This window comes from Pungitius pungitius, chromosome 3 (genome assembly GCF_949316345.1).
Source record: "Pungitius pungitius chromosome 3, fPunPun2.1, whole genome shotgun sequence".
Lineage (NCBI taxonomy): Eukaryota > Metazoa > Chordata > Actinopteri > Perciformes > Gasterosteidae > Pungitius > Pungitius pungitius.
The window spans coordinates 12,965,542-13,990,888 of record NC_084902.1 but is presented as its reverse complement, the minus strand read 5'-3'; the positions used below and the strand labels follow the sequence as shown (position 1 = coordinate 13,990,888).

The window sequence follows — 1,025,347 nt, the reverse complement described above, 5'->3', positions numbered from 1 at the left end:
CCGGTCGACGGGTGGAGAGGGGGGGGGGTGCTGCCGGTCGACGTTGGTGTTGACGTGTTGGTGAACTTTGCAGCTGAGCGTTAGAAGAGCTTATACCACTTTTTCTTTGGTTTCTTGGTGGTCTTTTGTTGAAGCTCCTCCAGCTGAGACAAAAGGCAGGTCTTGTCATTCAGAAGCTGCTTCTCACTTTCCATCAGTTGTTCTGCTGTTTCACTGAGGCAAGAATTAATGTGGTGCCATTTGTGACTCTCATCTTCAAACCTCTTCTGCAGAGCAGCTAGGAGGTTGTTGTGGTCCTCCTCCTGCGCCTTCATCTTGGTGACGCAGGATGTTTCAAGCTGTAATGTCAGTTGCTGAAAGCTGAGGCTTTGTTTTTCTAACCGATCTTCAGTTTCTTTCAGAGCTCTTGTGATCTTGTTAGTCTCTGCTCTCTGTTCCTCCAGCTGGTCTTGGAAGGCCTGGTTTCTTTCTAATGTCTCCACAGCCTCCTTTTCCATTGTGTGAAGAGCAGTGATGTTCCTCTGTTGGACTTGTTCAAGGTCCTGGCATGTTTTTTCTAGCCTGGCTTTGAAGGAAGTCCTCTCCTGCTCCCACTCAATGGTACGAGCAGCCAAGAGGTCGTCGTTCTTTCTTTTTTCAACCTCTAAGGAGTTGCTTTTTTCCAACATGGATGCTTTCTCCTGCTTCCATTTCAAATGTTCACTCTGCAGCTGCTCTTCAAATTTTTTCTCCAGAGAAGTTATGAGTTTTTGGTTGATCTTGTCTTGTGTATGCAGTGTTGTTTTCAGGGTCACAGCCATACTGTTTGTTTGTTTTTTCCAATTGGTCATCTGGATGTTATGAAAGACCTGGAATGTGTTTGCTTCCTCTCTCTGGTTTTTGAGAGCTTCTGTCATCTTTGTCAATTCAATATGTTGCTTCTTGGTTTGAGCCCTTTCAATTTCCAGTTCACTTTCCAACTCCACGTTAGTTTTAGCTTTCGCGATACAATTCGTTTCAGCAAGGGTCTTCAACCGTATAGCTTCCACGTCATTTTGGAGGGGCTCTTTGTCTACCTTCATCCGCTCAGCTTGGAGTTGGTCTTGTGTTGTTTTCAGGGTCGCAGCCATACTGTTTGTTTCTTTTTTCCAATTGGTCATTTGAATGTCATGAAAGACCAGGAATTTGTTGCCTGCCTCTATCTGGTTTTTGAAAGCTACTTTCAACTTTGTCAAGTCATTATGTTGCTTCTTGGTTTGAGCCCTTTCAATTTCCAGATGACTTTCCAATTCCAACTCCACGTTAGTTTTAGCTTTGGCGATCCAGTTCAATTCAGCAAGGGTCTTCAACCGTATAGCTTCCGCTTCTTTTTGAAAGGCCTCGTTGTCTACCTTCATCCGCTCAGCTTGGAGTTGGTCTTGTGTTGTTTTCAGGGTCGCAGCCATACTGTTTGTTTCTTTTTTCCACTTGGTCATTTGAATTTTATGAAAGGCTATGAATTTGTTGCCTGCCTCTGCCTGGTTTTTGAAAGCTACTTCCAACTTTGCCAAGTCAATATGTTGCTTCTTGGTTTGAGCCCTTTCAATTTCGAGTTCACTTTCCAACTCCACGTTAGTTTTAGCTTTCGCGATACAATTCGTTTCAGCAAGGGTCTTCAACCGTATAGCTTCCACGTCATTTTGGAGGGGCTCTTTGTCTTCCTTCATCCGCTCAGCTTGGAGTTGGTCTGGTGCTGTTTTCAGGGTCGCAGCCATTGTTTCTTTTTTACAATTGTTCATCTGGATGTTATGGAATTCCTGGAATATGTTGGCTGCCTCTTTCTGTTTGTTCAGAGCTTCTGTCAACTTTGTCAATTCCATGTGCAGCTTCCTTGTTTGAGCCCTTTCAATTGCCAGTTCTCTTTCCAATTGAATGGACCCTTCTTCTCCCTTAATCTGCAACTGTAAAGGCTTGGCTCCATTCTTGTGTTCCTGGACAAGATTTACGAAGTGTTGCAATCTGTCCTCATCGATCTGTAGGAGAACTCTCCCCACAGATTCGGTTTCGGTGAGCATTGCCTTGCTGTCCTCCATCTGAGCTCTTACTTGTTCCTCCAGTGAACTTAGGTAAAAGTTCATTGAAGGATCACTCACCTTGGAATTAAATTCCATTTTCTCTGACATTATCTCCTTTTTCTGGACATTGGTCATTGTGTTCTTTTGTTCAGTGCACAGTGCGCCGTCCATGGGAATTGTCTTCTCTAAAACAAACTAATGTCTGATCTAAAGTCTTCTCTAAAACAAACTAATGTCTGATCTAAAGTCTTCTCTAAAACAAACTGATGTCTGATCTGAAATTCTCTCTAATACAAACTGATGTCTGATCTGAAGTCTTCTCAAAAGCAAACTGATGTTCGAGTGAGAGTGGAATGAGTTGATTACGTACTCTGTGATGTCATCTATGCCTTTGAAGTTTGTTGCCATGGAGTCTGTTGTTGCTATGCAGATTAAATCCAGCGTTCTGATTGGTTGAGAGCGAGTCACGGGGGGTGCAATAGTCAGCGGTAATATACGGCTGCTGTTCACATTGACCCGAGCGTTCCATATCAATGCGCACTCAAAGTTACAAGTTTGCAGGACCGTTAGTTGACATTTTAGCTTTTTAGCTCGGTGGCGATTGCCGGAAACCCCAGTAAATCCCCCGTAAATCCCACAAATGATCGTTTTGAGACAATGCGAGCTTTCGCAATCGGCCAATTAAGGTGGACGTGACGAGCGATGTGAATGAATGAGATGCACGTACGGGGACTATTTTTCCTCTAGACTGATGAAATGTGATACACAACGTTTGGTGGCTGCAACCATTTGTGCTGAAATGCAGCTATTTACTTTCCATTTATATTTTCAGTTTTTCAGTTCTTTATCTTCAATAATGTAACTGTTCAAGACTGTCACGCCGGTTGGATACCAGATTTGATGTAATGATTTCTGATAGTCCCCCAAATATGAAAGAGTAAAATTAAAAATTGTTTATTTAAATTCTTTTTAAAAACTTTTAAAAATGTATTTCTAATATTATGACCCAATGATACAAAGCTTTGGCATTATGCATTTATAGATCTCTCTCTCTCTCTAGATAAATAGATAGATAGATCTATCGATATCTATCTCTATCTATATATCTATCGATATCTATATCTCTGTCTCTATATCTATATGAAATCACCTAATAATATCATGTTACATAATTTCCAGTTAAATACTCCCCCGTTAGTGGAAGTCTGCTACGGCTGCGCTGACCACTCCCCCTTCGTTAGGAAATCTAAATGCAAAACAAGGAGCTTTTTGACACCCCAATTAGTGAACATACACCACGTGCTACTTTGATAAAGAAGTATAGGACACACTAGCGGTTTAATCTAAAATAGCAGAATCTATAATGAGCACTGGCACTAAAAACAGCAACTAGCAGTCAAGTTTCACTTAAAAACTGCAGAATCAACAACAAATTTAGCAGTCTCTTGGATGTCTGAAAGCTTCGTTATTATTGGACATGGCTACAATCCGGTCATCATGCTGCCGACAAGCCGAAGTTGTATTGGGTGCTCGCTCCTTTTGTGTGACGCATGCACCTGATCTTAACATTCAGTGCTAGAAATTCAATCACTTTTTTCTTTCAAAACCCGATGACACAGATTTACTTCCATAGATTTTGCTATTAGTTCTAATGTTTGGAGGGTCGCAGACACGGCCCTTTGGGTTGAACGATGGTACATGTGTGCTTCAAGCGAGTGATTTCGTCCCCCAAGACGCGCTACCGCCTGCTCTGACATTTTAGCGCTAACACCGCTGGAGGCCTTAACTGTTATGCCCGATCCTGAAACTCCCAAACACACCTGTCTTCCGCTCTCTACGTGGCTGTTTACGGAAGTTTTAAAAGCCAATAAAAAAAACGAAAACTAATCTGCCTTACATTTTCTTTTACTCAAGTGTAAAAAATACAAAACGAATAGGAAAAAAGCTATAAATGTAGCTTAAGCGCAAGTTCAGTCAGGAAGACAACCAGTCTGACTCTGTTCGCTTCCTTCTAATTACTCCATCAGCTAGTACGTCATGATGGAGTCCAATCGCCAAAGACCTTGCACAATTCATATTTTATGCTTGTGTAACAAATTATTGTTTTACTATTAAATGAGTCTCTCCTGATTGAAATGTGCATGCTTCACTATGAAGGGTCCAAAGGCAGATAAAAAACAAAAAAATGAAGTCCCCAAATGCCAACCAGTCCCTCCTTGAAATTCTATTTAGTGGCATAGATCATTTACAATTTCATTTATAAATTCTTTGTCATAAAAAATATTCATACTTACTTTTCTCAAAAAAGGGACAACATGGTTTGAAAACCCGAAGCCTATCAATTAATAACTTCTTAGTTTTCTTAGCTTAGGGCGACTGTGGGTGAGTGGGGAGCACGGCCGTCCTCCAATCAGAGGGTTGTTGGTCTGATCCCAGGACCGGCCAACCTGCAGGTCGATGTGTCCTTGGGCAAGACACTTAACCCCAGCATTGCTCCTCTAGCTGTGATTACTGTGTGTGGATGTTAGTGACTGATGGGCAGGTGGCCCTGTATATGGTAGGTCCTGTCATCAGTGGATGAATGGGTGAATGATGTCATGTAGTGTTAAAGCGCTTTGAGTGGTAAGAAGACTAGTAAAGCGCTGTACAAGTCCATTTTACCAAGTTTGAATGACAAACCTTCTGTCTCCCAAACCCCTCCCTCACCCAATTCCATTATTTCAAAATAAAAGCCTCAATGATTAGCTGTATCTCAACCATAAAGCACAAAATTAAGCTGTTTTTTTTTAATACGAACCGCTCTTTCAAATACTAGTACAACTAGTACTTACTTCTTCTACTGCTACTACCACAATTACAACTAAACCTTAAATTACTACAAACATTATTTTTTTAATTCTAAGCTTTTATTATTTCTGTATTTTTTTCAAATTCATATCAGCTTCTCTGATTTCTGTATTTTTTGCAATTCTTTAAAATTAATTTCAGTTTATTCTATTTCTATTCTTTCAGCAATGTTTAGAGGTAATTTAAGCTATTATTATTTCTGTATTTTTTCCAATTCATATAAGCTTCTCCCATTTCCTTTAAAAAAAAAATCATTTCAGCTTTATGCATTCCAATGCATTTTCAGCAGTAAATGCATTTTCTAGATCAGTATACACAGAGACAGCTAAAAAGACGAAGAAAAGTAAATTTAACCAGACAACCAATTTGCAAGGCAACATCATAGCCAGACAAAACAAAAAAAGCGTTTCATGTTCTTACTACAACAAAAACTTCATCCGTGAAGTTTTATCATAACAGATTATTAATTAAGCTCATACATTTAGTTTTAAACATGTCTTGTTACAGTGTCATTTCTTGACAACATCATTTTTGAGGCAACATATTTTGCTGATTCCATGCAAACATAGTTGTGGTCCCGTTTGAAAGACTATTTTAAGTGTGTGGTTTACAACCATAATGCTGCCTCTTCTCAGACCAACCGGATCACAAAGCTTATCTCAAACTTTTTAAGCACCAAATGCTGTTCAATGAAGCATTTTAAAAGGTTTTCTGAAGTACAAAGTGTTTTTGTAATGTTTTGGTGACCTTGATATTGCATACTTAGTTTGTATTAGTATGTAATCATTTATTTAATATATTTTTATGCAGACGTGGCACAGTGGTGAGGTGGTTAAAACTGTCATCTCACAACAAGAAGGTCTTTGGTTTAAAACCACCAAGCCAGCTTTCTGTTTGGAGTTTGCAGTTTCTCTCTCTCCTCTGCTTATCTGCCACTGTCCAGATTAATTGGTGATACATTCTGAATGTGAGAGTATCCTATATTGATCTCCTGGGGGAATTTATTCTCTGCATTTCACCCATTCCAGTGGGAGCAGTGTGTTGCCAGTAAAGGCAGCAGGGAAGCAGTTAGAGGTTAGGTTGGGTTACTTAGTCTCTCCCGGAGGCCTCCGCGGGTTTCACCGTGTTGTTTGGGTCAATAAGTCCAGCGTTTTTTTTTGTGAACTGAAGTGGAACTCACGATAAAACAGAAATGTGGATCCCATCTAAGAATCTTTTGATGCAAAATGAACGGAGGAAATTTAACTTAAAACACTTTTAGTCTGCTGACGCGTGGGCCAACCCTGCAGTACGCGGCGCACCCTCTCTACTCCATCCGCCACTATCGCCCCAAAAATGATTTTCTGGCCTGGGATTATCTGGTGACCAGTCCATGGTCTATTCTGTCTCACACAATTTTAGCCTGGATTGACTACAGCTCCCCTGTGCTCTTTCACTTGCCATTCTTATGTACGGCCACCAGGGGGCAACCCTTGCTTTGATTGTGAAGTGGTAGATGGAAATTCAAACGCTGTGTAGATTATTCAAGAGAAATAGGCAAACACTCCAGTCAGATAGACTCTTAATCACCTGGATGCAAGTCCAACATGATGGATGTTGTAAGGTAAGTTGCTTTGAGGAGCATCCAAATTCACCGTGTCCAGATATATATATATATATATTTTTTTCTTGGCAAATATGGCTGTGGCTTTGATGCAATACACTTTAAGGTATCTGTTATATGACACAGCTCCTGTGAATATGCATCCAAACAAACTGGAACTAAATAATGAACAAACTCACTTAACAAATGTTGAACTTTTGTTAATAGCAAAAAGCAGAAGTAAATACACCCCCACCTGGCTTCTCTAAAGCGTTATGTACTTCTGAGGTGCACAGAGAGAAAATGACCATATATCTATTTAATGAATGCTAACACTTTTTAGTGGATGAATGCCTGCGAGGGATGTCATAACTGATTTAAATATGTCTTTGATCATGGTCCAGGTCAAACCGGGCTACATAATATAAAGGTGACGTAAATGAATAAAATAAATGTTCAAAATACACCAGGATTGAGGAATTGCAATGACGCAATGATTGATATAGTAACATTTTAAAGTTTGGTTTGTGTCTTGAACCCGAGGATTTTGAACACCAAGAACAAGATACGAACAAATAAGCGTCCCATAAATGGTGCTGTGTTGAGATAGACTTCTGGACTTTTTATTTCAATTTGCTCACTTTGGAAACTTTGTATCGGTTATTATTTGATTTGACCAAAATGATTGACATATTATTAATTGATGCACTATTCATAGGTGGATGGAGTTCATTTCCTGCCTTTCTATCGGGCCGCCGTTCCTGATAGCATGTCCAACCTAGTGAGACCCTGGTCCCTCTAGTCTGTTAAAGCTCTCGGACACATGCTCTAAACTGGTGTGCATCTAAACCTCATGGCAACCTAATCCATCCAGGATGCAGGAGTGGCATAGCTAAACCAAGCCTTTTGGCTTTTTTATTTTTAAGTTCTGGTCTGGTGTGCACCACTTCTCTTTTAGAGAATATGGTGGGTGGATGAAGCATGTCACTGCCCTGACAGGTCTTTATGGCTCTGGGACGTAGGAGCAGGATGTTCATTAGTTCAAAGAGGTTTTGAGCCACGTGGAGCTCAGGCTGAGTGATCATGTCAGTGGAAGGGCAAACCTCTTCCCTTGAGGTTAAGAAAAAAGGGTTATTTATGACACTGGTGTCCTCCATGACCCAATGTGCTACACTACTCAGAACCAATATATGATGTCAAAAGCATTTCAGTGTAGAAATTGAGCATTTAAAAAAATGTATGTAATTGATGTTTTTATGCATTATCTTTTTCAAGTTTTTACTGCAGAGATTTCCAACAAAACACACTTTAAGATTACACACTTCTCTCTTTGACGAGCGCCCCTAAATCACAAGGTTATATGTACTATACTTAAGCATTTACTTATAATATAATACCAGTAGCGCGACACGGTCCAGATAGAAATACTGGGTGGTTTCCAAAGAGTTCCTTTTTTCCACAGCTGAAGCCACTTTGCCATGGCTGTTTCCCCCACAGTGCACCACGGGGCCCTCTGTGAGGTTGCAGCGCTTCCGTTGTGTGCTTCTCAGCCCCTCCTCACAATAACACTACGGCGAAGGATCAAAGATCACCCCACGCCTAACAAACAGCTGACACTTGGCCTATCAGAAACATCCGGGAGTGGTTGGCTGCAGCTGTTGGTGCATGCCCACACCCTTGCAACAATCAGACTCAGGCCAGATGTGGAGATCATCTCACGTAAGGTGCAGATGTTTCTGTTTTTCAGCCCAAGGAGAAGTAGGATGCTTTCTGATTATTATATTTAGAGCGTTTGTACTGCACCCAGAGTGGGTTCAGTGCTTTGGCATAAGCCACCGGCATGTGGGTTGTCACTGTTTAGCAAGCTAATTTAAAGCAGTGCTGCTTTTGCAAAAAAACTTTTTTGGAAAACTGTAAAATTCTTCCAAATGGGTCCATGAGTTTGAACCACTAAATATCACCTAGTCTGACCCTACTGATGAGATAGAGGCAAGAATGTTGCAGAACCTTTTCATTCTACATAATAAGCACTTATATTGCAGTTCTGGAAATATGCTGCTGAAGATCGGTGCTTGTTGAAGTAATATTTACCACAGGACACTTCATTACATCCTATATCCCCTCAATGTTGAACCCCAATAGCTGTTGGATATTATAGCTGCAACCTCCCACAGAGTAGAATGATTTTTTGAACATTTCCTTACACTCAAGTGCAAGTAAATGACCCAAAAAGATATATGGTCAATGTAATGTAATAGAAAATACTAAGGATGGGTACTCCTGTTAAATTGTTATTGCATTAATGTCGAGCCAGCTGTAGTCGATTTTCACTAATGTATAGTGTTGGGTTGCCAGGGGAATGTGTGAGTGGATATGTTTATGTTTACATTTTGTAACTACAAAGTGACTAAGTACAGCTTTTTGATGCAGCGGAGGAAAAAGAACAAGTATTCCTTCGGAAATATAAATTGCACATAATGTTTACAATGAAGAAGAAGAAGAATGAAGAGGTTGGAAAGTGATGAGTTGATTTGATGAGTTTAGCTATTAGGTCTATATTTTCTTTAAAGAAACTGGTCCAAAGAAACATTTCACAGACAGTATGATATCCAATGAGAAATGAAGGTAGAACATAACATAGTCAACGCAACTTTACTCCTTAAGTATGTTGACCCCGGAAAACCAAACCGATGCGTGCGGCGGTCAGTTGGAGAGACGACTGAGAGCTTTTTGCATTAGAAGTAGAAACAGAGGCACGACATACAGCAGAGAACTGTGCAGAGGAGTTCCTCCACGTGTCAAACAGAAGGGGGATGAGTGGCAACAGACCACTTTACACGCAGATAGTGCCGGAACATGAAAAAATTAATTTGAATTGCGCTTAATGCATTTTCAAAATGTCAGAATGGAGTAGTGTGATGCGCTGGGCGCTGCAAGGTTGGTGGTTTGAATCCCGGCTGCCCCATGTGCCATGTTGAAGTGTCCCTGAGCAAGACACACAACCCCCAATTGCTCCCCAGGAAAAATGTAAGTCATGGGTTATAATGCAATGTTAGTTGCTTTGGATAAAAGCGTCATCTAATTGACACGTAATGTAATTCCCCTGCTGTCTCTGCCTGTTCCCCCCCTCTGCACACCATTCAAATAACATGTTTGGCCCAAGCTCCTTGACCATGACATAGGAAGTAAAGTTTAGTGATGTACCCTCGGTATAACTTTTGAATTTTTCCTTTTGAGACTTGTGTGCTGTGATGACACCAGAGCCCTTGATATGCATTTGTTTTTGGTCTTGGATTTAGATGATTCCCCCATAACACAGGATCCATGTCCGCAACACTGCGTTTGGCTGTCTTCAAAGTGCAACTTTGCCTGTACCCGAGGGCCTTTAAATCTCAGGGTGTCGTTATTAGTAAAAAAATAATAATAAACATGTTGGATCAATCCCACCCTCACTACTATTCAGGACCTCTCCCCAGATATAACAAATTAGACAAGCACAGGACACTGCAGCAGAGTTGTCTTGAACATCAGTCACTCATATAGAAACTCTTACTTATAGTTGTTCTTCTTTTAGAGGCTTTCTATGGGAAAACCACGATTCATGGTTTATTAATAACTAATCTCTTCATTTAGCAGAGGTCACATGAAGAATTGTCATTTGAATTCTTTTTAATAATAACTTAGTATCTTCTTTTTGTGTTCATTCAAATTTCACATGGAAGATAAAGTGTCACAAAAGATTTTCATTTACGACCCAAAATGCTCAAATTATTATTTTTCATTACTTTGCAGTTTGGCAGTAGACCCTGTTGCTACCTCATGTGTGTTTCACACTGTTCGTGTAAACGTATAACTATACAGTAGAACACACAGTCAGGTTGGATTCAACAGCAGACTGTGGCAATAAATCCCAATATGCCTGCGGTGTGGTAACTAGGTTGAGCACCTGGCATTGAGGTCTGCTGAGTGGTTCCGTTTTTTTGGTAGAAACAACTAGGGAGGGGCCAAAAAGGAGACCCAGGAAAATCAGGGTTCACATCTTTTAGCTATGGATCTATGGAGGAAATGAGAGGGGGAACGGTGTCACATTGTCTGTGCACAGGAATAAGAAGTTGCAATGTGAATAGTTAAAGGCCAAATTATGTTAGCTAAGTTTTGCATTTTACATGTTGAGCTGGAATGAAAGGGCGGAACAAGAATTATAACTTTTAGCAGGAGTCTGTGGAAGGAGGCGGAACAGTCTCTTCTAATATGGTTTAGTTTTCTTATGTTTTCCAATGATCATTGAGAGTTTTTTTGTCTTTGACTTGGATGCTGTTTAATTAGGTGTTTCATTAACTTACAGCTAAATAAAACGTTTGTTGAGGGTCTAGTTTTGCTTCTTCTCTTTTCAGTTTCAGCCTTTCCATGACGGTCTCCTATCCTGGACCTCAGACCTCTTCCACCCTTTGTTGACCCTTCATAAAACTTCTACATCCTTTACGACAGCATCACCATTTGTTTATTATTTGGCCTCAGGCAGTTACTCCAGGTTCCTGAACGAATGGGTCAGATAATTCAATTACTCTCTGTGCTTTAGGAAGAGGATCTGGGTGGAAAAACATCAGCAAATCATCAAAGGGTAAAGACGGGATGTGGTTATTTACTATATTTGACGTTTACATAATTATTTATTTTTACAATTAAAATGATTATACAGATATTTTTATTTGTACGGTCTGATGTGAAACCATGTATGTGTATTTTTGGTTGTGTACTCGGCAGCTGGTTTATAGAGTACTTCTGATTATAGTGTTCGTTCAATTCAAAGGCCAAATGTCTTTGATGGTATCATAGCACCTCTTCTCTCAAACATCTGACATGCTGATGTAGGATCTGCATAGTTGGGCCATTTTTAAATGAGATTTCCTTTTCTCAAGTTTGCTATGGATATACGTATATGTCTTTACATTTAGCTTTTTACCTAAACTCCCTGCAAGCCTTTATTATATTTCCCAAGATGGGTTAATTGTACAAAACAGGACACATGGCATTTTATAGCAGTTTTCACTTTGGTGATTTAAAGTCATAGATCAAAACTGACCAGCTGTTCAGACTTGAGTATATATATATATATATTTGGTCACAGCTCTGTGTTATCACACTTTGATGTGGCTATATTCCTGTGATTCTCACATGATTATATAATTATGAGGTAAGATTACAAAATGTACCAGCTGACCCGGGGCAATACAAAACACAAGTCTTTTGAATGTGGAGGCCCCAAGGACAAATACAGCAGAAACAGGCTATGTCTCTATTGGCTATGGTAGGCTAGATTAAAAAAATTAACTAATTCATTGCACATTTTGAAATTTATGAATCTCGATTAATGCTGATTAATTAATGTTGTTGTTATCCAATGTTACAATGTAGCAGCTCCTCCAGCTAGCTTGGCCTAGCGGTGTGTAAAGTAGTCCGTTTGCTACTCATCCCCCTTCTGTTTGACATGAGGAATAATTCCTCTGCACAGTTCCCCGCTGTATTTCACACCTCTGTTTGTTTTACTTCCAATGCAAAAAGTTCTCTCAAACTTGAGCCACCGTATTGCTTTCTCCGAATATATCTTTGACTTTTTGTTTCCGCAGTCAAGCTTCCAGTTTACTTTCGGTTTACTCTCTGAAGTAAACAAAGGTACGTTAACTAGGTCAAAATATTTTGTTGCATTAATCTTGTATAGATTAACAAGTTTATGCTGACAACACTAGTTTTAACCTACAACTACTCTTTTGTAGGTAGGACAAAAATGTCCCTTTCCACATATAAAGTTATAGAAATATACAGTATATGAAAAACAACCCGACCAGAGAGACTCCACCAAACCCTGACATATAAATATTTGTCTTTAGTTCTTGGCTGACAGGTTTTAAACAAATTCTGTTGCTTTCTATCGTCACTTTGGGGGCTGGCGAGGAAAAGGCCTTCAATTAATTGTCCAAAGAGGTGTGTCTTTCCACTGCGTTCCAACAGAGCTTGCATACACACACAATACTTCAATCTGCTCAGGTAGTAGTTTTCTTTTTAATGCTTTGAATCCTTTGTAATGCACATCCTAAAGACATCCTCAAAAAAAAGCACAGTGAACACGTCTGAATGTAACCCTGCAAAACAATACCACTATACACTCTTTTCTAACAATGTTGCCAAGATGTTATTTTCTTATTTTGAGTTACCCCCAAAAATGTTTTCAACTGGTTTATTCACGTGGTTCAGAAAGCTGTTTTTCATTTGCATCCCCACAAGGAACTGCTCACCATTTCTAACTCTTCAGTCCTGTTTCTTGTTATATAAATGTTTTCTTGTAAGCATGACCACATGACCATGTGACGAATTGTTGGTGAAGTTGGCCGCCTCGAGGGCTGATGCCTCTCCCTTAAAAACTTAACTTGCAGAACAATTGTCTTTACACGTTTTTTTTTTTAAAGCACAACCACAGTGTAGAATAAGATTTGAAAAGGAAATCCCGGTGCTGTCTTGAATAAGAATACCTGTGCTTTGACCGTCGATGTAATAGCAATGCTCAGAAGAACCGCGGCAACTTCGGAGCTCCTGTCCCAATGAAATCTTTGGGCCTGATGAGGTTAACTATTGGTGGACTTGAATTATTTTGCTTTTTTCCCCCTTTTAGAATTACCCAAGCAGGGTCAATGAGAGCTTGCTGCAGGTCTTCTTTTGATTTAAGTATTGATTTTCTTTTAACTATGTGTTGACAGACAGGTTCAGAGGAAATGGAGAAATAAGTAAATACCGGAATGTGATGTTTTGGTGATAGGCGGGTGTGGGTCAAATGGGTTTCCTGTGGAACCAAAAGCTTCATATATATAAGAAAATGATGATCACAGCAAGGTTTCCACAGTAATAAACGTATATCATTTCAGTCGATTTCGGTCACTCCATCTGCGGGATGATTTGAATATGCCGCCTTATTTTAGTCACTGCGGTTGTGTTCTGTGTGGTCGGGACATGCAGTTGTAAGAGTTCAGTGAGGCTGAAGAAGAGATGGAATTCACCCAGGTTGCTCTGTGCTGACCCTGATAGTGATTGTTCACTTCAATGCCAGGCTTATTGCTATTGCTGTTTCAAAATAACAGACCAAGTAGAGTCAACAGTTGTCTAAATTTTCTCAAGAGAGGGCATTGTGAAGTGTGGAGCAATGGGATTAGAGTTTTTTTTTTTCTTTCCTCAAAGAAATGTTTGCTTGAACAATTCAATTGTTTTAGAAATTCCAGGGAATCCCTCTCAATGCGGTGCATTCCTCTCCTAAACAACAGAATGCATTCCTGAAGAATAAAAGTGATCTCCATCAGAATTACTTAGACTCCCTACAATGTCTGAGGAATTTCGTCGTGCAAGAGAGCGACACGCTGGCCTGTTTGATTGATAGTATATTAATTAGAAAGCAGTCACACTGGACAGCCTAAAAGATTAGTTTTTTTCTGAGGTGGGTGTCATTGTTATAAGCGGTTAATGGGCCAAGAGCCAGAAGAGACCTTCTCACGTGCACTATTTAGAAGCAATGGAATTTAAGGGATGAAGAGCATTACAATTTAATGGATTTGGATGTTAAATGTGAATACAAGATGCTCAAGTTTGAAGGAATGGAATCAACTAACATCAATTTTAGATACCAAGGTTTATTTTTCAAACAAGAGAAATCCTTGACATGCTCAATTTATTATCAAGCTCGGTAGATTGTTTAGCAGAGTTCCTTCCTTGGACTGGACAAGAACAACTCTTTGCTGCTTGGCTTCAAGAAAATGTTTTCTTGATTTTACAATTCATTCTATGATTTTACTTTAAAGAGACTGGTGTCAAAAACTTCCTATGGGAGTTTGTGATTATTCATTGATTTGCAATCTAGTTTGATCATTTAATGAGGCCATATTTTTTTAGGTGACAGGATTAAAATACTGTTATTTACGGTTGGTCATTTAGCTGATTGTGTCCCAGAAACCTTTCCACTTCGAATAAAGTGTAACCCATGTGACAACATTGAAGACAGATTCAATCCTGTAATGTCAGACTAAGTAAGTTGATGGAAAAATGTACTATGTCCACTGTTTTTGAAGTGTACCCACTAGCCTCTAAAAATCCCTGCTGTGAAGTTCTTGTGGTTTGACCGGTTAAATGCATGAATTATTAAAAGGCACACAGACAAAACCTAATGGGGCCCAGGAATACCAGATGACCAGCCCACAGCTGCAGCAGCATTACTGCTGATTTGTCCCATATTGCGCTGTAGATGGATAGATTATACTTGTCTACATAAAATATGTAGAATATAGGAAACGTACTCGCTTTTCATTCCGAGAAGACCCAAGAAACAGATCATTATTGGGATTAGTGGCCATTTTTGCGGAGCAGACTGTTTTTTGTCGACAGAGCCCTGATTTATATGTTACACTCATTCACACTTGGGAACATGCTGATCATTAACACAAAACAACTCGGCACCAAGTGTTGAGAGAGCGCCCTTTCCATAATTAGGTTTTGCTCTGGGGAGAAATTTTACAAATATGATGGGCAACATTTGTCATTTTTTTTAAACCTCTGATCTGTTTTGAAAATAAATTACTATGAAAATAAATATAGTGAAATGGATCATTAATTTTGACTATATAACAAATACAGCCATGGTAGACTGAGATCTGTTTTTTATCAGACATCAATTTAAAATTAGGAATATATATTTTATATTATTTGAAATATAGTATGTAGGTCTTGATTTCAGGGGTTCAGGCTGGGAAATCTCAAATAATTTAGACCTGTTTTCTTGACATAAAAGATCTACCGTTGCAATTTTTTGAGTCAGGAAGCACTGGTAACACTCAACAGAAACTTTTACATCACAATTAACCAGAAGATGACAAAGAGCTCGTACTCCTAGAATTCTTTCTAACCAAATGAAAACCACCTGTGCACTTAATATTTAGCTTTGCAAAGGATCACACAGTGTAAAGTATGTGGACACGTACAACACATACACAGAAACATTTTGAATGCTATTGTGCCTTAATTTATTTCAAATGAAAATACTCTTTCACTCGATGGAGCCCTCATCTCAAGTCTTCTCATCAGTCAGGCGTATGAAGCACATTCTTTCAAAAGTTACATTCAATAAACCAGTTTCAATTTGCTCGAATGCAAAGGGCCTCTGATGAGTGTTTTGCCTCAATAAACGTCCATGTTCGACTCCACTCTGGTTTCTCCATCAAATATTCCTCACAGTCCACCTTGGACTAAAGCCTACAACTCTCACCGAGACCATCCATTGTGTTTAGATCTGGCTGCTGCAGAGAAGAAAGTCACGATTCAGAATGAAATACTGAAGCATGGCTTACAGAATACTTTACTTGTAAGAAACACAAATTTGACAAAATAAACAACAACAGTACATTGAGAAATGAAATGCATGCTGCTTGTGTTTGTGAAGCAAGTAATGCATGTCTGATTTAATTTGAGAAATATTTCAGAACCAGAGAAAAAGCAGGTTTGTTCAAACACTTTCATTGTTGTGAATCAGCACGATGAGGTAAGATCATAATTTGTTTGTTTAACCTTGTTTTCCAAGGCTTGATGAAATTGCAATTTAAATTCATGCACGCTCTAAAAGGCATCAAACATTTAGAGTTAATTTCATTGTTAGTGGACACTTGCAAGGGCAAACAATAAAAACCTTGTGAGTTTATACACAAAATACAGACTTGAACTGCTTGTAGCGTGATGCAGATTTTATTCCAAGAATATTATCTCTAGAAAATCGTAACCACCATTTTGCCATGCCTACTATAATCAGTATAATGCTAAATGGAAATATAGGAAAAGATTAATCCTCTCCAGCTTCCCACTGTATTTTGCATTAGTAAATTAATTAGGTTCGATGCCCTTTTCTGTCTGGCTGCGATGAATTCTTCCAGTGGAGCGGCCTGTCACACATTTTACTTTAATCCTGATTAAACCGGATCTGTTTATTATTTCTTCCCTTGGGTTTAAGCACGACTAAGGAAGCCAAGCTCCGTGGTTTTTCATTGGTCCAAACCCACCAAAATAGCCATCACAGAAACAATTACTGAGACCACTGCCTTGTGATGTGGACAGCATCTAACCACAAAGTAAAATTACAGATTTATTCACTATTATAGCCCTTTGGCTATTTTTTCAGGGTCTCCAGCCAAGATTCTCTCTTGGATGGAGGATGAGCGCAGGACTTAGTGCACTTGTGCGTTGAAAGAAAATACATGAAAAATGTATTTAAAGTGCGGACGCACCTTGAGAGCAGATCAAGTTTTAAAATGCAGAGAGCTAAATCTGAGCTTGAAACTCAAGTTGCACTTCTTATGCTGATCTGAAGTGCTGGTGCAAAATGAGCAACAGACGCTCCTCTTATGCTTTGATGCAATTTATTGATCCACAGTAACAAAACTGATCAGCTAACATAATAAAATGCATGAAGTTGATATTTTTACATTCAGTTTCAATAGATCAGTTTATCTTTCATTGTTCATCAATTCTGTGGAGAGAATATGTTGTATGATTAATATGCCATCGACACGATATTTGACGCCCTATTGACTTGTCCACAGGCAGTTTTTTCATATGCACAGTTTATGAAGATTAAAGAAAACGGAGGATATTGCTAATAAAACGCTTCACGAGAAGACAAGAAATGTATTCTTTGCGTAACACACACACACTGAGAGACAGATTACATCGAGAGTGAGTCTAGGTCAAAACTCGAAACAGCTTTAGAAGTTATCTAAGAAGAGAATTGAATCAAAATAATTTGTTATGTTTACAACTTCACATCGTAGGCCGGACACCTATAAAAAGTCAATTTCCTGCAACCTTTAAACATTATTCATTGCCATTTTTTTCACATGAGTGACATTGAAACACGGAGCCGATAATGCAGAGGATTCCCATGGTTACCCCTGAAGAAGGAAAGCGGAGTGCTTTTGTGACTTAGAAAATAAATAAATGTCAGCTGACTTTCAAGATTGTGTGAGTCCACGTGACTTTGTGTGGCTCGACGCCATCGTGTGTGCATGTCTGTGTGGGGTTGCTTCCTCTGCTCTGCTGTCACAGTAATAACGAGTAGCTGCCCGAGCTGGAACTCGTTCCACTAGGTGATACAGGTCAAATATGTTTCTTTAATAAAAACAAAGATCAGTAGACCTAGAAATAAACAATGGATGCAAGCAAGAAGATGAGTTGCACACAGACTTAAGTTATGTCAACTGTTTATTGACAGATAATATCATTGTTGACACACAGGGCCCCTCTGTCGCCCCATTGTTAATAACCTCTCCATACATTGACGAGGTTTTAAAAACTCGTAAAGCTTTTAATCTGAGGCAGAGTTATGGTTCCAGCAGGAGAGAAGAGCTGAGCTCGTCTCGGGTGTTGATAGACTCAGACAATGCTTTTTTGAAACATATTCAAAGAGAAAAAGTGTTGGGCATTGTCTCCTTTCTATTCCTGACAAAGATGAAAAATACTCCCAGCAAGCGTAACTTCAATATTGTCGTCGAAATTAGTCCTTTGTCCGTCTTCTTTGGCAGTTATTTCAAAATAATTTTAATTTCTGAAAAATCTTTTCAGTGCTTTATCAGATAGCAAGAGATGTTTGGCATTTCAGAGCTCCACTCCACCCGGTTTTAAACCACAGTCATGTTATCTACTTCTACAGCTCACGTATCCAAACTCTTGGACCATTTGTATTCAACTGTGCACCACTGCGCCGTTATGTTACTGATTTACAATTCCCTTTAGCAAAGGATGGTGGCACCAAAGTTCAGCAATAAGCCGCCCTGACTCCTCGGGGCTCCTTGTGGCAGCCGGAGCAGCAGCAGCAGCAGCAGCACCGAGGAGGAGGAGGAGGAGGAGGAAGAGGAGGAGAGGAGCAGGAGTTTGCGATCCGTCCGTCACGTGATCAATAAATGGGATTTGCAGAGGGACGTCTACCGCTGTGCCCCACACTGTTCGCTTTCAGTCAGCGTGCCGCAGCAGCCGACACACACACGCACGCACGCACGCACGCACGTACAGACACACACGCGCGCGCGCACACCTACACACACACACACACACAGTGGACGGTGCGTTCATAACGTCCAAGAGGACTTGCGGGGAAGTTTTACCAGACACAAGTTTGCTAGAAACCGGAGAGAATCGAACAGGAGTTTAGCAAAGGGGGACAACGAGGAGGAATCTGTTCGCTCACTGGCAAAGGAAAGTAGTCCTGAAATGGATGTAACTCTCACTTTGGACTCAGCCGGGGTCTACTGAGAAGAATCTGGAAGTCGCGGGACTTGGCTTGTTTTCACTTGAGCAACAGATGAACGTGAGTATCCAGCACAGCACGTCACAGATCTCCTGACATGCGACGGAGTTGTCCATCAGTGCGGGTCATTACCAAACTTGATTAATGTTTAGCACACGTTGGACTTACTCCTAGGCCCCCTGGGTGTACTAATAGCGTGTCTTTTTAATAGAGGGGCACATCAACTTTTTTTTCCTTCTCTCCAGGTCTTTCATGTCAGACTTCTCTGAAGCGGTAATGGACATTCCTTTTTACGCATTCATTTAAACGTAACGTTAAAAAGTCGATTTAAGAAACAGACTCGATTAATGACCTTCTCTGTTTTAGCAATACATGGCGTGTTACTTTCCAGCTTTCTTCCACAAACCTCTACATGCAAAAACCGCTGATAAAAGTCTGATGCGAGTTGGAGCGTGTTCCTTCATCGGGGGCATCAGCGGTTTAACATGATCGTGGTTGTAAGAAGCACAGAACAAAACAAACCCGGATTCTGCGCGTACAGCAGTATTTTAGCTGCTGGTCAGGTCACACTTTATTAAAATATTCCTCTCAAACAGCTCGACCGTCGGAGTTCTTCTATTGTCCTCCCTTTGTGCCTCCCTCTTCCTCCAGGGGAACACAACGGTAGCCCACAAGTCCGCGCGGTTATTGTGTCGATGGCAATAGGTGTTACTTTCCCTCAATTCATAGATGCGTTTCCTCTGGGTTCCATCACCGCACTTTAGTGGGCACTGTGATGGTTGCCATGGTGCCGCGTCGTAATTATGCAGGCCTTTTTTTGTGTGACTTCATACACTAAAAGGAGCGCAGGCTCCTCCTTTCGCTTTTACTCCCCATCGGTCCTCAGTTTGAGCTGCGCGGCGGAGTTTGGCTTTTTGTTTAATTCGATTTCCACTTTTACGATTGTTAAGATGTTCAGATACAGTGTTGCTGTCAGCTGAATACAACAGAATAAGGCTTACCAGACCACAGTGGATATAAAGTGTATGGGCAACGTTTTTTTTTATTTGTCCACCCTGTTAAGCTCGTTCCTCGACATTCTAGACACATTTCTTAGTTTATGTGATGTAGAGCAGTATTTGAATCTGTGACAATGTAAGACTGCATGGGTGGAGATTACAACGCAAAGATGAAACCAACTCAAATCAGCAGAGATGACAGACAAAACCACCAAAATGTGGACCTCCACAGTATGTTTAACAATCCAAGAACTACGTCATACACCCGTGGTGGAGTGCATGAAGTAATTATTTCACTATTCTTGTCTCTTGCATATGCTGTTGACAAAGCCAGGGGTCCAGATTCCTAAAAAGGAATAAAAAACAATATATGCTGCTCACAGGACAGTTTCTCACTATTTCTGAAGATTGCTTGGCTGCGGCCTTTGCAGTTTTACTAATCTGCTTTGCAGTGTCGTCATCAGTAAAATAAGTCAAGGGAATATCAACCAGACATCTGAGTGTGTCATGCCAGAGGGAGTGAGATCATTAATGACACGACTCTTGTCACCTCAAATTAATAATCTACATCAAAGCAAAATGCAGGAAATGCTGAAATTTAACACATTTAATTAACATATGAGTGAACTTTGACCTTAGTTTTAAGTTATGGTAATGTTCTCCAAACTCTCCTTGCACCTTTGCTACTGTAACTTGATGCACATGTGTTTTTAATGATCCACCCACTGGTACCCCAAATGCAATATAAGATGGTTTCATCTTCAAAGACATAAGGTGTGTGTGTGTGTGTGTTTTTTTTATCTGGAACATCTTACACAAACAGCTGAAGCAACCCATGGTGCTCTTGCTGTGAGAAAAAGATGATCCTTCTTGTCACAGACCCTCAGAAACCTCCAGCCAAGCTTTGCCAAAAGGGATCCAGTGTGTTTTTCCCAATAAGGTATTTTCCTGGCTTTTTTTTCACATGCTGAGGGACTGACATTTCAAAGGCTAATGCAGGACACAGAAACGCTGCACTTGTATGAGGCAAAAGCCTGGCAAACATTCCGGGATTTTTAGTTTGCTCCGTGCTAAGCCTGGTATCCTTGTGTCCAGTCAATCTGCAGTTGTGTCTGTGGTTTCCATTATGGTCGCGTTGAGCCTCGGGCAGCACGGCATGTTCTCGAAACTCAGAAAGTCTCTTTGAGTTAACTGCTATCATGACATGTAATTAGGAGCTAATTTTGAATAGTCTGTCACTATAGTCGTCCCTCTTGGCCTGTTGGTGGTGAAAATGGTTTAGTTGTGTTTATTGATGTTGTGCAGCTGATACAAAGTTTTGCTTTTGGGATATATTTTAAGCAATATTTTCTTTATATCTCTTGAAAACAGATATATTCTAGTTGGATTTGGAAAAGCACAACATTTCACAATTATCACATGAAATTATAGTTTTAGATATTTCCATGGATAAGAATGTCATAATTCAACATTTACAATTTATGTCTCTCAAATGAAATGATATGACGTGTTAAGTTTGATCTATGGTTTTCATTTTCTCAACATCATATTTACATTTAAACGAGAGGTTTGGCATTCTCATCCATAATGTGGGTGTGGGTATTGGCTCAATGAGGCATGTTTTGTTAGATTAATTGTCTGATGTAAGTTTTGCCAAACCAATGGCCTAGTTGTCTTGATATTGAAATCAAAGGAAAGGTAAATAGCACTGCATGTTAAAACTGAAAAGCAAAAAATAATTTAGCAAAGGAATTTTCAGCTATCATAAAATATAAATATCTGACCAATTTGGCCAAACATGATCTAGCCCACGGTGGAGATGTGGAAAAGCAGGCCTGATGTGCCAAAGCATCACTGCTGCCAAGGATTTTGATGCTGATTGTAGTTATGTTAGCAAAGTGCCCAGAAGGATATCGACTGTGTTCAAACAGAGGTTTTTTTCTGCATGTGAATCCTTGAAACCGTGAATTGGGTGGGTTGAGTTGGTTCAGAAGATTCAAACCAAAGTGGGTCAAGGCTATATTTATTAATGTACATTTTGTATTATGCAAACACGTACTGTTTTTAGAAAACAGAAATGATACAATCTTTTAGAGACTTTGCTTCAGGTGCATTGGAATTAATGCCCCACCAGTTGCATGTTCTTAACAAAACTCTGCGGTTTAACTGTGGTTTAACTACGAGCTGAGGGATGCAACCGCTTCCAACCTCAGCAGCTATTTTGATGGCTTTCTTTCCCTGAAGCCCTACTCATGAATAGGTTGTTACCTTTTATATCCTGTCTACTAACTGGCCACTGACTTTCTGAAACTCACAGCAGTGGAGGCCTGGGTGGTTGTGGGGCATTATAATTCATATTTTCAGTGACTGTTATTTCTCTTTAACTTTAAACTGAATCTTTTAAAACGATATCCTCCTTAGCCTGATGTTCTGCAATTAGCCCCTCCGACTGTGTCTGCTATATCCATCAGGCTGCTCTGCGGAAGTCTTACACTGTCGCTCCACCAGTTATTGCATTTGGACCCAGAATTTAGGCCTTGAAAAGTGTTACTTTGTGTTTTAAAGAAAGTTTTGCAAAAGGGCATCCCCAGTGTTGCAGCACAGTAAATCAATTCTGAGACTTTAAACCTCAAGTGTTGTCAAGAATTTCTGGCCGTCATGATGTGCCAAGACCAGCACTCACAAAGCAACCCAAGATATGATACGTAGTGGTGAATATCTATTCTTTTTACAATTATTATAAGCATGGTGAAAGTAATATGTATCAGTAATTGATGGTGCAAATTGAGTGAGTTTTTTTGTATTACTAAAATGTTCTATAATATTGAAATATAAAAATATGTTAACAGCCCTGATTTTCATAAATCTTTCAAGATATTTTTAAAAACTACTAATGCTTGAATGAAAACCAAATTAATAATGTTAAAGACAGCGTCTTCAGTGTTTTGGGCCCCGATTCAAGGAAAACTGAAATTAGCCCTGGGAGCTTGTGTGCTTATGGACAATTTCCAGCAGCCCTCAATTACAATGTTTCAGAGCCAGAAAAAGGGAGCGAGGTAGACTGCATGGAGCCCCTCAACTCCACTGTGCTGCTTTGTCGCTCAAACACACTGTCACCACCGTGGCTGAGATGGATCGACACACACACTGCGTTCATGGACATGTGGGAGGCATGTGTAGTGCACACCAAAAATACACACATGCAGATACTATGTTTTTTGAATGTGCCCTTGGAAATATCATTTAAACCACTGGGGGGAGCCTTGAAGCGCTTTCACTAGACACACAATTTCTCAAAATTAAATCGGTATAACAGGATTCTCTATATATTTCCGTCAAATTAGAGCTAGATTTACTTACTCAAACACATCAAAGTAGTTATGAATTACTTAAGTTTAGATATAACCGCAGACAATTGGAAGCTGCTCTCTTTATTTAATATAAAATAAACGATACTGTGTGCCAGACAAGTGGTGGTTTTGGATTATTCTGCAGATGGTGACAGTCTTGTTCAATATTTTCCACATTGCTCCAAAGTGTCTGTCAGTTTCAGTTACAGATTCACAGCAGGGGTGTGGGTCCATTGCCAGAGTGGGCCTATTGTGTATTCAAGTCATTTTAACAACTAATTACCTTTACATATAAATATCTAAATATTTCCCACCTTTATTTTAACACTTGATTCTTCAATTTAATTCTCAGACATGAAAAATAGATGTTTCGTTTGAAAACTGCTCACTCTATTAGAATATTAAATCCAGGAGAGTGGTATGCTGTGGCTTGTGGCTTTGATGTTTCCTCAGCAAAGGAAACCTTCTTGGTAGGAGGAACAAAGTGTTGACTTTTTGGGTGAATAAATTGGTGTAGAAAATTGTTATGTGCCTTGTGTTTTGCATGTGCTTCCTTACAGTAGGAATATTGCTCAGCTTTTCATCTTTGTGTGTCCCCAGGTTTAAAAAGAAGGAAGCAAAATGAAGACAGCTTCCAAGGGTTTTGCAAAGTCTACAATGGACCCTTCGCACCGCTGCGGTTGGTGGGACAGAAGGATTGTGCTAATGGTGTATGTGGCCTTGGAGCTTGTAACAATTCATCTGCCTGTTGTCCAAGGGACTCTTGAACTGCAGCTAGATGAGGAACAGCCCGCAGGCACAATTGTAGGTGACATTAGTGCGGGACTTCCTCCTGGCACAACAGCATCCTCTTACTTCATCTCAGACCACGAGGGAACCGGTGTGGGGAGTGATTTGGACATAGATGAGAGCACAGGCATTATTAAAACCGCCAAAGTTCTGGACAGGGAACTAAGGGACAGATACAACTTCATTGCAGTCACCATGACAGGTATGACCGTGGAGGTGACCATCAAGGTGAATGACATAAATGACCACGTCCCAACGTTCCCAAGAAAAAGGGCGATTTTTAAAATCCCTGAGCAGACAGCCATCGGCACCAGGTTTCCTCTTGAGCCAGCTGTTGATGCTGATAAGGGCCAGCTTACAACACAGGGTTACGTTATCAAGGATGGAAATGTTGGCCAGGCATTCACCTTGGAGACCCGGAGGGGAAGCAATGAGGTTCTTTACGTGGACTTGGCGGTCAATGCCATTCTGGACCGAGAGAAAAGATCCACGTATACTTTATCTCTGGAGGCCTTTGATGGTGGTTCCCCGAAAAGAACTGATCAAATGACGTTAGATATTACCGTACAAGACATTAATGACAACGCTCCAATTTTCAACCAGAGCCGCTACCACGCCATAATATCAGAGAACCTTCAGCCAGGAAGCAACATCCTGCAGGTGTTTGCTACAGACGTTGATGAAGGGAGCAATGGGATGGTGCTGTATGAAATCAACCGGAGACAAAGTGACCCCGACCGCTACTTTGTCATTGACTCTCGCACAGGCATCATTGCCCTCAACAAGCCGCTGGACTTTGAGATGAGGAGAGTGCACGAGCTGGTGGTGCAGGCGCAGGACAACGCTACCCAGCCGGAGGTGACCAATGCCTTCGTCACCATCCACGTCAGAGACTATAACGACAACCAGCCCACCATGACCATCATCTTTCTCAGTGAAGATGGCTCCCCGAGAGTCTCCGAGGGTGCCCAGCCAGGCCAGTATGTAGCCAGGATCTCAGTCACTGACCCAGACTATGGCGAGTACGCCAATGTCAATGTGTCGCTAGAGGGAGGAGATGGAAAGTTTGCCTTGACCACTAAGGATAGCATCATCTATCTGATGTGTGTTGATCAGATTCTGGACCGGGAGGAGAGAGACAGCTACGGGCTGAGGGTGACGGCAACAGATTCAGGCACTCCTCCTCTCAGGGCAGAGTCCTCCTTTATCATCCAGGTCGTTGATATCAATGACAACCCTCCTAAATTCGACCAGCCAGTGTACAGGCAGGTGATCCCTGAAGTGGTCTTCCCAGGGAGCTTTGTTCTACAAGTGACCGCTAGAGACAAAGACCAGGGGCCTAATGGGGACATTCAATACAGCATCCTAGATGACCGTGGTTCTGACTCCAACTGGTTCAGCATAGACTCCATAACGGGGATTATCACCACTCTCTCCCAACTGGATTATGAAAACAACCCCAATCCCAGTATCACTGTGGTGGCTACAGATGGAGGAAAACCACCCTTGTCCTCCACTGCTGTGGTAAACGTTGTGCTTCAGGATATGAATGACAATGAGCCTGTTTTTGAGAGGAACTTCTACAATGTGACCATCAAGGAGAACACAGCTCCATGGACCTGCATTCTTGAGGTAGGATATTTTCTTGCACATTAATTTGATTAAAAGGTTGTGATTTTATTCATTACCTAAACACTCTCCCACACTTTAATGAGGTAGTGCAATAGTCCGAACTGAGTTCAATTGTGAAGAGCAAAACAAATGGAAAGATAAATGGAGGAAGAATTTGCTGATTCCTTTCATTCCCCCTTAAAGTGTAATTTTAATGGTGAAACTGTTTAAATTGGACTACTTTAGTGAGGATTTACCTGTGGTCGTGTTCCAAAATGATCTTCTCTTTGGCTGTCCTCCCCTTCACCTCTCAAAAGGTTTCCAGGGTAACAGAGGCAGTGTAAAGTCCTCCGTCCGTGCAGGCACAAAGGGGGTTTTCACATACTCACAGGCAGAGACAAATTCAGGGCTTTATCCAAAGAAATAGATGTCACTTCACTCTCAAAAGGCACCTTAATTAGGCTAGTTGAGCGTGAGAAAAAATGGCTATAGACGACAAGATGAATTAAGGTTCAAACAAATTGCAGTGCCCCAAGTGACTGGAGTCCCATGTCATTGAAACACATTGTTTTCTCAAGTTTCTTTTGGCGATCTCATAAAAAAGGCTGCTTTTCAGTTCTCTAAATCATTCAAGCGATTCCTCAAGTCATAAAGTATAGACTTTCATGCAATTCTCAGTGTCTGCAGTAGTATTGCCTGGATCAAGGAGTTGGACACATGGTGCAAGCCTGACAGAGGGCCTAGCAGACAGGATCTTGGCCCAGGATTTGGCGTTGGGGGAGGGAGGGGTGAAGGGAGACGCTGGCCTTACCGCTGCTACTGGCTTGAATGCAGAAATGGAGGCTTTGAGGGCTCCTTGTGGGAGGTCCCTTAATTCTGAATCACAGGAACCACAACAATAAGTCAACCTACTAAAATTGATTATGGAATGGTCGTAAGAACTTTTCAGCTCTCCAAATTATACATTTTTTAACAATTATTCTTTTGTTTTCTATCCAATGTGGGTTGAAGTTCATCTTTGGAAACATGGGAAAACTTTTTTTAACTCGAAATGGACAGAATTCATTCTTTCCTTTGCTCTTCCCACCAAAGGGCACTGTAACCTGCTCTCAAACAACTCCCCTCGCAGTGTCCAACTATGAAGAAGTTCTTTGAAGCCATTGCTTTCGGGTCTCTCCCGGGCTTGCCTGGGTGCTGACGTGTTTGGCGGCCCATGTGAGAACAGACTGCTCTTACTCAGGGGGCCAGCCATACATCCAAACATCTCAGCATGACATCTGATGACTACCTTTTTCACTCTGCAGATGAAAATACCCATTTTCCATGCCCATTCTGTCCAAAAAAACATTACAATATATGTTGTGATCATCGTATCCAAAGTGTAAGGTTTCACGATCCCCCTCCACAGGTTATGAGCACAGCAGTTTGTGATTATTTCTTCATGTCATCTTGCTCCACAGTGCTTTGCCGGTGATATTTTGTCACTTTTTGCACTGGATCACTTTTTTGATGGCTTTAAAATTAGATGTGTGACTTAGGCCTTTTGACGGCAATCAGTCTTGTAATTCAATTATGCAAGATTATACTTGTAATTATGCACAACTTACTCCAAAGCAAATAGGTCATCTTTGAGTGAGGAAATCCAATAAAAAAGAACACTTTGCTCTTTGCTCTCATCTTTTTTATTTATTTACATGGCAAAGTATTTTCTCTAACACCAATTTATATCTTATCTTAGTTTTACACCCTGGATTGCATTCATTTAAGTAGTACTGAACTGTTTTTAAATGTATGAGGTCTTCATAGAATAATAGGAAAGGAAAAATAATGCAAGGTCATTAATGAGATAATTAGGCATACGTACATGCAACTGATTCCTAACAAGGTGGAAGAATAATGATACAAGCCGTCATTTAGGGTAATGAAGCACATCAGCCAGGCTTAATATCTACAAATTCATTAAGTCCAGGTTATTTGGGCTTGGATGGCATTTGCCATTCACTTATGGGGCGCCGTTTGTAAAATGTCGCACGTTCTGAAATCCTGCGCAGTTTTGGTACATTTAGCATTATCATATGGAAACATGATGAATGTACCAAAACTGCGCAGGATTTTAGAACGTGCAACATTTTACAATTGGCGCCCCATATTCACTCACCTAAGTGTTTTTTCAAAAGTAATGAAGCTTTCAATTTGGCAAAAATGTTGCATGGGGAATCATTTTCCTCTCACATCATTGCGGTTTTTGGTTGGTTTGGTGTGTGTTTCTGGTAAGAATTGTCCCTGTCTGTTTTGGGGGGCCGCTTTGGCTCCAGCAGAAAGAGGAGAGGGGGTCTCCAAGCAGCTGAGGGGGAAATGAGCCCTGACAAGCTCTGGCATGAGCTTGCGGAGGTGACACTGGCAGGGGGGGGGCTTCCTCGTATGTCTGTTGGTCGGTCCCTTTCCCAATTCTTATCTGATCTCACTTCATTTCTCATTAGCCGGGTGTGAAGATAGGCTAGACCTAATTTTTAGACCAGCCTCCCCCATGTTCATGACAGAATGGGCCACTTGTCATTGCGGCAACCCCCTTGGCAATATGAGACCAACAGTGATTGCTGCGATTGAAGGAGCAAACATTTTTTTCCATTTTCTTTCTTGAAGCTGTAAAAACAAACTTTTGCATCTATCAGTTCCTTTTCTGCCCAAATTGCTTCCCGTCTCAGTGATGTTTTGGCAACCCGTTGACTAAACACATCACTTCCCTTGTAAAAACATTGGTGATATTGTTAAGGATTGTTATGCTTTGGCTAGGATTTCTTGTGTGCAACAATGCTAAGCCTGCTTGTTTTTAGTTTAGATAACTGCAGACGCAGGGTACCACTCAAACATGTTCATTATTCCCCTGAATTCTTGAAAGGCAGTCTAGTTGAAAGAGATACCTCAGTGAAGTGGCACTGTGAATCGCTTTTGCTTCCCTGCCAACATAAAAGGAAACTCAGTCTATGTCAAAAGGGAACACTCATAATTGCCTTAGAGAGAAACTATGAATGAAATAATCTCTTTCTTTCACACTATATTCACATTTCTTTGTACCGTAGAGACCACCTACTAGTGACCATCACACAGGTGCTAGTAACACTGACACCTTGAGCCATGGTGTCCTTGAGCTCTGATTGAACTGATGAAAAAAGGAAGTGTGGAGTGTAATAGTTTCCCAACCACAAAATGTTCATAATACTTGCTGCAGTACAGACGGCATGAAGCTGGGGTTTGCCGCTTAATTGCACGAGTTGCTTTTGCTTCCTCTTTTGAAAGCCTGATGCGGTACATCTTGCTTATTACAATCTAGGCCTTTATTTTTTTGTATTCACGAATGACATTCCCTCTGGAATAGACCTAGCTGCCATTCCTTTGTGTAAGGAAAATGAAAGATAATTTAAAAAGTAAAATTGTTTTCTAGGGCACTACTCTTTCACAAAAAGTTCTCCTCTCAGTGTCTCAGCAGCACGTCTCAAAACCACATTTTTTAACAGTTCACAACTTCCACCCATGTCAAAGTTCTGAAAACCTTCATGTAAAATCCAACATTTTGGTGACTGAAAGCAACACTTGACTGATCTACTGTCGCTCCACCTTTCTCTGTCTCTAATGGATTTTGCTAGCACGTCAGTGAAATCTTTCTCAGACCAAATGACTAACGATGGTGAAATTGCCAGTTACAGGCCGGTACTTTTTGTAAAAACTATGTCATCAATTCTCACCAGACTCTTTTTTTCTGGGAATGGTTTGTGTTGAACGAAATGTCACTTGATACCAGACTGGCCTGTCTCTCTGTGAGATTTAGCTTTAGGAGGGCTGATTCTACTTTTGGTCTCCCCTATCATTTTATCCTGCTGCTAACTACCATACTGTCGCTGAGGCTCTGCGGTGTAACAGCATTTTCGTGGAACGGTAAAATTGCAGTAGCCAGCTACTTAATGCGTTCGAAAATGCAATACTTCCTTGAACACTGACTCCTGGGCCTTACTTGGGCACTGAAGCGAACATAACCACTGATGTACATCTGGATAGAGCGTGGGTGTCCAGGTCAAAGTTGCTGTGCTTGAGACAGCTGAGCGCATTTAATTGTGCTCAGACGTCCATCACCAAAATCTCTGGTTCTCACAAGCACAGGAGGAGTGCGGTAAAACTTCGAACACAGTAACTGGAAGGAGATACTGAAAACCTAAGCTGTGGATGTTTGAACCCCAAACTGTGAAAGAGAATAGAAGCACCACCGTGGTTCAATTACGGTGTTTGTTTATAGCTTCAGTAATTGTAAATGAAATGTCAGACAGTTACTGGACTTAATATCCATCATTATTTTCTCCCAATGCTGTGAGGTCAAACCAAAAGTTCCAAACCCACAGCCATTAAGTAGAAATGAGAAAAACTGAAAAACCTCACATTTCAGACGTCAGAACCAAAGAACACATTCTGCTTGATAAATATCGTAAAGGGTATATCATTTATCAAAATGTCGTCACTGTAAATGGTCAGAACTGACTGTGAAGAATCTGGCGAGGAAGGAAGATGGGCTCATGTGCTGATCTCCAGGGACAAGACAAGTCATTAGTACCCCAAGCAATTTGTCTGCTGCTCGCGAGGCAGACCTCTCAGCACCACTGCTAAGTTTCTATGAAAGCATGTGAGTGTAGTGAAAGCATCGTGCAAGAGGGAGAAAGAAAACAGTCGAGGGTCTCCAGAGGGACAGTCAGCCTCTGGCAGCTGTGACAAAGCTCAGATTCACAGCTGGATCCAGCTGTTGATCTCTCCTCTGACTCTGAGGGGTTGGATCTCCTTCACTCTTCCTGTCTCTTGGTCTCTGTTTGTCTGCCTTTAGTCTTTCAACTTGTCTGTCCAGACCTCTTATCTTTTTACACTTCCTCTTCCCACACTATTGTGTCCCCTCCGTCATCCAATTACACTTTTTCACTTCCCCCTGATCCCCTCGAGAGTGGTGAGATGTGAATCGGAGCAGGTGAGAGCAGCACATCTGCCTGCCTGGAGACACTCAGGCCTCCCTGGAATGATGCAAACACACTGCCTTGTGGGTCCCAGTCAGACCAGGCCCAGGCTTATCCAATTTAATGAGGCAAGAAAGAAATGGGTGTAAATTACCAACAGAGTCAAGTCACACTGCAGAGGTGTGTGTGTGTGTGTTACTCCACAGTCACGTTGTCACAGTGTTGCGTTCAGGCTCAAGAGGAGCACTTCTGCTCGACCTTTCTAAATAGCGAAAATTATTCACTTTGCCTCCCTCCTCCTTTGAGACAACTGAATGGGAGGAAGGGAGCAGGCTCGCTGAGATGAGGGTTGCCAGGCCTTCTGTTCTCACAGCCCGTGGTCCCTGTGCACATGTGCGAGGCAGTTGGCACTGCGAAACAAGCTGGGCATCAGGAAGCATCTTCTGCTCGCGATATTCATTCTGGTCCAAAGTAAATCTGTGCTAAATCATCCATCCAGTCCCCTGCTGTCCATCAGAAACCACCAGACTGGAAAGCAGACGCTGAATGACGGCTTGCCAGGTTACGAATTTCAGTAACCAGGAAACTGGGTCTCAAACAAACGGAAACAATATCTTTTTTTTAGTGTGATAATGAAGTGCAGGTATTGCGATGGTAGCTAGTCTGCAGCATGTTGGGTTTTACATTCACAAGAGAATTTCCTCTTCTTAGGAAAGCATGCACATGCCCTAAAATATCTTAACCACTCAGCAATTGGTTTGTGTATTCAAAACTTGACTGTAACAGGGAATGCATTCCTTTAGTCTACCAGAAACCTCAGCCCCCTCCCGTGGTCAGATCATCCAAGGTCTTCTCTCGATTAGGTCAATTTTCGTTTATGAAAAGGTCTGCACGGGGCTGTGAAGGAGGCCGAGAAAAATGATTGGTCAAAACCTCAGCTCCCCTTGTAAGAAATAGTTGATGGGGTGTAAGACGTTAAAACAAGCAAAATACCAACAAGGCCAGAGGAAAAGAATCCAAACCATCTTTCTCTGTGGTCAGGAAAATGTGCAACTGACACTGTTAGAAGAGGATGTTTTGCAGATGTTTGTTAATGGTAATAAAGTTATTAAAGTGCTCAGCTCCTGTGTGGACCACATTATTAGTTGGGGCTGAGTGTTGAATATGACCTTGACCTATGACCTATCACCTAAAAAAATAATTGATTTTTATTCCACTTTATTTAGTACACAAGCAGATGTTTTATCAGCATTTCATTTGTGTACCGCTGGACCTTTAACACAAAAACATACTTGTAGTCCTTAAAGTAAAATATTAATACTTTATTATTGGCATTCAGTTTTATAATCAAACCATGGTTGTAATTTATCAAACAAAAAGGCCTTTAAGATAGCGAGAGGGAGTGCGAGACAAACCAAATGGAGAAGGAGGTTTGTGGGGAGAGAGGCTCCACTTTTACAATGCGGTAACCCAGCTTTGTCTGTCTTGGCTTTAGACAAAGAGGCACCCAGGCCCGCTCCAAACCAGGCTACCAGTCTGTGCACACTGGTACTCCATGGTGGTCCACCCTCACACTGCTGGTTGCATATCTTCAAGCCTTTGCCACATCTCGCAGAAACGCTTATTATGAGCGAGAACATCTGTTATGCCTCATCTATTCTAAGCTAAAGCATTCACCCTGCAGATTAGTTGCAATAAGGAGACAACTGCTTAGCTCAACGCTGCCTTCCTCTGAGGGTTAGAGGGTGATTTAAAGACTTAGTGGGGGGGACTAATTACCACAGAGTTGCATAACAAATCAATAAGGCTAATTTGGTCTGGTGCTGCAAAGTTTATGTTGAGAGTGGTGTGCTGCTTCTTTTGACCAGCGTGTTGAAAGGCCAAATCTTTGTTTGGATTGTTGTGTGTAGCCTGGTGCTGTGAGGAGCCCGGGGGGCAACGTGGGGAGCAGTGGGACTGTGCTGTAATTAGGCAGAGCTGGTATGCAGCAGCGAAGGACTCAAGATGTGTGATGTGGTATCAGAAAAGGCAAACAGAAAGCCAGGGACTGGGGTGTGTGTACATGCGGGTCTTGGTGTAGACAGGGTTTTAGTGTGGAAGAAATTCTCTAATCAATGCCGTGAGGAAGCTTCCTCCCAGATGAATTTACAAATGCGTCTTGTGAGGTTGAAAGCATCAAGACAGAGAGTTTTAGTTTCTTTTGATTGAGGAGGTTTATGAAGAACATGCGATGTTGGATGCCAATGTTCAAATCAATGCCCTGCACCGTCTTCCTATTTGAGTATAGTGTTAAGGCTAGACATACAGCCAATATGATCCAGTAGAGGCAGAACCGTATTGAGTTGCAGCGACTTGGGATGAAAAAAGTCTTACAGTTTATATTTTCATGTTTTCGCAGAGACTGGCATGTGAAGACTGTAGAGAGGCTCTCAGGCGAGCCAATCACTCTCATAGGATGCTTGAAAAATGTTGTGGTTAAGTATCCAGAAAAAGCAGGCTTTGTGTACAGCGGCTTTGGCAAAGTCAACTCACCACTCAAATGGATGCCGACAAGTAGCTGGTCAGTAGCTGGGATAATGGAGAAACAAGTTGTGGATGCTTTCAACAAGCTAATTCATCATGGCAACGGCTGAAGGCATCCCCTCATCCGGTTTCAAAAGCCGTCTCCTTTCCAACCTGCCTGTGTCTTTATAGAGGATCCCTGGAAGTGAGGCATAGGGTCTATCAGATTCCCAACCCAAACCCTAAAGCGTCACTTCCGAGTTCCATTTCTATCATGTGCTGTAGAAAACATGTCTCTGCACTCATCAGCCACTTTCACAACCAAGTGACCGTTTTAATCAGCTGTTATCTCAGTGCTGCTCCACTCATAGAAAACTTTGAGAGGATTATTTTTGCCACCATAGCTTTGGATGGGCTTACGACCTTCCACTCAGACGGTGATACTCGCATAATCTCACAGGAGAGGTCTCCGGAGGTGTGCAGACGGAAATAATCTGAAGAGAATCGAGGACTAACCTGCTCCCAATTTTTACTATCAACAATGTATTGCTTACACGACCTGATTATCCCAGACAGCAGATATGGTGATTTATGCTGCAATTTATCTTTGGTATGTGAAGTCACTGCATGTTGGAATAACACTAGCTCATTCAATGAGGCGCCTCGGATTTGGTAGTTTCTCTTTTTAACTCTTGATTCATTCAGGAGAAGTCCACCAATGGCTGTTCGGTTGTATTGTTTCCTCCCTGCTTCCCATTCATAGCGTTCAACTAATCCCACAGACTCATACTGCTGGTCACTGAGCAGCTTTTGGTCAAGGGCACTTAGGTTTTGAAGGAAGGGAAAGTCACACATTTTTACACACATTTTCGCTGTCTCTTGGCACTGCGAATTGTCCCACATCGGCCTGTTGGTCTCCTGACAGATGAGACAATACCGTGAATATAGGATGCAGGCAGTTTCATCAATCATCACAAGTACAAAAGCTTTGATCAAATCTAAATTATGTTTCTGGCTTGAATCTCAGCAAGTTTCAGAAAGTGCCTTTACACCGTCACTATTTCTTTCATCCCTGCCATTTTTTATTTTTTTTAAATCTCAAGCACACTGATTCTATGCTATAATAATAATAAAGTGGTGTCTAGGCCTCATTTCTTCTGGTATTACCGTGGAATCATCGTTGAATCACTATATCACTCAATATGAAAGAAACTGCACACAATATTTCTGCAAATGCAACCTTTCCTAACTTGGGGCGAAGCTTTCTGTGGCCTTGTTTCACTTGCCGTGTGTATTTGTGAATGGAGGGCTTTCTTTGGTAGACTCTTATGAGCTTCTCTCCCTCCTGCAGATCTGTAAATGACTTGTAAACAGGCAGTTTAAGTGTGAAGTCACCCTTTGCCCTGTTACTTCCTCTCTTTATTCATCCCACTAGGAAGCATGCACATAGAAGTATTGTGAATGTTTTTGCTGAAGAGCCGGGGGAAGGGCACCACTGCTGTTATGGCACTGGGCCAAGCTCTGACCCATTGAAGAAAGTTGTATGCGCAGGAAAAATACAAGAAAAACATTTTTCAGGAGAAAAAAAATGTATTCGGACTTGTCTAGTTGGCAATTGACTTTGATAATGTAATTATTATTATTATTAACTTGCAACATTTTGTACTTCCCCTGTGTTTAAGGGACTAAATCAAGAAACTATAAAAGAATTCAAACAAATGCAGACTGTGGAAAACAAAACAGAAAGCAGATGCTGAGGCGCAAAAACAAGATTTACCTCATGCAGTGTGTGTGCAAAAGTGGTGTGCAGACCAAGCTCAAGAAGTGGTTTGTTACTATGGCAATATTGGGAAAGGTATAAACCAGAAACCCCTCTATTCACAGATTCATCTTCATCCTAAGTGGCTGTTGTTTGAGTCTTTGCACGCTAGGACAGTCCCTTAATTTATTGTGAAGAGGTGAACTAACTAAATGAAACTACTACCCAGGTGTGACAAACACAGTGGTGTTTTAAGCTACCACACTGTTAAGAGTAAAGCTGTACTTTTTCCAGAGTTCATTGTTTCCTTTTGGATCGTCCCGCTGTCTCGGCTATCGCACAACATTATCAACACATTCTAGAGGTCTGGGGAACATGTAGCAGGGTCCTAGGATGTTTGCTTGGAGATAAAAACGTCATGATCTCTTGGCTAGAGAAAGTACGTTTATCCTGGTGTGTAAATAAAAAATATAAACGGAGTTATCAGATCAATCTACATCGTATATCAGCTGAGGTTTTCATTTGGAGGGGGATTGAGGGGGCTAGCAAATGGCTGGATGTGTTTATTCAATATGATCGCCCTTCTCAGCCCCCCAAACTTTTGCATGTTGTCAGTGGTTGGGCCCCTGCATCTGTCATGAAGGACAGATATGGGGGAGAGTTTGCAAGGTATTCTCCCTTTTAAACTCCAGCCCTGCTAAAACATCTTTGTGCATGCTTTCTGTCTTGGTGGAGGGACATCCCTTCACCCTGTACCACTCAGCCCCCCTGGGCTTTGATTACAGATCGAGGGTATCCAAATAAAGTGCCAGCATGATAAGATTTATTTTAGCTTTCTTTTTCCACTTTGGAAGGGAAAGAGCTATCAGGCTTAAAAACGCTCTCCCACACAGACTGGAGCTGCCAGACAGTCGGAAACAAACACAAATATGCTATCTCAAATGAGAGTGGGTACAGTGGGCATCAATGCCCACTGTAAAGAAGAGCTTTTGATAGACTGCTGGGAGTCTGTCTGAGTAAAGACGGTGCCTTTTCCAACGATCTTTAAATGATTTGTTTACATTATGATCTATGATTAGGATTGAAAACTTGAGTTTTTAAAAAATACCTCATTTTCACACTAGTTGTCAAAATGTCATTTTGAAAAAATTGTGTTAGGTCTGGTTACTGAAAAAATCCATAACAAGAAAGTGCTATATTTAAAGGGACGCTGCCATCTCCATTAATGCGGCAACCAGATAATCACCTCAAGGAGGTAGATTAGGTCTAATCTTTTTCACAGCCATGAATTTCAGTTATAAAATAAGGATATTTGGAGGGGGCTGAGTTTCCTAGCGGAGCCAGATTGATCCTCTCATGAAGCCTAAGCAATCGCAAAATTAAGTCATATCTTTATGATGCATTAAAAAAGTCAGTAAAATACAAAAGAAAATAGTCAAATAAAAATAAGAGAGAACAATTGTGCAACAGTTTGCGTGCCAGTATGTTTTTAGGGGAGTCTGGAAAGGATAAACAAAGCTGCAGGATTGGGCTTGTGTTTGTGCAGAAGATAAAGGTACATCAGGATGAGGCCAAGGCACACAAGCCGAACAGATTCTTGGCCTGGACGTACAAGAGAAAAATCTTCAATCGCGGCAGATCCGTACCCAGAGACGCGTGGGATTTTAAATAGATCCATGATTTAATTTAACTAAGTCTTCAGTGAGAATGCTTATGATTGAGTTGAAATCATAAAATGTCTGCTGATGGCAATTTCTGACATGGCAAATGCTTACAAACGGAAATCAGGTAACTTTGATGCAAAGCACCCTGCACACAAAACTCAGCAGTCTAAATTGAGTAACGTCTGTGGATGATTACTTGGTGGCCAATTGAGGCTATGGAGGCTCGAGGCTAACTAAGTACGAGTGAGAGTGAACGTTGCATGCCCTTAGCTGTTTTAACTAGGCCTGTCAACTAATTAATTACCCATTTTCAAACTCACTAATTGTGATCAATCTTGATTGTTTTTCTAGTAGTTTAAAGACTACATCTTACACGTAATGAGTAATGACTTTAGAAAGCGTGTATTTTAGACACTATTGTTTAATTTATTCTCAACTCTCCATCATTTGACGACTGGGTTTGAAGTATCAACAATCACCCAACATTCAGCCAGGACGTTTTCCAAACCACTGTCTTTTGGGGACATAGTGGTGGTCCTCTTCAGACCGTGTGCCGCGCAGGGTAGATTTGGGGATTGAAGTAGCCTAGCAGCTAGCTTAACCTGGCAAAAAGCTCGCCCCTTGCTCCCTCCGATCTAACTGACTGCAGCTAGCGGCGGTTCTGTTTCTAGTTAACTGTAAATGCGTTACAATAATTTGTTGCATTAATCTCTGCCACATTAATCACATGGATTAACACATTCATTTTGATAGCCCTCGTTTTAACCAATAATATAATTTGTTATTTTCGAGATCAATAGGGCTGTCTTGAATTAGCAATGATTTATTAAAGAGGCATACATACAAAATAGTACAAATTGCTTGCTTTAGGATCAACCCTAAGTCGGGATGTTGAGATTAAGGGCTATCCCCCTATGGGAGTCCAGTCACTGGTGGTGGCAGAGAATAAGTTGCTCCAATCATTTGTTACGCATGGCTAGTTCTAAACCAACCCGCTGTGCAAAGTCTAAAACTTCTGTGTTATTTGAAAAATGACATACTTTCCAGCTGCAGGGTTGGATTTTCCGGCACAACTTCACCCACTTCCAAGGTGCATGGACTCTGGAGCGGTAAAACTCCAACAACACTAATGAACGTTAGTATCGGTAGTAGAAAGAATACCATTGGATGAACCTGAAGAAGGCCACGAGCCAAATGTGTTTGCAGGAGCATGTATGGCATGTCCCTGTGTAGCAATACAATGTCTGGACATGAAAATGACCTTTTTGAGATTTAGTAAGGTAAGAATTGTTTTTGAATGAGATTTCCTAACAGCCAAACAACTGGTAGCTTTGATGTTACCTCTGCTTTGCTGGCGCAGCTCTACCTTCTGTGAAGTTCATTACTGGTTTACGGTATCTAATAAGCCTCATTATTTTGATCCCAGTGGTACTCACTCCTCTGCTCTCGCTCCAAAGGGGTGAGTGCAGGATTTGGTGTGGTCTCTTCGAGGCTTGGGTGGTATGGTCAAAGGGATTAACGATGTGACGTCAGAGTGCTCTGACTGGAAAGAGTTGCATGATATGGTGGCATAGCGGTGTTCATGCTGGACACTGTAGTTTCCAATCCCTGCTTAAGCCTGGGAATCTTCAGATGTGGGCACAGGGGGGAAACTGGTGGAAATGAACACCGGGGCAATGGTGTACTCTGTGGATGAGGGAGAGGAAATTGCTTGCTCATACAGCACCAAACTAATTCGGGGTTTTCAAATCCTTTTCAGACTCACCAAAGACCTTTTTTATATAACCCACAAACTTTGTTTTCTATTTCTTTGGTCACTAGATGAACAAAAACAAAAAACACAGGGCATTTTCTGAAGCAGAGTGTCAGATTAGATTGATGGATTAACCATTTCCACATATTCATGCTATTCTTAAAAGTAAATTATTCAAATGAATTCAACTGAACCAGGAAAGCTCATAGAATACTTTCTGTGAAACCCCTTTTTTGAGATGCAGAGCTCATTTAGCTATGGTTGTTAGCAGAGTGATGGGTGATGCTGAGGGGAAAGCAGATTGGTTCTATATAAATCAAATAATTCCTTTATCGCTTGCCAAAGACCTTGTGGACCTTCGTCTTCTATTTTGCATCAAGATATATTATACGTTTTCAAACCAAGTCATGTTTGGAAACTTCCTAATATTCGTATCACCCCCATTTCCCCCTCATATTAGTTACAAAACCCGCTGTAGTGAAAGTTTGTTCTAATCTAGAGTTCTGGAAACCTGTCCTTATAGAGCTTTTTTTTTCCGACAAGTTCATCAGTATCCTTCTTGCTGTGTTCTTTTAACCTTGGAGTGCTAATGTGAGGCGAGGGTCTTTTTAGAAGACCAGTCTAGACCCTTTTCAATCTGTGGGCTGAGCTGTTGCCAGGCTGTTAGAAAATGCCGGAGGAGTTGCCACAATGTGCTTGTATAGAATGGCTTATGGCACAAACACGGCACTGTCTGTGTCTGTAGGGACTGTTGATGCGGGACAGCTGCTTTCTGATGGTAAAGCCCTTTCTCAAAGCTGAGGACCCCCTGCTAACTCGCCAGCATAACCACAATGTACGTGAATTGACTCAACATGTCGGATTAGCTAGTTAAACACATTGATTCTTTCCCTCAAATGTACAATCCGGACATTTAGGGCATTATGATACTCACAAAGGCTGTTCACGCTTTCTTTTCTTGTTTATACTTTGCCCAGTGTGAGGAGGAAGAAGCAACATGCATGTTAATTATGCCTCTCAACGCTACTTCATGGAAGGAGTTACAAGTTGAGATTAAATAAAAAAAACATGAGAGTTTTTGGTTTGAAATGGCTGTTGTCTACTTTGAATATGAACAAAGGATGGATGCTGACAAACCAACGACAGCGAGCTATTGACATTTTGGCAATCGTCTGGGTAAAAAAAATAGAGCAAGAATGAAAGTGGGGAAAAAAGATCGTTAATATTGGGATCCAAACCAGAAACCTAGCCGTGTGGGTTTTTATCATTTTTCCTCTGTCATGCATAAAAGCTGAAATCCCAGCACCAAAGAAGAAGAGGACAGACGGAGGGAAGGCAAAAGTGGAGAGTTGACAATAAAGAGCAAAGAGAGGTCTGAATTGGGGAGAAGAAAAAAGGGAAGCGAGAAAATAGGCTCATGATGGAACTGGTGTCTCGATGAGGCAGCCCACTAACCTCAGAGGCGCCACACTCCCTGGCTTATCCCGGCCCAGTGAAAAGGAGGGGCCACACCACAGATCTTTCTGACTACCACGGCTCCAGCGCCAGGCCGACTCTCTCTCTCTCTCTCTCTCTCTCTGTCTGGTTGGGGACAGGCCAAGCATCGGAGCTTTTGAAAGGCAACAAAGGCAGCCCCTCACGCTTCAGAGCAATCAGCTCCCAGCCAGGTGTCACATCACCTGGAGGGTTATTTTTCTATGTCTACGACTGTTGGGCTGGTTGTGTTGGTTTAGCAAAGTTACCGACTCAGTGTGTGAACTGGTTGCTACTGACTCAGAAGCCTGACATTTGAACTGCCCTGGCAACAAGATTGCATGCTGCAGGGTGGGTCACATCAATCACAGCGAGTCGGTGGCCGACGGAGCAGACACGAACCTGGAAAGAGGTCACCGACCTGAGAGGGAAATTCCACAGGTTTACCATCTCCTCCTTTCATCCAGAGCTTTCTACTGGATGTGGCTGCTGAAAAAAGAGAGTGGAGTAGTGCTTTTTAATATTTAGCCCATGCAAGCAACAGATTGCTCACTTCAAAACCGCAGTCATGTAGTAAAAAGAAATGGTTCTGTTCCTGGCCCTTTGTACATGTACTTTGAAGCACAATTTAGTCGGATCTATCAGGAAGACTTCTATCATCTGGGAAGTATTGAAAGACAAAGACGGGTAGGAGACACATCCACATGTTCTTTGGAAAAATATTTTCATAATTGTTTGAAATGTTATATAATAAGAGGTAAAGGGGTCTGTGGACATAAATATTAACCCCCGCCAATCTGGATTATATAAATTGTGTCTCTTAAAGGGTATTGTGCATTTTTTGATTTGTCATTTAACAGTCAAAGAAGTGTACAGGAAATACAAACATTTTCCTTTTTGCATCTTCCCCTTGTCGGGCAAGCAAATACAGTATAATTATATGGCCAAAATTTGAAACCTATACTTTTTTTAAACCGCACAAGTTTGACATTTTCTGAATGGTTACGTCGCTATATCAGGAATGTCTAAATTGAGTGTGTTTTTTTTAACAAAGCAAGATTACAGCCTGATTTAGTTGCATTTGAATTTACCATGCACTTCCTTTCACAACAGAACAAAGATGTTGGTGTTGGGGCACTAAAAGAAAATACACCAGTTTCTGTTTGCATATGATTTTGAAGGGGCAGGCTTAAAATTATTTTCTTAGACAAGCATGTGTAAGGTTGTGTGTGACCTTACTTTGTATGTTTTATACAATAGAATCTGTTTGAACCACGTTCATACAGAAGTGCTATTCCGCTACAAACTCAAACAACAAATGATTTTGCAAATGCTCATTGCCTAAAAATGGCTAACCTCAAAATACGGTCACATACCACACATGTTCATCACATGTTGCTTTAGCCAATCAAGGAAAATACTTACCCTCAAACAACCTATATACATTTAATAATTTATTCAAAATTTTCATTATAGGACCATTTGGAGCCAATTAAGTATTATTGTGTCACATCGGTGTTCTTAACTTAATGTGGTCTGTGATAATTGTCCAGGAAAAGTGTACATTTATAGCTTCATTCAAAACTGCGCTTTTGCACTCTGAGACCTTTTCATCTGGTAGCAATCTCCTTGTGAGCCGTTTCAGCCACCCAAAGCCCAATCCATCAGCCACTGTCATGTGCCGCAAAGAAACGTGAAAGACAGTGTAAACGCACAGAGGCATAAAGTTCTTTTAAAATGGAAAAAATACCAGTTTAAACCTAATTTGTGCATAAGTGCTTCGTGGAAGAAACGGAAAATAAGGAAATCAATTCAAAATTCCCCTTATTTATTTCAAAATTAACACGAGCATTAAACAAAACATGCTGCCTCTTTTAAACTTACCCGCTCATTAGTCTTAAAATAACAGTGGGATCACTGTTAAATGTGCTGATTTCATACATGCAAAACACGTTGGTCTTAATTTGCTTCTTCTTTCATGTTTTATGAGACTGTCACCACAATGTGTTTGGGTTTGATGTAGAAAATGAGCTGCAGACTGCCTAAACCCCAATGCAAACAGGGAAAATAGGTGCAGTATGCATGCAATATAAGGGATTGTTGCCAGATTATATGCTCCATATGTATTCCTTTAAGGGAGTAGACCGTACTTTATTTTTTATGAATTCCTCCTAAAGTCATCACATAGTGCAGCCATATTTACCTGCGCCGACTAATTGGTTCCATGCTTTTAAATTCAAATTGCCTTGAGCCAGAGGACAGATGATAGCCAACCAGGTCATAGAAGGACAGGACAGCCTTCAGCTATCTCCCACACACAAAACAAATCATTTCCGCTAAACTTTATGGAGTAAGACCTGGGATAAATGGTAATATTGAATGTCTGTTTAAGATGAAAAGCAGCCAGAACATGCAGCCTCCTCTCTCAATGCTGCAGTGCGTCCCCCTCGTGAAAGTCAATGAAGCGCTGCATCCCGGGATTTGGGGATGGAACATACCTGCCCCTACTAGACAGAGAAAAGGAAATGAGCGGTGTCTAAGTAAAGCCAGTTAAAATGAGTCAGACAAAAAGGAAAAAATGCTACATTCACTCGTGGCTTGACATGAAGGTACACACTGAGAGGGATAGTTTCAGGGATACAAAGAGAACGAGGGAGAGACAATAATGAGGAACGACAGAATCAACAGAGAGGGAGATTTAATCTCGCAAATCTCGGCTAGAAACATAAACTGACAGTTTATTCAACATTATTGAATGTCTCCTGAATGTCTGACAGTGCCACACAAGGGTACTACGCAGAAGAAGTTTTTTTGCAACCAATTACCGTTTTGTAATATAAAATCATTGGTAAGTCACTGATAAGATGTCAGCACACAAAAGGCAAGATTATTGCTAAAGCTGTCTGTTGATGTGCAGCTGCAGAAAATGATCAGGAATATCAGGTTTAGGTAATTGATGGGCGGATTTTATCGTCAAGACTTACCACAGCTTGAAACCCTCAATGTACTATAATTATGTTAATGCTCAGGGAGGACCAAAGACCTTCTTAAATGCTATCTGTGCTAAGATTTATTTGTACTAATGCAGCTAAAAAGGTACTGAGATTTTGCCTGAACTTTAGTTTTCATATAATTGTCTGTTCACTTTGGAAAGCAAACCAGACACAAAATAATAACAACTTAATCTCTTTTTCCTTCCCGTCGAGGCTAACAATAATCCCCGGGAGCGTACATTCAGATGCGGCATTAAGTTGATTTACGCTTCCACAGACATGTCATTGTAATATAAACATAAGGATTTCTCAAAAATAACACCAGTTTTATGTCATCAGCATAAGTAATGTATTTTGTTGAGGAACTTTCTGTTCCAGCGGTAATGACAACGTTCACAGAGAAAACATGAAACAAGTCTAAGAACAGACCAACACTTTAAGCTGATGATATGAATTAACTTTTGTTGTCCTCTTAGTTTTCATGTTTACATAACTGTGAGTGGTTTTACCAGGGTGAAAATGAGGCCCAGACATCAGTAAGCAGCTGCTTCTCATCTCACTGTACAAGCTTGTGTGTTATGGCTGCGCTCTGATTGGGTGTCACATACAGGGCTACAGGCACTGGTTGTTTCATAGTTGGTATCTGCATTTAAAGATTAGCTCATGGCACAATCGGTTTTAAATGCAAAAAGTGGAGTTTTTAAGTTAACTATACAAGTTTCTAAATAAATACTAAATTTTTATGGATTTTACTGTTGCATATTGCAATCATATTGCCACAAAGGTTTTGTCAGAAACAAAAATAAAATCTTCATTCAATAGTTCAACTAAAGCCCAAAGAAGGAAACACAACTTCTGTGACCTCTGTTGTGTAAGTTCACAATTTTTGGACAGCAACTGCCATGCAATATGACATCTCCATCCTCAGTGATCCTATCTTGCTAAGAGCTTTCCTCCCTTCTCGTCTTGTCAGGGGTCACTTGCTCGGATATAAACCTGGTGAGTTGCCAGGCTCAGGTTTATGTGTGTTTCTCTTGTTTTGTAAGGCGGCCCTCTACATGGCTCCTCCACTTCCCTCATCCTGCGCGACAGTCCTTAGGTTGTTTGTGAAATGGAAGTAGCACGGGACTCCTCTGGGACGTAACTGAGAAGAGAAGGTCTGCAGCCCCCTCACCTCTGTGTTCCTGCAGAGTCCCATGTGGCTCAGTGAACAGTGGGCTTGCTCTCCTTGTCTTTAGACTGCGTGTGCGTGTATTTGTCTGAAAAAGAGAGTCTCTGCATTTGTGTGCCGAAGGTGGGCCTTTTCTGCTTTTTCGCATAACAAGTAGATGTCACATTGAGTTAGTCCAGAAGTGTGCTGAGATCCGGCTAGACTGGAGAACAATATTTTTCCAAGATTGCCCTGGGGTGCCGGTAGCAAAATGGAAGGATGCTGCCATCAAAACTTCTGCACATACCTCCTGTTGCTCTGAATGGTACTTTCTTCCTCCACCCTTTTTACTGTATCATTGCAACACAATCAATTATGCACACTTTCGAGTTCATTATTATGCGTTATGTGTGCCAGCCCATCAGCCTCGATTTACTTCTCTAACACAGGGAGCCGCAGTGAAGTTTGCATACTTTCATCCTTATCTACAGGATGCACCAGGCAGACTGCAGGAATACTGTCTGTCTGAGGGGTGGGGAATTTATTCGGGGTAAGATGTAATATATCTCCGACACACTATTGCTCTGGCATTATGTATACTTTGTTCCAGTTTCTCATATTACACCCCACTGGAACTTTTTCCTAAAGCTCAATTACCTTTGAGGCTTGTTTGGAGCTGAAGTTGAAGCAGATTCTTCATTCTTGGAAAAAATTGACAATCCATTTTTCACAATAAACTTAACATTTTCTTGGATGAGAAAACCAAAGCTTCACCAAGCAATGCTTCACTAGAGTCAAATTAGGCTGCGTAATTGGTTCTCAACAAAAGATCAGCGACGTACCTCATTTCTTTCCAAAGCATTGAATCTATTCCATTTGAAACAAGAGAATGTGATTTTAGTGGCTGGCATGAATGAGGGCTTGTTTGTTTCTGGATTGAAGGTCCACCCAATCCCACACCACCACTGCTATGAAATCCAATACTTCCCATGGTTGATTTATTTTTCACTCCTCCCTTAAGCAGCCAATGAAAAAGTTTTCGCGGGCAATCATGTACACCTCCAGTGGCCGACTGATTTGGATTGGCTGGGGTTTTCTTCTGGGCAGCTGTCTCGGCCCAGGATTGCACAATGTCCAGGTGGGAGTATCCGTGACCGGGCTGAAGAGAGAGCGGCACACTTGAGTTGCCAGCCTTAGCACGGATTCCATCAACACTCGCATGTCATCTGTCAGCTGCACTAATCTGAAGCCGACAGTTGTAAAAATAGGCCTGTTAGATATTACATCTCCCTTCATTGATTCAGTCTGCAGAAGTCCCCTGGCCTAATCCTGCAGTTGTTCCCCTGATTGAAAACAAATTAATCCTTCAATGCTGCTGTCATCAAAACCACTATTTCAAATGTATTGATCTACAGATATCACTACTGCAAATGTAAAACATATTGGTCATAGTTGTAAATGGGAAACTTGTTAAAATGAAGTTTAAAATACAGCCAGTTCAACATCATGTTACTACAAGCTTTTTTTATTGATTGTTTAAAACACTGAGGGCCTAAGATTTGTAGGATATAAGAAAAGGAAAAAGAAGAAAACACATTTTTAACTCCTGGCAGAGTCAAAATACACATAAAGCATGATTCAAATTGTATTAAATGGGATAAAATAGTAGAATATTGTAAAGATGCACTTATTCTGTTCCAGTCCTGCCACGAAGTTGGTGAAGGTCAGGGGTCAGAGAACGGCAAACATTTGAATCAGCAACTCAGCAGGGTCTGAAACACTAGTAAATCAAACGCATACTCACTACTCAAAGCTATGTTCCAGGATCCTCAATCAAATCCATTCAATGCTCCAAAAGCTCCAAACAAGAAGAAATACAACTCTGAGAGGGTCTCTCCCCAATTTTTCCATCTCTGCTGCTCTCTCCAGTTGAACTGTTGTATTTTCAACCAGGTCTGGTGTGATCTGTTACATCCATTAGTCCGAGGAGGCATTTGGCTCTTTTTCCCGTCTGAAGGGATATGTCAAACTGTTAGCAGTGCACGGCCTATTGGCACATAACATCAAGCAGAGAATTGAAGCATGTGCTTCAAATGAAAACATTTGTTAAAAGGCTGACAGACAACGCAAATTGTCCACAAGCCAATAACCATTGAGACTGTTTGTCTTAGCTCTGACATACAAAACAGCTTGTGCTAAGAACTAATACTGAAGAAAACACTGACGCTTTTGCCCTTATTTCTCAAATATTTTTATTCAGTCACTGTAGTTTTTTGCTTAATTTCAGGAAAAGGTCATAAACTATTTAATTCCAGTGTTTCCCCAGCCCTTAAATAGGCGGGAGTGGGGGGGGGGCATCCCACGGAATACCCAGAGGGAAACTATGCAGGAATTCACCATGTGGAACATGGGTTGGAAATTGCATTGATGTCCAAACGCTTCTTACAGAAAAGGAGAGTGGCCAAGGTGCAATTTCAGCGACTTTTAAGGTTTATTGGCGTGGGTTGTTTGTTTTTTCCGTTGCCTTCGTCAATCTGTCCGCGTCCACATCTGCTGCTCTCTTTGGCAGCGCTCATTGTTATGTCGCTTGTGGTGTCAAGCAGCGGGTCGACCAAAGTCATCCAGGAGCCAGGCCTGCAAGCGTGAGAAAAGACTGCTGTGTGATTGGATTACCTTTTGAGCGCCACGTTGCTTAATTAATGAAAATGACCCTGGGACAGAGAGTGAAGCCATTGTCTGCACAGTGACCAAGCCCCTGACCATCAACAGTATCCTTAACAGGATTTCACAAAGTACGCCAGGCGTTCTTAATGTGTTGCCTTCGACCACTACAGAAGGTTCCTGGCAGCTGAGATCTTGTCTTCCCTTCAATTTTTCGGGGTGACTTTTCAAACTAGTAATTCACTTGAGGACCATATGAAAGAAGCAGTCTTAAATCACATTAATAAGAAAAAGTAGGCGGTTTTGCCTTAGCATAAGCGCTAGCAGAGCTTTTTGCCTCATCTTCCACAAATCATGCTTTTAACTCTGCAGCAACAATGCTGTCCAGTTATTTAATCTTCATTTCCATTTTTCCAATCAACAACTAATACCTGCAGATTACGGCACGGTTCAATTCATTATTTGCCAATGAGAAACAGTAGCTATGGTTCACTTGGTGATTTGTGAAACCCGCCCTCTCCCCATGCTCCTTTCATTCCTCCACCTTTAACTTTCAGTTCGCAGAGAGATATAAAGGTGGGCTGGCATTATCAGGGTGACGACCCTGCGTGGTCTTCTGAGAGGTTCAGCAGAACCAATCTGAACAGATTAGTTTACATTCCTCAGTGGTGAATGTCTCTCTCTGGAAACTATTACCTGAATTACCTCATATCAAAGACCTCTTCTTATTATCTCAGCAGGATCAGTCAAAGCGGACCCAGTCTACAAGTGCCAACTAAGATGTTAGAATCACAATGCATACCTGTTCCCTAGACAACCAAATTATTTTTTTGTTTAATTATTGTTTGTGTAATTACTCAACCATAAAAACCTTCCTGGAAGCAGCAATTATCTTTCAAATAAAAAATATTTTTAAGTTAGAGTAAAGTCATTAATGAAAGTTATAAAATTAAGCTTATATTTTATATAGTGATTTAGTGAGTTTCAAACATTTTTTCTGAGCTAACTTTTATCCACACACACACACATGCAGACAGCTGTCATCTGAGAGTCTTTCTCTACAGCCTTTTATGTCCATCACTGCAAACACTTACTGACAGTGGCAAAATATTCCCAAAAGTGTCCCCACTCATCATGCAGATGAAGACACATCAGAGACAATGATGTGCTTTGAGTCTGCAGTCGGTAGAAGACAGACTGACTCTTGTCCACCAAATAGACGTCTTAACAGGCTTCCGCAGTTTCTAATATGAGCAGTGTCATTTTTGAATTACTCTCTTGTGCTGAGGCTGATATCCTGATTATTGATAGAACAATTTTAGAATCAACCTCAATGATTTCTTGTTTTTGTATTGTGTATTTTTGGACTTTTGTACTATACTACATACACTAAACTCTGATCCCTTACTCTAAAGCTAAGACATTTCCAGACACGGGTTCAGAAACATCAAGCGTAGATAGGTGTCAGCCTAAAGAGAATGCCCATGCAAGCTTGTGGCTGAGACTGTAACAGCCCCCTTATATATATGCATCTTATGTTTTAGGTTCCCTTTTGATGTTTCAATATCTCATCTGAAATTTGGTAAAGAATTGAAAACTGCCTCTTTCTTCGCATAGTTTTTCTATGAAGTGCTTTTGTTGTTCTTCTCCCCCCACAAGAGTTTGTGGTTTCCAATTTCTTGAGGTCTCTGAGCTTTTGACTTCATCGGGTTCACTGACTTTACACGCTCTGAGGGAAAGTTTTGATTTGGACAATTCAGGTGACATCTCTTCACAGCTTGGTTTGCATTTCCATAACTATATATTGAATGTGTTATTGCAACATTTGCTGTTTAATAAGAAAAGGAGAAATAAAGTATCAGCATGAGATGGAGAAAAGCATCTCTGCTTTGTAGCCACTGAGCTGTGCAATTTAAATATTGGAAAAAGTAATATATTCATGAGATCCCACCCTAAACTAATATCAGATATTTATTTTGTTTTGCTTTTGCTTTCTTTTGTTAAGCTATTTCTAATGTGGCCTCTTTAAAAAAAATAAAAAAAATAATTAAAAGACAACTACGACAGCTTAACTACACAGATTACTACAACCAGGCTTCCTGCAGGTCCCCATACAAGTGAACTTCCAGGTGTATGAGCAGTGTAGTTTGTAGGATTTTGGTGTGGAGTGTTGAGCATGTATGCAGTGCCAGTGAACAAACACACAGAACAAGCTTTTACCTTGAGAGAGTGAAACATTAAATACAATATGGAGCAAAAACAACATCTTGCTTCTATTGTTTGGTCCTTTTCGCCTGACTGAGGAATCGTCGATCATTTCCCCATTGATTAGATTGGCGCGCAACTCTTTGGTCTCCCTCCAGTAGGCTTGTGTGATAGGAAAGATCTTAATCCTCTAGAGTGAAGGGGGGCTGCTGTGGGGGGAAACTCTTATGAGAACATATGGTCACAGAGTGTGTGGCTCCAGGGTCATGCCTGTTGGGTTTTAATAAGATCACCAGAGCACAGCAGTCTGTTCATTTATTAGTCATCATTTGCATGAAATGTTGGAAATGATGGAAATGATCATGTGATTGTACATGTGTATCGTTCTGAAGGGTTATGCTTTTATTTGGGGTTTCACAAGTCCTTGAGTGTCAGAATGTGTGGGGGCTTTTTGTTAAGCATACTCTGAACTGCTTTGTTCAACTTTTCACTGGTGTTTAGGAGATCAAACAATGACCGAGCCTTGCCCAGCCGTAGCCCTTTTTTATAGATTTTGTTTTCTGGACAAGGTGTGAAAATACTTTTTTACTACAGGAACTGTACATTCTGTGTCCAACACAGTCAAGATGGGAGTAGTGAATTTACTTTATTCCCCCGGTGGTCATTTTTAACTCACACCACACTTGGAGTGGGAGCTGCACGTACAGCTCTGACCTGCTGTTTAAAATTTAGATCATAAAAGTGTCAGAAAAGCACTTATCATCTCATAGGTTCCCACCGGAAAAAATGGGTCCCAACAAATGTTTCCTGAATCTAAAAAGATAAAGCATCAAAGCTTTGGTTATGTACTTGAGATCTGTAGCTACCATCTCAACCTGTTGCTAACTTTAGCTACCTAGTGCTAGTCTTAACAGCTGTGGTAGGTAATGGATCACCCAGAAGTGTTTGCTTTAAGAACAGCTGTAACCCATGTGCGAAATTAATGAGTGTGTAAACTCTGTGTCTTGGAAAAAATGCTTTAATGATCTGAACACATACATACATACATGTCAATTAAAATCCAGGAAAAAGCATCAAGAGTGCAGAAATTTAGCGAGTTGTTGGTGGACAGGAAGAGACAACAACCCTCTGATCTGTTGAAGGGATATATTTTATACGTAAATCAGGGATAGTGCTTTCCCATCTTGAGTTTGAAGAGATACATCTCCGTCGGAAAAAGCGTATCAATTTTAGATTAAGACATTTAAATGTAAGTAGGTTAAATAACAAAGACAACACCAAGTCCATGTTTAGAAGAGAAACTGAATATTTGGACATGATCAACTCACGGATAAGTTCTGCAATGTTAATGTTAACCTCCTGCTTCAATGAATATAATCACATCTGATCAAAGAGACGTGAAACAGAGCTTAAAGACTAGATGCTATGAATTTATTGAATCAAAGTGGATGTGAAACCGTTTCTTTTTATTGAAGGGTCAAAGTCACTAAGATATAAACAATTGTCACAGTTAATGCTCCTTACTCACTGAATTCTAAATAAAGGAAAGCTAAATATTGCTTTTGAACGTAAACTTTATCCACCTGTGACTACTAACATGTTTCTCTTGAAGTTGTCAGATCTAAAATACCCTTAAATATACACATTTACCTACTGTGTGTCTGATATGAATCCAAAATAAACCATAATGTACTGTTTATAAGTCATGAAGAACCAAAGACCTTTATATATTGACTCTAAAGACAGCTTTTCCACCTATTTACATTACATTACATGTCATTTAGCTGACGCTTTTATCCAAAGCGACTTACAATAAGTGCATTTCCACATAGAGATAATTATTTGAATTATAATATTTAAACATCAAACCTTATTGCAAAGCTGCATAATCAATCAAATGCATTTCATTAGATATAATCCCATTGTGTTTTACATTACATTACAAAAAAAAGCCAGAAGCATAAAAAATACAATTAAATGAAGTGTTTGCAACACAGTGATATATAACAACAAAGTTGTTATATATCACTGTGCTGTTATAAAATGAACATTGTATTACATCTCTGTTTTTTAATGAGAATGAAATGTTAGAGTATCTTTTTTGAGATACGTCCGGTACCACCCATCAATATTTTTACATCCATTGAGGCGGGGTTGATAACAGGCCACACACTCCTCCACGCTCCTCCAGCATTTTCCCTCACTGCTGCGTGTTCATTGCTAATGTCCTCATTTAGACCAATGGGACGGCTGCCTAACATGTTTTCACAGCCGGTGTGTGACATCATCACATTTCATAATCACCCCATAAACGCATACTGCTGGACTGAGGACGGGTCTGGGAAGGCTTATTAGCGCCCCTCCATCTACCGGGTCACTGTCTATGGAGTGACTGATCCGAGACACCGTGAAGTTTGAAAAAAAATAAAGATTATAAAATATTGTTTAGAAACAATGCAATGTCTGTTCTTTGTTCATTTCAGCATTCATTAGTAATGCAGTGCACTAATGGAAATATTAGATTGATCTGGCAATTGGATATTTTTTGGAATGTCTAGAAATAATCTTGCCTTTGTTTATAAAAAAAATAAGAAAAAGAAACTCCGCCCACCTCCACTCAAACCCTGGAGAAATATCAAACAGAGAAAAGCTTACAAAAAAGTAAGTCACTGGTCAGCCAAAAGGTCTTAAGTAAATTCCTAATAATAAGGCAGAATACTTCAAACACGCCAAAGGGTGTTTCCCCAACAGTGTTGTTCTTTAAACCTCTGCACACAAAGACCACACAGGTCTTTGTGTGCAGGGCACAAAGTAAAATATCTCTAAAACTGACACTTGGAGGTCCAAAGCAAGTGTTTGGCAAAGACATAAATGTTTCCCCACACAACTGCTTCAGAAAAGACAGTTATTATCATGCTCAAGCACTGAGGAAGCTTGTTGGCATGGTGACTTATCATTTTTACATGGTTCAAACTGATGCTGATATCATTCCTCATTAACTATTAATCACTGATTGAAGCTTTTGCTCAGGCTTAAACATTTTTGCTCTTCATTCGTAGTTTAATTACTTTAAAACTTCAGCAGTAGAAATGAAAAGCTACAAGAATGAAGGTTTTTACCCAAGATTGGGGAGGGATTTACTATTACTGTTAATGAGGAAAATCTACATTTTTATTCAGTCCCTTTGTGTTAATGGCTGCTGCTCTTGTATATTATGCCACTGATGTGTCTCACAGGAGAGTAGCAGAAGGTATTTTTATAACAATTTTAGCCATGCACCTAGTATTCTCAGTTTTACTAGTTCCCCTCTTCGAGCCTTTGCCCCCTGAAATTAGTTGTAATCACTTTAAGGAGCAGTTGATCAGCTTATCGTTTCACTACACACAAAGCCAGTTTCTGCCCTAAAGAATCTATCATGTGACATCTCAATCTTTAACCCATCAAATGGGCTTAAGCTATTCTGGTGAAACAAAGTTTGATCCCATGACTTGCCAATAATCCACAGTCCCTGTTTCCCATTGGCTTTTTGGATGACAATATGTTTCTTCTTTTCTGCTATTAACACTAAAACATCCCATGTAGCCTCGGGTTTCTTTATGAAAGCCACATCTAATCCCTCATTACCCCACATTCTGTCGTTTATTGAAATGTTAGCCTTGTATGTGGTTGTGATGGATTAGCGGAATCAGCGGTTCACAGTTGAGAATTTCCAATACATCTTTAATACATGCATATAAATAATGCCTCTTTTAGTAGCTCTTTGCAATGACCCGTCTGTTCGCCCCTCTGCCTCTGCCACCATGCTGATCTCTGAAAACCAGGGCCCCTCACAGCAGCCACGGTTAAAGACGCTTTTGTTAGATCCTGCAACTGTTAGAAGGGAATAGACTCGAGTGTGCTGACGTAACCTATTAAAAGGAAGGAAAACATTGTATAGTCGCTGCTGAATGGGCCCTGGAAGGCCCCAGCCTCAGAGGAAACTGGGAACAGGGGGTCGGAGGATTAGAGTTTCTTTTTTTTAGACTTTAGCTTTACTTTCCCCCACTTTTTCCTCAGTGTTTCCCTCCCGTTTCCTTTCTTTATGAAGGGGTACTACATTTGCTCCTTGCCTCATTATACAATGCTCCCTTTTTACACTCAAAGACAAGTATGACTGGCGGATGTAAGTTACTGTTGTAGCTTTTCTAACATAAAATGGAAGTTCTTTACAAAGAAAGATCTCAGATCAGATTACAAAGCAATACAAGAGAGGATTCCAACACATACATTCACTTCAATTTTCACATGGGAACCTCTCATTTTTTTAAAGTGGCTTTCTTCTCCCATCCCACTTCTTCCAATTAAGAGTAGACATCAGCAGTTCTCAAACTATAATAGAGTTCAAACCATAAGTTTGTCTTGAAGTACACACACCAGAATATACCTAAACAACAACAAAGCATCAATATCTCACGTATGATATATTTCAGAGATCATCTCGGCTAATCAGTACCACGGCTGCCGTGAGCTACGTCTGTTTTTGCTGCATTTCTCTCATGCTACACCGGGCAACGTTTATCTGCTACTGAAAAGCACGTCTGCTCTTCGAGAGCAGTTGACCCCACTTAGTTTGAATTTGAAAATCATCACTCAGTGCTGCAAACAGAGACATACCAAATGAACAAACAAAACAATTTAATGACCCTCTTTTGTGTCGCAAAGGAAAAAAAACATCCCTTATTTTCTTTTCATCCCAAGACGAATCTTTGTCGGCTGTTTATTTTCATTGGGTTGTTTATTTAGTTAATCTTTCAGCGCCCCTTCCTTTGTCTGGCACGCTCAGAGCGGCTCTGCCACTTGCGCCGGCGAGTCCACTATCCACGAAACCAGTGACCCCAGGGACAGCCACACTGTCTTTGTCTCACATTTCAGAAAGACACCAGAAAGAGATGGGTGCACGTGTTGTTCGGACGACTTTTTTCTCCCTACAGGACTTTTTGCCATTTGGTCCCCGTCATTGGTCATTAAACAGACTGCTCTTGTTGATCTGGTCAGTGTGTGCGTCCTCCCTGCTCTACACGTGACCTCTGCTGTACGCCTGTGCTGAAACATGACCGCAACTGCTGTTATCTACAAATGAGGATACGTGCAGCACCTATACCAAACATCAGGCTTAAATATACGGACCTTTTTTTTATCAGGAATATGCTCTTTAGAAGTACAAAGCAGCCTTTTACATACTCCAGCCATTTCTCATGTAACAGGTGCAGAGAGAATCTGTTAAAATGCCTGCCTCTAATATGAAGACCATATGAGGATTAGAAGCAAGAGCACATACCTGTAAGGAGAAACACATTTGATCATAGTTAGTCCCCTTGGTGTTCTACAGTAGACACGAGGAACGAAAAGGGCAAGAACGACTGCAACGGAAAATCTTTTCAAGCTGTGAAAATACAACTTATCAAAAAGGCTGCTGGAGACGGGTCACATCCCCTCACAATCCCACATATGCACTGAACAAGTCTGGTTTGCCAGTGGACAGTCTGCTACATATGAGGAGTGACATTTAAAATGTGAGCAAAATATGAAACTGCCTCATTAAATAGCAGGAAGCTTGTGCTCCATCCAAAGGGAGACTATTTTGCATCTTGATTTGGTACCCTTTCACACAGAGTATTCACCGTGCAGCTCGGTCGGTGAAAGAGAGAAACATCTCTGAATTATTTCTGCTTATTAAAGTAAACATTTACATCTTGCTGTTTGCAGTTGCTGTGTTGCTCTTGTATTTCACTAATGATCTCATGTCCTACTTTTTTGTGCTTCGCAGGGATGGACAGCAAAGACAAAGCGTTGTAGTGTCTATTAGGTCGGTCTGTCTTTCCCTTGCGGGGGTTGGAGCTTCGGCACCAACCCGCAGGACATGATGCATTTACCCATTCAGTTTCTGCGTAATGTCCCCTGACAATGCTGTAATGGGCTAATTTGTTACTATCATTGAACGAATGACATGCTTAACTATGAATAATTAGTTCAACTGGACAATGGTGTTTGCCAGACACAAGAACTAATCTAGAGTAACGATTTCTCAGTCACACACTGCCAGTTGGTTATAACACTCTTCGTCTCAATTTTAATTTGGGGTACTCTACACAGATGGCAAGGCACATCTCAATGAAGCGAGAACCTTTGGAGTTTGTGAACAATGTTTTTATACAAAATGAATTCAAAAGAAGGACATGATGCAGAATGTTGTCCCGCTTTCCTGCTTTTCATCTGGCACGTGCAGATTTTGCATGTCGTTGAATGACGATGACCATCAAAACCCTCCATACTATGCTGTACTATGATAATAATAACAATAATAATATAGTAATATAGTGCAGCATCACAGATTCCAGTGAAATGTCATTTTCTGAACCTGCTGGGAGTAAGGATTTGTTTTGATCCAAAACTAATAAAAGATTTATCTGAGACAATTTTGATACTCCAAGTGATACTGCTCATTCAAAGCATAGTTGAGCTTTCAAGTACGATTGCTTTGCCTTGACAAGTGTGCAGTAAGTCTGTGCAACTCATTTGCATGCACGATGTTGAGGATTCAGTCATACAGCAGCAGCAGTGGTTACATCTTTATTTAAAGAGGCAGGCAGAAGATTTTGAGTTGTATCAGCGTTATTGGAGTTGGAGAAGTTCCTGCGGATCAAATGAGAGGAGGGAGAGAGATACTGACTTCAGCAGACAAAAATCTTCCAGGGGGTGCGTCAGAGGATTGTTATCTGTGGCACTCACACAAAAGTGATGACGGTGAAGCTGTGCTGGCGACTAATAATCTCAACTCACAAAAGGTGTGAGATTTACCTGGAACACCACCTTACTGTAAATGAAAGAACTAGTTGACATTGGACCTGTTGAATGTGTGTGAGGAAAAGGAGATGATAGATGATGGCCCTTCCCCCTCTTCTATGTGTCTATCTATCACACGGAGGATGTCTTGCTGCTGTGGTCCTGAGGTCAGTTAAGCTCAGCTGAGTTTGTTGGAATCGTTTTTTTAGTAATTTGAGCCCCAAATTTAGACAAAATACAACATAAAGGACAGCTGGACATATCCACTGACATATCCACTGATCTAAACATCTAAATGACCGATTGTGAATGCCGCATAGTTGTAGCCCAGTGTATTAAAGCATTAGATGAAATGTTGATGTTAAGTATTCACTTGCATGTTTATTAAGTGGCTTCCATTTTGCGGATTATTTGAAGATCATTTGCTGGTATCAATAATAACTCTATAATATCATATTTTAGAATATCAGAGCAGTTTTAAATTGCAAAGCCAGAGCAACATTTACTCAGATCAAGGAACAACATAAAAGACTTGAGGGAGAAGTTAGGTGCCAATTCATCTGTGATTTACATTACCCTTCTTTTGTTTCCTTATCCATAATTCACTTGTCTGCCTCTTCATCATGATTGATGAAGTTAGAAAAACCTCATCTCCCTCCATGAAATAAGTGGCGGCTGGCTGGCCGCTAGATGAAAGACAGAATAGATGGTTTTCAGGCCAAAGGTCACAGAGGGCAGCTGGGCATTTGGCTGACCTCTGACCTAGGAGCTCACGTTAGCCAGAACTTTTTACTTTATGGGATTAGATTAGGAATGCCTCGTACCTCTTTCTGTGTAAATCACACGGACACAGATGCACTAACTCTCAAAAAGATGATCTAGTATTGTGTGTAAGGGTGGAAATGGGTCAGTTCCAGTCTCTCGAGTTCAATCTTTTCACCAGGTATCAAACATTTTGCTGGTGTGTACATGACAGCCCATAAAAAACACACCATGAAGCTAATAGCTTGCCAACTAGTTAAACAAATTTCGGAAAACATGTGGCCCTAGCTGTACTCCATTACGTATCAAGACAACAATGAAATGGGACAACCAGACAAAAGTTTATGAGAAATTAGAACGAGTCAGGTTTTTACAACAATTTAACTGTAGGTGTTTTGTATAGGGTGATTTTATCATTATCACTGATATCTCATTACAGAAAAGATTACATGTCATTTATCTGACAATCCAAAGCGACTTACAATAAGTGCATTTCCACCATAGAGATAGAAACTCAGAAGAACAAGTAACAAGAAAGTACAATTTTCTCATCATTCTGCATCAATGTCACAAAGCCTGTAGCATATCCTAGAAAGCATTGGGTAGAGGTGTAGTTTTTGTCATCATAGCATACACTTTCAGTATTTGTGTGTGGTGGACATCCCATTTAGGAAGAACACCTTTTTTTATTTTCAGTGAAAACCGGATAAAGCCTTTATGAGAGTATATATTAGCATAGTAATGCAAAACAAGTTCTAATGTTATAACCTCTCAATTCAGGTGCTCCTATCATAACTTGTGTTCCTCTAAGGCTTTATGGAAAATATTCAAATAGATCTGGGAAATCTATATGGGACGTAGTGAGTTTTTTCCTTTAACAAATATTGTTGACACCTATAATGATTAATGCCAATTTACGTTTAAACGTCTGTTTTGCTGTCGCTGATCGAGTGGAAAGGTTGTGGAATTTCATCACTGAGCCTCTCCCCACCAGATGCACACAGAAGTCATTCTCTTGGACAGCTGCACAAGCAATTAATACTGAAGCAAATGTCCAGACACTTGATGTTAACAAGCTAGTCTAATGTTAGTCTCACTGCTCAGCAAAAAGCAGGAAATTGAATCGCTGAACGGTCTCAGGTTTGTGGATAAGTGCCTTTTTGTAGTGTGTGAGGTAAATTTGAGGTGCGTATGAGTATAACATAGGGATTACAGGGGCGGCGGGGTCCTGTCCAATGCTACGTTTCTGTGAAAGCCAAACAGGTTTCTTTCTTTCAAATAGTGAAAATATGTTTGATTTAGACTCGCGTGTGTTCCTTTTTGGGAGCTTGCGTGAGTGTAATCTATCAGAGGACATGTTTACTGTGGAAGTCCCTTTTGCTCTGAGAAACAACCAAAGTGCTCACCGACTACCTTATGTATACTCAAAGGGGATTGTTTGAAATGAATCACATGAAGGAGGGAACTGGACATGTATACAAGATAAATATAATTATTCTATCACCTAAATATTTTCCTGGAAACTAAATAAATATTCTAGCGGAGGAAATTAAACATACGTATTGCTTTGCTTTCAAAAGAATTTGTGTGAAAAAAAAAATCAGATGAATCCGATTGAACGTCGGAGATGGTAAACACACAAATATCACCAGCCGTACTATCATTACAGAATGTGCTCCAGTTTAGGGTGTGACATTGTTTTACATGTGGAAATATGGAAAATCTCATGATCACATTTAGCTTGAAAACAAGATAAAAGGTGTAGCGTTGACTCAGCGCCAGTAACTCTATTCAGCTCCATGTGACGGAGCCGGACGTTTAAGTAAAGTGCAGCTGTTTGTGTTTGGCAGGGGACTGTTATACTACAGTACATATTGTGTGTGTGTGTGTGTGTTGTCATTTATATATCCATACTCAATTTTCCACATTCATTTGTGTTGATTTGCAATTACGTGTCTCTGTGAAACCAAAGGAATCAATCCAAACAGCGGCCGCCTCCATCGCCAGAACGTGTGTCCAACTCACGTCTGAACCGGGGTGGGTGGGGTGGGGGGTGGGTGGGTGACTTCCTACAGGACTCGGCTTACAATTAAACAGACTTTATTGGAGAAACCGTGTGCACGCCAGAACACTTCCTGGGCAGTCTTCATTTGTTTGCAGTGTTTATCAGTTAGTGACAGGGAGTGTTTATGTGTACGGTTCTAGTAGGCCGTCATGACCCCAATGCCCTGACTCACCCCCCCCTCTTCCCTCCCTGAGAACAACACCAGAAAGTGGGTCGGTTACATTTTCTCCTCTGGATGGATGTCATCAATGTACGGGTTAGAGCGCAGTTAAGCTGTGGCGGATGCAGTGGGGTTTTAAACATCCTGTTTTTATCAGGAGGCTTTTAGCAATGTGCTTGAACATTTACATCGGTGAAGAAATTAGTGTCTGTCACCATGTGACTTAGGGACGGTCAACTGAAAATAAGAGTAAGCAACAGAACAATTACTGCTTTAAACATCCTTACCTTTGTGTAAAAGTCTTTATTTTATAAGATCAACCATTCAACAGTAGGTTAACATTCAGTCTTGAATGGCTGAATCATTTCTTCACCAAGTAAAAGTTAAATGAAACGCTGGTGCCACATGGCAGCTTAATAATGGTCCAGTTAAATTGCCTCCAAGCCACATCACGGCAGGGTAGTATGTCAACTTCATCATTATGGGTAGCGGCCACTGTCAAGGGTGAGAACTGAGTAATGATGTAAAATGTCACGTCGCGGTGGCCCTATGCCTATAGAAAACATGTAAGCACTCCGCTGATGATGTATTGATTTATTTACGTTTGCACACTGACGTAAGAGGCTCTGTCATGATTTTTCAAGTGCCAATCTTTTCTATGTAACACTATCACTGAAACCATTTCAGGCATTCAGTGTTAAAATAAATGTCCCTTTATGCAGGAGTAAAAATGTATTATAAACACAAAGAAAAGGCAAATTGAAAAGTCTTTATTGTGGTTTGGCAAACTATCTTCATGCTTGACTTGCAAATATAGAACATCTTCCCGTTGAAAGTTTATTTGTGTGGTCTTCCCAGGAAACTAAACAGGTCTAGACACTCCAAAATAAGCAAGAACACAGTGACACAATACTTTCCAAACCATCTTTTTAATTACTGTTTTCCAGCAAGCTGGAATTAAATTACAATGGCAATACAAATGTCAATAAACATCGCCTTCATACTGTGACTTCTACTATAAAATGAAATCCCCTAAAACTGCCAGTGTTTTTTGGGAAGCTGCCCATTGTGCGATATCTTTTTTCCAGGTCCTGTCAGGACGGTCCTAACGGTCCTGTCCAGCATAGTAAGAGCTGCAGTCCATTCTTTTCCACGCAAACATATCTGGCTCCATCTGCTGCGCTGGGAAACTTCCCCAATCCATCACAATCTTCCTCCAACTGCTGATCTCAGCTCTGCCTCAGAGGCAATACTGTACAGAAGATGTACACCAAGGCAGTTCTAGTTGTGTATTTGTGTCTACATGTCGGCATCGATGTCCATATGTGTGGCATGGTGAGCATCTGTATGTGATTCTGTGTTTGCAGTACAGTTCTTCATCCAAATGAGTTCTTCATGCAAATTGAAATCCTCATTGAAATGATATCAAAGCAGAAAAGAAAGATCTGTTTCATGGTCTGCCAAACTATCAACTTAATTCTGATTTCTTCCGTGTGTTGTTCAATATTAGCGGTTATATGCGCCACTACAGTTGACCACCACAAGATAAAATTAGCAAGTGGTTGCATGGTACTGGCTTTGAAATGTCTCTATTGGAGTAAATGGTTCCATGTAAAAATGAAAAATTGACTGTTTCCCCGAGGGTTCAGGCAGATGTGTCTCCACTAGTTTTTTATTGACGAATGCAATGTTCTTCGTAGCCAGCTGTGATCACAAATGTAGTGAAAGACAGCTTGATCACAGGAATGTAGCAGCCTTTACTCTAGACCTGGCCCACAGAGAAGAGAGGACAAACTCAATCTCTGAGTCCCTCCATTCGCCCTCATCAAACAGGCTTCCAGATCTCTGGGAATCAGGGTCCAATCTGGCTCTGATACTGCATCTGCGCCGTATTTGTGCATGCCACGCTCAGTGGGCATCCTCCCACCCACTGCAGGCAGCTGAAGCACTGGCCTAGCCCACATCAGTGCTCCTGCAGCCCCACACTCTAGGCATGGTTCATATTAGCTCCCCACCCACCCAGCCAGACCCTGGGATCCACCGTCTGGCTTAACTCAGCAGACCAGAGCTGAGCGCAGCTATTGGATGACTGTGAGAGGGACGGCGTGGTGAGACAGAGCCGAGCTAGAGCCCGACGGGCCCGACGCCATGGGTGCCTCATGCGAGGTCCCCTCCCCCGGGTAGATGTCTCGTGTGAGAGAACACTCAGCGTGCGTCTACCATCGGTTTTAACTCGCTCAGCGGATGTTGCGCAGGTCTCTGAGGCGTTTAACTGACTGTACTGGAGGCATCGTGTTATTCTTTGTTGAGGTGTGCTGTCAGCGTCAGCATCGTGCGCTGATGTGTGAGAATCAATTATCCTGTCTCTTCTTGTCAGATATGAAGTTGCATTGTTTATTCTTCAGATTAATGCATTTGCATACATAAATGAGGATAAATGAGCATTTTATGACTCAAGAGTCATTTTTCTTCCAAATCACCTATAATAATATAATGTGTTGTTTTAAATCCTCTCACCTCCACATGTTGTGCAGAGATTGTCATTCAAAATCGTTATTCATTCTCAAAATAGCCATTTTGTCCTTTTTTTCCTTCCATTAGTTAATTAGTTGTCAGCATGCAAAATAAAATAACGACAGCTTTGTTCCTCAAACAATAAACAGGCTAATGTTTTAAGCAGGAGCCTCTCAGATGGTTTGCTGGGCTTTGTCATTCCAAGTGGCCAAAGGTTAACACCTCACACATTTGGCTTTTTGTCATATTTATTTTTGCAACCAAAACTAAACCTTCATTGAGAATTATCCCCGATATTGAGAATAAAGAATTAGTCAGAGGTGGTAAATGCTGCACATTATGGCAAAGTCCTCCCCAGCTCTGAGCCTACACCGAGGTCAGCAACTTTTCTGGCATGCAGGCCTTTCCCAGGACCCCCTGTTAACCTTTTCCATCCATGTCCTTTTCTAAATTAAATTACATACACTGTATGTTTTGTAGTTTGCTTCGGGAGACATTCAACAGGAGCTACAAATCAAAAGCATTAAGTTTACCTGTTGGGATCATTGCTCATATCAAATATTAACTGGGCTAGTATTCATGTGAGGGTTTTTAAAAACACCTTTTAGGTTGTTTTCAAGGTGAAGTTACGTTCAGACAGAATCCCTTTATAGAGCAGATGTATACATTTTTCTGCACTACTGCTGTATTGCCCTCAGTGGGGCCTTTTATTGTTATTTAAATCATTTCTAATCAATTAACTCACGCAAATAGTTTGATAGCTTGAGAAGCATCTTTGCCTTTGTGGTGTTAAAAGCAGTTTCCAGTCTGTTCAGCTCGAACAGCGCTACCTTTCTACCAGCTCAATAACCCTACTCTATACTCATTTGACTTTTTCTGGAAACCTTTTTTCCTTAAGTAGTTTGATGCTTAACCACCCCCAGATGCAACGTCTAGATCAAAGACAGATGCCTCATTTTTAAAAGAAAGTCTAATGAAAGTTTAAAAAAAAATGGCAGGGAACCTAACTTCCAACAATTGAAGTTTGTCACAACTCTTAAATAGCCAACTACAAAGTGCCTGCAGATCATTCTGAGCATTGTGAGACTTCAAAAACATGTGGTGAAGCCAGGCAGGTTCAGAAACAATTTGGGGCAAGTCGGAATTCTACTTAATTACAAAGATCTTTTTTATTAATTCTGAAGATGTGTTATGTTGTCAGATTACAATAAAGGTATTGTATGACTAAAAATAGCCATTTGTATTTGTTTTAGAACGGGCCTTTTGGCATGATGCTCTTGGATTGTATGTTCTATCAAACTGTATTAACCAGCACACTGACCTACTACCCGATTCACACGCAGAAACTCTCACATTGTTTTGACTGACTTTTCCCTGCAGTGCAGTAGTTATGGTGAGTGATGTGAGAGCGGAAAGGAAAGAGACAGAAACTTTATCCTGTCCTGTGTCTGCACTCCATCACTGCAATTAAATCCCTTTCTGCTATACTACCTCCCATCTGTTGCTCTGCCAGATATGCGAACCATACAGCACACTGACCTGTTGGTTGGTGTTATGGGTAACCTGCCCTTAACCCAGTGGTTCAGATCACGATCCACTTTTTACATCCCAAAATATGTAAAATATGTTAATGGTGCATTTTTATTGAAATAACTGTGTCTCTGATCTATGTTTTTTCAAATAATGGACTTAAGAAATCAGAAACAAATCAAATGTACAATCATCTGTTTAGATCAATGCAAATACAGTTTAGTCTGTGCAAAAAAGTGGCAGAAAATAGTTTGTTGTGGCTGTAATTAACTTAATTATGTTTGCACCAAACATATTTTCAAGTTAATAACAGTAAAGAGCAACATGTGAAAAACAAAAGCAAAAACGTTAAAAAATTTGGCAGAAAAATATTTTTACACTGCATATCTTTTCAAAACAACAATAATGTGAATCCTGTGCAAAGAATGTTTGCAGATATGTATAAACCATCTCATACTTTACATTAATGGCTGCAATGAGCCTGCGTTCCACTAAAGATCTTTTCAAAAAAGTGTACTAGACTTGATGCTGCCACTCAATTCATGCTCAATGTTCAGCTTGGATTTCTAGAGTCCACAGCATTCCGTGTACTAAATAAAATAACTCTGAATTTCCCCATGCAACCCACCTGAAAAACCACTGCGACTCATCAGTTTGAGAACCCTTAACCCTCCACATTTATGTCAGTGAACTACACAGAGAAAGATGCCGAGCTGCAGTTCCTGAGACCTTTGTTGATATAGAAATCAATACCTTTCTTGTCTCCTCGTGTCAGAATGTGGCTCTTTTAGGTCCTGAATTGAGACAATCCCATTCAAAGAAAATAGGACGGTAAAACCTGCTGGGATTATAGGCTTGGCATAATGCTGCTTTCTTTCTTCAGACCGGTCAAAAAAAAGCTTCTTAGTTTTTCCAAAGGCAGCCAAAAGTTACTTATCTGAGTTATGTCAAGACCATATAATTCTGGAAAATATCCTGTAAAATATTTTCTCTTTAAATTTTAATCTTCAGCGTAATGAATGTGTTCTTCTAAAGTTCTAGTCTGGTCCACTCATTTGTCTCGTAATGCTTGGAACTCACCGCCATAGTGAAAGGTTGGTTCTGGCGATACTATTTAGCAACTGGCACATCACTGTATGTTTTGGGAGAAATTAGTTGATGGTTACTGACCTTGACAGTTAAATGATGTTTCACAGGGATACCCCGATACAGCAGATGTATTTTAATGGACATCTGGATGGAGAAAGCACTTGACAAATCTGTTCATATTAAGTCATGCATGCATTTTGAAGGAGTTTTTGTGCATTTGAATTGCTAATAATACAGCTCCACATAGCTGCTTGGTCTGTAATTAAAACATACATTTGCTGTTCCAATATCAGTGTAATATTGTCAAGGCTTTTACCACACAAATGACCAAAATGATAACTGTGAGCTGGTGTGAAATTTGTATGTATTGCTGTATTTGAGCCTTTCCTTTGAACAGCATTTGTTTGTCAGGCCACACACGATGCCTTGCACCCAGGCAAACAGAGGTTCATCCACAATAAAGGGGCGTTGAAGCACATTGGCGTTGCCGTCTATTTAACTCTTCAACACCTGGCACCAGTCGCCTTTTGTCTTACGCTTCCTTCAGATCAACAATCAGCTTTGGCACCAGATGCTGTGTCTCGGGAACGGTTGGCGTATTAGGAGTTGTTGAGGGTACTAATGTCCACAACAATTTAGCCAATTTCAAACATATCAGAAATGTTCTCTCTGTGGATGTTACCAAGATATGTTTGCATGCCATGATCCTTTTCCATATGTCATATTGCAATACATGCATGGGGGAAGGCTGGTGAAACAACCATACAGCCAATAGAATCCATGGACAAAATTTACTGAGCTTTGGGAACAATAGACTTTTTTCAAACTTCTGCATGGTCTATAACATTATAAATGGTTTGGCTCAGCCTCCACTACGTGGCTTTGTGTGTAAAAAAAAAAAAAATTCCTTGCAGGCAAAGATGTTTTGGGCTTACAACTTCAATGTACTAATATTACCAGAATTCTATGGATTAACAAGGAAAGCAGTGCTCCTTCAAGAAAAAAAAGTCTCAAGATCTTTTCTATGTCATGTTCACCTCACAGGCAAAGTTCTTTTGACACCACTAAAGAGTGTTGCTTAGCAGTCCTTCAGTCAAGTAGAGCTTGAGGAAGAGCACAGTATCTATTAGGTATACAAAGCAGCCAGCCATTACAGGCCACAATTTGCTAGTATTTCATGTCACCATTTAATAGGAAATACATTTGTCTAAATCTATGGCGTGAACATTTCAGCTTTTTGTCTCCTTAGCATCATAATCTCTCACATGTGGATGGTTGGAATGCAGACCAATAAAAAGGAGGGAAATATTTAGATTACTGGATAGATCCGTCAACAGTGAGTGGGCATCTTCCTTCCACCGGACCCCAGTGGTCTCTGTCTGCGCCTTTAATGTGGTGGTGGACACAGAGTCTCTATCCCGTCTGTTTGCTGCTTTTGTAGTGAAGTAGTGAATGCGGCCTGTAGGAAGTCTCCGCCTTGCTCTCCTCATCTCTCCTGTCCTCAGAAGTGATGCCAGGTCACCGAAGGGAAAGGAGCGTGCACGGCTTCACACCAGCTGTGAAAGCTCAAAGCAACTCTCAGTCCAGGTTTCTGCAGCTCGCCCACTCTTTTCATTTCTTTGAGCCCACACTTTCCTCTTTGCCTTTGCTCTCTTTAATGATCTTCATGTCACCCCATCAATCTACCAGGCCGTGTATGGCATTTCTTTTGTGGAAATCCTGCTAGTACAGGATTAATTGATCGTGCCTGGGAAACTTTCACTACAGATGGTATGGTTCTATTGAATTGATATGTGGAGTAAAGGCTAATGATTGGGCTTGATCTTGTGAGTCTGAAATCACATTGACATAAATTGTGGCATTAGTGAAGTTTAGGATACCTTTATCTAAAACATGTCAACTAAAATCTCTCAATTAGTAGTCAGCTTTCGTCATATACAGTAAGTCTCGGCATCCCTCAGTGAATACAGAGACAAGTTTTGGTCTGTAATCAGAGTGCAGAATGAGTGTTTGTAGGTTGGTGTTTTTGCTTATGCTGCTAGGACGCACTCAAAGGAGGAGTGCATGCAAAGCTTGATTGATGTGTGGGATAATTTCCTAGTTGGCAAACATTGACATGCTCACTGCGTCATGTCTGGCCTATTTGGATTGGCAGAGATGTAGTCCTGATTGGCTGGTCTCACTAAGGGCTACGTAAGACAGATTTGTTTGACTGGGCACTATAAAATACGAGGAGCTTGATTAAAAACCGCATTACCTCCATTTCACCCCTTGTTGGCCTCAGTGGTTTTGACGCTACATAATTCATTTGCACACAGGTTTTTGAACCAGATCTTTCCTTTTCTGTTTTGCATGCCCTTCACAATGGAGATGAATAGAGACATGGTAGCTTGGGCGTGCTAACATACGTGCTTTCGCCTTTTCCACAAAAATATAAGAACAAGAACTAGAAAGCCACATTGGTCAATCGTGTATGAAATTCTAATTGGCTATTTAGGAAATCCAGATCTAAAAATAGAGAGCACCTAAATCCTGGGCTTGTTCTTTTCCAGGCCTGGCTCTGTCTCTTTGACCAGAGTGAAGACATGGGCCAGAACACTTTGGAGCATCCAAAAGAATCAGGATCATTATTCCATCTGAACATATTCAACATAAACATATAAAGGCATGTTCTCTCCTGTGAATTCGGTTCTCTTGATTGGACAGTCAGTCAGAAAGTCTTCTGGCTCCTGGAATGTGATGGAAGAACCACAAGTGCCCAAGTTAGCGTTGAATTCCCCCAGCTTGTTTAACAAAGGACCCGGCCAAACGTTGCCTTTCCCCTGCTGATAAGACAGCTCCCATCATGCCTCACTCACACATACATAGTGCAAAGAGAATACTGCTGGCTGCTGCTGGTGATCTAAGATTACTCCTGCTTTTGAAATCTGAATGCAATAGAACTTGAGACTTTGCAAATACCTGTACATTGCAGTAGGAAGCGTAAAAAACGTCAGTGGTAAATACAAAAAGAGAGACCCGATGGTGTCAAGATGCATACAACAAAATGCTGGGAGAATTCCTACTGATGTCTGGCCCATCTTAAACTACGCTCTTGGCTATAGCAATTGTTTTCCTCAAAATGCAAAGTATGCAGATGTAAAGGAGGCAATAATCATAATGTACTCATCTTATACGGCTTTGTTTCTCAAAAAACTTAACGTAAGCAAAGATAATTTGGAAAAGCAAATGGGGAAGAAATAAGTGTGTTGTCAAAGTATTGAAATGAATGATGGATGACTTCTGCTGAACTGCCGCATAATGCAATATCCCAAGCAACTTCCTTCCTTTATTGCAGATTATGTGAGAATCTTATTTCATCTGTTGAGATTTATACTGCCTTTGTTGCGGATTTATCTCAATGTTCTATGCCAGCGGACACATTTTGTTAGGTTATCCTCATCTCTTAGGTTTCATGCTTTGGGTTTTGCCTAATTGTCCCACTCATTTCTTCAGTTGCATAGGGCTTTATATTTCATTTAATATGTGTGGCTGACAAATTATAATCTCCTTGACGAAGAGGTTTACATTCCAGCAAGATGACACTGATAGGCTGCTATTAAGAAATGAGAGTGGAATTGAAATCACAGTCTCTGCAACTTCTAAAATAGACTGATCACTTCAGGCATTCTATTTACAGTGGTTAGGATTTATGCAAATGTAGGGATTTATTACCTTACAGTACACTACACACACATACGCTTACACATACACTTAACTCATGGAGCATATCCTCCAAATACCCTCAGTACTGGAGCAACTGGGAGAAGTGTCATCATTAAAGCAGTGGATATTCCTCATATATATTCATTTCGTGGCGTACCCATCACTCCATCCCCCGTCTCTTTGCTCATTTTCTCCGGTGCACACGCTGGACCACTGTAATTTGCTCAATTTTAAACTTTTTAACCCTCTACCTTGTAATTGCGTGTTACGTTTGAACACGGGAGTAAGTTTTACTGTGGGTCCTTATGGATTCATAGAGTTCAAAAGAAGTCCGACTCCAACCACACCAAAACTTTTCTTCGGGTTTCTTTTTTTTAAATCTTTTTTTTCATTCCTTTTTGTATCATGAATATAAAATGGGCTTGTTACACTGGATTTTCTTTAAATGCATGTGGGTACACTTAGCACTTTTTTGGGTGGTTCTGGCTTATATATATAAATGTACCCCTACAGATCTGATTTGAAATGTTTGCAGCTTATATATATATACATGTAAGAACTAGGTATTGTAGGAACACTCTTTCCCTTCAGCTGACACTCATCACACAACTGTGAAAGAAAACAAGCACATGACGCTGTGGGTTTGTTATAAATGTCACCCAGCAAAATGATAAAATATCACAGTAAGCTGCAACCTCCGCACGTTAGAAGTTTGAGTGGCTTTTTTGTATTGCTCTTGGTTTCCCCTTTCCTCGTGCGGTTTATTATTCTTCTCTTTGGCTTGCATCTCTGCCAGCTTTACAACTCCTTCACTCCTACACACTACTCACCCTCTGTTAGGAGTTACAGTGAAGAGTGTGGAGCATGCTCTCTGCTGAGTCCCCCCGTCTGCCATCTGCTCAGGAAAGAGACGTAGCAGCCAAGCCCTCATTGCCTTGAATTAATGATTTCCATCTATTCGTACTCGTACCAATGTCATCTTTAAAAAAAAAAGATTGCTTTTGCTTTTGATGATAAGCAAGGCTTGCCTTATATTTCTTGGCCTCGTTCCTCATAACTACTCTGTCTTATGGAGAGAAGGCTCCCTGCTGCTATGTTTCGGAGCACCAGAGCATGAACCGAGTTTTTCTTTCTTTCTTTCTTACAATTAATGTTTTCCTTAAAAGATCCATTTGTAAAAGATAGAAGGAAGGAGAGTTCTAATCAACCTGTGATGTTCAGCCCGACTGTAATCTCTGTCAAACTGCAATCCAACGCCAACACTTGCAAACAATTATACTGCCGGTACCTAGGGGCCCTATCTGATTGGTGTTTTTGCTCTTGCGCTGTCTTGGGAGATCGTGTGGTACTTTAGTCAGCTCCCTGGCTGATGGCTTGTGAGCTGCTTTTACAGCCGCAGCCCTCTGTAGATCTGCGGCATTATTAAAACCAGACCGCAAGTGGGATATTACATGGGGGTCTAGTGCGCTGCACCGAAGCATACTGTGTGGTATCCCATTGTTCAGCAGCCGTCTCTTCTGTCACTGTCCTTTGCAGACAGACGCCAGGCCTGAAGCAGGCAATTTTCCTGGCTGGCAGCCCGCCATGAGCCTGTTGAAGCCATGCTCCTCCCCGCCACCCTATTTTATTCTCGGAGCCCCTTTTTGACAAAGGGCCTTTGGCTCGTGCTCAGGTTCTGATAAACAACAAAGTCAAAAGTCAAAAGATGCTTTGAAAAAGGCACCTGGTATGGCGCTCATATTGTCTTATTATTTGTTGATTACATTACATACACACTTATATCCCTCTAATAATATTCAGATTTTAGAGGAATCAGTGTGGAAACGGCTGAGTTTATTCAGTAGGATATTTCCCTTTCAACTTAATAAATTCAAATTTGAATGCATGATGTTGGAATGTTTAACTAACAGCATGTTTTTCTTCTCTGTAGGTGAGGGCGACGGATGCGGACGGCGGCTCCTTTGGCTCCATTACCTACTCTCTTGGCTCTGGCGTTAGCAGCGTGGCTCCATCTCAGTTCACCATTGGCAAGGAGTCTGGCCAGATCTGCACCAGTGGTTCACTTGACAGAGATCAAGGGCCAGTCAGCTTCGACTTTACTGTAACTGCAGTGGATGGGGTGAGCCACCGCATTTTGAAATTATGCTAAATATAAATCTGTTAAGCCACAGAGTAATCCTATAAACACAGCAGCCTTGCTTTTCATACAGTAGGGCGAGCAAAGTAAAAAACTGAATCTTGATTGGCTCTCCCTGGCAGGCTTAATCAAAAGAGTGTTTCCTGTTCACTTGCCAAATAGTACTTAACAAATAAAAGGTTTAAAATGAAAGAAAATTATTGCAGCCATGTTAAAGCAATCAGAAGGAGAAATGCCCCAACTGTCAAGGCAATAATATTTTAACAAGTTGGACTGCCGCCTCCCTCGTTTTTGCCACCTGGTTCAAATGAAAAGCCTGCACTGTATTTTCTACAAATCGAAAGCCTATGAAACAGATTGTTCTGTTGCAGCGGGCCTTCTCACCCTCCATAGGTCATGACATATTGCTCTTTCCCGAGGGAAACTATCAATCTGTATCCCTGCACAACCCTGCAGGGACTATATTTCAGAGGCCGCTGCTATACATTGAAATTTCAACAGGTTTCGCTGCTGGTTTTTACTTTTACTGACTTTCGCTGTTAATGTGGCCTAAATCCTGCTTTCAGGGGTGTTATTCCTGTTCATGATTTAATGTACGTGACGAAATAACAAAAGAGCTTTTTGTTTCCTCCACAGGGTGGACTGAGCTCAGTAGCCTATGTCAAGGTAGATCTGGCCGACATTAACGATAACAGACCCGCCTTCTACCCAGTCAGCTACGCTGTCAGTTTGAGCACGCAGAGCGCTCCTGGGACATCTGTCGTCAGAGTGACCGCCTATGACCCAGACTCAGGCGAGAATGGCAGAATTACATACAAAACAGTAGCTGGAGGGGGCTCCCCTTACTTTACTCTCAACAAAGAAACAGGTAAGCCCAAGTAATTTCTCTGTTGCTTCCAGCTAACTTATTTTTTTTATTTTACCTATTTAAGAGGTTGAATGAGTTTTCATCCCATTCGTGTTATTGTTGTGGTTTGTAAGGTTGTGAAGCGTTTGTCTCAACCTTTGTCTATGGCCTCACTTTCGTAGGAGTGATCTCCCTGTCTCGGTCTGTCTACGGGAGAGCCAACTCTGTCATTCCCATGGAAATCTCTGCTCAGGATGGTGGCGGCCTGGTTGCCCTTGTTAGTGCCAGAGTCAACATTAGCGTGGTGGCAGGGCTGGTGGCCCCACCAGTGTTTCAACAGACTCAGTACCACTTTTCTGTGTCAGAGGACGTCTTGCGGGGGACAGTCGTCGGCTTCGTCCAGGCTAGCACTAAGATAGGTGGGTACAAGGAACACATGCCCTTTATTCTTCTCTGTCACTCACAGACACCCGTTTTTGACTTCCACAGCCCGTATTGAATAGTTCAGAATACATTTATCAGTAACACTGTATTAAGCTTCTTTCTTTACTGCTTCGCGTACCACTAGAAACAGGCGCGGGGCCACTATACACACTCTGAAATAGCATAAATCAAAAATACCATGTTTTTACATTCATTTAGAGGTCTATTACGGTCATGAAAACTGAAAAATAACATCTTTAGAATATACAGTTACTTCGGTGCTTTTAGTGCAGCCTCCAGGTTCATGGTGACTTGTCTCTGGTTTTCATCATCTTTTTCCCTTTCCAGGCACCTCTCGAGATCTCTCCTACACCATCAGTTCTGGCGACCCAGGAGGCTACTTCACAGTGGACCCGGACACTGGGGCCATAAGGACCAGTGTGCCCCTGGATCATGAAGACCAGTCAGCTCTGAACTTGGAGGTGCAGGCCCGCAGTGGCAACCCGCCTGCGTTTGGCCATACACGTGTCCACATCACCATCGCAGACATCAACGATAACCCGCCTGTTTTCCTCCCCTCGTCCTCCGAGTCCCTGCTGCTGCCGGAACATACAGAAATGGGCACAGTGGTGTATCGTGTCCAAGCTGAGGACCGAGACTCTGGGGTTAATGGGAAACTCACCTTTGACCTTTCTTCTCCAAGTGGAATCCAGAGGACTTTTAGCATAGAGCGCAGCAATGGAGACATCCGATTGGTGGGGAGCCTCAACTATGAGATTGCTCCCCGTTATGACCTCCAGGTGATCGGCAAGGATGGTGGAGTACCGCAACTTAGCGCCACCTTTGTGCTAGTGGTTCATGTCCAGGCCGAAAATGACCAGGGACCCGTATTCGATACCCTCACATACCGCGTAGAGCTAAAAGAAGGGACTCCGATAAACACACGTTTCCTGCAGGTCAGGGCTCTGAACAGAGAAACCTCAGGCTCAGGTTACCTCAGTCCCCTCGCGTACCGCCTCCGTCCAGATGGAGATGCTGCAGGGTTCGGCATTGCTGCAGACAGTGGCTGGCTGTTTGTGAAGAATTCCCTAGACAGAGAAGTCAAAGACATGTATCTTATAACAGTGCTGGCCAGCCAAGGTGTTGGGCAGTTGAAGAAGACGGGTAGTGCCACGGTGCGGATATCGGTGACTGATGAGAATGACAACTCTCCTCGGCTCACTCAGGAGAGGGTCTTTATGGCTGCGAGAGAAAACCTGCCCGCAGGAACAGGTTTTGGTCATGTGACGGCGTCAGACCGTGACAGCGGCCCGAACGGACGCCTCAGCTACCAATTCCTGCGCCCTGATCGCCACTTCCAGATTAACTCCCACACAGGTTAATTGAAAATGTGATGTAGTAATTGTTAAATTAAGGGTTATAAATGTTGGTCAAAGACAGAGATGCTTGAAAAACAGAGCAGGCATCAATGGAGACATTTTTACTTAACGGTGATTACCTTCTAGATTCAATTTTAGACGGTGTACCCCAAAATTGTTGAATGCTCATTTTATCTTAAAAAACAATAAAAATTTGCAGATTAAGCCAAAAATAACTGAGGAAGTCGCTGGGCACAAATGTCCTCCATCAACATGCTGTCGTGATTCTCCAAGAATTTCTTTGAGTCATTGAAAATATAGCTTATTGCATCTTTATTGATTTCTAAAAGATGAGAGACTATAGTTGCCTTATCTCCACTGTCGTAAATTGGTCAGATGATGGTGACAGTACCACTGAGCATCTCAATGGGCTCCAATTGGACTGCTGAGCCTGTTAGTGTGTGGGCGGAGACTCTGCGTCTGATTAGTAATTTGTTTCTGGCGGAGTTCTAACTCACGACAGCGTCTGCCAGTCTCCCAAAATTCCTAGTTCGTTCTGGGCACATGGACGCACAGCTGCACATTGTGCATTGATCAGAGCCTGCTGGCTCTTAAGTCTCATCATTATTCCAGTGGTCTGGCCCAGTGACTCGGCATGAAATCCCTCTCATCCACCTCCTTCGTCCCCCAGGTGAGATCAGTACAAGGACTACTCTGGACAGAGAGCAGCAGTCGAGCTACCAGCTGGTGATGGTGGTTCAAGACGGAGGTTCGCCCCCTCGCAGCACCACGGGCACGGCATTCATCACCGTCCTGGACGAAAACGACAATGACCCTGCTTTCATCCACAGCCAGGCGGGCAAACATCTCATCATACAGGTGATGCCGCGGCTCTTCAAACGCAGACAGGAAGAACACTCATTTTTGTCTTTGTTGACATTTGTTTGTGCTTTAAGGTGACAGAAGGCCAGTCGCCGGGGGTTTTACTGGGCACGCTACAAGCCAAAGATCCCGATGAAGGGGAGAATGGAACTGTATTCTACACTTTGTCAGGTAGTAAAGAGAGTTATATATGGATGCAAATGCTGTATATGTTTATGTTTTAAGAAAGTGCTCGTACTCAGTGAGGTATCCTGATAATAAAGGAAGAGAATAATGCATATCAGGACACCGTTGAGGTCAATCTGTATTGTAGGATTATTGAATGGATACAATGTATCAATGCATCACTGGTGTCGATGTGTGTAAATTCTGTAAACATGTTATAATTCACTTCACTTCGCTCCAACATGGTACATGGTCCCCAGTTTAAGTTGGGACTGTCTCTCTCCCAGGTCCCAGAGCCGAGCGTTTTTCTTTGAACCCCAACACTGGTGAGTTGCGCTCATCGTCTCCTCTGAGCCACTCGGAGCGGGCCGAGTACACCCTGACGGTGACAGCTACTGACAGAGGACTTTCCCCTCGCAGCACCTCCTGCCCCTTCACCATTCAGGTCAGTCTTTATTTGGAGTGAGGCCAGCACAAACACTCTCACCTATTTAATATCAAAGAATAGACCCTGGGCTGAGAGGATTTATGTCTTTGGGCCCCTCAGAGTAGCGGCAGACATGTCACCCTCACTTCTGACAACCATCCCTCCCATCCCTTCCTTTTTCTTCCCCTGTGACTTTTCAAAAAAAGGGAAATTTCTATCTGAAATGGAAAAGTGGGTCTGAATCAAATGCTCCCAGCTGGCTTGTGATGAGGGCCAGCTGTAGACGGCTCTGATGAAGGTCTTACTCAATGACTTTTTAAATACAGTAGCCATTTTTGCAATGAGCGGCACAGATTTAAGCTCACGTAAAACACGGCATTGAAAGTAATTCAGTTCATATTTAATAGAGAAAAGAAAAGGCACACAATGCAAGAAGCCTTGGAGGTACATTGATTCATACGTTCCAGGAAGTTGACCTATAAACAGCTCCATTAAGGTACTTCAGTTGTTCCTCCCTTCCACAAAATAAATTATTAGTTAATTAGATTAAACAGGGCAGTGTTTTTCTTTCTTGCTGACGCATTTCTGTAATTTCCTTTAATCGTCTCTTCAGAGAGATGTTTTCAAATTACGTCAATGATCGGATGGAGCAATTTCCATTTCCACCTAATATGGAAACAATTTACTGCTTGTCGTGTAAAATTTCACAACAAACACAGCATATTTTTTTGCTTGCCAACTCACTGTGGGAAGTGTTGTGTAGGATGCAGTGCAGAGTATCCCGATTACGCCTTCTGCTTGGAATGTGTCATGCGTGTTACTAATGGTGTTCTTTTCATACAACGCGGAGAAGTAATAATGTTTTAGTCTTTGAAGAGACTTGAACTCCTCATCAAAGGGAGTGTAAAGCCACAGATAGTGTGAGTGCTAGATTCAAACCCTCTCACCATTTCCTGCTCTTGATTGCGTTGCTTTTACCACCTATTATTTTTCCTAGCGGCGACATGAGTATAAGATTAAGTGTGATTAAGGTTAGTAGACATGTTATGGAAGTCTTTAAAAGCCATTGTAACGGGTTTAATTTGTTTCCAGTGAATACAAGTGAGACGAGAGAACACAATCTTTATTTGCTTTTCCCCAAAACCATTAAATCTTACTTTGAATTGACTTTAATAAACTTGAGTCACCACAAAGCATCCAAATGGCACATAAGATTTACTGTTAGTTAGCTCTGTCCCTCGAATAATCTGCTATTGTTCTTCTTCAATGCAGGTTCTCAGCATTAACAGACCCACTTCTCAGACCAATTCATTTTCCATGTCCTTCAACTCTGTCGAGGAGGCCAAACCTGGATCTGTTATTGGCTCAGTCCACATTCATGAGAGAGAAACCGCTGAAGAAGGGGAGGTGACCTACACTGTGGTTGGGGGTACGGACCGAGATGGGACTTTTGTTGTGGACCGTCTGACCGGAGACGTGTACCTAGCTCGTCCTCTTGACTATGAGCGAGACGCGCGCTACTCCCTGGAGATTGAGGTGGATAACCTCTCCGAGGCCCATCCTAGCAGTACCCTGGTGCACCTGGACATTAACGTGGAGGACAGCAATGACCACACCCCTCAGTTCCCCGAGGACCCCATCACAATCGTTATCTCTGAAAACATGGTGCCCGGCTCTTCTGTCCATACCTTCCAGGCCACAGATAAAGACGGCAGCGGTCCGAACAGCGAGCTGACGTACTCCATTTTTCACCAGTGGCCAAACACCCCTGGCCTGCTGACCCTCGACCCTTCCACTGGGGTTCTCTCGTTGGGCCAGGAGCTGGACCACGAAGTCGCGTCCAACCTGATTCTGGTTGTAAAGGCGACAGACTCTGCCCACGACGCCAGCCAGAGGCGCTGGGGTTCTGTCACGGCGAGGGTGTATGTAACCGATGAGAACGACAATCCGCCGGTGTTCAGCTCGCCAACAGCTGTCAGCGTGATGGAAGACCAGCCGGTGGGCTTTGTGGCGCTCTATGTCATGGCTAGGGACGCAGACCAGGGGGAGAATGGCAGAGTGACCTACAGCATCCAGTCAGGCAACACCGGGGGGACATTTGGCCTCAACACTAACACTGGTAAGTCCAGCCTTGTGCCAATGCAGTACAAATGGTGATAGTAGTTCACGTTAGTGAATAGGATTTGGTGAATTTTCGTGTTCTGTCTGGTGGTAATGTTGCGTATAGGATTATGATTGTGATTAGTTTCCTATACATTTTGTTTTGCATGTAGTTTGAAGGATATTACCCTTATTCAAATCTTGGACATTTAGCAGTTTTACTTTACTTGTTAAAAACTTTTCCTTGACATTTTTATTTCTAGCAACTGTTGGGAATCTCGGTGCTGAAGAGTGACTATGTCTTACAAATCCCCTGCTCATTTTCAAATATTTTCAATTTAAACAGACAAGCAAATCTGCATCTGTCAACTTATGCTTGAGTCTTTTCATGGGCTTTTTAATCATTTGTGCCACCTCGGAATTCCACACATGCAGGGTATGTGTACTCACATTTCCATGTGCTTCCACACAGCCCACAACCAAATGACCAAACCTCCTGCTACACAAACACACACAAATGATTGTAATACTCTTCTTAAATCTTACTGCTGCACAACTCTTGCTTCACCTTTCATGATTTATTTCTCTCAGTTGGAGGCCAGACAGACAGAGGAGCCTGCCAAATATTAAACACGCACACACACACACACACAACCTATCATCTGTTATTGTGGATCTATTCCCATGAAAGACCAAAGAACCTCCTGCTCAGGCTTCTGGGAACCATTAGAGAAGGGATCAGTTACGCGTGTTTGTGTGTACCCACGTGTTTCTGTGTGTGTGTGTGTGTGTGTGTGTGTAGGTACGTACATCATGTGTCTGTGTGCTTGTATGAGACTCTGTCACTTAGTCAACGTTGAGCTTGGGCTATTTGGTCCTGTGGGCTTTGTTGTGGTGTTTTGAGACACGTGTCAACGTTGGCTCCGCCTTCCCCTTCAAGTCGTCGACCGGGATGCCCTCTAGAGCAGCTCGGGGATGGAAGCATTCAACGTCTGTCATGCATGCCACTTCTGCTTCAGCCCTGAATCTGCTCCCATCTTGAAGTGTTTTCATGCACACTGATTATTCGTTAGAGTACTGACGGCGGTAATCCTCTGAGCACCTGGTTTGCTCCCGTTTTGCGGTCAGTGCCTGGAGATCAGGTACCATCTCTGCACTCTGTTTTCATTACTTCTACCCACAGTTGACCACAATAGAGATCCTTATCAAACTTTTCTTAGGAGTTTATTTTCTCATCACTCATTGTCAGAGGGGCGATTATTCATTGAGGTGAAAAAGACAGTACCACTCTGGCATAAACTCTGGAATTAACGATTTCTATACATATAAAAAAGAAAACCTTTTTTTGTCTGAGAAACCTCAGCCAACCCTCACACAGCAGTCCAAAGGGTTGGCACCACAAACCTCAGATAGGGTTAAAATGTTAGGAATATTTTCAAACATCTTTTTTTACTGTTCATGTGTTATCAGCGACATTGGCCAGAATTTGGCCAGATCAATGAAGGAATCAAAATTGCTGAAGAAATATTAAGTCTTTGGGTTAAGTTATGTGAGACCTACCAACACACAAAGTAAAAACCCGACATCTTGCAGCTCATTTTAAAGTATGAAATTGAAATTGAATCAACGCAAGCGTAACCCTCTAAGGGCAGCATAATGAAAAGGCACGGCTTCCCTAATTTCCACACAGCACGGCATGCCTGGCCGTTGCGTGTCTAGAGCGTGTGTTTACTGCTTCTCTTTCAATGGCTGCGGCGTTCTCCAATGGAAACTCTCATAAACTGTGGCCAGACTGTTGGGCTGTTAGAGCAGTGGTGGTGGTAGCGCTCAGGTGGGCAAAGCTGTGTGTTTGGAGGAGATTAACTCTGATTCTGCCCTCACACGAAAACTTTTCACACGCTTTTTAAATCACTGAGCTACACACAAACAGGAACAGTGGCATGTTTTATCGTCTATGATGGCATTATTTCGTACCGTGGTTGTCGTGTGTGACCTCCTTCGTGAAACGGGCTATAATAAAGCACACTCGACACAGAAACACAAAACACACATACAGGAAACCTCTCCTCACATTTCAACCCTGATTCATCCGTCTACAGGCTCTCTGTCTATTTTCAAACCTTTGGACCGTGAGGAACAGGACGTCTTTAACCTCACAATAACCGCAGAGGACCATGGGACACCCCAACACTCGTCCAGCCAGCTGCTGTGTGTCCATGTGATTGATGTTAACGATGAGGTGCCCCGGTTTGAGGAGAGCCAGTACGAAGCCCAGGTCTCTGAAAACCAGCCACCGGGAACTAGTGTGTTGACTGTGTCCGCCTCTGATCTGGACCAAGGTGAGACTTTCAGTGTGGTTCATTCATTCACTTATTTATTCCTACTTTTAAATCTAAAAGGTTCTAACTTTAACCGTAACACTAAAACTGACTGGTTGTATGTGAATGTTTTAGACATCAAACTTACATGACCTTTGTTTCCATGGGATTAAGATAACTAGATTTTGAATTTGAACAGGTTCCTTGTAACATGATGCATTATCATCATAGCTAATTACCTAAATCCGACTGTGTGTGTGTTCTGTGTGTGTATTTCAAATTGTGCTGCATCATCAATCAGCATGGGAAAAAGGCCTCTAATTCCTTTCAGCCTTCACATGTTGATTGTGGTCAATTTACACACATTAACTGTTGTTTTTAACTGAAGGCTCAGTGGGGGGGCGGTGGAGGGATGGGAAGAGAAAGGGCGCATTAGCTCAGACTGAGTCAGAAGCGCATAAAACAGAAGGACTATAATCTCTCCAAAAGCAATTGTGAAGTAAACAGGTGAGGTTGCCAGCGGGCACTTTTTTAGCACGCAATCCGGCATCCAGACACCTGAGGCTTAGCCGTCGGTGCAAAACGCTTTGACTGCAAAACTAAGGCCAAACAAACTAATAGGTGTACAAACCGTTAAATAAAAATCCAAAATAAAAGGATTTCTGTTCCCAAATATAAATATTTATTCACAGGAATTAACTTAGGGGCTTTGGTTACATTTGCTTGCTTTGTTTTTCACAATGTTTGTTTCACTGTAGGAACCAATGGACAGGTGACATACGGGGGGATCTCAGAGGAGGGTTTCAGCATCAATCCAGGCACAGGTGTAATAACTACCTCGAAGTGGCTCGACAGGGAGCTTCAGGAGTACTACACCTTCACAGGTACTGCCTTCCAATGGACGTCCACCATCACGGCTAAAACACGCCCTAAGATGACTACTTTGAGATGCTAAATATTTGAGAATACCTTTTCAAATGCCAAATTTCTTCATCCCTTTAAAGTCACCATTAAATCTATTACTTTTAATACTGAATGTGCTTTGTTTTTTTTATGTTGGACAGTTTATGCAAAAGACGAAGGCCTTCCTCCCAATTATGCCAAAGCCACAGTGAGGATCAGAGTGCTTGATAAGAATGACAACGCCCCTTTCTTTGGACGGCTCTACTACAGAATAGAAGTGCCCGAAAACCTAGAAACATTACCTCTTTTTACTCTGAAAGCTACGGACAAGGATGCAGGAAATAGCGGGGTGATCCACTACAAAATTACAGGTGAATTGTCATTCTGTTTATTGTACCATTGAGTATCTAAATGACTTCTCAACACCTCCCATGATTAAACATTTATTAAAGCTTTGACACGTTTTTTTAAATAACATGTGCCATTGGTCTACTTGCAGATGGAGATCCCTTGGGGGACTTCCTCATGGATGGACAGCTTGGTGTGTTGTCCACCTCAAGGTCTTTGGATCGAGAGAGAAGGGCCGGATACACGCTAACGGTCACAGCTCAGGATCTGGGCCACCCTCCACTCAGCAGCTCTGCTACGGTGGAGGTGACTGTTTTGGACATCAACGATCACAGCCCCCAGTTTCAGAGTAGCGGCTACACTGCCGACGTTTCGGAAGATGTTCCCATCGGCTCGCTCGTCCTAGAGGTGAAAGCTATTGATATGGATCAGGGCCCCAACAGCCAGGTGCTGTACTTTCTGAGCAGCGGCTCCAATAGCATGTTCATTGTAGACCAGAACACAGGACGCATCATCACGGCAGCACCCTTAGACAGAGAAAGAACTGCTTCGTACACCTTTGGTGTGTGCGCTACCGATTCTTCCCCTGGGAACCCACGTAACTCCACTGTTCAGGTGACCGTCCACATTCAGGACGTGAACGACAATGCACCCTACTTCATTCAGGACCCGCTTATTGTTAACATCTCCGCCAGCACCGTGTCCAGCCGCCGCGTGCTGGCCACCATGAGGGCAGAAGACAAGGACTTTGGTGCAAATGGCTCTGTGTTCTATCGTTTCGCCAACCCTGTGAGGGGTTTCACCATCAACTCACTGACGGGAGACATCCAGGCCACGGAGAGGCTACAGGCTCTGACCCAAAGCCAGAGAACTTTGATAATTCAGGCCATGGATCAGGGAAACCCTGCGCAGTCCTCCCTGGGAGTGGTGATCGTTTATATCAAGGAACAGAGCTACAGAGGGATTCGCTTCTCCCGCACGGCTCGAGACGTCAGTCTGCAAGAGAACGCGGCAAAAGGTTTATATGGGATACAAATATTTTTACTTGTGAATTTGGAAACGTGCAATAGGGTAATGACAAGGAGAAGTCAACTTTTTAAACAAGTTTGTTTTTCACTTTACAGGCACAGTAGTAACACAGACTGAGGCCCAGTACCCTGACGGCTCTCAAACTGGTATCAGCTACAGTTTTTTCAGTGGAAACAGAATGCAATCTTTTGGAATAAACTCCATCACTGGTAAGTGCAGGCAAGGCAGCATACCATATACAACCTTGCTTTCCAAACCTCCAGTGACTCATTGTTATTTTTGTGAATTAGGTGAAATATGGGTCCAGAGATCTGAAGAACTAGACTTTGAGGAGACTCCTAAACTCCGCCTTGTGGTGAAAGCGGAGACAGCATCCTCCAGCACCTACATGGCTGTCAACTTGATCCTGCAGGACATCAATGACAACTGGCCACGCTTCGAACTCCAGAACTATGTTGCCTATATTAGAGAGGCACAGGGCTATGATTTTCCCATCATTCAGGTGCAGTAGCTCCCCCCCACACGTCTATTATGGTTGGCTGTCTTTAAAGTGTAACGCTTTTGGGAAAAAGTAACCCATGTTTCAGGCATTTTTTCAGCAGAAATGACAACGTTCAATTGCATATGTTGTCATTTATATTCACTCTTGACTCTTGACTACTATATTGCTCACTTGTTTATGTTACACTAAAACAGCTGCTGCTGCAAATAACTATTTAGTCATTTTTATTTCCCATAATGGGTTGGTCATTTTCTCAGGTTTCTGCAGATGACCTGGACCAGGGACAAAATGGTCAGGTAACCTACTCCATCAGGTCATCATCCATGAGCGGCTTGTTTAAGATAGACCCATTGACCGGCAGCATCACAACTGCAGCCATAATGGACAGAGAGATCTGGACGGAAACAAAGTCAGTTTTTTTCTTTGACTGTTAATTATGTATTATGATGTAAATTATTATTGAAAATGATTCACATCCATAAACTCTTCTAAGGCCTGTTTTGTTTATCTTGATGGGGGGGTGGGTGAATCATTACATAACACACATTCATAAACACATTCATAAAAGTCTAATTTCAAACGCTGACATTCACTATTTGCTACCAGGCTGGTTGTTACGGCAACAGACCGGGGTACCCCGCGACTGGCTGGCTCGGCCACTCTCACTGTGATTGTCATCGACCTCAACGACAACAGTCCCATGATTCCTCTTCACCGGGAGATCCGAGTGCCCGAGGGTAAGTCAGCTTCACAGTTGCAGTTAGCCGGGTGATCTTATCATAAAGCATCACATTACACTCCCTAGCAGCTCACTCAGAGAGGCTCAGAGAGAAAAGTCTGACCCTTGACTATTGCCAAGTCTCTCTGTTCATTTCCTGTCTATTCGATCAAGGCTTTCATGAACAGGAACTATGACATTTTTTTTCTTTTACTCTTTTTTTTTTGCTTTATTTCAGCCGCAACCTAAATATTTTCTTCTCATGCTTCTGCAATGTTTTATCACACAGATACTCTGATGGGCACAGTTATCACCCAGGTAACGGGAAATGACGTTGACTCAGGGCCAGCTCTCTCTTACACACTACACCTCGATACAAAAATCCAAGGCATGTTTGGAATTCATCGTTATGGAGGAGGGGTGTCTCTGACTGGCCTTCTGGACTACGAGGACAGGACGTGGTACACTCTGACCGTCCGCTCGTCTGACTCTGTACATCAAAGCGAGGCTAACATCACTGTACTAGTGGACGACGTGAACGATAACGCGCCGACCTTTACTCAAGACTCGTATCAGGTACGGCTGCCCGACCTGTCCTCACAAATGCACATAAACCACCAGCTTTTTCAGAATCAACATCTTTGGTGAATTGTTGAAGTATCTTTCATGAGTATGTACCTTTAATCTGGATTGTGTGTTTCTCATTAGGTCACTGTATCAGAGCACCTCCCAGCAGGCAGTCCAGTCATCACAGTAACAGCCACCGACCGTGACTCTGGAGAGAACGGGAAGATAACCTACAGAGTGATGTCTTCAACCAGGAGCGTCTTCTACATCGACCCAAGCAACGGTACCATTGCCATGTGCATATTTATAGTTGTTCAGAACTGTTCTCTAACCAGAGCGCCCCTTAATTACCCTGCATGGAAATGTTATCCCTAAGGCTCTTGGGTGCACATTTGGGGTTTGGACATATTTGCAACAGGCTTCGCCAACATATTTAATCAGTTTGTTCATTAAAAGTTATTCAAAGTCGAATTTTTTTTTTTTTTGCCTCAGATGTTTTGCTGGAGATAGTATCTAAAAATAAGAGGATCTATAAGGGATATTTTGCCCCAGTTTTTCTTTCATTCTGAAATGCTATTCTTTTGATTCAGATGCGGTTGCATTCAGTTATTAAAAATGAATTACAATTCAATCATGACAATGAGTAACAGATCCAACTCGGATAATGAAATGATGGACAGAAGATTAAAATACAGTTTCTCTTATTATAACCATGTTCTTTTAATGTTATAGGAACTCTGTTTGTCAACCAAAAAACAGAGTTTGATTTCAAGAATCCCTACATCTTGGTGGTAATTGAGGTGCGGGACCAGGGCACTCCGTCCCTTTCATCTACTGCCACTGTCCAAGTACAAGTTTCCGACGTCAATGACAATGCCCCGATCTTCCACCAGTCAGAGTACAAAGCCACTGTGTGTGAAGATGGGCTTCCTGGATCAACTGTTCTGACCTTGGAGGCTGTGGACGGAGACCTGTCGCGGGACAACTGTGGTTTTGATTTTGCCATCGCCAGTGGCAACTCAGGCAATACCTTCCAGATTGAGAGCAGCGTGCGCTTCTTGGAAGGCTTGGGCTTCCAGACAGTCGGCAGCCTGATCCTGGTGGAGGAGCTTGACTTTGAAGCGGTGGCGAGTTATAACCTGACAGTGGTGGTATCAGATCGAGGAATCCCTCAGCGCAGCTCCAGCGTGCCCGTTCTCATCAGTGTCACGGATGCCAACGACAACCCTCCAGCCTTCGCCCGAGCAGAGTACAGCGCCATGCTGAGCGAGGGGGCGGCGGTAGACACAGAGCTCCTGCATCTGTCTGCCACAGATCCAGACTCTGCTCCCAATGCGGAGGTGCAGTACTCCATAAGCTCAGGGGACGAGACAGACATGTTCCAGGTGGACCGGTGGACTGGAGCACTGAGGCTGCAGAGGCCTCTGGACAGTGAGAGGCAGTGGGCCCATACGATTGTTGTCACGGCTACAGACGGTCGTGGTCACTACGCTTTGGCCACCGTCAGTATTGAGGTGAAGGACATCAATGACAATCGGCCTTTCTTTCCCCTCAAACTGATAACTGCAAGCATCAGGGAAAACCAACCCCAGAAGGCCTTGGTCACCATGCTGCATGCAATCGACCATGACAGAGGTGTTTTTGGACAGTTGCAGTACTACATGTTAGACAACCCTAAAGAGGCGAGAGACGCGTTCCTCATCAACCAAACTTCCGGAGAATTACGCACTCGCTCTACTTTTGACTTCGAGAGGGCAAACTCCTTCCGTTTTGTGGCTGTGGCTATGGATGCTGGCAACTATTCGGCCACTGTAACAGTGCAGATCTATGTTACAGGAGAGGATGAATATGATCCTGTTTTCACTTCCTCGGAGTTGTCATTTGAAGTGCCCGAGGGAGCAAAGAAAGGTGAGACCATTGGAAAGTTGCAAGCCACAGATGAAGACGGAGGCGTGGATGGCATTGTCCTCTACTCTCTAGCAGACAGTTCACCTTATTTTGAAGTCAATAAATCCACAGGGGCCCTTTCCTTGAAGATGGACAGCTACAGTAGGCATGTGAGTCGCTCTAAAAGAGAGCTGCGTCTAATGACACTGGAGGTGATGGCTCACAGCCCTCTGGAGACGTCCCGGCGAGCAGTGGCCAAAGTGTCCATAGATGTGACCCATACAAGTTTTGGTCTCACCACAGATATGAACATACTGCTTGTCAGCATCATTGCGGTTTCCCTCGGGACCATAGTCATATTAATAGTAATTGCTGTCGCGCTCTTTTTTGTTAAATTAAGGCGTCGGAGAAAGGAGAGAAAGTCACACAGAAAACCTCAGGTGTCAGGCACAATGCTGCACAAGTTTGAGGAAACAAAGATTGCGGCGAGTGAAATGATTTACCATCAGGCCCTCCCGGGATACGCGGCCGATCAGAGTGGCAGCACTGGGGCTCCGTACACGCGCGGAGGGTCCTCGGATCCCTCCCACTCTAGCGGCCGCGGCTCTGCGGAGGCCGAGGCCGCAGAGGATGATGAGATCAGAATGATAAATGAATACCCTCGGGTGTCAAGTATCTCCTCCTCCATGCAGGAGCGCATCTCTGCCCGAGGTCCGGACTCGGGAATCCAGCAGGATGCGGATCAGCTGTCAGACGTGTCCTGTGAGCCTTCCATAGATTGGTTCAAAGGAAAGAAACTGGGCAGTGTGAATGGTACTTTATTATCTGGCCAGTTGCCGGTTTACAGGGACGAGGGGGGCGGGTTTGGGGGTGTGGGACGGGGACTCAGCATCTCCCACCCAAAAGATTATACTTTCCCAGAGGATGGAAAGCCTGCTGTGGACGGGTCCCTGACAGCCGTCGTGGCCAGTGATGAGGAGCTGAGGGGCAGCTACAACTGGGACTACCTGCTCAACTGGTGTCCGCAGTTTCAACCTCTAGCCAACGTTTTTACCGAAATAGCGCGTTTGAAAGACGAGACGACTCCTCCTCACCCTCGCAAGTCATTTTATCACAAGGCCAAGGCGGAGTCAAGAATCGACCCCCCGCCTCTCATAACCTCCGTGGCCCACCCCGGGGCCAAGACTGTACCTACAAAGCCTGCCGTGGGCAGGACGTTCCCCCACTTGGCGTCGTTTCGAAGGTCTCCCCTCAGCGCAGAGGGATCCATCTCCTCAGTCGCCATGTCTCCAAGTTTCTCTCCCTCTCTCTCGCCGCTGGCTGCACGCTCTCCCGCAATCACCCCCTTCAGTGTCTCCCAGGGCCCCTCTGCATCACTGATCAGCACGACCGAACATCATTTAGAACACAGCGAGGAGGCAGAGCTGAGGATTTGAATTTGGTGATTTAAAACAAATCATTTATCGCTGTTCCCAGACTTGTTCTACTGTACGACCACAGGGGCTGCGACCTTAAATGAGTCAAAGATATTGTCAGTATCAAGAGTACAGAAGGTCACACTAAGACGTCCAGATAGCTGTCATTGTGTTACTCTGAAGGAAAACACGACAACGTCACCAACAGGCCAAATTGGACGATGCCTTCTTTTGTGTTTGTGTTTTGGGAAAAATCCTCATTCTTCTGTTGATCAGTGTTATTTTGCACATTTGAAAGGAGATTCATACATGATGTCAATATTTTCTACAAAAGCATTGTCTATATTTTTATATTTACATGTGGTTTCTGACAAGAAATGGAAATGGCATTTACGTGTCATAAGGTTGTTAAACCTTGGAATATATTTCTGCATTTGTATATTTGTAGGTTGTACTGTAAACTTGTTTGTGCTGTTAATTAGTTTAATCTGTTGTCATTCTTAACCTCAAGGTTTTAAATTAAGTTCTTCATCAATACTTTATTGATTGGATTCTGAAGAACATTTTTTGTAAATATTTATAGAGGAAGAGACATCCTTGCTTAAAGAAATGACATGGGATCTCACATCAATGACTTTGTTACTTACTTCACTTTCAGCAAAAGGACAATTTTAACTTGACATCCGAGGATCTTGTCCATCAGGTGCCCTGGCTTCAGTTCTCACTCGGAGCCTTTGTGCTCTCATTGTGCATTTTGAAAATGAGGAAGGGAAAACATTGAGCAGCTACATGGAATGTACACAGGTCTTGTTCAATTATCTACTCATCAAATGTCCTTCACTCAAATAATGAAGCGATGCTACTTATGCTGTAAATCGGTGCCATCCTGACACTGAAATTTGTAAGCGGTCTCTTGTAAGCACTCTTTTCAATAGCAGTATAAATAATAGGATGTGAATTTAGAGTAATACTAACAAATAGATGAATAACTTACATACAATTATGAATGAGGACAAATTTTTTCAATGAATGGTCATTGGCCATTCATTAAAAATGCTGGCGTCATGGACACCACCAGAGAATGAATTGAGAAGGAATTCGTGCCATAAATCAGATAATGCCTGTTCCATAAATACATGTGTAAACATAATTCTTTTTGGCTGCCTTTAAAAAATATAATAATGTATATTTTAACTACATTTAGAACCAAACTGTGGCCTAAATGTGGATTCTTCTTGCTTTCAAATTATTGTAAACATGTTCTGTTTGTTTAATCCCCAGGTTTAGACCCTTTTCTAACATTATTTAAGCAAGGATAACATTCTATTCTACACTCTAAGTATTATTTATTATATAGGTAGTCTTCAAAAAATGAGAGGTATGGAAAAATATTTACAGGGATGCTATTTTTGGCCGTGGCCAAATATGAACACCTATTTTATAAAAGGTACCTTGTTGTTCGTTTGTTGTTGTTGTGGTTGTTTTTGCGTTGAACAGTATTACCTGCAACCTTTCATATTCGTCCAAACTGTGAGTATATTAGTGCCATTGAAGAGAAATTTCTTCGACCGTTCACACAAATGTTCTAGACTCCACAGAAATGTTTTTGAGCAAAAAGTGCCTGATTAAAGTACTTATGTGAACACATTGTTGTCTCTGTCACATCTCTATAGCAGCTGTTACATGAAGTTGATTCATAGATCCATTTCCGAGCCATTTTCAGAGCTTCATGATTTTGGATAACTAGTGAAAGGTTGCACAAATAATCATTATCTCAATATGGGATAAAAGCTGCAAGTTATGTGACATTTTCCAAAGCACAAGTTCTGACTAGTAAAGTTAGTCTCCTCTGATCACCGCTGCTTTTTTATTTAGGCACCTTCAAGAGGGCTCAAAAGTATTTTCTGGCGTCCTACACCTCCAAACTTTAAATACAGCTACAGTCACTTCACTGCCCTGTAACTCCGGGCGTATGCCTTCTAAAAAACCCAAACGCTTTTGCTACCAGGGGCGAGGACAGAGTTGCGGGCCTCAACAGCAGTTTGGCCGCAGTGTTTTCCCAACCTTAAGAAAAATTCAAATGAACAATATTTGGCTTAATGATAGTTATTAAGTGTTATTTGGCCCTCAATGTAACTGCTTCTGCTGAAGCTTTTCCAGCACAAATGAAGACAAAACACAAGTCTTTTAAATTCCTCATGTAACACTAAAAAAGCAGAATCGCAGGTCAAATCTCACATTTATATCTGAAGGCATATGCAACTGGTGTTCCCTTAAACCACTATTACTTCTCAGTTATTGTCCCTGTACTTATCTTTGTTTTGTTAGTTTACAAATATCTGTGTCGTTGTTTCTGCTAATTGCCCTGAATTAATATTCCCCTGATAAGAACATGATGATGTAAACTATAGTTGAGAAATGGGTCTACAGTCATGATTTAGTACATCTAGGATCTTTTTGTATTTAACATAAAATGTTTGAAACTTAATATGGGCCCTGAAATGATGTAGTGGTACAACACAATCTTCAAAGAAACGGACAAATTCGATTTTTTCTCTCCCAAAACTCTTCATTAAACAGCAGAAATTCAACAGTGTAATCTCTCTCTAGAAATGCATCTGTCAGTGCTCTTTTGAACTTTTTCACATGTTGGAATTAATGAATGCCAACGATATTAGTAATTGGTGTTATTTTTTAGTATCCAACCCCACTTGTCATGGGAGCTCATTGGATCGCTCGCATATTGCCCGAGGCAGGACAGTCCTGCTGCCTGACGAAACGGAGCTGAAACAGCGCTGTTTGGCTGCTTCAAGGCCTGCTGCCTCTGACTGGTTGTGGGGCTGAAACCTAATCCCTGTGGTATATTGAGCAATAACACACACACGCGCACACACACACACACACACGCACACGTATTCACACACATACTCAGAGGTGAAATCATGTGTGTTGTTTTTTTTCTCCCAGCACTGGAAATATAGGAGAAGCTGACTGAATTGGAGAGCCAGTTGATGATACACTCAGCTTGAGTGTCATAGCAGACTGTAGGTTATGAGACAAATGCTTTGACCCAAATCGAGCACCTTGGATCGGAGGCCAGTATATACACAACAGAACTCAGATGATATGAGTAAGAGGGCAAAAGCCAAGTCGTTCGTACTCAAAACTTAAATTAAAGGCTGTGAGTAAACCAAATGAAATCTATAATTTTCCCGTCAACGCAAAGTGGATACACAGGAGGCTACTCTGTTAACGTGTAATCTTCACTGCCAGTGGGCCTTTTTCCCTTTAACCTATTTGCGTCTTATGAAGTTGACATTTGTTGGAAACTAAAAAAATATTTTCTTGCATTTGCTGATTAAACGTGAAACAGAGACTCAACTTCCAGGAGGATACTTTCTGTGTTCTCTTCTAGTTGGAAGGAAAGAGATAAGTCTGAAATAACGTCTGCTAAATTCAAGTTTAGATGTAGCTGTAAGAGGCTAGCTCCCCTCGGACAATTAACGTTGCCGCTGCTGTTCACATTTTCCAAATGGCTACACTGGAGTTATTCCTGCAATTGTATGGAGGACAAAAAATGACTTAAGTATAAATAAATAAATAAATGTATAAATTAATGCGTAAATACACGTATAAATAAACAAATGCTGAAATAAAAGAATAAATACATTTATGTATTAATATTACTTTACACCTGAACAGAACATACATAAATTCACTTGATTCTAGCCGAGGTTTCGAAACGGTTTGGTCCATACATTGAACGGAGAAGGACGAGGTGATCTGTTGCTGAAAATATTTCCAGTGTTATTTGAGACAAATGTTTATAAATAATGTTGAAAAGTTCAGTAAAGCTGGTTTATTAATATATATATATACACACACATTTTTATGTGTGAAACAGAAAGGAAATAAGAATGCAATTCAACACTGATTTCAGATCTATTTTTAATAAAATCATTTATTTAACTTCCCCCTGCATCATGCAGCTGGTGACACAGGAATTTACTGGAGCATGTCTGATATTAAGCATTCAGTTTGTACAAAGACATCCAACACATTGGACAGGGGGCCTTCAGTGTTGCAGCTGAACTTCAGGGACCAGAACACCAGGCTGACGATGACCACACGGTCCAGTCCAGTCAACTCCAACCTCCATGTGGACCTGCAGTTAAAAGGGTTCAGGTTAAAGGGTCAATTCAGCCAAAAGTGATGTTTAAGTTCTTATGGTCAACATTTCTACAAAACTGAGTTATTTTCAGTTAGTATTAAATAATTTTTCAGAGCAGAGTTGTAAATATCACTTGTTTTTTAACTTCCTTGGATTCTGGATGAACATGAACAGCTATGGCATCAGAAAGAGATGGATTACAATACCAGGGGGCGAGGATGTATAATGATCCATCTAGAACACTGCTCCTCATTTGATCACAACATTTTAGCCCATGATATACAGACTAAAAACATGTACAGGGTCTCTGTTAATTACATTATGCTTCTGATACGTGCACTTTGAAATGAACCTTCCCAAACCTTAAGAACTTAGTGTAATGTTAGGTGAGGTGAGGTTCATGTTGACATGTGTCCCATGTAGGAAAGTAAGGTCATAGTAAAAATAAAATAATTTACACCTGTATGGGGTCCTGCTGTGCCGTGTTCATGGACACTCCACAGTTGCGGGGTGGTTGCGGGGAGTTGCTAACGATCGCAATCGATTTAAAATGGTTTGAAAATACTACGTAGCCAAACGCCAAAAGCTTCTGCCGAGGTGCGAACTTCAAGACAGAAATAGTAGACCAGGACCAATCCTGCTTCAGACAGAGGTTAGGACATCAGCATTTATTTATTTATTCATACATTCATTTATTTATCTTCACATTTATTTATACATTTGTACATTTATTTATTTATACTTAAGTGCTTTTTTGTCCTCCATACAATTGACATGAATACAAGAATAACATTCAGGCTGCAGAGGAAGCATTATTTCCCATGTAGATTTGGACAGCTCGTTTGTATTCTGTTCCAGTGCTGGCGTTGAGCTACCTGTGCTATTCATTCTTAAAACTGCAGTTTCACAGGGGGAGCATCCGGCCTTTGAAATCCTTAAACTTGCTGGGAAACATAGGTCTTGGTATTCATATTAATCAGTTCCACACTTTGATCAAAGAATATGCCAATCAACTCATTTTATGCACTGTGGAATGATTTTTCTTTGTTAGTGGTATAGCATTCTTCTGAAAATTCTCTTTCTCTTGCAAGAGAATGAGTTATTACGCTCCAATATTAACATGCTGTTCACTGACTGCGTTATCTGCAAAGCAGCTTTTGTGTTTCACTGAATTATGTGCGAGCTGAATGCTCTCTGCTGCCGCACCGGAAAACATCTGATAAGCGTCATACTGTCAATAATTTGTTTTCTTTTTAGAAAACGTATTTGATTGTTGAGTTTTAGCTTTGATTTCGGTTCTAGTTTGAGGGATTGATATCAGTAGAGGCTGTCCGTTGGTTCAAATGCCCACGTTGTTTCTGATTAGTAATTTGGACACAGTGTTAGTCTCAGCCACTTATTTTGTAGCGCCTCTTTGCTGTTAGAAATAATAATAATTAATTAATTAAATATGATGATGGCTCGATAGTTGAGTATGAAACTATGGAGAGAAATTCAAACCATGTTGGGTGGAAATCTCAATTCCAAAAGTCTTTAAATAATACCAGTACACTGAAAATTCAAATATTACAATTCTTTTGAGGTTTGGAGGTGTGTAACTACACTGAAACCATTACCATGCTGACTGCACCTCAATTGACTGACATCATTTAAAACAGTGAATTCATCTTCTTGTGTGCAATGTTGAGACAAGTTCTGGAGAAATCTTTCTGTGTAGGGGCCAATTTAATAAGACTCTGGTGCCACAGGATGAGGTCTAAAGTATCATGTGTTGAGAGAGGACCAAGAGTTTTGTGAAAGGGTGCCTACCGAACATTAAAGGCAAAACGTTAACCCTCGCTCACATGTTCCAGAGATCGTCCACGCTCTTCACCAGTGGAGGACCCGAAAGCGCAATGACTTTAACGACAGTAGGATATAATGGTTTTAACATGGCTTCTGCAGAAGAGCTTGGGGCATGGGTCCTTCACACTGTCTTATGTTCAAAAGCACTTTCTATAATAAAGCTACCAAAGTAGGCAGACTTACAAAGGTAGTTAACCGGGGAAAGATAATGTCTTTCTTTTTCATAATCTAGCCCGTGATCTCATCTTGATGACATATGTGACGGATAAAAAGATGAATACCAGCTGGGAGAGCCAGTAGGGAAGGGAATCTGAGTGAGGGATGTGGGCTTATGGACATAAGGAATGGGAATCGTTGCATTCTGGTGTGAGCTGCTTTGTCTGCAGGCCCTTTGGTACAGATCAGACTCTCTTCTGGAGAAGCCCAGGCTACCGTCCAGCTAAAATGAGGCCAGACCGGAGAGCGAGCCTCTCTGCTCGTGCTTGGATTACCCATAAACCCCCTCATACCTGAAGCTTGCACGGAAGTCTTGGCCGCTTGTTCTTTCAGTAGAGAGCCAGGCTCCAGGGATGCTCCATCCTCAGCTCACCGCAATCCTTTCTCCAAACACTTTTTTTTCCCCCTCTGATCTTCTTGTCTCCTACGAGTTATGTTTTTTTTCCCCGGCGCTCTCTTCAAGGTCTTGCCAGGCTACTTGCGTGACTAGAGGGAGTGGAAAAAAAAAAGGTTTCTAAACCCATTGGCACGCGAGCCCCAAATCTATTTTTGGAGAGCCTTCTTTTTTCTTTGAAAACAAAAAAGCCACAGGGAGAAATAGGCAATACTGGGGTGAAGGGGGTCTGTTTCTCATTTAGCCAGGCCTGCCTCCTGTCCTCTCCCGCCAGCGTCACAACCACAGCACTATAAGGAAAGAGGGTTGCTCAGACAAGGGTGGAGAAGTGTTTTTCCTGCAAAAACCACGGCCAAAACTAGACCCTCATCTTAGTCCTTCTCACTTAGAAGTTGGCCCAACCTGCTTCCCATTACAAGGCCATCTGCTTATGTTTCAGGCTTTACTCTGTTTTCATTTTTTAATTTGCCATGGTTAAATTACTGCATTTAAATTTGTCCATTGTTAATCAATTTTTATCAGGCATTGTGTGGTAGGCCTGCTTCAGACTCATTTACTGAATTTACTGCATTGCAGCCCATAGCTTAACTTCAGTATGCCATTGTGATTTGTCCGAGTTATTATGTACAGGGGTTTGTGGAGGACACGGACAAGGGGCTTAAAATTCAATTAATTATGTATGAGGCGTTCATTGTTTTGAAAATTATAAATGTATTCTTTGCTGTTTTTGCTTGATTATAGAGCATAATATTTACAATTGATGGTCACAACAACACTGAATGTTCTGCAAGTGTTTTAATGTCAAATTGAAATATCTGAACCCTTACTGTGAAGCAATTTGTGTGACTGCAAAACAGCTATGTTGTTGGATAGCGACAAAATCATCACCATGAATGCGCCTCTCAATTTATTTTACAGCAACGCAATAAACACTATGTCAGCATTATTTTTCAACTGGCATTTGCTATCCTCTTTGATTCTTGATGAGGATGTTTGTTTATGCCAAGTTTGGATTTTCTCCGTTCCGTTGAGAGGAAGCTTCAAAAGTGGACGGGATTGTGTCTGAAAATACTGTAACGAATTTAAATGATGTAATTGTTTCATTGTTTCTAGGAATTGTATAAAGGGCCATTACGACCGAACAACTAATCTTCCTTTAAAAGGGCAACGGTTGTAACCACGCCAAGTTGGGCAAAAGACGCAGCAGTCTGTCAGTCTGACGAGCCATGAATGAAAATGGAGAGCTCTGTGGTTGCACAGTACAATGGCTCACAGCAGTGTGATGCTGCGCTGATGACGGTGTGTTTCCCATCACTGTTCCCTTGTTGGGACATTTCTCATACAGACTCATGAAACCACTGGGCCCTCAATTGATTCTGTCAGAGCAAAATCCTATTTTCCTATTTCAATGTACTGCATAGGAGCAGAGCACATGGCTACATAGCTTGATTTATCAGATTAGAATATCAAAGCCTAGTGCCATGTCTTGAAAAGTCTCAAATGCTAAAGTGTAGTTATTACTGCATGAACACATCCAAGAGAAATGTGTAATGCAGGCACACACTCCTAAACCAAGGAAACCTTCTCATTTGGAGACCAATATCCGGCCAACATAATCAACATAATGAAAGGCAGAATTACCTGTCGAGGAGTGTTTTAGTAAGATTTCTAAATGACAAAATAGGCTTTAAATACAGTTTGGAAACATATCTACTATAAGCACAAACAGAAATAATTCAGACCAAACTATAAACCACAAAATAATGTATTTATTTCATACAAGGTACAACGTCACCTAAAATGAAAATTGGGTTTTTGTCCCATTTATAGCTCGAGAACATTACGTGTTGATCTAACCTTGTTACTGAGATTTGGGATTATTTTCTTTAGTTTGTTATGGGAATCTGGCTGTGTGTTGGGCAAAGCCACAGAGTCAGATTGATTGACTGAATGCAAAAAGAGTCCAGCTCCCTTGTTCTTAGTGAATCATAGAAACATGGAGAGAACAACTGGTTCGCGTACACCACCGCTATAAAAACAGCCACTGCCAATCTCAGACAGAAATATTGAATGTATTGAAATCTTCAAAGTATCCAAATATAATCATCAGCCAACCTGCATCTCCTGCAGAGTGTACAGGTGCAGAAAGGGCTTTGACAGAGATCTCTACCTTCCAGCACCAGCTATCTACATCTAAAGGACATGAAGCTGGGACTATGAAAACATAAGCTGACAAGCATAAAAAGACCAGAAAAATGGCATTTTCATCTTTCTTCTCATTAAACTGTTGCTTTGTAAAGTTTCAGAATTACTGTCCATATACCGTTCATCAACTAGTATATCAAATGATTTATTTAAATGTGACACATTGGCCTTTAAATGAAACCTTCCTTACCACCAATTTGTCTCGTTTGTTTCCTTAAATTATTTGTAGACAAACCTCAGCCGGACTTCCATTTATCACCAGCTAAAACCGTACCGTGTTGACATTTTCCTGGTTAACCATTGCAAATGTAAGATATGTTTGATATAATTTCATTCCGGAGAGACTTGTTAAAATTTGAACAATGTTTTATAATAACAGGCATAAATATTGATATTGCAATGTTGCTTGGGGCTTGGACTCCATCCTGCCGTAGGATAGACCAGGGGCCTTTCCCCCCCTCCCCCTTTGGGAGTCCAGACACTGGTGGTGGTGGTGGTGGTGGTTGTAGAGAATCCGTTGCTCCAATTTCCTGATGTGCCAGGTTCTGCTGTAGATTGGAGGTGTCAGGGGTGGTGGAGGGTCACCATTGGTGCGTGCTGAAATGACAACAAAAGAGAGAACAGTCCTTTAACGTTCGCCGGCACTGATGCAATTGGTTTACTGTAACGTCACCCACGTCTGATTGGCTGGTACTACCCGACCACGCCCCTAATCAGCTGGCCGTGAGCCTAGAGGGAGAGAGGAGGCCTCCAGGGAATGGCACAGCGTGTCCAGTCTTCCTGACTGAATTTTTGCCTAAGCTTCATTTAGATTTCCAGTGCAAACTTTCCACAGACTTGGAAATCATTTATTGCTTCAGCTCAGCCTTTTGGCTCTTGTAGTATTGTGCATTAGAAACTTAATAAATGCTGAATCTTTCTTGTTGACAGATTGACATATTTGTGACTGGTGATGACCCTAAACCGAATAGGAAAACAAACAATAACCAAAATAAAATGATGCCAGACAATAGGCTTTGTAACTTTCAAATGGTCCCCATGCTTTGCTTTGCATAGCAAATAAAGTTATTGGAGGCTGAACATTTTCTACTCTACCACCTATACAATCCCTGATGCAAATTAACCTCTTGACATCAAAATACACAAAGTCCTGTAAGGGACTTCAAGGCAATTTGGATTAAACCAGACTGATAAACAGATTTCTGGATCTCTTTAAACCCTTTGAGGGTCTGACTTTTAATAATTGCATGTCTGCTCTATGTTGATGGCATAGAGCATGGTGAAGCACGGCCGTTTGTTTCCTTTAAGCCACGAGGGCTCCAGCAAGGTTGCACCACATGTGAGTATAGCTGCAATCCTTGAGGTCTGAAAGTGTACTGACATACTCAACCTCATCAGTCACAACACACTTCCCCTCATTTGCATGTGATACTTGGCTCTGGGAAAAAAAAGGTGGAGCACAATAATAAAGTTGCAGCCAAATGGGCAACAATAATTTATGATGATCCCCGATGATGTTTATATCAAATACACACACACTCTGCCGCTTTGAGGATTTATTATGGTGCTAACGATGAATGAAGAACATATGGCAGTACTTAGCTGCCAAGAGTTTTTTTTCTTTTTCTTTTTACAGCTTACTATCCTTTTAGCTCAATGAGGAGTGGTTAGATTGCTAACATTGTATATGGCTCCTAGCACAAAGGTGCTCATTCACACAGGAGTTGGTGAGTTGTGTGCCTTCCACAACAAAAGCGCTTACATTTCACTTGTTGTCATTATTATTTTCATTCAGTAAAGACAAATAAGTGGCTGACTATTTTAGCGGGAAAAAAATCCATTTAATTTTCCCTGCATTCCTTAGATCCAGGGTGCTGGTGTTGTGCATTTTCACTGCCCTCATTAAGTCACTTGGTGAAACTCTCATCAGTCAGTCTTTTTCTATGCCAACCTTTTTGTAGGATTCCAGGGGAAGGGGGGGGCTGGAGTGATTCCCAGCCAACATCAGACGAGAGACGGAGTGCAGCCTGGAAAGGTCGCCAGTCAATTGCAGTCAAACAACCATTCACACTCACATCCACACACCTACAGACAAATTAGAATCCCCAATTAGCCTAATCCCCAGAGCAAGTCTTTGGATTGTGAGAGGAACCCGGAGAGAACCCACACAGGGGGAACATGCACACTCCACACAGAAAGGCCGCTGGGTGGAATCGAACCCAACCCCTTGCTGTGAGGCGACGGTGCTAACCACAGCACCGCCGTGTTAACTAAATTAGTTTCACCTGTGCTTTGCCTAACATGAAAAGTTAGACATTTCTGCAAAGGAAAACGTCTGGAGCATCAGAAAACGTAGCAGATTTGCTTATCATTCTAACTGCTTCTTCTTTGCGGGGCAGCAGATAACAGGACTTTTTACAATGGATATTCACGCACGAGGTGTCCTTTTAATGTAAACCCTTCTGGGTCATTATTAGAGACTTGGAGAAAAAGCTGCAGGAGTGTAATGAATATTTAAACATTCAAAATAACATATACAAATAATAAATGGTGTATTTTAAGTAATGGAGAGTCTTCAATAGCAAGTCTGAAAAATTCTACGATATCTGCTATTTTGCCTCATCTTATTCAACACGGACTGCAGTTCCCTCTGCTCACCCCCTTTCTGGATGGGTCAGGGGCTATGATCTTTCTTCTGATAGCTGTTTACATGTGTGTGTCGCAGCCTCTCCAGGTTCCATCATACAACCCCTTTGCACATGCTTCGTGCACCTCATTTGTCTGTGAGGGGTTTGGACACTATGCTTGAGTGTTGCCCATAGAAACATGGCAAACGCAGACTATGCTTTCATATGAATAATCATTTGAAAAGAGCCAATTTTGAATCACAGCTAATGTGAGTGTACGTTAAAGGAGGAATGTCGAGAAAATAAATAAAAGCCACAGCTCAAGCAGCTGTAGTCTGGAGATAGCACTTACTTTCTGATAATGGTGAAGTGCTGTATAAAAGACTTCCAGCACCTGCAGATGCAAAACCAAATAGGATCCCCGAGAGCAAGGATGCCTTCAAGTTTGATGAACTTCTGAGAGCGTTTACACAGCATTGCCTGTAAGACTTTTTTGTTTAGCTTTCCTATTGTTATTATTTTAAATGTGGCCAATATCAGATACCATTTTGAACTGGTCACCCTCCTTATTTACAAAGGAACAGAAGACACGTGGAAAGCTGCCATAAAGAAACAAGGATGAAGGCCACAGAGGCCTTCATGGTTGGATTTTGGGGTTGATGTGCAGTGTAATCCAGCTGTGAGCAGATGATAACGAGGATCAGGAGAGTGTCAGCTTGTGGCTTTTTTTTTGGAGCAATGTCTGCTACTCCTGGACAGAGGTGTGTGGATGTGGAGACGGCGACGTTACATTTGTATTAATTCTTACGGTTCAGACTGAGGTTGTGTTGAAAAATGTTTTACCTGTATGTGATTTGTTGAATGTTTCGTTTTTCACTGCCACGATATGTCGTTGCAGTATGTTTTTGATGCCCTTGATTTGAGATAACAGTGTTTGGACTCTGTAGTCCTTTTAAACCTCAAGTTTGACAGACTTTAAAAAACATATAAATTATATATCTTTTTACAAGACCAAACTCATATTATTGTGGGAAAAAAAAAAGATTAAGATGCTCAAAATTATTCAAACGCGCCGAAGAGACTAAATGGCCACATGTACTGTGAGGTGATAAATTGAACTGGAACCTGTTGCGTAGAGCTTTCTGGCTGTATGATTAGTCCTAATCTAAGTAGACAAATTACAATAGATTAACGTTTTGACGTTTTTCAATAAATAATACAACAGTTGGGCATTGAGGAGGACAGCTATGTGTTCTCCTCCCACCTTTCAGAGACAACCCCAGAACCATTTGGCTGAAAGTCACCATTCACAGTCCAAAACACTTAAGAGTTGAACAAACCATTAATAACGGTCCACACACTCTTGGTACACCAGACAGGAAGTTTTATATTCAAAACTTGCGCATAGCTAAAACTTGAGTTGTAATTATAAAGAATAATTGAAAAAAATCTGTTAGTGTCATTGACGGTATTTTTCAAAGAAGTTACTTTGTCTCAGGATAGTATAGGAAGCACAGGTATGAATACTAAACATAAGTTATGGCTGAACTCCATTGAGCTGCGTTGATTTCACACGCTCCTGGTATCGTGCGGTCTGATTTACTGTCACCTGAACGCTTGAAAGCACTCGTTAGTGTTATTAGTAACACCTGGGATTTTCACAGCAAATGTGTGCTGTGAAAAAAAGACTTATTCTGCTTGAATTTAAATAGGTATTCGCATAAAGTCCGAAGGAAAGCATCTACACATACCGCAACAACATGTCCAATGTATCATTTTAAACTCTGGGCCTTCGTTCTTGGTGAGTACTTCACCTTCCTGTAGGCAGCTGCACGCTATACAAGCGCAGCATGCGACAATAGTGGCATAACAAAAAAAAAGATTCTCTGTTTCGCCTGGATTCTCGGGTGCCATTTCTCATCTCTGACCTGGGTTTGTCCAGTAGATGGACTTCTGTCGTAAATCAACGCTCTACCCAGCGACATCGTGGTGAGAGTGGAGGGAGCAGCCAAGGAGTTTGAACTTCACTTCTCCAGCCAGGCGTCTGGAAGTAGCCCAGCTACTGAGAGAGCTCTGAACAAGAGCGACGTGCTTCAAGTGGAAAGTATTTTGGCCTACAGTCCCATCTGCTTTCACTTTGATTCCTCCACCTAAATAGATAGTGTCTGCGGCATGTGGACGATTATGTGTTTTACACTGCAATTCACTTCAAAAATATTGATATTGTGGAGTTTCTCTCATCATCGTGTGCTGCTCCCTGCGCAGGGACTGCTTGGATCTTGACGCTACACACATCTCATAAAATGTATGGCTCATAATTGCAAAAGCTTTTACTGCACTTAGGAAACTATTAAGTTTGAAACTTTAATTCAGACAAGCTTGTCATTGATATCCTCAAAAATTGTTCCCTACATAAAAAAAAGAGACTTCGGTGTTGCCAGCAAAAAAAAGCCACACGAGGAGTGAAGTTTAATCCCACACATAACTACATACATTTACAATACATTAATTGGACCCAATGTCACATATTTGTGTGTGAGTGGGTTTCTGTTATGGTGTGCTCTGCGTCAGGTATTATTATCGCTCAGAGCATCCATTTATTCACTAATTACTAGCATAATTTTCTTTAACCATGATTAACCTTCAACTTTTCACCACTCAAAACTCCTTCCTACGCATTGTCAGCTTTTTATTAACATTTGAATATATGAAATATAACTAAGGAAATATTGCCAAACTCTACTGTGTAGTTTAGGGAAAGTGGAAATTCACTATGTTCTGCACCCGATCCCTTTGTAATTTTAGAAGGCTCTGTCCTAAACCAAATTAGTTTGCCTTATTCTGAGGACATTTTCAAACCACATAGCCACCTAATTTTTACGGATGATTGGCAGGGTTTCATTACTTTGAGATGCTGCTATGTCCTGTACATGTTCGAGGGAAGGTCATGTTTGATAATGGTGTTTATTTGGTGAGACACCAAAGAAGTACAGTGTATTGATCTTGTTCCGCCAACAAACCGACACTGATTAAAGGCCTATGTGGGGAAAATAATGTATAAGAACCATAAATAATGCAACGTATTGGAAATTGATGATGGCAGACTTGAAAAGGTCTTTATTAAAGATTATTACATTAAAGATCGTTTTTCGAGTTACTTATTATAGTTTGAATGAGGAACCTTTTTCTGCAGAATATTTGTCTGCATGGTCAGCTATTTCTGCCCACCATTTGTCAACATGTTGTGTAGGTTGAATTAGTCCTTTTAAATGATGTTCTTTGTGTGCTGGTTGGGTTGTTGGGACCACGCGGCCGTGCACAAAGTATCTATTTTGTGCCTCTACTGCCATCACTTGCCCGTCATTTTATACTTTTCTCAACACTTATACAGTCAATGCATGCTTAGGAAGAGGAAATCAAAAAAACATTTTTAACTAGTAAGTGATTCCTCTTTGAAAAAAGGCCAGATTATAATAACAAAAAAATAACAATGTGAAATCCTGAATAAATCTTAGTGTATTATACGCTGATCAGGGATTTGGGGAGAGCAGAGTTAGAGTTCAACTTCCTAAAGTTGTTAAGAGCCTCATTGATCCTCCCTTGGATTGGATTGATAAGAAAGTGGAGCTCTGACTTGAGAATCTGGTTCAAAACTTCAAAGAGTATGCTCTGTTTTTTCAAGGAGGAAGTGAATCATGATTCTTCCTTTAAAGCTCATGAAAAAAATGTAATAACCTCTTCCCTTACCGAGGCCTTGACCGTGTCCAAGAGTTAGCTCTTTTTTATACCAACTCCATCTACTACCTTTTCCGCCATTTTAATTAAAACTGAATCAACTACTTTGCTTGTTATAAACACACCGTGGTTACATTTTCTGTGAAACTGAACGCAGTTTCAAACCCCTTCAGTCAGTAAATCGTTTGGAACAACGTTTCCAAGAAATGTGGACATAATGCTGCGAGGCGCTTCACTCAGGTACCAGCTGATAATTCTCTCTCACATTTAACTCAATCGAGAAGAAGAAAAAATACAATCTATTAGCAAGTCTCTTGAGAAATGTTGCTGCAGCGAAGCTGCATGAACCCAGTGCCTCTTCGTCATACCAATGGAGACCGCAGCAGTTTGGTGTGCTGTGCACCGCTCAATGACGTGCAGAGTAACCAGGGATCAAAACCAGCAATCCCAACACTAATGGATGTTGTATCAAAGCTGTCGCAGAAAATAATCTCATTTTGATTATGGGATTGTGTTGGAAGTCAGAATCAAACAAAAATAAATGGAATCACTTTGTTTTGTTTGTCACATGTTTTTTTTTGTGCTCGCCAAACGTTTTTGTGTGTGTAGAAACAAACACAAAACAGATTTACATATCACTAAACACCAGTGAGTATGTACTGTTCCTCATAAAAAGTGTAGATGCCTGGCGAAAGTTGGATTTAGCCTTTCGTGCAGTGCAGATAAAGTCTGCGTTTGTGCCATTGACCAACGCAGGCACATCTGTGAAGCAGCTTGTGCCTTGATAAGTGACAGAGCTGGCCCTGCTTTAGAAAGGGAACCGGGTTGAGGGGACACAGAGGTCTGAGTGACTGAGGGTGAAAACAGATCTTAATTGACACATGTCGCTCAGCTCCACATTTGTTTTCGTCACATCTCGCCTGTGATTTAGTGCAGGACTTCCACAGGTGCTGTTCCACTTATTGCATGCCAGAGGAAGCCTGTCCCACGTGTCCCATAGAACACCAGAGCTCAGATATACAACTGTGTGCTACTTTGCTCTTTGTATGAGGCTTGTTGTTTTCTTTTTTTCTGAAAAAATTAAATAAAACATGTAGCTGGTGGCTTAAAGTCTGCAACATATGAGCATGACAGTCAAAAATACTAGACAAAGATACATTAAACATATTTTACTGTGAACTTATATATATTATACAATTTGAACAATGGTGTTTAAAAGGTTTTTAAATTCCTATGATATTTTATGATATGTCAGGTGACTAGACGACCGTCTTTTTCATGCTCTATATTACATGCGAGAGCCAGGCTTTCTGCTCAGGAAGCAGAGAAGAAAGATTCAGGAGGGTTTTGACACATACCCTTGGCAGATGTCTGTGGTGTAGTTAAAATTCTTACAACAGATGAGAGCTGGCCCGAAAAACGATTTCTCTGGATATTGTTGGATTGAGTAAATCTCAGTCAGTATGACATTTCTTTTTAGAAAACACTTGTATTAGCAAACATGAATGGAGGTACCCATACTGTCATAAATAAAAGTGGATAGGTGGATATGATTAATCTTTTACCAGGTGTCATTACCCGCTAAGCCTCGACCAATGTCCTGGAAGTGAGACCACAGTCAACATTTTCAAACCAATTCCAAAGAACTACCAATTGGATTCCTTTATTTGTTGGTGGCAGAATGTCAATCTTCTCGGCTAATTGAAGCATCACGACAGTCTGTTAAGGAATTTCTTTGTTTGCAGACAATACTTTTGTTTTGATATTTTTAAGGATGAGCCCTAAATGCCCCAAGAAACTCCAAGCAGCCCTGTCTGTTCTCTATTTTTCCTTCTTTTATATTATTATTTCAAGATTTGACTTAAACCCCACTATTATAGTATCAGTTTTTCAATTTCCTTTTTTTTGCCTATACTGGCATTTTCATTGCATTTGTGGCTAATATGCCTATTCAAATGACTACTCTGAATAAGCATCGACGTTAGGTACCAGGCTTGCCTGATTCAAAGTGGACCTGCTGGAGATGTTAGAAATGTTGGAGAGAATATGTCTTCCAGCTGACCCAGAGAGCACTTTTGGCATCCCCCAGGGGGAAAAGGAGGAAGTTCTTGGAGAATAAGGCATCATTTAGACCGTCTCTACTGTTGCCAATGGAACCATGACTTGGATCTAGGCAATTGGAGAAAATAACATTGGCTCCAGTGGTGCATTTCTCGTGTTTTACTGTTTTGCTCATAATGTTCATATCATTTATGTTTAATGTAGGGCTGTCAAATGATTAAACATTTTAATCAAATTAATTAGAATTTTCAGTGGATTAATCATGATTAATCACACCTGAATCCTAACCATTTTTTCTTTCTGAAATGCATACTAAAGATAAATAACAGGACACAGATACATAATTATCATTATTATCATTATTATTTTTTACATAAATACATGTTATTGATATTTGATTTTTTAATTCATTTCAGAAAATAATCAAAGCAATGTTATTTGATAAGTTACAGACTGCATGGCTCTAGAAGGGTCTCGAGCCTCTGCAGTTTATCCCACTCTGCTGTGAGTTTGTGCTCCTGATGGTCCAGGGCTGCCATGACCAGACATGACCAGACATGTCAACCCTCCCGATGTTTCAAAGCCCCTACCGAAAATCTCCCGGACCGACCTTTTTCCCGATTTCCACCCGAACAACAATATTGCTGCACCACCCGCCGACTGGCGCTGCAAAGAAATCCGCTAGCACCCCCCATTTCAGTGTGAAATATTCCCATACCTGGGAGGATTTAGATCGCATTGGCTTCTCTTCCTCCGCATGTTTCAGAACAGTATTACGGTCTCTCCGATGGTCTTTCCTTTACCTCAGCGCTGCTCTTTTTTTTTTTCTTAGCAAAGCTCTGCTGGGCGGAGCTTTTGTTTTTCTCTGTTCTGCTGCGCGAGAACGAGGGGGGGGGGGGGGGGGGGTGCGGGTCTCTGGCGCAAACGACTTGCTGAACCTGACGGCGTGACATATGCCTGCAGGTGGCAGTAATGTGTTGTATAGGATGAAGTGCATTCCCTAGAGGAAGAGGCACTTTACTGACCTGAATAATTTGTCACATTGCGCATGCGTGAAATGCGTCAAAAAAATTGACGTAATTAACAACAAACAGCTAATTAACGCCGTTAACGCGCTATTTTTGACAGCCCTAGTTTAATGTAATCTAGGTTTCAGATGTATTTTCCAAAAAACACCACACTCACTTGATGGTATTTCAATTAAGAAAAGTTCTCCACACAAGCCTACTTATAAGTCAAAACAATCCCCCTGCTTTGCACGGATTTCCATCCATTTATATTTAAATCTCTTTTGTGCAGAAGTTTAATATCTTTCAGACTCCCAAACTTTGCTTGCATTGCTGTGGATACTACAATAATACTTAAAAAAGAGGAGCTAAATGTTTGCACCAGACTGAACAAATCTTGGTCATCAAGGAAATAATCAGAAAGACAACATTGTTAAAGAGGATTAAACCAGGAGGACTCTATTTGAAATGAACGTTGATTGTGGACAATGCTTTGCATTTGTTTCCCAATAGATTGTATCCCTCCATCATTCCCATAGATTGATTTATGTGATCTTTTAAAAATGGTTGTGTTTGAGTCGTATTTATATGGTAGTAGTGTATATTGTTATATTTAACGTGGAGTTAAAATCTCTTCACGTGGCAGTCCCACGGTAATTCATGGTTTGAGAACATCTCTGAAACTACAATGAATCAGATTGCCAAATTGGAGACCTGCAAAACGGAGACTGCATGACAAAGTAAGTAAACAGTATAAAGAAACTAAACAACTGCCCTTTCGTGCATATCCTGACCGCAGCCTCTGTGTGCCAACCAAAGTTACCCTTCATGAAAACAAAATTAACAACTCATTTAACACTCCAGTGAAAATGCCAACCAGCTCTGTGGGGTTTACCATTCTCAAGTTGGCATTTTATTTTATTTGTGGCTTCTGACTGGTTGGCCTTGATTATACAGGTGAATTTAATTGGAAACATTGGAGTAATAGCAAATACTGTACATTTTGTGGTGGACTCTCACGACATATACTCAAGGTTGATGTGAAGTTGTGTGTATAAATCTGTATATGAAACTATATACAAAAATAATATGTTCTATGTACATCTCATGTACTAAACTGACTAAATAATATCATGACGTTTGTCACTGTTTATCTTTAAGTGTTAAGTTGGTTTCTCATGTGTTTTCCAAAAAACACCATCATTTTTTCAGTGTTTAGGACTTGATTTAAATAATATAAATACTTTTGACAGTTCTTTGTTTCTACATGAAAGCATTTCCTAATCAAGAGAACAGCAGAGAAAATGAGTCAAGGAGTCTGCACTGAATCTTTTCAAAACACATCTGCCAGTCAAAGTTATGTTTACTATCATTAGAAAATGTAATTTACCCCTCATGCATCATTTCCCACAGATCCATATCTCATCTTTTCATACTGTTAGGCATTACAGGAAAAGCACATAAACACGTATTGTCCTGATTATGTGTTGTCTTTTGAGACATTGTACAATTGACAATCACGGCATTCAAGGCTCCATTACGGTGATGAATGTCTTTTTCTCTGAGAGAGCATTGATAGAAACACCAACTGGAAAAAAGGTTGACAGGCTGTTTGAAATAGCACATTAGAGTCACTATAAAAAATGACTTCCATATGCTGTTTAATGTAAAACTGGAGCGTCATTTGTAATTCCCATGGAGTAAGGATGCAGGCAGCACTGCTTTGCCATGTTTGTCTGGATTCCTCTCTCACTCACTGCAGTGCTCTTGTTTGCTGTGTGGGGATGAATTTAGCTCCCAACATCTGGAAGTGTGCTTAATGATCATTAAAAACCAGATCAACTACACTCTAAAAAGACAGAGGGAGGGGTACTCCGGTTCAGGTCTCACGCTCCGCTCACGTGCAAGCGGTGACTTGGCAGTGAAGCCTCAGAGGAGACTCTGCCGGAGACCTTTGGAATTTACTTTGGTCTTGCTCTAAAAAGTACATGCACCACAACATTTGCATTCTCCTGTGTGAGAATTCTGTGTCTTAAAATGTCTATCCAAGGGCAAGGGTATACAAACCACTGCTCTTGTTATAACTTACAACTGCCATGAAGCAGAAACATGAGAGAATGTCTGATTAAAGTCTACTTTAATAAGCCTTGAGTAATTGCAGCCTGTAGTCTTGTGAAATGCTGGTTACTGCCGCACATCATTTCCTCTACCGGCACTGCAAAAAAACTGTTTTTAAGATTCAAGGTTCAGCAACATGGGGCTTTTTGTGGGCCATGAATAATGTGGAGGTCAAAGGTACTGGAGTTGATGTTGAGTCAGTCACTCTTGTGGTCAAATGGTGTGTCAAAACATACCCATACAATCATTCACTCACCAAGCAGGACTGAAGTAGCAGATCATCAAATAACAAAATCAATTGATGCTATGATACACATGAGGACAACAAACGGACACATCAACATATCAGGGATCTAAGCGTTGACCTCAACAACTTACAACATTTGAACCTAGATAATCTGAATTGGATGTCTAAATATGTTCTTGTTTTAACATATACTTAGTTATTGCTGTACACTATTTTACATCAAGATCAAAAGCAGAACACATATGCTGGTCCAAAAACCGTTTGACTTGTTGATTAAGAAGAAATCATGAATAACCAAGTTTCATCATTTGCCTCAAAATGTCTTTGATCTTGGGTATGGTCGATCTAGTCTCATGCAGAAGCCTAAAAAAGTACGAGGGGGATGAAGATAAGGACGGAAGAAACGAGGTAGGAAAGGTTTTCTCAACATTTTCAACAGGTTTTTCTCCATGTTCGACCAGGAGTAAATACCCAAACTCCATTTGGAGACTATTTGAACTTCCCTTGCATCCCTGATTGAAACAAATCAAGCAAATCATTGGAAGTGTCAGTTTGCCATGGTGAGGTCTATCTCGAGGCATTTCGCGATTCACAACACACGACTGTATTTATACAGTTTGATTTCAAGAGAAATTGCAATCAAGGTAACAGGACGCTGCCTTCCTTCTATTTATTAATAATAATAACACAATTGTTGGGCCAGCGCTTTACGGAGTTACTGTAACTGTATGTCAGTGGGCTGATAGGGACATCTTCAGGAGCAGAATGGTACTACTGCAATTTAAGGATAAAGCTACGTCAGCACTGCACGACGTGGAAGATGGAGCGGGGAGGATTGACGATGATACTACGCTAAAGGTATTCCTTTTCAAAATAAGAGCACCAATTCACGGTATGCGCTGGAAGTCTCTCATTCGTAAAGTAACAGCCGCTAAATGGTACAGAATATTCAGAATGTACGTTTTACTCAAACATTTTTGCTATTGAAACCAAGTTTATGTGACTTGCAGTTGTTTAAAAACCACACACTTTTATTTCGAAGAACTAGTACCAAAGCTGTTAGCAATCTGGATGCAGGACAGCAGATAACGCTACGTTGCGGGTAAAGATAATGGAATTAGCATTAAATGATTATTAAAGACAACGGTGGTTTCCGGTTTTAACAAGTTTGCTTTTCAAGTCTGCTGTCTGTGCAAAAGAAACCGGGCTGTTTCTCCCTCGGTGGCCGCGGCGGTGGGGACGAGTTAGCTGTAGCATTCATTCAGCTGCAGCCACATCAGCACCGCGGGGATTTAGCAGCCACGTAAGCGTCCATCGGAGCAAGGCGCTACTTTTGTGTCGAGGTGCACGCTGTATGGTTACTCATCTTCCTTTTTTTTCTAACAGCAAACATGATGCCATCTTTGTGTGTCAGTGTTCGGTGCTGTCTTGCAGAGATTGAATCATGGCAGACAGTATCATGAGCAAAGCTGCTACCATGGAGATCCCCATTAACAGCAATGGCGACACTGGGACTCTGCCAGAGGATGACAGCCTGGAGCAGGTCCGTTAGACGCCGCTCTTAAACCTCACCGACAATCACCTTTTCGATTAAATCTGTTTCGTTTGTTGTTGTGCGCAGTTTGTGTTTCTCTATCGTTTTCCACGCGTGACACTGTGTGTAGGACTAAAGGGTGTTAAGGCTTGGCTGATACCTAGCATGCAAAGGGCCTGCTCTAAGGTTATACCAGTGTCACCAGCAACACCAGCTACTGGGAATAATGGGGAGGGAATGAGTTTGACATTACTGTTAAATCTTATGAGATACTGTCAGTGTTTAATACAAACAGTACAATTCATAACTAGTGCAAATATTTTAAACAGGATTAAGAAAGCTACAGTATCGGGAGAGCAAAATGAACATTAGGTCTGTGTGTGCGTGTGCGTAAAGTAATGTGGAGTACCATCAAATTAAATAATAAAAGGGCACATAACCGTGATCTGTGAGCAGGATGACTCGGATACTTGACATTTGAACAAAAATTAAAATAATAATGATGAAAACAATTTGGGGGAGAAATATGCTTAAAACGGATATTTTTGGCTTTCTGCGTCCATGAATGCAATTTTAATGCCTTTTTTAGCTCATGTATTACTTTTTTATTTTGCTTTAAATCCATCAGGATTTGCAGCAGGTGATGGTGTCTGGACCCAACCTGAATGAAACCAGCATTGTGTCAGGAGGCTATGGAGGACCTGCAGGGGGCATCATTCCAACCAGCAGCATCAAAGGTACTGTTAGAAAAACAGAATCGTTTATGTTTCACAGTACAGAATTTGTGCTGCCAAAATATCATATATGGAGCGTTGCAAAATAGTTTCCTTACCATAGCGTTAAGTCATCCTGAGTTCAGTTCAGTTTAGCAGAGTTGTTGGTCAATATAAATCACCCAATTACTTTCCCAGGTGCATCCTTTTCTGTCTTAACACAGCTCAATGTTCATTCCACTCTGTGTCTTCGATCCCACTCCCCTCCACAGGCTGTGCAGACTGCCATGCGAGAGATCTGTCCAATGTTGTTGCACTCCTTAAGTTAATGAGAGTGGATGACACTTTTCTCCACCTCAAAGAAACCATGCCGAGCACTTTTCTTCCTTGTTTTCGATGATGTGTCACTAGAGAGTTGCTGACCCTTAGGGCTCCTGGTTCACGTTACAAACATCCATATCCCATAGGGCCTGCAGTTCGCTTCAACCCTGAGTATCTGGACAGAAGACGAGTCCCTGCACCAGGACCAGGTGGCTGTGTAGTCTGACGATGCGTTTTGGTTTTCCTTCATGTGTTGTTCTGTTTGACCTTTTATAAGAAATATTGAGCGATTGCCTGACCTGAAGGAGTTTAATGCAACCTTGCTTGTACCTCTTCAGCAGCACAAGGTCTTTTTTGGCAGCTTACCGACTTAGGGGCGCACTAACCTGATGTTAAATTATTGATGTCTAATAAGAATGTCCTATTTTCTACCGTAAAATGCACTTTGGGTGACCGTTTTGACAATGCTTGCTAGTGACCTCTCATCCCATGAAGTCCCTGTTCATCATTTTATAAATCCTTTTATTCTGCATGAGAAACCTGCATGGTGGATTATTTCCAAAACCTCTTTAAAGCTTTTAATGTTTTCTTCTTCCAGTGCCTAACATTTTTTTCTTTCAGTATGCTATTCAGCTGCCTTATCTAAACCGCATACTTTATCGATACATATTTCACACCTTCCTCTCATCTTCACATCATCACATGCTCATTTCAGACATTCGCATGAAATCCAGGGGTGCTGGCTTGCCTAAAAGCGCATCTGCAGCCAGTCAACCTGCCCAGCACACAATCCAGCATCCAGGTATCATCGGGATCATCACCATGTCCACTCTGTACTCTTTACTAATTGTCATGGCCAATGCAATCACTGTTCTTTGATTGGTTGACATGCATCAATGGACATTGTTCTTTTATTCTCTGATAGAGTCCTCAAACAATAACATGGGTATTCCCACTGAAGAAGTTTCTCGGGGTGTGGCAGTGGAGAAATTGGACAGTGTAAAGAAATGGGGCATAAACACATACAAGGTATTGTGCACTATGTCTATTACTATTACTTTTTCAATTCCAGCTCAACATAATGTCATGAGATTATCTTTATGTTGGGTTCAATGTATGTCCACTATGCAGTGCACAAGGCAGATGTTCTCCGAGAGGTTTGGCAGAGGTTCAAGAACGGTAGACCTGGAGCTGGAGGCTCAGATTGACGTGTTAAGGGAGACCAAGAACAAGTATGAAATAATCCTAAGACTGGCAACTGCACTCACCAGTCATTTTCAAAGCATGGTACAGACCCAACAGGCTCTAGGAGACACCTTCACCGAACTCAGCCAGAAGTCCCCAGAGCTGCAGGTACCGTCCAGAGAAAAAGATCCCCTTGCTATTTGATGTGGAACTGAAGTTGGCAGGGGAAATTCATTATTTTTTTTCTCTACAGGACGAGTTTGGGTACAACGCAGAGACACAGAAGCTGTTGTGTAAGAATGGCGAGGCTCTGCTCAGCGCCATCAACTTCTTTGTGTCCAGCGTCGACACCCTGGTCAACAAAACAATGGAGGACACGCTGATGACCGTTAAGCTGTATGAAAACACAAGGTAAGAGACCCTGACGTCCCGTTCAGGATTTGACGAATATGATCTTAATTCCTTTTAGGTTGAAGACCTGGTAAGTGAGAAGGTTTGACCTTTTTTTTTTTTCTTGCAGGCTTGAGTTTGACGCCTATCGCTCTGATCTGGAGGAGCTGAGTTTGGGCCACAGGGATGCAGCGGCCATGGTCCGCATTGAGATGGCTCAGCATGATTACCAGATCCACAGAGACAAGTATGAACGGCTGCGCAGTGACGTTATGATCAAGCTCAAATTCCTGGAGGAAAACAAGGTTTGTGGTTTAAACTGTTTTCTTTCCAATGTCCACTTATGTCAATTTATACAGGACCTCAATACCTCCTGAAATCTTTATTTCAATATTATCCAATGGGTTAACTTTCCACTTTGCTGCAGTGATGTATGGGTGTGCTCCAGGACTGTGTGGTCACAGGTGCAATAGTGCTCATGCTTGACCACACCCAACCACAGGCATCAGTGTTGCTGGGTGTGGTCAGGGGTGAATAGGCATGCAGATGTCAAGCGTTTGTACGACTTATCATGTCTAAAATAGGCTTAAACGCAGACTTGGGAATATCTTAGGAATGCAATTCGGAGCAGCGAGGAAATGCCATTCTGATGATGTCAATGGTCTGTACTGTCCAGAGATGCTCACGAGTCCCAAAGCTCGAGGTCGAGTCTGAAGTCTTTCGAGGACGAGTCTGAAGTCGAGTCTGAAGTCACCGTGTGTGCGACTCGAGTCGCACTCGAGTCCGAGTCTTCAACTCGAGTCCCCATCTCTTATCAACGTCCCTTTTACCGTAAAAAAACATACCAACAACTTTTTACTGCTCCTTTACTCTTTGCTTAATGTTTTTTTTGTGGTTTTTCCCATAAAATGAAAATACGAAGCATAGCCGCTAAACCGGAAGTACGTAGATTTTCACAGTAAGAATCGACGCAACCGTCTGTAATGACAGCGGTTACCAGGGTAACGAGGAGAAAAGTTCATGAACGGATATAAATAAATAATCCTGGTCTGACGGGATGTGTTAGCAGCAGTAGTTGACTACACACGCTGCTCTTGGCTCTGATATTTTTTGTCCACGTATTGTTTTGCTTCAGTGAGCAGAACAGAGACAGTTAAAGGAGATCGCAGAGTAAACGGTCCGCCGCTGGAGCGCATACGTCCCGACGTCAGCGAACCGTCGGTCGGACCGCCAGCGGCACCAGCGGCACCGCCGCCTTCCCGTCAGCGCCACCCAGCAGCGGCATTCAACATCTTTCTCGTGTGTGGCCGCGCGTGCGCAGCCAGCAATATGTGTCAATGTACGCGTTACGTAGGCAGGTAACGGAGGGAGCGATATAGCGAGCTCATCAGATTTTTCCTAAAATTAAACATTGTTCACGAGTCCCAAAGCTCGAGTCCGAGTCGAGTCTGAAGTCTTTCGAGGACGAGTCTGAAGTCGAGTCGGAAGTCACCGTGTGTGCGACTCGAGTCGCACTCGAGTCCGAGTCTCCAACTCGAGTCCCCATCTCTGGTACTGTCTTTGATGAAATTGCACTTTCTTGTTTCTTGTTCTTCAGAGTTTGTATCCCTATTGTTGAAATGCACTTATCGTAAGTCGCTTTGTATAAAAAGTGTACTGTAGTGGCGACATTTCCCTCTTCTTTGCTTTCTAGGTGAAGGTGATGCACAAGCAGCTGCTTCTGTTTCATAATGCAATCTCAGCCTACTTTGCTGGCAACCAGGAGCAGTTGGAACAAACTCTAATACAGTTCAATGTAAAGTTAAAGCCCCCAGGATCCGACAAGCCGTCCTGGCTGGAGGAGCAGTAAAGAGCGCTCAGGGTTCAGCAGTTTGACGTGTACGCGAAAATCCTGACATTGTACTTAGATGGACAAGAATGAAATTCATAAAGGAGTACATAAAGGGATCAATTACGGTCAGTGGTAACGGAAAACAAGACTTCTGGTGTTTTTCAAAATCCAGTATTGACAGTACAACAATTGTAGTACTAAGATGTTTTTTTTGTTTTATAAAAGGACCTTTGTTACTTATTATTTAGGTTGCACAATCATTTAAATGACTATGCCTTCTAATTTATGTACAGTAGAGTATTGGTGGGAGATCCAATAGCAATTTTGCACCTTAATTTTATTTTTTATGTTGTCTAAAATGTTACCTTCTATTCCAGAGCATATCACCTTCCACAAATCCGCTTAGTAAATTAAAGGGAAAATGTCAACAATTGTATGAAATATCCTCTGAAATTGTATTTATTTTTCTCAAGCGTGCATGACTTAATCACATTTTTCAAAATTAGTTTTACAGATTTAGATCCAACACATCAGGATATAGCCCAGTTTTTTTAAGTTACCCCACTTGCTTCTAATATTGCTTTGTGATATACCCTCTTGAAGGGTCAGTTTGTAGTTCACACACATATCAGGGAAAACTTAAATAGTTAATTTCTGTAACCAAATTTAAAAAAATAGTTTGATCAATATATATTGTAAAGCTTGATACTGTCCCAATGAATGCAGCAAATTTAAAAATGTCTCATGTTTACTCCAATTTACACATGAAACAAGCCTCAAAAGCAGATGTTACACTCACAGCATCAAGCAATGCAAACATTTGCCTATCATAAAGAAATCTACATGCAACACACAGCATGGTTGTTTTATTTGGAGCCTGTGTATATCTAAACAACTTCATTTTTGAAGTCTTATATTCAAAAACAGGAATGGAACTACTTGATCCATGTGATACCACATACATGATACTATTCAAATTGCAGTGTCTTTGAGGACAGAATGTAGACACATATTTTTCTTATTCTTTTATTTATTCACCATTGTGTTAGTGACTTAGCATTAATTGTTACGTACATTTATTTTCCATTCAGTTCAGTAAATTATCTTCGTCTTCTTTTGCATTTCCAATAAAGTCTGCTGGATGTTTTGTTTCACCTAACTTTGGCTTTAACACGGATCTGTCAGTTTCATATGGGAACCTTTCAGAGATTAGGTACAAGACACTCGCAGTATGTGTTAAATAATATGCACCATTGTTTATGTACATGACAATACAATGTGATGTATCAATATGCTTTCTGTGACTTATTTAGAGTTAGAGGAACTTTTTCTGTTTAGACTGCACAACGCTGGGAAGTTTGCTCCGCAAACTTGCCACCACTTCTGTCCACTGTGGGCTGCTAAATGGACCAAAGATGGCCAATAATAGACACAAAATTCACTCAAAAATAAAAATGGCCGACTTCTGGTACGGTTTAGAGAGGATTACACCATGTAGTTAATAGCCCTATTGACACTAAACTGATTATTTTACTGCACCAGTATTGACACATTTCTAATGATAAAACATTTAAACAGTATCAGTTAACATTGAAAAGGTCATTTCTGTTGCCCATTCAGTCAGTTAAAAAAGGTGCACTTGAGATATGTTTGACAAATACACATCACATACTAACATTAACTGATTCATTCCGTTTTGGTGTGTCATTTTCACCCTTAATGTGGCTCCTCCCAATTGTCACTACTTTAAAACATACACTTCCTTCAACAGATCCCTATTTCTTCTTTTGATATACTGCAGACGAGGAGTCTATTTAAAACACTTTTCTAAATCTCAAATTTGATTGTAGACTATTGATTTGTATACAAAAGCAATCGAAACTGTATCATTTCTGGGTCAGAGTGCTGCAGGACACGACACAGACAAGCCCAAATTGAAAAAAAAAACCCGAATGGCTTAATTAATAACTAAAGCATTTGGTTTCGTTTGTACGGATTTATTCATTTACTATTTAATGTTGCTGACAAAAATGCAGTCTAGGACGCCAACTTTAAAATTGACGAAGTGTTTTTCTTAAAAATAATTTCCGCGTTTACTCGGGCGGCTTTAAGCAGCTTCAAACAAATCAATGGCGCTATCAGCCAGAGCTTTCTTCTCGCCAGAAGGGTCTATAAGAGTGAACCGCTCACTAAAGTTCACGACAGTTGGACAGGAAACAACGTGGCCACAAACAAAAGCCAACAAGCCCAGATAAATAATGGGTTAATCCCGCCGTTCCTCCCGCTGGGAAGGAGTGGGCTGCCATGACACCTGGGCGTGCTGCTGCTGCTGCTGCTGCACTCTCCCGCAGTTTCGACAACCTTCGCTCGCGCTGCGCAGGTCGTTGACGGCAAAAGTTTGAGCAGGTAACAAGACGACGGGAGAAGGAGAGAAAGGAAGATTCGGCTCACGGGCCAGCGGGTGGATCGAAAACAAAGGTGTGTTTTAGTTTACCTTTTAGTTCCTTATGTTTGACGTTAGTGTTAACAAACATTGAGGCGAATGGTGGTTCTGTTAATGTATCTACTAAGTTGCATTGAGCTGAATACTGAATAATACACAAGGCAATTACAAGTCACAAGTAACGTTTTTATTATTTAGAATTTGTATATATTGTTTGTTTTTGCAAAATACTTTTGTATATATCCCCTTGAACTGAATTGGTCACACTTGAGGTTTCCCTGAAGAAGAGTGACTAACTCAGTCTAAGAGATTACATTATATATGGTCAATAGCTATTCACGTATAATTGTTATAATATAAAGCAACTAATATCCCATAACAATTTGTAAGCATTTTAATTGTTTGTGAGTAAGTTCTGCATCGCTACTCCAGGCGTGTTATATTGTTGTGTTTTTCATAGATTTTGACAACCCATGTAGCATTAATGTAATTAATTTGGACTACAATGGAGACGGTGAATGTTTTATTCATCACTAATCACTGTTAGATTTTTTGTATTAATCTGTCCCCACCCTGATTTTCTTTCAGTCTGGATGTATCATCCTAACGAGCAACGTCCCACAACAACTAAGGCACAATCCCACGAAGACGGTCATTCAGGGTTGTTTATAGTTGACTGCAGATTTTTATCGCTCTTTGTGACTGTGATGACTGCCTCCCAAACCTGCTGAGAGCTCCTTGAAAAACAATGCAACAAGGAGGTCCTCCCGCTCCTCCACCTCCACCTCCACCACCACCACCACCACCACCTCCTCCTCCTCCTCCTCCTCCTCCTCCTCCACCTCCAGCCCCTGGCCTTCCTCCACCCCTACATGGTGGTGGCCTCGTTGCCAGGGGAGCGCTGCGGCGCTCCAAGATGCGCAATTTCAACTGGGAAACCCTTCCTAAACACACTGTGGTAGGCAAGCACAACATCTGGACCGCGGATAAGACTGATGGGGAATATGAGCTGGACACTGATCACATGGAGGAGCTCTTCAGCCACAAGCAGAACCAGCAACAACTCAAGGCCCAGAACCGCCAGAGTCTGAGGGGCCAGCCGACTGCGGCCTCAGGGGGCGTTACGGTGAGTTGTCCCGGCCACGTGATCCAGGTTTCACGCTAATATGTGCCAGAGTAGGAATAACTCTTTAACCATGTTAATGTTTGCAGTGGTTTATTGAAACGTTTGGTACTTTTGTTGTGTAACGCTGAGATATGAAAACAACGTCTTTAGACCTGGATTGATCTGACCACCGAGGCAACAAACTAAACAATTTCTGTTGAGCTTATTCCACTTAAGACAATCACATGTGATTTGTAAGGAATGGAACTTTAGTTGTCTTTTTTCTTTTCCCTTGTGACATTAGAACAATTCTCTATTAATTTGTATATTGGATCACCAGAATAGAAAGCAGCCATGTACTGCTTGTCTCAATACAAGGGTGGAGTCTCACTATTCTTCAATCTGTTTACTAAAGGAAGGCATAACTGTGTCCTCATAGAGCGTAATTCTGTATTGTATTCTACTGGTGCTCTTCTTTTAAGTTACCGTTTAAACTTCTTTGCCATTCAATTATAATGTTGAGTCTTGAGTCTTAATCAAAAGCATATGACCTTCTCAATTTTTCTTTTTTGGAACCGTTGGGACCAAACTTTTACTTTGACCCATGTCCCATTTTTTAAAGAGAGACACTGAGGAAATGGTATCTTTGACCTGATTGCTCAATAGAATCAACTCAAAGAATCCTTAACCTTTGGAATCAACTGTCTTTTTGGAAAGCTGAGGGACATGATACTAAATGTACTGCTCAAGCCACTAATGAAACCATATTAGCGACTGACGAGCTGATTGTACCCATGTCTGTTTCCAGGTTTCCATCCTGAGCTCCAAGAGTAGCATGAACATTGGAATTTTCCTTAAGCAATTCAAACGGTGAGTCAGTGTTCGTACTCATTGGGTGTGTGCAATGATCGGGTCATGTTCTACAGTAAAACACAGGATGGGGCAGGCAGACTAGTAAGCAACGGAACTGCATCATATCCACAAGGTTTTGAAGGCCAACATGTCCCGACAGGTCCGACAGGTCTGACGTACACTGAATGACTATTCCAACAGGTTACCTTCCTAGTAACACCATCATCAGTTCTAGAGCGGTAATTGTAAATGTACTGCCCGAGGCTATTTGGCATGCTAGACAGAAATGGAAAACATACTAAGTAAGCATTTGCAACAGCAAAACAACATATAGTCCAACACCATCGTTTTAACGAAGCGCCTGCTTCTTCTGTTATTTTCCGAACAAGTCTCATATTTGTTTAATTATTTTTGGAAAACTATTGGAGCAGGTAGAGGCTTGTTGATATCAGCAGCCTATTTTTTTTTTTTTTTCAATCTACGTAAATGAGTGGAAAACTCGCACCAATAATTTGCAGTCCCAACCCTCAACAAAAATATCAAGATAATTGCAACCCCATTTGTCTCCACCACGCTGCGCAGGCCTGTAAAAGAGATGATTGAAGAAATCAAATCCGGAAGTAGTCTCAGCTTTGGTTCTGGAAAACTGAGGGAGCTGTGCAAGCTGCTGCCAGAGGAAGGGGAGGTACTTGTGACAGTGGTCTATATTTTCCCCCTACATTTTGAATGTGTTCGGTCAATCTGGCAATTTTGTTGCTTCTAATTTAATCCAAATGACACTGATTTTAGGATCCATGCTATCTTTTCTTTGTTTTGCCAGGAGAAGCAGCTGGTGAGCTTTAAGGGTGACCACTCCAGTCTACCTGAAGCCGATTTGTTCATGCTAATGCTAGTCAAGATTCCCAGGTGAGCTGCCTGAATGTAATGCCATGTATTTCAAGTGTTAAATGTCAGTAGTAGTCCACTAATGATTGATATTGTTTGTCTGTTAGCTACAAAGAGCGTCTTAGCAGCTTGGTGCTCAAGGAGGAATTATTCCCCCTTATGAATGACATGAAAGAATGCATTGGCACTTTATCAGCAGCTGGAAAGGGTAATGTTTTATTTCTTGTGACAGATTTTGAAAAAAATCCTAGTGGTAAATTAATTTCAACTTTGAATTCACCATGTGCGTCTTATTTCAGAGCTTTTGGAGTCTGATAATCTCCATTCTGTCATTCGACTGGTACTGAAGACGGGCAATTACATGAATGCGGTGAGTGTATAATATGAAAAAGGACTCTTCTATGCGTTTGTTCATCTCTGAGTCTCATTATTTAATTTCATCATAGGGGGGCTATGCAGGCAGTGCAGTTGGCTTCCGAATGGCTTCTCTATTAAAGCTAGTGGATACCAAAGCAAACAAACCCGGCATGAATCTCATGCATTATGTTGTGATGGCAAGTAACTTTTATTACTTTTAATCTGGTTGCAGTGCTAAGTTTTCCCGAATCTTACGATATGTTTGGGAAATGTGAAAATATATATATTTTTTAATACAAACTTTCATGTTCACCACAGCAAGCGTTGAAGGTGGATGTGGAACTTCTTAAATTTACAGACCAACTCAAACACATTGAAGCTGCAGCAAGGTAAACAATCCGGCCCCAGCATATACATTATGACTCTTTTTTTCTGCTGTACGGATTACAATTAATCTTTTTTTTTCTTTCTTTTCTTAGAATGAATAAAAGTGAAATTGAAGCAGAGTTTGATAAACAAGTAAGAAGAGTTCAAGCTGCCAAAGCTGACACCTTGAAGCAAGAAGACCTGAAGGCACAGATGGAGGATTTTCTGAAAGTGAGGATGCCTTTTTGTTGGAACATCAAGGTCTACTTTGTGTCAATTGCAATGTTCTTATGTTTTTTGTCTGGGCTCCATTCAGGAGGCTGAAGTCTGCTTGGCAGAAATAGAGACTGATCTTGAGGAATTGCAGTCAGTGAGTGACTCTGTGGCGGAGTACTTCTGTGAAAATCCAAGCATGTTTAAATTGGAGGAGTGCTTCTCCATTTTCAACTCCTTTTGTGAGAGATTTACGCGGGCCATGCAGGTAATCCTGCATTCTGTTACTTTTTCTTTTCTTTTTTTTAGAAAGAAAAGATATATCGTTCGATCCATTAACTTTGGGATTTTCTGCAGGAAAACAAGGCTCGCGAGGTGGCAGAGGTGAAGCGCAGACACCGAGACAGACTGCAGATCGCCGCCAAACGTAGGTCCACTGCCACCTGCTCCAGTAGAGACAAGGAAATGGATGGAATTGCATTGCAGTCAATACTACAGAACTTCCTCACGAAGGGTGTCCCCCAAAGAAGAACCGCGAGGCCCTCCTCCACTTATGGAAGCCCCTCGAGTGGCAGCCCCGACAACGGGAGCCTGTCAGAAATGACATGTAAGGTTCACCTGCCAGCTGGAAAACAATTAAGAGGTTTCAAGAGTAACGACATGTTCAGAAAAGAGTGGAATTCAGCAGCTGAACTCACACAGAACCTTTCACCGAAAGAGCAGTCTGATGGCGAGGAATGCTGGGAAGAAAGTGGTAATCCAAATGAAGAAGAGGGGAACATCGCCACAAAGGAGGACTCTGCAGATTTCACACAGCCGACCGGTAGGACCACCGGCGTTTCGCCCGCAGGCAGATCTTCCTCAGCTGCCACGGATGATTGTGAGGAAGATCTACAGGATAATAATGAGGAGGAGGCTCAAACGTTGCGTGAAGCATCCAAAAAGGTTTTGCGCTTTCAGAACAGCCACAGTAGTGTCTCATCTGATGACAATTATCTGGAAAATCAGAAGTCTCCTGGTCCAAGTACCCACCTGCCTCGACAACGCACCTTTGATCAAGAAACCGAGAGATATCCTGAAGACCCCACCAATAAGGATTTAGTACAATTTTTGCTAAATCCTCAATCTTCTGCCAAACGTAACCTTGGCCGCCGCCATACTCTTCCTACCAAAGTCCCTAAAACGGAGGGAGATGAACACGATCTGTTCGCTGCGCCTCCAGTCAGAACTCCTCCTCATTCGGTCGCAAGAGAAAAAGGGACAGTACCAGCAGAAGATGCTGAACAAAGTCCCTCGAAACAAGTGTTTGACTTTACTGAAACCTCTCACAACTTTCCAAAATGTAGTGCTCAAGACCAGAATTCTGTTCCAGTAGAGAAGCCAAGCAAGCCAAATGTTTCAATCACCCAGATTCCAGATGGAGATGCTCACGGGCCACAAAACGAATCTGGAGAGCTCACGGACAGCCCCATGCAAAGTAATGGTGAAGACATTCCCCCAATAAGTACACAGATTAAGACTGAAAACTCTGGACTATTTTTTAACTTTTTTAAACTCATTGGAGACCTGAGCAAAGTGCAGAACAGCAAGGAAACTGTCCATAAGGGCAATGATTCTGCTGTGTGAGCATTAAGATGTATCCCATTTAAGGTCAGCACATGTAACTTTAGTATTATCTTTTAACATATCCTGGTAATAATGTATTGTTATATTTAATGTCAATTTCTTTTAATTGATAAAGCGCACATGACGAAATGAATAGACTTCTTGTATAGAGGTTGGAGAGGTCTTTTTTTTTTTTTTTTTCTTAGAGGACCATTTGTTTCATGTTGTACCACTAGGTGGCAGAATACAACAGTGAACTGGTGCTCAGAAAATTCAGGTGTTGTTGATTTCCATGCAAGGTGTACACTGCCACGTAAACAAAAGAACAATCAGCTGAAGCTTTGTTAAACTTGTGTTATTTGCTGGATATTAATATCAGTATAATATCAGTTGGATAAATACTGAAATACTGAGTCATTTCTTTGTCATAACTGAAAATTGGAATGTTGCAGCTTGTATTGAGAACATAAATTAATATTTAACATCAGGGGTCCGTTTCAAGGTTTAAAAAACTGAGTTGATTTACCCTGAGATGGGAAACTGAGTTTTCGGTTTCAGAACTGCTTTCAAAGTTGGTTCATTCAACTCTCAGTGGGTTGGCTCAGAGCACAAGAAATCAGTCTGCATATTCACCCCTATTGAGCTGGAAATATTAATGCAACCGTACGACAAATATAAACCCGTAATAAGAGAAAAAAACAACACTGATCTTGAAAAAGAAACTATTCTTTAATGGCTCTCACTGGTTTGTGTCCAGGGAACAAAAGGGTTTAAAAGACTGCTCTGCATGTAGTAGCTTTACTAAGAATCTCCAATGTTTAAAGGAAACTGCCGTTTGCATGTTTTCACGAACATTCCTCCATTCATTTACTACTGCACTACTAATGCCACCATTCGGGTTACAAAATGTCTTTTGGAAGGGGCTTGTTTATGTTGTACCACTAGGTGGCAGAATATAACAGTAAACCTCTGCTCAGAAAGTGTGGGTGTTGTGGATTTCCATGGTATACACTGCCAAGTAAGCAAAAGAATAGTGCGCACACGCACTCCAAAACCTTTTAATACCTTGAAATGACGGCATTGATTCTCATCAGTTGGAAAAATGGCGAAATACTGAGTCATTTCTTTGTCAGGGTTGAAATTTGCAACTTTGCAGAATTATTGAAGTAAATTAATGTGTAAGACGGGAGCATAAAATTATCGGGCTTTAGGGAAAAGCAGAAGGTTGAGGTTTTTATGATCTAAAGGAACCAGTCGCCATTCATTTACTTCTGCACACTGGTGCACATGCCAGACAACTCCCTCACTGGCTTGGAGCAGATACAGAGCTAGTGAGGCCACAGCTTGTACCAATATGGAGTAACAAAATGCTTTCTATTTTTTAGTATTAATTATGTATTAGACTCAAGCTATCATAAATAGAGAAAATAATAACTCACTCAAATCATGAGTTGACTATCTAATCAGTGGGATTTTTAAATACGTATGCATACACATTTTTGAGTAAGAGAATAGCTTTAGCTCAAACGTCAAGATAACTGCTCTCCACATATTAAAGGAAGCCGAGTATTAAAATCATTATGTTAAACAAATATATTCCAAAATAGGAAGAAAACAAGCTTTACGAAGTTTGTAATATAATCTTGGATGGTGGACATTTTCTAGTATTGTTAGATTGTTAGAAATGTGATTCTTCGTTATTTAGGTATTTATTGCTGGACTATGCAGTTTGCAGTTGCTATGAGCAATCTCATTTTTTACCCCCCACAAAGGTTAGCCCCAATAAATCAATAAAAAATATAATTTAGCTTAAGCAAATTGGATGTATTTTCATCCTGATTGAAATGTGTTAGAATTTTTTTTTGAAATACTTCGACATTTGGAATCTCCACCGTGATACACACCATGCAATAAGCTATTTCGGTTCCTCTAGTCTTGCCAGTGAGAGATACTGCTGTGTGACCTGCTCACCACCGCAGCCACACTAAAACAGCCATCTTGACTAAACTATGATGGAAGCAGTCTCCATGGTAACGCCACCTTCCAGGATAAAAACCCAGAGAGGACTGTGTTTGCCCCTCACCCCAAGCCCCACCCCCAACCAACTCCCTACGGGCTGCGCCTCCCCAGTAGGCCCACACAGTGCATCCACATTACATCGCATTGCCATCACACCTTTTTTCGTTCATCGCTTTCTGTCATCCCCCTTACAAGAATACACTTGGGGCATTATCCATCCCCCCCCCACTGATGAACCTTCAGAATGAAATAGATGGGAGACTGAAGCTACTTGCTTTGTTCTTCTCATACCCCTTTCACGTAGGCCTACTTTTGAGTCAAAACCTCCTTTTCTCCCGTCTGCGCACAGTCTAAAAAAGATTCTACTCAAGTGCCTTGATCTCAACAGCCATCCCTCCACCACCTGACTCCACCCAAATAACTGTATCACCCACACGAGATCACACAGGGCTCCCCCTGCCTTTTTGACGCTCTCCTCCCACTGAATTGCTTTTAGACTGTTGATATGCAGGGAAAACAACATGGATCTGCCTGATGACTTCCCTCCGCGGTACATTGGTTGTGTCTCGATGCTCCGAAACACAACTCTGCGCGTCCTCTAACACTGAAGCTGAGGGGTAATAAAACTGCATCCTTTGTCGTTTTAAGAGCACAGGGCGGAATCTAAGGAAGCCAAACCCCTTTGCACCAGAAAGACTCCATCCCGCGGTCGGTTCCTGAGATTTCAGCTCTTTTGCATAACTCCCCTCCCCTCCTCCATCCATCCCTCCATATGCTGCTGGGATCCGTAGCTCCTCCCATCGGCCTCCCGACCAATGCTGCGTGTAAGCCCCGCCCCTAATCTCCTCCTTTCCCTTCGCCTGCTGCTCACTGTCCCCTTCTTCTCCCAGACAGACCCTGCCCTTTTCCTTTCCGTCGCCCCGTTCTGAGGATTTTCGTGGTGGAGGATAGAGACTCTTGACAATGGGAAGCTCTCTCGGCGGCCTGCAAGGCTGACACCCCGCTCCCCTCCTCGCGGCTCGGTATCCACGTGAGTAACAGTCCGCTTGTTCTCTACCGCATCTTGTTTTGTGCCATCACGTGGAGCCCTGAGTAAAACAGCCCAGTGGACCGGAATGAGTGAAGATTAAAATCATTGATCCCTCCATCCTAGCATGTGGTTCAATTCCAGGCCTGTTCGGTATTTATTCATCAAAAAAAATCATGGAGTAGAAGCGTTGCGTTTTGAGCCTCCCGTGAGAGCAACTGTTGCACTTAAAAAGCCCGCTCTCTTGATTCCTCCTCGCTTCCTCAAGCAGCCCACACGCTTCTCCATTTTAGCTCCCGGGCTGCAGGCGGCTCTGTGGCAGGTGGGCATCCGCGCTGCAGCCTGCCGTCCTGACGTGCTCTTTTGTCTCGAGGATTAGCGATGCACCCTTGCTCCTCTGTTTGTGAATATGCATGAAGTTGCGTTGAGGAACCTGTGAATCAGCGTCTTGTCCGCTCGTGTCATCCCGTGAGTGCTTAGTGTTGCATTGTGCTGCAGCCACAGCCTAATGCATCACTGTCGAGCTTTGGACTGTGAGCATATGGCTCACTGGTTGCCTTTCTTATTAGTCTTTTGTCCTGGAGTCAGGGTGATTTTTTTTTAGTGTAAAACCCTGATGCCTGGTGGTGAGTGCGGCTGACGAGGCACTTCGTCTGTCTGCGCTGGGTCACAGGGAGGCTGCAGACCGTCCTGGGTGCTGTGCCTGAGGGCAGATGCTCAGCAGGGGTTACATGTCCGTCTCGGGACATCTCGGTCCGTATGAGTGGAGTCATGGGAGTCAGATTATGTGCAATGTTTTTTTTGTTTTTTTTTTACCTGGACGTGGCCAGTTGCGTTTGTACAATTTTGCTGCAAGGATGTTGACTCTACCACTACACCCTGAATTGTTTCACTGAGTCTTTGTAAATATTGAAATATGAACCAATTGCAGGCTACCAGGAACCGAGCAGTTAGAGCATTTAGTAGTGACTATAAAGAACCTCTGAATGCATAAATATGAAATGAAAATGCAGTTGGGCCTATTGTCAAAATAATCTGTACACCAAGGCGAGACATACATATAACCAAATGATTGATCATGATAATATGCCTTGATTATTCCAGTCATTGGTTTAGTAACTCGATTTCCAGGTTTTATTATGCTCATATAAATCAGAATAATAAACACCGGGGGCAGTCCCTGTTTTAAAGGCTATACTTTCTAAAGCCAAGCGCTGAAATCGAATGGTACAAACCCCTTTATTTGACTTTATTTTATAAGGCTTGTAGTTCCCTCGCAGTACAATAGAGACTGCCCTGCAGTGCACTTATTAACTGTACTGCAGGGTGTTTCATGTATGTAATGTAATAATATGGCATTGGCCTGTGTGAGGAAAGAAAAATAGGTTTAAAAAAAAAAAAAGAGAATTATAAATCCCTTCCCCCAATGCATACTCATGACTCACTTCTAGACTGAGAACTGCATTTCATACAGCCAACTCTTATGAAATGGATTTTCCTTGTTTACATTCAGCCATTTTCATGAAAGTCAGCACCACAAGTACACAGTAACTTAACAAAGATCAAATCCGTGACTCAAATGCTCCCACTGTGTTGCTCATCCATCTGCGGCGCCCAAATCCCATCAGTTCAAGACGTGGTGTCACCGCGTGGCTCTGACTGCAGGTGGATGAGGGTCGCAGCAGTGCTCAGCCCTCTATAAAAAATGTGCACTGCATGTTGTGCCTGCAGACACATTGCCTGCCGGCTGCATTGTCTTCTGCCGTGGCTTTGCGATGGTGGGCTCACTGGGAGGGACACAAAGCTTTTTGTGTCGGTGTTGATTAAAAACTCTGCTGACTGCTGTACTCGACGTGATGCGATCCCTTTCTGTCATGTGGGTCGGGGTCAGATCTCATCAATCTAATGTCCTCCAACTAAAGCACATTAAAGACATCAGCTACAAGGTCAGTCTACCGAACACTTTTATTTCTCATTTTATTGATTGTCTCATTTTATATATGGTCATACAATATCATATTCAAACCTATTTCTTCACATCTATAGATTCTAGTTTTTTTTATTTTTATTTTTATTTACATTTTTGTCCTTATCTCCAGTTTATTGTTTTTATTTTTAGTGGAAGCACATTGAGGGGGTGAAAAAAGGGAGTAAAATTTCTGTGTGTTTGCACAAGGTGTGTACACATACTTGCTAATACATTTAAATTCTGCAGCACTGACGCAGTGAAGTGTACGGGGTCGCTTGTTAGTTTGAGGAGAAGAAGTTTCTGTGTTGTGTGAATAATGATTGATGATTCATCATAGAGCCAGGCCCCCTCGCTGGCCCCACGACGCTTTCAAACCACAAACATGTACTTTCAGAAATTGGATTTTCTAGATTTCTCAGGTTTATATCAGGCGTGTTGTTGTAAACCGTACAAAGGTTATTTGGATTGTCACTGCTTGTACAAATGGGACACTGAAATCAATCCAGACGGGGATAAGGAGCACACATTTCTGTTTTGATTTTGGATTTTATTACCTTTATTATCGTGTATTGACGATGTGTTTTAGAAATGTTGTTTCCCGATGATAATGCATCCCTGCTGCTCATTTAAAATCATTGGCACAATTGTGTTTCATTTGACCTTCTTCTTTCTCTTTCGGTGAGACACAGGTACTTCTTTGTTACAATCATGCTTCCTTGATTGTTAAACAAATTCTATTCAATCAAATGCATTAGATCATTGGATGTATAGTTCTGCTCAGACTGAGTGTAGGCAGGAGAAATTACTGCATGATGACACATGCACAAGCACACAACAGATTTGGATGGAAACATAAACTACAGTCTAAATTTAAACACAATCTGGACAGCACACCATTGAGGACCAACGAGGGCCAACACTTCCTATTTCAGGTTACTGAGACTTTTGTCTGGGTTTATCGGTCCAGCACACAGCTGAATGCTAATGCTAACAGCTGAATGTTTGAAAGCGATGTAATCTGAAGTCTTTTAGCCCAAAGTCCTCTCTGCTGGCTCACATATAGAAGATATCACAGAGAAACAATTAAAACAAATGGTGAGTATAATCCATTACAGGTTCAGCAATTACAGTAACACAAAATACTGGACGCGGTTTGAGGAAAAGCTGGTCGTGTCTTACTCAAACAGCGGAAGAGGAAGCGCAGGGTTACTACTCTGTACGGCCCTCGCAGTGCAAACATCCTGCAGGCCTGAGCAGTCCGAGTTAAGTTTGGTAACTTTCAGGGCAATCGTGTCACAATGATGGGATTGTAGTAAACATGTAATAAAAATACAAGATTGTACAACACAGTGCATGGAACACAGTTCATTTCATCAGTTTAATTATTTTGCGGGTGAGGTTGCATGTGCCAATATTTGGCCTAGTCGACCATTTTAGTCGAGACCACATCTTCAAGATCTTTGACCCGGAGACTTCGGTCAGTCTAAATTTGTAGTCATGAAAGCCTTTTAAAAAGGTCTCAATTGCAACATTTTTTTATTTTTTAGAACCATATCCCGGTTAGCCAAGAGGATCTAAATGATGATGATAGTTGGCAGAAAGCATTGCGCCTCTCTAGTCCAAGTTTACATCTAAAGAAACAAGCACTTGACGGGAGAGGTGAAACGCAGGGCACGCCTGCCCTTGTGCACGAGAGGAAATCTGAGCTGCTTTAGCCGAGAGCAATGTTTTCTCTGAATGTGAGCTCATGTTGCTGAAATGTAGTTGACCCATTCATATCAGAGTTGTTTTTGCACACAAACAGCTCACCTGAAGGAAAAAATACCCCCTTATAGTCTGGTCTACGGACGAGAAATGGCTACTGCTCTGACTGCTGCATCACTGATGGCAATAAAATATGAGTCATGCGTCAGGCCAAGTTTGTGTGTGCAGTGAAATGAGGTGTTTGCTATTTCGGCTTAGGATTTGAGTTGACTGGACGTGTTGGTGTCATCAGAGTCTGGGAGACACTAATCCAGATGGCAGACAGGGCTTGACCCTGCAGGAGGACGATAAGCCACTTAACTGTAATGCAGGGTGAGAGTGGACAGAGACGCTTTGCCATTTAAAAAAAAAAAAAAGCAACCTTCACGTTCGGTGGGTTTTCTGCCTAACTAAAAAGTGACCTCATCTGTGGGAAGAGCTGATCATGCAGTTCCTGTGACAAAGCTTTGAAGAGGATCGAGTCACGTGCTTCAAACATTACAGAAGCTGATTTAGGGAATGTTTCTGTACTCCTGTCATCATTACTGCATGTCTCATAGCTACTTTGAATCCCTCAATTGATGGATTATGCGCTATTTATAGAATGATGCCTTGTATACCATACTATTTTTGAGAGCATTGATATATGAGCACACCGTTGTAAGAATGTATTGTTACATATGTTTAGGCTGCGATTGTGTATTTAGACCATCATCTGTTTTGTAATTCAATGTATTTTATTGATATTATTGAGAACTAAAGGAAGCTGCTGTGGTGGAGCGACTGTGAGTGGGAGGAACTGAGCCAAGAAGTGCTGCTGAGAGAACGACTGACGCGCAGGGAGGGAGGAAGGGAGGGAAGGGAAGGGAAGGTGGGGGTGTGGGGGGGGGGGGGGATGTAGGGTTGCAACTCTGAAGGGAGAAGCTAGGCAGCCGAAAGGGGAGGAGCCTGAGGGCTTTGGCTTCACAAGCTCCCTCCTGATGTCACTGTTCAGCTGCTGCATTTCAGAGTCCATTTAAAGGGCGGGGAGGCCTTCTGAGAAGAGACGGGAACAGGAGGCAGAGCGGGCCGGGGCTGTCTGGACGGGGGAAGGACTCGCAGGGCTCCTTTCCCCCCGTAGGCCCAGCCGTCACTTAGGAAGGCGCAGCAACGGGGCCCCAATCTGAAGGATTTCGGGCACCTGCTGATGCTATGAGCGCATCTATGGGGTTTTTGAGAGAGAGCGAGAGAGAGAGAGGGGAGAAAAGGAGGACAATAGAAAGAAGGGAAAAAACATGAGGGGAGGGGGGTAGTGAGCTCTGAGCAGATCTGGAATGCCATTGTTAGAGCTGCACTGTGTTGCAGAGCAGGACAGCTGCCTCTGAGGCCTGCTTGCTCATGGGACACAGGCCACCCAATTCACTGTGAACCCCCCCCACCCCCCCTCGTCTCTATATAGACAGACTGTCAGACAGACAGGTGGCACCTGAACTCGGCCAATCAGGCGTCAGGGAAAGGAATTTAGGGAGTGACGTTTTGACGCTTCCCCCGCCCTCTCGCTGCTCAAAGAATAAGGGCCTGTGGCTGTAATTGTGAGTGGGGAGCTTTGTGTAGGGTGATGTGCAGGCCCGATTAGCCTCATCCCGACTGAGAGAGCAGGAGATGAAGCTGATGTTGTTGTTGTTGGAACAGTGGGTGAGAGATGAGGCGAGGCTGAAGGAGTGTACAGTCACAGCGCTGTGACGCATGCAGAGTTAATGGCTGTTCCTTTTAATAAGGAAGGGTTTGTGTGTCTCTTTTTAGAATGAATTCGATCTAGATCATGGCTCTTAACTTGTATGAATGGAGTGTATTGATTATTATGTAAAGTGTAAACTCCTACATTTGTTCTGTTGTTTTGGTGTGTTGAATTGCACTGAATCCATACTGTGATCCACTTGATCTAGTTTCTGTTGAACTGGATCTTTTCTCAAAACTTAAAACAAATAAAAATCAGTGACTGATATTGAATGATATTTCAGTTACTTATGATGCGTCGCATTCCGATCTAAATCTGTGTTTGTTTATTTGCAGTTGAATCAAGTCAAACAGGGTGGTTCCCACTTCAATTTGTTTCATTGAGCCACTCCAGCTAACAATTGTTTTATTACAACTACAACCTCGGGCGGGACATTGTGCGCTGTTTATATGAATGTAGACCAATCAGAGTTTTCCACTTCATATAAACATCTCCTAGTGTGTACATGCTTTGCTTGTGAAGAGTTGTTTCAGATATCCCTGTCCGTCTAAGTGTGTTGGCACAGTGTGCAGCAGAGGGCAGCTTGCGGCATTGAATCGGCCAACTAGAAGTTCTCCTATTTTCTTTGTGTTTATGAAGTACTGTATTTCTAGCGATAAATCCGCCTCGCCCACATGTAAGATGACATCCTTTTTGTTTCTACAGAGCAATATGTTTGACTGTAATTCAACATGTCAGAGCTCTTCCAGCCAACGGTGGTACACACCCGTAGTCTGACACCATTCCTTGACTTTTTATGTAAGCCCTCTACTTTAATATTCCTTCTATCTGTGAAGAAATCTCGATGGAGTGGAGATCTTTCACGATGGAGGCACAGTGGGGTGTGCGGCACGATGCGCGGCTGGCGTTTTCAGCGACATCTAAAGCAGAAATGAAGTGAAAACTACTAAGAGCCGCTGGCTGACGACGGGCCCTCTACAATGTTGTGTCTCATTCTGGAAAAAAGGGTCTTGAAGACAGATGATCTCTGAGGGGAAAAAAATGAAACAAAGATGCCATGATAGTTTCTCATTCTGTACCACTGAATAGGGAAAAGAAGCTAACCACCTAACTAGAAAAAAGGTTGGGCTGATCTTAACCTGAAATACAGGTGCAGTTTTACGGGCAGCAGCTATTGACTAAACCAAAGCAGTTTGTTGTATCTGTTCATGTAATCCTTCACGCGCTTACGTAAAAAATGACAGATGTGCAGCGTGTCACCGGCCCACTCGGATAATCTGTACCTGACCCAGTGATACAATTTCATGTAACAGAAACCACCATCTGAGCAGAACGCCCACAGGCATCCACTATTCATTTGAAATTCAACAATAGAAAACCCCTTTGATAACGGCATATTTTAGACATGCATGTAGTGCTCTATGAAACATCGCTGTAAAAACGCAAACACGTTGCCTCCTGAACCGCATAAATGTCTCTGAGAGTTTTGTCCCCCGGTGTTGATTATCACATCGTCTTTTCCTTTTTAAAGTCAAACAACCGCTGACTGAGACGTTGTCTGTGAAAAAAGGCTCTCATCTTACTAAAGCCAGTTTAATAAGGGGGGGGGGAGTGCATGAAATACCATCATGCTTTGGATGAGGTCTGTTAACAGCATTGTGACTCACTTCTTCCTTTGCTCATAAGTGAGGGTAAGCAAAAATGTTCCCTCACGGCTTTTGTGACCTCTCTGTCTGGTCTCCCCTCTCTGTGTGTGCAGGTCAAGCGGCCTGTGTGTCCCCTCTGAATGTCCCTCACGATGGCTAAGCGTGAGACCGGCAGCACCAGCCCTGTGGTCAGGCAGATAGACAAGCAGTTCCTGGTCTGCAGCATTTGTTTGGATCACTATCACAACCCCAAGGTCCTGCCCTGCCTACACACCTTCTGCGAGAAGTAAGCCCTGTCAAACTTACTCCTTTGTACACCCCCTTTCATTCAACGAAGTTAAATCGTGCGGTGAGATTATTATGGCAGTAGAAAGATAAACAGTAGAACTATGGGAGAGAATGAAGGAGAAATACAGTATGTAATGAAAATGTACAGCTATAACATATTTTAAAGGGAAATTACAAGATGAGACACATAGTTTATTGCATTATGTTTGTTCAAATTGTCTTTCCTCGATTGCTATTTAAGTAGGATTAAAGTAGGATGCATTAAAGGGATCGCCACCACTTTTATGCCCAATATTTTCTCATCTTTATTGCTTCTGCGTGATGTGGGGCATCAATCACTCAACGTGGCCACAATAAAATAGACTGCATTCTTTAAAGAGCAGCTTTGTTGGCAGCAAGCCATAATTTCCACAGCTCTTTCGCTCACACTCGTGACCGGTAGTGCAGTTATTTTAAGAATATATTGTTCTCCGTCGTGCACAGCCAAAACTGTTCGGTCCAGAATCGTCGTTTTGTCTCCTGAGCAAGTCTTGAAACCCTTTTTGCTTCTTGTCTCTCCGTAGATGCCTTCAGAACTACATCCCCCCGCAGTCATTGACGCTCTCCTGTCCAGTCTGCAGACAGACCTCCATCTTGCCAGAGAAGGGTGTGGCAGCCCTGCAGAACAATTTCTTCATCACAAACCTAATGGAGGTGTTACAGCGAGACCCGGAGTGTAGCCGACCTGAGGCCTGTAATGTTCTGGAGTCAGCCAGTGCAGCTACGGCCTGTCAGCCGCTCTCTTGCCCCAACCATGAGGGCAAGGTAAGCAAAACGGATGGTCCGAGGGTGTTACACAGCCTCGTTGAATTTGTAAGCGTATGTACTCCGAGCAATGAAGGATGCTCAATTGACTTGTGCTCCACTGCACCATCTGCAGGTGATGGAGTTTTACTGCGAGTCATGTGAAACCGCCATGTGTCTGGAGTGTACAGAAGGAGAACACAGGGAACATGTGACCGTTCCTCTGAGGGACGTGCTGGAACAGCACAAGTCGGCGCTAAAAAATCAGCTGGATGCTGTGCGCAACAGGTTGGATTTTCAGCGCTTCAATTCATATTGAAGTGTGTGTGTGTGTGTGTGTGTGTGTGTGTGTTTAGAAGATCTTAGCAGTGTAAAAATGCTAAGTTGAAAGATCCATTGCATGTTTGTCTCCTTTGCCTTCGTCCGGCAGACTACCTCAGCTGACTGCTGCAATTGAGCTGGTGAACGAGATCTCCAAGCAGCTTACAGAGCGGAAAAACGAGGCAGTGACTGAAATCAGTAGCACTTTCGACGAGCTGGAGAAGGCTTTGCACCAACGCAAGACCGCGCTTATCACTGAGGTTGAGAACATCTGCAGCACTAAGCAGAAGGTCTGAGATCTTTGTGATTTTTTAAAATTTTTATTTATAGTAATGGCATGTTCTGGGTACAAATTCCACTGACTGACCTTTTGTGTCTTTTTGACATCCGTAGGTGCTCCAAGCCCAGCTGACCTCTTTGCTTCAGGGCAAAGAGAACATTCAAAGCAGCTGTAATTTCACAGAGCAGGCCCTGAGCCACGGCAGCGCCACTGAGGTCCTGCTGGTCCAGAAGCAGATGGGTGAGCGGGTCAGTGCGCTGGCACGGCACACCTTTCCCGAGCATCCCCATGAAAACGGACATCTGGAGTGCCAGGTGGAGACCGACGGACTTAGGCGCTCCATTCAGAACCTGGGAGTCCTGATCACAACGGGGACCGTAGGCCACACCAGTGTCGCCACCGGCGAAGGTCTGCGGCACACGCTGGTCGGCCAGCACACCTCTGTCACAGTCACCACGAAAGACAAGGACGGAGAACTGGTGAAGACCGGCAACGCGGCGCTGAGGGCGGAGATTGTCTCTGCCGACGGAGTGTGCACTGAAGCTGAGGTGGTGGACAACAAGAACGGCACGTACGAAGTCGGTTACACCATGCGCTCCGAGGGAGAGTTCACCTTCTCTCTGCTGCTGTACGAGCAGCCGGTGAGGGGGAGTCCGTTCCGACTGCGCGCCGTCAAGCCGTCAGACGTCCTGCAGTCGCCGGACGACGTGAAGAGGAGAGTGAAATCTCCGAGTGGAGGAGGAGGTCATGTTCGACAGAAGGCTGTGCGCAGACCCTCCAGCATGTACAGCACCACCAAGAAAAAAGAAAACCCGATCGAGGACGAGCTGATCTACAGAGTGGGTGGGTGAAAATCCGCTGTTAATTCTGCTAACTGCTGCTCTGTGCCGTTTTTTCCCGCTGGAGTCCCATCTCTAGATTATTAGTACCTGATGATGCTTAATTTATAAAATGTCAAACAGAAGCTAAACATATTAAGAGATCGGAGAACCGATGTGTGCATTTTCTTTACATGCATAGCGCTGAAACGGCCTGATCTTGTCTTGTTGATGTAATAGGAACGAGAGGGCGAGATAAGGGAGAGTTCACTAACCTACAAGGCATCTCCACCTCCAGTAACGGACGGATTGTGGTGGCAGACAGCAACAACCAGTGTATACAGGTCAGTGTCTCTTGTGGTGAGCTATACATTTAGGCAATTGTTTTTGCTTTTTATGAATTTATGTAAACTAATTTTGTTCTTTTGTAGGTATTCTCAAACGATGGCCTATTTAAGATGCGGTTTGGGGTCAGAGGTCGTTCGCCAGGGCAGTTGCAGAGGCCCACGGGGGTCACGGTGGACGTGAATGGCGACATAATTGTTGCTGATTACGATAACCGGTGGATCAGCATCTTCTCCTCGGATGGCAAGTTCAAGGTAAGTAACCACAACCAAGAAACATGTTTTTACCGCACAAATTCCCAAAGTTTCTTTGAATTACTAAGGTGTCCCTCTGGTTGTCACAGAGCAAAATCGGAGCAGGGAGACTGATGGGACCGAAAGGTGTGGCCGTGGATAAGAATGGACATATCATCACGGTAGATAATAAGGCCTGCTGCGTCTTCATCTTCCAATCAAACGGGAAGTTGGTGACAAAGTTCGGAGCCAGAGGAACATCAGACAGACACTTTGCAGGTACCGTGTTATGCTTGGTACAAGTACCTTTGATCATTTAATCAATAATATCTCTTGCACAAAGACTGGGAACTTATACTTACAGTATTGTATGTCTCGGGGCATGAGGTTGGGACAGATTTTCAGATATTCATCTTTAATGCTTCTACATTTGTACATATCTGATTTGTTAAGGCATCTCCATATTTGTATGTCTCTGGAATTCCATGTTTTTATATAGCTTCAGTTGTTTCAGATATTTTGGTATTTCAGTTGAAACTCACCCTTTTTTCAATTTAATATTTGACATGGACCCGTTCTTTTCTTCTTAGAAAAAGGTGGTGCAAACATCGCACTGGAACAAAAGCTCAGTAAATCTGGCCCTGTTTTCAGTAAGTAACTTATTCAATGTGAATATGAACTACTAAATAAATCTGTTCTTTTTAGATGTTGATGCATCAGCTTTGTCTCCCGTATTGTCCCCTTGTTAACTCTCAGTACCTGTGTGTCCCGGTCCCAAAATAGTGTGGCACTTCATCCCAAATGTTGTAAATCAGAGAATGATTCATCTTTCCTCCCTTTTCTTATCTCCTCTGCTGCTTCCAGGTCCTCACTTTGTGGCCGTAAATAACAAAAATGAAATTGTGGTAACAGACTTTCATAACCATTCAGTAAAGGTATGGCGTGCAGCAAATATGAGTGTACATTCTTTATTGTTGTGAACCTGCATTGGAAGTATTGTGGATAAACTTCTTGTAGGAAAAATATCTAACAGCCTTTCATCCCAGTTCTTTTTTAATGCAGTGATCTAAATAAGATGCTAGGTAACTTATAAATAACCTGCCATTTTTTGCATATGAAACATTTGAAAAAGACAAGCATGCTATAAAGAAAATAACATAGAAATAACGTTTTAGCAATATGCCCTTCATCTTGTTTAACACATTTGTATAATGTGGCACATCAGAATGCAGTTTTTCCATTCTCTTCCCTGTTAAATCTCTCGTGCAGGTGTACAATGCAGATGGGGAGTTCCTCTTTAAATTCGGCTCCCATGGAGAAGGGAACGGCCAGTTCAACGCTCCAACAGGCGTTGCTGTGGATGCCAACGGAAATATCATTGTTGCTGACTGGGGCAACAGTCGTATCCAGGTTAGCTTGACAAAACGACGTCTTGTTGAATGCAGCAGGCCAACTTGTGAGTATATCACCTCACCATTCCTCTGTACTGTGTGGCAAACCAGGTGTTCGACAGCTCAGGGTCCTTCCTGTCCTATATCAACACATCAGCGGACCCCCTCTACGGCCCTCAGGGGCTGGCCCTCACATCCGATGGTCATGTGGTGGTGGCGGACTCTGGGAACCACTGCTTCAAAGTCTACCGCTACCTGCAGTAGACCGCCGTCTCGGCCACTGCAAGCACACTGACAACGACACGACCAATGTTCTCCACGGGGTGCAGTCTAGTTAAGCCTTTTGATGTGCACATCAGATGATCTACCTGATAAAATGAAGTGTCCGATTCTGAGTGTATTGAAGGTTGTTTGTTCGGTTGGATGATGTAGCATCCTTCAGACAAGTAATGGAATTAAAGCTATGGACAGCTTTTAGAAGTCCAAAGGCATTTTTTGTGCATTGTACGCTGTTGATGGTATTATTCAGCCACATTTTCTGTGAGACCGGGCAGGGTAGGATATAGATTGAATTATTTAATGAGCCATAACTTGTCCAAATGCATGAAGTTTTGTTTTATCTTAATGCCTAGGCAACGACACAGTGTACCTATGGGTTGCTTTTCTCACAAACTAGTTAATGCTTGCAGTGAAATGAACAACGCTACGCTTCTCCAGCAATGAAATGTAAAATTTCTCATTTATTGACATCTCCCATAAACAAAAGTCATCACCATCTGTGCATTGATTTGCTGTATGTACTGTATATACATAAATGTATATTGTGTATATTAAATCACCCCCTATGTATGTGCTATGATTTTAAAACACAGCCTGTTGGCAGGTGACGTTTGCAGGATGTTAAGTCGCTGTTTAAAAGTGTTTTTTGAAGAGTGTCATATTTATTGCTAATGTAAGCAGCACAATAATCTTTTTTGTTAATATATCTGTTGTTTTAAAAGTAAAAAATAAAGACAAAAACATAATTTAATTTTTTTTTATACACTAGCACAGCATTTACAAATTATTTTTCTAAATTGATGTGCTTTTTTTCTTTATCTTAAAGAGAAATTTCACCTTAAAACAGAATTCAGTGCCGTCCTCGCAGCATTTTATCTAAAGCCATAAACCCATCTTTGTTTGGGATGTTTTTCTATTCAGTGTTTATGGCTAAGGAAATGTGCTCATAAAGTGTTTTGCCTTTGGTAATTAAATAGGTCTTAATTCTAGTTTACACCTGTCAAATAAAGCAATCTCAGGAAATGCATCTAAATTAGATTGGGACGTCATTGCAACAATTTGATATGTTCTTGAACGTTGTTTTTTCATGTATCAGCTTTCAACGGTAAAAATCTGTCTATCGAAGACCACAAAATTGACCCGGAAGGCATATGAATTCTGTTTTACAGTGTTTTTTCTTTTTGGCCTTTACATACAGTAAGAAACAATTAGGAAATATTTGATAGTTCATTAGATGACATTTGTCAGCAAACTCGTTTCTGCTTGAGAATTCACTCAAATATGGTAAAAAAAAACGTTATTTCTGAGATCTGCCTGCACGACATCAAGCCATGTTAGCAGAGCTGAGGCCGCTCTCGCTTCCCCCTCATGTTCGTTCTTCGTAATGTCCTGAGGAAACCTAGTGCCACAGCAAAAGCGAGACCAAGAGTGGGGAAAAAAGGCAACTTCCTGGTTTGACATCATATCCCACAGCACTGTGCTCAACACCCAAACTCCTACATTCACCTCCCCAAGGCAGGGACGAGATGATCCGATTTCACCTGTACAGTCAGCAGGAAAGCTTTAGTTTTTCAGGCACCTGATGTGTGGTTTGACTTGTTGCCAAACAGAATGCCAGACAACTATAAAGGGTCAAAGGCACACCTTTTTCAAATGTCTCTGAAGCATTTTACATTGCGCTGTGTCTCACCAATACACATTTGGATTTCTCTATGAATATGCACTGGTAATAAAAGCACATGGTTTACTGAACTGTTGTTCTAGTCATTATGCTGGTACTATGCATGGGGGGGAATTGGATCTGTGTTTAAATTTGCATGTTGAACTTAATCACTGAGTGGCAGTAATAAGGAATGAAATGTTATGGAGACACACTGGCTCTACTATTGCAAATGTTGTTGAAAGAACTGGTATATTAAAAGCTAAAAAAGAAAAGAAATAACAGACATTATCTTGAAAAATTATTTATTTGCAGACCACGCTGTGCTTCTGGTCTATGTTACAAATAATTACAGCACATACAGTATGCAGTTTTTAACAATAACCATTCCTAAAACATCCAAATGGTGTGTATATATATATATATGTTACACATATGTATATAGCATGAAAAAAGCTCAGAATGCACGTTACTGATTGACATTACCGTTTCAAACGTAGATAAGCAAGCACATTTTGCATTCAAAAAAATCATACTTGGGGCAACATTTCATTAAGGTATAATACAGGCTGCATAGAAAATGTTTTAATTAAAAAAATAAAATAAAGCAATGGCTTTGAAGTGTCACAGTTTGCGAGGTAATCAGATTTTATGGCAATCCTGTGATTGGATCTAGAAAAGAAGAAATGTCAAAACTGTGTATCTATTATATGCTGAAATCCAAATAACTAATAGTTTTTTTGAAAAATATATGTTGGAAGATAAAATAAAAAGCGAGTTAATGATGTATAGTTTGTGTCAGGACGCAATGACAAGCATTTAGAAATAAATAAATACATTTAAAACTAGGGAGTCAGGGAGAAGACATCAGTTTGGACAGTAATCATGTTGATTGAGGTTTAATATTTAATTCCCTTTATGTGAAATCTGCTAAACTTATTGGACAACATTTCTAGGCTTAAAAAAAACACAAAAGAAGCACAAAACACCTCGTCCTGCTGAAAGAATGCTGTGGAGTACAAGCAACCTCTCCTTACCTGCTGTACTCCAAGCGTCAAAATGTAGCAGAGCTGTAGTGCCAAGACGGAAAATGGTTGGAAGCTGGAATATTGTCTGTGAAACCTCAGCTACAGTACACTAAACATCGCAGACCAGCTGTCTCAAAAGTAAATTTAATAGGACAGACTCTAACAGTTTCACTTGTTGCTAGTGCCACGTCAATACAGTGTGTCAACAACTAAATATTAGAGGAATTTGATTGGCATTGATAAGTACCGGTATTCGTGGGATACACTCACTGTAAAACACAAACTGGTGGAAATACAGTAGATCTTTAGATTTCTTTTTTTTTTTTACAATTTCAAACAGTCTTAAAATACAAAAATAAATGCATGCAAAAACATGAGCACAATACTCAGTGGATGTCTTACTGATCACACAGGACAAAATATACGGTAACATACATCATAAAACCTCAGAATTCGGTGATTCTTTTAGGCACGCACTGAATCTAAGGACAAACCGTCCTCCATAAGAACACACGGCTTCACCCACAGGGAGCAGACTATGGGCAGTGTCTCGATGCAGCAAATTAAAGATACAAAGCCTGTTGGCAACAACAACTACAGTATGCAAAATATCCTCCTCATCTGGACCTACGACACCAAATCTTCTGTAGCACCTTTGGAAACTTAATAACACCTTTTTTTTTGGATCAAGTGGCAACAAAAGCAAATCAGTAAGCTCGACTAGTGCCTTGAAAGAGCTGCTTACAAAGTCCTTCGCCGAGAGAGTGTCCGGATCGCTCTCCGGCTGTGGAAGAGACGCTGTATTTCAAGTAGATTTGTGAACAAAAACAAAAACAAAGCTCTTGTAGTTTGTGTTGCTTCACGCACAACATTTCTGTCAAAATGTGAGGCACTTCCAAAAAAAAAAAAAAAAAAAAAAAAAAGATTCGTCTGTCCGTTAGACCTCTGAGCTGTCGCTGAGGGCTTGCGTCATCATAGGTTCTGCGCTGCTGGAGCTCGTGGGTTTGTCTTTCTTCTCGCGCTTGGACCGGACCAGTAGCACCACAACGATGATGAGGAGCACCGTGAGGAGCAGCCCAACAAAGACACCAATGATCAACACTAGTCTGTCATCGCCGTCGTCGCTCTGGTTGAGCTCGCGGGGGACGTTCCCTTTGGTGAAGATCTCCCTCTCTGGGCTCGTCCTCTGCTGGCTGCCGCGGTCCAGCGCGATGTGGAGGATGTTGGTGCCGCGATTGTTGCTCCGACCGATCTCCTCTGTTACATCTGGCGCCCCGTTGGTTGACCTTCTGGTGCGGTGTTGAACCTTTGGACGTGGATTTGCGTGCTGGCTCATCACATGGTACTCCAGGCTCCTCTTCCCGATGCCACGGTTGGCGTTGGCGCGAGAGCGAACGGTGTAGATGGTGTGAATGAACCACTCTCGCCCTGCAGATACCTGAAGAAAGCAGCAGTAAATATACAGGTGAAAAGCTTATTACTTTCAGTAATTCAACTTAAAAGGTGAAATATATTATATAGACTCAATACATGCAAACTGAAATACTTCAAGCCTTTATCTGATATAATTTTGATGATTATGGCTATATAATATAAATATACAGTATATACTAATATATTAGTTTCACCTTTTAAGTGGAATAACTAAGTAGTAAGTGATGAGCTTTTGAACGATATTCTAATTTAGTTAGTTTCACCTGTATATACTTGAAGATGTTGGGAACTCATAAATGGGTACTTCTTTTAAATTAGTCCATATCTGACCAAACATCAAACATACTGTGAAACCACTGCAGTTACGGTTCCACAGAGTAGAGAAACAGGATGGTTTTCAGCCATTAGCTGTGGACACACTGACTTTCTCTCTCTAACAAGCCAAGAAGAACGGATACACTGTCCAGACGAAGCAGTCTGGATCCTTGGTAAAAGAGGGGCTGAGTCACATACGAACATGTGATCAGAGGCGATGTTAAAAAGGTCAACACACACGGTGACGGGATTCCTCACTCGCAACATTGTTTTCATTTGCCCCTTCCACTTGGTCTCAGGAGGGGGGCCACAAGTTCACACCAGCTCTCCAAGAGCTGAAATAACTGGGATGTGGACTATTCAAGTGCCGAATGTGTTTCTTCACACTGACCTGGAAGAGAGCTGAGGAATCAATTCTGAAACCATCTGATGCAGGTTGCCTCACTAGAGCTAAAGCACCGGGGTCATCCACTGCCAGGAAGGCCTCGAAAGCCACGTTGCCAAATGAGCGGGCCTGGGTCTCTGGCTGGGCCTTGTCCTGGAGTGAGCAAGATACAGGGAGAAATATTTAGGCTTGAATGGACACCAAGCGCATGAGGAGGTCTACTTTTTGTTACTTACAATTATCTTGAATCTGTAGAGTAGTGATGGAGCATCAGCCAGACAGCCAAACTCAAAGTTGCTGGGGTTGTATTTAGGGACATAGCCATCAGCGCCGGTGCACAGGAACACTTTCTCTATGTTGCAAATGAAGGAGTCGCCCAAATTCTGCACTGGATCCACCATTACTCTTCCGTAAATCGTATCTCCTGAGAGAAGTACAGTTTTCATCAATGGAAAACACACAACATGCAAGGTTTAATGGGAAGTGTTTATTAAGTACACTGATTCAGATTTGTCAAGCTATTTTATTTTGCTCGGACAACAAAAGTATGAAAAGAAATTAAAACAACAGCCGGTCATAAAACATTCAAGATCTTGTTTAGAAAAATCAAACTCAGGCTCTCGTAGTAAGATTTTTCTGGGAGAAAACATTAAACTGGTCAAAATGATACATTTCTGTTACTTAAATTTGATCCGTAGAATAATCTGTGTTAATGATCAGTGGTCGAAAGAGCTAGGTAATTCATCCATGCAATTTCACTAACTATGAAGCCCTGTTTGTTTATGTGTTTTTTTTTCTAAATCCACAAACCTTCATGAACCGTGTGTATTTCATGACTACATGTTACGGCCTTACCTTGTGAGAAGGCGGTGTCGGTCTCCTGTCCGAAGCCCATGGAGCCGTCCGAGAGCCAAAGCGTCCGCTTAGAGAGTAAGATCATCTGTGTGTTCAGACTGAACTCAGCAGCCACGGGGTCGCTCACCTACAAACATATAGAAGACAAGCACATTGAGAGGGTCATGGGTTTGTTCTTGTCAGTATGAGTGGAAAGAGTTGACGTTTTATGAAAGTGTTATCTCAAAAGATGGGATAACAAAGTGAGGTCAGAAAATAAAGCCAATATGTTTGGCTCACAGGAAGTAATAATCTTTTACTAAGATTATTAGGTTAAGATTATATATCTTCCTGATATATTTGGGTGTCTAGAAGGGTGGACATTTAGTTCCTTTGACATTTAACTTGTATTGTATAGACTTGTTAGCAGGGACTTTTAATTGGGACAAACCTTATGATTCTTGTGATTACATATTTGTTAAAAGTATCCTTTTAACCAGGACTTACATAACTAGAAAACTAGAACTAATTGAGCTGAAGACTATGAAGAAGCATTTAAATGCAAGCCTGTATTTTTGCGGATCACATCTTGTTCAGGTCACCTGCTGAAAGCGGATGTCCATGTCGAAGGTAAGTGGCTCCCTGGGATTGCAGACTGGAGGAATGGTGTACTCCAGGCTGGGGGGGGATGTGCAGGGGACCAGCTTCACTGTGTACGTGCCAGAGTAGTCACGCACCTGAGAAGGGAAGTCATGTTTACAGTTAGAATGAATCGTGAAAACAATTCACTTGGACAACTAATTGTTTACTTACAGCAAAATCAGACACAAATGTCCACTGCTGGATTGGCTGGTTGTAGGTTGGCTCGTTCCTCACAAGACTAAGGTTAAAGGTCAAACCGGGGTGGTCGGGACACATGACCATGGAGGTCATTGGTGAAGCTGAAATACATACATTTAAATCAGCATGTTCAGTCAGGATGCTTTGAAAATACAAATACTGTTACCCAAACCAAAGTAAAACAGGGGATAAAACAGACTAAAAGGATCAGATGGAACACATTTCTGATTTGAAATGGTATATACAATCACCGGCCACTTTATTAGGTACACCAGTCCAACTGCTCGTTAACACTTAATTTCTAAGCAGCCAATCACATGGCGCAACTCAGTGCATTTAGGCATGTAGACATTGTCAAGACAATCTCCTGCAGTTCAAACCGAGCATCAGTATGGGGAAGAAAGGTGATTTGAGTGACTTTGAACGTGGCATGATTGTTGGTGCCAGAAGGGCTGGTCTGAGTATTTCAGAAACTGCTAATCTACTGGGATTTTCACGCACAACCATCTCTAGGGTTTACAGAGAATGGTCCGAAAAAGAAAAAACATCCAGTGAGCGGCAGTTCTGTGGGCGGAAATGCCTTGTTGATGCCAGAGGTCAGAGGAGAATGGCCAGACTGGTTCGAGCTGATAGAAGGGCAACAGTGACTCAAATAACCACCCGTTACAACCAAGGTGGGCATAAGAGCATCTCTGAACGCACAGTACGTCGAACTTTGAGGCAGATGGGCTACAGCAGCAGAAGACCACACCGGGTGCCACTCCTTTCAGCTAAGAACAGGAAACTGAGGCTACAATTTGCACAAGCTCATCGAAATTGGACAATAGAAGATTGGAAAAACGTTGCCTGGTCTGATGAGTCTCGATTTCTGCTGCGACATTCGGATGGTAGGGTCAGAATTTGGCGTCTACAACATGAAAGCATGGATCCATCCTGCCTTGTATCAACGGTTCAGGCTGGTGGTGGTGGTGTCATGGTGTGGGGAATATTTTCTTGGCACTCTTTGGGCCCCTTGGTACCAATTGAGCATCGTTGCAACGCCACAGCCTACCTGAGTATTGTTGCTGACCATGTCCATCCCTTTATGACCACAATGTACCCAACTTCTGATGGCTACTTTCAGCAGGATAATGCGCCATGTCATAAAGCTGGAATCATCTCAGACTGGTTTCTTGAACATGACAATGAGTTCGCTGTACTCAAATGGCCTCCACAATCACCAGATCTCAATCCAATAGAGCATCTTTGGGATGTGGTGGAACGGGAGATTCGCATCATGGATGTGCAGCCGACAAATCTGCGGCAACTGTGTGATGCCATCATGTCAATATGGACCAAACTCCCTGAGGAATGCTTCCAGCACCTTGTTGAATCTATGCCACGAAGAATTGAGGCAGTTCTGAAGGCAAAAGGGGGTCCAACCCGTTACTAGCATGGGGTACCTAATAAAGTGGCCGGTGAGTGTATATATGTCACAATGGGCATTTACATTGTATTCCGAATTTAAATACTAATCAACATCAACCTTTTTTTATTTTTGCTTGGGGACAATGTTTATCACATTATAAAAGCATCAGAATCGTTATGTGTTGAAACCTGTCTTTAACAACAAAAACAAGCTTTTGAAATGAACTAGTTTTGCTAAATGTTGATAGGCCAATCAGCAACATTGGTGATGTCATTGGGTACACAAATTAACTCCCTGTCACTTGGGGACCGAAATAATTCCAATCAAGGATAAAACAGAAAATGGGAACCTTCCAGGTTATTTAAATAATTTGACAACTGTGTCACCATACGTTCTTAATTAAACTATATAGGAGCATCATATGTCACATCCAATTTTTTACTGATAAAAACGACTGTATTATTTTCTATGAACTACTGTACCTGGATGTGCAAACACAAACAGGCCTCGGAATCGAGCTTCCGTGCGGAAGTTGACGACTAGTCGCCCCTGTCCGTTTATACGCATGCTGGTTGGGTACAGGGCTCCTGCAAAGACAATCACAGATCACAATTTCAAATAGGCCACTTATTTGCCCTCCCGCATTAAGGCAACAAGTAGTTCTCACATTTTATACTGCGTAGTACTGTTCAAGTCTTACCTTGTAGTTCATTTTCTGGTGGGCTGCCTATGCCGTCCCTCCACAAGATGGCAGTGTCGTAAACGAAAGTGAGCCTCAGCTCTGACTGTAAATCAAAGTGCTGCCATCCTCCCGCTCCCACAGGGGAATGGAAAACATAGGACACATGGAGCGGCACTCGCAGAGTCACATACGACTGGACCAAATTCAACACCTGCAGTGAAACCCGGCATGGTGTGTAAGAGCACATTATTTAGATCGTACCTTGCATGTTAATATATCCTTGTCTTACAAGTACAGGGAGGAAAGCATAAAAACCCCTTGAAAATAAAAGCGATGATCAACAATATGTTATCAACATGGCTGATTTGAACTGAATAGTTCTTTAGACAAACCACAGATTGATTAGACAGGTGAACTCACTGCATACTTTCCTGGGAAAATCATGGCTGTAATATTAACTTTTAGGAGGCATCAGTCACTTCACTTAAATGTTTTATATTTTTAAGATTGAATGTATCTGATCATGGTGAGTGGTCACGGACTCTTACAATTTCCGATGATTTCAATTTGTATTAAAAATATTTAAATTGCTTTCACCAATATCTATTGATATTTATAATCAACACAAACCACAGAATGCACTGCATTTACATTATTTAGGGGCATTTATTGACAACAAACTCTCTCCCTCCAAATTATTTTTATAACTAAAGAGCTGTGCTAAAATGATCAAATGATTCCAAGTGGTGAAAGTCCTCAGAAAGGAGTGCTCTCCGGTATCCTCACTTTCCTCTGTCCTGTGAGAGGTACTTGCCTGCACTGGCTCCGTGTTCATGTGGAAACGTGCCTTTGCCTCTGGGCTCTAAGAGCTCAAGCAGATGATTGGCAGAATGGCCTTGTGACACATCCTGCCGGGCCTAAATAGATTCCTATGGTCTTTTTAAGCCAAGCACTAAGCCCACGCTGTGACATGACACTGCCCCCGGCCTATGCTCAGACTGCCAACCCACTTAGAGGAGCTTTCGGGTTACAGGGCACCCACTAACAAAGGCAGGTTTCTCTTTCCATTGATCCTGCCTTGTATATCTTGAAACTGTACTGTTGGCGCCTCAGCCAATGCATCTACATACAACGGATTGCTCTGTTCAGTATCCATAGCAACAATATCTACATACAATGCTGTACACAAACTGCATGTATACCATTTTACCAAAACAGGGACAAGCACTGGGGTTTTATTGCAATGCATGTTTTCTTTAGCATTTTGATAAGATGTGCTTTCTCTACCTTTTTTATAGAACTAAGTTCTCACCATTCATTGCAAAGTGTGTGCTGTATGGACCTCATCTTATGGTAAGGTTTGTATTACTGACTGCAGTCTACATACTTGTTAAAACATGTGTACTGACGCGTTTTTTTTTTTTTTTCTCACATCATGTGGCTACTGGCAAGTTCCACTTGTAAAGAGAGGCTGTTATCACCTCGGTGATGTCTTTGTTTATTAAATAAACCCGAAGCAATGTCACATGAGAAACCCATTTTGGAGAACTATATCTGCCGTAATAATCCTGTGATGATGATAATAATAATAATAATACACTGTTACAGCCTCTCTTTATCAACACTCTACCTTAATTAAGTCAACTAACTGTATGTTTCGGAGGTGAATCCAAATGTTGCGGGCCGCGAGGCATGTATGCCAGGAGAACACAAGGGGCTTTAATATTTCCTATTTCCCGCTTTGCATAAAATCTGTTGCTACAAAGGGCACATTGCACACATAACGATGCAGATAAACTCACATTTCTACAAGGCTGGCTGGCTGTTGACTTTGAAAGATAAATAACCGGTCTTACCATGAGTTGAAGGGAGCAGAGTGCCGGGTTAGTCATTACAATAAAGGTTAACGCGGGTCTCCAGACAATAATGGAGGATTTCTACAGGCTAGTATTTGCTTTCGGCTCTTTAAGGGAAAACTAAGCGGGCAAGTAGAGTTTTAATATGCCAGTAAATGATTACTTTGAACGGAAAATCCAGAAGGATTTTTTAAAATGACAAAGGACAGAACAGACCAGTAATTGCTATGACCACATTCCTATCCTCAAGGGGGTCTGCTGCTTTACTGAAGCAACTCCTCGCTCCTCCTGTCTAGGGATGACAAAAGGGGTCAGAGGTGAGCCAAAGCTCAAAGGTGGGGCTACTTTACCTGTCCGTCAGTCCCAATGGTGCCTCCGCAGTCACTGAGCAGCTCAGACATGTCATAGTAGCTGTTGAATTCCCACAAACAAGCTTCCAAGTTGAGGTTTCTGTAGAATCGTAATGTACTGGATCCCCTCAGGGAAGTGCTGTACTGGTAAGAGGAAGTCTCGCCGATCACTTCGGGATTTTTGGTGGCGTCCGTGAGGAAGCCGTAGCGTGTCTTGACCTCGGCGTGGTCCAACAGATTCGAGCAGCGGTGGTTGCCAACACGAGTTCCGTCTGGGCTCAGCGTGAGCTCAAAGTTCGACAGGGCTCGGGTGGACACTACGGGTAACATGCCTGTGAGAGGAGACACACATAGCTGTTGGAGAGCGGAGGACTCACATTGTATGAAAAACTAGAGTAGCTTGTAATTTAAAGACTGGTCGATTAGTAGGAACATACAAAAAACCGACAACCTGCATTGGATTGCTGAATGATTTTCTACACGACAATGTGCTGTTCCTACCATCTATGTGGGGCATGGTGACCGTTAGTTTGATAAGGTTGGGGTGGTCCACGTCTTCTGTCCCGGTGTACCGCAGCTTGGCGGAGAAGGGCTCGGCCCCAACCGTGCCTGCAACACGGGGCTGGCACATTCCTTAGATCAAGCCACACAAAATCAAAACATCAAACATGGATTTCCAATCAATCCTCCGCAGCAAATTATTTAATGTTTCGGTTTTCTGCCTGAGCTAAAAACGGCAAGCTCTGCAGTGGAGGAGCACAATGCGACAAGCGGCTGATAATCGGGGTTGTAAAATTTTCATGACAGAGGCCCGGCGTCTCGTGCTGGAGAATGAGCTGCACTCACCCTCGTCCATGCTGATGGACACAATGGGGCTACTGAGCTCCAGGCCCTCGTCCCCGTTAGAGTTCACGCCCCGTGCGGCACACTGAACCCTGGAACCAGCCTGAAAGTAGACTGAGTCCAAAGTAATGAGCTTGGAGGAGGTGAAGAAGGTGTCAAAGTCAACTTCTCGCATAGAGCTTGTGACGCCATCGGGGCTTGTGGGGGCGCTAACGAGCCAGCGATAATGAGTCAGGGTGTTGTTGATGTTCTCGCTCACGCAGATGGAGCCTGTCTTGTCATAGTCTGGGTACTTGGGGTTACAGGCCTGAAAGAGGGGAAAGAAGAGTTACTTGAATAAAAGGCATTCAAAAATCACTGCAGCTGCCAAAGTAGTTCTGTAAATTCCTGATGTGCCTTAAAGGCTGCTGATAAAGGCTTTTTTTTGTTGCTAACTAAATACTACCTCATTAAGAGTATTCACATGTTAATGTGCTGATAGTTTTGCTAAATGGCTCATTAACAGAATAAGTGACTGAAAAGTATTCATTGCAGTTGGGACATACAGTGACACAAATGACAGGATATCCAGCCACGGGGGGAATGTCCCTCGTTCGCTCGATGTCATCGTAATGCAACAGAGAAACCACTCTGGGCACTGAGGGGAAGGTCACATCTGCCATGCTGTTGGTCTCCTCGATGTAGATTATGGCTTTGCTCATCTGTTGATTTGACAAGCAAGGGTAATTAAGAGGATGTTAATTGGGAAGGTGGCAAAACACAGTAAATCCATGTTAATTTAGCTTGATTGTCACCGTTGTCTCTGCCACCATGTTCTCATCGGGCTTCAGGTGCACAGTGAACGCCTCCCTCATTTCTCTGATACGGTCATGTAAAACTTCCACCTCCACGTAGTGCTGTGTGTCACCTTGTTTGAACACAATTTCTGTGTACAAAGTAGAGAAAATATTTTAATAGCAAAATTCTAATAAATTCTCTCTCGGTGACAGACTGCTGCGGCGTTAATTACCCTCCGATATGGGATGGTAGTCCTCCCCGGAAGTCGCAGATCCGTCCTTGGTGTGAACCCGGACAACAGAGACCTTGGAGGTGTCTCCAACACGCAGCACTAGGATCTTCACCACAGACACCTGGCCACTTTCCTTCGGCTCACTCACACTAAATTTGGTCTCTCCAAATCGAATAATTGCCTCTGAGAAAGCATAGAATATAGTTTCAATTACGATAGTAAACTGTGACTGACATTACAGCATACCACATATTAAAGCACTTGTGTGCAATTTTATGAATTGATTTCCCCGGCTGTAACATCACAAAAGACACTTTGATCGATCCGGGCGAACAGCAACAAAAAGACCAAACAAATTGTTGCCTTTTTCTGAACTTAATTCATGCAATTTTGATGATTTAAACATAGCAAAATATTCTGCACATGGCGGCATGTATACAGAAATAATTCCAGGTAGCAACGTACAACAACAAAAATAAAGTGTCTTACTGTCTGCCTCGTCTTTTATCTTGATGAGTGTCTCATTCTGCTCTCCAATAGATGCTCCGAATGGAGATTCACTCTTTGGGCTTCCCAATACAAGTCGGAGCTCTTCTTCTTCCTCGTGTTCGGTGTCATCAACTAGTACCAGTACACAAGGCTTTTCAGTGTCTCCTGTAAAACAGGAAACGGTATTGAGTCACACTTTTTAACGTGAACTAACCCAAAGGAGGGATAGAGAGATGTCTTAGGGTTCACTACGCCACCTGGTAAGAAGGTGATGATGGAACCATCTGTGTTGGGCCTCTCATTGAAGTCCATCATGACCTGGGCCGTGCCCTGTCTGCTGTAACAGCGAACTGTGGACCTGTAGCTGATATCTCCACTGCGGTAAACCATAGCTGCGACCTGCCCTGAGTTCTCATTGACCACGTACGAGGCATCGCGAAACTGCACCTTTGGCACTAGAAAAAAAAAAACGTTTCCAAGTCGGTAAAGCATTATCAGAAATACAGTAAAAACATCATACATGTACATTGCTTCGTGCAACCATTTTAACTAGGTTTAATCACAACAAAGATTGTCACTCACAGTCGGAAATTGAGTCATTGATGAGGATGGTAGCTTTACTCGGCTCCCCGAGGATCCCATTCATAGGCATCCGGAGAATCAGTTCAAACTTCTCTGGACCCTCCAGCAATGGCTGGCCCAGGTCATCCAGGATGGTCACACGAAACGTCTGCATGGTGACCCCCGGTGCGAAGTCCAGATTCCGGCTGATCCCAACATAATCCAAACCAGCTGCTCAACAACACAATATAGTTTAGGAATCTTTCAAAGAATACAGCGCCTATAGTGAAGAGAACACAAATGAACTACAGCACTAGATCTTGCTATACCAGCAGTGATCCTGTTACTTCGTGATTCATTTGTGGATGTGAGGCAGCAAGCTAGATGAAAGGATAGGATCAGAGGAAAGACCCTCTGTGCTGACAAGATGACGCTTTCTATCTCAGAGTCGATAGGCATGAACAGTTGGAATTTGTTGCATGATTAAAGGAGAGCTGCACGAAACTGGATACGTCCCCGAGTGCAAACAGGTCCTTCATTTGCCATTCTTTGAAGAGTCTACGTTTTGAGAGCTCACCTTTTGCTATCTATCCGTATTTCTACGTTTACATATCAGATGCCCTGAAAGAGCCCAACAGAAAAAACTTCTCTTCCCCCCTCACCTAAAACAATGTTTACATTCCACAGGTAGTACACCCAACATATCCCGTTTTAACAACCCCATTGACTCTTAGGCTCAGGAAAACAAAGAGTGACAGGGCGATGACTTGAGCCCATTGTTTTCTGGGGTTTATATTTCTCTAAGCACTAACTAGCTAAATCTGTCAGAGAAAGGTGCCTCACAGAGACACATACCCTCAGCTGAGACAGGATCTGTCTTCCTGGAGCGCACTGTGACGGTGCCTCCTTTGGAGAGATCGGTCCCCGTCCTCCATACCTGCACCTCCACAAAGCCGTCGCTCTCATCCACGTGGTAGTTTGTGTTGCCAAAGTAGAAGATGGGAGCTGGGAAGAGCAACAGATGAAGGAGATAAGGAAAAGCATACATGACAGGATACCTGAAGGCCTGCTGTAATTGTTGAGTGGAACCTGTAATAGCTAGCGTAAAGTGCCTCTAATTACAGGAGAAATTGTGATAAACTTTTCATTGAAACAGCAGCAGGGAGTCAGCACTGTAATTGTTGCCCTTGGACAACACTTTCTAACTTCCTGGAATTATGTCTCTGGGGGATTTCACTCGAGTCCTGAAAAAGACAAAAAGCAACCTGAAGGCAGAATGTCCTGGTTCTGTTGTGGATTTGACTTTTATAGTGATGGGTCTGAGAGGCAGACAGGAGGCCTGACAGGAGGTCTGAGGGATGTAGAGCTCAATGTGCCAGCCCAGGCCTGCCTGACTGCAATTAGTGTTTCTATGAGCTGAGATTCCTCTGTAGCCAAACTCACCCACTATTATCCTATTGAACCCATTCGCAATCACTTTTCTCTCATGACGCGCTATTGGCAAAAATCCTTACCAAATGGCCTGGTTCATGTGGCTACTACAAAGATTTAAAGAGATGTATTTATAAACTTGAACAACATCGAAATAAAAAGCAAAAAATGCATCACTGTAAAAACATTGCGCTTTTAAAAGTGACGGTGACCAAATAATGAATAAATGAAGTGAACGACGAGAAACACGAGCAGAGTTGTGGTTTCCATGACAATGAGAGTCTGCACCTACAAAGTGATACTTAGTACTCATCACACAGTGTGAGAAAAAGGAGGGTGGGGATGTGGAACTGGGCGATAAGTTCTTTGATTAAAAACAAATCCATACCATTGTTGCATGATGATAATGAAGCCAAAATACAAGGGCAAAAATATTCCAACGGTGCTGCAAGACAATTACATATCGAATATTCATATTTTGCACTGTATAATTATTCTTCAAAGTGATCTGAGTCTCAGATGATATTGCATATTCTGCTTTGCCTGTAACAGATCTATTGTAACAAGATAAGGCACGTTCTAAAAGGGAAATAGTCTTTTTAGGGATTTGTGGTTCTCATGGGAGCTATCTCTGTGGTTGGAATAATATTTAATCTAAGGGCATCAGAAGAAAACTTGTGTGTGCATTAATCCATCCTAAAAGCACAGTAAGGACAATGAGTGCCGCATCAAGAGGCTCGCAGCTGCCAGAATTTCTCCCCACCGAGAAACTAAACAAAGATGGTTTTGGCTGCCTGCACCGGCTCCCCATCGGGGACGGGTAATCGGATCTACCAGGTTGGCAGCCAGCAACTTGGGCCCTGTTGTACTAGTCCAGTAATCAGATAAAGTTTGTGCAGCAGACAAACAGTGCGCTTCAAAGAGCCACGGCCCGTTAACAGAAAGGTAAACCACATGCTCCATCAGCCCAGACAGCAGCGCCGTTCTGTGGCACACAGCACATGAAAGGTCACCTGGATGGAAGTGGATGATCCAGAGCTAGACCAGCCTATTATGTGGAATGATATGAAGTTTATTAAATTTAGCGGTTTTAATACAGTTTTTACATTCATTTACCTAGTATTAAATGGCAACAAAACATGCTTACAGTTGCATACATGTGATCACAAAATAAAACCAGATGAGAGACACAGGCATCACTTACTGCTTGATTCCACTTGGCATGACATCCCCACAGCGCTAAGTGGCTTCTCTAATCAATCGAGTGCTCGTAAATGTTGCTCTGTCCACTGTGTTTGACAAATCTCTCTCCAACCGCATGAATGTACAAAAGAAGCTCACTATTAAAAGTGTTGATGACTAAGAAACATTCAAATATTTGAGTTTGATGGTCCACTGGCTGATGATTGGTGTCTCTCTGCGTAAGCACTTTGGACATCTGTTCATATCGAAATGAACAGAAATCCAGGTGAGAAATAATGACAGGGTGAGTTGATTTGTCCCCATCCAGGATATACTGCACACGCAAGGGACCTGCCCATCTTTAAAACAGCTCATAATCATACCTTTTAGAACCAGGGGGAAATTTACACGCAACTGACACGAGACTATAAATATACAAGTGAAGTCGTGCTGAACAAGCATTCTCATGTCTTACAGCCCCAACCACCGAAACATCTTCCCGGATGCCGAGTCAATATCAAACAGCAATTATCTCTGCAAGAAAAGACAGGTTTCACCAAACCCAAGTGTAGGTGCCAAGTGGAAACAGAAAGGTGCAGACGCTTGTGTGCAGATGGTCTGCCCCAAGAAAATAGCAGGTATTGTGAAGATAGCAGCTGTGGATACTGTAAAACGCCTGCACAGCTTATAAACTTTACTGTCTTACGTGCCAAGATGCCAGAAAGTGTACCTTTTAATTAAGAATCTAGTTAAGATAATTCATGTCCCTGTTGTAAAAGGCAATTAGCCCGACAAAAACACAATTTTTTAATATGTCTATTTGTACATAAGTAGCTTCTGTGTATGTCTGTGTAATGCTGGGAACAACACACAAAGGCATGGGAAGGGATATTAGGTGGTGTCTTTATATATCTCATAATAATGTGAAACAACAACACGCTTTTACACATAATCCCACTAATTATTAGTCGCTGTTATGTTTTGATGATTGATTGTGTCAATTTGTACCTCGCTCTTTAAATGCTTCTTTTGAAATTGCGTTCTGCTGTCATTGAGATACTGTTTACCAGCGTTGTCAGGCTGTTACTTGGAGTTTGGGGCTTATTTTTAAATTCATTCTTCCTCTCCATTGTTTTAATAGTCGATTTTTAAAGTGTTTTACATATTTGTCTGCTCCACTTTGGTAGTATCTAGCATTTTCTTGGCACCTTTTGGAAATCCATTCCTCCCACTCATTGTTCATGTTTAAAAATGAATTGTTGATTAATTTAATGACAACAAACCAGATGACGTATAGCAGCGGAAGTTTTCCAAGGTAATCTAACCTGTGAGAGACAATCTAAACAATTAGCCGAGGTCGATAGTGCGGCATGCAGACAATGATCCCTCACGACCTTTCCATCCTCGTAGGCTGACAGTGGTGTTTGTTGTAGGCCTGGACAGACTAGAAGCACAAAGTTCATGGATGTCTGTCAAAACTGGGAGGAAATATTGTGTCTTCACAATACCCGATACCCACAGGCCGGTAACAAATGAAGCTCCAGCGTAGGTTCAGACAGGAAGACAATACTTTTGTGTGCCAATTCCCATAGCTTATTTCTCAAACATCTACCAATCAATGCTCACACATGCTCGTACAATACTTCCTCGCGGTCATTGTTCGGGGCCGTCAATCAGGACGGCCGTTAATCCAATATGCAAAACAGGACAATTATATTGATTGCCTATCATCTTGCTGCAACTCGCTAGCCTGCCTTCTCTCTCCTCCTTCCGTAAATTCATGCTGCGATTGTGCCTCCCGTAGTCTCTGCCTAATCTTCATCAGATTCATCAGCTTCATCAACTCATCATTCTGGCAGCCTCATTAGCCAGCATGCCAATCAATTACAAATTCGCCCGTATTGTCTGCCCAAAAACTTGTGTCATCACATGTGATATGTTTATAATGAACTATTGTCTGTACTTGTCTCTCGTATTTGAACTAGTGTTTGGCTTTTTTTCTCAGTGTAGCAATTTTATTGTGTAATGTGACATTGCAACGTGCGACGATAGTAGATATTTTGCATCAATATGGAAAAGTAACTATTTTTTTAAATATATAATACATTTAAATATACTGATTACTTTAGTTGTAAAAGCAACAAGCAGTGATTGACAATCACCCATCTCTAATATTATAACTCCATTTCTAAAGATTCTAAAGACTTAAATCATATAGACATAAACATGGATTTAAAGTCAAAATGATTGTGAAAGAACTCTGGTTCTCGAATGTTATTTGATGCATACAGGAACATTTTGTAATGTACACAATTTGTTTTTGAATTCGATATTCGAAAGACCACCCAGCTAGGCTTTCTTGACTTACTGGTTACACTTTTTGTCTGATATAAATTGCCCACAAAGTTCCTTAAATTGCATAAATAACAATCCCTGAGCCATATAAGTCTGAGGGTTTTTATTTCAAACAAAGCTGCTTTAAAATACTCACCCACTGCAGGGGAAGGTCTGCTGATAAGTGAAATTAACGTTTTTGTTTGAAAGAAGAGATGCATTCTCCTCCGTGGCAAAGTTTCTACACAACTGGTTATTATTGCAGTGAACGTCAACCTATTGTAAAAGCTGCAAACATTCACTTTTTAGATTCCCATAAATTGTCAGATTAACTTTTAGCAGACAATAGGCACTCTACCTCCCACAGCACCTGTGTGGCCTCTTACATAAGTGGCTAACACTGTGTGTTTGCACGAAGCAGGGATCACACACATTGGCGCTTCTAATTTCATCATATTGTTACTCTGGTTTGCTGACTTGAAAAGAAGACATATTGCTGACATACATTTTGGCAGATATCAGTAGAGTGTGTTTCTAAGAACTATGAGCACATGGATCAGTGTAGGGGCTGAGAGCACACCCATGGAGCACCCGCATCAAGCAGACAGGGGGAGGGGGTTCTTTCCATGCAGGTACACCCAGTGCCCCGCTAATGCTGCAACAAGAATGACAAAGAAGGATGTGATGCCCCCATTTACCTCCTATCCAAATGTACGGCATGACATGACATGAGTTAACTTCCGTCCAGTACATTTGTAATTAAATATAATACCACGACAGGATATCTGAACTTAAGAGAGGGAATGAATGCACTGCTGCCATTCTAACCTCCAGACAAGAGATTAGTCTGGTTGTGCTCGATTCACAGATATTTACCATTAACTTCTGCATCAGTACCCAAGCCATTTCATTATCACCTCCTTCAGGCTTAACACCAGCGTATTTCTCCCTGCTCTTCACGTTGCATTTATTCAGTGGATGCAGGCAACCTAAACACCTCAAGCATCAACTCCAAATCATACTTTGGATGTGTTTGCACACATTCTGTCTGTGTGTGTCTGTGTGTGCGCACATGTGGGTTCAGGCAGTTCATCTGATGTCTTGTGTTGTATATTAAGGAGCCAAGCTGTCGGACAAGAGCTTCAGGCATTGCTTCTTTCAAAGCCACATTGAAAGTCTTGACAACAGGAAAAAAATTGACAATGACAACAAACCTACACAAAGCATGTTTCCACAAGGAGGCTTTATCTTGGCCTTGCCAATCATGGCAACCTTGTGTGTGTGTGTGTGTGTGTGTTGCGCTTTCTCATATGAATAAGTAGATTTTGATTGTCACTTAGACACCCTGACAAACACCAAGCCAAGGAAAACCTGATTACAGATGAACCAGAAATCACATGGGTGCAGACAGTTGGTTGTCAGTCTGAGTCAAGTTAATCCTAAAATGCACTGAGCGTTCTTTTTTCCTGTTTTTGAGTGATAATACACTGAGCCAGAGGAGCCCTAATGCAGGCGCATGCATGCCAACAAATCACAAACAGGCAGAGCGAGAACATTTCTTATACTTAATTGACTTTACAAAAATGAATTGTTTAAACACACTGGCTGATTCTCAATATGCAATCATGAATGTACTAATACTCACACTATGAAAAGCAGTAAAGCATGAATATAAACAGTATTTACTAGTAAAGGAAAACTGTGTCCCACTAAAGAAGTACTTTCTGATAGAGTTAACCGCATGCCTTTGTTCTGAGAACATCCCTTCTGCTCTTCTCCATCCAAAGCATTCGTAAAGTCTAATTTACTACTTTACAATAAGGACACGCTTCACTTGTCAGTCCCCTTGTTTCTCAAACATACTTGACCCTCATCCTAAACATAAATGCAAACAACAATATGTGACTGAGTCAGACATTCACAGTAAGACATTAATCAATAACGTCTCCAAACAGTGAGCTCTATGGCAGTTGTAAAGACATGTATGACTTGTCGGAATCAGAGTTATCCACATCAAGAGGGACGTTGTGGAAATGCAATGGTTGGAGAGATAAATCAAGGTCAAAGGGCCCTGTACCCACTCTCAGGTTGCACCGGATGGTGCTACTGTAAGAAAACATTCCAACCACGAAAGCTCTTCTTTCCTCAAGCAAGTCAAATCCACTTGAAGTGTGTCTGTGTGTCTGTGTGTCTGTGTGTGTCTGTGCGTGTGCGTTGAGTCCTGTGAGACAACAGGAGAAGAGGAGCCTCTTGCACCGTCTGAATACTGCTGCAACAGTAAAGCCGAAGACAAGGCCCACACGCTCATGGATGATTCACATCTTTAGCTCTGATAAAGCACTTTTGAGTTTGATTTTCATTAATTGATGCAAATATTTCAGCAGTTGTCCGCAGGAGCGCCGCCACGTCCGAGAGTCTTTCAACAGCACGTATAGTACTGTGGGGGCTTTTATAAGAGGACTCATTTGAGCAGTTGGAGCCGATTAAAAAAATGTCTCAGTGAAGCTAACTCAAATGACATGCAAAAAAACGTTGTTTTTTTCAGAATGCTGAATATTGCATCATCACCCCAATTATGTAGCGACGAATGGGTTTTCATTCCAGGAAAAACAGAAGGTGCTGGGACTTGGGACTGAGCTCTAGTGTTTTCAATCAGTCTTGACTTCAGAGCAGTGCTTTCGGAGATCGTCAGAGCGATAGGAACCTGAGGAATGGCCGTGAGGTGTTGGGGAACAAAGAGGCGTCAGCAAGATATGGGAGACTACTATCAGCCCCCCCAGTCTCAGCCCGCAGATATGAGATAAAGGGTTCCCTCCAGGAAGAAGGCTCGCACACTTGAGCTTTTTCTACCGAGTTGTTGTCACGCAAGCACTAACACAAAGTTCACAATTTTCACAGTCTGTCTGCCAACCAGCCCAACTATTTGAATTTCCTTTTAGGATCAATATAGCAAAAAATAATGCAATTACAAAAAGCTTATCCATATACAGTATATTTCATAAGAGATTGCACAAATACGTAAACATCTGTGTCTAAATCAGATGGAAGCCCTTCCTGCCAAGGAACAAATTCAGTCTTCATTTTCTTGAGGCTTTATCACAATTAAAAAAGAGAAAAGAACAAAGAACTTGTCCCTAAATGCCACAGAGGGATTTAACTAGCAATGCCATTTCATGTGTTGCACCTGGACAGAGAATTTGAAACCATATTGCATTTCATGTAACGTCATCTTACCGTCTTCCATATCGGGGATGATTGTGATTCGAGCCACGGGGAACTCCGAGCCCAGACGACCCCCCATAGGCATGCTGAGGGTGACATTGAAGCTTTCCTCATTTTCGTACAGGGAGTCATCAATGATAACCACCCGGCAGGATTTCTCAACCTCTCCCTTGTCAAAGCGGAGGATGCTGTGATGGTTCTCAGGCCTGGAGATGTAATCAGAGTAGGATAGCACTGTGGTGGGGATGGTGCCTGTGGCCGAAACTGAGTTTCGAGAATGACAGAAAGCAAAGTTAACAATTCTGACTTTGCCACAATATAAAACATTACTCCAAGCCCTAACCCAATTTTCAATAAAAACATTTACATGCGTCACTGAATTACTATTTCAGGAATTTGAATAGAAATTAATCTTTTCATCCCTTGAATTTCCCCAAAAATGTCTTGGTTACCTTGCTCAGTGTAGCAGATGACCATCAACTCCAGACTGACATCTCCACTCCTGCGCACTGGAACAAGCAGCTCACCAATGTCCTCCTCTATGCTGTATGCCTCTGAGGGTATGAACACTGTTGACTCTGTACAAGAGAAACATCCATGCACTTTGGTAAGGTGGCATCACTTCTGTAGTGACCGTTGATGAGGTGGGTGTACTGCTACTAGGTACCATTTATTTCCCTTTATACCCTCCCACTACACTATGTATGATCGTTTTTCAGGCAAATTGAACAAGCTCATTTGAATGTCATGTAAATGAAGAAAAGATAAAGAAAAGGAACCTTCCAAACAGTAAAACACGTGTGACATTGTTTGCATCAGTATCATTTGACACATAGGTTTGCAGCTCTCATTACAGCCTTGCCTCCATCATGTTAAATCAAATGTTAACATCTACTGCTCATCAGCAGCAAATACTACAAACCAGAGTTGGCTTGATGTGCAACAAAGAAAAATGTCAGAGATAACGCAGATTCTGAAAAGAATTGGGAATTGGAATTTAACTTAACTTTAACTTAAAAAATCCCCACAAAAATACGCTTAAATAAAAAATGAGAGTGTTAATTCTGTCTACAAGCAGAGACAAGTCAAACTATTTCTTTTTCTACTCAATAGTTTTACTGGCAGATTTCCATCTCTTTGTCTCCTTGCTCCTCAGAGCTGCATGTGACAACCAGGAATGTAATAAACTTTCAACATTTTAGCCATAAAACAAAAAAGCTAGGACAAAGGCTTCACAGTGAGCCTTGCGTTCACCCACATTAAAGAGGCAAGTCAACCGATTTTCACCTGACTGCCTCTGTGAGGACAGAGCAAGCGATCGCATAGGATGGTGAGGCCACTCTTCCCTTCTTGTTTCAAACAATAAGCTGTTTTCAGCCTGAGCTGCTGTGAGATCATTTATTTTTCAGTTTCATGGTGGCAGCCCCTAGGCTGTTCCATCATTGTGCTCTCAGTCAAAAGCAACGAAAAATCCATTTTTATGAGCCTGCAGAGCTTATTTGACCTTGAGAGGCCATTATACCAAAAAAATCTTTAGAAACCATAAACAGTATAACAATATGATAATATACAGATGGCTGTTGCAAGACACTCTCTGCTGAAGGAAGAAAGAAACCAAAATTCAGAGATGGCAGCTCGTTTGGTTGATTGCCCTCTGGAGTTCTGTGAAACAAAGTTCCAAGTAAACATGCTGATTAGGATACACTGTTGACTACAAATTCATTCTTTTCCCCCAGTGAAGTCCCATGGGATGACAAGGAGCAATATCCATATTCATACTGTGCAGTTGTTTTCTCAACTCTATCCCAGTCAAGCTGTTTTCAGTATCAGCGCTCATCTGTTCCATTCATCTGTTCATTTCAGATGGAAGGCAGGTTATATATTCATATTCCCTTTTGACATTGTTTATCTACACTTTGGAAAGACAGTACTCCCCATAAATAGGCTTTTTACTCGTTAAGTAGCTATTTCCTCAATCAAGATGGATTCAGGATGCTGTTTGTTCCCCTCCGTATTCAGTTTTCATGTGAATTCATTCAGTATTTAAAATGTTTTGTGCTCCTTGGGCAGATGGAGAGAAAAATTCCTTAAAAACACAAATACAGCTGAGGTGACTCTTGGACCTAGATCTGTAAAATACAATACATGAGATGTAGCCTAATTCGATGACTTGTCTATTATTTTGGTTTGCCTGCTTAAAAAAACATCGCCATCTACTCTTTCTTTGTTTTTTTATACTAGTGTATAATGGTGTGCCGGCCATTGAGGCTGCACCCCCTATTCAAAATATGACTGAAATATGAAGTCTACAAAGGATTCATTTCTGTATGACTGTTGAACATATATGCAAAATGATGTCACAGAATTTACTATTAGACACGTGGCATCAAACAATCAACTATATTTAAAAAGGTTCAGCTGTCGATGTAAACTTTCATCATTACTGACCATCTTCAGGGTCCAGGATCTCCACTGTTGCAATCTCAGGGAATTCAAGGGCTGCCATCACCGGCTCAGACAGAACGATTTGGAAGGTCTCTGACACTTCGTACTTGTTATCCGACAGGATCCGCACCTTCCAGGTGGCTGTGGTCTGCCCGGGGTTGAACTGCACTTGTTTTTGAGATCTCCCCCGAAAATCTTTGTCCTTTTGTGCAGTGCCATCCGTTGTGCCTATGCCTAAGAAAGTACGTGGGGAAAAAAATAATGATCATGATAATCAGGCAGCATCTGCTAGCATTAGGCATGTCATGGTATGTAGCACTTTGTTCAGGTTTTACTACCAACAACAATTTCTAAAAATGTTTCATTGCTACCTTTTAATAATGATGTGATGTATGTGCATTCAGATACCTGTGTGACTATGAAACGTCACAGTTCCACAGGGTGTCTCTTTATACAATTAAACAAATATTATTCCAGGAAAATGTCAGGTCCGTCCGAGTTGGTCTACCCCATGCCTCGGTGCAGTTTCTCACCCCCAGCGCTTCTGAAGGCTGCCTGGGAATAAAGCCAATTACTCCTCGTCAGCCTAGTCTCTGCAGCAGCGATTGGAGGCTGACTTGCAATGTCTGACCTTCAGCATGTGAGCTGTTTGATGGGGCCTACGGTCACTATGGCTGGGACACTGGCAGGATTCTTGTTGAGCGGGAGCACTGAAGCTGGTGAAATGTCACACAGTCACTCCTCTGTCTCTGTTAAACGGCCACAAAAGAAGCAGCAGGGGCCTGGCACTAAATAGCAAGAACATAATTGCACACCCCAAGGCAATGCCATAGCCTTGAAATGCTTGAAATTAGCATGAAATAAAAAATAATGTTGTTTATTTGCAACTGAGGAAGGAAGAGAAAAAATGAAATATTGCATAAGGACTAAAGATCTTCAGAAGCGTTTGAGCTTTTAAGAAAATTACCATTCTCTTCTTTGATGAGAAAAATGTGGCCTTTGATATGCAAGTACAGACAGCCTGCACATATGTGGTCAGATAAAATAATCAAGTTCAATGGAGCTTGAAAAATCAGCTGTCTTCAAAGAGCAGCTCAGAGACGACGGAGTAAGATTTGATGATCTGATCTCCAGCAAAACGCCACAGTCCAGATCACAGCAGCCGCTCCAAGGGTTTGCGGCAGGTGGGTTCATTGCACCCTCCAAACTAGTTACACCTGCTCTGTGCGCATTAACCAGTGAAGCAGCAACCCACCAGTGTGCTTCTCTGATCAGTGTTCACTCAGGCAGGGCTGGGCCAGAGGAGATATCCCCAGCCTCCATGGGAAGGTGCTGGCCGGGGATCAGTTCTCATTGTAACACAGAGGCAGATGGATGGCTTCAATTGTCAGGCTGCTTATGGCCCGTAAACATGGTTTGCAGCCTTTGCTCTCCTCAGTTGTGGCAACAGAGGGAAAGGCAGACTCCAAATGATTGCTCAGAGAAAGTAATGAATGCTCTTGTATTTTTGTTTATTTTTATGCTACTGGTGCAGGATATTGCACTGTTTTTATTGGTGCCTCTGTAGGAGGGATGCTGCAGAGATGTTTTTGAAGCTTGTATGAAAAAGCTTGTCTTTTTTCCTCAGGTAACACGTTTCTTACTAAAGGTTATGCGCATTATTTTAGTGTTATGTTGCTTCATTTTGGATTGAAATCAGCTCACACACCAAGGCTGAAACTGCTCTGTTTGTGTTTAGTTGTGTGCTTTCCATCACCAGCACGGAGAGGTGCATCATCATCCTCTCATCCATTATCGTTTCCCTTCATGCTGCCTCAATCGTAAGAAGACTGCACCATGAAAAGCTATGGTTTGGACTTGAAAGCACACGTCATTTTGAATATTTTGAAAATTCAAGGCATGATTTGTCTGAGCCGTGAACACAGAGTGCATTCAAAGTTCAAAACGGCGCTTGTTTAACTTATAATGCAATCATTAATAAAACAGTAGTGATGCTCCAGAAAAACATACACAGGGCGATTATGAGATTGTTTGACCAGGCTCCTCAGGCAAGATACATTTGGTTGATTAATAATAGTTTTTTTGGTCTCAAAACAAAAGATACCTTCAGACATATATTATATTATTATTATCAATCATATTCTCCTGTATATCTCCATGTTATGAGATTATCCGCTTTAAAATGGTTTATTTTTATTATTTTACAGATGTGCAGATATAGTGTGAGGTGTTTAAGGTCAGCAAAATGTCCTTATCACCTTAGAGATGCTTGTCACTCTGACGCCCTGTGGCATACAAAGACACAGATACGCGCATATATATATAACGTTACAGCACCTTGTTATTTTTACTGTGTTAAGAGTCACTGTGTGTTTAGTTCTGGGCAGTACACTTCCTCTACTAACGTTTGGAATGGCGCCTTGTTGTGGACATCAACTTTGGGTGACCTTAATCATGTGCTCATGTGGTCCCTGAGGTATTGTCATGTGTTTTTGTGCGTGATTGGAACGTAAATACTGTGGGAGAGGTCAGGTTAAAGGTCATGACCTTTATTATCTTGAAGGATGTCTAGCTCAGCCTTAGATTTCCTTAAATATATGAGTCTGCATGTAGTTGTGTATGTGGGCTGTTTTGGAAATTGTATTTTTTTCTTTTGTTTGTTTGAACTTAAGCTTTCAGAATACCTGATCAGTAGTTTCAATGGGATTTTGAGGTAAATACTTTCTTAGGCAAGGCAAACACTGAGACGTTTTTAGAGTGGATGCAGGAATAACTTATAACGTGTATACTACAAAATGTGCCCATTTTGTTGGGAGCCACCTACCTTACTGAAAATCATCTAGCACACGTATTGCATTTCTCGGTTCTACCGTTAATTTCTTTCATATTTTTTTCATTTACTACATTTTACATGTACATATGAAATAATACTTTCTTATTCATTCATTTATTATTTTTAAGATCAACATTTTCTAATCAAAATCAAAGGCAGCTTCTACTTACTAACGAATGAAGTCTCTCCCAGGTAGCCCCGACGTTTCAGCACCACTTCCAGGAACTTGACCTCTTCGTCCACCACGTAGTGTTCCTTCTCTAGAGAGATCCAGGCCCAGTTTAAACGGAACTGCTGGTTCTTCAATTTGTTGCCACCTGCAGACAAATACAGTGAATCAAGTAAAATAAGTGGCTTCATATAAGTTGCTGCACAAAAAGAGAAAACAAAAGGTCACCTAATAATAATCTATTATATAAGTGTTTGGGAAAATTAACATTGCGTTTTGTTTCTGAGCTGGCAGAGGAATTTTCATCCCCCCCTATTAGAATAATTTCTTGATCACCCTTAAGACTTGACTTTGATACTCCTTACCAGCAGTTGCTGTAATGTAGGAGGGGTTTCACACCCTCATGCAAAAGATATGGAGTTTGTGTTGTTTAACTACTTCTAATTAAGGTAAAACCAGTCCTGAATCTGAACTTGGTTATGTCATCCTTTCCTCCAGAGGTTAAGAAGGTCATTGGTGCTACCATATGGCCATAAAGACTCAAATCAGATTAACTGACAGTCATCAAAAGTAAAGCAAACACACAGGTTCATGCTTAAACCAACAGAAGCTCTGACATACAGATGACTGAGGCACTAAACATCTGGCATCACTGCAAGTAGTTGAATAAAAGGGCAACTACTGCTAGGAGGCAGCCAGGACATTGTTCAGAGGTTTCAGGGTGTTCCTGTTGTTTATGTAGTGCTCAACTGAGAGTCCCCCCCCCCCCCCCCTGTCGTTATGGTCCGTAAATCGGTTACGTCCAACTGACCGCTCCACTGTGTCCATTTTCTTCCTCCATGGGCACACTGGGACCTATACACATTCACCATGGGTGTTTTATTATGTGTGAGGGCGCATGCATTTACTGCTTTGTGTGTCTGAGTGTGAGTGCATGTGTGAAATGTTCTCTCCACCTGCTCGGTGCGAACGGATCGGCCGATGGGGGGATGCGGGGGAGGGGGAGGGGGGGGGGGGGGTAGTCTTTCAGCCGGTGCAAGCACCACGCGTATGCACGGACATATGCGTGCAAGGAAAAACTAATTTTAATTCCAGACTTCCAGGCGCCGCCCTGATATAATGGGAGGGGAGACACTGCATTTCATGAAATTCTCAAGTTTCCTTATCTCTTGGAAAACAATCACCTGTGAAGCATTGTTTATGAATCACTGACTTGAGAAGAAATTGTTTTAGCACTTCCTTCCTTTACCGTTGCATTCCACTAAATTAGATTTTATTTTGTATGTGACATTTCAGGTTTCAATAGATGGTGTTGTTTGTTGATCTACTCAGCCTTCAACACACTGTGCCCGTGCACAACCCTTTCATCTATTAATCAAATAAATTGTTATTTAGTGCCATGCCAGAATTTGCATCACAAACAGCATGGAAACTAACACGAGATGTAATACAACAGAACCACAAACAAGCAATAACAAAAACACAAAAAGCCACACTACAAAATCTCATTCCAATCTTAAAAGAAACAACTATTGCATATGCAGAGGTTAACTTACTTTATTACCTCAACTACAATTAGAGACGCGCCAAACATGTTTTCCCTTTTCTCATTTATGAAAATGTGTCAACCGATACATGTCACACCTCATATTCATAAGGTATACCCCAGTGTAGGATTAACCCATCCTCTGTGTCCCACATCATATCGTTCTCGCGTAAGACAGGACCCTCTCTATTTGGATTAAAGACAGTTTCATGGTGGCACCCATGCCGTTGAGAAAGAGACCCTCCAAATACGGGGTAATGGAGGTAATGGTAAACAGAGATGGTATTCGCCAATACTCAGGAGCTCAAGATCAAATACATGTAGAGCTGTTAACCGTTAGGATTCATCCCAAGTACCGAATACATTTCAATAATATTTACATGCCACTGAAGAAAAAACCTACACGTCAAGCCAGGCATCAAACAGGCAGCTCGCCTTTTAAACATGAATCACGTTAAGCACCTGTTTCTGTATTCACCAACGGGATGACAGTTGCTATATTAATTATTCATTTCGGATATCCAGCAAGATCTAAGGTGGATACATCCAGCTGCGCGTTCAAATCTCAGAAAAACTAATTTATGCTCACAGATTATATAACATGCAATCACACCATGACATTTGCAGATATCGAGTTTAGGAGGCCTTTAAGTGCGTGCAGAGCTGCAGTGTGACCTTCAGGGAGCAGCTGGGTGGAGGTACTCGTTTCCAGAGGTCCACTTGACTCCTCCAGATTTCTTTCCAATTAAGATAAGCAGGGGTTGGAGTAAGTCTACTTCAAAAGAGGCATCAAGGAAAACGCCAGAGTTAATCTTTAACCAGCACTTAGAGCAGTGAGACAGAATTTAGTGACCACTACCAGTATCTCTAATATTGGGGTCTTTGCACTGCCGTGCAGTTTCATCCAGAAGAGTTCATCGTGAACAGCGGATGCATTGCATAAACTGAAATAGGACATTGATTGGACTGTATTTTACACATTGTTCACGTTCTCATTAAAGCATGAGGTTATAGCAGGAGTCATAAAACTTCCAGTGTGAGTCATCTTAATTCATTCCCTGAGATAATTGACTGCATGCCTGCACTCTGTCTCGCTGGTTTCTAGTGAGCGTTATTGCCCTCGTGGCGAGGAAAAGGGAGCGTAATCTCTGTTGATGTATTATACCCTTTCTTATGGTGACTATGAGTTGTCAATGAAACAAAATGTCTGTACCGTGTACCATGTAGCGTTCATGTAGCTGCACTAGTTCTGTTCACCCACAAACTGGCTGTGTGTTGAGGGAAGGCCTTTCGAGAGTGGCCAAAGAATGTGAGAGACTGGACTGTGCCAACTTAGTACCCCTGTCTCCCCCCAGAATACTTGTTGCAGACAGCCCTTATTTGGTCACCGTGAGGCATTGTGGGGCCAGATGCCCCATGGACCCGCTCGCCTGTTCATTCAACCAGGCAGACAGACAGGCGGCCGTTGGCCCACAAGTTCAGCACCACGGATTAGGCAGGATCAATTGGGACAAGCCTGTGAATCCTGTTCAACAGACACAATACATCTAAAAATACTTAATGATCAAATTCTGCCAATGGACTTTTGCGGGCTAATAGTTTTCATGGTCTGCTATCACTGCGTTTCATTGTAACATTAAATACGTCAAATAAAACTATATGATGAATGTGTACAGGACCAGCCAGGTGCTCACAGTCCAGTGAGGTTTTTCGTTTAGGTTTTTTGCTGGGATTGGAGAAAGAGGCCTTTCAAATAGTATTAAAATGGACCACACAAGAAGAACCTTTTTTTTACCACGTTCGAGAAATCAATACACTTTTAATTTGACTGTTTTCTTATAGAGGGGGAAATTGTAATGATAGTTAAATGCCAAAATCAGTTCTCAGACCCTTATTCAGGCCAATCCACTCATAATAATTACAATTTATCGAAAGCCTAAACCAGTACAGTTTAGAAACAGAGACGAATATAGCATACAGGCGTACTTTTGACTTCTCCAATTAGAAGAGACTGGATATGATAATCCCGTTGAACGAAAGAAAGCACATGGCAGAGCAGAGGGAAAGAGTGCTGTGGTCTAATCACCTTAAGCCCTGTACCAGCAGTAACGAGTTGGCCGTGGCATGAAAGAATTCGTTATGATTTCACAGACCCTAAACCCTTTTCTACAAGCACTGCCTTTCATGGAACTGTTCCACCCCCCCCCCCCCCTCCCCCCCTCCCTTTGGCCACTATGCAGGGTCCATACCGGCAGCTGTCCCCTCCACGTCCGCTCTGGTCCCTGTGAGGCGACATTTGAGGGGCGCGATAGAAAGGCCAAAGGCACTTCTGAACAAAAGTACTGGGTCAGAGAGCCACGCATGGTTTAAGGCGAGTAAAGGCTTTGTTCTCAGCAGGGAAAGTGCTTTCAGATTAACATGTGAACCACAAGGTGATTTAACTCACAGTGCTCAATCCAAATTTGGAATACAATGGATGGAATTACTTTATGTTCATAAACTTTAAATGACCCTATCATAAATTAACATTTCCTTAAAGATTTATAATTAAATATAATAATAAAGAATCATTTTAGAATCGATTAACTGCAGAAATAAGACCTTGACTTATTTTAAATTGGACTGTATTTGTGTTGTTATAATGCCTTGAATGGAATTACAATAGCCTCTGGGAGGCCTTTTGGATCATTCACACTTTAGAGCTGTGGAAAAAAACCTAATCATTCTATTATTTTGACACAACTGCTGAGTAGCCTACATAATGGTGATGGTTGGATGAGCACAGGAGAACAAGAGCGGGTTTTAAAATGTTACAGCGTGAAACAACATTCCTCAGAAGTCATTCAAGGTTAAACATCATATTAGTTTAAGCTTTTATGTTCTTTCCCTGAAGCAACAAAGCTGCTTCAATGTTCCCATAAATGTAAATGTAAAGCATGAGTGACAGGACAACACCCAAAACAATGAGCTTCATGCAGCCCTCACACCTGCCTGTGATTCCAAATTGCATGAGGTTTCTCTGGGAACTGTTCAATAACTTTTCGCTGGGTAACAATGTTTAAGTGTGGAAAAGCATTGACGATTCTCAGAGCACTTGTTTCGGATGGGGCTCTTTTATCTGTGGCCCAGGAGAGAATTGTGTTTGAGGAAAAGCTACCCAATGTGATTGTGGGAAAAGGTTACTCCTGTTCGAGGACTCTACTTTATGCTCTAGCTTCTTCACACGCTGCCACGTATTTCATTTGTCATCTGCCACATAAAACACTCGAGACAACACGCTTATTTGCTGGAATGTTGGAATCTGTAAGGTTGTTGGGGTACATTCAAAATGTTGATAAATGGTGTACATTTGAATATAACAAATCAGAAAAACAACTCAATACATTGCCTTTGGATATTTATCAAGGTCACTATTTATCCTTGTTTAAAAATGACTGGCATCCCATAAAAGCAAACATCCTAGGTTTTTAAGTGTAATCCTATTAGACTCCCGTGGAATTATTGCTGAAAAGGAATCTTTCCAGAAACACTTTAAGGATTAGGAAGCGGTTAACTCTGGATGCACCTCTCTGCAGAACATCTGTTCTGTTTCCAACCAGAGGCACAGGGTGTCCTACCAAGCAGCCAAGGTCAGGACTAATTCCTGATCATGACCACTCAAAAACCGTGTTAGTATTTGGGTTAGGGTATTTGGTTAAGCTATAAAATCATTGCCTCATGATTAACATCAACTCCGTTTGGAATATTTTTTAGGGAAAATCTTTATCTCTTCTTGAAATACATGTGGTGGATCTGGGAAATATGATGATGTAATCGTACTGACTTGCAGAGTGTGAGACCCTTTTTTGTCTGGCCTTGTTCAGCAGAATTCTAATCATTGCACCTAAAACTCTCTCTACAAGGGAGTACATAAATTAATCAACTGACCTTGAGTTTTGCAAAGGAAGTGTTAAAGTCGTTTAAAGGCTTTGCGTATTTTGATTGTGTGGGTGAGGTCAGACAACGAATTCCTTGATTGTCCTTGAACAACATGCCTGTCCGTCAATGCTGATGCAGCCTTGAGTGTCTTAATTAACCACATCTCTAAGCCACACGGTTTGGAGAGCAAAAGCATGAACTCTGAATAGCAGGGAAAACAACCACAAACGGCAGATTTTGCAGCTGCAGAGCTTTCTTCTGGATTTAAAATCAGGAGTTTCTTGCTCATTACCAGTTAATTATGTACAGTGTGAACACCCTGACAGCGATGAGGTCAACGTTGCTGAAGTAACTTCAACTTCGAACTGTCCTGTTATTGAATTCTCGACACATTAGACTTTTTATTTGTATGTCATGTCGTCTGTACTAATGAAAGGTAAATGCATCTGCATAGAAAGATGCGCTCTGTGATGTATATATAATACCTAATGGAACGCTTGTGGTTATCCATTTTCCTAACAAAGTAGTTCTGCAGCGGGCATTTCCATTGATTTGTGGCCTAATATTACTTTGAACGTTAAGTGACACACAAAAAGCTTTAGGGCAATGTTTCACAAACCCTGTGTTGTATAAAAAGTGGTGCACTAACTTCACGAATAATGCCTAAAATAAATTCTTATGACACGCTGAATATCGGGAAACGTAATGTTTATAGACCTGCTCAGGAATTCAGCTGGTAGCTTGAAAACGACGTAAATTGTGATTTAACAAGGGGATACAAAGAGAAGTGTGGAAATGTGAGAGAAAACAAAGCAACGTAAGGTTGTAGGATGAAGGGACTCAACAAAGAGAGGGGGACATGCTTTTTTCTTGACCCTTGAATGCATCGTGTTTGCTCTGCTGTCAGATCGAATAATGGTGGACTGTTTGCTGAAAGCAGCAGTGTGAGGCCATAGAATATAAAAGCCAGTCCCAGTCTCAGGGATTCATGAGCTCCATGCTAATAGAGCTGGGTGTTTGTTGAGGCTGTTCTCGGTTCCTCCTTTGGTTTCACACGTTTCAGCGGCACTTCACAGTTGTTACTTGCAAATCCTTGAACCTAGAAAGGATTTTCCTTAAGGGGGAAAAGTCTTCTAAAAGGTGATACGGTGATCCATTAATGGTGCTATATGACTCTTGGTTCATGACTTCAAGTAGAACTATGCATATCTGCACGTTAAAGATAAGCAGGCAAGTCTGCATTCATTAAAAAAAAATGTCTAAAGATATACTGAACAGAAGATTAGTCTGTGCAGCAAAACAAACCCAGAGTTGTAAAATATGTACGAGAGGATTACTCCCCACTATGCTTGCAAATTTTTGTTAAGCAATTTGTATTGTACAGTATTTCCCTCTACTTGCATGGTCCTTGTACGTGTATGAAAATTCTACATTATGGAAATATAATATTATTGTTGATGCAAACAAAAAACATATTATATGTATATTGGTTGCATCTTACTCATGGTCATCTTTTAATCTAGCAAAAAGTGTTGCGATAACTGTTGCAGCTTCTGCAAAATGACTTGGGGATTTAAGGAGCAACATGCTGTAACGCATGACCGGTGGTATAGACCTGCACCACTGTGGTGGCTGTTTTTTCTTAACATTTACCTGCTAATATGTAACTCCTCACTCCGAGCCCATGTCCTGGGAAACCAAGATAAGCCCAGGCATGGTCTAGTGAGTTTCAGGCAGAAGGACATTCCTATTCTTCGTGGGGGAAGGGTTGATCTCTGGACATTTAGCTGGTTGTTAAACATTTTTAAAGTAGTTTAGATGTTTAAGCAAAAACAAAATATATCTAATTAAATTCAACATTAGCCTATGTTTGCCATAGACTGACGAGAGCCACGGTTGATCTAAAAATAATTTTGGCTGAGGCAGCACAAGGCGCATCTACTGCATTTGAGCACTCAAAAAACACAACACAGGTGGTGTTGAGGGAGTGAAGAGCACATCAGCACATTTGTGTCGTCTCTACAGGCGACAGGAAGCAGCTTGAAGTGTTGCCCCACCAATACTGGGACCAACTATCTTTCATCACTTCTGACTGCTCTTCCCTCCCTTTTCTCAACACGATGGCTTCTCATAGCCTGCCAATCAGGCTCCACTTATGGGGAAAGGCAGGTGGAGGAGGAGGACGAGGAGGAGGTGGCGGTGAGACAGAGCTTGATCCAAACACGGAACGCCCAAAGGATTTCATCAGCTGTATTTTATGAGAGCCGTCTTACTCTCAAGAAACACTCAAACCATGTTCATGGGGAGAATGAAAAATGCAAACCTTCTCAAGAGAGTTTTCTTCAAGCCGTGTAATATTTTGATTTTCCCTCTGCTGTAGACATTTTGTTGGCATACTGAAATGCTGATGATACCAAAATAAGGAGCTTTTTTTTCCTGGCCTCCATCATAGCAGAATAAATCAAAAGAAACAACAGCTTGAAATCAAAGACAAAGCAGTTATCAATTAAACTGTAGTTGATGCCCAGCATTTTAATGTAACATTTTAGTAGGGCCAGCCTCATCTCTGATTAAAGGATCAGGCAGCTGGCCCAGAGATGGATAAATGGTGGTTGATTAGTGTGTGTATGTGTGTGTGTGTGTGAGAAAGTGCATTGAAGGTTTCTGCAAGGGGATGTACCCTGCATTGGGCTTCAATGCTGAGACTTGGACTGAGCTGGAGAGGGTTGTGTTTCTCCAGCTTTAACCCAGCTGCTAGAGGCTTATTGTGCTGCAGGGCTGAGATGGGAGCAGGTCAGGCCCACTGCTGGGATTCTGGGGCCAAAAACACATTATCCAGAGTGATTTCCCAAAACAAAAACTCTGCTACTGTGAAAAGAGAGATGTCACAGTACAACTGTGTCACCGTAGACTCACAATGCTCCTGCGTTTTGTTATCAGTTGGGCAATATCAGACTTAAATTATTACAGGAAAAAATCTACAGGGAGTAAAATGAAACACCATGAAAAAAATTTGTGATTTTAAGTCTGCTTTCAATGTAAATGTGCAGAGATTTGAAATCGGTTTGATTTTGCTAAACATTCCAGTTATTCGTTTCATTTAAGATATTTTGTCCATCTTTTTATGTTGCCAGTGCTAGAAAGCTATAGGATTTGATATACGTATGCCTCAGCTTTTTGGTGTCGATGGGACTTTCCTTGAAACACAAACTTGAATGTGCAAGCTAATGCCACCAAAAGAGGGGTTTTCCACAAACGTATTGCTTGAACAACCCCAGTTCTGCTACACTGATATCCTAAGGCAAGAATGACGACACAAATCATCATTGAGGGAGCAAGCCTGGGCCTGGGCTTTCTATTCTTTTGGGAATTTGCCATTGCTTTGTTAACCTCTGCTTCACACACTGACTTTAGCAGCATATCAAACAAGGTTTCCCTTGCCTGTCTGTTTCCAAAGACAATGAGGGCACATCAGTAGGAAAGGATCTTGTAATTCTTTCTCATGTTTCATCCAATGTTTTTCTCACAATGAATGTTTCATCCACCTCATCAATAAGCCCAGGTTCTTCACCTGTAGTCCCTGCAGCACCCTTCACATATGCTTTTACTTTATGACACATATAAACATTAGAACATATTGCAAAATATGCAAGGCAAACCTGGGAGAAAAGTATTACTCAAAGTCGATGAGAACATAAGGGAACAGTGAGATGCGAAAATCCCTCTCCATCTAAAATGATTAGCCTAAATCCTCTCTGTAATTCAGTTTTTCATCCTCAAATTGAAGCAGCTTTTAGCTAGGAATAGCTAATCTAATCAACTTCCAGATGTTTTATCACAACAATAAAAATACTATACTTAAAATCATATTAGCTGTGGCACAGATGGATTGTGAAGAAAATCACCCTCCCCCCACCCCAAACTCCCTTTAAAACACTGTACTAGATATATCATGTTCTGAATCTTACACCATGCTTCATGCATAAGATTGCACCTTCAGGTCCCAATGACAGAGGAATGTTATAACCCACAAGAAAAGTGTAGGGGAGACCTTTTCATTAATAACAGAACAGAAACTGCAGAACCATCATCTGCACTTCAATGGGAATATTGTGGCACTCACAAAGTCTATATTAACCTCACGACTGCAAGTGAGTGCACATTCCCCTTACTATTGTTGTGCATGCTATGGGGAGAATAATAATCTCTCCTAAACTGGGATTAGATAGGCAGAGAGCAAAGGGAGACAGATTCAAGTATGAACTCAGTGTCACAAGAGATTACACAGCAATAATATTACAGATGGTTGAGTTTTGCACAGATGTTACTGCAGGCCAAAAAGGATTTCTTCGGTCAAGGTACTCACAGACACTCAGCTTTTCTTTTTCATGGGCAGAAATAACAAGACAGCCATGACTTTGACCTTTTCTCTTGTAATTCTGAATGTCTGATTATCATGCTCATCGCACATAGTACTTACTAAACAGATGTCAAAAGGAAACGCAATGAAACTTTGAACGCAGCGGTGGGTTTTGACCTTCAGAAGAAACCGATCTGAGAACCTAACAATCAATAGTATTTTGATGCTTCTTTGTGGCTTAGTGGGAAAAAAAAACGAGATGGCATCGAGTGCCTGGAATGAAAAACAAAAGCCACATCAATGTGTCTGTCAGTAGGCCCACCCCTGATGCTGACTGACTGGCCGGAGGCAGTAAGGGATTCTCCTTCCCCAACAAATGCCTGGGAATGCCACTGCATGTGTGTGCTCATGTTAAGCTCACCTGAATGCACCAGAATTGTCAGGAGACAATTGGAGGACTGGAGCCCACCAAAACACAGCAATTAACTGACTTAAAGCCGGGCGCAGGCCCCTTCCCCAGAACAAATGTGCACAAACATACAGATACCGTTCCAAACAGGACACTTTCTTTAAGTAATTAAAGAGGTTTTTGGCCAACACCTTTGTTCGTGACTCTGCTCTACAGGTGTGATGTTTTTCCAAAACAGGAAATGGACACCCACGAATGAATATGTGTAATTTCCGTCCTCTGTGATTACTCATTCAAAGCTTTGACAAGCTTGACGAATAGTGAGACACACAAGCAGCTCTGTTATAAGCCGTGTTTTCTCCCTTATCAACACCTCAAATACCTGCAAGGGCACAGAGATGTCTGAAATGAAAAAGAAACTGGAGAAGGAAAGAAAAACAACACACCACAAATTACCCATGATTATAACTTTTGCAAAGAATGTGAATAATTGTGTTTTGTGTTTTTGGTAGTAGTTCCAAAGTGTCCAAAGCTATTAAATTTCTTTCTGAATTTTTTGGTGGCCGTGGGAGTTTTCTTACTCCTCTGGTTTCATCTTGGCTTTACTACTCAGGCGAGCTAATTATTGAATGTTAAAATGGTTGAACCGGCCAGTAATCATAGAACCATCCTATTCACAGCACTGGAAAGGACACAAAGTGCATTGAAAGTCCTCTAGGAAACTTCTACTACAACAAACAACTACAACAAAGGTGCAGCAGCAGATCCAAAAGGCCACAAACTGTCAGTCCACTTTACATTTTCAAACAACAAATGCTTCTGTGCCTCAATACTTCAGCCGAAACACCGCCTTTCTTCTGCAATTGCGCTGTAAGGATGGAACAGCTGCCTGATTTGATACTTTAAGTAATAATATCTGTTTCTCCTTTTGATACTTTCATGTTACAGAGTATAGCCAATGCTGTTGCATGGTAATAGAATGTACTAATAAGACTAGCAATAAAAGACAACATGCAAATTACCTACACTAGATGGCAAGCTATAACTAAATGCAATACAACTAAACTAAATGAAAGAACACATCACATCAACCCACCAAGCAACAACAAAAAGCAAGTGAATGGTCTAAATGAGGAGGTGGAAGGATGAGGATTCACTTTATGATGTATAAGAACAGAGCTTAAAAGTAGTAGTGTTTTAGTCACACAGTGAGAATCCTTCTTTTATTGGGAAGCCCATGTTAACCAAAATCATTATTGCATTTTGGGCTCTGGCCTAATTTTCATGTTGTTATATGTGGCAAAAAAACAATCTAGTGTCTTTACGTAATCAAGGTAAGTGGATGAAACAATTAGAAGATAAATAAAACAATTAATTTCCATCATCATTTTATAGAATACACTAATAATATTTCACCACATAAAGTAAAGTATTTTATTGCACTATATAATCACATAGAGCTGTCCCAAACAATGTGTAAGAGTAGGTCAGGTCCGACACAAATTTAAATTTGGGCTTTGAACAGTTCAACCTTGAAATGACACATCAGACAGCAGAAGCATCACTGACAAGAAGAATTCAGCTCCTGGCAGCTCTATCTACAGCAAGAGAGCTGTGAGAGGGGCCTGCACCAAGACTATAACAGACACTATGATCTCAGCTTCAACAGCTAAAACAAACTTTTGGTGAAACTGGAATGATTTTTTTTTTTGATCAAGCCAATTAAATTGTTTTTCATGCATTCTCCAGTGAATTAGCGCCCTGCCCTGTAATTAGTGCAGGTTGTAAGACACATTCATTTTGGATTGACAATGGAGCCAGCACAGATCCTATAACAGTCATTTGGGGATGTGTTTTTTCAAGCAATTTGAAGACCTCCCTGTGTGGACGTGAGGAAATGTCATGGGAATTTTTTTTATAATTGTTTTAAATGGAAAAATGGGATAATCATAGTTGCAGTCCTAGTTTAAATTCTGTCTATCAATATAGTTTATACTGTAAGTACTGTAAACATGGCCTATTCTCTAAAATACATAAATAAATTCAGTTGCCAACAGGAATTTGTAGTCATACAAACACATTCCAGGTTCCTTACACCTGTTCCCAAAAACACCCAGAATCCCACCGAGCAGCTGCAATATGTAAAATAGTATTTCACTTTGAGCAAATAGACAGTTACACTTGGTATATTTCCCAATGAACTTGAAGTAAAAAGGAGAATGTTTTCCACTGCTGAACATAACATAGTGCAGCTGTGTTCCAGTACAACCATTTAATTTCTCCCCAAAGCGACTCTACACAAAGCTGGAGGATCCATCTGGGAATTTAGGGCAGCCACCAGCGCAGCTTAAATCTTATTATCGAATAATCTCATTAAATAAAAATGTTCAGTGACTTCCTCACAAGCTGCCAGGCAGTATATGTTGAATCCTTATGGATGGGTTGTCAAAAAATGCTTTATCAATTTGTTAAGAAACAGGTGCAATTATACTGACAATTCCCGTGTTGTAGAGTGACATTTGAAAGAAATATGATGTCTTGTATGTTTTCATAGTTCAAATTATTTTTGAGGACTGAAGAAATCATAGAAGGGGTCATCGGATGTTTTGATTTGATCTTCATCACATCTAAGGATCTTATATAAGATTGTATGGAATCTAACTGCCATTTCTGGAGGACAAACTTGAAGTGGGGACTCCAGCATGTTCACCTTTTCATTCGGTATCACCCACTGAGTTTTCCCCCTGTCTATTATTTCACTGAAGCCACAGGTTAGATAAGAATCGAGAGATTACAAAATGTATCTGGGGGCCCACTGAGGTGGTTGTGGGAGAATAGGGCCCCTATTAGGAAGGTCCTTTGTGCTCACTCATCACAGCTGAAAGGGCCGCTAGAGGAGACGCTGTCAGGCACGCCGCTTCTGCTAATCGGCAATTTGACGAGCTTGATAACTTATCTACAGTGAGAGGAAGGTCTTCGCTTATTATTCTACTAATTACGAAGTTGCTAAAATCGATCATTCATTTCTGAATAAGGAGACACTAACATGGTTGAAATAATTGGCTATCGTGGGAGGGGTGATGATACTGCACAGATGAATGTTCAGAGAAAAAGTTAATAAGTGCGGAAGCTCTGACATTCAGACTTTTAACGGAACTATCGGTTGAATGGAAATCAACAGAGCATCACATGAACAAAAGTTATCTTCAAATAGATAATATTTTCTTTCCTTCTTGCTCACTGCGTTCTTATTCTATCATTTGCTTATGCTGAAATAGGAACCCATGTGAAGTTATAGCTCTGGAAATTGAACCCATCAGTGCCCACAGCTCTTTTGTTCATCTGCTTCATAAGGCAATATCATGAGACACTTTGTCTTTTCCTTTTGAAAGGAAAAGTCACCCAAAGTTAAACTTGGCATCCTGTATCAAACTAAAAATGTTGAAACTTAAAAGTCAGCATCTTAATGGTGTGCTTCCCAACAGTATTTTTTCAAGGGCGCATATTTAAGCAAAATAACTTACCACTGTCCTCAATCAAGAAATAGAAGATGTCCCTTGTGGCTTTGCCCCTTCTACTCAAAACGTAGCATATGTTCATGTCGTCAATTTCAGCTGTAAAAGAGATACATTTGCATAAACGTCCAATCATAAAAGGTTCATCAGTCATTCCCCTGAACAGGCTGAATATGTCCTTTTTTGTTACCAAAGGTACTACTTGTTAACAACCCCCTCTGAGCTATAAGAACTATAAGAAGCAAGCTAAGGGCGTGAGAAGAAATGTGCCCACTAAATATCATGTCGGGGGGGATCTGGAAGGGTCGACTCCCTGGTTACAGGCCCAGTAAATATAATAGAGCCCTGAATGAAACACAACGTAAGGAATAGTTTGATTGTCGGGACTCCATCAGAGCTGTTTGTCATCCTGATGGTGCCGTGGTAGGCAGGGTTCCTTATAATTGTCTTTATCTGAGTGATTTTATTCTGTTTACTCTCGTGAGAAGTCTTGAAATATTGAACAGGCCTCTGGGGCGATCATCTGGCTGTGTCTCATTAAATAAAAGCCGGGAATGCCCACCTGATATTTAGCATTTACCATGTTTCACCACAACACCCCGCTGATCTGCTTGAAATGTAACTTATGTTTGCAGCCACTGGTCTGCCTTGAGCCTTGAGCTACTACGGCCCTGCCACCGATCATCATGTCGGTAATCCCTTTTCTTTCTGGTAGAAATATGACTCTGGCAATGCACAAATCACCATCAGTTCTCTCCCGAGTGGAAATACATTAGGCACTGTTTGAAGAATTTAATCCTCCAGGGAGATCGGGTCAGCCGCTGGCACACTTCATCTCTGTAAATAGGCAGTCTCTTGAGTGAAAACTCAAAGCTTTTTGTTTTTCAGTAGGGAAGTACATGTAGCAGAGTGAGTGAACGTAAAATGATTTTGAGAGCGGGCTCAAGGCTATAATTATTACTACAGTCTTCGGTGTGAGTTGTGTGAGAAACGCAGCTTCCTTACCTTGTGTGAAGCTGGTGATGGTGGCGTTTCCTTTCCCCAGGTTGATCAGGTAGCCGTGTTCTGGTGCAACGGTAATCCTAAAGGTCACCGAATTCTGAATGCTGTCTCTATCGTTTGCTTTAAGAGTCTTACTGGTGATCACAAAGCCCAGGTGACCATTCTCCAGCAGGCGCAATGTTGGGGCCCCCTTGTTCACCAGAATCTGCGGCACCCCATTGTCCACAGGTAGAACGGTAATTGTCATCATTTGGGGCTTTCGTGTTTCAAATATGGTGTTGGGAAAGATGTAGAAGTCAGTGTGAGTGCCATCGGTGACCGTGAAGGAGAAGCTGTCCTCTGCACTCTCTGTGCCGTCATGCTTGTAGCTGATCATGTTCTCATTCAGGTCCTGCTTCGTGAAGGATGTAACAGGCCGGGTGTTGTTGAAGAGCAGGCGACCATGAACCGGGATTTGAGTGACTGTGAACTTCAGGAGGCGGTCAATGGTGTCTCTGTCTTCCACTGTTAGCTCAAAAGGCGTGATGAGTTTGTTCTCCCCCTCGATTACCACGAGGCCATGTACCGTCACTACGGGCTTTTTGTTGTCCACGTCAGTGATGGAGATGCGGAAAGTGCGGAACACAGGGTTGTAGCCGTCAGTCACTTCAAATTCAAAACTATCCATTTTCACTTCATCATCCGAGGTGTGGATGTAGTAGACCTTGCTGCCAGCCAGCTGGAGCTGTGTGAAGGATGAGATGGGCATCCCAGGTGTGTCTGTACACTCCAGGTGTCCTCTCATGGGAGCTCTGGTGATTGTGAAAACCAAGTGTTCATCTGGGCTGTTGAGGTCGCTGGTGCTGAGCAGGTCTGTTGTCAGAGTGACCCTGCCACCCTCTTTAAGTGATACACCTTTATTGATCACATCGGGAAAAACCATGTCAATGCCACCCACTGTGACATAGAAGTATCTGTCTATCAGTGGATTGATGCCGTCCGTCACATCGAATTTAATGAGGTCTCGAATCCCCTCTTGCCCGTTATGGATGTACATAATTAAACCCTGATCCACTTTGTTCTGCGTGAAGTTCATTCCAACTGTGATATTTTGCAAAGTCCCTGTGGTTGTTGACTTCTGTAGATAGCCCTGGCTGGGCCCATAGCGGATAATATAAGTCAGCAAGTCATCCTCAGAATCCAGATCGGTTGCTTTTAAAACATTGCCGTTTATGACTTTCACGTCACCAATCTCGATTTCAAGGCCGTCGTTGATTGCCATCCTCGGAGTCTCATCGTCCACAGGGATAATCATAACAATCACGGTTTTCTCTACACTGAACTTTCCATCTGTGAGAACAATATCAAAGCTGTCCTCTGTGGTCTCTGAGTCATCATGCTCATACACGATGCTGGAGGCCTCCCTGATCTGGTCCAAGGTGAAGTTAGAGACAGGGATGGTGCCGGTGGTGAGCTGATTGAGAATAAATCCGTGCTTGGGGGGTTTGGAAATAATGAATGTTAGCTGATCCGAGGGGAGATCTACATCAGCGCCGTTCAGAATGGGAGTGTCGATGACTATGTTCATGCCCTCCATAACTACAAACTCTCTCATGTAAATCTCAGGTTTTTCATCATTAGACGGGATTATGGATATAGGGAAAAAGTGCCTTTCAGAGAAATTGATGCCATCAGAGCATCTGAAAGTAAACCTGTCCTCCACTGGCTCGACTCCTTTGTGAATGCTTTGAACATAGTAAATGTGATTCTGTCGGATGTCTTTGATGGTGAAGGCACTAATAGCCGTCCCGGACCTGGATTTCTCTGAGCCCGGGGCAGGAGAGATATTTTCCACATACCCTGACGTTGGCTGTACAATGATTGTACAAAGAAGGTGATCATTGGAGGTGTCTGCATCATCAGCGCTGATATGAAGAATTTGAATGACATTTTTCGCTCCCTCCGCAACAGAGAACAATGGCCCCACGAAGACCTCCGGAGCCTGGCTGTCCAGGGGAAGAATAGTTACATGTACTCTCACGCCTGTGATTCTATTTCCACCTACAGTCCACTCATCGGACATGTCCGTCAAAGTGAGATTGAAAAAGTCCTCCTTTGTGGTCAAGCCTATTTCTCCACTGGTATGAGCGTAGACCACATTGCCGTTAATGATATCAGCTTGTGTGAATGTACCAGATGCTACACCTTTCACCTGAATTTCCCCAAATGATGGTGGGTCCTCAACAATGAAGGTCAAGCGAAGGTCGTCCGTGTCCTCATCTCTTCCCTGAAGGACATTACTTGTGATGGGTGTCGCTTCGTTTTCCAGTACATCTATGTAGGAGCCAATTGTGCCAGCTGGAAGGGCGATAATTGGAGTCTCATCATCGATCGGCTTCACACTGATTTTTATAGTGATCGGGACAATGTGGATGCCATCGCTCACGTCTATTTGTATCAAATCAACTGTTGATTCATCTCCGTTGTGGATGTATGAAATTCTACCACTTCCAATATCCTCTAGGCTGAAAGTGTCTCCTCTTGTGATGTCAGTGAATCTAAACTGGATCCGGCCGTGCAGCGGAGGCTGAGTAATAGTGAAAGATATCTGCTTGCTGTCTGTGTCGGTGTCCGAGGTGTCCAGCTCATTACTCGTAATGACGTGTGTGCCGCGTTCTAACACAGTGAATCCAGAGTTGGTTATTTGAGGTGGTGTGTTGTCCACAGGCTTTAAATAGATCGTGAAATCTCCTTCGATAATATTTCCAGAAATATCCTCCACAGTGTACCGAAACTGCAAAACATGACTGGTAATTCCAAGCTCGAGATCAGGCGGTCTATACGCTATTTTGTGGTGGTTAATTTGCGCCTGAGTGAAAACGGTGACCTCCGTGTTTGGCTTTTCAGTTAAGACCAGAGCCCCCAGTACGACCGGGCTATACTCATCCGTGTCCGTCGGGGGCTGGATGATTGTGTATTTGAGATCCCGATCCTCTGAGTCAAGGTCAGTGTAACGGAGGAATTCCTTTCCAAAGACAGTGAGCTGATACTCGTGCACAGTCATGTGAAGAGTCGTGCCGGGGTAACGTTCGGGTGGGACGTCGTCGACGGGGAGAACTTTGATCGTGAATGAGCTGACACCGGATTGGTTCGGTGGGTCGTTGTCATCTTGAACTCCGAAAAAAAACTGATCCATGACTGTGTCGACGCTGTGAGGCCCGTTGTGCTTGTAAAAAAGTTTTCCATCCGTTATGTCTTGCTGCAGCCATTCGGTCACTACTTTCTCGTACAATTCATCATCTGTATTAAACTTCCATGTCGATGGGTCCTCTGGGGAGTCCGACTGACGTAGCAACACCTGCCCGTTCGTGGAAAACGGGGGCTTTATTGTGAATTTGATGGAAGAATCCTCTGAGTCAATGTCTGCTGCACTGAGCATGAGTGGGGAGATTGGCATCATTTGGTTTTTGAATAAAACAAGGCCGGTGTTGGCATTGATTATGGGAGGCTCGTCGTCCGTTGGCACAACAGTGATGGGAAAAAGAAACTCCACGTCATTTTTACCATCTGTCATTCTGAAAATAATATTATCACTGTACGTGTCACTGCCATCGTGTTGATAAATTACCACTCCAGCATCAAGATCAGCTGGGGTGAAAAATTTCCTCCTCGAGCCCAGAATTGTCAATTCCCCATGCCTCAGCCCATCAATAACAGTGATTTTGACATTATTTAAATTGTCCTCATCACTGATTTCCAGACTCTTTGAACTGGACAGAGGCCTGGACTGACCCTCGTACAGTAACTGGCCAGTATTCCTAGTCACTACAGGGGCCAATGTGTTCATAGGCTTAACGACAATCATGAAGGCAAAAGGTTCTGACACAGCTCCCTCTGTGTCCACAACCTCAAACCCAAGCTGGAAAATCCGCTCAGTGTCTGAATCTACAGCGGGGGGTTTGTAGGCAATTTTCAAATCCTTCAGGTCTCCCTGGTAAAATGAGGTTATTGGCAAATTCCTATCATCTGTGCTCACAATGTAGCCCTCCTCAAAGGACAAGGTAGACGTGATGTTGAACATTAATTCATCGGGATTAGACTCAACATCCTCCGCAGCCAGCATATCCATGGTTATTGCCGTCATCACAAACTGGTCTACTTCCATCATCATCATCGCAACAAAGCTGGGTTTTGGAGCCGTGTTCTCTTCTCCATCTTTAATCCTTACCAAAATTTGGAAGGATTCCTGCTTGAGCAAATTGCTCTCCTTATCATGCAACTCCACAAGCATTGGAATATAATCTCTGTTGGGTGACTTGGATGCAAAAGTGTGCTGATAACGGATGTTCATCTTAATAAATTCATCACAGTCTACCATTGCTCCGAGGCTGTCCTCATCCACAAGTTTGCCATACCTGGGCAGAACACTGTTACTTGAAAGAGAGGTTATCTTGCACTGGTGTGCACTTTTATCATAGGTGAATTCTAAAATTCTTCCATCGATGGGGCTACTTGTTCCGAGCATTTTCTCCACTGGGAGGGGTATATTTTTGGTTACAACTTCCAGCTGTGTGAAAATGACTTCCACCTCCATCATAAAAGGAATTATAATGGTGTCCGTTTGGGTGTCATACCTGAGTTGTAATTTCACTCTGTCCCTCGGAGGGCTCCTGGAGCCAAAGTGCGAATACTTAACATTGGGGCCAAATTCACACGGAAACTTTTTCGGAAACAGGTGTCCAGGCCTTTGAGACAGGGGATCATTATCCAGGACCGTTATACTGCATGCATCGCCGGGCCAAACTTGGATGACCAAATCGTTCAAGGGATCAATGAAGACTGATCTCCCAAAAGGCACGCGGATCCCGTTATTGGCAACCAATATCGTGTCCTCCGACGGCTCGGACCTCAAGGAGTATGATAATCCATCGCTGCCAAACACCTGCGCAACTGCATTACCTGTGAGAATGACTGCGAGCAGAACAAAAGCGGCGGCGGTCCTGTGCAAATGCGGGGGAATAATCCAAGCCATTTGTAGTGTGGAACCGCGACGGAGACACGTTGAACTTTGCGCATGCACCGTTATGAACTAAAGTACGGCGGTTAAAGTTGCAAGAATATACATTCGGAATTGGATAAAATCACGCATCCATGCGCACTGAGGTGCACCATTCTCTCGCACCGGCCGTACACTGATAACATAAAGTTCACAGCTTTGCTGGAGTATGGAGAGTCACGCCCTCCTCTCTGCCGATTGGTTAATGTCTCCGCTGGAATGCGTTTGTCACATTTTAAATGGACGTGGTTTGTGTCATTCGGGCCGGACAAAACCACGACGCGTAACGCTGGATATTAGACCAACAGAATAAAAGAATAACGGGATGTTTTGGTTGTTCATGGCTCGATTTGAACCCGATGAGCATGGCCGGCCATTTAACTACGATCGAAATAGTTCGTTTGCACAGTTGTAAGTTGTTTGAATATTCTGTTCTCCGATCAAAAAGGTATTCACTCAGAAATAGTCCCGACGAGAGGGTTTATCGATCAGAACGACAGCCGTAAAAGGGAGTCTTCGCTGATGAACTAAATGGAGAAAGACTCTGTCTCCCTCTCGTGGTTTGCTGCGCTGAGGAGGTTGGGTGCAGAAATCACACACTAGCCTCGATGTTATGCACATTTACCACCTTCTCTCTGATAAAACCAGTCGATCAAACGGGTTCTACGTTACATACACAGGGCCCTACATTATATAATATATTGCTGTATTGTAAGGAATAAATAACGGGGTACCATTCCAATAGGAGCTTCACAATGTGTACGGATATCAGTGCAGGAGCTTTACTGTGCCCTGTAATACATTTCAGCCAATCCGTGTGTGGCCAAAACACACTCTGCAAAATAACCCCAAATGCACTTCTTAAACTATGAGTCCAAAGTTTGCCTTACTGTTTCCTGTTCTCCCATCACACAGGACCACCAGGCTTCCCCCAGCAGAGCATTCCCCTCCGACTCTCGACAAGCCCTGTCATGAATCCGGCCCAGTCGGGAGGACTCCCACGCAGACACTTTACACCACAGGCTAACCACAAAATGTGATCAAAAACCTGATTTAATTTTCCTCACGGTGAGCCCCAACCGCACTGCAAGATAAGAACCGTAGATATTTTAGAATAAGTTATGGAGGAGTCTGAACATGTTGAAGGGAGGTTGAATCATTACTCTAATTATTCCTACGCAGCTATTGCTTTTTTACTCTTTTCTTAGCACAGAGAAAACGCTTCTGAATTAAAAAAAAAAAGTTAAAAAAATCAGATTCAACTCAACTGTAGTCTGTCATTATTTCAACATACACACATACCCATGCTCCCCTGTCATTGTGAAGCATTGCTTGAGCTTTTTATCACCTGGAAACCTGACTTCAGCTGTGCTCAGGCCCTTCTGATCCCTTATAGATGCTTTTCATTCCATCCACAAAGTATGGGTGCAACCATTGTATCTGCACCTACCTATTGTTGCACTTTAATGACATACAAATTGTCTCCAGGCTGCCATGTGTTGAAATCACTACACAGTAGCTGCCATAACAAATCGTGCAGTTGAGGTGCAGTGGACACTGTTGACAGGGTCCAATTATAAATATAGCCAAGCAAACTGCAAGGCAACGCCCCCGGGCCATGACAGCTCCTAGTTACAAGAGAAAATGAAAAAGAAGATGAATAGAACTTTTTGAAAGCAGCGATGCCAGAGAGGGAATTGGATCACACCCAAACCTTCAGGCTTATTTTTGAGGCAAGAGGAAGTTTCCTGATATTCTGTCACATCACATTTATATCAGATCCATTGAAAATGACCAATCTTTCTTGGAAGATAGAACTGTTCTATAAAGGAAGTGAGAATGCCAGTCACAATGATGTGCAGGTTATTTATTGTTGGGTAAAGATACAGATGGGGCTGTTGGGTTTTAGGCTGAAATATTACTGCTGAGCTCACTTTTGAATATCATGAATATAAATGATGATCAGAATAAAAAATAAATAATTTCAGATGTTTTCACTGCACAACACTTAAAAACACTTGAAGTTTTGTTCAAATTCATCTGGTTTGTCTTTAGTAGTTTGTTTTGCTTCGCAATGACTCAGCAGTCCAGAAAAACAAACTGCCCAAAAGAGATCAATAAAACATATGGACGTTAGATCAACGCATAATCCCCAAAATCCAGTTTAGCCTGTTTACAGAAATACTAGTTTACTGAATGCCCTGCCTTGTCATCTATGCAAACACTGACTGGTTAACAGAGATGTGACGGTCAAGTCAACCTGATACATGGACCTGATGCTGGATGGACCATCTGTGTCTTCAGTGCTGAAATCGGCAGCAATGTGCACTCCTTTGGTTTGTATATTGGGTTTAATGACTTTATCATCATTAACAACATGTTGTATTGCTCTGGATGCTTCAGCCCTACACCCCTCTCATGGACTATCTATGTGTAAAATATAATACAAGAAAATACAATGTCATTATCAGACATAAATCCGTGTTAAAATGAGAACTCTGAAGGTATCTCTGATTAACTACAGATAAATTGTTTTCCTGGCTAAAAATACTATTGATAAATGTCTCCTTTGGCGTCACCCGATTGTTTGTGCTTGTGTTGCTCAAGTGACCCCATCCTAACAATTCTTTGGACTTATCAGGACTATTTCTGTTGGTAGCTATCACCGAGAGGCATTACCACTCAATCCCCACTGATCTTATTGAGGCTATTTTAGTCAATTGCGCAATTCTTTTGATGCTTGAAGCTGGAAGCGTGGCAACAGCTATGCTAAAGTCCTGCACCATAAAGGCAAATTGTGTAACCCTTAGAAACACAACACAGAGCCAAATCCATCATCCACACCTTATATTACTCTTGGGATGTACAGATCTAAAAAGGCAGCGGAGCCATTCTGGTTTAATAATATACTGCATTTGTGCACCCAAATTCCCCAGGTGTGTGTGGATAATGTACGACCCGGAGAATCATCCTGCCAACAAAACATATAAAGGCTCATTTTGGTTTATTTGCAGCCCGCGTTTAACACATGGGTTTATCGCAATGCCCAGTGGAAAACAAAATACGCAAAATATTCCAAGGACATGGGTTCTCAAATGGTGAAACAAATCTGTGTATCTAAAACATGAGCGCGTGTATATGTATGTACTGTAGATAAAAAGTTGCATTAGGAGAGAACCTTTTGACAACATAGTATGACCGCAGAGTTGCGGTTCATTGCTTTAAATGCTGGAGTAAATCCAAATTATGAAATGAAGAGTGGTGCGACAGAATTGGAATGTACAATTTAGAACTGCAAAGTTTCATAACAGTTATTTAAAACATTAAGATTTCCTTAACATATAAATAATGTTTATATTGGATATTGTAAGGTAACATATTAATGAATATTCAATTTTTCATTGATTATAGTACAAGGATTATTTTCTTCTTTAGGGAAAAAACAATACTGGGATTCTCTATTGTTGTTTAATTATATAATTACCTTTTGAAAGCTGCAATCCAAATTCAAACTGAACAAGGGTTATTGTATTCTTTTTTATTATACTACTATTACGTTACTTATATGAGGCACATTTGATCATCTTTGGTAAAAATGTAGTAAAAAATGTAGTAAAAAAAAAACTACATACATGCATAACTACATGCAAGGTAAAAGGTATTGTCTAACCCTGGTGTAAAATGTGACATTTACCATTGGTTTATATTTATACCATTTACTAAGTCCATAGTGAATTATCCTAGTTTGGAGGACACCAAAGATTTATTTATGTTGTCAAGAACTGCTTCGAATGATTTGAAATCCATTCTAGTAAATGTGATGTTTTATATTCACCCTGTGTCAAGGACAAATACAAAGCTGTGTAACACACGACCAAACTGCTGTTACCAAATGGAGGTTTCTGTCTAAATGTGAGACATTAATTGCTTGATGTTGTTGCACTCTTGTAAAGACACAGAGTAACGGAGAGATTTTAATGAAGTCCGATGTGTAATACTGGGCCCCAAAGCCTCTAACAGTGCAATAATAATTGCAGGGGCACCAGGGCACTGTCAAAACCGCCTTCATTATATTCTAACTAACCTGACTAATTTGGTGGTAGCTAAGGACAAAAATAAAGGCCAACCAGCAGACATTTAACCATTCATCCGTAGCTGAATATCCCGTCTTTGACTTCAGACTTTTAAGTTATTAAAAACCCCAAATCTTGGGCTTCCTGTGGAGGTGTGGTCGCCTACAGGGCAAAGGTTTCATAATTTAATCGGATTGCTGCCAGATATCCCGCAGACCTTCCTTCTCCTGATGAGTTTTAAAGCTGAGAGGCACTTAACATGCTTCCTGAACTTATTTATCCTGCGCAAAACGAAAGAGAAATGAAAATTCACCCGATGGGAGTCTCTTTGTTCCTTCTGTGAATTCTCACATCATCAGAAGAATACTCTTATTATTAGATTTTGGATTTGAATATTATAAAACAAATGTGCATTTTGTGTAGCCTGTGACCCACTGCAATGAGAGGAAATTAACTTGCGCAACAAACAGAAATAGCGCAATGAAAAATATTACATTCATAAAATATTAGATTGATCACACCCGCAAATATTACCGTTCAATGCAATTAAATTGAATTTAAGAATGTCATCTTTTCATGTGCATTGGAATTGTAGCTGCTCTATTTGACGCTTTTCAACCCAGTTTCAGCTGAGCTCAATGTATTATTTTTCTACTGTTGGTTCTGACTAAGTCAGCAACATTTTGATGAAACAGAGTGTGTTCATTAGACACAACAGTTTTCTCTAGTACTGCGTTTCAGTGTTGTCATTGTTGTTATATTGTGTTATATTTACTTTATAAATAGGCATAATGAAATGTACTCCCTCAGAGTGACATAGTCAACACTATGTGTTTGCCTATTGTTCCAATAGTCTAGGGAATGTCTCAAAGTCCCCCTGCCAAGCTGTAATTGACTTAATCTTTTCCATTAGACCAGAGTTGCCAAAGTCAGCTGTCATCTGTTAGAGTTAACTGTTGTAACAAGGTCCTTTTCATGCTCTCTGGTGGATGTGAGTTTTAGCTAAGAGACTTAAGGGTGATTTTTAACCCCTTAGCCTACAGCGGGACTGTACACAAACATATACACATCTCCCCTGACACTGACAAACTCTTGCCTCTTTTTGTCAGGTCTTAGGGTCTAGCTGACCTTATTACACTTGGTAAATACCCCTGCAGACAGACATAAAGAGAAGTATAACTTCCAAGCATCTTCAACCCTCCACAGAAAGCAAAACAAACAACACAAACACTATTTGGAGACCAACTTCACACCGCTTTAATTTAAATCATGAGAATAATGTTTGTTTGTTTTTTATTTTCAAAAAGCGAGCTACGGCATTAAATCATGTACATTTTACATGTGTAAATTAAACTGTAGATATTATTTAGATAGTACAAACTTTACTTTTACTGCCAGAAGATGGCAACATTACATTATACAGTGTGTAGCAAAGAATCATTATATAATGGCAGCCATAATGAGTTGACTAAGAATAAACAATAATGCATCATCTAAAACATAATTTCCCAGTTAACTTTGTGTCTAAAGTGTTATTTTTGTCTATTAGCGTTGAAGCTTTGAAGGTATGACGCTTTTGTAAAGCATTGATGGGTTTAAAATTATCATGAAGAATTTTGACTTGAAAACCGACATGATAATGGAAATTATTTTGTATTATAAATTCACTTTGAATTAAGGTGTATCACATTATTAATGATGTGCTTTGCGCTGGGTAAGGGGCAGAATGAAATATATGTAGTGTAAACAATTGTTGTTCTGCTTGCATGCAGATCCAAAGGAGAATAGAAACACCATTAGGCAATAATGCCATACCTGTGGTTATTTTTACTGTAGCATCTCACTACTGAAAAGACTGACTGCCTAAAGACTAGCAGGCCTAATTAAGAGCTTACAGACCTTCTGTAATGACTTTGAATTTTTGTTGCCAGATTGGCTATTGCATCAGTGTTCATTTTCAGAACATGGGTAATATATTCTGCATCTAATTGACAGAGAGCTGGACTGCAATGTCAAATAAGTTCTTCGCTCAGTTGCACAGCACAGACGGACGACCTCCTGTGAAGTCAAACCAGCCAAGTAAAACGCACATGCTGTAAGTGCATTCATTTGGTCAAGTGTATTTCCAAAATATAAAATCTGATTCAGAGTTTAACACAGGAATCCAGACACGGAAAAGCAGCAATCAGCATAGTAGGAACTAGGTCAGAAGATGTTTTGGCAAAAGCAGACAACATAAACAAATAGGTGGCCTAGATTTTAAGACCCTCACTGAACATACACCTTTGTAGAAAGTGTTTTTGATTCTCAAACAGCCTCCCTCCACATTCACTCAAGGGTAATCTTCTGAGGGAATGTTTTTCCATAACAGCGGAAGGAGTCTATGACTCCAGGTATGCAGCTGCCACAACAGAGCAGATAACAAAGTGCCACCGGCGGCTTCAGACAGCTCTGCTCCAGATTGGGCTCCTCTGTATTTTTGGCAAGGAAGGAAACCTTTTTCTGCCCTCTACTGGCAAGTGAGTGTAGTCCTTTTTTGAACAATTCAACTATTATTAAAAGCTCCATACGATTGTTGTTCATAAAGTTAAAGAAAATTATTTACATTAATTTTTCTGGGTTTCTCAGAACTGAAATTAGTTTCATATCCATAGCTGTTCTACTGCAGTGTTGCATTAAATTATTACTCATGTAGACCCTAGAAACATCAGCAGCTAATGTCTAGTTGTGGTTTAGAGTTAGTAAATGCATCAACAAAGCATTGTTCATGGTTTTGATTGTGGATTTACCAACAGAGCTTGCTTTCAAGTCATGTACTTATGTCCCAGCTCTTTCTATCAACAACTCTCCTCTACAACAATGTTCTGCTGGATAAACATAACAGATGCTCTGTCTCAGTATTTCTTGATTGTACTTGCCCCCCAAAAAATGGTGTGTAAAGTTGCATGGGGTAGTTATGCAAATCTAAATATTGTGGAGGCGTGTGCTTGGTCAATGAAGACAAGAATGAAATCATAAATGATTACAGCACATTACAGTGTAATTTAAGTGCAATTTATTGGCAAGAACCTGACAATAAATTGGAATTAAAGGAGCTACCATGTATAAACCTTCATTAATGCTTTCATTACCTCAATAAAGTTGACCAATTTAAAAGAGACCACAGACGCTAGAGCAATGAAGGAGTATTAAAAATTGTATTATTGAAGATCATGTTTTGAGATTGACTCACTCATCTTAAGTCATAATAACCAATGGAAAGCGTATTACACTGAAGTAAACTGTTATCTGCATGGAATCTCATAACATTATTACTCAATTTTGCACAGCAGTACTTCAGACTTTTGGAAATATTTCCCTGTATGTCACCTGTGATCCAGAGTAATTAGTGTTAATCTTATAAATAGTAAAGTTTTAAAGTGATATTGTACAAAATAATGCTAATTACACTAATTAGAGCCATATTATCCAGTAGAACCCTGATTACCAATGATGAGCTTTTATGTGTATTGAGGTTTTACATTGTAGTTACAAATAATGCTTCTATTCAATCTGCTGGCATTGGTAATAGCACAGTCAAGATTGCCTTTAAGATGTCTTGTAATAATAGCTGCACTGATGATAATAAAAACCACAAGTCCTCTGAGGAAGGGAAATACATCTTAGCATAAAAGGCATCCTCACAGACACAGACAGAATATCACATTTTTCCAAGACCTAATACATGCTAATTGCAATTACCGAGAAGAAAGCAGGAAATAATGAGTGTGAACCCACTCGCAATCTGCATGAACATCCGCTCCATCACCACGAATTAAGGCTCAGCAGAGGATGTTCTTCCTGAGGCGGCTGAAGAAATGAAACCTGCCAAAGACGATGATGGTGCACTTCCACATCGCCATCGTACAAGGTGTCCTTGGCTGCAGCGTGTCATCTGCTCTGCAGAGAGGGTGATCGGCTGAAATCTGACGTCTCTCCAGGACCTGAAGCGAGCTCGAAAGATTGCTTCTACACAACAATTTTACCCCATTATTTTAGCTTTAGAAAAATGCTTTTTCAATTAGATCAGATCATATCAGAGGTAAATGGAAAAATAAAAAACACCATTGTTTGGTTAAGGTTCACTATTAAAGATGAGCTGTATGTCACAAGCTTGATAGGAATGTTGACATTTGCCATCTTTTGTTGTTTTTCTTTCTGGATGGGCAAGAAAAAGATGCATTGTTAAAAAGTGTCGTAGATATGCTCATACTAGCTAAAGAAGATGATTTGTTAAATATATTAAAGCACATTTTATGTAGCTGCTTTACCTACACTGGTGATTCAACTTTGTAAGCTCATAATTAAAATATGTGGTTGCGATAAAATCTCCCAAGATCTGTAACAGGTGTTTTTATCAGGGCCAGTTTGGGAACTCCTGGTGTATTATTTATAAAGCACAAACAGTCCTTGCACTTCAACAATATTGTTGGACACTGTCACATGAATTTACCTAGTTTATTTGCATATTTAGATTTTTGTTTGAGCACATAATATATATGTATACATGACAAATATCACAAATCAGTTCGCATAGACTATTGTAAAGGACTGTCTCAAAATGTTTTTTTTGCGTTTGAAATGTCCCTTCAGTGTTGCCGTAGACGCACAAGTGGTTCCCATTTGAACAGAAAATATACACCCGGCATTGTTCCTACTACTGGATTTTAAAATGCATATTCCGACAATATTAATACACAAATAATTGAATCACCTTTACTTGAAAATGAACAGAGTGTATCTGGTTGCCTCGATGGGAGACTCCCCCCAACGGCCATACTCTTAAAACTTGGGCTACAACCGCACAAATCGGAGTGGAAAGGGGGAGGTGATGGCTGGAGACGCGCGCTGGGTTGGTGCGTGTATTTTCTTGCAGAAAGGTGCACGAAGAGCCAGGGCACTAATGCTCCAACAGACGGAGGGGGTGGAGGTGCGTGTGATAAGTTAGTGCGCAGACTTTAACTGACAAGAGGATAATGTGAGCGCGCGGGGTTTCTTTTTGACAGTCGCGTCCCCTCCAAGCGGGTCTGGACCAAATCACCTCTGCAAAGCAACAAGAGGACGGTAACGTCTCCGGGGTTTTATTTTTGCATGATTCAAGGCATGTTTCTAACGAAAATGCATCTGCTTTACTAACCTGTTTTGTTGTCTTATTAGTAAACTGTGAAGTAAAAAATATATACTTATAAATATAATACTTTTAAGCAAGTTTCAGGTTATGTTTGTTTTAAATCGTGGAGAGTGTTTTCCGTTTAACCAAACACAAAATAGTTTGAATAAAAAACACCCCTAGGTCCACATTTTTTAGGCCAAATACTTCAAATACTGCAAATAAAATTGACTTAAAGGAGCTACCATGTATAAACCTTCATTTATGCTTTCCTTACCTTAATGAATTAGACCAATTAAAAACAGACCACATACACAAGAGCTATGAAGGAGTATTAAAAATTGTAATATTAATGTTTACAAATTCTCATTTTTGGTAAAACTACTACTAGTACTACAGAGCTTTCACTGAGCTTTTCTTTATATTGTTTAATGTCAAATAAACTTTTGTTTCAGGTTATGTTTGTCTTAAACCGTGGAAGAGTGTTTTCAGTTTAACCAAACACAAAGTAGTTTGAATAAAAAAACACCCCTAGGTCCACATTTTTAGACCAAATACTTCCTTAAAATAGCACAAGGCTAGTAAACTAATACTGAGCTATACACTTTATTTCTCATTTGCTGTTCAGATGGTTCTAGAAAGACTGTTTTTGGGGGCTTTTACACTGATTCTGTTCCCACTGTGTCTGAAACATGAAAACTGCAACTTGAATTCATATTCTCCCTTGTCCTATTATTTCTCAATCCTTCATTGCGGCTGCAGCAGCAATGTCACAGCTGTATTACAGGAAAGCTGACCATTCGTCATACAGAGACTGCATCCCTCTGCGCATCGTGCGGGCAGAGTCTGAGCTCTCTGCCCTCGAAAGGGCCTACCTGGGTGCTGTTGAGAAGGGGGACTATGCCAGTGTGAAACAAGCCCTGGAGGAGGCTGAGATCTACTTCAGGATCAACATCAACTGCATCGACCCCCTGGGGCGCACAGCTCTGCTAATTGCCATTGAAAATGAGAACCTGGAGATCATTGATCTGCTGCTCAGCTATAATGTGCATGTGGGTGATGCCCTGCTACACGCCATCCGCAAAGAGGTGGTGGGTGCCGTGGAGCTGCTGCTCAACCACAAGAAGCCACGTGGAGAAAAACAGGTAGTGAACTTACAATATGTAACATTTCCATCCCACAGGGGTTTCTTGTGCTGTTGCAATTGTTGTTCATAACTAACCATAACAATAATTTTGGTCTTCGATGTAATGTTTGCAAAAATATGTAACATAATTTGTTTGTAGTTTTGCATTATGTGATTACTAATGTGTAATCATATTTACATTGGTCACCTGTTTTTCCTCTTTTTTTTTTGATACACTGGAACCTTGTTTAGTCTCCACCCCGCTACAACACTCCACAACTATCAGGAAAACTTTCAGTTTAGAAAATTTCCTTGAGTTTGGTACGTCAAAACTAGCAAAAGCTGAGCCGCTTCTTTAAAGCTACTAGGAGAACCCATTATAACCATTTAGGTCAATGTCACAACAGCCATCAGTGGGGTTTTCATTTTGTATTGATAGATAAAGAAAAGAAAGTGACAATGTGCTTTCCTCTTTATTTTAGGAAAAAACATTTTTTGGGGCTTCTGTCTTTTGGGGTTTTGGCCACAGCTCATTCAGTCATTCTCCATTTACCTCTTTTGTTAATATGTTTTTGTCGCTGCTGGTGTGCCTGTAATGGACTTAGTGTATTGTGTGAAGACAAAGGGAAAAAATGGATGCATTTGCTTTTAAGCAAGAAGGTATTATGAGGCCAGCTGAACCACAAAGCCATTAGCTCTGTGGTTTCTCTTTGACAAGACTGTCAGAGACCCAAGAGAAATGAAATTTGACCCATTCGAACCAGTTGTTTCAGTTTATATGAAAGGTTTAAAAAGCAATGATCTTTTGTGAACTTCAAAAAAATACTCTTACCATATACAGTAAATTGATTCTGTTTCATTTTCTTTTTGTGTTTCTTTGCCTTTGTGTGGTTGCTGCAAAGGTCCCACCAATTCTACTGGACAAACAGTTTTCAGACTTTACCCCAGACATCACTCCAATCATCCTGGCAGCCCACACCAACAATTACCAGATCATCAAACTGCTTCTGCAGCGAGGCGTTTCTGTACCTCAGCCACATGCTGTGCGCTGCAACTGTGTGGAGTGCGTTTCCGGTTCAGACGTGGACGGCCTGCGCCACTCACGCTCCCGTCTTAACATCTACAAGGCCCTCGCCAGCTCATCCCTAATCGCCCTCTCCAGTGAAGATCCGTTCCTCACTGCGTTTCAACTCAGCTGGGAGCTGAAGGAGCTCAGCACAGTAGAGAATGAGTTCAAGTCTGAGTACGAGGAACTCTCCCGAATGTGTAAACAATTTGCGAAGGACCTCTTGGACCAGACCCGGAGCTCTAAAGAGTTGGAAATAATCCTCAACTACCGCGACGATATCAACCCTCTCCTGGATGAGGTCACCAACGATCTGGCCCGACTGAAGCTGGCTATCAAATATTGCCAGAAGGAGGTAAGCTGCTGATTGTGATCCCCTCTTTGTCGCACTATTGCAGGGTCCTGCAGCACTACAAAAGGATTCCCTTATCTTAATGACAATTTCTCTTGGTCACACTGGCACACACAGGCAAATTGAAACTTGTACAGGAGACTCACACTGATGGTGGACAACAAGGAATACATGTTGCATTATTTGATCAACATGTGCAGGATAACAAGAAGGGTTCCAAGATGAGTTGTAAATGGCCACAGATTGGTGGATTTGTCCTTTGGGAGTTTAGAGCAACACATAATTGCCTACTGGCTCTTAGCAAATGCATTACAGCAGCACTTTGAGACAGTCCCGTGACAATTGGATAATTGGGGATAATGATGGAATAAGTGAAGACCATTTCCCGGAAATACATACTAATACTTTAATCAGGGAGGGAACCTTTTACCGTATTTTTCCATCTTTGGTGTATTTTTCCTTTGGATGCAATAGTAACTAGTATAATGTCTAGGATAATAATAACAGAATGAGATACGTCAAAAGTGTTTAGTATCAAGCAAAAAAATCTAATACCCACTAATGAAGTTCATAACAGAATATATATTTAGATCTAAATGATTTAAATGGACTTTTGCTTAACACAGCAACAGGTGATAACAATGGAAGTTTGTAAAGACTTCTTGGTGTTAAGGAAAATATTTTTTTGATGATCTTACATTGATCATCACTGCAGTAATAATATGACTATTACTACCATAGTATACTGTTAAATTACCAGTGTAAATTTAGATATATTGAATAACTTTAGTCACTTGTGATTTCCTCTAGTTGTTCACAAGAAAATAAAAACAGAAAGCCACGCCTTTTTATTTAGTTCTATGAGTGTGCTGGTGATGTATTCAGCTTAAATTGCTTCTTTCAGTTCCTACCATTCACCCATTTTACTCTCAGCACTCAATCTGCTCTGACCTGGGTTGTATTTTCATGGACCTTTAATGGTAAAATGAGGATGAAATTATGTTTGGTAAAATTGTTACAGATTAAAAAGTAAACTATTTGCTTTTGTTTATTGAACAGATCGTAATAATCAGGTTGGTAAACTTCATTAAAATATCTATCTATCTATATATATATATCAAAATCTGTTCTCAACAGATGCCATCTTTTGCCTCCGGTCATAAACGGCAAGTAAACATCTCACAATGACAAATAGGAGACATTTAAGATGTCAGATTCAGCATTGATGGATTACGCCATCATCCCCCGTGTAATGCTATCTAAACCCATAATGGGGATCCATTTGGCCGTAACTTGTTTAAACTGAAATCAACTTCAATCTCCATCTGCAGATGTCCAGCAGATGTTTATATCAAATCTCACAGTCAATTATTCTTAGAAAGATTCCAAAATGTTTTCCCTCTTGAAACTTTTCTCTGGCATGGTTAAAAGATAAAAGTCCATCATGTGCCGTGAGTTGACTGAAATCTTGCTCTTAAGAATCTGAATCTGAACATGATCTGAGGTGTTTATACCTGGCAATTCAGTCTTCAGAAAAAAACATGGGGCTTAAGGTGTGATTCCATCCAGCGTTACTATTAAAAAACCCCATTAGAGACTAGACACCGCCGCATAATATACATATTTATCCTTTGGAGAAGCAATTATGTCACCAAAAAGAACAGAAGTTGCACATTTATTTTTCTAAAATTGTTATTTGCCTACACTAAAAAAATGCTAGTTAGCTTTTAAATCAATCATTTCATTTCATAGACAAAACGATACTATTTTCGACAAGAACATTGTAATCTTACATATTTAAATTGTAATATTCAAATTGTCATTGGGCATTATGGTGATAGTATGTATGGCAGTGAGCACCATGACGAAAACATTTTGAATACAGCATTGACTCTTCACTTGTTAGTTTCATCTATAGATTATTTTTTCTTCACTTTAAAGGTCTTTAATGAAGATAGTTCATGCTTAATGGATTTTTTTTTGTCCATTATTGTCAGAATAGAATTCACAGATAAGGAGGAAGGTGGTGACTTTCTTTATCTCTCCCTTACTTGTAGTTTGTTGCTCAGCCCAACTGTCAGCAGCTGCTGGCATCTCAGTGGTATGATGAGTTCCCAGGCTGGAGGAGGCGTCACTGGGCCGGAAAACTCATCACATGTATCTTCATTGGCCTTCTCTTTCCACTTTTTTCCATCTTCTACATTATCTCTCCAAAGAGCCGCTATGGCTTATTCATCCGTAAACCTTTCATCAAGTTCATCTGTCACACTGCCTCCTACCTGACCTTCCTCCTCCTGCTCCTGCTGGCTTCGCAGCATATAGACACTCCACAAAATGACATTCAAGGCCCAGCGCCCACCACTGTTGAATGGCTGATCCTGCCCTGGGTGCTTGGTAACAACACACACACACACACACACACACACACACACACACACACACACACACACACACACACACACACACACACACACACACACACACACACACACTAACATACCGCTGGTAATTCGGATGTACATTTGGAAAACAAATCCAATGAAAATCCTAACTGTGGCCACAAGCATACAATTCTATCTGCACACCAGTTCATTACAGTATATTCTTTCTTTTGGAACTTGAGTGATGACGTTGACACATTCATCTTTGTTCTTCTCTTCAAGGATTTATATGGACTGAGATCAAACAGATGTGGGATAGTGGTTTAGAAGACTACATGGATGACTGGTGGAACTTAATGGATTTCATAATGAACGCCTTGTATCTTGCAACCATTGCTCTGAAGATTGTTGCCTACGCAAAGGTATTGTACATCTTATATTTCAGGGTGTTTGACAGTATTGTACTTTGCGGGAGAACAGTTCATTTGTGTGCTGGGAAACTTGAAACGATACAGCACATATTTTTGATTCCAGTCTAATAATTCATTTTTATTGTTCTCTCTCTTTTTTTTTTTACAGTACAGGGGGCCCAAAAGCAGAAATGACTGGGAAATGTCGCATCCAACTTTGGTTGCAGAGGCATTGTTTGCCATTGCCAACATCTTCAGCTCCTTGCGCCTCATTTGCCTTTTCACTGCCAACTCCCATCTGGGCCCCTTACAGATCTCACTGGGCCGCATGCTCCTGGACATCCTCAAGTTCCTCTTTATATATTGTCTAGTGCTTTTAGCCTTTGCTAATGGCCTCAACCAACTCTACTCTTATTATTACACAAATGAGGGCAATAATTGCATCGGCATTCGTTGCAAGGACCAAAACAACGCCTTCTCAACGCAAGTTGGAGTTCTTAAATATATTGTCTGCATTTTTAATTATTACCGTTTTTCAGCAGCACATTGTTTGATGTATGGTTATTATGTTTTTCAGGCTATTTGAAACACTGCAGTCATTGTTTTGGTCTGTGTTTGGCCTGATTTCCCTCTATGTGACGAACGTGGAACCACGTCATGAATTCACTGAGTTTGTGGGCAGCACCATGTTCGGCACGTACAACGTCATCTCCCTGGTAGTGCTTTTGAACATGTTAATTGCAATGATGAACAACTCCTACCAGCACATTGCTGTAAGTGCCATAGCTCACTTATTTAATACTTGTATTTGCCATATGTTCCTTAGCACACTGTTTTTTTAATATTCTGGTTGTTTTTCTTTTCAGGATCATGCAGATATAGAGTGGAAGTTTGCAAGAACCAAATTATGGATGAGCTATTTTGAAGAAGGGGGCACTTTGCCATCTCCATTTAATATAATACCCAGTCCAAAGTCAATTTATTATTTATTCAGTTGGATAAATTCCTATTTGTTTAAGAGAACAAGTTTGAAAAGACTTGAAACCTTTGAAACATTGGGGGTAAGTATATTCTAGATAGTCATTGTTTTGTCACCTATGGATTAGGTTTCCAATGCATGTCTGGTATTGTAGAGTCAGGGAAGGGGGCTCCAAAGAAGGAGGAGTACATTAAATCACTTGTTATCTTCAGAATTTATTTAGTCACTCATTTAATCCATAAGATCTTGTATTGAGAAAGGGCAATTCAAGTAAGTAACCGTAAAGTAAATTCACCCTACCATTGCGAACCTTAATAACACGTCACTTGGTAAATTTAGTTTGTTTTTTTCAGAGACGTGCGGCCGATAATGTGAGAGTAAACCATGGGTATCAGGTAATGAACTGTTCAAATTTGACCAACTGTATTTAAAAACAACTGCATGTTTTTTAACTCAATACATTACGTATCTTTTTTTAGGAGGTTTTGAAGCACCTCATGAAGCGCTACGTTGCAGCAATGATCAGAGATGCCAAGACAGAAGAGGGACTAACAGAAGAGAATTTTAAGGTAGTAGTTCTCCCAAATTCCCTGTCAATCACTCAAGTCTGTTTTGTCATTTCTGCCTTTTCTCTGCCATTTAATCTCTGGTTGTCTATAATTAATAGGAGCTCAAGCAGGATATCTCCAGCTTCCGCTATGAAGTCCTCGGAATGATGAAGGGAAAACCTCAAGGTGGAGTCACACCTAACGTGGCAAGCTCCAACTTGGCTTACCCTGGAAACTCATTCAAGTATTCTCCCAAATTCCCTATTGATGAACCTCCACGGAAGCTGAGCATGTTTGACATGGTCTCCCCCACCTTCCAGAGTGGAGCTGGCACCACCACCACCACCACCACCACCACCTCTTTGGGCTCTAGAAAGCAAGAGCAAACACAGTGTTCAGTTGTTATTTCCTGCATAGGGCAGACTCGTAATGAGCTAAACAGAAATGTCTCAGATGCTGGGTTTCTTCGGGGACAGAGATTGCCCTCTCAGAAATATGATGAAATACACTCAGAGGAAGATACTGCAACATTTGGTGGACAAAAGCAAGAACACCTTCAGACTGATGGAGGGATTGTTGAAGTCTTGCAGAAAGTGGACAAGAGCATCCGAGAGATTGAACATTCTTGCAAAGAGCAAGAGCAAAGTGTCCATTCCAATTGAAATTTATTTGTGTCTTTTTTTTATGGACAAATGTGGATTTTGGGATTGGGAACTACAATGTGTAAAACAGTTTATCAAAAATAATAGTATAATCTCATAATTTGGACCATCATTTCAGATAAAACAATATTGTATTCTGTAATATATATAATGGAATAATGATAATAACATTGTATCTCACATTATATTAATCCCATTTTACCAAGAGCATTTGCTTCCAATCAATATTGACAACCTGCTGCATATTCTATCCTCTCCCCCCTTGGACTGTCTTCTGACTGTGCTATGCAAAATCATATTCATCATATACTAATTGTTTTATATCATATCAATAATATCATATACTAATTTCTCCTCTACTAGGTTAATGGAAATGTATTTCAATTTAATTCCGGAACAAATTCTATATTAAACTTTGACAAATTATACTGTATACTGTCAACTTGCCATGTAAACAATGTTTAGAGCTTAAGGTCAGCTACTCTTTTACTCCACTATTACCTTCCTAAAATATTTAGGGTGAGAGCAACCTGTTTTGTTCATATGTTGACGAAACCAAAGATGCATGCAATCCCTCAGCTTGTAATGACTCTCACTTGGGCATCCCGTGAGTAACACACCCACTGTGGAAGCTTATGAACAGCTGCACTCCAGGAACATATTTGATATCATATATAATTTTACTTATTAGCAAGGACTTAGTGACTTAGTGTCTCTTAGTCGCTTTGGATAAAAGCTAAATGAGCAGATGTAGCAGTTGGGATATGTTTGGATGTTGTTTGTAGGTTGCAGCTTATAATCTGTCAAATAAAATTACTTTAAATTACAAATGTATCATGTTAGTATTTGTGCTAAGAGCTTCAAATGAAACATTCTTTTTATACTTTGAAAGGGTGGTATGGTTCTTATTACTTATTACAAAAAAGGATCAAAGTGGTGGTAGTAAGGAAGACCTTTCCAGATTTACAACTGAAAAAAACTGAGACTTTACATTACAAGTTCAGGTGTCATGATTGGATGGCCTTTATCATTTACCTTTGTATGTATAACCTCTCCAATGTAAAAAAATAAATACTGTGAAAATATTATGCTTTAATAGTGATGCTCATTAATACTCACTGCCTGCACTCTTTTCCACCACTTGGTGGAGCAAACTACTTTCTGAAAGATTTATCCAGTCAATGTTCTGGCCTTTTTTTTTCAGAGCCGTGGGTTTTTGAATTTTCCTTTGTCTGCAGCTCGAATGAATGACACTTTAACAAAAGCAATGCAGCAAGAATTTCTATCCCATAATGATGTGCAGAACAATTTTGTAACAATGCAATGAGAAGTATATTTTCTTAAAGAAATTTCTAAAACCAAATATTGAGCATATGTCCTAATGTTCTTCTCTTTTCAATGCAATACATTTCTGTTAAAGCAAGTCTTAACTTTCTATGTTACTTCTTAAAGCTGTAATGAGACTATAAAATTATCAGAACAGATTAAGTAAACGTTTGTTTAGAATGTTTTGAGGTTTCTTTGAGAAATGCATCATAGAGGTACAAAAAATGTAGTGAATGTGGTGCCATCCCATTTATTCATAACTTATTTAAATACTAATGACAGTACTTCATCACACCAAAAAAACACAGTATGTCTGTATGTAGAATGTGTGCTTTGAGAGAAACTGGGTTGTCCAGCCATGCATGAAATCTTTCCATCATCCATGAGTGGAGGGTGAGACTTGCAGTATATAAACCCCCACTCTGTGTCTGCTCCCATCACTCTGGGTCTGGAAGGTCTGGCTTAGAAACCAAGAATGAAGCTCCTTTTTGTAGCTGCCTTTGCACTCTTTGTGCTCTCCACATTTGACAATGTCGAATCTTCAGCTTATGACAAAATTGTTGCCCACAGTCGCATCAGGGCAAGAAAAGAAGGGTAAGCCTATCAGTATGTTTCATTCTGAATATCTTTACATGCCATTTTGCATGCAAAAGCATTGAGCCTTGAGCATGGCAAGCGTTTTTCTAGTCATTTCATCATATTTGTCTCAGGTAAATCTGCTACATTGCAATGCAGTCCCAGTTTTAAATATATAAATTGTCCATTTATGACATTTTTTAGAATAACTTTATGTCTGTTATGTTTATATGCAAGGTAATACTAGTCAAAGTATAAGCCAAATCTAAGAAGCCAGCTATGTGTACAAAATTTTGCTTTTATCAATATTTTATTGTCTGGTTTCAGAAGCAGCAAGGCCAGTTTCCAAATATACAAATCTTCAGACTTGACAGTCCAATGCCTTAGCCAGCAGGGCTGTTTGTTACATAACTATTACTCTTACTCCTGTCTTTTGTCTGCTGATTAATGCTACATTTATTTTTCTTTCCCTATATTTTCATCAGACCCAATGTTTGCGCGCTGCAGCAAGTCATGGGGACCAAGAAGAAGTACTTCAGCACTTGTCGCAATTGGTACCAAGGAGCCATCTGTGGAAAGAAAGCGTAAGTGTTGTTTCATGTCTCCCATAGGACAAGTTATTGATCTTGAATAACGATGAACATTCCAAGCAAATCCAATGCCAAAAAGGTTTATCCTGATGATCAGTTCTATAAGTTTTGTTTATTGTACCATTTATGGTCAGTGTCTGCTTATTCTATTTATTCTTCTTTAAATGGTTTTAATGGAACCGTGAATGTTTCCATAGAGACAGACATCTGTTATTGTTCTTGGACTAAACTAATGCTTTAAATGAAAAAGACATTTGTGGACACAGTCCAAAGATCTTATTTGATCCTATATGCTTAGGAAGCCTGGTCGCCGATGAGCGGTGAACCACTGATTCCAGACTATGATGTGGCTGCAAAATGTTGACTCTATTCATGAATGGAAAAGTGTTCAGCTCAATCATTCTCTTGTCCTTTCATTATTGCAGCCCCTTCACCACTTTTGTGCTTAAACTAGTATTGAAGCCATGGTTATTTTACAGTTTCTCTCTCTTCTCTCTCTCTCTCTCTCTCTCTCTCTCTCTCTCTCTCTCTCTCTCTCTCTCTCTCTCTCTCACACAAACACAGGCATTCAGCCTTCTCCTTGATGCTTGCATTATGCCTAAGTCACGCCTAGTACTCAACATGCTCAACACTCTCATGATGAATTGGGTCATTTACATATATTATATCGATTTCAATTGGAGCCTGACATGGGAATGTGGAATCGATCAAATGATCACTAGCCCAAAGTTTAATTCATCGGTAAATTGGATTACAGATTTACGCCAGTTACACTTTCATTAGTGAGTATTGTAAAAATGATTTGAAAATAGATCATATTACATTCCCCCCAAAAAGTCAGTCAGCATGTGTTTTAGCGGAGTTGATTTAAAATAAAACAGTTTCTGGCTGTTGCAGAGTATCCCATAAACATCATTGTCACACTCTAATTTAGCCCACTCTGACAGGACCGCCTTTATTCTAGATGGAAATGGTAAAACTTCTGTCTATAAATAAAATAAAATAACAGATATATTGCACTGTAACAGAGAAGCAGCAGGAAAGCATAACAAGCATAACATATAAACTAATTTAGGCTAACTGGCCAAAAAATCAAATGTGCTTAGATTGCACTTTTTACAGTGGTGTCTGGCAATTGATGCTACGCAACCTTCTTTTCCCGACCAAAGTACTTGAACTTGTCCTACTGAGGTTAATTTAAGAACATACGATTATTTCAGCTCCCAGAGCAAACCAAACCAAACTGCCCATTAGTGATGGGTTTAATTGTAATAAAGCCACATACAACGTGTAATATGTTTCACATAATGATCAAGGTTCTTGGAACAGTTATTTTACAGAGATGCTGACAAGTGAAAACTTTCCTATGCCACGGCCAAATACAATCCGTCTGTGTGGGAGACGAGTGTAGGTTTTGCTGACTCTGCCCCAGCAGGACTTTTGTGATCTTATCCCAGTGCCCCCAAATCCATTTAACTGATTCAAATACAGCTGTTAAAGATTTGCAGTCAGCCCTGACCCAGAAGCCTTGGTCGTTACGCTGCTTGAGACTGCTGAAATATGCTTTTTCTTTTTTTTTTTGTGGAAAAAAAATTCACTTTCTTTTTTATGGATGGTTGGAATCTCACTGTTAGAGGTTAGATTTTTCAATCCAATAATCTATGTTTTGTCCATAACTACGACAAAGTCACTCTTGTCTATTTTCGACTACATATGGTGCACATATGGAGCGTTCCTGCAGTGCGAATCTTACAGGCCACCTGCAGTGAGAAACTGCTGAATCGTGGCAATATCCTCATCTCATACTTTTGTGCCTTGTAGGACCGATGCTGGTCATTTGCTTAAACTAACAAATAAATGGTACTTGTTACAAATAATTACAAGTGATCAGTTCATAAAAGACAAAGAATATATGTTTTAAACATTTGTTTAAATCATGTTGAGCTGACGGATGAGGATATTGGACTAAAGTCTACAGAAATACAATCCCCAGCCAACTCTGTTCTTGATGTCTGGTGTTTCTGTCATTGGTGTAAGCTATTTGAGGTTTCAAAATGTCAGTTCAAAGCTTGGAAACAATGATGTAGTTCCAACATGTTCAAACCTGCTTACCCAAGGGGCATATAGTCATGTTTAAAAGTAGCAGCTGCTTTTTGTATTTTACTACCCTCCTAGGGCTGCAATGTCCAGCATTATTTACGGCGGATGTTTGTCCACGAGCAAATAAACATTTACCTCCTGTGTCTTATTCAGGAATCTGAAACCATAACAGAGATCTCTCTTAAACATGCTAGTCAAAAATAAGTAAAAGTAAATCATGTTGTTTTTCAGATTATCTCAACTGTTTCCATAACTATCACAAGACCCTTTAAATGTTCCTTGTCAACCAAAATTTTCTAAAACTCAACTGAAAATAGGAGGCCATGTTTAGCGCCAAAACATTTCTGAGGTTAACCAAATAAACACAATGGTTCCAACTAATTATTTAGCTTCAAAAATGACTCGCTACTATAAATCTACTACTGTAATGCTCGAATAATCCTTGAGGCACTCTTTCCATTAGATTTTGGCCCAAGCTGAAGGATTCCATGGTCTGTTGTTATTGTAAAAGAGATAATGATTAACATCTGGAAACACCCAAATACACTAATGTGAGACAATTATTTATTTAAAAACATGGCAGCCAGAAATAAAGGACTTTCAATGCAATTTTGAGAGATGAGAGATGGGCATGCGCTACTTATTTAAGAGAAGACCCACATTTGTGTTTTGTGCATTTTGCCTGCAGGACGGTGCTTTATGAGTGCTGCCCTGGGTACATGAAGTTGGAGGGCATGCGTGGTTGCCCTGCAGGTACAGTGATTTAAGCTCTACGTTGTAGTCTCTGTATACGGGTTAGATTACGCAATACCCTCCAACCGTGGAGCAGCTGCATGCTAGTTTGGAGACAAAACACTAGGATGAATACTTTCCAAACATGTATGTATGTGAGTATGTATTTTGAAGGCTAACATATGATGATATTTATTGTAAATCTTTTTATCTAGTGGCACCGATTGACCATGTGTATGGCACCTTGGGTCTGGTGAAGGCCACCTCAACCCAAAAATACTCTGATGTTTCTAAACTGAGGCCTGAGATTGAGGGATCTGGGTCATTCACCATCTTTGCCCCCAGCAACGATGCCTGGGAGCTCCTGGATGAAGTGAGTGGAGCACAAAATGAAAATGTAGAGGTCTCCTGTGTGTCAGGTTTTAACCAATCATTTTCTCACCATCAGACAGTGAGAGGTGCACTGGTCAGCAATGTCAACATTGAACTGTACAACGCTTTGCATTACCACATGGCCAACAAACGCCTCTTCACTAAAGATCTGAGGAATGGGATGACAGTCACCTCCATGTACAATGACCTTGGTCTCCAAATTAACCATTACTCCAATGGGGTGAGTTTTTTTTTTCAAGAGAAGTCATTTTGACTTTCCAGTGGTATAACATTGTGTTTGTTATGTGCAGGTGGTGACGGTGAACTGCGCTAGGATTATCCATGGTAACCAGGTTGCCACTAATGGCGTTGTGCATGTCATTGACCGCGTCATCAGCAGTGTTGGAAACACAATCCAGGATGTTGTGGACATTGACGATGATCTGACAACTCTGAGTGTGAGTAGAAAAATACAGAATAATGTAAACGCCTCAGGGGAGGATGTGCAAACATTTTCAAAGTTATGGAAATAGAATGAAAGCACAAAGAGCAATATAGAGAAGACATTCGTGATATACTTAATTTTAAATATTTCTTTCATAGGATGTAATTGTTATGTCTGTCTCCTTGAAATGTTCTTACTGTTTTTACTCTATATTTAATTTAATTGAACGTAATCCTGCTGGTGAAATAATTTAGGATGTGGCCCAAAACGCTGGAATCATGGAGAAGCTGGGTCAGCCAGGACATTACACTCTCTTTGCCCCCACCAACGAAGCCTTCGAGAGTCTGGGAAGTGAAGTGCTGGAGAGACTTCAGGGGGACAAAGAGGTCCTCAAGGGTAAACTAGACGTACATTCTTAAAACTCAAGGATTTCAACAATTTTGTATTGGAGCATATTTACATTTACAGGAAAAGCAAATCGATGATCCTATTGTGGCCTTTTTCTTAGGCAAAGAAAACCCATTTAACTTCTTGCAACTCAAAACAGCTGACGTCACAATGACGTCACAACTTTAGCGATCTGTATATAGAGTTTGATCTAAAACTAATACAAATAAGTCATGCATGATTTTGTTAATGCAGAGTGAAACAATGCATCACATATTTTAAAGTTTTGTTTTGATAGTTGATCGTTTCTGTTGCAGACATTTTGGAAAAATTCTACTACTAGTATAATTGTCAATCCGAGCAACGTGGACCTTTCAAATGACCATAAGCTCTTGAAAAATACAGGAAAAACACTGTGAAGAATCTCAACATTTCCTAACTTGTTTTCTGTCAACATTGAGAAGAAGGAAACAGCTGCTTTATTGAGGAAGCTGGTCAAATTGGCAACAGCCCAAAACGTTTTTTTATTGGTCCACACAGCTTGCCTGACGGAAGATCAGACCACTTCACCCAGTTAGATAGAACTCTTGCAAAATTACTTCTTCCAACTGAAGGACCTAAGGGATCCAAAGGGGCCTCAGGTTGCCAAGGCATTTCATCCTTAGCTGCAGTGGAACATGCGAAAGAACACAAAAATAGCCAATGCGTCCAGCTTTCTCTCTTCAAATGAACACCTATCTGCACTTACATGTGAGTTCAAAACTGTTTTTCTTTTTCAGCTCTTCTGAATTACCATCTTCTGGACTCAGTCCAGTGCTCTGAGGCCATCATGACTGGCACCTCTTATGAGACCCTGGAGGGCAACAATATTGAGATTGGCTGTGATGGTGAAAGTCTGACAGTCAACGGCATTAAGATGGTGCTCAAGAAGGACATTGTCACCACCAATGGTGTCATCCACCTTATTGATAAAGTGCTCATGCCAGACTCAGGTTGGACTCCCATTCTCTCCTATTATTTAAGCATATTTGGTTTACTAAGGAATTAGTGTTTAAGAGTTTTTTGTAATATACATTTTATTGGTGGTGGGATTCTCTTTTTCGTTCAAGCTAAACAGGTGATGGAACTAATGGGAAGCTCCCAGTCAGTATTTGGGGACTTGGTGTCCGAACTGGGTTTTTCTGAAGCCATGAGATCAAATGCTGAGTACACTCTGCTGGCTCCTCTCAATGTTGCCTTCAATGGTGAGCAAATGTTCTTTACATAATGAGAGCTACTTTGAACCAGCACGTAGCTTAATATGACCCTCAGCCGTTCCACACTCTGGATTGATGGATGAAGCGCGAAATGTTTGTTTCATCCTGAGTCATAACTTGAATAGAAATGTACATTTATAAAGTTTTGGGGAAATCTTGTCTTCATGAGATTACTGCTGAAGCATTATGTCACGTAAGACCAAATATCCAATCCAACTCACCACATTTCTGGACCTGAGAAAACCTGATGTTTTGTTTCTGTAACAACACTGTGTAATTGATCAAGGCAGAATTCTTCTATTTTTTAATAGGGATATGGTTTTAAATGGGTCCACAGGCATGAACAAGCAATGGCTAAATCTAACAAAATATTAAAAAACTGTGTGTATGTGTATCCATTACAAAACTGCAGAGTAAATGAAGGCCTTAAGAGTGGATATGTCTTTTTGCACACTGACATTTTTCCCTACTGCTCTCCAAATTAAAACAATATTAATACAAATGCTGTTTCTGATGCAAAAGCCAATACATTAGATGTAAACAATGCTGCTAGTATGTTTTGTTTTAACGCAACATCTACAGATGAAGTGATGTCCATGGACCAGTCTTTGCTCAAAATCATCCTGGAAAACCACATCTTGAAAAGAAAGATTGTCTTGGGAGAGTTGTTCAATGGCCAGCGGCTGGAGACCATTGCTGGAAAATATCTGAGGGTGTTCATCTATCGCACAGTGCGTCCTCTTCTCTGAAATTGTTCCCCAAAGCCTGTCACTGTGTACCACTAAACACACACTGTACACATTACCCCTGTTATATGACCATCAATCGTTGTATCTTTGAGACGTAATGAATCCCCTTTCATTTAACTTGTGGATTATTTCTGCAGGCTGTGTGCATCGAGAATTCCTGTCTGGTAAGAGGCAGTAAAGAAGGAAGCAATGGGGCACTTCATCTCATGAAGATCCTGTTGAATCCGGCGGAAAAGTCTATGTTTGAGATTCTAACAGAAAAAGGAGGGTTCAAGTAAGTAAAGAGCAATACTGTGTTCTGAAAATTGACTTTGCAACTAAATCGCATCACAACCACATAGGTCTGTATCTTTTCATTAAACCGACATGGCACATAAGGGGATGTGATAGCGCTGTTCTTGCAATTGTCAGTGGGTCCTGTAACAGCCGAGTTTTATTCTCTGTGCTGCAGGATATTTCTGTCTCTGATGGAAGCTGCTGGCTTAACAGACCTGCTGAAACAGGAGGGAGACTTTACTCTGTTTGCTCCAAGCGATAAAGCTTTTGCTGGTTTGAGTCAAACGGATTTGTCGTTGTTGAAGAGTAGGTCTTCCATTCTACCTTTATAAATGTGTTTCAGGCCATGTTGCCTTTTGAAAATCACCCCCTAAAGAAAGTTTAAATATACTTTACCATTTTTTGTTTTAGGTGACATGAATGCCCTTAGAACCATCCTTTTGTATCACATCAACAATGGTATCATCATTGGTGGTGGTTTGGAGACTGGGGTGACAAACCTTCTCAAGTCCCTGCAAGGCAGCAATCTCAGAGTGATGTCTGTAAGTATTTACAACACCAAGACTTAACATATATCTTCGTTGAATACATGTTTCACCTTTATACAGTATGTTGCGTTATCTGTAAGTAAAACAGGGTACAATTTGATAAAATATTGATTAAGGTTATGATAGTCTATATTCATAGTCTATGAATTTATATTCAGTCTACAATTTAGGCCCCTTCTAGGGTTTTTCTTGTTTGTAATTTTTTATCTGTCTCCCTTAGGCAAACAATTCTATGCTGGTGAATTCTGTCCAAGTCCCTCAATCTGATATCATGGCCACAAATGGAGTCATCCACTTTGTCAACCAAGTCTTGTATCCCGGAGGTAATATTTTTACCCTGTCAACTTATTATCTTATTACTAATTTTTGTACAGGGGATGCACTCTCTGCCCTTTCTCATGCATGCTGTAAAGACTCAACCGAAGTTAACACCCTGGGTTTTCTTTTAGATATCCCCGTTGGAAGCCAGGATTTTCTCACGCTATTGAAGAGGCTCATCACTTACATGCAAATCAAGGTGTCAAACATTATATAGTTATTGAAGCTGTGAGACCTACAAAGAGCAGGGTGCAGTTTCTGTGTGAAGTTTATGTAATCAACGTGTGGTACAGAACAAGATTCTGCATGAAAACCATCTGTACGCAGCATCATTCTTGAGCTTGAGTTGTTTTCCTTATAATTTAGTTTAGTTTAGTTTTTGATTATTGGCTTTTTTATGAAACACACCCAAATAATGACCATATTGTACATGTTGTCAATGTGTAATCAGCTGTGACAGATTTTTAAACATTCTTTTACAGTACATTTCAGGGTTCAGGTACAAGGAAATTCCCCTTACATTTTTGAGTAAGTAGCAATATTAAATATATATATATATTTGTGTGTTTTTTGCTATACAGAACAGGCATTATTTAATCTCAATAATGACAATAATATCTCCTGTTGTTATTAGGGAGGATCATCACTCAGGTCCACGAAGGTACAGTAATGAAGATCGATTGGGATGTAGTTAATGAAACAGTTGCATGCATATTATTTAGGGAAAACGGTTGTGCTTTCTACTGAACTAAACCTTGCTGAGGAATCACTTGCACTTTCTCTTTAGCCTTGAATGTACAAATTCATTCTAAAATGAAAAGAGAGAAGACAGAAACATCTCTTATCACTTACTGTTTATTTCTTTTTTTAAACTAATAACATATTGGTCGTTATTGAAGGGGAACCCACTATCACCAAGGTCACCAGGGTCATTGAAGGTCAACCCTCCATCACCAAGGTTACCAGGGTCATTGAAGGTCAACCCTCCATCACCAAGGTTACCAGGGTCATTGAAGGTCAACCCTCCATCACCAAGGTCACCAGGGTCATTGAAGGTCAACCCTCCATCACCAAGGTTACCAGGGTCATTGAAGGTCAACCCTCCATCACCAAGGTTACCAGGGTCGTGGAAGGTAAATATGTGGTGCTTATATCAATATGTCAGTAGTTTTATATCATTAATCATCTCACAAACTCATGAAATGCTGTCATCTGCAGGCCCTCAGTTCTCAGTCAGCTCTGGCACCGCCAACATCGCCCTGGAAGGTCAGTTGAACTGAAAAATGACAAAAATAATGTTGTAAGGAAATAATCAGTAATGCTGGTATATATTAAACATTATATTTTCCTGCAGAAACTGATATTTCATCCATGGACGACGACAGTAAAAGACTTGTCCAAATTATCAAGGGTGAGTTGTATGAGTGAGTTGATCGGAGTGACTCGGAAAGAATAATTCATAGATAATTTGTCATTCATATGTTTGTTTGCCTATAATTATAGAAGGCAGTTCAAGAAGAACCGCTTCCCGGAGAGTTGTAGGTAATGAAAATCAGCCAGTCTCCAAAAAAACCCGCAGCTTAGCCTGTTAGCTACTTCAGGCAGCCCATGGGAGTCTGCTGCTATGTTCTCATATTCTTCTGTATGTACTTAAAGGATAAATTCAACATTTTGAGTATTGCAGTATTTGCTAGGAGTTCGATGAGAAGATTGATAACGCTGCCTCAAATGGTATCCATCTTCTCATCGAACTTTTGGCAAAAAAAGCACATAAGAACATTTCCCTAATTCCTGTTCCTTTAAGCTGACTGTGCGCTGCTCCATCTTTTGCTGCCATGCTTGTGGCCGCAACACTCACATGAACGCTGTGCTGACACATAGAGCTAATGCCGCTGCGGCTGCAGTTCTTGTGGTATTGCATTCTAAAAAGCCCCTGCCCTGCTGCAGCATCCACCTGTTGAGTCCATACGCCTCTGTATGGATGAAGTCATAATCATCACCTGCTGCAGAGCTGAGCTTGATCTTCCCTTGTTGCCATAAAAACCTGGATTCAAAAGGTTCATGCCAATCATATTCTACATTCTCTTAATAATTAGTTCCATTTGTTCCATTTGCTTTTTAACAGATAGCAACAGGAGGAGGGGAAGGGACTAAGCATGGATGGATGAGAAAACCGACCGTGTAAAGGCAGTGAGAGGCATCAAACAAGATTGAGATTGGTGTTTTTAAATACAGAATACACCTAAAATGACAGTGATTTCAAATGTTTTTTTAAATGTATAATTGACAAAGTAAAAATATTTTTTTCAATGGTGCTTTGAATGTATATCTAGCATGACTGTGTCTAAAAAAGTTCAGCATGTGTAAACAATGTTCAAGTTAACACTTTGGCATTATTTCAAATATGCCAAGCAAGTCAGGATAGTTATATTTTTTCTAAAATCTGCTGGCTACAGTATATAACATTTCAGTTTTACACTTTGAACTTTCACTTGAGGTGAAGTTTAAAACAAGGAGATTTTACAAGCATTATGGGAAGATTCATAAATCTCAGCATGAAAGAGGGTGGAATAATAAATGCTGGTGTGTTTTCAGACGTATTCAGACGTATCTGAACTTGTAAGTTGCTGAAGATTTCATGTAAATTGTTCCAATGTTTGTATTATTGTATGTTGTTTCCTTTCATTTTTTTAACATCTTCCAATAAAGTGCATTATCTTAAATAATACGCCCATTTTTGAGAGGACTTAAGAAATCTCTCTATGGAGTCATCCCTAACGTACTTCATATTCTTCTTAAAAGCTGACTATGGTTTAGAAGAGAGAGTTTAAAGCGAATGTCCAATATAACTATAATGTCTGCATTTTGTACAGACTGTAGGACTTCAGAGTTATCATTGTGTTCAATTGGCAGTTTATTGCCATTCATTTCACTTACAGAATTTGTATTTGCATTTGATTGCATGGATGCATTTCTGCAACTAGGAAAATATTCCTATTATGTTCTGACCCAAAATGGTATATAAAGAGGGACACTTTTATTATAATAAGAGCATTAAAATTAAGTTCAAGCTCTCCTCTCCACTCTAGAGGTGATGTCACTATAAGTTTGAACATTTCGCCGAACACACACCATGAAAACGACAAGAAAAATCTCAGAGCAACAGCACCCCACTAAAAGTCCTTCTGCACGTTTTAGGGATTGTTTTTGCAGGTGGTGTCGACTCTGTCCAAAGAGTGGTGTGACGAAAATCCATACAGCAGATGGACAATAAGAAGCCGTAACATTGCAGGATAAGTCAGCGTGCTGTGCACAAGGCTTACAGGCTTCTTGCGCCACTGCCAGACTGAACTATAAAAGACATTCCCTGCTGAAAATGCTTTGAGAAGTTGAGAGCTGAAATGAATCACAAAGCATCGATAAAATATGAAAAAATTACTGAAAGCAAAGGCAATAAAATAGAAGTCTTGGTTTTAAAAGTAACAAGAGTAGTGGTTTTATCAGCAACAGCGGTGGTGGTCTGTTTTTAATTGGCCCAAGTCAATCCTACCTTTAAGCATATCAGGAGAATTCTCTGGCTCAGTGAGTGTGCGCAACAATGTGAAATGCAGCTGTGTGAATGTAAGTCTTCATCTGAATGCATCATGGGCTCCAAATAACTGACATGTTCCTGGCACGCTGGTTGAGTCCTGGATGAGTTTTCGATACAGTGTAATCATAATGAACTTGGCCGCAATTTCCTAATACCTTTTGTTCAACCGTATCCACCCAAACCCAAACAGTAAAGCTATTTGAAATTTAGTATTTTACTATTAATTACTGCCCTCAGTAATTACTATGCCACAGAAACCCTCCTCAGCAGGGCTTGTATGTTGCTTTAACCTACTTTTGGGCCTGTAGGTCATGCTTTGTAGGACAATACCTGTGCTCTAATTTGTTAATAACTTATTCTAGTGAAAGTGTGATTCGAGAATTTTCAATTATAGTACAACATCATAACTGTAAAACATTTCATAGGATGTTGTATTAATCTTTCCGTTTTAATATTTTTAAATGTTATAACCTACTCCCCGTTTAGGACGGCACTTCCTGCCCAGCGTACGTGAATAGTTGCTTGATATTCATTTTCAGGCTTGCTAGTGTGGACGGAGAACATTTGGAAAACGATGCCCATGTGGACGGAGATGTTTTTGTTGACTAAGCCTAAAAAATACAAAACAACATGTTTGCAGGACTCTTATGAGGTTTGTTATCACATGCAATTACCATACTGGGTAATTTCATTTGACATTTTTGATGGTTGATAAACATTTGTACAGCACCGCGACTTTTGTTTTCCATCTCTGTGGTATGTGTCATACAAAGAAACAGATTCAAAAGTTACATGACCTGTTATGCTCAGAGAGACTACCAGGGATCTTTGCCAGAGCAAAAAGAAAGAAGCCCAATAAATAACCATCACTTTATTTAAATACAATCTTTTGCCAAGAACTTCATATAGTCTAATGCTACGTGGGACAAAGCCTTGCCCTTCAGTGTATATTTTAAAGAGGTTTACATTCATGTACTTCCAGACCATTTGAGTGTCTTCTCATAATAGCTGAAATACAGCTGTAAAAGAAAACAAAGTAATCAGTTATTCGTACGACTGTCCAAAACAGACTGATTCCAGCTATGAATAAAACAACATGTTACATAATATTTAGGATGTTAAAATAATGCAAGAAAAGAAGATCATAGGTTCATCCCCGGGATGACTGTATTATAAAAAACTGATCTCTTAAAGATGTTTAAAAACGGTATTTTTAACCTTCTCTTGTCTTGTCACGATTCCCTGATTTACTCTTTTCAAAGACATCCCTCTGCCTAAGTCAGTATAGATAAATCTGACACAATACATAGATAAATGATAACTTAACCAACCCCTGGTTGTTCATTGGGGATTAAGACCATAGATTCTGAAACAAATCACAGGATGATTGCAACAGGGAGGCAACAACTCAGAAGACCTTATTTCCAAAACAAACTGTTCCCCGGACTCTTTTCTGCTGCTGACTTAAAGTTATGTATTTATACCATAGGAATGGCCTCCATGACTTAACCTGATATTGAACTACTAAATGTTTAAACTGATGGACAAAAAGATTTTATGATGTGATTTCTTTCTGCACATTGTGTTTTGGATGATTTATGTATTTTCATTATACTTTATGATATTATATGTTTATGAGTTGTACCGAAAGCAAGAAAGAAAACCCTCTAGCCTCAGTTCATATCAATGCAAATGTAATTGGTTTGTGTATTTAGTCCTATTATATAGTATATAGTCCTGTTTTATTATAAATATTTTCATTGACATCAACGCATTTCATTCTAAACTCAGCTGTGCATCTGAACTGTTGACTTATTTTGAATTATAACTTGGCAGCTGACAGCAGAAAACTTCTGAGTGATGAAAGCACACCAGAGGATACGATGTTCAAAGGATTCTTCTTAAAAACTTTTCACCATGAGGTTCAACATCTTTCAATACCTAGGCCAACCCAAATACTTTAAAGTTGTCTTTGCCCATCCTGAGCCCTCGGGCTTGCAGGGCAGCTTGCATGACACAATGAGGATTTTAACCATTTCAGGACTCAGCAGACTCATTAGAATATGCTCTATGTCACCTAATCGTAAGTTCCATTAAATTAAATGGAAATATGGCACCTTTGTAGGTTCATTTCCATTGTCCATTCCATTGTCCTTTTTCCAAGTATCAGGTTCATCAGCTGATTAAGAACTTTTTAGTGCAATATTAGTGCTTCAAACAAGAATGTGCTAACTTCTACCTTTTAAGGCTAGCGTGACAATTAAAATGATGCTTTTCTCTGGAGCATCATGCTCACATATTGAATAAACACTTTATTTTCACTGAATATTTTCATTGAGCACTGGTGAAGTTACAGCATGGAGAACAAATCCTATTTTGGGGAAAGTGCAACACGGTTGTAGAAATACCATAGCAAATTTGCATGTGCAGATTTGACTCGTTGTGTTTTTTTTTCATAACTCACCCTCATAAAAAATATCCCAAATTTTCCATTATGCCACAGAAGAACACGCAGTCTAGTCTTCAAATGTAACCCACTACACTACTTAATGATGTAACTCCTACCCGCAATGTCATTTACCACACCTTTTTCCTTTTTAACTAATACCATTATTTAACCTTGGGAAGTAACTAAGGATATATATATATATATATATATATATATATATATATATATATATATATATTCGTTGTACAAAAAAATATTGTCATAGCAAATAAAACAAAACAGCATTGAAAAGAAAGTAAACACTCGGTTAAGATAATGGAGGTTATAGTCCAGATAACGGTAAAAGTTCACTGCAGGTTTATAATAGGATATGAAACTAAAATCTCCTGCATAAAAGTCTGAGGAGTCACACGCCAGAAGGGGGGGGGGGGGCCTCGGCAGTGAAACTCAAGATGCATGGAGGGAATTGTATTACAATGCATTCCTGGAGCTTAAACGGTAGAATATGTATATGATTTTTTTTACCTTTTTTTCTACAATCTGTTTTCCAACTTTATAAAAGCCAGAGCCTGTTTTGACATCAACTTTGACTGAAGTTACATTATTTTGTTTTTTATCTTTTAAGTTAAAATGCATTTAAATTAATGTTTGAGTAAACATGCTTAGAGTGAACTAAATGACTGTACCTCCGGGAATGATGTTGAAACTCTCCACTGCTTGGGATTTAATGACAGTTTAACCTCTGTTCAGGCTACATATAAGACTTCTTTTTTATTTGCTGTTGGTTGGACGAACAAGAACGCCATATTTCACTCTTTTCCTTCAAGATCAGTTAGCCGGTGGCCAACAACACTCACTTTCCCCTCCCCCAACAGCTTGTGGGAGTTAGGAGCCACGTAGACGGGATTCCCTTTTCCCTGTGGTTTAGATTTCCAATCTGCCGTTTCCTCCTTCTGCCCAGCCAGTGGTAGTGTGACGGTCTGAGACTCTGCTCAGTGTCTCCTTCTCACTGCAGGGGGACAAACTTCACTGACTCACACATAGATGTGAACAAAACAATTATCTTGCTAGGTAACTACATTATTTACTGTAATTCAACACACATGGAAGAACTTAATAGAGAGGTTTCTTGATTGGGTTTTGTTAAGACTATGCTTACACCAACCTCATTATCCTCGAGGACCGCAGCCATGCTCACAGATGTTTTAAAGCATGATTCAAACCCACAGATGTTTGGTTTAAGAAAGCGTCTTCAAAGAAATTGTTTACACTCAATGGCTGGAACATTTGTACAAAATGTGCACAATCTATTTTGAATTTTCCATGTGATGCAATGCTGAAGTCCATAAAGATGTCTAAGCTACTTCACTGGACACTTTATTCAGCTTGTATGCTTTTAGGGCACCTTGGGTTTGCACGGCACACTTCTGAAAGATGCATGTTGGACTTGGATAAGTTGGCAAACATAATCCTGCTGGTATGTACAGGCCATAAACTCAGATTTAATGTGAACATAAAGAAATTTCCCCCTTCGGCAGATCGAGTTAAAAACGGCCTTCTAGCTTTAAACTCGACTGACTGAACATATGTCTTTGGACACAGTAAAAATCAAAAGTGAGGACGTTTGATGCAACAATGCACAAAGGAAATGTCATGCTTTTGGGCAGGGTTTCAGAGAAATTTAAAGAGATAAGGAGATAGAAGTGCTAAAGGTCATATTGTGTTAAGTTGTTCTAACGCTGAAAAGGTTTGAGACAAGACAATGTAGCGGAGCCACACCTACACGCAGCTGATGAATTCCTCTCTTTGTGCTGGCATGTTGAACACATCTCCATTTTCCACTGTTGCAAGTGTAGCCAAGAGTGTTATAATTCATGACGTGTTGAGACAAGGGGGAACTTTACTACGCAGCAAGATTTGTGTTGGCCTCAAAACTTAATTTGGGGTTATGCTAGTTGAGTAAATACATGCATTATACTATTCTTTATATTAACAAGATAAACAGGAAACAGTCAAAACAATTTAAAAGCCTCAAAGTTTGTGTTGGTGGCTATAAATGCGGCACAATGTTCTTTTTTGGATGTTGTTTGAACTTAATGAAAATAAATCCCTGCACTGCATCATGCTGCATTCTGGCAATCATGTTGAATAACATTTTGCACATTACAAAACTTGTCAGTTGTGATGATGATGATGATGATGACGGTATCTTTTCTCTCTCTCAGGGACTGAGTGACATCTTTTATTTCAATCAATGTTTTTCACATTTTACTTTATTCTGAATCATAAAGAATTATATGATTTATTATAATTATATCTTTACATCTAAATGAAGTTTGTTTCATGATTAAAACAATGTAATACAAGCAACAATCTTAGTATATTCCTCTTAGACTATTGTTGGCTGTCTTGGTGATCGATCCAACATGCTTGGCCTTCCTCTTCCCTGCAAATGATATTTTGATATTATCTTGGGAGAATGCACCAACGATGTTTGCATGTGTTTGACGGTCGTCCATTCCTGGCTTTTCTATTATCATTTCTCATGTACTTTGTCAAGTGTGGCCAGTGACTTGTCCACATACATCCAACAGACAAACATGGCAAGCTAAATTTGACCTGATTCAGGTTCATGGACATTGGAAGCTCAGCCATGACTATCAAACACGGTCTGAGAAAGACAGAACCTCACTCAGATAAAGATAATTGGGAATTACCTAAGGTCAAGTTTTCAAATGGAGATGTGGTTCATCAAGCAAAGTTCAGTTCTAGCTCAAATAAGAAAGTATGCAATTAGGCACATTACTATAACCATTAGGGGGAGGAAGATAAATGATTCACTGGTAAGTGAAAGTGCACTTAAACATCTTATCAATATATAATTCTGGTACAATTATATGTAAACTTCTGCTTTAGCACCAGAGTATTTCACATCCCCACAGTTCAAACTGCCATTGCTTGAACATAAACTGTATCCAGGCACAACAACCTGTAAAAGTTAAAGTTAAAAGGAAACTTATCATTTTTAGGTCCCTTATCTATGAGTTAAAGTGCTCACGTGTGGTGCTGTCAGATTGCTGGAAGGACTTAGTAGAACCTCTGGTAAAACTAATAACTTTTATAGAAGAAACTTTATTTTTGAGCAAGCACTCAGAGGTTTATCTCAAAATTATGAGACCGTTTTCAATCGCTTGTACCCTGCTCTATATTTAGTACTTTATTCAGACACAGCAGTTGCTCAGAGAACAGGCTGTTTTTCCATCTAGCGAGCCTTGGTTAACCTCGGGAGTGATAGCTCAAGACTGCAGCTTCTTGGATTCAAAAAGGAACAGAATCCCTCTGCCCATTAATAACAGGACATACAAAGGTCTAACAGGGACAGTGACTCAATCCAAAATATTTTCATCCACCATTACAAAATAAGAAGTTTTTTTTAATATAATTTACCACGAGGACCTCAACTGAGAGCAATGAACACAAAAAATGATGAACTAAAATAGGATAGGATGAGCATATTTACATTAAATGAAACCTTTCCACCATTGATATGATATGTCATTGCCTGTGATTGATGTGTGTTTTCACATTTCTTATCAAACCTTTTAGGCTGAGAGTGAGTTAAAAATAAGACCACACATCAGAGCTGACCTCTGTCAGTCTGAGAATCACTTCAAGCCTCAATGACACAAAGAAGGAATCATTTCTTACGGTTTTCTTCACTTAAACGTACGAAAAGTTATCAAACAACTACTGGAATATTGTTTGAAACAGGATTCAGTTGAACAGTGGTTGTGAACTTGCTGACAGATGACACTTTCTTTAAAAACCAGAGCACATATTTGGAGCCTGGAGGCGAGTTTTTTAACCAGCAAACATTCTACAGACTGTGGGGACAATAACTTACAAAATGATGAACCTCAGCGGACAGTTGTGGGGAAACTGGGACTTGAAGTCCTGATGTCCATTGGGAACTGCATGCATGCATTCATTATTTTTTTTATTAGGTGTGCGCAAGTCAAGAGTCATGCAATTCCATCTCAAATTGAAAAAAAAATCTGAGGACGCAGCTGTTGATTTCATGAGACAAACCGAGTTTTGACACAAGCCACAGCTTGATTTGTATGTTTTTCCCCTCTGTCCTGGTTGCATACTTCCCATCTCATGCTGTCTTTAGTTGCGGTATAGTTATAGCTTATAAAGCTTTCTCTTTAATAAATCCCTTCACCCAGAGGACAGATCCAGAATGAAACAGTTACAGCAGCTATTTTATCATCATTTGTTGATACTTTTGTTTGGTGCCAGCATTTGTTGTTCTTTATTGATTTCATCTTGTGTAGATGTGATCATTTTGCTGTGGCTCAATAATTAACTTCACGTGGCAATACAGTGACACAGTTTCCTTGTTATGTTGATAGCTCATTTATAGAGTGACCGAAAAGCTGTGAAGAAGACGAAATAAACAAGACCGCCACACTTGGTGCAAAGAGTAGAGCGAAGCAGGTGTTTAATACAAAGTTTAATTTCACATTAATTGTTAATCCATGCTATAAATTACACACACACACAGATGTGTGATGCTCTATTTGCACTAGGAACTGTGTTATACGTCATGCCACGCTGTGTTTTTGCAGCTGTTTGGACCCATAACTCTTTCAGCTCTTCTTCTGATCTACACCGAGGAAATAAAAGTGGAGTATAGAACCACTAAGACAGCAATGAAGAATTTTCAGGATTGTATCCAGACCTGTAAAAATAAAATCTGGCACAGAGAAAATAAATGTGTCTAATACTTTAAAAATGTAACTGTTGCAGTATACACAGTGATTAAACTGAAGACCAGCAGACCAAGAAAATACAATATCAGACAAAGGGAGAAATTGTTGGATTTTGTTTTGATTTTCAACGATGTAAAAATGACCAAATAAAAGCGTGTTGTAGTATTGTAAAGGACACACAGCAGCCTTTGAACGGTAGCGCTTTCTTTAAAAGCTCATATCCAGTTTCATCTGCCTTCAGTGATAAACATTAATAGTGGTTTGATTTATTCTCTATGTACGTGCCATTCGGGTAACTACATAGAGGTGAAAAGCTTGGTGAATTTAAATTTTCTTATCTAGCTAAGTATTTGTTTAATCAATAATCATTTTAGAATTATATTTCTCTGAATATTCTTTTACCAACCAGTACGTGGGTGTCATTTGAATATAACAACTCCTTTCAGTGAGTTATGAAACAATCAACGCCGCTCGTTGGCACAAGAAATGCTGACAGGCTGTTTTCGGATTACATAAAATCTTAATGGCGGCTTTTCTGTATGAGGCCATTGTTGATGAAGAAAAATAACAATGAGAAGATCATCAATAGTACATAGTATCTACTGTGCAGCTATTATGATCTGTGGTTTCTTAAAAACGCTGTTAGAAATTAAACCACGTCGTTATAGTTTATTATTTGTCTATTTGAAACATTAGTGCTGGGACTGAACCCCAGCTTTGCTTCTATGTATCTAAAAGAAACCAGCTTTGCAACACCACGAAGGGCACATATGCTGCTCATTAACATGGATGCAAGACAGAATTCGAGACTATCTGCAGCCCTTTTCCTTTTACACACATTTGTTGTTGTTTTTTAGCTCACTAGGAAACATAGTGAATTCACAACTTCCTAAGAGACGTCCAGCCAGAGAAATTGGCAACAACATGAAAGTATGCAAGACTATCCTGGCCCAGCAAGCAATCTCTAATGCATAATTAACTATAAAACAGCCACATAACCGAGTACAGAAAACATGTAAGAACATAGGGAACATAGAATATACAGAACTGTCCCATACTGTTCAATGAGTTCAATCTCATCAACCACTTGCATTTACTTACTTTCACCTTAAAAGTTGACAGAATGCACAATTCAAAAAATTAATGAGCACCAACATTTTAGGAGCTTAGATACCGTAGATAATATCAAGCGTTGTCTGTGAAGGCAACCAAAGAAATTATTGGGTATGAAATAGTTGAATGACACATGCACATGAACTAGAGCACAGTTGTATTACCTCATCGTGGATCACGAACGTGTCCCGTCTGGTTTCTCTGCTGCAGCATCTGTACACGATGAATGCTTGCAATATGTCAATCTGGTGAGAAGACCGATGTTTATCACATGCCTTCAGGCTGACAGCGACTATGTGAACTCAACGCAGAGTGGTGGCAGCCAAGATAACAAGATGTGCTCGTGAAAAACTGTGAAAAGGGACTGCTTTGTAGATGTATGTTTGTTTGACTTGTAATGGCCCTAGCCCTCTCTGTTTAAGGCCCATATGCTGGTGATTAAGTGTAGTTAGTGGCGCATTATGCCAAGCTGTAGGCCTAATCATTCCCATGGTCTGACAAAATACTTGATGAGCATGAACCCAGAGTTGTTTAATATCCACACAGTTTTCCTTTATTTCCATCTAAGTTAAGATTTGGCTCCCTCTGCAGAATGTAATCAGTCAATCAAAAAGAAGTTGGTCTATTTGCACATGTGTGTATATCTAAGCATACGTGGGGCTCATTAAGAAATATCTTAACAATGCAGAGGCAACACATTTTTCTTTAGATATACTTAAGCTAATTTACATGTATTGACATCTGTAGTTTAGTTTTTCTTTAACTGATTAGGAATCTGTTAACTGATTACTTTATCAGCTATTGACCAACCATGGAAGTCAGTATATTTATTTTCATAGAAAAGTAAACAGTCAACTTGGCAAACATTATTTACTTGCGGAACTTTGGTTTTGTAATGTCACAAAAAAAAGGTAATTTTTTACTTTTGTTAATTTTTTGTTAGCAAACACAATGTTACATGTTGCGTTGGTGTGAAAGTGGAAACCTCCTGAAAAAAAGAGGTCTAAAAGATTTTAAAATTTTAGCAAAAAGGTTTATAACTGATATAACTGGTTTGTTTCCTTTCTCTGTGTTCATTTTGGTCAATATATTTTTTAAAGAAGAAACAGTTTAATTCATGTTTAAGTATGCTTGATTCCTTTCATATTATATGTAGTTTATCACTTTACCCAATGAAAGGGGGAAAATGCTCTTGTACGCACAGCACTATTCCTGCATCACTCCTTTATGCTTACTGCCCTCCAGCGGCCACGTGGACAAACTGCAACATGTTAGTCAAAGTAATCGTATTTGGCTTATTATTTATTTCTATTGCGCTTTATTATCATGTCTTATCCTCCATAGTTTATGTGATCATTCCGTCACCTACCTCCATGAGTTTACAACTAATAAAATATGATGTGTATTATTAATATTGAGTTCCTCCATTCTGTTAAAAGCAAATTGTATGGAAAAAAGTTTGATATTGCTGCCTTTTTTTAATCATTCTATCCATTTTTTTGCTTAATCTGTTTATTTTTAACATTCCCCTAGTAAGATTTTTTAAAAATGTTTGTAAGCTACAATATCTAGTTCTGAATCTTTCAGGGTGACTTGACTAATTCCAATAGCTGCAGTTCTTCCTTATGGCCGCTCGGTGGCAGTATAATCCAGTAATTCTAACCCAGCAGCGCAGCAATCATAACACTTCCGGCAAGTGCATTCAAAATAAAACAGAAAGATCAAGCTCGAGGCTTTTTTTTCAATTTGCCGTGTTGAGGCGAAACATCCTGTCACGATACTTTTACGGGTCAATACTGTGGAGAGCAGTGTGTCACTTCACTACTCTATATTGGTAAGTCGTCAACAACTTTTTTAAGGAACACCGCTGCTCAAGTTAACGCTGTTGTTTGATAGCCAGACGCGTCCTTTTTACCATCGTTTTTGACTCGTAACGTTAGCTACGACATAGCTAAAGCTAACCGGCTGAATAAGATTACTCTCTGGTTTTCCCGCTCACTGGGGTAAAGGTGGGTCTGGCGTGACGAGGGCAAAGTAACTAACGTTAATACTTTTAACGGATATAACTGACTTGGCCGTGTTATTTTGATGTTCGTACGTCACAGACGTTGGCTGTAACGTCAACGTCAGTTCGGTTGTATCATCATCATTAAAGTTCGCCTGTTCTAGCCGACTAGCTACTGTTAACAGGTGGACCGATGCACGTTACGAGGCTATTAAGTATTATTGCTAATCACCAGCCAGACACACAGTCACACGTGTGACACCCCACGAGTGGCCTGATATGTTGATCCTCATACTTGCAGTAACCCTTGAAATATAAGTCACGTGAGAGTAGCATTCAGCCTCATGGAACTATTATGAAGTGTGTTTAATGCTAACGTTCGTGTGACAATCCCCTCCCTCACCGTTGATGTGAGGTGTTTGGAGGGATATACACGTTGTAAATAAAGCTAATTGTGAGTCTTATTTCAAAGGGAATGGAGAAAGCCAAACAAGATGCATTCGACAGTGCCAGACTTGAAGTTATCAGAGACGCCTATGAGCGGGCCTTCGAGTGCATCAACACAGGACTCACCGTGGATGAAGCTGGAGACAAGCCACAGGCCCTGGAGCTGTACAAGCGAGGGCGACAGCACCTTCTCCGGGGCATTAGTGTGCCTTCTCGGGGAGAGGAGTGTGTTGGCAGCTCCTGGGAATCGGCCAGACAGATGCAGAGGAAGATGCAGGAGACGCTGAACAACATCACCACTCGGCTGGCCATAATCGAGACCAGCTCTGACCTTGAATCTGCCGCTGCACTCAGCTATAGCAGCGTGTCCGACCCCGGTGCCGAAAAACCTCTGTACCCAAAACTTCCCGGCCAAAGTAAGCCAGAGAGGCCGGCTCCGCCAAACGCGCTTTCGGCTAAAGGCCAGGAAGCAGGCGCTGTAGGAGGCAAGGCCGCGTGCAGCAGCGAGGGTCTGCCCCTCTCCCCGAGCAGACAGCCCGTTGTTTCAGCCGAGCAGCCCCCGGCTTATTCCCCTCAGGCGGCCGACGGCCACCTGTCCGTCTCCTATGGAACGGACGCAGGGGAAATGTCCCTGGTTGGTGATGAGTACTACAGCCGCACATCTAACTCCACCCCGTCCCTCCAGAGCCTGGGTGAAGACGGAGAGGAGCTGGTGTATATCCCTCATGGTGTGCAGATATTCTTTGTGACGCCCGAAGGGCAAGTGAGCGCCCCATCGTACCCGGGCTACCTGCGGCTGGTCAAGTTCACTGGGGACCATGACGACAGGATGCCCAACCGACCGCCAGCATTTTTGCAGGTGGGAGAAAAGATGTATTTTCCCTCTGATTGATTTAGCCAACACAAAAAAACGGTTGCTGGGATTAGGCCTGAAAGGACTAAATGTGCAACAATTGTGCCCATCTGATGCCAGCTGTGTCCCTTGTCTTCTTTGCCCTTTAACCTTTAATTTGTAAGATGTTGGACTGTGATCATCAGGAGGTAATAGGCCAGTTAATGATCTCCTTTCCCTGCCCGATAGACGTGATCATGTGAGTGTTGTTTACTGCACCCTAAGCCCAATAGGTTAATGATAGGATAGGATATGATGTCATCCACCTGGTAATTCCCAAATCAAGAGTATTACTGTTTTTAACACTGGACACAGATGGTTCCTAGCTCATGACCAACCAGAACTGTTATTAAAGACTAAATCAACATTTATCTATCCAACTCCTCTTGTTTTGAGGCATTTTCTGTATAATGTTTGTCTTGCTGTTTTTAAAATCAATCCACTGACCCCAGTGGATCACAAGACTGCACGTTGACTCTTGGTGGGTGGGGGGGGGGGGCGGATTTCCTAGGTGCTATTGCCAGTGAGGGACTTCAGTGATTCACATGAGTGCAAGTAATTATCTAAACCCCGCTTACACTGTTACTCCTTTATAATCCAGTTAGACATGCAGCAGTCAAAGGGGGACTGTGTCTTCGTTCAGACAGTTCACTGCGTTGCACATTAGAATCTCCTTTCCAATTGTAAGGCTTGTCATCACAAGGTTATATTGGGGAAACTTGTGTTTAAGCTTGATCTCTTTACAGAGCTCTCTGGCCCTAATGCATTTGATGTTATAAAACCACTCATGTCACTTTCATGGTTTACAAATAAATAGAAGATGGTGTGCTTGCACACCCCGTTGTGTTATTCATCGTCACATTGTAAAGCTGTTGTGCTCTTTTACTTTTTCTTACCTATTTCTTTTGCCTGCTTGCAGGTGTGTGACTGGCTGTACCCTCTCATGGCCATGGACTCGCCAGTGTTGCTGTGTAACACCGGTGTGTTCATGTTTCCGGACATGATGGCGCCAACTCCGGGCTATTACGTGGGGGTGGTGTTGTCCTCCGAGCTGCCTGCTGCAGACCGACAGCTGTTCCAGGAGCTTCTCTCCCAGAATACGGATCTCCGAGTTCAGGTCTGAGCAACCACAAGACATCGTTCTTTGGAATACATATTGGGGCAGTGTTTTTGAATAAACAACATCGCTGGTCATCTGCAGCCTAAGTTTATGCAAGTATTGAAAAGCAGAAATCTCACTCATGGGTCTAATTAGTTGTTAACGTATTACCAGGAGGCTTAACCTTAAGCTGTGTGGAAATCCAAATGAAAGTTTAGACGCAAGTGCACCACAATAGTGCTACTGTCAGTTAGCCATGTCATTTTCATTGCTGTTGACGGTCCTGTAACGACCTCCACTCCCCTCAAATCATAACGAACAAATTATGTAATCATTCCAAACACTGCAGATGTTGACTCTATTCCTCCCAAGGAAAGGTTGTAGTTTCTGCTTACGCGACACGTTGAGGCTCCAGACAGACAGACAATATCTAACGTTTTCATTATTTTTAGTCTCACAAAACTTTTGCTGCGTCTTCCTTCTGACCTGGCACACTTCTTCCAGTTGCCCCTGTCTCAGCATTGTGAGGATTTCAGACAGGTGACAGGAATTAATCAGTCATAATGCTCTTATCTGCAGCCGTTTCAACCGCCTCAGAGATTCTGCAGAAAGACCGTGCCCGTTCAGCCACCATGAAGGGGGCTTGGATCGGTGGTAAACAAGGTCATTTTTGATGCGTACAATCAGGCTACTTATCTTCTCTCATGGACCTAATTCCCTATCAGCAAGTACGCTTATTTGTGTTGATATTTTTGGATCGTGTTGAAGATTTGAGGTTTTTCAGCACAAAGGGATTCTGTTTTCAGGCAGAACAGAGACCCTTTTGACAAACTCTTTGCAGCAAACATTTAGCGCATTGTTACAAGAGGCACCAAGTAATGAGAGGACGTGTTGTGCAAATGGGGGGAAAGACACTTGGAAACATGCATATTAACGGAGATGTGTGCAGGCTGCACAATGTATCGGATACGTTTTTGACTGACATGCCATTCTTATTTTCAGCATTATCTGTCTTCATCATACAGCGGCTTATTGTGTGTCTTTATTTTACAGCAGCTAAACAATGTGTTTCTATGATCAGCCTCCAGATGAAGCTGCAGACACCATCAATCTCAGTCAGAAGGTGTCCATCGTTGTGCCGGAGGAGACTGCAGCGGCAGTGACTGAGGAGGAGGAGGAGGAGGAGGAGAAAGCGCTCCCTGAGTGGAGTGAAAAGGTGTCAAATGGGATTTTGACAGGTGAGGTGAAACTTTGTCCTCCACCGAAACCTCAGTACAGCTTTTATTCGTGAAGATTAACCTTGTGTGATCCTATTGTGTCCTCAGGTGCGTCATGGCTAAGCTGGGGCCTGGTGAAAGGAGCCGAGTTCACGGGCATAGCCATTCACAAAGGGGCCTCTAAACTCCGAGAACACATCACCCCGGAGGACCGACCCACCCACATCAACCCCACAGTCACCAAAGGCCTCCACGTGGCCAAGCAGGCGACGGGAGGAGCTGTAAAAGTCAGCCAGTTTCTAGGTGACTACGTCGTGCCCAGTCAGCATGTTTCCCCCCCCCCCCCCCCCACCACCCCCGCCTGAATGGTCGTTTTGGCAGCGGACCTCTAATTAAGTAATGCTGTGTCACCGCAGTGGACGGGGTGTGCATGGTCGCCGGCTGTGTGGGCCGAGAGTTGGCTCCGCACGTGAAAAAACACGGCGGCAAGCTGATCCCGGAGTCTATGAAGAAAGACAAGGACGGCCGCTCCAACATAGATGGAGCGATGGTGGTGGCCGCCAGTGGAGTGCAAGGTAGACTACTTAATGCTTTACTGGATATTCCGTCGGAGAAAGCTTCACTAGAAGAGTACTTGAATGAGCTGTGTGTTTTGTGTATTTGCTCAGGATTTGCGACCATGTGGACGGGTTTGGAAGTAGCCGCAAAGGACATTACTGCGAGTGTAGCGTCAGAGACCGTCACCACAGTAAAACATAAGTAGGTCTTCCCTTTCTGTTTGATTACTTGTTTCTCACTGTCATTTTATGCAACGCACTGCACATTATTTCCTCACCGCTTATTACTGGACTAGTTTTTGATTTATGTATTGCAAACGACCTCAGAGACATGCAGAACAAATCCAGCAGTCACTTGTTTTTCTTTTCAATTTACTTTTCAGATTTAGGGGACTACAAAACATCCGTGACACACCTAATACAAAATAAGTCATTTTTCCCCAATTTTACACTGCTATTAACCTTTTCACAATTATAACCATCATGTTTTTCGGAATGATTTCCATTTCCGTTGGAGCAATTCACACTATGGTGCGGTTTCCCACTAAATCCTCCCCTTTTTCTCTTGGAAATTTCCCAATTAGTAATTTTTCTGTCCCGCCCGATTGTAAAATTCTCTAAAATTATATGCGTTGGTTGTCCAATAATGAGCAAAGTATCAACACAGTATAGCTGATTATTGATTTTGAATAGGGTTGGCTGATAATCATGTTGAATGTTATGGGTTGGTATTTAACACTTTGTCATTCACTTTTTTCCCTTGAAAGCTGCTCAATGGAAAATGCAGAGCATTTTTATTGCCTCCACGCAGCACCAAACATGGACACAATGCTTGGAGAGCTAACATTGTTTACCTTTTATACTACCGGTTGTAAAGTTGATATAAGCTGCAATCTAAATATCCGCGAAAGAGCAGACCAGCAGCGCGCCACTAGAGCAAGTAGTCGTTTGACAATATATTAATGCTCTGATTATTGTTTAGTCTTTCAAGGGAACTACTTGATTTGACAGGTTTTTAACTGGATCTGCACACTAACAATTGACACACTGCATGGCATCTTTGCTATCCTTGCACGGCATATAATTTGTTCTCCCCAAATTCTTGTGTTTGTTGCCTCTTGCGCTGACCTCTCACCCAATCTGACTTCTGATGAAGGTACGGGGCGGCAGCAGGACAAGCCACAGACCATGCTGTCAATTCTGCCATTAATGTCGGCCTCACTGCCTTCAATGTTGACAACCTGGGAATCAAAGCTGTGGTGAAAAGGACTGGAAAGCAGACAGCCAAGACCATTTTGGAAGACTACAAGCTGCAGGTGAAACCAGAGAGTAGCAAGCAAGTGGAGAAATCGAGTAAATAGCTCATAGTGCCCTGCCTCTCAACTGCACCTTAAAATATCATTTGTATTCTATCAAATGAGTTTTGTTGACTGAATATTTACTATGTATAACAACATGTTCTATATTTAGAATGTAACTACTGTTTTATGCATATTTAACAGTTTGATATAGCTCTTTGGCACTTTAATCTTAATGTTAAATAAAGATGGACGACAGGAATAAAAACAGCAGGTTTCATAACTCAAACATAAAACATGGTTATTGATTTTATTGACAGTTATTATCACTTCACTTAGGAGGTGCCAGTTTAATTCTGCGCTTTGTACCAACGCAGCATTTAATTGTTGCTGACTATACACTGGAAACTTTCCCAACCTTCGTGAAGTATCTGTGTTCATTGTGAGTTTATCCCCGGTAAAGTAAGTGCAATTTACATGCTTTGAATGAATGGTGAAAATATTATATGTATATTGAAATGAAGTATAATCACCGCTGCCCACTGTGCCTGAAAACATCAAATAATATACAAAAATCCAATGTGTTCAAAAGTCCATTATGTATTTTTCTTAGTACATAATGGACTACGTCAATCTGTAGTCATAGATTTGTCCATCTATTATCGATGAGGGTTTGTGCTGTGTTTTAACTTTCAGTTCAGTTTGATTTAGGTTTTCAAAATAATTATAATAATAATAATAATCTTATTTTGATGGCCAACGTTTAGATAACTGTGAATTTTGAAGTGTAATAAGAAAAGTGTGACTATAGCTTGGAAACCCGTGGGTCCTTTTGTGTGGTCTGCTTTGTCATCTTTATAAACTGCTTTAAGACATCAGCAGGTTGATGCACATTTGAAATGTCTTTCTAGTATTCTAGTTGGGCATTGAGATTTCTTTCCCACCTGAAATATGAAGAATATTCTGAAATAATAAAAATGAAGAAGTACTATATTCTGTATTTTCATTTTTATTTGATCTTTGTGGTATTGAGTAATTTTCTTATTCAAATAAAATAAACACCTTAAATCCGTCGCCCTATACCTCCATCTAGCAGCTATGTTGTGCAACATAGATATAGTGTATTTTTACAGTATACAAGTGATGGTTTATTCTGTTACCAAAAATAGCATTACTGCATCCACAGATGAAATTATTTTTTATATTTCCTGTCCAGCCAGTTTTGGATTACTTTATGACTTTCAGTTATTTTTTTGTTTCACTAAATAGAAATTTGATTGAAAACTTTTGGTCTTGCTTGCACTTTTAATTAATTGTGTGAATTTCAAGATTAAGAATGTCTGTGTGTGTGTGTTTATTCATAACTAAAGTGACAAATATTTATTTAATATGGTTTATGTTTGGAATAAAAACATTAATAAAAATCTATGACGTATCTGTTTTATTTACTTATATATCTAAGAAATGCGGCACCATTTCCTACATTTTGTTAAACTAAAAGATTCACAAAAAATGATCAGGGATTCAATCAAACAAATCCAAAATATTTTTTTGGCCCCATATAATATGCTGCACACAGACCTTGTGGACTATATATGTCAATATATGCTTAATGGGTGTATCTTAAGTTAATCATCAATTAAAGTAGTTTAATTTAATTTTAAAGTGAATTATATGAATGATGGATTCATATAACATCAAACCTAGATTTCTTTGATATTTGGACCATTACGGCTAATGAAAATCCCAAATTTAGCATCTTGGAAAATATTGAATATTGTGAATTGGTTCAATACTGTAGACTCATGATGTTGGACTTTAATCAGGCAATAAACTCAAAACACCTGTAGGTTTCCTGAATTTATCTCTCAGTCTGGTTCAGCCGGCTACACAATCACGGGGAATATTGCTGACTGGCCAGTTGTTAAGAATACCGTCATTGACCTATTAGCAGTGGCGGCTGGCCAATAGAGGGCAATGAGGCATCTACCCACCTGAAGCGCTCCTCCTTGAGCCCCAAAAAATACTGAATTCCCTGTGAGAGTGACAAAAATAAGATTGTCAAAGTGTTATTTACCGCATATTTGTTATGTTATAAATATTCAATTTGTAAATTGATTCAATTGCCCTACCTAGAACATTTTCCACCACTACCTATTGCTATTGTCAAGAAGAAGATGAGAGATAACAGACCCGTCAATGCAGAGTAGCTGATGGCCGATGTCAAGCAACCCGGGCTTCCACAACACCTCAACAGTGCCACAGGCTGATCGACTCCATGCCACGCTCCATTGATGCAGTAATTCATAATATTATTGTATTGTATAGTATTGACTACACTGTAAAAAATAAAACCTAAAAAGAAGGTCAAATGACTATGTATATACTGTATATACTAGGGCCGGGACTCGATTAAAAATATTAATCTAATTAGAGGCTTTGTAATTAATTAATCAAAATTAATCACATTTTAATTGCATAAATATTTGACCTGAGAACAGTGAGAAGTAATTTTTTTCACATGGATTTTTATTTTTGTTCAACCAATTCCAGCAGACAAGTGTAGCAATAGCATATTTAGAAATATAGTACTTTCAGAAATTCAGGTAGCCTATAGGTAAGTAGACCTTCTGTAAACTATGTTTTTTTAAGTGGACCAATACTTTCAAGTACATTCAGAACATTGGTTATTTTTTCAGACGTGGACTTAGTTACCCTGGTCCTTAAACCAGTCATCTGGTGCAGTGTGGGTTGGGTGTGGGTCCTTGTACGTCCACGCTAGCTGCTAATTGTCTTGTTGCACAGCTTGCACACAACCATGCTCTTATCGACGCTTCCATCCGTGTGTTTATTATAATAAGATTTCCCATTCACGGGGCCACCCGACACGGTCTCGTCAGCTTCTTCGTTCATGTTCACTGTGGTTTGTTGTTGTCTGAAGTCATGAACGCTAGTTGGTGCTCCAGTATAATCGGGCCTCCGAAACTCATCCAGTGAGAAACATTCCGGGGTGCAAAAAATAAGTGTAAAAATGCGTAAAAAATGTTTAATGTGTTATTTTTTGTGTAATTAATTAATCTTAATCCACATTGTAATTAATTAATCGTAATTAACGCGCTAAAGTCCCGGCCCTAGTATATACACATATATATTTATATATGTAAATATACACAATACCCTCTATTAAAGATGTTTAATCGTTATACTACAGGAAAAATCTATAAAATAAATAAATGTTTCTCTGTAACGTTGTTAAGGAAACTGTAAATTTATGGTTGTTGCACTTTATTTGAATTAAGTTATTTTACCTTTATTTTACGGTTTTTGTTTAGCAGCCACTGCTGCCAGTCATTTGACCGTTATCTTACATGGTTTGAATTTAAGAAAACAGTAAAATACTCTAGAATAATTACAGTATTTCTTTCTTTAAAAAATTATTATAATTATTAGCATAATACTTTTACAGTTGGACTGTTGATTTACAGATAATATCTTCATTCCTACAGAGTTTTGCAGGGTAGGCTAGTTATTTTTCGTAAAAATAGGATATTTCTTTACAGTGTACATACTATGTACTGTACTTGGACATACTTCTCAGTAGGCATTTTGAATACATTTCTGTATTAAAAACCATTTTTTATTTGGTTTTATGTAATATTCATATTCATATACTTTGTTGGAACCTGTGTACCTGTGAAAGAACAAGTTTTACAACATTACCATCAAGGAAACTCAAGTTACCATCTTTATCTGATGGCAAATCCAGCCAAAAATGGGTTGGGCTCATTCTTGTACCACGTCAAAGGGCTGCCACCACCACCTCTCACAAAGTCCCTCTCCTGAATCCCACACAGCACCTGACACTGATTTCCAGCCTCAGGTCATTAGACTTTCAACCATAGATAATGGGACGAATGGTTGGGTCGTCAAATCTACAGCTAGAGTGTTGTCAGTTGGACAAACTACACTTGAATCACCCTGACCTTGCTCTCCTGGGGGAATGGTGGAGTTTGCTACTGTTGTATTTTCAGGGGGGCTTGGCCCAAATTCCCCAATGAAAGACAAACAGCATCCGGTGACACCAGCTGTTGTCAATTAAGGTTGGCCATTGCTGATGCGAAAGCACAGGAAGCTAAGCTCCAAAATGCAGAGGTCGGATTTATCCAGTTTTTTCTGCAGACTGAATTGAGGCAGAGTCAGATGTGTCCTGCCAGCATTTGTCCCAGAGGAACGGACGATTTATCCAACAATGTTAGCTGGGCATGCTCTGCTGTCAGGCCGTCAGCTGCAAAAAGCAACCTGATCCATCATCAGAGGATTTATTACTGTGGTTGATGTCCGATGTTGACAGTTCTACCGCTAACTCCATCTTCTTGACATATGAGCTGATATAAAATATTAATTTAATAAAATACCACTGGAGGAAGAATTCTCAAAGAATCTAATACATTTATTTCAAAGCTGCTTTCCCAGCTGTGTGAGGCTTAGTCAATACAAGCACATCAAAATACAATACAGTCAATAAATATTCATACCCTCAGTTGACTTCTTAGTAGCTGAGCTGAGCTGAGTAGCTCTGTGTGAAGTAATCCTCTCCAGCCTCACTGTTCCTCTGTGTTATTCAGCACTTTTGCCACAAAAATGATTTAAAGACTAAAAATGAACTTCCTAAGTGTTATAAAGTCAACTTTATAAGTTCCAAGTGAGTCGATTATTTTAATATCTTTTATTTGGCCCGATAAGAAAACAACCTTCCAAATTTTAAGGTTAAGTAAAATTGCCTACAGCAGGCCAACTGGACAAGAGCCCTGAAATAAAGTGATTGGTTAGATGACCAAAATGCTGATAATGATGAAAGTCACATTATGTCACTTTTCCTCGAAAAACTCCTTTTATATGTAATCAAGTTTTTATGCAAGATGATGGTCTGTGGAAGTGTGATAGAATGTGATGGCATGTGCAAAGTCTTGTGCTCATACTGAATTAATTATTAGTTCCCATGTGGAATGCGTCCTTCATACCGCTAGTCACTGTCTGATGTGTAAATATAATATGTTACTGGTTAAGAGAAAGAATCCCTTACAGGGTATCCATGCCTATAAAACATTGAGATACCAGGAAAACACACATTTAAGTCACAGCCCAATGTGTGGACACCATTCGTTTTACTTTGATGGAGTGAGACACACAAGATTGACATTAACTTTGACCCATGGGTGTATAAATAGCACTGCCGTGTGCACAATTTCTCCATGATATTTTCTAACAATATTAGGGCTAGTTGGAGTTGTTTTTGGAGTATTTTCAAATGGATAGGATAAGTTGCCGTTGTAGCCAAGACTAGAATGGTGTGTGGCATTATCATATTTGTTTGTGATGAGTAATAACTTAAGTTATCTCTTATGAGATGGTATGTAGCAGAATTATCTGGGTTCAACAGGGTTTGCCCCCCCCCAAAAGGGAGCTCTAGGGCTTAGAAGGTCACAAAAATCATATAACCTGTGTGGGTTGGACTTCAACCGGCTAGACATTTTGTCATATTAAATTGATTGTGCATGCGTTAGATCGACCTCTAACCCCAGCATGTTGCCCTGCTCAGACAACTTGCTTTAACTAACTTGATGCTTTGAGCTAACGTTGGATTAACGTTATCCTATTTGGCTATGAACTCAATACTAACTAGGAAACAATAAGGCACAATAGCGTAATTACACACAGGTTATGTAATGTAAAAGCATGAAAATTATTGTTTATTCATAAATATATGAGTTGTCTCTTTGGTTGCTAAGTTAACGTTAGCTGAGAGTAAGGGGAGCCCGGGGCAACATTGTTGTTACCATGGTGACAAACATGCTTCATGAAATACCTTCCAGCCAACCAGAAAAGAACAGACTGGTAGCTTCAAAGACATTAAAACAATTAGTGTCCTAATTATTGAATTTATTAAAAAGCAATTCCAAGCATTTCAATGTGAACGCCCACCATGTAAATTAAGGCTTCCGTGAGGACGTGTGTGCACTGGGGGTGCTGACCCCCCCAAAGGCGTCTGATGCAAATCCCTGCGATGGGAGGGTGGGGGAGAGTAGGGGAGGGTGGAGGAGAGTAGGGGAGGGTGGAGGACACCGGCTACAGCCCTGCCTCCTCTCTGCAGGCGAACACACGGCAGAGTAGACACACGGCAGGCGAGCAGAAATACAGCACCATCACAGGGCAACAAAGGGACGCATGGTTCATCTACGAGGCATCAAATTAATAAATGATTTGAAACAGGCACTGCTTGGAGGAAAAAACGCTTTGCTTGCATTTGTCCTGGCTTCAAAGGTAAGACAGATTGCACCACCAAAAATATATCCATATATTCTATACCATTTTCTTGCAATATTTTTTGTTTAGCTTTCTCTAAGCTTTCAGCCATCATTCTGTACCAGCCTTGCACTAATGATCTATTATCCACTGCGAATCCATGTGAATTTGGTTTCTGTAATGATTGAATGAGTACCACCGGGGAGCATGAAATGGGTGTGACATGTTTATTCATGTTGTGGAGCAGCAGTAGCCACAACAAAGCCTGCATCAGGAGTGTTAACGGCATAATAGCACTGATGCATCATACTAATTCACATGGAATTAGTAAGCATTCTCGTATTCTTTATAATCTAACAGCACTTAACAGAGATGGAGCTGGAGCACTTTGATGAGCGGGACAAGGCTCAAAGGTACACTCGGAGGGGCTCAAGAGGGAATATGCTCCACAGTCCCACACATAGCGCTCACTGCAGCCTGTACAGAACCAAGACGCTGCAAGCCCTGACCTCCGAAAAGAAGGCCAAGAAGATTCGTTTCTATCGCAATGGAGACCGCTACTTCAAAGGGATTGTGTATGCCATTTCTCAGGAGAGATTTAGGTCCATAGAAGCACTCCTGGCTGACCTCACGCGGTCCCTGTCAGACAATGTCAACTTGCCACAAGGCGTGCGGACCATATATACCATCGATGGGACGTCAAAGATCACCGGCATGGACCAGCTGGTGGAAGGTGAGCGGGTTCATGTAAATTCACTCCAGAGTAAGGTGAGATCAATCAAGCCACGAACCCTATAATTAACAGCTGGTTGGCTGAATCCATAACTTTCTCCATCTTGTAGAGCACAATAAGCCAGTGATATTCACTTTGCCTTTTTTAAATGTTCCATATCCCTCATATGTATCTGTGTGTTGATGTACTGCAGGGGAGAGCTATGTCTGTGCATCCATAGAGCCCTACAAGATGCTGGACTACACAAAAAATGTGAATCCCAACTGGGCAGTTGGTGCTTGGTCCGCCATGTCCATCCGTGACCCTTCTTCCCTCGGTAGCGCCAAGGCTGGATCCCCAGAAACCAGAGAGAGCAAGGACTTTATTAAGCCTAAGCTGGTAACCATTGTCCGGAGTGGAGTAAAGCCTCGCAAGGCCGTCCGGATCTTGCTCAACAAGAAGACGGCCCATTCCTTTGAGCAGGTCATGACTGACATCACAGACGCCGTCAAGCTGGACTCGGGGGTCGTCAAAAGGCTGTATACTGTTGACGGAAAGATGGTAGGTGTTATAATTTTAAGTGGTAGTTATGTGAGCCTTATTTTCCTCATATTGCCAAACAGGGTACTGTAGATTTTTATATTTTTATTATTATATTTTCCAAAAAATGAAGAAGAAAATAACAATGTTATATACACTTATTTGAAGAATATGATAACACGTTTTTGCGTGTTATCATATTTTCTTCTCAGGTACACCAGGCAACATTTAGTTCTATAGCTACAGCTTGTATGTGATATGGTGTCTACCAGTTAATTAAGGATTCATATGTACTAGTTTGTGAAAGTCACATAGGCGTCGCCCTTCCTCTCTCTGTGAAATCAAGGGCTCCCTTTACTCAGAGAGGAAGCAGTTGGTAAAGCTGGTTGCACATTAGTTTTAAAATTCTACTTTATTTTACTTTGCCATGTTTGTTTACAGCATTTTAAAGGGAAGTAGCCAGGACAGCTGTATGTTCAGTACCTGAGACACTATCTTTATCTTAAGCCCTTTTTCCACCACTGATAAATATATTACTCACATTGGTGAAGAAGAAATCATGCTTCAGTTGGACATGACCTTTTCTTTTCTATTCATAGCTTGTACTGTCTCACTATCTCACATAAGAATCTTACATCAGCATTCTGCGTTTCTAGAGCCGTAAGGGAATTTTGAGGTTTTAAAGAAGGTTTCATTCTTGTCTTTGAAAATAGTTTCCTCAAAGAGTGACAGCCTTGTAGTTTCAAAGTCAATTTTGCTAGCTGTATGACAAGAAATGGGTTTCTAGTACATGTAGAAGGATTACAGTATTCACACAGTGAGTTGGTAATACACACAGATACAGTAATCATTATTTACATTGTATACTTTGTTACACATCCTGGTGCAAGTCCTTTGCTTTACACTACATTTTACCCATATTTAATTATCATTCTTCCAGATATTATCACAGTTATGGGTCATATGGGCCATTGCGGTTTTATGTGGTTGGGTAACCCGTGGTAGCTTCATATAGTGACTGAGAAATTAGTTTCAAAACATCCCACCGAACAAACACGCATTTTAACATCCCTTTTCATAAACTTTATCACCAGCATTCTGCATTGGAATCCTTTAAATATTGCTATTTCTTCCAATGGTTTCTATGGTGATATGGTTTCCAGAGCCGGTTGCTAAGGAACAGCAACCTCTGCGGCAGAGCAGTGCGGTAGTGATGTCAGGACTGTAGGTGTAGTGTGAGGGCTCATGTTGGCCGTGCTTGATCTGTCAGCCTTTTGATAGACATGGCGCCAAGCCGGAGCACATGGCTCAGGTATAATGCCAGGCTGGGATTGTGTGTAAATGGTGCAGTTAGGCAATTTCACACCACACAAGAATTCTTTTAGGAATTCGGCTTGTGTAGCAAAGTATACATGGGCATGCCATTGCAATAGGTCATAGGTATATGTGTACCCTGAAAGTAAAATGGAATATTAGAAAATACACAAGGTATTTATTTACCAGGCGTCTTTGCGCAGTTCAGTGATTTCGCCGTTGTGTTATGTGCTTGGCGGTGCAGCTCTGTGCTCTAGTTTCCCTGCCTCATGTACTTTTTGTCATGTTGTGACTCCAGATGGCCTAATAAGTACCCTTTGGCATCAAAGGGCCTGTTTTCATGGTTTTAACCTTTGTGGTAAAATATCTGTTCTGAGAAGATGCCACTCTGTGGAAGCAATGATATTCTCGCAAGTTGCAAGTTGTTGTATAAAACAATCACAATTTCTTAACACAACCAACTTCTGCGTCTATATATCTACTTAAATGTATAACTGCTTCTTAAGTACTATGTATTGTATTGGTGTATTTCCAGCAGTTTTAAAATTTGTTTTTTTTTCATTCCATTAATTTCTGTCAAATTAGAACAGCCAAGTTGATGTTTTTATAAAATTCAGATAACTTATGACATTATCCACACTGAAAGTAGTTCAAACACACTGAAGAAAAGTGATAGAGAAACAAACAATCTGCAGACAAGGCCCTTTGAGACGAGAATATGGTGAAATGGTTTGGTGTTTATTGGTGTGGAGCAGAAATAAGAAAAGTTGCATGCCGAAGTACGTCTGAGGAGACTTTGGCCATGGCATCCCATGTGATATGGCTGTGCTATGTGATCATTTATATCAATACAGACTGTGTTTTAACACTTCTTGTTCTTATGCACAAAGCAGAGGCTTAATTCTACATGGTAAAATAAGATGTGAGAAATATTTTTACATTTGAGAAATGAGATTCAGAATGGTAGTGATTTTGAAATGTATGTTGCCCCATGTGGCAGGGAGTAAAACCTTCAACTTTTGTTGTATAATGAACTTTATATTGTTGACCTTGACCATGACATTTCTTTTTTTAGTTTTTGTGTGTCCACAATGAATCTCTATCAGTCTCTGCTCATACGGCTGACGTCATTCCTGCACAATGAAAAGAGGTCATTCAATTCATTATATTTCACCACATTATGATAGAAGGGGAACAGATGATGTAAGCGACGTAACTTGTTTGTGTCGCCGAGGGGCTGAGTAGAGGAGAAAATCCGCGGACGCGCAGCGATTGAATGACACCCGGATGCCGTAACTGTACAGTGTACTTCCTTTATTTTACTTTCATATGATCAGGTGTTTACAATGCTATCTTGCGATCAACAAAATATAGATCTCCTTCTCTCACCCCCTCTCTTTCCCTTTCCAAACCAAATAGTGAATACGCCCCTTTATCCCCGTTGAACACCAAACAACACCACGTGACTCAATCAATCAAGAAAAAAGGGCGTACCAAGTGACGCCAAATACCTGGCCCCTACAGATGACGTTTACCTAAAATTCAGTGATGTGAACATAAACATATGCATTACTTTTTTTGCATCGGGATTTAAGATATTCCTTAACTATGGGGTAGTAAAAAGGATGAAGGAGGTTAATTAATATAGATATGCATTCACTTAACGTTTCGACACGTTAAATTGTTGACACCTCATATATCTTCTATTTAAATGCACAGATTGTAAGAACTACTAATAGCAAAGGACTAGATATTAGTCTAAGATATTGTGATTCGATATGCCAACAATATGTCGGCTGGAGTTGTAGCTCATGGCTGCGCTTTAATTGCGGGTATTTCATTTTTGGATTTACTCTAAGTGCTGACTTGCATTTTTTAAGGCATCCATTACTGTAATATGTCTATGCAGCAACTGCAGTTACGCCTCAAAATTCTGCAGAATACACAATCTGAATATTGGATCATGTATGTCCCTGAATATAGAAATTTTCCTCCTCCCCTATTTTCATAACCTCTCTTAATCCTACAGGATATACATTTGAAAAGAGGTAAAGGCCTGCAATTGTAAATAAAGCCAGCCAACCCAAAACGAATGAGAACTATTTGAAAGAATTGTCATGTGACGATGAGTCCTGTTTCTCCCTGACTTGTCGGAGTGACACTGCTTTGTCTTCTGCCATGAAGGGCAGATTCTGCACCATGGAGAGCTGCACCTGTCTACTGTTAGAGCGATGTTTTGTGTCCTGTGTGCAGCTATGGCTCGCATTGATTAGCTTTTAAATCGAGCATACTTCCTATTATTAAGCAGATAAAACCTTAACAATCAATATTTGTACAGGATGCTTCAGAACTGCTAGGCGGATGTCTAAGGGTGTTTGGGGGATGGGAGGCATTATGGAGCTGCTGTCATTCAGCCAGCAGGCATCCATATAAAGCAACACAATCATGATTGCCTTGCTTATGCTGCTTGATCATAAGTTCAAGTTGTGTCCTTTTCCTGGTTTTCCAGATAAAGACCATTAATACATGTAATTAATGTATTAGTTATTTAAGAATTACATGTGACAAGATGATAATTGATATTGATATATTTGCTTAATCAAAGGTCTGAAGCTGTGTTTTCAACCCACATCTTCACAGTGACATGATGTCTTGCCTGTTTTTGCTCCCATAGTCTCAAACTCAGCTTTTTTTCGTTCTTGTCTCCCTGACAACGGTCTTGCATCTCTCCTCCCTGTGGGATCTCACACTCTTGGAGGAGGGGTGGGGGGCGGGGCTTTCAGGGTGAACCATCTGCAGAGAAAATGTCCATATTAAGCCTTCTGCTGTGCTCAATTTTAGAGAAACATTTCATGGCTGGTATTACTTGGTTGGTATTACCTCTGCCAGTTTTGTTTCTCAATTGTTGACCATTTCAAATGGGTACATTTCTTCTAAAATAATTTTGAGATTTGTACAATGAAAACTAGAGGTTTTGCTTCCATAACTAAGGAGGATGATAACATAACATTTAATATATGGTTAGAAGCCATCGGGATGAGAGACTGTGGTTTTGGCCTTTTTGTCTGTCCACTTCTTGTCAAAGCACTTAAGTCCTTTTATTAGACTTCTGCTCAGCTCTTGATATTTCTTAACTATGAGACCATTAATAATGTATGTACATATTAGATGTTTGCAATTGCCTACTTCTATAAACCTGTTTATCCTGCCCAACATGTCTTAGGTGAAAATAGTTCATGTTCATCAGAAAGTCCTCTCAGCAGCTCCTCTAGCTCTGGCCAGAGGCCGAGCTTTGACTAATAGTTTAAATGGAATCACATGTTTCCTTCTGTAGAGGTGCACTACTGTACTAATGCACATCAATAACCCGTTTGAGATGACACACTGATGGGGTCCTGTAATAATGAAAGCAGCAGATGCATCAATTCAATAGTATAGTTTATCTTTGTAATAATAAGGAGGTACATGTCTACATACTATTTAACTTTTTGACCATATACTTTTCAGTTTTCGAGATTATAGGTTCATTACAGGTAATACTGGGAAATTAAGTTATACTCTCACAAAGGATGGAAACGCCATTGTGACAGATTGTTCTGAATAAAATCCATCCGGTTACAGAGCTGTTTTATTCCTTCTTTCCTTTAATACACGTTCATATGCAAACCGGCTGATATACCAGGAGAAATAAATGTTAAAGCCATTATCCCATATCCCTAATTGAGCGTATTTCTTTCATGTACATGGAGATGACCTGAAAGAAAATGTGTACATACGTACTGACAAATCAGGGTACTTCCTCTTACTTCATCTGTTACTAGTAATGTTATTATACTGAGACACAGTGATGCATGACAACACATACAATCCGTAATACTCCATTTTGAACAAAAATTGAGAGAAACATTTCTGTCTTTGACAGGTTACCTGCCTTCAGGACTTTTTTGGGGACGATGATATCTTCTTTGCCTGTGGCCCTGAGAAGTTCCGCTATCAAGATGACTTCAACTTGGAAGGAATTGGTGAGAGCACCACGTGGTCTCCACTGAGCGACCAAAGTCTATATAAGTGAAGGAACAAATGTTGTTTGTGAATGTTTTTTTTACTGACACATCCTTCTTTGTGGCATTAAATTCAGGATAGGCCAACTATGTGGAACTTTTATTGTTTTGTTTCTGCAGGTTTGTTTGCATAAGTCCGTTTTGTGTTGCTGTTACTACTGTTGCTCATTTTTGATACCCTCTTGGTTTCATCCTGTTCCCTTTTACCTTTTTTCAACTCCAAATATGTTTAACTCTGTATGAAAACCGCATACTGAACATTTGATTTCCAAACTTTCCACTTAAGACCAAATATGAATGAAAGGGTTGAGAGAAGCCTTATTAGAGTACTGTCCCAGCTTTAGCACAGTACTTACACTTCACATACAGATTAAAGGACATTGTCATTCAGTTGACCAATTGCATCGCTGTGATATAATGTCCGTGTGTTTGTTAAATGTCCAGCATAGAATAACGGAACGAGTCAACCCTCAAACTTTGTGGCTACCTGGTTTATAGGTTGTGGTACTGAACATGAAATGTTATATTCATTAAATAAATAGTCTGTAACAGGTTCAAGGGTGAGAAAACGGTAGCATAAGGTAGCCTTGCATCATTTATAAAAAATTTGCTCTAGCAGTGTACGTCTTTGTTTTCTTTCTATATAGACTGCAGGGTGGCTAAATCTGCATCGTATGGCCGGCTACCCTCCGTGCAGGGTCTCTCTTCACCAAGAGGTGGTGGGATGTCCCGCCGCAGCAAGTCTCCATCATCCACCGGTTCAGGTTGGTGTGTGCGTGTTTGGAAATGACTTTAGGTATACATATACACTTGATCTATCCAGCAGTGTTTTTTCATTGTGCTGATAACATGTTTCCAATTCTAATGTACCGACAGCTAATGGCACTGCAAGCAGTCAACTGTCCACACCTCGATCTGGGAAGTCTCCGAGCCCGTCTCCGACCAGTCCAGCTAGCCTCCGAAGACGACGGGTAATGAAAACAGATGTTCCTATTATTACTTAAAGATTTGTTTTATATGTACATATGTTGTATTCTTCATACCTGTGGAACTTTGGGAAATATGAAATTGCATGTCTATAAAAGTAGCTGCTATTCCTAATCAGTCCATCAGGACCATCCGCATAAGGCTGGTTGTATTTGGTATTGTGGCTGTGGCAGAGGATATTATTTTATCTCAATCCCTTTTGGAACCTCCTGCCAGTCTTTATGCTGGTGGAAATGTTTCACCAAGCTTAATTTGTCTGAACCTAAACTGCATACTCAATGCTAATTACAGCGGCACAAATAGGCTTTGGAAAAGCTTGTTGTAATCACATTTTTTTTTTTAGCTTTGTTTGATCTGAAGGTTGTGTAAATCGATTGCATTAGTGTGATTTTCGTTCTGAAATCATGAATCTCTTGTTTCCAGGGATCTCAACACAGTGGCTCCTCACTCTCTTTAGCATCCACCAAGGTGTGCAGCTCAATGGATGAAGGTGATGGGCCTGGCAGTGAAGGTAAGAAGCCATTGTGATAGTATTTTTGTTTGCAAGCAATGTAAAGCTAACTGTTCTTATGTTAACATTACAGATCTTCTGTTTTCCTCCACAGCAGAGCCATCGGATGAGTACCGCACGGTGCCTGCATCCATTGCAGAGAGGTACAAAGTGGGGAGGACTTTAGGGGACGGGAACTTTGCTGTGGTCCGAGAGTGTGTGGAGAGATCCACTGGACGAGAATATGCTCTGAAAATCATCAGCAAAAATAAATGCAAGGGAAAGGTGAGCCCTCTACATCTGCTGAATTAAATTATCACATCATATTTTCTGTGTACAATATTGAGTTCTGTTTTTGATGGGTGTTCATTCATTCTGTATATTTCTTTATCAGCAAATCTCCATTGGAACTAAACTGTTTTTCTTGCCTTTTTCATGTATATTGATATTCTTTTTCTTACCCAGGAGCACATGATCCAGAGTGAAGTGTCAATCCTTCGGCATGTTAAACATCCCAACATTGTTCTTTTGATTGAGGAAATGGACACCTATAATGAGCTCTATCTTGTAATGGAGTTGGTTAAGGTAATGGATAGTTATTTGTTCTCAGCAATATCCCGTTCAAATACAGTAAAAACTAGATCATTTTGAAATGTTTAGTTTAAATTGTTATTCTTTTTTAAACTCAACTTTTTTTGATCAATATAATGGATTTTACATGATTCCTGTTGATCGATTAAGCTGCATCACCCCTCTTTAACATAGTTTCTCTTTCACATCCCACATACTCTTTCTCCAGGGGGGCGATCTCTTCGATGCAATCACCTCCTCAAACAAATACACAGAGCGAGACGCCAGCTGTATGCTGTTTAATTTGGCAAGTGCCATCAAGTACCTGCATAGCCTCAATATTGTCCACAGAGACATTAAACCAGAAAACCTGTTGGTAAGTATGTCCCTACAAAGCTTCCGTACTGGCAATGAGTGGACCTAAATTGTATAAGCTTCCCATTTTTAAACTTAAACTATTGGTCAACAATCCCCTATTAATCCCCTTTCACGTTCCCTTTGTCACTTTTCTCCAAGGTTTGCCCTTAGAACTACCGGTTGCACATGCATGAAGGCATGTGCCATACGTAGAACTAACACAGGATTTTTCTAAAACAGTCTGTATTTACTGTAATGCAATGGCAGCAAAGCCTCTTCCCGGGTTAATTGTCTGTACTCAGTTACCTACTTTTATAATCACATCAAGCTCATTTAGGGAATCTTTAACACAAAATGAACTAGAAACCTGCGCTTTTTCTCACTTAGTTGTGTATTTTCGCAGGTGTTTGAGCACCATGATGGCAGTAAGTCTCTGAAGCTTGGTGATTTTGGCTTGGCTACTGTTGTCAATGGGCCCCTCTTTACTGTGTGTGGCACACCTACCTATGTAGCACCAGAGATCGTCGCTGAGACCGGGTGAGTCAAAGTCATCATGAGAGACTTGATTGTCAGGCATTTGCTCTAAAAAAAACAAAATGGAAAAACCTTTAGCGTTTACCCAATCCAAAAACAAATGATTGTAAAAAACGTTGCTACTTGCAGATGTGCTCAGTCATATCGAAACCTGATGTTTTCTTCTTTAACTACAGGTATGGCCTCAAGGTTGACATTTGGGCAGCTGGTGTCATCACTTACATACTATTGTGTGGCTTCCCTCCTTTTAGTTGGTATGTACTTGTGTATCAGGACATTTATTTTGAAATATTATGTTTTAACAACGTTAAATTGTCTTAACATTATTCAAAATGTGTTTTCTGTGCCATCGCTTATATACAGTTATGTTCAACTCAGTTTGAGCTTCTAAAACCTCTGTGTTTCTACAGCTCTGGTGAAGATCACGAGGCTCTCTTTGAGCAGCTTTTGAAGGCCCAGCTTGATTTCCCCAAACCTCACTGGGACAGTGTTTCTGAGACGGCCAAGGTTGGTGTTTGGAAATGTGCTCCTCATCTGCCTTGTTATCCTGCATGTGAAACAGCACAATGTGTCAGTGATGTGGGGCTCACATTAGCCATGTGTATGCAGTATAATGATGTAGTGGTTCTTTTTAGGATCTGATCACTGGGATGCTGGAGATAGAGGTGGATCAGAGATACACGGCTGTGCAAGTGCTTGATCACTCCTGGGTCAATGTGAGTTCAGCACTGTAAAGTCAGTCCTTTCACCAGATTTAACTGTGTACATACAAACTGTTATGAAAAAGCGCACTATGAAACATCAATTAGAGTTTCTGAAGCTTTGCTCTTTGTTATTTCCAGGATGATGGTGGGTCAGAGAGCAAGCACCAGCTGCCTGTGGCTGGGAAGATCAAGAAGCACTTCAATACGGGGCCCAAGCTGAACAGCACCACTGCAGGAGTGTCAGTCATTACAGTAAGCACTGCACTTGGCTTTCTTTTTTGTGTACATTGTCTTTAGCAATGATGCTTTGCATATCATTTAAAATTGCAATAATAATTTTGAACCAGTGTCCCCTATATGCCAATGCAGCTTAACTACTTTTTATCTTTATCTTTTGGATGTCATTGAAATTCAGTTGTGGATCAGTTGAAACTAACATCATTGCTATTATATTACGTTAGCCGTTGAGTGACTTATCTGCTTTGTTCTGTGTAAATATCAGTCTTCTTGCTGCAGGGTTTACTGTGTGTGTAACATCTACCTGTTTTAGTGTCAGCACTGGTATTGGTAGAGCTTATGAATAACAAAGTTGCCCGACAATTAAACGACTTTGGTTGACATGATTTCAAAGATGAACTGGATTTTAACACATTGTAATTTACAGTTCATAGAATGTCTTTTGACAGTGACATTTTGCACCAGTTTTTCCAGCAGTTATAATAGAAGTTTAGTCAGTGAGTCCTCTAGAGTTGTGCTCGTATCTCTTTGCTCACCTGCACCAGGACTTTATCATTCAGGAGTCAGGATCTTCCATCCATTGTACTGGATAAGGAATGACGCAGCTGACCGATATTGGACTTCAAAAGATAATACTTATCGATTGAGGCAGGAAAAAGACAAGATCTAATTAACAGCCATTATCAAAACTTTCAAAAAAATCACACCAATCACAAATCTTTTTTATAAGAGACTGAGGGAAAATGAATGACGTGCTTTACTTCTGTCAGCAAACGCATATTATGATTAACACATTTCAATGTTGTGGATTCATTACTGAACCAAATGTTGTGGTACTTTTACAAACCATTAATCACACTTTAGCTAATCCAACGTGTCCCTGATGATTGATTGGATGCCACCTTTCATCTGAAAGGGGCAGCACGTAACAATAGCTGCTGTGTCACCCTCTCTCAGACCACGCCACTCGATAAGGAGAAGCAAGTTTTGCGAACAAGACGCCAACAGGATGTGACATTTTCACCCCAACTTCCACACACCGTCGGTGCTGGCGCCTCCCGCGTTAACAACCCTGTCCTCTGCGCCGCTGAGCCCGAGGACCAATCCCCAAGATCGGCTGACACTGTTTGTTCACCCACTTCTCCATTGTAACGGTCTCCCAGAGGCCGCAGCCCATATGTAGCCCTCTGGGAGTCCAAAAGGGAAGGACCCAACATTGGGTTCAGTCTGCTGACCTGGAAAACATACCTACCTGCACCTATTTTAAGTTTTTCCCAATCATAATATGTCAACTTTTATTATCAAATGCATTTATCAAAGTAAGGGACAAGATGGGGTCGAGATCAAAGAATACATTTTTTAAGCATTCTACACATTTGTTTCCTTGTTTCTTTTTTTTTTCTCTTCCAAGAAAGTCACAAAACTCTAAAAGCCTTAGTTCTTCACAAAAACACTGGTACATTGTAGTTCCCCAGAGCCCCCTACTGGTTTATAGGGTATACTGCAGGAAATAGCCCGCATAATAAAAAAACGTTTTTTCATGAAACGTGTAAATGAAAAAGCAAACATTTGCTTCGAAATATTGAATTACATGATTGTATGACATGATAATAAATGTAAATTATTGTGGTGAAAACCCAACAATAATAGTCACCTTCCGGCTGTACTTTGTGACTTTCTGGTTTCTCTGTGCCAAGGTATTTAGGGTTCTGGTGCATAAACCGTGGACACTGTTTATCTGGAAGGAAGAAGCCGAAATAACATGCTGCTATGATGTACCGTAAGCATTATTTGTACTTTTTTTGTGTAGGGCAAATATTGTCCTGCCACCCAGTACTATTTCTCTTTTGAGGGTTCTAATATTTGACTATTGATAGTCCAGCTCACCTGAGTGCTTGAGGATTATTGAAATAGTAGACCTGTTACATGTCTGTTAGAGTGCTTGTAATAGAGTGGTGGTACAGATGAATGTCAGTGCTGTGTAGTTGTTAGTAAGTGCATGTTTAAAGTTTAAAGACCGTGGCTTATGTTTAAAGGCCTTTGCTTATAAGAAGATAAGTACAATTGGGTGTACTGCTCAGTGAGTACAGTATCTGTCCTTCAAAATGCTTGAATGAGTGACAAGGGATCTATTGCTGGTATTAATGGCAGCCAACTTACCCAGTTCTCTATCCAATGGGAGCTATTTACTCTTTGCAACATGGAATTTTTTTTTCCCACATAAATGTTTACACAACAGTGCTTCCAGTAAAATTCCCTTTGTTCATCCAGCCACTACTGAATTGAATATTACAGTATTGTATTAATGTGATTGCTCACCAAACTGTGTTCTCTGACCGCTTCATACAGTTCACCAGTAACCAAGTGTCCTGTTCCATTCATCAGACTGTAAATTGCATGTGTGGTAATATGCATCCTAAATCTATTTGGCTATTCTACTGTTAGATATGCCTGTCATATTTGAAGTCATTTGTGTTATCTTTGTACATGCTGTTTTAGTGAATTCAAGTCAGTTAAGGCAGACTCTAGTCATACTACATCCACATTAAACCACTAGCTTTTATTTTAAGGGCTTTAAGCTTTCTGACTGGAAGGGATTGAACCAAAAAGCACAAGGACAGAAAGTTGTGATAGTGACTTTTTGGGAATGTTTATGCTTTAAAGACTGTTCATTTAAAATATATTTAATGTTTATATCCAGTAAGACAAACTGATACTCTAAGACAACTCGGAATGTCAGCAGTGTGAAGAAGAATGAGAATCTGAATGCTGTATTATATTCATCCATATTTCATCAATCTAAGGGTATTAAAAGCAATTACAATGAGTATAAAAAATCCTAAATCTTTTAATTAATGAGGGAGAAAAAGATTGTAGTTAAATAAACATTAAAACAATGTAGCTATCTGCAATGAAACCACATCTGGGAATAAAAGATTTCATTAATTTGTGAATCCGAGTTATTTTTTGTAAGACGAGTTTTGGTGAACCTCCTCAAATATGCAGCAACACATTTAGACAGCAGGTGGCAGTATAATACAACACAAGCTTGTGACATCTTCAATATAATTCCATTTGTAAGATGCAATTAATGAGTTGTACATGCTTTGGAGACAGGTACAAATATACACGAGTTAAAGCTCACTGGTGTATTAATTTAGTTTTATTATAAAAGCAGCTGAATTGTAGTTATCATTTTTTATATAATACATAACCTTCAAACATATCTTACCTTCAAAACATATGCAAAAACAATTGGTAATGTAACTAAAATATATAAATCATAATATATCTTTAAATATATGAAACATCCAAATGCACTGCCTAATTGTAACATGTAAACAATTGTTTTGTCCAACATATCTCACTTCACGATATTACATTATTTCACGGGACAGCCCGCTTTGGGTAGGATGGTGTCTTCTACCACCATCGGAAAATAACAAAGCTAAACTCAAAATATATTTGCATATTTTTGTTCCTTCAAAATTCTCATCCCACATCAACAGATCTTCAAGTAAATGCAGACTCAAGGTCTGTCGCCAGAAAGAGAGACAATGTTATTGTAACAGCTGAGACCTTTTAACGCAACCAAGTCAGAATATAGCCCATCAATGGTGTCCATGAATTCACATATACCAAAGAAACAAGCAAAACCTTTTGCAAAAATATGCAAACCGAAAAGCACAAGTAACAGTACTAATGTTTGCAGTTACAACATCTGTAGACTGCCTTTAGAAATGACACTTTTGTAGACAAAATTTCTTACAGTTTTACCACAAACACCATAACACTCATGAGATACTAAACAAATCTGGAATTAAATCCTCCAGATCTGTTATTGGAAGAAGCTGAAAAAACAAAAGGTTGATAACTTCTGCTTTAAATGTCCCACTTGAACTATTTTGATTCTGTTATTGATAAACTATATAGTCCTTAATTTAAAGTTAATATACAAATATCTGTATATTGTCCTTCTTTGTTATCATGATAAAAAACTTATCTCACAAAGGACTAAGCTCCCACTGAATTTGACTTTTCTCCCACGTAGACAATCAAATACAACAAACTATCAATGAACATTTTGTCTTTTTCACATACATTTGACCACTGTTAATAACAATGAGTAAACAATGGCCATATACATATATTATTAACTAACTGGAGTTCAATGAAGACAATTTTACGTAGCTAGTGTGATGGAAGTGTTGATAAAACGATGTCTAGTTTAACAGCATTTAGATCTTTTTCTCAACCTTTACGGAAAAGAAACCCTTCACACTGTCCAGATTTACAGTACGGGTTCTTCTTTTTTTTAGAAAAGTGTTATAGATATGTATCTGCCATACAAATGTTGTATAAATGTTCCTAGCAATGATTCATTTCGTTCTGCATTTTTACCTTTTCAATTAGTAGCTTTACCGCTTACATGTTTTAGTAATTGTGTTCTCAGACTCTCTCTGCCCAGAACAACAGACCTGTTTGCATTGGGGAAATGCATCAGCTGGTGCTCGGGTCAGACGTGAAGCCCAACAGACCCGTAGCAACAAGTATCCTTTGAAGGCAGATGAACACATGTAGACCCACCTCGTTCTTAAGTTAGTTAGCGTCACCATAGCGATGTTCACCAGCCCCCTGGTTCTCCTCCATCTCCTGGTGGGGGGGGATCTGTCTGAACTCTGCACGCTCCTTCCTGTCTGATCCGCCTGTCCTCAGTACCTGTTTTGATGCTCATGGTGCCATCGGTTGAAGTCGATGTTGAACGCCACGATGCTGCCGGACGCCATGCCTGTGATCAACGTCCTGAAACGCAACAAAACCATCCGATGAAATGAAATCCTCATGTCAACAAACCAATTGTAAACTCAATAACATTATTACATTACATTATTTGCACTATTTTATCACATTATCTTTTCATATTTTAAGGGTGTGTTTATTATACATTGGAGGAACTAATGTATTAAAATGTGTTCACTGATAAAAAATGATATCCATAGTGTTGAATGGAAGGAGCACAGAAGGTCACCCGGAGCGCTGACTTTAAATCACGGGGTTTATTCGACAACTTAAGTAGACCATTGAGTCCTCGTATCTTTCTGCAACCGCTTGGCTTTTGTGTACGAGGCCGGCTGGTATGTAGGAAAAGCAGCTGATTTCACAGGGTCGTCTTGTACTGCTACAGCCCGAGGGCTTAGATGCTCAAGCACAATGAACAGAGCTGCAGCAGGACGCGCCTCTGCACATCGAGTGCCGGTGTAATCATATCTCACTGAAGGTGTAAATGAATCAAAGCTTTCTTAAAATATATAGCAGATGATTTGTTTAGGGTTGTGGTAAGAAATCAGAGCTGAAATAAAAACAGCAAAGTGCATAATATCAGTATTTAGGAACCAGGCTTTTGTTTTGGGCCGTACCCTTAGGACGGAGGCGCAATTGACCGGCGTTGAAGGGAGGCTTGAATATTGTGACTCTGTAACTTCTCTTGACTGCCAGGGTCACATTATGACGTCAGGCTTCTAACCCCAGGGCGAAAACTACCCCCCCCAACCCGGCCCCCATTATGTGTCCATTTCCTTAACATGCTGCTGACCTGCCAGTAGACATTTGCAGTAACCATGAAGATACCTCGGCCATTTTTTGTTCCTATGGCAACAGTAGGTTCTATTTAAAAGAAAGATGTCATGGACGGTTGAGACGCGTTTTCATTGTAGCACACAGAGAATTTAAGAATGTAAGCGAGCCCACGCAATGATTGGGTAAAGCCAAAAACACAACATCCCATCTTATCATTCACTAAAATGGATTTAAACCGTTTGGATTGCAATAGGGTTTGTAATGTCTAATTATTTGGCACGTGATTATGTCTAAAGTAAAACATTTAACAGACTGGTTGGATGGCTAAACTGTTGTGTTCTTTTACTACTGTGACTTTATTATCATGAAATACTAGTATGTGATGGAAGATGCTAAAATCTTCCATCACATGCTAAACATGTAGGGACATTTTTATTAATGCACAATGTTTTATGATGACATTGTTTCGCTCACTATACATTCATGATCTTTTTATGGCTTACTTCTGTGACTTTATTATTACATTCTTAAGTTAATCTTAAGTTATTATTCTATGACTATCAAGTCTTTTACACAATAAACTATACCTTTTAAATGTTTTATTCATTGCATGTCATAAACAGAAGTCCCTAAGAAGTATAGAATATGATATACCATCACGTTTTGTGACACACCATGTTATCAGTTTTTAATTTCACTATTTCAAACCATCTATACTGTTTCATGACTGTCTGACAAAATATAAATATACAATCAGATATGTGACTTGAAGAATAACTTGGCTGGCTGATAATTAATGTGGTTTTCTTTATACAATGTTTCTGCTCTTTGTGGCCATACAGTTGGCTGTCTGACCTTTGATCATGAGATAGGTCCATAGCCCGGATACCAGCATCACAGCCAGGGTAGACGTACAGAGGCTTGAAGTCACAGGCCTGCCACACCTCCACCACACCGTTATCTCCACCTGTGGCAAGGTTGTGGCCATCACTGCTCAGGAGAATAGCCTGCAGAGACAGAGGTTCAACACTTCACTTCCAAATTAACTTTTATTGTACTTTATAGAGATAATTGTCTGATGTCTTATTAAGATGTAATTAAATGAGACATACACAAATTGAACACCAATATTGGAGAGAATAATATGCACACATACAGCAATGATATGCAGTTGCTTTGTACACCAAACAATCTACATCATTCTGATGGATAATGGTAATAATAATTATATGTACATATCAATCAGGGGCAAGTTAACTTTTATCTACCGAAAACAAACTATGTTATGATTCAGGGCTTGTGTTTGATCCCCAAGCATAAAGAATTAACTTCAAATTAACTTTTCAGGCAACCATCAAAAATTATCATGATGCAAGCCATCATCTTATTAAAAGTGAAAATGCAAAGCAATTTCACAAGCAACGATTTTTCAAACTGGCTCAGTTTTTTTAATCAAAGCATATAACCTCAAAGATTTGTTGCCGGCTACTATTTGACATGTTTAAGTATCTGAGACTGTATATGAACAGAGGTAGATTTAGACCAATAATGGATGATAATGGTGTAGAAAACGTCAGCCTACCCTGGTGGAATCATTGACTTCCATCTGTGCCAGTAGTTTCCCATTGATGCTGAAGTTGCAGAAGTGCCCCCTCTCATAGTAGATGATGCAGTGGCCCTCACTGGATACCGAGATGAGCCGAGGGCACTGGTAGTAGTCTGGTCCCTCCAAAGCCCGAAGCAGGTCCCCTGTGATGGTGTGGACCAGACATGGACCTTCTGTCGAATAGACATATACAAACAGAAATCTGAGCAAACTGCTGTCATGTGAAACATTTTAGGATGTCTTTATAATTCACACAATGAAATGCCTACAAATCTATAGTGTGCAGGGAGAAAGAGGTGAAACCCAGGAATCTGTGAGGCATTTGCATGTTGTTGTAACATGTCTTCACTGAAATGAATTCCTGTCTATCTATGCGGGTTGGTAATAGCCTGGTAACCTTAAGTGTTGTATTCTAATCTGCCAGCTCCAAGCACGAGTGTCCCTCACTTCCTCTCTGATGCGTTAAAGGGAAACCAAAAAAGCACACTGACCTTTGGCTCCGCTGATGACCAGGCCCAGCTCTGCACAAACAGACACACAAACAACTTCCTGGTCATGACCCGTCAAAACTGCTCTTGGTGCTGGATATTCACCTAGAGAATGACACACACACACATAATACATTTAAACAAATGTCTTGGCTTAATTGATCAAATCTATTGAATGACACTAAAGACATCTCCAAAAAAGTCAGAATACCCGAAAGGTGACACGCTTTTAATGTTCAATGGCTGAAAATTTTAAATTAGGAATTCCGTACTATGGCCTACAATTACCACCAGACCTTCACCAGTGAACAAAATAAAATCAATTCAAAAACACACGCACAGTGATTGTGACACACATCTGCGGGTAGGGAGGTCCCTTGGAATTGTCATGTAAATGCAAGGATGCCCACTGATGGCAGCCGAGCAACTTGATTTCATCCCACGTGTCACATGATTGATGATGTCCAGGGGAGAGGTTAGTGAGGGGAGTTTCGCAGCATTGGAGCCGACCTCTGTTCTCCTTCTGAAATTCACTGATCTCCAATACTGAATAAACCTTCATCATGTCCCTAAATACTCCTGCGTCTTTCGGGAGTTTAACATATTGAATCCATTACTAATATAATAGAATCAGGGGAATTATATGTATTTGACAACAAAAAAAAGAAATGGAGACGAAATGCAGCCAATAAAAAAAACTGTATAAAATGTATATGAAGTATTAAATTACAAAGTGTAGGAAGGGTTAGATAGAAATTTTGTGTCAACAGAAAAAAAATATTATATACATTTTATTTTAATAAATGTATGTTTTATTGTTATTCCTAAATAAGATAATCACACTATAATATGTGTGTTCCACTCGTGATGGCAAACTTGTGTCAAAGTAGCACCAATGAATACCCACTATTTGTTGGCGTCCATATGTGAATCAAAGTTCAGTGAAAGTTTCTCCATCCTCTGCGATAAGTCCGTATAGATGATGTGGACATGTGTCAAACCGCTCTCCTCCTTCTCCTCTTATCCCCCTCCTCGTCCCCCACCATCTCCTCGTCTAGCTCGGCATATATCACCTCTGCAGCTGTAGTCGGTACAGTCAGCGAGCTGGACTGTGATCGATGCGGCCCAGTCCCTTAGAGACCAGGACCTGAGCAGCGCTGTCAGTCCCAGCAACCGCTGCTGAGGGAAGCTGAATAGGACAAGTGTCAGAAGAAGCCTCCGGGGGGGAAAAGGGACCTTGTGCAGCTCACCTAACCGACAAAAGATTCAATCAGCTTGCATCGCACCCCCCCCCACCCTGTCCTAGCCCTTGGGACAGGCCGAAGTCACCCACCACAATTACACAGTGCAAATATCTCCTTGCACCAGTTTGATGGGCCGAGTCTGTGAGGCAGGTCCATGATTGAGCTGGAAGTTATTTTAATTATCATACATTTAAGACACATGCAGCCTTTCAGGGCGCTTGTGAAATCAATTCCTTTGACCCGCCACAGGGATGAGGAAGCAGTGATCTGGAGGGACATGTTCACACAACCTTCACACAGCAAGATAGGAATGAAATCATCAGAATAAGCCTTGTGTAAAAGGATTAAAATAAGTGTGAGAATAAAGAAGACTCATGACATTCATTTGAGGGATTCTGGTGTCAAGACATGAAAGGGGGCAGTGGTTTCTCCCAGAGGATCCTTGCAAATGCCTCTATAAATCTATTTTTTAACATGACTGATAATGACTGGGTGTAGATATGTTTATGATGCTGTGTCAAACATACAGTATGTATTTATTCAGATTCTGCACTGCCACTCTTCCTTTCCATAGTCCAGGCTCCCACACATTTGTTCTGCGTTATAGTACCAATCTAGACTATTATTTGCTCCTCCAAAGTATTTATGATATCACACAATATTCATCAGAAAATGATAAGACATTGAAAATAATTTCAATGAGTGAAAAGACACCTTGTATTTTGTTTCTTGAGATTTTCGATGTGTTTCTTTCTTCGTTGTCCATTTAAAGATGCGTTGTAAGCACCAGCAGTGTGAATATCAGGGGAATACGGCTTCCCGGTGCTTCGGCCCCATGCTAATTGGAGGCAACCAAGCTGAAATTCTTAATGAACTGTCGGAGCCTCTGTGAAGTTAATTAAAGAACACTTGCAGCCATACACGTAGAATCTATGACAATTCAAAATACAAAATCTCATAGCGCACACACACACTTTCTTCCCCATCTTCAGTTTTTCAATTCCACACAGCGTATACGGTGCTCCTCACTTGAAATGTACTGTATATCTGCTTACCCTACGCTGATGGATTGTTTTGAGTCCAGACAATCAATGAGAATAGCTAAATGAATAGAAGGGACACTGGGGATGAACACCTGGAGTCCTCTACTTGAAAACACCACCAATAGGCCACATCCACAGTGCTGATGAATTGTCCTCCCTCTGTCTCTTCACATTATTTAATTTCTAGCCTAGAATGTATTTTTCGCGCTATTGAACAGAATCTCTTGGTTTACAACCAAGGAGCATTGTTTGCTGAGGAAATACGAAACAACGCAAGAAGATTCCTGTAAGCTTTACCAAAGGGTCATTGCATACTGTTGTATACACTCAGTGTGTCTGGTCTTTTCCTTACTCACTGTTATTGGGATTGTCGCCGATAATGTGGTGCCGTCCACTCCAATACCACAGCAGAAGTGTAGCGTCCCTGGACCCAGAGACGATGTAGCAGTCTCCTCCGATGTAGGACTCGGATCTGGCCAGACACGTCGCCACGTCCCAGTGCCCAAAAACTATCTGCGTAAGCTTACCTAAACAAAATGTGTACAAATATGTTTTTTGGTGTTGGAAAACAATTGCTAGTCAGATGTTCCTGAAATAAAACATGATACAACCACTGCAGGCGGTTTTAAAAAAAAATCCCCACTGTAGTTAATAGAGTATTGCATTTGATAGTGGGAACTTGCTTGTCAAATGTGGTTACATCAGTAGTTCCAAGAATTTTGGTTTGTGACTTCTTAAAATGAAACAATGTCTGCTTGTTACCCCTCATCACAGATTATGGCGTTCGTGTGGACAGAGTTTAGCGGTCCAACCTACAATAGTGTTTTCCCTCTCTTACACATCTTAGATGTGGACAGGGTGTTAGCAACAATATGCATAATATCTTGTTACGTATATATATATATTTACATATACGTAAGAACAGATTATGTAACAACTGATCTCTTCTCATCAAGTCAATCCTCCTGTGAGATTCATCCCATCCCCTTGAAGCTGTTGTAACTTTTAGTTAAATGCTTTCTTGTTGAGCTGTAGTTATAAACATTAATATAACTAAAGGTAAGGTTAAGGTATATTGCTGATATTATAATTTTGCTCCGGGGGAATCAATGCCAATGGAAAGAAATTAGCAGAAACAACCGTATTTATCGATTTTACTACAAAGGTTGTCAGTAGAGCGCAATGACAAAACTGTATATTTCCCATAGTAGCTCTCAGAAATCCACACATCGGTGCACACCTCCACAGGAAATAGAGTTTACACTGTAACCTACCTGTCTCTGAGGAGTACACACGAAAGCTCTTGTCCCAAAAGCCACACACCAGTATGTAACGGTTGTCAGCTGTCACCACGAAACAGTGCGTTGTGATTTGGATGCTCTGGTCCACTAGGTCTGTGATCTGACGCTTGTTGCTCCCAGTGTTGTTGGCTGCGGAAGAAAGAGACAAAAAAACAGAACTCATGTCACTACCTGAGGTATTCATGGTATTATAGCTATATCTGTCTAAGGTTTTTTTTCCAATTAAAAGTAAGGAAGCTTACTCACCAACCAGAGAATCCATCTCTATAGGAAGGTGATAGGCCTGCTCAAGAGAGTAGCCTGGTGCTCCTCGGAGACCTGGATTCAGAAAGGATTACATGGGGAAATTATCATTCTTACACACACACACACACACCTCCACCATGTTGATCAGAAACATGTCCATCCTTACTAGGCTAACCAGTGTCGGACTGAATGGAGACATTTCATCCATACAAAATGTATCTGGAGCCAGTTTTGAAACATCAGCAACATGCCTGAAAGTATGGAAACCATATTATTATCATTATTTTGAAAAGTCAAACCACATTTTTCTCCTCTCCGACAGAATTGCAACGGTGCTGCAGCTGTGTTCATTAGTGTGGGAGCAGCCCGAGCAGCCACGCAGTGTGGACTCTTTGGTCCTGAGCTCAGTGTGTCTGTACAGTGACAGATGTGGACGTGTGAGGAGAATGTGGTGCAGTTGCGGCCTAATTTCCTAGTAACCATTGCTTTGGCCCTCTGACCCAGAGGTGAGGCTAATTCTCAGGGAGGGGCTCTGTGGGTAATGTCGTTCACACATGTCGGAGAAGGAAACATGTGGAAACACTCTCGGGCCGGCTTACCTAGTAGGTGCTAGTCTCTCACATGGCCAGCTGGCTACAGCTCTATTATGAGTGGTAGGCAGGTTTGTAGGAGACAGTGATGAAGTGATTTTACAGGGCCACTGCTGTGGTAGGTATCACATGTGGTATTGCACTTTTTTTTTTTTTTTTTTTTTACAAGGGCATACGTGTATGCTTGAACACAGCACCTGCCATGTGTGTTGAGTTCCACTCACCAACGTTATTGTGCCATCGGTTGACGGCAAATACGCGACTGCAGGTGACGGTGACCACTGCAGGTATGGTAAGATGGGGCAGGGTGTTAGCGGCAATATGTGTAACTGGCGAATTGGATGGAAACTTCAACACCATGATGACATCCTGCTGCATCTGGTCCTTGAACATGAGAGGACTCTGTGGAAGGAAACACTATTGAGTGGAAGAGAGAAAAGACGGGGTGTAAAGGATGGAGGGACGTGATGGTGGAGGAGTACAAGAAAAGAGGAGCAGGAAGATGAAGAGTAGAAAGACAGGGGATGGAGAGGATGAAAAGAGGAGGTATGACAAGATCGGACAAAAGAATGGAAGGAGCCAATTAGCGAGGGGGTTGCAGGAAGTTCGGACACAGAAGAGAGCTTCATGCACTGTCCCCTCCGGCAGTCAGGGACCGGTCAGACAAGGGCAAGACATGGGAAACTGAGGTGGTACATGCTGTAAACATGAGATGGTGCATGCATGATACACATGTACCAGAAAGATTATGACCTGTCCTGAAAGTAAAGCATTATCATAAACTCCTGGTGTTTTTGAAGATGCATGTATTTCCCCATTGTAAAATTCAGGTCAACCTTTAGGACCTTTAGGACCTATTTACCATGAGTAAAAGCGATGGAGCCAGTGGTGATCCTGAACGTACCCTGAGTTGTGAACCGTACTTCCCACAGTAGTGTGTTGAAATAATTAGGTCTCAAATTGATCTAAAATGTCTTAAAGGGATCTGCCTTACAAAGAGGGAACCATGTGCGGAAAATGTCAACAGAGGGGAACTACTAGGCCAGTAGGGAGCACTCTTCCCTTTACGCCACGCTGTTAGTGGAAAGTAACAACTATAAACAGGGCCGGCAGCTGGTACTGCAAATGCCTTGTTATATTCTGGTCTGTAATGTAAACGAGGGAAACCCTCCGAAATATTTAATAGAGTGGATTGAGGGAATAAATACATATATAAGGATAGTAAGAAATCATGGATATAACAGGCTCGCAATCCATAACCATCGAAGGCTTGCACAGGATGATACACACACACACACACACACACACACACACACCACCAGCAGCAGAGGTGCTGGGTATTCTTCCAGTATGCTAGTGGCTCTCACCAGGTGCATGGCAGAGCTGCGTGGAGGATGTGGCTCAATAAGCAACTGAGATGGCGTCTGTCCAATGCTCTGGATCTGTGCCTCTGTGGCCTGCGGGAGAGAAAGGGGGGAGAGAGAGAGAGAGAGAGAGAGAGAGCGAGAGCGGCTGTCACAATCAATATGCATCAAAGTGATGGGTCAATGCGTTACTTTACAATGCAAGCAAATTCTAACTCAGCCGTGCTTCTGAGGAAAGGGGGGAGGTAAAGGAAAGGGGGAGCACTCCCAATCCGCCTGGGTGCTCCCCCTCACCCCCAAGCCTGCAGAGTCATCCAAGTGTTAGTATGGAAGAGACAAGCCTTTTCCTATTAACATGCTTCAGTTAACCATTCCCATTTCCAGGCGCAGGGGCCCCCACTGCATAAACGTTAACCTGGAGTGACGTCCAGCTAGGACTGCAGCAGGCCGGCCTGTTTTTAGATGTTCTTGTGCTTTAAACAAAGGAGAAAAGCATGTCCATGCATACACATAAGTATGAAACAGAAGCACAAAATCGCACAAGCAGGCCGAAGCAATTTGGCGAGGGTACCTTGATGAAGAATGACTTATTGGTTTTATAACGCGTGTATGGATGCTTAAGATAAAGAAGAAAAAAAAAAAAAAACTGCACATGTCGCCCTGAGTAGTGCAAGAAAGAAGATCTTGAGGAATCGAGCATTTACTGCAATTAGAAGATAACTTCCTTTAATGCTGACAAGAGATCTCCCTTCTCTCCAGTGAGTGAGGAGAGAACAAGCAGTAAGGCGCTGCTGAGCTTCACTGAAAGTGGGGCACACTATGGTGGAAGTGATTGATGTGACTGGAGCCACTTCCACCATCAGAGGGGAGCTTGTAGACGTCCGTCAATGCCACTGTGCACAATGGAACATACATCGCTCAGCCTTTCGCCCGCCCCTCTGACTGTGTGGGTGAGTAGCCCTCATTTTTCTTCCGCCTGTACACACCACTCACAATCAAAAGGACCTATTGGGTAGCACATGCCACGGAGGGAGATGTGGGTTGGGAAGTTTGGAGGTGATAGTGATTCAGGACAGGCCACCTGCAAGACAAACAGTCTGGCCCAACACCCCCTGGTCACTTCCTATCTTCCACAGCACCAAAAAAGTGGGCTGTCCACACGGGTGAGCGCTGTCGCACTGCGGTGAAAGTTTCATGTGAGTTGGTGAGCACATTTGGGAACCATTAGGTGCTGGCCAGTGTTTCTTTACAACGTACGTACGTCAAGTAATAAGCAGCTGACATTATTGCTATTTAAGGTTAGGTTTAGGGTGAGGGTCATGATGTCGGCTCAAATAAAGAAATTTGATACAAACATCAGAAAGACCAAGGAGGCCATGTGGACAACATCTCCATTTTACTTTTGTTGATTCTTTTACCGGGCAGCTGTATATCCCATTCTGGTTGTCTTAGACCACCTTGACACCCAATAATTGTTTCCAGAGTGCAAGGGTACAGACTTGCCCTGGGTGTGTGTGTGTGTGTGTGTGTGTGTGTGTGTGTGTGTGTGTGTGTGTGTGTGTGTGTGTGTGTAGGGGGAAGGGGGAAGGGGTTCTGACTTGTTGAAGGTGAACTCAAGTAAATGTTCCTTCCACTGTATGATCAATACATGTCAATATTTTTCAGGTGCTTCAACACTAATCCTCCCTGAGGTATGTGAGAATCGTATCTCTATCCGAGTTTGAGAGGGGAGCACTTAACAGGCATCAGTTCATTAGTTAAAGTCACTTTAGGCTCTGCTTTTTTTGGCTGACAAGTGACACGTATTGTCAAAGCCATCTGGCAGGTCTCCCCTCCCAGATACAACTGTCTTGCTTGGTTGAGCACCAAACATCCATCATAACACCCCGTGTCTGAATGTCTGCCTTTATGACTTTGTCCGCATGTGATTTTGGCGAAAGGCTTCTGAGGGGAGTCGCTGCAACTCTTTTTCTCTATCTGCTGCTCGGTTCTCAAAGCGGTGACAGAGACACTCCGTGGAGGATGACCTCCCAACAGCATCCGCCAGTGCACTCATGCAATGCAGCGACACAACAGCTCTGTCAGACAGAATGCAAACATGGCCTCGCGGTGACCCGCTAAGCAGCGTGGGATCACGCTGAGTCACAGCACCCTGGATCAGCGATGGCTACTACAAATATGAAGCTGCTCAACCTTTAACCTTTCGACAGGCTCTGCAGATTGTGAAAGCAAATTGCATTCATTATTACATTCTGGCTTTTAAGTTGTTAAACTAAGTATAGTAAAACCGCACAGAAACCACACAGACCCATGCCATTAAACATAAAGAAACTATTAATGTAATTGTTTTGTAATGATCAGACTCACTCATGTGACAACACTGCTGCCTACACTTTTTTTTTGTTTTTTGTTGAAGAAAGGCTTACCTGGATTTATTTAAATCCTAAAGTACAAACAAAGAATTAGCCTGAGGGTGTTTCATGAGTGACAGCCTGGGAGTTGAGCACTTCTGTATGTGGGAGCAGCGATGTCTCTAACAACGTGTTTACCAGTGGGTCGTTTATCTCTAGTGCAATTATCATTAATGACAATGTCCACTGAATCCTGATGCCTGATATGAAAGATTTGTTTCATCAGTAAGGTCAAACATCTAAACACTCACATCACTGTAAGAATATGATGGTGAAATCTATTTAAATATACCACTGCTGCAGGGACTAGCCCCGGCACACTTTGTTGTCTCTGTCGTTTCGGAGTGGACGGCGAGCTCGTTGGCAGCTGAGGAGGAATGGATTCCCACTGATGAATACTTTGTCTTTTTACTTCTGAGTGACGCAGCAGTCTGAATCAAGGGGTGGCTGTCATGTTTTTCAATAAGAAAAGGCTGACAGGAGAAGGATCGCGTGGAAGGACCGCTGATCCGGCTGTGTGCCCAGTGGAGCTGTCATCGTGCCCTCAAACAGGGGCCTGGCTGCATGTCAGAGGGTGTCATCATTTCCATTTGACACATGGGCGGAAATGATCTCTTATGACCTCTAATTTATTGAAATGTTAAATGCTTTAATTGTTATGACTAACACGAGACATGCAGCTTCACCTGTCAAGCCTTGAATGAATCAATACCACAATGTCAATCATCACATTTCAACAGCTCTTAGCGAGACATACATTGGGCCATGTTCCATGCTGCACCTCACTGACTCAGCCATAGTAGGTGTGGCAAAAAACAGAACTGCTCAAAATCTACACAGAAATGTAAAAATGTTATGTCATAATGTTATTTTATACACTATATATTATACACTATTTATATATATATATATAGTATATATATTCAGTTTAATTTAAATATTTCATTTAGGATTGAAAAAATGATTAAACGTTAACTGAAATATCTAGACCATTCTATGTTTCTTTAGGATACTGCTGATTTGTAGTTTTTGGGGTTTAGATATACAAGGTTATACTTTATAAAATAGGGAGAGGAAGAATCTCATCTGGAATGAGAAACATGATTGAAGGTATGAAGGCTCGTCGTAATTAGTGCTCATCATACTAGCATTACATCAGTTGCAATTAGCTTAGGCAATTTCTCTCCCCAGCACAAATACATTCACATGTCACAATCAGGACAACATCAACCGGGCACCATTAGGGAGTCTGAGTAGCAGGCTTCCTAATGTGCAACTGACTAACAGGACTGTCATATCTCAGGTTAACAATAGGCAGGGTGCAACACAGCTAAAACCCCTCATGCAAAAATTCTAAATACAAAAGGCCTCACCTAAATCTTTCTCAAAATGATGAAAACCAAACCTCTCACAATATGGTTTGATAATTAGATCAGCCAAATCTTCTGCAGGTGATTTGCATCGTGGTCACTTGATAAATAAAGGCGCCCCTGGAAGTGACAGTATATAAATGACTTGTTTTGCAGACAGCAGATGGTGGATATCACAGGGAGAGACAAGCTCAAACTGGAAAGTACCACAATGCATGCCAGCTGCTGCATGCTCTGGTCCTCTTTCCCCTCTGTGCAATTAAGCTATTCACGAGCGCTACAGCCGAGCTAGTAGATATTCAATTAATTTGTTAAGAACAAGAGAATTCAGCCCCTCATCTACCGACAGATTGACCTCTGTTGATTGATCAAAGAGCTCGATGAGATTCATTGATCTGATTAAGGGAAGGAACATACAGTATATTAAGCACCAGGAAGAAAAGAGCAAAGCATTCTGATGTAAGCAGGATCTAGATATAATGCAGAGAGATATTATAGGTGTTTATCTGAGAAAGAGAGGGAGATTAAATTAATTTTAAAAAAGGGTGCTAATCTCAAAGCAAACTCAATGACTCAGCTCTGCCACATTCTCTCACGGGTTACATTTGCATGACACAATAATTGATTGACAGATGCGTGATATGAATGCTCCCGGAGCTCCAACACATGCCAGGACAAATAGAGACAGGAAGTTGTGCCTATGGTGGTGAATGAGAAAGGGGGGGAGGGGCGTTGTCTCCATGGCAATGGGTGTGTGTTCCTTACCTCTCTGAGCAAAGGGTCAGTGATACTGTCCAGCTTGACGGAGCCCTCGTAAGTCAGGTAGTGAAAGACGTTGAGGGCACGCACGGCCTCCGGGCCTCGCTGCTTGTAGCCGAAAATAAGGTCAATCCACTGATGCAGCTGACATGACACAAACTCGCTTTCTAGCGCCTGTGAGAGAAGTACAGGGCAATTAGAGGTGAGAGGCATACCAGTATCACACAGCATAGGGGCCAATAGACACAACACAAATTGTACTTCCACACAACACTGAACACAACAAAACACAGCCTACTTTACTTTTCACAAAGACAAGCTACCAGGACATTTTATTCCAGTTAAACAAATAAACATGTTTCACTAAAAATAAATGTTATACTAACAAATAAAATAAACTATATTTCCCCCTTGTAATGTAATCAGCAGCTCAGCTTGAGCCTCTCATCATCAAATTTCTCTGTCTCTTTTCCGCAGGAGGTACATTGATGAGTTACTGGGGAGTGTGAAAAGGAAGACCTGATTTATTATGGGAATATTAGTGAGATAATTGGCAAAATAATTCAATGATGGTAATCAACATATATATATATTTTTTAATGGAAGCCAGCAACGGGGGGTTAATGTATTGTTCCACAGCACGGTACAACATAATTCCTATGCATCCTGGTGTAAGGCTTTGCGAGAGGAATTTACACTCCTCCCCTCCTCCCAGAATAACAGCCATTACCAACAAAGCCGGCTCGAGCACACAGACGCAGAGTTTGCCACAGGGCATATCACTTCAATTGAAAGTGGCACATGCAAAGATGGGAAGCGGGAGGAAGAGATAGGGAGGGAGAGAGAGAGGGAGGGAGGGAGGGAGGGATGGAGGGAGAAAGAGAGGGAGGGAATGGAAAAAGATGAAGAGTGAGACAGAGGGGGAGAGAGATTCACTGACAGAAACAAAATAATAGAGGAAGTGAGAGTGTGGGCTAGCTGGGGATCAGAACAAAAGAAAGAAAAAAAATGGAGGACAATAAATGTAGAGGCTTTGAATACACATGGTCCACGAATGTAACACTGCACGGCAAAACGCATCCTTCAAAAGTGGGAAAATATCCACCGGAATCCTTTTTCAGTCATCCTCTCTCCTTGTTTTGGAGATGCAGACATGCCCTTAACATCTCCCCTCCTATGCAGCCCCACTCCCCTCCTCCACCCAAACAACCAGTATACGAGAGCGATAGAGCTGAACCTGGCAGCATGGGTAGAGCACGGATAAAGGTCACCTACATAAGACCAGGCCAGCTCTGTCACTCTGGCTAAAAAGGTCAAGTGTGTTCCCGGAGCCTGTTTCAACCTGTGGTCCAAAAAAACTGTGGCCTCCAACCTCAGGATACGTAACCTGCATTAAACTGTGTCTTCCACGCAATATTATAAGAGTTTCTGATATTTTAAGAAGGATTTATAGTCATCAGGCCTATATTACAATGCATATTCAGCCATTCATCCCGTTATTGAAAATGACATTGAGTTGAGCTGTTAAAGTGACTCCAGATCAAAAGGGGAACAAGGATTATCTGACGGCCAAAAATATGTTGGATTTCCTTCTGCGTGCTGCTCCTGAAATCCCCCGGGACTAGTGGTGGACCACATGTTGATAGGCTCTCTGTTTTAAGCGTGCACACACAGACGTTCACCCGCATACACACAGACAGGCTCCTGCAAACTGCCGAAGTGATGATTCCCGACATTACAGAAGGTAACACTGTAGGGCAAACTTGCCCGCAGTCCTGTCCTTTAGTGACATCACTAGGGTCAGGGGTACAACGTTAGTATCGAGCGGTGCACTTTATTAGATGCTGCATGAATAAGACAAGGAGACACAGATGCATGGGAAGGTTAGCAGAAGAGTGGGAGATGGATTCATTTGCTGATGTGAGACTGAGGCAGGAGAGCTAAATGCAGAAAAATTACATAACCTGTGAGCAGTTTAGTACTTAAATATGCTTGTTTATGTGTATTATGAATATAAAAATAAGTTGCACTACGTAACAGGATATTATGTAGTCGGCCATATACTGTATTAAATGAAGACGGTCTAGGGAGTGCAGTTTAAGAAGGGGCTAATCTTCTCTGTGCTTTAATGATTCCTCTTGGTGAAAATGACGACCCTAAGAAGCAGTTATTTTTTAATTTATTATCATCATTATTGTAACCTATATTGACAAAGAAAAGGATGGGGAGTCATGTTTTGACAAAGAAAAGACAAACAGATGTCAAATTTGTTTTGTCATTAATATTCAGGTTGCCTTATATTATATTGGGGTAATAAAATGAGTAGTATTATATTCAGGTATCATTTGGGCTAAAGTAACTTCAACCTGACACATGCCTCTACCTTACCATCCGGTTGATACGAACAAGATCTTCGGGTTTCTTGGCCCAGGCTGGCAAGTCCACGTCACAAACCATGGTCCCGCCCTCCCTCATTCCCAGGTGGTATCCGTTGCTGTTGACAAACATCTCCGGGAGGTAGTAGAATTCAGGAATCAGTTCCTGCATTTTGAAGAAAGAAAGAGATTTTCCACACCACAACTTTTAATACTATTATTTTCCCTATTAAAATCGGGCAACAATTCTACAAGGATGGCGCAAGAAACAACATCTGTGATGACAGGGCCATAAAAAAAACGAGAGGAAAGGTCTCTGTATCCCACTGAGATGAGGTGAGAATTCAAGGGGAAAGGTAACACAAACAAACTTAACAGCAGGCCATGAGAAGGCGGTGAGAGGTGCTAGTCCAGTTATTCCAGGCAGAGGTGTAATGTGTGTTAAATGAAACTGGAACTGAGTGGGGTTTTTCTGCTTGGTCTCTGGGCTCTTGTGATGGGGTCAGGACCTTGCAGCAGAGGGGAAGTCAGCTTGGTAAAGGCGCCCCTACATATAGCCTGGTGTGACTCCATACACTGAACAAGAAGCACATACTGTATTTAGCTGTGCTTTGAAGACTATTACATCATTTTTGTGAATTTCTCTTGTGTTGATTGACTACACTTTTTAAAAAGTGATTATATGTATTTAAAGTCATAAATACATATCATTTTTAACTCTTCGGTCAACCATATAAATCATGAACAGCTGTGATTGTTTCAAAACTATCACAACATTTATGTTTGCTCATTATTTTTTTTTCATCCAGGTATTTATCCCATAGCGACTCACAGCTCTGCTTGCTACTACCATGCAAGAAAAAAAACTTACATAGCAATCAGAAATAAAATGGTGGCTTCCTGTAGTTCAAGCAGTCAATCCAAAAACTATAGCATGCTTTGGATAGGCAATTGGGTAAACACCTAAAACTACCGATATGGTTAATTAAGAAACTGTAAAGATAAGGCCTTTGCAACATAAAAGACGGTATGTATACTCTCTGTGATTCTGCAGTCCCCACTCTGACCCTTTATCCTCCTAATCATACGGCTCAGAAAGGATGAGTTAGTAAAGCCTCTGCACAATGAGGCACATGCACACGAGGAATGTAGATCCTCCACTCTGTCCTCATTAGAAAACATACACACAAGACAAGTTAAATACATCTCTTAGCCTGAGATTAAAAAACGGGGCGCAAGGCAGTATTTTAACAGGCCTGTTTTATGAATGCTGTGTTTGTCGGATTCAGTGCTAAAAGTTTTATTTTGCCTATGGGATGAATGTGGTACAGAGCTTTTAGGCGCCCCTTAAATCACAGGGATTTGATAGAACTTAATGGCATGACATGGTTCCGCCCAATAATACCGCGGGTCTGCTGCTGGTAGCGTTTCACCTTCCGCACGCAAAAGGGAACGGAGTGAAGTAGCCATTTCTTTCGGTTTCCCTCCATCTCTCATCCACACACACAACAGGACTTTCCCTCCACTTTTTCATTCGTAAACTTCCTGCCGTAACTCACCGCCGAGCCGTTAAAACTGCCAGCCCTGTTTTCAAGCCAGCCTCCCATGGCAGCCATTAATTCTGCAACAGCATCGTAATGGGCTAACAAGTCAATCACACATGCCTCCATTGCTTTACACTGTGTCACCTTAATGACATGTTCGTCAAAATCTGTCACCGGTGGAGTGCTGCTGGATTCCTTCAGACAGCACGGTGGCAGTTTGTGTATGTGTATGAGATATGAATGTGTGTGTGCCCATTACTTCCAAGGAAAGTTGGTTTATCCCTGCCCATCGTGGCTGTGCCAGCTTAACGTAGCTGTGTGGCCACGAAGAAATGAATGAGAAGTTCAGATGCACCGTAATGAACGTGAGGTCGAGAAGGAGAGGGCTCAGTCGGCACGTGATCGTTTCCATTTGACTCGCTCTTTCAGGAGGTCATCCCCAATCATGGGTTCAGCCTCCTCAGGTCTTGTCATTATGGCTGGAGGAGGTCGGGGGCTAATGAATGGGGAGACCCCGGTAAGAACAAGCTACCTTTTAATCGGAGACCCGATGGCGGGCTCTGTGTCCCGGGCCGCCGCTGACCTTAACCCCCGGACTCTCCGCTCAGTGTCAGTTGCTGCATTGTGGCTATAAATGGCATTTGTCGGACTGTCTCTATTATTCTTTTGACCTAGATTGGAAAACTATCATTTATATTATTTTATTTTAATTGATGCTGAAAATGATTATATTAATCAATCCCCGTTTATTACATAGTATGTTCAAGATGATATCAAAATAACCTAAATACTACGTTGAAAGCAAAGACAAATAAGAGATGAGATGATTTTGAAATGACTATGATAAGGATCACATCAATATTCAACAGTGAATCATTTGTTACAGTGGCAATGCATCCTAGTGTAGCCTCATTGCACCATGAGTAAACCAAACAAGCTCTTGCATAATATTTCCCTGCTTCTAATACATTATGAAAAACTGTTAGTAATCCAGCATTGTCCACCACAGTGCAATGCCTCCCCTAATAGATCACTAACAATCCAATGTGTGTAAAAACAAATGCATGCAGACATACAAGTAGTAGTGAAAGTAGGCTATATTTGTTAACAGGGTGGCTTTGACTATTCAGCTGTTTGCAGGCTCGCAGCTTTTTGCCTCCGTCCCTCATAGTTGGCTGCTCCCCCCCCCGTCCTGTCGGGTAAAAGCCCTGTCCCTACATAAGAGACTACATTTTTAATAGCTTTTGTCATTAATGCTTTATTAATTGCCTGGGGCAACACTACCCGATGCAGGGTGTGCTAGAAATATATGACACTTTGAGGTCAGTGCATATTCCTGCTGCGTGTTATGCACTGGGCAAAATGGTGGCGTATCAGCAGGGTTCAGCGTTTTCGGTGACTGCTCTGTGGATTTGCGGTGGGAGGGCTTTGTCTTTCTCTCAGATACAGCCTTTGTTCAGACTCGTGAGTGCTTGCATGCGAAGGTACAAGACGAGTCTACCTTAGAGATGGTTTGCTTTCTGCATGGGATAAATAAAATGTGCATTTATAATTGCTTGGGGTATTCCTGTAGAATATGGGTCTTTGTGATTCACTGTTTGGATGAGGCATTTATAATTCATTGTATACATTTTTGCAGTAGTATTGAAGCACTTTGCCTGAGATGTGGAGCATAGCAAATGGGAGGCTTGCCATGGTTAAATGGCACATTGTACATACTATATATTCACAATTTTACTTGTAGATATGTTGTGCCACACATAGTGACTAACATTCTGCTTGGAATATGATACATGTCCAACACACAAGAGGATATATAGATAATAGATAATGATAAAATATCTGACTTGGCTGTCTTAGGGAAGGCGTATCCTTAATTCTTATAAACCAAATGTTCTAATTGGTTTTCCTGTGATTCTCACCTTTACGTCATGGGTGTCCCTCTGACAGTTTCTCCAGGAGCGGGCAATGGCTGAAAAAGTTTGGTCAGGATGGTCAAATTTGTTGTTGTTGGCACTAAGGAGGAACGTGGTAAAGGGCTCCTAAAGAGAAAGCAAATAAAGCAATACAAAGATCAAAGTTCTCCACCCTTATGCTCTGCATTTCAATCAAACCATCATAATCAACATAATGAAAATTACAGTATAGTTTGGAATTTACTGGACAATCGTGTGGCTCATAAAAACTACATCTGAATACTGACAACTGTACAGATCAGTCGTTCTTTGTATGCAAGCCTGGGGGAGAATTAATTAGTGTTCTTCCTGAATACAGTAAGCCATTATGATAATTGGCTCAAATTTGGTTTTTCTCCGCCTGAGACGGCGACCATCGTCGCTTGCAGCGGATGGATCACTCACCAGAGGAAGAAAGAGATTGTGGCGAGGAAAAACCACAGAGGCCAATCTAACTGCTGTCAAGGGAGCTCCTTCGGTTCATCAGCTCACTTCTACTAATGATGAGGGGGGATAAATACTGTACAAAGCCCTTCCGAATAATAAGCCAATTTTTTAAACCAAATGCACACCAACTCAAAGAAGCCGTGCAGGTTATAAGGGCCTGTTGTGTGGGGAACTGATTGGGTCAGAGGTATATGCCTCCTCCTTCTCTTCCAGAGTAAATGAGGACAGTGCTCAGTAACCTTGATGGACATGTCTCCGGCGCTCACTAGGTTGCCTGAAACACATAAACCTGTCACAGCAGCCTCTGTAAATCATTACCCAGCCACTCTTTATTTAGTTCACATATGCTGGTTTACTGGCCTGTGAAATGTGTTTTCTGAGCGCCATTGGTCTAACTCAGGCCCAATCAAATTGAGACGTTGAGCTGTTTCCTGTGCAGAAACCGACAGACCTTTAAACTAACAGCATTATCAAATCTGACAAGTGACAATCAACTAATACAGGCTCAAAAATGAAAAGCTGTCTGAGGATGTGGGATAGACTTCGTTCCTACTCAGATGCTTGACTAATTTGGAGATTTTAAACACACTAAACTAATGAGTGTGAAGATGGTTGAAGGAGTGAGTTACTCACTATTCTGACAAGCCAGTGCAAGGTGGAGGCAGCTGTGGAGTAGTGGGAGTTGTAATGACAAGGGGGCGTCTGGTCATCTTCCCAAGTCTCATAACGCTCAGCATAGAATGCTGCGCGCTTTGGATTCAGAGCACCAACAGGCTGTGAAGAATACACAAAGATATGAAGTTAAGTAACTGCAAACAAGGTTTATTCTTCTTATTTGCCTGTGTGAGTAAAACAACGTTTTATCCCCCTCATAGCAAACCTAAAGATATTGCAAAACATACACATTGGGTGCTGTACATTAGAACAGTTAAAAGATTCGAAGCTGAAAACCTCAGAAATACAGTTAAAATATATATATATATATATATATATATATATGTGGGTCAGTATATAACGATGCAAGATAATGCTTTAGCATAAAGTACGTTAACTAATTGGTGATAATGTACATTATAAAAATTGTTTAAAATGTATTTTCTATTTTACAATGTACCATCTGTACATAATATATATATATATAATATGCAAAAACAAAAAACTCAGACTTGACTGCAAGTAAAACCTTTATTGAACTATTGATTTAGCTCATTTAATAAATTTGACCCATTTATTGAAAAAGCATGCAAGTCACACACAAAGTCTAATGCAAGAGGGACCCTGCTTCTTTTTTCTGCATGATCTAGTTTGAGTTTGAAAATGGAAAACATTGAAACAAACCGCATGTGTCATGACCAGTCTTCCTTCTAAATCAAAGTTTAATGATTACGCGCATAATTGACAATCATGAAATAATTATTGGAAATGTGCACTCCATTTCCTTGTGAAATAGATTATTAAAGTGAAAACAACATCCATAGAAAATTAATGTTTTTGCAGTAGCCAGTACCATGTGAACAATGTTTTTTTGTCTTTCTTGTAAGCATTATCATAATTTCTATATATAGCGTCAGAGTTTCCGCTTGTTGACGCGGACCGTTTGCTGCCAGTCATTTTCTAGCGGTTAATGTTACAGTCCAAGCGAGTGGCTGTAGCTAAATGTATAAAAGACTTTAGCAAGGATTCAGCTCCCGTGTTTCCACCATGATTCACAGGTAGTAATGTTTTGTTATGTGCATAACATTAACAACCTTTCCTATTTTAGGACAGCATAAGGATATGGGATAGGGAAGTTAACATGAGTTTAATTAAGACAGATTTGCAAATTCAAAGTCGTTCCCCATTACGCTAGGTGTGGTGGGGCTGGCAGACGGGCCGGGGGAGAGTTCAGGGCAGTCAAGGAGCTTTACTCTGGGATTTGTCCGTCAGACCCCATTATTCTCCCAACCCTAAAAGTGTCCTGTTGTGCTGTCTTCTGTCTGAAATTTACAAGGGTATGGTGGCAGGGGTGAGCAGGATGGCGCGCTGAGGATGGAGGGAAAAGATATGCGCGCCCTCCTGCTAAATCTTGTGGATAATCCATGTGGATTAACCCCTCGCTAACCTGATTTACAGCCAACGCACCCACCGAGCCAAACACTTTACTCAGGTGGGAGAAACTGTGATACATACAACACAGTGCCATTTAATAATGTCAGCAGGAATAAATCATCACTGCAATTTTGAAAGATTAAAATATACAATGTAGGTATAGTTAAGAAAATTAGCTAAATTAGATTATTATTCTGCATTATATGAACTGCTTTATTTGAAACATCACTGAAATATTGATTCATCCATCCAATTATTTCCTAGTTAAGGCTAAACCTTGCATTGCATGGTTAATTATTTAACCGCAGCCACAGTAATAATTTCAAAATTGCACTCACACCATCATTAGGTCTTTTTCCCTTTGGCAGCTGTTTAATTTTCATGTGTTCTTAAGACAACACAATTACTCCCATTAAACATACATTTAGAGGTGAAGAAATTGCTTCCCCTGCCTTTTCAATCATTCTGTCCAATATAAGAGCCTTGGAGGCAAATTGGCAGTCAATATTAATATACCCAGTTCCACTGACTCAGTTAACTGAAGGGAAAGGGAGGCTGGTAGTGTAATCAATAGAAGCTTTTCCAACTGAAAGCTGCAGCTCAGAGGTCAGAGGGAATACAATAAAAAGCCCTCAATTAAAAATGATCTTATTCTAACAGTATTAAAATGCAATATTGTTCTTTTGGCTGGGTACAGTTTGCATGCAACCTCAGTGCAACGGACAGACTCTCTTGGTCATTTTGAAGATTAGTCATATCCATGTGTGGCACAGTGCACATGCCCAAAGCTCTGAGTCAAAATTAAGTGGGGCCAATTTTTTTGATTCTTCCTTAGAATTTAATGGCAGTCCACATCAGTGTTAGCACAATTGAATAGACTGAAAGAGAAGTTTATTGAGGTCTGTGTAGATTTATGGAGTGATAATGGCCTTGTACGTGACGTCTTGGCCCAGCTGGAGCGGGGTGCAAGCCACAAGACGTCTCGCACGCTGTAAAACCGGCGCTAGTGTAACTAATGCCGGTTGGAGCCGTGTGAGAGACCCACCTAGTACGCATGACAGAGGGAGAGCAATAATGAAAAAACAGATGCAGGTAACAGTAATAAGAGCGAAGAATAAGTAAACTATTCCAACAACAGGAATTATAACTTAAGCATTCAAAATGGCAAAATTTTTTGATTTGCAGTATATTTAAGTATGTGACATGTCTATTTAAATAACAGAATTAGCTGTAAAAAACAACCTAAGCTACATTAGCATAGTCAAGAATATGTGATATCAAAAATTCAATTCAATACTAGCTGACATCATTTGTTTCAATGTAAGGAAAAATTACATCTACACTCATGGTTGCCACCAACCTCTCAATCCCTTACTGAGACTTAAGTAACCACTTCTAAAATGAAGCAGCAAGATACAAGGAAGGAATGTGAAGACATGTTTGCTGACAAGTTACATCATTTTAATGATTCCATGTGACGATATATAAATAAAGAAAAGATGTTCTCCTTGTGTTGTTGTGTTTTTGGCTGTGGAAGCATATACACAGTAATGGTCAAATACAAAGTTTTCTATGTGACTTGAAGAAGTAATGCCTATATGTTGTTTTCTTGAAAAGCTGTGTTGTTGTTGCTGAGCCCGGATAATTATACTGCCTGCATGCAGAAACTTTCAGTTCACCTACATCCTTGAAGATGTATTCTTTTTCACAGGTTGTTGTCATCTTAAAGGGAATTTGAAATTGGTAAATTTGTTATATAACAAACAAAAAATTCAAATGTACAAGAAAAAAAAGAATGTAGGTAAAGTGAGGCTAACAAATGGCCAGCTGGCCGTTTGTCCTACAGTACCTACAACATTTGCATTAACGGAGATAGAAGTATATTTGATGTATATAAACAGACAATATAATCCGTTCTGACGGCTTGTGGTCTCGTTGGTATTTAAGAAATAGTTTGCAAAGGGCTGAGTGTTAGTGAACTCATTGTAACCAAACTGTAATTCCCTGTCTCATCAAAATTTTGAGCAATGGATAGTTGTATTGACTCCTTTTGCATTCAACACCTTTGTGGTGAAGTTCTTTTGGATGCGACTTTGTCACCCTGTAGCGGCACAATTGTTGTGATTGTACATTTAAATAGAATGATGATGATGATTATTACCACACAATCTCATATAACACTTAAACTGTAACTGTTTTTCAAAGTAAACACATATAATGTGTCAAAGTATGAAGCCAGTGGCACCAATATAAATGAGTCAGATTGTAATAAACGGACTGCAGTTGGCCTTAAAAGAGATACTACTTCGACAGCATGTTAGCCAAGACAATGAACTATCAGCTTTGCATTATTGCCTCCACTTTCCTGCTCGCTGCTAGTAGAGTTCAAGCATAAAAAAACTAAAAAGCATCATCAAGGTTAGTGCTTTACATCTCCACACAGACTACATACTAAATATATAATAACCTGTATACAAATCACAGATTAAGGTCAAAAACACTGTCCAAACATGAATATATTAATTTAATATATATTACTTTAGTATATTAATATAATACTTATAAAATATGGGGAAAAACTTTAATTTAGTAGCTGTTTAATTGGGATAAAATAATGGTTTAAGCACTTCAGCAGCCTTTCAGTACTTTTATTTCCATCATAGTCAGATATGCTAATACTCCCAAACCAGGGTTTGCTCTATTCAACAAAGAATAATCACTTCTCCCCTTATTCCTGCTTTGCATATTGTACTGTTCACCGGTATACGACAATGAAAACAACTGGTTCAGACAGTTCCACACTTTCTTCCATCCGAGTCCATTTCTCTTCTAACACCTGACCCAGCAACATCAACACAAACTAAACAAAGTATGATCAAACTTAGAGTTGGCGTCACATTCAATCAGCCTCATTTCTGTTGTGTTCCTTTCCAAATGTAGGAAATGAACAGGGCTGCTGGTGAAAGAGTGTGCACAGAGTACTTCCATTTGTTTGCTTACATCTAAGCTACCTCCCAAAGAGACGCATGGTGCATTTTATATTTCAAAAGTAATTACATTACAGTATGTTGCTATGGTGCCCTGTCAGGAGAAGTCACGGTCATTTTTGCTTGCCTTTTCAGAGGCAGGTCTGCATGCAGCTCTGGTCTAATGCAATCAAGTTTCTCAAACTCAAAATAAAGCAGATATACGTCCCAACAGCCTGACTGGAGTGGAAGTGAAGGTGAGGAAGGCGCCATTATGGGAAGGAAAGTGTGGAGGGGGCTTTTACAGCAACCAGTCTGTGTTTATTATTCAATGTGTGTCAATGTGAGAGATAATCCGCTTTCAGTAAGTTCCACAACGGAAGCGTTAAGAAGGAAACTAGAAATTAAAAAAGATTTCAATAGGTGTCACTATTTCAGTCTAATCTCCGGGGTAAATTAACCTTAGCAGTATCGTGCCGGCCCTTTTGATGACATGGATTGAGTGGTGCTTGTGACACCTCTGGCTCATGCGTATTTTCTGAAAATATATTTTACAAAAAAACACATCTAATACATTTTTGCCAATGGGTGAAGACGCAGTGAAAAACCATAGCTGCTTCTATTGCCTTATTATGCAATTGTATGAATTCCCATCACATCATTTAACAGCTATGAGGAAGATTGGCTACCCCTTATCTATCATCTACCTGTCACTTCATCAAGCAATAATCATTAGAATCAAATAAAACACTTGACTGCATGAACGTGTCTGACATCCAAATATGCACAACTCTGGCTTGAGGCAAGGCAATGCGGTTTTCAAAAGCAGTGTTCACAGCTGACTGAATGCCCAACCAGCAGGTAATTGCAGGTGTGTGCAAACGGTTTAGGACAATATTCCTTGGAAGATCTGCAATTTCAACAATGCCGTCCATCAAGTGGCAGTCACGTCAAATTAACAAGTAAGTTCCAGGTATGACTGTGGGAAAGTTTTTCCAAATTGTGCAATGCCACACGAGTATATGAGAATGAATTCTAGTATTACTCACTCAACTTGTTGTACTTAGCTGCAATAACTATTTAGCTTTTTCATTTGCATTGACCTAAGATTAATGTTACAATTTATTGTCAGAATGATGCAGCTAACAAAACTCTGGAGTGGCAGATGAGATTATTGAAATGCAGAAAATACACAAAAAACATATGTAGTTGCCAATATGAAAAACAATGTTTCTGTAGCAACACGTATCAAAAACTGTATCAAATCTAAATCCAACAACACATTAAATGCACTGTCTTCATTATTTCTTTTCTTTCAATCAGATCATTGTTTAAATAAAATGTTGTGCTTTTACTATTGAAGCAAATGTCTTGTGCAACTGTTTGTGTTTGGCACAATGAATATTTTGGCAATCTGGCTTTAGTGAAAAAACAATTGTCAACATAAAGACAGCCTGTGAGGTAAACAACCACACCCACTGGCCATCCACCTCAGAGAGACACACACACCGAACCTAATATACAATGAACAAGTCTCCAGAGGCTGTGCTGCTACCTCTGATCCATAATTGAACAAAAGGGCAGACCAAGCACAGAGGAGAAGTTTGGGGGCCTCTGTCCCTCCCTGCTACACTCGTTGTGAACTTTTGGAGCTATTGCAGCCCTGGGGTTCCAAGGACAACTGTCAGGAGACACGGGCTGTGAACTCATGCTAATAAAGGCAGCTCAGCCCTGTAAACAGCATGGGAGGATGTCACTGGAATACATTACAATACATAACTGTCTCCCCAGGGCAGGAGGTTTGCACAAGGCTCAGCCCTGATCATCCCCCTAACACACACACACACACACACACACACACACACACACACACACACACACACACACACACACACACACACACACACACACACACACACACACACACACACACACACACACACACACACACACACACACACAAAAACACACATTCTGGGGGTCTATCAGTCCACCTGGATGCCCCACAAGCTGGAGCCACCAAAAGCAGACAGGTGCTGAGATGAATGTGGCAAGACACACATCTGGGTTGTCCAGAAATGTCTTACTGAAATGTGAAGAACTGCTCCAGAGTGGTGGTGATGCTCATTTTTCAAATTTATGACACTCAAACTCATCCATGGTTCTTTCCGTGCTTCATGGCACACTTTTTTTTCCACTTCAAAGTCACCCTCCCCTCTCACTACAAAACACAGCACACGCATGCCTTAAAAAACTGGAAATTGATGCAAACTGTTGAGAGCTGAGATGGAAAAGTGATTCTCTGTCTTGGTGTTTTGAGCGAAACAAGAGGGAATGAGGGAGCGATAAAGTGAGAGAGAGAGAGAGCTCAGGCAGGAATGTGACTGTTTTCAGGTCAGTGAGCTGCAGTTTGCATGTGCAAGAGAGAGGGAAAAAAAAGACAAAAAAGAGAAGGGGGTGGTAAACAAGTTAACCAGGCCACAGTTTGTGGTAGCGTGATCCGCTGTCTTTTACTCTCCAATCAAAGGCAGAGCAGACATAGTGCTGGACTTTTTCTCTGTGGGTTAGGGGGTATTAATGTCATTGGGTCTGAGCTCCTGTGATTTGGCAGCGCTAGCACGATTCTCGCTACTGCGCAGCGTGCCGCTTTTTTTTGATGAGCCACATTTGGAGAGACTTTCACTGCAACACGGGGCTCCTTACCTGCTCTTATCAGCCCATCAACCTTCAAATGTCTGGTCCAGGCAGAAATTCATACCAGTAAGTTCACAGTTTTTAAACTTAGTGATGGGAAACCATTGAACATTAATCCTATTGTGTTGAAATGACCATCCGCTTCTAAGTTGTTTAGTAAATTATTCTAAGCAAGCTGCCATAGCGAAATGTGTACCGTGAGTTCAAAATTCTAAAGGCAATGGAAAATGTTTTTGTCAAGCCAATCCAGCAGATACTCAGCAATACTATCAGTTATTTGGAGTTGTGTGTCTATATAGTTTATTTTAGCTCTATTTTGCTCTTTATTAGCTCCTTTATGAAGAATGTATATGGAGCTAAATGTGTGGTGTCTTTCAATTATAAGTAGTTGTGTATGTGCTGACTTTAACGTGGTGATAATGGTTACAACCACATGGCCCAGACTTCCTGAGATCATGAAAATGATTATTGGGTATGCTACTATACAAGGCATAAATAATTATACAATGTGCAAGCCTCGCTCATGCACAAACCAGGAAGTCCCTTTAGGCTTACAGTCAAGTGCAAGTATGTGCTGGTACAATACAGCACTTAGCATGTGTGGGTAGATTCTTACATCACGTATTTGAGATCATTTAAGAATGTCAAAACCAGCATTTTCCACTTCTTCATCTTGTGAGTTTATATTCTGACCATGATTCATTAGCTTTTAAATATAATATTATTTCACAGTGAGGAAATCCCCTGCCTGTCGGCGTCAGCTGCAGCTACTCCCGGTCCCCGTCCCGCTGTCACACAGAGGTGCACGGCCAAGAGGCCTCGGTACCTTTGAGAGATCTCTGAAGTTCCCTGGCAAGGTCAAGTTCAGCTCCTCTGAGTCGTAGTTGGTGAGGACCCAGGGAAAGACCGGGTACTGGTTCAGGTCATTGTATGTCCTCCCTAGACACACACAGCAGACAGAAATCTGTGAGTGATGAAAGACTGGTAGGGAACCAGAGAGGTTGAAAGCGGGGCAGGGCACACTGGAGTCTTCAGTTACATTGGGGAATCAGCATGCAACATTCCAACAACAAGCCCCACAATCTCAGAGCCCTCAATCAGACGCACTTCCTGTCTCATATGGCGTCTGGCAGTGAATCACATAAACTAATGGCAAGCTTTCTTTGCTATGAGGGATTGTTTTCTGTGCTCCACAGGGCTTTTCCTGCCGAGTGTGCTTTTATCAATGGACTGTGGGAATAGCAGGAGGCTGTTTTAAGTGTATAGGGAACATAAGTAGCCGTAAGTTGTGAGGAGGGGATGTAATTTGTGGGATATAGATTCCTTTGGGGGCATGACTCCAAACGCCTGAAATGTCACTTTAATTCTTATGCTCTGACCGGCCAGATGTGAATTTCCTCTATGCTCTCGCAGAGAGAATATAGTTTTCAGATGGCAGAACGTGTCACAGGAAATCCATGGGAAAAGCCACAAGCATTCATTGATGCTCTATTTTTCTTTTGAAGATGACACAGACACAGCTGAGGTCATACAAATCTTAATTCTAAAGGGGAGCAGTGCGGATTTGGAGGTCTAATCACATCTTTCCTAACAGAATTAAATATTTACTACATTATTTCCACAAAAAAAGATTCATCATTTTTGCAGGAAGTTAGTGAATGAAACACTAATTCTTTTACATTATCACCACTGGTGAGCAACCAATAATATCAACAAGTGCATTGCCATAACGAACATTACACATAGCTGATAGAGCTTTGAGGATTTGCAAATGGTACCAACAAGAATGTTAGAAGAATACATTTTTAGATCAATATGAAAACTGCAATATATACAATATTATACAACAGAGCGAAATGGAAATAACTCTTTTAAAACACTTGCTGGAGCAATACTATTTTGGATTTTTACCTTCAAAAGGGTATCAACACCCCTCCAGCGGGGGTGTCTCTGCCCTCGCCTGCACTGCTACTGGTTGGCATCAGATAGTCAAAATCTAGCTAAGCGAGTCATAAAGCTATTCAATGGGAACAATTTAAAGAATATCCAGGGTCTGAGGAAAGCTACAGAGCATAATTACCCAGGTTAATGCTGCATAGTGTAAAGCAAGCATTTGGGCCTAGTGTGGAAGAAGGGTTCGGTGTGCTGCTGGGGTTCGACCTGCTGGTGCTGAGGCCTGAGTTTGGGTGTCAGGATGTTAATAACAGTGGAATAGTGTTTAATTAGAAGACCACTTCCCGTTCGCACCTCTTCCCAGCACTTCACCCCCCGCCTGTCTGCCGCCCCACACTATTCTGACATCCCTGTCAGCCCGGGTCATTACCAGGGATTTTTAATGAATTTTGGGCATGTTTTTCTCTCTGCCTTACATCTAATTAGCTGACAATAATGTATCGAACCCAGGCACGAGCCAAATATAAATATGCATGAATATGCAGCGAGGGGGAGGATGTCACTTCTCAGAGCACAGTAGCGTGCAGTTTCGCTCATCCTCCCTGTTAGTTGCAGTTCAGATCAGAGAGTCGACAACAAAAACTCTCAACTCCGCAGACACACATATGTACGCTCTCACAAACCCTGGCACTAATTATCTGGGAAAGTCTGCGGTGCCTGCTCTTTGCTTCAAACGGCACACTCGCATGAACAGTGAAGTCTGCCGCTATGAGCACCACTTAAGGTTACCATGGACTCTTAAGCAAATTCGACAAACCTGAGGACACTTACAGTATGTTTTCAGTGCCACTGACATGTACAGTTTATTGATTGCGATAGCAAAACTTACAGAGTACGTCTCAAATAAATAAAGGATAAATAAATCACTTTTCAGTGCTTGGGAATTTTTACCAGATAAGGAAGAAAACAAATCATAATCTATTTTATTGATGGCCATTGAAATGGCTAGAGAATATTGTCTGTCATTTCCATATCTTCAGGCCTTTCAAAACTAAGATGGTAGAGTTTCTCTTGGGAATCACAGTATTGTAAAACAATAGGAGACCTTACCTGATATAGTGTTGAGAAACATAAGGTACTCAAAGTTGGAGATCTCTCTCCTCTGCCAGCGCTGGGTCATGTTTGAGGATTTAAAGAGCTGCCGAGGGGTCGCCAGGGAGATGCGCCTGGAAAGTAAATATTTAAAAGACAAATTAGAATAAGAGAAGGGGGTTGGTGTTGGTTACAATATTATAAAACCTATATTCTTTGAAATGTAAAAGCAAAGCTTGTTAACTATATTTGAAGCAATGCTCAAATTCAGAGGATTGGCCACATTGCAGAAAACTGGTACAAGAATGATGACATTTAATAGCTAATAACCAGGTCTTTGTCTTGCACTCAGGATTAGAATATGAGTATATGGAAATGAAAAGAAGGCACAAAAGGTCAAGCTGCAAATTAGAATAATAACAGCAACCAACACAGTAGCATTCTTAAATGCAAAATTTAGATTTAATGAAAGGTAAGTTCATGTGTTCATAGTAAATATACATATCATAAGACTAAGGAAATGTGCTTGTTTTGTAACAGTGTATAATTGGGCCTGTTAGCATCACAGAAGTGGTCAGTGGCCCGGCTGGCGCTCTGCTGTATAGAGTCTTCTGTCAGAGAATTAGGTCAGTTCAGTCAGGGTCAATGCACATCCACTTCAATAAATGGACCAATGGGACTTCAAATGACTCTGCTGCAGGCTAAGCAGCAGAGATGCTCAAACACACAATAGAGACGAGGTAGCATCGGCTATGAAGGATTAAACAACACTGAATTCGTATTCTTTTGGCATATATGACCCACCTGGCTTGTGGAAGTCCATAGCTGGTACCCACTCCCACTCGAGGAAGACTGTAGACCACTTTCTTTACTGTGGCCTGGTCGGGAAAGTTGAACATAACTGATGCTGTAAAAGAGGCAGAGATAACCTTTAGTGATGAGCAGGAAGAGCAGGAAGAGAAGCTTGGACTTGAAAAGCTGTAATTGGCACTTCAACTCACTTCTATTGGCCATGAAGACCTCCATCGCTGTGTTCTGCAGGAGGTAGCGTCTAGAGAATACTGCCCGAATCTCACTGAACATCCACTTCCCATGTAAACCCTCAGTGTATGCTAGAACCTAGAAGAACAGAGAGAGAAGAGAAATGTTGCGTTTATAATACCTATTTAAAACCAGTCAGGTTAGACGTGTCCAGTTTGTACAATGTTCAAGTTGCATATGACAAAATAAGCATCACACAATATGTTACAGATATGATAATTAAAGTGTTCCAACACGCTATTTCATTATTCTGTAAAGTTTCTAATATAATATTAACTATTTGAACAAATCATCGGGGTAAACTAAGCCATTGCTTTGTTGAAACATGCAAACAAAAGCGATCGGTGAAACAACTGTGTTTTCCAAACTGTATTATTTGACATGACAGTAGATACACATAACCTGAGCAAATTTCTTCAATCAAATTGTAATATAAATATCCCATCAGTACCGGTTCACTCATTCTGTTTTTCTTTAAAAAGTATAACAACGCACAACGAGCCAAATTTCTACTTAATATAAAACACTCTACAGATTCATTTAGGATGTTTCACACTTTTTATGTGGTCAAAAAGGACCCCGTTGGTTCGTGACATAAATAATCAATAACAACCACCATGCCAAGGAGGAGAGAAAGTAGACAAAGGATCATTAGTGTATGCAGCACCACTGGGAATGCAGGTCCACATATAAAACAAAGACAGTTGTTCTGACAGGTGAGAATGGTCCCCTCACACACCTCCCTCCCCTTTTCCTTCTCACTTCCATCTGACTGAACAATTTTGTCCAACAGTGTGAGCCGAAAAGCAACCTTATCAACTCCCCAGGTTATAATCACACGTAGGTTCAGTTCAGAGAGTGTGTGTGTGTGAGACAGAATGAAGATATAACGCTATAGTAAGAAGATGAGGCAATACAGTACATCAGTGTGTGTGTGTGTGTAGGTGTCTTTATGTGTGAGTGCTTGTAGGGGTGATTGAGGTGGAGTGGGGAGGGAAGCCGGAGTGAGATGTTTGGCTGGGTTAGGTCTGATGCTAATGCTCATTTAAAATAGTGACAGGCTGGAAGAGGGCAGGACGAGCCGGGCCGCCTTAATTTCTCCCTGGAATAGCTCATGCTCGACCTCGGTGCCACATCCAAAATCTCTGGAGCTCAATTAAAATTGGATTAGGTGCTGGATGCTGGATGTGCAGCATAGCATCTCTGGTGCTCTCCTCCCTGTAATGCCCTGCCTGCCACCTCTGCAACCCCCCAACTCAAACAGTTGTCATAGAGACAGAACGGCCCAGAAGAGGGCTGAATGGAGAAAGAGAAGAGTGGAAGGGAGGTGAGACGTAGGCACGGCTGTGCAGCTGTGGGTGCACTTTTGAGGGCCAGAAGCAGCTCAATAGGAGGCATGGCAGCTTTTATCCCCCCTAACCCCCGCCCCTTAGCCAGATGTTGTGAAGGTAAGGCTTCAGTGCCATGCAAGTCATACAGAGATGAATAATAGGAAGGGTACATAGCTATCAAAGCAATAACTGGCAGTTGTTTGAAAACATTTAGTTTAGAGATCTAGACAATATAAGTCTAAATATGAAAAAGTATGTATGCAGTTAACACATATAACCTTTATAGGAAACTGATTATCAAATATAATATTCTTTCAGCATTGGCTGTTTCTGGTTACCCAGCTAAAGTGAAGATTTTGCTGCTGTGACAAAGTGCAGGCCAAAGGGCTAGCTGTCAACAAAAGAGAGGCTAAAGAGGAGAAAAAAGAGCGGATTTCAAACAGCCCAGATCAAAAAATTTGTCATAACAACAAAGCTTTGGTCTAAACCAACACGCGGGTGCCTCTGTAGACTTGGAGGTTTGACAAAGCCCAGCCCTCATTTTTTCGGAGGCCCAGCTGTAAAAAATGCCATTTAATGAACCTGTCTGCTGAAGCTGTCCCCTGCCTGTCAGAGGTGTCAGCTAGTGACAAGCGCTGGGGACGGCCGCCTCCAGTCACAGACAGGCCTGCCAGCTGGAGACTTCGGCCCCAATCTAATCACGCCACCAGGAAGGAACCGGCGCTCTGCTCTTGGTCTGTCACGCTCAGAGCTGGGGGAGCAGCGAGGGGGCGGGTGGAGGGGTCTAGTATGGCCGACAAGTGCAGCCTTTTGTTTCCACACAGCCCCCCCCCCCCCCCTCCCACGCTGGCTCATTAAGACCCACTGGCGCATGCGCTGCTCTGCCAGCTGCAGGGAATTATACCACTACGGCATAATAGCCATAATGCAATTTAACATCTCGGTCCTCTCTTTCCTTTATTCGGCTTCTCCTCCTTCCCTTGATTCGACAGAGGGCGGGTTGCATTCTGCCCGTAGAACATCCGAGGTGGAGAACGGGAAGAAATATTGTGACAGATGAGATGAGAAGAGGCAAAGGTGACACCGGTGTTTAGACTGTCATTCATGATAGTAGATGCTCAGCAGATACTGAAATTGAGCACATCATAGTTAAAACTGATGGAATGCCACTTCATGCATTGAAATGAATTCGATTCATATCTGACTGCTGAATAGCTTTAACCCAACATTTTCTGAGACACTATGACAGAAGTTATTAATAAATCTAACAAAGAGTTTTCTATAATACCTGATGCAATTTTCTCCCATACTGTGCAATACGATCCCACTTCAGTGAGTTTATACAAAAACAGGAAAATATAATTCAATGAGACCTCCAAGCCAGCATGACTGATATATTTATATGAGACTGAGGAGCACTCTGACAACCTGGTATCACGGCACCTCGGTCGCACTCATCTAAGATTTGTCTAATAGGCTTCCACTATAAAGCCTCACAACTGCATGGTCGCAGGCGGCCACAGAAAACAGTGAAGAGGAAAAAGGGGAGGATACGAGAGGCAGTTTCATTTTGGGTAGTATGACTACTCCCCCAGGAGCGAGAGGGATGGATTTCACACATGGCAATTTGGAGGATCAGCAGACACTGCTTATACAGTATCCAATGGCTGACCCTACGCAATGTGGGCCAAATCTGAAAAGAGCTCGAGCAGTCGGAGAAGGCAAAGAGAAATCATAATGCCTGGTATAAGCAAGAGGTGAGAGCAATTCTCAGCCCAGAGGGACACTAATGACAGGTATAAACAAAATGGGGGATTGTGTCACAAAAATATATAACTCCAAATTTAGAAATGTATATACCGGCAATTCCGCCAAATTCTATATTGTGCATTAATGCAGTTTTTTTGTCTTTTTATTATTTTGAAATTCAGTTGCTTACCGGCTCTGTAAAAAACACGTATAGAGTAACCCTGGGTCATATGAGGGATGTTGATGAGTATTGCTTTGCGAGGGACGTCATCACCCGTCTCAACCAATGAGAAGACTGGGGTGCGAACCTAAGACTGCTTCAGCGGCTCACAAAAACCAAAACTGCAAAAAAATGGCGAAGAAATAGAGAAAGGTAGCAAAGTCTTCAGGGAGTTAATTTAAGTTATTTGTAACCTGCATCACTGAAAGTGTGTTTTTCAGTGAAGGAAATCCAGTACAAACAGACTAAAAAGTCCCTGCACAGTAAATCCCAGCTGGGTACTTAATGCTGGACCACTTTGTACCTCACTCTAACACTTCTGAAAATACACTATTGATAGATGGTTAGAATGCTGCTCCTTGATCAAAGAAACATGTTCATGCTGGTACCTATTCAGAAAAAAAAGATTTATGAATGTTAACTGTCCCGTTATAATGCTAAGATCGTGGCGTGTAACTTGTTTTTCTATAACATACTAGATAAAATGTAGATCCCTAGCTGTGGCATATAGCTTTGGTTTTATATTTGATTGGATTGGATTAAGGTAATGTTCAGATTTACAAGAAAATATTTTAAGGGAATACTGCTATACTATTTTTAATTAATTGTGCAATTTTGCGCAAGAAGAAAACGCTTGTGCAGTTAAATGTGTTTAAGTGGCACTTCTTTTTAAAACGTAATAAAGTACCACTTTCAATGAGGAAAGAACATTTTTTGTAATTTGACTGAACTGACACTTTAAAGGTAAAACATAGGAACAAACATAATGTCCATGATCTACAAATGACCAAGGTGCTCCACGCACTGTGAAATTAAGCTTTAATCATATCAAACAGTGCAATTTTATAGCTGTCTGACCACGACATGCCCAAATTCACACTTCTTCAGCTTTAATCCTTTTTCCATCCTGCAGGATTTATGCCTGTGCATGAAAGCTAGTCTCTCATCTGATCCACCATAAGTTTGACAACTGCTATGAAATGTAGAAAACAAAAATCTAAAAAGATTTGCCCGACTATGAACTAAAAGAAATCAGCATTCCACTTGGCTCCTTACTGTGAGAGTCATATCTCAACTTCAATAAAGTAGCAAGCTCCTAATGCAGGTATTGGGGGAAAACAAGATACAGATTTGCATAATCAGTGTCACTATACATTTGGGTGGTAGCTGGAGTGTGGCAAGATGACACAGCTCGGGTGCTCTGGCAAGACCAGTGGGATAAAGGAGATGAATATGCATTAAATATGCTGGCAGTTCACTGCCCCAAATGTCCAGCCAAGTTTGTCAATAACATTTATGTCAGGGACGGTATTTCACGCATATTAGCAGGCCCTGCAGCGCCGTCTTCAACAGCGACATGGTGGGACAGGTGGGAGGGGCCGTTGTCCTAGTATGCGATTCCTTCTTAAAGTCAGGGTTCTTTAAACATTCTTTATCCTTCAACCTTAAAATATAAAGCCTCTGGAAATGCAATGAAAAAAAATTGTTTCTCAGAATTTCAGTTCCCTACAGAGATAATAAGTTTGCCATATGCAGCCTGATGCCTGCAGGATAGACAAAACACAAAATAAATAAATTTACAAATCAACTTCCTTACAGCTATACACAGTGCATTACATACAATTTCAGCAGGAATAAATCCTATTCAGTGATCTAAATTAAACTATCAAACCACATTTGAGTATTTTGCTATATTTAGTAGTTATAGTCAAATGTGCATTCACACACAATTAAAATCTTGCACATGTAGTTACGTGCAGGTGTTGATTGCAGGGGCATGTTCACACTTTACCCTTTGCAGTGTAGTGTAGAATATGGTTAGTTAAAATTGCGGTAAAAAGACATTTTGAGGTAATCACCACAGAAATCACAGCTTTGTGGATCATATTCCGGGAGCATTTCATGATGATTGATGATTTCAATATACAATGGTCCTATTTTCCAATGGAGTTTGTTGCTGTATGCATTTGATGTTATGTTTTCCACATTAATTCAATTATATTAAACTACCACCTACAGTTTGAAAGCTTATGTTTCAGCCTCTCTGTGGCTTTATTAGCTACTTTATGTTTTTCTTATTGAAAATTCAAGTATTTTTTCAAAATGTTACATTTTTTGTCTCATTCCATAGAAGTTGGAACTTAATTATGTGACATTTTATTTGCCTAGCACAAATGAACATGCTCAAGTGATGACCCGTGCACACAGCTACATCCACACACATACATGAACTTACTTAGTGAGCACATCATCCAGATAAACAGCTTGAGGATACCTTCGCTAAGGAGCTTGAGAGAACGGCTGCAGTCATTTGCTATGTGGTCTTCTCAGCAAGCTTTTCCTAATGGGACTTTTTCAGGCATTTGTCAGCCTTAAGATGACTGAAATCTTCCTGGCGCGGGTTCTCGCTTCCTCTCGCTGCCACTGAAAGTGCCAAGCTTAAATCCCACTTTGCTTTTTTTGTATTTTTTTTTTTTTTCTGTGCCAGTGCGTGGGAGGGATAGGGGCTCAGAGCAACGCAGAGAAGAAGATAAAGAACGAGACAAGGATGGAAAGGCAGAGAGAGCGAGGAAGAGAGGGACAGAAAGAGCAAGTGGCAAGACGAGAGGGCCTGATGAGCAATGAGCGCCTCACTCGTCCTCAATTAATCTTGTCTCACTACCTTTGCTTTGCGCTTCCCTCAGCACCAATGTAATAACGACAAGCTCATCCATTATGCTTTTATCCCCATTATTCAATGGGAATTGGTTAATAACATGTTACAGAATTGGCCTCCTTTGTATAATTCTTTCTGTCATTCACAGTATATCATCAGGAAAACACACAGCCCCCTTTCGGCTGGACGCTCTTTGAGGATTATTGTGGGTGACACCTCCGGTATGCAGCCAGAATCTGGAGCATCATTTTTTTCAGGCATAAAGTGGAATTACTGTGACTTATCTGTCATTGCCAAAAGCACAACAAGCCATTGAGGGCCAAAGCAAAGGTGGAACAGGTTCTTATCAGCTTCACTGAACGAGAGGGCTTGTAAATGTATGCTAATGAGGGCCTTTTGTCATCCCGGCTCACCCCTTGGGGCTGAAGGAGGCTTGCAGGGGGATGATAATCTGGCTGTTGAGTGCACTAGATCATTTGTAATTTATCCTCATGTAATTGTATAGTTTAAATCTTTTTACCAATGCTAATCCTGGGTTACGAGTAAGTGTCTAAACCACGTCTGTGGTTCTTAGCGGTGCTAGTTAGCATGCATCTGACTCCTTCTCAGAAAATCCTGTAGGAGGAGTGCAGCACTGATATAATTACTCTGACTTTCTGTAACCCGTGCAATGAATCCTCATATCGTTCGGATCCACCTTAGCGGGCAGGCAGAGGGCCAAGCTAGCAGCCTGCGGGTACGGGAGACAACTCACAAAAGGTGGAAACACAGCAGGAAAGAATGCGCTTTCTCCATTTCTGTCAAGAAAAAAAGATGGAGCAGACAAGAGAAATTGACAGAAAGGAGCAAAAAAAGTAAGTGCAGAAGGGCGGCTTTGCCGTCCAGTGGGATTCCAGGCCGTCTTGTGTGCCAAAGCCGACAGCCCCTGACAAGCTGCTTGGCGTGTTGTAATTTGACTAATTACATTGGATTAAACCATATTAATGCAAGCTGTTTTCTCCAGGGTCACTGACCCACCCAGTGTGCCCCTCGCTAGTTTCCCCCAATCTGGTGTAGCGAAACATATACAGAAAGAAGCCTCTTTGTTTCCTCGAGAGCATGATACTATGAACATGTATCTATATCCCTGACATTATTTTTATAATTGGAGAGAGTGTGTTTCAAAGCATCCTCGGTAGATGGCTGCGAGATTCAGACTCCAATTTCCTCAGGCACATCATCACACGATCCATGTGCCATGCTTTATCTCTCAAAGTTCACAAAATGTTGTCGGGTGCAGGAGGGGAGGCTGGGGAGGAGGGGGGGGGGTGGGGGGCTGAGGAGGGTCTCTGCATGCTCACAACAACAGATCAACATTTCATTTTGACTTTATTTTTATCTCAACAAAATATCGGGGGGAGAAATCTGAGTAATGAGGTACTGTTTTTTTATGTGTAGTTGGGTCACACAATTGTTTTGCAGGACGATTCGAGTGTTGAAATCCATAATAAGAATAATAAAGGACACATATCCGTTTTAAAAATGAGTAGATCAGTGTTTAGAAAACCACAAAGAATACTTTGTACAAAGAAGGAGGGAAACCAACCCTCATTTGCATTTGCAAAAGTCCAAAATGAAAGGGGGGAAATGAGCCATACAATATGTGTGTTTTAATACAAGTGCTCTCCCAATTGTACCAAATCAATCTGAGATTCACACAATGGAGAGGCAGCTTCACTGTTTGTGTGTGCTCCTCTCCCTTGAACATGGTGTAATAATAGTCTTAAACCAGGCGTTATAAAGAGAGAATACCAAAGAGGCTTACAGCCTTGGCTTCATGAAACATTTAGGCAAAAGTTCCAAGGGCTGAGAATGATGAAAGAAGGTAAGCTTGAAAATAGGCTTCTGGGATCCACAGCCCTTATTGTACAGAAGTCACATCGAATTAACACTGAGGGCCATTTGCAGCTTTTCTTCTCCTCAGCTTTTCAGAACGGATTAAGCTATGAAAACTCAGAAATTACTAACGCACCTATTAGGCACTATGCTCACCCAGTCTCCTCTTTCCCTTTGAAAGTCAGTGAATGTGCTTCACTTCACTTGCACTTCAAATCACAAAATGTTTACATACTTGAACGAAGGGCAATTTTTTTATGTAGTGTTCATTCCCATATGCACCAATCCCTGTTATTTGTTATGCTCACTTACTCGTATACATATTTAAAACATTTGCCATTCTAGAACCCAAATGTTCCTGAATTTGTGGATCCTACTAAAAACTTTGGCCTGCATTGTCAAACTAAGTTACAACAAAAGAATTTTGGTCAGTTTACCGAAAGCCTCTGAGAGAGCTTTCACACTAATGAAAGGCCAGTATTGCTAGCGCTCTCTCAGCCATCTCCGTTTCTCAATGCCCCTTCAAAGAAGTGCAGGGAGTGCATAAATTGTAATTATGGCTCCTAACAGGATTCAAGAGTGCCCAAATGATGGCACTTGAGAATCAGGTCGTGTGGAGTTAAACGGTTGTCAGAGACTCAAAGCTCCCCAGCATGTGAACAAACCCACAAAGGCTGAACGTGCCTACTTCTCGGGCCTTCCTACCCACTTTTCTTCTCATAGGCAGAGATTAAAGATCAATCAAGGCCCCTTTTAAGGCCTCTGCATTATAACTCGTATCGCAGGTATAAGAATGGTTACAGTTTTTCAGGTAAAATACTGAAACCAAAAACAAGGGATTACAAAAGTGTTAAAGGCTGCATTGTGTTGATATGAATAGGAATCGCTGAAAAGATGTTATGTATAAAGTACTAAACCCTTAGCAAAATTCAAGGCACCTGAAGGCCACATGTGGGGGAAGCAAAGGCTTGTGAGAGATCAGGTAATTGGTACCACCTGAGAAACCAACCACAGTGTCAGATTATCTCCCGACCTCGCCTTCAGAATAACGGAAAGGATCGTCTGTGCTCCCCAGACAGTTTCAATGACTCACCGGGGCACAAGACCCCGCAGTACACATTAAAGAGACTAGCCTTCAGTCGGGCCCAATCCAACGTCAGCCCCTTCCTGCTCCCCAAAGGCATCCAAAAGAAACCAACCTGCAGCGTGAAGTCCCTATGCATGACCCTTAATAAACTCCTAATTGGATTGAGAGCAGCTAAGAAAAAAAATTCAGCGTTGCTCATTCAGCGGAGATTTTCTTCAGCATTCCTTCCAGTAGTTTGCCTCTCCAACAATAACATTCAAAATCAAGTCACTGAAAACTTTTTTTTTTCCCCCTTTTCAAAACACAACCAGATTTTCCATAAATGGGAGTATAGTCAAAACCTTTTTCACCTTTTCTTTCAAGGCAAAGGACTATTTGATTTTCACAGGGGGAAAGTGACAGCCTGAAACAAAGCCCAGCCCAAGCCATTGTTTGGCCTTTCACTGTTGTAATGGTCTTAAAATGGCTACAAGCAGGGCCTTATTCAGTGGTGACCGGGCTGCTCGGCCCTCTTCTCCATACGTGAGACGATCTCTGCACCGAGCGGGAACTCTGAGGTCGGCTGATGAGTGAGTTCACTTATAACAGTGTTTCACTATCGACGCCTTAACACAGAAGTTGTCAACACATTCCCACTAATTGCAAAAAATAAATAGTGCCATAACAACAAGATCAATCAAGTTAATTAGAGAAAATAGCATAATGACAATAATTACAATAATATCTCATTAAGAAAGAGAATGAGAGACGGGGGAGAATTAATAGCAGACAGGTGTACAACACACCGCAATTATGGAACCTGAAATTAGTTCATTGCCTCAAGGCAAACAGGGGAGAAAGGGAAGGTTGTAAGTGTGTGTGGGGGGGGTTGGGAGGGGGGTGGGTGTCTGGTTTCAGAACTATACTGGGAGTAGGAGTGAGAGAGAGGCTCACTGAGAAAAAAAAAAGAATATCAAATAAGCAAACAAAAATGTCTTAAATGTGTAAATTAGGAGGAAAAAATAAGAGGGAAAAGCAGCTTTTCCCTCCAGACTAGTGCCTTAGATGAGAAGGGAGCAGCGAAACGTGATCAAGGGGAGCCATGGAGCGGTGCGGCAGGCGTCAAGATGAGCACTCAGCTAGCGAGTGGCAGCTTCTCCTTTTCCAGTCAATCATTCATTACAGAGCCAAGTGCTGTGGAGGAGTGCCTCCTCTTTTTGACCTATCATATTACTGCCTCTGTAAACTCCTAATCCTCCCTTCTTTAGATGGTGTCAACATCCGACATGCTCTCCCCCTGCTACTGCACCCAGACACCTCCCAGGCCCTGCCAAGACCGCAGATTTGACACTAATAAAATCATTTGAAAATCACCAGGGTAGAACGCCACAACTTTATTCATCTCTTAGGTGCCGCCGGCCTTTTTCGCTTGCTTTCGTCGTTAAAAAAAGGTTTTTAAAAATCCATTCACTAATTAGTTTACCCATCTTTTAATTGTTACCTCATTTCCACGAACACCGTCTGACTTTAACTTCATTTGCTGGTCGGAGTGGCTTGGCTGTTTTTCGCCTTGGGGGCTTGCTCCTGAGCAGGTGGAAGCCTCGAGGCAGAAACCTGCACATCAGCACTTATTCGTCCATCATCCCTCTTTCATGGAGAGCCCGTCTCCGGAGCTTCTTTACAGCCCCGTGAGATGACTACTATAATGAGTCCAACAGATGAAAGCCCAGCAGGACAAAACAACTTTCCAAAACATCTCTTCCCAAACACGCTCACACACACCGGGGGGTTGCAACTATCAGCCAGTTGCTGGGTAAATGTTGTTATTTAGTTAAATAAAAGAATCAGATGCAGGCTGGAGAAGAGGAAAACAGAGCACGCCTCTTTGTTTTAGCAGAGCACCAAAAAGGAGTGTTGGGGTGGGTGATTTTGAAAAGGTCATCCATAAACAACAGCAACACACGCACACACACACACATCCATACGATGTGTGGAAGGGTTACTGCTACAATACACGATACTCAAGGAAAGGGCAGCACTGATTTTGGATGGTTCAGGGTTCACTCGAATGTGACACTATCGCAACAAATCTGGTACATATGAGTGGAAGCCAGTAAAGTTTAGAAAATGACTTACGGCACAGCAAGAATAAGCACAACATACTTTTATAGTTTATTGTGTTATGAACACACATCACACACATATACATGTATATCTATCTAGAGAGATAGATATATACAAACATATATATATATATATAGAAATTGATGCGATAAACTTTGTCACGGTAGAGTCACGTAACACGGTTTGAGGGACGTTAATTACCATATAAAATAAGCAATTGGCCTCCTGGCCCATATGTCCCCCTTCTTCAGCGAGGAAGATGGAAATGAAGAGGGGTAGACTTGATTGTGACATGCTCTCCGTCTGTGCTTCACAATGTGTGGCTTTGCCAGTTACAGGCTAATATTCAGCACAGCTCAACCCCACCAGAACTAATGAAAGTAGACAAAATGTCTCTGCTGCCATCTTTGTCTAGCATCCGCTCAGGGTGAGCCTCCCTCTCTCCCTCCTTTCCTCTTCACCTCCCCTCTTTCCCCTCGCTCTTGAAGGGAGGGTGACAGCGGCATAAAATGGTGGCGTGCAAATGTGCCTTCCATGTGGCAGCAGTGTGGGGGTTACAGGCCAGGCCGAGGCCAGCGCTATCAGCGGTGTGTGGCTGTTGCTTTGAACAAGTTGGACGGTTGCCATGGTGGATCAGGGCCGAGCTGATGAGACACCAGCGGATACAAACAAAAGCCGCTCAATATCAGAAAATCCATAAGAAACGTTGTCATTTTTATTAACACATATGGATTCCTCTGATTAAAGTCAATATATAAATATCACTACCAGCACAAAACAGAGCAAATTCGCTTCATCCGGTCATTTGTGGCTCAGTCATTGTGGGAGTTGTCTGAGCTCGGGGGACGATGAAGCAAGGGAATAAATCACGGAGTGAAACAAGGCAGACTCCTCCGATTCATTAATGGAAATGATCTGTCAATATGCTGGAGTCAATTCACACGTGTCAGCTGGGCTCAACACACAATGGGACAGCCAACTTATGAACTCCCAGCACCACTCCGCTGAGTCCATAAAACAACTGGCATCGCCGTTGGGGAGCACCCCGAGACACCGCCCTCTTGCACAGACCACCAGATGACACAGATGGGGCGAAACCAAACAAAGACGAGACCCCCTTTGTACAAAGAGGGACCCCTTTCAAAAGCCATTCATGCAACAAATTGGGGAAATCTGGCCATGCAACACTCTGGGTTTGCTCTTTTATTAGCGTAGGCCTTACGTCACAGTAAGAGAAATTAGATTTATGGCTCTGTGCTACAAAGGAGGTTCAAACCAACTCCCCCAAAACATTTTTTTAAAGCCATGTTAACCAACAACAGTTTAGCTGCGTTAACCAGCAACAGCCTGTTATTTGGTACATCAGCCACAGAGTAACAGGCCATTTATTTTTCCACAGAATCTTGCCATCTTGCACAATAATGACCAAAGAAGAGCTAATGAGTAAAACTAAACATGAGGGCGATGCTGATCCTTGCTTGGACTAGAGCGGTTTAGCATCGGTTTGATCACCACATAGTAATAGTTATTCGTAATAGAGGTTATTGTCTATTGACGTGAGTCACAGGCACTATAGGGGACTCCATTTTATGCCAGCAGCATCAGGCTTTAGTAAAGGCAGCCCGTCAGTTGCTTCCATGTAGGTCATTAAATATATGCACAGAGGCTTTCTCTTATTAGGCCCTATGCCTTTTTTTCCTTGTTCTTTCTCAGCTGCACACCCGTGCTGCTGCAGCAATCTGCATAGAGGGACATTTGTCATCATTAGCCTTGCTCTGACAGTTGGCACCCGGCACTTCAGATCTCCAGAACCGGCAATTATGAGACCTTCATCCCTTATTTAGACAACATTGCCTAATTTTATCACAGGCCTCAGCAGGAGCATTGGATTACAGCCCCAAACCTAGAATATGCCACCGATTCTTTCACTACATGTGTTCCGTACTTCAATGTACTCCTACTCTGAGATCCCACGACACGTGGGAATGAACCAACCCAGTCTCCAAAAAAAGCGTGAAATGGCTACGTTGGTCCACCGTGATAAACGTAGTCATGTTACGTTTCCCCCCAAAATAACGTTACTATGTTACGTTTCTTTTGGCCCATTCATTTACATTGCTTTGCAAATAGGTCACGTGACTATCAAGTTTCCCGGTAGCGAAAAGAAAAACATGGCGGACGGTCAGCATAATCTCCGTGAAAAACACAATATTTTAAGAAAGCATCAGCATTTGTATGCATTTCGATGGCATTTCTAGCGAGAAGTATGCGTTATTCTTTCATAATCTTCTATCAGAGACTGTAGAAGACCTTCCGTTTATTCGTTTCTGCGAAGATTTGAGTGTCCCTTTGGCAAAGCGTGGCTACGCAACGCCTTTAACGGCGCATTATTAAAAAAACACTTCCAGTGGGGGCGTTACCGTAAAGAAGCGTTCAGCCTTAAAGCCACTAATCGCCAAACAAAACAAACTCAAAGCACTCGAATCACATTATGACTTTTTAAACATAAATTCCGTTATTTTTATGAGTTTTCAATGAAAGAATGCATCATTTCCGGGGGTAGGCATGCCCGGGACATCCCGAATTATGGGCAATTTTGATTTGTCCAGCTTTTTGACAGCTCCAGTCCCGACTTCCAATCACAGCCTCCTAAATCAATGACGCGCCTAAAACTCTCGGATCGAACATTACGTCTTGTTTACATGGGAAAGGGGGGCGGGGCTTCGCCCTCAGAGCGGAGCGTCATTTCTCGCTCCACACGTCTCCTCTTTTTACTGGCCAGGAAAACGGGCGATCTATCCCACGTGGGTCTGGCTCCATTCCATTGGCTCTGACGAATCCATAGAGAGGCGGGACTTATAATTTGCCCGGCAAACGGAGAGATTTGAGCTGCATTGCTTCCACTGTGCGTGAAGTGGCCGTGAGGCCTCCACTAAAGTCTCTCTCTATTTGTTCTGCTTTACTCAATAAAAGTAAAACCTTTACAGATATACTGTCCACACACTAGGCTAACATAATGGAGACTTCCAGGCTTCGTCCTTTATGTTTTATGGGGATAAAGCCCCTGTAAGTAGTTTTTTCCCAAGCAAATCTGAGTTTCTTCTTTTTTTGTGTGTCCCATACAAATATCAAAATATATATACTGATTTTCACATCCAAACACACTCACTTATGTTCCCTTTTATCATGACAACAAGAAATTTCAAGATATACCTTTTGCTTTCATAAATATGACAGTTTTAGTGTGTAAATGCCCAGCAGTGTACGGTCCGGGGGCCCCTATCGGGCCACTTGTTAGATGGTTCGATTAGTCTATCACTACTATACTTTGATCTGACGACTAATTTGCACATCATGCTCGTACCGGCATGGCTTCGCCCTTCCCAGGCATAGTTCATCATCTTCCGGGGTCCTATAGCCAGTGTTGGGAAAGTTTACTTTCTACATTAACTAGTTCAAAGTTTAGTTTACAAATTTTAAAAAGGAACTAGTTCAGTTCATAATTCAAAATATTTGAACTAAGTTCACGGTTCCAAAAAATGAACTAGTTCAGTTCTTTTTTTCCATACGTTGCTGCGAGCTATTTTTTTTTAAAATTATTGCCACAGCCCAGAACCACAGACAGCAATTATTTTATCAGTTTTAACACTGAAGCTATGCATCAGATTTAATCTTCTTATCCAATTTGAATCCTTATCCAACCAGGGTTTACATTAGCATTGAGGGGACAGCATTTCCCCTTTGTTGCTTTAATGTTGCTGTCATTCACTCCACACTAGCAGCAGTTGCAGAGTTTACCCCTACACTACATTCTCAAACACATGCTGCTTAAATGGTCTTTTTTAAATAAGGAATTATTAAAAGAAAAACAGGACAGTAATCATTAAGGTGCAAATGTTTGCAAAGAAAGGTCAGATTCCTCCCATCCTCACCGACCTTGTCAGTAACTTCATAAACTCTTTAAAATTATTATACGCCGCCTCTTTGCTACACTTATTAATGCGCGTTTATGGTGTGTTTTCTATAGAAATCTGGTACCCCATTGAACGATGTTAAGCTGAACGAACGCGCCGTTCATAGACACCAGAATGAACGAGAACAGTGACGTTCATCGGGCATTAATACAGTACGTTGAGTTCACGTTTGCCCAAAATATCAACAAGTTTATGAACGCGTTCAGGCACAACACTGTCCCAAAAGGGCCGGGATCGCACCTCACCCAGCATGCCTCGGCCTTCACTTTTTTCACTACAGAGTTTTGTTGCACCCTGTGACTCCGGCGTTAGACTCCTTCGACTGAGTTTTAAGATGGGTTGGATGGGTTACTGACTAAAATTTATGCCCCCACCCCCTAACTGCCTCAGGGAAACTTGTAAATATAATAAGTCAAATAAGTCAAACAAGCAAGTTGTATCTGGTTTAACCCTTTTATTCCTGTAGGCGTTTTTTAGGTCTCATGCTGGAAATTGCATTTACACACTAAAACTAGGATAACGCATGTCTGATGATAGTGACAGTGAGTCTGTCGATCAAGATGAGGATGGAGACATAGTAGAGGTTGAAAATCCTCCTTGTTGAACACCCCACAATACATTCTGTGCTCCCTCTGGCATAACATTTCTAATGATATCATGTCCCCCCCTTCAGTATTTTAAGACATTCTTCAGGTTATTGTAGGCCAGTTGAATGTGTATGCCATAAAATTTGACACAAACAAGCCCTTTAAGTTTACATGTTTTGTATGTGGATTTTGTACATACAGTGTTGGTCATTTCATTTCTTTGTTTAATATTTTTGAATTTATGTTTGAATCCATTTGTGGTTAATGTGCTCAAAATGCACTACTTTCTTAATGCTTACATTGCTTGTTTGACTTATTATATTTACAAGTTACCCTGAGGCAACAGACCTAAATCAAGTTAGGGGGTGGGGGCATATATTTTAGTCGGTAACCCATCAAACCCATCTAACAAGTGGCCCGATAGGGGCCCTCGGACCGTACACTGCTGGGCATTTACACACTAAAACTGTATGATTTATGAAAGCAAAAGGTTTATCTTGAAATTTCTTGTTGTCATGATAAAAGGGAACATAAGTGAGTGTGTTTGGATGTGAAAATCAGTATATATATTTTGATATTTGTATGGGACACACAAAAAAAGAAGAAACTCAGATTTGCTTGGGAAAAAACTACTTACAGGGGCTTTATCCCCATAAAACATAAAGGACGAAGCCTGGAAGTCTCCATTATGTTAGCCTAGTGTGTGGACAGTATATCTGTAAAGGTTTTACTTTTATTGAGTAAAGCAGAACAAATAGAGAGAGACTTTAGTGGAGGCCTCACGGCCACTTCACGCACAGTGGAAGCAATGCAGCTCAAATCTCTCCGTTTGCCGGGCAAATTATAAGTCCCGCCTCTCTATGGATTCGTCAGAGCCAATGGAATGGAGCCAGACCCACGTGGGATAGATCGCCCGTTTTCCTGGCCAGTAAAAAGAGGAGACGTGTGGAGCGAGAAATGACGCTCCGCTCTGAGGGCGAAGCCCCGCCCCCCTTTCCCATGTAAACAAGACGTAATGTTCGATCCGAGAGTTTTAGGCGCGTCATTGATTTAGGAGGCTGTGATTGGAAGTCGGGACTGGAGCTGTCAAAAAGCTGGACAAATCAAAATTGCCCATAATTCGGGATGTCCCGGGCATGCCTACCCCCGGAAATGATGCATTCTTTCATTGAAAACTCATAAAAATAACGGAATTTATGTTTAAAAAGTCATAATGTGATTCGAGTGCTTTGAGTTTGTTTTGTTTGGCGATTAGTGGCTTTAAGGCTGAACGCTTCTTTACGGTAACGCCCCCACTGGAAGTGTTTTTTTAATAATGCGCCGTTAAAGGCGTTGCGTAGCCACGCTTTGCCAAAGGGACACTCAAATCTTCGCAGAAACGAATAAACGGAAGGTCTTCTACAGTCTCTGATAGAAGATTATGAAAGAATAACGCATACTTCTCGCTAGAAATGCCATCGAAATGCATACAAATGCTGATGCTTTCTTAAAATATTGTGTTTTTCACGGAGATTATGCTGACCGTCCGCCATGTTTTTCTTTTCGCTACCGGGAAACTTGATAGTCACGTGACCTATTTGCAAAGCAATGTAAATGAATGGGCCAAAAGAAACGTAACATAGTAACGTTATTTTGGGGGGAAACGTAACATGACTACGTTTATCACGGTGGACCAACGTAGCCATTTCACGCTTTTTTTGGAGACTGGGTTGAATGAACTGTGTTCAGTTAATCTGAGATTTAAAATGACGTTTAAAACACGGGGGCTGCAAGGAGGACTGTAGATGAGCATCATGGGGTCAGTGGGCAGATGATTACAGCGCCCACCTTTAGATGACAGACATCTCACAGACATTAAGATTAATCACAATGCTGCTGGTGAATGGTGGCCTTTTATGACAGAAAAGATTGCAATCCTAAGGTTTTTCTTTGATAAACAAAAGGGAAAAGAAAAACATGTACATATTTACACAGAAACTAATACATCCTTTTACAATCCAAGCACTACCAATTTTCTAGAATATTGCAGAATAGGAAATACCAAAAAAAGTAATAATCACCCAGCCCCAGTCCAGCCCATAGTTTTAACACATTCCATGTTTGACATGTCTAAAATAATATAGTGCTGAACTGTGTGTTTAATAAAACAACTGGAGGGCATTGTACCAGCACTAAACTGCTTAGCTGAATAGGTAAGGATTGCATGCCCGTATTTTCCTTTTGTGAAGAATACCTGACATCTACTGGATTGTTACTTTGGAAAACAAAACAGACTTGGATTTGTCCTAAATTCATGCAAATACATGCATGTAATTCATCAGGAAGGCTGACAAGCGTACCATATTGCGGAGGGGATGGGGGAGGAGGGCCAAATAAAGCTGAGACAATCGATTAAGTTTCATAATTTACACTTTTTCTTCCCACCTCTCTGTCTGATAAGTTTAATGTTTTCCGGGTGTGTGTGTGCCATGGTTGAGATGGTTCATGGTGAACGGAGCCTGTTGAGGTTATCACTAAGGGTCTCTGAGTACCATTGGCCATGTGGGCCAGCTTCCTGACTTCTCCAAAGGAGGGTACTATTACACAGTGGATAATAAAAAAAATGAATGGACACAATACAAAGGGGGTCGTCAGTGAGGCTGCGGGCCCAAAAATTAACTGGCCTCCTACAGAGACACCATATTGCTTGGAATAATAATTCCCTATTATTAAAAAGCTCGATGACAATTTAATTTGTGAGGGATAAAATGATAGGAAATGTGTCAACATGAGAGCCTATCCCAAGAGATTAAAGTATATAATTTCTCACAATTTGAGAGCCAGTGTTTATGTCACTTCTCTGAAGTGTAACTGCTTTTAATCTGATTTATATAGAAATATGTCATCCTATTAAGTCCACTTAAGTGACTAATCTGCATATTAGCTTGGTAGCTGGTAAACTTGTTCTGAATGGAACAGGGCTTGAGAGTCTCTTTCTGAAAACTAGATGACCCCAAAAAATTAATGAAAAATCATCCTGTAGACCTTATTTGTTCTTGTGTAATAGGATTATCAGAATCATAAAGATTTGTTGCTCATGAAGGTCTTGATCCAGCTTGAATCAGTTAAATGCTATAATAACTCACTCAAACAGAATTCATAATTCTTACAGTAAAACCTTTTGTACATACAATACGGATGAAGCTGAAGATAGAGAGTTTGCACAAATAGCCAATATGCATTCAAAAGTATACGATATTATTTACTTTACCCTTCGGAGAGTCACTTTCTCAAAATATTTTTAGTTTAATTCTTGACTACTGTTTTGCACATAAAAGTAATTTTAACCATTTGTATATGAAAAACAGATGTGCTAGTTCAATGCTATTACTAATATATCTGTCTAAATACAGCATGAAGCCTGAATGATTAGATATAAAATGAAGAAATGTATAGTAAAAAATCATTTCAAGTCACTCAAGCCCTAAGTGGTGTCATCAAAAGGCATTTCTGCCATCAGACAAGCACCATTGACCTTATGGCCGGCCATGTTAACAGGACGATAATTCTTACTAAGAAAGGAAAAAGAAAAATGGAGGAGGAAAAAAAATGAAGTGTAGTGGCATGCTCTGGAAACAAAGAGGCCTTGAAAACAGGGTCACATGCCCGTGCGAAATTAGGGGAAGTAGAAGTCATTTTTCTGATTTACACCATCGTGCACACATTTTGCCGGGTCAGTACTAGGCCTGTGCTGGAATCACAGCCCCATATATTACAGCGGAGGGCCTCCAATAGCAGGATGGCGAATGGAGCAACAAAGCTTGTAATGTTGTAATGGCATGGATGGATATTGCTAAGAAGATTCGATTGTCTTATAGGCTAGACCTGACAACTGCTGGCGTCCTGGGACTGCAGAGCAGGTTTAGTTACTCCCTGCAGCCACATGCTTTGGATTAAGAGGTGATCATCACAATGAGAACCTCTCCTTCTATAGAAAATACATATGGCCAAACTCAAGAGGGGGAACTTGATTCGGAGATATCTCCTGGAAAGTGAGGCTAGTCTGTTTTCAATAAAAGGCAAGTACCTGCTGAGTGCCACAGACAGTGAAGTGAGAGGGAAGACCATCAAAGCCTCAAAGGGCAAGAGGCTTTGAGTTACTTCTCACCACATGAAAAGCCTCCATTATTTGGCCTCTAGAATATTACACGCACACACACACACAAATATATACATTTTATTTTTCCGTTCAGACTTGAATGTGATATGTGTGAACCATGTAGACCTCATTTCATATGGTCCTTTAAATTAATGAATTTTTGTGAGAAAAAAAAGAAAAAAGAAAAAGCTACTTCTTGTCTTTAATTTCTGCCTGGTAACGGTGTGAAATGAATACTGGCTACTGACAGTGGTTCCGTGACAGTAGGCTGTGATGATAATGGGAGTCACCTATCTATCAGGGTCCTTCCCACACACGCCACCTCCTGCTCAGCCGCATGCTGGTAGCGAGACGGAGCTGACGAGTGCCAGTTTGCCCTCATAATGTCTGGTCGTATGTAGTTCTGATATAGGGCAGAGATGAATGTAAATGTCTTTGTGTTCCTTATCTGATCCGTGCAGCGTTATCTTTTAGAAGTCCTCTTCAAAGCGTGAACTGTACCTTGTGAGATGGAGTGCCAGTGCAATGAGAGCCAGAGAGATGTAGTGTGGCAAGATCTCTTTATTTGGAAGCACTGATATCAGACCAACGTGTGCCTTTTTTTCTCCTATTTTAACATTCCAACTATGTTCTTCTTGTTGCTTGTATATAAATTTCTTGTTTAAGAAAACAATATAATTAACTACAACATTATATTCTTCATATTTTATTGTGAAAGCAAAAACAGTAACAAATTCAACATTTTAAGCATTTTCTAAATAATCTAACAATGTAAAAGCACATGCACTTTATACATTTTTTTTTAATTTTAGGCAGATTGACAGATATTGCTATATAATATTTATTAATATATTGGTTAGTGCGTTCAAATTTTTAAAACCATGTGATAATGAATTAAATAGTTAAAAATATATATAATGTTTATTCTAATGTACATTACAAAATACATGGATGAATTGAGTAGGTGTGTATGGAATTGTTATGCCACAGGCTTGTGCAATAAACGAGCAAAAACAATGTGCGTGGTGAAACCAGCCCGAAATGTAAACTCGAGACACGAACTGTTATCGCAGCCACGATGCTGAATCCGTCAAATATAATCACAATGCAAAATATAAATAGCAGATAAGGTGTTGCTCTCCCTGAAATAGGACCAGTACCACTAGCTCTGAAAGGTCTCATTAAAAAATATTTTCATAATTATTCCAATAACATTTAGCTTCAAAAACAAAACGCAACTAAATAAAAAATAAAGATTTCGTTGAAAAAAAGAGAAAATATTTGAATAATATGTCTAACTTAAATACCATTATCCAAACACGTGCTACCTACTGTTTCATACATGATTCAATATAGTGGACTTAAAAGCAGCAGATAGAGTCCAAGGAAAGCAACTCAGTGAAATTGCCGTTTTTTTCCTCCTCTCGAAATACGTAGGTGTACTTCCGCTCCTCGATATACTGCTACTACCTGTACTTTTTACTCGTATATAGCACCCGGGGAGGAATTTGTTTTCGATAAACTGGCAAGCGGTGACGCATCAGACGGCGATTGGACATCTTGGTTTCAACTCCTCCCTTATAATAAAGAGTGGGTGTGTGCGCGTGTGTGTGTGTGTGTGTGCGTCTCCGGTTGTAAAACACAGCAACACCGGGTGTCTGCGTCTGGAGGGAACACTCCACTCTGCGCAATTACGCGGACTCCTAACTGGCACGGGGATCAGAGAAAAACTCGAAAAGGTATTCTTCGGGCGACTGAACCTCGCAAGGGTAGAAATGGACTTTTGAACAGGCCGTCCTGACTGATTCGAGGACTTAGCATCGTGCACTTCAATGCGGTTTGCGGTACAGCAGCAGTGCACGTTATAATATGATTATAACGCATGTGCTCTGAGCGCTGCTTTAAATAGTTGTCTTATAAATAGACCCTTTTTTTCTTTTTAAATAGCGTTCTTTCTTCTCTAAAATTGGCTCCCATACAAACAGCCGCGTTGGATCCCTCGGCTTACTGCGAGACTCCGGTGTACAACCCGGATCTCTGCCCAAACATGATAGCCGCCCAGGCGAAGTTGGTGTACCACCTCAACAAATACTACAACGAGAAATGCCAGTCTCGAAAAGCCGCCATCTCCAAGTCCATCCGGGAGGTGTGCAAGGTGGTGTCGGATGTCCTGAAGGAGGTCGAGGTGCAGGAGCCGCGCTTCATCAGCTCCCTCAGCGAGATGGATAATCGTTTCGAGGGACTGGAGGTCATTTCACCCAACGAGTTTGAGGTTGTGCTCTATCTCAATCAGATGGGAGTGTTCAACTTCGTGGACGACGGCTCTCTGCCGGGCTGCGCCGTGCTCAAGCTCAGCGACGGCCGCAAGAGAAGCATGTCCCTCTGGGTCGAGTTCATAACAGCCTCCGGTTACCTCTCGGCGCGCAAGATCCGCTCGAGATTTCAGACGCTGGTGGCGCAGGCGGTGGACAAATGCAGCTTCAGAGACGTTGTCAAAATGGTCGCTGACACGAGCGAGGTGAAGTTGCGCATCAGAGACAGGTACGTGGTGCAAATCACGCCGGCGTTCAAGTGCACCGGGATCTGGCCGCGCAGCGCTGCGCACTGGCCTCTCCCCCACATCCCCTGGCCGGGACCTAACCGAGTGGCGGAAGTCAAGGCGGAAGGTTTCAATCTGTTATCCAAGGAGTGCTACTCCCTGAACGGCAAGCAGAGCTCGGCGGAGAGCGACGCCTGGGTCTTGCAGTTTGCCGAGGCCGAGAACCGGCTCATCCTGGGCGGGTGCAGGAAGAAGTGCTTGTCGGTCCTCAAGACGCTGCGCGACCGTCACCTGGAACTGCCCGGAACACCGCTGAACAACTACCACATGAAGACTTTGGTTTCCTACGAGTGCGAGAAGCACCCGAGGGAGTCGGACTGGGACGAGAACTGCCTCGGCGACCGCCTCAACGGGATACTATTGCAGCTCATTTCGTGTTTGCAGTGCAGAAGGTGCCCGCATTATTTCCTGCCGAATTTAGACCTGTTTCAAGGAAAGCCTCACTCTGCTCTAGAGAATGCAGCCAAGCAGACCTGGCGACTGGCAAGAGAGATACTGACCAACCCCAAAAGCTTGGAGAAACTCTGAGGTAAAAAAAAAAAAAAAAAAATGCGTTTAGTTCACCTCGTCTTAAAACATTGTGGTGAAGCGGCCTAACGAGCTCTTAAACGTACAGAAAATATAAGCAAGCCAATTTGTAAAGTCTTTATGGTGAAATGCGACTGTCCTCTGTTGGGATTTGGCCAAGCCTGTTTCAAGATGATTTTTTTGCGACCCTTGAGTTTTCCATTTACCCCGTGCTCCTTTTGGTGGTGTCAATATTTAGAAACAAATTTAAATTATTGGCGAACATTAATTCAGGAGGGCACCAGTGGTTTATTTTCTCTCTCTGCCACATGGTTTCCTAAATTCTACATTTCCTTAATTAAATGCTTTAAAATAAAGCAAACTGACAAGCCTTTGGGAAAAAAGTACAAATACGCATATGTACATTTTATACTGTAAATATATTCATAGATTGTGATTCAAGTGGTCTGAAAATTGTGAGTGTTGTTCTGTGACACGTAAATAGGATCCACCTGTTTAAATCTACTTCTGAACTTTTTCTTTATCTGTTAGACCCGTTATTAATTTATACTTGCATCAGTGGTAGTCTGACATTGTCTAATTTTTGAAAGTTTACATTTTGATAGGCGTACAACATTTGCCACATTGAAAACATTCCATCTATTTACTTGAAATATTATTTAAAGTACTCAGACATGTTTGGTTGTTGTTTATCTCTACCATGCTTAGGCCTACATGAAAAAAGATCATATATATATATATATAGTATATATATATATATATATTACAGTTTTAATTGAAAAAAATGCACTTGAAATACACTGGATTATAACATCTGTGATCTGATTTTTTTCTGTCTTTGATTTAATTTAAAGAGCTAATAAAACAAGCTGTTTTTATGTTCGTGTCCCATTATGGTTTTCTCAAATGTGTTTCGGACAGTAGGCCTAATGCCAAGCAATAATATTACAATGGGGTCTTTTATTTCGGGAACCCCTCCGACCAAGTTTGCTCGAATTATAATCAAGGCCATGTGTAAGAAATATGCGTGCATATACCTGCACGGGGACTAGACCTCAATAGACCTCCTGTGAAATTTCTGAAAATGCACACAAAATTCGCTACAATAAAATCCTTAGCACACGTAATTAAAAAAAATCAAACAAAAAAAACATGGCACATCGTGCAGGCTTATCGCGTGTTCACACCTGCGCGTTTTTTTTTTCATTGCGCTTTCAAAATATAATACATAGATCGGCGAGTTTCAGTGAAAAGAAAGAATAAAAAAAACCCACCAAAAGATCGGAACGCTTCGGAAGCCAAACTGCGGGCTTTAAACTCGGGCTTCACACTTGCTTACAGGTTACTTACCTTTGAGTCGACCTTTTTGAAGGCAGGGTCATCCTCGTCCACCTCGAAGTAGATTTCAGTGGTGGTGATGGACAGAGTCCCCCGGGCCACCAGGAGGGGTGCAACAAGCTGGGCCGGGCTGCTTAGGACCACTGGGCCTACAGGGGGGTTAGTAATAAAGGAAAGATGGTATTTATGTTGAACTATGAGAGGCGCGTAACAAATATCGGGATCAATGTGATACCATCGCTCTGTTTTCGTCCCACTATGCCGCCACATGGTGGACGTGTATGCACTAGGAAATACAATTGTATTCATTTAGATTATAACAAATATAACTCATAATGAAAGTCCCGTAACAGTCTACATTTGGAATCCAGAACAAAGGCATTTGAACATGTTTTTGTCATCATGCATGCATGCATGGAATGGGAGTTGTGCAGATGCACTAACGGGGCTTTGTGACAGGATCTGATCAAACAACCGTCGGTATCAATAGAAAAAAAGAAGAGGTTAAATAAAATGAAACCGTTGCAAATAGTCATTAGATCATAAAGCACTTGCACGGCGGTTCTGGAACAAGAATTTAGGTCACTGATATACAGGCTGCTCTAAAAGAAGCAGCCTATAAAGGGACTCGGAAATAATAAAAAAAAATGAAAACTGTTGTTACTTGCAGCCACATAACGATTAAGACATGAAGGAAAACAAACTAAAAGCTCGTTCACGAGTACAACTACTTTTCAAGAATAATTAAAAAGGTGGGTTTGTGACCCCGCCAGCTGATAGTAATCACGTCTTTATAAGCCCCCCCCCACCCCCCCCCCCCGCTTCATCCTCCATGTTCTCGGATCCGTGTCGCTGTGGAGCACCGTTACAGTGATTTGTCTCCTCTCAAACGAACGCTCTCGAAATCGGGATATTTATCGATCCCTTAAACTCCAAAGAGCCACTTTAATGTCTCATCAATCTTAATCTGCGTTCCTCAGCCCATTCCGGCCGATAGTGTTACAGGAATAGTGGATTTCGGTCCCAACTCCCGCAGCGCCCCTCCATCGCTCTCGCAGGCTGCGCGATGCAACCGCCTCTCCGGATGTTTTCTCTGCGTTGCTTGGGTCCATTAACGGTGATCCGATCTGCTGATGCTATCAGAACACGTTGCTTACACGCTTCTTACCAAAGATTGCAACTGTAAATACAGTTGCAATCCTTTTATTGGATTCCCCCCCCCCTCACTGCTATTAATGTTTAGTGCAGTCTATTCACAGAAGAAAAAGTAAATACGTTTCTAGTATTCAATTGCTAGCCATTTCGAAATAATGTACCAATTATTTTGGTCAATTGAGGAGATTGTCTTCATTTTAAATCAAAGCTTTAAATGACACGCCTATTTACCTTTTACTAAAAATAACACTTCCAGGGCTGATGTATGGCGCCCTAAAGGGCTACAAAGAGAGAAAGACACCGGCCTGAAGCATTAAACCACAGCATCCAATGCTCATGTGGAGGAAGAGGATTAGGCAGTAATCCCTCAGGGATTTCTTCCATAATTAGGCTATATGGTATTAAAATGTTTACACAAGCATAATGAAATTAAGGGCAAGTTACACAGGATCTAGGCTGTTGGCTCTTTTAACAGAACGGACCGTAAATATTTGTAAAATCACCGGACAATTATAATGAAGTAAGGTGTGGTGGGAGTTAGGGAGAACTGCTGAAGATATGATATCAACTGGATGACAGTGTTGGAGAAGGAGAGCTTGTATACATAATGAGAGGAGAAGGCAAAATCCGTTACTTGCCCACCTGAGCACCATCATTCACTTTCAAACGAGTGCATGTTGACTCACTGTACAGTACACACACACACACACACACACACACACACACACACACACACACACACACACACACACACACACACACACACACACACACACACACACACACACACACACACACACACACACACACACACACACACACACACACACACACACACACACACACAGCTGTAGCCATTATGTTGAGTATCTGGCTCATGGTTCATTTGGGAACTGAAGCCGTGGTCTCTCTTCTCGCCGTTTTCAAACCAAGCATTTCTCAACAACACATAGTACAAGCTTGAGAAAATCTGTTCCACACATATTTAATAAGGCTGAAGCATAATTTAAAAATGCGTGCATTGGATAAAAAATATTTTTATATTTAATAACAGTTAAAAAATGAGCATGGCTGTTTTGATACCATTTTCCATAAATATTCAGAAAAGTAGTTGTAGATCTTTAAATGAAAAAAAAACAAAAAAACAAAAGCAACACCTGTCTTGCTTCATCTTCTTTTCCTGAGATTACACATTCAGAAATGTTGGGTTTTCCCTATTTTGCCATTATGTCACCACTCACGGGATCAGTAATGTGAATAGGGACTAAAATGGATACATAATGCTTAAATCAAGCAGAATAAAATGGTTGTAGCTGCTAAACCACACTTTGGGCTATTCTAACCCAACAGTCAAATCTACAGACTTCTTCACACAACATCTTAAATTGCTATGTTACCTCATTTTGGAGACAGTATATGTGCATATACAGGCAAATTTAATGCAAGTTCAAGCACTGGCATCATTTTCAATGTCTACAGGGGAGCAAAACTAATCATAGGTTCAGTATCCACAACAGCCTGGGCCCTGGAGTGCAGGCAACGCCCCCCTTGGCACCAGCAGCAGTCACTGACCCAAAGGCTGGCAGGAGGAGCCTTGTTGTTGACAGGGATCTGGTCCCAGGTCTCTCATTAGGGCCGTTCATGCCTGAGATTAGACACAGGCTAAACACAGGCAGTGCATCCAACCGTCATCCAACCCAGTGTGAGGGAGCTCCCCTATTGGTAGGAACATGAACTCAACACAAATGTCTATATAGTGGATAAATAGATCTATATTGTAATCATAATTTGAAAGAAGCTCACACTGTATAAATGTAACACAAATATTAAGAATTTGTTTTGTACATTATGATACATTCTGCTTGTATTTTAGCGGTTGGTCATGCAGTGTTGGGCTGCCTGCTGGCACGGGGACAAAGAGGAGGGGTTAGCTTCCTCCTTCGGGATTCATCTGTCGGATCTTAGAGGGGATTTCACTGCTCAGCATGGCCCTGGTTTAGCCTGAGCCTCAGAAACCAAGTCATCATAACTAGGGAATGAATGCAGGTCTACAGGTCTGTGAGGCGATCACTAGTCAGGTGAATAATCTATTTTAGTCCATAAAAATTGATTCGGATTACAATTCCAATTTTAAAGGTAATTTCTGTTAATATGGAAACTAGCTGGTGTTCAAAAATTATCTGTGACCATTTTGAATACACAACACATCAGCCCTAGTGCTAAAAATGTGTTATAAATAGTGGTGGAGCAGTGAATGTTAATTTACATAGTGTGAAACAAACTCCAAAAAGTCCTCCTCTAGTGACAACAGCTGTCAACAACAATGGCCAATACTTCTCACCATTAGAAGAGAAACCTTCATTTATTTCCTTCTTTTTATCATTGTCACTGGAAAGAAGAAGCTATTATTGGAATTGTTGATGGCTGCCAGGAACGAGTATTACTTTTTACTACTATTCTACAAACAGCCTCATAAGCCTGTTTTGTTGTTCTGATATCTAAGGAGACGGTGAAGATTTGGCTTTATTGATGAGTGTGTGAGTCACTGGTCCTGATCTTCACTCAAAACTCAAGTAAAATCTCTAAACTACTACTAAAAAGTCATAGCAGTTACTTGATAGTGTAATGCCAGGATCTTTGTGCTAACGTGGCCTTGGGAGTAAGCTGCATAGATTGATGGATCGGAGTCAGCTTAAGTATTAGAGCTTGGTTACAATTAATTATTTATTTGTCATTCTCCAACTGTTAATGGCCAATCAACCCATAATGATTATCAACTGTATTAGAGGAGGATGCTTAGTTTGACCTCAAATCTCACATCAATGTGGAAACACACACAATTCCTTCCTTTCAATAATAAAACACTATTGACGTAGGATTCTCCATTGAAAGGATTGTACAAATGTGATCTTAAATACAATCCCAGAGTTTGATTAACTAAAATGATTTATTTTTAAGGACTTTTGATAATAATATCTTATTGTGTGAGTGAAAATATACACAAAGTCTTGAATCAGAGTAATGAAAGACAGCATCTGATTGATGAATATATTTTGAACCCAACCTCTGAAGACACAAACATATTAGATCAGATGACACGTTAAATATTATTAACTAATGATTATTATGTTAGGATTGTGACCCACATATTGAGACGAGGAGCAGGGATGGGGTTCACTTCCCTGCTTGAGGAGAGAGGGGGGTGTAATGTAAATGTAAAATGTAAGTTAAGCATTAGCATGCAGTGGTTCTTACGGATAGTTTGAATGTGACTCCTAAATGTGACATATCTGGATTGATCATATTTCCGGTATTAGTTTAACTTTAGAAGACTTTCCTCTGGAGAAAAACACTCGAGGAAGGAACCGCGTTGACAAGATCCAAAACAGAGAAGGACACATTGCTGTCGCTGTCAAAGCAAAGCAACGATGTCCAGATTAGAACACAGAGTCCAGAACTACATGCATAGTGAACTGCAGGAAACAACCAAAATAAAATATATAAGATAAAAATATTTTGAGAATTAAATAGAAGACAGATATCTCAATGTTTCCCTTTACAGTTGAACAGTAAAATGGCTCAAAGCCTGGGGTCTAGTGGAGGTGCCGGTGTGTCTTACCGCCCAGGTTGTCCATCTCCTTCTCCTGCAGCAGGCTGACGGCATCTTCGTCTCCCTCCAGCATCAGCTCTGTCTCAGGGTTCTGGCTTGTCACAGTCTGGCTCTGGAAGACATTCTTGAATTGGACCACCTCGCCCTCATCTGCGCCTGTCAAAACAATTGTGGGGAAGAGGCTAAGCACTAAATATTGCAGTCTGACCTTTGGAGCTCATGTCAGTATAAGTGCATAAACACTTAAACGGACAGGAGCACCTGGCTATAGTATTTCCGTTGGCAAAGTGCTATCACCCATTTCCTAATAATTGCAGGATTATTTGATGCCTTTCTGTCCAGCAATACTGTACTATCCTGTTAGAAGTCCTCTAACTGTTGCACTTACTGATTGAGCACTAGCCTGCTTCGAATCTAAGGCAAGGGAATACAATTTACAATATAAAGTACATTTCAGTAATCCATAAAAATACAAATAAAAACATAACTTATTTAGTAGAAGTAGGAGAAATGCAACAACAGAAAACCCTTTCAAAGCACTCATCCCCCACACTGAAAAACATACCAACATAAATTAATCAGAAGTGTTTTCAAAATACATTTAAAGAAATAGGAAAAAATGATAAGCAAAGGATGAGCTAAAAAGGTTTATTTTAAATAAAGCTTTTGCATATCACAAGTTCAAACAAGATTCTTCTTTTATGAGTTATTAAAACATAATACCTAACATATAGTCAAATAAATCACAAGATTTAAACCATGGAGAACCTCCGTATGAAACACATAATATGTGCAAGATTAAGCTGAAATGAGATGCTCACTTATGTACTTGCCACAGGATATGAAAGAATGTCACAGTACATGCTCGCTCACTGAATACATTACGCATGGCTGAACATTAGAGGTGTTTCAGCTTTTTTTTAAGACAAGGTCAACAATGAAACACTATCTGTATCTTGAAAGCCCAACAGCTGAGTCGGGGGATACATCTCGAGCTCGCAGTCGATTAGCGATGTCATTTGCAGCTTTTGGAGACTTGACAAGAGTGGAACTGAACAGACATTACAATTAGGAGTCTTCTTACACCAGGACGTCCTCATATGGCCATAGAGGAGCAAGCTCATTGATAAAGATGTGTTCACACATCGTGCAAAACAAACATGGTCTCACTACATATTTATCAGCTTCTACCTCTAGAAACATGAGCCTGCCACACGGCTGCTCACAACGTTAATGTGAATTTCTCTTTCTGAAGTCCAACGTAGTATATAACCAGAGGAAAAACTTGGGTGTATGAAAAGAACACATATCAAGACATGGGAGGCGGCTGACACCCGTCTGACATGTTTCATTTCAGCACAGTTCTTAATTTGCCTCTCCTTCCCCTGAGGAACATGTACCTTGTCTTAAAGAGGTCACATTTGACTGTTGTCAACACTGCTACTGAGAAAAAAAGTCTGCTTCCTGCTCTGTCTCATATCTGGAGTGCTTTCATCAGACGGAGGAAAGAAGCCTGTGCATTTCAAACACAAATTCTGTGTAACGTTAAAGCCAAAGGCCAGCCAGCGGTCAGAGATCAAAGCGAAACGACTGAAATTCAAAACTGTGATTCTGTAAACCATCATGACGCCGCGAGTAAATGAGGGAAAGTTCAGCAGACAGGCCGCAGTTCTGATTGGCGGGTCTGTGCGGTGTGGAGCAGAGCAAATAAACGATACTGATTTCCAAACGCAAATGACCAACATGGACTGTTGTGGGGGGGAGGAGGCCATCTTTACCCACACTGCCATTTTGTTCTTACAAAGTAATACGGCCATAAATATTGCAAAATGAAGAGCTACGACATGAAGGAGAAAAATGTGCTGACATGAAGTGATTTCATCATGACTGATAGCCCGTTGACTGGGAGACACTCGTATTAAAAGTGCGGCTGTGAGACGGTTCCCCATTCGTCACTATTAAAGGACTCGCTGGGCAGCGGCATTTCAAACAAGTTTACGTGTTCCCTGTTGACCACTAAAAGACAAAACAAAGAAAATTGCCGTTTCAGAAATCACTCATATGAATGGCCTCAAGTGAGAAAGAAGGGCAGGCTCGGGAAGATGTTATGTAGGTACATATAATCATCAAATACTGACCATTGTAAACGCTATTGGTAACAGTTGGTTTGCAAATTCTTCTACGTTTATATTCTAATAAGATTTCCTAGATGGTGTCCCTGTGCAATGACGCCAACTTCATCCATCCGATCAACTTTACAAAGTGAGCAGTCCATCAAAAGCCACCGACTCTGACTTCTGAAGGTATCAAATTCAGAAGAAGTTTCATTTAATCCTCTCAAGTCATTCAGGAACAGTGCCAGGATCAACAGTCTCGCGGGTCCTCTTGTTCAATCACTGAGTTAAAACTGCCGGAGAGTGCACTAATTACACCCAGTAAAGTGCATTTCAGAGCTTTCATGACCCCATTGGAGGCTGATGAAGACCTGCCAGCTGGGACCAATGGGGGACGCCCCTGAGCTCTCATCACTGGGGTTCATCAAGGACCCACGGTCAGGACTTCCCTCTATGTATACACATTGTTTGCTGTGGAACCGTTTTCACACACGCTTATTGTAGATACATCAATGTTGATACAATGTCATCTCCTCGACTAATCAAACAATGAGCCAATGGGTCTTTTAGAAGCACCAAATAAGACTTTCAGATTTTTGACTTTTAAGTCAGAGAAAACTAATTAGTGCTTGAATCAAGTTTCCGACATGAGTTCCTTTTACTGTAAATAACCTCCTTCATAATTATAAATTAAAAATCATTGTATTTAGAAAATCTATTTCAATAGACATTATAATCATGGTAGTCTCCGACCTTTGGAAATATGCCAGTGCTCAGTAGCTTTACCACTGAGTATGGAATAAATTAGAGTTTAAAGGCTTTTAATCAACCACAATACTTTTGCCAAGTATCCATGTTTCTCGTACTGCAACACTGGCATCGCCCTCCCATTTTTATAGCCTCAGTGGAGCCGGTGAGCATGCATTTTTCTAGTCTCCTGTGCATTACACCCAGCTTCAACAAGTTCGTTGCCACCCTTCAAAAATAAATCCTCAGTTTAATGTTTCAATTTAGGTTCAACACACAACCATAAATAAGACACGGTGTACCTAAAGTTTTGACTTCTTGTAGAAACCTATGAATGTTTGTTAATTGATATGACAAGACACATTTTTGACACAGCTATCTCAACCTATTTCTTAACAAATACTAAAAAACATAGCTTAAACTCTGGCAGGAACTATTCTCTGTTATGTCTCATTGTGACAGATCACTGTTAATAACATGCATTAGTGCAAGGCCCAGCACCACAGCTTATTTATTACACTACCTTATAGTCTAATCAGTGTTTTGTGCAGTCATTACTGCAACCATCTAATGTGAGCTCTAATGATTTAAACATGGCTCCTCTGTTTCCCGGACTCTATCTGTTTTAGATCCCGCCCTCCTACGCAGCACCCTCTCCACGAGTCCACATTCCAAATGGAAAGAGAAAAAGTGCTTTCCATGGGATTGCACTACCAGTAGCAAGCCACCCGTTTTGCTTAGAATGTGTTTTGAGACTGTAAAAAGTAAACTGTGTAACTTTGATGTAGGCAGAGTTCATACGGTGCAGACGCTTATCTCTATTCAATACTGTCTGAATAGTGTCTGCATTTTTAGGCAAGTAAATGTTTGTGTGTTATTGGGCACAATTGAATATATTTGATTATAAAGCAAGATACGTCTAATATCACATCATGACCCTGGTGCTTCTAAGGAGAAAAAAATCCCTGCCTAGGGCAACTCTCTCAGAGAGAGAGAGAGGCCACTCATCCAAAATGAGACAGCAAGGACACCGGGAGGTAAAACACCCCGTTAAACACTTGGATCAATATTAACGTGACTTCCATTTCATGCTTGCCCAATTCCAATCACCTAACAATATACTCTGATACTGGGCCGAGCCTGCCTGTTAACAGGGCAGGTTATTACAGGCACAGGGCGGAGACAGAATGTGCTGGCTAAGCTGTCAACATGGCTAATAGACAACGAGGCAGAGTTTAACCTCCCATCACACTCGCTCATGAAGGTACATGTGCCACGCGCAAGGACACAGAAAGTTGCTCTGGCCTTGCAAAAATACAATTAATTTTTCTTTAAGTTTCAGTTTAATATTGGACTCTCAAATAATTTAGGAAGAATGTTGATTACATTGTTTCTAAAAATGTAAAATGGGTCAATTTAACTGGCCAAGTAATCTCTCTTGGAAACTCACACAATAATAAATAGATGAACTTCTGTAGCAGCAAATAATTTATTTTCTAATGTTATTCCGACAAGAAAAAGAGACTCTTTTGTTTAGACTTTGCTGTCAAAAACAACACAGGCCACTCACTCACTGAATGTTCTTAGTGACAAAAAAAACATCTTCTTTCATTTCCCGCAACTGAGCTTGTAAGACTGATGCTTACTGTGAACACATCAGCTTCAGTCTGCCCTCTTACAACTCGAGATGGTGGCTCAGCGGATACTGTCATATGCTGCTGTCAAACCAGAAACTGTGTATTCAATTTGGACAACCTACTCGTTCTCCAATAGTCCCAGATTTCAAAGCTTTAATAATGACTCTCAGGGGCCAACTCAAACAACCTCTTTGTTTTTTCTACTTGAGGGCTTATGCAGCCAGCAGGCAGCGACCCACTGAAAAGTTCAATAGAATCCCTGCCATATCTAGGTAACTGCGTCAGGATGTTATGACTAATGGACATCCAACCTCGGAGATTCTGCACCAGGGTTATATGCTAAAGACAGGTCCCATCTTTAATTAAAAATGAATATTCTTAGTACATTAAAAAAAAAAACTGCCAACGAAACCTACTGAAGCTCTAAAAAAAGATCAAAAGATCCTTTCACTTAAACTCATAACCAAACCTCTGCCGCGCAACCACATCAAAGCCTGCTAGAAAAAGCCTGAAAGTGCAGCTCACCTCTCAACAAGAGCAGGAGGGCCATCCGACCGCAGGCGATCCCTTTCACTTGACATGTTTATGCATTATTCTGCTCATTAAAACTTCTGCATATCAGCAGGACTTCAACAAGTCAGTACACAAAAAAAAACGAGAGATTAATGTCAAACAACAGAGACTAAACTAATAGTTCAAAAGGAATAGTCTAATCTGATGGACTAATATGATACGTATTTGCAGTATTGTCTTGAGGACATCTGTCACATAAGTGACTAAAGGAAATTATTCACATGAATACTAATTTAAGCACTGATTAGATAAAAAAAGCCAATTGGCCATGAAGCCAGAAAACAAAGCAGATGGAACAATGGCTGAGTATCTTTTTATCTGCCTATAATATTCTCCCCCGCTTTTCGAGAAGCATTGAAGAAATTTGATCAAGAGTATCCTAGGAAATTGTTTTTTGTCATATAAACTATCCCATGTTGCACCACCTTAGAGTAATGTCTCATCAAATATTTTCAACATATTGCTGTATTGGAAATTCTTAATTACCAAAAAGTATTTGTCTGTTCTAGCTGTTACATCATTTGTCTTTACCTATTTCAATTATATCCAAATTTATCAAAAATGTGATTGTGCAAATTGGGTAAAAAGGAGGTATTTGGTCAGAAATATTGTGATAATTGATGTCTCCATATTGCAATTTGGGCATTCACCCGCTGCATTGAGCCGGGTGATATATGGCCCAAAAAACAAAGTTTACTAACCTGTTTCTATATATATATATATAAATCTAAGCAGGTTAGAAGTGTTTCAAGTTACAAGTCACAATTGAAACTTGCTGCAAAATCAACATGTCGCAAAAAATCCCATGAATTAGCGTATGGCTACAAAAATAATGGAACCATAGCAAAATCTAAAGCAGACGGTGCAATTACAGCATGCGTTTCTTAAATGTGGACCACCTGCAGCTAAAGCAGCATCTGGCACACGTTTATCCACAGTGCTGCCGCAATCTTCATACAGCAGTAATAGCAGAGCTAGCAGAGCAGCAGGACAATCCTGAACCCAACTCACGGCCAACTCCAGTAGCCAAACACTGAGTCAACCAGGGATCAGTGGACCTTGTGATACGTACGCATGTGTTGCTGTAACTCGACAGTCATTTTAAAAGGCTACCCTCTCATAATACATTGCACGTTTTCTATAAAGTAAATGCTCCTTTAATTTCAGAACCAATGTACTGTAAATATATTTGTTCTGCTATATACTTAGAAGAAAGTATCTGTAGTAGTGTACGTGTATTGATGGAAATACAAACGTGCAATAAAATGTATGTCATGTTCGATTTATAGGACTCATAAATATGTCCCCTATAAAAATGACTCCACTAAGCAATACGCTTATATGCTAAACTTTCTGGTTGAATGTACCTTAAAATGTTCTGCTTTAAGGCAATGCTGAAATTCTACATTTGCTCCAGTCTTCTGATGGCTTTAAAAAAAATCAATACTACTACTACTACTCACAGAAACTAAACTCACCATACTCCAGCAGTGACTTGCATGTGACATCCAAGTGGGTGGATCCAAATGGGTTTCTGACAAATCTCCGCCTCCGCCGCAGGTCATCTTCCCAGTAGTCGAGTCGCCAGAAGTCGTGCAGCTGACTACGAGAGAGACAAGAAGACAGGCAGGTTAGATAGAGCACACACCCGTCACTGATGGTCTGATTACAGCAGCCACTTCCTTATCAGGGGAGAACATCTTGAGGAGGACAATCAGGCCTTAGATAGCAGATTTATTAGGACTACTGGCATGCTCGGCACGGGTCCAGTAATGTTACCTCTGGTAAAGTCCATAGCATTAGAAAAGCAGGGAGCGGCTGCCACCACAGCATACATAAATCACTGGCACTCCCATTAACAAATACAGCATCAAATTACAAGTATAAATGGCACAGCTTGCCTTCTTCTTTACAATGTTTTTTAACAACTCTTGTAAATCAAAGGTAGGAACCTCGACGCAGACAGCGTGGGGTTTAATGATCGGGGTCTTGGGGCGTTTGAGGCATGAGCCTATAAAACAAGCCCCCTCCCTGCATATGTGGAGCCATGATTAAAATAATGTGCTGAAATATTCATTGAAATCATTCCCAGAGCCCTGGAGCAACCAGACTGAAAATTGCATTTTTATTCATTATTAATAACAGTGAATTAGGGTCGTAAAAGAAAGAGAAAAAGAAGAAAACAGTTCCAGCATGTGGTAACCATCTTTGTAAATTATTATTCCAACATTATGGAGGACCTGGGATAATTTTATTGCTTGCAGCTAATGCAAACCATTAAGTATGTGGACTAGCATTAGGTTACTAAGTGCTTCTTGTTCCAACTGTGCACAAGCAGGATCCTTTTTAAAGCCTTTTAGTTTCCTTTAGAGGAAAATTAAGCAAAAACCAGCTTTGCCTTAATCTACCCTCAACATTGAGGAGTAATAAGTAAAAAAACAGTGATTCAAATTTGTTGTGCAGCGTTGCATCAGGTTTAAATTAATTTTCTTTCTAGCAAAATTTGAAGGAATATGGTGTTGTTATTTTGTTGAACTTCGACAGCTACAGTATGTGTGGACGGAAGAATTCCAATTCGACAGATTCCAAAACCAGTAAAATACATCACAACTCATTTAGCCAAAATCTCCAGGTTTTGACTCTGTATTATTTAAACGCTAAAAGCTGCCACCCGACCTTGGATACGCTACTTTAAGGAGATTTTCCCGTGCGTGCAGGGCAAAGTAAGACCTTGGCAGGCAGCCGTCTATTGCATTGTATGGTTTCTGCACCCTTTCCTGCCACAGCGTTGAAGGAGTATAAACAGATTAAAGTTTTACAGGGTATCACATCACAAAATACAGCCTCCGTGCTCCATGAATATAATATCTACAAAATGTCAGAAATCAAGAGGCTCAGGAGACTTAGCTCAGCTCTGACAGCAACAAGAGCTCAGTCTCCGTTAAGTATCAATCAAAAATGAGTCATGTGCGCACGTTGTATGCACAAAGTATCATGAGTCGCTGTGTGCAAAGAGAGACTCGACGCCTTGAGCTTGTCCCCTGTCAATCTCCCTCAAAGATTAACCGAGGAAAAGAGAGATGTCAGTGGGTTGAAAGCAGAAACCCACGCTAATAATATTGTAAATGCAAGATTACACAGTGTGAAAAATGTAAATCCACTCTAGGCAACTGGGCGATTACTGCTGAAGATTATGTCCCCTAATTCTTCCAAATAGACAGCAGATGCCAGTGGGGGGAGATTCACCACTTTGAACATATCCTTATAACAGTATTAAACTGCATTTAATGCATTTTATTTGGTCTGCGCAATCAACTGCACAACATAGTGTTTCAGGAGTTGGATGCAAACATTTTTGATGGGTCTTCCCCTTGATGTGTTCTGTGCAGATGGTTTCAGTTTGAACGTGGTGTTCTGCAATTTGAATAGGACCTGTGATGTTCTAGTTGTGGTAAGTACTTCACCAGATCCAGATAGTGCCAAAGTGCTGTGCTGAAGGAACATCCTCTCTGAGGGTGGTCCAAAGGGGGCTCATGAAAATTGCATCCCTGATGGAGATCTACAGCTGGGAGTTACGGAGTTGTCACACAAGGGATTTCCGAGGTGGCACCAAGTCACCAAACAGGACATTATTTATTTTTTTAAAGCATGATGCTAGATAACTGTCTTGGATAATGTTACACTATAAACAACCAGTCTGCACGAGGAGAACAAAGGTTCTGTTCAGTTACATTATGATGCAACCAGGCTTTGTTCAGCGAATACCAGTGTTAGTCAAATTGTACCATCATCATGTCATTATGTATTCACATGTAATCTTGTAAAATGTGTTGGTGATGAACTTGAATGAACAGTTGTTCTTACAGCACAAACTGCCTTTTTATGACCTGTATAAACAAGCTCTAAGAGGTTTAAAATACACCATTAAAACTTTAGAACATAATATTTTGAATTTGTGTGGTTTGCACAGAGGGGTTGAAATGGTCTAAAGACGGTGGAAAAATATATTCTGGACCAGCTGCTATAATGCAACAACATCAGCAATTATCTGCAATTTGTATCGGTTACATTTAAACATCGTGAATCTGTAAAAGTCATATTCTCCCCTTTTTTTTGGTGTCGATCCCCTCTGTGACTTTGATCAGTGAATTGATCCAAACCGTGAGTTTTATGATCAGATGCACCACTAGTCTCAACCATATAATAAAATGGCAATTTGGCAAGTACAAATCCCCAGAATAGCCCAATGGTCATTATGGAGTAATTAATAAAAAGCTAGTTGTCTGTATTGTCTGTGAAACAACAACAAATTGTTCATACAATAGAATTAAGTGCGGTCGGCTCGGGACCTCCTTATTTTCCACATCAAATGTGTCTGGCTTCATGACAACCATAACGAATGACTGTGAACTGGCCTCCTAGAAACTGCCAAAATGTATTAGTCACGTCACCCATCAATCAGCTAAATGGATTTCAAACTGCATTTTAAAAGCTAATTTTCTAGCACTGATAACCTACAGGAAACAGGAGTGCCATTATTTATGGGTGCTTTCAGACTCGCTAAGTGCATTAGGATGAATGAGTATGAGGAATATTCTCTATTCTCTTTTTGTTCAAATAGGTATTTAAAGCACACCTTTCCTCGAGGAACCTGTGTTGAGATTGTCGAGTTGCCAGATCTAAAAGCCCAGTCTACAGGGAATGTGTTTTGTTTGTAGGAGGAAAAGGAAAAAGCTGACAGGCATAATTCAAAATACGATGGACAGGAAAATAAGGATTGATAACAGTTTTAAAAGGAAACTATGACATCATTCTAGAACAGAGAGATACTTTTGACAGCTGACAATAGCTCTTGACAGCTGACAATAGCTCATGTTAGATTAGATGGTGATATATTCTTTGTGCTTCAGTTAGAATAGGGCAGCAGAGATGTTTTGGTTTTTTTGAGTAAAAAGGTAAAGTTGAGCCAGTGTGAGGAAAAGCAGTGCTGTTACTAGGTAAAAAGAATTAGGCCCGTGGTCCATGCTAAAATGTATGCAATTACCTTGTAAAACAAAATCTCATTAGATAAAGTTAAATCATTGATATGAAAGCTATTACATAGATCCATTGCCAAAAGCAGTATCTGTATTCATGTTCTCCAAGTCACTTAAACTATAATGGCTCAATGCAACATGCACAGGGATGGACTGCAGAGATGAGGATCTCATGGTTGAAGATTTCCTTTTTATTCTATTTATGCTTGGTGGAGATTTGTTCGAGGCGGACATGAGGAGCGACAAGGACATGATGATTCAATAAAAAACCATTATACTCCTTTTAAAAGCTTCCATTGGTGACATGAGTAGGGGGTAATTATAATAAATACCCATAATCAGTGACAATTCTATTCAAAGACGGAGTCACTGGTTTCTATCACATGCACTGGGACGCTGAACACACGTGGGTTTCTAGTGCAACTCTGAGGACAAGTGGCCTTTGTGTTTTCAGTTCTACTAACGGGCTCCGACTACGACTAACCCTAACCCTAACCCTAACCCTAACCCTAAATTTCACAAGGAATTTGTTTGAGATGCAATGGTCAAAAAGTAGTGATGAAAAATTGTCTTTGAAAACACGTCACAACTAAAAAAGGCATTTTTCATTGCCTGGCCAACTCTCATTTGAATAAACCCCATTACTTGATCGCTTGATCGTCTTTTAATGCCATTAAAATGCCAACCAAATATGTGGGTCTGTACAGAAAACCAGGCAGCCAGCAGACACTAAAAACCAAACCAAGGAATTGCTAAAAACATTGTCAGTCAACAATTGCATTCTTTCATGCAACATCTTTTACAGCTCATTTCTCAACATACTGCTGCTGGATATATAACAATAATAAAACAATACAAACAGTGGATCATAAAGTGGTGACTGGAAACCATATGGTGATGAGCATTTCTCAGCCCAGTGCTTTCAAAGTAACCCTCAAAACAAAAAAAAACCCAGTTATTTCCTCTATGAAAACACATTAAGTTTGATATGTGTCTGTTGAATGCCAAGTCTGAAGTGACTGTATGGCCAGCACCATGATCACATTACCGCATATGGCTGCAAATGGTGCACACGTCTTTCATCTGTTTAATTCCGCCATTTCCTATCATCGCTGTACTCAACACTGTGGCCGACGTGTGGATATGGAGCTAAATTTCAAATACTTCCAGTTATTGGGTTTTCCTTTTGTAGATTGAGAGATGAGAGCGCATGGGCACGGGGAGGACTGGGTATTGGACAAAGACAAAAGGGAAACAACACAGCAGCAACAAGATTAACTCCAGGTCATCCGGTGTAATGAAGACAGACGTACGCGGTCAGACGACGGATGGGTAGCCCCTACTGGACTGTCGGCGAACTCCCATGGATCGCCAGCTTAGAGGATCCCATCTTTCATCGGATATGGGGCACAGTCAGCCGATGCCCAGTTCAATTTCAACGCCCGGTGAAATTGATGATTGTGTGAGTGGGCCTCATTCCAGAAATAATTAGCACAGTGTGCAAGGTTAAGAGTACCCCACGGGACAAGAGCCGGCTGTAGGTCAAGAACAAATGCAAGTAGAGAGAATATCCGCTTGCAAGAACAAAGAAGCATCATGTGAGAAGTAGGATCTAATTAAAAGATGAGTAAAAAACATTATCACTTGCAAGCTGCATTTTATTGAATCCTCTGACAAAAAAAGATGCTATGCAAAGACTGGGTCAGACCAAAAATAGCTTCGGGGGGAGCAAGCATAGTAGAAACCTCTAAAGTCAGCATGCAAAACATGCACACTTGATTTTATATTGGTTTCTAGGATCTCCTAATTCTACTAAGAGAATATTAAACATTGATGACAAGAATGTACATAATGTATTTAACAAAGTGAAGAAGAAGATGCACACTGTGCTACTCTGGATGTCAAAGGGACTAATATTTTTTGGATGTTTTGTTGTTTATACTATAAGGACAAACCCTTGGCCTTTCTTTTCTACCCCATAGGTGCCGTGAGCCCTCAAACCTTAAGAGGCTATAAAGTTGCTGCCCCCCTGTGCCAGAGGACTTCTATTAGAATTGATAACCCTTTCAGGCAAGAGCAAATACTCTCTGCCCATTGTGAGTAAAAAGGTTCGTTCCATCACAAAGTTATTATCCGCGGGAAGATTGTTACCATTCATCAAGTGGGAGGGATGAAACTCACTGTTAGTCAAGGGAAACGGCTGTTTCACTGCCCTGCCACAGATCAATACATTTCTCTCCTCTGCAACAAAAAAGTAATTATACAGAAGAAATGTTGACGATCAATAGACCAGTCAGGTAAGGTTAAGGTCTGCTGTGGGGGCCAGAGGAGGCTCCTCCGTCACCTGTCACCGATGCTGCTGATGTGAACACGGACGCCCGCATGGCAACAAAGGGAGGTTTGTCTCCATCAGCCTCTTTTACATTTCCTTTAGGGTGGTTGTGTCCAAACAATTAGTAACCAAGGAGTGCTGGAGAAGGAATGGTAGAGAGTGACAAAAAGACAATTGGACTATTTCAGGTTCAAGTTTCACTTGTACGCATGTGGGGCCTGGACATCTGTGTGAGGCTACATCATCTGCAAGTAAATGTAAACGTCTAAGTAATAAATAGTCTGTATATGTGCACACTAATCATTAAAAGGATGCTAAAAAATGTACTGGCATGATTACCTGTCTGTATAATTTTACAAGTGTGTTTAAATAGGTTAATAAAACATAGGACAGTATTACTTTATAATCAGCTCTCCAGAAGTGCGAGAGAATTGCAGAATGAGAGCGACTTCATAGCATCATCATAGCGGGGAAGTCGTGTGCTGTAAAAGTGGTTGACGTGAGTCTTCAATGAATTTGTCAGGGTCGCCTTGACATCTACTTTCACTTTAGACGAGCCTGAACTTTATAATCCGCTGGCAGGGTTCAGAGGTCAACAGCAGAGGGGACCAGAGGGCATGAAAAATCACTCTCTCCCTGAAAAAACTCTGACATCCAATTTTCAACTTGATTTATCAGTGTAAAGCTAAAATTGATAGTGTGTCATTACTGGGCAGGGAGCTGTCTTGGAGAGATGCATCAAAGCCTCCTCATTCTGATTTAGCACGGCGGATCAATACAACCCTATACTGTTTCAATTTGAGGAGTATTGATTTTCCTATGCAGACTCTATACAGGGGGACATTCATCATCAAGCAAGCATATAGTATGATCTAACAGGGCACCATAGGGTCTGATCTGCTTATTCTTCACTCAGATCGCATGACTACAGAGCAGCTGTTTTCAAGCCTTGCACAGAATATTTCCTTTTTGTCAGAGCTTGTCGTAGGTGCTGCCACACAGATTCTTACGCCGTTTGCCAGAAAGAGGCTGAAAATAAATTCACCTTCAGAGATTCAGATAATGTGCAGATGTCTGTAATTCAGACAAAAGCAGATTAATCTTATGCTAAATCCGACCGTTAAATAATACTAATAATAGTACTAATGAGCACCACACAAAATGCAGACTGGGGACTATGAACACGTACGTTGGGTTTCTGCCCCCTGTATGCCGGAGAATTATTTTGTATATAACGTATGCCAGACAAATAATAAATACCTCTTTGCATGTCCCCGGGCAGAACTTAACACTAAAAGGCAAAGCAATTCCTGTGCATGATGGCAGTAAACAAATATTCTCTCTCCCTCTCTCTTACACACAGACATAACAGGCAGCCACCTCAAAATGCTTGAGGGCTTTATATCTTACAAGAGCAGCATAAATGGGAAAGTTAATGTAGCATTGAATAAGACTAAGCTGCTGAACTGCAACACTGCCTTGAGCTTGTGAGCATATTGCATCATTTTTCTTCACCAGCAGGTTACCATTAAATTTGAATTTGTTGTAAGTTTTGCGGTATCATTTACAATGCGCCCACGCTCAATAACCTTTTTGTTTTCAATGCAAATGCGATGCCTCTGAGGGTCTCCTATAAATATTTGAACATAAGCCCAGAATCCAATGCAGTATTTTTTGTCATGGGTACTTCTGCTAAGGTTTAGTTAGTCTTATACTGTAGCCATTTAGGTCACGGCCAACACACACACAAATTAAATTGAACATTTCTATAATAAAAGGTCTTTAGAGTTTAATAACAACACTTAAATAGCTTAGATATGTAAAGACTAAGAGTGGTAAATACCAACATACAAACATTAGATATAGTGAAGTAGGTGGACATGCTGTGCCACAGTGACTAATGAATGAACTAGGTTATGACAGAATGTCTTTGAATTGTACTGCAAGGGAAAAGTATAGCTGTTAAAATAATTACGCTAGCTAGATTATTATAAAGCAATAAGATACAGCATGAAATGAACTCAATTTCCGCAACCAACATCTGCAGTGTATTTAAAATATGTAATAATAAAACCAAAGCTACCGTTTCAGTGAAGCGGCGTTTGGGGAAATCTGCAATGAGAGTGTGTGCCCTTCAAGGGCCCGGACTTGCGGAATGCAGATAATAGCATAATTATATATTCTCTGTTCATGTTATTTTCTTAAAGCAAATTTCCTATTCTTAATACTGTGATTTATATTTTTTCAACTGAGAAATCTGCAAGCAGCAAGTGAAGTCTCGTGACGCTTGCCGTTATATCTGTAACAGACAAATGCTAAAATTCCCAGCTCTCAGTACGTTGTAACGCGTCCGTTTGTCCGTGATAACTAGCTCTTGATCCTGCCACTCCGCTCTGCATGTGTTGGACCATGTGCATGCAGGTGAGAGGTGGGAGGCACGGCGGCATAGCCTGCGGTCCTTTTAACGGGGCCCATGGGGAAGTCTGCAACTACCACCAGGTGCCGGGCTGTGTTTCTGAGAGGGGTCAATGAATGCCTGGACAACACTGCAGAAACACCCCACCCCCCTTTTCCCCCTTCCACACCCCCCTCTGCTATCCCGGTCAGGAGCCTGGCCAATCAGCTGTCCCCGGGGGGGATTGAGCCACTCCACACTGTAATTGCGTTTGCTGACCCGATTGCTGACCCTTTCGGATCCTGGGAAAATGACATTAACTGGTGCTCCAATCCCATCACTGCAGAGTTCTGTCAACAGGTAACGTCTGTCCTCGAGGTTGGACCAAAGGTTGAGCAGCTATGGTTCACGTTTAGGACTCGGTGGGTTTCCGCGTTGGTCAGAAGGCAGACTTGAACATGGAGCGAGGGCTTACCTCTGGGCCACAGTCCCCCAGGCACTGTGCTTGTTGGTGAGGATGTTGACGATTTTCTGCTTTAACTGGTTGGCTGTCACATGGTCTCGGTGTTTAGCGGCACCGATAAGGTGGTCACACATCTTCTCTTCTTCTTTTCTGTCAGCAGCATATTGGGCACAGTTGGACTAATTTGAGACATAAAACAAATGGGGGGGGGGGGGGGGGGGGGGGATGAAAAACTTCATGCATATTTATGGCTTTCAGTACAGTATCCCTTCGCAAAAGTCATATCGGACATCATGCTAATTTAAGAATGTTTTACTTGAATAAAGCCAGAATAATATATACCGTTTAATGGAGCCTTTGTCACACTGAGGAATGTTATGGCTTCATTCAACACACTTGAGTGCATAAAGATATTAGTGGACAGCTGAGAGATCTATTTCTGCTCCCCTTGAGGAGTGTAGTAAATCATGGCGAGCACATGGAGGCAGTCCATTCCCTAACTGCAGACAGATGAGGCTCCCTGCTAGGTAGCAGTGGATGGTGCTATTAGAGGAGAAAAGAAAGTACTCTAATAGATCCACAAAGAATATTGTCTGTCAAGGTTAACGAATCTACACTGCCAATATATCTAGGGATATGTCATTGTCCCCTGGTATAGGAATGGTGTCATGTGCATGCAGTCATTTTCGTTGCCTCTTGTAAGTTGCAAACATGAAAAACAATAATATGAAAGATACCATTGTCAAAATAATGTTTGATATCCAAATAATAGAGTTAAATTAATCTATTTAAATATGAAAAATATTGTCGATATTGGTTTGAAATGAATTTCCAGAAGTCAGTGCAACTCTCTCGGTGTTCCAGGTGGCTAAAAGTAATCTAGAGGAGCACATCTGACCTTATCTTTCTGCTAAAACAAGATTGTCTCACTATGCCACCCTGGGGGAACTCTTGCTAATATTCAAAATCTAATTTGCTAACCGAAGCTGGAAGTTAATTGAATTTCCTGCTTCAAATTTGAATTCTGTCAGATATTATACTTCAACATATTCTTCATTCGGCAGATAACTCAATCTCCGCTTGTCAACTCGCATCGCCACGTGATGCAGTGACAAATATCAAACGTTATTTATCACTTTAAAGCATATGACGCTTTGCCCTGACACCAGCGTAATTGTAAAAATGTCCTATCTGTGTTCTGAATCTTCAATCTCGGAGAATGGGTAATAAAGTAACATCAGACCTAGATGAAAAGTGTAGGCTGTCTGGCGTTGGCAGAAAGAAGGGACGGGGCCAGGTACACTTCCCCCTTCTACTGACATCGCATATCTAGCCGTCTCTTCCAGTTTATCTAGCAGGTCAAGGATCCTCAAGAACTGTATATCAAGCAGCTGTTTGAGGATGGCTGCTTCTCTCAGATAAGAAACTCATCACTCCTCACATGTACCCAGTGCTAACAGAGCCGCGCGTGTGTGTGTGTGTGCGCTTCCATGTCTTCCACTTCTCTACAATAGCCAAAGAAACCATTTCAATACAGCGCCGCTTTTCTATATTTCACTATCAATCTTGTGGGATTCATTTGCGCTAATTTACTTTCTCACATTTCTATAAAGACAACCATTAGCGGAAAATTAAAGCTAAATACAGATTACTGCAAGAAAATTAATATTCCAACATTGATCTAATCTGGCTATCTTTTCCTCTCATGTATGAAATATAAGTGGTTTGAGACTCAGGAATTGAAAATCCTAATTCAACATTGATTTAATTTTGCTTTGCTACCAGAAATTTAATAATTTCATATGAATCGCAGGGGGTCGGGAGTTCATTATCAGGAGGACATTGTGGAACGAAATTACTCAAGATAAAAACTTGAAGATTATTTTACCATTTAACATTACTCTCATTTAGTCTTGAGTTCGATAGAGGTTATAAACTATTTTTACGTTTTTCACTAGAGATGGTAAAATAATAAATTGGAGAACCGGTTTTCTGCGATACCACCATATCCTTTTGATTATTCACTCTTTCATACAATATTTGTTTAGTAGTTTGACTCTTTGCCCAACAAAGAAGGGCACAATTTATACCTCGAACTCCGCGTGTTTGTGGACGTCCTCGGCTCGCTGTCGGTTCAGGATGAACTCGGCCTCGTTGGCAACTCGAACTATGTGGTCCTTCATGGCATGGCAGAGCAACCTTAATTGAAGGGAAAGATTAATGCAGCGTACATTGATACACAATGTATCATTATTAAGGAAATATCCTTCCATTGTAATTATACCTCTTGGGATAAGAACAGGGCTGTGGCAAATATTGCTACTCAGGATTGTGCAACATTCTGCTTGGTGAAAGAGTAGACTAGTAAACAGCATCATTTGTCTGTGTTATATTGCAAGGCTGCAGGTCAATGACAGTTCCCTCTGTAGCGTTAAGGAGGGAATGGAGTGCTATTAGAGCATTGAAGCCTGTCTGGCATACTCCTGATTGACTGAGCATCCCTTCCCACTGACCAGAACATCAACCCTGGGCCTCTATTGCTGACAAGTCAGGCCGTGAGCAACTTCTCACATGGCTGACTCTGGAGGCTTTGTGGTCTCCACCCACATTCACATTCAAATTCGACTAACTTTAATAATTGAGAACATTGTGGCTACTGTGTGCAGATTACATGCTATTTTACACACCATTAGGCTAGCTTTGTTTTAATTAAAGCCGCCCCTGTTCCTCTCCAGTGCTTGATACAGAATGCAATTTCCCTCCTGTCCCAAGGAGAGGCAGTAATCCCGAGGAGGCATTCATCAGCTGCTATTGTTTAATTTTATTATATAATATATTTAATTGTTGACGAGCAGTCATTTATAGACAGACATTCACGGTTCAAAAAAAAGAGGCTGACAATGCAACGCTTTGTTTTGAAACCAAGAATAGATGAGAAAGTGATACCCAAGAGACTGATCTATAGAAAGGTAATACAAATATATACAGGTGATAACACTTGGAATGGATGTTGCTTCTTTATTTTGTTTCAGAAGTTCAGAAGTCACCTAAATGAATTGACCATCCCAGTCAAAACTTCCTAAATGTTTGTTATTAGTGCTGTAAAGAAAAAAAAAGATTTCTCAACATTTCCGCATGTTTTGCTTTTGAGACTCTCCTAACAGAACTGTGTGCATAAGAAATGCTGCATTCAACACTGTAGCAACAAACCTAAGGCAGTTCACTCATATAGATTGTGGCTTACAGCTTTCATTCAAGAAAGGAGCAGAGGTAAAAAAACCTAGTGAAGCAATCCCTTTACCTTCAGACATTCAGCATTTCAAATAACCAATGTGTCTGTTGTCACACATACAGCAGAAACAACATCTTTGTTGGCCATGCCTTTTAAGGCCAAATAGACTCGCTCCGTCTACAGCTTTCTAGTTAGTTAGAGCAGGTGTGCAGAGACTTGAGTAACACACAGGAAATAATGTGTCTGTCAACAGCACCCTGGACAGCGCCGTGTGGCCCTACTGACTGAAAGCCTTTGTTCCGGGGCCAGCAGGGGACTCAGAGAAACATGGCTGTGCTGCAGCAAGAGCCCGGGCACAGAGAGGGTGTGGGCAGATGGGTCAGCAGATGGGCAAGGAGGCTGAGCCGCCCCTGATCTGCTCTGTGGAAAACCCTGAGTCTGGCCACACCCAGAGATGAAAGGAAGAGGGAGGGACACAGAAAGAGAACAGAGCACAGGCAGAGACAGGAGAAGGCAGACGATAGGAGAAGGTGACGGCTATTTAGTAAATGGTACCGTTACCCCCTAGCGAGAGGTTTAGAGATGACCTACGCCAAACCACCTTTTTACACATCATTTTTAAATGCTGTACTGCTAAGAGATAAAAGAATCATGGCTGACTTTATGTATTAAAGTGAATGGACACATTACCTTCCTTCGTTGATTAGCTCAATGAAAGCCAGGCCAGCGTTTTTCTGAATGGAATTCTGCCATTCCTGAAATTAAACAATTTGAGATCAGTTACTTACTGACAATATCCATTTCTCTGTTTTTGGGACATGGTTTATTAAAAGTTCTAAACAGAAAGACAACAGAAATACATTCTTACAATAATAACCAATATGTAAAATTATATAGTGGATAATATATAATATTACATATTGGTCAAGAAAATATATCAGATAGCAAAGTTCTCGGCATTAAAGCTAAAATAAAACTTTTGCAAACAGCTATAGTTGAAACTAAGTAAAAGTCAAAACAGACTTGATTCAGCAACGAGGTCTTTCAGAAGTGTATGCCAAATATCACTTTTCACCATCAAAAATGCATATTTTTAATCTAGATTACATGTCATATATTGTAATTCATGGGTAAATAAATCATTCCGTTCATCTACTCTTTGATCGAAAGTATTGGGGCTATAAAAAAGCTGAATTCCTGCCCAGCTAGTGCAACCAGCCTTCTTTCTACGTTAAAAGATCTGTAGACACTGGAAGGATGTAATTGTGGGATGAAACTGTATCCTTTTGCTTAAATACATCCATTTCCTCTGTCCCTTACAGTGACAAATTACCGAGCAGGCTCACTGAGCCCTGCAGTATGCGCCTGGAAGGGATCCGAGCCCCGGGCCAGAGTGCTAGCACTTGCTGTCTCACAACATGCTCTGGAAATGATTAAAAAACAGTTTGAGAGCAGGCCTTTCACTGTGGGAAATCCAGCTCTGCTGTACCCTCACTGAGGTGCAAATGGAAGAGAAAACAGAGAAGTCCACGGTTCAAAAGAGTAGGAAAAACAAAGGAATAGGAAGGAAAAGGGTTTTCAGTCCTGAAGGCTAATGCGAACTCTTGAATAGTTACATTTATGGGAACCCTTTGAACTAGACTATCCATTTTTAATTAGCAAAAATGAACGTTATCATCTCTCAAGGAAATAATATATAAGGGTATTTTCTCTGTGGTTGTAAATGCTAAACTGTGACTAACACTACTTTTTCTATGTCATTGTTGGGACAACGTAAGCATAACTAACATTATTATGTACGGGCATGTGTTTTTGTACAGAGTTGTTGTGCCTGACACATACCGGTTCACGCAGGAGTACACAGTCTGACCCTACAATGCGTTAAATCAGGGAGATGGTGCTGACAAACTGCTGAGCATCTGGTATCCAAATGTTCCCCCTGACCCCCTTCCTCTGCTACAGTATCTGTCTTGAATAAGCCGTTTTTGATTTGGACAGGGATCATGTACAGCCAGTCGTCTGAGGCTCCACTTGCACCAGGTTCACGTGACAAAAATAAATACAGGAATCAAGGCAGATGTGACACTGGGGCGTTGCCAGGAAAGTGGCAGTAGATCAGTCGAGGCGTAGCATGAACATTTAAATTTGGTATCTTGTCTGAGCTATGCTTGTTGACAGCTGAGATAGCACTTCAGAGGCTCTCTTTCTCTTGGCTTTTTTTTTGATTGGAGAACACTGTTCCCAGAGGAGGCTGCCTTTGATTGCAGCAATTCCGCTGCTGCCCATTTGAAGGGAATTAGACATGACATGCAGCTCCTTAAAAAAAAGAGATTTGGTCCTTGATGTAAATGCAGACCATGACCAGAATGCAACACCTTTGGCTAGTTGATGGAAGTTTTTTTTAGTAGCTAGGACTATTTAAAATCTCTTTTTAATGTACATTATTTTAGTTTTTGGCATTTTAAAGGTCAACAATAAACTTAAAAACTGTTACTCTATATATATACATATTCAACAGGCTTGGAAAACAGCATTTTCTTGGTTGTGTTTCAGAGGAGCTGACAGTTCAACAGTTACCAAAACTGTCACTAGGCCTTTACTCTTGAGAAACAATTTGCTAAAAAGCTAAAGGCAACACTTGGAAATGATGATGCTGTAGGTTCAATTGGAACAAAATTACAATTCTTCCATCTATCTTCAGTTAAACCACCCCCTTTTATGTTGGACCAGAACTCCCACACATCTCAACTCACAGAACAATTGTTTGGCCTTGAGAACACATTCTCTCCCGCCCATTTCCATCTACCTGAAACTCAACAGGGCACTAAGTATTTGTTCTATCCACCCTGTCAGTGCGCAGGAGCGTTTGCTTTTATCTTCTCTGCTTTGCTGTTATACTCTCCACATCTGGAGGCCTTCCATCACTAAATCTCTGAGGCTCCACTCTAGATCCCCCTGTACATTTAAAGCTGTTACAAGAAACAGAGCTGCTTGACCTTTTCATTCAGTTGCAGGCTGAGGAGAGACATACAGTGTCTGCAACCACAGCCAGCCACACCATGATTGCTGTGATTAGTATGCATAAATAAGAAAAGGCGGATCATTAGCACTAATTCATTCATAAAACTGACAGGACACAAAACAGAGAGGGACCAAAGGTCAGCTAAGTGCCCTCCTGGCTGTCTTAAAACGTTAAGGTTGAAATATGTGAGGGATACGTTGAAGTTGGCATTTTATAATGATGTCAGCAACAGCTTTTCCTGCATCCGAGACCACTTGCTACATATTTTGAAAGCACTTGAGATACAGATCTATATCAGAGATATTATTTAGAAGTATACGCGGGAGCCAACATATATGCTCGCTATGAAATATCTCTGCACGCATATCAGTCACCTAAAAGTGGTAACAAAGAGGGCACTGATAATCCATCATTACAGAGTGATTTTAAACTCAGCATAACTTCATTACTGATTGTGCCACATTACAATAAATTACTCATATTTACTTGAAATGTTGTAGAAGGACACCAAGCTATATGGTTCAGGTTCGAGTCCTCGCTGTCTGATCAATATCTCAGCCTGGATTTCATCCCTAGAGCATCTAATGGCAGGAACCTCTGGAGCCGCAGTAATGCTATCTGTGCAAAGAGAGGATGGACCCAGAGCCCTTAACAGCATGCTGACGCTCTCATCTGCAATAAATCCTACAGCTGGCAAAAGCAACTTCCCACAGATACTCCACAGACAGAAAAGCAGTGCAGAATGGAGCCTGTCAAAAACCTTCAAAAGAGCAACAATAACTCAATGCCGGCTGCCCTATTTATGTACGTTCTTTGGAGAAAAGCCCCTGAATAATGGCCTCCATATAACAGAGGCTGAGCTTCCTGGTGACGAGGGCTTTGGACTGCGGATACCAGGGAGAGCACATCGTGGCAATCCACCTCCTCAAGGCTCCGAGCCCTTCAGTCTGGATCCACAAAGAGGCACCAAGTAATGGCTTCCTCATGGGCTCCCGACGCAAGACTGATGAGCTGACAGAAGGTATGTTAAATATCTCCTGTTCTAACTGCTACAACGGGGCTTTGACCTTCTCTAAAACAAGGGCTTAACAAGAGATTCAGTGGGTCAGCTCGGAGGTGATCAGTCACTAGCAGCTTTGCACAAGGTGGGGCTCATCGTGAGAAAGTCCTGGTTTCCCAGATAGCTATTAGTATAGTCTCTGTGTGTCGTCATACGTTTGGACAATTTGCTTAAGATATTAAAATACAGTGCACTAGCATTTAACCAAGCATTAGCCATAAATGTATACATAACAGAGTAGTGGCACATTATAACAGGATAAAGACTAAACCTTTTTTTGTGTTCACTAAACATCTTCAAAAAAAAATAATTGAGGCGTGTGAACTAATATAACTATTGACCATGTCCAAATCGAAACTAGCCTCAAGCAGATCTCCACAAAGTGTTTACATAGATTTTACTAAGAGAAGCATAGCTTTGCAAATGGAAAAGAAAAGAGGACGTGACTTAGAGAAGAAAAAAATGAGAGGCTGGGAAAGAGGATTAGGAAGAGGGGAGGGAGAAAAAAAAACTCACCTGAGAACAAAGCAGCATGACGAGCTCCACCACCGAAGTGCTTGACTTCATACATACAAGACCTGGAGAGACAAATAAATATACGGTACATTAACTGTAAGGATAGTATTTCAAACAGAATATCTCTGAGTGTAATTAGTCCTTGATATATAATATCATCAGTATAATCGGTTGTGTCGCAGTACAAGATATCATTTAAGAACAAATATTACAATTTTAATTTCTGACATGAGGTTTAGAACTTGGATGAAGCAAAAAAAATGTGGGCATTAGGTACATCTCAGGCAGTGAGAAAGCATTCATAATACCCAAAATTGTATAATTAATGCATGTATATATGTATGCGTGAATAACCCTTCACACATCCACCTTCACACAAGCACACACGGTCCCGGAAGTGAACACAGACATTCACAGCTTCTTGTCTCGTCTTCATTCGGAAGACGGTTAGCTGCAGAAGCAGACAACTCTCTAATGAAACAACAGCAGGTGTGAAGAGCTCATTTGCAGAAACAGGGGCAGCAACTGGTCTTGTATTCTGCCGCACTGGGAGAGAACCATTAAAGAGCTGTAGTAATTAGTTAAAGGAAAAAATGCAGCGCTGTAGGCCTAATTAAAAGCTCTCAGGAGTTCAACTATGTGCCACACAGCTGCCATTGTTCCATGGGTGACAACGTGTCCATTGGAGAGATGAATGGAAGATTCAATATGCTTAATCTATGATTTCTGTTTGTACGTCACAACATACATAATAGTAGTTGCATCATAATGACTAAATTATAAAAATTCTTATAGGGGATATCTGACCACCTTTTAGAGGCGGGAACAGACCTAAAATCCTTTACAAATGAAACTATACCTGCACCCTTTTATAGCTGCACTGAAGCAAATTAGGTAGTTCTATATGGGGACTGATACTGGACAACAACAAAATATAAAGAATGTCAAATATTCACAACTCCAGACGGGAGGATCGCTTGGTTGCCGATGCCACGGCTGCCTCTATTCACAAACAAAGAGTGTCCGAAGGAGCTTATTGCAGATACTCTCGAGAGGATGTGACCCGTGCCTTGTCCACAGAGTTCCACTGCTGACCCCTTGTTATAGCAGTGACATGCTGAGCCATAAGTCAGTCCAGTCCGACACAGAAGTCAGGTGGCCAACTGACCCTGGCCTTGTGCTGGTAGACAAACTAAATGCATTCTATTTAAACACGGCCTGCCAGTCCTTTCCTGTAAACAGGGCAGGGTTAAGGCACGGGTGAATGTGGCATTGTGGGGCAATGCGCCGGCAGGCCGGGCCACTCAGGGGACAGCAAGAAGCAGGCGGCAGGCATCACAACAGCAGCAGTGTTCACACACGGGACATAGCTACCAACTCCAAGTGCAAAGCTCAGGGTGCACTCAACATAATTGCCGCAGTGACCACGTCTGCAAAGGGGGGGGTTGAAGGAATAGGGTTGAGGCGAAGGGGGCACACGGGGCACCGATGGGCTCGACCTCGGGCAATTTAAGGAGTGATGGATGACTGGTAATTACTGGTAAATGGAGCGCCTTTTGCACTACAGCACAGTATTTCAACTGTGAGCCTGGGAATGGCCAGGAAAAATAGAAGAACGAGAGGGAGGGATAGCTCCACCACTTGGAAAAACACACCGCCACTGGGACTGACCTGAGCGCCGCGACACGGTTTTAAGATTTACTGTACATGCGGTAAATCTGCCGGTTCTCTTTGTCAGATAAACCCGCTCTAAATTATGGCAGGAAAAGGGTGCACTTTTTACAAACCCAGACTGGGTTAAACACGTCTGGTGAGGAGCGCTGAGGCCACAGCTGTCTATCTGCGACCTTGTTTGCGGGGTTACACTCTCAGCTCAGCTCGGTTTGTCAGCTTGGTCAGTCTGCTGACAGACTTTGAGTGAAAGGGTAACAGACATATTCACACTTGCCAAGGCCATGCTACCTGATTTTGCATTCCTTTCCCCTGAGTTTGAGTGAGTAGCCTTAGTCACATGCATACACACGCGGCCATCTGCATGTAAATATATGAGTGGTATATGCATGATGTATGTTGTTGATGTGGCTGTTCTTCTTGGAAATGTACTTGCTGGAATGGAAATGACCTTTATGGATCATAATTACAATAAGATTGTTCACTTTACGATGCAATACTTTATACATGTATCAAATTATTAGGACACAGCTGATAAGTAAGCCTGACAAAAAGTATTACTTTAACAAATTCTGATAAAACAGAACATACAATAAACAATCCCAGTGGACATGTGTATGACAAGCTTTTTAGGAATCCGGCTTCAGGAAAGTCATGGAAATGCATTCTTTCTGTCTGCTGTCATTCTCTACATGGACTTCTGAAACTAACATCGATTTTGCTTACACTTAAAAGAAAAGACTTTGGCAGTGAGAAATTTCACTTCACTTTGTGCAAGTCAAGAGACTGAAGGTCACACATAAATTTCCGCAGAAACAATCACACGCACGTGTGTGTGTGTGTGTGTGTGTGTGCGCGTCTGATTTGGCAGTGTGTCCTTGTGTACGCAAGCCAAAACAAGCACTGGGAATGGAGTGGCAGAGCACACACATGCAGGCAGACAGTCCCTGAGGTTAGGCAGTAGTAGCGCTGTGAGAGACTGCCAACCCGGGGCCTGGGGAAGGCACTAGGAGCCTTCACGCAACCACCAGGAAATACAACCGGAGCACAGAGTGCAGTGCGGCAGGGGGATAACACACTTCTGCAAAGACTGTGCACGACCAAGACACTCAGACCAGCACTTCAAATATTTGATAGAGATTACCTGAAACATCCATGATTCCAGGTTTCACGTCATTTAAAAATCAAAAAAACTCTTTAACATTACTTAACAAGTTCTCTGTAAGAATTCATTTTTTGTCATGGATTTGGGTTGGGCAGTGCACAAAATCTGCTGGATTCTGGCACAAACATTCTCAGTAATTTCATTCCACTGCAAATACAGTCATTCCCTGTGTTCATTCCGAAAAAAAAAACATTGGACCAATAAAGAGTAAAAAAAATCCTCAGGCAGCACTGTGACCCAAGATGCTAAAAATATCACTGGCATGGGGCCACCAACTACTTTAACATGACATCTGTTGAGGCTGCAAAAATCAATAATCCTAAATATGCGGAGGAAATCATGACAAAGACAAAACATACAGGCTTCATTCGATGAACGAAAGGGAAAGCAGATTTAATCAGACGGTGACTCTCAGCTTGTGTGCAAAATACACTGCTGTCAACGCATACTTTTGTGTATGCATCCATTATTAGAACCTGTATTGTTGGAGTCCACACACTGCACACGAAATAAAATGCACAACACAACATCAGTACCTTCTATGAGCAGCTCTTGCCCATGGCTGCCCAACAAGGTGCGTGACAGAAAGGGTGCAAAGTCCACAAAGATCTCTCTCAGCAAGGGTGCCACTTTCTCCAGGGCTCTCTCCAGCTTTGTAGTAATGCTGTCAAATAGAAACACATCAAAATAGAAGTCAAAACAAAGATTAAATACCTGCCAAGAGTAGCAGAGTGAGGGAGATAGTATTGTGCACTTTCATCTAGGGTGAGAGCAGTGATGACCCAGGTTGCAGAGGGTCACCAACACACAGAGGATGCTAACCAAGCTGGAGATCAGTGAGCTCATGGTTGCATTACTGTGGATTTGTCAAACCTTCGGCGACATTAACACGGTTTCTTTTGCATATAAAAGGGGATTTATCAGCAGTTTGTTTGCTTACTTTGTTATGAAACGTTAAGAAGTCTCCTACACACTTACTACATGCTGCTGCCTGACATTATCTAAGCACCTCAGACAAACTGTGAGCTGGAGTCATGCAGAAATACAACTCAGACTGAATACAAGCAGAGATACGAGTCAAGCTGCAACATATCTCTGTGCTCCCACGTATGTGTGCAAACAGATGAACCAGGCGACAGGAGGGGAGTAGAGGCTTTTTTCCCAGCTAAGATGGACAGAAAGCAGCAAGATAGAGTGACACAAAGAGAGGGAAGAGGAAAGGTTTGGTTTAGGATTTGTATGGTGTGCGCAGCGTAATCTTCCTTCCAGCATCCTGGGAAAACAAAGCAAAAGGATGACAGGGTCTAGGTGGCTAACATAAATGTCCTTGCCTAAGACACTGGCCTGCATCCTTGGAGGCTGCTTGTAATCCTGTCAGGGAGCTAAAGGGTTTGAGCTCAGGAGGTGTCACTCCCTGGCGTAGTGGACACTGGTCCACTTCACAAAGGGCACTGAAATAGAGAGAAGAAGGAAAAAATGAAGCCGCAGTCAGTACTTGCTTCACGTTGTTTTGTGACAATGTTGGGCTCATGAAGGATTTATGATATAAACAAAATACATAGTTATACTAATATTCTTTTTTTTCAGTTTTGCTTGACGTTTTTTTCCTCATCTAAAATATATGGATTTGCAGCAAGACAGTAAGCCTACTATCATTGACTTCACAGTTACGCTAAGTGATGACGGTTACTGCTGCCATGGCAACTGAAAAAGAGAAAAGACTCTGGAGAAAAAGACCTGATCTCCCAGCAGTCAGTGGGAGAGCAGGACTAAGGATGTCTGTCACAAACTATTAGAGCATGTGAGAAAAATGAGTCAGGGTCACAAGATGAATACACAAAGAATTAGGCCAATTCATGTACCATATTGTTCACAAAAAACACCTCCAAAAAAAAAAAAAAAGATTTGTACCACACGTGAACCAATAGGCACTGTTCCATCAAATCAGGTCAAATACATTAATCAGTTCAGTAAAAGCAGCAGATTAGCTTCCTAAACAACTCTGCTTGAGTACATATCTTTAAATAAGTCACAACATTTAAATAAAATGAGTAAGCACAGGAAAGACGTATGGGCCCCGTCTTACCTCATGTTTTCTTCTGTGTCTTCAGGCATGGGGGCCACCGTCTGCATGGCCGGCAGATTCTTACTTGTCGCTCCGTTGACAAAACTGGAAGAAGAGGAGGTAGAGGGGGCAGCATCTGTTGCCCCTGCAACGAAGACCAATGGAAATATTAGCATATGTATATGGGTAATAATGTATATGGGTAATAATTTTGTTTTACAGAGAGGTGAAGCTTAAAACAATAAAATATATTCTGACTAAATGACACACAGTAAAAATAATAGGAGACAAGAAGAGAAAAAAAAGAGTGGGAAGAGTGGGGAAAACCGCTGCAATCTGCCCTGACAGTTGGCTTCAGCAGCCGGCGCAAATTTCAACCAGGTCAAACATATACAAACTTGGTAAGAGTGCACATTTCTAATCTAAATCCAAATGAATGGTGTCAGCAGCTACATATGAAACTTTGCTTTTCTTTCTTTTTGCTTTGTAAAGATGACCAACATAAACAATCAAATGATATATCAAAACATTGCATCACATTGTTAAATGTTATATCAGAGCTAAATCAGAACCAAAACTTTGAGTATAGTGAAAGCAGAAATTCCTTCACAAGAATGAAATCATTAGGTCATAACCAGAGCGGATGAGATCATGGGATCTGGATGGTGGCGTGTGGCTGTTGCTAAAACACACTTTGACTTGAATAAATGTCTCACATTCCTTGAGAGGGGTTTAGAGAGGAGAGGCAGTTTTTTTGTTTTTTAATAGGGCACATTGAAAAGGTGTTGGAGCTCCTAATGGTTCTTGGTGTTAAGGAGGTCCTTTCAGAGGCCCAGACTCCAGGAGCCCTGATGTGGTACTGGCTTAATGCAGCAGAGACTCTGGAGAAGCAACGTGACATCAGGGGGAGGGAGACAGGAACACACAGTGCACAGGAAAAGCTGTGCGTACAAACCAGTTAACACGCATTTGTTTAATATGTAATTCATGTACACTCAAGCGGAGTTGTTGGGTTTGGTTGTGGATGAGGAGGAATACTTGTGAATGAAGGAGAAGAGTATTTTTATGGCAGCAGTGCAGAGACTTGCTGCAGACACTGACAGGAAGGTACAGGGGGCCATCTAGTGGCAACACAGAGCTCGTGCAGATCATACAAATAATCTTTCCATTCTCAGACTGGCATCACACAAAGTTAGGTGTTGAAAACGACTAGTACTGAGTAACTTTTATATTCATTTATTTATTCATTCAAAATTGACTGCAATACTGGCGCTGAATGCATGCATTTCTGTACAAGGGTATTCCAGTGACCTTGTGCATGACATACCCGTGGTGTTGATCATGCTTCTGGGGTTCGCAGAGACAGAAGCAAAGACATGGGGGGTGCTGCCAGCGGTCAGACCAGAGGAGGTGCTGCTGCTGCTGCTGCTTCCCACTGTGTGAACTGTGAGGCTGCCAGGGGATGCTTTCTTCACAGGCACCACTACACTCCTACAGGAAACACACACATACACACACATCTCATTCTCAAGTGCCATAACAGCCAGAAAATCAGAAACAGATATTGACATATTTGGACTGCACTCAAAATGAGCAGTTTAGTGGCACATAAGAGGAAAAAGTTTGGGGTTTGTGCCCAACCATTGAAAGTTTCTTCTTCTTAACAAAGTGCTATTGAGCAAGACCAAATCCTAAACAGTTCCAGAGAGCTGCAGTGACCGGAGGTAGTAACAGCAGAAAATTGGTGAATGCAATCTTTTTATATATAAGAAGTAAGGTAGTTGAGCCCAATAGTTGGGAGTTTGGACTAGCCTGGGTCCATGGGTTAAAATCTAATGAGGCACCCATTCAAACGTGAGCTTTAAGACGAATGTCATACTAAAGTGGAATTTCTAGAATTCCAGCAACTGGAACAGTAGGAACAAATCCATAATTTCTTTGACTTTCAACTCAGCGTTTTACTTTCTTATACTATTTTATGAATAAAAAGAACTGTCATTCATATTCAGAAGTGAAACAGAATAGTTATAGTTCATCGTCCGTTGGTGCTTTCAGGCCCTGCCAGCATGAGCCTGCCCAGACTGACGTTAGTCAGGACATCGGGGAAAGGTAAACATCCTGACCTGTAACTCCATTTGTCAGCATAACGCGTGCAATGCAAGCACGGACGGACACATGCACGCAAGATAAATAAACCAGAGGGCAACAGGCCAGCCATCCAGCTACTACTTTTCGTCTTACATCTGCTCAACCTCTGCCTCCCTGTGCTGCGCCCAGAAGAGCTGCTTTACCCTACCCTAATTAGAAGCTCTCCAGGATCAACTTGGCACTTGTAATTGAAGCATATTTGCATAGCTATCGCCTGTGTTGGAAGTGACAGTACTTCAGCTCATCAAGGATAAGATTCTATATTGGCACTTGTTCCTCACAGACATACAGTGCAGCATCTGGTTTTCGACAGAAAGAACATATTTGTGGATTATGACATTTGGCAAGTGGAAAATAGCAGATTTAGTTTTCCCCCAAAAAACAGATACTTAGATAGAAGATGTGCAAGAATGGGCACAAACCAATTGAAAAGCCAGAATAAACCGTGATGAAGGAACAGTTAACACATGAAATCATGGAAAATTGATCAATATTGCCTTTTATCAATGACATCACATGGTTCCTATAAGAGAAAGGGGTCAAGCTCACGAATGAAACATAAGAAAAGCCTTTGGAGCCTTGGAGATGAAAGTAACACTTGTGACCTCATGAAACAGCGCAGGAAGCACAGACACAGCACTAACCCACCAGACCTCTGCTCACATGTGATCTGATTGGCCAAGGATTACAGATGTTGCAGTGATCTTGGCCCTGCAAAAGCTCACTGACAGGAAGGAGAAGGAGCGCTTGTCCTTATCAGGTCTGCAGTTGGCCTTGGGGTTTGTGAGGGTGCCAGATAATGTCTTGTCCAATCTCCGGCAGTTACTCCGGGTGACACAGGCCAGGCCTCTGCTCTGTCACGAGCAAAGCCTGCTGTCATCTGAAGAAAGTCCCCAGAAACCCTTTCTCAACAAAACAACAAAGACGTGCACCATTGCATGGTGCAATTACACTGTACATATCCACAGTCTGTCTCAAAGATCCAGCAAAACATGTTGGACTCCATAGTAAACACATTTCATGTAATTTTCATGTAATCTCACAATCTTTTCCAATGTTCAAGTGCTTTCTACGGATGATCAAAGCTACGGGGTTTCATCTAACAAATGAAATATATGTGTAAAAAGTTGATTGTATGACACATTAAGTGACCCGCTGTTGTATCACTGATGACAACCACCCAACAGGGTAGCACACCTATATAAACCTAAATAATATACACTCACACCTTTTTTTCATTTAGCCTTTCAAAAGTCACTGAGTTGATATACAGCTGCGCTTTGAAGAATACTGATGACAGGAATAATTTATTTAGTCGATCTATGAGCTGCTCTCCGCTGTGGAATCTCATCAACACATAAACACATCAGGAGCCGGTTATGATTGCCAGAAGTTGGCGTGAAATTATTCTTGCATTCCAAATGCCTCCCTCGTGCCTCCACAGGAGGCCTTTCTGTTCTTTGGCATAACCGGGACGTTACATTTGATCTACAAGACAGATAAAACATGGACCTATGCTAGTGAATATTTAATTAGTACTCATGAATCATGAATAGATTATCCAACGCATATACATTATTAATAGCATTGTCTTAATTGAGTTGCAGAGAATAAAGAAAGGATTAATCTCACAATTAATATTAATGAGATCTGCGGCTGTGGGTGATGGATGATGTGTAAAATATAACCGGAGAAATGTTGCCTCTATAAATCCAACAAATGGAATCTAATCTAATAGTGCTTTTATTCACAAATACAGACATACACGCGGACAAAATGCTCCCACTTCCTTCCACCACCAATTCAATTAAAACAATTATTGAATTGGAAAAAAACTAATATGTAAGGACAAATAGTGGAACTAATATGGAGCCTTCTGCTAAAGGAACGGGAAGAAGTTCAGTAAACCTAAATTATTATTCTGCACTGTATCTGTTATAATTGAACATTTGGATGTTAAGCAATTCAAACCTCTATGGGAGTCTCTACTGGAGGGGCCTCTGCAACAACTGCCCCTGTGCACTCCACTTTAAGCCATTTTTCCCCCTCCCTTTTCCTTTTTGATGTTGTCACTCCCAATCTATTGTCACCCTGACACACAAACGAAAGGCCTGTCCATGTCTGGCAGCTCATTTCGCTGGCAGGTGGCAAAGAATTAGACACAGCAAATAGAAGCAAGAGGGGGGGGGGGGGGGGGGGGGGGGGGGGGGGGGGGGGGGAGTGTCATGGAAAGCATGAGACAAAGTCGTATATGTGGTCAGGAGGGTTTGTGTGAAAGCGCTTCAAAAATAATACACTTTGCTGTGGCGACTCATTTCAGGCTGCCAGTTCCCATTACGGGTGTGAGTGGTGAGGACGACAGGGCCGGGCCACCGTGTGGCGTGAGGCCGCTTCTGTTTAATCTGTCATCAACACCCTGGAGACCCCCACCCTCTCAGCTGTCCTCTCGCCAACACACTGCTCCATCTTCTCCCCTATTCATCAGGCTCACCTCGGCCCAGCTCAGCAGCAGAAGCATGCATTCAAAATAAGGGAGGCCCCCATTGTTGCCTCTGACTCGCCGTGTCCTCTGCGGTCTCTCCCGAGCCCGGCAGTGATTACACGGACAGACACAAGAACCCGACCCAAAACAGTGGTGTCCGGAGGGCAGGGCGAGTTATTTGGTTGTGCTAAACAGACTCAAACTAGAAAATGCATTTCCTGCTGAAAATGCGTTGGAATGCAAGCTGAAAATAATTTCTAAAAGTTGCTTAAAGTACAGAAATGAAACCAGCTGAAATTATTCTAAACATTGCTGAAAGAATAGAAAAAGCTGAAATACACTTAAAAATGGCTGAAAATACAGAAATGAGAAAAGCTGAAATGAACTTGAAACAATTGCAAAAAAACTGAAATGGGAGAAGCTTCTATGAATTTGAAATCACAGAAATAATAAAAGCTGAAATTAATTTCAAAAAGTTGCTTAAAATGCAAAAAGCTGAAATTATTCAAAACATTGCTGAAAGAATAGAAAAAGGTGAAATACATTTAAAAATGGCTGAAAATACAGAAATGAGAAAAGCTGAAATGAACTTGAAACAATTGCAAAAAAACTGAAATGGGAGAAGCTTCTATGAATTTGAAATCACAGACATAAAAGCTGAAATTAATTTTAAAAAGTTGCTTAAACTGCAACAAGCTGAAATTATTCAAAACATTGCTGAAAGAATAGAAAAAGCTGAAGTACATTTGAAAAGCTGAAATGAACTTGAAAGAATTGGAAAAAACAGAAATGGCAAAATACAGAACGAAAAAAGCTTAAATTACTTATAAACATTGCTGAATCTTTTTCATTCAAACTAAATGAACTTGGTAAATGGACGTGTACAACGCTTTGCTAGTCTTCTGACTACTCAAAGCGCTTTAATACTAGATGACATCTCTCACCCATTAATACATTGATGTCACAACCTACCATACACAGTGGCACCTGCCCATTTGCACAGAATAAACAAGACAGGAGAAGATCCTGGCAACAAGTCAAAATAAAATATAAAAATCTTTTTGCAAATAGTGTAGAAATTACTGAAAGCTTCGTGGCGGTGCCATCAAAAACGCTCCTGGATACTTCCGGATAAGTTAACCGTCATGTCTTGATGATGTCATAAAGATGCGCGGTTTTGTGAAATAAACATGGACGCATACAGCGCCAATGACTAATACAAGTACTACGTGTTTCACTTGGACAATTAAATGTTAGTGGACACACACAAATACTACAGCCCCCATCTCGATTACAATTGTTCACTCCTCAGTGCGCAGTTTCGCCCACCAGCGGACCCCCTCCTCCCCCCTAACCCCGGCTGGTCCACCGTAACTTTTGACGTGCTTATTAACTGACGGACCTTCTTGCGGTCCGATGAAGGTTATTAATAGTATATTAAGTTGACGCTTTGTTGCGTAAAATAAAGACCAAACGATCTCCTGTCATTCGCGTAAGAAAACAAACTCACGTATCTGCAGTTCAATCACCGAAGGAACAACGTCACGCCACTCCCCGTAACTTTTGACGTGCTTATTAACCTACGGACCTTCTTGCGGTCCGCGAAAAGGTTATTAATAGTATCACTCGCGTAAAAAAATAAACTCACGTGCCTGCAGCTTAATGACAACACCGAAGGAACAACGTCACAACCACGGTTTAAGTCTCCAGCGGGGAGTAGCCTCGTTAGCAGTTTAGCTAGCTAGCAATCTAGTACTTATGGCTCTCACATGTCTCAAATATCTTACGGTCCAGCCTCCACATTACTTACGGTCTGCTCATCCCGGGTCTCCGTCCCAACTCACGACACGCACGTCCACACGTACCGTTATCTAACCACGGTTAAACCTGCACGTCCCTGAGCTACGTCTTTATGGCCATAGATCAACAGCTGATCGCTAATTAGCTCACGGCGAAGAGAGTGAAGAGATTTAGACAAAATCCACACCTCAAACAAATGCTTCCTGGAGCAAAACTATTTGGAGTAGCCAAAAAATAATGACATTTTGAGAGACACAAGACTCTACCGAACGTTTGAGTGTAGTTTGTATGTCTCTATGTGTTTTAAAACTGCTCAAACAGCCGTTTACAAAAAGTGTACCGGCTGTGTTTTTTTTTTTTTAAATGTTGGCAGATTTGTATGGAAGCGTATGGGGCTCGGGGCAGACTTTGTCTCACAATCAGGCTCCTCACGCAAAAAGTAAATAACTCTGACATTCCAAACTTATACGAGTCCAACCAGCACAAGCACGGCTAATGTTTTCTTTTTAAATGAAGGCTGAAAAGTGAATATTGTGGCCGTAAAGATAAAAGTGCCTCTTTTTTTTTTACTGAATCCTCACACGGCGCTCACTCTAAATCGCGGGACAATCCGGAAAACTCCACTCTAAATTCGAAAGAAACCCCAAAACTAATGAAACATAATTAGTGTTTATGAAAAAACTATAATAGATATCAACAAGCTGTTTTTTTTATAAAATTGTTAAGACTTGTGTCAACATTTTAAAGTTTAAATGGTGTCTCTAGCTGAAAGATTGGAAAAGCTGAAAAAGTTGAAAGTTGAAGAAGTTTTGAAAGGATTTGAAAATTTAATCCATTAGGAAACCATGTTAAAAAGGTTGAAGATATTAATTTATATTAATTCAATTATAAGAGCTAAAAAGCTGAAAAGTCATAGCACCCCTCCCCTGAATGAGCTGAACATTTTAATATTTGAATGGTCTTAATAGCTGAAAGTGTGAAGGAGTTGAAAGGTGCGGCGGAAGAAATAGTAGAATAAGGCGGAACTAGAAAATGCATTTCCTGCTGAAAATGCGTTGGAATGCAAAAAGCTGAAGTTAATTTCAAAAAGTTGCTTAAAGTACAGAAATGAAACAAGCTGAAATTATTCTAAATATTGCTGAAAGAATAGAAAAAGCTGAAATACATTTTAAAATGGCTGAAAATACAGAAATGAGTAAAGCTGAAATGAACTTGAAACAATTGCAAAAAAACTGAAATGGGAGAAGCTTCTATGAATTTGAAATCACAGAAATAATAAAAGCTGGAATTAATTTCAAAAAGTTGCTTAAAATGCAACAAGCTGAAATTATTTTAAACATTGCTGAAAGAATAGAAAAAGCTGAAATACATGAATGAGAAAAGCTGAAATGAACTTGAAAGAATATCAAAAAAACAGAAATGGGAGAAGCTTCTATGAATTTGATATCACAGAAATAATAAAAGCTGAAATTATTCTAAACATTGCTGAAATAAAAAAGGCTGAAATACATTTAAAAATTGCTAAAAATACAGAAATGAGAAAAGCTGAAACGAACTTGAAAGAATTGGAAAAAACAGAAATGGGGGAAGCTTCTATGAATTTGACAAAATACAGAACTAATAAAAGCTTAAATTACTTCTAAACATTGCTGAATCTTTTTCATTCAAACTTAATGAACTTGTACACCGCTTTGCTAGTCTTCTGACAACTCAAAGAGCTTTAATACTAGATGACATCTCTCACTCATTAATACACTGATGACACAACCTACCATACACAGTGGCACCTGCCCATGTGCACAGAATAAACAAGACAGGAGAAGATCCTGGCAACAAGTCAAAATAAAATATAAAAACATTTTGCATGGTTGGTGAGTGCCTCAAAAGTTTGCAAATAGTGTAGAAATTACTGAAAGCTTCGTGGCGGTCCCATCAGAAACGCCCCTGGATACTTCCGGATAAGTTAACCGGCATGTCTTGATGACGTCATAAAGATGCGCGGTTTTGTGAAATAAACATGGACGCATACAGCGCCAATGACTAATACAAGTACTACGTGTTTCACTTGGACAATTAAATGTTAGTGGACACACACAAATACTACAGCCCCCATCTCGATTACAATTGTTCACTCCTCAGTGCGCAGTTTCGCCCACCAGCGAACCCCCTCCTCCCCCCTAACCCCGGCTGGTCCACCGTAACTTTTGACGTGCTTATTAACTGACGGACCTTCTTGCGGTCCGATGAAGGTTATTAATAGTATATTAAGTTGACGCTCTGTTGTGTAAAATAAAGACCAAACGATCTCCTGTCATTCGCGTAAGAAAACAAACTCACGTATCTGCAGCTCAATCCCCGAAGGAACAACGTCACGCCACTCCCCGTAACTTTTGACGTGCTTATTAACCTACGGACCTTCTTGCGGTCCGCGAAAAGGTTATTAATAGTATCACTCGCGTAAGAAAATAAACTCACGTGCCTGCAGCTTAATGACAACACCGAATGAACAACGTCACACCCACGGTTTATGTCTCCAGCGGGGAGTAGCCTTGTTAGCAGTATAGCTAGCTAGCAATCTAGTACTTATGGCTCTCACATGTCTCAAATATCTTACGGTCCAGCCTCCACATTACTTACTGTCTGCTCATCCCGGGTCTCCGTCCCAACTCACGACACGCACGTCCATACGTACCGTTATCTAACCACGGTTAAACCTGCACGTCCATACGTACCGTTATCTAACCACGGTTAAACCTGCACGTCCCTGAGCTACGTCTTTATGGCCATAGATCAACAGCTGGTCGCTAATTAGCTCACGGCGAAGAGAGTGAAGAGATTTAGACAAAATCCACACCTCAAACAAATGCTTCCTGGAGCAAAACTATATGGGGTAGCCAAAAAATAATGACATTTTGAGAGACCCAAGACCCTATCAAACGCATGAGTGTAGTTTTTATGTCTCTGTGTGTTTTAAAACTGCTCAAACAGCCGTTTACAAAAAGTGTACCGGCTGTGTTTTTTTTTTTTAAATGTCGGCAGATTTGTATGGAAGCTTATGGGGCTCGGGGCAGACTTTGTCTCACAATCGGGCTCCTCACGCAAAAAGTAAATGACTCTGAGATTTCAAACTTATACGAGTCCAACCAGCACAAGCACGGCTAATGTTTTCTTTTTAAATGAAGGCTGAAAAGTGAATATTGTGGCCGTAAAGATAAAAGTGCCTCTTTTTTTTTTACTGAATCCTGACAAGGCGCTCACTCTAAATCGCGGGACCATCCGGAAAACTCCACTCTAAATTCGAAAGAAACCCCAAAACTACTGAAACATAATTAGTGATTATGAAAAAACTATAATAGATATCAACAAGCTGTTTTTTTAATGAAATTGTTAAGACTTGTGTCAACATTTTAAAGTTTAAATGGTGTCTCTAGCTGAAAGATTGGAAAAGCTGAAAAAGTTGAAAGTTGAAGAAGTTTTGAAAGGATTTGAAAATTTAATCCATTAGGAAACCATGTTAAAAAGGTTGAAGATATTAATTTATATTAATTCAATTATAAGAGCTAAAAAGCTGAAAAGTCATAGCACCCCTCCCCTGAATGAGCTGAACATTTTAATATTTGAATGGTCTTAATAGCTGAAAGTGTGAAGGAGTTGAAAGGTGCGGCGGAAGAAATAGTAGAATAAGGCGGAATAAAGATTAGAAGAACAATACTTGGAATGCTTGAAGCATTCCAACTAATAAAGATTAGAAGAACAATACTTGGAATGCTTGAAGCATTCCAACTAATTATGATTTCAGCAACTTTTATTAACCATACGATATATAGGGATTAGATGCTCAAAGCTTGACATCCCTGCAGGAGCAGGTTTGTAAATTTGCTAATCCATACAGATTACTGTGTGGTTTTATCTAATCCAGAAAGGTAAACAAACCGTGGCAGTGCCTCGGTGCTTCAGAGACATTTTCAAACACAGGAATTCCTTACCATGAGGCATGAGAATAGTACAAGTGGCCTGAAATGAATAATGTGCCCCATGCTACTTAGAAACCATTAGTGGTAAACTGGATTACTAAAACAAACTCAGAGGATTAGCATCAGCATGTGAGCGATAGCATTTACATAAACCTACTTATGCAAACATATTTTATGGCATGAAATGTTTGTTTAAACAAAGTTAAAGTTAAATCTCAGAGTATGGTACAGTCAAAGGTTTAAAAATAATGAATTGTTATCTTGTTTTAGGCCATTTAGTTAACTGTTTTGGTAAAGGTCATTGCTTTTAAAAAAGACATGATTTATAATGTGAACTTGATTACAACAGTTCAAAACTAATCAAGTTAACTTTGGAAGGAAGGAAGTGTGTTAGTTGATGTTAATACTGTAATAGGTTATAACAATTTAGATATGCAATCCTAGTCTGTCTGTATTTGGTAGATTTATTTGCTTCCTAATAAGGAGACTCATTTAAGACGGCAATGTCAGTATGTATGTGGAGCCTCAAAGAAATTGAGTGATTTAACCTAAAGGTGCAAGTGCATAGGATTAGTAGTATATGGGCCCTGCCGAACCTATTCTACACATAAAGTCACCACAATGGCACTAGCTCACCTGTCAAAGGAGTGAAACTGCATGGGAAGCATGGCCTGTGCCTGGCTGTTGGCAGCAGGGTCTGGGTTGGACACCACCTCCAGCCCAGCCTCCAAGCACTCCACTGGACCTGCCACCAGACTCTTCAGGATCTCCTTCACATTGATGCCCTTGTTTGGCTGGCTAATGCTGGCGATGGAGGAGGAAGGTGGTGGTGGTTTCAGCCCCTCCGCGCCAGGTGATTCGGACAGACCGTCCAGGGACTTCTTCACCTCTGAGGACAGCGTAGATATGAGCAGTCCTGCGGTGTGGTCCAGATCTGAGCCGTTGAGGACGCTGGTTAGCTGCTCCTCTCCAATACCAGAGTCTGTGTGGGGAAGGGCGCTTTCAATGTGGATGTCTGATGGCACAGGATTGTCCTTACTGCTGTCAAGTTCAAGGGGGGTTTCTATAGGACATAAACACAAGACAAACAGGGAGTGAGAGATAAGACAAGAATCATCCAAATGGGGATTAAAACATGAAACAAGAGACTCGACTTAAGATTTATAGCAGAGCTATATTTACATTTTTAGCCAACGAGTAAATGTTTTATGTATAAAAAGAGTCATGTGCCAGCATGTGTCAGATCTTTCTCCAGAAGCACTGATCCTCTGGTGAGATCATCTCTGTTATTCTCCTTCCATGGTAATAAACGTATATGAATCCTTTTCTTCAGCTGCCTCCTGCCTAGAGGCTCGGGAGGCGATCTACTAAGTGCTTTATATCAGAGAGGAACAGTGGCGTAAGTATGAGACACAATATACTAAATCTTTCTATAAACTTGCCCAGTGTAAACTTTTATATAAATCTGCAGTATTCTCCTGTTCATCTATTGAAAGCGCATTTTTTATAAATCAAACATGTGTTTGCTTTTTTTTTTATCTTCAGAGACCTGCAGAGGTGCCTTTCTGCTCTAATTTGGGTTTCACCTAAAACCAGTGTAGTTACCTACAGTGGATGCAAAGTCGTACATATTAATATTCATCGCATGCCCCCTCAACAAGGTCAGCAGGGCCTGATTTAACCAGCAAGTCATCCAGCTTCCTGGTCCATCAGACAATCGCCTGCCACATGCTGTCTGGAAAATTCCCCCATTTCTGGTGAAATTTATGAAGGCGGCAGTGTGCCTCTCTCTTCCCAGCAACCTCTATGATCCCATTCTCCTCTGGTGGATTGCTTGCCTAATGGGCACTGACAGATGGGGCTGAAAATAGCAAGCTTGGCTCCACTGCCCCAAAAAAACCCACAGTAGTTGGGCTGGATGCCGCTTCTTTCCCCATCTCCCAACTTCTCCCTGCTCATCTTCCCTTTCTTTACTTTCTTTGTCTCCCAAGCTCTTCAAATTCCACCATCATGCTTCCTTTGGCCGCTCTCCTCTTCCTCTTCTTGTTCCTTTTATTCACTTCGCCCCTTTGTCTGAATGGTCGATAAAGTATGCTCACTCATGCGTCTCATAATAGCGACTTGCCACTGCAGCAGACGCCACGTTAAACCTTTGTAGGCAACTACTGATTTCCTTTCATGTGACTTCATGTATGATTTATGACTTTGGGCAAATACAACCTTTCATTTCTGAATGAAGTCTAATCAAGTTCATAACTTTCATCACCAGTCTCCATTTTCTTTCGCATTTAATTCTGCGCGGTGCAATTAGCGAAGCTCATGAATAAATCATAGGTAGAGCCGCTAGAGTGCAGGCAAGGTATTTTACCGAATGAGCTTTCAGCTGACGCTGGCAGCAGTGCATCAGAAAAGGATCAAGGACACCAGTTATTAATTCACATCAGACACAGTCACCACAAGCTATGATTAGAGAGCAGGAACAATGGATGTAAGAAAGGCAGGGCACAGCTGTCAACACCTATGGTTGGTGAGTTGATCTCCCGACGCATGCTTCGGCCCGATTGGCCTATCCTGGCAGTTTCACGTTGTGGCTCCAAGATGTCGCGGTACTTGGAGACCATGAGGACAGAGATGAAGTACACCACAGCTAACGCCAGGAACTGGGCTTGCTTACTGTCGTCCTGTGGGGAGAAATCGTAATACCGTTATGTCGTTACTCGTCGTATTACTGTCGTGTACGTTACTCTCTATTCAGAATATCTCATTTCACACTTCCACTGCTGCCATTTAAAAAGGATTCACTCAGTCCAAAAATTTGAATATATATATATTGGACTTGTGTTCAACAGACAGCAGCTCTATTGACAAGGGCCTCTTCAGTGTTGAACCTGTTGATTGAAAGTTGTTACCTCGCATACTGGTTTGTAAAAAAGAAAATTGGTTATCACCGTCTCGACGTTCAGCAAAGTCTTTGTGACAGACACACATTTATACGCCCTGCCACTCACCACATCACGAAACACCACAGCGCGCAGTCGATTGATGTCCACATCCTGCAAAAGGCGATCAGGGTCCTTGACAGGAGACAGGTTACTAGAAACAGTCTTTAAGGCAGAGAGAACACAATGTGGCATGCTACTCTGTTCAAAGACCATCAAACTCATCTTTGCCATTACTTTTGTTTTTACAGGATTTGGGACACTATAAAATGGTCTAATATTGGGATTGGTTTAAGCATTTTTTGAAAGAATACACCATCATATGCATAGAATTGCAGTAGATGTAGATGTTAGATTACAACACTGCCATCTAGCAGTCGGGGCGTTAAACACAACATAAAAACAATCATCGTCTGTCATGAACCTTTGCATATATTTGTATATGGTAGGTCCTGCCATCAGTGTATGAATGGGTGAATGATGTAATTTAGTGTTTTACAAGCGCTTTACAAGTCCAGTCCTCTTTCCGTTGTGTGCGTGCAGAACCTCCCTGTTTATCTCAGTATATACAGGTTGGTGCTGGAAAAGAAAACCTTTGAGTAGGCTTGGTGCATGACCATGATGTGTGTCTACTCTGTCTCCTGTTTGCAAACATTAAATGTCCTGTTTTGATGATTTAGTAAGAACAAGTGACAAATGCATTGTATGAATAACGTGTTCTGAGGCCACACTTCCTACCTTATTGGAAGTCACAGTATTTTGTGGGAATTCCTGAGTCTTGTTGTTGGGAATGGAAGATTCATTCCCTCTCTCTTTATGTCTGTGCCTGCACTCAAGACAGTTCCTAACAGCCACACAACACACTGGGCGTGCACACACACACACACAGCATACAAATAGGCTCTTACTTCAGAGTTAAATGGAAATTAAATGTTGATAACAGGCCTGACCTCGTTAAATCGAATCACTTATCTCTGATGACTATTTGTTTCAGGCTGCTGGGGAGTGAACTCAGCAGCCAGACTGATTTCACACTGAACCTGGTGATGATAACTTGCATGTTTTTGTTTTTTTCAAGAAGGACACTTGAGTCTGACGGCTATTTCCTTTTCCCACAGAACACAACTTGGAATCAACAAGCCAGCAAACAGATACAGGCAAATAAACAGAAAGACTCTCAAGCGCCCCGAGACAATTATTCTGCTACATCAACTGTACTTTACGTTCAAAGTTGATTCAACACAACTCAATAAACTAATTCTGCACTCAGGTGTACTTTGTATTTAAATGTAATCAACATTTAATAACATTTATACAACCACGAGGGCAAAGGCCTTGTGAGTCACACCCATGACGGACACAAAAGGCTACTATTTGCAAAGATTACCCCAGTTGCACTGCAAATGAATCTCGCAGCATGTTATAAATTCCAATTTGCTACTCCCGTCATTTGTGACTAGTGGAAACTACAGCAAAACGCTGCACATTCCTCAGTTTAGCATAAATTCAGCAAATTACTTTGATAAGCTTTTAACAATCAATCAGAGGATTTTTGAAGATTAGAGGAGTTAGTAGTATGTGAAGAGAATACTATCACGGTACTTTCCAGCTCATTAATTTTTCCACTGTCACTGGTAAAAAAAAGCACTCGCCACAAATACATTTACATAGTTTTACTGTCTCACTGCAGTGACTCATGTTCACGTAAACAGAAAACCCACAATCGGGATCTTACCGAGCCTGAGGCACTGTCGCATCAGGCCACCGGAGGACATGTTCTTCTCTGCCTCAATCTCACTGAAGTTGAGGGAGCTTGAGAACACCAACACGTCCACCATAACCATGAGACGGGACAAGAAAGTGATGGCGGTCTCTGAGGACATGCCCTGCGTGGCCTCGATGTTCTCCACCTCCGTCTTGCACAAGCAACAAGGAAGAAGACAGCATTCACATAGTGCAAATGTACAATATCAGATTCTCACCTTTAGATGTAATTAAAGCTTTTTTCAAGAATTTCAGAAATGTGCGTTTGAATGTTGAATATCCTTGATATAAACACTGTGGTGGGTGCAGTTGAATTCAGGACAGAGACACTCAGTGGCAGGTCAGAAAGACGGCAGCAACAAGGGCCTTTAGTATTACATGAGGTTGTGCAGCGTCTTGTCTATAAGATGAGTTAATATTCATGTTACTCCACCCAGGGTTATATTTTTAGAGATTGAGTCAATGCAAACTCTTTTATTAGAGCTCATTACCTTGTGTGTTAAAAAATGTAAAGATTTTCAAAGTGAACTATTAGAGTGTGAAATCTGCAGCAGCCCACAGGGATAGTGCATTTTTAGATCTATTTAATGAGTGTTAAGCACAAAAGAGTTGTGAATACAGTAATAGAGGAGAAATCAAAATAGAATAAATAATAACCATGAAGCTTAAGGGATTGCATGGATAAAAAACAAACAAATAAGATGATGAAAATCCATTTTAGTTCAAGAGAGCTAATTTAATTTCATAATTACAGTGAATCAATGAAATAAAAACTCCCTGTGTGTCATTCTGGTTATTTCCAAACTGTTTCAAAGTAATGTCTCATTGATTGGAGCAGTGTGACGCTGAGCTAAAAGATGTACACAAATAAGTCTACTTTTGAGCCACACATACTGTCGTGTAGTACACCTCAGAAAGCCATAGAGCAAATGTTTAGAACAAACTACCACTAGATGGCGGTATCACCCCACTGCAAAGACAGTGAGGCGCACTTACGGTGGGAGAGGTGGCCGCTGAGAGAAGGGGCAAGATCCCTCCACAGGCGATGATGATGTTGTCTACCATTTGTGAGATCAGGTGGATCGTGTTGTGCACAAAAATGATGTTTTCATTACTATTAACAAAATCCATGACAGATTTGGTTTTGTGGCTGTAGGGGAGAGAGTGAAAAACAAAAGCTGTTATGGGTAAAAGCATTTCTCACATTCAATGAAGCATATGGATAATTTACTCTGGAAATCTAGAATATTATCAGCACAAGCACCATGCCCTCTGTCCACATAGGTACACAAAAAAACCTCACCTCCTCCAGACGAGGACGTCGCTCTCCAGTGCAAACAGCAGGTCAGTGAGCAGTCTCTGGTGCATGGCTGACCATTTGAACTCAGGGATGCGGAACATGGTGGTGCGTGGGCCGGGACTGAACTGCCGCCGCTGTTCCTCCGTCATTGGTGTCCCCCTGAAGCCCAAGTCCAGTTGTATGTCCCTCTCCATTTGAGTAGTTAGGTGGCCATGGAGACTCTGATGGGAGACCAATAAATCAGTCAAATGCAGTAAACAAATTCATTTGGCAATGCACATTCAATCAACATTTGCTAATTCTATTCATACGTCAAAGATCCTATTTATTGCTACTGCTGTGCTATTCACTTTAAATTATGCCAGATTAAAGTGCGTCTTCAGATAACATCTCCCTGCCTGTGGGTAAGGAAAGATAAAACAGGCCTGATGAGTCAGCGAGGTGCTTAAAAAAAAAGCACCGGTGAGGAAAGGGACATGAGCAATTACACAATACCAGAGTATGGTTTAATAATAAGGCATGACTCCCGGTGACCCTCTATCAGTGACCCAGTCCAAGCAAAAGGAGCCAGGAACAAATCCCAGTGGACAGTCGCAGAATAATGCTTTGTCTATTTCTTCCCATTGGTTGGCTCAGCAGACTATTCCAACAGCCCACAATCCGATATGGGATGTTGCCTGATCTCTCCCAGGCCATCCTGTCCCTAATTTGATCAGAGTTGGGAAGTAAAGGGCTCCTTTTGGGTCTGTTATCACCAAAAGGCCGACACAACCTGACAATGGAAAATGGTCTCCCCACTCAGTGTTCACTTTAGCGATGCTCTGTTTCAGTACTCATGATCCTCGCTGTTACATTTCCCTTTGACAACGCTTTCCTTGTTATCCCAAACCTGGTGAAGCCAGGGAACCGCTAGTATCATTCTTTCACGTGGAAGTCAATCTACGTAAACAACGTGAACAGTGGTTCAGCCTTGGACCAACCTGTGTGGTGGCGGTCGTCTGGATCTTGTTCACCTCCTTGTCTCTGCCATCTGCTGATCTCCCGGAATCGCTGGCCGTTGCATCTGATGTACCGCTGATCTTAAAGGATGCGGGATGCCCTTTGAGTGCGGCTGAGGCGGTGCCCTCTGTGACGCCTGGCCTCGTGGACGAGGACTCCGATTTGGCGACGGCCACAGAGCTGATGCCCGCCAAGGCTGCCTGTAGTTCATACTCATCCTGCTCCAAAATACTGTGCAAGGAGCCAAGTTCGGAGCTGGCTGTCATGTGTGCAAGAAGGCCCAGTTCATCACTGGCACTGGTGTGGACCGGAGGCTCTGGGCTGTGCAGTAGCAGAGGCTCAGCTGTACCACGATCAGACAGTGGCTTGTCTTCCATGCTGCCTGCCGCCTTGCCAAACAGGAAATGGTTGCTGTTAGGGATGCTGTCCTTGTAATCATCTAGTGTAATTAGAGGAGGTGCATTTTCCTCATCCATGCTGCACTTGGGCAAAAGCACACTGTTGACATTACTGTTGAGCTTTTCCACGGCAGCACAATAAACATTATTCAACAGAGAATCCACCTCCACCAGGGCTCCGTTCTTAGGTACTCCCAGATTTTCAGAGGACAAGTCTAAATCCTCTAGCTTAACCTCAGTAGCTTCCACCTTTTCAGCCTTGATGTCCACCAGAAGGTCTTGAACTTCGACCCTGACCGCCTCTACCGTATCCTCCGTTCCTCTGAGAGCTTCTTCGGGCCCCTTTCCTTCAGCCAGAAGGTTGCGCGAGTCTGCACTCTCAAAGTCCTTTTTACTCTCAGGTGCCTGCGAGTTATCGTCCATTTCTCTGAGTTCACTTTGCCCAATGATGCCAGAGGTCTGAGCGGATAGACCAGAGATAGTGCTGACCAAACCCTTCTTTCCTTTCTTAATATTCTCCTCTTCCTGGCGCTGGTACTCTTCATACATTTTGGCCAAGTACTCTTTATGTGCTTCATATGTCACCTATAAAAAGAGGACCATTTTATATATTTTGGATTAAATTAAATTTAGACCACTTAAATAAAAAGGTCAACAGCAGAGGTCAGTGTTTCCATGTTGTTATGCAGGACAGTACTCACCTTAGAGTGAGCTATGGAGAGTGTATCCACCCACACGCGCCATCCTCCCCACTCGTACTTGATGGCATGGTAGAGTAGAATGCGAAAGATGTTATACACCATCTCAGTGATCTTCTGCTCCTCAGAGTTTTTAGGGTTGATGTAGCCAAGAGAAAACATCCAGTCCTGCCACACTGAGCACTGAAGCAGACACCTGCAATATGTACATCATCACACAATCAACAGATCAGATATATGTAAACCAGATAATACAAGTTTCTATAATCCAAGAAAAATGTGATCCTCTTCTTTTTAACACGTCTAACATTTATGGTGGATGTATACTTCCATCACACAGCATTTAGGCCAATTACTCTCGGTTTTTGCTCAACATCTTCCTGGTGCTATTTGGCATTTTGATAGTAACTTAAGAGATTGTTTTGAAAGTTTGGCCTCACATGTTTTCATTTGTTTGTTTAAGTTGCAGCAACAGAACTTTAAGACTTATGGTAATAAAGAGGAGGGGAAGAAAGTGAAAACCAATTAAGTTTTTTTTTTTTTTTTCAATTTAACAGTTTTACCTGAAGAAGTTCTTTCTGCCTATTAATTTTTGGCTAATTATGCTGTTTATTTAGGTTCCCGAAGCCTTATAAATTATTTCAATATGTCTTCAAGCGTGTTTGAGTGTGTGTGTGTGTGTATGTGTGTGTGTCAGATTAGGTGCAGGTAATGAAAAAGTGAATGAGCAGCAACGAGCAGCTGTCAAAAACTGTCCCAGAAACATCTGCTGGAGAACGAATGTGTAAGGATGTGTCTAAGGATGATTTAGCACCAACGTCCCCGTAGCTACTCTAGCTTCCTAAACATGGCACAAATAGGGGGAACGGGGTGCCATTTTTCTCTTTTCTTTGATACAGTAATCAGCTGATGGAGTGGGTTAGTAACAAGCGCTTCTGCTCACCGTCGGTTCTCGCGGCTGTTCCCGAACAGTTTGATCATATCTGAAAGGAAGAGCCGCCGAACTTCCATCAGCTCGGTGCTGGGGGCCGAGTTCTTCAACAAGCTGGCTATCACCTTGAGAATCACTAGAATCACACACCAGCAAACATATATAATATAATATATCGAAAAAAGAATAAGAAAGAATACACCTCAGTGTCACATAACAGACTTACTTGGGTTTTGAATCTTGACAGAGGAGTCGGGCTCGGGATGAGGTTTGTGAACTACCTGTGTGCACACCTGCTCTGTCAGAATCTGGTGCAGGGAGTGGCGAGAAGACATCCAGTCACACATTCTGAACAGCGAACAATTGTGCAGTAACGTTGGGACATTTGAGAGTTAAAGGCTTGTGTTACCTCATACAGAGTGTTGTAAGTGGTAACAGTCACAGTGTTAGTGTGCACCATGAGCCTCTCTCCCAGGAGGGTAAAGAGGCTGTGTGTGTGCATGATCTCCACCTTTCTCCTAGGGATAAACAAACGCAAACAAACACACACATAATGGCAAAGTGACTGGTTTAGAGCTCCCTAAGCCACTGAAAGGATCAGCTAGTGCCGACAGCTTGCTTCCCTATTCTCACCCACGGGGAGCTGGGCTCCTGAGACAGAAAGTGTCAGAAATTGCCTGCTGTCTGAAATTGTGGAAATTCCATTGGAGGTTTGTAGGATAACGAAGTTGGCCTGTCACTAAGAAGGGTTCTATGCTACAACAGATGCATATCACAGGTTAATGGGTTAAACAGCAACAAACTACCCCGGCAAACAGCATAAGGGCTGCTGTCAAAGCTGCTGCCACTGCCTCAAGCCAAGTTGGGACTTTCCTGATACGTTGCCAATGGTTTCTATTTTTTTCTTTTTTTTTTATGGCAGAGGCTGGCAAATTGGCCTCTTAGGAGACATGTTCCATTTTCTCTCAACTGTATAAATATGGAAATTTTGGAGAAAAGGGCACGATGCAAAGCAAGTTGAGGTGGAACTTACAATTCTGCTCAATGAAACAGGTACAGTGGGAGGACGTTTCTGGTTGTAAAGCTCTGTGTGTCATTTAATATAAATGCACTGCTCTTACAAGGATGAGCTAATCCTTCAGCAGGAGGCACATTTGGTTCGACAACTACATACTTGACATGGATTATGTTTTTTTATTATTATGTCACATTTCTTTTGCTGTACTCATTCAGTTTATTGTTTGCAGCCCTGAAAAAAAGAATAAACTCTTATAAATCAAATCATACCAGGGCCCATACATTTACCACGTTTGACTCATCAAACCACACACAGATAACAATATCAAACATCACTGAACTAATGAAAGTAAAATGACAAATTCAACCTAAAAAACAAGAAGAGACAAATCCTTTGTTTATGGATATGACTACAGCTCATAGTGAGCGGGATGGCTTCAAAGTATAAAAGCTATTAAAGTGAGGGGTGAAGGCAGGCTTTCATGAAGTAATGTCCCTTGAGGAGGATATAGGCCTTACTGATGTGCGTGGGGGTTGTACGGGCCAATGTCTGCCCTCTTTCCATCAGCAGGCTTCAGGAACACCTGGTGCCCTACCATTGTGAGTACATGTCTTCTCCGCCCATCCCTGCATCCCACATTTCTTAAGCTCTCCACCCCTGGACACTGTCTCCCCTCCCCAACGTGCAGCAAAGCGAAGATATGCTTGCACATCCACAGACGTACTTTCATATTTCACTATTACCGACATTCTCTTATGTGAAGTAATGGTTCCAGGGCTTGATGGCAGGATTTGATGTGTTTCACAAAAAACTGGTAACCAAGTTATTATCCTAGCTTCATTTTTCACAGGAGAAGACAAGAGAAATAGATAACAGACTATTCTTAAAAACATGACAATTTGTTAATATTTGGACAATTTATTAAAAAAAATGTTAAGAGTGTGTGTAAATGGACTACACAACAAAAAGGTTACTTACTTGTGGCCCAAATGCTTGAGGAAGTACCCAAGGACTTTGAGGGATTGTACTCGAATGCTTTCACTCTTAGAGGCCATGAGCTTGTAGATTACACTGCAATAGACACAAGCAGCAGAAGCTGGCAACAGCACATTGTGTTGACGGAATCAAATATAGAGCAGTTGTGGAAAGGAGAAGCCCATCAACAATGAATCCCTCAGAACTCACAGAACAAGTGGTGCTACAGTGTGTTAATCTTTATTTGATAGGATCACATGCGGTTGGTTGGATCATCAGTGTCATATTGTGAAATCGATATGTTAATGTTGTTACTTTTCCATGCATAGGTTTCTTTTTTCCCTCACTGGACTTGTATTATTGTGTATTATTCATGCTTCATGTTGGCACCAAGTAACATTCCAAGTGTGTAGGTTCTTAGTTATATTTCATCACATCCCCCTCTGTGCCTTTCCCAGAGGGGCTCACCGTATTCCATTTCTCTGGTCAAAAGCAGGAATCATGGAGGCTGGATGTTCAGACATGAGGGCAACCACCAACTGCAGCACGTCATGCAGATTCTCGTCCTGCAGACAGAAGAGGAGAGAAAAATTGAAAAAGGAGCATGTGAAGAAAGAGAATCATGTTTTTGTTCGAGGTGTACGCTCTTACTGCAACTGCAGCAAAGACATAATGTGCAGTATATCTTTTACAACTGTATCACCTGTGATAGTAGAATACACCTAGGCATGATTTGTTCAGCTGGCTGGTAAGCTTAAATACTGTAAAAAATAAACCTAGCTTTCTGAAGATGGAATGTGACCTTGTAGCTTTGTGCAGTAAAGTGGCACACTAACTTGCTGAATTAATTCAGCTGCAGCAGGTATGGACTCAAGTACCTCATGCATTGTTAACAAATAGTTCAGGATGCTCTGCAGCTCGTCTTCCTTCACTCCTCGGTCCTGAGAATAGAAAACAGACGAAAGATTCAATGATGTACAAGTAAAACAGTTGGCCAAGGGTCATTGTATTGCAAAGGTATATTATGTCTGCCAATATACAAAGAGTATCACTATGTTTCTTATCTGATAGAATTAAACAGAGGGTTCTCGAAATGACCGAGTCGCAAAAGAACAAAAGGAATAAGCAACACATTTGGTATCTTTAATTGATTGAAGTTATTTTCCGCAAACAGCTGGTTTACTTCCAGATTCTTTTTTTCAAAATAAAAACTCATAAATAATATCCCTGAATTCCCTGAAGAGCAGAATGGTGGAATGTTTGACAATCTCCGTATTTCCTTCCTGCCTCTCAAATCAAGCCACGTGAGGAGCCGCGAGGCATGAAGACAGGTGCAATATACCTTCAGGATGAGTTGCTTGAGGAAGAGAAGCATGAATGCCCGCAGAGTAATAATTTCTTTCTGGGTCGGCCGTGGACCATCTGTAGTTTGATAGAGAGAGAAGCCACACAATTGAGAAAGCATTGGAACCAAATCAGATATCTTCCAGTTTTCCTATTTAGAAACAGGACAGTCTTGTCTATATATAATCTTTTCTTGTCATTTCTTTCCTTTGCTATGCTTTCTGATGGGTAACCTAGCCCTGAAATATCTCTCTCATTGATGTCTTGCGGAGGTTTAAATGAAAGGCAGACAAAACAGCGACTCCTTCAAAGACTTTTCTTCACTTTATCATTAGATTTGTCATGACATGACTGGTTTTTTCCCAGGTTTTACTAACAACCTGGACAGGGAGTGTGCCACAATGTTCCACTTTGTAAAAACAGAAAAATGTGCACATCCAAAATTAGTAAAATATATAGTATATAAATAGCACAAAGTGGAAGTTATTTGGAGTTTATTAATCATTTTCACTGCATCCAAAGTGTATTCCAGAAGCGTTGCCTTGGGCACATCATAATGCTCAGGCGGCCAGCCACAAGGTCACCACAGTCACACCTTCCCATCAGACCGGCCAGCATCTCGTTAAAACTACCCCAATTGCATCTGCCAGCTTGATGTTGGCCCGACATCACAATCCATCTCCGTCATGAATCTCATTCAACATCTGACGGGACAGACGTTGTCGGCAGGTGTATGTTTGTCGCGCAAATAGAATGACAGAAAGCATTGATTAAATGCCATATCACAGAGCTGCTGCTGCATTGGTTTGGTTGGCACAAGGATTCACTTTGACAGGGTCAGATCCTATTTATTATGCCGAGATCTTTTGTTCTTCACCAAAGAAAATGTGCACGTAGACCGAATAAGCACACCAACGGGCTGCATCAAGAGAAGGTTCAATACAAGATAGAGCTACTAGGTCATTCACACAGAAACACACATCAGAAAATACAGGATATTGCATAAATTAGCACTGTCAACAATACAAGCAGGAATCCCCTTGAGATTAGCAGAACGCACAAAGACTCACTATTGGCTGTAAAATCTGGCATATACTCATTCATTGCGTATTCATCCTGTGCAGCAAGCCAGGTAGAAACACATTGACAAAATCTTTTACATTTGCAGTGGTATTAAATTGCATCAACTTGGCAGGATACAACAGCAACAGCCTTTCAGGGAAAATTGGCCCGGTATCTTTCCCTCTCCTCTCAGCCCCGATAAACTCCAACCTCCAACTTGGCTGGACATATGTTCATTTCAAATAAGGACACTGCTATGATGACAGATACAACGACAGCCGACACAACACTATCCTCGATGTAATCAATGATGAGGCTCTCTGAGGTAGCGGGACGAGTGCAACTGCATGCCGACAGTGATTAATAGAAGGAGAGAGGAAAAGCAGGTGCAGGGACAGAGACCGGCATGGACAGGGTGATAAGAACATTACTTCCACAACCTTTGCATCCAAGTATTTCACAACCAATCATGCTCAGCAGCACAGCTCTTGTTTCTCAATCACATAAAGCTTTACTTGCTTCATCCTAAGGGCACAAGGAGAGAAAGTTTATTGAAATAACTATGCATGTCTGTGTGATTAAAGCAGGAATCTAATTGTTGCTTATAACGGATGATGATAGTAAAGTAATCCATTCACAAAAGAATGTGCCCTGCAAACCTTTCAATTTGTATTAATATGTATTGACAAATTAGGGCCCTTCAGCCTTGTGTGTGTGCAAACATCCCCACGCGTTTTTATAATGAAAAAAGGGTTAGGGTTAAAAATCATAACCTAAATTCTAAACACAGGTGAGAGAACAATTTAGATCAGACCGGATCCCCACAATGTTTGTTTTCCTCATTGCCTTTCGGGGCTTCTGTAGCCATCTCCTGTGGACTTCTCACATGTAAATGTATAAATCTGAAGCAAGTGAGCATTGAAAGAAGAGCATGTGCCAAACTGTTCTTCGTTTGTGTCATACATGAGATTAATTAATCAATCACAAAGAAGGCCTTCACAAAAGTCCTCGTCAAACTGTAGTAAGATTATTCATCTCAAACACCCATGTGTCTGTCACTGGTGATTTGTCTTGTAATTATAAAAAGAAAAAACTAGAAATGAGCATGGTTGCACATCTATTGATAATTCATTATTTAGTGTAATAGAGGCAGGTCATAGACTACAAAAAAAAGGGAGGGTGGTTGAGATTGAGACGAATCATGTGTTTGTGGGCGCATGTCACAGACTGAAATAAGTTGAGCAATGTGCATCTTTCTGGGAGTGCCAGCTGTAATTAATTTGATAGCACTCTTTATTATTATTTAACACCGAAGGTAAAAAAAATATATATAGCTGGGGAAGCTCCATTTTATGTATTCTCTGTCCCTATAACTGAACACTTCATCATGCTCGGCGTATTCCCTCTTTGTTTAGTCATTTCTCACATTGGACGGATTAGAATGGAAAAACTGATCTGCCAAATAACGCGAAGATAAATTGAAGCAGACCCCAATCTGAAAGTTAACCAAAACACGAAAGTCCAGGAACAAGATCTTTCATCAGTTATTACGTCTTGTTAAGATTGCTTGCACAGCATTGTGAGGGAAAAGGGAACGCAGCACGTGCAGGTGGGGCCAAATTAAAATCATGAAAAATGAGAATGAGGGCCCTGTAGATTAACCCAATTTATATATGCACGTGCCAATATTATCCCAGCTAAGTTTAGAAGTCACCACCACTGTATTAATCAATTAGGATTCCTGTCAATCTTATCCTTTTCCTGCCCAGCCCCCCTTTGATGCTTTAGGAATATCGAAGGCCTCCCTTTAGTGCTTTAAACCCAAGTGACGGATATGCCTAGTTATATTTTCATACTTTACTACTACCCCCCCCCCCCCCCCCTCCTCCTCCTCCTCCTCCTCCTCCTCCTCCTCCTCCTTGGGGCGTTCCCCTCCGGTTGGGAACCACTGCTTTCAGGGTGCGGACTTCATTAGGCCGTGGCATAAAGTAAGCTCTCAGTAGCATCGTAAAACATCCGTTACACTGCAACAGATGTCAGTTTCAGAAAAGAATGATGGAAAGCAAAAAGGGAAACTGTTCAAGGACACTTTCTCTTCCAACCTTCCAGCCTGCAAGGACGTATGTGAAGGACGGTTGTTTCGTAGAGAGAAGACGCCCACCGAAGTACCGGCCCAGGTTTCAGAGGCCTGAAACCCACACAGACCCTCCCCGTGTGATGACAGTATTGATGTGGCGTGGCCGCCTCACTGTCATCTCCAGTGATGGCCACGGTCCTAACAGCTGACAGCAAAGTGCTTCCATGTGGGGATGAGTCATTTGACATGTGGAGGAACTGCTGCTATTTCACGAGGACACTTTGATATCAGGATAGTGACTGCACACAATGATTGTGATTGGTTCATTCATAATAATTTCCTTTCCAAAGCACTTTACTTGGATGAGATGGATGGAATACAGTTTAAACGGGTACGTATAAAAATAAATCATATTAAAGTAAGAAAATAAACTGCTTAAAAAATGATAAATATGCTCACCGAGACCGTGTGGTTCGATGCCGCTGCTGTCTGCAGGGTTGGTGGCCCAGTGGTAGTACTTTAGCGTATGCATGAGTTGGAGCACTGTGCCCACGCGACGAATCGTGTTGTAGATGGTTGCAGTACCAATGAACTCTGCAGAAAGGTAGGTGTACAGAGAGAGCTGTACCTGGAGTGGGAACACACACATCAATGTATTCATTTTATTAAGAGCACAGTGTAATAAAATCCCAGAATATTTTAGACAAACTAAGAAATGTCACTATGGTGGATTGCATCATATTAAGCCTGTTATCCTTGCAGGTGTATGGTAGGCATGGCCACTGACCCTATAGTGCTACATTTCATAACTGCGCAGATCCACTCTGTTCAGTTATGATTGGCATGTCCTCTGTAAATAGCAACAGACCTGACAAGAATCCTTAATTCCACCATAGCCGTTCCAGCTATAAATACTATGGGGGTTTTCCCATATGTAATAAAAACCAGGCTGGTGGTTATCTCATTTCCATGAGAAAGAGAAAGTCAAATGCAACTGCAAAATATTATTTGTCTATTAGGTCAAGGTCAGTGGGCCCATGTAATTAATGTGTATAGTATACTGTCATCATTCACACAGCTGGATCCCTTTACCCCGTGTAGTTTGAGGAAAGGGAGAGATGTGGCATGTCCTGAGGGAAAGAGCCATTGTAGTTATCTGTGCCGTTGTAGCTAAAATTGTTCTAACCCACTTCATTACCTCAATGTTTCTCTCATTTTCTCTCCCTCTCTCTCCATGCGCTTTTCTGTAGGACTGTCGCCGGCAGGCCTCCAGACACTTTGTATTTATTTCCTCTTTTTATTTATTCATGGCTTGGCCCATAAGCAGCATTCCTGAGGCAAATGTATTTGTCACAAAAACTCAGCTCCTTTGATATACACCTCATCCGCTTTTTTCAAGGGTCATTATTTAAAAAAAAAAAAAAGACTGTAAGGGGGAGGATGTGGACAACAAGTCTGGAACTTGAAAAAAATACTTGGTACTGGAATCCAACCAAAATGTAAACTGTCATAACTCTTAATAATAATACTGCACAATATTCTCAGATCTTAATTGAGTCAACATTGAGTTCCTTATTGTGAGTTTAAATTTCATTGAATATCCACTTGCAATTATATTTGACCGTTAATTTGTTTTAATAATTGCTGACACTTGGCAAATGTAGAATCTGAAACTAGTGTTGAATCAGCATGTGTTTAATTTCTCGTTTTCACAGAAGCGATGCTGAGCCAAAGGATTACTACAGCCTTCTTTGGTGGAAGGGTCCGGATACACTGTATCTCACATGCAACTCACCGTCTCTTGCATGGGCATTACCTGCAGGAGCTCACCTTGAGAGGGGTGTGGATCCAGATGGCGGCATTGAACAGGATGTGGTCACAGAGTTGCTTCAGCAGTGCTGCCCCATGTGTCAGACCATCCAGATACTTTGCAAAAGAGAGGAATTGCTCTAATACAGCCCTGGAGATGTGTTCACGGGATGACTGTCGGGAGAAGCACAAAGGCATGTTAATTAATATGAATAACAACGACAAGCCTTTAATGCAAGAAGCATGTATTTATCCTTCCCGATACTGACTGCATTATGGCGAGCAACACACATCGATGACTAACTGTTTCTTTGCAGGAATCACACAAACAACACAAAAGTGTCACACAAAGAAAAAGGATGAGGTTGTAGCAGACGGTTAACATGTTTGCATATTAACCTGCTTAGTCACTTCCTCATGTTATACTATCAGACATTTGTGAGAAATCTTAATTGGCATTTCTGTTATGTGAGGTCACAGTGACCTTTAACCCTCTCAATTAAAATCAGTTCATCCTTTAGTCCAAGTTAACTTTTATGGTCAATTTGAGTCTTGCTCCTGAGATATTGGGTTCACAAGTCTAGAACCTGCCGACGGATGAACAAATATCCTGACGACATAAAAAAAATCTTCAGTCAAGTTGCTTGACTTTGCAGAGGGTTTTCCTTTGAGAAATATTCTTACCGCTCCTATCTGGCACCTGTTCTCTGCCCCGGTGGGGGCTTGGTGAGGGCAGGACAGTGGAAAAAAAATGAAGGCATTGGGAGAGGGGAAGGTGTGGCATAAACAGATCACAAACAGATGGTGCGATATGTGAAAGTGTGAAACCAGGCAGCGGGAATGCAGCTCTCAGGTGCCGACTGTGGCTGGCTGTTAGTTAACAGCAGCTGAAGCCAGCAGGCAGGCAAGTCACTGAGTGACAAAGTGGAGTCATTTCTCAGGGCTCTCAAAGAGCCAGCACTCTGGGGAGGCCGGCAAGCTGCTAGATCTGCATCACAAAAACGGGTAAATAAAGATTGATGTGGAAAGAGAGAAACCGAGGGAGTGAAAGGGCTAGAGAAGCCCCCTTGTGTTCTTCTGCCACCGGCTCCGTTTAGTTCAAAGACACATTCGGGACTCTGCTCAGATCAGACTGTGGACACGGCTTGGAGAGTGCAGACAAGATCCAGTCTACCTCAATGGTGGGACGGGTGAAAAAAAAGTCTCAAAAGGCGATCGGCTTTTTAGTGAGAAGCGTGTCAAAAAAAATTAAGTTTTCTAATTATAGTTCAAAATGAGAAAAAAAAAAATAGTGCTTGGGTGGGTAGCCTACGCTCAGACTACTGCTCTATAGGTATTGGGATTTCCAGTATCATGTCTTGAGAGCAAAAGTAAAAACAAGACGGTTACTGTTTGGGTGAGCATAAAATGGTCTATTTTAGAAAATGGCACGTTTCTAAAGGCTGATGTTTTCACGTTGGGAGACAATTGCAAATGTGTAAAGGAGGCTCTACCAAACCTTCTCAAGCAGGTATCCAATGACCAAAAAGCCCTTTCCACCCAGCATCTGCTCCTGCATTGCCAGAGAGCTCTTGAGCAGTTCGACCAGAAAAGCCAGAAGAGTGGCACTGCAAAACAAAAATAGATAACATTTCATAAAATACCTGTTCTCTCTCTCTCTCTCACACACACACACACACACGCACACATATCAGTGAGTGAAGGAGATTTCTATCTACTACAGCAGCATGAGCAGACAGTGAGGTCATTTTCAGAGGTCAGCAATCAGCTGTGGACTGTAGCTCGCCACTTTCTTCTCTCTTCAATTGAGAAGAAAGACCCGGCTGGCTGGTTTCTCGAGGTACAGAGTGGTCGGGCGGGGGGTCCATAGGAGAAAAGCACCGCACTGAGGACATTTTTCTTTGGTGGAGAGCTTCTCAGCTGAAGCCTTTGGCTGAACGACAGTCTTGCTCGCTGACACTTGTTAATCGGCTTTTCCTCACATCCTCTGGTGGCCTTCGCTCTAGCTCAACAATCGCAAGGACGCAATCACTCTGTGCAGGCTTGACCAAAGATGCTCCACTTTCACTTTCGTGCATCCAATGTGTGTTCAATTGTGTTGGTCGAACTGGTCAGTTTGAAGTGGCTCCTTGGTCCCACTACTCGGCCATAATTCAGCAGAGGAGACAATCGACAGTCAACTCTGTCGGCTTTTGGTGCAGCCTATGATCCTTCTCTGCAAGCACAGCTTCCTCCCAATTTGGCAGAGCATACAAATCTATGCTGTTTGGAATGAATTTATGAATAAATTAATGTTTTTATGTCAGTATTCCAGCGAGCTGCTGGGAAAAGCCACAGTAGATTCAAGAACGTAACAGAGTTAATTGTGGCAAAGCCTCAATCTTAAAGCCAAGACAAGCCAAAAATCATGTGTTGGGGAGATTTACACAGAGCGAGTAAAAAGACGCTCCACATGGTAGCGAGGGAGAAAGAGGAGACGGAGAGCGGAGATGAGAGGAAACTACAGAGGCAGTGAGCTTTGGGCATCAGGGGGTTTGTGGTGCTCTGTGGCAGCTGCCGAGTCTATCTGGTACTGCTGCCACTTGAACTAACACAGGATTAGAGCAGCAGAGCTCAGACTCCATGAAAAGCACAGCGGGAAAGTGCTGGACTGGCCAGCTCAGGATGACAGCATTGAGAGGAGTCTTGAATCAAAGAGTAGAGATGATAATGGAAACTGGAACTCAGCTGGTATTTCAAGCATGAATTGGTGTATCACGGATGCATTAGTATCAGTGTACATATCGACGAATGTACAAAAGGCTGAAATACAGACACAATGCAGAAATAAGTATGTGATATAATTCACATTTACCTGCTCTAAATTAGGCTTTGAGACTTTATCACCTATTTGTAATATTCCACACTCTAATTGTACTGCCTGCAACCACAACACCAACAGAATAGGGACACTTATTCACAAATCTCTTGCATCACAATTAGAAGATGCTGATGATATAGATACTTGCATAGTTATAACAAAAACCTGCAAAATGCAATGATTCCCCAGTAAAATTCTAATTCACATATTAGCTGATGGGTAGTGAAATTCATTTGTGGAGTAACAACATTTCTATTTTTTACCAGACAGAGGGTTCCACTTGGCTGTCGTTGAGCTGATGGTAGTCCAGCTGAGCGAAGAGTGGGAAGAGTACCTGGATGCCACCGATGGAATGGATGGCACTGTGGATGGAGTGAGTGACTGTGGCTTTCACATCCTGTGAGGATAATAAAAAGTAGAAAAAAAATAACTTTGTATTGACAATGAGTTAATTAACAGGCATGAAGAAATCAATGGGATATACCGGGCTTGGATCAAGCGACTAACCTGAAGCATAAGGGCGTGCGGTGAGTGCACAAAGATGGAGGCATTTTTTTGGGGCGATGACTCCAAGCAGAGCTGGGCGTCAGTGGCTTTGGCATTGTAGGTGAAGGCAATGGAGCTGGCCAACTTACCATCATACAAAACCTGCTTGTGATGCTCTGCTAAGTGGATATCACTTTCTGACTTGAACTTAAATGTGCTCTGGGGAAAAATATAAGAAACAGAGACAGAGTGAGTCTGCGCTTCATGCACATGGACCCCATAAATGTGTCTTGGGTGTTATCTTTTGATGTTTGTTTATATGTTAGCAACCACAAATTTGCTATTTATTAAAAATCAATGCTTTCCATCCCAATCATTCTTTAACACTGCAACTACCAACACGGATTGATGTTTTTGCTTGTTAAGGATGCAAACTGTTATCTTGATTAATAAATAAGCACAGGTGAAAGGTATAAGAAAAAAGGGAACTTATAGAAATCAAATAGAAAAATATTTTATTTTTATTTTGCAGCGTAGAACTTTGACTGATTTCATCTTTATGTCTCATTTGTAGAACATGATTTTGTATGTAATTTGGTGCCATGGGTAGCAATTTTCATTTCAATTTGATTTGAAGGTTTAAGGTTTTAAGCTGTAGCCTTGGATTTTGTTTGATGGCAATCTTCTAGCAGAGATCAATGATTAGGAGGAACAACTGCAGAGGATTGTTTACCTGCCTTACCGTAACACAATAATTTACTCTGCATAGAACTGCAGTTTTTCTGCAACCAATTCATCATTGAGCTTGTCTTATATTATTTTTTCTCTCTTTCTTTCAACCGTGGACTTAAAATACTCTATGACTTAAATACTCTGTGATGAAACGAAGACAGAAGTTGATTCGGGTGGGTTTGAGTTTCTTCTAAAGAAACAAGACCTCGGTGTGCGAGAGATTTGTTTACCCGATTTAGACCGAAATCTTGATGGTGAGTAACTTATGACTTTGTATTTACGTAAACTACTTGGACAATCCAACATGTTTTGAATATGCAAGACAATTGAATGTATGCGATTTATTTTCAACTTCCATTTAGATATTATTATAATTCTCTTTGTTTTGTGCTTGTTTGTTTCACCCTTTCTGTAACTCTAGTGTGCATAATACAATGTGAAATATTTGCATTTCTTTAGTAATAAGGGATGTCTGCAGTTATATTATTATAGTCAGTTACATGTTAGTATGATTTCTAGATTTTTAGAGTTCCTCTTCAGATATATTCATATATTCTATATCACACACACACACACACACCTTCAGAGTGGAAAACTACAGAAAGCCTGTGCTGTGAGGCAATTGCGCTTATGAAGCATTCAGCTGAGGAAGCAACTGTTAAGGAGAAGATGAAGCAGACCTTTACCTATTGGCAAAACATGGTTAATGACCCAGTGAAGTCTTCTGAAATATTCACAGCATTCCCAAGATGCCTGGACATGAAAGGACTGGTATGTGAACATTCTACTGCCTTGTCAGTGCCATGACAATTCTTTTTCTATTGTTCAATAGCCTGGATGATGCTATCAAATCTCCCATGATGCTACACCCTAATGGTATAATGTTCTGTTTAACCAATTCTATCAGATTGAACAGGATTTTGGTTTGATTTTTGGTAATGCTGCTACAACGTTCCTGGAGAGGTGGCCTACTGTCTACAAGCAGAAAGTCCTGGAACAAAGCAGTGGTCTCACATAGACAGACCTTCAGGAACTGCTTCAAAATGCTCAATGCATAACGGACCTTGAAAATCGTATGCTAAAAGTAAAGGATAAGATTTATAGAAGGGAGGATTTACTTTAAAAGGGAAAATGGATTGACTTTCAGCTTAATAGCTTTAATATTTCTCCATTAATTTTTACTCTTAGGATGGGACAGTGACAAGTCATCCATTTTGGTTCCAAATTGGCACCAAATGGCCGGAAGAGACCAGGAAAACTTTCAGCCAGACAAGCCAGAAAACCATCTCGTGAAATTCCTTAAGGTGAGGTTACAGTAAAAAAAAAATTTAAACTGTTTGCTAACTGACTAATTTTATAGCTGACTAATTCATTATTTTCATGCCCCAGACTGGGCCGAGCATCCAGGGGCAAGACCCTTTTGAATTATAATAAAGAAATAATGCTGATGAATTCATGATTACAGTGATGATGTATCAGGATCTACCAATGACAAAGGTTTTTAGTTTAGCATTTGATAGCTGTAAAACAAAAAAACTTCAACTGCAAATGGCTCAGCAACACATTCATTATGGAGGACACAATGAATAGCTGATCAATAACAGACCAGTCTTAATTTACTCAATCAATTAGCTGCTGACAAATGACCTGAATTAATCCGTCAATGCCGTGTGAATGAAATATGCTTAATACTGAAATCAAGACCTCTACTCAAAAGATTTATTTATTAATGAATTGGTTTGGTTTCCCTCTATGTCTCGCGAACAGCAAGCAGATGTTGATAAGATAAGGAGAGACACAGAGAGCTGGAGTGACAGTGAGGAAACAACTGCCTGGTACTAAAGGAAATGGAGATAAATACAGTATGCATCACAAGTGAACTGGGTTAGTGCACCTGCCTGAAAGGCCTCTTAATCTGGGTTGTTTGCTTTTAGCAGAGGAGTAAATGGATAAAAAGGTGAGCTGAATCATGTTGTCAATTTAACAAGGATTATGGGTACTCAGAATGAAGAGCTTTAGACTAGAGGAAACATGCAAAGTGTTATATATTCAAATATCACTTGCTAGAAATATTGCACATCAATACATAGATCTGCTTTGAAAGCCGTTTCCAATTTAACAAAGTTTGTTTTATGATGCTACAATATGGTCCTCTAGGTATTGGATTTAGAGTAAATTAATCAATCCCTCACAATATTGCTGCAAATGAATGTATAGCTACACTGTGTATGTGGCCTTAATGTGGCAGCATTAATGTAGTAGTAGTAGAGAAATTTCAGAGTTGAGACAAATCGAATGACATACATGTTCAGGCAGATGATAAAAAAAGGACATAAGAGCAATTCTGCTCATCCGCTATGATCAAGTCCACACGGCAGCCAGCATGCATTTCATCATGAAATCTCTAACATCCTTCAAAAGTTCCTACTCGTGAAACCCAAGTGACACCAGATAACAAGCTCCAGTTCCCTGGTGCAGTGTGAAAATAATGATCTAAATGGTTGTGGCAACACTAGCAAACCCTGGTGCATGGCAGTATCATTCCACGGGACATTCATAATGGAGAATCACAGTTGCCTCCGTTTTATCCAAGTGCCAAGGGCTTTCAGCGACATCAACATAACTCTCTACAAGAAACAGGCACATATTTCAAAAGCTGGGGACTAGCCCAAACTGCAGTCTTACCACAGCTACAAGCAGAACAGTACTCAGTAATGTAAACCTTGCCAATTACTTTTCACTTTTTCGATAATGGTTTCCCAGTATTGACGCATTGTTAAAGTGGGAAGTGGGCTCAATTGGGCTTGAACACCTAATCCGCTCATTTCAGAAACAAACTGAGGATAATTTCACCGATTAGAAGGGTTCATTTAGGCTTGTGAGAAAGCAGTCATTCGATGATCATATCCGGTGGCGTCCGGATAACATCTGGGCGCTTTGAAGCCGACTTTGGTGAGGTTTGTTTGAACTAGCCACAGGATTTTCTGATAGCAGATGAATTTTCTGCTGTTGGATAAGTATGTTCAGGAAGCAAATTTATTGATCTTTACTAAAGGCCAAGTTCATCAGTCTGGGTGTTTTCCCCGATTATTTGGTCAAAAGCTGTTAAAACTTGAGAGCGATCACGCTCACGTAACACGCCGCATGCCTTGTGTTTGCATCAGCCATCTGGGAGCATGCAAAGACCTGTTTCTACCATTACTCATTAAAATGTCAACAATGAGCTATTAATCAAAGAAAATAAACATACAAATCACAAACAAAAAGTGCTGCATAAGCTTCCATCAGTCACCAGAATTTGATTCCCCAACATGGGTCCTGTAGCACTTCATGTTCAACCTATTGGCGGTCTTATTTTGTCTAAAGAATTGTGAAAGCATACGTTGCAGATGTAATTGTTGTGGGATATTCAATGTACTAATTGTCTCATGACTGCACTGCCTCCCCACAAGTACTGTATGTGCCAATGCAAATTTTACAACAAACGTTTAACATTATCTAGTATTGGTGGCATTATTTCTTCTTTAATAAAAACAAGTTGGTGCTCCATTGGCACTGCTTCTTTAATGCAAAGAGCCTACATTCTTGTCCTGTATAGTTTCTAAAAATATTTTTTCATCTGTGAGTTTGTCATATAATATTCTACATCATTATTGTATTATTGCATGGCCTTTACCTGAAGATAACGTTAGTCTTCCCTGACAAGGGAGGCTCAGGACTGGTCTCGTCTACAGTATAAGCCATGGTGCATACTGCAGAGCAGAGCTGGAACAAATCCAATGGGCCAATCTGACGCACGGAGAGCACATATGGTGGGAGTGATAGAGGGCAAAGGCAGAAATAACTCCAAGTGCATCATATGAAAAGGCCTAATTGTTTTGACTAGTCGACTAAATCACTAATATTTTGTGCTCAGTGAAGCCATCTTTGGATACTATTGTGACAGACTTTATTTAGTTTTTCAGAATAACCATTTGGAAATAATGTGTTTGCCAGTTTCCAGTGCAAATCATTTCCCTTATCCCGAGGCACATCACACACAATTTGTGAGGCAATTTTCTTGTATGAATCTTCCAGATCACACTTTTTCAGACTTTCATCCAAGCTTATGAACTCGGCTAAAACAGTGGGGAAGACTGGCAGTCTGATGTGACAGCATGTCAGCCTCATTGTGCGTACGACCAACCCTGTCACTTGATGTTATCTCCTAATGGGAAGGTTCCAAGTCATAGAGAAGGCAATATACTGCAAAGGTTGTTAATACTTTGAATTAAATAACTGGAAGTCTGTCTCAGTTTAGAGTATAATAAATAAGTCATATATTGGATTAGATGGGGTTTTTTCCCTCTGGCTGTGGAGCGGAGCAGAGAAGTTGAAACAGATATTAAGTCCAATGTACAAACAGGAACCATGATCCGCTGCTCACAGACCCATCCAGGAAATGATCAATTAAAACCGAGAGGCATTTTGAAACCTGAACAGCACTACACTACAACAACCAATCAGTGGGCCTGACAACTCTCGGACCTTCGTCTGCAACTCACCTGGCTGCTTCTATCATTCTCACCATTACCAACACCATTCATTGCGGGTAATTGTCTCCCGGGACGCGCTCTTCATTATTGTGTGAAAGCCGGAGGATTGCTCCGTCGTGTGCTACCTCTCTAATGAAAGGTCTAGAACCACAATTAAGGAGGTAAATGGCAAGTCAACTGCCATTAGCGAAAAGAGCAAACAAAGACTCCTGGGAATCCCCGGACATTCATTGACCCGATTTTAATCATAAACATCCATCTTGCAATCCTCAAAGTGTTTACAATATCAATGACAAATTGTCCTTCCTGCCATAAAAAGGAATCGTTTTGCGAGAGAAAAGACAGATCCTGTGTAAAAAGATTGTAAACTGCGCGAGTCATATCCTGTGTCCAAAAGGATCTTCCATTTGTGACAGAGTACAGGGCTTACCAGGAAAAGTGAGACAGTAAGGGTGTGAGAGCAGTCTATGAGAATAACCTCGGATTAAACAAATTCACAGTTAAATCCCCCTCAGGGTGTGTTAGCATCTTTCTATTTTGAATGTATCACTTTCCTTCTTTGAGAAGTTTGAGAGTGCTACACCTGCTGCAGCGGACATAAGTCAGCTCAGGAGCTGCTTCCCTCAGTGTTTCGTGCCATTATTTTTATTAATTTACTCTGTAAATTATGCAGCTGATTATCTCGGTGGGAAAGCATTTGTCAGGGGCATAGAGCATTGATTTCACAAATTGATATGTGATACAGACTGATAACATTTAATCTAGTTATGTCACCAATAAGAACATATACCTTATAGCCAAGACCAAGCTGATGAATTGCAAATATCTGTGCAGGATTGAGGGCTTCACTGAACACGTAGACGGCACCTAGCTGCCCGCAGAATACTCTGTTTGCGTCTGCTGTCTCCGAGGACCCAAGGAAACACTTATCATAACTCTGCAAGACAAAGAAAACAAAGGCAGCACTTTGAGACTCAAGGGATAAACAAAACCCAATTCCCAAACAAAGAGCAGGGAAGTAGAGGGCAAAAAAGTTAAACATTTGATTGCCCATATGGTTTGTCTATTTCTCTAAGAAATGGTATTGTGTCAATATAACAATTCAAAACAGCATTGTGTTGATTCAGTGTGAACCTTGACAATTCCCTATCAGAAAGAGGAAAACAATGTCCCCGATTTACAAAGATATGAAACTGAAATGTTACCTCTGGGACAGGAAGAATATGTACTGTGATTGCAATCAGGATCAAATTGGAGGATAACTAGCAGCAGCTACTCAACAACAAACATACCCATCAGTATGAAGGTTAACACAATACAAGTGTTACTGGGGAAAAAAAATAACATCAGATTTGTTTACAGATGATACCGTACTCACACTTTCATATGATCACACTTTCATATGATAACTAGCCTTGGACTTTTAGGTCCTCTCACACTCGGTTGGAAAGAGCAGAGTGATGGCAGAAAGTGTTTTTAGGTGACCAACAACACTATGACAGGTAAGAAAATCTATAAACATCTAGGTCATAATATCAGAGCCTGAATGAATGAATAGAATATAACAAATAAAAAGGCTTTCAATTGATCTATACGATACCAGAGACTGACTGCATTTAGCATTCTGTTGCATAAAAGATGATCGCAGCAGTTGCTTTAATAATCCCCATCAAGGAAAGCTGTGAGGGTCTAGAAGGTTTCCATACTTGTTACTTCACGTTTCTGTCAGAGCCCACTTTGAGGTTAAAGGGACATTGTAAGACGCCCCAACTGCCCCCTCATTCCCCCATAGCCCCCAAACAAAATCAAAAACCAAATAGGGTCGTTCTTTGGTGTTTTAAATGATTTGCATTATAATATATAAACTCTATATTAAAAAAAATTGCTTTTATTTATAAAATAAGTGCATATCACTTTACTTTTCCACTTCACGGTTTTATTACATTTTGTAAACATATTTTCAACTAAATTTACTGAGTAAAAAGCCCAAAAATTACATTTCCACATTTAACATGGTTTTTCAAACAATTTTTGTTGCTGTCTTTCTGATGCTGTGCGTCTCGCTATCTCTCCCTTTCTCTCACTTGCTCTCCTTCTATCTCTTTCTCCCCCTCTCTCTCTTGGGTTGGTGATGAAGCCAACACAACACACAGATCATTGTGTTTAGAAAATCATTTTTGAAACCCTGTAACTTGGTCCAAATTATCAAATTTAAACTATTATTTTGCCGTGTCTGATGTTTGAGTTATAGTAAATTAGAGATGCACCTGCTCCTGAAGTGTCACAGGATAAAATCCACATCAGAAAAATGCTCCCTTTTATTCTTGGTGTGGGAAAATTTCTCGTCAAAAAACTATCCATCACACGTCAAAGTAGCTTTATTTAATGTGGTGGAATATTTCATGAACCACACGTCTCAAGCTGTCATTTGCGCGATCCTTCCTTGAATACACAGATAGTGTGAAGCACACCTTAGGAAATATTTCTCATCTCTACAAGTGAAAATTGCTTCTTAACTCCGTTTCCGTGAGCTGTGGTAACACCAGGTTTCCTTTTTTTGGCTCAAAGTGCAACTATCTTACAAAAAAAAAACAGATAAAAAAAGATAACTTCCATCAGACAGTTGCTGGAATCTATGTTCACATATTTACAGAACATGCTGCCATTTATTCATTGTTCTCTCGGTATTAATCGGATGGTCAAATGTTTCAGAGTCAATCCCCCCACTCTCTACTGCAGAAACACCAATAACTAAAATACCAGTTGCTGTATATCTGCGCAAAATCCATGTTGACGTGATAAAACCCCTTTTGCACATACCATCTCCAGCCATGAGATGTGACGATGTGGCAGCCTCAGTCATTCCTGAGAGAAAATCATCAAGACCAGGGAAGAAAGGGAGCCAATAGGAAGTAGGAGCAAAAAAAAAATGACTTACATCATTTGTGTTGACGTGCCATGCCATGTCTCCATAAGAAACAAGCTGTCCGTTAACATAGCATCGGATTTCACTGTTCCTCCAGCGGCTGTAGAGGTGAACTATACTAATCATGTACCACTGAAAGTGAGAAGAGTTTTTTTTAGTCAGCGATTTATAGAACAGGTCACTTATTACAAGTTGGTCATTATTAAAGAATATCTTTATGCTTAAATTATTTGACCCCACTTTACTAAAACGTCACTGGATCCGTTTCTGTGTCAACCGTATAATTCCGATTAACTTAAAAGTTACTAAGGAGCAATAGCAGCGAGGCTTGCTATTAAATGTTGTGGATGCAGCATTGAAACATTGTGAATAATAGATCAGAGGAAAGGCTGAGGAGGCAAGACAAGTCATTTTCCCTCTGCATAAAAGCCATGTTAGACGCTCCCTGTAGTTATTCAGTTATTATTAACATGCCAATCAAAAGGCAATTATTTCAACTAAAAATAATGTTATATGCAGTAAACCCTTTTTACTTGTTGTGCCACTAAACAAAGTCAGTTAAGTGGAACATACAGTATGTTAAGTAGTGTGAGTAGTACTTTGCTTTGCTCATATTTGCGGATGCAGAAGCTGTAGATTATTATAGTTTATTCACAACAACACATCTGACTTTTTTAGGTTTTCTGTTTCCATCCGAAGCTTTATTAGATACCATGTTGCTAATGCAGCAGGTGTCGCACTCATGACAGTTCTTTTGATTTAACATTGATTAAGGTTCCTTTTTTTCCCCTTTACTTGGAGTTCTGATCTACTTATCCAATTTATTCCAAACACCTGGTAAATGATTTCTCTGAAGTAGAATTTGATCCCTTCAAAAAAAAATTTGAAACCTTATAAAATAAGATTTCAGTCTGAAAATAGAAAATGTGGAACTGAAAAAGATAGGACCCCAAACATCAAAACATATGAAAGTGAAAAATATTAAAATATTAAATTCAAAACAACTCTAGAACTAAATCAAAATGATGTTCAACCTAAGAAATCCATTTTTTTTAACGATCTAAGCTATTTGTCTGCATTTGGCTCTACAAGAACACAAGATGTGACGTTCAAACCTCCGGCACTGCACATTACATGAAAGCAATATGGCAATAGGGCTCAGAAAACTCAAACAATTAGGATGCCAATACACAGCATCACCTGTGACCGTGTGTCCACCGTTTATTAGTCTGACCCATGAAGGGCAATGGGAGCAGCCTAATGAAATTATATGTGTCTGCACACAAAGGTAAAGACACTTAAAAGAGGATTCATGGCAGAGGAAAAGTGTGCAAGCTGCCCACACATCATTTAGAATGACACTTATCCGCAGATGGTCTGAGCCCAAAATCTATTAAAAACTTAATTCAACATCTTTTATCTTCTAAGAGCTTTTGCGAAACCACACCTGCACCGTTGCAGTAAGAATTGGATACATGATTGTTCCCAGGTGTTATGTGAAGGCTCTAATTGTTTGACACACGCTTTGAGCCGGCTTTCCTTCTAAAGGAGCAGCTCGTTACTAACATCGCATGCTAAATTAAGTTTGATTCTCCCATCTTCATTTACATCCAATTACACTAGTGAGACTCCTCTGGTATTTTTAATCACTTCAGGTATATGTGTCGACGTAATGCCTGGTCTAAATAACACAAGGTGAAAACACAGGAGTGAAAGCCAAATCTGCTCTTACCTTCCTGGGCTGAAAATCGTACTTCACACAATGCTGGAAACCCTTTCCTTTAGACTTCAGCGATGTTACAATCAAGCAGTTGCCAACAAAATGTGCAGAGTACCCAATGCCTTTGCTGGTCCGAAAGCTGTAAACAGAAAAATGCATAGTACGTGTCATAAGCTGCAAACTTAACAGGGTCCACCGAATTCATTTGTCATAAAGCTAGAAGCAACAACTACTAAACATTCTATTAGATGCCCTCTTTTACAATACTGTGCTATAATACAAAGCAATGAACACATTTACCTCGAGGATTAGATTGAGGCAAACATCATTTTTATAAATGCCTCGTATTACGCAGACACAAGTCAATTAGCAGAAGTAATTAGCCGGTAACTCTTACAATTCTTGTGAGAATTATGATATTTAGCATCACCAGCAAGAGCAGGGAAATTGTGAGACCAAAAGCTCCTGCAAATAGAGCAGGCAACAACTACAGACAACCAGGTTAACCCATTTAGTGATGGATAATCGCTTTGTTTCCACAAATAAAATATATGTCAGCTCGGTCAACAGTGTCACCTCTATACAATATGAGCAGACTCCGTACAGCCCACGAACGTGAAGCCACCATACAATACTACACTAGTCCTCCTCCTCTCCTCCTTCTCTTGTGTTGAACATCATTTGTACTACTAACATGTACTACTCTCCCACAGTCTTTAGGGCCACAGCAAGCTACTCTGTTCAAAGCCTCCAACCACCACTGCGCATTGGGACCATCGAAGACAACCGCTCTCTTTGACAAAGCAGATGAAGAGAGCATTGGCTTTAGTACTGTGGGCCGCGCGCGGGGCCAGAGAGATGTAGAGCCCCACGCCGAGCGCCAGCGGAAGCCGGCAGCGACGCTCCACTGGACAAGCCGGCTTGTGATTACACATCAGGTGGAAAGCAGCAACCCTGCTCCGCTTCAGAAGATACCGTTCTTTTATTTGTCTACAGGGCCTGAGCTACGAGGCCCTCGGAGCGATGCATAAAAACAGGATTAGCTCGCCGTATCTCAGCCATTTTTGTGACTCTGTCAGAGACTGAATTTCTCCCGTATGAATACCAACAATAATTCTTTTTTTCCTTCTTCTTTTTGATGTTACCCATCAGAGAGACGCCGAACAAGTCCTACCAAGGTGAGTCAATTCTTTCATTCAAACTGTGTGATCCAGGTAAGCAATGGCAGCCAGCAGACGATAGAGCTGACGATACCGTTATCTCTGACCAATTAGTGGGAACAGGCTTCCATGTCAGCCAAATCTACCTTTTCATCTTTGTCATTCATTTCTCTCCACAGTTCTTCACCGTTCATATGTTCCATTGAATTGAGAATTTTTCTCCCAAGCTCCTCTCATAAACTCAAAGAGTGGCGACTGAATATCACTGCACGTTCTAGATATTGATTTTAGCACTAATTACCCACAAGCCCTTAAAAGAGAAGGCATGTGGGCCTAATGTGGCAGATATTTAAATCTAATTTGATACTTCTACAATGCCTCCCACTGCAGTGATGACTGTAGCTCACGCCTCCATGGATTTTATTTCCAATAATCTCACCTAATTCTCTTCTCCCTCTTTTGTAATTCCTGAAAATTATCTGGAAAGAGATTTCACAAGCCTGCATTTCATAAATATTGCCAGCATGTGTGTCTATGAAACTAATTTACCCTTGAAATACTAGTTCCAGTCAAAATCTGTTTGGATGTGGAAATACAATAAAACAGTGTATTGTTTTGTCAATAAAGCTGCTGGATAAGACTCTCTAGAGAGGGAATGATTTCTAATACCTAAGCAATTAGAATGATGGAAAACAGGAGAGTGTAATTTTCTTCTCTCTGGTGTCGTAATGCTCCCCTGTGAGAGAGCTAGGCACGTATTTAAGACATTGGGAACACGGAGCGCACAAAAGTAAGTAATTGTTTACTCACCAGTAGAGATATGGTTTATCCTTGTCAACGTTGATGTTATTTAAGGGATCCATCCTGAACCAGGTGTTGAATGTAAACCCGTTCTGATAAGGCCATTTAGCAATAGGGGGTAAAGCAATGGCCTGGAACACAAAGAGATTGCATTTATACGGCATGAGAGACCATTTGGTTTTTTAAATGCTGCACTGCCTTTTCTAGACCACATTATAAGATGCACTATGAGTCAGAGCACAACACAACACTAAAGGTCTAAAAAGTGACCAAAAGGAAGCATAGTAGGAATGTGTTGTGCTTCTTTTATGCATTAAAATAATGCAAATATTGAGAATATTCACTCAAACGTTCTTTCTTATAAAACAACCCAACTGAAATTACAAATATGTGGGGACATCCTGAATGTCACTAGATGATTTATTGCAAAAAATATGCACAGTTTGTGCATAATTTTTGCCCTTTTGTATGACGGCAAGGGTCATTTGGGGAATGTTTTATTATTAGATCATTATCAATCTTTAGGATTTTTACCGATTGTTGAAAACAATTCTTAAACAATCAGTAAGAAATTGTATTTAAAGAAATTACTGTGCTGACTTATTTTCTTGCTCAAATGATCGTATTTGGTCAATCAACCCCAACACAGGGATGGTTAGGCTATACTATTCAACTATGCTATTCTATAAACCCTTTAATATATGTTTACCCCTTCTTAACACAATTTACATGTATATTCTTTACCAGTGGAGCAGTTTCCATCTAAATGAACACTTGAAATTGCTTTTCTTATTATTAGGTAATCAAACTACACTATCAGAGTGAAACGTTTTGATATACGTCCAATTCCTTATTTTCTGCCTGAACATTACTGTACAGAATGCGTACTATTTTTCTGTGCATTCATTGTCAATTGTTGTATACTCCATAAAAAAAGCACACATTTGTGTCAATTTAACATTGATTGCAGTGAGGAGACTTGTGAAAGCTTACTGCTGCACTGCGACCAGGGAAGTTGAAGAAGGCATCTGGACCGTGTCTCTGGGGCATCTGATTCAGCACCGACAACATTTTGACCGCATGTTTGGGCTGCACAGGTGGCAAAGATTAAAAAAAAGTGTAATAACAAGACATTTAAGGCTTTCTTTAATCGATAGGACAGCAGTCAATACACTGTCAATTACCTCAATCGCTCTTTCTGTAGTTTGTCGATTACAAAACAAGCCCTAAACAGATCAGTGTGATGGCTCTTTGGGGGAAACTCATGTTGTGTAAAACTAACACACACTTGTGTGTAACTCGCTCACTTACCCAGAGGCTTCCTTCCCCTCGTAGCATGCTGAACAGCAATTTCAGTTCCTTCACTGTGATGCTGTAGCTGGCCAGCACTCCCAACATGTCCACTAGCAAGTCTTTCAAACGTAAGATAGCGTGCATGCACGCATCACCAAATGCACACACACACACACACACACACAAACAAGGGAAGAAGCAGGAAAGAAAGGACGATTATCATATGCAGCTGCATGTGGCAGGTATTATAATTTATCCACACTACACAGGGGGTCCTCGGGGTGAAACATAGTCATATGCTTTGTCAACTGAGATAATAAATTAACTCTGGATGAAGCTTAATTAAAGCAAAACGGTTGTTTGAGAACTTCAATTATATTTAACACAGTACAATACAATTATATGGAAACTGCCTCAGTCTTCGGGATGATAAATTGTTGGACTTAAGAGTCACAGTAAAATTGCAGGAAGATACATTTAGATTTCCTCATCAGCTGAAACATTTTTTATAAACTCACACAAGGTTTAAACTGTTTAACAATTGAAGGGGCTCATTTAATAAATAAACAACATTTCTAAACTAGTAGTACACAGGGACGACTACCACCTGTGGATGATTCCTAATCTATAAATAAACAAATACTTATTTGAAGAAAATAGAGCATTAAGTTGTCTTTGCTACTATAGGCATTAAACTATCTGAATTATTATATCCAATTTGAAAAACTTTACCATTGACTTTTGCAATAGCTGATGTCTCAAAGAATTGATAGAATAAAACATTAGTCAACATTTTGGCAAACCCTAGTTGTTGTTTTTTTAATGGGTTATTGGTTAGATGCTTCAAATACGTGCATTTTGAAGCTTCCTTGTGTCTTTAAAAAAGCTTTTGCTAAAAAGTTGATAAATTATCATCCCTCATTCCCACAGAAAATATCCACCGTACTGATACGGTTCGTTTTTAGTCTGTCAATATATCTGCACCAATAAAATGAGCCTTTTTCATCCATAAACTTTATCACAAAATTGCCAGTGGATTGTAACTCGAAATAGAGATTCTAGAGAGATAGACATTTAGCTGCCTGACTGAAAGCTGACATTAAAGAACACATAACCCATGTATTCGCCCCTTGCTGGACAATAATCCCTCGGAAAATAAAAGCACAAGCTCTACCATTGACGCCATCATCATACCTGCTATCATGTCATCCACCGAGCTCATTATGAGCAGCACCTGCTGGATGAGGCCGACCTCAGTGCTTGTTTGCAGGTTTCGGACACTTTTCCGCAGGATGGCGGTGAACATGCTCCAGACTTCAGCCTGGCACGTGACGTCACAGTGCCCCAACAGCTCCACCATGCAGCCGATGCCTTCTGCATCCTGGATAATGAAGTTTGTCTCCAAGTCAAACTCCCCTCCCACCAACTGCAGAATAAGATTGGACAGGTTTTTATTTTTATGCGATTCACATACTGCTTAAATTATGTTCCGTATGATGATGTATGACAGTCGTTCACACTGCACATTGACATCTGGCTTTCAACTCTGCTCTAGATCCGTTTTTTGAAGCTGAAATTAACCATGAGGTCACATATTTTCCAAGTCACAGCTATGATGTTAACAGGATAGCCAGAGCCGGAGAGGTGTAGATCGGTCTCCTAATAAAAAGGTTTTTTACACATCCATAAAAACAAAAAACAGCTTGGCACTTAATGAAAAGAGGAGGGGAAAAGATTCCCTACAGCCCTGCTGCCCATTTTGAGTCATAAAAGATAACCACTATTAAGAAAGTAGAAAACAACAGTCAATAATGCAGTTCTTCAAGTTCTTCAAGTTCAACAAGCGTGAAATTAGCCCTCTAAAGAAGTGTATGGTGTATATGGAGAGTACTGACAACAACCTGCTGGTGGGCATCAAAGCAAGCCGGCGGGAAATGGGTCTGGATACCACGGCACACTGCTGTGACCGACGGGTAATAGCTAGGTGAAATCAAAAGCAGCCTAAAGTAGAGGAAGAAGACTAGTGTGGAGGTATAAATGGAGCCTTAAATCAGACATTATCAATTACATGGAGTGACGGTATTTAATGAGCCTTGTCGTCCAAATAAAAAACAAAGTAGTTCTGCAAAAGCTAAGTATTTGATGCAATTGTCAGGGTGGGTGCTGGTGCAGGCGGACGGAGGCAGGACCCAAAACGCAGGATTCGCAAAAAAACGATGCTCTTTATTCTCTGACAAAACTGAGACGTGGTCCAACAACGACTGACGTAGACAATGACGCAACAAGGGACAACAGGCACACAGGGCTTAAATACACTAGGGAGGTGCAGGTGATTGGACACAGGTGGAAACAATCAGGCAATCACAGGACAAGGCAGGAAGTGAAGCTAACCCAGGGACACAAGAGACATGAAACTGCAAAATAAAACAGGAAGGAGAACCAAACCGTGACAGCAATAAAAACTAGAGCTTTCTGATTAATCTCATTTAATCCATCGTGCCATGCAATGAGTCATTTCCAAATTGCAAAAGTTACAACTGGAAGGAAAACATTAATTTTTTATAACAACAAAATTTGCGTTTTCTTTGACCCCCTTTCTGCCTCTGGTTGGGCTCATCTACACAACGGTGGAAGGCCAACCAACCCGCTATAAGTGGATTTTACAGCTATTAAGACAAAGCTATGTCAATAAAGTTTTGTCTGGAAAAAGATCATCTGGAGTTAAAGGGATGTCTCTGTCCAAATGTCAGACGATGGACAAAATAGTCAGGCCCAAAAGGTACGACGCGACAAAGCCCAGTACGTGTTCTGGAGGCTTGAGGCAGAGGCCGGGTTGAAGGGCGTTCAACACAGCTGTTAGAATAAAGTAACTCATTTGGGGAATAGCTGAGTGTGTACAGTCTACGTAGTGTGTATGTGTGGCGAGGTTTAGTTGTCCGAAAGTGAGAAAGAGGAAAACACTGGATTTGCTGAGGGAAGACAACTGTTGACCATCGGAGGAAGGAGGAAGTTGTGAAGTGATGGCAAATGTACCATGTAGGTCTCAGTTTGTCTGTGAGTGGATGCTGCAGCTTCTTAAGACCAAAGTAGTATTGATAAAGGCCTCGACTATGCCTCTGGAGGATTCCTGGGCTGGTGTGATCGCACTAATCCAAGTTAAATCATTACGTTCACATTGGTAAACAAGTGGCACAGCTATAATTGGATGTTGATGATTATATTTACAAGGCTTGCATTACACGTCACTATATTCCACTACAATAGTTTTATAGAGCTATGTTATTAACATCAATAGTATAGTAGTATAATATTGCTAGCATCAATTCACCTCATTAGATCACAACAGGTGGGCTGGGCAACATGCGAGAGCAGCTTGATTGTTTGTCCACTGTATCCAATGTTGCATTGATCATACCTTAGAATGATGCATTGCTTGTGTGTGCGACATGCAGAAGATATGGAACTTTTTAAATAGTCGCATCAGTTGGAATATCACTCTAAAGAGAACAACACACACACACTTTACTTTCCCATACTTAAACAAATTTAGAGAATTAAATATTATCAAGCACACTTCAGCCACATTTAAGTCTCGGCATTCAAATGTTGGCGCAGATATCTTAACACGAAGTAACCTCTGGGTCTGGAAAAAATGGTAAAGCTATTGCTGCCAACATGTTGTTGAACCATCTTCAAAGCTTACATTTGAACCAGAAGTCTTCACCAATAAGCACAAGGGACCAGTAAGGCACTTACATTAAATCACAAGAATTCCACTGATTGAAAACTCATTGGTTTGGGGTTGTATGCCTTATTATAACGCAGGTAGATGAAATCCAGCGTTCTGATTGGTTGAGAGTGAGTCACGGGGGGTTCCTTATTGAGCGATAATGTACAGTTGCTGTTTACATTGACACGAGCGTTCAAAGTAACATGTTAGATTTTGCACGACCGTCAGTTGAGTTTTTAGCTTTCAGCTCGGTGGCTGGAAACCCCCCGGAAATCCCACAAATAATCGTTTTGAGGCAATGCGAGCTTTGGCAAGCGGACAATCAAGGTGGACGCAGTGTTCATTTTGGCAGTCTTAGTTTTTTAGACGAAAATGCATGTTTTAGTCACATTTAGTCATTTTAATCCTTCTTAGTTTTAGTCACATTTAATAGCCATATTAAACTCCTTTTCTTCCCTTCTCAGACCCAGGGACCCCCTGTGCTGTGTCTACAACTGCATAATAGTCTAGCTTACAGTACTTAAGTTGTCCATTAGATATCCCTCCTAGGAAAGGTCTATAGCAGGGGGGGCTAACTTTTTGACTCACGGGCCACAATGGGTTCTAGAACAAATGGATGAAGTGTTTGTGTGAGCCGATTTAAATGACATGTGAAAAATCATGAAGGATATTTAACACATTTGCAAGGGTGTAAAGCTCCACCAACTTCATGAGGAAAAGGAACCGAAACGCAACACTTTGTTGTCTTTGTCTGTTTACTCGCAATACTTTTGACATGGCCAAAGGAATCGTCATAGTCCTTTATTGTTTCCACTGTCAAATTGCTTGTCCCAACAAAAGAGACCCCTTAACGTCATACAATCGGTACAATACATTATTTTGGGGGCTGGATCATGAACCAGCCATTGTCAACTGGACCCCCACTTTTTATTGAACTGTCTTTTCTTTCTCTTTCTCTCATCTTTATTTTTTGGTTTCATGACCAGTCTTTTTCTCTTGTGTCTGTCCCGCAGGTTTTCCTCCACCTGCTCTGTGCCGCCACATCCTTCACCTGCACTGTGCAGTTCTTTTAAACGCCTCCACCTGTCACGTGTGCGCGCACGTTCTTTGTTGCTCAGTAACGAACGCACGGTGGCTCAAACTGTTACATTATTGATTTTTGACGATAAAGTACAGCCTCTTGTACCTAGTGGCCAAAATTTGCATTTAAAACCCATAAAGTTGACCAAGGTATACACATCTCCCTTCTAAAACATTCTTCTGCTTTCTAAACATTTATTAATTCCTGTCAAAAGTGCAAATGTCTCGCTACTTAAAGTGCTGCACTCTCAAGTGAGGAAGGGGAGAGTGCAGTTTAATTCCAGTGCAAAGAGATACAGATCAAGCTGCTGAAGACAAAAAACAGCCATGCCTTTAAGCATGCCTTCAAACATCAAACGTTTGACAGGCACTTATGCTCATTACTGTATGGCCTTTTGTGGCATAAAATAATACCAAGAAGAACATATTATGAAGGAGATACTTTGAATGGATCAGGAGGTTGTCAATTGTCGTTTGTCTTATTATCAACATTTTACCCTTCATTGAAGAGCATAAATCCACAAGGCTTAGACTGAACCTTGACATTCAATGCAATTTTCATTATTCTCACTATTCACAGACACGGCATAATTCTGATTAGAGTAATTGCACATTCAGATCCTCTGAATAATTTTTCACACATTATGCTACGAGAGGTTAATAAAGACATAAAATCACTGATTACACACTTAATATGTGGAGAGCACAGTTTTTTTCTGAGCAATGCAATAATTCTATGGAGGAAAGCTATGCAGTTTAAATGCCACTTAAGTTCACTGATGTAAACACCATAATCAGTGGAAGGAATTAATTCATGAGAATCTCCTCATAAAGAGGAAAACTACTTTTTATATATTACAACAATAAAAGCAAAAGGCTTCATCATGTATTATTTTATCCCAATAAAACCTGTAAACACACAAACTCATTCTTAAAACAGGCATTTGTGTGAATCATGTACGTTAAATTACACAATTGTGTAAAAAAACAGGGTTACATTTATTTATTTTTCATATTCAACTACCACTATTCGCTATAGCCTTGTTGGGATGAAATAGCCTCTCCAGTTGCAGCAGAGATGGAGAACCTGCCAGAAAGACAACAATCGCTGTACCAGTCCATTAAATGGGCCTTCATGGTAGAATTGAGCGATTCCACTCCTGCATTCAGAAGGCGTGAGGCAGCCTGCCGGGAGTCTACTTATGTAAACCTGACAATGAGACAAAAACTATTCTTTTGTTAAAAAAAGTGAATAGAAAGTTGGCTTGAACGTTATTTGGAAAACCAAGACGTAGCAGGCTCATCACCTGGCTAATACTGCTCAAAAAGAAAAAGATGATGCCTGCAGCATAACCAAAAGGACTGGGGAAACGATACGAAAGGCAGAATGCAAAAGACTCTGGAATGTGGTCAGGATTCAACATTCCGTACGACGGAGATCTCCCAGCACACAGCAACAGGCAGCGGCTTCATGACAAGACTCTCAAGTGTTTAGTGACCCGGGAACCGACTGAGAACTGGGTATGAAAGTCCATGGCGATACCTGTATGAACGCAGAGGTGAACTAGAATGTGAATTCCACATTTACTTAATATGCAACACTTTTAAAACACGGTCTTACTTTTCACTTACATATGCAAGTAAGACTAAATGTTGAAAAATATGTTTGCCATATATTTTTCTTTGCATTTGTAGTTTCTCAAGCAATGTTTAAACCAATTAAAAGTATTCCTCTTTAGAACAAGGATGAATGAATGACAGAACTGTGGGTGCAACGCAGTGAACGATCTTATCTGCGATAGCTAAAGCAGCAAAATTCTAACGTTTAACATGGAACAAAGAAGCAACAAGAGGACTAGACGGATCCGGATTTTTTTCGCTTCCTCTAAAACTCCATTAATATTTTACATTTTAATTTGCTTTCTGGCTTCCTGCTGGCTCTCCAGGACTTATCTAAAATACTACAACAGCAGGAAACACTGGCAGTGAAGAATTGTGCCTGTACACTCATTTATTTTGCCCCTATCTCTGACTGATGGTTTCCAATGATAGAACGCTGCTAGCTAAACCTCGGTGTGGGCGAGCTTGAGCTCTTCCGACTCCTATCAATAATCATATCACATTACATTGTGGCTTACAAAACAAATTGTCATGTATTCAAATGCAAATGAGTCACGATATTTACAGCAACCAAAGGTTGATTAAACGCCTGAGCTGCTGTACTGATTTATACTGTTTAGTGTTGGTATTATTTGTTTAACTATACTGTATTGAAATGGAAGTATCATTTTCCAAAAGGGAATTGCAATTTTGATTAAAGTTTCAATATAAAAGTATTTTGCTTGAATTTACCATTTTGGTAAATTATATTGGTAGCACAATGTAATAGTTATTTAATAATGAAACTATTAGCGCTTAGATTGGTTCCCTATAATCCCCACTTGCACTGTGCAATTCTGTCTGGCACCGAGTCAAATTCACCTGAGAAAAGAAAGACTTGATTCATGACAAAGCGGCAGAGCACAGCACCTGACTGGCTGCACAGATACTTATGAAGGTAATAAGAAAATAATAATGAGGCCCAGTGGTCTGAAGCAAAACTCTTTATTGCCTCCCATATGATCAACGGCGGCGCATTATAGCTACCCTTACTCTGTCTTTGCCTCCCACGATAAAAGCCCAAGACACAGTGCGACACTGCAGTTGCTCTGCAGTTCACTAAGAGGCATCCAAACCAAATCACTCGCAGTAGCTTTCCCCTGGTGGAGGACACGGCAGACGCTAGAACATCCAGAGGGATGTTAGCGTTAAAAGGAACCGTGTGTATGGTAGAGTATATTGCTAGATATGGATTAATAAGCATTATGTATTGTTTTGTGTATAATAACTTGTCAATAAGTTACCCTTTAATAATCTATTTGTATCTATATATGAAAAAAAAATGAAAAAAAACTAAACACTATTAGCATTTTCACAGCAAAAAAGGAATGATATTAAGAATTCTGGAGAAGTTTAATATTGATGGCCCCAAAAAATATATTTTCAACATCTCCAACATATCCATCGAATGTGAATCTGTGCTGTGTCTCTGCTGCCATTGCACCCGATGATTTCAAACTAAGCGTTGAAGCATGAGTAAACTTTAAAAGGCATGTTAGATTTATCACTACCATAAATCATTTTCCATCTTTCAGATTAAAGATAAATAATGAAAAAAGCTAACAAGTTGTGAGCATCTATCTGTATTTCCCTTTTTCGCAGGGGAGAAACGTTAATATGTGTGGTTGATGACACTACACTCAGGATTCATTTATTCATATTGAAACAATGACCCAAAATGGCAAGGCAACTAATCATTCTGCGCATGCTTCTTTCTGTGTCTATGTCTCACTAAAGGGTGGAAATTGAAAGATGGGCTGACTGAAGTCTTCTAGATCCTACCAGTGTTTGAAAGTCTGCGTTGAATTCCTAGTAAAAGACAACATGTCTGTCAGCGTGTCAAGTGTCAGCTAAAGCATTTATCGTTCACACCCACCCAACCAATTTATATTCACGTGGTTTCCACTCAAACATAAATGGCAATGGAATTTAATCTTGTGGCATTTCTTTGAATGCACAATAATTCAACATCAAAGGAGTGTAAACGTTCTACATTGTGTATATGCACCAGTCTGCAGTCACACAAACACACACACACACCGCACGGTGTAATGGAGGGAGGCAAATCCAGCATTCAGCAATCCATGCTGCAAGATGCAAATACCCATGTGCTGGTTCAAACAGGGCCAGAGCCAACCTATTTCCCTGTTTGAAGAAGAGGGGCCATCAGAAGGAGGAAACCCGTCTAATCATTCAATTTCAATTAACACTATCTTTTTAGGATTATTCAGAAGCTCAGAAGCTCATTGGAGCTTCATGTCGTTGATTTGCAAAGGGGAAGGTCATAGAAATAGCACTACTAAATGAGGCAGGAGAGTAAGACCACCTTAATTAGGCTCCAGCCGATATCTATGCATCTGAAGCTGGCAGACCTGTTGAGGTGGTTACACCAGAGTGGTGACAGCTAGCTCCCTTCACTGCATTAGCACAGGAGACTTAGAGAGAAGGATTTACCATTCACCAACTGGAGGTGAAACTAGATTAGCAATAATGCCTCGCAGTCAATCTTGCACATTAGCCTGAGGCTCATTGAACTGCTCACAAGCTCATGCTGCATTCACATGGAAAGACGGATATCATTTCAGAGGCAGGTGCAGGATGGTACAATTTGGTTGTGCCCATCAGAAAACACCAGCAACAGGAATAATAGCGCCATTGCTGTTTATATAGTTTATATATTGTATTTATTGGCATTCCCCTGGATGGAATTTACAAGGGGATGCATGTAGCTCCCTCTCACAAGGAGCAATTGAATGGCAAGAAAAGCCAGGATTGTATGGCTTAAGGCAATATTAAGATAAAACTCAAATATCTCCTACGTGAAAGCAATTAAGGTGTGTGCTTCAGTTTAATTGTTCATCCCTGTGGCTCCCCTCTTTTAGCCAGAGTTATGAGCTTCACAAGAGACATTATTTTTTTCCTTAGACAGAATTCATTTGTGCTTCATTGAGGCAGAGAATTAAGAGTTACATCAGAGCCCTCAAAAATGCCTCCCCCTTTCGAATGCTTCTGATTAGGCCTGGGCTGAAGGTTTGCCGTCGCCATGGTGACAGGCAGATTGGACTTGAGACAGTTTCCAAGGGGAGCCTACAGGAGCCTACAGCGACCCACTAAATTGGGTGAAAATAAATAGAATGGATGTCCTCTTTACAAAAGGCTGCTGGTGGAGTGCCTACACTGCAGTGAAGGAGTCCCTTGGGGGCAGATGTAGAGTTCAGAATGGCTTTCCTCCCTGATATTGCTAAATTAATAAAATGAGAAATGTTCCAGGTTCAGAAACAATCATCTAGTGCGCCAGATGTGAACAGACGCAGATCCTGAAAGAAGTGACGTTCAGTCCTGAAGGAATAATAAGAAACGTGTATCATCCCATCTCATTTTTCTTCTCTCAAAGGGTATAAGCTTTGCCTTGTTGGATTGTGTTGCACTTGATCCAAGGCAAGTGCATAGAGGACAAAAATGATTTGTGTGGTGCATTTCTATACTGGAATCAAGCTCAAATATATGATTGTTAGTCTTGCCAACAAACAACACTGCATTCAAACGCATAAGACCAAACCCGGGTAAAAAACAAACAGGGATGTCATCAAAAGGACAAAACAAAGTACATCATGTTTCCCAAAAACAACAACAAGAAAAAACACTGTCAATGCAATACAGAAGTTAAACTCTCCTCAAGGGACATATCAGTTAACTTAGCACAATAACAAGGATCAGCTCTTTGTCAGAACAGCCTGCAGCTAACAGAACACAGTCAAAGGGATAAAGAATGACGCAAAAGCGGTGTAAGTAAAGAGGGGAAAAGAAATAATTGACCATTCTGCAACCAAGTGCTAAGCAGCACCAGAGGGAGTAAAAACAATATCCATATGGAAAACTTTTTCCAACAACCCCTCTCACTTCACAACTACTGTAAAAGACTATTTTTCAGCCATGATGAAGAAATGCAAAGGAATGGGTTTGATCAAAAGCAAAAGACAAAAGTTACTGAATACTAATTCATTTTTAACTTCACAAAACACTAAAATCTAACTCAAATTATTTTGAATAGGTTATTGAATGGCTCTACTGTATTTTAAAGTGCAGTTTAAGAAGCTCAAAATAACTCAAAAGACAATATGATTAAACATAGTGGAAAAAGAATCACTTAAAAAGTATTTCATTTAAGTAATTTGGATGTCCAAACTGAATTGGCACATACATTATCTAATAGTATCAGTAGTTAAGCCGGTCATTATATCAGTCTGATAAGATTCCATATGGCCGTTCTTGCTTTACCCTAGACATGTCACCAAAATAAAAAGGTCATGTCCTTTAAGAAACAAAGCGGTGGAACATTGATGGGGGGGTGGAGGGGGGGTGTCAAATGTGACGCTTCTGCTTCAATTTAGTTTGATTAATGGTCTCGATATCAATGCTGAACCATGTTAATCACCACACTTTGAATGCCTACCCCCTCTGCTTAAATGATGAGCACATCAAAGAGCAGCACACTGAGTGAGAAAATAATTATCCTTTTGCCCTCTAAAAGGCAATAATAGTGTACAAAACCGAAAGAAACGGAGGGTTGGAAAAAGAGAAAGGAACAATGAGCCAAGTTGGAACATGAAAGTTGTCCTCGTGTATCCGCTTGTTAGTTCCTAAAGTCTTTAAAGTCCTTAAAGTAAAATCATGCATCGAAATTTAGACATCTAGACTGGAGTACAACCTAAATGAGAGGGCAACTCCTTCCCCTCCCATTTTATCTTCAACACACTCAAACCATCGACTTGCCGAATGGGCGTGTGAGGGTTTTGGAATATATATTTTTTATCAAAATGTCTTTATATACACTTATTTTCATCTTTATTTGGGCTCATATTTTCATTACCACCATGTGAAATGCGAAAACTGCATCTAAGGTGCAAAATGTAATGCTGACCACGCTGGTCACTGAAGGAAATCCTGAACACAAAAACCTCTCATCTCGCACGGACCGTAAAGCAGATGCATCATTTTTGACATTTGATTAAATAGCTATTAGATCAGGGGTGCCCCCCAATAGGTCGATTGCAATCGACCAGTTGACTGTGAAGGCAGTACCAGTCGATTGCGTGCCATCTATAAAAACAATAGCGCCACGCCTGCGCTCTCTCCCGCGGGAGATGACCGGTACTAATGTGAATGCTAGTTAGCGATCCTTGCTTACCGGACCCCAGACTGACTCCAAAAAGGTAATGTCCAACAATGTGCTGGTCACCGGTGCTCGAAGGGTAGGGGGTAGATCGCCATGACTCTGTCAGTTGAAAAGTAGCTTGCGAGCGTGAAAAGTGTGGGAACCCCTGCTCTTGATAGACAGGTGAGAGGACACAACCACTGAATAACACCTGCTTCCTTCTGTGTGACACCCGGGGAGTCTCCCCTCATTCTCCCCTCATCATCTCTATGTGGAAATGCACTTATTGTACGTCGCTTTGGATAAAAGCGTCAGCTAAATGACATGTAATGTAAATTCACTGACAATTAGCCTCAGACTAACAGCAGCTGTGAATTTCTTTGAACATCTCCTGCAATGTAAAGTCAATGTGTGGATCCACGCCAAGTCAATGTTTGATGTCCATATGGCCGATGGTGGGTAAAAAAAACAGGAAAATACAGCAATTGCTTCCTGATATTTATGATCAACTTTTAACAGGAAAGGGCTCAAAAAGAAAATAAGAAATAGCAAATCATTAAACCATTAAATCAAACATCAAACGTCACCACCGACCAGCGAGTAAAGCAACTGTGCCGTTATTTGCAGATACCCCACAGGAGCATTGAATGCATTTAAATAGAGGACAACCTAAATCTACCGGTAAGCACTGAAGGGCCTGGAGAGGATGTGACCTGAATTTTAGACCAACTCCCTTCATGTGACCAAACTGTGATTGAGATGTCAGGAGCGCTGGTGTATTGTCTGTGGAAACTAGGGCTGCAACAACGAATCGATGAAATCGATTAAAATCGATTATTAAAAGCGTTGGCAACGAATTTCATTATCGATTCGTTGTGTCGCGCGACTATTATCTTTGAGTATTAAAAGAAAGTTGCGCGCGCCGCGCAGAGCTGAGAAGAAAAAAGTTGAGCGCTCGCGCAGCAGAACATCGGAGAGACCCGTACTACTGTTGTGAAACATGCGGAGGAAGAGAAGCCAATGCGATCTAAATATTTCACACTGAAATGGGGGGTGCGGGTCCTAGCGGGCAACGGGGTGGGGGGGGGGGGTGCTGCGGTTTTCTTTGCAGCGCCAGTAGTTTTACGTTCTAATCGCCGCGCTCGACTTCAAGGTGTAACCTTTATTATTGTTCGGTCTGAAACAGCGCGCCCAGTGACGGGTGGTGCAGCAATATTGATGTCCGGGTGGAAATCAGGAGAAAGGTCGGTCCGGGATATTTTCGGGAGGGGCTTTGAAATTCGGGAGGGTTGACATGTCTGATTGTAAGATATGCAAAAGCGACATGGCCTGGCACGGGAGCACCACGGCAATGATTCATGATTTTGTGCCTAAAATATTTAATTTGGCGGCTGTAAAGTATACATCATGCGATGTGTGTATGTTTTTTGTGTTAGTCCATTTTATTTGCTTACTTAGGGATGTTCAAGGAGCAATCTGTTAGTGCAAAACATATTTAGAAAGTGCACAGTCAGTTCTATTTTTCAATAAAGGGTTGGAAATTAATGTTTTTACATTTTTTATTTTTTTTATCCGATTCATTGATTAATCGAACAAATAATCGACAGATGAATCGATTATTAAAATAATCGTTAGTTGCAGCTCTAGTGGAAACACTGCTCAAGATATAAAAGATTCCAGTGTTTATGCTCCATTAAACTGCATGCTTGCAGCATATAAATGTGTCTAATAAGCCACGAGAAAAAGTGCAGATGAAAGGTGTTTTGTAAAGATTCGGTCTCCCCGGGAGTCCATTGCTGAGGATTTTTAAAAAGCTTTACAGTTAATAGAGCCATGTTGCATTTCTTCCAGTTTCCAAATTGAATCAAGAATGTCATTGATATTTTCCCACCATTTCATTAGCAGCTGAGCTTGCTCTAGTCATCGTCGATCAATTAACTAAATAAAGACTCATTAGGGTCCAATTCATTCGATTTGTGGCGACTTGCAAAAAGAAATTAACAAAAAACAAATCAGATCAGATAAAAACACCTGTAATGCTACTTACTGCCTGCTGACTCTTTACTTGCTGATCTTATTAGGCCCCCTGGACGAAGTGTTTAGCAGCCAAACCACTAGTGCAACTAGCTGCTTAGTACACAACCGCCATTCCGTTTCTTTCACGAGAGCAGCTTGATGAGTTTAATTTAATCATTGCCAAAAATATATGAAATGTCTTTCTTATCAAACAACTTGGAGCGGATTGCCTGCTTTCATCGCCGCTGATTATTCACTTTCAATGTAGTGTAGAGGAGGGGATAGAAGGGGGATGAGGCAAATTGTGACAGTGTTTGCTGCTGACCCACCTGGTGGAGAGATTTACGTTCTGCTGGGTGTACCTTTTTGGTTTAAACTAATTCTTCTGAAATATGCAATAAACATTGTCTGATGTTCCTGTATGGGCTCTTTGAACCCAAATAAGCACTACATTAGTCCTTTAAAGTCATATAATCCGTATTTCGCAGCTTTAATTGCTGAAATTCTCGTCTCAACATCATCAGGTAATAGAATAATTATTGCAGTAAATTCAACCTTTTTAATAACTTCAATGTGCATCTCGGACACAGAGATGATGATTAGAGCCGTCAGTTAAACGCGCTATTAACGACGTTAACGCAAACCCATTTTAACGACGTCAATTTTTTTATGGCGAGATTAGCGTTTTTTTTGTTTTGTTTGTTATTTGTAGGCTTACCTTTTATTGTTAACCGAACTGTTACGGTTCATTGTTTCTGATATAAGAGGCCTGACTGCTATTTTGTACCACACAGTTTGGCAATGGTGTTTTTCAGTAAAATAAAACATTTGCATAAATGTTTGCCAATCCACTTTTGATGTGTTAATTACATCATTAAAATGAAGGGAAAATTAGAGTTAGAATATATAAAGATTTGTGATTAATTGTGATTAATTTCAAGTTAACTATGACATAAATGCGATTGTGATTAAATATTTTAATTGTTTGACAGCACTAATGATTATATTATAGAAATAATATGATTGTTTAGATTCAATAGTTAATTTATTTAGTTCGCATAAACAAAAAAAACTAAATCATGACATAATGGTTGTGCAATAATGACAAGATAATGAGAAAACGCTACATACATTAAGCGACAGAGCACTGGGGTGTGAATTCTGCCATTATGTTTTGGAGTTGAGTAAATTGAAAATATCCAAATGCTGAGCTTTATCTCAGTCAACAGTCTCACAAACACTTGAACGTACCAGCTTCAGAGGAAAGTCAAGGTCAGTGTGGATGATGGTTTTCCCTGGCTCTATTTCACTCCAAACAGGGTGATCCTGAGTTAAATGGAGCAGGGACACTTCAAGACAGAAATTGGTGCTGATTACTCAAGAGTGTGAAAGCATTGGATATCTGGACAGCCAAATTACTTTTTTCCAAATGCATCTTATTCTATTAGGAACAATCTCTGTGGATTTTAAAACCTGACAATGAGATCAGTCACATTATTCTTTTTCCTCTTTCTTTTTGGTGACACCAAATCAACTTCTGATATTTAACACAACATGTGGGAATGTCTATTTTAGTGTTCAGTGTAAGAATGAATTGGCTACCAAAAGGCAAAGACATTTAGTCCATTTGTAAATACAGTGGAAATTAGGCTGGCAGAGAGTAATATGAGCCAAACTACTTACTGAAAGGTTTGGGATTATCATTAAATGTGCGTTTGAGGGCATATGAGGCAGATCAATAGCAATTATATGCATAGAGCTGATAGCTGGAATTTGACAGCCCAGCAGGCTTAGCCTCCGGCAGCATTCAGACTTTAGAAGCACTGCGAAGACAAAGATTGCAAGGCAAAGGGCAAGAGGTGACAATGCTACAGTAGGTAGAAGAAAGATTGTATAAGGAGAGAGAGGAACAAAGAAAAAGAGATTTATAAAGGTATGTTGACATGGCAATACGTACTTTCGACCCAGAATGAAACATTTAATTCATTCAATTTATTCACGATCGAAAGGAATGCATTTGTCCTCACGCAAGATAAAGGACAAGATGAAACCTATGTAACACAAAAAAAGTTTGAATACTGTGTTTTGGAGAGAGGTCGAGTCTACCTATGACTTGTTTTAAGCCAACCAGGCAAATCACAAAGCATAATTAAGACTTTGTGGTGAATATGACCTCATGGTGTGGGAAGGCAGGGAACGATTGCTTGGGTGAAGCCCAGACACACCTGACGGAGGGTATGTTGCGCTCCCCTCTTATCGGATCTTCCCGACATCTTCTGCGCACCCACCAGATGTCACGGCCACCTCATAAATCTAATCTTTACTCAATTCCGGCAACTGTATGACATGCCCTGGTCTCTGCCTCGTGCCACAACATCAGCATGTGCCATTTCATTTCTAAGATGAAATAACAAGATTCTCCTGTAAAAGCCACTCTATCCGGGGAGTACAAAAGATCAAATTGATCGCCCATGCTTGTATCAACAGTGAAATCAACAAGATTTCAGCAGGAGCTTACACTTTTGATTGGAAGGAAATCCATGATATGTGGGTGGGGCCTGGGGAGTGGGTTAATAGGTAGCAAGCGACTGCTTCTTTGAGTTATATAGTTGAACGTGACAAACATCAGTGGCCCCCTCCTCCAGGAAGGGGAGAGCTGGATCCGCCACTGGTCACCTCCACATCAAAGAGAGCGATAGAAATTCACTCATGATTGAAGGAGATGGAAGAGAAACCTTTGTTTACCCCTAGGCAATATATATCTTCACAACATGACTTCTTCGGGAAAATACGTAGATCCTGGTTCACAAATCCTCCTTAAAGTCTGTTTATCTCAGGAACACCATGTATCAGTTCAGGGGGGCATAGACCTTCTGTCCACTCACACTCAACCGTATTTTAATTTTCCCAACAGTCGGCAAGCACACAGTTTGGGTTTATCGCTTCTCTGCCTTTTGGGATCAAGTGTACTATCTGTTCTCATCAGTTTAATATCTGACAAGTCCTCTATACAATTAATTCATATTCAGAATAACATAAACTAGTGGAGAGCAGAACAAACATACATTGTATTTTGAACTCAGACGCACTAAACCATTTGTTGTCACTTCACCTTTTACATATATGTACTCACTGTATACACTTATATACAACATTCAGTTTAAAATTTCCAACAGCAAAAGGATAATCTAAATGCAGTCTCCTATACTGTAGCTATGCAAGATGTTGCCCGTCATTGACCTTTCACAACTTAATGTATAGTGTCTCATTTTGTTTTTACTTGCATGATATTCTCTTGCATACATTTTTAATCAGTTAGAATGAGCCTGAGATTTTAATTGCCAACAACTGATTGTCTGTAATGTTGCATGAATTTGATAAGTAAATAACAATTTACGAATTTGAAGTATTCAAGACCTACAGGCTGTGAAATCTTTTCCCGAACTGACTGCTCATAGCTGCTACAATTATTTCAATCACAGAAAAAATTATATGAAATTAGCAATCCCCAAGAAGTAAAAATGATTTCAAATGGATCTAAGAGAAAGGTTGGTCTCACTAAAACACAGAAACACAGACATGTGACCTGAATATTAAAAAACCCTTTCATGGCCAAGTTTAAGAAGCCTTACCTTTGGAAAGGTTTGGCCTTTTTCTTTTTCAATATTCTCTGCCAATAAATTAAAGCAAAAGTTAAATGTAGTAAATCTCAAAAAGCACAGGAAGTGCAAAAGGTTAAGCTGCCTGGTCATAAGTAGGATGTTTGGTCATTTTCATTCCTAATTTAGAAGTACTAGCAATCTCCATTTGCAGGAAAATGGAATAAATGAAACCCTACCAAAATCATGTTTGCCGGTATAATAAAAGACACCTTTAAACAATGCTTAAACTCTCAGCTTATTATGAAGAGTTCAAACTAAAGAATATCGGAACAGATTTAAAACAAAATGGTTTGTGCGATCACATTTGTAAGAGTATTTATAAAAGGTTGCTATCCCAGGGGGTCATGGGATGTCGATATTATTCAGATCTCAATAGACAGAGTTTTGAAAAGACTGACGTTGAACATGGAAAACAATTTAACAAAGGGTTTCTCTTTTTAGAATATTATGTCAAATTCTAGCTACATTCTCCTGCCCTATTTTTTATCCCCTCCATGGACATAAAGCTCATCATCTCATCAGGAGTAGTTAAACTAAAAATAATCTTTGAGGGCAAAGTAGCAGTGTCCTAAAATATGTCCATGTGGAGGCCAAAAAGCTCTTGTCTATGAGGAGACTGATCACTGCGATGATACAGGGAGAATCCCTCAGCTCCCAACCCAGACACCAGCTGTCTGTCCCAATTTCAGAACAAAGGACAGCTCCCTTCTTGTTGGACCCAGTGGAGAGTCAGCGCAGCATTCCTGACGTGTCAATCAAAAGTGTCCCCTCTAAGTTTTAGAGGGGACACTTTCTATCTAAGTTCTCCCTTTCTATGGATCCGTGCTGTTATAAAATGCCTTTACACATGGTTTCCACCGTGCAGCTCGTCGGTACCATTCTGAACCCTTTTATACGGAGTAGCCAAGGGTCAAAGAGAAACCTTTCATCTGGGGCCACGTGTAGACTATAAAAGAGCCGCACTATAATAAACGAAGATGGGAAACGCCAGTCGGTTTGCTTTGGCACTTAAGGGAAGAGTATGAGGGCACTTTGCAGCTGTTTCACTCTTCTGAATAATCACACATTTTAGGTGACCACATTCGTTGTTCCATTTAGTGGGAGAGCGGTCTAGATCCAAGGGGAAAAGTCTCAAAGCCACACTGATTTTCCTATCTCATATTCACAGCTTACTGTGTGGCAACAGAGGCATGTTTACTATTCTGGTGGGTTGTATCATCTAGTCGTTCCTCTAATCCCTTGAAATGCTTGGAATTGTAAAACAAGAGGAGTGCTCACCTCTCCAGAGGAGCGAGGAAGAAAACTAAAAGGCAACCTTGCAAGAAATATATTTTGCAAAGAGGGTGTGCTGTGTGAACACATTTACGATGTGAAACTGTAAGCACACATCATACATGGGACACAATAAATAAACTATGTACAGTCTAATTTAAAAACAGTGTTCTTGTCCAGATAATTTGAAGGACGGCCCATTTTGTACACAATCTGAATAAGAACATCTTGTTAATCCAAAGACAGGTTGCAGAGACATGCGGTTCTATAATTGTGTAAATAGGCAGATATAACTAAATTAGAAATGTGTCCCAAGATAGACAGTCACCTTGACAGTATCCTGCACTGCAGTATTCCCCAACTATTGTTGAGTCAGTACAGCCATGTGATATAATCCCAAAATACAGGACAACCGAAACAAAAACGTCTGTCCATCTCGAACACTCAAGTATCAACCAAGCTACTCTCCCAAGTCCCATTTAATTAAGCACATAGGATATGGAGCAACAGTTGTGAGCTGGTATTGACCTTGAGATATAATTTGGATGAAATAAGCTCACGTTTCAGAAACACATTGCGTTGCATATACACTGGATGTAGCTAACAGCCGAGGGGTTTTGTTATCAGTGTGCACAGTTTCCTCCAGCAGAATACTGCTGTCAAAAAACATATACTCTCTGGATGTGTATGCATCCATCCAGAAATGTGTGCTGATGGTTTTCCATCTGGATTAGAGGAGAGGAGGAGTTTAAAAAGGTCCACTGCTGATACAAACATATCTTGCTCGATAGGGCTAAGAAACGTACACTGCAATGCAGAGAGGGTTGAGGTGGACATTAAGAAGTCATAAAATGCATAAGATGAGAAGTGGATCACACTCCATATTATCAAAAGTACCACCACGCTGAGACTCGGACAAGATGTCCTCAAGTAAAAAAAAATAAAAAAATCAATATGCAGTTCACAGAAATAGGCAGAGGAGAGGAAGAAAGTGGTAGAGACATTCCACAGTGTTTACTGCAGCAGTCCCCCCCAATTCCTTGGTCTGACCACAACACTAATGACACACACACACTATGTACCGACCACTTGGCATTGAGCCATACTGCCCTCTTTCAAAGAGCCATGATTATATTGGCAAACCTCAGATGACACAAAGAAATACACTCATGTTGTCTACATAACAACAGTGTTAAACAGACAGGAACTAAAACATGTAAAATATATAGTTCAACATCTGTTTTGTCTCAATTCTGCGGGTGGACTTAATGTAGCTCAATGTCCACACAGTGTTGACACTATGCTCTGGGTTTGGACTAATTCTTTTTTTTCTTTAAATAGAAAATCACAAGAATATACTTGGTGTTGTGTATTGAGTTTGAAGCTCTCTACCCGGTAGTAAATCACAAATTGAATCTAGCAACCACTGGGTATATGTAAAATCAATTAAATAGAGAAAATATTTACCTTGTTAAAATTCATAAAAAGGAAACATGTCCTGTACCTCGTCACATGGGGACCAATCCTCGCCTGTATTCCCCTCTCCTTTCTCCCATTTAATGTGACCAGCATGCAACCATCCACAATATCAGTCAATTTGCTGTAGAAACTAAACACGCCCAACCAACAGAGCTCAAATCTGAGCAGCCTGACAAACAGTGGAGAAAAGCATGGAGGGTGGCAGGATTGAATATGTCAGGACACCGGCCATCTATAAATCATTATGTACTGGAGTCAAGATACTAATAGCTAGTGGATATATGTACTCAAGCAATCATCATGAATGCCTCTGTAGCAGCTATTGACGGACAGCTTTGCATATTCAACATTGGGCTGAGGCAGAGTTCAAGTGGGAAAGTATGTTGTCTCTCCGTCCAGGTAGAACCGTTTCATTGGACCGTCAAAGGCATTCTGCTCCAAATAGCGGGAGTAAGGGGGAGGGCCCTGCTGTTCTAAATTCATTGCCCTCCATCATGTGACGTTAAACCACAGCAGCTGTAATAATTGGACAACAACAATATCCAGAGAATCTGTTGCGATGCACTGCAGAAAATATGGAAGGAAAAATATTATTTGAAAATATAAATATGTAGACTATAGAAAATTCTCTCTCTCTCTGTGTGTGTGTGTGTGTGTGTGTGTGTGTGTGTGTGTGTGTGTGTGTGTGTTGTTTGAAGCATCACAGTTTAATAAATAAACTGATATATATATTATATTCTTATAACTGTAATGGAGAACTTTGAGTTATATAAAGAGGCATGAGTACATGCTGCATGACATGAAATTAAATGTGTCAGTCTGGGTAACTATCCTCAAAACCCATGACTCACAACATGTTTTCGTCAAGCACCAGCTGCCCTCTTTCAACAATCAGTCACCTCCTCAAGGGCAGGTCGACTTTGGCCGATCTCCTCACCTCGGAGTCCTGCCGCCCCGCCCCCATGTCTCCCCTCCGGTCCTGCAAGGTAATTACTTGACTGCTTACTGCCTGTCCCACCCGTCAGGCTTGTCAGTACTGGGAAGTGCATGGTCATTATCCCAAGACAAAAAGGACAAATCTCGTCACACGCTGGCTCCATATGCTCGAGTTACTGCTCATAGGGAATATTGTTAAAGACCTGCCTTATAGCACATGCATGAACATTGAAAGTTTTTCTCAGCATATTTTAGCACACATGGATAATCAGGCAGAGAAGCTGTTCCTGTATTCTTGACTAGCACTTAAAGCAACAAGAAATAACTCTGCTCCTTTATGAGGATTCACCTATGGCTGCTGGCATCATGTCTTATTCTCCTCTCATGCCACGTGGAATATGTGCGCTGAATTTGATCTAAGCCGGCTAGGCACTCCCTTGAACTTCCTTCCAATTCTTTCAAATTTAAAAGGATACGTACCTCCAATGTGCTAACATAAATCCTATTGCTTATACATGCACATATACTGCTTATCCTTACACAGTTGGAAGTCCGATCCCGGCTAGCATGGAGCAAAGGACAGGGTACACCCGGAGGCTGGTCGACCGTCAATCACAGGGCTGACATAGAGACACACAATCATTCAATCCCACGTTCACACACCAACGGGCAATCGACCTATGCCGCATGTCTTTGGACTGTGGGTGGAAGCCAGAGTAACCGAGAGGCTTGGGTAGAACATGTAAACCACACAGAAAGACGCTAAGCAGGTTCCAACCCAGTATGGTCTCGTTGTGGGGACCTTGTCGGGCCTAACAACACCCTAGAACTGTAACATTATTTGACAATAAAGTAAAGGCTCTGGTACCGTATTGTTTAAATAAGTATATGGTTTTTCTGTATGTATCAATCATAGATGGAGGGGGACACGGTGCAGCAACCTGAGTCTAGACAGACAGAGGAGCCAGATGGCTGTGAGACAGCAGTCACCACCTTATGCCGCCAACAGTGGAGATCATCCACGGCGTGACGTCCTTTATATCATCTGTCACAAAACACAGTAGTTCCCTCCAGACATGGATGCAAAAGCAAATATTGAGTTTCCATAATTAACTAGTTTAACTGTAGTTTGGCCAACTCTGCAAGTGGTGTTAAAGTATTTTCTTTTCTAATAGACATAAACAACACAAAGTCTTACAGTGCTATGGAATAGAAGTGTTTGAAGATTAAATATTTGTATTATTTAATTTATTTAGTATTCTAATTTTCTTAAATGTAAAAGGTAACCCATGTACAGATGGACCTACTAAAAAGCACAACGTACACTCCCCCACAGTGAGTGGAAATAAACTGACTCATGTATTCTGTGGTGTGTCTCTATTACGACACACCGCGTCTATTATCTAATTCAATTGATGTTGTACTGTGATGGTTATTTTGGCCGAAACCGGAGAAAAATAATTGCTAAAACAGCTAAGCTGTACATGTCTATCAGTGACTGAGTGAATACTGCATTTGACTTTCTGTTAAAACATGCCAGAATTTCAAGTTCTTATCATATCATATATCATATTAAGCCAGAGAAATTAATGAATCTCAGTAACTAACGTGTCAACATGTTATCCAACAGGACAACAAAAACAATAGTCCTGATCAAGGGAAAATGTGCAATTTAAACTCTAATCACACATTTACAGATCAAAGTGGTGCTTCTAGAAGACACAATGTGGTTGGTTGTTATCATCAAAATGTGCATGAGACAAGAGCATTAGGAAAGAAGCAAACATTTACCATATAAGCTCTAATCATTGCTACCTTAGTGCTAATGCATAGAGAACAATAGCACAATCACACTCCGTTCATCATACCTGCTAGGCTCTTAAGACTGAGAGGAGAGGAAAGGGAGGATTGTACAGAATGGTGGTCACTCGGGCGACTTAGACTATGCGCTGATGCCCTGGGTGAGACTTGGCCATGCTCTCTGACACATGGCAATCACACGGCTCAACGCAGACACACAGGCACACCGTCCACAGCACCACCGAATCAGTGACGGGCCCGGGAAGCATCAGCTTCCTCTCGACTGAGAACAAATATGAAGACAGCGACCGACTGTCTTGGGCCTCCAGTGTCATTCTGGAGACTTGGTAGACAGGTGAACTGAGACTGTGTTTGCCCCAGTGTTGTCACCAATAAGCAAGCAATTAACATCATAATCACACATTTTCAAAATTATAACCAAATACGTTTCAATCATACCAATTATGACACTGAGAAACAATCCCAGAGTGACACCTACTACTAACGCTGCACTTCTGTCAATAAATGGAAACATGTAGTGTATATAGGTGTGATTTAAAATATGATTATCAATCGTATACAGGACCGGCAGGTGACAAATTGAAACACACTGGGGTCCAACCACGCACAGCAAAATGGCTACTCTGTCTAATAGAAAACATACAGATAAATATGATAGCCGAGCATACGTCAGTAGACAATATTTTGATTTACAAAAGTCCAGTAAACCTAAAAATTTAAATTTTGAAAAATACTGAAGAGGACATTATTAATGCTGACGAGGATGGGTGTGTCAAATTACACATTGCATAACAATCATTAGATAATTGATGTACATTAAAATAATTACTGCCAGACTGTTTCTGATTCTAAGTACTCAAATCCCACTGACTGAGTTGCATTGCATACTCGTGGGTGCAAGGAGTAGAACATATTTTCTCCTCCTCTGCTTTCTCAATTTTTCCCTCACTCACCAGATACTTTCTTCTGTTTCACCTGCCAAGTTGGAGATGACCCCACATAACAGGTCTCACTCAATCTCAGAAACCAGCAACAGAACACCGGTCCAAACTGGAAACACGCTTGACTGCTGGGGAAATCATTCCCACTCACTGACTGAAATGGCAGCTGTTGGAGGGAATGAGCAAATAAGACTTCACTGGCAAAGATGGAGCTGAAAACTCACAACTCTCATGGTAGATATTTTACAGCATATACAGTTTAAAAATCACTGCGCAATTTGACCATGCAGCACTTTTTTCATCATACTAAAGTAATCACATTTAAGTTCACCCTGAGACAGTGATGAACAAAAATAGCACAAAGCAGTTTAAACAACGTTCGAGTAGCAGCTTCTCGGTTTTAGCCGGCAGTGCTTTGGTCTTGTTAAAATGATTAACAGCGGAGGCGGGTCACATCAGCTGTCACTAAATGTTCATTCTCAGAGTAATTTGAAAGAGGGCCAAAATTCAAACTTGGCTGTTGTCCGGATGGGGTCCTCTCTGCAGTCGGTGTCTGCACTCAGCAAACGAGTGAGGCAACATCCTCGCAAATTGCCTCACTTTGTTGGTATCGTTGTGCAAAAACGAGTGAAGAGAGAACTATGCTTCGGTTTTCATTAATATATCAGACAAACAGGAAATGCGCCCAGGGAAGCTGCACCATTTAAATAGAAATCATATGGGATTGGACTTAGTATAGGCCGATGGCAAATATCAAAGGATCACATTAACCTTAAAGTGGCGACTGTGGCTTAGTGGTAGAGCAGGGTCGTCCTTCAATCAAAGGCTCGGCACTAGTCCATGTTGAAGTGTCCTTGGGGCAAAACACTTAACCCAGCGGGTGGTGCCTGCCGTGTACAAATAGGTATGGACAATTGGATAGTTGTGATGGGCAGGTGGTACCTTGTGTGGTGGCCCCTGTAATCAGTGTGTGTAAACGCGCTATGAGTAGTCGGAGGATGAGAAAAGCACTAAACAAGGTGGTTTTTATGCTTTCCTAATAAATGTGTTTTATTGTCATATTTGGGTTTTCATATCATTCGAGATAACAAAAGCATTCCAAATCAAAAACAATAAAAGTTAACTTAACGGTAAATTGAAAGACGACAGGTCAAATTAGATGTGTATAGCTGATAAGAATGAGAAGTTCAAGAGGGACAATCACAGGCCGTGTGACTTGAGTCGTTCAGTCCCCTAAAAAACGAAAAGACAACTGAACTGTTAAGTGTCAAAATGCAGTTAAGTCTGCATTCCATATAAAAAGTTGGGTTCAGGGCAGGTTTCAGACAACTTCAGGGACAAACAGTTCATGGAGCTGTGTGGAGTCGTCGAAGTTGCTGCTCACCATGCAGAGGTTGCCAAAAGGCCCGATTTTAGGATGTTTCGAAAATATTAACTCAGTGAACGGAATTAACATCTTGGAAGATCAGCCAAGTTGGCAAATTGGAAACTTAACCAGCCAAAATGTCCCTCACTGGAGAAAGATTTTACAGTTACATCACAGAAATCTGGAGTGGAGTAAGTGACCAGGAGAAAAATGCTTGCTGGCGAGCGGACACGTAGCATGTGTGTTGTGTGTTAGATACAGAGCCATGCTTTTAATTAACTTAATTGTCATTGAAACAATAATCTCTACAAATAACCAAACAAACACATTATATGCCCATATCCCATATGTAGGCCATCACGATTACACCACCGGGCATGTTAATGTGCGTCTTTCTGTGTCATTAGTCTCTGATGAAGGATAAAGAAATAGTCCAAGTAGTCACCAAATCAACTGTCGCTCTCTGACGCTGTTGAAGTGAATAATGTTTTCGGCCGTTTTTCTCACATGAAAAACTAAAACTATGTTTTATTATATGCAATATCAGAATGATGTTCGGGACTTTACCTTTAAAAGGGCCCAATTTATACAGGAAGGAGAGCATTAGAGTGCCCTCTTCCTAACAGAGGATAAATTAGGCCATCTACGTACAGCATCCTGTAGCTATGAGCAATAGACAGAGCTGCACGGCTGATTGGAAACATTACCAATGATCCCTGCATTGTAGCCGCAGGGGGATATCTTATGGTTAACGTGAAGATAAACGCGGCCCGATCTAATCAACGCCTACAGTGTGAACATATTGTTGTTGCAGCCGCCACATGGATTTAGCTCGGCTGTCCTCTCTTGAACTGCATCACCCACGAGGCTGTCCTGAACTTCTCTTCACCCCATTCCCCATCTACTCCCACTGCGTGTTGATGCAGCGATTTCTATCCAAGGGCAATAGAGACGTGCTTTTGGCAATGTGCCCCTTCTGTGAGGTATCGCTGCGAGCCATCCACAAACTTTAGAGGCAGCTGTCATAAACATGCCAGGCAGCATAATACGCTACTGAAGAAGCATCATTCTAGATAAAGAAAAGAGAGTTAGGGGGGATCAAAATGTGCTCAAAAAATACAAAATGTATCAAGGGATTCTGGAAAGAGAGACCTCTGCCTTATTTATTGATTGCCGACAATGCTTTATTTATCAGTCACACTGTGCGTGTGATTGGCAAACAGAACTGTTGGAGTTTGTTGTAATCATTCTTGATGTTTTGATTTAGACCTTGCACACCCATTGAAGGCAATTATGGCCCTGGTGTGATTCAAAACCAGTATGTTTAAGACGGCCTTTCCACGGTATCACAATACTTCTGTGATGAACTAAATAGAAAGGTAAACCTATTCTCGCCACGAAAACAAAAGGTGTGTAGGAAAGCTTGTCAGGACGATATTGACGACAGTATGCTCTCTTGGACAAAGTATGCCAGTTCAAAAAAATAAAAGTTCAACTTCGCTACGGAGGCACTCTCTTGAAGAAGCAGTTCTGCACAACTCTGCACAACTCTGACCCCATTGAAGCTTTGAGCACTCATAGAGAGACTTGCTTGGTGTATCAATTTTAATGGATATATAAGTGCAGTAGATTGGAATTCTAGACCTTATGGGAACTTAACTTCTTCGGTATAGCACCAGGCCACACTGATTAATATGTTTACAATGCACTTTCCTACGAGTCTGCTTTACTCAGTCTTAAATTTGTTTTTGGTGGCACTAATAATATAATAAATGCCAGTGATAAATCCAGTTCACATCCAGTTCACCTTTTTCATTGATCAGTACTTCTCATTTTTCACTGCTTTTGTTCACTTTGATTTTTTTGTGCATTTTTGTCCCTTTTGCTAAAGGGGAGGGATGGGACTGACAGGGCAGATGCTGGTACATAAAATCAAAATACAGCCGGCAGCACTGAAAAATCTTCACACTGTATGGCCATCCTGCTGAGGAATACCCAAACTATAAAAGCTGTGTCGAGAGTGGGAATGTTCTGCCCAAAGCCAGGGAATACTGGATAAAGTTCTCAATAATCAAAGCATTTACTATCATTTATAAGCACGATGCCGGGATTTAGCAATCATCACAGCCTTTAACCATCCTAACACTCTGTATTCATACTAACAAGAGAAAGACTGTCACACTGTCCCGAGCTGAATTCCATATGGGCCATCTAATTCCTGGCTGAATCATCTTAAACCAAATGCCACAGCAGTAATCCTTCTCTGCTTGAGACTGCTGAGCCACACAGAGGCTCTCCAGCCAGATGTTCCTTTCAAAGCAGGCCAACTCTCACAACTAAGAGCATTAGCCAGTGACACACATTTAGCATAGCCTATGCTTGAAATTTGGCCTCAACATGCCAATGTGTATAACACACACAGAGTGAATTGCATCCCCAAAACTACAAAAGAAATGTGCAAGGCAGTATGAAGCAGTTAGACGCATCCACTGTTGTTGTCTATCATGTTAAGGGGAGACACGCTAGGGAAACTTTACTTTGCTCGTATAACATGGTTTCTTAGTGGAAAGAATAAAACACAAAATACACACTGATTAATGCAGTAATGCCTTAGACTTGAATATGTAAAGTAATTAAACAGTCATTTGTAACCTAGTTTTATCCAATGTGATTGGATATTTAAGCATACATTTTATAATGTTTATGCCAAAAAAGCAAGTAATCAACTGGGGAAGTTTCATGGTGTCACATATTAGTTGTGTGTAAAATGTAGTTAATGTTTATCTTGTTGAATTTAAACCAGAAATATAATATATTTAACCCTGGCCATGTATCCCTGTATCTATACGCTACAGGAGCTCATAGATGACCTGACCTAATAGGAGAAGGAGGAGAACCTTCCGTTTCAAATTCTTTCAATTAGACTTGGGAAATAGAACATCATATAGGTGTCCATTAGTTTAATGAATATATGGTGACACTTTTATGGCAAGTGATGCTGAACTGATGTTACATTTGAGACGACATACCTACTACAAATGATCAAGAGCAAACTGGTGGGAGTCCATGACAATGTTTTTACAAAGTTACTGCTTCAACCAGATGGAAAAACAGACAAACAGTATAGAAAAAGTATGTCCATGTGACTAATTATGAAGACATCCAGTTTAATTTGGCAGGAAGGATAATGAGCCATAAAATAGGAGGGTGTCTCTGTTCATTACGCTGATCCGTTAGTATTAATTGTAATCCAAACCCCTAACTCTCACTAAGAGCCCCATCATTCATTCTTACTTCAGCTACATTAAATCAGGGTGTGATCTAGCTCTTACAGAGCCCTTCATGCTTCAATATCAGCAGGAAATGGAAACATCCCAGCTTTACTCAAGCAATAAATACAAACATCTAGGAGATTGATTATACTAACCGGTCTCAAAAGCAAAGCCTTAACATGACTGCAAAAATCAGTGAGGCGGGATGGATGCAGCGCCCTCAGCCATCACACGGCAGCACACTGCAGGCCACGGTGCTGCAGCACTTCAACACCAAAGGAGATGAAGTTTACAGGAGAACATTACACATTCAAAACAGAACTACCCCATTGACAATGACAGCCTTGTCGGGCATGATGTAGGAATTTGTATTCACAGCACACATCATTAACTGCCTACTGGCTCATGTGCAACAGAGAAGTATAAATCTGTCACTGTAATATGGACTTCAGATGCCTTCTGCCGCTACAAAAATAAAGTGGGTCCTTTCCTTTCTTGTGTGTGTTTTGTCACCAGAGATGAGATGGAAAGAGATATTGCTTGTACAAAGACAAAATCTGTATTTAGAAGACACTGTTGTGACAGACAGTGAATATGTATTGAAGTATATATATATATATATATATATATATATATATATATTTCTTATACCTATACTCCTCATGCTATACTTACTTTTAAAGGCAATGCAATTTGTAATCACATCCTTGGTTCAAAAGACTAAAAGGGATCTGAAAAATGTCATGAAATGATGTGCTTTTAATGAGAATTCACTGGTGCGAAAGGGAGGGAGAAAGCTGCTGTTATTAAAAACAAATAATCTGTATATTTACTTTTTGTACTTCTAAATCCATTTGTTGAATTTCATGATTTCTCAGCAAATAATTCCTCAACACAAACATCAAATCACTCACACATTGAGTCCCAATTCCACCGCTGACTGCTTTCAGATTAATTTGCTATGTGTCGATCAGAAGTTTGGTTTCAAGCTGGACTACAACCAATACAAGAAACACGTTCTAACATTACAGGACACGTTACCTGGCTTTCATTTATAAATTCCGATAGCAAAGAAATTATACACAGTTTTCCATCTCTGAGCTGTACTCCATCATGTAATAATGTCAGGATCCGGCCAATGGATCATATTTGCACCACCACTTGATCTACTTTTCAAGTCATCTAAGCTTTTTCTGAACCTGTACACTGTGAGGACACTTTGCTACAGTAAGTGGATGTCATTGCTGCAACCAGCAATATGACTTTGCATATTTGCCTGACGAGATATGCAGTTCATCCCAATTGAAATGAGCTTGTGTGCAAAGGGACCTTGTTCCTGTTGGAAGAGAAGCACATTAGCACTGAGTATTCATGTCGTGATCCAACCTACTTGTCCCAGGCTGTTAACAGGTCTGGGTAACAACAGCCCAGTAACCGACCACTATTATAAGTAATGCTGACATGTGTTGTGGGAAGCCTGCAACTTAAGTCAAGTTTTGTTTTTAAAATATATTTTGTAATAGTATAAAATATAACAGCCAAAGTACAATCAAACATCCTTTAAAAGGAACAGTGACATACTTCATAAAATACATTGAAGTAGCTGAGCCAGAAATAAAATAACCTTTGATATCTAAATAGGCCTTTATCTTGTCGAATACATGGTTAAATACATAAATTCGTAAAAACATACTTTCAAAAGAAGTTGCATTAAATTTCTATTAGTTCACTCTGAACTCAATGCCTATGTATTTTTGGGGGAACAAAACTGAGTAAGGTCACAAACAAACAACCCTCAGCTCAGTGCATGTGTGTGAGGGTGTAGCAATCTTTCTGCTATCTCACTGCCTCAACAGGATCTTGCACACATTATACCATAGTACAGCAAAACATTGGTTTCAATGAAATCCTAAAAGGCGGGGTCGGCCACAACAACCAGTTGTCAGTTGTCCCCCTCCTAAACATGACCTTCCTGTGCTGCAGGATGCATCCCAGAATTCACCTTGACGCAAACGCAAGCAGCAGCCAAGTAATATAGCGTCAGCATCTCTCCGGGGTAAGGCTGCATGAGTAAGTGAGAAGGCTCAGCGTAGCAGCCAAAGAGTAAGGCCGAGGGGAGAATGGAAGAGGGGATGCAGCCATGGCCTTTGTGCAGTCGTTTGACCCATCTACAGCTTTTCCCGAGGGCACTCGCTGTTGATTATCAATAAAAACCCCAAGGGCCCCCCATCTGTGTTGTCTAGAGAAGGCAGACTTCCAGAAATGCGTCAAATTCTATTTTGGCAACAATACAAACAATGAACAGTAAACAGAATAAGATAGAATACATATTTGTTTTCATTTGCAAAGGAGTCTCTGCATAATTAGCATGAGTGGTGAGTATGAGAGAAAACTTATACACAACAACAAAAAAATCAACGTTTCTCAATAAAACATAAATAAAGGCATATCAAATATATTTTTGAATCATGAATCATAACAAATAAGATGAACAAAGCGCATCAAGAGTATTTTTTAAGAACCTACAGAGGTGTAGTGGAAATTAGAAACAACAGCACTTAGAAAAAACATTTACAGATGCATTACACACAAAATATTGACAATGCAGTTTATTCTGTCCTTGGTCTAGGGCAAGAAAATGTGCATCAGCAGGGTTCTTGAACCAATCAACTGTTCAGATAAATTACTTTTAAAACAAACAAATCTGCATAAAATCAGAATTTCAATTTTCCGCCCCATTCCTGGGAAGATTATCGTGGTGTGGGATCAGAGGAAACTGTTCTTGGCAGAAATTGGATGCTTGGTAGAGAATAAATTTGACTATGGAAGCATACTGCTAGCGTTCTATAGGGTTCATGTGGTTCAAACTGGAGAATAGGAAAGGCCTGAACAAAGACTTTACAACAGTGATGCTTGCATGTATCATATTGGATCCAATCGAAAGTACATTTAAGTTAGCCTTAATTGATCTATGTACGTAAATAATGTTTCATTGACAAACTATGTCTCAGTAGCATAGATTAATACTTAAGGACATTGCAGAAGGACTTAAGAAGAGTTAAGGGATGGAATAACCATAAATCAAGGATCAAATCAATAACTAAGACTTCTTTTGGATGTCAATTCTTTTTTAGAATTAACTATGTTTATCATCAATTAATATGTCTGATTAAATCCAGAACCTTTGGAATGTTTCTCCAAGGAAAATACAGTGTGACTTGATTGTGTATGTTTGATGGTAATGTCACACACACACAGGCAATTTGTCTGCACTGCAGCAAAAAGGTACCATGAGGTAATGTTTCGACAGTGAGATAGAATTTTTTTTTTGACATTTGCTAAACTGTACTAGTAGTTAAAGAGTTATATTGATCCAAGATTGACTAAACTGTGCAACTGGCAGAACCGCAGCAGAGGGATGCTTATAGAGAAGGCCAACCATAACTGAAAGTATCTCAGCGGCACACACAAGAATCGGTAATGCATTTTCAGATGCACCGATTGACCCTCTGACAGCAAAGGTTGCGTTGTGTCGTTTAAATGATTTTCATTCAAAACTAGGACACAAAAGTTAATTAATTTAAAGCATCTTTGATTTTCAATTCGTTCTTTATTGAATAAAATCTTTACAAACCCAATAAACTCTGTTTTCAATGTATAAGATTTGCAGGACCGGTCGATCGCCAAGGCAGTGCATCATCGCCTGCCATTCAAAACACGTCGACCAGGGGAGCTAACGGAAAACTTGGTAGTGTCAATTAGCTAGCGTTGCGTATTAACGGACACCTTAAATTTCATTTAAAAGCAACTTGGGCAAACGCCAATCAGTGTAAGTCACCCAGTAAGGTAATGACGAAGAATGCATGAAATGACAGTTCCCTTGCTTCAGACAGACGAGAGGCTCTTTTGTTTTTATAATATCGATTCGTCTTGCGCTGACGGCCCGCAGCGCTGTTGCTCAGTTTGGTTACCGGTACTACTCGTTCACCACGACTACTACGCCCCCACGTAGATTTGACTTGGCAAATCTGAAAAAAAATTTAAAAGTAGTAAAACAGAAAAGACTAAAACAAATACTAAAGTGAATAAATTTCAATAAATTATTGTTCAGTAAATTCTAAATCAAAGAAGGACAGACTATTTTTCCATTGAGTGGTAACGATTTGCACTTTTTGTTGTTGAAGGTAGAACTTAGGCCAACAAGCAGGGTGATCCAAAATCGACCACATCTGATGGGTTGAAAATGTCTGATGGTCTTAACTACTGACTGAATGTTTTCGCAGTTATCTTGACCTTAACAAAGAAAAAGTTAAGAAAGTGATTGAATCTTTTCACTAATGTGATGGCGTGACCGCCTAAGGGTCAGGAAGGTGAATAACAACAGTGTTGAAATTTGCCTCTTATTTAAAGACTTCCTGATCCTGCCTTACTTTCCAGAAACAACTTGTCAACGTTGCAGAGCTTGTATTGAATACTGAACTGAAGCGCTTTCTAACCAAGCATAGTTCATCTATTATATAAATCAACCACTTTGTCATTACAAGATAAAGTGAATCAACGGCCTTGGAGAGCAGTGCTGGAAATTAGTGAACAACTTGGAAGAACATTTTGAGACGCTATAAGCAACTTCATCTGAAGGGAAGCAAACGACATGACATTCAATATGTGTTTACAAAGAGCAAAAGCAATAATTGTAGCAACAGCCACATGAGGGGACCAGGTTCCCCAAATGAGCAAAGTAGTAGTCTAAACACACGCTGCGCCTGCACTGTGTTCTAAACCCATGTCATTGGAGGAAGAGCTATTTTTCTGCAAAAAGCCACCGTGGTTATGTCTGTTTTCTAGACAGATGCAACAATCAGAGCAGAAAATGCACATATTTATGATGATTACATATACTCAAACGCCACCTGCATCAATATGTTAACATCTGGTTTTACCTTTGAACAGCACCACTAAAAAGCAAGGCAAGATTAGTTGTATAGACATTTTCGATACCAATTCAAATTCAAAGTGCTTCAAATAAAACCATTAAAAAAATTTACATTCTACAAAAGATATTAACATTTTAAAACAATTAATAGCAAATGAGCAAAAACATTAACAAGCTACAAAATTGAATGAAAGTTGCAGTGCAGTTATAGAATTGAAATAGTAGAATGCAAACGTGGGAAAAGACTAAATGGGCATGGGAAATATGTCAAGAGGGACGAGCGCACGTAATTAGGGTTGATTTTCAAAATATATTTTTTTTTCTTTCGGTGCTGTGGCCCGTTACCAATTGGTTCGGTAGTTGGGTACCTCTGGAATATGAAAACAATTCTCAACTCCAGCTTTAGGGTTCAGAATCAGCTGCAGCTGTCTGATTGACTGGTGACCACACTGTCAACGCACCGTTACAGTACAGTATTCTACTGGAGATGAATGCATGGACAAGTATTTCCAAAGTTCCAAGTTTTAGAGATGTCCTCCAATACTGGGAATCTGTACATTTTTCAATGGAAGTATTTCATATCGAGGCAAGCAAGTCACATCAAATAAGCAATAAGTGGGCTGTCTGTATAGGAATGACCGTACAACAGTCACTGACAAAGATGGGAAATAGGAAGAGTAATTTAAACTGTCAGTAAAATACTACCGTAACACGTTTTTAGTAAAAACATTTTTGGCAAATTGTAGACACGGAGCTTTGGGCCTGCAACGTGAAGCATGCCAATAAAGTAAAAATCCATTCGCAATCTTTCTATTCAATCACTTCCCCCGGGCATAAAAGACCTTGGTGGCAGCTTTTCTTTGTCCCAGTGGCTCTTGACTGTTTTTCATATGAAGCGACTGTGGTTGAGTGGGGAGCAGGGTCGTCCTCCAATCAGAGGGTTGGTGGTTTGATCCCAGGCCCGGCTAACCCGCATGTCGATGTGTCCTTGGGCAAGACACTTAACCCAGCGTTGCTCCTTTAGCTGCGACTACAGTGTGTGGATGTTAGTTACTGATAGGCAGGTGCCACTGCGTAGGATAGGTCCTGTCATTAGTGTATGAATGGGTGAATGATGTCATCTATTGCTAAAGCGCTTTGAGTGGTCGGAAGACTAGAAAAGCGCTATACAAGTACAGCCCATTTATCATATGCATGGAAATGTATCAATCCACTACTGTAGTACAATGTCTTTTCCCTTGTTGTTGTTTTTGCCTGTCCAGTACCCAGACTCATTTCAAGCTTCCTTTTTTTCTTTACACAGCCCCTTGAGACACACAGCAAATAGATGACATGATCCGCTAAGTGCAGCAGCATTTCCTTTGTCGAACTGTATTTTGACGGATTGGGTCAAATATGTGGAGCATGAGAAAAGAAATGGACAGTGGATAAGTTGATTATGTTGTCAGGGCTCTGTCTGATCTTTATGGGGGGTTTTTTCAACCATGTTTTTTTACAACATTTTAACCATGAGGACTCCACGCAACTGGTATCAATAAACGTGGAGTACAATAAACGTGGAGACTCACATAAAGGAAGCTGAAATAAGCTTTGTGATAACGGACCGGACATGACAGCTGGGATTCCTACAGTGTTTCCTTTGCATAAACATCAGCCAGATACTGACAGCAGAAGGCTGGTGCTCCCACATGTCAGGATAGAAGGCTGGTGCTCCCACATGTCAGGATAGAAGGCTGGTGCTCCCACATGTCAGGATCAAGATGCAGATGTGAAAGCCTTTTTTCCTTTCATAGGTCAAACTTTCTTCTATTCACAACTTTTTCCATTATCCTTCAGATCATTCTTGACTTTGATCATGAAGACGAGGGCGGTTGAGTAAAGTGATTTTCTCTTTTGTCAGAGACGTTCATTGAAAGATTCATACCAAAAGATAATTAGTGAGAAAAGAAATGCCCAATTCTATTTTCTCATTTTGAGACAGCAGCGGGTCAGCTGCCAGCTTGCAAAGGGGAGGGGGGACTCTAAATTGCACATCTGAACACGAGACAAATGTTGCATTATGTGGTCAGATATTGTGGCGGCTCTGGTCTTATACTGTGTGCAGCTGATGGTCCAACTGAAAAAACATAGAAACGCGGTGTTTCACACCTTAGAAAACATTTTGATGATCCAAACTCTTAATAGTACAACTCGGTTACGCTATCCAATATCACTTACAGAGTAAGTCAAAAACAAATTTGAAGTGATTTGGAAGAAATTGCGAGCCAAAGAGAGAATGTTATTTAGTGGATGATCTAAGAATAAAATCTATGCATGTTAACCCGAAGACAAACAGGCAAACAGGCAAACTTTCCACAGTATACGGACACCTGCTTCTAATGTTTTTGGAAAACCCTGAAGAGAAACACAAGAGAGACTGTGGTTTTATCTGGAGGGTGTCTGATTCAATTGAGATTCACCTTTCATAAATCTGAGGACACGCCTGATGTCCAATCTCTAAAATTTCGGGCAAGTTACGGCAAAAAATCTGAATCTAAGACAAATCTAAGAGACAACACTGATCTGTGTGTAGGAAACGTATGTAAGCATAGGAAACGGGAGAGGGGGGGGTGGGTGTATTCCTTGTGCACATTTCCCATGCCTGTAGCACAGCGCTGGGAGTGGGAGCGAGGTGTCAGTGACTCCAGCTATTGCACAGTACAGCTCTTGTCTTCCAACATGCCAAAGGCTACAATTTGTCTTGCTCCATGGAGTGGATTTCTGTTGTGCCAGAACAGGTTGTAATTAATCTCTGGTGTTCCAACAAGGGGAGGCCAGCTATTGCGCACAGGCTCTTTAGTGTGGTATCCCTGCAGATGGTCAAGGCAAAAGGTGTGCGCTGGCTCTACAATCTCTGCATTTTAGTCTGCTGCCGACGATACCATCCGCTCACACACTCTGCACGCTTGTTTTGAAAGGTGGTGGGAAAGCATATCTTTAGACGGCACACACATGTGGAGTCAATGTGACTCAGGGAAGAGTGTGATGACCATCATGTTCACACATACTCCTACTTTAGTTGGTAAAAGGTCCAGCAAGAATACTTGTTGTATATGACACGCATGCTGAGAGGTAGAAATGGACAAATTATCATCAAACACTGGCAGACGATCAAGCACTCTCATGATGGATGCTGCTATTCCCGGGTTCCCGGGACTACACCCAGAAAATCATGCCATGTTATGGGGATCCTAAAATCAAAGCCTTAAATCCCAGCAGGTGCACTTTCCCCCTCAACTGACGTCATCCACACCCGTGTGTCTCATCATATATGAGAGGCGTAAACTTTGTACAACTCAAAAAAACTTCCCCACTGCCTTTTTCCCTCCTCCCTCACACCACCTTTGTCAGTGTGCACGTGTGACTTTTAAATGTTTATTGCCAGAAAATGTTCACGTACATCAGTCGTGAGAACAATTGATAATAATTATGCACAGTCTGAAATAATTGTACAATATGTCAATTATGTCCAGTATTGTTGCTCTGGATTAGGGATACAGCAATTATCACCAAGTCACAGAATGGTAAAGGGGACACACGTTTACTTACCAAATTCAGCACCGTTTCAACGATGTCCCGGTTGTTAACCTCGCCAACCTCGATCAGTCCGATGACAACGGCAAATTTCATTTTAATATTCCGGATCGGGACCGATGGGTTGATAATCCCAGCCGGGAAAACCATTGAACCTGAGCCGGACGACATCATCGTCAGCGGCTCACCGGCGGCAGAGGAGCCCGCAGCCGCAAGTTGCCGCTGACCGGAAGCGGGTCGTCGCTCCGAGAGAGACGTCGAGCCCGGCATCGTCACCGGTCTCTCGCTTGTCCTTTCCGCCAGAACCGGGCGGCTTCGGACTCGGAATAATTACACGCTTTCACCTCTCAGTGTTCCCATTCACTGCTCTGGAGCGTCAAAAAAAGAAAAAAGAAAAAAAAAAGGCATGACAGGTGAGAGAATACTCGCGAAAACAAAAGCCCAAACACGAGAGTCCAATGTGTTGTCGGTGCCAGCTAAGTAGACCGACTAGCAGTGTGTACGGGACAGCTTTCTTTAATGCGTGTCTCGCGCGTCTGTGCCGCCGGCGTTGCCGCGTTGCCGCCCCCTGCCCGCGGCCCCGCTCACCACGCGTGCGCTGGCTGCAGCGATGGAGCCAGAGAGCTCAGTTCGATTGGCAGGTGAACCGAGCAGGTGTGAGGTAACACCGCCCCCCCCCGCCCCAAATGACAGCCGGAAGTTACCTGCATAGCACTTTACTTTATACCCCCATGTTGCTCATACCCGTAGGAATAAATTATGCTGTTTAATTGGGAAATACTAATAGAAAAATTGCTTAATAAAAAATTGTTTTTCCAAAATAATAAATCGTATAATTTGGCTGTGCTTGAAATGAGCATGTGAATCAAATAACACGAATCATGACCTTACTTAATTTTGGTTCCCCAGCAGGCACAAAAAAAGTAGATATTAATGTTATTTGTTGCTTAGGTGACGCTCTATGCTTGATTTGTCTTACATTATAAGATATGACGTTTTAATGGTATTGGCTATTGCTTTAATTCTAAAAGGTTTCTTATAAGGATACCTCTCTGAATACACTGAGACATTCAGAACGTTGTTATTATCATCGTATTTGTACCACAATGTCTCCCTCTCTTCACATCAATGTGTTCTAGTTTTAGTACAGTTTGAGTTCCACTTTGTCAATGAGGAACATGGGTTGCGTGAATAGTAGAGTGAGATTAATTCTCTAGGTCAATATTTCTCCCAATGATTCGGATGAGTTATCAGGTTCTGCTTGTTGACACATCACATTGAACCGTAATTACAAGCATAGTTTGGGGATTTACGAGACAAAACAATTTGTACTGGGATTTTACTGCCTTTTGTCTGTAATGTTTTTGAGATAACCATCATGAGTGGCTTCTCCAGTATCTCACTCGTGGCCAATTGAAATGTTCCTTAAGCCTTATGGGGAAAAAGTTACAGTATGCAATAACAAACAGGAATGACCAAAAAAGCCTTCAGGTTTCCATAATTATATAAAAGAGACTGACGCAGACACCTTGACAACAATCAGGTGAGCTTGCATCACTCAGTCTCACTATTAAGCACTTTTTAGCTTTGCTGCTATAAAAATACATCTATTATTATCTTGTGATGTTGCTTTTGTCACAGCCCGGCTCAGAGACGGCCACAAAACAGGGAGACAAACAAGAGAGCTGCTCGAAGGGACAAGTTTATTGTTGACAAAACAAACAATGTATGGTAGCGAGCCCAGAACAGCACAGCCGCAATGTCCTGCTAGAGACAGCAGGTCTTCCTCTCAGCCAACAAACCCCGGTTTCTGAATGGAGAAGATCTTGTGCTCATCCAGCGAAAGACACTCCAATCAGCACCTGCAACAACAATCAAAAACACAAACCCACCTGTGACGTGGGAGGGTCGTTATACTAACTCTCACTGCGGCCTTATCTTCTATTCTCTCTTTTATTCGGAGTCCTGTCTTTGGATCAGCAAGTGACTCTGAGGTCTTCAGGTCAATGGAGGGGTATGATTTTGTTTGTGCCATTCACACACTATGAGCATATTAGGGAACCGAATCAGAAGAGCACATCCAGACCTAATAACCTGGAACAATTTTCATGTTTCTCACTGTATTCTGATTTATCTATTTTTGTATATGTCTGACAACCTATCCAAAACATCTAGAAAAAATATAAAATGGGTCCAGAGGTGTATTCTGCTGATGAGAAGGGGCCATCTAGTGGACAGATTTGACAATCAACCAGGTTTATGTGTTAATCCCAATTCGTAAGGAAAGGCCCAACCAAACTCATCACAGTCAATATCTTTTTTTAACAACTATGTCTCCATTAAAAATGAGGTGCAACCTCAATGAGAGTCCATTATCCATTTGTACTGCAGTCCCGTATTCTTTCTTTAAATGTCCAGCAGAGGCGGAACAGTGTTCATGTGTTCGTGCAAGCTAGTAGTCCTAAATCAACATGATTGTGGAATTTAAGCATGTTCACAAAAGCATCACTGTTTAATAAATAACAGGTTAAACAGGGTTTAGACCACGTTACAGCTCAGCTCGGAGACTGTGACTAAACGGCAAAAAGAGCGAGCTGGCTTTTCCATAAAGCAAAGAATACAACATGCAAACAACCCAAAGGGTAGCTGGAAGTTGTCAGTCGTTAAGTGTGTGTGTAAGTGTGTTTGGCAGTCTATTGCAAGTAACAGAATGGCAGCAAAAAGAACATTGCCATGAAATGAAAGATATTCTTTCCTCAACATAACGATGCTGCCAAGTAAAGGACGTAAGGAAGGAAATAATCAAACCTGCTCAAGTGGGGCTTGTCCCTCCAAACAGCACCTGCAACAAACAACCACAGCAGTGTACGGGAGGATCCTCACCACCCCTTCACAGGTTTCTTAAAAATGTCCTGTTTTGTCTTTTTGATGTTGCAAAGAGATGAAGAATCAATGCGTACAAAAATTGGATCATTTTTATAATTTTATTAAAAAAGTATATCGCCTGTACGTAACATAGCATAATCCAGTACCCTTAAGCAGGTATGACGAAGTCAAACCTTAAGTCATTCTTTTCACAACCATGGGAGCTCAAAGTTGAATAAAATGACACCCATTCCAAGATGGAAATACTGGAGCAAAGTAAAACCAGCTTACAATTTTGTGCCACTTGTATCGCGGAAGGGTAGACACTGAAATAATCAACATATAGGATATTAACATATGTACTATTTATCCCTTCACATATATACAATATATACATCTTATTTGGATGTACAGTATATTCACGCACACACACACACACATATATATATATAAATAGTCTACATAATATTTTAGCTTTAAATCTGAAAATGAATAACATGAACATGCTTCCCAGAAGCGTTTAAAACCATGAATGTCCTTGACATTGTAGATTAAAGTAACAGTAATAGAATATCATTAAAGATAATAATTATAACGTACAGGTTTAGCAACATCATGGTAAATAGAATAATATGGCAAAAGAACATCGGCAGGATGATTCATTTTCCGGTGAGTAATTATGCTCAGCACCTAGAAGATGTCCTCTTTTGTCATTGTGCAAGTACAGAGGAGCTCAAAATAGTATTCAGAGCATTTCTACCCAGGAAAAAAAAAGAAAAACGTTTCAAACTGTGCTTTAGTTCCGGGGTCATGTCTATGCTTTGTGTCTGCCTGTTAGCAATGACTCAAAGGCTCAATCTTGATGTCAAGGCTGAGCAGACACAGTTTCAGATTTTGGTCTCTGGGCCGTCTGTGATTAGTGGCTGAAAGGAGTTGCGTATCCGGGCAGCTTCTGCAGCACAAAGGTGACCAAAGGCTTTGTTGTACCAGTCCGGAGTCCTTCCTCTGAAAGCAAAACGGTACATTTAGTAAACTATATTTTACAGGCATATTAATGATATTAAAAATGCAAAATATGTTCAAAGAGTTGATGAAAAACGTGTTCCATTCAAATGTTTGTGGGACTTACTTCATGTCCACTCTGCAGATGTGAGTCAGTCTGGACTTTCCTGAGCCGCAGGGCTCCAGCAAGTAGTTGGACTCCAAAACTATGGCTCGTACCCCTCCAACAGGAGGACAATCCTCATGCTCTATAGATACAGAAACCAGGGAGCAGGCACCTTTGGGCAAGTCGGTCCTCCATGATCTGGAATAAACAGAAAGAGACTTGAGTATGCGCCCTAATAGAAAAGACCATGTGGCTAAATGTCGGTTAGTATGGTCTTTTATCCCCACTCACCTCAGTACTACAAAGTCCCTGCTGGGATGAGGGGGCATGCGATTGAGGACATACTGAAACACCTCTGTCTGCTTGTCCAGGGTCTCACAAACTTTCCACTGCAGCAGGTCCACATCCCACAGGTGACGCTCTCGTAGCACACGGTTCAACACTACTGACGGCGGGGCTTCCACCTCCACGGACACTCGCCAGCGTCTCAAAGGATTTCCATCACCCACCTGAATTGGCCACACAAAAACCATAAAGTTAACCTACAGATCTGAAACCAAAATCTATTTTCGAGTGTTCAAGCTTTGGTCATCACAATGATGATCATTATGTTTTGGTATTTGATCTTAGGAGTTGATAAGGGACATTGTGTTTATTTTCAAACTATTTCCAAAATCTAAGGAGGAACACCAACCTTCTTGTAGTAGAGCTCTGTGTCATCAGAGCTGCTGCAGGCCACCCAGTATTTGGACCTATCCCGGGCCTCTTTGACTTGGCTCTGAAGTCTCTCCTCCATGTGAGTTTGGTAGGTTCCATCGCCATCCTCCAGATGCTTGCACAGCTCTTCAATTGTCGGTGCATGCAAGTCAGCCTCCACGTATGAATTACGCGACTGAGTAACCATCTCATGAGGGATCTAATGGGTGTAAAATAGAATGAAATAAGATTGACAGCAACTTCACACAGAGGGGAGGAAAGTGGATCCATGATTGAAATCCTTGCATCGTCTCAACAACAGGTTCTCTTACCTCAAAGAGACGGTTGCACTCTATAATCATATGAGCAAGACCCTGTGTTGCTGCCAAGTTTTCATTCAGATCCTTCTGGTCTGGTCTGCCAGTAGCATACTTCTTCTGCATGGCCCTAGGGATTGTTGGCGAGAGAAAATATATTATGCCAGTGGATTCCCTGGGTTAATGTCTCCACAAAACAAAGTCTATAAACCCTTCCTCCACTCTGCAGGAAACCCCTTTCATCCCTTTAGCAACAATTTCAACATGCTAAATTAGAGAGCTCAGCTTTGTTTGTACACAGCATGAACTCGTAAAACACTGAGCTTTATGCTAGGTCCTTTCAAAAGGTGGCCCAGAAAGAGAGTCGTCTATTTTACCCCCGAGGGCTGAGAAAACTCTGTAACCCATTTTATGTCCATCCTTATGACGGGGAGCTAATCATGCAGGAATAATTGGATGAGCATGCACGGCTTGCTCATTAACTAATATTGGGCAACGTTGTTTCCCCAAATTCACAGGAAAACTATCACAAGACAGGAAAACAAAGTACCTTGGCGAGAGATTGTCTTTCTTGAGTATGTTGAGGTGAAAGAGGGAGGGGGCCAGGCACACAGCGATGTTCATGGGTGTCATCTGGTTCTCTTCCACGGAGGAAGTGACATCGCTGAGGAAACAGAGCAACGTCTGCAGCACCTCTCGGTTTTCATCTGACATCAGCATGATGGCTGCCTGGACAGCCTGCAACCTTTGGTCCTTGGGCACATCTGCAGATATCAGAGTGATGATTTCTATTATTTACTCAGAAAAGCAATCATGCACTCTCAAAAGGTAGTTTACTTGGGTTTTATCATCAAGCTGCCGCATGCAGGTGGGAGGTTAAGTGCCATGCCAGTTCTTTAAAACAAAACCAAGGTGGACAATAGAATTAAAACCTGCCATGGGCCAAAAGACATGCAAAAACCCACGTCCTTACATTGGTAGATATGGAGGAAGGTCTCCCCCAGCTTGCTGGTGAGCAGAGGCTCAGGTAGGTCCCTGAAGAACTGCTTCACCATGTCAGCCACATCATAGGCGGACTGGTCCTCATAGTTGACATTGTCTGGAGAATTCTCATTCATCTGCCTGAGAGCTTGAATTCGAGACTTTACCCCTGATTTACGAAAGAGACCCACCTGAAAGTAAAACAGGAGTGTTCTATTATTAACAGGACAGCTTGCAGCAATGTGTACATCTACACTGTATGGCAATTCCCCCATATATATATATATATATATTACAACACTATTAATCAATGTTCTTTGAAACATGATGTCATAACATTGGACAAACCCACCCATTAATTTCTTCACATGTAAATATACAAGTCAAATGCAACCTGAGTGTGCATACTGTGGCTGACCTGGTCAAGACACTGGCTCCTCAGGTACCGCAGGGCCTGTTGCAGGCCGAGGGGCAGCGGCTGTCCAGAACGCTGCACATGCACGATCAGAGGCACGCCGAACACATTTTTGTCCTTATAGTCTGGTACCTTCATTCTCTTCATAAACTTTGGCACCGACCTAGGAGAGACATCGACACAACATCTGTGACAAGATGCTCTACATGCAGTAATATATTAAGGGCTATTCATAGCCTACAGCACAAACAGTAACTGTACTAATATAATAAGCAAATACTGTTTGATATACATACAATATCTGTATCAAATATACAAAACAAGCTTTCACCTTTGAAGAAAATATGTTAATAATCATGAACCACATCTTCAGTGGAAGGTAAAAATAGACTTACCAGATCCATCCATGCTTGTTGGACATCGAGTACTTCTCCATGGTTGCAGTAAGGCGCAGCAGAGAAAACCTCTGTAACAAGCTCAGCTGGCCCGCTGACTGGTTGGTGATCTGCAGTGATGCCACCGAGTGACTGAGGCGATTAGATATCTGAAAGCTCGGCCATCGTAACCTAATGCCACAAAAGACGAATGAGCAAACAATATACATGTCTCATTTTCTTTTTGTTCAGAGAACACTTTTAACTCGAGTTTCAGTGCTTTCAATAGCATTCCATGAGTCTTACCGATTAGGTCTTGTGAGTGAAGCACCTACTCCAGAGTCCCTCCTCTCCCTGAGGATTGTGGATTCGGTGTCCGCAAGTGATTCTCTGTCTCCGTACACATAACTGGGTTTGGTCTGGCCTTCTGAATGGCTTACAGAATTTCCCTCAAAGTCCAGTGTGATCTGACTTGCAGACTGAAGGCCTACTGTATGTTCCATCTCGCCGTCCACTTTCGCCAACCCTTCACTGACGGGCAACACATTCTTGGACCATCGGTCAACTATCTGCTGCAGACCATTGACATGCAGCAAGATATCATCCAAGTGTGGGAACAGGTCCTCCTTCTCCAGGTCTATCAGGTCCCCGGTGCTGGCATACAGATGCGACCCGGGCACGTTATCATACACACTGACGCGGCTGCCTCTGGAGCAGCACTGCGTGACGGGCCTGGATTCCTTCCTACAAGGAGTCAGCGGTGAGTTCAGGTGCATGCTGCCTGTGTGCCAGTCCATAGAGGCCCCGTTGGTTGGGGAGAGGCTCTCTATGGACAGGGCTTTGGGGAAGGTTCCTGGCTTGTGGTCTTTCGGAATGTGGACCACCAGGTCTTCGTAGGAGCAGAAATCATTCTGGCGGTTTTGTTCTGCGACTTCATTCACTGGGGCGCTCGAGAAGACGTCTATGTCCTCCAAATACATGCCGCTGCGCTTGTAGTCCGCCCTGTGGGGCTTGCGCTCTTTCAGGCTGGGGGTGCTGACGGCGCTGCCGCTGGAATGGCTGCTGCCCTCACTACCGGACTGGGACGGCAGAGCTTTGTTGGGCGCTATTCCTGGAGGTCCATTATCTTCATTCATGATCTCGACACACTGCAAGGTCTTCAGTGCCTTGGCCTCGTGCTGAAGCACTGGAGAGCTGATGACCAGCGGCTTGCGGCCCTTTCCCAGAGTTCCGCGGGAGCGCAGTGTCTCCATGCGCTTCAGGAAGTCTTTGGCACGGATGCGGCTTGTCTTGCCGTGCTTATCGGGCAAAGAGCTGTAGTGAGCAATTTCTTTGTGGATGTGAGGCATTGTGAGAGAAGTGGAGTCGGGCATTGCTGCAGAATCGGAGCCGGTGCGGTTGGAGCAGTCAGAGTCCTCCGCGCTGAGGCCCCTGTGGCCGCTGCCCCCGCTGCTCTCACTGTGCAGAGACGAGATCTCCGGCTCCGAGAGGTCCGTGAGGACACTCTCGCTACTGGTGGTGGTTCTCAGAGGCACGCCGTCCCTGGAGTGCTGACCCTCTCCGTGGTTTCCCAGCAGACAGTCAATGTCCTGTAGCCTGGACCAACGCCGGCTGCTCAACTCGAAAGTCCATTTGTCACTGATAGCAAACAGGTCTTCTTCATCAGAGTCTTCGCTCTGGGGGGGGAAACAAATCATGCTACATTAATGGCTTTGGACTAAAGGATTTTATTTGGGATTTGGAGTCTTCTTAGTGGTAATGAACGATGAATAATATTAATATTAAAGCTACCCAATAAAATCATAGTAAATACATTTAGATTAAAAAAAGATCATGGGTGCACACACAATAATTGACATTATGAAATGACTTTACAGCTGTATAATTTGTAGATTTTTGCAGAAAAAAATAATCCACAACAGCTGGTTTACAAGGTACAGCCTGTATAGCATCACACAAATAATCTTGTCTATGCACAGGAAATAGCCGTGGATAAGTCTGCTCAAAATCAATGACATACAATCGGCCAACAGTGATATAACAGCAGACAAATGATTCCTTTGAATAAAAGACTGTTCCATAAATAGACCAAGGAAGGAAAAAAACATTCCTATAAGCCAGCAGGCTACATTCCAAAGTGAGGACAGATAACAAGCAGTCCCACTCAATAGCATGAATACAACAATGGTACAATCTCAAATGTCACAGAATCTAGGTTAAAAGGGATCAAACCTAGACCTCAGCATAATAGTTGTGTTGGTGCAGGAAGTATGTGCACAATTTATGGCAATCTTTTAAGAAAATGTAATTTCATTCAAGGGCATTGACAGTTTGTGAGGGTTACAAAACCCAACAAACACGCATAGATACATACAGTGTGCTATATTTCAGAATAGTCAAAGCACCCATTGTGCCGGCGGAAATTTATTCCCTTTTGAATAATTCATTTTTTATGAATATATACATTTTCTTGGGAAGGGTCTTTTTAAAAAAACTGCATATAGCATATAGTGTTGCAATTGTTAGACAAAACTCCACTTTGAAATCAAAGACTACAACAGCATCCTTTTCACTTACTTTCTTTTTTGCAAGGTTCACGTCAAGTTTCATAGAGGCACACTTGTTCAAGGTATTGAGTCGCCTGAAAATATATAAATAATACAAATAAATAATACAACATTTGAAAACAAACTTACAGAGTGCTTAACAGATTAAAACAGGAACAAAACATTTTTTAGGACTGCAATACAATAAATCAGAAGAAGTAAACAAAAGTTAAAATGAAAAAACAAGAAAAGAAAAAAAAATAACATTAAAAGGATAAGACAAGTGAAAAATGCATTTAGTACCATCAGTAAAATGGCAATGGAGGATAAAACCTGTTCTGATAAAAACACCAGAATAGCTTCCAAGTGAACACTTCAGAACTAAATACCATTGTGTTTGCTATTTAAGTGTTAACGTGATCAGCGCCTGGTCTGGATGTACAACCAGATCCAGAGGAAAATTCAGTTTGTCCGTTCCACAGTATCCTAATCCTAATGAACACCGGTAATAGGCGGTGGCTGTGTAATCCTTCGCTCAGCATTGTACCACGTGGTTGTGGCTTGAAAAGTGGTTTGCAGTTGTTGGAAGACGGGCAAATTTAAGGTAAACCAATTGATTAGCTAAATTTATGTTGTAACACAGCATATATATTTCTGGAATTCTTTACGGATTACCAGTCATTGATAATATTCGACACTGGAAATGCTAATCATTTGACGATTTCATAATTTTCAGTCTAATATGTATGTAAATTGCATTAAGACGGCCATTGGCATGCAATTTGAATCCAGAGCTCAGTTGCCAGGGAAGCAATGTCATGTTTGTGATATTTGGAATCAAACCCACAGCCTACGCCTTGGCGGATGTGCTTCGTGGTTAGAGGTTTTCGTGGGTGTGCAAACTTGGATATAGAAAGGATCAGAACTAAAAACTGCACATGAACCAACAAAATGACGGGGGAAAAGATGACGGCAAAACTAAGTACACTCCAGCTCACTGTGACTTGGCTTCAGACGAAAATTAACTCGAGCTTTAGCAGCCCCAGATATTGCTGGGAAGACATTTTTACAGATTGTCACCATTGATCTGTGAGAGTAAATGCCTCTGGTGGAGCCGTTACCTATCCCCCAGTGCTGTTCTCATTGTTGTTACGATGGATAGTGGGACCCAACGGAAGGCAGGATTTCTAAATTTGGGACCCTTTATTCCACCGGTCTAAAGAGCTTTGAATGCGGTTGCTAAATTAGGAGGCTGCTTAGCCAGGGATCAGAGACCACGCTCACATACAGGAGATATCTTTCAGTTCCCGTTCAAAGACACCCATAGTATGTTGGCTGGTATTTATTTTTGTGGTCACTAGACTGTAGTGGCGTAACATACAACAAAGCCATCCTTGTGTTACCATAGAGATGCCGGCAAGTCACGGACAAAATCCCATTGGAGGGGGAACTGTTTCCAATTGTCTTTCATTTATCCCATTGCTAGTTTGGAATTTAGAGGAGTTGCTTTGGGGTTGTTTAGAGTCACAGTAAATTGAGCTGTGCGAGGCAACCTCATGCACCTCAGGCCTCCCTCACGGGGTGGTTGCTGAGGTTACTGTGGTATTTGAAGGGCCGTTTTTCGCCTCGGATTAAAGAAGTACACGAGCCATCTTCTAGCCTTACAAGGAGGCGACGTGAAACCACCAGTTGTTCAATTAGTGCAATTTATATACTTGATAATGTCTGGCTAAGTGTGAAAAAACACCTGTATTTAACCATTTTTCTCATGCAGTTTTGTCAAAAAGATTTCTGCCAATGCACCCGCTATTGCGTTTGTTGGGTGTTTATTAAATCCGAATGTCAGTGTTATATTTCAGCCATGACTGAGAAAAGTGTGAGGAAGGTCAAGTCATTCATCTCCTGATTTAGAGAAGATATTAAAATATGTTTTTTACATGATGAGATGTGTTTTTAATGATCAAATCCTGTAAGTGGACTTAGATCCACTTCATTGGGGCGAGAAAATGATTTTAGCATTGACCAGCAACTCTTTTTTTTCAACGTCAATCAAAATATCTGGTTACCTGCACAGAGGTTCCACGAGGTCTTTGTCCAGAAAGTCATGGTCTCTTTTCACCGGACTGATGTCAATAGGAAACTGGGAATCTGAAGAGAAAAGAAATAGACTTTAGAGAAAGTGTCATCCATGGATTGAATGAATGGAAATAAAGATCTAGAAACCACATTCTTTCCAGAAGTGCTTTGAAGGCTGGGAGACCATCAGACTTCTGTATGTGATGCTAATGAGCAGAGACAGAATTTTCCCAAATAACAGCGCTCCGGCTTGTGCAGGCATTACGTCTTTCTTTGGGAATGGGCCTCGTCTTACATAACTTAAGAGACCGAATCCAGACCCCCTGAATCAAACATTCCACCGCATTTATGTGAAGTTGTTAACTTTTTTTATGAAAAGCAGCAGTGAACACTCAACAAGGCTCGGCCTGTTCTTTAAGGCGAAATAAATTTAGATACACAGTAGGCTTTAAAACAGGATTACGTCCTAATAACTGATTTCATCATAATCTTTCACATCTTTCTAAAACATGATCCCGTGTTATCTGCTCTGCACTCCATCAGCCATTATCAGCCCACATTGCTGGAGCTCTCTTACAGCTATTGTCAAAGTGTCGACAAAAATATATATAAATATATATATATATTGCTCCAAAACACATGAAAAGTCTGGCCTTGACACAAAGATCTGAGGGAGTAGAGCTACTTTGAGCTCAGATAAAAGACATTTCTTCCCATGACCAGTCTTTAAGCAAATAGGACATGTTTATGTTGTAACCGTAGCTGGGCCAAGATTAGACTTTAAAAGCAGCTGATGTTTTGTGATGTCTGGGGGATCAGACTGGAGCCTTTGCTCCGAGGCATCCTGAGGACATTTGTGTAAATGAAGCGCACTGTGAAACCAATGAATACATGGTTTTGAGTAAAGGACTAGGGTGACTGACCAGATTGACTGTGACTATGACTATTGACTATGACTGTGCATATCATGATTCACTTGTTATCTTACATTCAGCCTCTAACAATGTTAGAGGCAACAAAAAAGGAAAAAAATAAATAATAAAACTGCCATCTTTGGTTTATTACAAAGCCATTTTAGTACACACTACTTCAACATCCTCTATACTATAACCCCCACCCCCTCTCCCTTGTGTGGGAGTAGACAGAGTGCTTTTATTACCTTCAAAGAGTTGAGCATACTGGGGAAATCCTGCTGCCCGCAGCCAGTCACAAGCCTCTTTCGCCTCAATTTCTGAAAACACACAAGTGGGCGGGTTAAAGGGTGATACGAAAATTAAAAAGTTAACCACAGGTCAATTGCATTTTGACAAAACCACTTGTGCACCAACAAATGTAGTAAAAGAAAACTGGACCTGGAACCCTTAAACTACTTCAAAGACTTTAGGCATGGTCAGACCTGGATGATGCCCAAACCCAAATCCCCCGTCCCTCGTTTTTCTGAGAAAGCATGAAACAACATGGGGCCTTATATGGCCATGTGTGATATAACCTGAAACTGAAGACTTTGACTGGAGGTATAATAGAACACTACATAGAAAAAACACTACATAGAGCCACACATACAATCATGCATAAAAAAAGATAATAGAAATGTATAGATAAGGTTAATAATGACCTTTTTCACAGCCCTCTGTGACTCTCACAGTCTATCACATTGTCTTCCATATAAACCAATGTTTGTCCTTGTGACCGACAGAGCCAGCCGCCTGCAGGATTCAGAGCGGCTGATGACAAGCAGAGGAAACTGGCCGTTGGCACCTTTCCATTAATGTTAATAAAAGGTAGCGGCCATTTATCGTCACAGTGGGAAATTCACTGGTGGTACAGTAAACAATCTGCTTCACGATAACAAAGGCAATATGTAGTTCTGTTAAAAAATACAGTAAAGAATGAACTGACAGATCATCATTAGGCAAACTTTTCATAAATAATTTGGTCATTTCTTCTTAGGAATTGCAATGATCTTTTTTTCTGATAGCAAATGTTTTGGTCCCGTGACATTTGAAATAATTATTCAAATTATTCAAATAACTGATAAATAAAATTATAATATTCAATATTCAAGTGTTGGTTGTCCCCTTTAAAAACCTATTTTAGAAATCTGGAAACAGAACACGTGAGCAGGGTATTCAAACTACACAAGCAGAGATTTCCATCTCTAACAATGCAGTTATTCACTCTACATAAATCACAATGTGGTAACTGTCAAAAAACGGTTTAAGACACATTTCTACGGTAAGACTTTAAATCTAACAAGAAAATATTCTTTCGAGTTCCCGTGTTTCTTTAAAAGCCAGACAATTTGTTTGCTCTTCCTCTTATTCTCTTATACATACCTGCGATTTAGCCAGCCTTTCACAAGCAAAAATTCCAAGAGCATTTGAACATCACATCCAAGAAAAGTCACACATAAGCTGCACTTACTGGTAACAGGTCGCTCTCCCATCACACATGTGAGGTCTCAGTTCCACTCCGTGTCTGTGCCTGTCACGCTACGGCTGAAACATGAACTGCGCCCATTCATCACACAATACTGTGTAATTACAACAACTGTGACCTTGCAATGAAGATACTGCTATCAACTTTTTTCTTTTTTTGGTCAAACATACCATTTTCTCACCTGTGCTGCTTCTCGTCTGCGTTGCAGAGAAATCAATGGAAAGTGACTTTGGTCTTCAGGCGACCAACAACTGAATAAACATTAACAGTTCCCTGTGTCCTTGGATGATAAAAAAAAAAAAAAGCTCTACTGTTTACCCCTGTAACCAGCAGTTGAGTCAACATGTGTTTCGCTGCCAGGAGCCTCTGCTGCTGACCTCCTCCCACCTGTATCACGTAAGAGCTAAAGGCTCTCCATGCAGCTAGGCTTCCCTCCCTGGGGGATAATATCAAGCCTGTATTATTCAACTGCAGCTACTACGGAGGGCGCTGCAAGGTCCTCCCGTGTCCCACAGCCGCAGGTTGGAACACTGGTAACATGAGCTGGGAATTCCTCTCTGTTTGGCATTCTGTAACACGATGCCGAGACATTCTGTCCTCCCATCCCCTCTCTAAGGAAATCTCCTGTTGATAAAAGGCCCGGGAGGGCATCGTGCCAAAGAATGAGAACTTGGGTTTGCTCCCCACAACCTGCAGCTTTAAAACTGTGTGTACAGTATACAGTTACAGTTGCACAAAGAGATGAAACCCTGCTTGGCTGTGACACAATGGTCCAGAATGTCAAAAGCTGTGTACAACTGAAGTATCTGTGGCAACAGGCAACTCTTTCCTTTACAGATTACTTAATGCAATGTTCACTATCAAGAACATTGGGTTATGCAATTTGCTACTGAGATATGGCATGTTCCAAGGTGGTGCAGGAAAATATATACGGCAAGCTTGAAGATTGCTCGGGCTGAGCAGACTCAAGCTCTGACATTATGACTTTTTTTTAATTTTTAGTTCACAACTCCACCCACACACAATATTTTCCACAAACTACATAAAAACTTGAGTTGCATCACTCTGACAGCAAAAGCTTTGTGATGAGGCATTATCCCTTTTCCTTTGGCGCACTTTTGTAAAAATAACAACAACAAACAGATTGACGTTGAATAACAACAAGCCGTTATGATAATCATTAAAGCACAAGCTTTAATGTCTACTCTCCAAAATCCTTCAATAAACCAACTCCCATGTTTTTTATCCCGGAAACAAATTGTTGTGTACTTACGGGATATTTTCATCATACAGCCAAAGTGGTTCAAATATCCGTCAAGACTTAAGATTGTCTCTCAGCATGTCAGAGCATCTTCATTCCCACGCTGAGCCACATTCCAGCTCTCTCTCTGAGCACAGCTTGCAGTTTGAACTCAGATCCACGGCTCCTTCTTTTGCCTTTTCTCTTTCCATCCACCCCCAACCACCGTGTGCCTGTCCCAACACTAAATCTCTCCTTCAACCCACCCCTTTCTGTGACAGGCTCCCTAACGTTAACCCCCCCTCCCCCTCCCCCCCCCTTCAGCTTCATGTGCCCGACCCTCCTACCCTGCTCTGCCCACGACAACCCTTTTATACCCCACTCAGCACATTTTTTGGCAAAGATCTGAGCTTTCATCTGGATTCTTGTATTTCAAGACCTTGTTTTCAAACGGGATGAATCATTTCCTGGTGTTTTTTATTTTTGTTTTGCTTCCGGTCATTTTGGCCAGATTGCATGATGTTGGCTTTTCCAATCTTCCAAAATCTCATCCAAGAAGTATCACAGCTAAGGTGGGAAATGTTTCAATTCCATCAAAAAAATAGTGCATGCGTCGTTTTTGAGAGACCAGATGTTTTACCAGCAGGTCAACGCAATGGAAAAACGCAGGCAGCTGAACTGGGGGAAAACCATGACATAAACCGTCGGCAATCAGAAGCGGTGAATCATGCCGAGGCACCCGGCTCACAGGCCTCCGCGCTCACATCATCAGAGTGATACATTCGTCTGCCTCACCTCAGCCGGCCCGTCTGAGGAGAATGAGGAATTGTGTCCGCTGAGGCGGCATCGCCATGTCAATTGACAAAAAGCGATGAATGATTTGTTCCAAGAATATCTGAAAAGATATTGATGAATAGAAATATAAAGAATCTGCCAAGGAATGAGTAATTTTGAAAATATGTAATTATAATCTAATGTAATTTCTTTCTTAGCTATACACATCTAATAGCCTCTAAAAAACAAACATGACTGATTATATCATAAAAACGAGATCCCAATAATAAAACATGTGAAAGGAAAACCTGAGTTTGTGGATAAAAGGAGCAGCACTGTAAATGACTGGGATTTGCCGTGGCGCTGTGACTACCTAAGGATCTATCTATAATGTCCTACACAGTAATTACTATTCCATATGTGGCCCGCTGCTACAGCAGCGCCAGGTTGCTTTGTGACGTTTCTGCCACTTCCTCTTGTAAAACACAAGTCTTCTGACCCACTTGGGCCATTGCTGGGCACTGAGCTGCGAGCACAGACAGAATGACGCACACAGTCCACTTTAGTCACCTTAACAAACCATTCAACAATAAATACACCTGGCACATATCCCAGCTTTAAAAGCACTCTAAAGCAAACTGCTTGAATTTATAAGCACCAACAGTGGAGAACCTTACAAAAGTGATCCAGCCCCCCCTCCCCCCAACGACACAGCAGCGCTGCAGAGACAACTGAATGAATAAGCCAGACGGATATGTCAGTCACAAAAAACTCACAGACAATAGTCCAACGCTGAGGCTGTTGAGACGGTCTGTATCAACAACACCTGGAGGGAGACGGAGCGAGCCAGCGCTACGGAGAAGGAAAGAAAAGAAGATTCCACCGGCGGCGTTTGGCTGGCGGAGAGGTGTCGTCACGCTGGGAGGCATGGAGTAGAGGCCTCTCTTTGCCTTTAGAATGCTAATTGCACACAGACACACCCACTCACAGTGAGCAGTCGGCCTTACTGTAAAAGTAAGACCAGACATACCGCCAAGGGGAAACACACTGCCCCCCCCCTCCCAGTCTGCCCAAAAACCACAACATCTGATGTCTCACGCCCCAAATAGCCCAACGTTTCCTTCTGTCTCACCCCTTCTAAGTGTCCGTAGGGGAGCCAACAGGAAGTCCCAATAACAACAGATGGAAGATGGAGACGCGGCATGGCTGTTGATGGAGGAGTCACAGCATATCTGTTCTGTATTTGTGAGGGTTCGGGTCGTCTAAGGGGAACGCTGCCAATGCACAGAGTGGATTAATGCAGCAATATTAGTTCACCAAATTTCGTAGGAATAAAGCCTCCCCCATTTTAATTAACAAAACGCTCTAAAACATCCTCAGCACAATATGCCGCAGTTATCAGCTTGACAGGAGGCACCACTCACTAATGTCTCATCGCATCGTCAGTTCTCCGCTTTTTCATTATCGGCGGCGAGGTGTTGAGACAAAGGACAATGGCCAAATCTAATAGATTATCCGTCTGCAAACGGTGACTAACAGCCCAGCGCCTTTGTGGATGTGACTTTATCCTTGATGCAGTGATTGGCACATGAGCTGGCTGGCTCCACAGGCCTGGAGTAATTACAGAGTGCCGGAGTTGAATCAGCCAGGGACTTGCGGCCCCCTCATTGCATCCCTCGGGGCACACAGGGGAACCTGTTATCCTGTAGTCGGGGTGCAGGTTTAAAATGATCAGCTCTGGGTTGCGTTGCCAAGACACCAAAAGCGAAATTCTCCTCAAATACAAACGAGCTAGCAAATCCCGGGCCGGCATTTTGCCCTTGTGGTCCACAGCGACCTGTGGAGAGATCCTTTCAGTGGACCACAGGTCTCCAGTAACAAGCGCATATACAAAGCCGACGTGAATGGCTCCTGGAGGACGGGGACTTGAGAACAAACACGGTGCCAGCCCAGAAAAAAGCCAGTGCCAAGGAGGCATTAGCATTCTGAAGCGGCGTAGGCCAGGGTTTCACAGACATCCACCATTCATTTAAGAGCCCCTTTATACATTACAAATCCGCCTTTTATAGCACATAACATCATTATTTGCTATTCGGCTCTTTGTCTTCTCCGTTAAAAGGCAGATCCTAGATACATACTCTTTTAAGTGTGTACACAGTCTGCTTTAACAATCGCAGTATTTTTTAATGACTCCACTGGTGAAAGACTGTCTGTTCACCTTTCTGTCCACACACACACACACACACACACACACACACACAAACACACTTATTGATTCTGAGAGTAAATAACACGATAATGTGAGCTATAGGGAGCTGCTGATGTTGACCATTGCCACAGGCCGCCAGGTCAAAAGTCACCTGAGCTGTGTTTTTTTCTCCTGAGGTCCTGTATTGAATTTAAACAAGGACAGCACAGCTGTGGTAACACTCTCCTTCAACTCTGAAGGACACCCAGAGAGAGGCTTCTTTCATCTTCAGGGGTAACAACCTATCAACCCTCTCTCTTTCTCTGTCTGTCTTTTCGTCTCCCTCTCAAGTCTGGAAGCTCCTGCAGCATTTACATGTCACACAGTCCTCTGAAACAACTTAACATGACGGATAACTGCGTTTGAACCATGTGGGGCCCAGCACCATGTTGTAAACATTTTTATACGTCAAAAGTCATCAAACTGAAAGGAGAGGATTATTGGAGAGGAACGGTCTCATACTACCACAAACAGCCTTTGAGCAAAAGATTATATTTAAATGACCGTGGACCCAAACTGCGAAACGATAGCCCACTGGATTGGGTCGGGGGTCCAAACCACAGGACAAATAATAGGTTGTGTTAAGCACTCAAACGGTTCAAACTGTTGATCCAACGCAACACACCGCCTCAAATCCCCTCAGTTGGGAGAAGATGTTCTGACAACCACATGTTGATTCCCAGGCGCCGTTGAGCAAACAGCTTGGAGCGAGGGGGAGTGTTCAGTGAACCACAGTCGGACAGACAGGTGTTCTTCCCCTTGGGTCTACGGGACATTTTGGCACACGACTTTCTGCAAAAGCTTCAAGAGAAGTGCCCCTCCACAAGAAAGGAGACCTCTGGCCCCAAATCTCAAGAAAAGAGGAGAGGCTGGCAAAATGTCCACAGCAGCCTGAAATTGAGCTGAGCAGAAATCAGGAGAGTGTTCTGTTAAATTCGTACTACAGTGGCTTCCAAGGCCCAATGCATTTTACTAAACGCTTCCAGGCACTGGACCGGGCTGATGATCCCAAGCATGCTTAAATGTTTTGACAACCATCTTGGAGAGCTTTAAGAAGGATATTCTTTCTTTGGTGATTGAAACAAACTTTGGGGATTTCCTTTTCATTTTATCCAGATGTACCTCCCTCAAAACCCAAAGGTTTTTTCAACCTGTTGTTGATCTTGCATTATCATTGTGCTGCAGTTGTTCAGTTGGGCTTATTCGGTCTATCCAAAGAGAACTACGTTATACACAGCAGAAGGACGGATGCAGGCTGGTCAGTAATAACACACATCATGGGGCTAGCTATCTCTGATGATATTCAACAGTTTACTTCTCGAGAAATGGAGACTTTAGCCAACCTGCCATTCTTATCCTGATAGCGTTTTAGATTTTCAATTACAAAAGATACAGTGGGCTCCTCAAAGTTGGACACTTCATATAAAACAGCAAGATAGCCTTATGTAACACACCAGGAGAAGTAACGTATCTGCCCACGTCATACTTCAGAATGGGAAAAGTCAACTGGGGTCTGCCGGACTTTCCCCCAGCTTCATTTTCTATTCACCAACATCCCCCTGGAGCTCTCCACTTCCCTCCATCTCCTCCCGCTCTCTGCCTTTCTCGGAAAGTCTGTGATGTTTTTTCACTCGTCTTTCCTCCTTGTCCGCTATGCCAGTCCATCTACAGTGGGCTCCTACAGTGTCCCATGTGGTCATGCACATTTATCACAAGTTCTTAGGACTGTGTGTGTTTGTGTGCGTCCTGATTCGATGTCCACACATCCTCTTTTCTTATGTAAAGCGCAGCAGGCTGCATGCCTTGCCATGTCAAGCTGTTTTCCCACTCGTAATACATGGTTGTGTGGCTGCAGTTCTTTCTTCCCTTTGATAGCCTATATAAATACTGTAATTTAGTTTTCCAAGACCGCCGTATAACACAACTAAAGGGAGATGACTATGAATTACTGACAAACACTCAGCCAGCTGAGTTGAAATCTCGACTCCAACAAGGAAAGAGACGGCCTGGAAAGTTATCACATGTTTTGTACATCCTGGAAACCACACAAATTGTGTGTGATGATGAGAGACCTTTTGGCAGTAGATACTGCAAACTAACAAATGAGGTTTCATGTGTGACCAAAGCTCTGTAAAGTACAAGATATCGGTCAACGAGAAGAAAAACCTCATAGAAGAAACTCCTCTGAAGTTGAATCCTGCGGAGCTCCATTAGGTCCACCTCCGTGCTTCTTTGGACTGGATCCCAGGGAGGACAACGTGGGTTTCCCTCCTTCTCTGGTATTGGCCTCAGAGAGTCAGAGGCTAGACAGGGGGGGGGCAGTGTTAGAACAAGGGTCCCTACCGTGAGAAAGCCCTCTCAGGACCTCCCCAATAAAAGCATAGAGCCCTCCATAGGGACGCCGCTCCTAATTAACAACATCAAAGTGAGCGGCCACAAGACTGCGTCAGGAGCCCTGCAGGCAGCAGACACAGCAGAGATGATGATACTGTCAGCGCGTGTGTCGCTTTGCACGATGAGGTGCGGCATATCAAGAATGATACCCATTGAAGGAGCTAAGTGATTGTTCTGCCTTATCAGAGCGTTCACGGCGTCTCTCCCTCACACACAGACCACTAATAGAAAATTTGTCATGCGTGGCCATCAATGACAGGCTGTGTTCAGACGGATTAAAAGGCCTATAAAGTGAAGAGGCAGCGGCTTAATGTCCGTGGACCTGGATGCACGCTGCTGTTGCGCCTCAGTCACTTTTTCCAGTGGATGACATGTTGTGTACATTTCTACCACAGGAGGGCAGCAGAGTGCTGAACTTTGGCACGGGTGCACATGCACATTTGGTGAAAATTTGCTCTCTCAAGAATGTAATGTGCTTTTAAGTGAAAACTTGAAACTTGAACTATGAAAAAGTAATCTAGTAAATACTAATTTGAGTATGAGTATTACCTTGCAGCTGTGTCTATGTCTTTTGGTATTCATTTAAACCATGCTTTCTTTAGATATGGATATGTGGCTGTTCGACAAACACTAGTCAAAAATTAATATAGCCTTAATTTAATATAGTTAAATTTGCCCATGAAAATGTTCTGCATCTTCCTTATGAGTTACACGGTGAAAAACATACTGTGTACTTTTCACAGGATAGATGTCAATGAGGCTTTTGTTTTACCTGAATTATTATTTTCGAATCCGTGAAATGTAAGAGACCTGAGAAAATGTTTCCATCACGGCTCTGTTAATATGTGACTTTCTGTTCCTGTTACGGCGCAGCCGAGGCATTTCTCAAATCTTTTCCTAGTGAATGATTAGCCGTGCGCATGTGGCAGCTGTCAGCTGAACTACACTGATTCATGCACAGGGCAAAGAATTACAGGGAGGACATGAGCTCAGCCTGCCATCGTGAGGAAAAAGGGGGAGTCTACACACCAGCTTTATGAATGTGACCTTTATGTACACCGCAGGTTGGTTGCATTGAGACACTTTGTTCCCGACCGTTCCCGAAATAATCTAATCATTTACTCATTCTTTATGGGCAGGACAGAGGAAACCAACAGGCATCAACCAACTGTCGGCACATCCAGACTTCAGGAGTAGTGGCTGCTGAATTTTGGGATGTAGAGTAAAAAAAAAACAGATCTCTCCACTGTCTATTTATTCATAAAAATGGGGATATCTGAAATAAAATGTTCAGCTCTGTACCTTGTCTTTTCTCTACCTGCTCAGCAATCTAGGGTCAGCAAGATGATATATCAAATATATAAATAATAACTACAACATCAAACTGCAATGATACAGCACATGTTAATGTTTATTTATTTATTTCTAAAGCCTTTCACTAAAAAAAAAATCTAAATAAGTTAGGGTTAGGGTTAGCTGCAATTGCTACATGTTGCTGTTTTAGTCAAATAATTTGTCCCCCATGATTTAAGTTTTTCCTCTGTGAAATGTGTGCATTGCATTGTGGGAGAATAATTCCCATCAACACAATGCTAATGAAGTACATTTTACATAGAATAATTATATAATACAAACACAATAGAAGAGTACAAGCCGTAGATTGAATTTGTTAAAGTGTGATGACGGTAAAGTGCTCACCACATTGTCAAAATGACTTTTTCTGTCTGGGTCAGTATTATTTACTTCTCCCTGAAGGTAGCAAACAAAATCTGCATAGCAATCGCATCCACAACAAGGTTATCATAGAACCCCCATTTGAATGAGGGACAGTTGTATTTGTTTCCCACACAGGGCCACATTTGAATTAAAGCCCTGATGAATAATTCAGTGCTTTTGAGAGAGCAGACTTGAGTAGGAAAGGACGTAGCCCGACTAGATTCCTCACCTTCAAGGAGCCTTTTTTTACCAGTACAACTTCTAAAAAGGACAGAACAATCCAACCCCTTTTCAGAGCTAGTTTAGATCAATTATCCATCTGCTACACAGAAGACGAACGGCAGGACGAGGACAGAGCTTCTCCTCTCAACAAGCTGAAGGGTTCCTGTGTTTAAAATATTCAACTGCGTAAGTGTTGCACACTGCGATCCTGCTCGGAAGCGTTGCGCTTCTCGCTAAGAAGGTTTTCTCGAGAAGTGCAATGAAACATCACAGAGCTTTCGAACTTACCCATGACACGAGTGCCGTGTGTGCTGTACAACTGAGCCAACAGAGTGTGCGTGCACAGTATAAACACAGCAGGAGAACCATTGTGCCTGATAGCATGATAACCTGAAAGACAAAAGCCTTCCAGCCCACACAGTCCAATAAAAGGCCCGCTTTGTAACTCCGGGACACAGAGCGATTCATGATAAGCACACAGCTGCCACGCAACAACTTGTGTCATTTGACAAGAGATTCACAACATCCTAACCATGGAAACATGCACCAATGGCCTTTCCACGGCAGGGATTGCAGCCACCGAGGTCAATAAGCCATGAAGAAGGGCCTCGGAGGGCTCAAACTGGACAGAGCTTCTTGTCCCAAACACAATGAGAAAAAAGAACCAAAGCCACAGTCAGCGAGGAAGCTTTTAGTCACGGCGCAGCATTCAGCGGCTCAGGGTTTCCACCAGAGGCTGCGTGAAGTTTACAGGACTTTTCCGTACTGAACAGGAACCCTCGCAATCTGTGAATAGTCAGGTTTTTTCTGAAGCCCCGCTTGGTCTACAGGAAAAATAGCTCAATACCATTATTTAATACAATTAATTTATGCAAACGTGTATAGCGTTAAACCATGTAGAGAGATATTACCTTTTTGTTTCTGAAACACATCTCCACACATCCCTACATTTCCTGACATTAAAAAAAAAAAATACCATATTCTGTACCACAAACTACAGTAAAATGGAAAACAGGCATGCCTTCAGCAACATAGACACAGCTATTTGAACATTTGTCTATGAAATAAAAAATAAAAACAGTAAAACAGAAATGACGTGATTAGTGAGTAATACATTTGGCAAACAAATTAAAAATGTAAGATATCTTGACTGACAAATGTAAAAAATCCTGAGAATCTGGTGGGCCGAGCAAAGAGCAATGACAGCAGACAGGGATGAAAGCTGCAGAACCCAGTTTCCAGAGTGATGGACTTTGTAATACACCACTAAAATATATTTTCAGGGAAAGAGAAAAATTTCTCCACAACAAAAAACAGACCCTTTCCCTTGCACGACAAGAGATACACGTTTCCTCCCATCTTACATCCCACAGCTGAGCATCTATGGCGGACTGACACGCACATCTCTGGGGGCTTTGAAAAGTCATCACATCGGAAACATGACTAAAGCCTTTCCTGGAATCTGCAGCGAAACAATACTTGAGAAAACTTTGGCCATCGCCATGGCTCCCTCTCACTTTCAACCTGCTGTGTCAACAGGGCTGGCCAGCTGGAATGCAGGAGACACTGCGGCCCTGCAGCCCATCCCCTGAAACACCACCTGGCTCTCGTGCCTCGCATTGCAGGCGTGTGCACATCACACCAGGGGCTGCATGAGGCACGAGGGGAAATGAATAATACAATGAAGACAACAGTGGACAACAGTTTAATCTCATATATTTAGAAAAAGACATTTGCCATTTGCGAAAAACGTTAGCAAAGTTTTGAAAAACGGCTTGATATTATGTGGTATACATCACTGGAAAATATTTAAATAAATGTACTGTTTTAGTTTACTACATTTTGTTTTTTGTGAGTTACTGTTACAGTATGAAGCTACATTTGCAGCAATTTGGTTTTGGGGATATTGGACACAACTTTATTGGAGTTTTAATGACTAATTTGTGATATTTAGGATTAACGGTTCGAAGCTCAATGTCTTTCCCTTTGAAAATAGCTTTCAACCACACAACATAAGCCGTCAAATAAATCAAGAGTTAATTTTCACTTATGTGACATCCAAGCACATGAAAGTGAAACGTATTTATTAGTTCCTCTTGACAATAAACACACAAGTAAAAACTGTTAAAATAACCAGATCCTAAAACCCAACAAACATGTTTATTTTTTTCTGTCCTTGACATGGATCAACTAAATTATTGGTTTGCTGTATGCTGTACTACCAGGCATCTGTAATCTGAAAACGCATGCCAGGTGACATGACTGCACACGTCTGCAAACATCAGATAACGGAGATTTTACCCCAAAAAACCATGGTACTGTATGTGCACACAGATCTGGGACATCTTCGCACATCAATCCCACGGCCAGGCTCTGTGGCTCCTTTCAGAACGTCACAATGCCTTTCCCACACAAGAGGCATCGTCATCCAACTCGTGATCTTGTTACTGATCGGAGAACTATGCTGCGTGTTGGCATCTCAAGATGGTGAAGGGTCTTCTGTTATGAAAGGCAGCCGCCCTGTGATCAGGCGTCAGGATGCTCACGTCTGCCGGAGCACTTCGTCCTCACTATTGTTATGCTGCCCCCCCCCCCGCCTCCCCACTTCCAGGACCGGGGGACCTTAACTCTCCAGGTAAAAGCAAAAGCGCGAGCTTACAGCCCTTGGAAAACGATGATTGGCAGTACGGGCTGCACCATTGCTCTCTCTCTCCGAGCTGCTGGGGGCTGGGTGCTTTTAAAACTGTCAGGCCAGATATTCATTGACATCTCTTGTTTACATGCGGGCTAATCTTGTGTTATGCAACTGGTCACAAAGCTTATGATCTATCAGTGTTTGTTACAGTCAGTCAATACTAATTATTCACCCCCACGGCTCCACTGCTCCAATACCTTGCAGTCATGTTTTGGATTTGTCCGCAGAGATGAACAAAAAAGCTTTAGTTACCACAATATTTGACTTCCAACTCCATTGGAAATCCAGTGCACACAGGAAAACCAGAGGTGTCAACTGTTATTTGACAGCCGGCTGATCCCAAACACAGCCAAAGATGCCGTTGTTCACTTGATAATAGGTCGTCTCGCATTAATTCTGTCATATTCATACGCGTGCGTCATATCTCACTCACTTCATGTTTTGACTACCGGCTTGCTTCTCTGTTACTGACATTCCTGGAGCTATGACAAAGAGGGATTCATTCAAACAGAATACCTCACCGCTTTCTCTGCAGCCAAGTCTAAAAAAGCAAGATTGAGTTCCAAGCGACAGGCCAAACGGTCCCAAAGGTCACTTCTCTCCTACCTCCAGCGATCTTCTTGAGTAGCTGCTGCCTGGCAATGATCCTGCCCAGCCTGTACCCGGAGCGTCTTCTGTGATGGTCCATTCGCAGGTAGAAGTCCTGAGTCTCTGGGGTCATACTGCCGAGACACTCGCTGCCGGTGGACTCTGGGAGCTCCCGAAACATAACTGAAAGACTGTAGCCCAAACGAGCTCCTGGCTGCTGGCTGTTGAGACACTCACCCACACACTCTCCCACCAACAGGAAAGGTTCACATACAGGCGCAAAAAAGCCAAAAGTGAGCTGAGGAGAAAGGCAGAGCAGAGCCGAGGGGGAGGAGTGCCAACACTTCAGTCTGACTCTGCAGCTCATGTGACCACAGGCGGCCAATGGCAAGGAAGCTGTGGCAGCACTGCCCACCATGCCGCACTGAATCTAATGTCTGTGTGAACGCTCGTCGACTTCCCCCTGCTCTGGAGGGAAATATAAATACCATTGGAATGCCTATGAACTGAGTAAGGAGAGCAGGAGTGGAAGAACGACGGGTCTGGGAGGGATTACAAAAATTGTGTTTTTTGGACCCACCCTGCACTGGAACAACTCCTCTGGTGTTGCTAGTCACGCAGGTGCCAAGTTTACTGGGGGAGAGTGAGTTCGTGCTCCGTAGAAAAGACTACAGAGGACAGAGAAAGTGAACGAGAAGTTGTTTTCTTGGTTAAAGAATGCAAATTTCTTCTCCCCCACCCCCACCCCATCACGTAACCGCCAGTCCCAACCACAGGAAGGCCTCTCAGCAGGTCTCTTCTGAGCGTCACCTCCTCAGGGGAGAAAGAAATTTAACTTGAATGCGTATGTGATCCCTTTTAGCACAGAAGGAATGATCAGCTCCGACATGACATCTGTTCATTTGGATGGGTGTTCATTGACAGGATTAAAAGTATGACACGTTGTCCCTTTTCCTAATACACACTAAGCATACATAGTATTTAGCATTTTTCAATGTTCATGGTATTTAGTACTTGCAAAAAGTCCTTTGCTTTTCCACTTTGCTTTTCCACACCAACAAGAAGTGGTTTAAGATGTGTGAAGTTGTAAAGAACAAAAGAAAGAAAAAACAGTGAAGCTGGAAGTATTTCTTAAAAAACATACATTTTCCTAATCACTGTATACTCATTAACAGGAAGTGCTATAAAATCTATGGACTCAATCATACTGCAATTTAAGCCGGTATAGAACAAATCCACACCAACCCAGATTTAGACTGGATGAATTTCTTAAGAAAAAATAAAAACAAACAAAAGCATGTATATATATTGAGATTATATATATTGTGAACTGGAAGGACCTGACAATGTTGAAAGAAATTCCCTTAAAACATAATCCATTTCCCGATCATCCACAATGTATTGTACATTGGATTGTGAGACAATATTCCCACTACATTAAACGGACTTTTATCATATAAAATGTATCTGGGACACAGCCTGTGCCATTACATTTAGTATTAAAACAAAAAAAGAGTAAATTCAATATTTATCTGGAAGAAAGAGCAATTCACACCCTTTTTTTTCATGAAAACTAAAAGCTTTTATATTTTTATAATTTAAAAGTCCACACGCATCAGCAAGTTTCCAACATGGAACAGCGATCTCATTGCACCTGAAGTAAAGTCCACATCCGCACAAGCCGACCCACCCGGCACCAACAAGGGTCCCCGCCTCTCTCTGTGTAACTGCCTTGGCCCCTCCATACAGGCTGGCCTGTGTAGCGTAAGCATGGCGCCACGCATGGCGCAAGTGGGCAAGCGACCAAGGCAAACACAGCCCCTGTCTGTTTCGCTCCCTGGCTGCTAAAATCCCCCCTGGCTTAAGCTTACAAAGACCACAATTCAGAAGCACACTTCGGAGTCCGCTGCAGGATTTCATAAGCGGCCCCCGGGTTTTAACGGCCCTCTCCACACCTCTCGGGTGGAACTATTTAAATATGTGATTGTTAGTTTTTTTTTTCTTTTCTTTTTTTTGAGGTGATGGTGTGACACTATTCAGATGATTTCATTGGGCGGTAACCCGTTTTTTTTACACAAACACCTGCGTCCATTCATACTGTAAAAAGAATCGATTCAATTGTCGGATTCTATGATAATGATTGGCGGCGTGTTGGCAACAGTGCCGTCTCCTTGAACCCATTCATGTGTTTCCTTCTTCCCTCTTTGTCTAGACCAAGAAATTCACCATACGTATCGCGTTACGGAATCAATCACCCGCCGCCGTGCAATATTATAATGAATGAGATCAACGGTGTTTGTGACTCCGTCTGCACTCAAGTACCTCGAGGGGATGGTGAACGTTCTGCGACATCGGCAGCATTCTCTTTGGATGACGCTGTCTTTAAACTTCGTGCCGCATGGCGTGAAGAAATGGCTGCGGTGTGTCCGTAGTGGGAGTGTTGTGTGTCAGGCAGAGTGACTCCAGCCCTTATCAAACGTGTTCCAACACGCCTCTGTCTAAGTTTCACAGCTCAACTACTATACAGCATGGCGACCGGAATCCAGACTCACATTTCAAGCACACAAACATATAGGCTCAACTAGATGCCAGTTTGAGAGCCGGGATTATACTGCTCATCCGGGCAGTTGTTTGTTGCTGTGTGATGCCTGTTGTGAAGGCATTAAATGCCAGCTTCCATTGAGTCTACAATACTTCAGCTTAGGCCAGATGGGATTACAAAAGGGAAACTTCTGAATCATGGAGTTGGAAGGCCACATATGACGAATATGGAGGAAGTTTTGTGGGGTTTAGACACTCCTCTGAAGTGGTTTTGATTCCCCAGTAGACACGTGTAATCTGCCCCGGGCAGTTCTGGCTCTGCTGTGGCTATGTTTCCCGTGGTTAAGGCTTAAGAATAGCCCTAGTGTGACTGAAGATTTCCAACTCGTGGTCCACCAAATGTCTGAATTCTGAGCTCAGTTCTGGAAAATAAATCACAATGTATGTCTGTGAGATCCTTTGAGCTGCTGTGCAGGTAACCTGAAACGTTTGAGGAGCCCCTAGTGGACAAGGTGGCAGGTGCTCAACAGCAGGCCTTTTACCCACTGTAAGGCTGTGACTCAACTCTGAGGATCACTCTATGCAAAATTATTCTGCCCTTAATCTTATGTGAGCAAGAACGCCTCTAACAGCTGCCTGTACCTGCTAATGATCCACAAAACATAGGTGTGTCCCAGTACATTTTGTGTGTGTGATATATATATGTGTGTGTATATATATATATATACATAAGTATATAAGTTAAGTATTCATATAACATTCAGTCAATCTGTCAAGCCAGCCAGGTGCATCAGGTCCATAAGTGTCCTGTTTTTCGCTGTAAATGAGGCCTCAGGACTGCAGAGACTACCAGGTGTATGGCACTACTGTGGCTGAGATACATACTGTGATGTACATGGAAACAAAAGCATGATTTATGTGTCAATCATCCTAACAACGCGGGCCTCAGTTGCACTCAAACTCCCCCTGATGAAGACACAGCTGTTTTCTAATGCATGTGTCTATTGAGGAGATGATTTGGTCCATTCACTGCACCTTGTGGTAGACTTATCTTACTACATACAAATCTCACTCTTCACACATGCAGGCACACACACACACACACACACACACACGCACACACACACACACACACACACACACACACACACATGCAAGACCTTTGAAAGAATCAATGCACCATGCATTAACCTTTACATCTTCAGTTGAGCTTTCAAATGTATCTCAGAGCTTTAGAAGCGGAATCTAGAAAGTATTCATACTGTATAATATGTCACATATATTTGTTTTCTGGCAATTCTTTAAGCAATAATGCTATATTGGATTTTTGTTCTTCGAATTTGTTGTCCTTAATTTGGGATTCGAGAATCCATTATGCAGGCTTGACTTGAAACCTCAATAGCATTACATAATAGGTTGTCTGGTCCTGTAGCGAGACAGGTGATCATAATGTAAAAATAATTTCATTCAAACCACAATGCTGCTTGGGTCCATGGAAGGACAAATATATATATATATATATATATATATATATATATATATATATATATATATATATAGATAGATAGATAGATAGATAGATAGATAGATAGATAGATAGATAGATAGATAGATAGATTCAACAGGTATATATTTCTGTGCCTTCCCTTGTCACTCAACGTTCATAAACTTTCCATTTCACAGGACAGACATTACTCATTAGCGCCACTCTGCGGCCTCACCAGGCCCGTGGCCATTGAAGACAGTACAATATGAATTCCTTACACATGGTCAATTGATTAAAATATACTGTTTCTGTATGTGAATCCCGTACATTTTAAATGCGTTTATCCATTTTCCAGACAAAAAAAACACTAGCTCAAAAGACACCAGACTAAAATATGCCTCATTCTCTTAAGTCTTAAAAAAAACTAAAAGTCGTTCCATCTTTTAAATAAATAAAAATCTCGTAAAGTCGCGCAGGTTTTCCCCACATGAAAGAAAATGCACTTACTATATTTGAAATTAAAGCCACGTGACAATCGATTCGGGGTTACTTTCCTGGACCATATCACCCACAACTCTAAAGATAATTGAACGTGTCTTCTTTTAATCTCCAAAACGCACAGGTCATGCACTGTGAATATCGACCTATATTTCAGGATCCATATTTTTGCGCTGCACCTGGCTACAGTAGGTATATGTGTTGCGTTTCCCCCTGTAGCGCGTTGCGCCACTTTGGTGCCACTTAAGGTGCGCACCAGCAGAAAGGAACTATCAGTCAAACGTGTTGACCGTAGGAGCTCCTGCTGTGGGCCGGCCGGACCGGAGGTGTGCGGCGGGCTACTGACCTGCCAGCCTCCGCTCTCGGACATTCTTCCAGAGTAAATCCCAGGCTTTGGATGTGGAGGTCCGCAGCTGCTCGCTGAAGGAGCGCCGCAGCTTCAGTTTCGCTGAGTTCCTTCTAGATGTCATCGCAAAATCGCCACTCGGTCATAATAACACAATCCTCGTTGATGTCTCCGACTGATTGGCACCTTTCTTTTTCCCGGTGACACACTTGTGTTTCTACTACAGACGCAACGCAGACGCTGGTGAGCGGTTTTTAAATCCAGTTGTGAATATTTTAGCGGTACAAAAATACATATTTTCTGCTCACTGAGAAACCGGAACCAATTAAACGAGTCAAAGTAAGAAAGTGATTGTGAAGCACCAGTGCGGGCTTTCACACTTCACACCAGATGTGTTTGTGTGTGTGTGTGTGTGTGTGTGCGTGTGCGTCTGTGTGTGTGTCTGTGAAGGGATTCGCGCACAGCGAGCGCTACACGGTTGTGGTTACTTCACATGCTGCAGGAAATAAGGGAACTCCCAGCAGAGCAAGTATAAGACCCACCCAACATACTGTATATCATCAGTTTGTAATTGCTGTTTTACATGATATGTAAATATTTAGTAGACTATTAATAGTGTATGTTGGCTATTGGATTTCTAGCTTTGTTGAATATTAACAGAACATTCTTTGAAGGTTTCTATATCAAAATATCCTTTTAGCCTTCCCGTCTTAGGCCTATATCTCAGAATTGTTATGGATACAGCGTTATAAGAAAAGCATTCTATATGCTTTTTAAAATATTATTCCTACTGGCTTTTGTTCATTCAGAGAAAACCTTCATCAGGCATTTACATAATGTTTTTGTGTTTAAACATTCCTTGAGACTATGCCAATACTATAGTCAACACTCTAAGAATGTAATAATAAGTAATAATGCTGTTACACAAGAACATATTATGTGCAATGTCAATTTCCCATTCAATCAAATTTCCAATACAAGTCTCTCAAGTAGGAAATTGGAAATCTACGAACGGCCCCTGAAGGCATCACAGGCTGCAAAGGCTCAACAACCCACCACATACACAAATGTAGCTCTCAAATGACACAGTACAAAACAGAGCGATCACTTTCTCCTATCCGGCTGCAAACTTCATTATCCTGTAAAAAACAATAAGATGTCAAAGGAAAAACTACAGAAATGTTCCATAATACTGAATACTCACAATAATACTGTGGCAATCATAACAAGTGAACACAAGTTAATTCTTCTCAAACTATTTTTTAAAGTGTTTCTCTGGAGTCTTTTTTACCTGCTGGTACTTTTTGTGGATGCGTCCTAAACAATTGACTGACACAGACCTATTTATTAACTATTATTAGGGTGTTGACCTATATCCCCCATCAGCAGAATTTCCTCTATTATTTTAAAGCTTAGCGAGAGTGCTGCAGTTTTCCCCAGGTAGGCTGGAGAAGGTCAACCCTTGCACGGGAACATAGGTTTAGTTTCAGCACCATTTACTTATGGTAATATTTTGCGCCGCAGATTTGGAACAGCCAATAAAACCTCAGCTTATGTGCAACAATTAAACATAAATTGCATACTAGACAGTAGCTTCAGTAATGATTATACCATAATAATAATTACTTAAGAGAGTTGATATCACATCGGCTGTATTTATTTCTTGCACGCCAGCTGGGATTACTGTTGTAACAGGTTTGAAACCTACACACAGAAGATTGACAGTTTGTTTAAATGAACATGTCTCTGCAGACCTTAGTTGGCCCTCTCTTTATGAAGCTGAGCAAACATTACTTCATTTCAATGAGGAGATAAACCCATTTGCCACTGATCAGGACTGGTGATTACGAATTATAAGAAGGTCCCACAGCTGGATATCTGTGCACCGAAAGAGTGTGTGACTGAGGGGAGAACAACACTAATGATTTCATTTCTTCTGAAAGGGAAATCAAGTGCAGCCATGAGTGGAGGGCTGTGATTTTACTGGATCTGACATGAAAACATTAACATCTACAATTTCTTGGTTAACAAACTCTACTCAAGGCTGTAGAGAAAATAAGAGGTGTTTTTACCCTGGTGAGGGAACTAAATAAGCGTTTGACAGCTTTTAATTTATTTCAATTGAACTGAGTTTGTCACCGTTACTTTTAGAGAACCTGTTCACCAGAGATCATCCGCACACTGCTATTTTCAGCCCCTCTTGTTGAGATCCCAGGACAGAAAATATGCACACTTGTCAGAAGAAGCTGTTTCATTTGATCCTGTGACTTTTGAGGAAGGGTCAATGTTTGGCCCAGACAAGCATCTTTTTTACGCTGCTTAACTGGACCAGGAAGCGTGCCGAGAAAAAGCTGGAAAACACTAACAAACGCACACAATTTAACACAGAACGGTGAATAAAATATCTATTTTCATCTATTCCCTATAAGGTGCAAGCCTTGACCAAAAAAAATATAAGTTACTGGGTTATTTCATAAAGAACCAATAAAACAGTCTTCAAAACATCATCTCTCCAGCATTTTATAAATCCTTCGGTCTGACACGAGTTGCAAACAGGATAATGGAAGAATGTAATATTATGAAAACAGGGTGCTCTAACAGTCAGGAATGGGCAGACGCACAATACCGTCCCTGCATGTCATCCCCCATGTGTTAAAGTGATGGAGGAAATGGAGCAGCATGGCTCTGACTTCTCTCTGACATAAGTAACCAGAGAGGAACACCACCCACTGCTGTGCATTTCCTCCCCCCCACACCCAACCCATCTCCCAAAACATTCACTTGTACAATAAAGATGAGCATTATCGCTCCGACGATCATTGCGGTTAGCTGATGACTTTGCCTCTGGAGCAGACCATTGGCAGTGGAAGATAAAGCAGATGCAAGGAGAGGAAACATCAATCAGCTTGGGAATGTTTTCCCTTCGCTGACTCACCCACTTTGTTTGTTTTGGCCGGGCAGCTGAGAGAAAGCGCCCGTTTTCTCCCTAACAACTGGCACATCTTCTGGGCTTTTTTTTGGTCCTCTCTCTCTCTCTCTCTCGCCATTGCCCTCCTCCCCACACAGAGATAAACACACAGATTTGTATTTGTACTCAAGTTATCTAAATTGCTGTGTGTGTGTGTGTGTGTGTGTGTGTGTGTGTGTGTGTGTGTGTGTGTGTGTGTGTGTGTGTGCGTGCGTGTGTGTGTGTGTGCGTGTGTGTGTCTATGCTGTGTCCGGGTCTGGCGACTGCTGCAGTGGGAAAATCCCAAATGTGAGGAAACTGGTTTCTCCTCCGTTATTTGGGTCACGTTGTTGGCCAGGAGGTCTTAAACCAGTCACCCTCCCACCCCCAATAATAGTTTGGGAGATTGCTCTTCCCAGCCTAATGGAAACAAGGCTCGGGGAGCAAAGAGTGGGGAGATCTCCCCTCCATCTCCACCCCGGCCCCTGAGGGCTCGTCCCAGGCATGTGCTATACATTTCCTGACAATATATATTCCCAAGTCTAGTTCATTTTTCCAGAGGAGCCACACATGTGGTGTATATCTGCGTTTAGATTATGGGAGAAGGAGGAGCTGACTTTGGTACCAATCCATTAAAGTGGCCATTAATTCTCTTTTCTTACAGGGCCACGTCTTGGAAGGTTTCTACATTCAGTGGAGGTTGTTCTTGACAGAATCATTCATTACCAAACAAATTATCAATTCCATAGGAACTGTATTCAAAATAGAGATTTTCACATGACCCACCTATAACGTTTAATCCAAATATTCCCACATCTGCAGTTTCTCTCATAACGTGAGGACCAGAAGTGCGAGCTTGCAGGGGTCAAAGTTGGTATTAAGAGGCACGAGGAATGTAAAACTGTCATGACAAGCGTACGTGCCTATTGTTTCATTGAATGACAAAGCATGTAATGCCGTCGGGGGGGGGAATCTGTTAAGGCGGTGTTGCCCACAAAAATGCATGGGAAAACATTTACACCGCTGTCCAGCACCTGGTTTCTATTAAAGCAATGAGGATCTAATCACAGAGGTGCATTTCTCTCTCAATCACTCTCACTGTCTCCATTTCACTCTTTTTCTCACAGAAGTGGTAGAAGGAAAACAAGCTTGTGTTTAATTGATTATAAGTAGTTTTAAAGCTGATTTTAAGTCTTAAGGACTAATTTTCATCACCTTTCTTTTGATTTGAAAGGCACACCTTGGGATTTTTGCTCCAGCATCCTCTCAGCAATCACTGATGAATACAGCTAACATAATAACTCTTCATAAATTACAGCTTACTGTATCATGAGACTGGCCTTTCAAACAGGAAGTCAATGTTTATATTTCAAAAATGACGTTCATCCATGGAGAGAAACTGGAGTGTTGACAGCTGTTTAAAATTAAATCTACAGTAGAGCTTGTAGATCCCTTCCTATGACAAATGTCTGATATTTTGAGTCCTGATAATATTACAGTTTTAGCTGAAAGGTCTCAAGCAGCTACCCATGATACTCAAAACAATAACAGAAAAGAACAATTTCATCTATTAGAAACCAAACTTCCTTATTTGCCAACAGTTTGTCAAAGTGTTTTTACAAAAATCCTCTTTGGTTAGCAACCATTTTGGTGAATTAAATACAATTGTGCATGAGCAGGGGCGACTCTTCTGGTCACAAAAATAAGTTTGCATGGAAAAGCAGATTGAGATCGACAAAAACAAAGAGGATGATGGACAAAATGTCAGTTCAGGGCTTCAAAATGACAGACTACAAACCAAGTTGGGATGTCCAGCAGACTACATCAACTTCTTCTAAACAGTCTATGCTGCAATAAAGCCAATTGAGCTTCCGTCATCTATCACTAAGACATCAGCTAATTCATGATCAGTTCTAATATTGATGCGTGTTGGGTGTCCCTGTCCTTCATTCTGCTCAACTCAGCCATGCTAAGCTGGGAGCACAGTGCAGGTATTGTTTTCAAACTGAGATAAAAACAGGTCCTGCTGGGCTCTTAACTTTTAAAGCTGCTGAGCAGAGAGGACACAGGAAGTCTGCTCTGCCTCAGCCTGCTATTGCTCTTTGATTACTGAGCCAAATTGTTTAATCAGGTCTAAAAACCACAAGAAAGCTGGAGTGCCACACTGCCCCGGGACAGAGGCTCTTTTTACGGCGCGCTGACTTTTTTGTTGTCCGGGTGCAAGTGGAAGTGCAGAAGCTATGTAAATCTAAGTAGCATGGTTGCTTCCGGCCTTGCTTTGCTGCAGAAGGACACAGTGTTTGGTGTGAGCTGTGCCACGCGCACAGACAACCCAAGCATGGGGAGGCGAGGGCTGCACGCCCAGACTCTGTACCTCCCTGCAACATCTGGAATCTCTGTGGTTTATGTGGGAAATTTGGGAGACCATTGTGGTTGCTGCAGCTGAACCGACCTTAAGGAAATGTTCTTGGCTTGGATACTGTGTGTGTGTGTGTGTGTGTGTGTGCTGGAGAACTGAGGAACTACAAAGTGGAGCAGCAGATAAAGCTGAAAAAGGAGTCATTCCTTGGTTTTGTTTCTACGCCGAGTGGTGAGCATTCGTAAGAAAGGTGCACACACACAAACTCGCATAAAAGGAGATATTAGGACTACAGCCGGTTGACCTTTGTGACTAAATCCTGGCGCATGGCCATGAGGTAGTGTGACCGTCCGGCCTCATTACTTCCCAAATCTGCTTTCTGCTTTTCAGTTGGCATCTCCAACCTGCAAGCTTTTGTTTTGCCTCGTCCACACGCACGCACACACTGCCTGTCCCCCTGTAACTGGCCTGCATCCCCACACAGCATCCTCTTTCCACTTGACTTAACAAAACCCGAGCCTAAATTCCTTCAGACACACACACACACACACGCAGAAAACATTCTCACCTTTGTCGTTTTTTGGGAAGATGATCCCCAAAAGAATTTATTGCTTATAATATATTCATCTTTTCTAATTGTTAGTGTGAAAATAATTAAGAATCTGATCATTAAACCTGTTTCTACAACAATAAAACTGCTGGATAATAAAGTGTCCGTCTAAACGCCTCTATGAACAAAACAACAGGATGCAGCCAGATGCTTTGTACTTGGCAATACGTTGGGCCTAAACATGATAGTTACCGTTGAACATGAGCACCTCATTCCCTAAAAGAGCCTTGAAGATATATTTGAATAGTATTTTATGTGTCATAGCTACAATATTTGCAATGAAAATGTTAAAATTGTAATAAAAACGTGGTCCTACTAAAAAGTTCCTGTATGATTGTATATAAATTGCATATAAAAAGAACGTCTAGAAATACTACCAGGCTTCCCCCGCTGCCCCCCCCACCCCCTTCTCCCTGTCAAACAGCCGAGTTGGCCTCTGCACTCAGGAAACCACAAGTCATTTTCCATCTCTGCAAGTGTGGAATTTTTCATCCACTCGTCATGCCAACAGCACCCTTTGTAGTCTGAGCTGGATCTACCGGTGACGACTTGCTTGTAAATTTAGAGCATGATGTCACTGACCTGGCACCTGTAAGCCCACGGAGCGCAACTAACGCTACAATCTCATGAAGCTTTATATCCATGCAGCTACAAATGCCAGCTTTAAATCAAGACGCGTCCAGGTCTTTCTTTAATTTGTCAAATATCAGATGAAAACTACAATATTTAGCCAGTTTCAAACATGGCGGAAAGACATGTGCAAAGGTTGCCTTTTTTTCTAGATAATGAATCCACATATTGTGAGAGGTGACAGAGAAGTGAGACTCCAAGTCACGTGAACCAAGTTTAAAACCTCCTTACAGTACGGCTCTTGTCTGTTACCTTCACTAAGAAGACACAAATCTTCCCCTTAGTATTCTCAAACAGATCTACGTTGTCTTCCAGGCCTTCAGGGAATACATTTATTGTAGTTTAATCCAAAATGTTTCCTCTGTTAACACAGAATTGGTCACTGTTAATGCCGTGTTTATGTTGTTACATTTGATGCATGTTGTTACATTTGATGCATGATGCTGACTAAGACCAGAGAAATCTGAATGAGACAGCAGACATCTTAGAAAATGTTGTAGAGAAATCAAATTAAATGGTTTTCCAGGTGGGTGTGAAAGAACATGCACTGTACAGAGCCTGACCTTAACCCCATCCAACATCTTTGGGAGAAACTGGAACACGGACTCCAAGCAGCATGTAAGAAATCATGGATTTGGATGAATCGCATATGGTAGAATTGTTGTAAAATTGTGTGAACATGTTTGTCAAAACATTAAAAAATCCTATTAAAAACATCACTGAGGTCAAAATCCAAAAGGGACCAGTAAATACCAACAGCGTTTAATCCTATTACAGCTCAAACAAGCCAGTCTAATTTGATTTTGTTTTGTTTTTGTTTTGTGATGGTCTGTAACAGGTCTCCCAGAGATAGAGGAAGAGAGACAGTGCAGCTGCCTGAGGTCACAGGCAGCCTCCAACAGCAGGCAGTGACCCAGGGTGAGACTGAAGGCCTGGTCCCTGGGAACAGCTGGGGAACAAGCAGGGGTCAAACATGTGAGACAACCCTGTTGTAATGGAGTAGCAACTATACACATGATATAATGCACAGTGGTGATTCACCTCCTGCTGGACTGGTTAATGGCAGCGTATACTTAATAACTTAATTCAACAATCCAATTGACCTATTAAACAAAAAGTACAGGATGCTCAAAACAAAAAAATCTCCCAAATACTATTTTTATTTCACACATTTGCTGCCTAAGGGGTCCTACATTTACAAATTTCTCTGGTTTTACATATTTAAGTTTATTTGAACACCTCTTTCAACATTCTGGAGCACTCGCCAAGGATACTTTGTTTTCAGCTTGATTAGAAAATCAATAAAAGCAGCAACGCGGCTTTTGGAAATCCATCATTTGACACAGTCTCTGAAGGAAACACGCCTGGATTAAACCTAAACACATCCCTTATCCCTCTTTTCTACGGCGCCAATGTGTGAGGGAGAGACGGCTTAGCGTCGGTTTCCTTCCAAATAGAAAGAAGTCTCCAAGGACTTCACAGTTTCCTCTTTGTTTTTCTCACAATCAGTAGCAGGAGTTTTCTACATTGAAAGTAGATTAGCATATTTATTCACAGAGAGGATCTGTGTAAACGCCATGTCCATCTGTTTGAAAGCAGGTTTAGCAAGGTGACGTTTAGCATAACAATGCACATGACCATTTATTTATGCAAGTCAAGAAGTCGCTGAGTTCTGCGTTACTGCTTCTCTTTGGACCCTGTCAATCTTTCCGTTTGTATAATCTCTTTGCTGCATCTTTATTTGTGCTAGCTGTGAGCGAAATCATCACCATAACCATTACAAAATATTAGGTCTGCCAGCTAAAAACGTGTCTCAGGTCAGACACGTAAATGCAACAGCATCCTCTGACAGAATGTGGACCTCTCAGCAATGCAATGCGGATTCATCCATTTCTTGATTAACATCAATCAGGACAGCAAGATGAACATAGTTGCCTCCTCTCGCCAGAGGAAGCCATTCATTTCCACACTGCAATTAGAGATACTGCAGGGAATAGATGTCCATACAAATTACCCCGTGTGAGAGGGACTTTTGGCACATCATCTACTCAAGACTTGAAAAATGTTCTATACACGCCGAGTAATGCCTTCAGAAAATAAACATTTGAGAGGGAGGATTAAGCTTTCTTTCCTCCCTCCATGGACCAAATCTTCTCTGAGCATATCCATATGCGGTTGTAGGATGGAGCTCGGGGCTTTGTTTTTTTGCCTCAGGAAAAACAAGACAAACTATACAAAAGGCTATAAAAGGTCCACTGTTTTCACTAAAAATTCCTTAGTCTTAAATAAATGAAAACAAGTAGAAAGAGTTTGGAGATCCCCCAAACTATTTTTTAACACTCTCATTGCTTTCTTTAATTCTTAATGGTGCAGCGCTTACTATCACTAACAGGCCATATTGTAGCAGAATTTACGTCCGTTATAACCGCTGCAGAGCTGTGATTTGAATGCAAAGTCGATCAATTGAACTTAAGATACATGTTCCTGTTCTTTTATTGATCAACATTGTAGATGCATAATTGTTGCACACATTCTTCTTTAATTGCTTGCTATTGTTAACTGTGTTACTTTATTTACACAGCATAGCTGTCAATATGAATGGTGGGTGTACTTGCAAACGCAATGAATGTGCAAACAATGTACATGTAAGAGCAATAAAAAGAAGCAGCACATTCATAGCTTTCTCACTGCTGCTTTGCTATGTTGGATCGGGAGCCAAAGAATATGCTTTTTTCTCCTCAACAATGTTATTTCAAGGAGGTGGAAGGCATTGTTATAGAACATACTGAGAACCACCTGGTCACCACGTATCTGCGTCATAAAAGAGGTCTCCGTAGCGCAGCTGTAAAGCACATCAGGGAATATTGCACCTGTGTCTGACTCTCTGACTCCAGCTTTGTCCTTTTTAACAACATTCCGGGCTTTCATTCAGTTATTTCATCTTTAGATGATTTCATTAAGTTCATGATTAAGTATATTGTTGATAGTGACACCATCTCTAGTCCGGTTAGTTTTAGCCAAGGCAGCTGGCTAAAAGGGAGAGAATGCACACAACTTGCTAAAAAAAAAATCATTGGTTGGGAAATGAGAATGATAAATGTCTTTGAAAATCTCAAAGCCGTGTTGACAAACTTGTTGACGTTATTCACGGTGGTCTCACAATGGTTTCCAAGAATGACAGGGACATCGGTCCCAGCGCATATCTCTTATACACCAGCAGACCACATTTTGCTGCTGCATAAAAGTGACATGGAATTTTTCCAGGCCATAATGTCCACTTGTCCGTTACCATCATGCACAACAGAGGTCATGTGAGAGTGCAACCTGAGCTCAAAATGGCATCCCTCCAAATCCCGCAGCTGCCCCCCAAGGGCCATTTCACACAGGCCAAATATTTCCCCTCAGCAAAACATAAAACAATGATCCGGCACGCTGCCTAATTTTAACAGCATCCCGCCAAGTGACGAACACAAAGAAGGCGTTTAAAATAAAAGACATTCTTGAGAGCCCGGCCGGGAGGGAGGGAGCTGACACCTGCGGCTGTCAGTCTTGTTAACATATTTTCTGAGGCCTGAGCGATGCCACCAGGCATCCGGGACACAGTTCAGGATCAACTTGCAGAGATATTTTCATGATATGAAATCTACTCTCTGCGATACAAATGGATATTTATAGAACTTTCTAATATCCACAAGGTCGCTGTAGTTATCACATCTTCTGATGTTTGCTTCTACCTGCTAAACCTGGTGCTCATCCGGCCTGCATCGAGCAAAGAGGAAGAGAAACATACCTGGCCAGGTCAGCCAGTGCATCTCAGACTAATGACGGATGGACGGAATACCTGCTCAAGACCCGAGGATCAACGCTGATCCGTTCTTGTGTGTCGCTTTAGTGTTAACCTCTGGGGGAGCAATCGAAGCCCATTGCGTCATAAAAAATGGCAGAAAAAAACATGAATACAGTCTTACCTGCCCCTGTTGCGTTGGTCGTCTTATTGAACATCTAGAAAACAAAATGAAATAACAAGCTATTAGTAACCATAGCCCAGTACAACCATTCTAAGGAGAGGAATGGAAGAGGGATTCAAACAAGGTCATTGCAATTCTTTTGCTTTGGCTTTCTGACAAAAACACATCATTTGGCCGTGTAAACAATTAAAGGCCCAGACCCAGTTCCCGGAATTCAGGGATAAAGGATGTCGACCTGCCTTCTGTGTAATAACTGCTGAAATGGTAACGAAGAGAATCTGTTTCATACTTGTTAACTCCGGCCGGCTTTCCCAAAATAATCTGTGGAGTTGTTAATCCAGGAAATGAAAAACAAGTAATGATACACCATGAGATTCAAATTTATTGCTGAAGATTATTGGAAATTGAAATTGAAGCGTATAGTTAAATTGTTCGTAATAAAGAGAGGGTTGCAAGGAAATGGACGATACATACTTACAATTCTACTAAATGAAAATGAATTAGAAAACAGGATTCTCACTTACCATAACGCACGATACATTTTAAGTACAATGTGATTTGTGAATGTGAACAGAGCCAAATAACACAGTGTTTATCTTCCGCAATCAGGATCCCAATATGCCAAACATAAAGCTGTAAAAACCACAGTCCTGGCGACCACTTTCCCTTCTTATATACAACCTATGCTTAACCCAGTGGTTCATTTAGCAGGTGATAAGTGATTGCCCTGGGCCAGAGGAATGAGAGCGTCTTCTTGATATGGACAAGGATCGCCTTCCCTTTCCTTTGCCAAACTTTCTTTTCGGTTTCCCCCCAGAGGCCCATGGTCTGATTTACACTCTTGCTTTCACTGTTCCCACGATTTTAGGCCCAGAAAAAACGTTGCCACGACTCCTATCCAGGTTTGCAATACCGTTGACTCCTCGTCATGCCATCAACCCACATGGTGCCGATTCAAATTTCCATCAACGTAACTGCAGAGGTTTTATTGGTCAGTTGGACTCAACATAAGAAATGAGTTGTTTACCGCATGTTTTATAAAGGCACTGCCCCCCAGATGCGCTGGCAGTGTAAAGAAGCACTTGGCCGGTTAAACGGCCTCCTACGGCTGCCATTCTGCTGTGACAACAAACAACAGAAACACCTGATAGGCTGGATTAAACGGGACAGGTGTTTATGTTGGAGCGCTATCTGTCTTTGTTACACGGTCTCTAACACTGCTAGGCCACCCCGGCATGAGGTCCGGCACAGCGTATCCAAACACTACTGAAATAGAGGTTTGATGCTCAAAACCCACACGTTTCATTATAGGGAGGTGAATGCAACGAGCCTTATCAGTTAGTCCCCACGGACTAGATTTAGACCCAGTTTCAGAAATAAACTTGCAATAATTAGCACTCCGAAAACCGGATGCCGGGCCCCAGTGGAGATGTGCCGGTTTGACTGGGCTTCAAAAACTCCATCACATAACTGTCTTTTTTAACAGTCAAGAGAACTTATTTCCTCCCGGCACACGTAGAGTGCTGACCAAATTTTAATGCATCAGCGTAGTTCAGTTCCATGGCAGCCCGATAGTGGACACATGTCAAAGGTTGCAGTTCCGGAAAAGTGACATTGTCCAAGCAGGAGCAGCAGGAGCAGCAGGAGCAGCTTTAAAAGTGGTTGTCTTCGCTTTCACCAGCGACTATGTTTACACGGGGGGACAGGTCCGTGAGGGTGAATGATGGCGGCTGTCCGAGCAAAAATGACACCTTGACTGAGTCAACAGGGCACAGGACCGGTCGGACCGAATGACAATCTCTGTCAACACCAATTAAAGAAGGAATCCTCAAACTAAATACATCTCTAACCACCAAAAATAAAACATAATAAAGAACTAGCCTCAACATTGGACTGAAGATAACTAGTATCAACTGTTATCATTTATAATAGTTAATTTCTTTCAAAAATACAGAAAAATGACCATTATATTTATCCGAACCCCAAGATTACGTTTTCACATTGCTTTGTCTTGTAGGACAAATAGTTAAAATCTCAAAGATATGTAAATTTACTAAAAGGAACTTTTAACTCACTGAAGTCTTTATATGATGAAAGCAAATCAGACTATTGGCTACTTGTATGTAGTTATGTTGTAGCAGATGGAGGGGAGTGGTGGTAGAAGGGAGGTATGTTGCGGCCCGGTGGTTCCACCCCCGAGCCTCTATGGACCCCCCCCCCGCCTAACGAGGAGAGGCTGCCGGCAATCAGGGCAGGAGGAACCCAGGCATAAAGCAAGCAGGGAGAGTGAAGGACGGTGTGGGAGTGGGACAGAGTGGAGAGAGGTGCGGAGACAGCGAGGGAACCAATGTAAAACTGAGATAAACTAACCCCCCCCGGTGTATCGACCCCTTTGGACGAGGACCCGATTGGTGAATGACCCGTGGACGTGTGGACCCGACGACGGGGGAACGGTGAAGTGTGGCTAAACCTCCCTCATTGCCTCCAATAAAAAACTACCAACTGCACTCCTGGTGCCGGCGTGTCTGATTGAGCGTGTGACGTGGACACCCCCTCCCCTGGGCGTGCCACAATGTATTTCAAAGGATCCAATTCCCCGTAGAATCAGACAAAGCAATTTGCAGTTGTAGTTGTGGCCTCACTGCTGCCGCTTAGACGCTGCTGCACTAAAGAGAGAGCTCTTCAAAAAGGGATCCTGGAATGATTTTTATTTTTAAGGACTTCCAAAATCAACACATGAAAAACTGCAACTTTGTTGGGCACTAAAAATACAGTATCAGTTGATAATTAAATTGACCAACAAATAATTTTGTCTGTTTTGTCTGTATTAACATGTATTATCATTTTGGAGCAATACTTTAGATGATAATCCCGTTAATATGGTCAGTCAGTAGACTGTATGACAATACAGCTGCATAAAAGCAGCTCATCAGTTATGAATATATATATATACCTTACCTTATTATGTAAGTAATGGTATGATGAATAAACAAACCTTCTGTATATAAACATACATATCTCCCTCCATGAGACAAAATCTCAGTCAACATGAACACATTCCAGCTAAGATTATCTCTGCCTGCATGATGTGCAGCAGATTGAGAGAGATTTGAGCTGCATTCCAGTTTTTAAAGACCATCCAGAACTGGCGGAGTCAAAGGTTGTCGGACAGGTGCCAAAAACCAGACACATTGAATCCATACCTGCTGTTCAGGCAGGTTGTACTGGCTCACACTTTGGTCTGTTTATTCTTAGACTCAGAGACTGTGATTCAATCTGTTTTGCATTCTCGCTCACTGCTGTCAGAGGTTTCATACGGACTCCAGAGCTCTCATGGAAGACTCCGGGGAGGAACTCTTTGCATGTGCAAAGCTGCTGACATTTCGCCTCATCTGTTTTGGGACACTTTACAGGGTCACGCTCAAGCCAGTGAACAAACTTAAAGGAATGGTTGGACATTTTGGGGAAAACATTAATTTGCATGCAGGTGTTGCTGGTGCATCGGGTTACCACAGCCAGGCTTGCTCTTATAACATGTGATCTCATTATATTCAAGGTTATACTGCAGTCAAAATACTCTTGACTGTAACATATGTACATTCCCAGCTGTCCTCATCCAAACTTTAACCCACGTTGCTATTATTTTCAATTATGGTTTCCATGAAAAAGACAGTTCTGAGAAATAAGCTTCATTTCATTTGAAGAACCCAGTGGCCACAGGAAAAATGACCTCCTTTAACTGTTGAAGCTTAACTCTTTCTCATAGGAACAACTTTTATGTGATTCCAACTTTCTGCAAGTCTACGAAATATAGTATCAAAGATATATGACAAGGTAAGATGGCAAAAAATGATATCACTAAATTCAATTGTAAGTGTTAGAGAGTCTGACCCGCAGCGTTGGAGTTTTCTCTCATAAGCAGTTTGTTTGCCATCCCATTGCAGCGGAGCCATCAAGCACAGAGCTGAAAGGCTTTGGATTTAAACCCGCCCTGCATTCTGCAAATCTCTCCGTTGTCTGTTTCTAAGGGTTAAGGGTCGCTGAATGGTGACAATTATATACTTTGTCCAGCAGAAGTGAGTCGTGCTTGTTTAAGAATGCCAAAGCTCACCTTATTCTCAACAGACAACTCAAATATTTACTGATGTAGAGAGCAGCTGAACAGACGGGAATGTCCGAATTTCAGGTGACTAGAGATGGATTTCGCTGAAGAAATCTTTTCTTTTTTGGCTTCTGTCGACACAGTGATCATGACACAGCGTCCAAATATGGAATTGTAAAATGTTGTTTTCACAGTGTGACTTATTTATGAAGTAAACTCATAAGAAAGCGTCACATATATTTTTCTAATAATTAACTCTATATAATTATATAGTCATTTAATTTCTTACTCTCAGTTAACCAATAAAATCAAAAAGGAGTACAAACATTAAGAGGATTTAGATAGCATCTGGGGAGAAAGACAGCATATTTTCAAAACATTATGTCTAAATCCAAACTTTTCAGCAACGCAATATTACGCAATCCTTTTCAGATTCATCTATGAAAAGATGAGACCTGTGAGTTGGCCGGGAGAAGGACTTGAAGTTCAGGATATAAACATGTCATTGCCTTCCTCCAAAAATGCTTAAGGCAGATTTGAGCTAGGAAAAATAAAAACATGTGCAGCCAGTTGTGGAGATTAACTCGAAGGAATTTAGCAGCTCACAACCTTAAAGATGAGAGGGTGACAACATTGCAAACCGCAGGGCCTCTGCAGCAATCTGTTAATCTCAAGTAAACTCACCGTCTTCTTGGTCATTGCTCTCGTTCCCATCGAGGCGCCGGGAGGAGCAGAGGACCGGCCCTGGCTCGGACATTCCCCTCCGCCTGGTTGTTTGAGGACTTGGTTGTCCGGGGCTTGGTTCAACGTGGACTTGGAAACAGCTCCACACTGCAACAACATCACAACAACAGTCAGAGGCTGGATCCGTCTCTGGCTGGCTGAACAGACTGGGACAGGATGGACTCAACGGCGGCCAGGGGAAAAGAAAACAAGAGGCTGAGGTCAACGGCTGGGGAAGTGAAATCTCCACTCTCAATTCGGCTTGACAGTAGAACACAAAAGAGCCTGTATGCGCGGATCTTCTTTTGAGAGGACAGAGATTATGACCTCGTCAAATAGCCCAGTAAAGATGTCTCGTCCTGCCCAGTTGCCTGTCATTGCTTAAAGCAAGTAATAGTGGATGCCTGGGATGGTTATGCAGATGCCCGGGAGGCATGTGAGCCTCTCTCGACCATTCCTAATGGAGCAAATCATACAAACAGCATTCAGTACAATAGCTTCTCTGTGCGGTACATACATATGGACGCCGAAAGAGCACTTTTGTTCCCGAATGCTAACTCTGGAGGGATATTTCATGAAGCATGCCACCATGAGTGGAGCCCTTTTTAGGGACGGATCTGCTCGGTCCCGAACCTCAACAACACAATGGCTGTCTGTTCCTGGCGCACCAATCTGACCAGGATGAAGCCCTGCAACTCCCAGTATCACATCTGAGAGCTGCAGATGTACATCACGAATCCGACTTAAGACGGAAGGACACTATGAGAGGGCCTGACAAAGGGCATTGTTTCGCAGTCCTGAGATCACACTGAATTTCAACATATTGGGTTTATGGATTTGAGAGAGCTGGTTTCAATCCGAACCCAATGTAGACAACTTTTAAAACTCAACGTGGACAGGTTTTTCCCAGGTTTGAATAATCCATCAGCCTTTTCCTACACACAGAGTAAATTGATTTGGCAGAGTTCACAAGCATGACCAAGTATGCAGCGCACAATTCACAGGAATGTGTACAGTTCCAACCGTGACAGTGCGCATACTATTAGGTACCGCATGCTGCTTTTCATAACACAGCTAAGAGTTTTATAGGTCAAAAGGTAAAAAGCTCTTGTCAAACCCTTTGGCAGCATAGTGTTAGCTCGAGTGACAGCAGTCGTGATCCCGGCCTGTTTGCACACACTCACCTGTTTCTTGCGGGTGGTGCAGGGTGTGTCGGAGGGAGAGGAGTTTGCACTCAGCGCCTCCTCAATGTCTAGATTAAGCTGGTCCAGTTTCCTCATCAGCTGGCTCATTGACTCTGACCAGGGAGACATGACCTGCGCCGACTCCTGTTGGTAATCAGAGACGCAGTGATTTAAGACAAGCTACTGCTGCTATAAAAGTTTTATTTAAAAGTTTGTATTTAGTTATCTACTTTTTAACTGCATTCTCAGATTTTCCCCCACAAAGGCAACCTTTTTGCATTGTTGAAAGTTAAATTCACAGCAGTAATTAAAATGAAAAAATACTCCTATTTCTAATTCCATAAAATACACGGTGCACATACTCACAACACCACATATTAAATGTTTAGTTATTTGAGGTTAATGTCAAGTAGAGCTGCACACACATTTATCCAAAATAAATAAATAAACAATCATAAGCTTCAGCTAAACTTGATCAAAATCCAAAATTCCGTTACACTCATTTAAATCAGAGATTAAATCTGTTTTTATTATTCTGTTTAGTTCATTGCTTGTCATCCTTGCCAGACTTATTCAACACAAGGGCTTTCGGAGAGGTGGGAGCCTCTGTTGATTAACCTCACTGCCCTGAACTCAAAAATTGTTATAGGCAAACCCCAAAAAAGTATCTTGTAAATTACAGATGCTACATCAGCGGACTTCACTGCAGCCACACGTGGAAATGTGATCTCCTCCGCTGTGTCTCAGGGTGAAAGAGCAAAGGAGGAAGGCTCCAGACATGTGTGCCCCACAGAGTGGGATGGAATTCCCTGCACTGGCTTTCACTGCTACCCAGACGCACCGTGTGTATAAATAGATCCTCTTCACACAGAAGCTGAAGCTGTGTCTGAGGAGCTGGAGATCCAGCCTCATTAATCAGCACCTCAGTCACCAAGGAGCACATTAACATTGTTAATCCGGCATGATGCATACTCATCACTATGTATCATTTTTGAGAATCCCAGAGTGAAATCTCAGAACAAGTTTATTTTTAGAGGATTTCCCTTTAAATGATCTTTTTAAAAATAGTTTTGACACAAAATAATCAGTATTGAGGGAAAGATCTACAATATTTCTGATCTTGAATGATAACTATCCTGTCAATAAGAATTGAAAATGAATTAAAAATGAACAAATGTGGATGGCATAACAGATCTATAACATCTCTGTGTCTACACTACAATGGTTCTGTTTAACGGACTCCAATTTCATTTTTTTTTTAAACTCCTTCACTAGAATCAAAGCTAATTACTGTGACTGAGCCCTGATTACTGCCGGTCACTTCTAAAGAGAGTCATTAATCCATTTATAACATCAAGCCTCTTAAAGCACAATCATTTCATTGAACGAACTCGTCAATAAATATTCTTTTGGAAAACCCCCAAAATATCATCACCTCTAACTTGTATTAGAAATGAAGGCACTGATAATCTATATTGTTGGAAAAAAGAATAGAATATTTAAGAAAAAAAAGTATTCCGGCTCCCTAAATAGTGTGTAAATAAGTGACCAGACCTTGGACGCTCCATTTACCCTGCTGGCCACCCAGTGTCAACTGACTGACTCCGCACTGGGAGGGAATGCCTCTTGCCACTCAATCTCTCAGGAATGACCTAAATCTAGCCAATCCCCTGCTGACCCCTGAGGCTTGAGGGCCCCCCTGGGGTCACTGAGAGAAAAACAAAATGCTATCAATCTCTGCCATGTCTGCCTTCCAAGCTGACCAGGGAATATAACAGGTTGGACATGGGCTCAGTTATAGACAGCTTAATCCTCTGTGTCTGCTTAACAAATATAAGGCATTCACATAAAATAAAAAATGTACTCCACTCTCACTTTACAGCTACCATTGTAATTATTAATACAAGAATAATGTAGATGAACCTTTACTCAAACGTACCTATCCATGTAAGACCTAAAACACGTTCCGCTTGATTCTCGGAAAGTCCTCCATGTTTCTATTTTACAAGATATGTACTTGTTGCTATTTTTGGAATAAGATACTTGGATGGATACTTATTTCTATATTCTAATTTGATACATACTTGTATAAAAAAATATAAATATATATATTTATAAATATATAAAAATATAATATGTTTGGTAATATATTTTCACCCCTAAAACGTATTAATTATAAAGTGACCAGGAACCCAACATGGCTCTAACTTCTGTTTACCATCATTATAAATTAAATTAAGCCAAGTATTGAATTAAAATAAAATCATTTTGAGCTTTCCATTGGTACTTTTAAACCTAAACTCTATTTTCCCATGTTTTGTGTCGAAGGGACTAATGGGGCAGAGGAGCATTTTTTTGGTTTGTTTGTTAATGTGTCATTTGATTTGTTGCTGGGAGAAAACGGTGACCTGGAGTCGGGGAGAGGAGTGCCACTGTGGACGCAGTTGTGTTGAAGTAAAGACTGAAAGTGTGGTTTCAATTTGAGTAAAAGATATTCAATGTCATGGCTGAGTTGTTAGATGATGTCGACAATTGTGACTCAAAGTATTGAGAGTTTGTTGAGCAAAAGACATAATTAACAACAGGCCGTATCAAGCAAAAGGTAAAAAAAGGTTTGATTTATCTGCATTGTCTTTTTCCCAACAGTGTCCGACACTTTTTAGTGAACAGACACAGACAGTGAGGAGTCTACATTGCTGCATGTTTGGAGCATTCTCAGTCAATACTGAAGTCACAGTCACAAGTCACTAAGAACCATGAGGAAATCGGGTTCAGGTTTAAAAATACTGAAGTTTTATTACTTCAAGCTCCAAATAAAACCACACAAAACATATTGGTATAAAACTTTTAGCACATGTGAGTTCTGAACAAATCCTGATGTCTGCACCTCAGTGGATGTACATTCCTCCATCTGAGACCAATTCAACTGGCGAGAACATGGATATTATGTATTGACTTGATTTAATCCAGCAATCCTGCTGAAATGCTGCGACCAAGACATTAGCCTCTTGCTCTGGTGTATGTTTGTGTGTGAAAAGAGGATTGTAGCTCCTCAGGTCAAGAGAAAAAAGTGACAAATATATATATATATATATTGTATAAAAAGGGAAAATGAAAGAAGCAGCAGATCTTGTGCACTGGACTCCTAATTAACCCCTGGAGACAGACAAGGATACATGCAACAAACAGATGCCCCATTCTGGCACATGCTCAAGAGAAATCTGGAACGCATTCACACTGTCTCTTTTCAGTGACATCCCCACGAGTTGCTGGTTAGGAATGTCGCCACTTCTATTTAGAAAGAGACAAATTCTAGAGAGGGCTTGACGCTCAAGTGAGACACTACCCTTGATTCATCTCTTGGTGCCTTTGCCCTCAATCCAGCCCCGGCAATTGTGCGATGTCCTCACACCATGGCAACTGAGCTGGTTGTGAGCCCACTATAACTGTATCAGCGCAAATTGGGCACATTGTGAACCGCAACACAGCGGCTTTGACATGGAAATGAGGAGCTAAGTGTGTGAGTTCTGGGCTCGGTGCCTGGTCTACGCCACCCACAGAGAGTCCCAGAGATCACCATGGAGGTATCGAAAATGTAGCGGGCGGTCATGCGAAAGGCCATCGGCTACCTGGCTACTCGGGCGAATAAATTACAGTCTTAATATCCTCCAATGCTAAACACCAAGTGAACAGCAGGAAGGATAGGTTAAGACAAGTGTGTGTAAAAGTGTAAGATAGAAGCAGGGAGACAACACATACATGCATTCAGTGCCCCCTTAAGGTCAACGTCAATTACTGCACCCATTTGCCATCCTCCTGACGCTTCTCCACTCAAGTACAAAATTCAAACACAGACTAGACTACAAAACAACAATATTTAATTGAATAATTGTTGTTGCATTCTGCATTCAGATAATTTGCCCGTAATTTATAACCCCTCTATTTTGGAGGTGTTGCGTTATTCATGACAATGTATGTGCACTTAAATAATTCATTTTGGTGTTAATTGCTGACATCATTTCGTCTTTTCAGAAATGTTTACACTGCCGGGTTCTAACAGGGATGGAGTTCAAGACTCCTATGCAAATGAAACTCCTATCCAGCCTTATTTAGCATCTTCTTTTTTTGTTAAGCGTTTTATTCATATATATATATATATATATATCTTTTCTAAGAAAATTATTTTCTTATTGTCTAACTTAATTTTTAACTCTGAGTGGGACCTATTCTAAAGAGATTTTCATTTTTTTGAGTGAGTATTGTCTTTATTTCAAAACTAAATACCACATCTGCCAATAGATCCACCGAAATGGATCATTAAATGAGAAGTGTTATTTTTGTGGTTCTGTGGTTGGATATAGTATCTATAGTATCTATGTTTGTGCATGAAGATATATGTAGTCATTTTCACTTATTCATTAAATATACATTATTTCTAGGAAATAAAAAACATTCCGATTGCAATGGCGATGTCCTCATTGCCCCTCACTATTATGACAACAGAGAATATGCTGGGACAACAAGGAAGAAAGACTTATCTGCTTTTCCTTGATGATATTGACAACAGTGTTCCCTGCATTCCTCAATTCTTCTCCAAAACAGCTCACACAAAGCTGGTATAACCTCAACATCTTATTAGACCAACAGACAGAGAAGCTAATCTCCACCACCCGTTTACTCCGCCCTGTTTACATGTCCACCATTCATTGCAGTTCGTTTAGAAAAGGATGACAGTTATACGTTACTGGATATGTTCCCACCAGTGACGCAGTTGAACATATGTTCACCCATTAAAAGGGTAACACAAATCAGGGAGGGGGTTAAGAGTACGGTTACAACCATTGTCAAGCCAGAAGTTGTGTAAAAAAAGAGACTGAAATGTGCCTTGATTTGTAAAAGATTAAGAGAGCCTTCAGCACCACAAAGGGATCTGTCCAAATACTGCTGCCTGCTGAGGGAGTGGAGAGAAAGCAGAGGCCGCTTGCATTCCTTCGGGATCTGCCTTTCACAGGTACAAATGTGAGATCAGCCTACTCCTACACACAGTCCACCAACTACGCATTATCACAGTGTAATGATGTTTGCTTCATTTGAACAGGCCAGACAAAGCAAGTCCATTTTTCTTTTGGAAACAAGGTATTAAAGGTTTCTATATACAGGTTTATAGTTGCCTTTGACTGATTCATTTTCTACTGGACATTCTTCACCAAACGGTAGCGGCTCTAGAACTGTACTACTAAAATGTGTTCCTTTGATAGCTCAATTAGATGTATTAGATCTTAAACACTATATGACACCAATTTTCATACATCATACACCTCAATAACAACTAGAAAATAATTGTAAAACAAATACATGTGATGCATGTATGAAAATTAGGGCCGGGACTTTAGCGCGTTAATTACGATTAATTAATTACAATGAGAATTAATATTAATTAATTACACAAAAAATAACACATTAAACATTTTTTACGCATTTTTACACTTATTTTTTGCACCGCGGAACGTTTCTCACTGGATGAGTTTCGGAGGACCAATTATACTGGAGCACCAACTAGCGTTCATGACTTCAGACAACAACAAACCACAGTGAACATGAACGAAGAAGCTGACGAGACCGTGTCGGTTGGCCCTGTGAATGGGAAATCTTATTATAATAAACACACGGATGGAAGCGTCGATAAGAGCATGGTTGTGTGCAAGCTGTGCAACAAGGAATTCGCATCGAGCCTCAAGTATCACCTCAACGCAAAACAATTAGCAGCTAGCGTGGACGTTAGCCCGACCCGAGTACAAGGACCCACACCCAACCCACACTGCACCAGATGACTGGTTTAAGGACCAGGGTAACTAAGACCACGTCTGAAAAAATAACCAATGTTCTGAATGTACTTGAAAGTATTGGTCCACTTAAAAAAACATAGTTTACAGAAGGTCTACTTACCTATAGGCTACCTGAAATTTTGAAAGTACTATATTTCTAAATATGCTATTGCTACACGTGTCTGCTGGAATTGGTTGAACAAAAATAAAAATCCATGTGAAAAAAATTACTTCTCACTGTTCTCAATATTTATGCAATTAAAATGCAATTAATTTCGATTAATTAATTACAAAGCCTCTAATTAATTACATTAATATTTTTAATCGAGTCCCGGCCCTAATGAAAATATAAACTTACTTGTGCTTTTTATGAGGTGCTAACAATGGTGTTAAATATTAATGTATAACATATGAAAGAAACCACATGTGGCATTTTACAGTTCCCATGCACGTTTTTTATGAACTCTTTTACAAAGTGGATGCCTTTAAATAAAAAGCAGCATACCTTCGTACTGCTGGTCTCTCCCTCTGCTTCACAACCACAGTGATGGGCCGTGTGGTGGATTCCTGCTCCTCTCCTCTTCTCTTTGTCAATACCTGCGCTCCGCGGTCTGCGATTGACAACATGCTCTCTACTCTGAGGACACTCTGAGAACACGTCGTCGTCGTCGTCACCATCGTCACCGTCATCATCATTGTGATCATCATCGTCCTCCTCCTCCAGCGATGACTCTCCGTTGTCGGAACTGTCGTGGACAAAGGCATGTCCGTCAGCTCCAGAGGGACCCGGCGAGTGTGAGAAAGTGATGGAGCCCGGTTTGTGCTTCACAATGCGTGGGAGATCAAGGGCTCTCAGGCCAGGGACAGGGACAGTTGCAGGGACAGTGAGGATTGGAGTGGATTCCAGATTGAGGACGGGAGACGGGTCCCCAGGAGGCATAAAGTCATGCCCATTTGAGGTTGTCTCTAACGTCTTTAAGGGTGTCTTTACACATCCAAAATTTAAATCCATCACCTGACCAGTATGTTTCTGAACCACCTGGTCCTCTGCATCAGGAACAGGATGCGAACAGTAGTTGTCATCTGTCCAAGGTAACGTGGACACAATACCTGCTTCATGAAGTTGAGCTGAGGCCACTGGGCAGAGGTCCAAGGGGGCTTCACTGAGAACGGTCGACTGTTCCGGGTGCTGTAAGCGCAAAGCTTCATTGGATTCAACATCATCAGGACTGACACAACTAATACTCTCCTTTTGCCTGTGTATGTCTTCATCCGACACCAACAGGGTGCCTTGGGCTACAGGCAGGCAATCATCCCCTCTGCGGTTTGCTGAGCCGCTAGCTGACAGAGAGGAGCTTTCTGAGGTTAGCTCCTGTTTTGAGAAGGCAATGTTCTGTAATCCTGAACCTGTCCAACATTGATGTCCCTCCAAATTTTCCCCGGGTGAAATCTCCATTATTGCTTTTTTCTAATGTTTCTCATAGTTTAAAACATAAATCCACAGGTACTTGTGCTTGATGTATCGGGTGGCCATTTTAATCCAAGATTCTCAGTGAAACCACGCAGCAGGTGACCTGAAATAGACAGAACAGAAAACACTGAATGGCACGTAGCACATCTGAGTCAAGCAAGTCAGATGAAGATTATTTAAGACAAAAACCGAAGGACAATACATACGCGGTAGATACATCTGTGTCCTGTAATTATCATGGTTTCTCCATGCTTCATGAGAAGCTGCTTCGCCCCGAACAGCTCTGACTTTCTAGTGAGAAGAGTTGTGTCAAATTCAACATCTGGCTCGGGCAACGGGCTGTTCAAGTCTGGATCTGTTTCACACACAATCATGGTGACATCACTGCACCGAGGAATCCGACTGCCCCAGTCGGTGCTTTACTACGAGCTACACCATTCATCGGGGCTGAAGATGTAACCTGTCAACACTCACCCCTTTATTAAGCCCTTTGATAAAACACACCTTTGACACGTTTGAGACATCGAAGAGCCCACAGAAAAGCAAACAATTGCAGTGTTTTACCTCTACCAATGATTATGATTTTGTTCAACCACAACGACTTTCCTCAGAGGCCTTTTTTTAGTCTGGGTAACTTTGAAAACAAACAACCCGCATGCCCTGCTGGGTACAGTATGTTTTCCCTCTCATGTTTTAACAGCAAACATTCAAACCTATAAATGGGAACGCAAATATTTCGAATGAAATCCACGCAGTACGGTTACTACACAGTCAATTGATTTCCATTCAGTTACACACGTGAGTTGGCAGCGCCCTTAGCCTTAACACTTTAAAATACACGCACACAAGCATACATGCAAAAGACACTATCTTTAACCTCGGACAAGGACATTTAAAAGATCTGATTGGATTGATGAAATACAGTATGAATCCAGTATGAATAATGGTGAATGTGAAGAGAGCGTACAAGAGATTAGGGTTTCTTCCAAGAAGTCCCTCTCTTAAACAACACTATCCAAAGAGGGTCTCATTATTCTCAAATGAATACGCAGCAGATTTAGCAGGAGGGAAGGAGTCACAGAGTGAAAATGAACTTGCAACGTTGACTCGCAAGCCGAGACTACAACTTACAACTTAGAAGAGTGAAAAGAAAAATCATGTAAGATCCTTTTCAATGGAAATGTTCGTAACAAGTCCTCTCACGCAATCTCACAATCTATAGCACAACTTTCTCAACTCAGCAAACGAGGATTAGCAAAGAGAGACGTTTCAATTTGTTTCTCCATCATAAGCAGCACACAAACAGAAAAACAAAGACTCACCTGCGGGGTATAAAAACGTTGACTGTGTTGCTCAAACAGTATCGCTGAGAGCATATGGCCAGAAAAAGAGTGTTGAAGTAAGGATCGCTCCTGTTAGAGCGGGGAGGGTTGGACTGCCCCTCGCAGAGACACACTTATGTCCCTATAGGCCTATTCTTCGAAATGGCAAGCTTGTCATCACAACCACCACCCCCTCCTCTCTTGTTTTCCCTTAGGGGGGGGGGGGGGGCAAGCAGTGACTAAACCATTCAGAATATGCGCAAGAGCAGGGAGTATGTGTACTCGATGCAAAGAGGAGGGGAGAGGAGGCCGAGGGAAGGCGGTGAAGAGAAAGAGTGAGGGAGAAGGTTAGAGGGAGCAGCGGCGGTTGGCACTGTAACAAGGTGAACTGGGTTTCCAGCCCTCACAAACAGGCTGTGAGGAATGGATGCTCCACAGCCCTGACCTGTCGCTTCACAACACCAGGCTGAGGAATGCTTTCGAAGTCAAAGGGGAAAGCTGCAAAGCACCATGATTTACTGGAGAACGTTACACAAAGATTAGGGTGACATTTGCACAAGGGAATTTGATGCAGAAATGAAACAAAAAGCATGTTTCCTCAAGTTTTTAGTTCATGACTATGTATAGAAAACCTGCCACGGGGGAACGAGTCAATTAGTGGCGTCTCATTCTAAATCGTGCCATGACAGATTACTTAATGATATGTTAGGGCAGGGGTGTCAAACTCATTTCAGGTTCGGTCGGGACGTATGCGCTCCAGTGGCGGACCGTTTACTCTGCGGTCTCCTTAAACTGTGTCTGCTCTGCTCACTGAAGCAAAACAATACGTGGACAATAAATATCAGAGCCAAGAGCAGCGAGTGTAGTCAACTACTGCCGCTAACACATCCCGTCAGACCAGCATTATTTATTTATAATAAAATAACTTATGAAAATCTACGTACTTCCGGTTTAGCGGCTACGCTTCGTATTTACATTTTATGGGAAAAACCACAAAAAAAATTAACGGAGTAAAAAGTTGTTGGTATGGTTTTTACGTTAAAAGGGACGATGATAAGGTACACAACGAAAGTTGACACAAGCGGTATGTATTACAGACAGTGAAGGGCGCTCTCGCGGGCCCGCGAATGCGCGACGACACACTGAGAGTGCATTGTGGGATTTGTAGTATTATTGGGATGCAGCTCCAATAGTAAATAGATTTGATCATGCGGGCCAAAGATAATTCATTCACGGGCCGGATGTGGCCCGCGGGCCATGAGTTTGACACATGTGTGTTAGGGTTAAGCACTCCTTATTGATAATTCCTGTAATATTGACAGACTTTCTACCTGGTGTTCTGTAGTAGTTTGGATCCATTTACGGTTTGGCATAAATGATAAATGAATGTTGCAAACGTGAACCAAGGCATTCCTCAGTAAACATCAGTCACCTTGTGATTTAGGGGGAGCTATAAACGCATGTAGGAAGAGCCAAGTATATCACACATAGGGACGTGTGGGTGAAAGTGCGTGAAAGTGAGAGATGAGCACAGAGGGGCAGGTCGGGGCGGTTGGCTGAAGCCCCTAGGCTCCCTGATAGCACTTACGTGCTGTAGAAGGTATTTTCCATTCAAAGTTGTTAACTTTTCAGGATGGCTGGGGAGGCTTCATTCATTCATTTGTTTTTTTTCAGTTATTCATTCAGCCTCCTCACCGGGAGTGAGGCTGCAAAGCCACAGCCACAAATCATCAGTGGCCTTAGTTTGACCTCTGGCCAGGGGGGAGACGATGAGCGATGACTAACTTCTCTCAATCATGACATACTTTGCAATCTGCCCCTGTCCGTTATTCTCTCTCGGCAATGCTTCAAAGATTCTTTTCTTTTACAAGTTATCTTCAGCATGTATGTATAATGTATACAGACTTGACCCATATGTCTGTAAAGCTGTATTAACCAATACTGATATTGAAAAGCTGCAGACAACCATATTGTTTCTACTTTCTAATTTTTAGATAATTAAAAAAATGTATATTTCATGAAATAAGACAAAAGGTAGAAATGTCCTGTGGTGTATTAGAGAAAACTTCCCTTCACACAGCAACCCATGTAACAGAAATAAATTCACTGTTTGAGCAGTGAGTTAAGGTTTGTCTGCATTTTTTTGTTTGATTCCAGATCTTTTGTCGAGTGAGTGACATTCCTGATGCCCTTGGATATCTGTGTTTACATTTCCCCCATTGTCTGAAAGGTTGCAGGTTGAAGGTTACAGAGGAAAGCGGGAGGTTTGTCTTTTTCTGAATATCAAACACCTCTAATAAAAAACAGAAAAAAACGTAGAAAAGACAAAACCTGTTAAAATGTCTTTCTGCGACTGTAAACTTAAATAGATGTGTGCACGGCACGTCTTTGGAGCAAATTGCACAAAATGGATCCGGTCTCATTGAGTCTGAGCGAGGTGACAGTGTGTCGGTGCATGTGGATGACAGAAAGGAGAGACCAAAAGGATAAAACGTGTCCCTCCTCTGTGTTGGCTCTTACAGTGAAAAAAAAAAAACATTTGAGCAACCGGCTGCAGGAGCAACGAGTCTTTTCTCTTCTCTGGTCAATCTGAACAGTCCAAGGCCAGTGTGGGAGTGAGAGCCATTCGACTCAAATCCAGCTGGATGTTCTCACGACCCCTTTCTGCCCATGCCTTTAGTGGAAATAAAAACACGACTTTTCTTCCACATGCGAAGGAGGGCACAGTCAGCACCTGGAGCAGGAGGGAGGAAACAAAACAGAACAATGTCTTTGTAGATTTATTCACTTTACACCAAGCTCTGGCACTTCAGTCAAGTGTGTTCATCCGTCACCTCCACGATTCTTTTTCCAGGTTCACATTCTGAGTATTAGACCAGCTTTCACAATCTCACTTGATAAATTATACTGATAAAATAGTTCGCCGATTGTTGCAATATTAAAAAGACGAAGAGTTTATGGCCATTCTAGTGATACTGCAAATCTGAATTTTGAAATGCTGATATCAGCATGCTAACAAGTGGGGCTGAAGTTGATGGGAATTGTGTATGTTTTGATTAGGTATTAAAGGTATTAAGTTATAAATCAAAGCATTTGACAATTATTTAACGCATACATACATTTACTAGACTCAACTTGACAGGATTCCAAAACAAATCATATTTTCATATAAATCACATCACCCCGAAGTCCCGACTGACAGGTCGGGCCTGTGTACCCGTTCGTGCTTCTGTTTTCTTCATGCTAGCGCTTGACTTTATCCCAATGCAGTGGAGCTGTTCTGACCCGAAATGAAAACGAGACAAGCGCTCCTGCTGCAGATCCCCGCTATGACAACTATGTCAAGACAGCAGGGGGGTTTTGGACGAGCTGCCAAAGCAAACTGCCAGAGATGGCGGGCATACCAAGGCCCGGACGCAGATCCTCAGCAGGCGGAGGAGCTCAGTGCCAATCCCTCCACAAAGGAGCAAATGTGAGTGTAAGAGGATATTACTGTTTGTCTTTGGCAGATTTAGAGAGCGATAAGAATGATTATTTTCCGCACTGTTCCCGGCTCACTTCAGATGGGAGAGTTTAACAGATGGAAGTACATGATCTATTCACCAAACAATTGCAACACCCGAGGCCACAAAGACATTTTTCAAAAAAGAATCTTTGTCAATGCAGACGAGACTACACTTTTTATCATTTTGATTGATCGGACACATTTGTTGTCTGTCTGCATTTTAGACTTTATATAAAACAATTAAGGTATGACAAGTAACATCCTGAATCAAGCTTGTGCAAGCGATTTCGGACTTGAGTATGAAATTAAGAAATTATATTTCAAAGATGGTATTCTTCAATCAAAACAACTCCAAACGACTTATCAACTTTTACTAAAAAGGAACTTCTCACACTTCTCACTTGTCTAGCGAGCATGGACATTTAAAACGTTTTATTCTCTAACCAAATTGTTTATTATGGATCTGTTGAAGACAGTATTTTTCAGTAATATTTACTTTACAATCTGCAGTGGAAATATCAGTTTGGGATAAGTTAACAGGCATTATGGGAATTGTAGAAGCATTTTATGAGGTTCTGCAGCAATTCTAGACATTGATTTTTATGTTGGTCATTCATGAGCAACAGACCATTTTGATGATTCAATATTGATCTTTGGAGCAATTGTTTAACTACCAAAAAATAAAGCATTATTGGATTATCGCAAAATAAACCTGTTTCACATCCCACTTAAAGTGGCAGAGGTTGATGTCAGGTGACCATTTATCGGATTATCGAACGGTTCGCGGCTTATGACATTGATTTGCAAACACATTCTGCCCTATCATCTCACCTGTCTCTCTTCTCCGTCTTCCCCTCATCTGCGGGATCAACACAGTTGTCAAGATGGGGCCGACATTTTGAATTGCCTCTGGTCTTCGCATGGCTCAGTGAGCTTAAAGTGAGGGAAGATAATGGAGCCAGCTGTGTTGCTGAAACATGTGGCTGTATGGTGGTCGCAAGGTTGCCTGCCAGCGACGCAACATGTTACTGCTGCACAGAACAAGAGCGAGTCTGTCAAGGCAGCAAACACTGACAGGGCTACATTTACCAGTATTGAATATCATCACGTTTCATCTGCGCCTGCAACACTGATAACATTCATTTCTAAGAAAGAACAGGACGTGTAAAAGCATGAAGACTATTTCAGTGCTTGTTTGTTTTTCACTGGCAGCTCTTATGCAACACGAACCACTCCACTGTGGAAAAACAGACAAGTAAAATACAGACATCATTGGAAAGAATTCCAGCGATACCAGTCAGACTCAATATCTCTGCTGCTGTGAGACTCCCCATCGGATTCCCAGCATACCACAGACAACGGGGCAGATGTTCTGCATTATCACTTCTCTCCGCATTCTCTTTTTGTTTGTATCCCAACAGCCGATGCAATCATCACAGAGTTGTGGTGTTGTGGTTGTAGTGTTGTGCAGTCTTGTCTTTTGAGAAAGGCTGATTTAAAAACAAAATGTTTTTAAAAATACCACAAGAGGAATATGTTCCAATTTAGAACTACAAAAACCCCAACGGATAAACTACTAGCCACAATGATTAAAAAAAGCACATTAATGTGTTTTACATGCATTAATGTAGTAACCATTAACACTAACGATTATTTGATCATATGTTAATAGCATTTTTTTTTCAAGCATTTGGAGACACATTAACTGAGAAATGGAGTATGGCACTGAAAAGGACATTTGAAATCTCTTCCAGACATCGTAGTCTATAAAAGCAAAGATATTTGTAACCTCTGCCAACCGGTAGATAAGTATCTTATCACCACGAGTACCACGAGCGTCAGGTACAATGAGCCTGAAGTCCTACTAGTGTCAAGTACTATGAGCCTGAAATACTACGAGCCTGAAGTACTATGAGCCTGAAATACTACAAGTCTCAGATACTACCAGTCTGAAGTAATACGAGCCTGAAGTACTACCAGTCTGAAGTACAACTTAAAGGCCCTCCAACACACACCGGCGTGAGGAGAATACATGAGATGAATGAAACAGAGTGACGGCGTTACAACGAGCACCAAGTGTTACTCTCACGGACAACATGCAGTCTGAAGCACAACCTCTGCACCCTGTAAAAGGTGGTTTTCTCCTGCTGGTAATATTGATCAGGAAAGAGAGGTTAATCACTGTTAATCACAGAATATATAGGAAAAAATTTTCGTGTGTGTGTGTATTCTTGGCCTCACTCCGTGTTATTCCACTGGCACACATGTTCACTTTTCAACAACACATGTGAGCAGCAGCACTCGCTGCCACACAACAATCTGGCAAGACGTATAGTCAACAGCTGTGAAGACATTCCCAAACAATGAGCAGTGCTGGAGAATTCGTCAGGTCTAGTGACATTGAGGACGGATGTAACCATTGACCAAAATAAGAGGTAAATTACACCACGCGTGTGTGTGATTACAGGAGGCCGGGGGTGTGAGGTGGATCAGCTCAGCCTTGCCTCGGAGGGACGAGGCGGCAGGCCGACACCATCGCACCCGGAGAGAAGCTACATATTAATTCCCTCCGAAAAACAACCGCTGTCCTCACCTGCTACAACACGCTCTGCCATCACTCGCAATCCACCAGCGAATTCCTTCCGCTCCGAGTTGTGAGGCGGAGGGTGAGGACGGGGGCGGTTTGTCGGGCCTCAACGTTGTGATTGTGCTGTTGAGTAATTGAAAGGCTCACTCCCCTTACTTGGGTCCGTAAACAAACATGTTTGCAATCCAGGAACGTGAAATGTGGAGATGACAGGGCTATGCAGAGAACAGGGTTATTTATTCGGTTAAACCACGCTGCGTGCAGGATGTCGTTGATCCCATCCTCGCGTGAACCAAAGACCTGACATATTTGTCGAACGCGTTCTTTAAGGCAAGTCACACGTGTGGCTTTTTTGGGGGAAACCTTGAAAGCAGGGAAACACCTGAGGCAGTCTGACTATAATGCATGACGACACAATGCTGAGAAAAGGCGATTTCAGAGTCCTCACTTGAGTCAGCGCGCTATAATTTTAACCGATGAGAGAAGCCAACATTTGATGAAAGCTGAAAGCAGTTGTCAGCCTCCTCTTTATCTTTGTTGGGAATGGCGAGGCTTTGAAAGCAGCTGCTCTGAAACAGACAGCTGACTGTAAACTGTGGTTTCTCTTTCACTCGGGCAAAATATGAAAGGAACACACGAGTGGGTTTGTAGCTTTTAACTTTTACTTCAAATTGGCTATGTTTTACATTTATTGACTATTACTCTGAATGTTCTGTTACTGTTGTTTCGAGCATCAATTGTTTTTCTGAATGGTATGATAATCTATTAGCATCATCAATCAGCTATTTTGATAATAAATGATTGGTTGAAGTGAAGAGTTTTTACTGGTTTTATTTATAGTTTATGATAACAAATTAAAAAAATGTTTTACAGATGGTTAATACTGCAAAGGAGCATGACTGTGGTGTGCCTTTAAAAAGATAAAATGAAATTGAGAAATTGACGTGTTGATTAATTAATAGAACTTTTATCTGCATGAAGCCAACAATGTTTATGTCAGGATATACTGGAGTCTTTTATTGAGAAAGAGAGTCCCTTCCTCATTCTCGCCCTCTATTCAAATGCCTTTTCACAATGATAACGTCTGCAATCAATTTCAGCTCTTTAATCCCCTTTCTTTATTATGAGGAGATGTCTGCTGGGGACCTGGGGCCAACGCTCTCATCTTTTTTTGTTTCCCGCAGATTCTCATCTACCCATGAGCAAACTAGCCCTGCCCAGTGGGGGCAGCCCTAATCCCCATTCACCAGACTCTTTATACAGACACACAGCCAAAGGTACGCCAGACAGTGCCTTGAGCTGCCTGCTAGCAAAGTGAAACAGTGACAGATGGGAGAGGCAAGAGGAGCTCCAAAAGTTACAGACCGTTACAATGATAAGGAAATTATTGCAATTCTTTTCTAAAGGGCATCTGTTTTTCATCCATAAAAGCACCAATAGGCCCCATTTTTTGAACTTGTAAAATGCAAGTGAATTATTTGCCATACATCACTATGTCCTTTGAGTCTTGTGTCACTTGAAACTGGACCACGCTGTGTGACGTGAGTTCACTGTGACACCAAATAGTCTCTTCTAACAATTGCACTGCATGGCCACAACTTGCTCTGGCATCTGAATAAAGATGATCAGGGTACTGACAACTAGGAGGAGAAAACGACTCTATATGCAAATACGTTAAAATTAGTCAAAAGACCTTCGACCATTGGGTGCATCAAGAGGAGCGAAAAGGGAAAACGTATACCGAATGAAAATCACAAATTCACCTCCTTTATTTAAAGTTTTAAATTCTGACTTCTCTTTCAAAAATAAAATAAGTATGCAGAAAACAATACCATCAAAGGGAATATTTGGAACAGAAAACACCGATTTGAGCAAGTGGGTTGAGAATAAAATAGATTATTCAATTAGAATGAACATTTACATTTTATTATTAAGTTCTATTTCTAAGCCATTCCTTAATCATCATTGGTCATGATTTACTTCATAGGATCAAGCACATTCAATATCTGGCTCTCACTCTCAGTTCTTGGCTCAGGACCCCAAAATACATCTCTGACATATGAGTCAGTGATGTAGGTGAGATTCGTGTCTCGTCAGGCACTGGCGAAATATACTATGCTGGTATATCGGCTACACTGACTCGTGCTCCTGCCACGTTTTCTCCTCTGCGCCTGCGCCCACGCTTACGATGTACGATTTGTATTTGTACTCAAGTTGTCTAAATTGCTGTGTGTGTGTGTGTGTGTGTGTGTGTGTGTGTGTGTGTGTGTGTCCGTCATATCGTAGTCACATCAGCAGTATTCTCCCCACATCGGTAGAGGGTGATGATGAGGAACCAGCGCTCTGCGTGTTGTTTCCACTCCGTGCCAGCAGGGGGCGGTGGAGATGACAGACACAGTGAAACATCCGCCGCTCAACAGCGCGCTCCTCCCTGTCCCGTTTCATAACACCACGCAATAGAACACCTATCATTTCTGTATTGAGTGGTACTCTGTCTATTAGCGGATTAAACATCAGTGACAGCAATGACCTGCGCTACGTTTTCTCCAAGGCTTCGCAGTAAAGTCGCACGGCAAGTCGGAGCCGCCCTGGCCGCATGTAGATGTTTCTACACTGAACCAGTAAGAACCTAAGTACATTTGTTACATCGCGAACTTAATACCTTTCAGTGAATCTGACCTCGCAGTGAACCTCTTCACCCTGCAGGTCCGACGTGAATCCAGCGCACTCCCGATAGTTCATCACAGCAAGTATGTGTGCGATCTGCCTCCCAACCACAGGTTCCCCATGGGCAAGTTCCCCCGGGTTTTGCACCATCTAATCAAAGATCAAGTCATTACAGAGAAACAGGTGAGCGAGTCATTCATGAATTCTTACGATATTCTATATATATATATATTTTGTGCTGAAATGTCACTAAAAAGGGTCAATACACTTAAAGATGCCACCCTGCTTGGATTTGTAATTATTTTCTTTTTATAATTATAGAAAATCTAGTTATAGATTGATTAGTAAAATGCATTGTTTCCACCGAAGGCCCTTGTTTGGTCGCATTCTCCTGCTAATGAGATCTTCCTCCTTCACAGTAGGTGTGGCTCCCTGAAATCGCCTCCAAAGATTTACTCCGCTGTGTGCACACTGAGGAATACCTCAACAACTTCATAGGTGGGAAAATAAATGAGCAGGAACAAAGGAGGACAGGTTTTCCCTGGAGTGAAGGCATAGTGAGACGCTGCCGGTATGAAACAGGTGAGAAGAACGTCCCCCCGGTGACCCGAGCAGCCGGATGGCCGGGAAAGGTCCCACATGATGTGTCCCCTTCTCCGTGTTGCCAGGTGGGACGGTTCTGGCTGCTGAAGCTGCTCTGCAGAGGGGTCTGGCCTGCAGCACGGCAGGAGGGACCCATCATGCGTTTCCCAGCTACGGTTCAGGGTTTTGTCTCCTCAATGACTTGGCAGTTGCGGCCAGATATCTGATGGGCAACTCCCCGACCAAAAGGAAGGTTCTGATTGTGGATCTAGATGTGCATCAGGTAGTGTTAACTCGTAACTGCTATTTGTATTGTCGTGCCAACATGTAATTCTTTCGTCCTATGAGCAGTAACCCCAGTGGTAAACCTTTCGCTTGCATCCAACAGGGCGACGGCACTGCTTTCATCTTTCAAGAGGAGCCGTGTGTGTTTACATTTTCTGTGCATTGTGGGAAAAACTTCCCCGTCCGTAAACAACAGAGTGACCTCGATGTCAGCGTCGACGATGGGCTGGAAGACAAGGAGTACCTCTCCACAGGTGAGTTCACACTCGCCATTAAAGTGAGCCACATAGTGTGGCTGTGTATAAAGTTAGAAGTTGACATTTGTTTATATTTCTCTCAAGTCTTAAAATGAAAATGCTGAATAAAGAGTGTGGTTGCAAGTAATTAAGTCAGTTTCCACCAACTTAATTACTTGCATGATGTTCTCTACAGTGGAGGCCCACCTCCCTCGGCTGCTGGAGACCTTCCGTCCAGACCTGGTCCTGTACGACGCGGGCGTCGACCCTCATCGGGACGATGAGCTGGGGCGGCTCCGCTTGACTGACCAAGGTGACCGATCGCCTCGACGCGGCATCATCTGCACCCACCAGCCACGTCTGGGCTATTTCTATTGACTGTGTGTATCTCCCAGGGCTGTATCGGAGAGATCTGTACGTGATGAAGAGTGTGGTGAGCAGAGGTGTTCCTCTTGCTGCCGTTATCGGCGGAGGATACTCGAGAGACATCGACGTACTGGCCGCTAGACACTCCATCGTTCACAGAGCAGCAACTCAGGTACAGCGCACACAAAGGTGTCTACAACATGCCAACTGTCTCAGGAAACAAAAGGTTTATTTTGCATTCATGTTCTTCCTATTTCAGGTGTGGAGGGAATGTGGAATGTAAATCAAGAGGAGCCTCAGAGCTTCACCGGTACTGGATCTTCAGGGGCCAATATTTTTATTTGGGAGTAAAAAAATAGGGCAATGTGATATATTAAGAATCAATACTTATTTGATATACTGTATATTCTGTACATGCAGCTCCTTTACATTGCAGCAAAGAATTATGAAAAAGAAGTTGGAGACAGTTCACGCAAATACATAATGTGCTATGTTTTGAATAAAGGGGGATTTAACATGTTAAATATATCACGGTACTGTATCAGTACTTCTATAGTAGCAACTGTCTATAACTATTAAACATTTTGTTATTGAACCGTACATGTTGTGGTTGTGACAAATTGGGTCTTCCAAACTCTTACAGGTATTGTTCATGAAAGGTAAAGGCAGCACAACACTCATGAACAAAAATATTTATTAATGAAAAACAAATTTAAACTCAGAAGTATTTACAACAGTTCACATAAGACATCAAGGTACCAGCGTGTCTTTAAAATGAACAGTTGGTCCACACATACTGCACTAATAAGTCATCGAGCAGCGGTATATTTGTGGTACAGTGCAATGTTTATTCACATTATATGAGGCAGTGTATTTGTTAATCGAACACAAGACACGTTTACAACTATTACAGACATCAAGCACACAAACACTGGCAGCTCAGGCTTTGAAATACTTGGAGAATAAAATGTAAATACACAAATGCTTTGGAAGATATTCTGCACAACTTTTCGCTCTTCTTATGATGGCGTTTTGCGATATTATGGAGAGTCCACAAGAAGTTAATAACAGATACTTTAGCTCATTTTCAAGAATCAAAAATAACTAATTGAGTGAATTCTACACTAATCAACAAAATAAAACATTTTAGATCAGGTGGAAGAGTAATGTAATTCCACAAATTCCTCTTTGGCTAATATCAAAAGTCCAAAGAGACAAACAGTGCATTTCTTTTTAATCTCTGGTGCATAAAGAGAGTTCAAATTATTAGCGGCGTTGGAGCTCGCTGTGGTTCAGTAATAAAAAATAATTATTGATACTAAAAGGGCCCACACACTGAAGATGTGGATAATGCTTGTTGGTTTCATGTGTTGATATATACAATAAAAACAGCTATATAGTTTTTTTTTTACGTTGAAGGCCATTGATGAAAACCATTACATTGATACCATCTAAAATGACATGTGATGCCATTAAGTTACACTAAGGAGAGAATTGCAGCAAAGGAGTAGTTTAGTGTACTTTTAACAACTTCTACATCTCTATATTCACTTTCCAGTCACAATATTGCATGGTCATCAAATGTGGGATTCAGTGCTAACACTTGCAGCAGAGTTGACGCAAAACAATAAAAATCAAGTTAAAATCAGATTTTCTATAACCGAACTTTCTCTGCCACCACACACCAGTTGGCGTGATCAAAGTAGGTGTGTTTGACACAAAGCTTTTCAACATGATTCTCGATCAGCTCTGCTAGTTCTCCCTCCCTGAAGACGTGATAGTACCTCAGGCAGGAGCCCTCCGCGTGCCCCTCGCTCCCCTGAGAACCCGTTGTGCTTTCCGGCTCCTCCTCTCCCTGCAGCCCTCCTTCCCTCTCGTCTCCAGGCTGCATCAGGTGCTCCTTCTGGAAAGGGACCAGATCGGGCAGGGCCAGGGAGCCGCACTCCCGCGCGAGCGTCACCGAGGCGCCCTCGCTCTGCGTGCCGCCGCTTATTCCGGGATCCCTCTGTCCCTCGCGCAGGTCTGCGCCGGCGTCGAAGACGTCCTCCTCGGATCCGATCACGGGCGAGGGGGAAAAGAAGCTCGATACCTGTCTGATGAGGCCTCGCCGTCTCCCGCGCCGTCTGGCCTTGTTCCCCTCGTTTTCGCCGGGAGGGGGCGACAAAGTGCTCAGCTCTCTGGAGGACGAGCGGGAGATGACCAGGCTTCCGAAGTCAAACACGGAGTCCAGGGACCGGGAGAAGAACCACAGCCTCTGTGCGCTCCGCTGCGGCGCGGCGCCGCCCAGGTCCGCTTCCTCGTCCGCCACGGAGGATGTGCTTCGGACTTTCCTGTGCTTGTCGGCGTTGTCGTCTATGGCTTCGCTCGCGCTCTGACCCGTGGCCCGGCTCCTGGGTTCGGCGCGCTCCTCGGTTGAGCCGCAGGGCGACTCGGGGTTGGGGTTCCAGGGAACAAAGATGTCCTGTTTCTCGAACTTCCGACGTTTCTGCTCCATGGCCCACACGTAGATCATGATGCGTCCGCCCACTCGCAGGGTGCGAGCCATCTCCTTTATTGCTCGGATACGGCGTTCTTTGGTGGACAAATGATGGATGACTGCAACAAAAAGCATTCATTTGTCAGAACTATAGCATTGTTTATTTAATGATGATGCCAAGTCCCATTCAGCACTGGCAGCCAACAGAAAACAATTATGTAGACTGTGTGCGCTCATTGCTCATTTAAATATGAGGCAAATGGCAGCTTCGGCGGCGTGCCGTCATGCATATGAAGCGAGTGATTTGTTACTGAATGTGAGGAATCAACAACATCAAAAGATCCTTTCACCTACATCGCATTACCTGCAATCGAGAGCACAGCGTCGAAGCAGCCGTCTCTGTAAGGCAAATGCAGCCCGTCGCACATCTGGACCTCGTGTCCTTGGCTCCATGCAAAGTCCAGCAAGGGGTGACACACATCGCACCCCAGCTTCAACACCTCCTTGTTGATGTGCAGATACTTGCCATTGCCACAACCTGCCGGGGACACCACAGTCAGCTACAGCACGAGTGGCTGATTAGGACTGAAGTGGACTGACTAGATTAAAAATGACTCATTGTAAGAAAAAATAGACAAAGACAAACAATGCATTAATCATCAGGAGGGAACGCCCACCAATGTCAGCCACGATGCTCCCCGGCTGCAGGTCCAGCAGGAACTGCCGGACCTTCGGCCAGGCTTTATAGCGGCTGTCGTTGAAGTACGGAGCAATCTTGTCATAGACGTTGTGCACATGGTCCCGCTCGAGGCGACTGGCAGCCTCCTCCATCATGCGCGTCGTGCTTGCTGCCTCATGCAGCGGCCTCTAAGCATCACGCCTGCTGGGGGGGAAAAAAAACACATTTTACTGCCTGTACCTCAATGAAAAATCCACCAAAAGTTTGCTGTATTGCATTAGTAGAAGAAAAAACAGATAGGCGGATCCCATGAAGAGAACAGCACAGCGGTGTAAAGGCTAAACAAGCTCAGATTTTACTGTCCGGGCTGTTGGTAATTCAACACCAAATTCTAATTTTTGACCTTGAAATACCGGCTCCACTCATGATGAGTCACTCTTTGCACACAGTCCTCAGGAGCAACAGACTGATGTGCAGCACAACGAATACAAAGCCAAGTCCAACCTTTCATGGAAAAAAAAAGGAAGCAGAGTGACCATAAATTAACCCACGAGGTGACAGCGAGGCGGCAGGCCCCGTCTAACGGAGCAAAAGGCAGCTCCATTTGCACAGCGCCGCGTTAATTTGTTTTTGATGCGGCTGCAGATGCAAAAGGTCAACTTATAAATCTGTTTTGCTGCGGACAAGGTGCGAAATAAAACAACATTAATGATGTTAGGGTGAAAGTTCCCTTTACAAGGTTATTTTAAAAACATTTTTGTTTTATATGTATATATATTTTTTTCAATTGTTGTGTATATATTTGTGCATATATAATTACATCTATATTGTATAGTTCTTAAATGTTAAAACCCTCGTCTGATTTTCTTTTTTTGTGTTTTTGTTTAGAGAAACTGTATATACAGTATATGGTGAATCAAATCCAATGCATGGCAAGCATAGGTGGACAATACAGCTGATTCTGATTAAATCTGGAAGAGGGTTATTTTATTATATTATATTTTTCACAAGCAATGGAAGATTTCAATGTGACTTCACTCTCTCACTGACTTTCACCTAAAATGACCATTATGAATTGTGAGTCAGTCTGATTACATTATTTTCCATTATATGACAAAACTGCAAACATCCTAAATGTGTCACTGTTTGCCACAAGACAATTTGTCTATTTTTGTTTCATACTACATGGCCATGGCCATGTAAGAGAGACTCCTATTTCATAGTGACGAGAGAATGATAAGGAAGCTCAATCGCAGTCACTCAAGCACAACGTTGTAGGATGTACAAAAACCACAACAAATCGTGCAAGTTGTTTTTTTCAGAGTTTTTGGGTAGGTAGACATGCCAGATACTCAAATTAACATGTAGAAGCACTATCAAAATAGGAATTTTCATAATATGTCCCCTTTAGGAAATGTAATCATTATAATTTAGGAGGAAAGCTCACATAATCTCGCCAAAAGCAGAGAAGTGAGCAAATCATCCATGACATCAGTGATATCATAGAGATTTTAAAGTTAAATATTTAGAGACGCATGATAGAATTTGACAAGTAATTTGTACTTTAATATAGTTTTACATTTCCCATGGCGGTCTTCTCAGTTTAATTGGACGCGGCTTAGGGCTCCCGCAGGACCCCACCAGCTGCCTCAAATCACAATAATGCAAAGAAAGAGTTTTTCCATAGTTATTATTGCAATGATAACGTTGTTGTTTTAGGAAAAAAAGATCTGCGAGAGATGCAGGCTTTGAATTTACATAAAGCTGTCCTTCCAACCCCGAATCCAACTGTATGTCCATTTTTCAAGAAAACTTCATCTCATGTTTTGCAGCAGGGCATCAGTTGGTTCAGAAAGATATCCACATCAGACAGAATCCATTTGGTTCCACAAACAGGCGTGCACGTGGAGCTCGCACCAGCGGACAGACTACTACCCTCCACAACCCCCGTTCTAAAGTTGGAGTTCATTACGGATAATAAAAACCACGTTATATTTGCGTTTTCCTTATAACAGGTGAATGAGACCAGAGGAGAAGTAAGGCCTCTCATTCAATGTCTGTTTGGTACAAACACTGACATAAAGCGTCACATCAGCAGTAAAGCACAGTGCAAAGACTACGTGATGCTTGTTTCTGGCTTGGTGATTTTCTGTGATGCACAGAAAATGTCTTATTTGTTAATCACACGTGATGGATAGAAGTCGTCAATGCCAAACCACACCAGCATGAATCGTATATCCCTGCCATCACATGACAGCCATATTTTGCAAAATCAATAACCACTGCAAACATGTTCTCTCATCTCATTAATAATATTTTATTAAATATTTGATTGTGATCCACTTCACATCATAAAAATCTCCTTTCCCTGGGCTCAGTGTTCTTTTCGATAGCAGCACAAAATGAAATTTGGACTTTCCTTCCAGTCGACATCCACCTCCATTTCAAGCATGGCTGCTTTTTAATGAATTCTCATCCACAAATCAAAAACAGACGTACTGCACACTCCTCTGAAAAAGTTATCCAGAAGGAAAGCTATTACGAATTTGCCAACCCCCCCTAACCTTTCATAAAATATATTAGACTTATAAGTCCTTGAATGTAGTCTGGTGTCTGGTGACCCCATGTGCGCACCGCTCTACACAATGCAAATTACCGGCAGGATATAAGTAACAAAGGCCAGCCGGTAATACGTGAAAACAGACCCGTACTCTCGCGGTGCATTACCGGCGGGACGGTTCCGTTGGTAAACCCAGTGTGTGCAGCATCCCCCTTTCCATCAATCTGGCCTATTTCTGGAACACCATCATCTGCATCCTACCAGCAGAGTGGAAGGGAAAACATCTCTTATATAACGCCGCAAATGTGGCCTCCTTCAGTGTTGTCCGCTCTCCATTTCGCCATAGCCCCTTGGCCCCCTCCCGCCTGCTCTGTAAACGGTGACAGTCCTCGGCTGTTATTATGTAACTGGCAGCTGGGGAGGCTCAGAGCACTGCCTCTGACAATGGGAACTAAAATTAAATCAAGGGGACGGAGGTAGCGTCTGGCACACAGATTTGTCCAAGAGGACTTTTGCTCAAAACGGAGATGAAGTCTTGCTTTTAGCAATACCGGGTTAAGTTCCATAAGAAAAATATAATGCTCACATTATGAGCAGCGGGCTCGCCTTTGGAGTCGTTCCTGGATAGCTGAAGCCTGAGGTCAGACCTCGGCAGTACTTTGATGAGATTGGAAGTGTTATTACCAACAGACAGGGCTGCACAGTCGTGCAGCCAGCTGACACTAACCGCTGCATGAGGAGGAACCACAGAGAACAGGTTTACCCATCAAGTGTGCCAGCAGATAATGACTCAACATCGATGAGGGGAGAGGTAGTCTTCTAAACATAGACTTCCTTTATGCTGTCAGCACGTTGTTCTTACACTGCCATAGATAAGACAAATACAGTAACAAGGAGTAGAGACTATATTGATTTACTGTATTCACATATGCTACAGATTAGTAGTTCAGGGATGTAACACATTTTTTTTAAATGTAGGGGTTTTTGGTTGAGAAAAAGAGGCAATGCACATTGCTGACTGACATACACTTTTCTTCTATTTTATAGAAAGTAATAATTTGAATGGACGATAATTTAAAACATTTTCTTTTAAATCCCACTACCTCCTGGAGTGCCCTCACGTATCCCCATTTAAGAAGCACCGCTATCGAGGGCACAGGCATTGTAGAGAGGGTCAATTTAATCACAATAATATATTTTTTAACCTAAATTGTTTAAGCTTTGAAAGGTTTCCCAAAATACAGTCGCATGTATTTTAAGAGCGGATATTGTTATTATGTCCTTCATACGAACTAACGTTCGAACATGCGTGTTACAAATGAATACACATGTGGATTTTAAAATATATATATATATACAGCCAACGTCCCACTCTGCAACAAACAAGTAAACATCGGCACATCCTCTAACTGCATCCCTCCGATCGAGCCAGATCTGCGAAGCCTCTTACCGTGCAACGTGCAGCTCGAGCCGCCGCGCAGTCCTCCGCCTCTTCCACGTGTCGCGGGAGATAAATTCCCCCCCCGTGACTCTAGATGATCGTCCTGCCACACGGACCGGAGGCCGGCGCTCGACCCGGCGGCACCGAGCACATCGTCGCACCGACACGCCGGGGAGGGGGTTGTAACGTGAGCGTGAGGGAAGCAGCCGCCGCGTGTGGCCGCCTGCAGCGCGCTGTCCGCCGGACGGTATCGGGTCCATAGCACGGCGAGCCCCACACACCTGTCAAGGTAGAGAGGAAGGACAGCGAGACTTCCGACGGAAGGCTTCACAATGAAAGCGGCGTCGGTGGAAGCCTCGCCTGAAACAATGTATATTACCAGGGAGCCGAAATGCTGCCCTTGGATATTGAGGGGCATACTTGATCCTTACCGCATTGACCATAACAAATATGCATCTCTGTGCATAAACATTTGTTTACTTTTAGCATTTCTGATGTTCCCATTCAAGGCACCACATCACGGGAGCATGCCAATATACACATTATGAGATAAAAGCAAAACAAATGTTGAATGAATACTAATTGTTCATTTTTTCATATAAAGACAATTTCACATTCACCTATACCCCTTTCAAATGTGGGATAATGCAATAAAGACAATTTGCAAACATGAGGAATAACAGGAAATGTAATGACAGACCGCACTGTGCAATTGCGTTTTTCTTAATGAAAGGTACTCTTACACCACAGAAATACAAAAGCTATGTAATGGTTTCTTGTGATAAAAGTATTTGATTATTTATGTTATTGGCAATTGCATTTAACTTCTGTCACATAAAAAAACATATATATATATATATAAAATAAAACACCCTACACTTTCTATATAACTGTTCACTGCTAGTTAGTTTGCCCAAAAGATTGTCAAAAAAAATAGGCTTTTATTTTGAAGATATGAGACGTAGTGTCATCTTTTATTGTGGTTGACTTGAGCCAGATGATTGGTCGGTGGTGAATAGTATTCTATGCGGGTGCAGAACACGAGTATGGTTGGTTGTCAGAGTCACGTGACAACCACAATAACAAACGTGCTTTGTTACTCCAATATCTAGAAAATGGCTCATGTTCATGCACATTATTAACAAATGTAATATTTTTTTTCTTATTTCAATTTATCTATCAATCCCAGGGCGGCCCAGGGAGGAAACCATACGTTTAATTTGGAGGCAGACAACAATCTAAGTGTGATTCACTAAGATCTAAGAGATCCACTTTACACATCTGCATTTTTGATAATGTATTGATTGAAGCAAAGTAGAGACCACTTTCCCTCCTTGGCACTAAGCATACACATCATACACTACAATGTCAGTCGGTGTACTGGATTCTTTAAAGACATAAACAACATGGAGGTCCCAATAATGCAACACCTGTCCTAATAATAAAACATAAACTAAGGCGTGGTATGGAGTTAACCATTTTGCGTTGGTCGGTTAATAATTAGCCCACATTAGCATGTCGTATCCAGTTTTTGTTAACCTCCCTACGTCAGCTCTTATTTCATCTTCCCTTATCCGTCTCTAGGATGGTAAATGGTGACTTAATTGTGGCCCATCTCTGGCATTCAGTGCTCATCACATCTCCCTCACATCATTACCATTCAGAGCACACAGGCTCTATTATGGATGCTGGCCGCTTCTCATACAACAACACACATTGGCACCCAGGAAGTAGCTTGAAAACACACTCCCACCCACACAGTGGGCAATTGAACAGGGGGAGATGTTGAAAACAGCATCTGCTCCAGTGTTCAAATTGAATCCAATGTTCCGTAATCCACCTCACTTATACTAATGGATCACTTTTTTTGTTCCGAGACTTGAAAAGAGATCCATCAGCACCACTCAGGGATCAAATTGATGGCGGAAGATGGAGAAAGTGAGGTACTGCCATCCGCATGAGTGACAGTAAACCCAGTTGAAAGCTCCTTTAAAACAGCCTGCATATTGCTTCTCTCAGACAAGGTCACAGCTATCTGAGGGAGATCTAACAAAACAGATTAGCCTTTTTATCTACACAGTCAAGGTACCTCAAAATAATGACCAAAGTCTCATCAGCTCTTAGAACTGTATTGAAATGTATTTTGGACCTCACTCGGGTCTTACTTTCATCTCTCTTTATAATTGTATGATCCATAATCTTTTCCCCCAGTTGAAATATATAAAAAGCTATGATTCGCGTCATTTCCTTATCCACTAAAACTTGTCTTGCACATTAGCACCGAATTCTGTAAATCAAGATCATGGCTGTGTAAACAACCCTCCGGAGAAAATGCAGGAAAGTGAGGACAAAATTACATTGCGTGGTGCAGTCCAACAACAAGAGGCATGTCTGCCAATAGTCAAGGTCACCAAACTTTACTTTCACCGTTATTGCAAATGCAAGCTCCTCAGCGAAAACACACCACCGGTGTTAGAGAAACACTTTCAAAACAAAAAGTCGTAAAACACAGCTGTGAAGATGAAAGTGCTGCTAAAATCTCTGCGTGTGTGGTCATCGGGAGACGGATGAATGAAGGGCAGCTCAAATCCCTTTCACTGCTTTCAGCGAGGTCGGTCTAAAACCAGCCAAAGGAAACAGAAGTTGTATAAAAAAGGCCAAAATAAGAATTAACAATCAAACAGAAACGGGGGGAAAGGTGATCAAAAGCAGTCGCCTACTATCACAAACTAAACGAGACACATTTGCTTGACAACAATACAACCTCCAGACTGAAAATTCTAAAAGGTGTCTCTATTGTTGTCTCTGACCCATTCTGTTAGTGCCTAAATGTGCCTCTACACACTTGTACAACACACTCATACTTCACACTTCAGAATCCACAGGGAGCAATGAGACACCAGTGTCTTACGTGGCTACATGTTAACACACATCATTTCATATTTGAAGGCCTAAATGCAGAAATGAGTGGGAGTGAATGAAGATAAATGACTTTGTTCTCTACACATGTCTTCCCTGGTAGAAACATACAGTGTAGTGCATTTGTAAAGGCCTGAGGAAATACAAAATGAATACCTTCAGACACACGCCGTTTTCCCACAGTAATGTAATGCAGCCGTTGCTTGGCTAGCTCACGGATCCCGTGTCTTACCCAAGATTGAACAGTTCATCTTTTGTACTTTCAGTAGGTTTACCATTGGGTCACTGACTTTCAGGAGGGAATACGACACCATAACTTTGGAACATATTTACTGGAATTGTCTGAAAGACGGCTGACGCTTCATAAAAGCTTCTGATAAACGTTTGTACAGACGGCTGCATTTTGTCCATCATCATTTTCATTCAAAACACATTTGGAGGGTTGATCACAGCAGGAAAAGCCTATTCTGTGTTCATAGGGGCACCTGGCTTTGTTTAACTCCCAATTACAACATAAAGTTTGTCATGTGAAATAAGATATTTGAATCTTCCTGGGAGAATTCAGTGTTTCTCATACCATTATAACAGGGGGCGCCTCCCCGATGAAAAAGTATACAAATTTAATTTTCCAATATTTTTCCACCCACTGCAGGTCCACACCAACACAAATATGTCCGTGTGAGCTCGCAGCAGCGGGGCGGAGAGCACCAGAGTTACGTACTAACCCCCAGCCCGACTAATACACCCCGCCTCCTTAAGTTATAAACTTAGGGGAAACACTAAATCGAAAATTGGGCCCCTTGAGGGCAAAAAAAGGAACAAAACACACGTGTCGCCTTGTAGCAGTTTTATGCTGATTTTGAGCATGAGAACAACCTTTTTTGTTTTTTTCCCAATGTCTTGTTTATAACAAACATTCTGCAAATGAGAAAATCTGAATTACCAATCGATATATAAAAAATAATTAAAGTAGATTTACATGTGAAAGTTTAATTAAGAAAACGTATTCAGAAAAATAGATTTTTTTCTTCTTTTACATTTAAAATGTTCACTAACAACAGTTTAAAAAAAAAATCACATAGAAACAGTAGCTAACAACATTGACTTCATTACAAAGTATTGGGTCTTCAAGGCAAATTATTTAGCTGTTTCTTGTGGATGACTAAAGGAATTCTGTGTTGTTCCTCAACATCTGGGGCTGCTCTGGTTGAAGTCTCTGGTTCACGTGAACCGGCTCCTGTGAACTCATGACAATGTCTACAGATATTGGAAAGGAGAAGCGATCCATCATCTGTGCGATCTTCTCCTGTGGAACGCTGTGCTTGTTCCTCCTACAGGAAAACAGTGCAGTGTGGCGATGTTAGTATTCATACGTTATCCATAAAGTCTGCACTGGCATCCACATTTAATATCGGAATTGTAAGAATCGTACTTCTCCAGCTCGTAAAAATCAAACTTCCAGCTGGTTTCAGGTTCACAAAAGTCAACTTTGTATCCACTCTCCAAGGCCTGTTAAAATGATAGGAACTCGAATTAGGATTCATGAAGGTGGTGTAGTAATCCATAATCAATCACAATTATGGTTAAAACCCCACACTCACCATTTTGACATATGGCTTCATTTCCCAAGCTTGGACATTTGTATTGTCAATAATTATGGGAGACCGACCATCATGCATAGCAGCTTTAGCTGAAAGAGGATTAAACATAAAAACAGTGAATTTCTGACAGAAAAATAAAAATTCCAAAGTTTGAAATTGTCCAACTGGATTATTCAGTTATGGGCAAAACATGCTTTTCACATAAGTTCACAACAAACTTGACCTTAAACGAAAAAATATAAATCCATTTTATACTTGATATACAAATGATATTTGTGATCATTTGGGATGGGAAAAACAAGATAACTTGATTATTTCCTAATGCATCCACTGTTTTAGCTGAAACGGGGCCTGTGTGGGAACAGGCAGAGCCACTAAACTTGCATTTATTAATAATTCTTGATTGTCTCTTGCTGTGGGGAGAGCACATTAGAATCTCTACTGGTTGACACAAATGCCTTCCTGAAATAACTTTTATACTATCAAAGATGTCAGAGCATTTAAGGAGACAATACCTCTGTTCTGGTTCCATTCATGTGCTGCAGCGAGGAGGCCTGGTTCATAGCGGTACCCATCTCTGAAAGCAAAGTAGTCATCTGTGCTCAGTATCAACCCATCGGGACTCTCGGAGAGCCGCTCCCTGTGACAAAGAAAAGTGAAGTTGCATTGAAAATAAGTTTAGAGTTTTAACATGACAATGCTTTAGTTCTGAGACTTGAGATTACACAAAGACTTACCTGGCCAGAGTCGATTTCCCAGATCCTGGTAATCCCCTCATCAAGATCAGCACCGGGGAAGAATGGAATGCATTTGTGTTGGCGGGAGGTGGGCAGCGATTATCCCACGGATCATTTTCAGAGTCGTATCTCGGGAATCTGTCATAATCTTCTACCCCGTGAGATGATTGTTCTTCTCTTCCTCTAGACCATCCAACATTCACATTATCGGAGTGCATTTCATAGCCACAAGCCCACTCATCCCTGTCAAAGTGGTGTGGAGAATCTCCATAAAAGCCCTGAGAGGGGTGACCACTCACATTTGGTGGTGGAAAGCTAGAAAAACTTGGAAAATGCAACTCTTCTTGATACTGGTTAATCGGGCCTGAACCGCTCCAGTGGTGATTAGGAGTTGATGGGGGGGCTTGTGAATTTGGGAATGCAGGTGGAGGTGGTGGGCGATGGAATGGGGGTCTATGAAATCGTGGGTTTGGTGGTTGGGTTTGGGGATGATCCCATGGATTTTGGTATGGAGCAGGTGGCCTCGGTCTTCTTGGGTAGTATGGCTCATTTTGATACCAGTGTGACCAGGATTTCTGCCCACTGCCTTTTTGGTAGCCCTCTGGACCTGCACGGTTATTTGGGTTGGCTATTTCATCGCTCCCCTTGTGTATTTGCCTGCTTGTAGATGTTTTTGAAGGTGTGGGTGGTTTAACAAAACCTGCATTTATTTTCCCAGAGTGATCGTTAGCACCATCAGGTGCGTCAATCGTCTCAAGCTCTTTGTAAAACTCACTCAGTGTATTTTCAAAATCAGACTTGCGCTTGGCTGATTTTGAAGGTTTTGAAGGTTTTGAAGGAGGAAACGCTGGACCGATGAAGGTGGTGCTGGTGAGTCCTACCTGCTTTAACGCACGCTCCCTCACAGCTTTGTCTGGACTGCTGGAGACATTACTCTTTAATTGAGCGTCTTTGTCAGCAGAGTCATTTCTTCCATTCTTTGTTCTTCCCCCCAAACTCACGAGAGGTTTTTCAATGCGAGAGGTCGTGTAGGAGGATCCAGTATGAGACATCTGAGGTGGACAACAACACGCAATGTCAGAGAGGAATTTAACACTATTTAGCATTGAAATAACATGTGTAGCTTTAAGTTAAATAAGTAGCTAAGCTACGTCAATGCACATCGCCTGGAAATGAAAATAACGAAAACATTGAGGTTAGCTAATGTGACCTCACGAGCTACACGGAAGACGGCGAGAATCAAAACTAAGTAAGATATGTAATGTTACTACATTAATATTCAACATACAGTACATGTCCATAATCATAACTCACCGTATATCTTCAACACGCATAAATAATGGGAAAAACGACATTAACAACAAAAAAAACCGCCATACAAGTTCCACATGCCAGAGACCAGTGTTTACGGAAGTGACGTTTTTCTTCTTCTTCCTGGAAGCATAAGTGTCACCCGGCTCCTCAACGCCAATTGGATTACCCTGTGACCAGAACTAGCCAATCGAATGTAGATTAGGAAACCACCGGGACACTAAGGCGAGCAGTAGCGCCCCCAGCCGGACTGGAGTGGAACATAATAGGTCTAACATTTGATCGAAAATATACAATTCTGTGTAAAATATATACAAGATGTTGTTTTTCCTTTTAAAAAAAAGAAAACATATTACTGGAAGTGGGCATGGATATTATAAAAGTCAAATATATTGTATATATTGTATTGTACTGAAAGAGAGTAAAAGCCCCGTTATTATTGGACATGGCTACAATCCGAAGCCGAAGGTGTATTGGGTGCTCGCTCCTTTTGCTTGACGCACGCTCCTGATCTTGAATCTAGAATCGATTGCTCTACCTTAGTGTCCCGGATGTTGGTGTCTCACGGCTGAATTTTTGGGGCTGAAAATTGTAACAATGATTTTGTTTGAGGCTGAATATTTTAACAGTGATTTTTTTTTTAGGTTGAATTTTTTGCAGTATTTTAATGTTAAAACATTCAGATACATTATTTCAATGCATAAATATTCAGTGCTAGAAATTCAATCACCTTTTTATTTCAATCCCCGATGACACAGATTTACTTCCATAGAATTCATTTGATTGGTTAGTCGTGTATTGATTACATACAGCGTGTGTGGATACAACTCTATCCCTCTATTTAATCATACTAAATAATCACATTATGATCTTCAGACCTTTGTTTCTAGAACTTCTCTAACCAGACCGCTTTACATTTTAGTTGAATACCCCTCCAATAGTATAGGTAACAATCTTAGTTTGTTCAAAATTGCACTTTGCTGTTCAGAATACATAAAGTTTTAGAGTTCAGTAACTTACATTCTCTAAAGGTATCACTACCTGATCAGGCTTTTGTTATGTGTTCCCAGAGCACCAATAGGGGATCATATACATCAATTGCAGGAGTGCAAATCTAAATTGTGGTTCACTTTGATGAAATTTATTGTCGACTAGAAGAAAAGCATGAAATCAGTTTAAAGCAACAACAAGATTTTACCAACCTGAAGGGATTTTACCTCTTTAATTTGTCCAGTGGGAAAACAACAACCACAAAATATATTCCATATGCAGCCTTTACATTTGTTGATTTGTACAGTTCTTTAAAAGTTGAAGTTTATGTACCTGCAGTAAATCACCAACCCGCAATGCCTGAGTATCGATCATGGCCAGTTCCTCGTCTTTCACCCAGTCATCCTCCACCGGTGAATTGACAGCTTTCTGAGCTGAAGTCTGTACAGTTTTTAAAGTGCTTGGTGTCCCGGACCGCCGAGGGGGGTTGAATGTCTTATTTAAACACGGGGAAGCCACTGAGCCCAGATTGAGGAGCGGCGGAGACGGTATGTGAGACAGATAGTTCAAAGCTCTCCTCCTCTTCACGCTGCCGGCGTCTTTCTCTGTCGAACAGTTTGCTGCGGGAGGTTTCCTGCCTAAAGGTGTGAAGGAGCCGCGGCTTCTGACAAGCTGCTGAGAAGCGCCCTGCATAAGGAGGACACATTTTTTGTTTTCAATTAATGTGAAGTGGTCACGAGAGCAAATGAATTGAACAGGAAGTACGTGAACTCACACTTGCTGTTGTGTCTTGTATCATGGTCGTTGTAAATGCTGGGGTTCGTGTGTGCAAGGCCGGAGAAGAGAGGGGCCTCCGCCCGTCAGATTGCACTAAATGTGAAAGCGTCTCTTCAGCAATTAGAAAGAAGTTTTCCTGACTCTGAAAACATGAGACAAAAGTAAAAGTTATGTCATTTTACAATTTTATTGTATCCAAACCGAGGAGGTGGAGTAAATTAAGATGATAAAAAGTCAGCTGACACTCTTTTATAAAACAATCTACTTTAGATTATTTTATCTTTGAGACAGAAACATTAAAGTGCTATTCCCACCAGAGGTGGCATCCTTTCCTTGATGGAATTACAGCTGATGCAGTTTTTGACACAGTCATCTTAAGAACATGGCATCTTTAATTGACTGAAAATAGTCAAGACTGTTTATGAAGAATGCTGCTTTACAGGTTTGGGATTTTACTGCCGTACCTGACGTAGTTTTCTGTTTTGGCTGAGTGATTCCTGGAGATGACCTTCCTTGGGGTTTGCTGAGAAGATGGTCAGATCTCCGGCGTACACAACCGGAGTGGGCGATGCCGACTGGCCTCTCAGCTGCAGGTTGCTCAGAGACAACAGCACACGTGGTTTTACCAAATCCTCCAAGCCGGACTGAACAAAGCTGCTAAAACAGCGGACTTTGACAAAGTTGAGTTCCCCATCGGCCAGATAAAATGCAGGAGAGAAACCTGTGATTGAAAGCAGGAGCACTTACTTAAGAAACAATGTCCAGCGGTTATGGCAGAAACTGGGAAGAGGGGGGAAAAAAGTTAACCTACCCTGTCCATCCACTATTTGGATCACAAATCCTGTGAGATCTACTTCTCCACACAGCGACTGGAATTCTGGGTTTTGAAGGTCCACAAAGCAGGTTGAGACCCTCGGTTGAAAACGGGTTGCTGACCATTCTCGAGAAGCCTGGATGATGTAGAACAATTACATCATTTAAATTCCCATTTCCATCATCTGACTTCATAATTACTGTATCCACATGTACAGCGAGTCAGGGTGGCTGGTTTCTACATTTACCTGAAGTTCCTGAAACTGAGTTTTCTTTGTCCCAGTCAGCTGAACATTTGAGCTCCCGTTGTGTTTCTTTCCATCCGAAGTGGTGAGATTATAGACTTTGTATCGACGGCCTTCCTTCAGTAAAGCCTGGAGATCCGAGGAGGGTCGCCAAAGGCTCAACTGGTAAACTAAAAACAACAACAACGACAACGCTAAACCATGTATACTACATATAACCACAGTACATCTAAAACCAATTAACCAAAATAAAAAAACACACCACTGCCGCGTTGGTCCCTGGAGTCAGCGACACTGAGTCGCCACACAGGCGTGACCTCTCGCTTGGGACAGCTCCCGTCGCTGGCCTCTGCACTTTCAAGAGCTCGTTGGAAACGATCCTGCAGCTGCGCCTGCTTCTTCTCCATCACACAACGCCTGTACGTGTTCAGGGTCTCCAACTGCTGCTCACTCAGGTGAGCCTTGGACGGGGGAGTGGAATAGGTTAAAGAAGCACCGTTCACAGGGGAATTTAAGGGACTGATCTGTTGAGTGGATCTCTTCTCACCTCGAGGTGAGCTGGGTCTTCCCCCACAGCTTCACACAGCTCCTCTCCAGATTGAAGACCTGCAATAGCCTGACGACTGATCGCCCGCCTCCTGCGTTGAGGTTTGTCATCACCTGAAGGTGAAAGTTGCGTTAAAACTAATTCCTTTTCAACCCTCACCTAACAGGGTGAAATCACAAGTCCTACCTTTGTCCTCCTTTTCAAATTCATCTTGAATCTTTGCAAATAGGATCTCCATAGCTTTTTGCTTGAGGCCGTTGAATCGTCTCGCCTCTTTCTCTTCGGCGCGAACCGATCGGAAGACAATGCCTCCTTCTGGTTTCCTCTCCATCCACTGCGCGATGGGACAAGCACACAGTCAAAGAGGGATCTAGTTGAACCTGTAACAATATGTCAATACGGGCCTCATCTTACCTGGATGGGGTAGCTTCTCAGTACGATCATGTCCACACATCCCACTTGTCCTCCACTGCTGTACAAACAAGAGAGCGGAAGCAGGAAGGGCCTCGGATCCTTGTGGAACCCCAGTTTCGCGTCCCATCGAACAGGTCTGCTGCTATTGGCGCAGATCTGGACAAAATCAATAAACAATTTACACGATCGCCTCGTTGAAAGACACAAAGGGTTGTGCTCGGCTCGTCCTGAAAGTACCTTTAACATGAGAGCTTCAGGTGCCTCCAGAGGGGAGCAAGCTTCCTGAGATCCCACCAGCTGAGCCGCGTGGACGATCAGTTTGCCACCGACGGCGACTCGGCCGCTATGAAGCATGGCGGTCAGGGGTTCATCCAGCTGGGCTCTAACGGCATACCATCCGTCTGTCAGCCAGACCACTGCCGACGGATTGCCTACCCGGGAGTCGGCACCTCGTGGCGTCCTTGGGTCGTCGAAACTCCGTTTGTTGGGGGACTGACCTCTGGAGACGACCCCGCAGACACACAGGACCAGGGTTTTGGCGGCTGTGTCGTCCCTTTCCGTGATCCTCCTCAGAGCCGGCCGGCGGCTGTGGTCCACCTCAACATCGTACCTGACGAAAAAGGAATTGAGTCAAGATTACATGTATGTAAAATGTATGTACTAGAGATAATGGGTTTGATGAATATGTGTGTACGAACAAAAAAAGAAAACAAATTGTATACCATTGTGTGGATAGCTTGTTAAAATTAACTTCAGGAACACATGGACCTACCTGTACTTCAGCTGCAGGAGAACCTGCTCCGGGGTGAGACAGAGGCTGCCCATTGTTTCTGGAAAGGATCTTTCCATGGACGCCTGCTTCCACACCACCCATCGGTAGTGATTGTCCACCCAACCGTCACTGATCAGTTTGGGATCCACGCCCGGGGTGTCACATAGTGCTCTGTGGACAGCGTGATAAAGGATGATACTCCGTGCAATCCCACCTAAAAACTAGGCATGACATCACAGAGCCGGATTTAAAGGTCAACCAAAAGCCAACAATACCTATAAAACTCTTCTTTCCCCGCAGTCCCGTCTTTGCTGGGGATCAGCCATCCTCCGTCAGCGAGCTGAACACCACCTCCGTCTAGGAAAGCTTCCCGTTTGACGAACTGCCTCAAATCGAAGCGAAAAGATTCGGCGGTGTCACTGGAGATCTCACACACATGCGGATGAACTCCGTGTCTGTACAGCTGAGGAAGAAAGACGAGCTTTGTTAGTGACAGTCATCTCGTTACACAACAGAATCTGCCGACGTGGCGGCTCTGGCCTTGCCTGTTGCGGAGTGTATCGTGCAGGAGGCCTTCCGTGGACTGCAGCCTTTAACGGTATCCTTGTCACTCCGGAGGTTTTGGTGAGAAACAAACTTCCCGGCAAAGGTCGAATGGTCTGCCGCTTCTTTTTCCTGATCCTCATGTCTTGCATATCTCGCGCCAGCTCGACATTGGGAAGATTCTGAAATGTGTCTGCAGACCATTAAATGTCATTAGTTTACCTACTGTGTTCAGAGTTCTGTACAGTGCTGATTTGGTCCAAAATGTTTACTGCACCTTGGCATCTAGACAAGCCCTCCCCAAGTGACCTCTCTGCAGAAGTGCCCTCTGATCCACAGCCAACAGGGAGGTTTGGATTATTCATCTTTTTAATATTCTTATAGTCAGCCAAGGCCACGGTTTCACTGTCTTCTTTGCTTTTGTTACCGGCTGTTTCTGTAGAGCATTGGCTTTTTTTAGTAGGCGCTGTAAAAGTGTTGCTGTTGAAGGGTGTTACAAAAAGTTGATGGAGTTTATCCTCCTTCTCCTCCACCAGTGGTCTGAAGGAGCTCTCTTGGACAACAGCTCTCTGTTTTTTGAAAGGAGGAACGAATGCAGAAGGTGTTCTCGTGTTGTCCTTCAGCGTTGCGTTGTTGCCGATGTCCGTCTTTGCATTTGCGAGGAAAGGAGGAACAAACGCCGGCTTCTTGGAATGTGCTGATCTGCGGTCTCCCGGGGTCGAGCATTGCGTTGGGGTTGTATTTTGCAATCTGGTTTCCACATAGTTTTTCCCATTTCTGCAACGCAAAGGGCACACGTCAAAGAGCTGAAAACCATGCGAGCCGCTGGAAAACATGGCCAAGAAATCGCAGGCCACTTACGTGCCCGGCCTGGTGATGTTGGGGTGGAGAGAGACGTTGTACTTGAAAATCCTTCTGTCTTTAATTACACCTTCATTAGGAAACAGATCAGATCAGTGATGTCACCAAACAAATGTGCCTTTTTTACGTATTCATTAGACTTACCATTTGGACAACTTTTTTCTGGATGGAGTGTTGAACTTCTTGGACCATCAGCAGTTCTGTCAAATTCTTCCAGTAATCGTCTTTTCAGGGGAGGCTGACCTGGAAAAACAGGTGAGCTTGTTACAAAGAGCTCCGCATGATACGGCGAGTAACATGCAAGCCTCATCCCTCCTTTTAAAATGATGGTTGATTCGAAATGTCCACGAATGATCCCAGTGAAATTATTTTTTCCAGCAAATAATTCAGATCCAATACCATTTTGACAAAATCTGTGCGGTGTCATACCCCAAAAAGAATACTAAACACTTACCGGGCATCTCTGGTTCCTCTATTGATCTTTTCCCAGGCCTCCGTCGTTCCTCTGCAGGTCTGAAGCTGGATTTGGTGTTTTCTTGCAGTGGCACGTTTTCCAAAGTCATTGAGAGACTTTGGCCGAACAGACTTTCGTCCTCTAACAAAGCTTTGGTGCAGTCCAGGGCTTCCTGGGCGAACAGCTCCTGCTGCGTTTCAGTGCACCCACTTAACCCAACTGAAGACACCCGTGGCCTTTTCACCTGCGACCCCTCCCTGCTGCTTGCCGGTTTGATTTCGCAGTCCAACACATCCTCTGCAGCGGCGTCATGAAGCCTGCCCAATACTTGGGGGGTCATTTTACCTTCTCTGGCATTAAATGAATGTTCCTGCTCTTTGATAAAAATGCACCTAGGGATACTTTGTTTTGGAGGACTTTGGAGGTCACTGTCTTGCAAAGAGGATTCAGAGGCACTACACAGGGTCCTGGATGTGGGGGGATTAAAAGTTATTTCCACACCTTTCAGTTTGCATAGATCTGATTTAAGGGGATGTGGGCTTAATGAGTTTGAATTATGACATTCAACACCAGCAAAATCTGTCAATACTTTCATTGCTTCCAACGGGGATCTCTGTGACACGTGGACTTTAGCGCTGCTTTTATTTGTGAGAGCACAATGTGTTTGCTCAGTATTTTCGGCTAGCGTCTCGTCAGCGTTCTTTGCTTCCGAAGCCGCTGGGATCTCTGCAGTGGAACTGATGTCGCTGGAGAGAGCTTTGGCCTTCTGGAGCGCCTCAGAGGAAAACGCCACTTTCTTCCCGCTGGCTGCGAGAAACCCAGTATTCCCGGATGTCGGACCAGGAAGCGGCATCTTGGAATGGGTTGGCTTAACAAAGACTTTGTCCTCTACTTCAACACATTCACTTAACAGAGATTTGGCTTTCTTGAGGGCTGCAGATGAAATAGCTACCGCTTTGCCGCTGGCTGTCTGAAACCCCCCCTTCTGTTGTGGAGTAGTGTTTTCTAATTGTTTCAGTTGTTTGATAGTGTCCTCAAATGTAGCACTTTCATTCAAAAGAGACCTTGCTTTTGTCATCGCGTCATCAGACACGGAGACGTTTTTCCCGCTGGCTGTGCAGAATCCACCACCTTTGCTCAACTCCTTAATGCCCGAGGGACTCCCGTTCTTTGATGTTGTGCACACCAGTGGAGAAAGGCTCTTCACCCTCAAAGATGAGTTTCCATGTAGAGCAGCTGCGTTGGGAAACTCCAACGTATTCTTAAAAACACCCTTCTGGGTCTCTGCGTCGTCAGGATGCAGCATCTTTTCATGCTTTTCATCTAGTCCCGTGTTCACGTTTTCAAACTCTGCGTGTCCCCTTCCAAGATCTACAGAAATTCTGTTTATTTCCAACCTCGGATCTTCTTTACATTTTGTAGCGGCTTTATTTTCATTGCCATATCCGCCCAGCGGTGCCTTCCTTTTCTCTTGTTTTCCTGACAGGCGAACGTTACCATGCATCACGCCACAGTCCTTGAAGAAAGCATCCGCTTCTCGCATAGCGCTGGCGGAAATAGAACCATCATCGAATTCTGTCAAAAGGTGTTTTGCTTCCAACGGGGATCTCTGTGACACGTGGACTTTAGCGCTGCCTTTATTTGTGAGAGCACAATGTGTTTGCTCGGTATTTTCGGCTAGCGTCTCGTCAGCGTTCTTTGCTTCTGAAGCCGCTGGGATCTCTGCAGTGGAACTGATGTCGCTGGAGAGAGCTTTGGCCTTCTGGAGCGCCTCAGAGGAAAACGCCACTTTCTTCCCGCTGGCTGCGAGAAACCCAGTATTCCCGGATGTCGGACCAGGAAGCGTCTTACAATGGGTTGGCTTAACAAAGACTTTGTCCTCTACTTCAACACATTCACTTAACAGAGATTTGGCTTTCTTGAGGGCTGCAGATGAAATAGCTACCGCTTTGCCGCTGGCTGTCTGAAACCCCCCACTTATGGGCGATGGAACTTGAAGTTGACGGCAGGTTTTTCCTCGGAGAGAGGACGCGTTTGTTAAAGCCGGTGTCTCAGTAAAACCTAAATTGTCAATCTCCTCGTTATGTTGGACGACCAATGAATGGCTCGCAGCTGGTCCAGCATTCACGTTTTCCAACTCACTAATTGGCTCTTTGTTGACTTTCATCCCTTGAACTTCCCCTTTTGGAGGGGTTTCCTCATGAGGGACAGGCGCGGACAAGCCTTCGGTGCTCTTCGTGCGGTTGACTGACGTGCCGGCGTTACCGTCGGTAGCATCGCAGTCTCTGCCGAGCGCGTCCTCCTCTCGCTTTGCCTCTGCTGAAAGGGAAGTCTCTGTGGTTGTGTCCATCTTGCTGTTCGCCAAAGGATTTGCAGAATCGTCATCTCCAATGCCTGTGACTTGTCCCTCTGAACACACAGAGTCCTCCGTGTTGGAAAGAGAGCCCCTTACCCTCCCCTCAGTGCCGTGACCACGATCCGTGAACGTAGAACCGCCCTCTGTACGATGCAGAAGGTTACCAGTGGGTTCATGCACGCTGCTTTTCGCACCGGTTTCGCTGCTTAGCTTGTCCTGGGACGTTTCACTCGTCACAGGATGCCCCTCAAAATCGGCAAACAGAGCTCTAGCTCTCGCCAGAGACGCTTTAGAAAGTCTCAAAACATTTCCCCCCGCCGTCTTAAATCCCGCACCAGGCATTAAAGGATTCTCGTTCTGCAGCTTGCTCCTTTCACCGGCTCCGTCAAGATGTTTGGGTTCAGCTGACATAACCTTACAGCTGCCTGCGGAGAAGTGCGTTGAAGAGGTAGACCCCTCCCCAGGAGAGAGATTTCTTCCGTTTTTCATTGGGTTTGACTGCAACAAACCTGTGGAATTACTTGTGACCTCAGATGTCTCACGGCTAGTTTTACCATCTGAAATGGAGCTTATTTCGTCAGGTACCACGGTCACTGCCGGGTGCTTTTCAACTTCTGAATTAAAACTGTCATCAAAGTCTATACCAGAGAGAAAGTCTGGGTCAAGCTCGTTGTCAACTTCTAGTGGAGAGGTGGCGTTGGCGTGGCAGCTTATTTTTGGCTTTTCAGTTTTAAACGGTGTGAATTCAAACTGGGTGTCTGCTTGTTCCAGGAGAATACACAGCGCCGTCACGTCAGCTTTCTGGGAAGCGGTTAACTGGCACCCGGTATTCTTATTTGCTTCATCCGAAGAAAGTGGCTGATTCGACTTAGTCGTTGGATTTTTCACTGCCTCGGGTCTCACGCTCATTTCCTCCTTAGAGTCTCTGGCACACTTGATGGGCTGGTCCCCTGAAAGTCTTTCCCCTTCGGTCTCTTCAAAGAGACGTTTGGCTCTTTCCAGGTTGGATGAAGTGATGCGTATACTCTTATTTGAAGCGGTTTGGAATCCAGATGGATGGACGGAAAGAAGAGAAGCGGTTTCCTCTGGCAGGTGGCCATCGGCGTGACCGTTACGTGAGCTGCAATCATTGTTTTCAACAGCTTCTTTTGCAGTGCTGGGTCGTCGTGCTGATGTGCTCTCCATGTGCAGCTCCCTCTTCCTGCCAGGACCCGGGGACTGACTCTCCCTGATTGACCGCTTGGCATCGGTTTCCGCTGCTTGTAAAACACCATCAGAATGGACTTCTCCGTTCGCTATCTTTCTGGATGCGACAGGAGGGGTCCTTTGTTCATCGGCCCACTGCAGACCACGGATCTCCGGGCTGGGAAGGGCGAATGATGGAGCACTCCCATGAGCGCCATCTGCAACAGCAGACTGGAATCCACTGTCACCTATTGTGCGGTCATTGATAGGGTTATTGTGATGAGTGTCACCGCCGCCGCCGAGGTCATGGCGAGGGTTTGCATGCATTGTTTTCTGCTTAGCTCGCTTCAGTGCAGACAGACAAGCAGATGGAGAGAAGCTGGTTCCAGGTGTATCCCCTTGTACCTTACTCAGTTGACAGTGGTCTGACATTTGGCTGAAATCTTGTACAAACTCTTTGCAGAGCTGTGACGTGTCAGGATCGTTGACTTTCGCTCGTACAGCAGAACGTGGAGTTGGGTCGACAAGACTTCCCTGTTTTGGCATCTGGTTCATCCCGATGCTGCGAAAGTGTGCTTCGTCTGGGGCTTTTGACCGCGTCACATTAACTTCTTGTCCTGAAAAAGCATGACGAAAATAATGACAACTTTGTAGAGAGGGTTTTGGTACATAATCTATTATAACATTGTTACACTTAACATGCACTACAACTGCCTTACCAGGATCTGGAGCTGCTGGGGATGGGTCCATCCTCTGACACCGCTTTTCTTTGCCTGGAACTTGCAGTTTGGGAGTCTCAACGGTGTACACGAATTTTCTCTTTTTCTTGGTAAATGCAGTATCTGTGTATTTCAAAGGTGTCCTCACTACAAGCTGGCCAGAGTCCGAGTCACGCTGAAGTTGTTCTGTTGAAACATTGTTTTCCACACAGTGGAAAGAAGTACACAGAGTACAAGGTGGGAGATCAGATAAACTCAACGGAGACCACTGTGTGATTCCACTATCCACAGTTTTCACCAGTGGGGGTGAGGGGGGTCTATCAGGTTCCTTATCAGCGGTTCCCTGTTCACAGGTTGCAGCATTGCTTGTGGATGAGAAGTCCGAGGAGATGCAGCCATCGTCTATGGTTGGAGTGATATGCTTTCTTTTGATTTGTTCAGTTTTGACTTTCCTCAGTGCAGAGCTACTGTTGGTGAAAAATATAGAGAGAACATTTTCAGCTCCCTCAAGAACACTTGCAACTGTTTTGCGAATTTCTCCATCCTCGATGGCGTCTGGAAGTGTCTGTTTCCAACCCAGGTCACTCTGATTGGGTGAACCCGGGGGGTTCCCGGGGTCATGGGACTCTGGATTCTGATGCACCTCAGGGGAAATGTCACCTTTTGATTACAGACAAGCGATGAGAAAAAGTTTGAAATTATGCATCCAAAAGCCATTTTAAACATATGGAAGTTGTAAAGAAAAAAGTACACAGTACCTTGGGGGAAGGCGGTTACGTCATTGTTTTTGGGTGACACTCTTCCAACTCTGGACGCATTAGAAAGAGAGGGGAAAAGCTTCCGAACAAACTGAGAAAGAAAAAGACATTTTTGCCTCTTTTATATTCTTGCAGAATTGAAAATATGTCTCTTGCATGCCTGGGCTGACAAAGTACTCACAACAACATTTTTGTACTCCGGAGACCTCACTTGACAGGGACTCTCATTATTTTCAGCTATAAAATTAAGAAGAAACAATTATTCAACAATTCACATATATAAATATAGCCACAACAACAACAAAAATCTGTTGTGTCAATTGCTTACACAAAATGAGGGTTGATGGAATGGCTGTCGGGGTATTCAGAGAACTGGTCCATGATATGTCAGGATGGAGCTGTACTCCGAGACTTTCAGATATTTGCTTGTCATAGGTGACCTGTATCACACAAAAAACAAAGCGAGGAAACCACAGTGTTATCCATTAATGCATGTTCACACACCTAGATTTGCTGAAACACAAAATCACTTAACAATCTAAAATCTGTTAGATTGAATACACTTACTGGGGATTTTTGTGGGGTAAGAAGCAGATCTGTGCAGACAACAAAAGCAGATGAATTGACCACAGACGATTACATTTTTTTTATCAAGGTATAATTCAACATATGAAATACAGCTCACCAAAACGGTCCTGACTCTGAGGAAGGAAACCTCCATATTTAGCACCGCGAATCCTATGAAGACCACAATCAACATCACAAACTGCCAGTAACAGTGATAATACAAGTAATTAAGGCAAAATTACTGTCACGATATCTCCATAAACACTGATTCAACAATGCATGGGAATAGGTTTTAGTTGAATATTTTCTCAAAGAAAACACATTAAGAAAAGCTGTATTTATTCCTATTTGCATTAACTGAAAATCCCCTCGGAACGCCTAATGACATTGAATTAAGAAATATGTCAATTCTCAGTGTGGTTGTACTCACCCCACTGTTGACATCTTGAACAAATACGGACTTTGGGTTGTCGTCCATGGCAAAGCTTCTTTTTCTAGGTTGTACATCAGATACATTCATGATAAATGCAACATCGAGAAACTTTCTCAATGCAGACACAAGTAGAATTACGATTCACAACAATAGATTCACCATATCCTAAGCATTCATGCATATTATTGTTGTGTTTATAATGAGTGTGTGTAATAGAAATAATGAATAAATATGTACTTTCCCACTTTATGTAAAAGGGACCCTGCTCACCAGTGAATGACTGCTCATCCTCAGTTTCAGGTGACACAACTCGACTGTGTCTGAAAACCTTGGGGGTTGACAACAGCTGACTGTCAACTGCAGTTTTGTCAAAGGGTGTTTTAAAGTTTGCCTCTTGGTTCCCACACAGGTCATCTTGGTCAGAGACATTGTCCTCAGTGAACGCTTGAGACGTCAGTGTCTCAAACCAGTCGGGGTCCAAGGGTCCCAGCTCTGTGTCAGGAAATAAATTATGAAATAGAGAAGAGTAATGATTTGTCTGCTGTGATGGCACAAAAAGGCGCCTGGATATAAACACTGCATCTGGATCAGCTGTACAATGTAATATATTAAAACACTCATGCAACATGGACAATCTTTGTGTAGCTGTTGATGTTTATGTGACAAAAACGCGGACGTCGTACCTTTCCAGATCGCATCTTTATAAATATCGAACATGTTTTCAGAAGGTAAATCCATTCCAGGCAATTTACGTTAGATAACCCCTCGGTTGTGTCATGTGGCACTCCTTTCAAGACAAAGTGACACAAGTTAAAACATTCAAACAGTGTGGGCCAGGCCAGGCCAGCCTGGCATTAGCTAACATTAGCTGCCAACAAAGTTACGTTTGCTGACGTAGAAATCCAGAGCATGAGCAGATGTTGTCGTTGTTGCCAATGTCTATAATACGTTTAGCTAGCGCATCGTCGACGTTAAATTAAATCGACTGCTAATAGCACACGTTCACAAAAAGGAACCAGAAACCGATTTAACAACTTTTGAAGGGGACGTTACGCTAACTTACCATGGCGTCGTTGTGTGGACTTTCATGTCTCAATGTACGTTGACGACAATGCAAATAAACACATATCAAAGGATAAATGTCTTTTAATAAAAGTAAATCTGCTAGCTAGTTTGTCCTGCTTTGAAAACAAACGTCGCGCGCCGGACAACGGAAGTCTAAGTCTACCTTCAAAATAAGAGTCGTTTATATTTAACCATGGCGACTCAAGCCCAACTAATAACTCTCTCTCTCTCTCTCTCTCTTTCTCTCTTTCTCTCTCTCTCTCTCTCTCTCATATATATATCTAAAAGATAAAAGAACAACACTATTGTTTTAACTCAATGCTGCCTTTGCAGGCATGCCTTCCGACTGAGCCACAGGTCATGATCCTTTTGCCATGGACGTGTCTTCCTAACTTCTATTCCTCCTGTCCTGGGTATAAATGCTGCTGCTAGGGTATTATAAACGACCCTTTGAACAATATTGTAGCGATCGGAGCGGCGGATCGAGTTGGGCGGCGCTGGTGGGCGCATTGCATGATGGGACAATCCTTAGATGCATTTCTGTTATGTTGATGTTCTGGTGTTTAAGATTATGTGTGTTTTCTAGGGTCTGTTATGTTGTGCTCAAATGTTACTGTTTAATGTTTTAATTAAATGTTTGATGTTTTGTTACAGTTTAATGTGTAGGAGTGTGGGCACCATGACCCAACTTGGTATGGCTGTGGGTGAAGTTCTTAGTTCGACGCCTTAATAAGTGTCTATTTCCTGGGGTCGTGCGGTGTATGAAACACAGTAAGGGCAGCAAAATTAATACCAGTCTCCTGTCTCGTTCATCTGGCCAAGCTCGCCACAATATGAATGGTTTTATTATCTGGTCAAGTTTATGAAACAAAAACAAACAAAAACTTAACAATAACAACATCACGCCAATCACAATATAATAATCAAAACAAAACCACAATTAACAAATAGAAGTTTTATTTTTACTGTTACATAAGTGTACAGAACACCAGAGTACAGTATGTTGCAAAGGCAATCATATTTACAAGGCGAGAAGCTACACGCACAGGTCTTGTGGAATATATATATATTTATAAATAGCTCTTTCCCTTTACATGCAGCTCAAATTGTAAGTCCATAAAAATACAATCTTATGAGTCTGAGCAAAGCCCCCATGTACAACCATTCAGTTAAAATAGTTTCTGTATGTTTTCATAAACATTACTATTACACTTTATAGTTCATATAATTTGCAAGCTTGGCAGGGTTAAAAGATAAAGGTTTATTTATTATGAATCTAGTCTGATAAATGCATATTTTTCTATTGCAAATAATATTACATACTTTACCTAATAGCTAAAAGCTGAACAGTTAAAAGGTACAGTAAGATGTTTCATGTAACGGATAGCCCACCCAGCAGCATGTTGTGTAGGTTTGGGAGACGTTACAGTAGTTTTGCAGCATGTTAAAGTAGTTAAATGCAAATCATTTCTGTAAATCAGTATCCATAATTCCATCTGTGATGGTCTTCAGATTTGTATCCCACACTCGAGCACCCACACACACCACAAGCACACACACGCACAAAAAAAGACTCATTACTTTCACATGTACAAGTAATGAAGCGTTCCTTATTCTGTACTAATAATGTTTATGTTTTCCAATGCTATGATATTCAAATACATTCTTTCAGGATACAGTAAAATTCTTCCACTTTTGGGTAGGATTGCACATTTTCCCTTGACAATTAAAACAACATAATTGAAAGAGAATCACTTAGCTTTGGTATGTCATTTGTTAAATGTGAAAGTTGTTGACCTCAGTAGCTTTGTGACCATTTATATTATTAGTGCAATAAAACTTTCTCTGCAACAGCGAAGTCTCTCATCTTTCTAAAAACAAACTACAGTATTGCTGCACATCTGATGACCTGACGTGACATTCTGATGTGCTTTGAGCGGAAAGAGGAAACGGGGTTCGGTTATTTCTAGATGAGAGCAGAGCGCTTTTTAACCACTGAGACAATAGCAGCAGCCCCAAACAGGACGAGTGACTAGGCGTGGGGCAGGTTACTGTGCAGGAACGGGGAACAGGTGCCGCCAGCACCTCATCAAAGACTCGATCCTGAAACTCTGGAGTCTGGGAGGAAAGCTGCGATGGCTCGGTAGCTTTGGGCTCGGCGGATCATGTCCCGGATCTCTCTGTTAAGCTCCATCAGCTTGACAGATATTTCTGTCAGGTCCTGTTTTGAGCCCACCAGTGCAAAGGTTCCTGTCTGACCCAAGGTCTGATGTCTGAAGTAGATGTTGAGTAAAGTCTGGACCTCATCCTCAGAGTTGCTACCAAAGATGTCTTTCGGCCACATTGTTCTGCAATAAAAAACATAAATGTTATTTATTTATATTTTATATTTTTACAGCATAGATTCATAATTTCCACCAAAACAAGCCTTTTATTTTTCTCACCTGCACTCACGAATGTAGCGGATGGCCGTGTGAAACTCGTTGTTCTTCAGACACTCGAGGATGGCCTGCACGGCAGCCTCGGATGAGTCGAAGGTTGACTCAGCGCAGGAGCTTTCACGCACAGCAATCTCATCTGACGTCACAGAGGCCGCTGCTGCTCTCAGGTTGCTCTTTAACTTGTTTAGCTCCCTCGACATATTTGTCAGCTTATAATTAAGAGGTTCATATCATTAATGGATTAGAAGGTGCAGGTTTCAAAAACAGAAGTTAAGCAAATTGTCTGTGTACCTACCTCAGGGATAGAGCTTATTCCATGGACCTGTTCAATTAGCTTACAGTAGGACTGAAAAAGCAGCAACAGCTGAAAATGGAGTTTGTAGAATCTTTGACAGAGCTCCAGTTGCTGAAAGTAAGAGAAAGGTGTTTGTTGGAAAAAGACATGTTCATTGGGCAAGGTTTGTCTTTCTCAATCATGTATTGATAGTTTATTGGGGCTCAGCCTTTGGTAAATAACGCACTCACATTAAGCTACTGATGGACTACTTGTAAATAGAGGTCAGACCTGTTGCAGTTAGACTGAAACATTTAAAAGGATAACAGTGAGCTAGGACTATGCTTTTAAGAACAGATAAATACCATTTAAAACAAAGACGTCATTCAAACTTACAGCCAGAAATTCCATTTGCTACAAAGCAAGCATGTTACAGGACAGAGAAGAGACGGGGAAAACACATAATCAAGAGAAGGGCATGCAAGTCCTCATCATTTAGATTTGAAAGTGGTTCAAAAGAATTTGCACAGGTTTTTTTGGCATGCAAAGAAGAAAATGAGGGTTAGTGAATGTGCAAATGTGCAAATGAAAACTGTAAAGAGAGCTGGTGGTTGCCATGAATTAAAGGATCCCTGAGGAGTTTTTGACCTTCTGGCAGCACTAGCAAGGAGCTTTACTCAGAGGGTCCCAGTTGTATTCATCATATGCATTCCCATAAGGACATCCATTAAGTCCTTCTCATTAAGTCACATTATTCTACTGATCTAGAGGTAATTCACTAAGATATAATGCAATGCAGCAACAAAAATGTGAAATTCTTTGCATTCTTTGCAATGATTAACGAGGACCTTGGTGTACAATATATATATTATTGAATGTAATCATAGCTTTTATTTACAAGAAAGCTCCACAGGGCACCTTTTATTTTAAAAAAAAGAGTAAAATCAGCCAAGCAAACTAACAATTTTACCTATTAATTAGCACAAATGCACTCACTTTGGTGGGAATCTCTTAGCTATTATGTACAACATTTTAGAACCAAGACTTTCATTTAGCCCCTTCCTTGCCTGACTTTTAAAGTGAGTGTAATTGTTTACTGGTAAATCAAATGCAACCTCAGAGACCTTGCTCCTATGCCCAGCAGATCTAAAAATGATCACAAAGCAATGAGATAATCAATGTGACGTGCGGCAGCATAAGGCTGCAAAAACTTAAAATTGACATTGTGTGAAAAAAATAGGGGTAACACTCACAGAGCTAAAGTATCACACAGTGATCGTGATGCAGAGAATACAGTACGAGAGGTCAGTTGAAGTGAAATCTATTTTCATCATATTTATTATTTCATTGTTACAGAATCAACAGCTGTGTGTGTTTACACACTGGCTGGAGGCATTAAATAAAAGAACCACAGAGTTATAGCTCAAATTCCTAAAAAGTACAAAAATGTTTTACCTTGTCTTTGTGCTCCGCTGGTTGATTTGTAATCACACTGCCCTCAGCACTCCTGGGAAAGGTGGCCTTACAGTTGTTCAACCACTTTTGCAAACACAGTCAAAATAAATCCCAGGATTAAAAACTCAGTCACGTCATAGTGTTGACATTCAAACTGGATGTTGCAATATTGTATGTTCTTACAGTGAGAGCTGCCTCTTTTCTGTTGTTGTAAGTATCAAGATACTCTTGAAGTTCCAACACGCTGAATTTCATTTTTTCCAGGAAACCATAGGACATAATCTGTGAAAACAGAGTTTTGTTGTTCAATTTGTTCAACAATGCCACACTGATTCTGTGAAAAAAAATACACCTCCGGTTTACTCACAGTGTCTGCATCAATATATAGTGTTGGACACTCCGAGCATGAAGTCAGCATCTGAGAAGACCTCAAAAGCTTTGATCCTAATCCTCTCAGGCCATCGCCAAGGTAACTCACAGCATCACAAGTCAAGGAACTAAATTTGGTCTGTATATTCTGCAAAGCATGAAAAACAGTCTGGCTGTGACATTGTCAAAGCCACTCCTAGATCATATAACATTTGGTTAACATTTATCTGGAGGTGATAACGACAAAAGTATCTCAAGACGATTCAGATCTTTTGTTGAAAGGAAGCCTCTCTCTCCAAAGTTAATCAGTCAATCCTGTATCCCTTTCATTTGTTTGACCAGGCACACTGCTAATGGGATGCGGGTTAATACTAGTTACAAGGCCATGCTATGATACCTGAAAGAGTGAAGAAAACACATGAAAAGTGTAGACTGCACAAGATCCATCTGAGTCAGTGACAAGCTGGTTGATGTGACTTTGCCAAGCCTCCTCCGCATCATCGCATACTGCTGGTTGGAAAGCTGCGAGGATGGCGCTGAAGAAGGGTGATGGCGGAGGTGAGGATCTGGACTCCAACATGTTGTCTCTCTCGTCCTCCGCGAAACTGAGTGGACATAAAGCCATGTTAAAGATGGTCTTTTTGAAATGTATCTACTATTGGGAAAAGTTGAGAGTCGGTACCTGGGCTGGCAGCTGTCAAAGTCGAGTTCTCCTTTGCAATTAATGTGAACGATGTCCATAATCAAACTGTCTCCACAGTGAAGTTCAAGGGGTGGTTCACTGAATGAGAGAGAGAGATCGCCCTCGTGGACAGTGGTGTCTTCATCCTCATGCTAAAAGAAAACAGGACATATACGCTCAGCAACTGGCAAAGTTAACTAGTGATGAACAAACCCTGAGACACCATGCAGTGACGGCTATAATGAAATGAAATGTACATATGTTAGATTTCATTATTTAATAGATAATTGCGTGGGTAAAATGGATACACTAACCTTGGCGTGGGACCCTATGGACACTCCTTGTGCTGTTGCCTTTTATTTGGTCATTTGAGTGTGCATAAATTAGGCCAATTAAATGGACCACAAAATAATTCAATTAAGCCAGCATTGTGGCCCTGCACACCCATGTTTGTGGGCAGGCAATGTGTGAACCTTTTGTGACCTCTCACATGCCAAGAGTTTTTAGTTATTGCTTAGAGCCACCCAGACAGGATCAATAGGTTAACACATTGCCTTAAACAGACGGACACAGAAAGAAAGAGATTTTTTCTTTTGCGCTACAACCCCTTAAAACGGCCAAGATTAAAATAAGGCACAAACTAACCCATAGCCCAAAGCGTTAAAGATGGCCTGCTTGCAGGTTTTAGTTCATTCTCCTTTAGCATGCACTCAATGAAATAAATTAAGAAAATGCCAGCTCATGCACTACTCCAAAGAGGGAAATGTAAAAAAGTCCCAGTGCCACAACACAATACGTTAAAGACTGAATCCAAAACACATAGAACATCCAAGACACTTCCCAAAAAGAGACCACAGATAAGCTCCTTATTTGGCAAAATTAGTAAAGAACTCTACTATGGAGTTGCCATAGGTATTAGTAGTTCCTAGTATCTGAGACACTCCGAAGCCCTTATTCACCCGCTGCTTCGAGTCCTCTGGCAGTTGGACATCAAAACTAGGATTTTTCGAGTTCAGGGGAGTTGAATCAGCTGATGTGTCAAAAAAGGCAGAGGGAGACTCCCTGTAACTGATCTCTGCTGTTGGAGAGAAGCTGACCATCTGAAAGAGAGACAAAGCGACATTCATTGAAATGTTTTGAAACAATCTTACAATCGAAAGTTTTTTAGAAACTACTGGAATGAAGACTGTAAAGTCAACGTTCCTGAGTGAACTGTAAGCAGAGAGCGTGGTAGACTGGCTAACCAATCAGGAACATGAGAGGAGTCGGATGAGAGCTGTTTAGACACAAAAGGCCTTATTCGCTTTGCAGCATGAACGTGCTAAGCAAATTGAATCATATTAGTGAGGTATTTGCTGTGCAATAAAATTGAATGTATCCTACTTAAGTTTCATGGGCTAATATGTTTTGTTATAGATTATGGTTGAAATCATTATCATACTGATAAAATGTGTTCTACACGGTTCCCCAAGTAAAATAAAACACCTTTTAAATTGTTTTGAATATCACTTACAATCAACATTATGTAATGTTTTACTTCACAAGGAGAGAGCTGAGCGTTTGTTAAGTGAACATACGAGCTGGGATTGGGAGAGCGTCTGGCTGGCCATGAGGGAATCTTCCTCCGACGACTCGTCTGAGTCTTGATGGGTGAGCTTGCTGAGGCTGGGCATGCTGCTGGACAGCTGACTGTCCTCCAGGGGCTGCAGGTCACTCCGGTCCAGACTGTCCATGGAGCGTCTACGTACACCCCAGTTGAAGTTGTCCATACTCTCTCCCTGCAACAGAGAATGGCATTAAAGTACCAAGCAACTTCCAAAAAGTGTAACACAGTCAAACACAAACACATGCACACACAAAAACATACCTTCTAATGACACATTTACGCTACCATGCAGTGGAGGTTCAGGGAGGGGTATGTGTCCGAGGAAGGTCTTTCCCGTTGTAGCTAACTAGAGCATAGTACCCTTACAAAGCTCATGGTGAACTATTCGGGTGCTAAAACACTGTGATAATTCAGGACCTAAATATTCACAAGTCTTAAGCCCTTGAATTTGTCTGTTTCCTGTTTAAAATGCCCAGCAACTTTTCAGCTGGACTTGGCCAACTTCCACATTCCACTAAAGCTCCCCACAGATTCGACAGGGGACAGTTTCCGTGGCAATTTACGTCAGGCCTTTACTTTGGCCTAGACTTTTATTTTCTCCAAATACATCATTTGTGATTGTGGTCAAACATCTTTCCCTTACACCTTGTCAGGCTGTTCCATGTGGTGTTGTGTCATTAACTTAAAAACTGCCGCACCTTTTCAGTTAAATTTAACTGTTTCACTGTTTCTCAGCCTTGGGCACATAGAGATGTGAGTGTTATTCCCACAGCATCAACTTGCTGAAAATGCCAAGATGTCACTGTGTTTTTTTAAGGCACTGACTAAGTAAGTATGTAAGTAATAAAATGAAATAAAGAGATATGTATATTTGAACAATGCAACACGAATTATGTTAAATTCAACAAGTTATTGCTGCAAACAACGTGAACAACAATGTGTGAAATATCAGCATTTGGGCTTCTGTGTAAATTCACAGAACTGAATTGGGAGAATTGGATCTCGCCTCAAAGTAAACCAACAGAAATGGTGGGGTCAACTGCATAAACTTCTCAAATGAATAAGTGTGTACAACTCAATGTGTGTATTGTTAAAATAAGGATTTCAGTGTGATGTATGATAGCACTTCAGTCCTCACTATCAAACTGTGACCTTAAGACTACTAGTCCTATGTGATGTCTGGTTGCTAAAAATACTGTGCGTCTTATACCTAAGAACTGAGTGGACATGTCTCTCTTACACTACATGAACATTGCAGAATCTGTTTTGTAAATTAGACGGCATGCACACACATTTGCTTCTCTATGCTATCAGTGTGGCAGCTCATTAAATTATCTGGACAAGCAAAAGCTCTTTGGATGAAAACATGACTAAACTTACCTGTAGCTCCTTGATAGCACGGACAGAAACAAACAGAAAAAAAGAAACCTCATTACTCAGAGTAGGCAGACCTGACTCAGAAGAGTGTTCGAGTGCACTTTGGAGTAGTAAAATAGTCTGAGATGTTGCTTTTTTTTGCCGCTTTTGCATCACAAGTCTCACAATGGTGTTTTCAATCATGTTTGTGAAAGGGCACGAAAGAAAATACATTATTTTCTTTACAGTTGTTTCACAACCTTTGAGGTCCAGAAACTCACCTCTCCGTCTTCAAGCTCCACATCAAGGAAGTCAAAGTCTCGAAAGACTCTAAACTGTTGCTCTGAAGTTGTGTCGTCCGTGTTGTCTGGCTCCCGGGTCCCATCATCGGAGGACACTAGGCTGGGCTGGTGCTCCATGAGGTCCAGCTCCCCACAACTAGAGAAGATCACCTACAAGTGCAAAAATGAGGCACAAATTCCAAAGAGCATATGGTTAAAAAATGCATAATAACTAAAACAATGCTCGTGAAGTGATAGAATTCAAAGCAGGATTATAATATAGAGCCTCTTACTGAAGGATTTTTTTTTAGGCCCACGTCTTGTCCACACAGAGACAATACATTCACCAGTTTTTCCCGTGTTCTTTTCTGCAGGGTGCAAGAGAAAATTTAGTTGTCTTTCACAAAAAAACGAAATAAAATAAATGAAATAGCGCCATTATCAAATATTATTCTGAGAAGGAAAAGAAGATGTGCTCACCTGTGAAGACTGAGGCCTCTTCCAGCTGACTGGCACCAGGACGTTGTTGGAAGTGGATCCAGAGGAGGTGGAGGAGGTGCTGCGGGTCACCGCTGTGGTCCTGCTCTTCACATCTAGGCCCGGAGAACGTTGCAGGTCGTCGAAACGCCGACCAATCACCGGGGTCTAACAACGTGCAAAAAATGAAAGACAATGTTAGAGACGGAAACATCAATGAGTCAGGGAAAGTTGTAAAGTCTCTCTCTGCTTTGTCTATCAACGACTCAGACCCCACAACAGCTCCAGTTTTATCAAAGATGACTGTACAGTGATCGATATTTAATGTTCCTTGTCTGGCATTCATTAATGTTCAAGATTCATACTCCACCTGTTATTCTGCATAAGTGAAGAATTTGAGAAAACAACTTTTCCCTTGCTTTATCCCACAGTTGAAAAATAAAGTCTAAATATTTCAAGAAATATCAATAGGCACGCACTGGTGCCTATCCACTAAAAGTCACTGATTCACATACAAAGGACGGCAGCAAAGGAGCTGACATCATTTCCTGCCATTCATGAACTGCCCAAATAGCTGGCTGTTCAGTTCCCACACACACACACCACTCTGCCTGTATCTCTGACATCACGTTCCAGCCCTCTCTTCGCTAATTGTGTTTAGTTTCTGAGCTTTCAAGTTTATCACGAGGGGTTCGGTCGAAAAAAAAAAAGAAATATCAGCACGAAGGAAGGGAAAGAAATGATTCCTTTCCAAAAAGCTTTACTCACAACCTCAACAAGCACCACACCCTGGAAGATACAGGAAAAATACAGGGGCAATCAGACAAGCATTCAGCTTGCTTTAAGCTAGAAGGGACTTCCAAACCAAGAACGGAGAAAAAGAGTCAGAGTCTCTCACCTCAGATATGTCAAAGTGGAAATCCAGCGTTTTCCCAGGCAACGCCTTGGATGAGCGGTCCCATACGCGGCTGATGTCCTCACAGGAGATGACACTTTGTGGGGAAGACGGCTGCACCAAACTGGCTGATCGAGAAACCACCAGCTTCAGGATATTCAATGCTTCCCTCCAATGGACAGTCTATAGTTGACGCGGACACACAATCAAGTCATAAGTTCACACAAAAAAAAACCCCAACACATTTAGAACAAAACAACCACAAATGTCTTTCTGTGTGTTTAAATGGGGTTCTGTTTTTGGAGTTGCTAAGTGTTCTGGCCGTGGAGTCAGAAGGAGGACAAGCACAGGCCTAGCCTGAGGCCAAAGGGCAGACTGTGTATAGTTTGGGTGTGTCTACAAATGTACTCCAGAAGACAGCTTTTTTTTTTTTCCTTCCTCTTTTTTCCCATGAACACATACAAAAGTGACACAAGCAACACAAGACTCTTACTCAGAGCAACAGCGCCTAAAAGGTTTCCAATGATGACCGGAGGGTTTTCCCTTTACAAACAAATATCTCAAAGTGTTTACACATCATTATTCAACAAATACATTCAGCCATTGACTAAACGTTAATGTAAGGCATATTTTTTTATTATATTTAAGCTCATTTCCTGCAGTAGGACATACAGTCCAACTCACCTGGACAAATTTCTCAATCGTCTTGAGCACCTCCATGTTGAACGGTTTGGCTTGAATTCCACCCAGGTCCATGTGACTCAGGAGGCTGTAGATGATTTGTAAAAGAGTCTGCTGCATACTGGGGAGACCCTTCTCCAACAGCTGTGACCAGAGAATGATATATGAAAAGAATATATGAAGCCCCCTTTGACAAGCTGTGACATTAAGAATTACTGTAGAAAACTGTTTAGTGCCACTTGGCAAATATCCGATCAGCTGATGTAGCTTCACAAACCTCCGCCATGTAGGTCACCAGGTTGAGGGTTATATCCGAGAAGGCCTCGTGAAGATACCGACACACTACGTTCACCCAGGAGAAGCAGTTGCGCGTGTAGGAGTGCGTTTTGTACAGAGTCATCACATGAGCAAGGTTGGAGAGCTTGGCGTTCTTCTCCTCAAGGCATACCTATAAACAGATGCACACTGCATTAGCTTTTAACACATTACCATCAAGGGGGGGGCCTCGGAAAAAGAAAGTGTTAATGGAGCCAAACCTGGGATATCTTTTCGGCAACATCTTGACAGAACTGTGTGGGCCCATCAAAGTTCTGCACGAGATGTGGCAGCAGGCAGAGAACATTCAAGGGGAAACCTGATGGGTGAAGCGGGTAGGTTCATTCAATATTTCACATGAAAATATTCACAGATGTTTTTTTTCCTTCGCTGCACATTGTTATTACAATATTGCCAAAAAAAGAAGCCAAAGAATACCAACATGAATCGGTTTTTTAACGAGCCCATATCTATTGGTTCCTACAGCATACCTATGGCTTGGGACGTGTCCACCACAGGCACCCGGGACACCGGTGTGAGTTGGCAGAAGAGCTGAAGCGTGAGGTCAGTGGTGGAGGCGGAAGTGAAGCCCTTCAGCAGCAGCTGCTGGAGCCCAGTGAAGCTGCTCCACTGAAGTTGGCTCTGCAGTTTCTCCAGTTTCTCCCTGTTCTCCTGCTTGTCAAGCGACATGTGGCCCAGCAGCTTATTCAGCAGCCTCAAAGACATCTGATACTCAAACTCAAAGTCCGACTCCATTAATGACACTGCCACCCAGAAGATGGTGGCCAGCAGGTTGCTGGGGTGGTTGATGTTCGTCGGGTCGTTGATGTTGTCCTTCGACGAGGAAGGGCTGCGGGTCTTGGCGGGCCAAACCTGCTGCTCGCACGCTTGGATGCGGTCCAGCGTAGCGCTGCGAGGTGGATCGGACCACCTGTCCGCCTCGCCAAACTTCTTGGGGACAGAGGAGCTCCTCTGATGTCGGCTCCTCTCTTCCCTTCTGAGATTGAGCTGCCCTGTGCTTTTTCTGTTGGACAGCAGCTTGAGACTAGTGAGGAAATCTGGAGAAGAGGCTCTGGAATGAAACAAACAACAAATGAAAGTTAATGTGTGTCCTGATTTTTTTTATTTATTTTTTATTTCAAATTAAATACATGAAGAGGAGACACAAACCTAGTCAAGATGGCCATGAGATCGCTGTTCTTGAGACATTCTGCCAAGTTATCCACCACAGATTCCAGTGTTAGTAATACCTCCATCACGTAGCCCTGCAAGACAGAAAAAGATGTAGAGGATTTTCATTTATTTTTTGCTCGACAAAAATGGATTAAAAACAGCTAGATTTAAATAATATTTGATGGACAGGTATCATCTCTAAATGTAGTTCAAGGATATGCTGATCAGACTTCAATTTAGGATTTCTGCCATTAGATGATTACAAGATTTGTCTCTCTAAATCAGCGGTCTGCAACCTTTTTTTTTGCCTCAGGGACCGGTTTCATGTTAGACAATATTTTGCGGACCTGTCTTAAAGGTGGAGAGGATAACCACGACGAGGGTGTGCAACAGAAATGCTTGACAAATGTGTCAGGAGGGACAAGCGCATGTAAACGGGAGAGAACCCGGTCATTTTTCGAATTAAAAAAAAAAGTTTTTCTTTCTCTGGGGTAACTAACCTGCACCTCTTCTCCGTGCTCCCCAACGACCTCCACCAGCCGAGAGAGCAGGTCCGAGACAGCGTGGGAGGAAATGGGCTGTCGGAGGGCCCGAAACACCTGGAAGGAACGGCCGGCGTAGTGACGCGATGAACTACACAAGGCCGTCTGCAGCGCCACGTCACTGAGCTGCTGCTCCAGGTGGAAATCTAACGAGGACACAGATGAGAGTGTGTTATTGATAACAATACATTTTGAGTCGCAAAGTCAGGGTTCTGTAGTTTACTTTGCTGAAAGGTTACCTGAATTGGACTCTTTGAAAACAGAAACCACATGTCGTAGAAAGTTTGTCAGCTGCCCAGTGCTTTTTGAAATGTAGTTCTTTGCCGAAATGTCCTCATGGCACCACAGTGGTCCATATGCTCTATAAAACAACAGTTTCACAATTAATAATAACCACAAACATTACATTGTCTATGTGGAGGTCACTCTTAGAGAAAGTGAGACAAATGGCTGATTGTACCGATTCCAAATTCAGATTCTACTCTGGATTTGTTCAGATTAATATTGTCCGTTCTTAAGGTGGCCCTGCAAATACAATGTTAAACATTTAAGAGAGTTTGCAAAATTCCAGTTCTTGCTGGAATCTTAAAGTGCTCAACTGCACTCACTAATTTCAAATATCTATTCTAATCTACTCAGTCATTCATTGCATTATGCATGCAGCACCACTAGGTGGCAGTCTATGTCAAGAAATGTTAGAAAGCATATCAGAAGCGGATCTCTGCTGCGTTACGTGCTTATAATGTGCTCTCTCTTAAAACGATTTTCAATCAGCACCTTGTGGTTAAAAACTCAATGAGCTTATTGGTCTTCTCGTCGATTTTATTGGAAGCCACTAGCTCCTCGACCTCGTGTGAAATCTCCGGCAGCGTGCTGCTACTGCCTCCCAGACTCAAACTGGACGATGTAGAAGAAGAACTCAGACCAGAGTCTGGCACAGGAGACGCTTGACACTCCCGCAGGAAGTCAAAACATCCTCCTGAAAACCACAGAGGAACAGGTCTTTGATCAGAAACAAGTTATAGCGGTTCTTTTGGATGTTTGGTTCTCTTTCCCTCACTGCAACTTGCAGGATAGAACATGTTGGGCGCGGCATTGGCCTGTGTTTCTACACGTCTGGAATTTTAATCCAATTATTTGCATTATTTACATGTGGTTTAACTACAAAATAGCTGCATGTGTTGTTCATTTACAAACTGATTCTTCAAAATATTTCACAAGTTGTACAAGAATTATACATAAGGGAGTGTAGGAGAAAATGGGATGTTTTCTTTAAATCCAAATGGCAGGATAAAATAACACTATATTTAACCATGCAAGTTGTATTTAAATCGTCTAATGGACAAATAATACTCAAAACATTTCAAATGTCTAGACGTTCGAAAAACAAATATTTGACATGGGAAGGTTGCGTATTGAAGCCAGAGCAGATGGCCCCAATTTGGGCAAGAGGACAGAAATAGCATAATGGAATGCTTTAATCAAGACCTTTGATGTCCTCTGTGCTCAATATTGCTTTTGGCATAGTGGTCAAATATTTTCTCCCCTGATAAGAAACGTATCTATCCTCTGGAAGATAGATTTGTTGGTAGTTTTGCTTTATAAATAATGTTAGGGGAAACACTGAGTAAGATTGTGTGAAACTAAAAGCCCAGATCTTTACCTGAAGGTAAGTATTCCGGCTGGAGACTGGGTTTGCATGTGAGGGTCTTATTTCCGTTGAATTCACGTGTCTTCAGTAAAACTGAGGCGATGGCCTGGAAGTTGTTGTTACAGGACAAAGTAATGAGCAGGTGGAGGAGGAGACGTTTGCTGTGCTCAAACACCTCTGTACGGTAGTGATCCATACCTGAGGAAAGGAACAGACCAGTCAGCCTGTTTCAGTTATCTTTTAGTCTTTCAGTGTCAAGACAGACCGCTTAAACCAAGACCAAATCATGACTAGGATCAAGACCAGAACGTATAGAGACCTAGACAGGACCAAGACTTTATGGGGTTAACACCAAGTCAGGACAAGGACCAAGGCAGGGCAAAACCAGTGTAAGTGTCTCACTGCATGCAAAACTTTAAATAAAATGTGGCACATTTGATGATCTGAAAAATCAACACATTCTTCTGAAAGCACCCACACAAAACATTTATATACTATATATATGGTGCTATATACTATATATATATATATATATATATATGCAGTGTAGCATGAGACATTTCTTGATAAAATAATCAAAAGACATCACACAGGGGGAGTTTATGTTTTTCCTTTTTTTCTATCGGCAAAAAAATCGAAGGACCCTGAATCAACGCAACCATTTTAACTCAACACTCCTACACTTTTCCTTCTTTAACAGTGCCAGGGTAGTGGGGTGGGGAGAGGAGACAGCCATTAACAACAACTTAATACAAGAAATGTGTCAGTTATTGCACATTGAAGCAGGACGTACATCAATTGAGTGGTTAGTGGTCTTGTGACCAGCTTGAGAAACCAGGATCGATCTTGGGTCCTAAAACACTGAGTTCGTTGTTATGGCAACAACTAGAGTTCATTTAAACTTGGTTGTCACTTGACAAAGAGCCACGTTAAGTTAAATGCTACTGGAGCAAAATGCTTAAATATTATCTGCAATAAAATTTGTTCCGTATAATGGTAAATATGCAAATATCAGATGACAAAAAATCAGATTAAAAAAATTACAAAAATAGATTTTTATGGCTTATGACTGATAACAATGTGAACTCACCCAAAAACAAGGCATGTAGCAGCAAAGGCAAGTGCGCGGCCCAGTCCTCTCTCACGCTGTGGTCCACCACCATCTCGGTCAAGAAGATGACTGCTATATTGCACCTAAAACCAAAAAACATCAACTGTTAAGTTCAATCAAATGAAACACAACAGCCCACCAACATATCGAATCCCTAAAAAAACAAACCTTTAAGTGCACAGCAGCAGATCCAAAAAGGTTAGTATTGCTGTCTTTATCTGAGGGCATTTAAAAAGGTAAACTGTGCCCATTTATTTGAGGTCTCAGTTCTGTCTAATATCAAACTAAACAGCACCAGTTAATCGTTATTAAGCAGAATCACATTTTGCATTAATGCATGCACCAGTCTGACCTGTGCAGGGGTACTCTGGGTGTGATGGTCTCTGGCAAGTAGTCCACCAGTGGAGCCCAACAGCCTCCATTCAGAGGCATGGGCAGAGGATGGGGCTGATTGGTCTCAATAACAACCATCAGCCAATCAGCATAGGGGGGCAGAGGTTCGCCTGAATGGTTACAGAAAATGATAATGCTGTCATTTATCCAACACACACACACACCTGTGACAAATTGCCATCAAATTGCAGTTTGTGGAACTCCACAGCTGAACACGGCACAAGGGCAAACCACAGATTGGAGATTCATTAAAATAATGTAAAATGATTTAAAATCGTAGAAGAGAACATCAAGCTTTTCATTCTTACACACATTAGTCTGAAGGACCAAGTCAGATCAGGGCAGTATAAAATAGAAGTTTTTGGGTCACTGGCAGCAGTGCAGAGGCCCAGGGCTCGACTACTCTTATTTCAGTGCCAGTTCTCACAGAAGCCTTTTCAGAACCCCCAGGCCACTCCGCACTGTTCATGCATTAACAATGACACCACGCCACCATCTTTACCCTCAAAACCAGCTGGTGTATTTCACACTGACCAGACCGCGACGACTACTTCTAAGGGTGTCTGGTACAGAAATACACTCACTCTTATCTTCGTCGTAAGATCCTCCCGAGCTGTTGCTGTAGCGGGATTCCAGGCGGTTGTGGGCTCTTACTCTGTGGCTCAGCCTGAGGTCAGACATTTTTTTTTATCACGATGAGCATTGGTAGGACTATAATTGATCAAATGATAAGCTTTAATATCTTGCTCTCTACCTCTCCTCATACTCCTTTACAGTCTTGGTATCATCTGTGTCAGGAAAGCTCTCTGGGCCTGCAACAACAGTATTGCTACTCGATGTGGTGCCTTAAATAAAAAAAATAAAAAATGAGAAAAGTACTTATATTTTACAGTATTTTCTAGTAATGTCAATTGAGCATGATGTTTAACACCAACACTGCTTGACTGTTACCACTGGGATTCTACGGTTGGCCACATTGTAGCTCTACTGGAGCGTTAAGGATTTCCTAGTTGGTTGATATAAAAAACAAAATTTTTAACTGGCATCAACTATTGAGTGTTTTAAAAGATGTACCTGAAGCCGCTGTGGAGGCCTTGCTTGTAGCAGTGAAGCGATAGAAAGGAGGGCTATCACCATGCTGAACCACAGGGTTCACTGGATCTGTTTGTTGTAACTCAAATATCAACTCCTCCATGGTTTGGATGGTGTTGTTCCGGCACAGATAGATCACCACCTTCTTGATCTGAACAAAAGAAATCACAGAACATCTGTGAGACACTGGAGGAAACAAACAAAGGGTTAACTACATGATGATTTCCCGTTCGCCTTAATGATAAGTAGATCTTACATATGGCAGGAGGGTGGTATCACTACTGACACCGCATAAGCTGATGAGAAACTGTAGAGCGGTGTTCAGATTGCTGCTCCACTTCTCATTGCAGACTAAAGCGTTCCAGGAGTTTTCCATCTCCGGTCCAGGCAGGTCATCTCCATACTGACCCCAGAGGTTAAAAAAAAAATGTTAGCTGCAGGTTACCCGTGCCCCATTGGATCCCATTCCTCCAAAAGGACTTTACCTTGGCGGTCATGAACATGAGGTTATTGAGAACCATTGTTGTGGCCTGTAAGGAGCCCCAGCCGGTGCCTTTCAGCTGGTGGCAGGAACCTGCGCTGGTCGTCCGGATAGAAGCGTTATAATCCGAGGTGCATGGTGTGAAGACGGGGAGCAGCAGGCCGCTGTCCACCAGCTCGATGTTACTGAGCCAGGGCAAGAGGTAGGTCAGCATGATCTGCCTCCCATTAGAGTGAGTGGTGGGGAACCTCTGGCTAACCTCTGGAACAAGCAACATCAGAGTGACATCAGCAGAGGACTTCTGTAGTTATATTCTACACAGAAATCAAACAACATTGTATACCCTGCTTCACCATAATCGTCAGTTTAATCCTGAACTACATATTAATTAAATTCAAGTCTGCGGTTCCCTAGCTCTATTTAAACTGTCAGTATTTTTGTGGTCAGTGGGAGTGTCCATTCGTACGTTTGCGTGTGGGTGGTGGGACAGGAAAAAACGCTCTTAAGGATGACTGAGTAGCATTTAGTGTGAAACCATTAGAAGATGACAAGACTATCAGAGTATTACAGCAGGCAGAAAGGCCACAGCTAACCCTATTGTGGCCAAATGATCCACACAAGTACACAATAAAACAGCTACCTGAGAAAAGAGGAAGTGTGAGTTCCGGGTACATGCTGGCCAGCTGGCTGGAGAGCTGAGGCAGGGAGACGCTGTACAGAGGTGGCAGGGAACCGTGGGTGCCGTAGAGGATGCTGTTGGGCTTCTGCTCTGCGATCCTCTTAGAGTACACAAACAACTTTGCTTCAAGAATCTGTGCAAAGAAAGAGGAGTAGACGACGTTTGTTATTCATCCATTAAACCCCACACAAAAGCGCAAAAAAAGCATTTGTGTATCTCACCTGCATTAGCTGCATTGAAATCTCGTAGATTTCTCTGTTTGTGTCTGATGCCTTGAAGAGGACCAGATTCAGCAGCGTTACAATATCACTTGGATAGTTTCTGCTAGTTAGGAGAGAGAGAGAGAGAGAAATACATAACTTAATGGTTCAGTATTTATATTTCAAGTGTCCCACGTGTGTGTTTGGATTTAGGTTTTTGCCAAGGGAAGTCCAGCGTCAAATGAACAGCCATTTAAGAGGATCAGCTGGGGTTTGTAGCTTTGTAGCGCTCGATGATGGTTTCCCCACTCGGACTTGAAATGTGGAGGACTCTACCTGATGGAACTGCCTTTGATAAAATATCAAGTGCAGTTCCATCAGGTAGAGTCATCCATACTGTGTTTGTGCATGGGCAGCTGACCTCAACTAGTTGAACAGATGGCAAAGAGATTGTGAGACTTTCTACCTGCTGCCACAAACTGTAGCGATGGCTTTGAAGCAGCCTGAAGCCAGCTGGTAGGAGCCTGTGTAACAGCGATCCACAGCCCAGTTGAATAGATTGACCTGGTCAGCATTGAGCTCCAAGAGCAGGATGACGACCTCACAGCCAAGCTGGTGGACCTGAGCCAAAGCAGATCAACACAGACTGTCTTTTCACATCCAAGCATCACCACCATTCATGATTTTACACAAATATTTGAGACGGTGTGTATTTTCAAAAATCCAGGGAAGTCCAATAGCTTTACTTCTGTCATACAAAGATGATAAATTAAAATTGTTCTTGGCTATCCGGCCAGTGCCTGCTACACATCAAGTAATAATTGGATGAGGGCTCAAAGTCACATGCAGAGGATTTATCTCATTTCACAGTAAACTGCAAAAAAGAGAACATTGGATACATTTATTTTGACCCCAAAACTCTCGAAATCTGCAAGTTAATACTGAGCTCTTTGCAGTGTCTGGTGTTGGGCCTTTGGACGAAGCGGGCCCCAATAAGCTATCAGAAGGGGTGCTTTCTGCGTCAGCTCTTCGTTTTAATGGACTGCAGGAGAAGCATTGGACACATACCCGTTGATCCTGACAGGCAAGTATATTATCAAGCCACTTGTAGAGGTATCCGTCTGGAGAGAGGCCGACGTTATCAAACACAGGCCCGCAGCACAGCACAGCAGACATTGCCTGGAAGAACAAACAGTCAACAGTTGCAACACTGCACCAATTCGCAGGAGGTATATGTCTAGCTTCCAGAAGCCCTTTTGTGTGACTTTACAGTGCAGTGCTCATATTTAAGTCTGTCGTTTCTTTAAAACCTCAAAATAGAGGTGGGATTTACGCTGACAGTCACACTTTCCAATTCAGGAGTGTGCTGGGCTTGAGTTTGTCTTGTGGGTGAAGAAGAGTCTGTTTCAAACAACATAATTACATTCATGATGTATCAGCATCTTGCTATCAAGAATGACCGTCTACGGAATAGGTCAGATTGTTATGTACCCAAAACAGTATCACTGACAGAGGACATTTGAGGACTCATGCAGCACTTATTTTCAAATGTAGTTTTGTAATTGGATATGCAGTAGATTGCCCATTATACGTGTCTTTCTGCCTTATGCATTAGGGCGTCATATAAAAATATGTAAGAGCTGATTGAAGTCAATATATTGCATTATTTATGTTTACCTTTAGGGCACAATATTGATATCTTGTGATTTGGTGATTCCTGTCACTGTAGCGGTCCAGAGGGGTGAACATGATGCTGAAAGGACCGGCCCACTGACTGAAGAGGATGAAGAGGTGATGCCGCAGGCTCTGCTGTGGAAACAGGAAGCGCCTGTGGTGCACTGGGGGATGCGGAGGGGGGGGGGGGGGGGCATACAAGTCTATAATAGATCTGCTCATTGAGACTGAGTGAGGAGTCAGCAAATAAAAACATTCAAGCTTCTTAAACTCATAACTAACTGCTAAAAGTGCATTTTCCAATATGATAATAAGGTGTTGATGTCCCTCGAAAGATCATTAGCCATTCAGTGGGGACTTCTGAATGCTTGGTCTACCATGAGTCATCACCTATCCTTGGCTGCTCTGTCCTTAAGCTGCAGATTTCTATTTTGGGATCTACTCTCTATCTATCTTGTTCATCTTTTTTTGGCTACCTCCACATTATGATCAATATCAGGAGCCTTGTGCTCCATGTGATGTGCAAACCCCAGCCAAAGGGGAGCTTATGATAGAATTAATGATCCACAAATTGATGAAAAAGGATTGTGTCAGGCATCCATATAAAATAAAGAAATGTAGCAATTGTTTTAATCCGACCTCCACAACATTGGCAATGAAAGACAGTTCAGGGTGCATCTTTTACCTGGTACACACTGGATGAGGTTGGCAACCATTGCGCTGAAGTGAGCTCGAATATCCTTGAGGATCTCGGCATCTTTGTCATTCTCTGCTTCCAGCAGCATCCGGGTAAGATCCACGTACTCCAGGAAGAGAGCGCCCAGAGCGAGGGTGTCACGTTCCAGAGCTCCGTTTGTACTGCAAGAGGAACGCACAGTGAAAATAAATTACAAACCAAACAAAAATATTTAGACTTATTTTTCAACTAGCACAAAGGTTTGACCTTGGAGATCTTGTTTTGTAGAATGGGGCTGTAATGTGTCAACAAATGCCAGACTAACCTGTCACTTATGACACCTGCATCAGCCAGCAGCTCAAAGATCCGCAGGAGCTGCAGTCTCAGCAGGTCTCGGCGCTCGCGCCGCTTCTTGTTCTGCAAATACGTATTAAGAAGAATCTTTCATGCCTTGAGTCCCTGTGATGTTATTCTATTTACTTTATTTAGTTGCTGAGAGGCTCGGAGACTGATAACGTTACACAGCACTATCCAATTCATCCACAAATGAAACATAGATATGCAATATATGTTTTGGTTTTGTTGGTTACTGTGCTGTGAATACAATCAACCAACCTCAGGTCTTCTTTCTAATGCTTCTTTCATTAGTGGATGAAGCTCCTCCACGAGTTCCCTGTTTGCAGGCAGTCAGAACATCCACAAGTCATCATGTCAAATACTTTCTGTCATAAATACATCCAGTAAAATGGACAAATGAAACTCATTTGGTTTGTATTTTTGAAGGAAAAGATTTGAGCAAAAAAATATGGGTATTATTAGGAAATTATGTAGATGGGGCTATACATGGTAACATAGTATAACTCAACTATAATCCCCTGTTTATCTCCACTTTGAATACAAAAAATACAAGTCAACGTGCACTTTTACAACAGAGAAAATAAAGGATTTAATTCCAACTTTAATTTGACTGGTCCTGTGCTGCTATCCATCTTTAAAACCAACGTACCCATGAATAAAAATAATAATTATGTTTTCAGATGTACCTGAATACAAGGGAATTTGTTCGACCAAAGCCCAGAACAAGTGACTCTGTCAACTCGATGCTCTCGGCTCTCATCAATGGAACCAACTGCTTCAGGAGCCAAGCTACAGACGGGCTCCCGATAACCTGAAACATCAACCATCGATGGTTCAGTCACACACACTAACATCACACACTACTTGAACACCACCTACTACACAAGGCTGCATTGAGGAGTTTCTCTAAAGTTAAGAACACACATGTGTCCTGTTCCATTCAAATGCGATAGCTGCTTTGTAATTTGATGCTTAAGAGGTTGAATTTCAACCAGCTCCGTATGAACACCTCGTTCTCGAGAGACAATGCACTCGGAGACTTATTAGGCGGCTACCTTGTTATCGTAGCTGACGCCGCCGTCGAGCGCGGCTGCTGCGATCTCAGGTGTCGACGCTCTCAGATGGCCGGGGCTCATGATACTGGGCTTGGCAACCCCGAAGCAAAGGATCAGGTAGTTCCTCCACAGGGTGACGTAATTGTCCCCGCTCCCAGACGCGTTGGTCTTCTTCGCATACACTGGGTTACTGGTGAACGATACAAAAAAATATATACATGTGTTTTTTTATCCGAGCTGTGTAGAACAAGGGATCTTAAGGCGGAGTTTATCATATGCACAGAGTGGCTGGTCTTACTTTGGGTCTACCAGAGGCATGAGCATCTGCATGCGAGTGAAGGCGTAGGGCCAGGCGTAGCTGAGGGCTGTGGAGCAGTGCTTGGGTAGGTTGTCCTGTCGGAGGAGGCTGTACACACAGAGCACCCAGGGGTCCTTCACGGACTGGGCGAAGATCCACACGTGTGAGGGGCTGCGGATGTCGTAATGGCTGTTTACGAGTAGTGCGTTCCACTCCACCAGCCACTGAAGGTCCACGTGGTTGTTTGCTGGCAGGGCGACCTGCATACGAGCAGTGGCACAGTGGGGTCAAAGGTCATGACTTGAACGACTAATCCCCATAGCAACATTTTCTTCCGTCTCTCACTTAATGCTGGTAATTAAGAATAATTATTAACATGTAAGTATGGCAGTTATTTAAGGAATAACCAAACAGTACATTTAAAGAACAATTTCAAAATGTATGCTGACATTTACTGTATGATCACTTTGTAAATAAATATTAGCAGCATGTTGACAGTGTGGTTATTACGTAACTGAGAGTCAAAGGTCAACAGCTGTTCAGTTCCAGCTGTTTGTCCCTCTTTGACACAGTAGATTACTAAACCAAGCATTTGCTGTTTTATAAACCAGATCCCACATGGGCAGATATTAAAATGACACCAGACCTTCTGGACTAGATACAAATAATGAGCTTCTCAATGCAGTGTACATAAAACCTAATTGAAACACCAGGTTTAGTTTGGAGCTACAAAACCTTACCGTGTCAGAGACTGCAACATTAACAAAACTCTCCAGGATTACAGGACTGAGCTGATCCATGATCTCTATCAGTGGTTTATCGTCCTCCTACGGTCGACAGAAAACCCCCATAAATACACAGTCTGTATCTTAATCTTGTAGTAATACAACTTGAATGTATTCTGTAACTTTAACTTGGTGCTGTTTACCTCAGACTGTCCGATGGTCATAAATAGACTTCGTATCTCTTTCAGTATGGCGATGGCAAGCCTGCGTGTGCTCAGCTGACAGGAGCAGAGCAGCACAAATGCCAGTCCCTCCACTGCATGCAGCACAGTGGAGTGAGGACCTCGCTCTGAAGGCATCTTAACACTTGAGCTGGACTGCAGCAGCTTTGAAATAGACATGGAAAGAAAACCAAGGATGATTTTTTAACAGTTGCAAGATCAAAATCTGAGCACATAATCATTTTTATTTCTACACCGGGCATTTGATGTTGTGTTGTAGAAGTATAAACGTGAATGAGTGAAATTCAGATGATCCTGTACCACTTGTGACAGTATGTCATTACTTACCTCCGCTGTGTGCACTTTAGCAGTTTCATAGGTCTTCCCTGGGGCGGCCAGGGTTAGTTTCCACTGTGTAAGCAGTTGCAGCAGTAATTTTAGGGATGTATCTAACAGTCCCTGGTGAGTGTCTTGGACCTCACGCAACAGGAAGTTAGTGAATCCAAACAGAACGTCATCACGCCAGTCAGAGAAATCCACCAGCAGACTTTGCAAAGAATTCTGGGCAATGAGCCGCAGCTCGTCATCCATGTGGATTGTCAATCTGACAAAGAAGACATGGAAATTATAGAATACAACAGCTTTCTTTGGAGGAACGAAATAAAGTCCCTTATCTGACAAGGTTTCAGTTCAGATAAACTAAGCCTGAAGATTACCCAGGGAGCAGGATTTTAACAGAGCTAAAGCTTTATCTGTTTCACCTGAGGCACTTTTAGCCATCTAAAACATGCCTGCTTTGAATAATGAGATAAACTGTCAGCACTATTAGTATAAAATTAGTATCATAAATAAAACGGAAAAGTGGTTATCAGAATTATTATTATTAAAATTTAGAAACTATTTATGTACTCAGGCATACACTTGTGTAGCAGGCTCTTACTATGCCAGAATGCGTCCAAAACCCAAACATGAATAGCCCTTGATTTGATCTCATCCGGTTAACCCTCTTGTCAGACAGTGTGAGTGTTCACTGCTTTGTCTTCCCCATAAAGGGGCTTTCCCCACGATACAGTCTGTGACTCACCGGGAGAGCAGGTCTATGAGCTCTGGCTTGGACATCCCGTCGGGCAGGATGCGAGGAATGGCAGCGACACACGTCCTGAACAAGTCAATCTTGGGCTTTCTTTCACCTCTGTCAAGGGCAGATTTACAGGTTGAACTGTAAACTGTTTTGTGCCTCTAGGATGACAAAAAGGCCTGTGCACTTACGTGATCATGTCCTCAGGCTCCTTGTTCAACATCTGAGCATTAGTCATCATCATGCAGCGTCCCACCTCTTTGTCCAGGTGTTTGAGGATATTATCAATTGCCTTCCGCACATGAAAATAATACTGTGACATCCCTGGAGAAGAAAGGAAATCTGTTAATATCTCTGTTACTCATCTGCAAATGGCCATTTAAGTCCCATATTTGGTTCTTAAGTTGTCCCCCCGGGTCTGCAGCACCACGGCATTTTCAGCATTCCGGAGCATGATTTGTCTCACTCACCAATGACTTTGGCCTCCTCATCCGTCAGTGTTTTGCTCAGGTATGTCTTCTTGACTCGCAGCGTATTCCCAGAGGGTAAAGTGCAACCAGTGGTAGGCATGGGGGGCTCGCCATCCTTCTGCTGCAGCTTATCAGCTATGACCATGAATGCTCTCAGACCAATATTCATTCTCTGCACAAAAAAGTTCAGGTGGTTTTAAATATGGTATATTTGCAATATTGCATTATTTGTCTGCTACTGACAATGAAACACCACTGCAGCAATTGCTGCAGTTTCAAAAAGTAAACAGTAGATTAATATATGCAAATTGTACGTAATTCTTTCTTTTCTCAGAATTGAGAATGCTTTATATATATATACCTATAGAAAGATTGATATATATATATATACTCTCTTGTGCCTGCTGTGTGTCAGACTCTTTTCTTTTTATAACTATCAATGTAGGAAGCTCAGGATCAGAAAAAAGCAGATAGGCAGTATTATGAGAGAATGCTATTTTGATGATGCTCTAATTGCTGCATTTCTTTATAAACACATTAAACTTCCTAAGTGAATATTGAATGCATACCTCTGGATTAAGACTAAAGGCTTTTGCGGGTTTCCCAACACAAAGAAGGTCAAAGACAATCTCTCGCATGGCAAAGTCAAGCCTTTCCTGTAGTCAAATACAAAGAGACAATGTGTTAAATATGATGTCATGAGGTTCCAATGATATACCTTATATTTAACATACAAGAAAAAAACAGGTTGTGACAGTGTGACTTTTCTATAGTATAGCCTATTATTGCTTTTACCTGTGCAATGAACTGTATGATTTTGACAAAGATATTGAGAGGCATGTCTCTTGGCACCACACTGCGGGAGCCTTTGGGGAAAAGTGTTGTTATGATGGTGTTGAGGCGACTGTGGACATAGAGAATAAATGTTATGGGGATACTTAAACTAGCTTCTTTTTTTTAACACTGTATTCAATTAGTTCATGCTTGAGAGGATGTTTATTTTCAGGATAAGTTTTTTATTTACATGTGTAAAATGTCTGGCTTGCCTCCTTCAGGATCATAATAACGTATGTAAAGCTGGTAAAAAACGGCACTGACAATCAGTTCATAAAAAATAATTTAAAAGCATTCCTTTTTCTGCAAACACCAATAAATTCAGTTACAGACGGAGGGTTTGCAGTAAAAAGGCTACTTGTATGTACTTTTTTGTCAAACCAATGTTGACTGGAAATTATCATCAGAAGGACACATTTTAAAAGCAGTAACCAATTCTGGCCGAGGCCAAGGAGTTTCTACATATTTACCCCTGTGTTGCGGTGTTGCTCTCACACTTGATTCTGACCATGTACACCCACAGTAGTCGATACAGGGACTCCAATGCAACACGAGCCATCTTAGGGTCTCTGCTCTGTAATGCAATCACAGTTATGAAACAAAGTCTATGACAGAACAGCTTTCAAACAAGGTACCTGATTTTATTTTATTTTTTTAATACAAATTGGTAGATAGAGTTGTTTTTCTAATTACCCTCGGCTTATAACCCGTATTTAATGCTTTGCCCGTATATAATAATTTTTACCGGAAGCATTGAGCAACACTACCAGACATGAATACAATAAAACAGCAAGCAACAATGTATATTAGCACAATTCTGATAACTGCAAAATTGATATAAAATAATACAAGCAACTTTTATGTAGTATTTGAAATGTCCTTTTTGACTAACAAAAACAACGTTAGTGTGAATTGAAGGCTTCTGGTTTCCAGGCTGTGTTACCTTCAGATTTGAGAGGCAGTTGTTGAGGAAGATATGCCACCTGTTGAGGAAGAACTGTTTCTGGCTGACACACAGCAGGCACGTCACCAGCGGGTAAAACGCCTGTGTGGAGAACATTCAGCGTTTAGATCTCTTTGATTTTAACCATATCTGCATTACAGTTATGTAAGACCAGCTTTATTTTGAAGAGACAATTATCTTTTCTCTTATGTTATTTTTTAACATAAAAAAGAGTTAATGTTGTTGAACTGCTGTGTTGAAATGCTTCATTGAAAACATATGTTTACATGTACTACACTGCATTCCTGATCATTTCAATGCTGGTGTCTGGCGGCCTGTCTTCTCTCATAAATTATTTCTAGTGTGGGCGATGACGTTGATGGAGAATGTTACACAAGAGTGACCTTGGAAGGCTTGAGGATTCACAGAGACTACAGGCATCCAGGCAATCTAAGCATGCAGCAGAGGGTGTCAAAAGTGAAAGCTAAACAGAGGTCTAATGAGGCCAACAATCAATTATCAGTTTTATTTTTTTTGCCAATTAACTCACCAGCGAGTGCTTCTTTCTGGAGGACAAGTCCAGGGTTGTGTCGTACAAACTGTCCACAAAGTTCCTCAGACAGGGTACGTTCACCTCATTTTTCACGGCCTAGGACGACATTACACAAGGTCACGGTATGAGATACAAGCCCATCCAGAGTGCCATTTGCTCATTTCAAACCAATATTTTGTGATGCATGCAAAGTATACTAAAGGGAAAAGAACCATAACTTACCGCTGCAACAGGAACCAAAATTTCAACAAAGAGACCAGCCAAGGCATGCTTAATGTCCTTGTCCTTGACTTCCAGGAAATATTGGGCACACTCCTTCAAAAAACAGCGTGGCCAATTATTTATAACTTTATTTATAACTATAATTTATAACTTGTATGGTTACAGAAATTGGAGAAAATATAGTGTTATGCTGTATAAACTCATAGTCATTTTATATTGTAGCAAGGTTTATGATAAACCTTATAGATTATGGAAGTCTGCTGTACCTGCATGAACTGAAAAGAGGCTTCAAAATCCTCGACAGGATACATCTTTATTCGAAAAAACTTGACCCCCATGATGAGGCTAATCGTACTCTGCGCCACATGAGGACTCTGCTCTTTCTGCCGCAGCTCTTTTAACTCAGTCATAAACTTCTTCTTCACAGCAGGAAACCTGAAAGAAAGAAAGACATTCTTGTATAGCTAAGTCAGACAAATCCCAAATCAGCACTTCTACAAAAAAGTTCCTCCACCTCAGAGTCGTGACGGGGAGAGAATATACACAATATTAAGGAAGCACACATCCCAAAAACATCACCCCCAAGTCTTACCCTCGCTATGCAGACTCTGAGTCTGTGCACTGAGATAAACTCCTGGCCTAGCAGCGGATCCTTTGCCCAAATTGAACCAGAGACGGGATTCTTCAGCTGTTCTAAATTTAGAAGATAATTCATCATGAGAGCTCACGTAGAGCATCTCTTAATCTCTTCCCTGGTGCCTGGTAGTGTACTCATCCCAAAGTTCAGCTGCTTTCCATCTTAATAAAGAGAGGATGAATGTATTTTTATTTAATATTGAGAAAACACCAAATACCGGAATACCTTTGTTTCACAGTAATATGATTGACTTCCTTCTTCCTTGACCTCTGAGAAAAGTAAAGATCTCTCTAAAAGCCCCTCAGTAAAGTGTCGTCTGTGAGAAATTAAGCAGAGCGCACTTTTCTAAAGGAGGAATGAAGTGGGCTCATCCACCATATCTCTATTTTAAGGGTTTGTTCCTTGCAGCAATGATCTGAAAACTTCAAATAAACAGACATAACATTTCCAGTCCTAGTTTGGTTGGGACGGGAACCTGTCCAAGAGTGTGTCGTCCCTTGGGCCTGTTCCAGTCTTTTGAACATGTGGTGTTTGGCAGACAGGAATTCCGAATGGTAACACCATTGTGACACCACTGAGATATATGAACAAAACAATAATACTTAATTATTTAACCATAGTTCTGTCTCTGCTACTTACTTGGACTGGGCTAATACGCCTATGATTTCTGCATATAGGTCTGCTACAGTGTGCATGTTGCCAGTGTTAGGACCGTGATACCTGTGGGAAACACAACATGAGACAGAAAAATACAAACCTTGGAGGAACTAAAAGCTACAAGAAAGAATGGGTGGTGCTGGAAAAAGACAGAAGCTTACCCCTCTTTGTATCTAAAGTGCTTAAAGGCCAAATGAATGACCTCATTGACCAAGCTGTCAAGGACTGGGTGGAGCGACATCTAGTTAACAAGCAGGAGACACAATTGCATGAGAATGAATATCCAAAAGAGACATAATTCTATGCCTATTCCGGAGTAGTAAATCACAAGCCCCCTACTTAATTGAGTTTCATATCATAAAAATACAAATAAACCAGGCAGCTTTTGGGCACGTTTAATTTAAGTCACCTGTTTCAAAACTTCTATGAGAACAAGAGAGAAGATGAAATCAACGGCCAAATCCCTCCTTTCAAGTAGATAATCTCTCTGCTGCTCGTCACTGTTAGTGAAAAAAAAAAACAAGAGCAAAGGTTTGCTACCATTGTACATTGCATATGATCAAGCGAATCCCTGTAGCATGATGCGATGATCAATGCAACAACTCTCACTTTTTGGACTTGGGGTTGGCTCTTGGCCGGTACTCGTGCAACTCCTCCTCCAGTCCGTTTTGTCTCTTGTACCAGTCGAACAACGTGCGCAGGATGGAGGGGAGACAGTATTCAGCCAAAGAGCTCATGGTGCTTATCAGCTAGAAGGAGAAGACACAAACATCGGTATGGTGAGAGTCCACATACCAGAGTGAGAGATAGCGATAAATGCTTACTTTGTTTATTTGTACTGCAAGCAACACAAATTCAAACAGCACAAGATACTTAGTTTATGGTTTTCATTTCATAGTTGAGAACGGAGGGTGAGCTGGTCCTCACTTGGACTTTGCAGAGAGACAAGGTGCCCATGGGGCAGCCTCCCTCAGTTTAGGGAGAGGGAGAGGGAAGAGGAAGGAACGGGCGGGATGGGCCGGGCACACAGGAAGGGAGGAGAGTCTGGTCGGGGCTCGGGAACACAGCGGCCCTTCATTCAGCACGAGGCCGGAGAAGAGACCTGGCTCTGTGTGGCTGCTGAATGGCCTCACGCAGCAGCACAAACACACCTCTGTGGTTGTGAAAGGGCCTTCTCTCCAGAGCCGCGGACCTGCTGGTCACACCTAGCACAGAGCCAGTGCCAGCTCTCAAGGTAAACACTCCTGCCTTTGACCGAATATGAAAGGCCTTTTGGGATGTGAGCGGAGCTTTCAGCCGTTGGCCCCTTCGTGGTACAGTGCATCATAGTATGTTAAAATTGACTTGCTCATAGGGAGAGGCCAAGCAGTTCAATGTTGGTTCTTTCATATAATCACTTATATTATACAGGCTATACTGTAAAACGTGTGTAGATAAAATTATAACCACATTGTGTAACTGTTTAATTGGGAAACTAATTAAGTAAGATTCTTTTTGCTTTTTCACACCACTTACTTGGTCAAACTGAGGATCTTCTCCCCTCTGCAGTGACTTTGTTAATGGCTTTTCCTAATAAAAAAACACACAGAAAAAAAGGAGTCATTATACAACTTTTGTAGGTTTTCTTATTTGTACAAAGTCAAATTTCAGTCTGAGACTCCTAACCCTATCCACCAGGTACGAAGACAGCGTGGAGTATTTTTAAACAAGGACAGATTACAGCCCCATTAATGAGAGAGCCATCAATCAGTCTGATGCCGGGCATGAGCAGGCAGGGTCAGATATTAGAGATGGGACGGGCATGACAGCTCCCATTAGTACAGTCTTCCATCATCGGAGATGAAGGCCTTCGTGAAGGATTCGGGTCTTACGATGTCTTTTCCTGACTTTTGTATATCGTTAGTAGCACACCCTACATCAAGTAGTGTTCTGATGATATTTATAATTGGTTCAATGAAGCAGCCCTTTACATATTCCATTTATGGAATTCAATTAAGATGTAAGTAAATTATTTGAAGTAAATCCTCAATATACATTCACTGATATATGGCCCATTGATGATCAAGTTCATCATAACATTGAAAATGACCACAACCTTCTATCTGCTTTAATTAGTATAGAAACAAAATTCAGTGCCTGAACAATTACTTTGTAATCTTCTGGGGAGAAGTCAGAATGAAGACGATGCAATTATAAAGGTTTACTTTTAGTTTTTAAAGATATTTAACAGCTTTAGGGCACACAATCTAAATCACACACAGCAATTGGAGTGTGTTTGCATTGCCAGCTGATCTATCCTTGCACAAATAAAATAATCTGCTTCCCTTTACCTTTTTGCTACTCAACTCAAAGCAGCAGATTGGTCCCTCTGCTGCTTTGTTGGCCAAACAGCAAATCCCAGCACATCACTTAATTGATGATTAACCCAAAGCAGCTAACTGTCAGGTGTGTCTGACATCAGCGTTGTGTGGACTGATGGTAATGGCACACTCTCTTACTTTTTGGACAAATGCGTACATCTGAGGAGCAATCAGGGCTCGAATGGGAGAAAAGACTCTCGCACAGTCAACCTTTAAAGGACTTAACAGCCCTTTGTGACGGTTTGATACAGCAACACTGTTTGAATTCAATTATCTCAAGGAATTAGCATTTTCACATTGTTTCTCTGCAAATTAAATGTCGTCTGGAATTGATTAATTAATACTGACGACAGCTTGTCGAACATGATGGATTGAGTGAAGCAAATTCCCTTGACTGAAGACAATGAGCAGGAGGGATAACTGTATGCCAATAACTACATGGCAGGGATAGAACCAATTACTCAGCCCAATCTCCACAGAAAAGGAAAAACAAGGAGAGACATAACCTCCTTGCACTTCTCTCAAGGGAGTTACACTGAAACGACATGGTGCACACTCTCCTTGTGGTAATTAGCACTTTCCTGCAGACCGGGACTGGTGACTAACAGCTTCCTATAAATCACACTCCCTAAAACAGGAGACTGCCATAGCACCAACAAGTAGACTGACGGGCCAGTAAATCAACTTACACAACATAAAAAGGGCAACTATTTGTGTGTAAACGATGCTTCGGGGACATAAAGCTTCAGGTGCTGCTCTTTTCTTGGTAATGTGGATTAGTTGGTCAGTTGACTTTCAGCTGCACTTGTATGATACTAATGTGGTTCTGGGAGCAGGTGGTGAGCTGTGCAGAAGCGCTTTGCTGTCTGCCTGAATGTCTGAACACAGAATTATTTATGACAGCTGTTGTTGGCTCCACTGACCGGCTTCAACTGGACAAAAAGTCTCTCAAAGATTACATTGGAAGCTTTCACCTTCATATGGCTTTTAAGAAAGCTTTATTAGTCGGTTTCTTTAGTCGTAATATAGAAAAAATGTAAACACACATTATAGTACACAGACATTTCCATATATACTTTACTAAAAGAAATATCAAGCATTTGACAGTTGTTGAAACATAGAACGATGCGGTTATGAATGTGATTTTTTTTTATTATTCTGTCTCTGTGGCCCCTTGAGGATGTGCTGCTTTTTGTTGGTCATTTATCCTTAGAAGATGAATATTGTGTACTAAATAATACACTAAACAATAAAGTGAGGAAGATAGCAATTCATTAAGAATTACACAATAAATCATGCTGCAAATTAGAACAAACAATGTACAATCACTTACAAAACAACGTGGTACTCCTATGTTGACAAATGTCGAAGCACGATCGATGAAGCTGGCTAAATATTCCCCATTCTGTCTGTCTGGCAACTTAGTTAAGATATCTTTTATTTGTGTGAGACCTTACAGACATACTGTATATTACTTTGAAGTTTCAACTGTTACGAGGGGCTTTAGCAGCTTTGTTTCAAAAATATACATATCATCATATGTTTTATTGATCATAAATCAGATAAAAAACAGGCAGAATTATAAGCTTTTTAAATTAGAATTAAAAGCATTGGCTCTCAACATTATTGGCTTGGGGTCCGTTACAAAGCGCATTGGAGCCTTTGTCACAATCCAGATCTTCCTCTCTCAGTTCCACCAAAGAAAGATTTCCTTTCAGCAAGTTTTCTTAGAATAAGTAATTATAAGTAATGAAAATATAGAAGTAATATATCCCAAAGTAATATACATTTATGTAATGAAACCCAATAAAGAAATTGTTGAAAAAATAGGTTTAACTTTTGTCCTCTACAATCAATCATCGCACAAACCCCTCCAAATAATTATCTTGTGACTCTGCAGTTTGGGTACCACTCAACTTTATTAGGTGGTTAAAACAAAATCCTCGCAAGCTCTGACAGTGGTTCACAATCTGGGGGCCAGGACACCCTGAAGGTGGTCATGAGAAAACAAGGCAGCAAATATGGAAAGACGCTAAGGAGCAATTTGCTTACCTTGTTGTTATGGTTTCTACTTCCTAAATAATTTAATACAGTTCTACCAGCCTCCAAAATGATTGAGCTGTGTTTAAACTGTACACTAGCCATATTCATGCCACCTCTGATGAGCAGTGACTAGACAATATCTGATCTGAACTACAACAGCCTACTTTTTTGATTTTGTCTCCACATCTGAAGCACGTGACAGCCAACAGCCAATCACTAGACGGCTCTCTGGCGACTCACCAGTGGCTCAGCCATGATGAAACGGATCTTGCGCTCTGACATGGTGGTGAAGTTGGCGAACAGGCTCTTGAGAACAAACTCGCCCGGCTTGCTCTCCGGGTCAATGCTGATGGGCAACATGGTCGCTGGGCCCTTCTCTCCCTGCGGACAGCAGACTGGAGGGATGGGGGGTTTACTGTATCCGTTCCCCACGGGCGAGGCTGCGGAGTGAGAAAGAATGAGATGGTTAGGTTGAGTTGTTCAATTCCAGCCCAAATGAGTGGGACAGAACAAGCGAAAGGCCTGTTTACGAAGAGGGATCACCAAATAGAGAATTACTGAGAAGCTTCCAAACATGGACATGAAGTTCCCAACATGTTGAACATTCCTGAGGTGGACGGTCCAAAGGGCACTGGCTTGCCCCGAGTCTGCTCCCTTTTCCTTTTGCTACAGTGAACAGAGCTCATATGGAAATTATAACACCACAGCCAGCAGCTGGTGTTTTCATTTCGTACCAAAGATGTCATTGCCCTTTGAGGGAAGCAAAACTCTTGTGCATGTCACCAACCCTTGAGCCAGTGTTATGATGTGGCCCACGTTTAATTACAGATGGCCCGGCTCGTGCCATAAAACCCCGCAAACTAACACACAACTTAAAATTTACCTCAGTGTTACACTCTGCTGCTTCCAGACACCAAAGTACTAAATATAGTGAAGGACTGCGTCCAAACACCTCATTAGAACTGTGACATTTGTATTAAGCCCGAAACTCTGCAAGCGCTAACTGCACGTCCACCTCCCACACTGCCATAAATCCAACGTGATAAATATTCAGAGCGGACAGAAGAGAATAACTGCCTCACAATGTGATCCACATTTCCTTTCAGCCACTGCAATTTGAGGATGTTAAAAGTGTACGAGTCTAATAAATAAATGTGACTGGACAGAACTCTAACCCATCAGCAGCTACAAAGCACAGCCCGCACTGCGTCAAGAGAACAATTCATCCGTCAAAGTATCATATCCAACGTCAGACTTTGTGTTCAGAATGAGTTTTGTTTCCTGTGCTTGTTGATTTATGGATCAAGTGTGTTTCAAATCCATTTAAAACTGGTTAAGTTAGAACTTAGTAAGAAAAAATCAACGTTGCTTTGTATTGATGCAATCTTCAACTTCATATTGAGAGATATTGTGACTAGTACGTGGCATGCTGAATTAAATTGATGTAAGATAAGAATAGGACAATCAGTACAGCACTCTAGGCCTGTACCTCATGTTAAAGCACAACACACAATGACCCCAAAAAGTCTACTCAAAGAGCAATTAGACAAAATGTTCTGCTGTGCAAGGAAAAGCTGCACAAAAGGGGCTGGAGAAACGCTGCGGTACCAGTAAACAGGTCTTCTTCTCCAGGTCTTTTCAGGACACAAAGCGTCTGGATATCTCTCTAGGAATGCCCGGCACGTGTGACGATCTTTCAGAACACGCTTCCCCTCACTTCTGTCAAATCAGCACCTACCCAGGCCCTTGATGAAGCTGATGACGCTGGCCTTACTCCAGCACACGGCCGTCCCGTCCATCGTGGGGAAGGGGGATATGGTATCCAGGGTTGTCCTGAATCTAGGCAAATGATTGCTAGTAAAATCCACTGGCGTCCATGTCTTGTGTGTCAGATGGCACCGTCCTGCTGGGCGTAGTTTCCATGGCGTCGAACGGCGGGCGTGTTTTGAAAAGTGAGGGTAGTGTTTGGGACGAGTCCCCACGCAACCTTTAGACCTGTCTTTCCCTCGCTCTCGGTGAGCTGCTTCTGCTGTGGCTTCCTCTAGCCCTTGTGACCACCCGGTGCCTTCCAAGAGTGAAGGTCAGGCAGGAATTTTTAACTGAGTCACAGCGATGAGGTCTAACATGCTATGGTGGCATAGTTATGTGACTATATTTATCCCGGGGTACACACTATACTGACAGAGCAATCCTCCCCCTTTCGCCCACCGTTCCAAAGCACGAGGGGCAGAACCCCAGAGTGTAAACACCATGGTTGATCAGGCGCTGCTTTGGCACACCTCGCTCTTTAAGCACTACGGTGGTTGTGCCAAATCAGATCAATCTCAGACTCGCCAGCAACAGAGAGTCTTGATGCAAGCGTGATCAAATAAATAAAATAAATCAACACAGGATTCTGTCAAGAGAGAGCAACCAGTGTTGCAAATGAACCCCTTTCTGTAGCCCTGTCCCTGTGACTCAGATGTGACATGTGACTCTGCAAACAAGGAGCGCGGGCACAGCGTGCATTACATCATCGTCATGCTGGAAACACCCTGAGCATGGTGGTGCTCCCTAGAGGACAATGCAAACAGGCTAACAAGTGTCCCTCTTGCACACACAGACACACACACACACACGTGCCAAGAATGCAGTTCACCAAATGCATCTTTAGAGACCGTCCCACTGGGTAAACAAGCGCCTTAGCACTCGCTTGTGAAGAGAGTGGGTGGATATTTAGATCCCACTGACCTCCTTTACTGAACCAGAAATTCCAATGTCAACATGGACCATCGGGAGCGTTTCTTGGAGCTGCTTGGAGAAGCATTGACTGTGCATTTCTGTCAGGGACTACTGTGCAATCGCAAGGCTTTACTTTTATTACATTTATCTCCCCCACCACTGAATAGAAGTACCCCTCTACGTAGGTTATAAAGGGACGCTGTTCTTAGGTGCTCCATCCAAAGGTGGGCGTTGACAAAACGTCATGTAACAGATGTAATGAGCGGGAAAAATGTTTGCGCCTGGTTTAGATCATAAAGTTTAAGGTCAAAGGAAATAACCCTGTTAACCACCAGATGTGCCACAACAACTGCATTTCCATATTGAAATGAAAAAGAATAAGTCACGTGCGCTTTTCATTGACTTTATTTAGAGCCTTGAATTCTGTTTGCAGTTAAAGGAGAGGCATTATTCACAAGTTCTCAGTTTGAGTGTCCCAAAAAACACTACAAATGGTGAGAGAAATGACTGACCTATGTGAAAGCAGACGGAAACGTCAGTCTCAAACTACGGACCATGAGACCTGTTTCAGCAAAGAAACTGCTGCCTGCTGTGAGGCTGCGTTTTGTTTGTTTAAGTCCAGGATCGTAAAACGCCTCCTCCACCTCGCCCGTCTCTTCCAGCTAAACGGAAGGGATTCGTCTATGAGTTACTTCTGCAATTTCATTCAATGTTAGAACAATATTTTTTGTGTCAAGCTAAAAAAAATGGGGTGAAGGTTTATCTAAAAATGGGTTGAAAAATTTGAGGAAACTACCAAACCAAATGGAAATTTAGCACAAAAGTATTTCATAAACAACTGAACTGGACACGTGTGACACCGCCGTGCTTGGCTCAGTGCAGCTCATCTCCTGCTATGATTGCCGATGGCGGGCCGCCTTTGGGCAATTCCAACACCAGACGTGACGCCGCTGCTGCACAATGCCGGTTCTGTGCCGCTGGTTGTTGCTGTTTTATTAGAGCTGTGCACACTGACTTATGATAGGACACTGGCTAAATGGACCTCGACTTTGTTTGCTCTGTGGTGAAAGTGCAAACAGTATCTGATGAACAGTTGGAAAACGCACACTGTGGTTTCCAGCCTTATTAAAACTTGATCAATTCTTATATATTGAACTATGAAGATATATATATATATACATCTATATATGTATATAGAGAGAGAGATTTATAGATGATCAGCAGTCAAATCAAGTCTGGAATCCTCTGGATTTTAGAGTAATTTTTATTAACTAAATTGTCTCTCTTGCCATTTTCTGCATTGTTACAAAACAGTGCATGTAAACAACAGCAGAGAGATGAGAGTAGGAGATCCATATTTAGGGAAAATGTTAAATGCATAACTGTTGCCACGGTGAATATAACACAATATAGCAGCAACGGGACCCACACGGATGATTATGCAACATCATCAGGAGGTGGCTCAATGCTGAGTGTTTGAACAGGGACGGCATGTTCTGTGGTATCTCTTTTCATTGCAATTCAATAGCAAAAGCTACAACGCTGCATGCGCGATGCGACTTGTTGTCACTCGCTTTGGATCTTAAGCATTGTTACATGTCATATATGTCACTAACTTGTAATTGGGGATCTATACTGCAACTGTTTAATTTGCTGAGGTCTGCTGGTTTTCCGACTATCTGTAAACTATATCCACCTTTCCGTTGGTTTTTCTTCCAAAGAGAGTGCATCTATATAATCAGCCGGTTATATCTTATACCCAAACCGAATTACCCTGTGAATCCGATGCAGAGAGCCATCCTATCCCATCCTAATGGGCCATGATGGGAAGTAGTGGAGCTGTGAGTTCTGAATAGAATATGCAGCCAAGCTGAACCTCTACTAATCCTATTACTGTGCCCTAGCACTTAATAAGAGGTGTTTAGTCTCTGTCAGAGACTCACGGTTTGAAGTAAAATAAGAAAACAGCAGGTATAATTTGCATACATCAGAGTCCTCGTGACAAACTTAGCAATAGGAGCTGTGCCACAGTACTGCGTGCCTGTGTATAATGAGCAACTTATTCCAGCCAAAAACTCTTGCTCAATGGCTTATTTTCCTGGCTGTTGCTATGCGACCATTGAAAACCTTTAGGGGTGCAGAGCCTCTTTTGCTAAAAGTACGATGTATCTAAGTTTGCAGCAACTGGCATGTCGAACATTCAGCTCTTTATGCCGCAAGCAACCGCCAACCCCAGCAGGGACAAAAGGCTATAAAAAGTCACGTTCCGCAGCGGAGTCAGGCAGCTCTGTCAGCTGAGGACGAAAACCACAACAACAAGACAAACTGCTACTCACTGCCGCTCCACGATTTCAGAAGGGATTTGATGCTGATTTCAAAGAAGCCGGAGTCCTGCTGGCTGGCCATGGCTGCGGCTTGCTGTTGGGTGTCCCCCCCTCCCCCCTCCCCACCACACTTTACTTGAGGTATCCCTCCAGCAGCAGCAGCAGCAGCAGCAGCAGCTGGGCTGGGACAAGCAGGTAGCCTCCTGCTGTCACCTCTCTGTGACGCACACAGCGCTGTGCTGACGAACCCCTGAGAAAACACACTAGCACTGCTCTACTCCTCCTCTTGTGTCATGTCCTTGGCTATCAGCCCTCTCTCTCTCTCTCCCTCCTTTCCCTCTCTCTCTCTCTCTCTCTCTCTAAAGCCGCGGCAGGCAGTGGGCGGCAATGCAAGCTCCTTTTAAACAACTGCGTGGAGGCTGAGAGTGCAGGAAGCAATCCTCTTAGCGGAGTGCAGTTAATAATAACTACTGTTTGTCTGCGTGCAGGGCATGATAACGATGTCATCGCTGGGCCTCTGCGTCTTTCAGCGTGACTGAGAGCATCTGACAGGCCGCTGCCACTGGCAGAGGAGACGGAGAACGAGGGAAGTATGACACATAGCCGGCAACATCTGTGAGAGCGGGGGAAGGAAAAAAAGACACGCAAGTGGTCAGCAGGCAGACAGGATTAACAAGGGATCTACATGGGAGCAGGGGCTGACTGTTGGCCTTTAACCTGCCTGGAGTGCAAAAACTATAACACCGTTTGTCAAATACGATGCATGTCTTTAGATTTGCATAGACTTTTCTTATGATGATTATAAGGGGGATCATTAATTATATACACAGGCCTATATAAAATAGCAATTGTTTTATCCTACTTTATCAATAAAAAAACATATTAGTAGAGTAGTTCAAAAGGTACTCATATAAGAATGCAAAAATATGAAGAAAAAAGCCAAATAAATAAGTTACTCATGTTTAAAAAAGAATTGCTCTTGTTGTTTTGACACGCGCCAATCAAATCCAATCCAAAACTTTTTTCTACGGAAAAAGCAAACTCACCATATGGAGAAAAACGAGACAACCTCCAAGCCCCCCTTTACTCTACTACTCTACTCTCTTAACGCTCTTAACATAATCCTATCAGCACTCTGTCCATCCATCAAGCGACAGCCACTTGACCTTCCTTACATAACGCACTCTGTGATGGAGAGGCCGTGGCTGGTTGCAGCAGTGTTTGGTAAACACACATTTCAGGGCCTCGGTGTCCTGACTATACCCAAGACACTGCTGCCCGGCTGCCGCCTCCTTCCAATAGCTCTGTTGTGTTTTCATTTGACCCCCACATGTCCAAAAAGTGCTGTGCTCTTCATCATCATTTGTGCGGTGTTGAGTGTGCAACCTGTTACGCTTCCCAAAGTGTATATACTAACACTCCAAGGGAGATGGAGTCAGAGAGCTTTGTATTTTTTTAATATGTAAAAACCTACCCGGTGACAATGTGTACACTTTGCAGAGCAGTTCTACTGGTTATCCTCGTAGAGGCTGTTAAGTCTGCCTTAAAGAGGAAATACATAGTACTTAATACTCGTTGTCATCACTTTTAAGATGAACAGGGTGTTGAATAATACATTAAAGAATAGACACCGTAAGTGTGGACACTAAACAAACACCATGAAATTAAGCTTTTGGGTTGCTACAGATACTGTGAGTCACATCCTACCTAAAGTGGTGTTAACACATTTCAAGCTTAAACTTGAAAATATTCAAGATTATATTTTTGCTGAAAATCATATTTACTATTCAAATCCATATGTCCCAGCTGAGCTTTGCTTGGTTTGTCTTTGGTGTCTCTTACTTCTAAAATAAGTAAATCTTCTAATATAATATTTGACGCGCAAACAGCTCCTCTCCCTCGTTCAATGAGCCAATATTAGCATTGTTAAACAGATTGTATGATATGAACTCTACAATAATCATTTGTCTCGTGAATTACAAGTAATCTGATAATGGTAATGTTGAGGATTCCACAAAGCAGCTCTGTTATAGATATGATCAGGGCGTATTCTGAATCTTTTTGTCCCTTATGTTTATGTCTAGAGACAAACGCTGATAAGACGTACTATAGTCTAATTACACTAAATTGGACTTATTACGGGAAATTCCTTTTTCTTTTTAAAGTCACAGGGAAACACTATAACTGAGAACAGGAATCAACGCAGAACACTACATAAGCACTCCTTGAATTATCCATTGTTAATAATCTGGTGAGCAGGACTTGGACCTGGAAGAAGGCTGTTAAACAGGAAAAAGTTGATGTAAAGGTCTGAGCTTCCTATATAGAAGCAGTATAATAACTTCACTGGACTTGCCTCTCGATCTCAATACTCGACAGCCACGATGCAGGTAAATACACCTCCACAGACATCTCAAAAAAAGCATACGTATGGAATACACCATACAAACACAATGTTTGTATCACACCCCACATCTAACAGCTAGAAGCGGTTAGCATGAACATATAGGGGCCACTCCGAAGAAGCTTAAATATGATGTTTATTGCAGAGCGCATTATCTGTATATCTCTAAAGGTGTGAGCACAACGGCTGGCAAACATTTAGACATAAAGCACTGACAGTTTGCTGATAGGATCAGCGACACTTTGTAAAGCAAGGCTACTTCAGTAATCCTTCCATAATTACCAGGTTTCTATATATGGAGCTTCAGAGGCAGCCTGTTCAGACTCAAAGCAACACCTTTGGCAGATCAATAAATCAGAAGCACATTGCTGGTAAGAAATACTGTAAAAGAAATGACACATTAAGCACTTATCATTATCAGGCTCTGATGAATGTAAGGAATGTAAAGTATGTCTGTCCAGTTCAGCCGTCTCTGTGGTTATGAAGGTCTCACACTTGAGTCCTTCTCACCCCCTAATCTCTGGCCCTTCAACTCTTTACTGTCTAGTTGATTTTTTCAAAAAAACAGAGTGCGGACAACTGGGAAGATGAGGTCAAACAGCTGATTTATGACAACGAGCTCAATAATATCACAAGGTGTCTTGCACTGTCTGACTCCATTATTAACAAGCCATCAGATTTCTTGGTGAGCATGACAAATACAACTGGGAGGTGAGGTATTTCGCAAAGTGGTGACGGTGGTAACCACGCTGCTGGTATTACCTTTCGCACCCCATTTTTAAAAACAGACACTGCTCCCAGATTAAAATTCTTGAGGCAATTATCACAGCTTCTCAGAGACAAAGTGGTACCTACTTTCAAGAATGGTGGGCCTCTTCTTATGGCGCATCATTTTAAACTTCCCTCTGAAGTCTTTGTGCGGGAAAGGATCCAGAGGTAGGCCGGCAATGCGCCCCAGGACAACCTCATCCAGTCCCTCAGAGCAATCCGTCTCACTCTCGGCCATGTCTCTCACAGCACTCCCCTCTAAAGACATGTTGGACGCCAGTGAGCCTACATCTATCATTCTTCCAAAAAAGTCATTTGAAGCTGTGCCAGGTTTCCAACCCCCTTTTTTTTGTGCAGTGTCTATTTTTTCTCTTCCTTTTCCTTCTTCGCAAAGATCTCCTGGTAAGGCAGCGGTTTTTCTGCTGTTCATAGATGCAGCCGGAGCTGTCAGCTTCGGTCTGCTGATGTGTTTTAACCCCTGCACTTGTCAGGGCAGTTCAGCGAGTTACAGAAACATTCATGTATTGGGCAGCTATTGGATGACTTAAGAGGTCCCTCCTCTTTTCGGCAAAAAGGCAACAGAACAGACGGGTAAAGTCATAACTAAATAGGTTGGGAGAGGGAAATAGAGGCAGCTATGACTACAACATCCCCGCCTACTGCATGGCCGCGAGGCATTCCAGAATAAATATCCTGTGTTTGTCTTGGAATCTACACATCAAAGTTACACACGTCTTGCTTCTGGCAGCGTTAATGAGGTGCAAACTCATTTTTCGAAGAAAAAAATGCCAAACTCATTACCAGCATGAACGAGAAGATCTTACAACCGCACAATAACTCCGCTTCACAATCAGTGAAGTCTGACAGGGAATCAAATCATCTCTGAAAAGGTCCCCACCGCTTCCATCAGCTCAGCATTTCAACATCAGCCCGTTCACGGGCGCTTTCTCCTAAATCTGTGTGCCGGGAACCACATTGTCCTCCCACTGCATTATTTCCTGTTGTTTATAGCTTGCGTCATTGAGGAAATTAGTGGGAGGTGTGAAAGCATCAAGTAACACTTAAGTCCAGAGAAACATTCGCACAGCTCGCTGCCTGTGCTCTATTCAGCTTTTCAACTACTGAAACAAACACCAAGTCAGACAGGACACACCTACAACATGAACCAGTTTTTCCAAGTCCAACCTACATCATCAGCAATACAAACACCCAGTGTACGTACGTGAAGAGAAGGTCTCTTTTGGGAAGAAACCACAGTGAGAACATGGAACAACCAGCCTACACACTTTTTTTGACGTATAAATGGCTTTGCTGAACAAAACAGAGCCATGTGGCCAAAAATAACATGTCAAACATTGCATCAGAGTAAACTAAAATATCATTGCATCAAAACAGGGAGCTCCCGTGCTATAAGTTCTCTTACAGTCTAATGAGTCAGTAAATTCCCTTTTCAATCACCTGTCAAAGATACAAGTAGCCTAAAGAAAACAATTTCAACGGAATGCAGCATCCTCATCCTCTAACCCCCCCCCCCCTTAACTGCAGCTCACTTGAGATAACTGTCAAAAACAACAAAATGCACTCATCATGTTGCTACGGCACCTGCAGAGTCGGATTACAATTGGCTACGAGCCCTGGTTGTGACCTACATATAAACAATGCTTGAGAATGCTCATGTTGTTACAGTAAACAACAAGCAGGTAAAAGACATGTCTTAACAACAGGCTTTTTGTTTGTGGTGGAAAGACATGATCCCCAGTCAGCAGGAATACTTGGTATCATTCACCTATATCAGTAAAACAGATATGAAGTGACATTAAAGACAAAGTCACACCTGCCTGCAATCACTCTACTCCACTTACCAACAGGCCGGCTCATTGTTTCAAGGGTCCAAAAATACACATTTAAAGTCTTTTACGTTTTTTGGTATAAAATGTTTGAGGATCTATTTATATTTGTATGTGTTTTCTGCCATCGAAAATGATTGTTTTGAGAAAATTCTCAACTTTCAAAGAACGTGAGGCACACTTGTGTAGTGTGGTAACATAATGTAGCATTACTCTAAATAACATGAGCTTAGAAATGAGCTTTTGCAGTGACACTGCACCCTCTAGTGTTTAAGAAAAATACACTGACAGAAATACCAGAAACACATAAAATGTGCAGTTTATGAATCTATTAATGAATAAAATAAACACCAGCAACAAATCACCATCTAGACGTAATATGCCCTCTTTAAATGAAAGTGAATCTAAAACTATGACTGTACTTTATGCATCCAAGACGGAAAACAAGCAGCCGAGCAAATAAATAACCAATAATGAGGCAAACAATGAAAAAAAAGACAGTTACAGAGACAGATAGTGTAAGACTTAGGATAGTTTTACTTACTTCTACATCCACATCTGTCAAGTCTGTCAACAAACGGAACCAATTAGCAAGTTGAGTCATGAAACCAGCGACACACTGTGCAGCTGGCCTGTTCCATCGCACGTATGAAAATGTGGAGCAGATCGGGACAGCCTGGTTGGAGTCATCGTGGCCGCTGAAACACCCTCCGGCGGAGACAGAAGGCTGTTTCCATGGTGAGACACATTTAGCTTTGCACAGGCACAGCAGAACATGATGAATAATTGATAAATATCAGGCCGCTAATGTTAGCACAAACCAGCTGAAGGTTAATTTTCAGCCAAGCTCGTGGACCCTTGAGCCACGCGCTCATGCAACAAGTAGACAAACACGGTGTGGGAACTGACCAATTGAGTGTTGCGTAACACACCTCGGCGGCTTGGTGTGTGTGTGTGAGTGGTCCAGCAAAGTGACTTTCACGATAACATGTTTTTCTCTGCTTCTCTCAGAGAAGCAGCATCGCGTGAATCTGTTTGAACGCAAATCTCTTGAAAGTGGATGCAATTCGACAAAATGACCACCTAATACTGAACGGTATCAACCTTTTAGGACTTGTCAGACATGTCTCCTTGTCTGGGACATTTGATACAAGCATCTTCACATTATAGATACCTAACTTTCCGCAACAGGTACGGGAGCCGTACAGAGTGAATTATTTACATGATCGGTTCTCTGCACAGTTTCTGGGTCTGGGTAGTGGCGAAACACAAAAGGACCATTCAAGGGCTGCAAACAAGTCCACAATCTGCACCTGTTCCATGCTCTGCCGGCCTATTATCAAGCAGGGGAGGGAGGGGGCTTCCTGCTGAGCACACTGGCCTCTGAAAACAAGAGAGCAGGTGAGGTGAACGCGCTGTGTATCAGTTACATTCAGGTGATTAGGTTCTCATGCATTCGTTCGTCAACAGGATTGACGCGCTTTTCGGGTTGAAAAATGTCTATTTTTTATGATGGATATTGGAGCATTTCCCCAACGTGGTAAACTTACATTAATTACAGAGCACGTTGACTAACGAGTCAGTGTTTTTATGGATTGCAAGGACGGTGATCCGTGTAACTTTAAAGGGATCATAAATATCAAAAAGGAAAGACACGTAAAATTGAGTTGTTGAAGCCTAAATTTTATCACGGCCTACAGGCAAGCACACACTGAGGAAAAGAGAAAATGAGATTGGAAATCTTTAAATGTACTCTTCTTCTCTGCTAAAGAGGATCAATACAAAACTGTTTACAAAAATTCCTAACCTGTGCTTTTATTGAATACATGACATAACTTAGGTAAGAAATCTTCAATCATATTGAGCAAAATAGGAATTGCTGTGATGAATATGAAAAGTAACAGTTTTCAGTTTACAGTTCTATCCGTGAAGACAGTAAAGACATTATTTGAAGCAAAGTTTGAGTGTTCAACCGCTTTTAGTTTGAGAGGCACTTCAACGTGCAAAAATATTCACAGGTGGCTATAATACTAAAATCAACATAATTTATGCCGCACCCCTGCACGAACAATCTGCTGCTTGTGTTGCAGACAAAGCACCAAACTGAATACCAGAGTCAACTGAACCTATATGTATATGTTTGGGAATATAGAATTGGGAATGTTGACTATGATAAAAACGCAGCGGATCCCTACTCAAAAAGTTCCCCGTTGCTCAATGACAACAGAAATATGATAAGAAAACTATGCACCATTTAAAAACACCCATCAAGGGACACCCGAGAGCTGGAGTGTGTCTCGGCCTGCGTGAGGCAAGAGAAGAGACATCTTGGACACTTTGTCCCTCACACATCTACAGTAACACATCTTAATAACTAGTTCCCATCCTTTACAGCTGAAAGAATCCCATTTGATGATTGTGCGATAAACTGTTTACATTGACCAAAACATGATTTATATTGGAATGTTATTAAGTAAAGAATACACTGCTTTAAAGGGGAAGTACAGCCATTTAAAAAAAAAGTTATTCCTATTGTCCAAAACTATTAGTACGCATGGACAATTCACTCCCAAATGCAAAAAGTGATTTGAAGCGCCATCCAGTATAAACTGGGGGAGATGTGTTGTTATGATATGACATGTGTCCTAGTATAAGGGAATAAAGAACTGCCAGCACCCAAATAGAATGAAGCCATTAGTTAAAAGGAATACAATCATCTGTGGATCCAAGAAACGCTTCCCCCACCCGTCATCTATGCAGCACTGTGGTTTCACAGAGAGACAGTAGGTCGCCTTTCACAGTCATCCATCGCACTTCGCCGGGCCACGCGAATAACACTCATGGGCATTCTTCACTTAGGTGGTGTTCCCCTTTAAGAGCTTTTTTTTTTTTGTAAAGAAAAACTCAATTTCCCTAAAAAGTTTTCTTATCTCATCTCCTCAATTGGACTGCGACTCACACTTCGGCCAACTATGAAGCAAGTGCACTCATTTACAAGCGCGCGGACAGCCTCGTGTTACAGGACAAAACGCAGAGGGAAAAACACAACGATACAGTTAATGCGTCGCCTGGAAATACACAGCGACCGAAGAGCCAACATTTGAACATGTGACGAATACCTCTTTTGCTTACTCCATCTCCACTCGAGAAGTGGGTCCAAGTTTCACTCAGCGAGCCTTCAGGCGATCCACTTGTTCGGATGCCCCTCTCCCCGCCTCAGTCTCCCTCCATCGGCCCTCGCAGAGACAGACTCCGCCCCCCGCCCCCCCTCGTCAAGCCCCCCCCAGGAGCCACCCTGCTCGTGTCCTCCTGAATTATGAACATCATGCAAAGCGTCGGCTTTCAGCAGTGTGCCGGATGGCCCGGCTCACAGGAGTTCATCTCATTGTCATGCAAGCAGATAATTCATCTTTTTGTGTCATGTATTTGCTAATATAGTTCATTATTTAATATTTAATGTCGTGGGGATATGTACAGACCAGCATTTAAAGTAAATGGGATTCAGATTTTACACACACTGATTATTTATAGTTGTATAAATTATATGAATTGGTGAAATTCTGCTGTACACAAGTAGGTCAGTGCGGTGGTGACAGGTTTGCAAATAGACCTCCTGAGTTTTCTGGCTTATCTGCCATTTCAACCACACGTTGTTTACCTTGAACAAATATGTTCAATGGTTGCATAACAAATTAAATGCATGAAAAGCATTAGGAAAGAGCAAAACAATCATAGCTTTACCCAAAATACTATGTTGAAAAGTTAGCTTTTAGATGTAAACGCTAGGAATACAAACACATTTGGATTGTATTGATGGGGACAGTGAGTGGGGTCGCTGATTTGAATTTGCAGTGAAATTAATCTAATGGGCATCCACCAGATGGCATCAAAGAACACATCAATAGCAGAAATGAGTGAGTCCACGTATTTCTACAGCCTGGTGGTTTGTTTAGGAACAAGAAGCTGAGGGAACATAGAACTGCAGGAACATGGAGCTGAGGGAACATAGAACTGGAGGAACATGGAGCTGAGGGAACATAGAACTGGAGGAACATGGAGCTGAGGGCACATAGAACTGGAGGAACAAGAAGCTGAGGGCACATAGAACTGGAGGAACAAGAAGCTGAGGGCACATAGAACTGGAGGAACATGGAGCTGAGGGCACATAGAACTGGTGGACCAAGAAGTTGAGGGCAAATAGAACTGGAGGAACAAGAAGCTGAGGGCACATAGAACTGGTGGAACAAGAAGCTGAGGGCACATAGAACTGGAGGAACAAGAAGCTGAGGGCACATAGAACTGGAGGAACATGGAGATGAGGGCACATAGAACTGGAGGAACATGGAGCTGAGGGCACATAGAACTGGTGGAACAAGAAGCTGAGGGCACATAGAACTGGAGGAACAAGAAGCTGAGGGCACATAGAACTGGAGGAACATGGAGCTGAGGGCAAATAGATTTGCACGAACAATCTTTGTACTGTGTGATCTCAAAGCCTTAAGAGAGACACAGTTGCTGTAGATGAGAGGAGATTCCCTGACAGGGGCGGCTATGCAGTTCAACTGCTGGCCATCAACCCCTCAAACATCACTGTTTGAGCACTCAGGGAGAGCGTGCTGCTGTGGACTGTTTGCACACACCAGCAATTGTCACATATACAGCAGAGTTCCACAGTCCTGGCGTGTTAAAAACGTGTAGTATTGTAAACAATTAACAAAAAAGAAAAAGAAACATTTTTTTTTCAAATCCCTACTAAATTAAAAGACATGTGAATGGGATATGAACAACCCTGTGGAACCCAAAAGTATTCAGCTTGAATGAAAGGTAGCACGGATGCAATTTGCAATCAAGCCCTCGAAAAATGTTTTTCAGTGTTTACCTGTTTTGTCCTCTAAACCGAGCCTTGGCTCTAACCTATTGGCTGTGGTGATAGGCTGCCCATCAATGAAATAACATATGACACAAAACAAGAAAACAATTCGAAGCAGCTGCCCCGCAGCTTTGACCTGAGTCAAGTGCCCCTTTCCTGTTTTCTTCAGCACAAAGGCCCACCTCAACAATTCGCCTTGAGGTGGGCCTTTTTTAGCTCAGACGAAATTCCGCAAATCAATTTAGAAGAGATTCCAAAAACCAGCTGCGGAAACCCTGACCCACACAGACATGCATAAAATCCAATTTACCTCATCTTCTTCAAAGTGAGCCGTGTTTTACTTTCCCTTTGGAGTGTGATTTCAGTCGTTCAGTAGACACAACATTTTTTTTAGCGGTATTCTGTGACCGACTCCTGCAGCACCGCCTTATAGGATTTGTTGCTATAATAGGATGGTTTTCCACTCGGAACCCACCTCACAGTGGAACGTGTGAGGCATGATACTTTGGCTCTTTTGATGGCAAATACAAGTTCCTTTGAAACCTTTGAGTTAGGGCTCAAGAGATCCGTTCCCCCGCTGAGAAGCGGCTACTGAGGGAGAAGGAACTAAAGCGGCAGGTCAGCAGTGGGGATCGAAGCTCTGCTTTGACTGCATCGATTGGGACAATCCCACAAACACTATTGATGAGGGAACAGATGTTCTGTGCCTCTTCAGCCAGCTCTGCAAATGTTTTCAGAAGGAGACACTGTGACGTTTTGGGGCCACAGTCCTGCATCATTTAGTTTAGACCAGCAGCAAAGGGCTTGCTATCAAAAATAAATTCCTATTCAAAAATACCCAGGAGGGAGCATCCAAAAATATGATTACCATTGTTAAAACATTGCTAATTGGAGTCGACCAGGGTTTTCTGCTATTCGTACCAGAGGGATACTTGGTTCAATTAGCAGTGTTTTCTTGTATTACAGCATTACAGCAGAAAGTGATGTTGTTACTACTTGAGAGGAGGAAAAAAAAGAAATGGAGTGGAAGGATGTGTATAAAGATTAAGCAAGAACGTCAAGGCAATTTGTCACGAAATCACAACCTTAATGTGTGATTTTAACTGTAATTAACAACATGTCGATGCGGATAACAGATCTTGGATGGAAAGTTTGCATTTGGCTGTTTCTATTTTTATTCTGAATGTAGTCATTTTTTGTGAGCTGAAAAGTGTTGTAGGAAAGCCACTGGGTTCTTCTGAACTGTAGCCCTGTGATCTGCTAAAACAGGTGTACTTTTTCATTAATATCCTGCCTAGTGTGGCGTTAAAGATATTCTGCCACCCTCATTAAGGGCTCTAATGCCACCAAGACCAGTTGCACATGAGCAGAGAAGATCAATGCAAAAATAATAAGAGGATGATAAATTCCCTGAGTGGAAGTATGAATCTACATCTCTTTGTGCAATCAAACCTGAACCCAGCGATAATTACCCCCATATGAGTGAATTCTCCCTCCCACCAGTGGTCAGAGACGAATTCACCTTCAGTGAAGGGCCTGAAATTTACATGAAAGGTCAAGGAAGGATAGAGGATGCTTTCAAATTAAAAGGCAAAGTGCAAATCAGGAGCTGGCATTTTCAGCCACGGCAATGATTTCCTTTTATGCACAGCTGGCACAGCTGGCACACCGTGCACAGGGCACTGCAGGCTGCTCTCCACTACTAATAGGACTTAAATGGATTTTTTTTTTCCCACTTCAGATTTAGCAACAAAACCTTCAGCCACTTGCTGGTCGGGACATCAGCGGAGTCACACACCTGTATATCGTTTTGCGTGGTCAGCCTTTTACACACAACAACGAGGCCTTTTCAAGGAGAAGCAATGATTCTGCTTGTCATAGATGTTTCAGGTCAAGGCGCGAAAAGACACCAAAATTAAGACGATTTCATAACTTTAAGTGCAAATATAGTTAAGCGGTTAATTGTGCCAGCATCAAAAACAAAAGAGGCGTCACTAAGTGGCATTCCAGAGACGAATACATCCCTCACATAGCCGTGACACCTGATGGATCTGTTCAATTGGCGTGTTTTGCAGTGGGGGCTTCCTTGCACATTGTCATTTGTTATTCGGAAAGGCTGGGTTGTCAAACTGCAAATGTAATGTGGTGAGTGATTACAAACAACGTAAAAAGAAATCTCTTGAAAAGCGATTAAGTGTTGCCGCCTCACTGCTGTTGGGATCTTATCACTGGGGGTAAAAAATATGATGGCCTGTACAACTTTGTGTCCAATTTGCGTGTTCTGTGATTTCCCGTATCTGATCTCTTTTTGACTTTTTTGTTGCTTGTTGTCGTCACAAAAGCCCTGCAATTCTTATTGACTGCTCAACATTTTATTGAAACAGTAAAAATAATCTAACTATATCAAAATAGATATGAGTTAATAGAGTGTAATGGATGGGAAAGCTGGAAAGCAGATGGAACATGTGTGTGTGTGTGTGTGTGTGTAGGAGCAGCATCAGTCTCACTGTTACACCGAGGTGAGGTACTGTGTGTGATTTTCCTGGAACTGATGCTTCAATTCATCATCCCCTCTCTGTCTGGTTTCAATCTGTCCACTACCTGCTAATCTCCCCGGGGGGTGAGTGGGATGGAAGGACGGGAACAAAAGCTTGCAGGAAGGCTGCTTGTTTGTCTCCAATTTTGTCAACAATCTGCTTCTCTGTATAACACACCGGGACACGATCCAGCTTTGCTTTATTAGGCTGCTGTAAGAAATACAGTAACACTCAAAATCAAACAATCAAAAAAGAGATGGATTTATCAAATCGTTTTGGTATGAGATGATTATCGGGTATGGTATAACTAACAATATCTGAGATGGAAATTTGTGATCAAATCGGCTGGGAGAAACATTTATTCCTCTCAAGACAATACCTTTAATCGTAAATGTCACTCTATTTACATGCACCAACATCTGTCTTAGAATCTGTGTTGCTCTCTGCATAATTATTTTTTGTGTGAGTGTGTCTGAGGAACGTAATTTGTCCTGCGGTCGTCTCTTAATTTGATTACTTTGTATGGATATAAAGGCTGAAGGGTAGAGATCATCATTATCTGCTGGGATATGTATCACCCCTTTGTGTTTTACACCAATTTGCCTCACATAAACGGATTGGACAGCTTCAATCGGAGCCTCGATCGGAGGCTTTACATCTCTAACTGATGGCGAGTTGAAACTAATAATATTAAGAGAGACCTTCACCCTCACAGAGTACAGTTGGAGAGAAGCAAATGCGGACAAATCACACCATCTCACAGACAATGCACTCTCAATGTTCTTACAGTAATTATAATGCAGCTATTAGTCATGCACATGATGTAAAACTATATTTCAGCAAGCCAAAGGGAGCTGAACAACACTTGTTAACACAATTACATGCATTAATTATTACATCTGTGATGTTCCTTAATAATGCTTTTAAAAGTAAACGCTCAGCAAACCACTAAGCCTTTAAGAGGTGGCTGCAATACAATGAAAATCACTCACATTTTTGGCAAACCAATCATCTCTGGGTGAGAAGGTCAACACAAGCAATAAGGACACGCTTGCTTGCGTCTGAACTTTTTTTTGCCTTTCACTGTTCTGTGAAAACGTAGAAGGGACTAGGTTGGATTAAAAAACGAGAAGCTTTAAATATACTAGGGAATAAGATATTAAGCCTCGAGGCTTGGCTCAAGTAATATCTCATCAACTTTCCCCAGATGTTTGGAAAACTTGGTACACAGGTTCATACACCCTGAGGGCAAATCTTAGTAATCCCTCTGACTTTTTGCCTAGAGCCTGCTAGCCCACTAAGCTAAGATGACGAATAGGGAAAACATTGTACCTGCCCTCCATGTACTGGAGTCACACACCACTAATACTTTGATTTGAAACAGAAACCGTGCAGTTAGCTGAATAGAAAGCAGTGTGATTACTCCTCAAGGTCCCAACGCAGAGGGGACGGATGACGCTTCAGTCTGCTTTAAATGTCACGCTTGATTACATTTTTCCCCTTTCCTACTAATCAGTTGAACATTTCTGCACTCTGGCATTATCGCTGCTGTAAGAATCAGCGCGAGGGTTATATTTCATGAGGCCAGAGTAATAATAATGGAGACAATAAGGATAATGCAATACTGACAGCAATTTAAGTGATATTAATGACCGTTGAGATCACAAAGCTGGACCGATGTATGTGGATTTACACTCAACGGCAGAATAAATGTATCCCTGGGCACCCAGAGTAATTAGTTATTGAAATGCAAAGAGGCTAGAGCCTTGTCTCAAAAAAACTAGAACAGGACCAGCCCCTCAGTCTTTCTAGCTTCATGCCACAGCTGCTGAAGGGCAAACTACTTTAAAAAGCTACTCACATGGAGATCTATCTGGATGCCTCCGTAGTGTGGAAGCCCAAATACCTTTCTTACATCTACAGCGTGGTCTTTCTGCCACAGCTGGTATGAAAATGATGGGGAAATGGGAGTCATTATGGCAGTTGAATATTTTTGTAGTCATAACAAGCAAACAATTCAATAGACCCCCCCATCCCCTCCATGTGCAATTTTGCTGCGTACACTCTGCTGTTTTAGTTCGGCTAAGTGGGCACTAATGGATCCAGCAATTCATGTTTTCCTTTTATAATGGCTAATTATTCATATGTTTGTCTGCTGCTGTTATTTTGAAGTACAGCATTCGTGGGGAAAATACTTTTGGGGTTTTGCTTTTGGCCGAACATGATATTGCAAGCACAAGATTTAAGGGTTTAATTTACACTGAGGCACAAACCGTGCTTGAAACCCATGTAATAAAAACTTTCATTTATCTGGCCCTGAATGAAAAACTTTCCTTCCCCACTTTGTATTCCACCCCCTCATTGATTTAACTAGGAGTTGTAGAATGAACAGTCAATAATCTTCCAACAAGTACTAATTCATGATAGGATGATAATAATGACCAGACCAGCCAGAAGATATAGATCAAGTATGCATGAAAGAGAATCGCTAATCACATGTTGCCACATGATGCCTGATATTTGCCAACAATTATCAATAAACAAAGCAGGTGGGTGGGGGGGGGGGGGGGTGGTGTATTCATGAGTTTGCATCCTCTGTATGGTGCCTTGATAATCAGTGTAGATTCACAAATGAACAATTTCTAAAAAGAGCTTAGTCTGGCGAGCTCTGTGAAAAAACAAAATGCACAAGAAAGAGAAAAAATCAACAAACCCATAACAGATGCTGGTCATATTTGGAACATAAGAAACAGTCTTTAGACTGTACTCAGACTGTTCATATTTAATTCAGCTCTGCATTAATTAAATGAAGCTCATTCCAAAGCTGCTCTTCCACTGCTCCATTTTATTCTGGCAAAAGGTCAACAGGCCATACCTTAAAGGCATTATTATTCATCACACAATATTCACTCCAAAAATTCTCACAAATGGTAATAAGTAACTTGTACTGTTACATTATATATCTTTTTATTGTGCATTGTGGTTCGGTCAATAGGGCATCAATAAGTGTCCAAGGATTCATAGAGATGGACAAGCAAAGCTAATGTCATTCTTTTTTGTTACTCCATGTCATGTTAACTCCTGTACTCTTGCTGAAGAGCTTTTATTAATGTATTCCAATTATATTTCTCACCTCCAAGAAATTAAACATAGATACTAACGAGTGCCTGAAGAGAGTTCTTCACAAGGCAATGGACAGCGTCCATGTGGATGAAATGCTGTAGTTTACCAATGTAGCCGTGGAGCCAGATATATTTAGCAAAATAAACTTGTGGCATTAGGGAAGTAACAGCAAAACCATAAACAGCGTGAGTTCTCAGTACTGAAAGCTGACAGCGCACCGGATATTTTTTGTCACCACCATGGACTATATGAGATGAGAAGGGTTGCTTATTTTGTCGAACTCCACGGTACATTCTCGGTAATGCTACACTTCAAGAGAGAAATTTACACTGGGGTCTCAGGTTTTTGAATCCAAAGAAACCAAATTAACTGGCGCAATATTTCCCAGACTTTAATTCACACATCAGAGAGCATCGCTGTGACTTATGGAGCTCACGCTTCTCCTACTTACCCACACCTCTCAAAATAATTACATTCCTCGCTGAGATGAAAGTGAACAGGTGGCTTTTTTTTCCTCCTCTTCTTTCTGTGTCCCGAAGATAAATGAGGGTTAACATGTGTGGGAGGCATTTCGACTGGTTCCATCACACCAAGTTGTGTGCATTGCACAGTTTCAGTATCAGGACACCTGCACAGCGCGCAGCTGCTCTACGCTCTCCATTTTCTGCTTATTGAATACCAACGCTCACCATCGTCATTATGGTGGTATGCATGCTCGCACCATTTGAATGCAGACCAGCGATGAGCAGCATTATTCTAAGAGACACCTCCTGAATACAATATGCGCCTCGGTCAAGGACGGCGGCCTCAGAATTGGTGCTGGTCCCTGGGTGCAGCCGCTCCGAAAAGGTGGGATCGGTGGAAACTTGGAAGACCGATTGTCCACAGGAGGCAAGCCATATATTATTCCAAGTGAAATGGCTGTGCATCTCTGTACCAGACATACGTTTATAGTCCTCAAACTGCAGGAAAAGAAGGCGTTATACAGCTGAGGTGAGTCCACAGCGTACATCCTCCTCTGTGACAGTAGTGAACCCTTCCCCTGCAGCTATGTGTCACCCCTCTTTACGTGCGGCTCACACAGTGTCGGGAAGCCAGAGGTGGAAGCGGCGATAATGAAGTGCGCCAACTCATTTCTCCCCACACATAAGCTTGTTAAAGAGTTAATAGCAGAGCCCAGCTGGGCTCTTGGCAGCCTCTACCCAATCCGTGTTACTTTTTACACCAACAGCTGAATCAATGTACAACTACAAAAGAGTACAGCTATAGTTTGAAAGAAAATGGAAACACTGCAAAAAATGTTATTTTTAAATGGTGTTTTTTGTGATTTATTTGATTATTTCTTTCCCCCTGTCACAAAGTTAATGTTTCAATGTGTAGTGATGAATATCAAACTGTGATAACACAAGAAAACTAACATAGCCTATATGAGTATATCAGCAGTTTCCACTTATATCTTGAACAGCTAAAACCCTCTCTTCCCATCACAGTGTCCCCACTCTGCTGCCTGAACAGATACAAAAAGTCGGTTGTTCCCCTGCCAATAAAAGTGATTAGAATAATGTCTCGGTCTCCACTGCGCAAAAACACTCTGCCTCGCATTCCTATTCTATCCTCTCCTTAGTCGCTATTACTTATTTATGGTGAGTTGTTATCAGTGTTGCGTTTTTGCTCGCAAAAACAACTCAGGCCCAGGCAGCCCCGTGCCAGAATTATACTGTAACGCTTTATAGCACGGTACTGTGTACACACTGTTCAAAATAATTAAAGGGACAATCTTTTACGTGCGAAAGGCATGAATTCAATTGCACCTCTCTGATAAGAATCCAGTCAGGTAAGTAGCAGGGGGGGATGTTAATTAGTTTCAGCTGCGTTGGTGGTGATGGAATCAACAGCAGGTGCACTGGAGGATCAACAATGGGACAACATTGTTGTGAAAACAGGGCTGGTTTTTATATGTGGAGGCCAATTCAAGTTTCTCCCTCTTGATCTCTTTGACTGGTTTCCCACTAGCGTTTGCTTTAGCCAGAGTCATTATCACCACTGGGAGCATGAGGCTGCTGCAAGGACATTTGATGTGTCTCACAGTCTCCACAACATGGAGGAGATTCCAGGAGACAGGCAATTACTTGTAGGAGAGCTGGACGGGGCCGTAGACGGTCCTCAAACCATCAGCAGGACCGATATCTGCTGCTTTGTGGCAGGAGGAACAGGTTGAGCACTGGCCGAGCCGTGCAGAATGACCTCCAGCAGGCCACCGGTGTGAATGTCTCTGCCCGAAACAATCAGAAACCGGCTTCCTGAGAGGGTGGCCTCAGGGCGCAGCTGCCCACCACCGTGGAGCTGCGTTGGCGTTTGGTATAGAACACCAGAAAAGGCGTGTTCCACCAGGTTAGAGCACCTGTGATGGACGTGAAAGTGTCTGCAGAAGCCAAAGAGAACACTGTGCTGCCCACAACATCGTTCAGCAGGGCCGGTGTGGTGGTGGGTCAGTGATGGTCATCTTTTGTTTTTATTATGAAGCAAAGCCTGTGGACGCAGTCTGTATCTTTAATTATCTGTAACTTGCACGCTGCTGTCAGAATATGCAAATCACTGAGTATACGATTAGGGGTTAGCGGTGCAGGGTGTAAATGTTTTGTAAAGAGGGGGTACATTTCTAGACGTTGATTGGTTTCCTGCAATTGGAGCAGCAAGGCAGATGACCAGCTCATGTTCCCAATTATTGCCTAAACCCATTGGTGAGTGGTGCATGTGAGCAGCCGTCCACTGGTCCTGGGCATTTATTGGTTTCAATGGTATATGTTTGTAAAAACCTACTTGGCAGATGAACCAGATGAATCAGATCTGCACTGATCTGCATCTGTGAAGATGTTAATGTTTATAGAGCATGTTGTGTTATTAAACAGTAAAAGAAAAGGACAGGCAGTTTGAAAAGATTAATATTACCAGTGCTGTGTCATTGATTGCCATTTTTGTATGATGTGTTTTTATTCTCCCCTGCTGCTTTCATGTTGTACATTTTCAGAACAAAATGGATTTAATCTAATCTTTCGGTGGAACAAGCAGGCTGGTGGAGGGGGAGTATTCAGAGATATCTTAACCTCGACCCCTAGGCTGACACTGACATAAAAATATTTATATTACTATTAGCTTGCTATGAAACCAATCTTGTGTAACGGGTGGCTGGTGGCGTTTTGACTTTCAACACGTCCTTGGGAGCGTGGTTTTAAATGCAGCCCACCTATTTACCAGTGCATCTGCAAAAGTTTACACTCACCCCTCACAAGATCAGTATTATAATTTAACCAACTTTAGTCTGTGGGGCTAAATTATGGAGGCAATTATATTATCGTTACAGGACACTTCTGAACTGTATATATTTACATGAAAATAAGTAGTTCAACGACCATGACAACCCTCATTATCATGATGTTCTCATTCAAGACAAGTGATGACTCCAGCTGAGGAACAACCTTTAAATGAATAATGTTAAAAATCTGTGTTTAATCAATCTGTGGTTATCAAACTATTAAACCTGTATAGGCTCATACAATCCATCTCTTGCATTCAGCTATGTGTTACAAGGCTGCAGTGCTTTGAACTAAATGCAAATTTGAGTGATTTATCGGGTGTGTTTATCATGAGCTCATTTTAACTTGGTCAGATGGAATGCCAACATGTGACTCAATCTACTGGGAATGTCCTTATTTGCAGGAGTGAGGGCATTGTCAAAGACATTTTTACGAAATGTCATGGCCATTCATCTCATACCACGAGGTGTTGTGGGACAACTAAAAGATCAACAATTTGCCATAAATGCCATGAATCATGTGCATAGTATAGAATTAACCAGGCTTCACTTTTACCAAATGAAATTCCTTGATGTAACTGCAGAGAATAAGGTTTCTCCCTGGTTTCTTATAATTGCTTTGTTAAAGACATATTTCTGCTAACTGTTGCCCCCCTGAAGGGATGGAAAAGAGATGGGCAACAATTGAGATCACAGAGTTGCAACAAGTGTGATCTCTGAGTGATGATAAAAGCCTTTAGAGTTGCATTAGAGATAAAGATGGCACTGACTGTGGCAGCTCTTCTCATTTGCTCCATTGATGAGGCCCCGCTGGTCAAAGTGAGTCCTCGGAGAAAAAAGCAGTCGTGTTCAAACAGAAGATTTGACGTATCTCCCCACTGCTTTCCAGCCGGGTCTCTCCATGGATAACACCAGTGTTTAATCGAATGAAGCTCAATAATCCGGCCATGTGAACCCCAAAGCTTTAGTTATAATACAAAAAAACAAAAGGCATACATGTATACACAGTGAGCTTTCCGTTGGATTCATTTCATTTGATACCAAAGAGCTAAAAACCTATTTACAAGAAACGGTTCACAGATCAATATTGTGGCACATATTAATTAGGTAATGCAATCAACTGTGCTGTTTCTTTAAGCACATTACAAACCCTGCAGTAAAAAAAAAAATCATCATCAAAGCCACATTCCTAGCTGCATGGCTGATGTTTTAATTCATCGGTAGACTGTGCTGCTCTTTACTCCCGAGGACACCAAGTTCTGTCTTTGTTTCTGTGAAGCACTACGTTTTCTCTTCTGTAAGAATAGATAATTACGCCAACAAAAGGAAAAAGCTCTAGAATTTCCCATGGCAGTGTGGAGAGGGCCTGCATCAACAGCAATTATACTTGTAGGTAAGGAAATATAATCAAGCTGGAAAAAAATCCAATGTATATTTAATGCAGGACTCATCTTACTGTTCTAGTTTCTGACAAAGAATTAAGGCCTAAAATTCAACACTAGACAAAGTCTACTTAAAACTGCTTCAAAGTACGCAGAGGATTTCCCTCAGTGCAAAGGGCTGTCATTTGCCACTCCCCTTCACTGCAGGTGAGCCCCACTACGACTTAAAACTTGTTTCCTGCAAATAGGTTACAATTCACAAGTGCGAGGAGATGTCTAATTGACCTATTGCAAAGCTTCAAACGCACAAAACCGAATGAATTTTTCACGAACTTGAGCCGGTCTGCTGTGCTATTAAGTATAAATTTAGCACCACGCTACTGAGGGTTAATAGGTAGAGACACATCTTCTGTATCACAGAGAATCTGCTTCTGTATTTCACAAACTAACAGTAATACGTTTTAACATTAACGTTTCAAATTTTCATTAGTGTAATTATGGCATTTATCCAGGGAACATGGACCAACTGTAAAGTGACCCACTATCCTGCCGGGGATCAATATCGGCCTAAGCTCTTTCAAAGACCTTCATAAATGTTTAGCAACTCTTTGGTTCTGCCAAATGATTATTTGAGACAGTTGAAAAAAATGTGAAAAACTAAAAAAGTGGTAATTTAGGAAGTTTTGCAAGCAATTATGTCATGGAAATGATGCTCCTTTTTAATTCCAATAACTGCCAGAGAGAGCCACGAGAAACAGATGGTCTGAGGTCAAAAATGTAATGAGTGTGTTGGAGTGTTGAAGGTAAACATAAGACGTTTATCTGCCGCAGCAGCAGTGGGACCCACTTAAAGGCCACATGTTGGGAATAATCACAAACCTTCAGCATCCTTCAGAAAGCTTTAATGCCTTTAAGCTGCTCTAAATCAGTCTGGCTTTCACCATCTCAGTTGTGGCCTCAATGAACCTTTTAATTTGTTGATTTAAACTAAATCCTGTAATAAGCCTCCAAATGAAATAGGAAAGCATAACAAAACAATTCAGTCTCAACTGCAATACCTTTATGCTAAAATAGAGCACATTGTACAGCATTAGACCCTTCTTTTTTAAGATACGGTATTTCCCAGAGAAGAAGATTCTCCTTTGTAAGATTCAAATTATTCATATGATATAAATATACACATATTATATTTATAATTCCAAAATAACATCCAACCGACATGCATCTCAGCCATGAAGACACTCACCAATTAAGTCACGGTCTCTCTTAAAAACAGTTCAACATCAATCAATACAAAAACACGTATATCTGTGAAGGATATGGTTTCAGTTCCATGACTCTAGAATAAACGCAGACACACACACGCACAGACTCTTCATACAGACACACTCTTACGGGTGCGCTGTGTGTGCGGATTATAACTCTGTTTTAGCGTTCTCATTAAGTCCATCCGAAGCTTTCCCCCCCAAGTCCTCCTTAAGCCATTTGTTGTAAACAGCGATGGGGTCGATGTTCCAGTGTTTATGGAAGGAGATGGGCACCTGATGTGCCAAGAAGTCTCTGGCATAGTCCTCTGGGCGTGCCTGAAAGGTAAGATTAAGTACAGTCATTTATTATTTGCAAGCTGCCACAAGAGACGGTGTACAAGTGCTGCAAAGAGCAACGATGATGCCGTGGATGTAGAACTTTATGATGAAAATGAAGACAAAATTCAACCAAAAACTCCAGCATCAAAGGGTTGTAACAGCAGGCCATTTTGCCGTCATTGCAGGGTAAACACAGGTGTAACAAATGGCATTAGTTCTGCCCTTTGGTTCACTGTAATGGCTGTGACACACCAAGTAAAAGGAATTAATTATTTGATGAATTACACCTGGATTTACACCCCTACGACATTTTGAAAATGTCTGCTGCTATTTTTTTGATTGCATGGGCCGATTCTCTTTCACATTGACATATTAAACCATCTGGTAGCGTATTAAAGGTCCTGCACTCAAAGTGCTCTGACACAGGTGATTTCTCTCATCTCTCCGTATAAGGCTGTGTGAGTGTGTATGGATTTCTGCCTGATTGGACTAGTTTAGGCTTCAACACAGAACTCAGTCCGACCCGCCATACAAGGAAAAGCACCAGTGTGGTTACTAATAAAATCATGTGCTTTTCCTGCAATGATGAAGTTAAAACGTCTGCTGTGATCTTTCTAAAAGCTCAGATACATCCAACAGTATTTCATGAAAAGGTTAACACTCAGATCCATCATTTAAAGTAATTGAAACAAATTGAATTGATATAAGTGCTATGATGTCATCGCGGCGTGTTTTTAACCTTCACAAAACCTACCTTTAATCCGTCTTGAGTCGTCCAATAATGTGCAAAGTAGCAAGTTATACCCACGGGAATCTTTACCATGCCTCCCGTGTGACTTGAATGTGACACAATCCTGCAGTTACATTGTGTCAGCAGAATGGCAAGCTTTGCAGTCATTTTCTATTCTGTTTGCGAGATGGAAGATACGGTGCCTGTCAGATATTGCCGATATCTCCAAGTTCAAATTATAAGCACTGTAAACCTGTCGCAAACCATAACTCAAACGCTGGATAATCAGAGATCGAATCAGCTGGAAAAGCTGAAAACATCTGTGAGGGCTTCTGAATACCAGATATCGCCAGTTTTGTTGTTCAATCAATACAATAGAGGTGCGGATCTGTCTCAGGATGTGATGAAATCTGACTTTCTCTGGGGATTATTTGTTAAAAAAAACACCACAAATCTTCTGCAAAATGTCCTCTTTAACCAAGGCTATGAACAGAAGATCATTTTGTCGACAAGCTTTCCAGCATTCCCACCACCAGAGATACACACAGATAGAGAAACAACAGAGGTATCGGAAGAGTGGAAAGACAACCTGGTGGAAGAGGGGGCTGTGTGTGACAGGAAGTTCGAGGGCATTGAGGCACATTCCCAGCACCATGTCATCCGGCGCGTCGTTGCTGTAGCACTTGCATCCGCTGTCGAGAAGTCGCACCACGGCCTCCCTGCTGAACACCATTCTGCAGCAGCACAGAGAGTGACACCGCCGATGTTAAGAGTAGATACGTGTGTCTGGTGATTTAGCCGCGCTGTAAATGACCGGTGAACAGAGAGGAAAATACTAAGTACGTCCTTCAGCATGCTCATTGTGTTCAGTGGGTGAACAGAGTAAGTGAGTGGAACTGCAGCTCGAGACGATGAGGGAGGCGTGGCGATTCCTTGAATCGGCTCTGCACAACAATGATGTGACATCTCTTTAAAAAGAGACGCAATTCCACATGAAATAAAAACAGATCGTGGGCTGCCAAAAGAAAATCACTCATCGCCACTCAAAACCGTTATTAGAAGATATCACTTTTGAGAAAACTGTCAGTTGCAGTGCTGTAGAGTGTCACAGCGACTGGAGCTTCTGTAAATAGGGTTTCTCACACGGCTCACTCGACATGTTGTACCTCCTGCACTGGCTGCTGACATGTAACTTGTGCCCACTTTTTCTTGAATGCAAAAATAAAAAGATATTGGTGTTTAGGAATTACCGTTGTCCTATATGTAGCGCATTGACCCAACGTTTGTATAATGAGTAATAAGCATTGACTCTGTAGTCATTTCAAACGTTTACTGTTTTTTGCAGTGATTTATTACATATTTTATTGAGTATTTATTTTCTTTAACGCAGCCAGCCAACCAAAGTTTCCCCTGAGGGAGCAACATAGTTTAACTGAATTGAAAAAGTTTATCAGAAAATTACAGATTACAGGTTTTCCATTACATCACTTATATTCCCTTACGGTGACTCTGTATCTTTTATCATTATTCCCCCGAGCATCTGAGCTGAGAAACTCACCCTCCACCTCCCGTGATGTAGCTGTAGCCGCCTTGGCTCAGGCCATAGCCGTACCTCTCCCCTAGACACACTGGTTCAGAGGGGTTGTAACAGCTCAGCAAGCCTTGGAGTCGGGAGAGGCTAGAGGAAGCACAGATCAAACTCATCCCATAATCATAATCATTATACACACATATGAAACCATCCATCTAAAGGGGCAAAGAACTGCTCTCCCTCAGGCCCTATTACCCAGCCGCAGGCTTCCTCGTGAGGGGACGACCTGACAGATAAAAAGTGTAGCCGACCTGACTACTGAATTATGCAACGGGTTTTTCTAGACATGGTGGTAGTATCTCCAGAACTTCATTTCCCGTAATGACTCGTTTCTCTCTATCCCTGTGCAAAACCTGTTTTCATGGCTGTGAGACAGAATCTGTTACAAAATGTACAAGAAAATGTCACTCAACCTGTGAGAAAAAAGTGAATGTCCCGGTAAAAAAAGAGAAAGAAAGAACAAAGGTGAAGAAACATCATGTTGAAAAAAACAATTCCAGATCAAAAAAATATACCTGATAAGTGTGTCATCATCCACGACAAGGAGCCACTTGGTCTCTGGGACGGCTCCACTTAGAAATCGTTGGAGGATTGCAAAGGTTTTCCCACAGTGGCCTGCAAAGGTAGACAAATGCATCAAAACACTGACCTGTATGACTGAATCGCATATTGACCATGTGGTGTGTTTGTGTCCACAAAGAATTGACCCTGTCATGGTGAGAAAAATAACACACACACAGATATTTACAAATACCGCTGGTGAATTACACTAATGCAAAAGGATTCAAAAGTTAGCAACTAAACTTTGGGGAAGACATTACATGAGACAACAGCCTGATCAGATGTCTGATGAGAAACAGAACCATTAGATGTGGATGATCATAGTAATTTAAACAATTTTTAATTAAACTTTCATTTTTTTGAAAGAGGCCATTGAGGATGTGATACAAATGACACTTAACAAAGGATGCAGTGCATTTTGAAATGTTGCTTCTATTCCAGCAATAACTTGACAGTTGCATGCCATCCTGTTGTGGTGTAACGGGTCTCAAACATTAAGCATCCGTGTTGTGCAGCATGAAACAAAATCTCCCGATGCAAAGATGTGTCCTCTCCATCTTTGTGAGCACAGAGGAAGCCGCTGACTACCTCCTTGAGTCTGAAAGCTATAATAAAGGTATGTTTGTTTGTCATGATGGGCCAGCCCGATCAAACTCCTACCCCGGCATGTTTGACATGGCTGCCGGATGGAACAAAATGTTCTGCCAACTCTCCAAAAAAAAAACAGTGATGTGGTAGCACACAACAAATGCAAAGAACCCAAACAGATACTGTCATCAGAATTCCAATGTCTGCACACCATCAGGGCTGAGACATGGTGACAAGCATCACAAGGAAAACTGACACCGTACTATTTTATTTATAAGGCACCCAGTGTGTGTGTGCCCCCCCCCCTGAGTATCTGAATATAGAATAAGTAAGGACACCTTGAACTGCTGACAGGAATAAAATCCCCAAAATGCACTTTTTGAGGGAGATTCCCAGACAAGCATGGTATCAGTATTTGTAGTTGGGGGTGAGTGAGCGACGTACAGGTGCACGGAAAGATGCAGTTCATTACAATGTCGGCAAAGAAAACTGCTATAAGTACAAAGCTCCATCACCGGGTCTCCTTCCACTGTAGGTAAGAATAACACACTTGCCTGTGAAAAGCTGAGTGTTAAACTTCCTACGCCACATTTCAAGGTCTTGCATCACCCTCACGTGCTCTGTACTGACTATATAAAACCTTTGCAACCTGAGACTGTTGACTTTATTTTTACACCAAGTGAATGTAGTTTTTTGGTTAGACAACACATCAGATCACTTTTACGCATATATTCACGCAGAGTATATATTTAAGCTATTGGCTTTGATCTGACCATTCTCTTCAAAATAAACAGAAATACTGTGTTCTACAAGCATACATTAGTGATATAGTCACAGTGCTGGCAAGTCAGGGGAATCAATAAAGTCTGTGGAAGGTCAAAAAACATATGATAATACGGGTGACTACGGATTCCTGACAGATCGAGGCCTGTTTACTGTTGATGTACTCCAAGCAGTAACCTTAACCCCAAAAAATTATTTCTTTACCGACTATCTCAATTCTAATCTGATAACAGATTAATGTTATAATATAACACTACTAACAGATAAACTGCTTATTGGTCTGTTTTGACCCCCATTTATCATTTTAGTGCATAGTTATCTGGTGAGTTGATGGCTAATTGCTTTATCTCGCCCAAACGGGACTGATTCTATTGCAGATATGTTTTCAAAGATGTGGTGTAATACAAATGAGATTTTCCGTCGACATGTCGTTGTTTAATCAAAGGTCAGTCCTTTTAAAATCCTCCCCTCTTCTAAACACCAGTCACACTGTCTGTTTTCCTGTTAGTATTCCTGGAGGGAAATGGCACTAATGGTGCTTTGTTTGATTGACAGTTAGCATAGTTACTAAACCAACAGTAGCTTCAGTGTCTGGCTCCTTACCAAACTGGACATAAATCCCCTCGCCTTATTACGGACTTCGGATTGCTGCCAAACTTCCAGCCCTCAATTGTTGCCATCTTAAAAGTAAAAATCCTGGCATGCAGAGGAAGGACCTCTGCAGGATCGTTTTTTTTTTGTTTGAGAGGAGCAGAGCTTTTTTCTGGTGTAAGACATCAAACCCGCAATCAGCTCTCAGCGCTCTGGGCTACGTAACGTGTCAAGTTATGCAAATGAGCAGGTTTGAGGAGCCAGACAACTTACACTTGGTTCTTTTTTATCTGCTATTTAGGATCCCCAACAACCATATATTTTATTTAAAAGAAGAAATCCAATGGGATTGCTTGCAGTGATGATCCAGTGGTAAGCCTCCAATCTGAGATCTGTAGTTCAGACTCAGGGAGGCAAAGGAGCTTGTGGTGAATTTGTTAGCAAGAGGCAGCTGAGACTTGTCACTATCCACGACAACAAGGTGGAGAGGAAGCGGCCCTCCGGGACTGGGGTTGCATATCAACAACACATCGGACAGATAACAGAGTAGCTTTGGACGGAAAGGTTGACTTTTATTCTTAACGAGGCACGTCTCCGCATCACTTTGCATCAGTCACCCCCTCACGACGAGGCGGCCCTCAATTAATATCTGAGCGGCCTGCGGACGGACACTGAAAGGAGCTCAGAGAGACTCAACCACACCGCTTTGAACAGCAACGTCCCACCAGTCGGCTGAAAGTGGCTCCGGTCAATGCATCATCTCGTTAAGGTGCCACCCGAGAAGTCAAAGGTGCCCGAAATGGCCTCAAGCAAAGGCCGCCAGGGGAGACGCAGAGGTCTACTGCCCCCTTTAGAAGCCACCCTGGATGGCTTTGAGCGGCTGCACTTCTCGTACTTGCTTCTGTTTATTATTCAGTATGGGTTTCTGGCGTCTAGCATTTCCCTCGGGAGTAGCTGAAGGATTCACCAGGCTCTCCCAGCTGGGGAGTGTTTTTCCTTCTCAGTTCCAAGTTCCCCCAGTCAGCCACACCTCGTGCAGGTACATCAAAGAACCACCTCAGGGCTTCGTTTTCTTGATTTATACTCACTTTTCTTCTTCTCAATCTTTTTCATAAAAATCCTATTGTCACTAACACTTCTGAGGTTCTGTGGATTTAATGGAGAAGTTTAACATTATGGGACATGATCTCATTGGCTCTTTTGAAGCAAAGCTAAAGGAAAACATGTGCAGCGCTGTCTTATGTGTCCTTTGATACAAAGGTACCCGGTAACTGACCAAGCTGAGCCTTCGGGTGCCATTTGAGGGTCACTACCCGGAGGAGCCGCGGACCGACTAGTGGACGACCTTCTCTACCTGCTGAGCCACAAATGCCCCGTGGAGGACAGTTCATCACCAGCTCTTAACCAAACAAAACTGACAGTGCTGCGGTCAAGTGCAATTCAGCGGGGGATGTTGGCCCAGATTCTGGGGAGTTAATGTGCAGTTTATAGCTCACAGTCAGAGAGGAGCTGCTCGCACTAGAGAACAAACTGAAAGCAGAGAGCCATTTAGCAACTCAGAATTATTCTGAGAAACAGAAGAAGGCATTTAATAGTTTGAAAAGATCTTATCACCACAAACGAAAAAAAATCTCAACATAAATGGGAAGATGTCAAATAAAAGTTCAGCCTTGGTTTGACATTTCATGTAGCTTTTGATTTTAAAATGAATTCATTGGCATCCCTTGAGGAAAAAAAAGTCTGTGTACGGGGATCAAAAAATCATCCATAGCAACGGTCCATTATTTATAGCGGCGGTAAAAAAAAGCTACAGGGACTCAGAATCAAGTATTCATGGAAGCTGTGTAATGAATAGCCTGCGAGAGGAGCGCTTACCTCTTTCAGTATTTGGGACTCCTAAATTAATGGTTGGTATTGACGCATCAGCGTAGTCACTGTAGTACTCTAAAAAGAAGGCCTCCTTTTCCCAAGTCTTCTTTATCACTGGAACTGAAGCAAAGGGGTGAACAATCAGCAGAGTTCACCAAGTTTCACAACAAACAGACATCTTCTGTGCACATCATTATTTCTTATTTGGGGATGTACATTGAGTCTCTGATAAAGTTGGGGAAAATAGAAAATAATACAGGGAAATATGAATGTGTACACCACAGACAGAGTGTGGAGTGCAACCTTCAGTCATCCAAATTTAAATCCTTGTCACTTAATGTTTCATTAGTGTTATTAATGGTTAAAATCAAAACAAAACTTCTACATCCTGTACAAAAAAGGCCATCTCTGCAGTTGCAGCAGTTCCTTTCCCCTTAGAGTTTTCCAGTAGGTTTGATTGGGATTGGCTTTTATATTTCCATGTTCAATCACTACAGATAAAGAAGGAAGACTGAGCGACATTGTAAGGGAAATACGAGGCTCTTTCATGCCTTTTGCGTCTTGATCTAAGCTAACCTTTAATACATAAATCCAATATTAATTTAACCGTGTCGACATTTGAAAGAGATAATAGCAGCTTGTCAGAGGAAATAGTAATTGAAGTAATAATTAGTGCAATTACGTTTGAGTGACACTCTTCGAATGAAGTGTACAATTTGTTTGATCCCACTGAAATTAATCAGCAATTTGATCTGTTGACTGAGGCGGCTGCGTTTTTATCAGGTTAAAAAAGAGAAGCAGATTCACACAAGCAGATTCCAAATAAATGGATCAGTAAGAGATTTCTTAATCTGCAAATGAGCACTTCCAATTTATTTTCAATCCTCCAAAAGTTTTTGATGATGATAAGCTAAAGCTCTTTTATAGTCACACATGTCAAAAGTAAAACAAAGTAAGACAACAGCATGTGCCATTTTTGGAAAAAAGTGAATCTTGGGCAGTTTCCGTATGAGTGGGACTTACCTCTTTTATTGTGAAACTTCTTACACGTTTTGACAGCCACAAATATATCTTCTTTATTAACAGGCTCCCCCTTTGAGGAAAACAGAGGACACAAATCAAAGAAATACTTAATGTACATGAACATAAATAATAAATGAATAAAACTGAATCTTAAAGCTGTTCTTGGGGATTTCCATTTGACACCTGTCAAATGCATTTATTTCTGTGAATAATGATGATTATTTGATGATGCGGGAGGGAGGTGGGGGGTCTGTGTCTCAACTTCCTCCATTATTCCACTCTATTTTCAACTGAGCAAAATGGTTGAAATGGTTTTTCAGGCGATATTAAATGTCTGCGGGATCGGTGGGAGTTGTTATCTTCAAAGTGAAATTAGAATTGGATGTTTCTATAAATGGTCTGAGGTCATCTGGCACTTTAGATAGTCTTTGTTCCCTTTCTGAAACTACAGACATAGAGCAGCTAATAACACTGCAGAATGAAAAAAAAAATCTAAATTAGGTGTCCGTTTGCCTAATGTAAAGGCCTTAGGAATAAAAAGACAAGCAACAAATGAGACTGGGAAAGATGATGATTTAAATGGAAAAGTATAAAACTGAAAAAAGGTTATATCTCTCTGGGTATCTCTGAGCTCGTTGTTACAACACTCGGTCCATAAAAGAAGTTTTTCAATCTTTGTGATTTTTATTCCTTCACTAAACCTGCGGCAGTTTTAGAACAACGCATTTGCGAATTTACAGCTGTTGTTCATACAGAACCCTCAGGACCATCAGACATACTCATCCAAATGCTACAGGAAGGTGTGAGTGTGTAAGCAGGCTCTTCTGTCTGTTTTTACTCTTTTTATAGAAGGACTCATCTCACCGATACAAACGTGTGCCTCTTTGCTGAAATACATTGAGCAGCAGCGCCACTTTAACTTCATTGCCTGAAATACAAAAAGCTTGTGTTCTGCTGCCGCTGCCACTTGGTTGATTGTCGTCCTTTGCCTCATTGAATCTGCCTCTTGAGGCTCTTGACTCTTTGTTAGTTTGTTGTTTGTTAGTACCGCGGTGGGCCCCTCGTGGCAATAAGTCTTACAAGTGTTTCAAACACTGGTGGATTACGACACATCGCCTCTGGTTCGGTGTGGATGGGAAACCTCTCCCTGCATGCTTATCAAACCTGTGACCTTGATGATTCCCCTCTGGCTGCTCAAGCCTTTGTCTCCTCGCTGGTCAAATGAAGGCAGTTTTATGAGGATATAGATTTCCAACGGGATGTAAAAAAATGCATCAATATAAATCGGAAAATGCAGACTGCAACAAATATGCATCAGACTCTAAACAGCATATGCGCATGTAGGATGTGGTTTGAATCACAAATGAGAAGATCAGATTCTTGGCAGAACAATGAATGGGGGGAGGACAACTTAGAATCTGGATACTTTCTGCTGCTGTAATGGCGCTCTACAGGCAAGCACCTATCACTGCACACACAGCTTCTTCCCAACATTAACGATTGTTTTAGGTCGCCTGTGGGATCAACAACTGGTGGCTAACAGATGGCTGACCCTTCTAATTGGCTCACAGCTAGGGAACACATAATACTGACAATATGTTTAGAGTGCAATGTGGCAAAACATGCCGCAATAGCATACTGGTACACTATTTTCTTTTTTTTTTACAATTAATACAAATGGCCAGACAATTTGATTAAATTAGACTAAATTAGATCATTTGTACATGAGCGCTGTCAGTACTTATAGTTGATCAGATTATTATATCAAATATTCAAATAACCAAATTAAATATATTATATTCTTGTGCTTAATTCTAAATTCATCACAAAATAAAAACTGTTAGAACTACTTCTAATGTAAGTATTGGATGGCACAATCACAGTATTTGAATGTCACATAGTATATAAATATCCACAATACATATAAAAAGAATTTTGTAACTCTGGATAAGGGGAGGCTGTTGAAAGACGTTGCTTAGCAACGGGGGAGTGTATTTCTTGGCGAATGACTAAATCACATCTAACATTCAAGCAAGGCAAAAACTTGTGTCTTTGCTCAAATGATGTGCTGAATGGTGTTTAGAGGCAATCATATCCAAGGCTGCCGTGCACGGTGAAATGTAGGTGCTGCTCCGATGCGGCCATGTGCATGCCGGAAAATCGAACATCAACGCAGAGCCGTCAGCATCTCCCAGCGGAGCGCCCTCTGCTTTATATTGCTTAACTCTGTTGCCTGACCATGTCCTGGGAATTGAGGACAATCTAATTGATCTGCTCACAGAGCAGATGCGGTACTCACACACGGAGCTGGCTCGGTCCTCAGAGTGGTGGCACAGTGGCGTGTCTCCTGGGAGTCCTCCGGCTCAGTGCACAGCTCAGGGACGGCGGTGAGGGGGGGGCCGTTCCCATTGTCCCAGATATACAAAGCAACCTGTAACAACACAGACGGATATTTGATCTGAAGACAAGGTGCAATCCTTAACACATTAATGGTTTATTACAAGCAGTATAAGCGTTTGGTCCTTTCTTCTAGTAAGTACAACCACATTTTCTTTCTCACCAAATACAATATTTAAGATGCCTAACAAAAGACATAAGGGGATAACAGAGTGGGAGAAATTGAGATAGAGAGTGTTACTGTAGAGCAAAGTAATATCTTGGATTTTGTCAAACTTTTCAAGATGTAATGTGTAATGTGTAATGAAGACAATAAAATTAGGGTTATCTGAATATTATAATAATATATAATAACTGTTTGGAAGAGACTAGAAATCCCTGATGTTTCTTTTACTTAGAGGTATTATTATTATTATGGTATGTAAACGCTCAATTAACAAAATTATAACTTAATGCTATTCTAAAACAATTTAGCATTCCTCGATTTCATTAAAAAAATCACCATGTCATCTTTGGTTTTTTTAAATAACAAATACACAGTGCCATAAATAAGTCATGCCGTCTCTAACCAAACCACATTTTCTCTGATAAGTCTGATGCTGTGTTTATTCAACAAAATCCCCATAGATGCCTCCCTGACTGCATTTACTGTGATAAAAATAAGAACCTGAATGCTGCACCATGGCAATTCTCAGAAATAATACGATTTCACTTCAAGGATGATTTCATGCCTGGTTCTTTTTGTGCAAATAGATCATAGTCGGTGGCCGCTGGCTTGAGTGTGAGAAACAGGCCGCTTGATCATCACTTTTCAAATACAAAAGTGTGTTTCCTCACCTCGTGTTTCAGGTCAATGGTGAAATCAGATTTAAGCGGCTCATTTTTCACTTTGTTTGCAAGCCTAGAATAACAAATCACAGAATTTTAGTGTAAACAGAAAATGCGTACACATATATAATGTAATGTCTTGAATATTCCTGCCGTGATAGAAACGGAATGAATCAATTTTAGCAATACATACAGCTATAGTGCACAACTCACCGCACAACAAGCGGTGTGCTTACGGCCCAAGCGGCAGCAAAGTCTGGATATTTAAAGACTGAGGGATTCTCTGCGAAGGCGTAGTGATGAATGATGGTGGACTCTTCGTCGTGGAGGGGCTTACCAAGAAACCACTCCTGATGAATGGGAAGAAGGAGACAGGGCGTTAGCAGAGCAGTTCACCTTTACTTTAACACGTTTCACCCTTTTTCTAATTGCCCCCCCCCCCCCCCCCCCCCTCCCCCCTTCTTCTTCCACATGTTACTTCCCCCATGCACTAACTAGAACAATATGACACCCAATGGCTCTCAAATCATTGGTGTCTCTGTGCTCCCGGTCCTCCCTGGACACTGCCAACCCATGCTAAGCACTCGCCGTAGCACATCACCCGGGCAACCCTCCATCTAATTCCACCTGTGAGTTGGAAGTGATATGCACCATGCAGGAGGTGAAGAGTCCATGAGGAGTCAATGAGACGTATTTCCATTCATTGTTAGGCAGATTTGATCAAAGCAAACTTGAGCAATTCATGAAAATACCAATTCTTTCCTGTCAGCTTTAAATCAAAGTGTAATCAACCTCGGTTTTGGCCCCGTTTTATTTAAAAGTCAAATCACACTTGCGTTGTGTAGGCTTGTCGACAAAAAACATTAAAATGTGTCAGTTATTTGGATTATTTTTAAATTGCATGTACCAAATGATTGACGCAGAACCTCTATTTGACATCATCAAAAAAAAATCTTTATTACTTCCCCAATGTCAGATTCTCTGACTCTGAAAAAATAATTTAATGAACTGAGAGACAGAGCTCAGATTAGGTCTCCTGAAGAAAGGGAGAGACAAGTCTGACAGGTTCAAATGTGAGCTGGCAGAGCTCAGTGCAGCTCAGTGCAGCTCAAAGGCTGCAGCTGGAGCCAAACTGATTCTGTGTCTCTCAATTGTAGCCATGATCAAGTAAGCCTTAGCCCGGCATGAGGTGCTTTGGTCTCGCTAATGAATTTGGAACCAGCTGGCAAAAAGGCAGTCAGAGAGAGATGCAGCTTTAGAGAGACAATATTGTAGACTTACATTTTTCTTGTTGAATTTTGCAAGGACTTCAACCAGCTTAGTCAGCTTCACATTTGTTTCCTCCTCGAGGAATACAATCCACGAAGAGTTCTTCCCAAAGGAGTACGATAAGCTAAAATAAAGAAAAAAAGAGTTAAACAATGAAAAAACAAACAATAAATGGAACACTTGCCACGCACAACCAAAATCTAGACAAAGCAGTTTTTGTTATTTCAGACCATTCTGAGGAATCTCACTGAGGCTCCTGACCCAATCAGATCAAGGCAGCCACACAGTTCTCCCCGAAGGGCAGAAAGACAAAACTACTTCAAAAGCACACAGACTCCTTTCAGTGAGGGCAGCTCTGTAATTATTCGGGATGCTTCTGGTGATCTATGTCCCAAATCTTCATGATAGAGGAAAAAAACTCAGATTCAGACTCAGTTATTTCACATCTCGTCAAAACAATTATTGAATCCATATCAGCTTTTTGAGAAGGCCAAAGTATATAGATGTCTGGAACTGTCATAGTCATGCTGTTTGGACATTGGCTTATTGTCGCAATTATAGACACATTAAATTATTATATTATAATATGAGGCAATCTATCGCAGTTATTGTGTCGGTAATAGCTTCTCGGCAATTTGTAGCCTTGCGATGTGGCAAAAAAACTGACCTCAAAACCAGAATTTAACTGCCAATTTATTCATTATTTTGTCTGCATTTGGAACCCTGAAATCCTTGGTCAATGAGAGTTCGGTGATACTTACTTGGGCAGCAGAGGAAGGATGCTCCAGTCTCCTTCGTGATTTGAGAGAGTGTGAGAGAGCAAAACCACCGGTGGTTTCTGAAAGAAACACCACAAAGACAGAGATGCAGGTTTGGTTATTAACTCAACAGCTACACAAATCAGCTTTTCTTCAACAAAAGGGACCCAAGGGTGTGCTGGTGTTCAGACAGTCCACTAAATAGGATGGGCATGGTCAAGATGGAGTTTTAGCCCATTTATTGCAAATCCCATTATCAAACGCCACATTTAAACCAACCGCTGTACTATTCAGGCCGGTTTGTTTCGGATTCTTAAATATAATTTATACCACTCTCCGTCTTATATGCTTGTCTGTATGAAAATATATCTGAGGAATATTGGCTGCTTAAACTTATTTTACATTTTTAATTCATCTGAGTAAACATCATGGCTGTCGCTCTTTTTGTTAATGTTACATTATCTCTGTACGGTAATGCAATTGGAACAAGCCCTATTGTGTAATGTTGACGATAATGAACACAGATGGCAAAGTTGCAAGTCATACATATATTTAAAGTCCGATGTGGCACAGTTCTTCATTGCTGTTGCACTGACATTTTCCTTCATTACCAGGAAACTGGCCTCCATTTACATATGTAATCACACTTTAATGAATAACACTGAACGTGCAATAATTCATAGTCCATTGCCGGTCATTGTGTATGCTTTTTTAAATTATTTTTTCCCATGCGGCACACACTTCCTACAGAAATGCCATTAGTGGAAATGCTGTGGATATCCCTCTATAAACTATAACGCTGAATCCAATGTCCCATGATCTCAGAGGCTCTTTACTGACCTTGCATCCACCAAAGCCTCTTAAAGAGAGACAAGAAAAAGGTGAATTCCGAGGAGTGATGAAGAGTAAGAATAACCCTTATGATCATCATTATTAAAGTACAAGGCTATTACAATAAAGTCGCACATTGCATATCGCACGTTTACATAATTTTCATTCCCAGCGTCTATCCAGTCAGGCTTCATCAGGCTCATATTGTGTAGTCTGACCTTGGCTTCCCTTAGGTTTTGCTTGTTTTGGTTCATGTGATTGGGTGACAACAACAAAATATAGAATCATTAAAATTGTTATCTTTTAAGGAGATAAAGTGGTATTATGCCTTCAATCCCACTTTGCCTTCAGGGATGTGCTGATCCCGCTTGCCCTCACACTAAGCAATAAACTGTAGGACATGCGACAGAAGATAGTGATGGAAAAAAGCCGAGGATATTTTAGGATGTGGACAATACAGCACACAATTGGATCCACGCAAGAGCAATCTGTTTCAACCAAATTGCCCGCCGTGAGGACGGTGAAACAGTGTGCGTATTGTTGTAGAGAGCCAAGGTTTCTCACTTTGGGAGATAGAAAGCAGCGGAGCCCGCGTGGTTCATTACTGCGCGGTCCAACTCATCGTGGACAAAGTCTCGTCTGAGCCAGTCTGTCTAACAGCAGCCTGCCTGATTTACTCCTATTAAACTCTATTAGTTAGTCAGCTCTCAGCTAATATGAGAATATGCTAAAGGTAGTGGCAAGACAATGTCTATCTTCTTTTATTAAACTGCTCTGTCCTTGATGTTGAGGTCATCCCAGTTAATATATTAAATTAGCTCAATAAGAAAATACTAAAACAAGCATCATATTCAGCTGATGCGATCACAAAAACAAAGCTTTTGATTCAGAGAATGACATTCCTGTGATGAGTGTTCAATGAGAAAGAGATGGATGCCGTGCGAAAGCTACAGACCACTTCAACAGATAAGAACTCATGCTCACAACGAAGGGAACACTGATTGCTCGGTGACTTGGGAGAAGATAGGGGTCACTGAGACCCGGTGGTAATGGGGTGACACGAAGCTCTCATCCACAGGAAGTGCTGGAGGGGGACTGGAGAGAGCCACCTGTCGAAACCTCTTCAGTGATGGGATGCAGTCAAAAAGGAAACGGTGGACGAGGGCCAAATCACCAACTGGAGAACGGGGAGCCAGATTCAATTATTTTTCCCTCCCGGTGGCACCTTCGATGCAGGAATTGTTAAGATAATAGGTGATGCAGGAGAAGGCTTTTGGACGCGTGGTGTGTTTTTTCCACAGAGCGCAAGGTCCCCGAGTTTAACCTCATTCTGTTGTACGTGTGCGTCTCGGTGGACATGAACACTGTATAAATGTAATGTGAATTCCTCCCACAAGGCACAGTGTTGGCACAGGCACAGAACTGTGGGAAAATGGGTTTAGAGCCGCCACGTAGAATACACAAGTTCCTGTCTGTGTAAATCTGTGGATATCACAAAACCATTCTACAGTCAGAGGGGGATGAAAACGGCTCGGAGGTAGAAAGACAGAAAGTACATGTGTTTCCCTTCTCGGCCGTGCAGTGATCACGTCGTAAATCTTTATCGTATCATTTTTGGCAAGAAATGGGAGGGATTCAATGATACTAAGTCAGCCTCAAAATGGTTTCTTTTTATTAGTTTTTTTTGCCTGACCTAAAGAAAAGAAAGTCCAAATATGACTGGATAAAAAGATAACACAACCGGAACCTTGTGTCTGCAGAGTAGGACTAGAAATCAAAAGGTGCTTTCAGACGTTTCAAGGTGAGGGCAAAGTACATCCAACATGTTTAACAGCTACAAACTAAGAACTTAGAACAAAGTCACTTTACAGTCTGTTCTAAACGAATTTAAAACTGAAAAGACAGTTATGGTTATTAAAGAGCTGTGTTCAGTTGGGTCATGGTCAATGAAACAAGAACGTTTCATGATTATTTGACACTGCTTGTTTAGCAAAACATTTCTAATATAATTTTCATAAATTACTGTTCATATTTAAATGAACACACAAAACATGAATTTCAACTTTAAATTAAATAAATGAATACCGCACACCATAATACATTTAATAATGAAGGACAAATGGATATTAGTGGTATTTTGACTGCACAATTCTTTTTATTGTTATGAGTAATACATTATAACATTAAACAAGCAACCCATTAGAAAAGGGAAATGAGGGGGTAATCTACTTTTTTTCTTTATCACTCTATTTATATTCAGTATTCCCTTTGGCCTTTCAAATGGTACCTAAATGTTAATATTTTCTATAATCTTAATAGAATCAGTACAGATTTGGATCCAAATTCAATAAAAAAAAAACGTTTTAATGTGAATACCGTGGTGCAGGCACATCATGCACATCTGAGTACTTTCTACACTTTGTCCACCTGAGGATAAAAGTATTTTCAGTCTGATTCTGAGAAAGGAACTTATGCCGATCCCAAATCTTTGGGTATTATTTTTCATTGAAAAGCTGTCAGGTCTTCACTGATTCTTCACTAATTCTTTAATAAGTCGCTGATTAAAATTCTCCCTGTGTTTAGTTTGTGTAATTGAATGCTAGAGACACTACAACACCAGACATCTCAGAGATCATGAATGCAAACACAACATGATGTGGTATTCATAAAGTCTGTCTCTTCTTGTAAAATGTGAAGTCCATTAGTGTAACTGAATCCCTTCATGATAAATAACATCCTTTGGCACAGACTGATGCCACTATTCATTACAGGCAACATGAAACAATCTTTGAATTGTAATTCAAATAATAAATGTATTGTGGACTTGTGGACTTTCACTGTTGTGTGTAAAAGTATTTGAATGATGTTGGATGCATTTATATAATATTTAATACACATATTGCATTTTTCCAAACACAACCACATTTAACAGAGAAAAAATGACTGATTTTTTCTATGTTTCTCAGTTTGGTACACACAGTCAGTTGTGAAGATAAAAGGTGTTTGACATACAGAAGAAGTGGAGACTGAGACGACAAATACAAGACAACAGAAGTATAAACCCAAAAAGGAGATCTAAATTGGTCTCTTGCTGCAGCTTACAAAGCGAGCAGTCCCTTCATCTAATTTACTGTAACATTGACATTAGTGATGCTGCATTCACTACTTAACCAAACGGAATACAACTTGGGTATTTCAGCCCTTACCATTTGGCTCTGAAGGGATTTAATGAATAGAAGTGAATTGACATTTCAACCTGAAAATGGGCTCCGTGTTTTCCTCCGACATGTTTCTGATGTGTTTACTGATATTTTACAAATTACACAAAATACCGAGCTCACATCTCGGGAGAAAATATAGGTTCTCTTTAATGCAGATTTTGGGGAATTTCTGAATTACAATCAGCAGTTTTAATGTTAAATAAAAATGTGCCTTTGGATGGCGATCGCTTCTCATTACAAATGTAGTGAGAAGAGGCCGGGAACAGGAGGTTGATCTACTGAGAAGAGTGAAATATCTGAACATGAAGGCCACACTAATGTCTGTATTTACTAAACACGTGGATTTCAACAAACTACACTTTCATATTGTGGACTTAAGGGGTTTAAAATAGAGGGTATCATCATGAATAATTCTTATTATTACAGTTTTCAAAATGATCAGTTTTGGGTAGAAGTGATCTGTTTATGAAGTGAAATCAGAGATTTCCTTTCTCTAGCTTGAAATTCCCAGCGAAAAAATTGCAACAGCTTACAACAACTTGTATTCAAATTCCTCCTCTGCTGATGCTCATTAGCTAAATATCTCTTCAGAAATGTATGTGAGCTTTCATGTGCTCTTCCTTTTTTTCCCAAAATATGAGCAGGCGTGCATGAGTGGTAGGTGTCTTGAATCTTACCTCGCCGAGACTGTGTGCCTGCTTCAGTAAGTCTGCTCTCCGACTTTCAGCCTGCCTCACATGGAAGGAGTTGCTTTGACTCTGGATGACGAACACTATCTCCCGCAGGTCTGGAGGGGGGCGGGGAGGAGGGGGGGGCACAAAGGAAGGAGATGTGAGACTGCTCACATACTGTGAAAAAAGGATCATGGCAATCGATGACCTTCTGAGTGCAAGACAAGATAAGAGCCGCAGGCTGAATAGCTGAGGTGGTTTTGCTAATCTCCATTATTGGCCTGGTGATAATAACTAGCGCATAAAGGGCATAATTGGCTTCAAGAGAGAGTTTATAAATGTCACGGCGCAGTCCGTGTTACTTAAAAATAGATTAGCAGTCAGAAGAGTCTTCCTCTGAGGTGCGGTGACGCCCAAAAAGCTTGACACAGCCCAGCCGTCCACTGCTGTCAGTAGAACTCTGCATTATTACCGCATGTTAACCAAGGTTAACAGGGAGCCGCTTACTAAAATATGTCGGTTTAAAAAGGCTGCTAACACGGCCCACTGCGACGCCGACAACCCGTAAACATAGCATCTTTGTCACTGACCGGCACGCTGCAGTTCCTTTTCATGTGAAATCCGTTCAAAGGGACGTGACAGTGACACAGCTCAGGGAAGAATGACATTGGCCACACCAATGGAGGGGAGGGGGCATGTCATTTTGTCTTTCGCTCAGTACAATTACATTTGACAACTCCTAAATCCTGTAAGCTGTCCCTCGCAAGAAGTCTGCAGCACCTGGCTGGAATGATCACGAAAAGCCTTTTCGAGAATTAAAGCTGAGAGGTTGTGAACCAACTTGGTACGGACAAAAGGCAAACGCATATCGGAGGTTCTTTCCTGCTACGGCGGGAAGCTTGCAAACCTCCCGGTAATGAGATGTGCTGGGATTCTTTCCTGACAAACATAACAAGCTCGGTTCCAAAATAATTCTCCCTCGACATTTTAATTAGCTGCTTAAGTATATGTACAGGATCCGGTCATTAAGGGTACACCATGTGATTATGATTACCAGATGGACTTTTTTCCCATGACGCTCTGCAAAATGTGCTGATGACTTGTATTTCTGTGTTCCAAAACACAAACAAGTAACAGCCGCTGCCGACTGGTCCACAATCCTCCCAGTGGAATAGTGCGACAGCGATGCGAGGGAAAAGGGGACGGGCAAGTGCCGATAAAGGCGGGGCGAGATGGATTGCCTCCTCCCCGATCCCACAAATTGAACCTATTCCACGGGTTTCAGATAATAGCGGCGGGGTCGAGGGGTAGACACTATGTCAGGCTACGGTATCTGTGTACGATCTTTTTAATTGATGGTGGCGTGTCGATCCTTTGCTCTGCTCATAACAAAGCTCCCGTTGATCCCGTGGTTACTTACTAAATCTCAGCATGCCCATCTCCCAAAAGATGAGAGCTGAGCTTAGGGAGTGAGTAGCCTACACCACCTCTAAATGTCCTTCTGCTGAGTTTGCTGGATGACTGACTATGCTGGCTGGTGTGTGCAGACGTGTGTGTGCATCTGGTGTCACATAAAGCAGTGCCTTCTTAAGCCCCAGGTGTGGTACCAGCATTCCTGATACTGCACAGCTCAGCAATAATGCCAGCTGCATGAGACCAACAGCGAAATCAGATAACGGGTTGCCAATCCCTCATTGTGCAGATAATGCGTATACCCTGTGCCAAAGCGAAGGAGAACCAGGGGGTAAAGCGAAAAAAGAAAAGAAACTAATTAAGACTGCCCTCGTCTTCCCACTAATGGGTTTCGATTCATCATTAGACAATGGGGCGAAAAGGGAAGGAATCCTGTTAGATCACTTTCTTTCCCCTCCATCATTACTTTGTCCTGCTCTCAAGTAAAAGTCACCTTTATGCACCCTCTTGACACTAAATTACAATTATCCATTCAATATGTATACCTATATTTATTTCAAGAACAACCAACAACGAGTCTTTTTTACGGGTATTGGTGAGGTTATTAACGGATGCCTACGCTTGGGCGTACCATGTTGTCACCAGGACGTTGGTAGATGGTTGCTAGGTGATTGCCACATTGTTGCATGCTGCGATGGTGTTACTAATGTTCACAGTTGTATGGTTTTACTTTGGTCCGTGTCTCCTGTTTCACACCATTGGAACTGGGGCTTCTGACTTTTCAGAGGGCAAGGCGGCTCACTAGAGAATACTTTCCTGTGTTTGCTGAACTTTTGTCTCGCCTATCTGGCCGTGAGAGTAATTACTCTGGTTTAAGATGTATGCCTGCAGGTGAGCTTAATGCCCTTTCCTCTCGGGATTGGATTTTCTTACTAAGTACTTACTATTAGTACTTTCTCTGACTGACAAGTTTTGGTTCATGTGGAGAACCCGTTGCAGAAACCTTCCTTGGATGCTTCTTAGGATTTCCAACCACCAGCTTCCAGATACTTCTTCTTCAGTATGGTCTCCCCCTTTCTTTTTATTTTTCACCAACTTAATTGATAATTATACAACAAAGGGACGAAAGAAAATAATAAAATGCATTTATAGGAAGAGAAAATAAGCAAACAAATACAAAAGTTTCACACAGATATGGAGGAGAGCTGCTTGTTTTGCAGATGTTTGCTGTCATTGCAGTGATACTTACGGTGATCCTAGAGCCTTGAAATACAGTTTTTTATCTTTTTGCTTTTATAAACAACTTTACTTGTGTGCAAAAAAACAATATCACCATGAAATATAACAAAAACAAAAATAATGATAGTGATATTGAATTCTAATGATATTAAAGTAAAACCAAATTAAAAAGATTGAAGGTTATTTCAATTATTTCAACGAAGTTTGCTAAAATTGAAATGTGAATTTTTCCAACGATGCCTTTTGGCTGAAAACAATATGCTTCGAATGAAAGAGATTAAAGGTTACTGGAGAGATGAAGCTAAAGCCCCCATCACATTGGAGCAGATGATGTTATTTTGCCGGGTTGATGGAACTAGAAAGCATGAGACAAGTGTTCGTTTGACTCCCCTCACCCGTTCAGCAGTCCACAAGGGACACTCCGAAAAGAAAGACTGTATCAGCCTTGAAATATATTGGACGAAATGAGACACAGGAGAGCGATGCCTCAATCTCTCCCTGATTTGATTCTTTGCTCAGCGTACGAAGCCCCCCCGGTCTAAAAACGCCATCACCGCCTGGTCCATGGCAACCTTTGTGCAAAGGCTCTTCTGCCTACGAGAGGGCAGATAACTGATGAAATACTCACCAATGACGAAATTGAAATGCTTGTTTGTGCTACTTGGCGGGAGATTGAAGTGAATATCTTCACCTGAACGTAGCACGCGTAGTGTTCTAGTCCCGTCATTAACTCTAAGCATTAGGGACACCACGTCTTTAGAGCGGGATGACGGAAGTTTCCACGTGCCAGGGGAGCTGAGAGCACACTGACCTCTAGGCCCTCCTGCAGCTCTATTGTGTCCGTCAGTGTCAAAGAGCAGGTATGTCCGGTCACCAGAGCGTTCACAGGAATGTTGGCTCTCAGCCTGGAGTGTGGGCCAGAAAACACACACACCTCCGTGGTGTAGGGACCGGAGCTGAGCGCCGTTTGAATCATGTCGAGGATTCTAAAGGGAAAAGGAGGAGCGCGAGCGGTCGATTTGCAATTTCAATGACAAACGTCTGCCAAAGTACGGAGGGATACCATCAGGCTGCTGTAGGAATGACGACAGCGCCATGACGGATCCGGAGCTCTTCATCGGCAGCATGTATTCAAGGATGACAGAGGATGTCGATAGCTCATTTCCATAGTCAACGGGCCCCACTTCCTCAACCAGCAGCTGATTGTGCAAGTGTAAAAGCTGCCAGGCTCCAATGATTCACGTTATTGTACTCGCAGTGCCGAGATGGCCGAGCATCATCCTTCTTCTAAAAATTGCCCCAACCCCCGATTCTCTCTTTTTCACGTTCTCTCCGACCCGTCCAACAGACATACTACATGGGAGCGAATTGGATTGCAGTTTCCTGACCAAACTAACCATGACCGTCGCAGCAGACAGCGCCGGGGATTTTACAGCCAATCCCCAGCCAGCCGACCACATTCAATCTGGAAGACCAAATTCAACCCTGTCTCCTACAAAATTATGTTTCCATACAACGAAACTGCCATCTCAATTACATTTACTGCCTCGCAGATTTGGGCTGTAGTTTTAAACACTAAAGACAGTGATATAAAATTACATTTGGGAGATAAATATTTTTGCAATGTAGCCAACTTATTAGGCTCAGTGGTGATTTGATTTATCCATATAAAATGAAAACAAATTTGACTTGCCTATAGGCAATAATACAGTGTGACAGAGGCTGGTGTGTCTTGCAGTAAGTGAAACGATTTTCTAAGACTTCTTCTCCTATTAATGAAGAATTTGAATTGCCTTGCACACAATCAATAGTGAACATGGTGTATTTAACTTTCAGCTTACTACCAAAAGGTCAGTGTCATAAATATCTCTTAGTAAAACAAAGAGAAGAAAATAGTAGAGCGAGGACAGACAGAAAGGGAAAGGCATGCAAGCCAATAGTTTTGCATTGCAAAAACAGAAAGAGAGGAAGTAAGAAAAGCTGTTAAGATTAGTCTGATGTAAAAGTAAGAATCAGAATTTTCTTTATTGGCCACGTATGCTTACCGTTAGACTACAGTTTCCATGTTCTGAACACACAAATATACGAGTTGCATCTAGGGTGTCGAGGGTCTGTAGTGATCTTTCCTGCCTGTTTCTTGACTGGAAATCTACAAGATGTCCAGAATGGAGGGAAGGCAAGAGCCAATTATTCTCTCTACAGACCTGATGATCCACTGTAGTCTGTTCCTGTCCTGTTTTGTGGCCGATCCATTGAACAGGAAGTTCAACCTATGCTGGACCTTCTTCCTGAATGTGTCGATGTCGGAGGCCCACTTCAGGTCCTGAGAGATTAGGGATCCCAGAAACGTGAAGGTCACCACAGAAGACACAACCTCTTTGACCCCCACCAGTCAGGCTTTAAGGCAGGCCATTCCACAGAAACTATGTCCTATTTCCTCCCTTCAGGAACTTGGTATCTCAGGCTCTGCTCTCTCCCTTCTCTCTTCCTACCTTGACGGCCGCACCTACCGGGTAACCTGGAGAGGATCTGTGTCGAAACTCTTACTACTGGAGTTCCTCAAGGGTCCGTCCTGGGCCCTCTCCTCTTCTCTCTACACCAACTCTTTCGGCTTGTATGGCTTCTCATTCGCTCGTATGGCTTCTCCTACCACCACTATGCCAATGACACCCAACTAATTCTCTCCTTCCCTCATTCGGACACTCAATGTAGAGTATGGTGAAGGGGCTTCTCCTGAGGTCCACTGTAATCCCCACAGTTTTGAGCTTCACCATTCCAGAAGACCAGCTGGTCAACATCTGGTCTATACGTCTTCTCATCTTCGTCCCTTATGAGGCCGATGGACATTTTGTAGTCTGTAGTTTGACAATCGGGTTCTCTGAGGAGCAGTTGTTGGTGTAGAGGCACCATTGGTGCCATCATATTCACTTAAAAGGGAACAAAGTGGGTCTTACTTCTAAATCAAGAAACAATATAGATACTGGCCATGACTGTAAGACATCTAGCTTGATGGTGTCTGTATTCAGGTTTCTTTTCTTTTTGCAATACGAAATATTGATGATAACAGCAGTCAACTATATCAGCTCAAAACTTTTTGGACTTATAATACTTAATAATATAATAATTTAAAAAAGAATGTTAAAAATATATAAATAATAATAACACATTGATTGATTGATTGATTGATTGATTTAGGTACAGAATAGGGATTGATTTAGGTACAGAATAGGACATCAGATCAATAGTAAAGTAAGTAATTACACAGGTCCAAAGTTGATTGAAAAAGTTATTTCCATGCATCGTCATTCATTGCTGCGACCGCACCACCGGGCCGCCGCATGTCACATATTTTTATCTTCTTCTTCTTAGTCTAAAAATGAAGGGAAATCACTAAAATGATCGGGATGGACATCAATAGCTTTGTAGCATTTGTGTTATTATGTCTCTTTTTTATTTGATACAGCAGAATATTTTTTTCATAGTTTAACATGAATATATTGAGAAGAACACAAAAAGAAGTAGAAACATTTTAGAGAAATATTTTTATATTCATGAATTCATTTTAATGGCCAATTGAATAAAAATGCTCCTGTCAGCTAACATTTACGATGCAAAATGTGGACCTACAATACCATGCCTAGAAAATGGATTGTAAGATTACATTACATTCAGTGGGGACTTGTGGACCGAGGCACTTATGGAGAACATTTTCATATCAATATTTGGAGAAAGAAATGCAGTAAGGCATCTTTATATTGTGTTTCTTTTCCCTGAAGCATTTCTGTAGGTAATCTTCTCCAAGGTTCCTGCTCTCCGTCTATCTGACATGTACGATGTTGCACTTTTAAAAACACAACAGCAAAATAAATGACGAGAAGTGCCACTGATTCTTTTAATGTGATCATGTAGATTAGCACAAGAAACCTGTATATAATGCCTGCTTTTATCCAGACTTAATTGAGACAACAATTGCATTCCCTCTCAGGAACTACTGTTCTAATCATTACTTCCAATGCCTTATAAAAGGTCACCAGTTCCCTTAAAATAAAAACGGCCGCTCTTCTTTCTGTTGCAAGTATTGTTAAAACAACAGAGAGCCAGACTTTCCTTTATGCATCATCTGAATTCCTTCAAACAAACAATATTCTCTGTAGAATAGTGTAGCGGCTTTCTGTGGGGCGACAAAGGGAATTACTACGGCGGTGCCAGATAGCAGAGCTCTGTTTTTCAGATGGCTGTCTGTTTGCATTTCCTCTCTGTGCAGAGGTGCCAAATGAGAGCATTACGAAGTTGCTTTTGTGTGCTCGCGCATCTTCTCTGACCCAGTTGAATGAAAAACAGGCAGAGGTCCAGTAAACTGGCTCCAAACTCCTCGCATGCTCACGGAAATCCCTCTTTGATGGTGATTGCGTGAGTCCCGCATGGCACCATTTAAAACAGTTAAAACTGAATAATATTTAGTAATTGCAATAAATTATCCGATTGAATGTCATCCAACATTATGAATGAAGTCTGACTTGAGTCAGACCTATTCAAATATCAAACACAATAACGGAGTCCAGAATATGAGCCGAACTGCAAAAAGCAGCTTTAAACACTATCAACGACTGCAGCCATGACATTTATAAAAATAAGTACATATATTCAAGGATACATACATACATTACAGCCTGTAAATCCCAATGTAATGACCAGTGACATACTTACTGGGTATCAAACAAGGAGATAATGACTTTGGGTTTAAGAAGGAGTGTATTTACTCTACTTAACAATAACATTCATGTAAAAAGCTTTATGTTGAAATGGAAATGGTGTAGGCTACATTATTGTTGCTGGAAAACAAAATATTAGCCAAAATATGGGAGGAAAGCTGTACATAGCTGTAGCTAAACTGTCTTCATCATAAACTGCACAGTGGTAGTTTTGGGATATAATCCATCCAACGGTCCCAGCTGAAATCAAGGAAGACATTTACCCAGGAAGGAATCGGAGATATTTTTTAAGCTGTTCCTCTTTTCGGTCAAGTCAATACTATCTTTTTTATAGTATTTTAAAATTGGCCAAAAGGTTTGCACCTTTCATAACGTAGATACTATCGCTGTTGCTAACATAAAACAATGGTTAGGGCCATTGGTTTTCTGTATGCACCTGGTTATTATTATGTAATGGGTAATTAAAAAGTACCAAAAACCATTTCAGTGTTCCTGCTAAATGATTATTTATGAATCCCTATGCCTCGGGTTTCAGTAAGTATTTATTTCTATATTTACACTGAATGTATGGGCTGTGATCTAAAGCTTTACCCATTTATGAATTCCTTCTTCTCATTTTTTCTTGTCTACTACTGAAATTTGAAAAAGACTTACCCAGTTGATTGTTGTGGATGACATGCATATCATCATGGCTCTGAAAAGACAGACGTGTTTTTTTTATTAATAATTACAGCAACAGAGAAAATCTTCAAACACAAAACCAAATAATGACCTATATAAATCCACCTTTTATATTTTCGCAGAAAGATGCCAAGTGAAAAGAAATGGTTCGTGTGAACACACTCAGTTTCAGCTAAATGCTCCATTTCATCTTCCTAATCACTAATTAGGACTTAGTAATACTAAATATGGAAATCCCTGCGGGTTATTTGGAGAAAAAAAAGGGGCGATACCCCGCGTCATTAGTCCTATCTAATTGTGTGGGGGTTTTCAGCCAGCAGCGTTTGAGCTCCGCGCATTCGGCTCAAATAAGCCACTCAACGCTGTTCCACCTCCGGAGGGATGAGCAAATCAATCACAGGCTGAGCAAACTTTGAAGAGCCGTCTTTTCCCTGCATCTTCCTCAGGAAATCTTGCCCTTTTTGAGAGACGGCGCGAACGCACGAGCTCTGGCTGTTTCTAGAACTCCCAAACGAGAGCAGCAGAGTATTAATAGATAATGACAAACGCAGGCCAGTTTTGATTTATGACTTCTTCAAGACTAACAATCATTTTACTGGCAAGCCGTTGCCGCCTGAATTCATTTTTGGTGGGTGTGTGGCGGTGGTTCCAGGGAATCACAAAGCTTTGGTGGCGGCTGTGTGAGCCGCTCTATATGCATCCCGCTGTCTCATCACTTTCGGAAGGCGAGAAATTTCACAAAAGAAACCTATCCATTGCGTAAATTTCCTCAAGATTGACAGCTTTTCGGCCATTGTCATGACAACGCATCTTTTATTTTATTCAGACGGCACATGATTTTTTCCATCTCTCCTATTATATTTATCAAGTCATGAACCCATCACTTTTTTTAATGAACACACAAGAATTGAAAGTTCTCTTCCCACACAGCAATGAGTCACGCACATGCGAGGCTCTCGGTCTCTGGTCATATTTGCAGGTGATCAGAGTTAAAAGGCAAAATATATGCGCTGGCAGAAGATCATATCAGGAGGATTTCATTCCCGTGGGTGTAAGACATCAGCGTAATTGGACTCGGTAGCATTAGTCATGCCCGCAAGGTTTCTGTCTCATCTTATCACGTGCACTTCTCCTGCGAAATCATTTCCTCAGCTGGAGAGTGAGGGCACCTCAAGGAAAGAAATGCCTAAGCCGGCAGAATTTGACTTGCTATCAGATAATTGCTCTGGTAAAATCTCTTCAACTTCAATAAATATGATCTATGGCAACAGGCAAATAATCGTGAAAGAAATGTGCCTGGATGAATGCCGCTGTTGTGACAGGAGAGTGGCAGGTGCAAAGATTTTTTCACTCCGTCTCCTGCAGCACAACTAACCTCGGAGGCAGAGAGGAAACGGAAAATCACTGTCGCCATCTGACAAAATAAATCAAGACCTCCACAGTGATGAATGGACCGGTCGGGGAGACGTCACCAATTATATCGATTGTGCATATGAGTTTAGTGCAGGCATGTACAATGTAGAAAACGCTCAGTATTTTATGACAGGCTTTAACAAGGTCTTAATTAGCATACCCCAGGCGTCGCTCTGGCCAGTCAGTGACTGTAGACGTGAGCACACATTCATGTAATGGGTTGTTTAATTCAATAATCTGTTCCACATGTTGGCTGCATGGGTTATCATTATTATATTGTCAAGTGACTCTTTTTGAGATGCTACAACAATGTGTTGAAGCATTGAGAAAGTATAACTTCATGTGTTGCATAATAGTGTTTATCCAGGCCAACGGATATTGTGTTGAACTATAATATTTTCATATAGCCCGAGCCTAATATTAACTACTGATAAATGCTGTGATGGAGCATGAAATAGCCGCTGCTATCTCCACGCAGTTGTAATATCCTGTCTTTAAGTATTACAAAACCCTGTGCAGTGTTTGCTGTCATTTTAGTCTTCAAGTTCATGATGCATTACTCTTGGTGCATTACTTGGAATTCTTGGATGATATTTTGTCCTCTCGTCTGTTGCCGTTTGAAAACCTGGTTGAGATACTTGGATTACAACAGTGATAAACTAGAAAGAAAGATATGTGTTTAACCTCCAATGCAGAGATGAACTTCTGAAATCATGTGATCCACATTAAGCCAGTTCCATTACGTTTTTTTGTTGTTGTTTTCTTTCTCTGTGTTGAGCATTTTCTTTACAAGAATAATCTATAATCCAAATGTAAACAACCCTAATGCCAAAACATACACACTTGTAATTGACATGGTCAACTGCTTGTTCAATCCGGCTCCTTGATCACACTTCATCGCATGGATGCAGTTGAGTGACACCTGGGCCAGAGCGCTTCCCTTGGTAAACAACAGACCATACACACAACTTCCGTATTTGATACTGGAAATACGCAATCATGGTGGTAATCTTCTTCCTGTCCGCTCAGGGCAACGGCGGTAAACAAATGGCGCAAGCAACCAGCAAGAGTTATTGTAGCGTACCGGGCTGTCCTTGTTATTCCCGAAAGGAGCCATATCTGTTGTTTCATTCCTTCCCTGTTGATGGTGTTGTTTGACAAAAATGGATTCACGCTATCCGGCGGGATGACGGACCAAACTTTAGCAATAAAAAGGGGAGCACTTATGTCTGCAGCAGAAAGCAGACACACTACCTCAGACGACTACGTTTTAGGGATCACCATTTGCCGCTTGAAACCAGAGGCTGTCCCTAGTCCTTTTCCTCGTAACAATTTCACCTCTAAAGGAAAAAAGGAGCCTGTGTTTGAGCTGTGCCAAAAATGGCAGCTGTTGAAATAATAAAGGAAATACCAAAGAAAACTTTAAAACTGGACCAAGATTGTGCGACAACTTAATTTATTTTGTTCTTTTTAGTGACAGCGTTTTCCTCCACCAGTCAGCAAATGTAATTGTAGGCAAATCTGTGAGCGAAGTTGTGAAGACTCTCTCAGAGAGTCTCGGATGTCAGGAATCCAGCTTCCTGAACCGGTTTGCTTAAACATTGCCACTTGAACCTGAAGCTTGTTTTTTCTGAGTTCCCCCAAACACATCCTGGCTGATTCTTCAACCATCGACACCTGCTGCTGTCTGCACACCCGGTCCTGTTTACCATCCCCTTCACCATTTAACCAGTCCCTGCCGGATCGTTAGCGTATCACGTACGGTCTTGCTCCTGAAACCCGATTCCATAGTTGTGTAAAGTCAGTGTGTTTGTTTGCTCCTGTTTTCCTATCACTAACAAGCAACCTGTTTCCCTGCCTACAGTTCGTCACTTGGATCGCCATCCCCCCCCCTGCCTAGCCGTTGACTCCACTCCAGCCCCACTCTTCACCAACCAACCGGACCAAACCTTCCCCACATTCAATCCCAAATAAAGTCTGTCTTGTCGGCTTTTGGGTTCCCGTCCTGGACGATCCCTGACACCTGATGTGTTCACGACAGGAAGTCTACTTGCACATTGATTGCGCATTTCCGGTTGGAAAGGAATGAAATATGAATTATTCTCGTCTCACAGAGCTTGGCTCTTCTTCTGTACACAGGTAACGCTCTCCTTAATCCCATTTGACAGCCGGCTGTCAGCCCTTTGCAGCAGGAATCAGGCACCCGTAGGTGTTAAAAAGGAATTGCTGGGAGTCCACAGCGTCTATCTTAAGGGGTTACTTTTCCCAGGTGCCTTGAGGGCTTTTGGTCTCCGGCACCTCTGCACTGATGCAGACGGAACGCCAGAAAGATTGCGCCTCATGTGGTGCAACCTTGATTTTTCCCCAGCGGACATGTACATGAGTACATGCTCAACCTACATGATGTGATTGTTATAAAGTCAAGGACACCCGCAAAGACCACCCTTTGAGCCCTGCCTTGGATTGGGAGGCTGTTCTCAGAGATGCACGTCAGAGCTCCGGCCCCGTGCTGCAGCCCTCCATCCCGAGGGCACAGGCACTCCACTGATGTGAGCGACCCGTCAGGTCCCATTAGCCTTCTGTTCACTGACGGGAACAATGATTCAAGGTTGCAGGATTTGGGGAATTTTGACATGTGAGAGAAAAATCTGGGAGGTTTACAGAGGCTAGTTGCTTGGACGGCCCTTCCGTACCTCAGGAGTTGAACCCTATTACACGTTCCCTTTTCTAGATTTGTATCAATTGAGGTATAAAGTGTTTACAGCTTCAATTTGAGGTTGATTTCAGATGTCGTGAGCAGCTTGAAGAATTGTTTCACCCTGTCCTCCATGACAGGGTGAAACATTTTATTCAACAGTCATTTTTCACCACAAAAGCTCTGAATGTGTAATGACTTAATGACTTGGAACGTTTGCTACATCGAAACACCAGGCAGCTGTTTAAATAGGCCTCTTTCTGCATTTAGTTGACTTCAACTAAATTGGTTGGGCATAAAGACAGGGATTCTGCTAAAATTGACTAAACGGTTACTTTTTCATTTCCCCCATGAGGATTTTTAGACAACATTGTCCACCTGGAAACCAAAGACCTCTTTAATTGACCTTTTGCTCAGGCCCACCAGCTGTTAGTTACTGTTGCTAAGCCTTCTGCTCTCATACATCACATATGCAGTTTACAGAGATTACTGCGGCAGATTTTTCACTTGAAATGTAAACTCATTTCTGGGACAATGTCTTGGTCATTTCACTCGGCTGTGGATTTTGGTGGCTGAAATGAAAACCTTTGATGCTAGATTTTCCTCTAATCGAGTCTCCAGCAGATTCATTTTGAAATTAGATTCTTTTAAAAACAAATCTTCTAGACATCTACATGCATGATATCAGGCTAAAAGAATGAGTTTAATGCTGCATGTCCAAGGCAAAAAGTCAGGATACCCGCCAATTGATCAACATGTAGAAGACACACACAAACATTCTGTTGATGATAAGAACTGCAATTAGTACCAACCGATTAAGCAAACCGTTAACGTTGAGGTTTCTGGAATATACACTTCCATAAGAATAATAAGAGCAGGACGGAACTGATCCTTAATTTAAACTGTAACCCTAGAAAATTATTTAGTATGAGAATTTCAGCACTTTTAACACATTGTTTAATCCGTTCCTTACGATCATGTTGTGGTGCATTTTAGAAAGACAAAAAAATCATTTTAAAAAACACAACCTCCTCAAAGCTCTTAAATGCATACGAGTATGACTTTGGTGAAGAGCTCCACGCTCACCCTATCAGCATGTGGAGGAAAATTAGCTTGAGAAAACCTTTTGTGCTGGGGAAGGATTTAGTGAGCGGTCAATTTCAACGTTGCTCCCCAAAACGGGTCTTCAGAGCAGAGCAACGTATAGAGCTGGCTATTGTGCAGTGTTTTTTTAATGGAAAGTAGCTAAAGCCACTAAGGCCAAGCTAAACGGCATTCAATGTAGCTAGCTTTATAAATATCTACTCACTGTGTGTGTTTTCAAAATTTCTGAGAAATATTTTTGACCCACTTTGATTGAGGGGAGTGAAGATTTGCCCAAAACATTGCTATGTTTGTCACTCAGCACTGTTTAATCGTGTTTAAAAAGTTGTTAAAGGGGTCACCAACGTGTAAAAAAAAAGTCAGTGAAGTGGCTCAGGCCAGACAACAGTGTCATGCACACCTGTTAATACATCTGCATTTTGTAGACTAATTAACTGGCAATAAGCTGTGTTTATATGATTGGATAGTATCCATAGCAACAAGCGTCCTTCTCTCTCCAGAAAAGTAGACAGATGCACCTGAATGATTTCATATCTATGGGTTACATGTCTGTAAGTGAAGTGCATGTAGCGTGAAGGCGCTACACACATTTCATTGTGAAACCCTGAGCTGTAAAACAAACAAAAATGTTGTACCTTGAAAAACGACTTTCAAAGACACAATTTGTTTACCTTTCATACCTTTTTTATCTCTCCAACTGTTTAAAGCACACTTGAAATTGATTTTGTTAGGAGGAAGTGGCTTTTGCTTCATTAATAATATGGAAAGTGAATAACTAAAGTAACAGCATTTACCATTTGCAAGATAATGAAATTAGCAGGAATGATTACTATTGGCTGCATATTTAACTTGTGCAAGCAGCAAGTCTTTTTCATTTGCAGATGTGGGACAAATGAAAAAAGGAAAATTGAAAAAAAAAACTCTTGTGTGGAATGTGGTAACAATATGAAAAGGTTGGTCGAGATGCTGATTTTCTGGGATCATGCCGTTTGGCAGAGTTATCTTTAAAGAAAATAATAGTAGTTTAAAACCTCCCATGCTTACATGACGTTTCTACTCCTTTTCAGCATTCAGCAAGTTCAAAAGGGGCACTTTCCCGCTCAGCTTTGTTTTTCCAAGCACAAGAACTGTTGCCAACAGAGGCGACTAGACCGCACAAAATTGTTGACAGTGGTCCAAATCTTGTTGCCTAGGGCGACAGGGCAACGGTTACTGTCAAGCCCTGCCGGGGAAGTTATTTAGGGTCATGGTGCCCTCCCTGGCCTCTCAGAAGATGGCAGATATTTTTCCTCAGATTTTAGCCACTTGGTTACAGCTCTGATGCTTCGGCTTGCTGGGGTCCGTTTAAAGTGGGAGGTTCAACAAACTCTGAGTCAAACCCTAAACTCTGAGTTGATTTACCCTGAGATGGGAAACTGATTTTGGGGTATGAGTGCGTGCACTGAAGGCAGCAGGAATGGAGCCATGATACAAAGATTTACCATGGCAACCACCACAAACAATCGGTTGGCATACGTCACCCCTATTGAGCTGGAAATATTAATTCAAGCGTACGCAGAGTATGAACTGTAATTAGAAACAGAGCAACACGCTACTGCGGCAAAAGACAGAATAGTGTGGTCAGTTAAAATTGAATGTACACACTAAACATAGTCCATACGTTTTACTAATTCCCAGTGGGAAAATTACAGTTTTTACACTGTTAGAATGCACTACACACAGGCTTGAAATACACAACATGCTCATATTTAATCACAAGGATAATATCGCTGGTCAAAACTGGTACAATGGTATTGAACGTATAATGTATTTTATTCAGGTGCATACAGTTGAAAACACTTTAGTCTTTAACGTAACAGGATTTTATTTTGTTCATTTTGTCAAAGCGCGCGTGTGTCATTGGCTAGCCTCGGTCAGAGGGAGGAGCCTGTGAAAGAAACTCGAGTTTTATTGAAGAAGAGTTTAGTTACCTCCCGTTCTGAAACAAACAACACTCGATTCTTGAAACAGACCCCTGGTCTGTGTCTCAGTGTTGTGGCTCGCCTTAGCCGAGTAAAAAGGGCTACAAAAAGACACGATTGTTATGCATTGCTGTAAGCAAACTAAACCAGTAAATGGCCGGTAGAGGGTTATTTCAACAACAAAAAAAATAAATAAACATATTAAATGAATGAGTGGGCGAAATTCTATAAATACCATAAGAACCATGTTGAATTAAATTATTTTTGGGGGGTTAGCTACAGCATGCAGCATACATATCTTTTGCCTCCTCTTAGTTTTGCATTGATTTGACAGAATACTGTTGGTATCAAGATCTTGATGCAGCCAATTAAATATTTTGCATCTAATCGCACATCACAAGGACTCCGACAGCAGGTTACCACACAACGCGACAATTAAACATTTTTTCTTCTTCCTTTTGCTATCAAAAGAACACTTACAATTACAGACTTACAATCACTGCCTCGTGGAGGTTTGCCTCCGTCATGTGGCAGTTTGCATGCAAAAATGGCTTTACTTCACTTTTTTATCCTTACTATGAGTTTTTGTGAAGCCACATTGACCCGTGACCACCAAATTCTGAGCACTTCAATCTTGAGTGCCAGAGGGCTCACAGTACTCTTGAGATCACAAGCATGGACCTGACGAAGGGAAAAGTCACAACATAACGCCTTTAACAGCGTGGAGACATAATTTTAAAAAAGCTCTGACAAATGACCTCAGCGGGTTTTTATTTTAAATGTAATGTTAACGACTGTAGGCGTGTGTCTACCACATCGAGATGGCTGATAACCAAAGCTTTTGTCCAGTTGTAATTGGATTTTCACATTGGCAGCATACATACAGATTTGTAATATATATAATAAAAAAATATATATATACACATTTATTCTGAGATAAAAGGTCAAAAACTGTTGAGGCATTGATTCAGAAATCACACAAACATCTTGAGTGAAATGGTTTCTGAAGAAAAGGACCCCCTGCAGATAACAGAGCAAACGTTGCCGTCCAATCAGACACGTGTTCAATCGAACAAGTCGGTGATTCTCTGCACAGAACCTGACAAAATGTAGAAGATGTACTATGAAATCTTGTGGCGTCACCATTAAACACATGGAACGACTTACAAGGACCAACACTTTCAATTACTTCTGCTATACTGTTTGTGTTCTTTATTTACTATGACTGGTTTGGGCTTTTAACAACATCTAGGAAAAAAAAGTCCCCCCCCCCCCCCCCTCCGGCTCTCCTTTCAGAATACTGCTTCCTGCTTGGGCTGTGCAGTTCCTTTCAAAAGTGCCCTTATGTGCCTGGAGAAGACTTGAGTGTCAGCAAAAATGATGGGAACATTAACAAGTTGAAGCCGTTGGTTGGGTTTACGTTGGCCTTCAGCAGGAAGCTCGTAAATAATGTATCTGTGCGTCCTTTCGCTGCTCTGAGTCCTCTCAGCACATTCCAGGCACTTCTGCTTAATTTACCAGACTTTTAGCTCACGTGTTTTTTAGCCTGTTCGCGAAGCCCGCAGGTGGCAGATAATTCCACTACCTGGCTTCGTCTTTGCCAACTGCTCAAGTCATTTCCAAGTTCAAGCTGATGCCAGTCATCGCGGGGCTCCAGTATGTCTTCAAAGGGAGGAGGGGGCGCGTGGAGGGGATTCAAAGACACTGAAAATTACACTTTAATGTTTAGTGCTGCAACCGTGTTTACCGAGTTACAAATCACAAGGCTTTTGTCGCAATGTTTAGCAACTACAGCGCATTGATCAAAGCCGAGCGTGTAACTTTTTCAAATCCTGACGGCAAACTGAAACAGATGAGCGTCTCTTCCTCCGCCGCGAGGGAGCAAACAGTAAGCCACGGGTTGCAGAATCATCCAGGAGATGTGTTTACTTATTCTATGAACGTGTAGCGGGAAGTGTAACACTACCAGTTGCTACTTTGCATTCTGAGATCAGTGTTGCCCGTATCACACGCACTACAGGGGCCCCTGCAGATTTAGCCAGTTTTTAAATCCTGCTGAGCAGAGCTGTTTGAAGTCAGATGGGGAACCCTCTCGTATTCAGGGGACGGTCTTCTGTACCGGGCATTGGCCCAGAAACCACCTTGAATACGCTGATAACTTGCACAGGGCATCAAAAGGTGGTTTAATATGCAATGAACAGCTCCTTGTTAACCATACCAAAACAGCCTGAAATCTTATCTTCTTTGAATTCAGATAAACTACATACTTGATTTATTCAAACAAAACAATTTTACTTTCCCCCACTACAACTAGCAACTGCTAAACATCTAGACCATTTATCAAGTTAAACCAGTACCAATAATGACTATCAGGCTACAATAATCACAAGCAAGCTCCGCAAGGCATACAAAAAAAGAACCAAAAGTTGTGCATTAAAAATATATAGCCATTTATTTGTATTCCTTTATTTATGTCCCTTTTTAGATCAATATTGGAAGTTAGTCAGCCAAACTAATTTCCCTATTTCCAAAAATGTATAGCAGTGCAGTTCATACTAAATTCCATTCTCAAATGTAACGCTTTAAAGTTGCTACACATATCGATGAGACACTTCAAATCCATGAATGAACCACTCTTCACATCTGCACGAATTAAATCCCCATCAAAGCATTAAGTAGTAAGAAAAGACGCTACATCCAAAACAGTGGTGAAGAACACCGGAAGCGAATGCCAGGAATTGAGTTTTGTTCATAACGAAGATTAATCAGAGCACATGAGGCTAAAAATGGCCTCCGAAGTAACCACTTGACTGGCTGCCAGCAAACATCGTATCACTTAAAAAGCTATTTTTTTTGTTAACAGAGTCTGGTGCAGTGCTCACTGTAGCATCCCTGGCTGAATTATGGTCTAGTCTTAAACTGATGGTCCATAGGTATTTTATTGAACACACCGTAAGAACTAAGAGAAAAAATTAATATTTACACTGATTAGCATCTTACACAGAACATAAAGAAAACTTAATAACCTAAAACAATATTTTACAAACTTGAACAAATACTAACCTTGAGCCCCTGTCAACCGGGTGCTAAACTAATGAAACCGTGACTCTTTCCGTGTTTTTCTTTTGTTTTACCCTCCTTTTAACGTCTTATAACGTCTTATAACGTCTTTTAACGTCTCCCTCGCGCTTCTAACTACCCACTTCCGGTTTTCGAACCTTCAAAATAAAAGCGCAACCGGAAATACTCCGATTGACGTAACAAGATGCCTAAAATAAAATACTTAACCCTATATTTGAATACTCCCCCTATCAGAGGTCCTTTACACTCCCACAAAATCACGAGTGGTTTAAATGATAAAATGGAATACAAAGAACGAATGATTTCTAAACTCAAAATGACCTCTAAGGCTCAGTAAAACCACATTTAACATTGGCAAACGTTCACATTTGAACTCTTCATACAGTTGTTAAGTTAAACAGTCTCTAGGAGTAGAATCAACTTTTGAATGGGACGTTCAACAATGGATAGCTTGTCAGAACGCTGTCCTTCTTTTCCCGACCTCTGATCTCCGAAACAAATCTTTACTCTTCTCACTAGTCCATCTCTATCAGTTATTGTCTCTACAACTTTGGACAGTCTCCACTCATTCCGTGGTCGATCATCTGTTTTCTCCATGACAATGTCGCCAACCTTTAGGTTCCTTTTTGGAGTATGCCACCGTTGTCTGATGGCAATGTTGGAGAGATACTCTCTCTTCCAGCGACTCCAGAATTGCTCTGTGAGGTACTGAATGTGACGCCACTTCTTACGAGCATACATGTCCTCCCTGATGAATCTGCCAGGAGGTGGCAAGACTCCACCAGATTTCATGGTAAGCAGGTGATTGGGTGTCAGCGGTTCAGGACTGTCTGGATCACTCAGATTATCCACTGTAAGTGGACGACTATTAACGATAGCCATTGCCTCATAGAAGAATGTCCGCAGAGAAGCATCATCCAACCTGCCTGAAGAGAGTGAGAGAGTGGAACGGAGAACATTCCTTACTGTTCTTATTTGTCTCTCCCATACACCTCCCACATGGCTTGAATGGGGAGCATTCAGGATGAAGTCACACTGATTTTCAGCCAAAAATGTTGTTAGTCGATTTGCATCCATTTGCCTTAAGGCCCTTTTCAGTTTGTTTTTAGCTCCGACAAAGTTACTTCCTTGATCACATCTAAGTTGACGTACGGCTCCTCGTATGGAAAGAAAGCAACGAAGGCCATTAATAAAGGCATCTGTTGACAAGTCACTCAACATTTCAATGTGGATAGCACGACAGGAGAGACATGTAAAGAGCAGGCCGTATCGCTTATGCTCCTTGCGTCCTTGCTTGGTTGAAAATGGACCAAAACAGTCCATTCCACAATAGGTGAATGGTGGGGATGGATCAACGCGCTCTGACGGAAGATCTGCCATTCGCTGCTCTTCCACAGATCTCCTGAGTTTCCTGCATTTGACACAATGATGCACATGTGATGCCACAGCTCTGTTGATTCCTGGAATCCAGTATCCTTTTGATCTGATTTCATTCATGGTGATTCCCTTTCCTTGATGTTGAACCCTCTCATGACAATGAGCTATTATCATCTTGGTAATGTGATGATCCTTGGGGATGATCACTGGGTGTTTCTCTGAAGTAGGGAGCGATGAATGTTTCAGTCTCCCTCCCACCTTGAGAATTCCATCTTGATCCAGAAAAGCATCTGTGTGATGCAGTTTACTCTGAGCTCGGGGTCGGAATCCTTTAGTGATCAGCTTTATGTCCTCTGAATACACTTGGATCTGTAAGTCTCTTAGGATGACCTGCTTTGCCTCTTCTCGCTCCTGAACCGTACTGTGACCTGCTGATTTATCCTTCTTTACACGACGAATGAGACGCGCAACAGCTTGTGTGGCTTTATACCATGACGAAAACTTTAAAAGGCGGTGAGAGAGACTTTCTTGCTCTGTTGTTTGGACATTCAGTGTTTGAATCCTTTTGACTTCAGGGTCTCCAATTGTGATTTCTGTGAATGCCTCTTCAGCTGGACGTATTTCCTTCTCCCACAGAAACTGAGGTCCTGTAAACCAGTTTGATGTGAGAAGTTGCCTTACACTTGAACCTCTTGAGGCAAGGTCTGCTGGGTTCTTGTCAGTGGGAACAAATTGCCATTGTTGTGGAGTTGTGCTGAGATGTATCTTCTGTATTCTATTTGACACGAATGTGTGAAAACGACGTGCTTCATTGTGGATGTATCCTAAAACTACTTTGGAGTCAGTCCAAAAGTATTCCTTGACCTCCTCAAAGCCAAGCTCCTCCTTCAGGATGTTGCTTGCTGTAACTGAGATGACAGCAGCAGTCAGCTCTAACCTGGGGATGGTAAGGATCTTAATGGGAGCTACTCTGGATTTCCCCATAACCAGAGCACAATGAACACTTCCATCTTCGTTCACTTGTCTCAAATAAGAACAATGGCCGTACCCGTATGTGCTTGCATCAGAGAAGTGGTGTAGCTCTCTTTTCAGGATCCTTCCAAAGTCAGTTGGCACATACCAACGTGGTATGTTAATTTTCTCCAAATTCACCAGATCGTCCTTCCATTGTTTCCACACTGGTTGCAGCTCACTGATGAGCGAGTCATCCCAGCCAGTGCCATTTCTGCATGTTTCCTGAAGCACCTTTTTTTCCAGTCAGTATAAAGGGAGCGACAAACCCCAGTGGGTCGTAAAGGGAGGCAACTGTGGATAGCAAGCCACGTCGTGTTGCTGGCTGATCCTTCAGACAGATGCGGAATCTGAAGGTGTCAGATTCAATGTTCCAGAGGATGCCAAGCGCTCTCTCCATCTTCGAATCAGTGAGGGCGAGGTCAAGAGTATTTGTTTCACTGCCGCGTTCTGATGTTGGTATACTCTCCAGCACTGATCGGTTATTACTCACAAACTTGTGCAGTCTCAGCCCACCCATTGCACAGAGTTCCCGGGCTTCCTTTACAAGCTGAATAGCTTCCTTCACATTTTCTATACTCGTGACACCGTCGTCAACATAAAAGTCTGTCAGAATGAACTGGGAGCCAAGGGGAAACTGGCCCTCATTTTCCTTGGCAAGATGTTTTAGTCCGTAGTTTGCACATCCAGGTGATGATGCAGCGCCGAACAGATGAACCTTCATGCGGAACTCCCGTGGTTCTGCATTCATCTTTCCATCCTTCCACCAAAGGAATCGCAGGTAGTCTCTGTCGGCCTCACGCACATGAAACTGATGAAACATCTTCTCGATATCACACATCAGGGCAATGCGGTGCTGTCTGAATCTTAAGAGAACACCAACAAGATTGTTGATCAGATCAGGGCCAGACAGTAGATGGTCGTTTAGGCTTGTTCGATTGTACTTGGCTGAGCAATCAAACACAACGCGAAGCTTCTCTGTTTTCTTTGAGTGATATACCCCGTGGTGAGGAATATACCATTGCTCTCCGTCCTTTCCGTTGTCATGAACTTCCTCTGCATCACCCTTTTCAATGACTTCTTTCATGAATTTCATGTAATGTCCCTTGTACTTCTCATTGTTTAGAAGTTTTCTCTTAAGATGATTGAGCCGGGCACTAACTAGTTGCTTATTGTCAGGGAGATCTGGTCTCTCACTGAAGGGGAGTGGCATCTCAAAGTGGCCATGACTGTTCATTTGAATGCCTTCCTTTAAAATGCTCAAAAAGCGTATGTCCTCTTGAGACACCATTTTGCCGTCTTTACTGACATCCTTAAAGTCATACTCAAGAACCTTGATGGCATCGGATGGTGTCACTGGAGGAAGTTCTTTGACAGCAACTCTGTGGCACAAGTTGGTGAAGCTTAGTGAGTCACTGTTAGGTGATGAACAACCTACAATACTCCATCCGAGGTCTGTGCGAACGGCATACGGTTCGTTGTCTCCTCCTATGATTACCTGCCGTGGTGCCAGTGCCCTTGAGCAATTGTAGCCTATTAAAAGACCAACTTCACACTCTAACTGAGGTGGAATTTCATTTTCTAATGTTGAGAGATGAGTCCACTGTCTTGCCGTTTCACAAGTAGGAATGTGTGTATGGTTCACTGGTATGCAGTCTTTTGTATACGAAGGAGGTAGATCTATGACAGTAGAGGAATTATAACCTCGTACTCTGAGACCTGAGACCCTCTCACTTTGCATTAATGTATTCTTTCCAATCATGGTGGTTAACTTAAGTCTTACAGGATGTGCCGTAGTTCCTAAGCTACGGCTAACTTCTTCATCAATGAAAACTGTGTCACTTTGAGTGTCAAGCAGTGCATAGACAAGTTTCTCTATACCTGGGTTGTTTATAGAAGAAACCCACACAGGCACGATCATGGATGAACTGGTGGATGGCTCCAAAGTCTCTGCATTGAGTGACAGTGTGGTGGCTGCTCCCTCTGTTATGATCTGGTTAGAAACCAACACGGGTTTCATTTCACTGTAGTTGTCGTTGTGCAAACAAGTTGGATGTCTTCCCTTACAAGTGTCACATGAGTGTCGGTGACGGCATTCTTTGACACCATGGCCTGGCTTTAAGCAACCATAGCAAAGTCTGCTGTCCTTCACATATTTTCTTCTTTCATCCAGATATTTCCCTTTAAACTCAGGGCAAGAGTGTAGGACATGTTTGCTGTCTTGACAGAACATGCAGGGGAGCCTTGAGCCTGTCTTCGACTGCATGTCATTTTCCGTTTCTGCAACCGTCTCTGTATGGAGAACCCTGGATTTAGTGTTCCTTTCTGTCGGGGACTCTGATAAGTGTAGTGCTTGAAAGGAGGTTATTGGATTACAGGCAATCTCTGCTTCCCTTTCCATAAAAGTGACAAAAACCTCAAAGATTGGAAATTCCTGCGTTTCTCTCATAACTCGAGTGGCCTGGCGGTTCCACCGTGATGCTGCCCATTCAGGCAACTTAAGGACCAGCTTCTGGTTCTCTTCACAGTCATTCAGAATACTGAGACCTTTAACATGAGGCATGGCTTCCTGACATGCATGTAAAAAGTCAGCAAATGTCCTGAATCCTTCTGCATCCTTATTCTGGATCTTTGGCCAGCTTGCTAGTTTGTCTCTGAATGCTCTCTGTATAACAAATGGCTGACCATACCTGTGGTTGAGACGGTTCCATGCATCTTTGTAGGCCTTATCATCATTTCTGTAAAGTGTGCCATCAAGTGTCTTTCGTGCTGGACCTCCTACATACTTTCTCAGGTAGTGCAGTTTCTCAGCAAACGAGATGTTCTTTTTGTCAATGAATGATATGAACGAGGCCTTCCACTCTATAAACTGGATCGGGTTGCCACTGAACAGAGATGGTTCTGGCACTGGTAGGCGGTTCACAGCTATGCTATCTTGAACTGCTTGGGCAAGAATTAATATATCTGACTGTATAGGATATGCTGTTGTTTGGATGGGAGCTGGAAGCATGGGTTGTGGTTGAGAAACATTTTCCTGTCCCCTTGTGTTAAAGTCAGCAGAGCAAACACTGCCTTCTTGCATTACTTCTTGATTATAGATCGATAATCTGGCTCTTGCAGCCTTGACATTCTTCTCGGCCTTCAGTCGCGCTAACTCACGTTTATGCTCCTCAAGGTCCTTTTTCTGCTGTTCCTCCAGTCGTTGAATCATTGCTCGTTGTTTTTCTTCCTCTAGAAACATTGTATACTCAGCTTCCTTTGCTGCTAGCTCTGCTGCAGCTTCTGCTCTGCTAGCAGCTAGGATGGTGTCCACTGAGCGTTGACTTGAATGGAAGACTGTTGATCCGTATACTGAGTGTGCATAGTCTCTATTTAGCAGCTCCAGAAGACGTTGTTTAACTTCTTCCACGTCAAAATCACCATCTATGAGTGCCATTCTCTCATAAGCAATTTTAATAATGTCCTTTGTCACTGCCTCACAGGCATCAACACGACGTCTTGTCTCACTAGAGGGAGTGTTGTGATCTCTAATTTGCACATACATATCTGTAACATTGTCCTTTTCTTTCTCCAATGTGTCGATAAGAGCTGTAATTTGACTCTCGGAAATATTTGACTTTAGCTGCTCTCTGGCTTCACGTGCCTGGAGCTTCCATTGTTCATAAAGGTGAATGAGCCTTTTTTCCCTTTTGTGAGCCTCCTCATTCTTCATTGCAAGCATCTTCTCTGTGGGATTCCGATGACGACCAGATCTGCGAAGTTCTTCCTCTTCGCTAGCCTGATAGGCATCCGTTATCTGATCTGAGTGACTAAAGTCTGATGCAGATGCTCCCATTATGTCCCTCAAATGTAGACCATCACATCAAATTCCTCTGTAGTCGTCATGAACATCCATCAGGATCTTGGTGAGACTGATGAGGGCAAGTTCTTACTGTAGCATCCCTGGCTGAATTATGGTCTAGTCTTAAACTGATGGTCCATAGGTATTTTATTGAACACACCGTAAGAACTAAGAGAAAAAATAAATATTTACACTGATTAGCATCTTACACAGAACATAAAGAAAACTTAATAACCTAAAACAATATTTTACAAACTTGAACAAATACTAACCTTGAGCCCCTGTCAACCGGGTGCTAAACTAATGAAACCGTGACTCTTTCCGTGTTTTTCTTTTGTTTTACCCTCCTTTTAACGTCTTATAACATCTTTTAACGTCTCCCTCGCGCTTCTAACTACCCACTTCCGGTTTTCGAACCTTCAAAATAAAAGCGCAACCGGAAATACTCCGATTGACGTAACAAGATGCCTAAAATAAAATACTTAACCCTATATTTGAATACTCCCCCTATCAGAGGTCCTTTACACTCACTTCAAATGAAACACACTGCGGCTACATTTCATCACAACCAGCAAGCAAGAACTACGAGACCGAACCAGCATCTGTGCTCCGTTTTAACCGGATCGGGACCAGCTAAACTAAAAATGCTAAGCTAAGCTAAAGTCACATAGAACACCTCACATCTAATCAATATCTAGGACCAACAACAATATCTTTGTTATCATGGATCGAAACCAAGTACACTAGCAGAAACGCCCTTGGTTTAGCATATCTCAGAATGATCCAATATTGTTTAAATTTTTAAATATAAAAAGGTAAACATGTTAATTTTAAAAGGTGGGGGCGCCCCCCTAATTGGATGTTAGGGTATTATTAAATAGAACAAATGTCTGAGTAAAATACAATTTTGGATCAACTCTTCTTTTGGCAAACACCCTACAAAATTGTGCCAAGTCACAGTCAAATGCACTGTGAATGCATTCATAGACACAAGGCATGTTGGGAAGGTGAAGGAGAAACGATCGCCGTGGTCCCCTGGTAACTAGGCAACACCACCCGTAGAAGCCGCATGTCAGGGTCAAGAAGGGAGGTTTGTTTTTTTTAAAACAAGGACATTGACTCCATTAAACAATTCATCCGCTCAATCAAGCATTATCTTTCCCAGAACATCAAAAAAATGTTTTCACTTAGATTATACTTGTTCTAACTTGGAAGTTTAGTTATTGGTGATAATTACCGCCTTGGGTGATTTACAACAGTGTGAGAGAAATTAACAAGCAAGGGAGAGAAGTGGCTGGCTTCAGTGAAAAACAAGACAGAATTTGTCATTTCTGTGACTCTGCCGGGCGACCCACTGTCAGCGTCTCCTCACGCCAATGAGAAGTGGAGCAACCAAAAATGTTAATTATTTATCGAGCCGCAACTGCAGGAAATGCCGCTCCGGAAGATCATCTTGTACTTAAGGAAAGAGCACATGTATTTGAACTGTGGAGGAAATGAACCCTCCGATGTAGGGGACAATGATCCGTCCATGAAGGGAAAAGAGACACTTGTTCACTTTATCTGGTCGGGGAATTAAGGCTTTAATGGAGGTGATGAATGATTTGACCAAGATTTGAACAAGAAACAAGCAAAATGGCAAACGTGAAAACTAATCTCTGCTCAAGAAATAAACCGCTTTCCTTACCTGTGAGCCTTTTCCTGTTGAGCTGCCAGCCGACAAGTTGAAATGGACTGGAAGAAAAGAAAGTGAAAAATATATTATTTTACGCAACGGTACTGAAAAAAGCAATGGAAAAAAACACCAGCGTAAGCAAGCAGGGTTGAACAGAAAAACCTGCTCCAGGTTATTTTATTTGAAAAAGAAGAAGGCTCGTTAACAAAAGGTAATTCCTTCCTGCTGAGCCTACGTCGGATCTCTGAGAGCACCATTCGTCTATTCCAGTTTGTAATTAGAGCACTGAGAGTTTCTCGCAATTAAATTGCCATTGATTCTGAGATGAGAAAGTCTCCTCAAAAAGATTCCCAGGATTTCAAATCGATGCATCAAAAACAGCGGTGTCCCTAAGAAAGGATTTATACAGCCGTTTAAATTAAATCAGGCGCATTGCTCCCCAACATCAGTCGGCTTTAAATCTGACTTTAATTAGGTGACATAACCCGAGAAAGAGTTACATTTCCATCTCCTCAGCGCCACTGAGCAGAAACGCTTTCTAGGAATTTGGGCTTAAGTGTAAAAAAAAGATATAAAAAGGTACATTTGAGATGACTCATTATGCAGTAAATTGATCAGATAACACTTCAAAACACCTCAGTGTGTCAAGACACACAAGATGTCTTCAAAAGAGCAGATCACACCTACATTTGGGGAGTGATTACTGTGATTACGGATTCCACAGAAAGACTGAATTGTCAGAAGGGATTCTGGTTTACGTTTGTTTTGTATGCAGCTGGAATACTGCATTTTACTGTTCATGGAGACTTTTTGTGATGAGAATATGAATGCTCAGAATATCTGACGATAATCCTCCGTATCATTTCAGTGCCTGGAAATACTGAGCTGGGAAAGAGGAGCATTTCATGAATGGAATTCACCTGTTTAACATATGAAAAATCACATCTTGAGTACTATCCATAGTAACATTGCTCACATTGAATGAACTGTGAATCAATGAAACTAGAAGCCATAAAAGAGCACAGAAAAATGCGAGGTTTGAACATCCACAGGTCTGTGAGAACTAAGGAAACTGTATCCCCTGAGGACCACATGATGAATGAAACCCCAAAAAACCAGAGCTACATTAAAAAGGACCTTGAGGTTTTTTATTTTATCATGTGATCATCCATCACAGTTTTAGCAGTTGGTCCGCTATACTTTCCTATATAGATAATTAGGGCTCCTAAAGAAAAGAAAAGCCTGTGCCTACTGAAAAAAGGATGCACTATGGGAAATAACAATTTGCATTAACTGCCTCCTTCATTCATCAGCGACAAAAAAAAACTAATTCAGTTTTATCTCAGACCCACAAACCATAATTGCCATGTGAAGCTCACAAAGCATAAAATATGATCCAGCAAATCCCGAGCTCCATAGAGCTAGTAGGCACTATATTGTCTGGCACGGGACGCCATTAAACCACTTTGGCATGAATCAAACCCTCCTACAGGAACACGTCCGTGGCTCTTTACACGATGGCCATCTTTTCTGCGTGCGTCCTGGAGAGGGAGCGGCAGAGACCCGCGGGGGAGAGGAGGAACCCCCGACGTAAAGTCAGGAGTGCTGATGGGAGCACCTGCATCTTCAGCCTGCATAATCAAGTCTGTTGTTTCCGAGCATGTTTTCATCGGCCCGCTTTGATTTCAGAAACACTGCAAATCATTAGACATGCTGAAAGCCCAGAGTTCTTTGCAACGACCTTCTCAGTTTCACATTGTCTGTGTGAGAAAAATGCAGCTCCCGATGCAATTAGCCAGGGAACACGGTGCTCACCACTGGGGAAAGGAATGAGGCTGCGGTGGATGTACAAAGACATTTTGTACCATGTGTAGGGTGACAATACTTTAAGGGTATACTATTCCTTTTTGTCCAAGATGAACGGTTGTATCTATCAGCAGCCACATCCAGAGTTATTAAGCAATACTTTGCTTGTAATACAGTTGCTTGGTGTGACCGAACTCTCTGCGTCATCCAGGACTTAATGGGTACTTTGAATTGGCCACATTTGACACTGCACAATTCAAGTCTACAGATATGGAGGTGCAATACATGAACAATGAATGCTAATCAACTGTCGGTGCCAGCTTCAAAAAGGCTTCCCATAATCACCAAGTCCACATGTCATTGTTCAAAGCAAATTCGGCTGACTAAAGGCCTTTAAAAAAGGGAAAATGGTAAAGTGTCCAGCTTGCACAGTACTGCCACCCAAACCGATGCACAGACGTCCCCAAGCAGAGAGCAATTAAACCGAGCCCTTTTAAATCCAAGGGCAGCAGCTCCCAGCTGAGGAGTTTCTGCAGAAAAACCGTCTGTGTGGCAAACAATGGCGTCGAGCGGCAGGAGAGGACAGCCAAACATTCAGCAAGCAAAAGAGACTCACATGTTTCCTGCAAAGCTGACACATCTATGGTTGCAAAGGGGCAGAAAGTTCCTGCTAAATTTCTGGAAAGTTTCCATGGGAATTTTGAAATAAACAAAAAGTGCCACACAGACCACACTACTGCAGGGCTGAAGGGGTGGACGCGGGGGGAGGGTGGCGCGGACGATACGGCTGACAGGGGAGTAACCAACGCGGCTTGAATCGTTTTATTAGCCTAATGGCATGTTCATACCAAACGCGTCGCCAGCGTCTATGCACAGACCCAATGACTTATTGTTAAACGACACACTGGCATACTAAATATTAAGTAATATAAAGGACGTTTGCTCAATGATAACGTGTGTGTCTCTTAAAAAAGCCGTTTGGTTGTGCTTGAGCGGACGGTGTCTCTCCACGGGACACTTTCCTCGGCATTGAAGCATTACGTGAAGTCCGGTGCCCAATCTGAGCCAATGAGCTATCAAACAGTCTGACGGCCAGCACCATGTACCGCTGGAGGCGGCAGTCATCCAGGCGCAGTTCTTGTAGAAGTCGGTGAAATTCACAGAGCTGTTAGTACAAAAACACGACTCTGGGTGATTCGACGTGAGTAGAACTTCCACAACAACTACAGTCGCGTATGATGCGAGGAAAAAACAATAGCAGAAAGTTGATCTGTTAAAGGGTGATAAACCACGTCCCGCGTCAAACAGGAATACGCGATGTGACCACAAATGTACCCTGAGAGTCCTGATGTTGAGGAAATGGACATTAAGGAGGACGTTGATGAGGTCCAGGAAGAAAACCTTTAGAGAAATGAAACTAAAAAAATGAATGAAAGAATAAAGTTCTACTCACAAAATATCAAAAAAGTTGTATTAGAAATGTTTGCATGCATGTCTGCTTATGACAAGGTAAATACAGTTAAATTACCCCAGAATTTCCAGTTTATTCCCATATATTTCAGTTAATTCCTGTGGTTTGCAACTTTGAATATTCCCGGAATTTTGCAACCCTAGGCACATCACATGGAAACGTAAGAGCCCACTGAAAAGTGGACTTCCACCCGCGGGGCAAAGCTCACCCAAATGGCATTCTGGTGTAGCCTGTTTATGTCACTGAGGTGTGTTCAAATTTAACACAAAGTTCATCTTCATGGAAATCTGATGGCTGCAGAGTTTAGTTTTTTTTGCCGTCTGTAACCCCAGCAGTACGAGTGTAGGCTTCAGAGAACTGGTCTGCAGATTGCGCCTTCAACCATATTGGAGGATGCTGGGATTCAGGTGCCAATGCAGGACGCAGTTTGCTTAACCGGTTTGTCGGCATGTAGCGAGTTTCATGCAGGAGATGGGCACAAATTCTCCATTTACGGTTGGTTTTCTATTACAACCATTGTTGTTCACCATACAGTTACTGCGCACAGATTTCAGACCTAGAAATTTGAAAGCTTTTAGATGAAAAAAATACATTGTCACTCGGCACAATGCCTCAATGCGGACGCTCTTCTCTGTCTCTGACAGCGTGACTGCTCAGACCGTTCTAAAAAAAAAAAAAAAAAAAACGTATCAAGAACTCAAATTCATTCTGCTATGACCCCTGGTCGTTTCATTCTTGTCTCTGTGCATTCAAGGAGAGAAGTCATGCATCTCAATAAGCAACACTTTTAAGTCTGCAGACCTGATTTAACATCAATTTGTGCTGCATGGGTGTTTGCTTCTTTCCTGTCGCCTGCCAGCCCTCTCTCCCTTTGAAATTTGCTTTGTGCTTTGTCTGAACACATTATACATTTTTTTTATTGAGTTTTGTATATGTAAATGTTTCTTTCTCTGATTATTTCATGGATGAACATATAACAGGGACAGGCGGCAGACACTGTCAAGGTAAAAGGAGTTCATCAAAAAAGAGCCACAGATGGCATGGCATACAGTTTGCCCTGAAACACACAACTGTAATAATGCCTCGGATTTGTAGGTCAGGCATGTGTGGTGCACAGGATTCATGGGCCGTTGTGTCATATTAAATCTCAACGTTTCATGTACATTCAACCCCCGCCAGCAGCATCTAGAATCCGTTCTGGCACTCTGAACCCAGGCGCGGGACTCTATCGGGGTGATTTATTTTGATCCAAATACACTTAAACGTTGGAACTTTTGACAGATCTCCATGTGTTCAGATACTTATTATGGCCATTAATTAGCAACATGAACTAACAGTTTAGCATGGAGTATGGTGTCTGACATTCCATAAGTCATTTGTTCATCAACAATGCATCTCAAGTAACATACAAAACTGGTAAACCAGCAGTTTACACCACTGTCATCAAAGGTTAACCACATTGATGCAAAAAGTCCATTGCCAGAAAGCTGTCCTGCTGATAGGGGAGCAGATCCTTCGGTTCGTTGATTTACCAAAATCTACAGATTTTGATGCATAAAACCTTCCATTAGCTCTAATGTGTGTCATTGAAGTTAAATCTAATTTAAGAGACATCAATAACACATTCGGCATCTCTACCAGGTGCACGGTCCACTGAACCCTTAAGACATGCAGAGAGAAGTCATCATGGCTACTTGTGTCTTTAATCTCGGCCTTTCAACCACTACCCAAAACTTGTGACAGCTGGCGGTTCACTCCAGAGCTTTTCTCAGTGCCTGAGCTCTCTCCTTACCATCCATCAATCCCGAAATCCTTATGGTTACTCCCTGTGACACTTGAATTGAGGGGTCTCAGGATCTGGGGATGGAGGGATGAAACCAACCTTAAACTAAGATGACAAGAAGCAATAACCTTGGAGGTGTTGTGCTGTGAGACTGTCAGCGACAAAAAAAAGAAAAAAAAGAAATGCAAGTGAAGTTGCTGGAAGTCCAACATGGAGGTGCTGCTCCTCTCGACGACCCAGTCATGCTCAGACAGCTCCGGTGCACACATTGCAAATGACTGCTGAGGTGGCACCATGATCTCGCCAAACTGGACGCCCTCCAGACCTCGGCAACACATTGGTGTTTGCTCTATGAATATTACATACCAGCCCTCCCGCCCAATATTACCCCATCCCTCCTGAAAAAGTCTAGAACTTAAAAAAACAGCGGACGGAGAGCACAAGCAGACTGACTAGAACCCCCCCCTCCCTCCCATTGAAGTTGTAAACTCCTGGGAAACATACAGTACGGGGCGAGCAGAAGAGCAGCTTTATCTCTGCGCCAAACGCACAAAGCGGCGGATTGCCGCACTCACCCTGGCTCTTAAGATTTGAGAGCGAAAGACTTATCCTAAATAGTATGTGACAACAGACTCTCAAAGATCTGAGTCTCTGGGTTAACTTATACTCCGAGAAAAGGAATACATAGAACTCAATTTGATCCGAGAAGAAGAAAACACTAGTAACGCAACGGGATAAAGAAGTCTTCAGAGGCTTCATAAATACATGGCAGCTGCTGATAAATCCCATCCCAATGATATAAGTGACTTAGTTCAAAGGGGAAGGGAATAGAGGGCTGCGGAGGCGTCTCACCAATTCACTTTACAAATGATTTAAATGTACAGTAAGTGTGTCAGGGCTGGCCAGGGGTGATATACCGGTTTCATATTTCCTCATGACATGAACTTCTCACACTGTCAGAGACAAATCTGAAAAATCCAACGCAAGTTAACGTTAGTTCAGAAAATGATTTGTTGCAAACGTGGTCGAGCCGCTGGTATTGCCTCTGGTGGCAACGCCAGTAACCACAACAGCTAAGACACTAATAAAGCTAACTGGCTAAGACAATAACACAAAGCTAACTCACACAAAGCTAACTCGCTAAGACACTAACTCACACAAAGCTAACTCGTTAAGACGCTAACTAACACAAAGCTAACTCGCTAAGACACTAACTAACTCGCTAAGAAACTAACTAACACAAAGCTAACTCGCTAAGACACTAACTAACACAAAGCTAACTCGCTAAGACACTATCTCACACAAAGCTAACTCGCTAAGACACTAACTAACTCGCTAAGAAACTAACTAACACAAAGCTAACTCGCTAAGACACTAACTAACACAAAGCTAACTCGCTAAGACACTAACTCACACAAAGCTAACTCGCTAAGACACTAACTAACTCGCTAAGAAACTAACTAACACAAAGCTAACTCGCTAAGACACTAACTCACACAAAGCTAACTCGCTAAGACACTAACTAACACAAAGCTAACTCGCTAAGACACTATCTCACACAAAGCTAACTCGCTAAGACACTAACTAACTCGCTAAGAAACTAACTAACACAAAGCTAACTCGCTAAGACACTAACTAACACAAAGCTAACTCGCTAAGACACTAACTCACACAAAGCTAACTCCCTAAGACACTAACTAACACAAAGCTAACTCGCTAAGACACTAACTAACACAAAGCTAACTCCCTAAGACGCTAACTAACACAAAGCTAACTCCCTAAGACACTAACTAACACAAAGCTAACTCGCTAAGACGCTAACTAACACAAAGCTAACTCCCTAAGACACTAACTAACACAAAGCTAACTCACTAAGACGCTAACTAACACAAAGCTAACTCCCTAAGACACTAACTAACACAAAGCTAACTCACTAAGACGCTAACTAACACAAAGCTAACTCGCTGGGCAGTTGGGAGTTGGCCAGCAAGCGGTGAACAGCGGCTCGGTCTTTTTCAGGATCAATGAAGGAATGTGTTTACTTGAACGAAAAATACCGTGATATACAGGGATACCGTCACATTCTTACAAAATACTGTGATATACAGGGATACCGTCACATTCTTACAAAATACTGTGATATACAGGGATACCGTCACATTCTTACAAAATACTGTGATATACAGGGATACCGTCACATTCTTACAAAATACTGTGATATACAGGGATACCGTCACATTCTTACAAAATACTGTGATATACAGGGATACCGTCACATTCTTACAAAATACCGTGATATACAGGGATACCGTCACATTCTTACAAAATACTGTGATATACAGGGATACCGTCACATTCTTACAAAATACTGTGATATACAGGGATACCGTCACATTCTTAGAAAATACCGTGATATACAGGGATACCGTCACATTCTTAGAAAATACTGTGATATACAGGGATACCGTCACATTCTTAGAAAATACCGTGATGTGATTTTTTTTTTGGGCACACTGCCCGGCCCTAGTGTGGGTCTACAATATCTACATATGATGTGTGTAGTTATGACTAAAGAGGCATCATTGCCCTCCCCCACGCCCTTTTTCTCTATACAAATTATAGCATATTCTTTACCTTGTTTTTTAAAGTAATGTTACAATTAAAAAAAATGGTTTTCTCATCGTATGTCAAACCCAAATATTAATAGCAGTATAACCAGACGCATTTCTTGCAGAATTGGGATTCATTCACACTGCAACCGGTTCGTTTGTTGTCTTGAACATGACATTCAGATTTCGGTGGTATTCGCTCAGGAAGATGCTGCACTTTCTGTTAGTAATAAAATATGTCCGGATACTTGTGTATTCTGGTATTATATATCTTTCAGAGACAATTTTCTCTGAACCCGACAAGCGTCACCCACAGTTCAGGTAGGACATCCACATAATATATAATAGTGCACAAATGCAACATCGGTCTCTCCCTGTAACTCGCTGCAGCCACACGTTGAGTGACACGTTGAGTGGCTGCACCGCACCCAAAAGGACTCGTGTGCAAGCCATGAGCAATGGCATATCTCTCTTTTTAATGAAAGACATCGCATGCACTGCCCTTATTGATTGGCTCTGTGTCCAATTGAACAATCAACTCCATGGAAAGTGTTTCAAAATGTAATTTATCTACAAAGATCCTGCAGCTCAATACAACTTTAAGTACACCAAAAAGTACATCAACACTCTCAGCCCTCTCACGTGCTGTGGATAATATGCCCACCCCTTCCTTTCTATGGCAACCAAGAGAGGAATGAATCACTGCATGTCGTCAACTCTTGTACTTGTGTAGCTGAATTCCTGCAGCACAGACCCGCTGCCGGAGAGAGACGGGGCTCCGTGGAGCTCCCACCAGTGTAGCGTCGACGTGTCGGGCAGGAGAGCTACGAACACTTCCACACATATTTAACCCCCTGAGATAACCCCCTCTGACTCTTACATGCTCCCTGAACCGTCAAAATGTCTGCACGACACCCACAAGGCGAGCCATTACGTGGAAGAAGAGAAAAGAAAACGCTGTTTCAACTCCTCGGGAAGTTGAATAATGGCTCCGCACTTCTCCACAACAGCTGCGGAGCAAGCAACAACAAGCTTTACACCTTTTTGGAAACCAGCTCGCGCAGCCGAGGGTGTCGGAAGGTTCCGCGCACATTAGAAAGTAAAGTGAGTGACGTTACTTACAGAGGGAGAGCAGAATCAAGCAGCCTGCCACTTTGTGCCCGGTGTGAGGGTCCAGCATCCTGGGAGAGTCCCGCGAGCAGTGGAGGCGGTGCGTGGGCTTTCTGACATTTAAAAACGCGCGCACACACTTACACACACACACACACACACACACACACACACACACACACACCAGAGCTTTTCCTTCTCGCAGCTTCACAGAGAGCGAGTAGTGGGTTTAGTGCTCTTCCAGCAGGCATTCATCCCTCCCCAAAAAAATGCATCCGTGCGAGGTGCAGGCACGCGCTCTGCTGGCGGGAAGCAGAAAGGAAAGAGACGTACACGAGCGCCTCAGTGCTGATGCCTTCAAGTGCTCTTCCAAAAGTCCCGTTTTAGTTGGTTCAGCGGAAATGCAATTCATACAGAGGTAACAGGCCTTATTAACAACACACGGATGTCTTGATTATTATTTTTACTGTGCGTTGGAACATTGTGCAGAGGAAAGGCCTCCTCCAGTTGTGTAACAAAAGGCATATTCATGATTAATTCTTAACAACCACCGAGGACAAAGACTCAGCCTTCTCCCGTCATAGAAAGATGTAACGACAAATGGTATTTGGTACCACTATAACTGGTAGTTACTGAGTTACTGGTGTTTTACAATAGATTTGAGTTGAGATGAAAACATACGTAACGTTCAACTGTATCAGATTTTATGCTGTGGTGTTACAATTAAGGATACATGTCAGTTCTGTATCGTTCCCGGATTGGCTCGGTTATAAACTACATCATCCGAAGGGAGTGGGCTTTTCTGAACGTTGTAGGGAACCTGACAGCTTAATGACCCAGTACAAATGAGTGGCTCCACCCTGCCGGAGGTTTGATTTAACATTTAAGTGATCGAAAAGTAACATTAGTGCAAGTGCATTACTATCTATTTGATCGAATTAAAATCAATATGATACAAATAAACATGAACAATCGTTTGAATATATTCACTATAATATCAAAACAACTTTGTTGTTGACAATATCTTCTTTGTTCTGAGCCCCATAAATGCTACATTTCAGCAATATGGACCTTCTACTTTCACAGCTTGATTTGTTTTCTGTCGTGTGCAGTTCTACATACATCGAACCCGGCATCCTGGGAAAGTGGCATTTTTTCAAGTGCACTGACAGGACACGCCAGATTTCTGAACACATGAACTCTGTGTCTCCCGTAGCTAGGAACAAGATAATCAAGCCAGTGTCGCCAATGATTTTTTATACTGTGATTATAAATGAAAGGGCACATTTGTGGAGAGTAATGCTTACTTGATTTTACAAAAACACACTCAGACTTTCTGGTTCAGGACTGCTTGCGAATGAAGAGTGTTTGTGTGATAAAAGCCTTGGGTCTGCAGTTCTGTGAGAGGTGCACATGTCCTTACAAAATTGAAAAATCTGCAGAAATATGTAGATTGTCATTGAAATGACCACCATATGTTTCAACATCACGTGCTTTGTATAGGCTGGGTGTAACTAAAATACATGGTTTTGTGGACAGCTGTGACCTATAATTACAATGTTTCCCACCTAGAATTTCACAATCCTCCACTTTCAAAATAACTGTTCTCTCCCTCTATCTGCGCTTACAGTATATTCACTGAGCAACTCTGAATAACAAGAAGCTTAAATCCATATGGGTAATTATGGCATAGGGTAGTACTAATAGGATAATTGTTGTGTCTATAAAAATCTCCAGGTGTTTGTTAACATTAAATTGCACAGCGTCGTACTTCCTGAGTAATAGGGCAGGATTTTGGTAAATACATTTTGGTAAGTGTGCATGGTAAAGGTGAATTGCAGATTTTCTCTGGTTATGATTTCTGGGGTCCAAAATGGGGTCCAAACTAAATATTAACACAATATACTTGATGAGCTGTGCAAAATGCAATTAAATGCACACACTATAATACCTCCCATTCCATTATTCTATTCACTGAAAGTCACATTTTATTTTGTTTGCCCACACAAGATGTGTCCATCTCGTACCTGAAATGCTTAGCCAAAGTTACGTGATTAGTTAATATGAGATACTTTGTCTGCACAAACTGAAACATATATGTATGAAACATTTTTAAGTATGCTGGCTTTTATTATTGATACAATATCCTATATAACGCCTTTATCAAAACCAATCTGCAAGTTTAGGGGTAACTCAAACCAGATGTAAACACAACTCCAAATATTATCACCTTAATGTTGCAGCAGTTTCGCAAACATTTTTTTCCACCAGATGAATGGATGTACATTATTCACATTATTCACTGATCTTTAAACCCCGTTTTGGTCCCCACCAACTCTTCTTAGAAAAATATCAGGCTTTGTTATGCTATGCTATATTCACTAGCTAGTTGCTAATTTGGTCTCTAGGATGGTAGACAGGGCGGACTCTGGGTTTTCAGACATTTCTTATTAAAAAAAAAATATTCTCAGCTCTCAGGAATACTGATTGCAGTCTTATTATTTATTTATTTGAGCAGTAACCATTCTGCTCAAAAGGACATAAATGCCAAAGCTGTTATTGCTCTAGTCAAATGTAAATGGTTTTCTAATGAATGTTTTTTTAATTTCGCTTCATGCCAAGACTTTGAACTGGACAGTTGTGGGTTTCAAAATACAAATGCTAACCTACGGTACATTTGTTTCATCCATTGCTATATTTGAAAGAATGTCTTTACAATTTTGGATGATCCGGTTTCCCAAATGTGATCAAAACAGTTGCATGTCTTCTTCCGTTGACTCCAGCTCCTCTGTGTTGCCAAACGAGAGTCTACACTAGTCTTACACCGGTGCTTGGTGGCTCCGCGGCATCAAAGCCTTTCGGAGAGTAGTGGTTGGATAGCTTGTTAGTGTGCCTGGCCATTTCATGACAGAACCTGAAATGCACAAGAATTCATGCTTGCTCTCAACATAAATCTGCCACTTTCCAGACTTATTTAGCACGTGAATCGTAGTCTTTGCTATTGTGATGCTTATAACTTACCGACACGCATGTGTTCCTCTGGGTGAAATGTGCCTTTTAATCTTCCCCAATCTTTGTGTCCCTGACGGATGTTGGGGAAAGTTTCAGCTTCCTGTGTGTCTCTGACTGCAATTAAGCCGGTAGAGAAGCAGGCACAATTCAGTTCAACGTTTGTAGGAGGGAGAGAGAGAGAGAGAGAGAACATCATAGTTTAAGTTTACATAGCATAATATTTATTGAAGTAATGCAGCTCACCTTTGCTTCACCGCCATGCGCCCTAGTCTTGTCAGGATTGATGGCATCAGAAAGACGTGTGTCCACAGTTAGACTTTCGAGATCAGGCGTACTCAGAGGATCAATCAGCACCTCGTAGGGCACAGCAGGATGTTTCCAAGAAGAGGAGATGTGGACGCCCCAGCTTTCGGACTGCCCAAAGGTCCCTGTGGACAAAGGCCAAAACGTTCCATTCCAATGTTTTTCAAAATCTTGCGACATGGTTTCTGGAGGGATGTGATGGAGTCTTTGGCTTTTTAAAATGTCACAATGTCTGAATCCATTTGACATCATTCATCTGCAGTGCCCTACTGTGCAGAACAATTTCTACAAACGCACAAGACAGGATTATCCTTTCTTACTCTGTGTTAGGAATCAGTTTGAAAAATAAAAAGTCAAATGATATTTGTATGAAAAAGGGAAGAAAAAAATAACAAGTTAGATGTTGATTTAATTTCCAATTTTCTGACTTCTCTCTTTTTTTGGGAAAAGACCCGTAGGATAATTAGCAATACCTTGTGCACAAGTTGAAATATGCATTGAATTTAGTGAGCTGTGATTGTATCACAAATCACTGGATTAAACCTGAGGTTGATGACAGACATTTAAAAGAAAAGTTTGCCATATGGGGAAATATATCACAAGAGTCGAATGAGAAAATGAGTACAACTCACGGTAGATTGTGGATTAAACCAGTTTTTACCCGATTGGGTTAATCCAGACAAGACCGTCACATTGAAATGAACATTCTGACGAATACCACCATGCACCATGATTAATGGTGTTTGCATGGACATAAATAATGCCTCAAAAGAGGGGATTGGCAGATGCAAAATGACACCCACCTATGAATTCTCCGTGTGCACTCCAAAGGCGAACAGTGTAGTCAGAGGATGAGGTAAGCACCACTTGATCATTGTCAACAATCTGCAGCCTGGACAAGAATAAAGAGACATGAGTTAAACGAGAGAAGGCATTTCTGGCAGAAAACTCTAAATCATCCACTACACTGTTGGTACATCTCATGGCAGATGCACCCCGACCGCTTCTCCCCTATACTGATTGTGTGTTTAATACCTTCCCACCACTCTGTGGTTTGTTTGTCTACTGCAGCAGAAGGAAGTAATGGTGCTCCTGCTGCCAGTGACACCCAGACTGAGAATGACTGTACCCACAGGGACTATTAAGTAAACAAGCAGCTAAAGGTTAACAACACAAGGTGAAGTCTAATTGGTGTTCGATAGCGGCTACTCAATGAAGGGACAAGATTAATTTGTGACCGACCACAGTAAAAATGTTTGTGTATTTTACATACCCAGTGATTCTGCCGGTGTGGGCACGCCAGAGGTTTTCAGCTGAGTGAAGGTGAAAAAATGCACAGCAACACTTTCACATGTGATTTGTGAACATTTTGCATGTTCTGCTGCTGGACAGTTTCTCTTCAGTTTTTCATTTGATGTGTTATCAAAGTCTATTACGAGAAAGAAAATGCAGCTGACCTTGAAGTGATTTTTGCTCAGGGGCAAACTTCTCTATGTCGTATACATACAGATAACCAGTTCGATCTGCGGCATACAGCAACGTGTCCTTGTCGGTTTTAGCCATTTTTGTAATCTTTTGTTGGAATCTAGACTGAATATAAACAGAATTATAAAGGTAATGATTGTAAAAATGTATAGAAACTGATCACAAGGAAAGCAAAGATGAATTGAAAAGTTGTTTTTTCACTCTTGTAAAATATAAGAACCCTTTATGTTTAATAGCCTGAAAATAAAATGTTTGCTTTCTTAGGCACGTGTTTTATTTGAGCTTTATGCCCCCATGGTCCCCAATTTTCCTATATATAGGGTTCAATATATACCGGCAGGAAGGGTTTCTATTTGAACAAAAGCATAGAGCATGTGCAGCTTACTGTTTGATCAGCAATTGTGAAGGTAAAAGGAAAAAAGGTTAAAAGAAAAGAGAAGTTCTCACAGCTTTGAAGCTGCCCACACATTTTCCTCCACTGAGCACGTCCCATAGATTTACACAACCTTTAAGAGCGAAAATACATTCAGTAATTAATGGTGTATTGAATGGCTGCAAAATGCAATCATGCATTGTAATTAGTGCTGTTCATGACACTGACCCAAGGCTCCGGAAGACAGCAGAGCTGTTGCCGAAAAAAACTGGTGTAACTTTGAGTGCTTCATGAAGATGATGCTTGGAACACTTAAATCCAGCTCTGTGTAACAGGAAAAAACATGAAATAAATGCAGTGTTCGGATCACATCACACACACAGATCTTATCAAATATATCCAAGTCACCTCCAACATTTCGGTTTTCAGCGAGAAGAGGGCTGACAAACCGACATTGTACACGTCCAGTAACCACGTCCCACACTATGATCTCTCCATCATAGCTGCTGGTGGCTAGGAGGGATGGGGGACACTGCACCACACACAGGATGTCCTCCCTATGGCCATTTCTCTGTGGAAAATACATCATTACATATCCTACAGTTTAAAGCTTCAAAGAAAATGTACTCATTTGGCAAAGAAAGTAAAATGTTTAAAATAAAAATAAAAATATTAGGTGAATGGAAATATTATTTTTCAGTTTGAAATGAATTTCAATAATTACAATATATGTAAAGGTAATTGTTTGAATTTGTTTTTTCTCCTAAAATAATGTCAAACACTTCAAACCTATGTACTGCACTTAATACTTTACTATTTTCTAAAAAATAAAGCCTGACTTGGACCTAATGGTAAAAATCGTATTATATGCCTGGCCCGTGGGAATGTTATAAAAGCTTATTTGCTCTCTTGCAGAGAGTTCGATGAGAAAGTTAACTCAAATAATGAGATGGAAGCTGCTGGCTTAGTTTGTCATGAGGGAGAAGACAATCTGCACACCAGCACCTCTAAAGCTCACTAATCAATGGGAAATGGGATCAATGGAGTATCTTGCACCTTCATGCAAGTCAGTTTAAAAATGACACAGACATGGCTAGCAGTTTTACCTGTTTCTAGTCTTTATACTCTAGCCTTTTCCAACTATTTCTTTGAACATAGGTCAATCTCTAACAACTTAAGTACTCAAATTCAAGAGCTGAGATAGTCTTCTTTCTTACAGTACTTTGGCCAAGTGTGCCGCACACTTCCTATCAATGATCAATGTCTTAAATGTGATAGAGTGTTTTTTTTTAAATTATTTTTATTACCCTGTCCTGTAAAGCGTCTTTGAGTCTCTGAAAAGCGCTATATAAAACTAATTTATTATTATTATTATTACAAGGAGCTTAAAAAAAGCCAAAGCCAAACAAGCCAAACATTACTCCTGCCCCTTATTCAATTAAATTCATCTTAATCTTCACATGCTTCTTGCTTTCTGTCTCTGCCCTCAGCAGGAAAATTTTGCTGTCAACCAGAAACTGTACACAAATTAGGAGAAAGAGATGGCACAATTTGGGGACTAACACCAAACAATGTACATTTAATTTTTTATAACAAGCAAAATATTTAGCTAAACTGGGCTGAGAGTTGAAATATTAATGAGATGCAACACAACACGTGCTATCTTGAGGAACAGACCTCTTGCATGCCATTAAAAAAAACTATTTGAAGAGAAATCCTTCAGTCATAAGAGTTACTTTTCTTGCTAGCCTCGGTAATGCATTCTTTCAGCTCTGTTAATGGGCCTCATGGGGGGTGAGTGTAACCATCAGCCATGATTAAAGAGACGGAGGGGGACTCAGCGTCATCTCCCGTAAGGAATTACAGCTTGACTGAGAATCAATTTTTCCTCCTACAGCTTGTGTGGAAAGGGAGACAACGCTAGTATTTTCCTCTAGTTGCACTATCAGGCCAACACTTTTATTTTTCTCACATGACTTTGTGAACCAAGTACCTGCAAAACAAATTAACTGTTTGACTTGTAAGTTTTTGTTTAAGATCCCTAAAGAATAGCATTTTATTGGCTGCCATTGGATTACAAATGTTTAATATAATGTTTAATATAAACAGTTGTAAATGTTTAATATGAACACTAAAAAAAGATTGTAGTATAAAATAAGATTTTGAGTTAAGACACATTTGGGACACGGAACTGAGTCAGTGATGAAGGCCTGCTTACATTGCAGTGAGCCTGTCACAAACGACAGGTATAGTGACAGGTCAAAGCTTGGATGCACTGGGACTTAGACACAAAGGAAATATGTGTGATGTGAATTAACTTTAATATTATACAACTAAACAATACATATTAGTGTATACATATTGGTACAGGAGGTGGCAAGAGACTAAAACATCTAAAAATATGTAATAAAAATTGTCACTGGTGAGAGAAATGCAACATGGAATGAGGGAGAACAAAAGCGAGGGGATGGGGTACCTTTCTGCATCGAAAAACAATTGTGCAGATGATGCTGCACATGAGGCAGGGATCAAGGGCGCTTTGTCACTCAACTTTCCAGCCAGTCCTTTGTGTGTCTGTCAGTGTGTGTCTTTGTGCTAGTTACTGTGTGTGTTTGTAACATGAACAAACAACCAGCAGAGAGGCTTAATCTTTCCAGTTGTGAAGGTGCAATGAGGCAGAGCATGGAGAGCAATGGCCAAACCCCTACTCTACAAGACACATTCAGTGTGAAAGCAACTTTCCAAGAGCCAACTGATCTCTTTTATATAGCACTGGCTATTCAAATATATACGATGCATCATTTTTTAATGTTATGTATTTGAAATAACGATTTGTTTGCTCGTAACCATGGGGACAAAACTAGAGTACAAAAATAAAATTACATCAACTGATGCTCGAGTGAAGCACGTGAAATAACTCAAAATTATTAGTAGAGCACTTTAGACAACATACTTTCCTTCCACCACTAGAAAATGCAGATTTTGTAAAAATTGTTTTTATAAATAAAATGAAACCGTAGCAGCCTTGATGACTAGCGAGCACCCAATGTGCACCTGCTTAACTTGTTTTTGATCAAGCATTCAGTTTCAACAAAAACACCTAATTTGTCTTTTGTCCGATAGGTAAAGTGAGTGTTTGTGGAAATAGTTACTACCTGTCAGAGCCCATTATTATCATTTCAGTCTGCCTGAAATGTTTTCTCTAAGCTATTGTCAAGACAATTTTCTGTTCATTAATCACCAGATCATCTTGCCATGTGGGCTGTGGTCTCTGGATGTGATGAAGGTCCTCGGGTTTGTCCTGGCAAAATGCAGATGCAAAGTCAGCAAACAGCATATTTAATCAAACTCAAATGTTTAGAGCACAGAAATAGCTGAAAGTATTAGAACATTAACATAATCATTAACCAGACAATGTAAAGTACTGTCATCCGCAAGTCAGTCCGCATGTATTTTTTATAATGAAATTCAAAATAAGCTATATGATATGATATGCACGGACTGTCTTTGTCTGTTTTTTGTGTGTTTCTGTTTTAGAATATTGTACTGGTAATCACAATGTAAACAAATGCAAATCAGATACAATATGATGTAGGAAATAGCAGAAATAATTGGGCTGGGATTTCTGAAACACAACTGACAAATAAAAGCCAGTTCTCATGTATTTTGTACTCACCGGGTAAATGTCTATCTTCCGAGCCCGGCCGACAGACGTCACATAGCTTCAAAAGTAAAATTGCACGAGCTGAATGCGGATTACATTTCATACCCAGACAACTTGACAAATATCACATCATTACTCACAAATTCCTGTTAACTTGCAGAAAGATGCAGTCATACACTTCGTGAGATTTACCCTCTACCAGAGGGATTGGAGGGGATTTTTCCACAGTTAATGGACAATACAGTATTTATTTGAATTTTTCTTGATTTTGGACTGATGAGGTAATGTAATGTAAAGTGCTTACGCTTCCTAAGTGTCTTTAGACACTGACCATTGTTGAAGTTCCAGATCCTCAAACCACCATCTCTCCCACCTGTGATGAGTCTGGAAACACAAGAACAGGCTGTAGTTTGACAAAGTATTTGCTAAAAGGTTTTTATGAAAATTAAACATTTCACAAGGTGCTTAGTGTGCTGTACCTCCTCCCGTTGGGGTCAAAGGTCATGCATGTGGTGGCAGACAGATCATTTGTGCTACCAAACTCAAAAACTTGACGCCCAGTGTCAAAATCCCAGACTTTCACCACCTGAAACGATTTTGAGTTAATTTTACAGATAAAATACATCAAATAAATATGATCTGACCGGATTTATTTTCTAGTGGAAAAGTGAGGTCGTAAAGTACTAATTTACTCACAGATCTCCCAGCGCAGCTGACAACCTGACGAAACTCCTCGCTGTAGCCGCAGCACATTACAGTCTCATCATGTGAAACAGTCAGCCGGCTGTGAAGCCGTGGCCTTACAGAGGCAGAACATAATAGGATGAATAAAAGGGACGGGGGGTTGAATATTGAGGAGCCACAGTCAACTCTAAAGAAAAGAATGAATCTTAATATCTTTGGGGTGAAAATTAGATATTTTTTAGCCCTCAAAATGTGAATCTTCAAAGTCTTGTTTCATGTAAATCTGCAAACTATCATCTTTAAATTAGTTCAGTTGAGGAATATTTTCAAAAGCATTGTCATGGGATTTCGTGAAGAATAAATCACAAACCGTATCTTCAGGGAGAGCACAGCCATACAGTCTGCTGCAACGTAGAAGCATTTCAGAGCAGAGGAGTACGAGCATGCAGACATGTCGCCATGAATCCCGCTGGCTTTGAGTTCTGCTGTAAACAGGCAATGCTGGTCTTGAATATCCCAGATCTGGAAATGGAAAATAGGTGAACTGTGATGAAGAAAAAAGCGATACCACGCTGAAGAATGCCTGCTTTTCAAATTTTAATTTAAGTGAACAAGCAATACTGTGCACACTAAAGTATCATCATACTATTTAACATACATATCCTGCAGATCCTATCCTATCATTATTATTATCATTATCAATCATTTAGAGCAGTCCTTGAACACTGTTGAGGTGAAGAAAATGTTCACTGCTTCTTAAACTGCTGAGTAATTATATTATATATATATTATTCTGTGAATATAAGTCAATTTAATTGGTTACTTTCCACCACTGCTGATAAAAGGTCCACAGTGGTAATGCTTGCAGAAGTAAGGATGCTGGGTTTCTTTGGATCATTTAAACTCTTAAAAAGTCCGGGAAACATAACAAAATAAATACTTTAACTGTGTTGTCTGTGGAGACAGACAAGATCTGACTGTCCTCTGACAAGATGTGGAGGTAGACGACGGGAGCAGAATGGCCTTTCAAAACCCCGGTTGGTCTCCTAACGAGAAGAACGCAACCGAGAGAAGTTGTTTTTTAATTGAATGTTAATTTTCTCCAAAACGAGAGATTTCTGCCTCCTTACCCAGAGAAATGTGGGTTCCACATGCGTATGAGTCTGTCCATGCCTCCAGTGACCAGTAAGCTGTGTGTCCGACACAAATCAAAGGTCTTGACACCTTTGTAGACGGGGAAAACGGTCTGGTCGCATGATGCCCGGAGCTGTGGAGTCCAGCTCAGTTGGACCTTCTTGGTCTTACCTTCATAGCAGACCTCTGTGATCTCACTCAACTGCTGCTCAGCATCTGTTAAAGGCAGCACACAGCCTCCAGAAGAAAGAGGAGCACTGATCAAACATCAAGGTAGGAAATGATCAGAAGCAATGAGCAGGCTGGCAAGTGCACATCCACACTCACACAACACAAACACACACGCTGGCATTGATTGATGAATTTGAGATGAACGAGTCATCGTGCGTCATCCCTTAGCTTTTCTACCGGGCGGCTTCATGTTGGAATTGCGGCACACAGTAGCGCAAAAGGACTTGAGACTTTGTATCATCAACCTTTCTCATTTCCTATCTGGTTCTTAAATCACAGTCAAGTCATGACAATGAAAGTTGTTTCATTGCTGTCCCCATGGTGCTGAGCATATAAAAAAAAAACAAAGTTACCTATAACGAGGGAGGAGGATTCATCATTTGATGAGGAGACAACAGCTTGAAAACTTGGAAAATATTTTGCCTATAGTTGGAGAGAAAGAGTTATTTCAGGGTTTTCTGCTCTTAATGCAAGTCAAATGTATTCCTACACAGCTTCTGCAGATATCCTAAGTCGTCACGTAGCTGAACTTAAATTCATTCCTTTGTAAGAGAAGTGTACATCCATATGGAAGAGTAAAAAGTCACCTTTGTCACCCAGTCGTGATGAACCTTCCATCTGACAAATGTCACATTGGGAGATAGCACGGCATTGTCAGCCGCTATGTTGGGCATATTTTCAATCTTTGGTAATTTATTCCATAATCTATCAAAAAAAATTGAAATGGAAATGAACAAGCAGACCTGAACCAGTCACATTATTTGAGACACTGCTGAACTCCCATGACATGCACATCATTTATTTCATTGTCGGGAAGAGATAGGAAACAAAGGTATCATTTTCTGACATATTCTTTAAATTTCTGTGCTCATATAGCTTCCTAAACAGCAATATTTTCAGGAATTGACTCATTTGTCAGTTATTATCCGTGACTAAAGAATTACACAATCACCACTGTGAAAAATGAACTGAATGAGTTAATCATGTCACGGTTTGGTCTCCCTTCCTGTTTTATGGAATTCATGTGACAAATCAATCTCACATAAATGTAGTCTGAACTTCAATACATTCAAATATATATACAGTATATATATATATATATATATATATATATATATATATATATATATATATATATACTTATTTCTCTCATGAATTGCTATTTAAGAACCAGTATGTTAGATTACCTTACATGACAGTGACGAGTCAAGTTAAAGAAGGTTGAATGGTATACATAGGTCTTCTTTAGAACAATTACCTGAGGGTATCGCCAACAGAGGATATTAAAATGATATTCACACATCCCTGAAACACAAAACATTGAAATGGAACTCTGCCAGCATTTCAGTAATCAAACGGAACAAAATACACAAAAGGACCTACTTCTGTATCTCCGTACAGGATACAACATTTATCAGGGCCAGTATTTCTGTGAGAGGAAAGAAACCAACCATGATGGTGACTTATTCTGACAATTGGAAGATGATGTTTACTTGCAATGTTGTTGCCCACCCATAGTCTACTGTCAAAGGCACCGCGTCGAGTGCATTGATCTGGCAATAAGGCTCCAGGGTGGAAAGCTCATATAGTTGGATCTCTCTGTCCCTGCGAGATAACAAAGAAACCCACAATAAACAAAGCTAGAATAGTCTGGAACCTGCAGTTAGAGTAATCCAAGTACACAATAGATAATGGGCACCTTCAGTCATTGTACTAAAACTTACCCTGTTCCAATCATCAGCTTGTTTAACTCAGTCATCAGAGTAAAATCGCTTGCCCACTTTGACTTCCTGTTTGCAGGTCCTTCATTCTGTAAAAAATTACAAAACAATGATGGATTAATAGTGTTCCACATTTCTCAGCTGTATAATTTAAGGCAACCTGATATAGCTTTGAGGAAAACCTGAGAATGTTCCATAGTCTTTAAGTCAACATGCTTGTTTTTGGATGTCTAAAAAAAGATATGTGTTTGACACAAGATTTTTATACATTTCTGTGACGGCATAGCTTTTTTCACATCTGCCAATTGTGTCAACGCTTCACTAATAAGTCTTGTCTAAGTAAGTCTTTGTGATAATTATCTTACTGAACCAAATGTACGGACATATTATAAATTTGAGTTCATCTAGTCTGCCTACAAAAAAATATAATATAATAAACTATAGAATGACCATATACTGCAAATGTGAAAAAGGTAAAACATACAAAGATGTTTTTGGTCCTGAGTGGTTTAAGTTCAGGGCTCCAGTGGCATAGAACCCCGTCCTCTCCCACTGATACCATGGTGCCATCGTGGGCGGAGTGGATGTTGACGACGGCGATGCCATGGCACAGCGACTTCACGGTGGCCGGCAGGGTGAACGCCACCTGTTTGCTGCGCCTTGCAGTTTCCTGCTTCTCCTTGTATTTCTGCAGCATGTGCGAGCAGAACTGACCCTGCGGCACGTTACCGGATGTTAGTTTAAAGTCATCTAGCCCACATGTTGATAGTTGTTATATTGTCAACACGGCTACATGAGTAAGTCCATAGGGTTACTTTCAGAGGTAACAAAGTCCTTTAAACAACAAGTTTAGTGTCGAGATTAAGAGTCCTATTTCCAATATCAATTTAGAAGTTATGAAAGTTGTTAGATCCTGTTTTCGATTTGCTAATAAAAAATAGGAATTTTGTGAAATTGCTGTAGTGTTGACACAACAACCTTACTTAAAGTCACCTTTAGACCTCATTCTTCGTGACAGAGATTTGTTATTTTCCAACATATTTGATTGATGATCTGTCTCCTCATTGCCAGAGGAAATTACATCAATGTATACCAGTATAATTGTAAAATCAGTAACTTGGCCCAAACAAATCAATACTCCTCCATACATTACTTCTTTGGAATATTAAACCAGGACATTTTTGTTATCAAATCTCATCCAGTTGAAGAAAAAAAAACCTGGCAAGGATTTTACGTCAAATGTCAAGAGTCAATAGAAATATGTTGGGAAAGTTTGTACCAATTGTTATTGCACACTCAAACTGATGTATGCTTTTGTTCACGTAAGTTACACGTTGCACTTGCTCCTGTAATCCTGCAAGACAAGGGTTATAACTAAGGCAACACGCACAGAATAAAAACGCAGCCTGCTCCATAAGAAACAAATAGGAATATAGTCTCACCCATGAAATCCTTCCCTGGCCTGAAAAATCAATCCTCTTAAATAACCCTTGAATCTGCTCACTGCTCTGTGAAAATCAAAGCAGAAAGGAGTAAGGAACAGTGACACTTATTGTAAATTAATCAGGTACTGCACTTGCAAATACTTGTCTTCCATTGCTAAGAGGTAAGACCTCTCTGAGAATCCTAGAGAGTACGGTAAAATGAGAAATGTCAAACTGCTTACTGTCTTAGGCAAGCCGAGACACTTCTTCACTATATGTCCAAAATTGTTCACGTCAATGGATCTCAAGCCATCCGCTTCGAATTCCTTTTACAAGAGAAAATACAATCAAATCGGGCAGAAATGAATCACCAGACAGTCTGTGTTAAAAATTTAATTTATACAGTACCTCAAATGCTAGTTTTAATTTCTGGAGGTGGTCGAGTGATATCATCTCATCAATCTTATCAGAGAGAGGAAAAATCTTAACACTGTATCATGAAATGAGCCAATTAATATTGCAGATTCATTGGGAATATTCTACGAAAAGAGCTCAATGCACAATACCAGTACCTTTCATTATGTTTCCTGTTCACTTACCGGGCAATTCATAAAGTCTGAGTGCTAGAAAGGAGCATTTCAACACTATGCAATTATCAACGCACATGATTAGGCTCACCCCTCTGAGTATTAATGACTATCTGTAAAGGCCACCGCAAGCCATTGCTGGCTATATATGTCTCTAAAATGCTTGCACAAGGCCAGATGACAGGCCGTGCTCCCAGTGTTAACGGCCTCTCTTCGAGTTGACATGGTTTCCTAGCAAATGTGTCCTTGATCCACGGCACTCTTTGATCTATCATTAATAAATAACAGGGATAAACAGCTTAATTCCTCAAGGATGTCACCAGAGCCCACGGTATCTCCTGAATTACAGAGATAATTGTTTTTATCAGTCAGCGTAATGGAAGCGCCGAAAGTGTTCACACAACCACGACTCCTCTCCAAATCCCTTTTATTAGAGCGGTATAACTTTGAACTCCTGAGCCTGTTCCATCTAATCTGCCGCGGCACATTGCTCCATACATTAAGCAGGAGAGTGTGACGGACAACTTCAACATCGGTCCATCAGTCCTGTCAGCTTCAAAGATGGGATGCGAATCCACTTGGGTCCTTTTTCAGCAGTTGTGTGGGCAATGTTAGTTTTATTTTGGCCTGAAAATGGCCATGCCCAGCTTTGGGACAGATTGTCCTTTCCAGTGTGCTGTCATGCTGCGAGTAAAAATGTGTCATCGGCTTGATTTAAAATGGCCCTTTTGGCATCTCTCACTCATTCTGATGCTCACCTTGTGAGTGAGATATGCTTCAGCTGTAGTTGAGTTTAAGCACTCCAGAAAGAGTCTGTAAACTGGGGAGTGTGACAATGTAACACTACAGTGACATCTATAGGCTGTAAGAAGCAGTCTTAACAAAGTCTTTAGATTGGAGAAGATTGAAAATCTTTTTGGACTCAAAATAATCTACATTAACGTTTCAGATGCGTATTGTTCAATTTACTGATCTGATGTTTTTAAAACAATATACCTTGAGGCTGCAGAGTCTGCGAGTTGAGCAAATTCTGTGGTGTTGTCGTCGTATGATTTCATCGTCTTCTCCCAGTGTGACAGAGTGCCTTCGGACATTCACTCTCAAAAGCTCTCGAACCAGCCATTCAGGCTGCTCTGGTCCGTCCTCCCTGAGACTCTCCTGTCTTGGTGCTGAGATGTTATCCTGGACTTTCCCACCCCAAAAACCTGGTCCCGTCGCTCTATTATCTGTCCTCCCCACTTCAAAGAGAATGCTGGAAGATTTGAGATATTGGATTTGGTAAATGCTCCCACTATAAGCACATTGTTGTTATGTAAAAATATATCTTTGGCACTCATTAGAGGCATAGCAAAAGGTCACTTCTGTATCTTTATCATATCTATTATACCCAAATTAGTGATTGTAGGTGCCAGGGGACCAGACTTCCTGTATTTCATGGTAACTGCTCAGTGAAGCCACAGATGGCAACTCAAGCACCATGACAAAACAATGTTTTCTGAACGCACATTGGCAAGACAGTTAAACGATTCGTATTAAGATAGAATTGGTACGATAAGAACAACAATCAAAAACTTGTGATTTTACAATTGAGGTAAGGAGAAAAACAGATTAGCAGAGTACCTGGACATTTGCTGGGTTTCTAATCTTCCTGAAGCAGAAGATGAGCGGACCTTTTTCCCCCATGGCATCCTTGTTAGATGATGTATCTTGAAGATGTAATGTAAAAACGCAGACTTGCGTGCAGCACATTTCTTCAGTCAGAACTGCGAAAAGATGTTAATCAGACAGGTCTGACATCAGTCTACCTGACACTCACTCTAACATTACACCTGAGCAGAGCAGGTGGCCCCATGGTTACTAAGAAACCAAGTGTCAACTGAGACTGCACAACTAAACACAAGAACCTGCACTTTCAGGGAAAGAAACAGCCTTGATGTTTGCAAACAAACATGAGTTTACACAGTTTTGATATTGTAACCCTTTAGTTCATGCATTCAGGTCATCAATTCTCCTCATTTATGTGGATACATTTTCATTGCAACTACCAAGAGAATGGATACGAATATATGGATATATGTTATTCCTTTTGTTTCACAATGCAAGACTGAAAAATTTAAAATGTGATATTCTGTCGAGAGAGAACTTGTTTTTATTCTGTCTCAATATCATCAGCAAGCAGAAAGGATATGGTCACAGAGCACATGCGCTTTTTTACATTGCTTTGGTACCATTTTGAAAATAAAGGATCATTTTATCAAATGTTTTAATCTACACAACTGCACAAAGCAGAACACCTCAGATCTCTGGAAACTGTTTTATTTTTTGAAAGCAATAAAGACATCATTTAGTACATCAACAAAAAGGAAGCGTGAATTCATTTTAGGGCTCGCATCCCAAAAAATGTAAAGCAGATAATATGTTTAGAATTTTATAAAATTGATCTGGTTTTACTTTCTTCTTCATATTCGACCGTTGTGCTTTTTGTGTCATTATAATGTAATAGCAAAAGAAAAAAGTAGAATTATGACCAAAAATGAAGTCTAATAAATTCAGAAAGACCACTATTAATATCGGCAGTGGTTGTTGCAGACACACTTGTGGGAATCTGCATTCTGCTGAGTGCACCATTGAAGTTTATTACAGTTTGCATCCCTAGCATAAAACAAAAAGACATATAAATAAACTATCATAAGCAATAAGATTCAGAAGGGTCCTGGCCAACTTGATATCCCTTTTGGTGAGCAGGAATGAAGCTCAACTGGTGGGAGTTTGATCACTTTATCCCCATTGTTTGGATTAGCATCGCTATTCATGATTTGTTTTAAAGCTTCCTTTTCTGCAAAGCAAAAATCAAAACATGAGTTCACCATCCGTAAAAAACTGAATCAGTATTTGACCGTTTAATGGTGTTGCTCACCATCCTTAGGTAAAGTTCTGTTCAAGTGCTGCAACTCCTGGGGCAGCAGAGACTTGATCATATTTGGGACATTTGTGTCTGTCTTTCCACAAAACCTGTCATAGTTTGTCAAATGTGATCTTTTCTGCTGAGCGTGTCTCTGCACCACAGTGGGAACTGCAACACACAGGGTAATCATTGATAGAAAGCATTACCTCAGTGAATTGCAAGCACCCTTTACTTCTTTTACAGCCATATTGTTCCTTAGCATATAGTACCTATACCACAACATCCCATGCTAGGATCTGTGCAGCTGTAAGGAGAGGACTTCCACAGCAGCCCAGGCTTTTGCTTTGGCGGGCGATATTTCTCTCTCATCTCGGTATCAGCAGGAAGTGGAACCTCCCGTTTGCTTTGCCGAGGTGCATTTCTACCTTCTACGTTATTACGATGATTGTGTCCTGTCAAAAAATAAAATAGAGAGCTGTAGAGGGACCATTTTTTAATTATTTCTGTTATATTTGGGAAATTTCCGCACCTGAATGTGAGTCGTTCAGCCCTTCTTGCATGGATTCACCTACACAAGACTGAACTGACTTTGTCATACCTTGAGGCATGCCCGTGTAGTCACATCTGTAGATGGAGTTGTACTGTGCTGTCAAAGCCATACGGATCTCCCCTTCAGATGGGTGACATTCCCAAGGGAAGCCAACATACTCAGAGCTTTGTGCGGCATCCCGAGGCAGGCTCCACTTCATGAAAGACTTGATGTGGAAAAAACAACAACTTGATTAAAAGGTTACAATACACTGCATTGTACGTCGCTTTGGATAAAAGCGTCAGCTAAATGACATGTAATGTAATGTAAAATACACAGCGAGAGGTCAAGCGTGGTATTCAGCTATGAATGTAAACTTGAGGCTAACACAGCCTAAATACCAACCTGACTGGGGTGCGGGTTGTTTCTCCTCTGCCCCGAAGCCGTTCCTGTGCGAATGTATTCAGGTTTACAGGGCGGCTTCCAGCAAAACTCCCTGTTGTACACCGGTGACCCAAAAGGTCCAGACTTTGAAGAGGAGTCTACAAATGAAGTTGACGTTGGGCACCTGCATATGCATCAAGACGTACAGACTGTTGCACCCGCAGAGAAACAAACGCACGCATGTTTTAAATGCCTATTTAGACCCTCAGCAGACGCCTGTAGATAGAACTTACACCAGAATCTCTGCTGCCGGCTTTGGATGGCAGATGAATTGTCTTCTGTTTGATGTTTCATATGGATCCCACCACTGTTTACCCTCTTTAGAAAAATGCATAATGATACCCTGAATTCGTAAAAAAAAACAAATTTGCAAATTTTAGAAATACTGCAAACATTTGTATTGTGAGTCTGTTTTAGCTTGACTATCTAATTTGGACTAATCTTCAGCTTAGGAGGACAATGAGAGGATTTAGGAAACTCATTCCAGTTGAAGCAAAATTACCCCAAAGTCAAACAGCATGAGTAGTATAATTAAATGTGATATTACCTACATTAATAAAAATAATAAAAAACGAATGCATTATAATGTATCAGTCCATCTTTTTCATCTGAAATTGCAGAACATGATATGATTCATATATTATATAACAGCAAACCAAGATGCAATAAAAATGCAAGAAAGTAATAAGATGCCTGCTGAATCAACTGTAATGACATTTAAAATGATTAAGTTACTTTCAGGTAAGCCGTTTCATTCTCCACATAGGCGATCCTTAACATTACCTTTGGTTGCCATTGGTGACCAGTTTTCACCAATCTTGTGCTGTGGTTGTTTTCAGTATAATGAAAACCGTTGCGTTTCCAATTCTTTCAAGTCATCAGTGGTTTGCTAGAAAGCATTACTGACAACTGTGGATCCTTAATTTGAAGGGAAAAAAAGTGAAAGTTTGTCCCTTAGTGTTTTAATCCCAGCAGCAGCAGAGCTGATCCCAGAGCTGAGGGTTTCTAGCTGCTGTGGTTATGGAGAACTACAACATTTGAATGGCCACAAGGACTTGCTTAGCGGGGGAGATGTTGCATTAAAAATTCAACGTTGCTATGTGCCTTATTTATTTCTGTTAGCGACAGTGGTGGAAACTAGCACAGTCATTTTGGGAAAGTCATTTAATGAATTGCTAAACATTCATTGCTATTTATTCATTGCTAATATTGTTATTCATTGTTAAACTTCATTGTTACTACTATTGACATTTCCAATAGAAATACTGTACTGTATATATATTAAAGCTATAATTACTATGAATCAGCAGATTAATATTGTATATGATTTTCTATACTATTTCATGGAACAATTTGTTGGCCTTAGTTAAAATCGACTAATTTCACTAAGTCTCCTTCTTTTTCAGTATTTGAGGAATCCTGTCTACTTGCAATTTATGATTTACAGATAGTTCACAAGAATATAGTTCTCCAGCTTATTAAATGTAATTTCTTTCTAACTGCATTCATGCTCAACTACACTCATGTTAAATAATCTTAACATATGCGTATGTTTGTAACATGTAATTAAGTAAGTAAGATCACATACAACTCTAGGGCTATTACAATGTGATACGCCCTAAATGGCAGCTATTCATTCTGTACTTAATGAATAGTCTGTGGGCGACATTCATCTTCACATTTACCCGAATCGTACTTATCGGCGTCAAAAGTTCGACATTCAAGTTTAGCGCCACCGACGCTGGGGTTTTTTTAACCAACGGCACAACAAGCAGGACCGAGACAGCGAGTGTCCAATAGGAGACTCCAAGGAGTTTACGGCAGCCAATGTCCATGAGCCGGAGCCCGACGCGCAGGCACACGGGCTTCCTCGCAGAGAAACGACCGCGCACCCGATCGCTACTTTTCCTTCCATTGTTTGAGCCGTACCGTCGTAAAGCTGGCGTCATATAGCGCCGTCGTTGGGGTGAGCATTGTTGCGTGTTAACTTGCGGCACGCCGAGGCCGCCGCGGAGCTGTTGTGAATGAAGCCGTGCGCCGCGATAACTTTTAGACTGTATGAACAGGCGTGTAACTATACGCCGTCGGGTTGCGTGACTGAGCTCAATCGGATGCTAACGTAATAGCGAGCTTTTTTTTTTTTTTTTGCTGATGTTTAACATGGTCTCCGTAAACTTCAGCCCCGCTGACATTACCTTCGGCCCATGTGTAACAACCCAAGCGGGGCGCGGTGCACATCACCTAATGGCCGATCCGGCCGTTGCGCCCGGGCTATCGTAACGTCCGCTAATGTGCGAAGGGCTGCTCGTCATGGTGGCCGGCGGTGTTGCTAGCGCACGAGCTAACGCCTGCTAGAAGGTGAACGTGGGTTTCTACATCTGACTGGTGCTGAAGCCGCAGCGGTACTGAGATGCGGGAGGAGCATCCGTACGCGTGTTCAATACCACTTGAATGGAAACTTTAAATCCAACAATCTGCATTATCCAGACAGGCCGTGGCCGCTGGGGGGGAAGGGGGCCTGTAAAAAAGGCGGCTAGCGTGGTGGCATCCCCGTTAGCCATTGTTCGCAATCAAATCAGCCATTTTAATAATCGTCTCATGAAATTAGCAGCGAGCACTGCCAGCTCGCTAAAGCTAGCTAGCTTAGCTGAAAGGCTAACGCCGATACCGGTGGGGAACAAAGAGAGTGTGGACCCACAGCGGCTAACGAACAAATGAATTCAGTGGAAGCTGATGCTAATTCGACGGTACTCATCTACATATTTGAATGGAAGGCGAACGTAACGTTAACCAGGCGACAGCATTTTCGACGCGTTTTTCATGTTTTCACGACCTCCATTAATAGCCAAGTTATATCACCGTGAAGGGCATGCGAGAATTAAAACTAAATTGTGCTATTTAAATAGTGTATCATGTTGGCCTCTACCTACAGCGTATTGTTAGTTATCCCAGAGACCCTCCCACCACCCGATTAAACAATAGATGGGACTGACAAAGAAAGAGGGGGGCAATTGAATAGAGATGTATTTAGATATTGCCATTGCTGCATAATTCTGCTTGAATACGTTTGTCTTATAATTATTTTTTTTTATATAGCGATCCAAGATGGTGAAGGATCCTAGGAAGCCGAAGGGCAGAATGTCCTCGTATGCCTACTTTGTTCAAACATGCCGTGAGGAACACAAGAAGAAACATCCAGATGCCTCTGTCAACTTTGCAGAGTTTTCCAAGAAATGCTCAGAGCGATGGAAGGTAAAGTGCATTTCTATCATCATTTGAACCACTGTCTTTTTTTTTTAATACATTATGTGTTCTTCAAATATCCTTCTAGATTGTTTGAAACTGCTTTTCCCCCCCTCCAAAGACAATGTCACAGAAAGAGAAAGGCAAGTTTGAAGATATGGCCAAACTCGACAAGGTGCGTTATGAGAAGGACATGAAGAATTACGATCCCCCCAAGGGCCAGAAGAAGAAGCGTTACAAGGACCCCAACGCCCCCAAGAGACCACCGTATGTACCAAAGTCATTTTTTTCTTACAGTAACTAGTGGATTATGATCCTTATTCTGACACATCTTTGTCCTACAGGTCTGCATTCTTTCTGTTCTGTGGAGACTTTCGTCCCAAGGTCAAAAGTGAGCATCCCGGTCTAACCATTGGGGACACAGCAAAGAAGTTGGGAGAGATGTGGAACGGCTCATCTGCAGAGAACAAGCAGCCATACGAGAGGAAGGCTGCCAAGCTGAAGGAAAAATATGAAAAGGTGAGAGCACCCATTTTTATTTAGTCAAAATCATATCATGAGATGTATGTTTTTGCTGTGAGACTTGTTAATGATTGGCTTCCTCCTTAGTGCTAAAAACACATTTGTCGTGCCTCCCGCAGGATGTCGTTGCTTACCGCACAAAGGGCACAGTGGATTCCGCCACAGCTGCTACAGCAGATGATGACGATGATGAGGACGAAGAAGATGACGATGATGACGACGATGATGATGATGAGTAAACTGCTTCAGGATGGGAGATTTTGTTCATGCCATATAATTCTAATATACTCAATTCACCATCTTGAAACATAAGTCAGACGGAACAAGAACCTGTGTATATTTAATGTTTCTAAGATGTACAGTGTTATTCTTCTTCTCCTTTGTAAAGTTAACACTACATATCTTAAGTTGGAGATTTTTTTGTGGTCGTTGTTCATCTCCTGCCATATTGTGTAACAAGTTAGGAGAACAAAAAAATCAGTAAGAAAGTAACTAGTCCTTAGGTGTTACAACTCAGAATTTAGATTTCTGGGTTGATGTACTTTTCTTTATTTTAAAAAAAATATTTTTTTATGTGCTGTCCCAGTGTCTTTTTATTGTTCTTTGAATACCACTCTAATATCAAACACAGTTGTGGACATTCAAGAATGTCTTCAATAAAGTTCGTCTTTTTTTTAAAAGAAGTGTGTTTTTTGTTCTTCTCACTTTAGTTAACTCAATGTCCACAGTCAGTTATCAAAGAGCCAACATGTAGTATTACGTATTCACATAAACATTTAGAAATTCAAGAGGTTTGAGACATTTTTGTTCCAAAAAGAATAGCAGGCAGTGGCACAAGTAAATGAGTCCAAAATGATTCCACAACTGTCAGGTTTATATTTACAAACGGCTATTAAGGGAAATTAGAACTACTCAATCGCTTGATCGTTGAATCACGGTACGAATTCCTCGCTCACCCCAGTTCACAAACATGTCTGACTGTACAACATATATACCATGAAATTAGGAAATGGTGTTGGTGTTGGTGTTAATAAATGAAAAGCAGAAAAGTGCACAGTATATATATATATATACATACAATACATCTGTTATATATCTTTTGCTTTAGAAATATGCAAACATTCACACTATCAAGTATATGTCATATGCACATATGGGTATTATCTAACCACCTGATATGTATCATTTCATGTGATAGAGTCCCTCTGCCCCCCCAAAATAACAGAAAAGAAAGATGTTGATACTTGTACTGGAACTCCAGAAGGTGGCGCCCACTGCAGGGGATTTGCAGTTAAAGTTCAAATCCTAGTTTGATTGGTTAATGTGTGGAGCTCACATAGACACACAACAGTTGCAGTGGTCAGACAGGCAAAAGTCCTTTCTCTTCCATGGGACATGAGGTTATGTTTGTACAAAACACAATAACATATTGTCAATGTCTTACAAACTAATTAGTGAATTTATTTTTTAAGTTATACCCACCCTCGTCAAAAATGAAAGTAAGTATAGTGCACCTTTTGAAGTCTCAGATAAGTGCCCAGAGAAAAGTTTTCTCTGTGAACACAACCAGGCAGGGACCTTTTGTGATGCCTTGCTGGGGTAGAGTTCCCTCTGTGTGTAATTGGAGACAGTTTCACAGCCCTGGTGGCCTCACAGTCACTTGAAAGGGCTTTTCATGTGCCATTTATCATGCTTTTCTCAGCAGCGTTGACCTTTGTCATACAAAGAACTGTCCCCCTGAAAGCCTTAGCAAATATATGAGTGAGCTGGTCTCACAGGGGATACAGGTTTTCACCTTTAGTGTTTCTAATGCTTAGTACTGATTCTTTTGGGGGGGGAAACATTAAGGATAGTGGTCCAGTTATGTGTTATAGAATTATTATATTACATTAGATGTCATTTAGCTGACGCTTTTATCCAAAGCGACTTACAATAAATGCATTTCAATCGTAGAGACTCAGAAGAACAAGTAACAAGAAAGTACAATTTCCATCAAATAAGCAATTTCAAAACAATCTATATTGTATTCAGTTTTCACGTGCAACTGGCACATTCTGTCTGCAACCTGTGTATCAGAGCAGGAATTTTCTTCCCCTTGCAGTCTCTGAATTAATTCCCTATCTGACATGCAACAAGAAAGGCTCCCTCTAGGCCATTTTACTGCATGCAGATGTTCACAGAGTCCATAAAGGCACTACGTTGAGAAACCCCTGTCCATGGGGAGAACATAAAACAGACTGATTCAGCAAAAAATAGTAATTCATTCACAAATTTTTATTTTACAACAAACTCAAAGACAAATACATTTAAATATCACAAGGCATGTTTTTTTTTGTTAGAACGACAACAACAACGACATTCAATCTTCTGCATTTTGTTCCCCCAACAGAGTATTTCTCTCTGCTGCTGGATTTGCATAGAATGATGCCAAAGGGGCGTGTCAGTCAGGGTCACAAGCCGAGAAGATTGACTAATCACTATGGCGATGGCTTTTAAAGTTTTCCTTTTGTTGGTCTTCTGTGGAAGTAATGCAGGGAAGTTTTTAGGAGCTCTCTTTTTAATGCCATGTCTGTGTTTTTTTACTTGGGATCTTATTTTCTCACTTGGTTGTGTGAGTAAGAAGTACATTGAAAGTTCACTTCAAAATGGACTCTATTGGACACAGGAGAATTTACACAATCGTATTGTTTCATTTTCTGGTAAGTTGGTCTCTTTGGTAGTATGTTGTAGAGAGGAGATAAACCCCTGTTTAACATATTAATTTACTATTTAAATTCACCAAGTTTATAAGTTTATGGTCCATATAACTGCTACAAAAATGGAAACAAGAGTCACAATGTTTTTCCATGGTTTCTAAGGTGTTTGATACCACTTCCTCACATGAACCGTCATCTGGAAATACAGTGGTTGTAAGCAGTGAGAGACAGTTGGACGACATCTCAGGGCAGCGTACGATTCCCTCCTGGTATCATACATATGTCGCCTTACACTCTCACAACAGATGGCAAACACAGATGTTTCTCTCTAAAACTGTATATTCATTTGAAGTGAAAGAAGACACAATACCAGGTTAGTCATCTGTGCAGCGAAACCTTCCCCATGTAAATTAGTCCAAAATGCAACTATTCATTTAATATGTTTTTGCATTTTAACCTTGTTTCTTTTTTGGCCAGTAAAACTTATTTGCATTCTAATATTGTAATATCCTTTAGAAATGATAGTTTGAAAAAAGTCTTTGAGAGATGATTTTCATCTCACAGTCACAATAACAGTAATTGTAGAGTAATCCATGTGTTGACAGGGAGCGTTGTTGGAAAGTTGGAAACTGGCTCTGAGAGTCTCACACCTATCACGTTCTCAGTGCAGGAGGATGATGGTGAGAACCTGTTCCTCCTCAACCCCTTCTCAGGGGAGTTCCTTTTATCCCGCAGCCTGGATTTTGAAGCACAAAGATTTTACATTCTCACTGTGCTGGTGCAGCGGGGGGATTCACAGGGATCTGGTGTCAGGGTGTACTTCAATGTGTTAGACGTGAATGACAACCCCCCTGTTTTCCGACTGGGCACCTTCGCTGCCTCGCTGCTGGAAGACGCTCGGGTGGGCACTTGCTTCCTCCCCTTGAATGTATCAGATAACGATGATGGTAAGTGCAAGAGTGCGATATAAATGTGACATTCATCCTGTGACATTTAAGTAGAATCCACAATCCAACATGAAAATGTTGCACAGCAACAGCGAATAAAATCATTGTGGTAAATAACACATCTTCTTTACCTTTCTGTTATTTGATTGTTTCCTGCTGAAAATCTCATGTTAATTCGGTGGCTAAAGTCATTTTTATTTTTACATTTTATATTTTTGGCCCTATTAGAAATAAATGTGTGATTACCAGAGGGTTAGGATTTGAAGAAGGCCCAGTCTGCCACAAAGCAGGACTCTAGAATTGATCTGTCTCTGTGGCTATTGGCTTTTTACATAACTCAATATCATCTTAATATTGTGTTTACTGTTAACTGTTTGTCTGATGGTTGATGATGATTTTTTCTCTCTGCACAACAAATTATGCCTTGGATCATGAAGATATCCTTGATCCTAATTCTTTTGGTGTATTGAAATATGCACTTAGTTGCAAACATGAACAAAGGGCAATGTTTTGATGCCTGTTTCATACATAATAGACAAAAACCTTTTATTATCTTTTTCTCCATGCCAGGTGAAAATGGAGCCTTGAATCTGAGGGTGATCGGTGGAGATGAGGAGAAAGTGTTCTCCATAAACACAGCTGGCATTTTGTGCCTCAACACAGCGTTAGACAGAGAGAGACAACCGCTCTACAATTTGACTGTGACGGCCAATGACTGTGTCCAGACTGTGTCTTTACAGCTCACCAGCACGGCGCATGTTATTGTGGTGGTTGATGATGTCAACGACAACCCTCCCCTGTTTGTGTCAGCTGAAGTAGTCAGTGTACCAGAGGACACTGCTCTTCATTCTGTCATAATGACTGTGCATGCTGAGGATAAAGACGTTGGATCCAACGCAGAAGTTTTATATTATTTGAACAACACTTCCAAGTTTAGCGTCAATAACAGGAGTGGAGAAATATACCTGGAGGAGGCCCTGGACAGGGAACAGGTAGACACCTTGACTATTACCGTAACGGCCGCTGATGAAGGCTCACCCAGAATGGAGGCCATAATGAATCTCGTAGTGCATGTTGAAGATGCCAATGATCACGATCCTGAGTTCTCTCAAAGCACTTACAGCTTCGCAGCCAGAGAGGACGTCCCTAGAGGGACAAGCCTGTTCAGGGTTCAGGCTCTTGATCCAGACATCGGGAAAAATGGACAAGTTAGGTACACACTGACCCAGGGGAGTCCGTTTGTGGCGGACGCGGTTCGCGGTGTCATCTCAGTGATGGACAAAGTGGACAGGGAGAAGGATTCAAACTACACCTTGACTATAACAGCTGTAGATCAGGGGAATGTACACAGAACGGCCACTGCTGCTATCAGTGTCACGGTGTTGGATGTCAATGACTTTGCGCCCCTCTTTACTCCACCGACGCTGATCATGCATGTGAGGGAGAACGAGGAGGACCCCGCTCTGCTCACACGTCAGGTGCCTCTGCTTTTTGTTAATTAAAGACTTCATTACAAAATAGTCTACATTGATTATGTCTACATTAATAATATGTTTTTTTTATTCCAGGTATCTGCTTTGGATGAAGATTTAGGCATCAACAGCCAACTGACCTACGTTATACAAAAAGGAAATATTAACGGTTTGTTGTCCATCACACCCAGTGGATTGTTTCAGATTTTACACAGTCTGGACAGGGAGAGGGAATCATCTTACTTGGTCGACATCGTTGCAGTTGATTCAGGTGATTCAAGTAAAATGAGATCACTTTTTAAAGTTCTGTTCTGTAATCTTTTTTTAACTCCCATTTTCTCTTCAAACTTCAAATCTTATGTACTTTGTCACGTGAAGGACTGCCACCTCTGTCAGGAACTTTAACCATCCACGTCATAGTGGACGATGTCAATGATAACCGTCCAGAGTTTACTCAGGAGGTCTACAACACGATGGTGTCTGAGGACAGCCCCGCAGGCACTGTGTTTGCCATGATAACTGCATCTGACATTGATGAGGGAGTCAGTGGAGAACTAAGGTAACATGTAAGAAAATCCCTCTGAAAGTTTGATAGCACTTTATATAATACAAACTTAAATTACTTATAAGGCTAAGCATTGACTCAGGCCTTTTGAGGTCATGTTTCTAGCGAAAAATAAATAAATACATTTTATTAATTAGCAGAATATGCTGCACAAGAGCCACAGTAAATGTTTCATAGCATTTATGTTGTAACAATTGATTCTTCATCCAAATTTGCCAACTATTTCATCTTTTGACTCTCCTTTAGTTATTCCATGGAGAACTTTGATGTGCCTTTTGACATCGAAGAAACATCTGGCGAGCTGTTTACAACCGATGTCCTGGACAGGGAGACAGTAGCCATTTACAGGTTGATGGTGATTGGCATTGATCGACATCCTACTCATCCTCTGTCAAGCTCAGTACTCGTCACTGTTCTCGTTGGAGATATTAACGACCACTGGCCTCAGTTTATGAACAGCCCCTATGTGGCCTATGTGCCCAATGAGATGGATCCAGGTAAGGCTTTTCACTGCCGTTTGACAGTGATATGGTTCTTTCTAGATAACATGGACTTGATTGGATAGAGCGTTTTATTTTATGTTTTATTTTTTGTCTTACAGGCTCAGTTGTTTGTGCAGTAGGAGCAACAGATGGAGATACTGAAATGAACGCAGAACTGCATTTTTCGCTGTATGGACAAAGTTCAGATCTGTTTTCCATCCATCCAGACAGCGGCACAGTAACGGCTTCAAGCGCTCTCTGGAGAGCGGAAGATATCACCGTCCGTGTTCACGTGGAAGACGCTGGAGAAAAACCTAAATTTGACGTCTCTACAATCTGCGTCCGGTTTCAGAACGTCTCTGATTTTCCAGAGATGACCGTGGATGTTCTGAGGGATTTCCTCTCTGAGGACGAGCCGGTGGGAACATTAGCTGCAGTTGTCTCTGCATCGAGCGCCAGAGCTGACCCGGTCTCCTTTTATCTAGCTTCTGGAAACTTTGAAGAGATGTTTCATGTGGAGCAGTGGAGTGGAGCTTTGACCGTGGATAACCCTCTGGATTATGAAAGCAAAAAAGAACTTACCTTGTTGATAGAAGCCAGGGACTCCGGCGCACCTCCTTTCTCATCATTTGCAGAAATTCACATAAACATCATCGATGTAAATGATAACTTCCCTCAGTTCACCCAGGCTGAGTACAGGTGTGAGGTTTTTGAGAACTCCCCACCATCCTGGGTTTGCGATGTTCTCGCCATTGACGCTGACTCAAGCAGCTACGGCACAGTGGAGTACAATATCACAGACGGAAACACTGATGGTTTATTCACAATTGACCCGGAAGATGGTTTACTGAGAACCACTGCAAATTTAGACAGAGAAAATACCCCCGAATTCAATTTAACAGTGGAAGCTGCCGAGCTAAACAACCCTCTTCATAAAGACACATCAACAATTGTTGTTGCTGTGTTAGACCGAAATGACAACTCACCTCGTTTTTCACAGATTTTTCTCACGGAGGTGCCTGAAGACTCCCCTGTTGGACACACCGTCATACAACTCACCTCAACTGATGACGATTCTGGTGCCAATGCAGTGATAAATTACTCTTTAATTGACCAAAGTGATGATCTTCCATTTAAAATAGACTTCACCACGGGCGACATAACTGTTGAAACATTTCTGGACAGGGAGATGCAGGATCGTTACATCTTGAAAGTAAACGCAAATGACTCAGCGTGGAGCATTAGCACCGACGTAACTGTAGTCATCACAGATGTCAATGATAACCGACCAGTATTTTCAGATCATTCTTACAGCATTTACCTCCCTGAAACACAAGATGAAGAGTCGTTTGTCATGCAGATTCTTGCTCTGGATGCAGACATAGGGAAAAACAGTGATGTTTTGTACGTAATTGAACCTCAGAATGAGCGGTTTTGGGTGAACGCGTCCTCTGGTGAGATCTATACCAAGCAGCCACTGACATTACACAATTCTGCTTTTCAAATCTACCAGTTTTCGGTTATTGCATTCGATTGTGGCAGAGTTCCTCTGTACAGCAACACCACTGTCACTGTGAGATTAGAACCATTTAACCACTATCCACCAATGTTTTTACCTTTCCAGCCTCTGATTGCTGTCCCCTATCATATGCATGTTGGTACTGAGGTGGTGCAGTTCACTGCGATAGATCAGGATGTCAACAACACCAGTGTTGGTATCAAATATCTTTTCAATGGAGGTAATGCATCTGATTTCTTCTGTATCCAAGTCGAGAATGGAAAGGTGATGTTAAATCAGAGCTTAATAGACAGTGTGAATTTGTCTTTCACAGTATCAGTTATTGCAAAAGATCAGGGCACCCCGTCTTTGTCATCACAGACTGACATCACTTTTCAAATTACTGGGAGAAATCAATTTCCTCCAGTCTTTAGAGAGTCTGATGTTATTTTCTCCGTCCCCGAGGACTTGCCGGTAGGATCAGTGGTTGGGACAATTCATGCAGAAGATGGAGATTACGGTCCCAATGGGGCCATTGTGTACTGCATTAAACCAGAAAATCCCTATTTGCCATTCTCTGTGGGAGAAGCGTCTGGGCTGCTAACATTGATCAGAGAGCTTGATTTTGAAAGAGAAGTTATTCATCACATCCAAATCAAAGCCCTGGATGGAGGGTGGGTCTCTCAAACTGGCATGTTGAATATTACAGTGGTGGTTGTGGATGTGAACGACAATCCTCCGGTCTTTTCCTCCTCACAGTACACAACGTCCGTGCCTGAAAACTCAGTAATTGGATCAATTGTCCTAGTTGTGAAGGCTGTGGATGCTGATTCAGATGATCAAATATCCTACTCCCTTATTGCTGGCCATGTGGATAAATTTGCAATTGATTCAAGAAATGGCACAATCACCAATTTGTATGCCTTTGATTTTGAGCATGAGCGGATCTTTGATTTAACAGTCAAGTCGTCAAACATTGATAGTCAAGCTTTATTTAGTTTGGCTCACATTATCATACAAATCTCGGACGTGAATGAGTTCACACCCACATTCATCCAAAAAGAATATAACTTTTCTGTGTTTAAGAATGTGCCTGTTGGAACTACGGTCGGAAGAGTAGTAGCTACGGATAATGACCATGGATCTGAAGGTCAGTTGTCTTACCTGATGTTTGGTCCAAGCAAATCCATGGGCTTTGAAATCAACCCATTTTCGGGAGAAATATACACAACTGGCAATTTGAGAAAACGAGGCAACAGTCACGTAGTTTTAAAAGTTCTGGCAAAGAACTCTGGTGTTATTACTGGCAGGGACGTAGACGAAACATTGGTCCACATTAGTGTGGTCGACGCAAATGATTCACCCGCTTTCACCTCTGCACTTTATTTGGCCAATGTTGCAGAAAACAGCCCAGTTGGGACACCTCTGATAACAGTGAGTGCTCTGGACGAGGAGTCCATCCTGGACTGGAATAGTTTCTTCTTCAGCATTGAAAATGGAAACATCAATTTCTCTTTTTCCATTGAGCCATCCAGTGGTGTTATTTCAACAAACTCTCTACTTGACAGAGAACTCAGGTCAGTTTATAATCTGACTGTTGTAGCCACTGATAATGGTTCTCCACCAGCCACTGGGACTACTTATGTCATTGTGACTATTGACGATGTCAATGACAATGCTCCAAAACTCACATTCACTGAAGCTCAAGTGAAGGAAAATCAGCCTGAAGGTACCGTAGTTGCCAGATTAAATGCATCTGATTCAGACGTCCCGCCAAACGGGGGACCTTTTACTTATAGGTTGGTAAATTCTTCAAAAGCAAATGCTTTTTTACTGACTCCTGATGGAGTTTTATATACCACACGGACTATTGATCGGGAAGAAATCAATATCTATCACATCCTCGTGGCTGTTACGGATGCGGGGACCCCTTCGCTATCATCAACAACAACGATCCACATCAAGATTGTGGATGAAAACGATAGCCCTTCCCAGCCTAGAAATATTGTGATCGAGGTCAAATATTTTGGCAGTTCTTTCGAAGGAGGGATGATCGGTCACGTCCATCCTGAGGATAAGGATGAGTCCGATACATTCAACTGCGCCATCAAAAGCGGACAACTAAATATGTTTCTAATACCCAATGGTACATGTGAACTGTGGTCTTCTCCGTTTCAAGGCGAGGCTACATTTAATATCACAATCGACGCTTCGGACCAGCTTCACTTCCCAGTCAACAACAGCATCTATGTGAACTACAAAGGTTTCACAAATGCCTCAATAGACAGCTGCATATTATTCTATGTGTCATCGTCCTCAATGGAAGAGTTTATGTCTAATAACTATCTGCGGTTTGTCAAAGCTCTGGACAGTCTGTTTAACCTGCAGGCCTCTAAGACGCATGTCTTTGGAATCAAACATATTGGCAGTGACATTATTTTACTGGCTGCTGTAAAAAATTACGACGGTCAATATCTTAGCAGAGAGGTAGCCATTGGCATCTCTATAGGCCATAAGAAATTACTTGAGAGCCATAGCAATGTGACAATATCTCACATCACGAGTGATCCATGTCTCGTTGGCCCTTGTGCAAATGGGGCAGCATGCAACAAAAACATTTACATCAGCCAGGATGTTGCTGCTTTGGAAAGCTCGGCGGTCATATTTGTGTCACCGCAGAAAGAGATTTTTAATTGCTCTTGTCTAGCCGGCTTCACCGGGACTCTGTGTGAAGATGACATCAACGAATGTGAGGTGAATCCTTGTGAGAATAGAGGCACGTGTGTGAATACTCCAGGAAGTTTCTACTGTCACTGCCAAAGTGGTTTCTCTGGCTCTTTCTGCTCTGCTGATGGAGATGAATGCCTGAAGCTCAAGTGCCAAAACGGGGGAACTTGCACTTTAACTCAGGGTGGATATCGCTGTCATTGCTTCTTCGGATTTGAGGGTAGACTTTTCTGTATTAAAAAAAAAAAAGACAATTATATTACTGTAGAAGAGAATCCAGAATCTTGTTTAAGTTTTTTTTTGTCTTTTCCAGGAGAAATGTGTGAGCTCTTCATTAACCACTGTAGATCCGCCCCTTGTGTTCAGGGCAGCTGCATCAATTCACAGACAGGATTCTCCTGCCGTTGTCCCTTCGGTAACAAAAATGCATGAAAAAAACTCATTGAAGAAAAATGTATTTGTGGAAAGTTAGATGAGAACCAATTATCTGTCAGTTAAACACAAGGCCACAGCCTGCAGCTGGTTAGCTTAGCTAAGCACACGGACGGGAAACAGGCGTGAAACTGGTGGCCTGTGGGATGGACAAAACTCCAGGACCTCCCCACCGGCCATTCGCCCCCACCTTTTCAATGTCTTTGTGCTAAGATAACCAGCTGCCAATTGTAGTTTAGGCATGTCTAATTGATAGTAGTGCTATCAATCTCATCATCTAACTTTCAAACAAAACAGTTCATTAATGCAATTTGCAAATGTTGAACTGTACCCAGGTTCCCATGTTCCCAAGTCATAACTGAGAACAATTTACAAAAAATGTGTTCCATCTTTGTTTTAAGGAGTAAGTGGAGTTCACTGTGAGGAGCACAGTTACGCCTTTGAGGAGCTTTCCTTCATGGAGTTTCCCCCGTTGGATCGCAGGACTAACGTGATCTCTCTAGAGTTTGCGACAGTGCAGAGAAACTCCCTGCTCCTTTACAATCCTGGAGGACCATCCAGCAAGGAGTTCATTGCACTGGAGATACTGGATGGGGCCATACATCTCTCTTTTGACCTGGGACCCGGACCAGTGAGGCTGCAGACACACAAGCAAGTGGCTGATGGATATTTTCACAGTGTCACTGTTACAAGGATTGGAAATGTGAGTTTTGGATATGTCGACACATAATGACATTTTTTAATTTTTGATTTGAAAGAGATTAATCTGAAAAGCACTACTTGCCTCTAACAGATGGGTTCCTTGAATGTTGACAACTGCACACATATTAAGAACAGTGGATTTTGTTTTTCACGGAGTGATGGCAGTAGTTTAAAGAGGTAGCAGTGAAAAAATAATCTCCACTGACGCAAATTTCATAATTTCATTTTCTGACTTTTTAAAAATCTTTTTTATAACCTCTCTCTTTCTTTATCTACATTCAGAACACTAGATGTTGGCCGTAATGTGACATTCGGAGGAATAAGGACTTTTGAATCTATTTTAAAGCTTCCTGCTCAGATAAAAACTCATGACTTTGTTGGATGTATTCGTAACATTTATGTGAATGGCATCCTTCTGAGACCTTTAGAGGCCCTGGCCTCATATAACATCCTTGATAGGTAAGCACTTACTATACTACAATTACATTTCTTACTATATGAATACACATTGGAGTTTTATCATTTAAAATGTTTTTATTGTATGTCATTTTTGTTCAACAAAGGTGTCCTCGGACATCACCGTCACCATGTCATAGCAACCCATGTAGGAACAGAGGCTTGTGCCATGACCTTTGGTCTGACTATCTTTGTGAGTGCAAAAGCCCTTTTACTGGAAACAACTGTGCTGAAGGTGAACATACCTTTTAATAAATAGGACACATTTTTGTTTGACTTTTGTTTACATGTCATAATACTCTTTTTATTGTTCGGTCTTTTCAAATAGAAATGTTAGAGGAGCTTGTTTTGCGATTTGGTGGGAATGAATACATTGAGTATGTCATCAAGGAGCGATTCAAGAGAGATTACCTGCTAAAAGAATTTCTGGATGATAAAAAAGAGGGAAACACCAGAGACCAAAGTGGGATTAAGATCAAGTTCAAAACCCAAGATGATGGAGTGCTAATATTTCTTGTTGGAGAGACAGGATACACCACGCTGAAAGTACGTATAGAGCGCAATTAAAGAGATATTCACTCTTCTTTGATTTATCTTTGATCAGTGAAATTGTTTGCTTTTTTCTCGCCGCTCCAGATAAAAGACAGAAAGCTTGTGTACATTTCCAAAGACACACTGGCGGGGCACCTGATAGAACTCACTGCGGACCCCCCTGTGGCCAATGGTATTTGGCATGTCCTCTCTTTATTCAGCAATGAACAGCACACATTTCTGCTTCTGGATGGTAAATCCGTCTTGAATGTCAGCGACAGCAGTATGGATCTCACTCCTGTTGGTTTGGAAAAGATTATTTTTGGTGCAGGTCGGACAGGTGATTCAAACCTCCAAGAGTTAGGTAAGTAAACACTTTACATAGTCATTTAAAATGTTCATGTGGGAGTATTGTACATTTTTAAAAAGCCAGTCAGAGCAGAATTATTTACATTGGCAAACACCAAGCGCGCTACACACATACAACCTTTATATCTACACTGAGATGTAACAACGAATAAACCATTCAATCTTTTTATCAGGGTTCAATGGTTGTGTGCAGTACTTCAACGTCAGCGGATACACTCTGCCCATCAGTGGACAGAGTGTGGTGATGGACGTCTCGCCGAGCTCCACCCTTGTCCAGTCGAGCTGCAGTTCTCCGGCTGTCTGCCTCCCCTGGCCCTGTCCTGAGGACGACAGGACCAGGAGGCGTCGTCTCTCCCCAGATTGTCAAAACCAGCGGATTGCGTGCATCTGTTTACATAACGTTTCTGACCAGGGCTGCGACATCTGCCGCAATGAATGCTCCGAGATACAGGGCGGTCTGTCTCTGTGGCTCGTAGCTCTGATTCTTCCTCTCATCTCAGTCTTGGCGATTATAGGATTGTGTGTTGCCCTTTACAGAAGGAGGTGCGAGAATGCAGAGCGTCAGAGTGATAGCTCAACAATGAAATCCCAGCAAGGGACAGACAATGTGGCGTTTCGCTTTGATGACAGCGGAACGCTCACTGATACGACGACGCGTGCGAAAAAAGAGAAACAACATGACCCACCGGGTGGTGACCAGCAGAGGTCATGCGTGGAGTTTTACGGTGATGCCAGTCCACCAAGTGTTCAGCCGGGGCCAAACAGTGACCTGGAGTACTATGAAATCAGCTGTAGTGCACTCCGCTCAGACCGCCTGCCCGACACAAAGTGTGAGAAAGCTGATCCTGAACGGTGGGGAGATTCGAGGATGCTGTTAGCAGGATTTAAGAAAGATCGCTCCAACGAGGAGCGCGCCCAACAGTCACGGTCTGAGGATAAAGAGAAGTTCCCACACCCAGAGTACTTTGAACCTGCACAATGCCTCACTTTTGAAGAAATTTGTAAACTGAACACTACTTGGGAGAAGACATCACCTCAAGCACCCTTAACGTCTGAACCTGCCGTGGGCACCACGGCGGTCGGGGCTTCATCGGGCGGCGGAACAGACAGCACATCCTCCCGCTCGGAGTCGGGACAGTTTTCTTTTATCAGGGCCAGGAAATCTACACACGGCCAGTCATCCCTGTCAGCTTGCTGCTTCAGACACAATTGTCATTCTGCTGCAGATCAGCATAAAGAGGAGAGTGCCTGCTCCAATATGTTTGAGCAATGGGGAAACATTTTAAATATGCATCTACCTTACAGCAGCTATACTCCTGTATTTGAGGACATAGCATGTCTACCCACTGACGCTTTTCATAGCAATGAAAGTTACATAGAGGAGATTATTTGATGGTCGTTTGGTGTCGTGAAAGTGCTCTGTGAAAATATTGTTATTATTTAGACATTATTTATTTTGTTGGAACGATTTTGATGTATCACAACTCACGTAAAATTGTTAATGGCATCTAAATCATGTTTTAGTTTTAGCATTCACCGGGTAGTAACAGATGTTTTACATAACCTGAAACTCTTTTCATGTTTTCATGGTTATTTTTACATCTTTAGAATAGTTAGAAGATGTTTCTGGTGATGATGCATTATATTTTCTAAAACACATATCGAGACAACCACGTTTAATGTAAATATCACACTAACTATTATGCCTCTGAAATTTGGTAAAAGTAAAAGACTAAGTACTGAGAAGGCAGGAAATGTACCATCTACTCTTTATTTAGATTTACTCATTTTATCCCATGTCTGTGTACAATTCAGTTTTTCTAAAGAATTTACGTCTAATATTCCTGGTGAGTTCCATTTAGATATCGTTATCATCTTAATTACAGATTTTACATTCAATAAACATCCATGAAAACAATTCTATGATTCACATATCATATCAAACTAAAATGTCATGTTTCAACTGTCACATTTCTTGCAAATTAAGCCAACATTTTAGACTGGATGACCAAGGTACTAGTCTGTTATAAGAAGGACAGATTTAACTGTATTCCAAACCTGGATGTTTTAATCTTCTTTATCAAATGCTGTTTGATATATTGAGTTCTGAAACAATATATGATGGGATTAACAGCAGCAGGGAGAAGACTGTACAACAATACTATTAAAATACGCACATCTAAACTAAAAGAAAATCCAACTGTATTAGAGACATAAACAAAACACCTGGGAAGATAAAAGAGGCATGTAATGAATATTTGTGAGGTACAAGTTGAAAAGGTTCTCATGCGTCCGGTAGCATTGGACATTTTCAAAATAACCACACAGATAAAGATGTAAGAAAACAAGATGAATGCAAGCGGAACCAAAAGACACAACATGGCAATGCACAGAGCAGTGACCAGTACAATATTAATATTCTCCCCACATGCCTGGCTTGTTATAGAAATGTGGTCACAGTAGCACTGAGCAATGACATTTGATTTACAGAAAGGTAAAGTGAGGGTATGCAGTACAATGGTCAACATCAGAGGCAGAGGAATGAACCAAGCAAACCCACAGAGCACAGTTATGGTGTTGTTTGTGACTAGGACAGGATAACGCAGCGGAAAACATATTGCGATAAAACGATCAAGAGCCATTGCCAACAACATGAAAGAAGTTACTGATCCTAAATAATGAACAACGAACATCTGTGTAAAGCACCCATGAAATGAAATAAATCCATCACCAAACCAATATTTTGAAATGATCTTCGGGAGAGTCAAAGTGCCAAATGTTAAATCATTCAATGCTAGGTGACAAAAGAGCAGATATGTTGGTTTTTGCAGCGACTTTTCACACACAACAAATGTTAAAATGAAAATATTTCCTACTGCAATAGCTAGATAGAAAAAAAAGAGCAGAGCTGACACAGGTCTGTAATACTTTGGAGAAAGGCCAGGGAATCCAAGGAGGAAGAAGCTTTTCATCACTGTTAAATTAGAGTTCATAATTTTAAGTTTACAATAAGAATCCAGAAACAAGACACAAAGACTGTAAATATAAGTGAACTGATAAGACCTGTACAATATTCAATGCATCCACTATCAATAAAAAGAGATATCCAAGACCAGACTTTTCCAAAAATGATTGTCTATATCTGAAAATCACTTTTTGCTGTAAGTGTAATCTAAATGACTCTGATGTTCTCCTGTCTGAATTTTGGAGATAGCAGTCAGGAACAAATACAATGACTGGATGCCAGGTCATATGAGCCATTTAACCAGTTTGATCTGACATATCCTCAAGGGAGCATCATGTTTTTCACAGAGCCATGTGTTACTTAATTGTTTTGCATTTTCAACTGAGGAACACAAAACATCTAATTAGGACACTTTAAAAGCGTGGGGTATTAAGAAAAAAGAAAGAAAGAAGAACTATATCAATAAATTACAATGTTTTATATACATTTTTAGTGTATAGTAATAGTAAGTATACTTCACTTTTGACATTAAATTGACATCAAATATTACTTGCATTTGAAATATGTTAATAATAAAATATAATTACTAGATGATTAAAACTTAGAACGCCTTGACAACCCTCTACTTAGAGCTGGTAGATGTCGCCCGGGAAAGGGAAGTTTGGGGTCTTTTTTTGAACATTTGTATTGTACTATTACATAGATCATCTATGTAACTTTCTTAAATGTATTTTTACTGCAGAACTTTGTCCAGGTCTATATGGAATACATGTAATGCGGCCATTTGGATATTGCATCACTTAGCGTTTTACATCAATCCTATGATTTTTCAGCGTTTAATCAAAATATTGTTGAAGCAATATATGATTAACATCACAAGGATAAAGACTGTACAGCATTATCAATATGTTTTGCTGTTAAGTTTGCCCAACTCTTCAGCCACATTACTACAAAAGCAATTCCTTTACTGCCCACCAGATGCCCTCAGGCTCTTGTTGGCTTTCTCATTTCCTGTTCTCACTTCCTTCAAAATGTTGACGAAAACTATATTTACAAAATCATTACTTTACATTACATGTTATTTAGTTGACGCTTTTATCCAAAGCGACTTACTTTGCATTATAACCCACGCATCACATTTTGCTTGGGGAGCAATTAGAGGTTAGGCGTCTTGCTCAGGGACACTTCGACATGACACATGGGGCAGCCGGGATTTGAACTACTAACCTTGCGGCCCCCAGCGCACTGCACTACTCCATGCACCACCATCGCCACCATCATGAACTCACTGACATTTTTTTATGGAATCAGAGAATCTATTTTATTGGTCTTCATTTACTGACAGTACATGTTTATGTATAGCTATCAATATTAAAATATGAAACAGTATATACTTTATACAAATTGAATTGCTTCAAATGTAACTTGAAGTTTCTTGAATTTGAACCATTGACCTTCATAGAATAGTAGAATATGCACTTGATAACAAATATTTGGCCAGTTTTAAAGTATATATTTTTTCTGTGTGTTCCTGGAGGAAAAATAACTATAATCTCAAATGGAGATCACTGAAAAATGTTAGTAGATGTCTTAAGAGGGAGCAGTTAAGTAGTAGTATGAGTACTACACTCCCTTTTCCAGGCAGATGTTGTTGTATTTTTTAACAACTGCATGAACGGAAAATATGCGTGAGGCATTGCTAGATCCAATAGAAAGTGTAGGTCTGACGTGAAATTGTCAGGGTCACTGAAAATATAATTTAAAATATATTTAAATCTTTATTTTCTTTGACAAATGTCAAAACCATTTCAAGCAGTCTGTCAAAATTACAGGGTTAAATTTTTGACAGCTATACATTTGAATTTTCCCCCAATCAGGGTTCTGTATGCCACTTTCCAGTCTTTCCAAAGAGAGAAGGCTAAACTGGGTTAATCAGACGCTAGATTAAACTTTTTGTGAAAATGGTTTGTTCATACATCCACAGTCAAACTGCTTGCTCTAAAAAAATGACTTAAGTGAATACAAAAAAAGACTGACAACCATAAAATAGTAGAACAGAAACTTGATCAGCATTTAATTTACTGGTGGTACCTGGAATAGAAGATAAGTACATTTTTGTGCTGGATGTTACAAAAAACGTTTCTGTTAGGAGGGAGTAGGTTAAATGGTAGTATAACTACTACTAACTACTACTACCTCAACATCTAGAATGCAGTTTTTGTTTTGTAATGAAACAGTCGGTCGGCTAAATAGGCAGAAGAACATTGATAAATGCATCGGCTCATCAGTTAGTTGATGAAACTTGTGTCTTTTGTGAAATGATGAGTCTACTAAATTGCTTCCACAAGCTTTCTCTCATGTCTTTAGCTCTTAAGCAATAAATAAGTGGGTTAATCATTGGGGGGAAAAGACTATACAGCATGATTATTACTATTCTCATATCAGCACTGAATTGAATGCCAACATTGCTTGCTAAATACACAAAACATCTTGGTAAATAATACAGTGAGATTATAATCAGCTGAGTACTGCAAGTGGACAGAGTTTTAATACGACCTTGTACATTTGCTATCTTCAGTACTGCTACAATTATAGAGCAATAGGAGAACATTACACATGCCAGAGAGCCTAGTAAAACAACCATTGCAAACACAAAAGCAGGAAATCCATAAAGGGCTCTGTCAGTGCATGCCAGGGTTGTTATGCCAATATGATCACAGAAGCAGTGGTTAATGATGTTTGAGGCACAGTATGGGAGAGGGTATGCTCTAATCACTAACATTAAAGGGGCTGCTTTAGCAATAATCCATCCTGTAATACTGAGAATTTGGATTGTGGAGTTTTTTAGAACAATGGAATAGCTAAGCGGATGGCAGATCGCCACATACCTATCTAAAGCCATCAGGAAGAGAATAATAGAATTCATTGTTCCAAGATAGTGAACAAAGTACATTTGGACAAAGCAAGCATTGAATGAAATGGTTCCTGAATTAAACCAATACTTACTGATAATCTTAGGTAAGGTGGTTGTGCTAAAAAGGATGTCACATGTACACAGATTTAGAATGATATAATACATTGGCTTATGGAGACTATGGTTGGTTGCAAATAAAAAAAGAATTGTAACATTGCCTACTAAGGTTAAGACATAAACTAAGAACAATATTGCTGAAACAAGGCCTTGGTACTCTGGATGAAGTCCAGGGAATCCAGTAAGGATGAATTCAGTCACGGTGCTGTGATTTAAGTCTGGCATTATGAAGCTGAAATTTCACTGAAATGAAAACATGAGGGCTATGAGTCAACAATTAAACATCATTCCTTAAACATTAAACACTAGTCTAGTCTAGCAATATCCATTATTTATCATTAGTTACGTAAAGTATAATTCTGTCTTCATGAACCAGTTAAGTGTATCACATTCAAATCAATATCAATTTCTAGCACTCATTCTTTCAAGCTTACCTATCTCAAACCGTTTGGCAGCATATTCTGCCGAGTCGGTTGCTAACTCAGCTCCTTAAAACACTTTGGGAAGCGTGACTTGTGATGAAGGTCCATATCCACCTCCATGTATTCTCTGTAGATCACTAACTCTCCTGTCGCTCATTGTCGAAACTGTTGGATCTCTTTAAAGTTAAGAGTATATAGTCTGCACCTGCTAAATCTAAAGTGTTAGAATCAATTAGGTACGATACCCATCTGTAAATTTTCTTTAGCTATCACTTTGCTAAAATTTTTGTTCTCACTAATTATTAATATTCAACTGTTCCTTATGCGCAACATACTGTACATGCTATGCATAACAATTAACAATCCTATCATTTCACATGTCATTATGGTTCTTTAGAAAAACATTAATTTAATAATGCTGATGCAACATATGTCCCACAGGAGTAAACAATTGCACTTTAACAAACCCCAACTGTGTACCTGAAGTATTAGTGAGGAGGGAGTGTTTATATCCCCAGTGTTTAATGGTGCTCTCTCAGCATACAACATGGGATTAATGTTGGTGGATTGATTTACATCATAATGTTACCTACCCTGAGGATCAGCATGACATTCAATAGCTTGTTGGTTATTGAGTCCAATAGCCTAAATTGTTGGACAACGTTTACCTCCGGTTATTACAATACGGGTGGATGAAATCCAGCGTTCTGATTGGTTGAGAGCAGCAATTTAGAGATTTTTTTTTTTCACACACAAACGAAGCACTCTGGTGCATTCTAACAAAATAATAAAAACAAAATAGAACATTTTCTTACAAAGGCAAATGGGGCCAAGGAAAAAGTTTTTACTTAATTTATTTGCCTTGTAGAATTTAGCAAGATTAAGTGCAAATACATCAATAGAAATTGGGAATTATACACAAGTTAACATTCTAACAAGTTAACAGAATGTGATTATAAGTAGCTACTTGATCGAAAATATCCCCATCCCCCTCGCTCTCTTTGCTCCGTTATGTATGACGCAAGCGCGTAAGTGCGAGCCCCAAATCCTCATTGAAAATGCATTGAAGGCTCGATTTTCGGAAAAAGGTTTTAACATGAGAGTCAACGGGAGAATGCTTGGGCAATTTTCCAGAGATGTACATATTTCCATCTTCCAGAGATGTACATATAAATTTATCGAAAAAAATTCTCAGTATGCTATTTAAAATACCAGTTAAGCACAAATAACGTTTTCTTTTTGTCAGTTTAAAGAAAAACACAAATTTGCCCAATAAATGTATGTGTTAGCATGTATAACTTACTAACCGTTAGCTGTGGCTTTAGCGTACTAACCCATAGCATATATTTTATTATACTTTTATTTTATTTATTTTCTTATTGCTGCAGTACATTGTCTTTATCGTACTGTCTTCCGTCATGCACCAACCGCCAAGTGAAATTCCATGTATGTCTAACATACATTGGCAATAAATGTTTCCTGATTCCTGATTCCAGAGGGCTATTTATTGCACGAAACCCGGATAAGGGATTAAGTCGGGCTATCCAGGTTATCCTGGAGGAATTTAGCTCCGACTTGGTTGCGTGAAAGCAGGTTGAATTAAACCCGGCCAGGTAACCATGGCAATTCATTCTTTGAAGCTAGCCTGCTCTAGACCAGGCTAAGTTTGGTTTTAAACTCTACTTTTGCAGATGTTTAGATCGGTGGTCCGAAACTTTTACCTCACGGACCGTTTTCACAATATTTTGCGGACCGTAAGAAGGTCCGACGGATTATAATCACATAGAAATACCACCGGGGGGGTATAGTCGTTCCAGACTGACCAACCGACGGGGCGGGGTTAGGGGGGAGGGGGCGCTGGTGGGTGAAACTGCGCAGTGGGAAGTGAACAATTGTAAACTGACTAAATTGTGATGAGGGCGATTTATACAGTCCATTCACCGGTGTTTCCTCCTGCACCATGATGTCCACTTGCGAACCATGTGTTGGATGAAGAAGCGCTGATATTAAGACGTGCTTTCAGACATCAGAGGGTGTTTGGGGACAGATCAGACCCTTTAGCTGTTCCCGACGAGTACCTGCATGAGAGGTATAGATTTTCTGGAGATGGAATCTGTTATTTGTGCAGACTACTGGGTCCCAAAATTCAGCACCGCACAGCATGAAGCCTGCTCTCACCATCCCACAGATGGTCTGTGTGGCACTGCGCTTTTCTGCAAGCGGCATGTTTTATATGCCGTGGGAGATGTCGAAACTGTAAATAAATGCACTATTTGCCGTACCGTCCGAAGTGTGTGCTTGGCACACATCTTCATTACCTTCCCTGGCCACAGAAGAATGTGTTATACCAAAGAGGATTTCCATAGTCTGTACACATGCAACATCCTCTGTTAAGGCACTTACCAGCCTGCAAAATGCTTTTATATTTTATCTTAACTTGTTGCCAGGATCTTTGCTGTCCAGTCATGTTTGTTCGGTATGAACATTAATTGTAGAAAGATATTTAGAATTAGACACAGCATAGAGATTTGTGTAAAACTTATCCTCGCATTGTGGATAAGGGTTTAAAATTAAGCTTCGTTTTTTGGAAACATTTCTAGAGGAGGTTTAATTCCCTCTGCTCAGTTTTGAAACAATCATATTAAAGCAATTAAAACAGAGTGTACAACTTTCCTAGTAAGGAGATATTTCTAAATCCTTCCGCATTCAGTCGGTCCGCGATTGTCTGCTTTTTCTCTTGGTTTAGTTCCAGCTGCCGTATTCCCTTTTTTCCGTATGATATGCTTCACTTCCTCATCCATTTCATTATCAGTTGCTGCTCAGCGGGTGAGAAATGTGCTGCGCGCGGCGTATTCTCCAATTCTGCATCAGTAAATCTGTGATCGATATCGTGGTCTACTTAAGAAAGCCGTGGACGTGCACTTATCCGAGATGCACACCTGGATCGACTTGGCGCCTCCTTCTCAGCGCGACTCAGCAAACGTGCAACCGATTAAGCCGCGATGAGCAGGTCACACTAAGTCAAGCGGAGCTTTATCACTTAGCCCCGATTTCTTTATTCTACTTTTGTGCAATACCCCCCTGAAGGTGGACAATGTTGATCATCATGTATTAATTTTGAACTAATAAATACTTTGGTCAATAATAATAATTGATTATGAGGGTTGAATTAGTCAAGGATGTTACGTTAGCCAAACAACACATTTGTACATATGTTGCTACCAATGTAACAATTATAGTAATACTGATTTAATATTGGAATAATATAGTGTTCAAACATCCGCGGTCAAAATGCTAGTTCCAAAAATGGACTTAAGTGAATACAAAAAGACTATAACAACCATAGACTAGTAGAACAAAAACTTGATCAGCAGTATTTATTTTACCTACAGTATTTATCTTTTGTGGGTGTACCTGGAAACAAAAAAAGTACATTTCTATGCTGGGCATTACAAAAGACAATATTTCTGTTAAGAGGGAGAAGGTAAATGTTAGTATAAATACTACAAACTACTACCACCTCAACATCCAGGCAGCCGTTTTTGTTTTTACATGAAACATTCTAGTCGGCCCAAATAGAAAAGGCTAAATAGGCATTATTAAAAATGTATCGCTCAATCAGTTGTTAATTGATAAAAATGCTATTGGTTTAAAAGTTAATGGATGAAACTTGTGTCTTTTGTGGAATGATGCGTCTATTAAATTGCTTCCTCAAGCATTCTCTCATGTCTTTAGCTCTTAAGCAATAAATAAGTGGGTTAATCATTGGGGGGGAAAGGCTATACAGCATGATTATTACTATTCTCATATCAGCACTGAATCGAATGCCAACATTGCTTGCTAAATACACAAAACATCTTGGTAAATAAAAGAGTGAGATTATAATCAGCTGAGTACTGCAAGTGGACAGAGTTTTTTTACGACATTTTATATTTGCTATCGACAGTATTGCTACAATTATAGAGCAATAGGAGAAGATTATAAAGGCCAGAGGTCCTAGTAAAACAACCATTGCAGACACAAAAGCAAGAAACCCATAAGGGGCTCTGTCAGTGCACGCCAGGATTGTTATGCCAATATGATCACAGTAGCAGTGGTTGATGATGTTTGAGGCACAGTACGGGAGAGGGTATGCCCTAATAGTTATCATTAAATTAGTTGGCTGGGATAGAACCCATGCTGTAATACTGAGAATTAAAATTGTGGAGTTTTTTAGAACAATGGGATAGCTGAGAGGATGGCAAATCGCCACATACCTATCTAAAGCCATCAGGAAGAGAATAAAGGAACTCACTGTTCCAAGATAGTGAACAAAGTACATTTGGACAAAGCAAGCATTGAATGAAATGGTTCCTGAATTAAACCAATACTTACTGATAATCTTAGGTAAGGTGGTTGTGCTAAAAAGGATGTCACATGTACACAGATTTAGAATGATATAATACATTGGCTTATGGAGACTACGGTTGGTTGCAAATAAAAAAATAATTGTAACATTGCCTGTTAAAGTTAAGACATAAACTAAGAACAATATTGCTGAAACAAGGCCTTGGTACTCTGGATGAAGTCCAGGGAATCCAGTAAGGATGAATTCAGTCACGGTGCTGTGATTTAAGTCTGGCATTATGAAGCTGAAATTTCATTGAAAAGGAAACATGAGGGCTATGAGTCAACAATTAAACATTGTGGTAACCCAGGGGGAGTGAGGCCAGATTCGGGCGTAAAATAAGAAACTCAGACAGCAAATGCAAACAAAAAGGGTCCTTTTAATAACAAAGGTCAAAAACTACGGCTCTTCCAACCGGCTTCCAAACTGAAATATGTGGCGTCTCCTCCTACGTGGCGCCCGCTTCCTTGTCCTGTTAGGAGCAGAGTAGAGTAGAGCGGTGAGTCCTGGGGGTTACCTCCTCTCCGACGTCTGCTCCCGTCCGGTCTCTTCTCCTCTCCTTATCTAGGGTCTGCTCTGATTACCAGATAGGCCGCAGGTGTGACCAGTGCCACGTTCCCAGTGGCTGGAGCACCTGCACAGGATAATAAATCCCCCTTATCACCTCCCCCAACCGGAGCTTGGGGCTCCGCCCCAAGTGCTTTGTTCCTCCCCCTGGTTTGCCACACACCCCCTCCACCAGCTCCAGGTTGGGGCTAGGAGCGTCAACGAGATAGCATTCTTCCCTCCTGGACAAGGCGTCTGCGTTTCCATGTGCTTTTCCCGACCTGTGCTCAACAGAAAAATTAAAGTTTTGCAGTTCGAGGAACCACCGTGTAACTCGTGCATTAGTGTCTTTGGCTGTAGACATCCATCTCAGTGGTGCGTGATCCGTTACCAGGGTGAATTTTCTGCCCAGGAGGTAATACCGCAGCTTTGTCAGGGCCCATTTTATTGCCAAACATTCTTTCTCCAACGTTGAATAATTGATCTCATGCTTTAGCAACTTACGGCTGATATAGGTCACTGGGTGTTCTTCTCCTCCTCTGACCTGGGACAGCACGGCTCCAAGCCCTGATCCAGAGGCATCTGTATGGACGATGAACGTGTCCTCAAAATTAGGGGTGCTTAAAATTGGCTCGGTGCACAGGGCCCTCCGAAGGGTTGTAAAGGCTGCCTCAGCTTCGGTGCTCCAGAGGACCTGGTGTGGGTGGCTGTTTTTCGTCATCTCGTGTAAAGGGGCTGCAATAGTAGCAAAGTGGGGTATAAAGCACTGATAATAGCCGACCAGGCCGAGGAACGTTTTTACTTGCCGCTTCGTGGCTGGCTTAGGCCAGGTGGCAATGGCCTCCACTTTCCGGGATTGGGGTCTCACACTGCCTCTCCCAATGGTGTAGCCGAGGTATTCCGCCTCCTCCAGGCCAAGGTGGCACTTTTTTGGGTTGGCGGTCAGGCCAGCTCTCCGTAGGCTTCCCAGGACAGCTTTCAGGTGGCCTACATGGGTGGTCCAGTCGGGGCTGTGTATGACCACATCATCTAGGTAGGCCGCTGCATACTCCCGATGAGGTCGGAGCACCTGGTCCATCATTCTTTGGAACGTAGCTGGCGCTCCGTGGACTCCGAAGGGCAGGACTCTATAGTGGTACAGGCCTTCTGGGGTAGCAAACGCTGTCTTCTCTTTGGCGGTTTCTGTGAGGGGAACCTGCCAGTAACCTTTAGTGAGGTCGAGCGTGGACACAAACCGGGCTGGGCCTAATCGCTCTATTAACTCATCAACCCTCGGCATGGGGTAAGCGTCAAATTTTGAGATTTCGTTCAATTTTCTAAAATCATTGCAGAATCTCTCGCTGCCGTCGGGTTTTGGAGTCAACACAATCGGGCTGGACCATGCACTGTGTGACTCCTCAATAACGCCCATCTCCAACATCCTTCTCACCTCTTCTTTGATGGTCTCCCTTTTTGCCTCTGGTATGCGGTAGGGTCGGAGCCTCACCTTTTTCCCAGGTTCGGTGATGATGTCGTGGTTAATCACCGTGGTCCTTCCCGGCATGTCTGAAAAAACATCTTTGAACTGCCCAGTTAGTTCCACCATGTCTTGCCGGTGGGTCGGACTCAGATGGGGGCCCAGAGGTACCTGTGAGGGGACACGATCTTGGGTTTCGGTGGTTAGTGCGGCCATCGGAACACTGTCAGGGGCGTGCCATCTCTTCAACAGATTAATGTGATATATTTGGCAGATTTTCCTCCTTCCCGGTTGTCTTACCTTATAATTCACCTCCCCCACCCTTTCGATCACCTCATAGGGTCCATGCCACTTTGCCAGGAATTTGCATTCCACCGTTGGAATCAGGACCAAGACAAACTCTCCCGGCTGGAACTCCCGTAGCTGAGCTCTACGGTTATAGATTCTGGCTTGGGCGTGTTGGGCTTGTTGCATATGCTCCCGCACCAGGGGCCATACCTTAGCCATCCTGTCCTGCATCTGGTCGACATACTCTATGGCGGAGCGATGGGCTGATGGCTGTTGCTCCCATGCTTCTTTGGCCAGGTCCAGCATGCCCCTGGGTCTCCGTCCATACAGCAGCTCAAATGGTGAGAACCCTGTGGACGCCTGGGGCACTTCGCGGATTGAGAACAAGACAAAGGGGATTAGTTGGTCCCAGTTTTTCCCCTCCACGTCAATAGCCTTCCTTAGCATTTGTTTTAAGGTTTTATTGAAACGTTCTACCAGGCCGTCCGTCTGTGGGTGGTAGACAGAGGTTCGTATTTGGCTCACCTTCAGCAGTTTACACATCTCCTTCATCACCCGAGACATGAAACAGGTTCCCTGGTCAGTAAGGACTTCCTTTGCAATCCCAACTCTACTAAAGAGAAGGAATAATTCTCTCGCCACCGCTTTAGCACTTGCGGTGCGTAACGGGACCGCCTCTGGGTACCGGGTGGCATAATCCATGATAACCAGGATAAACCGGTGCCCCCTACTGGACTTCGGCAAGGGGCCTACTATATCCATGGCCACCCTCTGGAATGGGATGTCGATTATTGGTAGTGGTATTAGTGGATTCTGGTAGTTTACCTTCGGCGCCGTCTTCTGGCATTGTGGGCAGATTTGGCAATAATCCTGGACCGCCTTCTTCACCCCCGGCCAGTAGAAGCGCTCCCGGACTCGGTCGTAGGTTTTCTCCACCCCCAAATGAGCTCCCAACAGGTGGGAGTGGGCTAGGTACAACACTTTGTTAATATAGCGCTTGGGGACTAGCAACTGTTCCACCACCCGTTCCTCCAGCTTTGCCACCCTATACAAGAGGCCATTCTTGATTGAAAAGTGTGGAAAGGTGCTAGCACTTACCCCCGCCACCGGTTCTCCCTCGACCACAGCCAGGTTCTGTCGCGCTTGTTCCAGGTTAGGGTCCTCCCACTGGGCCGTCCCAAACTGCCCGGGCCTGGTGGAAGATGCCTCTTCTGCCGGTGGGAACTCCGAAAAAGCCTCGTTCGAAGACCCTTCAGTTAGTCGGGGATCCCTCCTTGTCGGGGCCTCCGCTGGGGCCGGGGCCTCCGCTGGGGCCGGGGCCTCCGCTGGGGCCAGGGCCTCCTCCTCTGTCCCTTCTGCAGATGACGTGGTTGGGCTAGATGGGGCTGCACAGGCATGTGCCACCTTGACTTTCTGGTCCCTACAAGGTTTCTTGGTGGGACAGTTTCTTCGGTGGCCAGCAGTCCTGCATGCCCACAAACGCCAGAATATCGGGCAGTCCCGCCCAATCAGCACTGGTACCGGCAGATTTTCCACTAAGCCCGCAACAACCTCAAATGTGCCCCTGGTGGTCTGGACCTTAATGTGGGTCGTGGGATACTCTCGTGAATCCCCGTGGACACAGGAGACTGGGATAGGGGGTCCCCTGGGGCCAGAGGTCAACCCGGGCCGTAGGAGGGTGACCGCACTGCCGGAGTCGAGTAGGGCTTCAGCATCCTGGGTCCCTATTCTGACCGGCAGCTTTGGGGCCCTTGCGCCCTCATGAGCCCAGCACGTGGTAAGATAGCTGTCGGCCTTCCGTGGGGAGTCGGAGGAGCCCGCCGTAGGCATCAGAATGTCTTCTCCCGGACAATTCCACGCTATATGGCCCTCTTGTCCACAGGCAAAGCATTTTCGCCGGTCCGGATTCACAAAGGGGCGGCGCTGGAGGGATGGCTGGGGCGGACCCCCTTGGGGCCTCGGGCTTGGGGCCAGTGCCTCCGTGTCGCTCTTCCTCAGCCTCTGCCTGTCTCTCCTGGGGTCCGATTGGCTGGGTGGCCTACTGCTTTGCATCAACTGTACCGTGACCTGGTGATTCTCCAACAGCGTCACTAGGGCATCTACTGTCTCTGGGCAGCTTTGAGAAGCGTGTCGTTTGGCACCCCCGGGTAAAGCTCTGATACAGCGATCCATGGCAACTCTGTCAATCGCTGGAGGCCCCTCCCCCGAGGTTAACCAACTGCGTGTCAATCGCATCAGCGTTGCAATTTGCGGCCGCACTGGGGCAGTAGCGTCATACTCCCAGGCGTGGAACTGTTGGGCCCTCGTCTGCAGGTTGTGTCCATAATGGGCCAAAATCGCAGCTTTCAATGCCCCATACTGGTTTACGTCAGCGGGGGAAAGGTCCCGGCAGGCTTTTTGAGCTTCGCCAATTAAAAAAGGGGCTAGAATTCCTGCCCATTGTGCTCTAGGCCAGCGTTCCCTCTCTGCAGTCCTTTCAAAAACCTCTAAGTAGGCCTCAATGTCATCCTCACCGGTCTGCTTGGTGAGAACTTTACTGGGTTCCGTAGGCCTCTCTGGCTTTACCAGATGCTGTCCAAGAGTAGTGATGGCGTCCTGTAAGGCTTGAAGACTCTGGGCCTGCTGGGTTTGGGTCTGGATGAGCTGTGTCAGTGCATTCTCCATGGTTCTCCTTGTCTCTCTCGGAGTACCTATTTTAGCCTGAATCTTTAGCGACAGACCGTCATGCCCGCATTCTCCACCAAAATGTGGTAACCCAGGGGGAGTGAGGCCAGATTCGGGCGTAAAATAAGAAACTCAGACAGCAAATGCAAACAAAAAGGGTCCAAAAAGGTCAAAAACTACGGCTCTTCCAACCGGCTTCCAAACTGAAATATGTGGCGTCTCCTCCTACGTGGCGCCCGCTTCCTTGTCCTGTTAGGAGCAGAGTAGAGTAGAGCAGTGAGTCCTGGGGGTTACCTCCTCTCCGACGTCTGCTCCCGTCCGGTCTCTTCTCCTCTCCTTATCTAGGGTCTGCTCTGATTACCAGATAGGCCGCAGGTGTGACCAGTGCCACGTTCCCAGTGGCTGGAGCACCTGCACAGGATAATAAATCCCCCTTATCACCTCCCCCAACCGGAGCTTGGGGCTCCGCCCCAAGTGCTTTGTTCCTCCCCCTGGTTTGCCACAACATCATCTCAAACATTAAACACTAGTCCAGTTTAGCAATATCAATTATGTATCATTAGTTAGGTAAAGTATAATTCTTTCTTCATTAACCAGTTAACTGTATCACATTCAAATCAATATCAATTTCTAGCACTCATTCTTTCAAGCTTACCTGTCTCAAACAGTTTGGCAGCATATTCTGCCGAGTCGGTTGCTAACTCAGCTCCTTAAAACACTTTGGGAAGCGTGACTTGTGACAAAGGTCCATATCCACCTCCATGTATTCTCTGTAGATCACTAACTCTCCTGTCGCTCATTGTGGAAACAGTTGTATCTCTTTAAAGTTGAGAGTATATAGTCTGCACCTGCCAAATCTAAAGAGTTAGAATCAGTTAGGTAAGATACCCATCAGTAACAAAATAAAAGTTTAGGATAACGTTAACTTTTGCCTCATCAGTATCAGACTTTAGCTAATACTTTGCTAACATTTTTGTTCTCACCAATAATTAATTTTTTTAACTATTCCTCATGCACAAAATACTGTATATGCTATGCATAACAATGAACACTCCTATCATTTCACATATCATTATGGTTCATTAGAAAAACATTAATTTAATAATGCTGATGCAACATATGTCCCACAGGAGTAAACAATTGCACTTTAACAAACCCCAACTGTGTACCTGAAGTATTAGTGAGGAGGGAGTGTTTATATCCCCAGTGTTTAATGGTGCTCTCTCAGCACACAACATGGGATTAATGTTAGTGGATTAAATTTTAGTGGATTAAATTTACATCATAACGTTACCTACCCTGAGGATCAGAATGACATTCGATAGCTTGTCCACTCTTGTAAGAGTGTCTCAGTATGGTCCTAAACGGCCCCTCATAGAATTAAACCATTCCATTGTCTTCTGAATATGTTTTGATTTATTTTATTAAGATGATTTTTTTTATGTTTGTTTGACTTGTTTCCTTTTGTTGTTTCTGCCTGTTCCTTCACTTCCCGCCTTGGCCTGTGATCCCCTGTGATTGTCTGCCATGTCACTGATTTTTTCCACCTGTGTCTCATCACCTTCACCTTCCCATTGTGTTTAAGCCATGTGTGTCTTTTATTCCTTGTCGCGTCATTGAGTACATCAAGCTGTTTTTTTGCATAATAATAAAATTAAAAGATATGTTAAAGAAAATAGAAGTATACACAGAGGTGTTGTGAAAGAGAGATTGTCAAATTAAATGTCTTGATTCTTCTCGCAGAGTGGCCTTGAAGGTCGACGATATTAATAAAAAATCCCCAAAAATTGAAATACTGAACAAATTCTTGAGTCAATAATAATTAATGATTAGTAATTGTGGTTTTAGTCAATCGTGTTACATTAGCCAAATACAACAAATTTGTACCAATATTGCTTGAAAGTTTGTAAATATTGTGGAAATTGTTTGTTCAAACATCCCTAGTCAAAGTGCCTGCTCTAAAGAATAATTTAAGTGAATACCAAAAAGACAATGACAACCATAAAATAGTAGAACAGAAACTTGATCAGCATTTATTTTACCGGTGGTACCTGGAAAAAGAGATAAGTACATTTCTGTCGTCGATGTTACAAAAAAGAATGTTTCTTTTAAGAGGGAGTAGGTAATAGACTGCCGTATTTGTTTTGGAATGAAACAGTCTAGTTGTCGCACATAGAAAAGGCTAAATAGGCAGAATAAAAAGAAAATTGATGAATGCATCGGTTTATCAGTTAATTGATGAAACTTGTGTCTTTTGTTGAATGATGTGTCTATCAAATTGCTTCCACAAGCATTCTCTCATGTCTTTAGCTCTCAAGCAATAAATAAGTGGGTTAATCATTGGGGGCAAAAGGCTGTACAGCATGATTATTACTATTCTCATATCAGCACTAAATTGAATGCCAACATTGCTGGCTAAATACACAAAACATCTTGGTATATAATACAGTGAGATTATAATTAGCTGAGTACTGCAAGTGGACAAAATTTTTTCACGACCATTGATATTTGAAATTTTAAGTACTGCTAGAATTATAGAGCAATAGGAGAACATTATAAATGCCAGGGGTCCAAGTAAGCTAAACATTGCAAAGAAGAAAGCAGGAAACCCATAAGGGGCTCTGTCAGTGCACGCCAGGATTGTTATGCCAATATGATCACAGTAGCAGTGGTTGATGATGTTTGAGGCACAGTACGGGAGAGGGTATGCCCTAATAGTTATCATTAAATTGCTTGGCTGGGATAGAACCCATGCTGTAATACTGAGAATTAAAATTGTGGAGTTTTTTAGAATAATGGGATATCTCAGAGGATGGCAAATCGCCACATACCTATCTAAAGCCATCAGGAAGAGAATAAAGGAATTCACTGTTCCAAGATAGTGAACAAAGTACATTTGGACAAAGCAAGCAGTAAATGAAATGGTTCCTGAATCAAACCAATACTTACTGATAATCTTAGGTAAGGTGGTTGTGCTAAAAAGGATGTCACATGTACTTAGATTTAGAATGATATAATACATTGGCTTATGGAGACTATGGTTGGTTGCAAATAAAAAAAGAATTGTAACATTGCCTACTAAAGTTAAGACATAAATCAAGAACAATATTGCTGAAACAAGGCCTCGGTACTCTGGATGAAGTCCAGGGAATCCAGTAAGGATGAATTCAGTCACGGTGCTGTGATTTAAGTCTGGCATTATGAAGCAGAAATTTCACTGAAAAGGAAACATGAGGGCTATGAGTCAACAATTAAACATCATCTCAAACATTTAACACTAGTCCAGTCTAGCAATATCAATTATGTATTATTAGTTAGGTAAAGTATAATTCTTTCTTCATGAACCAGTTAACTGTATTACATTCAAATCAATATCAATTTCTAGCACTCATTCTTTCAAGCTTACCTATCTCAAACCGTTTGGCAGCATATTCTGCCGAGTCGGTTGCTAACTCAGCTCCTTAAAACACTTTGGGAAGCGTGACTTGTGATGAAGGTCCATATCCACCTCCATGTATTCTCTGTAGATCACTAACTCTCCTGTTGCTCATTGTGGAAACTGTTGTATCTCTTTAAAGTTAAGAGTATATAGTCTGCACCTGCTAAATCTAAAGTGTTAGAATCAGTTAGGTAAGATACCCATCAGTAACAAAATAAAAGTTTAGGTTAACATTAACTTTTGCCTCATCACTATCGGACTTTAGCTAATACTTTGCTAACATATTTGTTCTCACCAATAATTAATATTTAACTGTTCCTCATGCGCAACATACTGTACATGCTATGCATAACAAAGAACACTCCTATCATTTCACATATCATTATGGTTCTTTAGAAAAACATTAATTTAATAATTCTGATGCAACATATGTCCCACAGGAGTAAACAATTGCACTTTAACAAACCCCATGTGTGCCTGAAGTATTAGTGAGGAGGGATTGTGTCACGGTTTGGATCTGCTTCCTGTTTTATTGCATGACATTCGATAGCTTGTTGGTTATTGAGTTTAATGGCTTAAATTGTTAGACAATGTCTACCTCCTCTGGTCATGACTAGAATTACCCGGTATCGTTTAAAAAAGTTTAAAAGTCCGCCGGCGCCGACCGGAAATAGAAACCGCTGAACACCAACGAAGAAGCGTCCACCAGAAGTGTTGGCATAACAGCGCGATCGAACATGGATAGCGTCCCGGTTGTTGTGAAGTTGTGACGCATCAGACCAGTGTGTGCTCGCGGGTGCCGAGTGGCCCGAGCGGAGCGGTCCTATCTGTTAAAATGAGCAGTGAGGCTGGCGCTGCAAGGAAAAAAAAGATTGTGCTAGCACTCCCCCGTCGACCGCTAGCACCCCCCCGTCAGCGAAAGTGTCCATGATTTGGGGTTGGGAGAGTTGGCACCCTATGTGTACCCCGTCTGTGACGCGCTGCGCCGACCGTCCTCCGCTGCCTCTTCCTCTGGCTCCAAGGGGCCATCCTTGGGAGCAAGGTAACGTTTAAGTACCTGCAGTATCATACACTCATGTGTAAATGTTTTTGTGAGGTTTCAAAAATAAAGCTCTCTTGAGGAAAGTGTACCCTTGTTAAAATATATTCATAATTTATCATGTTTATACAATATTCAAATTCATAGTTTGATATTTATATTGTAGTTGAAAACAGCCCTGTTAGAAATTCATAGTAAAGTTAATAAAAAGTTCATAGAATTAACATTGATGGAGAAGGTCAGACTTGGTTAGCTAGCTCATTTAAAATATTGTAGCGTGTCTGAAGTTCCAATATGTATATGGTTCTGTTACTGTTAGTGTCGCGTGGACCAGGGTTGGGGTGCCGCCCCTTCCGGGGATTTTGGGCGCGAATGTTGGGGGGTTGGGTGTGCTGGAAGACCTGGTTTGTTTGGTGTGAAGAGAATAAACCCAATTCATTATAAACCTGACTCCTTATTGGCACGGAACGCTACAACTGGTGTCAGAAGTAAACTTAATCTAATCCTGATAACGTGGTCGACCGCTCGGGCTTTGGCGGACTACGGTTGGAGGACACTTTGTCGGGTGGAAATGGAGCGTTCCTTTGGCAGAGGTTTCCGTGTTAAGAAGGAGGAAGAGGACAGCGAGTACGGATATCCGCGTCATGTTCAGGTGATGGGAGGGCAACGTTTTGCCGTGGACAGTCCAAGGGGAGAGATGGAGCGTACGTTGCAGCCGCCAACGTCCGCTGCGGGTCCTGGGTTAGCGATGGCTAGCGCTGAAGCTAGCTGCGCGGCGCGGATGAAATTGCTGCCCGGGAACGTGCATGGAGAAAGCGTAAACAAAGATGGCGGCGCCCATGGACCGCGAGTGCCGGTGGGCATAAAAACGCCGAAATATGCGGGGAAGTCGGACTGGGAGGCTTTTCATGCTCAGTTCGAACTTTTAGCTCGTGCAAACAGCTGGTCAGATGAACAGAAAGCCCTCCAGCTCGCCCTTTGTTTGACGGATGATGCGCTGTCTTGCCTGCTGCTGTTGGACCCGAGTGAGAGGGATAATTACGGAGCCCTGACTAGTGCTCTGGGGCGCCGGTTTGGACAATGTTTTCGTTCGGAGCTGCTGCGCTCAGAGCTGCATGGTCGCCAGAGGCGTACTGGGGAACCCCTGCGCACGTTGGCGAACGACATCGAAGGACTGACGCGGCGAGCATACGCGCATATGCCCATACCGGTGCAAACGGAGCTTGCACGTGATCAGTTCATCAGGGCGCTCTCCCCATCTGATCTGCGAGTGCACACTCAGCTGGCTCGCCCCCAAACCCTGACTGACGCACTGGAGTACGCGCTGGAGAGGGAGATGGTCATGAGCGCTGCACAGCACGATGCTTCTCCAATAGTCAGGAATGTTGGAGAAACAATGTCAGAGCGGCCGCTGTGGGTGGATGAGGTGACCGAGATGATCAGAGGGTTGGCTATGCCTCCTGCCAGACGTCAACAAACACAAGCCCCGGTACGGCCACAACAACAGCCGCGTCTCTGCTGGGGTTGTGGCCAAGCTGGACACCTGGTGAAGAATTGCCCTGCCTCTACTAAAGCTCTGGGAAACGGCAAGGGGACGCAGTAGACGGGACGCTGCGTGCCCCCACCCTAAAGTCCCGTTCATCACTGGTTGGGACCAGCATCGCCTCTGAGTACAGCATGGGCCGGGGCCAGAATGTGGTTGTGGTGGGAGGGACTTCCATATCAGACTTCTGCCATATCCCCATTTGCATCGGGGGTGTTTCATGCACCGCCCTAGTGGACACAGGGTCAACGGTCACCGTGGTCCGGCCGGAGGTGGTGCCAGCGGGTACGCAGTTGGAGGACACCGCAGTTCAGCTCCGCACAGTAACTGATGAGCTAGCACCAATGAAAGGGAGAGGGCAGCTGATATTGACTGTGGGGGGGCGGAAAATGAGACACACTGTGTGGGTAGCAGAAGTACAAGATGCCTGTATTTTAGGTTTGGACTTTTTGCGGGAACAAGGCTGTCAGTTAGACCTGGGGAAAGCCACACTGAGTTTTAGTGGTGGGCAGGTGGTGCATATGAGACCGCTGGATCCCCAGTGCGCAGCTACACATGCAGCCGGGCCTCACAGGTGCTGTGGGGGGGAAGGGAAACAGACAAGGACAGCCAGGTCGTACTTGTCGGCGCCTCGGTTTGACCCTGAGCTAACCACCCGTAGCCTGGACTCTCCTGTCGGCTGTAGGCTGACCCCGTCTGCGGTGGAGAGCTGTGAGAGTCTGCATGAGAGCGAAGCGAAGAGGATGACAGCTCTGCGCGAGGTCTGGCAAAGAAGTGCAGGGGACTTGAATGCTGAGCAACAGGAGCGACTATGGCAGCTGCTGTTGGAGTTCCGCGACTGTTTTTCATGTAACGAGGAGGAGCTGGGACAGACCTCTCTCGTTCAGCACACAATTGACACGGGTGATGCTGCGCCTATACGGCAGCGCCCACGCCGCCTTCCCCTGGGCCGGCAAGACGCAGCGGAGCAGGCTTTGGAGAAAATGCAGCGAGCCGGCATAATAGAACCCTCTGAGAGCCCCTGGGCATCACCAGTCGTGATGGTGCCGAAGAAAGGGGGTGAGTGGCGCTTCTGCGTGGATTATAGGAGGCTTAATGACGTCACCAAGAAGGACTCCTACCCCCTTCCACGCGTGGATGAATGTCTGGACCTAGTAGCTGGCTCTTCCTGGTTCTCGTCCTTGGACTTGAGGAGCGGCTATTGGCAGGTCCCCCTGGCCGAAGAGGCCCGGCCCAAGACCGCGTTCTGCACTGGAAAGGGGTTGTGGCAGTTTAAAGTGCTCTGTTTTGGACTGTGTAACGCGCCTGCCACATTCGAACGGTTAATGGAGAGGGTGTTAGCTGGGGTTCCACACACAGAGTGCCTGGTGTATTTAGATGACATTCTGGCCCATGGCAACTCATTTGATTCGGCTATGGCCGCACTGCGCAAAGTTATGGAAAGGATCAAGGGGGCTGGACTGAAGTTACACCCGGACAAATGCAGGCTGCTGTGCAGGGAGCTGACCTTTCTGGGGCACCGAATAGGCAGCGAGGGTATCGGCACAGTGGAAGAAAAGGTGCGTGCCATACATGAGTGGCCCACCCCGACAGACCAGAGGGGACTAAAAAGTTTTTTAGGTTTAGCTTCCTATTACAGGAAATTTGTGCGTGGATTTTCAGGCATTGCTGCCCCCCTGTACAGGCTACTGCAGAAGGACCAGCCCTTTGTGTGGGCAGAGGACTGTAAATTTGCATTCAACACCCTCCAGGAGGCTCTGTCAAGCGCACCCATCCTGGCAGCCCCTGACCCCGAAGTGCCTTTTGTTCTGGACACAGATGCCAGCGGCGATGGAGTGGGGGCAGTCCTATCGCAGGCATGGCCGGAAGGGGAGAGGGTTGTGGCCTACTACAGCAAAGCCCTGAATAAAGCTGAGCGGCGCTATTGCGTCACACGTAGGGAGTTGCTTGCTGTCGTCTTTGCCGCACGGCATTTTAAGTACTACCTGTGTGGCCGCCCCTTCACTGTACGCACTGATCATGCCTCACTACAGTGGCTGATGACATTCCGAGAGCCGGAGGGACAGCTGGCTCGTTGGCTGGAGGAGCTGCAAGGCTACGAGTTCAGCGTGGTTCACCGCGCTGGAGAACGGCATGGCAACGCGGACGCACTGTCCCGTCGACCCTGCACTGAAGACGGCTGCCGGTATTGTGACCGCAGAGAGGCCAGAGAACAGCAGCTGGTTCTGGGGCCAAACAAGCGGGACAGAGAAGAGTGTGAAGAGACTGGCATGGCTTGTAGAGAGCTGCTGGTGGTGGACAGTGCTACCTGGGCCGCTGAACAGCAACAAGACCCGGATATGCAGCCTGTGATGCTGTGGGTGGAGGCGCGGCAGCGGCCACCCTGGGAGGAGGTGGCAGCTCTCTCCCCATGGACAAAAGGGCTGTGGGCTAAATTTAATGCTTTGCAGCTGGTTGACGGGGTCCTTCAGCGAGCATGGTTAGAGCCAGCGTCGGGAGAGAAAAAGTGGCAGACGGTGGTGCCCAGAGGGATGCAGGGGGCTGTTCTCAAGGCCATGCATGGCTCTGCAGGCTCTGGTCACTTTGGGGTGACCAAAACACTCCGGCGGGTCCGTCAAGCCTTCTATTGGGGGCGGCTGAGGAGAGACGTTGAGGACTTTTGTCGGTGCTGTGATGTCTGCACTGCTCGCAAAGGACCACCGGGCCAGTCCAGGGCTCAGCTGCAGCAGTTCCCAGTGGGGGAGCCCATGCAGCGGCTGGGGGTAGATGTGCTGGGGCCTCTCCCACTCACAGACAGAGGCAATCGCTACATACTCGCTACTGTGGATTATTTCACTAAATGGCCTGAGGCCTATGCCATTAAGGACCAGGAGGCCGAGACCATTGTTGATGCCCTAGTGGAGGGGATAATCAGTAGGCTGGGGGTGCCAGAGTCAATCCATAGCGACCAGGGGAGAAATTTCGAATCAAAGATTTTCGCCACAATGTGTACACGTCTGGGCATCACAAAGACCCGTACAACACCACTCCACCCCCAGAGTGATGGATTAGTGGAAAGATTCAACCGCACTCTGGGCGAACAGCTAGCTATCCTGACTGCCGACCATCAGCGCGATTGGGATATGCACTTGCCCCTGGTCCTGATGGCGTGTCGCACTGCAGTCCATGACTCCACTTCATGTACACCGTCCCTCCTCATGTTGGGCAGAGAGTTGAGGACGCCAGCGGAGCTGGCCTTTGGACGACCCCCGGATGCACCGCGGGTCCCTGCGGGCCCAGACTACGCCAGGCGACTACAGGACCGCTTAGACTCGGCACATGCGTATGCCCGCAGGCAAATGCGTAGTGCGGGCGTGCGGCAGAAAAGAAATTATGATGTCCGTGCCAAGGGCCGACACTTCGCGGCTGGGGAGCTGGTGTGGACCTACACTCCTAAACGCAAGAAAGGCAGGTGCCCTAAGCTGGATAGCCACTGGGTGGGGCCGTGTCTGGTCCTGGAGCGGCTGGGAGAGGTCGTCTACCGAGTGCAGATGCCTGGCAGGGGACGCCGGGTGGCGTTACACCGGGACAGGCTGGCGCCTTACCGGGGCATTGCCTCCCCTCAGACAGCTGGGGAAGAGGAGGAAATGCCTTGGATGCCCGTCGTAGCATCACCTAACCGGGAAGTCGCCGCAGGTAGCCCGGGGGACACCGCAAGTGCACGCAGTTTGCCACCTGCGGCATTGGAGCCACCTGGCCGGGGACACGGGGAAATTACGACGCCCGTGGGCCGACCAAGGAGGAAGCGGCGGACGCCACTGTGGCTTAAAGACTTTGTCCTCGGGGACGAGGACCTAAGAAGGGGGGGGGTAATGTAGCGTGTCTGAAGTTCCAATATGTATATGGTTCTGTTACTGTTAGTGTCGCGTGGACCAGGGTTGGGGTGCCGCCCCTTCCGGGGATTTTGGGCGCGAATGTTGGGGGGTTGGGTGTGCTGGAAGACCTGGTTTGTTTGGTGTGAAGAGAATAAACCCAATTCATTATAAACCTGACTCCTTATTGGCACGGAACGCTACAATATCTTAAACTTAAACTTTTTGGAACCTGCCTCTTTAAAGTATCGGAATCGAGAATCGCTGGGAACCGGAATCGAAACCAGGAATCGGAATTGGAATCGTTCAAATTCAAACGATACCCAAACCTAGTCATGACACGTCCTCAGCCAAAGGAATCCTGCCTCCTGGGGGTTGGTGGTTTGGTCATTTCAGACCCTGGGCCGCCCCTTGAGCACCCTGGTATGCTTGACGAGTGGCTTCTTCCAGCTCCTTCCACATACTGAACTGAGAAGCATCGGAAAGATTGTCTTTAGGTCCCACTGTTGAGGCCTAAGGTTGATAACCGTCAGAGCAATTGAAGATCAGTGTGGAATTCTTGTTGCACACAAGGTGATGAGGACAGAACCATGGTTCCTCAAATTGGTTAATTTCAATAGGCAGAAGCTTCTTGATGTAACCAGCCTGGATAAGCTTGCCAATCTCCCTCGAAAAGATAGCTGCCCTCTCTGAATCCTTCTTGAGCCGTTTCTCCGTGACTTGCAGGTGAGCTATCTCTAAGAGGTTCATCGCGTTTATTTCACCTTATTTATATAAAAATATTAAATAAATAAGTTTATAATTTAAAGGTTATTTGTTTGTGGCTACTTGGGAGACGGGGAAGATGGGGCCTGTTCATGTTGCGTCCTAGGCACCCCTAGACTGGGGCATAACATGAATTGGGGGCTCGTCCGAGATCTTGTCTCGCTTTGTTTTCCGTGTTGTTCGGTGGGTGAGGATCTATTTTCTGGTTGGCAGTTATTTGGAGTGTGGGCGGAATTATGGAGTTTTCACTGGATGAGTTTGTGGCTGGTCCATCTTTGGCTAAAATCAAAAAGTGTAAGAAAAATGACCTGTTGATGGTGGCAAATTATGATTATAAGGTGCAGGTGCCCTACAGTGCCAATAAGGCGGAGCTCAAACGGTTGCTGTGTGCAGAGTTGGTGGAGCAGGGCGTCCTACCTGAACCAGCTAGTGATGCGGATGTTGCTGTTGCGGAGGGTGACTCACCAATGGCAGACGTGAAAGCGGCAGGGGCTGCTAGCATGCTCGCTGTTGGTGTGGGACTTGAGCCGGTCGTAGATCCTGTCATGGGCAACATGACTACAGATGATACCCGCATAGCCCTCCAGATAAAGGAGGTAGAGACCAAAAACAAACAGCTAGAGGTGCAAGCCATGCATCTGCGCATCAGGGTTCTCGAGCTGGAAAGGGGAGCCTCTGTAGTCTCCACCCCGATGTCTCCTCTTAACCACAGTGCTATTTCTGTTCCGGCTTTTGACATTAGTAAGCACATTGCTTTAGTCCCTCCATTTCGGGAGTCAGAGGTTGATTCATATTTTAGCGCTTTTGAGCAGATAGCTGCTGCCTTGAGTTGGCCCAAAGAGTTCTGGTCCCTCCTCCTCCAGTGTAAATTAGTGGGGAAAGCTCAAGAAGTCTGTGCCAGTCTGTCTATTGAGGATAGTCTTGACTATAAAATACTGAAAAAGACAGTGTTACAGGCCTAGGAACTGGTCCCGGAAGCATATCGCCAAAAATTTAGGAATAGTGAGAAAACTGCTAACCAGACATATGTTGAGTTTGTGCGTGACAAGAGCATTTTGTTTGACAAATGGTGCCAAGCCTGTAATGTTAAAAGTATGGCGGAAATCAGAGAGCTCATTTTGCTCGAGGAATTTAAAAAGTGCTTGCCGGAACGAATTGTGGTCTATTTGAACGAACAAAGAGAATCATCGGTAACGAAAGCGGCGGTTTTGGCTGATGAGTTCATTTTAACTCACTCACTCAAGTGTTTTTGCTATGCCGACGCCTCGTGTTCCTCAAATAATACCTGAGCGCCAAATTCGGTCGCCAAAGATGACGCGTAAAAGCACCTCACCAGCTGCCGGTGAGGGCCGTGAGTGTTTCTATTGCCATGAGCCAGGCCATTTGATCGCTGTTTGTCCGACTCTTAGGAAAAAAGGACCACACAAAAGCAAACATCCTCCTGGTGTGGGTTTCATAAACACCGTGTCCACACCGGTAAAACAGACTGAGCTGGTACCTGAAGAAAAATACGCAGAGGTTGACCCTCGGTTCAAGCCGTTCGTTTCTCACGGGTTTGCCACGGCAAATGCTCACAGTCTGCCCCTCAAGGGCTAGCTGGGCGTGCTCGATGCCTAAGCTGACAACACACAGGTTGCGTGAGTCTCTACCCGTAATAAATCGGGTGCAATGGGGAACACATTGGACAAACCGCTCAGCCATTTCTATCTCAGTGGAAAAACTTCACTCGTACTAGATGAAGGCACAGAGATGAATGGTCCTGCCCTTCGGGTCCCTTTATAGCGCCCTGGTCCGGCGTCCCCGCCTATGACGTACCAGCTCGCCATTGGCTAGTTTTTACACGTGCTTCCTGACGCGGTCACGCAGGGGCGTTCCCACAGCGTCTTTACGCAGCTCGAGTTCCCCGAGAGGGAACTGTTACATTTACTATTTGTGAAGATAAAGGCTGGGGCATAGTTCTGCCACTGCAGCTGCCTTTTTAGGTGCAGTTGAATCGATGTACTCGTTTCAATTCATGGTTCTAAAGGGTTGCGTGTGTTAGCTATTCATCGGCAGAACAATAAGTGGAGTATCGCTTTCTGTCAAAGACGACCTAGAGAGGCTAGGCTAGGCCAGCCACTCACTGTGAAACAGTTTCAGAGACTGTTAGGTCTCCTGGCAGCGGCATCCAATGTGATCCCTCGCGGCCTGTTACACTTGAGACCGTTGCAGTGGTGGCTCAAGACCAAGGGGTTCTCCCCGAGGGGGAACCAGCACTGCCTGATCAAAGTCACTCGACACTGCCTGAGGGCCCTGGTCATATGGAGGCACCCTGGGTTTCTAGCCCAAGGGCCCGTTTTAGGGGCGATCTGTCGTCGGGTCATCCTCACAACAGACGCTTCCCTCACAGGCTGGGGTGTGATCATGAGTGGTCTTGAACCAAGGGGCAGACACCCTGTCGAAGCAGGGGCCAAGGCCCAGGGCCTGGAGACTCCACCCAGAGGCGGTCGAGTTCCTTTGGGGTCACTGCGCCTGTACGCTTTCCTCCGGTTGCTCTGCTCCCAGGGGTTCTGGATAGGGTCCGTCAGGACGGCGTCAGACTACTATTAGTAGCCCCGTTCTGGCCGGCCCGAGTATGGTTTGCGGACCTAATATCGCTCCTCGCAGGCCCCCCGGTGGAGATCCCCATCAGGTCGGACCTGCTGTCTCAGGCGTCGGGGTCCATAGTTCACCCTCGTCCTGAGTTTTGGAAGCTATCAGCGTGGCCCTTAAAGGTCCGGTCTCTGGACTGAGGTCGTAGAGACCACCTCCTACTCCAGAGCCCCGCCACTAGGAGGGCGTATGCCGGTAGATGGTGCCACCTGCTGTAGGAACAACTGCGGACCCAGTTAACTGACGCGGTCACGCAGGGGCGTTCCCACAGCGTCTTTACGCAGCGTCTCGTTCCCTTCAGGGAACGAAGGTTACATACGTAACCGAGAGACGATCCTTGCATGGTCACACTAAAGAGCTACTGGCAGTGTTGCCAACAAATTTTCCAGGAGAGTTGCTTGAGGCAGGTTGATTTGCTAAATGACGTTGTGATGTCATTGCATGATGATGTCATTACGTAATAATGTAAAACTGCGTCATTACATAGACTGCACAATAACGGTACTCAAATTGACTGTCGATCTTAGCAATAAATATAATTTGACATTGTTTAGCTTTGATGTTGTCACAAAGCCTGACTGAGCCGGCACGGCCACTCCCACCTACGCACCTGTGGCTCGTCTCTAATCAGGAGAGGCTGGGCATTTAAGCTGCCGAAGCCTCAGAGGCCGGTGCGAAGTCTTGTGCATGTTGTCATCACAGTCTGAGCGTTCTATCGATATCCTGTTTCTGCCTACCTGCTATTGACCTCTCCTTTGACACAGACCTCGTTCACGCCTGCCTGACCCCCGACGATACCTCTGCCTACCTCTGCGCTCCCGGCTCTCGACCCCTCGCCTGACCCCCAGCTTCGACCTCGCCTGCTCCCTGATGGTGCCTTAGCCTGTTCCCTGCTTGCCTGGCTTTTCGAACCCTGCCTGTTCACCGGACACTACCACGCCTGACGTCTGTACCCCGTTAATAAAACTGCGCTCTGCGCTTGGGTTCACTCTGGTCTCCTGTGGTGCGTTACAGATGTGTTTGTTATCTGTATTTGTAAAAGTAATATGAACACAACACATTTTATATGATAAGATATTTAGATAGTTAACATATTACCAAACCGATCAACACTTAGGTACAAGCTAATGATAAGGTATATATGCTATTTAACTCAAATAATGGAGTGTGCACTGCTGTTGAAGTCACTCACAATCCACTTTTGCAGCCAGGCACATATTTTTCTAGCAACAAAGTTGCTGAGTTGGCAACACTGGTCCCTAAAGGGACCTAAAGTATGATTCCATGTAAAAAGCTTTCCTATTTCTTAGATGTTTCTATTGTTCATAACCCTTATATCTATTATATCTATATAGTTCTGAACTGCTGGTTTCAATGAACAGAAATGTTCTTGACCAGTGAGTCCTCATGTATTGTTGCCTTACAGGCAGGTTCTTTTTTTCCTGGGATTTCATCATATACATACTTTAGTTCTCTAAAATGTATTGAACTTGAACCATGTGTCGGTTAACATGTTAATAACTTATTCAATAGTTATCTTGGTAGTAAGAGACAGTAAGTAGTTTAACAGAAGATGGATGTGACACAATGTCTGGGGAAAAGACCATTGCATAAGACTGTTTTGAGATGAGTATTCACTAAGGTACAAAGACACACAACACAGACAGGGCAGTAATTGATACAATAACATGGCACTAATTGCCCTCATCTTGAAAGCCATTCATGTTACAACTTCTAACTGTCCTGATTTATTTTTAATGGTACATTTTTCAAATGTTGAACACAACATCAATGGACAGATCCATGTGTATTACTGAAACCGGAAAGATGACGTTAATAAGTTGTTTTTTAATTAATTAAATAAAAACATGCTATGGAATTCCCAATTGTCACCGTCTTTAACATGTTAGTATTTAGTACCTTATCTTACCCTGATATGTGAGGAAAAACTACATTTTTTGAGCTACGTACACTTTTGGCCTTTTCATACCCTCAATATCTACTGAACTGGGTCGCAGATTTACAAAAACTGGAAGGGGATAACAGTGAGCCTATATCCAAAGAGGGAGTCAAAAATAGCAACCAATACCGTAAAGCTGAGCAGATACCATATCATTTTGTGTGGTGAAACAACAAGCAGCCAGCTTCTATCAAAAGGGGGATAAAAAGTCTGAGCATATTTGATAAGTTGTTGTATTCAGTTGAAAACATGTGGCAAGACAGCAAGCTCAAGATGGAGAGAGTTTTTTGCATTGGAAGCTAGCTGCTAGGCCATCTCAACATCTAACATTACCCTGCGCAACACACAGTCTGCAGAGGACCACCACTGTGGCCCTAAAAGAACGTGGTTTGAAAACGTCCTGGCTAAATGTGGGGAGATTTTTGGCCCTTCAAATACGTCAAATGATAGAGATATGAGAGCAAAGTAGACAAGGACAGGATGATGAGTTGCTAGTTCAAAATGTTTCACCCGGTGGAATTCTGCCTCCAAGATTATCATAATTTTGTAGTTTTGTGTTTAAATAACGTTAACAGTTAAAAAACAGTGTCTAAAATACACATTTTCTAGAGTGATTACTCATTACTTGAAAGATGTAGTCTTTAGAAACAAAAAAAACCTTTTTGAGAAATTGAGAAAATTGAGAACAGCAACATTGCTGCGATTATTTAGTTAGCTATTGACTTATTTACAGCCCCATTTTTAATGAGAGAAGCCAATGCGGATGGGCCTGAATCTTGCAGTCTGTCTGCTGGCAATCGGGTGATGACTCCATTGGTTGCAAAACACAAATCTGATTGCATGAAAGTCTAGGTAGGGACCTCTCACTTAACGATGGGCAAAATGGCATACCTTAGGGTTTAAACCCAGTCCACAAAGCATGACATAATAAAAATGAGTACCCAAGAGCCAGAATAAAACATAAATCATCAGAAATATGAATCAGGCAAAAGGGATCTACTGGTACCATTCAAGGTATGCAAAATAATGCCCCAAAGTTAGGCTACATTTGGGCTAAGGAAAAATTGCCCTAACCATTTTCAAAGGAACCCCCGACCTCCTTACTCAGGATACTTTAAGAAAAATATGTTCTATTAGTACCCACGTCTACCATATGCAGTCGCGGTCACCACTATGCGATTTGGGTCAATGTCAACAGGCTTGTCTGTTTGAGTAGCTGGCTGAAAGCAAATAATTAGTAGGCTTACCTTTTATTGGTAACCTAACTGTTATGGTTTATTGCTTCTGAAATAAGAGGCCTGACTGCTTTGTTGACAGCAAACTTGAAAAAAAGAAAATATTAAGCCATATTAAGGTTTAACTACACTATAGGCTAAGTCCATGTTTACCTGAAATGTGCACTTTTAATGTGCACTTTTAATTTTAATTTTATTTTGTACCACACAGTTTGGCATGTTGTTTTTCAGGAAAATAAAACATTTTCATAAAGCAAGCCAATCTACTTTTCCATGTTGATAAGAGCATTAAAATGAAAAAAAAAGAATGAAAAAAATAAAGGAAGGGACATTAAGAATAGATATAAACTTGGGATTAATTGTGATTAATTTTTAGTTGAATAATTACAATTAATCATGATTTAATATTTTGATTGTTTGACAGCACTATTCATTATATGTGACAAGAGATTACACAAACCGATGTTTCTTCTGAATTGCTACCTTGATATGGTTGATACACTGTACGTCTCCCGTGGCTGTCCAACAATGATTAGGGTTTCAATTGCTGGGGTTAATACTATACAGCGGATGAAATAAGTATTGAACACGTCACCATTTTTCCCAGTAAATATACAGTATTTCCAAAGCAGCTATTGACATGAAATTTTCACCAGATGTTGGTAACAACCCAAGTATTACATACATACAGAGAAACCAAAACAAAGAAGTCATGTGTAATAATTTGAAATGACACACGGAAAAAGTATTGAACACATGAAGAAAGGGAGGTGCAAAAAGATATGCAAAGGCAAGACAACAGCTGAAAACTATCGGTTATTAAAAAGCAATCCAGACCCTTGTCAGTGCAAATTAATATCAGCTGGTTCAGTCCCAACTGATGGCCTACAAAATGGTCTCATTGCCAAGGTGTCACACAAGACACATCCCGTGATGGGTCAAAGAGCAAAGAGCTGTCTCAAGACCTTCGCAACCTAATTGTTGCAAAACACAACGATGGCATTGGTTATAGGCGCAGTTCCAGTGAGCACTGTTGGGGCCATAATACGGAAGTGGAAAGACAATCATTTCACCATAAAATAGTTTCGACCAGGTGCAAGATTTCTGACAGAGGAATGAAAAGAATAATCAGAAGAGTTGTCCAAGAGCCGAGGACCACTTGTGGAGAGCTTAAAAAAGATCTGCAATTAGCAGATACTGTTGTTTCAAAGAAAACAGTAATGCACTCCACAGCCAGTGAAATACTGGGAGAATGTAGTGTGGTCAGATGAGAGCAAAATTGAACTGTTTGGATGCCATAATACACACCATGTTTGGGTGAGAAATGGCACTGCACATCACACTAAAAACACCAAACCAACGGTGAAGTTTGGAGGTGGGAACATCAAGGTGTGGGGCTGCTTTTCAGCAAATGGTACTGGCACACTTCACATAATTGAAGGAAGGATGAATGGGAAAATTTACATAGACATTCTCGGCAGAAATCTGCTGCAATATACCAGGATGATGAAGATGAAACGAGAGTGGACGTTTCAGCAAGACAATGATCCCAAACACACAGCTAAGGAAACTCTCAACTGGTTTCAAAGAAAGAAAATAAGGCTGCTAGAATGGCCCAGCCAGTCACCTGACTTAAATCCCATTGAAAATCTATGGAAAGAACTGAAGATCAAGATTCATAGAAGAGGCCCACAGAACCTTCAACATTTGAAGACTGTTTGTGTGAAAGAATGGACCAAAATCACACCAGAGCAATGCATGCGTCTAGTTTCTCCATACAGGAGGTTTCTTGAAGCTGTCATTACCAACAAAGGCTTTTGTACAAAGTATTGAATAAATATCAGTAAGCGTGTTCAATACTTTTTCCCTGTCATTTCACATTATTACACATAACTTTATTTCTGAACTTCTTTGTTTTGGTTTCTTTGTATGTATTACTTGGGTTGTTACTCTCATCTGGTGAAAATGTCATGTCAATAGCTCCTTTGAAAATATATTTACTGAGAAAAATGGTGATGTGTTCAATACTTATTTCACCTGCTGTATGTATGTGCCTCTTTTGGTTCAAATGTTTTTGTACATTTGGGAGAGAAGATGGAGATGATTGCTTTATTGGCTTTGCTTTATTCTATTTATTGACATTAGCGACCCCTTCCAGTTCCACAGTTATTCAAATAATAACTGTTTTCCTTTCTTCCCACAATAATTGGTGACTCTAATTGCCTAAATGTGTGTCAGTTTGAATGGTTAGCAGGATTTGAATTCTCAAAAAATTCTAACTACTATCCCTTGACCTCCGCGAAACATCACAAGGACATGGAAAGATGGTTAGGAGGATTTATGAGAAGTTAGGAAAAGACAGGTGCAGATTTTAGGGAATCTGACTCCACTAAGCTAAGCTAAGTAGTTATGATGCAACGGGAGACACCTGTTGTTACAGTGCTGAGTCATGCAGATGAAACAACCTTCTTCAAAGTATCACTTTATTAACAAGGCTGCAAAATAAATGAGTTATGCATAGTGTTACTTACATGTTCTGCGTTTCTCGTTATTTATAGGCCAAATAATACGTCAATATTTAAATATTTCAGTTGCAAGGAATAGTGGGACAGAAGACTTGTTTGCATGCATAGATGATGGGCCAGTGCTTCCTATGCTAAAGGAGGGAAGCGTTGAAGCTCCTTTGCCCAGCATTTAGAGAATTCAAACATTTGTTTACTAAAGTGAATACTTTAAAAAATATATATATCTATAAAGATATTGCAGATAAATGTCTCTTTTCTCTTGTATGCCAACTTTTGAGAAAGCAGTGTACTCTGGATTATAAAGCTGCATGTGGATTTTGGACCTAGGATCACATCTCCTTAGTTTCCGCATGTGGCATGTACCTGGATGAGATTGTTCACTGTTTTTTCCATGGCTACCAAAGTGCTTCCTTTTTTTGTTTGTTTTTGCTGTCTTAATATTTTTTATTAAGTGAAACTTGGAGGAAAACCATTTCACCATTTTCCAAACTCACTTGTCTGTCACTGTTGGAAATGTTGCAAAACAGTCTCTGTTTACTACACTGTGGTAAGTCCTTTGAGGTTCATTACTAGAGCTAAGTAAAGAGGCTACATCACTCCTGAGAGCCAAGAGTGACACATTTTTCCTATCAACACTTTGTCAAGAGAGAATGTCATTAAGCTAATGAGCAATGTTAAAGAAGGTAACAAGCGTCTGTATCCATGACGCAATGTTAGTAACAAAGTTCAGTGGGAGAACAAATCCTCTCATGGGTGACGACATACTTACCTCCGAGAAACTGGCTGGCATCACACAAACATCTTTACATGAAACAATATGCAATAAATAATCATTCAATAGTAGACACAAAACAGCAGCAAGGTTACAATTAGGAATGTAATCAGTTTTGTAAATCAAAGTATTGGTTACGTCTTTACCTGACATATCATTTAACTCACGCTTTTATCCAAAGCGACTTACATTGCATTATAACCCATGCGTTACATTTTGCCTGGGGAGCAATTGAGGGTTAGGTGTCTTGCTCAGGAACACTTTGACATAGCACATGGAGCAGCCAGGATTTGAAACACTAACCCTGTGGTTCCCAGCACACCACACTACTCCATGCGCCACCATCTTTAAATAATCGTGTGTTTAAAAGGGCCTAACAACACCCTCGAACTGTTACATTATTGAAGATAAGTACTGTCTCTAGCATCCTTTTTGCTTTTATAACATGGTTACCAGCAAAAATTATAAATAGTAAGTATAAATAGCTGCCTTTCCGCACAAAATAGTTGTAGCCACCAAACAGTGTGTATCACATGTCATCAGTATAGAGGAAAAATAGTCCCTGTACGTGCATATAAACAGCATTGGATCCCGCACCATCTCATTCATTAACATCGCTCATAATTGTCCGGTTGCAAAAAGCTCGCATTGAATAAAATGTCAACTAACGGTTACGGAAAATCTAACCTGGTACATTGAGGGCGCAGTGATATGGATCACTCGGGTGAATGTGAACAGCAACTATACATTATCGCTGAATAATGCACCCTCAGTGACTCACTCTCAACTAGGCTTGGGTATCGAGGATCGATTGGAATCGGGACTAGCTTTGCGATTTACCCAGTATCGTTCAAAAGCTTAAAATTCGGTTCCTAGTTTTGACTCTCAGTCCGCCGGCGCCGACCGGAAAAAGAAACCGCTGAACACCAACGAAGACTCGAAAACTCGGCAAAATGCAACATTTGCAGCAAAATTGTTTCATGCATAAGCAGGTGCACGTCAAATATGATTAAGCACCTCCGACCGTCCTCCGCTGCCTCTTCCTCTGGCTCCAACCCCCAGCCTCAGTGAGGACCCTGCTGCATGGTGGTGGAACCAACAAAAGACTTATCCTTTGCTGTCAAATCTCGCTTTCCCCTATTTATGTGTTCAAGCTTCTTTTAAAACCCAGCGAACGCGTTTTCTCCACAGCAGGAGATACTATTTGTCCAGAACGCCCACGCATCCTGCCTGAGAAGGCAGATATGATCATTTTCTTGAACAAGAACTGTTTCTGATTTTATAATGTACCTGCTGCTGATCTGGACTGGGTTTTATAAGTTGTTTCTAATAGTTTATTTGCTATTCTGCACCAGGTTAGCCCATCAGTGGGAGCAAGGTAACGTTTAAGTACCAGCAGTATCATACGCTCATGTGTAAATGTGTTTTTGTGAGGTTTCAAAAATAAAGCTCTCTTGAGCAAAGTGTACCCCTGTTAAAATATATTCATAATTTATAATGTTTATGCAATATTAAGTTCATAGTTTGATATTTATATTGTAGTTAAAAACAGCCCTGTTAGAAATTCATAGTAAAGTTAATAAAAAGTAAAAAGTTCATAGAATTAACATTGATGGAGACGGTCAGACTATTTCCTTTAGAAAGACCTTTGGTTAGCTAGCTCATTTAAAATATCTTAAACTTTTTTGACCCTGCCTCTTAAAAGAATCGGAATCGAGAATCGCTGGGAACCGGAATTGAAACAAGGAATCGGAATCGGAATCAGAATCGTTTAAATTCAACCGATACCCAACCCTACTCTCAACCAATCAGAACATTGGATTTCATCTACCTGTGTTATAATCTGTATTAATGAATATGGTATTCTGATAAAAAACAACAACAGTGAAGACAATGGAATATTATTTTAAGTTGGAAATTGACTGTGTAGAATATCTGATGACATCAGGACTGCAGAGAGCCTTTACATCTTCCACCAAAAACTCAAGACACACCTCTTTAGACTATACCTTGAGAAAACACTAACAAACTGTAGCACTTAAAAAAATGTTTTTTTTATGGCGCGGTTATAATTAAATAATAAATATTAAAATACATGTATTTACAAGCAGAAAAGGTTTAATGCTGTGATCATTATCATTTCAATTATTAAAAAATGTAAAATGACAGTCAACAAATATGAGGATGTAAATTGAGGGTTCAATTGCAAACATAGATTTGAAATAAAAATTATCCCAGTTGTAAACACTTTAGTTAAGGCTATCTGTCTAAATCACCAAAAGAAACACTCAAGCTGTTCTAGGCTAATCAAAAGTGTAATTTAGATGTATTTGTACAGAGTGCAGGATTTAGATAAATGGACATGATCAGAATTGGCCAATTCAACTCCAGTTTCTGGTTTCACAGTGCCAAAAAGAAAGACAAAGACAGGCATATTATGCAAATTATGCAAAGTACATATTATGCGAAGTTATTATGCACTTTCTTTAGATAATGGATGATGTTGCAAATATAGAACTATTTTTATTAAAATCATTCTTTCGCCTCATTCTGATTAACCACCAATGGAACACAATGTAAAATGGCAAATTTTCAATTATATAAGGTTTCACGTTTATCTGAAACCACTTATAAAATATACTTTTTTGAACAGAAAATAAATCGATCTTTGTTGCTAGCTTTAATATTCTCTGTAGAAATATATTTATTTATGCAAGCCTTATATTGTTCAAGGCAGGCTTCTCCTCTGCTCTAACCTCAAACAACACAAGGGGACAGCACATTACAAAAACTATAACAGCTCCATGCACAAAGAGCAGATTCTAATGTTTTAAATGGGGGCGCCCTCTGCTGTTATGCATTGTGAATGCACACCGTACTCTAGTAATAGGTCCAGTGTGACTGTGTATTCAAAGGGAGGATAAGACACTATAATGACAATCTGACATCCTTGATTACTTGCCTTGGGAGCAACACTGGTTACTTGATTTCACATTATGACTCTGTGTGAGATTCATTGAGGCACCTCCACAACCACATTTTTTAATTCCTAATCCAATTTCGTAGAAACCTATCAAATCCACCAAGGCTCATATATTTTGTTATCATATAAAAATAAAACGTGGATTAGCAACATATAACTACATGGTCAGAACAAACTTTGACGAGACGCTGTCATGGTTTTACCTTTTAACATATTAGATTAACTTAAATAATTTGACTTGCAAATATATATATATATATATATATAGACAGATATATATATAGTCTTTACATGAAGTATATACCATTTGTTAGTTATTGGTATGTAGTTGAGCTGTTTTTTGACAACAACATTACATAACCGACCAACACAGGGATTGCTTTGCTGGTTGTTTACTGCTGCTGAAATACTTTTACATGAACATAAAGCTAAATGTACAGGGATCTTTGAAGGGACTTATCACTAATTATTTAGTTCTATAATAGCAGGACAATAAAAAGAGTCAGTGTCGGAACATGAAGACGTTTTAGCCATCTGCGTGCTCAAGATGAAAATATTTTATTTCTAAAAAAGTGCACTACTTTTACTTTAATTTCTTTTGTTTTCAGTCCATAAATGATTGGATTCAATGTTGGCGGCACAACTAAAGTGGATACCCCCATGAACCACCTTAAATGTGGTGATATGTTCTTAATTCGGTACGAAATGATGGTGAAAAGACCCAGACACTCCAACAGTAGAAAAACTGTCAGATGTGTTGCGCACGTTTGCAGAGCTTTGGCTTTTGTGTCGGATCTTTTGGATCTGAAGCACGCAACAAGGATCTGGAGATACGTGTACAACATCATCCCATTAATTATCACTTGTGAAAGAGCAACTATGAGAAGGCCATAAATATTATTGATGGCTGTGTTAGCACAGACCAGAGCCAGCAAAGATGGATTATCACAGTAAGGATGTGTTAATTCAGATCGACAGCGGGGTAAACGCGAAAGCAGAACAAAAAGCACGGTTATTAGAAGTAAACAACTCATCCACACAATTGTGATTATTCTCATAATGTTAGAACAAGTCATTACAGTGTTATATTTCAAAGGGCAACATATGGCAATGTATCTATCATATGCCATAGCAGATAGAATGAAAACTGTACCTCCTGCATAGATGTGGATAAAGAAAGCTTGGGCAAAACAAGCTGAGTATTGCATTGTCTTTCTGTTTGTCAGTATTTCGTTGATGGTCTGTAGGAAGAATGCTGAGGAGCCTATAATATCGTTGATGGGAAGGTTCAGCAGAATCAGGTACATGGGTTGATGCAAAGATTTGTTCAGTACAATTGTGAGGATTAGAATAAGGTTGCAGAAAAGTATGATCATGTAGCTCAGCGTTGCAAAAATGAAGGCAGGAAAGACAGTTTCAGAGGAGAGATTAAAGCGATTTAGCACCAAAACAGATGATATGTTGTACCGGTTTTCCATCTTGATGCTCTTCCTTCCTAGGAAATGAAAAAAGAAAGCTTTGCATAGCTATTTCGTACACAACATCAACTTAAGCATATGGGAGACAATACCACATAACGCATATATACCGAGATAATGTTGTGAAAAAACATTCTTCATACATTATATATGTTAACGTATATAATCAGTTTTCCAGCTTTAACTCCAATAACTTTAAAATACACAGAGGATATACAGTAAGCAGCACAGAGACGTAGTGGATCATTCCTACTTACTGGCAACTATGACCAACTGGTAAGATGTTCAGCGGTATTAGCAGCTTTATATGAGTGATTTCTGCTGAACGCCAGGCTGCTCTCTGGAGTCCACTGGTTTACCATGAAGTTTATCTTGAGATTGTCATGGCAATTACTTTAGCACTGGCTCACAGCAGGCTTTTGAAGAATATGGCATTCATTGGTTACCCTACTATTACTCATACATCAATGCGAAACCAGCTAATATGATTCTGATTGAAATAAATTTAAAATAAATTCATTTTTATCAAAAGTCATTTGAGTGACAATAGTGACCGACTCCTCCTGAACGTGACGTCAGATGCATAGTCTCAGTCAATCCAGAACACCTGTGAGTGCAGTTCAACATCGAAGCGTTTCTTGCAGTTAGTTTTGCGTGTTCTTAATCATTTTATGATTCATTATTGTAAACATGCGCATATTTTATGTTTTGTTCTTGGTTACAGATGTCTTGCATTTTTGTCTTAAAGGCATTTAATTAACTCCAACCACTATGACCGAAATCAGTTTGCTTGTCTTTCTTTTATATGCAAGGAATTTAATGCAAACGTTTTGGGTTATAAGTAAACGGTAACATTCTGGTATTTACAGTAAAATTATAACACAACAGTTATCCTATGGTGACAAACTGTAATCCAATCAACAGCATATTGTCGTATATTACGTTAGGGAACTGTAAATAAAACAGAATGTTACTTGCGTCGGCTGCCAGTAAAAGGCAGTTAATTCACAGTAAAACTGGTTGAAGTTTACGGTAACCTATAGCAATCCATTATAAGGTAACATACTATACACTACAGCAGTGTTCCATAAATAAAACATTAAGTTACTATCATATAATGCCAGCAAGTTAGCATTAATTGAATGTAATTTACTGTAATCCAATTTACACTAATACATTTTAAAAACAAATTACGGCATTATACCTTAAAATAACGGTAATTTCCTGGCGTCCCTGCTGCCCAGGAAGTTACTATTCATTTACGGTGACATTTTTTAGAGTGTAGGGACAAAAGAAAAAATGAAAGAGATGAGTAGTAGGGATGAAGGTGAACAGTGTTTTTTTCTTGACAAATGTTTCTGATTAAAAACAGTCAAATTTGAAATATTTTTTGATATACACCATTTGGAGTAAAGTTATTCACTCCATGCATTTGGGCAGAAAAAGTGCATGACGTTCTGCAATGTCCTGTGATTTGTTTGTGAAATTTGTAACTTCTCCATGGTGCAGTAATACTTGGCCTATTGTTGTTAGTGGAGCATTCATTTAAAGGGGATTTCATAAATAATTTGTTTCGTTAACATAAAATCAAACACAAAGGTAGCGTGAACATGACTATGAGGTTGTAAATTGAGGGTTCAATTGCAACCATGGATTTGGAGTAAACATAATCACAGTTCTAAACACTTTAGTTAAGGCTATCTGTCTAAATTACCAAACGCTACACTCAAGCTGTTATAGGCTAATCAAAAGTGTAATTTAGACGTATTTGTACAGAGTGCAGGCCTTAGTTTAATGGACATGATCCGAAGCATATTGGCCAATTCAACTCCGGTTTTGGGTTTCTCTGCACACAGTGCCAAAAAGAGATGTGCAGGAAGACACACATCCATTGCACAAACAAGCACAATCGAGGTAAACAAAGACAGGCTAATATAAGCACATATTATGCAAAGTTATTATGCACTTTCTTTAGATAATGGATGATGTTGAAAATCTAGAACTATTTTATTAAAATCACTCTTTCGCCTCATTCTGATTAACCACCAATGGGACACAATGTAAAATGGCAAATATTCAATTATATAAGGTTTCAGGATCCTGATTCCTGATCCTGATTCCTGATGTAAAATGGCAAATATTCAATTATATAAGGTTTCACGTTTATCTGAAACCACTTATCAAATATACTTTTTTGAACAGAAAATAAATCGATTTTTGTTGCTAGCTTTAATATTCTCTGTAGAAATATATTTATTTATGCAAGCCTTATATTGTTCAAGGCAGGCTTCTCCTCTGCTCTAACCTCAAACAACACAAGGGGACAGCACATTACAAAAACTATAACAGCTCCATGCACCAAGAGCAGATTCTAATGTTTTAAATGGGGGCGCCCTCTGCTGTTATGCAGTGTGAATGCACATCATACTCTAGTAATGGGTCCAGTGTGACTGTGTATTCAAAGGGAGGATAAGAAACTCCTCTATATAATGACAATCTGAGAACTCTGGTCTTTAGGTCACATCCTTGATTACTTGCCTTGGGAGCAACACTGGTATTGTTTTCACATTATGAGTCTGTGTAAGATTCATTGTGGCACCTCATGGTCCTGAAGACACTTACTGCAACAATAGTTGTTGTTTTTATTAAACAAATAGTACTGTTTGTGTAGCTCTTCTAAGTTAACCACATTTTTCAATTCTTATTCCAATAGGTTATGTCTGCACAAAAATCCAGCAAATCCACCAAGGCTCCAACATTTTGTTATTATATAAAAATACAACATGGAGTATCAACATATAACTACATGGTCAAAGCAAACTTTGATGAGATGCTGTCATGGTTTTACCTTTTAACATATTGGATTAATTTAAATAATTTGGCTTTTTTTGGCATCTATAGATAGACAGATCAAGGTATGTAGTTGAGCTGTTTTTGACAACAACATTACATAACCGACAAACACAGGGATTGCTTTGCTGGTTGTTTACTGCTGCTGAATTACTTTTCATGATAGCAGTAAAATACTACTAAGGCACTGATGACTCGGAATTATTTAGCATCACGCTGTCCAATAATTAGTCAAATATAACTTCAACTTTACATGAACATAAAGCTAAATGTACAGGGATCTTTGAAGGGACTTATCACTAATCATTTAGTTGTAAGATAGCAGGACGGTTAAAAAGAGTCAGTGTCGGAACATGAAGACGTTTTAGCCATCTGCGTGCTCAAGACGAAAATATTTTATTTCTAAAAAAGTGCACTACTTTTACTTTAATTTCTTTTGTTTTCAGTCCATAAATGATTGGATTCAATGTTGGCGGCACAACTAAAGTGGATACCCCCATGAACCACCTTAAATGTGGTGATACGTTCTTAATTCGGTACGAAATGATGGTGAAAAGACCCAGACACTCCAACAGTAGAAAAACTGTCAGATGTGTTGCGCACGTTTGCAGAGCTTTGGTTTTTGTGTCGGATCTTTTGGATCTGAAGCACGCAACAAGGATCTGGAGATACGTGTACAACATCATCCCATTACTTATCACTTGTGAAAGAGCAACTATGAATAGCCCATAAATATTATTGATGGCTGTGTTGGCACAGACCAGAGTCAGCAAAGTTGGATTATCACAGTAAGGATGTGTTAATTCAGATCGACAGCGGGGTAAACGCGAAAGCAGAACAAAAAGCACGGTTATTAGAAGTAAACAACTCATCCACACAATTGTGATTATTCTCATAATGTTAGAACAAGTCATTACAGTGATATATTTCAAAGGGCAACATATGGCAATGTATCTATCATATGCCATAGCGGATAGAATGAAAACTGTAGCTGCTGCATAGATGTGGATAAAGAAAGCTTGGGCAAAACAAGCTGAGTATTGCATTGTCTTTCTGTTTGTCAGTATTTCGTTGATGGACTGTAGGAAGAATGCTGAGGAGCCTATAAGATCGTTGATGGGAAGGTTCAGCAGAATCAGGTACATGGGTTGATGCAAAGATTTGTTCAGTACAATTGTGAGGATTAGAATAAGGTTGCAGAAAAGTATGATCATGTAGCTCAGCGTTGCAAAAATGAAGGCAGGAAAGACAGTTTCAGAGGAGAGGTTAAAGCGATTTAGCACCAAAACAGATGATATGTTGTACCGGTTTTCCATCCTGATGCTCTTCCTTCCTAGGAAATGAAAAAATTAAAGCTTTGCATAGCCATTTCGTACACAACATCAACTTAAGCATATGGGAGACAATACCACATAACGCATATATACCGAGATAATGTTGTGAAAAAACATTCTTCATACATTATATATGTTAACGTATATAATCAGTTTTCCAGCTTTAACTCCAATAACTTTAAAATACACAGAGGATATACAGTAAGCAGCACAGAGACATAGTGGATCATTCCTACTTACTGGCAACTATGACCAACTGGTAAGATGTTCAGCGGTATTAGCAGCTTTATATGAGTGATTTCTGCTGAACGCCAGGCTGCTCTCTGGGGTCTCCTGGTTTACCATGAAGTTTATCTTGGGATTGTCATGACAATGACTTTAGCACTGGCTCACAGCAGGCTTTTGAAGAATATGGCATTCATTGGTTTCCCTACTATTACTCATACATCAATGCGAAACCAGGTAATATGATTGTGATTGAAATTGAAATGTACTTTTATTTATCAGTAAAACTATTTTTTTCTGATAAATAAAATTTCTGTTTTTTGTTATTTTAAAATTGCTGAAGGCATCATCCATATAGTCAAACAACAACACTGACCTTGGTTTCAGTGTGGCCCTTTATGGGGGACGAAAAGACCTGTTGCAGGCAAGGTTTTAAAACATATTCTTTCTCTTACAATAGTGGTCATACGCTTCATAGCATTGTGATGGAAGGACACTTAATAGTGTGTGTGAGAGTGTCTCAGTAGTGTGCGTGAGAGTGTTGAGTGTCTCAGTAGTGTGTGCGACAGTGTCTCAGTAGTGTGCGTGAGAGTGTTGAGTGTCTCAGTAGTGTGGGTGAGAGTGTCTCAGTAGTGTGCGTGAGAGTGTTGAGTGTCTCAGTAGTGTGTGCGACAGTGTCTCAGTAGTGTGCGTGAGAGTGTTGAGTGTCTCAGTAGTGTGCGTGAGAGTGTCTCAGTAGTGTGCGTGAGAGTGTTGAGTGTCTCAGTAGTGTGTGTGAGAGTGTCTCAGTAGTGTATGTGAGAGTGTCTCAGTACTGTGCGTGAGAGTGTCTCAGTAGTGTGCGTGAGAGTGTCTCAGTAGTGTGCGTGAGAGTGTTGAGTGTCTCAGTAGTGTGCGTGAGAGTGTTGAGTGTCTCAGTAGTGTGGGTGAGAGTGTCTCAGTAGTGTGCGTGAGAGTGTCTCAGTAGTGTGCGTGAGAGTGTTGAGTGTCTCAGTAGTGTGCGTGAGAGTGTCTCAGTAGTGTGCGTGAGAGTGTTGAGTGTCTCAGTAGTGTGCGTGAGAGTGTTGAGTGTCTCAGTAGTGTGGGTGAGAGTGTCTCAGTAGTGTGCGTCAGAGTGTCTCCGTAGTGTCTGTGAGAGTGTCTCAGTAGTGTGCGTGAAAGTGTCTCAGTAGTTAAGTACTAAACGGCCCCTCATATGTACGCAATAAGACAAAACTCAAACAAAAATCATAAAACTAACAAAAATGAGGTCATGGGAAGATCAGTAAAGAAGAATTATAGTTTATAATAAAATATTGTTTCTGATTAATTATAATAGTTCTAAAAGCGCTGCCTCATTGGAGGACAGAAATGTGTTCTATTTCTTTTTTGGAGTCATATAAAATATGTCATCTGTATGTTCCAGCACATGAATGACACAAAATGCTATGAAGCAGTTTTCTTACTGAAGTCGTTATCTAGTAATGGCCTTTTTACTTGCTTCTAAAAATGATCTCGAAGAAGTAAGTAACATTTTTAACTATGGTTTTGTTGAGATTGTTTCTACGTTCATCCCAAAACTCTTAATCGAGGAAACAACCCAGAACGATCAAACATTTGTTTCCCAATTACCCATACAGGTTTGGTGATATGATGCCATGATATAATTTTATTTCAATACATGTACTAATATTATTTATATGAATATATTTATAGCAGTTGGTGTGTTCTTGGATAAGAACATTTTAGCTTTTTACAAAAATAATTGCAGAGCCGTAAATACCTGCAAAAAACATATAGTAGTTCACTGCCATGTGAAAGAAGTGATCTAATCGAAATGAACGAGGATGCAGCTGTTTATAAAGTGTCATTGTTCTTGTCACAATTAGTTGCAGGCCAGTGTAAAAAGTAACAAATATCAAATAAAAGTTGATCTTGCAATGTGGCAGTCATCACAATCCTACTGCAGGTTTAGATCAATTGCATAATATATATGTAATGTGCCCCCCAGTGGTAGCATCAGAGAAGAAACAGCTGTGTGGAGAGTGACGAGTGTCGATGACCCTCACCTTCAGTGACGTAAACAGGGTAATCTCTGCTTGGGCTTTTTAACATTAAGCCAACCATACCTACAGGAGGTGGGGTTTGAAAGACGTGGGGATTTGAGCCAGAGAAATCTAATGAAAGACATAAGTTCATTTTTTATCATTGAGAGTGTAGGATGTAGTATGTTTTTGGAACATACTGACGACTAAAAGTCTGACATGTCTTCTTTTTTTGTAATTCCCCTTTCAAACTTTATGGAATGCATACATACATATTTTTCACCCTTTAACATGTATTGCACAAATCAACTATATTTTAATCTTCCCGTAACCCTCCCATGTTTTGTTTTTCTATCTTAATATGCACGCTCATTTAATATATTAACATGACAGCGTATTAATCATTTACTTCAAATGAGAAATGTTTTCCAGCATGAAATTCTTAACTTGCAATTGCAGCTCAAAAACACACTTAAATTCCTCTGAGAAACCTGGCTGATATTTTACATTCCTTTTAATTTGAGGAATTTATCTATAATTTGGAGATTACCTGTAGGGACAAAAGAAAGAAAGGAATAGTAATAGTAAGTAATGAAGTTGAACTGATTAAAAACAGTCGAATTTGAAATATTTTCTGATGTACACCATTTGGAGTCAAGTTAAACACAATGAAATTTACTAACCAATACTGTTATTGTAATGTTAAGAAAACCAGACAACCATCAAATCATAGTGTTTTATTTCCTCATCAATAGTCCACCTAACAGTCCATATAATGCATACAATGTAAACACCGTTGTGAGATACACACAGTTTACATACTCCCTACTACTGTAAAATGTACACAACAGAGTGAACATTTATTATTGCATTTCAATACATTTTCATGCATTTGGGCAGAGAACGTGCATCACTTTCTGCAGTGTCCTGTCATTTGTTTCTACAGTAGTTGTTTTTTTATGCTTTGGATATCTTAATTACATCAATTACGTAGGTATATCATTCAGCAGTTTTGAAATGATTTGTCATTCAGTTTACTGTTCACAGCTGATGTCATTTTCCATACCTCACAATATCATTATTACCAGTGTCAGCCTTAGGATGAGAAATGACTCAAGCTTCTGTAACCTGTGAAGTGCTGACGAAAACATAAAGTACAAACAATCACATGCGAATGCTACAGAGAAATACTCAACATATTTGTAAAAGGAATAATCAACAAGAAATGTGTAACTTCTCCATGGTGCAGTAATACATGGCCTATTGTTGTTAGTGGAGCCTTCAATTAAAGGGGATTTCATAAACAATTTGTTTAGTTAACATAATATATAACACAAAAGTATTGTGAGCACGACTCTAATTACAATAGATAACCGGTTACAATTTGGTTGAAAAAATGTTTCTTTTTAGGAATATTTCTATGCTCTGCTTCAGTTCTTTTGTTTTTAGTCCATAAATAATTGGGTCCAAGAAAGGGGGAAATAATAAGATTGATATGCCAAGAAGCCTTCTAATGTACGGAGAGGCACTCTGAATGCGATGAGAAATGAATGTAAAGATAGTATTAATTTGTAAGATTAAGAAAATAACTAAATGTGTACCACAAGTCTGAAAGGCTTTCTTCCGGGCATCGGTTTGATTAGTCATGACACATGTTCGCAAAATCTGTGCATATGTGTATATTATCATTAACAGCGGACCTCCCATGAGTATGACTACAGAAAGCAGCCCATAGATGTTGTTTATTCTGGTGTCCTCACAAACCAGTTTCATTAATGAAGGATTGTTACAGTACAAGTCCGCTACATTTGTCCTGCATAGTCTGAACCGCGCAAGCAACAAAAATAAAGTGAACATCATTGAGAAATTTATTAACCATATTAAAATAATGATTCTGATTAATTTTTTTGGACTCATGATAGCATTATACCTCAAAGGACAACATATTGCAATGTATCTGTCGTATGCCATTGCACTCAAGATCAGCATGTTTCCTGAACCGTAGAAATGAATCAGAAAAGCCTGAGTAATACATGCAGGTTGCGAAATTACTCTGTTCTGTGTCACAATGCTGAACAGAAGATGAGGGAAAAAAGCTGTGCTGCCCAACATGTCACTTATGGGCAAGTTGAACAGGAGGATAAACATGGGCTTGTGTAACTTTTTACTCACAGCAATAGTTGCAAGTACCAACAGGTTGCACAAGACAATAATAAGATACGTGAGCGTGCCAAATACAAACACTGGATACATGCTTGTAGCAGTTAAGTCCAATGGTGCAAGTGTAAGTAATTCCATATAAGATGCATTTACATACATAGTTAAACAGTCTATATGATGCTTTTGCCTCCGATAATGAAAGAAGTAATCTCACCTGAAATAAATGTTTTTTTTCAACAGGCTATTTTAAATGACGTGCCACGCATTGATTCAAATGTACTGCTGGTTTTATACCTGTTGCAGTATGTTCTCTCCACCCTCAACTGCACTGTGCTGTTTGGCGCAACAAAAAAGACCATGTTGTGTAATGCCATTACTGTAACAACAAAGAAGACTCATGGGCCTGGAGCAGGAATTGTCACCTGGGGCAATGGTTAAAATACACAATTACATCATGAAAGAAACTTTTTGATCATGCAACATGGTTTCAAACATGTGGTTCCCATTTACAAAATATTAACCCCAGATTAAAAGGTTTGAACAACATAGCTTAACTTGCATCGTAGTCAGGTACATTGGTTAGATAGGTAGGATAGGTAATGCTTTATACTGTATACTATGCTTCAGTCTAGTATTTTGAGAAATCTTTGGTATGCACGTTTGGAGGGAAACTGACGTTCGTACGAGTCAGGAATGAAAGCACTCAAAGTTGATTTATTTCTTTGTTTGCATTGGCTACAGCTTAGAGAAGCAACTGTACTCTTCTCTTGGTAAATGGTCAGAAAAGGTATTCCCTACCTTCACTAGTGACAGTAACTACACCACATGTAGAACTCTGAATGGGAATGGCATTAATCTTGGTGTTTTACAAATACTTACTTTCACAGTCAAACATTTCAAATTCTATTCCAAGAATGATGCTGATACACAAGGATTGCAAAAATATAATATTTAGGATCTGCATCCTTTCCACTCTTTCTCTGGCAGCTTCTAATTTGTTCATAAAATAGTAGCCTGATCAAAAATAAATCTTCATTGTGGAAATTCAGTCTTTCTGTTACCTTGTCACAGGGTGAGGTCAAGTTGGGGTCTTGTCTTCATGTTTTGGTCTTGTCATTTCCGGTTTTATTTTGAAAGCAGTAACCTTCCTCTCGTTTCAGGTCACTTGCCCTTCCTCATGTCACCAGTCGAATCGTCTCCCCTGATTCCTGATTGTGTCCACCTGTTTCCCATTCCCCTCATGTGTCTTATAGTCTGCGTCTCCCTTTGTCTTGTGCCTGAGTGTACGACCTCTTGTCCACCCAAGCCTTCCCACAGCCACAGTAGTCTTTTCGCCTTGTCTTGGAACACTTGGCCTTTTTGTTTTCCTAAGAGTGATTTTTGTTGGCAAACTTTCTTAGAATTAGTCGGGAACTTTCGAAGTTTTGGTAGAAACACCCAGCCGTTTGTGTTTTGTTTGATCCACGAGACTAATAAAGACGGCCTAACGCGTCAACCCCCTGCTTCTGAGTCCTCCTTACAATCCGGTCCTGACATACATTAGCTGTCATTGTAAGCCTAATCATTTATTTCAATGAAATATGGTACAACTCTTCAGAAGAGAAGTAACCTCTGCCTATGATGTATGTATGTATGTATGTATGTATGTATGTATGTATGAAGTAAGGTTTGTCATGCTCATAAACATATCCTAACCATTCATAAAGCATGTAATCCTAAAGATGGATAAAAGGATATGTAAAGAATATTGTGACATCATTTTGTATAAAGACTCATTTGGCTTAAAGGATTAAGTTGCACTGGATATTAAATATAATTTTCGGGTGAATGTAAAATATTGCAGTTATCATTAAATCATGAATATCCAGAATATGATTGAATACATGAATACAAACTTGAATATGTTTTTACATTTTTAGATTTTATTAATGCACCACACATGAAACATTGTACAAACTGTACATTTTCTGTATATTCAAGACTGCAACATTTAAAGTGTGAGTAATGGATATAAAATGGTTTACAGACAAATAAACTACACGAAATGTAAATACAAACGGGAACAATTGAACACTTAAAAGTGAACACAAAGTAAAGAACACACTAAGACGAGAATAGAAAATTGTCTGAATGTAATGTAATGAACTATTTCCTATTAAATGATGTCCAGTATGAAACTAATACATCCATCGTACATAGAAAACACAAAGCGATGCACACTCCAATAAAAACATGAAAAAGAACAATGAAAATGCACATTTTTTAAACTTGTGACAACAAGAAAAAGTCAAGTATAACATATTTATGTAATTGCAAAAAGATGGAAGCTGGTTTTCCCAAGGTAAAAGGAAAACAGTCAGAACGGACTTTGGGTTGTGTTCATGCAATTGTTACTCTTTCATGCATAGTTGATGTTGTTTACATTATTAGGGACACTAACAGAGATAACTCCTTGCAGCCCAATAATATAAAAAGTTAGCGCAGCTAGCCCACTTGTGTAAAAATGTTGGCCGACAATCTGTTTTTTAAGACTGTCAAAAGAGTGTTCCGTATTTCAGTTGTGTACAGCCCGTATACAATTGGATTCAAAAGCGGAGGTACAAGGAATATCAACATACCCATTATTTTTTGCAAGTCAGCTGAGACATTTTTTAACCTATGAGATAAAATTGTAAAAGTGCCCACAATCTCAAATATGATTAAAATAAGCAACTGCGCGACACACGTGTTGACAGCTTTTGTTTTTGCTTCCAACCTTCTTGTAACCACACACATGATCAGTATCTTTACATAGGAAAACGCCTGAATAGACACACTTACAGCTTGCATTACGGCTGTGTTAAATAACCCTAGGACATTGTTGAGTGTCGTGTTTCCACATGTGAGCTTCAGAAGAGACGGGTTGTCACAGAACACATTCATGATCACAGATTTACAACGGGGAAGCCTTGTCTGCAAAGAGAACAAGGATACGATCAAGACAAAGTCAAGACCCCAGACTAGTGAGATGATACACATGACTACTCTGGGGGTCATGATGGAGCTGTAGCGTAGCGGCATGCAGATGGCGGCATAACGATCAAAAGACATTGCTGCGAGAATAAATAAAATTCCACCACCATACATGTGGAGCAAGAAGGCTTGTAAAACACAAAGAGGATAGTAAACCACGTTTGTCTCTGTAACAATGTCTGAAAGCACTTTGGGTAACATTGCAGTTATGCCTACCAAGTCATTGAAGGGCAGACTAATCAGGAAGAAATACATGGGCTTGTGAAGGTTCTTTTTGAGAATGATCAAACTCAACAACGTCAGGTTGCAAAAAACACTAAAGAAATAAATTGCAATACCAAACAAAAAGATGGGATACTTTCCTCCAGGTGGAATAACAAATGTGTCGAGGGTTAACTCAGATCTGAACGAAAAAGATGTGTTCTCCATTAATTCTCGCGTTGACTGTAGATCAAAAAGAAATAAATGTCATTGGTTGAAACTGTCTACAGCAGGCGCAACGAACTGTGGAGAACTGCTGTGCCCAGCCTACTTTATTCCATGTTTACAGAGCAATGACTTGTTCACGTCACTTGTGCCTCAGGGATTGTCATTGGCTTAGCGATAACGAAAACACTACTTCTTTAGAAATATTGACCAGAGAGGTTATCTAGAGAGGATGCCGTCAGTTCACAATTAAAATGGATAAACCCGACAAAGAATGACTGATTAGCAAGTCAATTAGAACAGAGGAGAGTGTACTATTGTAATAAAGCAGTTGTATATGATGTGAAGCTTGTTTGACCAACTACAATGTAACAGAGAACATCAGAATTTTCTAGTCTTTACTCAATATAAATGTTTCTAAATAAAAGATTAATCCCTTTGGGAAGTCGCTCCTGCTCACTGTCAATGGATGTTAACAAATATTGTTGTGGGGTATTTGTCATATTGTATATGACAAACTATATTTATACATGTGTACAACTTCCATTTTCCTGCTCTAGCTTTGTGGTTAATGTGTTCATGCGTCATTCTGAATTTTGCCTTTTTTTAAACGTTGGTTACAGAAAGAAATTCGGAAAATAAGGTCTAACTAAAAATCCAACCTCAACTATAATAGAACTGCAGGTATAAATAGAACGTCTTCTTATGGCAATTATAACATTGTGTCTCTCCACCCAATCAACAGATACTATTCACGATTTTACAATCATAGTCACCTTTGACATTTCTTTTGACAGGTTTCAGAGATGTTGCAAAGTTGGAATTGTAAGAAATTCAGGTACCAAAACCACATATTTGCCCTCCAGTACTCCAGTACAAGGAAGGTCTCCTAGGAAGGCTCTGAAGTCATATCTTCTTAAGTTTATGTTCATTCAAAAAAGGTTGTATTGATAACACACAAAAACAACTATGACACACAACAAAATGGAAAAGGTTACATCAGTTAGATGCATCATTACTTTGTCAAAACAAATGTATTAATGAGCCCCATTGAGATGCAGTCAATACAGGTATTAACTGTCTCAAATTGTAATTAATCCCTGGAGAGTGAGTAATTCCTTGTTTGCTAATGAAGGATGTTGTTTAATAACTCCCAGGGGAGGCTGTAACATGTTAGTCTGCATGTGACAAACAAACTGCAAACATTTTATTAGAAATCCACAGTTTGAATGCATATGACAAATGGCTCATTAGATTAAAAAAAAACATCACATACTATACAGCCTTTTTCTCTTGTTTTATATGTTCCAGAATAAATTTGCTAATTGAAAAAGTGCACTGAAGTGGTCACATCATGCCTTTGGGAGCAAGGCTCTGGGTCCTGCAAACAAACAAGCGGTTTGGACATTATCACTAATCATCTCACCCAGGAGAAATGGACATGATGGACCCTTGAGTTACATTGATAATTGATTTGACTAAAAAAAAATGTTGTTTTATTTCCCCAGTTTAGAATGAGGCCTTTGGTTTGATTCCGTGATTAGCTGTGTCTCCTTACAGCAAAGTGAGTCTGTTCTCTGTGGCCTTTTTAAGGTTCAAATATTCTTGATGAGTTTTCTTAGGTTTCTTTTTGGGCAGATTCAAATCAAGCAAACTTTAAAATGAACTCGTCCCATAGATTTACTTGCTTTTATTAGGCTGTTATTTGGGCTTTGATTTAACTTCTGTTTTTCTAACTTCAATCCATCTGACTAGTGGTGAGACACAGACAAAGGCAAATTAGACAAATTAGAAAGCTTTCAATCAAGTGCTAAATGAATATTCCAACTTTAGTGCTGACTTTATTTAAATAAAGATTAAATTGTATTACGTACAGATTAAGTAAAGAAATACTTTTTATTTTAATCCCAATGTTGCTTACACGTAGTTGCATAGCTTTTAACTGAATTAACGTCATCCATAAATATAAGTAGTTAAAGGTACTTGTTTGGTTTGACTAGTGACAGGTTTCTGTGTCAAAACAAAATAAATGAAAAAATATTAACTTGATATTCCTGACCAAGAGGAGCTTAACTGTTGTTAGATTAAACATTTGCAATCTAATGATGAGGACAGTGGATTGACGTCACATGTTAGTGACGCTGAACATAAAGTAGATAAAGATCTGGTTGCTGCTGAGTTGTGAATCCCACCTCCTCAGGCATTCATGTACAGGACACAGCTCATAATCATTGCATTGTAACTCTGTACAGAATAGGTCAAAATTATGCTTTTTGGTTCATAATGTAATGGTTTTTCCCATTAAATAATTTATTTGCGCTCAGCCTTTCTGCAGAAGACTGAAATTAATTGTCAAAGAAGTAAGTATTGCCCTTTAAACAAGTATTTGATTATTTTCTTTATTCCTATTAGCTGTTGTTAGGATTTAATTTATTATTCATGTTGTCTTCTTTTTTATTGTCTTCTTTTTTTGACTTTGTCCTTTTGAATTAAAGAACGAAAGGTGCATTTAACAACAAAAATATGCCTGATATGTTATCCAAAATGTTTGCTGATACGTTGTCGTTCCACCTATCACTGTGAAAGCTTTTGAAATTTCTTTCTCCCTTTTGGGTTTTCATCAGTTGACCAAGAATGGAGAGCAACACGACAAGTGACATCCTAAAGATTCAAGGCTTTGACATATCCCCAGAGTTCATGTACCCTTTGTTTTTCTTACTGCTCTTTGTCTACCTCACCTTGCTTTGCTCTAACATCGGACTCCTTGTGCTCATCATCACTGAGAAGAAGTTGCACCAGCCCATGTACATTCTTTTTTGCAACCTTTCCGTCAACGATCTCATAGGCAACACAGTCCTACTGCCTCAGCTGATGGCTCACGTCATTTCAACAGAACGCTTCATCACCTACAACCAGTGTGTGGCCCAAGCCTTTCACAGCCACACGTTCGGATCAGCCTCCCACATGATCCTCATCATTATGGCGATAGACAGGTACGTGGCGATATGTCACCCCTTGAGGTACACCTCCATTATGACCCCCAAAGCTGTAGTTTTGCTGTCAGCCACTGCATGGGCGGTGTCGCTGGTGCTGGTGTCTGTTCTGATAGGTCTCACGGTGAGGCTGTCCCGCTGCAGGTCCGTGATACAAAACGCTTACTGTGACAACGCGTCGCTGTTCAAGCTCTCCTGTGAGGACGTGTCCATCAACAATATCTATGGACTCTTCTTCACGGTTGTGCTGTTCAGTTGCTCGATGGGAGGCATAGCTGTGACCTATTTCAGAATAGCTGTCGTTTGCTGGCTGAAGAAAAGCAAAGAGTTGAATAACAGAGCACTTCAAACCTGCACCAGCCACCTTGTTCTGTATCTCATTATGCTCTGGTCGGGGTTCTTGACCATCATATTGCATCGTTTTCCAAACTATCCAGACTTAAGGAAAATTGCCTACATTTTATTTCATGTGGTCCCTGCCAATTTAAATCCAATCATTTATGGAATGCAGTCAAGAACATTACGGGATAAAATTATCCAAATACTGCAAAGAAAAGTGGATTCAATCTGATACTTTCTTTTTCCTCTTATTAGTTTTGTAACTTTGAAAAAATAGAGACAAATAACACTGGTACACTTGTTTCAATTGAAACCATTTATAATTGAAATAGAACATTATTTATGTACACTCTCAATTAAATGCAAATGTTTTGTTATACATTTTTTTGATAAAAGGAAAGGAAATTGTGTTCTGTCATCCAATTCCGTGTGATCTATTTGCAGGTAGAATTTTTAAGCTCAACAGAAAATGTCATAAAGTTTCAAGATGGTATAATGAGGGTCTAGTGGCCCCCGTGTGCTAGACCCCAGTAACGGACTCTCTACCATTGTGTCTTAATGTCACTTATCACTTAATATCACTATCATCACACTTTCTTTTGGCTTTGCCTCCTCCCGAGTTCCTTGGACTGTGTAATGTTTCATATAGCCTAGACATTTTGAACAAACGTTGATAACTCATACAAAATGAAATTACAGTGTCGCTACAGTGTCACTACGGTACAACAACACCACAATACAACAAAACATTCACTTGATTTGTGCATATAATGAATTGTAATTGTTTTAGATTTCCCAACAATAAAACTGTCCCAAATGAACAGGTGTTTGCTTTTTCAAGTATCTTTTTAACTTGATATTAAACTTCTTATTGAATGACAAAATCCTAAATTGACTTAATGATTATAACCTGAGGTACTTTCCTTTTATGTAAAGTTGTGGTAGTCTGAGGTCTTGTTGAAAGGTCTGTTTACTTGACCTTGCACATGTCTCAAACAAAACTATTTCAAATTGACACTGTTTCAAAGCACAGTTGTGCTGATTAAGCTCTTTACTTCCCTTTGGGTTCAAATCAATGACTCATGGCCCATTCTGCCACATAAAGGCCTCGTATAATACACATAAGAGAAGAGCAGATGGTGATAATCATGGGGATTCAACTGATAATCCATGTTAGGAAGCCTGGGGTGCTGTTTTCTTTTGTTCTGGTCGTAAAACTTGACCTACGGATCTGTAAAGTTGAATGATCCTTCTTTATTCACTGGTTCATGTCATGAAAGTTAAAGGACATTTTCCCGGATAAATAAATGACTTAATCTATCACACTATATTGAAATAATTATTACCTTAAGCTTTTATATAATCTGTCTATTTAATTTGAGAATAATGAAATGGTTTCAGAACTACGGTCCTGATTTTACATTTTTAACAGATAAAACAATAAGTAATCATGTTTGAAATGTCTGAGGCAGCAATGGATGGCACATTCATTTGCCACTGCTTTGGGCTGCGTCTTTGAACTCCTTGATTAATGAAATACATTAACAGGAACTAATCCATATTGTGGAATATGTGTTGATTTACTGACTTACTATTTATGAGCATAATTACTTTCACACAGTATTGTGACTAAAGTTGGGAATGCAAGTTGACAACAACAAAACCAATCAATGTATTAATTGTCTAATTCTAATAATTAGGAATGCAGTCAGGTGGGTGATGGCATCATTCAGAATAAAGCATTAATACCATTAAATCATCGGGTACAGTAACACTCTCAGAGTGAGGGCCGCTTGTCAGACCAGATGTTAGATGGCTTTGCCCATAATGAGAAGGCTCAGGAAAAAGACCATGATGAAGAATATCCACATGAAGAAGCGGTCTAAAACTTTAGCAACTTTCTTCCACTCCCCAGTCCTTTTCTGTGTTGCCCTCTGATCTCTGTAACAGTTGGCTATGTACTCAATGTTACGCAGTACCTGCCTCTCACTGCTTTGGCTGTTGCACGAAACCTCTCCGTCTCTTCTCTCTCCATCGCTCACACCTCCCTTCCTGCATCTGGTCTGACCCCCTGCCTCTCCACAGTCCATGCTCATGTAAATGCCATGTTTCCAAGCGCTGTAGTTGCTGGTGGGGTTCTTCCCGATGGAGCCTATTGGGCTCATCGTCTGATCCATGTCTTCCCTCTCCTCTGCGTACGAGGAGCCCACTGCCTCGTGCCCTGTCTCCATTTTGAAGACACAGTCCTCTCTGCCCGGCCCTGCCTGACCATTCATGCCGCAGTTGGTGTTCCTTACGAGTGGAGGCTCCTCTTTCTCCGACTGAGGTGACATGCAGTTCTCCCCCACTTCGTAGACAAAACACATTCTGGCCATGTACTGCAGAATGACTTTCTTGGCCCACTTGGGAACAGGCTTGGCATCTGGACCACAGTGGTGTATGTTCATAATGAAGATAGTCAGGGCAGTGGAGGTCGTGATCATGGTCATGGTTGCAATGTAATACTTTCCTGTGGAAGCAAAGGAGAGAGGGAAATCAACAGAGTTGCCACTCGCAATTGTAACACAAGTTTTGTATTTCACTCCATTGTACGGCCCTTACCAATAAGTGGCACATTCTCAGAGGGTGGCATAATCTCTGCAACCAACAGCTGAAAGACAGTGAGTGCCAGCATCACGGTGACACCCAATGACACCTTCTCTCCAGAGTCAGCGGGCAGGTAGAAGCCCAGTGGCGCCAAGAAAGAGATCATCACACATGGTATGAGCAAGTTGTAGACATAAAAGGACGCTCTTCTGTTCAGCTTCAGTGTGAAGGTCACGTCAGGGTAAGGGTCAGCGCAGCAGCCATACTGAACTATGTTCTTATTGGCCGGCATTCCCAGCACCACCCACTCCACATTTTCCACCAGGTCGGCCAGGTCTGCGCTCTCCATGGCATTCAGGATGTCCAGCTGGTTACCGTTGTAGGTCCAGGAGCCTTAGGTGAACCTGCACTGCTGAGCGTCGAAGGGGAAGTAAGACACGTCCACTTTGCAGGAGCTCTTGGTGATAGCCGGGGAGTCCCACATCATCTGGCCATCATGCCGGATCACCACGTTGGTGTCCATGGAGCCAGTGAAGTGGTCATCAGCACTGACAAACAGAGAAAAGGTTCATACCAAGAGATCATTTGGATAAAGTACCAGTCAAAGGTTTGGACACATTTGCTCATTCAATTGAATGAGAAAGTGACTGGTACTCTAGGTTAAATAACTTTTCAGATATAATTGAGGAGCAGTTGTTATGTCCCGAAGAAGGTGGACAACATTTGGTCAGGATACAAAGGCACAAGTGCACCAACTGGGGGGGAGAGTCAACACATTTGAGAGAGTTGCACTCATTCCTCAGTATTATGTCTGTATTTTACACTTCAGAAATGCTGAACCTGTTTGAAACTGTCTGTGTTTGATTGTACATATAGCAATTATCAGGTTATGTGTGAGGGAATTCTTACTCTCTGGTTAAGAAAATACTACTCACAATATGTACATGTATGTCCTTCATCTTTTGCATAGAAGTGATAAATTAAATTGTAAATGTTCAGTCTGTATTATTTTGTTTTTCTCAGCATTTTTCTGTATAAAAATCAGACAAAGGCCTGGACACTCTTAAGAATAATGGCTTCAAGGACTGTTCAGCTTGTGCCTTTTATTCTGATCAATAAATAGTAGAATGCGATTGTCCCTGAATGATTAACTCAATACCAATCCGACCTACTTGTTATATAGGACTATATCAGGTCTCCATACATAACTACTAGGTATGCGGATGGTATCGAGTCCATCGTAATCATCTTTATTCCATTTGAGGTGCGCATCAAACCACACTTGCCGTATCCATAAATATGCAGTCAAAATTTGGTTTCGCTCGTCCTGAAAAACATTAGAGATTATAAATACTTGACAACAGGGGAGATTTCAGGTAAAAGAGGATTATGATCAAATATAAACGGGGCATTATTGAGTGGGTTGCTCCACGGATGTGGTGCGCTGTTTTACCATGTCGATAATCTGTGACAGCGTAACCTGCAGGGTCACATTCAGGATGGTGTTTGTGTCCTCCACAGGCCTCAGCGCGCTCGTATAGTTGGTGAATAAATCGGTCAAGAGCTTCTGAGCGTATTTCCCCTGAGCACACCAACAGGCTGAGACAGGGAGAGAAAGGATTCACAGTCACATCGCCAAAAAGCTCATGTTGTGTTTCACTTTCACAGGATATTCCGATGCGATGAGTTTGGATCTATCCATTTTCTGCCCATTGACATTCAGAGAAAATGCTGGGATATGGATTATGTGGAGAATTTGCATGACAGATGGTGAAAGAGGAAAAAAGAGGAATATCAGATTGTTGTATAAACTCTAGAAAGACTTCATGCACATCTGCCAGCAGTGTCTTTCATTGGTCCCCCGTGTGGTGGGTGGAGCTATGATAATAAGGAACATAATTAATGTTACTTATACATTGGTACTGGCACATGTTATCAGAAACCCTTCTATGAGATGCATGCATAGTTTTAAAATGGAAACACTGGATTGTTTTATAACAGCAGCTCGTCTCCCTGTCAACAATGGATTTGGGCCAGCCAGATGTCAACCCTGAAACGCTGCTTCAGTAAAGCCTCTGAGCAGGATGCAAAGAACGTCTGCGGGATTATGTTATGTTAGCAAATCCCTCAACAACTGCTTCTTTTTCGGATTGTGGGTTTGCTTGGAAGAGGAATGGAAATCTAAAAGGAAATGAATTAATCATTTTAACTGTTAAACAATAACATTCTCAGAGCTCGGCCAATCAGAGTTGATCAACAACACTTTATGCACATGTTCATCCAGATGCTTCAAATAAGCCCAGTTGCCTATTTTTTGCTCCTTCCTGCACAGTAATACAAATTTATACTGTTGTTAATTTTGTATTGCTTGATTTGTGCAAATTAATAAATCATAAAAATCATAAATCACATCCTCGTCACCCTTTCTGGCACAGGTTGTCTCTCTGAGATTTACCTAAAACTGCATTAAACGGCAAACAATATGACACATAATGCATTATTTAAGAGAACACGGGGTCATTTCAAATAAACGGAAACTTACTTGGTAAAATAGTGACACACAGAAGCAAGCGACATAACATTTGGGTTCTCCATCTTTTCATCTTGCTGAAACAAACGATCTCGATCCCAGGAGCATCTGGGCTGCTGTGTGCCTATAAAGAGTTTCCTTCAGCAAAGGTCACCAGCGGAGCGTGACGTGTGATCGGGAGAGAGGAAAGCCGAGGAGAGGCGGGGCGGCCCCACATGTTAACCGCATGCCAAACGCACAAACTTACACTTACTGCTACACAAATGGATAACGAATTTGTTCTCGTGCATGCACCGCCAGTCGCAATAGCAGCAAAACAACATCTGTTTTCGAAAATAGTTACTTAACGCACTACTCATAACCACATGACGGTCCGTGATGCGCGTCCCCGCGTGGATAGGCTGCGCCGCCCTAACGCAGCATCCTGTGCACTCTCCTCCGCTCGCTCTCTCTTCCGGGTACTGATGCCTTTCATGCTGTGACCGTGTTTTCCTCCCACTTTTTGTCGCCCAGGGAGCAGGATGCTGGATTCGCTGCCCTGCTGTCGTCCTTTGCGAGCAATCAGGTGAAATGTACCGAATGGCAAAGGTGTCACGTGGATGTGGGATCCGCTGCACGACGCGCTGCTCTATCTGAGGTGCTGCATGCTATTGTTGGCATATCAGAATACCCGGATCCATCCTGCAGCGTGTTATCACGAGTGTTGTTGTAATAGCATTGACACGCATACGGGCGTGCCCTTGTGTGGCGGCATTAGTTGGTAAACAGCAAACCTATTCGAGGTAAGTTGGTTCCGGTATTTTAAGACTGCATATGTTCAGTTACTGCATGCCAGAGTATCAAAATGTCCTAACATAACTGATTAAATATTGACAATATAGGCCTGTCCATAAATACCTCATATGTAGCCTATCGTTTTTGGAGGAAGTTATGTCACAAGTATCACACATGCCTCGCCTCGACATTTTTAAAATGAGGCATTTCCCACTGTTTCAGACCAAGATGCTACAGGGCTCCAGTATCTTGGGGCACGAGAGGCCCCTGGTCATCAGGCTATCATTCGGCGCCTGTGTTGGGTTTACTGTGTGCCTACCACTGATTGGACTAATAACCTGCATCTTTATATCCTCTGTTTATCATTATGACGACTCTACTGGTACACATTGCCGGGTAATTTACTCATTTGGCAAACTGCACCATGCCATCTTTTGCTTCTGATGCTCAGGTCGTTTAAATAGTTTCTGTGTTTACAGGTCCCTAATTACTTGCCATCCATCAGTGCCTCAATAAGCCTGAGCCCAGAGTGCCACATATGGCGGTTCTGTATCGGACTGCACTCGGCTCCGAGGCTCCTGGTGGCATTCACCTACTTCAAATTTTACAAGGCACGGTTTGCCTCGAGGTTCCCGGAGAGTTCACTCGGTTGCTTCAGTCTGGCCTTTTCCGTTTGTGAAAACCTCGGCCTCATGCTCCTCACGTATGTGTCATCGAATGAAACGTACTGTGAGTACTCCTTAGTTTTTATTGGAAAGGTTTTATTTAAACCACTGATTTCCCTTTGATTTACATTTTAAGTTAATAGAGCTTTTGAATTGAATTGCACATACTAATGGATTTGAAGGCTTTGACCTGTTGGTGCTAACATTAAAAAATGCTGACTATTTTTTTATTCTAAACTAATATATTCAGCAAAATTAATAATATATTGATGATTGTATTTTAAATATTTTCAATTGTTTGAAGTACAGCTTCAGTAAAGCCGTGGGTCACAGATGCATTGCCTCAAAGTATTTTATTTGGAAACTCATGGCTACAATGACTATCTGTCCCCTCTCTCTGTATATATTGTATCCTCAGTTGTACACAAGGAAGGCTTTGTGCTCTTCCTTGCCAGTTCCCTTTTCTACATGGCGATTACTTGCCGTTTATGGAAGACTATTAAGAAGAATTCGTTGAGTCCTGAGGTAAGGAATGCCAAATGCATTTCCCCCACTTCAGGTCTACTTTTCTGTGTTGATTGTCATCTTCCTTTCAGGATGCCAAGTCTCACTGTTGGAAAGTGCGCTTCTTACTTCTTAATGTGTCCTTCTGTGGTTTGGCTGGATTCTTCTATTGGAAACACAACATGTACTGCGAATCAGGGAGTAAGTAGGGTGTTAAATCACTTTGATTCATTAGATCTCATCTGTAAGAGGTTATAACGCTTCAAGAAACATGACACAAAACGTGTCCATGATGTATCTCTGTTTCTTCTTTTCACAGGTTACACTTTATTTGCCCTGTTTGAGTACCTAGTGGTTGTCTCCAACATGGCCTTCCATCTCACAGCAGTGTGGGACTTTAAGAACCGGGAGGTCATGGTGATTTCGTCCTGCGAAGACAAAGACTTCTGACTAGAACCTCAAGCACCAAGTGCTGAATGTATAACCACACTTTTACCTGATGGGAACAGCCTTAATACTGCACAACTGGGATGAGTGGGATGAAGGCCCTCTCCACATATTTCCACGAGGCCAGACAAGCACATGTGCCACTGTACAGGCAATTCAGTGATCCCCAAGTGCTTTTTTGCCTCAGTGTCTCATTCACAGATAACTTCACCTACACACAGTAGTACATGTTATGTAATGTGAAATCTCAACTTTTGTACAAAGCACAACAAGATGTGGTCTTACTGTATGTGTGCCAAAGTAAAGTGACAGTAATTCAAAAACAACTAGATGCTTGGTCTACTTATTTCAATACAGTCAGTGGTTGAAATCATGCAGCAGTTGTCAAATGTGAACAATCTGTACTACATGTGGCCGTATTGCCCCTTAACTTTGACCCAGAACTTCATAGTGCTGTATACAAATGCAAATCAATGAAGAAAAATGTGTTAGAGGCACGTCATTTACCTTGGTGAATGTATTTTACACATAATGATGCTTTTCCATAATCCTTGCAAAACTTCAATCCTTATGGGATGTAAGATAGATATGTCTACTTAAAATAATGGTGTTTCGAAATGAGTGTAGCCCAAAGCAAAATACTCTACCCTTACTAATACCCTTAAGTGCTTTTCTATCCCCCCCTCAAAGCCGACCTGGATGACGGACGTATTGGCAAGTACTAGCATGAATTTTATTTTTGATGGAGAAAAACTTTAAACCAATTTGTTTTTTTAAACTGAAAACTTTTGATTTTTCACTTTCTAGTGTAAATTAAGATCACATAATTAATAAAGTTCTCCAACATAGAGAAAGTTAGACATTCACATGTTAAAAGATTTTTATAAATTATAAAAACAAAACAATATTTTAAATGTGTGCAAAACCAAACAAACACTTCTGTTGCATACCAAAGTGCATTACCTTTGAATCAACAAGTTTATTCAAACAACTCTAACAAACAAAACCTTCAGTAACGAATGTGTTTTTTAATTACAATTTATTGACTCACAATTGTCAGCAGATTAAAAATATCTACAACACATTGCTTGCCAATGTAGTGACTTAAATAATCCGCTAGATGGCAGACCTTAGAATCCGTTGTCCAGTACACACTCCGGACGCTAGGGGGCGAAAGTCGCTGGTGATGAGCACGGACTCCGATGTGTAGAGGCACTAAAGTGTCAAACACATTCTGCGGCGTTTTTCGGTGTAGTCTCGGTCGAGGGGGGACAGACCCGAGACCTTTTCCTACCGCCGGTCCAGCTCGCCGTACGTCAACTTTAAGAGAGGCCAGGCATCAGCTGCCATGTCAACACGCAGCTGAAAGTAAAGACCTGCTGGCTGCGATACATGACAGGTAACTTCGTGTTTTCTGGTATTTAGCGTTACAGTTGTAACGGTGTCGCCTAACGTTAGCTGGCTAACATTACCGCTTTTTTTAAACTTTGTAATTACAATTTCTCCCTTGTTGTATACGTTACATCCCCATCAAGCCGGTAGCGGTTCGAACCAGGACAGCCATACAGTATATGCCGTTTGACCGTATAACGTCTGAACTGACCAAGAAAAACAAACATCATTAAAAAAAACACGGAAGCATGAATGTGAGACCTCTTTAGTTACTTCCCCGTCGTCGAGCATTTCACTTCATTTCCTAGTTAGCCGAGGCGTTCAAGCTAGCTAGCTAGCGTTAGTCAGACACCCACACCGTGGAGACTGCACGGTGACCAGGGAGGCGCGTGCACCAGGCTGCCGTGACACATCTCTCTCTCTCATCGGATTATCTTTCCTCCGCGAAGGGAGATGCGTGTTCAAACGTGCCCCTAAGAACCACCACCACCCCCCCCCCCCACCCAAACACACAGCTGGGCGCACCGAGGCAGGGGCTCGACTTGACGTTAGCGAAAGCCTGGCATTAGCAAGCAACCGAGTGTGAACAGTCATTCATTCAGGAAGAAGAGGTACACTCGAGAAGTGCTGAAGTCGACTAATGCACTTCCCTCTGCATGCTTACGTGTCATGTGTCCCAGGAGACAAGGCAGCTCCATTGTTCTTTGCCCCGAACGTTGTTTAATCGATCAGCCGTGACAGCAACGCGGCCAAATGAGCTTAGTTACTGATGTCAGTGTTGTCAAGGGACTCTGCTGTCTTTTGTTTTTTTCCAGCGCACACCAGTCATGGAGTTCAACAAATTAGCGACCCTGTGGATGTTTTTCTGGTGTCTGTCTGGAGAAAGTTGGGCTGAAAAAACGAGCGCGCCTAACCCGGACGGCCACGTCGCTGAGAACGCGGTGTCAGGTGAGTACGCAATAATCGCTCGTGCCACGTGTCTCCTCTTACCGTGCACACTGCTCCGTATGATCACATCGTCCCGCTGGTGCTGTCCAAATCCGGTCGACCTCCCCCCATCAAATGGCTCGTTTAGCAGGGTCGGGGAGTTGAGTCGTTTGCAATCTTTATTCCACTTTAATTCGTTTAGTTAGTTCAAAACATTGGGACCAGCACAAGTGTGTGGGACCAATAGGTAACTCATTGCACGGCATCCCAGAGGACTCTATGATGATCTCATGGAGAGGACTCTATGATGATCTCATGGAGATACCCATATCTTGGGTTGGCCCTTCTTATCACATGTGTCACCAAAATACTTCAATGGGAAACTTAATGTGTCGTGTAGGCGATGTGGAGTCCTCACAATGGCATTCTACTGCAGGGACTTACATTAGTTAGAGCATTTAAAAAAAAAAACTTTTGGTTGAACTACCTTGTAGCATTGTGTTAACCTCTGAAGTGATTTCACGTGATTTAAAAAAAAAAAAAAATCTTATTTAAATTAGATGAGATTTTTGAAGTTCAAACATACATGTCACCATTTGATGCACTGAACCACATTTGAGCTTTAGAGCTCCTGCATCTGTCATCCCCTGACAGGTTATAACAAGAATAACATAATAAATAAAAAAACAACAACGCAGGGAGAGACTTAATATAATATAAGTGGTGGCAAGAACACACAAGACACACAACACAAAGCTGCATAGTAGCATGTTAGAATTTGCTGCTGGTGATGATGGTTGCTTCTGCCGCGCATATCTTAACTATGAAAACACAGTTCTCTTGGAATAAGTACGAGCCAGTTATGACATGCTGTGTTTTTTAACTTTGAAAAGAATTCCTACCGATATATCAAGAGGTGTGACCGTTGCTCTGATTTACATGTTGTGTCAACAAGTTGTAACAAGTATTGTGGGAAAAGGGAAACCGTTGAGACATCGCATGCATGCGTGCGTGTGTGTGTCCGTGTCCCTAGAGGCCGGTGTAGGGAACCAGGTACTCTTCACAGTAGTTTTTCAAAGCATTAAGGGGAATTCTGAATGGAGACAGATGTAAACTAACTGCTGCAGTCACAGAGAGGCAAAGTTAAGCAGTTTGCTCCTGACTTGCGTAATAGAGCTTTTGAAAAAGTCAGGGTGACTGCTATGCAAATATCTGATCCTGTGTGCCCAGAGGATTTAAAGTCAAATGAGAAAGTGGAGCAAGGTGTGTGTGCTTGGAAGTGGAACAGGTGGTAGGCTCACTCGAATAACTGGCTCTTTTGTTTAATTTGGTGAGTGTGAATAAGTGAGAAGAGCGCTTTGCCTCGCTGGTTCACTTGGGCTGAATGCTTGCGTGATTTGGCTCAGAAAATGTCCTTTTCCCAAAAGGGAAGTTCCCGTTGTGCAACAAGCCTCCCTCGTTCATGGAGCGAAACATAAGGCTCGATTCGCCATAGTAAATGCTGCAGAGATTAACCCGTGACTTTCTCTTATGTCTCTCAAAACGCGGAGTCAACCTGTTGTAACGTACGGTTCTGTGACTAAAGAAAAGCGTGGATTAGTGTGATAATTGGATATGTGGGAGGGGGCCTTGAGGTAAATACCAGGCTCAATACAGATCCAGCTGTTGATTCCACACGGTCTTGTGGGCGACGTTCTTGTTAAAGCAAGGAACTTAGAAATTGCAAGAAAGTTGTCGGTGAGCAAGATCAACGTCCCCTAACTTTCACCGTCAATGCTATAACTCCCCCAAAATACGCAATAAAGCATAATGTGTTTGGCATAGTTATGCCTCTTGCATAACTTTATCCATCCAGGAAAAACCCACTCTGAGATGGGAAATCACAAATTAACTGGAGTGTTACATAAAATGGACTTAAACTCACATGCAAGTGTGCTGTTATTACACACAGGCGACCATTGCCTTTCAAACAACTGCTGAGTGTCTGCAGGACATCATGCAAACGGGGTTAGTGTCGGTGGGAGTGGCGGCATTATCTGTGATCTTTGTCAGAGGATCTCTAATCACTCCGGAAGGAGAGTGAGCAGAGAGGGCAGACTGGTTCTGCTAGATTAATGAACGATTAAATTGCGTGACTATCAATGATGGACCTTGATGAGTTATTGTTCTATCGTTGATGGTTTAGCCCTTCACACTAACTGAAAAGTTTGAATATGTTCAATTTCAACCTATATTTGAACCAACCAGCTTTTAGGGCTACACGGTTGGTCTGAGTCATGCTATTTGGCTTCTTGGTAACATACCAACATGGAGTACAAGGCTTTACATAAAGAATGCTTTGTCTTCAACCGAGGAATCTAAAGAGAGAAAGAGACGGACAATTGAGGACTGCGTTGTGTGCAAAATCATGATGAACATCTGTGGCCGCCACATGATTAGTCGAAATAATGTATTACTATTTTTTGCTTCGAATTGTTTCTATACACTTTTTGAAGATTATTAATTCACAATTGCGATTGTTGAAGTTGTTTACTGCTCTTCACTGAAAGAAGTCATTAGATTCTTGTCCCCTCTTCGTTTGTCATCTTCAGCCTTGTTGTTGATTTATTAGTAGATTAAACAAGTGCCTGTTTCTCCACCAGAGTTTTGTCGCATCGATGCGCCACTATGCAAGGATGACGATGGAATCCTCAGCTACGAAGCGATTCGTAGCATCCACAAGCAGATGGACGACGACGCCAACGGCAACGTGGACGTGTCTGAGACAGACGGCGTGAGTACCAGCCTCAAAGGTTCTCCCCAGGAGCCGATGCTCTGTTGACATTCTAGTGTTGTACAGACACAGAGCCGGGTCTTCCTTCCGGCCCACGGGTATCCTCCTCATCCTACTCTGCTGTTATTTGACTCGAGAAAGGATTTCTTGCTGAGATGATCGGGGAGTCATAGCCCTGTAATGTCCTTAACTTACTCAAAGCGACTGAAAGACTTGCCCTGTATGCGCTCCAGTTCCCCTCTTGACTGGTGTTTAATCAATAATTAACAGAAGTGTGGTTGTAACTGGCCTGCACGCTGTAGACATTGACGTTGCCTCATCTGTACAAACCCAACGAACAAACAAAGAATATCTGTCTTTTAGTCAAACTTTGTGGCTTGTATGTTTGTAACAGCTGTATATTGCCCATCGTATGTTGAGTCTGGTGCCTTCCCACAAAGGCAGGGCCTGTTTTAAACTACACATGGGTCCTCCGCAGCCCCGTGTGACTTTTTCGGTTGGTTTCACATGGTTCAGGCCAGACCAAAGTGGCCTCTTTTTAAAAAAGGGGTACTATTGCAAGTAGTGCAAATATTAGGAAAGCAAAAAAAACAAGTGCAGTGGGCATCTGTAATCGCTTTGAGCCAAGAAATTGAACTCTCAACGCAAATAGGAGCACTTCAGTCCTACTTCCTGTTATCATACAGTGATTAAATAAAGATGACAGGCGATTTCTTTATGATGAGTGCTGAATGTTGGCGAAAAGCTTAGACATTAGACAGGTTGTGTTAATCTTACCATGAATATCTTTTCAGGATTCCGATATTTTACCTGCACCACAGACCACTTCTCTACCCTGTAGTGAAATCCTCCCACACCATTCTATTAAGAAAGAGGCACCAAGCATCATGACTTATAGCTGTCTTCCACCCATGCTGCATGAGTTTGCTTTTGTAGGAGTGTGCAGCTCTATGTAGGTGTCTGAGTTGGCCTACAAAATAGTGGGCAACCTGGAGTGTGGACCAATGGATGACCACGACAGTGAGGGCGGAAACGGAATTCAGAACTGATGTATTTATTATATAGATTGCGGGATAGTAGCTAATGGCTTTTTGAGATGGATTCGCAGTAAAAGCTCAACGTTTTGGGTAAAGTCTTTTGTTAGCAGCTGCCTGGAGTCTATGCTGGTTGCCCAGGCGACATCTATGATTAAGATAAGATTTTAGAGGAAGTGTTTTTACACGGCAAGTTGCAGAAGAATAAGTAAACAGGAGAAAATGTTTCACTATTACACAATCCGTAAAGTCAATAGAAAAAAACTTTGCCTCCAGAAATCTGCCATTATTTTAGCCATTTACAATTGAAACTCCAACTAATGCCTGATTAAATATTTCCTCTAACCTAGTCTTGGATTCTTTCTCAACCAAAGCAAACGTCTTGTTGTCATTCTGCAGTTCCTGAGAGAAGATCTAAATTACCACGACCCCAAAGCCAAGCACAACACCTTCCACGGGGACGACCAGTTCATCAGCGTGGAGGACTTGTGGAAGGCCTGGAAGGGCTCTGAAGGTACTGCCTTGTAGCATTACGACTTTTAATAAGACTTCTTGACTTTCATTATCAGCCTACATGGTTTAACAGAGTCGCTGGGTTCCTTTTTTTTTTTTTAATGAATTTCACCTCGCCCCCCGCTTGACATCCACACTTGCCCACCAAATGAGTGAGGCAGCTGGCATGTTGAGCAAAGTGCAGTCTGCTTATCAGCTGGTGGCAGAGTGGGACATCGTTGACTCTGTCAGCACAAAACTCACACGCTCACCTCCTCCTGCCTATCTGCTCTGCTGGGCTGTCGCGTACTCTATGAGCGCCCTTCTCCTGAGTATTAACCCGACACCCATTTTGTTTCACACTATTTCTGTGGCCGCCCATCTCCCCGCCCCTCTTTTCTTTTTCTTCTGTTTTTTTTTTTTGCTCCTGCATTGCAGTTTGTCACCGAGGCTCTAGAGGTTTGGAGTCAGGAAACTGGGGTTTTGTTAAAGAGAACAACACATTAACCCAGTCGGCCCACGTGGTTAAAGCTCTGCCAGGAGCCTGGGTGTATGTTTCCCGTCCCTAGTTCTTACTGTGGGCCGGCCGACGTGTGCTATGCAGCAGGATACCTCCATAGATCCTTCACAATTCAACTACACGTGGTCATATGTGTGTCAAGCTGAGTAGACGGTACAGTTAAAGAGTCATGATAGTGATGCATTGTTTTTTTGGCTTTGTCCATTGGGTTTCAAATAAAAAATATACCTATGAGGTTAGAATTGACTCTGGGCTTTAAATTTAAGGTGTTAACATTAATTTCAGATGAACAGTTGAGGGAAAAGGGAGAAATATACAATATTTTAATGATTTGTAATCGCTTTTTGTAAAAGCTGTTCTAAAACGAGCGGCTAAACGGGCACAGTTCTTAAAGTACATTGTTCGCTCAATATAGACGTGAGCACCCTCAGGCATTGTAAAAGTTAAATGTCAGCAGTCAATCAGGGGAACATTGAAGCCTTATCAGTACTGACCTCTGCATTGTTTGGATGAATGAGAATCAATGTTTTTCTTTCCCTCCTCCTGCAGTGTACAACTGGACAGTGGATGCTGTGGTGGAGTGGCTCATCACCTACGTGGAGCTGCCCCAATATGTGGAGGCCTTTCGCAAGATGAATTTCAATGGAACTGTCATGCCAAGGTAAGAGACGAGAAGGTGTAAAGTCTCCAACTGGAAAATGGGCCACAAATGAGTTGTGGTTAGTATAAGATTAGTGAGACTTTTAGTACTTGTAATAAGAAACTAAATACTTCAATGAAAGTTGAAAGTTAAAAGACTCGATATGGGAATCACACCAACTTGTATTGTTGACTTGATGCAACAACTTTGATGAGAGCCATTAAAACCCCTTTTCATTACTTTCTCCATGTCATTTCATTCCATATTCGGATAGGCTAGCAGCAGTCTTATTGTATTGTAATTCCCCATAACCATCGTCTCCAACAACCATTAGTGTTTTAAATCTGATCGTTAAGATTATTCATTGAGAGGGTCACATTACACTTGGCTCAAAATGGATTGTACCGTTTGCTCTTCCTTCCTTGACCGTGTGTCTGTTTCCTCTCAGGCTCGCCATAAAGAACGCCACTCTGACTCTCTCTATTCTGAAGATCCTGGACCGCAGCCATGTGCAAAAGCTGCAGCTCAAAGCTTTGGACACTGTTCTGTTCGGAGCGCCTCTGAGTATGTGATGGTTTCCTTTTGATTCCTCTTTTACTTTACATTCACACAACCACAACAGAGTTGTTTTAGATAGTTTTGATTCTGATTAGATGTAAGCGGCTGGCTTTTTTAAAATCTCTTTATCAATTTTTATTTCATTCCCCTATTTCCTGTTTTATAAGCAGAAGATCTGAGAAACTTGTCATGCAACATTTTGAGAGATTTTTGAAAACACTGTTCTTCTGTGTTCTTCAAGAAAGAGTAGTTATGTGCACCTACAACGTTTTGACATTGGACATGGACAACCATGTCGGTAGAAACTGTTAGAACATCTGAATGAGTAGGCCAACATGACATGATACTCCCTCACAAGAAAGAGGAGTTGATTTGACTTTCAAACGTCTGTAGGAGTTTTTCTGTGTGTGTTAACATCCTTGCTGCTCTGCTGCTCATTCTGCACCGGCACGTTGTCCCGGTGATGCACTGGATTTGGTGTGTTTGCTTCTCTGTCCTCAGTTTCTTTATTTAGTCACTCACTCATTTACTTACTGATTTACTCATTTGATCACCTTTGATGTGCAAGGGGAAATCATGTTACGACCTGTATCGGTTTGAGGAAGTAAGTGTGGCAACACACTGCTCTGTGGTGTTCTTCAGGTTTTCTTTTCTTCATTTCTGCTTCCTCGTGGTGGGTTAAATCATAAGGGATGGGGGTGTGTCTTGGAGCTCAAATATGCACAAAATGAGATGCACAAAATATTAATGGTGCATAGAGACTTCCGCAGCCTTAAGGTTTGCTGAACAGTGGCCACAAAAACATGTATTGAACCTTCTATAGGAAGCAGCCTTATGTAGATTAAACAGGAGGGGGTTGGGGTCTGTGTCTGGCATGTGTCATTGTGGATGCGTTTTGTTCGCGTCAAACCTGACGGGAAGACATCAGCGCCTGGCATTGACAGCCACTCAAAGCCACGGCGTCCCACTACTTGTCGGGCTGACTCGCTCCATGCAGCAGCAGCATTTTAAGACACGTCTCCCAACAGGCTGAACCCATTCTACTGGCTGGTTGTGTCCTGACAATGGGGCTCGAGCACAGTTGATAAAGTGTCCCGTTGTGCTCTCTGGGTGGGGATTCTGAAAAGACTGTGAATGCAGTAGCTGCACAACAAACTGTTTCCTGCTCAGCGCAGATAGTGTTAAATAGAACCAAGAGAGCTGCCGGGCGTTATCTCGGGTATACCGCACTGAATCAGTTTCCTTTAAAATCGTCGGGGCTCGGCCACAATGCAGACCCGAGACAAATTGAGCACACTTGCAGTTTGATTCCGTGACCTCATTCTGAGTAGTTAAGAAGCAATGAGGTCCTTGTACCAACCTGACAAGAGGAAAGGGCGGTATTTAACAGCTGTTCTGTATCATTTCGGTCTTTCTTTATTGTTTTTTCACTTTTGAAATGATAGCAGCTCCAGCTGGTCAAAGTTTTTTGACTCTGAACCTGTTTGTCTTTATACTTTTAAGTCTACAGGAATATGCACGGGTCGTTTAGCTGAAGCTAGAGACATGCCAGATTTCTTTTTACAAAGAAGTGTGCTGTTTGATCCATGGAGAAATCACACTTTGCACCATGTTGATAGAAGCCAGTGGTAGAGGAAGGTCTTTGTAAATAACTGTACAAATGACATCTATCGAGGAAACAAGCCTGCACAGCCCTTTCCTGGATTCTACTTTTTGTCTCACTCCAGGAAGTAGAAGTCATGCTTTTGACATGTCTTTCCTGCTCACCCCGTGGCAGGTTTTTGCAATTGCTGCGTGATATCATTAAATGACTAAATTGACTTATTGTGCGCAAACTGCACCATGAGTTTGATAGAACAAATATACAAGTTCTTTCTAATCTTAAAGCTAAAACAGGATCCCTGCTTTTATTTAAGAATCTTACAGTGATATCCTAGCATAATACTCACACTTTCTTGTCCTCCGTGTTCGTCAAATCATTATAGTTGCCATTGTTTGCTTTTCTGTGGGTGTTTACCATCTTTGGTTACCAGACTGAAATAGGCTGTGTTAAGCTGGCTTTATCGCGGCCTTTTGCACGAGGCCCCTCTCGCCCGCAACCTGCACTACTGGCTTCTATTTGTGTCACTCCACCACACTCACGGTATGATTCGGTCCATGTTCAGGCATAAGCTTCACACCACAACCTTGTGATGTCTACTCACCTCCTGCAGCTCCATCTTGTGATCCAGAGCTAAATTAGCAGTTTGAAGAGACCCTCTTCTGTAGGTTACTGATTTCGAGGTTGACTTCCCCGCTCGAGTAACCCCCCCCTCTCTCTTTCTCTCTGTCAGTGAACCGACACAACCACTTGAAGGACTTCATGCTGGTCGTGTCAATAGTCATAGGCATGGGTGGCTGCTGGTTTGCCTACATCCAGAACCGCTACTCTAAGGACCACATGAAGAAGATGATGACTGACCTGGAAGGCCTGCAAAGAGCCGAGCAGAGTCTGCATGACCTACAACAGAAGTGAGGGTTCTTCCCACCGCTCACACAACAAACTGTCACAATCTTCCCACACCACACAAAACCGTGTTCTCTTTTTGTCTACATACTTCTAAACCTGCAACAAGTGCTTACTGTTTTTTCGTCCACAATATAGCTCTAAAAACATTACGGTTAACTAGAGGATGACAACAGCCTCACTTATTTGGTTAATGAAATGGCGCTCCGTGCTCTTTTTCCCCTCATGGCTTCTTGTCTTGCAGAATGTTTTTCTTTTGTTTTTGGCTGAAGCAGGAGTCCCTTCAAATGAAGCAGCAGACAGGGAATCCTGCCAGTCGCACTGCTTTTACGATGCAAATTAGAATTTGCAGGCAAAGGGCGGAAATTACGTCTCTCACAGGTCATTACTTTCACAGCATTGAATGTACAGTATGGTGAAGTGGTGTCGTCGTTCACCTTAGCCCTCACCTGTGATACAAAAGCATACGTTGGCTATTCTTGATCCTTCACAGTGAGAGGAGCCAGTTGAGTTGGCTGCCAACATCTCCCTTAGGGGATCTTTGGAATCCTTTGGTCTTTGTTGGAGTATTCTCCCCAAATGAGTAACTTCAGTGAACCTTGGAGTTTAGCCATTAATAGGCCCTAGTCTGCATTATTACAGGATACCGTGTGCTGACACGGGTTGTGCTAAGGCCGTTGCTGCCTAAATGATTAAATGGTTAGAAATGAGATGTTTTTAAGAGCAGTCTAACTATTTTGGTCCTGTTAATACTTCAGGGAATGCTCGGAATGTGCGTCTAAGCGTGTCAGATCTCCTTTTATATCCTTTAAAGGATACTCAAACACATTTCTTTCTTATGCACAGGTCAGGTTTTTTTACTTTTAACTCTGCAGAGATGGGTTTTCTCTGCTGATTTTGTGGGTCTGTAATTGAAGTATTTCTGATTGGAATATGCTACTGTGGCTCGGTCAGAACATCCGGCCGGATGGAATATGTTTCTTAGTATTGCCTTTTGTATGAACACATTTTTTAATTTGTTAACACTACATTACTACCCTATTTCCCACATTATTAACATGCAATGCTCTGATGAATATTGTGAATGTAAAGAAACTGCTGAAGCTACGGATTCTGCTTTTTCTGTGTGGTAACACTCATCCCGTTGCACTGTAATAGTTTAGTCATAGCTCTTATGTCAGCATATTGAATATAATACATATAAGAGAAGGATCTCCTCATTGGAGCAGTACAGTAAGGGAGTGGAACATTTCTTTGTGAGTTTAGCCTACTTGATACCAATCTAAAGAGCCACTAACCCCTCTAGTTGGGACAAACCATTGAGGTCAAACTTTGTCCCTCCAACAGACAGCCACATAAGTCTTTGTGTTTCCTCTGTGGCATTACACTTGCCACTGCCAACTTCTAAGTTAGCTCTGACATTTATTTCTTGCTAAGATCATTGCTCATACTTAATTTGGGTTTGATCACTGCAGATGCTGCTTTCTATTTCCTATCCCAGAGTTGTTGCCACTCAGAGTGACAGTATGATTTATCTGCTGTGATTCAAGGGTGTTGTGCAACCAAATTAAAATCAAATCAGTGGTGAATGAGAGCTCAGAGAAGGGGCAAGTCGACCAATTGTCAATCTCATAAAGTAAAATACGTCCCATTTTTGATTTTCTATTATACTGGTTTGCGCCAGCATGTGTAGTCACTTTGTGCAATTCTAATGAAAAGAAAATATCAAGCTATTCATCTACTGATAAAACTAGTCGAGTGAGATTCTCAGACTTTACGATTGTTGTAAAGTCATTGTCAAAGATCATTGTTAGCATTAAACGGTTTACTGCGGCTGGGAGAGGGAGGGATATCAAATGATGTTTTGTAGGTCAGTGTGACTACCTCTGTGGGACTCATAGAGCAGGAGATTTCAGAGCCCAGATAGCGAGAGGTATGTCCTCTGTCTGTGGCCCTGCTTTCTTCCTGATCCCTGCGGCCAGCTGCTGTCTTTCCATACCTTCAGTCAGATCCTGTGGTGGTGTCAAGTAGCCTGCCGGGCGCGGCTGCCTCGTTGGGACGCAGAGGGAGGAGGCTTCGACAGGAGCTGGATTTCCTGTGTGCTTTTAACGCCGTTTGAGCCCCTCTGTTGGGAGATGGTGTTAAGCGTGGCCGCTTAACATGTCAGCTCTAGCGCTGACTCGTCCACATCCGGGTGGAGGTGTGATGTACAGATACCCTGAAGAAGGAGCGTCACTAGAACAACCACATGGCCTGTGGTCGTTACTTTTTGTTTCATGTTTACACAGTAGAGCAGTTGGATGAATGCAAATATTAGCATACGGACAATCTGTGAGTTGTTGTTTACTTTCTCTATTAAAGTCCACGTAGGCAGTCTGTCCGCGTCCTGGGAACGTTGTTATGCAGGACAGGTGATACCGCTGCACTTTGTGGCCCTGCCGGTGCTCCCTTATGTCAGAGGTCAGGGGGGGAAAGCATTAGCAGTACTGCCGACCATCCACATTTTTTTTGTCTGGATCTCCTTTCAATTCTCGGCTCCCTCTTGTGTTTGGACTGAAAGGAGCAGAGTGCTTCTCTGTGTGCCCTTTTAGCGTTTGGAGGATTATTCTTTTTTTGCTACGCCCACCTGGTGATGTCTTTTTTTGGCTTGCGATATCTTATATTGTGTGGGACATAATGCGGCACCCGCGCCCCCCTCCCCAAAGAAGTTCTGAAGTTTTTCTTTTAAAAAACAAAAACATTTACATTTACAAGCCCCGATGGGCACATACGGACAAGTTCACTCACACAGGTGAGCACGCTCCCACCAGCGGGGAGAGAACGCACCTCGGTGTCCGAACACCAGCACCGCCCAACACCCCCCTTCAGAGCCCGAGTACTAGATTTAATCAAACCATTAATTACTTGGTTTCAATTATTTAAATTCCTATGCTTTCTGCATAGTGGTTGATGCAAGTAGTCATCCTTAGGTAATTTTATACATTTGATCAAGTGATGAATAATATTTGTAAGTACACTTATTAAAAGAGGGGCTCATGACATAATCGTCTTTCCACTATTTCCCAAATGACGACCCCCCCCTTGTTTAAAATAAGTAAAGCCTTTCTTTTTTTAGGAGTCTAAAAATATCCGGCATACAAACCGGCACGTGGTTTCACACTAGGTGCCACACTGTACCGTCTAAAGTTACACGCTGCAGCTGTTCTCATTCTTCGCTGTGCTCGCTCTGATGTCACTTTATTGTGAGCTGCCTTTAGCTGGCCATGGCTCTCTATCTTTTCTCTTTCCCTCTCTCTCTATCTTGTTGGCCATTGTTTGCGGCGATCCATAGGTGATGCAAGTCTTGGATTCCACACATACATTGTACTCACGTGCTTGCACGTCATGCCTGCCCACTGACACTGGAACGAACTACTCTACGTTTCTTTGTCTGGCCTTGACAAGCAGCTAAAGATGTCTGGTATTTGACTTGTTCTCAGGCTGCAGATTGCCCAGGAGGAGCACCGCACTGTGGAGGTGGAGAAGGTGACCCTGGAGCAGAAGCTGAGGAATGAAATCAACGCAGCAAAGCAGGAGGCCCACCGTCTGAGGGAGCTGCGCGAGGGCACCGAGAATGAGCTGAGTCGCCAGAAATACGCAGAGGAAGAGCTGGATCAGGTAGTTGTAAAGTGCTAAACGTGATTTGAACACAGTTTCTGGCTATGCGCACAGGGCAGAAGCACTGAAAGTGAGTGGATAGTGTGGACCTTGAAGGTGCCAACTGCACAGTAGGTTTTGGTTTCATCAGATTCACACTGGCTTTAGCATACATACACCCACTGTAGTTTTTGTCCATTAGGAATTGGGCAGAAACAACACAACGCGTCTCACACAAGTAAGTAAAACATATGAGCTTTTGCTTGAGGGACTATCACACTGATCTTATTCGGACACTTTTGTCACCTGCTTTCTTTTTTTTCAGAAACACAGTGATAAATTGGAACAAGGCAGGGCTTTCGTAGTCAGTGTAGATTCAAGATGAGGCAAGCTTTAGAGGCAATTGTTCAGATCCACCGGTCTATCGTTATGAGCACGGTTTCAATTGTCTGAGTGTTTGAGTATGTAGGCTTGAGACATGCTCGTCATTTCCTTGTATGCACTATGAAACTTATTTTCTTGTTAAAAATTAGATTTTTTTAGTAGCACATTCATTGCTGTTTCATACTTATATTTTGTTTGGAAAAAGTTACATAAAACTTGGAATTCTCTCATTCTCAAAAATGCATGAATAAACTGTTAAGATGATCTAAAGGCTTAGGAGTGCATTGGTTTTATAAATCTATATATCTTTTGCAGGTGCGCATGGCATTGAGAAAAGCAGAGAAGGAGCTGGAGTCGCGGAGCAGATGGTCCCCGCCGGAGTCTCTCCAGAAGTGGCTGCAGCTCACCCACGAGGTGGAGGTGCTGTACTACAACATCAAGAAGCAGAACGCTGAGCGGCAGCTCCTGGTGGCCAAAGAAGGGGTGAGCATGCAAGAAGCTGAACCTCAGTAGCTGGGATTTCTACTACAAGGCGAACTAATAGTCTTGAGATTAGTGTGGCCTCTCCAAATATCTGAACCTAGTGAATTGTGTGACACTTTAAAGCAGCCTCATTTAGTAATATGGATGAGGTCTTTTCAAACAGGTCTTTGTACTGTAATCGTGCCTCGGATCAAAGTTACCATTTAGCTTAGCGTATAATTTCATCACAGCAGAGATGCATTTTTTTCTTCATTTGTTTTTGCAGGCAGAGAAGATAAAGAAAAAAAGGAACACTCTGTTTGGCACCTTTCACGTGGCTCACAGCTCCTCCCTGGATGATGTGGACCACAAAATACTGGCAGCAAAGTAAGTCAAATTGTACCGTTGGAGTATATATTTTGTTAAACAAAAGTGACTTAAGCTCCATTTGTACAGGAAAAAGTATTCCCTGCACTCTGTAATATGACTATTTGTTGTAAATGGGTTCTGTAATGGATATGGGATATAATATCACTACGAATAAAAGGAGAAGTAACCCCTACCGGTGTAGTTTTTTCTTTCTCATCTTGTTATCATCTACATATGGATGCTAACATGTTTCTGTCTATTGGATTACCAACAATAACATTTTCTTACTGATTTGTGATTTAATAAAGCAACTAAGTGACATCTTAACACCTCCATCCCTTCACAGACAAGCGCTGGGCGAGGTGACGGCCGCTCTGCGGGAGAGGCTGCACCGCTGGCAGCAGATAGAGATCCTCACAGGCTTCACCATCGTCAACAACCCGGGCCTTCCTTCTCTGGCCTCCTCCCTCAACCTCGACCCCGGCTTCGCAGGCGGCAGAGCCACGCCGCAGCACTTCATCATGTCCGACGACATGGACGACATGGATGAGGATTTCTTGCCTGGAACTCTGCAATGTAAGAGTTCATCTGAATCTCTTGGCAGTTCTGGGGGAAGTAGCAAACGAACCCCTAAACACTCCAAGGCTCTGCTGGGAAAATCCAAGAGTCAGCTCACATGAGAATTTGGACCTTTTTTTTCTCCTTTTTTTTATGCTACCATTTGTCTTTGTGGGCTCCCTGGTCATGGAGCTAGTGAGGGTCGCATGTCTACGATTGAATGAGTGCTGTTTCGCATTTGTGTAATGTGTAAATGTAAATTCACACAAATGTCTTGTTCTTGTGCACACAATACCAGATCATGCCTTATGTTGGTTCTCATTTTGGATGAAAGTGTAAACTTGACTCTCAGTCTGTAATGGGGACTGAATTGACTGCTGTGACTTTCCTCTGGAAATTGAAATGTCAAGAAAAATACACTTCTTAATGAGAACAAGTTTTTGTGCTGACCTTATTGTAGTGGTTGTGTAATATTTGCTACAGACCTTTTGCGAGTGTTTATGAAACCGCTGCAACCAAAGGAAGCCTATTAAATGCAGTCGGTGCCCAATTTCAATTATTTTTTTAGCTTGAATATATGGAAAATAAATACGCACATATATATTGTTTTAATCCTTAGGTGAACCAAACTTTATTTTCATTGCTGAAGTCTTGATTAAACACATCTTTACTTAACCACAGATAACTAAATACAGCTTTGAGTTTGACTAACCGAGGGCAAAATTTTTTGTCAGAACGCTATTCCGACCAAAATAGTGAGTAAGTCTTTTAAGCAACATTAATCGCACTCTTCCCCTCCCCCCCCTCCCCTCCCCTCTCTTATCGACACCTGTCTGGCATTTGTCTTCTTCCGGGATCTCGTTGGGCAAACCACAGACGGCACCCAAATGTTGGAGCGGCAAGCCAGCGACGTGTGGTCTGTCGGCTCAGACCGCAAGCACATGTGGAAACAACCCGGTTGGCCATTTATTCACGCCCCAGTTCGGTCCTCCCTGTCTCCTCCCCTGACTCCAAGCCCCATGGTGTAATGCTAGACCGTACCATGCTGATGGACTCCATGCTGCGGTCATCTTGCCTCCCCTTAGTTGCTTGCATTCCATATCTTACCTCCCCTCCCCCCTCTAACTCTGGTCACCAGCCAGTCCACCCCTTCTTTCTCATGGTGATTTGTGACTTCCTTTCAGAAATGGGCTTGTAATTGTTGTCTGTTTGTGTGTGTAGTACGTTTTGATTATATTTGTGTTAGATAGAACAGTGGTGCTGGGATCTTATTTAATTAAGGTAACTGAGCGAATGGAATATATCTTCCGACTTTGGTATTGGTGAAATCCCAGCACCTGGGTGTCTTTCCCCCGATCTGGTCCGTCACGATGCCTTTCACAAGTGGTTGTTGATAATCCTGTTGTTTTTCTGCCCGCAGCTCCCAGTATGATGTCCCTGCGCCAACGCCACATTGACCCCCAGCTGGCCATGGGCTCCCAGAGGTTGGTAGAGAGTTGCCCATTGGCGGGGCAGCAGGGGGAGGGAACCCCATACCCATCCAGGTCTAGGGCCACCCTCGCACAGTCCCGCAGCCTGTCGTTTGGCCAGCTCGACTGTCCCCCTCTGCCTCCTCTGTCCTCGGCCGTGTCTCACCCTTCCGTCATCTGTGCCTCAAAGCTAAACCCTCATTCACACAGCTCTGTGGGCGCCGTTGAAGCCCCTCATTCCTCCCATATATATCACGCTTCTTTCCAGCCCATGGAGTCCATTCCTGATTTCCCCTTCTCCGATGTCTCCAAAGCGCACCCCTCATACGGCGACGGCTTCGGGTACCCATCTCTTTCCCTTACTCCACACAAGTCGCATGTGTGTGGAATGCGTTTTTCAAAGTGCATCGTAGCGTAGGTCTCTTCGTCTGTCGGTTTTCTTCCAGTTTTGTTCTTTTGTGTTTGTTCATTTTCCATTGACGTTGCTGTTCCTGATGTGGCATTCCAGGACCTACATGTACGCGTGCATCTTTTTCAACCTCTTGCCTTCCTGTTCTTGGCCTGCACGACTAACCAGTGTGGAGTTCCAGGATGCGCCCAGCAAATGTCCAAGGCTTTGCTGGCATCTGGGTGGACAACCCCCGGCATGCAATGCTTTTCACTTTGAATATGTCAGGGTTTGTTGTCCTTGTTTTCTCTAACGTGTGTGTGTCCCCCCCACCCCCCTCCTCTTCCCACAGGGACCTAAATCGCTCTGACTCCGATTCCTCCCTGTCGCTCTCTCAAGCTGGCGAACGGCTGTCCGCCTACAGCTCCAAAGGCCACGTCATCAAGCCCAACTCCTTCCTTCACGGCCTGTCCGGCCGCACAGACGACGCCGCCTCTCTGCACGCTCACACCCCCAACGGAGGGAACCGCGTTCACGAGGTCAGTCCCACAGAGCCTGTCCTTGACAGCCCCATACTCATGAAGAAGGTGTACGGCACGGAGCAGTCGCCCAGCCTGGGGGAGATCAGCAGCCTGACTGAGTCGTCCCGCTCGCTCAGCCCCAACTCCACCGAACCGGACACGCCGTCACCGTCAGGAGGGCAGCCGGCGGTGATGGTGAACAGCCGCATCCCGCAGCTGTCGTCCAAGAAGAGCCCGCTGGAGGAAGACAGCGGCTCTACGGGAGAAGAGACAGATTCCACTGCCGGTCGCAAGAAACACACCTTCAAGATCTTTAAGAAACAGAGGAAATAAGGGCTACATGAACTACAGGCTTACAAAGCTTTGTTTTTGACTGTCTTCCTCTGGTCTGTTCAAAGAAGAAAAAAAAGTCATTAAAGGTAAAATGAGGGCTTAATCTGTTGCCCTTATGTCTTGTTGTTGGTACGACGCCTACTCTAGGAAACTGAGGGCAACCAGCCGTCTGCTTTCATCTGCTTAATGGGTCAATGTTGAATTTTTGGGAAGTGGGTAGGTTTGTATATTGGAATGTAAAGTATTATTTATTCTGCAGGACGTTGTGCTACTCAAAGGGAAATGTGTCTCCCGGTTGGTTTTTGTTCTACAATCTATTACATTTAGCATGTCTTCACGTTTGTTGGACTGATACTCGAATGCCCTTAGTGTTTGCTTGGTTCTTGTTGTTAACTTGCCTAGAAGACACTTGATGTTTCTTGTATTACTACATAACCACCTAGCCTACCAGTCCAAAGTGAATGTGCACTCCCTTTTCCTCACAGAGTACTTTGTTTTTATTGACGGTTTTTTTCTTGTCTTTTGTTGTTGTCTTCTTGGCAGAGCAAATGACACGTTCAGGAGACTTTGACAGATGAGTAGTCATGGAAAGCTCAGACTGTTTAAGACTCATTACATTTTTGGCAGCCAAAAGTAAAATTTTAAATGCAGTTTGATCACAGCAATAGTAGCGTCTTGGTTTGATTTATACTCCGAAAACGATTAAAAATGCTTTAATGATTTGTGTTCTATCTCAGCCAATCCTTGGATCACCTACTGTACAAAATACAGCTTAAGAAAAGTAAATCCCCAAAGATACAGAAGGACCACTCAATTGCAGCATCAGCCCTTTTGCCTTCTTTTGAGTATTTAATTGTTTAGTGTATAAGATCGTAGAATAGTGGAAATTGCGTGGCTCAAATATCCATCTTTTAAACGATCCAAACCTACACAACCACTGATTAATAGTGGATGTATCTTCATGGGACTGGAAGTATATAGATGTTTAAATGCACTGGATTAAGTGTCCTGCTTGAATTAGCTTGTTTGTTACCAAAAACATAACGGCATTAATATTGCTTGACAATGAACTTTTATCTAGCTTTTTTGAAAATCTGCATACTGATCCAGAGAAGTGAACGATATACATCAAAGAATTGAACTGAAAGCACTTAAAGCACATTTACTCAACTATCCCTTTATGTTTAAGATTTTCATCCTAAAAGAGAAGTGGGACCCAGCATATAAACTGGCCGGGCGTTTTACTGGGATTCTGCTCCCGATGTCCTCTTAGCGACCCTTTTAGGTTTGACTGTTCAGGAGCACGATGACCAACTCCCATTAGTAAGAGACGGGTGCTGGTAAGGGCTACAGTTTGCTCTGTGTAAAATGAACGTTTTCTAACCACAGCCCCTTTGTAATCCACCTTTTTATGGAAGATTTAGCGCGGCGATAAATGAAAGATGGAGACCAATCACGTCAAAGTGCCAAATCACCACCTCTGTCGGAGGGGCCCCGTTTACGCAGAACCACACGATGGTTGTACACACAGTATGTGATGTATATCCTGAGTCAAACCGCTGAATGTCAAAGGGTATTGTTTCTGTGACGGTATCGTCAGGACAGCATGTTTACATTTGTTACAAATGATTACTCTCCATGGGTTACCGCGACGACATTGTGCCAGTTTTGATATTAACAGCTTCTCATGAGCACAGAACTATGCATCAGTAATTGTAGGTGATTACTAAAGAAGCGAGGACGCCGGTAGACTCGGGGTGCTCCTGACCGATGACAAACCAAAAGGTCTAGTCGGCCTCCCGCAGCCTCACAATGTAACAGGTGGTTTGGATGGATAACGCGTGTTTGAACATTTTATTTTAGAAACCAGCTTTAAAAAAAACAAAACAATTTCCTACTGGTACTTTTTTAGTGTAATTTGTACCTTTTTTGCACGACCGAGCTGTAAATTTGATAATGCCATCTGACAGTGTGCGAGCGTGTGTGTGTGTGTGTGTGTGTCTGTGCGCTTCAAGTATAATGCATTGTTATGTTGATGCATGTCAACTGCAGCAACAAAACCTACATTGGGTTTAAAGAGTGGCTCCGCTTAAACTCGTTAATCCCCGCCTTACTTTTTTTCCTTTTTATTTTCAGCTTCTATTTATGAATACACACAGTATATTTGTACAGAGAAAATGACCCTTTTGCATCTTCTGTGATGGTCTAGACTTTTATGGCACTTCTGCATGATGGCAATAAACTATTTTGAATGAAAGATAAGCTGATTTGTCTTGGACTCTACACCACACTTTGCACGACACTCGAGACAACATTTTCCTTCCATATCTTTGGACAAACAAGGTGTCCCGAAGACGTCCGTGAGCTTCACACGTTCCCCCCCCGAAACAAAACTACAAATTCGGCTCAGAAGTAGGTGCAGACTCCGCTTAACAGGTGATTGAAATCTGTTTAACTTGGATTGGAATGCAACTCAATTCCCTAAGCTCCACCCCACCTGCGCTGTGTATCTGGCCCATAGGGCTTGGCTGTGTGCTGTCAAATATTTACTTAAATGTCAGTAAGGTGCAGCAGGATGAAGCCCGGATCTTGAGGCTTCTCTGTGTTGTTGTTTTTTTGCAGCTTGAAAAATCATAATGGAGAGATGAATGAAAACACTTTATGAAACATGGCTTTACACACGCTGCACAAATACATCTGCCTCTTTGGACTCATTGTACAGGTAGGAGCACCTTTTCCCCCCTCGTGATCTGTGACACACTGGATTCCTTAACTACCTTCTGCCCCAAACAGAATGTTTGGACCTCAGACCAGGTGACGCTGCTGAATCCTCCGGAGGAGCCCGTGCCGGATCATCTTCTGGACATACTCTACTCCTGTGATGGACCTGCCACGGTGCAGCTGGACTGCGTTGTGTCTTTCGAAACCGACACCACTTCAACGATCCTACTGAGACGGTGGAGCTGCGTGCCCGGTCACCGGAAAGTGAAGACTGTGGCGCTGAACTTTCCTGACTGGTTGGTGTATCGAGCCGATGGGATCGTTCCAGACTCCCAGCGGGTGCTGAGTTGCGTGCTTCTGGCCTCGGTCAGATACGGTGGGCTCGATGACACCGAGGAGTCTCTGGCCGCTCAGGATGCGGCAACTTTGCAGCCTAAAGATTTTTTTGGTCGACCTGTCAAACGGCATCGACTGTGCGTTCCTTGGAGTACAGAGATGCTGCAAACCACCAAAGCTCTTTCAAAGAAGCAATGTCCCATGGAGCGAGGTAAGGTTTAAGGAGTGAGCTTAGAACTGCAGTAAACTATGTTTAAAAGAATTCGGCCTTGAAACATGTCTTCTGTAGGAATGTGATAATCAGAGAACAACGTCCTCACATATACGGATTAATCCTTTTGGTAACAGGTATGTCATAGTGAACTGGTCTGGAGAGGATGATTGTGTTTTTAGGTGGTTGTGGTCTCTTGTTTCTTGATTGTTGTCATTCAGAAACGGTGCACCTCCTGTCTTCCGTGTTTGGCTCGACTGGGGAAACCTTTGGCATCACGAAGACACTGGAACCTTACGGCTCTGAGTTTCTCGAGCATCTGCGCGTCGAAGCCATCTTCTCTCCGTGGTAGGACGACGGCGGTGACGTCACGCACAGCCTCGCTTTCTATTCCGCCAATGCGCACGCTGTTTGGGGACAGTTAACCGAGGGCGCTTTGTGTCCTGTTGGCCAGGTGTATGTTCTCCGTGTGGATATTTGTCACCAGACACTGTCAGGAGGACCTGTGTGGTTTGCTCTACCACGTGGACTCCCACAATAACTATGTCACACCAACACTGTTCCTCCAAAAATCAGGTAAAACCCTCCCCTCCCCCTCTCGGATTGTCTCGTCATGCAACTTTACACATTTTCATTTTCTGGACTGACCTTCGTCCTTGCCCCCCCCCACACACACTCACGCCCACACGCACGCGTGCAGGCAAGCTCCACATCCAGATGGATGGAGAGTCTCATGGATCCTCTGCCTTCGCTCCTACGTTCAAGGTGCCTTTGCGTGAGTGGTGCCAAATCGGCGTGGTGCTGCGCGGCACGATGGTGAGTGGTCCCTTGCTGACCGAAGGTGTGTCCTCCCGGCGTGTAATAATGACACGTAAAGTGGTCGCTGTCCCTTGCTTGTGGGTCCTCAGGTGACCGTCTCCGTGGTGTGCCTGAATAAGGAGCAGAGGACGGCTTATTCAGTAGTACACATGTAAGTGGACCTCATGCGTGACCAGGTGCGTGGTCAACAACCGAAACGAAAGACGGTCTGCGCTGTGTCTCACAGGTTGTCGCACACCGCCGTGCTGGACGACACAGAGGGATATTTTGGGATTGGCGGAGGGAAATACATAAGAGGTGTGGCGGGTTATTTTGGCCCGGTGATCTACCACCGCAACCGTGTACCACCTCACAGCGTGGTAATGTAATTAGTAAATGCAACTCATTGTCTCTGTTGACCACTCTCTACAGTGGAGTCTCATCATTTTCCTCTGATCCAGGCTGAAGTTGCTGTTCCAGATGTTATCAGGACTTTGAACCTTACAGGCTGGTTGGATGCCTGTGAAGAATTCCTCCTGGAGATGGATGTTAAAATCAGTGGCTATTTTCTCAAGGCCCAACAGGAGACAGAGTCCGGTAGGAGGTTTTTTAACGTCCACTAGATGGCGCCGACGTTCCGGTGTCTGAAACGATGTCTGCAGATCCTCTGTGTCTATGTGTCCACAAACTGTCAATTGTGTGTTGCTTTTCAGAGACGTGTTTTGATGGTCTCCATGAGCGGATGGTGAAGTACAGACAGCCATCACAGTCACAGTGTGAGCTGTGGGAGGCAACTGTCCCTCGTAGAAGACAAGCTGCAAAATTAGCCAAGTTTTTGGTTTTCAAACATGGTGAGAGACAAACCCTTCAGCCAGCAGAGATTCACTCGAGAGCGTGGATCTGGTGCTGTGATGTGATATCGTTTGCAGTATTGTATAATACAGGAAACCGTATTGACGATTGAACCCATACGACCTGTGGGTTTGATGGAGGTTTGGCTGCACGGCAGAGTTCGCGGTGCCTCCTGTGGTGCCGGGCTAACAGTATTATATGCTTATTATTCACAGATGATTTCATCTCTCATTTCACACAAACCAATGAAATCCCTTCAATTCCTGACTTGCAGGAAAAAGACGAGCTAGCCTGCCCGCGGTGGGCAGAGCCCTGTACTCCTTATCGCTCCGTAAGCTGAGCAGAGCCAGCAACGCTCGAGCGGTGCGCCGAATCCTGCCGCTGCTGCTCCAAGCTGGCTGCTTAGCTGATAACCAAGCTCTGCACATGTCCTCAGTGCTCTACAGTGCTGGCCTGGGAGTCCAGGAGCAGCCCAATAAGGTGTGTGTGTGTGTGTGTGTGTGTGTGCTTCAGTGTCAGCTGTAGTAGAACTCTGGCCTAAGGTGAAAAAAATCCTCTCTCATGCCCTTGTGTTTGGTGCAGGCCTGGCTCCTGGCCCTGCTGGCAGCCCAGAAAGATGAGCGATTAGCACTCCTGCGTCTCGGGCACCTGCACCGGCTGGGTGTCGATGGCCTCCCCGCAGACCCGGACCTTGCCTATGCCTACTATGCCAACATCGCTCAACAGACAACTCTGGACCGCAACGATCCCACACCGGAGCAGGTGACGTATATGTGTTTGTACCTGGATGCTTGGCTGTGCTCGTTTTGCAGGTCTTGTTACTGTATGTTATACCTTGACTGAAGTCATATGAGCTGTTATGTGATATGGACTCAAGATTTATCTTTAGCAATGCACAGAGCTGCTATGTTTCAGGGAGGAAGGGCACAAAATGAAAGAAAACCATTTCCATATTTGTATGTGTGGTGTTCCTCCTCTTCATTTTTAGACTTTTGTGGAGGCGGTTTACCTAAACAACGACAAGGTGTTGACTCTCCAGACTAATGAAGACCACCATCTCTTCCAATGGCTGAAACTGGAAGCACGCAGGGGAGCCGCTGAAGCCGAGGTCAACCTTTTTTTCTTTTTTTACACATGCATAGAAAGTCTGAAAGAAGTGTGATAGCGTGATAATAAAGTACAAAAGGTTGGCGTCAAATGTAGGGTCTGTGTTCATGTGTTTTAAAATAAAGTGACCACAGACACTTGGACAAGGTGAGAATATTTTATCTACATTTTTTGTAATAATTTGGCAACTGTTTTCCAGCAAGCTGTGGCCCGCATGCTGTTCTGGGGTCAGCAGGGAGTGTCTCCAGACATCCAGAAGGCTGTGAGACACTACGAAAGGGGAGCGGTCCAGTGGAAGGACCCAGCGTCCATGTACGACTATGGCATAGTCCTACTGCAGGTGAGAGCTACACCTGATGTACACCTTATTTAGTGTCATTATTTAGTTTAAAACTCATTTTTATGAAATGCCTTGCAGGGGCATGGGGTTGAAAAGGACATTCCAAAAGCTCTCACCTTTCTGAAGAAAGCCATGGACCAGGTTTTGTATGATTAAATGTTAATTCCATTCTTATTACACTTTAAAAATCCATTCAAAGTGTCCCTAACTTATTACAATGTTCTTGCCCACAGGGCTTTGTTCCTGCAATGAACGCCCTGGCCTGGTACTATGAGCAATTTGAACAGGACTACGTGCAGGCGGTGCAGCTGTGGCGGCAGGCGGATCTCCTGCAGTCGCCAGAAGCCGCTTTCAATCTCGGTGTCATGTACTCTGGGGGCTTGTATCCGGGAAAGGCTGCTGACCAGGTCAGCCCCGAGTACGAATGCTTTGCATGTTCGTCTACGAGCGTGCGTACACACTACAAGGCAGATATGAGGGGGTTAATCCACAGTCTTCCCTGCAGTGCATGGCCTATCGGTACTACCTGAAGTCTGCGGAGAGAGGCCACATCAGGGGAGCTATTCATCTCGCCGCCATCTGGACCACGGGGCTACCTGGATGCGTCAACAGACGTCCATCGGACGCACTTTTGTTAGCCCCCGACCCACTTATTTACTTATTTGACCTGCACAAACATGATTTGTCCCGAAAGTGTGCCTTGACTGTGTCTTTTCGACTGACTGCAGGTGGTTACAGTGGGCAGCGGAGCACAACGGATACCTGGGCAGCGTCTTGCGGAAGGCTTTGGATTCATATCTCAAGAGTGACATGTAATCTTTTTCTCTATTCACACCTTCCACGATACGGGTTTGACACACTTGATTTTGGTCATCTTATTAACGCTCCACCAATTCAACAGGTTCAGCTCGCTGTTATATTACATGGTGGCTGCTGAGTCGGGTTACTCACCCGCGCAATTCAATGCAGCATATCTATGTGAACAAAATACGGTGAGTTACTTTTATAATCTAGAGTCTTATGGTTTCAATTTATTCTTGTCATTAAAAAAAAAAAAAAAAAAAACACTTTTTTGTTTTTTTCGGGATGTCCCTAGTTACATTTTCTGGATCCTTCTTTTGCATCAAACTGTATGTGGAGATATTACAACCTTACACTCCAAAGTCCAAATCCAGACACTTATGGTATGTTGCCGTAATTTTGGACTTCCGTTTCTGCAAAATGTACGGAAACATTCATAATTAAAAGGTTTTTCTCCTGCAGCCTTGATTAGAATGGGTGACCTGTTGTATGAAGGGCGAAGTGACGGGCAGAAGGAGTTGTCTTCTGCAGCGTCGATGTACACTCGGGCAGCAGTGAGGAACGAGCCACAGGTCTGATCCTGTTAAATTGATTTTCTGACAGTGTGTGTACATATTTCTTCCATGTTTTTTTCTGATTCACAACTGAGCGTGTGTGTTTGAGCCGTACTGTTCTTCCACAGGGATGGTACAACCTTGGCCTCCTTGCCGAGGAGGGTTACAGGCTGCCGCTGTCGATATTGATTGACCTCGGCCTTTCAGAGCTGTACCTGGCAGACAACAGTTTGCTCCTAAGCACTTTGTACAAAAGGTGTGTTTGAATTGTTTGTGTTTTTAGACCAGATATGTGGGTACAGTTTTCCTTTTGTAAGGTAAATATGGAGGAAACATGATTCAATATGCTCTTCCTAAAGATGCAGAGACTCAGAGGATACAGATTCCTACTTGCCTTGCAGCCTCGCCCTCTTCAATGTGTATCTTCAATCGTTCAAAAAGGATTACGGTGCTGCTATTAAGGTTAGTGGGATATCCTCAATACTTATTTTAAAGACTTGTCTTTACTCTATGGTCTTGGGTGTTTGCACATGCCGTTAGGTTGGAATGAAACGTCCAATATAAATATCTCTTTCTGACCATTGTTATCATTGCATTGCATTATCATTTCAGCTGTCGGATAATGTTTGTTTAAAGCCAAAACCTGTGTAAATGTACACACTGGCCAAATTACAGCAGCATTGTTTTGATGTAAAATTTGATTTGTCATTTCCCACAGTTCTCCACTGCTGTCGCTGTGGTTGCAGGCCCGACAATAGTCTTGATCATCATCGGTGTGCTTAGGAGACACTTTCTTTCTCACAACTGAAAGATTCGTAATAGGTCAATGCAACAAATTCAGGGGCAACACAAAGTAATCTTGTACAGCAACAATATTGAAACATGTTTTGTTCGTTTATATTTGTTAACCATGAGCTCAAATAAAGAATACATGTGAATGTCTAATGTTTAACACACATGGATTTTTGATAAAAGACTCCTTGGTTGAGAAATAAAGTCTTAGAGTACCACCTCTATTGCAGTTTGTTTGCAATTTTTTTACGAAAGAGGATTTAAGGTCGTCAGAAATCAGATGTCTGGTCTTTGCTGAACACTTTTTGTATTGTTTCCTATGTGTTTACACGCATAATAAATATATTGTTGCAGAAAACCCCTGTCTTTTATTATGTCTAATTTGCATACAACACACTGCTGATCATTAACTATGGCAAACAAGTAGGCCAGTTATTTTCTAGCAGCTCCTCCCACACAACCACAATCAAGCAGGCAATTACGCACACTGCTCATGAGACCAAATCCATTCAACACGTAACATCTCATCAACATACACAGACATGTTTACTTGCTCTCCCTCCATTTGTGGCAATTATTCACAATTTGTGTTGCTCATTATTAGGAGGATTGGATAAAAAGCTTCAGCTTTAAAAAAATTGACATCAGAATTTAACTGAATACGGACTGATTTTTATTCAACTGTTGTTTGCATACATTTCAACGGCTCCAATCATTCCATCACATAAAAGTAAGAGTTGAAGAAAATTTTGGAAACTCAATGTTCTTTACAAGTGTACGAAAACTTTTAACCACAACTTTATATACATCAATCATTGTCTGTAAAGACTAACTGATTTTATAATACCTCAAATATTAATACTAAAACATTCAAATGTACAACTTTTTTTGAGAAAAACTCTTTTTTGTTCAGAGAAATAATTTCTTTCAGCATAAGAGTAGTTAGGTATATCCTGAACACACGTCAATCTGTTATTGTTTGGAATTATTGAGAAAACAGCTTTCACAGGAATTCAACCCTACTTTTACTTTGAAAAAAAAACGTAATTTTATACAGTAAAAACATTTCATTTTTTGTAATCAGACAGTTTCTTAACACATGTGTGTTAGTCATTGTCAATAAATAGCTTCCATCCCGGTTCCATGTTTAACGGCCTGCTGAGTTCACCGCAGTGCTCGTGGATGGGAAATGACTAATGACGTCAGTATTTTTACACTCGTGGCCCACGCCTTGCGCAGGACCGACCCAATTAACGCGCCAGGTAGCAGTTTCTTCATTAATAAACCTTCGGCTTTAGTGTGAACTCCTTGACAAGGAGGTGAAGAAAAGGTAAGAGGGCAGCTTACTTACCCGACTCGCACATTAGCGTAATGGGTTTGGAAACCGCGCAGGTGTAGCTAACGTTAGCTAATGTCGTGCCGGTGTGGAGGGCCTTGAAGCTGGTCCTTCTGAATAAGCCACATGGTATTAACTTTGTTCGTTTTTCCCCTATATTCTCTATATCTTAAACCCTTTATGTAGTTTCTATGACAGACTAAGCTCCCACTGGATTCAACTTCACGAGGGAGAGAATGGTGGTGGAAAATTAACTTTGCCTGGTTTCGCAGCAGTGTGTTAGATTGCTGTTAAATTCAATTTGTCATTCCCTCACACATCAATCATTTCTCTTCTGTTCTCAGCGTGGCTTTTTTCTTTGCCATCTAGATCCAGAGGCCTTTTCTAAATTCATTTTTTTTTTACAAATGACTGATCCTGTAACTACTAATGTTCTGAGAAGAAATACGTCACCGTTATACCATGATGTTTCTTTTGCTAGATTAATAGTCATGTGTTAATAATGGATATTGACCGAATGAAGGTAAATTGAACCTAACTGTGAGCAGCATCATCACGTTTAATCCAGGGTTACAGATACAGTGACTACTACAATAACTGGTGTCAAAATGTTGGCACCTGGTGTGAGTTCTTTTCTTTTTAAGGAGAGGTTCCGTTAATTCCAAGGTGACGTTGGCATTATGATTGTACCTTCGTGGCAGCAGGGTGTGTTGTCAGCGGGGAGAGTGTCCTTCAGCGGCACAATTGGGCTCATACCCCGTCGTCAGCATATGCTTTCGTGGAAGTTGCGAAATTCTTCCAACCTCGAGGGTATCAAGCTGTCTTCTTCTCCGCTCCGATGTTCCTGTCGTCAAGGCCAGTGTCGTGGCTGCGGAGGCTCGTTGCCATCGTATAAAGCACTCATTGATGAGGACTTCAAACTCTACAGTGATTCATTTGCATTGGACACGGCCAGAGTTTATTCAAAAGTTGTTCAGTTACTCATCGATTTCCAACACTTACTGACCTTATTTTAGACATTTTCAACAAATTATTTGTCGGTATATATCAGCTTGACTCAGCCTTGCTGTAGACACCCCCCCCCCCCCATCATTGTGAATTCCACAATGAATACTTTGCTGTGAGATAAAGTCCCTCATAGATTGGGATTTAAGTGCACAGGGTTGTGATGTGGTGCTCCAAAGCTGAGATGCGGACAAGGAAACGGCAGCACTGTGAAATGAAAATATTATATCAACTCTCATTGGCTTTTAAGAATGCAGCTTCTGACTCTTGTTTTCCATTTTTTTCCTTCCTCCCCCCCCCGTTTCCTCCTCATTTCCCCTCCCTCTGTCTTTGCAGATGGGCTGTTTGGCCACGGAAAGGGGAGAGAGCTGTGCCAGTTGTGAGTGTGCAGCAAAGGCAACGAGAAGGCGGTCAGTCAGGCAGGCAGCAGTGGGAGCGGGACTGGTTGGTGGAATCCATTGCAGAACCGCAACACAGAGGTGCGGATACAGTACAGGTACCACGTGTGTGTGTGTGTGTGTGTGTCTTTCTGCAGGGCAGGTGTGTAAAGTGGTCAACTGAAGGACTATATAATGAGTCCCTGTGAGACGTTATTAAAGGAGTGCGAGCCTTTCACTGCAGCGTTGGGGACTTTTTAGGCTATTTTAGGCTTTCCTTTTCTGAGACTTAATATGTGACGCGAAAGTTATTTAAGACAAATGATAGTGTAAAGGCAATGTGTTTCAGAGCTCTATTCATTGTTCAAAGTAAAAACGTTATGTGCCTGTAATCTTTTGAAAATCTACAGGTAAATGGTTAAAAGATATGTAAAATATTCAGCTGTGAGTTTGTTTGACTTTTAGATGATATAAATTTCTGCTGAGGAGGATTTGTTTATTTGACATTATGTTCAGCAGATGATGAATCCATGATTCAAACAGTGTACTCTCAATAAAAGTAATTGTGTAGATGTACGGCTTTACCACCCATCATGTGGGGAGGACGCTGTTTATTTTTTCAGTAGCAGGTAACATTTGGCATCCGACACACTGACTTAGTTTTTCAACCAACGTAGTTTGAAGACATTTGATATATTTCTCTATAGTATACTTTCATTATTTTTGTTTCTTTTGTGTTAGGCCCACGAATGGGGCCGTTCCTCCTCCTGCCTTTGAAGCCCTGATGGGTGGCCGATGATGGGGGGGGCCAATGAACACCGAGAACTCAAGCAAGTATAACTTTTGTTCTATCACCCACAACCTCAATCCGAAAGTTTTTTATGTTTATACTGTAGTCTGATAGTTGTCTCATATCGATTTGAGGTTTCAATACCATTGCACGTTTAATACCCTTGCATTTAGTGTTATTGACCCCCCCGTAAGCCTGTTGAGAAATGTCCGGGTGAATGATGGCACCACTCAGGATGGAGCTTTTGACTCACACATTTTAGGTCTTTTGTTTACAAATCTTAACGCTCAATTTGGAGCTCAAGTTGAGTAGTTAGTCCAAATTTATTCTTCGTGTAATTGGTTTTAGATTTTTGGCAAACTCCCCTCACTCATTGGCCAAGTGACAAGTGTGTTAGTGAGCGCATGCCACATGAAAATGCTGGTGCACAGTCTTTCTTAATTGCACTTCATTTACTTTGTGTTGTACCAAATAATATTTTAAATGACATGGCCATGGACAACCCATTTTCTTCTTAAATGCACAATTACTTGTTGGGTCGTTAGTGAATGCTATTTGTCTTAATGGCTCTGGTACTTTGACCAGGGAGTAGGTAGAGCTAAACATCTGTGAATTTAACATCTGCCAGGTGATTTTTCTTTCCTGACGAGCCTCATGATTCCAGTCCCATATTTTATTATTGGTCACACAACACGTTTTTATGATATATATTTTTTTCAACCACATCATACAATGTGTGGGTAAAGTGGAAATGTTTTGGTGTGTATTTTGATGGCTCATTCCTCAATGTATAAATGTTATTTTACCCCCAGTATTTTCCAATGGTGCCATGGACACAAGGAGCCGGAGCAGTAAAGGGTTCAGAGCGCTACCAGGGGGTCTGCCTTCGTTTACCCTCCAGCTCCTTCTCATCATCGGTGGACGCTCACTGGATGCCCAGGGTCAAGGTAGGAATCCTTTCTTCTCGGCCTGTTAGCAAGACAGAGAACATCCAAAGGAGACTCTTGGTACCACTAGAGAAATACTAGTTCTTTGTACTCCCACATTTTCGATTTTTCAATTAGAGGTGTTGGCCGCTGAGGGAACTACAGCACAACAAGATTATTTAACATCTGGGATTGAACAAAATAGTTTATAAATAATGGCACACACATGTTTAATGTGCAAGGATAGAGTGTAGTAGGTACACATTAGCTACACAGTAAGCTATCACTATAGATTTAATCCTAATATGCTACGAAGACAAGGCCACTATGCCCTCTGCTGTCAGAGCACTCCACTGGCTTCCATTCCTCCCTGTGACTGGCTTTATTTATAGCATGGCAGGAACTGCAACACTAACAAGTGACATGTGCTCAAAATATCCACACATATTCACACAGGCAGCACGCACCAGTGCCAACTTTCAGGGGGGGTAAGGGGCACTAACAAGGTTAATGCACGAGAATTGGGAGCAGTGTATTCGGCTCTTATAAAATGAGCCCTGAATAATGGGTGTCAGCTGTGGCATATGCCCGAGCAAAACGTGTGGGTGGACAGAAGAGGACAAGTGGCAGACCAGGAAAAGTGAAGCGCCATCCTTCAGAGCAAATGTCAGACATTTACTTTTTTTGGTTTTTGGAAACGTGTCTTTACTCCGTTTTCTGCCTTTGTTGTTATTAATGAGTTATGAGACCTACATCCACATGTGCTAAGTTCATTTTACATTTATTAAAGAGATAAATAACGGAGGCCCAAAAACCCTTGACCTTCATCACATTGATGTTTTTGGGTAATCATCTTTTATAAAATGTTTAGGAATCCATGATGTCCGCTGTGTGCAAGGAAATTGCATTACATAACAGTGATAATGTTTATGTGATTATGATTAACAGTCCGACCATCATGTGCCCTTTGTGACTATATGAGGAAACCTTAGACTGATAGGGTAGTCACCGGTCCATCAGCTGAACCGCTGACCCTTAAACTCCTGCGTTCCCACTACCAGCAACACAGCAACATTCTACGAGTCATTTTCAAAGGAATCTGCTGACATGAAGCTACAAACTGACGCGGCATTGAACCGCTAGCCGATCGTAAGGCTTTTGTTTCGCGATGTACAAATGGGCTCAGGACCTTGCTATCAGTATTACAGGTTATGCAGAATGAATAGCGGGGGGTATTTTACCCCTGGCTGCATCTTTTTATATCCTAAGACGGTTTAGCTTCTTTTTTCTACACTGGGGTTTGATGAAAACAAAAGTTTCTTTGTGGCCGACATCTGGTGGTTCGCTTTTCTGCTGAGTATATGCTTTTCTTGTCAGGGTCAACTGTCTGCTACAGAGAGGCAGGGAGTAGCCGGAGTGTTTCCTGTGTTCTCTAAGTCACATTAGTGGTAGACGTAAGAAATACCTTTTTATATTTTGTTGCATCGATGTGAAGCCAATCATTCAATTTTGTCTGTGTAGTCTGTATGACAAAAGCAGTGACTTTGAAGTATTTATCATGAAAAATGTACAGGTGTGGTCATTTAGGATGGGGTGGCCAGTTAAAATTGAACTGCTGAGTAAACACCAGTGAACATCACAGACCATCATAAAACAGACATTGGAGCTAGTAATCAATCTTTTGAGAGATTAAAGGTTGACATTTTTCAAAGTTTTTCCCACAGGGCTTCAAATTCCATCAGCAGAAATCTGCTGCTTTTACAAAGTGTTAAAGTTCAGACTTTACTACGATGGTGGTAAATAGCCTTTGACGACAGTGAGTGATTGCTGCTTCGACAGCGTGTAGCCTTTCGAGAAACAGAGTTAGTAGATTCATGTTTTAATGAGAGTCCTTCTCTGCAACTGCAGGGAATGTACACAAGGGCATTCATCAAAGTCTTGCATGTGTTGATTTTGTCCTCAATCAATCCCTGGTTCCAGCTGCAAGTCAAGGGATGCACACTGATTGTGAACCTGTGTTCAACCTTCTTAGCGCTCGTCTTACAACTCTCACACATCGGCTTATGGTCAATTCTTTGAAGTCGCTCAATGTGAATGATACTGGACCTGCCCGGGTACAGCTACAGCACTGCATGCACCTCAGCGCTGTGGTTATGTGCCAAAAGACAACTCTGCCTTATCTTAGCCATGGAAGTCTGCCAAACACCTTGCAGATTGATTCTTTTTTATTGCCAAGACTAAATGGATATTGAAGCTGTGAGTAACGTTTTGTCCTGGCATTGTAGACACTAATATATTTAAGTCTAGTGTGGGGAAAGTACAGTTAGACAGCAAAGCTGATTCTATTAGGTGTAGTGTTTTACATTTACACAATGAAAAGTGCCTGAACCTGCAAGAAGGAGCATTGGAAATCTCATTACACTGGCAGTGTGCATAAATTGATCAACTCCTGCTGTAAGTACAGTTCTTTTTGCTAAAGCTGCCACAGACTTCCTTGATGATGCATTATGATGTTGCCTAACAGTCACATGACCCATATTGCATCAAGAGTGTTTTACATGTCATGCTGTCTCATGTAACCAATGGTGGGAGAAAGGTGTGTGTGTGTGTTTGATGCTGGTTTTCCACAGCACATTTCTGACAGCTCACCATTTGCTTCAAGTAAAGTAAAGCTGTGCTGATACCCAGCAAGCGCGCCGGAGGGCTCAGACAGCGGCAGCATACAACTACGACTGACACGCCGTCTGTCACGGCAGGCTTTTAGTTGATCCTGACATCCGAGCCAGCGTTGGAAACCTCGAGAGAACTTAAAGGCTGTCAAAGTGGAAGCGTGCAGAAACAGACGGAACACAGACGCTCGCCGAAAAATCATCTGTAACGAGTTGGTGGGAGTGCTCGCTCATTTGGCACAGCTCGTAGACAACACATTGTGGGGCGGATCATGAATAGAAAATGCATAAGCATGAGTACTAATGAGTCGCTTAACCCTGCAAATCTCTTACAATGCTTCAGGAAGGTGTATATGAAACCATTTTATTAGGAGTGTGACTTCGTCTCACCTGATACTGATACCAATATCAAAGATTCTGGTTTCTGGTAATATTGAGAACTGAGTTGCCACCTGTCAAATAGCAATAAATAAGGCAGTATTTTTTTACCAGAGATGACATGCTATTATTGATTAAAAAATTAAACAATCCAGTCACATCAGCCTAATTGGTTCCGTTTCAGCGGTTCTCTAGTTTTTACCTACTAAAAGAATACTTGAGTTAAAACTATAGGCAATGGTGGCATGCCTTAGTTTCTCCTCACACTAGATGGCAGTATTGTTTTGCTTACATGTAGAAATTTAGTTTTTTTTTTTTAGGTTTAAACATTTTCATGTGAAAAGGACATAGGCTTTAATTAGTTGGTAGTTCTAGAGAAGAAACAAATTTTTAGGTTTATGTTTAGTTGATTAAAGCTTTGCATTCACATTAGTTTATTTATTTTGCCAGAGTGGCTTTGTTGATTTAGGTATTTCAAATACGATTTATTACTTGAATTGGTAAAAGTTGGTAAAAGTTCCGTTAAGTAGAGCACCATAGTTATCTAGAGGTGTGTGTCCTCCCGGCCTACATTGCTAATTCTTTTAATGAAGCTGGAATGTAAGTTGTCTAAGATTCATTAGTTCAGAAATGGTTGTTCATGTTGATTGTGAGGGGAAATGGCCCTCAGCAGGATGCAGCTCCATTACAGCGCAAATTACTTCAGCGAGCCAACTTTTGAAAGTCTACATTCAGCCACTTCACTTAAGATGCCTGCATGCACTTGCTTATTTTGATGAACTTTATGCCACTGAGCCAAACGATGTGAAAGCAGAAGAGTTTTTGTAGGCAGTTATCTTGGCTTTTGCTTCTCTGCGTTTCCTCTGCTTCGTTCTGATTTACCAATCTGTAGGCTCATGGAATATTACAGAGGGCCATAAAAGCCACTGCACGTCTAGCTCTCAGTAAAGAATAAGGGGAGTAGAGTCCCAGTGGACTATGTCACAGTCACAGCCTCTGCCTCCCCACACATAGCAAGGCCCATTAAGTCTTACTATCTGGCTTTATGCTTCCCCATAGCACCACCCTTTTTTCCAAATAAAACCTCTGTGACAATGTTTATTCAATGATTCAGGAGGAAAATGATATAATTGTACAACGGAGTTTGTGATGAGCTTGTGCCCTTTTTAACACGGCTTCCCGGGAGAACGGGAGAGTAGCAAAGGACAGTCATTGCTGTCGATACTCTAACCCTGAGCAACTCGCAGAGAGGAAGAAAAGCTTCAGTTACCAAATCAGGAGGGGAGAGATCGGGAGATTTAGTCGGGGGTCAATCTCACCTCACGGTCTGTTAGTTGGTTCTTGTGCTTTCGATTGTATTACACAATCTCGATTTGCCCAGTTGTCATGGAACCGTAGATATGTTTGTGAGTACTTCCGACCATGGGATTTTTTTTTTCAAGGCTGTGGAGAGTGTTTTCTCCGGTCTGAGAAAACAACCGTGGTGACTTTATTAAGGTTATCTCTGTTTGGGCTTGTTTTTTTAACAGACCGCCTGTGTTAAAAACTGCAGCATGTTTGAATTTGTTGAAAGTCTTGTTATCGATCAGGCAGCGGAAGTCTAACAAAGGATGCTGCATTATGGGCAGTGTAGGATCCAGCATTTGTAGAGCCTGGCTAATGGGAGGAAATAAGAGTCAGGATAACTTTGCTTCTGCTGCCTCAGTCCAACACTGAAATGCCGGGGTACTCCTGTTTGGGCTCCTTGTTTACGTTAGCTAGAGTTTCCGTTCACCGTCTCGCCACAAGTGCGAGGCGGTAGCCTCTTTTCACTTAATCTTCCTCAGCAGTTAGTCCAATGGTGCTCAGCCACGCTCATCCCCTGTGAGGAAAGCTAGAAGAACAATACACAGCTGAGGTTTCACTAGATTAGCTGGAATAAACAGCTACAATTGCACGTTGCCCTGAACGGCCTTTTGGGAAGAGGTAACGCTGCAGAGGGAAAGGTCCAGTGCACCTTGTCATTGTACACAATGACCCCCGCAGTCTCGTATAATGCCCCTCCTCCCTTGAGAGAGCCCACAGCTCATTCTCTCCTGATCCTGCTGCCATAATAGCTGTGGACTCAGGATTTAGGCGAACCGCTGCATGTCCTTGGAGAGACCGTCTTTAAGGAGATCTGTTTCGATATTTGAAATAAGACCCAGTGCCAGAGCCTGCACCAGCTGATGCTGACTATGCCCGAGATTTTTATTTTTTCAATACTTCTTTGTGCTCACCGTTGTAATTATACATTTAGCTGTGCTGCCAGAGTGGGAGGAATCCACAATGTTCTCGGAAGTGTTGGTCCTCTGAACCTGATGACACCTGAGGGAGAGCGCTCTCTCGAAATGCATCACAGTCTCATCAAGTGATGCGTGTGTGCCCAGATTAATGGCACCGAGAGCTGATTATGCAGGGCTGTACATCATCATGTCTGTCTAACTGCCTGCTGCTCTCCCTGCCTGTCAATGATCTACCCTCCCATAGAGGAAACCTCTGGTCTTCAGCAGGACAAACCCCTGTGGTTTGCCCTGCACAATTTAAGCAGTTTGCCTTTGGATAATGTACAGTTTGGTAAAACGTTGCCCTCTATCCCGAGGGCTTGATTCATTTGTAAAGCCATCTATCCTTCTCCTGGCCTTTTTGTTCACTCCCAACTCCATGAGACACAACACCGAGCATGTTTGAAGAGTCATCTCTGCAATGCCCTCAAACTAAACTCATTTTTTTTCTTCTCAATTTTAATTAATTCCAATCATAGATGCACTGCGTGGCAGCCTCGTTGTTTGAATTCATGATGGTGTCAGACTGTGACGTGGAAACTTCTAAGTAAATGGATTGGACCTGCTAATATACAGGCATTTTACAACTGCAAAGGAATTAAATGCTGAGTTGGGCTACCTGCATCTCTAAATTACCTCTGTCGCTGCGCCCTGTGAGCCCAGCCCCATGTGGGGGATGGATTAATCTTCCCGGCACATTATTGAATGTTTTCCCTTCCTTGGGAGCAGCCGATAAATTGTGCTTGTCACTGTGGCCCTGCACCTGCTCTCTATAGCCTTGGGATTTCTAACAAAGCATCATCGCATTTTCTAATGCAGCATCCGGCCCTTAAACTAATAGTTACAACATGGATATACAATGCTTAAAGGAACCCCAAACAATTTTAAGGGGCAGGATTTCAGCTCTCCTGCTGTGTCCATATAATATAAATAAACATTCATCGGTTACGAATGGAGGGACAAACCTAAATAACAGCAGGAAAAGAATAGTATAGCACCAATAAACTATGACAATGTACAGGGACCATGTACCTTCAACATGATTGTCCGTGCTGCTCTTGTTCGTTGTCCTCATCATTTTGTATGATGCATATCTGCAACACAAGACATGACTTCAACACTCTAACCATTTGACATACTATTAATGATAATTGTTTTAAATGTTCTAGACTAAATCTCCATCTAGATCTTACACATTGCACCTCAACAAAGTTTGGGATTAAGTGAACTGGGGTAGAGATTAAAACACAGGAAATAAATATTGTCCTTGTTTGTCTTTCTATCTAGAGATAAATGAACTCATTATTGAACTTACTAAAGGCTATTGAGAATTTTCCTGCTGCCTGTTTAAGAAACACTCTTCATATAAAAAGGTTTCTAGTGGATGTCTGAGCCTGAAATGTTTATGACTAATGCTTAGGTATGCGGAGAGAAAAAAACAAACCTTTTTAGTTTCACCAATAGGGGGAGCTTGCACACTTGCCATCACCTGTGTTTTTCACAAGCTCTTTTTAGTCTCCTACATCTTTATTCATGCTCCGCCATATAGCCCCTTTATTATTTTTTTACAGCCTTTGTTTTACTCTGCACATTAAAAGGTCACATGCAGTATGATTCCATTGCTTTTGTTATGTCACATTACTTGTAAGATGTTTAGGAGTCTCGCATAGCCGTGATTAGTTTGCTCCATCGTGGAGTCGCTGAAAACACAATTGTTGACACGAGTTAAATTAATTTTACTCCGTCTGCTACTCCATCTTCACCTTTCGTCATTCCCGCGTCTTTGTTTTTCACTCGTTCACTCTATTGACGAACACCACCCACCCCCTCCTCTCCACCGTGGCTGCGCTCATGCAGTTTCATCCCCAGAGGTGAAGAGCAGACTCCTATAATTACCCAAGTGTCTGTGAAATGAATCATTGGGCGACTGATTGAGCCGCTTGACGTGAAACATCCATCCTGAGTAGTACGACTGAGTGTTCTCAGCCCTCCACCCCATCTCTCCGCTGATGCCCCTGGCTGACACGTGTGCATACTCACTGCCACTGTTGAGAGAGAGCGAGAGAGATGCAGGGTGTGGTCTGCATTCAGCCGACAGGGAGCCGAAATGTACAAACGCTGTGGCATAAACAACACCTGGATTACTGCTCTTGAACACTGGTAGGGCCGGAAAGTGCAGAATGTGTTGCGGTGTCGGTAGAAGGCGCGCCGCTAACATGCAGCTTTCTACAGGTAATCGCATTACAACGCTGTGGCTTGAGACGTGATGTCACATCTGGCTGCGTTGAGACTAATCCGTCGGTGCCGTCAAAGAGCCACTTCGTTTTATGATTTTAACTCTGAAGTACAGAAGGAGCCCAGTGAATACTGCGATTGAATTTTGAAATGGTTATCTGCTCTTGCATCTATGGGGGAAAAAAAACAAGGTGTTGCTTGCAACAAGAGGGGGAGGTTGCTTCTGCTTCCGGCAGTGAGTTTCACAATCGGTGTGGGAAGTTTCCCAGGGAATAGAAAGCTCAAGCTGTTCAAATGTATTCGACGTGTGAAAAGTGACGCGTGTGTCACCACGTGGTCGGCGCCAGCTTTGCTCCCAGTAAACATTTCTGTATACAGACAGGTTTGTGTATAAAAGCTGTAAATGTCTTTGTAATACTTGAAACAATTTCCCCTGGACTGAAGATCAAAGATATTTGTTAAACTAATCTTTTCATGTTATCAGCCATAGTCAGCATGTTTACTCTAAATTCCACTTCTTTGGGAGGAAATGGGCTATTCCCTATTAATCTACAGCCATTGCAAGTCACATCATTCATAAGGTATTTAATGTGAATGTTTGAAATAAAAGTGCAAGAACATGTAAAATAAGTTGGAAACAAAAAAACATCTTTTGCCTGCTTCTTAAATCTACTTGATACAGATGGTGTGTGATGTGACCACAGGTTTCTATGGTTACCATGAATAGCTTCACTTGTATGACAAAACTAGAATTCTAATAGCCGTTTAAAGTACGGCTGACATGTTTCTTTTGAGCACCCAGAGCTTTTCTCCCTGCTTGTAAACAAGAAAAAGCCTCACTTGGATGAAACTAACCGCATTGCTGGCTGTGTGTGCCTGGTTCAAAGCTGGAGGGCTGTTATTGTTGAAATACAAACAACAGTGGTGTGTTGTTCTTATCATGTTGATCTGCTTGGAGCAGCCACAACACTCCAGCGTAGCTAACTAGCTTCTTTGCAACCCGAACGCAAGCATCATTACTACACATGGATGTGTGACCTCAGTCCAATGAGTCATATCGGACCCAGATAACGATACTGGATCGGACCGCTCGCATCTCCAGGTCTTTCCCCGGACCTGTGTGCTCAAGGTCACATTCTGATGCAGCCAAGGGAACCACATTAACAGGCAAAGAGACAATCTTTGGTTTTGCCACCACAACCGGACGGCTTGTGGCATGACCTGGTTACACCGTATTCCTGCACTAGATCCTACAGAACTCAATGTGGTAACATTGCTGTGGAATAGTTTAGTTTTCTTTGTATACGCTTGTAACTTTCCTGGCACCCTGTTATCGGTGATGCGTCAAACTGCAAAGGTCTTGCATCCACTACATCAAGAGAAAGTCATCCAACATCACTCTTAGAGACGACAGTCTGCAATACAACTTCAGCTATGTTTGTGCCCAGCAGTTTAGCTCAAACTCAAAGCTTTAGTGCGCTCTCTCAGAGCTCAGAACGGCCGCTGCTTTGAAGCTGACTCTGTGCCCACAGAGACAAAGACAGATAGAGGGACAAACAGTGTGTGACAACAGCCCTTCTCCCCGGCTGGCATTGGACATGGGAGTTTAGACTAAGGGAAGGATGAATGCTGTGACAAAGTCAACAGGACAGAGGGGTAATGGGACTGCATGGGCTTGATTGTTTAATTAGACTTCATTTCAAGCCAAATGAAATGGGAAAAAAAGAGCAAAAAAGGATTGAGGGGGAGAAAAAACAAAACAAATCTAGCCCGACGTTCTTGGCCAGAACTCTTTTCACAGATTGTGACGGGCTCGTGAGATTCTGGTGAGGGGCTGATAGTGTGGAGTTTGTTGCTCAAAGCGACGACTTTGCAAACAAACAATGCCACTTTTGAATATTATTTATTTGTTTGTTTTTAAGCCTTTGAGTAATGCACGGTGTTGCAGATTTCCACTAGCAGTCCCTCCATGTGTCTCTAAACCACCCAGAAATGTCAATCCCGGGTCCACTCGATCAGAGCAGTAAGCACGTTAGACACGAGAGGTCCACTGCTGTCATTTTCCAGCTTATCCAGCAGCTGCCTATACATATATATATATATATATATATATATATATATATATATATATATATATATATATATATATATATATATATATATATATATATATATATATATATATATATATATATATATATATATATATATACATACACAGCAGCCGGCAAATGTGTGAGGCATATAGACTCCGCTTACTATTATCTCTCTGGTCAGTAAGGCTTCTGGCTTGACTTGACTGGTCACTTTGACACTGACATCCTCCAGGCTCGGACTAGGGCGAGTTTTGCAGAGCGCTCAAAAACGCGCCTATTCGGAACAGACCTCTGGCTTGGCCCCCGGAATCACAGTTGGCAGCTTTCTCCTCTCATCTAAAGAAAAGTCCTGAGCAATACGCAGTACACTGCTAAATAATAAGTCCTGCAGATCCTCGGCAACACACTATCGGACGACCGTGTGTTGAGCCAGTCAAAGAACAGGAAAACATGGATTTCTTCAATTTTTTTGTTAGATCTTCAATTTAAAGGTGACGCAAGGAAACATTTTTCACTGTCTGTAGCGTTTCACATACGGTATTTTGTCCTTTAATTCTGGTGATTGAGGAACCCAACTTGTCGCAGTGATGCGGAATTTCCTGGATGTGATCAGTACAAAAAGAAAACATAATTGGATGGCAATCACTTTGGTGCTTTTCCCAAAGTGATTCCAGTGGGTTTGAAGACTTAGCTACGATGGACACTTCTCCCGTGGTAGTAATTACAAAAATATGCAACCGACTTGAACTCCAGAATGTATTTTGCAGCATTGTGTTGAGTTTCCCTTTGCTAGTAACGTGACCCTTTTGACTACGCCTCCATTAAACCCAACCGCATGATATCACCTACAGACTGTGATTTTGCTGCAAACCTTTACAGTGCCACCGATTGGAGAGCGATTCCCACCTGTCTTGATGAATTGACAGAGCGGTGTTCTGTGACATCTGTTTGCTGCTGCTAGGTACGCTGGGTAATCCATTGCATTTGTATGGAGCCGCATCCTGACAACTGCAGTGACTCCCGAGCAGCCTGAGAGGGATTAGGTGCCTGCCGTTGATACACCTGACTATTGACAGAGCCGACACCTCCAACCACGCACATTTCAACACAATGTCACCCAGCCGTCACAGGCTGAGGAAGAAGGATTGAACTCCCAAAGCATTAAAGTCCTTCTTGTGTCCTTTTTTCCCAGGCTTTGTCATCTACAGCACAGTCTGTTTTCATCATTTCACACAGCAGCCGAGTCTGCCTTCACTGAAGAACATGCATACTTCTCTTCCAAAAGAGATACTGAGGGAGGAAACTGAAAGAAATTGTTAACCTCAGCTTCCAATTTAATTAAATTCTGCTTTTGTTGACTGATGTAGACAATGTTTCCGTCCTCAAGAATAACCATATATTACATTTTTCATATGGATTTGGTCCTGAAACAAACAAAATATATTACTTCTTGTTTTTCTAAAATGGAAAACCATGTTTAAAGTATTACCTGTGGAAAATAAGTGGTTATGAGGCCTGATAACGTCTGTGATTTGTGACACAGAGTGTAATATCACTGCTGTAGCCATCGCGTGACTAGCCAGTGTCTGAGATCAGGACCAAATACCTGCACGGATAAGCGGCAGTTTGAGTGTGACACCATGAGAGAATTGGATTTATTGAATTTTCAGAAGAAAAAGGAAGAAGAAAAAAAAAGGCTCAAACTAATAAAACTCCACTGGGTATATACCTATAGGGCTGTGTTTATGACTTTTTGCCTTTTGAGAAAATGGGACCTCAAAAAACAACTTGAGTGGAATAGTTTTGCACATTTGTCTGTAGGCTACGTTGTAATTATGAATCGACCTCCTAAGAAGTGGCTGAGGAAGTCGCGCTGCATCCAAAATGAGTTTGGTGCTGCTTTCATTCTTCTGTCAATGCTGACACAGTTATATTCAGTCTTTCTTTTCATTTCCTTCCCTTTATTGCCGTACGATTAACATACGTCTGCTTTCGAAAGAAATTTGGTGGATGGAACAAAGAAATGAAGTTCCTTTTGGAGCACATTATATGTGTGCTGTATGTGGGGGGGGCGGGAAATCTTTGTTGGTGTGAAGAGAATGCAAACATCTGCCCCCTCACTATATTTTGGACTCTTTTGAGTTCACGGTTTTTCTCACATCTCTAGTTTGGTTCTTTTCATCATGATTTAGGACTAAATAATACATTGTTGCATTCTGGTTTACTTCACTTGGAAACAATTCAACGGTTGGACCATCTGGACAACTACCCTTGTGCATCATTAGCGCTACAGGTCATACAGCTATTTAAGGCTTTTATATATGTTTTTTTTAAGTCTTCTCCGGCATTGAAAAGAATAAAGAAAAAACAAACTGAAAACTTAAGAGCATCAATAGTCAAGACTGCAGCTCCAAGTTAAGCCCAACAAAACTTTTGTCAGTGACCGAGTGACTGTCTCTGACGATGACGCAGACAGTCACTTTTTATTTGGTATCACACGTAATGTTGAAAAAATAGGCTTCAATATAAATGCTTTGAGCCCTGGTTAGGCCTGCGAGACGGCGCTGAGACATGCCTGAACAGATCGGGTGCAGACATCAGCAAATATTAAAATGAGAGCCTATCTGCTGCGAGAGGCGCGCAAGGGAAGAACACGTCTGATACACTTGCCGTCCAGGCCGGGGTGGGTTAGCTGATGCAGACGCACTTGGTGGAGACGAGCACCCATCCAAATGATTTGGAACATACATATAGATGCGATTCATCCTAATCGCTTGATGGATCAAATAGTACTATAGTTTTCTGAATTTTTGCAAATATCTGCTGTGGTGAAACACTGTTTTGCTTGCACACCACAAACTAAGCAGAGTCTTGTTGGTTGTGGGCCAGTATCCTCCGTTTGCCCCAGTTTAGTCCAGTTTGACTGACGAGATTTACACCAACCTGAGCAAACTGAAGCAAACCGGTAGTAACCCACAGTTTGATTGACATGCACTAACTAAGACCACCCTCAGGCCTATGTTAAAGATATAAACATGGGCCTATATAATAATATAATAGTTGTGTGTCTAATCTAAATGTCTGAATGATTTAAAAAAAAAAGTGTTTTTCTCTTGATTATTGGGCTTCAATTCTGTCAATTTCCCAAATTAACAAATTGTTCCCCATCATCCTGTTCTGGACTTTTTTATAGCGGATAAGGACAATTCAATTTGGTAGCAGGGCCCTTCAATTTTAACACATTTTTTCTTAACAATGACAACTCTAATCCTCACAAACTGATATTTGAAATGCCAAACCTGGGCTTTCATTAAAGTGGTGTCATGGGCAATAATAAATATCTTTAAAGTAGGAACAAAGGTGTTAAATAATGGTTTTAATCTCATTCACATCCTCGGGTTCTCTTGTGGAAGCTATTCAATTATTGTGATTGGCATACAGCTCTTTGTCTGGAGGCTAAAATGAGAAATGAGCCATATTTTTTTTCAAGCATGATATGAAATCATAAATTTTCACCCGCAAACCTGACGGAACAGTTCACCCAGGGGCGAGTTAATACAAAATGATCACATTTTCACTCATAATCAATATTGGTCAGTGACAGTGCGCTGCTATTTTTCATCCCGCCAGTTGTCTGGAGAGTGATATGTGGCTCTTTCCTGGTGAAGGGCCCTCTCAGCGAGTCGGAGATGGAAATGGCATTTTTAACAAGTGGCCGGGGAAGCTATTGATTATAGTGCCATTTCTGGGGCTGCAGTTTCTCTGCACCAGAGAGCCTCTCCAGCCATCTACGCCTGTTGCTTCGATGCAGAGTAAAGGCAGGATTATTGAAATTGTCTCTGGTGTTGTAGGCTGTTTATTTGGGAACATTTACTCGTCATTTTTGATGATGCCGCTGTGCTGTCCTTGTGGAATTTGTTCCACTGCAACATAAGTTGTGTGTGTTGTTTTCGAATTCGCGTCTACAAGAGTTCACATGTTGGATAACCCCACACACATAATCTCCTTCCCACTGTGTTGTTTCATGGAAAATGTAACACGCTTTAATTACATTCTTTTCCACCAGAAAAGTGAAATTAGAATACCTAATAAAATCTATAAAAAGTTATTGATCGGCTGCGATGCACTGAAACCAACACTGTTGAAAGAGCAGATTATTTCAGGTAATACAAGATTCTGTCTGTTCTGCTTATCAAATCTCAGGAAGACAATTCCGTTGACTTCAGGAATCCACTCGTGTCCGTAGCTCTCTTTCGCAGCTTATTTCCCCTATGACACCTTTCCCTCATTGCTCCCAAGCCTGCTATGTAATCGTGCAGCATTGAGAGCAGGAGCAGCCTATAAACTCTGCAGCATCAGCAGCTTAACAACAGATTGTTTTTGCAACCTCGCAGGTTATACCCCAGTCGGACAGTAATCCTAGCAGTGAGGGAAGTCCAGACCGCAGGGCTGATCCACAAGAACGATCTGATCGTTTCCCTCAGCCTCAACCACTCACTGAAATTAGATAAGATAAAGCTTGCATTATTTTCATCAATTTCCTATTGTCAGCAAAGCCCTTGAAAACCTCCTCACTCTTTAATTCTCCCTCCCCACCTCTCTGGCAGTCAGCTCAAAGTGCATTGGTTCCTCTCAAAGACTGAAATCTCTACAAATGAGTCACAAATATATTGCTTGATTTGTTGTTTCAATGTAGTTTTCTGGTGATACTTTAGCAAAGGTTACTCAAACAGAATATGTAGATTAATGTGTTAGATTAATGCACTGTTGGTGCTCTTTTGTCATTAAACTTTGGCCATGTGTTTGCCTATAAAGAACTTGACAAACAGTCTAAAAGTGTCACTCACTGATTGATTCAAAACATTTTGGGCCACAATTGAGGACAATGGCCCTGAGAAATATATTTTCGAAAATGTAGAGGAATGTCTCTCAGAGTGAGAAAGCAGCCAACATATTCTGTTGACAAGCAGTAATCTCCATATTTTATGTTTGGATGTTTTTGATGGTTTTACAATAAGCACTTTGACTTGCCTAGTTGTTGAAATTTTCTATACAAATTAAATTGCCTTGCCATCTTATGTTTAACCGATAGCATAATGCAAGTTAGAGGTTTATAAGTAGGTATGAACTACCTGCTGGCACACATCCATCTGCCAGATGGTGGGTTCACCAGGGTAAACTGATTTGCTGCGTCTGATTGCGTTACTCTGGCGGAGGGCGTTACCGAGACAAAGATTGCTGGAAAGAAAATTGTGTATTTCACATGTGGCACAGACGTAAACCTGCATGAAAGCTGGGGCGTTTTGTCATGACAATATAACAGAACAAACAATTATGTATTGGATGATGTGCTCAACCTGAAGCAGTTAAACCTCCAATGTAATAAGCCAGTATTAACTAACGTACAGTAAATAAGGAGGTGTTAGGCAGCACGTTAGCGGAGCAGCCGCTTCAGGGCTTCTGTGTCCACGCAAGAGACGTTAATGCAGAATGCTGAGTGCAGTTCACCTGTGTTTTGGCAGCATTCAGAGCCAAAACGCAGAGTATCACTGTGCATCCAAAATAGACGGGTATCTGCCACGGCTGGAACCCTTTCAGTGTCGACAGGTTACATTATGTAGCTCTTTTTAAAATGTCAGATATCTGTAGTTCATGCTCTCACAGGCCCACGGTATAGTTTTCTCGTGGTGTTCACACACCTGTTTGTGTTGGGCATATTCTGATATTTCTACTCGTCATCTTGAGTGCTGTCTGTTTTAAAGTTTTAAAGTGCGCAGACATTCATCCGCTCCGTCTGTCACACAGTGAGAGCAGAAAACTACCTCTAACAATAGAACTGCCAAGATTTTATGTTAATGTATATTTAAAAAAGACAGAAAAAAATAAAATTCCAGGCATTTAAAAATAGGTTTAAACTATGAAGTTGCAGAAGAAAAAAACTCAAGCAATGTACATGATCATACCTTTAAAATCTTTTATAAAAATAAATACATTTGTCATATGGAGTGAGAGGTGTCCCTTTTAAGCTGAATTCAAGGGGAAAGACTGCGTCCATAAGTGTTATATAAAAGCTTTCTTACTCAGGTAAATCAGCCAGTGCAGTCAGTTTGAATTTAGCAAGCTACAATGGATATTTATTTGAGACTGAGTGTTGATCATCTTACAGAAGTGTAAACACTGTCCCCACCTATGAAGGTTTTCCATTTGGCCACTTTGTTATAAATGGTGTTGCAGGTGTTAATTTTACAGGAGAAAAAGACCGCGTGAACAAAACTAACAAAACCCTGAGGGTTCCCTTCTTGGAAAAAACAAACATATGTAGAGTTAATTTTAGTTTTAGTGTAGATTTTATTGCCCACACACAGAGCCAACAAGTCCCGCCCTCTTAGCCGGAAGCACAAAACGGACATTTCTTCCTGTCAACCTCCTCCAACAGGATTCTCTGTGACCTTAGGACACCTTAACTTTGTATAGATGCTTACATAGGCACCCATTGTCATTGCTCATTAGTTACCTAATTACAGCCCAACTGTCTTTTCAAATGATGGGTTACTGACCAAGAGAGCAAGTCCTCCAGCTGGGGTTTGAAAACCACCTATTAATCCTTTGTCACAGCAATGAAATGCACTTCTAAGTGTTACCGGTCCAATGAACTCTGGTGAGAACTTGATCCTTGATTCCCCTATTTTTTGCACATTCAAGTGAGCCTGTTAATACACCTCTAACGTTAACATCAGCTGCACAATAAACTACAGTTGACAAAGTAAACATAAACAATGAATCAACACATATCTAAAAATCTGTCAGCAAATATTCCACATGATACAGGTCATATTTACAGCACCGCTAGACCCGAGGGAAGTGTTAAAGTTGGAATTTGGTGAACATGGTAATATGTATTGTAGTATAGTACATCGTCCCTAAACTTAATCAGAAAAATCCCTTCTAAAGGATATAACCAGTTGGGAATGAATGTTCTTAGTCTAATCTAGTAAATTGAAAACTGGACACATCAATGCAAAAATCCTTGTAGGTGATGTACCACATGTACACTCGCTTTTGTGTAACTGGAAATTTAATTAAACCTGCACCTTTTTCATTTAATATTTGGGCACATATTAGATTTATAATCTCCCGGGGTGAAGGTGAGGTATTTTAGGAAGGCTTCTAACATCAGGGAGGGTTGTCATCGTCATTCCATACGTCATCGGCAATTATCAGCCATATTTTACAAAACTACCAAACAGTTTGAACAGGACAGATAAAACATTGAAGTTCCATAGAGCAGTGTCTGTGCAACAGGGTTTCAATGGATGATCCACACAAATCAGCCCAGTTATACCACACAGGTTTTAACTGAGTCATTGTGTGGTCATCATGAGGAATTCATGACCGGCAGCTACAGCTTACAAACCATATGAATAGGATCTGACTTTAACATTCTGAACAGGATCGATGAAAACACTGACTTGCTCTGTAAAGACACTGGGGAACAAAGCCCAGCTCCCTCTGTGTATCTTTTTTTTTTTTTTTTTTTTTAAAGGTTCTCGCTTTGTTAGCGTAGCCGTTCAAGCCACAATTGCTTTGTACGGCTGACAAATATTGCTGATGCCGTCGCTCACGTGCCAGCGGCTGCACAGCTGGAGAGCATCAAACCCGGGAACGTATCCCTAACATGGCTGCTCGCAGAGTTCTTCGGGCCACCTCCCGCGTCCCAAAGCTCGTTAGAATCAGTCGAATCGCAGCAGCGGATTGTGCCCCGGGGAGAAACCAAGGCTGCTGCAGTTGCAGCCTCACAAGTCGAAGACTGATGTGGCCATCGAAAGGAAGAGCGCCTCACACACAGCGGGCACATTTCCCGGACAACAACCTGTCATTTGTGCTTCTCTCCTCTCTCCTAAGGTGAGGAAAAGTGCAGCTGACATGTGCACACTAACCAAAATGGACATTCCCAAAGCCGATGAAGGATCTCAACGCCTTTACAGGGGATGAGCATACATACAAGATTACATTACAATATATGTGAATACATTTCAAAAGATATTTGTTAATGTTAACTGTTAACCTGGTAGAAAAAATGCGTTTCCCTTTTTCCGCTGCTGGATGGGACTGAGGACAATGATCACCATTGTCAAGTTGAGGTTATGGTAGAGACCATGCCAGAACAGAAAAGCATCTTCTGCTTTGATGGATTCATTGAGTAAGACATTCACTGGGCTCAGAGTAAAACTCAAATGGGGCAGCAACTCCGCAGAGGAGCTGGAGACCTTCCAGCTGCCACTTGTGGACAAAGAGGCAGTGTTTCCTTTGCTTAGTGCTAGGGACATAACAGGGCAGAGGAATCCAGAGCACATGGACAAATGTATCTAGACATTCCAGTCAGTGGGTCATTGGATTACATTCCAGTCCATAAGGCTAAAGGCAATATTTGCGTTTTTTACTTTAGACTTAGTTTTGTTTTTTTATTCCACATTTGTTTCTATTACAACCACAGCATTTTTCTCTTGGAACTATGTGCATTCTTGTAATTACTCAAATAGTGTCTCTTTTTAGATGGACAAAAGACTGTACAGTGTTTATTTTTTTTGTTGGAAAGAGTTTACACCACACCAGTGCGATTTCCCTGCTGCATGACACGAACCAGAATCGGTAAAACTGAGGTGGATTCTGAGACTAATTGTGATAGAAAGTAGAGCTGCATTTGTATTCACTGAGTAAAACGTATAGATTTCCTAAGTTTCCCACAACTACTCATCTTTCCTTTCATACCAATATGGTCAAAACCGTGAAATATTATTTGTTTTGATTTTTTCCAAAGCGCACTTTTGAAATCAGTATTGTGACAGCTCTCTCACTTTTACATGAAAGACATTTTCCAAAAATATAGATCACTATTTTCCTTATATATTCCTAATTCCAGATCCAGTTCATTGGAATTGTAGGCAGATTTCAACCAACGCACACCATCAAAAAGGGTTGACCGTGGGGGCCTAGCAACCACTTGGACAGCACCGTGTGCGAGATGCTTAATCACTCCGATGTCCTCGTGTCCTCTGTTGTTGTTGTTACACGTCGCTCATTAAAGCCGCTTAGCAGCCACAGCTGTACCCATGCGTCCGTACGCAGGGATCCTCCCGCCCTTTCTGCTGTTTGACACATAAGCTCTGCTGGTGCCAGATGAGCTGCTCGCTGACAGCTGGATGCGGGGCGGTCGATCCTCACGGGTTCACCTGTCAGCCCGCGTTTCTCTTTCGCCGTCCAAAGCGCCGCTGACACTTCCTCTGTCCCCCCGTCCCTTGCTCCTCAGCTGTCACTCTTTCTCTTCTCCTTTTACCTCCTCACTAGACTCGCTGACTCCCATCACCAGCGCAGGGTTAATCATGTTTCGGCTTGGCCGGGACGCTTGTCTTTGTCAAGCGCACCCCATGTTTTACAGTTTTTTTCTGTCGCCTGTTTATCCGTGGTTTCCCTCGTTCGCCTCGCCTCATTTCAAAGGGTTTGTATTTTTAGTTTTACAGTGGATTAGTGGTCTCATCCGACACAATGTTTACAATGCCTTTTAAATCCCCTCATCTAATATTTGCCTTGCCCTTTACTGAACAATCAACATGCACTACAGTCATTGGTCTATACACAGCATTGTTCTGATTTTACAGCAGCAGCGATGTTGACAGGAACATGTTGTGCAACAATTGCTTCTTAGCGAGGTCATGGTCATTAATGTGGAACCCGGAGCCAAAGTCACTGGCTTAAAGCTCCCCTTGGTTGTAAACGATGATTGCTTAATTGATGAAAATTGCGTTTCAAATAAAATACATTGTTATTATTATTAAAGTTTATTTTGTGTCCACGTTTTGATCGATTTAAGAATTTTAAAAAAGCCCCCGCAGGTTTGCACGACATTCTTTTATCCTGTTCAGTCAGACGTGCCCTTCGAAACGATTTTTCACAATTAGCTGCAACACAGTTAAATATTAAAGATTTTTCTGAAAAATAGATGAATAGCTGAGAGGAGTTTCTAAACTCCTCCAGCTATTTATAAGTTTGATGCAATACGTTTGATTTGTTTAAGTCTGTATGAGACTTGGGTTTGACTATATGTACACATGCTCCTTTTCAGCATGTCATTAAAACCACCAGAGCCTTTTCTGTCTGCTGAATCTTTCCATTTGATCGTCCTACCGAGCATAATGTAATGATAATACATCAACAGAGCTTTTTCAGCTTTATTTGATTAATTGCTCTTTTGCAGAGTTTGCATATGAACAAACAACATATGGACATGTCATTCATCAACACAATCTGCTGCGGGTATGAAAGTTCAAATAATAACAGCGTGAGGATAATGAATGCCAACATTGTATAATAAGTCAATTAGTTAATGAAATACGAATAGAACTAGAATTACCACCTTGTGGTTGTATGCCTCCACCGACCAGTCATGTTGACTTCATCATTTCACCCTCTTGGATGTTTGTGTGAAACTCAAATAATTCTGTTAAGGCTAAGAACATGTTTTTTTGAGATGACATCGTTCTGGAACTTTGACCATAGACAATCAGTTTAACTTTGAGTTGTTTTCGCCAAATTTAGAGAGAATTCTTGCAAAAAGTAGACCGATCAAATATACAAACAAAATTGGGTGAGCGTGATGCATCTCGTGCATACAGTAACCCAGCACTGTACATACCGTACCTAGCCAAGGGGAATCCAATTATGAGAGATTTACATAGTGGGAATGGGAACAGGAAATGTCTCAAGACTGAGGCGTCATAAATGTTCAAAAGTACATGAATATTTCCTCAGTTTTATTCAGTGGTCAAGTTCCACGTCTCCTCCCACCGTATCTCAAGCTCCTGTTCGATTGCTCTGCTCGGATGCTGGATGTTAACGCTCAGTGGAGACAGTAAATGTGATGGCTAGCCTGAGTGGACTTCTGCCCTGTATAAAGCCCTATCTCCAGATGGGCCGAGGAAGATTTAGTGGTGAGCGAGGGGCTCTTTTAAATGAGTGAGTGCTGGAAATGTGGAGCCGCATCTTCACACCCAGCCATTTGGACTGGAATGGCCGAGAGGTGAGCACTGAGGTGCGGTCCATTTGGAAGACTGACAGCACTATCAGAGACGTCTTAATCACATCTGGGTGTCTCGTCAATCAAAGGAAGTACTGTTGTTAAATGTTATGCCTCTGTCCATCAATGCACAAGTACATTTTCGTTAATAATTTGGCTAACCTTCAAGGAAAGATATTTAAATGAACACGTGGAAGGAACGGTTGTTTCCAATGCAAAATCGTATTAAGTGTTTCTTGTTAGAAGATCGAGAACTATTCCCAGGGTTTTCAGATCTCCTTCTTTCTGGCAATTAATTTTCCCTCTTCTACTATAAGAGATGTACCACTTTGTGACAATTACAATCAACTTTATTCCAATGTCCCATCCAGTTCCCTGTCCAAAACAACACAAACTACGTCTAAGATTTGTCACCAAAAAGTAGAAGTAGTAGTAGTGTTCCCCGTGGGTACCACTAGCACACATGTGGAATACATCTGTCTCCATCAAACATTTGAGAAGCAGATCTTTTAAATTGTTGGATTATTGGAAGTGATGGCACACACATCAGATAATTTGTAAATTAGGCTGCTACTAGTTTTTTTTTCAAATGCACAATGAGAAAGCATGAACTAACATGAGGTGTAACGTATTTAATGTATAAACCAGTTAAATTATTATACACATGCAACCAATATCCCCCCAAAACTGGATTTGTACATTTATGATTACCTACAGTAAAATAAGCCACATATACATGATTCCCAGGAAGCTACTGCTACTCTAGTAGCTTCTACGTCTGATTGTCTGATTCTACATGCGTTCATGCCTTTATTTTTCCTCATTTCACAGCTCCACAGTGGGCATAATGCTCACTGCTCTTATCGTCTCAGCTGAATACGGCATTGTGAGTGTCCAGTGGCGTTTTTCTGTAGAGCAACTGTCTCAAGCACTAAGCAGTTAATGACGATTTACAGTCAAGGTTGGACTCTGACCGCTATTTCCCTTTTATGGTCTTTCTATTCTGTTACAGTGTCCCCATACCTGCCAGATTTCATTCATCTTTTTTACTGCTTTGACCTCTCTCTAGACAAGGCCGGGGTCCTGAACACCTGTCCGCTTCCGAGATGACTTGACACATTGTTACATTGTAAAACCTCCGCCTCCCCGTGTCTGCAGGACTTACCACCACATGAAAACATAAAGCAACACTTCCTAAACTGATCCTGCAGGATTAATCATCATCAATCAATCAATACACTGCAGTATAACACAGATCATTTTGATTTAGATATGCATTGAGTCACTCTTTCCCGCCCCGATAGCATAATGCATTTATGTCATGTTGTAGGAGGCAGGCCAACAATGTGTTGTCATCAAACAGTGGAAACATGTCGACGCCTCTGTACAGCAGCCAGGGACCAGCACACGCACACACGCACAATGCAGACTGAAGCCATAGTTGTTTGTTCAGAATGAAGTTTTCGTTGCATGTATAACATTGAAAAAAAGTACAAAGAGGGACACATAAGCTTTGCCAAAGAGTTTTCCAGCCACTTTTGCAACCTTGACTTATAGAAGGTAGCAGACAGCCCACCCTGTCAGCATAGTCTGAGATATGGACGAGACATGTCATCCCAACAACAGTTTAAATGTGTTTTGAGGCCCCTTAGCGTAGCGACTGCCATTCTTCCTCATCGCCAGGCTGATTTAATGCCCAACACTACTCCCAACAGAGGGGGGAAGCGCCCCAGCACATCAAGGATTATATTCCCTACATCTGTCTCTCTGTCTTCGTGCAGGGACCCTGGTTGGGGGTTTGGGGAGCCGGAGCTTGAATTGACTCCAAAATGTTTCTGTAGGTCAGCAATTTGACCTCTGGTTCTGGTTCCTGTTCTTAGTAGTGCTTCAGTTTTAGGAATAAGTTTGCCACTGCTATACAGGAATAAACAAGGTTGTAATAGGTGTTTCCTGTATTAGTGCTAAAGCATGCTCTTGAGTGTAGCATATTCATAGCTAAAACCTACAAGTTTCCATATCCAATATCTACAGTCCGATTTGACAGGAAAGGGTCTTTTTGTGGAGGGAGCTGTCGAAGAATCAGATCAGCAGCAGATGTTCTGTTGGAGAACTCCTCTCCATTACTCTAACAAGCACAAACGGTAAATCATTATTACATTTAAGTTAAGAAAAAAAAGCTGCAGCTTTAATGGAGTTGGCTTGAGGGTATATGCAGAGTAGGCAGCTAGAGCCAAGTTATAAAAGCCACCGTGTACACCTGTTCTGCGAGTGATTGGATGTCACCAGTCAGCTGGTGCCCAAGCAGCCGACTGTCGAACGAATGATAGTGGAGCTGAAATCTCTCTCTCTTGGTGTCTGAGCAAGTGGAGGCCTGCAGTTTATTCAAAGCCAATGCACAAGTTAGAAAATGCTGAAAGTCCAGTTACGGCTGGACTTTTACTGTTGATTTAAATACATGACAGTTTACTGGCGTACTGAGGCAGAATTGTCCTTCCGATTAAGAGCAACTCTACAGTGCATCAATATGTTATATGGCAGAATATGTACTGGGTACAGCTTCAGCCAGACATAAACATTTTTCCACAACCAATGTGTTTAAGGCAAACACATTTCCACCATTTTCTATTCCGATGAAAAGTGATTTTGTTTTTTCGAAGAGAGTGGAGGTAAAAAAACAAGCATACCATTATAGAAATTCTGGACTTAAGGCAGAGTGCATTCCTCCCCTGCTGTTATTTCTTCATAGTTGTACTTTGAATTGGATTCAAGAGGGTGGATTTCATATTGACTGGCTTATTGTTCTCACTCAATTTGCAGTGAAAGTGTACTGAAACGGAAGGATGAGCTGAAGGCTTGGGTGACTGTGTGGATGCTGAGCTGGCAGCTCCAATAAAGCCTGAGGGGGCTCAAGTCTACCTGCAAGTGTCTGGGAGATGATGTGATTGTTGCTGATGATATGGGGTAATGGATGTGTATAGCTTTCAAACCAGCAGCAGTGTCTCCTACTCCTCTGCCTGTAGCTGGATCTCATTCTGTAAACACCTCCAGAAAGTTAGTGTCTCTACTCCATCCATCTGACTAAATGGCACTCCCGCCATGCTTTGGATGTGTTTTTTGTAAAATGAGAGCCTCTGACGCTGATCCCAGACCCAATTTTGGCATTTCTGCCACAGTTATTTTATTTTTGATTATAAATGACCGCAGAGATGATATTTTATATTCTGAGAGCAAACAAGCCTCCAGACTGTATACAGCTGATGATTGATTAGCCAACGGTGTAGTAGTTTGCAAATATACAGTATTCAAATGTATGAGACTGTGCAACAGCCCGAAGCTGAACTGAGGTAATGATTTATGTCTAGCACCACATTGACTTCAGATAAGTACGGTCCATTTCCCACCTTTCCATAACATTACCTATTATGGTGCTTTTCTTCTTGATGCATCAGTTCATGATGGGTAAAATGGGTGCATGTACTGTGTTGTGCACTTTTATGCAGTAATCAAATTCCGAACAAGAATGGTGTAACGGAGGTAATGGTATAACCAGTGTAGGGCAGAATTATTCATGCATTCATGAATGATTAGCGATAGTTTGAAAATACTACAAGTGCCAAAAGTCTTTGGCACAAATGTGAATATTCTGCACTTTGATTGTATACCGCACAAAAGAATTATACAAAGATATTATTGGAGCTAATTGTAAAGTACAAATTACCCCATTTTAGTCTATAAAATGATATTTATGCAACAATAAACAGTTGATAAATTAATAGAATCGCCATATGTTGTCATTATATCATAATGTTAAAATAATATAAAACATAGCAGTATCTGGCCCAGACCTGAAATGAGTTCGAAACCCCTGACTTAAAACATGCGCTTCCATCAGTTTACGAATAGGAAATTTTCTGAATCGCGGCAGGAGAGTTAAAGTCATCCAGCTCCTGAATGTGTACACGGGCTTTGCTGTCACAGTCCAATGGCAAATGCAGCAACTAAATGCTTCCAAAAATGTATTGGGCATTTATACCTCCCCTCAGTTTGTTTCGGTGTAATACACTGCAACTTCATTGAGCAATTCGTACTGCGTATTAACATTATGTTCGTAGAACATTTGGAAAATGTAAAACCAATATTGGAAGTCCCGTTACAGTCATGGAGCATACATTCATTTAGTTTTATTCAGTCATTTTACCCATTGCCACAACCGCAATCTGTGAGAGCTTTATGATAATAATGATGTATTCGGCAAAATGTGACGGTATGTCACTGACATTTTAATAGCATCACTTCTTGCAGGACTCTGAAAAACAATTGAATAATTACAAACTAGCGTCGCTCCATTGTATTCATATGCACCGTCTGGACACAGAGATGTAGTTCTGCAGACCACAGCAGAGTGTTTGGAGACGCGAATGAGACACAAAGAAAGAGGCAAAGAGGGCTGGGACTGCTATTTAATTGAGTGTGTGATATAAAGTGTCCAGCGCTGCTGGTCTGAAGGGCTGGTGACCTTCACCTGGGAGGCCAGTCATCAGGTGAAAACCCTCGGCCTCCTAAATGGCGACTGGAGAGCTGTCCATGTCCTTCCGTGTGCCGTTAGCCCACCGCCCCCCCAGCCCCCACTAATGGAGACTGGAGTAGCAATAAATTGAATCCTTTCATTACAGTTTTTTAATTCACTTTGATTGTAAACAAACATTGTTCATGCTCTAATGGCTGAGAGTAGGATACAAATTATTTCTGTTATTGTCTGCATCACATGTCTCCTCCAGTTAGAAACATGCCACTTCTGTCTCGTTCCCTTGCAATTTGAATTTTCAAAATGGTACTGGTCTTTTACTCAAGTATAACGTGTGGGTTAACCCTATTGTTCACTAACAGCTAATGAATGACATTTGATGTATGTAGCTTGTAGCTATGTGGTATTTGTTTTTGGTTTAAAAACAGCATGGTGATATCATGCATCTTTACAGTTTTGGAATAATCCATAATAACACTAATCCCAATACCCCATTATTTTGGTCCTTATTTGTTATTTCAGTCTACTTCTACCTGTTGGAAGTAGTTTTTTTTCCTGTATGATACACAGGAATAAAGACATTTCTCTCTTTTGTATTTACTTCCTTGCTAAGCTACTGACTATATGGTTTAAAATATTACATTAGTTAATGAATACTTCACCCCTGTACTGGTTTATAACTGTATACTATTCATGTTATACTGCATTATCAAAATTGATAGTTATCATATTATCTGCACAAGTGTGTGTGTGTGTGTGTGTGTGTGTGTGTGTGCGTTTTACAGCTAGAGATAATCTTCCAGCGCTGTAGCGCACTGACAGCATACAGCTACTTGTTAATAATCACAGGACTCTATTTTAAACTCTAACATATTTATTATTCAAGCAGTCACATCAACATGCTGGTGCTGCTTTCATGTAAACTAACATGCTTCAGTTAAATTACACATTCTTGTTATTAATCCTTAGAACTTAATCATGGTAGCTGATCACCTTAACGGAGCGTGACATAAAATAATTATGTTAAAATAAACATACGTTATATCTTTGACACTGAAACAAACTTGATATTGACGCAATATTCCATGTGACAGATTAGTCTATAATTCTGAAGCGTTACCTTGTTAGTGAGGTCCTGCGTGGCCACGTGTTCGGTGCGAGAGAACAGCTGATCTCTAAAATGGAGGGAAAATTCAGCCACGCTGCCGCAGGAGAAACACACAAGCATGACACTGAGGCTTTTTTTAGAGCCCGCTTTCCAGTTTGCAATGCTCTATTAGACAAAATGTCCATCTGCCAATATATTCAGAATGCACTATGGAGGTTATTAACATGCCCTTGGCAGAAGGGGTTTAAGCTCTGAGGGGCAGGCATCCCTGTAAATCGCAGCGAAGGCAGTTTTATTACAGGTTGTAAATAGAAGCTCCTGCCATAGTTTATGACAGCCATCACTAACTCATTCTGATTCTTATTACCTTTCTGTTCTTTGACTTGCGGGACCATTCAAAGACACATTCTCTGTCCAGGTTTATACCGTTTAAAGGATTGATTGTGAGGGAATTTATTCCCGATGTAATGGCACCTTCGGCTTGAGCCACACTTGACTTGAATTGCTGTTTACATTATTACAACCCCAGACTGTTTCTGAATGGTTGCATATAAAATTTACATATGGATGCCTGTACAGGCCATTTGATTGAAGAGCTGTTTAGAACAGCCTGTTAGGGAGGAGCAGAGCACAATGCATTCTTGATTAGTTTACGAAATCTGATCATCCATTTTGAGTTTGTAGAAAGCACCTACATTTCATTTTTACATAAGCAGTCTATTGCAAAGGTGTACTTCCTCATCCAACTTTGTAATAAATTACGTGACATTTAATCAAGATAGAACTTTGAGATGTGTCTCAATAGTCATTCCTTTACATTCTCGATGAGTCTAGATTTTCCCAGTGATGTCTGACAAACAAGCCAAAACACGTATGTACACAGAAGTCATGTTTATTAATCGTTTCATTCGAGCAATGCCCTTTACTGGTTTAGCTTGTTTACTTATTTGGATTGCCCAACAGCGCTGTAATCTGCGTATGATATTTAGCATTCGGTTGCTAGGAGCTGTACAGGACGTAGTGCTCCATTCAAGTATGTTGTTTTGTACACTGCATGCTGGTACATTTTGAGAGAACAAACAAAAAAAAAAGCAGACCGTCATGGATATCCTTGCTTTGGAATGCAGATGTTCTTAAGAATTTAGTGAAAACGCTGCAATGAGCTGCTAACAAAAGGAGGGTTCCAGTGCTGATCATCTGGTGGGAACTCGCTGTGCTCTGACTTTGATTGCAATTAGAACGCTAATCATTACCCAGAGGTTAGGATTGCAGGAGAAATTATTATTTCACTGCTGCACGACAGTCAGTTTCAAGAGAGACAAACAACCACATCTCCACCATCACAGACTTCCAAACTACACCCCTGTCCTGTGCTGGGACACACATGGGCGGAGTGAATGGGGATGGATGGTTGGATTAGGAATGCCGCGAGCTAGCAGATTATCCAGTATCTGGGCAGACAGATGCGCGGAGGAGAAAACGGCTACATAAAGAGCCAGATCTCCATCTGGGGATCAATTCACGGTGCTAGCTCTTTCACTTCCTGTGAAAAAGCAAATTACATGGTGTGTTTTCAAGGGGCCCGGCGAGGGGGAAAAACATCAAGAAGGCATTTTCTCCCTCCTTCTGTTTCTGTCTCTCTCCTCTTTCTCCTCTCCTCCCCTTTTCACCCCCTCAGCTTTCACACACTTGCCCTCCGTATCTGCGTTTAGATGCAAGATGTGAAAATGTGCTCTTGTCTTCTCTCGCACAGACGGAGTTGCACTCAAGAGACACGTGAACGCGCGCATGCCGTAACCTATATTTGCTGAGTATGGTGAATGCCTATGTGTAAATTTTTTAAGAGGTTTAGCCAGCGAGAGCTGGAATGAGCGTCGCTGTTGGCTGAGTTTCCCCGCCCGGGGGCCCCTTGCCTCGCTCCCCCCCCCCATTTCGCCGCGGAGCTTCGTCCTTATCGCTGTCCTGCACCCCATCACTGCTGTAGCCGGGCTCTTCTCCTGCTTGACCACATTTATCCAGGGGCCTCTTGTCTGTGGGCGATAAGCTGTCGGACGCACCAGTGTGGACGTAGGAGTTCTCGTACCCACCCGCCGCCCTACTTTACTCCACCCGACTCCGCTTTACTCTTTTAGTTTTTGGCCACAGCACCTTACTGAACAAAACTGGTGTGCGCAGGCATCTAGTTGTTAGACTATCGCACACGTTCCACTCTTATCCCGCTTATTCTCTCCCCTGTTTGTCAGTGCTGTATTAAAGAAGTGTTCTAAAGCAAAGACATCTTTGAATGGTTAGTGTGATGGGCTCACCGTAGACAAAGAAGCTGCAAAGGCTAATTCCAGCTACACTTCACCAGATTTATGTCTGTGGGAACTAAATTTACACGAGAGGCGGCAGACATCAAAGTCCGTCCCTTTTCCGATGGCAGGCCGCGCCAGTTTTTACTTTTTTTGTAAAAATCGGTGGTCTTTTTCTCATTCTGTAGTTTGAATACAGAACTTTTTCTACATAAAGATGCCCATGCAATGTAGACTGATGCCCACTGTTTAGCTAAGGCTTTGTAAACTCAACTGCTTGATGGAAATGCATTTTATGCAAATTGTGGCAATACAATACTGCATCTTCTGAAGTGTAAATTCATATTCTGCAACACTACCTCAATCTATTATAGCAACAATTGTTATCATCAAGGTCCTTACTCTACACCCATGGCTTACAAGAAGCACAGACATGTTACACTGACTGTATCGAGCTGCCACTGTGGACCACTTACTATTTAGCACAAGCTGTTCCACATGCTCCGTATATTTTCACGTCGTCCTCCACTAACCACTTGCATCAAAGCTATCTGGTGTTTATTCTCGCCAGCATTATTTAAATGTGGTGCCTAAGGTAGCAGGCTAGGCTCCTTACATGCAAAAAGAATCATCTCTGAGAATTACTGTTAAACACAGGAGGCTCCGGGCTACTGATAGAAAAGTCCTACTTGTACACATGACGTGCATTGTAGCATTAAGGTTTAAAGTTACCTCGACAGTTATAAGTGCAGATTTGCCTCTAAAATGATATAACTCAATTGACAAAGGGTGTCAGACTTTAAACATATGTTCTTTGGCTTCGGGTCAAATAGCCCAGGGAGAAGAAAACCTTGCGGTTGTTTATCTGTCATCAAAAATATGTATTGCAAACAGATGCTCCTGCTGGCGTCTTTGACAATATAAACATATTTTTCACATTTTCTTTTGATACATGCAGATTGCTTCATTATGGTTACTTGTGTTATTCCAGGTTGTTACGAGCGGAGAGGTAGAGTGAGGGGGGAGGGCGGGGAGTGCAGGTAGAAACAGGCGGAGATTATGTGTGGATTCATGATATTCATTTGCACCGTGTATAAAAAATTATGGACTTGATCACAGGGTTCCTCAAGCTGTAATTAGCACATTAAAGCCATGGTGTGCGCACAGTGCTGCCTGGTCACTGTGAAGTACCTGTTTTATTAACTTGGGAGCATAATGACCTTGGAGCTTAGTCAGAGAAATGCTGCCTGGAAGCCTGACTTGATAAACAGGTGTGCAGAGCATCCACGAGACAAGCTCTTGCAACATTATGTCTGTCCATGGCTTTAATGGGTCAACATGTTTTGGCCGGAAAGAAAGATGTCCCAGTGGGTTGTTATTTTTCAAAAATGAATTTAAAACACAATGACAGCCGAAGGGTTAAGAGGGAGTGGAGTCGCACATGTTAAAACTACGCAAAACAACTTCTTCAACTTGAACTAACTTTGTTTGATTGACTGTATATTTAGGAAACCTTTTCGACACGGGACTGTCACAGTTGAATGGTGGGTGGGTGTGTCGGGAGGCGCGAGCCCTACAATTTCCCCACCAGTGGGCTTCTTCCCGATCTCTTACTCCCTTTCTCAGTCTCTCCGTGCTCCACTGCCCCCGGTCAACCCCATCCCCTTCGCGCTTTGGCAAAGAGGACGCAATCTCCATGCAAATGTCTTCCTGACATTAAGCATCTCCACGAAGGCGATTGTTCACCTGTTATTCCTACTTGTTTGTGTCAGACAACTGCCAGACATCTTCAGTCCACACAACCCCCCCCCCCCCCCCCCCTGGAGAATTCCTCTATGAGTGCCTCTCGTCTCTCCCCCGCGATGCACAGCAAGCAAAAGACGGAGCACATAGGAGTGAATTCCCTCTGAAACTCCCAGCGAGGAGGGCAGGAAATAATTCAGTGGCATCAACGGCGGCGGCGGCACCACCAGCAGCAGCAGCAGCAGCAGCAGCGAGCGTGAGAGAGGGAGTGTGTGTGAGTCTGTGTGTGTGTGTGAGAGAGAGAGTGTGCGTGTGTGAGAGGGAACGAGAGCCTGAGCGAGAGCTCAGAGTTCCTATGCACTGTGCCGAGCGTGGCTGAGCCGATCCGTCGCGTGGCAAGCTGTGTGTTCCACGTCTGGTTCCCGGGCGCTCTGGTGAGGCAGAGCTTACAGAAAGGGGGGAGGGCGACGGGTGGGAGAGAGGGTTCGGGGGGGGGGGGAGGAGGGGGGAGATGTGGCTTCAACCGGAGCTCCAGCATCAGTGAAGACCTGCGAAGACCTGCACCCAGCCGGGGCGTCGCAAAGCAGCATGGTAGGACTAGAGAGCCACTGCTGACACCGGCGTGACTGATGATGACAGCCCACGCATGGGTTACCGTGCGCCACAGCCGCGCCGCTCGGGGAGGACACTCAGCCATGTGAAAGTGACTCGGCTGCCGGCAACTCTTGGACATGTTTTCCAGGGCAAAGTCTGGATTTCTTTCTGTGTTTGAACTTGTTTTTTTAATCGTGGTCCTCTCTGGCTGTCCCAAACTCACCTATCAGGCAAGGACTAAAGGCAGATGGAACAAGGGGGGTAAGTGATGATGCAAACCATGATGTATGTGTGCGCGGGTCAGGTGACCTCGGTAGGGATGGTGTAACCTTTTGACGCATCACAGACTGACCTTGTCCTGAAACAGTCTTAAGATGATGTGGATGATTTGTGGCGCCCTGACATGTGCCAAAGTCTGTTTTACTTCTGTCTACATTTACTGTGGAGATTTGTATGATTTTTTTATTTTTTCGAGCAGCCAAAGTTATTGTGTGTGAGTTTTCATCCCATAGATTATTTTTTTGTAAACCACTCCTCTCTTTTACCCCGGCGCCCCGCTGTCTCTGTGCGGCGGAGTTTGTTGAGCAAGATCATGTTCATCTGGGCCACCTGGAAAGCCTGTTTGCCGGCACATGCCACCGGAGTCTCGGAGCTGTGAGACTTGCTCTAAAGACTTCGCTCACTAGTGTTGAGGAGAGGTGTAAATAATTCATCTCAACCCCACCGTGGGAGCGGCCCCCTCGCCCCTCTTGTGGCATTTAATCCCCTTTGTCGGATTAAAGGAACCGCTAATCTGTGGGCTATTTCTCGGTGAGAAGGCTGCGAGATGCTCCCTGCAGCCTATCGGCATTGTTTGCTCTCGAGGCTCCCGCTCAGTGGGACGTGTGTGTCTTCAAAGAGGCAGTGTCTTCACTGTCATCTATTTAATGATTCCTTTCCGCTTTGCTTTACTCTTGTTCTGCTTTGCTCATTTCTTCAAATGCATTTGTTTTGCACTTGGCGCCGATCATAACCCAAAGAAGTTCTGATTTAATGACTTGGACATTGCTCATTAAAGTACACACTCCCAACTATTGGATATTGAAAGAATGTCGTCTTTTGATGTGCAGTTTTAGTCTTGCTTTAATCATATAGTAAGTACACAACTTGTCACATGGAACATATGAAACAAATTGATTGTTTCATTTTCCAGTTTTAAGTTTTTTTTCTGTCAATGAATCCACAACCTATGATGAAGAGAGATGAACACAGTTTCTATCTCCCAGAGCTTTTAAAGAAACACATTTTCAGTCTAATTTTTGAATCACTTTCACATCATTGAGTGACGGGTGAAACGTTTTCAAGGTTGGAATTCAATGTGTTTTGTGCAAATATGGTTCCCTAATCTGTAGACCAAGGGTAAAGAAGATACTATATGAAATCGCAGCTATCACCGGCCTCTGGTGAAATGGAGGGCAGTGACCTCCCTCGGTGTAATTAGGCCAGTCGACTCCGTGCTATCTGTAACTAGTTGAACAAATCATTCCACACCCATACTCTGAATCGTAATCCCGCTTGTTTAATTACGGTTCTGTGACACACATTTTCCACAACTAAGATAAGATCTGTGCGGAGTTGACCAACGTTTATGGATTTCATTGTCATTACCTGTAGAATGTGCTGCATGGGAGGTAGTCGTCAGCACCAGCATTGCATCGGTGTATTTCCCTCACCAGCGGTCATTTACACTCCCAGTAAATTGCCATTCATTATCACATTCAATGTCACGATTCTCACGCTTGTCTTGTTTTCCCCTGCACATTGTCCATCAATGTTTTCCCTGCTGTTACCATTTAAATAGGTGAGAAGCCCCTGGTGGTTTGCTCTCAGAAGGCACAGCTTTAATCCATAGCTTTAATTCATATTATTTACTCATAATAAATAGCCATGCTTAATATCATACATATACAGTAGTGATGTGACCAGTGTACTTGAAGACCAATGCAACTAGACTATGGGACTCGTTCGAGACTTGGGTTATAATAAGCTTCAATTGAAAGCTGTAGTTACCCTAGCAGTCAATCAGCATTTTGCAGCAGATTTTTTGCCCTAAAATGAAACAAATATTCAAACCGCACAGCTCTGCCGTCAACCGGAAGCATGCATTAATCACCCAGTCATCCATCTGTTTTTTGAATTTCAAACACACAAACCAATAGTTTTTTGGGTCATTGTGGATTCATTTCACTAGAGCCTCATTTAGGGACAACCAGACCTGGTTGAAAAACACATCAAAATGTCCAAAGAAATTGTGACGAACCCCTTCTGCAATCTACATAGAGTGATTGCTGTGTTGTGCTGTTACTGTCCTTGAAGCTTTAAAGCTATAAACATTTACAGCGTATGCATCTGTCAGGACTACAGGGGATGATGCTCTTTGGATTTTAGGTGGAGCTTTGCTTCAATGGTAGGTATTCAAAACCATTTCAAATACTGACGGGAAAATATTGGAAATGGGAAAGAAACAACATTTTAAAAGATGTATAAATTAGTTCCCCATATTTTTATGATTCCCTGTTAACAAACTCTATTCGGCTTTATCTTTCAGCCGTCCGTGCACAGCTTGATGTAGGCCGACTGTGGGTAGTCAGTGGATTAACACCAAGTGCACGAGCTGTGGTATGGCGAAGGTTGCAGCAGAACATTATTTATCGTCATGCTATGGTGAGAGAGCGGAAGGACTAGTTCTGAAGGTCTCGTTATCCAGAAGCAACCTACGTATTGACTTCCTGTGCATGGGTGTCTGACACCGCCAAGAATCTAGGAAATGACTGTTCCTTTATAGCCTCGTACCACCCTGCAGAGAGAGCCTCCATAACTAATACCACACAGGCGCACAGATCAGGGGCAGCAGAGATTGAAGCGAGTCTGGCAATGGGGGAGAAATCCAATTGGATGTATTACGATCCCACCAAACTACAATGAATGGTAATGTGAAGACAGTACCAGGTGGAGAGAGGCCTGGCTGTGTTTGCACGCAGCTCTGAAGACAAACGATATTTGAACCAGCCCCGGTCTAGAAACAAAGTCATTTTTCCTAATGTTCTCAACAACTGATTCACTAAACAGGGGCCTGCAGAGGCAGTCAGTGAGAGAATAATGGTAGAAAGAAGTCATCACCACGTAATACAGAAATACCGCTCACGCGCTCCTCTTTCTCCCACAGCTGAGTCCATCTGACCACCTGGGAAGGGAGTGAGAGAGAATCCAGATTATGGACCAGGAGGAGAGCAGGAATTAATATTACACCTATTCACACAGGAACAGTGTGGCCTACTGCACACGAACATCCCCAAACACAAACAATAGCCTTATATTGATTGAAATGGCTTCACTCTAGTTTACTTTGAAATGATAACTTATTTCAGTAATTAAAACAAATGTTAATTTAGGCTATTTAAGGATAATTTCTTAAATCTTCTCCCCAGAGTAACTGCTGAGACATCATGTGGCGAGAAACGCAAGCCGTCAGATGGTGACACAGAAACCGTCATAAGCTAGAAAAAAAGGGGCAAAACTGTTAACAACCTGTCCATTGTACATATACTTGTTTATTTAATGGCGTTGCAGCATTTTGTGCTACCAAACTAGAATTATTCTTTCAAGCCCCCCCCCCCCCAAAACCTCCAAACAAAAAAACGTCCCACTCGTTCCCTGGCCCAGGCAGAAGGTCAGAACCCGCTGCAGGGATAGAAATATTGTAAACACTAGTGGAGGAAAAATTAGGACCTAGCCTGACAGAAAATTAAATCACTGTCATTACTTTCATTAATTAGTTTTGACTTGTGTCTCTGGGCAGGAAACACAGTCATGGAGCAAAAGGTCACTATCTGTTCCTGTGATGTTTTACTGACAAGCTCTGACTCACTTACTGGTTTCATTAGTGGAACTATTTTCAGCAAATAAAACAATGTAGGCTGGATTATCAGTGCAACAAATATTTTTCTATAAACAAAATATTTACAAGACCGCCATCAAGCAGACTCTGCTCGCTCATAATTACCCAAACATGACCAAAAAGAAGAAAATGTACCTGCTGATATTCATTCAATCCAATTAAATCACTGAGCTTAATGCTTAGCATTTAGTTTACGAATCAGTTCCTCTCCTTAATTTCTTCATACCTACGGCTTCTCAGAAATTAATTATGGGCAAAATTACAGAAACAGTGGAAACCGGATTGAGCCGACATTCGGAATATGTGTTATTTAGAGCAGCAGAGGGCTGTAATCAAATATAGTGCTAAAAAATGTTTTTTGTGCAATTGTGGTGTTATTGCTCTGTCTTATTACGTTTTGATAAAAAGGATCAAATGCAACACACACTCTGCTGCACATTCATACATGGAAGCAATATTTTAGGATTCTGAAAACATAATTACCACAAATTAGGTAGTCTTCGTCCAAACTATGTATAGCACTGACAAAGTTAGGGATTTCCATATTAAAAAGTAAACATGATAATAAATAAAAGAAAATGACTGTCAGTGCGCTAAATACCTTTCCACAGCAGACATTTAGACTTACCATCAGAAATGCATGTGTTACTGACAGCATCAACTATGGCTGTGAGTCAGCTTGCACATTGCCAACACTATTAAACTAAAGCAGCTTATTGAAATTCAGTCGTCATCTGCTTTTAAAAAAATTGTATTCACACCTTTGCCTTTTTAATTTTCACATTTCAAAACTGTGTTTGGGAAAAATGCATTTACACCTATTAGTCGATCTTGGGCATCTGACCTACTCTGTTTTTCCGATGCTCAGCGTTCTGTTTCCTTCTGAATCATTTCCCAGCAAATTGTTGTGTAACTACACAGTAAATTCAGGGTTGGTGGTATATAGGATTAATGGGTTTTTTTTTACATATTTTTGTATAAATTACATTTTTCCAGTTCAGTTTCAGCAGAAGAAAACATCTTCAGTATTACAGCTATGTTACATTGGCCAGATTACTCGCTATAGTACGGCTTTTTTCCCCATCAATGGATAGAACAAAATATAAAAGAAAAGCTACATGCGGTTTTAGAAATTATTTTACTTACCATTTAAAGCCCAAACCTATTTAACCTCTTTGATCTTCACCAATTCAAATATAAAATCTTTGATCTCTGATTTGGTAATTTTACTTTGGTAGTTTCCAGTCAGGATGAAACTGGTTGTGCACTAGTACAAGGTTAAATAATGTTGATATCATGCAGCCGTTCCTAATCTTCTTAGTAAGGGATTTGTCTTTATATAAACAAAAAGTTAATCGAAAGAAATCTTAATATCTGCAAAGAGCCTGAGCCAGTGAAATAACCGATTGAGTAAGTTGGTAAAGTGCTCCTTCTCCTCCTCGCCCTCGAGCCTCCAACCTGCCGCCCGCACGGCTTAATTGCCACACTCCAGTCACACGTCCTCTAATGAATTTGAGTTTGTAATTGCAGCGGAAATTACCCTTTACAATAACAGTGTTTTATGGCTGAATTTCAGACTGTAAATATGACAACTTAATGTGATGAATGGAAGTGGGCGGGTTTTATGGCCTAGGACCCTTGCACCCTGTCGTCCCCTCACTTGGCCTCAACCAAGTTGCGATGGATCCGCTTAGATGAAGCGAAGGGGGTCTACGTGTAAAAGTGTATGCATGGGTGCCTTACCGTGTCGCTTATCTTTGCCTCTTGCTTCCCTCGCTCCCATTCGCTCACCAGAGATCATGATGATGCGGATGATCCCCGATGGAAAACAGTTCTGCTGTTTAAATGTTTTATTTAAATATTCCTGATGCAGAAAAAGGAAAGTGGCATTCTGCTGAAGAGCTTCTTCTCTTATTTGGCATCCAAAGCATTGGCTTTTCGGGGAAATATTTATTTATTTTTTCCCGGAAAATGTCACCCGCTGAGGATAGAGTAACATCACAGGGGTCTCTATCCAATTGAGTTTTTCTCCTGTTGCCAGGAAGATGACGCTGTCATGGTGAGGAAAGAAAATGGAAGCGTCTGTAGACTATTTCTCAGTAAGCTTTTTTGACCATATCTGTGGCTCCCTGTCTCACACTCACTCACTTTCTTTTGAAATACCTCCATACCTCTCTTTGCTCGCTGCAATAAAACTTTAAACAGATAAGAAGCTTTTTTCTATTTCAGGGTCACCATTAGCCTGAATAATACATTGACAAGAGGAGAGCGGTTCGAGTTCTATGGAGGATAGAAGCACAGCCTTCAATTAAATTATACATCATTATCACAGCTGGCAAGCCTCATGCGACGGTACCCTCTCCATCCTCCCCTAAATGTTCCATGTTACTGTCTTGTCCAATATTGTATGTCATGCAACGGCCTCTTCCTGTGCACAGCTTGGATGCCTGGATGGTGCACATGAGACGCAGCTACACGGCATGAAGGAATACACTGGTGTTATTCCGACAAACCCCTGCCTCTAGTTAGATGGCATCGAGTCGAGACGATTGTCCAATCATGCTTAAATTAGATGGTGACGCATTTTGCTGTTTTGTCCTCAAAGTACATACAGTGCGTTTGACACATGAATAACTCAAGTGATGGCAAAACCTCAGGATCTGCGGGAGGTAAAGGGGAGCCTACATTTTGCCACTCACCCGTGCAGTAAAAGTAGGTCCAACCAGATGCTGAATGTCCTTTTGGACAGCCGGAGTTGCAGCAAAAAGCTCTGGCTTTGTGTGAAATATGTCAGAGCAGCATTTATGTGAAGCAAGGGATTTCCACTGCCAGATTAAGGTGTCCACAAAGGCCCCCCCTTTACATTTTGCATTAGCATGCGTCTTATCCAGATCCCCTCTTTTGCCCTCAAGAAGATGTCACCGAAATGGCAAATGCTTTTAACAGTTATTTTTAGAAAGATGTGTTCTGGGTGCGGTCGCACAGCAGTTCTGAAATTGAAGTTGTGAATGCGTCTTCAACTGAACATAGCATAAACGTGCAAGGTCGTGAGGTAAAATGTTACTATAATAAATATATTTAATTATATTACAGGTAGATGAAATCAAGCATTCTGATTGGTTGAGAGTGACTCTACTGTGCCATAAAGTACACCTGTTTACATTGACCTGACTGTTTCATGTCAGTGAGCACACAAAATAAGGTAGATTTTGTGTAACGTTGTTGTCATTTCAAGCTTCACAGTAACCAAACATCTTTTGTGTAAACTTTGATATTTTGGGGTAACTGGCTTTTGATGAGTCCTGAGTCCTACATTGGTTGTTTTTAGGCTGTAAAAGTATTGATAAAAACTTACTTACCTTTAGAGCTAAATAATGTTTTCATTAAACAGTTTAAACATTGGAGATTAAACATTGGCCAACATTATATCCGGCACTCGAGTGTTCGGATATAATGTCACTCGAGTGACCAGTGTTCTTACTACTTTGTCTCATCAAAGTAACTTTTCTTAGACATGTAAATGTTTATATTAGGGCTATCAATAGATTTTTTTTTAATTACCCAATTAATCGCACATTTTGAAATTCATTAATCTTGATTAATGGCGATTAATGAATGTTGTTACAATGTTGTTTTAATGACATTTTTTTTTTTTTTCCAAGACTAAAGTAATGAGTAATCACTTTAGAAATTGTGTATTTAAACATTGTTGTTTAATTGTTAATGTTATTTTAAACACAAAACTACACAAATTTGATCATCTTGGGTGGAACATGAAGAACTAGCGACTTTTCCTGCTTTCCTCGTGCACTTTGCTCTCAACATGCCATCATTTAACGAGTGTTTGAAGTGCCAGCAATGTCCCCACATTTAGCCAGGACGTTTTCAAACCACGGTCTTTTAGGGGCACAGTGGTGGTCCTCTGCAGACTGTGCCGCGCAGGGTAACGTTTGGATGGAAGCAGCCGAGCAGCTAGCTTAGCCTAGCAGCTAGCTTAGCCTAGCAGGGCGCTTAGCATAGCAGCTAGCTTAGCCTAGCAGGGCGCTTAGCATAGCAGCTAGCTTAGCCTAGCAGGGCGCTTAGCATAGCAGTTCTTTAAGTGGACGGTTTGACACTCGCTCCAATTCTGTTTGACACGTGGAGAAAATCCTCTGCACAGTTCTCTGCTGTAAGTCGCACGTTTCGTTACCGCGGTCAACTTCAGGTTTAAGCCGAAAGTAAACAAACGTACGTTCATACTATTAAAATCGAATAGATGAATGCGTTTATGTTGACAGACCTAGTTTCTATATATATATATATATATATAAATTCAGAAGATTTGCCATGTAGATACTTTAAAACTTGATACTGTATGAATTGTATTCCATATGTCTGTTTCATAGCAACAGCCACACATAGAGAGGGACAATTTTCCCAAGGCTACAATACACAAGGTTTGGTGGCTATAACTGTTTTGTGCTGAAAGCTTACTATATACTTACTATTCATAATGTCACAACCGTATTATAATGGCAATAATGTACTCAAGGGAGTACCGTGTCAATGTTACATTTCAAGGGTTTGCCTTACAACTCCTTTGAGATGTAACATTTTTGACAATTCTATTGCTTAATTAATGCAATCCTGTTGCCCTTTTGCTTTTGACATACTGTAGTACATACTACATATTGTACTAATGACTAATTATACTGTCATTCAAATTATTAAAAAATAATTCCACCTATACAGTGATGAGAGAATGAATCGGTAATTGGTGTTTCAGGTCATTAAGCTGAAATCTGAGGGTTATATATAACATTTCATAGAAATTGAAATAGCTCTACTGCTTATTTCAAGATAGAGGAGCACTGACAGAAGTGACATCGTTTAGGATCGATCAGAGTTTATATTATATATATATATATATATTTATGTAATATTGTAGTAAAACAAAACTCAGTTTCTGCAATTCTATTCTACTTGGAGAAGAACTGAAATTTAGAGTTTAGAAGGACATCCTCAAGTGCGTTATTACACCTGCCCTATATTAGTGCTGCATTATTAACATTGTCCTCAGCCCTTTAGTTAATTAACCCCCAAGACCTTCATTTACAACGAATAATGCATAACAATGGATTAACTTCCTGTTCTCATTACTGAGATTGATTGATTTAAAATCACAGCTGCTTTATCGGTCATGTTTAAATATGACCATATTATCAGAGTTGCCACTATTGAGTTACCACCAGTAGTGAACTCCGGCAGTGTTCAGTTTCCTCAAGTATGCCGGTCCCTCATGCTTTCATGGCAGCTTTGAAACGATGTCCGTGAGTTGTTCCTAGTCCGGTTCGTAGCTCCAGCTTTACTGTATCTACATCGGACTCACAGAGTGTAATGTTTCTCAGCCAGTTTGTTGACAACACTTGTAAAACCATAATCTTGGGTATTACAGTAGAAAAGGAAAATGTGCCTACGGCTTACTGTGCGTCGCCATGTCATTGTTTCAGATTAGACATTGTTTGTTTATATATCCTCCGAAAAATGAATTATTTGATGCAGTTTATTTTAAGGGAGACTTAAATTCATGTCAAGGGATTATATATTATTAAAAAGCACTCGACGGGAATACAACAGTATTTGCTAGAGAATTACACTTTTACCTAAGATTACATTGGATATTGTATTAACTGTTCCAATGAACAGTATTAGGAAAAAGCTTGCTTCCACTATACTGTTAACCAGTAGTTTCTGCCCTGTAAAAGCTGTTAATTGGATGAAAGGTTCTAAAAGAATCTAGAATTCTGACATGTATGGCCTAGAAAACACACTCTACAACTGCTTTACAAATATATTATCAGAGAGTTGTAGTTTGACTATAAAGAGATGCAAGCCTACACCAATGCAAGTGTGTGTGTTGTGTATTTTCAACATGAGAATAGATGAAAATGTAGTATAATGGCCAACAGCAGGTTAAGAGTCCTTTATTATGTTTGTGACAGTAAGAAATCCAACTGGGTTTATACGTACCGTGGCTCTGAGGGCTCAAAACACTTTTACTTTGTTCTGTCAAATGGATGTTTTTTGTGTGTTATCATGTTTTCTAAATGTTGCACATGCATTGTGAAGTTGATAAAGATATTTCTTTGCTGTGTCTATTTGATCAGGGCCATACAAAAACAGGGGATTGTGAAAGAAACAAGTGCATGTGAGCGTGACCAGTGAATGACCGGGTTGTTCAGCAGGTTCTTGTGGTAAAGTCACATTTATTTCGCCATTATACCTCTGAACATTTTTGTTCTGCTGGATTACAGTGTTTATTGTCCAATTAATCATGCTCTGTTTGCCTGCCATGAAAACATATCTCTATCTCTGACTATTTATTAGCTCGGCTTTGCACACACAGCAAGAAGAATATTAACAAGTGGTCCCATCTATCTTCCATCTGATTTTACGGAAAGAGTTCAAGAGCACGATTTCCCACTAACACCGAAATAACTAGTCAAATATTACCCGAAAGGCAATATTCGAAGGATGGCTATGATGCAACGGCAGCGGGAAGTTATATAACACTGCAGATGCCAAGACACATGAGATGGAAGTCTTCACACTATGGCTGGATTAAGAGTTTAATGACTGGTAAAATTGTGGCATTTCTCCAAGGTGACCCCTGCAGAGAGATGATCATGCCAAAGCTAGATGAAAAGTGAAGGTAATCCGTTTTTCCTCATTTCCACATAGCTGTCACCAGCACCGACAGTGTCACCCAAGGCCCAAGGCATGTAATTACACTTTTATTGGCTTTAGGGAGCCCGCATCCTTCATTTAAGGAATAATCTCACTTGTGAGCTCGAGCCACCACGCAAATGGATCATTCCTGCACCGCCCCTTGTTCTGTCTCGCTACGCTTTAATGGACTTCTTTGAATCTGGGTTTGATGCATTGCTGATAGTGTGTAGGGTGTAAATACCAGTGTTATCCGGAAGTCATCCCTCTCCTCTTCAGTTGGGGCGTTTCATGTGTTGGAGAGCAAGGCCGTGTGAGTGTGACAGCAGCAGCATGCGAGTGTCTGGGTCTACTGCCAACCAGCCTTGACACCATTAGCTCTGGTGACACATTAAGGTTCTGTTTGCCTTGTAATTTGTTTTGTCTGTCAATTTGATGGATGTCTTGTTTGCCGGCACTTCCTCACACACTGGAAAACGGTGGCTCGGGGACATTGTTAAACGAACTTCAAAAAGGGGTGCAGAAGGCATTTGTTTTCTTTAAACAGGGTTTTCCTGTTAATGGGTGTGTGTAGCGTTGTCTTGACACCGCGCCATGGCAGACTTTGAATAATTAAAGCAGGAGATCTAATTGGAGCAGAAAGGCAGGGCAGGTGCAGTGGCCTGAGTGAGCCTGGAAATAGAGATGGCAGTGTCATTCTTTGGATCAGTGTGGGAATCTTAACTTGGAAGCTGGCCACTGCCTTTCTCTCATGTGTAGAAACAAAAAGGTTTGTGCAGAAGAACAAAACTACCTTTTTATCTGCTTTTTCTTGCTGTAAATGAATGTCCCGCTTGTAGCTAGTAGCCAAGTGGCCACCGCTAATTCGATTGCAAAGTCTTTGTTCTCACCTCTGTGACTGAGCAGCACCGCAATTGCCATATAACTGCAGTTAAGGACACTCGAGGAAGTGTAGAAGGGCAGCAGAGAACAGCTTCACCTATTTCTGCTCAGACGACAGCGCAGCTAACCGACAGAGCTGTGCAGTGTGGGTAGCCGTCAGAGCCATCTACCCAGACCGCTCAGCTGAGGAAACATACCGGCTCAGGTTAATGAACCCACCTCATCATTACCTGCCTGTAACGCCGTGAAAGGTGTGTGAATAAATACTGCACTCCAACTCGTCCCAAATGTGGCGGCATGTGTTGAAATGATGCCCAGAGTTTAATGCCAATGCTTCTTTCAGCTTTCTTCAGACACGACAGGAGGGACAAGAGTTAGCGGTGTCACTGTAACTGAACGCTGGGAGATGAAAAGTCATGGCACCAAGACAGAGGAGTCAGTTTGAAAGGCCGTTGTGGATTCAACAAAACAATGAACTAATCAGAAGTCCAAGCTCCTGCTTCTCGTCAGAAGATGGTCGTTTTTTCTGTTTTCTGTTGTGGCTTCAGTGTGTTTGCATGTCTTCTTTGCTGCTGCCAACCATGGTAAAAACATGGAAATCAAATCTCAAGGACAGATTTCCTACGAGAGGTTTTAGTCAGTAAGTGCAGAGCATAACGTTGACAGTGCAGGATACAGTCAGGGGGCCATCTCCAGTTCCCATTGTCATTAGACGGCGCTAGTGAATAGGGTGTGGACAAGTATCCGGTGGCACTATACAAAGTTCTGTCAGCTCCAGATGACGGTGTGAGAAAGCAGAGACAATGATAGAAAGCTTCCCCCATTTCAAAAGTAAGTAATTAACCATGTGCATCATCGCTCCTGACTCTTTACCCCCGGCGTTTTCATTTTTTACAACAGACCATGAAATTTGAGCGAGTGTGTGTGTGTGTGTGTGTAACAGTAACAGACCTATCACGTAAAAAAAAAAAAAAATATGGTTGTCTCTCTGCTTTTTCTTCCCTTCACGTGTAGAAGATAATAAGTCACAGACGAATCTTTTCACCGCTCTAATCCACGGAGCAGGGGATGAAATCGTATTTAGGGATCAGCACCAGTGCATCACTGCCATGATAGCGACAACATGCCAATCTGCAAGCTCTTTTTTTTAAGAGCATTAGAGCCAAGGAATGAATCAGTCAGCAAAAACACCTCTTGGCTCAATTGTTGTTGTTTTTTCAATTAGAGGAGCAACAGCCAAAAATGCTGCAGTCCTGGAATATGTTACTAAATTGGCAGTGTCTTAATCTCTCCATTCATTCACAATATCAACCATGCCAGCCATTAAGTAGTTTCATACATTAAAGATCTACGCCTACTTGCATCGCCATAGCGAAATACTTTAAACAGAGAGTCTTGGATTATTGAAATACAAAAGCTTCGCTTTTGTACGTGTTTGTTTCTTTTTTTAAATCTGAAGCCAAGCGTGTCTCTGTAGGATATGCAAATTTAGAGAAGAATGGCTGTCTGGCTCTCTGAGAAGCTCTTATGCTTTACTGCTTCCACACTGAATAGAGCGTAACGTGCTATAAGGTGCTGGAAGGAGAACACAACTGGACCCTTTGGAAGAGATTAAAGTGTTTGTGTTTCTCTGTTCTGTTGCTGATGGAATAACTGTTCTGTCTATAAATAGCCATTTGTTATCCGGTACTCTGTCACCACTCATTGTCATCTTGTTTGAGGTACTGACAAGCTCGTATTAGTTTGAATAACACTTGCTCACACAAAAGGAAGGAGTGCAGCTCCCTTCATATCGCGTAGAATCGCTGGATGGTGAACTCGGCTACACTTGCACAGCGCATTATGGTCTGCAAGGAGCAACGGAAGGCCAGCGCTGAGTGTCACCTCTCATGAACGGAGCCCTGAAGAGGCCTTCCGCTGCTACAAGAGCGGAGAAGCCAAACGGCCAAGCTGCGATTTGACAAACGGGTTCAAATTCTTATGTTACTCAAGTAGCGGCTGACTGTGATTGTTCCCCCAAAATAACTCTAATGCTGATAACACTTTGTTGTAGAGTGAGGGTCTCACCCACTTTGAAGGTGAAAATGTCTCAGGTGAAAAACTCTCAGCACTTCTTGTGGTATACAGAACTACTTGTAAGGCAATGCGTTTGGCTCAGTTGGACCGCCTCGGTGATTCAGTTATTCAGTCTGTCGATAGCGCCAAAATCGTTTTGCATTTAACGCGCGTTTGTGATTAAGACAACGGCATTAGCATATCAGAGCGCTGTACCAGTTAATGAAGATAATTTAATCCGTGCCCACACAGGCCCCAGATCTATGCTCGGCAGTAACAGTAACAGCAAAGAGGACACACTCTGACACACTCGGACTCAAACAGATGAATGAGCAGATGCGGTTTGACAGATTGTGACCGCAGGTGAATCCAATGATAAGGTTATTATGGAAAAACATCCTACATACAAACGAGAATCATAATAGTGCTTTGTTTCCATCCTGGCAAGGCTGTATTCTAATATGTCTATGAGCTACTTACTGTAGGAGTCAATATATTGTGATATTTCCATCATTCTATTTTGACTATAATGATATAAATAAAAGGAATAGATGAAACAGTTCTCTTACTCCTGTGCTGGAATGGAAATGTGTGGTGTGACTGCAAATAGGCCATCAAGATCACATATGAATATTTTATTGTATGTGCTGTAATGGGTTACTTCAGCCAGCCTTGAGGAAAGAGTTTTTTTTTTTTTAAACTGGACTTCCTGGTACACAGCAATACTAGCTACTCTGTATTTGTACATGTCATAAACAATCCTCTAATATTCTGTCTACCCCATGGTTGTATAACTGTGGCTAATAGCTATTAACATCAGAATGCTTATGACATTAGTAGATGAAGGCAGGGGTGAGTCATCATGGCCAGCTACGCCTTCTCTACTGCCCATATACAGAATCACAACGTTAGTTATCACAAATGTTGTCATTGTACAACTTCTGTCTGCTTTCAGCCTGCAGCGCTGCTTCCAGTGAAGCTTGTTTTAAAAAGAGCTTTTATCCAATCAGATTCAGCCCCTCTGTCTCAACGTAAGAGAGGCCCGAGGTCCCCTGGTAGACTTTGCAGATTAAAAGTATATGGAGACAATATTGTTGAGTCAGTCTTAAACCAATCAGATGTTTGACATGTTGGGCCACTAGTAATATCTGAATTCATGTATCTGATAATTTGTAGGTGTTGAGTTTCATGCAACATTGAATTACACTTTAAAATGTTATGTGAATATGAATATTTAAAAAATGTGTTAAATTGTGACTTTGAGAAATAAGTTATTGTTTTGTCAGGACCGCTAAGCATGTGCGCATGTTCTTGAATGCAACTTTTTTTAAAACTCCCTTTAATGAATGAATGAATAAATGTAAATCAGGATTGGTGGAGAAGCAATTTTTGCACTGTTTACATCAGGAACTGCCACAGCATCTGCCTGTTGACCCTACACCCTCCCGTCACTAAACTTATTTATTTTATATTTGTATTATTCAAGTGCTCCTCCCACAGTCTGTGGTTATGGTTTCACCTAATCTCAGCTAGCTAGAGAGCCGAGTGGCAAAGCCCTCCACCACAGGACTCTCCTCAACTTTCACATCTCCCTCACAAAACTTAACTTAAGGCCTAAGCCTCAGACTCAGTTAAACCAGACAGGAGTCAGAGGGGGCGGTTTTATCCTCCACTTGGTCCTATTGAGATGCCGTGCAGTCTTTGTTATCTTATGCCCACCATCACACTCCTAAACTCCAATCATAGCCTTTTTTTTATCTGTCCATGCTCTGAGAGCACACTACTCCCCCACGTCAACGCAACTGCTCCAACGCGGCTCCTCAGATTAGAGAACTCGCCAGCTTTCAGCTTTATCTACCACTGTTCCCAACCAAACAAAATTGGCTCCAGAGGGAAACGGCAAGGAGAATCACTATGATACGAGACACGCTGCCTTTATCTTAATCATTAAAGTTACACAGAATTAGTTTTTTCTTGCTCCTCTCTGACTAGGGTCAGTAGGGTTGACTCTGTATAGAAGGGATGGGATGTAGGGGGGATTAGTCTCTGTGTGTTACAAGGCTTCAAGGACACTTGTGGATCTAACACACCTGGTAAAATTGGTGTTTAACCGCAGTATTTTTGTTTTGGTTCTGATGTCAAGGGGCTTCTTAAAAATGCCCAGCGCACAATCGGTTATGCTTCGGTACCATTAAATGTTAATTTCATAATTTGGAAGATTCTCGTCATATCTTGATAGCAGATTGTGTGGGGGAGCGAGGCTGTCTGATAACGTTGCGTAAACTGTCATTCTTGTGCAGAACACAGAGGTATTCCTGTACTTTCCTTCTTTCTAACACAGACTTTTCCTATTCATGGTAACCAATGGCATACCAGATACATCAAGCAGCAATGCTTGTGTGATTGTGGAGCGATTCAGCTGTGAGAGAACAAACAAAGTATGTTGACATAAAGTATGTGTTCCTTTTCATTGTGAACCTCAACATGTGTGTTCTTTTTGACCCCGATCCCTAACCTGGTATAAACATACTACATAATCCGGACAAGGATCAAGAAAATACACGCTAATGCAGGTAGACTCATTTCCACCAGCTATCAAGTCGATCATGTCAGGAGCTGTGGCTACTATTTCATTTTATATCTATCCCCCCCTGAAGCCCGATGGTCTGATGTCATTGATCGAGATAAAGTTCACCAACAGCCCAGACCACATTTTAATGCAAGGTGGATGTAATATTTAGTACACATACTGTCCAGGCTGTTAACTAGTGGGTTAACTAGGAGATTACATTATAACTCTGATTTCACATTAGAAATAAGAGGCTTTTAACAAAGCATAAAGATTGATTTTAGATTATACAGTGTTTTAATACTATTTTTCAATCTTATCAGTTCTCGTGTAATGGATTGTGCTCGTGTCCATCCAACCGTTGCTGCCCATTTAAATGTGATGAAAAAAGGCAAACCAGTAACAGACAGTATGTCCCTACAGGCAGGATCTTAAAAGATGGTCTTCAGATGGTGAAGACAGTGAAGGTCAAAGGTTACGGACAGTACCGAGGTCCCCATCAGAATTTTGATTGAAACCATAAGACAGTGGATAGATGCACCGTGACCTTGACCCTAGCAGACATGACCGGGGTGAGTCAGTCACCATGCCGAGGCCCTCAGCCCCCTCGAAGAGATGACCCAACGGGTGTGTTACTCTTTCACTCTTTGTCATCGGCTGAGACACGGACGGGCTGCGTCTCATTTCTCAGTACCACTCAACCACCATAACTTAATTCTCTGTAACCCTTCACAGCAGACCTAATATACCTAATGTTCCCACGAGCGGCATGTAATAATCAAGCCCAAGGCCTGATTGACAGGTGTTATCACCAGTGGATCAGTTCACTACTGCCTATCTGGGCCTCTCCGTCTCACTAGGAGACTATCAGAGCTTCTGCTATCTCTCTCGCGCCCACAGCCAGTGTCTAGTGTCTACCACGACGAAGGGCCGCTACATCTCTGGCTTGCCCTTATCTCTTCCATTTTTAAGCCCCCCCCCCCTCTTTCCTGCCCCAATCAAAGGCCTTTAGCATTTCCTGGCTAATTGCCAGAGGATAATAAATAGCAAAATCCCCTGACGTCCCCATCCTCTCTTTTCACCTCCATCACTGGTGTTTACAGTTAGTCATCGGCAGCAGGTAGCTAATAATCCGCTTCACTGCCGCTGCTCTTCAGCGCCTGACTGTAAGCACATCCAGTATCCGGTTACACGTTGAGTGACCCACTTTGATGAAAACTGCACCTGCAACCGTGAAACACATCAAACAAATGGAAAATTATCCTAAGCATCATTAGGGCCACACTGGCACTCAATCAGCCGAGATGGAAATTTGGAGCACCAGAGCTGAGCGGGAGTTTCCATTTAGAGATATTGGTCTCTCTCATTGCCCCAATTTATGGGATTACTATCTTTTCATTATGAGCCGGTTATGTTAGGCCAGATTTACTGTATTCAAACAGATGGCATACGAGGGTGTACATTTTGCATGACAGGATTAGACTCATCTCATCATTTGGGTGTCTTTTAAAAATCAGAATATTTAAACACAGTGAGGAGAGATGCTTTCATGCAGTCTGGCTGAGTGTAATACTGAGGCGTGATAATTACTGGGGAAAAACCCTTGGTCCTAATAATGCAAGGCTTAATTATTCTGTGAAAAAGAAATGCAGCCTTTGGGCGACTGATGATCTCAACTGAAGCATTTCATCTAAGCCTTATCTAGATTCCTTTAGCCTTTAATGACTAATTCATCTTTTTTAAGCTTTCTGATATGAAACAACATTGGCCCATTGAGACACGTGTCAGATGTCACATGTTCTGTGATTGTTACTGAGACATTAGAAATCTTAATTTTGACTCAAGTGTGATAGTTTGTTATTAAGTGTATTAACTCGTTTTGTAGCCCCCTCATACACAAAATACTCTTTTTAATACACACTAACACAAACATAATGGTGTCCATCCTGTACATCACTGAGTTCCGTAAAAGGACCTGCCATCTGTCTCTTTTAAACAACATTGTCTCCAAAATAAGATCTAATGTTTTGGCATGTAAAGTGACGTTTTTTTTTAATGATTTCCACACAACAAGTACCTTCGAGAATGTTGTGGTTTAGATTGTACAGTTTTGATTAGATCCGAGTCTTATCTCTATTTGATTCATGATTAAAGCTGTTGCATTCATACATTTTAACTGATTACAGCTGAAAATAAGCCCATGCATTTGTAGTTAGAAAATACTTATATTTAGCTTCCCACAAATAGGTGCATTTTCAGAAGAAGAATCTTTTTTCAAGACATCACATTACACATCAAAGTTGTTTTCAGCATTAGAGTGAAGATTTCTTTGGTTCAGCCACTCTTTTTGATTGTAAATATCATTTTTGCACTTATTTACCAAGAATGAGTTGACTGAGCACTTTTCCCGTTACATGTGCACTCACTTTAACATTGACGGTAATCCTCCTACAAAAAGTGGCCTTTAAAAGGTAACGTTGGGAAGAAGGGGATCAAAGCAACAAAAGGTTCTTCACGGTCGGGGTCTTTGGTCCGCGGTCACCTGTCGTGCGCAGACAGAAGAGATGAGAGAGGTGAGCTGATTGGGTCACCTCCTGTTCAGTGTTGCTGCTCTCCAGCTGTTTAGGAAGATCGGAGTCATCGTCCTTTGGTGGGTTGTAGCACTATGCAAAATGAGCCGTGGATGGACCGAGTGATGCTCACTCACTCACTCATGAAACCACTGACGCACACACCCACACACGTGATCATAATCCTCCTGGTGGAGATAATGATAATTGATCCTTTGATGCGGATTGCATTAATCTCAGAGCTGAAACTCACTTGTTTAACGCACATAACGGGCTAAAACTAATCTTTGATTAAATATGTTGTGGAGAACGATTGAAATGGTTACAGATCTTCATCATTGTTACTGATGTTGACACCGTAAACAATCTACACGTGTTTACTGTATATAGCTGGGTGAAAAAACGAATATTTGTGTTTAAGAAAGAAAATACTAGCGGGATCGCCCCAGATCAGCTTAGAACTTCATCTATGTTTCAGCAGTGTGTCCTTAGAGTATTTGCTATGCCGTGCCTGCCACTAGGGGATCCCGTGTTGTAACCCCCCAGTCATCCTTCTCACCGTTCCTCTGTCCCAGTTCCCGCTCCCTTTTTTTCCTCTGGGTGCTAATTAATGTGTGGAGGAGGCTGATAAGTTAACCAGCCGCCGCGTTAAAGCAGCATCCGTGTGTCTCCGTGGCTCCTCCCAGGACACAGGCTCCTACTTTTGATTCAGCCTGAACACAGACATTATTATTTTCACTCTTAGATTTTGTCCTCATTGTTCACTCATTTTATTGTCATGATTTTTGTGACAGTTTGTATCAGCGTGCATATCTGAGAAGCGTACAACCGGCCATTATTTTGTGGATATAAGTTTGCATTGTGGGGGCAAAGCGTGAGTATGGTTGTAGGCTGGAGCACCTGCTCACATGCATTAGGCTCTCTGAAAAGTGTGCCAGCTGACCAACCACCATCACAGCTGGTTTCTTTAGTACCTGTAAAAGAATGAAAAAACCCACATATATGTTTATCCCGCTTGTTTTTTTATCTGCTTTTCAACCTGTGTTTCCACCATTAGTGTCAGCCAGGTATGAAGCATAGCCTAAAATGATGACTCACCTCATATATCACAGATAACACAGTTGACAATTATGGATGCAGGTAAAAGACAATGATTTAACTGTTAATTTTTTACTGTTAATACAGCAAAGTTTATATATTTGAACTGTCGCAGCTTTAGCAAACACTATATGGATCGAGTGGAATGCAGCTACTTGTTGGCTAATGTTTGCATATGGCTCCTAATGGATTTAAATAAGTTGTTTTGTGTTTTGCGTAATAAATCAAATTCACATTATTCGTTGTGTTATGGCTTCCAATCATCACTGAAATCATGATGCAGATGAGCATGTAGAATCTGATGTTTGCCTCAGGCTTTTCTAGAAAAAATATTTTTCACTTAGTCTTAGTCACATATTTCTGTAAGAAAAGATGAACTCCAGTTGAAGTATGTAATGTTCCCTTCTTAGCGGGGACCTACATTTTCACTTTAACAATGTACTATTGATATACATGTACATATTACATATTGTGCAGTACTGTCAGACCACATACTTACACATTACTCATGAGATAATCCTCAGTTTTATTGGCATTGTTCTCATGAAATATGTCTGTCTCCTCCCATTATATACAACCCTTCCCCTAAAATGATAATTAAACGAGGGATGTGTCAGAGAGTCTAGAATTAAAGCACTTAATTATGCATCCTTCACATTAATCCTTCATGATTTGGGAATCAACATTCTTAATTATTCAAAACTGCAAAATGTATGAAAAGTTAAATGCGGAAAACACAGAACAGATTAAAAACAATACAAAATGCACATGGAGGTGGTGGAGTGAGGGTTTACCTTCCGTGTGCAGCATGTGCTTCTCTCTATGTTCAGTCAAAGATTTGCATCAGGGAGGAAGGCTGGCCTTAATTACCTGATAAAAAGTTAATGCCGGGTAGAGGAACAGAATGGCCCAAGCGGTGCAGAAGTCTTTGACCTAGAACAGCAGTCTCTGCAGGCATTTTAGACCATAAGGGACAGACACTGGGGCTAACTTGGTACGTGTTGGATCAAAGTGAAGCATAAAGGAACACTGAGAACACTTTGTGTTCCTTTGATTAGATCTGTCCAGTTTCTCTACAGATAAGTAACCTTTATGCTGAATTTGGAATGATTTTTATTTTTCTCTATTTTTACTTTCAGACATTCATCCCACACATGCTTTTAATCCATTTAAAGTGGTTGAAAAGATGAAAAGGCCACTTAATAATCCATCCATATTTCCACAAAGACAACAACCCCTTATTATGTTTTGTTTACAAGGTCACGCTAATGCTGTGCATGCTCTTTCACTCTGTTTCTGAATATATATATACGTTGTGTTTGTGTTTGGCTAATAACAGTGTGAAACAAACAGTGGATGCATTTCCACCCCCACTGTGTTGTGCATGTAAATGGCTTTTCAGTTGATATATTATCAAGGTCCATCCAAGGGTAAAAGTGGAACAAAACACTGACCTGCACATCTGAAATCTTCTGTAGTCTGACAGTGAGTTGCTAAACCCTAGGAAAGTGTTGTGGTTGGAGGTCAACCAGGCAGGTCTGTTGGGATGCCACAAGGGCTCCCAGCATGCTTTCTGGCCACTGCTGCTTCCACCGCAGGCCACCATAACAAAGACAGTGGCCAGAGCCAGCACTTGGCCTTTCTCTCCGGCCCTTGAAGGCAATCACAAACACATGTGCACCCGTGTACGTGTGCACACACATATAGCGGTGCATGGGAGTTGACCGAGGTTCCCCATGAGGGTCTTGGCCTGTCATCTGACAAAGCCTAACAATAGCAGCGAGCAGATGCATCGGTTCCGGGGCCAAACAGATGGATGGGCCGAGTAGCTTTTGGAAAAGAACCCCCCCCCCCCCCCCCCACTCGCCCACCAAACCCATAACGGCAGCTTGGGGTTCTGGCTGTCAAGGTACTATGTTTTTAGATAGATTAGCACAGCGAGAAGAAAAAGAGTCGGCTTTGCGGAAGTCCAAAAACAGCTTGCAGGAAGGCGGGCATAAAAGAGAGGCTCAGAATCCCACCGAGTCTGATCCCTCACCCATCGCTTGGAAGGCCAGTAGGGAGGACCAGTATCTCTCCATGGGGGACGGAAATATGAAAGCAGTTCCAAACCCTTGGGTTGGCACCGTTGCTGACAAGCTGACTTGAAATGTCACTAGATTTAGAGTGCCATGGGCAGTGTGTCAACAAGAAGAACACAGTACATGGCAATGCTTCAGTACCTGATTAATAACAACCCGGGCCTTTACGTCCTACTTCCATCTCTTTGATCATTTTGGCACAATTCTATTTGTCTTGGCTTGTGTGCTATTTCTACATTTGCTTTTTGATGTTTTCTTTGCTTTAAAACATCTTCCAAGGCTTAGAAACCACAAGCACCTATGATATTTTGAGAGTTGTGAAAAGGAGCCCTCCCCTTCAAAGAGCCTCTGTGTGATGCCGATTTGGGCCCGGGACGAGGCCTCGGTCAGCAGGGTGCGGGTGATTTGGAGAATAGGAGATGCTGGCTGTCTAACCCACGGCTCATCAGGCAATCCTCGCAGCATGCAAGACTCCGGCAGTCAAATAGGGAGGCGGCGGGTGGTGTAATGGCCCTGAGTGGAGAGAGACCGGGTGCTTAGCCAGGGTAATTTAGGAGCAGGACATAGGAATTGGATCGGGGGCGAAGAGGAGACTCTCCAGGGCAGCAGTGATTAGACAGAAGGGCTCTCTACAGTGCAGCGATGGAGGTTGTCCAACCCTCACAGAAGGGAGGGGGGGGTGAGGGGGGGTGACTCGCCGGGTCACTCAGCAGTGGTGAAGACGGCATTGGTGCTGACCGTAGAGTTTGGGGATTCCATTATTAAAGGGCTCTCATGACACTGCTGATCACAATGTTTGTTGAAAAGCAAGTAGGACACCAGGTTGCTATGCTCGGTGAAAATGTCCCTGTGGTCAGCAGTGTACATTTAAGGTTTTCCCAGAGGATAAGAATCCAGGAAGGTACACAATCACCAGCCAAGTGCTGTAATGCTACACCTGCTGAGCATCAGCCTCTGATCACACAGCATCGCTGGAATTAAGCTGCACGGTAGTTAAATATACAACCTGAAGTTCAAGGGGTCATTGCTGATAGGGCGGGGAAACAATGAACACATGGAAATACACCTTGGGGCATTTGACGGCAGGAAGCTGCAGACCCATCAAGCCAAGCAATGAGGGTACAATGCCTACAGTCGTTGAGGCCCCCCCCCCCCCCCCCCCCGCTTTATTTATCTGAAGGTAAAACATAAATGGAAAACTGGAAATGGCACTTAGTAACCACACGCTGCCCATGTCTGTTTGGACATTAAGCTTAATGAAAGCCACACGTCTCCTGTCGGAACGGGTTGGAAATGGCGCAGCTCAAATGAACCCGCCTCTCGGTTAAATGTTTTCACACTTCACACTCCATTATGGCGGTGCTGATGTGAGCGGCTCCAGGTGAGAGGCCCGGGATGAAGGCTGTCATTGGAGGAGAGGGGCTGCGGTCCTCAGAGTGGGAGCGGGAGAAAGGAATGGGAATGGAGCCACAGCTCATTGGGAACGTCATCCTGCCACGGGGAGGACGGGGAACATGACTCATTAGGTATGGGCTTCTGCACTTGCTGCACTGAGCTGCATGTTAATGTAAGGAAGACATGGCTGAATTGGGGCTCACAATGCTTGAGAACCAAATAAGGTTGAGCCTTTTTTTGGCGTGACGGATGGTGGATGTAGCATCACATAACCTGCAATATAGTCAACAAGAGATTCACGTAGCCATGTAATGTCGCAGAGATTTACAGGGCAACTTTATGGGAGAGACCACATGATTGACTTGATTAGTTAATGATTAAAAAGTCTTGGATCATAGACGTTGTGACCGTGATGGAGATTGAGGAAGAGTGAAAACCTTTATCATACTAATGAGGGATATTAGCCATACTGTCAAGGCTTCAACAGCGTTTACAATTTTACACTTGACATTAATTGCCTTTCTCAAGTACGGAAAGTCTTTTTTTTAACCTCAAGAGTGTCATTTTATGAGGCTGAGGTTAGATATGAAGGGGGTTGGTAATGGATGTAGACACGAGTCCGCCAAAAGTTTTCTACTTGAAAGGTTGAGATGTCAATAAAAAAGCTCCTGCGATGGCATTTCGCACTATAGGCACAGACGCACACACTCATTTGCCCAAATGCCATGCAGGACTGCAGACAAGGCGACATCAATTCAGTCACATTAAGTGGAGTAAACCGCCCTGTTAACAATTACTTCACATCAAATACATCGGGAGGAACTGTGTTTAGACACCACAAAACAAATGAGGGTTTGTTTGCATATGAATTTTTTTTTCTTTTTCTTGCCAGAGACTAATTAGATGCTTGAGGATACATCTGATTAAACAACACGGCACTCTTGCAATTAAATGTCACGTGCAATTACGATGAGAGGAGAGACCGATCCTCTCACCAAGAGACCCATTTGCATCCATCTTTCTATCGTCATACCAGCTTTTGCAATGGCAAAGATTTTGCTTATTGATCACAAGATGCCCTTTGAGAAATACAGGCTTGCCTTTAATCTGAAAGGATAGCTGTCTGTGTTCTATATTTCATGGTCGTCAACAAAACCCATAAATAGGCCAAAACCAACAGTGAGTTTGTGTTACTTGGCTGAATGAAAGTCGGCAACAAAAAATGTTTCCCAAAAGCTCTGTACACAAACAGGAGTAAATAGCGCTTTGAGAGAATTTTCCGCAGTCTTCGGTGTACTAATGAGTATTTACTATAGCAGAACATGGTATATTGGGGTTGACCCAAAATAAACTACAGTGTAATGGAGAAATGCCAATCGGTTTCTTTCTGTTTTTGTATTGTTTTGGGTCACCGATGGACGTCCACTGGATAGGATCCATCAATATTGAGATGCACATTCGATACTTCTTAGTGGCATCTGTTCATTGTTGGCTTTGGTGTTTCATAGGATTTGTTGATAGATACAAAAAAAGAATTTCGTTGCCTTCTTTACAAAGTTGTACTTTTTATAACATACTTTATGTGTTGGTGATAGTCCTATATTCCAAATAAAGGTTGTCCCAGTTTTAAGCAGATTTATGTGAGATTTACAGTCTCAAACTGAGGTAGAAACGTTCCCTCTGGGCTTAACTCCCACTCACTCACAACAAAGTGAACAACAACAACAAAAAGTGAGGTCCCTTTGCAAGTTGCCTCAAGCCTGGCAAGCTTTCCGCTACGTGGTTGTGGTGCTTTGCTCGTAGCTTACCTGCACTGATTTCTATGTATATCCGGCTGCGTTTTTGGCATCATATTTCAACTTCATTCATTGGGCATTTGATCCGTGGCAGCCTCCTCTCGCGGCACAGGCTGTGTGCTCGCCTCAAGTCGCCGTGCCACAAGCACCGGGCCTGCAGCTGAGTCCCCTGCATTAGGAGACATTCCCAACATATCATATCGTTTTGGTCCCATCGAGACTCCTATCTGAAAAGGGCAGTTGCAACTGAAAAGTGTTTTTGATTTGGTTTATACCAAATCAAGCTACAGCTATTCTCAACAGGGATCCTTTTGATCCCTCCCACCCTCCACCCCCTTTACCCCTCTTGCGCTGCTGCAATCAGTCACCTGTTCTGTGTTTCACACAAAGCCTGCGTGGGCCGTGCACAGCGCTCATCCCCAGTGCGGCCGTATCAGTGGGAGAGGGTGTTTCCCCCAGAGTAAATCCTGATTTACTCCTCCGCAGAGCCGGCACACTGCTGCTTGTGGAGTTGTGGCATACAGCAGGATCCACCCGACTCCCCCTCACACTACCCCGCCCATTTTACATGCTCTTCATCTGTTTCCAGAGGTGAGATTTTGAATCGAGTGGGAGTGTGACCAATGGCATTAACCCACAGTGGAGCTTGAATCACAGATTAGAGTGGAGCGGGGACTGTGCGGAGCGGGACAGGGTGGGAGGTGGTGCGGTGGTGAGATGGGGCTTCCAGCGCCTGGGGAGGGTGGACCGATCTCCTCGGGGCCAGCAGGGAAAGAGGAATAATACAGGGATCTGGGGCTTGAAATCCAAAAAGGGACATGCTTAAATCGTCCACCATTGAGATGGAGCTTTGGGACTAATAAAGGATTCCCTTTAAGGAGGTGTGAGAGCTCGGCGGCCTCCAGAGTTGGAAGTGTCCCTGTTGTTGCCGGAGCAACCAACTTATCAACCCGAAAGCTGCCGCACTCATGAAGGTGGCAAATTTGCCTTCATGTCAGTATAGTTTTGACAAAGGTTTTACTGACTCATCGGTGCGTTCTCAAATGTGTCGCCTTCCACCCGCTTTTGACAGTCACATTGAGACGCTTTGAAGCACTTAAACTTCAAGGGCTCATCAAGGAATATTTTTTTGTCGTCCGTTCCTTCCTTTTGTTTCCTTTCCTCTATGAATACTAATGGACGTTTCATTAGAGCAAACCATTTTTGTGTTGGTATAGGTCTATTTCATGTGACATTATTGTAATGATCTTTCAAATATACCATTAGGCTGCTAATGGAAGGAAGTGTCATTACTATGTACTGCGTGTGTGGTGATTTGATCATCATTTCTGATCCAGAGTATTGTAATACACACTCATACACATATATATATAATAGCTGGTATTTAAAATAAACTACTTTTACCAAGACATTCTCTGCAGCATTATTGTTGGCACTGTCAGTCAGTAAAATAAACAAATACAAACTTAACTTTCAGACATTATTTACATTCGGCTAAACTTTTAAGATGCCAAATACATCAATCTTTACCGCTTTTTTCTGTGCGTGCTCATGTGCACGACTCCCATCACTCTTTTCTTCCTCAGTCCACTCATTAATAAGAGAGTCGGGTTCATAAATAACGGGCCTGCCAGCAGCACATTAATGGCTGTTTGTTTACCAACTGGTTAAAACACTGCATACTGAGAATCAGCAGGGAATCTATCAATGAGAAGACACTTGATCGTATAAGTAAGATAAGTAGGTGGACAGCAATTCATTGTTTTTCTAGCAGGTGCAAAAGTCAATGCTGAGTAACTTAAAAGAGGAGCGGTGTCTATTGATGGGCAGCTATGTGGTTTCTAACCACACCCTTGATTTGCACAGGGAGGGAGGTACAGCAGGTAGGTGATGAATAGTAAGAAGCACTTCGGTGAAATAGGCAATCAGCCCGAGGATCAGTGATGGATCCATATCCTGCTAATGGCTCCCCCGATGTTTGTTCACCACTACGCTGCAGCTTTCCACTGTTCCACCATAATTATTCATGTGTTTTTTACTTATTTAGATTCTTCAGTTTACTTTTTGGACAAAGCAAATTCGAAATGTTGAAATGTAAGTTATTTCAAACGGAGAAGCTGGAAGCAGCACATGTTGTACATTTCTATAATTATTTTGCTTGATTAGTCTATGCTAAATAATTTAAAATATTTTCTGGTTATTGATGTTGTCAATCATGTAAATGATTTTCCAATGTTGGGTTTGAACTAGTTCTTTATTTATATTCTGCTGTATATAAATGCAATCAAAACAAAAAATAAATGTTATAGGATATCACTTTGGGCCCCCTGAAACTTGACACGCATTTTACAGAATGAAAAGTGAATGATTCATCCCAAATAATAATAAAGATCAGATAGAGCCTAACCTGTCTCCTAAATAGAACGAAAATTAGGACAACTAGCCGACACCAGCCAGTTATTTACACTGCACTGAGCCAAGTAGTCATTATTATTCAAATGCATTCAATTGCAAAAGTGTGCGTGTGGGGGGGGGAAGTGATCTTTATGAAGATGAGGAATTGCAGATAATTAGCAGGAAGGCATTTTGTTTGAACCCAGCCACTTCGACTGGGGAGGCACTTCCAAGGTTGGGTGATAAACAAGCAACGGAAAAGCACAAGGGGAAAGAGAAAAAAAGACAACACGGCCTTTCATCTAAACACACACACCCACACACGCACAGAAGTCCAAGGAAGAATCAGCTGTTGTGTTGCGGTTCGACAGCTGTGGAATTAGCCATCATTTCATCTGATTGTCCCCAACACTTTAATCCCTAATGCAGATAAATATGGCTCTGAAGTCGTCGGGAGCGGCCAGTGGCTGCAGCCGCCCCGGGTCCGGCCATCTCACAGCTTCTGACTGAATGGCTTTGACTGTCGATGAAACGAGACCGTGGCAGCGGCACTGATGTGATGTTAGCCGGCTCCCTCTGTTTGTCTGCCTGCCCGCTTATTGTTCGCTGTAGGTATCATTGTTTCCATTCCATTTCACAGCAATCGGCCTTGGTGAGGGAAAAGTGCTTTTCTATCCTTGAGCTGTGTCTTTGTCATATCAAGGCCTCTAGGTTGAGCTGCACATTTTTTATGAGCTTATGAATGCGTGTGTAGCTGTGTGTGTGTGTGTGTGTGTGTGTGTGTGTATGTGTTTAGGCTCAATCCACACAAACCTATAGTTATTGCAGTTGAACATCACGGTGCATGTTTTTTTTTGTTTTATGTGTGAATGCAGTGTGTGTGAGGGAAGATATGTTCTTGTGCACTGAATATATTGAGAAGTATGACAGCAGAGATTCAAGGCAGGTTGAAAGCACAGTCACTAGAATAAAGAATCTTTTATCAAAGCCGAGCTAGCACTTTTTACAAATTGTATGCAAAACACCTTTCCTTCTTCAGAACTGACAAATCATGTTTTTTGTTGCTGTTTGAATTGTCTATTTTCATTGGGTACATTTTTGGATGCGTATTCTACCCGCATATAGGGCCTGGTTTTGGTTTTGGTTTTGGCGTGCCCTCAATATAGCAACATTTTAAGCCAATGCATTTATGCGACTGTACAACTCCGACCATGTTTGGGCCTGATTCCTTTCCACTTTTTAATTGCGTCCCGATAACCTGGGTGGAACGACGCTCAAAGTAATTAATCACACGGCTCTTTTGTGGGCACATTCGCACACGCACACAGGGCCGCGGCAAGGTGATCAATCAACCTGCGACAATGTTCCAAACACACGGTCCTTCCCTCCGCGGCCGCCGTTATCAACAGGCTAATTTCTCCCCCTCTCAAACATTATGACTCCTCACACATTTAGCCCAGCACCTTTCCCTTTTATCTTCCTACCCACCACTTACTGCGGCAATTAGAGAGCTGTGGAGGTTGCAGCTTCCCATTAACTCTTGCCAACTCAAGCCAGTTGCCACAATCACAGACCGTGACCTGCAGCCTGCCGACGGTGACGCGGGTACCTCCGGCCAATATCGCTCCGCTGCCTCTTCTCTTCGTGACGCATCCCGCAGGTATTCTTGTTACAATATTTCTCACTTACTAGTGTCATCGATCTTCCTGTTTGCAATTCCTCCATCTCATATCCTGGTTCTCCGCGTTGAGAAAGCAATCAGCACTACAGTGGCATCAGGTAGGTAAACATATTAGCTCTGCCCCCCCCCCCCCCCCCCCCACATGTCTTTATAGTTACCCTGAGCTTGTTTTGGTTCGGCTCGCCATCTCGCTCCTCTCCTCTCCATCCCTTGCTCTCGCTTACTCTCCTGCTTTCATGTGCTCTGCCGCTCTTGTTTCTGCCCTCGTCCTCCAATCTTTCATGTTGAATTCAAAACTGGCAAGTCCACACATGAAAAGTGGGATGGAGTCGATCGAGGAGAGCCAATTTCCCTGTCTCTTGTGAAGATTAGCTGAGGCTCATTGGAACGTATGCTTTGTGTTAAAGAGCCTGCCAAATGACGGAACACGGTTGGGGGATTCATAATTATCTTTTCATTACTCTGCATGTATAATGACTGCCCCCATTATAAAACTCAGGACAATGTATACAATTACGTTACCCCAGACAGCACTGAAACAGGTGCATCTATTATACATTACAGTTGATGTCTTTTTGATAACATGGTCATTATTATATATCATTTTTTCATCTGAAATGAGTGATGGACTGTCAACCCGGGACCTTTAGAACATAGCATTGCATTATGGTATCCGACGGCTTTTGCTTAACATGATCAACATCATAGGAACGACGTACGAGATGTCTGCACACTACTGTCGCAAAGCAGTTTTTCTGTATTCAGCATATTATCCGATGCGTGTCTCGTTTTGAGAGAGCGAGGGTGCAGCATCTGGGATGTAGCTCGCATCGGGGAAATCGCCACAAATCTCTAGCAGGAGTTTAGTTTTCATTCCTTGTTTCCTGACTGAAGGTTTAAAGGGTTTAAGGATCACTAGGGAAATAAACATTACAAAATAACGGTCCATTGCATCGAAAGTTTTTTTTTTCTTCTCAAAATGACTCCCCACTGGACTTTTTTCACTTTTGGACTCCCTCTTTCGGATGTGGAGAGTTACACTGTCGTGTTTTTAATTGTGTTTGTCTCGCTTGGAGAATGTTTTCAAATTCAAACAGCGTACGAGCACAGGGGCGCCGCACCCAGGCGACGGCGCCCCTGTGCTCGTACGCGAGCGCGGTTTCGCCCGCCGTGCCAAACGGTACAGATGCCAGCGAGAAACGAGTTTATGGGTTTTTGAATGAGGATTGGATGGAACAAATGGGCGGTTTGGCTGTAGTATTTCTGTCATCCCACCACAAACAGAAAAACAACAGGACTGCAGGCTTCTGAATAGACTCCGTTATTAACCCCATAAATCAAGAGGCGGCTGATGGTTTCCATATATGAGACAATTCATCAGATTTTCTCCCTCTCTTTTCTCATTTGCTGTCAAAGACACACACACGCGCATGGATGTATAAGTGCACACATGTAGAAACACAACAACTTGAAAAATGTAAAATGTTGGGAAACAGTTTCTTGACACTGTATCTGGTCACCAATGCTGTTTTCTACTGTTTTATTTCCCTGCACATCCACATAAAGATGAAAAAATTCTTTGAAAATATCCATCACGTCTTTACAAATTCTAACCAACGGTGTTAGACAAGGCATTTGCTACCTGGGCTACTTGGCTGCTGAGGGAAAATATACTTTCTCTGTGAATAATCCTGGTGATTCTCCCGGTTCCTCTTTAAAAATAGCAGAGAAGATAAGATTATAGGTAATGAAGAGCAATGGATTGGGGCAAAGCAGGGAGAAGAGGGAGGGGGTCTTAACTTCATAACCAGCAGCTTTGTGATAGTGATTTAAGAGGTCAAAGAGGGAAGATAAAGGCTTGTGCATTATTAATGCTGAAGGGATCTAACTGGATGTGATTAGAAGTTTCTGCTGGTGCTCCTGAACGAAATTCATCAAAGTGCTTGTGTTTGAACGTGTGCTCTCACATCAGTGCCTCGCAAAATCATACAACATTTGAATCTTGATTTGCGTCCTATCCTGTTTTGCATAGTGTAGAAATAGCACGAATTCAAGCCTTTTTCTCCGCTCGTTGCTTTTTTCCCAGAATCAAAGTGTACGTGAGGTGAACTCGATGCATCAAATAATTGTTTTAAACTCAATAGTGCAGAAATGAAAAAAAAAACACTTCTTTTAGGGATCTACATTTGGGAAAACTTTGTACGAAGCGCAATGGCAAACTGTGTCCCTGGAACTCACATGCGGTCTTGTGAAAGTGTGTGTGTGTGTGTGTGTGTGTGTGTACTGTACATATTTGTCCAGGTGTGTGTAAGCTTGTGGTTAGCTGTCACCCCTGCTGCAGATTGATGCCTTTCAGACAGGTAATTTATGACCTCTCGGTGGCTGGCAGAGAGAAGGGTGACACGCGTCTTTCCCCCCAGATAAATAAGCGCCGCTCTGAGGCCCACATCACCTCGACCCGGCGTGTTTGTCAAAGAGCAGATTTAGCTCCCACTCTTTTTTTATTATTATTTGTTTTTGTTTTCTCAAACAGCTCTTGGCTCTTTCTGCTTTCGGTCCTCTCATCGTACTTCCTTCACTTCACTTTTCTTTCGTTCCCACTACGCCCCCCCTTTTATTACCTGGCACCCTACTAACTCTCCCCCCCCCCCCCCCCCCCCCCGTTCCTCTTCCACTCCTGGTTGTCTTTGTATTGTCGCCTCTCTTTGGAGGGAACCCGGGCGGTTTTGACATGCATTTCATTTGCTGGAATAGAGTATGCACTCGATCTCAGGGAGAACGCTGCTGCAACAGTAAATTTAGCAGGGAGGGCAGCAGATTAATTTCAAGGACTTTTAGGGACGAAACATGTTGCCTGTCTCAGATTGCGAGAACATGTGTGATGAAGCTGTGATGTATTGCAATTTTTCATGTGGCTATAGTCTCTGCAAGACAAGACAGTTTCATTCAAGCTGAAACAAACATAAAATGGTGGCCTAGCCTAATCAATCCCTTTGTGCGTCCGAGTAATTCTTCCCCTAAGGAAGAAAAAGCTGCAGTGAGCCGGGCAGGAGCAGGAAGTCGAATGGCAGTGAGGGAGCGAGATGTGTGAACAGAGGTTGACTGATGGATGGGGAAGTTATTACACCGCTGGGAGGACGTGTCATTTATTGCCAGTTGCTTGTCTCTCGTCGCCTCTTGTTTCTTTTATGGCAGTGATTACGGAGCGGATGCATGGACAAACAGCTCCTCCTGAGGTCCCCCGTCAGCCATCGAAAACACATGCACACAAACACGCACGCACACAAAATTCAATTTCAACCTTTCCCCAGCGAGCCGAGAGCCACCGTCAGGACACGATGCAGGTAGGGGAGGAAGTCATCAGGATAAGTCACTTCTGTCAGGTCTGCTGCAGAGCGCCGTCCGTCCCTGATGCGGCGACGTGCTGAACAAGTTCTTCTTCTGCTTCGCCCTATTGGGGGCCGTTAACAAGCACGCAGCCTGTGCAGACAGGAGATGTTAGTGGGCCTGGTTAAGTCCATGGCTCCTTCCCAGGTCAGTCGAGTGAAATGTCCGCGGCAGAGCTGGATGAAATGAGAAAGAAAAAAAAAAAAACTTCACAGGGAAACGGTTTCAAAGATATAAATTGTGAAAAAAAACTTCACCAAATGACCTCATCAGCCTGGAAAAGTCTTCACCTATCACTCGGTGATAAGTTGTTTGGGAGCTTGAAACACTTAATCACCTAATCAGTTATGAGATGATCTTGTTGTCATGGGGATTCAATCTTTTTTTAGCCACCCACTGTAAAAAAATCGATTAAATTTTTTACCCAAAAAGAGTGTATACAGTGTACTTATGTGTGGCTTCTATCAGCCTCTCAAAACGTTGATCTCATTGTGCTTACAGTAGATCTGTGGCTCCTAAACAGGAGCATTTTTTAAAATAGAGTTGCTTTGAGTATCCTAGATGTTTTTTCTGCACATATTTTAATTTAACGAAAGTAGAAATAAAATGTGTTTGCAGAAACATTTGCCTTCAAAGAACATAGTCTAGCAAAAAGTAAAGCTTGTGGGTAAAAGATATGTTAAAAAAATAGTAATCAAACAGCTGATCAGATATTCAATGACAGATATCTCAGATACCTCCAATCTTTGTGCTCTAATCTAAGAGACCATTTTCAGGTCTGCTCTAGAACAGAAATGCAAACCTGGGGCTGCATCGTCCCCAGCTTGCAAGGGACCAAGAAAGGTGAGTAACTGGTAATGGCGACACTTCCTCTACGCCATGGCAACAAGAAAGATGCAGCTCGGCAGATGCAGCCTGAATGCACAGCCCAGCCTTATTTTCCTTCCAAGGACAGTGGCAATTTAGCAGTGCCTGTTCCTGACACTCTGCAAAAGCATGCTCTCCTTTGTTGTCCTATTTTTCATAATAATACTTTCTTTCAGGGCTAAACAATAACAGAAGGGAGGGACTTTAATAAGCCTCCATCTAAGGCCCCGTGCAGCTCAGGGGCCTGTGGCAACAGTAACTGTGTGTATTTATTATTGATGGCTAGCACCTTGGCCCTGTGTTTGCAGTGGAGGAACAGCACAGGAGAGAAACCAGGTCATCTACTGCATGATGCCAGAGGCCCAGCTGACTCACCCAACCAGTATTATTGCATTATTATTGCATTTCTTTCATTACTGCTATTGCATGCTTTTTCAATACCTTTGGCTTGAAGTCAAAGTTCCCGTTGAGTTTACCTTATGGCCTTATGGAGGGCCACTTATACAGCATCTCAGTTTCATTCATGCACGCACACTCTCTCCATACCTTACTGTTTCCCTACATCCGTCTTTTTTCTTTCCTGCCTTCTCAAGAGCTATTTTTCTCCTCTTTGAAGAACAGCGATAAGGATTTGCCTCGGAAACGTTCCACTTCTATTCGCTTCTGTAAAGTTGCTTCAAGGGTTGTGTTTTGCTACAAACGTTTATGCAGTGTTTTACTCTGGGGTAAAATTCTAGCCTCGTGGATGATTATTTTCTGTTTAACAGCCTGGTTTTACACATGGGTCTGTGCTGTGGGTGCAATTAGGATGGACAGGACGTTGCTGTTGCAAATTATGTTTCGAGGTCAAATACATAGTAAGCACATCAAATATATCACATTGACCCCCGGTGTGCTTTTTATGTTTTAGAGGCACATTAACCTGTGTTGTTGGAATTTTAATATACTAAATATAACACCCACACATCGAGGGTGAGTAAATTTGTGAGTTGGGGGAGAATTTCCATCGCTGTCAGATTTTAGTTTAAGAGAAAGCAAGGGTGGATGTCAGATTGTTCATTGTCTTGTATTTGTCAACTAGAAAATACTTTATTCTACTTATATGCCTTTAAATAGTCTTTTTAATGGTGATAAATGATACCCTCATGTCCAGTATGAGCCATTATTGTATCGAGATAATTGTCTTCCCCAGAATTAGCAGTAGATCAGCCCATTGTGTTTTCCCAAGCAGTGATCAGGGAGATTGATACTGCACTGAAAGGTTAGCTGTGGTTACTAAACTAAAACAGTAATACCTGCAACTAAAAAATGTCTTTTTAATCACAGACAATTTGATTCGCTCATATTATTATGAACCTGATATATACTTTGATATTTATGTACTTTTTGTTTGTGTGTCTGTCAAACATGCTAAACATGCTACTCTGGATTAATACTCCTTGCATGGAGTAACATTTGCTCTAGTTAACTACAGCAAAGTTGATGCACAATCCATGTTAAATTTCACATAATGACACCACCACCAATTGGATGTATTGCACATGATTAGGCCTCATTGTGCTTTAAGTACAGCTCCCTCAGTTATTCAGCAGTGTTTACAGGCTTTGATTCATTTGGGCTATGGATCAGCCATGGAAACGTTTTCCTTGAATGGCCACTGAAAAGAAGACTATTGCTCTGCAATCAATAGCTAAAGTAATCATGCTTATGCCCATGTCCCTCGCTGTGAAAGCGAGCAGGGAGCAGAGGTTCTGAAAGGGGAGCAGCTTTGCTGGAAGTGTATTAATGAAAAGGCAAAGATCACTGACACATTTTCCAACTTCTTAATTTTTCAATCCTAATGTGATCAACGGTCTTAAGTAGAATCAGAACCTTGTAAAGACAACACGAGCCGTCCAGGGTATCTGATGTGTAGTTTATTTCTAAAGACGTGCATGCCATCAACAACCAAGCCAATATGGGCCTAGTGCAATTATGGAGTTGAGAGATGGAAACATAGCTTCAATAATTGGTTTGTTTTTAATCCGTATCCAGAATGATTTTTTTGACTATTGGCCCATTTACAGAGATTGTCCATACTCATCATGTGCTCAACTCCTTTGATTTATCTTATACTGTATGTGTCCGTGAGCTGTCTCATAAACTAGAGGACATATAAGGCCAGAGTTCCTGAGGTCAGTCATAATTAGCTGGCCTGCAGCCTGGGGGCTCCATAAAAAATGAGATGGGTCATCTCCATCTCTTGACCAAGCCTTTTTCAGCGCCAGTTTTAAGTGTGTTCAGTGACCCCCAGCAAAGTGCTTCCATAAAACACCATGCAGTGTCCCTGGGAAAGTCAAGAGTCAATTATGTTTTTTTTTCCCCTGTATGAATATTTCTAAAACTGTAGATGCATAAAGCTGCATGAAGCCATCGTATTACCGTCTGCCTTGTTCTCTTTTACATTTTTTAACCCTTTCTGAAAACAAATTGTCAGTGGCAGTAATCATTTTTTTAACTTATTTTTAAAATACTGTACTTGCATTAGAAATACGTATTTATAAATAGTACTAATTAATTACCCAAAGCAGGCTTCTATCTGAGGAATAGAAGATGGTTGTATAACAAAAGCTTGAGAGATGACACCTTTTATGGTTCATGAACCTAGCTTTAATACATTGGGTTAGGTGCTAGGGAGATTTATTGTTTTGCATTTGTGATCATTAAGGCTTTGATGAGCTCTGTACAAAGGCTGAGGTTTATTTTAATTGCAGCCTTGTACTAATTTACAGTCAAAATTAACGACTATGAGCTCTGCACAATAAATAGGCTTACGGCAGCATAATAGGAGCCTTTAACCAAGAGGACAATCTTTTTTTAGGCTTTTTTGTGCATATGCAATATGCATACATCGCGCTAGGGAAGGTATTCCAGACGCCCCCCTTCCGGGCAACGTTTTCCAGCACTTCCTGGGAAACTTTGAGTTTTGTCCAGGCCAGACAAGATGACCAAGCAAACTGTAGGCACCCAAGAAGTATGATGATCAGGTGCCAGAACCACCTAAGCTGGGCCCTGATTGACGCTGAACCCAGCCACGCTACATAGAAAACTTGATTTGCCCACTCTGATGCATCACTACTAATGCCACACGACCAAGCCTTTCAATCTTACCCTCTATTTTACTCTCAAGGCCACAAGATACTAGACGTCCTTCGCTTGGGGCACCTACCCATTCCCAACTCGACGAGGAGGCCGAATGACTGATCGCCGCATCAATAATATGGGACAACCCTGGTTTAAGGCCAACAGCTACTGGACATGTGTTTGGCTTTGAACAGTATATATATACGGACACACCTGTTGATACAAGGTCGAGATCGCACCAACGACCACAGCACCCAATACTTCTGCGATGTCCTCCCGAGTCCTAAACTACACACGTAGACAGGGGAGTCGTGGTAGGGTTCCCCCGGGGATAGCGGCCCCAGTGAATGGGCCAGTGCATATCACAAACCCTTTGCCATTGAGCTCGGCAGGGCACGGCCCAAAAGAACAACATGGATCCCTATGTACCCTGCGCGTGCAGGAGTAGGCACTGGGACGCAGGCGTGCTGACCCTTGGCAATGAGGATAATAGAAACCACAAGTATGGATTTTAACTGAGTCTAAAAATTGGTTAATAGGGTAGTGAAGTGCCACTATTATGGCTGACTGTTTAACCTTTTGATAAACATTCTTACAAAGCAATAGCAATGAAAGATATTGGGCTATAACCACAATACATTTAGCATTGGAATTCCAGTCTTGGCCTTTACGGCACTTCCTCTCAATTTCCCAAGGCCGGGCACTTGGTGCTCCCTGTACCCGGCTCAGCGCGACAGACCTCTTTGCTCCCACGTCGATTGTCAACACGATGGTCTATGGGATGCATGTCTGCGGGGACATCAGCAGCCTATAGATTAGGGCTTTGATCCTCACAACTACACGTTTGATGAAACCATTGTTGTTTTTGACTCCCAGGGCATCGTCAGCTTTCTGTTGTCTACTATTCATTTGCTTCTCTATACCATTTGAACATGTCTTGCTATTCTCTGCTATTCTCTTTAACTTCAGACTCCCATAATATTCAGATTGTAATGTCTTTTAAGGCTATTAGTAGAATTGGTCTCTCTTGAAAGCTGGGACCAACGTGTTGGTTGTCCCCTGGGCCCTCTTTAATATCAAGGTTAACTTGTAGTGGTTGAATAGAATAAGGAGACTAGTAGTTGCCACGGGGAAAGTCTGATGTGTCTGTTCCTCTGTATACATCAAAGCTAGTAACCATTTAAATACTGTTCATATGTAATTTCTTTCACAAGGTTTTTCTTGCTATCATTAGTCATTATGTAATGACTAAACAAATAAATCCCTATAATGATCAAGGTACAGACGGTGTACCAGTGCTTACATTGCAGTAGGGAAACTTGTAACCAGTGTGGAAATAGTATTATTACATAAGTAGCAGTAATAATACTATTGCGTTCATACTTCAGCAATTAAATGCTTTATTTGGGGAACAGATGTTCTAAACCAATCAAAACCCTCATTACTTCCCATTCACTATTGAATGGTTGCCCGACTGGTCCGTAGCGTTGGGTATTTTGCAATGTGTCATTCAGTGTATGCTGTATGCTAAAAACATGAGTAACTGATCAGTAAGTCAATCTAAGTGGTAATCTGCATTAGGCAAATGTTTTTGCCCTCTTAAACTTCTTTAACTTAAACTTTTTACGTATGAAACAACGCTATTCTCTGACTCTATTTCATGACTACTATTGGGTCTTTATAGCAAATCCCCTTTTAATTCATTATCCCAAATTATGTAAAAACCCTAATCTCCATCTGTTACTATCAACTGGGTCATCTTTATTCATTAAGATAGTTCAAATGGATAGTTTAACCACACAACTTCATTGTCTTTTCATTTGACCACTCCTACAATGGCAAGTAGGTTAAGTGAGCTTTCTTATGGCATCCACTCCTTCGATGGAGTTTATCCAAAATCCGCTTCAGCATACTTTTCCTTTGGCAGTGCCTTGAACACTGCATGGATAATCCTTAGAGGAGAGGGCTAATGCCCCCAGATCGCCCCCACGAGAGGCGCCATCCTCGCATCCCTGCAGCGGAGCGCTCTCCGCTCCCTGGTGCTGTCCCCAGCAACACAATAATTAATGAGCTCAGCCAGCCTATCACTGCAGAAACCTCCCTCCCCAATCGCCTTTTCCCACATCATGCAATGAATATTTGACTTGCGTAGGTGCTAATTTCATATAAATTAAAAGGCAATTAGGAGAATGTGTCTTTTTGACGGGCGGAGGGATTAATACTAAGCTGTGATGCCACCAGTCTTTAGAGAGTGCAGGCTTATGCTGAGTATGAAGGCGCCTGCTTGGCAACACCCATTATCGGTCATCACATTAATAACCTCATATTTCACATCTCCATTTGATGTGCTACATTTAATTAAAGTGCGAGGTTGTGTGACGAATGAATGGGTAATTGGAAAGCACCTTTTGAACATTCCTTTTGCCCTACACGACATGTGGTTTGTTACGGGGTACGAGGAGTTGTCTCATTATTTTCCTAAGCCCAAATTCAGCATTCTATTGTTGATGCTCCAGCGCTGGAAAATGGACACATTTTGAATGGTATCACAATGCCACCGTAAATATGTAAACTCATTTTTTTCACAATTCAAAAGCCATGGATTTAACCACATCAAATGTTTTAGTTTAATATTGCACTCTGCAATATGTAGAAGACATGCTGCATATGAGAAAAAAATACACATACCCACCTCACCTGCCTGCTGACAGTGAAGCTAAATGCCCCCTCTGCAATGATTTGACATATTATTGGGAATTTGGACAACTCGCCTCCATCTCTTTTGAGTTTGAAATTTAAACATATGCTATTCCCGATTAGTTTACAGCTCATAAAAATGTAAATCTGCCATACAGGGGTGGAGTAAGCATAGAAAATGATTCATAAATACACAAACTGTGTATATCTCATGCATTTATTTCTCCCTTTTGAAGGCTGGTAGCTGAGAATTGCAGCTAATCTGACATTTCATACATTACAGACTATTTTGGCCGATATTCGGAGATAGACCTATTATTTCCTCTCCCACATCAGCATTCCCGAAGCGGTGTGAGGATAATTATCATAGAGTTGCGGAGCAGTGTTGTTAACGAGTTTACTCACACTGTTGGGAGGCTAACAAGTTATTTTTACCTCTGAAATAACCATGCAGACCATTGGAATGTGATGTATGCTCTGTGGCGACTCTGTATTGTACATATTTATGTGGACTTTTGACCTGCTGTTTAGACCCAGGCCCTCCTGCCCGGGCTGTTTGTCCTGTGCGTGTTCTGCTCCAAAGGAGACCGAACCGGTTCAATTTGCTGAAGAGCGTCAGTTAAACTAAGTCCAATTACAAACAAGTTGGTCCCATTTACTCTCTCGCGCTCTTGCCAAATGAAAGCCGTGATTCAAAGTTACACTGAGCTTGTCCCGCTGTTGGGCATTTTTTTCAAAATCCCACCTAGCCTGTAGTAAATACTGGCGTGTATTTTTTCATCATTTGTAACTCACGCTGTGTAGTAATGACTGCCACGAACCTGATTAATGCAAGTATTGATTTCTTTGTTAAATGTGAGATTAGATGCATGGACTCCAGCACTATTCATCAAAGTGCACTGGCATATAATTAAATTGTCTGTTCATATTTCATGACTCCAAATTTATTAGATTATTTTTTTACCCACAGGACAAAATATTATATCTTATCCAGAACGGTTAAATGCTGATATCTACCTCTGGTGGTCAAGGTTAAATAACTCTTTAATATTTCAGAATTACATTATATGAATGTATGTCTGAGTTTATATATAAAATGTTTTAAGGAAACAAGGGAGTGTTCTATCGAAGACTAAGGTGCCATTTCCACTGTGTATATATTGAATTAACGTTTTATCTTCTAGAACATTATAAAAAAAACATCTGAATCACGCGGTAAAAGCTGAAGACCTTTTGAGAAGTGCCTCCTTTCTACAAGCTTTTATCTCCGAGTGAGTCACGTGGTCCACTTTCTCATTCCTCTGCTTTTTGTACTTTCTCCCTTGTCCATCATCCTTGCAATCCTGGCTAAAAAAAACGCATGCACAACCCCAACCACATACACACTGGGATTATGGATTGTGTCCCAATGCATCCATATTTCAGAGTTGCATCTCTGGTGTCACTCTACATCTTGTCTGTGGAAGCAACATGGAGGATCCGGCTCTTGTTTAAGCGTGTTTATGTTGCTGACCCAGTTACCGGAGTCTTGCAGCTTTAGATATGTAGGGTGGGGCAGCAGCATAGAAATCATTCATTAGAATTTAGCTCACGTATGGAGTATTGATGCATACATACATGGCCACAAATGCACAGGTAGACACAAATGCAAATACTAATCTACCTGCGACTATGCAGCGTAAACGGGCCTCAAGCTTCTCGTGAGATCCTAAATGAACAAATCTATGCATCACTAACTCCAACCCAAACGTATATGCACCGTACAGATTCTGTAGATGCTGTGGAGTAGCTACAAGGTTATGATACAAGGGAGCTCATGATTGATGGATAATTGACGACCTGAACTGCCTAGAGGAAGCGGTTAGATAACCGGGGGAAGATAAAACCATGAGGAATGCTTTAGCGATTCATTTGAAATTCAAGGTATTCAATAATGTAGAGGGCCGTTTGAAAGCTCAGTATTCAAGCACAGAGGTTGTCAACGCTGTCGGGAAAGTTAAAGGCACAGCTTGTGCCAGTAGTGTTTGTGATGGTTGGAGACCAGTGTGGTGGGTTCTTCTGCTTTTGTAGTTAATAGTGAAATGGTATTAAACATGTGCAATTATGTTGCGTTACCAGTCATGATTGGTTTTAGAACTTCAAAATGTCATCTTAAACTGCTGACACACTTTCCCAAGACTGAGTCATCAGCCGTGTGCTCTTTTGTTTCCCAGAAGTCCTGCAAATAACCAAATTATGTCATATATCCCTTTTTTGGATGGAGTGACAATCCATGTTCGGCTGTTTCACTGTAACCTATTTTTTCTTATTGTGTTTATAACATACTATTTGATTTCCTGTGTGGTTTGTTTGTTTTTCTGGCGATTGTTGAACTAGATGTAATTATTGTTGCGACTTGTAATTGCAAATGGCAACTGCACAACGTGGTCGGCATCATAAATTAGCACACGGTATTTATTTTCTTCTGTCAATGACGTCTGTGAGACCTGTTGTTTTATGTCCTGTCAGACGGGCTCCCCTGATGTTGCTGCTTTGACAGCTGAGCTGCCTTTTGCAACTGTGCAATGACTGTCGACTGAGTGGTGTGCGCAACGCGTTGTAAACACACTTTATTCAGGTTTAGGACAAAGAGAGACGCCCCCTCTCTTGTGTCGACAACAGGTGGCGCCATCTCACGTGGGACAACCGTATCTCCCGCAATCTGTTTACCTGCTTTTAGACCGGTTACGTCCGTCGTCTTGTTTCCTGCGTGCACATCGGCACAGGTAATTACCCAATGACACAAGCGGCGTAATGTACCCTTGACCTGGCAGACAGCGCATCCATCTGTCCACGTCCTTCACAACTCTTGTCAGTTGACCTGTGACCCCTCTTGTCCTTGTTGCAAAGCTGGTCGCTCTGACAGCATTCTGAGATCGACGTCGTTACAAACCTGTACGGATGTATCCCTCTTGTGTGTCGGACCCTGCTGCGCTGGGGCGCTGCGAATATTGACAATATTGTTGTCATCGCAGCTTTGTGTCTGCGGGCCTGTGTTCAGGTTCCCGTTGGCCTCCAAGGTAATTGCCGTGATGTTCTCGCTCTCAAACTACGGCAGACAGATGAAACCTCTCGCCGGCTGTCAGGAGGACGCCGTCCTTCCTTTCACCCTCGGCCTGCTGCTGGAGTTTGCTGGTATTAAAAGTGACGGCTTTGGAAGTAATTAAAATGCACACTTCTTGGGTCCTTACATAGATACGATAATCCTCACCATTAATCATGTCGCTTTGCATGTAAACGTGGGGAGCCAGATGCTCCACCAGTTGCTCCTCAAACTGGGTTGAGGCGTTTGCTGTGGTGCTGGGACAGATCAATCTGCGGGATAATAATCAAGACATTGCCGTGGTGACTTCCGATGACCTCCTGCTGCGTCGGGTTAGAGCTATCTGTGGGTTAATTAGGCTGACTGCTATGAATCCTCCGCATCCCATCAGCCTCCATCAGTGGGCTCCACTCTGCCCACTGGTTATACGCCGACCCATTGATTGGATTGCCTGTGTTGTCGGGCAATTTACTAGTCAGTTGATTATTTGAACAACAATGGAAAGGGAATGGGTTGACCCACATCTGTAGGCTGGGTGGTTTCTGTAGTTTTAAGAGATGGCTAAGTGAACGGCCGATTTGACGGAATTGACTTTGGGGTCATTTTGACAAGCCCGAAAAAAGAAAGAAAGAAGAAAGAAAGAAGTCTCATCTCTGCACATTGTACCAACTTAAACTTTAAATTCTGCTTTTGTGATCGTGTCAGTGCAAAAGTGAGTTTCTGTGTAATTCAATGTAATTTGTGTCATCTCTCCATTAATGTTAGTGTGCCCCACAATTACTTTTATGAGCTTATAATTCAAATACTTAAATTATAATTAATTCACAAGTTTCTCATGATGATGCTTCAAATGTACATTTCTCAATATAATCTAACCGTACTCTCTAATTATTTTTAGTATTCCCAAATTGATCATGTTACATCTCCATTATTTAAGTCAATGTTAAATGAATTTCAAATCTATCACTAAATCCATTATAGGTCATTTTTCATTTTGAGTAACATTTTTACTGCTCAAAAAAGCATCGTAAGGAAGATGTGAAAACAACATGTTATCCCCTGGAATGTTTCAGACTGATCGGGAATCTATATTCATGAATCTCATTTTGTACTACAAACTACCCCACAGTGGCTAGTACAAATGATGTGTACTTTACACGCCTGCAGCTGCTTCAAAATAAAAGCCCGCTGCTGTTGCCATTGAGAGCTCTGCTGCTTGAATTCAAATGCGATGCCTGATGGTATCATGTTAATTTCCTGTTTCATACATGGGACAGCAATATTTGAACTCATCAACATGCAGTACTATGCATTAACCTCCTCAGTGTCGGAAAAAGATAAGTCACTTTATATTTATGTATTTTTATGGAAATAGTTGGAAGGTATCAACAGCAAAATATATTATGTTTCATATTTATTCCATCGTCACAGCTAAAATACATTTATCTTTGAAGACCTGGTAAGAGTTAAAAAAAATATTTACTTAACAAAGGCCAAATAAATCCTATATTGACATAAACTATACACACAGTCTAAGAGCTATTTTCTGCGGTTGACCATTGCTCTTTACGAATAGCCAAGCAGGATTATAGGCTTCCTGTGAAAGCACACAGTCACAAGTCAGACTTGAGTTCAGATGGTTTACTCTGGTAATTAAGAAGTGCTCAGTACATAACCCACACTGCCCTTCTGTTCATCCACTGTGTAAATGCATGTCACCAGTAGTTGTATAATCTGTTTTTCCAGCAGCAGTGTGCAGTGTGAGTGTTCTGTGGCTATGCTTCAGAAAGTCTACACTCCCTCTCCGCAGCATTGTAGCTACTCCGGACCACTGACCATCACCTGTAACTGATAAAACCACTTTATCTGATTCATCAGCTGCTGTTTCACAGGGTTGGCTAGGGCAGAGGGAGGGAGGAAGGGAGGAAGGCAGGGAGGGAGGGAGGGAGGGAGCAAGGGAAGAGGGGTTGTTTTCTTTTTTCACTTCATGCTTTGGTAGCCACGGCTTTGTTGACCAGGGTCTGTCTGTATGTGTGCTTTGGACGACATGAGGACAGTGCCGGATGAGTGGGAGAATCAGTGGAACAGAACTTGACAAGAGAACATGAAGGTTCCCTCTGGAGGAGGTTAAACCCGAAAAAGACTCTTTCTCTGTGGGGGAAACATTTTATTCAGCGTTTGTTTGATCTTTTCATGTTTTACCTCGCGTTCTGATGCATGATTCAAGATGGCCTCCCGAAGGTCTCTCAGATATTGTAGATAACTGGAGTATCTTTTTTTCTTCTCAAAGCAAGGACAACTAGATGCCATTCTGGCGGATGCCAGGATTGACAAAAACCTTGTAAAAAAAACGTAACCTTTATGTAACTCCATCCCTTTTACATGGCAAAGTCAATAAACCACTCATAGTCCGCTACTATGTCCTGTTAAAGCAGTCGTGTGATTTCATGTGTTTGGAAGGAGCAAGTCTGAAAGAAAAAAAAGTCATCGACAACATTGCTTGAGTGATCTAGGCTTCCAACCGAAATCCTGCATTAGGAACATAAGGGCGGGGCTGTGATAGCGAGGACTGTCTAACTGGTAGTGATGGTATGATGCATTATAGGAAAAGTAGAATCTAGGTTTATGGCATTTTATGGCAAACATTGCAATGATTTTGACAGTCAAAACAACACCTCTCTTGTCCTCCAACATAATGAATTGCAGAACTAAGTTGAGGGAGGGACCCTCAAATAAAGTACTTAGGAGTAAGCCATGTATAAAAGGTCAACAATTAGGCAATTCAAGTTCTTCATGCGGCAGTTTTTAAGTTGTTCAATTTGTTTAGCCACTATTCTCCATAGCCTCTCATGAACAGAATAATGAAGAGAATAGTACAGATGAACAAACACACTGGATTTGAAATCAAACGGAGCCAAACAAAGAGCAGAACATTTACTCTGCAATGACACATAATGCTTATGGTCAACAAGCTTTTGCAAGAAAGAAAGATACAAATCATCTCATGTAGCCATTAGTTATAGTGACATTTCCTAATATACATATATTAGGGGGAAAGAGGTTGATACTAGTCTTGATTCTAATAACAGCTAGATAGTTTTGCATCATTCTATTAATGACCATTTCCATATTGAGGGATTTCATATGATCTTGATCTTCATCCATTAAAGGGTCTAAATTAGTTAAATGTTGCCTTTTCAAAGTTTACCAGCATGCTGTGACTACAGCAAACCTGGGAACATTCACGTGCGTGTAAACACAATCTGCTCTGCAAACCCAGATTTGTCACTTGGCTGCAGGATCCCTTACATGGCTGGCAGTGCCACTGTGTGAGATGGCTGCTGTTGGTTAGTTGATTATGGCTCATCTGGCTGCCAGCGCCCTCAATCGACAGCCACAACTAAAGGGATGAGGAAGAGGGATGTTTATTTGTGCCTGGATTTAGTAAATTCCAGTGTGAAGACATAAGCCCTTTGCCTTACTTCTGAGCTCAACTTTCACTTCCTCTTTTAGGCTCATTCTCGCCCCGTCAGCTTTCCACCCCACCTCCCCTTCTTCGGGCCCCCGTGTGCCGCTATCACAGAGAAATGTTTATGAGCCGAGCTTGAAATTGTGACCCCGAGACACCCCGTCCCAGTGTCTCCGTCACCTGGTGAATCTCCCCCCAACCTCCTGTCTCTACACCAGAGTCAAATTGGCCAACCCTTAACGTCTCCTGCAGCCCCACCAGACAACCTCCCCTCTGTCGTGCTAGCCTGGCTCAACCCAGGCTGCCAGTCTGCTCTCTGCCGCTCTGTGCTCTCCACGCTCCAGTGCGCTGTCGGCTGGTGACAGGCTATTTGGGATTTACCCCGCTGCTGCTATGCCTGTCTCTTCATCGGCAGCCTTTCATGGCAGTAAAAAGCAGTCCCTCCTCCCCCTTATCCTTTTCCTCCCTTCACCCCCCCCCCCCCCCCGCCCTGTCGCAACCCTACCCCCCCACTCCATCCTCCCGCTCCACGTCCCCGCCACCCCTTCCCTTCCCCATCTCTTTTCCTAATCCCGTCCTCCTGAAAGACTGTAATTGAGCAGCGCGGCGTGCTGGGATTACGACTGTTATTGGGAGTATTTCTCGTGGTAGCAGAAATTTGGGTGAAAGTGTGCGCAAGAGGGAGTCCACTGCCACTCGGGTGCGAGCAGATGGTTGGTGGAATCGTCTGTGTGCAGGGGAAAGGGAGGCGGTTGAGTGTTCAGAGGCAAGGTCGGCCCGGGGAGCTGCCGTCGCTGGACCCCTGTTCTGACAGGGTCGATCGCCGGGTCACTGCTGATATCCAACAAACTGACAGAAAATCCATAATACCATAACGCTTAAACAATAAAACATCAGCTCCTGAAGCCCAATGTGACATCATATCACCGAGCTATGATGGACAGATGGTGTTCTCCATATAGTATCTAACATTTTAAATTACATCTCAGCAGAACTACTGGGGCCATTTGAGTGACCGATATCTTTTAATAGCAATCCTTACAAATCCATGGCATGCCAGCTGATCCGCTATGTGCTGAGTAAAACATATGGCCTGGCAGGACCGGGTCCATGGTGGAGATTTAGTGGTTTGGGAGTAGAAGAGCTGGTTGTTTAGGTGTACTTGTCTATTCGTATTGATCAGGTCTTTGGCCCTTGATCCTGTATTCCAAGGCAAGCCTCTTTTTTTTATCCTCCATCAGGAGATAAGATTAAAGGGACTACACAGAAAGACTGATATGGCGTTTTTCCCCTTGCATGCTGAGTTAATTGAGGGATTTGCCATGACCCAGATGAATATTGATTCCTAACGGAAACCAGACTTCAATGGTGAAGTTGTTCTAGCAGGCCACTGAAGCAGTGAGCAAGAAGAGCGTTGACGCATCCCGCAGCATCAAAAACTGTTAAATGCTTTCAGTGATGTATGAGGCAAACAGAACATTTGCACTGAAGTGTGCAAGTTTTTGATCGGCCAAGTTGTCATGTGGCCAGCATGAGGTGGGTTGTGTATTTAAACTCTTTAGGATTTAAAAAAAAAAAAGTCTTGCAAACTGCTGTGGAATCATCAAGTTTATTTCGCTGTACTTTGTAAGCTGCTTAAGTCCTGTGCCAGCTTAGCATTGCCATATTAACATCACCCAGTGAGACAGCTCTGACAAGCTCCCTTCCTCCACAGTTGCTCCCACTGCCTGACTGGCACTGTGGAAAAAAAATAAATGTCTTATTAACTGACACACACAATACACACTTAAATACATATTCAGCAGACGTGGATTCAGGTAGGGTACTTAACATGGCAGCTTTGCATTTTGGTATCAAACAGCACTTGTGTGAGCACTAATGTTTGCCAAATGATTGAAATACACGTAGCTGGGGTATGTAGATTCTGTGATTGACGAAGCTTAATGTCCTGCTACCAGCTGATTAACGCCATTCGCCCACCCCGCTCTCTCTGGCGCCATGCCCTGCCTCCTCACTGCTGAGTTTGAAGTCCTGTGCCAATGGAAACGTAGGGGAGGTGGAGAGTGAGGATTACAAAGTCAGTGTTACGCACACACACGAGCGCCACGCACTTAAATGAATTAGGCAATTCATTAATGACTTGTCATGTAAGTAGTTTGAATTACATCTTATACGATGACACCAGCTGCGGCCCTGTGACTATAATGAGGAGGCTTGTTAAGTTTGGTTAACAGCCACTCTGCCCGCGTGGGATCTCGCGAGCCGATATCATGGTGTCACACTTGCGGCTGTGGTGGAATTATGGGTAACGACTACTTGAACCCAAAGTAATGCCTATTTACTTTCTACCGCCTACAAGATGTGGTAGAAAAACCGATAGCGGCCGTTAATGTGAAAGAGTAAGCAGCACGTTATGTGCGACAGCAGAGACTCTGGAGTGAAGCTTTCAACGGATCCGTTGTTTAATATCCGCAAAGACGTAGCTGGATTCAACTGTATTTTACAGAGTCTACATATAGCACATGTCATTATGCCACGGCATGGGGGACAACACTAAATTAGATTTAATTCAAACTATTGATTTGATTACTGTGTGGTATTTTCTGTTAGGAAAACGTCGTTTTTGCTTAATTTGATGAAGGCACATTTTTTTTTGTTTGAGTCCTCTCTACTGAGACATAATGTGAACATGGGATGAGCCTCAGCTTATGACAGGTCCAGCCTTTTGTCTCTTCTGCCGTCAGCGTCTAAATTTAACACGCCAAATCCTCTTACCAATACAGCTGCACATCGGATGGGTTCTTATTGGTTCTGACAAAACAAAGGTATCATCATTATTGCTCGAAAAATTGTGTTTTCCTGTCAAGCTGAATTCAGAGGCAGCGCAAAGCAATACATTTTGAAAGTGAAAACGTAATTCTATTCATGACATTCTATATTCCTTCAATATTGTAACATTTATATTATGTGCCAGCCTTGCTGTTCTCTGGAGGCTCAGTTGTCTCAAAGCCTTCTGTTTTCATAATAAAGACCTTATAATGGCAAGTATTTTCATATTGCCTTCCACCAGCAATTTGCCTGTTAAGCTATTCCTATTGCCCACATTTTAACATAAAACCAAGTATGTACTAATGGAACCCCATCTTTTCTCACTGAATGATGGTTGGGAGAATGCAGCCCAGGGTTTGTATGTAATTCATAATATGCAGGGTATGATTTGTCTTGGTAATGAGAACAGAGCTCTTTTCTAAGCTGTTCCACCCAGCGAATGCCCTGATTGATTAGGGCCGTGCGAAACAAACTCCCCGGATTCATGCCCGCCTTAGTGCGCCGGACCCCAGGACGGAACATTAACTAGATGTATCGCAATAAAATATGCACCTTCCTGTGCCTTTATAAATCACAACCAGGGCAGGGATTGCTGTGAATGTTTCACCTGCGTCGTCAGGGTCAGCCCATTTTCGTCTTTCTCCCTCGGCCTCTCTGCCGGGCTTCCTCTCTGCCGTGGCAGTGAGAGCATATCAAAGACAGACCACAGGGTGGGGCAGGAGGACACGTAAGCAGCCGTATGTCTTCCCTCTGCCGCACAGCAGCCATGGGGGGAGATGGGAACAGGGCCTAATCCGTCCCACAGGTGGTGTACAAATGGACACACATATCTAATGTTAACCTTTTGTCTTTCGAAGCGGTTTTTCATTTATTCATATTGACCATAATAAAGAGTCAGTGATATTACTACTAGGGAGATCTTTATCGGGGGGGGGGATTGTATTTTTATGGATAAATGTTCTGCTTGTGTGTCTTTTGTATATATACTCCTTAAAGAGAAGCATTACGACGGAGAAAATTAATGACATGTATTAGAAAACCCCAAAGACATGCATTAGAACTTAATAGGTTTTGATAGCCGTATGCGTTGCTTTTGTTGAGCAGTATATCGTATCGTGTGGGCGCTATGCGGTGCCCTGAGGCTGTTTAGTAGGCGAGTAATGGCAGTGCAAAAGTAAACAGTCGGGAAGCAGTTCAAGCAGGGGCTCATGCTGAGACCTTTAATATTCAAATGGAGTTTCACTTTGACATAAACTTTCATAAAATTGACGAGAAAGACATTTAACACAGCCGCTCCCGAGGGTAAAAAAAAACAAAACAACAACTGAGCAAAACAGACGATGCACAACTACACACAGACATACACACACACACACACATAGACGTGCACCTACATACACAGGCATGTGACAGGAAGACAAACAGTTTCCCCCAATCATCGTGCCACATTAATGCAATTTAGGGATGAGTAACAGCAAGAAACAGAAAGCCTATTATCGTCTAATGGCTCTTGTTTTTCAATCAATCTAATAGCAAATGTGCACACGTATATAAATAATAAGAACATATTTTTAAATGTAATGGAATAGGTACGGTTCTTGCTCGAATGGACGCAGGCCGATATAGTGTAGATGGACAGTTAAGCTCAGGCTAGCTTAATGCGTGTGCCATTCGTGTGACATGACACAGACAGCTGACATGGAAACAAGAGCAGCATGATACGGGTTGTTTGTATCCGTCTGGGTCCTGACGGGCTCAAACACATCAATCAACGATATGAGGCCCTCGGGTTTTCCAGAGTGACATGCTATATTGGTTCCTGACTTTTTTTTACCCATCTCATACAACGCTCTGGGGGTGATTAGTGAGATCAACTATTGACATGTGACTGATATCTCTAATATCAGTAACTATTTTGTCTATATATTTGACTTCTTATGTCAGGGATCATTATGTGTTTGGTACAATTCTGCTGCTTTACAAATTATTGACCTAATCAAATTCCACTCGCTACCTTGGTTTAAAAGTCTCACCGACAGAAGAAGTTGACCAAACAGCCTCAAGTTTCCAGAGCACCACATTGTAACATGAAAAGTATTTTCAAAGGCACCTTTTTCTCTTTCTGGAATTCTGCTGAATGCATTCCGGGTTCCTCAGACTAAAGGCTGCAGCAATCAGCAGCATCCGCTGAACTGCGGATGGACCATCGTTAAGAGAGGAAGGTAAAAACTCTGTGTTGCACATTAACAAGAAGCAATGAGATGTGCATTTCACAGCCTGACGTTAAGCCTGCTGCACTGAGCGTTCCTGGGAACGAGAGTGTCTCCGCGTTGTGATTGTGCTCGTCCTCCCAGGATGGAGCTGGTGGCAGGAGCTGCTCAGAGGTATAGGGGCTAACAGGATTAACAACTCCATCCCCCACTCACCCAATTTGGCCCTCACATGTACATATAAGAGGCCATTTCTATGGTAATGCACTGTTTACATGAGTGGTAAAAAAAAAAAATCTATTTGCATTTCAGCCATAAAAGTAAATGACAAATTGTGGGATTTTCTGCTTTACCAGATTCTTATCAACATTGTTTATGATTTTGGTTCTTCAATGGAAAACAAATTGATGTCCCCACTGTTGATAAAAGAGGCCCATGATGGTAAATTGTTGTGCAATCTCACCCCCATCTCACAAAGCTTTCCCATCCATAGAGCTGGTGGCATTACCACAGCTTTATATTCATTTAAATTTGTCACAAAATATATTCTTCCTTGTTTAGTTTTAAAATGTAAATTGCTAAAGTTGTTTCCCAGCACATTTGTAATGTTGCTATTCATGATATTCCTGCTCAGAAATCTAAAATAAGAGACATTAACATAATAAACATGTCATGCACTTGTGGAAATAGAAAAATGTGGAACCCCTGTATACATTTATATGAGCATCAGTGTTTGTGTCCAAATAACTTCTAATAATTTGTCACAAATATATTGTGTTTTGTTGTTTTGCTTCACACGTCCATTCCTCCATCTGTCAGTAGTATGTAAAAAAAAAAATACATACAGTGAGACTATATCAATGCTAGGCATACATCTGGTGATTTGTGACAGAGTGTATAGAGAAGTAAGGAGCTCAGTAATCCTATTTATGTTCTACAAAGTGTGTTTGGAGAGCAAAACCCTGTTTTTAAATGATCTCCACATCTCTGATAGACCTGCAGACGATCCTTGCTCTCGCCACCTTTTAAACGATTTTACCGAATAAACCTTATCTCTGTGGACTATTTTTCCAGTCTTTTGTATGGAAAAGCGCGAAAGGTTGTTCAATTATTTTCTGAGATACCAACACCCCGAGATGAAGGATTATTCGGTTAACTGCCCACACAATTTGATCCCAAGGTTTGATCTTGAGTGTCATTGAATTTCGTAATATGGATCAAATAAAAAGAGGCAACATACTGTTTATTAGGGATATCTTGAAAATTGAAAAGTATGAGCTTCACTAGGAGGTCGGTGTATGGGGCAAATGTGAATCCCGTCTCAAAACACATGATACAATTGCATAAACACAACCTCAGCTGTGTTGCTCCATCTACCTGAGGACAGGCAGGTTTCTTTTTGCATCCAGCACGTTGTACAACAACACAATTAGTGCTAAACAAAATTGGTTGATGTCCCCATCAGCTTTGCATCAATGGATGCCATTTGGGGCCACTGTATCTCGTCTCCATTCTGGAGTCAAATAAATGCAAGTATGTTTGACTCCAGTTATGTGTCCTGAGATTATGAAGGCGATGCTGATTTGTAATGCCCAGTGTCATAATCATTTCCTATGTGTAAAGAAGTTTAACTAGTTGGCATAGCTCCACATGGAGGAAACACTGGTGAATTGGCTGCTGTCATGTCTGCCAATAAAGACATCACATCCAATGGGCATGCACGCTCACGTCCTTGGTTGGCATGACAAATAATACCATTAACCTTACCTTCCAAAGCAGCCATTTTGATTGATGTGCAAGCAAAAGCGAATCTAGCTTATGTTTGTGTGTCTGTCTGTGTGTGTGTGTGTGTGTGTGTGTGTGTGTGTGTGTGTGTGTGTGTGTGTGTGTGTGTGTGTGTGTGTGTGTGTGTGTGTGTGTGTGTGTGTGTGTGTGTGTGTGTGTGTGTGTGTGGTGGGGGGGGGGGGGGGGTGGTGGTGTTTGTGTTTAGACCCACAGCGGTCTTTATTTCTGTGACCTTTCATGTTTGTTTACAGCTGGTCAGCATTCCAATTAAAAGGAGAAATGTTGCATGCCATGATGACGGCGTTGGAGCTTGGATCAAATCTGCACGCACATGCCCGCGATGTATCACCAGGTGGCAGCATTTATGTACAGTTATACACAGAAGCAGCAGTGGATCTGAATTCCTGCACTCATCTTTACAACAGCTTGGAAACACCTAGGATTTTGCACATTTTATATTAGTTCAAATTTAAAAATGTCAAATTCAAATTTCAAATTTCTGAGATTCAAGAAACCCCAACTTAATTAAACATAATACTTAATAAAACAAAAAGAAAAATATTCTAGTGGATTTGATTTTAATGGCTCATTTATAATTTACAACAACAGATGGGCATTCTGGCACATGGGATTGGATGCATGTGAAATGGGATGGTGTGTGCTTTGTGTGATTATAATGTGATAAGGTCATTTTGTTTTGTTTACCCTTTGAATGATCTACCGTCCTCTGTACTACAGAAGGGATCGTGGATTTTTAAACTTGCTGAAGGTCAGTGGTCACTTAATTCTGAACTTCGTATGCATGCATGACAGTTGCGTTCATACAGCTGCATAGCATCAAAGATTTCAAATATGACAGTGAGTGTGATATCTTTGTTAGAACATGTGTAACCAGAATCACAGCACACGCCCTGTTGTGGATTTGACCGTTTTAATAAAGGGAATTGCAGTCAGAACACTCTGGACCCAAATCAGATTTGAGTGATGATTTGACTTAGGACAAGACGCGCTGAGAAGACGTTGTGTCCTGTGCGGCTGCATGTGTGTACGCATGGGTACTTGCTTCCACACACACACACACACACACACCCACTGATCACACGTGTGTGCGTGATTTGTGGGGCTGATTGCATTAGGTGCTAGGAGTTGGTCCCTGTGGAGGAGCCACATGCTCGTTGTACCCCAGCTGTAGCTAAGATCTAATATTCCTCCACCAGCACCATTATGTCCTTGATGCGCCAAACCTAATCTTCTGCTTCTTTGTGTCTGCCTGGCAGATTGGAGAACAGAGCGAAACACTTTGCGAGGAAGCACAGCGAATGCAATATTTATTTCTCACGGAGGAGACTTAGAAACATGACTGTAGGGTAACTTCAACCTGTTTTTGTTTTTTTTACTGGCATCCTGAGACACAATAGAGGTTAAACATCAGTTTGAAGAGTGGCACTTTAAAAGTTTCACCACAGTCACTGGACTGTATTGCCTTGGGGCTTTTCTTTCAGTCACTGCTTTGAACAGCTCAGCTCAGAGGACAGGTGTGTAGCCATTTCTTATAGTGGTTGATGCGTTGTTGGTTTTGTAGGCATTGATGCGGAAGCTTTGTGGGGCGTGTGCAGGCCGGACAGAGGGCACTGCTATTACTCCTCTTTTTAAAAGGCCTCAGTGAAAACAGCCATTAGGCAGCCTTCAGGTTTTGCCCAGTACCTCCTTCTCCCCAAACAGCAGTCGGGACAAACTGAGGAACATCGTTCTCGCTCCCCAGTCCCCACCCTGCCAGATGTTGCATGTGCATTCTGTATACTACAGCTGTTGCGTTTGTTTAGCATGAAATAGAAACGCTGTGTCTATGTTAAGAGACACGGTCCTTTCTGAGCTCTCTGTATGCTCCTGTCATGGAGGAGAAATGGGCCTTTTCAGCGTGAACTCTCACTCCATTGTCTCTGCTGATTTCCATTATTGTTATCAATTCATAAGCAGTTAGGAGGGTGCCATGTTAGATTGACAGTAGCAAGTGAAGAAGCAATTAACACAAACAGCTGGTTAGAGGAAGACGGGAGAACTGTGTCATGCATAAAGGACAAACGACGAGCAATCAGTGCTTCAAATTATGCAATTTGTATTACATATTACGGTTTATTTATTAATACATTGTTTGTAAGTTGACTTGTATTGTGTTTGGACTGTGGCAGAAAGAACTGCGGTTGGTGCACACTGTGTGCAGTTAACACAAAGATAATTTAATGCAATGTACATTGTGTTTAAGGGGTATAATACTGTATCTTTATCCTGTAAAGTTACGCCTCATCTCCATCTCATTATCCAGTGTCTTGCAAGTGACGTTATTTAATATCATGCAGTTGACTTGCTATTGCTAATTACATTTTTCTCTCGGCCATGTATATTTTAAATATGTTTTCTAATCTTAGGATCTCCATTGTAATACATCAGACAAAACTTGAAATGCATCTTGATGAAATATTTGGTTATGGAATGATGAAATTGAACTCTTTGTCCCTATACTGACATTGTTGCCACGGCAACACTTCATTCTGGCACTACGGCTGAGGCTATTGAAGATAAATGGCCCATTTGCCACACGTTGGCTCTTTTGCCATATGTGCTCATTTCTGACACCAGATTTATGTGCTCATATGTGCAGCAGTTAAGATATTTCTTCATATCGAGGGTCACATCTCTTTCACCGATGACCTGCTTGTTTACCAACATCTGCTTAATTAACCTCCTACCTTGGCTGAGGAGGAGCTAGCCCAACACGCTACCAAAAGCTGTGTCCCCAATCCAGGACAGCTGCCAACTGGCCAGCAGGTGACCGCATAAACCACGGCGCCCGGGACAAGATTGATCACTGCAATAACACCTCAATTCAAATATGTGAGATGATTGCAATAGTGATTGGATGCCCCTAATAAACAGCAGGCTATATTTGGGAGAGCATCTCCTGCTCGGCCATTTAGAATCCAATGGGTCCCAACGTGGCAGCTTCTAGGCCAGATGTTTCATTACAGGCTAACTTCTGCTGCCAGGTTTCCAAACCTCCGTAGCCTGAGACATGTAACCTTATCCTTGCTCAATTTAACCATCGAGTCCAAATATATGTTTATTTTTCATTGTTTTTACATTATTCAAACTATGTAGCAATCTCACTGCACTGTAAATGAAAACAGGCATTTTTGTCAAATTGGGTTTTGTCCCTCGTTCTGTCTGTTGGGATAACATGACTCATCATAATCAGCACTCAGATGGTGGGGAATGCAGCATCTTCTCCAGAAAGGAGAAGGAGCATAAATGTAAATTCAAATGATTAACATTCCCAAACTTCCAATTAACTAATATATAACCGTTAGTATATTGTTGAATTTAAAGAAACAAATGTGCCCTGGCGATATAAGAAAAAACTAATGTCAATCGTTTTGTGTTTTTTTTTAAATGCACCGTTAAGCGCGGCTATAGGGAAAAAACAATAACCATTACTACCCAATGTTTTATTACCTTTTGATTGGTTGGTTTGTTGGTGGGTCAGTTGGACGATTCAATGGTCTGTTGGTTGACGAATTCCAGCTGAGACGTTGTCAAGTTCAATGTGGTTTCTGCTGTTGTGTTATTTGGCTGCTGTCTGATTCGTTCAATCGCCTCACAAGACTTTGTAGATGTCCAGCTGATCCCTGTCTTTAAGTTTGAAAACTATAATTCTATGTAGCTATATTAGGGTTGTTCTGATACCAAATTTCTGACTTCGATACTATACCTGGCAAAATATTTCGATACTCGATACTTTTCGATACAATACCACAAATAAGATACTGGAATATTTATCTATGATTAGTAACAAATAAAACATATGTAAGGTTCCCTTTTTACCAGCCTGTTCCTGCCCAGCTTTTTGAACAAATGTCATTCATATTTATGTCATAAACAAAGTAAGCAGATTTCAACAGGTTTCACTAAGTTTAGCCGCTAGCAAGACGTCTCGTTAGCGATGTTAGCAAGCTGGTTATAACACGGACATTGATGCTACTATTAAGTGCTCTTGCGTGGGCTTCTTTGAACAATACGGCCGACGGGGGGGTGAACGCCACATGCGCGAATAGTCGCAGATGTGCCATTTACCGTCGGCGAGGTTGGAGATGAACCAGCGCAGATTGTGTTTTTAGCGTGAGACGCAAAAGCGTGTGAGTCACACGGGGAAACTATGAGAGATTGCAGCCCTGTAGCTGTGTTAGCTTGAAAACAACTTTCCTAACAGTCAAACATCAGCAAATGCAACACAAGACCAAGCAGACGTCCTCCTTTACCCGGACATTTCCTCTTTTTGAGACCAAAAATATGCGTAAAATAATAAATACTTCGTACCCAAAGCATTTAGCCACTTCTGGCATATTTTTTTTCAACAAGCCGAGGATGGTCTGCAGCAGTTCCTGCACATGAGGACATGTCTCCCTGAGATGACTCTGTGAGTGACAGCTGCCTGTTGCATGTGAGCTGGTAGCCCCGCCCACCCAGTCAATGCGTGCAGGCAGCCGGACAGGGAGCTGAACACTGGGTGCGCTCTGAGTGCGCTTTTTTAATAAAGAACCCGGTACTAAAAATAGTCAGAACCGTACCGTAAGGGTACCGCGGTACCTTTGTAGTACCGGTACACCGTCCAACCCAAAGCTAAATACAGTCTTTCCAGTTAGTTTATAATATGAGCTTCAGGATCTTTGTGTTGAATTATAGTTTTTTTGACAGCATTGTTTATCTGCTCTACAGCAATATTTTATTTTTGTGCGGCCTCTTTTCATTAAATAAAAGAAAGTTAACTTAGGCTGAGCTTCAGGATCTTTGTGTTGAACTATAGTTTTTTTGACAGGATTATTTATCTGCTCTACAGCAATATTGTATTTTTGTGTGGTTTCTTTTCATTAAATAAAAGAAAGTTAACTTAGGCTATTACTTTGCCAGTAGATGTTTTTCTTTTTCTTTCTGGAAACTGTCATAAATTAGCATGGGTTCATCTAGATGGTTGAAGGAAAATACCTTTTCAGAGAAGCGGTTTGAATGACTGATTGAATGGACACGAAGTGGTGGACCTGATTAATAATGCAATTTAGAACGCCATCATTTTCAGCATTATGAAGCTTTTTAATTCAGAACACACACAAGCATCTGGATTTCATGGATAATGTCAGAAGTAGTCCAAGAGCTTATCCACACAGTAAGATGCCATGCTCAATCTCGTATGGCTTCTCATTATGAGATATTAAAAACAACCAAATGATTATTAAGAAATGACACCATTCTCAATATTCCCTGCATGCGCTGAAATTATTTCAAATGTTTTATTGATGTAATTTAAGCTCCCCTCAAATGTTTTGATCTTTGCTTCAGGACATAGATGAACTTGTGCTGATTACGAGAGAAAAGGCAATAAGAAGAAATAAGTGGGGAGTAACCTTTTGAAGATGATCTTCTTTGTCACCCCACTTTGCCACCGGCGATGTTTCGAGTGAGGCGAAAGCTAATTTCATTAAGACATGGGGGGGGGGGGGTTGTGTTTTGTGCCTGCATTATATCATAGATTGACTTCATCAGTGTTTCATAGAGAGGAACAAGGTGATCAATACATCGTTTTGCATTTGGCTCGTGCCAAAGCGGGGAGGCCGGCTGAGTGGAATCACATAGCTGGCACCTGATGCAGCCGCTGAAATCACAGGGGCCGGGAACCTTACAGGTTCAAGGTGTCCACGGTGGCGGTAATAGCACTGAGCCTTCGCCTTCTTTAATCTACCTTCTTCCTCTCTCACTCCCAGTCATTGTCCTCCCAGCACTCGGGCGAGCAGTGCGACGTAGACGGGAAGGGCGAAGCACTCAGAACACGACTTTATCTCTTTTCAGCAGCTGCTCTCTGCTCCCATCTACAGAGGGAGCAGGGGAGGAGGCTGAAATGCAGCGGGGCTGTCACAGGACTAACCCTGAATAAAAGAATTTAAAAAAAAAAGGTCTTCAACTGAGTAACAGTGCCAGTAAGTCCCACAGCCATGGAAGCCAGGGGCTGATGTTTACTACCATCCAATAATCATGGCTCACCCAGTACGACCACTGGATCACAGGTTCCCTCCGCTGAACCGACCAGCTCCTCACGTTGACCCGACTGGTCACACAAACCACAAACACACTGATTAACCCTGGGAGTGACTGCGCATGTTTCCTTACGTAGTGTAATCGTGCAGCTGTTGTAGTGAGTTTGAATGAAAAAAACATGACCCCTTTATAAGAAAGTGTATTTAATGTAACAGCGATTGGAGGTCGGTGTATGGGGCCCCAACAGGGGGAGGGGTTTGATGGTGCCCTCTGCTATTTCTAGTCAACACGTTAATTAAAACATTATTAGCTCTGTTCCACACGCTGGTGATTAAAACGAAAAACGATGTTCAGCTTTTTTTGTTCTAATCCATGAAGCCGAGCCCCTGATATGTAATCACAGCTGTGGTATCATTTAAATTAGAATTCTTCTGATACAAAACATCTCATTTGAATGTTGCCACTGTCAGATGAGTTTTGTAACTGCCTTTGTTTGAGCTGACCTATTATATCCTGCCGGAGCGCTGACTCCCACGGAAACAAGTGAAACCAATCATTCACAGTTCTAGATAACCGCACTTAAAGAGAAGCGTTTTAAAGATCTTACGCTTTTACTGATAAGGATGTACTGTATTATTTGTGAAAAATGTATGAAAGATTGAAAGAAAGCAGAAAGAGTCTTGGATATACAGGGTGTGTATGTAGGTGGCTGGATATGTAGTGATTTTCAATGATAGAACATGTGCTTATTTTATGACCCTTATTCCAGATAATAAATCACTGAGCATTTTTAGTGCTTTAAAATCACAGGAATCGAGCAGGAAAAACTGCTGCAACCTTGTAGGAGATTCAAGGAATGTAAAAAAAACAACACAAAAAAACAGACAAATAACTTGAAAGGCATAGCAGTCGCTGCTCGGCTCGCACACCAGCTGCTGTCACATCTCAGGACCCACTGAGTCCTTTAGTTATTACCCTTCACTGCCCATACACCTCAGGCTTTTTCACCTCTCTTTGGCGGGCTACCAAAGTGACATCAGTGAATTTGAAGTGAAAAACACCCGGGTTTCATTCTTTCACTGTTTGTAATGTTCAGAGCCAAAGGTATACAACTCAAATGTTCATTTACAATTTTATAGTAGTTGCGTTTTAAAAGTAAGTCTAGTGATTGTACATAAAGCTGTTTCCTGTGTACAGCTAACAATCAAACAAATCAAATGCATTTGACGGCATTTTCCAAAAAAGACACAGCCAGAATAGACAATAAAGACATCTTTCTTCTTATTGTTAATGAAGCCGTGGGGATTTAGTGACAATAAGCAGGCCTTATTGGTCCACTATGTTTTGAGCCGGGGTGCTTGAGGTTATTCAAACAAACCCCCCACAAACCAAACACAGAGCTCCGTTTCTGTTTACCAGCTTTAATGCTCTGTTATTTAGTGCCACGGGGCCCACGGGGAGCGCGCTCCGTCTATAGGGTGAATATTCATTTTGGACCGACACCTGAGACTCGCGAGCTTCTTATCCAGCGCGTCCTCATTCTTCACCGGTGATGAAGTGGATGAAAAATTATCTAGAGACAACGCGTCCATTATTCACTTCCGTGTTCTGTATCATTTGTCTTTAGAGCGCTGTTAGAAACGCCTTTGATAAAGAGGAGGTACTGTTGTTTGTTTAAAGTGGCGTGGCGTGACCAGGTAAATGGCACGCAACTGTGGTTAAATAGTTCAATGTAGCAATAATGGGGAGGTTCACAACAAAAAGTACTGATAGGCTACAATACAACATTTGGATGGAGCGGCGTTATTTCCCTTTGGTGTCAGTGCCTTTTGAGCTTCCCCTGACTCTCCATTGTGTGGGATGTAATGAAGGCATCGAGAGCTTCATGAAATCCATTTCCCTCTAGATCAATCTGGCCTAATGTCGTCTGTCTCATTCACATCCAACTGCCCAGGACTGTATTAATAATTGCATTGGCTCCATTGATTTCTGTTGACCGTCCGAGTGGCCTGTGCGAAACACTGTAGTCTTCAAGCAGCCTGACCCTAAATCAAGTGGCATCTCATTAGAACAGACAGTGGCTCTTAAACAGATCTTTTTGTCCGGCTATAAAAATGGCGAATGGCCACTAGAATAAAAGAAGGTTGATTTCTCATTCTTTGCTGCTATGTCATTCACTGAATAAGTCAATATGGCCCTCTGATATGACCAAACGTGGTTGGTCTTGGTCCAAACATCTTGTTTATTTGGTCTGACCACAATTCCTTTTTTTGAATGCTCACGAGAAACATTTTGGGGATACCAGCCTTGTTTTGCATTCAGAGGTTGCTTGGGCCGCGTTGAGGAGAATCTGTCAAATTTATTTTGCAATGTATCTGTGCTACGCAATTCTCTTCTTAAACATTGTTGTTGGGCTGATGCTGTTCAAGCCTACCCTGAAAAACACATTTCTGAACAGATTTCTTAATTTTTGCCTTGGAGATCTCACATTGAGACGATATTACTGGGCTCCTTCATAGCACAGACTGCATATTTCCTTTTTGTTTATTTATTCCACCATTGTGTGTAAAATCCAGATGCGTCATTGCATGACATTCTGGGAGGATTGCTGTCTGTGATGCAGAGTTCACTAGATAAAGAAAGGACAAGCATACCACTTTCAACCCTGTGTCTAAACGCATTGATGTCACATGGGTCATTCTTCCTTTAGTTCATGCTAACTTTTCACCTCTGTTGTAGAGATTCGAGAAACGTGAATCTGGGAGGACAAGCCTCCTAAAGCCTTCCAAATATACCTAAATTCTAATCAAATTATTGACATGGCCGAAAAGTAGCTATCTGCTGTTCCAGTGGTGGATGCCAAACCAAACCAATTCACTGCGAATTGCACTTTGTTTCGTTCAGGCTGCGGGTTCCTGTTATTTTAGTGTGTGTTTAGGCCAGTGAAGTATTAACAAATAAAATAACATTTTTTCATCTTCATGTCCTATCAGTATAAGTGACTAAATAACTGGTCATTCAGTTTTAAAATAGCAATAATAACACAAGAATAATCACTGACATTCCAACTCTTTTCTCTCTTTTTGCCTCTGGATGATCCCATCGATGGACCTTTTCCCAAATAGGTAAGTGCACAAATATATCTCCTATATCACATGCCGTTCCTGGGACAAATATTGATATGTGTAATAGGCCAAAGGGATCATTGGAGGTGTGCTGTCAATTGCTCAAATATCCCAGTGGAACGAGGGCAGGACCTGTTTGGAGGACAACCTTCTTCTCTAATGAGTTACTGCTGACTGGCTGCCACCATCGGTTAATCTGCTAGTCGCTGTATAAAAAAGAAAAAAATGACAACCTTGTCTTGAATGTTTCATTCATGAGTCTCATATTGAGCCTCACGCAAATAAAAACCTTGCAGGAATATTTTTTTGTTGCATATAAAAGCGATTAAGAAGATTAAGGAGGGATTTTGTCGCATTTACTGAATTTCTTGTTTCGGGTGATTCTTCTCTTATTGCTTCAGCAATGGATTTTCCATTACTATGAAGCAATTTAGAGTTTTTAAAATGTGTATAAATGACAATTCAAGATTGTGTTGACCACATCCTGTTTGACTTTGCAGTCCAAATTGATAATGAATAACATAATACAACTATTATCGTTGTTGCCTAATAATACCAACGTTAATTGAGATCTGCTGTTTTATAGCTCTACATTATCAATATTGAAGCCCCTCTCGGTGCACTCATTGATTGCCTTTCCTTCTTTGCGACCCTCTGGTGTCATGGCATTAACGGCACTCGTTATTATTCTCCAGTCCAGGTCCCTTAATTCAGCTGCTGCCGCTGTTAGACTTTCCTATTTGGATAACTAAAAGCAGGTCTTCAACATAAGCCATGCTGTTTTTACCAGGACATGGTATGGTATTATATGGTATTATTGGGGCTTTAATTATGCCAATCTAAATTGCGATGAACACAAACTCATTTATGCATAGGAGAAGTTCATCATGTTGGATCTGGTCTGTACACGGCTCTCTTAATTATTGAGAATTTGCAGAAACTTCGTTCTCACCGTACGAAAAACAAGACAAAGTCAACATAACAATGCAAAAGTGTATTAAGCACAAAGCTCTAAGTGGCTTAAATAACGCCATATTAATGCTGAAATGAATTGATAATTAAGACTCATCCAGTTATTTGATAAGACATTTTTTTGGTCAAATATCCCTTAAATGTTTATTAAAGGCATAACACAGTTTTCTCTGCTTGATGCTCCTGAACACATTTAACAATTTAAGTTTGAGTTTGTTTACCCCATACATTCCACCAAGATTGACATTATTAAAAACATCAGATATACGGCGCAGATGTTTACGACTTTCAGAGATCAGTTGAAACAATGGCCCATTTTTTTTACAGGCCGATAAAAAGGCTAATCCGTGGCTGGATATGGTGCTGAATGAGGGTTTTATGATTCAGTGCCACGCTCTCACGGCTGAGCTCGATTCAGTAATGACTAAGTAATGAAATTTGGGTTGGTGGGTGCTGGGTAATGTGGCTAAGCAATGCGCCGGGGGTCTGTGGCATATGCTCACTTTCTTGTTGGGCCCTGGGCTCTGACAAACCCCCACAGGTTTTGATATTAGAGCAGAGGCCAGCATCGGGGAGTTAGGCTAACGCAGCCTTATTGCCTTCTGATAGAAGAATATTGACCGGCATGGCCGACATTTACCACATCTCGTCTAAGTTTGAAATATAGGATTCATTATTAATGAGCTAAAAAACCTAATCTAATGTCTCTATAATAATTTCCTCTAATTTAGCAGTATGGCCTCTCCTAGCCTCCCTCCCCATCAGCTCCCCTTTACATTCCAATCTCTCCATCAGACCCGTCTGCTGAAAGCAGCAAAAACGCAGAGCTCATTTTCAAGTTTAATGGTCATTCGATTTGTAACAGAGTGACAGCCCCATGAATCCAGAAAACTCCTTCGTTCTGTTGGAATGCTCAACCTTGTAAATTCCTTTGTGACTCTTTGTAAATTTAACCATCAATTACAGCGAGTCGTGAAGATCGGTGATAGATGTGTTTCTGTGTTCAGCTGGGGATTGTTGATGATCCTGCGTACTGTATATCCTGAAGCAGCCATGCAGTTGATACAAATTCACACTGTGTTGTCAATATGTAAATGCATTTGTGTTCACCTCCCTATTTTCATGAGTGATTGACTATAAAATGCAAATGTTTACCCCCACACTATTCATCCGCGGCACAATTTAAACGCACGTTGTTAGCACCAAACCCGAAATCATTGCGTGTTCCCATGTATACTAAACACTGTTTCGATAAACAATCTGTCAGCCCTCTAATGTCACAAGAAATAATATGTGGTCCCGTTGTCATCTTCAAATTACTTTTTGCACTTCCCGAGCTTGCTGTTGCTTCAGAGGTTGAGCGGCTGTTTGTGTGGCGACCATCGCCTCCACAATCGGTCCCTCAGATATAAGCCACTTCCCTGCTGCCGCCTCGAGTCCAGCCCACCTAATCCCCTGTGCGCTGGCCTGCCCGTGACACTGGACATGCATGCGGCACGGGGCCACATAATGGCAGAACCCCCGTAATGACTCGTTGAGAAGACTCGGACGAAAAAGAAGCACAGCAGAGAGCGGCGCTCGTCTGAGCCGAGGATCGCGGTCGGGTTCGGCCCCTTGGGGTTTAGATGACAACCAATTGTAGCAGCCCCATTGCCCCAAGTCTCACACACACAGCATGTTGTGAGTAGGGTCGTTCACAACCCCCTCCTCCCCCACCCACCACCCCCCCCGCTTCAACGTGGCCGCTGCCTTGAGGAAGAGGCAGATCCTCCCTACAGTGCCCTTGGTGACACTGGTATTTAAAGCTGCCCTTTGTGTTTGTCACGCCATTAAAGTGTACCTTATTTTCACTTTACTGTAATGCTTGAAAGGGGTACCTTTTCCCCCTGTCTTATTTAATATGCACTACGCTGTCAAAGCCCGAGCCACTCGAGCCCCCAACAGTGTTCTGTGAACCTCATTTAAATGGAAATTGTACAATTATCACCCCAGTGAAACTCTCCCAGTGTGATGAGAAAATTGAGACTTTTTATGTCAAACATGCAGTTTTGGTAATGCAATTACTGATGCTTTCTTCTCCCTTTTTTTTTTTTTTTGTTGGTACGAGAGTATGCTTAAGGTGTGCTTATGGTCTGTTTTTCCTCTAAATGCGCTACAGCAAAGATTATGACAGACATCAAGCTATCAAGCTTTCCCCCCCCCCACACAGGGAGCCTATGAGACAGAAGTGCAGTAATCTTTTTTTTCTTTTCTGCATGACTCCAACCTTCAACTGGAATAGGCAAGGCCTGCTGGCACAATAGCCTCACCACTTATCATAACCATCTCCGATTTACCCGCAAACACAATCCTATTCTCTGACTAGGCAATTACTGTGTTTGCTTCCACATTGCTTTGTCTCCACCATGCTGATAGTCACGCGCAGAGATGACAGCCGCCGCTGCTGCTCCTTCCAAAGGCTCCGCAGCTATGAGCCGTACGCGGCGCTCCAGCGTTGTTTATTGTTTTGTTGAATCCATTGCACCCCGAAGAGACAAACATGTGTCACGTCTTGTTTTCGTCTCAATTTTTCTTTATTCTCTTCTTTTATTTTCCTGTAAATTGAGTTGGCGTGAAACACTAAGAGCGGCCGATCTTCCATTAGAAACACAGGCAGACACTTGACTCCCCAGGTAGATGGTGCCGTCTCCGCTCCTCTTTTTCCACTACAGCTGCAAGATGATTACTTCAGGCCTTTACCATAAATACAGGGCTTCTCAGCTTGCAGGGATTGTCACTGTGGGAAGGCGAGGCTCCACCAAAGGGGACGAGAGTGGAACGAGGTTTTTGGGGGTTTAAAAAGCAGCTGTTTGAAGAGCACAAATGGCTCCGTGATGTAGGTCCTGTGCACTTGATAATGATGACCCTTGATTCCCTTACTCCAGAATCAGGGAGTCAATATCCACGCCCTACAATTAAGAAGCAGGATTCCAGGCTTTAATGAGAGACTCCTGGTCTGGTGTGCATTGAAAAGCCACGTGAGACAAGAAGTCCTTTTGGGCTCCGGGTCACACAACACACATGCTGACCTCAGAAGGACAGCTTGATACCCCCCCAACCATTAAGTGTAGGGGTATGGACTTAGACACAGGTTTCAGCTATACACTTAAATGTATAGACAAGTGAAATGTTTAAGGTTACAAGATCAAGATCATTTCATCAGTGTATAAGTATAAATTGTATATATGATGAAATTATCATATTATCAGATTCATCATTAATAGGGATACATTATAAATTTATGGTTTTAATATAGCAATAAATAACAATTTGCCATGTAAAGATTTGTTGAAGTAGTGGTCATTGAAGTCTTTCCCTTTCTGTTTGTATCGTCATTGAACCTTCTCAGTGCTCTGTGTACATAGACGGTCCCACTGTGTGTGCTTTTAGTGCATGTAAGCCTCATCGTCTCATAACAGTGGCTAGCTAATGGCCTGTGCTATTCTATTTTTTTTTTCCTCTTATACCATTTTTTTTCTCTTATACCATCGAGACGCTATATGTTTAATTTAACAATAGTTTAGTTTGGCATTCAGCCATATATATATATATATATATATATATATATATAATTATGCACTTATTGGTAAAACATATCACACACCAATTAATGTGAACCATTAGATCACTGTGGCTAATGTTTTTTTTTCAAAGCAAACCTTCCCTAACGTAGTTCAATGTTTATGACTGTATTGCCCATCTCAGGGGGGCACTGCATTTTCTAACTCATTTATTGGCTTTTGCCAATTTCTGACAGATGGAAAAGCTCCCCAAAGAATAAACAAAGAAACTGCAGGGTCCTGTGACTGAATAAATGCAACCCTTTTCATAATTGCTCTAGAATATGTGCTGTAGGCATCAACTAGATACACCTTGCTGTACTGCGCATGTTGATTTTGAGAGACCCTGACCCACCTACTGCTGTAAAGGATTAGATTTCCCATCATGCCCGTTCCACAATCTGTTATATATATACACATATATTTGAATCTCCGTCTAGGTGCAGGCGGCATCCTCACAGTTGATAATGCTGTTTATTAAAACCCACCTTGGTGGGTTTGGTGAAATGGGGGTGATATAGGAGACTCTAACCTGTGTCATCTATAATTCATTGTCAGAATATGCTCTCCTTAGTGGGATTAAAGTTTAATAACTTGACGGGCTCTGTAAATACCCTTTTGTGCAGAGCCAGTGTCTCGCCTGGCGTGCAGACCGGTGCGGCTCTTATACCGAGCGGGGGGGGGGGGCTGCGAGGGACGGGACGTATGTGCTGGGGGTAGAGGAGTGTGCACTAAGCCCAGGTTAAGCCCTGAGAGCCCACCGTCAGCAGGCCAGTCCCCCGCATGAGGACGAGCCCCTGCTGAAATGTGTTTCACCACGATAAGGTCCAGTCCAGAGTGGGGGCACGGAGGAGATGTGGCCCCTATCTGCTATGGTTTTTATTGTGTGGGTGGACGATTAAGTTTGGGGAAATGTAATACCTCTGTGAAGGAGTTTTGCTTCGTGTCTGCATCCTGTAGGAACTCGGGCGGAGGTTAGACAGGGTTCAGGACACGCTGCGTATGTGTCTACGCTCGCCGGGGTTGTGGAGTTGCACTTTTACCGTCTAGCCGTCAAAGCAGAATATTAAAAGACGGCTGCACACCGTGCTCTGCATAAAGCGTGTCTCTGATGCACAGTGCTTGCTTTCATATATTTTATTGTAGTTAACTTGGATTTTTAAAGTCTCACGGGAGTCTGGCTTTGCAGCGAGATGCCTGACTGGTCCCTGGCTGGCCCTGTCATTATTATTAGCTCTGTCTTGTTTATGGCTGCATTTAGCCGGTGGATGGGTGGGGTCACGGAGAGGAAACGATGCCTTTTGGGGCATCGCTCAGCGCTTGTTAAAAATCACACGTTTGCTTCAGCTGTGACACCCAGTGTTCCTGCTGCACAGCAGTGCTCAGTAAACTGAGTTATCAGGAACAGATCTCTGATGTGGTTGGACATCATTGCACCACATCAGAGTGGTGACCTTTTTGCTGTATCGTTTTACAGTTAAGAAGTTCATGTTTTGATCAGACTGCTGAGCAGCGTTTCCTATAGAAACCAGTCGAAGGAAGGCATGCGGTCCAGCCGCACATTCGGCTTTTGTTAGATCTGTTTGGCACCAGACCAACCAATTAACCTCCCTTAATAGCAATCGGGATTGTTTGAAATGCTTTTAGTCACATTTAGACCCCCTGGGGTTTATATCAGGGAACAACAAGCAATCGCTGGTACATGACGTGAGTAATTATGTGTGTGTTGTGTGTGTACATGTGTGAGCACTACTGCACACGGTGTTGTGTCAAAACTATTGCCTGATCATTTCCATTTCTCTTTAATATAGCTAACTATAAAATCCCCATAAAGCTTTAGTCATGTAAATGTATGTATCCACCCCCCCCCCCCCCCCCCCATGGATCCTCTCTCTCAGGTCTGTAAAGCACATTATTGCCTAATTGCTTTAATTTGGATCTTGCTTGTCAAAAAACAAACCTGCGGTGGTGCCCCTCAGAGCATCCATCCCTCCTCACCTCTGCCGTTTTACAGCTTTGAGTAGGTGAGCAGGAAATTTGCTTTGCTTCAAACCTTTCGTCACCAATGTTGGCACTAAATTGGGATTATTTATGTTCGACGGGGCAGAAAAAACGTCCCTAGCTCACTAAGCTCAATTCTATTGTTGTCTCTCGTTCATGCAAGTTACAGGAATATGTGTGTTGTCAGAAGTGTGCACGCCTGTGTGTGTGTGTGTGTATGCACTCACGCTGTGGTGGTCTTGCGATTTTACCACATTAAACAACTTGTATTCCGGGTCCCTTGGGGGCTGATCCTTTGACACGGAATAGATTAAAAACTGGAGGAGATGGCTTTGTGTGCACCGGGCAATTGGGCAAGTGGTGCAACAGCCAGGTAATGGTCCCCTAATGCATTCACACCACACCTCAGTATGCAGCCCCGGATTATATGGCCAACAGCTACAGTGGACCTCTAAACGGGTGCTAAAATGTTGCCTCGTAATCTTCTCTAATCTTTGTATCTTGAGCACTGGACAATTTGTGTAATACTTGCAGAGTGGTCAAGGAGAAGTGTTGAAAAAAACTCGTCAGCAGGAAGCTCTCGTTACTCCCTTTGTATTATGTTACACATTACAAAATCTATGGCAAACGGCCAGTGCAGACAACAGCTGCCCAACATTGTGCATGACGGAGAAGGCCACTTATTTTTCCTTTATGGAGTCGTCTCTCAAGTCATCGTAAGTTTAATGCGTTCTGCAGAATATGTAACAATTTATTGGATTGGAATTATTTCAGCCACCAGGAAAGTGGTCTGCAGCAGCAGAGAGTCGTGTTTGGACAGAGAGCGCTCGCTCATTTCCACCATGTACTCATTTAGTCAACTCTCCATTATGTCTTTTTTAGCTGTTATCAAAGGCTTTCTATGAAGTGTTCTGGGATGAACCATTAAGTAATATCTGTAAAATGACACATTCATTAATGGGTACTTGTGCTTTCTGGGTTATAATTGCTATTAACAATAACACACAATTGAAATCTGTTTTCTCCACCTCGGCGTGTGATCCAAAGTAATGTACAGCAATATCACCTTCACGCCTTTATTGATTTGATTTAATATTGATTTAGAAGGGTTTTAATGGGCTTGTTTGTTGCCTCGCCTCAGCATCCCAGCGACACATATCATCCTTTCCTCTACCCTGAATAAGATGTGTCTCTTTGTTCTTCAGGTTGATCATGATTGTTTTGACAAACAATAAGGCCATTTGTCTTCATTCACAGAGCAATTGCAGTGCAGCCAGGAGGCGTCCTGTCTTTATTGTTTTCCTCAATCATTTTCATTTTTCCCATGTGTGGCTACTTTCAGATGTTAGGATCTTATCCCTAAATATCTACCTCAATATCAACACTGAGATATAAAACATGATTATATATTACCACCTGTTAAAGACAATTGGAGTCTACTCGGTGGGCTCGTTTGTTAACATTACTGTCAGAATCCAGTAGAGGGCACATTTGACTAGTTGCTTTTCTCTTTGTCTCCACTGTGTTAATAAACACACCTTATGCCCTTTAATATTTTTTACTCTGTTGTGCATTAATATTAAAACATTCAAAATGGAATATATCGTATGAGACATGACAGGGTCAAATATCTTTCAAACATTTAAACGTTCCATTTAAAACCATTGTCTCTTTTTCATATGCTGCACAACTTACAGATCTTTTCAGACTTTTTGTTGTTTGTTATCTAGTTTGCCTCTGGTTAAATCATTATATCATTTGAGTTGAAATAATGAGCCATCTGTTAAATGTGTTCCAATGAAAAAAAAAAGAAGAAAGAAAATGAATAGATTGCGTGAACAGGTTGACTTACACCATGGTCTCAGAGCTTTTCCCCGGACCTCATTTTAACGGTCACATTGTAAATCATCTGGTGCCTATACTCGCATTTTAGGTAGAATATGAGAAGCATAGCGGCAGCCTTGGTCCACCTCTCTGTTGAGCACACACACCCGATTTATGGCCACCATCACGGGACTCCAGAGAGGAAAGATCAACATTGTGACTATACGCCGCAGAGGGAACATGTGCAGCAACACTCGGCCCGAGGTCCCAAAAGTTCAGTCCTTTGAAAGATTTTGAGTGCTGAACTTTAAAAACCTCAGAGTGAATGTGTTTTAAGCCTTCTGAATAAGCCATGCGTCTGGTACCTTTTAGAATGACTGGGTTGCTTCACTCAGAGATCATGAAATCCAGAGTTCATGGCACCTATTCACTGGCCTTTCAAAGGGATCTTTTTGTGGTTTGCAGGTCCTCATGGAGTTGCAGCAGCTTGCAAGGACAGATCAATTCAGTACATATAGAGAGAGTCTATAGAGATTTCTAGTCTATAGAGATTGCTTGGTTTGTAATATTTAATGTGTGAGTTGGTCTATCATCCTTTTGCAACCTTTAGCGTAAATGAGAAATATCTGATCACAGCTCATGCTACCCACTTTTTCTTTGGGGCAGACTGTTCTTTTAGAAATGCAAATGTATTTTTGTGAAAATAATAACAAAAAAATGGTATATAACTGCTATTCGTCCTGAACATTACTGTATTTTCGGTATTGCTACATTCGAGTCAGACTACACTACTTCAAAGACCTCTGATGTATCTTAAAAGCTCATATAACTACATATATACGTATATAGAGTTCTTAGAAAAGGATACAATTAAAGTTATTGAATAAATAAGTGGAGAGGTGATTGCTCATCTTTGTAGTCAGACATGTAGTGTTCCTCAGAGCCTTGTTGCAGAGTAGCACATGAATGACAACCTGCTGTTAGGGAGACACGCTGCTGTGGATGCAATGAAAGCAAAAAGTAAAAGAATTACGCTCAAACAAAACAACTTCAACATTAAATTGTTTTAAATAAATATATATAGTTGTATCTAAGTAGGGGGCAGTAGAATAGAATATTCAGAATATTAGCTTCGCCCGCTATGCTTTAAAGCAACGCGTCGTGCACAGCTGTATGATGTCTTCATGAACACCTAGGGAAAAAATATGTTTTACTTCTTTGGTGAAAATGCACCCATTTATATAAGACATCGGTTGGCCTCTCAGCTATGTGTTTCTGTAAAAAAAATAAAAAACCACAGTGTGCTTTTTGTCAGTTTAAGCCTGCCAGGCTATAGAGATGTTAAGTGTCTTATCCCTCTTATCAGGGCTGACTAATCTGACATTTGAAAATCGCATGCAGATGTTCCACTTTTTCCTCATTCCCTCACTGTTTCTTTAGTCTCAAGGCTGTACAGCTGGATTTGTTTGTTTGAATTAAGAAACCAAAGCACATGTGTGTATCTGGGTCCCACTTTTGGTTTCAATTCTGTGATCTTCATTGTTACTGTAAACCTGAACACCAGTCTATTCATACTGTGCAACCCATCAATGATTAATGACCTTAGTTAGTATGTCATTCTGAAGAGTGATAAAGCAGTTTTACTGGAGCTGGAAATACAAAAATGAAAGGCATGTTCCCTCCAAAGAGAAGCGAGAATTCATCCAAGCCACACATTTCTTTTGTGCCATTTTGTGCTCATTTCTGAGGTGTCACAGTCAGTCTCTCTGCAGTCATCCCTTCCGACCACTTATTTTCTCTCATTTTTTTTCTTCTCTTTTTTTCTTTACAAACCCAAGTAACAGCATGGCAGATTTTAAAAGAACTAATCAACATGATTTAGAGGTCATAAAAGGTTTATTTACATTTCAAAAGTTCATATATCACCGTATAAAATGAAACCTTTAGCACGTCATACTACGATGCTCATTACAGTTGCAATACTGCCACTTTTTAGTGCTTGATTATATCCTTAGGACAGATCAGACAGTGACCACCTTCCTGCTGCAAACTAATCAGCTCCAAAAAAATTACTTATTGATCCCAGGGCAGATTAAGGAGGGGGATTTGGTAGTGGGGTCAGTGGGAGGGGCCGTGGTGCTTGATTGCCAGCCAGCATTTCTGAATCATGACTACACACGCTCACCCAGAAACACGCACACAAACACAAACACTAACACATCCATGCACATGTTGTGCCGTTCCATTTTTGACCCCAAATGAATCAAATAGAACCCAAACATGTACTTCTAACAAGCTCCCCTTTCACACAACGTTGTGATGGATATGACCGTAACTGAACTCCATGCGGAATGCTCCCACAGCACAATATCTGCTCCCCTCACAATGCGCAAATTGGAAATGGATTTTTTTATATATACACTGTGCATGACATTTAGCTTGGAAAAGTAATGTGATGGGAATGGAATTGAAAAATAATCTCCAGTAGGAAAGTTCACTGTATGATCCTATTGAGTTCTGGAATGGCTCGCACTGGGAGTATATATATATATATATATATATATATATATATATATATATACATACATGTTTGGAAGTACTGAAAGGTTTTTGTCCAACATTTATTTATGCAAACAATATTCCAAACCAATATATTTTGGTTTGCTCAAACGTTTCCTTTTCAGTCCAGTTACAAACACCGTTTGACGCTTTCCGACATGGTTTATTTCCTGTACTATTGCCAACGGCGTGGCAGCTCTCATTCCAGACAGCATTGATCGGATCTTTTCGAGATGAATGGATTAATTACAGGCAGTGAGAGGGGACGAAATACAGTCTGGCGTAGGGACGGATGGAATTGAGGGCTGGGATTGAGAAAGCCATTAAGGCAAATTGAGGGCATTAATGACTGTTGCCCTGCGAGGGGCCCCTGTGGCCGGCCCTTTTCCCTGGCACTGTGGCCGCGTAATGGCTTCCTCGGCTGCTCTTTTTCAGGCATTCGCTCGAGCGGTGCCTCTGTGGCAGCTTGGGCGACGTGATGTTCTTTTCCACACCGCTGAGACTTTACAAGGTCCCAACGAGGCTGCTGTCACAAACCACAAAAACCACCTGCACCACAGTGTGTGGACTCAAACGGGCCAAAGAGACGGGAGCTACAAATGCTTAATGCAAAATATGTAAAATATGTCGTAAAAATGCTGTAATTTACAAAAAAACAATGTTGCTTGGCTTATTTCTTTCTCTTTGACAGTGATTATTTGTCAAATAGGTGCACATATAGGAATACAACAAATGAATCATTACGCCCAAGCCTGGCAGCAATATGCTGACACACAAACTAGAGTTCAATAATTAATGCATAGCAAAAGGAAATATCGGCCTTGCTTTAGCTAATTAAACAACATCAAATATGAATAACAATGATTTATGTTTTGCTTACAGGCTTTTGTGCTTACACCACTTCTGTAATATTGACACACATCTCCCAGATCACACATACTGAAATCAAATAAGCAGTGACAAATAGTGGATTGTACCACTGTTGGATGTTAAGCAAATTAACTCCTGGACTGTATTGATGCAACAATACATAACAATAATAAAAAGATGAATAATCGTTGCTTTCGTGCTCCTCTTTGTTCTTCCCCATGTAAGTCGTTTCAGCCCTTCTCACCATACAGGCTGTTTAAATCTAATCCATTTGAACACATTACTACGCTCACACAGCCCCGAGCGGAATGTAGCAACTCATAAAAGCCCAATATTTCAGCCATATTGATTCCTCTGGTAAAATTGGTTTGAGCTATGAATGTGCTGCAGCACTGTACACCGAAATGTTTTGCAGCCGCGGGGGAAAAGAGCGAGGGTGACCTTGAATGTTTTCATTCTACTCCCTACTTTTCCTCATTCTGCCTTTGAGCGGATATCCTCATGTGTGCTATAACATAGGTGACCTATGGCACTGCATTAACATTTTCCTGACCCTGAAGTACACTCCGCATTCATTGCTTCTCCGAAGAAAAAAAACATTTGCTTTTGTTCCCCAACTTTAATCGGGGAAAACTACGCGCAGTCCTTGTTTGATCTCCGGTTCAGATCATTTATATGACAGTGTATCTGCTTCCTTTCATCTTTTTCTGCTCTTTCAGCAGGAGCTCACTCAGAAGGACAGGCCGTTATGTGCTTGTATTTGATCCCTGACCAGGTTTTCAATGCAAATGCGGCTTGGTTTCTCTCGCAGCAAACGCGCTGTTGTGCTACGCTTTGCTGACATGGAATGTAGCGTGCAGAGACAGCTGAATCTGAGCCTCTTGTAACGGAATAACCCGTCTTAACCTTCCTGCCACACTTGTGGTTACATGTGAACAAGTTGTTTCCTATGCATTAAATCAACAGTAGTCCTAGCCTCGGCTGCACTGCAGGTCTTATCTTCATTAGTACAGACAAGTGAAGATCATTGCTGCAGCTGGCTGGAGTTCCATGCACTTTATAATGGCCACAGCTGTGGTTTGTTGCTATTAGCACAAATGATGGGAATTATAAGGATTCGATGCATATCAGTAGTGCTTATTGGCTTACTTGTCAGAGCTTTTATTGATATCCCTCATTCTTGCTGAACAGAATTGAACTGTATAGCTAGAAAGACCCATGCTCTAGGTATTCTTAATTTGTCCTTTTTTTCATCAGAGTGGTCAATGGCAAACTGTTAATTGTTCACCTCTGACTAGGTCACACATGGCTGGTTGAGGAAAACTAAACACCGGCCCTCTGCTTAAGTGGAAGGCTCGCACAGAGGAGTGACCCTATGTTAATGCAAAGGTAGTACGTGTCTTACAAAAACAAACATCAGATGTATGCAATGCACAGCATGCAGTACACTTGCAGCTAGATCATCACTATCAACCCCATTATTTACCACATTTTCTAATAAACATACAACTTGTGTTCACTTTGCTTTGTAGCACATGTTTCAGATCATTTTAACCTTCCACCTGTGACTCGAGTCCACAGATCACATGGTCACCTCTGTGCTGATGGCTGTTTCGCTCCGCGTGCATTGTGTGTCAAGTCAACCATTCAGTAACGTACACAGAGCCAGAACATTTGAAAGCCGGCTGTGAGTGGAACTGCAGCAGCAAAACAACTGTCTTTTTTCAATTTTTGGATGGCCACTATTGTGATTTAAAAAAAAAAAAAGCAGTCTGGTCACAGTTGAACTGTAGGTGAGACCAAAACTTAGTAGGGACTGATTGGAGCAAAGTCCATTGTGGGGGAAATTCTGCAGCTCCAGGAAAAAAAAGTTCCACCTGATGGAAATAAATTGGCCGGGGAAGTCGGTGCTGAGCCGGAGTCTCTAAAGACAGACCCGTGTTCTAAATGGCTCAATTTAGCTTTTGTTGGAGCCAGGAACCAGAGCGGGTCACTGCCCCACAACCTGCCAGTGAAAATCAATAGGCAGTTTCAGAAGAAAGGGCCTTATTAAAACTGGTCCTTTTTCTGTCAGGTGTTTGGATGACAGTGTCTCACAGAAATCATTAGGCTCAGCTCAAACCTGCGTGCCACGTTTAAATTGTTGCAATCCCTTTTGACCCTCACATCCTCTGTTTTCTCTGACATTCTCTTTGTGATCCTAAAGATAGTGGAAGTACTATCACGATCTGCTGTAATTGTAGGATAACAGAGACTCTGTGGACATAGATTTTGCAGTTCATAGTTAGGACACCATAAGGAGCAAAAAAACAATTCCGTCGGCTCTTCTCCAAAAAGGGCCACAATAAATATCAACAAAAAGGGGGGAAAACAACAACGTGTGACAACAATCGATTGATTGCAATTATCACTGTGCTGTGAGGACGCTTCCTGTCTTCTCTTTGTATTTGAAGCCAGCAAACAAAGATGTTTGCTGTACCATCCACACACTCCCTCCTCTGTCTCTGTCGCTCCTCCTGTTGTAAAGGTAACCTCGCGCTTTTAGAGCCGGGATGACCTTTTCGATTTAAAATGTTACACCTTAATGTGTTACACCTTAATGGCACACAGTAAAGTCTCAAGGCCGGCAGCATTGCACAGCAGTGTTGTAAAATCGGAATGATGTTGTTGACCCAAGGCCGCGTGCCCACACACACTCCTGGAAGGCTGTAACGACGGCCACAGCAACAATGGCCACACCCTCACTGAGTCATGCGCAGCTAATCTCCCGCTGGATTGTTTTTGAATGTAGATTATTTGAGTCACAGGCTAAGGTCGAAACGTACTCACCTCTGCATGACTGCATTGGGATTGTCTGTTTTTTTATTTTTTTATCTTCATCCTAAATTACTTTATATTTTATTCAATTGTCGCAAGTCCAGGTTTCTGTTTCCGTTTTGTGTTAACAGTAAATCAAAACAAGGGAAGAGATGCATCAGAGTGCAAGGCTACTGCACTACATTAACACTAACATATTTAACTATTGCATGGACAGATAAATAAGACACATATAAAAGATGCAAACTGGACCCCATTTGGATGAAAACGTTAAACAAATGGCTGCTGCTGGAAGTACGTTATTGACCATAGAAATGTATGTTCCCATCCAAATGTTGCACTCATATTTAAGCTAATTTCCATTAAGACAACAAAGAAAATGTATGGAAGTGTTTCATAATATTACTTCACCCTTAATATGGCATTTAAATTGATTTGTATAGTGTCCTTACACAGTGTTTTTGTCCTATTTTTGAATGAGTAAAAGATGAAGGGGTGGCAAAAGCACGTCTCTTATGATCACTGTCTATTCATCGATCCGCCTTTATTGCATTATATCTTTGTTTTACCAACCTTATGTCATTGAGGGCATCCCGCCTGCTCTTTGAAGTCAGTCCGTAGTCAATGAACACCAACCTGTTGATAAGAGAAAACAGTGATAGAACAGATTATGGTTTTATAAAGAGTTTTAGCTCTCAATTCATTTTGCACGTGCCATTTATCTCTTTGAAACAGAAAGGACATTTGAGATTGTGTGTGTGTGTGTGTGTGTGGGGGGGGGGGGCGCGTTGGCCATGATGGTGAAAGAGAAGTGTCTCTGATGCAGCTGCCAAATCAGTAACCAAACACTCGCCAAACAAACGTTTGCAATCGCTCAACTTTAATGGCCGTCTCTCCGTGCCAAGAAAGCTCAGCGGGCAGCTCAGAGGTGCTCGTGCCACAGCGGCTGAGGCTTGTTGTGGGTCAACACTGTGAAGGGAGAGGCAAGTAGTTAGAAACAGAAATTGCTGCCCGAGTCTGGTTAGTGTTGCAACAGCACAGAGTTATCCAGGCTTAGCACCATGTCATTTTCTTAGTCCACATATTTTTACAACCAGATGTCTGTTTTCCACCCCTTCCCGAGAAGTAATCTGCTTTGCATTGCTCACACAATCTACTGTAGCCGAGCCATTGACTCACTAACCCCCTTTAGTAATGATTGATAAGAAAACGTACACTCGTTGGACAGTTTGAACTAAGCACAAGGATCCAGAAACCAAGGAGCTACACGATGCTCCGTCTTTACTGAACAGCTACTGCTGCCCGTCTGACACGATTAACCAACAGCTGATGGCAATGTGTAGATACAGAAGGCGCTACAAGTCACATGTAGATTCAGTCACTATAGTAAGTAGAACAAATGTTTGAGGCAGAATTTGCAATGCAGCCGGGATGAAAGAGAGTGAACATCCACTGTCTGTTGAAGCAGCTCTGAACTGAAGAAAGCTATTCTTAGAAGGAGAGACCGAGTGAATCGGTGTGAGTTGAAAGCAAACCAGATTAGACAACAAAGGCAACGGAAAACAGTAATTTAGGGCTGCTGCATTAAAACAGATTATGGAATTTGCCAAAATGCTCTTTGATGATTGCTTACAACCGGGATGTTTACCTGTAAGATTGTTTTCTGTGCAAGATGACATGTTTGATTTAAGCTGGGGAGCAGTCTCACTGAGTTTACCATTGTTTGGCCTCATTCTATCACCTTTTACTGTGCTCTGCTGCGCAAACAAATTGGAGGAAAGTGCAGCATTGCCTTTTCCCCGTGCCATTTCAGTATGTAAATGAGTAGTTTGACTAATATGCTTTGTTTCCTGAACCAATTAGGGACCCTGTTTGCAGCATATAACACCCAAACATCAGTCAGCACACGTTTCATAACATGTTGAGTCGTTTGCAATATTTAAAATACAATAAACCACCATCAATAATGTGAAATGATGATGAACACACCATGTAACCATAAAGCATCTTAAGCACCAATGCAGCTTTTTTCTATCAATAACATCATGGATTTATAGGCTGCAACGTTTGCGTATTCTTAGCCTCCAGATGTGTTTGGCTCAATGTCCCAGCGTGGCCGGCGGTATTTGTGGCGTGGTGCGAAGGCTTCTTCGGCGCTCTGCCCGTAATGGCTCTGTTGGGACGGCGTGGAAGTGCTTCTTCAGCGCTCATTAATGGAGCAAATTGAACAAGTCTCCTACCTCTATAATGAGGGCCTCCCCCTCTTCTCAGACCCCCACCCTTCATGCCCACCATCATCCTGCAGTCTCTATTGTTCACCTACAGTTAGGGTCAGAGCTGCCGAGCAGTAATTGCATCACTATGACCCTCTTTTGGTTTTTTTATTTTGTTCAAGGGACGTTGCTCCTCATTGGACGAAGGCCATCCTGCAGGTTGTAAAAGCCACGGCGCCCCCCTCCTCCCATACCTGGGGACAGGGGTGCTGCCGGCCTTCCTGCCAGCGATCAATATGCCACTGTCGTTAACTGGATTTGTAGCCGCGGCGCTCGCTTATGAGGCAGCAATTAGTGTGAAGTGGCGAGGCCAGGGTACGAGGCCGCGCCCGCACGAGGCTCGGCCCTGAGGGGTGAGGGGTGAGGGCTGGGGGGGGGGGGGGGGGGGTTGGTGGAGGTATCTGAAGCCTCGTTCCATTACAGCCTGAGAAGACTTGTGAGGATCAGTACGGCTGAGCGGGGTTGGAATTATTTGTGGGAGACGGTTGGCCAACACGGAGAGAGGGTCACAGGTCAGGAGTGAGTGGTGGGTACCTGCTCACAGTGAAACTCACTCCCTGCCTTGTTGTGTCAGCCGTTTGAGGGGCGCTTAGCCTGCGTGACGTGGCTGAGCTGCCCTCTTGTCATGCAAAAACTCAACTGTCACTTACAAATACATTTCTCCTTCAGTGAAGAGTATTTTCTAACATTTAGTGGAGGGCCTTCTTCCTGAAAAGTCATCGCCTGTTGCTCTTTGGCCTATATTTTGTCGCTGTATGTATGTGTGTGTGTGTGTGTGTGTGTGTGTGTAGGCTAGTTGAAGGTAAATGTCACGGGCCCTTTTGTTCGTGTCCAGCCAACGTCCCTGGTGTCAAACCATCACTCTGCTCACATGGGTGACATGGAGGCATTTATGGCGGTTGGGGTGCCCGAGGGAGCTCCCCCAAAAGGGTCATGCTGTCTCTGGTCAAGCGTGGAGAAGGCGAGTCCTAATGTGTCATTTGGGATCGACTCTGACCTAAGGCCCTAAATCACTCTCCATTTTGGGGGCCAATTGAGTTTGAACCTCTGATGAGCGTTGCCTTCGATTGATTCTGTCGATAGCACTCAGCGTCCTGGCCCGGCTGTCCGTTTGAGCGGAATACTTTTAGAGTCCATGCTTTTTATTCAGTGTACCATCAGTCCAAAAGTATTGATAAATAACAGCCACTGCTTTTACAGACTTAACATCTGAAATTCCGATTTGTCATTTCAACACGTAGTCAAGCTGCTTTGGTAAACTTATGTAGAAGACTGTATGTGATCAAATGGCAATATAATAGGAGTATATGTATTCATTTTTCTCCATTTACAAATATATCAACCCACCGTGTGTAGTGGACCTAAAGCTGTACATGACAACATGGGGAAACAAAGCTTGCTTCTGGAAATAGGGGACGACAGATGTTCAAATTGTACCAAGCCACGGGGTTAGCAAATCCAAATATTGAGATTAATGGTTCCCCCTCTAAACACATGACTGAAGGTGAGGACCAAAGCAGAAGATTGAAAGGACATGCAGGAATAATATTGTTTTTCTAGCCATGATTGCAACCCGTTTACAGTCTACTGAGGATGAGAGAAGGGATGAGGAACAGTTCCAGTTGCAGTGCATGATGGTGAGTGTATTTGGGAAGCATAGTTTGAGTGTTATCTTGACTGTGTGCAAAATGAACACAGCCTTGTTAGGAGATAGAAGCTTTATATATAGTTTTATTTGAAACTGTTGATACGCGTTCATATTCTCTGAAAATGGCTTTCAGCTACATAGTGTTGAATAGTTACGTTTACACGCATACCAGACTGAGCAAAAATCAAGTGATACGAGTAATACTAATATATACATATATATATATATATAGATGAACTCTTCAATTAGTTTTCCTACTATCATCTCAGTTGTCATCACAGGCTTCTTACATCAGCTGGCAAAGTAAGTAAGGACAAATTAAAATTCAGTACAGAACAAAATACAATTCAATACAATGAACCCTTATAGAAAGATACTAGCTTTGTGGAGCTTGCAGCATGATGTTATTTTTGGAAAATGAATTGCATGACTTCCAGCAATTGGAAATTGCAGCAATCCTTACTGTTTATTGATCTCATGCCACCTCTACAAAAGAAGTTTTAATTAAACTCAAAGTTCAGGCTCGCTCTTCTTCAAAGAAAGACCGTTTTACTGTCTTTCACATTGAAATGTGGGGAAAATCAAGGGGTTTGTAGTGGTAAAGACAATGTGTTTCGCAGACATTTGGATGTGTTTCGCTTACTGTCTTGTAAAGTTCGTTCTCCCCCAACAAGACTTATAAAGTTGTTTGCCAAGTATCGGGGAGACGAGGCAATTCTTTCTGTTGATAGCTTAAATAAATCCATTTGTTTGGGTTATGTATTTCTTTATGGGAACATAAAACATTTTTTCTGAATTTCCTGCAGTGGTGGTGAAAATAAACCACTTTATATACATATAAACAACCAACTATGAAGCTAGTCTCATCAGTCTTTATAGTCTGTTCAGTTGTGCAAGACGGAGTGACTTAACAAACCAACTGAAAGCAGAGCCTGCAGCGCGGAGTCTGTCTGGTGATGTCTGCGGAGGAGGAGGAGGAGGAGGAGTAGGAGGAGGAGGAGGAGGAGGACTGGAGGGAGGAAGGACATTGTCCTCGCTGACAAGGAGGTTGGAGAGATACTCGAGCAGCTCGTGTCCTCCCTTCCGTCCGCTCCCTCCCTTCTGAATCGTCAACGCTCAAGTATTCACTCCTCACTCATTAGCGGCTGCTGCCCATCGCTCACTGGGCCAAAGCTGTTTACCCTGTCGGCTCAGGACAATCACTAGCACCCTGTTATCAAGGTCGGCCCAAGGCGGGGGTGGGGAGGACAGTTGCAATGTTTCCACGGAGCCAGATTGAGCGACTATGTTCGGGGGGAAAAAAAGTAGGCCAGCTAATTAGCCGCAGCGCTTAGTGCCTTGGGAGTGGGATGCGTTTCACCTAGACAGGGAAATTCCATGAATGACAGGAATGTGGTAGAAGAAGAAGAGGGTTCTGGAATAACTAATTAGGGTGGGATGAAAACAAAGGTTGACATGAATAGAAAAAAAATAAATTGAAGAAGGAGACAGATCATCCCGTAAAGGTTACTTGGAACGTATCTCAATGTGTACTTTATGGATTCTCTTTTGATACTTGTGAGGTTGTTAGTGGCATCTTTGGCCTTTTCATGAGGAAAATGCTGATAATACAAGTCTGAATGTAAGTATGTAAGCATTTTGAAGTTTACTGATTTTTTTCACATCATTTTCTTTCCCCAACATTGTCTATTTCTGTTCATTTGGCGTACGAAAAATATATATTCACTCGTCAAATTTCTGAAAAAAGCTGATACCATTTCAAGTAAGGTGTCATGATAGCATCATTCATCACAAGGTTTGCAGCCAGATTTAGTCTTCTTTGATGTACATGTGGCCATTATAAACAAAGGTGGTCATGTTGTCATGCCGAATGAATGAATGAATGAGTTGTGCGGTGATTTGCCTACGTTGCTGTACCACACCCACAAAAACAGATGAGCTAGATTTACTAACTAATACAAAAACAACCAAACAAGTTTTTCTTCTCCGACCTTCAACTTTGACTGCGGCTTATTTAGGCGTGAATATTTAATAGAGCAATGCCAATTCTTTCAACTTTATGGGTCACTCCACTAGAAAGTACATTACATTACATGTCATTTAGCTGACGCTTTTATCCAAAGCGACTTACAATAAGTGCATTTCCACATAGAGATACAAACTCAGAAGAACAAGTAACAAGAAAGTACAATTTTCATCACATAAGCAGTTTAAGTAAACACAAATGTGCTCCAATGTGCTCTACATAATTGCCTCAGAGCTACAGCGAGTTCTATTCAATTTACAACAAAATGACACACTGATAGTATATGACAGAGCTCGACTCAAAGGGAAGACCAAGAATTTCTAAACAGTAATCACCAGTTTTGCTAAATTTGATACGGGGCCCCTATCTCCCTTCCCGTGAACGCGGAGGAAGACGGGGCGATGCATTACATAGAGTTTGTGTCCTGCTGATGGAGGCCTCTTTCAACATGGAGCTCATGTATCGTGCCCTCTATTCTTCCTCCATTTGTCCAGCCTCCTTCTCTCAGCCCCTCTGAGGGGGTTCAAAGTCTAATATTCAAATTGCAATCCTAAATAGAAATGCCGTTGGAGATGCTAGGCTCTACGAACCGGTTGGATCCTTTCTAGCCGCCGCTGACTTTGACTAGGATTTGCATTGCCGGACAATGCATTACGTTGAGAGGTTTGTCCCTTTTTTCCGCATAGTGGGAAATTGGGTTGTGTGCATTAAAGAGTGTGAGTAGAGGAGTTGTCTCATAGATCTATGGACTCTGTGATGCTGAAACTTGCTAAATAAGAAAGTAATATTTCAGCAAACGTTAATGGACATGCAGTGATGTGTTTGTGAGTTATGAGGGCGCCACATAGTGCTGTGTGTGTGTGTGTGTGTGTGTGTCTTGTCACTGCATTGTACCAAACTGATCGCGTCAGTGTGTGTGTGTGTGTGCGTGCGTATGTGGGTGTTATTGCCGAGGATAGTGCGGAGCAGAGCACAGCTTAATATCTATGTTTGACATAGAGGCCCATTAATAAGGGCCTGATCCGAGACCAGTGACAGGACTGCTGACAGCGGAGGATCATGGCGAAGAATCATGCCCTGCTGTGGGAGCCCGGGCTGCAGGTAGACCCATTCCGCCTTCCCCAGGTGTCATTACGGATGCTGGGGAGGCAGCAGAAGAGGGAGGGCCGCTACTGACATCTACATTAATCACCCCTCCTCACATCACCCCCCCCCCCCCCTTCCCCCCCATCCGCGCACACCGCCTCCGCCAGCCTCCAGCTCCTAATCATCCTCACACAGAGACCCAAACCCAGTAAGGGGATACTCAGCCATGAAAGATATCCAGCTAAGAGTTCCCCAAATACCACTCTGATCCGATTTGTGATGTCGCTCCCTGAACCTCTGGCCCGGCTCACAATTAAAAACACTTCCCTCCTTCTCCCCCAGACACGTACACACGGACAGATGCAGCTTCGCCGGAAGAAAAAGAAACCGTGTTCGGTGACCGTCCACGTTTGATCCATCGTTTGCATTTAAATTGCACCTCAGTTGCGAGCAATTAAAACGTCTCTGCTGGAATGCGTCCGCAAAACCCCAAGAGTGTGTGTGTGTGTGTGTGTGTGCGCGCTGCTGATTGTTTCGCAGATATCACACTCTCCATCCGGGGACCCCCTATTGATCCGCGGCTGGGCTTTTATCCGCAGGAGAAACAACACCGCGGCGCTGTATGTATGCACGTCGCTTCCCTATAAACTGAGGCGTGCACTTGATAAAAGAGCCTTAATCCTTCACAGGGAACATTGGATGATGGCGTTCTCAAAAGGTGCGGCAGTTGATATCTCTAAAGTGATCACATCGATCCTTAACGCGCTGCTGAGCGTTTACGTGGTCCGAGATGGGTGTGGGTCACGGCAGAGACAACCTTCCTAATGAGTGGCTCCACGCAGGGACCAACAGTCGAGCAGATGTTTTGAGGACAATAATGGGAGATCATCTGATTTATTAGTTTTGATTCACTTAGAAACACGCAGTTGCACCAAAACGGGGCAGTGACTGTGGCATGATTAGTTTAGGTCAAAACAAATGGTCCATTTTGAGCATCTGGTGGGAAAATCAAATTGTCTGTGTTTGCAGGGATGGAAAAAGCCGGCATTGTTGCGCAATGCCTTTCCCCAATATCTTGGGTTTTGTTGAAGATGAAGCAGTTCCAAACCAACGCTCTTGCTTTGCTTCCCCCCCCCCCCCCACCCCCCACGGTGAGGTCACGCGTGTTTGTGTGTGGTTACAGCTCATCTGCATGCTCTCAGCTTTTGAAATGAAAATTCTAATCAACCTAGAAAACCCTGTTTGTCATTAATATTGTGAATGTCACCCTCATAAAATATCTGTGCCGTTCTTCCAACAGTGGGGCGAAGCATGAGCTCCCATGATCGTGTCCATAAGGTGTCACACCACGGCTTACCCCCCCCCCCATCTCATTTTTATGTTACCCTGAGTAAACACAGCCTCCAGTTTAATTAAAATAAATCCCCTTTCAGCTGATATTTAGAAACCTGTGATCTATTCCTGCCTATGCTCCGCTACAGATGAAGTGATTGAACGCGGGGAATAAAAGGCGGTGCTTGAGGCAGAATTACACTCTTACTTTTCCATCAGTGAAGCCACTCCATTGTTTATGTTAGGAGCGTGCTTTTCTTCTTAGTGAATTACCTTTCTCCAAGTCCCCCTTTTCCCCCTCTTTTATTTGCCTTGAACAGTCAGCAACACAGATGACACAATAAATTTCTGTTTGGCTCTGGTGTGTGTGTGTGTGTGTGTGTGTGTGTGTGCGCGCGCACACGTCTGGTAGAATCTAGGACACCATGGAGGCACTGAGAAGACAACATTTGCATGCAGCTCACAAACATTTAAATATGAAGACAAATCACTGTGTCCGGCCAGCTGACAGCGCTGCCTGCAATGGGAGCGAGCTAGTAAACTTACAACAAACTTAAGACAGGCTCCGTCCCCAGTAAGGCCCTTTCTAGGGCAAGCTCGAACACGCAGCTCGACAAACACACGGAAGAAAATGCAGAACCATGTGCAGTCAAAGCTATTATTAAAGGCAATAGAAGTGGTTCCCTTTGCCAAAGCCATCCTGTCATGGTGTTGGTCTCTGTGTTTCTCCCTGGGAGATTAGTCACCTTGAGGGAACGTACTGTGAGTTTTCCAAGGCTTTGTTGTATGGCGGACTTTGATGTAAATCTTAAAATAAGCCTTTTAGGCGGTGCCCCCTGTTAGTGTGTTGTTTGTTCACGGATCCATCGGTACGTCGATTTAAATATTGACTTAATGTTGCATACAACTTGTATTCTGTATTTCCGATAAAATAATAAACTATGACTTTGGCTGTGCACCGTGGGGGAAAGAAAGGTAGTGGTCTAAATATTTCGATGCATGCGGTAGAGCAATCGTGTTGTTTCAATGGTGCTGCTTCAGAATAATCTTGCTCCCCATGTGCCGTCTCCTCTGTTTGAACCACTTGAAAGGGCAGCGTTACAAATGCCGCCGATGAGACAATGGCTATAACTGACACCAGCAGGGGGAGCTCACAGCTCACAGCTTACTGTACAATAAGCCGGTGAGACAACATGAAGAGGGTTGCTGGGCAGTAATGTGGACCACATACAAGACCCCCCACCCCCCAACCCCTCCCTTTCTTTGACACTCAACATATCTTGGGTCTTGACTGCTGAGCCAAACCATATTACCTTAATTTACACTTAAACATTGGACTCAAGTGGTTTTCCTGTATGATTGCTGTGTTGCGTCTTTGTCTGCGTTACTTTGCCTTTCATGAGAGAAATGTATGCAGCGAGGCCGCCCCTCTCCTCATCCTCGTGTACAGGCTCGGACAATCAGTCATTGATTTCTGACAGGGATCATATTTACAATTCTGCCTCAGCATGTCAATGCATTGACACGCTTGTATTCAGCATCTCCTGCCCCGCGTGTTTAATATGCGTACAGGCATAGGGAGACTATTGATTCCTTTCAGCATCAACTGAAATTGTGAAACACATTTTCTTTAATCAAGCACTGTCCATCTGTGTTATTCCGTTTTCCCTCTTCAAATATAGTCGTGTGTCATCACGTGTGCTACCTGTTGGCTCTGTTTCCCACTACTAAGTAAGGTGGTTAATTTTCATCCGTGTATTTTTCACAGTGTGCGGTACACAGTGCATTAGTGTAGCATGTCTGAAGCGCACGTAAAGTGTCATTTCCACTCAGGGTGGATTTGGGTGTTGTCCTACACTGCAACACGTCCTTAACACATCCTCACATCTTTAGACGAATCTCACCTTCACAACTACAGAGCTGTGGACTGAGATCCGAGCCTCCCCCCGCGACCCTTCCTCCCCCTTCAGTCTACAACCCTCTTCGCTTCGGGCTGCTGCTGTCTTCACACGCCATCCGTGTGTGTGCGCGTGTGCACAGCTTCACGGGTTTTTGGGGCTGCGGGGCTGTTCCGGGTGCGCGTTCTTTCCCCCCCGTGCGCTCCTAGCGGCTGCGCTGTTGAAACACACACACACACACAAAAAAGAAGAAGAGACAGGAAAGAAGGATGTTGAAGTGACTTGTAGCACGTCTGTACTCTTCCAGCGCGGCATCCCAGTCTCACCACATGGGTCTTTCGGGAGCTGGTTCCCGATATAATAAAACAACTTTTTTTGAGGGGGGGGGGAGGTGGGAGCGCACGGGAGTTGAAGGCTGGTTCCCAGTCAGAGTCTCTCAGCCGTGCCATGTGTTGAACTGGTGAGACATCGCGCAAGGCTTTTTTGAAAGGTGACGCGCGCGCGTGTCCCGAGGAACCGAGGACCTGCGGAGGAGACCCCGTCGGCGTCTCCGGTGGGGACGTACTGCCGCGTTTCCGAACCGTCCCCGGCTGCGCGCCTTGCGCCGCGGCGGCTTTCTCCGAGAGATAAACGGACGTCGCGGATGGACTCACGGGGCGCGCGGGGGTAACACTCAAGACACCGGGAGTTTTTGCTGGATATGAACACCCGGAGCGGCTCCGCGTGATCCACCGTGAAATGGATCTTCTCACTTTGTGGACACTGAAACTGGCGTCTGTCAGGAACTGATCGTTTCCAGAACTGTCAAAAAAAAAATCCCGTGGCACACTTGCGCGTCTTTGGACATATATTTTTTCCCGCAGTGATTTCGAGGATTTGCGCGGCCGCCGTGGATGTTTAATATGCTAGTATGGGTCCGCTAGCGTTCATCCTTGTTGGCGGATTGCTGCATTTTCAAGTTGATGGTAAGTTTTCTCACGCGTCGTGTGTAAACTTCTTCGTAAGGATGTTTTAATATCCGCTTGGCTTTCGGACGAACCGTCTGGTTCTCCACCCGGCGTTCGTTTATTACTCCGTAGGTAATATTGTAAGTGTGTGTTGTTGGACTCTGGTAAGCAGGGACAAACACACAAAAAGTCAAATAGTGTTTGACTGTTTAAGGATTTATTCAAGGTTCAGTCTTCACGTTGGTCACTAGGGTCACTTTATGGAGTTTCTGATTGAAAGTGATCTTTTGGTATTATTGCAGCAAATACTTTGCTCCATTAACCTCAATTACTAATCATGGATTTCATTTTTTTTTATTCATGAAGCAGAAGACAATAATCAAGCCAATAACTTCCATTTAATTCAGGTAACATTTGCCTCTCAGGAGGTTGAATTCAGGGCAGATTCATTTGTTCAGCTCCCTGTGCAACAGATAAATAGCACCAGAAATATAGTTTGCATATTAACAGACAGGACCCTCCCTCGGGTGAGCCTCAGTTGGTGTAAAGTGAATATATCTATGAAGGATTTTTAAGTTCTCTCACACTCTTACGCAGAGGTAAAGATGGTGTTTTCTTAATGCTGGCAAACACTTGCTAGTTTTTAATCCCGAGGGTACAAAAGAAAAAGAAAGTAGTCCAGCAGAAGTACCGACTGAGGGGGGGGGGTGAAGCGCTCCGGACTTGGAGGTGTTTGGGCAATAGGCTGTGATCTGCTTGCCCCTGCTCCGTAGAGGATGTTGCTGCTGTGGTCATTTCACTTCATTTCAATGTTGTAGTTGTGCACCAAATCCACCTTAAATCTGGGAACAGTGCCCCAGATCATTATTCTCATTTGACTGATTCTCCTTTAATGAGGAGGCAAATGAGATTGAAAGTGTTTAATTTCTGCGGCCAAAAGCTTCCTCGGTCCTCTTAGACCTATCCCGTTCAAAATTTAAAGTAATATATTTCTATTTTACAAGGTTTCTCTTTCTTACTAAACAACTGGTTTAATGGAGAAATTAAAATGGCCTGCACTGCAGAGTTAATGTGATGACTCGCATCAATCATCAAAATGGGGGGGCTGAGGTGACGGAAATGGAGATTGGGATTGGTCCAACCTGTGACTGGTGGAATGATGGAAGGGATTAAGATGTATTAGGTTTTGAATGCATGAACCTGAAGTCTGATTGAATTCGAGTCGTGCTTTTGCATTGGACACACCCTTTCGCCGTTGTCAAAGGCTCACAAACCTGCTCAGACAAAGTGAGAATGAGAAATCATACACACATACTAGGATATTACAGCAGCACTACATAGTGAGTGATGATTCATGTGGTTGCTTTGTATTGTTTGTACACATTAGCCGTATGTAAAACAGAGTTTTTGTTGTTGTCATTGAATGGAAAAGCTTGCAAGGCCCCATTTTTCTTTTCTTCTACCTGTCAGCTCCCGCTTTTGTTCTTCGCAGCTGCAAGTTGTGCCTCTCTTGCCTTCTGTAGTCAGCAAATCAAGACTCCTTTTTCTGCTGGGATTTAAATATTTTTTCCTTAGAATGACTTTTTCTCATGTCTTTCACTCGGTTCAGCCAAATCCACTGGTTGCTAAGCAATGGCCGATGGCATTGCTAGCTGTCCAGAGCGAGTGGGTGCACATCTCCCCGGGAGCCGTGGATCTTCCCAATCATTTGGCTGTCACCCTCCTCCCCCTCCCCCTTTCTCCTCTCTCCGTCCATCCCCGCAGAACTAACCCATCACCCAGCCTCTTTCAGAGGTAATCTGAGGGTCCTTGGAGAGGGAGGAGCTTCCTCTAAGAGTCCACTTAGGAAGACAAAAAGGTCTGGAGTTGTATTCACTGGGCAGCATAGCCAACAAAGCCAGGCCTTGTGAATGGCGTCAGTCACTGTTTAGTGTGTGTGGTGATTAATGCTGCTAGTGTGTAAGAGAGGAGAGAAAAGGTGAGATGGCCTGAGAATACAGGGAGAAACTGAGTGTGTGCTGGGGTGTTGTTGCAAGGGTTGGTAGATTCTGTGAATCAGAAAAAACAGGTTTACCACACTTTACGAATCTGATTGGTTGCAGTAGAGGATACTTCCAGGAATACACCGGTCAGCAGCTGCCCTGTTGTCTCTTTAGACCACGGTGCTGCTCTTGAAGCTGGATTAGAACACGCTCTGCATAGTGGACATGCCTGCCTGACCTTTTGCTATTCTCAGACCTTCTGCATGCTTGTGCCTGATGTTGGAGCCGCCGACGTCACTTCCCGTCGTAGGAGACGCTCCCAGCTCGAATCCGTCCCAAGAGGCTACGGGGGAGTCTTTGGTGGCCTCACTCTCTGCCAACAGGCCTGTGGTTTCAGTGATGCTGAGTCAGGAGAAACGTACACCCCAGAGAACGGCTGTGCATGTGTCAGGGAACGGAGGAGGGGAGGGAGAGCGGTGTGATTGTAATCAAATACAGTTTAACAACGCAATCTTTTACCGGGAAATAGCGAGGATGAGGTTTTATTACCGAAGCGCCCCGGAGACGAACAGCTCTGTTGATAGTCATGATTGAAAGAGAGAGGTTTAAAGCACCGCCCCATAATGGAAAGTAAGCCCAGATTAAAATAGTCTAGGTGAATAATGAGGCAGGCTGAGGTCATTGTGTAAGAGCCATTGCGAAAGTCTCGCCCCGAATGCGATTGTTCTGCTTGAGTTGGCGGCGTTTAGGCAGCGTTATTGTAATTGCGGTTCATTTGCCGGAATAGGCCTGCTGTAATGATGGACCTTCATCCACAGGAAGCTCCCCTCCTCGACTGTCTCCCACGCTCTCATCACTGTCAAAGAAGCCTGTCCTGTCCTCTGCATCAAAGTCCACTGCTGTTTATTCTCTGATTAGCGTAAGACACGAGTGCAGATTAAAGACAAAGCTGCTGATTGTAAGAGGAAGTGAATGGGGAGGGGGGGGGGGGCAAAGAATGGTGGGAGCACTCCTCCAATAGAAATCAGCGTGTTTGTACACGCGGAATATATAAGTGTTACTTGACCAGTGACCTATGATACTTTAACAGCCCGGTGTGGCGTCTTTGCGGATCACGTTTAAGCAGCTGTTCAGGACACAAGAGAATGGACTTTGAGCTTTGCGTGCTTGCTTTACGTTCATAGCACTGCTCGGGCTATCAATGAAGATCAAAAGGATTCATAGCCGCTGTACATTCTGGGATCATTCCGGTTTAGGCCCTTCAATTTCCACAGTGCAGAAGCTGGAGAGAAAATGTCAGCGGCAGATAATGCACATGGTTGATTTTTCAATAAGACCAGCAGAACGGCGAGGTAACGCTTTCCCCTTTTCTTTTTTTTTTACCTCCGCTTTATTAAGCATCAGCCAAGCATACCCCTGACATTTACAGAGCAGAAAAAGGTCTAATGCCTTGATGGTTTTGCCCGGAGAAACAAAGACAAAGAAGCAAGAAGAGGTGATGCTTTCATGCGAACAGGTAGGCAGCGGTAAAGGATCAATATCTTTGGTAAAATTATTTATATTTCACAACTTCCCCCGACCCAGCTGGTTCCAGCATTTCTCTCTCTCACACACGCACACACACACGCGCACACACACACACACACACACACACACACACACACACACACACACACACACCAAACTAGCTGTCGTTGGCATTGTCCATGAGGGTGGAATTCAAACACTGAGGGGGTTGTTGTACACCTGCGATTGGGAGTATATTAGGAGTGTGTGTGTGGAGGTTGGGAAAGGGGGAGGAGTGAAATGATGAATTGAGCATGCTGACTCAGAGGTAAAGCAAGAAGTCGACCCCTTCACCTGTCTCACACACCTGTACTTACAGAATACACACCTGTGCTTACCCCTCTGGGCCCCGAGACACAGATACAATCCTTTCTTTATTCTCTCCCTGACTATGCTTTGCAAAAAAAAAACAATTGAGGGTTTTGGTAAGACAGGCCAACCGATAGAATGCATGGATCTAATTACTCTTATATATTCCCTGATGATTAGTCGATAGTGAATAAACCCGCATTGATCAATGGCAAATACCAAGCCAGCGGTTACAATACAAACTGCCACTACGTGGGACGGATTGCTCAGTTGCAGCGTGGATGTGACGAGCATTCTTATCTGCACAAAACTGGATTATCTTAAGAGCATGCCAAAATGCTCACAGGAGTCAGGATGGAGTACGACACGAGCCTCCGATGCCTCAACTTCGCTGGGAGAGACAGCACGGTGTCCTCATCCGTCTGTTTTTTCATTTTGCGCGCTGCACTAAAATGCGGTGTTTGAGGGTAGCGTCTAATTACTCCGTGTCCTCTGGTCGGAGGGATCTCAATGATGAGCAACACACTGAAGCATATACAACTATGTAACTGTACCAGCAATGTTAACAGATAGAGAAGCGCACAAATGCGTTCTGGCTGAGAAAATAATTGACATAGGTTGTATGAAAAAAACAAACATGCTGTGCATCTCAGTTTATTGGACACACCTGTTAATGGTATTTCTAGTCATTATCTCATCCCGAGCATCTGTGGGACAGTTGTACCTGAGCTGAGTGTCTGGAAGATGAGGTCAAGCCCACTGATAAAAATGCATGAGCTGTCTCTGTGGGAGATGTGTGAAGATGGACAGCCCGAGCATGATACCCGAGCACACATCCGTCACACACAGCAGTTGTCCGGCGCAGCTGTAATGGCGCTCAGAGTGGTGCAGCCAGTGAATAAGTGTCTCGTTCCACCGTCTCCATCCCCGGCTGGGTCTATGGATCACCCAGCCGTGACAGCTTGGTACCTTTTCTTCCCTGTAACCAGCTGGGGATCGAACCCCACAGAAGTGCACGCGCTCTTATCAGGACACCGACTCTTGCCAAACCCGTGTTTTCATTTGAAAACTATAGTAGCCCGGAGGTCTAGTGAGAGGCCTGACCTCTTGTTAACAGACTGACTGCTCCTGTGCATGTCGAGGTTATTATATTATATAACCATTGACATGTTTATGTTGTTGAGACGTTTTACACTGTACTACTACATTTTTTTTACCTTAGTCTAACCTGCGAATGATGTGCTTTCGCTATTTTTGGCGTTTCTTAAAGACATAGTGTTCCCTCCTAATGTATTTATTTCACCTTGTTGTGCAATCAGTGGGCCGATGTGTTAATATAAACTGTAATATGCTAAATTCTGTTTACGGTTCAGTTTGCAAAAAAAAAAACATTGTCAGTCCAAGCAGCGTGATTCAACAGCATTCCCATTTGGAGAATGAATACATACATAGTAATTTGATGAGGCCTGCATAGCATGTTAATGCTGCAGTTTTTTTTTTTTTTGCTGTTGCGTCATGTGCTGCAGAAACATAGCACCACACTGCTTTGTAAACTGAGCCACCACGACCAGGGGTGAGTTAATTTACTGTATATAATGGCTCCTGGCGAGACTGGCTTTGAGGTTGAGGTTCTCAGTGTGGAACGTGGCACGAGCCAAGTGTCACAACCATTGCGGCGGGAAGGAAGAAAGCCTTAATCGCATCCTTGAACGTTTGAACTCTCCTGTTCCACCTCTAGGACGGTGATGATTTCTTTCTGGAGGGCTGCTCACAGGCATTTGTCACTTGCAGGCCCCGTAGCGCCCAGGCTGGGGTCGACTTATCAAATGTAGTGGGTCTATGTGTGCCAATGTGTTTGTGAGCACCATTAATAAACATCAAAGCCCATTTATTTTCTTTTTTTTGTGTTAGCACGGATTTATGAGCAGGAGAAAATTGAATGAGTCCTTCATCCACTTACTGCTAGCACTCTTGACCTTGTCCCCCTAAGCCAGGCCAGATGAAGTGTCCCGTGGAATAGAAATTTAATAAATCTCATCTTGACTTGGTATGCTGCACCTGAAAGAAACACAAACAGTGAGCCATAAGGGCCATTTCATTACCTCGCTCCGCTCTCTGAGTCCATCACTTGGATGATGTGTGCGGTTAGGCGCTCTTGTTGCTGGTGTCTGCGCGGGGGGGCCAAAGACCAGCTGGAGAAGCTGGTGGTAGCGACTGCCCTCAGTGACACGCAGCAACTGTGCAGTGAGTTCACTACAGCCCGGTACCCGGGGCACACCTCCAATTATCCACTCATCTCTCAACACAGAGTACCGTGGACACCTGGAGGCCTTCTCCTCCACCCGCCCCTTCGACTTCTTTTCTAAAACAATAAAGCACTTATTTATTTTGCCCCGTTCAATCTGTTGGGGCAGCCCAGCAATGGAGGTAAAGAGATTCCAATGCTTGAGGGAGAATCAATTGATGCCATTCATTGTGTTGCACTTCCCTGAGTAGTAACTGGTTAGAGTGCCCCCCCCCCCCCCCCTCTCCTTTAGAAAGGAGGGAGTTGGCGATGTGACATTTTTTCCTCCAGCTGTGTCTACACAGTGCACCCACCTTCACACATAAACACCCACATGTACATGCATCTTAATAAAATAATATATATATATATATATAATATATGTATTGCTACTTACTTATCTGCCTCCATGGCCTCCATCTGACTCTCCCGAGGCAACTGTTACTTACTTTAAAGGCTCCCCCCTTAGAAGCTGACAAGGGGGATGTTGTGAATGATTTCATTTTTTTTCTTCACTTTTTAGATTTTTCAATCAGTTCACGGATTGGAAGTGTTGATCTTTTTTTTCTCACACACAGTCGCTCAACTTCAATATCAAGGATACAGTGCCTGACAAAGAAGAAGCAGGCAAGAAAATGGCTGCTGAGAAGGATGTGCAAGGCGTAGAGAGAGGGCTAAACAAGGTGGGCTGGTGCAGAGAGCTACACGCTTGAATGGCCATGGCATCGGAAATCATTTAATCTGCATCATGCAGTTTAGTGTCCCTACCAGTGACCTGACAGCCCAAAGAGCTCATCCTACACTCCTTATACTATGTATAGTAATGTATAGTACAGAAAGCAAGCAGCGCCCTTATCAACTGCTATTGCCTCGTCGTCCTTTACCCTCTCGCGTCTCCCGTTTCACGTCAGCAATCTCAGCTCGCTTCAGAGAAAGGCCATTTGCTGGCGACAAGATAATATCACCCTTTCAATTTATTGGAACTGATAGCACAATGGAGAGTGAGAATGAGTGTTTTAAAAAAAGTGGGGGGGAAAACTGCTTGAAACGCAAGATATGTGAATCAACCATTTGCAGCGAAAAAATCAGATATACTGTTTCCCACAGTACTATTTATATATTCCATTTGCACGGGGTAGAGAGGGCAAATGCACACATGAAGAGTCAATACGTCCACAGCACATCCCTGCCCGAAAGACCCTCAGAGTGGAATGCTATCCGATATTTGTCGGAGGCGAGCATGGATGCTATGAGAGGTGGAGAGCAACTCCTAGAATTACTCCTGTGTATGCTTTCAGAGTATAGATCCTCGCAGAAAAATAGGAGGGGTTGGGGGAATGTAGGAAGGGGAAGAGGGGTGGGGGGGTGTGGGGGAAATACGCGGAGCACTGAGGTGGAACAGAGCCCATCATGTGAGCTCACTAGCTAGCCGGCTCAAAATCCCTCACCCTCTTGCAATAGGAGATGAATCTACTTCTTCAGCACCTGTGAACACCTTTTTTATTCCACAACCTGTGTCCTCCCTGTGAGCATTTCTTTTGTTTGTGTATATATATTTACAGATATATATTCCAGGCCGTGTCTAGCGGTGGGCTTGGATAAGCGCCAGTGGGTACAGCAGGTTGTCTTTAGTGACACCTCACCCAGATGAGCTGTATCTCTGGTATTGGGTCACACCGGAGCCCGTGTACTATGACGCCGCTGACAGCGCGGCGTAAAGAAGATGGATCTGGGGTGCAGAGGGGGCCGCTCGCAAGCGACGCGGCAGGCCCGGTGCAGAGGCGAGGACGGGCAGTTGCATCCTCCCCCCGCCTCGCCCCAGTCTCCCCCAAGCGGCTCACTCCCATTTCCCTTCTGATGACATGATGGATATGGCTCTGTCACCCTCACGGTGCGGGATGGGGACAAGGAGCAAGTGCAGGCGACTCAGATATTGGGAGGGAGAGGCACATAAGGCAGAGAGAGTTGCAAAGCAGCTGAGAGAGGCAGCAGGAAAACATTGATCTCATGCATAGTTCATTCCTTTTGAAAGTGTCTTTGAGGTTTTCAGTTTTTTTTTGTACAATGTTATATTCGCTGAGTTTGCTGGGTTTCAGCACTTTCTGCGTTCAAAGCCTCCGCCATTTCACTATCCACATTACAGTGTTAGTGCATCTTGGCGTGGACCTTGATCTTCGTGTTTGATGTTGAGGAACCACAGTGACTGGAACTTTTTGCCTCGGCCTAAGGTTGCCGTTGGTTACCTGTGATCAGCATAGACGTCTGTTGGCAGAATAACTAATATCTCTTCGGGGAGCCCTTCCTTTTATGCTCTGGCTGAGACTAGTGTGGGTATTGATTTGGTTGGTGGGCCAGAATTTCTCTAGGGAGCTAATAAAAATAATTACAAAAAGATTATGAAAGGCCTGACCTTCTGTTGCACACGTGAATAAATATGTGACAAGAGATAATAGAAAATAGACTTTCTACGTGTGTGGTCATTGGAAGATGAGGGAAAACAAGCTGCATGACAGTTAAAGTGGTGTTTTTGCACCATATTATTGTTTTACTGTCTTCATGTATGTCTTGATGATAGATTCAAAGTGTGAACATAAAAAAAGGTAACCGAGTGAGACAAAATGCTGTAAAACATGGCTGCATTGCAAAAAAAGCATTGGATTGCAGTGAAGCTGACATAATTCGAATGAAAGAAAAGGCAGAGAGTAATAATCTCTTGGTTCAGTAATCCCTCTCTGATTTCTTCACGTCTGTGAGCTTGTTTGTTTGTCCGCTGGTTGCCGCTTTCCTCCAGGAGAGGATGACTGCACAGCAGTGCTGAAAAGTAATGGTGGTGTTATTTCAGGCGGGGGGGGGAAACACAGCATTTTGATTGGAGCGTGTGCCCCGAGACCCAGTGAAGTGCACTCGCCTCAGCTCAGAGAGCACTCGATTGCACAGCACCGATGATCGTATTAAAAGGGCAACAGAAAGCCCATTTGGCGTAAAGAGAGTGAGAAAAGGGGCCCGATAGGATCGACTTTAAGCTTTCGTTGGGAGTTAGATAGATCTTCTATTTGATGTCCTTGGACACCATCCCGAGGAATTGGGAACCACGTCAGATTCGGATGACATGAAGTTACAAACATTTGAATTTGTGCTTCTGAAAGCGGTTTTGATCGAGGTTATCCCTTCACCTGACTACCTCCACTTGGGGGAACAACACTGACCAGTCACGTCTGGCTTTTCCTGGCAGTGAAAGAACAATTGTGGGCATCTGCTGTTTTCATCTCCACCGGAAAGAGGAGAGCAGATGGAGACCCGTGGTTTAAGTGATTAGAAGGCAGTAGATTGGAATACAAATTGGATTTAAAGAAATTAGACTGATACAAATCGAATGGAGTCGCCGCAGTTTAGTGCTGTGTCTGCACATTGGCCTCGGTGGAAAGCGGCCGCCAAGGCCTGCGGATTATGCGAGAAGCAGATGCTCCAATGAGATAAGAATAAATGTGCGTTTGACACTTCATCTGAGGGAGACGGGGGTCTCCATGTCGGCCTTTTATCTTGCCCTCCATTTATCAATGTCACTGTGTTAATTACTGCTTCCCTTATTGGGTCACTTACTGCCAGAATACAAACTGGCGCCTGTACTGACGGGGTAACTGACTGCTTGCTTAGTCGCTCTTACCTACAACTGGAGAACGAGATGGGCTCAAAATTGCCTGAAGCGTTCTGTAGGTTGTTTTTATTTCCTCCACCACAGTTTTTTCCCATAATACCAATGAGATTAAATAATGCACTTGGGGATCAGGATATCCCCCCCCCCCCCCCCCTCTACCACAAACCCCTGTCTCTGGCCCCACTTAGAGGAAGACACTAGGCCTGATCACTAATCAATGACAGGGAAATGGGGGGAATTAGCCCAAATTAGGAAGAAGAGAGCACAGGCTGTCTTCTGTCCAGGGGTCAATATGGCACTGTGTGAACCGTGATCCCTGTTAAGACAAATTGTGGAGGCTTTGAAGTGTATTTTGTGCTGATCGGTAGATTTCTAACTGACTGTCCCGGGCCGGGGTGCAGCGTGTGTCTGTCTCCCCGGGGAGATTCAAAGGCCAAGGCGTAACATGTGCAAACCCGGGCCAACAAAGACCTATAGAGCCTCCACTGTTTAGCCTAGGCACAAAGGCCTGTGTGCTGCACCGCTCCCACTGCACTGGCCCCCGGGGAAAGGGCCCAGTCGTCAAAGCCAGAACAATTACATGCACACCTGCAACTACTCTTTTTAAGACAAAAAGCGCAGCACGCTACTCAACACAACACGGGCGGCTTAGCACGTGGCCCGTCGACTGAATGCGAGTTATTGATGGGTTGTTGAACCCGGTTTCGATAGAAGAGGATACAGGACGGGCTGTTGGAAAAGTTAGCCTCGTTTCCCATTCCCTTTAACGTATCTCTGATTGTTTGATGCTGGATCTTGGATTGTTGCATGGTTGCCAAGGCCTCTGTGATGTTAATGCGTGTGGCCTGCAGCATCTTATCTCTGCGGTAAAGACTCGGTCACAGACGAACAGAGCACTTTGACTTGGGGGACCATTATCTTAGCCGCCAGACCCTCACCCACTGGTAGCATTACTAAAAAAGGGAGCGGGCGAAGGTTTTTGAGCCGCAAGGGATTAGCATTTGACATTAGGCTGGACCCCGGCATTCAAATTCACATCACACGCACACTTCCAACACAACAGTGGCGTCAACAGTTTCACTAAATGGCACCGCACTGAAAGCCAAATATATGATGTTTGTGTTTGGGGATAGCTCAGATGGCGGCTGACTCTATGCATCCATTCACTGCTCACCCCTTGGGTCCAATTACCCACAAGGCAAGGCCTTGCAATATCGGGTTGCGAGGAGCAGATTGCTGCTTTTTGGCTTGAAAAGGAGATTAAAGGGTCCAATATTTTTAACATGCTTCAAACCGGAGACAGGCGTTGGTAACTAGTAGTTTGAGTCATCCATTTATTTTCCAACACTTTGCCAGGCCTGTACGGCGGTGGCAGCAAGCTAAGATAAATAACTCTGATTTCCATCTCCTAAAAAAATGTTGATTTTGGCAAATGATGTTAAATTAATATTTGGCTTCAGATTCTTTTCCCTCTGGATTGTTTCATTTTCAGTGGGATTGTGTTCCAATTCTTAAAATAAGACCTTTTAGGCGTACGTGTAATAGATTCAGATCATCATTTTATTCACATTTTTAAATTGAACACTACACCATATCATGTATTTCCTACTCTAGTACCTTGATCGCCATAAGACGATCTCAGCTACTTTTAGTTGTATAAATGAATTCAATCCCTACATTCTACCTGTTTTTCCAGCAGTGGACCTGCTAGAAATGATGTGAATGAGAGATGCTTCTGACCTGAGGAGGCCTTTTCCTGTTAGAACGTCCACATTAAAACATCGATTGCATCTCCTCTGTCTCCTCCAGGATCCCGTCTGCGCCAAGAGGACTCCGCACCCCGGATCGTGGAGCACCCCTCTGACCTGATCGTGTCCAAGGGGGAGCCCGCCACTCTCAACTGCAAAGCGGAGGGGCGGCCGACCCCGACCGTGGAGTGGCACAAGGACGGCGAGCGCGTGGAAACGGACAAAGATGACCCGCGTTCCCACCGCATGCTGCTGCCCAGCGGCTCGCTCTTCTTCCTCCGCATCGTCCACGGGCGGCGGAGCAAACCGGACGAGGGGGCCTACGTCTGCGTGGCCCGGAACTACCTGGGAGAGGCTGTGAGCCGCAACGCATCGTTAGAAGTGGCATGTGAGTCCCGACTGTGTGCCCTCTTTCTTCTTCGTTTCTCCTCTTTGCCGCAATGCTCGTTTAATTGAGTTCATTCATCGGCTAGGTGAAGAAAAGTCTCGATCCCACTGCTTCCGAATGACGGAAAAGAGTTGATTTACAGAGATGTATTTTCAACCTTTCCTGTCAGCATTGTCAAATTACTTCTTTCACTTATACACAATGGAAAATGATGTCATTTTCTCCTGTAGGGAATAACAGAAAACAAATCAGTGGCATTGGTCTATTTTAAGAATTGACTTCAAATTGCCTCCCGTGTGCTCTCCTAGCAAAGGCTGTAATTATTTCCTGTAGGTGTGGATGGAGCACTCAAGCTCGCTCGCGGGTCACATTATGTGTGCCATTGCTTGAATGAATCAGTTGTACACAATGAGGTCTGCAGACATCACTTGAGATACATTTAATGCATTTTTAAGCTCGAGGAAGTTTTATTGCGGTCGAGGACCTTTGAGTTGGACATAAAACTACACACACACACACACCATGTGACAGCGACATGATGGTTTTTGGAGATGTGGGGCGAGTCTCGCAGGTGTGTGGGGGTAGAAGGGCAGCCACAGATCAAAGTCCTGAAGGATATTTGATTGACAAGCTGCCTGCACTATGATGGGGAACACTGACAGGCAGAACCTGAGCTGTGGATCAAATTACCTTTGAAGATGAGCTCCCCCCCCCGCAGCAGGAGGCTTAGGCCGGACTTCCTTGTCCTCATGTTGTTTCAAGTGGTGGTTCTTGGTTCTTGGAGTAACATGGGCCCGTGTTTCCAAGCAGTGTCATGTTCAGACATAATCCTTCTGCCACACCAAACATAAAATGGATGCTAATTAAATGTTTGAAGATGATTTGAATGGGGGGAAAAAGAAGCCGTGCTATCTTGCATGTCATTAAACGGACCCGTAAACCGCATTTCAAAGCTGATTACAATGATCAGTGGTATTAGAACTGGTTGTTTTGTGATCCTGGGGAAATGACTTTGTGTTAGATAGTAGGGGGGCTGGTCTCCGCCTCTGATCCAGGCCCCTGCCCTTCTGAAGGGCCTCCCAGCAGCCCCCAGGTGCTAACTGCGTGACAGCAGCTTGATCTATCGATCGCTGTAAGAGGGCTCTCCCATTCTAAATGAAAATTCATGAAAAATTGATGATGTCTTCAGATTATTTTATTTCCCCCCTCTCATACTGTTTTTTGCCTTTCCCTTCAGTACTCTCTCTCTTTCTCTCTCTCTCTCTCTCTCTCTCCCATGTGATGTGAGCTGCAGAGGGGGTGAAATGGAGGTAGTGACTCCCTAAATGGCTTTAAGGTGAGGAGAGAGGGGTCAGGAGGACAGACGAGGGGATATGGAAGAGATCGCAAGGTGAAGAAATGAGAGCACACGTTTGATTGGTATTATAAGTGAAACTAGGCCTGAGAGAGGGAGGTCCAGACAAAGCCCGAGGCCACACTCTGAGTAAACAAGGACACAGAACTGTACCTTGTACTTGCATTGGCTTTACAGGGCCATATTGACCAATAGAAAAGTGCACACCCAGCTTTTACTAAAAAAGGCTCAGGAAGCGGCAGAAGGAGATGGGGAGCTAAACCCCCCCCCTACATTCGCTTTATCAGGTCCTGACATCCGTGATTGTAATAACACAGCAAATCACACAAGAAAAAGCAGAATTAAAATCTATATTCTCGTTGAATCGGCCTTGGGTGTATGATACGTCTCACCCCCCGCTAGTCCTATATCCCTCCCTCCCTCCCTCCCTTTCGTATCGAACACCTTTGCCCCCCTTCCGTTCACGAGTGGTTGAGCAGGACCCCGGTGAGATAATTCAATCGCAGCTCTGAAACAGATTGAACTCGGTGTCCACTGAGCGAAGCGGCACTGCTGCATGCCGGACATCAAGCTGGGCGGCACTCAGCACTCTCTCTGTTGGAGCAGGAAAGGTGGAGTGGAGAGGAAGAGGGGGTAGAGAGGCACCTCTGCATTATTAATGCAGGCCAGATTGGGGGGGGGGGGGGGGCGTCTTTTTTTCGTTACTGGGCTAAATCTTGTCTCCTTTTAAGTGTTGTCGATGCTGAATACACCAGAGCATGAACTGCGTCGTGTTGTTGAAGGCCATTGGACATGTGCGAGGTGTGACTGTAAACGCTGGGGCGTCACCCCGCTGCATTCGGGGACATATTTAATCCTGTAGGTGAGGAGATAGAGAACAACTTGCAAACACGTTGCCTCGAGGGTATCAGAACAGTCGTTGTGTTAATCTCGCTGTATCTCCCAACCTCTTCAAAAGTGCCTGCAGGCCAGCTGCATCGGATGGACGTACCACATGCAGCAAACCAGGGGATGTGCCCCCTTTTCCTGTTTGAGAGTAAACTAGGTCGATGAGCAGGTTCATTAATCATTGTGTCAAAAATGCTAGCTGCAGCAACCGCTGCTGAATAAATTGCTAGCACTGCAGATATCTGTGTATATGTTAGTGTGACAAGGTACACCTGGGGAGGGGGGGGGGATAGTGGAGGATGGGTACGTAGTGCTCCAAGTATGCGTGGAGCAGTTGAACAGTTGCGCTTTTAATCGAGTGTCAAATGTGACTCTGGCCCTGTGACGTGTCCAGCAGGTACGCGTGTGTTCATGTCATGTAAACGGCGAAAGAAACCAACACACTTAACTTGAGGTATAGAACTGCATCCTTTGCGACTCTGCTCAGTCTGTAACCTTTATTTATGCAAATGACACAGGAATGAAACAGATGTCTCGGGTTGGTTCTAAATGCCGCTTAGAATGGGATTGGATGACTTTTAAAAAGGTCCTTTGATATCATCTAATGTACCACTTCTGCAATTAAGTCAATCGTTAGGTAGCATTTGGTGCTCGTACAACAAGGTGATTAGAAGGAAAATGGAGTTGGGAGAGGTGTGAGTGGTGAAGAGAGGAGGAGGAGGGTTCCAAGCTGTTGCTGTTGTGTCCAGCATGAGGGGAAGCTAATAAAGGGACAGGCCAGGAGGAGCGGGGCCAGGTGGGGAGTCAGGCTGAGCCGTGCCGCCGAGCCTTTCACAAGCTCATCTGGACTCATTATTCCTTTTCTGAAATGAGAAAATGGAGTGACAAGTGCGCACAGACAACAGACGCCTGCACAGACTCACACGGAAGCGGTACGCAAACACCTGCCCTTGCAGAAGCCCCGGTAGGTTTAATCTGCGCCAAAGTCCTTGAGAAATAATGAAGGGTAATGAAGAAAGCAGCGACAATGCAGCCGTTACAGCACATTAATGCTACATGCTGTGGCTAGGAAATGAAACGGTCTCTTTGTGTTTTAATAAGTCAATGTACAGCTTGTTTATGGTGTGTGGGGTGCAGAACGCAGCGGTGAGGGTCAGGCAATCATTGCACGCACAGGATTTCAGAATCGGAGGGGTGCTGGGTCCCTTAACAGAATAAAAGCGAATAGGTCTATTGATGCATCGTGATGACGGTGGCCAAGTTTAGTGCCGAAAGAAGTAGTCCACTTAAAAAAAGGCAAAAGCAAAAAAGTATGCGGAAAAGGTGCCAATGTGGTCGTGCGATAAAAGAGATGGTGAGAGCAGGCAAGGGTGTGAGAAATATCTTCCCACAGATAAACTGAGAGAGGAGAAATCCCTGATTAAATGTGTCAGCTCTGTGTCTGTGCAGCTGGAGTTTGCTGACCTCTGTAAAAAGGTGTTGTTATCTATTGGGATTGACTCACACAGTGTCCACACATGCACACAGACATGCTCACACACCCCCACACACACAGGCGCGGCGGCCATATAGAGCCGCACGCAGATTGCGGCTCTTGTTTATCTAGCTACAGATGGCCAAGAGAGAGCGAGCGGTCCCACTGCTGTGAGACCGGCCTGCAGAAACGGAACAGGTACTTGGAAAACTCTCGCAGGGAAGTAAATCATAGAAATACACTGCAGTCACAACCAGCACTCTGACCTTTCAGTGTAACACACACACACACACACAATAAGTACTGAGACTGCACTTTTACTATCCACAGCGGGCCTCGTGTCCCGGCTCTGACCTCCCCAACTCCACCAAGGGAAATAGTCTGTCTGTGTTGGCTTCTTTCCCCTGTAGCGCTGAAGATGGGAAATAAAGCATGATGGCAGCAATAATTAAGTGGTGCAGCAAGAGCTGGTGACAGAGATGAAAAAGTGTGGTGAAGAGACGAAGCGTCTCTCTGACATCCAAGTTCGGGCTGACCTTTTGACCATCTTCCTCTGCCCCTTTGTCCGTGTATTTCTCTCCTTTTCTCCACCATTGTGTCACCTTCGGAGTGTGTAAACTGGATTAAAGAATTGTGTGCGGCGCTCCGTCATGGATGCCACGGCCCGTCATCAGAGGAGTGAGCCATCAAGCGGAGAATGCTGAGCCGGGCGCTTCTCACGCCCATTAGTGCCCGGCAAGATGAAGCACCCGTCGCACCGGGTTTTGTTGTGTTTCCTTTATAAACCCTACTCTCGCTCCTTCACACTCTCCCTCTCTCCTCGCTTTGTAGTGCCACTGTTATTGATGGCCTCTCTGCTCTGACAATGCGGGGCTACTGCTTTGTCTCCCCAGCCTCGCGTTTTGGCCTCCTCCTCTCTCCCCCCACCACCACCACCTCCGGCACCACGTGTCTCCTCGGGCCGCGCTTTGCACCGAGCCTGCCCGCTCCCCCAGAGACGGGGGGGAAAAAATCCGCTGGCTAACGTCGAGTTGCTGAATTGCGGCAGCTCGGCAGCGTTGTTGCACAAAGTGAGAATCTTCAGACAAGGAGCATGCTGCCAAATGAACTTACACAACCGTGCCTTTGCACTTGGTTCTTTCTCAGTTTTTTCGGATGCGGACTGAGGCGTAAATTATTGAAATCGGTCCGCAGGCTGATTTATTGATCAGCTTTAAAACACACACACACACACGCGGGGTGAGAGGGTGATGCTTTTATGGGTGCATTTCTCTTTTCATATTGACTTGTGGTCGTAATTTATTCCAGCCTTGTGCAGCATGGAGTTTTTCAGTGAGCATATTCATTTTGCTGATCATTAAATCATCCCTATGTACATCATGTCTTAAGCTTGCCTATAGATAACCTAACACATGGGGTTTCCAGCTGCAAGTCAACTTGGAATTGCTGCACAGGTGTGGTTTTTACCAGCATTTTAATAACTTTGTCTGAGACCATTCTATTTGTGGGCAAGTGAGTGATAATAATATTAATTGGAAATTTGACCCCGAGTGAAATCCCTGTAGACTGCGTGTTGTGAGGGTGGCCAGGATTGGATCCTCTGACCCCTGGAGAACCCTTTGCCCTCTCCTCGCCACCCCAGATCTCTGTCAAACCATCATTCCTTAACCCAGCGCTCCTCTGATGAATGTGTCTCCGTAGTGACTGACCTCCCCCAACCACCTTTCTCTCTCTGTCCTCTTTTCTTCTCCCTCTTCCTCTCTCTCTCTCTCTCTCTCTCTCCTCTTTTTCTCTCCTTCTCTCTATATATCTCAGACCCTCTGAGACTGCCAGAGATGGTAATCTATCACAGGGAGCGAGGGAGGTGACAGGGTGGAGGGATGAAGTTCAGGCCCTGGCTGTTACGTGTTTGAGTCGAATGTTGCTGGAATTGATTCACCCTCTGCAGCTTGTTGTGTCATTTTTCCACGGATGATCCCTCTTCATTTCATTTCCTCGGTAGCTTTGACACGCGCCCTCAAACACACATTCATTTGCACGTGTACATGCGTTTGCTCAAAACACTGGGTGCACAATACTGCATGGGATGGATCTTTGGTGGAAGTGTTTAGGTTACAACGGTCACACTGCAGACTGGTTTCTCATTACCGGCTGTTGTTCTTAATTACACACTAATACACATACAAAATATGCTTCCAGTAAGTACATTTAGTCGTTGTTTTTCTCTTTCTGTGAACATTGAGAACAGTTCCTTCCTCAATGTGGCCCTTTGGGAACATATGAGACCCAACATTTGATCTTTATTTGATCCTAAACTGAACTGTGGATGGAGGAAGTAGGAGACTGGGGGAAGGGGGGGGGAAGGGATTACATGGAACAAACTCCAAACGGACCCAAGGAAGTTTAGAGTTCAAAGTGTACTACTTTGCCAACCTTGTGGTTTTGAGGGTAAAAATACCTTCTTACGTTCAAACGATTTGTGTTAATTTAATAATTGATAATTGCGTCCCTTAAACTTTCACCAGGCTTCACCTTGCCCCTGGGCTACGGCGGAGTAATTGCGGGTCCGAATGTGTTTGACTCGATGATCGCTCCGTGGTGTAGACAGATATTGTGTTTGGCTTGGGTTACCATCGCTGTGAGGGACACCGATCAGCCACCAGAGCCGTCGACAGCTGCAGAGCAGAGTTGAAACCTGATCATCCAGTTTCTGCCGTCTCCCCTCTCCCTCCCTCCATCACTCTCTTTCCTCTTCCTCCTCTCCCACTCCCTTCCTCTCTCGTTTCCGTTCCTGCTTTTTGAAAGTGATACCCAAAGCATTTTGAATCGCTTTCAAAAGTGAAGGGAGACAAGATCAAATGTTTTAAGAGTGGGGTTGTCTGAGACAGCTGTGGTTGCATTCTGTTTTTACAGCCTGACCTTTACATGACCTGCACTGCTGCATCCACTGGGCATATCAGCAGAGGAAGTTGGGGTGGCGGCTGGGTCTAGTTGAAGGTGACCTTGAGTGTTGCAGAGTTAATGGCTTCCCACTCCGATGCAGAGTGTGTCCTAACTGCTGCCTTCGCCTGTTAAACTGCTCTGTGATCAGTCCCGGGCTTGGCCGAGGTGAAGGAAGGGACACACTGGTTTAATGTTGTCCATTTAGCCCCCACCAGTCTCCTACACAGACAGCATCCGCTGCGTGGAGAAATAAAAGTCTCCAGCTTTTGGACCAGCAGCGATGCTTGGATTTAATCCATGGAAGCAACCCTTAGGTGACCAGGTGCAGTGAGATGACTTCACACGGTGAATATGACTGGGAGCTGTGGTATGTGTGGCCACCTGCTTCTGCAGCTGGGAGGAGGATTACCAGCTATAGCCAGGCTGATTATTAACCAGCCAGACAGTCGTCCAGCCAAACGGACAGACAGACAGACCGGGGCACTGACAGACATTGCACATTGCCATATACGAGACTGCACATTGGTTGGCACAGTAGAGAACAGACCGACTCGCCCGGGCCACTTAAGCACCAGCATGGCCAAAGGCCAACTGAATGGAAATCCGAACACCCCATTCAAATGCTAAGCAGAATGTTATCTCAGTGCCTCTTGCTGCTGGCCCTCATGCTCTACAATGTCCAGGGCAAAGCTATTAACCAACATGCAGGTGCCTCCCATGTTTGCATGGGTTTCATTGTGTGTGTGGGTGTGTGTTTAGATAAGTGAAGAGTAGCTATCTGCATCGCTCTATTTGCTTGCCGTGTTGATGAGAAATTCATAAGGTATAGCGTCTGGGAAGCAATAGGTTGCGTCAAATTCAGTGAAATGGGTTATTGTTGGTGTTGATAACATTGCCGAACGCTAGAACACCCGTCACCCTGAGACTGAAATGATGGCAGTGAATCATCTTAAGCGTTCCTGTAATTGCAGGGATTTGTCTTGGATCCACCAGAGATCTCCTCATTCGGCAGGAAATGAAATCTAACGACACTGAGTGATCACCGAGGGGTGTGTGGCTAACTGATGAGCACGCTCATTTGACTCCACCGATCTTTAAAAGCCATTAACACCCTCCTGTTTCATGCACAAATTAGGCGTCCACACACAAAGGCACACAGGCGAAGCGGCACATAAGACGGAACTCAAACGAAGAAGGGTTTGCAAAAGCCCATATGAACGCGCCCACACCCAAGCACTCGCGCACAGACACACACACACACACACACACACACACCCGCCCTTCCACCACCCAACGGACTCCAAACTACGTTTTTGTCAACCCAACTCGCACAGTAAACATTTGCCCATTTGAAGCTTAAATGGCACAGTACGGGGGAAATGAAGCCCCAGACGCCAGCGTTGCAATGGAGCTGAAAAGAACAGCTTAATTGGCCAACATAAGCCATGCGCCATGCCCAGGCATTAACTGTGAAATTTACATGTTGGCTCTTTCCCCCGTCTTTCTTTTAAAGGTCCCCGTGGTGCTCATGTGGAACAGACACATGAATTACAACTCTGACACTTCATGAATATCGATTTGGCTGCTGTCGCTGTGCAGGAGGTTATGGAAAATGCTATTATTCAGAACATGTTGAGTGGGATATATCAGCAATTAGTCTGGTGTTTGTTCAACTAATGTGTTATTAGCTTAATTGCCATTTTTTTGGGTAATTCACTTACCTCGCACACCACCCCTCTTTTTTGGAAAACATCCCCAGCATTAAAAACGAAACAATAATTTAGAAATTGCGCAGACACCCGTTGTTTTCATGATCCCTGGATGCTATTCAAAACCGTCATTTTTAGAATAAGGTAAATTGCTCTTATCGAATGCTAAGTCTTTAAAACAGAAGCTGCTTGTCTTCATGATTTAACTCCATTCACAGCCTTGCAGGGGGTCGATAGTCCAGCCATACCTCTAGGTCCAGATAGGCTGACCTTTGGATGGCTCTGAATGTGACCTCTGACTGACCATCGATTGACCACCATCTGACCCCATGGCTTGGAAACCGAGGTGGATGCGGGTCCATTTGGAAGTCTAGAGAGCATCCCCAGCAAACATTGCTAATACAGTTACCCTATAGTGTTATTGTGGGATGTAGCGTATGAAAGGAGAAACAGCCCGGGAAAGGCTGTGTTAGAGGAAGAGAAGCCCAGATAATGCAATTGCAGGCCAAGGGATATGAGCATCCATCAGCTTATTCATTCGTATAGTACTCAAGTTATGCTGCTGCTGCAGGTTACCCCAAAACTGGTATTATGACATTTCCGAACCTTTACCCATGTGTTTTCTTTGTTATGTTCACAACAAATGGCCTTTCTGCTTTGTAAATCTTGCACAATCCTTTCGAGTGCTCGACCAGACTTTGTTATCTCCCCTCAGCATTTTACCTCTCTTCAACCCCCATCCTTTCTTTATTCCTCCCTCATCCCCTAAATTGCTGTTTCCAAACTGGCTGTAGATGATAACATTTGAGCCAAACAGCCAAAAGGCCCTTCCCCCCCTTATCGCAATCAAAATCAAATAGCAACGTACAGAGGCTGACAGCTGATCAAATTAGCTGCATTTCTCATAAACCTTAATAAGTAAGTTGACTCGATAAAAGATGCTGATAAGGGCAGGGGACCGCAGTTTGAAAAAAGAAGGGGGCTCATCATTCATCAACATCACTCTTGATTTTCACAGATATTCTTGGACCTGAATGTTTTACCCCCGCGCCTCACACCCCCCACCTACCCCCCTCCCCCGCCTTACCCCTCCAGAGCGTCTCACCTCTCCCTGCTGAGTCCGTGTGCCAGCAACACGCCCCTCGGCCCTCTCGCTCCCTCTGTCTCTTTTCTCACATGCAGCAGGGGGATGGTTTGGCCCAAGAACATGGAATCATTAACTTCCTTGAGTGGCAGACGTTAGACGTGCAGAGGGCTGTCCTGTCCCACCCCCTGCTGGGTGTCCCTCAACCCCCATCACTCCTTCCTGTCATCCTCCATCTCTGTGTTTTTTGGGCTTCTTCTCCTCCAGCCGTTCACAGATTTCATACACTTGATGCTCAGCCAAGGGCGACTGAGGGGATGTATTAAAGGACACATTTACAATTTCAGCGTCATGAGTGTGACATGTTATGTATGTATTTGTATCAGAAATGACCGTGTTTACGTAGGGGTGGGGGTCTATTTGTCTACATTTATATAACTGTCCGACAATTAAAATGTTATGACGCTGGCTCCACTTGCACACAGGAGTGTCAGGGTTTTTTTGTTGTTACCACCAGTGTGGCACGTGCTGCTGAGCTACTTGTGCTGCGACGCCCTGTCTCATTAATCACAGGCCATGTGCCGGAGCCCTGACAACCCACAACCTGGTGGCCTACCTCCTCCCCTGGTGCGTACTGGGAAGGCTCTGCACCATGATCTGCTCGCAGGAAGAATGCAATGCAGCAATGACAGCTGCCAGTGGTCATTTGAACCAACCCCCCCCTTTTCAATTGAAACTCCTCACTTCACAATACCCCCCCCCCCCCCATCAAGCGTTTTTGGCTTTTACTCGCCTCGGGTTCACAGGTTTTGAACAGTTTGGAGCAAAGGTCATGGGGATTTGCCAGGTCGTCACGGCAACTCTCAACAGCATCAGATTTCAAGAGAGCCGGCCGACCATAACGAAGCACAGAGCTCCGCTTGGCTGGCCACTTCCCTCTGGAGAGCGGCGGACACAGGGCAGAGGGGTCTTTTTGTTTAAACGTTGCTCCCTCCGTTGGTTTCGGTCCGTGTGTGGAGCGGAGGGTTGTGTTTGGATGGGGGGGGGGGGGGGGATTTATGCGTTCATGGGGGAGGTGTCAAGGGCTTGCTGGGGTCCAAGTCAGGCTTGTACAGAGGGGTGCTGGGGCTTTGGGCGGTGGTCTAGTTGTGTCATGAGCATGTAGCTGAGCTGTCACTTGTCTCTAATTGGCTTATATCAGCCCACGAGAGGCTCAAAGCTCACTGACCCACCCTCTCTCTCTCTTCCGCTGTCCCTCTCCCGCGACTCCTGTCTCATTATCTTCCTTCCCTTTGCCAAGCTAAGACAATGGTCTCCACATGGTCATTTCCATTGGTCCGTTTGATCCAAAAATCTCTCCCACGTTCCAGCAGGTCTGTCCCTTTCCCTGCCTGCTTGTGTGTCCTGTAATGGGGCTAAATCCTTGCAGATAGCAGGCCACTAGAGTGATGAGAAAGGATGCAGAGGGCAGCCTTATCTAATCCTGATTGTGTACCTGATTGATCTATGCCCCCGGGGTCGTCACAGGGTCAGTACATGGACTGATGATCACATGGATCATCCCGAGGGAATAAACGCACCGCGGTACTTTCACATACCATTACACATCATATCAATCCGGGGTAAAATATTACATCAGGAGCCTCCGCTATTACGGATGCATCTTAGCACCTCATCAGTCAGCTGTTCTTAATCCTGCCATAGTGGGTGTTCCTTCTTGGACAGAGTAGGATTTACAATGTGCTACAAGGGTTCAGGGAATGACCCTCTCGCGTGCATCTCTGATGACGTTCTAATTGGATGGGGTGACCTTCCTTCACCGTAATTTTGAAGCGCGCATGGTCCTTGGGAGGGGGGGGGGGGGGGGGGGGTTCTGATTAAAAAGCAGCAGGGGTGGGGTGATTGATGTGTGCTGTGGTTGAGGATGGCCCGTGACAAGTAGAGGGACAGTAACATATGAGTCCACAGCTGTTGAAGGGGAAAGGATGTACAAACATCGGAGGTGGCAACAGCCAGGCCTGACTGATTGCCACCTTCTGGTGCATTGTGAATTATTATACCTTGTAATGGCTGCAAAGACTGTGCCTGCTATGATTGAGTGGTGTGGTAGGTTGATTGTTGGGTTTCTCCAGCATAACTTTCATCGTGATGAAAACAAATAAAAAGAGCAGTGCATGTTATGCTATGTTCAGCAGCAACACTGACATCAAAGTAATATGGCTGCCAGCCGCGTTGTGATGAATAACTTAGAGCTAGTGCTGTGGTTTAAAACTTTAAACATCAGAGAGAGAAAAAGCATCACACAGCAAAGGCCACATATGGTATCATCTGATAATTCAATTAATTACGAGAGTCTTAATTGTGATCAATGATTCCTTAATTGAATTGCATGTTTGATTTTTTTAAATTAATTTATAATACATGCATAGTGAAATCAAAAAAGTACCCATCAATATTGATATTGTGGATGTAAATGCATACTAGATACAATTATTTGTACTATAAATACAGTTTGAGTATTTATATATGTATGTTTATGCGCTGAATGTTTATACCTCGGCTGTTATTTTGCTTTGCATTCATGCATAACTCTGTCCCTGTGCTCACAAAGCGCCCTTAATACATTTATTTATTTGTGTCAATATGAATTTCCTTTGCTTTCCTTTGAGTTGAAGTGTGGTGAATGAGCTTGTTTTGGTGCATTGACTGGTGCATCCTATTTTGACGGTGTGTGAAGCTGGAACTAATTCCTGCATATTTATTTGGCTTGGTCTTAGCAAGCTAAGCACTAACCCTACTTAGTATTCCTGGGCATGCTAACAGGAACAGCCCATTAGTAATGGCAAAACGGCGGCTTTTGGAAGATTGTGTGAAGAAATATTCGGGAGCTTCAGAATGTCAAAATAATGTATTTCCTTTGAAATGAGCGTGGATGCCGACATCAAATGAAGGGGCTAAGTCTTTAGTTATTTTATGTATTTTTTTCCCCTGCTAATATCTGAATGCGGTAAAATGCTGAGACGGAAATAATCCATCCAATACCACTTACTGCCACGATATTGAACTGGATTCATAAGCTTTGGCTCATTCTTGTCTGGACTGTTCTCTAAATTCAGTCGCATCACCCAATATTGTCCGGCCTAAATACAGTATGTCAGTGTATGTATGATACGCACGGCCTGTTTAGTGTACACTTGACACATGATAGATCTCTGCTCTGTTAAATTGACTCTATAAACACAGGACCTCATGTAGCTCTCACTGATATAGTCAACCGCACACCTCAGTTAAAGCCCTTAATCTCTATTCTAAAGGGTAAAAAGATAAAAGCGCATGAGGAGGGAAGAGAGCCTCATCCCTTCACCCCCCATTTGTCCATTTCAACCAGGCTCGAGGCACTTTTGCCTCGGACTGCATCTGCAAAGATCCGCTTGTAACAACCTAAGCAAATATCCATGAAAAGGCTTTGTGAAGGGGGGGCCTTGAAGCTCCCCCTCCCCACGGAACAGGTGTGTTTAATAGCACCGTATTTCTCCTTTGGTCTTTAACGCTCCAAAATTGTGTGCGTGCGTGCATGCACGTGTGTACTTCTAAGCGGCCGAAGCTCCACTGTAGCGGTGAGCCGGTCGCAGCAGGAGGGCCGCGGTCAAACCCGGTGCCGTGTGAGAGCTGCAGGGAGCGGGCTAACGAGGTGCCCAGGCAGCTGACGGCTTTGTGAGAGGCGACGGCACAAATAGTGTCCTGCGGAGAGTCCTGTCTGTCCTTTGTTCTTGCCTCTCTCTTCTGCCCGGCACTTTGGGCAACAAAAGGGGGGCGCGAGGTCGCCGCTACGCCGTGGCATCAGGTGGACGAGGCGCCGTGCCCCCCCCAGTTCCCTCCTCCCCACCAGTCTCCTCGCCGGACAACAGAATAAATAGGACACACCGCTCAATGCACCAGCACAGGAAGCTCAACCAGGGCCCACACTTCAGCCATGGATGGCTTTGAATTGGCTTGTTACCGTGTCCTGTGCTGCATTCACCGGTTTCTCGGCAAATGACTAATTTCATTAGATGCCCCATCCTCTGTTCTTGTTCCTTTCTTTCCTCTCCTGTCACATTATGCAGAAGTGAGTGATGATACACGCGGCAGTCAGTTCTTAGTTATCTGTTTGCCTCTTTTGATTGTTTCCCATCTCTGCGCTCTCTGCTCTCCTCTCTAATTTATGAACGGCTACAGTTGAGTGGGCATCACGCCTATTAAAACCAGCACAGCGCCTGTGTTTGTCCTGGCCTTTCCTGCTCCACAGGAAGCTCAACCAGGGCCCCCACTAGTTAATGCCCCGGCAGGGGGTTTGCGAGAAACACGGACACCTCTGTGGGTCCCCTGCTCACTGGAGGGAGACATTTGACGCTTCTTTTAAAAGGCCAAAGTCATTTGTCTTTGTTGTTTTCTGTCTCCCTGGGATTGTTTGAATAGATAAAGACTGAGAGGGGGTAACTGCAAGCTAGAAAACACGCGTTTCTCTCCGCAATCTCTTTTCTAGATTGAGTGAGGGTTTCTCATCTGGGCCATTGTACTGAAAGCTTTATTTTTGGTCTTTATGGGCCTTTTTCATCTGTATAAAGTTTCCTCTTCACTTGGTTTCTCTCAAACAACCACTGTGCATTATTTGATCCTCACAGTTCAATGCTAAATAAATACAAACAATTTCAGCACTGATTCATTTAATATCTTAAAATTGCTCACATTTTATTATTCTTTATTAAGTAGATCCAAATGGTCATCCATGTAAATCTTCACCATGATTTAATGTTTACAGCATGCAGGTTATAGGATGTATGGTTCCTTATAACAAAGAATCCAAGCAGCCTGAGTTTTATTCTCCTTTAATGTCCAGAGGAGCTGCGCATGGCCGTATTGCTCCAGTCATGTAGAAGCAGACGCCGGCTCCAACAAAGGGTCCGCGCCATATGACTCACTGCAATCTTTTATCTTGTGAATACCTCTTGCTGAGCTCCACCGCAGTGTTACCATATTGTTATAGTAGTCGGATTCATAAGTCCAAGTAACACAGGGGCAGGCAACCAAGATAAAACCACAAAATTCAGAGAAAGGTTAGGATGGAATCCCAGAGGATTACAAATCCCTTCTTTGTTTGGAAACCATGAAACCGGACTCCTGTAACAAGTCTCTGATCAGTTGGGCCTCGGCCCAAAGGACTTAATTAGACCAGAACAGCCCTTTCTGGCCAGGCCTTCCTTCCTTGTCCCAGCATGTTGCTCCCACTGTAGTGGAGCTGTCTAATGCCCCAAACTAGAAGCCCAGGCACACATCACTCTGAGCACTCTGCTCAGCTTTTGTCCCTCTTATTACGCACCAGCAGCATATCTCCACCCTAAGATGTGTTTGTGTGTGTGTGTGTGTGTGTGTGTGTGTGTGTGTGTGTGCATGGGTTCATCTGCCCAGTAAACCTGTGGCACTCCCGTTGACTTAGTGTTTTAATTGGCAGCACCAGTACGGTAAACATATATTTAAAACACTGGCAGAAAATAACAGTCCATGAAACATCTCTGCAGTGGGAGGCAGTAATCCTGAATTTAATTTCAGTCATTTTGCCCTCCTTCACTTATGATTAGAGTGAATTATGATAATTTCTTGATTATGGTTCGGCCCCTGCCTGCGAGCCTGAGGACAGACTTCTTGCCTGAGCTCGACAGAAGATGCCAATGGGGAACATGTGCCGCCCTCTGGATCTACAGTGTCAAACACTTCCTTTGAGGTGCCATAAACACGAGCCGTACTCGGCGCTGCATGCTTGTCGTCACCTTTATTTAGCATCTCATCTGGGATTCATCCTCCGACTGGTGTCAGTCTAGGAATGGCGGTCGGATGATATCACGGGTGATTTTGTTAAGGTGTGCATGCTAATGAGTGAGTGTATGTGTGTGAGGGAGAGAAAGAGAGAGAGAAAAGCATCAGCAGTGGGGTCAGTGATCTCCGTATCTTAGCTTCCATTGTCTGTAAACCCAATAACAGACCACTGATTCACATTCAATCAGCAATTCCATCCCTGATTCACATAATACGAGTTGGATCAGCCACATTGCTTTCTTCACACAAAAGTCAATTAGAGCTTCATTTAAAAGCGAAATTAGTCCTTATAGATTTCAATAATTGAGCTTGGGCTGTGGTGCACTGGGCAGAGCTTGGGACACAGTGGTTGGAGGTCCGTAGGGAAATGATTGCCTCCTCGGCAAAGCCCACTGGTAATGACTTCTGTTTAGTCTTGATAATGTCTACTAATTAGTTAATCAAAGAGAATGGTCTTCTACATACACCTCCCACCTTAGCAGCTTCGGTCCGCTTCATTAAACAACAGCTTTAGAGCATAAAGCCTCGAAAATCCCCATTCACTGTCATCACTGGCGGACACACCTGGTTGGGTTCCGTGTATGCCTGCGGCAACATGTAAAACAAATTCATTTGCTGCCAATATGTTAATGGCTGCATGAACAGAAAAAATACAATGATCTGTGTCATAAAACATGTAAGAGGATAATTAACTATTGCCAAAGTAATAGAAGGCATTCCACGCGAGGTGCACATGTTGTCCATGAGGTCGATATAAAGACCCTCTGGACTGGGCAGGCCGGAAAAAAAACGCGCATTGACAAAGTGTCCCAGCGCCCCTTGAAGCTGCCATCATTGGGTGAGTAATACTATGTTTTCTCCATAATCAATTAGTAAGCCTTCATTAGCTAGGCCATTAATTATGTTGGCGTGTCAGGGACGGGACACGGTGCAGCGGTCGCCCCTGGGATGGGGCGCGTCAGTGGGTGCTGATACATGACGAGGCTTTCACCATCGCTCTTGCATCTAAAGAGGACACAGACATCACTCCTTTTGCAGAGCCAAGCGAGCATTCGTCTGCGGGCCCAAATCAACGTTCCTTTGTTGTCGCGCTGCCGGCCAAAGGGAGCATTATTCATTTAAGTTGCACCGCTAGGTAAATATTATTTATTGCCCTTACACAACTAAACCGGCGTAAAAATGTGTTTTTAAAACCATTTGAGCTGATCTTGAGCAAGTTTATTTGCGGGGTAAACGCCTGTGGCACACATTTCCTGGATTCTCCAGAAAATTGTGAGGCGCCCTGCTCTTGGCTCTTGGCTTAAACTACATCCAAGCATTTCCCAATTACTCCGAGTTTCTCGCAGCGCTTGTGCATATTACAGTAGCTGGTGAGCTGCTCCCAGAATCATTAATGCAAAACAGATGTTAGACGCACTCCCTCGTGCTACAGCCCTCATCACAGGAGTCTGTACCACTGCAGCATCAACTGCTCTGCCTGTTTGGATGCATATTTAATCAAAACAGATTTCTTTCTAATTTATGATGATGCACGCGTGTGTGTGTGTGTGTGTGTGTGTGTGTTTGTCCGTGTCAGCGTTTGTGTGTGGGCAGTGTTAAAGATGCCCACAGCGCAGTGTGAACCCTCTCTCTCTCTCTTTGTGTAATGGCCTGTGCTAAAGAAGTATGATGAGGGGCAGGCAGAGATTAACAGAATAAGATATTGAATGGCCCTATGATGGATGAGCGCTGTTTGGGGATCAATTAAACAATAATAAATGAATTCTGCCAGCGACATGCTCATTAGGGACTTGGTAAAAGGAGGGCGAAGTGGAGAAAGAAATGTGTCACCGCTCGATCTTATTCATTTTGGCCGTGGCCATTTTTATTTTATGATTCAGATGTTTAGATCTGTGTAGCTTTCGGGGGAATGTTGATGTCATTGATTAGCACGGAGGACAGCGTGGAGAACAAGAGCAACAGAGCAATACTGAACCTGATCATAGATGAACTCCCACTAGGTAACCGAGTGTTTGATGATTTGTTTGCATTCCTCCACTCCCCATTCATTCCCTTCATGTGGACCATATTGCTGAGCCTGTTTAAAGGCCACAGCTGTCTAACTCCCGCTCCCCCCCCCCCCCCTGAAAAGAAGCTGCTATCAACCTCGGACCCTGCAGTGCATCCGGGTGCGTCTTTGTGTTGCCCACTAGAGCTAGATTTGGCGGAGACGATAAACCGAGGAAAAGTCAACTAATTGTGGGAGCAGCTCGTATCAAAGGGCCGCCGAGCGCTGCAGATACGGGAGGCAGCAGATGTGAGCAACAGCTGCCATGTTGAGTGTCAACCTTCTCGGCGCTGTCAGTCTCCATTTGCCCTGTGCGCGGGTAAATAATGTGTTGTCTTAATTCATTTGCCTCCGCTCGCAACAGCCGGTGCGTAATGAGTTCTAATATTAAACATGATCCCGTTCCAGTGTGCAATTAGCGTGCGGCTCCACCTATTAACACTTACACATTAATGGCGTCGCCCAGAGTTTGCCGAGTGCCGGTTGTGGGCCCCCCCGTCACCGTAGGAGCGGGGCACAGCCTTTGGCAGGCGGCAGCGGTTGGGGACCCATCAACCCGCCCGCACGCCTGCCAATTGGAGGCACTATGGAACTTCTGTGGTACTGCGGTGGGCCCAAAACAGCGGCCCCTCCTCCGGCTGCACCAGAGAAGGCAATCCTGATGCGCTGGCTCGGGGGTAGGCACACAGACGGACAGGCGGGGCTAGTTTGCCAGGCTGGCGTTCTGTGCAAAAAGGGGGGGGGGGGGTTTCGATGTGGATGGACTGCTAAGTGGAAGTTGAGAGGATGGTGTAGGGGTGTGGCTGCTAAGTGAGAGTGGTTTAGGGCGCAGTCCGTACAGATGGGGGGATGGGACGTTGGCTCGCTTAGCAGATGTTTTAGGGATGTATGTTTGTCTTGGGGGTGGGTGACATGGTCAGTGAAGGGCGGTCGTGGGACTATAGGCAGGATGTCAGTTGTCGAACCTGCTGCTCTTCTGAGGCCACTCATGAAAGTGAGGGTGGAGACTCGTATGTGTGGAGGTGGGCTGTGCCCCTTTTTTTAATGATCAGAGGGAGTTCCTTCTTATCAGGGGACTTGAAACATGTGCCTTGTTAATATAGTTTTAGGACAATGTTAATGGGACGTTAAATACTTTTTACTTGTGCGTGGTGGCGAGGGCGCCCCGCTCTTACTCACCTAACCGCCTGCCTGAAGTTGAGTGCTACAACTAAGTTTTTATTAAGGCTGATAAACTGTTTGATTCTTGACATCTTATAATCTGATACACTGCAAACCAAGTATTAAAAATCTCTCCCTCTTATCCTTTTCAGTCCTTTTCCATCACCCTGGCGCAATATTTCTTTCTTTCACACTGCACCCGTAGTGGAGAAGAAGCTGGCTTGTGCTTGCTTTGAGCTGTTTTTCATATTTAGTAAAGCTTTTTTTTTTTTTCTTCTTCTTTTACAATTGTTGGCTAGCTACGGATTTTGAGTATGGATCATGGCTGTGTAATGATTCTCTCCCTGCACATGGATGTGAGTGCAGGTGTAGACCAGCGCTGAATGGGAATGAGATGAATGCTGGGTGGAAATGAATTTCTAAAGGCCATGGTGCTTCATCACGGGTCCAGCATGGCCCGTCCCACTCCTGCCTGAATAACAGCAGAATTATCACTCAGAGGGATGGGAGAGCGATGAATACCTCCAGCTACTACACCCTGGGGACACTGGTACCCCGACCCCTCCTTGGTGCTTTCTCTTCTACACACACACACACACACACACAAACACACACACACCCTCACATATGACTGTACCACACACTCAAACAGGTAGAAATTTGGTAGTGGGTTTGGGGGGGAGGACATTATACACTAATGGTGTGTTCCATTAATCATACAATGATGGAGTCCATTTCCTTTATTTAATTGGCTGCCAGTATCTCAGTGTCTTTGTTGCATGTCATTTCAGACTCTCACTGGCAATATGTGTGTGTGTGTGTGCGCGCTCCACTCTGTTAGCTGGCAGAGTGCTGGACGAGGGTACGGCTGGGAGCTCTAGAGACACATCAAACAAGTGTCTTTTGTGTCTGTTGGTAGCATGCTGGTAAAATACCGAGCATTATCAGTGAAACAAACCTGTATTTGTGTCATGCGATACTTCAACACACGGTATCAGCATGCAGACTCCTGATGAATAAATCATTATTATTTACACTTGTTAAAATCCGGGATATTAAATGTTTAATTTGCAAGTAGACGGATTTATGAAACTTGGGTCTGAAGCGAGTGGAACAGCTGCCACTCTTTTGTCTTTGGATCTGTGTCACGTAATAACAAAGGGGTAGCAATGCAAAAATAAAAAGGCTCCATTGTGTGCCCACAGCTCGATGGCTCCCTATTAGACTATGAATACGTAAGCGTTATTAAGAAACGTGTAGCAGCGAACGCTTAGCTGAGTTCACAAATAGGCAGTGGGTTACTGAGGGGTAAAGACCCCTCCCCTGGGAAAACGCCCACTCTCACGTCAACACAGGGGCAAACCTTTGACAGTAATAGCATGGGCCTGTTTTCAATAGCAAATGCACGAGACGAGAAATGACGCAGCAACCTTCTCGCACCGCGTTGCTTCAGGAGACAGGTGACCGATAAGGCTGTTAGTAGAGCAAATTGCTCAGTCCAAAAGTTCTCTACGATCGTTTTTTGTTGTTTTCTGTGCTATTTTCCAAAACAGTACACTACGTTTGTGTTGCTACTAATTAGACAAGAAAAGCTCTCGCATTGCACCACCGAGGCAGAGTGCACAACGATGTACTGATTCGCAGAGCACTAGGTAGCAGCTTTACACTTTGATGTCTATTATCATAATGCACACGGGCCTGTTCACAGTGTGCAGGCAGGGAGCTGGAGAGGCAGAATGCTGTGCTTGGCTTGTTTTGTTCTTTGAAGGCTGAAGGAGGGCATGGCAATATTTACTAAGAAACTGCACCCCCCCCCCCCCCCCCCCCCGACCCCCCCCGGCTCCCCTCAATCCAACCTTGCTAGGCCGGCGTTTGAGTTCCACAGCCGGGGGATGTGTTTTGCACCACTACATCTCTTCTATCCTCCCCCCCGCCCCACCCACCCTCCTCAAGCCCAGGCTGCACAGGGACACCCACTTCCTCATTAAAAAACCAACAGCCATTAATGTTAGATGAGGGCAAGAGGAGCTGGAGGAGGGAGAGCGGGTAGAAAGAGGGAGGTGTTTTCCCCTTGATCGACTCCTAAGGATGCATGATGAATCCTCACAGACACACGGGCTGACATGCTGTGAAAGGGGAGGAGATGAGAGGCTGCAGACATTCCTGCCAAAGACACGACGGACTGACAGACATGATCGAGGTCTCATAAAATGGCCGCGGCGTGTCATGGAGGCACACAATCTGACGTACTCGTGGAATGGATCAGGGATTGCAACACAATAATTGCAAAGTGCAAGATTTGGATGACTGCAGGAAGCACGTTAATAACAGATTTGTTCGAGACCACGTCCCCCTCCCTTTCTTCCCCACTTACACATACATAATGAATATGGAAGCGACATGTGCCCTGTGTAGATGGACTGATGATACTCAATATGCCCCTGCTGCGAGCACTTAAATTGGAAGGCTCCTTGGAGTGGAAAAAAGTGACAGGCAGGGGAGTAGAAACACCATCACAGCCAACAGTCTTGGGTCAGAGTGAAAGAACATGGTTTATAGAACATATAAAAACAAGCATGCACGCCCAAATGCAGGTAAGAGCTCCCGAATTGCTACCGTTGCCATGCATTATTTTGTCATTGCACAGGGTGCTTCACTACAGCAGCAATCCAAGTCTCTAATGGTCAATTTGCTCTTTACATCAATTCATCTGTTGGGACCCGATCACTCGATCCTGCATCTACCTTTCCAATCGCGATAGACAGTTTGATCCGGAGGATCAATCCCATCAATTTTGGGATTGACCAGAGCTGTGCAGTCTGTTAAGGCTTGAGCACATAGGCTTAGATAGTAAATGCTAGGGCTTATTCAGATATCTACACACCATGAGTTTATGTATATCATGGGGCTTTTCCTTTGCTGAGGTCATGAGCATCCCCACTGCTGTGTGTGTGTGTTTGTGTGTGTGTGTGTGTGTGTGTGTGTGTGTGTGTGTGTGTGTGTGTGTGTGTGTGTGTGTGTGTGTGTGGAAGAAATCCATTTTTATTCCACTGTTTTTACTGAGAACCTCCAGGAAAGAAAGCAGAGATTACAGCTCAAAGCAACATGGGTGGATGCATGCTCTACTTTTCTTTCCACACATCCATCCAATATATTGGGGTTGCATGGTGGGTTCCAGAGCCCTGATGAGAAGGGGGGGCTGCAGAGCTGTAGCCCTATAGCGGTGGCTGGTCTGCGGGGAGCTTACTGTGCGTGCGTGTCTGCGGGCCTTGTCTGTGTTGGTAGAGCTGGGGGAGACAGAGACGGAGAGAGTGGGCAACCCAAGCTCGCTGGCTGGGTAATAAATTTACTCCTGCGGCACTCTTTAAAGCGTAATTACACTCATCAAAGCCAGGAAGGCCTGTCTCGCCCGCTGACTCTTAGCTAAAACAAAAGGAGAGCAAAAATACACCGGCGTGGTTCTCTTTCCATATTACCATACCACAGCTACCACAGCGACCCACTGAATCCTTTTAATGTATTTTCTGTCTTTAGCCAGAGAGCAGATTATAATTCAGATTTTTCTGAAATGAATAAAAAATGCTTCTGGTCCAATGGCATGAATACACTAGAGCAGTGGTTCTCAAATGGAGGTACCTGTACCCCTGAGGAAACATAAAGACATTATTAAATGTATTTAAATTTAGCATCCATCCCATCAAAATCCTTTTAAAAATGTTATTTTTTTCTTACTGGGTCATCACTAAAAATAATTTGAGAACCACTGCTCTAGAGTTCAAATCAACTAGGGGAGAAAGTCTTTCCTTAAAGCCCTCATCCATCCCAGCGTCCCCATCATCCCCCTTATTACCTGATCAAAGTTCACATTTTTTGCTCTTTATGTCATACCTGGCACCCGACTCATTGACTCTGTTCTCAAATTCAACCCCACGTTCCTCTTGCCATCGCTGTCCACCCCGTTGTCTCCCCATCGCCCCTCCCCCGTCACCTCCAATATCTGTGGGAAAAGGTCAAGGTTGCACGTAAGCACTTGGTTGTGTGTCTGGGCACACAGGGAGTGTGTGTGGTTAGCATACAGAGAGGAAACCGATGCAGCTACACCTGGTCCAGCTAGAGAGCACAATGTGCCGCCTAGAACTGACACTGGGATACAGAAGATCACACTACAATGAATTCTCCTGGGCAGACACACAAACATGCACACACACACTGTTACAAACTGCTCATGCTCATACTCTCATTCATCTGATATTTATTTTGCAATTTTTTTGCAGTTTTTTTAAAATTAAAGCCATAACTTTTCTGCGTCTTTGGTGCCGTTGACACACACAGAAGCGACGTCTCCTCATAACGACTACCAGCCCCAGTACAGATCAGCTCATAAGAAGGTCAGATGTGGCTAACCACTGTGGGTGTAACGTCCCTACAGCCCTTCAGATGAGTATGTCTGTTTGAAGTCACACTTCTGGCAAGAGTGGAGCAAACAGGAGACACACTTGAGGGACATTTTGCATTTAGAGAAAGACATTTACAGCCCCTACACATAAATACAAAATAAGTAATTGTGTCTCTCATCTGAACCTTGAAGAATCACAGCGAAGGAGTGTTGGAGCATTAGCCGTGCACTGTGCCATATTTATAATAACTTCAGTCTCGTCTGTAGTAAAAAGAGTAGTGGTAATGAACGCATTGTGTGAGCTTTTGTTTTTTTTTGTGTTTGTGCAGTGTGTATATAGTCTAATTACCGCCCTCAGCCCTCTGCTTGGCGAGGTGATTTACACATTGTTTTCCTCCACTGTGTTTTGGGGGTAAAAATGAGATAAGCCCTCTCTCTTGCGCGCCTTCTGTCTGCCCCAATATTCCCTCTAACTTAACGGCATAAACAGTTTCAGTGTTTAGTTCCTCTTGAGGATTTATCATCTGCCTACAGTGTTTTAGGGGTCTTAATCTCCCACCATTTGATTGCTACCAGCTAATTAAACAGCGAGGAAGCCAAGCAGGTGACAGGGGGATGGAAGGGTGTGGTGGCATTAGTCTGGAAGCCAGAGCTCCTTTGTAGGCTTCTGCTCTCCTCGCCACAGTCTGCACAAATAGTCTGAGTATGCTTCATTCGCTGATTATAGCTTTACACGAATGCATTTTAGTTTGCACTGTGAAGTACAGTATATGTTCCGATTTGTCTAGCAGGCCAAGTCCCGTTGGTGTTCTTGGTTAAATAGACCCAGTTTTTTTCGGTTTTGCTTCAGCCTAACTACTGCGCTCCCGGAGGCCAGCAAGAGGGAGGAGTGCAGGGCTTCAAGGCTCTGCGGCTGGGAGTAAGGAACTGCTGACATCAGCATCCAGAAGCCATATTAGTGAGAGGAGCGCATGAGGGGGGGAAAAATAAACGCTAAGCTTGTCGATTTATTTCTGTAAAAAGCTGAAATTGGTCGCCATCTTTCCCCTTTTTTTCCTCCATCATAAAGTTCAGTTCCTCTTATGAATGTTTAACAGCAGGTGGAGATCTTTTTTTTTTTTCTTCTGGCGCGACACCTTGCCACCAACGAGGTTGCTTAAACCGAGGAGTGACATTACGGCACTCAAATGTGAAGGGGACAGCGGTAAATGTCAGAGATGACAATGAGTTTGTCACAGCCAAGAGATGCCCTTTTCCCCCAGTCCCTCAGCCCGAGATGCTCCCTTCACAGGTCTCAATCCCTTGTCGAGTGGGTTAAACCTGCACATCCATATGCATGCTGCTACACATGAAACGGCGTGAATCTGCTTGTCGCGCTCCGCGGCCGCTCCAGAAGACATGCAGACAGGAGGTCCTTAGCCTCAAGGCCAGTGAGACAACACAGTATCTGCTGACCGGGAGAAAGGGGGCCACCAAGATCCTCAGGGCAGACTGGTGCACTGCAGCGGCAGTGGAGGAACTGCTGCATGTAGTTGACAAAGTAGAAAGTAGTGAGCATATCAGCAGAAAGATATTCACACTGACCTCTTTTGGCGAAGTCACTCGTCGTCTCTCTTGTTGGAATGTCGTTGTGGAGGAAGCTGAGTATTCTGTTTTTTATTCTTAAGGTGAGCTTGCTGAAAGGCATCGTGTATTATGATATACGGCAGAGAGCATGTCTTAATGCTTAATTAGAGTTAATCAAACAGATAATGCCTGTTTAATTAAGCATGTATAGGTGCCAAGTGCCAGCAAGAGGTTTTGCATAACCTTCTTGAATATAATATACCTTTTGTGTTTAAAAAGAATTATCATAAATGAATGGGGTTTGTTCTTATTTTCAAGTCCACAGATAATATCCCTTTCACTATTTCGCCTCAGTTTATTACAACTGGAGTCATCTGTCACAGCTTGAACTGGTGTCTTTTCTATAGGTGCTATCTTGAAAGGGTAGATTTATTGACCACTGATGTAATCTTTCATACATTCAAAATTTGTATGAATATATTCTTGCAATTATCTTGCTGTGTGGTTCTTTAATGCTGCACTTTAGTGATAATAAAACCCAGTATCTCACATATGAAGTGCCACCAGCAACACTTAATTAATCTTAATTGCTTTGAAACAAGCCAGCCGGCAGAATAGGCTCGTTTTTCTAAACGACTCTTCCCTGGACCAATATTGCATACAACCATTTTTCCCCCCTGTCTTTCCTGGCGTGATGAAATGTGCTTTCCGCCGATATCTATTCCTTATCCACTCTGTTCCGCCACACACTCTTCTCTTTCGGCTAAGGAAAAGCTTTCGGAGGCTGCCAGAGCAGACCCATCATCGGCTGGCAGTCTATTTGCTGTTGTTGGTGGGGGATGAGTAATGGCAACACCACTGTCCTTATCACCAGTCCACACACCTGCACTCCTCCCTGCGCCACACACTTAATTGCCCCCCCCCCCCCCCCCCCCCCCGCCCACACACTCCACACCCAACCCTGCTTCAGGTCCTGATATCTGCTTATGCTCCACATTCCTGGATAGCGGCCTTATGTCCATTAGTGCTTTGGTTGGATGAGATTTATAGCTTTGCTGCGGCCAGAAAACTAACAATCAACATTTCAGGGAATGCTGTCGTCTTGGTAAACCGGTAAAGAGTGTCTGCTTTTCTCAGCCTGGGAGAGGGGGCAGTGGTATCCTCCTTCGCAGTGTTGACATTTGCCTATGCTTTAAAGGACTGACTAATCCTCAGGGTCAAGGCTGGCATACCACAGAGGAAAACAATGAGGCAGGGAAAGCATAAGACAAATATCAACAGGAGGCATTGCGGACCATTGATGTGATGTCCGTACAGAACCAGACAGACGGTCCCAGGGGGGCAGCACAAGGTGGACGAAAATAGAACAGACAAGCAGACAGACCCACTTTAATCATTGAAACTTTATGGACTTTGGTATAATTTGAAAGACTTTTATCAAACGGTTAAAAGCACTGAAGTTTTAATACCTCGGGCAAAACCATCTAGAACCAAGCTTGGATATGATCCAGGCTTTTTATGAGGACCTTTATCCGTTTTATAAAGTCCAGGTACCTAGGCACAAAACATGGCTACACATTTGCGTTGTACAAAGTGGAGTCAATGAGATGAGTATGAAGTGCAATCATCACAAACATTGCATCTTGTCCCTCATCTCATTTAGAGTGAACATCATTTTGTGTCTTGTTTTAAATGATGAGATGAGATTCACCTCGACTGATATTGTATCAAGAATGGAGTTATTTTATTGGTACCATCCACAACTTCTAGGATCTAATGTGCAAGGAACTGTACCTGACTGCTGGTTGGAAACATGGCTTTATATTGCATTATAATTTATATATGCACAAATATAAGGACAAAATCACACAAAATAGAGAATTATGCATGTTTCTCTATATGGAAGTTGTTTTACCAACGTGCAGGAACGTCATGGAGGCTTTTATTAAGATCTCTAGTTCCAAGCCATCATTTTGTCTGGCTGAAATCCTGTGGTTGTAGATTCCGCAGACTCAGTCGTCCTTTGACATGCCTGTAATAGCCATGTCTCACAGTCTCCTAGAGACCAGTGGACTTGGACCAATCCATCCTCAAGTCTTGTGAAGACTTCTCTAGGAAGTCCATGATTGTACCTGAAGAGATTGTGTGTGTTCGGATTTGCATTTTCCTCTTAAACATTCTAAGTCACAGTTGGTAAAAATGAATGCAAACGTGCTCCCTCAGTATTTCTCTTATTTCCGTCCTCTAAGGGGAGGTGGAGCGAACCTGAGACATGCAAAGCGTCCCAGTGGGTGGGATTGATTGCAAACAGTTTGTTCAAGCGAGCTGCATTCTTAAATAGAAACAGTGGCTGCAGCTTCGGCCTATAAAAAGCAGCAGCAACAGCTCTAGTCCATCCATTTAAGAGAATATGCCCCAGAGAGCACCTCCATTAGGGCTCCAGCTGGAGAGAGTAGCAACCGCAGTACACTCTTTTTCTGCCACCAGTTTCCCAGGTCAGGAGGGTGCTAAGAGCCTCAGAAACCCACCCTTCCCCTGTGATAAATATCCAGCATCTCACTGGATGACACCGGATTTTTCATCATTAATCCAGGCCATTATGAGGCTGTTTCCCCCGGAATTGATCCCCAGTCCGGTCCAGCTGACGCAGCCACTCTAGGGTGGATGGGAGGGGGAGGTGGGGCCGGTCACCGGAGGCACGGGTACATAGCCAGGGTCCCCAGTCATGTCCAGGCTGATGAGAAGATGCCTGTGCACGCTATTCCCCCAATAACTGCATGTTTAAGTATATGCATATACTGTATACAACACAGATGTAAGCATCCATCTGGGCCTGGCTCCAAATGAGGGGCCCGGGCTTCCCTCTGTTGAAAAAAGTAGATACATTAACAAGAAGGTGAATAAATAGATAGATTGACAAATAAATATAGACAAATCAAAAAATTAATAAATAAATATATAAATAAGTAGAAATATAACTGAATAAATGAATGAATGGATAAATAAATAAATAGATACATACGTAGATAGATGAATAAATGATTTGATACTAAATTGAACGTGACTTGATGGGTTCTTTTTATACCCCTTTCCTGATGATGTTCTACGATGTCATGATTCTCTATTGTATGATGCTTTGACAACATTGTAGCCATCAAAATATTTAATTTCTCGGATTTCTGATCTGGTATCATTTTTCGTTTCGCTTTTACTGAATTTTTTTTTGTTGCAGGCAAACTCCACATAATAAATCAACATTGTAAATAGGATTAAATAATGAATGATTTTATAATTGAGTGTTCTCACCAGGAATCCACCAGTTTGATATTATTTGATATTACTATTTACTAACCACAATAACTCCAACAGAAGGTTTTATAATAAATCATAATCAATAAATAATTGAGTAATTCCTTAACCCTAAAATGTTGGGATGGAGAATGAGTTGAATTGTTCTTTCCTCCCGTTTCCAGACATGGGCCCTTTATACAACCTCATATACTATATTGTGCACGCAACCCAGCGAGCCCAGGGGTCCAGATGCATAGATATTGTCTTAATTTCATTCCCCACTTTTCCTCAATTTGCTCTCCCTTACCCCTGCTGGCTGGCCCAATTGAGATTGGCCTGCTGTTGCGCACACCCAGTATTCCAGAAAATGAGATGAACAGAATGGATTGTATCCCACTGGGGAGAAACGCAGAGCAGGGAGATTTACCTTCTTTTTTACAAATGATATCAAATCAGGGAAAGCTGTGAAATTACTGATCATCCGGGTCTTTCTTGTTTTTGCTCACTGACAGAGAGCAACAGAGACTGTTATAGAGCAGCAAATGAGGAGAGGACGGGGAGGCATTTGGCCCAGCATGTGCTCCCTAGCTCCCATCTTCCTATTTCCAGTTGTTGAGGAGGTCTTTCTTTGTCCACCCCGTTTGATGAAGTCCGGCGCAGAGATTACCACTGGACCACATGGAGAACGTGAGCTGTACCAGCAGGCTAACAGCGGGGGGGGGGGGGGGGGGGGGGGGGGCGCTGATGGTCGCTCCACTTTAAATGTCTCTCTTTCAGCTTGTTACTCAGAAGGTGGCTTTTTTGCCTTTACACTTCTATTGCTAGCCTTACATTTAATAGAGCTGTTCATGTGTAAGAGCATCCTCCATACAGCTCTGTCTCAGACCAGTCCTCATCGGTTCTGTGACAGCCATCCCGGTCAGAGTTGTTTGGTGGTGGCAGAGTTGCTGCTGGAGGACTCGGGGGTCAGATGGACGAGGTAATTACCCGGATCAGTGAGCATGAAGGTGGGGCCATGGACCGCTGTCATCACCAGGCTAACAGCTGGAGGCTAAAGCCCCTTCAACAGCTGGCTGATTACATACACACACCAGCGAACACATGGGGGCGCACACACACACACACACACACACAGATTTCAGAAGACTTATCTTTACCTGTAAAGAAAAGGGACCAGTGGCGCGAGCTGCAATGATCAATGGCTGCTTTCCTTTTTCTTTACCGGGCTGTGGATGCGGTGAAGAAAACAATGAACACCCAATATCCTCTCTCCGTCACACTGTTCATACAGTCATTAAGGTTTTATGAGAATGTGACCTCCTCCATCTCCCCTCGTCCTCCCGTGTGGTTTTGAGCTGTTGACGTCCCTGTCTCGCTCCTTCGTCCTCCCGCGTGGTCGAGGATGGAGACATTAACGGAGCTGGCAGTCCTACTGTGTGAGTTATTACTCTGCTCTTTCCCTAATGGAGAAAAATTTAATTATCAGCTAATTTGCAGCGTTGTCTCTGGTGACGTGAAGTTCCCCATAGTGTCGGCTCCCATTAAAAGCTCTGCTCTGACTCTTTTATTCACTTTCTTCATACACTGGGACGAAAGAACACAGGTAGGCACAATCAAACGATGAGCCTGTTCCCTCTCTGTAGTGTTGAAACATACCATATGTTGGCATCTTAGCATCTCTGCATACCCTTAAAGTCTTAACTGCACATCGTGTTCTGATCGGATCCAAAGCAACGTGGAACCGGCGTTTTCCTCTTTTAGCATGAAAAAAACAAGCAATAAGGGAACTGCATTAAACCTTCGCTAATCTTTCCTATGGTCGCCAACAAAGTGTGTTTCTTAGCGTTTGTATCTCTTGTCTGCTTGTAACCACTGGGTATAATAAACGTCAGCAGTGGAGCCGACTTCCCTCCACATATAATGTGGATGTCATCCAGTGGGGCCATTAAAACAATGTGTTATGATTGGGCGTCTCAAGCAGTGAAAGGGATTGATTTCCATTTACCCCCCATTAAATCCTCAGACATCTGGCATTCTTTTTGCCAGCGCGTTTCCGACTCCTCCTTTTTTTTCTGTTGAAATATTCAGGAGTACCTCTTCCCTCTGTGCTCATGCCACCTTTCTGTCAAAATACAGTCAGCCTATTTCATTTATTTATTTAGTTTTAGGATGTGTGTGTACACTATATGCACTTCATGCGCACCATCCTTTGACGTCTGATTGAAAGCCAAGTTTTATCCTGAGACGTGACTCTGTGATTGTTTAGGTATGATTGTAGTTGTGTACCTGCATGAATGCGTGTGTCTGTGAGTGGTTGTGTGTTCACATGCTTTAGTGAGGCCCTGCGGATGTTGTGTTGTATGTTAGACCTGCAGGCCAAGCGTAAAGACTGAGGGGGCGCATGAAAAATACATGATAATCTTCCCGCCACAGTGCACACAAGAGCCTAATTGAAGAGAGGGCCTCTTTCTTGCAGAAATGACAGTCAGTTCATTATGTTTTTGTTTTATCTTCACCCTAAGAGGCCTAGTTTGACTTTTGCTTTGACTGCAGTCAACTTGTTTATTGTGTGGGTTTTTGTATTGTAATTCAAAAGGCATCATTTATACTATATTTTCATTATTATCCCTAATCCTGCTAAATTGTTACCAATTTAATGGTTAATAATTTCCAAAATAATTTCCAATCAAACTGTGCTCCAATTTCTTCAATGTGAATACTATAGTGGTTGTTATTGAATTTGGCCTGAGGCCGTCTAAAAAGGGGTGTTAAATATATGGGGCTGGAGTGCAAAGTCTCCGGTCCCCCCCCCCCCCCCCCCCCCGCCTCTGGCCTTCTCAGCCATTGGAACAAGCACCGCTGTTTATCCATGCAAGCCCCGAATGCAACGCAATATCTTATCAGCTGCAAATCCACACTGGCCGAATCAATTAGAGTCTGTGAATATCTGTGGATCTGCAGTGTGAAAGCACCAACATCCCCCCAGCTCCTCCTGAGAACAGGCAAATTACTAACTCTAAGTGGATAATGCCCTTGCTCCTATCAACATCAAAATTGAATTCCTGCAAACAGTGGAGATATAGCCAAGGCAGCATTACAGGCTTTTCTTTTTGATGGCTTGGTGTCCTACGGTCCTGCTCTGCACATTGAAATTCAGAATGCAAATCTGTAACCGCACCTAATTGGCGGGGGGGTGTTTAATCGAAAGCTTTCCTGCAGCCTTTTCTTTGTAGACTCTCTGTACGGCATCGATTCACCACTGAGCGGCTCTGTTGAACAAAGACACCACGAGCACGGAGCTGCAGTGTGGGTAGAGAGCCGCAGAAGTCAGGTCCACTGCCCAGCTGCAAAACTGTGGACGGAAGGGAGACCAGCGGTGGTTGGGAAATGATTGGAAAGGATAGAGGAAGTGCTTTACATAATGCATAGTTACACAAGAGCCAACAGAGCCCTCCACTCCTTTTTCCAAAGGCGAGCTGTAATATCATCGGGATCTGTCATTTGTGCTGTTTCACCCACTGTGGGTCATCCATAGTGCCAGCAGCACACATCACTCAGTGTTGGCACCACTTTCAAACTGAGCTGAGATGGCATGGCCGGGAGTGATGGGGGGCCTTTTCACTCTAGTATTTAAAGCAGCAGCACATGGGACATAGACTCATTTGGTTGTTTGTTGCTGGAGTTTGTTAAAGTTAACCTGGCTTCGATTAGCCCTTTTAATAAAAGTAACGTGTGTGCCCTCTGGAGTGCTTCATTCCTCCCTGGGAACGGGGCTGCTGTGGGTTTTCCATGTCGTTCTTTCCAAAGACTTCATGTCCGATCTTACACAATCATAAATCCAACTCGGCAATGGCCCTGATCCACACAGAACCTCTACCTTGTACTGTTGAGTTTTAATCCATACAGATTTGGCTCATTTATCAAGGTCAGACTTCTTGATTACTTTTTCCACCTTCTCTGTATCCCTTCTTTTTTTTTTTGCTCAATCACTCCATCGTCTTCTCTCGATGCCCTTGTGTCCTTCCTCATTCTCTCATCATGAGTGGATAGTTAGACTAAGTACTTCTTGTCTTTGTGCGTCTCCAGTATGTCACCCACAATGGCCCTTAAAGCTGCCAAGAAAAAATAGATTAAATGTTTGCTCAACTCTTTAAAGCAGCATCACGGACAAAGAGGCCACTGCCCTCTCTTTCAATGTCAAAAGACACTTAGTGGCCAATAAGTGTCTGAAAGGAGAATAGATGCATGATAATAGCGTCTGATAAACATGTTATTAAGATGTGTTTACAACTGGAATTGTATCAAACAGCTTTTAAGCGAGACAGTGGTTTTGAGAGTTTGCCCAGTGGTAGTTTCAAATGTTTTCTAACATGATCCTCTAAGATGTAGGTTTTTTCGTGGTCATGAATACAGCCGTGCTTGGAGAAGCGGATGAGGGGTTAAGAAAGCTGCCGTCCGTCCTCCCCTTTGTCCTCGTCACGCAGCAGCAGCACGTGTAAGTTATTGTGGTCCGCTGTGATCTGATGAAAGGGGAGATGAGGTCAGGTAATCAACCGGCGTGGCTGCAAACTCTCTTTCATGCTAGACTGCATTTCAATAAATAAGAAATGTTTCCCCCCCTCTCCGATATAATATTAACACCCCCCCCCCGTAGAGAGTGTGGGGGTTACCTCCCGGGTCGGGGGGGGCGGAAGAAAGGCCTCCGGGCCAAACTGCTAATGGATACACACGTACACAGTGTTTGAGGATTAGACGAAAGCCCATCTAGGGGGAATATAGCAATCGGGGGGGGGGAGGGTCAGGGAGAGTAAAGGCATCTCATTTCTATCTCTACCTGGTGGTCATGAGTTCAAGAAGCATAATCGACCCTCATGTGATGCATATAGAAAAGACGAATGTGTTTTTTTTTTCATTGAAAAGCTCAAAGGGAACGAGGGGGGGGGGGGGGGCTGATCGAAAGGGCATGTCTGTGTTAATCGCGTGGACAAACGAAACAAAGAGAGCTGCAACTGAACAACTGAAGTGTGGAACCCAAGCCGCGGTCGGAGGGTTTGTTGCAGCCCTCTGTAGCATCTGCTTTTTCCTGCTGTGTTTACCTTTGAATCTCTCTCACTTTCTCTCCTCCTAAATTCACTTTTCTCTGGGAGACAATCTATTGGTCACAGTCTGGGAGAAAAAGCAGGCAAAGCCTAGACCCCAGGGGATGGGCTCCATCCCAGACAGGTGCTACTGGACACATTTGAACTCAAGACCAAATAGCTTCACCCTCACACAGCAGATTAAAAATCACTTTGAGGATTATATACGGAATAAAACACCATGCTGAAAACACAAAGGATAACTGCTAATGGTGTCTTCAGAGTGGCCTCATTCTGGAAATGAGAATGAGGGTGACAGAGAATAATATAAGTCTTTATCGTGAGCCTTTATTAATGCAACTTTAATGGAAAGGATGCTTAGAGAGGAGTGTTAATTACAGCCATTCGTTTTTTTCACCAAGCAGAAAAGCAGAGAATGATTCTCCTGGATGATGGTTTAGACGTGTTGTCCTTGTGACCCTACGTTTGAGTGCCGCCTAAGCCCATCGGTCTTGTTGCATGTTAATGTTTGCCCGCAAATAGCTGCTCATAACAATCCACGTTGATGGCGCTCGGCTCTCTTATTTTAATGCAGGACAAACTTAAATATAGCTTTTTATGTCTGCTGGCCAATTAATAGTCATGAAACATATCGATCCACTTTGTGAGCAAACACAGAACAGAATCTTAACCGTGTATCTTTTATTTATGTGCCCTGCTGGGTTCTCAGATATAGGTCGGGTTCCCTGTCTGTGGAGGAATGCAGATGTGGCGGTGAATGCAGAGTGGATGCACCATTGTTCACTGTGTGGAACTCGTCTATAATTTACAGGGTCTCCACCCCTCTCTGTCACTAATGGATGGGGGTGTCTGCTTAGAGACTGAGGGGTGAGGGGTGGGGGGGGGAGGACTCTGAGATAGGCTGGAGCACTGCCTCTTGAAGACACCCCCCCCCCCTCCACCACCGCTGTAGATAAAGAAAGCCCACTTCAATTTGATGACCGTCTAGTCCACGCAACGGGTTACCAAAGATACCGAGGCAGAGGTGCTGAGGTGGGGCAAATCTCCTGCGTCTAGATATTTGAGGAAGGGTGTTGATGGAGAATACGAGGAGTGTTGGGGGGGGGGGTTTAAATGTGGAGTATACACAGATCATCACCATCTCCAATGGCTTCAGGGCTCGTCATGGCTGAAGGCAGGCAGATTGAAACGGCTAATGGGAGCCGGGGGTGATGCTGTGTGGAGTAATTTAGTGCAGGAGGCGTGCTGGTTGAGAGAAAGACGGGGGGGGTTGGAGGGGTGGTGGTGGTGGTGGTGGTGGTGGGTGGGGGGGGGGGTTCTTAAGAGCGTTTCACCTTAGTGTGGGGGACAGGTGCTCAGCTGAGAGAATGATGGAGGTCACTGCAGGCCCTGGGGAAATATTTAAATGATTGACCTGTGTTTAATTTCAGACTTCATTGGTGGGGGGGGGGGCGCCCTCCTTGTTCAATGGTAGGAGAAACACGGCCTCTCTGCGTGGTGTGGGGTCGAAAGGGAGCGGCCTTTGTTTTTTTTGCTGTTTCCGGGTGTCCGCCAAAGGATGAAGAACAGCTGTGGTGGGGTCGGAATGGTGTGGCCCGGGTAGAAATATGCAGTTCAGTGGCCGATAGCGTGCAGCGGCTGGTTGGGCTCGGCCCGGGGAATCTCAGTTTGTTTTTTACCCAGGATGCAGAGCAGGATGATCGCAAACAGCAAGCAAAACGCCATCTCGCAAACTGGCACATAATACGCTAACAATCTTTTGTCCTTTTATTATTCATATATTTGCCCTGCTCTTAGATGGACTAACCTGACTCTTCACTTATTTATACAGAGGGACATTCCTCTCTCCTTCTGGAAGACGGAGGATCAAGAAACAGGAGTTCCATCCAGATAGCTTTAGGCAACGCTGTGTGATGAGAGCCTGATGAAATCATTGTCTGAATCTGAAGGACACAGAGGAAGCTGTCGGAAACAGTTAGAATCAATTTAATTTGAGCTTTGGGATCAAAGGCAGGCCTCTGGGCTGCTCAGTATTTTTAGTGCTGCCTTTAAAGCTATCCGTCATTTTCAATCCTGATTAATTTATGGAAATCACACGCTATTTTTTGAGGTGTTAATTCACATTAGATAACCGATGGGCAGACGATGACTGATGCAGAAGCACGGTGAAGTTGACTGAAAATCATTGATTTTTTCAAATATATACTTCATGCTGTGCACGTCATTAGAACTCTGCAGCTAGATAAGCTTCACACACTGTGGATTAATGTTTAGTCCTACTGGCATCTGGGCGAAAAATGGCCTTCTCAGAAGTTGCTCAGCGACTCACGAGACATTTCCAGTAGCGGCGCACTCTCTCTTTGTTTATTTTCTCCACACGGTTATACACACATGGTATGGCAAGCTGTGCTCTTAAAAAGGTCAAATGCTGGGTCTGACTCTGACCTATTAAGAGGTGGCCTGAGGACCGACTACACAGCTGTGAACAAAGCTACTGATGGAATCTGCGTCTCCTTCGAGAAGACCCGAGACACTTTTGAGCCCGCGAGACGCAAAAGTCTATTAGTATTTATAAAGGCAACGAGAGTGAGCATGCTCCAGTGCACCGGGATTAGTTTATGTGGCCTGGTGGGCAACCTGCTGTTTTCTGCATCATTTCCAACCCGGATGTTTTCTGAGGAAGATTAGGACAAGGCCAGATTGTTGAGTAATTGGGGGAGAGAGGCCACCAGCTCTGATCCCATCACACTCTTCACACCTCTCCGGCATTCCCACGAGACCAGTGTCCTACAGATAATTATAACACGGGTAGATGAAATCCAGCGTTCTGATTGGTTGAGAGTGAGTCACGGGAGGTGGGGGGGGGGGTGCATTATTCAGTGATAATGTTCAGTTGCTATTCACATTGTTCCATATCACTGCGCACTAAAAGTAACAGGTTAGCTTTGTGCTCGGTGATCGTTTTGAGGTGATGCGAGCTTTCCAACCGGACAGTTAAAGTGGACATAATGAGCGATTTGAAATAAATGATGATGATGCGGGACCCAATGCTGTTTACATGCTCGTACGGGGACTATTTTTTTTCCTCTAGATTGATGAAATGTGATACACAACGTTTGGGGGCTAACTATTTTGTGCTGAAAGGCAGCTATTTACTTACCATTTATAATTTCGCTGGTAACCGTGTTATAAAAGCAATAAGGTACTTGAGGCTGGCCTAACTACACCCTCAAACTGTTACATTATTGGACGATAGTTCAGCCTCTCGTATCTTATTGCTTTAATAAGAACTGAATGGCGTGTGTGTGTGTGTGTGTGTGTGTGTGTGTGTGTATTTGCATGACAAGAGGACGGCATGCAGATTAATATGTCTGGAAACCGGCACAACATGTAGACGATATGTTGATTTTCCTTGTAGATATTTCATTTTTTTTCTTTTTACTCCTAAATTAAAGGACTTGCCTCTGTCTGTGATGTTGGTGTGTGAGCACAGCACAGCGGCAGTTTCAGTGCCGGGAGTCTGTTGACCTGTGCGCCTGTCCTGGGGTTCACGCCTGGATATGCAATCTCTCCTCAGCTGGACCCCATCGGCTTTTTTTCCCCCCTCTTTCTCCTCCTTTGATCTCAGACGGATAAATTCCGCCTCGCTGCCCCCTCGGTCAGAGAAAAGCCCAATGTTGGGCTAGGCAAGGTCATGCGGGAGAGCGACGCGGTGAGGGGCAAGGATGGAGAGGGAAGAGACAGAGAGAGGCTAAAGATAAAACAAAGAAACGGAGGAAACCACAGAAAGTTTTACACCTGTGGTTTTATAACAACGTGATAAAGTCACAAACAGCAATCCCTTTGTTGTTGTGCTCAGGGACACGGATTGTCTGTTAATGGTATAGCCGGAAAGAGATCTTTACAACCACTGAACAACCAACCAACCAAATTGCTCTATTGGATCACAGAGACTAGCGGAGACAATACAAGTAAGAGGCAGAGGCAGCAGCTCTCTTATCTGGCCTTATCCGCCAGCCCACGTTGCCTGTTCTTATGTATATTTGCAGAGTGGTTAAAAAGACACTGGGGTCACTGTCATGTTATCATCCAGCAAGGCTTTTTATCTATTTACCCACCTATCCTTTCTGATTCTGCTCATGTCTTCTCTCTGTCCTTGTTTCCTTTGAAGTGGGTCATTTTTATAGACAGAGAAAGGTGAATCCTCCCTTCTGCAGTCTCTCTAATGAAACCACTCTTCTATCTATCTATCTATCTATCTATCTCTATGTGTCTACCTGTCTATTTGTTTACCTGTTTGTGTGTTTACGTCTGTCTGGAGGCGTAGATGGGACATATTATTGGAAAGCAATGCTAATATGCAGATAATGTTGTTACTGCTCTGCCGTGGCCCTGGTGGTGAATGAGTGGCTGTCAGGAGTCCTCCGCCCTGACAAGCCTGTTGACAGACTCTGTCCGTGTGTGTGTGTGTGTGTGTGTGTGTGTGTGTGTGTGTGTGTGTGTGTGAAAGTGAGTTAGTGTTTGTGTATTTGGAAGTGTGGGGGAGGGGGCCGACTCAGTTCTGTCACTCTCTCAGTACCTGACATTATAGATTGGACACGTGGGCTCATGCCTGCAATTAGCGGCATACTGAATGACTACTGATTCTCTTCTTGTGTATTCCGTGCGCGCACACACACACACACACACACGCACACACACACACACATATTTATATATATATATATATATATGTGTATTTTTACAAGCATGCAGACCACCTGCTTATGGCATCTGTGCAACAATTACTTTCAGACACAAATTTGGAGCATAAATAGCAGTCAACTATGTCCCTCGTAGCTCAGGCTTGGAGCTTTTGGTTTAATGAATTATGTTTTATTTTGGTAAACCTTCTTTGGTCAGACAGCAGTTATGGAATTATTATTAGATCTCTTTTAAGTTGCCACAGTGGTGTTTTTTCCCCAAGCATCATCCTTCTAAGACATTCTCATTTTGTTGTTGCTTTCCTTGTGGTTACGAGTTTAGTGGTCAAGTGATATATGCAGACCGCTGTGGTTCTCCAGCAGAGCTACAGGCATGCAGGAAGACACAGTAGAGGTTGGAGGTTTGACTTAAGCGCCCAACCGCACCCCCCCGCAGCCCTCCAAGTCCTCCTCCATCCCGATTGACAACCCTCTGTGGGCCTGCGCCTCCGGCAGCAATGGTCAATAAATCCTTGCCAGCACTTCAAAAACATCCAGCTCCTTGCTTACGCCAACAGCGTCATGAATAACAATTAACAGGCTGCAAAAACACCAGTAACCTCCGATATCTGCAGTCTATCTGGCTTCTGAGGTGCATTTGCATTAATGATTTCTGTGCCCTCCTCTTTCATTCTCTTTGGCCCTCTGCTTCTCTCTGCTTCTCTCTTTTTGCACTCTTTATCTTGGCCAATCTGCGGTGTGTCCTCTTTTAAATGCGTTTCCGACTATTATGGCTTCAGATCGATGGCCATAATGTAGCTACAAACGAGCCCGATAAAAGTTTCTCTATTTTCTCTATTTTGTGCCAGGAAAGTCGAGTAGTAAACAATATTACGTGCTTTAGGTTGCTTGTAAATCCAGTTTGTTCCGCTGCGGTGGTTAAGCGGCATCATACATTTTAGAGTGGACATAAAATGCTTAGTCACACGCTGTACTCTGTTTAATGTTTCCCTCTTGTCTCTTCTCTCTCCCCATCGTGCCATTCCCGCCTGGTGACACCGTCCTTTTTCAAATCCCATCACTTAGGTGAGTCATTTTTTACTTCTATTCAGTCACTCCATCTTTATTCTAGGAGAAAAAGCTCTCAGAACTGAATGCCTTTAAAGTTTGCGCCTTCTATACTTTCTGTACAATGTAATGAAACACAGGATCTGCTTTCTTCTGTGTTCAATATAAACCTCACAAACCACCTGTAAACGCACTTCCTCCATTTTCCACCACACTTGCATGGTACCAAACTGCTAAGAAACACACACTAACACAGAGGCCTATGAACACGTACGGTATGTGAACATGCAGACATGCACACAGGCACTCATCTCTGAATAAGCTGATGGCCACTAGACTTGTCCCAAGGGATCTGGCTGGAAGAACTGTGATATTTCTTTGAAGGCCCCTTTAGAGCGCAAAGTAATGAACACTTTCGGCATGGGGCCTGCATTTTGTGCTGTGAAATTGCCGTGCACTGAAATGGACAAAATGGGATTCAGACTGCCGTTTTTTGGGGGAGCACGACCCCCCTGTGCCCCTCCTATGCGGGGCGCACAAAGACCGCGCCCGGTTCATTTTTCTTGTTTTACTGACTTTACCCGGCCATCCCTCTGGTACGTCTTTCCTCTCGTCTGTGTAGCATCTCATCCCTCCTCTATCCTTGCTTTCATTTCACCCCCCCCTCCCCCCATCCCCCCCCCCCCCTCACACGTCTCATTTGCTCCCTTTTTTCTCCCCTCCTCCTCCCCTCAATCCTTGTCTCCATATGTTGTGTCTGGGCTCGTTTACATGGCTGGAGAAAAGGAGAGGAGAGGAGAGGGCTAGTCTGAATTATACATGCAGCAGCAGCAGCAGTGCACCAACCCAGTCAGGACCCACCAGATGCTGGCCCTCCAGATCCACTGCTTTTGTCTCGGTTGCCTCTCTCAATATGCACTTGCTGTATCTATTGATTATTATAGAATGGTTACAGTATTCCTCAGCCGGATTAGAAGTCACGCTTTTGTTTGAATCGCATTCGACTCTGAACTGAGTCAAGCTCCCACATAATGTGTGTTTCCTGCCACAGGAACTTCCCTCATGTTTATCATAAGAATGAACCCAACCTTTTTGTTGGGTCCTGGGGTCGTTGGCCCCCATTTCTCAGGTGAACTTGATTGAACCCCACCCACCGCCCCTGTCGGATGTGTGTCCACGGCGTATGTGTGTGTCTGTGTGTACCTGTACGCGTGACAGGGAGATTTACATGCTCTAATGATGAGGGATCAGGGTGACGACAGGGCCTGTCAGCGCCCCTAATGAGAGAGGGCCTGTAGCCCGCGGCCAGGGTTAAGAATTAGATAGGAATATGGATGGGGGGGGGGGTGTCGCACTAAGCAGTAAGGGGGGTCCTAAGCAACAGAGGCTGGCATCTGTCTTTGGTGACACTACCCTCATCGCTAATTCACAGCCTCGCTGAATTCTTCTGTACAGAAATGATGTGCAGAGAAGAGGCGTCTCCGTCCGTGTCAGAGGAGCACTGATCAGCGCTGTGCTACACACTCATGGACACCATGTCAGCCCGCTGTCTCTCCCCGGCTTAATTTATGCTGCTTATCGATTCAGAATTCAGCCGTGAAAACCCCATGCTGGATACCAGGCTGCTGGCTCTAACATATATAAATGAATAAAATCAAGCGTCTGCAGTGACTTCTAATGTTAGTTATGTATTGCCTCTTAGCAGTAGTTATTTATTGATTCCAAACAGATGCAGTCAATCAACCGTTTTATGAGAAGGTATTATTTCACGTTTGCTCTGAACACGGTAAAATCCCAGGGATTAGGCGAGTCTTATGCTAAGCCGCTAAAGATGCCCTGTAGACCTGAGTATTTTCTCTACAATCGCCTCCACCTGAGGGACTTCCTTCTCAGTTCTGCATTAGCGCTGGTGTAGCATCACACCCATTTCTCCACCTCAGGGCACTCAAAACAAATCGCAAGGCTGCAAATGTGCGCCAAACTCCCATATCCACAAACATGGCCCGCTTGCCTCCACACACACCGATATATTAATCGGGGTCATCACAATCTCCCGTATGCCTTTAATGATATAGCTGACAATAGGTATTGCATTAAGGCAGACCATTGACTTGACCTCTGACATCAGCAACATCCTCAGGGATACACCGGTACTACTCTCTGTCCACACATGTTGCAGCTTGGCGTCGCTAAAGGCCATTGATAATTCAGCTAATGAGTGTGAGGGGATGACCAGGATTAACCCTCTTTAGCATCCCCCGTCTATCTGCCTGTCTGGCTCTGCCTCACTGAGCGGCTGAAAACAAGACAATGACAAAAGGCAATCAATAACCCGGGATGTGTCACACACAGCTACTCATAAAGGTTCACCGCGAGAAAGCATGTGTTTTTTTTTAGCTATTTGTGCTTTGCCATAGTCATGAAGCACATAGTGGCCCCCGTGGTGGTCCCAAAAGACGAGGGGATCGATATTAGAAAGCATTTTGCAGAGAGCTGCCCAGTGTGGCCACATGCAGCAGGCGGGGGCCTTTTCGGGGACTCGTTCTGGGCCGGGCTTCACCACATCAGTAGAGGAAGCCTCATCCAGCAGCCTTGCCTCCCAGCTCCTCTCCACCTCCGAACCCAGAGACGGAGTCAGGCCCGGCCTCCGCCGCTTTAATTATAACAGGAGCTCCACAATCTGTAATTTATAAGTCTAAAACACTGTAATTAACTACAGCTTTTATAGGCAGTCATAAATAATGCCAGGCCCTTTTTATACAGCTCACTTCACTGCTCTGCTCTTTGCTCGCCTGCTCCGAGGTAACAGGGGGGAGACCTGGGATTATTATTCAAGCTACCCACCTCATCCAACCCCATAACATCCAACTAATGTGGACAGCTTCAAAGAGCGTTTGAGTTTTTCTGACTTTGGTGGGGTTACCCAACAACATTACATCAGAACATCTTGTCAACTCCTGCCAGCTTTAGGATGTTTGACTCAGGGATATGGCGAGGGGGAGGTGGAGGAAGGACGCTGGCTTAATATGTCTTTAGTGTTCCTGGAAATGTTTCTAAGTGCGGTAAGAGATTCCTCTGAATGATCCTGATATACTTTTCTTTAGTATAGTGATGTAATTAATGACTGTAACAGAGAAAGAAAGAAAGCCACAGAAGGCCAGGAAAATGTTACCATATGGCTGAATTAAAGACAGATTTATCCGTTATGTCCTGAGGAAAATAAAGGACGCAGTGACACACGCACGCACATGCGCAGTTTTCAGCTTCCCGCTGCCTCTCCCCACCCTTTTTTCCAAAAATGTTTTACCCGTGCTGATTTTTCCAAGGTAGTTGAGATAGTGAGATATGCTCGGGAGATGATGGCGGTATGGATGATGGGTCCCGCTGTAATCAGCCGCATTGTCTGACGGGTGTTTTCCTCCCTGCATGTTTGGGTGGCTGGTGATTTATGTGGTGGTCCTTACATCCAGTCCTTAGGGAGGATCTGCTACCGAACAGGCTGGAACAGTTTGACTGAGCATTCTTCTCCTGTCACAACCGGCCTCCCCAACTTGTTCCTCAGACAACACAACACAAAATGAACCACTCCTTCCAAAAATATTTTTTTTAAAAGAAGAAAAAACAAAATCTATCTATTGTGAAAAGGTTGATAAAGGTGAGATAGATGTTGGGGCACAAAACAACAGCAAACCAAACACTGTGTAACTAAGCCCACGGCTGAGGGGAGACACAGAGGTGAAGTATGGGATAAAGAATGGGCCACCCTGGGCACAAGGAGAGCACTCAGCACCCACTCCCCACGACTCAGCAGACAATAGTCCATCTGCTGGAGAGACACAGGCGCTTTCAGTCTGTCCAAAAAGCCCCCCCCTCGTTTGGATTCAGCCTCCCTGTATCTTTCTCTCTCCTCCCTTTCGACCACCCAGACACTGCCGCCGCCCCATCTCCCCACTCCTGCACATTGCACATATGCAGGAGATGATTATAGTCCTCCCTGTCTTACGGCCCTGCCTCCAGTTTTTTTTTTTTTTTTTTTTTGTATCCACTGGAGACAGATCCTACTGATAGTTCGAGGAATACATGGCTGCTGCTTAAACCCTTCTCTTTAGCCGACTATTCAGCTTGGAATCAATTAATCTTGAGCCTGCCTGGTAAAAAGCCTGCAGGTGGGATTTTAGTTGAAAACAGCGTTTTGGGCTCTTTCCAAGAAAACAGGCAGCTGAGAGTTCACTTTTCAGGTTTTATGAGGAGCTAAATAAGAATACTGATCCATTTCACAGTCTGTCTAGACGGATAAAAAGAGAAGGAAAACGCTCCCGTTTACTTCTGAAGACCCGTGTAATGAATGTGCACACATATGTCCGTCTGCTTGCCAGTCCGTGCGTCTGCTCTGTTTGTTTGTGCCTTTGTGTGAGCAGCGCCGTGAGTGGCGTCCTCAGCGGAGCTGGTCGGGGCCTCCTGAGATGTGGCTCCGGGGTGTCTTGTTCTCCCTTGCCATGCCATGGTCTTTAATGACAATATGGTGGCCCAGGCAGTGGCAGCTCCTCTGAGAGAGTGGAGTGGAGTGGAGGGAAGGGGTGGGGGGGCGGGGGCTGATTAGCGAAGAAGCCGGTGATGTTTACCGGGCTTTACCGCTTGCTGTTTTGAACCCCCATCGGGCACTCCATGGTGATTAGGCTTTCGTTTTTGACTCCAGCAGATCATATGCAGCTTATTTTGCCTCAGCTTGCATTACCTTCACTGGGTGTTAACCTGTAGGGAAATAATTCAACTTTATTTTTTGCCTATTTTTTTGCGATTATATGATAATCATCGAATCTAAATTCCTAACAAATGGCTCCGACTTCTTCCGCCCTCCATCAACTCGGCTCCTAAGGAGTCTTGTGACGTTTTGGCCTGGATTCCAGGGGGATTTACAAAAATATTTTAAGTCTTAATATTGTTGGCAGCGTGCCAGCGTGCCGATTCGGGTTGATGATAACTAAAGTAATTGCATGTGTGTGCGCGCGTGTGTTTTTATGTTCTTGTGGATGTTACAACCAGAAAGCTCTTGACATGAAGTAGATGTTAATCCTCCCTCTAACTAAGCTGCCTGCTCTCGGGTATAATTTGAACCCATCCAATCTAAATCTCAGCGTGCCTCTTCGCTAAGTGGTAGGTTGTGGACTGCAGTTTCCGTCTGTGCGTGGCAGTCTCTGATGACATAATGCGTTGACCCTCCTTCTTGGGCTCAATGCGTCGGGCTGCTTGTGGTACAGTCCCATAATCCGGAAATAAGTAAGTGGTAGGGAGTGGGGATGTTCTCTTTAAGGCTTAGCTATCTGCCTAGCAGTGATGAGAGGGTTCAGTCGGGGGAGGAGAGGAACACAGCACATCCCTGTGGTCTTACTCTTGCCAGGGTCAGACAGACAGAATCCATGGTGGCAGAGAGGAACAAGCCTCCTCATGTCCCTGTTTCTTGGTAGCGCACTTTAAATTACTCTCCATGGCAACCCACACACACCTGTGGGAAAAGGGACAACCGCCTGTGCGACTGCTGTTGTTGTCTTTACCAAGAAGCACGACAAGCTACTTCTTTCCAAGTCTAAATGCAAATATATTATTCAAATTCTCAGCTCGGGTCACTTTTAAACACCAACCAAACCACATAGTGCTCCGAACGCAGTAACATCTACCTTAGGAGATTTGTGTATGTGTGGGATGTTGCTGCAGAGTGGTTCCATCTATAACAACCAGAATCAAATCAATGCCAGTAAATATGTCTCTTGAGCAGAGCAGGCATGGCGTAATGACAGAAGTGTTGAGATGTAACAGTTTGCTTACGGAAGAGACTGAATGATTTATTTGCAGAGGAAATTGCTGTCACAGCATGCCGGCTCTCAGCCCTTTCCCTCAGGCCCAGTGGGCCAATTAGACCACACAAGGTACACCTAACTATGCCGCGAGAGAGTAGACCCACACCCAACACAGGCCGGCTTCTGCTTATTTTGCATCCTCATCACCGTCTCGGCGCCCGTCCCAAGTGGTACCTGCTCCGTTGTGGGCCGGCCCGGGCAGTATGGCTACAAGGCCGTTGCCGTATGGTTGCTGCCACGCTCAGGTGATCAGGCCTCATTATGAAGACACTTGTGCTACACTAATTAACCAGCCTCCTGTGTAGCCTCGAAAACCCTTTACCTACGGCCCTTTCCTTCTGTCCTCCTGAAGTCCAAGCTTTAGTTTCTCACCATAGTCTGACGTTTGCCCTTGCACTGCGGCAGCTACCAGAAGAGGAAACCACACTTCTCCAACCAAGTGGTGACAGTTGGTTCACCTTCATCAAGAGAACAAATAAATCAGAAATGCTGTGACACTCGATCAGTGCGTCAAACATGGCCGACCCTGTTATAATCAGATATTCATCTGTACGCGTTCATTCCAGACGGTGGCTGTTTGAGTGGCAGTATGACCAATCAGCATACATGCGCTGTTTGACTGGACTCGCTCACTCCAACAGTCATGTCTAGCAGCTGTTGGGAAGGGAAGGGACAGCCTTCTAATCACTGCACTGTTATGTACAGAAAAAGAGGCCTCATTTGGTTTATCCCGACCACAGAGCATGTGGATATTCAACAGAAGGGTCTCCACTTTGCGTTGTTGCCCCTGGCCTTCCCTTGACAGCAGTGCCGTTAGCAACCAGTGTCAGGGCAAGGGCAAATTTGGATGGGAATGGTTGGTCTCCGGGGGCGGGGGGGGGGGGGGGGGTGAGGATGCAGGGGGTTGCATGGCCGCTGAGAATAAGGGGGATGGGCGTCGTACTGCAAATCATCAAACAAAAATTACTGCCAGTAACCTGTTTTAATATCAGAGCTCGGTTATTGCCAAGCGCAAAATCAAAAATGTCAAACGTGATTTAAAAGGTTATTAAACTGCCTAGGAAGAAAGAAGAGGCCTTATCTCCTCTCCTCTTCTCCTTTCAGTTTTTTTCAGCTGTCTGATTTTTACAATAAATCTCCCGGCTTCAGCCATCTTGTCTAAATTCTGACAAGTGTACTACCAGTAACATTTCTGCAAGGGATGATCTGGAAGAAGAAAAAAAACGAAATTACACTCTACTCATAGAAATCAATGACTTAGCTGTTGCTCCTCCAACAACAAGTCTTGCAATTGAAGGTCTTGGGAAAACTAAACTCTACAATATCCGGCATTGATCTCCATGTGTGGTCTGTGTAGGCCTCATCTTGGCTGGTGTCATGATCGGAGCCTATTGTGTTCCTGGAGTGATTTTCTATGATCTGAACACGCAGGGAGCCCCCGATCCCGTTGTCTCCCCCATGTTGTTGCCTTGGGGCCCCTGTTGGAACGGGCCTGTCCAGGGGCAGGCCTTTGATACTCACAGGGACCATCAGATGGCACATTAGTTCCAGTGTTGACTGGGGACGACTCAGGAGGACTGGGGTGGCCTGTACCTTGATGTTCGGGGGGGAGAAACCTTGTTTAGGCTACGGAGCGAGGCAGGCTGAATTTGCGAAGCCCAGGCAAAAGGGGTCAAAAGGGATGCGATTTGCTCTCCTCTTAGATTCTTCATATCCACCGCTTGCTATCCCACAGGAGCCTTATTTTCCTGCCAGCCAAAGCTTGCTGTAGAAGTCTGATAACATGCATATGCAGTGATTTCTGAATTCCCAGGCACCTGTTCTCCCCTCCCCGCTGCTTCCACATATCAAGGCCCCTTAGGGGGAGAAGATAACTGATATTCTTGCCACCCCGCCTCACTCTCCATCCTCACCCTCCCACCCAATACTACCACCCACTTGTCTATCACATGCTCCTCAGTCATTCCCCTCCTGCTGGAATGCCAGCATGATATGAAGTTTGACACAATTCAAAGACATAAAGCACGATGATGCAAAAGGCTGAACTGGCACGTTAAACGAAACGGATATTGAATTTCAGTTAACTTTCTCTTTCATTCTGCTATATTGTGAGTACCTGAAGCTCTTGTGTCTATTTTCTCTATTTTTCAACACCTGCCTTCATTGTGTTTCTGCACCTGTACCGGATTGAGTCTTTGACTCAAGCTTGAAAGGACCGCATCGTCTTAATTGATGATTTCATAGTACATAGAAGCGTTGGACCCCCGGAGACAGACGTCTATTTGTGTATGAGTTTGGCCAGCAGGCAGTGCACTGCACATTCTGCCTTTTTTTGTCTCTCATCAGCACGTTTGTGGTGTGGAATGTCAAAGTTATGAATGCTCGTTTTTGAATTTTTTTGCTTCATAAATCATTGGCTTTTTTTGTGGCAAACTGAGAGAGGAAACTGGCAGGGAGTGAAAAAGCGCTCTTTAAGCACCCCCAGCTGCTCAGCTGTCCTACACTTGGGATCCTCCTCGTACACAAGTGGAGACTGAGGGAGTGCAAATTGAACCAATCCATCAAATAGGGTACAATTTGTTTAACCTTCCCCCCTGTCAGATATTTAATGGCTCTGTTATTACATGCAGGGAAATGCCACATATACTGTTCTTACTTGTTTAATAGTTGCATGTATGTGTACACGGAAGAAGATGTGTTTTGTGTACAAGCATAGACTAGACTGAGTGACTAATGGAGTACCCTACGTGTGGGAGGTGTGTTCAAATCGAAGCGCAGAGACGGATAGACAAGAACTAAAGACAATGCACGAGTAACAGAGTATGCAGAGTGGGAAAACAAAAGCGCAGGTATAACAAAACATTGTATCTGAGATGTAGCCAGGCAAAGCGTGAGGACATGGTTCAGATAAAAAGAAAAATAGGAGACTGGGAAGTCAGCCAGTCAGATTTCACAGTTTTACTCCGGTTTCTCCTCCTTCCCCTTTGAATGTCATTGCCAAGATATTTTGCCAGAACGTAATGGAAACTCTCGTGTAGCAAGCGTACCTAAAGAAGAGTAGAAACAGCGGGCTTGTTGAAAGGCTTCTTTTCATTGCCGCTGTAAAGAATGTATGGTTTCCTGCGACACAGAAACGCTTGTTCCTGAATCCAAGACCCTTTGGAAAAAACATGCTGTGTTCAATGCGTCAGCTGTATTTTACCTGTCTACTGTACACGCTGCCATCACTTCTCCACCCAACACTCTTTGATTTGACCCAGTGGAATCCCAGACGTGGTTGCATTGTTATTCTGCACATGTAGTCATTAAAAATCTCTGATGGAAAACCAGTACCCAAGGGAAGGCAGCTTGGGACTGGAAGGTCCCCAATTTGACTCACATGTACTTCTTGAAATACGAGTGGAGAATATAACTGAGCCGTATTCAGCCAAAACTACCGAGATGGAGAATTTAACTCCCAATTGTGCAACTTCTTAGTGGCAAACAGTGGCAGATAGACCGGGCTGCTTCCATGTGTGAACAGCATATGCTTTCAAAACAGCATCCTCAGATGCTGTTTCCCCAGCAAGGTGCTACCTGCTTCTCAAACATCCACCATGAGAGACTCTTGACGTAATGCCACACAATGACACTTGGCAACTCATCTTTACCCCCACAGCCTCCAGAGCCCGGAGGTGTTATCTGAGCACCAAGAAGTAAATGCTGACATCGTGGCCTGCTGCTGTTCCCCGTTATTGCAGCCCACGTCTCAGCTGTCAGGGGCTCGCTAGTAGTGATGTGGAGAAATTGGACTGACTGCTTTCTGGAGGGCATCCCCCTCACCTGCTCTGCTCTGACCTGGAATATGAGAAAAAAAAAGCTGCTTATCACTGGGCCGTCACCTGCTCTAGCTCTTGGAGAAACAATGGCAATAGTATCCTAAATAAAAGCAGCAGTAGTCAGCATTTGGATTTCAAAATTTGTTTAAGAAGCATACGTTTTGGGGTTCTTTGCCTTTGCCCTGACCTTTTGAGTTGAAGCTGAAGTGAGACCGTTTTATAAGAAGGAGATCTTGAGTAGAACTCACCAAAGGAAAGAATTTATTATGTTTTGATTAAGATTGGATAAGCTAATCCTTGGGAGCTACTTTAAGACTGCTCAGTCCTTTCTCTTGGGGACACAGACCTATGTGTGTCACAATGATGCCCATGTATCCACACAAGGCGACTAGTAAGAAAGTATAAATATCAATTCAAAATAAAAAGGTTCAATCATTACACTAGGCCTCGCAATAATGCAAATGTATTCATATAAACTTGTGTTTGGACACATGCACACACTGATACATGCACTACCCTGAAATATCCCTTCTCCACCACCTGCTAACCCACATCTATAATGTTTTCATCTCCCCTGCAGCTCATCAGGGATTAGGGAAATTGCCTGGAATGAAAGAAATGTGTTCTTTGATGGTCCCTTTTCATGCATATGGTGGCACAAGACGCAGCTGGAGGTTGTTTCTGGAGCCAAGAGAAAGGCTTCAGCTGTGTAAAAGCCAAACACGGGGAATTTGGGGGTGTTACGTCCTATTCTCTCACCGTTTGAAGGTAGTTCATTTCAGGTTTGGTTCCTAGAAAGCCTCATTCCCATTCAGTTCATCAACTTTTTACAGTCGGACTGCAGTGGCATTGACATCGGTCCCCGTTTTCACCAAATACTGCTCTATGATCTTTCAGCAGATGTTGAGCAAATTTGGGGCAACATCTAACCACAGTTCAGCCCTCCTTCTATTCTACTTGCCTCTCCAGCCTAAAGGACTGCTGGATCATTTTGCGGTGTTGTCACATGATGCCGCTTTATTTGCACAATATCCACATGGCTTTTCCCTCACTCGCGCCGCATGCAGGCACCACAGCTCATGCCGCACGGCTAAGTGGATACCAGCAGCCTGATGGTGAGGGTGGAGGAAGTGACCCCCCTCTACACGCGTGGGTGGGGATGAGTGGGGATGAATTGTACCCAGTGAGACTGCACATTGGGAGTATTAATCGGCCCTTCTCTACTAGATGGGGTACGGACGCCGTATGTCCTGTTGGGGGGCTGGGGAGGTAATCGCAGGGTTTTAGCAAGGCCTGCCATTGTATCACCGAGCAAGGTCAGGTTTATCCTTGCAGGAGCACAATAAATAAGCTCTTCTTGAGACAAATGCTCAGCCTTATGCATATCGTCACCTATGACCTGTTAACAGCCGCAGGCATTTGGCCTGTGTTATTATGATAAACACATTCGGGGCTATTGTACGTGAGTAAGAGAGGGCTGCTCACAGCCTTCGGCAGTATTTAGCCTAACCCTAACCCTATCACTCAATCTTTCAGAAACCTACATTTACATTTTTGGATATGAATTAGGGTTTGTGTGTCTGAAATCAAGCCGGGTCTAACACAGTTAACGTTAGTGTAAGCCTTAGTTTTGTATTTCCCAGACTGCTCTTTTGCTTTTTTGTTTTTATTAGCTGAGCAGCTTTTCCTTTTCTGTGTCTCTCTCTCTCTCTCTCTCTCTCTCTCTCTCTCTCCCTCTCTCTCTCTCCCTCACTTAAAGACAAACATTCCGCTTGTGTCTTTCTGCGGGTTCCACTTGGATGTTTGCTTAGTTTTAACCACACCAGAGAGGCTTTGATCATTTTAGAGATGGACTTTGCTTATTTTAGGACATATATTTCAAGTGTGTGCTAATGATCAACACACCAGCATATATACATTTCAAAGAAGAGGCCAGAAGAGAGCAGAATGAATTATACGGAGTGCCTGTGTATGTATACACTTGTGTGGTTGTTGGCATGTTTCTACGTTGTGAAAATTATACCGTTAGTGTGGAGTACGCTGCGGCCTAGTCTCCACAATCCCAGAGCAAAGGCAATGGGAGCAAAGGTCTTGTTTCCCAAGTGAAATGAAGTGTGGAGGGGAGGGAGGAAAGCCTGGATTTGAAATGGACTCCCATTCTCGGTCCAAGAACCACAAGCAGCCCAGAGTTACTGCTCTGTGGTCACCAAAGCCTTGTAGTGTCCTGGCACGGCCCAGAAGCACAGAAATAACAGCAACAAAAAGGAAAGTCATTATGGTGCTGGTTTAGTGTTCACGTTGAATTATTACGATGGTGTCCAAAATAAACCTGTCCACCACAGCTTGTAGAAAAATAATAATTCCTAAATTCTGTTGTAATTTTACTATTTCAGCCAAGACAGTTAGCTTAATTAATAAGTTGAATTCAGACATGGAAAGTGTGGAATAGTTTTATTTTAAGACTTGAACTGAACGGACTTGTGAGGACATCGATAAAGAAATGTACACACAGGTCGGCAAAGTAGTAGCAAGTGTGACACTCAGACACATAAACTCTCTCTCACACACACACAGCTACGCAAGGGTAACATTGACTATAAATCCGCAGCTTCTTCTACTGTGCTAATGGAGGGCTCATATCTTCTTAGTCCCACAGGAAAGTCGAGCTGTCCCATTGTGAGGCTAATCTCTAGTTTATGGCCCAGAAAAACCTCTCCCCCAACACAACAAGTAACCCTTAAAAATTCTCCCCCAAACCACACAGGGTCATATCTCAAGCAATTAACTGGGCTCAGGCCCACCCATATGCCGCCTGCTTCCAGGCGTCTGGAGGCAAAAAGACAGCACTCACATGGGGTCCTGGGATGGGGACAGCCCTGGGGGCTACTGGAATTGATTGGCTATCCTTACTTAGGAAGGACAGAGCTTCTCTAAGCGCTTAGCATGCTGACCTAAGATAGATGAGGCCAGACTCCTCTTGGCAATTTTCACACAAATCCACTTCTCGGCAGCACTCCACTTCAGTCCGCATCTTCTCAGTGCTTCAGAGATAGAGGTGAATGAAATTAGAGTGGGCGGGTGCCTCTCTCTTTTTGTCTTTCTCACCCCTCTTTCTGACGAGGCCCAGCCCAGGGTCACAGCAAGAGGTCCACAGTGGGACGGCAAATAGCTAATGAAGTATAATATATGAATAATATAATAATATATTTGGGAGTGTGCCAGGATCTTAGGGGGTGGGGGGGCAGTAGGATGGGCCCCTAGGTCAGAGTCCACCGGATGTGTACACACGCTTTCAATAGAATAACAGGAGCATCCTGATGTTCCTCTGAGTGGATGGACTTTGGGGCGATGCTTCCATGCGTTGGTCACGCTGCATATATTGGTCAACTTCAAATGGTCAAATGGCTCCTTTGGAGATCGCTTTCACGTTTTAAAAGTGTCGACTAAACCAGCAAGACCTTCCACAAATTTGAGTAACAGAACATGTTATTCACAAGTTGTCTTTTTTTCCCATTAATGCCCTGCCATCTTGGACACTAAAATCTATTTTAAATCACGTGTTGTCCCATTTGTCTTAAAAAAAGAGTGATGCAAATGCATATCTATTAAAAGCAAACTGTATTGGAGTGCAGTTTAATGTGTAAGCCATTTATTTTTGACACACTCCATTGATTTTGCAATTATGTTTGATCCTTGCATTCACATCTCTTGCCATGGAGAACTCCTTCTGATAGTGTTCCTAACAATTTACAGGCCGGGCTTTTATGTTGCAATCAGTGTTATGTTTAGTATAGATCAAGATCTCAATGCAAAAGGGAAGAATCCAGTACAGTAGGTAATTGTATCTTCAACTGAAATTTTGCCTCAGGGATGCAGATGTAATTTCTTATTGCCTGTGATCTTTTTTTGTCCACTGACAGCTGTCTCAGTTTTACATTGAAAAACCGTAATGCAAAACTCATTTGCCCGTTTATTTCTCTTTGGCGTTTCTATTGCCTCGCCCCGGCCTAGCATGAATACAGTATCCAGATAAACATTCCTATCAAGTTAAATGAGTTGCTTCAGATGTTTTCTGGAGGTGTAAAATACATATTTGATTTCGCTTTACATTATTAATCATTTGTTTGGTAAAAGTCACAGAGCCGAACTGTCGCACAACACACATACACACCGTTTAACCCTACATGCTGTTATATACCCACATCGCCTTTAGCCTGCAAGTAAATATCAGTTCTCGCGAATTTAAATTGTTTTTCTTTGCCTCACACAATGCAATAAAAATGGATAATGGTGATCCGCCAGGCATAAAGGGGGAAAAGAGAAAGAAAATGGTTAAGGTTGAGAGAGTGAATTTCCTGGGGTCAGAGGTCTAGGGATTAGCAGATGTCAGAAGGAAAATTGGAAGGGTGGGGGGCATGTAGACGTGGGGTAGGGAATACGATAGTGGTCTTAGGCTTATATAGTGATATCAGTAACCCCAGGTCACGGTTAGATTCTCTCAGGAAATGCGAGTTTTTTTTGTCGTTGGCTTTCTTGCTGAAGATTGTTTTTACTTTCTGTTTGCTTCATACTAATCAGTTGTTGTTGGGTTTTTTTCCATGTCTACTCCCGACAATCCCTTTGTCTTTTGCTGCTGTGTTCTTCTCAACAATGGCCGGGCCTTTCATAGGTAAGTGAAACACCACTAAATAGATAAACGTAGCCATTCATATAGGATCTTAGTACCTTGCTACTCCGACAGCACCTAGTTAATAGAGACACAGAGATCATGGAAGCTAGCAAAATGCTAAGTAGAGCAATCGCTTGGTTTAGAACTAATGCCTCTAACAGGATTTTCTGCATTTGTTCACATACTCCCCCCCAAGTTACACACTTAAACAGGGATCCTACCCGATCCTCCCCGGCTGAGCAGTTCATTTTTGTTCTGAGCACATGTCTGCTGTGTGTTTAAGCACAGCTGGGATCCTGATAAGTGCAGAGGGACGCTGATAAGAAAATAGAATCTAAAAAATCTGCTTAATTGGCTTAAATTAAAACAGCACAGAAGAAATTGGAGCGGATGTGGAGTGAGCGTATCTGCGACGGCACACTTGTACAAATATGCATATAATGTGTGTGAGGGCCGCACATCGAGTTTGCAAGCGATCCGTTGCGTTCGTTGGTTACCCTGGCGCCAGATGGGCTCTTTGAGTGAGGAGCAGCTAACAGGGTTTGATGAGCCCCAGCGAGACCCTGTGCAGACATGTAAAAAAGGCCCCCGCCCTCCATGCCTGTACCTCCATCGGGTGTTTGGCGGGATACGGGCCTTGGGAGGGCTGTTAAAAGTCCATCTACAGTTGTCCTCATAGCCTCCACAGCTGGTTCAGCCCCTTATCTGCGGTCCAGAAAAGAGTCAAGGGCAGTGTCACCAACCCCTCTCTAGCCATTAAACATGCTCCAGTCGTACAGAGGAGAAAGCTCTCTGCAGATTTTCTTTTTTCACCCATTTTGCTAAAATTAAAAATGCGTCTCCCCCCTTAACATACTGCTTCTTGTCTGGCTTTCACTCCCCCTTTTCTAGTCAGTCGTGTCCACATCCTCTGCTGCTGTGTCCTCACCAGCAAACAGCTCCTTCCAGCTTGGTTTTTATCTGCTCGGGGTTACTGACAGGGAGAAAGGGAGGGGATATATACACAGACTCCATCTTGTTGTGCTATTCAGATAGCAGATTTTGACGGCCACCCTTTGTTCCAGTGACCTTCTGTATCAGGGAGGGAGAGACAGAGAGCAGTCTCCAACTAAAGAGATACAATACGAGTTTTGGTGTTGTATAATTGGTACTAGAACAACGTTTGAGACATTAAGAAATACCTTACCTTACATGAATATTGTTTCGTCTATTGTACCGTATAAAATACCTGACTTAGTATATTTTACTTACTTACAATACTTTTATGAAGACAGCAGTATTGCAGAGGAGTTTATGGAGTTAGGAAACATTTCTTCTTTAGCATAGTTCAGTTCAAATCCAAGCAGAAGCTCACTTCCGGGTGTATTCAAACACGTCACTAAATCACTGTCAGTTCCAAGAAGGCCGGTTGAGCATAACAATGACTTTACAGCATCCCGAAAATGCAATCACTCAGCAGGGTATGAAGAAAAGGCAACATAAAAGTTATATTGTGCTTGCCTGTTGCCATGAACAATATTCAAGGGTCTTTTATTTCCCCCTGAGAGCCACTCGATGACATAACCAGCAAAAAGGAGAAAGGAAATGACCATGCAGAAACATTGCATGTTTCATCAGGTCTGTTGTGAATGTTAGAGTCAGATGAGATGGTCTCTAAAACATATTTAATGGCCATCTTCTATTTTTCTGTGACTTTCTGGACAGGCTGACACGCCGTATATCAGTGAGGCTGTCAACCTTTGCCAGCAGGGATTCTCCCGGCCTGCCTGTCTGAAAGATTTTACTCTGCTGTCAGTGTCTGTGTTACCGTGGAAGTGCGATTGTGGGTGGCATTTTGCAGGTAGAATTGAGCTACATCCTGGGCCACAGTGCCTTTACAGCCTTTAAACCATTAAAGAGTATATGTTGTATAATGTCAGTCAAATGTATCAGTCCGTCAGCACTGTGGTTGTTTGCCCATAAATCTTAAGTTGGAACCTGGTACGATCAGAAGTCATGCCGATCAGCACAGACAGAACCGACCGCTACCTTTATTTCCTGCAGCGTGTTTCCTCTGTCCACACTTAAATCACACTGCAGGTATTCAAAATTGGACAATTGCCCCAGACTTGTTTGCATGTTTGTGCAAAGAAATGTCAGTGTGTGGCTGACCAAACCAACATTCTACCGTGTCTGTCCAATTATCCCGCATTGTGTTTCTGCAGCACGCAGTAGTAGTTCAGATAGCGATAGACTAGCAAGCTTTGACCTGACTCTTCCACCCACTATTTCATCTCTGTGCGTGTCACAGCCCCCCCCCCCACTCCTTAACGCTCGAAAGGTTTCCTCGATAGACGACCCTTGGCGGCTCAACCGTGCACTTTTTGTCGGAAACCAAACCTGAAAACGTTCCGAAAAAGTCGTCTAGAATTCCCCAGTAATCACCGCCTGTGTTTCTGCAGCTTCCGATCCTCAGCCCACTCTGACACAACGGTTGTTGATGGCAGGAGAGGGTGTAGGGTTCGGACAAGTTTATCTGCCCGTCAACGCTGCAGTGGAACTCTTGAACTGCCTGCTTGCTACTCTGTCAAGACCAGGCAGAGCACAGTGTTGAAATGGGACCGGAGGATGACTCCTCTGTCACTCTGGGCTCGTACGCGCTCCGCTCACTACGTGAGCGTCCCTGACTTACTGGAGGGAGGCGAGCGGAAACGCACAATTGCAGGGAGTTACATTCTTGACATTGTTGCCTGAGCCCGTCGGAGGTAATTGTTTGTTGTTGAATATTCCGGAGCAAGACGGCTTCCCCCTGGCGATTGCTCAGAAACTAAATCACGATGAGCATCGCTGAAATAGTGAGATGAATGGAACGGACAGTCGCCATGCGCAGAACCTGGGAGACAATCACGCACTTCATGGAACCCACTCGAATACACAAAGACTGGATTCGTCTCTCTCTATCGGGGGGGGGGGGGGGGGGGGGGAAATGCAATCCCGTCCCGACCTTGGGATGTGACCTGATCTTCTCGCTGACGTTACACACGTCCACGTTTCGTTTACCGAGTTGAACCTGCAGTGTGAGTAGAACACACAAAGTGGAATCAGCACAGTAGGCTGAATAAACAGCGCAGACCTTGAATTGCTATAGTTCTGTAATAGTTAACTACACTGAAAGTTCTCCCATGGTCTTGTCTTTGCCCTGATGGTCATGTCCACATGAGAATGTCAGTGTGTGGCAGCGAACACATCAAAGACTGTTTACCCATCAAACAGTATGTGCAGAGTGGGAGATGTTTATTTGGCCCTGGGCTCCCATCCAGCTAATAGGCAGGGCTTCACTCTTGATGAATTGTCAAAAAGAAAGTGCCACATTCCTCCTCTAATGGCACTTTGAGAGTGTTATTGCTTTTTATTGCTTTCCTCCCTTAATGAGTGGAAGGAAGCCCAATTACCAGCAGAGGCCATCAGGTTTCATCTCCATAACGCATTTCAGCCGGCAAGTATTATTATTGTTTATTAGGTTAGGGCCTGAATCTGCGTAGCTAATGAGAAAGCTCAGCAGCCAAGAACCCTTGTGTACCAACGCGGCCGCAATTCAATTAATTAGAACATATTGTTGAATAATGCTTTCAGACAGGAGGGTAATCACCAGTTCTCTTTTTTTTCTTTTTTTTCATCTTCTTCTTCCTCTAAAGACAGACACATCAGCTGCATTGTGGGGCGTGTCTGTTATAGAGCACTGTTATAACGGCGCTCTGTGTGTGTGTTTGTTGACGCGGATGGGACGCTGGTACGGGGGCTGTTTAAGTACACACGCCGTTATTAAGTTACTCCAAAGAGGGCGGGCGTAGGGTCGGTGGGCCCGAAATAGCACGGGGGGGCAGAGAGAGGACAGCCGGGTGGCGCAGGATGGGGCCAGGCATGTGTTTATGTGTCCGCCTGACAGGGAGGCATAGCAGAAGGGGGGGGGGGGGGGGAGAGATACAGGGAGCGAGCACAGCCGCTTTACTCCATCACACACACACACACACACACTCTCCGTTTAGGGCCATTCCTCGTTTATAGACAGAGAACACCACAGCCCTCGGTGTGAGGGAGCTGCAGGTGAAAAACAAAGGCTATCAGCTCCTTCTCTGTCCCGAAGGTACTCACCTCCCATGACAGCGCGCTGCTCCCGAGCTCGCCGCCGTCTAATTAGCTCGCGGCCGCAGTCGTTGCGCCGCGTAGTAAAACTCGGCCTGTAGCAACGCTGATTGGGTACACAAGGGGCTGCTCAAATAGCGTGCTGCCGTGGCAGGCGGCCACCACTATCTTCTCTCCTTTATTTATTCACTTAGTCAGTCACTTAGCCTGGCTTCCCATCGTCGCTTTGACGCTTAATCAGATTTACCACGCAGTTTGGACTGTCTCAGTCTTCATTATGTTCTCCGAGGCTTTACTGCTTTTTTAAATTTAGATCCGTCAATCACTCTTGGCTTGCTTGTTTCTCCTTTCTTGTGGACCTCTTTTCTGGACCTCGATTCATTACTTGAGCATCTTTTTGGGGGTGAATTTGCTGTATTTTGTTGAGGCTGACAAACAGTGACCCTGGAGGCTGACAGTCCTCTTAGAAAACAAAATACAGAAACTAAAATTATTTTTCTGACTGGCACGGACTCAAACGTATTGGTGGCAGTTATTTATTCAACTCTGCCAATGTTATCGCATTAACTTTTAGGGATTAAAACAAGAGGAACTACGGTGTACTTTGGAATGGCTTTGGATGCATTTTGCACACTTCAGGGTTATGACACATACCAAAGGGTTTCATAAAAAAATACAGTTGCAGGAAACGTTCAAATGCAAACACATGGGTGTTTTTCACATGGCAACAGGCAAAAAAGGGAGGGTTAGTCTTTTTTCGGAATAAATGGAGAGACCATACACTCCCCCTGAGACTGCAGTATTTAGTAATGTCACAAGGGCCAAGCGTGGACGGGGTCAGAAGCCAGAGGGGTGAAAATGGAGCTATCTAACCTTCACCATCGTTCATTCTGATAGCTGGTTTACAGGCAAGAAGGAGGGAAAACAGCTGGATTGGAGAGGACAGTTGCAGGGGTGGGGCTGGGGGGGTGTAGGCTTCCTTCTATGATGGATAGAGGATGTTTAAAGAGAAAACAGCAGTTGATGCTAGTGTGGCTGGAGCAAAGGAATAAAAGAAGGAAGACTGAATGAGATGAATCATCACTTGGGAAAAGGTATTAGTCTGATTGAAAGAGCAGTAAAGAGAATAAAAGGGGGTGGGGACGGGGGCATTAGGGAGTGACATAATCTCATAGGCGTAAAGGTGAAGATTTGGTAAAAGAAGGAATTAATGCCAGCTAGCAGATGGAGCGTTTTCAAGGGAATGTTAAATAATCACGCTGAGTCGAAAGAGAGCGGGGAAAACGGGGTTCTCCTTTGTCTCATCCCATGCCTTCAAAGTGTCATTTTCTTTCCTGCTGTCTTTCTAGTGGCGGGTCGTGGGTGTTAGGGGGGGATTATGAGTTTTGCTAGGCGGACCAGGGTTGAGATGAATGGTTGTCCTTTTGGATCCAATATGGTCATTATCATTCCCACATGGTGCCAGCAGATAAAGCTCCCAAAGCCTTTTGGATTCACGTGGGTTTGTTGTCCGTCTCATTTTTCCTTTGTTTTCCCAGAAAGCACGCTAGCACTTTATAGCTCCTCCTTGGGCATGGAGGGGCCTGACAGCCCCCAGTATGTTACTTTTGCATACATCATTTTTAGTGCGCAGTCAGATGAAATGGAAATGGATGAAACATTAGCGGTTTATACTCCAACTGCTCCAAAGAGGGAAGAAAACAATGGTGATTTAGGAAATTGGTCTGATACATTTACCATTCATCAAACCAAACGTTACATTATTTTGCTTTGTTTTTACTGGCTTTATGAAAGCATAATCGTCCTCCACAATGAAAAGACAAAATATTCATTTGTGGACAGCATTATAATTTGTCATCTCTGGTGAGACGCAACAATGAATGTGCTTCCATCTGTTGCCTTGGTAGCAAATAACAGGGTTTACAACCATTTCTCACATGGATTACCTTAATGGCGATCTCTGTCCCATTCTTCTCCAATCAGAGGCCTGTGTGATTAGCCATGTCAGTCACTGGTGAAAACCCCTCATACACAGTCGTACTGCAGTTTTCTGTCTGAATGGACTCTCCAATGGCAGCATGAACACTGACGCCTTTCATGTACACATCCTGTTTTTTTGTAGTGTCACTTTAGTATTGTAGCATGGGGAAACATGTTGACATTCCTACACATGATTATTTTCACTCTTTTTGCTGTCCATTAAGGCCGAGCAGCACACTTTGACACATTCTCCTCCAATGATAATAGTACGCAGAGGCTTTGTACATGATTATCTTGGATGGAAATAGGCACAAACTGACAAGGAGACAAAATGTCCGACAGTGATCATCTCAATGGGAAATGCAGTTAGTTTGGAAGCTTTCTGTTCAGTGGGTGCATGTAACAGCTAGTGATGGGTATCTGGGAATGCGTCCATGCGTGCAGGTCCATGTCTATGTATTTGTTCATGTTGACCGTTGAGAAGCACAAAGCACCACTATATAATGCACTTTGTTCTGGCCTTCTGCTTGTACCCTAACCTCTTTCTTTGTGGCGCTCATGTTTGCTCAGCGGTGGACACGGGCCCCAGCTAAGAGCATCTGGGGTGCTATGATTAAGTATTAATTCAGGCATGTGATCAATTCCCCTCCAGCTGCTGCAAAATAACTGAACACAGAGGGCAAACCCTGTCTCGGATTAGTGTTCAACAAGAGCTCCTTTTTTTCCTGTTTTACTCTGGGCGCAATGTACGATATTCACTGCTGAGCCAACCAGACAGACCACAAACAAAGAATAGCCCTCTTTTGTGTCATCATCACTTCATCAGTCTCAAAACGTTTCCAGAAGTGTAACACAATTCGTATTGTTTTTTTTCTGTTATCAAAGGGGTTCTGTAGTTTTTGCCGTAGAATCTCATGTTAACGTCGCCTTTCTGAGCGCCGCAAACGGGCTGTTTCTCCGACACGGGTCCCTTTGACACTCCCCCTGTAGATAACTTGATCTCTGACCGCTGCTCAGGATGGATTGACACTCATGCCACTCAGTCAGCGGAGAGGCCTCCCCTACCAACCTGCGACCCTGCAGGTCACCAATTAGGCTGCGTGTCCATCATCCAAGCAGCCACCCAAAACCCCCCTTTTCCTGTAGATGATAGCCTGCCGCACGGGAGGCCATATTGGTCCTGTCCATTTATCTTCATCAGGGTCTATCACAGTGGAGGCCTCGCTAGCCCCAGAGGGCCCCCCCTTGCCCCATATCTGGTCATGTCTCACTCACTGCCTCTAACTTTTCCTGAGAGGGCATTGAGTATTCTCTATCAACCCTCACCTTCAGAAGCATCGGATGGCAGGTGCACTGGCAGCCTATTACGCTGAGGCAGTTTAGTTTTCAGCACGATAATGAAGGGGGAGAATGGGGGTGCAAGCAGAGGACAGACCACTGGATAGTGATGGTTTCGGAGGGGCCGTGGTGCACTGGAGCGTGTACAGTAAGGCTTTGCAGCCCAGTATATTTTTCTGGAATTGGAGGGTGTGAAACGCAACTGAAATGGCAGGCAGAGGCCAGTTAATGGGCCTGTCAAGACAACCTTGCCTTGAGTTTACTGTTTTAGTATCATTTTCTGTGTGTGTGTGTGTGTGTGTGTGCGCTATGGTGTGTACATGGTATAGATGTCTGTGCACACAAGTGCGCAAGGGCCTGCTCCCTCATCACTCACGTTGAATGGTCGTCAGCCAGCAGTGAAATTAGACTGTTTCTCCCTCAGTGGTGGACTGTCACCAGTGAGATGGAAGGAGGGTGAGTGGTCTGGTCCCAAGGCACTTTTACTGGGGGCCCATTTTGAAGCGTTTAAAGTTTGACACCTACTGACATCCTGTCAAAAGCACAATGACCTACAAAAGGCCATTGTCTCCATCAGAAAGGTAGAGCCACAGCATAAGGCCCACGTACTCAAAGTCATCCTCCACATTAAATCAAGCAAGCAGTGGCTCTCTGTTTTATCTAAACGCCTCTATTTGGCACCAACTCAAAGACCAGCTGCTCGGATTCCAGTAAACCAATCCATTAGATTGCCTCACACAGTGACGACAATACTTTTTGTTACTAAGATACACCGATCTCTTTTAGAGCTAGGCTAAAGTCATATACTTGAGCCAGGGGCCAAATCCATCCACTCAAAGTATTTACTGTATTTAAGTGAACAAAATAGAAACGGATTTTTGCTATCATTTTAGATAGAGCTTTGAAAAAACATCTGGTTCTGCCAACCAGGCTTTGAATTGCTTCATCCTTAGGTTTTGCAGATGTAATTAGGAAGGGTTATGCCCTCTCTCTTTCTAAGCCTGTGATTAGAAGGTTTGGTAATTACTTTACAGATAATCGTCATACTTTACCGTTTTTTTAACACACAGTGCAACCTTTTTTTATCCTTCTCTAAACCAACATTCACGCCTGTTAACATTCTTGATGAAAGTATTTTACTGATTTTATTCCCTCATTCATTTCAGTGTGAGAAGCAAACAGGGAACATTGAAACAGCTGCAGACACAAAGCATGTTGGGATGTTTATGGTGATTTTGCTCGAGCACCCCTTAAAGCACCTCTTTGTCTGACGCCTAAGTGGAGTGAGGTTACTTTTATTTGATCAGGCTTATACTCCCCCCCCCCCCCCCCCATTACAGGTCATCTTGCAACTCCTGCTCGCTGTCTTTAAATGTTTAAAAGCCTCCCCCCCCCCCCCCCTCCCTCCTCAGTTTTACTGTTGGTTCACTTATTTATTATCTTACCATGCTTCGGTCTGGTTTAATATTAGTCGGTCTCTCCTTTTTTCTTTGTTTTTATAAATCTGGCATGTTTTTTCTGTTTGGGTGCTCTTAAGTGCCCAGGTGCCGTTCCTGGCATCTGTCCACAATGGATCCGATCACTCACAGCAGACCAAATATGTCCACTGAGAACAGTTTACTATATATTTTTCTCTCTGTTCATTTGCACACTTATTGGATTCTTCAGCTCCCGTTCTCAGCCCATTCTGTGATCCTCCTGTTTCTACGAGGTCTGGTTGTCCTTGCAGATTTAGCCACTTTAATTTGCGGTTGCCCATAAATGCTGCGTTGATTCACGGCTGGTAATTTAGCTCGTGGCCACGCGAGTAGTGGACGGGCCGCGGTCGCTGCTCATTAATAGTGGGTCTATAGGACAGAGAGAGAAGGTGGGGAGCCTTAAAGGCCCCAGTGATTCATCGTCTCCATGCTGCATTCTGAATCTAGCAGCCCTGCCACATGTCCTAGTTCAACAACCCCAGTGGCAACAGGGAGGGTCAGAGAAGGAAAAAAAATGTCTCGGCCTGACACTGACTAGGGTCTCTACTGATAGCCACACTGCCTCCCACTCCTGTTACTCTCTAGAGAGGGGGCTGCACCATGCAAGCTCCATGTTTTCGTCTCTTAAGTTTTCACTAGCTGTCAGTGGGTCTTAGTCCCGTCAGAGTCATGTTTGGACAGGGGGCTTAGGAACAACGAGATGTGTTTAGATGGTGTCTCCACCATGTAGCATGTAATGCCTCCATCGTGTGATACGTTGGTTGTACGTGTGTAGGGTGAGACCTGATGAAGACTTATGGCTCATTAGCTGCCACTAAATCACTGCTGATGTGTGGTGAAAACAGTCATGACCCTTATGGCCCTCACAGACACCCGGAGGCTGGCAACCGAACTCTAACGGGGTAAAGGTCAACTAAAGCAGCCCACAGTGCAGGAGTCACACCTGACCTCACCCCTGCAGTAACTTTAGAGGCAAAGATTGGCTGCTAATCTGTCGCTTAAGACCAGTGCACACACACACACACACACACACATAGAAGGTCAAGAAGAGAGGAGGAGGCTAATGGTGAAATGCTGCTGAGGATAGCAGGAGGTCCCGTTCTGGTTCGGACATCTCAATGTCCCTCTGAGGTGTGGACGTAAATGGACTTTACTCCTGGGGATGCCACATAACGTCACATGTGACGTCCCATACTAACTTTACACAAATGTAAAGGCACCAACAAAGAAGATATATAAATATTGGATTTATGGGATGGAAGTGTTGTTTTGCCTACTCAAAAGCAAAAACTTGGACCAGAAAGCACAGCAGCAGACACTTAACTTGATTAATTGGGCCTATGCAACATGTGCATATGTTTGTTTTAGAGGCCCCCTTTCTTCAACAAAGGGCCTGGTGATGCCAGTCTCGATTCACCCCTGTGCTCTAGTATGGTGGCTATGTGTCTGGCTAGCCTATGTGTCAGGGTTGCTGAGGCCCTCCCTTCTCCCCAGGGAATCTCCTTCCACTCTCTCACTTCATCCTCCTGCTGGTGCCGCCTTGTGGGACAGGAGGCAACCTGATCCCAGATTGAGCCACTCTGGCTTGGCCCCGTTCCATTCTTCCAACAAAGCTAATTACATCTCAAATGGTAATAGATGAGGCCTCGTTAGCAGCTCTCACTCCCTTGAAAGATTCACAAACATACATCAGAGGGGCCACCGATCGGTCTCAGCTCCCTCCTTCAAAGGCTGGACTTCACAGGGTGCTTGGGGCCCGGTTCGCTAATTACTGCTGCAGTTCCACACTGCTGCCCCGTGCACAGCCTGCACCGCGCAGACAGCTTTTATCGCGTCGCCGGTGCTGCTCTCTTAGACAGGCCTACCCTCATACCCATGCCAAACTACACATGCGTGTTAAATATACAGTTCAATGATCAGATTAGCTGTACTGTACCCTGCGTAAACCAGCTGCCATTGCAGGAGTGAGCTCTCTCATTGTCACTGACGGTTTTAACCTCACTTTTGGAAAACCCCTGCATGTTTGATAGAGGGACAAAGGAATCGGATGCTATTGAAGATCTGGAGGAAAAAAAAATACTTACCCCTAATGAAATTAACCTCATTACGGCTTGAAATTTCTTATGAGATTAATACTACAAAGCATGTAATTTTCTGTGCTCACTATAAGGAATGTCATTTTATTCGCCAGAGATTCACTCAACGACTTACATTTGACGATCTGGGATAGTACACACATGTGCACGTACAAAACGTGTGTGCTAGCATGAGTAAATGCTTGCTTAGGATTTTCTTTGCTATTATAACATATTTTGCCCATTACCTTTACAATTACGTTTCACCTTTTCCTGTTGAAAGCAGCGGGACCAAATGCTGCACCGCTGTGAAGAAAAGCTGCTCTTGTTAAGCCTAGGAGCATATGAGATATTGACTGGTATATACCTCTATCGGGATCTTTATTGGTTCAGAGCTCATGCTGGGCCCTCTTCATTGTTTAAGTGATTTAATTCCACAGAATCCCATTAGATTTCATTATCATTTGTGTTTTTTTTCTTTCGCTGGCTGTTGTGAAGGAGATGGAGTCAACAAGAAGATTAGACTCTGCTCTAATTGTGGTGTGGTTTACAGTGAGCCTGTTTGCCTGCATCGATCCGCTGTGAGAAATAATAATACAATGGAAGTAAAGCGATGCAGGGAAGGAAGAGGCGGCAAGCTACCGGGGCCTCGTTACTGAAGGAATGATGTATTGATCGCGTCTGACAGGGTGCTGTGGAACGATCAATTCTGATGGGCAATGGGAACCTGTTAAGAGATTCTCCCGGGTCGCCAGGGTCACTCACACAGCAGGCAATGGGAGAGAAATGAACCCATCAAGGAAACAGGGTAGACAGGTGCATGCATGAATATATTCAAGACGAAGATGCAAGGGGTTGTGCAGAAAATAGTTGATCGAGGTATCATGAGGTTTAGGTGGTTGTTCATTGTGTATGAACCATACATGCATGTGTGCTAAGCACAAGCTTTAGTCTTTACATTGTTTTTTTTACGAAGCTGAGGTATGCCTTCCTATTGAAATCAAGTCAAGAGTAAAGAAAACTTGCTCTCAGGCAGGTGAATATTTTAGGTGATGAGGAAAAAACTAAAGTAGAAAAGAAAAAGGAAAGACTCAATGACGGGGTCAGGTATCATCCATCTCCACTGTCCGGGAATCTCTTCAGGATGCCTCTCTCCATTCCCCTGGAGTACACTAACGCCCGGCCTGACCCGAGCTAATTGATAGCCTGTACGTTCGTTTAAGTCAGACATGAGTGGCCCGCTATTAATGGCGGCGGGAATTTGCTTTTCCGACGGTGCAGTGAGGGCTCACGTGAGAGTGATCTACGGCGTGAGGCCCGGTCGGGAGGCAGATGCTGGAGGGGCTGTAGAGAAGAGCGTCCGTCACATTTCAATCCATTCTCACAGTTAAAACGACCTCCGTAAATTGGCCCAGGCGCCGTTGTTGGCATGTAGAGTAGAAACGCAAGCAAGGTTTTCCTCCTCAATTGCTTGTGTAAAACTCATAAGAGAATAATGATGAAGCAAAGCCGCAGGGTCATTCGACAGCGACAAGCTTAAGACTGGGTTTATTTGTGCTTTATCAGCTCTATCGACGGGTCCGTCCACACTCGCAAGCCATTTGCGTTTAGCTCCCATAATTGCTGGAATTAATAGCACACACATTTACTAAGTATTTTCAGCCATGCAGTGATTATGGTAATCAGCAGATGAATTGGAAAAGGCCATTTTAAACTGCAAATTTTCTTTTTTTTTTCTTCCTTTTCTCACAAATGAGTTTACTGACTTCAATTGTACGAGACCTCGATTGATAAGTGCCCACTGATTATCTGTGTTTAATGACAGGGTTTTCAGCTGGACAAGGGCGTTTGCGCTCCGACGCGACAAAGCACACACGCACACATGTGTTGTTTGTCTCGTCCGTGTCACACTGCTGCCGGGGTCATGTTTAAGTAAAACACGCAACAATTACCTGATGAGATCTCAGCTCCCCGTGGAGAATGCTAAGTGCTGGCTGTCAGCGAGGCGCGGGGGGGACATCGGGGGCAGAATGCGCACTTGTCACCTCTCTCCGCTTAATAGTAGCTATAATAACAATGGTTCTCCCACTGACCAAGGCATCCTATTCACTCCTTACAAGTAATGGACATTTTAAGCATCGTTGTTTTTTTCTTTGTTTTTTTTTGAGCGCCCCAGCTGAAAGGGCGGGGGGTGCAGAGGTCCACGTTGGAATGGACGCAGAGGAGGCAGTCATGCATGAGTGGAGCTTCTAGCTCTTCATTTAAAGACCTCTTTTGGTGGAGGAGGATTCTTTCCTCTGGCTTGTTACGCTTCCCCCACATTCAGACATGCTTTATGAAAATACAGCCCTCCACCCCTGCTATCATGGATTTAGTTATTCAGTTATTCATGGCTTGAGGCTGAATAATGAAAGATGGTGAAAACATACTTCACTATGTTTCTCTGTTTGCTCCTCTTTGTCTCCTCCTCTGTCTCTTGGCTGGATTGCTACTTAGCTCTTGACTCATATTGAGCAGGGCCATCCTCAGCGTCAGTGAAGTCAATAATATTGGGAGGAATATCAATAAAATGTCATTTGATATTCAATAATGCTAATACCGTTTGAAAATGATCAGCTAATCTATACTAATTAAATTGTCTAAATTAGGACCACACAAACGCACACATTTGTCTTGGAATCCTTGTTATTTTACAATATTTTCCAGCCATACAGTATGTCCTCAGCATCAGCATCTCAGTGACAGCGATCCGTGGCATCAAAGAGCCCCGAGTGATGCGGCACATGAATGCAGAAGTAGCCCCTTTTTTTTGACGGCTGCGGTGGAGCAGAGGCTCGCACAGCACAGCGGCTGCGATTCCCACCACTCTGTCCTGCTCTTTAAATGTGGGAGATGGAGGTGTTTGAAAACAGGCATAGGGGTGCTTTGTGACCCCGTCAGATCCGCCAGTTAATTCTTCTGCTCCAGGTCATTCCAAAGCAACAAAATCCAGCTCTGAAACGTGCGGAGCAGAAGCTGGAAACAGTCCTAATCTGTGTTTAATTACGCGGGGTGGAGGCAGGGGGAGGCGTTTTTCTTGCACCACCAGATATCTACCAGATGCATGTATGCTGAAATACAAACACGTACAACATGTGGTTCTTGGCTTGTTGTTACTAAGGAAGACGTTGCCTAATGTTTTCATGTATAGTGTAATGAATGAACCTTTTTCGCCAAAACAGACAGGTAGATATTTTACTCTCATACTTATATTGATTGAGCCTCCTATGGAGAACACATTAACCCGGAATGCATGATCACAATCATTTATTAATATGTACCTGCTTGGCTGTGTGTGTCCAGCAGGGGGCAGATCACCAGACATGCCAAACGCACCCTTGTGAAAGCCGTTATCTATATGTGTGGCTCTCTCAGAGGATTTATGAAATCACACACACTAATTATTTTTACAGCAACCACAGTCTCACAGCGCACTCTCATTACCCAGGGGACAGTGCGTCTGGTTGTTTCCGTGTTCAGACATATAGGGGGTTTGTATAGGTTTTGTATGTGCGTGCCTTTATCATAGATGTGTGTGTGTGCAATCAGGAATTCCAGCAGAGGCAAGAAATGGTGTATGCAGCCGCACTAAATGTCCACCGCAACTACCGGCCCTCCTAATGGCTCCCCAATGGCCCGCTTTTTGGGGTTAGACATGACGATTTCAAATGTCATTGTATCACGGTGACCTTTCAAGGACCTGGAACTAATCCAAAAAAATATAGAGCCTTGTATCTTAAATGGCAAGATAGTCACCTTTGATCCAAGCGTTAGATGGAGTTGTCTTCAGAATTGAACTGATTTCAGGGCGGTTCAAAGGCTACTTTAAGGTTTTATCCTTAGGAGTAGGAGACAATTATATTTCAGATCAGGTATTATATAGTTCTAAATGTAATAAATAAAACATTCTTGTGTTTTTCTCGTTTCTTGTAAAATGTCTTCGTAAGATATGCAACTACCGGGAAATCAGGTCGATCCTAGTATATATTAGATAATTATTTATTTATTGATGTCAACTTAATTGTTCATATATGTTAAACCCTTACTGTCTTTGTAATTTGTACCAAATTACTGACTGGAAATTATTCGGAATCATTTCTCAAAAGAATTACAATTAATCTTAAAAGAAATAAAGCATTCCTTTGGTTATTTATTCCCAATGAGCACTTCAGGTCAACATCACGTTAGTCTGCATCCTAATTTAAAGCATGTTATCAGAAATGCCCCCTAATGCCGTCTACGTTCTCTGTGGTTGAAACACACTTGATGTTATCTTCTGCCGCATTATTCACAGCTGACATGTGTCAGACCACGGCGATGCCCACTCCACCCCCTTCCCACCATTTATCCTCAGGAGTTCTGCCTCAGTAGTTTTTGGCTCCTTGAATTATTAGCTAATTGCCAGGTGAAATCAGTATTGATTGTGTGTTGCACATCAGCTGGCTGTAGTAACAGTATAAAGCTGGTCGCAGACTGGATTCTTCTACTGGGTGATACAAAAGATGGGTACTGTAAAGATAAAAGACACTGCGTGGGTGGAAATGGAAATCCTTGCGCACACGCACACACACACACACACACACACAGGGTCTTTTAGCGTTGTGTCTTTGCTGCAGAATCTGTGCCCCCGAGAGCTGTGGGATCATTGTGCTGTGCTGCTGTTGAGCCACTGTCTTGTCCTTGCTATGTAGGTCATCGGTGCCCTCCAACGATATCTTATCCCATCTGCAGTGCAGTCAATACTGTCGAAACTCCAAAATGGCCACAGGTTAGAAGGTGCCTCATTAACTGTGTTCCTTTGCCTAGATGATTAACCTCAGCCTATAGAGATATGCAACGGACAAGTTGTTAGTAGCCACACATTATGAAAACGATGTGCTCCCTTAAAGGATGTCGGGAGGAACATGACAAACCGGGGTAGAGCAGAAATGGCTTAGATGCAGCACTCTGCACAGATCCTAAGCATGGCAACCAGTGGTGTGTTTCAGATCGTTTTTTTTATTTTTGATTTGCATGATAATATGAGCATGGATCGACACGTGCACACACCAGGGTTGTTGCACACAAACTGATGAAATTCCCCTCATTAGCACGCAGGTTACATAAGCCCGGCGCACAGGTATATCCAGCTGCACCGAGGCGGTAAGCTGATTACGGATGGAACTAACCCAATTACTCCTCTGTAATGCAGTTAACACAAATTGCATTGCGAAATAAGCAACCGGACTGCCGTGCGCACGGAACCGCGCCAGAGCATAGTACGGCACCGGCGAATCATTTAAACGCTCCGCTTAGACGGTTAATGTCAGAGCACTTCGGCACACACGTTGAAGTGTGACGCTAGCCGCGCCGACGCACACACCCGCTAATCAGCCACACACTGAATCTTCTTATTCTCCAAGCGTTTTTGATTGGATTTTTCTGAGCCGCGGTCTCCTGATACTTCAGTGCAATTTAGTTGGAATCGGCCTGTTGTGAGTGCTGTTGGTGCGATGCTCTGCCGTGCGCTTTCTATGCAAACTGCAGCACAGACACTTGGAATTTGAACTTTTTGTGTGCTGCTGAGGTGAGCCTAATGCAGCAATGATTTGCTGAGCAGGCAGTAGCGTGCTGCTACTTTTTATTCCAAGTATTTAGATCTTATGTGCAGCAGTCAATCTCCAGCAGACACATGTAAAGTATAAAGCACGTCTTCAGGAGGATAGCCGTGCTGTTTATTCAGAGAGGGACTTTTTCAGATGCACACTCTGACTATGGTGAATAGCTTCGTCCTCTTAAATTATGAACAGCTCGCCGTATCCATCACTCTGTGATGGAGACGGTGGGGGGGGGGAAGAATTCGGGAGCCATAGTTGAGGCTGTGTAAAGGTCATCTCCGTAACCAGTTAAATTTTTGCTCCTCCTCAAGAGTGGAGATCTATAAAATGATCAATAAATCTCTTTGAATGTCTCTGCATCTGGGCTGTATGTGATTTAACACCCCGCCTCATCTGCTGCCTGGTTTCTGTTCGTCACACTGACAGACCACAGCCGTCCTGTGCTTACAAATCATCACTGAATGAACCGCCCGCCGAACCACCCACCTAGAAAATGACCAGACCTTTTCATTTAATGGATTTCAGCAGTGGTTCAAAGTCTTCTGTGAAGGTTCTGATCCAGAACCAGGGGAGGATACCTGGTATGGAAAATGTGTCACCTGTGATCTACAGTGGCGAGCAAAGTGTCCTTAGCTGTGGGACTCTTCCTTTTAGGCGGTATTGATTGAAGGAAAGGTGATCTGAGGAGGCCATTAGGAGGATAGAGGGGGGGGGGGGCAGGCAGGGACTGTGATGAACAGCTCTCTAATCATTATGCCACGTACAGCACTGCCTACAGCAACCAACCTGACATACAGATTATCACACGCACACACAGAAAAAGAAAAAGGATTAGTTTTGTATTTAGAGCAGTGTGGTGTTCTTTTAGTCTCCTGTTTATGCTCTTTTGCAAGGCCATAACAGCTGTGACTCAGTGACTGAGCCGAGTCGGCGCTCTGAGTGGTCGTAAAAGTCTGTTTCCCAGTTTGTGCTGCCGTGGGGCTTGCACCAATGCCCACACGACGCCCACATGGCTGGTGGGAGGGGCTCTGTCACAATGAGCACAAGGAGTCACAGGCATACGTGCACACAAACACACTGAAAAGGTATGTCTCCCACAACCTTCACGTATATTGGTGGCGAAGGGAAGGAGGCCGCCTCCATTAAACCGCTCCAAGTACAGCGTTTGGAAAACACGTTCCTGTCGCTGTCCGTCCTGCACTCCTCGGTGGACCCACTTGCACGTGAGGCTCATCACACCGAGCCAGATTAATGCTGCTCAACTCCAGCCGAGAGCTTAATTAAAACAGAGCTGGCAGAGCAGAGTGACACCTTTTACAAGATCTTAACGGCTCTCTGCTCACCGTTACTGCCAATCCAATTATAGACCAAAACAATAAAACAGACACGCGAGGAGCTGCTGGAAATAGGCTCGCTTAAGGAAAAAAAAAAGAGGGGGAAGCTATTAAAGATGATATGAAGATTCACACAGTTGACTGCAGGGGTTTCATTTTCACCAGAGATGCCCGTGGAATTGTACCACACTTCAGCTTGTGTCTGTGTGTGTGTGTGTGTGTTTTTGTCTCTGTGTGTGTGTGTGTGTGTGTGTGTGTGTGTGTGTGTGTGTGTGTGTGTGTGTGTGTGTGTGTGTGTGTGTGTGTGTTGTGCGATCTCTGAGGGATTCTAGCCCGGACCGAGTTCAGCAGCATCCTGGGGATTATCTTTCACGGAGGAAGGTCGCTATTTGCATGTCATTAGGCCAACGCTCACACCAATATGCTGAGGGCACACACATTAAAACAGGATTCCCAACTTTTTATTTAGATCCAGGTCATTTTGTGTTTTTTACATATATGTTCGCTATAGCACTGGATGTGAGGGAAGGAGGAGGTGAGGATTGAATACAGAATACATCTTTAAGGGCTTTGTATTGGCTTTATTCGTGGCAGAAAAATGGGACGAGAGAGAGGGGATGAAACATTGAAACATTGATGGTGATTGATCTTTTTTTCTTCTTCTTTTTACTATTGAGAAAAAAAGTTACATGCCCTTGATCTTCCGAGACCCGTGGGCTGTCCTGTACATAATACACACAGGGATATCATTTTGATCTCAAGTACAGATCTAGAGTTTTCGAATGCATATCGCTGTGGTAGTTTCTGCCACAGCAGTCGTATCCAGTACTAGGTACAAGGTGAAAATATTACCAGTGTCGCTGTCTCAACTGGCAACAATGAGAATATGTCTTGAGGAATTACCTCTTATTTTTATCCAGCAGCTTGGTCGTGGTGACTTGTCCTCTTCAAATTTTGGAGACCTATGGAACCGCCAGAGTTCAATTTACCACAACGTTGTTCTGGAGAAGAATCAAAACCTGCAGTTGCAACAAGACGCAGAGTGAGAAGCTTTTCCTGGCGGTCTCTGCATGTTCACCATGCAACCCTCCACGTGCCACTGTTACACCAAAGCTCCAGCAGCTCCTATACCATGTTATTCGTCATGTTGAGACGGGGCTGATGCAACGGGACACTAAGAGAGGAGACATTAACAGGAGACATTTGCCTGTTTGCCTGAGTGCACTTCTTCCTCTCCCGTTCTTCTTCTCACTTTACTTCCTCTGCACTCCTCCTTTACCCCCATGCAGGAAGCAGACCCACCCGCTCCGTCGTGATGCCTCACTAACCCTGTCTGTGCTGTCCCTGCGCTGGGATTGGCAGGAAATCAATCCCACTCTTCATCTCTCTCAACCCCTCCCTCCCCTTCCGCTCCTCCATTTTCACGTCTTACTCCCCCTTCCGGCTGTAAAGTGTGCGTTCTGGACTGGGCACAAGCGTCAGCACAACATCATGCCTTATCAGAGCAGGCACAAAGACCCATGGGCATATTGTTTGTCAGTATCAGCCGGCTCCAGTTACGGCGTAGTGTTTGCGTCTGCCAAGCCTCGCAAACACACTCCCGACCATAAACAAGACAACAGAATGAAAACTGGAGTGGCCACCAAAATCATTTTTTGGGGGGTAAAACGCATCTTTAATTGTGGCGGTTAATTACAGAGTGCTGCGAGGAGGGAGAAAGAAAGATGGAATGGAGGATAGAGCGCATCGTTATTTATTATGCAAATGTATTCCATTTTAGAGACAATTAAGTGATTAGAAAGCTGTCGCTCTCTGCTCTCTTTCTTCTCCTTGTCCTTGTCTTTTTCTTTGCTTTTCAGCATATTACTGTAATGAAGCCATTACTTCTTCAAGTGAATTTTAATGAGTTTTTAACTAACATTTTAATGAGCTATACATTACCATAAAGCATGGATTAGACTAAATTGAATTGTGTATGTTCGTATGTGTGTGTGTGAGAGAGAGAGAGAGAGAGGGAGAGAACGTGTGTGTGTGTGTGTGTGTTGGAATTGTTAAAGCAAAGAGGTTCATCAAGAGTCAATTATATTGTTTCTCAGGAACGACACACATTTTTCCCGGGTCGGTCAGAAGAATCGCCAACTGTGGTCTGACTGTCGTTATTGTTCTGCCCTCGGGCTTGTTAGGCCAAATTATAGGTGCTGCTTGAAAGGAAAATGAGCTTTGAACGAGGCTGCTGTTTGAATAAGGATGTTTGTTTAGGCTTGTCTAGTGATTCAGGGGTGCAGGCACAATGTGTGGTATGCCTTTTATCGAATGCAGTCCATTTGTTTACAGTCGGCCCCGTTTATTCAGCACCTTTGTACTCGTCTTCAGTCTGACCTTGATTAGACATCCTTTCCTCATCCCCTGTTGTGTTGCGTTACGCCTGCTTGCCAGATCTCACACGCTCCGTCTCTTTTTTTTTTTTTTTCATACAAGGCTTTAATAAAGACGACCATTTAATATGGTCTCGGCACCTGTGATATCCCCCCTCTATGGTTGCGCCCCCGACCGTGATTCTCCTTACCTTCCATTTTTTTCCATATTTCCACCCTTATCTGTGAAAGTGACAGCGCTATTTACATCCCTTGGCTCCGGATTTACAGATAGGGTGAATGGTGGTGGAGATCATATCAGGCTCGGCCAAGGTCTATGGGGGATGATTGGGTGTGCATGTATATATGGCTTCATCTGGGAAACCTCATCTGCAGTCTGTGCAGAGAAAGCTCCTACAAGCACGTGAAAGCGAGCGGAGGGAAGGCCAGGAAGCAACGCGTTGGACAATGATTGGAGCCAAAGAGGACCTAAGAGGAGGGAGAAGAAGGAAAGATACAGAATGACCTCTGATATTGATATGAGGGAGTAAGACCGACAGAGAGAGATGGTAATGCGATGTGCTGGTGATGGGAGTCTCGGTTCTCATAGGAGCTGGAGCCTTGGGCGACGCCAGCCGGCCATATTTGTGCAGCTGTTTCTCTGGTCTGACCTCCAACACCTCAGTGGAGGAATATGGGGGATATGGGTGAACCTGCTGCTTGCCTGCCTGCTGAGGGGGTAATTTCTGCATCTGGGTGGGGGGTGAGGGGGCGGGGGGCCAAAGGTTAGCTGCCGGTGGGAGGGCAAATGAGCGAATCAGACCCGGAGAAACATCTTGCATCCTGACAAATGGGGCACATCTCCTTTCACTGCTTAGTAATATATAGTGTGGCTTTATCCTTCTTCTGCCTTGAGCGTCAACAGTAATACAAAACCCCAATGACAGCGAATAGAGTGGATTTGGTATGTTTTGTCAAGTGACATATATATTGTCTCTTTTCTCTCGGGGTGGAATTGAAAATGGCGGTATTGTAATAGCACTTTGCCGGATGAAGTGCAAAAAAAAAAAACACTCGAACAAAATGATATTATAGCTTGGAGCAACCTCTCTGCAGCTCTCCGAGGTTCTGTGCGTCTGTGCATGGTTTATTTTCTAATCAGTGTGGAATAGAAGGTGGTTGGCCTGGGCGCCGAGGTATGACCTAGGGCTACTAGCTGCTGCAATCTCTCTCTCGGTGTTTCTTAGCCCCTGACCCAGGATCTGTGAAAGCACGGAGGGTCTTTCACTGCAGTGACTAGGGAGAGAACTGTAATAACAACCACGCAAACATACACATTTGCAGTATTACAAATGAAATACCAAGCCCCGCAGCTTTTTTGAGAAACATTTATCGTTTGTCGGGTATGTGCATACCTTTTTTGAGTGTGTGTACCAAAGTAATGTGAATGTCAAAACGCAGGACATCAGTCTGTGGTGTTGCGGCGCGAGCGCAACCTTTCCTGAGCCGACGCCAGGTGCGCTCCTGTAGGTGAACGCATTTGTCAGCACTTATCTCAGTATGCAGGCTGGACGCTTCAGTCAAGGCTCTCCACTAATCTTACCGACATGCGGTGTCACCCTCCGCTGAGTAATATCTTGGGTGGGGGAAAAAAAAGGGGTGAACTGTACAAAAAATATCTCTCCCCCCCCACCTGTCCTTGCCCGGCGCCATGGTGGCGGGCGTTTGTGCTATCGCGTATCCGCATCGGGCAGATTTCTTTCTCGGGTCGGAACCCACGGGCGCACACGAGCAGGCGGACCTCCCTAATGGTTGCTGGCGTAGGCTCCCCCCTGCCAAAGCAGGACAACCTGGTTTACAAAGTAACTGTGTGGGTGTCTCCCTTTGTGTTCATATTTTGGCAAAGACCTCCGCTCGGAACCCCTCGGCTGCTTCACGGGTTGCGCGTTGCAAAGCTGCCTCCCTTCGCCAGAAGTTGAAGGTATTGAAACAGTGCCAGCTGCACCATGCTTTGCCCCCTGCCTGATGCTCCTTCATTCAAGTCAGCCCACTCTCCTGATATTTGGGAAATAAATAAATAAAAATACAATCCGAGGGGCGAGGGCAGATTAATATTATTCAGATATGGGTTCTTTTTAGCCCGGAGCCCGGATTGACAGCTGTAGCAATTGTGAGCAGATGGGTGTAAACGTAGAAATATATACATATTAATCAGCAAGTAAGCAAGACGGCAGAGTTTGCCCCCCCCCCCCCCAAAACTCCCTGGGAGGTGAGATGTTTTCAGCGAGAGGAGAGCTGAGTGTTTCAGGGGAATAGAAAGGCAATTACCTCACGTCTGTTGGATGATTCGGGTTTGAATGCCTACAGGGCCTCGGAGTTTGGAGTCGGAGTTCAGTTTCTGACAGCAAACACACCAGAACCACTTAATGATACACACACATCAGATGCCCTGCACATAGATTAACGTAGGAAACAGTCAAGTTGTGATTCTAATATCCAAAGTATTCTCTTGCATTACGGTCCCCGACAAAGGGCACTTGAGCCCACGGAGTCGCCGGCTGCCACCAAGAGATACACGCTCATACAGTAATGAAGCAAGGGGGAATGAATATTGGATTTGGGTGAGGATGTGTTTGTGTGTCTTAATCGTAGGAAGTTGCCGTTGATGACCTTGTGGTTAGGCTTAGAAAGTGTACTAATGTGTATCTCGGTTGGCCCCTCCCCTCATTTATCTGCTCAGAGAAACCCGAAGCAACACACAGGGCTTCTTCCGTTCACCACTGGTGTGTCATGTGTTTGCAATACAGCGTTTCTTTTTATCCTGTGTGTGTGTGTGTGTGTGTGTGTGTGTGTATTTTATTTCATTTGCTGGATTGTGTGGCTTGCTCTCTCTTTTTCACACATGTTGTGTATTTATTCAGAACGCTGGGTCGGGATGCGTTTTCTGTGACGTACCGTGCAGTTTTAGATCAGATTAGACCGCGTGGCACACACGCCTTAATGATGCACCTAACGTGTGTTTCTTTTGTCACTGTTCCGTTTCAAAGGAAATTGAATTTCACAAAATCCCGTGGGTGCTATCAGCAATGAATGGAAAGGAGCAATTACATCCAACTCAATCTGAAAAACAACAGTCTGTGTCTGGTCCAACCATAGCTATGATTTCGACCTGCGGGATGCCTGTTTGTAATGCAAATACAGACCGCAGCAGTGGTGGCTGTTGTGCCCACCCTGGCCAGGGGGTCCGCCATGCTGGATATGGCTAATTACCTGAGCTCTTATAGGACAGCCCTGCATAAGACAGAGAACACCATTGCCTCTTCAGTATTCTCCCCTATTACCCATGTGTAAAGGTTCCATTAGAATTCATGTCACACAAAAGTCCCACTCTGTATCCCAGTACATCCCCAGGATAATTGGGTTGAAAGCATCCTCTCTTCCCCTTGGTCTAAATAAATAAATAAGAAGACAATGGCTGCGCGGCTTTCTGTAGCGAGGGCGAGGCGATTGAATGAAAGGATGAGAGAAGCATGGAGCGCAGGGACCAGTTATCCGCTTTTATAATCCCGGGCCCTCCCCACCATTGTCCCCGGTGCTACGTGGAATTTACATAAGGACCTGTGGCGCTGCCCTTAATTTGGCCCTCCTCAAGCGTCTTCAAGCTTCGCCCACACAATAAGCTCAGTCCTTTTATCCTTCAGAGGAATCATGTCCCCCTCGATGGCGCATGGGTGGACCGCGCCGCAGCTGAAATTCCTAAAGTGCTATTCCGCAGATTAGATTCATTGGAGATCAAATGGAGAGGGATCTGTTTGAGTGCACACAGCAGGAGATAGTCAGCGTGACCCCGGTTTGTCCCTTTTTATCACATTGGGTATTGTGTGTGTGTGTTCACTCAATGGCATGGATGGATATCCCTGTGAAATATGTTTATGTTTCCATATGTGCGTGTTTGTGTGGGACAGCAGCTCTCCACGCTTGATAAAGAGCTGGTGCTGGGTGCTTTGCTGAATACTATATTGGGTTAACAGGTTATCTCTGGGAGGAAAGGCAATTAGGTACAAGGCCACAGTTGTTCATCAGACCACCCTCTGTCTTTTGTTGTGTGCATTAGCACGTATCTGGGTTATATGTGTGTGTGTGTGTGTGCGTGCTTGCACAGTGAAGCAGTGTTGCACCATGGTGAGCTATCACATGTGAGTGACACCAGGCTTCAGGGCATTCTGTTTCTGTTTGTTCTGCTCCCTCCACAGGGACCTCCATTAGCTCCAATTAGCTTTCACTTGTGCTTGCGTTGTCAGATCAAGCTGCACATCCCATTTAAATGAACCACAAGGAGAGCAGCATACATTCACACTGTGTTGTGCACACATATGACAAAAGTTAAAAAAAATGTTTCAGCCTTTGTGTTGAGTGTCATACAAGACAACTGCACTCGTCATGATACATTTCTCTTTTTTTTTCCTCCTTAGTGCTGCGAGATGACTTCAGACAGAACCCGACAGATGTGGTGGTGGCAGCAGGAGAGCCAGCCATCCTTGAGTGTGTTCCTCCCAGAGGCCATCCTGAACCCACCATCTACTGGAAGAAAGACAAAGTGCGAATTGATGACAAGGACGACAGGATCACTGTGAGTACTTTTACCATCTGTTTTAATACCCAGACTCAAAAAGTTATTATCCCAGGGCACATAAGATAAAAAAAAGCCATTTTGGTTCTAGTGTCACTGAACCCATTCAACAGTGTTTCATATGTTGGAAAATAAAGAATAATAAATAAATGTAATAATTTCTGTTTTTTTCTGTAGATTCGAGGAGGGAAGCTAATGATCTCAAACACGAGAAAGAGCGATGCTGCCATGTACATCTGTGTGGGTACCAACATGGTCGGAGAGAGGGACAGCGAGACGGCACAAGTCACAGTGTTTGGTGAGTGTTACTCCTCTAGTCCTCCTGAAACTTTATTCTTCTCAGTCATGTAGCTTTCGAGTGTCCCTGTACATTATCATTTACTAAATATTGGCCTAGCTGAGATCTGAATTTAATATTCTAAAGATCAGGATTTTTAAATTCCTAAGCAAACTTGCCCATACAATGACAGTAGAAGAGATTATATGTGACTACAAAAGGGTAATGATCAGAATTGAGTTGACAGATACAGCGCATGCCCTTTATATTCACACACTGGAATTGACCCACATTAAATTAAAACGTGATCTATTTCTTTCCTCTGTGCCCGTCCTGCAGAGCGACCGACCTTCCTCCGGAGGCCCATCAATCAGGTTGTCCTGGAGGAGGAGACGGTGGAGTTCCGATGCCAAGTACAAGGAGACCCTCAGCCGAATATACGCTGGAGGAAAGACGACATTGATGTTCCCCGTGGGAGGTATGTACACCTACAAGAATTTTCTCAAGAAAATGATTTATTTAAAGAGCCAACGCGTGCGTGTGTGCAGCAATGATGTGACAGGCCGCACTTAACATGGAGATACAGAGACGTCGATGTCAGTCTCACTGACACACTAACGATAAGTCACACTGCCAGTTTTCACCTGGCCGGGGCCAGGGGCCGCTACATGGCCCGCACACAATGCACATTAAACATTGCCAATACAAAGACTATGCCCTTGGGTGCCTAAAGAAGACGCCGCCATGACAGGGGAAGGGAGTGTCTCTCGTCAAGGCAGGGATCTGCACGGGGAGGAACACTATACTGGGCTAGACAATTAAAACTGAGTGACAGGAAAGTGGGCAGGTAGGATGAACTGTAGACATCTAGAGGAGCAGGGAAAAAAAGGGCGCTTTGCAAAGCAGACAGAGACAGCTATAATGACAAGAGATACAAAGAGCATGACGTGGCCCTCAATTGTATGTGTACATGTGCAGCTGTTAAGGGGAAAATCTTGGCGCGGACGCCTTGGACACTTAGAGTATCACATCACACCCTCCTTTACACATTTAACCCTATTCAGTCTGTATTCCACCGCTGACAGGACACATGCACTCAAACAGAACCTGATGAAAGAAAGAGGAACATTTGCCAGCTACAGTCTGCCTGACTTCCTGTAAAAAGCCACCGCCGGCACACCGCGGTGATACTGTTGTTTACCGGGCGCCGCGTGTCGGCCTGTTGCCTCGCGGTGAGTCACCGGTCTCAAAGTCAATCGCTGCGTCGCGGCAGGACTTTCAAAAGAGACCGACGCTCTTGTCCCCAGCCAAGGAGCCAGTCACACACTGCTTGGATCACCTTATAAAACGGTCCACTCGGTGGACCTGACATCACTCGAGGCTGGCCGCAGCGCTGAGCGTGGGCGGGTTGTTTGTGTCTGATAAGGATTTGGTTCACTGGGCAGTTCAACGCGAGCGCGCTGCCAAGGCAAACACACCGAAGTATTTCACTCATGTCCCTGAGAGCGAGTTGGCTCTGGAAAACAAGTCCGTTTTGTGCACTAATTAACAGATCGGTAACGCAGTAGAGTGTCGTGTGCCTAACTGTCTCGTCCCTTTAGGGACCGTCCTTATTTGTGAAAATAACTGAAAAAGTAATGCCGCCGAAATTAATTGGCAGTAAATATCAAACTTTTTCCTTTTTAATTTCTCGAGTTTTGCTTTGATGCAGAAAGCCAGCTTGAAGACTGCGATATTCTAGTTGTGACGTTCTCTGCTGCCTTTGTGGCTCGCCAAAACGAAAGCGCGTATTGTTAAGCTAAAAAACTTTTCATGAGTTCTCTACTGTTTATCCTCAATTAATAAACATGAAACAGGGCTGGCCCCTGACTGACGGAGGAATCGCTTCAAATCCCACGCAAGAATAGTTTCAGGTTTGTTAATTGGCAAGAATCAAACAGCTGGCGCGGCACACAGCCGATGTGTCATCATTACGCTGTAGCTGTGTCAGTAGTGGTCTTCGCTGAAGGGATGAAGGGACGACTAAAGATCAGGCTCTACGATGTGCTCCGGCAAGAAGCGCTCTCTGCTCGCTCTTCACCCGGAAAGGTCGCACCGTCCTTATTATTAATGGTAAGCTGTAAAGAGAGACACTTAGTCCGTCTTCAACAGTGAAACTGTTTTAACTTGTCTTTGATGGTCTCTTTACACAGGTTGTGTACTAGGAAGAAGGGAAATGGAGCCTCAGCTGAGTAAACGGGTCCTTAATATGCTCAGTGGCTCCAGCAGCCTCGGAGGCAAACACATGCACACGTTGGCACGCAGACACAAGGCACACCAGGATGGCACTGGCTTCAGTCTCTGTGGGCAACAGGACGCCAGAGACACAGCAATAGAATAGTTTCAATTAGAGGACAAAGACAATATTGCTGTCATTTTTTTGGTTTCACTTTAGCCGAGCTTATCTACATTCCTCTAGGTCTACTGGCTTTTGTGCTGCGATTTAATGGAAATGTAGATTGATGTCTGTTGTAATGCAATATTTTAGGAATATCCTAATGAAACCGTTTGATTCTCATTCTGTCCCGCCAGTGTAAATAATTAGAAATCTCAAGGAACAACTGGTGCGTTACTACTGAAGGTTTGACTCTTGACCTTAATCTAAATCAGAAAATAGTGAGTGAGTGGTTCATTACTTGAGTTACAAAAGCAAAGCATGTGTCATTCATGTTTCTTTTTGCACGTTTAGTTGTAGCACAGCCCAATTAATGGATGCTTAACCTTGAATCTCATTTATTCCGTTCAATTCTAAAGCACAGAATCTGGTCCCACAATGAAATCATCCTCTTTTTTTACATTGTGTTATACATTTTCGGACAGACTAAGACCGAACTGGAGTCTGGTGCTGAATACATGAAATCCTCCATACATATAATTAGATATAGGAAGTCTGAGAAGCTAAGACAGAATAAGCACCTGCAGGTGATATTAGATCAACCAATCTATTGAAATTGTGATACAGTGCTCTCATAATGCACTACATTTTGCCTTGAGTTTAACTTTTTCCATTGTCACACAGAATTTAAACTGTTGAACCAATGGTTCTCTCATTAGATTATTAGAGGACCAATAACTGCTAAACAGTGATTTGTACATCTTCACAGGGGAAGATCTATCAAGCAGCTTGATTTTAGCATGTCTACATATACTATGAAAACTTTGATAGACCTTTAATTTAATTAGGTCAATGTAATACAAGGTCTGTCCATGATGTGGCCAAATTTGCACAAACACCGTAAGTAAAGAAAGTTGTATTTTATCGCATTAATCTCGGCCACATCAATCACATAGATTAACGCATTCATTTTGAGAGCCATAATTAATACCTGTCCCTCAAGCCCCATGTAGCTGCTCTTACATCAGAGAGCGACAAGGGGAGCACTAGACATCTCTCTCGGTTTTCAAATAGAAGCATTTTTGACATAGACTATGAATGAAAAGACTCGGGTAGTGTGTGTGTGTGTGTGTGTGTGTTATCTCCCAATGGCTACCGGCGCGCTGTGTGGCCCACATCAGTCCCTCCTTTGGTTTGCCTCTCCCTCCCTCCTCATTCTCTCTGGACCCCTGTGCCCTCTCCTGTGCCTTATCAGAGCCCCTTTGGTCTTGCAGTCCATCTGTATTCAGCCCCCCCCCCCGTCCCCGCTGACCTCCACGGCACAGCCCCTGCAACATTCAGCAGAAAGGCCTTTCTTTCCGACTCAATCCCTTTGTGGCCTGTGTGTGTGTGTGTGTGTGGGGTGTGGGTTTGTGTACAATAGAGGTGTGTGTGGGTCATTCTATTTGAAAGAGCTGTTAAAGCTAGTGTGACAGGAGCGCCGGTGTAACGCTGACCATCCAGTTTCAGTGATTTCTCACCTCCGCTGCTCAGCAGAATCAAAAGATGGCAGGCTATGGTTCCAGTCTCCATTACTTCCCCTGAAGTATAAGTGGACACGTCTGCAATATATAAGGCGTGTGTGTGCGAGGGGTTTGTGGCGAGTGGAGTGGCAGCAGGATGATTGGGGGTTAGGTTTATCTGTATGGTGTAACATAGGAACAATTATAATACAGAATGAAGAAATATTGGTTTTGCACTAATTAGAAAGATGCACAGCCGATCATTCGTTATGCACCAGTCGCTGCTTTTCATCTCCACTGCTGAGAAAGCACAAATGACTACTTCAGCATGTACATCTGACTTTTTCAGTGCTTCGGGTGGTCGCTGTCCTTTGTTCTTCACACTCATGCACAAAAAGAGAAAGGGGGTTCCAGGCATCGACCAGTGATCTGCAGGGTTTTTTTCATTCTCCAGTACAGCCAACGTGTCACTTCCAAACCTCTTTTCCTGTGGCAATGAAGAGAAGTCAGTGTTTTCTTCCAATTGCCTCTGCATAAAACCATAAAGGGAATCTGATCTACCGTTTGTTCAGTAAAGGTGATGAAGGTTATTCAGACTGATTGGTAGGCTGCTAAGACGCTAAGAGAAGCCAAAAAGGGAGTGGAGATCCGGCTCATGGCGCCGCAGAAGGAAGACGAGAAGTGATAGCGGTTAATTGATTTCCTCTCATGGGCAACAAGGCCAGGTTCAGGTTAGACTTCGGCTCTTTAGATCAGGATGTGGGAAAGCAGCAGTAAGAGGGCGTGAAAGTGGATCAGACTGTCGGGGTGAAATGGACCAGAGAGGGGACTTAGTACGAGTTGCTCCCCTGCTGTACCATGTGCTCGGAAGTCCGCACACAATCCGCGTACCTGCCGCCTGCCCACTCATCATGCAAACACAGTGGCGATGCAGAAAGGATCCGCGCAAGTTGAGTCATTTTGCGGATAACTGTACATAAAACAAACAAACAAGGGATACAATTCCCTTAATACGGGCGAATTGCCCCGCTTCAAAAGGTGGAACACGGGTGAGTGTGTTCCTGACAGCCCGCTTTCAAGTTAAATTCTCTGAAGATAACTTGAAGGGATTTTTTCAGATGTAACGCTTTTTAAGGTTTGTTCAATAAATTTGTCATCCTTGCACAGCCGTCTCCGTGTAGCAAACACATCGCGCTGACAAGCCAGCGAAATACTGCTTTGTCTTGGCATTTGCTTACATTCCCATCACTCCTCGTGCCCCTACATGATGAATGGCTCTGCACATGTGTGGATATGTGTTGGCTGATTGTATACTTTGTTCTTTGTGTGTGAGTGTGTGTGTGTGTGTCCTTTTTTCTAGTAGAAAAGGAGGGAGATGGAGCTTGGCTCTCCTATCCTTTCCACAGTTCTTGTACATGTGCAATTACATTCCTCCTCTAATGGAGAACAGAGCTCTACCCAAGTTCACTCTCCATAAAGAGCTACTGTTCCCTTGCTGTGTGTACTTACATTTGTGTGTCGCCACAACTACCCCTTAGCCTTGAGTATTCCCACTCATCTTGTCATCTTGGCTGAATCCATACAGGAAGTTGATTACAGATTGGTTGGGCTCATGTTTCCCACTAACATGTCCCGGGATGGCCTGAGGTTCTGTTTTGAGAGATTGGTTTGGACGGGACCGAGAACAATAGGCGTGTTGTCCAGTTTTTAGGCGCGCGTGTGGCGGCAGTGTTTCAATGTTCTGTCAAGGTATTTGTAGCTCTTTTGCATGTTCTTATGGGGTGAAACGATTTCTTGATTACCCATTCAGCAAACTTTTAAGTAACTTTACTGCGAGTTAGCCAGCAGTACCTTTGTTCCGCCTGGTGTAAGAAAAATTTTGCAAAAAAAGTTTTTTAATATCACATCATTATTTTCAGCCATTTTAGTAGCATGGCTCTTTGGGGGAAAATGTCACTTTGTCATTCAGTCACTCCACGCTGAAATATCTCAGCAACTATTAGATGGATTGCCATGCCATTTGATACAGACATTCATGGAAATGAGGATAAACTCTCAGACTTTTCAAAAATGTCTAAGTATCCAATCATTTTCATTATAACTAAATACCTCCAAAACTGATCCCCTCAGTTCCCCTCAGTAATTAGCTAACTACACTAATTTAACAAGGTGAGCATGACAACCGCGAGTGGCCCCTTAACATCAACACTTTAGCATTAGCATCGTGGTTGGTTCGCTTTGGTTGTCTGAGAGTGCTGGGAATGAAATGAGGCGGTTTACTTGCTATCATCGGGGTTTGTCAGGAAGTCATGGTGTTTATCCCCTTTGCCCAAACTTGTTCCTGCCACTCTTTTGCATATTTCCACATCCGCCCTCTCATGTCAGGAGTTCATGTTGAGCGACTCATTCTAACCTGGAGGCAGGGTTTGAGAGGACGCTCTTTGTCTTGTTTGTTCTTCATCTGACAGGCATGTCCCAAAAGGTGCTGTCTCATTCCTTTGGATGCCACTCACGTGGTTTCAACAATAAATGCTTTATTCATGTCCCCCACCATTACCTAAACTGTACATACCCTCTCTTTAGAACAAAGCATCCAGTCATGACTCAGTCAAATAATCATTATGGCTCCTTAAGTACCTCTGTGGAAATGAGGAACTGGCAGTAAAAATTGAGGAATGTGCCTCAATAAAGCTGCCTTTGAATGGTTGCTCAGGCAATGTCATAACAGCAGGTGCAATAAATGAAAAGGTAGGACAGATTAGTCCTGCGGCTGCCAATGGCAAGCAGCCATCAGGTCAGCTGATGGCCGGGCAGAGGGGTTTTTCCCACTCTGAGGGAAATGGACCACAGCACACTGTTAGTCTAAAGTCATTTCACAAGGTATTGCTGTAAAACACATATCTAATGTGGTATCCAGAGTAAATGGGTGTCTTACTTTCATGCGTACAAACCTCACATCTAAATATATATTTTCTCAGCTATTCCTCTGAAGAAACCCAAAATGAATTTATGCTTCTAACAAGTATCATCTGTGTAGCCAAAGCCTAATATAACATATTCCTCTGTGCCAGAGAGCTCTTTTGTCATCTAAAAGCTATTAAGAAAACGTAAAAGAGTCATACTGTTGCACCGGGTGGAATATTTCTTCATTACGCTGAACATGGCCGATGCAGTCGGCTCTGAAACAGCTCTGTGACAGCATTTACAGTCTCTGAAGGGTTCGCTCAATTCCGTGTTGGGTTGATGCACCCGGTTCTTTTATGTGTTTTTAATTGTTGTTGGACTACAAGTTTAGAGTCTTATTGCACAGAGGCTTAAGCTGTAATAAAAGCATAAAATAATGTCTTAAAGAGCAGTGATGAAACATTCTAATAAACAATCATTTGAAATGTCCTATAATCACATTGAAATTCTACACAGCGATATTAAAGAGGCAAACATATCGTCGGGCTCTCATGGAGTCCCCCCCTTTTATCCGTTAATCCCAACCCTGTCCTCGGTATCTGGGAATGACAGACGGTGGACAGCAGAAGGGTGTCAGGCTGACAGACAACCATCACACAGTCGGCACACTACTTACACACTCGCGAGGCCAGCAGCCCCTTCAATTACCGCCTCAGACAACAAGCCAGACCGGCATCATCATCATCATCATCATCCTCCTCCCCCTCCTCCTCCTCCTCCTCTCAACCTCCACGCGATCCATACAGGTCAAGGCACACATAGAAGCAGCTGCAAACAGGCCTAAACACAAACACAAGATTTCTGTAGTGAAAATTGAAATCGTGGACACCTCTTGTTGCTGCATCGATTCAGTCGGCTGCTTTACAACGAGAAGCCGGCAGCACAGTGGGCACCCTCGCACACATGAACCTCTGAATGTGGTTTCAACACACAGGGACATACTTCTCATTAATATTGAAAGAGTTTTGAGGGTTCCGACTGAACGCACATCTTTCTGTGCACTGTGTGTCATTGATGAATAATTGACACCCCCCTCCACCCCTCGCAATTTGTCGGAATGAACAGCTGTGCTTCTGTGTTCCTCTTCAAGAGGACCTTTTCAATTACAGGCACGTTAAAGCAACGTCTTATTAGTCACAGTGTCACGGTTTTATTCTGAATGAACGGGCATCGAATGTCATGACACAACGCTTCATTTTTCGACAGGTACGAGATCAAATACGACAAGGACGACTACGTGCTGCGAGTGAAGAAGGCTTCCGTCAACGACGAGGGCGCCTTCACCTGCGTGGCGGAGAACCGCGTGGGGAAGCTGGAGGCCTCCGCCACGCTCACTGTCAGAGGTACGGCCCACCGTTGCTCCTTGTGACCCATCTCACGTGACGCCACGGGCCGCTGGCGTTATTGTCCTTCGTGCACCGGTGTGAGGTCCGGACTGGCGGTCCTCTCTCGCCTCCGAATGAAGATGTAGACAGTCTATGGTCTGTGTGTTGAATTATTTACATTTCCAAGTGCAGCGTTGACACACTCTGTCGCCCCCCCTTCCCCTCCCCCCGTTTCGGTGGGCCGCTCGCCACCCCGTCCATGCTGCAACCAGCCAGTAAGCAAAGCCATTTCACAGACTACTGGTGCACACCGCCAGCCCCACACCTGGGGTTTGGAAGGTTAATAAAAACATTCTAACCATAATTCTCCCTTTTTCACCACCGTTCTTCCCATCAAAGCCGAGTGTTTATGGTCCCCGTGGAGCGTTTTAAAGCGACTCGAGGGGCCAGAGGGAGACAAAACACGGACTGGGTTGAAAGGGGGATTTGTGACGGCAGCATCTCAGTGTTTTACTCAACACATACAGTATAGAAACACAGAAGAATCACTGGAAACTTCACCAAGTGTTCTGCACAGAGAGCGGGACTCGTGAACCCCACTTTCGGAACGAGGCCCTCTTGCTGTCTTCCCTTTGAAATCCCTTCTTGATGTGTCTCTTCTGCTTGCTTTCTTTGTTGTGCTCTTTCCATCAGCACACCTTCACCTTGCTATTTCAAACACACCGTCCTTAGGATTGTAGATTTAATTTGTGCAGACAGCAAAGGTCTCGTAGTTTGTTTTGTCTCTCCCGAGTGGAATGGGCTTCCCCCCGGAGGTGTTTGAATGTATTAGCAGATGTTTGAGCACCAGGGGGCGCTCACACAGGGCTGACTCCTAACAGTCTATCAGTCAAACTGTCCAGTGGACAAAAGACAAAATGTATTGGATCATCTATGCCATGCTTACCCGATACCAGAAACCTGTTGGCCCCAACACAACATGTCATTCATTCTGACTTTGATTTCTTTCTGTCTTATTTTATTATCCGTCTGTTTTGTTCGTCTTGTCTTGTTTCATGTGTTTGTGCGTCCGTGTCTTGATTTGCTCCTTTCGTGTATCCACCCCTCCATTGTCGTGTCTCCAGCTCGCCCTGTCGGTAAGTACCCATCCTTCTGATTTGATTCCATCCTGCATGCCCCCCCCCCCCCTTCCATACACATTACCCTCTGGAATTATTGTTTGCAAATACTTTTGTATTTTGTGGCGATTTTACTGCTGGAATTACACAAACACTAATCACCTATGACACCAGATCTGTACTTTATTTGGATGTGAGGCGTACCCAGCCTAGTCAATGTAGCCAGCTGGACGTAGTTCTTTGCAGCAACTTGACAGAATACAGTCAATAAGTGAGTATCTATATGTTTTGAACTAAATACATAGAATCTTAAGTCAACATGATTTAGAAGTGTTTTTAATATAGATAAAGCTTTATTTAGTATATCCTCTAGTGTTTCAATTTTCCAGCGTAATCTACAACCACAATATACAATATACAAAATCACTGTCTTTCCAAATTGCTAATTCTTTTTCGTAGGTTAGTATCTTCATCAAAATAGCACTTGATCGTAACCAGCGGCTGGATTTCAACACCAGTCACAGCACAGACGTATCAAGTACGATAACTGTTATCCACACCAGTGCATCACTGAACTGTGGGGTCTATGGATTCTAGATCCGGCCCTTTTCAACGACTGGGTGGGCTGGCAGTCTCAAGACTGAGACGTTTTCTTCTCATATGGTCCAGGACGTGTTTAACTTGCAATTCTTGAAGCCATCTGTGGATTTTTGGAACACAAAACTGAGATGTGTTTGGTTTGGATGAGCTTCTCTGCTTCTGAGCCCCATGACACTGAGCTGGGAATCTTATTGTATTTCCCCCTATGCATTGGGGGAGGGTCCAGGCCGAATTAAAACCGATACACTTAAGATGTCGAAACTTTGAGTGTAAATGGGAATCTGCGGAGAAAGGTGTTCTTTCTCAGAGTAGAAACCGGAGCGATGCAGGAACAGGAGACATGTGTTGGTACAAAGAAGGGAGAGGAAAGGAATGGCAGAAGTGTTTGTCGAGACAGGCTTGACTGGCAGGGGGAAAAAACAGACACTGCCGGCAGGACTGGTTGCCAAAACAGCAGTAGCTGTCAGCTTTCAAGAAGATGGAGGAAATTACACATTCTCTCTGCCTGTGGGAAGAGACGGTAATTGCCGTTGACTTCTGAATAAAATATGATTGAAAAGGGGGATTTTAAAGGAGGAAGTCATGCTTCTTAGTTTGTGTGCCTGGGTGTTCTTGATGGATGCATTTCTCTTTGTCCATTTGTTCTTTTCACCCTGACTGCTGTTTTAATGCGGAGTCATCTCCAAACCAGGCAGATGTAGGTTTTTATGAATTAAATATGGGGGACTGATCATGTGCTTCCTCAGGAGTTGACAGGAAGGAGCCTCTCACGTGTCATTAAGGGTCTCTGAATCAAAAACAGGGCCAGCGTGAGTTGCCCTGAGCTAAGAAGCTCTCACACACTGAATTCCTCTTGATTCGTCGGAGTGTTTGATCTGTTCTTCTCTGTGGGCTTCCCTCTCGTTTTTTAAGGTCCATCACATCGCATTTCCCAAAAAGCATTTTATTCCTTTTCCAAAGTAATTTGAAAAATAGCTTCAAGGAAAAGTTGGATGTTTGACCTGGTGACAGCGGGAAACATACTTCATTTTGGGTGTATCAGTTACAAAAAGAGGGACTATTTCAAGTTTCTGCCCATTGAAAAAAAAGAGAGAATATTCTGCTAGTCTGGTGGAATCTAGACATGCCTAACTTTCTTTTATTTTGGATTTTTTACATCTAGCTTTAAAAAAATCACCATACAAGCAAAAACCAATTATTAACCTCAAAAGCATTTCCATAACTCGATTCTGTTTGGCAGTAACATCGATAAGGACATCAGTTTAGTATTTTGTACAAATTAAATTGATTGTCTCGGCATCAACAGTTGATGAGGATGGGAAAGAAGGAGGTACCAACGGGGAGGATGTGAAAAAGCACAAAGTCGGGCGCAGCTGTGAGCGGGACATGTCTGTAATGTGTTAAACTATATTTTTTAGCGAGTTGTTAGCAAATGCCGAGTGTGGGATGGAACAAAGCAGAGGAAGTAGAGGGAGGGAAAACTGACTCCTCGCCAGAGCATGATTTAGGAGCTCTGTATCGAGCCGAGCATTGTGAGAGCCACATGATATCCAAGCTGCAGAAGGCCAAACGGGAAGGCAGTAAATCTGTAGCCATCTGTACCATTCCCAACTGTGTGTGTCTTGGACAAATACACACCCTCAAAACGGGATTACAAGGAGTAACCAGCCAAATAGGAAGAGTTTGGCCTTACTGGAACCAGATGGCCTGTCATCGAAAAGTCTTACAAAAGAAACGGAAAGGCTCTATTGTTACAGACTTGTATAACAATTTGTTAAAGTGGTCTCCGCTGTTCTTTGTTTGCATTTAGTCAGGTTCTTTGTTGACTTTTGTTATCTGAACTATGATTCCTTCAGTAAGGAACGTGGTGATCTTTTATCTTGGCAAACATGGGACCAGGGAATAAACAAGTAGAAGTCTTGGGTCATGCAGTAAATTCACTCAAGTCAAGCTCAGACATTTTCAGACATTGAGTTTTTCAGCAGAGATATTTGCATTTAGGATAAGCATATAGACACTGTGACCAATGTGATTCATGGTAACTGGTAGTTAAAACTATGGACCAAGGATGAAAAAGCTGCCTTCTAAATGCAAGTTTTTGGGGAGAAAAACATACATTAACAAAAAAAAGACAATTATATTGTATTATCCCAGCTATCTACACCGGATTTAGAAGCCTGTCCTTATTAGTGGTCAGTGGAGAAGAGGTGGAAATGTGAGAGAGGAATGATGAATTTATGTCTCCCTGACCTACCTTGCAGAGAATGGGCAGGAAGCAAAGAGAAGTGACGCTGCACACCAAAACTAACTTAATTAAATGTAGTCTCAAAACTTTTCTCTCTTTATTATTGAACTGCATCTGCCAAGTCGTCAGTCAGACAATTCTCACTTCATCCACACCGCGAGTGTGTGGCAACTGCTCTGGCTCCTGATGAAGTCATGAAAAATTAACTGTGAAAGCTTCAAAGTCGGATAGCTTTTCGAGCGTCTTCTTCTTCTTCGTTTGATGGATGGATCTTGACTTTTCCATGAGACGCATACTGATGCGGACTAAATCTTACATGTGGAAAGTCGGACATGATTAAGCCATTAATGTATGTGACTGCTCGTGGTGTGTGATGTTTCCAGGGCATGGCTGTGCCTCTGTGTTGTCTCAGATCTAAATGCCATCTTGACTGAGGCTACGTTTGCCCCCCTGTGCGGATGCCAATGTGACCGTCATTCATCCAGCCTCGGCTTCACCTGGATGAATGGACAATCAGGTTAACATGGCAATACTGGTCATGATAGCCATTGGTGTCCCTTCTCTGTTCAGAGCCACTAGCGAGCGAAAAATTGACAAACGCTGCATGGAAGTTCTGTACGCCACTCCCATTTTGACCATGTGGTGTAATGCTTGTTCCCCCAGCCCTGATAATCTCCAGCCCTTGTGTTTGGCCCGGTGCACCACTGCTCTACTAACACTGTTGTTTCCTGCCCTTTGACTTCAGCTGCTCCCCAGTTTGTCATCCGCCCGAGGGACCAAATTGTGTCTCAAGGCCGCACTGCCACCTTCCCGTGTGAAACTAAAGGAAATCCTCAGCCTGCTGTTTTCTGGCAGAGGGAGGGAAGTCAGGTAAGGGCAAAGAATCACACAACCACAACACAACTGTATCACTTTTTTTTAATACATGTCAATATATATCGCAATGCTAGTCGGCAGCTTTCTTTATCTACTGTGTGTCTTGTGGATTGCTGAGTACTTAAGAGTCTCCTGCCCTGAACACACACACACACACACACACACACTCACCTGCAAACTACAGTATCTGACATCTGTATCTTTACTACAGACACAGATACACCTTTGTTCTTAGGAGCCGGCAAATGACAGCGTGCCTGGCAAAGTGCTAATCGGTTCTCTGTGACCCTGCACCGATAAGAACGATCCTATCCCTCATGCAAGCAGATAACCCATTCAAATACCTGGGTGTCCACACCACGCTCAACAACAGTTCCAATTAGGAGCCTGTTGGGGCTTGTAAATGAGCCAGAGATATGATTCAGCTCTGGCTAAGGTTCAAACACACGCACACACACACACACACACACACAGCCTGCAGGCCAACAATTACAGCAGAGTTCGTTTAAAAGAGTCAACAGAAGTGAGACGTATGCTTGCATGTCCTCAAACATTTGTAATGCTCCCCTGCGTTATCCCTTACCAATGTGTGACCTACAGCCAGTGACTCAGTAACGCGTCATGTTGTGAGCTGATAGTTGAGATTCATGTCCTGGCGTGTGTCTCACGTTGTCATTATACATGAGCCAGAAATCAGTACCAAAAAAATCATTTTAACACAAGCAGTTCCTCGCCCTTTTAACCTCTGCGGTTGTCTCTGTCTTAGTTTTGATGAAGGCTTTCTTTATCCCACTCACACAGATATATAAAAGGTGAGAAGGTATTTGTTTAGAGTTCAAATTAAGTTAATTCAGTTGAGTAATTAAATAGTATAAAGGTCTTATGAGGATAATGGTGTGTGCATATCTCAAGTGCTGGATCTGCGTAGGGGCTAATTAAAAAAACAATTAAACAACGTAATGTGTTGCATTAAAGGGATTAGGTGTAATTCAATCTAGTCAATATGTTTACAGATCATACACAATAGCTGGGATAAAATCAGCCAGTTAAGAACGAAGTCAAGGTGATAGTTAAAAGTGTCACCAGTCCTTTAATCTTGTTCATTCACTCTTGAGATATGTGGGACCAATGACCCCTTTGTTTTTAGCTGTAAATGTAAAGATACATGAGCTCAATTTGTATGGGATGGTCTCTGTGGGTTAATGAGCGGTTTCAAACTGCTGTGGCACTGAAGCACAAAGGAAAGCAGTTGTGAAGCCAACAAGAAGCAACCGCCTTCATAACTCCGTGGAGCCTCTGGCTTGGCAGAAGACTAAGCATGAAACCTAGTCATCAAACTTTATACATGTTGGGTAGTTTCTGTGCGTGTGTGTGTGTGCTTCTGGTCCCATGTTCTCACTAATTGCCCCCTTCTACGTCTTCCTGCAGAATTTGCTATTTCCCAACCAACCTCAGCAGCCCAGCAGTCGCTTCTCGGTGTCACCCAGCGGAGACCTCACCATCTCCTCTGTGCAGCGGGCAGATGCTGGTTACTATATCTGCCAGGCCCTGACCGTTGCAGGCAGCATCCTTGCCAAGGCTCAACTGGAAGTCACAGATGGTGAGGGAAAACCAACGTGCAATTTCTTCCATGCCAGTACACTTACACACACCTCTGCAAATGTGGAGAGGTTGGTTGCCTTTCAAAACAGATGCACTTTAAAAAAAACGCGTGTTTAATTGTTCCCTGCATGCATTTAGACTTTTGGCCATTAACAAACAAATGGTTCGTATTGGCAAAAAAGATTTGATTTTAGTTTGGCATGGTTTTATTTTGCCACATTTTACGTGGGAAGCTTAACTCTTGGGAAAGTCCACCGTAGGTACGCGAGCATGTTGCTGTTGTTACACAATAGCAGGAATGTATTCGCCTTTAGTTTGAAAAATGTCAGTATGACCATGACCTTCAGTGACTGTGCTTTTGCATTATGTTCTTCATTTCATATATTATTTCCTGACACAATTTAATTAACTTTTCCTTCTACTTCTCCTTTTGGAAAGAAAATAAACCACTGCCCTTGAGTTTGTTCAAGTTTAATGATCAGCGTTTTAGGAGAGTGGGTGAAGTATGTATGTGCGTGTGTGAGGGAGGAAGCAAGTGAAAGAGACGCAGAGAAAGAGAAGGGGACATGATTGAGTGAGTGACAATGGTTTTCTGGGGAATGAATTACACAGGAGCATCTAATCTGCTCAGCTGTTGTGATGGGAAGATCGACGGTCACCATCTTTCCTGCTGGCAGAGAGATTAAAAGCGCTACAGGAACACTGTGGTGTGCAATAGGAATGGTTCTATTGCAAGTACAAAATTGTCATGTCCTTCACTGGACTCAACAGTAATTCATTTCATTAGTTGTTTGTTTTATTTAGTAAGTATTTATAGCAAAGAGCATGTTAAGATGAGGGTGTTAGACGGATCTAAATGAAAAGGAAGGATAAGAGAAAAGAGTGCTGAAGGGTCAGGTCACGGTCGGGTCGTGGCCACACCTGCTGCAGTCTTCTAGTGATTTACTGCCCTGAGCTCAGACAACAGTCTCGTGGCGTTCAAGGAGATCTGTAATGAGAAATTCCTGATCCAGAGACCCAAGGCCTTAGTTGAGCCTTGCCTCCTCCCTCTGTCACTCCTACACTACATCAACACATATAGGGGCATTCAAACTCAAACTTAAAATTCACCTGCAAATATATATTTTCAATGATGAATGCAATTTACTGTAGTGTTGGTACCGTATAGCGAGTTCTTATCCAGCTCCAGGTGCTTTCAATCATCTCTTCGCTTACTTTCAGATTTTCAACATCACTTTTATATCCATATTATTTTATTTTGTTGTACTAAAAACAATCCAGAGAAGTTTAACAATGAGTCAAATATCATCACTTACATTGATTTGGCTCATGGTAAGATCTGGTTTGTGCTTGTTTTTTCTTTTTCTGGCCTACGTGCCCTAAAGGGAGGGGTGACAGCAGAAGTGTATTACTTGGAAGCACTTCCTTTTGTCAGATGTATTTGCTGGAGTGGAAATAGGGGTGGAAGCGAGGGTGTGATAATGTGTTGAAAGGTTACTGAGGTAGACTTGGTAATTAGCCCCTGCAGGTCCGACATCATTAATCCATACCTTCTAATTAATGTGGCTTCTGTGATGCCAGGGGGACTCCACATTATTCAACTCTAAATATATAAACTGCCTGTGTGCTACGGTGCTAACTCTCTCTGGGATCACCTCTGACATTCACACTATTTCATTGAAGGAACCCGAAGGCTTTTTTGTCATATTATAACAAATGAATGTGCGCATGTGTATGGAATTTATTACGATATTAGCATCCATCAGAAATAAAATTAAAACTAATAGACTAGTCTGCTAATTTTTTGATATTATAGGTACAGTGTTTACAACTCATTCAGTAACTTTCACCTTTCATTGGGCCCGCACTTCATACAAAGAAGTATTTATCTGAAACCCAGTCAGAGTCGGAAGGCAGGACTCTCACCACTAAACTCTACCACAGAGTCTAGAGTAGTGTATAAAAATAAAGCGACTCAGTCAGTGACTGCAAACTGCTTAGCGCCCTCCTCCCACATCAATGGAACTGGAAAACACTACACAGCTGTTATTTGCCCGCTCCCTGCAAAGACAGGATGTGTTCATTGTTCTGTGGTGCATTTACAGATCCTGCAGAGCAAAATAACCCCTTTATGATATTGACTCACATGCATGTTATGCTAAATGCTGTCGCTGAGTTTATTTTACAGTCAGGCCCCCTTATGCGAACACAGATTTCTAACCCTAGCCCTCAGGAAGGTATGATAATATATTTCTCTTTTTGTGTCGCAGTGCTCACTGACAGGCCGCCACCCATCATTCGCCAAGGCCCATCCAATCAGACACTGGGTGTGGAAAGCGTGGCACTGTTGAGGTGCCAGGCATCTGGAGACCCCATCCCCTCCATCAGCTGGCGGAAGGATGGGGTCAGTCTGCTGGGGAAGGACGCCCGTATGTCCCTGCAGGGGCTCGGCAGCCTGCAGATAAAGAACGTCAAGGTAAAATATTTCATTGGTTCTATTGGTATAAAGAATGTCTATTTGATTTTACAGTTGTATGCATTTCTAAGAGAATCCCTGCCAGAAATCAGTAAAAATCAGCATAACTTAAGTTACCCTAATGTCTTAAAGCAGCAAATAGGCAGCATTGATTTCTTTTCTTTCTATTGTTTGATAGTATCACTTAGTGGCATGGCAGGTCAAACCGTGCTCAGCTGTGCAGGGTTGGATGGACTCCAGCTGTGACATGTCTGCACTTACTGATATACACCCACATGTGTGCACACGTACACATTTAGAGTAGATTAAATTTAAAAAGCTCACATCTTCCTCTCCCCACTCTTGAGGCCTCTGTGGAATATCTATTACGTGTGACAAAGCTGCAGACCGCTGACATGTTATTTAATAAATGGAAGGAAGGCACAGGGACAAAAACCAACAAACAACCAAAGTTCCTAAGAGGGATGGAGAGACAAGCCAGCTGTCATCGGTCCAGGGGGTTTCAGCGGCCCACCCTAAATTGATTAGCCTGGCTTTGTTGTGGTCGGCAGGACAGTGGGGTTATAAGCAAGGGGGACCGGGGAAGGGTGGTGAGTAGAAAATGGAATTCATTAGGAAATTAGCGTCAGCACTTTGAGGCACTCACAAATGACACACAGTTTCGCCAGCACAAGGCTGGCTCATGAAGTCGTACCATCGTTTTTTATTGTTTCAGCAATGGCAAGATACCACAACTGCAGCCATTGCTACTGCTCTCACAATGTGAGAATAGATGTGTTTGTTTTTTAGTCATTTATCCATGTATGTGTGTATTTTATACCAGCTTTCAGACTCTGGGATCTATACATGTGTGGCGACAAGCTCCAGCGGTGAGACATCATGGAGTGCATTCTTGGAAGTCAAAGGTACAAGATGATGTAATGTCTGTTATCTGCAAAAGAAAATAATCAACTTGTCAGTCAAGTCTTTGGGGAAAAAAAACGTCTTTTTTTTCCCTGTCTCCTTTCCCTCTCTCAGAAGCAGGTGGAGCAACGGTCCCAAAGAGCCACGATGAGAATGAGCTTCCAGGCTCACCATCTAAACCTCAGGTCACAGATGTCACCAAGAACAGCGTGTCCTTGTCCTGGCAGCCCGGGACAGCTGGAGCGTCCCCTGTCTCCTCATTTGTCATTGAAGCATTCAGGTTAGTTTTACCAGAAACATCAACACACCCTCACTCACTAGATCATGGTGAGTAAGAGGAAAAGTCCATATTAAACTGCGTTTGTATCTTCCATTGCAGTCAATCCGTGAGCAACAGCTGGCAAACCGTAGCAGATCATGTAAAAACCACCCAGTTTACCGTCAAAGGTCTCCGTCCCAACACCATCTACTTGTTCATGGTCCGAGCGGTCAACAGCCAGGGCCTGAGTGATCCAAGCCCCATGTCCGATCCCGTCAGAACACAAGGTACCTGCCACGCCGTTGCTGAGAAAGGAATTCCTTATACAGACATAATTTATCGGATACATGTGTATTTTTATCTCACTCTGTCATAATTACTTCCACTGTTTTTTCCCCATTATAGTTTGTTTCTACTGATAGCATAAGGTCACTGCGAACCCCTTCAAAGTGTGATACTTATCATACCTTCTCTGCAATCAGCAATAAATAGCTATACTGAATCACTGCACAACTTCCCAGAGGTCAAGTTCTCCATCTTAGCCAAGCTCGTTAAGACCACACTTTAAGCAAATAAGCTTTTCTACTTTTGGAAAGCTCAACTGAGTTAGTGCTATCAATGCTATGTTAATGACTATAGGAGAAAATAACTGCCTCCAAACGCAAATAAGATGTGATTACGGTGGTGGTCAGACCACAGCTTCAAAGTCTGCTGCGAAGAAAACACAAAAGAAGAAAAGCAACCTTTTGGCCAAGCTCTCTCAAGTGGAAGCCAAGAGCTTGTTTGAAAAAAAAAAGCGGTCAATTTGAATTGCAATATATCTCTCAAGAAGGTCTAAAGATGATATACACATTTGTTAACAATGACAACATGGATTTTGCTTGGCTTCCCCCGTTAATGTTGTGTATGATTCATAACCATGTTGAGTTGTCTGAATGTTTTTTCTTCATAAATTTAATTCATTTTTTGCCTCCATCCAGTAAATAACTGGGGCTCGCCTTAACCTGACACAATATCTCACGCATTGGATTTTTTTTGTATTGCTTGTAACTATATGTACATCTGCAAAATGGGAAATGAGCTGGAAAATAGTATCATCATGTCCATCCCCCATCCAACACGTCTCAGGTCACTCATACGGGGTTCAGTTGTTGATGTGGTTGCACAGGCCCCAGTAAGTGAAAAAGAGTCACACATTTTAATCCCTTTTCCAGCGCAAGTCTCTTCTCTTGTCTTCAGACCAGAAAGCAGCCTTAATACATCATTGAATGAGGCCATTTTAATGCAAATGAAGTTGCCAGTGAATGGAAAAAATGAATCCGTGATCGCCCATTGTATGTTTCCTTGTTGAAGTCAATTGGTCGATTCACTTCTACCATTTCACTTGTGATGAAGCTGTGAAACTCTTGTTAAAATCAAGTGTAGGGGAGTGGGCAACATTTCATCATTGCGCTTCTTCTTCTGTCTTTCTCGTAGACATAAGTCCTCCAGCCCAGGGTGTCGACCACAGGCACGTACAGAAGGAGCTTGGTGAGGTCATGGTTCGGTTGCACGCGCCGGTTGTGCTGAGTCCCACAACAATACAGGTCACGTGGACAGTAAGTGCCGCTTGTCTTTTTTCCGCACACAGAATACAAATATATCACTACACCTTCCATTGGTGCATCATTTCCATCTGTTCAGCTGGAGGCTTTTCACTCAAAGACAAATATAATTGTCCACTTTGCGTGTGGTTTTCTCTAGCATTTTCTCTTCACATTTAGGTCTTTACGTCAGGATAGTTTATATTCCAAATTCCTTCTTTGAAGCCAAAAAGCAGCACCTCGAGGCTACCGTTTGTTTTATGTCAGGGACTTTTAGTTCCTTGAGTCTGCTGCTTTGAAATACCGGAATCTGTGACTTAAAAGTAAAAGAACATCAAATAGCGGAAATATGTTTGTCTTAACTATCAAAAGAGATGTCAGAGACATCTGGTTGTTCATCAATCTTCTGTATATTTTCAGCTGCTTCCTTCTTAAAACAGAAGCACAGATGGAATTAGTTTCAAGTAAATGTTTGTGGTTGAACTGCATTTTGTGAATACAATTTTTCCTGTTTACTTACTGTCAAGAGAGAATGTATTAATCTTCTTCATCACTCATTTGTACAAGCAATACAAACACACCTGTTCTCCCCTCTGTGGGTATGTTCTCACAAAAAGAATCGCATTATGTCCTTAAACCAGTCAATCTCATCAAATGTGAACAATTTAAAAATTCTGTTTTTTTTATTCAATTAATTGTAGCGCAAATGAATGTCCAAAATTCAGGTGGTTACACACTATTGCTATGTGGATGTTTATTTTGATTGTGGAGCTGTGAATTAATCAGGTGCCGGTATTTACAGTATACATCTGTCACTTAGTGGCCTTTTTCCATCTTCAAATGGGCCGCATTAGCAGATTTCCTGCTGACACATTTATTGACCCCAGTAATAAGTCTCACCCGCAGACTTTAATTCAAAAACAGTGTTTTATGATTGTAATGTACAATAAACACGGAACACGGCCACCCAATCAATCAGGGGCCCTTTCAGTAAACAAAGGGGCCCCTCTCAGAAAGCTTTTATATACCCGCAGCATTCTATTAATAAAAGTCCCGCGCCAAGCTGGGGATCCATTTTGCTGATTTACTCTTGCCACACTTGCGAAAAAACAGCCGCTTAATATCCCACTTTGAAGCCCGGCTCACTTCTTCGACTGTTAACAAGCCATTACTGTGAGTTATGCGTCCGCTCCTACTCTGCATGAATTCAGTATTTTCTGTCTAGCCAAATGGGTCCAAGTTTTTCACCGAGGGGCCCTTCTTGGGTGGCAAGAAGTCTCTCCGTCTTTTCTATGGGACACATCTGCTGTTATCGCCTCTGCTGTGTGTTCTCACCCATGTCCCCAGTGTGTCTCCATGAGTTGCCGCATGACACCTTTCATACCCACAGCCCATCTTATAGGTGGGGTGGCCTGCTTCCGGGTGTCACTTGTTAGAATTAATAATAGATGGGATACATGCATGTGTCCTTTAAGGGGGCATTACGGAAAGTCTTTTTAATGGAGGCGGGAACCCTTTGGGCAAGTTTCTGTGCCTATGAGGTAATGTCAGGGTGATAATTGGCAGAGTGTGTCAGAGCTTGTGATAAAAGGCCCATTAAACCAGAAACAGCCTCTAAAGTGTCATCAATCCAATCCTGTTCCAAAAAAACATCCTTTCATGTTGTCAAGTGGCTGGCACAAGTAAGCATCTACCAATCTCCACTCCGCAGATCCTTTTGCAGTGGAAACACAACAGTAACCTTGACTTTGTTACCCTTCTCAGGTGGATCGTCAGTCTCAGTTCATCCAGGGTTACAGAGTTCTGTACAGGCAGACATCGGGCCTGCCTTCACCGGGACCCTGGCAGACCCAGGATGTGAAGGTCCCTTCTGAACGCAGCGTCATCCTCTCTGCGCTCAAAAAGGGCATCGTGTATGAGATCAAGGTCCGTCCTTACTTCAACGAGTTTCAAGGCATGGACGGTGAATCCAGAACGGCCCGGACGACTGAAGAAGGTATGAAACCGATTAACACGCTGAGTATTTTGTAGATGTGTGTCGGCAGCGAAACAACTCAGAGACCCAAACAGTCGCGAGTCCCCTACCAATGTGGGTTGACATGTGACACGTGACCCCTTAGGCTGTTTTCATAATGTTGTTTTTCGTCATTGTATCACACTGAGAGTCGAGGGTATATGTGCGGACGCTTGCATGTTTGTGCCTGTCCGGCTGACCTTCCTGCTGCGCTTTTTTCTATGATTGGTGGTGTTAGTGCCAAACTCCTTCTAATCCATCACCCGGCAGCCACGGGCCTGAGCTGTGATTGGACGCAGCACACACTTCCTCCTGCGAAGATGATCTGTCGCCCAGAGCTCGATTCATACAGACTCTGACAAGGCCACCGAGTAGTGTGGCACACACAAACAAATGCACAAAAGCATGTGTTTGGATACATTTACTATTTGGACTTTTGCCTGAACAGAAAAAAAGCGTCCAAAAGCGCCGCCTCAAACTTCACGTCTGATAACTGGAATTTCATTTTTGATGCAATCTGAAAAAACACGCACTCGTTATGTGTGGTTACACTAGCACAGAGAGACAAATACAGACTCTGTTTGTTGGAGACAAAGCCTATCGTGTCACAGCATATTTGGGCCTGCATGTACGGGGAGACAGTTCACATCCTGTCCGTGTGACAGCCCTATTTATTTTCCCTTTCTCCGAGGGACCGTATCTCCCGTAGCCAGCCTGTGCACACACTGCTGTAGTGGAACTGCCATCACAGTACAGCCGTCCCAAACACACTTGTGTAGAAAAACACATCCATGCCAGCGCAGCACCTCTCCAGAAGGCCTTTGGGACCCGCATGTCCCGGCTATGACCCACGCCGATAACGCTCCCTGCGTCTTCTCTATCTGCACCCCTGTCCCTCAGGGAGCTCGACCACTTTCTATTTCTGTCCGAAGCCCGGTGGCACCGCCTGGTCATCGCTGATACGCCATGAAACGCACAGCTCTGGGCTCCTCAGAGACCAGGGGACTACTAGGAATTGCTGCTAGATGGATAGAGAAGTCTTGATCAGAGGGTGATTAAAACCTAGGTTGTCCATTAGCTAATACAATTAGAGAATCCCCTGAGCAGGTCCAGATGGATGCAAGGTTACTGTATGCTCTGCTCTGCTCAAAGCTACGTCCATCTTTCTAGTCTCCCTCCTCCTCTTTCACACGTGCTCTCACTCTCCATCTGGACAGTCATGTCAGAGCTGATGAATTAACTCTGGTTGCCATGTGATTCCCACAGATTCTTTGTCTAGGAAGTCACTAAGAATGACCATATTTTAGTCAAAAGAATGCTTATTTAGGGGGGAGGGATGCAATCTCTGGGGAAGGACCACAGGTCCCCTCACACCACCTACTGCCTTAGATTAGCTAGAAATGTGATGTTTGTTTTCCATCATCATGCAGCACGGCACTGTGTGTACGTGCGCGAGAGACGGGGGTCACATTCCTTCCTGCAATACATCACTCCGCTAATGGCTCTATTAGGACAGCCTCTGGGGGCCTCTAATGAAAAATGTATATTGTTTAGCACAAATATGCATGATAATAAGCTGTTAAATCATTCATAGCATTAACTTTGAACGACATTGTCTGTGATTGCTGCCCCGCAACAATCCAGCGCTCCGTCACCTGGATGCAATGCAGCGTCGTCGAGGCCGTAAGCGTTACGGTTGATCAGATGCTCCCTTGGTAGATTGCTTCTAATCGGGCCAAGGTGTTGGGTTCATCACCGGACCCATTCATCTTCCGCCATGCCAGGGCCTTCTGGCTCACTGGGGGCCGGCGCGGCCAATCGCGCTGAGGGATGAGCACAGATTTACAGGGTGACACGTGCCATTTTGGATGGAGGCGAGGTGAGGGAGAGGCAGCCCAGGAGTAATTGACCTGTCAGTATTCTGCCGTGGTGCCGCTCTCCTGCCAGCCACTGCGGAAATGAGAAAACATTATTTTTAAAACGTTATTTCCAGTTGGCGAAACTGTTATTTATTTTTCCCCTGTTATCCCCCCGCGGGGTCAGACAATTATTGCCATAACAATGACAAGAAGGCGAGGCTCAGGAAAGCTTGGACATGTCTTTGTTTCTATCCCCTCTTGGACGCAGAGCCGATTCATTGAGATGTGACTCGCTCTCTGATCCACACCTACTGGCTTTAGTGGTGTCTGGCTGATCGATGGCATCAGTCAATATGTTTGCTGAGACCTTGTTTCCTTCCCCTAAAATGCAATTTTTGTCATATTTCCTTCGCGTCTGCGCTTCATCCTATAAGCCTGTTGACCCGCACGCCCCCCCCCCCCGGCTTCGCTCGGTGCCGGAGTCTTAGCTTGACTGAGAGAGCACTTTCCTGACTGCGCCGGGCCGTCATCCCACAAATCAATACAAGAGCATTGTCTGCGCAAATCCACCAGGCTGGAGCAGAGGATGAGGTATTAAATCATAGCGAAAACCTTAAAAGAAAAGGCTATAGCCACGTCAGACCTGCCGTGGTCTTGATGTAAGTTCCCCTCTAATGAGACATCTTGACAGCATTCAAACTGGAAGAATAACATCCATCGGAACAGGAGCTTTGTGTGTGTGTGTGTGTGTGTGTGTGTGTGTGTCTGAATGGTTTTGCATATATGAACTCGAGCGTACACATTGATGAGCTCCTGGTGAAACCCAGGATGTGGATTCTTGTCTCTAAGGGGAACACGCCCTCTCCCGCCGAGCTGCAGACGAGCACATTGGAGTGTTGACCTGGTTATTCTGTGCCCCCTCTTGCAGCTCCCAGTGCCCCTCCTCAGCAGGTAACGGTCCTGACAGTGGGAAACCAGAATAGCACGTCCATAAGCATCTCCTGGGATCCCCCGTCACCGGACCACCAGAACGGCATCATCCAAGAGTACAAGGTTTGTCTCGGCGCGTCGACGCGGATTTGCATTTGCTCTTATCACAGCCAAATGGATTCAGGAGCCATTTGTTCCCCTTTTTTTCACTTCAGATCTGGTGCCTGGGGAACGAGACACGCTTCCACGTGAATAAGACCGTGGATGCCGCCATACGCTCGGTGGTGGTGGGCGGGCTGCAGGTGGGCGTGGTGTACCGCGTGGAGGTGGCTGCCAGCACAAGCGCAGGGGTTGGAGTCAAGAGTGAACCTCAGTCCATTATCATCGGTAAGGTTTGGCCTGACAAAAAGCATCCGCAACATCAAAGCGCGTCACCCTCCCCCCCCCCAAAAAAAGTGTGAAAGTTTCTGTTAAATACTAAGAATGCCGAAATGAATAGTATTGCTAAAATGCTACCTTTTTTTTTTTGTACATGTGACCTGACGAATGACGAATGATTTATGTGGAGCTGAGCCTGATTTGACCCATAACTGATGGCTTGGCCTGTAGCATGTTCTTATTTCCCCAGTGTCACTCACATAATCCATCTCCGAGAGCTGAGCCCCGAGCTTGCAGATATAATATCTTGTGTGATTTGTGTGTCCGCGGATGGTGTGTGTATTTCCATGTGGTTACACAGCGCCATAAAGGATGAAGAGCGTCTCTGCAGCTTGGCGTGTGCGTGTATTTGTTTCCCGTCAATGTGTCGAAGCATTCGCTTGTGCTCCGAGTCGAGGGGAGATCAATACACACCAGGATGCTCACCTTTTATTTCACATGGTGTGTTTCGCCAGCAGAGGAGTGAATTAGGTGGCCCGAGCTTGGCAAACAACCAGGGGGTTTGCTATAAGCTTTCAGGCTTTGTCTTTTTCAGGCTGTACATTAAATTTCCCTGCAGATCCTTCAGACCGTCGTCCGCGTTCCATGGGTCATCACACCTACTTTCTTTGAGCTTAATCCTGCCCTAACCCTGTCTTGATTCATCTGTGCTGAAAAAGTGTGACATTTTCAAGCCAGTCAGTATGACAGAAGGGCGGTTGGGATGTTTTTAACTCACCTTGAAGCAGCAAAACATGCGCAACAGCTCTATTATTTCCAGTTTATCTCTAGTAGCTACCTTCCTTAGCATCAAACTAATGTTGCCTGTTTATCTCTGTGACCTCAGGTAAGGAATTCCGGGACGTGATTATACATGGAAACCGTAACAACAGCATCACAGAGCAGATCACGGATGTTGTGAAACAACCCGCCTTTATCGCCGGCATTGGAGGGGCCTGCTGGGTCATTCTCATGGGCTTCAGCATCTGGCTCTACTGGAGGAGAAAGAAGCGAAAGGGCCTCAGCAACTACGCAGGTAAGACTAGTTTACTGCTAATATAGTCTCCTTTGTCACCTATGCACATGCACACACACATTCTGCTCTTGTGCCTTAGCAAGCAATGTATAGTTCATCTACAAATAATCTATCGAATATTATACCGTCTTTCAATCGTAATCAGTCCGGCTTTGATTCAAACAGTGTACAAGTTGCTAGCAGTGAGGTTGACATTGCTAAGTTGTCAACGCTCAAGAGGGAGACAGATGTCAGCGTGAATCATTTTCCGAGGGCTACGGTTTAGACAAATCCTCCCACGGTGTTGGTTAACAGCCCGGGGTGGTCGTGCCGAGTGGGCGGACTGGACTCTCTGCTGGTCACTGGAGTTGAGTTGAGTTTGTGCGGCTACCCTCCCACACACTGACCCCGACATCTTACTGAGTGACCCACAGGTCAACCCCCAGTCATTAGTGTTGCAGTCAGTGCAACAGTGTATTCTAACATTAGTTTACCTTCCTATTTACATGTCAAGCAAGTGAAAAAGATGAAGCGCACTTGCAGCCAGCACCAGCTAGTCTGCTTAATCCGCTCTTTGCTTGGTTCCATTCACGTGTTTGTGCGTCCCCTTCGGGTCTGTGCCGCCGCCCCTTACACCTCTGTGGCTTCTGAGCTGGCTGTCGCTACGCAGGGCGGCCAATGACGTGGTCTTACGTCCTCTGGCCCTCAGCCCCCCCCCCCTCCTAGCCTGACGCGGCACTGCATATCTCTGCAGGCTATTAACGCACAACTTTTCTGTCTTCTTGTTTTACAGTTCAGTCCTTCACCTTCACCCCTGCAGGTACTGTTCATTTGTCCCGTCTCCTCACCCCACCGTAACGCAGATTCATCTCCTGCCCGCTTTTAGTATTTGTGCTGGGATTGTCAGGCTGGTTGTCACGGCAAAAGCAAATCCAAACTTTCAAATCAAACTCAGAAGCACATTTGCTAGTCAATGAAATCTGGACTTGCTATTGGCCATGATCCCAGCCCAACAAACCCGAGCATTTGTTCCTGCCAAACCTACAGCCTTATTTACCTTTTGTGTTGTAATTGTGCGTACGTCTGCCGCTGTTTTTGAATGAAGTTTCATCCTGTCTTGTTTATCTTTTTTTTCCTTCTTGTGGTTCGGGGTGCGACTTGCCCATTTCCCTGCCCCTCTACTGATCGCATTCATCTTTGTTTTCTCTAAAGGTTTGTGTTGTAATTTATGAATCTGTTCTCCGTAGGTGTCAGTCAAGAAGCGGGGTGGGGTGTTTGGTTTCTTTCCCCTTTTCCTTCTGTATAGTGTTTGTGTTCTCTACTCGTTATGATTCTTCCCTCTAATGTGACGACGCATATTTTGTTTATAGATAAAATGCAACAGCGTTATACTGACCCAGTCAATCTGCTGAATTAAGCCCGAGTGGGAACGCAGTCATGCATCACAGTGTCAGAGACACTAAGCAGATTATTACAAAAATCAGTTTTCTACTTATAGCCCCAAAACAAGTTTTTTACTCTGGTCTTCCCACAGCAGCTGTAACAGATTATGGAGCACGTTGATCTGTTACTAAAATATTGTCTTTTTCAATAGGAGCACCTCAGAAAAGCCAAGGGAAAAGCAGGTTATTTTGCTAAAATAGACTGACAAGAACTAAACAAGTTAAACTATTGCAGATATTCTAGAGTTAGAATGGCGAGATATTTAGAGCATGAGCCAGAGGGCCTCACTTGCTTACAATTAGTTGATGTATTGAGAGTGTCCAGTCTCCTAAAGCTGTCATCATGAGGTAAATCACCGCAGCGGAGGGACCGACAGGAAGGAGGCAGGAAGGAGATTTGATGGTATTTTCGTACAGTGATTATGTTTGCCAGCCCCTCCATCCCTCTCCATAATGCTTATTAAAGGGGATTAATATGTATTCATATTGGAGAAAGTGCTTATCTGGAAGACGGAGGCGAGAAGCACAGCTCTGCCCGCCGTGTCACTCCGGCTAACATAAAAGTCTTCCACAGCAGCCCAGAAATGTGCCTGAGCACAGATAGGGACTTCAGAGGCCTTACCGCTGCACAGTTGCCTCCCCCCCCCTCGCCGCCACCCTTCTTCTCCTGTCAGTCCCTTCCTCAAACGACTGAGAATGCTCTACTGCAAGTTTGTTGGTGCTGGAACAAAGAGAAATGGCTTTAGCGAAATAAGGAACTCTGTCTCGAGCTGTCGAAGCTAGATTTATTCAGGCAGACCCGCAAGGTTTTTATCTGGTAAAAACCTTTTATTAGCAGCAAGTATTTTAATTCCAATTAGAGCTGTTCAGTTGCTTGAACCTAAATGCAATAAGTAACTATATTTGAATTGTTTTTCTTTTCCCTAAAAGTCACTCATTCTGTTCATGTCAGAGGACATTGGATTAAGTAAACCTTTAGCAGCCAGTGCAATATGTTACAGTCGTTTCCTCTAGACTGTCATCTTTGTTACTACGTCACCCACAGAAAAGCCCCCAGTCTCGCCAGGGCTTGTTGTGGAATCACCCTGAATGAAATGGAAAAGAGGAGGAATGTGCAGCCTCCTCTCTTTAATCTCCATCTGTGGAACAAATGAGCTAATTTACTAACCGCTCTCTTTCCGTCTGCTGAGTAAATCCAGCTCTCTTATTTTTTTTCTTTTACATCCTCTCTCCCCCCACATCGGTAGGAGGTGATTTCCACAAGTCTCGCTGCTTTTCTGTGCTTCCTGTGATCTCTTGAAGTTCTTACATGCTTACAACTCTCGCTGTTGCTTTTTCATCATGGTCGTTGGGCGGAGATGAAATGGATCCCGTCTCTCACTTTGAGCCGTGGAGTTTTACTAGCCGTTGACAAAGAGCAGCTCCTGTTATCTATAGATCACCGTAATGGAACAGGCCACATGCATGGCTTCTGTGGAGCCCTGCCAGCTGAAGGATCAGTAACTCAGTTTCCACGCCTGTGGATAGAAAACTCAACGTGATTAATGAGCCCTCTGCCTTTTCTAATCATTTTTTGGCTGCGATTTAATCACAAATCTGATAATAACTCAGCAGCAAAATAAGAAAGATGAAATGAGTTTTGCCTCTCATCAGGAATCTTGTCCTTGAGGAGCACATGACATCTCCACTTATGCAAAGCAAAGTGATATGCAATTCCCATCATTGCACTTTTTTTCATTTCCACGAAAGGCATTGGACGCAGAGGTTTCTCTGAGGGAATTCATCAACTAACGAATGGATACATTGCTGTTGAAGCACAAGGGCAACACTGAAACAAAATCCTTGTTCATTGCTATGTATTATACTAGAAAGACTTAATGTTTGTCCATGTTTTTCTTTTTTTTTGTCTGTCTGTCTGTCTTCTTCCCTCGGTTCTGCCTTCGCTGATTTCAGTGACGTTCCAGAGAGTGGACGGTGGTTTGATGAGCAATGGAAGGTGAGTGTCCCGCCGGAAACCAAACAATGGCAATCAGAATTCATGTGCAACATCCCAAGCAAATGAAACATCCATCTTCCCATCATTGTCATTTTATTCGATCCCTCCTAAGCTTTACATGTCGTAAAACAAACTGTCCTCCGCGGTCATGCATTAAGCCTACCGCGTTTGATTTTAACGCTGATAGATGACTGATGAATCGATTGATAGCCTATACCTGCTTGTGTGTCTGCCATGCAAACCGGCGCCCAAGTACACATTTCTACCACATCTCCGTTCATGCATTGATAGATGAACTCATAAATCTCCTCAACAGAATTAACAGAAACAATTTAAGCAGAGAGTGCTTTTATTTTGTCATTTATCTTCCGCTGCTGGCTACTGGCAACCCAGAAGCCCCGTGGAATGATAAATTTGCCTGTCACCTTGCGTGGGCGGCTGGGATCTGAGCACATGTAATAATGTAAAAATAATTACCCTGGGGAGAGGTGTGCAGAGGTACCCTGCTCGCACCCCCATACAGCCTGCTCCATTTCAGCGCGTGTTAGTGGAAGAGAGAAGGGCAACAGAGAATAGGGCACATCTCAATGACACCGGTTACTGAGCCTTCGTGGGTATTCAAGAGACTCCCTGGAGAATCCCAGGTTTCTGTCTATCTGCTGCTTATTACCCCTGACTGGGTAAAGCCTCCAGATCTCAAACACTCAACGGAAAGATTGCCAACTAAATCTGACCATGTGTGTCTCTGTGCTTTTGGGAATGTGTCTGTTCTCCGGCTCGGTTGCATAATTTTTCTATTCGGTGTGCATGTGACTCTGGGCCACTATGGACGGTTTTGCCGATATTGTTCTGTGAGCTGCCAGCATGCTCTCAATGAATTAGCCACACCACTTGCCGTGCTTATTCTCATCTACTTTCTGCTGTAGTGTTTTTCCTCCAATTTTCCACATAAGTGGTTCTGATTCTCACTTCAGCGAATGGAATTTGAAATGGCTGTATTTGTGCTGGGTGCTCCATATTCCTCATATCTTTATTCGGTAGTGACTGCCACAGTTGTCACAAGGCTCGAATAGGATGCTTTCTGAAATTCTTGCACAAGCCTCTGATCCATTAGTCACTCTAGTGCCATCAAATCCCAGATGTTGCAACTTGCACATCTGCTCTGAGAGTGAGAACGTGTAGAAGAGTATCAGAGGAGAATGTGTTCATTTGTTACATGATATGTTTATTGCACTAATTAGACAATAGAAAATGAAGTCGCATCTGTTTCCAGTTTCTCATTGGCTCCTGCCAAATTGCCCTGACTGAACAATTAAGCTTAATCGATCACAAAACAAATGATTCATGGAAGATGAATAGGCCACAGATTGGTAGGCCTGGACAATTTGACTTTGGCTGCTCAATTGAAATTGATAAAAGCTGATAATGGCCCATTTCTTATCCCCCTGCCAATGGGGAGATGTTAATTAGATAGTAGTAATAACTTCTTATCCCAGCACTGATCAATATTTCAACAAAGCAGATTTACTCCTTTAGGCAGGGGTAATGGCCTAAAATTTTGCGGGGAACATGTTTTACTAACACAGTTACTATGGAGATGCCCATTACATCCCAGGAACTGAATGCCTGATGACAGCATGTTCACTGAGTGTTGATCTAGAAAGTAATGTGTGTTTCCCATTGCTTTAAGTGTTCGCTAATGTCAAGACGTTTAATCCACATTTGATTCTCTAGTCTTTGGGACACCTTATTTCCGGGGTTGCTTTGGCATTTAACATCTCTCACTCGGCTTGTTTATGGGAAGCTTAGTGTCAGGCATCTATGGCAGAATGTATGGTTTCCTAGCCATCACAAGTAACTAATATCAAACAGGAAGAGGTAACGCTCCGAATCTAATTTTATCTGCCAACGTTGCCATCCATCCCAGGTTGGGCAGGGATTAAAAGTTAAAGGCTGACTTTTTATTGTATTTTGAGATGTATGTTGCAGTGTCCACCCTATATATATATATATATATCCCAGAAGAAATCAGTCTTATTCCATTTTTCAATCTGCTGTATGATAAATACAAGGGCGATGCAGCTACTGGAAGCTCCTTGTCTTTCAAATAGTCTCGCTCTAGTGGGGGCAGGGCAGGATTCACTGTGGCACTCGGGGCCAGTGAAACCAGTAAAAATACTGAGGTGAGCAAGTGGTTTTATTTGAGACACAGTCCATCTGTGCTGCAGCCTTGCTGGAGTCAACAGAATAGAACAATGTCTGTTCATTTTCATCTGCTTTTTAGTCTTGATGGATGCAACAAAGAGCAGTTAAGAGAAAGTTGAGGTGGAGGTGTATATGGGGGGGGGGGAAATAAATGTATGTAGGGTTAGAGAAAGATGGTATGGTGAGGGAGAATGATGGCTGTAGGGGAACATGGCATCCATAAACAGAGGTTGAAGGACGGAGGAGAGATATATTACCCTATAAAAGTGCATGTGTCTGATGCACAGCCATCAATTTGAATGACTTGTCTCCCCCGAGGGCCTGTTTTGGCATTCAGGAACCACAGCGAGGACTCTTAGCTCGCCAGGGCTGCAGTTCATTTGGACCCCCCCCCCCCCCCCCCCTCCCCCCCTCTATGGAACAGCTCCTCCTCATTAGAACTTGTGTCTGAGGGAGAGACTGACGGCCATTACCTGCCCTTGTCCTCAGGGCTTAACACGCTCTCGGTCCCTCAGAGCCAACACGTCATCCCGCTGGAGCCCGAGACGAGAAGCCCCCCCCGGGCAGGCGGGCCGCTAACTACTCCGCTCCGCAGCTTCTCAGAGCGCACATGTGCATCTGTAGTCTGTTACATACAGCACCGACAGCGGGGTGTGCTGTGTTTCTGAGGAGGAAACGCCATCCCCTTGACCACGTGTGGTGCTTATCCGACCATTGCACATTGCAGGGTGGGAATTCTCAGGGTAAAATGAAAGAAGTGTGCTAAACACTAGTACCTATAGCCTACAATTCCAGTGGAAAAAGCAGGTTATTATGTATCAATGAATTCATACACAGACAGAGGCATTTGACTCTACCCGTAATTGTCCTTTAACTCCATCTGTGTTATCCATGGTAACGACCCTCAGACGGGATTGTACAGTAAAGTGATCCTAATGGCCTCCCAGCAGTCACCCATGACAGGTTAAAGGCTTAATGGCTGCTTTTTATGGCTCCCACTCCCTCAGGAGGGACACAACACCTGTTAAATGGAGCTGGCCTCTCCCATACTCAGGCAGCCCACAAGTGGGTTCAGGGCCACGATGGTGGGGCTAGGGCCCAGTTTTGACATCTCATCAAATAAGATTTAGGCTGTCTGGCCATCACCACAAGGGGTTGATGGGAAAACACAGCAGAACGTGCAAGATATTAATGAATAAGGAAATGTATACATGTGGGTGTCAGCATGCTAAAAGAGATAAAATGTGTGCATAAGTGTCTCCACAGTGTGCTTCTTACTGTAATAACTCATGTGAGTGCATGTGACAAAGACACAGCAGGGAGAGATAAAGGGCTGTGTTTGCCTGAAGGAATTCCAACTTTGTGAGAGACTAAATGAGTCCGTACAGTATCTCCCCGTATCTCACTAGCGTTCCATTTGGCTTCAGTGGCCCGTGGCAAGCTTATCTCACACAAACACATTCTTTTGCAAAGAATACTATTTAAACATAGCACCATGCCTAATATAATAATAATAATAATAATAATAATAAAACTCTGTTATTAATGCAGTTACACGGCGTGTGTCTAATCTATGGTTTCATTGTGTGTTTCCGTGTAGCCGGCCAGGCCTGCTGAATTCCAGTGACCCGGGATACCCCTGGTTAGCGGACTCTTGGCCTGCCACCAGCCTGCCTGTCAACAGCGGCTCCGGGGGACCCAATGACTTGAGTAACTTTGGTCGAGGAGGTGAGTGCCTTTGGGGTGTCCCAGATGTTGAGAGAGAGAGAGAGAGACCGTAAGATGATGGCCTTCTCCTGTTTTTCATCACGCACGCACATGCATTCGAGATATACACGTATGCATACTGCACGTGTGTTTGCGTTCATATTTATACATCACACAAGGGGACAGCTAGAGCATTCGCAGTGGGGGCTCCGCTGTCACCAGGCTGAGTAATGGCAGGTAGTCCAGCTTGGTGTCATAGCCCATATCTCACAGCGAGAGAATGTGAGGGAAGAGACGGGAGAGGAGCAGGGGGGGGCGGGCGTTTGAAAGGATGGTCTTGAGCAGCCAGTCGTGAAGGACATGCGCAGCTTGACTGGCGCAGACGCGGGCACTTCCGCCATGGCTCTACATCATCTCCCCTTCACTGGGCATACAAACCGTGCGCCACGTCTGCTAGCTTGTCCACTGGCTCTCTCTCTACCTCGCTCTCGCCTTCCTTCAGTCATCACACAGTCACACGCGTGCTCAGCAGCAGCATGTGGGTGAAGAAAGGAAAACGAGATTTCCACACATGTGGAGGCAGAAACGTGACACCGGACTGGGATCAGTTTTTATTTGTTTCTTAAAAAGCACATGGACCCAGACTGCATTTCCTTTAACGCTCCAAGACCACATGCACTTGAATCTCGGGTCACGTGTCAGCCTTGCTGTACGGGGCAAGTTCTTATTTCCTTTATCACCCGGTAAAACAATCAACGCTTGTATTTAAATACTCCATTGTTAAAGGTGAGCATGACATTAGTTATAGAAGATAACTATCCTATGCACTCAGTCTCTTCTTCTTTTCCAGATCTTCCCACTGGGCAAGGGGACAAGACGGGCACCATGCTCTCGGATGGAGCGATCTACAGTAGTATAGACTTCACCACCAAAGCCAACTACAACAGCCCTGGCCAAATATCCCAAGCAACTCCCTATGCCACCACCCAGATTCTCCACTCCAGCAGCATCCACGAGCTGGCTGTGGATTTGCCGGAGGCCCAGTGGAAGGCCTCACTCCAAGCTAAGCAGGAAATGGCGAATCTGGGATACTCATTGCCTGACAAGAACTCCTGCAACAACAGTAAGCTTCTTCTAGGAGATAGTTTGCTCATAGAGATTCGTGGGGATGCTAGTGCCCTCGTGTGCGGGCAAATAGAGCGCGTACAATGGTGTTCCTTGGAGATTATTATTATCCTGTGACAGTGAATTAAGCCAGATCACAAGCCACACAATTACAGTTGGAACAAGACGGCTATTTGGAGATTAGACTGTTCCACCAAAAGTCTTTGAAGCCTTCCTAAAGTCTCTGTGGCTTGGGGGAAGTCGTCTTAAAAAGAGTCATTTTCCCCAGGCAGACATGATCTTGGTCACTCTCCGAGGTTGAATAAACATTTCATGAAGGAGTAGTGCAGTGAGGTCATGCATCCATTTTCTTGTTGGGTTTTTTTAAGAGTACCACTCCTTCTTCAGGTTCGGAATAATTGCATATCCATTTTTGCTTGACTAATGTTAAAGAAAATAATCCAAATGAATCACGGTGGATTTGATGCAGAATTGGCCAAGTGGAGTTTCATGCTATAGGTGTTATGAGAATCCCTCTGCTATATGCTAATACATATTTATGATCTCTCTCTCTCTCTCTCTCTCCAACGGTCTAAAACAGATTAATTATAGTTTTTGCATAAATGAATTGAATCTTGAAAAACTCCATTTCTAATCCTCCCTTTAATTATTTTAAGAAGTATGATAACATAATATTACATCTCTGTCAAGTTGAGGGCAGAAGTAGAACCCAATTGCAGACTTTGCGAACCAAAAATATTTTTTTTAGGAACACAACTCACCAACGGCGAGACAAGGGACTTGCATGGCTTAAACACACTGGGAAGGTGCAAGTGATTGGACACAAGAGGAAACAATCAGGGACACAGCAGACAATGACCCACAGGGCAGGGAAACAAGAGGCAGGAAACTACAACATAAAACAGGACATAAACCCACACTGTGATAATCTCTTTGAAGGGCTGCAAATATTGAATTCAAATCTTCACTATTCACTCGTTAATGTAATTGAAAATTGATTTAAAGATTAGGGCTATGTTTATCAAATCAACAACAAATCCAATGTGTCCTGCACACGAATCAGAAGGTGAATGAATGGTTGAAAATGTGCCCCCTTTGTTGAATGAATGACTCCCGATTACGTCCTGCTTGCTTAATGCTCTAACTGCATGTGTGCATGTGCTTGTGCTAACTGCTAATCACCTGATGCCACTGTGATTTTTGCCCTTCAACCCCCACTGTAGCCCTCCTTTTCATTCCTGACTACCGATTGGCCGAAGGATTGTCTAATAGAATACCGCACAACCAATCACAAGATTTCAGCACCACCAGCTCTCACAACAGCTCAGAGCGAAGCGGCAGTCTCTCAGGTTGGTTTTACGCAGCAGAGAATTTCATGAAGCAAACTGGGACGCTCTCTGGGGCTCTGCCGCTTGACTTCATGATCGACCGATGTCTTAATTGCTTTATTGATCTGTTATTTGCATGTACTAACCTGACATCGAAGGGAAAAAAAATGTACACGGCCTCTCCTCATCACCAAAGATGCGTTGCTTACATGTGATTTTGTAATGCTGGGTGGATAAACTAATTGTTTTCTAGTTCTGTGGGCTTCTGAATACGATAGCTACTGCGGTTTGTAACCATATTGTGCTGTTGAATAGGAGTCAACAGCTTATTGAAGCGCAGAGGAACAAACTATCTTTATTGGTGCAAATGCTGGGTTTTTGTCATCAGTCTTTGAAAAATGCTTTGTCTCTCTGTGTGAGTGAGCAGACAGGAATAAGGGCAGACGGAGTCTTTCAGACAGAGTGGACTATGTACACACGCACACATGCCATTAGAGATGCTTGGCTGGATAAAGTGGCAAAAATACCTCCCTTTTCCACTCTTCCCCTAATGGCAGCCGACTACACTAAAACCCATGTTCAGAGAATTACAATGTCATTTATAGGACACCAAGGCCGCCCTCTCCCTGCCTCCCCGACTCTCTCCTCCTTATCTAGTTAAAAGCCAGGTCTGCAATTCAATGGAGGAAGGGATGTGAAGTGGCCTTGCCTTAAAGGCAGATTCTTGCCACAGACACAAAGGTTACTGAGGGCTTCGCCTGGGCTTGGAATCTGTTATATTACCATTTATTGTGATATAGAGAAACCTGATCAACAAGAAAGATCCTTCCAATGTATAATGTTTCAGATAAAATGTACTTAGAAAGCATGGCGCACATAAAATGGAGAGAAGGAGATCTATTCCGCTCTTGCCTCTGTGAGCTAACCAGTCACCTCTTAGCTTGTTTTAGCAATAAGACTGGGATCAGAGGGCAACCGCTTGCCTTACTCAGTCCCCTGGTATCCATCATTTAATTTCAATCTGGGCAAGAGTGAGTAAGCGTATTCCCCAAAATGTTGCAACTCTATATTTGAATAAAAGGGCTTACAGAGTAGGGATATTGTGAGAGAGATGGGTTTGATGTATTGGAATAAATGTACCGTTAAAATAATTCACCTTGGTCAATACCCTTCCACCCATACCCTTACACAGTAGTCCATTTCAACACATATATAATAAGAGGAGTGTTTTGTTAGCTAGTATAAACACTATGTCAGGGACTTTGCACATCTAATTGAAACAATAATATAGAAATACGACTGAAGAGAGTCATCATCTGATGTAAATTGAACTTATTAACACACGGTGTGATAGTCATTGGAACAGGAAGATGAGCACTGAAATTTGAAAGAGGAGGAAAAGTAGAAATTATAGGGTCTTGCGCTCCTGAGGAGATGGAAGGAATAATGAACGTCAGGTCTGAAGGAGGAAGGCTGGATGAAAAGGAACAGAAATAGAGCAGCTTTCATGGCAGCGAGGATCTCCACTGGGGACCTGAAGCTGCTCATTAAAACCCCTCGTAGTGTCAGGGAAGGAGGAAGCTGGGCTTTTCTGTTTCAGTTTGAGACCCTGAAGACTCCACACTCCCCTCGCACTCTGTCTTCCTATAGCACCTCCCTGACTGTGTGATGTCCACTCTTGTGTGTGTGTGTGTGTGCGCGTCCTGTTGTGCTCCTGCACGCTCAATATGCGTCGACATCACATCTCGTTGCGAATGATGTCGTTATTTATTAATGAATGTGTTAAATGTGAGGATACGGGACACTTTTGCTTTTTGGCTGTCCTTGAAGTAACTCTCCCACTCATGAGTTATATCTGGCTGCGTACTTTCCCGTGTCTTTGCTCTGTGGCTTCTCTCGCGTTCGCCCAGACGCATCCAATGAAAACAGAGCAAGCTCGGGGATATGCAGCCCTGCAGTTATAGGCTGGGAGCGCCCAAACCTTGGGGTAAAAATACCCAACGCTAGATCTATTTTTAGTCCGAGTTCCCCTCTGAAGACGGGCCTCGTTTTGCCAGCGGAGATGGGTTGACTTCGTAGTTCCTGTATAGCTCCTAGCCACAGCTCCTCGCTCTGTATTTTTCATATTTGGGGTGAACTGTTGTAAGGCCAGTGCCAGACCATGATTCCCTGGAAGAGGCTCATTTACAATACTGATGGCTGGTCTTGTGTGGAGAGACTTAGGATGATAGAACAATCATGTCAGCTCACCATTTATTGGTAAAAGTCAAGCGTCGCCCAGAGGTACGATTAGGAAATGCAATTACTTTCTGACGATACTTACACTGTGGTGCTGCTGGCCTTGGGCTTACAGTTGTTTCTTTTATTACTTCCATTCTTTATTAATCTTATTCTGACACCCCTGCTATCTCTCCATGCCTCAGAATTGTTACCATGATCATCTTTTTAGTACTTTTTTCCCCTGTTTAAAGACTTTTAATAGTTTCATAATCTATATTTCTGGACGTATATTGTTTTGTATTTCTCTGGCATCTGGCCTCCATGATGTTTAATATTAATGTATATTCCTTTTGATGACCGATAACTGCGCAAATCACATGAGTGTTTTTAACTAGCTGAAATGGACTCAGAGATGATAATACTGTACAATATATTATCAAAAAACAGCTCGGAAATGCAGTGGCAGTTTTCCTCTGGGATTTTGTTTTAAGGTTCAGAACAAAAAAATCCTTTTACATTTGCATGGGGATCAAACCCTAGTAAGGATTCACTGTACATCAGCATGTGGAATTTGTGCGTCGTTTAAAAACCCAAACAAAGCTGATTGGAATTGAAGTCAAATGTGTTCGAAAAATAGGTTTCTTCCACTCTGACCAAATTGTAAAAAAAAACCAGGATTGACCTGGCTGGCAGTTTTATAAAGATGGATGGGACAGAGGAGAATCTGGTGTTAGAGGGATATGAGGGGAAATGGATGGGGTTAGCGTCTCTCCGGTGTAATAAAAGAAATGAAAGTAGTAATAGACTCTCACTGAATTCCATTAGGGACACTCTGACACTACACAAGCCATTCATTATGATGATGCTGTGAAGTGAGATATTTTATTGTGGAACCCAAAGCCTGGTGCGAAAAGGGACACTGAGAGATTGGTGAAGCACAAAGGTCTGCCTCAACCTCGTTTACTGCCGTTCTCACCCGTTTCTATGGAGATTTGAGGCTTTTCAGTCAATTAATCAATAGGTGCAAGCTTTTCATCCTTCAACCTTGAGCTTTTTTATGTAAGTGCTGACAGGCAGGAGCCCATTGAAATTTTGTGTTTGAAATTGTGTACTATTTTCTATGGGTATGTTGAAACTGAGCACTGATTGATCTGTATTCTACACAGCATGGTTGGACTAAATTGAGTTTCATGTGGATACACATTTGTCAAACGGCAAGAGCACCTACTGTAATTTGCAATGCTATCCCACTTGTATATTAGTTTTTAATGGATTTTCTTTTACAATCTAATTTCAAATGACTGTGTCTCTAAATTCAATCTTTCCTTTTGTAGGTGGGAAGGGAGGGAAGAAGAAGAAGACCAAGAGCAGCTCCAAACCCACTAAAGCCAATGGATCCAACTGGGCCAACGTCCCCCTCCCCCCTCCCCCTGTTCACCCTCTCCCTGGCACTGAGATGGACCATTATCCCAATGAGCACCATGACGGAGGAGGGTATGTCTGCAAGGGCTTTAAACAAATATCAATACATTATTCGGATATGAACATTCTTTAGTGCAGGATTAAGCATGATGGATGCTGCACAGGTTTTTATTTTTTACCTTATGGTCAGATGTTAAAGCCTGGTAGACTGCACCATTTCAAGACAATTTAATCCCCGTTTTTTATACACAACACTTAATCTGAAATCTGAAAATCGTGAAAGTAAGTCCCAAAGTTTTTCTCCTTTCATATTCTCTACCTTTGATTCAGATCAGTAAGCCAGCTTTATTCCCTGCAAGTCACTAACAGTTGCTCAGTCTGTATTTTTCTGTTTCTCAATATATAATTTCAAGTACGATAAATGATAAATGAATACAATTTTTTTAAATATTTTGTGGGAAGCTAAGCCTATACATCACTGAGTTCTAAAAAATGGCGCCATACGACAATTGAACACAAATGTCCAATTTCGGCGATGGGCTGCCAACTTCCTTACACCCTGTACATTATTTCTACTCCCTGTAAATCATAGAGAGTGCCCTGTCTGTGGTATATGCACTTGGGCCTACGTACTGTGGTCATTGTATGTTTTGGCATCTCACTACCTAATTTGGTGTCTCGCTTGCTGGAACAAAAAAGAATTTGCCAACGGAGTGCTGCACCACACATGTGCAATATCAGGGTGCAGCTGTGTGGTCTGTGCTGCAAATGACTGTACTACTGTACATTTGGAGAAAAGTGAAGGATCAATGTCCGCGCAGGCAGCCAGATACACAGACACACACGTACTAACTTACTCAGGCTTTCACAAAAGAAACCAGATATCCAGATGGCTGCACATCAAACTATTTGCTGATCGTGTCTTCAATCTATGGGAAGACTTCATCACTGGGAAATAAATGGAGGATAAAAAAATAAAAAAAAGAAGTTCGACCAGTCTCCTGCTGCTTCTAGCATGTAGACACACAGATGGTTTCAGATTAATCTATTTGCTCAATTCCATCGCGGGGAAAAAAATCATAATTGCATTTTTTCAGAAGTGAAAAGCGGAACAGACGGACAGAGTCTGTGATTGATACCATTGTTATATTCCTCTCCGAGTCTAAAGTAGATGTAAAAAAAACTCCTGGATTCTTGTAGATGTTTAATGCAATACTAATCACTTCTTTAATTACATAACTTGTTTCTTTTCTGAATCAGCTGACATATTTTTCTCTTAATTTATCCTTTTGAATCGAACAGAAGTTCAGACATACTTTACTGTAGGTACAAAGAAACAGAAGCTTATTTAAAGGATGTTGTCACTTTTAGTTGCACTAGGCCGTGTGTCCTCTTACTCCCATTTCAGTGGGAGTGGGAGAGTCATCTACTTTAATAGGCTATCTGGCAAATGGAGAGTCCCGTGCACTGTAAATCTGAGGCTGCTCTTAAGGGCTGGAGATTAAAACAGTTATGTCCTGTGGAGTGTGCACTGACAAATTTCTTTAATGAACATTTTCTTTATGGCCAGTATTATTTCAGCATGTATAAGCACGGCTATGAGGAAGTAAAGCCTGACTACCGTCGTAATTCCACTCAGGATGGCGTAAAACACATCATTTTTGAAAGTTGAATAAGGTCACAAAGCTTTATGTTGTGAAATATATTTATATATTTTTTCATTAGGCATTGCAATAAATATAAATGAGCAGTGTTTAATATGTGTGATGCATTAGAATGTTTTGATTGGTTTGGTTTGGTTGTTGTGATTTATATTCTTCAACCCAGATGTTCAGAGTAGAGCAGGAAAAAATAGGTTAAGAGAACATTTTAGTCATCCTTTTAAAATCATTTTATTCATTTTTTCAAAACGACAGAAAATTCAGTTTGTTCACCTTCTAAGCTGTGAAAGTTTGCTGCATTTCTTTTTCAAACGTGAAGTTTTGCATCATTTCAAAATAATCAAAGTAAAAGTGATACAGAATGTTAGTTACAGCCACAGTTCTTATACAACCGTGAGAACTTTAGTTCCATAAACATCTGTGTTCCTCGCATCAGGTATGAGAGTGATGGTTGGGGCCCGCCCATGCCCGTGCAGACCTATCTTCACCAGGGTCTGGAGGATGAGCTGGAGGAGGAGGAGAGGGTTCCCACCCCGCCCATCCGAGGGGTCGCCTCCTCCCCAGCTGCTGTTTCCTTCGGTCAGCAGTCCACAGCCACCCTTACCCCTTCTCCTCGGGACGAGATGCAGCCCATGCTCCAGGCCCATTTGGATGAGCTGACCAGAGCATACCAAATGGACATGGCAAAACAGACATGGTAAACATTTCAGTATTGGCACGTTATCAATACCTATATCTATATCTATCCATGCATCCAGAAATATATGCCAATTATATATATATGATTTGAAAAGACTTACTGTACATTCTGTTCTACATTTATTGCGGTCTGGATTTATTTTGATCTTGCAGCGTTCTTCATGTCAACTGTATGTCCAGTGGAGATAAAGCCATTCATTATTTCATTTTAATGGCCCCCTGCTACCACTTAGGCGACTACTACATTTTTCCCACTCGAAGATACACAATTCTCCCCCACAGTTGTTTACTCCCCCGCACCCCCCCCCCCCCACCCACCCATGGCGCACATCCCATTGTCGTCGTGCTCATGTAAGTCGGATGAAGGCCATGCCTTATTGCGTCTGTAACGCAGGGAGACGTTCATTCATAATAGTGAAGTGGGGGGGGGGGCTGCTGACAGGGAAGGATGTCGTGTTACCCAGTAATGACTATGTTGGTTAGGGAGCATCTCTGACAACACCAGAGGGCCAGTAATTACAACCAATTCCCACTGCAAAACCGCGTCAAAGAGATTGCACTCCTCATACAAATGCGCTTGTCAGCAGAGCGGGTTGCCACTGAGGTGACAGCCACGTGTCGGCGGGCCTTGCAGAGCATGCCTTTTGTACCATCCACAGCAGCAATTAGTGGGTCATTGTGTTAGCATGCGAGCTGCACTGTAGAATTAGTGGAATTGTCCAAATGTATTCATTGCTTCACATACTGTATGAAAGAGGTCTCTAAATGTAGCTGCTGCCTTCCACATCCACTTATTTTCAGCATAACTACTGAATAATCCCTTTGCACTCTTTGCATTTCTCATCCCTCCACATTCCTTATGGGTACTGTTTGTGGATTTCAGGTTCTGAGTAATGCGCTGGTCCCTTTCTCTTCCCAGGCACATGCAGGTCGGCTCTCTGCCTCCCCTGGCTCCGGCTCCCCCAGTGGGCTACGTGTCGAGCACAATGGTTTCTGACCTGGAGACTGACCTGCCTGATGAGGATGAGGAGGAGGAAGAGGAGGAGGAGGAGGAGGATGAAGGCTACGGAGCCAGGCATCCCCGCGGCATTGAGCACACACCGGGGTCTAGCATGGACAACCTGGACAGCTCTTTAACCGGTGAGGCTGACTCTGAAGTCTGGCTTTTGGGCCACTTCTTTGTTGATTTGTATGTATTTTTTTCCATTTGGTCTGCTATATTCATGTATGCAGCACCAGTGGACTGTGTGAGACCCAAACGTAGATTTATGCAATGAAATGCTATTATTAATGTTGTACCAACTGACTACAATCGAATAACTTCAAATGGGAAATCATGTAATCCTCATTGTTGCTACATCTTGTCTCCCAGCGAATGGATTCTTGTCCTTGACATGTTCATCAGTCTGGTATGTGTTCATCTTTATAAGAACATGCCTACGGAGTGTGCCTCAATCAAGTTTTTAAAGCACTTTTGGCAGACTCTGGGGAATTATAATTATCATTTTCCAAAAAGATAAGAAAGTCCATGAATTTTAAACAGGATAGTGAGAAGGAAATCAAGAGGAGGGAGAGGCAAGACGAACAGAGGCGAGTGACTGTGATTTAACACGCACGCGCCACCAGAGCGAGCGCCACACATATCTTCCCGAAGGAGATTTGAAATAAATTTCACGTGCAGCCTATTCTATCGCAGACCAGAGACGCCATTTCCATTTTTACAACACGCTGAAAACTTTTACAGCCGTCTGCCAGGGTGACATATGAAGGGCGTGACATTGCGGCAGCAGAGCTGCTGCGTAGTGGACTCCTGCTGTCTCACTGACCAGGCAACGCTGGCCATCTGCAAACAAGAGGGGGAAACTGGGGGGGGGGGGGGGATATTTCTAGGAAAAGGGCGGGCCTTTGGCTATCATGCGCTACGCATTATGATACCGAACGCTAGTGTTCATCAGTCCCCCCGGCCCGGAAGAGCGTGACTACTGAAATGAGATTTGTATTGGTGACTTTATGGCTGGGAAGCAACCAGGAGCAAGCAGTAGATGCATTTTATCTAAGGGTAGATGAGTCGAGAGGAAAGGCCTGAGAATAACCGGGTTGACAGCGTTGCTTGTTGGTCTTTTCCTGTCAATGGCTGCCTTAAGAGTCGTGTTCCGTGGAGTGATGCGACAGTGGTTTGGGTTACGCTGACACATGCTGATGTATTTAGAGGAATATAAAGCAGCAACTGGGCCCTAATCTATTCCATCTCTTCCACTGTATTTGTCTGAAGACAGCACTATTTCTTCTTATCTATCTCCCTGCAAGTCTGCCTTGCACCAGATCATTTTGCAACACAGACACGGCTCCAGCTGCAGGGTTTGCAGGAGGATCGGGGAAACTGCTGAGATTTATTGCCATTTTCTTTCTCATTTTGAGGCTATACAAATAGGGGGGGGCAGGATGGGAGTGAGGTCCCTGTCGAGCCCTGATTGATAGATTTGTCATTGTTTTAACAACATGGAAATAGGTCTATTTTCATAATGTTTCATTATGTACCAGTAAATCACACATGTTTGCAGAAATGTCCCAGAAAAAAAGGCAGCCTCCCTTTTCCGGGCCCATTTGTCTTCAGTTTATTGTCAGGGCGGGCTTTATTATTCCAATCTCTGCGATATTGAACGTTTCCTTCAAGCGGGAGAACGTGTAAATTCTGATGCCGTGGTGGGTATTGCAGATCTGTGTCTGGCTTGAGCCTCAGAGACGAAGCCAACACGCCGGTGTGCCACCTCGCTTTTGTGTCCACGCGGTATAGGTTGTGTGAAGCGTACGCGTGGTAGCAGTCAGGCTGCTACGCCTACCGTTATGGCCGATTACCCGCCCACGAAGCCGCGCCAGGTTTGTGAGGCGCTGAGTCGCGTCTCTTCCGACGGCAGGTAGGGGGTCCCGGGGAGATGGGTTTTCCCCCTTAACGACATGCAGATTAGGCTTTCCGTCAGTATGAATCAGTTTTAGTGGCAGGAGGGACCAGGGTCTGCTTTTACAGTCTCCCAAACCGTCTCCAATTTGCTGGCCTTTCTCTTGAAGTGCTTGGAGCATGAGAGGTGGCGGCCAGCGGCGTTTAAAGTACGGCTCGGCCCATTGCGCTCGTTCAAGACGTGATCAAATGAAAGGTCCGTGGTGCAAACCTTTTGTCTTGGGCTACAGACAAAAATTCCAGTGCAGGAAAAGAAAACTTGATTGAATTTTTCATCAAATTATGTGACCATGATCGTAGTTTGATTGGACCGCTGTTTTCCGAGCGTAGGCGCGCTCGAGAGGTGCGGCAGAGGAAAGTGTCAGTTAGTGCAACTGGAAAGCCATTCTGTGATTTGATTTGCTGAGGCAGTGTTCCTTTGCTGAGCCGGAGGAGCTGGAAGCTTCAGTGAATTGGCTGGCACTGCCTGTACTTCAGTATCGGCTCTATTCTTTGTGGGAGGATTGAACCCAGGGGAATTGCTGTCTTTTTTTCTCAGAGGAAAAAAGTCTCTCAGAAAAGAATTTCAAAGAAAATAGATAGGCAAGATGGAGGGCTCAGAGTAGTTACAGCGTTGGATTTCAGTTAGCGCTTTAAAAATGGGTTGTGTAAGGTTTTCACCTTATGCAAGCTCACATTTTAAAGAAGCTGCAATTAATCTGTGAACATTTCCCTGCAATAACAGTGGAAATCTGGTGCAACTTCTGCTGTTGAAGGTGCAATTTCCTGAAGTCATATCCAATGAGTAACACCTGTATGAAAAATATAGATGTTGCAACCATGTGGCCGGATTAATGCAGTCTTTTTTTGTGTGACCTTTTCATAAATCCTGCTGCCCACTTTTTGTCCCTGTTGCTCCAACTCCAACCTTTACCTCCCCAGGTCTGTGTTACATCAATCTGCTCAATCCATCCCTCTTGCGTTCTGTGTGAGGGACAGATAAAGTGTGGGAGCAGAACATTTTGGGTTTGTGCCACTTGAGCAGAGTCTGCCAAACCGGTCCCACTGAAAGCTGTCACATTACTCTACTGTTCTGTGTTATTTGCTTGCCAAAGTGTCATATTTTCTATTGGCAGGATGATGTTTTTTTTAATATTTAAAGCAGTGGCCTTGCTTTTTACATGAAGAAAAATAAAGCATGAAAAGATTCTTACAATTCCAAAAAAGAGCCAAAATTCTTCCTCATGCGCTTCCAGGAAATGCTTCATGTGTGTCACCTGGGCCAGTAGTTTAGTCTGCGCTGCACAGGTGCGTTCATTATCAGAGGAAGAGCCAAATTAGTTGATGCCTGTCCAGCTGTTCCATTGTGTGCATTTTCGTGTGTGTGTGTGTGTGTGGGTGGGTGTGCGCGTGCGTGCGTGCGCCCATGACATTTGTGTTTTGCCTTATGTTTGTAGTTTTTACAAGATAAAAGAGGTGGAGGACAGGTCAGCACAGATCTGAATGTGAAATCACAGCACAGGTGTTCACAATATACATAATATGTCCATAAAGGTTACTGCCGCTGAGCTGCACTGTGTGAACAAGATGCGGCTGAATTTTGAAATATTCAATTTTATGAATCTTCCACAAAAACGCAAAAAGAACATTTTGCTAAAAACCTGTGGTGTTCCACAGGGTCCATGGTCAATGGGTGGGGTTCGGCCTCGGAGGATGACCGTAATTTCTCCAGCCATAGGTCCAGTTTGGGTAGTTCGTCTGATGGCTCCATCTTTACGCACTGCAGTTTTGCCCAGGCCCTGGTGGCCGCTGCAGACAAGGCAGGCTACCGCCTGGAGGGCACCAGCCTCAGCAAGAGAGGTTGGTGTGTGTGTGGAGGCCGTCTACACACTGCCGACTGGAACTTGCACCAGTGGCAGATGATTTTCCCCTCTGCTCCGATTTTTCCCCTTGTCATCCATCGGCTGATGTTTTCCCTGATGACTGTGGCTTAATGTTGGGTTTCCCTTTCTACTGCTTGGGGACACTGTGCCCGGGTTGTGCATGGCACCTGTAGTACAAGGCCGGTGTGCAGATATCTCCCTGTGCTCTGTTCCTCTGTGACTCATTCGGCTTTGCGCTCTGGCTTTCTTGGATTGAATGAGTAAAAACTGGGTGATATGTCATGCTTGCAACCTTTTGCAGGCTTTACTGAGCTCTCTCTGCTCTAATGAAAATCTTTCCCTTTTTTTTTCTTCAAAAACCGAGGTTTCTAAATCTTGAATGGTATCCTCTACCTTTCTTGATGGCACCCTTCACTTCACTGCTTAGGTGTTGGCTCCTTATTGCCTCTTTATTAACCAGCTGGCTTGGGGTCCTGTATCCCTGCTGCAGGTAAAGGCTTGTCCCACAGGCCCCGGCCAAGCAGTCCATTCTCAACAGATGGCAGCACAGTCGGCACGCACAGCTTGGGCCACCAGAGGGCCACCAGACCCACACGCAAACCCCGAAGCCAGGGCACAGCCCCCCACCGGAGAGACGCTGGTGCAGACGGTGAGTCACACATTTGAAATGCGGAAGGTTGACTTAAACACCTGTTGTTGTTGTTTTAAAAACCAGAGGGAGTTATTTAAATATGGTGTTGGATGGAAATGTGTCTGGACAACAGTCCAGTTTTTAACTCGTAAACGAGATCTAATAAGTCGTTTATGGCTTCATTTGATTCATTCTGTGTCTTTCCCCTTTGGCACAGACCTACCTCCTCCGCCTGAGCCTCCCCCCTGTCAGGGCCCGGGCCGCATCCAGGGGGCCCGCAGTGTGAACAACATGGTACCCCAAACAGAAAGGAAGGCTTCCTCTCTGGAGCGCCCGCCGATGTCAGGACCCCTATCGGGGCTGGAGGACATGAAGAGCTCCGTGGACAGGCAGACGCGCACTTCTCTGGAACATCATCGCCACGTTCAGGACAGGCTGGGCTCCGTGGACCGAACTGATGATGGCCGCAGGGGACACAAAACAGGTGAAGCTGCAACCAGACGTGAAGTGTTCAGCCGACGGCCCTGTAGATGTATTACACACATCATGCTCCTTAACAATCATTTCAATTCTTGCAATTGCAGTCTTCTCCTGCTTCTATTAACTCTGGCATGTAAATGGATATTTATATTATCCACTATTTTCCCATTAACCTTAAAGTCTGTTGGGTCTGTGGTCTTCGTGTTTTGAATTCATGTCGTAGTATTAGAAGGCATTTGGACAGTGGCGGTGGGAAAAAAAGGGATCACTAAACACATTATACATAATATATTTTAGGATAGTGCACTTTAGGGTTTTAATAAACACCTACCACATTGCTATATAATATATTCCAGATTTGCACCACATTCTAACCAAACATCATCCATGAAATGATTTTGCAATTCATTGCTAAGGCAATAAACTAATCTTGGCTTCCAATTCTAAACAATTAGACATTTTCCTGTTGTTGACTAAAGCTCTTAATTTAGAAGAGAAAACCATTGCATCATGGCAACACAACAGCAAGGACAAAGGAGTTTTGCTGCTGTGGCTCCACAGCGAGGGATTGTTCTCAAGTTGTTGTGATGAAGTTAGCCTGCATGCTGCGATGAGACTGGGCCTCCCATGAACAGATTGCGCTGTCTGCCACTTGCTCTGGTTTCCAGAATGCCCCCTTCAGCCTCCCCAATGCCCCGGTAACTGTTGCCAATATCATCCCGTTCCTCTCCAAGTAAGGCAGGAGGCCCCAGCAAATGAAATGCTCTCTAATCGCCTCGGCTTTCTTTTCGCGCACAAACAGCAGCCACTCTACGCCCCATCTGTGTGTGTGTGTGTGTGTGTGTGTGTGTGTGTGTGTGTGTGTGTGTGTGTGTGTGTGTGTGTGTGTGTGTGTGTGTGTGTGTGTGTGTGTGTGTGTGTGTGTGTGTGTGTGTGTGTGCGCGTGTCGCGGGTTTAGGCCTATCCACGCTGTGTGCCCTGCCCTCTTTGTGCCAGGTCCCGCAGACAGTTGATCTGAGACTGTGAGACAAAGACAGGTGCCACAATCCGCATCTTTACAAAAAAAAGGTAGTTGAATCCCCTTATGTGTCAGAGTGCTGACTGATTCGCAGTAGAACCCACCGAGGTCGCGGCAGCCTCTATGGCAGTCATTAGCGGAGCAGCGGGGAGCAGATTGATGAGATTTCACGCAACGACGGAGACTGCTGAGGGTCAATGTTATGCTGCCCCGCAGCAGGGGGGGGGGGGGGGGGGGCGCCGCGGCCAGCGGCCCCTCTCTTTACCCTGTTATAAGGCTGGTCGCTGCAAGGCCATGTGTGAGGCTGAGAGTCCTCTCTGTGGCATGCCCTGGCATGGCCTGTTGGCATCACCACTCTGCAGATGTCAGGAAGGGTGCAAAGGGGAGGCGGGTGGGCGGGGGGGGGGGGGGGGGGGGGAGTGTTCTTTATCTCCATGCATCAGATGCTAGATTCACCATAACAATAAAAGTAATAAATTGCGTGTGCTTTTTAAAACTTTTAGTATGCCTGTGTTTTTCAGAGGACGGGTGTCTGCCATACAACAAGCCATCCTTTCCCTCCCCGGGGGGCCAGAGCTCCTCCGGCACAGCCTCCTCCAAGGGCTCGACGGGGCCACGCAAGGCCGAGGGTCCACGGCAGCCACAACAGTGGACCGCCACAGAGCACGCTGAATTCCTGGGGACCAATGGACAGGGACAGTACTCAGGGGAGTTATGTGAGTAATTGTGTATTCTATTTTATTCCGCATTTTATTTCACAATAGAGGGCACTGCATGACAAACCGCCGCAACTTTCACTTATTGTGACAGCGGGAGTCTGGGAGCTCACTACAACTGGCTGCTGTTCCCTGCGAAGTTAACGCAAACAACAAGCGAGGTTTAGAGGTGTTGATGACCGTTTATTTTTAAAACAGATGTTTTCCATGATTAGCTTTTTAGCTAATATTTTTGTAGCTTGATGATGTAATTTTGTTTAGCTGTATGCCTGTTGTTATTCGGTATTATCATCGATTGATCTGTAGTTAGACTCCTTGCATGTAGGTTTCCCGATAGGGTTGATTCTAATTCAGATTTCTGCTAAACAATTACCCCAAAATGTATCTCAATTTTGTAACTAAAAACGTAATTTTTTCATTTTGCTTTCCTCCTCTACCACAGAGTGATCTGCCTGCCATGTGAACTGGAAACAACCTGGTCTTTCCTCAAAAGAATGAGGCCCTCCTTCTCGGGGCAATGAACATTGTCCCTATCTGTGTGTTCTCAGAGGGAAGGATTGCAGTAGAGGAGACTACAGAGAAAAGCAGTGTCACAAAACTGTAAATGTGATGTATAGACACAGACATACTGTACATCTCACTATGTTTTTTGTCCTCAAGAAAATATTTTCCACCTCCTACCTTACTGTAATTTTCTTTTTGTTAGAAAAAGGCAAGTAAACAAAAAAAAAAAAGAAAACATCTATACGAGAACACATTTTCTGGTAAATTCCTGTAAATATATTCTTTAACTTGCTGTTGCATTGCTATGCAAGCCTAATTTAGTTTGAGCTTTTAATTTACATATACAGGAACAATTGGTTTTATCTGGTTATTTGTATTATATGTGAATTGAGTGGCTATTGTGCCATACAATAATTGTTTTATAATCCATTGTTTGTTAATACTTACCATTAATTATTATCATTATTATTATTATTATTCTTAATTATTGTTTTTGCACTGCAATTTTTGGTGATAAGCACAAAAACATAGCTCCTGCTGACATGAAGAACCGGAATAATATGTGAAGAGGAGTTTCTGTACTGTAAAGTAAAGAGAACAAAATGATATACTAATGTACAGAGAGATATTAAAGAGTACGGCTCTGCTCACAGACGGCAAGAAAAAAGGCATCCATTCCCATGGTGGAGACTAATTACGTGGCAAACAGACGAGGTCCTTGAGGGTCTGAAGGGCAGAGATGTACACAGAGGATACTGTATTACTGTAGGTGATCAAGTTGATTATTTCATTTCTAAATAGCTGTCCTAAATCAGTATTTTGGTTTTAGAAATATTCAGTTGACAATGCTTTTGGGAAACTCGAGGCTTTGCTGTCTTCAGAGACAAGTGTCTACGCGTCGTCATGATTACTGCCAAATGATCGAACCGCTCTTGAGTGTGCGCTCCTCGTTCTGGATAACTAACAGCACACAAACCATGAAACAGCTAAAAGCCAGGAGGAACCAGTGAACCCTGTCCTTGCGCTGTACTTCATTCATAGAACAGATTCTTCATTCTTCTGTAGCCTTAATAGGCAAGCAGACATCACAAAGGAGTATTTATTGGGATGAGTAGCAATGACACGATCAAACCTGCTAAAATATCAGTGGAGTATAATTTGTTTACATCTTTTTTATTTGGAATTTCCCGTTCCATCATTTTAATATTGTTTGCTTTTAAAGCACTTACTGTTTTATGTTAGTCAAATGATCTGTGGTACAGTATCATCCAAGAAAACAACAAATTTACCCGTCTGGGCCAGCTAAGTGCCGTTAATATTGGGTATTCTATTAGTGTAGTTGTTGCTGTAAAGGTTGGTGGTTCAGTTACCGATACACTATAGTCAGCACAGCCTTGTGTCAAGAACTTTGAGAAGAAATGGTGTGTGTGTGTGTGTGTCCGATTTACAACGGAGCTTAGGAGTCACTGTTTGATCCCAAAAAGTGACAATGGAGAAAAGCCTTGATTATTAACTAGCAGGCCTCACTGCCTCCATGTCTACAGCCAGAGTGTGAAGCAGAACCCTTTGGTTCTGCCTCACCGCCACAAAACACACACTTGTCATCCGCCGCTTCCGACTTCTCAGCCTCTGAATCTCAATTGCTTTTTGTCTTTGAGACAATGTTTTTATTGGTTGTCCTTTTTTTAATGAAAAGCTTGTTCCTTTGTATGCCTTTTATGGACTCCAAAACGCTGCTTACAACAATGTTTTCAATATAATTGTTCAGGATTTTTGTGGTAAACTGACTGTTTGTTTTGTCTTTTTTTGTACTGCTAATATTGATAAATGGGGGGTGGAAGGCCGTCAGATGCTGTTTTGCTGTTGTCGTCATGCCATTGTCATTTTATATCATCCACCCAGGGGCCAGTCTTCTGGAAATGAGGTGCGAAGAGTATCTCAGGTTATTTTACATTCTGGTGGTGTTTATGTATGTATATATATATATGTGTATATATCCATATGCATCTCCACCTGATTATTCCATTCCATTTTCATTGACAAGAATATCCCTCGCTTATGTCCGACTCTGTCGTTCCCAATTTTCTTCTCCTGCAGTGGATTTTAAGTATAATGTGCTGGTTCATCCACCTTAAGACAAGATGTCAGTAAAAGAACATACCAAATTAAGATTGATATTTCTAATGTCTAATGCGTTTTAGTGTCTCTTTAATACTCATTGTCTTCTTTTGAATCACAGTGTCGTTTTGTATTTATTAAAATGATAATAAAAGTATATTGTGAAATATGCATAAAGATTGGTGGAATATAATATGTGTTTTTTCGTTCCTTGTAAAGTTGGCCGCCGGAGCCGAGCAGCGAGGCCATAAGCAGACGATAGGCACACTGTGCTCACAGCACGATGAAAGGCCGGGTCAGTAGTCGTCTGAGTCACTCTTCGTCCTGCATGTTCACCGCACTGCTCTTCTCATGTCCAAACTAAAGCAACTTAAGACCTTATCGGACACAAGGAGCAAAAACGCTCACAATTTGCTTGTCAAGACAATAGAGAAAATGTCTTTTTGGAAGGATGAAAGTACTTTGGCTTTCCCTCTCTTTTGTTCATTTTCTCAATATTGTTGATTCTTTGTAGCCTATCTGTGTGTTGCCTTTTTGCTATAAAAGATTAAAAATGATGACAAAAAGAGTTGTTGGGTGAAGTCTTTCTGTACAGTATGAGGTGAAATGACACTCCGATCCACAGCCGTTTCTACAGTACAGTTACATCGGCCTTTTTTTTCTGTTAGACACCTTCTGTTTTCACTTGCATGTCCTTGTCCAAGAAGAGAATGAACTTTTACAGTCTCATTCACATGGCCTGTAAGATAAAATTCATTTTATTTTATTTCCTTGTACCTGGATCAATATCCAATAAAATATTTTTGAAAAATGATATTGCCAAAAATCATCTTTGTTTCATAGCTAGATAGAGATGTTTCAGGGGGAAATAATAGCAAAAAGAAAGTGAATATATCTCTTAGTCATAATATATTTCTTTTTATAGATTGCCAAGAAAACGTTTAAGGCAAATGTGTCCGTTTGTCCTGCAGCACGCTTCCTCTGATAACTTATCTGATAGTATTTGACCCAGCGACAACGTGCTTGTAGTCATTTCGCACTGCGTGTCTGTGTGTGCACACGTGCGCTGGAGATGTGCAGCCCACTCGGCGAGCTTCTGACGCAGCTGTGCTTCTTGTGTCAAAACAATCCCGACCTTGATCCTTCTCGAGGAGCAGCTTCAAACACAAATCCGAATGAGACGGGAAGCTTCCTTTCAAGCTCCCTTGCATGGCGCTCACAGCAAAATAACTCAAAGAACCGCTCCCTTGTCAGCACAATGTGGAAATGTATAATAACGGAAAAAGCTTGTTCTTCATTGTTAAATACACCATTTAATATAGGCTGAAATAATACATGCGTAATGCAAAACACTGCACAGTATTCTAAAGTGGGGAAACTCCAGATATCTGGGGGGATTATTTAGGTTATTTCTCAAAAAGGTAGCATAAGTAGGATCTAATTCATGGTGCACATATGATTACAGTGCATATCATATAACTGCAATTCTAGTTGGAGCCCTTGTGTACTATGCCCCTTTCTTGCAACCTTGTTTGCTGGTTTCTCTTCATCGACTGTCCAATAAAGGCAAAATAAAAATAAACTAATGCTGAAAGAATAGTTTTTGTAAAAGATGGATTAATGGGACTTGTGGGATTTCCACTTGGTGTTGCAGCACAAGCCTTAAGCCCCTTGCATTTGTTTAGCTGCATTGGAGGAACAAACCTACATTCAACAGGTGAAGACTATTATAAGGTAGGTCTCTGCAAGCCCATAAAGGTTATAGACATATTAACACTATCCTGAACTCATATTATGTATATGTTATGTAAATAATAACCTATGCGTGTGTAATTTATAATAAACATTCAGTAAACATTCAGAAAAGGCCCTGAAGGAGATTTTCTTGTCACCTCCTCACAGATCAGTGAATGAAGCAACACTTTCAATTACAACCAGCTGAGCCGAGTTGTTCCAAAAGTACTCTTGGATTCCTCTCCCTCAACGTGACGTGTGTCTTGTCATAGGAATGTTTTGGGCATTGCAATATGCAAAAGTTATTCATGAATCATGTCTGTGAATGAATCAGATGGGGACGTTTTGTTGTCGTTATCTGGCAATGGTGAGGACTGATTCAATTAATACTTCAATGTTTTCTTCTGTAGCAGGTCTCAGTCTGCAGCATATGGAATGGAGAAAGACCTTTCCCTTAATGACAGTAGGTGGTGCGTCTTCTCCAAGTGATACTGTCACATTATCTTTTAAAAATTAGCACATATTTTTATTTTGTCTCAGATGGGACGTGACTCTGGCAGAGATATTAACTCTCAAAGAAAAACGTTGTGTCCAGAACTCATTTCATGATTTTTTCTTTGGAATGGTTGGAAGTTATTTGGTGTTCTGTTAGGAATTTAAGCAGAAGTGTACGCATTATAATATATGTCATCGTGACTGGTGAAAGCATTGTGGTTTGTGTGATGTTGGTTATTGTATTAGTATGTTGGAATAATAGCTGCAATATGAATCAAACACATTTGATATGAGTCATTTAATTACTGTACACATGACAGCCATCCAGCCATAATGTAATGTTCAGCCTGGGTGAAGGGTCCTGAAGCCTTCCTTGATTGATTTCTTTCATGTTTTCTCCCCAATGAGGGTTTTAAAACAGGAGTTTTCCTCCTATCGGGCCATTTTAGGAGCAAAGGATGCAGGAAAGCCCTGCGAGACAATTGTTTATAAAATGAGATAAAACATAATGGTTCAAATGTTTTGAAATGTGATGAGATGTGTTATGATGAGAGTTTCTATTAGATGATGATATTTTGCATGCTAAGTTATGTTTGCATGAAGAAGCTTAATGTAAAAGGTTTGATCCTTGAATATACTGTAATATTATCTGAATAGGGATTGGTCAGGTCGGTGAGATGAAGGAAGGAATGTCACAAAGACAACTAGAGAGGAGCTGAGTTTGAATGTGCAACACAAAGGACACACTCCGCGAGATTCCTGTACTGAGGAGAGGACGGGCCGAATCTCTGGAGATCCGTGCTTTGAGGTCGGAATCGACTGTGGGGAAAGAGATTCTATATTACACTATTCATACCGTATTTCACTTTGTAATCCTATTGCTTCTGTTCTGTTATTAAATTCCTTTTTCATTTCAGTTGACTCTTTTGGACTTTTTGACGAGGGGGAAGGAGCATTTCCTTTGTTCGGAGGAGGACCTCACAGATCCTATGCATCGGAAACAGTTCAGCAAACTCCCCCGACCCTTTACACAAACTCACCGGTGCAGAAGAGGCAGGAATTGCTCCTATTTCGCACCTCATTCTCCTTCTGTGCCGGGGGGGGTGGGGGTGGGGGGGGGGGCAGTAGGAGTAATGACTGCGCCGCTCTCTGCCAACAAAGCAACTTTCAGTCTCAACTTTTTACCAGTGTGCACTCCTTTTTTCCTGATTATTTCACCCTGTGCCTTCATACAGCTGTGCAATTGTTGCATCAGACAGCGGGCGGTCTGTGGAGAGAGCAACAACTGGGGCTGGGGGTCTGTTTGTGCTGGGAGAAGGGAGCTGCTGTGTATGGGCTTGCATATACGTGTGTGTGTGTGTGTGTGTCTCTCGATGAAAAGGAAGCATCTATTGCCCTTGTTGCAGGTTTTTTTTTTTCCTCCCTTTGTCTTTGGACCAGTGACAATGAGTGGAGGTGAGAGGGCAGCAGTACCAATGCAACACCATTCATCACACACGTCAAACAGCTACACCAGCTGGGGACAGGCGGTAAAAATTAGCATTTCATCCCTCATCGCCCCCCCCCCCCCCCCCCCCCCCCTTCTCTCTCTGTCTCAGCCATTATCTCTCGATATATTTCCTCCATATTTCAAAAATGACTCCATAAGCCACATAAGTCCACATTTTGCACCTGTTTGGAAGAAAACATGACGTTATTGATCAGCACTTTCCATATATTAAGCTTTGTACCACAAAACCGACCGGTCTGAGTGATGTTGTTCTTCTCCTTTGTTGCTGAGTCCTTAACGCAATATTATCGACTGTGTTATTGTCAATGTTAGAACATGATAATATGCACGGCTGAGTTGGTTAATTACAGGTTTATAAGGGCTTTAACTGAATATTTTCTTTGTCGATTGATTGATCAGGCAATTATTTTCTTCATCCAATCCCGTTTTCTATTAGAGCCAGAGCCCTTGATGACAAAACACTGTTGTCCAGAGTCAACAATCGAAACTCCAAAGATGGATAAAAGCACTAAATTGTCCTTTTGGAAGTACATTACGCATGTAAACATTTCACACGTATGCATTTCCTTCCGTTTTACAAGCGTAGCTACACTGATTGTGTGTTGGGGCTCTGTGCGCTGCCAAAACACACAGGAGTTGCAACTCAATACTTTGAAGGAGTGTTTTAAGTTGTGTGCTATTGTAGTTATTTGGCTGAGGTCAATCTGCCTGTGGTGTTTCTGTCTGTAAGGATAGATGGATGAAGGTGGGTGGGAGCGGGCGTTTCACTTCACCTTGCAGTACTTTCAAAAGGGACCATTCATGCAAGCTCAGAGCAGGGACGTTCAGGAAAGCAGAGCGAATCTATTCGAGAAAAAAGAAAACTATTGAACAAAAACAGTAATTGACTGTCTTGTATTGTAACGTTGAAGGCTGCTGAAAAAAAACTACTTCATCTAACTTTGCTGACTTGCATTGTGTGTGTGTGTGTGTGTTAAAACCACAAAATGCCACTGGATGTTTTCATCTAAGTATAATTGTCACACACTGACGGTGTGTACCAGTGATTTTCGAGGGCGGAGCTTTTGTTGCAAAGTATCCTGTTCCTGTGGGGCTCCATGATGAAGAATCTCTTAATCAAAGCTTAATTGTTTAGCATGATCCTGAGTGACCCGCTTAATGGGAACCCCCTCCTTGATTAATGATGTGTGTTAACGAACACAGTGGGAGACACCCCAAAACCATGTCTGACTCTCGTTAATTAAAGGCTCGGTCCAGCAGAATGAGGGACTGGATTATGTGGTATAATGTGATGGAAAGAAAAACACAACGTGTCTATTTGTCTGCTAGTGGTGAGCCACTACTGCTCCAGCATTTGATTTTTAGCATTACATTATCTTTCCTGGTTAATTTTGTGGATGTTCTGTAAATCACCAGAAGCAAGAGAGGTTCTTTAATGTAACATTTTACTACAGTGGGTGGCCACTTAAACATCCTTAAAAAGAATATGTATTCATAAATGTTTTGTCTGACTGACATGCACCCCACTGGATGTTCTTCACATATTGTCTTTTTCAAAACCAACCATTTCTATTTGCATTCTGCTTAAAAATCACACCGAAGAAAAAGAAGCAGGGTTTTGTCTCTGGAAGTATAAAGAAAAAATATAATTGTTCTACATTTGATACATGCAGGCATGCTCGTGGCCCTCACACATTACCACTTACACGTGTATCATGGTCAGAGTTCTGCAGATGAGGTTATTTTCCAAGGACTTGCAGAGAAATATGCACTCATCTTTTAAAATTACAAAGATTTTCAATGGCCCTGCTGAATTATAAAGTCTTTTAAAATATAAAAAATGCCAAATGAAAACTGATTTCATCCAACCAAAGCTATTACAGCACCCTGCGCATTTCATTTAATAATTGTAATCATTTTTGCTTTCTGTACAACATTGTATAACCTTGATTTGCCGCTGTAACATTTGAAATGACTTGGTAAAGAGGAGACCTTGGTATTTTCTTGATGGTAAAACTAAAAACTTGTTTTCACCTACTGCACATTGAGGACTACAAGCATGAATGTCACCACTCTTTGAGGCATAATCAGTTAATCACCTCAAGCTGGGGAAGGTCACTTTCGGCACACGCTGCCCAACCACTTATCCCCTTCAACTCGGGCCACCCAGGAGGCCATTGGAGAGGTGGAGGGGACAGGGATAATGTAGGAGATTATTTTGAAGGGATATTTAATGTTATCCTGCATCTATATTCTGTTTCTGTTCCCTCAAGTTAAATGTCATCTCTGCTCATTATATAGGCTGTATCATTCCTTCTACATAGGTTGCAATACTTGAGCAAGTCCATGCTCTTTTTTAAGAAGAAGGTGTAGCCACACACTCATACCTTCTCTAATCTATCTTTGACTTTTCTTTCCCACTCATTACTTTTGCCATGGACAATAGCAGATGGCGCAGCTATCGGTTTAATTGTCTTAATTATAAAGGCATCTGCTTCCTGTTTTTTTTTTTTAAATCCAGAACACCTCATCAAGCAGGCAGTATACAGTATATGCCATGTTTAGGCTATTGGAAGGTAAACAAATACCTTAACATGACGACATTTCTCCATCATTTCTCGTAAGTCTCAGAAAATGATGGTGAGATGTTTGCTTTTAGAATCAGTATATTTTACACAGCAACCTACAATCTTTAACCATAGCTTGTGTGGCAAAAAAAAAAAAAACTAAACTAAAGAAAAACATGTGTAAAATAATATTAATTATTGATGTGTGGCCATTTCCTAATCTTGCAATCTGCCCCACCTGTCTTCCTTTCACATGTCTCTGAAATTAGAATGAAAATCCCAGTGGTTCTGTTCAGTTATTTTCACGGCTCCTGAATGTGTTGTATCGAGCTGAGGCTGAGGGAGAAAACAGCAGATGTTGGGCTCTGACATTCCTTTTTGCCTTGGATCTGCAACAACAAAGCAGCTGAGGGGAGAAATGTCATCCTCACATCATCCCTGACGGCCCTGCGTGAATGAATAATTACTCTACTTTGACTCGGTGCAGGGAGAATAAGCTAAATAAACCTCTCACCCTCTTACCTTGAAACATTTTCAGATGGGAGGCCCCCGCATCGCGACGAGATAAGACGCTGACACTGAGGGGGCTGTGACATGCCGAGATCCTTCAGAAATAAAACGATTTTTCTTTTGGCAAAAAAACGCTCGGGGAAATGAAATGATACACCCCAGCAGCGCAGAACGTGCTCTTCCACAAAATGGGGATGAGATGGGGACACAGGGTTCATCTGTGAAGAAAAAAAGGGGGGGGGGGGGTGGGGGGGCATCGGTCGGCCCATGTTACGCGAACAACATTTGTGGCAGGAAGGAAGCAGGGCTTTAGGAATGCATCATGGTTACCATTATACCTAATAATTTGAATGGCGTCTCAGTGCCTGACTCAAAGCCACTTGTATGGGGGCGGGCGAGGGTTATTAGAAATGACTCCCCCAATGATGCGTGTCACTGAAGCAGCAAATTAACATGAGGAGATGGAGGCATGTTAAAAGCATCAGAGAGAGGGGGTGGAGGGGGGGGGGGGTGTTGTGAGGGGGAACAGGGATAGATGTGGAGAAAGATGTTGCTATTTTTCACTCTCTCTTTGTTAGCTGAGTTGCTCCGGTTGTCGTGTTCCAGCTCCCGCTCTGGGGAGGCTTTTTTTTTTTCTGAACACCAGGTGCTTTTATTGTGATGAATAATTCTCAACTGTGGCGAACAATGACAGAGGCAGCCAGACATATCCCTCATCAAATACTTCCACACACCCGCTTCCAGAAACACACACAATATTCAACCCACGGTCTCACCGCCCCACACGACTGATGGACATTTTTGCTTCACGTTTACCACGTAACTATTATTGTGTGGCAAGGCAGGTAAAAGGGCGACCCCCTGTTAGGACCCAGGTTAAGGGGGCAGAGCTTAGAAAAGGGGGTGGAAGCTCATCTGGCCATTTCCTCCTGGTGATTCACACACCTGTGGCCAGCTGATTGGGTAAGCCCTGCTTCAGTCTGCCTGCCTAAAAACCGGATTTTAACACTGAATATGTTTTAGCTAATGACTTTAAACTAATACATTTTTTATCAGGCTTGCTTGGCGAGGGGCAGTTCCCTCAATCAGCTGTTCCAGTTGGGGTAAGGGACCGTGAGCAAGTCCAAACAGGTAGATGTACTCCCTGAATGCATGCAACATGAAATGTTTGGTAAAGTTTTCTTTTAAATATAAATGTTATTTTTATTTTAAACGGACATAAGGGGAAAACAGTGGTTGTCCCCCACCATGTGGTAGGCTCTTTTATAAGCCATGGGCCTTTTTATGTTTCATTTTCTGCTGTGTTGAGGAGAGTGACGCTGTGGTCGAGCAGCCATCTTGAATGTGTTTGTTGTATGGTATGGGTTGTTTTAGTCATCTTTAGTGTGATTTGATTAGAAGTGTTTTATATTTATTATATAGACTATTACACTGACTTCCCGAATGTTACCAGTTAGTCCCGCATGGTCGACTTTCTTTGTTGGGTTTGTTTGATATAGATATTAAATGAACAATATTTAATCTTTTATTTGACTCATTTGAAGAGTTCATTTACTAAACCTTTTTCGCTACAGTAGTCTCTGGCTCCAGTTTATTCTGGCTCTTGTGCGTAGAAATACACCGGCTCACAATTAGAAACATAAGGTGGGTAAATGACAGTAAGACACTGCAGGATTATCTTTCTGCTGGTTGGTTAGCAAGGTCCTTGTCCAGAACTCTTTTAGGTCATGGTAGACTGTGTACGGAAAAGTACCGAAATGCTAGTAGTAGTAGTTGTTGTAGTAGGTGGAAGAGGCAAGTCTGGGGGCAACTCATTTGAGATGAGGCCCTGTGACTCCTGAGTCAGAAACAGGAGTTGTTTTTCTCGAAAAATCCGAGTCTGCAGCTAATTTTACTTCACGCTTTCTTCTTTCCGCGCTTTTCTGTGCGCCTTTGCATTCTTTTGTTTCCCTGTCTCCGGCTTGACGGCAAACAAGGCGTGATACACGCACAGAGCCTTCACCCTTTTCCACCCTGTAATTTATGCTGTCAGGGGTTTTCCTCTGTTTGAATGGCCCGGCTTTCATGTCCGTGTAGAGCAGTATCTTGCGATGTTGACACGTTCCTCCGTGTTCAGCATTAAAACCGACTAACGGGTAATTGATGGGGGTTTACTGCCACAGGCTCGCAACACCAACTCGGAGGAATCCCACCAGTCTTTAACCCCACGGATCGGATTGGCAAAGCGGTTGTAAACATAGGGATTTTGTGTTAGTGTTAGAGAAGACTGAATGTCTGAAGCACCAATGCAATGCTGTTCTCGCGTCATCAAAGTCCAACTACCTAAATAAAGACTTTAATCAATTTTATGTATTGTTTGTTATGTTCAGCTTACTATTTATACTATGCTTGTGCCTTTTATAAATCTCAGTGCGCAAAAAGAGCTCCGTTAGCACAGCGCCTCCAGTGGCGGATGTCAGTTGTCGCACCTCCTCATTCAGCATTCCAACAGGAGCACTAGCAAGTGATGAAAACCCTGCTTCTTAGCTGGAAGCTTCCGCAGTGTCCGGATATATCCATGCCCTTTAGATGCCAGCATCACACCAGTATGACTCTGGAAAGCTTAATGAACCCTCAGTGGTTACCTGGTCAAGATGTCATTACCAAGTGGTGCTACTTGCTAATTAATTCTTCTCTAGTCATGTTCCTAAGTGCCTCAGACTATTTGGGGGGAGACCAGTCTCCCAACAGGAACAGAAGATGGTTCTTAAAAAAGAAAATTGATTTAGTTTTTGTATTGCTCCTTCAGAAATCAACGAAGCAATCTATATTTTTGTGGTTTATTTGGCAATTTAATAGGAATCCCAGTTGGTTTAGATTGGAAACAGTTGAGGGATGAAAACCATGTGGTGTTTTATTTTTTCGTAGTATATTTAATTCCTTTTAGAAGCAGTCAAAGTCACGGGTATAAACTTAAAGGGTTTTTGTCTTCCTCCCAGTTGACTGCACGCTTCACGTACTAACTCCCACCATGGGGCTGATTACTGGACCTGTTAACATTTGATCATAAACGTTGCACGTATGTAATAAAGCTTTTGAAAATGTGCCTCAGCAGCATTGTTTTAAGCGCTTTGCAAATATTGCCTCGGAGGTATAAAAATCGCATCACGCTTAGATCCAATTTGTGCTACACTCACCAATTACTTTCACGGTCCACTTCCAGTCTAATGCAGAAAGGCCAGATTATCCGTTGGATGTCTGGGTGCTGCACACCCTAATTACACATACAAATTGGAAAAATGCAACTTGTGACAAAAAATGTAGCATGTAATTTGTCCTCTTTCCAGGAAAAACATTTGAACTCATTTACTTTGCCTCAATGTCCTCAAGGAGATGACTGGTTTCTGAAGGTAAACATG

The 1,025,347-nt window shown here is 42.4% G+C and overlaps 38 protein-coding genes, 1 long non-coding RNA gene and 1 pseudogene across 72 annotated transcripts; 20 read left to right on the top strand and 20 right to left on the bottom strand.

The window, feature by feature from the left end:
* Positions 1-18,367: 18,367 nt before the first annotated feature.
* On the top strand, positions 18,368-86,998 carry LOC119216397 (protocadherin-16-like). Its single transcript, XM_037469197.2, has 21 exons — positions 18,368-18,844; positions 23,733-25,553; positions 69,258-69,446; positions 70,101-70,332; positions 70,494-70,730; positions 71,083-72,111; positions 72,784-72,971; positions 73,049-73,145; positions 73,427-73,584; positions 74,839-75,685; positions 77,766-78,005; positions 78,743-78,868; positions 79,049-79,258; positions 79,387-80,253; positions 80,360-80,473; positions 80,555-80,766; positions 81,024-81,175; positions 81,373-81,503; positions 81,774-82,060; positions 82,193-82,334; positions 82,784-86,998. The coding sequence occupies exons 2-21, from the start codon at positions 23,754-23,756 to the stop codon at positions 85,372-85,374; spliced, it is 9,849 nt and encodes a 3,282-aa protein (XP_037325094.2). The 5' UTR covers positions 18,368-18,844; positions 23,733-23,753; the 3' UTR covers positions 85,375-86,998.
* Positions 86,999-106,922: 19,924 nt separating this feature from the next.
* On the top strand, positions 106,923-113,107 carry LOC119216581 (arfaptin-2-like). 6 transcript variants are annotated; one of them, XM_037469573.2, is made up of 11 exons: positions 106,924-107,081; positions 107,160-107,282; positions 107,366-107,522; positions 108,142-108,250; positions 108,694-108,756; positions 109,263-109,349; positions 109,473-109,576; positions 109,679-109,900; positions 109,986-110,143; positions 110,253-110,427; positions 111,816-113,107. In XM_037469573.2, the coding sequence occupies exons 3-11, from the start codon at positions 107,424-107,426 to the stop codon at positions 111,969-111,971; spliced, it is 1,173 nt and encodes a 390-aa protein (XP_037325470.2). In that variant the 5' UTR covers positions 106,924-107,081; positions 107,160-107,282; positions 107,366-107,423; the 3' UTR covers positions 111,972-113,107. The 6 variants fall into 6 exon arrangements, with proteins under 6 accessions (XP_037325488.2, XP_037325470.2, XP_037325480.2 ...); XM_037469591.2 differs by having other exon boundaries at positions 106,923-107,282; positions 107,414-107,522; XM_037469583.2 differs by having other exon boundaries at positions 106,924-107,282; positions 107,394-107,522.
* Positions 113,108-113,569: 462 nt separating this feature from the next.
* Positions 113,570-120,960, top strand: fhdc4 (FH2 domain containing 4). The gene is made up of 12 exons (XM_037469422.2): positions 113,570-114,431; positions 114,985-115,522; positions 116,310-116,371; positions 116,936-117,038; positions 117,174-117,259; positions 117,346-117,446; positions 117,538-117,608; positions 117,685-117,792; positions 117,914-117,984; positions 118,075-118,192; positions 118,278-118,442; positions 118,532-120,960. Exons 2-12 carry the CDS (start codon positions 115,145-115,147, stop codon positions 119,798-119,800), a joined length of 2,532 nt encoding a protein of 843 aa, XP_037325319.2. The 5' UTR covers positions 113,570-114,431; positions 114,985-115,144; the 3' UTR covers positions 119,801-120,960.
* Positions 120,961-122,665: 1,705 nt separating this feature from the next.
* LOC119216534 (tripartite motif-containing protein 3-like) lies at positions 122,666-136,390 on the top strand. Its single transcript, XM_037469472.2, has 13 exons — positions 122,666-122,828; positions 130,014-130,186; positions 130,752-130,992; positions 131,108-131,259; positions 131,402-131,582; positions 131,686-132,415; positions 132,631-132,734; positions 132,822-132,989; positions 133,079-133,247; positions 133,559-133,618; positions 133,833-133,903; positions 134,238-134,378; positions 134,471-136,390. Exons 2-13 carry the CDS (start codon positions 130,041-130,043, stop codon positions 134,621-134,623), a joined length of 2,316 nt encoding a protein of 771 aa, XP_037325369.2. The 5' UTR covers positions 122,666-122,828; positions 130,014-130,040; the 3' UTR covers positions 134,624-136,390.
* Positions 136,391-136,893: 503 nt separating this feature from the next.
* frem2b (FRAS1 related extracellular matrix 2b) lies at positions 136,894-181,880 on the bottom strand. Its single transcript, XM_037469218.2, has 24 exons — positions 176,702-181,880; positions 175,706-175,795; positions 161,950-162,096; positions 158,950-159,180; positions 156,954-157,079; positions 156,514-156,765; positions 149,188-149,337; positions 148,354-148,563; positions 148,029-148,226; positions 147,772-147,936; positions 147,283-147,465; positions 147,068-147,198; positions 146,819-146,974; positions 146,277-146,580; positions 145,932-146,063; positions 145,431-145,762; positions 143,243-143,435; positions 143,025-143,129; positions 141,108-141,235; positions 140,897-141,031; positions 140,316-140,442; positions 139,697-139,884; positions 139,467-139,613; positions 136,894-138,764 (listed from the first exon to the last, which is right to left on the bottom strand). Exons 1-24 carry the CDS (start codon positions 181,707-181,709, stop codon positions 138,264-138,266), a joined length of 9,339 nt encoding a protein of 3,112 aa, XP_037325115.2. The 5' UTR covers positions 181,710-181,880; the 3' UTR covers positions 136,894-138,263.
* A 9,833-nt stretch (positions 181,881-191,713) lies between these two features.
* On the top strand, positions 191,714-199,567 carry trpc4b (transient receptor potential cation channel, subfamily C, member 4b). The gene is made up of 10 exons (XM_037469400.2): positions 191,714-192,100; positions 192,984-193,502; positions 195,557-195,893; positions 196,163-196,302; positions 196,460-196,773; positions 196,868-197,063; positions 197,157-197,351; positions 197,623-197,664; positions 197,749-197,838; positions 197,937-199,567. The coding sequence occupies exons 1-10, from the start codon at positions 191,723-191,725 to the stop codon at positions 198,477-198,479; spliced, it is 2,754 nt and encodes a 917-aa protein (XP_037325297.2). The 5' UTR covers positions 191,714-191,722; the 3' UTR covers positions 198,480-199,567.
* Positions 199,568-200,253: 686 nt separating this feature from the next.
* Positions 200,254-210,898, top strand: postnb (periostin, osteoblast specific factor b). 3 transcript variants are annotated; one of them, XM_062561241.1, is made up of 22 exons: positions 200,254-200,399; positions 200,867-200,965; positions 203,760-203,824; positions 204,019-204,176; positions 204,252-204,416; positions 204,487-204,633; positions 204,875-205,016; positions 205,787-205,999; positions 206,117-206,251; positions 206,846-206,994; positions 207,150-207,286; positions 207,464-207,594; positions 207,700-207,830; positions 208,057-208,159; positions 208,286-208,353; positions 208,637-208,682; positions 208,789-208,815; positions 209,054-209,287; positions 209,373-209,420; positions 209,509-209,565; positions 209,661-209,696; positions 210,280-210,898. In XM_062561241.1, exons 1-22 carry the CDS (start codon positions 200,281-200,283, stop codon positions 210,306-210,308), a joined length of 2,439 nt encoding a protein of 812 aa, XP_062417225.1. In that variant the 5' UTR covers positions 200,254-200,280; the 3' UTR covers positions 210,309-210,898. The 3 variants fall into 3 exon arrangements, with proteins under 3 accessions (XP_062417225.1, XP_037325327.2, XP_037325335.2); XM_037469430.2 differs by having other exon boundaries at positions 209,658-209,696; XM_037469438.2 differs by lacking the exon at positions 209,661-209,696.
* Positions 210,899-221,789: 10,891 nt separating this feature from the next.
* Positions 221,790-229,026, top strand: spartb (spartin b). Of its 3 annotated transcripts, XM_037469494.2 has the most exons (9): positions 221,790-221,917; positions 222,561-223,394; positions 224,347-224,544; positions 225,608-225,764; positions 225,852-226,046; positions 226,160-226,318; positions 226,412-226,502; positions 226,684-226,725; positions 227,461-229,026. In XM_037469494.2, the coding sequence occupies exons 2-9, from the start codon at positions 222,564-222,566 to the stop codon at positions 227,561-227,563; spliced, it is 1,776 nt and encodes a 591-aa protein (XP_037325391.2). In that variant the 5' UTR covers positions 221,790-221,917; positions 222,561-222,563; the 3' UTR covers positions 227,564-229,026. The 3 variants fall into 3 exon arrangements, with proteins under 3 accessions (XP_037325391.2, XP_037325382.2, XP_037325400.2); XM_037469485.2 differs by lacking the exon at positions 226,684-226,725 and having other exon boundaries at positions 227,457-229,026; XM_037469503.2 differs by having other exon boundaries at positions 226,684-227,590.
* A 4,681-nt stretch (positions 229,027-233,707) lies between these two features.
* LOC119216523 (serine/threonine-protein kinase DCLK1-like) lies at positions 233,708-247,361 on the top strand. Of its 2 annotated transcripts, none has more exons than XM_037469450.2 (16): positions 233,708-233,919; positions 234,262-234,634; positions 234,828-235,174; positions 240,390-240,489; positions 241,176-241,292; positions 241,405-241,499; positions 241,939-242,026; positions 242,100-242,290; positions 242,471-242,590; positions 242,805-242,951; positions 243,336-243,469; positions 243,643-243,720; positions 243,877-243,973; positions 244,102-244,182; positions 244,309-244,422; positions 245,365-247,361. In XM_037469450.2, exons 1-16 carry the CDS (start codon positions 233,824-233,826, stop codon positions 245,557-245,559), a joined length of 2,373 nt encoding a protein of 790 aa, XP_037325347.2. In that variant the 5' UTR covers positions 233,708-233,823; the 3' UTR covers positions 245,560-247,361. The 2 variants fall into 2 exon arrangements, with proteins under 2 accessions (XP_037325347.2, XP_037325355.2); XM_037469458.2 differs by having other exon boundaries at positions 233,709-233,919; positions 242,121-242,290.
* Positions 247,362-247,530: 169 nt separating this feature from the next.
* Positions 247,531-419,251, bottom strand: nbeab (neurobeachin b). 2 transcript variants are annotated; one of them, XM_037469312.2, is made up of 57 exons: positions 418,621-419,251; positions 382,905-383,136; positions 381,729-381,829; positions 381,411-381,506; positions 380,427-380,548; positions 378,469-378,595; positions 376,749-376,868; positions 374,601-374,747; positions 368,565-368,762; positions 368,321-368,454; positions 366,696-366,804; positions 365,219-365,371; positions 363,848-364,016; positions 360,248-360,327; positions 359,784-359,846; positions 359,374-359,471; positions 358,909-359,001; positions 357,322-357,430; positions 357,139-357,220; positions 356,925-357,048; positions 355,985-356,177; positions 354,867-355,868; positions 353,890-354,107; positions 353,583-353,736; positions 352,558-352,738; positions 351,561-351,685; positions 350,892-350,957; positions 350,402-350,564; positions 348,520-348,946; positions 338,807-338,970; positions 337,501-337,624; positions 336,746-336,865; positions 335,951-336,078; positions 332,579-332,640; positions 328,671-328,735; positions 326,839-326,947; positions 324,761-324,927; positions 316,001-316,125; positions 309,461-309,607; positions 304,699-304,835; positions 280,462-280,579; positions 280,265-280,367; positions 279,479-279,594; positions 277,302-277,414; positions 269,361-269,501; positions 268,248-268,367; positions 264,795-264,947; positions 262,413-262,580; positions 257,870-257,959; positions 256,727-256,904; positions 255,913-255,984; positions 255,640-255,795; positions 254,722-254,892; positions 252,082-252,183; positions 251,567-251,763; positions 250,840-250,991; positions 247,531-249,210 (listed from the first exon to the last, which is right to left on the bottom strand). In XM_037469312.2, exons 1-57 carry the CDS (start codon positions 418,873-418,875, stop codon positions 249,120-249,122), a joined length of 8,730 nt encoding a protein of 2,909 aa, XP_037325209.2. In that variant the 5' UTR covers positions 418,876-419,251; the 3' UTR covers positions 247,531-249,119. The 2 variants fall into 2 exon arrangements, with proteins under 2 accessions (XP_037325209.2, XP_037325217.2); XM_037469320.2 differs by lacking the exons at positions 304,699-304,835; positions 309,461-309,607; positions 316,001-316,125; ... (35 more) ...; positions 382,905-383,136; positions 418,621-419,251 and adding an exon at positions 286,038-286,260 and having other exon boundaries at positions 247,532-249,210; positions 256,727-256,919.
* Positions 301,072-304,233, top strand: mab21l1 (mab-21-like 1). The gene has a single exon (XM_037469620.2). It carries the CDS (start codon positions 302,269-302,271, stop codon positions 303,346-303,348), a length of 1,080 nt encoding a protein of 359 aa, XP_037325517.1. The 5' UTR covers positions 301,072-302,268; the 3' UTR covers positions 303,349-304,233.
* Positions 398,289-398,449, top strand: LOC119223552 (U2 spliceosomal RNA; annotated as a pseudogene).
* Positions 419,252-421,575: 2,324 nt separating the features above from the next.
* Positions 421,576-474,347, bottom strand: stard13b (StAR related lipid transfer domain containing 13b). Of its 6 annotated transcripts, XM_037469332.2 has the most exons (18): positions 474,312-474,347; positions 472,024-473,092; positions 465,694-465,837; positions 464,471-464,617; positions 459,685-459,718; positions 431,143-431,214; positions 429,974-430,055; positions 427,939-428,002; positions 425,668-427,037; positions 425,383-425,553; positions 424,991-425,150; positions 424,565-424,763; positions 424,142-424,355; positions 423,607-423,721; positions 423,273-423,494; positions 422,870-423,087; positions 422,600-422,776; positions 421,576-422,475 (listed from the first exon to the last, which is right to left on the bottom strand). In XM_037469332.2, exons 2-18 carry the CDS (start codon positions 472,972-472,974, stop codon positions 422,358-422,360), a joined length of 4,458 nt encoding a protein of 1,485 aa, XP_037325229.2. In that variant the 5' UTR covers positions 472,975-473,092; positions 474,312-474,347; the 3' UTR covers positions 421,576-422,357. The 6 variants fall into 6 exon arrangements, with proteins under 6 accessions (XP_037325229.2, XP_037325248.2, XP_037325240.2 ...); XM_037469351.2 differs by lacking the exons at positions 459,685-459,718; positions 464,471-464,617; positions 465,694-465,837; positions 472,024-473,092; positions 474,312-474,347 and adding an exon at positions 449,171-449,543; XM_037469343.2 differs by lacking the exons at positions 459,685-459,718; positions 464,471-464,617; positions 465,694-465,837; positions 472,024-473,092; positions 474,312-474,347 and adding an exon at positions 444,318-444,612.
* Positions 474,348-482,810: 8,463 nt separating this feature from the next.
* On the top strand, positions 482,811-485,151 carry hdac12 (histone deacetylase 12). The gene is made up of 8 exons (XM_037469634.2): positions 482,811-483,024; positions 483,110-483,253; positions 483,493-483,652; positions 483,739-483,935; positions 484,041-484,191; positions 484,370-484,486; positions 484,569-484,711; positions 484,799-485,151. The coding sequence occupies exons 1-8, from the start codon at positions 482,929-482,931 to the stop codon at positions 484,820-484,822; spliced, it is 1,032 nt and encodes a 343-aa protein (XP_037325531.2). The 5' UTR covers positions 482,811-482,928; the 3' UTR covers positions 484,823-485,151.
* Positions 485,152-485,216: 65 nt separating this feature from the next.
* trmt9b (tRNA methyltransferase 9B) lies at positions 485,217-493,513 on the bottom strand. Of its 2 annotated transcripts, none has more exons than XM_037469543.2 (4): positions 491,705-493,513; positions 487,693-487,898; positions 487,380-487,553; positions 485,217-487,134 (listed from the first exon to the last, which is right to left on the bottom strand). In XM_037469543.2, exons 2-4 carry the CDS (start codon positions 487,847-487,849, stop codon positions 486,194-486,196), a joined length of 1,272 nt encoding a protein of 423 aa, XP_037325440.2. In that variant the 5' UTR covers positions 487,850-487,898; positions 491,705-493,513; the 3' UTR covers positions 485,217-486,193. The 2 variants fall into 2 exon arrangements, with proteins under 2 accessions (XP_037325440.2, XP_037325448.2); XM_037469551.2 differs by having other exon boundaries at positions 487,693-487,895.
* Positions 493,514-495,446: 1,933 nt separating this feature from the next.
* On the bottom strand, positions 495,447-498,388 carry n4bp2l2 (NEDD4 binding protein 2-like 2). Its single transcript, XM_037469517.2, has 6 exons — positions 498,267-498,388; positions 496,953-498,004; positions 496,731-496,855; positions 496,216-496,304; positions 496,047-496,123; positions 495,447-495,945 (listed from the first exon to the last, which is right to left on the bottom strand). The coding sequence occupies exons 2-6, from the start codon at positions 498,002-498,004 to the stop codon at positions 495,777-495,779; spliced, it is 1,512 nt and encodes a 503-aa protein (XP_037325414.2). The 5' UTR covers positions 498,267-498,388; the 3' UTR covers positions 495,447-495,776.
* A 602-nt stretch (positions 498,389-498,990) lies between these two features.
* Positions 498,991-511,897, bottom strand: brca2 (BRCA2 DNA repair associated). The gene is made up of 27 exons (XM_037469299.2): positions 511,761-511,897; positions 511,381-511,484; positions 510,968-511,189; positions 510,695-510,758; positions 510,383-510,435; positions 510,265-510,293; positions 510,026-510,137; positions 509,879-509,934; positions 509,698-509,788; positions 508,940-509,599; positions 504,680-508,837; positions 504,370-504,468; positions 504,226-504,295; positions 503,642-504,141; positions 503,367-503,557; positions 503,097-503,284; positions 502,822-502,992; positions 502,287-502,659; positions 502,050-502,205; positions 501,822-501,969; positions 501,636-501,748; positions 501,351-501,549; positions 501,092-501,258; positions 500,842-500,980; positions 500,495-500,751; positions 500,029-500,172; positions 498,991-499,940 (listed from the first exon to the last, which is right to left on the bottom strand). The coding sequence occupies exons 2-27, from the start codon at positions 511,433-511,435 to the stop codon at positions 499,539-499,541; spliced, it is 8,817 nt and encodes a 2,938-aa protein (XP_037325196.2). The 5' UTR covers positions 511,436-511,484; positions 511,761-511,897; the 3' UTR covers positions 498,991-499,538.
* An 805-nt stretch (positions 511,898-512,702) lies between these two features.
* On the bottom strand, positions 512,703-553,417 carry LOC119216416 (protein furry homolog). 8 transcript variants are annotated; one of them, XM_062561234.1, is made up of 62 exons: positions 553,024-553,404; positions 544,960-545,159; positions 541,832-541,885; positions 540,926-541,065; positions 540,726-540,816; positions 540,478-540,557; positions 540,299-540,379; positions 539,289-539,457; positions 539,023-539,115; positions 538,798-538,896; positions 538,248-538,349; positions 537,775-537,878; positions 537,266-537,374; positions 537,040-537,126; positions 536,471-536,642; positions 536,192-536,324; positions 536,007-536,114; positions 535,271-535,526; positions 534,905-535,087; positions 534,717-534,803; positions 533,977-534,236; positions 533,679-533,868; positions 533,310-533,434; positions 532,882-532,939; positions 532,592-532,683; positions 532,276-532,448; positions 531,594-531,754; positions 530,985-531,095; positions 530,383-530,537; positions 529,938-530,040; positions 529,678-529,849; positions 529,042-529,298; positions 528,813-528,959; positions 528,539-528,707; positions 528,219-528,309; positions 528,049-528,131; positions 527,424-527,574; positions 527,051-527,154; positions 525,973-526,158; positions 525,087-525,288; positions 524,549-524,670; positions 524,268-524,455; positions 523,765-523,859; positions 523,086-523,666; positions 522,816-522,913; positions 522,557-522,727; positions 522,283-522,423; positions 521,602-521,781; positions 520,707-520,871; positions 520,520-520,594; positions 520,227-520,397; positions 518,561-518,761; positions 517,943-518,083; positions 516,984-517,135; positions 516,699-516,906; positions 516,300-516,449; positions 516,116-516,214; positions 515,933-516,016; positions 514,874-514,891; positions 514,499-514,609; positions 514,207-514,412; positions 512,703-514,110 (listed from the first exon to the last, which is right to left on the bottom strand). In XM_062561234.1, the coding sequence occupies exons 1-62, from the start codon at positions 553,364-553,366 to the stop codon at positions 513,852-513,854; spliced, it is 9,297 nt and encodes a 3,098-aa protein (XP_062417218.1). In that variant the 5' UTR covers positions 553,367-553,404; the 3' UTR covers positions 512,703-513,851. The 8 variants fall into 8 exon arrangements, with proteins under 8 accessions (XP_062417218.1, XP_062417219.1, XP_062417220.1 ...); XM_062561235.1 differs by having other exon boundaries at positions 529,938-530,037; XM_062561236.1 differs by lacking the exon at positions 553,024-553,404 and adding an exon at positions 549,777-550,045.
* Positions 553,418-569,572: 16,155 nt separating this feature from the next.
* Positions 569,573-624,573, bottom strand: b3glcta (beta 3-glucosyltransferase a). Its single transcript, XM_037469530.2, has 15 exons — positions 624,300-624,573; positions 615,521-615,567; positions 597,324-597,363; positions 589,312-589,421; positions 584,586-584,662; positions 583,837-583,948; positions 582,769-582,905; positions 582,565-582,628; positions 581,630-581,761; positions 579,331-579,400; positions 578,314-578,427; positions 574,431-574,530; positions 573,883-574,002; positions 572,914-573,058; positions 569,573-571,591 (listed from the first exon to the last, which is right to left on the bottom strand). The coding sequence occupies exons 1-15, from the start codon at positions 624,355-624,357 to the stop codon at positions 571,424-571,426; spliced, it is 1,494 nt and encodes a 497-aa protein (XP_037325427.2). The 5' UTR covers positions 624,358-624,573; the 3' UTR covers positions 569,573-571,423.
* A 2,745-nt stretch (positions 624,574-627,318) lies between these two features.
* wdr95 (WD40 repeat domain 95) lies at positions 627,319-640,757 on the bottom strand. Its single transcript, XM_062561654.1, has 26 exons — positions 640,711-640,757; positions 639,902-640,157; positions 637,379-637,609; positions 636,898-636,983; positions 636,686-636,778; positions 636,557-636,602; positions 636,432-636,478; positions 635,761-635,878; positions 635,527-635,596; positions 634,939-635,158; positions 634,749-634,854; positions 634,179-634,330; positions 633,821-633,923; positions 633,604-633,710; positions 633,429-633,508; positions 633,265-633,319; positions 633,137-633,182; positions 632,702-632,761; positions 629,869-630,031; positions 629,689-629,784; positions 629,535-629,593; positions 629,060-629,192; positions 628,876-628,915; positions 628,406-628,494; positions 627,543-627,727; positions 627,319-627,413 (listed from the first exon to the last, which is right to left on the bottom strand). The coding sequence occupies exons 1-26, from the start codon at positions 640,755-640,757 to the stop codon at positions 627,345-627,347; spliced, it is 2,757 nt and encodes a 918-aa protein (XP_062417638.1). The 3' UTR covers positions 627,319-627,344.
* Positions 640,758-641,440: 683 nt separating this feature from the next.
* LOC119216623 (testis-expressed protein 26-like) lies at positions 641,441-644,048 on the bottom strand. Its single transcript, XM_062561644.1, has 7 exons — positions 643,567-644,048; positions 643,017-643,126; positions 642,745-642,907; positions 642,409-642,565; positions 642,080-642,262; positions 641,823-641,978; positions 641,441-641,741 (listed from the first exon to the last, which is right to left on the bottom strand). The coding sequence occupies exons 2-7, from the start codon at positions 643,115-643,117 to the stop codon at positions 641,608-641,610; spliced, it is 894 nt and encodes a 297-aa protein (XP_062417628.1). The 5' UTR covers positions 643,118-643,126; positions 643,567-644,048; the 3' UTR covers positions 641,441-641,607.
* A 550-nt stretch (positions 644,049-644,598) lies between these two features.
* On the top strand, positions 644,599-647,231 carry hmgb1b (high mobility group box 1b). The gene is made up of 5 exons (XM_037469655.2): positions 644,599-644,749; positions 645,880-646,035; positions 646,148-646,293; positions 646,371-646,545; positions 646,668-647,231. The coding sequence occupies exons 2-5, from the start codon at positions 645,889-645,891 to the stop codon at positions 646,785-646,787; spliced, it is 588 nt and encodes a 195-aa protein (XP_037325552.2). The 5' UTR covers positions 644,599-644,749; positions 645,880-645,888; the 3' UTR covers positions 646,788-647,231.
* A 2,163-nt stretch (positions 647,232-649,394) lies between these two features.
* LOC119225483 (protocadherin Fat 4) lies at positions 649,395-658,097 on the top strand. Its single transcript, XM_062561653.1, has 8 exons — positions 649,395-649,497; positions 649,850-650,191; positions 650,762-651,669; positions 651,760-651,934; positions 652,042-652,222; positions 652,475-652,725; positions 652,830-657,350; positions 657,769-658,097. Exons 1-8 carry the CDS (start codon positions 649,395-649,397, stop codon positions 658,095-658,097), a joined length of 6,810 nt encoding a protein of 2,269 aa, XP_062417637.1.
* An 82-nt stretch (positions 658,098-658,179) lies between these two features.
* Positions 658,180-661,251, top strand: LOC134127042 (protocadherin Fat 4-like). The gene is made up of 6 exons (XM_062561643.1): positions 658,180-658,246; positions 658,352-658,528; positions 658,633-658,760; positions 658,854-659,071; positions 659,162-659,420; positions 659,599-661,251. Exons 4-6 carry the CDS (start codon positions 658,856-658,858, stop codon positions 660,816-660,818), a joined length of 1,695 nt encoding a protein of 564 aa, XP_062417627.1. The 5' UTR covers positions 658,180-658,246; positions 658,352-658,528; positions 658,633-658,760; positions 658,854-658,855; the 3' UTR covers positions 660,819-661,251.
* A 178-nt stretch (positions 661,252-661,429) lies between these two features.
* On the bottom strand, positions 661,430-662,439 carry LOC119214522 (olfactory receptor 2AT4-like). Its single transcript, XM_037466334.2, has one exon. It carries the CDS (start codon positions 662,416-662,418, stop codon positions 661,450-661,452), a length of 969 nt encoding a protein of 322 aa, XP_037322231.2. The 5' UTR covers positions 662,419-662,439; the 3' UTR covers positions 661,430-661,449.
* Positions 662,440-664,674: 2,235 nt separating this feature from the next.
* On the bottom strand, positions 664,675-665,646 carry LOC119225553 (olfactory receptor 2AT4-like). The gene has a single exon (XM_037483533.2). It carries the CDS (start codon positions 665,644-665,646, stop codon positions 664,675-664,677), a length of 972 nt encoding a protein of 323 aa, XP_037339430.2.
* Positions 665,647-669,313: 3,667 nt separating this feature from the next.
* LOC119225625 (olfactory receptor 13C2-like) lies at positions 669,314-670,467 on the bottom strand. The gene has a single exon (XM_037483661.2). The coding sequence runs from the start codon at positions 670,465-670,467 to the stop codon at positions 669,493-669,495; it is 975 nt and encodes a 324-aa protein (XP_037339558.2). The 3' UTR covers positions 669,314-669,492.
* Positions 670,468-670,530: 63 nt separating this feature from the next.
* Positions 670,531-674,692, bottom strand: LOC119195398 (uncharacterized). The gene is made up of 2 exons (XM_062561652.1): positions 670,815-674,692; positions 670,531-670,702 (listed from the first exon to the last, which is right to left on the bottom strand). The coding sequence occupies exons 1-2, from the start codon at positions 674,690-674,692 to the stop codon at positions 670,630-670,632; spliced, it is 3,951 nt and encodes a 1,316-aa protein (XP_062417636.1). The 3' UTR covers positions 670,531-670,629.
* Positions 674,693-677,411: 2,719 nt separating this feature from the next.
* On the bottom strand, positions 677,412-678,383 carry LOC119214814 (olfactory receptor 2AT4-like). Its single transcript, XM_037466593.2, has one exon. The coding sequence runs from the start codon at positions 678,381-678,383 to the stop codon at positions 677,412-677,414; it is 972 nt and encodes a 323-aa protein (XP_037322490.2).
* Positions 678,384-698,469: 20,086 nt separating this feature from the next.
* On the bottom strand, positions 698,470-699,405 carry LOC119216810 (olfactory receptor 52B2-like). Its single transcript, XM_037469955.2, has one exon. It carries the CDS (start codon positions 699,403-699,405, stop codon positions 698,470-698,472), a length of 936 nt encoding a protein of 311 aa, XP_037325852.2.
* Positions 699,406-702,635: 3,230 nt separating this feature from the next.
* LOC119225701 (olfactory receptor 52B2-like) lies at positions 702,636-703,571 on the bottom strand. Its single transcript, XM_037483740.2, has one exon. It carries the CDS (start codon positions 703,569-703,571, stop codon positions 702,636-702,638), a length of 936 nt encoding a protein of 311 aa, XP_037339637.2.
* A 3,644-nt stretch (positions 703,572-707,215) lies between these two features.
* Positions 707,216-708,157, bottom strand: LOC119226273 (putative gustatory receptor clone PTE03). The gene has a single exon (XM_037484088.2). It carries the CDS (start codon positions 708,155-708,157, stop codon positions 707,216-707,218), a length of 942 nt encoding a protein of 313 aa, XP_037339985.2.
* Positions 708,158-710,482: 2,325 nt separating this feature from the next.
* On the bottom strand, positions 710,483-711,439 carry LOC134127044 (olfactory receptor 8G17-like). Its single transcript, XM_062561651.1, has one exon. It carries the CDS (start codon positions 711,437-711,439, stop codon positions 710,483-710,485), a length of 957 nt encoding a protein of 318 aa, XP_062417635.1.
* A 2,631-nt stretch (positions 711,440-714,070) lies between these two features.
* Positions 714,071-715,000, top strand: LOC119223356 (olfactory receptor 7C1-like). Its single transcript, XM_037480668.2, has one exon. It carries the CDS (start codon positions 714,071-714,073, stop codon positions 714,998-715,000), a length of 930 nt encoding a protein of 309 aa, XP_037336565.1.
* Positions 715,001-715,072: 72 nt separating this feature from the next.
* On the bottom strand, positions 715,073-720,192 carry chrna10a (cholinergic receptor, nicotinic, alpha 10a). The gene is given in 5 exon segments (XM_037480457.2): positions 715,073-717,277; positions 717,370-717,902; positions 718,527-718,681; positions 718,808-718,953; positions 719,897-720,192. Coding segments are annotated over 5 exon segments (1,596 nt in total). The 5' UTR covers positions 719,958-720,192; the 3' UTR covers positions 715,073-716,576.
* Positions 720,193-720,319: 127 nt separating this feature from the next.
* LOC119223436 (post-GPI attachment to proteins factor 2-like) lies at positions 720,320-723,007 on the top strand. The gene is made up of 6 exons (XM_037480787.2): positions 720,320-720,666; positions 720,881-721,054; positions 721,138-721,387; positions 721,742-721,848; positions 721,920-722,028; positions 722,147-723,007. Exons 2-6 carry the CDS (start codon positions 720,887-720,889, stop codon positions 722,275-722,277), a joined length of 765 nt encoding a protein of 254 aa, XP_037336684.1. The 5' UTR covers positions 720,320-720,666; positions 720,881-720,886; the 3' UTR covers positions 722,278-723,007.
* A 485-nt stretch (positions 723,008-723,492) lies between these two features.
* stim1a (stromal interaction molecule 1a) lies at positions 723,493-743,487 on the top strand. 5 transcript variants are annotated; one of them, XM_037480117.2, is made up of 15 exons: positions 723,494-723,673; positions 724,482-724,614; positions 727,236-727,366; positions 728,800-728,914; positions 729,962-730,073; positions 730,501-730,616; positions 732,944-733,121; positions 736,596-736,773; positions 736,955-736,990; positions 737,452-737,619; positions 737,885-737,985; positions 738,314-738,543; positions 739,402-739,482; positions 739,946-740,009; positions 740,735-743,487. In XM_037480117.2, exons 2-15 carry the CDS (start codon positions 724,494-724,496, stop codon positions 741,234-741,236), a joined length of 2,133 nt encoding a protein of 710 aa, XP_037336014.2. In that variant the 5' UTR covers positions 723,494-723,673; positions 724,482-724,493; the 3' UTR covers positions 741,237-743,487. The 5 variants fall into 5 exon arrangements, with proteins under 5 accessions (XP_037335930.2, XP_037336014.2, XP_037336087.2 ...); XM_037480033.2 differs by lacking the exon at positions 736,955-736,990 and having other exon boundaries at positions 723,493-723,673; positions 739,946-740,336; XM_037480190.2 differs by lacking the exon at positions 736,955-736,990 and having other exon boundaries at positions 723,495-723,673.
* A 325-nt stretch (positions 743,488-743,812) lies between these two features.
* Positions 743,813-749,972, top strand: si:dkey-24p1.6 (protein sel-1 homolog 3). The gene is made up of 23 exons (XM_037458559.2): positions 743,813-743,958; positions 744,030-744,504; positions 744,726-744,852; positions 744,959-745,080; positions 745,205-745,320; positions 745,413-745,474; positions 745,550-745,682; positions 745,764-745,899; positions 746,016-746,153; positions 746,429-746,634; positions 746,737-746,916; positions 747,143-747,262; positions 747,461-747,601; positions 747,680-747,742; positions 747,835-748,008; positions 748,107-748,234; positions 748,330-748,413; positions 748,503-748,593; positions 748,698-748,785; positions 748,865-748,974; positions 749,085-749,212; positions 749,316-749,418; positions 749,675-749,972. The coding sequence occupies exons 1-23, from the start codon at positions 743,905-743,907 to the stop codon at positions 749,762-749,764; spliced, it is 3,069 nt and encodes a 1,022-aa protein (XP_037314456.2). The 5' UTR covers positions 743,813-743,904; the 3' UTR covers positions 749,765-749,972.
* A 941-nt stretch (positions 749,973-750,913) lies between these two features.
* Positions 750,914-753,296, top strand: LOC119219275 (uncharacterized). The gene is made up of 3 exons (XR_005120479.2): positions 750,914-751,078; positions 752,426-752,585; positions 753,208-753,296. It is a non-coding gene; the product is annotated as an uncharacterized LOC119219275 (long non-coding RNA).
* A 31,806-nt stretch (positions 753,297-785,102) lies between these two features.
* robo2 (roundabout, axon guidance receptor, homolog 2 (Drosophila)) lies at positions 785,103-1,015,701 on the top strand. Of its 6 annotated transcripts, XM_062561228.1 has the most exons (30): positions 872,057-872,886; positions 884,474-884,800; positions 962,547-962,704; positions 962,882-963,002; positions 963,321-963,459; positions 971,028-971,164; positions 975,855-975,979; positions 977,414-977,585; positions 979,858-980,063; positions 980,887-980,968; positions 981,081-981,246; positions 981,346-981,512; positions 982,702-982,823; positions 984,573-984,804; positions 987,610-987,734; positions 987,827-988,003; positions 988,881-989,064; positions 989,837-989,863; positions 992,439-992,481; positions 996,287-996,414; positions 997,244-997,516; positions 998,742-998,867; positions 1,002,401-1,002,560; positions 1,004,586-1,004,846; positions 1,005,768-1,005,988; positions 1,009,461-1,009,643; positions 1,010,157-1,010,315; positions 1,010,515-1,010,781; positions 1,012,317-1,012,511; positions 1,012,954-1,015,701. In XM_062561228.1, coding segments are annotated over exons 1-30 (4,740 nt in total). In that variant the 5' UTR covers positions 872,057-872,831; the 3' UTR covers positions 1,012,956-1,015,701. The 6 variants fall into 6 exon arrangements, with proteins under 6 accessions (XP_062417213.1, XP_062417216.1, XP_062417214.1 ...); XM_062561229.1 differs by lacking the exons at positions 872,057-872,886; positions 1,009,461-1,009,643 and adding an exon at positions 785,103-785,459; XM_062561232.1 differs by lacking the exons at positions 872,057-872,886; positions 989,837-989,863; positions 1,009,461-1,009,643 and adding an exon at positions 785,103-785,459 and having other exon boundaries at positions 981,084-981,246.
* Positions 1,015,702-1,025,347: the final 9,646 nt, after the last annotated feature.

Excerpts from the sequence above, each read along its gene's own strand:
- LOC119216397 (XM_037469197.2), top strand. The coding sequence starts at position 23,754 with ATGAAGACAGCTTCCAAGGGTTTTGCAAAGTCTACAATGGACCCTTCG. Across the intron at positions 25,554-69,257 it reads CATGGACCTGCATTCTTGAG|GTGAGGGCGACGGATGCGGA; the intron begins GTAGGATATTTT and ends TCTTCTCTGTAG. Across the intron at positions 80,254-80,359 it reads GCAAGAGAACGCGGCAAAAG|GCACAGTAGTAACACAGACT; the intron begins GTTTATATGGGA and ends TTCACTTTACAG.
- LOC119216581 (XM_037469591.2), top strand. The coding sequence starts at position 107,424 with ATGGCAGACAGTATCATGAGCAAAGCTGCTACCATGGAGATCCCCATT. Across the intron at positions 107,523-108,141 it reads AGGATGACAGCCTGGAGCAG|GATTTGCAGCAGGTGATGGT; the intron begins GTCCGTTAGACG and ends TAAATCCATCAG. Across the intron at positions 108,251-108,693 it reads TCCAACCAGCAGCATCAAAG|GGCCTGCAGTTCGCTTCAAC; the intron begins GTACTGTTAGAA and ends CATATCCCATAG.
- fhdc4 (XM_037469422.2), top strand. The coding sequence starts at position 115,145 with ATGCAACAAGGAGGTCCTCCCGCTCCTCCACCTCCACCTCCACCACCA. Across the intron at positions 117,793-117,913 it reads TCATGCATTATGTTGTGATG|CAAGCGTTGAAGGTGGATGT; the intron begins GCAAGTAACTTT and ends TGTTCACCACAG. Across the intron at positions 117,985-118,074 it reads CACATTGAAGCTGCAGCAAG|AATGAATAAAAGTGAAATTG; the intron begins GTAAACAATCCG and ends TTCTTTTCTTAG.
- LOC119216534 (XM_037469472.2), top strand. The coding sequence starts at position 130,041 with ATGTCCCTCACGATGGCTAAGCGTGAGACCGGCAGCACCAGCCCTGTG. Across the intron at positions 130,993-131,107 it reads GCCCCAACCATGAGGGCAAG|GTGATGGAGTTTTACTGCGA; the intron begins GTAAGCAAAACG and ends CACCATCTGCAG. Across the intron at positions 132,735-132,821 it reads GCAACAACCAGTGTATACAG|GTATTCTCAAACGATGGCCT; the intron begins GTCAGTGTCTCT and ends GTTCTTTTGTAG.
- frem2b (XM_037469218.2), bottom strand. The coding sequence starts at position 181,709 with ATGGCTTGGATTATTCCCCCGCATTTGCACAGGACCGCCGCCGCTTTT. Across the intron at positions 148,227-148,353 it reads CAATGACTCAATTTCCGACT|TGCCAAAGGTGCAGTTTCGC; the intron begins GTGAGTGACAAT and ends TTTTTTTTCTAG. Across the intron at positions 143,436-145,430 it reads CCATTGGGACTGACGGACAG|GTGTTGAATTTGGTCCAGTC; the intron begins GTAAAGTAGCCC and ends GTTTCACTGCAG.
- trpc4b (XM_037469400.2), top strand. The coding sequence starts at position 191,723 with ATGTCACAGCTGTATTACAGGAAAGCTGACCATTCGTCATACAGAGAC. Across the intron at positions 192,101-192,983 it reads AGCCACGTGGAGAAAAACAG|GTCCCACCAATTCTACTGGA; the intron begins GTAGTGAACTTA and ends GTTGCTGCAAAG. Across the intron at positions 197,352-197,622 it reads AAACCTTTGAAACATTGGGG|AGACGTGCGGCCGATAATGT; the intron begins GTAAGTATATTC and ends TGTTTTTTTCAG.
- postnb (XM_037469430.2), top strand. The coding sequence starts at position 200,281 with ATGAAGCTCCTTTTTGTAGCTGCCTTTGCACTCTTTGTGCTCTCCACA. Across the intron at positions 204,634-204,874 it reads ATGATCTGACAACTCTGAGT|GATGTGGCCCAAAACGCTGG; the intron begins GTGAGTAGAAAA and ends GAAATAATTTAG. Across the intron at positions 209,566-209,657 it reads ACTTGTCCAAATTATCAAGG|AAGGCAGTTCAAGAAGAACC; the intron begins GTGAGTTGTATG and ends CTATAATTATAG.
- spartb (XM_037469485.2), top strand. The coding sequence starts at position 222,564 with ATGGAGAAAGCCAAACAAGATGCATTCGACAGTGCCAGACTTGAAGTT. Across the intron at positions 223,395-224,346 it reads GACCGCCAGCATTTTTGCAG|GTGTGTGACTGGCTGTACCC; the intron begins GTGGGAGAAAAG and ends GCCTGCTTGCAG. Across the intron at positions 226,319-226,411 it reads GGCCGCCAGTGGAGTGCAAG|GATTTGCGACCATGTGGACG; the intron begins GTAGACTACTTA and ends GTATTTGCTCAG.
- LOC119216523 (XM_037469450.2), top strand. The coding sequence starts at position 233,824 with ATGGTTCATCTACGAGGCATCAAATTAATAAATGATTTGAAACAGGCA. Across the intron at positions 242,591-242,804 it reads TTGTAATGGAGTTGGTTAAG|GGGGGCGATCTCTTCGATGC; the intron begins GTAATGGATAGT and ends CTCTTTCTCCAG. Across the intron at positions 243,974-244,101 it reads GTGTTTCTGAGACGGCCAAG|GATCTGATCACTGGGATGCT; the intron begins GTTGGTGTTTGG and ends GGTTCTTTTTAG.
- mab21l1 (XM_037469620.2), top strand. The coding sequence starts at position 302,269 with ATGATAGCCGCCCAGGCGAAGTTGGTGTACCACCTCAACAAATACTAC.
- nbeab (XM_037469312.2), bottom strand. The coding sequence starts at position 418,875 with ATGCCGGGCTCGACGTCTCTCTCGGAGCGACGACCCGCTTCCGGTCAG. Across the intron at positions 368,455-368,564 it reads CGCACGCCCTTATGCTTCAG|GATGTGAAAGCCACAGTCAC; the intron begins GTTAGTCGCTTG and ends TTATCCTCACAG. Across the intron at positions 337,625-338,806 it reads AAGCATGATCAACACCACGG|GGGCAACAGATGCTGCCCCC; the intron begins GTATGTCATGCA and ends TCTTCGTTGCAG.
- stard13b (XM_037469332.2), bottom strand. The coding sequence starts at position 472,974 with ATGGAGATTTCACCCGGGGAAAATTTGGAGGGACATCAATGTTGGACA. Across the intron at positions 464,618-465,693 it reads GCACCACCCGCAAGAAACAG|TGTGGAGCTGTTTCCAAGTC; the intron begins GTGAGTGTGTGC and ends ATGTTGTTGCAG. Across the intron at positions 425,151-425,382 it reads AACAAGCATGGATGGATCTG|GTCGGTGCCAAAGTTTATGA; the intron begins GTAAGTCTATTT and ends TGTCTCTCCTAG.
- hdac12 (XM_037469634.2), top strand. The coding sequence starts at position 482,929 with ATGACCTGCGCTACGTTTTCTCCAAGGCTTCGCAGTAAAGTCGCACGG. Across the intron at positions 483,025-483,109 it reads GATGTTTCTACACTGAACCA|GTCCGACGTGAATCCAGCGC; the intron begins GTAAGAACCTAA and ends TTCACCCTGCAG. Across the intron at positions 484,192-484,369 it reads CAAGGAGTACCTCTCCACAG|TGGAGGCCCACCTCCCTCGG; the intron begins GTGAGTTCACAC and ends TGTTCTCTACAG.
- trmt9b (XM_037469543.2), bottom strand. The coding sequence starts at position 487,849 with ATGATGGAGGAGGCTGCCAGTCGCCTCGAGCGGGACCATGTGCACAAC. Across the intron at positions 487,554-487,692 it reads GAGCATCGTGGCTGACATTG|GTTGTGGCAATGGCAAGTAT; the intron begins GTGGGCGTTCCC and ends TGTCCCCGGCAG. Across the intron at positions 487,135-487,379 it reads CGCTGTGCTCTCGATTGCAG|TCATCCATCATTTGTCCACC; the intron begins GTAATGCGATGT and ends TTTTTGTTGCAG.
- n4bp2l2 (XM_037469517.2), bottom strand. The coding sequence starts at position 498,004 with ATGTCTCATACTGGATCCTCCTACACGACCTCTCGCATTGAAAAACCT. Across the intron at positions 496,856-496,952 it reads GGGAAATCGACTCTGGCCAG|GGAGCGGCTCTCCGAGAGTC; the intron begins GTAAGTCTTTGT and ends TCTTTGTCACAG. Across the intron at positions 496,124-496,215 it reads TGAAGCCATATGTCAAAATG|GCCTTGGAGAGTGGATACAA; the intron begins GTGAGTGTGGGG and ends TCATTTTAACAG.
- brca2 (XM_037469299.2), bottom strand. The coding sequence starts at position 511,435 with ATGGATTTACCTTCTGAAAACATGTTCGATATTTATAAAGATGCGATC. Across the intron at positions 501,749-501,821 it reads ATTTGAAAAGGAGGACAAAG|GTGATGACAAACCTCAACGC; the intron begins GTAGGACTTGTG and ends TTTCACCTTCAG. Across the intron at positions 500,981-501,091 it reads CTCAGTTTCAGGAACTTCAG|GCTTCTCGAGAATGGTCAGC; the intron begins GTAAATGTAGAA and ends TACATCATCCAG.
- LOC119216416 (XM_062561234.1), bottom strand. The coding sequence starts at position 553,366 with ATGAACAGCAGAAAAACCGCTGCCTTACCAGGAGATCTTTGCGAAGAA. Across the intron at positions 538,897-539,022 it reads TTTTGGTTCCTGTTGCAGCG|GCCGTGAAAAATGAGGTGAA; the intron begins GTAAGTTATGGT and ends ATGTCGTCCTAG. Across the intron at positions 522,914-523,085 it reads GGACACGTCCCAAGCCATAG|GTTTCCCCTTGAATGTTCTC; the intron begins GTATGCTGTAGG and ends TTCACCCATCAG.
- b3glcta (XM_037469530.2), bottom strand. The coding sequence starts at position 624,357 with ATGCTGGACCCTCACACCGGGCACAAAGTGGCAGGCTGCTTGATTCTG. Across the intron at positions 615,568-624,299 it reads CTTGATTCTGCTCTCCCTCT|TCCATTTCAACTTGTCGGCT; the intron begins GTAAGTAACGTC and ends CTTTTCTTCCAG. Across the intron at positions 573,059-573,882 it reads TACATCACGGGAGGTGGAGG|AATGGTGTTCAGCAGGGAGG; the intron begins GTGAGTTTCTCA and ends GTGCTGCTGCAG.
- wdr95 (XM_062561654.1), bottom strand. The coding sequence starts at position 640,757 with ATGGGGCCACCTGCTCTGCTCAGGTGTAATGTTAGAGTGAGTGTCAG. Across the intron at positions 635,159-635,526 it reads ATCCTCCTCCCTCGTTATAG|ATGCTGAGCAGCAGTTGAGT; the intron begins GTAACTTTGTTT and ends TGCCTTTAACAG. Across the intron at positions 633,320-633,428 it reads TCTAAAGACACTTAGGAAGC|AGGGTAAATCTCACGAAGTG; the intron begins GTAAGCACTTTA and ends TCCCTCTGGTAG.
- LOC119216623 (XM_062561644.1), bottom strand. The coding sequence starts at position 643,117 with ATGCATTTTTCTAAAGAGGGTAAACAGTGGTGGGATCCATATGAAACA. Across the intron at positions 642,908-643,016 it reads CCGGCAGCAGAGATTCTGGT|GTGCCCAACGTCAACTTCAT; the intron begins GTAAGTTCTATC and ends ATGCATATGCAG. Across the intron at positions 642,263-642,408 it reads CTACACGGGCATGCCTCAAG|GACACAATCATCGTAATAAC; the intron begins GTATGACAAAGT and ends ATTTTTTGACAG.
- hmgb1b (XM_037469655.2), top strand. The coding sequence starts at position 645,889 with ATGGTGAAGGATCCTAGGAAGCCGAAGGGCAGAATGTCCTCGTATGCC. Across the intron at positions 646,294-646,370 it reads AACGCCCCCAAGAGACCACC|GTCTGCATTCTTTCTGTTCT; the intron begins GTATGTACCAAA and ends TTTGTCCTACAG. Across the intron at positions 646,546-646,667 it reads TGAAGGAAAAATATGAAAAG|GATGTCGTTGCTTACCGCAC; the intron begins GTGAGAGCACCC and ends TGCCTCCCGCAG.
- LOC119225483 (XM_062561653.1), top strand. The coding sequence starts at position 649,395 with ATGGTTTCTAAGGTGTTTGATACCACTTCCTCACATGAACCGTCATCT. Across the intron at positions 650,192-650,761 it reads TGTATCAGATAACGATGATG|GTGAAAATGGAGCCTTGAAT; the intron begins GTAAGTGCAAGA and ends TCTCCATGCCAG. Across the intron at positions 651,935-652,041 it reads CATCGTTGCAGTTGATTCAG|GACTGCCACCTCTGTCAGGA; the intron begins GTGATTCAAGTA and ends TGTCACGTGAAG.
- LOC134127042 (XM_062561643.1), top strand. The coding sequence starts at position 658,856 with ATGTTAGAGGAGCTTGTTTTGCGATTTGGTGGGAATGAATACATTGAG. Across the intron at positions 659,072-659,161 it reads CAGGATACACCACGCTGAAA|ATAAAAGACAGAAAGCTTGT; the intron begins GTACGTATAGAG and ends TCGCCGCTCCAG. Across the intron at positions 659,421-659,598 it reads TTCAAACCTCCAAGAGTTAG|GGTTCAATGGTTGTGTGCAG; the intron begins GTAAGTAAACAC and ends TCTTTTTATCAG.
- LOC119214522 (XM_037466334.2), bottom strand. The coding sequence starts at position 662,418 with ATGAACTCTAATTTAACAGTGATGAAAAGCTTCTTCCTCCTTGGATTC.
- LOC119225553 (XM_037483533.2), bottom strand. The coding sequence starts at position 665,646 with ATGCCAGACTTAAATCACAGCACCGTGACTGAATTCATCCTTACTGGA.
- LOC119225625 (XM_037483661.2), bottom strand. The coding sequence starts at position 670,467 with ATGCCAGACTTAAATCACAGCACCGTGACTGAATTCATCCTTACTGGA.
- LOC119195398 (XM_062561652.1), bottom strand. The coding sequence starts at position 674,692 with ATGGATCGCTGTATCAGAGCTTTACCCGGGGGTGCCAAACGACACGCT. Across the intron at positions 670,703-670,814 it reads TCACACCTGCGGCCTATCTG|GACAAGGAAGCGGGCGCCAC; the intron begins GTAATCAGAGCA and ends TGCTCCTAACAG.
- LOC119214814 (XM_037466593.2), bottom strand. The coding sequence starts at position 678,383 with ATGCCAGACTTAAATCACAGCACCGTGACTGAATTCATCCTTACTGGA.
- LOC119216810 (XM_037469955.2), bottom strand. The coding sequence starts at position 699,405 with ATGGAAAACCGGTACAACATATCATCTGTTTTGGTGCTAAATCGCTTT.
- LOC119225701 (XM_037483740.2), bottom strand. The coding sequence starts at position 703,571 with ATGGAAAACCGGTACAACATATCATCTGTTTTGGTGCTAAATCGCTTT.
- LOC119226273 (XM_037484088.2), bottom strand. The coding sequence starts at position 708,157 with ATGTATGTAAATGCATCTTATATGGAATTACTTACACTTGCACCATTG.
- LOC134127044 (XM_062561651.1), bottom strand. The coding sequence starts at position 711,439 with ATGGAGAACACATCTTTTTCGTTCAGATCTGAGTTAACCCTCGACACA.
- LOC119223356 (XM_037480668.2), top strand. The coding sequence starts at position 714,071 with ATGGAGAGCAACACGACAAGTGACATCCTAAAGATTCAAGGCTTTGAC.
- LOC119223436 (XM_037480787.2), top strand. The coding sequence starts at position 720,887 with ATGCTACAGGGCTCCAGTATCTTGGGGCACGAGAGGCCCCTGGTCATC. Across the intron at positions 721,388-721,741 it reads GTCATCGAATGAAACGTACT|TTGTACACAAGGAAGGCTTT; the intron begins GTGAGTACTCCT and ends TTGTATCCTCAG. Across the intron at positions 722,029-722,146 it reads CATGTACTGCGAATCAGGGA|GTTACACTTTATTTGCCCTG; the intron begins GTAAGTAGGGTG and ends TTCTTTTCACAG.
- stim1a (XM_037480033.2), top strand. The coding sequence starts at position 724,494 with ATGGAGTTCAACAAATTAGCGACCCTGTGGATGTTTTTCTGGTGTCTG. Across the intron at positions 724,615-727,235 it reads CGCTGAGAACGCGGTGTCAG|AGTTTTGTCGCATCGATGCG; the intron begins GTGAGTACGCAA and ends TTTCTCCACCAG. Across the intron at positions 736,774-737,451 it reads CAGAGGAAGAGCTGGATCAG|GTGCGCATGGCATTGAGAAA; the intron begins GTAGTTGTAAAG and ends TATCTTTTGCAG.
- si:dkey-24p1.6 (XM_037458559.2), top strand. The coding sequence starts at position 743,905 with ATGGCTTTACACACGCTGCACAAATACATCTGCCTCTTTGGACTCATT. Across the intron at positions 743,959-744,029 it reads TCTTTGGACTCATTGTACAG|AATGTTTGGACCTCAGACCA; the intron begins GTAGGAGCACCT and ends TGCCCCAAACAG. Across the intron at positions 747,602-747,679 it reads ATGGCATAGTCCTACTGCAG|GGGCATGGGGTTGAAAAGGA; the intron begins GTGAGAGCTACA and ends AATGCCTTGCAG.
- robo2 (XM_062561228.1), top strand. The coding sequence starts at position 872,832 with ATGGGTCCGCTAGCGTTCATCCTTGTTGGCGGATTGCTGCATTTTCAA. Across the intron at positions 884,801-962,546 it reads CGCATCGTTAGAAGTGGCAT|TGCTGCGAGATGACTTCAGA; the intron begins GTGAGTCCCGAC and ends TTTCCTCCTTAG. Across the intron at positions 963,003-963,320 it reads GGCACAAGTCACAGTGTTTG|AGCGACCGACCTTCCTCCGG; the intron begins GTGAGTGTTACT and ends CCCGTCCTGCAG.